We start from the raw sequence: 1,153,433 nt of genomic DNA, 5'->3' as shown, positions 1-1,153,433 counted from the left end.
AGATGTCATCCTGGGAGGGACGGCCCCTGCACTTTTCCCCTGCTGCCCCTATTGTTCTTGAATGGAGTGAGGGTTTGTGTTGGTCTATTCTATTTCAGAACAACGGCAGAATTCCAAGGTAGCCCGCACCCCACAAAAGTGCATTACAGTAGTCCACCCTGTGGAGGCTGTTCAGGTTAAATTGCAGATACAATATGAGCTTTAACTTCTGCTGGAAAGTGGGTCTGAGTGCACCCTTGTGAAATTTTTCATAGCCACCTTCAGCACTCCTCAGCTTCCATGGAATCCAGGCTGGAAATCACAAAAGCATGGACATCTTAGCAAAGATCCCCAATAGGATTGCCACATTCTGAGAAGGGATTATTTTTTGAAGGGATCCTGGATATGGCAAAAGGGAATTGGAGTAATGATCCCTTCAAAAATAATCCCTTCTCAGAATGTAGTCACATGCCCACCAATTCTACATATGTTGATATGACAACTACAGCCTACTTCTTCCCTCACAGCAGGTCAGTGCAACCCTAACACCTTGTGAGAGAGCAAAGTGGGCCTAAAGACTTTTTGAAGTTTGCTTCCATGAAGAAGTTTGCATTAAAATATTTACTGATTTGTATAAAGCTGTTTTCCTGTATATTCCTTACATACCGTGCCTTTTTCTCAGATTTCAGGACTTTCCAACTACATTATAGTTTAGAACTGGTCAGAAAATAGCATTTTTAATTCCCCTGGGAAAATTCTGACTTTTTGGCAACCCCCCCAAAAATTCAGCTGAAAACGGAACATTTTGATTGAGAAATGCTGGTACCTCAAGAAAGTTGTCGTTTGGATGCTTTATACCTCTTTGGACAGACCACATGTGGGTTTTTATACTGTGCTCATCACCGCAGTATCTGAGTGCCTTTCAGTGGTGCATTAAGCAACATGACCTTGCAATTGTCATGTACTGTGTGTTCTCTCATACTCTTCCCAGAGGGGGAAGCATGTTCAGTGCAGTGTCTTGTTTTGGTAGCATATTTTTAAAAATATAAATATACCTGTTGCTATGTGTGTGTTAGAGAAGGCAAGGTCAAAGGAATGTGCCCTCCACTTTGAGTAGAAAGTGGTGAGGTTTGTGATGGTCCTTAGTTCCTGGGAGAGTTCATTCCACAGTCTTGGATTGCCCCCAGAGAAGGTTCTTTCTCCCTACAGAGATGCTTTACTCTTACTATTGAGAGTTCCATTGTGCCAGAGGAGCGAAGTTGTTGACCATTGTCTTCATCCTGAAATTTAAGACTATATTTTAGATATCCTGGGCCCAAGCCATGGAGTGCTTTGAAGATAAGGACCGAGGCCTTGAACTTGATTCAAAAATTTACAGGCAGCCAGTGTAGAAAGCAGAGGAGAGGTTTGATATGATCGTGGTAGCCTATATTGTTGAAGAGATGTGCTGCAATATTCTGAGCTAGTTGGAGTTTCCTAAGCGCTGAAGGCTTTCTGCCTAGGTATAGTGCATTGCTGTAACCCAACTGAGAGGTGATGAAGGTGTGAATAACTGTGGCCAGATTTTTATCTGCCAGGATAAAACGGAGTTTTCTAGAAAAGCAGAGATAGTAGAAAGCTTTACTTGAGGATGAAGCTATGTGGGAGCTCAGCACCAGCAAAGATTCCAAGCGAACTCCTAAAGTATGGACTGAATTGACCAATTGTGGGCATATATCTTCAACCAATGGTGATTGCATTGTGGCAGCAAACTCTTCGGATTACTTTCCTCTGACCATCATCTCTGTCTTGTTTAGGTTCAACTTCAGCTAGTTGTTCTTCATCAAAAACTGATCTCATCCAAGCACTGGGACATCTTTGTGATCGTTGTGTGGTTGTATGTAGTGCGAGATAGGTAGAGCTTTGTACCACCTGCATATTAATGGCGCTTGAGTCTGTGGCATCTGACCAATTCATCTAGTGGTTGCATATAGATGTTGAAAAGGACTGGGGAGAGAATTGCTGTGTCTGTGATTTGAAGGGGGACAGGCACACCACCATAGAAGTGCAAATTACTATTATTTATTACACAACTGACACCCTTCTTGGCATTCTTGCTGAGTGAGCGAGGACAAACATTCAGTTGATATGGAAACAGGAATAATCTCCCACCCCTAGAGATGCTCATCCCCAATCTGGGATGAGACACGGTGATGAGACAGACGCAAGATAAAGCTGTCAGCATTGCTACCCATGCTGTAGAAGTTCTGTGGATAAAGGACGTTTTCCAGTGCCATTAATTTTGAGGAAGAACAAATCCTTTTTCTGAGGGAGGGAAAAGAATAGAAATAAAAGGGAATAAATGACAAGCCAATCATATAACTGACCTACACTTTCTCATTTTTAGCAATAAAAAAATTTTAGGGTCCCGATTCTTTTTCACGTTAAAATGCTATAACTTTGTTGGCTTCATTGGAGTTACTCCTGACTTACCCTGGTGTAAGTGAAAGGATAGTCAGGCCCTGTGATTATGAAATATTAGACATCTTAGGTAGTTTGAACCCAATGATTTTTGTCTTAGATTTATTTTAGCTTCCAACAATGAGTGAGTGCTCATATTACAGATGATTAGAAAGATACATCTAATGCTGTTTCTCTTTATCTCATTTTCAAGCAGACCTCTTTTCTGGAAGGCTTCAGTACTGTTGGCATCAGGTTGTGTACAGACCTCCTTGTTAAAATATTGAACAATAAATGAAAGGTAAGATTTTTTTTAGAAGTAGGGGTATGGAAAACACAGTAATGATTCAATCTAAAACAGAGTCAGCGATTGTTAAAATGATAAAAATGTTTCTAATTTAATGTAAAAGTCTTTTTACATCGATGGGAAAACATACAACTTTTAATTACACTATCACAACTTCAGTTTAGTCAAACGTGGCTTTTCAAGAACACAGTACAATAGTATCACCCAACATCTTTCAGACTGTATTGCCTTTAATTTACTTTCATGTTCTTTCTTCAGATGGCCAAGTGCTAACAGACTAAAAGAAAGCATCATATCAGATAAGAACATAAGAATGGCCGTCCCGGGTCAGACCAAAGTCAGTCCAGCCCAGTATCCTGTCTACCAACAGTGACCAATTCCAGGTGTCCTAGAGAGAGTGAACCTAACAGGTAATGATCAAGTGATCTCTCTCCTGCCATCCATCTCCACCTTCTGACAAACAGAGGCTAGGGACACCATTCCTTACCCATCCTGGCTAAGAGCCATTAATGGACTTAACATCCATGAATTTATGGAGTTCTCTTTTAAACCCTGTTATAGTCCTAGCCTTCACAACCTCCTCAGGCAAGGAGTTCCACATGTTGACTGTATGCTGTGTGAAGAAGAACTTCCTTTTATTTGTTTAAACCTGCCACCCATTAATTTTATTTGATGGACCCTAGTTCTTATATTATGGGAATAAGTAAATAACTTTTCCTTATTCACTTTCTCCACACCACTCATGATTTTATATACCTCTATCATATCCCCCCTTAGTCTCTGCTTTTCCAAGCTGAAAAGTCCTAGCCTCTTTAATCTCTTTGATCTCAGACAGAGCCAAAGGACTGGGAACAGTATTTGATGAAAATAACATTCATATACCTGTGACTTGTGGTTTTATACTTTTTAGTAAGGCTGAAATGTGATAGTACTTAAGTTTATATATCTGTTGAAAAAAATACGGTTATCACATAAAATAACAGAACAAATGTGCATTTAATTAAGTAGGCACAAATTGAAGAAAACCCTAATATAATTCAGAGCTTGTAAATTTAAGATCCAAACATTTGTATTAATAAATTTGCAACTGTTATTTCATCTTTTTGTTGCATTGAATTGAAAATATAAATTAAGATATTGACATCATTAATGCAGTACCTAATTTATTAACACGTTAATGTCATATATGTATATATAAAAGTTTGTGTGCGTGTATGTGCGTACGTGTATATATGTGTGTGTGTGTATATATATATATGTGTGTGTGTATATACACATACACGCATATAAATACATATCTCATAAATGCATAGAAGACAATCAAGTGGAATTAAGAGAAAGGAATGTATAATGCATTTTGTCATAGAACTAATTTTAGAACTCATTTTCAGTTCCCTTCTTGAGATTTTTTAACTTTCATTCTCTAAGCCAAGATTAAATATGTTGCTATGATTTAAATCCCTAAAGTGTGTGATTTACTTTTTTAATAATCCAAATTTCTCTCAATTTACATGTTTCTTGATCTGCAATAAAATCACTGTGGTATCTTCATCAGAAAATTAATAATTTATCACCAGAAATATCAACACCATTTAAATCTACAAAGAGACGATCCAGGAGCCTTTGTAGCTTGGGGAGGACTGGGTATTTTAAACACAGACCACATCCTTGGGTAATGATGATGATTATATTAACTAGTGTCACTAAGTGGAAAAGACCATTCTGCTAAAATAACAGAAGACTTGGACCAAAAGCCATAAAAATGCCATGAAAAATAAACACAAGGTGGATGAATAGCCTGGTGATTATTATTCACAAATTGTGCAGTATGGCCAGGAGAAGCATACTTTGGGTTAAGCTAAGCAGGTCCTTGAAACAAATAACTTGTATATAAAACCAACATATCACTTAGACATGAGCTTTTATCTTCTGTTGGAAACATAAGGTCCTTTCTGAGAGATGACTTTGAATAATGATGACCTTTCATGACTCTACTCTGTCTGCAGCAGGGTTATGTGTGGAGTTAATGAGAGAATATAGAGCTTGTTATGGTATGGAGTCAACCTGAAACTGCTTGGGTCATCACTACTGGGTATACAGTTTCTTCTAGATCGTTGTGTTGTTTCTCATATTGTTTCACAGTAGAGCTTTATGGAGTCTTTAAATAATTTTAATAGGTATGTAAAAGAGCCATCAGATAAAATCCAAACAGTGGTGATTTGGGGGAAAGCAGAACTACAGGGAGATTATTTCAATTACATCCTCCATTACAAGGGCTCAGTTCTGACTCTCACAAGAAGTTGCTGGGTTATGGTGAGGACAAGGTGCACCAGCCAAACATCTTTGGAAGGCGTCAAGGAAAAGAACTTGGAGAGAGGCTCCCATAGCTGTACATGAACAAATATTGCCAGTGCTCTTTGCACCACAACCAACCTGGTGTGCAAGAGGGAAGGAAGCCATGGTCTCATAATCAAGCTAGTCTGAAAATGATTTTTTTCCTGAAAAAAGTTTTGCTGAAAATGAAGATTTTTGTTTGTTATTTTTGTCATTTTTTTTAGGTTTTTGTCAAAAAGAAGAAAATAATTTGGTTTTGTTTCTAAAAATATAATATTTACAGTTTCCAGTGAAAACGTGTGTATTTTCACAAAAATGGATATTTTCTCAGACTTCCATTTTTGTCCAAATGCCATTTTTGGTTCCTCCCTTTGCCGTCCCCCCCAAATGGTTTTGGTTAAAAGTTCTCATGTTTCTGCTTATGCAGTTCCTCTCTAAATTAAACAGTCCTTTTCTTTTCAGTCTCTGCTCATGTGCAGTTTTGCTATTCTGTTAATCCTTTGTATGCCCATCTGTGGACCCATCCATTTCTGTGATCTTGTGAAGGTGGGGTGGCTAGGACTGAACGCATTATTCCAGATCAGTGTTCCTTGGGTTTTATGTAACAGTATTATAATCTTTCTTTCTTTCTCTCTCTCTCCCTCCCTTTTTCATCATCACTGGCCTGTACTAAACTGAAGTTTTCACTGAACTGTCACCAAGTGACTAACCATGGACACTCAGGAAAAGATTAGAATCCAGTAAAATGTATGAATAGTTTGTATTATTCCTTGGTTTTATCGACAAATCATTTCAGCTGCCACAGTGTTGACTATTCATTTGGCTTTACTATATCCTTCTGACGTCCTTCACATTCTAATGCTGACTAGCAAATTATCTTGTGTCATTTGCAAGCATGGTGTTTCATATCCTCAGAACTCTGTAACTTTCTTATCTTTTTTGTATAAACACTTCTCTAGTCTGGATCTGGAGAAAATTCTGCTTAAACCTGCAGCAACTGTTTGAAGCTTTAAATAACCTTTCTTTACTGCATTGCAGTCCTGAGTTTCATCAATACTCAGTAATCCCACATCCTGACCCCTGCTGAAATAACATTTGTAACCCCTGCAAGGGCACAATGACATTAATTACATGAGTTTCTAATTTTGTATTATTTAATCAATTGCTGGATAATTATAAAACATTCAATTCCATTTTAGTATTCTCTTCACCACATGAGGCCATATTGGACCACTAATCATTATTCATTACTCCAAGGGAGAGTTCTGCTATGGAATTGATGGCACAATATGCCCATATTACCTATGACACCGATAACCAAACAAGTTCTAAGAGGTGATTGAACTCAATGACTTTCTCATTCATATTTTCTGAGTCGAACTTAAAAAAACCCAACCCCAACCAAAAGCTATCCCAGTAACAAAGAGATAATATGCATATTTTATTGGGTAAGCAGATCTATTGTATATTAGAGGCCAGTACGATCCAATTCATTTAGAAAAAATTGGCTGTCTGCCATGCCATTAGAAGTGCTACTGCTATTTTTCAGAGTGCATTATGTTTGTCATTAGTCTTATTCACAAGAGAGGAAAACAAATTACATTATAAAATGAAGCATTACTGAATATAATTATTGTTCTGTCTCATGATGGCTCAATAGAGGTACAGTATTTGTGCATTTATGATCATCATAATACAGAAGGAAGACAAGTGTTAGGCCATTGGCATACTATTGCATGCATTTCTTTGGCCTTAATTACCTGAGGGCTTGATTCTAATTTACACTTTATATTACAGTTACCCCTCTTTAAAGTCCCATCTACACTGTTAGAACAATGTAAAGGGGCTTCATGGTAAATGAGAATCAGGCCCTCACTCTTTAAAAATCAAGCACAGAAAATAATATCTAGAGAGAGGAGTCACCAAATGATGGAATTACACGTAGTCTTACAAGCTATTTTCCTTAATATGTGAACAAGTTTTAGTTTTGAAAGAAATCGTGTATTGTTGTTTTTTTCTGTTGAGGTTTCTTTGGGGGAGCTGTGACCAACAGCAAGAGAGTTTGCTCTGCCTTAATCTTTCTGACTAGAGTCAATTCTTGAAGTACAGTTGCTCCAAGTACTGGTGTTCGGACTGTGATCCTGAATGAAGGGATTGTCTTCATGCTCTTTGTGACCACCTCTGTTCTAGAATTGGTATCAATAAAACAAGTTACATAAATAATATTTTCAGGCTCTCTCACTGATTTCTCTCCTAACACCAAACCTACCCGCAAGTACCTGACAACTGCTATTTGTTGGCAGAGGGGTGACAGTATTAAAGGAACACCACTTCAGTTCCATATTTTAAAGTTGCAGTGAATTTTGCATGTAAGGCAGGAATTCAATGACTATATTGTAAGTACATATGTAAGCACCTCTGAGCAGTTTACTGAAATTTACAAGTAAATCTGTTCATTAGTTTAAGGTATAATTAGGGTAACAATAGATGGTTTAAGAAATGTAGTACCTGGTGTCAGACCATTTGTTGTCCTGAATGATCTCATGAATAAAATAACACAAAGACTTTCAAACTTCCTGTATAGTAACAATTAATTGAAAACCTATGTGTATGCTACATGTTTTGTATATTTTTAAGAACTAATGGTTCATTTTTTGACATTATTCTTAATAATGTTTCTCTCACAGCAAACTATGACTAGTAATTCTTTTCAATAGAGAATATTGTAGAAAAACTGTCATCTTTCAACATGTCTGCTTTCTCCCATTGTTTTAAAGAGACTGACTTTCATCAAAGGTGCCCTCTTTCAAAATGGCTGCTGCATCCAATTATTCAAATAGGAGTGGAGCTAAATTGTTAGCTCCCTGTGCTGTTAGGATCTACTATCAACTCAGCTAGGGGTAGTTTGACTTAATTCTTAGCATGCTGGTGACCTTGGCCCTAAAAATTAAAATAACACAATAGTCTAAAGTTTGCTACTACATATCTTCAAATCATTAGAAATATCATATAGTGACATTCTCTTTAAGTTTCTTGTGAAGTGTTCATCTATGAAATTTTGAATATGTGTAAAAACAAGGAAATTCCCAGATAAAAACTACATAAAACTGCCATTAATGTTGAGAATAATTGAAGATTAAAAATATTATAGGGAGTTGTAATTATCCCTGAGCAAGCATTACTATCTCAGGAAATTCAGAACTAAGGTTAAGCTTAAAAGAAATTCAAACATGTTAAGTTATAGAAATGCAATTAGGGCACACAAACCACCTTAACTCACCCTGTAGTGATGCCAGGAAGAAAAAAAACTGAAAACCCCCTTAATGTGTCTTTAAAAATCCATTTAATTTATAACTGAAAACACTATTATGTGCTTATCAAAATTGTATGCTTATTGCATGTTGTCATTACAGGGAGGAGTTAAGGTTGTTCATTTTGGTGTTTTAACTGTTCATTTCCATTCTTTAATATGTTTGGATTTCTTTTAGTGAAGTAAGCCTCACAACACCCCTATAAGGCAGGTATCCCCATTTTTACAATTAGGGAAACCGAGGCACAGAGCTGTTAAGTAGAGCTGAGTGGAAAACTGTTTTCCTGTCCTGCAAAAATTTGAGATTTTTGAAATAATTCCTGTTCCGCATTGGACTGAAACAGAGACCTGTCAACATTTTTCATGAAAAATGAGAGACCACATGAGACAGAGCAGTCACATGATTAGGGCACTCACCTTGGAAGTGGGAATCCAGGTTCAAGTCCTTGGGTCTGCTACATCCCAGGGAAGTGCCCAAGCACCAGGATATAGAATCTTTCTCATCATCCTAATGAGTATTTAATTATCTATAGAAAGGAGAGAAATTGAGAGAGCCCCTCCCTAGAATAACCAGATGGCTAGGGCACTATGCTGGGATGTAGGAGGCACAGGTAGGTTTAGGTATCTAATTCAACTCTGGCAGAGCAGGGATTTGAACCTGGGTTTCTCACTTCCCCAATGAGTGCTCTAGCAGTCACTGGGCTAATGACTGTCTGGTTTCTTTTTTTCATGAAAAATGTTGAAAGGATTCAGTTTCATCCCAATGTGGAACTGGGCTATTCTTGGGTGAGGGTCTCTCTTTCACTCTCTGACCAGAAATGCCACCCTGGACCTGAAAAAATCCTTTCCCAACTAAAGTTTTGCTGAAACTCCTATGTTCTCATTCCAACAACAAAACTTCATCCAAAAATTCACAAGCACTTATACTGTTAAGTGACCTTTTATAATGGCTCCACAAGCACTGCATGCAGGTCACATAGGAAGTCTGTGGAAGGGTTAGGAATACAGTTTGGCTCTCCTATCTACCACCCAAGAGACCATCCTTTCTCACCTACCTGTGTGTATATATACAGTGAATTGAAAAAGAGAAGGCTGCTTGAGATGGGTATAATGTACCCATTGTCAAACAGCCCCCAGTAATACCTGTTACTTGCTGAGTGCTCCCAGTAAGGTGATGAGCACCTTCAGCACAGAGAGCATCATGTGGGACCATCCTGCCCTTAGTAAGGAAACAGCAGCATATCACCTTTTGCTGTAAAAACTAAAAGTACATTAATATTTTCCCTGCATCCACTGCTGAATATTCTGTAAATTAAGATGAGCAAAAGACAATGAAGTTTTAAGGAAAAGTAGTTGGGAAACAGACAAAATGAGAAAGACTCAGGAAAAGCATAGAGTACTGATTCTAGTTTGTGTATCTCTAACATCTTAGAGTTATTGGCATGTTTCCCTACACAGTAATTTAGTGCAGTGTTGAGTCCATTTATTATATTAGTACAATATTTCATTGACTTCTCTCCATCCCCGCTTCACTTACATTGACAATAACATTCCTTTCCGTGCTATGCAATAAATGAATGAATGTTCTGAAATAAAGTGGAGAGAAATACATTTTGTATGGATAACACTTTCTTTAGTGCCCATGCTTGAAATGAGGTATTTAAAACATTTCATCGTCTTATTTCTTGTCTTCCTAGAATCTTGATTTATATGCATTTTTATTTAATGAACATATGCAACAAAACAAACTTAGTCTATTTTGGCATTTTTTTCTTTGGTCTTGTTAGCGGTTTTGCCTTGGTAAATGTGCCAGTCTCATTCTTTAAGCATTAGAAGGAATTTCTTATAGGACTGACTTAGGCCTTGTCTACACTACGAGAGTAGTTCGATTTTACTTAAATCGAATTTTTGGAATCGATATTGCAAAGTCGAACGTGTGTGTCCACACTAAGGACAGTAATTCGACTTTGTGAGTCCACACTAACGGGGAAAGCGTCGACATTGGAAGTGGTGCACTGTGGTCAGCTATCCCACAGTTCCCGGAGTCCCCGCTGCCCATTGGAATTCTGGGTGGAGCCGCAAATGCCTTCTGGGTAAAAAAAATGTGTCCAGGGTGCTTTTGGGTAACTGTCGTCATCCGTCCATCACTCCCGCCCTCCCTCCCTGAAAGCGCCGGCGGGAAATCAGTTCGCGCACTTTTCTAGTCAGTGACAGCGCGGACGCCACAGCACTGCGAGCATGGAGCCTGCTGCAACCATCACTGCAGTTGTGGCCGCTCTCAACGCCTCGCAACTTATCATACACCTTTCCCTGAGGCAGATGCAGAAAAGTCAGGCGAGGAGGCTACGTCAACGCGGTGATGGCCTGAAGTCTGAGAGTAGCACAGACCTCTCAGAAAGCAGGAGACCCAGCGCCGAGAACATCACGGTGGCAATGGGTCATGTTGATGCCGTGGAAAGGAGATTCTGGGCACGGGAAACAAGCACTGAGTGGTGGGACCGCATAGTGCTGCAGGTCTGGGATGAATCCCAGTGGCTGCGAAACTTTCGCATGCGGAAGGGAACTTTCCTGGAACTTTGTGAGTTGCTGTCCCCTGCCCTGAAGCGCAATGACACCCGGATGCGAGCAGCCCTGACTGTCCAGAAGCGAGTGGCCATAGCCCTGTGGAAGCTTGCAACGCCAGACAGCTACCGGTCAGTCGCGAACGAGTTTGGGGTGGGCAAATCTACCGTGGGGGTTGTTGTGATGCAAGTAGCCAAGGCAATCGTTGATGTACTGCTGCCAAAGGTAGTGACCCTGGGAAACGTGGAGGCCATCATAGATGGCTTCGCAGCGATGGGATTCCCAAACTGCGGTGGGGCCATAGATGGAACTCACATCCCTATCCTGGCACCGGAACACCAGGCCAGCCAGTACATTAACAGAAAGGGATACTTTTCCATGGTGCTGCAAGCACTGGTGGACCACAGGGGACGTTTTACCAACATCTACGTGGGATGGCCGGGCAAGGTTCATGACGCTCGTGTTTTCAGGAACTCTGGTCTGTTTAGACGGCTGCAGCAAGGTATTTACTTCCCGGACCACAAAATAACTCTTGGGGATGTGGAGATGCCTATAGTCATCCTCGGGGACCCAGCCTACCCGCTAATGCCCTGGCTCATGAAGCCCTATACTGGCGCCCTGGACACTGAAAAAGAACTCTTCAACTACCGGCTGAGCAAGTGCAGAATGGTGGTGGAGTGTGCTTTTGGCCGTCTCAAGGGGAGATGGAGAAGCTTACTGACTCGCTGTGATCTCAGCGAAACCAATATCCCCATTGTTATTGCAGCTTGCTGTGTGCTCCACAATCTCTGTGAGAGCAAGGGGGAGACCTTTATGGCGGGGTGGGAGGTTGAGGAAAATAGCCTGGCTGCTGATTACTCACAGCCAGACAGCCGGGCGATTAGAAGAGACCAGCGGGAAGCGCTGTGCATCCGGAAGGCTTTGAAAGCAAAGTTCCTGAGTGAGCAGGGTAACCTGTGACTTTAAAGTTTGTGTATTGAGAAGCTAAACCTGCCCCCGTTTCTTTACCCAGTTAATGTTGACTATCCTATCCAGTTACATACCCCCTTCACCCCACTTCCAACACACGTTTCAAAATAAAAATAGTTCTACTTTGTTAAAGCACACCGTTTTCTTTAATACTGTATTCGCGGGAATTTTTTAAAACTGGGACGCAGACTGTGGTGCAGAGCGGGTGTACTGTAGTGGCGCGAATGCAGCTTCTAAACTCAAGGATTGACAGGCTCCGCTGCGGTGGGATGGTTGTTTCAACGGAGCCTGTCACCCCTCCTGATAGGGACTGTGTGTATGGGGGGGTCTATGTGACTTTGTGGCAGGGGGAGGACGGTTACAGATCCCCTGCTGTGTGGCTCTGTGATCCTGCCTAAGGACCGCCGCTTAAGATCTGTAACTGCCCTCCCCTGCCACAAAGTCACAGAGCAACCCACCCCCCACCACATAACATGAAAACAACCTCCCAGACTAACCAGGGTAACTAGTCACTGCATCACTGCACTATGTATGTGCCCTGCTGCTGTGCCTGCCCCCGACTATATACCCTGCCAAAGGTGACTGTCCTGTCGAATTACCAACCCCCTATCCCCCCCTCCTCCAAAAGAACATGATGGAAACAGTAGTTAACAGAAACGTATTTTTTATTATCAACCAAACATGGAACTGGGAAAGTGAAACTTGGACGGGGGCTTGTGTCAGGCGGGAAGGAAAGAACTTGTCAAATTTTGGGGAATGAGAGCCTTCTGCTGCTCGAGCTCTCTGCAGGGGTGGAGTGAGAGTTAGCAGGGACTCTGCCGCCTCTCCTTCTGTGCACTTTGGGTGAGGGGAGTATGGGACTTGGTGGCGGGGGAGGGCGGTTAGAGATGGACTGCAGCGGGGCTCTGTCCTCCTGCCTCCGTTCCTGCAGAACATCCACAAGGCGCCGGAGCGTGTCCGTTTGCTCCCTCATTAGTCCAAGCAGGGTTTGAGTCGCCTGCTGGTCTTCCTGACGCCACCTCTCCTCCCGATCCATGTTGGCTTGGTGCATTCGGGTCAAGTTCTCCCACCACTGGGTCTGCTGTGCTGCCTGGGCTCTGGAGCAGGCTATAAGCTCCGAGAACATGTCCTCCCGTGTCCTCTTCTTCTTATGCCTAATCCGCGCTAGCCTCTGGGAGTGTGATGACAGGCTAGGTTGTGAGACAGTCGCAGATGGGGCTGTGGGAATGGGAAAAAGGGAGTGAATTCCTCAGAAAGATAAATGTAGTTGTGAACAAAGAACATAGTCTTTCTCTGTGAACAAGACCATGCACAGCACCTATCACATGCGCACTCAGCACAAGGTCGAATTCTCGGCCTTCGCATTCAGTGCCTGGGGTCTTCTACAGCACATTTGAGAAGCCTCTCAGGAGAACGGAATTTCTGTTGCAGGCAGACATGGTAAGCCGTAGACTTGTGGCAGCTTAAAACTTTAATATTAGCAATGGCCTCATTTCACATTGAAATCAATGTCGGTCCCTGCTGCCAGCAATTCGGCAAGCAGGAAGTCTGCTCCTGTCCCACACCCTCGCGGCTGTCCCCGGGAACGATCCCTTTCGGCTGCCCCTCTCCCGCCTCCACCGCGTGGCTGCAAACCAGCGGTTACAGTTCTGTAAAGGAACGGCAAAGCAGTCCCAACACTAACATTCCCCTACCTCATTCAAAGCAGGTCATTATGAGCGACATCACCCTCATGAGGATCTCTGACAGCGAGAAAGAGCGAATGCTCCGGGAAAGCCTCCAAAGACCAGGGCCGTATGCCGCCATGCTGTGCAGAGCAATGATTCCAGAGTACTTGCTTGTCTCGTGGCGTGGCAACGTGTCCTACTACGGAGGACCCAATAAGGCCGCTCTCCCCAAGAACCTAATGCAGCGGATTTCCAATTACCTCCAGGAGAGCTTCCTCGAGATGTCACAGGAGGATTTCTGCTCCATCCCCGGACATATAGACCGCATTTTACTGTAGCTGCTGTAGCAGTGACTAACCAGTAGAGCGGCTTGGGCAGGACAATCATGCAAAACCGGACATCGCTAGATTTTTTTTCAATAGTTGCACTGCCCATGACTGAACCGTTAAGCTAATCAAACTAATCATGAGAAACCCATTTTTTAAATTGTTAATATTCCTGTTCTGTTACAAATAAATGTTTAGATTTTTACAACACTTACTGGCTGATCCTTCCCCAGATTCTGTGTCCGGGGTAACGGCTGGGGAGGGTTGGTAGGGGATCTCTGTAAGGGTGATGAAGAGATCCTGGCTGTCGGGGAAATCAGCGTTGTGAGCGCTGTCGACTGCCTCGTCCTCCTCATCTCCTTCCTCATCTTCCCCGTCCGCTAACATGTCCGAGGATCCAGCCGTGGACACTATCCCATCCTCAGAGTCCACGGTCACTGGTGGGGTAGTGGTGGCGGCCGCACCGAGGATGGAATGCAGTGCCTCGTAGAAACGGGATGTCTGGGGATGGGATCCGGAGCGTCCGTTTGCCTCTTTGGTCTTCTGGTAGCCTTGTCTCAGCTCCTTGATTTTCACGCGGCACTGCGTTACATCCCGGCTGTATCCTCTCTCTGCCATGTTTTTAGAGATCTTCTCGTAGATCTTTGCATTCCGTCTTTTGGATCGCAGCTCGGAAAGCACGGACTCATCGCCCCACACAGCGATGAGATCCAAGACTTCCCGATCAGTCCATGCTGGGGCCCTCTTTCTATTCTGAGATTGCACGGCCATCACTGCTGGAGAGCTCTGCATCGTTGCCAGTGCTGCTGAGCTCGCCACGATGTCCAGACAGGAAATGAGATTCAAACTGGCCAGACAGGAAAAGGAATTCAAATTCAAATTTTCCCGGGGCTTTTCCTGTGTGGCAGTTCAGAGCATCCGAGCTCGTACTGCTGTCCAGAGCGTCAACAGAGTGGTGCACTGTGGGATAGCTCCCGGAGCTATTAGCGTCGATTTCCATCCACACCTAGCCTAATTCGACATGGCCATGTCGAATTTAGCGCTACTCCCCTCGTCGGGGAGGAGTACAGAAGTCGAATTAAAGAGACCTCTATGTCGAACTAAATACCTTCGCGGTGTGGACGGGTGCAGGGTTAATTCGATGTAACGGCGCTAACTTCGACATAAACGCCTAGTGTAGACCAGGCCTTAGAATCATAGAATATCAGGGTTGGAAGGGACTTGAGGAGGTTATCTAGTCCAACCCCTTGCTCAAAGCAGGATGAATCCCCAGACAGATTTTTACCCCAGTTCCCTAAATGGCCTCCTTAAGGATTGAATTCACAACCCTGGGTTTAGCAGGCCAATGCTTAAACCACTAAGCTATCCCTCCACCCCCAGTAGAGGGATTGATGGCCTCAATTCAATAGTTTAATATAGAACTCAGCAACTAACTAATTTTTTTTTTGGTTTCATGGTTGAACTGAAATAAATTTAGTTTTGGATTGCAGGGCTGCCCAGAGGGGGGGCAAGTGGGGCAATTTGCCCCAAGCCCCGGGCCCCACAGGTGCCCCCACGAGAATATTGTATTCTATAGTATTGCAACTTTTTTTTATGAAAGGGGCCCCCGAAATTGCTTTGCCCCAGGCCCCCTGAATCCTCTGGGCGGCCCTGTTGGATTGATCTAAAATTGAAACTTTTTGGTATTTCTCGCTGAAATGAAAAACAGAAAGAAATTTAGGCAAAATTTGTTTGTTTTTTTTCATTACATTTTGTTATTTTTACCCTTAACATATCTAGTTAAATTTCTAAATCCACTGTTCTTTTTAAATGAAAAGGAGAAATGTCTCATTAGAAAAATGTCAAAATAAATGGTTTTGATTCATTTTTTTTATTTGGCCAAAACTATTTAAACCCACATCCATTAATTTGGGATGAATAATTTCATGCAGAAATATATTTTTCGGTGAATCAACGCTTCGCAAAAAAAAAAAAAAGAAATTGTCAAGCTGTAGTTTCATGTTTTGCTCCATCCTATGTACACTGCTCTTTGACTGTATTAGGTTAGCCTCAAGGCATTTTTGTGTATGAGAAGTTCTCTAGTTTACACTGTTAATTAAGTCAATTGAAACCTCTTCGCCCACCCTCACCCTAGTGGGCACTGTGGGTATTAGAAGCAACAGGAGGGGCAGTATTTCAGAAATCTCTGCAAAGGGTACGCAGCATGGATTTCACCTCCACAGGAGGTGTCTGCACCATTGCACGCAGTCTTTTTGGCTATGGGGAGAGAGTGGGACTGGAGGGTCAGCTGCTACACCAATTCTCCCTGCAGAGCATGCATACCTGGACTAGGAGAGCTTACTTCTGCCCTGAGGCTGAAATAGTGACTTCAGGGTAGAGCTGTTGTGTTCTGGGGCCTAGGATTCCTCCCTTTTGGACCACTCTTGCCCAGTTACTGGCACTGGGTGCTGAGTACAGGATTTGATGACTGTTCTGAGTTGTGAAATACTCTGCATTTCTGCAGCATAGATGGCCATTCTGGTCTGACTGTGGATTTAATACCATTAGTCCTATCCTTCACTATTTTAAATCATCCATTGCCCCACTGACTTCAAAGAAACTATGTCAGTGTACACCCGCTGAAGATCAAGCCCCATTCATGTATCTAATACCATGTCTGAAGGAAAACTTTATCCCAAACCTGAAGCTACTTTCCTCTCTTCCATCAGTTGTATAGGTTTGGTTCTTTAAGGTAGAACAGCTGCAGAATTTTCGTGAATGAAGGTTTGTTTTTCTTATATTGATGTAGTTAAATTAAAAAAGCTAGAAAAAAAATAATACCAGGCTGGAACATCCGCCGGACATCCTAAACTATCAGGCTATCTGCTGATTTAAAATTGATTTTGCCCAGATACCAAATGGAGCGAATGGCTCACTCTTTGAGTGTTTCTATTTTTAACCCACTGTAAATGCCTTGGTGGATAGCTTCATGCTGCTGTTACACTGTACTTTGAATAAAAGAGAGGAGCTAAGAGTTGGTTTGTATCTTCATTGGTGATTAAATAGATTTGTGATTCATCGTGGCTGTTTATGTGTTCTCTCTGCTGTAGCAAGATAGTAGAATTTGATTTTATAGTCTGCATAGTCTTCAACTTTCAATTGAATGCCTTTGTTTTGGCAAATGTTTTTCAGGTATGCCGTGCAGAGTTTGGATTTCATCAGTATGTCAGATGACGTTTATGTTTTTAACATATTCTTGGACTTATTAAGCCCTTGGCATTCGTTATATATTTCGCCAGTAATCTTGTGGCCCCAATGATCTAAGGAGGAGAGTTGTTTTTTTTTTTTTTAGTTCTGAAGAAATGGAAAAACTAATTTTGTTTCAGTTTCAGTGCTGCTTTTATTTTTGAATTAAGATGGGACAAACCTGAAAATACAGAAATATAATAATAAAGCCATCAAATAACACCACAACACCCATACCTTTTCATAGAGATAGATGTTAAATAAAAATTTAAAAAGGTAAATAGATACCTATATTAACTGTTACTGACCTTCCACTGAATAATTCTTTAAAAATCAGGTATATTAGGTTTGAACCAGATAGGAAAGATTATAGCAGAAATGGTAACCACCTCTAATTGATAACAATGCCAAATACCACAGCCTTTCCAGCTCTGTGATGGGGAATCCACCCCACAATGGCATGTAAAGGTTTAATAGAGCCCAAGGGAGGCTGCGCAGGGAGTGGTCAATAGGAGAGGGGCTGTGAGAAGCAGCCAATCAGGGCTCAGTAGGCCCATATAAGAAGAGTTGCAGGGTAGCACAGGGTTAGTTACTCCCAGGAGCTCAAGAAGGGAGGACTGGGTGCCTTGCAGGTGGAGGGAAGATAGCACCCTGGACAGAGCACTGCTGGGCAGGAACAGGGGAGTGAGAGGGAGCTCCTGGCTGGCTGCTAGGACTGGTATGCTGAGGCCCTTAGGCAAGGGTGAAGAAGGTGTTGGGGCTGTGGGGAAGTGGCCCAGAGAAATGTACTGAGGAGCTGGAGGAGATGCAGCACATGGCTGCCATCTACAGGGTCCTTGGGGTGGGACCCAGAGTAGTGGGTGGGCCCAGGTCCCCCCTCCAACTCACCACTGGGGAAGTGGCTGGACTGTTGACTGCAGGCATAGATGCTGCCTCCGTGGGTGCTCCGGGGCTGGAGCACCCATGGGGAAAAATTGGTGGGTGCTCTGCAACCACCGGCAGCTCCCCACCCCAGTTCACCTCTGCCTCTTCCCCTGAGTGCGCCGCGTGCCTGCCGTTTTGTGGCGGCAAGCGCTGGGGAGGAGGGGGAACGCGGCGTGCTTGGGGAAGAAGTGGGGCTGGGGTGGGGATTTGGGGAGGGGTCCAATAGGGCAGGGAGGGGATGGAGTTGGGTGGGGATTTTGGGGAAGGGGTTGGAATGGAGGCGGGATGGTGGTGGAGTCAGGGCAGGGCTGGGGGCAGTGGGGGTGCGAGCACCCACCGGCACTGGGAAAAGTTGGCGCCTATGACTGCAGGGCCCCTGAAGGAGGGGATCACAAATCATGACATGGCTGGAAGGCTGTGTCATTAAGAGGATGCCACGGTTCTTGGAGAGCTGTGGGTCTGAGAGCAGACATGATGGTGGGTAAGGTATCATCAGGAGAGGGCATATGGACCTGCAGAGCTAATCCCCAAGACAGCCAGCAGGAGGCGCCAGAATAGTGAGTGGAGCCCCATCACAGATACCATGCCGATAACAAATAGGCAAATTTGATCCTTCCCTCTTCCCAGCTACCAATTTTTTCCCCTAGTAACAAGAACTCTATCTTCCACAGCTGCTAAACCCTTTTGAAATCTTTCCTATTTGCAAATGCAGCATTGACATGTTCAGTCTAGGTGGCTATTCCTGTTAACTAGGTCCTGTATGTTTTTTGTAGTGAATGCCAATTTGATGGTCTGTTTAGATGCATTTAGGGTTGTATTACAAATCTCTCCTATGAGAGGCACTGACTCCTTGAATCCCCTTATGGGTTATATTACTAATATATATGACCAAAATTTTCAGACTCGGGTACCTAAAGAATCATAAAGCCACTGTCCCATTACACTGATTTCAATGGGATATATGAGTTCACAACCTCTGAAAAATCAGGCCCCTCTTATTTAGGTGCTTAAATATAGCATTAGGTGGCTAACTTTAGATTTGAAAATTTTGGCCTATGTTTTTTTCAGTTCTAGAGAGTTCCAGCAGGTACACTGAATGCTACTTTGGTTTGTGGAGGTGTTCTCTCTCCTTGACCATCTGTGAATAACTTAATTATAAAATACACTATTAAAATTATTCCATGAACCCTTTTTTAATGAACACTTGTTTTGTAAAGAGACTTTATTTTTCAGAGTTCACCCATTATAAAATTCTAACATGTACCTCTAATATTGGCATGCATGGCCTATAGGGCATTTATTTCAAAATACACTGGAGTAATGGTAATAATAAGGGGTGTGTATGGAAATCTGTTCTAAAATGCTGAAGTTTCTGATGTTGAACTGAATGATTACCCTTTGTCAAGCCAACTAAGTACGGAGGTAGTCACAATGCACTTTGCAATAATTTCAAAGGTGACTGCTTCTTTCACCCTAATGCTGGCTAGAAAATTGAAGTTAACCATAACATTTAAATGGTGACAATGACTATGCAGTTTACACTAGAGTTTTCAAAAGCAGACTTTTATTACGCAGATGAGACTTCAAGACCATTGAAAAATTAATTAGTGACCAAACATAAAAGTGCCTTTAGGAATGGTGACACTAACTTATCTTCACTCCTTCGTTAGGCACTTCCAGGAACACAGATTTAGTATTGCCTGGGTTGGGGAGGTCTACAGAATGATTTGATCTATTCCTGTGTTCAGTAAAGGAAAAATTCTGCCACAGAGTGAGTCTTATGTATTTTCATCAGTTCAGATACTCTCAGCCGAAAGGAAGAAACTAATATGAACAGGCTATTTTTTGTCTGTATTTGAAATATGGAATTGTTTCTTTGAATACCAGCTCAGAACATTTCAGGAAGTTATGATGGGAGAAGGGGCAGATTTTCTGGCTCAGTTTTGGAATGACCCTCTGGGGTTCAGATTTGGGACTTCACCTTAGGTCTAGCTTGGCTTGTATTTCAACTTTCATGCAAAGAAGGAAAATACTTAGCTGTAGAAACCAATGTTAATTTTCCACTTTCTCATTTAGAAGTCTTTCAGTGGCTAGGTTTGGTACACTCAGGACGCAGGGTGTGTGGGCAGGGGAGAGTCCCTAACTGGCGGTGCTTGGACAAGCTGCATCCAGAATCCTCCCTTAATGCCAGACTTCCACTCCTGACAGCAAAAGGCAACAAGACATTCTCTGCAGATATTCATAATATGATTGTTTCTCTTATTTATGTTCTTTTCATTGGGTGATATTGGCAGATTGTCGCTATCCACTCAAGCAATGATAGCCGGTGTTTTTCTGGATCAGACTGCTTAGTGCCCCTTAAGGTTCACAAGCTTCATTTAGTAATCAAAAGACTACAGTGACCAGCATGCATAGTATTACTCATTGTGCTCATTACTCATATTCACTTGTGGAAATGAGAATCATTGCCAATGCAGTTCTCAGTCTTATGAGGTGCATGGGCAATTCAGTGCCTTCACAATCCTCTAATTCCTCATAATGTTTCCATTTCAATTACATTAAATTTCTTTCTTGCTGTTCCCTTAGATTACACCCATGTTGTTAAGCCAGTTATCCAGGAGTGGGTATCTCACGGGTCTAGAGTGAATAGTCTGCTGCATAGTTGCTCTCGTGCCTACATTGTAAAATCTTTGAAGCAGGGATTTTGTTTGGCATCTTTTACCTACTCAACAATGCCCTGCACAATTAAGGTGCTATGTAAATTATCATTATTTTCATAATTCTACAACATCATTTCTTTGCTCATTTCTGTTGGTCTTCTTGTTGCTTTAGACAGGTATATGTGTGGTCCATAAGGCAGCCATTGACATTTTCAAAAAGTAAAATCTGGCCTTAAATAAGCAGAATATGAAGACATTTGTAATGTCATTAGGTAATGAGTTCCATAATGTTTAACCCTTAAAAAAACTGGCTAATCATTGAGGGTGTTTTGGGTCCACGGGGCAAAAGTCTACTTTTTGGTTACTTGTATGCAACCCTCCCACTAGCCTCCGTGGGAGAGTAGAATTTGGCCCCTTTACTTTTGAAGTGAGAGCGAGACATTCAAAGGGAGATGTGTGAGTGGATATAGGATGAAAATTGGGATTAAGAAGCAGAAGTCTGAGAACAGCAGTGAAATGGTTAAGACTTCTATCCTTTCAGGGGTTCTAAATGATAAGAATTATTAATTGAACAGAATAGGTGACCATTTAATTTTAGTGGAACTCTGCAACATCTTAAGATCCCTCAGCATAAGGTGCTTTCGAAATAATTTGTATTGCTTTGATTTATTGAACTGAAATGACACCCATGCCCAATGTCCCTAGACTGTACAGACAATGTCAGTATGTGCTACAAGTGTGGCTAGTGACCCTTGGGGAACACACTGTAAGAACAAGTCAGAACAACTAAAACATCTGCTTTATTTGGCCATATATATTTTTTACTGTGTGAAGCAGATTTGTGACTTTGGTGTCAGCACAGTTTATGATATGGTAGTGTAATGAAATCAGTACTTAATGTACCAAGGTACCACAGAACCTTCAGGTAATAAACCAGAAAACAACACCACATATTTCTTCTTTTCTTTATTTACCTTGTACTAACTGAATGACTTTTCTATCTGTGCAAGGCAATGAAAATAAAATGCAGGCCCAGAGCACTTGAACCAGACCCTGCAAAACTTTTCAATAAAAGCACTACAATATATAATATAGTTGTATAAGTGGACCAGTAAATTTTGGAAAAGTTTGATTGTTTCTGAACATAGAGGAGTTCAGAGGTTCAAATAATTCAAATCCAAATTAGGTATTTGGATTACTCAATTTGCTTGTTTTTATACCGGTGACTATGTAAACACTTTCAGTTCTACCATTCCCGAAGTACCACTCATAGAAGTGGCAAATGTTCCTGTGAATGAATTCTCATTATTGGTTAAAGCAGATTGTTGTGTTGGGAGTGATAGCTCACCAATCACCAATACTGTTCCTTAAGCAGCCACACAGACTTTTGCTGTGATCCTGCAGTTCTTAGTGTCTAAACAGAATCAGGTTGGTTCAGTAGGTGGATAAGAGGCCTTCCCGGTGTTGGTCAAAGTGCTGTCAGTGGGTAGTACTTTTCCTCTGAGTCACTACTGAAACCAAAAGCCTGGCATGGTGATAAGACAGTCAGTTGAAAGGGCTGCCTTTCAGATTAAATGTATTTTGGAGTCCATGCATTGACAAGGAACATGAGGCCCAGATACAGCACTTTTGAAATTAGGGGTGACAAAGGGGCATCACTTTTGCAAAGAGAATGCATCAGTCAGATCTTTTGAAAGGAGTGGGAGTTTGGAGGGGATAGGGGGTGGCAATGCTTCCATTAACTTCTTGGCTTTCCATTTTTCTGAGATGGCCAGAGAACGTCCCCTGATTTCCCCCCACCCCCACCCCTGTCTTTTTATAGCTCTGTTAAATCTTGTAGAGAGGGCCAGCTCATGGAAAGTGTGACTTTCTACAAAAATTCCTTTTATAAACAGCAAATAAAAACATTTTCCACAAAATACTGCCTTCCTAGCAGAAAACTTCAAACTTATACATATGATTCACTGACTAGAGAGAAATTGATGGTCTTTTAATACTGGCTATAGTCCTGGTTGCGGTCTCTTAGAGCTACAGTAATATAAATGTTAATAATACATCTTTTTGTCCTGCTGTTATTGGAAGCTGAGATGCAGTTCTGTTGCTCAAGCATCACAACTATTCTGAAATCTTCAAGGAAAAGAGGCATTAATTACTGATTTCTTATTTAGTACTAGTGGTTGGACAAATTAAAGGCTATATTAATGTTGCGAGTTCATTTGATTCCTTCATAACCCATTCTGTGTGTGATGCCAAGACCAAAATCTAAACACATTGTGCTCTTCTGCTAGGTATATTTTGATGCTTTCTTCCAAGTCTCAGATCTTTGAGTATATCAGATACAATTCCACAATTTGTTAAACTTCCGAAAGCCATTTATAACAAAGGTCTTGCAATAATATTGGTGGAGAAGACTTGGTGACTTGGAATTGTGAGTCATTGTTTTCTATAGCTTGTAGTATGCTCCTGGCTGTGATGTCTGGGTGCATCATATGTGAGTATAAACATCAACATATTATTGAAAAGTGAAAGAAGAAAAAAAGCAATAACTTAGGTTAGCCAAAGGCCACAAAGAACCTTGCATTGTGCTCTGAAGATTAACAAACTTGAGCTTTGGACCAAGAGAAGGGTCAAATTCCACACTTGGGAACTTCACAGTGAGTACTTGCTACCTGTAGGGTGACCAGATGTCCTGATTTTATAGGGACAGTCCCAATTTTGGGGTCTTTTTCTTATATAGGCTCCTATTACCCCCGACCCCTTCCCGATTTTTCACATTTGTTGTCTGGTCACCCTAACTACTTGCGTTAGGAACTGAAAACTATCTTTGGTTTGAGGGAGAGGAGTTTCACAACTGTCAGTCTGTAGGGCCTTGACATAGTTTTGAGACTAATGTTTTGTTACAATAGTTTATAACTTTGGTTAAAGACATGATGGTAAAACAGAGCCTGCAATATTGGATAGCAGGCAATTTTGGATTATGAGCCCTCCTGTGAAAGACTTAACTCACCACTCTGCACCCCAATATCTTATCCTACTAAATGTTCCAGTACTGGAGGAAGAGTTAGAAATGTAAGAGACCAAGATCTTAAAAACATTCATGCTGTAAGGGCAGAATGTGTAGTAGGAGAAAACAATAGCTGCAATTTAACAGTTACCATGAAGAAATGGATGTTAAAAACAATTCCAGAAAGATTTTTATATAATAAATACTTGCAAAGCAGCTGAATTCATTTCAAGTAGTCTCACTGAAAGGAATGTAATTATAACTTTGCTAGTGTCAGGCACAATAAACAGGAAATAGTTCAACTATTCCAGGCCAGTGACTTTTACTGTTCATTTCAAACTGCCCAACATCAATTCCTTCTGCACCAAAGGTAAAGGCAATCTACTCCCAAGCTTCTGCTTGAGTTCCAGAGACTGTGTACTAAAGGCGAGAGAGTGATTCACGGCAAATACTTACTCATTGAATTTAGCCTCGCTTTCTGCTCAATGAATATCTGCTATCAGTTTGCTATTTCCTTACCTGCTATTTGAATTTATTCTAACTCCCCCCCCACTGTTGATTGATAAGCCATTTTGCTATAAGTATTTAATTATCTATATTTAACATTTGAATTATTTTGGCTAGATGCAATTGGTCGCATAAATCATGGTATTGTTTCTGCTTCCTGACTGGCTTAATGTAACTGTTACAATCAAGAGCAGAGCTGGAAGGATGTATCGTTTATGGGATGTAGTAGAAAAGGATTAAAGAATTTTACAAAGTGTTAATATTTTCCTTTCTGGGTCTCGCAGTCCTTGCCAGAAGCATCCTTGTTAGAGAAATCAGGCTACTGTACAATTTATTGCTGGGTTTCAGAGATGAAATCAATCGTTTGCCGATTCCTATTATTGTATTGTCTGCAGTACTAATCAAGGAACCTAGCAACCAGCACTTAAGAAAGGTTGTCACTTTAAGACTAACAGAGTAGTGGGAAAGGAGTCAACTTGTTTTAACTTTCATTTAATTTTAAGAAGTGAATTTAGATTTAATTTTCTCTTATCACTTTCACAAAAGTAACCGCATGATCATGGGCAGTATCTGTTGTGAAAGATATCAGCTGATCATGGCCTGGCTTGTTTAATTGCCTCTGTGCCAAGAGGTTCTGGGAAACCTCTGTTATATTAAATGTAACCCTTCTGCCCATCTAAGTTGGCAGCAACAAGGGCCGGGTTCTGTATCTAGGGGTTCCGTTTCAATAACACAATGCAAAACCGGCTCGAGCCCCCACCCAGTGACCTGGGACAATTACATACCACCCCCTGGGCGCCTCTAAGAGGCAATACTTCCCCTCTCGCAAGCACGGAGTCTGAGTGTAACAGAAAATGTTTAATAACATGAGGTAAAGAACATCAGCATTAAATTGGAAAAACACCAGAACTAGAGTTCTTAGACCAAACCATGAGCGAAGACCCACCCCAGCAAATTGGGCCGTGTCCTCTCCCATTGGTTCTTGAAACCAGCGACCCAAGAATCACAAAAGTCCCAAAAGTCCGACAACCCCCCAAAGTCTCTGTCCATGATCAGTGCAGCCCCAGAGTTCAAAAAGGGGGGGGTGAGCAGGGTGTTAAGGGGCACCTTACGTGATCCGAGGCCAACCAGCTGCTTCTCCGTGGGGTTCCACCGCACCCTTCACCACGAACTGCTCCATTCCACCCGCAGTCCCACTCCTGCCGTCCCACGAACTGCTCTGGCAGCTGCTCCGCTCCGCTCACCGACCTGTGAGCCGCACTGCTCCGCTCCGCTCACCGACCTGTGAGCCGCGCCGCTCCGCTCCGCTCACCGACCTGTGAGCCGCGCCGCTCCGCTCCGCTCCGCTCCGCTCACCGACCTGTGAGCCGCGCCGCTCCGCTCTGCTCCGCTCACCAACCTGTGAGCCGCTCCGCTCCGCTCCAGCCGTCCCTTGGGCTGCTCCCACAAGGCTCTGCTCCGCTAGCTGCTCCTCCAGCCGCTCCGCTCACCCCCGCTAAGCTAAGTTAGCTTAGCTCCCCCACTAGTTAACACAGCCTCAGTGATCTCAGCTCTTAAATAGCTTTAGCTCTTTTGTGATTTCAGCTCTTAGTGATTTCAGTTCTTAGTGATTTCAGCTAGTAGTAGGGGAGCCCCAGTGCAGGTGCACTATTGGCCCAAAGTGAACTCAGCTCAGCAGTCTGTAACTAGACTCCTAAGGGAATCAAAGTTAGCTCTGACATTCAACAGTGGAGAGAGGAGGAGGTGCAATTGGTGTTTCAGGCCCACAAAAGGGACCCACACCACCAGGTACCAATACCTGTCCCCATCCTCTCTCAATTCACTGGATTTTGTAACCCATGCCCCTTGACAAGCAAATGCTACCTAGGTAATGGTGAATGACTCACTCAGTCCTTCTGTCATACAACAGTTCCACTGGCCTTGATTCACAGAATCAGGGTAACAAAACTTTATTCTTCCTGCCCCAATAACAGAGAAACTGGGGATCCCACACCAGCCAAAGTAACCACTTTGAGTTGCTGTGGTTTCATGCCAGGCGAGTGGGTGTGCCTATGCAAACAAGATCAGCCCCTGGAGTTCTTTTCCACAGTCGCCATAATTCACCACCAGATGTCAGGGTAGAGCTCATCCTGACTCTGCTTACATCAACAATGCCCGAGGAGCCATGCTGTGCATTATTGGGACAATCAAAGTGTTAGAAGGCCACAGATTATTTTTATAGTATACTAACAATAAGAAAATATTAAAACATTTATTTAGTTCACATGAATTGTTGAAAGCCGGTTCTCCTTTACCTTGTGATTCCCAACCTGCAGCATATTCCTTTACTCAACGGTGAACATCTGAGCTTTTTTTCTAACAGGTTTAAAGTCTGTTTGTAAGATTCCAATGGAGGAAAGAAGTTGGGGGCTGCTGTTTAAAATTGTGATTAGTGTTGTATTTTAACAAATTGCCTTTTGGAGAGCGTGAGAGAACTGTGCTGCAAACTGTGGCTTCTCTGCCAGAGTTAATGGCAACCCAGCCACCCAGAAGGTGTGGAAAGATGATGAGTTTAGAATGGACTAATACTTTCAAATGTATGTTAATAATTGTGCGATCCCACTTATTTTGGCAGGGAACCTGGAAACAGTGTTTACATATCAAAGTGAGAGGTGCCTTAAATACCACAGATAGATAAGAAGTCTAGAATACTGGCCCAAATCCTGCTCATTCAAGTAGTCCCTTGGATATTTAGTTTTCCTGAGGCCTGAGAAATCTAAGGCCAAATGGAATTGCTCAAAAAAGTTCTTGGAACTTTTTTAAAGAAAAACTGGAATTCACCTTTAAGAAAGTTTTGAAAAAAAAATTAGAGAAGACCACTTCAACATCAAGAACAAAAGTCTTGACCCCACCAGAGAACTCTTGAAAGAAGCTGCAAGTTTCTTCTCAACAGACAAGGTTATAATGCAAATCACACTCAAATAATGTTATAAAACCCAGGTATTAACTGGTAGCAAACACTGCAATTCCCTGAGTTCAGCCCTTTCCAACTCCTCTGGTAATCTTAAAGTGACAAGTTTTATGAAGTGCTAGTTCTCTGACTTCTATTGCAGATAATACAATATAATAAAAATCAGCAAAAGATTTATCTTGTCTCTGTCAGAAATGCCAAGGGATATAAAAGCGATTGACAAAAGGCCATCTGCTAAAGACTGAGGAAACTTTAGGAACAACCAGTTAAATTAAATGAGCCTGGAGGATTCACTGATAAGAAGATAAGTAAATTGTGAACATTCAGGTTCTTTGGCACGTTGCCAGGCAATGCCCTATAGATGAACAAATTCAAATGTTTTTATGTTTCTGATTCAATGAGAACCATTTCAATATACTATAAAGGTTGCAGTGATGTGTACGGAATGGTGATCCAGCTAACAAATCTGAATGCTGAATGAAATATATTTAACAGTATCTTCAAATGTGCCCATAGAAGCACCTTATGAATGGGCATGATGCCTTCTGAATAGCAACACACGTGTGATGATTGTAAGCTCTTTAGGGTAGGGGCCATCTTTTAATTTTGTGTTTGTGTGGCACCTAGTGCAATGGGCCCATGTCTAGAGCTCTTGACATTAGGATAATACAAATAATAAACTAATAATAAAACCAAACAGATAATACAGAAGTAGTGAATTATCTACTGAAGCGCTAAGGACAGAATTTCCAGCTGGTAACATTAGAACAGATGACCTTTCAGAATCTGCTCATATTGTTAATCAAATGCACTCTTATTAATTCAGCAATTAAATCACTTTGTAAATTGCTTCGGGATCCTTTTGGATGAAAGCTGCTATATAATGTAAGTCATTATCATTATAATATCATCTGATGAATTAATGTTAAAAATGCATAAGGAGTTTCCATGGCTACTTAAAACAGATTGAGATGTGCAAAAGAAAGAAATTAGCCTTGGGCCAGGGGCATGAAGATTTATCCAGGAGCTTTCAGATTAGAGAGAGAAATGATATCCTAGAGGGAGACTGCAATAGGACTCTAAAATTAGGATGGGATTAGGGGAAAGAGAGAGAAAAGCTGGGTCCCTGGAACACTTGGCAGAGGAGAGAAATGTGGATTTGGAATTGAAAAATAGAAGTTATAGTCACACAAAGCCAAAGAACATTACTGAAGAAAACCTCTAAAAGATCTTGCTAAGGAAACCCGAGTTTCTGTATTTTTTTTAATTAATTCATTTTTTCATCCTACAAGGTGAAAAATAATCTGCACTAGGACATTTGTATTGCCTTCTGGAAAAAAGAACTGTTTTAATAAATAAAAATGTGGGACTTTACAGAGGAGGAAATGTAGCTCTTCTAACCCACACCTCTTTCATTTTACTTCATCCTTTTTTATTTCTCCCTTGTTGATTATAGAGACTGTTCCTTGTAGTATATTATCTGGTCTCATTAAAGGAATGGGGCTATCACCACTCTTCTTGGGAGCTTTACTGTAAGGAATCTTCTCTTATATTCAGCTTAAATTTTCTCAAGTTCACATGCCTCCCATTATTCCTAGTTGTTCTCCATTTTCCCAACCCTAATTAACACCTTCCTTCCTGGGCCCACACTGTGGTATTTAGCCACTAGCCATTAGACAGTAGTATAGAGCCTCATCACCACAGGTGGAACTCACAGTTGTAAAAAAAAAAACGATCTCATGGAACTCTGTGACAGTATCCCTGCTTCTGCTCGACTGCCCCGTGTTTTGCAAGCAAATATGGCACAATCCATGCATCCCATATAAAGCAGAATTTCAGTACCAGCCAGTAGAAAGCAAACAACTCTGTCCATGTGTATTTAGTGTAATGGGAACTGGTAAGACTGTTTTTATTATACACTTTGAAATAGTAGAATTGTGTACCTTACAGAGAGCCAGATGGTCTGTGTTTCTCAGTAAACTTGAAGACTGTAGTAATAAAAAACCCCCACTATACGTATACCCCCCTGCCACTCTAAGCGGTCTAAACCTTATTCAGCAGGCAGAGGTACGGGAAGAAATAAAAAAGAGGAAATCTTAACATAGGGATCAGTTTTTCATTAGAAATTGTGACTTAAGTTAACTCACTCACTGGAGCCTGGATACCTCTTTTATTTGTGCTTGGAATTGTACTCTGCCGGCCAGATCGTACCGTCAGTTACTCATATGCAAATTCTGCTGACTTTAATGGCAGTTACACTTTTTTAACTGAGAACTGAATATGGCCCTCCCAAATTAGAAATGAAAACATTTATCCCCTGCAATACTCATTACAGCTACACACCCAGTCCTCACCCTCTGCCTAGGTGGGAGGAAATGACAGCAAGCCTTGTTCACTGTCTAGCACCGTGTGCTGTCCTTTACACAGGGAGGGTAAAATACCACAATTCTGTTCTGGTAGGACTTTGAACAGATAAAAATGATGGCATATGGTGAAATGGAGAAATAGGCCCTTGATCTCTATAGGGAGAGTGTCCAGGTTCAGTCCCCAAGATCCCTGCAGTTTTGTATGTTTCTCCCAGGATGTTCCTCTCTATTGTAGCTTTCGCGCTCTTATACTTCATACTAATCTTCAAGCTCAAAAGTTTTGCTAGTTACCACCAAAAAACCCCCAACTCTGTACCCAAGCCCATAAGATGTTGAGTGGTTCCCGAGGGACTCTATGACAGGAAGGATTGAGATCAACTAGCATCCTGGCACACTGATCTGACAGAATTATCTGTCCCTGTATGCTCTTCTGCAAGGGTGACCTCTCACTTCTTTGGCGCTTCATCATAGGCATTGCATTTTTGAGTGCCTCTGATCTGCCCTGGGATGTCTCTTACTCTGTGCTTTTAAAATAATTCATTAGTCTAAAAAACTATTTGTAGCTGCCAGGCCCCACCCTTAATGATTTGCTGATTTCACTGTTTTTATTACCTACAATATTTGTTCAGCCTTTTTATTTTGAATTTGACAATTTGAAAGTAAAGTGCATATTGCATTTCCCTTTATGGTTAGCTGTATCCAATTTCTTCTTACCTCGGTAATTCATCTTGTCAAGTTAGATTGCATTTCAGACATTCTTAATCTCTCCTCGAAGTATTAAAATGTAAATGTTGTAATTTTTGTTTGAAGCACTTCTTGTGTTATGCTCTCTTCTCTTACATGAGAATTGTTACTGAATGTTCCTTTCTTTGCAAGTGGTGATGGGTGAACCGCAACAGATTCGCTTTAAACAAGGATCTGAAAACTTGGATGCTTGTCCAAACTATCCAGTTGTTTTTGAAGATCTTCCCCCTCTCACCGTCTGCCAGTCCTCTAGTTCTCTCCCTCCCTGTGATGCCAGCCCTCTAGAACTGTCCTTTTATAGTCAAAAAGTAACTTGAGTGAGCAAGAGTTCATCATTCTATAACAGTTAGGAATGATTATTCACCTCAGGTATAATTCCAGTGGGACTTCTTGACTGACATCCTGAATGCAGCCATTTCTCTCTGCCTCCCTCCGTCCTTCCAGATCACTGATGTTTTTCTCTTTTGGGTAGCATCAATGATTTGCTATGATTTCATTGCAATGCTACAGCTTCTACTCTGATGCTATGTGCTAGTGGTATCAAGAGGGAGGTTTTGCCATTGGGTCATCTTGATCCACATTTTACACTCATTTACACGACTCCATTAAACTGAAATCAATGGAGTCATCTGTGAGAGCAGAATATGGCTGGGTTGGGTTCCGATCTTGGGCAAGAATATGTGCTTTGGCCTATTGTGGGCAGGAACAATTGCTGTGCTGTTTTCACTTGCAAAGAGATCTGTGTAAACTCTCACCAAGAAGAAGCACATGTCACAACTGAATTTCTCAGTTTCTCTTTGCATTTTGCCTTCAATATGTATTTTGAGTTTTATATAAGAGATGTATAGAAAAAATAACACCTTTGGTCCGAACGTGTTAATTGTGTGTCCTTGATTCATGGTGTATTGTCTTTAGCTGTTTTTTATGAGTGTCTTTTGCGTGGTGAAATTAAAACCATTCCATGTTTCCTTATGAATGGCTGAGCATAAATACTCTTTTGCGCTCACTATGTTTATATAAATGGAAAAAAGAAGTATTCATTTCATTTAAAATATGACACTATCTGGAAGTATTGGGCTAACAAAATGTCTTGGAAAAGATGTTTAAAATTGACTGCTCTAATCGAGGCTAAAAGGTAGTGTACTAAGCTTGCCCAATCACTCTACTAATTTATTTTGTTGGTGGATGAACTTTTCATACTGAATGATTTATTTGACAGCTTTAGTCCTTGTCTCTGTTTGAAAATTATCTGTGCATAGCTGTAGGCCCCAATTTTCCAATATAGTTGCCTAAAGATTTATATTTAGGTACCTAAGAAATGGCCTGATGTTTAGATATTATGAGCACTCTCAGCTCCCAGTGAACTCAATGGGATCATTAGGTCTTCAGCACTTTTGGAATCAGGCCACATATGTAAAAGCCTAAATATGGATTTAGGTGTTAGGAGCACTGCTATTTGAAAATTATGGTCATCACTTTCTTTGACTAGACAATATACATAGCCTTAAATGCAGAATTTCAGAAGCCCATTCAAGTAATCAGTGAACCATAAAAAGATTTGCATTTTGTACTTTAAATTACAAATATAAATTGGCATTTGAACCTATACTTTTCTAAAAGGTCTATAAATATGGTCCTTTAGCACTTTAGTAGGTATGTTCTGCTGAGTAAATGAAATTCTAAGGCGCTTAATGAATCAAGATTTTTTTTCAGTTTTTTTTAACATTACTATTTGCAGCCAAATTGAAAGGAAATTAAATTAACCAAAAAGGGAAAAAACATTTAAAATAAAACCCCCAGCATAATAACTATTGTACAGCTCAAGCCCACAGACAGAGACGTGTAATGTAAGACTCTGAACGCACTCTGAGAAAGGATTCTACCACCTCTGTATGCTACTGATGTGCTCTGCAGGGGCTATAAAAGCCCTAGAGGTGGCCAGGGGAGAATTCTCCAGGTCTAGGCATTGAGTAAGACTGTAGGCTGCCCTGCATAGGCTCCCTTGCTAGCTCTGGAGTAAGGGGTGTGCAGAGTGTTGGAATGAAATTCATGTAGCTATGAGGATTCTCAGCTGCTGTGTGCTGCCCATAGGCAGCATGTTTGTGTGGTGAAGGGGAATGTAAATTCACTGTAGAGCAGCTCCTGGTTGTTTTCCTTATGGCACTGGCTGCACCAGCCTCCAGAGCAGCCAAGAATCAGATGGGTTCAAAGATGGCTTGAAGCCAGTTTGATCCCCCCCAACTTTGGGCTGCTCTTTGTGTCCTGGGGGCACAGCCAAGAATCCCAGCCTTGGTATTTAACTCATTCTGTTGGGCATAGGCATTATGGGTGCCTTCAAACAGTACCCATCTGGCATTTTATTTATGCTTTAAATTCAGGAAGTGGAGTGAATGTCTCTGCCTCCAGTCCATCCCACCCTCGCAAACACAATAAATGAACTTTGTGAGGAGAGCTATCGCATAGTCAAGGGAAAGAATTCACCGCACATGACTAATGGAACTGGAGTCAGGGGGCCCATATTCCCCGGAGGGGCTGTTAGAGAGGGGACACCAGGGGAGCAGGGAAGGGGTGGAGTTAGGCTGAAAGCAACTAAGCCTAATTGACAGAGCAGTGCACAGGGTTTAACGAAGTGCCACTTGTTCAACTTAACCTACATCCAGTGTCACTCCTTGCTAATGAAGCATGGTGGTAGCGTCTGAACTGTGAGTTCCCTGAAGTGCAGCAGCTGGCAGCGTGAGCAATGGAACTTGGTCTGAAGCCCTCCAGGGCTCTGGATTTTGCAGATACAAATCTGCCCAGTCATGGACCTAGTGGCAGGAGATGTTCCAGCTGTATACAAACCTGGCCATGCAGGAGGACTGCAATAGGAAAGTAAAACTGTTTATTTTACTTTATTGGCAGAAAGATCTGCACCACTCTGGAGCTCACCACTGCCTGAAGCCTCACAACACACATTATTGGGGAATTATGTGTGGAGTGACACAGGTTTTTCAATAGACACGAATCCAAAGCGGAAAGAATAGACCCCTATGATACTGTCTTACATACACTGTCTGCTACATGCAATTGTGGGGACTTGACAGACTCCCTGACTTGGGACAGGATAGTCTATGGCACTTGAGAACACAGGCTGCTTCAGGAAGGCAATTCACATTAGACAGATTATTAGACCTGAGGCGTGAAACAGATGCCTCAAGAAAAAAGACGGACGCCCTAGGAGGCACAACAGCCACAGAAGTACAGATAGTGAGACAACAGCAAAGGAGAGCAGGTGGCCAGGGTTCCCCACCCATAGTGAGATGCATTTACTGTGTGAGACAGCATGAGTAAGTAAAGGAGAACTGCCCTGCACTAGGACAGCATTGCAAGGACTGTGCCAAGTTGAACCATTTTAGCAGTGTGTGCCAAAGCAAGGGAAGGTCCCAGAAAGAGTCAGTCATGTACAAGAGGGGGGGTGGCACATCTGACAGTGTGATGAAATCAAGACTCTCTCCTTGAGCCTGAGTTCAGGCTGTTGGGACAGGAAAGCAACAAGGGACAATACCAACCTCTGTGCAAGCATCAATGTTAATAGGGAAATGCCCTGTGTGATTTCAGCTGGATAGCAGGTCTTCTGCAGTGTGATTCCTCGGGGTGAATTGGACTTGAAAACACCCATTAGAGAGAGCAGGCACACTCTAATAACATACAATGAGAACACAATGCAATGGGTAGGAAAATGTAACCTCATAGTAACTAACCTGAAAAATAACAGATGGTACCAACTGAAGTTTATAGTAGTGGATAAAAACCACAGACCCCTTTTAGGGAATACAGCCATACAAGCCATGATCAGGGTTCAGCACCAGAACTGTATGATTGAAGTGCAAGAAGCAAAAGAGGGAGTTCTATGGACAATGGAGAAAATTTATAGAGGATATGGGGATGTTTACAAAGGTGACAGGTGCCTCAAAGGAAAGCTGCAATTAGATGTAGACCGCACAGTGGAATCTGTGTGCTTACCATGAAGGAAAATTCACTATGTAACCCAGAACACAAACAGTTCAAAAGTCTGCAAGGCAGGGATATTTTAGCACCCGGAGAGGTCAGTAAAGCCTGGGTAAGCAGCATGGTTGTAGTAAAGAAGCCATCGGGCAAATTCTCATCTGCATAGACCCAAAGCCACTGAACCAGGCATTAAAAAGATGCTACTATTTATGTCTCACAGTTGAGGATATCTTGCCAGAACTGTCCAAAGCCAGAATCTTTACAGTCTGTGATGTGAGACATGGGTTTTGGCACATAAAGCTGAATAAAAAGTCCAGCATGCTGACAACCTTTCCAACATCATTTGGTTGCTCAAGATGGCTGCACATGCCAATGGGCATAAGCTTAGCACCAGAGGTGTTTCAAAGAAGATTCACCTGAGTGCTGGAAGGCCTGCCTGGGGTGAAAATAGTTGCAGATGATATCCTTGTAGGTAAAAGGAGCAATGATATAGAAGCTGAATGAAAAAAATAACAGAAAACTATACATTTTTCTGCACTGATGCAGAGACAAGAACATAAAAATGAACCCAGAAAAAATGTGACTCAAATAGCATGAGCTGATATACATTCAATATCTACTCCCAGCAGATGGACTGAAAGCAGATTCCAACAAGATCAGGGAGGTCAGAGACATGCCAGCTCTAGTGGATATGAAAGGGGTACAATGCTTCATAAGAATGATAAAATTTCTGTCCAAGTTTTATAGGCAAAATGAGATTGGACATCAAAAGAACAGTTTAATATACACTTCTCCTTTGAGGATTTTGGGGCCTATTCATGGACAGTTCACAAACAGAGGAAAAATGTGGCAAATTATCATCTCTTAAATTATAGTAATAATATGAAGTTGTACTCTTTGATTTGAGTTTGTTTAACATACATAGTGTAAGCTATTTGTTTTTCCTTAACATTTTTATATCAACTGTATTAAATATGCAGTGAGCCAAATTCTTCCCTGATGTGACTCCATTGATGTCAATGGCCTTACCCCAGCCCTGAATTTAGGTCACTAAGTATATAAAGAATTTTATATACAGTTGTTGTCAGGCATAACCTAAAATGGAGTACATTACAGGTAAATCCTGTTTGCATTGGAATATTGTGCAATGAAAACATTTTCAAGAAAGGAAGCCCTTGCTCTAAGCTCAAAAGCAGTCACACAATCTTGCACAGTTCTTAATCTCCACCTGGTTTGAAAATTCTGCTCCTGTAGGTTTGCAGATTTGTAAAGCTCCAGTTCAAATGGCTAAGAAGGCTAACAAGGTTTGTATATGCAGTGTTTGGAAAGACAGTATCCCAGCTCAGTGTGCAGGAAGGAATTATATTTTGAAGGCAGGAGAGCTTTTGTCCCCACCTCATTATGTAAGGATGTCATGCAAAAACTCCATGCCTCATATCTGGGCATTAACAACTGTCTTAAGAATGTGTTTTCTGGCCAGGGATGAATACACAACTCTGTGACATCTGCCTGTTGTGTAATAACCACTAGCAGAAAGAGACTCTGTTACCACATGAGCTGCCCACCCAACCCTGGGAAAAGGTGGGAGTGGACTTATTTATCTTCAAGGAAAAGCAGTTCTTAATGATAGTGGACTATTATTCAGACTTTTGGGAGGTTGATGCCTTTAATTAGTGCTTGGCAAACTGAGCGCATACTTTTTGAGATGTGGCATTCCAGACATGGTATTCATTGACAACAAATGCCAGTTTGCCTTGGAAGAATTCAAGAAATTTGCATGCAAATGGGATTTTGACCACTATACCACCATCTCAGTATATATTGTGACAGACCCAGACCAGTGGGATACAGGAGTCTGGTAGAGGGCAAATATACTGGTCACTGGATGAGTAGTTTTCTGTTCCCTGAGTGACCAGAGCAGGGGCAGCACTAGAGTAATCAGGAACCTGCTAGAACCAGTTAAGGCAGGTAGGCTAATTAGAACACCTGGAGCCAACTAAGAAGAAGCTTCTAGAATCAATTAAGGCAGGCTAATCAGGGCACCTGGGTTTTAAAAGGAGCTCACTTCAGTTTGTGGTGTGAGGAGCTGGGATTAAGAGGTGTAAGGAGCTGAGAGGGTGTGCTGCTGGAGGACTGAGGAGCACAAGTGTTATCAGACACCAGGAGGAAGGTCCTGTGGTGAGAATAAGGAAGGTGTTTGGAGGAGGCCATGGGGAAGTAGCCCAGGGAGTTGTAGCTGTCATGCAGCAGTTACAGGAGGCACTATAGACAGCTGCAGTCCACAGGGCCCTGGGCTGGAACCCAGAGTAGAGGGTGGGCCTGGGTTCCCCCCAAACCTCCCAATTGACCTGTACTGTGGGTTCTTCCAGAGGGGAAGGTCTTTGGGCTGTTCCCCAACCCACATGGTGAATCTCTGAGGCAAGAAAATCTGCCAATAAGCGCAGGACCCACCAAGATAGAGGAGGAACTTTGTCACAATATATATATATATATACAGAGAGAAAGAGAGTAATAGTAAGGTAGAATGAGCTATGAGACTGTTACATCAGGCTCTTTTTTTCTGATTCAGACCCCTTCTTAACATTTTTGGCACACAGGATTATCTCATTATAGGGTGCCAAAACAGTCCAGTGCAGGCACTGATGGGATGAGGGACCAAAACCCTGCTATCAGTGAAGGGAGACTTGTTGCAGCCAGGAGGATGGGGACACCACTGAGAGGAGATGTTTATCAATCAGAAAAAGCAGGCACTGGAGAACGACAGGTCTGCCAAAGACCTACCAGCCCTGATGACGGGCATTCCTGGGAGGATCCGGCCACTACAGAGACACCAGAGGGAGTGGACTGAAGGAGTCTTGAAGGGTGCAGTGACATCCAGGTCATATGAGATGACTATACAAGAGAAACATGTAATCCGAAGGAACATGAGGCACTTATAACTCAGTGGACACAACCCCCAGAGCGCGCTTACAGAAATCAGCCCAGAACTGAGAGAGAACCATCGAGAGGCCAACCCCACAGGAAAGGAGGAGTCTCCACAGAGAGAGAGTTTGCTAGACAGAGAGAGGTCACTCCTGATGTGGTCATCTGTTGAGGAGACTAAACTATCTCAAAGATTATGTAACCAGCTGAGTCTGTAGTAAGGCAGAGACTGTGGAGGAACTGTTCCTGCTGCATGAAGGAGGCTGTTATTGAGGGGACACTGGGGGAAGCAGGGAATGGGCAGAGTTAGGTTGGAAGCAACTCAACCTCATGGACAGAGCATTACATGGGGAGCCTGCATTTAGGCTCACTCATTGCTAATGAAACAGGCAGGGCATAGGGCAACCCTGTAACCCCTCAGCTGCGCTGCCAACTCTGTGATAGAACAGGGGTTGTGAGTCATGCGTATCCCCTAGGAGTATATGAAGGAGCGTGTGGACACTGTCTGCATATGTGCAAATCCTCTAGCCACTCCCTGTTCCTAAATTCCCCTCCTTCCTGGGCTGTGGGGATCTGGCATGAACCTCAGTGCTGCAGAACAAAGGGGCTGGGCATTTAGGGTGACCAGATAGAAAGTGAGAAAAATCACGACGGGGTGGGGGGTAATAGGCACCTATATAAGAAAAAAGCCCCAAATATTGGGACTGTCCCAATAAAATTGGGACATCTGGTCACCCTATATACATTCCTCCTGTGTCCCCACTCCATAGCAGCCTCCTCCATGCAGCAGGAACTCCACAGCTCTCCCAAGGCTGAATATAGAAGAAAATACTGGAGTTTTGGCCTTTGCTCAGACTTCCCTTGTGCTGGTTTAAAGCAAGGGGTCTTGTAGTGATTTTATTGCTTTAATACAGAATATAAATGGTCTTCAAACCATCAGAAGCCTTAGGGCAGGAAGGGATTTTAAACTATAATCACTGCAAACAACTGATGAGATTTCAAAGAGGCACTAGAAACTTTTGGAGAAAGCTGAGAAAAGACCTCAGGAAAAATTCTGCTTGTCTTAATCACAGCACAAGTCATCTCATTGAAGTTAAAGAGATTACTAAAGTGGAGAAGGTAAGAAGGATTGGGCTGAAAGAGCATTGAGAAAAAGAGAATCAGTGAGTTTCCATTCACAGGTTTAACTTCCATATAGCATTTAGAGTTAAATTTGACCACAGGCTCTTTGTTTCAGTGCATGATTCATTAGATGTGTGGCTCTCATTAATATTAATGGAGACAGAGTGTTTAATTCCATCTCAAAGTTTGCCCCATAACCTCTTTTATGAAAGGCTCTATGGAACACATTACTGTTATTATCAGTAATAGATCTAGTACTGAGAGGGTGTGATTAGGTCACAATCTATGGTTGACTGAACTTTTACTGAATGTACTCAGATCATATTACGAAATGTTTAAGTATTTCAGGAAAGATCCCTTTGAAAAATGTTGCCAAAAGGACATTGGCCATATGTTCTAAGAAAAACAGAGTTGCTGACATTAAAAAATTGAGATTTCAGCAACAGCCCAGATAGTTCAAAGAGAAAAATATACTTTCTGGATTTTTCTAATAGCATTTCTTCCAACTCTATCGAGGCTTGTTTTTTCTGTGTTTTGTCCATGTCAACTAAGGTGCAAGCAGAATACACTGTAAGATATTTGAAGCTAAGTGAATGTGAATAATGATAAATATTTTTCACTTCTCCAAGGCAGAAACGGAGGGCTTTTTTAAAAGCACTCAACAAATTGTGTTAGAGAACTTGTTGAGATTTGTCACCTCAAATGTACACCTCTACCTCGATATAACGCTGTCCTTGGGAGCCAAAAAATCTTACCACGTTATAGGTGAAATCGTGTTATATCGAACTTGCTTTGATCCACCGGAGTGCGCAGCCCTGCCCCCCGCCCCGGAACACTGCTTTACCACATTATATCCGAATTCTTGTTATATCAGGTCATGTTATATCAAGGTAGAGGTGTATTTTCTGTAATATAACTGATCAATGCCCAATACCAGCTGTCAGATGCAGAATTCAGAGATGGTGATTTAGTCGGGAAAGGAAATCTCCAAAATCAGACTGTACGGTAGGCAGACATATCCATTATTATTGTAGTAGCACCTAGAGGCCTCTACTGAAATAAAGACACTTTTAATATCAAGTCCATAGGAAGGGCTAGATTTGAGCGTCCTCTACTCATGTTGGGTAGTACCCTTCAAGTAATTCCAGTGAAGTTTGTCTGCTAAAGCAATTTGGTAAGTGGTATAAAAGGGTAGTCAACATTGAAGTCAATAGAACTACTCAAGGTGTAAGACATTAGTCAACATGAGTCAAGGGTGTAGAATCTTAATGAGCTAAGGGATTTGATAGACCCTCAGATATATGGCCACAAAATCCATAGGGAAGAGATGTTCATAAAGCCTGTGTTTTTTTTTTTTTCCAACAGAAAGAAGACTTTTGAATTTATCACCAGCTCTGAACATTAGCCTATTATGTGCCATGACTGAAGAAATTGATTGAACAGGGTTCTCTCTCCCACTTCCAAGATATATTATTTAAAGGTCAAGATTCTATCGCTAGAGTAAAAGGCAGAGAGCCTGTTCCCTATATACAAATTCACTGGGGGGAGGGAGAACTACATCACACATTTAGCTTGAGAGAAAAAGCTATGAGAAAGCTCTCTTCTGTCCTTGGGAATTGTTATGAATGGTGAAATTAAATTAATTTCCCATTGATACCCCAGTTCTTACTAAGTCACTGTCCTTAGCTGGCATATTTATTGCATAGATGGCAGTAGAGATGTCTTTCTTAAAGCCACTATTTTAGTTTGGGAAATATCTCACTTCCCACAAGGGAAACAAGGAACTGAGAATTTTCTGGGCCATTGCTCAGCTTGTGTAAATTGGAGAAGCTACAAGGACTTCGTTGGTAACCCCTCGATTATTGACTGCATGAAATCTAGTTGTCACACTTGACACACAAAGTCTCTCTTTGGCTGATACTTTTGTGTGTGTGTGTCGGGGGGATTTTGTTTGCTTGTTTGAAGGAATAAAGAGGAGGCAACACCAAAGATTTTATTAATCCACTGACTCCAGTTAAACTTAGCCCCCCCAAAAAAGCCAGAAAAAATGAATCTGGGAAAGAAAAAGGACAGGTGGTGGCCATAATATATCTAGACATTTATTTTCTCAATAAAGATCAGCTGGTTCTCCAGCAATGCCAACATTCCCATTGAAGACTTCAAAGTCTTGATCACTTTCAAGATGTTACAAATTCAATGTCAGTCATCACATAGACATAAATCTATGAACTGCATAAATCCTTTGAGCTGCATAAAAATGATTTACAGATGGCAGACCTGATTCATCACTGCCTTGCACCTTGTTACATAGGGTTACCATATTTCCACAATCAAAAAAGAGGACACTGGGGGGGGGGCACTCTAGCCCCGCCCCATCCACTCCCTCCCACTTCCCACCCCCTGACTGCCCCCCTCAGAACCTCCAACCCTCCTTCCCCTGACTGCCCCCTCCTGAGAACCCCCCACCCTAACTGCCCCCCAGAACCCTACCTGTCCCCTGACTGCCCTGACCCTTATGGGTGGCAGTTTTGTAGAAATTTTGGTGGTGCCCAGAACCCACCCTCCCCAACTGTGCCCCCACATCTGCCTAAGGCTCTGGGAGGGGGGTTGGGAGGAGGTCTGGGGTGCAGGTCCTGGGCTGGGGATTGGGGTGCAGGGTGCAGGCTCTGGGATGGAGTTTGGGTGCTGGGTGCAGGCTCCGGACTGGGGCAGGGGGTGGGTGTGCAGGAGGGGGTGAGGGGTGCAGGCTCTGGGATGAAGTTTGGGGGGTGGGAGGTGGTGCAAAGGGAGGGGGTGCAGGCTTTGGGAGGGAGTTTGAGGGCAGGAGGGGGTGTGTGGGAAGGGGGAGGGGGTTTGGGAGGGAGTTTGGGGATAGGAGGGGGTGCAGGGGTGAGGGGTTCATGATGCAGGAGGGGGCTCAGGACTGGGGCAGAGGATTAGGGTGCGGGGGGATGAGGAGTTTGGGGCGTTGGAGAGGCTCAGGGCTAGGGTAGAAGAGCAGGGTAAGGGCAGCCTGCCTTGCCATTAGTGGGTGGGGGGCACTAGGACCCTGGGGCAGCAGACAGCAGTTGCTGCCGGGAGCAGGGCTCCGCATAGGAATGTGCTACTCCGGCAGCACAAGCAGGCACGGGAAAGGCGCGTGCTGCTTTCTTTCGGGCAGGGACGGGGGGGGGGGGACGACCCGCAGGGGGTTGGGGTGGCAGGTGGAGGCCGGGGCCCGCTCCAGGCAGGGCCGGGGGAGAGACCCAGCTCCAAATCAGGCCCCTGAAGCTTGCTTGTAAATAACTGTACAAGGCCTGGTGGGAATGGAATGTCCTGCCCAGCTCTAACAGCTTAAAATGTAGGCTTCACAAAACAGGAACATCAGAAAAAAAATTGACTTAAATAACATTCAATTGTGGCAGAGTCGCATTTTTGGTAAATTGTCACAGCTGCATTGAGTTCCTGCCAATTGATACCAGCTGAAGACCCGGCCCATTGAACTGAAGTGCAGGGAAGGAAGTTTGACATGTTTTGTTTTCATAGTATTTGTTCTGTTCTTGTTTAGAGATGGGTCCAACTGTAACACTGGATGTGAAACTACGCTCTCCTCCCAAGGAGTCCAGCTCTGGACCCACACTCCACAGTGAGTGCCTTGTAATGTACTACACTGAACTCTTACAGAGAAGCCAAAAACACTAAACCTTAGGGAAGTCTGGGGTTCTGGTCCAACTCTGATACATATTCTGCTGTTCAGGCCCATCTCTGTTTCTGTTGTCACTAACAGCATTGGATGCTAAGCTACTGCTATATCAGTTCAGAAGAGAGCTTAGAGGGTGTGCAGTCAAGGTACTTATTCAGTGTTAGCACTAGTAGCAAGACAGAGGTCTTCTCTTATTTGTCATTGTTGGTTTTTGTTAGGCAACACAGGGACGGTGCAAGGAAGTTTCGCGCCCTAGGCGAAACTTCCACCTTGTGTCCCCTCCCCCCCCCCAGCTAAAGCCCCCCCGTGGCAGCTAACCCAGCCCCCCACCTGGGGAGCCTGCCACCACCCCGCAGCAGCTACCCCCCCCTCTGCAGCTAACCCCGCCCGGGGAGACTCCCCCGATCCCCCCGCAGAAGCTAACCCGGCCCGGGGAGCCCGCCTCCACGGCACTAACCCGGCCCAGGGAGCCCGCCTCCATGGTAGCTAACCCTGCCTGGGGAGACTTCCCCTCCCCCCGCCCATGCAGCAGCTAACCCCACCCGGGGAGCCCCCCCGGTGGCAGCTAACCCCGCCTGGGGAACCCCCGTCCTGCGGCAGCTAACCCTCCCTGGGGAGACCCCCGCCGCAGCAGCTAACCCTGCCCGGGGAGCCCACCCCAGCTCCGCCTCCTCCGCTGAGCACGCCAGCGCCGCTCTAATTCTCCTCCCCTCCCAGGCTTGCGGTGTCGATTGGAGGAGACTTAGAGCGGGGACTGTGTGCTCAGTGGAGGAGGCAGAGTGGAGGTGATCTGGGGCGGGGAATGGTTCCCCTGTGCGCCCCCCCGTTACTGCGGGTGGCCCTCCCCGCGCACCACCCCCGCCCCAGCTCACCTCCACTCCACCTCCTCACCTGAGCGGGCTTTTAGGCGCCCCCAACCACTAGACGCCCTAGGCGGCCGCCTAGTTTGCCTAATAGTTGCACCGGCCCTGAGGCAACAGGTTCCCTCCATCAACCTTGGATATTTCATTTTCCATTAACTGATCACCAAGATCTCCTTCAAATCCAACATTACCTGTATACATAATGTGTGCTGATCAGTTTGAAGTAGATAATATTGTTGTATATGAATAAGGTGCTTTCTGCTTGCTTACTTTTGTTGGTATTGCTGGGACTGGGAAAGGAAAGGACCTGGAAAAGTGTTACTGCTTGCATCTTATCAATCAGAAATGTCCTACACTCTGTGTATGTATCAAAAAGAAATCTGTCTGGAAATTAAGGAGGAAATGGTTCGTGTACAGTCTGAGATATTCCATGGTTGTTAAGTTTCTATAGCAGGACAAATGAACACACATTTCTTTAGCATTCACTAACTGTATTTAAGTTCTTGTGGGAAATGAAATTCAGTGAGACACTATCAGAATTGATCTCTTTTTCTAGTTATGACAAATGATTATAAAATACAACAAATGTTCCTTCATGTTTCGTTAAGCACAGTGTAGAACAGTGCTGTCCCCAATGTCTTTCTGCATTATATGAATGAAGTATTCAATCTTTGCTACTTTCTAGTCAGGAACAATGGAACTGTTCGCTGCTAGCATGAGTGCCTCTATATTCTTGAGACAGAAATTTCTCAGCAGCATCGACACAGCTATGGAACTCACACAGGATCTGAAAGTGAGCACAAACTTTTCAGTCTTCTTGTCCAAATGTCAATCTCATCTCTGTGATCTTACATTTTGTTTCCGCTGCAGATAACTAAAATAATAATACTGGTGTTTAAAACAATCCAAAGTACCAACCTCTGGGGGGGAGGGGAAGGGGGGGAAGAACAATATCAAATACATCCTTATATATTTTTCTAATCTATAAGGTTCTCAGACACTCTGATGGGTAGGGTATAAAGGCATAGATTATATAATATATACTCTAACTTTCCATCTGGCGAAATGGAAGAAATTTACTTTTATGGAATTTAGGCAAGAAATGTTCATTACATGGGAGTAAACCGTGTACCTGTTTTGGTAATCAGATGGTGATAACTTTCCTGGAAACTGTGTATGATGACATTAAGGCACTATGCAAGCAATACATGTGAGTGAGACTAAAAACTCAGTGATTTTTCTGCCCAGAAACTCCTTGCAATTTAAACTTTTTTTCCCCATCCTGAGGCAAACTGTTTAGCATTCAAAATACGAGGAATTGTCTTTTTGATCTATTTGTGAATGTCATTGAAATTCTATGCTATGCTTCCATCTATCATTTGTAGAAATACTTGATATCATGTGACAGTTATGTCACTGTACAATCTATATTAATAGCTGCCTGTTTACTAAACTCTAATGGTAATAAAGTAGGAGCTGGATTTTATAGTGTACTATGAGAATTAATGTATAATTTGATTTCATCCTGTCAGCCACCCTTTTTGAATAGCAGAAAGGAATGACAGACCAGAACAATCCTTATGGTCACCCTTTTGTTTTAGGATAAGTTATAATGTCTACTATGGTTTCCTATATGTATTACAAATTAGGCACTCTAGTTAAATATAAATTTCTTTGTTTTAAGGTTTAGTAAGTAAGAGACAGGATTCTCTATTGTGTCTATGTTAAGTAGATTAGAGGAACATTGAAGGCCTGGGTCTCAATGTAAATGGTCTTGGTTATTGATTGTAAAACTTAGTAAGGTTTAATTTGCAATGCCTCTTTCCTAGATATAAAATACTACTGTTTGTATTCTCAATTTGTTTGTGTGAATGAGGAATGTATTCTGACAAAGTTCCTCCTCTACCTTGGTGGGTCCTGCGCTTATTGGAGGATTTGCTCGCTTCACAGATTCACCCTGTGGGTCAGGAAACAGTCCAGAGACCTTCCCCTCTGGTAGAAGCTATAGTCCAGGTCAATTCCTCCTGTGTTTGATCAGGAGTTGGGAGGTATGGGGGGAACCCGGGCCCGCCCTCTACTCTGGGTTCCAGCCCAGGGCCCTGTGGACTGCAGCTGTTTAGAGTGCCTCCTGGTACAGTTGCACAACACCTACAACTCCCTGGGCTACTTCCCCATGGCCTCCTCCCAACACCTTCTTTATTCTCATCACCGGACCTTCCTCCTGATGTCTGATAACGCTTGTATTTCTCAGTCCTCCAGCAGTATACCTACTCACTCTCAGCTTCTTGCATACCTCTTGTTCCCAGTTCCTCACACACACTTCCTCTCCCTTGTCTCCCCCTGACTTGACCGGAATGAGCCCTTTTATAGCATCAGAGGGGCCTTAATTAGAGTCAGGTGCTTAACTGCCGCACCTGACTCTTAGCAGGTTAATTGGAGTCAGGTGGTCTATTAGCCTGGAGCAGCCCCTGCTCTAGTCACTCAGGGAACAGAAAACTACTTATCCAGTGGCCACTATATCTCCTTTCTGCTACTCTCCTGTTCCCAACTGGTCTGGGTCTATCACAGTATGCATCAGGAAAAGATAAGGTGTGAAGGCTATTGTTATAGCCAAAGTCAAGGAAGAAGGAGTGAAGAGACTTAAAAGACCTCAAAGAATCATCAACATGCATCCATAATGAAGGGTAGATTGACAACCCCGAGGTGAAGGCTGGCACCCCTAAGGACAATTGATTAAATCGGAACAAAGGACAGGATGACCCTCTTGGAGGTGTATTGGAATGTTTACACCAATTAAGAAGTAACTGGTCACAAACTGACACAGCAAAATCCATAGGCTTCAATAGAGAAAAAAAACCTATAAGAACAGGGTGCTTGGCCATGGGACTTTGGTTCATCTTGACACACTCCAGGAACATCGGATCGCGACCGATAGAGCCCCACTCTCCTCTGCGACCAATCTGGCTGACCACTAGATTGATCCAGACTCTGGACTGGTAACTATAAACATCACTGCAGGACTGTGTGTGTGTGTGTGTGTGTATGTGTGTGTGTGTCCGAAAAGCATATGCTAACTGTGGTATTCTCAATAAATGCTGTGCGTATTTACCTTCCTTTATCGGGGCGGCTCTAGGCACCAGCAAAGCAAGCACGTGCTTGGGGCAGCCCATTTGCAGGGGCAGCAGGGATCCAGCATCGGAGCTGAGAACCAACACGGGGCCTTGGGAGCTGTAGTTTCTTGGTTATCTCCCTGCCTATAGAGCCAGCCCTGGAGCAGGGAAAGAACTACATTTCCCAGCATTCCCTTGGCCACTATCAACAGGAAAGAGGGGGAGGGAGTGAGGTAGTTGAGACCTCATGCTGCAGTGAATGGAGAGCTGCACTGTGAGCAGGGATACCATATTTTAACTAGGGTGACCAGATCACCAAAGACAAATATCGGGACGCGGGGGGGGGAGGGGTGACGTGGCGGGGGGCGGGGCCCAAAAAAAAAAAAACCCTTCCTCCGCAAGCCCTGGAGGGAGGCCCGGGAGACTCAGGGGAAGCGCGGGGCCAGGGTGAGTAAGAGTCCGGCCTGGTCCCTTGCAGGCAGGACTCAGTTGGGTGGTAGGGCGAGGAGGGGGGCGGCCCGCGGGGCCAGGCAGTGGCTGTTCTCCTCCCCGGGCAGCGGGACTCGGGAGCAGCCGCTGCTGCAGCTCCCACTGCCGCGGGGGAGGAAGCGGCCATGGCGCTCCGCGGCTGCGGCTCTGGCGCCCCCGAACCTCCCGAGCCGGGGCCTGCTGCGGGGACCCAGCAGCGCGCACGCTGGGCCCAGCCCCTGACCAGTCGCGTCTGGGCTGCTGCCCAGCTGGTGCTATCGCGCGGCGGCCCCGGAGCGGGGTCAGCAGGCCCCAGCCCCCCCGTCCCGCAGGGGAACGAACGGGGCTGGGCTGCCGATGCCTCCGCCCCGGGGCCGCCGCGGGATAGCACCAGCTGGGCAGCAGCCCAGACGCGACTGGCCAGGGGCTGGGCTGGGCGCAGCGTGCGCGCTGCTGGGTCCCCGCAGCAGGCCCCGGCTCGGGGGGTTCGGAGGCGCCGCAGCCGCGGAGCGCCATGGCCGCTTCCTCCCCCCGCGGCAGTGGGAGCTGCAGCAGCGGCTGCTCCCATGTCCCGCTGCCCGGGGGGGGGAGAACAACAGCCGCCGCCTGGCCCCGCGGGCCGCCCCCCTCCTCTCCCTACCACCCAACTGAGTCCTGCCTGCTCGGGGCCAGGCCGGACTCTTACTCACCCGGGCCCCGCACTTCCCCTGAGTCTCCCTGGCCTCCCTCCAGCGCTTGTGGAGGGGGGAGGAAGGGTGAGCCCGGGGAAGAGGCGGGGATTCGGGGGAGGAGGGGGCGGAGTCGGGGCGGGGGGGGGGGGTGCGAGCACTTCCGGGCTCTAGGCTCCGGGGCATTTCCTTGTTTGTCCGGTTGTCCCGACCGCATGTCGGTCGGGACGCGGGACAAACAAGGAAATATCGGGACGGTCCCGATAAAATCGGGATGTCTGGTCACCCTAATTTTAACATTCAAAAAATAGGACACTCCAAGGGGAGGGAGGGTAGCCCCACCCTGCCCCCATCCACTCCCTCCGACTGTCCCCCACAGAAACCCCAACCCATCCAACCCCTCCTGCTCCCTGTCTCCTGACCCCCCCCTCCCGGGACCCCTGCCCCCCAACTTCCCCCCAGGACCCCAACCCCTACCTGTCCCCTGACAAACTCCTGGGACTCCCATGCCTGTCCAACCGCTGCCTGTCCCCTGACTGCCCCCCCCAACCCCTGACCCATCTACCCCCCCTTCTCCCTGCCCCTGACTGCCCCCCCAAACCTCCGCCCCATCCAACCCTCCTGCCCCCTTACCGTGCCACTCAGACCAGCGTGTCTGGCTCCATGCAGTGCCAGACACACTGCTGCATACATGCTGCCGTGCTCCCCTGCAGAGCCACAGCCTTCCCCCAGCACCTGCCTTCCAGATTTGAACACCTCAAAATTCAGGAGTGCTCAAGCTCAGTTTGGGTGGCTGTTACTTCATTTCTCCCAAATCAAATATACTGATCCACTGTAACTTGCTGTAGAAAAAGTAGGATAAAATTGAGCAAGAAATGCTTCCCAGTGGTTCTTAGGACTGGAATTGCTATTTTCAACAGCCATTGCCTTTTTTGTTTGTTTGTTTGTTTAAAAGGAAGACAGTGATATTGCATTGGCAAATTCCCCATAGAAAGAAAGAGTGGAACAAAAGAATAATAAAGGCACCTCAACTTTTCTTCATTTATGTAGTACAGTCTTCTAATATACATCCAGATATCCTCCAATCACACAAACTGAAATTTGTTCCACTTTACTGCAGTTCTGTAACCATATGGGAACCAATCCTGTCTGTGTTCTGTGCACATCTAAAATTCCTGCTGAATGACCTACCGTGGGAGCGAGTTACCAGTGACTCAGGGCTGCGGCGGAAGGAGGGTGCAGGTGGGGGGGGGGAGAGAGCTCAGGGCTGGGGCGGCAGGAGGTGTGGGTGGGGGGGAAGAGCCCAGGGCTGGGGCAGCAGAGGGGGTCCGGCGAGGAGCCCAGGGCTGGGACAGGGGGCAGCCAAAATTTTTTTTGCTTGGGGCGGCAAAAATCCTAGAGCCGGCCCTGTCCTCTAAAAAGATCCCATGTGCTTTGTATGAGAATAACAATACATACTACCTGGGACAAATGAAGACTGTACTGTAGCTTGACATTATGTTGTACTGACTTGAATTGTGTCAGCAATATGAAGGACTTTTTTTTTTTCTAATCAGCATGTATCTGATCACTAATCTCAAGCTTTCAACATGAAAAGGCCTAAATATGGTCTGCTTGCTTTACTCCAATAGTCCATGGGACTGCATGTGCGAGTAGGGAGAGCAATGTGATAAAAAACACCTGTAAAGAGAGAGAATAAAATGTCATTGATGCCGGAGGCTTAACGCAACATGGAATGAATTTCCTTTAGTTTAAACGACCTCCCCTACAACCTCAGTCCTGTGATTCAGCATTGCTGATGTGAATTACATTTCCTGACCCCCTCTCATGCCTTATCCCATGCCCCCCCTTATGAATGGAAAAGACTCCTCTACAAAGAATTACAAAGTCACGGCGTTGTCCTCCTTCATTTTCCTCCTTGAGACTTGCCTCTGCTCTGATGCATCCTTGCGGGCTGACAATTGCTAGGCAGGTGGCAAGCTGTAACTATTGCTTACCATGCAAAATGTTATTTTCCCCATCCTTGACATCTGTTTGTTTAATCTTCTCTTCAGTCTCGTAATTAAAAACAAAGTTGTGACTAGCTGGAAAATAGGGGCTTTTTCATGGAAATTTTGACTTTTTGCTGAAAAGCTGAAAAATGTTGACCCAGAACAGACAAAAACTGAAAAATGATTAGTTTTTGGGTGAACTTTTTTGGTTTTTCACTTTTCTGACAAAAAATGTTTATTTAGTCAATAATTCTGTTTGAAAATAAGTTTTGATGGAAAATTTTTGACCAAAATCATGGGATAGGAGCTATCTTTTTACTTCATGTTTGTACAGTGCCAATTGTACAATGGTGCCTTTATCCTTGAGTGAGGTTCTTTAGCCTGTGCTAGCCAGTAGGTCAGGCTAGATAGTCATAATGGTTCCTCTGACTTTAAAAATCTCTGAATCCCTAATTGGACCCCCTAAGCACTATTATAAGGACAGCTTGTGATACCCTTCCTCATGTCTAGGAGCACCTTACTTTGCAAATAACGGTATCGTCTTTAATTGGACGCAGCATGAAGTAAACTGGTAATCAGTGTGAGTAAGAGTATCACAGTCTAAATAATAACAATGAACAAAAATAAAAGTAAGAGAGCAGCAGCTATGTGTTGGAAGAAGGTAAATAGAAGGAGGCAAATGTTTTTCTCTCTCACATAAGCAGAACTGAAGAGATAAGCTTTCCAGCCCATGACCCTTATCAGTCTTTCTAATTTTTACAGTGACAATGCCAAAAGACATTGCTCATCTTGCTGGCAATTATTTATATATCGGTTGACAAATAGTCTTAGTGTGTGTAGTATTCTGTCTAATATGTGTATCCCAGATGGAACTATAATGCTCAAAGTAGGATTACATTCTCATTTTCAACAAAATACTATTTTGTCATGTGTGAGCAGATAATGGAGAACTGGAGATAAGGGAGAGTTAGGAGGGGGAAGAGGGAAATGCAGATTAGATCTCAAAAGAACACTTTAATATACTTTTTTTGAAGGATTTTGGGATGTGTTCATGGACAGTCCACGAACAGAGGGAAAATGTTGCAAATTATCTGTTAAATTCTAGTAACAAAAGTTATGCACTTGGTTTAATTTACATGAATTGTTTAAACAATTTGTTTTTCATTAATATTTTAATATTAACTATAGTAAATACAGTGGGCCAAATTCATCCCTGTTGTGACTCCATTGAATTCAATGAACTTACACCCACCATGAATTTACCTCAGTAAGTATATAAAATATTTTTTATATGGAGTAGCTATCAGGCAAAACCTATTTTTTTTTCATTGAGCTAACACATAGCATACGTTACAGGTGTATCCCATTTAGTAACATATTTGCACTGAAATATTGTGCAATAAAATTTTTCAAGAACGGAAGCCCTGGCTCCATGTTACACAAAGTAGTTACACAATCTCCCACAGACCTTAACCTCTACCCTGTTTGAAAATTCTGCCCCCGTAGGTGTGCAGATCTGCAAAGCTTCCATTCAAATGGCTAGGAAGGCTAATAAGATATATACATGCAGTATTTGGAGAAACTGTATTGCAGCTGTATTTTATAACGCCTATTTATAACAAATGCAAATGATTGGAAATAGCAGGGTTTAATTTACATAGTGGTTGCAAGCTATACATTTTGATCACAATACAGTGCAAGCGAAGAGCAGTAAAAATGCTGTAGTCTTACAGTGACTTCAGTGTGAGTTGTACTGGGCTCATAGCAAAGGATGGATGTGCAGCTGGTATATGGCAAAGAGGGAAAAGATGGGGAAGTATTTTGTTTGTTTTTGGATTTAACTCTGATTTTTTTAAACTGCTTCGGAGGGATTATTTTAGCAAACACTGTTTTTTTGTTTTTTTAACTGTAATGGACATACTGCACTTGATCTTAGCTGGGAGAATGAAAACACCCATGGTAGGAGAGGATGGACCAATTTTGGCTGATCATTGGAGGACAAGAATTGTTTTGTTTTAATGTTCGGATGAATTATGTCTTCTATTATCTCTTTCCTCACCTCATCAAAAACACATAATTGACAGTCTTGCTCTGCCATGTGCCAGATAATTTGAGAGCTGTTATGAGACCGCTGAGGCACTGGGATATATTTCACACAATGTTGGAGCAGAGCCTGTGGAAATTGCTTAGATATTAGCGAGCCAATTACAGGACGTAATTGTGTAAATGCTTACAGACAACATGCTTATTGCTGCTAATATAGATGAATGTGGACAGTGTTGTTTGTAATAATTTTTGGAGGGGCATCTTCCAGGAAGTACCTGGGAATTTATTTCATACAAGCCACATGAGCAATGAAGGAAAAGTACCTGGTGATTTATGAGAGAGATTTTCAAAGGTACAAAAAAGGAGTTAGGCATTGAGTTTCCGTAAGTGTTGGGCACCTGTTTGCCCACTGTGCCTTTGGAGAAACTCCCCCTGTCACTAGAGCTCCTCATTTAAAATATAAGTTGGGTTAAACCTCTTTGAAACCAATGGGCATAACAGCTGCCTTTCAATCGGGATAAATGTGCGAAACAATTAAGTCCCTTTAATGGAACCAGATAGCTGAAACAGTAGGAAGCTCCACCCAAAACACGGACATGTCACTGCTCAAAACAAAGGCATGTGTTTGGCTGTACAGAAGGCTGAACTATGTGGATGGAGGGGTTTCACTGCGTATTGTTTGATGTGATGGTGTTTGTCTGTGTAAGTAAGAGAAGGAGGAGAAACAGCACAGAAACAAAGAAGGCAGCAGAAAGTCAAGGCCACAGCCAGAACAAGCCCTGGAAATGTGGCCCTGAGAAAAGTCTGGAAACAGAGCTTTTGGACTATGTGCTGGCTGCAAAGGGGTATGGAACTATGAGCAAAGCAACTGTCTTCTGCTGTTTGATTCCTGCTGTGTTCAGGGAAACAGGACTTTACACATTCTTTGTAAATAAATAGGATTGCACCAAAGAAATACCTGAGTCAATCATCAATTTTTTCTCCTAACCAAAACAGCCCAATGCACCCTGAATTCTGGCTAATTGCTTAGCTCTGCTCAAAAAGTGGTAACAACATTATCTATCCCATGCAACGACTTATTTCAGAGCAGCACTGTCTCAAAGAAGCCAATGCTACATTTTCATATTGATAAGTCCCTGTGTAAGAAATGTTGTCAGAAGAGATTTGTGGGAGTCTGGAATCACTCATGAGGGAAAAAAGAATTTCTGTTACTCTAAGTATGTGAATACCCTCAGGCTCTATGTAGTGCCTGGGGCAAGATGTGGCAGATGGTGTACATATTATACCTGTGGTAACAGTGATCCATGATAGTACACATGAAATGTGGACAAAGGCTATTCCTCAAGACACCAAATAATGGCAGCAGATTTTGCTTAAGTTGGTGTTTCACTCAGATATGTGCATCCTTTCACACAGTGACTGAACAAATTAAATGATCAGTAGGGGTCTTAATGGTTCAGAAATTGTGAAAAAATAAAAAATCCTCTGGTTGCATGAAATAGAGGCAATTTTCGTGTGTCTTTTGGCTCCATATGTCACTGAGCTGCTATTATGGAAACAGAAGGAGCTTCTTCTAGATGTGGAAATCTGATAATTTATCAAAGTAGTAGGGAAACGTTTTCAGACAGGTTGTGAGACCATAAAGCAAATCTGGCAAGAAAGGGATCACTCATGAGTATGTTCTTCTGTCAGGCATGAAGTGGTCTTATTGTGCAGATAATTCTTAGGGGAGTGATAGAAAAATCATTCTGTTAACAGGTTTCTCAGAAGTGCAGCAAAACATCTTGTTCCTATAAACAACCTACCCACACATACCTCATGACAGTGCCAAGTCTCTGTACAACAGATTGGTTTATTATGATGCGGAAGGGCAGGTTTTATGACATTACCAGTTTTTGATGGCTGCCAACCTCAATGCTGTGCTAAAAAACTGTCTGAATGTTCTTCTGGTTGAATAGAAGGATCTGCTTTGTTATGTGCCAATGCATTGTTAGTCACTTCTGCCTGTGATTTTGCTGAGATGTGAGCCAGTTCAAAAATGTTTCTCTCCATCCATTGCACAGTGAATATTGTTACAATATTGCTACAATACTCTGATGTGGAACTCTGAGAAAAATAATGTGGACAATGAGGAGCATTCTCTGATAACTTCTGGAAGTTCATCTTCCAGATATTTTACCAGCTAATTAAATAAAAGGAAAGAACGGAGTACTGTAATGGAATTTTTTGCAGTTCTGATAGGGTTTTCCAGTAGTGACTAAAATCCACATTTTTTACTATGGAAAGTAAATCTGACCTTTTCAAAGGATCCAAAGATAAAATCAGCTGCAAGATAAAGTGATGTTCTTGGTTTCTGTAGAGGAGCATTGGACAAGGACAAAAGGAATACATTTAATGATCTCTTAGTTTCCACTTTTCGTAGGACTCTCTTTTTGAGTTTCGAATTATTGAAGATCTCCTGGTTAAGCCACGGTGGTCTCTTGCTATACATCCTATTAGTCCTATGCAATGAGATGGTTTGCTCTTGTGACCTTAATAATGTCTATATCTGGACTTTAGTAAGGCTTTTGATACCTTCTCGCATGACCATCTCATAAACAAACTAGGGAAATCCAATCTAGATGGAGCTACTATAAGGTGGGTGCATAACTGGTGGGAAAACTGTTCCCAGAGAATAGGTATCAGTGTTCACAGTCAAGCTGGGAGGGTATATCAAGTGGGATCCCAGATCAATTTTGTGTCCGGTTCTATTCAATATCTTCAAAGATTTAGATAATGGCATAGACAGTACCCTTATAAAATTTGTGTATAATACCAAGTTGGGAGGGGTTGCAAGTGTTTTGGAGGATAGGATTAAAATTCAAAATGATCTGGACAAATTGGAGAAATGGTCTGAAGAAAATAGGATGAAATTCAATAAGGACAGATGCAAATTACTCCACTTAGGAAGGAACAATCAGTTGTACACATACAAAATGGAAAATGACTGTCTAGGAAGAAGTACTGCAGAAAGAGATTTGGGGGTCACAGTGGATCACAACCTAAATATGAGTCAACGGTGTAACACTGTTGCAAAAAAAGCAAACATCATTCTGGGATGTATTATCAGGAGTGTTGTCAGCAAGACACAAGAAGTGATTCTTCCGCTCTACTCCGCGCTGATTAGGCCTCAGTTGGAGTATTGTGTCCAGTTCTGGGAACCACATTTCAGAAAATATGTGGACAAATTGGGTAATGTCCAGAGAGGAGCAACAAAAAAGATTAAAGGTCTAGAAAACATGACCTATGAGGGAAGATTGAAAAAAACTGGCTTTGTTTAATCTGGAGAAGAGCAGACTGAGAAGGGACATAACAGTTTTCAAGTACATAAAAGGTGGTTACAAAGAGAAGGGAGAAAAATTCTTCTCTTTAGCCTCTGAGAATAGGAGAAGCAATGGGCTTAAATTGCAGCAAGGGCGGGTTAATTGGACATTAGGAAAAACTTCCTGTCATGGTGCATAAGCACGGGAATAAATTGCCTAGGGAGGTTGTGGAATCTCTGTCATTGGAGATTTTTCAGAGCATGTTAGACAAACACCTGTCAGGGATGATCTAGATAATGCTGAGTCCTGCCTTGAGTGCTGGGGACTGGACAAGAAGACCTCTTGAAGTTCCTTCTAGTCATACGATTCTAGGATTCTATCTCTGAGGTTTGTTTCCATCTTTAATTTTCATGGGACTTTGACTATAGAAATTATTTAACTTCTCAGTCACAAATTACTATACTTCATATCTCTTCAGAGTTGTTATTCAATGGTATCTGGTGGAAGTGGAGGATTTGAAACTGCACCTTAGAGCAGACATGTATGACTTGTAAACTGAATATGACAGACAAATTTGTGCCAATCAACATAATATCTAAATGCTAAGGTTCGTCAGTTAGCTGAAGTTAGGTCATCTAATTAACTGAGTTGGATGATTAACCATATATGTACAGAATGGTGCTGCCCACAAAAGACATTGTAATACACCACCCAGCTCTAACCATAAAGTTGTAATGAAAAGTGATAATAGATTATTTTTTCTCTCTGGCATTTTAAATTAAGCTTAATCTTCAGTGTGTCTTCCCTGTCCTCTAGTACATCATGGGCCTTTTACTCACTTTCCACATTAATTGTGGACAATAGAAAAGCAGCTTAGAAACATCTCTTTAAACTATGGCAACATGTAAGTAGAACAAATTAATAATTTCTGATTCCCCTTTTTTGAAGGCTCTTCTTGGTTTCCAATGGGCTTAGGAAATGGAGTCAAAACTGGAGAAGGCACCGCTTCATCTTGTAATTCACCTTGAAATTGTTTAGCTAAAAGAAGTAATGGAGAGTAGCAATAAGTAATTAAAAAAATAACAGGCAATGACTGAGTGAGTAAAATATTAACAGAATTATTACCTCGGACATTACCAAAATTCCACCAATACTCTGACATAAATGCAATCGTTTTTTTATTTATCATGAATTATATTGATATTGGCGTAGCAGGATTACCTGAGAGTGAAGATCCAAAATACCACATTTAATTGTTTGTTTAGTCTTCATGTGAAAGCATCGGAGACAAAGGGGAAGAAAGATACCGCATAGCACTTTGGTTTTAAGTGGTGTGTTTCTTCTTCAAATATATCCCAGAGAATAAGGAAGTGTGTGTGTGTGTGTGTGTGAGAGAGAGAGAGAGAGAGAGACCCAGCCAAAATAGCAATTTAAAGTGGTGGTTTAGTTAGTACACTAGTCTTTACATAAAACATGGCTCTGTTAAACTGTTTACCACACAGTCTGCACTTCCTTATTTAGCATTTCTTTGTTTTGGGAATATAGAACATAGCCAGTTAAGAGCTCCAGGCTTTTCTCCGGGTCTGTGCATGGCAAGGTGCCTGTGCTTTTGGAAGTGGGGATTCCACTTCTGTGGGATCACTGAGGAAACAGTTCTGCAAGGGCAGTTTGGAGTTGGATTCAGCAGGGTTGGAGGGGGAGACTGAGATGGGAATGAGCAAGGAAACTGGCAAGGATCTTATGAATACTCTCCTTATTCCTAAACCGGCACCCCTTAATACAGCCTGAGGCTGTATTAACTTGAGCTGCTTTTCTCTCCATATTATGGGCCCCTCTCCCCATTACACACACACTTGGCAATTTTCAGTGGCAGCTGTGGAAGGAAAAAATCCCTCAAAGCTCCTGTAGTTCTCTTTGGGAACAGGGGAGCTGTACAGGCCCTGAAAGAAAGCAGGGTGTTTTCTCTTGTATGGTGTTGGGGTGGGGCTGAGGGAACCGAATGCAGATTCAGAACAGGATGTTTGCCAATTTTAGTCATCTCTCATGAACATCATAGTTACAGAAAGTTTGCCCCCCCCCCAATGATGTTGGTGAATTGTCGTGCACTCAAAAGTCCTAACTTAATCTATATATACACTTAAAAATCTCCTAATAAAAAATAGGCCCTGATTTTATGAGGGCCTGAGAACCCTCAATCCCCATTGACTTCAGTGGAAGTTGGCACCTCACTGGAAGCCTTCAGCACCTTGTAAGAGGAGGCATGAAAAGCATTTGTGCTTGTATTTTCCTTGATATTTGGAAAATAGATTATGGCAGTGCAAACCACCAAACCCAGGCTTTTACAGAGCAGCTAGAGAAGAAGAGCAGTCTTGAGTTTTGGCTTGCTAGAATAATTAGTCTCCAAGGGCCTTAGAAAAATGGAGGCTAGCTGTGGACAGGGCTATAGGCAGCATCTGGCCAAGCCGTGCTTTGGGATCTGTGTGTTATATACCTGACACTATACAGCCTACTTGGATGAGTAACAGTTACAGTGTTGCTTCCTTGAGGTACTTTTAAAGCTTTACTGTTTCACTGTGTGGGTGCCATGGTGTGTGTGTGCGTATGTAATTTTGTGTTTGTATTACATAAACACAATAAATACAGTTTTTGAAAACATTTCCAAACACCACATTTCCTGGGGCATTCGGCAATCATAACAAAAATAAAAGCTCCTCATCCAATAGTTGATCATACTTATTACAAACCCTAAAGTCAGCTTCTAATTGATTATTTCCCCACAGTGACCTCCTCCAAGCTTTATTTAGAGGGAACTTTTTTGCTCGAGGAATCAATTGTGTAAAAAAAACCTTTCCAAGACCACATGAGTCACTATATATGAAATGTTTAGTTTTATTTTTTAGTTTCTTATAGGTCTTAAAAGATAATTTGCAGCTGAAAATTGGACATATTTATGTTCCTCTAACTGAAGATAAGAAACAAAGACTGTATTCATATTCCCTATCAAAAATGCTTTGCACATGAGGGTACTATGTAAATAATAAAAATAAACCCAAACAAGGTCATTCATATTTAAGGCTGAGTCTCTTTCCTAGACACAAAGGTTTATACTAAACACACTCATAGAATCATAGAATATCAGGGTTGGAAGGGACCTCAGGAGGTTATCTAGTCCAACCCCTTGCTCAAAGCAGGACCAATCCCCAACTAAATCATCCCGGCCAGGGCTTTGTCAAGCCTGACCTAAAAAAGGAAGGAGATTCTACCACCTCCCCCAGTAACCCATTCCAGTGCTTCACCACCCTCCTAGTGAAAAAAGTTTTTCCTAATATCCAACCTAAACCTCCACCACTGCAACTTGAGACCATTACTCCTTGTTCTGTCATCTGCCATCACCGAGAACAGCCGAGCTTCATCCTCTTTGGAACCCTCTTTCAGGTAGTTAAAAGCAGCTATCAAATCCCCCCTCATTCTTCTCTTCTGCAGACTAAACAATCCCAGTTCCCTCATAAGTCATGTGCTCCAGCCCCCTAATCATTTTGTTGCCCTCTGCTGGACTCTTTCCAATTTTTCCACATCCTTCTTGTAGTGTGGGGCCCAAAACTGGACACAGTCTCCAGATGAGGCCTCACCAATGTCGAATAGAGGGGAATGATCACGTCCCTCGATCTGTTGGCAATGCAGTATTTGTAGCTCATAAATAAAGTTCGGTAGCAAGACTAAAATAATGACAAGATTTGAATCAATGTCACAAAAGGAATTATTAGCTAATAGCAAATCATTAAATACATTATAATCCTATAAATCGGTGGTTCTCAAACTTTTCTACTGGTGACCCCTTTCACATAGCAAGCCTCTGAGTGCGACCCCCCCCTTATAAATTAAAAACACTTTTAAATATATTTAACACCATTATAAATGCTGGATGCCAAGCGGGGGTTGGGGTGGAGGCTGACAGCTTGCGACCCCCCATGTAATAACCTTGCACCCCCTGAGGGGTCCCAACCCCCAGTTTGAGAACCTCTGCTATAAATGATGATACTTGATACACCTCTACCCCGATATAACGCTGTCCTCGGAAGCCAAAAAATCTTACCGTGTTATAGGTGAAACCGTGTTATATCGAACTTGCTTTGATCTGCCGGAGTACACAGCCCCGCCCCCCCCCCGAAGCACTGCTTTTCTGCCTTATATTCGAATTCATGTTATATCGAGTCGTGTTATATCGGGGTAGAGGTGTACTTATATAGTGCTTTCATTTTCAAAGCACTTTACAAAAGCAAGTCAATGCCTGCACTGTTAAGCCCTGATGAGTTGAAAATGGCCATTCATTTTCAGATTTTGAATAGTAAGGCCCAGATTTTTAAAGTCATTTGTATTGCTGCACTCGGTGTTGCAAAGCCTAATTGATTTAGGAGCCTAAATCTCATTTTCAGTAGGGATTTAGGCACTTAGTCTAAATCTCATTGACTGTTGATGGAATTTAGACGCAAGTGCTTAAATCCCTTTGGAAAATGAGATTTAGGCTCCTAAATCAGTTTGCTGTGCTCAGCATCATATCATCGATGTCTAAATATCTTTAAAAATCTGGGCCTAAATGCTTAATGAGGCTCATCCGGAAAGGCATGATTTAGTTCTTTAACTAGCAGCTCACACTGGTTATCAGATGCATTTGTAATATGTTCGTCACCATAGTATCTAAGCATCATTACAGCAATTTAAAAATATGATTGCTTGTGAACAGACCATTTGCTTTCTTTCTCTCTGTGGTGTGTGTGTGTGTGTGTGTGTGTGTGTGTGTGTGTAACGCAAGTTCCAGAGTTCAGATACATTGCATGCTTGTTAATGTGGACATGCTGCAAGAAGTCATTACTCCTGTGAGTCCCATTGATTACAATAAGATTACTTGCTTAAGGATTCATAGGATTGGGCTCTTAATTATATGAGTCAAAGCAATTCATTAGATCACATCAAGAATTTTAAACAACTCTGGTATATTTTGCTTCTTCACAAGTAGATCCAGACAGCAGATATTCTGCCCATCCAATCATGTTTCCTACATATTACTTTTGGGACGTTTTCCTTTGCTGCACAGACCAGTCTCACATTTACTCTAACTGAAATTACAGATCTATTGCTAAAGGAGAAAATATCTTGAGACTTCTATTGAACTGAGTTCTGGGTGATTCTTTTAACAGAAAACAACTGAAGGATAGCTACAACCTCAATGGATGAGATGGGAGAGGATTGTGTGTGCAGTATGAGGATATTGGGGAATGGATGTTGCACAAGCGTGGTCTCAGAATCAAAGTTAAGGCTGTGCTTTGGAAAGGAGGGAAGGACACTTTCTGGACTGAAAGAAACATTCTTTAGTGAGTGTAAGGGGTATTAACAAAGAAGCTTATCTGCACATGTGTTTCCCGATACAGTGAATGTGATACAGAACTGATTGCGTAAAATTCCATTGTGCTTTCCAGTATTTAGACACAGAATGGGTTAGGCTTAGTTATTTATTTAACCAGAAAAATTTCTTCCTTAAAGCCTTAAAAAAATAAAATAAAATAAATGTCCATTACATGCATCCAACGAAGTGGGCATTCACCCACGAAAGCTTATGCTCCAATACATCTATTAGTCTTAAAGGTGCCACAGGACTCTCTGTTGCTTTTTCCTTAAAGCCATCAGTCATATGAAGGTGAAACACAATCCTTGAGCTACATGGAAAGTCACAGTAGATTTGAATGCAGTTTTAAAGAAAAGGGTATGGAATTAAAGAATATCATTAAGAGGTAGAGAGGCTAGATACACCACTTCTGATACTTATAATTTCTTAGGGAAAATGCTTGTTCTCAGTTACACTGGTATAAATCTAGAGTAATTTCTTGGTCTTCAAACTACAGTGCATTGGTGATCTCCCAGAAAACACCATCCTAGCCACCATGGATGTGGAGGCTCTCTACACAAACATCTCACACACAGATGGAATACAAGCTGTCAGGAACAGTATCCCTGATGATGACACAGCACAACTTGTTGCTGAGCTCTGACTTTATCCTCACGCAAAACTATTTCAAATTTGGTGACAATATATACCTCCAGACCAGTGGCACCGCCATGGGCACCCGCATGGCCCCACAATATGCCAACATTTTTATGGCTGACCTGGAACAACGCTTCCTCAGCTCTCGTCCACTCACGCCCTTCCTCTACCTACGCTACATTGATGACATCTTCATCATCTGGACCCATGGGAAGGAGACTCTGGAAGAATTCCACCACAATTTCAACAGCTTTCACCCCACCATCAACCTCAGCCTGGACCAATCTACACGGGAGGTCCACTTCCTAGACACCACAGTACAAATAAGTGATGGCCACGTTAACACCACCCTATACCAAAAACCCACCGACAGCTATGCCTACCTTCATGCCTCCAGCTTCCACCCCGGACACACCACACGATCCATCGTCTACAGCCAAGCACTGAGGTACAACCGCATCTGCTCCAACCCCTCAGACAGAAACCAACACCTACAAGATCTTCACCAAGCATTCTTAAAACTACGATACCCATACAAGGAAATAAGGAAACAAATCAACAGAGCCAGACGTGTACCCAGAAGCCTCCTGCTACAAGACAAGCCCAAGAAAGAAACCAACAGAACTTCACTGGCCATCACCTACAGTCCTCAGCTTAAACCTCTCCAACGCATCATCAGTGATCTACAACCCATCCTGGACAATGATCCCTCTCTTTCACAGACCTTGGGAGGCAAGCCAGTCCTCGCCCACAGACAACCTGCCAACTTTAAGCGTATTTTCACCAGCAACCACACACAGCACCATAACAACTCTAACTCAGGAACCAATCCATGCAACAAACCTCGATGCCAACTCTGCCCACATATCTACACCAACAACACCATCATAGGACCTGACCAGATCAGCTACAACATCACCGGTTCATTCACCTGCACGTCCACCAATGTTATATATGCCATTATGTGCCAGCAATGCCCCTCTGCTATGTACATTGGCCAAACTGGACAGTCACTACGTAAAAGGATAAATGGACACAAGTCAGATATCAGGAATGGCAATATACAAAAACCTGTAGGAGAACACTTCAACCTCCCTGGCCACACAATAGCAGATGTAAAGGTAGCCATCTTACAGCAAAAAAACTTCAGGACCAGACTCCAAAGAGAAACTGCCGAGCTTCAGTTCATTTGCAAATTTGACACCATCAGATCAGGATTAAACAAAGACTGTGAATGGCTAGCCAACTACAGAAGCAGTTTCTCCTCCCTTGGTGTTCACACTTCAACTGCTAGCAGAGGACCTCACCCTCCCTGATTGAACTAACCTCGTTATCTCTAGACTGATTCTTGCCAGCTTATTTATACCTGCCCCTGGAAATTTCCATTACATGCATCCGGCGAAGTGGGCATTCACCCACGAAAGCTTATTCTCCAATACATCTGTTAGTCTTAAAGGTGCTACAGGACTCTGTTGCTTTTTACAGATCCAGACTAACACGGCTACCCCTCTGATCCTTGGTCTTCATTGGCATTCATGTGGACTTATGCTACTGTAAATAAGATCTAAATTTGGACCATAGCTTCTTTTGTTTTACCTTGAGTCATACTCACAGAGACAGAGGGAAATATTCTCTCTAGATAAATATTGAGTCAGTCACATTCAATATGATTAGACTATAGTGATAAAAAACTAAGTAACATATTTTAATTTTACAGTAGTAGCTAAGTATATTTCACAGAAACCGTTTCTGTATATATTCAGTAAGAAAAATAATGAAACAATAAACCTGAATTTGGGAAAACATCTTTGATGCCTGTAGTGTTGCCTTGATTAAACTTCTGAAAACATTAAGGGCCACTTGTAAAATGACTAACATTTATTGTGAGAAACAAAGATCTGTGTTGCTTTTAACATGATCATCACTGAGAGATTGCTGCTGGCTGGAAGGAAAAAGGCAGAAGTAGCTTGTCTTGCTCTAGATCTCAGAGATTGACAAGACCTTTTGCATGGTAAGGTTGAGGTTTGTGGTAACACTCTCTTTTTTTTTATCCTGTCTACGTCAAAAGCAAGCTGTTTTAAGATGCCTTAAAAAGGCATCTGTAAGATTCTTTTGTAAGATCCTTAGGGCCAGATCACCAGCTGGTGTAAATTATCATAGCTCCAGTGAGTTCAATGCAGCTATGACAGTTTACACCCAGGGAGGTTTTGCCCACTCTGTCCGGCTACAAAGAATTTCCTTGTACTGGAATTTCATTTAACCAAAATTCTTGTTTACAGCTGAGCTGTAAGATAGTCTTTAGTAATGTAGTTTATTTATTTGAAGAATTCCATTCTGACTATGTGAAATGATAGGGGGTTGGACTTTCCCCTTAGTTTTATATTCCCATCATCCTGCATTTACAAAAGCTTCTCCTGGAAGAACCCTCCAATTCCAGAAACTTGAAAGAACATCTGTTGCTTTCTGAGAGAATTCTGAGCCTGCTGTGTTCAGGAATCAAGGCTCATCTTATGTACTGATAGGAAAATTCCTACAGAGTTGAGGTGTAGTGTGATGCTGCAGAAAGAAACCGTCCCTCTGGCCCCGACTTACAGTGCTTGAACCTCACGATGGCCTTCTGTATAGCATAGCATGGCTGAGAGGGGGAACATGACACTCACCCTAATCTGGTGTCTACCAGATTTGGTGAATCTTATTCAAATTAGCCAATATATGTATTTTAGGGAAGAACCTCTGTCCAACAGGCCACTTGAGAAAGGAGGAGTTCAGAAGAGTTATAAAAGGAAACCAGTCACTCCTTAGAGCTTGAGTTTCAGCTCTCCTTATTGTTTTTAATTTCTCAAATTGAGCAAAATCAACATTTTAAATTTTTTTTTCTGTTCTGACAATGGTAAGTAGCCCCTCTTTGGTCCCGTGCCTCACTACTACAGGACCAGCGTGGAGAGTTACCACAGCCATAGGGCTGCAAATTCTACAGCTCCAGCACAGGGGAGAGAAGGGCAGGCTTGATGTCTGGTTGCTCAGAGGCAGCTTATTTTAACAAGCGTACCTCCCCTTCTCCTCTCCAGACAGCACATCCAAACCACTGACTCATGTCTGCTGTACATTAGCACCAGATCTGGTCAGCAAAGGGTGGATACAGCATCCATGACAGCAAGGAGCTCTTGTGAACCTTACTGTCATGGAGCTAGGCTCAGAATATGGCCCTTGGTTTTCAGTGGAAATTCCCAACGCACCTAAATGCAGTGAGTTAGCAACACACCATATATGTTTTCAGTAATTCACAGAACAGTTTGTCTAGTATAGGATTCAGTATTTTTGACAAAGGACAAAAGGAAATGAGAGATCTATGCCTTACACAATGTAATTTATTAGGTGGTAGGACCCACAAGACTATTTTATCAGCCATCCTGTTATCACAATGTCTGATTACATTCCAAATGATACTGACTGTTGCTACAATCAGCAGTGAGTCAATACAAAGGACATACCTAAATGAAGCTGGGATTTTTACTCTGAATGAAACTTTCATTAAAGCCCTTTGCTCAGGCTGAGATTTGTTACTCTCAGGTTTGAAGTAACCAGGCATTTCCCTCCCCCCTCCCCCCCACCTTACTCAATAGATCAGTTTTAGGAATATTAAAGAATGACGTATTCCACTTCCACTGCAGAGCACAGGCATTTACAGTGGCTCTAACCTAATGCCTTTATCAAGTAACCTTGGGGGAAGGGTACAAGAACAGACGCTATGAGAAAGGAGAGATTTTGTTTTAAGGAGTCTGGTAAAGTCACGTATTTCTGTAGTGAATATTACAACACATACGAGTCCCTGTAAATTGCAGGCTCTCTTATTGTTAATTAGATGAAAACTAATCAACTTTATGAATCTGTTTCTTTATCTCTGTTAAGGCCAGAAGAAACCATTAGATCATCTAGTCTGACCTGCATAAAGCAGGCCATAGCATTTCACCCAGTTAGTTAACCCTGCACTGAACCCAAAATCTTGTTTTACTAAAGCTTATCTTCCAGAAAGGCATCCAGGCATGATTTGAAGACACCAAGAGATGGGGAATCCACCACTTTCCTTGGTAGTTTGTTCCAATGGTTAATCATCCTCACTGCTAACCGTTTGTGCCTTATTTCTATTTTAAAATCGTTCGGCTTCAGCTTCCAGCCATTGGTTCTTGTCGTGCCCTTCTCCACTAGGTTAAAGAGCCCTCATGTAACCAGTATTTCCTCCTGTGAACCAGCCTTACATTTTTATGATTCTATAATCAATGCAAAATGATCAAAATTAGAATTAACCTGAAACTTTGCTGAAAAGGTCTGTTTCCCCCCCCCAAAACAAAAGTATGTTTAAATTTTAATGACATTGCTTCATTGAAAAGTGAATTATAATGGCTCATTACTCCTACAGTAGCTCCTAGAGGTCCTAACTAAGTTTTGTGCAAAGTTGTGCCAGGCACTGTACAACCCTGTAGTCCCTGCACTGAAGAGCTTCTAGTCTAAATAGACAAGACAGTCAAAGAATGGGAGGGGAAGCAGTTCATAGCCAAGTAATGAAATGAAACATGAGGAACAGTACTAATAGCCTGCTGGGGGGAAAGGGAATATACTTAACTGAGTGTGGCACATTAAATAAGAAAACTGTGGAAAGGTCTGTGAGATTGCACCTGCACTACTGAGAGTGAGATTAATACACCGTGGGACCCCTGCAGTCTTTACTAAGACCTTGCTAGACAACAGGCCCATTAAAGTACATGGGAATTTTGCCTGAATAACTCCTGTTCCTTCAACCCTGTTCAACAGGAGTTGTGAAGGGCTCAGCTCCTCTTGACAGAGCTCTTAAGATTGTGGTCCCACCTAATTCAGTACTGGAAATGATGGCAGCCTTGAAGTCATCATGCCTCCATTCATGCCACATCCTATGTGTGGAAGGGCTCCCTACTTTGGTCCACCAAGTGACCACCCTCTTCTCATTTAAAATCCTGAAAACTCAGCTCTTCTGTGATTCTCACAAGTGAGTCAACTATATTCAGTCTTTGAGCTTTTATCTTCCTTATGTTTACACACATTTAAAAAACAAGCCCAAACCTTAACCACCATGATGTGTTACACATGCACAAGCTGAGTAACCATGTGATCATATTGCAGTAAGCATTGCCCTTTCTTGCCCCTTCTCTTCCCTTGGAACTCACGTTTAGATAGGGGGTTGGGCTTGTATCTGCTGTGAAACATCTAGCACATGTCTAGGTGCTATAAAATAATAAATAATAACATGCCAAAAGTTTGGTGTATATTACCTGAAGTCAATGGGAGTTTTAACTCTGTAATGGTTCCAGGATTGGGGTCCTTAATTTGTCAAGGAATGGTGATGTTGTAAAAAGGGAAAAGATTAGGACTTCAGAAGAAGAGTTATCAGGAGGGTAGGAAAAACTGTTGCCAGAACCTGAACAAAGGGACTCTAGAGATATTTCACGTCAGCTGTTTTTAAGGGTTATTCATACACATAGCCATTGAACTGTAAATGCAAAATCCAAAAGACACAATCCGCTCCAATTTTATGTGCTCTTACATAAACTCCAGTATTCTGCAAGTTGTAGTTCACTGTATTATAAAGCAAATAATGATCTATACATTTCTTTTCATTCACAGGCTTAAAAGCCTTTTAACCCATGCATTTATTTTCTTCAGTGGATACACCTAGGCCTTGTCTATGCTACCGGGGTATGTTGACTTAAGTTACACTACTCCAGCTACATGAATAACTTAGCTGGAGTTCATGTAGCTTAGGTAGACTTACTGCGGTGTCTACACTGTGCTGCATCGATGGGAGACTCTCAGGGGTGAAAGTAACTTAAAGGACTTACCGGTACGCCGGAGTCCTGAGCAGGGGGGCGGGGCCTCAACTGGAAGAGGCTGTCCTTTAAATCCCCGGGTCCTTTAAATCAAGATTTAAAGGGCCTGAGGCTCTGGCTGCGGTAGCGGTGGCTGGGAGCCCCGGACCCTTTAAATCACCTCCAGAGCTACCAGCTGCAGAGGTGACTGAGAGCCCCGGAGCTCGGTGGTGACTTAAAGGGCCCAGGACTCCGGCCACCGCTACTGCAGTGGAGTCCCAGGCCCTTTAAATCACCAATGGAGCCCTGGGGGCTCCCAGCTGCTGCTGCTAGCGGGTGCTCTGTCAGAGATTTAAAGCGCCCAGGGCTCCGCTGCGGTAGTGGTGCCTGGAGCCCCTGGCCCTTTAAATCACTACCAGAGCCCCACTGCCACTACCCCAGGGGCTCTGGCAGAGGGGCTCGGGTGGCAATTTAAAGGGCCCGGGCGGTAGCTGTGGTTGGAGCTCCCAGGGTAGCAGTGGTGGGGCTTCATCGGTGATTTAAAGGACCAAGGGCTCCGGCCGTTGCCGGGAGCCCCAGGCCCTTTAAATCGCTGGCCTGGGGAAACCAGCCCTTGCTGGTACGCCATACTGGACCATACCAGCTTACTTTCACCTCTGGAGACTCCTCTTGTTTCAGTGGATTACCGGAGTTGACTGGAGAGCACTCTGCGGTTGATTTAGTAGGTCAGACCCATTAAATCAACCTCCGCTGCATCGATCGCAGTAGCATTGATCCCCAGTAAGTGTAAACATGGCCCTAGTATCTGTGATTCCTTCCCTTGAAAACAGCCTATGTAGAGGAGGGCGCGGAGAAGATATAGTAAATTTAGTCAATACCTTTACAAAAAGTCACAATAACTTATATTTCCTTTATTGATTTCCTTTATTAAAACAAAAATCCCCAAAATGTAAATAAATTGTCATTAATAGGACGTTTATTAATAAAAATACTACTCAGCATTTATATACTGTTTTATATTTTTCAAAGCACCTTCATTAATTAGGGCTGAATTTTGCATGGTTCTGAGCACTCTCAAATAGCACTGACTTCAGTGGAAGTTGAGAGCACTCAACACCTAGCAATTTTGCCTTACAACACCTTATTCCTTCAAATCCTGTCAGGTAGATATGGAAGTAGAGACATAGAACAGAAAAGGGCCTACTTCTGCTTACATTGAAATCAGTAGCAAAACTCCTCTTGCCTTCAACAGGGCAGGATTTAAGCCCTAAGGGCATGACCCAAAGCCCACTGAAGTAAATCAAGACTCCCATTGACTGCAGTGAGCTTTGGATCAGACCCTAAATGACTTTCCCAATTCTACACAATGAATCAATAAAACAGTTTGGACTCTGACATTTCTGGTTCAGCCCTACCAATCCAAACCAAGTTGCCTGTCAATATACTAGCTAACATTGCCATTTTTGTCATGATGTGTCCTGTGTTGGACTTTTATAGCTTGCTATAATATATGCTTGATGTGAGTTTCTTCTAAGAAAAGGGAGTAAATGTGTAATGCTCATGAAAGTGAGGGATATAGTACAGACAAGAACCAGATGTAGCATGGATAGGCTCTTGCAAGCTTTCTCTTGCAACTTTGCCAATGCATTTTATTTATGACCTACACCTCCCCATGCTATTTCACTCTGGGACCCCTCTGGTACAGAAACAAGCAATCATGCCAAATCATTTATTAAACTTAGTAACTTGTAATGCTCCCATGGGTGCATCCATTCATAACTGCCCACAGTAGGATGCAATTCTAACAATGAAATGGTCTCCTTTCCACCGGGAAGGAAACTGGAAACATTGGGAAAGAAGGCTCAGTTGATACTGGCTTGGCCAAAAAGTGCAGAGCAGTGGTTTTGTGAGGTGCGCAGATATAGACTGACCATTTTGTGCATTGTCACTTTTGACCTGAGATGAATTCTGAGCCAATGGGCCAAATGCTGCCATCACAAATGGCCACAAATCTGACTGTCTCCAAATGGGAGTTGTGTGCACCCCCATGTGCAAGACAAATTTATCCCAAAGTGAGAGACTGTTTTTGTCTAGCACTCTGGAGCAATGGCAGTTGCAATAATTAAATCAACCTTGCATGCTGCAGTTTTAAAAATTAATGATCCGTTATAACCTCAAAGCAAACTTTCCAGTAAATAAAAATGTGGTAAGAAAATAGCTGGTTAGCCTGTGTAGCTCCCACACTTCAAGGTAGAAAAACATGGTAAAAATAAAAATAATATAATGCATCTCATTAACTTTTAACCCTCCTACACTCAAAACAAATCAAATGGCAGTAGATTAATAACGCACATAACATGCTTTATATGGGACTCAGCAGCCTCACAATAAATATAAATAAGGACATTAGTTCCAACTAGCTGAATCTTGAATTGCAAGGTCTTAGATTAGTTATGATCTGCAAATTTTATCTTGTAAATACCTTTCCTGCCCCTGAGCTGTTGCCAGCACTTCCCAGAGAAGATCCAACAGACCCAAAATAGCTGGCCAAGAGCATCTGATCCCTATGGGTTACCTATGGGTTGCAAATAGCCAATTCAAGGGTAAACTGTGGTCTGGTTATTGCTGAGAGGCAAGTTGCCAAGGAATGTTTTTTAGGCCAATGGGCACAAAGGTGAATCCTTTTTCTCTTTGCATTTTTGGTGTGGGATATTCTTTGCCCACCTCCTAATGGGCAGTTTAACCTTTGAAATCCGGCTGTGCATAAGGTTAAGCTTTAGTGAGGACAAGTATAATCCACTGAGCAATAGATACATTGGAGTATTAAGCACAGATGGCCAGATTTCTAGGCACACCTAAATGTACATTGGGGGTGCTCAACACTATCTAGGATCAGACCCTGTGTTTACTGATCTCTAACTGGGTTAAACGAGTAAAAGATCTTCAGCGAAATTTTCAAAAGTGTCTAATTGATTAGGTGCCTAAGTCCTATTTTTAAAAATGATGTCGGCGTTTAAGAGCCCGACTGTCATTGAAAATCAGTAGAATGTAACTCCTAAGCGAATATCTACACAGCATTTTGGAGCAGGTGGCGGTGAGCCTCCCAGCCCAGGTTGGCAGCTTTGGGCTACCGGGGCTCACACTAGCACTCTAAAAATAGCTGGATAGACAGCACTTTGAAATTGCAGCTTGGACTCTGAAGCCCACCCCCTACCCTAGGCTGCAGAGCCTGAGCTGCACCCTGAGGCCTAACTTCAGAGCACCGTCTATACAGCTGTTTGTAGAGTATTTGTGAGGGCTTCCCTAGGCCGAGTCTGTCGACCTGGGCTGGGAACAGTGGGATGTTATATAGACATGCCTAAGTTGCATTTGAAAATAGGACTTAGGCTCCTAAGTAACTTAGATACTTTTGAAAATTGTACCCCTTGACTAAATTTCTTTGCTGTCAGAGTTTTGATCTTCAATAGCACTGCAGTTCTACTGCAGTTCAAAGTTATTGGGCCTATTCAATGGTAAGTGATGCCAATAAGTGGAAGTTAGGAACATAATGAGTGAATGCCCAACATATATAAAGTCTATCTGCTCTATTTACCACAGCTACTTGTGTACTGTGCTTGGAAGTGACATGCAAAGCACTCTCCCTTCAGTAGAAATGTTATTAAATGGCTTAATTTCTCTTTTATTTGTAGGCAATTTCTCTTTCTCCTTTGCATACAAACCTGTGGAAGATCCATCCTGCTACCAACATGATAAACGGAGGCTGTTTAAAATTGGTACCGAGTAGATGCAAATCTATATTTTCAGATTTTTGTAATGACAGAATTTCCTATGTAAAAATAACATTTCCAACAGTTTGCTTCCAAAGGCAAGACAGGGATTCTATTGGAGTTATACACATGATAGTTTAAGAGCCAAACTGTGCATTGTCTTACCCAGGCAAAACTCACATTGCCTTCAATAAAAACTTTGCCTGAGTAAAGAATGCAGGATTTGGCTGTAAATAAGGCCCAATCGTGCAAAGTGCTGGTTTGCACCTTTACTGTACTAATTAATGTCTATTGACTTACTTGGGTTATATAACAAACATCCTGCAACTAAAGTTGACCTTCTTCTATACCACCAACTATAGATTGCTGCCAGATCCATTATTCCAGTCCAATAGTGGAAGTCTATCAACTCTCTTTTGGGTTTGGCAAAGTGTGAGAGATTGTTGTCATGGAAAAAAACTTACTAATGTAAAATACAGAAAAAATATCTGTTGGTCTTATCAAATATGATGGTTCTAATATATAAGCAGCCAAACTACCTAGCATATAGAAAACTAGATTTGTAGGACTGGAAGGGACCACAAGAGGTCATCTAGTCCAGTCCCCTGCACTCATGGCAGGACAAAATATTATCAGATTATTCCTGGCAGGTGTTTGTCTAACCTGCTTTTAAAAATCTCCAATGATGGAGATTCCACAACCTCCCTAGGCAATTTATTCTAGCGCTTAACCACCCTGACAGTTAGGAAGTTTTTCCTAATGTTCACCCTAAACCTCCCTTGCAGCAATTTAGGCCCATTGCTTCTTGTCCCATCCTCAGAGTCAGGGGTGGCTCTAGGTATTTTGCCACCCCAAGCACGGCAGTCAGGCTGCCTTCGGCGGCATGCCTGCGGGAGGTCCGCCGGTCCCGTGGCTTCGGCATACCCATTGCCGAATTGCTGCCGAAGCCACAGGACTGGCGGACCTCCCGCAGGCATGCCGCTGAAGGCTCCCTGACTGCTGTCCCCACAGTGACCGGTAGGCCGCCCCCCTCAGGTGCGCTGGTGCCTGGAGTCGCCCCTGCTCACAGTTAAGGAGAACAATTTTTTTCCCTCCTTCTTGTAGCAACCTTTTATATACTAAAACTATTATCATGTCGCCCCTCATTCATCTCTTCTCCAGACTAAACAAACCTAGTTTATTCCATCTTCCCTCATTGGTCATGTTTTCTAGAACTGTAATAATTTTTGTTGCTCTTCTTGTCCAGAATGTCCATTTCTCCAATTTGTCCACATCTTTCCTGAAATCTGGCACTCAGAACTGGACACAATGCTCCAGTTGAACCCTTATAGTGCGGAGTACAGCGGAATAATTACTTCTTGAGTCTTGCTTACAACACTCCTGCTAATACACTGTTGACTCATTTTTAGCTTGTGATCCACTATGAGCCCCAGATCCCTTTCTGCAGTACTCTTTCCTAGGCAGTCATTTCCCGTTTTGTATGTGTGCAACTGATTGTTCCTTCCTAAGTGGAGTACTTTGCATTTGTCCTAGTTTAATTTCATCCTATTTACTTCAGACCATTTCTCCAGTTTATCTAGATCATTTTGAATTTTAATCCTATCCTCCAAAGCCTTTGCAATCCCTCCCATCTTGGTAGAGAGCACACTGTGGAAGCTCTCTATGCCATTATCTAAATCACTGAAGATATTGACCAGAACCAGACACAAAAATGATCCCTGCAGCACCCAACTCAATATGCCCTCTCAGCTTGACTGTGACCACTGATGATTACTCTCTGAGAACGGTTTTTCAACCAATTATGCTCCTACCTTATAGTAGCTCCATCTAGGTTGTTGAAACCCATGTACTTTATGCTTCTTGCAATCAATGCTCCTACTGAGCTCTCTGATTGTAACTGCAAGTCTTTATTATATTTTTGTCACTTTGTATCAAAAATATTTTTAAAAATAAAATGAAATAATAATTTGTTATCCACAATAACCTAAAAATGTAGCTACTCTCTGCATGATCTCTGTGTTCATCTTGTGTCAGGGACGTTTACAGATATCAGTCAAATATTAACCCATTATTTACTGGAGTTAATGTATTCCCAAATCCAGCTAATTTTCAATTGAAATTAATGGCATTTATTTGCTTGGGCAAGGTGAGTAGAATCCAGTCTATTCATAGTTTATAATCTCTGCACCAATTATTACTAGATTTGTGTAAAGTTTTTGTAACAAAACCTGAAACCACATAAAAGTCTTGCTTGGTTTCATATTTTGTTGCAAACTTAAAACTCTGCCCTGGTTCAGTGAAAGCTTTGAAAACCTTTCAAGCAAATTGACCCTAATTTAAATCCAGAAACAGGGGAAATTTAGTGATTTCGATTCAGTTTTAATTCATGTTTTCAAAAACCCTGAATCTGATAAACTCTGAGTATAAACTGACATGAACCCCAGCTGAGAAACAAGTTCATGCAAGCCCCTGGAAATTGCCTGTGCTGACTTTTGCAGAGCCTGCTGGGACTGATTCACCGAAGCACTTATGTACTTGTCTAATTTTAAGCGCAGAAGTAGTTTCATTGATGTCAATGGGACTACACTCATGCTTAAGTACCTTGCTGAATCAGGACTTCACCGGGGCTAAAACCTACTTACTTACCTCGTGATTAATCCAATTGGAGTAAATGAAGCAGGATTTTCCCCAAGAACAGTAAACTTTTTCATTCTCTCTGAAGTTTTGACATAGATATATAAATCTAATAAAAGATTATGTTCCTCATACCCAGAGGTGAAAGTAAGCTGGTATGGTCCAGTACGGAGTACCAGCAAGAGCCAGTTCGCCGTGCAGGACCAGACCGGCTTCCCCAGGCTTAGGGTGACCAGATGTCCCGATTTTATAGGGGAAGTCCTGATATTTGGGGCTTTTTTTATATGGGTTCCTATTACCCCCCCCCCACCCCTTGTCCCGATTTTTCATACTTGCTATCTGGTCACCCTACTCAGGCTGGCGATTTAAAGGGCCTGGGCTCCCCGCAGCAGCCGGACCCCTGGGGAGCGGCGGCAGGGCTCCGGGGGTGATTTAAAGGGCCCAGGACTCCCCGCAGCAGCGGACTCCTGGGCCCTTTAAAGTGCCGCCTGAGCCCTGTTGCTGGAACCCTGGGGTAGCGGCGGCAGGGCTCCGGCGGTGAATTAAAGGGCCCAGAGCTCCACCGTGGTAGCGGCGGCTGGAGCCCAGGCACTTTAAATCACCCCTGAGCCCCGGGGCAGCTGGGAGCTCCGGGGGTGATTTAAAGCCCCCAGGGCTCCCAGCTGCAGCCGGAGTCCCGGGGCCTTTAAATCTTGATTTAAAGGGCCTGGTATTTAAAGGCCCCGCCTCTTCCGGTAGAGGCCACGCCTCTTCCAGTTGAGGCTACGCCACCTGCTGAGGACTCCGGCGTACCGGTAAGTTCTTTCAGTTACTTTCACCCCTGCTCATACCCCACATTTCCTCTGAATTTCTGGCTCCTCCTGGTCTCTAAATCCATCGGCTCTTGCTTTTCCCGCAGTCCCCCCAAATTCCATTAGACAGCTTTTGTTAGTTGGGTCCTTATTACTTTCCTCACTTCAGCACCCTGATTTTGTTCATTTATAAAATGAGCTTTTTAAAACGGAGGTTAAATCTCATTTTTTCCAGTTAGTTTTGGGTTAGACATTTGGGATGGGATTTTCATGAGTGCTCAGTTGTTCCCACTGAAGTCAGTGGGAGTTTTGACATTTATCAGAGGGAGCAGAGTTGGGTCAATGCTGAGAGCTTCAGCAAATCCCACCCTTGAGCTATGTTTAATTTGTATGTGTGTAGAATGCTCTAGAATATTTACATGAAAGATACTTTATCTACATGTTATTACCAGAAACTGAACTGTGGTCAGGTTTGTCAGTAGGAAGTTTAAAAATAAACACACTCCTCTCAAGTCAAAAGGATTTTAAAACCCTGTGGTGTGGTGGAAAGTCTCTGTAAAAATGTTGTGCCAAATTCTGATCTCCACTATACTAGTGCAAAGCTTGAGTAACTCCATTAGAATCAATTCTCATCCCATACCAGTACAAATTCACAGTCACTCTATTGACTTCAATTGAATTACTTTGAATGTGTACTGAAGTAAGTACATTCATTTATTCATGTCTGAGCGTCGGTGACATCATAGCACCAAATGATGAGGTTACTGAATGTGTACTAGTGTAAGTGTAAAGTCAATGTCTGCAGCAGGTCAAGGAGTCAAGGTATGCAACAGTGTACTGGAGATCTGAATTTGGCCCCGAATGTTTATACAGTTTTCCACCACATCAGAGAAATGGAAGTCAGGACTTGTCCCAAAGTATGCATTTTCCGCAGCATCTGCATTTTCACTTTAAAAACGTCAGAAGGTCTGATTCTGTTTTCCTACTGTTTTTATACCATGTAACTTCATGGATTTCAAACAAGTTACTCCTGGTTTATTGTGCTTTGAAATCAGAATCAGGTGCTAAGTTTTAGCCTTTCTATTGCAACCAATACTTATGCAGATAGTCTTTACTCACATAAATATCCCCATTCATGTAAATGGAGGTATTTGCATGAATAAAGGTTGTAGGGTTGGAATTATATCCTGCATCAACTGGGTAAACTGCTGCTTTGTTAAGCGTGTAGAAATCTGGCTTCAATTAAGTATAGTGGGAGCAAAGATGTAAATTGACCTCCACCTCCTTTCACCACAAGGCCTGTTGGTTAACACCTTTTGGCATAGGTAACCAAGGAAGCAAATACAGTATTTGTATAAAGTGAGTGAAGTTGAGTATTTTTAGAAGAGAAGAACAGACCATTACCTGTCATGTGTATTCCTATCACATCATTGTTTCCTTGTACTCCCCCATCTGTATCCACCGGTCATCTTTTGTTTTATATTTAGATTGTAAGCTGTTTGAGGCAAGGATCAAAAAGAAACTGCTTCTGTAGTTGGCTCACCATTCACAGTCTTTGTTTAATCCTGAGCTGATGGTGTCAGATTTGCAGATGAACTGAAGCTCAGCAGTTTCTCTTTGAAGTCTGGTCCTGAAGTTTTTTTGCTGCAGGATAGCTACCTTTAAATCTGCTATTGTGTGTCCAGGGAGATTGAAGCAGTTTCTCCTCCCTTGGTGTTTACACCTCAACTGCTAGAAGAGGGCCTCATCCCCCCTGATTGAACTAACCTCGTTACCTCACTCTTGCTTGCATATTTATACCTGCCTCTGGAAATTTCCACTACATGCATCCGATGAAGTGGGTATTCACCCACGAAAGCTCATGCTCCAATGTGTCTGTTAGTCTTAAAGGTGCCACAGGACTCTTTGCTGCTTTTACAGATCCAGACTAACATGGCTACCCCTCTGATACATGAAAAAGAGAGATTTCCAGTCCATTAAAATTAATTATTTAACTACCAGTTTAGTTCCTAGAAATCCTTAACCCTGAGCCAAAACGTACATATCTGGATGCCTAAAGTTAGGCTCCTAAATCCATAGTGATGCACTAAAACGACAGTAGCCTGATTTGCAGAGATGCTGATTGCCCACAAATTCCACTGCAGTCAGTGGGAGCCAGGGCCGGCTCCAGGCACCAGCCCACCAAGCTTGTGCTTGGGGAGGCACCTGGAGGGCAGCGGCGCGGTGCGGTGCTCCGGCTCCGGCCGCCGGGGAGAGTGGGGCCACGGCCGGGCTCGCCACCCTCCCCCCAGCGCTCTGGCCGCCGGGGAGAATGGAGCCCCGGCCGGGCACTCCGCCCTCCTACCAGGGCTCTGGCTGCCCTCCCCCCCTGCCGCCAGGGAGAGCGGAGCCCTGGCCGGGCACTAGCCCTCCTACCAGGGCTCCGGCTGCCCTCCCCTGGTGCGCTGGAGGGGGAGGGCGCGGCCAGAGGCTTTTTTGCCTGGGGCGGCAAAAAAGCCAGAGCCGGCCCTGATGGGAGCTGCATGTCCTCAGCACCTCTGAAAACCAGACCACATGTTTTGGTTCCTATATATGGATTTAGAAGCCTAAGTACAGGCTCACCTAGGTTTGAACTTTTCATCCTAGGTTATTGTACTGATTTGTCAGAATACATTCAGAGCTCGGCTTGTTTAGCCTAACCAAAAGAAGGCTGAGGGGAGATATAATTGCTTTCTATGAATATATCAGAGGGATAAATACCAGGGAGGTAGAGGAATTATTTAAGCTCAGTACCAGTGTGGACACAAGAACAAATGGATATAAACTGGCCATCAGGAAGTTTAGACTTGAAATTAGATGAAGGTTTCTAACCATCAGAGGAGTGACGTTCTTGGAAAAGCCTTCCAAGGGGAGCAGTGGAGGCAAAAGACATATCTGGCTTCAAGACTAAGCTTGATAAGTTTATGGAAGGGATGGTATGATGGGATAGCCTAATTTTGGCTATTAATTGATATTTGACTATTAACGGCAAATATGCCCAATGGCCTGTGATGGGACACTAGACAGGGTGGGATCTGAGTTACTACAGAGAATTCTTTCCTGGGTGTCTGGCTGGTGAGTCTTGCCCACATGCTCAGGGTTTAGCTGATCGCCATATTTGGGGTTGGGAAGGAATTTTCCTCCAGGGCAGATTGGCAGAGGCCTGGGGGGGTTTCGCCTTCCTCTGCAGCATAGGGCACGAGTCATTTGCTGGAGGATTCTCTGCACCTTGAAGTCTTTAAACCACAAGTGAGGACTTCAATAGCTCAGACATAGGTCAGGAGTTTGTTACAGGAGTGGAAGGGTGAGATTCTGTGGCCTGCGTTGTGCAGGAGGTCAGACTAGAAGATTATAATGGTCCCTTCTGACCTTAAAGTTTATGAGTATTATGTAGCATGGTCAATAGTTGAATTTCTTCTAGATACCTTTATTTAACACCAAATTAATTGCAAACAGAATATCTGACCAAACTGGCTGAACTCTTGGGCAATATTGCAAATATGAGTTAGCACAGTTATTACACTATTGTAGTGTATCAAGGACTGTGTTGTAATTGCAAGTTATCACTTTAATGGTGGGGGTTTTCTTGGTCCTGCTTGTTTTCTTGAGGACCTGTGGTGAAGTGTGTTATCTGGAATCAACAGTCAACAGACAGCCATCCTAGAGTAAGATAAGGTTGGTTGTCGCGCGCTGCTTTAGGCAGCAGCCTGTTTTGTCTCTCTCTGTTTTGGGGTTCTTGTGCTCAGAATTCTAAGAAATAAAATAGTGTTTATGTTTCAACCTTTCAGTAAGAGTATTCTCTGTTGTTATCTGACATCTCTGTTCGAATCATGTGAAATATACCTATCAGTAGTTATCTGAAGTTATAAACCTTGTGGTCGAATATATCTTGCATATTTCTTTAAATTGGATACCCTAGGTCTTTAGAACCATAAAACCATTGAAAATATTGCTTAGAATGGTATTCCTGTCAAGCTTCAAAACTCATTTTCAATCTATCTTTGGGCTCATTGGTTTAACTTAGGCTGGTGTCATTTTTAGAGATTTTTATCTCTCTCTAGCCTCATCTCTATTAGGGCCTGAACTAAAGCTCACTAAAATCATTGGGAATCTTTCCAATGGCTTTGGATCAGGGCCTTAGGGAAACGTAGTTAAAACTCACAATAGTTCATACATACCTAATGGATACTCCTCAGAAGTTCTTTTTACAATAGAATCTCTGTTGTACACTCCTTTGGAGAGGAGTAATTCCTATTCTTGTCTGTTGTTCCATTTACGACCTCTCAAGTGTTCTGGAGATATTTTGAACTTTCAGAAGCTCTTTTTGGAAGATGTTGCATGAACTACTTCTTTCTCTTGCGCAGGGCAGTCATGTAATCACATTAAAAATATGTTACCTATATTTAAATCTAACTGTATATATAGTCTGTTTTCTCCACACTGCTAAGCAGCCAGAGCTCTTAAGGACGTGAAGGAGTTGTGAATGCTCAACACCTTTGTAAATCATGTGATTCATGATGTATAAATAATACAGAGCATCTCTCTAATCCTTTGGAGCTACAGTCGGATTAGTTTCTTTTCTCTTATGATGATTTCATCTCCCAGGATGGATTACCTGCCCATTTTTCTCTTTCTTGGTGTTCATTCAAAATGCTCTCTGCTCTTGGGTGATATCATCAAGATTTGAAACCAAGAAATAATGAAAAACCCCTTTTCTCTATCCTAGGAGTTCTGCTGTTGCCATCTATCTCTGTAGTGAAATATCAGAGGTGACAGCCAGTGTACATTTCAACAGGAAACACCGTGGTCATTTGTTTTCTTAATGTTTTCCTTTTACTGCTTATCTGAGTCTCTGGTAGTATGTTCTGATTTCAAAGAAATATTTACATTTTCAGCACTGTTTAGTTCTGGTCCTGCTATATTTTCATATTCTGATGCCGTAGAATTTTCCTAACTTGAATTTTCCTAATTTGTAGGAAATGGCAATTTCTTATACCAAAAATGGCAATTTCTCACTTTCCTTTTCAGCAAATGCTACAGCTCAAGTCTCCTCTTCAAAGTAACTATGATCAACCCCCCAATTTTGGGGGGAGACCCTCAAGACACACACTTTACTAACCAAAGAAAACACACTGGCCCCATTGAAGAGAATGAGAGTTTTGCCATTGACTTCAGTGGGGCCAGGATTTCACTCCAACTCTTATTGTTGTGCGATCTCATATTCCTTTCTTCTAACACTTGGTTGTCAACCTAAGGATTGCAAAAAGGTGTCAGGGGCAGAGGGGTGTGTGTCTTTACTACCCTGTTCTTCCCATATTACTAAATGTGGTCCTGGCTAGATGGAAGATGAGTCCTTGGATGGAAAAGTTTGAGAATCATTGGTGCTTTTTACCATCTTTCATTAAATCAGTCTTAACAGTTGACCCAGTTCTGCTTCCACTGAAGCCAATGGCAAAGTCCCTTTAATTTCTATGGGGTTATGCACAGTTATAATCACTAAGGGAATGCAGGATCAGAACTTCAAATTGTAAAATCGTTGGGTCAGACTCATCCCTGGCCTAACACCGTTGAAGCAATATCTTGTGTCTGTAACGTCATGCTGCAGTGATGAGCAACACAGAGAAACCTATAAATTAATAATAAATATGTAAATAAAATGGTGGTGTATATAATATATGATTGCTAATATCAGAGAGCTCTAAGAGGGAGATCTGAGGCTATTCAGAAAGCAGGTATATAACATTTACCAGTGTACTAGGAAGTATTTTTCTAAATAATTAAAACTAAACTATAATAGTCGAGTGAACAAAGTACATTTTATGATGCATTATCCTTGCTTTTTAAATTGTTTTTCTTGTGTATTAATTCACAAAATTCAGCAATTAGTCTTCTAGTCATTCGTGTGAGGTTCTTTCCTAATGAATGCATCAGGATCAGTCTAAATGAGTAACACAAAGTCTGATTTCATTTTCCTCACTAATTGGCAGAGTGGCCTCCACACTTGATCATGCTCCAGTTTCCGTAGTCTTAAACTGATGGTTTCTCATCCTTTTCATATTCCTGCCAAACGCATATTCAGTGAAGAGTAAACACTGTGCACAGCAGACTGAGAGTCCAGAAAAACATTCTCCATGGCTGTGATTCTGATTGCAAGTATGATGAAAAACCTCAAATCCTGGCCATTGGGAGCAGCAGAATCTATCTGAACAGGGCCCCCATGCATGATTAAACCTCTGCAAACAATATAGCCTGGATATTATAGGCTAATTATCCTCATGCAGCTAAAAAGAGGCCAAAGGTATTTGTTTCTTATAAAACATTGCTGAGTGGCAAACCCATCCTTCCACTGGAACTACTTTATCATGCAGAGTTTTTAAAATAAGCATATTGGGCTGTGATATGCTCCCAGATGTACACCCTTAGCCTGCGTTCAAGTCTGTGTCCCATTGGTGCATGTGCTGACAAAGAGAAGGAATCAGAGACTGGGGAATCTATTGATTTATTTTCCCATTTCAACAAAAACTCTTTCCCATATGTCTAAGGAAAGAAGCAGCATTACTGGGTAAATAAATAGCTTATACAACGCTCATCACTGTAGTATCTGAGTACTTTCCTGTAGCGTGGTAAGCAAAGTGACGAACATCTGTCACGTGTTAGTTCTCTCATTCTTTCCCCAGGGGAAGAAGTATGTGCAGTGGAGTGTCTTGTTTTGGAATTTTTTGTATGCTATATCTATATTCACACCTGTTGGTAAATGTTAGTGAAAGCAAGGTCAAAGAAATATTCCTTGCACTTAGAGCAGAATGTGCTGAGATTTGTGATGGTCCTTAGTTCCTGTGAGAGTTCGTTCCATAGTCTTAAGCTGGCTCCCAAGAAAGCCCCGTCTCCCACATAAACAAGCTTTACCTTTATTGATGAATGTTCCACTGAGTCATGGGAGCAAAGTTGTCAACCATGGTCTTCATCCTGGAACTTTAGTCAATCTGGGTCAGGCTGTGGAGCACCATGAAGAGAACTTGAACTAGATTTGATAGTCTATGGAAAGCCAGCATAGGGAGCGGACGACAGGTTTGATGTGCTCATGATAGCCTGTGTTGCTGAGGAGATGTGCTGCAGCATTCTGATCTAGTTGGAGTTTCCTAAGTGCTGAAAGCTTAATGCTCAGGTATATTGTATTGCTGTAGTCCAGCCAAGACCAGATGAAGGCATTTTATAACTGATGCCAGATCATAGTTTGATGGCTAGCACTGAGCCTTCTAGCCAGCCATAGATGGTAGAAAGCATTACTTATGGTAGTGCTGTATGAGACCTTAGCGTCAGTGAGGAATCCAGAAGCCCTCCTACACATAGACTTAAGAGACCAGTTGTTGATATGTATCTTTAATGAATGGAGACTGCACTGTGGTTGCAAACTTCTTTAAATGCTTTCTTCCTCCCACCAGCATTACCTTGCTTGGGCTCCGCTTCAACTAGCCATTCTTCATCCATAAGCTGCTCACATCCAAGCACTGGGCCATCTTGGTGCAGTGTGTCAGAAAACCAAAAATATCTATGTGGGAATCGGGAGGAAGTGTCTGCTTCAGGGCCTGTGTGTCAATGACTGAGGTTAGTGTACAATATTGTTGATTCACTAGCTCCTCAACTCCTCATCCTGTGGATGTCCTTTAGCAAGCTTTGGAAATTGGTGGACTGAAGTACTTTTGCTGGAAATGTGTGTTTGTTCCTAAAGATCTATATTAAGTGTTATGGGAGGACAGCAGAGTATTCATCTAATTTAATTTGAAATGGGCGGGGGGGTGATAAGAATATTTTCAGAAAGTCAGTGGAGGTGTACATCTTCAGAACATTTTTTGAAAATATCTGCAATTCAAGCCCTGAGACAGATAACACAACTAGGCTGGGTTACAGTAACAACAATGATGTGTTTACTGTAGTCCTTGTTTCATTATTCATTAAATAAGTTATCCTGAGACCAGCCTCAGTCAGAATTGAAACAGTACATTATTGCGCCGGTTAATGAGATCTGTCAGATTGGTCCCAGTAGTCCAAGAAAAGAAAGGAACATTGCAACTTTGATGGTTTTTACTTGCCTGCTGTGCGGTGTGCACTGGCTGCTGGTTGAGAAAAGTGTCTCTGTGGTATGCTGTTGGGGAAAAAACGCTTTGAAATATACTCTGTAGCATTTGCTTCTGAAGTGTCTGTGGTGATTTTTTGTGTGTGAAGTCAACGTGTGAATATGTGACTAGCTGGTTAGCACTAAAGCGCTAAACCTTCAACAACCACAAAATAAAAAATTCAAATGACTGTTCTGTCACTGACATAAAGGTTAAATACCACTGACTTTTTATGCAGGACTGCCCAAAATCACTCAGATAGCCTTTCTCTGTTCAGTTCTCTGAACTCTTCCAATGTACACGCTTTTTTCCGTCCGGTTCTACACCTTGAAGGGAAAATGGAGAATGCCTTCAAATACCATTTAAGGAATCAGTGAACACCCTCTTGCACTCTTCTTGGGATGCTATTTAAAGTTCTTTATGTTCAGGAATGGTATCCCTGATATTAAGTTACTCACCAGTTGTCCTGGGACATCAAGTGTGATCACTGCCATTGAGTAGGGATGGGCGGAGGGAGGATCAATTACTCAGGGCTAGGTTTTGGTTGTACAGGAGTGATGTCATAGTTTTCCCTGGACTTATTCCACAACTCCATTGGTGTAATCTTGCTCTGAAATATTACATCCATCATACATCACCGTGATGGAGGCTCTCAGAAAGAAATGACTGATGGATTCCTCTGTTGGCTCCCTGGAACTGAGTTGGATGACCTGTGGCAATCTTAGTGATAATCTAGTGTAATTAGATGAGAGGGCACAGAGGCATTCCAAAATGTGTGTGAACAATGCTGTAATAAGAGGTTTTTAAAATCCCAACATGCCCTCTTTCAACAGATGGTTTATGAAAATCTGGGGAGTCCTAACTCTCACGGAGTGACTCTCAACTGTGAGTCCCTACCTCAGGGCAGACTGTCAGAAAACAAGGGCAGACACCCCAAACTGGTAGTATGTTCTGTCACTAGATTTAACCAAGCCAGTACCAGATATGAACTCCTGGATCTCACTATACCAGTCTTACCAGGGAGTCAGACTGTCCCCTCAGACTCTCCAATCTATCTTGCCACCCAGACAAACTGGACTTTGTGATAATAGTCACTGAGACCAAAAATCACACCACATCAGATTTCTTCCAGTCCCAAGAGACCAGTCACTTATCCCAGATTAATTGATACTCCAGATTTTACAGCAAAGACAACACTGGCAGCCAATTCTATAGTAAGCTAACTAAAGGTTTATTAGCTAAGAGAAAAGAATGAGAGTTACTGAGAGGTTAAATCAGGTAAAATATATGTACAGGGGAATCACAGTTTGTAACTCCAAATGGTGGTAGTGATGTAATACACTGCCAGTTTCCCAAGTCTTTTCAGGGTACCCAGATTGTCTCTGGGAATCTTGGCTTTGCATCTGCTACGCTTCCCTGTAAGAGTCCAAACAATTCAGTAATGCAGGATCTTTCTTGGATCCATTCTTATATCTTCTTCTCACAGAAGCCAAACTGATAATATCTCTACCTCCATGGGCTTTTCCTTTGAGATGGTGAATGAGGACTGCACTTAGTCTTTTGACCTCCGACCATTATACATAATGGCCACTTGCTTTGAAATGAGCATTTTCTGTTAAAGGCCTTAAGTCCTTCCTATGAATTTCACAAGATTTCTTTAATGGGTTCTTTAGTTACAGAAGTAAATGTTTGATATTATATTATAACAGGAACAGATAAGTAAAAACAATACAAGTAACATTCCACTAGTTTTCGTGAAGTTTAAACACCTGAATACATTCTTACATTTACACTCATTTTGATCTATACTAATACACAAGTGAATTGACCTGAATACACTCTAGCATGACCTGGTCAGCCAGTGTCACACTAGCCATGGAAAATGCAACTAGCCTTCAGAATAATTCACGTGTTCAATACATGAACTCCTGGTTATCTGTCATCACTTACATGGAAGCTAGGAGATGGATAAAAATGGCAGTACTCTCTTCATGAAGATTATATGTTGTCCAGTTATTTTGTATGACATGTACATTTTACTCATAGTCCATTTGTGACCCAAGTGGCCATTTCTTTTTTATGACCTTGGTATTTTCTCTTGGATTTGTAATCTCAGTTTTATTGTTTTATTTATAACTACAATTCTTTTTTAAATATCCAACACTTCACTAAGGATACAGAAGGAATTGCAGCAAAAACATAGAATCATAGAATATCAGGGTTGGAAGGGACCTCAGGAGGTCATTTAGTCCAACCCCCTGCTCAAAGCAGGACCAATCCCCAACTAAATCATCCCAGCCAGGGCTTTGTCAAGCCTGACCTTAAAAACCTCTAAGGAAGGAGATTTCACTGCCTCCCTAGGTAACCCATTCCAGTGCTTCACCACCCTCGTAGTGAAAAAGTTTTTCCTAATATCCAACCTAAACCTCCCCCACTGCAACTTGAGACCATTGCTCCTTGTTCTGTCATCTGCCACCACTGAGAACAGCTGAGCTCCATCCTCTTTGGAACCCCCTTTCAGGTAGTTGAAAGCAGCTATTAAATCCCCCCTCATTCTTCTCTTCTGCAGACTAAACAATCCCAGTTCCCTCAGCCTCTCCTCATAAGTCATGTGCTCCAGCCCCCTAATCATTTTTGTTGCCCTCCTCTGGACTCTTTCCAATTTTTCCACATCCTTCTTATAGAGTGGGGTCCAAAACTGGACACAGTACTCCAGATGAGGCCTCACCAACGCTGAATAGAAGGGAATGATCATGTCCCTCGATCTGCTGGCAATGCCCTTACTTATACAGCCCAAAATGCCGTTAGCCTTCTTGGCAACAAGGGCACACTGTCGACTCATATCCAGCTTCTCGTCCAGTGTAACCCCTAGGTCCTTTTCTGCAGAACTGCTGCCTAGCCATTCGGTCCCTAGTCTGTAGCAGTGCATGGGATTCTTCCGTCCTAAGTGCAGGACTCTGCACTTGTCCTTGTTGAACCTCATCAGATTTCTTTTGGCCCAATCCTCTAATTTGTCTAGGTCCCTCTGTATGCTATCCCTACCCTCCAGCGTATCTACCATTCCCCCAGTTTCGTGTCATCTGCAAACTTGCTGAGCGTGCAGTCCATGCCATCCTCCAGATCATTAATGAAGATATTGACCAAAACCGGCTTCAGGACCGACCCTTGGTGTATAGTTGTCCTCAAATCTCTTCTTTTGTAACCTATAGAGACAATAGTATAAAATTTAGAACAATATCCTGCTGTTTTCTGTATGTAAAACTCCCATTGATGTTCATGAGTGTTTTTGCATGCTGATCAGTGATAAGATAAAACGCTAATACTGTGCACAGTAAAGGATGACTAACTGGCTACTTTGCACCCTGCTGAAACTTGCTTAAAAGCAACTTTGTGGGAAAAAATGTAAAATATGGAAATAATAGATGAAGGAGACATAAAATATTTGCTTAATTTAGTCTTTGTCAAACAGACCTCTCAGTTGTTGAAAGCTCCAGTTTTTACCACTGATGAAGCTGTTATTAGAAGGCGAAGAACTGTTCATGTAGGAGAATCAAATATATGAAGTAACTCTGTAACAGGCCTTTTGGGGAAACAGTGTTGGTTTTGTGCTGTCACAAAATCAGGTCACGGGCGATATCTTCCTGAAACAAAGGACTCACACTGCTCTAATAACACTGGCCTGGCTCATATTGGACAGAAAATTGCCATCAGGCTTCTATAGAGTTAGTTTTATAATGAAGCTGATTCCATTTTTCCTGCGGTACTAGTGATTGTTGCAAGGCACAAGAGCATCCCTTCCGTGGTGTTTTCATATTGGCTAATGTGCCCATTTGACATAACAGGCTGCAATTTGAGAATGGCAGATGTTGAAATAGGACCCTGATCAAGAAGAAGAAGAAGATCATCACCTGCAAAAGGTCTACATTCTGCTACCAGTAGCTACAGATCTGTTTCTACGGCACTCAGTACCCCCTGGCAAAGCTGGTGTTGTCAGTAACTTAGGTAGAATGATTTTGTTTGCCTCCTTAATGAAGGAAAAGTCACAGTTAAATTGTAAGGAGCTTTTTCTGTTGATTTTAAATATCAAAGCAATATAAAGGTGGAAAACAGAAAGATGTGAAATCAGGTGAATGGAGGATCTAGCAAATGAAATAATTGTCAAAATTCTGCTCTCATACCAGCGTGACTCGGGTAATACCATGGCATGGCTCACTCCTCATTTATGGTTGGTTTCAGTCAGATCAGAAACTGGCCCATTGTGGCTGCAGTCTACAGTCCCTCACAATCTTCAGACACAATGTATATATATTGTGGCACCCTGACAGTTTCTGGAAGGGATCCGTCTGCAATCTCTCACTGATTGATGGCGATCAGAGATATTCTAACTATTAGGCCGGCTAATGATTATGTTCATACTAGTTACATTGATTAAAATGTCAGTCGCATACTTAATTTTCAGTCATCCCATAATAACATATATAGATAAAAGAGATTACTTTGTCCTGATCAAACTCTCTAATGGCATTTGTGCTTGTGGAAAAATCTGATGTGCTAAGCCACTTTCATTAAACGTGAACTAATATGGTATCACTAAAAAGCTGAACTTCCTATGAGATTCCAAATTAATCAAAAACTTAATTTTTCTAAATAATTCCCCCATCCTCTGGTGAGTTTCAGAGCCCCTCCCTGCTTCCAAATCAACAGGTTATATTTAACTATCAAGCTTCAAGGCTATTATTTAGTATCTTAATGTTATCTTCACTTCAGAGGAGGTTGATCTGTGATAGCAATCAGATTAGAGCATTGTTTCAATTTTACTGTCTTACATATTAGCTGAACAGAAACTGTCAGCTATGCATATTTCTCAAGGCCTGTCTACACACAGTTTTTGCATGGATTTAAACTATATCGGTGGAAGAACTGATTGAGTTAAATCAGGGCAACCCACTAGTGTGGGTGCAACTTGGTGTGGATGTAGAGGTATTTATTACAGGTGTGGTTTGCTTCAATAACATTCTATAACACTGTCAGTAACTCAAGCAAGCTTTAGTGATATAAGCCCCTTTATACTGGTAGAACTGTGTCCACACTAGGTAGGGAGTGGCACCAATTTAACTATATACCTTTTTCTATTGAATTAATTAAATTGGTGCAAAAACTGTGTGTAGACAAATCATCAGACATCTCTAAGGTCATTTTTATAAGGGTGACTGCATCAGGAAAAATCTTTTGTTAGTGTCCCTTCCAATGTACTGTTGTCAAATGAGATGCCAGGATGCATGGTCAGCTGGGCTGTCAGGCTCCTTTACCCCCTGGTCCTTCTTGTCTGGTCAGGCATGTCACTGCACCCCACTTCTTGTCTGTTGCAGGGAAGCCATCTCAGGAATCAGGGAACACTCTGATCGTTCTTCAAGTTCAAGGCGAGCTTCCCTGAAACTCCAGAGCTGCTCACTAACTACCCACGTAGACTCTGCAGTGTCCCCACCACAAACCTACACACACTTACACCTGTTCTTCCCCTCCACTTCTCCCCATCACTGGAAACAATCTATTCTGTTCTATTCTATCCTCTGTTACCACCCTCATCCCTAAGCTATTTCAGCACCTTCCAGTGACTCATCAACTGGTGTGATTAACATCTGTCATATGTGGTTCAGTCTGTTGTTATAGATTCATAGATTCTAGGACTGGAAGGGACCTTGAGAGGTCATTGAGTCCAGTCCCCTGCCCTCATGGCAGGACCAAATACTGTCTAGATCATCCCTGATAGACATTTATCTAACCTACTCTTAAATGTCTCCAGAGATGGAGATTCCACAACCTCCCTAGGCAATTTATTCCAGTGTTTAACCACCCTGACAGTTAGGAACTTTTTCCTAATATCCAATCTAAACTTCCCTTGCTGCAGTTTATTGCTTCTTGTTCTATCCTTAGAGCAGGCCTGCACAACTCGTAAAGCGGCGAGGGCCATATTACTCCAAAGAAAACAGCTGAGGGCTGAAACCCCCGAGTCCCGCTGAACCCCCCCCCCCGCACCGCGCAGCCCCCCGAAACACAACACCCCCCACCCCACAGAAACAACCCCCCCCAGCGCCACTGAAACACTCCCCCCAGCGCTGCCCGCCCCACAGAAACAAACCCTCCTTCCCCTGCGGGCCACACAGTGAGCCCACCTACTCATCCCCCGCGGGCCACACAAAGAGCCCACACGGGCCGCATGCGGCCCCCGGGCCGCATGTTGTGCAGGCCTGCCTTAGACGCTAAGGTGAACAAGTTTTCTCCCTCCTCCTTATGACACCCTTTTAGATACCTGAAAACTGCTATCATGTCCCCTCTCAGTCTTCTCTTTTCCAAACTAAACAAACCCAATTCTTTCAGCCTTCCTTCATAGATCATGTTCTCAAGACCTTTAATCATTCTTGTTGCTCTTCTCTGGACCCTCTCCAATTTCTCCACATCTTTCTTGAAATGCGGTGCCCAGAACTGGACACAATACTCCAGTTGAGGCCTAACCAGTGCAGGGTAGAGCCGAAGAATGACTTCTCATGTCTTGCTTGCTCACAACACATCTGTTAATGCATCCCAGAATCATGTTTGCTTTTTTTGCAACAGCATCACACTGTTGACTCATATTTAGCTTGTGGTCCACTATAACCCTTAGATCCCTTTCTGCCATACTCCTTCCTAGATAGTCTCTTCCCATTCTGTATATGTGAAACTGATTGTTCCTTCCTAAGTGGAGCACTTTGCATTTGTCTTTGTTAAACCTCATCCTGTTTACCTCAGACCATTTCTCCAATTTGTCCAGATCATTTTGAATTATGACCCTGTCCTCCAAAGCAGTTGCAATCCCTCCCAGTTTGGTATCATCTGCAAACTTAATAAGCATACTTTCTATGTCAATATCTAAGTCGTTGATGAAGATATTGAACAGAGCTGGTCCCAAAACAGACCCCTGCGGAACTCCACTTGTTATACCTTTCCAGCAGGATTGGGAACAATTAATAACTACTCTCTGAGTATGGTTATCCAGCCAGTTATGCACCCACCTTATAGTAGTCCCATCTAAGTTGTATTTGCCTAGTTTATTGATAAGAATATTATGTGAGACGTATTAAATGCCTTTCTAAAGTCTAGGTATACCACATCCACTGCTTCTCCCTTATCCACAAGACTCGTTATCCTATCAAAGAAAGCTATCAATTGGTTTGACATAATTTGTTCTTTACAAATCCATGCTGGCTATCATCATTTTTTATCAGCTGTATTTCCATAGAACCTAGGAGCCCTAGTCATGGGCCATTATAATATATGCTGTACAAGCACAGAACAAGTCCTTTCCCCAGCATTTTCAACCAGGTTGGCTGAGATCCACCCCCTTTGTAATATCAAGACAGATGGTGCTTGTCCTCACAGATTGAAGGATGCCAAGGTGTCTTATGCACTCCTGCCCTCCCCCAAATATACCAGAACAGACCTTTGATGCTCACCTGAAAATAGTTCCCCCTCCACACTGTTTACCTCTTCCTGTTAATTTCCTTCTAAAGTCTCTACCAGCTTTTCATTACTGTTTGACTTAGACTCCTATTGTGTGACAGACAATACAGAATGGTCCTCCTGGGAGTTAAGTGTCTCCTACCCCCTGTTTGGAGAAGTTTGTCTCAAAACACTCTACCTTTGAGTGGCCTGCTTTTAACTATACACTGAGAGAATGTAGTATTTAGTACATATACATAACTCCTCACATATTTTGCATATATACCTCTCACAGTGACTCTGATGGTCAGTGTGACATGGGTTATCAGTAGACACCTTTCATGACCCCTTTTGGTGAACCCTTGGGATCTGTTATATTAATTTGGATGGAATAAATGGGCTAAAGGTGTTAACATCACTTAGTTACTGTTTCATATTAGACAGTGTTAAATAAGGTTAGGGGTTTGGTATATAGAAACTTTAGCCTGCTTAGTAATATGGCAAACACACCATTATTCTTTCTTTTAACTTTTTATTAAAGATACAAAAAAGATGGAAAAACAGTTAAAGCATTTGAAATGTAAAGGGTTATGTAAGGCTTTTATTTTAACTTTTTTTTAAAGCTGGAGAGAGTTTTAGAAGGCAAACTTTCCTTGTTTGATGGTTTTTAGATGGCATTAAAGATGGTAATAACTGCTTTTGGGGGGGAAGAGAAGAGGCTAACTGAGATAAACTGGAGCTGTTGCCAAAGTTTAATTTTGTTTTATTTTAGGTGGTGGTTGGGATTTAGCTGGAGCTGGTAGGGGTAGTAATGTAATTTGGATTTCTTTCTTATTTGATTTGGCTAGGACATTTTTTAGGATTAGGATACAGAAGGTCCAGGGTCCCAGGAGATGAGGATGGGGGTGGGGGTGGCAGCATTTTGGTGAAGCTTGCCACCAGACTCTTTGTTGTTTTTGTAGATACAGACTAACACGGCTACCCCCTGATACTTCAGAACCTCAGTCTGTTTTTCCCAAAAAAATCTCTTTTTAAGGACCCAAAAATACAGTGATGGGTGGAATAACCCATCCCCTTATTATTTTCTAACAATTAGGCCTAATATTTGACACACCAATTTTGGTTTATTAATTTCTGGTTTTACATGTTCTGTTTTTAATAAGCATGATTTTAACATAGTCCTTGAATCATATCAGCTTGGCCTTTTTGTTTGGATTAATTTCTCAGAGGTCCATTCCTCAGAGGTCCAGTTTTCTAAATCTTCTTTATCATATTTGTTGCTTTCCTCTGGACTCTCTCCAATTTGTCCACATCTTTCAAAAAGTGTAGCATCCAGAACTGGATACAGTACTCTGCTGAAACCTCACTGAGTAGAGCAGGACAATTGACTCCCATATCTTACATATGACATTCCTGTTAATACATCTCAAAATGATAATCTTTTTCGCAACTGCATCACATTTTATCCCAGAGCCTTAGTTGATCTTTTAACTATGGTCGACCTAAGCTATTGACCACCTTGAAGATAAGTATCGAGACCTTGAACCTGACTCAGTATTCTACGGGAAACCAGTGTAGCGCGTGGATGACAGGTTTCATGTGCTTGAGGTAGCCTGTGTTGCTGAGAAGTATCCCCCACTGCCCTGTCTCCTCATGAACTCTCCTCTCTGACATCTCTCTTACACTCCCCTGCCCCGCAAACTGCTTTCTGTACTTCCATTCCCCCATGAGCAGTCTGTGCTGGAGTGGGAAGCCACCATAACGGTTTCCCACCCCTTCTCACAAGCTGTGGCAGCAGGGAAAATAGTATCTCTGCTCTCCTCTTCAATTTCTCCATTGCTGTGGTCTGGAGGGAGTAAAATTTAGCAAGACCAGAAAGAAAAGAGATGATTCATGTATGTAAATAGAAGTAACCGTTTACTAGGTATGGTAAGTTACAAGATATAGCATGCTTCAGGGTAAATGCTCAATACAGCACGATACAGCTGGCCAAATGCATGGGCATTCTGCTTGTTTCTTAAACATCAAGTTAATAGGCTACTGCTAGAGGCCAGAACTGGGCCAATGCTCACTTCCACTATTGTAATTTTTATCTTCTTCCATTTAAACTTTAATTCTAATGCATATATTATGGTACCAGTGAAGCACTATCAATGGGTGAGATTTTCGGAAGCACCCAAGTGACTTAGGAGCATGGGTCCCATTTACTTTCAGTTGGACTTTCATGGTCTTGTTTTTATCTGCAGTTACCTGACTATTGATATTGGGTGGAATTTTCAAAAGTGCCTGCATGATTTAGGAGCTTAAGTCCCATTGAAAGTCATTTCGGTACTTTTGAAAATCCCACCCAATATGATGGTCAGTTGACAGCAAATAAAAAAAAAGATCGTGGGTAACATTTCAAAATTGCCTAAGCACTTCACTTTCAGTGAGCCTAAAGAGCCTATGTGCCCAAGTCACTTTTGAAAATGGGATTTAGGATCTTGCTTTTGACAGTTTTTACCCAATTTGTAGAATGTGGCCTACATAAGAATTGCCAAAATGGATCCCGCCAGCAGTCCATCTAATCTAGTATTCTGTCTCTGAGAGCAGCCAGCACCAGCTGCATCAGAGGAAAGTACAAGAAATCCTGCAGTAGGCAACTGTAGGATAACCGACCCCAGCAAAGCTTCCTCCCTTAGTTACAGGTTGGCTTATGCCCTGATGCTTCAGGGCTTATATCTCTAGCCAAACCCTTATTTATTTTTAAATATTTAAACATTTACTATTATACCAATCAGGAAATGTCTACAAATGACTAACTCCTGTTAATGCATGCTCCTCCAGAGACCTTCCCCTTTCACTTCGGACTAAAAATCACTCCAGATGATCCAGTACTTTTAAGAAGAACATGTATTTAATAAAGGACCAAATCCAATGTTTGAACCATAATTATATTTTGTTCCAGTCTACATTTTACTCTGTCTCCAGTATATGCCACCAAAAGGAAGTAAAAATTTAGTCATCAACAATGTACTGTAGTCATTTGTGACATGCAGACATTGTGGTCTAGTACAAATATATCAGTATAAAAAACAAACTTATTTAAGTACTATAATCAGGTTTCTTTGGTAACAAGGCATATGATAGATTATTCCTAGTTTAGATAATAATAAAGCATACAGCTGCCAAGCTAGTATATGGATCGACCCTCTGCATTACCTAACAGCTTTAGGGAAGAAAATACATTTTAAAAACAACAGCTTCCCTGGTTGGGTAGCACTCGCTTGCATAATACATTCAAATACATCAGTAAAACATATTTGAGCTAACTGGGTATATATTCCATCCAAACTGATCAAAATATATCCTGCTCAATTCCTAATACAGTCTACACAGTAGCAGTCAAACAGCAGCCTAATATATCTTAGTATAACATGAAATGCCAAAGGCAGCTCAGACCTAGAATTTGGAAGATAATTGTGTTTCTGATAGCCCATGTAATGAGTTTACATTTTATGAGTCCTGGCTGTTGCATGCTTCATTGTGACATGCAGCTTATTCCAGAACTTCATGGGAAAACCTTGTAGAATTTAACGGGGATACAGTTCTGTGGAAATTACTCCAAGAACTCATCAAACCATTGGCTGTTCCATGTAGGACAAACCCTCCCTCTCCAGAAATGACTCAAGGGAAACTTCACAAGGGGATCCTCACAGAATTCTTCTCCTTCCTCCTGACAAAACTTCTTCCTGCAGGTATTTCTGTGGCATGACTAATCCATGCAGGCCAAATAGGAAAAAACAGAGTTTATAGCTAATGGGCAATATCCTCAGCCATTGCTGGGGAGGGTGCAAAGATTCCCTTTCATAGAATCGTAGAATATCAGGGTTGGAAGGGACCTCAGGAGGTCACCTAGTCAAACCCCCTGCTCAAAGCAGGACCAATTCCCAACTAAATCATCCCAGCCAGGGCTTTGTCAAGCCTGACCTTAAAAACCTCTAAGGAAGGAGATTCCACCACCTCCCTAGGTAACCCATTCCAGTGCTTCACCACCCTCCTAGTGAAAAAGTTTTTCCTAATATCCAACCTAAACCTCCCCAACTGCAACTTGAGACCATTACTCCTTGTTCTGTCATCAGGTACCACTGAGAACAGTCTAGATCCATCCTCTTTGGAACCCCCTTTCAGGTAGTTGAAAGCAGCTATCAAATCCCCCCTCATTCTTCTCTTCTGCAGACTAAATGATCTCAGTTCCCTCAGCCTCTCCTCATAAGTCATGTGTTCCAGCCCCCTAATCATTTTTGTTGCCCTCCTCTGGACTCTTTCCAATTTTTCCACATCCTTTGCCATCTCCCAGTCCTGTTTTGTGCTAGGCAAGATGCACAGCACACATTAAAGTAGCCTGTAGGCTGTTCTAGCTTGTGCCAGCTTCAACAGACCTAAGCAGTTGTTAGTGAAGCCTCAACCATGCCTCTATACTGGCAACTGGCTTGGGAGATGGTGTAGGAGCCACTACAATGGAGAGGTTCTCTGGTGGCTGGATCTGCCATGTTTAAGGCTGCTTTGTGTCAGTGTCATAGAGTTTAATGCCAGATGGGACCACCAGATCATCTAGTCTGACCTCCTGTATGTCACAAGCCAGCAACACCACCCAGCACCTGCACATTAAACCCAACAACCAAAATTAGTCCAAAGTATTACAGCCCACAGGAGACTAGATTATTATGTGCCACAGAGAGAGAATGGGAAGGACTGAGCTGCGCCAGTGTCCAAGGCCCTGCAATGCCAGTGAAGTGAGTAAAATGTACCAGACAACCCTGGCAAGTGACCCACACCACATGCTGCAGAGAAAAGTGAACCTCCCCCATCCCACCAAGGACACTGGCAATCTGACCTGGGGGAAAATCTGCTTTCCCAACCTCATGTATGGTGATCAGTTAGACCCTGAGCATATGAGCACGAGCCAGCCAGCCAAGCAGCTGAGAGAATGCTTGTCACCTCAGAGCCCTGGCCCTCCTCATTCAATATCTCATCTTCAGCCATGGTCGTTCCTGATGCTTCAGAGGAAAGAGATAAAAAAAAACAAAACCAACCACCCCAGGATACATATGGAAGGAGGAGGAGTCCCTTCCTGATCCTTGCAGGTGGCCAGCGGAATCCCTGAAGCATGAGCTTTCAGGAACATAAGACTCATCCTGGAAGGGATCCCCAGGGCTACTGACCCCAGCCCTCTGCCATCATGAGCAGCCCCATCATACAACAATACACTCATAAATTTGCCCAGCTCTCCCTTAAAACTAATTAGGTTGATTGCCCTCAGAACACCTATCAGGAGGCTGTTCTAGAACCTGGTTAGAAACTTTCTTCTAATTTCCAGCTGGAATTTGTTCATGGCCAGTTTATAGCCATTTTGTTCTTGTGCCAAATTGTCCTTTAGCTTAAATAGCTCTTCATCCTCCCTGGTATTTACCCCAGCCCCCAATGCGTTTACAGAAAGCAATCTAATTCCCTCTCAGCCTTCTTTTTCCAAAACTAAACAAGCCAAGCACTTCCAGTCTCCTCTTATAAGACAGACCCTCCCTTGCACAATCATCCTGCTAGCTCTTCTCTGCACTTATTCTAACTTAAATTCCTCTTTCTTGAACGTGGGTGACCAGATCTGAACATGGTATTCCAAACAAGGTCTTATCAGCAGCTTGTACAATGGCATTAATATTTCTCTATGCCTTACCAGAGACATCCTAGGATCGCATTTGCTTTTTTCACAGCCATGTCACATTGGTGGCTTATAGTCATCCTGTGATTGGGCAACACACCCGGGTCTCTCTCTTGCTTCCAAATGATGTGCCCCCAGCTTGTAGCAGAAATTCTTATTAGACCATAAGTGCATGAACTTGCACTTTGTACTATTGAATTTCATCCTATTTCTGTCACTCCAGTCTTCAAGATCACCCAGATTTTTCTGTATAATATTCTTATCCTTTTCTGTATTGATGATGCCTCCCAATTTTGTATCATGAGGTAATTTCATTAGCACACACCTAATAAAATCCCAAGACCAATCTTTGTGGAGCAGTGTTAAGTGGCTAGAGTGTTGTCCTGGATAAGGGCCAGCATTTGTATATTATAACTGAATCCCAGATCTTCTGAATTTAGTTCAATGACACTATCATTTTGCTAATGATACAATAAGGAAAATGTGGATTGATTACAATAACTAAAAAAGCCAGAATGATCTTCTATAACTCCTAAGACTTTTCAATCTAATCACTCACCTCTTTTTAATATCACTGAAGAGGCTGTAGGTCGGTCTGTTTGAGCGCAAAGGAGCACACTGGTCACATTCTCATGTTAAATTCTTTTCAGGCTCCCAGCTGGCCTCTATAGGTAAGTGCTGTTGATAGAATTAATCACTGGCAATTCATTTTTGCTGGTTTTCCCCCATTTGCAAATATATAGTGAAAATTGACTGCAAATATTTCCAATTCTGCAGTCACTTAATAGCTGGATAAAACTGAACTAAACCTGAATTTGTCTTCATTAGTTGAACACCAGCAATGTTTATGGAAAAATTTGATCCATCCCTTGTGTCTGCTGCTAAGGGTTTCAGCTGATATTCACTCCTATGCACCTGGGCAGCGCAAGGTCTATGCACTGTGTAAGTTGCACTTAAGTCCCCTAGACAGAGCTTAAGTGGCGATGCGCCTATGCTGGCCCTGTGTAGAGGGGTGAATTTCATCTTCTATAGTCCCTTCAGAAAAGTATTTATATAAGATTCTTCTCTCAGGGAGTTAGATTTAGATATAGAAATTTCTAAACCAGGATCTTTTAGAGTTTTCTTAGTCCAGGCATTTGAGTAAAACACCAGTTGTAGTAGAGCTGGCTGCAAATTTTTGATGAAACAGTTTTTTATATGCAAATGCCACAAAAAAAATCACAAAATTGTGCTGATTTTAATGACATTTTCAATTTAAATATTTTCAGAATGATTTGGGGGGGAATCAAAAATGTTTATTTTGTTTTTACTTTACCATTTTGTTTTGTTTAAACTTCAGTATTTCATTTTGAATTTCCTAGTTCATTTTAATTTTGAATTTAGAAATTCACTCCAAATTTCCTGTTTCATTTTGTTCCAACTTTAGAAGACTATTTCTTTTCACCCTCCATAGTCCCTTCAGCCTCTTTCGACCTAGAACAGGAAGTCCACTAGTGGCCATTTTGATTTCTAATTTCACTGCATCAAGGAAAGGAAGGGAGTGTCGTAGTAGGGCTCGGTAGGAATAGGAGAGTGGGGGTGGGGGGAAGGAGATGGAGGAATGAACCTTTCCCCACTCCATGAGGTGCTGCCACTGCACAACCATATGGGAGCACTTTGGTGGTGGCAGGCAGCCGGATATGGCTCCTGCCACCAGTGTGATGAGAACTCCCATGTGGCCAGGAGGAAGGAGAGTAGGACCAGTGCCCTCTGGTTGCGCCTAAAGAGGCACCAAGGACCCCTTGCCATACTGCCTATTGTCTACCCAAGCAGTGGGCTGGCTCCCTTCCATGTCCAGGTGCAGCCCACAGCACTTCACCCAGGTTCTGTCCCAGAAGGAATGGGACCAGGCGTGGGTGCACCTACAAGCCATGAGGGAACAGGTGACTGAGCGGCTCTCCTCAGTGGGGTGAGAGGGGGAGGACAAGCTGCAGGCTCACCCCTGGGGTGCTGCGGGAAACGTTTATGGCCTGGGAAAGGGCAGTGGAGGCATAGGACTGCCTCCATGTCTATTTTCAAGACCAGAGGGAAGCATTTGTGAAGTGGTGGGCCCAGGCTCCCTTCCTAGCCATGCTGTTGCCGTGGAGATCAGTCAGTCCCAGGTCCCCCTTCGCCTCCTATGGAGGAGGATTAAAAGCAGTCCTCTTAAAAAAAGGGTTGGTTCATTAATTTTTCTATTAAAAGACAAAACATTCCCCCACCCCAGTAATTTATCCTTTGTTACATTCATCAGATTCATGTTGTTGCTAGTGAAGTTAGTTCTGCTTCTCTGTGCCTTCACTGGGGACTGCACCTTGACACTGTGGGGAGGCTTGTGTTTTCCAGTTCAAACTGGTCAGAAATAGTCTGGTTCAAAAAAAAGGTCAAAATATTTCATTTAGACCCAAACTGTTTCATAATGAATGAAACTTTTTGATTTGATATTTTCAACTTAAACATGTCAAAGTCATCAAAACAGAGCATTCTGATGTTTTAGAAATAGACTTTTTTTGGCATTTTGGTCCCATGAAAAATTTTGAAAATTTGCCTTTTCATCCTAATTTGAAAGAAAAAAAATTGCACAACTTTTCATTGCATTTCCTAGCCAGCCCTAGTTACAAGCACAAGCTGAAGCATTCTAGGGGTATGTCTACTCTACGAAATTAGGCCAAATTTATAGAAGTCATTTTTTTTAGAAATCGTTTTTATACAGTCGATTGTATGTGTCCCCACACAAAATGCTCTAAGTGCATTAAGTCGGCGGACTGCGTCCACAGTACCAAGGCTAGCGTCGACTTCCGGAGCGTTGCACTGTGGGTAGCTGTAGGTAGCTATCCCACAGTTCCCGCAGTCTCCGCCTCCCATTGGAATTTTGGGTTGAGATCCCAATGCCTTATGGGGCAAAAACAGTGTCCCAGGTGATTCTGGGTACATGTCGTCAGGCCCCCACTCCAACCCTCCTTTCCTTCCTTGAAAGCAATGGCAGACAATTGTTTCGCACCTTTTTTCAGCCCAGATGCCATAGCACTGGGATCATGGAGCCCGCTCAGATCACTGCGGCAATTATGAGCACTATAAGCACCACTCACATTATCCTGGAGTATATGCAGAACCAGAACCTGCCAAAGCAAAACCAGGCGAGGAGGCGATGTCAGCCCGGTGACGAGAGTGATGACGAAATAGACATGGACATAGACTTCTCACAAAGTACGGGCCCCGGCAATGTGCACATCATGGTGTTAATGGGGCAGGTTCATGCTGTGGAATGCCAATTCTGGGCCCAGGAAACAAGCACAGACTGGTGGGACTGCATAGTGTTGCAGGTCTGGGATGATTCCCAGTGGCTGCAAAACTTTCGCATGCATAAGGGCACTTTCATGGAACTTTGTGACTTGCTTTCCCCTGCCCTGAAGCGCCAGAATACCAAGATGAGAGCAGTCCTCACAGTTGAGAAGCAAGTGGCGATAGCCCTGTGGAAGCTTGCAACGCCAGACAGCTACCGGTCAGTCGTGAATCAATTTGGAGCAAATCTACTGTGGGGGCTGCTGTGATCCAAGTAGCCAACGCAATCAAAGAGCTGATGATATCAAGGGTAGTGACTCTGGGAAATGTGCAGGTCATAGTGGATGGCTTTGCTGCAATGGGATTCCCTAACTGTGGTGGGGGATAGATGGAACCCATATCCCTATCTTGGCACCAGAGCACCAAGCCAGCGAGTACATAAACCGAAAGGGGTACTTTTCCATGCTGCTGCAAGCACTGGTGGGATGGCCGGGAAAGGTACATGACGCTCGCGTCTTCAGGAACTCTGGTCTGTTTCAAAAGCTGCAGGAAGGGACTTTCTTCCCAGATCAGAAAATAACCGTTGGGGATGTTGAAATGCCTATAGTTATCCTTGGGGACCCAGCCTACCCCTTAATGCCATGGCTCATGAAGCCATACACAGGCAGCCTGGACAGTAGTCAGGAACTGTTCAACTATACGCTGAGCAAGTGCAGAATGGTGGTAGAATGTGCATTTGGACATTTAAAAGTGCGCAGGCGCAGTTTACTGATTCAGATAGACCTCAGCGAAACCAATATTCCCATTGTTATTACTGCTTGCTGTGCACTCCACAATATCTGTGAGAGTAAGGGGGAGACATTTATGGCGGGGTGGGAGGTTGAGGCAAATCGCCTGGCCGCTGACACCAGGGCGGTTAGAAGAGCACAGCAGGGCGTGATGCACATCAGAGAAGCTTTGAAAACCAGTTTCATGACTGGCCAGGCTACGGTGTGAAAGTTCTGTTTGTTTCTCCTTGATGAACCCCGCACCCCGCCTTGGTTCACTCTACTTCTCTGTAAGCTAGCCACTCTCCCCTCCTCCCTTTGATCACCGCTTGCAGAAGCAATAAAGTCATTGTTACTTCACATTCATGCATTTTTTATTAATTCATCACACAAATAGGGGGATAACTGCCAAGGTAGCCCGGGAGGGGTGGGGGAGGAGGGAAGCACTGGATGGGGTGGGGGAGGAGGGAAGGACAAGGACACACTGCACTTTAAAACTTTAAAATTTATTGAAGGCCAGCCTTCTGTTGCTTGGGCAATCCTCTGGGGTGGCGTGGCCAGGTGGCTGGAGGCCCCCGCACTGCGTTCTCGGGCATCTGGGTGAGGAGGCTATGGAACTTGGGGAAGAGGGCTGTTGGTTACACAGGGGCTGTAGCGGCGGTCTGTGCTCCTGCTGTCTTTCCTGCAGCTCAACCATACACTGGAGCATATCAGTTTGATGCTCCAGCAGCCGGAGCATCGACTCTTGCCTTCTGTCAGCAAGCTGACGCCACCTATCATCTTCTGCCCGCCACTTACTCTCTTTAGCCCACCACCTCTCCTTGTGTTCATATTGTGCTTTCCTGCACTCTGACATTGTCTGCCTCCACGCATTCTGCTGTCCTCTGTCAGTGTGGGAGGACAGCAGCAGCTCAGAGAACATCTCATCCCAAGTGCATTTTTTTCGCCTTCTAATCTTTGCTAGCCTCTGTGAAGGAGAAACATTTGCAGCTGGTGGGGGAAAAGGGAGAGTAGTAGTTTAAAAGCCACATTTTAGAGAACAATAGGATCACTCTTTTCCGTTAAACCTTGCTGTTCACATTACACAGCACATGTGCTTTCATTACAAGGTAGCATTTTGCCTCTTATATTGAGGGCCTGCCGGTTTGGTGAGAGATCACTCACGCAGTGCCAGGCAACAGAATTCGGCTTGCAGGCAGCCATGGTAAGCCACAGTCTTTTGGCTTCTTTAACCTTCATAACATGTGGAAATGGTTCAAACAGCAATGCCCCCATTTCCCATACCAAGTGGCCGTTGGGTTGGCCATTTAAAATGGGTTGGCAATTTAAAAGGGGGTTGCAGTTTGCGAGTTAGTGTGCAGCACAAACCCAAATACCCCCCTCCACACACACACACGCAATTCTCTGATGATCACTTCACCCCTCCCCCCACCATGTGGCTAACTGTGGGGAACATTTCTGTTCAGCCACAGCCAAACAGCCGAGCAGGAACGGGCACCTCTGAATGTCCCTTTAATAAAAACACCCTATTTCAACCAGGTGACCATGAATTATATCACTCCCCTGAGGATAACACAGAGAGATAAGGAACGGATGTTGTTTGAATGCCAGCAAACACCGGGACCATACACTGCCATGCTTTGTTATGCAATGATTCCAGACTATGTGCTACTGGCCTGGTGTGGTAAAGTGTCCTAACATGGCGGACGGAATAAGGCAGCCCTCCCCAGAAACCTTTTGCAAAGGCTTTGGGAGTACATCCAGGAGAGCTTTATAGAGATGTCCCTGGAGGATTTCCACTCCATCCCTATACACTTTAACAGACTTTTCCAGTACCTGTACTGGCCGTGAATGCCAGGGCAAATTAATCATTAAACACACTTGCTTTTAAACCATGTGTAATATTTACAAAGGTACACTCACCAGAGGTGACTTGTCCGCCCTCAGAGTCTGGGAGCACGCCTTGGGTGGGTTCGGGAGTTACTAGCTCCAGGTCCAGGGTGAAAAACGTATCTTGGCTGTTGGGGAAACCAGTTTCTCCGCTTCCTTGCTGTGAGCTATCTTCAATCTCTTCATCATCATCTTCCTCGTCCCCAAAACCCACTTCCATGTTGCGTGATTCTCCATTGACAGAGTCAAAGCACAGGGTTGGGGTAGTGGTGGCTGCACCCCCTAGCATAGCATGCAGCTCAGCGTAGAAGCGGCATGTCTGCGGCTCTGCCCTGGACCTTCCGTTTGCCTCTCTGGTTTTGTGGTAGGCTTGCCTTAGCTCCTTAATTTTCACGCGGTACTGCTGTGCATCCCTGTTATGGCTTCTGTCCTTCATGCCCTTTGAGACTTTTTCTAATGTTTTGGCATTTCATTTACTGGAAGGAATTCAGCTAGCATGGATTCGTCTCCCCCTAGAGCGAGCAGATCCTGTACCTCCCATTCGGTCCATGCTGGAGCTCTTTTGTGATCCTGGGACTCCATCATAGTCACCTCTGCTGATAAGATCTGCACTCACCTGCACCTTGCCATGCTGGCCAAACAGAAATGAGATTCAAAAGTTCGCGGCCCTTTTCCTGTCTACCTGGCCAGTGCATCTGAGTTGAGAGCGCTGTCCAGAGCAGTCACAATGGAGCACTCTGGGATAGTTCCCGGAGGCCAATACTGTCGAATTCCGTCCACACTACCCCAAATTCGACCCGGCAAGGCCGATTTCAGTGCTAATCCCCTCGTCGGAGGTGAAGTAAAGAAATCGATTTAAAGAGCCCTTTAAGTCGGAAAAAGGCTTCGTCGTGTGGCCGGGTCCAGGCTTAAATCAAGATAACGCTGCTAAATTCAACCTACAATCGTAGTGTAGACCAGGCGTAGGCCAGTGGTTCTCAAACTTGTTCCGCCGCTTGTTCAGGGAAAGCCCCTGGCGGGTTGGGCCAGTTTGTTTACCTGTTAAGTCCGCAGGTTTGGCCGATCACAGCTCCCAGTGGCCACAGTTCACTGCTCCAGGCCAATGGGGGCTGTGGGAAGCAGCGGCCAGTACATTCCTCGGCCCGCGCCACTTCCTGCAGCTCCCATTGGCCTGGAGCAGCAAACCGCAACCACTGGGAGCTGCGATCGGCCGAACCTGCAGACATGGCAGTTAAACAAACCATCCCGTCCTGCCAGGGGCTTGTCCTGAACAAGCGGCGGCCCTAGTTTGAGAACCACAGTTCTAGGCCACTCTTAAGCCAAAATCAGAATGTCTACAAAGGATTTTGCACCAGTTTAACTAAACCAGTTTAAAGATGAATTTAAATGTGTGCAACTTCTGGGCTGCTCAGTGCCAAGTGCTGCATAGACCCGCCCTCCCACTCCCTCCCCCAGTGGACACCTCTGCATCTGGACCATCCCCTGTGCTGAAGAAATTCTCCCTTGGCTGTCTCTGGGGCTTTTATAGCCCTTTATGGTGCCAGAAAGGATCCCTCTCTTTATATTTGTTCTTTGCCTATTTGCTGTTTTCCTTAATGTGTTATAAAGGTCCTCTTGACAGAAAAACAAAAGTTTTGCTCATTACGTCTCTGTATAGTGCCTAGTTCGATGAGTCCTAATTGGTGGTGTTGGATGCTGCCACAAAAGAAATAATAAGACTGTGGATAAGGGAACAGGCAGGACCTTTGAAATAAGCAAACCACATGTCTTTATTTGCTATTTCTGTTCTGAAAATCTTTTAACTTAACCCCAAAGGAATTCATGCCTATTTCTCTGATCCATCAATAAAGCATATAAATATTGACTCTGGTGAAAGTTTGGGATTTGCTTTTGTCTGACAATTTTTCATACATTTTACTGGATTCATTTTGCCACAGTTCATCAATACAAATTTAATGTAATTCAGAAGCTATGCTAAAGACAAGAAATGTAACCCGTTTGTGGAAGAGATATTTGAGTGAACAAATAACATTTTCCATATTGGTCTAGAAGTTCAAAAGTTCCCAGACAAAGAAGTCATTAAATCTCACTGGACCTGAATCTGATCTCCCATTTGCTGGCTTGACACCAATGTATATTTATGGATTCAGTGGAGTTACTCCTGATTTACACTGTGTAGGTGAGATCAGAATCAAACCCATTGATTTTAGTCAAGCTAGTACCACCTATGTGTCTGATTATATGCCAGTGGATTGAATTTGTAAGTGAAGAGAATATAATTGCTAGAGCTGCCAAATGCCACACATACTCAGAATGTTTGTGTCCATCCTAATCTTCTGATCTTAGCAAACACGATAGATCTGGCATTCCCTATGACCAAGTCCTGCTCTTTTATGGTGCACTATACATGACATCACTATAGTTTCTGAGTTAACTAGTATTTTGGGGGGAAAATCCTTCATGATTAAAACATCCCAGTCTGCAATTCTGTTTGTAATTAGCTCTGTATTTAGAGACTTCTTGTTCTGTTCTCCATCGATAACTCCCTACACTATTTTTGAAATATTTGTCTCTACAATTGTACCAGTAGGTAAAAGTAGAGACAGTCTAGAAAAATATGACTAGACAGTCAGCAGTATTTCCAGCAGATTCCTATAAGTTTTGATTTGTTTTCACATTCTTCTGTATTTCATACAGGACATCAGATGCTGTAATAACACTCAGGGAATGGCTGATGCTTGCCGCTTGTCTCTTGTTATTAAAATTATGACTCAATCTATTTTCTGAAATAAAGATTCCTTCTCTGACAGAGTGAAAAAGGCATTTTAAATTTGTAATGTTCCTAAATGAAACTAAGTATCTAGGAAAAAGAACAGGAGTACTTGTGGCACCTTAGAGACTAACAAATGTATTTGAGCATAAGCTTTCGTGGGCTACAGCCCACTTCATCAGATGCATAGAATGGAACATATAGTGAGGAGATATATATACATACAGAGAACATGAAAAGATGGGAGTTCCCCTACCAACTCTAAGAGGTTAATTAATTAAGATGAGCTATTGTCAGCGGAAGAAAAAAAACTTTTGTAGTGATAATCAAGATAGCCCATTTAAGACAGTTGACAAAAAGGTGTCAGGATACTTAATATGGGGAAATAGATTCAATGTGTGTAATGGCTCAGCCATTCCCAGTCTTTATTTAAGCTTAAGTTGATAGTATCTAGGGTTTTTTAAAATGGGAACTGAAGCCAATACTGACAGTTAGAAATGGAATAAAGAGGCAGGCTTCACATGCTGTGCTAGCTTATCTAGTTCTGAAAAATGCTCCTTTTGCCTGGTAGTGCCAAAATACCAAAGCATTTTTTAAGACTAACCCACCTTCCCTGGTTACACTTTACTGAGCCATATGAAGCCCTGACCTAAGGTCCAATGCTTCACTCCTTTACTCATATGACTGGTTCTGCTTTAATAAGATTACATGCATGAGGTGGGGTTTGCCAAATTAGACCTTTCTTTATCAGATCTCACCTCAAGAATCTTCCAGCTGAACTACATGAGTGAGCATTAAATCACTCACAGGGTCAGACTGTGTTTGGGGTTTTATGAGCAGAGGAGGCCGCGGCGGGGGCAAAGTCAGTTACATTCTCTACATTACTCCCTCCTTTTCCCAGACCTCTCAGGGTGCTCCAAGGGGTTGGGATTTGCAGGGGGAGAGGGTGAGGCAGGGATAGGATCAGGTCAGGGAGTGGGTGGCCCCATGCTGATTGGTGTTTGGGCTGGGGACACCACCCCTTGTGCCATGAAGAGATCAAAGAATCATAGAATCATAAAAAAGAAGAACAGGAGTACTTGTGGCACCTTAGAGACTAACAAATTTATTAGAGCATAAGCTTTCGTGGACTACAGCCCACTTCTTCGGATGCATATAGAATGGAACATATATTGAGGAGATATATATACACACATACAGAGAGCATAAACAGGTGGGAGTTGTCTTACTAACTCTGAGAGGCCAATTAATATCAGGGTTGGAAGGGACCTCAAGAGGTCATCTAGTCCAACCCCCTGCTCAAAGCAGGACCAATCCCCAACTAAATCATCCCAGCCAGGGCTTTGTCAAGCCGGGCCTTAAAAACCTCCAAGGAAGGAGACTCCACCACCTCCCTAGGTAACGCATTCCAGTGCTTCACCACCCTCCTAGTGAAATAGTGTTTCCTAATATCCAACTTGGACCTCCCCCACTGCAACTTGAGACCATTGCTCCTTGTTCTGTCATCTGCCACCACCGAGAACAGCTGAGCTCCATCCTCTTTGGAACCCCACTTCAGGTAGTTGAAGGCTGCTATCAAATCCCCCCTCATTCTTCTCTTCTGGAGACTAAACAATCCCAGTTCCCTCAGCCTCTCCTCATATGTCATGTGCTCCAGCCCCCTAATCATTTTTGTTGCCCTCCGCTGGACTCTTTCCAATTTTTCCACATCCTTCTTGTAGTGTGGGGCCCAAAACTGGACACAGTACTCCAGATGAGGCCTCACCAATGTCAAATAAAGGGGAACGATCACGTTCCTTGATCTGCTGGCAATGCCCCTACTTATACAGCCCAAAATGCCGTTAGCCTTCTTGGCAACAAGAGCACACTGTTTGACTCATATCCAGCTTCTCGTCCACTGTGACCCCCTAGGTCATTTTCTGCAGAACTGCTACCTAGCCATTCGGTCCCTAGTCTGTAGCAGTGCATGGGATTCTTCCGTCCTAAGTGCAGGACTCTGCACTTGTCCTTGTTGAACCTCATCAGTTTTTTTTTGGCCCAATCCTCTAATTTCCCAGATTACCTGGGAAAAATCAAAATGTTTTGTTTGAAAAATGTTGAAATGAAACATTTTGATTGGAGGGCTCGGGGGAATTGTGTTATTTTTTAACTGAAACGAGTTGGCGAATTTGATATGAATTTGCAGAATATTGTGGTTGACCTTAATCTGCATATTTCCCCCCAAAAATGTTTCATCCAAAAAAGTTTGCGTAGCTCAATATAGGGGCATAAGAGCCAGTGCAGAAGTTCAGGGGTTCTGCTTGGATGGTTTTGGCTTCCTGCAGATCAACTGGGATCCCATGGGTTTGTGGGATGGTCCTGCAGCACATTCCTTGGGGAGTCAAGCAGGAAGAAAGGGGCACCCCCCCCCTCACATATGACCAGGGAGAAACTAGGCTTTTACCTGCTCTTTAGTTGCCTGGCAGGGAGCTACTGCAAGCGGGGATAAATGTTCATCAGGAACAGCTGATTTGTTTCCAAAGCTTGGACATGAATTTTGGCTAAAGGAGTTTTAAACGTGTTTTTCAGTTTATTTTTCCCCTGATGTGTGATGTTTATGGGTTATCTATCATTCTCACATTCGCATGGACTATAGGTAAAGCCAGAGTGATTTTTCTACTATACTGCTTCCTGTTCGTGAAGTTTGTTTGGGTTTTTTCCTCCTCCATTTCCATGTGCTCCTTCAACAAAACACTCAGTTACTTGGATTCTCAGGTGCTGTATTTATTGAGTAAAATTTTCCGCAAGGTCTGGACATTGCTATATAAAGCAGTCCTGGAGAAAGAGCTGGTCCAAAGGTACTACTGTATGTTGAGGGGAAGCTGATGGATAAATAAATGTCAGATGTGCTCCAGATGCTAGTTTTCCTTAGAAACAGAAACAGGTGTTCTGGAGCTGCAGCCAGGGCACTCCTCCCTCTTGCTTTAAGAATGCTGCAGTAGTGTGAACTTTTTGCAATGTTCATCTGTAACAAACTTCAGAAATTAGGTTGTCTATGGCTGGACAAGAAGAAACAAACCCAGTAGTTCTTTTTTTAGCATTAACAGGACCCATGCTCCCCTCTAGCTATTTGTATAATCATCTGGTGGAACAGTAGGAAAGGCTCTCATTGCTTGTCAGCTTTTCACATCAGAATTGCTCATTATTTATTTACTTCTGCAGGTGTGAGGGGAAGTATGAAAATCTCTGAGGGCTGGAAGAAATGTCATTACATAGTGGTAATGGTAATCTCAGGCTTGGCAAGCTCCATCTGCAGTCACAGATGGACCTATGTGTGGTTCTCAGAGCTGGTCCCAGGAGTATACAAATACTGCAGTTCTGCCTAGAATCTCCCTGCTCAGCAGCCAAAGAGCTGGGCCAGGAATGGCCACCTGCAATAAAGTATGCTTTCCTTCTTTATGTAGGAAGGGTGATGGTGGCAAATGCTCATAGTGTGCAAGAGGAATCCTGGGACCCTCGTTCAGGCTGTATGGGAGGGTAGAAGTTTTATTGTGGGTGGGATGCAAAGAAATAGGTGCAATCTCCTGCCATGCATGATTCTTGCTCTCCCTCTGCAAACATCTAAGACTGGCACTGGTGGGCATGGGGATAATGCTGTCTGCAGCTGTTATAGATAAACAGCATGTAAAAATTCTATTGCACTAATGGCTGGGACTAAAACTAGGCTGTTACCATATCTATATCTCTGTAGCTGTGAACAAAATATTGTGTACACCTTGATACCAGTCAGCTCTGTGTTCTTGGGGAACCAGGGCGTAGTATCCAGCCTGCCTGACTCATGAAAGACACCACCCACCAGCCTCTGCTTGAACCAAAACCAATCAGAGAAAAGACTTTCAGAGAGCAATGAAGGGTGGATTGAAGACACACCTAGACCCCTCCTGACAAGGGTGACAAGAACAAAGGCAACTCCCCTAGCCTCATCTGAATCAAAGATGGGACAGGGAGGCATCTCCATTAGCATACAGAATGGAGAACAGAGAACCGCACTGAACACTGGGACCAGAAAAGCAGGAAAGCACTGCATTCATGGGAATCTCTACTCCAGATGTTAATGAACCTACGCAGTTATCAGTCCAATTCTAGTAATGAATCCTTGATTGGTATCCAAAATACTGAAGCAGCCCAATTGCATTGTGAGCTCCCTGGAAGAAAACACCACCCAGAGCCAAGTGTGATCAGCTCCTATTGTCTAGTCTGAAGAAAATCCTTGAGTCATCAGTTTACCCATAAACAAGTCTAGTGTTCTCCCTTGAACCATTGTTGTTTCTCCACAAAAACCCCTACCTATGTTCAGGTAAGTGTTCTGATGCATCAGTTCCACTGGGACTCCATCTTCTCCTGACTGATCATGCTGGGGGTTCTGCCTGTCTCTAGCACTCAGGACCCTGAACTACCACCATCACCTGGGAACCATGACCAGTTCAAGCTCCATGGAGTGGGTGAGACCTCTCTGTTTTCTTCTCTACCTCAGGTATTAACCTTTAATAATGTAACTGTTATGTTGGTTTAGGCTCTCTTTGTGTAGTTATCACTATTATTCAATAAATAACTTTTATGGCTAAACTGGTTGCTTCTCTCTCTCTCTCTGAACTTTATTCTTTTGAGTTTTTAGCTTCCCCATTTACTCTGCAGCAACGCTTCTTTTACCTAAGCTAAAGATTCCTGTAGCACCCAAAAATACTGTGGGGTTTGCTCATCAAGTGGGTTACTACCAGTACAGTTGTGACGTGAAAGTGGGGATAGAGATGTGCTAAACCTGTGACATATGAGGGTGGCAGCTTGAAAGTGCTGCTCAACCCAGACTACTGAGTCCAGGGGCATATAAGGGTGTTAAGAATTGTGCTTAGAATACCTGTAGAACTGTGCAATAAGGAGTTAAGAGTAGTGCCTTAAAAATAAAGGTTTTAGAGCAGTACAGTGACTAGTGAAAGAGCTGCTGGTGGGGATCATTCGTGAGATAAGGGAAGTAGAGATGGCTGAAAAAGATCTCTTGGCTGCTCACTTGAGATAGGAGAAAACCAACAGGTTAGAGAGACGACTAATGAAGAAGGGGAAATGCCTCTGGGAAAGGGGAATGCTCTAAGGAACTCCAGGAAACAGCCCTAGGATCAGAGCTGCCAGACCTCAGCACTCTGCCAGTGGCACGGTGCAGAGGCTGGAGTCCCCCAGATGGACCTGATCATGGCTGGCCATCAGGAAGGGTTCATCTGTCTTGTTAAAAGTGGTGAGCGTTGTGTGTATGGCATGTGCATTCTGTTTTGGGTGATTGTTGACAGGTGGAGATTGAGTCGGGTATTGCTGTCTGGGGCTCTTTCACTGGTGGGAGACCCCATAAACCCACAAAGGATTAAGCCCTGAGTCCACAGGGAAAGGGTGTTTGCCTGGAGCCCACAGAGGAGTAAATCCCGGAGCCCACGGAGGAGTAAAGTTAGGTGCCTTTCGCCTGGAACCCTACGAACTGGGAAAGGGTGGGGGTGCTTAAATTAAGAGGTTTACGCCTTGAGCCCTAGGAACTGGGTAAAGGTGGGTGCCCCTGAAGTGTGTAAGTAACAAAAAATTTTGTGCAGGTATCAGGCCAACCAGTAATGTACAGAAAGTTTTCAGCGAAGGAGCACTCTTTAACACACACCTGGAATGGCCCCTGCTTTACTGTAAATCGGGCCAGCCCTAGTGTTTGTCAGGAAGAAATCCTAAATGGAAAAAATGGGAAACCCTGGCAGAGATGGTTTCATTCTTCACAGCTCAAAGAATGGAGGGATAAACCACCTGACCCTCAAGGAATAGTATAATTGTCTTCTCCATCCTGACGGCCGCCCTTCTTGGCTAGCAAGAAGGAACGTCTTTGGGCCGTTGGAAAATACGCATCGAGTGGGCTGGTCAGTGCCTACCCCGATGTTAAGACAGGAAAAGGCCAGAAAGGTCCTTGACTTATTATGGCCACCCTCACATAGGCCACTACTTCAGGTTCATCCTGTAATATTGGTACCAGATTCTCCCAGTATATATGGGAGGAGTGTGGGAATTTGTTCACTCTTCTCTGTCTCCTCACAGGTCCCGAACACGAGCCATGACATCCCACTGGTGCACCAGCACCCTGCTGTTCATAAGTGTCTGGAGTCTGATGCTGTCCAGGCTCTATGCTGTACCTGTGATCCCTCTGAGCTTCTGGAGGTGCTTGCCAGCTGGAGTCCAGGAAGTAAAATTACTGTGCCACATGCATGGCTTCTATGGGAATGGGAGCAGCCCCCTGGCCCTGCAGCGTTGCTACTAGTTCAAACAGGACGTACACCATCAAACACACCCAGTGACAGCCTCCTGGGTGACAGAAGATACAGGGGAGCCCTGGTTTCCTCCACTGTTTGGGGAACAACCATGCCCCTACGTGTCATCATTGTCATTGGAACTCAGACACCTCCTTTACCTGGAGATGAACTGCAGCTGTCTCTGATCATGCCAGCAGGCAAGAATATCACACGGTTCCTTGAAAACTGGGAACCACTGAACTTTAGCTGGACACGACTTGATTCAGCAAGGTCCTCCAGACTGGGTAGTTCAATTAAAGGACACACATTGTGACAAGCTTATGCCAGCAATTTGGTTCAAATTCTATGGGCATATTGCCATTTCGGAGAGATCTCATGAGCCCGGTTTGTACAGCGTGAAATTGGGCCAACAACAAAAAACAGTTTTAAATTTTGACTCTCTGATCACAAACCTTGGTCCCCTCTGATGTTTAAGAGCCCCAATTTCAGGACCCCATGTGTTGAAATTGGATGAACAAGAACATTTGGTTCTTCAACCTCAGACTTCTCTGAAGGAGGTTCAAATCCACTTAGAGGGCATGAATATCTCTTACATTGCACGTGCATGTGCTCCCTTGATTGGAACTAGCCATAAGGGTTGGGATGAATGGGTAACCTGGGAATAAGTCTCACTGTTCCTTCAATGTTATCCAGGAAGAGGGGTATGTTATTGTCTATGTTGGTAAAACATGTGTGTGTGTCAGGACAAGATGTAATATTGTATTGATTAATGGACATTGGATCCAACCCATGGTGCCTTATGTTAATCTCTGTTTCTGTAATGTAACCACCATTGTTAGTTGTGATGTTAAGTTTACTATGCCTATATGGACTGTACAACAGTTAAATGCCTATCCTGAGCTCTACAAGGTCTCCCCCATTTTAGCCACAGTTAAAAACACAGGCCATCACTCCTGGTGGGGGACTTTGCTTGGGTGGAGCCCCAGTGCAACAGATCTTTTGAATATCATGCTTCACCCCATTGTGGTGATCATTGGTTTCTATTTATTCTAACAATTGGTCTGGTTCTGCTGGTTTGTTGGATACAACGACTGATGCGGCAGCTGCAATGGATGGAAGATCAGACCTGGTACCACGGAGTAAGGATGTGATGGAGATACTCGCTCAGCGGAAGCACCCCATCAACGGCGGGACTTGATAGTAGTCAGCTCTGTGTTCTTGGGGAACCAGGGCGCAGTATACAGCCTGTCTGACTCATGAAAGACACCCCCCGACCAGACTTTCTTGAACCAAAACTGATCAGAGAAAAGACTTTCAGAGAGCAATGAAGGGAGGATTGGAGACACAGCTAGACCCCCCCTGACAAGGGTGACAATAACAAAGACAACTCCCCTAGCCTCATCTGAATCAAAGAGGGGACAGGAAGGCATCTCCATTAGCATACAGAATGGAGAACAGAGAACCGCACTGAACTCCAGGACCAGAAAAGCAGGGAAGCACTGCATCCTGGGGATCTCTGCTCCAGATGTTAATGAACTTACACGTGCACACACCCAGCTCAGCAGTTACCAGACCAATTCTAGTAATGAATCCTTATGGTGGGGGAGCAGCTTGAAAGTGCTGATTGACCCAGTCCGCACAGAGAGAGAGAGAGAGAGAGACAACCCAGCCCTAGGGAACCTAGGTCCTGCAGGATAGCTCCATTGGGAGGGGACTTGCAGAGCTCCATATGAAAACACACGTGACACAAGCAGTACATTGATAGAATTACAGAAACACCCCCCACCCAGAAGAGTAACCCGAATAAAAGAGCATACCCCAAGGTAATGGGCAAATCTGGTAACAACCTTTTTCTGTTATGCAACTCAGACAGGGACTTTTGTCCCCAGGGCTGTTAGACTGATGATGAAAGCACGTGATGTTTAAAATCTGCTAAAAATGCAAAGTATTTATCCCAGGTTGTCATCTTCAGAAATGGAGGCTTTCACCTCTCCTTCATTCTCTTTTTCATGTTCCGTGCAAATGAGTGATAACAAAAGATGCTGCTAGGGTAAATTCGTTGATGTGCCATAGGACCACTTTTATTGTTATGGAATTACACCAAATTGCCCCCAAGCCCCACTAAACATGCCAACACTATCATTGTTGTGAGCTTATTTTAAAAGTGTTGAAAGTTCACTCTAAAGAGGAGTGCATGTGGTACTGTGAACATTACTTGCTGTATTTGGCATGCATCCACTGTAAAATCATTGGGATTCATCTAGGCGCTGATCCTGCAGCCTTTACTCACGTGAGTAGTCCCACCCTACTAAGTGAGGATTTCTCATGTGAGTAAGAGTAGCAGGCCTGAGTCTTTAGTCAGTCTCTCTATGTGACTCCATGACCATTTAAATCTATTAGTACTTGGTCTGACTTCTCTGAGTAATGAGAATAATTGCCTTCTCGCTGATAATGTAAATGGGCCTGGATTTACATACCGCAGAATCCTAACAAGTGCAGTAACTTAGATACTAACCAAACAAAAATAACCCCATTAGGAGTGTAGTACAAACTATTAGATAACGTTTTCTGTCTGCTAGAAAAAGACCATTCATATTATGAAGTCTTATCTAGACTCAATCAATAAAAACTAAACAAGCTTACAATTTACTCTGGTAATAGTTCTTTTCTTAAACTGATGTTGGTAAATGAGTACACAGTGATAATAATAATAATGGTTAAAGGGATATACTCTAGAATCTAAAATATAATATGTATGCTAAATTAGCACATCTAAGACTGATTATGTGTGTTGTATGTTAGACATTAGTATTAGCCATAAGTATTTTCGTTTACCAATATCTTTTTTAAATGGAAAAATACATAACTATAACATGTATACAATACTGTGGTACTGTAAAGTAATTTCCCCATGTAAAATGTAGGGATTTAACACCATTTCTGTAATTTACTATTACATACACACACAGAGGATAGGCCACATAAATTTATAAAAATTGTGTACCACATGCGCAGCAATGATTGTTTCAGCCCTGACTGACTTTCCATTGTAGATGGTCACCAGTCTGTTGTAACAGGACCCAATCTTTGGATCCCACATGCTTCCAAGCCAGCTGGGTCTGGTTGTGACTGATCACTGTTCCAACTCTCTGGGTATCTCCAGCACACTCCCAGATGAAGACTCTGTGTCTGCACCCTTCTTGGGCAGTGAGACCCTGAAGTCTAGCCTTCTAGACCTTGGAACCAGTCTCTCAGTCCTTCCAAGCCTCCTGTGCATGTCCCCCCTCCCACAGCCCACCCCTGCACACACTCTGGATTAACTATTTGGGGACCATGTGACAGTTAAATCAAGGAACACAGCCTCTGCAAAGTAGGGTGGCCAGACAGCAAATGTGAAAAAACGGGACAGGAGCGGGGGGTAATAGGAGTCTATATAAGATAAAGACCCCAAAATCAGGACTGTCCCTATAAAATCGGGACATCTGGTCACCCTACTGCAAAGGAACTTAAAGTCTCTCACATTTTACTCTTAGACAGCGCCAGATAGGGTGACCAGACAGCAAATGTGAAAAATCGGGATGGGGGGTGCGGCGTAATAGGAAGCTATATAAGAAAAAGACCCCAAAATTGGGACTGTCCCTATAAAATCAGGACATCTGGTCACCCTAGTGCCAGAGCTTTACAGATCTAGGGAAAACAACCAACTCCTGAATGCAATCCCTCCCCTTAGTCTGGTCTCACCCCATTTTGTCAGTCTTGGGGTTTGATCCAAGTCCTTCAGGAAGTCCAGATCCCTCCTGCCTCCACTCCTTCTGCTAAGTCGTCTGGTTCTGGTGTTGAAATGGCTGCTCTTGTCAGAGAGCATGTCACATTTTTAAAAGCAGTCTTTGGAACTTTTTCTGTATTCCGGTCCTTCCACTAGGAGTTTCCACACTCCAGCCTCCAAGTAGGATTGCTCGCAGAGCGTTGTTAAACATCAGTGGCTCTGCCTGTAGCAACCCCATAGATCTAGCTGGGTAGAGTTGTTCAATGTTGATAGCCCCCTGATGGCTCTGTTTCAGTTCCTCCAGCCCAGCTATGGATTAGTCACATGTCTATGGCCTTCCAGAGTGCATTACCTCCAGTTAGGGGGTCCTAGTTCATGGCCTACATCTGGCACAGGTCTATGCACCTGCTGAGGGTTCACACGTCTTTCCTCTGCTTATCATCGCCAGTCCAATGGCCAGATGGAAAGGACCAACCAGATCCTCAAGCAGTATCTGAGATGCTTGATCACTTATCACCAGGATGATTGGTGCTCGCTTCTCCCTTACATGGCGTTTACATATAACACTGCAGACCATGCCCATGGATCAAAGCCCCTCCTCCCTTTTTTAAACCAAATGTGGGTACCACCCGTTTTCACTCCCAATTACCCATATCCTTTTCCACTCCAGCCACCTCAGACCTAGTGCAGCGGATTAATCGGGCTCAGGAAGAAGTGAGGAAACACCTTGAAAAGGTGAGAGCAGACTATAAAGATATCCAGACCAGCATTGACAGCAGTGCACCCACCTACTCAATGGGACAGAAGGTATGGCTCTTCATGGAGCATCTCCACCACAGACAGAACCACTCCAAAGCTGGACTTTCCTTTTAGGATCCAGCAACAGATCAATCCAGTCACTTTGGAACTTCAACTACCCTGCACTCTGAAGATTCACCCAGTGTTGTATGTATCGAATTTGAAACCAGACATGAAAAAACTTTCCCTCACAAGACCCAAAGCTTTTGATACGATCTCCCACAGTATTCTTGGCAGCAAGTTAAAAAAGTATGGATTGGGTGAATGGACTATAAGGTGGATAGAAAGCTGGCTAGATTGTCAGGCTCAATGGGTAGGGATCAACGGCTCAATGTCTAATTGGCAGCCGGTATCAAGAGGAGTGCCCCAGGGGTCAGTCCTGGGGCCAGTTTTGTTCAATATCTTCATTAGTGATCTGGAGGATGGCATGGACTGCACGCTCAGCAAGTTCACAGATGACACTAAACTGGGGGGAAAGGTAGATAAGCTGGAGGGTAAGGATAGGGTTCAGAGTGACCTAGATAAATTGACGGATTGGGCAAAAGAAATCTGATGAGATTCAACAAGGACAAGTGCAGAGTCCTGCACTTAGGAAGAAAGAATCCTATGCACCGCTACAGACTGGGGACAGACTGGCTAAGCAGCAGTTCTGCAGAAAAGGACCTGGGGATTATAGTGGACAAGAAGCTGGATATGAGTCAGCAGTGTGCCCTCGTTGCCAAGAAGGCCAATGGCATATTGGGCTGTATTAGTAGGAGCATTGCCAGCAGATCGAGGGAAGTGATTATTCCCCTCTATTCGACACTGGTGAGGCCACACCTGGAGTATAGTGTCCAGTTTTGGTCCCCCCACTACAGAAGGGATGGGGACAAATTGAAGAAAGTCCAGTGGAGGACAACAAAAATGATTAGGGGGCTGGGGCACATGACTTACGAGGAAAGGCTGAGGGAACTGGGATTATTTAGTCTACAGAAGAGCAGAGTGAGGGGGATTTGATAGCAGCCTTCAACTACCTGAAGGGGGGTTCCAAAGAGGATGGAGCTAGGCTGTTCTCAGTGGTGGCAGATGACAGAACAAGAAGCAATGGTCTCAACTCGTAGTGTGGGAGGTCTAGATTGGATATTAGGAAACACTATTTCACTAGGAGGATGGTGAAGCACTGGAATGGGTTACCTAGGGAGGCGTGGAATCTCCATCCTTAGAGGTTTATAAGGCCCGGCTTGACAAAGCCTTGGCTGGGATGATTTAGTTGGTGTTGGTCCTGCTTTGGGTAGGGGATTGGACTAGATGACCTCCTGAGGTCTCTTCACCCCTAATATTCTACGATTCTATGACCCAGCCACCTCCTCCACCAGTATAAGTACAGGGCCAGGAGGGATACATGGTTCATGAGAGTCTGGACTGTAAACATAAATGTGGGTGGTTCCGGAACTTTATCCACTGGGTGAGAGATGGCCCTGAGGAAGTCCCCATGGGAGCCAACAAAAAATGTGTATGCCCCTACTCTAATTCAAGCATTCCATAGGAACCATCCCCAAAAGCCTGGTTCAACGTCGCCTGGAGCTAGTAAGTGACAACTCGCCACCCAGTGACCTCTAATAATAGCCCAGATTCAAAGCTCAACTTTGTCACTGGACTGCAGTCCTGGGAGCTGACAAGTGAAACCCTCCGGCCGAATTGGTTCCCTGCTTCTATTTAAACCAAGTAGAGGACCAGGAAGCTGTCAGTAAAACTGGGTTTTTCCTTGCTTAGGACTGCTGTCCCGAGTTACCTGATCCTGCTGCCTGACTCTGACCTCCCAATATCTGCCCTCCTTCTTGACCCTGACTCCCAGTCTGCCATCTGGCATGTCTCATACTCTGACTGCCTGGTAACCTGACTCTCAGTTTAGTTGTGGCTCCCAGAGCTACCAGTCTCTCTGCTGCTGGAGTTGGCTGTGTGGCAGCTTTGGACGCATTACAGCTGTAGAATCATTAATCATATTAATTTCACTTAGCAGCTGCCAGGAATCCAGAGAGCATATTTCATTGCAGTGTTTCTGAAACAAAAATTTTCAGAACCCCTGGGCCACAGGAAACTGAAAAATTTGGTCTCAGTCCATATTTATTGCAACCAAATTTCAAAACGTGGAACTTCCCTGCTATCCCAAAATTCTGAATTTCAGCCAGGTCTAGTCACACAGTGCATGCTACAATATGTATATTGCAGGTACATGTGAGCTGTTATGTAGAACCTGATTATGTATTCTTTGCATATCCAGCGATATGAGTGATTTGAAGATGTGAACAAAATCAGGATCAGGGCCCAAACTGGCGGCATATAATGATGCAGTAAAATCCACAAATTAGTTTCCTGTAACAATGCAGTAACACCGGTATAGAAACCAGTATCATAATGGGCCGGTGGGTGGAACATCCCTGCATGTTTATGAAAATAGAATGAAGTTGTAACCATAAAAGTTTGCTTTCTGGAATCAGTAGGTATCTTCAAGTGTCACTAATTTTGTTGTTTATTGAAAAAGTGATAATACAATATTTTTCATTGTTAAGGTTTTAACAGAATAGGATCACTCTTCACTCTGCTTTACCAGGATATTTTGTCACCTTAGCATGGTTTGAAGTCACTTTAGCCAAATAAATAATTTTCCTGTGAGCACTTAGATTTCACTCTATCTTCTCTCGCAGTTTGTTCAGGTTCCCACAGCAATCTTTCTTTTAAAAATTGCCAGTTTCTTCTCCAGTATATTTTTTTAACTTTGCTGTGTAACAGAATGTATTTATTCTTTGCAAAATTAATAAAAAGCCTTGTCAAAGATTTAGGTCCAGAATAAGAATGGTTTTAAATCCCCCTTAAGATATGAGTGAAGTTATTGTTCATAGGCCTCATCCAATCAAGGGGATTTTTTCCACTGACATTGGAACTGGCTCCCATGAAAGATTCCAGAATGACAACACAGGAACCTGAAGTCCTGAAGCCACAGGTAAGTTACAGCACAGGCAGTGGCACTTTGCCATGATGTTCCTCCACTGTGCCTCACACCTGCTTTGGAGATCCCAACTCATAGGTGGACGAAAAATTCAGCAAGAAGATGTATTTCTATTCATAAAGGTTTACTTGTGCTTTTTGAGTAAAATCCACCCCTGTGCAGATGACCAGTCCAAGGTCAATGCACCTTCTAAGGGTACGTCTTCACTTACCGGAGGGTCCGGCGGCAGGCAATCGATGTTCTGGCATCAATTTATCGCGTCTGGTTAAGACGCGATAAATCGATCCCGGATCGATCCCGGAAGTGCTTGCCGTCGACAGCAGTACTCCAGCTCGCCGAGAGGAGTACGCGGCATCGACGGGGGGAGCCTTCCTGCCGCGTCTGGACCCGCGGTAAGTTCGGACTAAGGTACTTCGAATTCAGCTACGTTCTTAACGTAGCTGAATTTGCGTACCTTAGTCCGAAGTGGGGGCTTAGTGGGGACCAGGCCTGAGTAAGGCTTACATGGGATTTAAATAGAGCTAGTCAGAAAATTTTAATTGAAACAGTTTTTCACTGACAAGTGTCAAACTGGTTTATTACAACACAAACAGGAGACACTTTGAGCTGGAAAGATGATGTTTCAATCAGGATTAAATAGCGGTTGCCCTTAATGATTTTAAAAATAAAATTAAAAAATAAAATAGAATACTTTGACTATTTTAAGTCATAGTACAGTAAATCAGTAGTAACAGTGCATAATCATGAACTCATTTAAAAAAAATTAACATGACATTCAAAATTCCCAGAGGAATAATTTCTGAAATGAAATTTTTTTGGCATTTCCGTTTCATAGGAAACTCTGAAAAATATTTGTTGACATAATAATGGCCATACTGATTCAGATCAATTGTCCATCTAGCCCAATATTCTGTCTTCCAACGGTGGCCAATACCAATTGCTTCAGAGGGAATGAACAGAACAGGGCAATTATCTAGTGATCCATCCCGTCATACGATCCCAGCATTCCGTTCCAATTTGAAACAAAAATAAATTTCAAAATATCAAGAAGTCCCTTAAATGGAAATTCCAACTTTCAACCAGCTCTAGATGGAATTGGTGCATAGGCCTTAGGCTGTTCTTTTGTACCAAGGAGAAATCCCCCTCAAAGCACAGCCCTAAATGATGGACATTGCACCACTGTGAGAGCTCTGAGGGCTTTGTGACTCAGGCAGGCACAGAGGACAGGAACAGCATAGCTGCTCTTGCACCTTCTTACAGGTTGCAACATCATTCCTCCTGTAACCAGCCAGCTCTGCTCCACTGTCAGAGCTCTGCACTTGCTTACTACCCCTGCCCCCAGAAAAATGGTGCACAAGGACAGCACTTGTGCCCAACCCTTGCACGGGAGTGTGAGCAGGAAGGGTGGATCCTTGGGCCCTCTCTCTGCATCTGAATAGGGCTGGGCCAAAGAGAGTGAGAATGACTCTGTAGCCCAGTGATTAGGGCACTCACCTGGGAGATGGCAGACCTAAGTTTCAGTCCTTGCTCCAATGCCAAGTTAAGTATTTATACAGAGTAGAAGAGCTTCAACAGGAGAGACTGAGATACCCACCCCCAAAATATCTCATAGTCTAGTGGTTAGGTCCCTCTCTTGTTTGATAGTGGAGGAAGTTGAGCAATGGTACATATCTAGGGCTTTACAAGATTCACAGTCCATTTTGGTCAATGTCATGGTCATTGGATTTTTAAAATTGCAAATTTCATGAATTCAGCTATTTAAATCTGAAATTTCATGGTGTGTAACTGTAGGGTCCTGACCCCAAAGACGGTTGGTAGGGGGGGTCACAAGGTTTTTGTAAAGGGGGGGTCGTGGTATTGCAACCCTTACTTCTGCGCCTTCAGAGTTGGGTACTGGAGAGCAGGCAGGAGCCCAGCTCTGAAGGCAGTGCTGCCAGCAGCAGCAGCACAAAAGTAAGGATTGTTTGGTATGGTATTGCCACCCTTACTTCTGCACTGCTGCCTTCAGAGCTGGGCGCCCTGGCCAGCAGCCGCTGCTCTCCAGTAACCCAACTCTGAAGGCAGTGCAGAAGTTAGGGTGGCAATACCGTAACCCCCCTTACAATAACCTTGTGCCCCCCCCTCCTTTTTGATCGGGACCCCAAGTTTTAGAAATGTTGATCTCTCATGTGAAATCTGTATAGTATAGGGTAAAAAGTACACAAAAGATCCAGTTTTCATGGGGGTGACCAGATTTCACGGTCAGGGACATGTTTTTCATGGCCGTGAATTTGGTAGGGCCCTCCACATATCCAGTAATAGTAGCAGTAATCAACAGGTGTAAGATCTGAAGGCAGACAGCTGCTCAGACATGTCCATCTGGGACTCTTGCCCAATTGCCACCCTATGGAAACTCCTTCTACCGGACACTGAGAAGACAGGGAACACTTTATGTGAGATGGAAAGGGAATTTTTTCTACCTGCCAGCTGCTCAAATTGTTCATCACAAAGTTCAAAGATCGCTCTTCTTAGATACACTATTCATCCGTTATTCACAGGCCACATCTTTGTGGGCTATAGACTCTGATCTGTTGTTGCTTCTCTTACCTTTAACAAGGAAGTGCAGGTGCAGAGTCATACCAATATCATCAGCTGTTCTTAGCCCACAGTAGGGTGAAAGCCTCTTCAGCACTGCTAATAAAAACACATATGATGAGCCATTCTGCATGCAATTATCAATGTCACCATAGCTGTCTAAATATGCTACAGTGATCCCCAAAAGTGGTAAGGTGAACAACCGAGATAGTTATGTACAACAAACACAAATGCTATAAATCAGGTATCTTGTTTTATCAAGATATACAAATGTGCTGCTAACCTATTGATAGAGTGCTAGATTCTGCCATCCTCTCTCACATATAGTACTACCTTATTCTGCAAATGGTGACACTGATTTCAGTGGGCACGAAGTACTGCTTGGTGTGCATAAGGATGGCAGAATCTGGCCCACAAAAGAGGCCAGATTCTGTACTTAAACCTCTGCAGTCAGTCCTAATGAAGTCAGCACAGAATTTGGCTCAAGATGTTTAAAAATTTAGCAGCAGATAGTGCTCACACTGAAGCCAATTGCAGAAGGTTACTTGAAATTGTTGTATCAAAACATTGCAGGCAAAAGTTGGCATCAAGAAATAAAGACCAGTTATTCTGCTGAACTTTTAAATGTTTATTTTGCATTGACAAATACAACACATACACATTCAATACACCAACAGGCTGTGTTTTGAATGCCAACAAAATTATATCAAAAGAATTCCACCATACACCACAGTTTCTACAATGTCTCTGACAGAAGTACATCATTTTATCAAAATGGATCTTTGAAATACTACTGTAGTGAAATTTACATACATTTAGAATAACATAGAAGGCATCTGCAAAAAGATACAGCAAAAATATCTTCCCCACAGAACCAGATAAATGGGAAAACAAAACAAATAATTACACTTCTGATAAAGATCTTTGAATTCATTTAAGAAAGTGCTTCAGTTGCCAGTCATGTCATATCGGCCATGCCTGGCAAATAGTGCTTAAATTCTTTTGGTATAAACAACTAAGATGCAAATAATTTCTCATACTTTCTTGTTTTATAAAATGCTCTTCTTCATATTACTGCACCCAAAGACAGATTTAATCCCCCTTTTCTCTAAATTAAAAAAAAATGAAGGAACTGTTTTAATAACAGGAGTGCAAACCCATGAGATTATTTTGAGCATTATAATGCCCATATCTGGTTCCCTTCAACAATTAGTTTAAACTATCTTTACATTTCAGCAGTTCTTATATTGCCATTGCGTATTTCATTGTTAGTCTAGATGAAAAACTAATGTTTTCCCAGTGGTGATATTAGGACAAAAATTACTCAGTCTCATAGACTTTTTGCACCCTTGCTACACTATACGTAGAGAAAATTGGATCCTATTGTACCATGCTGCTGTTCAGCTATTGATTGACAGAAAAGTCCGGCAGAGCACAATTCACTCAAATAACTGAGGTCACTCTGACACACTTTACAAGGGACAGATTTCTGAAAAACAGCGGATGTGCATAAACTGAATGAGGCTAATCTCTTGAACAGAAAAACAGGCTTTTAACATAACAGTCTTTTGGCATGAAATGGCACCTGGCACTTTTTTCAAAGAGAGTAAGGGATAATTTGGTTTTATACAGTATCTTTCTCACTATTTCCCAAAGCGCTTACCAGTAATGAGCTCTAGACACTCGTAGGGCAGATGCTGTGTAGGCACATATGGTCATTGTACTCAACATTATCTCCTATAGAGTGTTGGACAGTAGATCTTGTTTTATTCAGATTCCAAATGTCGGCCAGGACATTGTAGTTCTAGTTTATTGTATTCTGTTCTATTACCTAGAAGGCACTGAATGCCAAATTCTGATCTCAATTACACTGGTGTAAAGCTCTTGTAGCTGAAGGGTATGTTTCAGATTTTCAGAATATCAGCCAAATTCCACTCTTTTTTGCACTATTGCAAACCTACTGAGCTGTGCATGTCCAAGCAGAATTAAGCTCTATGTCTTCTAAGACATATTGTATGGATGTGCATAACTGACTATCCTAATATGCCTTGAAGAATAATGGCTCTGCTTTTAAAAGGTGTGTCTTTGGTTCCATCTTAGCTTTGACACTAAATTATTAAGACAGTGTTCTTATTGGATCACATTAGTCTAAGTAGTGTCCTAAGAGCAGCATTCATTTGTAAACCATCTATTTATATAACTATTCCTGACTCAGCCTTCTTTTTAATGATAGGCACATTAATAGGAATATAATACATAACTTTTGCAAGAGGGACATCACAGAAATGGGCTAAGATAGAAATACCCAGACAAAAAGCATGCAAACCAGAAGGGAGACTTGCTAACTGGAAAAAAATACTTTTGATGTCAAAACATGCTGCCTTCCTCACTTAGACTGCTGTTAGATGTGTCCTCTGGCCTGTTACCAGGGCACATCATAGATCTTGGGTTAATTAGTCTCATTTGGCGGATTTTGCACATCTGTTACATATTCAGGAGTTGTTTTATTTTTCAGAGGAGCTATCTAGCTTTAGAGATACATAAGCTGGTGAACAGCTGTTCCTAAAAGACCATGAATGAAAACAAGAAAATCAGAGTTAGCTACAGAAGGCCATAAAAAGTTTGATGGAGTTGTACTTCCTACAGGTGTATGTGATGAGGATTTAGGAACTATATAGGAGTTTTTCTAAATGATATTTTAGTAGCTGAAAGCCTTTTTAAATGTTAACAAGGCATTTCCCTTTCTTTGGGCTGGTCCACACTAAGCCCTCAGTTGGAACTAAGATACGCAACTTCAGCTACGTTATTCATGTAGCTGAAGTCGAAGTATCTTAGTTCGAACTTAAAGGTACTGTGGGTCCACACGCGGCAGGCAGGCTCCCCCGTCGACTCCGCCTACTCTTCTCACGGAGCAGGATTACCGGCGTCGATGGCGAGCACTTCCGGGATAGATTTATCGCGTCTAGACAAGAGGCGATAAATCGATCCCAGAAGATCGATTGCTTGCCGCCGAACCAGTGGGTAAGTGTAGAGCAGTATCTCAAGCTCCCCTATCGGCTTTAACTCGACTGGCTAACCTGAGTTAAAAGATGAGTTGTCTTGTGTTCACTGCTAATTTAACCCGAGTTAATAGCACATCTCTTTTTGCAGTGTAACCCTACCCCTTAGTGACTGATTGGCTTCAATGGGCTTTGGATGAGGTTCTTGATTTCTTCTTTATTCAGACAGATATGGGCCGAATAAGCATGTTTATTTTGTGTCACTATGAAACTGAACAAGAAGGCAAGTAGATTTAAAGTAAAACCAGTGGATTACAAAATGTCAAAGTACCTCAGTATAATTTACACTATTTCTTGACTTATCATTGAGATGTCAGAGTCCTGATGTCACATTAAAAATAATCACCTCTGAGGCTTTGATATACAATGTTAACTGCCAATCTAACTCCAGTTACTTTTTTTTCTTGTCTGTCATTATGGTGATGATTAGACACAAGGACATAAAAAGTGATTAGCCAAATGCTTTCTGGCTGCCACCTCGGATTTTCATATTTCATGCTATTTCAATGTGTACCTACAAGAGTATTTACAGTAGCACATTTCTAATATTGCCCATTACCAAATCAGACTAGTGTGATATCAAAAATTATGTTTGAACTTGAGAGCTACTTTTTCCATTCGATTATGCATTGCTATTAAGTACAATTATGCCATTTTAAAGGCCTTATCTGCCCAATGGTTTTTCATACTCTAACATATAAATACAGTTATTGTACCAATCCCATGTACAAACCTCCTTTAACTCCGATAGAAATTCCATGGCTGAATTTAGATATGGTCTAAGAAAATGTATCTCCACTAATCTCAGCAAGCTTGCATTTGTGTGTAACAGACCAGAATTTGGCATGTATATTCTTGCAAACAATTTCATAGAGATCTAATCCAGAAAGAAGGCCATTAAATGGGACAGGTTAGAGGTTATGGGCCCATGAAAAACTGGAGGAAAACAAGGGAGTTAGTAAAAGATGTTCAAACAATACGGCAGAAATGTGAGTGCTTATAATCCAACCTGAAAATTACTCAAGGAAAGATCTGAGTAATGAGATCCTCCAACTGAAATCTCTGCTGACAATGGGGCTTGATTTAAAAAAAGAAAAAAAAAATCCCAAGGCTGTCATGTTTCTCAAAGCTGGCTTTTAGGAAAAATCTATTGTTTCTTGGCTGATATTTCATATTGTGAGTGACCCACCCTTAGGGTGCTTAAGTAAAAAAGTGGTGCTGTGTATGTGGTGTGCCCACCACCAGAGGGTAGCTGAAAGGTCTTTCTCTTCCCAGAATCATGACCTTCACAAATAAAGCTGCTCTTTGAAGGTATTGGGTGAATTTTTTGCTATGTGAAAGGGATATCTACTGTGAATAGCTAAGGTAGACTACATCACCATAGTGTGAAACAATGCTTCACTAACCTGGGTGTTTCATAGGTATTACTTGTAAAAAAAAGTGCAAAGTTTATTTTTTTTTTTTTAATAAGGTAGATTGTACCTTTCTGCTGTTCCTCAAAGCCCCCTCTCCTTTGCGGCAGGTAAGTTTATTCTTGCATTCACTAAAAATCAGTAATTACCATGGTAAGCCCATGTAGCACATAAAACTCCTGCTGCCTTTCAGCACTTGAAAGAGAACACCATTATTATACACAATGACATTGGCAATTCTTCTAACAAATCACTGAAATCTAAAGAAAGGAAAGGACTCCTATTATTTTTTTCCTCAAGTCTCTTGCATTTTCCCCAAAAAAGGAGGTAGGAATAATATCTGGATCTAGCAGATAAGCTTAGAGTCAAAATTAAGTGCAATAATGAGTCTTTTCAATAACTTAAGCTGTTGAATCTGTGTCTCAAATGTTACCTGACATAAAAATTATTGATTCTTCTCCTTCAAAGAAAGAAAAATCCCCAGAAAACATGATGTGTACAGCAGAAAAAAAAGTCATTCTTTAGCTTGAATGGTTTTAGCTATGGATCATAAAGAGACCAGAATTTTAGGTAACTGTTAATAATAGGCCATACTCCTTTGTTTATATTTATGTATTGTTGGCAAATCGGATACATAATTATCTGGCATTCTATGTCCATTCAAAAGTACTACTATACTGCAGTTGGTTATGTGGAGACACCGGCATGCCACAGATGCCCAAATTCACAGTAAGGCTTAAGACTACTTGTCAAAAGTAATTTGCATGCAAGGTGTATCAATATTCTTTCATGCTGCTGTCTGTCTGATTTCATCTGTTAACGTGATAGGTCGCCCTTTCAATCCATTATTAGAACAACTGGAGATGGCATTTGCTACCTGACAAAACTTTCGGAGGAGAATTTTTCTTAATAGCAGATAAACCCAGGGGTCCAAGATCTGGTTTAGAGAGGCCAAGCGGACAGCCGTCAAGAAGAAATTGCATTCTTTCTGCAGTTCTATGCTTTGAACTGTGTTGTCAGATGGCTTGCAGTGTTCAACCGACTTGTGACTGAAGATCATTTTCAACATCATAATCTATGAAAAGATGAGAAAAATGTGTATCATTAAAAATAAACTACATCCATACTTCTTTGGGCAGAAATGTCTTATGAGAGAGGGGCCCATCAGATTAGAATCTTCTGATCCCCTCCTGCTACTTCCCTCAAATCAAACCACGATCATGGAAAATAAAGGATGTCCCCAGTGAACTTCATTCAAAGAGGCCTTACATACAATACTCTGTGTGTTGTGTGGATTTGCATGAAGGATGTGCTTCAGGTCACAGCAGTAATGGTGGTGGGGGGGGGAGGGGAGATAAAGATCTTACCCTCACCTTGTCCACTGGTTTGATCCAATATATCTGGCACTGATATCAGCCAGGAGCCTGTTATCTCCCATCTTTGGGACGTGGCAGAAGGCTAGATGAAATTGTACTGGTGGGAGATGGACTGATCTAGACGAGGAAGTTGCAGAGCTTGGGAAATCAATTAAAAGAGCTCATTCTGCCACCTCCACCCTTACCCATATTGCTAAATCTAGCTGGATAATTCATATTGAGAGAAGAAACTTCAATATAATATGAGTTAATAAGGTCCAAAGAATGATAAGCCTGGCTATTTGACCCCTAAGTATTTTAGTTGGTGTGGCTGAGAAAAGGTAGGCAAATTGTAAAATCATGGGCATTTAAACATACTTGATGCAAGCATTTCCATGACCGACATATCCCATACGTTACAGTACCTACCACCCAAAATGGGGCCAGAGTGGCCATGCCTCTGGCTACTATAACATGTCCGGCAGCTGTCAAAAGAAATTGCATCAGTAGATCGGCTTTTCTTGATGTGTTACCACTATCTACCCCAAATAAAACAATAGCCATTAATTTGTAGAGAAAGCAGCCTAGAAGCTGAAGATCTTCAATCATACTATCTCTCAGAAAATCTGTACTCCAGGGCAGTCCTAACACTTGTATTTCAAACTGCCAGCTGCTAGACTAACAGCACCATTATAGAGATGTGTCAGCGATCCCCTTAGTCCTTGGGGGTGTTAGATAAGATTTGTGCATTATTTGCTATTGCTTATTGAGATGGTTGGCACAAATAGACATATGAACTTGGCAAATCAATTTTCCCTGTTGGTTTATGAATTGCCACAAGGTTTGTGGCTTTTAAAGACTTATCAACTGAAGACTGCAATATAATAATTCAATCAATCAAAATAATGCTTAGCACTTCAAGAGCCCTTTGCATCTAAGAATCTCAAAGTGCTTTATAGACATTAATGAAATAAAACTCATAACATAGAAGCATCATTAGCCCCATGTTACTGAGAGGAAAAGGAAGGCCAATAAGAGTTTAGTTCATTTGCCCATGGTTATACAGGAAAGAGGCAGAGCTAGAAATAGACTCCAGCTTCCCAGTCCTTTGCTTAATCCACAAGACCACAGTTTCTCTCTGTCTATTGTTTTCCCAGGATATATCCATTAATTACCAGAAAAAGATGGTGAGAGGCTCTCTGTGTTGTGATACATTCATGTTCTGATATAATTTATATAATTCTGAGAACTAGTAGGCACATTTTGAAGGATGTCAAATACGTATTTATTTTTCTATGGTTTAGTTCAGAAGTGGGCAAACTACGGCCCGCGGGCCACATCCGGCCTGCGGGATCCTCCTGGCCTGGCCCCTGAGCTCCTGGCCCAGGAGGATTGCCCCTGGCCCCTCCCGAGCTGTTCCCCCTCTCCTGCAGCCTCAGCTCCTCCGCTGGCGCAATGCTCTGGGCAGCGGGGTTGCAAACTTCTGGGGCAGCGCAACTGCAGAGCCTGGCCTGACCCAGTGCTCTGTGCAAGGGGCGGCAGTCCGTGTGTTTTTGCCGCCCCAAGCAGCACGCCGAATTGCTGCTGTGGACGGCGGGGCAGTCTGTGTGCCGTTAAGCTGCCCACGGCGGCAATTCGGTGGCTTCTGTCTTCCGGGTGAAGACAGAAGCTGCCGCCGAATTGCCGCCACCGCGGAAAAGCGCATGCCGCCCAATTCGGCGTTCTGCTTGGGGCGGCAAAAACAGTAGAACCGGCCCTGTTCAAGGGGAGCAGGATCAGGTCCAGCAGAGCAAGGAAAACTATGCAAACCAGTATCAGAGAGATAACTCTCTAATTCTTGAGTTTTCCAATCTCAAAACGATTGACTCAAGTTAGCTTTAATAACAGAAAACTTTGATACAGCCTAATTTAATAACTGAAAACTAGGGTCCAGTCCTACAAACTGTAGGAAGAGGACTGCATTCCTAATAAAAAACATCAATTCTCCCTTTTATGAGCACACAAAATCCTGAAGGAATTAGGCACAAACATCAAGGAGGACATATACCTCTTAAGCGAACTTTTTAAAAAAAATTTATTTCTGTTTTTGCTAATTTGGTATTTGTTTTACTGTCTGGCTATTGAATAGCAGTAATCAAGATAAATCAACAGCAGAATGAAAGCACTCTTTCAGGACAAGAGATAGAAGAGAGGAAGTCATTCTTTAGTTGTACAGAAACACAGGTGTAATTGGCGTTAAAATTTCCATAATAATTTTATCAAAACACCACTGCAGACTACAGACTCCATTCTGTATTAACATGGTGGTTTCAAGTCTGTTTGAATTAGTCAGGAACGATTTTGTATTCTGTTTTTAACCTATTAAAAAAATACACCCACTTTCCCCAATCAGACTGAAATCAAATACATTCAAAAGAGGATAGTGTGTAACACTTTAGGCTTGTGAAATACACTCACTGTAACATTAGCACCAAATTCAGCTTCAGACACGAGGCTTTGGCCTACAGAAAATAATAATGCACTAAATGAACTGCAAGAAAAGCTGGTAAATTCTTTGCCGTGAATCAGTGGGTCATATCCTATTTAGGCCTCACTCCCCTGCCACCTTGAAACAGCATCATGCATCCCCAAGTTCCCAGAACTGTCCCAGTACATGCCCGATATTGTATGGTACAGCTACGTGGCCATCTAAATCTGGCCAAGCTTGACACAGAGAAGGCCTGCTAATTTTCAGCAGCTGGGGGGAGGGAGTGTTGCGGGGATATATCTGCAGCCAAGTAAGGGAGGAACCAGATAGGAGGCAGAAGACTGACCCCAGCTACTCCTTGGAAAAAAAATTAAAGAAATTATTGAGCAGGTAGAGGCATCTCTTGCTTTCTTGTACCATAGACTGCGCTCCTGCTCAGGGGCTGGCATTTTTGGGACACAGACAGTTGACAAAGAAGGGCAGAGGGACAACTGCTTGTATTATATCAACACAATGCAGTGTTCAGTGCTTTTGGGGCTGATGTACAACTGGCTTTAAGAAGCTGCTATTACCAGGACAAAATGCCCATGTTAGATCTTTAAGCCACACACACTTTTGCATTTCCAGGGGCCAGTGAATTGTTCTGCTTCAATGAGAAGTTTAGCCACCACAGAAAGCATTGCCAGCTGCCCTAGAAACTGCATTTCTGTGGGCCCAATATTACACTGAGACCACAGGGTCCAACCAGGCTACAGCTAGCAGGTAGATCTTCATATTGGCCCTTGACAGCCCAAGTGGAATGGCTGGCCATTCCCAGGCCAACCACCTTGGGGTCCTTTCAAGTATAGCTATTGCCCAAGAGCAAACCAAACAGGGTACTGTCTTGGGGTCCGATAGGCTGAGAGATAGGCAGTGATAATTAGCATAATATAATTAACAGGCTTAATTCTGCTTCAGTTATACAGGTGCAGTTCCTGTGGGGTTTGATGGGAGTAGCATCTGTGTAACTGGGTGCAGAAATGAGCCCAAAGGATTTACTGGTAGGTTATGATCCTTGTTTTAAGGCGATAAGGTGAGAGGTAGCTACGTATGTTAGTCATAGGATACTGCTGGACATTACAGGGCAAATCCAACCCCCCTCCTTCATGTGTAGAGGAACACATGAGAGCAGAACTGATTCCCCTGCAAAAGGGTTGGTGGCAATGGACACTCGGGTGGGGGGAGGGGAAGTGTGTGTGGGAGCATTGATGGAGCAACTCCCTTGTTTTTCACAGAGCCCTTCTTCCATCTCTATGAAGGCTGCCTGAGCATCAGGGGGCAGGATAGAGGAATGGGAAGGGCTAGAAGATATGTTGCTACATCCTGCAAGGAGGCCATGTATGGGTTGGTGGAGGCTACTCCAGGAGACAGGATTCCCCTCCCCTTGCTCTCTTCCCAGCTACTCCTGCCGAAAGACTAGTCCCTCTGTGCACAGATGCCATCCTATTCTCCCCATGCCCCAGTATGGCTCCTAAGAGCAAGGGCACCGTTTTGCCTAAAGAATCCTTGCAAATAATTAAACATTACAATTCTGGAGGATGGCTGGTTAAAAATAGTTAAGTGGGGCCTCTGGAAGTCAGGAATGTTCACCAGTAGTTTTGTCCTCAGTGATCACCAATCACATAGGTCTGCAGAAGCTGAGTTCTCAAGCTGAAACATTAGACTTAGCACAAGTTTGAATGTGTTTGTTTTTAAATAGAATAAATGCTCTTTTAAATTGCTTTATTTTATAAACTTGCTGGGAGTCTTTGAGCTTTCATATATACAACATGTTGTGAGTAAACATTTAAAATTAGACTGGACAGATTGTTAGTAAATTCATAATAAAGAATACGTAATCTTGCCCTGCCAGGAAGATGTACTTGATGACATAATAGCTTTTTATTATCTCTAGTGTCCATGATTCTATGTGAATTGCCCCATCACTTTATGTAGTTTGTAGTTTAATAAAACAGGGTGATTAATTTACATTACTATACAAATTATGGGTCAGATCCCCTGTTGATATAAGTCTCTGTGGCTCCAGTGACTTCAGTGATTTACACCAGTTGAGGATCTAGCCCTGCAACTTTTACAGATTTCAGTTAAAATTATTTTAATAGGCCAACACAGAATTCATGGAATTATAACCTTATATGTTGTTTAAAGTGAAATTTTCAGCAAAGCAATTTAACACTCCATGTAACAGTGGAGTATTATGTAATATAAACAAAACAGATAGCAACTGGCACATGAAAGCAGATTCTTTATAAATACTGTATTTATCTGCCAATTGATATTGCAATTTCATGAATTCTGAGATAACAAAACAAGATTAAAAGGATTATAAGGGCTATCATATTTCAGAGTTCCTCAAATACTGATCCCGAAGAAAATAACCTGAATTCTGGGAATGTTAATTAATTACCCTTTGGTTTCCATTTGCTGTAATGTACACACAGAGACATATTTACATCTCATAATTATTATTTGTATTACGGCGCAGTCTACCCGTTGTGTGTACACATTGGCTGTAATGTACACACAGAAACATATTTACATCTCATAATTATTATTTGTATTATGGCAGTGCCCAATGACCCAATCAGAATGAAGCCTCATTGTGCTAGACTCTGAAGATGCTCAATCTAAACTGTAGACAAGTAATAAGTGGTTTTAAATAAAGAGTTGGAGAAAGCAGATGGGGGGAAGGAAGAGGTAAGGTCATGTGGTTACACAATATAACCTGTGTGCCTAATAGGGAGATATCTCTTTAGGACAGGGGAGGGAAAACTATGGCCTTCAGGCTGGATCCAGCCCGTCAGGGCTTTAAATCCAGCCTGCAGGACTGCCAGCCACGTGGTGCAGCAGGGCTAAGGTAGGCTCCCTGCCGGCCTTGGCCCCGCACCGTTCCCAGAAGCGCCAGCACCACGTCCCTGCGGCCCCTGGGGGAAGGAGAGGGGGCAGAGGGCTCCATGCACTGCCCTCGCCTGCAGGCACCGCCCCCCCGCAGCTCCCATTGACTGCGAATGGGGAACCGCGGCCAATGGGAGCTGCGGGGGTGGTATCTGCAGGTGAGGGCAGAGCCGCCGGCCCCACCCCACCCCCAGGAGCAACTGCCGGACATGCTGGCCACTTCCGGGAGTAGTGTGGGGCCAGGGCAGGCCAAGCCCCCTAACCCTACCTTGAGACACCTCCTCCTGCACTCTGCACCCCCTCTTGCACCCCAACCCCCTGCCCTGAGCCCCTCCTACACCTCAACCCCTCGCCCTGAGCCTCTTCCTGCACACCATACCCCCTCCCACACCTTGCACTCTCTCCCGCACCCCAACCCCTTGCCCCAGCCCTACATTCATGGCCCTGCATACAATTTCCCCACCCAGATGTAGCCCTCGGGCCAAAAGGTAGTTTAATAAAACACCCCTGCTTTAGGAGATCTATTGGGTGGGGTAGGAATGAGTTGTGTCTAGTTCACTGTTGCTAGGCAGATGCACAATTAGCACTGCACACTCAGAAGTTTCTGGAATTGGGTTTGGTAGCTTTGGGTATGCCCTGTTGCTGGAGTCAGACTCTATGTGGGCAAGTAGTCAGGGCAGTGGCTTTGCAAAAGGCCATCTGCGGCTTGGGAGAGAAGCTGAACCACAGGAGCAGAAAGCAAGTTGTTTCCCCCTAACTCTGAAGAATTTTGCAGCAGGTTAGTGATAACGTTAAGCCTCCAACAGGGAAGCCCTGGCTGTGTTAACTGTAGAAAGGGAAAACTTTTTTTATTTTAATTGTATACTTGGAATGTTGTTTGATTTTAGCCAAATTATTTTAAATTGACTCAATTAGTATGATTCACCAACTTCTCTTATTTAAATGTGATGATGGAGAAAGAGCCACTTATATTTTGCTATTTTCAGTTTTTCAAAAACTGTTCTTTTTAAATCTATATACTGAACTGAGAGTTAATGGGTTAGCTGACTAGTTAACCGAGTGATTGCAGCAGAGAAGGACGATTCCAGCTGGAGATTTCTACAAGTAAGTGAAGGGAAGATGTTGTTGCAATGCTTTTCACTCAGCAGACTGTATAGATTTTGGTGAGCAACAACTGGAACTGAGATTCAGGTGAACTCAATCTTAGCTTTTGGGAACTCAAAGTTACATCTGACTGTTTTTCTGTGGGGACTGACCTGTTTATATTTAATTTGTTTTCTTTATGTTTATGTATAACTGAAGAATGTGGATTATAAAGTGTCCATGTTATGTTGTAGAAATTGTAATGTTTCTTTATCTTTATAAAGTTGGTACTGAAGAATTACATTTCATTCCTTTTTGATCTTTTTGGATTTGAATGTGGGAAGGTTGACCCTGTGCAATCCTTAGTGAAAATCCTTAGTGACTGAATTCTGGGTCTCCAGGTGCTTTTCTATGGAAGCTGGGGTTTTTTAGGCAGTGGAGAAGGACAATAAACTAAACTTCTAGCTCCTATTTCATGGACAACTTACTGATTGCAGCTTCCATTAATTTAGTTTTATTTTTTAAAAGACTTCTGCCCATGATTATTTCCAGTTTTATTTGAAATTATATAAAATAGACTTAAGCCTCTACTGCTTAGGGTTACCATACGTCCGGATTTTCCCGGACATGTCCAGCTTTTTGGTTCTCAAATCCCCATCCGGGGGAAATTGCCAAAAAGCTGAACATGTCCAGGAAAATACTCCCAGCTTTGTTTTGCCAGCATCCCTGCCCCAGTCCCCTGCTTACTTTAGAGCGGCTCCGGCAGGCTGCGAGCTGCAGGCAGATTTCCCCGCGGCGGCTGCTGCTGCTCCCCCCAGACACCTCAGCTCTGTGTAGCTGAAGAGCCGAGCTGCCCGAGAGCTACCGGCTTCACAGTTTGCCAGGCAGCCCCCAGACCTCCAGACCCTGCGCCTCCGGCCGGGTGCTTCCCCTCCTGGGCTCCAGCTGCCCTGGGGAAGCGCCTGGCCGGGGGCGCAGGGTCTGGAGGTCTGGGGGCTGCCCGGCAAACCGTGAAGCCGGTAGCGCTTGGGCAGCTGTTTCGCGTTGCTGGGAGGGAGGAGGGGGAATGCGGGGTGCTCAGGGGAGGGGGCGGGGAAGGGGTGGAGTTGGGGCGGGGCCGGGGGCAGGGAAGGGGCGGGGCCAGGACCCTGTGGAGAGTCCTCTTTTTTTAAATGTTTAAATATGGTAACCCTACTATTGCTGTCTAATTTTAAGCGAGAACAATACAACATCACTTCCCCTATATCCTCCTTTTTTGACCAAGCCTTCCCCAGGGTCCAGGCACTGTCATCTACCTGACAATTCCTCTACAATTCCCATCATAGAGGACTGATGTCCAGGGCTTCTGAGGACCTTGCTGCTCCTTGCCTGTCCCTCACCATAGTAACCTCTGACTAACCCCATTTAGGGTTGCCAGGCATCCAGTTTTTGACCAGAACGCCAGTCGAAAAGGGACCCTGGTGGCTCTGGTCAGCACAGCTGACAGGGCTGCTAAAAGTCCAGTTGGCCGCAGTGGCCAGCTCCGCACAGCTCCTGGAAGCAGCCAGCATGTCCGCCTGGTTCCTAGGTGCAAGGGTGGCCAGGAGCACTCCACTCCCTACCCATGCCTGCAGTGCAAGTGCCACCCCGAGTGCCGGCTTCGCAGCTCCTATTAGCCAGGAACCGTGGCCAATGGGAGTTGTGGGAGTGGCGCCTGTGGACAGGAGTAGTGCACAGAGCCCCCTGGACCTACAAGCCAGAGGGATATGTTGCCGCTTCCCGGAAGCTGCCTGAGATAAGCGCCGCCTGGAGCCCACACCCCTCACCCCCTTCCTAAACCCCAACCCCCTGCCCCAGCCCTAAGCCCCCTCCCGCACCCAAACTCCCTCCCAAAGCCCACACCCCCTCCCACACTCCAACCCCTTGCCCAACCCTGAGTCCCCTCCCGCACTCTGATCCCCTCATCCCCAGCCCGGAGCCCCCGCCTGCATCCCAAACCCCCCATCCCCAGTCTCACCCCAGAGCCTGCACCCCCAGCTGGAGCCCTCACCTCCCCCACTCCCCAGCCCAGAGCCCCCTCCCGCATCCTGAACCCCTCATTTCTGACCCCACCCCGGAGCCCGCACCCAGTCCATACCCCCTCCCACAGCCCAACACCCTGAACCAGTCTGGAGCCCCCTCCCTCACTCCAAACCCGTCATCCCTGGTCCCATCCCAGAGCCTGCACCCCCCAACTGGAGCCCTCACCCCCTCTTGCACCTCAACCCCAGCCCAGTGAAAATGAGAGAGTGAGTGAGGGTGCGGGAGAGCAAGCAACAGAGAGAGGGAGGATGGAGAGAGCAGGGGGTGGGGCCTCAGAGAAGGGGCAGGGCCTCAGGGCACGAGTATTCAGTTTTCTGTCATCAGAAAGTTGGCAACCCTAAGCCTGTTTCCAAGAGATAGGCCTAAAACATAGCATTGTCCATGTAAGGGTTTATTACTGAGTTAATAAGAAGAGTTTTCAAAACTCATTAACAACAGCGGTTTACTCAAAAAAACCCCATTAAGCCACAGAATACAAACCTCATTTTACCAAAGTCTCTACAGCATAAACAAATGATTCTGGGAAACACTGACTTTTTAAGCTGGAAAATACTTACAAAATATCCAGAATAGTTGTTTTAATGCAATGATGATAAAAATGATTAATGTAACTGGGGTTCCAATGAAAGCCTCTCCTTTTGGCCTAAGTTTATGCAGGATGTCAGACTAGATTGGGGTGGCCCACCTGTGGCTCCGGAGCCACGTGGCTCTTCAGAAGTTAATATGCGGCTCCTTGTATAGGCACTGACTCTGGGGCTAGAGCTACAGGCGCCAACTTTCCAATGTGCCGGGGGGTGCTCACTGCTCAACCCCTCGCTCTGCCACGGACCCTTCCCCCACTCCACTCCTTCCCACTCCCTCCTCGGAGCCTGCCATGCCCTTGCACCTCCTTCCTCCCCCCCACCCCGAGCCTCCTGCACGCCACGAAACAGCTGATTGGGAGGTGCAGGGAGGGAGCAGGAGGCTCTGATCAGTGGGGCTGCCGGTGGTGGGAGACACTGGGAGCAGGTGGGAGCTGATGGGGGACTGTTGACATATTATTGTGGCCCTCTGGCAATGTACATTGTTTAAATTCTGGCTCCTTCTCAGACTGGCCACTCCTGAAATAGATGATCATAACAATCCCTTCTGGCCTGAAAAAAATCTCTGTACTTTTTGAGTTAGCCTTAGAAGGTTAATTGCTTTGTATTCCGAAAAATTGTATGCACTAATTATAAGTGTAATCATGGCAAATACATTCCAGCAGATTTTTTTATTAAATTAAGAATGATTCTGCAAAGAATACTCATAATGTTAAAACTATTTATGCACCAAATTTAAGTCAGCTATGCTAGGAAAAAAGGGACAAGGCAATTCTCCCTTTAATGCACATAGAAGAAATTTCATGGGAGTTAAACACAAATATCAAGGGCAAAAATATACTTTAGATTTCCTATCTATGGGCTATGTTGGGCCTGATTCTGATCTCCTTTACGATGATTTTACTCTGACACGCTACTGACTACGATAGAGTTACTCACAAGTCATCCTGAGACAAGTGAGATCAGAATCAGGCCCATTGTTCCTAGTGTGTGCCAATCTTTTTAATTATTCTAGAATTATTCTTTTTAATTATTACAAAACCCCCCACAAATTGTTCTATAATGCCTGCTCTGAACTTTGGGACTATGAATACAAGAGGGAAACCATGTTGGCATAGAGGCTACATACTGGAGAGAAGATTTATGGAACCGGGCCCCTGGAAAATTCATGAAAAGTTTTGAAGTGATATCATTTCATAAAGAAACAAATACAATTCATTAATTCACTCTGGGCATCAGCAGAGTCCCAAGCAGTCAGACAGAAGAAATAAGATAAAACAAATTCAAAGGTCTGCTACCCAGTATGTTTTTAACTGGCCCTGCCTTTGATTTGTAAAGGTCAGGCTGGTTGCCAGTTCAGCATTCAGTGCTGACCTTTTTATAGCAAAATGTTAGAGAATCTCTTTGCCTTCTTTCTACAGCTCCCTGAATATTTTCTCATAATATCAATTATGTTTAAAAGCCTCAGATGGTCTGCCCAACTTCTGCTGTGACTGTCCCATTTCTCTCCTCGCTGCATGTAGGTGCCTCTTTTTCTCTTGACATAGATGCATTAAGTAAAGTGGAGGGCACCCTTGCAGTACAAGTTAAATAGTTATTTAAAATAAATCATGAAGAAGCGTTGCTACACAGTAGTAGAGGAGGGGATATTTTTTGGTGTGTGTGTGTAAAAAAAGAGAAAAGGCCATTTTGCTTAAAAATGTATGGCTTGGTGAAACAGACTTGTGAGATCCTTCTACCTTTTAAAGAGAGGATTGTGTGTTCCTCTGCATTTGGAAAACACCTAGCACATTTTAGGCACTATCTACACAATATGAGTAAAAGCAAAATATGACAAACAAAATGGAGTAGTTTGAAATTGCTTTAGCTCTGTATTCAATGTACTGTACTAGTGAACAATGAAGAAGTCATTAAATGCAGTTTTTGGCTTACTTAGTTTCCCAGTCTTTAATGACAGACAATTCCCATGTTTCAAAAAAATGGAGCTGTTCTTGTCTCTTATAGCTTTCATATTACATTAGGAAAAGTAATAAAGCGGCAAGAAAAATGAGCTACCAAGATACACACAATAGCGCTTTCATAGTATTCATAGTGGAAGGAGACATGTGGTATCTGGGTGACCAGTAGAGATTCTGGCTGTATAAACACTCATTAGGAGCCAGATACCAGAAGCACTTATGCACATGACTAAATTTACAGTTTATGGCCCTGTATTAACTGGTCAGGTTAAGAATCAACTAGTTTATTGACCGTCAAATAATTAAGGCTAAGGACAAATATTATTTTCCATTCTGGGAGTGAAATCCTGGCCTGTTGAAGTCAGCAGCAAAATTCCCCTTAACTTCAAAGGGCCAGGAATTCAAGCTTGTTAATAGGGGTGTTGGGGCAGAATTGAGACTCCACAGAGTTTTGTAGCCTTCTGTATATCCGAGTCTGTTTCATGGCAGCAAAAATGACAGCCACCTTGAAGGTCCTTAAGGGAGAAGTCTCTGTCGCTGTTTCTAAAGCATTTAAATCTTAAATTTTAACTAGAAAAAGCCTATTCAAATAGACTTTGAGAACAGCTGCATGAACTCCTGCCACTGAAGGAACAATAGTGAGTATGGCCCTGTGGGAAAATGAATGAATCCAAAGCCAGGAGGATCCTGCATAGCTCTCCTGCCTTCAGGCCCCATACACCTTGTGCAGTGGAACCACATCCGCAATCCACATTCTACAAGGCTGAGTGGGCTTCTGGATGGAAATATTCAACAAGGAAGCAGTGACAGCGGGTAATAGTACACCTCTTTGGTCAATTCTAGCAATTGCCATTGAGCTCTAATTCACTATCATGTACTAATATGCTGCATTAAATCCTGTGAACGTAAAGATACCTTACTGCTTTGAGGGCTCACTACAGCATTTGCTCTTACATTGCTGCTGAGATGTGAGGTAAGATGGTTGGTTTTGGTATGAATTAGACAAGGTGCAGATTTGTAGAGAACAGGATAATCAGGATGCACTGCAGATATTGAAGTATGTATTTAATCTTTAAATATAACATTTACTGTTTTGTGAAGTGACTTGAGATCCTATTTTATTATTCATATTAGGACAAAGCCTGCTTTCCTCATTGAGGCCCTGATTCAAAAAAGCACTCAACTTTAAGCACACGCTTTCCCATTGACTTCAATTTAGGATTTAGGCACATGCTTAATTTAAACATGTACTTCAGTGCTTTCCTGAATCGGGATTCTTTCCTGAATCAGGACCTAAGGGTTTGAATCCAAAGCCCAATGACATCAATGTGGATTTTTCCATGAGCTTCAGATAAGGCCATAAGTTTCTATTTAGTTTCCCAGGCAAACTCTCAAATGATGCAATTGTTCTTGAGCAAAGGCTGAGTAAAGATATTGGGGTTTGCTCCATCGTGTATATAAATTCACACTATGCCTCAGATATGATATTACAAGAAAGCAATAGTTTAGTCTGCAGAAGAGAAGAATGAGGGGGGATTTGATAACAGCCTTCAACTACCTGAAGTGGGGTTCCAAAGAGAATATAGTTCAGCTGTTCTCAGTGGTGGCAGATGCCAGAACAAGGAGCAATGGTCTCAAGTTGCAGTGGGGGAGGTCTAGGTTGGATATTAGGAAACACCATTTCACTGGGAGGGTGGTGAAGCACTGGAATAGGTTATCTAGGGAGGTGGTGGAATCTCCATCCTTAGAGGTTTTTAAGGCCCGGCTTGACAAAGCCTTGGCTGGGATGATTTAGTTGGTGTTGGTCCTGCTTTGAGCAGGGGGTTGGACTAGATGACCTCCTGAGGTCTCTTCCAACCCTAATCTTCTATGAATGCCAGCTCAGTTCTGAATACTAAAGTATGAGTCTCAGACTATCATGCACTTAGACAGAATCTTTCATCCCAGGATCCCAGAGTACTTTGCAGACATTAAGTAATGAAGCTCATGTGTATTGTTTATCAATGTCATTCACAAACCCATTCCAAACATTATGTAAAAAGAGGATGGCCAATTAAATAAGGAGGAGACATTGGGCTAGACTGGCACCTTGCTCTCTTCCGTGAGAAAGGCAAAGCAGATAGCCCCAAGACCAAAGCAGAGATGAAACTGTGAGAGTCCCACTCTGATCCCAGGATCTTCTTTGGAAGGTGTAAGTTACACCAGCCCTTTCCTGGGCACAGTGTATTGTCTCTTTGGTGCCAGCTCAGCTGTGCTGGCCTGCATGTTGGGGAGTAGAGCCAAGGCTCTGTCCCCTCCCAGCCCCTGCCTGCCCACACCTTGTCCACCTGCGGTGGGAGGGGGAGTAATTAATCATCACCTATGATGCAGGGAGTCAACTGAGAGGGATAAAGGAGTATCTTACGCCCCCTTATTCCCCTGCATGGCCATATAGGTTAACTTCTAAATGAGTCGATTGGGAATGTTGGGGGCAATACACAGCATGACATTTATTTTAGCTTACCGCCAGGAGGTACATTTACACTAGAGGCAGAGCTGGATAGAGCACTGTCCACCAGCAGTTCCTTTCTGGGGTCAATTGGCTCATTCAGCTCCTCTGGCGTGGCAGCAGGAGGCTATGTAGCTTTTAGAGGAGCTGATTCAATATAGTGGAAAAGATAGTTAATCACCAACAGCTGGTATCAAAGGCTGAACACATGATGGGGGGAGGGGCAGATGTTCAAAAAAGCAATCATAACTAAATTGGGCATCCTGTATACGTGTTTGGTCAAATCGAGGCTACGCTAGTGCTCTTAAAAGTAGAACATTGTCCTGTTTGTCATTTAGAAAGCAATTTTCCCTAGGTTTGCAATATGGTTACTGATTTCACCTTTGTCACAAGCCATTAATGATCTCTGTACAGGTAACATGCAGAAGTTGCGGGGGGAGAGAATGGGGGGTTGTTTTAAGATTTTCCTGGAATGTTATTAATTTACAAAAAATAAAGTCATTGGGCAGAACTAGCTCATTTCTAATGCCATCTTATTTACACTGAATATTCCATTAGCACCACTAACCATTCTTCCCAAGGTAGCTGCACTTGTCAATAGTAAGGCCCAAATCCTCAATCCTAGTACATGAGCCATATGTAGGGGAGATCTGCAGGGGTCCCAGTGGGGGAGGAATTCTCCCTACCAGGCCATGGAACAGCAGTGGAGTCACTGTGGGCCACAGGTGCTGGAACTAGGGGGGCTGCTGCACCACCTGGCTCCAAGTGGTTTCCATTATACACAGGGTTTCCAGTTTGGTTCAATGGTTCTCAGCACCCCCACTATAAAAATTGTTCCTGCATCCCTGCTGTGGGCAGCACAAGGTGGTAGTAGGCCCCATAGCTAGTTACACCTTTTCCCTTCAGAGACATGTGCATGCACACACATTGGAACATGTCTGGTGGGCCCAGGTGCTAGATGCTCTACCATTCACAATGCTATCCTGTGGGGGCAAAGTCCCCGCCATGCTTCATAGTGTACAGGGCTACAGATATCGTCCCCCCACCCCACCCCTCACAGAAACACACACATTCTATATTCAGGGCTCTCTACTTCTGAAAAGGGGTTTTTCCCAGATCAACAAGGAAGGGACTGAGCAAAAAAAAACAACAGAAGAAGAAGAAAGGGTAAAAGTTGTGTGATTAGCCTCTTTAAAAAAATGCTAAAATGTTGCAGTGTTTACTGTCATCACGAATTCTCTGAAAACAACCAAAAATATGACACAGCAAACAACCCTTGAATGAAATAACTAGTGTAACGAGTGAGAGGTCGCTAACAAGGCCCAGGTCAGATCATCTTTCTCAAAGCAGTGGAGTATGTGTGTCTACAAGCTTGGTGCAGAAAAAAAAGGACACTTTCCCCCCTTTAACATGAGGCCCCATCACAATAAGGCTTCCAGCAGTACACACTTCCTCCCAAGATCCTGAAGATGATTGATAGCCTCAGCACTTGGTGCTAGGTTCCCTATTTCACCACCTCTAGGCTTCTCAGTGCTCCAGTGGGTAGATCCCTTGCTGTGCTTGGGTGAGCAAAAACATCCCTGCCATCTTCATAGTTCAGAGAATACAGAACTGTGCAACCTGCTCTCTGCTATCCAGGCAGCAGAACCATACAAGTCCTGGTGTGTTTTGACCCTTTGCTAACACCAGTCTTTGGATGATGTTCTGAACTTTCAAATCCCCCATCAATCTCCCTCTTCTTTCATGTCACTCACTCCTACCTGCCTGCCAAATACATTAGTGTCCCTAATCTCTTCTAAGACCCACATTCTTCCTTCATGTTCCCAGTTTCTTTTCTTCCTTCTTTGCAAATCCCTCATTTCCCTAAACATCCCCACCTCTCTTCCCCAAACCTTCATTCTGTCATCCCCCTTGAATGTCCAACAAATGCCCACAGCTTATGACAGCCCCCATTCTACACAATCACAGAAATATGACAGCTCATCTAGTTCAGTCCCCTGCACTGAAGCAGGACTATGACCATCCCTGACATGTATTTGTCTAAACTGTTCTTAAAAACTCCTATGACTAAGATTCCACAACCATCCTGGGTAATTTGGTTCAGTGCTTAACACTCTTATAGTTAGAAAGTTTTTGCTAATGTCTAAGCTAAATCTCCCTTGCTGCAATTTAAGTCTATAACTTCTTGTGCTGTAATCAGTGGATAAGGAGAACAATTTATCACCCTCCGCCTTATAACAACCTTTTACGTACTTGAAGACTGTTATCAAGTCCCCTTTGGTTTTCTCTTTTCCAGACTAAACAACCCTGTTTTTTTTCTATATTTCCTTGTAGGTCATGTTTTCTAGGCCTTTAATCATTTTTGCTGTTCTCCTCTGGACTTTCTCCAATTTCTGCATATCTTTCCTGAATTGTGGTGCCCAGAACTGGACACAATACTTCCAGCTGATGCCTTATCAGCTCCTCATCAAGGACTTTCTGAACCTCCATTTCCCCCTTAACCTCCTCTCCAGGGGAGTCTGTCCCATATATCACACTCAACCCTGGTCAGTTCCTCAAGAGATCCTCATACAGGTCACCGCCAACTCTACTAGCTCTCCATGGTGAGTCCCCTTGTATATGTCCACACCCCATCCTCAGCTCCCCATCCCAAGGGGTCCTCCCATACATACCATGCCCTGCACCTACTCCTATCCCCAGTACCTCTCACCAAGGGATCCCCTTATACCTCCTACTCAATTCTCTTCAACAGGGTGTGCCCCCCTCCACTTTCTTATTTCCCCTACAAAGCAGGCTGAAAGTTGTGGGGACACAAAGACAATGTTTTAGGGAGTTGGATGTGAGAGGTTTGCCTCCCCCCACTCCACAGTACTGTAACCATCACCCCCTTCTCTGTAAAAGAATGCTGTGGGGTTAGCAATATCACACAGCAAATTAAAAGATAACCTACCAACAGTGGTGACCAACAAGCAAAGAGAACACACATGATCCCCAACAGCTGGACCAGTGTTTCCATGGTGATTCTCCCCCACTGCTTGCTGGACTGAGATGCTGAGGGTTTGGTCCTGCACCGAGCCACTAAAGCTTTGATCGTGGCCAAGTTACATGCCATGGTGACGATCAGAGAGCAAAGTCCCAGAAAGGCAAAGGCGGAAGCGAAGAAGGTGTTGCCCACATCATGGTTGTCCCCTGTGCTGATAAAACACCAGGTGCCTGGCCACTGCAGGGTGTACTGCCCTAAGCCAGCTATGGGCAGGAGGGCAAAGGCAAACACTGCCAGCCAGATGCTGAGCAAGACAGTCTTGGTCATCCTGGTTCGCATGTGGCTGGCGTACCAGTGAGGCGCTCGGATGGCCAGGGTCCTTTCTACAGCCATGGCACTGGCGATGAAGAGGGGGCAGAGGCCGAAGACCGTCATGCAGAACCCAAAGAAGGCGCACAGGTTGCCCGAGGGGTCCAACTCCTGCCAGCTCCTGCTGGCCAGATACACGGCGATGACCACGGGGCTGGTGAGGAGCTGGCCGATGAGGTCGGTCAGCGCCAGGGAGCCGATGCACAGCAGGAAGGACTTCTTCCGCGTGTTCTCCTTCTTCTGGCAGGTGCGGTACACCAGCAGCATGGCCAGGGCATTGCCCACCGTGCCCGTCAGCATCATGCTCAAGGGGAACGCCACCGAGACCGAGCCGCATCCCTCCGCGGGGCTCGCCGTGCCGTTGGGGGCTTCCGGCGAGGCGCTGGCGCCGCCCCACATGCTGGGAGCGGTGCGGTTGAAGCCGCCCCACACACAGAGCTGGGGGGGCGTCATGCCGCGGGCTTGGCGCGGGAGCGGAGCCGCAGCAGCCCAGCCGCGCCCGCGCTGCCCCAGCCCATGGCGGCGAGCTCCGGCTCAGTGGGCCGAAGGGGCCAGCCGCCGAGCTATAAGGCAGAGGAGGCGGGGCCCCGGGGCTTCATTCACCCAGGTCTGCTGGCGGGGGGGCGCCCCTCCCCCGAGAGGCTGGCAATCGGGGCGGCTTGCGTCCAGCTAACCGGCCCGACGGGCGGAGGGGGGTTGCCACTGGCCGGGTCCTGCGCGCCAGGCGCCGTGTGCCGCTCTGCCAGCCTCGCCTCGCGGCCGGTTTCCAGGTAACAGCGGTAACAGTCCGCCCAGCCCCGGCATGGCCAGCGAGGCTCCGCCGGCGGGCAGCACAGCGCTAGCCTAGCCCGCGCCGGGGCAGCGCATCCCGCCTGGGGCGGCAGTGCCGAAAGTGCAACGCGGAGTAAAGTTGCCACAGACCGTTCTGCGCCTGGTCACATTTTTCCTCCTACGGATTGTTCCTGCCAGGGAGCTCCGTGGGGGAGGGGGGGGGAACTCTAATCCCTCCGACCCTCAGCACATCACGAGGTTTCCTTTTATTTATTTGTAATTTGGGATGGGGGGACGAGGACGAGAGGAAAAGAAACAAATGAGTAATGTACCTAGAAGTGTACAGGGCTATTAGCGCCATCTAGCTCGAAATTAACACGGACGTAAAATCCATTCAGTCAGCTGCTCTGTTATGTTAAGCAATATCTAGCTACATGATTTTAAAAGATTTTCTCTATCGATGCCTTCTTATTTCTGTGCCAACAAAGCGAGAACCCAACTGTTTTCTTTGGTAAACCTTAAACACTTGTAAATAAAGTTTGACTTTATTTACAAGTACCTGTATAGACCTGGCACTAGAGTGACCAGATGTCCCGATTTTATGGGGACAGTTCCGATTTTTGGAGCTTTTTCTTACATAGGCACCTATTACCCCCCCACCCCCGTCCCGATTTTTCATACTTGCTGTCTGGTCACCCTACCTGGCACTATAACAGTGATTATAAGAATAAAAGGAAGTGAAAAGGATGCTTTATCCTTCCCTGGAATTATCTGGTTTGGTAGCGCTTTTCCACTGCTTTCTCATGTTGAAAATCAGCTATACTGGTATGTAATTTCCACCTTTACATTGTTTTCAGGAGATGAAATCATTTTTTTACAAATTCCTTAATATTCATTGGTCAGTTAAATACATTTAACATTAATTAAAATTGCTAGGTGCTTTTTATTCTACCCTTGCTGCTCATCTTCAACTTAAATTCACACCACAGCTGTTTTCTCTTCTTCATGGGGAGCTATATCCTAGAAACCTTACTTATGTATAAATTGCCCTGATTCCAGCCCTTAATTTCTTTTATCCAGTACAATAGCATAATTGCTAGTGAAACACAAGTTATTGTCCTGATATAAAAATCACCTCTGCCGGTATCCATGAGTATTATTGTAGCATAAACGCCAATTGTTATTAACATCAAGCATCAGTATATAATAGATTATTGGAGTTGTTTTGGCAAATGACCAACAAAATGAGCCATCATCTTTCTCTTTAGAAATCAAAATTTGCCAGATATTAACTCATTATATTCATGCTGCTCCTGATTCCTTTCATATCAGGTTAAGGAGGAATAGAGCAAAACTAAAAACAGGATGTGGCACAGTCTTTAAAATGTGGTAGTAGAGGAAAACATTTTTAGTGGGGGAACTTTGTTCCCCCCTCCCCAGCCTTTGAGGCCACTTTATCATTTCTTCAGGTAAAAATCCATTTTAGCCAAACAATGGAAGTCTCAGTTATAAGTAACTAACATTTCAGGATATTGTTTTGTTACTGGAGTTACTATTTTATTCAGGTGTGGCAATTTTGAATAGATGAATAATGAATCTGGAGGCAAAGTAGTCATACAGAGTGAGTTTAAAGTATTTATTCTCCCATTTTAGGGAAGTCTGATTAGTTCTTCACTTTTGTTTAAATGAAAACCTGCCATCAGGGTCCATCTTACAGGTTTAGAGTGCCATCTTAGGGGACATAATTGCTAAGTTCAGGTATCCTCACTGGCAGTTAATACTTTGTCATTCAAAGAGATAAATTCAGGTTTCATTAAAAAAACAAAACAAAACCCCCCAAATTTAACAGTTTCAGAGTGTCAAGTATCAGAAGGGTAGCCGTGTTAGTCTGAATCTGTAAAAAGCAACAGAGGGTCCTGTGGCACCTTTAAGACTAACAGAAGTATTGGGAGCATAAGCTTTCGTGGGTAAGAACCTCACTTCTTCAGATGCAAGTAATGGAAATTTCCAGAGGCAGGTATAAATCAGTATGGAGATAATGAGGTTAGTTCAATCAGGGAGGGTGAGGTGCTCTGCTAGCAGTTGAGGTTCTTACCCATGAAAGCTTATTCTCCCAATACTTCTGTTAGTCTTAAAGATGCCACAGGACCCTCTGTTGCTTTTTACAGGTTTCAGAGTGGTAGCCATGTTAGTCTGTATAAGCAAAACAATTTATTAGTCTCTAAGGTGCCACAAGTACTCCTCATTGTTTTTCCAAATTTAACAGATATTTTCATGAAAAAATGTTGAATTCAACAAACATGTTTGTAACACAAACATTTCAGTATTCTACTAGTGATTGAGAACCAGAAAGTGGAACTGAAGATAACACAACCAGTTCTAACACACCTGCATCCAACAATCTCAAATAGGCTTTACAAGCATTACATCTGAAGCTTTTTAAAGCTGCCTAATTGGTTGGGACACACAAATCACATTAAAAGTGGACATCCAAATCATTAGGCAGCTTTGCAAATCTCAGCCTAATTACACACATCTCACTGCACCCATGTGAGAGTATCTATCTAATTTATATGACCCCAATAACTACAGTACCTGAGTGTCTCACCATTTTTGATGTACATCCCCCACATCATCTGTGTGAGGTAGGGCAGAGCTATTCTTCTCATGTACAGATGGGGTATTGTGGCCCAGAGAGACTAAGGCCAAGGCCCAAATCCTCAAAGATAGTTAGGCTCCTAACTCCCATAGCTTTCAATTGAAATTAGGAGCCTAACTACCTTTGAGGAGCTGGGCCTAGTGACTGGCCCAAGGTTACACAGGAAAGTCTGTAGTAGAGCTGGGGCTTGTACCTAGGTGTCCTAAGGCTTAGCTTGTGCCCTAACCACTGGATCACCTGGCCTCTCTTGTATTAGCTCCTTTTTACAAATGAGTAAACTGAGTTCAGAGGTCAGGGAACTTGCTCAAGATCACAAACACGTCTGTTACAGCAACAGGATTACTGACACAACAGGTATCTCCTATTTTCCAGTCCCCTTCTTGATCGAAGGTGTGAGAAAGAGGCTGAAATCAACTTGATTATTTTCATTGTTGTAGCTGATAAGTACAAAAGATAGAAAACAGCCTAAATGGAGAACACTAAATTAGCTCAACTCACCCACTTGCAGCACAATCCCCATGGTCCCTAGAATTGCCATCAGAATGAAAAGGAAGGGGGATGGTGGTGGTCATCAGCACTGAGTGCTGCTATTTGGCTAAACTTTTTGCTATAGAGAATTCCATGATGTATGCCATTGTGTTAGATATTTGCACAGTGATACAGCAAGTCCTGCATAAATATGGCAGCAAATGTGCATGAAAGCCTAAAATGGGAAAGTGTGCATGACTGCACCATAATTCAGATTCTAAGACCAGGAGTGACAGTTCTGCTCAGCTTAGTGACAAATCTGACCTTCTACATGACAGAGGCCATAATAATGACCCCCATTTCCTTTCCCAAGCCCTCATCCCCTGCAATCTCATTCCTGCCGACTGCTTTTTTATTTTACCTTGTTGCCAAAGGAATACAGGGAATTGCATTTGTCTCAAACAACAGCACCATCCAGTGATATGTTATGTTAATAACTTGGTATTTTTCACACTCGTACAGTATTTCAGGGACTATTTAAATCAGCTTTCTTCATGAAAGGTGCCAGCTGATATTTGGCTGGAAGTGAAATTATTTACATAAATGTACTAAATGCTAATTTTTGGCACTACATACTATTTGTGCTTAATAGATTTATATGTATATGGGTATTCAGCTCTGCCTTTATTTTTAGTGGAATGGCTATTTTATGCACATTAATCAATCTGAATCTAACTATTGTAGTCTTGTGGTGATTTTATCCCTTGTACAGATAAAATTAAGGTTGTCTTTATATATTATTTGCTTTTTCTGGATGACAGTATAAGAACAAAAGTATATGCATGTAGGTAGGATTCCAGATCCACAGGAGAACAAAAAGAAGTTGGCAAGCAATAACAGATTCCACACATATTGTCAGGCCTTTTTGAATGTGAGCTTGTATTCAGTGCAGCATTAACTCAAGGTATAACTTAAGTGTTGCCCCCCCAATTTGGCTTCCATGCGCACACAAATGTCTACTCTAACTGGAATAGAAGTGCTTTCAACCTTAGCTGGCCTGTCATGGGTTTGGGTGGAAGCTGAAGTGCTGCTGCTTGAACTGGTAATATAATGGGGACACAGATACTCTGTGTTGCTAATCCAATCACTCTGTAAAGCTCGAGTGTTAGGGCTTGTCTACACTTGGAAATTTACTGAAATAAGAGTGTCCATCTGGGGGCTTACACTGAAATATCTTCACAAATCTTAATGGTGTTGGAGATTTGACTCAACAGTTCTAGTTGTGAGAATATGAGCAAGATTTCTGTATTTACTGAACCCTGGCACATGTGATTAATTACATAATGCAGTAAGTAGAAATTGTCTTGGTTTTTTTTCTTGGGTTACTTTAAGACTCACAAAAAAGGTGGAGACCGGCACCACAGAGACTGCAGCCCTCTCTGTAAATTTCTCCATGCTCCAAGGGTTGTATTTAGCTTCCTTGCCCATTTAGTCCCTTGCCATTGTACTGAGAGCACCAGAAAGCCTGGTTACTAACATGGTAGTTTTCAGATGGGATGCTTACCCCTTAGCAATTGAACCCTGACATCTAACTCATCTCTCATAGGTCAACCAACCAACCATCAGATGTCGATTACTTCCACTTTCTCCTGACCTAGGTTAGAGTCATATTGTTATTGACAGGCTCAAAGATCTGTGCTCTATTGCCAGTTCCTGAGATACTCTGCTGCCACCATCAGTTGCAAGGCTCTTTTCTCCCAGACTGCTACACTTATGTCAGATCTCCTCTAATATGCCTGCAATCTCCCTCACCCCACACCTGCTACTCTGTTACCTTCCATTGGCTAATCCTAGCACCCCTGATGTAGCAGTGTCCAATACATAAATAAATAAATGGAACATTACCAAAAAACTAGAAACTAGCGGATGGGTGACTGCATCCAAATTACAGGGTGATATCACAACCTGTCCTCTTCAGTTCAGCAACAAGACATTAGAGATGCCTGGGTCGGGCCTCACATTTCATGTTAACATTAATGGGTGTTTCACAACCAAATTAACATATGTATTGTTAAAAATATATCTGAGAGAACATTCTGTCTGCTTTCTCAAGCACTAGCACACTGCTGCTAGAAGAGCAATGTTGAGTCCACTCTTTTGCTCTCAAGAATAAGGCCCTGCATTAATTCTGAAGACCCAAAACGAGAGAGTGATTACAAATTGCATGTGTTAAGGGACTGCTAGGCAGGGCTTAGAAAAATCTTTAGAACATTATACCAAGCTAGGATTTTTGCCCAAATTCAGCTAGGAAGCTACAAGAATTCTGTCGGCTATTGTTTAAAGTAATCTAAAGGGGAGGAAAGGATGGGCTTGTATCTTGTAAATGTGGTTTTATTTTTATTTTAATTCCTCATTTTGTACATTATCAAGAGTCTCAAGTATTGTTTTTTTCTTATTTTGCTGGAGGTTTCTGGTGGAGGAACTAGAAATGAGGATTTGAAGCTCCCTTGCCTCTTAAATGAAGGGGCAGAGATGTTGAATCGTGTTCTCATTGTTTAGAAGGCATTTGAGTTAAATGGTTTTTAAATACCTAATAGTTGAAAATAATCCAGGTAAAAGCCACTTCATTCCTCAATCAGGTTGCACTTGCTTGGCCTCAGTGATATCACAAGTTCTCCAAAATAGTTCAAAAAGTGTACCAAAGACATTAAAGTGTTTTTTTTTTACAATGCTATCACCGCCAGTAAAAAGATAATCAATACAAACAATTAATTTCAGGGATTCCAAAGCTCTTAAGTGACAGAGCACTGCAGACCAATTTTATGAAAATGTTTTTTTTGGTAAGTTTTACAAAGTGTCCTGCTTTCCTCTGTTGCTTTCTTTTAAAACCAGAAATTCAGATTCTGACAGATTGATATTTTAAAATCTCTAGGAGAGAAGTAGGGGATCAAGATTGTGACAAATGGTAGAGATGCTGATGTACTGTATCATCCACTGTTGACACTGAAGTGGTGATAGGCAGGCCCAAGAGGGCTAACTGAGCCACATACCAAACAGATGGACTAGTCTGTAACTGCCGATGAGGCACAGACGGAACTTTTGCTGTGGGGATGGCAAATGAGCTCTTCAAATCAATCATATTGTGTGCTAGGATACAGGTCTATTCATTCTGTAGGAAAGGGGAGAGGAATGACAGTCGGACTATGAGAAGAGACACCACTTCCTAGATCAACAGGAAATTGAAGTTTTACAAAATGTAACACGTACCATTTCATAAGTTTGCATTCAGCGCTTTCCCTTTACATAGTAAAGTTTCCCCACAGCAATAGGTGCAATATGGATTTAAAAATGAAATAAAAAAACCTTTTCAGTAGTTTTGCATATATTATCATTACACATTTTACATATTCCTCCCATGACAAACATGCATAAGTATAACCCCGTGGTCTGTGTATATTACATGGCATCCTCTGTGCCTGATCCACAGAGGACATATCTGTAATAGCCTGGCTATTTACCTCAAAATGTAAAAAATCATGTTTATTTGGGGTAAGTTTCACACACAGTGCAGGGATGGAAACGTGTCCCAAATTATTAGACACACTAATGCTAATCCTGCCTGCTCCAAGTTAGTGCAATGCTAATTATTTAAGTTGAATGACTTAAGTTATTATATTTTTCCTGAAAGATAAAGACATACCTAACATAAGCAATTCCTTGATCTTTTGCCACCCTCACCTCTTGCAGAAGAAAAATCACTGAATTTAGGTGTGGGGCAAGTAAATCTGTTTACTTTTAAAATGTACTACTTTGCAATTTGAAGGCTACATATGCATTCTGTTAATGATTTAGGATTTCAACCCATCCTCTTCTCTCCCAACTATTTATTTAAAAGGCAATTCAGCTAAACTTTAAAAAAAAAAAATCAGTTACTCGTCATCTTTTACATTCATGGTTTGCATTTTCCATTTTCACTCAGTTTGGATAATGAAACTAGACTGGTCTGTTTTTATTCAGTTTTACTTCATGTTTTTGAAAGGCAGTATCATGTATTTCCATGAAGACATTTCTTTTATTCCTAACCAGAGCAGTTTCCCTTCATCTGGGTTAATATTTCCAGGTTTAAAAGAGGTCTGTAGAAATTCCAACATTTACTCTATAGCTGGTATTTGTAATCCAAATATGAAGGTCTTTACTTAGGAAGTGTGCAAGGCCAAGCAGAAGGCCATGGGACAATATTTTACTGTAGTCAAATTACAATATTAGGCTACGGAAGTTGATTTCTTTTTCCTGAAACAAGCCCTAAAATTAATCTATGTTTTACACAAAGCGGGCCTGTCATGGAGTGTGGGGGGGACACAAGACCCCCAGCTTCCTGCGATTCACCATGACTCTCAGCCAGCCAGTAAAGCAGAAGGTTTATTTAGATGACAGGAATACAGTCCAAGACAGGTCTTGCAGAAACAGACAACAGGACCCCCCTCAGTTAGGTCCATCTTGGGGTCCCAGGGCACCCCAGCCCTCTTGTGAGGTCAGAGCCCCGTCTGCCTCCCAGCCAGCTCCTGAAACTCTCCCTTCAGCGACACCTACCACAGCCTTTGTTCAGTTTCCCCGGGCAAAGGTGTCACCTGGCCTCTAACCCCTTCCTGGGTTCTCATGTTACATGCTCAAGTATTCTCCATCGGTCAGTCTCTCATCCCCCAATGCAGACTATCCTAGCCACACTGCCCTGTCAGCATTCAAAGACCACAGTAAGAACAGTCCCAGTTAGTCACAGGGCCTGATTCTGATCTACAGCCCAATGTTTTTTTTGATTCAGTTATTCAATAAGAATGGGTATTACTTGTATTTTACGAGACATGCTGGGATTGGATTAACTGCTTTTGCCTTTAAGTTGCTAGTTCTTCTTACATCACAGATATTTTAAACAGAATAAAAAGGCTTAGCATTGCAGAAAGTTTAAAGAAAGCCAGCAGACAGAAAGATTTGTTCTACATGTCTAAACAGAAACACTCATTGTATAATTGACTCACAGGCTTTATTTACATTTGTCTGCAGAATCATTTCTTCATTAAATGACCTAGTACATTTTATCTAAGCCAAATGAAACCATAATTTTCCTCAGAGTTGTCTGTAGCCTACCATTTGCTAAATTTAAAAACTTTTATCTAAATACAGCAACAATTTTAATACAAAGCACAAGAATAAACCAAAAGATAACATATCTTCTAATAGATCTGATTTTTACAATTTAGTAGGTAGACTTTCCTGAAGTCAGAGGCACAGTTAAAAGAGACTAACTGTTCTTGTGCAATCTAAACTACATTTAGCAAGGAAATCAGATATAAAAGAAAGTGATAAAGAAGTTGTTGCAGGGCAATTTTTTCTGCAAAAAGATTATCAAAATATTTCTACAACAAAAACATTTTGCTCTGTCAAATCAGTCCAAAAGGAACTTAAAAAGTCATTTAAAAAAAAAAAGAAAAGCAGAATGTAATTTTGCTCCGTTTGTCTTGTGAAGTTCATTTTACAAAAGCAACTACCAAAGATGTTGAAAGTTTTAGTACTCAAATAATTACAGATATATTGCTTTTTTGTTTTAAAAAACATTATTTTCCCTTAACATACTTACCTTGTGATGCCACTGAAGATAACTGTTAACACAAATCTTTCTTAACCAAACGGAGCTCAAGAATGACCAGGCTTTAATGTGATATTGCTAGTAAAACAAATTTCATAAAGCATTTTAAGCCATAAATTTTATAAAGTTTAGGGAGACAGTGATGATCTTTGATCACATTTATTTAGAAGCACAGATTTGTGTGTATTTCCGGAGAGCTTCTTATGCAGTTTATCTACCACAAGTAAAATTTACTGTGGAAAACAATAGCTCTCTCCAGCCCAAATTAATCTTTGACAGGTGGCTTGCAGAGGCTTCAACCCTGTACTGTAACTCCAAAGAAACTAGTTTCATAAAGTCCCCATCACTTCAAAAGTAGCTACATAATGTTGATTTTAGCATTAAAAGTCCATACAAGACTGTCCCCTTTCTAAGAGAGGATCACAGACTTCATACATATGGAAACTAAATTGCACCCAGCAACCTACTGCAGAAAACAAGCTTTTCCTTGGCTGAGACAGGATCAAATAGGCTAAATCTCCATAGAGACTTACAGCTTTGAGACAGACCTCAGCTATGGAGAAGAGAGTGCTTAATGATCCAAAAAGCCTTCAAGCTGGGAGAGGGGAAGTCTCACTCACCCATTACAGAACCTATTACTGGGTGTGGGAATCAGACATCTGCACTAAATGTGAGAGAACTGCCACTCATCACAACTTTTGTTTAAATACAGAAAAATTGGAAGCCTGGCCTAAAACCTCCCCGTATGGGATACTTTAGCCTTAGAATTGTAGTAATTTCCTATGGTCCTAGCAAAAGTGCATCAAAGAAGCTCAGGAGCTGTTATGTGCAGGCAGCTTGCTTTTGGAGGGTGGGGCTACACAGATCAACCTGTCTCCATTCACAGCTCAGGGAATGGTAAATAATGTAGTTGGTTGGAGCTCTAAAAATTAAAAAACAAACCAACCATGTGGTAGTACTAAAATACATGGGCCCAATTATACATTGCTTAACAATACAAAAATGCAACATCTGAGGAGATAAATGGAATAATGAAAAGTACACACCTACTCTGGAAAATTTATGGCTTAAAATGCTACCTTACTTTTTGTTTAATGAATGAATAAAGCTGCAGTTTCCCAGAAAGCAAGGACAAACATGCACTTCTACTAGCAGATTTAGCACTTCTGACCAAATAAGACACCAACTTCTTAAAAATATGCCTCATGCACTGGACTGGATTTTTTTTTTTTTTTAAATGTGAACTTTAATACATTATTTCTTTTTAGAACTTGTACGGGAACCAGAATGGGAAGATCCAGATGATGACCTGCGGCGTCTGTAAGATACAAACAGAGAAAGCATGCAAAGAAATAAGTTCAAATTAATTTGATCACTCACACCCACAATAGTTAGAAGTTAATAGTTAATTTATTTGATGGGCTAGTATATAAACTGAACATGTAAATAATCTGAAACCTTTTGTTTAGGCTCACTAATGTATTATACTTTTTAGTATTAAATTTACCACACTTCATATTAAATTTACAATTCCTTGATGTCACGGTATTCATTTATGAAAATTAATCAAGCAACGGAGTACAGTAGCCCCTTCAAACACTGAAACAATGGTTATCTAGGTCTTTTTCTATGGAACATGCTCCTAACAGGAGATTTTGCAAAGAAAGATTTTTTTTTGATGTTTTAAAACATTTGTTTTAAAAAACAGCATGGTAATTGGGAGAGGGAGGGCAGAAAACCTATTTTTAAATACCAAAATGAATAACTGATAAAATTCAATCCTTTCCCAGTTCATTTCATTTCTTCACAAAGTGTATTACAGACATTTTAAATGCACCCATTCTTATTCTACATAAACCCAAACCTTTCGGGTGACCGTGATCTCGATCGTCTTTTTTTGCGATCACCGGGCGAAGAAGATCTAGAGCGACTCCGCTTCTTGCCTCTCTCAGGGGAAGATGATGAACGAGAGCTTGAGTAAGATCTTTTTCTTGGGGTTGAAGACCCCCTGTGCGACCTGGAGCTGGATCTTTATTGATTAAGAAATAAATTTGATTTAATTTGTGCATAATACAAAGAAGACAGCAAAAGTCTACTACAGAGTTCAGATCAAAGAACATTCAATACAAAATTTGCCACGTTACAAAATGTATTTGTGGATATTTTAATACTTACTTCTTAGTTAACAGTCAATAAGAACTTCTACCTTAACAATAAAAATACTTATTTTTCAAGTAACGCTTTTGAAATATGGTATTGTTGACCAGGGGTTTGGGAGCTTTTTCCCAGTGTTCTCCAGAATTAAGCTTTTTTGTTAAACATATTGCAGGAGATTAGGATGAGAGACAGCCTACAAGACGACTATACTCGTGCTAAGTAGTATAGTCCATAAAGTGAGAGGTAGGAGAACTACAGATTTAACATAAGCTATTTAAAATCATGTTTCACTCATATTCCATTGTGGATCATTAAACCAAGGTTACTTCAAAAATAAACTGCCTAAATCTCCATCTTTGGAGATATTTAAGAATAGGTTAGATAAATGTCTATCAGGGATGGTCTAGACAGTATTTGGTCCTGCCATGCAGCAGGGAACTGGACTCGATGACCTCTTGAGGTACCTTCCTGTCCTAGAATCTATGAATCTATGAAAAAAATTACTAAAATTGGAAGAAATTTCAAAAATGGCCATTCCCCCCACCCAAATTCGCCTATTTGAGTTTGCAAGATTTCTGCTAAACTGAAGTAATTTTAATAAACTAAAAATGTTAGCAAAATACCTTGCATGGCATTTCGTCATTTATGTTTACAAAAATGAGCTACTTTCTTGTGGGGAAAAAAATCATATTTGTGGATTTGAAAAGGTGATGAAGTCAGGAGGTCCTAAATTCTATTTCCAAGCCCAATGTTAAATCCACCAGACAAAGAGGATTTGGTGACAGTACTTTTTCAGATATCAAACCTGCAGAAATGTTTCACAATCTTCATTGTAAATAATAAAGTACTCACAAATGTTAAGCAATTTAATAGACAGGGAGGTCTGAAATCCCGTTTTTAAACCAATTTTGTACCCTAAAAATAACTTGTTCTGAACTTGTTGCTTCAGTATCAATGGGATGTCAAATAATAATTTGTTTTGTCTTTTATTACTTAACTTTATACCAGTTGCAATTCTCACTAGGCTAAAATTCAGACTAATGCCCAGGACAAATATAGCCAATATGGGCATTGGGCAAATGAGTGGAATAAGGGAGTAATCCTTCCCTCCGAGCAGCTAAAGAACCGTTTCATAAGATACAGCCACACTGCACACCACTGGCTGCAGCATGTAGGGTAAGTGTAGCTCCATGCCACAGTGAAAAGCAGGATGCATCCACATGGGGCAGTGAAAGGCTCTGGCATGGGGGAGGCAGTGGGAACCTTTCTCCACTGCCTTCCCCCTGCCACAGCCTTTCCCTCCTCCCAAAGTCTTTCACTGTGGTGGGGCAAGACTCCAGCAGCTCCCTGGTGCTGGAGCCTTTCCCCTACTACAGGGAGTTGCTGGAGCCTCTCAGTCCACTGTTGGAGTCTTCCCCAGCAGGGGAGGAAAGTTCCAGCAGCAGAGCTCACTGCCCAAGTCTTTCCCTACACTACACTGCTAAAAACAACAGCGTAGATGGGGAGGCAATGCTTTGGTGTGTAGAGAGCTGTGTAGAGTATGTACTATGAGTGTCAGGTGTATCTTTATTTTTCCAAGTATTCACTATCTACACTATTTATACTGTGGTCGGAGAGGTGGGGAGGGGAGTTCACATGCTGCTGTAAGATACCCATAGAGGCTGCATGGAGCATTCAACGGTTCTCTCTTTAGGAGATAATGGAATTCCTGCTTATACTCCACCCCTTACATGAGGATACTCAAGAGGTTTGTGCTACACAAGGGATGCAAAACTAATTTTAGATGCCCTGCCCCACTTGTTTCACACCATAGGGGCCCTCTCCAGGAATGGAAAAAAGAGGTGGATTTGCAGTCTACTGCAAAAACTTCTGTCAACAGGAAGCCTCAGTGAACTCATCACAAGGACTACTTGCTAGCTTTGGCTGCCATGCACAGTTCAATAATTGCGATACAAAAAGACCAGCTAAATCATCTTTAATGAGTATATCCAGAAAATCTGGACCAAGTCTTGCTTGCCTTGACCACATGTGAGTAATCTCAGACTTCAGTGGGTTACTTACATGAGTAACTGATCAGTGATTTCACGTATTTCCCCCATGTTTACAATAAAATTTCAACAGTTTTGTCTAATGGGGATCACATACATTACCAACATATACAAAATAAGAGTATAGCACATTTTCTAATATTTCACACTTAAGTGCCAGAGGAAACAGTAAATAAAGTTGCAAGAATTATTTTAAGCAAAAATATGCATTCAGATTCTCTTGCTTTGACATATTGCAGACATAGGGTTATCCACTTGCCTAACTTTAGACCAGACTTTTAAAAATAGTCTCTCAAAAAAAAACAAACTTGCATTTTCAAGAATAATTATTTCATTTAATAGTGGTAACTCCTTGGAACACTGGACCTGGAAACAACTGACTTCCACGCTGAAAATGAGTTAAGTCAAAATAGTTTTTTAGAGAAACAAACAAGCAATCAGTTCTGCTACCCTTTTAATTTCTCTCTGCAAAGCAGAGAGAAAGCTACCTCATTCACCTTGATTTCGACCCACGAGATCTAGAATGTTCTCTGGAAGTGGAACGAGATCTTGATCTGGAACTGGAAGAGCTTCTTGAATGGGACCTGAAACAACATGGAGGATTTTTTCCAATACTTAAACAGCCTTATGAGACATGATGATTGTAAAATTACATCTAGAATTTTGATCAATGCATACGAGCATCTGAAATACTAGTTAATATTTGGAACTTTTCAAAAATTAATATTCATTTTCTTTCATAATTTGTTTTTAACAATATGCAGATGCAGCTATTTATCATACATTAAAGTACTTGGGCCCAGATTCATGAAAGACAATTTGGTCTTTAAAATTTTGCCAGATTGTACATTGAAGTTATTTATTTACTTTCAACGATAGATAATTCTAGTAAGAATTTCCAATATATAAGTTAAGGTTTTTATTAATGGCTTCCTATTAAGACATTTAAAGTTGTCATTAGAACTATTAGTTAAATTGTGACAGCAGACAAAGTAGGGTAGCAGTTATTTGGTAACGTTAATAAAATGATTGCTTACCCTTTAACTATTTCATGAATCCAACCCAAATCTTGTAATTTGCACCTTAATGGGACACCATCAGCTTGGATTTTTAGAAGTGTATTAAATTAGGAGTCCTAGTATCTGATATAGTACTCCAAATACACTATCATGAACATTTCTTAAACAAATTTAAAAAGTGTCAAGATTTGTTATTCACTTGTTGATATTTAGAAGGCTCTTTTCAGCAAGTGTGAAACTGCCTATAATCGTCTCATTGTTTCCTCTGTATAAAAGGCACAATGCACACACAAGAGTAAATTTTTTTGCTAATTTACGGAAACCTCAGGCATTACTTGTAACTTTTTAAATTAATGCAATTTTCAAATTGATGGTGTCTCCTTAAAATGCAAGCCGCAAGAGTACAGTACTACAAGTCTGGTATAATTGTAATTATTTTGAAGAGAAGACATGGCATATCAAATTTTAGTAACCTTTTCTGGCTCTATTTGCTAAATTAACTCCATAACTCCCAATAAATATTGTTACCAATGTCTCTATTTCATCATATTATGCAGAACAAGAATAGCCTGCACTTTTATTTTTAGCAAGATAAGATTTAGGTTTCTAAAAAACAAAAACAAAAACTTCATGTAGAATTCAAAACCCTTTGAACACACATTTATGTTTAATTAAATGAAGACTCAGCCCAATGTTGTGAATATGTATTGAAGTATCCGTGACAAGATTCCACCCAAAACTGGGAAATCCCAGGAAACACAAAATAAATTAAACTACTTTTCATCAACTTTGAGGGTTGTGAATTTATGTTTGACCCTTCATCTGAGCTGACTGTAGTTTCTATTATTTTTTTTAAAAATATGACAGATAATCTTATTTGCATTCCAGTAGCTCCCATGCAGTGGGTGCAGTTCACACAGGATGACACAGTCCCTGCCTCAAAGAGCTCAGACTCTAAGATGAAGGGAGGAAGAAGAGAGATGAAACGTACACCTCTACCCTGATATAACACGACCTGATATAACACGAATTCGGATATAACGTTCGGAGGGGGGAGGGGGCTGCACGCTCCGACAGATCAAAGCATATATATATAACGCAGTTTCACCTATAACGCGGTAAGATTTTTTGGCTCCCAAGGACAGTGTTATATTGGGGTAGAGGTGTACTATCAAAATGTGTTTTTTGATAAACAAATTGGCAAGTGCCAATCAGCTCTGCCAATAATATTTGGTTCGCTTCTTGCGGGCACTCTAGCCTATGTGGGCCTTATGGAGGCATTTCAAGGAAAGGATAGTGACCTATGGATCTGTTCATGGAGAGCATTCTGTATAGAAGAAACTTTATGAAGTGGAAAAGGGGAATTCAGTAGAGGGTTCAAAAAAGTCAGGCAAGGATGGTGCACTTAGCAAATGAGTTTTGATGGAAGGTGCAGGGGTAATGTGCTGTCATGTAGGCCAAGTAAAACATTTAATATACACATTCTAACAAAAATGAAAAAGGAAAGCTAATTTTCACACATTTGAAATCCTGGCCACTTCAGAGACAAAAGCAAACTGCCTCACTTACCTTAAAGTCTGGCAAAATAGCTGATATTTTAAAGAGAGAAGCAGTTTAAGTGTAAAAAAGTGTTTTGGTTTTTTTTTTACTCCAAGAACTTGAGACCATCCTAATGGATTTTTCTGCAGGGGCAAATTCTCCTAAATCAAGAGGCTATTCACCAAGTTTTAACTTCAGCAATTTATTATGGTCAAATTATAAGCTTCCTCCTACAATAACTAATTCTTAGCTATACTACTACTAGTTAGATATCTATGTGTTAATCTTACATTTGTTAGTATTAAGGAGCTTAAAAAAGCGATTTTTTTTAACCAACTAATAAAATGTTTATTAAATGGTTGGTTCACTACTGATTTGAGAATAAGCTTTTCTGTGTTCTCGTTAAATGTGCAAATTAGAGCTTTTATCTGGCCTCACTGAGACCCATGTAAACCCTGCAAACTCTTTAACTCAGTTAAGATCATCTTCCTTGCCTGATGCTCTAACCACATCATAATCATCTTAATCCCTCCATTGACTTCCCCTTTTCTACCACATGAAACTCAAGTTTATCATCTTCACCTTCAAGGCATTTTCCAATAGTGGCCTTCTACTTTATCTGCTCTGATTGCATTACCTCCTACTTTACTATTCCCGCCTCCCAGTTTATCTACTTTTCTCCCAACAATCCTCAGTACTTCCAAAAAAGCATCTAACATTAAATGCGACTACTCAATAGCAAGCCAAAAGGACTACAATTAGTTCTGAAAACATACTAGCTTTCCTGTTTTTATAAGCCATATTGGTTACAGATACAGCTGAAACATTAACTCACTGAAAGCAAAGTGACAAACTAAAAGAAGCCCTTACTTTTAAAACTGTGGCGCTACAAAAGGCCACTATAAAAATGTAATCTACCTGTGTAAACTGAATATATAAAACTGTCACATTATTAACTGAAACTATAAGTCAATCAAGAAAAAAAGATGTAAATAAAGAAGTTAGATACTGACATTTTGCCTGGCGTTACCCTTGACCTGTACCCGTTTACCTTGACCTAGACCTTGAGCTTGAGTGGGAGGATGAGCGCGATGAAGATTGTGAATGGGAAGATCGAGATTTAGAGCGACTGCGCCTGTTGGTTTTCTTTTTCTTATTAGCATCTTCTTCCTCACTGGCATCAAGATTATACTTTGAGAGATCAGCCTCATCTTCATCCTCATCCTGAAAAAATGTAGACTGTTAGTTAGGTGTGGAGACTTAAATATGAAGAAAATATGCAGAAAGCAGGATTACATTTTAGACTGTTTTCATTTGGAGTAGTAGTTTTTACTTGCTCTTGTTCTGTACTTTATTTGGAGCTTATGCCAATCGTTACAAATCCATTTTTTTAGTTCTCTTTTGTTAAGATAACAAAAAAATCTCAAGCATTGAGTGCAGCTTGTTAAAAATCAAATAGCTACATAAAAATAATTTCAGAAACAGCAATAAAATAGGACTGAAAAAAGTGATCCTCAAAAATCTGCAGAATGACTAAATAATTAAAAAGTTAGTTAGTGAATTATAATACCAGCATTTGTATTACAGTTCAGTGACTGTCTTAAAAAAATGAGACTAAGGGTATGTCTACACTACGGGATTAATCCGAATTTAGATAATTCGGATTTGAGAAACAGGTTGTATAAAGTCGAAATGAGTGCGGCCACACTAGCACAGTAATTCGGTGGTGTGCGTCCAAGTACCGGGGCTAGCGTCGATTTCTGTACCGTTGCACTGTGGGTAGCAATTCCATAGCTATCCCATAGTTCCCGCAGTCTCCCGCGCCCATTGGGATTGTGGGTTAAGATCCCAGTGCCTGATGGGACAAAAAACATCGTCGCAGGTGGTTCTGGGTACAGCCTCACTTCCGCCCTCCCTCCCTCCCTGCATGAAAGCAACGGACGGCAGACAACCATTTTCGCGCCTTTTTTCCTGGGTGGGTGAACACTGCAGACTCCATACCACGGCAAGCATGGAGCCTGCTGAGGTCAAGACAGCACTCATGAATATTGCAAACACCTCGCGCGTTCTCGTGGAGTTTATGCTCAGCCAGGACCAGAAAAACGAGGAGAGGAGGCAGCGGCGGCGGCAGCGCAGCGACAAGCATGATGAGGACACGGACACAGAATTCAGTGAAACCACAGGCCCCGGTGCTTTGGAGATCATGTTGTTAATGGGGCAGATTCTATCCATGGAACGCCGATTCTGGGCAAGGGAAACAAGCACAGACTGGTGGGACCGCATAGTGTTGCAGGTCTGGGACGATTCCCAGTGGCTGCGGAACTTTCGCATGCGTAAGGGCACTTTCATGGAACTTTGTGACTTGCTGTCCCCTGCCCTGAAACGCCAGAATACCAAGATGAGAGCAGCCCTCACAGTTGAGAAGCGCGTGGCGATAGCCCTGTGGAAGCTTGCAACGCCAGACAGCTACCGGTCAGTCGGGAATCAATTTGGAGTGGGCAAATCTACTGCGGGGGCTGCTGTGATGCAAGTAGCCAAAGCAATCACTCAGGTGCTGCTATGAAAGTTAGTGACTCTGGGAAATGTGCAGGCTATAGTGATGGTTTTGCTGCAATGGGATTCCCTAACTGTGGTGGGGCAATAGACGGAACCCATATCCCTATCTTGGCACCGGAGCACCAAGCCACCGAGTACATAAACCGCAAGGGGTACTTTTCAATGGTGCTGCAAGCACTTGTGGATCACAAGGGACGTTTCACCAACATCAACGCGGGCTGGGCGGGAAGGGTTCATGACGCTCGCGTCTTCAGGAACACTACTCTGTTTAAAGGGCTGCAGCAAGGGACTTACTTTCCGGACCAGAAAATAACCGTTGGGGATGTTGAAATGCCCATAGTTATTCTTGGGGACCCAGCCTACCCCTTAATGCCATGGCTTATGAAGCCATACACAGGCAGCCTGGACAGGAGTCAGGAGCTGTTTAACTACAGGCTAAGCAAGTGCAGAATGGTGGTAGAATGTGCATTTGGCCGTTTAAAAGGTCGCTGGCGTTCATTATTGACTCGCTCTGACCTCAGCCAAAGAAATCTCCCCATTGTTATTTCTGCTTGCTGTGTGCTCCACAATCTCTGTGAAAGTAAGGGGGAGACCTTTATGGCGGGGTGGGAGGCTGAGGCAAATCGCCTGGCTGCAGCCAGACACCAGGGCGATTAGAAGATCACACCATGAAGCGCTGTGCATCAGAGAAGCTTTGAAAACCAGTTTCATGGCTGGCCAGGCTACCGTGTGAAATATCTGTTTGTTTCTCCTTCATGAAAACCCTCCCCCTTTACTGACTGATTTTCTGTAAGGAACCCACCCTGCCCCTTCCCCCATCTTTCTTTCAAACCAAATAAAGTCACTATCATTTAAAAATCATTTATTCTTTATTAATAGATTAGAAAAAGAGGGAGGGAACCCGGGTGGTATTTGGGAGGAGGATTGCTGGGAAGGAAAAAGCCACAAAGAAAAGGTTAAAAAAATGACAGCCTTTTGCTTGGCTGTCTACTGGGGTGGAATGGGAAGGTGTACGGAGCCTCCCCCCCCACGTTCTTACACGTCTGGGTGAGGAGGATACGGAACATGGGGAGGGGGGAGGGTGGAACAGGGGCTGAAGCGGCAGTCTGTTTTCCAGCAGCCGTTCCTGAACCTCCACCAGACGCCGGAGCAGCCCCAGCGTTGCATCCTTCATCCTCTGGTCTTCCTGCCGCCATCTCGCATCTCGATCGTCCCTCCTCTCCTCACGTTGGTCCCTCCTCTCCTCACGTTCACTGACTTCTTTCCTATACTTTGAAAACTGTTTCCTTCCACTCATTCAGATGAGCTCTGTCACTCCTGCTGGATTGCATAATTTCAGAAAACATGTCCTCCGCGTCTTCTTCTTACGACGCCTTATCTGTGATAACCTTCGGGATGGAGGAGGGAGGCTTGAGGAATTTGCAGCTGCTGTAGGGAGGGGAAAAAAGAGAGAATTGTTTTAAAAGCTACATTTTGCAGAACAATGCTTATACTCTTTCACGGTGACCAACACTGTTCACATTACATAGCACATGTGATTTCTGTGCAAGGTCGCATTTTGCCTCTTAATGCTGAGTGCCTGTGGCTTTGCTGCTAGAGATCACAGGTCTGGCAACAGAATTCGGCTTGCATGCGGCCATGGTAAGCTTCTGCGCCGTGCTTTCCCACATACCAAGCATAGCTTGTAGAGTGCTGCAGAAGCCTGGCCAATCTCAGCCAGTTGGGGGGGGGGGGGGGGGGGGGGGGGGGGGGGGGGGGGGGTCAGTGTGGTGGGGCTTGTCTGGGCCCCTTCAGGCAAGTAGAGTGCTGCGGTTTTTCTGTTAACATTCAGCAGCACCAGAAAACAAACTAACCCCCCCCCCCCCTCGCCATGAATTCTCTGGGATGATCACGGTACCCCTCCCCCCACCGCGTGGCTGGTATCAGGGAAGATCCCTGCAGGCACCAAACTACCCCCCCCCCGCCGCCGACCCCCCCCCCCTCGCCATGAATTCTCTGGGATGAACACGGTAACCTCCGCCAACCGCGTGGCTGCTAACAGGGAAGATCCCTGCTAGCCAAACGCGAAAAACTCAGGGCCAATTTCCCATCTGCGCTTGGCTAACTGCAGGGAAGGATTTATTTTCCGCCACAGGCAAACAGCCCAGTAGGAACGGCCACCTCTGTCCCCTTAATTAAGTTCCCGTATTTCAACCAGGTTACCAGGAGTGATATCACTCTCCTGAGGATTACACAACAAGATAAAGAACGGATGTTGCTTGAATGCCAGCAAACACCGGGACCATACGCTGCCAGGCTTTGTCAGGCAATGATACCAGATTACTTGCTGCAAGCATGGCGTGGTCAAGTGTCCTACCATGGAGGAGGGAATAAGGATGCACTGCCCAGAAACCTTCTGGCAAGGCTTTCGGAGTACCTCCAGGAGAGCTTCATGGAGATGTCCCTGGAGGATTTCCGCTCATCCCCATACACGTTAACAGACTTTTCCAGTAGCTACAGAGTTTTCCAGTAGCTGAACTGACCGCGAATGCAAAGTCAGGCAAAGTAATCATTAAAAAAACGTTTGCTTTTAAAACAAGTTTTATATTTTAAAAGGTAAACTCACCTGAGGTCCCTTCCATGGGGTCAGAGTCTTGGGTACTGGCTTGGGAGGCTTGGGAGGGTACTTCAGTCAGGGTGATAAAAAGATCCTGGCTGTTGGGGAGAATGGAGTGCTGTGTGCTCTCTGCAAGCTCATCCTCCTCCTCCTCCTCCTCCTCTACCCCATCGGCAGAATCCTCAGGCGTCGAGACTATCCCGACCCAGAATCCACGAACAAAGGTGGGGTAGTGGTGGCAGCCCCCCCTAGAAACTCGGCGTAGTAGCGGCATGTCCGCGGCTCTGACCCGGAGCGACCGTTTGCCTCCTTTGTTTTTTGATAGGCTTGTCTGAGCTCCTTGACCTTCACGCGGCACTGCTCAGAGTCCCTATTGTGCTTCTCTCCATCATGCCCTTGGAAATTTTTTCAAAAGTTTTTGCATTTCGTCTTTTAGAACGAAGTTCTGCAAGCACTGAATCCTCTCCCCATACAGCGATCAGATCCAGTACCTCCCTCACGGTCCATGCTGGTGCTCTTTTTCGATTATCAGCCTGCATGGTTACCTGTGCTGATGAGGTATCTGTGGTCACCTGTGCTCTCCACGCTGGGCAAACAGGAAATGAAGTTCAAATGTTCGCGGGGCTTTTCCTGTCTACCTGGCCAGTGCATCCGAGTTCGGATTGCTGTCCAGAGCGGTCACAATGATGCACTGTGGGATAGCTCCCGGAGGCCAATACCATCGAATTGCGGCCACACTAACCCTAATTCGAATCGCTAAAATCGATTTTGGCGCTACTCCGCTCGTTGGGGTGGAGTACAGAAATCGATTTAAAGGGCCCTTTACATCAAATTAAATGGCGTCGTTGTGTGGACGGTTACAGGGTTAATTCGAATTAAAGCTGATAAATCCGAATTAAAGTCGTAGTGTAGACCAGGCCACAGCTTTATTTTGGACAGATGTCTGGCAGAAGTCTCAGGCTCAGAGGAAGTCTATCCCATTACCAAACTTAGGTCTAATTCTGCAAATTCCTCACATACTTAACTTTACACTCTGAGAAGTCCCACTGATTTTGTTGGTCAATGTGTAAAAGTAAACATGTGCACAAGTCTTTTCATGATCATGGCCTAAAAGGAACAACTAATATTTAACAATCACTATGTATTAAAAACAAAACTGCAGATCAGGAGGATATTTATTTCAATTTTATAGCTAAAAATAAAGCCAGCATCATTTAACAGAAGACATCTGGAACATATCTAGTCCATGTTGACATTTGTTTTAGATATTTTGAAAACATCAGAAATAGTGCAGCAGTAGGTAATTCAAAAAGATGTTAGTGTGCATTTTCACCATAATCTACTGGATCTACCTATTAAGACAGCCTATATAAACATATATTTCTTACAATGATTAATTCTGTTCCCAAAGTTAAAATATAAATGTAAGTTTAAGTGATAAGATTCTGACTGCAGTCATTCAAAGCAACAAATACAGAGTTCAGGCTGACAAACACTCCTTAGCTCATGCATTCTTCCAATACACACATATCCCACTCCAATACGCATACAGAGGTTAGGAGAGTGTATCATTCTTACTTATAACTTATGTATTGTATAACAATACTGATTTACAAGCAGCTAAGAATTAAGGCCAATCTCACTTAGTAAGAACATAGTACGTTAGCAGTAACAAAGAACAAGAATTATTTTACCTCATCCAATTTATACTTGGAAAGATCTTCATCCTCATCCTCCTCTTCTTCTCCTTCAGATTCCTTATCTTCTACTTCCTTCAGGATAGATGCAGGCCCAACTGGCTTCCCTCTGTATTTTTTCTTTTTGCGACCAAACTAATTGCAAATAAATAATGTGAGTGACACATGCTTTGTTTCCGCCCACTCCAACACAAGTAATACTAATTACAGTATATTAAACAAGCAGCCGCCTACTAGCTAACATGAAAAGACTATAATGAACTAAGACTTTTGTAAGACTCGTGGGAAAAAGTGAAAAATAGTAAAAAACAACTTTAATTCAGGGCTTTGGAGTGGAGCCCGGACCTGGAGCGCGGAGCAGCTCCGGAGCAGTGGAGCTGCAGGTTTTTGCCTGGAGCCGGAGCACAGCTCCAAAGCCCTGCTTTAATTACAAATAAAAAAATATATTGCTATGTGTGGAGACAGAGAAGGCAAATTTCTACCATGAAATCTTAGTTGAATGACCAAAAAGTACTCAGCAAAAACCTACTGTAGATCTAAAATGAAAGACATATCACAATGTCTATATTCTGATAAATTCATCAAAAATGTGGATGCAATCAAACAGTATGTGCTTTACAAAGACTTCAGTATATTTGGGAAGCAGTATGAGCACTCTAAAGAAAATAGCATAGGAAATCTAAAGCAGATCTTGTAAGCAGTTAAACTAATGAAACATAAACCACAGTTAACTCTTACCAATTTAAATTTTAACTCATTTTTAGAAGTTTACCCCCACAACTTTCCCGATTCAACACCAATTCTGCTTCACATATGAATTGGCAAAAGCCATAATTTAGAAGATTTATACAGCCTGGGTGGCTGAGGCTTGGTCTACGCCTAAAACTTAGGTCGATGTAGCTACATCACTCAGGCTGTGAAAAATTTCATGCACAGAGGGATGTAGTTAAATCAACCTAAGGTAGTTGCAGCTAGGTCAAAGCTTGAACCCCACTATTGATAGCAGCTAGGTCAATGAAACAATTCTTCTGTGGACCCTAGCATCTCGAGGGGGTGGATTACTACAGCAACAGAAAACCCCATTCCATCGCTGCAGGAAGTGTCTATGCCACAATGGCATAACTGCAGCTGTGTCCATTGTAGTGCTTGCAGCGTAGATATACCATGGGTTAGTTTCTCAAGCCAGGCGTCCCTGCCAGATATGTGCTCTTAACACAAATCTCTTCACTTTAACTTATGTTCCTCCAATGTAATAATTATACATAATCTTACCTCATCATACTCCCCATCTGATTCTTCACGTTCTATATACTCAACATTCTCTCTTTCATTAAAACCTCCTCCATATCCTGCAAATTGTAAAATAAGAATGTACTAGATAACCTCTTATATTGTGTAAATTCAATTACACTAAATACAAAGTCTTTGGTAAATACTTTTATTATGCTACATCTGATTAAAATCCAATAGAAGATGTTTCTAGATGTATAAGCTATCATGAAACCTATACCAGGAATGTTATGCAATCTGAAGGGAAGTAGACATTGAATTGTTCTCACACAAGTGTATCAAAAATAGTTTTTACATATCTATTTGAGAAACTGAGGTAACCTTTGCTAAATTAAAGAAATACATCCCACTGCGACTGTTTAGCTAATTAAGGGCCAAGTGTCACAAAGGAGACATAATCAGGCTGCAAATGTCCAGCAGAGAATCCCTCTTGGTTAGGAGAACACCCTGCTGAAGCATCTGGGCTGCAGCCAGACCCTGCCTCTCCTTCTGACCCACAGGGCATGTCAGAGCAGAGAGGGCTCTGTTACACCACTGCCATACTTCCATGATGTAGGGTCCATTATAGCCCATAACGCAGAAGTGGAATTTAATACTCCTTGCTAGCAGTTTTAAGTTGAATACAATCAAGAGTGGGCTTGAGAATCAAGAAGCTGAAACAGACTCCCTGACACTCTATAGATTTGCCAAGCAAATTTGGCATGGGAGATAATCTAGTCCCCAAAAAAACATTTTTTTTGCACATTTTGTTTAACCCTACATTTATAGGGTGATTTCAGAAGGAAAGCAGAGGAAAAGGGAATATCACCGAGTTGACATTTCTGCTTCAAGCACAATTTCTGCTACAAGCACATTTCTGCTTCAAGCACAATATTGTTACTGCTTTTTGTTGCATACAGGAAATATTTTATAAAGTGAAGCCTTAAGGTTATTTATCACATAATTTATCACATTCCATTTGAAATGACTGCTAGCAAACACATTAAAATTGCCCCTCATAGACTCATAGACTTTAAGGTCAGAAGGGACCAATATGATCATCTGGTCTGACCCCCTGCATGATGGAGGCCACAAAGCCGTCCCTACCCTTTCCCTTGAATCTGCTGTTGAAGTCCCCAAATCCTGTGGCTTAGAGACTTCCATTGGCAGAGAGATTGGATCCTCCTGCTAGCGATCCCTGCCCCATGCTGCGGAGGAAGGCGAAAAACCTCCAGGGCCTCTGCCAATCTACCCTGGAGGAAAATTCCTTCCCGACCCCAAATATGGCGATCAGTAAAACCCCGAGCATGTAGGCAAGATTCTCCAGCCTGACCCTCGTTAGCCATTATACTATTTACCTGCCACGGCACGGTATTCCTTTGACTAAAATCATGTTTTTCCATTAAACCCTTCGATGGTATATACCCAACTATCATAACAAACTTGAACTTCCATTAAACTCCTCATTCTTCATTGCTCGTGCCATTTCCAAAATAACTGTTCTTGCCATTTGAAATCCTAGTAGATATTTTGACACAACAAATATCACTAATGCAGCCAAATATAGCCCCGCAAAAAGGAGAATAATGACTACAAAGGAGGAATAATTAGCACACACAAAAAAATGAACTTTTAAAACAGAGATCCTTTCATTCAAGTATCCTTAGTAAAAAAGACATTAGTGAGCCATTCTTCTCTTCCCAGACCTGATCAGAATGGCTTCTACAGTGAATGTTTTCTACAAGGTAGCAACACACAAACCCAACATGTACTTTGTTCAACTGTTTAGAGTCCCCAACATATTTCACCATTTCTGAATATCTGCTGGGAGCTCAGAACTACTTATTTTAATTTTCAACTTTAATTTCAGCTATAATTTATAGTTATTTGTAAGTAATAAAAATGCACTGTGCTACATGTACATTCAATATATACGACTGGTCAACATGACTGTTTATTCTATTTATTCCTAAAAATAAACTAATAGAATTGTGGAAGAAATAGAAAACTGTATTTTGTACTTTTCTCTATGAGGAATAAATTAAGTTCTGTGCTTCTAATTTTAGAAGTGACAGAATACTAAAACAGATCAATTCCCTGACCATGTAATACTTATTGGGCTCGTCTACACAATTACAACCCAATCAGTTCCAGTTACAACATGGCTGCAACCCTGACCTAGTTATAATATGGTTCCGTTTTGTAATGCAGATGGGACTTTATTATATCCAAAACATGACTGTAACCTACTACTGACTTATAAGTCTAGTGTAGATGGACTCTATGGTTACATATCAGAAATTCAAAAATAACATTTCCTGAGCTTAAACATAATCTGTTGGAAATTTATTTAAGAATTTGTTTTAATACTGTATCTTCATGAAAACTGAGAAAGTGGTTTAAAGTGAATGACCTTAGAGGATTTCCTGAGGTGAACCACTATCACACTTGTACTTTACATACTAGTAATACTTAGCACGTATATAGACTTACAAGGATGGGATATGCAAGAGGAAGACTAGGTAGCATTGCTATGCCTATTAAAAATGACCACTTGATTTAAGTTATGTTATGATTTCTAAAGTTTATGAAAAGAACTGAATATTTAAAAAAGCAAATTTATCTTACCTGTCCTTTCCTCCAGTTTTGCATACTTTGGAGTATTACACATATTACACTCTGATCTCCTGGCCCAGTTCACATTGCCACAACTTTAGTAGGGGAGGGAAAAGAAAGTAAGTGTAAAGATGCAACATTTTATTTCAAGTTAAAGAGCTTGGGAATTAGGCAACATGCTCCAGAAAAGAATGAAATCAATTGATATTGATTAGCTGTGGTTTAAATTCACTCCTAAACAAATAGGTAATTGTAACATCATCAGGGCCCACTCTTGCAGTACTTATGTACACACAACTCCCAGAGAAGTCTATAGGAATTCTGCCCGCATAAGGATCACATGCATGAGTCAAGCAGTCAGCCCCAAGAGAGGCACAGCTATGATCAAGCTTAAAATGCATATACATGCACATATCTATATCATATTATACTAATAAAATGGCATATATTTGGGCATAAAAGGAACTTTCACATTATAACTGTACAAAAGTCATTTTTACCTGTCACTTTTTTTCAAGGGTTCTATATATATTGGGGAAAGGTGCTTGGCTTATTTAAAAAAGGCAGTAGAGATGGAAGAAAACAGAAGAAGATTGGAAAATAGTGGGAAAAGGACAAGAATTAGAGGGTGAAAAATAGGAGCACATGGATGCAATCTGTAGGAACACAGGGGCAAGTGCAAGTTGTAAAGTTGAAATAGAAACGTCAACTAGAATTCTATTAGCATTTTCTAGAGATGGAAAAATATTCTAATAAGTACAGGTTTCAGAGATTGGAAATTTTATGTAGATTAACAAAGACTGAATTCATAAATCAAAATAAAGAGGGTCTCAGGAGATATGAGGCTCTTCGTAAAATCAGGGTATTAAAAAAAAAATCTGTTTCCATAAAAGTTTCAAACAATACAAGTATTCACATGTGGCGTTTGTGGAAAAACATAATTTCGCTGTACTTTGCCCTTCTTTCGCACCTTTTGAAACTTCACAAAGTCACTATGAAGTTTTATTCTCCTACCCCCATCTCTTTTTTTAAAAGATCCACACACACATTAGCCTGTGCTGTGAAGTAACCTACAGTCACACAGGAAGTTTTTCACTCAGATCAGGAATGGAATACACACTTCCAATCCTGTGCTATAATCAAAAGACCATCCTGTCTGTCCAAAGTCATATTGACATATTGATTAAATATTTGTTGTCCAGAAAAAAACTAAATGAAAATTAATCTAATGTGAAAACATACAAACCGATTTTAAAAAGTATTAAAAAAAAAAAGGAGGTCCCAATTTCTCTTGCCTACTCACTAAAAGCCACATTGATTCTGACCGAGTTAAATATCCAAGATACATGACCTTTTAGTCAATTAAAAATGTTTATGGCAGGAATAATATTAAAGTTTAAAAACCAACATACGTTTTACATTGCCAATCATTAGCACTGAACAGGCCACGGCTCTTTTCAGCAAGCGTCTTCCCTATTTCAGTCCCTCCAGCTTTCATCATTTTGGCTTCAGTTGTTTTTTCTGAAAACAGATTCAACAAAATAATTTTCAAAAAGTTTCTTAGATTGAACATTTCATTCTTTTGGGGGGAATATGAGAGAAGGGAAATCTAAACTGGAAAGATAGTCACCTCGACCACATCTGTTACAGCTGGTTCTTCTAGCAAAATTAACATTTCCACACCTGAAAAAAGAAATATATTCTTATTAATGGCAATTAACAGTTTTTTTTAAAATGGGGAGAGGATAAAGATGATCGCAATTAATATTTGGAAAATGTTTTAAAGATGAAAAATCCTATAAAGTTTTCTTTGTTTTGCAAAATGAATCACGACATTTTCCCAGCTTGAATGATTTTAATGTTGATAGTTTAATTTTTGTAGCTAAAATAAAACTGCTATAGAAACTCAAAGAAACTTTAACAGTGACTTTTTGTTTTCTAACCTCGGAAATAAATTAGCTGTTTGTAACAGGGTGGTTAGTTTTCCTTTTGTTGTACAAATACACATTTCAGACCAGCAAAAAAAACAAAGGCCACTGGCAATTTTATTTTGTCAAGATTCTACTGCTTCACAGTAATAGCACTAGGCCCTTCATTCAGGACTTTGGAGCAGAGCACAGAGCTGGAGCGCAGAGCAGCTCCGGAGCCGTGGAAAGGCAGATTTTTGCCTGGAGCTGGAGCGGAGCCGGAGCACAGCTCCAAAGCCCTGCCCTTCATTAACTGTAAACACTCGGCAAAAGTTGGCAAATATTTTGTATTTAATAAAGCACCCTGGGTAAATATTTAACTTTTCTTATTAAATGTTTTCTCAAACATACTGGAACCTAAGGGAAGAATTATAAATAAGATTGAAGGACTGTTAGGTTTCATTGCAGATCTTAAGTACCCTGTACTCCTACAGCCATGTCATTTTCCAGTTTACGGCTCTGATTCTGCGGTGTTTCTGCTTGGGCACACCCCTGCACCTACAGAGCCCTACCGACAGCGACCGGGCTCTGAGGCGGCACACGGGCCTGGGTGCACCCACGCAGAACACGCTGCGGGATCAGGGCCCATTCGCTTTCTTTGCGGTGTGTGGTGCAGAGCTGCCATCGTGTCACCGCCCCGAGAGCGAAGTGACCCTGGGGTGCAGCCAGCAGATTAGTTGAGCCCCCCGGGCGGGGAGGCCTTTGAGTTGAAGGACGCTGCTATAAAGGGCGTTATTCATATGTCGGGCGCCACTAAACCAGCCTGAGGCAGCAGAGATTCCCGCCGGGGACCTGCCCCACCATCCATCCGTTCCCCAGCGGCCTATGGCCCCCGGACAAGTAACAGCCCCGCACACGGCGCCTCCTGTGCCCTGTACGAAGAAAACTGAGGACCTTGAGCTCCCCCGAACCCCGCCCCCGGGGGCCCTGGGGCCCCGCTCCCCGTCCAGGGCGGCCCGCGGTCCGCACCCCCCGTCCATGGGGCTCCCGGGCCCCCCTCACTTCTTGTCCGGGCAGATCCAGTCCCCGTCGCTGACTCGGAAATTCTTCGTCGACATCTTGGCCCACCGCGTCCAGAGCCAAGCGGCGCGGCGCAGTAGGACCGGGGTCCTGCGTCGGATGGGGCTGCCTCGTAGCGCCTGTTTCCCGCTATCAGCCACCACCGTGTCGCCGCGCACAGGGCCCGGCCCTGCCCCAGGAAACGCGCCGAAGGGCAGCTGTTTGGCGCGGCTTGTAATCAGGCATTGGGACAGACACCCTGCCCGGCCGGGAAGGGGAGGTGGCGCGGAGAGTTCCCCCTAGGGGCCGGAGGACCCCATCGGAGGGAGCGGGGCGGGGCGGGGCTGAGGGTTGGAATGAGAAGGGGCGGAGGGAAGCAAAGGGAGAGTGTAGAGGAGGGCGGGGCGGGGAAAGGGGAGGGGTGTGGGGGGAGCAGGAGAGAGCGAGAGGGAGGGGTGGGTGACCGTATTTCCCAAAGAGAAAACGGGACTCCGAGGTGCTCCCTGCCCCCCCCACGAGGCTATTGCCTCTCCGGTGGCACGCAGGAGCAAACCAGACAAATGCCTCCTTTTGAAAAAAAAAGTCAGGACCGCCAGGACAAGGCTTAAAAAAGGAACTGTCCCTGCCAAAACTGGACGTATGGTCACCCTAGGGAGAGGGAGAGAAAGGCTGAGATCAGACATGCTGGCCGGTGCTGGGAGCAGTGCTACATGATATGGAGATGCATACAGCAACCATGGCCACAGCCCATCTTGCCCAGGGATCCCAGCACTGCTAACAGTGCTGTAATTGGACTGGTGACGGCAACAGTAGACATTTTTATGAAAGTTTCTGTAGTGTAACCAGAGCCAAAGTGTCTGGGCCAGATCCTCAGGTAGCATGAACTGGTGTCACTGGATCTTCACTGCTGCTTGGCTGGACTTGGACCCCTTTTGGGCACCACCAAAAATTATACAAACCTGCTGCCCCTGCCATGCTGCAGAGGAAGGGGAAGAAAAACAAACCCCACTTAGGGTCTCTGCCAATCTGTCCTGGGGGAAGATTCCTTTCTGATCCTAAATATGGTGATCAGTTAGACCCTGAGCATGTTGGCAAGACCCACCAGAAGACACCTAGGAAAGAATTCATTGTAGTATCTCAGAGCCCTCCCCATCTAGTGTCTCATCTTCAGCTGTTGGTGTTATTTCCTACTAGCAGTTGCAGATCGGCCACATGCTATTGTGGGCAATCACATCATACCATTCTCTATAAATTTATCAAGCTCAGTCTGGAAACCAGTTAGGTTTTTCTTGCCTACACTGCTCCCCTTGAAAGGCTGCTCCAGAATTTTAATCCTCTGGTGGTTAGAAATCTTCATCCAATTTCAAGCCTAAACTTGCTGCTGGTCAGTTTACTTCCATTTGTTCTTGTGTCAACATTGATGCTTAACTTAAATAACTCCCCTCCCTCACTGGTATGTATCCCTCTGATGTATTGGTAGAGAGCAATCATATCTCCTCTCAGCCTTTGTTTTGTTAGGCCAAATTGATCCGAACAGATCTTGAGCTGCTCTAGTTTGTTTCATTAAGCACAGCACTGAGAACATTGCTTTGTCACCACTGACTGAAAATAGGGGAAGAACTGAAATAAAAGTAACTAAATTGGTAAGAAATGAGGTGGCAGTGGTAGACCATAACATTAAGGAGCATAAGTTAACAATTAAGCATATACTAAAGAAATAGGTGATGGTTTATATTTTAAAGTTTGGTAATATAAGTGTGTGTACAACGTTGGCACACAGCCAAGGTCAGTGAATTGGCAATTTAAGCAGGTTAGCCTATAACTAGTGTGTTGGTAGGCAGATGTGGACCAAGGTTAGGTAAAGGTCATTCCAACACTGCAGAGAGGGGTGAGTCACGCATACTCAGTCCAAAACTAGGTGAGGGTCACCATCCCATAATAGTAAACATCCTGTAATACTAAAACTTGTGTAACAGCTTTGATTGACAGCTAGATTTTGCAGTTGTGATTGGTCTATAAGTATGGACCAATCAGCAAGGGGTTAAAGATGATTGGAGGATGGATATGCTAATTGTGACGGGTTGGATCACAGAAACCCCCTTGGGAGCTGCCACCAGATGTGCAAAGACTACCCCTGCTCCTGTTTTCCCTGCCAGCTCAGGACTCCAGCACCCTGTCTTGCTGAGCCAGACACTCCCGTCTGGCTCCAGACACAGACCCAGGGTCTGAATCACTTGTCCCAAAGCTGCAAGTTTACCTGAAAACAGCTCGCAGTAGCGTGCTTGTCTTTAGCACTCAGATGCCCAACTCCCAATGGGGTCTAAACCCAAATAAATCCGTTTTACCCTGCATAAAGCTTATGCAGGGCAAACTCATAAATTGTTCGCCCTCTATAACACTGATAGAGAGATATGCACAGTTGTTTGCTCCCCCAGGTATTAATACATACTCTGAGTAAATTACTAAATAAAAAGTGATTTTATTAAATACAGACAGTAGGATTTAAGTGGTTCAAAGTAGTAACAGACAGAACAAAGTAAGTCACCAAGCAAAATAAAATAAAATGCGCAAATCTATGCCTAATCAAACTAAATACAGATAATCTCACCCTCAGAGATGTTTCAGTAAGTTTTTCTCAGACTGGACACCTTCCAGGCCTGGGCACAATTCTTTCCCCTGGTACAGCTCTTGTTGCAGCTCAGGTGGTAGCTAGGGGATTCTTCATGATGGCTTCTCCTCTTCTCTGTTCTCTTCCCCCCTTTATATATCTTTTGCATAAGGCGGGAACTCTTTGTCTCTCTGGGTTTCCACCCCCCCTCACTGGAAAAGCACCAGGTTAAAGATGGATTCCAGTTCAGGTGACATGATCACATGTCACTGCAAGACTTCATTACTCACTTGCCAGCACACACATATACAGGAAGACTCACAGGTAAATACAGCCATCTGCAGACAATGGGAGTCATCAAGATTCCAAACCATCATTAATGGTCCACACTTTACACAATTACAATAGGCCCTCAGAGTTACATTTTATATTTCTAGTTTTAGATACAAGAGTGGTACATTTATACAAATCAGATGATCACATTCAGTAGATTATAAGCTTTGGAATGATACCTTAAAAGAGACCTTTTGCATGAGGCATATCCCAGTTACTTACATTCACTTATTACCGTATTTTCTCTAAAACTATCTCAGTTACATTATATTGACTTGTTTCAGAGTAACAGCCGTGTTAGTCTGTATCCGCAAAAAGAAGAACAGGAGTACTTGTGGCACCTTAGAGACTAACAAATTTATTAGAGCATAAGCTTTCGTGGACTACAGCCCACTTCTTCGGATGCATATAGAATGGAACATATAATGAGGAGATATATATACACACATACAGAGAGCATAAAACCATATAGACTGCACAACGTCACACTAATGATAGGATTGAGAAGCCAATCAGAATAGGCCAATAATTGTATAAAAGACAGAAAGCAAGCAGGTAAAAGTCAGTCAAGTCAAGAGAAGAAGGAGAACCAAATAAAATCAGAAGAAACCTAAAGAATGAAGGAATCAGAAGCAGCAGAAGCAACTGCAGGGTGACAGCAACAGCAGCAGTGCTGTTGGGACAGAGCGGAAGGACCCTAACAGAACGGAGGGAGAGAAGCCTACAGAGAATAAGCATGCTAGCTATAGTATAAGTTATAGAATAGAAATAGGGTTAAAAATCTGCATACTTAAGATAATAAAGATGAGTGTTTGTGGTGTGTGTGTTTGTTACTATGTATAAAATTTAGAGTTTATTAAGATTACTGCCAGTGTCCTGCATATGACCGATCACCATGTGCAGAACATAATCACTTAAGCCATTCCAACTGTATAACATTACAGTATTGAGTACTTTATCTTGTATACCTGTGCTAAGGGATTTATGTTTAGATTAATTGTATTAGGAAAGATTGGTTACATTGAATAAAGAAAATAATTTGTTTTGGAAAATACTGCTTGGGTACTGCTTTGAGCAGAGGGCTGTATCCATGTCCTCACAGGGGTGAACAGATCTAATCTGTTCTTGGGAGTTTCCTGAAGGCATAGGAAGATCCTTGGTAAACGCTGGCAATTCTACTAGGGCAGGCCCCCTCCTTTCACCTTGCAGGAACAGATTAATAGGTCAAGATCTTGAGAACCCAGATAAGCAATAGGAGGTCTACTCTGGGATCCCTGAGTCTATTCTTGGGGTAACAAAATAAGCTCCTTAAATCTCCTCTCATAAGATAGGTTCTCCATTCCTCTGGTTATCCTAGTAGCAGTGGTGCAAGTAAGCCGGTATGGTCAGCTATGCCATACCATTAAGAATTTTATTGCCAGTACGCCATACCAGAAAGACACATTTGGTATCTGCTGAACACTGCAGGGCTCTCCTGGGAATTGCAGTGGCGAAAGGAGCAGAACATGGGGGTGCCGGGTGGCCCCACACTGACAGCTCCTCCGGCATGGCTGTACCACTTGCAGCCCCACCCCCAGCCCTGTCCTCGAGTAGGGCTGTCCGGACCCTAGACAGGAGATGCAGCTGCGTGGAAGGGCTGAGGATGGTACAGCCATGCCAGAGGACCTGCTGGTGTGGGGCCGCACTATAGCCCCACATTCTGTTCCTTTCACCACTGCGATTCCCGGGAGAGCCCTGCGATTCAGTGGATACCAATTTCTATCTGTGGATATCCGCATTCGCAGGTATAAATTTGTATCCATGCAGGGCTCTAGTTAGGGAACATTTTTTGTGAGAGGCGTGGTGACTGGTGGGAGGGACACAAAGGGTCAAGTGACCCTCTCCAGGCTCAAGTGCCCCCGCCAGCCCAGGCAGGGAGTGGAAGGGGCAGGGCCAGCCTGGAAGGCTAGAGCCAGCCTGGAAGGCTAGAGCCTCTCCTCTTCCAGCCATGCTGCCTGGGATGCTGCCCTGTGCAATGCAGCGGCTGCCTAGGAGAGCCAGGCACTCTCCCAGGTAGCTGCTGTGCTGCACCAGGCAGCATCCGGAGTGGCTCAGGAGCCTGGCTGCCAGGAAGAGCAGCCAAATGCCAGGGGGAGCCAGCCCAGTGAGAGGACAGAGCTCCTCCTCCCACCTCCCCAGGTAACATGGGATGGGGAGAAGACAGGGTGAGCACGGGGCCCCGGGCTGGGGGCGAGGCGGGGAGGAGTCACGTAGTGAGGTCACTTCCCCCCTCTTTAGCTGGTGCCCCCCATTTGTGTCTCTCCCATAAGTCGCTGTACCAGTAAGAGTTAAAATCTACTTGCACCACTGCCTAGTAGCTCTTCTCCACACCTGTTCCAGTTTGAATTAATATTTCCTAAACATGGGAGACCAGAATTGCATACAGTATTCCAGTGCCTTGTATAATGGTAATAACACTTCCCTATTTCTAGTGGAAATATCCTGCTGGGATTGCATTAGCCTGTTTCATGGCTGCATCACATTCATGGATTATGGTCATCCTGTGATCGAGCAATATACCCAGGTCTTTCTCGTCCTGTGTCACTTCCCACCAGGGCTGGCTCCAGGCACCAGTGAAGGAAGCAGGAGCTTGGGGCGGCCAATGGAAAGGGACAGCACGTCCGGGTCTTCGGTGGCAATTCGGCGGCGGGTCCCCCAGTCCCTCTCTTCCTCTTAGAGCTGCTGCTGAAGTGCCGCAGAAGAGGAAGAGATGAAGCAAAGGACCCGCCGCTGAATTGCCGCCGAATAATGAAGCGGCATGATTGAGCTCCCTCTGAAGTGCCGCCGATCGGCTTTATCTTTTTTTTTTTTTTTTCCCCATCACTTCGCTGCTTGGGGCGACAAAAAGGTTGGAGCCAGTCCTGCTTCCAACTGATACATCCCCAGTTTATAGCAAAAATTCTTGTTAGTCTCTAAGTGCATGATCTTGCACTTTACACTGTTGTATAGCTGCTGATGCACCCTATGTAGATTGGCACTTCTGAAGCAGGGCCACAAGCACAGACAGGTGGGATCACATTGTCATGCAGACCTGGGATGACTAGCAGTGGGTCCAGAACTTTCCAATAGAGAAACCTACATTTCTAGAGCTTTGTGAGCAGCTTGCCCTAACCTCCAGCATTACAACACATGCATGAAGGTGGCCTTGCCAATCCAGAAGTGGGTTGCTCTAACCATCTGGAAGCTTGCTATTCCAGACTGCTCCAGGTCTATTGCTAACCAGTTTGGTGTCGGAAAGCCAACTGTGGGTAAAGTGGTGGCAGAAGGTTCTGAGGCAATCAGGTGTGGGATTTACCTAAAGGGAATGGGCATAAACAATATTCCTGAAGTAACTGCTGGTTTTGAGAGAACAAGGTTTCCAAACTATGGTGGGGCCATTGGTGGGAGTCATGTGGCCGCAGTTTCCCCCCTCAAGGAGCATATGAGTACATAAACCACAAAGAGTACCACTCCATTGTTATGCAGGCCCTTGTGGACTTCAGAGGCCGATTTATGGATGCCAGCATGGGCAGTACTGAAAAAGTTCATGAAGGTAGGGTTTTCTGCCAGTCAGGAGTCAATTTTCATAATCATTCTGAGACATTATTCCCACCAAATGACATTGCCAAAATAGAGTTACTGTCCCCACTGTTAGTCTAGGGACCCCACAGAACCCCCTTTGCCTTTGTTTATGAAGCTCTATCCTGATCTCGGAGGGCCTGGCAAAATAAGGTTTCTTTATACTTATGATGGCAGATCTGGGTGCAGTCCAGACTAGGGAGGGGTTGTGTCACCACCTGCCCTGTAACCTGAGTGCCTCACAATGTCTTGCTGTTGTAGCTCACAGCCTACGATGCTCCCAGCTAGCCTACAAGCATGTAGTCACACTCTGAGTGTCTATGTGCTTAGATAGCTCTGATTCAGAGACTCTGACACGAGCAGCCTGTCTACAGTCCTGCTCTGGCTTCCACCAGCCTTGATTACAACAAGCAAGGTGATCCCAAAACACTCCCAATCCTTAATTTTTCCAAAATTGTGTGCTTTGTAATGTCCAGCCCTCTCGTGGAGTGTTCAGAGAAATAATAAGGTTTGTTTGTTCCTCTAAAGACCCAGAAACAAATTATTATTAAATGGGGTAAATACACCCTTTCATTTAAACACAGCACTGAGTTGGTTTATAGTGATAGTAAAACAAGTTTATTAACAAAAACAAATACTGTAGGTTAAGTGATGCCAAGTGATAGGAATAAAGTTAGAAAGCGTTACAAGAGTTACAAGATACAAATATGTATCTAAAAGTCTAAAAATTTACATAGGAAGATACAGGCTTTGTTCAAGATGATTTCTTACCTATTTTCAGTTTCCAGAGGCTTCAACCTCAATTTGTTGAAGAACCCATCTTTCTCAACTTGCAAGATCTCTGTTCGCCTGGGTCTGTCTAGTGATGGATACCAAAGATGGCTTCTGTCTTTGCTTATATTATCCAAAGTTCAATTATTTCATTTCAAGAGACAGGGAGACCTCATGCTGTTCTTACCTTCCTGTGGACTTCCCATCCCTTTGCATGAGGCTTCCATATTTTTTGTTCCAGCAGGCTTAATTTACATAGGAGACAGGTAAATAGCTGCCTTACCTCCTGTCTGGGAGGGAACCTGTATTTTAAAAAAGAATATCATTAAGTACCCATATTTCATTAAGTACCCATATATAATGTTAATACATACTTTTCACAAAGATATTAATCACCAGTGTGTCATTAGCTTTCAGAAAAGACCTCACATACACTCTTATAATACAGTAATATTGTATATAATCAGTTGATTCAATTGCTTATCACTTGAGGTTCAGCCACCCCCGAATCTTTATAGACCATTATAACCTTTGCAATGAATTCTTTGAAAAGTAAAACCCAGACCAAGCTTCTCTGTCTTGTTGGGTGTAGATGCCATGCTGTCTTCTCCCTAATTTATTCGTGTGAGATTTGCCTTTGCTCCTTGATAGCTTGATGGGTTTGTTTCCACAATATGTAAATACACTCTCATTGTCTTTCAAAGTACTTCGGAAGTACCTCTGAGATGGGGAAAATACATTCCTTTGTCTGGTGCAGACCTTTTTAACAACTGCTCCTGATATTCCTGGTTTAAACACAGTTTAGTCATAATTCTAGCATATATCCATAACTCTTAATACCCACTGCATACATACATCACACAAGTATATTAATGATCAGTGGTGATACTTCACAAGGCATATTTTGTACAAAAATCATTACAGTAGTGTATAGGTTATGAATATAAGGATGCTAAATGTCACAACATTCTCAGTAGGTGTAGAATGTGCATTTGTCACACTGAAATCCCACCGGCACTATTTACAGAACTGTTCGGATTCCAGTGTCATCAATGCTGTCTGCAATATTGTGGCTTGCTGTGCTCTTCACAGTCTTTGTGAAGGCAAAGGAGAGTCATTTGCCCCTGGATGGACCAATGGCAGCAATAGATTGCTGAATTCGTACAATCAGCCAGAAAGACTCTGTCACAGCTGGAGCAGGATGCAATAGAAATCAGGTATGCTCTGTGCTCCCACACTATACACTTACATGGACCAGAGAGGAACTAGGGAGAATAGTATGTTTATGAATGTGTTTGTACAGCAATGCTAACAATACATGAGGTACTGTCACTGTATGCAATGAATGGGTGTGTGTGATGATTGGCGCTTGAGGTAAGTGTCACCTATTGGTTACAAGGTCAGTTCCTTCTTAGTGCGGGGGGGGGGGGGTGGGGGGGTTGGCAGAGGAGCCCAGGCCCTCCTATTACCCCAGGCTCCAGTCCAGGGCCCTGTGAGAGTAACTAAAGGCCAGGAATTCTGAGCACCTTGCAGCTGGTCCACTTTCTACCACCCGCCACCCCTCCTATAGTCCAAGCTTTGCAGTCTGTAGCAAAAGTCACTGAAGAAAATGTATCAAATGCACCTTTAGTCTGTCTGGGCCTAGCAGGTAGGCTCTTCATTTCCCAGAGGAGCTGCTGCAGCATCCCTTTTCAGGACCTCCCAGGGCAGCTCCTTTTCCCTGCCCTCTGAGCCCCCTTCTGAACTCTCTGGCTTCCTTTTAAGGCCTGCCTCCATCCCAGGCATGCTCTTTCGATGTGGCTGGGTGGGGTCGTCTGGGCCCAGAGTTGTTCTTTAACTCCTTCAGTTCTAGTGTGCAGTTTATGCACCCTGTCACAGGGGGATTGATTGTCATGATTTTTAATTATGGATGAGAGATTACTTATGAAATGGTGGTGCACTGTGTGGCAAGAACTGTGGACATTCATTATGGATTGATGTATATAGATGCATTGAGAAATTGTGTTTGCCATATCATGGTTTATCTTTATTATTTGAAATACACATTATATGATGTGATGCAGTGATAATAATGAACTTTCTTAATAATATAAAAGCCTTTATTTATGAACATGGTTGTCTTACAAAAAACACACAATATTAAAGCATTGCCAGGCAGGCCAGCTGCCATTAGGACACCAAAATACCAATAATAAACCAACAACAAAACCAGTAATAAAAGAAAGTGCATAAAAGAAACATTGAACAGTGCAAACAGTGACCAGTGCCAACAAATAAATCCTTTGCTTTTGTGTGTCCCCTGGCACCTCATTCTTCTTTTCCTTTCTTGTATATTTAGCATGCATTTGGTGCTGCTGCATGATCTGGGGAGGCCTGCAAGGGGTATATTTACCCTGTCCAGCTAGTGTGTGAAGGAGTGCATGGGCCACCTAACCATGGTACCAAGTGCTACAGACCAGGAACGCATTGGAACAATGCGTTCCTGGTCTGTAGCACTTGGTACCATGGAGGGGATTCAGGACGTGAGAAGCCTGCGCTCTTGTGGCCAATACCACAAGCTGCCTCTCAAATAGGTCTTTCCACTGTACTCTATCTTATTCTCTCCACCAATGTTCCTGCCATAGAAACCGTGCTGCCAGTCCTCATGTGCTGCAGTTCTGTCCTCCCATTCTGCAGCCTGTCTGTGCCTTTCCACTTGCTGCGAGTCCTCTTCCCTTGGGTAGTGCACCTGCTTGTTGGCCCTGTCCAGAACGTCTAACTGGAAATGCTTCCACTTGGACTGGTCTGTGACCGTTCAAAATCCCAGGCTCCTGCTGGACTGTGGCCAAACTGCTAAGGTACAGAGGCCTACAGAGGTAGAAGGACCTGAAAGCTGTTATCAAACATTGTCTCAGTACTTCAAAGAAGGTTCAGGGCAAAGGGCACCCACAGAGAAAAGTGCCTGCCAAGTCTTAAGGCCAAAAAAAGATACAATATATTGAAACACAGTTTTACAAAGTAAGAGAATGCTTCAGTTCCCAGGAGTTCTGTGGACAATATTAAGTTAATCAGAGTGAAAAGAGAGCACAAATAATGGTCAGTTAAAATATGCACATGCTAGATTTTTAAAAATTGATGACCATCTTGGGCTTTGGGAGCGGGGTGAAGTGTGTGTGGGGGTGGGGTTGGGTGGGGTAAGGGGCTTACTACCTCAGCCTTCTCTGTCCTTTCATGCATTCCATGTTCTGGAGGGCATAACAATCCTGGAGGCTCCTAAATGGCAAAGGGACATTTTATAATTTATACTGAGCGCCATACTAAAAGGGATGACAATACAAGGGTCTTGTAACACCTTGGCATATCTGTGTAAGAATGTGCAACTATCAAGTGTACATTTACATTTAAATGCTTGTTTAACTGTTGTTTGCGCTTCCTGGGATCCATTTTGAATTCCGCATGGTGGGGTGGAGGTGGGGACACTCATATGCTGGCATACATTCCACCATTAGTGGATAAATGCTGCTACACACCGCTTGTACTAAAAATTGCATTGGTTCAAAAACCAGAAATTCCTCCATATTCGTATATTAATAATAAGAAACATGGAGCCAAACACTAGGCTCCAGGCCTACTTCTGCAGCAGGCTGCTGTGAGAGAGAGAGAGAGAGAGAGAGAGATCAAACAGCTCCTTTGAGTACAGACCCAAGACATGCTGGAGCTGCTCCTGCGGTAAAGTCTCATTGAGGACTGGTGAGAGCACCTGAGTCACCTTGCTAGCCTGATCTGGCACCTGCTTGCCCCCATCTGGTCTGATACTAAATTCTGGGGTCAGAAGGTCACCAACACAGCTGACCAACTCTGCCAGTTTCTTCACTATTTTCTGATACGCATCTGGTATTCTCACTGAAGTTGAATGTTTTGTTTTGCTCCAGACCTTTACCAAAATCTGGCTGTGATTCCCATGACCAGGTAGCAGAACGTTTGGCAAAGGATTTGTGGTTGGGGGCCATTACAAATGCATGAGAAGGTTCACTGTGTTTGCAACTTAGTGGTCAGAATAAAGTGGAAGGGTTAAACACTGAGCAGCTGTACTTGCACGAGGAGGATTCCTTCTGTTTTCTGGGAGTCAATTGGCTAGTCTTGGGATAGAAAGGACAAGGAACATCAGCCCATGGGATTGTGGGCTAGAGTTGTTGGACACTCAGGATCTGAGCCTGAGGAACTCTGGCCTGAGCTGTGTCCACACTGCGAAATGATAGCGTTTGGACCCAAGTCCCAGTGTGACTCGGGCTTGAACCCACCCCTCTTGCCAGCTCCTGGGGCCCGGGCCTGGAGGGCTTGCTGGCCTGAGTTGGACAGAATTGTGTGTTGGCAGAAGCAGGGTTTGGGCTCAAACTAGGGTTGCCAGGTGTTCGGTTTTTCACCAGACCACCTGGTCAAAAAAGGACCCTGGCGACTCCGGTCAGCACCACCAACCGGGCCATTAAAAGTCTGGTTGGTGGTGCTGCAGGGTTAAGACAGGCTAGTACCTACCTGTCCTGGCACCGCGCTGCACCCCAGAAGTGGCCAACAGGTCTGGCTCCTATGTGGGGGGGAGGCACGGGGCTCTGCACGGGAACTGCGGCCAATGGGAACTGGAAGGGCAGTGCCTGCGGGCAAGAGCAGCGCATGGAGCCTCCTGACCCCCCTGCCTAGAGGCTGGACCCGCTGGCCGCTTCCGGGGTGCAATGCAGAGCCAGGACAGTCAGGGAGCCTGCCTTAGTCCCACTGCGACACTGACTGGGAGCTGTCTGAGGTAAGCCCATGCCCCAACCCCCAGCCCCAGTCCTGAGCCCTCCCCAAACCCAGAGCCCCCTTCTGCACCCCAAACCCCTCATCCCCACCCCAGAGCCTGCACCCCCACCTGCACCCCAACCCTCTGCCTCAACCAGCAGCCCCATCCCACACTCTGAATCCCTCAGCCTCCACCTCTCAGCCTGGAGCCCCCTCCTGCACCCCAAACCCCTCATCCCCGGCCCCACCCCAGAGCCCGCTTCCCCAGTTAGAGCCCTCACCCCCTCCCGCACCCCAACCTCCTGCCCCAGCCCAGTGAAAGTGAGTGAGGGTGGGGGAGAGTGAGCCACCGAGGAAGGGGGAATAGTGAGTGGGGGCGGGGCTTCAGGGAAGGGGCGGGGCTTCAGGGAAGGGGCGGGGTTTGGTTGTTCAGTTTTGTGCAATTAGAAAGTTGTTAACCTTAGTTCAAGCCTGAGTCTGAGCCCAGGCTTACATTGCAGTGTAGACATACCTAGTGACTTCCCAACATGTAAAATCTTGTGATGTGAAAGATATCACAGAACCCGGCTGGCACACAAAGCCAAACTAATGGGAGCATGAATGGAGACATGCATCAAGAAAGGATTACCACTTATCTTCCAACGAAATAAAAGAGAATTATCTGACATACACTCAACAATGTTTAGTAAGGAACACCATCCTACAGTGTTTTATTTATTGCTAATTGTTATTGCTATGTTATACCACTCATAGGCGCTAGCTTCCTCTGGGCCTGGGGGGTGCTCAACCCCCCCGCTCTGCCCCAGGCTCTGCCCCCACCCCCACCCCACCTCTTCCCACCCAGTTCCATCCCCTCCCCTGAATATGCTCCATCCCAGCTCCTCCGCCTTCCTCCCAGATTCTCCTGGACACTGATTGCAGTGGACAGGAGGCGCTGGGAGAGAGGGGGAGGAGTTGATCAGTGGGGCCGCTGGCGGGCGGGAGGCACTGTGGGGGGGAGGAGCTTAACTGCCAGTGAATGCTATGATACCACCTACAATCCTCTGAGCGTTTCAGATGAAACACATTGAAGTCTGGTCCCTCCTTGTAGGATATTACAGTAATTTAGGGCCTTCAACCAAATTCCTACCCAATTTAGTGCTTACTATCGTGAATAGGAGTACTGCATAGGAAGTGTTTAGTAGGAGTGGGCCCTTGATGCTGGATTTATAGACAAATGAGGATAAAATGTGCAGAAGGGCACGTTTTACGGAAATCTGATTAAGGGGTCACTCAGTGATGGCATATACATTTCTAAGTAGTTCCATTTTGTTATTTTTAATTAAAGTGCAAATTCTCATTTTTGCAGGCAATGCCGCTATATATTCCTTATATGATTATTGCTTCAAAACATATTTTTTAATCTGTTTGGAAGCTTCTTGGTAGGTTTTATAGTACTAGTATAGTAGATTCTTAGCAGACTGAAATCCTGCTATTTGCAATGCACAATCAGACATGTGCACCCATATGAAACAAGTCAGTGGGGCTCCATGCAGGCACTGAGATCTGTTCACATGTAAATTACAGGATTGGGGTCTTAGGCTTTGTCTACGCTGGCAACTGAACGACAAGAGTTTTCTCCTTCACACAACAAGTGAACTTCAAGCTGCAGGTGCATCTCTGGTAGCTTTCCACAATAGAATGAAGCTTGGTGATATGACAGATTGAGCAGCAAGATAAACTTCAAATTAGTTATGAGTTGAATATTATTATTCTCGGTTTTGCTACTTCAGGTAGACAACAAAAATATATTTAACATGTACAAATAATAATTCTCTTCTGCTATTTACTCATATTAATGTAGAGGAACTTCAGTCAGTGAGAAAGGAGGGAAGCTTTTTATATTATCATTGCAGAAAATGTGGAAATCCATTCTTAGCTGGGTATATTTATTTATGACAGTTTCTTTTTTCTCCAAGCAACGAACTTCATCTTACATAACTCCTGGTACTGCAACTTCATTACAATTAAAGTTACTGGAAGAGAACTGTTCTTAGTCTTTGTAAGTATAATAAATTTAAAAATCATTAATGTGTAATGTAGATTGAAAAAATTAAATATGGCCTTATTCAGCTACTGTAGTGAGAATGAACAGACTTGGATCAGATGTTTTTTCTGTGTGAAGGCACTAACTAAATTCCCCTTAGGAATATGTAGAATAATGTTTTGAATACAAATAAGGTTGTGTATTACTATAAATATTAAAACCAATATTCAAACGAATAGATTGTTTTAGAATAAATGCCAGAATACACATTTGATGGATAGATATGTTTCAACAATAGACAATGGTGCTCGATTTTCAGTATTCAAGTTTGTTCATATTTGTACAGATGTATGTCTGTCTACTTTGTGCACACACTATCGGACATGCACATGTAAATTGAGTATTATGCATGTCTGGGTAGAGAAGCACCTGGCTAGCAATGCACACATGCAAACTACTCAATTTGCCTTTGCCCAGCTGATAGTATGCACATGCATACCACTGCATGTGCGTAAAACATATGCTGGCTTGCATCTTGAAAAATCTGGTTCAGTGTAGTAAAGGCTGGAACATGATTACTTGGTCCTGAAAGGCTTGTAATTACAGTAAAAACTGCCTTAGAGACCAACTCTGAAGAGAGACCACCTGTCACAAGCTACTGTCTTGCAGAGGCCATGGAACACAATTGCTCTCTGGTGTGTAAACCTTTGAAGAGAGGTGGCCTTACAAGAGACCACTTTTGCTAACTCCCATGAGTGGTTGCTCTTGACAGGTTTTACTGTATATAGTTCAGTGGGGCATGGGAAGCACTCATTCTAGTGTCTTTCCTCAGTCTTGCATACAGTGGAAGAGAATGCAATGGAGAGCAGAAAACAGATTTGCTGAACCTCCCCAATGAAAGAGACAGAGTGGATGAGGTAATATCTTTTATGACAGATTTCAGAGTAGCAGTCGTGTTAGTCTGTATCCGCAATAAGAACAGGAGTACTTGTGGCACCTTAGAGACTAATAAATTTATTTGAGCATAAGCTTTTGGATACATCTGAAGAAGTGGGCTCTTGCCCACAAAAACTTATGCTCAAATAAATTTGTTAGTCTCTAAGGTGCCACAAGTACTCCTGTTCTTAATATCTTTTACTGGACCAACTTCTGTTGGAGAGAGAGACAAGCTTTCGAGCCAGACATGCCAGCTCCTGCAAAATGTGAGAGTTGTGATTTCTGAGCAAAATCAACCCTCATGCACGATAGAACTCTTAAATTTCCAGTCAAACAGGAGTTACCCACCTTAAAAAATTACTTCCAAAGTACTTTGAAAGACAATGAGCATTCATTTACATATCCAATAAATCTATCAAGCTAACAAGTTGGGGGGGAGGGGGGAGAGGAAGACGGCATGGCTACTCCCCAGCAGGGAAGAGAAACTTCATCTGAGATATAAAGGGGGAAGGCCCAACCCAAACCTCAAATACGCAATTGAATCAACTGGAAACAAATCCTGACATTTGAGTGTTCTAAAAGTGAGGCTTCATTTTACTTAGAGATCCTGTCAGCCACCTGACGTGAGCAGGGGATCCAGCTGTCAGTCCTGGGTGACTGTTCCCCTGCCAGGCTAGGAGTGGGAGAGGGGACCCCACTGCAGCCCTTCCAGGCCTGGGGCAGGTGAAGACCCCTAAGAAGCAAAGGTGATGCTAGAGGCTGCAGAGGGACTGAAGTGAGGAGGGTGAGGGATGATGGGGTTGGGGGCCTGTACTGATGGTGGGTTTTGAGCAATGGGCTGGTGCTGGGAGCGTGAACTGAGGGTGGTGGTGGGGGGTTGATGGGTTAGGGGGACTGAACTGCAGGGGGCTGAATTGAGAGGGGTTGGATAGGGACAGAACTGATGGGGAACTGGGGGACAGGATTTATTGCTGGGCGGGCAAATGTGGGGGTGAGAGCCCCTGCAGCAGGGTCCACAATCCCTTTATTCAGTACATGTAGGAGAGTAGGCAGCACTATTTGTCACATGCACACACACTGGGGATGGGCAGGGGGAGTTCAAACATAATATAATAATTTTTTTAAAATGTCATGATTTTGGGGCCAATCTAATGATTTTGGGGGGCCAACTCATGACTTTTGATCTCTTGAAGCTGGGAATACTGCGAGCCACATAGAATTCTTCTTCTGGTCTGGGAAAGGGACTCCCAGCTTCACAGCAAAATACAAGGTGGAACAGATTGTTTAGCATAAGTAGTTAGCACATATTCTAAGGGACCATTCAAGGACCTAACTACATCAGCCACACCATCAGGGGCTCATTCCCCTGCACATCTACCAATGTGATATATGCCATCATGTGCCAGCAATGTCCCTCTGCCATGTACATTGGCCAAACCGGACAGTCTCTACGCAAAAGAATAAATGGACACAAATCTGACATCAGGAATTATAACATTCAAAAACCAGTAGGAGAACACTTCAATCTCCCTGGTCACTCAATAACAGACCTAAAAGTGGCAATTCTTCAACAAAAAAAACCTTCAAAAACAGACTCCAATGTGAAACTGCAGAACTGGAATTAATTTGCAAACTGGACACCATCACATTAGGTCTGAATAAAGACTGGGAGTGGTTGGGTCATTACAAAACCTAAACCTAGTTTCCCCCATACTAATTTCCCCCTACTGTTACTCACACCTTCTTGTCAACTGTTTGAAATGGGACACTCATTACCACTACAAAAGTTATTTTTCCTCCCTTGGTATCCTACTGTTAATTGAATTGTCTCGTTAGACTGACCTCACACTTGGTAAGGCAACTCCCATCTTTTCATGTATTTATACCTGCTCCTATATTTTCCACTCCATGCAGCTGATGAAGTGGGTTCTAGCCCACAAAAGCTTATGTGCAAATAAATTTGTTAGTCTCTAAGGTGCCACAAGGACTCCTCATTGTTTTTGCTGATACAGATTAACATGGCTACCACTCTGAAACCATTCAAGGTAGAGTGGCCCGTTAACTCCTCTGCAGTCCTGGGAAAAAAGACGGGGTTAGTGGGTTACAGATTGTTATAATAAGCCATAAATCCCTCTCTGGTCAGTCCATGATTTTTAGTGTCTAGCAGAACAATTCATTTAAATCCCCAGGCTCATCTTTTGAAAGTGTTGTGCAGGTTCCCTTTGGGGATGAGGACTGATAGGTCAGATGTAGAGTGATCACTTTGTGAAAAGTGTTCACCTGGAGGTGATACAGTATTTTTGTCTTTTATCATTTTTCTGTGTGAGTTCACTTGAGAGCACGATGATGGTCTTCTCCCTGGAATGGTTCCTTCCAATATGTGCTAACTATTTATCCTAAACATTCTGTTCCACCTTGCATTTTGCTGTGCTGCTGGGAGTAACTTTCCCAGACCTGAAGAAGAGCTCTGTGTGGCTTGAAAGTTTGTCTCTCTCAGCAACAGACATTGGTCCAATAAAAGATATTACCTCACCCATCTTGTTTCTCTAATATCCTGGGACTGACTTGGCTACAACTCCACTGCATATCCCTAATGAATCAAAGGTAAAATATATTTTTGAAAACTAATATGGATTAAAGCAAATGTAAACAATGTGGCTCAATTCTGTGCTACAATTGAGGTGCACATGACGCCCAGCTCAGAGGTGGAGCTGTGTTGTGCTCCCCAAATCCTGGGGCTACTTAATCTCTCATTTAAATTAGAGCAGCTTCAGGGCTGCTCTATTTTATGCTGACTGCCAATGGTCCCCAAGAATTGCCCTGAATACTGGGGCATAGAGATTGCACAGCCCCTTTTCTCAGCATGGACCCCTGCATCAGGGACTGGTGGTAACTGGTGGTATGAGAGCTGAAACATCCAACCAGGGTTTCTCCTAGGAAATGCTTTGCACTGTTGAAGCAACAAAAACAAATAATTCATAATGATCTTGGCAGTTCTCAACAGAAACGGTGTGAGGTAGAGCCTGGTGCTACAAATCCAGGGTCAGACAACAGTCTTATTGAAGTCTGGGAGTTTTGATTGCATCATGACTTCAGGATTGAGCCTATAGATAGTAGAATAGGGAAAATGATTTCCAGGCAATAAAAGTTGCTCTTGAACCTAAAAAAGAAAGAGCTAGGAAGTGTTCTGAAATGATCTTTCCCCCAGATTCCAGGCTCAAACTTTCTAGAGCAGCCGTACTCAGCCTGATTGATCTCTGGAGTTGTGTGTGACCATTCATAACCTTTATGTGCCTCTCTTCCCCAATTTGAGTAAAGTGGGGCAGGGCATCCTTCAAACAAAATGGCAGTTGCAAGGGGGAAAATGGCCCACTGGGGAAATTATGAGAATACAGAAACACAAATGTTCTTACAAGGAGGCACACAGATATGTGGGTGGAGATGACAAGGTAGACTCTTCTTTTCTCATTTGAGACTGGGCGGGCACATCAGGAGATGCACTATGTGCCATCTTGCTTCTAACTCTTTCTGTTCTTTCCTCCCTTCTTTATACACATCTTTCTCTTTCTTTCCCTCCCTCCCTCCTCTCTTTCAAATGAAGTAGTGAACTGGAGGGACCCAAACTGCTCTCCTTAGTCAAAGCCAATTTTCTTGTATATATTTCATGTGCTTATTTATAGCCTTTTTGACTGTCCTAGTAATTTTTATTCACTTTCACTAGCATGCTGGAACAACATTTTGTAATAAAAATCACACAAACACTCTGTTATGCACTTGGAGTCTGGCTACGGGATTGTTATTTACCACCTTCCATTACCTAGTACACAAGGCAATGCACAGTGTTATTATTAATAAAAGAGATAAAATAGTAAGAGATTGCTGGAGAAGGTGTGTTATGAATGGACCATCTGGGTTTGTCTGCCACAAGAAAATCTGTTCAGTTATTAAATGGCCCTAGTAATCAGGAAAAGGGCTAATCCTGCCTTCTATCAGTGCAGTCCACTGTGCTGGGCACTGGGGCAGGATTTGTGGAGGCTTCCCTGCTTTCCCATGCACATAGATTTTAAGGGCAAGGGTAGACATGGGCTGATGGGACCACAGTTACCTGAATCTGCCATTGCCTCCTGTAAAACAGCAAGAACTACCGGACTGCAGCAGCGGCCGTGGAGTAGCTCCACCGCTACCTTGTGATCTGGGAAGGAATGTGGCAATATGGGGGAGCAGTGCAGAGAAAAACAATCTCCGCTGTCTAGGCTTGGTGCAGAGCAGAGGATTTAGGACAAACTAAACAGCCGAAAGACTATGATGCTATTTGGTGTACAGCCAATTTTAATGAGCTGCACTTCAGAGACAGGCAGCATAGTCTGGAAAGTTTAAAACCTCTATTAACAAACACTTGTCTCAAACTGACATGCTTTCATGGCACTGAATAATCAATCTACATTTAAAAGATGTCAGAGACTTTGATAGCACTGTAATGGATAGAAACAAATTGTCTTTGGTCAACTTTGTCAGCATAGATCTTTAGAACAAGGTAAAGAAAAATAAGCCATGAGAACAAGCAAGAGATTATAGTTGTTCACCAAAATGTTTAGAAAGATTTGCTTCTGCAGTGACATTATGCACTACTTTATTCAGTACAGTAGGTGGCACTTTAATAACATACACTTCCAGTGTATTATTCTGGGAAATTAATTTTAGCTGTTATCTTTGATTAAATATGGGGAAAATATTTTAAATATATACTTTGTCAAATCTATTTGCAAAAAGACAAAATTGTCTGTCCTCATGTGTGACCCTGCTGGGTTTTGAAAGGCAAAAGTACCTAAAACATACACCTGATATAAAACGTAAGGTTGGCAAGATGTATCAGAATCATGCAGTGTGTCCCTCCTTTACATTGTTTACATCTAAACAACAAGCATTTTGCTTTATGTACCATTGCTTTGATTTCAGTTAAAGGTAAAGAACTTTGGAAGCTCTCCCCAAAATATGAGCAGAGTAATGGTAAACAATTGATGTCTCAGCAGAATATTTAAATATAAAATGCTTATTCATATTTGCTTTCTACAGCAGGCGGGATATTTAAACACTGGAGAGAGTGGGGCGGGGGGAGGCCAAATCAGACCTTTTACTGGTAGAGTTTGCCAAGAAAAACAGAAGATGGCCTTGTTGCCACTGGTCAAACTTTAAGGGACCTAGCCTGTGAGGTCACCTCCTGAGAGACAATGTAAAGCCAATCAAAGCCACTCCAGAAGTGATCAACACCTTCCAGGATTAGGCCCTAAATCCACGAAAATCTTGCACTGTCAAGTGCATTTCCCTTTGTGAAATGGGCACTTTGTGTACTGCTCCACTATCATTCAGTTATGTATGTGACACTAATTTACAAAGGGCATTTGTTCTTGGATACACTGATGCAACCCTGTTAATGTCAGTGGGGTTGCATCGTGTAACCAAGAACAGAATTTGGCTCCTGAGGCTTAATTCATGTCTATGTACCTCAAAGGGATATTTGTGTACAAATAATAGCAGTAGCACTCAGTCGAATATAAAACTTACTTTCAGGGATTAAAACAGTAGGACAAAAATTAATTGTTATTGAAGCTTTCCATCCAATCTGGTATTCTGTCACTTACTACAGGGCATTGATTTACTGTCTGGAGACCAGTCCAGATCTCACTGAAGACATAGGTGCCTTTCCATGTACTTTAACAAAAACTAGATTGGACTCCCAGGTCAACAGGAAAGGCAGTGCTATGGAATCTCTGATTAATATTGAAATGATTATTGGTGTTATTGTAGCATCAAGAGGCCTCAGGATTTGGAGCCCCATTGTGCTAGTTGATGTATGCACCTACAGAAAGGGACAGTCCCTGCTTTTATTCTGTATCTGGCTCCGTGCAGGAGCAGTGGTCCATCTGCACAGAGCCATCTGCAGAATTAGGGCAGAAGAGTCCTCTCTGTATCATATAGGATAAAATCCTGATCCCATTAAAGTCAATGGCAAAACTCTGATTGACTTTAACGGGGCCAGGGTTTGACCTATAATCTCTAGACTGCCCTTCAGGGAATGTTCATAATACAATTATTAACAAACCGCCCTCACCCCTCGCTAATATTTTGGAACTAATAAGATGTGTACCATTTTTGATTGCTCTTTCATGCTTTTAATATTGCCTTCTTTACTTATCATAGTATTTATATGCCATCCACCTATACTAAGGTCTTAGAAGCAGGATCCATTTTTTATCATGTCTTTAAAACACTTTGTTGGTCCTCTACAAATGCATTATACTAACAATTTCAAATGGATGAATTATCAATTCAGAGTGTAATGTGCTTCCATCAGATGATATCAGACTATCACAACATTTGTATTATTGTAACTGAGCATACATTAATTTAAACTGGAAAACAATCTTTCTCTGTGCTTTTTTTTTTTAAAAAAGGGCTTGACAGATTTCTTGCTGAAACAAGAAATAGAGAGTATAACAGTACCAATGTGAAAATAGGCAAATTCCGTAAACCATTAAAATAAGGCTTGTTTGTTTATAATTTGCTAAAAAAAAAGTAAGTGCCTTCTGTGACTGTAATGGAAAGCAGTTTTAAAAATGCATCATAACATTTTAACTGCATTGGTCTTCCAATGTTTTTTCCAATTTTCAAGTGTGACAGACATTCAGTAATAGAATTTCTCTAACAGATGCTTAGTGAGGAGTACTCACATGTCACTCAATCTGACATGGTTTTGGAGAAAAGATAGTTCTTCAGCATGTGATCATTATAAAAGATTATCAATTGCATGAAAGTTTATCATTATATTAAAAGAATGGTTCAAGCCTTCTGAGAGCACATAAAACAATTAAAAATAGATACTATAGTTAATAGTGTAAACATCCATTTATTTAACAACAGTTTAGTGTGCAAATAATCTATGCACAGATTGGGCATTTTCACATAAAATATCTTTGTTTTTTGGAGTCAGATATTTTCAATGCTCAAAAATGTATTTGATTTTGTCCCATTGATGACATATGTCTCTATTTTTTCTAAAATGTTGACTGGGAGCTTCTTTGTGTAAACAGGGTGTAAAATTGTCTTATCCATGGAAGGAATTTTTTTTTGTCCATTTCACAGATACCTGTGCATACAGCATTTACACATTAAACCCAAACTACATAGAACTTCAACAGAAAATGTGCAAGGCACATGAAAATGGTCTGCTTTTTGTCGTTATATTTCATGTTTCTCTAGGACAATAACTTCACATTCTCTAATTGAGCTCTCTGCTGCTTTGACTGACAACAGCCTCTCACCCAATCTCTGTGGTGATACACATGCATCATTTTCTCCAGCAAATTTCACCTGTCAAACTGCTGTCTTAGCTGTAGTATTCCTGCTCAAAAATAAATAAGAACTCATGATGCACTTGAGCCTACCATTCTGCCAGCAAAATCCAGACATTTATTTGGCCACAATTTAGCTGACATTTACAATACAGATTAGGATTTGCTTTTACAGCCACTGGAGACCTAGCTTGGCTTTTAAAATTGTTCCCCCAAAAAGATGTAAGGCAAAATAACATATCATGATACAAGAGAAATATCATATCCAACAAAGAAATAGCCCCCAGATATGCAGAAGAACAGTTAAAAAGACATGGACCATCAAGAAGAATTGCATTAATCATACACCTTCCAAACATTAAGCCAAATCTCCTTAAAAATGTATGAGTTATTTAATTTAAAAGTATTTTGTGGTTACTTAGGTCTGAAAAGTGCGTGTATCAGTCAACCATATTCAGGGATGCAGAGGTTTTCAATTTTTAAAAATTGGGGGGTTTCACATTAAAATTGGTTATACATTTTATTATTATTTTATTTTAAATAAAGAAGAGCAAGTTTGGAAAATCACCACCTCTACCAGTTATATAGGTCCTAACCCTGCATAGTGTTCACCAGCTTATGAACGACAGCAAGGATACCTGTTTAACGTTGCTAGGTACTGGTACAGTAAGGTGTATCTTCTAGAGCTGACTTCTAGATAGGCCTGATCCAGAATGATACTGTGCACCATACAGGGATTCAGCACCTTGAAGGATTGGGCCCTTTCTGTGTACCCAAAAAGTGGACAAACTTAAAAAAAAGAAAGAATTTATAACAAATGTCTCTTGCACAGGAAAGAAATTCTGCCAGGTTTAACAGCTCAGCTAACATGCTAGTTTGTACCAGATTAGAGGCTCAAGTACAAATCCAACCTTGCGATCCCATGCCCCTCTCAAAGACATGCAACATTATCTTTACAAGACAAACAGTGATGCAGAATGAAGGGATAGATTAATAACTTTGTTTTCTATTGCATTTGTCACAGACATATTTGCTTTTTCATTTTGGGCAGTATAGCTATTCTGCAAAATTTGATGGTTTCCATGCTATTTTTGTATCAAATCATGCAAAAATTCTCATCTTCACTGGAAAAGTGACCCATCTTCAGACAACACGTTCACAAACCTGGCAAATTTTTCAACAAAATGGGTTCATTTTGTGTGTGTAATCAGATGCAAACTCCTTCACATTTTCAGTAACCTAGCTTTGCCTCAAATATTGTGCACATCTCTAGTCTAAAGGAATTAAGAGCTCTTTGGTCCAGGCATCCAAGGTTCTACCACAAAATGCACACTGCCACATTTCCTTTCTGTTTATAAAGCACATTTATTGTGTAAAGCTCCTAGCTGTTATTATGTGACTAGGTTACACCAGTCCCATTAAACTGTTCTACAGCTATTCATTGTTTGCTTTCTCTCTCTTTTTATTATTACTCTTCCTTGTTTTCTGACCCCCACATCTCACAAGGAATGGACTGAAGAATTTTTCTGAGGTGCAGTGGATTTCTCAGAGAAAAAAAAAAAAGGACTTGCCATTAGTACTTTTTTAGCAATGAACCATGAACTCTGTAAATTATATGGGGATACTTAGTCCTCTTTCCTCTTGGTAACTTGGTGTCTCTAGCAAACACAAAAGGCTTTTCTAGAATTCAGATCTGACAGTTTAGGTGAGCAGGTGGCAGCAGTTCTAATGATGACATGTCTGAGATTTCAGAGAAACGTAAGACTGAAGAGGTTGTATGGAAGTAGCTGTTCTGTGCTCTCGTGTCACTGAAAGAATAATAAAACTCACAATAGGGAAAGCAGAAGACATACTTTTAACCTCTGAAAGGCGTTATGATGAAGAGTAGCTGGGCGTTCTTTAAAAGTGCAAATAATTGTTTTTCAACTGATAATATTCAAACAACTTCTAATTTCAAAGATCTGTGCAATGAAAAAAGGTTCTTTATCTAACACAATGGATATAATTACAAAGATTCATGAAAGAGTTACTTCAGGAATAAATTTGTCTGATCAAAAATATTTAATGTGCAAGTTCAGCTAGCCTAGAAAAAGAAAAGGTGAGACTTCAGCGAGATCTTATATCTCATTTTAAAAAGCTTGGCGGGAAAAGGAATAAACCATTTAAATGGCCACCTTAAACAAGACACAATTAGCCCTTTCCATGCTAGCCCTCATTTGTTATGCTACATGGTATCTCCAGTCCATAGAAACCAATGGAATGCTAGGTCATGTTATAGTCTATCTAATCTTTCTCTAAGTATGTTTGTCACCACGGTATCAGACCACCTAGATCCTAGAAAAGCTTAGATATTCAGCAGCACAGCTGGGACATTCTACTTGGATACATCAGGAATGTTTAAGAAGCATTTAAACATTTATGGTTACATTTCCATTCTCACTCAAGATCTCTCATTTGTCAATTCATCAGAACAAATTCTGCCCTGAAAATAGTGGGATGTACAGCAGAGGAGAATTCAGCCTGTTAATCCTAGAAAGGGGAAGGTCAAAGTTGGTATGAACTGTGTCAATTTGTAACTTGCTCATTGAAATGGCTCACCCTTCTCTAACCATTCTCTTTTTTTACTATGTCAGTTTGCATATAAATTAAATGTCTGACTAAATATTTTTTTGCATTCCATCTAGAAACATAAATGAGGACAATGTATTCACCCACATTACAGTAGGAGAAAACACATTAATAATAAATTCCAAAAGGGGTTGCGCCTAAAACTTTCTATACTGATCTTATCTACCAGGCTACAAATTCAGGCCATAGTTTTGCCCATATGCAAAAACTAAGGAAACACTTACCATACCTAAGCCTGATTCTGATTTCACTCACACTGGCATAAAATTAGGAGTAATTCCACTGAAGTGACTTGAGCTATGCCACTGTAAAACTGGTGTGAGGGCAGAATCAGATCTCACTGCATTTTCAGTGCAGTTCTGGCACCGTACCCAGGAGGCATTTGCCAAAAGGTTGGCAGGTCAGAAAACAGGTGGATGGCCACTTCTTCCTAGTTTATTGAAGTTGGGGTGTGCAAGCGACAAAGGGAACCACATCCAGGAGCTCTAGGAAGAGTGGCTAGTTTTCAGCACTTTGTGAGGTCCCTTGCCACTCTGACGCACCTCCCCATTCCCACCACAGAAAGCAGCATAATAAGTACAGTATGCCATTTTCACAGTTAACTTACTCTACCTCTAAGGTGCAGTAACCCACTGCACAGCTCTACAGCCTCATTGGCAAGCTTGCATAAATGACAGGGCAGAGAGGGGGAATGAAGAGGGAAGGTGGTCTGCCTGTTCTGCACTGCCTGCTGGGATGGTCATGGGGGCTCACTGTGTCATTTCATGGAGGATCAGGTAGGTAGGTAGGTTGAGGACCAGGCCGGTGGACGCAGAGTCACAATTATTCTCTCGCTGCCTCATATGGCTTTGTAAATTTCAGGAGACTGCTGCTTACAAGTCAGAATGCAAGAGCAATGTTATGTCTCCATTTTACTGTTGGTTTGGCTGTGATTTTTCCATGTCATTGAAAATGTAGTTCTTGTTTTTTTTATTAGATTCAATTGTGCCAACATCACATACACAAATTCATTCTGAGGGGTGTCTTATTTATGAAGCAATGTATGGCCACAAAGGAGAGGAATTCTTGGTCTTCATTTTCTCCTCACTATATAGTTGAAGAAGAAAACTCCTGAGTAAACTTTTCTGCTTTTCATTAAATTGTAATTATAAAAAGCCCACAGTTCAAATAAAGTGCAATCCCCATTCATCTCAAGCCTGGCACACAGAGTCTCACAAAAAAGCTGATTTATGGCCCATTCCTGAAAGATACTGATTGCCCTCACCTGCCACCGAGAGGTCATGGTGCTCAACACCAGACAGGTGAGGGCTCTGTATCTCACAGCTTTAAGTTCATAGTATCACACTCTCCATACTAAAGGAAAGTTTTTCCAAAAACCCTCTGAAGTTTATTATTTTTCTAGTGAACCAGGAACACTTTTGACTGAATCTGGACCTGTTCATGGTCCAGATTCATACAAAGGGCCAATGGAGCCGCACTAGTTTACATCAGAGAATTTGGTCCAAAATTGCTACGGTTCTCCTTGGTTCAACATGAAGCTGGGTGATGGTCAGCACTTTCCACTGAGCTTGGGTCAAACTCTGAACTTAAAGTAAAATTTTGGAGATTGAGGTTGCAGACCTGGCCCATGGAGTGAAATCAAAGAAATAGTCAATAGAATCTTGTGGCATGAAGCCACCATGCTTCAAGGTTAGATTCAGGAAGATTGTACTGGAACTGTCCAGCCCTGAGTTGACCAAAGTGTGATCAGGCTAGCATCTGAGATGGATGACCACAGCTGCCTGGGCTGCTGGAGATGAAAGATAGTTTTCTTGGCCAATGCTGCCATCTGGCTGTCCAGGAGCAGTGGGGACCCTGAGAAGGAGAAAGGCACAGACACCCTACACTGGGAGACCAGACATTAGCTTTGGCCACTCTTATGTCAAACAGCATCACTTCCCTGTTAGCTGATGTCATCTAGGTCCCGGTCTCTACCAGAAACTGGAAGACAAGGGAAACATTTCTGTCGGGGGTGTTGATGAGCTGATTATCATAAATGTATAGATGTTTAGCCTGTGCCACTGCAGGTTCTCTAGACTGATCCCTGGAGAACTCCATAGCCGAGAGACTATGAAATAATGCAATTAATTAAATGAAGCACTTGTAGAAATCCTTGGGTGAAAGTGTGATGGCTGCCATCTTGAATACATACTGGAAATTACACCTTCAAACCTAAAAGCATGAGCTGGTACAGCTTGAGCTAAAGTTGGGGACTGTAACAGAGGGGGACCTGTAACACACATTCAGAAGAGGGTTATTAAAGCCCCCTATATGCCTCAAGTGCTCACCACCAGTGCCTCACCAAATAGTTACACTGAGGCAATGCATGAGGGGAAGGTGGAATCCTGTTTCATACCTATTACCTCAGCCCTAAGATTAAAATAGCCCTCTCAGCCCTGCGATATCTCCACTGCAGGGGGAGTCCAGGAGGACCAAGGTGGCAACAGCATCCACCCCCTGCATGCTGGTGCACTGGAGCAGCTCCCAAATCTTACACCCCCTAAAAGCAAAACTGTACCAGTGTCAGTGCCAGTCTATGGAAGTGTAGGCTCAATTTGTCCTTACGTGTATCTTGTATTATTCATTATGTTTTTTATTAATGATGGAAGCTTTGTATAGATCCATCCTGCACCACAGCCTTTCCTACATTTTCCTTCAGGGACCCAGAAACCAAAAAAAACCTTCAAACAATTGTGTATTATTCAATCAGTTGCAACATTTTACAGTGCTGCTGGGGTTTAAAAACAAAGGTAGTCTGAAATGAGATTGTCTTTCAATTTTCTACGATATCAGGGACATGGAGAGAGGTGGAGGTGGGAGTTTGTCTTGGATATGATTTTTTTTTTAAAGGCCCAATTTTCCAGAAAATTGGGTTAGTGTCAATCATATTAAGCCTAAATAATTTAGAAATCACTTACAGCTGATATCCCTTCAACTTAAGTGATACCCAAGAGCCACTCTAGCCTAAAGATTCAGGGCTAATCTATGCAAATGTCGGTGCGATTAGAAAGATTTCTCTTTAAAGTTACAACTGCCCACCTAGTCTCTGACATCCCCATCAACCTCTCCCACCATTTCCTTCATTTTTTTTTAAACCTGTATGTACATGGCCTTATCTGGCACTTCCCCTGCTATTTCTAGAAACAGCTATTTTGAGAGTCATTATTACTGACAAATCTTTAAAGAATCTTTCTGTATGGGGCTAAGTTACTCCCTTGCTCCCTGAGGCTAAGTATCCGTATCCTGACAGGGTTCCACCTACCTCTGCATGTCCACAGGGCCTAGGAACCTGGATCTCTTGGCCCAGCACTGCAGGCCACCAGAACAGATAATTACTTATGCAAGGGAATGGTGACTGACAATTTCATCTTTAAGCTATTTATCAGTTTGCTCTCTGCATGGCAGGTGTCGCAAGAACATGACAACTCTTGTCAGTGAAACAAAAGAATCTTGTGACAGCATTTCAATTGAATTTTTTCACCCAGCACTCACCACATTAACACTATGCTAAAGCAACTTCATTCATTAGTCAGAAAAATCCCAATGAAATCCTGACAAAGTATATGACATTTTTGTTTTTACACCCTAAAATGCACCTGATCCCCCTTCAGCACCTTCAGAATAACCTGACTTGGTTCATTAAGAATCCTTTTATTTGTTGCAGACAAATAAGCTAACCATGGGTCATTCTGTTAACACGGGTGAGTCATTCTTATGCTACAAGTGATTCATAATGCAGAAGTTTTTTTAATACAATGCCAAAGTTAAAATGGCACATGCCAGAAGGAAGAAGTCACAATTCCTCTCTATATTTTCATATTTATAATCAGTGACAACACACATACACACTTACATATACAGTCTGCACTTCTCATGCACCTTGCCTACCCATGGTGACTTCATTCGCCTGCCCTCCAACCTTAAGAGTGCTCTAGATATTGTTTCTGTATAAACACCCATAGATGTCCAGTTACTTTTGGCCATTATTTTATGTTAAGAAAACAATACAACAAGGAACAAATGTAAGGACTCTAGGAGGGAGCATAGTGTGTATGCTTCCTGTCTCTGAACACAAAATGGCAGTGGCCTCTGTAGCATGAAGTGTGACATATGTTTCCTATGTAATTTTAGATGGGGATATCATAACAGATAGAAGCTGCATACCCTGCAAATAAAGCATATTTTTAATAGCCTCGGAACATGGCATAATGTCATGGCTCCAGGGACTGAGTCGGGGGGAAAAAGATGCAGTTGTGCTCTTCTAAATTCCCCTTACAAATGAAGATAGTCCACTCCTGATGCTGCCACATGTGGGGAAAGCTTCTCTCATGATTTGCAGCCTTGTAAGGCTGCCCTTGTCCCCTAGAATCCTCCATGGGCCCACTTTCCCCAAGCAAATGATTTGGGGGAAATAAGTCAACTTCTTAGACATTCCTGCATTTTCTTTGCCTCTCCTATAGAGATCTCCACAGGAAGGGGTAGTTTGGCTCTCAAAAACATAAATTAAAAGCCTTTTAAAGAGGAGGATCTTTCGTCAAAATTGCTAATTAACAGAACACTGGAGATATATGGTGTAAGAGGCAGATTGAGTAAAATGATGTATTAAAGAGCAGCAACTGAACATAAAAGCCTTTTAAAGACCAGGCATCTTCTCTCTATTAGCAGGGTTTTCTACATTCTGTTTTCAGGTAGGCATGTTCATCATCCACTAAAGTCAAGCATATGTATCCGAGAGCGAAGTCTGGCCAATTTGTGTTTGTTTTATATCACTAGACTAGTGTGTCTGTTGCTTCTATTGATTCCTTTGTCCTTTGCCTCAGTACTGTTCTCTCTTGAGTTTTACTCTTTCCCACCTACTTCAATGCTTTCCTCTTTCTCGATCTGTACCTTGTTTTGTTTCTCTCTTCTTTTTCAAACTATTGGCATACCAAGCACATTGACTTCCATCTAGTCAGATTTGCCCTGCAGCACTTACTGAGGTGGTAGTTTGCCAGTACAGGTCATGTACTGCTATAAGATTGAAGGACTGCAATGAAAGTCTGTCAGGGTTCCTCCCCACTCTGAGCCCGCATGAAAGACCCCCTAATCTTATATTCACCAGCTTAGGTTGAAAACTTCCCCAAGGCACAAATTCCTTTCCTTTTGTTTGTCCTTGGACAGTATTGTGCTACCACCTGTAGGACAACACTTCAACCTCCCTGGCCACACAATAGCAGATGTAAAGGTAGCCATCTTACAGCAAAAAAAACTTCAGGACCAGACTCCAAAGGGAAACCGCTGAGCTTCAGTTCATTTGCAAATTTGACACCATCAGCTCAGGATTAAACAAAGACTGAGAACGGCTAGCCAACTACAGAAGCAGTTTCTCCTTCCTTGGTGTTCACATTTCAACTGCTAGCAGAGGACCTCACCCTCCCTGATTGAACTAACCTCGTTCTCTCCAGACTGATTCTTGCCAGCATATTTATACCTGCTCCTGGAAATTTCCATTACATGCATCCGACGAAGTGGGCATTCACTCATGAAAGCTTATGCTCCAATACATCTGTTGGTCTTAAAGGTGCCACAGGACTCTGTTGCTTTTTACACACAAGAGAAGAAACAAAGCCTCCCCCCCAGATTTGAAAGTATCTTCTTTCCCCATTGGTCCTCCTGGTCAGGTGCCAACTAGGTTAATTGAACTGATTAACCCCTTACAGGTAAGTGATTCTGTACTTCTGAACAAGAGGGATGTTTCTCATTAAAGTCAATACAATACCTATGCCCTTTTTTGCATACAAGAGTGAGATCTAGCTCTTTAAGGTAGCAATGTTACCATTTAACATATTGTGCTTAGTCAAGTTTCCATTTTATTATTATGCATCATCTCTTACACATGCACATGTAACCATTCTGCCAGGCAGTTAACAGCAGCAAAAAAGGTTGGGTTTAATATATCTAGAGTCCTTCCTGACAATTAACTAAACTATCTCGAGTCCAACCCAGAAGCCTGGGAAAGCTACACATACCCTCCCCCAGGTGCCCTGAACAGGCAGAATTTCTCCACTCACAAGCACTCAGTATGTGTACAAATGAGGGAATCCTTATTATGAGAAAGGGATCACAGTCATACATTTGGGAAACAAAGCCACAGATTGTACATGGAAATAAAGAGTAAAGTATGCCCCTTTCTAATAACTGACAGTAATCTGTCTAACTCTCTTTCCATCCACTGGTAAGAATGTCCCATACATAGCAGACCCTTGACTGTACCACTTCACTCATCCATCAAACCTCACTCATGGTTGGGATCAGCAAGTAGTAATAATCCAAGTGTTGTTTTGCAGGTCTGTCTCCAGGCCTTTGGGAGCTGCTTGCCCACCTACAGGTGCAACCACTTAAGTCATCTTAGTGATTCAGCTTTATTAAAGCACTGGATAGACAGGCCCTCACCACAATTCGTCCATCTCTGCTGCTGTCCTCTGTGTTGTCTTTCACTGTGAAGTCCTCAGTCTGTGTCATCTCTCACAGCAAAGTCCTTAATCTGCATTGTCTTTTGCAGCAAAGTCCCCATAGGAGGAGAGCCAAGAGAATTTAGAAAAACGAGGAGTCCGGTGGCACCTTAAAGATTAATAGATTTATTTGGGCATAAGCTTTCATGGGTAAAAACCCCACTTCTTCAGATGCATGGAGTGAAAATTACAGATACAGGCAAATATACTGGCACATGAAGAGAAGGGAGTTACCTTACCTTACAAGTGGAGAACCAGTGTTAATAATTTAGAACCTTTGAGCAGAGTCCTGGCTGCTTGGAAATGAACTTATCACAGGGTCAGAACTCTTTCCCCTCTCTGAACTTCTCTGGGAGCCTGCTGACTCTCCAAAACCAAGATCATGTATGGTTATGGTTACTATCCAAGTGCCACTAGAGAAATTATGGGTAGGTAGCCTATCAAATTAAGTGCTCTATGGTAGCACTATTCCCTTGTCACCAATAGAGGAAGTAAAGAGCGCTTTCCCCTCTGTGGCTTCTTAAGACCAGAGTTTGGGTGGTCAGGACAAATAGTTGAAGTAGTGGTGGTGAGAAGCCAGGAACCAGAGCTAAGGGTTAGAGCCAGGGTCAAGAGTCCCTATTGAAGTGGTACAGATCAAGTGCACTACATAACAGGCATGTACATCAGCTACAGTGGTGAGGTTAATGCACTGCAGTTTGCCCCTTGAGCCATGCTCAGTACAAACAGGGTTTACCAATAATTATTTCTCCCCCTTCTTCCCTCTCCCCACTTTTTTTAACCTTTAAGAAAAATATTTCCCTGGGGTTAAAATTTGGTTTGTGGAAACTTTAATATTATCTGTCCAGTATTTTTGGCCACTTAATATGATTTGATATTATCAGAGATGGATCATGAGCCAGTCCCCTGGATCTGAACACCTCCCCCCACCCCACCCCCAAAAAGCTTGGGAGAATAGATTCAATAGATTTTAAGGCCGAACGAGACCACTATGCTCATTAAGCTTGAGCCCCTGTGTAACACATGCCATAGCATTTCCCTGTGATTCCTACATCAAATCCAATAACTTGTGGTTCAGCTAGAGCATCTCTTTTAGAATGACTTCCAGTCTCAATTTAAAGATCTCCAAGTGACAGAAAGTTTACCACATCCCCTGGTCATCTGGTCCAATGGTTAATCGCCATCACTGTTAGAACAGTGCACCTTTTTTCAAACTTGAATTTTGCTGACTTCAACTTCCAGCTATTGGATTTTGTTGTATCTTTGTTCTTCACTGGATTCAAATGTGCCTTCAAACTGATACTCTGGATCGAAAGATCTTTGATCTTTGGAGAACGTGGGATCTGATTAAGACTTTGCAGCTGTGCCCTGTTTCTGCTTTATGTGAGTATTTCCCTGGGGGAAAGGCAATGTACTACAGTTAAAGTAAGACTAAAGAGAACTCCTAAGGGTTAATATCTACCCTTAGGCCTGGTCTACACTAGGCGTTTATGTCGAAGTTATCGCCGTTACATCGAATTAACCCTGCACCCGTCCACACTGCGATGCTATTTAGTTCGACATAGAGGTCTCTTTAATTCGACTTCTGTACTCCTCCCCGACGAGGGGAGTAGCGCTAAATTCGACATGGCCATGTCGAATTAGGCTAGGTGTGGATGGAAATCGACGCTAATAGCTCCGGGAGCTATCCCACAGTGCACCACTCTGTTGACGCTCTGGACAGCAGTACGAGCTCGAATGCTCTGACCAGCCACACAGGAAAAGCCCCGGGAAAATTTGAATTTGAATTCCTTTTCCTGTCTGGCCAGTTTGAATCTCATTTCCTGTCTGGACATCGTGGCGATCACAGCAGCACTGGCAACGATGCAGAGCTCTCCAGCAGTGATGGCCGTGCAGTCTGTGAATAGAAAGAGGGCCCCAGCATGGACTGATCGGGAAGTCTTGGATCTCATCGCTGTGTGGGGCGATGAGTCTGTGCTTTCCGAGCTGCGATCCAAAAGACGGAATGCAAAGATCTATGAGAAGATCTCTAAAGACATGTCAGAGAGAGGATACAGCCGGGATGCAACGCAGTGCCGCGTGAAAATCAAGGAGCTGAGACAAGGCTACCAGAAGACCAAAGAGGCAAACGGATGCTCCGGATCCCATCCCCAGACATCCCGTTTCTACGAGGCACTGCATTCCATCCTCGGTGCGGCCGCCACCACTACCCCACCACTGACCGTGGACTCTGAGGATGGGATAGTGTCCACGGCCGGTTCCTCGGACATGTTAGGGGACGGGGAAGATGAGGAAGGAGATGAGGAGGGCGAGGCAGTCGGCAGCGCTCACAACGCTGATTTCCCCGACAGCCAGGATCTCTTCATCACCCTTACAGAGATCCCCTACCAAGCGTCCCCAGCCGTTACCCCGACACAGAATCTGGGGAAGGATCATCCAGTAAGTGTTGTAAACATCTAAACATTTATTTTTAACAGAACAGGAATATTAACAATTAAAAGAATGGGTTGTTCATGATTACTTTGCCCTAGGCGCTTAACGGTTCAGTCATGGGCAGTGCAAGTTTTGAAAAAAAAAAAAAATCTAGCAATGTCCGGTTTTCCGTGATTGTCCTGCCCAAGCCGCTCTACTGTTTATTCCCTACTACTGCAGCTACAGTAAAATGCGGTCTATATGTCCGGGGATAGAGCAGTAATCCTCCTGGGACATTTCGATGAAGCTCTCCTGGAGGTAATTGGAAAGCAGTTGCATGAGGTTCCTGGGGAGAGCGGCCTTATTGGGTCCTCCGAAGTACGACACGTTGCCGCGCCACGAGACTATCAAGTACTCGGGAATCATTGCTCTGCACAGCAGGGCGGCATACGGCCCTGGTCTTTGGAGGCTTTCCCGGAGCATTCTCTCTCTCTCTCTCTCGCTCTCAGGGGCAGCCGAAAGGGATCGTTCCTGGGGACAGCCGCGAGGGGGTGGGACAGGGGCAGAGTTCCCGCTTGCCGGATTGCTGGCAGCAGGGACTGACATTGCTTTAAATGTGAAATGAGGCCAGTGGTAATATAAAAGTTTTAAACTGCCACAGGTCTACGGCTTACCATGTCTGCCTGCAACAGAAATTCCATTGTGCTGCCCCGCTTCTCAAATGTGCTGTGCAAGACCCCAGGCACTGAATGCGAAGGCCGAGAATTCGACCTTGTGCTGAGTGCGCATGTGATAGGTGCTGTGCATGGTCTTGTTCACAGAGAAAGACTATGTTCTTTGTTCACAACTACATTTATCTTTCTGAGGAATTCACTCCCTTTTTCCCATTTCCACAGCCCCATCTGCGACTGTCTCACAACCTAGCCTGGCATCACACTCCCAGAGGCTAGCCCGGATTAGGCATAGGAAGAAGAGGACACGGGAGGACATGTTCTCGGAGCTTATGGCCTGTTCCCAAGCCCAGGCAGCACAACAGACCCAGTGGCGGGAGAACTTGACCCAAATGCACCAAGCAAACGTGGATCGGGAGGAGAGGTGGCGGCAGGAAGACCAGCAGGCGACTCAAACGCTGCTTGGACTACTGAGGGAGCAAACAGACATGCTCCGGCGCCTTGTGGATGTTCTGCAGGAACAGAGGCAGGAGGACAGAGCCCCGCTGCAGTCCATCTCTAACCGCCCTCCCCCGCCACCAAGTCCCATACCCACCTCACCCAAAGTGCAAAGAAGGAGAGGCGGCAGAGTCCGTGCTAACTCTCACTCCACCCCTGCAGAGAGCTCGAGTAGCAGAAGGCTCTCATTCCCCAAAACTTGAAAAGTTCTTTCCTTCCCGCCTGACACAAGCCCCCGTCCAAGTTTCACCTCCCAGTTCCATGTGTAGTTGATAATAAAAAATACGTTTCTGTTAACTACTGTTTCAATCATGTTCTTTTGGAGGAGGAGGGGAAAGGGGGTTGGTAATTGGACAGGACAGTCACCTTTGGCAGGGTACATAGGCGGGGGCAGGCACAGCAGCAGGGCACATAGACAGTGCAGTGATGCAATGACTAGTTACCCTGGTTAGTCTGGGAGGTGGTTTTCATGTTATGTGGTGGGGGGTGGGTTGCTCTGTGACTTTGTGGCGGGGGAGGGCAGTTACAGATCTTAAGCGGTGGTCCTTATGCAGGATCACAGAGCCACGCAGCAGGGGATCCGTAACCCTCCTCCCCCTGCCACAAAGTCACATAGCCCCCCCATACACACAGTCCCGATCAGGAGGGGTGACAGGTTCCGCTGAAACAACCATCCCACCGCAGCGGAGCCTGTCAATCCTTGAGTTTAGAAGCTTCATTCGCGTCACTACACTACACCCGCTCCACACCACAGTCTGCATCCCAGTTTTAAAAAATTCCCGCGAAAACAGTAGTAAAGAAAACGGTGTGCATTAACAAAGTAGAACTATTTTTATTTCGACACGTGTGTTGGAAGGGGGGGTGAAAGGGGTATGTAACTGGATAGGTTAGTCAACATTAACTGGGTAAAGAAACGGGGGCAGGTTCAGCTTCTCTGTACACAAACTTTAAAGTCACAGGTTACCCTGCTCACTCAGGAACTTTGCTTTCAAAGCCTCCCGGATGCACAGCGCTTCCCGCTGTTCTCTCTAATCGCCCGGCTGTCTGGCTGTGCGTAATCAGCAGCCAGGCTATTTTCCTCAACCTCCCATCCCTCCATAAAGGTCTCCCCCTTGCTCTCACAGAGATTGTGGAGCACACAGCAAGCTGCTATAACAATGGGGATATTGGTTTCGCTGAGATCACAGCGAGTCAGTAAGCTTCTCCATCTCCCCTTGAGACGGCCAAAAGCACACTCCACCACCATTCTGCACTTGCTCAGCCGGTAGTTGAAGAGTTCTTTTTCAGTGTCCAGGGCGCCAGTATAGGGCTTCATGAGCCAGGGCATTAGCGGGTAGGCTGGGTCCCCGAGGATGACTATAGGCATCTCCACATCCCCAACAGTTATTTTGTGGTCCGGGAAGTAAATACCTTGTTGCAGCCGTCTAAACAGACCAGAGTTCCTGAAACCACGAGTGTCATGAACCTTGCCCGGCCATCCCACGTAGATGTTGGTAAAACGTCCCCTGTGGTCCACCAGTGCTTGCAGCACCATGGAAAAGTAGCCCTTTCTGTTAATGTACTGGCTGGCCTGGTGGTCCGGTGCCAGGATAGGGATGCGAGTTCCATCTATGGCCCCACCGCAGTTTGGGAATCCCATCGCTGCGAAGCCATCTATGATCGCCTCCACGTTTCCCAGGGTCACTACCTTTGGCAGCAGTACATCAACGATTGCCTTCGCTACTTGCATCACAACAACCCCCATGGTAGATTTGCCCACCCCAAACTGGTTCGCGACTGACCGGTAGCTGTCTGGCGTTGCAAGCTTCCAGAGGGCTATGGCCACTCGCTTCTGGACACTCAGTGCAGCTCGCAACCGGGTGTCATTGCGCTTCAGGGCAGGGGACAGCAACTCACAAAGTTCCAGGAAAGTTCCCTTCCGCATGCGAAAGTTTCGCAGCCACTGGGATTCATCCCAGACCTGCAGCACTATGCGGTCCCACCACTCAGTGCTTGTTTCCCGTGCCCAGAATCGCCGATCCACGGCATCAACATGACCCATTGCCACCGTGATGTCCTCGGCGCTGTGGTTCTGAGAGGTCTGTGCTACTCTCAGACTTCAGGCCATCACCGCGGTGCCGTAGCCTCCTCGCCTGACTTTTCTGCATCTGCCTCAGGGAAACCTGTATGATAAGCTGCGAGGCGTTGAGAGCGGCCACAACTGCAGCGATGGTCGCAGCATGCTCCATGCTCGCAGTGCTGTGGCGTCCGCGCTGTCAATGACTGGAAAAGTGCGCGAACTGATTTCCCGCCGGCGCTTTCAGGGAGGGAGGGCGGGAGTGATGGACGGATGACGACAGTTACCCAAAAGCACCCTCGACACATTTTGTTACGCAGAAGGCATTGCTGGCTACACCCAGAATTCCAATGGGCAGAGGGGACTGCGGGAACTGTGGGATAGCTGACCACAGTGCACCGCTTCGAATGTCGACGCTTTCACCGTTAGTGTGGACTCACAAAGTCGAATTACTGTCCTTAGTGTGGACACACACGTTCGACTTTGCAATATAGATTCCAAAAATTCGATGCAAGTAAAATCGAACTACTCTCGTAGTGTAGACAAGGCCTTAATTCCAGTCCAGACCCACTGACTTCAATGAGTTTGCTCAGGTGTCAGAGAGAGCAGAATCTGGCAACAACAAAAATCACAAGGTGTTATGGTTTGGTTGTCTAGCATGGACAGAAACCAAAGAACAAAACAGAAAATAGAAGAGCACTAAAGCTGTTAGATCAGGAAACACAATCTGGTGAATTCAGATTTTTGTGGCAGTCGTTGCAGGGGAATTGATGCCTCTTTAAGTTGCCTGGTAACACACCCAAGCATGAAAAGAATCTCCACATATATGGGGAAAGATTCTTATTGATTCACCACATATGGAGTCTTAGAATTTTTCAGGTCACGGGCATCATGGAAAATGAGCTGGGTGCCCCTGGTAGCAGTGCAGAGAGGGCTAGTAGAGAAAATGCTGATTTAAGGAAACTGGAGTGGAGAAACAGCAGATTTTGAATTTTTCAAAAAAAAAAAAAAAGTCAAAGAAAAAAGGTAACAGAGATTGTAGTGCTCACATTCTTCCTTCCCGTCTGTTCCTTTCTTAGCTGTTCAGCATCAACTTGCTCACTTTCCTCCTCCTGTCTGTCTGCCCTTGCTCATTTCCTTTTTTCAGCTACTCTTCCCATTCCTAGCTTCTTGTCTCTGTTTTTCCTCCCAATTGTTTTAAATTATGAAAATTAGGTGCTCAAATCATTCCTCATTGGAATGGAATCTCAGTGCATTGAACTTTCCCAATAAAACAGAACACTGATTGCAGCTGTGCCAATCACTTATGGCACTGAGATATTTTTGTTACTGCATTTTGTGCTGCTCAGTCTTCGAAGAGGGGAGGCAATATGAGAAGCCAGAAATGGCCCCTCTCAGACTTGCCTGGAATTTTGTTAGAGATGACGACCCGGGATCCTAGTTTTCTGTGATAAAAAAACCAAAATTCTCCAATTAAGAATAATAAAAATCTGCATTTTTCTGCAATTAAAATAAAATTAAAATTTCCCTAGCCACAAAATATATGGGTATCACTTGAACACAATGTTTTTTTTGTTAGATTTACATTTTTTAAGCAAGTTCGAAGCCTACTACTGCCATCAATCATTATAATAAAATAAAATCAATAGAATGATCTAGTCACAGTGCGTTGTTTCTTTACTGTTGTCGATGGCTCAGCTGTTTCAGCCTCTTGTGTTCATTTCTTTTCATTCAGTTTATGTTTAGTTCTTTCCATGTGTTCTACAATTGTCTGCCACCGAATGTAATCTATGGCCTTACTGCATACGGTACACAACAGCGCATTGCCATCAATGTGAAATGTGTCCTTGCCAAACTCAGCGACAGTCTTCAGGGGGGATTTTTAAAGTTTTCATACTTAAATTACTCACATCTGGATGCTGAAGTGAAATTTGAGATGTGTTAAAACATGAATCCCTATGTGCCGTTGAGTAACCTCTATACACTGGAAGCAGTTTATCGGAGTACGTTTAGTTAAATTTAACTTTAAAGTGCATTCAAAAATCAACCACAAGAGGGGAAGTTGTGCACGTTGAATAAGTGACAATGGTATTTTCAGTAAAATCTAGTTAATAGATAATATATGTTTTTATTTTTTCCGCAAAATGTAAAAACTAAAGATTCTCTGTAAAAACGCAAATTCCGCATTTTTACGTGGCAAATGGATTTCTAGGCTCCCTGCTGGTGACTCATGCAGCCTTTGGCATTATGTACTCCTGGCATCACCCCAGGCATTATCAACATCCTTTGTCACTGCACACACTGACAGAATCCTGGGGAAAATTACCTCTGGCAACACTATCCTGTCCATCTCTAACACAATTCAGCTGGAGCCATTCATGGAGAAAAAGAGGCACTGTCTGGATCAAAGCAAGGAGGAGAAAAAGTGGTGGGGAGAAAGGGGAGGGGGGAGGTCAAATCAAGTCATTGGGACCAGGATTTAGCCCACTCTATTGGTGTGCTCGTGTTTTGTGCATTGGTGCACACAAAAAGACGTATTCATCATGGATATAGTTGGCCAATTTTAAGTCAAGATTGGATGTTTGTCTAAAAGATCTGCTCTAGGAATTATTTGGGGGAAGTTCTATGGCCTGTGTTATACAGGAGTTCAGCCTACATGATCACAATGCTCCCTTATGGCCTTGGAATCTATGAAACTGGAGTGTGATTCAGCAGGTCCAAGAGGCATGTCTTGTCCGGTGTAATGCCAGCTAATGTCTATGAGGGAATTAGCCGTCTTACTGGATGCCAGTTCCAAATAGGGACTGCTGAACTTTCCATGCCCAGAAGAAGTGGTATCATCTGGTATCCAGTGTATTATGCAGGCCAGAGTAGTGCTTTTTGTGGACTGCATGGTACAGCACCAATCATTGCTCTTGATCTGTACAACTGCATTTTTATTGTTGATGGGCAAACCTTAAAAGGTTTTGAGATTTGTGGCAGCTCCTGGACTCAGGTGTTGCTGCAAAGCCACTTCAAAACTGGGCTTAGCTTGATGCATGAGGAGTGGAATCTCTGGGTAGTGCAAGGCTGACCTTTTTATGGGGACTGCACTGGTCAGGTGTGAGTTCCACTGTGAGGCAAGGATTGAAAGCAACTTAGGCTGCTGCAACTTCTATCAGGGCAGATTTTTCTAACACCAGCAGTCCTTTGCACTGACTTTGGATGACAGAAGCCAGCATAACCTAGGGCTATACAAAGCCTCTTGGCTATCAGAGCACTTTTCTAAGTTCTGCAGGAGGATTTTGTGTAGCCTTAGTAGCAAAACAAAGTGATTATTTAGTAAGTGAATAAAGAAAGACTTATTAAAAGGGTTATAAATGCCTGCAATATGTCCATTATCCCTTACACATGTTAAAGTTGGATGGACTTTTGTTTTGTATAACTTGACAGTGCAAAGCAGTGAATGCAGATAACTGACCAGTAGGTGTCATCATTGTGCTATTAAAAGCTATTTACAGAGACTGTCTACATTTCATTTTGAATGGACCATAAATAGTCACTATGAAATATACTGAGATGTAAAATAGCAGGTGCAGCAAATCTGTGGTGAGGATACATTTAATGGGTGAAGGATTCAATATTCCATCTACTGAGAAAACAACTGTATATAAAAACTCCATCTGTAGCTTTTTTGTGTTTTACAGGCTTTTTTATATTTAAAAACAGAAGAATTTATTTGAAAATACCAATATCCTTGTTGTGGAAGATGGTTTTATACAATTAAGTGGCAAAATGGATTAAAACCATTGACAAAAAATGTAAATATTTGAATAATTTTAGGTTCCATCTGCATAAATTCAGAATGGGGTAACAAGCGCTTTATAGTTCTCCTAGTTCCAGTCCCTATTATAAAATTCCAATCAATAATTACATAGGTTTTTTTATGACACTTCTATTTCCCCCATTTTTCTTCCCCAGGTGCCCCTACATTTCCTCCACTATCTCCCCTGGAGCCCATCAGTCAAGTGGTATTATACTGACACCCATCACCACAGAATCTGAGCCCCTGTTCAGCATCCATCAACATAGTTCTCTGTGTTGGTCACAATGATTTGCACAAGAACAATGCAATGCACTCCATTTCCTTCAGTGGATAATGAGTCTGCCTTTACAATGCTCCTGTCTTTTCTTAACTATGAATGCTGGGCCTGGGTTCTGCCTCAATTGTATACTATGGATTTCCAAAAAATTAGATTAATCTATGCATTAAAGGTCTGATCGAACTCCCACTGAAGTTAATGGGCATCTCAGCAGCTTTCATACTAGAGTTTTGACCTGCTCAGATTGTCCCTCTCCCAGAACTACAGATCTCCGTACTCCATTCATGTTTATGATAGCTGAGCTCCAAAAAGGAATGTGATTTGATCATAAATAGGTGGATAGAGCCAAATTCATGTTCTACCATTTGAAATAAGTGGATCTCAAGCCAATATTTTGGGCCAAATTCACAACTAACATAAGCAGGAACAATTCTATTGAAGTCAGTGGTGAAGTTACCCCGTTTATCTTAAATTCAAGATAACGCAATATGAAATGAATTGGGCACAGAAGGCTGCTTAGATGCAAAGCCAACAGGAAGCTGGTTGGCTATAATGGTTGGTAAGTCCTTAGGCCTTCACTTGTCTAAAGTGGTAAGTGTCTGCATCAGTTTATATGGTAATTACTATAAAATTTGTAGCTGGCTTTTCTCATCTCTTTGTGACTTCTGGAAAAGGCATCAGATAATGGCTCATTTCTGTTGCAGAATCCTGATGATGAGCCTCAGTTGTTCAAAACTCCTATCAAAATGCCATGTGCAATCACAGTTTGTGAAGTGGAAAATAATATTTCAGTTCTATGTACAGCACAAGAAAATGTATCCTGTAGTTAACCCCATATGTCATCTAAGGACTGGCTAATGGCCATTCGAGAGTATTACTATGAGAACACTGGGAGGGCTGTTGCTGCTGGATTACACACCTGTCCCACTCTGTTGGGAACCTCCATGTCCTCCTTGGCTGGCCTTCTCCCTGAAGCTGATCCAGCTCCACTGAAGTCAATAGGGAATAGTATTGGGTCAGACCCACTGTGAGCTGCTTCCCTCTGCTGTCAGATTCTGCACTTTCCTTTGTCCACAAAACAAAAGGGGTGATCAACAGAGACTTTATGTGCAGAGCCCAAGGAGCAGGGTTGCTGGAGAATACAGCACTCTGTTCACTTAGAAGAGCATCGTGTGGTAGAGGAGGAATCTTTTGGAAGCCACAGGGGAATTTAGGGAGGACTAGGGAGATAATGATGGGATCTCATTTCAGAGACAGGAGAGAAGTTGGCGATGGGCCATGTGTTGGAGTGTGTGTGCACGGGGGGCGGAGGGGGGCACTGAAATACCCAGAATGAGTATACTCGTTCTCCATACAACTTACTGAGGCACCATTCTTGAAGTGCTACGGGATAACAAAATTGGTGCTGAGATAATAAGTATCAGAAGAATGAATTAACTTCATATATTATAATTCCCTGTCCATATCTTGGTCTATGTTATGTCAAGTAAAGAATTAGCTAGTGTGGTATCATCTGGTGCCTAGCAGTCAAAATGAGACACATTGCAGGAAATTTTCACACAGAAGTATACACTCCTTCCTGGGGGTATTTATGATTTAAGCACTGCACATATGTCTGGCAGAAAGTGTGGACCTGATAACCCCTCACACAACCAGACATGCATGTAGCAATCTTTGAAAATCAAAAGGCAAAATCTGAGAGGAGCTTTGCTGTTCTGACCACAAAACACGATCTGCCAACGTTTGGAGGTTACACATGTAGCTCTTCAGAAGGCCAGTGTTGCAACTTCAGGGACAAGTATGCATCCAAACATGAGATCTTCACCTACATAGCAATCAGTTTTGGGTTCTGATTGCCATCATACAAGGGTTTACGGAGTTCAACTCCCGGCTATCCCAACTTGAATACTTGGGTTTCACATATTACTGTAACTCAAGCGTCTCTCGTCATTTGGCCAATTTTTGATGACCGCCATTTGGACAGGGGAGCTAAGGTTTAGAAAGTATCCTCTAAGGCTGGAACAATACGAACTGGACAACATGGATGGTTCCTGGAAGTATGAATCCTTCCATCTTGCCACTCTGCAATCTAGTTTGTTACTTTAGCAAGACACCTAATCGCAGCCAATTTAAGAAGTGACAGACCTAAAGCTACTTCCATACCTGAGTATTCTGGGATTTCTGCAAAGCTGATGGACTGTCCCAGAATATTTATTATATTTTCTCCTATTTACTGTGGGGTTTTTTTGGGTGTAGTTTTAGTTTTATTTGTCATTAAAATGAGAGTAATCTGCATACCTTTTAATCCAGGATTAGCCCTTTTTACTTTATTTTCCCTGCAAACTGACTGTCAGTGCTTCAAAAACATCGACTGCTGATGGATTTCTATACAGCTGCCCAGGCATCTGTGGTGATAAAATGTGAATGTGCTTTAACAATATCTGAAGACTTCTGCTTGGGGTTTTAAGCAAAACGAACAGCTTTTTCAGAAAACATTTGCATATTCTTCAAATGTAGCTTCAAAAATTATGAAATTTAAAATCATTAATCACTGGGAGACTATTTTAGATATAGTTAGGCTTTCGATTCTGATTATGACACAAAATCCTCCCATTAAAATCCCTTTTTTTTTTTTGCAAGTTTCATTATCACTGAACTCAGAAGATTCAGTTCTCAAAAGTGGCACAGTAATAAGCAACAAGCAGTTATTCTCAAAGGAAGGAGATTTCAGTACAGTCAGTGCAAGGGTGTGAGCTGGAGGAAAGAAAAGAAAAGATACTTTCGTGCATGTTCTGAGCATAGAAGGGTATGATCCACTCCTGAGTATGTTTGAGGTAGATACATCGAGGTCAGAGAGTCTGTATGGGTATTGCTAGAGATTAATTTTCACATCAGGCTAATATGGGTGTGAGAAGCTATTTCTTTTTACATAGAAGAGATAGAAGCTGTATATAAATCTAGTGGGAACACAGCACATAATCTTTTTCTCAACAACATAGTAAGGAGGGAGAAAAAAAAAAAAGTCTTGCAATCCAAGGTGAGCCAAGTGACAAATAATGTCTAGAGGTACAAAATCAACATGCTGACCCTGTAGTGAGTCAGCAGGCAGCTCTGTACCTGTAGAACTATCACAGCCTGGCCAAGAAACAAATCAGAGACCCAAATGTCATTGCTGTAAAACCACAATATATTCCAAAGTCAGTCTTCGGGGTCCTGCAGCTGCCAAGAACTTTCCATGACTGACTGTCTGTTGGCTCTCACAACACTAAAGCATAGATGAGGTGAAGGGAAGCACAGCTCAACACCACAGGCTACAGAAGGAGAGAATTAGTATTGAAATTTTATACAGGTTTGAGTCACTGTTACGGTGAAGCCCACTTACACAGCTATCCATTAAAGAGATAGGCTTGTTATGGATGAATTCCTCCTTCCACAGGAAAAAAAACACAGTGGGGTCTTTTTAAGAGACCATCACATGACAGGAAAATAATAAACTCCCAATGCATTTAAAGGTAAAGTACAATTGAAAATTGACTTGATAGATGAACAGGTCAGACAGATGACTACATTCCTTGTACATCAAACTAAGATGTAGCTCATGCTGCCCCTCCCACATCCTTGGGCAGAGGGAAACTTCTGCCTGTAGATCCACTCCGCTGTGTGGAACCAGGGTTAAGTTGCCTACATGGTAGCTCTACTGGTCCAGTGTGTGAAGGTGGAAGAGCTAGATGCAATGCAAGGCTGGAGAGCTCATACATCTACCAGCCCAGAAAAAGTTTGCAAGGAAAAGTTAATACAGCACCATGGTTGTATTTCTTTTTCTGGAGAACTTTTTCTACAGTAAGGCTCTCCTCTAAAAGGGTGGGGAAGTAACTCCCAGAGCAGCAGTGGCCAAGGGAAGTGACTGGTAGCTGCAGTGAAACTATGCTGCCAGGAATCCGGGGAGAGGGGGACAGCATGAGGTACACAGAACCAGCATGGAGACATATGGTCTCCATGTAGATGGTCCTGACCTATCCCTGATTTCCCAGGAACTATGCAGATCCCAGGGATCCCAAGGTTGGAGGGCAGATCCTGAGCCCATTCAACATGGGAGGCAAACTCTGACTCCAATGGACCAATGTGGGGGACCCAGTCTTATGGCAATTTCCTTCCTTTGAATGCATCCTGTGGGTTTTAGCATGGGAGAGGGAATGCAGTTCCAAAATAGGATGTAGCATATTTAGTAGTTAGAGCAGGAGAATGAAAGTCAGGAGACCTGAATTCTATTCCTGACTGGGGCCTTGGCTACACTTGCAGCTGTACAGCGCTGTGAGGTAAGCCTGTCTTCGTACTGAGTAGGGAAAGCGCTGCAGTCTGTCCACACTGACAGCTGCCAGCACAGTGGCATGGCCACACTTGCAACATTTGCAGCTGTGTTAGGAGCGGTGCATTATGGGCAGCTATCCCAGCACTCATGTGGCTGCAACGTGCTTTTCAAAATGGGGGGGGGGGGGAGTGTGACAGGCAGTGTGGGGGGAGAGAGTGCTTTTTGGAGCGTGTCAGCACTCTATTTTGCAAGTTCCGAACTCCTGGCCCCCTGCTCATTCATTCACTCACTCAAAGCAAAAAGCAAACTGTTTGCTTTTTCTCTGTGGTACGAGCTTTGAAACCGGCACTGCCGCATTCCTGCAGCCGGTCACAACAATGGAGAGGACTGGCCACTTGACAAGGTGATCAGTACAGCGCTGCAGGTTGATTCCTGGTACACACTCACAGGGGAGAGTCGTAGCCACTCCACTATCTCTTATGCTTCTCGGGGAGGTGGAGTACCTGCAGCGGTGTACCCAGAAAGATACTGCACTGCAAGTGCCATGCCAGTGTGGACAGGGAGTGAGTTACCGCGCTGGAGGAGGCTTTACAGCACTGTAACTCGCAAGTGTAGCCAAGGCCTGGGTCATTTAACCACTCTGTGCCTCAGTTTCCACATCTGTAAAATGGGGATAATAAGGCTGACACATCCTTGCAAAAGGTCTTTGACAGATTTGACATAAGGACATTATATAAATACAAGACATGATTAGTAATTAAATTGTTTCATTAAACAGAAGAGCCCTTTTCAATGAGGAGGTGTTAAAAGAATACAGCTATGGTGCAACAAAGGTTTTGTCCCATATTGTCAATTGCAGCTATTTGTATTCAAGATGATGTGAACTAACCCAGGTCTTTTATGTCATTATTGCACAAGGTCAGACAATAGTATGGCTGATGGGGAGTTTGGGCTTTTCAGCTGTGCACTGAAATTTCACCCTTAGACATAATGTTCCTTTATCTAACTTGTTTTTCTCATCAGGTGCAATGATGATGAATTATGTTGCCATGTAAGGTAACCAGACAAGATGCAATACACCAGAGCTCACACAGCATTTTCCCAGGGATAATAATACTTAGCACTTTCAGCAGGAGAGCTCAGAGTGATTTGCAGAGGAGGGTTAATTTGAGCAGCTCCATTTTTACAGCCGGGGAAACTGGAGCTCACTGCACACTAAGCCAGGCTCTGAGTCAGGTTTGAAGTCCCCTTCCATCCCCACACAGATCACTCTGACTCAGGTCAGCAAGCACTCAGGACCCAGGTTCCTATAACCCTGCTAGGAGGAGTAGGTGAGAGCCCAAGTCCCAGTGCGAGTTGGGTATAAGCTCTGCCATTTTGCAGTGTGGACGCAGGTCACACGATCTGCGTAGCACAGTACGGACACGTTAGCATAGCTGTGAGTCCTGGGTCCAGCAATTATAAATCCAGCTTTACAACGCAGTGTGAATGCTCAGGCATGGGCTTGGAAACACTGAGTCCACTGACTCGGGTTTAGTGTGCTGTGCAGCCATACCCAGAACCATTTGTTCAAGGTTGCACCGGAAATTAGTGCAGAGCTGAGAATAGACACCAGGGAAGGGATTCTCCGTCCCACTGGCAGTCCCTGTACACTGGTGTACCAGTAAAAGCCCTAGCCCAGATATGGCGTAAGGTAGACCTATATTGTCCAATGAGTCCTCTCCCCTTTCTCCCCTCCCCGCAAGGACCAGGGTAGGGGGTATGCTGTGAGTAGCAGGGAGTGGACCTATAGCACATTGTGCTATGGGCATTTTCAGTGGTATTACTTCCCATAGGGCAGCCTGGGACGCTGCTATGACTTGGGATGACCCCCTGCTGCCTAAATTATGCCAAGGCTGCACCTGCCCTTGAAGGAGCCCAAAATAGGAGGGCCAAGATGACTTAATGCCACCTTTGCCCTCCTTGTCTCAAGGCAGTGAGTTCTGCACTGTGCCTCCCTTCGGCACAGCACAGGATCTCTGCCCACATCTCGACTCCCAGTCACATGCTGTAAGGTAGCTACTAAAATACCCTCCATGCTCTCCTGTCATGCGTCCTGATTTACACCCTGTGCAGGCACAGTGATTTCAGCAGGGCTGTGTGGGTATAAGTTAGGAGAGAACTGGGACTCAAGATTTTACAGCTACTCATGGGTATTCAGAGGCACTATGGTGCAAAGCCATTTTGAAGGACCCCATCCGTCCAGAGCTCTGAAATTCTGTTGGAAGAGGCCTGGAATCCCCCTGTCAGATGACACCTGGTTAGCTGCAAACCACTTGTAAATTCATCATCCAATTCATTTTACAAGAACGCTATCAGAGAGCAGCTGTTTTTAATGTTTAATGAAAGATATTTATAAATTGCTGTAATAACATTGTTTACTGTTTGAATTACCTCTCTCAGCCTGGTTCATTAGCTGTCATTAGAAGCTTCTCACAACAACATGTATTCTGCATATAGAAATAGTGTAATAATTCAGAGTCAATCCCAAATGAACTTTTTTCCCCCCACAGAAGGGTCCACAATGTATGATGGGAATGGAAGAAGTGATTAAAGAGTACTTGCCATTCTTAATGTCATTGTCTCTCCAGCATGCCAACATTATCCAACTTCCCTTATGGAAAAGTCTTATAGATTTTACTAAGGATATAATTCTTTACTGATTTCTAAGGTACAGTGGTTCTCAACCATATCCATATTGGGATCAACCTAGGATACTCCTCCTGTCTAGTGAGGATCTAGTTGACACCCCTGCCTTTTTAATACCCTCCAGGCTGAGAAACCCTGCTATAGGATGGCTCAGATAAATCTACCCACACTCATTGATTCTTTAACATTTGCTTTTTTGCCCCCTTGAAATTAGGAAAAGGTGAGATATTTGGCATGGCGTGATTGTGGTGGAAGGGTTATTTGATGATGACTGAGTAAGTAACTGAGCTTAGCCCCATTAGACTGATCTAGAGGAAAGAACTGGGCAACAGGCCACTTTGTAGTCAGCAGGGGATCCTGCTCAACATCTAGCCAACAGAGAGCTCTGTATTGCCTAGAATGACCAGGAAAAGCAAGGGGCCTCAGAGGATCAGGCACAAGGAGAGAGTATGTGGGCCAGTGCATGTGCAGCAGGCTAAAGGTAGCAGCCTGGGTGCTGGCTGCAGAAGGAAGGTCAGATAAAGAGATCTGATTGGAAAGAGCCCAGGGAAACTGAGGCAGGAGGCTGTGGGAAGAAGTCACCTTAGCGCTGGGATGAAAGATGGAGAACAGCATAGTATCTGTGTAGTCATGTGATGGACCTGGGAGAGGCAGGACAGCTGCTGAGGAGCAGGCCAGGGATTGTGACCAGCTCAATTAGTGTTGTGGGAAAGAACATCCTGAGCAAAAGACTAGGAGTAGGAAAACCTCACACAGTAGTGAGGTGGGCTGTGGTGTAGGCTGTCACTCTTGGGAGAAAAATCTGGTTCAGTAAGAGAACAATGGACAAACAGTGCAGCAGGGAAACATGGAGCGATGCCCCTAACATGACCACTAACTGTCTGTTAGAGCACCACAGACTGCAACACCAGCCTTATGAGATCAAAGGTCTAAGTCTGTCAGAAAGAGGTAGACTTAAAAATGTAGCTTGGTAGAGGCCCAAGGAACCCTGAAAGGCTAGCCTTGTACCTCTATGACCCTTAGTACCCTGTATTCAAACCCTATGCACTGCTGTAGTATTTTTTGTTCAAAATATGCATTGTAAGGTATAATTTGAAAACCAATATCTCACTGATCATTAATATTCTTGTATAATGTATGTACATGATGTGTAGTAAAAGTTATGAATATATCCTGGAATTGTGACTAAACTGTGTGGAAACTGGTCATATTGGGGGAGTGGTCAATAGGTATGTCCTAAACAAAGGAATGTATGTTTACTGCTTATATGGAAATTGAGGTAAACAGGCCCTTCAAGACAGCAGGGAGAAGAGATGACAGGAGACAGAACAATTTGCATTCCAGCAAACACCAGTGGGGGAAGAAAGAATACAGAGCTTCCTTTCTCACCAGACTCCATGTCACCTTCCTCATAGCTTGCATGAACTTAACTTTGAGAGGTAACCTTCAGAAGAATCAATTTCAAAGGTTCACTGGACTATAAAAGAAAGGGGTAGACCCCCAAGTTATTTCTTTCATATAAGACTTAGTGTTGTGTTTAAATGGAAGAGTGTATTTACCCAGTTAATAAGTTGTCATGTGTTATTTCTCTTAACTGCCCAGGAGAAAGTAAATAAGGAAGTGTTATTTACTCCTTCTCACATCACAAGAACTAGGGGTCACCAAATGAAATTAATAGGCACCAGATTTAAAATGAAAAAAAAAAATGAAGTATTTCTTCACACAACTCACAGTCAACCTGTGGAAGCCAAGACTATAACAGGGTTCAAAAAAGAACTAGATAAATGCATGGAGAATAGGTCCATCAATGGCTATTAGCCAGGATGGACAGGGATGATGTCCCTAGCCTCTGTTTTCCAGAAGCTGGGAATGGGTGATAGGAGATGGATCTCTTGACGATGATGTTTTCTGTCCAGTCCCTCTGAAGCACCTGGCATTGGCCACTGTCAGAAAACAGCAACAGAGGGTCCTGTGGCACCTTTAAGACTAACAGAAGTATTGGAGCATAAGCTTTCGTGGGCGAATGCCCACTTGCGTCTGATGAAGTGGGCATTCGCCCACGAAAGCTTATGCTCCAATACTTCTGTTAGTCTTAAAGGTGCCACAGGACCCTCTGTTGCTTTTTACAGATTCAGACTAACACGGCTACCCCTCTGATACTTGTCAGAAAATAGGATACTGGGATAGATAGACCATTGGTCTGACTCAGTATGGCCATTTTTATGTTCTTTCTTTAACACAATATGTCCTAATACAGTAAATCTAAAACATATACTTGAAAAAAAACTACAGACATAAACTCACACATACAGATCACAAGATAATACAAATTTTATTAACACAGATTTATAATAAGGTACTCAATATTATGATATCATGCAGTTGGAAATAGCTTTTTAGGGTATATGTGATGGCCGGTCACATATAGGATGCTGGCAACAAACTACTTATTTCAAACATTAAAACTATATACACAAGAACAAACATACACAGACATCCACCTTTGTTATCCCAAACATACCCACTTACTCAATTTATTTCTTATCATTGAAATCACCAAGCTTACTTTTCCTGCAATCTTCCTTCCGAATGGTCCTTCTGCTCTGTCTGTGCAGTTTTTGTCCGCTGTTCTGCTGCTACTACTTCAGCCGCTACTGTCCTCTTCTGTGATTTCAGCTCTTTTAGCTCTTCTATCCTGCTTTCACCACTCACTTCAGCAGCACCTTCTACTCACAGTGAGTGAAGCCAGTCAGCTCTCTGCCTTATATACAGATCCTAGCTTTCTCTGATTGGTCCTTCTCTTCTTATGAACCAATCATGGCGGCTAACCTATCTGTCAATCAAAGCCAGACCTGTTTGAAGACCTGTACTATTAAAGCTGGACCTATTTAAGACCTTGTGCTATGCTTAGTTGACCCCTCCCTTCAGGTTTTGGAGTGACCTTTGACTCACCTCAGCCTGCTTGCTTGCTAATTGCTCCAAGACAGCCATTTTGTTTTCTCGGGCTATGATTGCTTGTGACCACCATCTTGTTTTCCCTAGCTGTAACCACTTAAAACCATCTTTATTAACTATGAAATCCTTATAACTGTAAAGCAAATTATGCACTTATGTAGATCTTAAGATTATGATTCACTGTCACCACTCTATTTTGTTTGTTTGATTAGGCCTAAATTTTGGTCTTTTCCTCTGTTTCAGCTAATGGTTGCAGGACAGTGCTTTTAATGCTGTATTCCTCTCATAGAAAAGAGCAGCCAAAAAATCTCTTGTTTCAGCTGTGAGCATCCCAGGCTAGGAGCTACAGCAACAAAGCATTGTGAGGCACTCAGGGGGGCAGGGCACATGATAACACAACCTCTTACTGGTCTGGATTGCCCCCTGAATTCCATAACAACCTCCCTTTCAGACTGAGCTCCAGGGGGGTGCTCCTTGGAAAAGCTCTGCTTTTCTTTTTAAACTAATTTCTGAGATATGTGCCTCTGACATTTGCATCATTTCTTGAATGTCAACCCTAGTAAAGAATCCTCTTATACTTAAGAAGTACGAGGTTGTTTTCTGGGAACTTATCAAGGGCTCAGCCTGTAAAAATCTGGTGTTGAGAGAATCTTCAGTGCTTGCATCTGAGGTCAACATAGGACATTGCCAAATATCTAAAAGGGACTAGAGTGCCACATTCCTCACAGAGCAATGGGGTTAGTTCTGATATTTTATTTCCATATCCCACCTCTCACCCAAAGGGTCCCTAAAGGACTTCACTAACTCTATACATATAGCACCTCAAAACTTCGGCCACTTTGGGGGCAGGACCCTAAGCAGCAAATGCATATGGTAGATGATGGAAGGTATGCAAGGATCAGGGGTTAACGCAATGACCATGCAACATCATGCCTAGCCAAGGACACATGATCTTTGCATCAAGTATTTGTGATCCATGATTTTTTATCAGTATGGGGAGGGCAGCAACCAACTAGAGCACAAGACACAGAAAGCTCCTTGGGTAGGAATTGCTTTATGTTTTAAGTGTGTATGTAAATGGTGTTAAACAACCTTACCGAGGAAGGCTCAAAATCTATAGTGCTGAATAACACAAGAATAAAATACTCCAAGAAATGCAGCTCATTTCTCAAAGAGACATGATGAAACTTTTCACAGCTCAGTGATTAAACTGAGGCTATGTCTATGCTACATACCATTGGCAGTGAAAACAGCCAGTGTCTACAATGTGGTGTGTAGCTAAAAGTTATGAATGGAAAAGGCTTCTACAGCTCCCCACTGCCCTTCAGGTGTGTCTTTACTCTACTCGCCTAAGCCATGCCTCATGGTCTACACCACCATTTATACCTGTGTTAGAGGGCTACAGGGGTATGCACTCTAGAGGCCACTGAAAGAAGTGTGCAGTGTAGACGTTCCCTCATATTCCTCATCTCTGCTCCAAATGGCCAGGGACAAACATGACAACTTAATACCCATTCCCACTAATTCTCAAAGAAGCCAATTTGTATCTCCTGGTTAGTCCAGCTGTGTGAGGAGCTGCTTCCTGTTCTACTACAGGAACATTAATAATTCAGATCAGCATTTTCATTGTTGTTCCTTTGTGCCTGTTGCCATTGCTGCCAGCCAATGCCTGATCTGCAGGTTTTGAGGGACTTGGGATTTCAAAACAAAAACAAAAAGGCCATTATCTTTCCTTCCTTCCCCTCTCCTCATTTATCCACATAGTGCTAGCCATTCTAATGATGTTCCTGAGCCTGGCTTGCATTAGGCAAATATGATACAACTTGCTCAGATGCCAAGGTGATGGGCACAATATAAGAAACTACATCTCCCTCATGGCACATACTGCAGAAAAAAGCATTTCACTGATCTGTTCTTCACAAGGTAGTTGTCAGCTCCTACCTACTCTTTCTTCCCCATAATACATATACCATTAGAACCATTTGCAGGGTATCAGGATAGTTCAGTTAATAATGCTAACTTTGTCCTCTAAGTCAGAATGACATAGAGTCAAGTCCCACACCAGGATTTATGCTGGGCCTGTGCTGACAAATCAATGCACTTTAATCCAACCGCTAAAGGTGATGGGCCAGATTTAGATCAACAATCCCAAGAGCATAAATGAGATCAGAATCTGTCCTCTTTCTTTCAGAGGAGACATTGAATTGACTGAGGTGTATTGAAAGCTGCATTAAATTTACAAGCTATCACTGTCATTTGTAAGGTGTTCCCTGGTCCTGCGTGCAGGAAAGGGAGCTCTGTAGGGAAGCTTGTCACCTGAGCCTGGAGCAGTCAGTCTGCAAAGAGCCAGCCTTCAGCAAGGTGGTGAGTTGCGCCTCTCTGCCTTAGGAAGCAGTCTGCTTTGTCTCTCTGGGTATGTCTACACTGCAATTAAAAACCCACAGCTGGCCCATTCCAGCTGATTTGGGCTTGTGGGACTCCGGCTGTGGGGCGGTTTAATAGCAGTATAGACATCCGGGCTCAATCTGGAGCATGGTTCTAGGATCCTGCAAGGTGGGAGGGTCCCAGATCTCAGGCTGCAGCCTGAGCTGGAACATCTACATTGCAATTAAAGAGCCCCACAGCCCAAGCCCAAGCCCTGCGAGTCCAAGTCAGCTGACATGGGCCAGCTGCTGGTGCCTAATTGCAACATAGACATACCCTTTCTGGCTTTGGTTCTTATGTATTAGGGTTCCGGATTCTAAGAAATAAAACTCTTATGTTCCAGTCTTTCAGAAAAAGTATTTTTTCTATCTAACTCTTCTGTGTGGATGCTGTGAATATAACACTGATGTCAGTCTCTCCAGTGGCAGTCTTAGGGTTTCACCCTGGAATCCCTTGCTCACATTGGTAAAAACGACTTGTGGGAGTAAATGTTTGCAGGATTGATCTTGGAATATTTCAAGTGATAACTCTGATGTCCTCACTAGCATTCTCTCTCTCCCTCTCTCTCAGAAAAGTGCTTTAATGTTTATATTTTGATTTTTTTTTAAAAAGACTTCCAAGCCTATGCATGAGGTCTAGCCGAGTGCATAATGACTACCACTGTTTGCCTAAACTACAGCATTACCAGTTTCTGACATAACTAAAGCACTGAACTTGGGAACAACTTGAGTATGAAAGACACTACTGTATATAAATCCAAATTCTATTAGAAATTTCATGCTGTACATGTACATTGTACAGTACACACTAGCTCTTTATCTTGAAAAAAGAGCAGAACACAAGATTTATAAAAATGGTTTGCTTACAATCAGCAAAGAATTATTATTCCAGGGTAGCACTAATATATTGTCATATAAATGCCAAGGCAGTCAGATAAGACGTTCACTGTTTAAGTTGAATAGCTCTGCTCCGTTTTTATATATTCAAGCTAAACTAGTACTCTTCATACTTTTAATTTATAAATCCAGAGTGTGAATTTGTACAGAAGACAATGCCGGGCTATATATTTTTTTCCTACTCAGTCTTAACTACTCAAAGCCATTCTCCAATTATTTAATTAATTTATTTATTCTGAATTCCTGGCATTTTGTAGTATCCAAATCCAATGTTGCAGTGTATTCCAGTAAATCATCCCTGAAAGCTCTGCCTTTCCTATAAACCGTTCTGTGCACAGCATCAATCATTTTGCTGTTTCACAGAAATAAAAAAAAAAAATGTTTTCTAAATCTGTCTTGCTTTATCGTCCACCATTACATAAACAAGATGATTTATGGAACACAAAAAGGAAACAAAGGAGGAGGAGGAGATGTCTGATCTTTTTAGATTTTTTTTTTCTTTATCCTGGGATTTACACTATCTGTTTTATTTTTCTGGAAGTGCTCTTGCACTGAGTCAGCCTCTTTACCTTTTTTGGTGGCCTCTGCTCCTTATCTTTCATGCTGTGCCCCTAAGATGGATAAAATACCTGAATACTGCTTTGTGCTGGGCTAGATAGTGCAGGGGATCTAAACGACCCTCATCAGCCTGACTGGTAGCGTGCTGATTCATCTGCCTTGGAACCCTGGAGTCCACTTACCTCAACGCAGCTGAGTGGATGAACAGCACCATGGTGTGGCACTTTCCATTGCTCTAACATGCTGTGACTTCGCCATGGAAACCAGAATACCGAACATACACACACGCGCAAATCAAAATGATTTGGTTGCCATGGTGATACAAGACAAGTGATCTTTTTCACAGGTTCATTGGTGGCACAAAGTCGGGTAATCAAGTGTCATGGGGCTATAAGAACTCCTTAATAGGTTCCACTTCCAGTAGTCTGTAGTTACAAGTGAGCCAAGGACAGCAAGACAAAAACCACTTTGGGCTAAATTGTGGCTTTAAGCTACTGCCCACAGGAGGAGAGTGTGAGGGTACAGCACCCTGGCGACAGCTCTTGCAGACGTTGCTCTTCAGGCAGGCACATTACTTCCAAGTTAGCTGAAGGCAGCTGCTGCTAGCACCTTTAATGGATTGCAAATTGTGTTATTCCTGCACTGGCCCAGCCCTGCTGGCTGGTTTTGAAATGTGGGGGAGAGGGAAGATGAGGCCTTGCCCTTGCTGAATGTCTCCTTCCATAGGGTTTCTGCTACCACAGGTAGCAGATTGAGATTGAGCCTGAATCCAACACTGGGACAGAAGGAGAGGGAAGGGGTTCTGGTATCTTCTAATCTCCATCCTATGAGCATATGTAGGGCTAGATACAGGCTAGCCACTAAACCTTGAACTGGTTCACCCAGTTATTGCAGGCATTATGAGCCACTTCTGTTCTCAGTTACAGCAACCCAGCCTCATGGACTCAAAGCACAAAGGCAGACAGGATTTTAACCCTTTCCCTGCATAGACTGGTATTCAACTGGTTTGAGTTAAGAAACATGCACATCATTTTGCCACGTTATACGCCTCTAGTTATGCTATTAAATAATATGGGTTGAAGATATTTCCTAATGAATGTGGGCATCATACAATACTGCAGCCTGGCACATATGAAATACCAATTCCACAGGGTTACACAAGTGCAGCTGTGGACAGACTTGTCTAACAGAAAGTGTCTCTCTCTTCCTTTTCACAATTTTTTTGTTATTGATACGTTTTGAATTAACATGCAGTTGAAAAGCCATCACACCAAAGTTCCTGTGTCTTTGCAAAGAACAGAATAGAGAGAGAAACATTCCAAGCCACTAGCAGCATCTTCCAGCAAAATGCATTTAGAAAATAGCCTTGGCTAACCAAAAGCCGTGGCACTAACGTAATCGGCCTTGGTACATCATTCTTCCGGAGCAAACAGGGCTAGGGAAGAACAATTTGTCAAAGATACACATTTGTAATGTTCAAAGAAACAATTTTCCAGCACTGTGTTATCTCTTGCCTCCCCCTTTATATACCTATTGTTTACTGTAAGTTTTTGTTCAAGAGAAAAATTAGGTATACTCCTGAGTGTCTGGCTGCCTCAGTAATTTAGATGTGCCAGGCTCCAATAATTTATTATGCCCCTGCTTGTTAGGAAGTATCTTCAAACAATAGTATCTTGTAGGCCTACTAGAATATAATGAATCCACTATCAACAGGCATAAGTACATGCATGTTATTTAACACAAGGCGGTAGAATCCAGCATAAATGTGGATAGGCTAGAAGGCTGAACTATTGTATCACAGAAAGTCTGGACAAGATGAGAGGAGTTGAATTTTTTGACCTTTACGTCATAGTGGTTTTGAAATAAAGTTCAATTTTTAGCAGCAAACATAGTCAAAGGTACTTTTTGTTCAAGTTCTGTCTATCATTTAATCCGATTCTATATAAGAGTTCCTGGGGTAGAAGATTCAAGAATTCCTCCTTGGAGTGTAGGCAAGGGTATATAAAGGATGGAACCCAAATCTCTTTGCTTAATAGATAGGCAACCCCTGAGGCAATGCACCCCAATGGGAAAATGAAGTTAATATTGAACTGACTTGAAAGAAAGCGTTTTGGGTCATTTCAACAAACCCAAATGAACTATTTAGATTTGAGAATGTCAAAATGTTTCATTTCAATCAACAATGTTTAAATGAAATGTTTTAAAATTTCCAAAATTAAAATTTTTGGAACTGCTTTTCTCTGAAAAGTTGTGAAATTTCAACATTTTGCCCAATTTGGAATGAAAAAAAATGCGGAACTATTGGAATTTCCTGCAGGACAGAAATTCTAAATTTTGCTCCGCTCTGCTTTCTAGAGAGTATTATGAGGATAAAACCATTAAAGATTGAGAGGCACTCAGATATTCTGGTAATGGGGGCTATATAAGTAACTAAGATAGATAGTTTAAAACCATGGACAAGTCTATCTGACCTACCTGGGCCTGATTCTGCTCTCATTTAAACTAACAAGTTAGGAGCAAAGCTGGATGGAAATGTTTAATAAAATAAATAAAAGGAAGATATTGTCCTTCACTTTTTGTGTCATTTTCCTGCTTTCTCCCCACCCTCCGTCTCCTCCCCCAAGAGCTCTACTCAGGAGAAAGTCAGTGGAGTTACATTGCTATAAAAAAAATAAGGGAGATCACTATCAGTGTCCGTGTTTCTGCAAAATGAGGATGGAAATATTACAATAATAAGATTCCTGGAACTTTCACCATCTGGTCATGCCAGAACAGTCTCCCTTATGGTCTATCAGGACACAGCTTCTAGACTTGGGCTGAACTACAAAGCACAGAGGTGTGCAGAAATGAAAATGAAGAAAAGCTACACACAATTTCAGTTGGAGTCTTTTTGTGAAAGTTCTCATTTTGTATGAGCCAACTGACCCAGTCTTAGTAACAGTACCTTGTAGATCATTATGTTGTAAGCTTCCTCCCTTCAGGGTTGTTTTATAGCTGGTTCATTTCTAGCAGCCTCCAGCGAACAATGCTCTCTTTACCCAACTTCTGCTTCATGAAACTCTTGAGGGGTTTCTTGAGTCCTAGAAAAGGTCATGTTGAAGTGGCTTGTTTTTTACTAGTAGGCATCATGTTGGCCCATCCTCCGCTTAATGTGCAGACATGAGTCAGGGATTTGATAAGAAAAATTGTGTAGAAAAACAAAGGACCTATTGGGAAGATGTAAAAAGCAAATGTTTTTGATGGAACTGCTCTGGAATATGCCCTGCCTGGTCAAAGTCAAGCCCTCTCTGTAATGGTGATGTAGGTCAATGTAGCTTCCTATAACCAAATACTTAATTCTAACTTCTGCACTTCCTGTCTAGCCATCTACTTAAAGCAATCTATAAAGCCTCTTGTCATCATGGCTCTAAATACATAACAGTTATTATATACAAAGAAAAACCATTTATTTAGGACCTAGTTTTGCCCCTCTGACTTCCACTGAATACTTAGCAAGTAGCCCCATTGGAATAGATTGTGACGAGCGCTCGTGTGAATGCTCTGTGTGTGTGTCAAGCAGTAAGGAGAGTTTTGCCCTTGTTCATCCCAGTTCAGGGCCAAGCAGAATTTCAGTCTCTGGACTCAGGGGAGCCCAGAGACTACTTCCCTGGCCCTTGAAATTCCCAGTATTTCTCTACAGGGCTCCTGGCTCAGGAACACAAACCAAATTAAGATTTATTTTATTGACTCTAAAGTCTTCATTTTTGTTTGAATCCAGGAGCTTAATGGTTGTATATCAATTAGTCTCCAGCCTGTTATTCCATGATAATAATGTGAATCAACTCAAATCACAAAGCAGCACAGAGGACATATTATGGGCTGGACAGTAACCTATCAACCCAGTCTGATGAAGAGGCAGTGAATTGCTGTTCTGGCCCAGGATGGGGCAGGGAAGGGTCCAGATTGTGACTCTGAAAATCACAGTCTGGTCTCTGCTTCCCCTTTGCTCCAAGGGTGGAGGGGTCTCTGTGCTACGGAGCCCTTCTGCTGGTGCAGTTTACTTCCCCCTCTGCAGGAGCTCTAGTGTGCTGGCTGGCATTTTGTGTGGGGTGGCACCAAGGCTCCATCCAATTCTCACCCACCTACATGTGAGGTGGAATAACAGCATGTTGGTGGCTACCCTCCAGCACCCCACCATCCTGTGCATGCTCTGGTGATACAGGTAGCCCACAAGAGGGAGTTAAGAGCCTTACACCTCCTTACTCCCCTGGACAGGTGCACAGCTAGGCTCATGACTGAGACTTATGACTTTATAAACTGGTGTTCTTTCTGATCTTACTGAACTTCTCAAATGCTGTGTCACACTGAGTTCTTAATAAAGAGAGTACACAAACAAACATTCAGCCTCACTAAAGGAAGAAAAGTAGCTCTTTAGCTTCACTATGCTGCAACTTCTGAAGCCAATCTTTGCTAACCAGTACACAAAACCAAAATTGAAAAAACATTTGGTGGCCCACCTGAAGTAGGAGAAAGTATTTCCTGATGAATGATGCACTCTCCTGTAATTTTGTTGGGGAATAAATTACCTGCACTCCAGGAGTTCCTGTCTGAAAAAAAAATCCATCTCTTGTCTTTGTGCGGATGAGAAAAAAACCCTTGATGGATAGAAAGAACAGCAAAATTCATAGTAACAACTAAACACAACACACACACACAAAGCTCACTACTTATCAAGCAGCTATTCAGCTACAGCAACAAGATGAAAACAATTGCACCTGACCCAACTCTATTAACATTCTAGAAGTGCAGAGCTTATACTATATATGTACTTGGAGGAAGAAAGGACAAGAGGACCTTTAGGTCAATATAAAACATGCAAGAAAGAAGACAAAAGCTAAGTTTAAGACCGTACACTGTCAGGATTGTTGATCTTAATCTGCTATATAGGAACACAACCTAAAACCAAATACTCAGTGACCTACAGGGCCGGCTTCAGGCACCAGCTTAACAAGCAGGTGCTTGGGGCAGCCAAGGGAGAGGGGCGGCACCTGCGGCAATTCGGGGGCGGCAGCTCCCTCACTCCCTCTAGGAGCGAAGGACCTGCCGCTGAACTGCCGCTGAACTGCCGCCGCCAATCGCGGCTTTTTTTTTTTTTTTGCTTGGGGCGGCAGAAATGCTGGAGCCGGCCCTGATGACCTAGGCAGGGCACCCACTGGAGCATTGGTTGTAGCATGGTTGTCTGCAATGCAGGCCATAGTGAGTGCTGCAGCCACCAAACCGAGGTCTGCATGTTGGTGGTTTGCTTTCCCAGGATATTTTTATAAACAATAGATGAGGCCTTTTCTATTTAATATGACATTATAAAAAGTTCAGGCCACACTCTCCAGGCTAAGTAGGCAGCTATGTGCTAGTCTGCTGTCACAAAGCTGCCCTAAAGTCAGGATGAATGCCCCCAGTGCAGGGTGATCCATGGGTGGCACAGAGCACCCCATGTATGGCAGTGCAGTAGCATGACCGGATAAAATGGGGCATGGCTGGAGTGTCCCTGGGCCTGGTGATGCCTGGCTCTTGGAATGGGCCATTTGGATCAATGGCAACAGGGCAGGGCTCAGCATGGGTCTGAGCCCATAGAGGGTTGGGGTGGGGGCCACTAAAGAGGCATACAGCCATCTTTGGCTCCCCTCCCCCCACACACACCATACCAGTAGGTCAGTGAGACTGGAGGTTCTGGTCTTTTATTTTATTTCAAATCTAAAAATATAGCACCAGCTTCTCCTCTCACTTACACGGTGTAAAACTGGTAACACTGGGAGAAGAACCAAAATCACCATGTAGAATCTGCACTGACTTCACCCCTCCTAGTTCTGGAAGGTCTTATGTGGTTGAGGAACTGATCATGTGCGGGAAGATTCACTTCAGGGTGTAGGCCAGGCAGTCCTGGAGCTCTCTTGGTTGGGGACAGGTTTAAATTCTAAACAGGTAAAACGGCAGTAGAGATACACTGAGTCAGCTCATCCAACTGTCTCCATTACCACCCCACCAACTTGGTCAGAGCCACTCATTTTTTGGCACTGCTGGCCATCTGTGGTCCCTCTAACAGAGGGATGAGTGCAGCTGGTCTCTGGTGCTATAGCCTCCTTCTGGTAGACTTTCTGCTGTTAGGACTTCCCTCCAAAGATGGTGCAGGCCCTGTGGTGAGTCTACCCCACAATGATCCATGAGCAAATGCAAGGCTGGCAGGTTCTTGTAGTCTTAAGAAGTGAATGAGTGTGAAGAGATGTAGCAAGACTTTCATTTTTCTTTCCTGAGTTTGTCCTTTGTTAAAGGTTATGAGGGGGAAATGCTTCAGAGTCCAAAATACTGCTGTAACCCTCCACAGTTTTATCCCCTTTTTGGCTGTATTGGAGTAGGGTGACCAGACAGCAAGTGTGAAAAATCAGGATGGGTTGGGGGAGTAATAGGAGCCTATATAAAAAAAAGACACAAAAATCGGGACAGCTGGTCACCCTATATTGGAGGCTTCTCTGTCTTTTTGGAACATGTTCTTTACCTCAGCAGTTTTCTGCAGTCCCATCTCTTCCCTGTATTGCACCCAAATTAAACAGTACACAGGCCTTAAAGAGGAATAAAGTAGTTTGAAACATTTCTGATTTTGAAAAAGAATGACTTCCTGACAATAGGAGCAGCCTGCCATGAAAGAGGTACAAGGTAATATCTTTTATTGTACCAACTTCTGTTGATGAGAGAGACAAGTTTTCAAGCCACAAAGACCTCTTCTTTAGGTCTGGTGGATTGTCCTCAACACCTTTTTTGACACCTTCACTCCCACCTTGTCTCTCTAGTATCCGGGGATCAACACGGCTGCAACTATATTGCATACAACAAGGAAAGAGGTAAACAGGTAGGAAGACTGGTACAAGTAAAATGGAATCTCTGCCACTTGTGAGCCAGTGAGTCTGGCTTGAAAAAAAAAAAAAAGTGATTTTTCACTTGATCTTTAATCCTTAGGGATTTGGAATCTTTAGAGTAATTGCTGATGGAATTTTCCACAGACTGCTGGCTGAAAAACACTGCTAGGCATAAATATCAAAACAATTTGGAATTTATTAATGCTGCATATTAAAATAATTCATGGGAGAAAGTGCTGGTTAGAGGCTGGACTTTTTAGATAAATGTCACATACTGAACATTTGCATTAATTTGCTGCACAGATTGTTTTGACGTGTCACAGCCTGAATAAAATGTAAGAACAGTGTCTCCTGTGGCATTTCAGAGCTATAGACACATGGGCTGAACCTGGAATCCTTACAGCTTTGTTTTGCTCTTATGAGATTTTTTTACTGGAAACTGCATGAGTTTATCTTTAAACACTACACTGTGCAGGTTCCCATAATTTACATTTTTAACTTGGCAGAGGGAGAAGGAACAAAAAATAACTCAGAAGAATTCTAGCAGTATATCTGGATTTCTTGGAGTTTATGAAGTTCAGTAAGAATCCAACATTGTTTTATTATGTTTTTCTTTTTTTAATTGCCAAACCATAGAAATTGGAATTTCAGGTCTCTTAACTTAAAGCAAAATGAGCTGCCACAGAATAGAAAGGAATTGCAAATAAAAGCGTGCACTCAGGCATTACAGTGAAAGCAGCACTAGGCGGGCATAAAGCCTGCATTCCCAAATATGGAAACATCCCTAACAACAAGAAATAACCACATTTCTCAATGTCAGCCTAACAGACTGCCTCTTGCTACCATCTCATTTTGGGGCATTCAAGTTAATCTTGGTCTAGATTGTACAAATCTTGGCCCCTATGAGTAGTCCTTCCTAACGGCATTGGGCCAACTGCTGTGTATAGGATTTGTATGTCATATCCCAATTTCTCTCCTTCTCCACTCTCTGTAGTATCAGTGAACTGCATCTGACATAGGGTCCAATCTTGCAATCCTTTAAGCATGTGCTTAACTGTACTTCTGTGGGACTGCTACTCTTTGCAGGGTTGGTGCCATTGTTATTTTTCCCTTTGGAGATGTGGTGAAGTAGTTACTGGAGCTGGTTTAGAATGTTTGAATTTTCAAAATGTCTATGAAATTTGTCTGTAAACAACTTTCAAAACTATACACAAAATAGTGTTGTTTTCCAGCTGGTTTTCAGAGTGATCTAATTTTTTTTTGAAAACTTGAGAAAAATGTAACAATTTTTAAAAAATTGTCCTGATAGTTTCCTCTGTATTTTTTGATCAGCTCTAGTGGTTATCCATCTCCACACACCATTACTTGAAACAAAGCATAGGCACCGACACCGTGGGTGCTCCAGCCCTGGAGCTGAGCACCCACCAGCAGCCAGCTTCCCCACGGTCCCCCACCAGTGCCTCCCGCCTGCTGGCATCCCCGCCAATCAGCACCTCCCCCTCCCTCCCAGTGTGCAGATCAGCTGTTCTGCGACTTGCAGGAGGCACTGAGGGGGAGGAGTGAGGGTGGGGCATGCTCAGGGGAGGGGGCAGAATGGGGCAGGAACGGGGTGGAGCAGGGGCAGAAAGCGACATGGTGGGAGCTTAGGGGAAGAGGTGGAGTGGGGGCAGGGTGGAGGTGGAGTGCGGGGTGGGAAAAGGTGGAATGGGGGCTTGGGGAAGGGGTGGAATGGGAGCAGGGCCTGGGGCAGAGCTGGGGGGTTGAGCACCCCCTGGCACAGTAGATGATTTTAGGGGTCTTAATTTGGGGTGCCCAATGTGAGATACCCTAAAAGAGTCTGATTTTCAGAGCAGCTCTTGGGCATCCACTGGATACATTCATCTCTGAAAGTCACATCCGAAGAAGTGGGCTGTAGCCCACGAAAGCTTATGCTCTAATAAATTTGTTAGTCTCTAAGGTGCCACAAGTACTCCTGTTCTTCTTTTTGCAGATACAGACTAACACGGCTGCTACTCTGAAATCTGAAAGTCAGGCTCCTTTGGAGTGTCTCAAACTGGAAATTTAGGCCTGCATTTCTTGTTGCATAAGCAAGGTTCCTAAACCTGCCACCACTTATACTTTGCTTCAGTTTTTAATAAGGCTAGTGAAGAGCTCAGGGATAGTGGCAAGGTGGCTAATGGGGACAAGGATATGGAGATAGAAATGCCCACATCTGAGGTGGAGGTCAAATTCAATCAGCTTAATGGGACTAAAACTGGGGAGCCAGGATAATCTCCATCCAAGAATATTAAAGGAACTGGCACATGAAATTAGAAGTCCAATAGTAAGAGTTTTTAATAAATCTGTAAACTTGGGGGTTGTGCCCTATGACTGCAGAATTGCAAATATAGTTCCTATTTTTAAGAAAGGGGAAAAATGTGATCCAGGAAACTACAGGCCTGTTAGTTTGACTTCAACTGTATGCAAGGTCTTGGAACAAATTGTGAAAGAGAAAGTAGTTGAGGACATAGAGGTTAATGGTAATTGGGATAAAATACAACATGGTTTTACAAAAGGGAGATCATGCCTGATCTCCTTTGAGAAGATAACTGATTATTGGGACAAAGGAAATGCAGTAGATCTAATCTACCTGGATTTCAGTAAGGCATTTGATATTGTTCCATATGGGAAATTATTAGTTAAATTGGAGAAAATAGGGATGAATATGAGAATTGAAAGGTGGATAAGAAACTGGTTAAAGGGGAGACTACAATGGGTCATACTGAAAGCTGAACTGTAAGGCTGGAGAGAGGTTACTAGCGGAGTTCCTCAGGGATTGGTCTCAGGACCAATCTAATTTAACATTTTTATTATTGACCTTGGCACAAAAAGTGGAAGTGTGCTAATAAAATTTGCAGATGACACAAAGTTGGGAGGTATTGCCAATATGGAGGAGGACCGGAATATCATACAAGAAGCTCTGGATGACCTTGTACACTGGAGTAACAGAAATGGGATGACATTTAATAGTACAAAGTGCAAGGTCATGATTTAGGGACTAACAACTAAGCTGGGGACTTAGCAGTTGGACGTCACAGAGGAGGAGAAAGATCTGGGTGTATTGGTTGATCACAGGATGACTATGAGCCACCAATGTGATGTGGCTGTGAAAAAGGCTAATGCAGTCCTAGGATGCTTCAGGCAAGGTATTTCCAGTAGAAACAGGGAAGTGTTAGTACCATTATACAAGGTACTAGCGAGACCTCATCTGGAATACTGTGTGATTTTGATATCCCACATTTAAGAAAGATGAATTCAAATTGGAACAGGTGCAGAGAAGGTCTACTAGGATGATCCAAGGCATGGAAACCCTAACTATGAGAGGGGACTCAAAGAGCTTGGCTTGTTTAGCCTAACCAAAAGGAGGCCGAGGAGAGATATGATTGCTCTCTATAAGTACATCAGAGGGATAAATACCAGGGAGGGAGAGGAGTTATTTAAGTTAAGCGTCAATGTTGACACAAGAACACATGGATATAAACTGGCCATCAACAAGTTTAGGTCTGAAATTAGACAAAGGATTCTAACCATCAGAGGAATGAAGTTCTGGAACAGCCTTTCAAGGGGAGCAATAGGGGCAAAAAACCTAATTGGTTTCAAGACTGAGCTTGATAAATTTATAGAGGGGATGGTCTGATGAGATTGCCCACAATGGCATGTGGCCACTCCGCATCTGCTATTAGGAAAAATCCCCAACGGCTGGAGATGGGGAGGGCTCTGAGTTACTACAGAGAATTCTTTCCCAGGTGTCTTCTGGTGAGGCTTACCAATGTGCTTAAAGTCTAACTGATCACCATATTGTGGCTGAGACCCTGTGGGGGCAGTTGCCTTTTTCTGCAGTATGGGGCACAGGTCACTTGCAGGTTTAAACTAGTGTAAATGGTGGATTCTCTGTAACTTGAAGTCTTTAAATCATGATTTGAGGACTTCAGTAACTCAGCGAGAGTTTAGGGGTCTATTTCAGGAGTGGGTGAGGTTCTGTGGCCTGCAATGTGCAGGAGGTCAGACTAGATGATCAAGATGATCCCTTCTGACCTTAAAGTCTATGAGCACTAAAGGTAAGCATGTGCCTAGGTGTTTGCGGGAGCAGGGCCAAATGTAGTCAATCATACAAGAGGGGTGCTCCTTTCACATTGCCTTAGAATAGCTTTTTGTTTCTTTCCTGTGTCAGAGCTATATTCTGCTGTCACTTATACTAGTTTAAATTCAGAGCAACTCCACTAAAGTCAGGTGTAAATGCAGAGTAAGTGAGAGTAGAAATTGGCACTCTATTTACAAGAATGCACATTTAATAAAAAGCAACAAAGAGTCCTGTGGCACCTTATAGACTAACAAATGTATTGGAGCATAAGCTTTCACCCACAAAAGCTTATGCTCCAATACATTTGTTAGTCTATAAGGTGCCACAGGACTCTTTGTTGCTTTTTACAGATCCAGACTAACCCGGCTGCTACTCTGACATTTAATAAAAGTTTTTCCCCAATTCCATTGACTAAAAAGGATGAAATCTGTAAGTTTAGGTAGTTCCCATAAAACACCAGAAGCCCCTGGATTGTCCTCCACACCTTTTTGGACACCTTCATTTCTAAACAATGAGAAATAATTCTTGTTCCTATGCTGCCTAATTCCTATATAAATTTATAGAACACAAAATTAAATTCATATTAGGCAGGGAAAGAAGCAAATGTTAGTGTTATCTGGTCTCTCCCCTGCAACTCAGGATTTTTCCCAAGTTTTCTCTCCAGTCCACTTCTAAATGATTCAGGGGACAGGGGTGGGGTAAGGGTGGTGGTGGTTCAGCCATTTTAGAGCTGATGTAGTTTCACTGAACTGCTCCTGTAGTAGGGAGTGTATACTTCTAGGAATTAGGTACCCCAACTAAGGAAGTACAATATTCAACATGCCGCTCTGTGGGTGCATGGAAAGGAATGTAATCATTCAAGGGGAGGCTTAAAAACATCTAAGAGACAAGCAGCAGGGTAGATTGCCAAGGGTTAATTAAGTGCATAGTAGGAGGGCTCTTTACCCTCTCTCTTTTTGTGGCTAATGGCAATTTCACACTCTAATTGGACAAGTTAGAAGTTCCAGGGAGTTACAAGTGGAACAGGTGAAAATGTAACTGATGATAATTGAAAGTTAATTATATTCATCCTAGAAGTAGCCATCAGGTATTCTGGAACACATAAAAGGAGAACCTGGACAGCAACATGCATCTTAATGAGAATCTTGGCAAGAATCTGATCATTTTAGCTACCCTTTAAAATTTCAGCAAACACTCTCTGTTTGTGGGGTTATATTTTTTCACTTCACCTAAGAGAAAGCCAAATGCTCATGCTTTGGTTGCGAGAAATCCTTTTGATTTGGGTTTGCTGTGGGTTTTTCTCATGATGGCTAAATGGAAACTCTACGTGGAGCAGCTACTGATTCAGGCCCTCAGAGTGAAAACAAAAGCACTGTGATTTACTGTTCCAAACTGTACGTTTGATGAAAGCCGTCATTAGATGAGCTAATGTGCACCCTTATTGCTTAAATAGGAAATATAAACACCTCCAAATGGGAATGGAGCACTTTGTTCTCCTGCATTACAAATGTTAAGTGATTCAATAAAACAGAGCACCATAACTGCATACATCTGTGTAAAATGGGTGGCTTTGTTTATACATCCTGTTTAATATCTACATTGCATTTGCACTGAGGCATTAAAAAGAAATAATGTGAGCAGCACAACTGAAAGCATCAATCCCTTCCTTCTGTTCTTTGCTTCCATAAGGGCAACTTTAAGGCCAGGCTCAGAGTGTGAATTGGATGAAAAGGAGGCAATGTGGGAGATAAAAGGTCAGTTAGTAACTCTCTCTCCTCCACCTACTCGTTGCTGTCATACCCCTGACTCCTCCCCATACACTTTCCTCTCTGATTTCAGAGTGTGGCTCTCCCTCTCTTCTCAGTCTCATCCTTGAGGATTTCAGTTTCCATGTCAGGTTCCCCTCCAACCCATTAGCTGCCCGAATCCTTGGCCTCATCTCCTATGATCTTCAAGATTAGAGTTATCCTCTCATTTCAAGGTTGAGTGACCATATTTGTTTTTCACTAAAAACTATCCCTTCTGTTTTCTCTCTGAATTCCCTCTTTCCTGCACCATCTAGTCTCATTCAGCATTACCTTCTCAGTGGGGTTCCTACCCCAGGAAAACTCTGGGCTAGGCCCCAGTAGTCATCTGGGCCTCTGCTCTGTGGTGTTCAGGTGTTCCACCACACCAGTCCAGTCATAAGAAACTCAGCCCTCCAGCTGAACCCCAGTGAGAGAGAGTCAAGGGTACAGCCCTCCAGCTGAGCCCCGGATAGCCCCAGAATGGGGTGGACTGTCAGTAAACACAAACACCAATGAAATGTCCCACAGGTGTGGCAAAGCTCTCTTCCTTCAGAGGAATTTCTGTTAAACTGTAGTCCCAGCTAGGCTCACTGGCCAATGTAAAATAATAGTGCCCTCTCAAGTGGATGAGCATCAGGCCCTCCCTTCCTTCAGGGAAGGGCCCTTAGACAGCAGTCATCTGAGAAGTTCTTGCCTTTAGCCAGCCTTGCTCCAAGAGCTGAGGACTGGAAACCTACTCTGCTCTCTGATTTACCACCACCTGTGCTGGGATTATCCCATGTAAGCTCCTCTGACCAAGTCTGATATCTCTCACAGGTGTGGTACATTAGCTTATTAACCTGTGTTGCCCGATGTGGGGTTTGTACTCCATCGCATGCCCACTAATCCCATCTCCTTCTGCAACTTCCAGTCTGTCAATGTCCATGAGATCTCCGCCACCTCAGCTCTCATTGCTCCTCTCAGCTCTCTCATTCCTCGCTTCAGTAGTTTACTTCCTCCATTCCATGCTCTTCTCTGTACCCTTGACTCTCTCTCACCTGTAAGTCTGTCCTATTAACCCCAGACTTACTCCCTGTGTCTGCTTCCTCCACTTCTGTCCTGGTGCTGCTTCCTGCTTCTGGAGGAGTCCCATGACCTTGAAACATTGCAGGTGTGTTCTGTCTTACTTCAGCTCTGCCATCTCTCTGGCCAAACGGCAATACCATTCTCCTCTCACTGAGTGCAATGTCCACAGTCCCTGTCACTTGTAACCATTGACTCTTCCTTAATCTCTCTCCCCTTACTTTCTCTCGGCACAGCATTTTGCAGATGTTTTCAGAGAGGAAATCAAATGAGAAGCCAGTGTCAGGGGCTCCTGGTTATCTTGCCATTAGCATCAGCTAAACATGGCCCAAACTCAGCTCCTCATCATTCCTGCCAAAACTCCTCCTCTTCTCTCCCTTTCTAGCACTGTTGACAGTTCCACCATCTTCCCCATCATTGAGGCCAGCAGTCTGAGTTATTTTGACGCCTCCTTTTCTGTTACTCCACACTTTTCCAAATTCTGACACTTTTCTCTCCTCAGAAGGCAATCTCATAACTGTCTCCCACAGTGCCTGTGCAAAGGGAATCCTCCTTCTGCTGAAACTGGGGCTTTTATGGCTCCCTTCATGCCACTCTGGTCCTTTTACCTAGTGTAAAAGATCTGAAGTGGAGCTAAAGATCTCATCCCATGGCTTCAGTAAATTGTGTATGAACAATGGTTTAAGATTACTGCATGAGTAAAGGTAGTATATGAAAAGCAGAGCATAATACATCACTGGCCTCAGTATGCACAGGAAAGCTGCTGCCAGAGTTTTATTTAATATTCACTGCACTGATTCCTAAAACTTCCACAAATATTTTTAACATGTCTATGTATTGTGGGAGGTTTTTTTCAGACTTTGGCAGGGCCTAATATCAAGCTCCAGTTAGTGCTTGACTCTAGCCCGCTGCACTGAGTCAGAAGGGAAGCATGCAAGGAGCCATCACTCCTTGGTGAGCTAAATGCAAGAACTAGGCACATGCTGCTCTGGGCTAGTGCCTCAATGTGCATTGGCCAACTCAAAAGGGGCAAGGACATGATCCCACCATCCATTCCTGTCAGGGAAGGGAGAAGCATGCAGCACCCTGGTATGAAGTAGTTCAGTGGATATGCCTCACCTGCACACCAGGGAGCTTCAAGAGGCTTTGAGCATAATGTGGTCCACAGGACTCCCAAAGCGGGCCTGGACATCGTGGCATGATATAGCCCTAAATAATGGGTTACTAATCACCAGGAGCTGTGTCTGGGTTCCATGGGAGCATTCCGTCCCTCTCACTCAGGGGAAACAGAGGTTATGCTGAAGGTCTGGAGGTAACAAATATGTGATTGAGATTTGTTTCTCTCTTATTAAGGGCAACAGCTGTAGTTTTAGTGGAAATCAACCTGTAAGAGCAATTAAAGATTTTTATTTTCTTATTGCACCAGTTGCGGTTTTGTGCCTCCCAATTGCTGATTAAGTTATGTAGGGCAGTAACGTAAAGGAAAGCTGCAGATTTTGCTTTCCAAGTAATGCTGTGAAAGTGGTTTAATAGAATTCAGACAGAGAGGGTGTGGCAGCTTGCCAATGTTAAGCCTAAGTAAACGGCAATAGAAATTGAAATGATTGTTACTGGCTGAACTTGTGCCCCTGGATTAAACTGAAATCTTGCTGGCATCATGCTGGGAATATTGAAGGGAATTGTAATTCTGTTGGCTTGAACTAGTAATAGAACTAGTAGTTCCATTCATATAATAAGGAGCAGAAGGGGATCTCCTCAAAAAATTATTAACAAATGAGTAGAAACTGCCTAACACCTCAATAGTAAATAATACGAACAGTGAAATTGCTTGATATCGTGAAGAGTGGAATTGTGAAGGCTGCCATTCTGAAATTACTGCACCAGAATAATAGCAACATTGTTCCCATTCCCTTCACTACTCCTGTGGATTAACTGATTTTACATTATTTCCCAGTGATGCATTCTGTATTATTTATTGCTGTAATCAGTAAGATTCCAATGCCATAAATAACTTCTCACACTGTATGTGACTTTGTTTTATAGATCCACATTAATGTATTAAATTAGATTTCGCAGGAGATAGCTATTGCTACAGTCCTTTCAGAGAGCGCATTTATAAAAGGACAGTTGCTTGGCTGACCTTGTGTCTGAACTTTGATCCTAGAAAAATACTTTTATATGGAAGCTGGAAATGGACAAGAAAAGTAGATAAATTGAGGATACACCACAAGTGGACCTTACTTTAGCAATGCATTTTCTTCCCAAATGTTTCTTCCGTTAAGGACCTGGTTGGTGACACTTATTCATTCTAGTTCCACTGACTTCAGCTGAACAGCTTGCATGAGTGCTCACTAAAGTTGCACAAGTGGGTACACGTTCAGGAAAGCAGATATGAGTGAACAATGTGGAGAGGACCATTCTTCTGAGGAACTCAGGCTGGCTTCTCAATGTGCCCCAGGTCTGATTCCTTAAAGCTCAAATCTGCTTTTAACCCTGATTACCAGAGAAGACCATAGGGCAACATTTTCCAAACTTGGGTGCCTCAAGTTAGGTGCCTATATGGTCTGGGAGACTGGAGGTCTGTGTTCTGTTCCCAGCTGTGCCACAGATTTACTTGATGGGCATGAGCAGGTCACTCCACTTTTCAGCATCTCAGTTGCTCCATTTTGAAAATGGAAATAATACTTAACCATTGTGCCTCCCGGGGTGTTGGGAAGCTTAATTCATTAGTGCTTGCAAATAATTTTGAGATCCTAGGACAGAAGAACTATAACAATGCATAGTTGTTATTGTGGATTATTTACCAAAAATAAATTATAATCAAAGGGACTGACAAAGGAGGTGCTTTGTCATATTGAACAGGTCGGATTATGAACAGGAGGCTGCCAGGCAACTTTCCAACACCACATTCTACAGGCCACTATCCTCTGATCCCACTGAGGAGTACCAAAAGAAACTACACCATCTACTCAAACTCCCTGCTATAGCACAGGAACAAATCAACATGGACACACCCCCAGAGCCCCGACCAGGGGTATGCTATCTGCTACCCAAGATCCATAAACCTGGAAATCCTGGACACCCCATCATCTCAGGCATTGGCACTCTTACAGCAGGATTATCTGCTATTTGGACTTTCTCCTGAGACCCTACGCCACCAGCGCTCCTAGCTATTTTGAGACACCACCGACTTCCTGAGGAAACTACAATGCATTGGTGATCTTCTGAAAATACCATCCTGGCCCCCATGGATGTAGAAATTCTTTACACCAATATTCCACATAAGGAAGGACTACAAGCTGTCAAGAACAGTATCCTTGATGAGGCCACAGCACACCTGGTGGCTCAGCTTTGTGACTTTGTCCTCACCCACAACCATTTCAGATTTGGGGACAACTTATACCTTCAAGTCAGTGGCACTGCTATGGGTACCCACATTGCCCCACAGTATGCCAACATTTTTATGGCTGACTTAGAACAACGCTTCCTCAGCTCTTGTCCCCTAGCACCCCTCCTCTACTTGCACTACATTGATGACATCTTCATCATATGGACCCACGGGAAGGAGGCCCTTGAAGAATTCCACCAGGATTTCAACAATTTCCACCCCACCATCAACCTGAGCCTGGACAAGTCCACACAAGAAATCCACTTCCAGGACACTACAGTGCAAATAAGTGATGGTCACATAAAAACCGGAAGCCGGAAGCCTACTGACTATAGGCCTACTGGACTACTATACTTACCTACATGCCTCCAGCTTCTATCCAGGACACATCACATGATCCACTGTCTACAGCCAAGCCCTAAGATACAACCGAATTTGCTCCAATCCCTCAGACTGAGACAAACACCTACAAGATCTTTATCAAGCATTCTTAAAACTACAATACCCACTAGGGGAAGTGAGGAAACAGATTGACAGAGCGAGACGGGTACCCAGAAGTCACCTACTACAGGACATGCCCAACAAGGAAAATAACAGAACACCACTGGCCATCACGTACAGCCCCACAGTACAGCTCTCCAGCACATCATCAACAATCTACAACCTAACCTGGAAAATGATCCCTCACTCTCACAGATCTTGGGAGACAGACCAGTCCTCGCTTACAGACAGACCCCGCAACCTGAAGCAAATACTCACCAGCAACTACACACCACAGAAACACTAAGCCAGGAACCAATCCCTGTAGCAAATCTCATTGTCTACTCTGTCCCCTGTGACAGGGTGGTAGCTCACCACTGCAGCGCCTCCTCCTGGTCATCTCGGGGAATTAGTTCGAACCAGTAGAGCGCCCTCTTCGGGTGGCGTCCTGCCTGTCATCTCACCTTTGTTAGGTGCGCAGACTGGCGTTGCTCCCAACGTACAGTGTCCTCTTCTGGAACACTGTCATCCAACAGTGTCCCTTTGTCCATTCACACCCCCTTCCGGAGGGGGGGGTTAAATCAACAACCCCACACCTTCAAACCCAATCCTTGCAGTCCCAGGTCTGGCGTGGTCCTGGCCGGCCGCTCCCTGCGGCCTATGGTTGTGCGTAGGGCACCCCAGCACACAAAAGGGGAAAAGGGGGAGGAGGAGGGACTCAGGCCCACCCACTACTCTGAGTCCCGGTCCAGAGGCCCTCTGGTGACAGTCTCGCTGTCCTCCTTCTCCTTCCTCCTCTCACTACCCCTCTAGACCGCTTCCCCAACGGCCCTTCTCTGTATTAGGCCTCCTCCTTTCAGACCTGCCGCCTGGCAGGCTATGGAGAAGGGCCTTCTCCCACCCTCTCAAGCTGGCCTGCACTGCACTGTCCACGGTGCTGGCCTCCCAGCTCTGGAGACAGACCTTCCCTTCTGAAGGCCTGGGACCGACTGACTGCTCCCACTCTGAACGGCCTTTTATATGGCTAAGCTAAGCCCTGATTGGCTGGCCCCAATCTGCCTCCTGATTGGCTCCCAGTAAGCCCTTCTCTGATTGGCCGCGTGTCTACGCAGGTGCCTAGACCTGCTGCAGCCCACTCTCTCTGGGCGTGGGGCAGCCGCCCCACCACACCCCATATCTACTCTAGCGACACCCTCGGAGGTCCCAACCACATCAGCCACACCATCAGGGGCTCATTCCCCTGCACATCTACCAATGTGATATATGCCATCATGTGCCAGCAATGCCCCTCTGCCATGTACATTGGCCAAACTGGACAGTCTCTACGTAAAAGAATAAATGGACACAAATTGGACATCAGGAATGGTAACATACAAAAGCCAGTAGGAGAACACTTCAATCTTCCTGGACAGTCTATAACAGATTTAAAAGTAGCCATACTTGAAAAAAAACTTCAGAAACAGACTTCAAAGAGAAACTGCAGAACTAAAATTCATTTGCAAATTTAACACCATTAATTTGGACTTGAATAGGGACTAGGAGTAGCTGGCTCACTACAAAAGCAGCTTTGCTTCACCTGGAATTGACACCTCCTCATCAATTTTTGGGAGTGGACTATATCCACCCTGATCGAATTGGCCCCATCAACACTGGTTCTCCACTTGTGAGGTAATTCCCTTCTCTTCGTGTCTCAGTATATAATGCCTGCATCTGTAATTTTCACTCCATGCATCTGAAGAAGTGTTTTTTTACCCATAAAAGCCTATGCCCAAATAAATCTGTTAGTCTTTAAGTGCCACAGAACTTCTTCTGTTTTTTGTGGATACAGACAAACATGGCTATCCCCTGATACTTGATACCAAAAATAATGTAATTTTCAAATGTGTTTTGTACGATCAGGTTCATTATGAGGTGTTATGGCGTACAAGCACCCCTCAGGGGGTACCTTGTTCTCCGGAGGTTCAGCTTTCATTTTTTAAAGAAATGTAAATCTCTAGTTGTTATGGGCTCCATACAGGGGTAACTATGTGAAATGTCATGCCTGTGTTGTACAGAAGTCAAACTAGATGATCTAATGGTCTTTTTTTCCCCTTAAACTATATGAATCTATGAATGGTTGCAAGGAAAGCCTCAAAAATGTGAGCTGAATGTAACTGATGGGGAGAGGTCTATGGGCTTGTCTTCACTAACTTTTGTTAATTGATTGCCAGTTAACACATTTGTATGGGCTAGTGTGGGCACTCCCTACACATTTCACCTACGCTACACACTTTTATTCATCGCCCTTGGCTGATCCGTAGGGCAAAGAACAAACACGTGTAGTCTAGGGGCTTGGCTACACTTGCGAGTTAGAGCTCATTAAAGCCGCCCCAGGTGCCCTAACTCACAACATGTCCATACTGGCAAGGCATGTAGAGCACCCAAGCTCCGCGGCTGGAGCACTCCTGGTAATCCAAATGTGGACGGAAGCAGAGGGATTGCTGGGATGCGAAGCGATGCATCACGTGGCTTTGGGACAGGACCCAGAATTCCCCGCATCCCCCACAATGGGAAGAGATGCTCTGTGGGATAGCTGCCCATAATGCACCACTCCCAATGCCGCTGCAAGTGCTGCAAATGTGGCCACGCCAGTGCACTTGCAGCTGACTGTATGAACACACTGCAGTGCTTTTCCTATTACACTCTCCGAGGGCTGGTTTAACTCACAGCGCTCTACTTCTGCAAGTATAGCCATGCCCTAGGTGAAATCTCTGGGGAAGGTCCACACCAGCCCTTGCAAACATGTTAATTACCTGGAGTTAATTGGCAATCAATTAACTCAGGGTGCAAAAGTTTACTGAAGACATATCCTTTGTCTTCACTGCACATGTAATATGGGCTGTTGCTGGGCTTCAGCCCAACCCCCAACCCCCTTCGCCTCCCCCTCCACACATAAAAACCTCTGACCTGGGTTTGGAGGTGCTTTAAGCCTGCTTACCCACTGGGGGTCGGGGTTTACAACCCTGGCTCTGGTTTAATTTGGGATGGAATCTGTCCATTTTGGGTGGTGATGCAGGCCAAATCACCTGAGTGCTAATAATCCTCCAATACCTTCCCACAATTTTCCCTGAGGCCAGAGATGTTTTCCTGCAATTGACACAGCTGTTTGGGAAAGAATCCTAGAGCATCTCTCAGCACACAGTCATGTGATGTGTCTCCAAACACACATGGGTGACTGCAGTAATTTTGCTGTGGGGACACTCACACCCAGGGCAGGCTATCCTGGGTGCCAGTCACTCATAAAACAATAGCTCTGGGAGGTGTGAACTGCCCCATTTAATCTCACTGAGGTGAGGCTAATCTAAAAGTCAACTTCGGAAACTGTTTCATTCCTAATGTAAGAGGGCAGAGGGAGGGCCCAGATCTACACAATTTACTGACAGTGATGTCTCATTTTGGTGCCACCAAGTGGGCACCATTTGGGAGACATCATCACTTCCCCTCCAATCAAGGAGCCACGTCAAAGTCTCCTTACCCACTTTCCAATTCCACCACAATTTACTATCTTCTGAATATGTATTAAACTATTCATACTCAACAAAAACTATGGCTCCCTCCACCCCCTTACTTTGGAAATCTGAGCGATGTTAACATTTTCTAAAGTGTTTCTACAGTGTAAGGGGAAAAGGCATTTTTTCATTCCATTATGAGGCTGTATAATATTATGGTAGGCATGCTTGCCCTCTAGTACTCTCCCAGTGTGTGTCAGGCTATGAAAATATAGAGCACTTCAGAAAAAAGAACTTGTCTGGAAAAGACAATGTCAGGCATTAGATGGTAGATTGGAATCATCAGTATCTTCAACCCCGCAGCATCTAAAAAGATATAATGACCCACAGACACTGCAAGCTTGCACTTTATGCCTATTGTGTTGATAGTAGGTTTCTGGGCTACACCAGAATTACGAAAAGTTACTGCCATTACAATGTCTTAGGAAACCCAGTTGTCTAATAAAGACAAAAGGATTTTTTTAAGTGTAGGCAGTGATGTCTGCTTCAAGCTCAGATTCCAAAGAAAAATGAGCCCTCTTGGATAGGCAAGGGAAGCATAAGACATTTGCAGATATTTCTTTTCGGGGAATAAAAAGGAAGCTCCTGTACTAGTAAGATCTGTGCTGTCAGCACCGGGGCTGAAGACAGCATTCACCACAGATAGTCACAGAAGTCCAGTGTGGGATTTATCACTGGAGAAAAGCATTAGCTAACCAAGCCTGCATTTGTTCAAACAAGTCAAATACCCTTAAACGCCCCCAGGTAGAGATAGCAGGAAAAGACCTGTTCCATAGGCTGTCCCTTAGAAAGCCCTGCAGGGGAATCTCATGGTCAGTAATAGTGCCTAACTGCTTTGGCCTGCCCAGGCCTGCCATGGGCCAGTCCCAATTAGCAGCTGCCTGACTGATAGTCATGGGTCCAAACCCACCCCCACACTCTGAAGGCATTGACAGAGGGATCAGGATCCCCTGGGACCCTGGACCCCCGGGACCCTGCAGTTCTTCCTAGTTAGCAAATCATATTTTTCTTCAGTTGTGGTGAAAATAACACAGCTTCTCCAAGAGGGCTTTGGTCAGAATCCACAGCTAGGAAGCCATATAGAATATTTCTGCACTGCAGCTGGGAACAAGCCTCCCAGCCCAGACAGACAGACTTGTCCTAGTAGACTTGAGCTAGTGTGCTCAAAAGAGCAGCGTGGAGGTTGTGGCATCGGCAGAGGCTCAGGCTAACCACCCAATCTCAGTCCCAGTGGATCAGGTGGGTCAAGCTCAGGTGACTAGCCTGAGCCTCAGCTGGTGCCTCAACATGCTTGTGTGCTTATGAGAGTGTGTGCCAGGCAGGGAAGCTCGCTCCCAGCTGCAGTATAGACATACTCCAGTATCTGAGCCAGCATTAGCATGCCTGGAATCATGTTACATTGCCAAGGGGTCCACAAACCACAGTTAGTTCTGTGGGGCAGGCCCATGAACAGATGGCCTGGCAAAGCTTGGCTACCATTCGGGGCAGCGGACCCCACTGACTCATTTGGAAGACGGTCAAAGAATACTATGGCCTGGATTTTGTATTTATACCACCTGAAGTCTGGCTTCCTCCCTGGCCAGCACCCTTTGGGCACCTGTAGCTGGGAGGATGCTGTTTTGTTTCTGAATGCAGAGCACCTAACCAAACCAAAACTCCAAGTGGAGAAGTGGCAGGAAAAGCTTCAGGTCAAATGCCCATTTGAATCACTATCTTCCAGAAGCAAAAGGCATGTTAGGGCATCTGGCAGCTAAACTCTCCATTATATTTTGGAGGCATATTATCATCAATTAACTTCTAACTCATTATGAACCAAAATCTGTCATATGTATTCAAATTATTATATTTCAGTAGTAGCCCACTAACCTCCCCAGACCATCTGAACACATCAACACAGCATATTTCCCCCCCTTTATAAATATCCCTGGAGAGAGAATGAATGAAATATTTTACATGCATTAGTGAAGACTGTTATCAGAAAGGAATATTTAGTAAAGGAAAATATGATTTTAAAAGTTTTTTTTGTCCAGTTTTATTGCCACAGGAATTAACTATAAACAAATTCCTTGTCTCTTTTTTAACAAACACAATCCTCAAGCTCAAAGTTAAGGTTTCTATGAGGAGCAAAAACTTCTAAATGTGGAGAAAAAAGGATGCGTATATGTAAGGTATTCTTTAATCTGATGGAAATTTCCATTTTGTAAAGCAGCAGTCTGTGCTTCATATGCATTAATTAAGAAAAACTGACTCCTAAGCTTATCTTTACAAAGTTAGGACTATAAAAGTTCTCCCTTTTAATGTTTCTTTTAATTGGCCATTCATTGAAAGCACAGAAACACCAGCAAATCAACTAGCTACCTCAGATATAAAGCTTATTACTGACACTGTAAAAACTGGAATTTTTTCACATACAGCAATGAGGCACCTTAAAAATGCAAGCGAGTGGGCAGGTACAAACAACCAAAATCAGTTCAGCGGTGACACACTGTTTAGTGTTTTATTGATAACTACAAAGTCTGGTTACAGCGACAGTGATCAGAATAGAAACGCTGTGATTAAAATTCAATTTGTTTTTCCTTACCGTTATGGAGCTGACTCTATTCAGTAGATAAGGGTGAATACTCTCTGGGAAAAACAAACAGGGTTAAATAAAGACATTATCTGAGTTAAATCCAGACACATAAACCTTGTACTTCGTCCTGAAATCAGAAAGCCCAACATCACAAATTAGCATAGTTAAAAGAGTAAAATAAATCTAGCAATCAGAAAGATGGTATGTTTCAGCTAAGTATTTTTGTCATTGTTGCCTGAGATCATATATTTGTTCTCCACGCATTAATTTGAAGACAGAATGAAATTATTTTTGGGGAATCCTATAATATTATTGCTTGAGATATTGTAAGGTTGGGTACTCAGTGCAATTCATTTCCCCAACATTTAAGAGTAATGTACAGTTTAATTGTATAAAATACAAATACAAAATTGTACTACAGAAGTAAGCATAATGGTGCTTTCATACTTTTAGGCATCTTTGTTATCTTTTCAGATTGCAAATCATTAAATACTAGAGAGTCTTGTGCTTTTAATGCAAGGTACGTTGAATCACAGTAGGCACAGGTCAACAGGAGAGCGAAGGGAGTACATTTTCAAAAGTGATGTGTCAAGTTATAACTATAGAATTCCCATTAAAATCAATGGAAACGAAATGACTAACACTCTGTGCATTGCTTTCAAAAATGTATCCCTGCCATTTTTTCCCACCTACGTATAAATGCAGATTGCCATTCGGGCTCGGCTCATGCAAGGTACTCTGAACGCACTAAATGGCCTCAATTTTCATTGCCTTCAACTGTGGGTCCGATTCAACAACGCAACTAAACATGTTCCAAACTTTAAGCTACTGCATGGTCCTGTTAAAGACGGGTTAAGGCTAAAGTTAGGCATGTGCTTAAATATCTTGCTGAACTGGGGCATTAGTACCTTCCAGGTAGGATCCTTGGAGGCCTGGAATTAGACATCTAAGGAAGTGGCCTAATTTTCAAAGGCACTGAGTGCCTACAGTTCCCATTAACTTCATTGGTAGCTGTGGGGTGCTTGGGACTGCTGAACATCAGGCCACTTCCAGCTAGAGGCTTAAATGTCGATTTGGAAGGCTAACATTAGGCACCCAAGTTTGAACATTTTTGGCCTGCACCTCCCATTCCCACTCTCACTCCCTAGTTCCCTGCACTCAGGAATCCCTGTTCCACCATTGTTCCTTATGGCCTGATGACCCAGGTGTGAGGGAAAAACCCTTCCCACAAAACTCACAGCCAATCAGATAGTCCCCTTGTTAACAGAAGGATCCAACATTGCCTCCCCTAGTCCATAGCTGGTATAGCTTCTCCTCCTGTGGCGTGAGGGTGTTCTTTCTCTGGCTGGGACAGGGCCTGTGCTCAGTGTCCCACATTACGTCATTGTCCAGTAGAGCTCTAGGTCCCTCGGCACCCCTCTGCTCACTCCCTACACACACAACTGCAATGATATTGGCACAAAATACGCCTTGTGTGGCACCCTTTGAAAACTCAGTACACATTGATCAGTAATATCATCGTGAAATGTATGTGACAATGCTGTGTGTGGAATTACTGATATTCTGCTTTACAGTCTGTGTCTAAAAGATGTTCAAACCAGGCACATTCTGGGGTGGGGGTAGAGGGTATGTGTTGATAAACAGCTTATCTCCAGACAAAAGAGGCCAACTCTTAAATCAGGTGTGGGCAAATTCAGTGGGCTATTCACTGGTATCGGAGGTTGCAGGAAGAGAACATTTATAATGTAAAATTCCAGCAGAAGGCATCACATGGTTGCTCATCAGGGAACACTTTAAGCAAGATGAAGTCACCTCCCTCCCTCCCCTCTGGAGGAGAGACTACCCCAGGGGATCAGTTTGATCCTGAAAACAAAGGCAGACTTTCAGCTATAAGGACACACAGAAAGTTATCCTTCTCTTGAGGAGACAAGGAAAAGCATCGCCTTGGCATCTGGGGATTTTTACTTTTGTAACTATTTCTACGTTAATCCCTGCTATTTGGCATCACTTAACCTATGCCTTGTGGTAAACTTGTTTTATTATTATTTTTTTTTTACTATAAACCAACTTATTGCTGTGTTTACAGGGAAATGTGTGTTTGTCCCAGTTAAGATAGTAAGCTGCAATGCATTGACTCTTTAAAAGAGCAGCAAACTTAGTACCGTCTATGTGTGTACAGTGATACATTCTGTGCATTGCACAGAGACATCTCTGAGGCACTTGGAATTCACTGGTTGTTGCCTGCTAGGCAAGACTAAAGACTGGTAGAGTCTCGAGGAGTTTGCTGGTGAGGAAGGCAGACTGGTATGGCAGGGAGCTGACACACTCTATTCTCCAGCAATGCTCACTCTTGCTGAGGCAGAAAGGTAAAATAGTGGGTCAGAGCTCTGGGTTTCCCCAGCACTGTGTTACAAGCTCCCAACCACTTGTCTCCCATATTATCCCCTCTATAGGCTTTAGGCAATGGATGTGTGCCTGGTACGGATACTATGGCTGAAAACATCACTAGAGGCCACAGAGCCTCACAAACCTATGGTATGAGGGTCAGCATAGCCAGAGGGAAATTACATGTAGGCAGGAGCTAGGCAGTCTGTGTGTGGATGTAGAAGTGATGGAGGACACTACCATAGGTGAGAAGGCAGCGAGGTGGATCTACTCACAAGTTTGTTCACATGGGGCCCTGCAAAACCTACAGCAGGCTTTATACAGACTCAACCAGCACTGCACATCTGTCAGTCATATGTGTTTAGTCTTTCACATGGCTTGCACCAGGGAGTTGCTTGCAACAAAGCTGGACCAGGAGAGCACTACCTGGTATTTATTGTTCTTAGAACGTGTTCACAAAACATCCAACTTACCTGCTGGCAGGTCAAACTGATGAGGATCAAACTTGATTCAATTCTCCTCCCCTAAACTGGCAGGTCTGGGAATGATTTCAAAGATTCTGCACATTGTTTCCCTGTGCTTTGATGTCACTGTCTGAACCACTTTGCTTCTAAGGATGACATAACCAGCAGCTACCAAAGACTTTAAAAGAGGGGGGGGGATGTTATAGGTTTCCAGCTATGACATCCCCGTGCCAGTATATCTACTGTGGCAACATTGCTGTTGCATATGTTAGGATAGGTGTACTTGATCTCTAAATCTGTAGTAGGAAGGCAGACAGGATGGCACTGGGAAAGTTCTAAGCAGACAGTCTCCAGTAAGCACAAAGGAGAGGGAGAAGGAAAGAGAGCTTTAGGGCTAAGGTGGTTCTTTCTTATTATAATACATTGCCTTGTTTGGTGTTAAGAGAAAAATGACTCTGGTTCTTTACTAGTCACATGACAGCGGTAGTGTTTTCCAGACAGTAGCACTCCTGGTAGTTACATCTGAGTAAACAGCAGTGAGTTGCTATTGTTGGGAACCATGTCAAGTTGTATGAATCTGGTAGTACAATCTTTGTTTATGGACTCTGCTTTTTAGTATACACTTACTGTGTTTTAGGTCTCTCTTCATCGATATTGGCTGAGTTTTCACTTATTTTATTTTTAGATGATGCAAAGGTCTGTCTGCTCTGTGTGTTGACATCTAAGCGCAGCCTACATTAAGTTAGGCATAGCACTGAGACAGGTAGTGTGGGATTTTAAAAGTGCTGCTCATTGTTGGCCTAACTCTACTCCCCTTGAAGTCAATCAGAGTTAGGCCAATGTTGAGTATTTTTGAATCTCCCACCTTCAGCCTTGTATGAAAACATGGGAATGTCATAAAATTAAACACTAATACACATAAGGTCTAGCCCATTGAATAGTTCTGGTTTAACTATTTCAAGTGCTAAGACTCTTGGTGTAAAATGGAACCTTATTCATTTCTTGGCAGACATCTCTGTTCAGTATCCAAGATACCAAAGCAGCCATACCACTCAAAGCTGTAATCTTGTCATACTCGATACACAAACATGGGTGTGCCAAGCTACTGCCTACATGGGCACCGGCATTAAAAGGAAAACCAAAGATTTGCAGGAAATAATGTTGATTTGCTTGGGACTCAATTCAATACCCTTGGGAGTTTTTCCATGGACTTTAGTGGGCATTGGCTCAAGCCGTAGGTCAATATTCAACAAACTTCCCAACATAATGTTGGGCCTGATGTGTTATTACAGGGGTTATAATGTAGAAGAGATGTAAAACTGAGGTTCTCTTGGTATCCTGGGCAAATTCCTATCTGGGCTTTTACATTCTATCTGCCTAAATTCCCTCTGCAGTGTCAATTTATCAACTTGGAGTCATTAAGAATGCAGCTGCTCCAAGTCTCCTGGGGTCTACATCTCAGCATGCTACCTCATTCCTAAATCCCCACCATGAGCTCCTATTACAGCAGCGAGCAATTATTATAATTTTCTTCATTTCATGCTCTAAACTGTTATGTAGCATTGCTGTGTGCTGTTAAATGGCTGCCATGTTTCACCCCAGAGGTAGCTACAGTTCAGCATCGGGTGAAGTGATTCCTGTAGCAAATTTTGCTAAAGTGGTTTTGGATCCTTTGGGATGAAAAGCCCTATATAAAGAAGAGCTCTGTGTAAGCTCGAAAGCTTGTCTCTCTCACCAACAGAAGTTCGTCCAATAAAACATATTACCTCACCCACCTTGTCTCTCTCTATAAATATAAGGCATTATTATTACTATTATCATTCGACCACCATAGGAATATTTAAAGGGTAAGTTCATTTCCTGGCAGGAAAGACTAGGAAATATTAGTTGATGCTTTATTTTTTTTTTAATATTTCCATTAGACAATTGTAATTCATTATTTGCTAGGTTACTGGAGGGTACACTTCATCAGCTCAGTTTCATTTAGAATACAGCTGCTCCAAGTCTCATGGGGTCTAGTCTTTCTCAGCATGCTACCCCCTCATTCCTAAATCTCCCCACTGGCTCCCAGCATTGGCATGATATTATGATTTGACTGATAAACCAGTAACCTAAGTGTAGCCTATTTTTCTGAACTTCTATCAACTTACATTTGTCTGCTCACTCATAGCTGCCATTGATGGCAATCTGGTTTGCCTCCAAGTAAAACTCTAATGCAATTTAGTTCTCATGAAATTGAGGGATGGATAGCACTGGTTGGAGTCAAATAGAATACAGGCGCAAACTACTGTGCACGTTTCCCCACACAGCTCTGCCCATGCATCTTGATCCTCTTCAGCAATAGCTCTGCTGTTCCAGTTCATAGCCTGTCTGACAAGGAAGCCAAAGCTGTATAGCAGCATTAGGATGTGTCCACCACTCGCTTTTAAATGATCTAGTTTATTTCACTTTTTTCTCCAATCAAGTTTGCAGGCAGATGAGCAGACAAGATACCGCAGTGCTTAAATACTACCCTCCTAGGCACCTTGGATGGACAATGCATCACACTTTTGTTTACTCACTAACATTTAGTATATATGAAAAAGTGACTTAGTTGTCATAGAGCCCAATGAAACAATGCGAACATCAATCTCTTTTTGCCTGCCATGGGAGTTTTGCGTATTTTAGGTTCAGGTACTGCTGGCTCAAGATTTAGACAGCACATGTTGAACTCTCTTTTATTCAAGGAATCTTTTTCCCACCGAAAAACTTCCCTAGAAGCAGAGGGTTATGAGGGGTCAGAGTCTGCCACCCTTACTTATGCTGCATATTGCCTTAAATTCTGATCCTGTCTGGGTCCTTCCACATAGCTCAGTGGAGGAACAGGGCCTCCAGAGTAGTTCTATTGAAATCAACAGGACTTCTTACAGAAGAAGATTTTAGTCAGCGTAGCAGAATCTGACCCTAGATTTGGAAATTCAATTTGCACACTGCAATACATTGAAATAACATGGGGCTTTCACTCTGTACAGTACCTCTAGCTTATTTCTCTTCTGAACATTTGCTTTCTGAGGAGCATGAAAAATAGTTGTGGAACAAGATTGCATGAATGGGTTATAAATGCATTTTTTTCGTTCTGTTTTTTCAAAAAGCAAGAGTTAGGAACAATACAGCCAAAATGTTTTATTTGGGCAATACAAATACAATCAAATCAAAAATATCACAGATTTTCATACATTAGTAAGAAGTTACTGTACACTTGAACAGTTGCCATTTTTACAGCTAACAAAGCTTTACCTTTATTAAAATGTATTTTCCTCTCACATAAAATATACACTTTTCACTGACGTATTTTACATCATACACCTCTCTGGGATAAGAAACATTTCACAAACAATGCACAACAGAGGCCATCTTCTCTAAACCCATACAAAATATTACATAGAAGCGAGAAACACTGTAATATCCTACTAGGCTGAAGCCCTCAAATGTCATAGTCTGTTGCTACTAAAAATACTACATGCATCATAAAATGCTGTACATTGTTTAGAGTTTGGACTTGTAAGATTTGTTCATAGTTCCACACGGTACTTTATAGTTAAAGTGTTAAACATCACTTTGTACTAATGGCACACTGAGTCTTCCTTTATGTCCATATGTGCAATTAAAAAAAATGGCCCAAATATTAGAATAAATACAGTACTTTTGGCAGTATAACGCCAAGATTGATAATTTGATACTTTGTGTGTCTTGCAGACATGCGGTTTGCTGTAACCTGATGGCATGTTAAAGCTCTCGGATGAAATCCTAGTTGCATCAAAGTCAATGGGAGTCTTCCCATTGATTTCAATGGGGCTAGGACTTCATCCTTGCAGTAGTATTATATTTTCCTTACAATTAGTACAATATAAAAGGAGGAAAAAGGTTCCTTGAAGATTCCAACCATGCTGTAATACAAAGATCACTAGCAGCAAGCACGTCTGTAATGTAAGGTTTCTATAAGAACGTCCCTGGGGACTATCAAGACATCATTTTTATAAACAGTTTTTTATTTAATTCAGAGAGCAGATGAAGGAAATAAGTACAGTGATCCCTACAGGGTGTTGCTAGGATTTGGAAAGAATTAGTGACTCAATCAACTTAAGGTCAAACTACTGAAATAAAGCATTTCACCATCTTCTAATCCTGGGAGAGATTCTTCTGTTAACCAGAGTAATTTGTCTGGCAAGTTATAAAAAAGTGATTTTCTTCCTATCCATTGTACAGTAGTAAGGTTACATGGAAAATTACCGAGTGGCTTTGGAAATATTTTTCTGAACATATCAAGTACCATTCATTTTTTTTCAGAGACATTAATTTATTTTGCAAATAGCAATGTCTGATTAATGAGACAGATGCAATATGTACTGTAGCATTGTCTATACACTATCCTTTCTATGCTTGTAACCCTCCTGAAAGGAACCAGCTGTTTCCTGGAGCAATCCTGGGGGGTGCTGAGCACTCACAACTCCCACAGGGAGATGAAGATGCAAAGTAACTCACCAGGGCCGGAACCAGTGTTTGTGTGTCTGAGTCCAGCTAGCTCTAGGTTTCCATAAAAGTTAACCCAGGCTTGAAATTTCAAGGCTCCTTTCAGACCTCAGCTTCTCATTTTGCACAGGTTGTTCCTATCTTGCTGTCAGACTGGCTTTACATAGAAATGTCCTACACACCTCTCACTCTTCTCTAGGGAGAATATCCCGAGCTAAGATTTCTGCAGTTACCTTTGGAATAGGGGATTGTCTCTATTCAGAAAATCCTTCAATTCTCATAAATAAGGCATCTGTTTAATGTATTTACTGTAAACCACGTTTTGAAACTAAAATTCCCAACCATTTCTCTATCATCTTGAGATGATTTATTTAGAATTGAATAAAAAAGAGAAACATATATATATATATTTATATATAAGCATTATTTTCTAATTGTGACACAATGTACAAGGCATGATCTGATTCTGGAATAAAATGCAGTCCCTGCAGGAAGGAATATGAACATAATGTAAAGCAGTTTAATCATTTTCCTTTATACAAGTGATGTGTTTACTGTGTAATAATGGCTTTATCATCTCTGTGACTAATAGCTGTTAAGACAGAGGAAATACAGTCTGCAGTGGTTTCATTTTACTTATAGTTTCACACTGTAATGCTGCTAGGCTGCTTTGAAATGAAAACCCTATTTTACCTTAAGATCAACATAGTGTCTTTGACAAAGTCACCATGTTGATCTTAGGGTAAAATATATGTGCAATAGAAATGAGTCACTAGTGTAGGTATGTTGTCTGAAAATGCACTGACCTACTCACTGCTTTAGCCAGTATACACAATCTGGTTCCATTCAATCCTACCCCTACAGGAGCTTTGGGGCAATGCTTTCCACACTGCTGATTGATTATATTTAAGTAGGATTTGATGCAATTGGGTTCATATTAGTCATGGGAATATTTTTTTTGCTACTGTTTTAGGGGGACCAGTGTATTGTGATGAATTATTTTCCTTGGATTCACTTGGCCCATGCTGTTATCAGCTAAAAGCAAGCTAAAAACCAAACAAATACAATATCTGATCTTTTGACAGATACTTTTGATAGATTCAAAGCAGAAATTCCATCAGCTGAGAGAGAAAGGTGGATAGGTCTCATCCATGACAGGAAATCTGCTTCTGAAACTAGGTGAGAGGCACATTATATTGGAACACTATCAAGAATCGTGCTCCTTGAGTGCAAGTTAGATTTTTTGTATACAACCATCTATTTGCAAGAAAGATACATGTACACATACAAGGGCGGAATCTGGCGTAGAGTCTGTGAACCAGGTATTTATTTAGTCTGGAATAAAATAAATTATTCCACTCATGAGCTGAAATTGGTTAATCTCTCAAATGTATATTCTAGAGTTTTGAAATTCATTACAAAAATGGATAGCATCATGATTAATCTTTCTTCTCTCTCATCTTGAATGCCAACAGATCAAATGTATCTCATTTTAATTAAACTAAATTAAATTAAAATACACTTTTTGGGCACCCTCTAAAGAGAATATCTCTTTCTTACAACCCTAGTTAAGACTAATTTGCTATTATTTGTGTCCCACATATCATATAGCATATGATATCATATGTATCATTTTTTACATTTGGCTCTACCAAATATATTTTATTTTTTAATATCTGGTGTTTGTCCTTATTCTGATAAATGTAGAAATGAAACATATGTTTCCTGTAACACATTTCATTGGAGTCGAAAAAGTAATTCATTCAGTAAGGCCAATTCTAGCAAACCCAAACTGTATAACTAATTTGATTATCTTGTATATTTCAGCCATATAATTGCATCAAAAGCCCCTGTTCATCACTTGGTTTTTTTACTGTTCTGTGATATTTTAATGTAAACATTAACGCAATGCCTATGCTTTTCTTCCTTCTGCATAGAAATGAAAAAAAAATATCAGTATTTACCATGCTGTATCATGGGGATACTTAAGTAAATATATAGGGACTGATTCTGCCTTCACTTACATCATTGTCCACCAGATTTATTCCACTTAAATCAATGGAGTTACACCAGTGTAAAACTGGGGTGAAAGCAGGATCAGGGACATAGTGTTAATCCTCAGCAAATATCATCTTCGGTACATGTAAATCTGTCTATACAGAATTCCTGAAGAATAATCCAGCTGGGTATCAGGAAACTACTACTAGCAAAAAACTGCTGCACAGAGATATATACCTAGTCTCCCAAATCAAAGATGAAGACGTGGTTTTTCATGATAAAAGTCTACAATGATACAAAACTAACAAAACCTGCTTCCTCACTGAAAGTCCAGAGTCTATGTACACTATTTACAGGTCTATAGAACAATAGCTCTACTGGTGACTAGAATGGCAGCACTTTCCAGCATGCCTCTGTTACGTGCTCCATAATATCATAAAGTAAATTAGCAACTGTCTGCTCTTCTGCTCCTTTCTCAGGAGAAAGGACATTAGACTTTCATTAAATCCTGCTCCTTTTTCTTATTCTATTTGCTGTAATAAAGTAAAAGTTGTTTTTCATTATGGGTCATTATTTGTTATATATGTCAAATCTGGCAAGTTTCAAGAAAAAGAACGAAGTTCCTTGTGGAAGGAACGGTGTTATATCGGGTGAATAGCACTGGGGCTATATGGGTTTTTTTGGTAATAACGGAAATACTGGCCTTTTGCAAAAGGAAAGTGTTTGAAGATGTACAGTGCTACGAGTGGAAAAGCATTTTTTTCATCACATGTCCACATTATTTAAAAAGGGAAAAAATAACTCCAATTTCAAAGGTAGTTTTATGTAAGACCTCTGCTTGCAAAGCAAAAGGGTCAAGCTATCCCGGTATTTATTGAATTTTTGTAGTCTCATTTCATAAAATACTGAGAAACAGAAATTTACTCTGATTCTTTCACATGGGACTCTCAAGGTGTGTGCCGCACAACTATAAAATTTAAAACTTATTCCTTTAGTATGCCTATAAATGTCACAAAAAATGTGACTCAGTTAAATCTGAGCCCTGGGAAACACTGTTGTGGTGTTTTGGTAAAGGTTGTAATGCACAATCCGTGCATCTTTTAGGAAATGAAATAACAGTAACCACTTGTTTTTCAGCATCCTCCCTCCCCCTCCATGAAAGCAATATAACAGTGCCACACACGAGAGTAGAAGCATTACACACCACCTCTCCTTACATCTTTCATTATTCATAGAGAAATCATCACACTGCAGAACAGAAATAATTCTCAAGCATTAATTTGATTTACGTAAGTGAACTGTTATGCAAATATTTACTTTAACTGTTAGCAGTTAGCACAGAAGCTTTATGTTCTGAACTGATGAATAATACTAGGCTTCCCTTCATGCTCCTTTATGCTTTTTGACCTTATTTGCTCTTAAGTAGCTTTGCCATCAAAAGCTGTAATTCTGCTGAATGATTTCCCAAATGCAAGAGGAGACCTACTGTGTAATACTTGCCAAATCTAATGGTCTGCGTTGCATGCAGATTTTACTACCGTGTGATTCCATTTTGCAGTCCAGCTAGTACCATCCTATAATTAAATAGCAAACTCATGCAGTTTAAAGGTCAAAAGCTTTAAGTGTGCCGACACTAATGCTGGCACTCAGACTGAAGACCAAAGTCAGCACATATAATAAACACTTCTGTTCAGTTAAAATGAAGACTTGTACCAATTATTAAAAATAATTTGCTTCTGCATATATTGCATGAAAATGTACTCAAATGATGGAATTGGCACACATGGCTTAGAAATATATAAAAGGATAATGGCAGATTGATGTTTACTTTAGCTTTATACAGAGGCGTAGCGAGCGCCCTCCGTACCCTCCGACCGGAGGGGGCCCCGCAAGGAAGGCGGCCCCTAAAAGTGGCAAAATAAATACCGCATTCCAGTTTCTGCATTGTAAGGGGCCCCGCCCGGACATATGTTCGGAGAGGGTCACCGTTCGGAGGGGGCCACGTTCTTTGTTGCTACGGCCCTGGCTTTATAATCAGGCAAGAAGTAATGTTGATTTTCATATCAATTGTCTTCATTTTGGATGAGGGCTCTTACCTACAATAGAAAGTATGACAATGCAGCAGAAATGAAACTAAGAATTGTATTTTAACAGCTAGGGTAAGCTGCTTTGCAAGAGATGCAAATGATAACCAGCAATCAGTTCATCAGAGTTCAAATATTAAAGATACATATGCTCTGAAAAGAGGTCTAGCTTAGGAACAAATTAAATAACCTAAGACCACCCACAGTTCACATTAACTCATCAGATTTCAGTGACCAGCTAACTCTGTGGATCACCAGGGAACCCACTTCCTGGTTCAATAGCATCCCAAAACATTTTGCACATCTGCACATTTTAGTAGCTGTTTTTCCTCCTCAATGAAGCATTACTTTTTCTGTCTAGATGATTTCAATTTGGTTCATTTTACTGACAAAGGGATACTAGAAAGATAAGAAATTAAGCCTGACATACTCTGTAAGTAAAGCAAAAATTCAGAACTAAGGGTAAGTATCCTTGAAATAGTGAGATGTGTCATTATTTGGGCATTAGCCAGAAAATTAGTAATAAGTTTGTGGAATTACACCAACACCACATTTTCATTGATCCTGTACAGATTCTTTTCTTTTTTTTTTTTTTTAAAGTCAATGGAGTGACACCAATTTATTCCATTTGAGCATCTGGGCTGATATGTTACAAAAGAAATTTAGGATGATTAAATGAATTGTATATTGCTAAATGTATGTTTTAGCTCTCTTCCAGCTCTCTGCCCAACAGGCAGGGATCAGCTCAAAATAAGGATCAAGAACAACGGGATTTTATTTTGTCAACTGTTGTGTAAATATCATACATTTAATATAATAGGTACTATTCATTTACAATCTCATTCACCAGTGAAGTTCTCCAAGCCTAAGAGGCCAGGATATCTCCATTCGGGCCAGTGCAGTGGCCCCCAGGGTTCCATTCTAGCTGACATGAGCTGGAGCAGCCCTAAGGCAGGCCCATGATTGAGGATGAAAAGAGGACCTGCCCTGAGATGTATTTCCACCAGATTTGTAACACAAGGTTTACTGAATCTTTTTTTAAACAGAAAAATGCAACCCCCCCCACTCCTGTTTATAGCCCTACTGTGGCCTGATGTGTGTTTGCAGGATCAGACTCTATATCTTGCTTTTTCTTACCTCTTTATCCCAAATAAATATTACAGATTCATGATACAAAAATCAGCATAAAATTAGACCTAGATCCTGCAATACTTCATGTATGTAATACAACTAGATACAATTTTAGAACTGAATATTGCTATACCAAGACCGTTTTACTTATTGCTAAATTTCCCTGTTCATGGCTCAAAATAGCAGAGCCAGAGTTCATTCATAGTTTCTAAACACATCCCCTTAAAGACTCACCTGCGTCACTTGTTTAAAAATTGCTTCACTTTCCTAACCTATTATTAGCTCAAATATGTATTGTATCATTCAGATCATATTGTCACATTGCCCTCCTAATTCTAAGCTTCACGGCACAGGTATTATTTATTGTTTTAATACGTCTTATCATTTGATAATGTACTAAGCCTTCTGCTCAGGATCACTAATGAAAATATATTTCTGGAATGAGGAACAGAAGGCTCAGAACCAAGATTTTTTCAGGGTAATGCTGTTTCCTGCTCTTTAAAATCCCCAATATATGACTAGTAATATATAGTAATTAAAATATAAGCTAGCAAGATTAACACAGCAAGCACTTTACAGGCACTCTTTTCAGGAGTTTGTATCTCAGTCTCATCCTTCCCAAGGCTTCCTAATTACTGCAGTCTTAGAAAAAGGAAAAAAGGTTTTTAAAGTCAAGCTTATATTAGACAAGGGGAATAATCACTAGTGATAAGATACTAAAAATCAATGTCAGTGCAATACAAGTTAGAATCAAGGGGCCAATTCAATATAAAAACCTCCCTGTTCTGCAGTGCAACAGCCCGTACAAAGCTATTCAATTTGCACCCTTGCAAAGGATTTTACAGTATAGAAACTATATAAACTGTTGGCTGAATCAAGCTCAAAGCACTAACATTTTGTTTAAAATGGAAGAGAATTTGACAGCATGGAATAGGTATATTCCCAAATTGCCATGTTAATACAAGTTAGGTTTTGTGTGCAGGTGCTGGGTGGCGGTGGTGGCCTGTGATACACAGGAGGTCAAATGAGATGATCTAGTGGTCCCTTCTGGCTTTAAACTCTATGACTCTCTGAATTTAATTGAACATGCTGCATGTGTAATGAAAAGCAATCCATCTCACTCCTGTTGATCTAATAGTACTGTATAAACATTCAAGACAATCAGTCCACAGAGTGCGTAATATGAATGTCAATCCTAAGAATCTACATTCATTTGGCTGGCTAGAAAATGACAGTGGTGGAAGAAATAACATTAGCGTTGCTGAATTTTTTCTTTTTCCCTGGGAGACACAAGAAAACATAACTCCTGCCCTGGCTGAGGAAAGCAGGCATAGTGCAGAGGCCGCATACTGTAGCTGCCCATCCAGCACAAAGAGCTTTTTGCCATCACAGTGTGGGATAACATACCATGGACCACTACAACGGGCTGCAAGGCACAGGTTGTGGATTCTCTGGGCAGAAGCAAGTGCATGACATGTCTGATCTACTCCTTTTCCTCCAAATCAGGTCTCAGAAGGTCATGACATACATCCTATTATGTTAGCGCACCAGAGCTGTCATGCAGCCTTTTGTGTTACAGGGACAGAGCTTGCAGTCTGTCCCTTGTGCAGTGTGTCAGGGTGCCATATGTCCCTTACATTTAACACAAAGGGGTTTTCCTGTTTTACTGGCTATCCATCAGAGCCATAACTACGCAGTTTAGTGCCCAGGCTGAGTAAGCATATTTGCGCTCCCTACCATTTTTTTCCCCTATTTTTTCTGCCCCATTTTTCCGCTTCCGCAGCTTTGCCCTATGGCGGCTGCCCTGTCCTGGTTACAGCGCTGCTAGCCAAACATTGACCTAAATTTCAGAGGTGATGAGTCAACTCTAAGAAAAGTCAACGTGATCTGTGCCTACTCAGTTCCTCTGAAATCAAGCCCACAGGGTGTGAACTTACAAAATACCTACCAAGCTAAGAGCGACGACTGGTTCCACCACTACCCTCCAATTTTCATACCATGAATCTCTCTCAAGGTGGTAAAATCTTTCAAAACGGAAGACACTTTATATTAAGGCAATCATTGTATATTTGTAGAAACACAGTGCATACCTATCTCATTGTTTTGGGCAACCAGAATTTTATGTCTCCATAAAAAAGGAACATACACTTTAATTTAGTATTTGGCAGGACCGATTCAATGGCAATCTTCCAGTAAAGAGTCATTCTGCTAATGGCAACAAATGTACAAATATTGCATCTCTTACAACACAGATTAAATGATTTTTGTGTTTTGGTTTCACAAATCATCCATTGCTAACTTAAGATCACTCAAACTTAGGTGGCTGGGATTTTTATTTTGAAATATGCTCTCATTTTAGATACTATAATAGCAAATCGGTGTGTATTCTGCACAGCAAAAATTTTTAAATTTTCGCTAGGATCATCTGCTAGGATAACGCAGAATTCATGAAAAGTAATGCTTTACCTTTAAATACTCTGGTATGTTTACTCCCAGTGATTAGAATCCAACTATGGGAGAGTCAGAGCATTCCTTCTAGAGGGGATCTTTTATAGACACAATTTTCCCTATCTGATCAAAAGGAAGGAAAACCTCCCATTGTGGCATCCTCCCCTCTCCTTTCCTTGATCACAGAGGAAGACTCTTTTTTGGGTAACCCTGAACCTTTGGGATGGGTGGGGCTTGGCCACTCCCATTCAGCCTGCAGATATCTTAGTCAATACGCTAACTCAGCTGGAGATAAAGCTGTTTAGAGCAGCCTTCACTCCAGCAAAGCTTCCTTTGATGAAAATAGAAGCATAATGAGACACTGTGCTGCTGAAATATGTTGTTGTTCAAATTCTAAGTATCTTTCAAGTAGCTGCAGGGGGATTCAGCCATTAGTGGTCAGGCATTGTTGTCAGGGTGAGGGAGGACCAGCCATTCATCTGAGACAGCTCCAGCTGCTGCAGAGCTTAGGGTATCACTCCCTGTAGATTCCCAAGATCTGTAGGGTTAGGAATTCTCATTCCCTGCCAGCTCCCTCAGTCCCCAATCCTCTCCCACTTTAGAGGCTGTCTACTAGTAATTTCCATGAGATGAATCTCGTGAAGTTCTTTCAGCTCCCTGATCTGTCCATGTTGGACTTTACACTATTGTGGCGTGATGCTGCAAAATGCTGGGTGCTCCCAACTCCATTGGAAGTTAAGAGCAGATTTGCTCAATAGAGGACTGCAGAACTCTACCCTTCGTTGTTGTTGGCAAGGCTAACAAATGTTCAAATCAGTTACCTTTGCTTTTTCTTCCATCGGTGATGTGTACCATTTTATTGCAAGCATCGATCTTGTCATGTGGTCTAATGACAGAAGAAAGCCAGCAAATATAAAAAAAATATGCCCTGGCAACTAACTGGGTTAATTCTTACACCCACAGCTCTCTACTGCTCAAGTCTGGTCCATCAGCATTTTTAAGGTAATCCTTGAAAGTCTCAGCATCTGCTCGAATTTTTATTTAAGCTGTTTTGTTCCATGTGTAATTTTTCATTAAAAAAATCTTCAAAATGGAATATTTATATAAATTTTGGGTAGCTGCGGAGCAGCCAGCTGTAGCAAAGTTCATTTAAAAAAGAATAAATCATTTACAATGGAGATTTCATGCCACTTGTGTCCTAACTGTTGTACCACATTTAAGGTGAAAGTGATATTACTATCACGAAGGTATTTTCATGCAAATCAATTTTTTTGTGCCAATGAGCAAGCAACGCTGCTACATAAAAACACTGGTTCTTAAACTTGCATATATAAGATTATAGTCATTATATTATTCAGATCACCTTTTCATTATGCTGTGTTTTATAAATGTGTTTATGGAAAAGTGCTCACAGAATGTATTAGCATTTGACCAGAATAGGGTCTTTAATTCAGCATGCATGCATTGACAATAGAGCATATATTATCCCGCCTACACAGCATTTACTGTCATTATAGTCGCCTACATATATTAAGTTATTTTGTTGATGATTATGGATGAACACTAGCAAGAGAACTTTGTGAAAAATAAAGCTACAATGCCAACAATCTGAAAATGAAGAAAATATGAGGCATAAACAAATGGCTTGACTTGCACATGATAGTCTCAAGACAATGAGTTTATCATAGGAAAATTAAAAAATATATCCAGTCAGTTTTAACTTGCAGCACAGTGACATAAAATTTTATGCCTTCAAGATTTTCTCCACTCTGATTCCTGACTGTAACTCCTTTGAGTGTAAATGGAAGCGACACACTCACAAAGCAAGAGGGAAATACAACTGTGTTTGTGTGTGGTATGGCTATATATCTGCCAATCTATGTCTCTTTTGGGTGAGCCAATGTACCAGGGGAGCATGGAATTTTCCATTACCATCGCCTGTATCTGTGGAATGATTATTTTCATGAGGCAAAAACTGTGTGTGAATGATGAAGTATTTCACTGCAATTTGTGAACAACACATCAAGTATTATAATAATACTCACTCCTTATGCAGTGCTTTGCATCTTCAAAGCTCTGTCCAAACTTTAACTGTTTAGTTGACATAGTAGCATTCATATTATACCAGTTAAGTCTATTTATCTAGTGTCAATTAGCTAGTGTTAATATTGGTGGCAATGAGGAACAACAAATTGGTCTAGATGATTGCAACAACCATCTGTCAGACCACTAGTTTAACTTGTTCTCCTATGGTACCATACTTGGGTGGCCCTTTGATTTTCAGGCTTGTAAACCACAGTATGTGATGATGTACAGGAACGCCGCCAACTTTTTTGCTGCCCTAGCCGGCGGAAGGTCCCGCCCCCGAAATGCCACCCCGACAGAGGCAGCGGAAGGTCCCGCCCCCGAAATGCCGCCCCTGACAGAGGTGGCAGAAGGTCCCGCCCCCGAAATACTGCCGATGACCAGGGCAGCCAAAAATCCGGCCACCGCAGTCACCGCCCCCCAAATGTTAGCGCCCTAGGCGACCGCCTAGGTCGCCTAATGGGTTGTGCCGGCCCTGATGATGTAGCAAAGCTTTCTGTATAATACAGAGTGCCAGGTATTTTCTAATGTTGTGTAAGTGTTGTGCAGCAATTAGGTGTTATCAGAGGGCTCTTGCTCTTGTGTGGTTACAGCTCCATCATATGTCTCTGTCTGATGCTGGGACTGGACAACAGGGGATGGATCACTTGACAGTTGCCCTGTTCTGTTCATTCGCTTTGAGGTATCTGGCATTGGCCACTGTTGAAAGACAGGATACTGGGCTAAGTGGACCACTGGTCTCACCCAGTATGACCATTCTTATGATACCTGACTCTGTTATACGTTAGGAGCCTCTCCTCTTCGAGAGCCTCCTATGCGAGGCTTATACTTGTCTCCCATGAGTGTGTCTGATTTTGGTTTTCAGTGGTTGATGACACAAAACCTGGATTGATTGAGCACAGATGACACATGATAAAAAGGCATATGAAGAGGTTTAGTAAGTTTGGCTAATGTTTCCTGGCAGGTGCCACTGGCCACCCTCTCTGGACCAGGAGGTTGTGGCTGAGGAGAAACAACACAAGTTGTGGAGGGATACAAGGGCTTTACTAAAACTCACCTGTGCACTCCTGCAATCCTGGGGCTGCAGGACTGCTTCGCTACCACTGCTGTAAATTGCAGCAAATCTAAGGCAGCTCTAATTTACACTTGCTGTTAACAGCCCTAAGGCACCAAGATGGCAGATGGGCATTGGTACTTCCTTCCATGTCCCTTTTCCTCTATCCACAACCTCTGTTCCAGCAGCAAGGGATGGTTTGGGTTCAGGAACCTGCCCAAGGGCTCTGTGCAACACTAGGATACCCTGACATTGCAGTGACCCTCCTGGGGCTGGATGTTCTAACTGTATGGCCAGAATCTTGTGGTGTGGGTCTGATGCTCAGTGGAGGATCTGGTCTTTTGTTGCTATCCTTTATTTTGAGTTACCTTCAAATTCTGTGCTTTCATATTTTTCTGTTGGCCTTGATGTTGGTGGTTGAGAAGGAGGGGAAGTGTGGAATGCATTAGGCTTTGTTGTAGGTGGCTTTGAGGAAATCTGAGATACAGCAGATGAAAAGTGAAAAAAAGAAGATGCTATTTCTTTCCTGGGCACTTAGCTAGAGAGATCTAATGGTGTGCTCTCTACATTCAGGTAGGTGGGACTTAAGGATCCTGTTTCAGTGTTAGATAGAGGGAGCAGGGGGCCTGGTGCAAAGGACACACATTCATCTACAATCTTGATATGGGGCAATCTATTGGCTGAACATAGGCCATGTTCAGGGAGAGTGTAAAGCCTTCACACAGTCCGATCTGTAACATTCAGATCCAAGGGGGAGGCAGAACATTCAAAGAAAGGTTCACTGACTTGCTAGTGTGCCAGAATCCACAGGCAGTGTCTCCCTAAGCGGGTTTCATCCTAAGAGACCACTTTTAAAGTAGTGAGTATTAGGGACTTTGCTGAAATATGTAATTGCCCTAATTTCTTTATTCATGCTACTTTTACTGCATCATTAGGAAAATAAACCTGCCACAGTACTGTCATGGCTCCCTACGGTAAGATGTACAGTAGTTGGTATTCTAACTCACTTGATTTCATTTATAAATGATTCAAACTAAGATATAAGTGAAAGGACAAGCCAAATGCTTTCTTAGTTGATAAAATATAATCCTTAATTGGCTATTCCCTACGTTGGAAGTGGACCAAGAAAAAAAAAAACAGCATTTCAAACTTATTGTTTTCCTTATTCAGTGAAAAAGTCCAAAATCATGTCCCATTAATAAAATGCAATTATGCTTTATGGGTATAAAGCTGTTTCTACAGGCCTGTCACTTGTACTGAGTCAACCTAACAGCTGAGGTTTACTAGTTTACAACAGCTTGTTTTGTAATTATCACAAGGGAGGATTTTCCTAAATTCTAATTTCAGCAGATATTGGCTTAATTCATCAGAATTTCCCATTACTATATTTCAGGTAAAGCATTAAGTTATTACTCACACCACATGATATTGTCTGAATCCTTATATATTAGAAACAAAATGAACAGAGTGAAACAAAATTATATTTCATTCTAATAAAAATGACAGAAACATTTTTTCTCTAAAAGCATCCTATGGGAAGCAGAAACTGATTTGCACTCATCTCCGCTTGTGTATTTAATTACCCTAAAGGATGTATTTATTAACTTTAATTCCTTAAAACACTGTCTGTACTCAGTACATTTAATATGGTTTGTGCAGTAAAACATGAAGATTGCACATTGGAACCAATCATATACCTATTTAATGTATAATTGTACACATACCACATCTGTGGTGGCAAGCTTCATGTTATAAATTGGAGAATCATGTGATAAACTGCATTTATCATGCATGTTTGACCACCTCACCTGAGCTCTGCTCACTAATTTATGTCCACTGGGCTACTTCTAACATTCCAAACCTCTGGGCAACATTAAACAGTTGAACTTTAAAAAAAAAACAAGAAAAATGTGCTAGAGACCATTTTTTCTTTTCTCCTCAAATCCAGAATTCTCCCTCACTCCAAATTACACCAGCGTAAAGCCCTACCCCTACACTATTCACTCCTGCACCATGGTTAAGCTCTGACATCTTGCAACACTATAGAGATAGAAATGGGAGTATTATACCACTGGAGAAAAGAGCCTTTCAGATCTCGAACGACACGCACAAAGAAATTGCTTCTAGTCCTGAAAGTTCCTGAGATATCAAGCCTTCAAACTGCAACATCACTAAGCGCAGAAAAGCTATCCTAGGTAATCTTTTCAGGTTTCTAAAATGTATTATTTACAATTTTCTTTTTTCCCCATGTCCCTGTATTGTCTGGTTCATTGAGACAGATTCTGATCTCATTTAAGTCAGTGTAAATAAATAAATAACTCAGTGGAGGTCAGTAGAGTTTCACTGGTGTTACACTTCCATGGAGCACCTCTTGATTTGCAGTGGTGTAAGATTGATTGGTATGGGTTCTGTAGTTATTAAAAGATATTGGCTTTATAGGCTGTGGATTATAGAAGTATTACCAATAATATTTCAAAAAAAATTCTCTAAAACATTTCTGTGATAGCTTTTCTATAGCATATGTGGCATATTCAGAATACACAACAGTGCTGTACAAACATTTTATCACATTTTTTGTAATGACCCACATAACTCGCTTATGGATTCACCCCTTGTGTGCACTGCAGTCATCCCAAACTCAGGTTGAGAAAACCTTTACATCACACAATTATAGCTTCTTTCAGAGGATCTATAAGATTAGGTTTACCCATCATAAACTTATGTGAATCACTTTTACTGAGTCTCAACTCTTTAAATAGGATTTGCCAACTTTTTCAGCACTGTGTAACATGGAAAAGCTGACTGATACGACTCTTCTAGAGCTTGAGACAATGCCCATTAAAGACAACAGAAAGACTCCCATTGACTTCAATGGACATTGGATCAGGCCCTTAGTGAGCTCTCACTTTTAGATTTATGGCTCAAAGAGTACAGCATATGGGAATATACTGACCTGTACATTGGATATATTCAGTATTTTCCAGAAACGTAGAGTTTTTGTATCTGAATTTTCAGTATACTGATCTGTTCAATTATATGCTCTAGTTCCACTTTTGGTCAACTCTATTTTCTCGTTGTTATCTAAATGGCTCCTTAGCTGGTAAGTCAGGATTTCTAAGTGCTTAATTTACAAAGTTCTCTAACAGGAGCTGCAAAGCTTGTTTTGCTGGTAATGAGGGAAACTAAGCTTGTCCATCTCAGGTGGCAATTTTTTAAAAATCTACAAGTAAACAGACTTACTTAGACACTTTTAATGTTTCTTCCCTACTGGTATGACAATTTTTTTCATTATGGAAATTGGGCTGGCATTTGAAAAAGTAGAGCATTCTTTAAAATCAAGTGATTTACAGCAGCATTAAGAATGCTAAAGGTGATCTATTGTTAGAGATAGCTCTTAGAGAGGCTTCTTCCAGAGTTCCTTTCAATTAAAAACCCATGTAAAGACTATGAAATCTAGTCTCCACTAACACATACACCCCTCTCACATTAGCTTCCTGGAAGTTAGACACAAATACTGCACAGAAGAGAGGAAACAATTAATTATGGGCCTAATTTTGCCTCATCTGGCATATATATGCAAAGGTCATGAAGCAAAGGACATTCATTTGAGGGCACAACTGGGTGGCCCAATATGCATGTAAGAACTTCTCTAGTGCTTCAGAGCCTGCAGTACTTAAATCCTCTAACTAGAAGTGTATTAATTAGTATTAGGAAAAAGCAACACCCTATTACAGTTGATTGAACTGCTTCTTACAAGCGTTTGCAGCCCGCCAAACATATATAATTTGTGAAAATGAATGTTGTGTGAAATGCCTTGCTCAGATTCATCCCAGAGGAAGGAATATGAGTTCACAGGGTTAAATGGGTGATAAGGAAGTTGAAAAGGATTTAGTGGAAAAGAGGGTTAGGTACAGAGTATTAATGTCAGAACAAAAATATACAGCTAGCGATTTACCAGATATTGTTGCAAACACATATATTTCTAAGCTGTAAAACCCAATTCTTTGAAAATTGAATGTGAACAAAAACACTGGACATCTAGATATTATGTGAAGATAATTACAGAACAGTTTATAAGTTTCTAGAGAGTTGACATTCCCTTTTCACACTTCATAGACAACTTAATGTTAGCTACAATGCTCTGGGAAGAAACTTCTGAGTATATATCTGACTTCCTGTGTAACAGTAAGGTCTTTGGTAACCACTGGGCCAAAGTTTTAAAGAGGATATCTTCCTTTTGTGGGGCAATTTGCACCCTCACTTGAATTGTGAATGCAAATCACAAGTACCATAATCTACACCCCAAACATCACTTGGGAGCAAAACGACTTTTAGAAACCTTGTTTTGCAATTTACTATTATTACTATTAGATGTAATGCTGTAGGGCCCGGAGTCGCTAGTCAAGCTCAGGGCCCCATTGTGTTAACTCTGTACATACTGATATATTTGCCCGGAAGAGTTTACAGTCTAGCTTTAGTTTTACTTCCCACTATTGTTTTTTTTCCTTCCATGACAATATTTATTTTTTAAAACTTGTTTTAAAAGAGCCTCTACAATGCTTTGGAAATGGTGGAGGATCAATCCCTCTTGTGCCCAGATCTCAGATCCCAGATCACTGTCTTTATTAGAGGGGAGTGAAGACATTTACTTCAGAAATAGCATGGTGGAAAACTGCAGATTTCGTTGGGTTAAAGGAAAACACAGGCTATGTCAGGTCCCACAGGGGTTCTGCAAACTTCTGAAATCCAGGGCTGATGAATAAGTATTAAGGCTATGGACTATCCACAATCTTTGTGTAACATTCCTGTTAATATCAATAGCAGTTCAGGTCACAGAATAAAAATGGCCTTTAATCTCGATCCTAAAGACATCTATTAGCTTCATATGTTATTAACTCTGAATAGAATTAGCTGAAATACTATTTTGGAAAAGATTGCTCCATGATGTGGAATTGTTGGAGAATGATGATTATTAAGGCCCTAAAATTAAGACACCCCTCAAAATGTAACACAAGGAAAATTACCAACAAAGGGTTTTTTTGTAATGATTCGCAAACGTAAGGCTGGACTTTGAGTGAAAAAGTCTCTGAAAACCCATGTTTAAAGAGGATAAAGATGATATTGATGTTTTGAGATTGTTTAGCCCTCCAAAGAGGTTAAAGGGTGTAATAATTTACATGTACTGAATTATTATATTGAAATATAAAAACAAAGAACTGCTAAATGGTAAGATTAACCGCTTTTTTAGTTACACGTCAATAATTTATAATTATGGATAGTGAATGAGTTAGATGAGGTAACCTCTAGGCTAAGGCCTTGCTGGCATGAGTGTTGTTTTGCCAATTCTCCTTTTATATAAAATTTCTGATTTGGTTAACATGATGTTATTGTTGATAGGACAAAGGTTATAAGCAATGGTGGAAGATTTTTTTAAAAAGTACGCAAACCTATAATGACAAAAAGCCCCTTTATTGGGAAAACCCAGGAGCAGGGTGACACAGAAATGGAAAGACAAACTGCAAAAAATTGTGTAAAATGGAAGCTTGCACATGCATATTGTATGGGTTACCCAGAATAAATGCTTAATGGGTTTAATGCTGATTGGAGAAAGGTTAATAAAGGTGTGATGAGGAAATGTATAAAAAGACAAATCCGTATTGCAGAAACACTGGAACAGGGAAACTGAATGAATGGGATGGAAGGACAAGACCAGACATCAAAGGCAGCAATGACCATCATGAAGTACAAGAAAACTTCCAGTGCCCCGGAATGCAGTAAATTTGGCTCCCTACCAATTCCGTCTTATCTGTTTATCCTCAAGTATAAATATATGTTCAGACACTATACATGACAATAATTCTGTCTGAAGTTGTATAAATAAAGGCAAAATTTGATTAAGCCTAGATTGGGTTGACTTGTGGCTCAGTTTCCTACCTTATACTCCCAACAGTATAGAAAACTATTTATTGCTATTTCAGTGGTAACATCAAAAGTTCTCAATTACTCATAGAAATAACAATGTAGCCAAATAATAACATCATCATCATGTTCAGTTTTATCCAAACTATTGGATAAGTAGGAGTTCCACACAAATAACAGCTTCCCATTCTGACCCAGGGAAGAGATCTAAAGCTGTACCTCAAGCTATCATCACCAAACTGCCCTCTTAGAACATCTGAGTCTTAATGACAGATGACTGTCCCTTCAGCTATATTCGTGCAGGATAACATTAACATCCATTTTCCAGTCAGAGAAGGTACACCTAATGAAACTGTCACTATTGCAAATGTACGGTATATAAATGTATCTGAGCCCTTTGTACCCATCTAACAGTTTGAATCTGAAAGAGTGATCACCTAAAGCACTGACGCCTGCCACACACCTATTTAGAGCTAGAGAAAACATTTAAATGCCATAAAGACATTTTACTATACATTGCATGACATAGTGAGAATAATACTTTTGTTTTACTGAGTCATGACTTTCTATTGATGGATTGATTGGCCTTTCTGCCTCTACCAAATGTCTACCACAAAAGCTAGCAGTGAAATCTCCTATGAGACAGAGAAGCATCCTCACAGGAAGTCAGCTAAAGTTCTGAGGTGAAATCCTGGCTGTATCAATGGGAATTTGGGGCCATGATTTCTGCAGTGAAACGGATTGTTGCTATTACAGAAGCTGTGTTTTCATAATTGAGATTTGAAAAATGATCAGATACATACTAGGCAGATGACCAAACGTTCTAGCTTAAGGTAGATACAAACGATATGAGTGGAATGGTTTAAACTGTGAATTCTCTGGGCATGCCCTGGTAGGAAACCCAGCCTTTTTGTTGCCTTTCCTGCTGGAAAGGGGAACAAGATAGCTGCTCTTTAGATCTTGTTTGCAGGCTCTGTCTTTAATAGCAGCTTCTAACCAGAAGGTATCTGTTAAATTTGAAGCTCCACTCACCTCTAGCTCATGGACAAAAGAGGAAACTTTATGGCTAAAATCCTGGCAAAGCTCTATTGACTTCAGTGGGGCCAGCATTTCAACCAACCTAATGGCTGCTGTGAGGGAGGAGGGAATTCACCCTGTAAGGTAGGATCTCTCTTGCAGGAGAGGAGGGATTTTAAATTTATACCAGCTGAGGGTCTGGCCACAGGACTCTAACTTGTGCAAATTAGCAGTCCCAAAGCAATTTAAAGAGGGTTTAGGTTTGTTGTTTTAAAGTATAAATTAAAATATAGAAGCTATTAAACTCAAGGAGTAGTCTTTTTAAATTCTAATTGACTAATCATTTTGCTTGCATATAAGGTATGCTGTAAAGCTGAGCAAAATTAATAGGGACAATCATTTAACTTCCAGAAGGTCATTTTTAGAGCAGATCAACTCTTCATTTTTATTCTGGCTGCAGGTATAAATACCTAACAGCACGGAAGCAGAAGAATGTAACATATTGCATCTTTCACTGGGGCTGCCCCTTATCTTGAACAATTTTCCGAGTGCACGTTTTGTGCCAACTGATCGCATCAAAAGAGGAGTTCAGAAGCTCAGTGAAAGGAGACCGGCACCGATACAGATTCAGCACTAAGATGTGGGCACTGCAGCCAGGCACTTCAGCAGAATGGACTTAAAGATTTGTTCAGAAATAAGGAAACAGATCATGCTAGTGTGATTCTGTTTCCATCTATGGAATAATGTTGCCTAGATACCATTCCCTACAACCCAGGAATCTCTTTGTGTCTTTCTGATTACACTGTAAATCTCACTCTCTCATCTGTCATAAAGATTGATTTTTCTTTTATTGTTTTGTCAGTATATGGTTTTATCTCCTCAAGACCCCCCCACCATAATATGACATTTTGTTGAAAGTAAATGTTATTAGCTCTACTGCGTGCTATTGAGTGAAGATCTAAAAACAAGTCCGGCAAATTAACAAACACAGTCAAAAGATAATAACCCATAAAGAGAGTGGAATGCAGTGTACATGTGGGAGGTCTGCTCAGTGTTTATTACTTTTAGCACTCCCAAGCCATACTGTACTACACTTCAAACTCTGGCTGAGTCTAATACATAGGAATCACTAATGATTTTGTGAAAGGAAGAAGGGGAAAATCTCTGGGACAGAAGCTACAATATTGTCCTTAATGATATTAAAGCATTTCTACCAAAGTGGCACTAGGCTAGGTAAAGAGGAGATATGAGTTTATTACTGTCTCCTCTGGAGATCTCACATGGTTCTCTGTAAGGTTTCCCAATGGGCTGCAGTAGCACAAGTCATTATTTCCTTTGGAAATTATTTGAAGCTATAGCAATTCGCAGTGTTAAAGTCATGTTATCTTCTGAAGGATGGTAATTACTTTGTGTCACCATTGACTACAGGCTGATGATTTTCTTTTCGTCTCCCACATTATTGCAATGGGTTTCTATGTGCACATAAAGGAACTGTTTACTCTTATTGGACAGACATTTGTGAATGTTTTTATATAAATATCTGTACTGTTGGGCCATAGCAGCCCTTTCCCCCCTGTCCATTATCAGGGCCTGCTGCTCTATTGCCTTGCATCTTGTGAAGTAATTTACACCTGTGCAAAATGAGTGTCAGCTGCTACCAAATCAGAATTCCAGATTCATTACATTCTGTTTACATTGACCTTGCACTCATTTTATCTGGGTGTAACCGACTTCAATGCAGCGGTTCAAAATGTACAAGGTTGTAGGTTTGTAATATGAATAAATGCAGAGTACTGTTCCCATTGAAGAGGAAGAAGCAGCCCAAAACAGTATTGTTCACAATATTGTGTTAGTTATGCAGGTGAAAATGAATGTACAGTAGCTTAGTCTTATCAGGCTGATAGCAGTTGGTTACAACCAGCTTATAAACAGGCTATTGGATATGATACTGTGTGAAGGATTCCTGGTTATGTATAGTAAATGCTGTAAGTCACTGGCTTTATTTGCTCTCTTTAGCTCAATGCCGACCTTCTAATTTTTTTGGAAACCACTTAATTCCCAACTGTAGCTCCTTCCATTTGTTATCTGTATCCCGGAGTAAATAATGGCAATAATAGTTCTTATATTTCACTTTTCATGTCTACCTCTCAAACAGCTTCGCAAAGGAGATGAGTATCATTTGCCCCACTTTACTGATCACAACCTGGAGGCTCAGGGACGTGAAGTGACTTGCCCAAGGTCACAGAGAAGCAGAGATGAAAATAGAACCCAGGTCTTATGACTCCTAGTCCCTTATCTAACTATTGGATTAAACTAACCCGCGATATCACTGCACTGCACAAAATGAGGAATATACTTTAGGTGCCTGCTGGGTTTTAATATTGTTAAAAAGAGAGACATCCTGTAAAAATAACATATTTTGGCAAATAGGCACCCCAGTGTTAGACACCTTCTACAAATGAAGATAGATAACAATATTTTACTGGCTTATGTATTCTTCAAACAAATCAAGATATTCTGCTACCAGGTAGCATGAGCTATGCAGCACCATTTCATATCTTACTTAAAAATGGAATTATGTTATACATCCGCTAGATAAAAATCAAGGGAAGCAGAAGATGTACACAACCAACCCATTCTCTTTCTCATCTATCCAAAGATGAACAAATTTCTTAACATCTCACATGTCTGTGGGAGCTGTCTCAATGCAGCACATTGCAGGAAATTAATAACCTTGAAACTTAAAAATGGGGGACTTTTGGAACATTTTACTTTGATTGTATTAATGAATTATAACTGGGTACTAAAAACCTTCAGTAGGTACTTTAGGGAGGGACAGTTATCCCTTGTGTTTGTACAGCAATCAGTACAATGATCCAGATTAGTTTTTGGGTGCAATTGGAATACAACTAATAAATAAATACTACTAACAATACACTATCCAAAAATATGTGCCAGATTCTCACGTGGTGTAAACAGGAATTGATTCAGCGACTTCAATGGAAATTATGTTGCTTTACACCTGCTGAGGATCTCTCCTTTGATCCATAATAGAAATGGGGCATCCAGTGATACATAATAGTGACGATTCTTCAAAGTGTACCAGTTTTACCTAGGATAACTAGATCAGGTTACTGCAGTATGCATAGTGCTCCCTTGGACTTCCCATTATTCTATTTACGATAAGAAATAGTGTGAATCCTGCAAAGGCTGACTGCAAATACAGAGTTGGCTATCTAAGGCTATAGCTGGCTATCTAAGGCAACTGGCAAGTATTTCGGTGCTAGTATACTATACTGTGCCAGATTCTAATCTCATTTGCACTGGTGTTAAATCTAGAGTAACTACGTTAACTTCCTTAGAGTTTCTCTGAATTTACACCAGTGGAACTAAAATCAGAATTTTTCACATCCTCGGTGATGTAGTTATACCGAAGTAAGTGTGTTTTTGCAGAAATATACATACCTACTCAGGTACTGAAGCCTGGGTGTTATACTATGACATATGCTAAATTATACCTCTTTTAGAGCCCAATCTTGTAAACAGTTACAACCAAATGTATCTTTAATCCTGTACATAATCCTATTGATTTCAAATGTAGGAGGGGGTATTATCACTGTATATAGCATTAGTGAGACCACTACTGGAATAGTGTGTCCAATTCTGCCGTTCAGACTTGAAAAAAAGTTGTGAGAAATTGGAAAGGATTCCAAAGATAGCTACAAAAATGGATTGAAGTCTGGAAAACTTCCTTACAGCGAGAGACTAAAGAAACTCAATCTGTTTAGTTTATCCAAGAGAAGGTGAAGCGGTGACTTTGTTACAGTCTGTAAGTAATTACTTGGGGAAAAAAATTTCTGATGGCTGAGGGCTCTTTAATTTAACAGACAAAGGAATAACAGGAACCAACTGCAGGAAGCGGAAGATAGAGGAAAATTAGAAATAAGGCACACATTTTTAACTGTCAGGTTAGTTAAACCATTGGAACAACTTACCTAGGGACGTGGAGGATTCTCCATCACTTGAACTCTTCAAATGAAGAATGGCTATCTTCTAAAAGCCCAACCAGAACCGTGGGCATGATGCAGGACTCGGTGAAATTCTATGATGTGGGTTGTGCAGGAGCTCAGACTAAGTGATCATAATGGTCCTCTCTGGCCTTAAAATCTATTAATCAATTACTCAGCAAAGATATACATAATAGCACCTGTTTGTAAGATATCATTAAGTTGGCTCCCTCATTGGACAAAGAAAGAGAACAACAAGCAGAGGAAGTGCCCTTCTCAGTGGTGTACCACACATGCCACATAAATCCAAAGATCATGATTATGACCAGTATTTAAAAAAATCCCTTTTTCTTGGCTCCAGAGTTTTCTGAAACTAATTATGAAATCCTTAATATTAAATATTCAGGATCATTTATTTTTGAATACTTTTGGTTTAATTCAGATTCTCTGAAATTTTAATATCTTGCTTTAATATTTAATATCAGCCTTGACATGCATATAGAAATGCAAAAGCTATTCTTTGAACAAAACAAATCACAGAGGTAGGTTCATATAAAGAAGAGACTTCTTTCCCCTCCCTCCCCCATTTTGAAATGATTAGTAGACATGTGCAGGTCTTTTGATGTTTTTTTTTCCCCTAAGGATGTTTAAAGGTATAGGTCATAGCAATAATTTCAAGTAACCCCATTCTGTCTGCTCTGTAATGTATCTATGCTGCAGTTCCAGGAATATATTGTAGTCTCATATCCTCAGGTATGCCAAATGATTTTCTCTCTATAAGCTAATCTCTTTTTCCCCTAATTAACAAAGAATATGATCTTTTAAAAATTAGCTGATTCTATTTTGGAACTTGTGAATCATTCTCATCTATCAAGGTATACCTGAACTGCATTTTTCAATGAGGTCTGATACTTCAAGAGACACTTACGGTATATTCTTAAGGGCTACACAGAATACAAAAGACATATAGATCCAGACAGTAAATTAAATGGAAGGTAAATTATCCAGAGTCTATGTGGAGAAAGAGCAAACACATTACCCTTGTGCCTTTTGTTTACTGATCTGATGCCAAACAGGTTACTATTGTGAAACATTACCTAGTTAGCAAGCTGCAGTGAGAGCGCATAGGGAACCTGCTGAGAATAAAGTCTGCATTAGTATTCACTTGGCACCAAAAAGATGCCATTCGTATCTGTTCATTTATAACATTAATTACACATAATAATTCTAGGTTTTAGTTAAAACAACCCTTCATATATATAATGTACTGTGAGATTGCTCGGTTCATGTGTCAGCCCTAATTAAAACCTCTCTTAGCATTTGTTAAAATCTGGCTCAACTGTTTAACATCTTTTACAGCATGGTACCTTCAAATGAAAAACACCATGCACTCTTTTATTTTTTCCTTTTTGCAGTTTCAGTTGTCTAATTAATGGGACCATTAATTTGTGAGCAGCATTCAAACTGAAATGAGTAATACAGGCTTTGTTTAATTTTCTAAGGATCTACATTAGAGTCAAGATCCATAAGAAGCACTTAGAAAAAATTCACAAATTGACTTTCCTTGTACTTAACAGGTATAGGCGATACTGTAGTTACATGAAAACTGAATGTACCTTGGGAAAAAGGGTTCTTTTTAAGGATACAGTGTGAAACTGACTTAGATCCTCTAGAGGATTTTGCATTCTGTCTTATTCAGAAAGCTAAAGGTGAATGAGCCAAATCGCTAAATGCTATGTGTGAAAGGGGAAGAAAATGTGAGTGAAAAGGCAAATTAGCAGGAAGATTATTAATACAAAGGCTCTCTGGCCAGGACATCGTGATATAACGGGACTGATTTGGAAAAATGACCTCCAGTTTTGCATCTGCAATTTCGCATGTACATGTAACCTGGTGCATTCTTACGGACAGATTTTATGCACTTAGATCAGGGGTCAGCAACGTTTGGCACGCGGCTCGCCAGGGTAAGCACCCTAGCAGGCCGGGCCAGTTTATTTACCTGCTGACGTGGCAGGTTCGGCCGATCGCGGCCCCCACTCGCCGCGGTTCGCCGTCCCGGGCCAATGGGGGCGGCGGGAAGCCGTGACCAGCACATCTCTCGCCCGCGCCGCTTCCCGCCACCCCCATTGGCCCGGGACGGCGAACCGCGGGGGGTGGGAGCCGCGATCGGCCGAACCTGCCGCGTCAGCAAGTAAATAAATTGGCCCGGCCGTTAGGGTGCTTACCCTGGCGAGCCGCGTGCCAAACGTTGCCGACCCCTGATTTAGATGAATGGCTGCTTAGCTTTCACTGCCAATCAAGTGTTTACATTTTGAAAGAGCAGCTACTGCAACCCTTATTCGCAGTGGGTAGTAACGTACACACATATTCTCACTGAGCTCTGCTGGACTCCCTTTGTGAGTAAGTATAACTTGGCATGAATAAGGATTGCAGAATTAGAATGCAAGCAGCATATAGTTTATGCCAGCAGCAGAGGATGAGGTGTGTATAGCTTTTTATACACACCCCCACACCGCGGTAGCATATGATATATATATATATAGTCGTTCAGCAAGAGTGGTTTTGGAGCTACTGCTACTACTGAGAACCAATGGTGAGGCACCATTGCAGGATATCTACTATCTGGCTCAGCGGGAGTATTCAGGAGGTGAGCACTTCCAGCCTTTTGAGGGGAAGCTACAATTTGTGTTGCACTGAATTTATAGATGAACCTGAGCAGTGGCATTCAGATCCAGATCCAAGATTTCCCACAGTTCTGGACTGTTCTGATTTGGGCCTAGTATAGAGACTGGTCAGACACATGAAATTTGGAGATGGAAGATTTGGTGGTTTGAGATCCACTCTCTCAGTTCAGCCACAACTCTAACTGAAATATACTCTAGCAACTTGCACCCTGGCTTTCAGAGATAGAAGAGATTTTGGACTCCTAGTCATAAAATGTATGCTATAAACCAAGCTGTATACTAGGACATAGGAATATCCTTGGGGGGTGGGGAGGGGTCTCCCTGTGGAGAGATGCAAAGAACTAGCGGGGGGCCCAGACAGACTCCTCAATAGTTCTACAGAGTCTGAGCTTTGATTTTCCAAAAAAAAAAAAAAAAAAAAAAAAAAAAATGTAGGTCTCTAGGTGTTACATTCTCAAAGAAAATCTTTGAAACTAAAACATAAAAAAGTGCAACTGATGTGCAGAAGTCTCCCTGAGCTTGAAACAACAGTTTTGAGGATTGGGCTGCTATATTCATTTCAATAGGTACTAGCTAAGACACCAGTTATGTTACTTTCAATGTCAACATGGTTAGCTATCTCACTGCTGATCAAAGCATTTAAGTAAGAAGAGGAAGCATCAGATTCTGAATAACTGCATCAGTGTTTCCCAAATGAAGAGAGCATATTTGTGCAGGTGGGACACAAATGACTAGCCAGGTTGTGTGTGTGTGTAAGTTAAGAGGTGTTGGCCTGCAACATGGTGGGGTTGCAGTAGAGCAAGGGAAGGAGGGGAATCAGTTGGGAAAGATAATTATCTGTACCATGAGATCTTACTGTCTTGGGCCAAATTCTACCCTTATACATGAACAATTTGCCTTGACACCAATCTGAGAGCAGAATTTGTCCCTTGGGAAGGTTAAATCTATCTGAAAGTGGGTCCAGGTGGGTGTGAAATAATTCAGGGGTTCAAGTGATCTCAAAAATGCCAAGATTGTCATGATCTGATGATAGAAATTCATTAGCTCATAACTTGGAAGTGCATAGCTATGATTCTCTTTTACCGCAAAACCTCTGTCTGTCTGCAAAGGAACAGGAGAAGATGTAGGATGGACATTATGGAAGATACACTCTGCTTGCTTGCTTTTCTGTTTTCCCTAATCTAAAACAATCCCTCTAAATTATACATAGTTTGGAAAACAAAGCCATATTTCAGGGCTGAGAGAGCTTATTTAAATATATTTGGGGTGGAATAGCTAATTTACCCTTATTGAGAAGGTACTGCAACATTCTACAGTAATGATTTAAAACCACTACAGTTTACAGTAGTGATACTGTTTGTGGCTATTTTTATTTTAAATGTTATTATTTTTAACAGCAAATAAATGTAGACCTGGGACAGCTTGTTTAAGTATATTTGCATGTATTATTTATATATGTGTCATCACATCCAGGGCAGGGAAGGACTTTTTTAATACTAGAGAGCAGTCGCAAAATGGATAACAAGGTGAAATAAATTTGCAAGTGACAGCGGTGCATGACTAGAGGAGCCCCAGGAGGGGCCACCCAGGATGGGCCCAGAGCAGTCATGTGGTAGTCTGATGTGCAAATGGAACAAGTATTGCCAGAGTGAAGAGTTCAAAAATCAGGAGACAAACCAAAGAAACCCCCTGAGACTTACTGCTAGTCTGAAATGCCACACAAAATGCATTCCCAGGATATACTCCTCAGTGCCCACACCACTGCAAGTGGCATCATGTTCTGAAAAGAGCAGGAAACACACAGGAAAAACCTGGAATGGGGCTGAGCAATGTGGCACCAGAGCTGGCCTTAGCAGCTCCTCTCACCAGCAGGCAACAGCCTTTCCCGCTCTGAGCTCTCTTATTTGGGGATGTGTGTGTGTGTGTGTGTGGGCGGGGGGGTGGAGGGGAGGGTGTCGCTAAGTTTGTACAACTGGCTGGCCGAGCCTAGTTTGAGGCTTGGGTATTTTCCAGTCTCATATTTGGTCCCCAGTCATCGACTAAAATTAATACGTTTAAGTCCAAACAAGTGTTGCAAAAAGATTTTTTTGTGCAGAAAAATTCTGCGTGCCACCCTTACTTACAGCGAGTGGATCTTACTTGTGTAGCCTCACTGAAAACAATGGGGCTTCTCATGGAGCTGGGTACAACTCGGATGAAGTAAGGAGATCAGAATTGAGCCCTTAGACCCACGAACAGCAATCTCAGTAAGACTTCTCTCAACATCAAAAAAAAAAAAAAATGCTCATTTTACTCATCACAAATAGAATGTAAAACAGATTAAATAAACATGCTTTATATTTGTCATCACACTAAATCAAGTGTGAATTCCAGACAGAAAGCTGAGTCTGGAATTATTTTGATAATTTGTAGAGTAGTAAAATGATAATTACACACAAATTCCATTTCTCACTGACACAAGGTTTGGTTTTTGCATTAGTCTATGCATCCCTCCCCCTTAAGAGAAGCAAGTCCCTGTTTATTCCTTCTAAACATTCTGCCCTTAGAATCTGGTTCAAGGACAGTGAAGATCAGAGACTGCTAACTCTATACGAAAGAAATGGGCCTGAAAACAGTGCAAGGGCCCAATCCCGGGCCCTTGTTTAAACTGGCTTTAAGCAGGGGAGTCTCTCCTTGGGCTGGGAGTTAAGATGGAATTCTCCACCCCTTGTGCCAGGATCCAGGAGTTCTAGTGCAGCTGCTAACAGAGCCTCTGGGCTATAGGAGCCGCGACTGTACCCGCCTTCAGTTAGTGATCCTCTGATTGCAGCCAGTGCTCTGTGGAGTGCAAAGGATAAAGCATTTCCCTGGCCTATTTGCTGCCTGCTCTGTGCAATGGAATTGTGGTCATGCGTTTCAGTTTAGGGCCTTCTGCATCTCTGGAATGTGGGAAGGCGTTTTGCCCCCAAAACAGTACATGTGAGTTGTTAGAACATTCAAAACTTTTCATTAGTCAATGGTCTGTTAACCGTGTGCCTATTACATCTAAACAAGTGTCTTTAAGTTAAGACAAGTGGATTATTAAACTATTGATTACATGGCCTATAGTAATAGCCTAGCAAAACTAACTTTGACAATGCTATTTGGGAATTAGTCCAGTATCACATAGCGGTGATCTTATTTGTGTGTGTGAGGATGAAAGAAGGAAAGGAGAAGAGAGGTTTTTCTAAATACAACTTAGTTTCCTCTTCTCACTGGTTATGACAGAGGTTATGCCATCGCAGTGGGTATTTTCCCAGAAATGGCTTGGGGGTAACAGTTATACGTTTCACAGCAGTGCTGAAGTAGTTTCTTTTCACCACTCTCAGATAGATAGGGAAACAAAAGAACAATTGCAGTTTTTAATTGCAAGCCACCTGAAAAATAAATACAGGTTTAAAGATTTAAAAGGAAAATCCTGTATTCCCCTTTCCTTGGGAGGAAAATAAAGAAAATGGCAGAGAAAGTTTGCACTAGGACTCAGACTGTTTCCGTTAAACTGCAAAAGAACCAAAACCAGGTGGCACAATGGATGAATACACCTGCCTTTCATCTCTGGCGTTCTGGGTGTCAATTCCTTGTCAATCACAAATACAAGTGAGTTTGGTCATTCCACCCTAGTTCTTCTATAGTGGAGTATGGTCCATGAAATTTAGTATGATTGTCTAGACTGGAGAGGTCCAAATAATTAACAGAGAGGTCTGGAGACCAGGCTAGGACTGAAGTGTATTAGCAGTGCTATGTAGGGAAGGTTGTACAATGCCTGCCTATACTGTGCCTAAACGCTAGTTGGTGCCGTTAAGTCACTTTCATGGGATCCATATTCAACGACAAAAGAAAAAAAAAGTGCATTTGTCTAATGGAAAAATCATCTCCGTTCTTTCCTATACCACATGATTCTAGGGCCTAAGCCGCCTTTCACGGATGTCAATGTAAGTCTTCCCATTGGATCTAGTCCCTAAAGATTAGATGACAGCATAGGAACAGGTACCTTTTTCAAAAAATATATGAGCAGTGATCTTTACACTTTAAAATTATTTCTTTAAGTATTTTGGGGTATAATTCTCAACTCTCTCAATCTGTGCATTAACCTTTCCCAGAGTGTTTAATTCTCTACTCAGATATAAGGTCAAAGCCCTTAGCTGAACTTTTTATTTCAGAAGAACTGAGTATCTTGTCTGCAAACTTACTGAGAGAAAAATCTTGAAGGGAGAAGTGCTCATCAGTGCCTCTTGACTAACATTACTAACAATCTCAATTTAAAAGGAGCGGATGTTAAATCTGATGTAGCTCACAACTGTTCTAAGAAGCTGAGTTACTAAGGGTAATTAACTTTTGAAATTAATTTTTAATATGTACCCTTTTACATTATATTCACATGCAAGATGGTGTTTAACACATTGAAATAAAGAGCTCAGAACACACTTATGAAAACTGCAATGTCAAAAATAACTATACTGTAAATGCTCTGGAACTGGTCCACTAAGAAAATCATCTACAGGGAAGGCAAACCTGTAATCAAATATCTCCACCATGTTGTATGAATATAAATAACATAAAAGATAGTATTTTAACTCCGTACCTCTTACTGAAAGCACAATCAACATTCATGTATACAGGTTGGGGAGGAAAATTTTGTTGAGTCAGATAAACAATACAACTCCTTCAAATTCTTTTAAGTGAAAATCCAACCCCATAATCCATTTATAGGAAATGCCTGCATGGTTTTTCCCTCTCCAAAAAGTGTGGGTCTTGAAGCAGCAAAGGTAAAAAGTTGAATGTAAATGCTGTACTATGTATTTCTACCTTTTAAAATTTAAAACCTATAAAAAGGCAGGGCCACCCAGATGATTGAGGGGGCCTGGGGCAAAGCAATTTTGGGAGCCCCTTCCATAAAAAAAAGTTACAATACCATAGAATACTATATTCTTGTGGGGGGCCCCTGTGGGGCCCGGGGTAAATTGCCTCACTTGCCCCTCCACCCCCCTCTTGGTGGCCCTGTGAAAAGGTACTGATGTATTACTGACTAGATAAAAATAGCTCTCATCTAGGGATTACAAAGCATCTGTGTTGAGATAATCCAAGCAGGTTTGGTTAAAGATTCTATCCCCAGTTTCTTGTCTCTTTAGTAGTCTATTCCTCCTATCAATTTTTCAGATTTGTCTTAGAGGCAAAAGGCTGAGTTCAGCAAATGCTAGCATTGCCTGAAAAATGAGTGACGGTGGTGAAGAAGAGGGCAGAGCCAAGGGATGTGCTGACTCATGCATACCCTCTGCAGCCTCCTAGCAGAAATCAAAGTTGCCCTTTGTGGATGGAAACCTAGAGAGCGGACAGGGTGCAATGCCTCCACTTGCCCTGTCTCGGTGAATCCTCCCTAGTGTGCAGCAGGCCAGACTGGCACATGAAGACTAATTTTATGCCTCCTGGCACATGCAAGAGTGACTGCAGTTCAAAGTTGTTTATTGCTGAGGTTTACTATAAAATTTAAGGCCAGATCTTCAAGTGGTGTAAATTAACATAGCTGACAGCTGAGGACCTGGCCCCTTCTGTCACGAATCCATGCTACAGTAGCTGCCCATAAAAACATTCCGATTTTGTCACTGAGAGTTAGATAACGTTACTTCTTGCATTTGCTAGGCTTAGTATAGTGAATTCTTAGGGAATATTGCAAATACTACACTAACCTTATTCAGTTAGTAAGGTAAAATTGCTAAGTTTTTAAAAACAGGAATGAGATCTGGTTAAAGGTGTATGAGTGGTAACACAGAGTGATATGATCCTAAATAAATGTATTTTTACTAAATCAAACAAAATCCCTACACTTTTTTTACAGCAAGGAAGGGTAAACTGAGATGGATGAAATTATAAATGACTCAAACTGAATATCAAATTTTGAAAAAAATCTAATTAACTTAATATTCCCCCATTTAGTTTAATTTTCACCTGGCTTTGCTCTTCCTGCTTCTTACAAGACCTGAAATGCCAAAATACTCTGAGAAAAGCTGCTTGCTCTGAATTGAAATATGAAGTATCAAAAATTGTGCCTGGTAACCTATTTTCTACAGTATTTTCAGCCTATTTGTGCATATATAATAGATAAGATTATTTTGGATGATTATGCAAATCAACCCCCTGAACCTTTTGAGGTTAACCCATCCCCAATTAATAATTTTAATTCTAGTCACTTCATAGGACGCAGACTACATAAGAATAATATGCACTTCTATAGCATCTTTCATCCCAGGACCTCAAAGGACTTTCCAGACATTAAGGACTTGAGACTGAAAGGTACTGAGCTCTCACTGAATTTCACTGGCAATTGTGGGTCCACAGTACATCTTAGGAGCAGCTCCTCTTTAATTAAGTCTCACAACGTATATTGGTCCTGCCATGTGGGCAGGGGACTGGACTCGATGACCTCTCGAGGTCCCTTCCAGTCCTAGAATCTATGAATCTATGGGAGGGAAGTATTCTAATAGCTTAGAATGGAGCTCCCAGTCTCCTGCTCTAGTCAGGAGAGATTGTCTTGTACCCCACTGTACTATCTCTTAACAACAACAATTCAGAGCATAGACGCTTACCTTAGCAGCTTTGTAATCAAACTAATGTGTAACCTCCCCCACCCCATATGACTTGAATAAAGAACTGCAACAGAGCAGCTTGCTACTTGTTGATTTGCAACAAAAAATATTCTGGGCGCAACTTGCAAACTTGGGTGCCTAATGTTAAAAATCTAAGTCCATATGTAGGTCTCTGAACACATTGCCTGATAATCAGAGATGCTGAGCACTCAAAATTCTTGCTGTTTTCAAAATCAATTAAGAGCACACAGCACCTCAGGAAAAAAAATCAGAATATTTTTATTCAGGTGCCTAATTTTTGATACCCGACTTTGGAAATGGTAGCACATATTTTTCACCTCTAATAGTGCCACCTGATGGATATTATATTGTAGGCCAAATCCTTCTCACATGAATGGAACCTGATTCATTGAGGTCAGTCAGGACCTAATCACGCTCCCATTAAAATCAATGCCAAACTTCAATGGGAGCAGGCGCAGGCCATGAGTGAGTCAGGTGAACTGTATTTGGCTCTCTACGTATGTTGTCACCACTAGAATTGGTCAGAAAACAAGGGGAGGGAATTGTGAAAAATTTCAGTTCTAATTTTTTGCCAAAATTTTGCCTTCATTAACATTTTCCAATCTGCTTTAGTCACCACAAAGACCTGAATACTTGTAACAACACCACAACACTGATTTACAACTAAACAACGCTTTATGGATAAAACAGCTTCTGTGGGATTCTCCTGTTTTCATGCCTATAGGATGGTTTCATTAAATCTTAAAAATAATAATCAAGCTTTTTGCTCACCTGTGGTTTAAGCATGTCTGCTTGATTAACTATGGCATAAGATACTATTTATGGAAATGTCTTAGAATAAAACTTCAGAAGAATGTGTCAACTATGCCGTGTAATTTTTTTTTATTATTTTAAATTATCCTGAACTCCACATGGCTGGCTTGCAAGCTTATTTTCCAGATCACTGAAAGCAATGAGAGAATTTTTGACAGACACCAGCTAAAGCAGCTTAAAATCAAAGGCATCACTTTCTAAAGGAGTATCTATAGAAGAGCCATTGACCACATTTTTCTTAGGTCACTGCTCAAGTGTGTTTTAGGCAGGATGTCAGGTCACAGAACTAGCATAATCCAGTTTGTTTTTCTATTCCAACTGAGCAAACGGGTAAAAAGATCCAACAGATTTATACAGTGTGGTTAAAGGCAATTTAAACATGTTCAAATGCAATTTACATTCTTTAATTTTTAACACATTATCTTCATTTATAGGCAGAAAATTGTTGGAAAACAAGTCCCGTTGCATTACTGTACTAAACTCATATAGTCTCTTCAGTTTTAAAGACATTTCCAGTTGCTGGGGGGAAGGGAATGTACAGTGGCTTACCCTAAAGTTAACTTTTTTCTAAATGTAAAAAGGTCAAAATTAATGAAGGGAATAGTGAATTCAAAGTTCCACAGTGGAACATCCCAGTGCTTTTAGCAAATCACTTGAAATGAGGGAGGAAAACCAGTCCTTTTATCATTTTACAGCTTTTGTAGCCTAATGAACCATGCTACCTCCTGTAGTTTCTATCAAGTTGGAATTTTTACAAGAAACTGTCTCATTAGCATTAAGTGGAGGCAGACTGGCCAACTTTTACTGTAGCTTCCCGGAACGTTTTACCTCTCTCATTTGTATTTAGCTGATGAAGTATCACTACCTCAAGTGATACCTCAAAAATGTTAAGCACATCTAAATGACTAGTATCTTGGAAATTAAATTAATTTTCCTGAAGATTTTATACTGGGGGAGGCGGGGCAAGACATAACCACAAAACTAGAAAAGGGATGGGGGTCCCCTCTTTCCACAGTTGGAAATATACAAAAAAGCAAAATCAGTGTTATCTTAAATCTCTACAGTTTATTCTCACTTGAGAGTCACATTTAAGTAGATGCCTTTAAGGTTAATGGGAGCTGTGCACTTATGACTGTAATGGGTTTGTTAAGTGGAACGCTTATGTTATTGTACATTTTTCACATCTTATAATGTGTAAACTGTGTTTTGCTTTTGGTTGGAAATTAATAAAGAGGATAGATATTCATTAGGGGAAAACAGACTGCTTAGCCCTCTGGACACTGAATATAATGTATACATCATTACAGGCATTTATTTAGCTGGCAGGCTGCAAAAAGGCAGTGACGGAATAATGAATATTCACATATTTAAAACATTTCGGGGGAGATTCATGTGACCTTATTGGAATTAACTTTACAATATTGTCTTCGTTCCTGTCTTTAAATTCTGTGTTTTGCTGCAGAAATGTAATCTATTTGACTTCGTGTGGTTTCAGTTTTACCAGGTTTCATAGTTCCCAAAGAAGGTGAGTAAAAAAAAAAAATGAATAGATGAACATTGATTGCAAGTAGAATTACAGTCTCTACATTATTTTTCATTTTTGTTTACATTTCTATTTAAAGTTCTTCAAGATTAAGGGCCAAATTCTCTGGTTGGGCGGAGCTGTGCTCAGAGCAAGATCAAAGTGAAAGGTGACCTTATGTCACCCTTACATTTACCCAATGATGGAGATGGCTCCTGGCATAACTTGGAGCAGTCCCCAAGAGGCCATTCCAGCAGCCAAGGATAGCTGGGGTATCAGAATGCTCCTGTGCCAGGGATGAGATAATGGATGGTGTAGAGCTGCTCAAAAGTATTCTACATCATTCAGCAATTTCCCTTCCAATGGGAATCCTCAAAGGGCTGGATCCAACAGCTTTATGGTTTCTCTGTGCCATTGGAGAGGTATAAAATAGTCATAGGAGGGCTGAGAATCTGGCCCCAAATCTTGTTTTAAAATACAGATTTACATGTGGTCCAACCGAAACATGGGAGAGCTGAGCTTCTAATATATTTTAAAATCTAATTTAGCGCATCCTGAGTTTAGTTGTGATTCATCTCTGGTTTATCGGAAGTGTAAAATGAATATGTTGATCTAAATTTTAGAGCAAAATTTCATATAGTAGAGAAGCCTTCAAACTCTAGAAATTAGAGAGTAGACGTGTTAGGGTAAGAACAAATATGCATATAGTAATTAGTGCTCAGCAGTGATGGTGACTTGGGGAAATGTGACATCAATTTTGGTACTGCCAGAAAAGTTAAGGTTATACTGGCTCTAGATCAGCAGATCTCAAGTAGACCTATTCAGAAGAAAAGCTGTGCTGTGCAGAAGGCAAAACCTACATAAACTAAAAAGCTTGGGGATAGTTATGTAGCTTAGAGGTGGGAACAGTTCCACAACTCTCCACCAACAATAATCTACCTATCCACCTCTAGCTAGGGCCCATGGTCTCAGGAAATTACAACCATCCTAGAGCATTGTGCAGCCTCACAAAAGACTGAAAGAAGCCAGCTCTGGCCTAAGAACCATTTTTTTGAATAATTAAAATATTTCTCTTTGCAACATGAGCCATATCTCCTCCTACCCCAGATGCTGGTGTGGGGTAGTTTGGGATGTCCTGTCATCCCTCCCTCCCAGGCACTATTTTATTATGGGGGAAAGGAGTAGGCAATGTGCTTGCTCCAGTTGTCAGAATTCAGTCCCGTTGATCTACTGCCATCAGACCACACTTCCTCTCCACAGATCTTCCCCAGCAGGCTCAATGTCCATCAACAAAGGGAATGTCCATCTGATATAAGGACATCTGAGGATGCACTGAGCATGCTCAGTACATTTTCAACCCCTCTGAATGCCACATGAACGGAGATAGAAGGGCTAAGTCAGCTGATTGCATATTACCTCACTTAGCATCATGAGGCTGTTATCTGGGAGGGAGTTCTCCCTCAGAACAGGAAGCAGCTTTAATGAGGCCTGGAGAGCTTCTTTAGGTCAGCAGCTAAGCTGGTGCTTTTTGCTGCATAGGCCTTTAGGAAATGTGGTACTGTATTTAACACTGTGCCCTGTTCTGAGGCCGTTATGATACCTACAGTAGGCTCAGTACTAGGTACAACAATATGATGAGTTAATTAGTCAGTTCTCTAAGGGTTTCAGGACAAACTGTTTTCTAAAGTTTAAATTCTGCTCTCACATATTCATGCACTTAGGCCAGTGTAAGCTGCATGTGGTCCTAAGGATTTTGGAAAGCCACTGTCAAAGATGGTACAATGCTGTGAATGAGTGAAGGCTTCCAGAAGCTGGGAAGCAGGGCTAGCTGGGACTTCTGCAAACAGTAAGTATAGTCCTGCCTTATCTCCCTACAGCCAGACACCTTCCTTATGCCTGGCTGCACTCCTGGTATGACTATCTTTCCTCACAATTGCCAGAAACTCCTGGAAGAATTTATGTCCCCAGCTATTTTTTCTTGACCTAACTCTCAGGCCAGCAATCAGAAGGAAGTGATCAGTGTGTATTTGAGAGAGTAGGGGATGGAACTGAGCAAGAAGGCAGAAAGAGAATAGGATGTACTCTATCCCAGAAGGCTTGGGAGGTGGAAGAAATGTTACTGTGTTGGGGAAGAACAGGGAAATAGGGCTAGCTGAAGGGGGCTCCTGTGAGAGGGAGAGAGAGAAGAAAAATTCAAAATGAGCATACAGTGATACTTATAAAAATCTTTACATATGCCCTTGCATTTACGTACCCTACCACCCTATTCACAGCATTTCCTTTAGTAAGTATAGGGAATTCTGTAATATTTACTTGCAAATATAAAAGTTTCAGTGGCAACCACCAAACTCCTTGTCATTTTCTCAGTTCAAAAATTGCTGAGAACAAGTTGATTTGTCTGCAATTCAGAAGGTCAGAGTGTCAGGATAGAGTTTCATCCTAACTTTTCCTTTCCTCACATATGTTAGTTTGTGCAAGAACTTTAAAATTATTTAATACTTTTTTAAAAAGAACTGAGCATGTTTTGTTTTTTAAGAAACAAAATCTTCCATGGCAGATTGTGAAATATGGATTATTTACCTCCAAACTGGAAGAGCAAGATCCAGTCTTAGAAGTAAATGCATATTTAGGTTTTAAGGCATATTGTTTTTCCAGGTAAATACATATTTTGGTATACACACTCATTAATACACAGTTATGTGGGGTAAGCAGATATTTTGGTAGGCATAACGTTTACCATTATTTTGCTAGAGAGCTAACTCTGAAAATGTGCAAAAGAGCAGCTTTCACTGGTAATGTCTTCAATACTCCTGTCTCTTAGAAACAGCATATTTTCTAAATATATATAGAAAAGTTAAAAAAGCTGTCTAGTTATGAAGAATACATTTTCCTGCCAAGTTATAAACCCTTGAGAAACTGTTTGTATTAGAAATTCTGAGACATCCTTAAATTCAATATTAGTAAAGAATCATGATCAGCAACACTATAATTACAGCACCATTGCCCATATATGTCATCAATGCAATGGTGGTTAATAGACCTGAGTCATTGCACATTCAGGAACTTATGGAATTACAAACTTTAGTAATTCAAGTGCGGGACAACAGTTTTAGCATAAGAAATGTTGTACTGCTTGGAGCAAATCCATTTATTTTCTATATTTTTTCATGGTGGGATAAATATAATAATAATTGATTAAAAAGTCTGAACAGTAGTAAGGGGTATCAATTGGACGAGCAGATCATGAAAGTATCAGCTAGAAGGCAAATATACACCAGAGATTAAAAGATCAATTTTGTAAAATGCTACCGTATTTAATTTGCAACAGTCCGCACTGTCCATGTTGAAAGAATGTCCCAATAAGTCCCAAACTGTACAATTATCAGGTTACCATATGGAACAGATTAACCTAAGACGCAAGTAACTTTATTTGACCAATATTGAGTTGGGCCCCAACCCTGCAAAAACTTAGGAATGTGCTTAACTTTATGTACTGTGAGTAGTTTCTTCGAGACTACTCAGTGCATGAAGTTATGCATATGCATAACTCTTTGCACAATTGGAGCCTTAGATGGTCAGATGTTCATAAACACCCTGTGAGAGACCAATCCTACAAACATTTAATGACCGACATAGTGTTAATGTGAGTGGCCCCAGTACTTATGCACAGGATTGGTCTCTTAAATTTGCACACACAAACTATCACTTTCGAACATGCAGAGCCGATAGATGTTTAGGTACCTAGTTTGCAGAAGCAAATGTTGCGCCCACAAATGTGGATTTTTGCATGCTACAAACTGTCTCACAAAAATTGCAAGTGCAAATTCAGAGGCTAAGTTGAAAATTTGGCCTATGTTTTCCAGTGGCTTTATTGGCAAGAATATTCTCATGATGCAAAAAAGTAAATACTTAATTTTTTCATATTTAATAAAAATGTTTCCATAATCTATTCTGCTGCCAGAATCCTCACATTCCATGTGTCAGTAATCATGAAAAAAAAAAAAAAACAATTAGCCTAAATATAGAATTTGGTCCAGCTACAGTATAGAAACAATTCCTAATTCATGTGAGAAGAGGCATCTGAGTTATACATCTCCTTGATCTGTTTCTTTCTTTGTAAAACTGTACTCACATGTAATACTTTCTGCAGCACCATTTTTTCTATTGAATGGATTCTAGAGCTTAGCACTTTAAAGCTGCAATACAAGAGTGATCAGAATGTCAGGATAGTGTACAAGATGGTTCGTACTGTTTTATACACTGCTTCCTCAGCTAATAAAATGTCATCATGTTATTCAAGGTTTTAAAAAAATGCCATATTTATGAAAATAGAACCTGCTTAACACACAAGTTTAAGAGAATAATAGAAATATTCTAATCTGTTACTGAACACAAACAGCGTGATTCAATACATTTTATTGCCCTGTTACGGAGTCAGTGTATTGTTTTTATGCTCCTTATCTAAGTGTCATTTAGTAATTACAACATATTTGCTGCATATTTTGTTTATATATTAGTAATAGGGCAGTTGATCAAGGTACTAAAGAAATTCATAATTTGAGTTTTAAAAAATAGGATATTTGCAAAATGAACTTGAAAGTGCTGAATATGTACAGTACCCAGCTAGCTAGTTACGGAGCTTAACACAGTAGCAAAAAATGACTGAGTAGGAGTGTGTCTGAGTGAAATTTCTGTGGCAGTGATACTAAAAATGTAGCCAAATTAGCAATATGGTGTTCAGTGACAATCTTCTTTTGATATAAATAACTCCAACTTTCACACGGCAGCAGTCTTGTTATTATTTACTGTGGTTTTATATATTGAACAAGTGACTGGATAATTTTATATTGTAATTAATGTTTTAATTAGAAATTCTTATCACCAGTGGCTCTTTCTATATGGGCCCAATCTAATTCCATTGAAGTGGGTGGGTATCTATGTACTGACTACAACGGGTGATGGCCTGGACCATATATGGTCAACTTTCATAATGAGTCAAATTTTTAAAGGGACCTTGCTTCAGCCTCCAGTTTTGCAAGTGCAACTTAGTGCTCACAATTAATTTACAGCATGACTGTACAATAATTTGGGAGCAAAATTAGAGGCTGTTTAAAAAAAAACCCAACAACTCTATTATATCCATAGAAATAAAATATGCTATTTTAGGATCCAATCCGTTACTCAGACAAAACTTCTCTTGAACTCAATGCAATATGTGGGGACTTCAAGAGTCATTTATGAAAGGTGAAATTAATTGTTACGGTAAGATATTAATACATCTTAGCAGTGCATTAATGAAATTCTGGCAATTAAGATGCAATGTGACGCCATTTGTAAAGTGCACCAAAATATAGTTATTGGAGCCACTTGTTTTTAAATATATCTATATTAAATGTATGTTCAATGCTTCCTATGTTCTCAGCTATCTGAGATTTAAAAACATTTGCAATGAAAGTATCATTGCTATGTTAGCTGATCAGTACAACTCCAGTGCAAGAATATCAATTCATGTAGTACTGGCCAATAATAAAAAAGGGACTGTCACCATCTCACATATACAGCCTTTTAAGAGTTCTGACTTAGAGCAATGAAAGAGAAAAAAAGTGCTACATTCACAAGAAGTCTCTTAAGAGAGTTGTGCTGTATTTTATACTGGGAAAACTTGTTTCACAAACAAAATCTACAAATTAACTACACTAGAGGGAAAAAATAAGGGAAATATACCTGTGCTATTTTTGATTGACTGGTTAAAAAAATACCATGTAGTCTAATTGTTGTGGGCAGAGTTTGGAGCAGTTCCATTACCCCACTGGAGGTGGAAGAGAAGGTATTCTTTTTAGCCAATAGCATCTTTGTCCTCAACTGGAGATTAGGTACGCTTGAATTTACATGTTGTCATTTACCAGTACACATTTCAGAATTGTTGGAGAGGAAGAGAAAAGTAGTATTTTATGAAGGCACACCCATGCTGAATTTACAGGGCGGGGTGGGGAAGCAGAACCGCTTTATGCAGTCATATTACAAGGCTCATTCTTGAAACCTGAATATCATGCTAGAAGAAAATCTAGATATGTGTTATATTTTGAAGAGATGTTTTGAAGGCAATATTATTTGATTTTTTAAAATAAAAAGACTTCTGAATAAATGTGGATAGAATCATATTTAAAGAGGGAACTGAATACTTGTATTGCAGCCTTAAAGAATCACATTTTCACTGCAATATTTTTTTTTTTTGTAAACTACAGTCTGCAACCCAGCAGACCATGACTGAATGCTTTTGAAAACTTGTAGATTACAAACATGAAATCACAATTAATATCCTCTAAAAGTAATTTCAGAGCTTTCACGTCTTAAAAAAGGACAATGTGTACTGCTTCACAAGGTAATGCAGCTAATCAAAAAAAGGAGTAGAATTAAAGTATTTACATAATGAGCAATTCTACAGAAGGCGATCATCCCCATGTAAGCACTGCTGATTATATCCCACGCTGCTTTTAACAAACTCTACCAGATTGGCTCCAGTCATCAGCACTTTCAGAGAATCCTTAAAAGCCTTTCATGGTTCTTTATATTTATTGTAGAATGATGTTCTTCAGGTAGAATATGCTGGTGAAAGAGGATAGTGTCAACACAAGGTACCAGCAGGAGAACAGAACTTCAGCACCACCGGTAATCCCATACTGGGCTGTACTTGGAGCTGGAAAGAAAAGAATAAATATTAAGTAAATATTTCTATTCCCCATCCCCAATTCTTTTATTTTACAGCAATCTGGAAATCTTTGCATTTTTCTTTCTGTCTCAGGAGTGAAACTAGAAGATAACTGGAAAATGCAGCTGAAAGATAGAAAGACACACTATAAAATAAGACTGATAGTGTCTATTCTTTCATCTTACCCAGAACAATAAATAATTATTACCTTTAACATTTTCAAATGTGGATGCCTAAAATTAGGCAATTACATCCCTGCTCAGACACCTGAATCAATGACCTAATGTTCAGATGTGCTAAGCACCAAGGTTCCCATTGAAGTCAATGGACGTTGCGGGTGCTCAGCCCTGCTGAAGATCAGATCATTGACTCAGACTCATTGACTTGATATGGATATAGGTACCTAACTTTAGACACCAAAGTTTGACAATTTTGTCTGGCTAGGAGGTCCATGTTTATTTTCACTCTCTTTAAAAAGGGATTTGTTTTACCTTTTCTTAATGCAAATATATATTGCAATCCCCCGTTTTAACATCTCAGTGATTATAGTTATAATTAATACATACAAATAGAATAAAGAAATACAACAGTATATTAAAAGGAACAACAACTGAAATAAAAACCAAGTTTTGATACAGCAGTGTTCACATTGCTTGCTGGCTATTTTGATTGGGACTTTAACACACCACTAACAGAAAGACAAAAATGGAAAGTGTTCATTTTGTTTTCACAAAATCATAGATATTAGAAATGAAAAAGAACTATTAAGTCATCCTGGACATCCCCTTAGAATGCACGATTATATCCACTGTACATTCTATATTCTGTACAGTTCTAAATTATACAAAGAGATGGGGCTTTTATTTTTCAGATAAGACAATATCAAAATTAATCACTGAACATTATTATTTTAATCCTAATACAGCACAAAGAAAAACAAACCCTAAGGAACAAATAAGATGAAAGTTGAGTTGAGAACCACTGGAAAGTCTGATTTAATAATCAATATTGGCTGAATTCTGCCCTCAGATTTGTACCCACATCTATTACTGAAATCAACTGAAAATGCACTTGTGAATCTCAATGCAGGATCTGGGCCTTTCCATAGATGCTCATTTTCAAAACTGGGCAAACACTGACAACTCGATTTCTCATAGTTTCAACAGTGCCAAAGTGCAGACCAAAATTTTATGATATGGGCTTTACTAACTTCTAACACAATACTGACTATGAGCTTGATTCTGCTTTCTGAATGTAACCAAAACTCCCAGTCAAGTCAAAGGCAGTTTTATATGCACAAGCAGTGAAGGATTGAGCCTTTGGACATATCTATAATATGCAAAGCTGAAAAGGAAATTACAGTTTACTAAAAGTCTTATGTTACCTTACATCACATCTTGGTACAGTCTCTGATTCAGGAAAGCTTCCCTATTTCGGACAACTTTTAAGCATATGAATTTTAAGTCAATGGATCTTAAGCACTTGAATAAAGTTAAACATGCTTAAGTGATGTCCTGAAGTGATGGATTTAACCATGTTCTTAAATGTTTTCCAGAACCAAGGCCATAATTATTTCCTTATTACCATACAGCCATGCTAAATTATCCCTTGTTTCAATCAGATGGATTTCTTTTAAAGGAGAGTAGCAATCTAAGTATGAAATCTTGCATTTTGATATGTTTACCACTAATTATTCTCTTAGATAAAACCCCAGAATCTCAAAATTTGAACTAAAAAAAAAGAAGCAGTGATACTAAGTATTCCTACAGCTGTGCTTGTTGCATTGAAGTGAATTTTCCTCCAGCTGTCCACATGCAAATACTCAGGTTTGTTTTCTATTTTTATAAGTACTGTTTATTTTAAACTGAACACAATAAAGTGAAACAAACAAACATTCAAAAGAATGTGAAACTGTATTAAAACTGAGAAAAGGTCAAGTTATTAGGAAATACAAGATAGTTTTTTTTCTTCTGAAGAATATTTGGAGGCAAGGGCCTGATCCTACATTATTAGACACTAGGTGGTCTTACAAATTACTGTTATACAAAATCAAGGCTCTTTCAGTCCCCTGAGCCTGAATCTTCATGTTGTTCACGTTTTGTTTTGTTTTTTCAAGGTGTGCCCCTTTTCACTGACTCAATCTCTCTTTTAAATTATTTACTCCTTATTTATGAAAAAGAGAGAGTCATTTTCACAGAGGGGAAAGTTAATAACTACTAGTTTACTCAAACATTTCCAGTGCTTTATGTGGGGCAGACAGAAAACCTACATTTTTGGCTTTATGGTCTTAACTATTGCTGGATTCTGAACTCTTTTGTTCCCTCAGGTCCCATGATCTTTAATTAACATAGATGCCTAAATTCTACTCCTTGGCCTAGCAAAAGGATCTGGGAATCCCAATCCTGGTGTTGCTGGATAGTTATGAGAAAATAAAGAAAAGGTAATATACTCTATTTTTATTTTCTTATGCATAGCTATTTTTTCACATCATTAGGGGTGTATGTTTCATGCTAAGTTTTGGGGAAAGTAATGGAGAAGTTACAGTAACAATGTTACAAATCATGAAGTCTCTAAATAGGTCATGAAAAACATATTTTATTGCATAATTTGATTATTTAGCTACTGCCTATTCCCCCTCCACTTCCCTTTAACAGTCCTCCTTACGTCCTAGGCTGCTTTCCTCCCTCTTCCCCCCACTAACATCTTAGGGCCAGATTCTGATCCTCTTACTCATACAGTAACTCCTCACTTAACACCCTGCCGCTTAACATTGTTTCAAAGTTACCTCGTTTAAAGTTGTGCAATGCTCCCTTTTAACGTTGTTTGGCTGCCTGCTCTGTCCACTGCTTGTAAGATTCTGTGGAAGAGCAGCGACTTTACAAGGGAGCATTGCACAAGTTTCTCTTCTCCGCCTCCTCTCCCTCCCTCCCAGCCCTTCCCTCACCGGGCATTTACGATTTTCTGGGAGGGAGAGGGAGGAGTGGGAAAGCGCTGCATCTCCGCTCCTCCTCCTCCCACCCAGAAAGTCCTAAGCGCAAAGGGCTGGGAGGGAGGGGTAGGAGGGGAAGCGCTGGGTCACCACTCCTCCTCCTCCCTCCTAGAAATTCCTAAGCGCGGAATCTTGGAAGCTTCACACAGAATGCAAAATTCTGGTTTAAAAATTAGTTATCTAGTGGGAGGATTAAATTTTCGAAAGTGACTTTGAGAATTTAAGGACCTCAGTCCTATTGAATTCCATGAAATTTCGGTTCTTAAGTGTCTATGTCATCACTTTAGAAAATGGGACTTGAGCTCCTAAGTCACTTAGATAATTTTGAAAACTTAACCCATAGTCTCCACTTTTCTTAAAATTACAGTAAAACTCTTGCCACATAAGTACTTAAGCCATTTTATCCCAGTCAAATTGTATGTCAATATAATCTGAATAGTTTTATGCATAGTGTTAGGGATACTAGTAATGGTGGTTAATGTGTTTCTGTGATTGAAAAGGCCATCCAGGTGCCAAACTACTGTAGGCTAGATAAACAAACTTGCTTCATTGTTGTCTCAAAAACAGAAGATACAGAAACTAGTCTCAAAGGTTTTCATTCAAACTTGGAAGAGCAGTAAATTCAATTTTTTCAAAGGAAGAAGGAACTTTAATTGATACAATTCATGGCTGAGATGAAGGCTTGAAATTATACAAAATGAATACGGGTATTCACAGAGAAAAGGAATACTAAAGAACAAATAGAGAATACTATTATAAATGTATATTATGGATCAATTTTTCCCTCATAAAATTAAGAACAAAAGTTACAAATCTTTTGAGCGATTTAGTCATTTAGAGACACATTTACAAAATCTCACATTGTGTTTTAGTTCCTTTAGGCAGTGGTGTGGGATTATAGGAAAATCACTTCAGCACAGATAAATGGTAGTACTGTATGTAATGGGGATAGCTCATGAAAAACTCGACTGGTAACAAGCGGTAAACTGGAAATAATAGCTGTGCTAAGTCTTATTGTAATTAACTTATTAACTCATCCTATGTATTTTTTGTGTGGGCTTTGTTTCTGCATAAAATTTTCATCTTTATGTCAGAGTTGACCCACGTAGGCGAGGGTGAAGAAAAACTAAGATATAGCAATATTTCACCTGCTATATATATTTTTGTTTTGTTTTGGTGACAGGGTAGTTAGACTAATAACTGATTAAGTCTCTAGGTTCCATGTTTTGCCACCAATATCAATCTTTCTGCAGTAGAAAATTATTACTTTACTAAATATTTTCTAACCTAGCCTATTAATAACACTGTTTAATGTATTTTGATATTAGAGGATCCTTATGAGTAGTTCAGCATTGTGTCAGAGGATTACAAAGAGAAATTAAGTGGGTTTTATCCAACTGCCTAAACTGTGAACAAGAAACCCTTTAGTACAAATAGAAGTTACCTCTGAGCAATGTGTATATTTATTCTGAAGTAACAAAAATTTTTGAATTTCAATTCAACATTAAAACATTAAAAACAAATTCCCAATTCCCCCTCTTATTTGTTGCACTTGGTTGCATGATACATCACGTCTAATGTATAATGGCATAGTCTGTTATGATGGATACTGTTCCTTTTGTGAGGCAGATTTATAAGGTTAGGAATTTTCAGACAATTGAACAATGTGACTGGAAGAATATCCCTATTCTTTATACAGTTTCTTGGATGATTGATTCCCTAACTAAAGACATTTTTAATGCAAGTTGGTTTTTTTTGGGGGGGTGGAGGAGAGTTATTTTATGAAGCATCACAGCTACTCAGTTTATTACAGATCTCCATGCATTATGCTGAAAGTACACTCAAATAACAGTAGACACTGAAACATACGTCTGGCCTCAGTTTAGCCTGAAGACCTCTGACCTGCATGCAGGATACACACAAAACAGGTTGGCATATATTTTCAAAAGTGGTTAGTGATTTGGCGTGCTTCAAGTTTTGGGTTCCCAACTTGAGGCACCTTAGAGGGACTCGGTATTCAGAGGGCAGGTGCTCAGCACTTTGTGAAAATCAAGTCCCTTTAAGTTGTCTCAAGTTGGGCACCTAAAACCACTATTCATTATTGAAAATATGGGTTATGATAAAAAGCTTATAAATGGAGCATCATGGCCCAGCCATAGCACCTCCAGTAGGAGACACCCCAGGGAGACACATATACATCCATCGAAGTAGGTTATACCATCCCACACCAAATGGTGCATCTTAGCTGCTAATGGCATAGATTGTATCCCTTGGGCAAGCAGCTCTTCTTTCAAGATGGATCAGATGAGGGAGAGCAAGTTGTGCTGAATTGTGGCATTTACAAATGGGTGGGGACAGAAGTAGGTTCCTTGTTTTTCTGGTAGTAGTCCCCCTTTTGTGATAGAGCATTGGCTTTCCAATTTTGTTTTCCTGGGTGATAGGTAATTGTAAACTCAAATCGGGAGAAGAACTAGGCCCACCTTCATAATTTTTGGTTCAAAGCTTGAGCCTCGTGGAGGTACTCAAGGTTCTTACGGTCAATAAAAACCTGTACTGGATGCAGAATCCCTCAAGGAGGCAAAGCCATTCTTCTAATGCAGTTTTGACTGAGAGCAGCTCTTTGCCCAGGATTTCATAGTTCATCTCTATGGGGATGAGTTGTCTGTGTCGCTGCCAGGGCCATGTTGGATGCGTCTGCTTCCACTATAAATGCAACCTGCCCTGCTCCCGGTGCACGTCCGGCCGCCACTCTGTTAAACACTGGGGGAGGCCAGGGGGGCTGCGAGGGGCTCGCAGGCCACAGAAAATCACCCCGTGGGCTGCGTGTTTGAGACCCCTGACCTAGGGGTTAGTCAATTTATTGGAAGCACGCTTTCTGGCAATATTCAGAGGAGAAGCTAATGATCGTCCACCACCAGGAGATACATGGGTCATGCTGCTCCAACCAAGAAATGCCAAGAATTATTGGGAAGAATGGAGAATGGATCACAACAAAATCTATTATTTCTTGGTGCTCTTCCACTACGGTCACTGGTCCTGACAATAGGAGCAACTTATCAATTGTTTGTACCAGGTCTGGTGTGGGTTTTGGTCAGAGAGGGATCTGGAGGGTTTGGGTTGCCTTAGCATCTATAAAGTTTTTCTATTTATATATAAATATATTTGCTGTTTATCTACCAGCTTACATTTTAGACCAGTTAGTTTCTGCTACATTTGTTTTTAATGGATTGTCTTGGAAATGCAGACATAGCAGAAAACTGATTTGGCTCTTGAAAGTACTATTGCTTCAGATATTATTCTTCAGTACTATAACTTGCCAATTTTACTGAACATATATCCTTGTAGATCCTGGACCTGCTCTTAGAATCTGTTGCAATATTCCCAGTAAAAGTACTCCCTCACCATGGTACTATCTGAAGGTTAACGTTAGTATTAGCATATGGTGTCTAATATCACTTGGTAAACTGTACAAAATAATTTACTGGTAACTGGGAATACAAATTGCTCATGAAAACGTGAGTACCAAAACAGTATAATCTTTTCAACAGGAAGAGAAAGAATGCACAAAAATACCCCAAAACAAATAACCCCATAGCTCAGGGTTGATTAAAGGCTTTGAAAAAAATTCAGTAAATAACTTACTGTCTATATTTCCTAGCTTCATCTGCACGATTTCAAAATTAACAGAATTTCAAATTCCAAATCTAAGAATGAACTCTGAATTCTGATCTATGTGCTGTTATACTGATTGTATTAGAACATCCCAGATGTTCTGTAAGAATGTGTTCCTCTACCTTTCATTTTACTTCTTCCCATATAGATTACATGGAAAGATTCTGTGCTTCCACTACTTTGGCTTGGCCTCAGTTTCATGGCAGTGTTCTGTTTATTAGAATAAATTTTCTGCTGTTAAGAATAGCCAGACAGTGGAATGATTGGTCTTACAGTTATGACAAGCATATACAAAGTGTTTAAATATAAGATCAGGTAAGTAAATTGAGAGTACCGTATAGTGTGGAGTAGGGATTGAATTAAAAAAGAACCCCACTAAACTTTAACCCATTGCAGGACTGGACTTATTCAACTTTCTTTATTTTATATAACATATTTTATTAATTTTTATGACCTTTTAATGATAATGATCAACCGGATGGTATTGCTATACTATTCCAAATGTAGTAAGTTCAAACTTTTTCTTGGAGCTTCTGAAATGTTTAGTAAGTGTTCATTCTGCTTTTCCCTATTCAGTTTCTGGTCAACATCAGAGCACAAATGTTGAACTCTCATGAAATCTATTTTTGTCATATGTCTAACTCAATTTTCTCCTTCATAAAATATACTTATAGGTCTACCTGTCTTCTTAGTGTCAAAGACTCATTCATTTTCTGTTTCATTAAATGAGTCCAGTTGCCAGAATTATAAAACTCAACTAATGCAATACAACAATTTGACATCTATAAATAAACATGTCACAGAAAAATCAAATCTTGTAATGACAATGATCAACTGGATGGAGTTGCTATACTATTTCAAATGCAGGAAGCTCAAACTTTTTCTTGGAGCTTCTGAAATGTTCAGTAAGTGTTCATCCCCTTCAGGTTCTGGTCAACACCCTATTTTTGTCATATGTCTAGCCCAGGGGTCGGCAACATTTCAGAAGTGGTGTGCCGAGTCTTCATTTATTCACTCTAATTTAAGGTTTCACGTGCCAGTAATACATTTTAACGTTTTTAGAAGGTCTCTTTCTATAAGTCTATAATATATAACTAAACTATTATTGTATGTAAAGTAAATAAGGTTTTTAAAATGTTTAAGAAGCTTCTTTTAAAATTAAATTAAAATGCAGAGCCCCCCGGACCGGTGGCCAGGACCCGGACAGTGTGAATGCCACTGAAAATCAGCTTGCGTGCCGCGTTCAGCACACGTGCCATAGGTTGCCAACCCTGGTCTAGCCTATTTTGCAGACACAAGAGCTTATCAATAAACACCAACTTTTTGGATGCTTCCCTGAACAGTGCCTTAAACATTTGAATGTACATGTATATCTAGTAAAGGGTTCTACCTGCTCGAAGCACAGAATTGCATAAAATAACCCATAATTCCAAGATCTCTACTATTCAAACATCAGGAAAAGAATCTTTGAATAAAAAGAAGATGACATAAGGCACTACTGTACTTCTCTGCACCTTAATTAGAAGTAACTTTCCATAGTATTTTAACTTTCAGTTGTGTTGTATCATTGATAAATAACAATATTAATGAACACCTAGGGCTAGATTATGCTGCTTCATGCTCGGCTCCAGCTACAGAAATTCTACCAAGGGAGGAGACTGCAACAGAGAAATGGCTACAACTCCTCCTCTGCTGGGGTGTGGTGTGCTCTATGTGATAGAACAATCTAAAATCATAGGCATCACTGGCTGACAAGAGGCATAGCTGAGATAGCTAAGGAATGCCATTTTTATTAGTGCATCTTCTTAGCAACTTCCACCTGCAGAGCACCTAGTGGCAAATAAAGGTGGTCTCATTGCTCGCCTGTCTCTGGGATGTAATTTACATATTCCTGCCCCACCTTCAGTGAATCTGGCCCGTAATTCTAAACGACGTTCAGTCACATTTCAAGATTTTTCTTGGTAAATCTGACAGGTTTCACAGCTGTTGAATGCCAAAAGCACAGACTGAAAATAAACTACACAACACTTAATATTCAGTGGTCTTCAGTGAAAGATTCTATTTAAAAATATCACTCCAATATTTGAAACAATACAATCCCAGTTCTCCTATGATTACATATGAACCCTGTGCTCTTTGCTTTATCACTCATTTCCAGGGCCTGCTCTAGGCACCAGCAAAACAAGCTGGTGCTTGGGGCGGCACATTTTTAGGGGCAGTATGGCCGGCGCCAGAATGCCGCCCCTGCCGCCCCTAAAAATGTGCCCCGGCTGCCCTAGCTCACCTCCGCTGCTGCTGCGGCGCGCAAAACAGCTGATTCGCGCGCCGCTGCTCGCCCTCCCTCCCAGGCTCTCAAACCTGGGAGGGAGGGGGAGATTCCGAGCGGCCGCGGTGCACGAAACAGCTGATTCACGCGCCGCTGCTCCCCCTCCCGCCCAGGCTTGAGAGCCTGGGAGGGAGGGGGAGATCCTGAGCGGCCGCGGCGCGCGAAACAGCTGATTCGCGCGCCGCTGCTCACCCTCCCTCCCAGGTTTGAGATTTGGGGAAGGGGCGGAGTTGAGGCGGGGCCGGGGGGTGGGGTAAGAAAAAAACGGGGGGGGGGAGGGGGTGGCCAAAATTGATTTTGCTTGGGGCAGCAAAAATCCTAGAGCCGGCCCTGCTCATTTCAAAGCTTTTTCTGCATTATTATGAGTTATTCTAAAATGTAGGACCTGATTATGCAACCGTTTTGTTGAGCAGCACTTACTTATATGAGCAATCCCTGCTCATGTGAGTGCTACTTTAGATAATGGTTGCAGAATTAGGCCCTGAAATTGTAGATCCTAATTAGTATGCATTTCTGCAGAAACTTGCTGTCAAGCAAAGAGGGTACTATCTAGAATAGTCCTATCGAGGGGTCCAGGGGAATGCATGGAGGGATGCCCTCAAACAGTCATGGGAAACTGCACCTCCATCATTAGACCCAACTTGAGGAGTTCTATCACCAATCCTATTCAACATCTACATGCAGCCACTAGGACAACTAGTAAGAAGACATGGCTCATGTGCCAACAACACAGACAACATACGGATGAAGAACAGCTAGTTCAAGCTGAACCCAAGCAAGATGAAGGTTACACTGTTTGGTAAAGGGAAAGGCTTGGAGGAGTTTTCGGCCACGGTGCACTCTCCTTTGGTTGAAGATACATATTCGCTATTGGTTAAGTTAGTCCATAGTTTAGGAATACTCCTGCGTTCCTCACTGACACTGAGCTGTCACACAGAGTCTCTGAGTTACATTTTCTACCATCTTGGGTTGGCTAGGAGACTCCATCCCATCCTGACAAATGATAACCTAGCCTCAGTAATTTAAGCCTTCACCATCTCCTGGCTGGATTACAGCAGCACTGCAATATAACTAGGCATGAAGTCATCAGTCCTTAGGAAACTCCAGCTAGTGCAGAATGCAGCAGCACATCTCTTCAGCAACACAGTCTAACACAAGCACATTAAACCTTGTCCTCCTCTCTCTACACTGGCTACCCACAAAAAAAAAATAAAAAAAAGAGTCACATTCAAACTTTTGATCCTTATCTTCAAAGCACTCAGTGGTCAAGGCCCAGAATACCTAAAAGATCTTCTGTAGCTCTGGCGTGAGGACAGTGGTCAACAACTCTGCTTTTGAGGCACAACAGAGCTGTATATAGCAAGGGTAAACTTCATTTGTATAGAAGACAGAAATTTCTTGGGGGCCTCTCCAAAGTTATAGAGGAAACTCTACATGATCTAAGAACTGCCTCAAACACTGACACTTTCCATTACAAGTGTGAGGAGCACTGCTCTGGCCTTGCCTTCAATAACAAAGGCACATAGCACAGCAGACATCAACTAAGAAAATAAAAAATATATTTAAAAATCCTCATATAATTTTGGAGAGAAAAAAAAGGAGAAAAAGAATTACATGACAAATGCTAGTCACATTGCTTAATGGATTTCTAGAAGATACTTTTTCTTAGCATATACACAACATGCCTCAGGTGGCACATGATCAGGATTCATCACCGAATTTGGTCCGCTGGTTGGATCATTAGCTTCCTTGGCCCGGGTGATGACAGGGAGCGCAAGTCAGATGCTATGGTAATGAAGATGGTATGAGACTCTGAACAGACAAGAACAGAATGGAACGGACCATTCGTGAAAGTGAGCACTGCACTTGGTAGTAACTATTTGCAGGAACAGATTCACAGATTGAAAGCTCATTGGGAGCTGGACCTGTCATTTATTTGCCTGTAAAGCACCATTATTACTAATCATGTTTAATCAATAGTGCCTAAGAATCAACAAAGAACGTGTTAGGCCCTGTACAAACACAGGATTTCAAAGAGTTTTTAATCTAAACAGACAAGACAAGCACAGAGTAGGGGAAAGGGTTAGGGTGACCATACTTCCCATTTTGGCTGGACTATTCCCTATCTTAAGCTCTGTCTTGGCCGTACTGATGTTTTGGGCAAAAGTGGGCATTTGTCCCATTTGCTCTTGCCGACTCGATCAGTCAGTAAGAGCAAACGGGCCAAATGCCCACTTTTGTCAAAAAAGTGGGGTGCAAAGGAACGGGGCGGGGGGAATGGTGATGTCAGCCCCACACAGGGGGATGGGGTGGCGGGAGGAGGAAGGGCTCCAGCAGGGTGCAGGCAGGGCTCGGGCGAGCAGCAACACCAGCCCCAGCCTTTGGGAAATATGGTCACCCTAGAATGGGTAGAACACACCAGCTGATTGAACAATGTGATGGTGGCAAATGGCATGTTAGTGCCAAGATTTTGTTTTGTTTTTGAAGTGGGGTCAGTTAGGAGGGGATATGGCAAATGGAAAGAACAGTGAAGGGAGAGGGGACATTGAAGTGAAGGGGATTGAGGAGGACAGGGCAGGGAAGAAGGTAATAGCAAAGGGGAGCAGGTGTGGGTGCTGTGAGGGTGGGAGAGGGAGATTGTTAGAGCAAACAGCCAATCAACATAGGGCAGAAAAAGTCCAGTCAAATCTGTAAAAAGTTTTCTGAATGTCCTAAGGTCCCCGCTTTGGCTACTTCTAGGGTTGCTAACTGTCTAATGGCAACAGGGGGTCCTGTGGCACCTTTAAGACTAACAGAAGTATTGGGAGCATAAGCTTTCGTGGGTAAGAACCTCACTTCTTCAGATGCAAGTGAAGAAGTGAGGTTCTTACCCACGAAAGCTTATGCTCCCAATATTTCTGTTAGTCTTAAAGGTGCCACAGGACCCTCTGTTGCTTTTTACAGATTCAGACTAACATGGCTACCCCTCTGATACTTGTCTAATGGCACAAACCCAAACATGTTGTCCCGCTCCCTGCTCTGCCCCTTCCCCAAGGCCCTGCCCCTTCTCTGAGGCCCCACCCCCACTCACTCCAGCCCCCCTTCCTCTGTCGCTCACTCTCCCCCACCCTCACTCACTTTCACTGGGCTGGGGCAGAGGGCTGAGCTGCAGGAGGGGCTGCGGGCTGAGTCTGGGGCAGGGTGTTGGGGTGCAGGAGGAGGAGCCGGGTGTGGGTGCTGGGAGGGAGTTTGGATGTGTGTGTGTGGGTGCAAGGAACAGGCTCTCGGAGGGAGTTTGCGAGCAGGAGGGGGTGCGGATTCTGGGCTGGGTCAGTGGTTTGGGGTGTAGAAGGGAGTTAGGGGGGCAGCACTTACCTCGGGCGGCTCCCGAAAGCGACCGGCACATCCCTCTGGCAGCCATTCCTAGGTGGGGGGGGCAGGGTGCTCCAGGCGCTGCCCCTGCCTGCAGACACAACCCCTGCAGTTCCCGGCCAATGGGAGCTACAGAGTCGGCGCTCTGGGTGGGGGCAGTGCGTGGAGACCCTCTGTGCCCCACCTAGGGGCCGCAGGGGTTGCCAACCACTTCTGGGAGCGGCACAAAGCGAGGGCAGGCAGGAAGTCTGCCTAAGGCCCGCCGCACTGCTGAACTGTTAGTGCCCAAAATCTCCCAGTTTGGCTGCAGTAGCCTCTCGGACATAGGGTCTGATTCAAGGAGACTCCTGGAGAAACTGGGAGGGTTGGCAACCCTAGCTCCTTCTGTAGCTGCTCTTATCAGCTGGAGTCTCTGGCTGGCTTCTCCCTGCAGTTCCCCACCCCCCTATGCCACATGGTGGGAGGGATAGGGGAAAGGATGCACAACCTATGTCCTGGTCTCCCAGAGTGTGTGTGAATGGGGTCTTCCCTGAACATTTCTGGGCCCAGAGAGGATGCTGTGGGGAGTAGTGGCCCCAGCTGGGCCCTCTTTCACTTCCTCCCTCCAGTGCATCAGTCCTTGCTTTAGCTGCTGCTGGAGCTGCTCCTACCATATACGCTTTTGGTACTATATAAATAATCACTAAATCACTAAAAATGACCGGAGTAAGGAATACCTGAGAACAGAAGAGAAGAAATAAAATGGAGAAATAAAGAAAGACTGAAGGATTCACAACATCTAGTTTGCTTTCTACTCCAGTCCCGAGAGTTTGGAATTTAAGTGTGTTTTGAATAGCAGTAACTAAAAATGTCACTAGTTTCCTTGTAAAGAAATCTGAGACACAGTGGCCATGTTCTTCCTAATTGTGAATTTAGGTCCATCTTATTATGTGGAGAATGAGAGACATGAACAAAACATCACTTTTACTTCCCAAGCACAAGTTTCAGCTAATAAAATAAATACATAAAAAGACAACACTAGGTTCCAATCCAGAAACCTTTCCTTGCCCAAGAAGTGGCTAGTAGTTTATTTGCATGAGTAAGCACCGCAGGATTGGGCCCTCCCCTGGAGGAATAATCTGAATTATTTCTCAGGCAGAAGTGAAAGGGGTCTCTCTTTTACCTTTGCTTCCTTTGATTACAATAGCAGTTTATATTAAAAGTCAGTCTGACAAGCCAACCTTTAATTTATTACAAAAGTCAAGCTAGCAGGATCAAGCATACTGTAGGTGGTATTTAATCTTATCATATTAAAACCATCTCCCCAATGTAAAAGACAATCTGAACTGCTGTGGCTCTATAAGCAAGTGGAAAATTATGTAAATCTGATTTCCTTGCTATGAACCAGCACTATCTTTTTAAAGCTTATTAAATCATATTCAGATTGTATAAATACAAAGACACTAGAATACTTGGAATAAAAAAAAGAAGAAGATATATTCAGATAAGTAACTGAAAAAGTCATGTTTTCCAAAGCTGACAAATCAGACTAATTCAATACTGTAAAACAAAACAAAAAACAAACTAACCCCTCGTCCCCTTTAGCTGCTAATTAGCAGCTCACTAAATTGCTCGTTCATAATGGACTAAAACAAGATATGGTTTCTATAACTCCTTTCATATCCAGGATATTCCCAAAGCACTTTACAGATCAATGAGTTAGGAACTGCTAGTGGAGTGACGGTGTGGCCAAACATGGAAGCAATAATATGCCCAGAAATAATAGCTCACATAGAGCTTTGGAAACTAAAACATGTTCTACGGAGGGAGAGAAAAGCTGTGCAAGTTTAGGTTCTTGAATTAATTTAGGTTCAATTGTAGCTCTGAGTTCACATCTGGTAAAATGAGAATCTGAAACAGAGTTGAATGAAGGGAAATGAAGACTCAAAAGTAACACAGGATACAATACCAATGACTTTTTATTGATATAACATACCCATAGACTTAATATATAGTCTCAACTAACCAGCTATGGGGTAGTTAATATGGCAGTTTCTTTTAACAAAAATGTCAGCTGCAAGAACCTTATAATAAATATCTTCATTTGCCTAAAACATCTTTGAGCACCAGCATCATCAGGTGAGGTAGACTCAACTCTGGGAATAATGGGCCAACTTCATTTCTGGCATAACTATGACTTCATAGGGATGAATCTGTCTCAATATCTGTTATTTGCAACAACTGCTGAAAAGCCAACAGAAGGAGCAAAACCAAACTGGACCCAGTTCACGCTCAGGATTGCTTTTGCAGACCCAACTCATACTGCTTACTAGGACACAACAGCTCAAACTGTCCGGTAACCTCTATTTTGTCATAGGCATGCAGTCTCCTGTTATGGCCCCAAGTGAGTGGTGTCAAGCCAGCCAGGAGAAGCAATAATTTAGTGCCTTTCCAGGGCAGTTTCTGTTGGCAGGTCTCCTATGGAGCTCCAGACAGAACTTAAAGCTGCTCCCCACCCCCAAACATGTCAAATACATTCTCTAGCACCACAACTTCCTTACAGACAGAGGGCTGGGATGAATCTTTTATCTTTAAGGTCTACAGACTAATAATTACTGGGTATGTTTGACTGTGTCACATACAGGGTGCAACAGCAAGACAAAACAAAACATGTAACTATTCAGATTCAAATAACAACCTGCAATCTCATTCTTCCTGGGACAAGAAGTTGCTTTTATTGTAGAAAAAAATGTTGACAATTTTTATTGCAATAAAACTGGTTTCCTAATTTTGCAGAAGGTTGAAAATATCCTTCCTTAATCTATGAATGTTCATTTCCCAAACATAATAGTATATTAATAAGCAAGTTTCCAGTAAACTGGCTAACTGCGTAGTTTAAAATGAAAACTAGGTCATCTGGGCAATTTTGAAGAAAATTGCAATTTTTCTTCACAAATCACTCTGATTGGAACTGGAATTGGAAATACTATTGAAATATAATTTTTTAAAAGGATCAAAAATTAGAGAAGACATACACATGATCATATTATTCTTCAAATACGTAACGGATCTCTCAGTAAATGCTTCTATTTCACTAAAACACCCTTATTGCCATATGGTTTGCTGGATAAATCTCCTGCTTGTGTTTGCAGTCCGGGTATAACCTTCAGGATCAAGTATCCTCAGTAAAGTCTGGCTAGTAGAAACAGGAATGGACATAAACCAGGTGCCCAGCTGCTGGATCATCTTGGAACAAGCAAGATCTCTTGAGGCATGATGTATACTGAGTTATCTACTTGAATGGGCTACCATCTGGTAAGTCTATTCTACATCGGTGCATCCTCTCCTCACCTTGACTTGTGGAAATCTCCAGGTGCTCTGAGATGATCGTAATCTTCAAAGCACATTTACAAGCAGTGGCCCATCCCTCAGTCTTAGCACCAAATAAATAGCACCAATTACAGTGACGCGGCAGTGACATTCTTCTGCAGTGATTATTTTGAAGGCACTTTCATTCTAGGCACATTGTAAAACATTTACAACTTTTTGAAAAGGGCTTGAAGTTTCTCAGACTTGTTCTAACCCCCAAGATGAATTTGTTGGTAAAATTCTTTTGGGCTGTTTGAGTTCTTTGAGTATGGGAAAAATACTTTTTTCTGTGAATTAATATAATATTTTAGAGATTTTCTGGGGGGGGAGTTGTGCTTTGCTAACTTAGTCTTAAAATTCAGATGTGCTATGGACTTAATATAGCCTCAGTACTACTAGGTCACTAATCTGGTATAGGAAACTGTTTTGAAAGAATAAGTGAAATATCTTTCACCTCCACCATTATTGTCTTGGTAAGGATGGGAAAGCACCCAGGCTCCCCAAATGGAGGAGTCACACGCCGCTCATGAGGGTGAGGTACAGCATTTGGCCTTAAAAGCATGATTTCTGTCTATCTGCAGACTCAGCACTGAATTGTGTCACATTCAGAATAGAAACTCAGGGCCAGATAATCTGGGCTACTCTGCTCGGTGTGTGCTTCTTGCTGTGCTCTCCAGGGACTCCCCTGGCTTTGGAGAGTCCCCAGTGGCTATCCAGTTGCAGTTGGCTCCCTTGACTGCACTCACAGACTCCTCTGCTGACACACCCTCGACCCCCTCTGCTCCATGAGAATCTGGCTCTCAATTCTTTAAAATAAAGCTTAGATTCTACAAAACTGGCTTCATCCACCAGAGAAGTGCTAGAAACCCACTAGAAATTGGCTCAGTCAACCCCTACACAAAGAGACAAGCTCTAAAATCAAATACATTTTAATTTCCTGACTTTAGGGCATATCATGTTGAATTGAAAGGGTTTTGTGTGTGTGTGCTTTTAATATGTTGATAATTTCTTTGCCTCTATGGTCTATGTTGCCCAGAATCAATTGTCATCCATGAAAGGAAAGATTATTATTCCTTGAAGTAATAATAAAAATATGATAACACATTACTCTTATAAGAATTCTGAGGGTTGGGTGTAACAGGGTATCTGAGAAAGCCACCTATCAGTCATTAGCTGCGCTTTTACCATAATATTAGTGAATAGAGAAAAATCAAAGTCAAACTGCTACAGAAATAAAATAAAGCAAGCCAACTCCTCCTCCTCCTCCTCCTCCTCCTCTGCTTTGGAGAAGAGTCATAAGAAATTACTATCCTATCCATCAAATAAAATGGTGCCATTTACAGCACTCTTACTATTTCTTTAAGCTGAAGAGCTTTCCCTGTGTGTGTGTTAAAACTGGAGTTCTATTGCACAGAACTGTAATACGATGTAAGCTCTTTGAGGCAGGGACTGTCTTTTATTATATTTCTTTAGCATGTCCCCAGCATGTGCGATGCCTTTGGGTGCTAATGTAAGACAAATAATAAATTATATTAATAAGCACGTAGACCTATTTTGCTGATAAAAGTGGTACCCAAAAATCTGAAAGGGGACTCAGACAGTTGTAGAACCGCAATGCCAACTGACAGTGTTGAAGTGTAGTGCTCATGTGATCAGTACACCAAAACTGTTGGGATTATTTAGCAGAAATATAAAGATGACATAGAAGTTCAACTGGACAAAATCTGTCCGGAGTGTTAATGACTTCAGTAATGCAACAATTAAAAGACTGAAGAAAATACTGATCTTCATAAATGTTCCATTCCCCTTCCTCCCCACATCTCAGAATGGGCTCCCTGTTATTGTTTAGAATTCAGTTATCAGATGTATGGAGGTAGATGCTGTTATCATAAATGAAGACGAATCATTAATTGGCAGAAGATGAAGACAGCTTTTAGACTGGGTTCGGTAGTATGGTATGTTGTTAGAAGAATGTGATGGTGTTTTTCCACAGTCAGTGGAGTCATCTACCAAATACCAATGGATGTAACTAGGTCATATACAGGAAAATGTATCAATTTTAGTCATTGGGGATACTGTCTTTTATTATAGGATTAAGATAAAATTAGCTTTCATGGTTCCTGGCAAGTGCAGGGCCTTAACTGTTGCTAAGCTGTTCTAGTCAACCATACCTGGCATGTAAGGCTCCATTTTATTAGACAAGTAAATCAGAACATTTTGTTTGCTGAATGGAATGATCTGCCTGGAGCTCTATACTATGTTTGATGTTTGTATAGTTGGGAGGGGCACAATTCATAGTGAATACACTTTAGATTAAGAGAGATTTACTGGCCCATATATTTGCATTCATTGTCAATTTCCCATTGCCTTGATAAGTCAATAAGCATTAACATCTGCAAGGTTATGAGTTCTTCATGTGGTATGCTGCCCACCTTCAACTGCTGTTAGTTTCAATGGGAATTGAGGATGCTCACCACCTCGCAGGCCCAACTCAGTTACTCATTTATGCACACCATTTTAATTTTATAGATGCTACAATGTCTACTTCATAGACGATATCAACTTTCACTCCTAAAGTACTGTGGTTGGAATCCAGCCTTAAAATGGAAATAGTAAATGATGCAATATCTGCAACATTCCAGCAGTTCTATTTCTATGCGTCTTCATTTGATTAGAATATATAGGCTGTGGCAGATCTTCCTATAGAACTCTGACTAAAAATATTCTGTAATTTGTTAAGTGCTTTCTGGTGAAACCTGGAGGTAAAAACTGGGGCTTTATTATGTATTCCATCAGCAAAGAGGAAATCTTGCCATTTTACTGGTATTACAAACTAGTCTGTAAAAGCTTTTTTCACTTGACTTTCTCAGTTCAGAAAGGTTCCTGATTAGTTCATACCATTATGGAGGTCATTCAGAGGTATGCAACAAAGCCATCAGCCCCACTTTTGTTAACAATTCAGGTCAGAGTCCCTTTCCATGATTTCTTCCTGTACCCTTTTAATTTGTTCCCAAAGCAGACCAAGTTAGGTTATATGTGCCATTTTCTTGAAAGCAGCATTCTTGCTAAGTAATCAATACAAGCAACTTATAGAAGGACTAACAAAAATAATCAGTACCAAGGAAAACATCAGAAATAATAGATACAGTAGAAGTAAACATAATCAGAACATGAAATAGCTGGTTGTAGAAGAGTTAAATATTTTCCTTTCACTGGTGCTGACAGACTGATGGATCATCAGTAACTTGGATGCCATCAGTGACTGACTAATGAACCTCCAAACTGAATTTTCTTCAGCAGATTCACACCAATGAGACAGTACCTTCCAATCTTCATCTAAGTTGAAGGGAAATACTTACCCACTGCCTATCTCAAAAAATCTTTTGCACTCACTCTCCCCATACTAGAATACTAGAACAGGGGTAGGCAACCTTTCGGAAGTGGTGTGCCGAGTCTTCATTTATTCACTTTAATTTAAGGTTTTGCATGCTGGTAATATATTTTAACGTTTTTTAGAAAGTCTCTCTCTATAAGTCTATATTATATAACTAAACTATTTGTATGTAAAGTATACAAGGTTTTCAAAATGATTAAGAAGCTTCATTTAAAATTAAATTAAAATGCTGATCTTATGCCACCAGCCTGCTCAGCCCGCTGCCAGCCTGGGGTTCTGTTCCCCTAGGCTGGCAGCGGGCTGAGTGGGGCCTGCGGCAGGGACGCCGGCTGGCAAGGGGCCAGCAACTGGGACCCCAGATCTGGGGGGGGGTCGGGGTCAGGGCAGAGGGCTGGGGGGTGTGGGGGTGCAGGGCAGAGGGCTGGGTGTGTGGGGGGGTTCAGGGGTCAGGGTAGAGGGCTGGGAGTGTGGGGGGGTGCATGGCAGAAGGCTGGGTGTGTGGGGGGGTTCAGAGGTCAGGGCAGAAGGCTGGGGTGTGTGGGGGGGTACAGGGGTCAGGACAGAGGGCAGTGGAGGTGTGGGGGGGTTCAGGGGTCAGGGCAGAAGGCTGGGTGTGAGTGGAGGTGCAGGGCAGAAAGCTGGGTGTGTGTGGGGGTTCAGGGCAGAGGGCAGTGGGGGTGTGGGCGGGTTCAGGGGTCAGGGCAGAGGGCTGGGGTGTGTGGGGGATGTAGGGCAGAAGGCTGGGTGTGTGTGGGGGTTCAGGGGTCAGGGCAGAGGGCTGGGGGTGTGGGGGGTGCAGGGCAGAAGGCTAGGTGTGTGTGGGGGTTCAGGGATCAGGGCAGATGGTTGTGTGTGGGGGGGTACAGGGCAGAAGGCTGTATGTGTGGGGGGAGTTCAGGAGTGTGGAGGTACAGGGCAGAAGGCTGTGTGTGTGTGGGGGGGGTCAGGGCAGAGGCTGGGGTGCTTGGCTTGTGGGGCTCACGGCAGGGGGCTGGAAGGGATATGCCCAGTTCCACCCCCTTACCCAAGGTCCCATCCCTACCTCTTCTTTGCCTCCTCTACGGAGCAGGGAGCATGTTGCCACTCGTCCCCTTCCCCCTCGCAAGGGCGATCAGCTGATCGGCGCAGGGAGAGGGAGAGGGAGGAGGAGGAGGAGGGGCAGGAAAGCACCACGCTGGGGGAAGAAGCGGGGGAGGGGGGAAGCTTGGCTGCTGCAGGACCAAGCTTCTGCCTCCTGCCCCCGCAGGGGAGAGCAGTGTGGGGGGGGGCCGAGTGGGGCTGGGGGCCGGGACCTTGGCAGCGTGCTACTCAAAATCGGCTTGCGTACTGTGCTTGGCACACGTGCCGTAGGTTGCCGACCCCTGTACTAGAACATCCCAAATGTATATAGAATATTCCCTTAGAATCCTTATGCCACCTTCTATATGTCAGGCTGCTTTAGAGTCCAGCTCTTTCACAAGCTGTAGTTTAAACCATTAGTTTTTAAGGAAGCCAGTAGACATTTAGGCTTTCTACAATTCTAAATAATTAATAAACCTATATAGGAGAACAGTTTTATCTCAAGGCTCCCATTCTAAAACTAGGTCCCATGCAAATGCCTTTGTAAGAATAGTGACTTTAGCACATGGCTGCTCTCCAATCTTAAGAGAATCCTGTTGTTAATAGGTGCTACGTTGTTAGGTAAAATGCTACTTATAGCTATCATCACTCATGAGCAAAAGTAATTATTTTACTTGGACCTCTCTCAAGATCAGCACATCTAGGCTATGGCTAAATCTTGCTAATTCTTTCTGCGTAACACCTTTAAGATAAAGTCTTTCTTATCCATCCATCCAGCTAAAATTCTCGGATCAAGCTCTCAAGCTCCCATCATCTCGCATATTGATTACTGCAATATCTTTTTCTCTAGGTTTGACAAATGCAATCTTTCTCTGCTCATAACCATTTGGAATGCGGTTGCTAAAATAATTTCCCTAGGCCATTGCTTTGACCATGTGACACCTCACTCTGTTTTCCTAAACTCGCCCCCTCTTCTCTCTCAGTTCAAACATAAGCTGCTTGTCTTCACTTTCAAGGCCCTTGACAGCCTATCTCCACCCTCCCTATCACCTCTCATTTCCTACTGAGATGTCACTCCCGATTGGCTCATGATACCAGCCTCCATTGCCCACTTGTTACATTTTCAAATAAGCACCTTTTGGCTTTTTCCCATGCTGCCCCTCACGCTTGGGAGGAGCTCCCCGTAAACATCTGCAATGTTACCTCATTATCTTCTTTAAAACTTTTCTGTAATGCCTACAACAAGTTTGACAGTTATTTAGGCTGTTGAAACTACTGCCTGTCAGGCTGATTAACACTGTGTCAAGCTCTTTGCCTTACAATCTAAGTATCTTTTGTTCTGTGCTTGTACAGCACTTAGCATAGTGGAGTCCTGGGTCCATGGGTAGGGCTTCTAAGCACTCTGGTAATACAAATAATCAATAATAATAGATGGGTGTCAGTATCTCTAACTCATGCACCAATGATAATATGACAAAAAAGTTCTGACACTTTTGGATTTCTAAAAGATTAAAAGTTATTATTTGGAAAGCAACCAAAGCAGGTGGTTAACAGAGATATAGCATAAAAAGTGACATTTTTTATCCATATGAAATCACCTAACAGTTTTTATACATCTCTGTCACTGCTCTCTTATCCCAGAAGGCATTTCTCTCTTCTTTGCTTCACAAAACATAGCTAATGCTCATTGATTCTTGCATCCAGCAGCCTTGCAACCTGAGAAAACTATTTAAACTTACACTCAGCAATGTGAGTTAGAAATTGGTTTTGGGTGCATGCATTACACTGTGCCTTTAGTATACATTATCAGGCTTGAGTAATCTCCCATAGTACATTAAAATAATATCACAGATTTGCGCCAGAAGTTCCTTTTAGTTACAGTAGAAGCAGATATGAATAAATGGAAGAATGGACAGAAGTGGTCCACCCACTTACAAGGAAAGCTTTGAAATTCAGTGGGTACACCCAATATTATTGGACACCCAGTAAAAAGCTGTCGTTATCTTACTTTTGTCCATTATATCTGCTTCATGTATCTTTCCAAGGAGTCATTTATAAAATGTAATGATCCCCTTGGGGAAGAAAGTCCCTCTTGTATCAGTACTAAAACTGTTCTATATCACCGTCAAATCATTTGACCATGCCTCTGCAAGCTAAGCTCACCTTTCCCAAAGCCCCAGTGTGAACCTTTTAAGCATGTGTACACTTATCAAGGTTTCACTCTTCTTTAGTGGTTTTTCTACATCATCTTAACATTTTATAAATCTATGTAGCTGTGAAAATATTTAAGTGTGCACTCAGCACAGATGGGATTACATCCAATCCTCTCTCTTGGTAGTAAATAAAGGGGAACAAAGTCATATTATATCACTCTTCCTACTTAATACATGAGATTAGGAAAACTACAATACTGTCTCTGCTAACCAACATTTTAAAATTCCAACCACTGCATTAGCCATTTGTTGAAAATAATTATAAACTGTAATACTGACACCCTACAGATAAAAACATTGACTTCTACAGGGTGCCAAAATAAGCACGAATAAATCTGTTAAATGGATTATGTATGGAAGATGGTAATAGGCAACACATTTTATTATATTTAGGTTAATGATTTATTAAGGGGGGGAGCCTTAAGAAATAGTTTATACGCAGAAAGTAAAACACACTAAGGAGGAAGGGAGAAACCAACTCAAGGTCAGGCTTAGTGGTAAAAGAAAGATGATGAAAAAGTCTAGGCCGTAAAAATGTGGTTTTTTTAAAAGAAAAGATTTTAAGATAATGGCACTCTGAAGTCTCGGTCGAGTCCTACAGATAAAAATCTCTAAATATTGTTATACTTGAAGTTAGTTGAGGATCTATGACTTTGGAGGAGCAGTCCGACAGTCTATAAAAAGACTACATTAGAAAGCGATGACTTGAGACAGGAGAGGTAATCAGCTTGGAGGGCACCACAACAGACTTATGAATGTTTTAATCAGAGAAAAGTTTGTCAAAAAAAGAAACTGCAATCCCTGTCTTGAAGGCCAGAGTAGGATTGTTCAAACAACAACTTTGAAAAACTTACACAAATCTGAATCAGTGAAACCACCAATTTGTTTAGTCTTATGCAAATACAGCCATTCTCCAGGCTAAGCACTGAAGATCTGAATCTCATAATGATGGAAAATTCACTGTTCAATTATATACATAGAGACAAGATAGATAGCAAGTCTTTTCAAATGGGAAAGCTGAATAGAGATTTTGATTAAACAGAGACAAGCCTCTCGGACCATGACAACATTTGACCAAGTGATACTTTGGATATTTTAAGTATGCCAAGGACCATTTCAAGCTGACCATGCCACTGTTATTCCCATGTTTCTCCACTGTGAATCACTCCTATAAAAAAATTAACTACAATGAAAGAAGCCCACGTCACACAGATTTACAATCCCAGACACTACTATGGAAAGTAAATTGTTTGGATTTCAACAACATACAAACAAAGGTATCATTTTATAATAGATTATTTATAAAAATAAAGTATGATCATGTTATTATGTTTAATCACAGTGTAAGAAGAAGTCATCAGTGACGTCATTTTACAGGACTTCAAACTTACAGGACAGTCAAAACTCTTAAGTAAATATTGAATCAAATGATGTGGACATGATTGTGGCGTTCAGTCATGACACAAGTTGGAAGGAATTGGACCAGAGAGGCTCTGCTCCAGTGGGCTATACCAGAATTACTGTGTCTACAGTGGCCCATAGGGTACTGGGGAAAACTAGGCCTGAATAACATTTGCTTTTTGTGCTCGTCTTTCCATTCTCTCCCACTCTCCGGGACTGCAAGGATCAGGAGTGCAGGAGGGAAGGCTATTTGTGCTCTCCTCTCCATTTGTGCACCATGCAGGGCCAGGCAAAATCCATACCCAGAGATCACTCACTATAATCTGCCTGCATTTTAGAGCAATATCTCTGACTCTAATATCTAGTTGCTGGATTCATCCTATCCTAAGTTACATCCCAGAAGTCCCATTTTCTACTGTGGGGCAAATTCTGCTCTTATTTATGCCCATGCAACCACACTGAAGTTAATATGGTTGCATGGGTATAACTGGCTAAAACTTGGCCCTGTATGTTTTCCAACCAGGAAGCACTTGCTCTGTTGACGCAAATGCATTGGAAATCATTACAAAAGTTGTCCATCTACTATTCTACTTTGGTAAAATGAGATAAATGCTACTTTTGTATATTCTGAGACGACAGTCTGAGGAAATATAGCTGAAAAGCTTTGGTCGCTTTAAAAAAATGGGTTTCGTCCCTCTCCAAAAGGGAGCAGTTGCAGAGGAAGTCAGAAGGTGAACCACTAAAGGAGCAATAGAATTTATAGTAAAAGGTAAGCGAGGTGGATGTCGACAAGTCTTTCTCATCTCCATTTCACACAAAACCACCGTGACCTGAAGAGATTCAAAACTAATGTATTTACGCTGATTAAGTTCCTATTTCCAATATAAACAGATTAAGGCTTGACATGGCATGTTGTGGTTTCAGTCTATCATGAATGCTTAGCATAGCATCCGAGTATGTCAGGGCAGGAGAAATTGCTAAGCTCCCAGAACAGGAAATGGCTATTCTTTGTACTCAGTGTTAGCACTATCATTAACGGTAAATATTTTAGCATAACTTACAGTATAGCCATTGGTCCAATCTGCTGCACTAATAAATTCCGAAGAAATCCTTAATGTGTAGGAGAACAGGTAACCTACGCTAAGTTCCTATTCTACTACTGCCCAGAATGAGTTTGCCACTGAACAATACACAAAAATAAGAACAGCCCCTGCTTTAGAACTTTTAGTCAGGTATCATTACTGAGATGATTACACAAGTACTCAGAGTTTTGGAGGAGAATTACTAGACACATAAGCTCATTGCTAATTATTCTCATTACAGTATTTTGCATTCTTCAGATCATTACACAACCAGTAACTATCATTATATATATATATATGAACATTTCCACTTCATATTGTAATAGCTCAGTCTGATATTGATTTTAAGGTATCCTAAAATATCTGTGTAAAAAAGTTGTCATTGAGTTCAGATTTAAAACATAATGAAATACCTGAGGGATTTGGGGAGGGGTAATAAAAACACTTGAGACAATCAAAATATGACAGTTATTGGTTGCGCCATAACAGAGTATAGTTTGGGGGTCTTTTGTCCTTTACCTGTGTGTAGAGAGGCCTGAGAAAGACAATAGAGATTGTCCATACTAATTGAAAATGTTAAGTATCTCAGAAGATAGAGCTTTCAAATAGCGTGTGGGTGGGATGGGCAACGTTCTTCCCATTCACCGCTATTCACTGCACATGCCTGGCTTTGTCTGTCTTCTAGATTTAATCTTCCTCCCATTTCACTCCACACACACACTCCAAATGTCTACCCATGAGGTCCTGAATCCATTCCTATTCTCTTGACTGGAGTCAGACCATTACCAAAGATAAATTCTGAATGTAACCTTTAAGCCTAAGTTTTTCTGTTATGTCCACACTCCACAGTGCAGAGGCTGTGTGGTGGCCAGATCTGGACCCCCGAGGGAGACAGATGTCATTGAGAGTGAGTAGTGAGACTTTGAACCTGATGGGTTGCCTGGATTGCTAGTGTTGTGCTTCTTGCTGCAAGAGCACATTTTTTATACTGCCGTTTCAAGCTGTCTAGAACAAATAACACTGCAGTCAGGTAAACAGAGCCTAATATTTAAAGAAATAGGAATAAATATATCCAACCTCACACTATGAATGTCAGACTCGCTGATTTTACCTCATTCTCTGGCTCTCATCAAGCTTGACCTTGAAATAACATCAAATGATTTAGCCATTAAGCATTCACTAAAAACTTTCTTCCATTTTGTGCCTATGTGGCAAATATTAGTGAGGACCAAGTTCTGCAGTTCTTACACAGGTAAACTTAGGTCAGTGTAGGCGATATTCACAAGTTATGAGCAAAGAAAAGTCTATTGTCCCTTTACCATTTCAGTCATCTCCAGAATAGAAAATGTGTTAAAGATGAACTGAGTACAAAATCACAAAACCAAACACTGGAAAGCACGAAAACACAAACTTAAGCTATCTTTATAAACCTTAAAAATGCCATTGTATTCACACCCACCTATACATTCCTCAAGCTACAAAAATTATGATGGTTTAAAAATACAATATTTGATTTCTACTGATATTCTACAGTTATTTTTTATACATACAAGCAATTATTCTTTATAGCAAGCCCAGCACTCTAATTTCCTTATGGCAGACACAAATTCAGCATGGGATGATTACACAATTATCAGGCCTACATTCAACTACATTCAGGGCTTCTGAGGTTCATATTAATCTACTCTAATAACTCCCAAAATCTAACTAACTTTCCAAAACAATCAAGAATACTAGTCCTTGCCAAGGCCAACAAAGTAAAGTCAATTTGAGTGTGTACAGTAAAACACTGAGACTATTATGGATAAGTCAAAATCCTTCATTTTTCAAATTTATAAACGATGAACAATTTGTCCACTATACCATGCACTTAAGAAAAAAATAGTACTGAGTCAAATGACCATGTGTGAAATCTCAAGCAGACTGGTTAAATTTTGCTAAATTAGTTGGGAAACCTCCATAATGAAGAGGATGATGTGCATGTTGTTGAAGAGCAGATGTTGTCACTTGAATGATCCTTGCTACACAGTGGGTATGTGGAAAATATTCTAAAAATTAGTCACAATAGCTTGAGAATGAGAACCCTTATTTTGGCTTTCTTTGCTTCTGAAAAGTTAAATCAGAACCTTCACATTCTTTTAATGTTATTTTTATGCTCAATTTACTTGGTTTATCAAAAAAAAACCCAAGTGTGTAATTGAGATGGTATATGACACACTGTGACAGAAACCTCATCAGGTCTACATACAATGGAATCATTATGGCTCTTTCATTGAAATTCCAATGAGTTCTTTAGAAATATTACAAACTGCATGTAAGTGTGTGAGATATAGAATTTGAAGGTGGTTTGATGATGCTTTGAAGTGCATCTAATTGCAGTGAGCCTTTATATACCTTGATGCATTTTCCATGCATTGTAGCATAGTAGATTAAAAGCAACAGTTCAAAGATCTCCTAGTGACCCATTAGTCATGGATCATGAAACAGGAATTGTTATGGTCTTCAGTGTAACTGCGTATACTATTTAAGATGTTCAAAATCTGCAGCTCATTGACACAATAGTTAGTAATGGCTCCAAAGGAGGTGTCAATGCATACTTTTAAGGACCCTTATTCAGTGGATTATTGACTCATTGACCCCATAAGATAGACTGCAGTAGCTTTGAAGGAATCATGTCAATGTGTATTTGAATATACATATATTATATGCTACTGCTTTCACAGTGAAAAAGTATAGTACAAGTTTTATTTAATAGCAGTTACTTGTTTATGAACTTTAGTTACATTTTAAATCTTAACACAGTAGCTGCCATTAAAAAGTCAACATTTACCAACAATTACCACATTGTGGTTTCTAAGGTGCTCCAGTTATTGTTTAGTCCAAACCTGGGTACTTACTGTAATGTCTCAGATATAACAAAAAGAATGAGGAGTACTTGTGGCACCTTAGAGACCAGCAAATTTATTTGGGCATAAGCTTTTGTGGGCTAAAACCCACTTCATCGGATGCATGCAGTGGAAAATACACTAGGAAAACATATATACACAGAGAACATGAAAAAATGGGTGTTGTCAGACCAGCTATAACGAGACTAATCAATTAAAGGTGGGATATTATCAGCAGGAGAGAAAAAACTTTTGTAGTGATAATCAGGATGGCCCATTTCCAACAGTTGACAAGAAGGTGTGAGTAACAGTAGGGGGGAAATTAGCATGGGGAAATAGTTTTTACTTTGTGTAATGATCCACCCACGCCCAGTCTTTATTCAAGCCTAATTTAATGATGTCCAGTTTGCAAATTAAATCCAATTCTGCAGTTTCTCCAACTTCTGCAGTTGGAGTCTGTTTCTGAAGTTTTTTTGTTGGAGAATTGTGACTTTTAGGTCTGTAATAGTGTGACCAGGGAGGATGAAGTTTTCTCCGACTGGTTTTTTAATGTTATAATTCTTGACGTCTGATTTGTGTCCATTTATTCTCTTTATTGTCCGGTTTGGCCAATGTACATGGCAGAAAGGCATTGCTGGCACATGATGGCATATATCACATTGGTAGTTGTGCAGGTGAACGAGCCTCTGATGGTGTGGCTGATGTGATTAGGTCTTATGATGGGGTCCCTTGAATAGATGTGTGGACAGAGTTGGCAACTGGCTTTGTTGCAAGGATAGGTTCCTGGGTTAGTGTTTTTGTTGTGTGGTTGCTGGTGAGTATTTGCTTCAGGTTGGGGGGCTGTCTGTAAGCGAGGACTGGCCTGTCTTCCAAGATGTGTGAGAGTGAGGGATCGTCCTTCAGAGCTATCCTGATTATCACTACAAAATTTTTTTTACTCCTGCTGATAATAGCCCACCTTAATTGATAAGTGTTGTTATAGTTGGTATGGTAACACCCATTTTTTCATGTGCTCTGTGTATATATATCTTCCTAGTATATTTTCCACTGCATGCATCCGATGAATCCCACAAAAGCTTATGCCCAAATAAATTTGTTAGTCTCTAAGGTGCCACAAGTACTCCTCGTTCTTTTTGCTGATACAGACTAAGTCGGCTACCACTCAGCTATAACAGTTGGTGAATGTTGACTTTTTGATGGAGACCACCATGTTTGTACACATTTTTTATTACTCTATAATTATTCTTTTTACAACAGTCAGAACCCTCATGAAAAATGAACAATGATGATTTTGACAGACTTTTAACAGCCCTAGCAGGAACTGACGCAATTTAGATAATCACTGTAAATAATGGATTCCTCACCCGTTGCTGTCTAGCATGTATTCTTACCTCAAGCAAATGGCTTTGGATATCATAAAATCTTAGTACAGAGGTGTTAAAACAATTTAGTTTCCTCTAATCTTTCAGATGTTACAGATACTTTGTGTTAAAACAAAAAGTATTTAAAACATCTCTCCTATATGATCTGTCATGGGGCATACCTGTAAAGCAACTTGGAAATGCAGATCATCATTGGACACAGATAAATTTGATCATATTGAACATGAAAATTTCTATTGAACAATAAAAAATGAATCATGATTATGCATTTAATAGGATAAATGAAGCAGTACTAGAAGACAGATGATTTTGATGTCTAACAGGATAAAATAGTGCAGTCCTAACATCACTTGAGTTTAATTTCTACTGCCAAACAATATTTCATAATCACAGAAAGTATTTATAAGGCAAATTACTGAGAAAGACTAGAATAAAATTGGGTTTTATATAGCATCTTTCATATTCAAGGGATCTCAAAACTCCTTGCACAGATAGCAGTGCAGTGATAATAGGAAAATGAATCAGCCATCATGCACTTCAGAATAGCTGACATAAAACTGCCTTTGATATTAGAACCTGTTCTTATGAAGAGAGGGAATATTGGCCATAGCCCTCTGGATAACCCCTAATTATACTGATAAGCACCATGTGATCCTTAAATTTAACCATGATAGCTGTCAAGGGACCACAGTTAAGTAACTTGTCCAGAGGAAGGTTCCTTTAACAATGTAGCAGTCTTATAATATTCAACTGCACTGTTAGTACTGAGTCAGACCCTTAATGTTGGAGTGGGACTTGAACTCATGAACTTAGATATATCAGTGCTACTGTGTGTGACACGTTGACATAATATCCACAATTTTCAATTAGAGCTGGTCAGAACATTTCATTTTAATGAAATATACTGTTTCATTAAAGCTGAAATGTACCAGTTTCCACAAAACGTTTATCAGGAAGCAGATGGAAAGAGACAATAACTGGGTAGCTAGGGTTTTAGGCTGCAAAGTGGGAATGACCTGGGCTGAAAAACTCTGGTCTGAATCAGGCAGAGAAGCAGGGACTTGAACCTGAGTCTCATACACTGCACTCGCCTATAGACTGATGTACAATCACTCTCTCACTAGTTGTCTGCATGTGACATATTGATGATAAACATTTATTTACGCAGAAACAGAAAACTGTCCAAATGCATATTCTTTGGGAGTCAATCGCAGTTATTTCTGTGGGGTCAGGATTTCACCCCTACAATTTACAGTCTCAACCAGTTTTAGAACGTACCATCTAGGTACCATCTGCTTAGGGTTCCTTCAGCACATGGGCTCACCTTTGACTCTGGGGGCACAATCTGTATCTCCCAGGATTGAGGACAAAACCCTGAGAGGCAGGGCAGGGCAGGATGTCAGTCTGGTTGCAGCTGAAGCTGCTTTAGTGGGGCAGGCAGGGTAGGAACAGCATTTGCACTTTCAGAGATCTTTGATTTTGACTAGGAAAGAGCGCTATGTCTCTAGGTAAAGGAGGTTGGGATCAGCAATGGTGGTGCAGGTGGACTGGGGCACGTGTTTAGAAGAAAGAGGGAGTGGGGGTAGGGTAATAGTTTGGGGGAAAATACTAAACAAAACAATAATAACTACCATATTTTGTATCTTCCATCACTGTTTCCTGTACTGTCTATTTAGAATATAAGCCATTCAGGCAGGGACTTACTTGTAGGTGCACAATGCCTAGCACAACAAGGAACCAATCCCTGATTATTATCCCTAATAATAATATCGCTTGTTGTGCAAATCAGGTGACTTGGGGCACCTGCTTGTGGCCTAATATGGACCAGTAGGTTGGCTACCCTCATCTGCGCTGTCACAGGGCTCTTCAAAAACTCCACCCACCCTTAGCACTTAAAAACACTCCCCTGCTGCATAGGGATTCACTTTATTTAGTCCACACACACATTGACACTGCAGACCCCAACCCCAATTCAGCGTCTCCCTCTCCCTGAATCAGGAAACCCCAGACCTCCTTCCTGGAGCTGAGTTCAATGCAGTCCCTTTATTTCTTGCAGGAACCAGACTTGTTCCCTGCAGCTTCCCAGGCAGGGTTCTGACTTGCCTGACACTCCCAGCCCTACCTAGCTGGAATATTACTGGCTATATCCTTCCCCCTTCTGCCTGGCTGGGGTTTGATGTTCCCCAGCACCTGCCTCAGGCCCTTCCTTCTCTCCAGCTGCCCTTTCTCTTCTGGATCAGCCACAAAAGACACCCTCCCTCTGGCAGCTCTCCTGAGCTCCCTTCAGCCTTTTAAAGAAATCACCCAGATGATCAGGATGAGATGTGGGTGAGCCCAACCACTCTGAACGGGCCAGCCAACCTATTACACTATTACACTCATCTAGATGACAATCAAGTGTGAGCTCAATACTCAAAGGGTGAAGAAACCAAGACTAGAGAGGAATTATTAAGGGTTTTTACAAAGAAGTTTAAAATGACAGTATGAAATTAAGCAAAAATGTAGGATTAATATGAAAAGAGTTATTCAAAATGAAAATACGTTGTTGCAAACAATCCTGAATTTGGCATGGGAGTGGACATCACGTCCTTACAGTTTTTCCCCCATATCTGATTTCTACAGCTCTAGAGTACAAGTCTACAGGAACTGAATTCTCATAATTGACCCAAAAGTACATAAGGTCTAGTAAGTAAGTCCAGTAACAGTGCCATTGCTCTATTGAACATTCTACAACAGGAAAAATAATCCATGATTAATACCCCCATTTACATATTTTCATAAGGAATGGCGTGACTTTGAGCCATCTACTAGAGTTCTGTTCTCATAAATTTGCCTAATGCAAAAGTGTTATGTTGCAAAAATAGCTATTAGGTGTATTTCAAGTATCATATGCATTGCACGTGCAATTAGATATTTATGCACATACTTGTGACAGAATACCGTAGTGCTTCTACCACCGTGCTTTAATGACAATGATTGTTAGTGTTATGTTGGAGAGAAGAAAAAGCATTTTAATGTGAGATGAAATTTTAACTTGGGAACTAATTATTCTAATTTGATAGAATTTTTGTTTCATGTGCATCTCTGACAATTATTTATGACTTACTATAGATAATTAGGGGTTGAGTGTTACTCTAAAATATTGTAAATAGCTTTACAGGCATTAGCTGAACTGCTAATTTTTACAAGAGATGGATTTATTAATAGTTAACATGTAAAATGTTTGTGCTTTTGACCTTTAAAAACATTCTTTCTATATTTTAAAAGATTGGTTTGAATCACTTCTCAAAATGGAGCGTGACATTGTAAAACAGCTCTTGAATTAAACAGCATATTAAATCTATGTATTCAGTGGCAACCTTTGATAGTTCTCCAATATATCAAGAACATTTTGTTAGTTCTACAGCATTCAAGCAGAGTCATATAGTATACTGTGAATGATAATCTTTTACATTAAACTTTGCAGTTCCTGGCCTGTTCAAACATTACTCTTCTGGATTCAACAAAGGATACTAAGTTAAACAGATTTCTTGGTTTTTTTTGGTGATTCTGCATATAAAAGGAACTTTCGCACAGAATTTTGCTAACGCAAATTACAATCTTAAAACAATTCTTCCAATATGACAGCAGACAGGTACTTTCTATAGATCTAAGTTTCATTCATCTTGTTCAAGGATAAATTTAGCTGATATTCTTAAATATTTGATTACTCGCTTTTTCTATGTTACTTTCACATACAGCATAAGTTGCTAAAAATGTTTTCATTAAACTATTAAAATGCTGTAATTTGTGAAAGTACTGTGTACACTGCTGGTGAACCACATTAATATTAATTAAATCCATCATTGTTAGTGCTCTTGTTGCAAAAAAAAAAAAGCAGTGAACGAAATAAATAGCAAAATCAAAATGACGGGACATTTAAAACATAGTGCAGTCTTGAAATGTAACTGACTAGATCTGCATTACTTCACCAGCTTGTTTTGTATGTCAATACTGCTTAATCATGCATTGTTATGGGGGACAACTCAAATAGAAGGACACTGGATAAGTCACACACATAAAACAGATCTACAGCTTGCTGGCATGTGAAATTCCTCTAATATATATTTTTATGAAACTACCAGCACATTATGTGCTTGGCAGCATAAATAATAAAGCATGTTATCCTGGCAATTTTACATTTACTATATTGGTTAGTAAATGCAATGGCCACCCTTATTCTCCTATAATAAAAACTACCCAGCCTTTTCATGAAAGATGATTGTAATTTCCACTGGCCTGTATATGCAATAAAAACATAACTCATCAAAATTTGAGCTATTTGCTCTTAAGATACAAGAGCATTTTTCTTGAACACTCTACGTGATATTAAATATTCATGAAACTAGAGAGAGTTCAAACACTGCCTAAGTAAAATTGTTACTACTTTTCAACGTGATTGAAATCATTTCTACACTAGACTATACTACAAACAGCTGAGAGGACTCTTAAAAAAAATAGACTGTGAGATATGCAGAGTATGTCCAGGTACTGTAGCTACTAGCGATCGATTTTTCTGAAAAGCGTTGTTCCTCCTCTGAAATTGATTCATGATAACTGCCTCCATTTGGGTCAAACAGTTATTAACCGCTTGTAAATTTTAATTAAATGATTTGTCACTTTGAACATATAGTTTGTCATCTTGCAGCTAAGCGATGTCTCTTTATCAGAAAATGACTCAGGGGGAAGGCATTCATCTTGTCTGTCATTTAAACACCCATTAAGATAATTTGGTTGTTGCACAGAAGCAAAGTTGAGGTTTTGTAAAATAGACTGCACCACTTTACACGAGCAGGACCACAATGTAAACTGTAAATATATAATTTGGCTTTAATTACACCCTAATAATAATTTTAGTCTGGTCATTTTTCATTTACAGACGTTCAACTTTCTGAGTACAGCAAACCTTCTTCCAGATGCATTTAGCAGGCAAGAGTTTGTTTACCTTTTTAGTTCCCGTTCCTTTATTTTATCTGAGGGTACAAATTGCACCTGCGACTATTGGACTGCTAAGTACCTGATTTATACCTACAGTTATTGGTCCATGGATACCCTGAACCAAAAGGCCAGAGCCATTGACCCATAGCCTAGTCTGAGAGACTGCCAGCCCACTGGAATTTAAGCAGTGAATATCACCAGTTCCCAAACTAGGGGGATGCCAGGCAGAAGGGACCTTCTGAGTACCAAGAGGAGGGCCTGGTGGTAACAGTAAATACCAAGATGCGTATTTTGCATGTGGATGCCCTGGGCACCGGTCCTGAGATTGCTCCTATATGGAGTGCAAAAATCTGGACCTGAGGGGCTCAATCTCAATAAAGAAAATCTGCAATGCTAGACATCCCCATAAGGGTGAATGGGACGGAAGTGGACTCAGGGTCTATGTCTACACAGGGATAAAAACCCTGCAGCTGACTTGGGCTTGCGGGACTCAGGCTCTGGGGCTGAAAAATTGCTGCAGTTTCTACATAGGCAGACCCTACCTATTTAAGTCATTGAACCCTTTGCTTGTATAGGGATTGCAGGATTAGACCCCTAGTATTTTATTCCAATTATTTGGTTATGCTGTTCAACAATTTGTGAAGACATCACAAACTTATATTGAAATCTAATCTGCAAAATATGTAGCCGAATTCAGTGTTCTTACAAGCTAATCAAATATTCTCCAATACTAAATTGTACTTTTCATTGTACTGGTATCTATAAATAGAAAATTATGCCTTTGCTACAAAACAACGTATTTAATAATAAATGGTCTTTCACTGAAAAAAACAAACATATGTACTACAAGGGAATAAGGATTAAATTTCATGAAATCAAGACAAATGCATTTGTTTATTTTTCCTATTTTCTGAGTATCACAATACGATGCTGGAAACAAGTGAGTAATATTTACTGTCATGTATATAAACACTGTAAGTGAAGTGAAAAAGCTATTAGTGGATCTGCATGTTTCAAAACCCTTGCACTTGATTCACATGCTGAATTAACTTCACCATCTAAGTTGTGTGAGGGACTGCCTCACTTGTGCCTGCAAACATCCAGGGGTGAAAGAAAGTGAGTTTACCTCAGAACTCAGAGCTGCATGCACTACAAGCATGACTACTAATCAGGAGCGGCACCAGGGTTTTTGCCGTCCTAGGCGGCAGCACTCCTCCTCTGAGCATTCAGGGGCCTACGGTCTTCGGTGCACTTTGGCGGCAGGTCCCGGAGCGAGCGAAGGACCCGATGCCGAATTTCCACCGAAGATCCGGAGCGGAAGGACCCCCCGATGCCAAATTTCCGCCGAGGGCAGCAAAATGCCACCCCCCAAATCCTGCCGCCCTAGGCAACCGCCTAGGGTCGCCTAGTGGAAGGGCCGGCCCTGCTACTAATTGAGTTGGGGGGTTGGATATCACTGTGATAAAGCATACAGTTTCAACTAAATGAAGATGGATGAGTGTAGAGAACCTTGGATTTGAGAGGAAGCCTCTGTGGAAGGAGGCTGAATTCCGTAGTTTCAGTAATCCTTTATGACAGTGGCTCTCAACCTTTCCAGACTACTGTACTTCTGTTAGGACTCTGATTTGTCTTGTGTACCCCAAGTTTCACCTTACTTAAAAACTACTTGCTTACAAATAAAACATAAAAATACAAAAGTGTCACAGCACACTTACTGACAAATTGCTTACTTTCTCATTTTTACCATATGATTATAAAAATATTGTACTTACATTTCAGTATATAGTACATAGAGCACTGCTTTATGAGACCACAGCAAGGAACATTGTCCTAATTTACAAGATAATTCGGAAAAACAGTAAAGCTGTGAGAAAAAAGATTTCCTGAGTAACTGTACACCCTTTTAAAGAGGAAACAAGTGTGGGCTGCTGGAGTAAAGTCTATCTAATATCATTCCATTTAATAATTTGGCTAGAGTGTTTACTTGTATAATTTCCTAAGGGTAAATGCAATTCCTTGAATAATAGGGTAGGTAGTGTTCCTGCTTATTTTCATACAAAATTTTAATTGACTGAGAGACTTGAATGTTAGAATATATTAACACATCCTTAATTATTTGGAGTTGTAGCTTTAAAGGATTACAGCAAGAGATGGATTGGCAAGACTACAAACCACCCCCAATAAATACTCTATACTTTTACAGCTAGATATAAAGGGCTAGTTGTGTCATTTATGCCACAGTTCAGTGTAGGATGTAGTATGAAATCCCTTATCCTAGGAGGAGTCCCAGGGATACTGTACATGCATAACTTCTCCTGGGGTTGCACACTGTGCACAAAGCAATTCAGTGGATGCAGAGTATTTGCCCAGTATGTCAACCCATCTCTACAGACTGGTGTAGATATAAGGTGGGAGGCAGTCGACCACTGTCTTCCTATCCTTTGTAGGCTAGTTTCTCCCAGAGTGAGCAGTCTCTGTACTGCCCAAAATTCAGGGGCTACTACTAAGAAGGAGGAGCTTGAGCAGCAGTGTAAGAGGAGAATGGTTCTTGTGTGCCCCCTTTCCTGTATGGCCATGCAAGGGACATCATGATCTGGCCCAGGATTCAAGGGACATTGTGGAGATGAAAAATAAGTCAATAAAGATCATAAAAATTTGGGAGTTTTAAATTGGAATGGGGAATTAGCCACAAAACACCTCTTTAAAATTAGCAGCTTTCAAAATCTCAACCAATAACTGTACGGAAATCAGTATTTGGGTAGGAGGGAGGGAGTGTAAACTGTAAGGGCCTTTGCAGGAGACAATATGTGAATGGACTGATATTAACAATGCAGTGCTTAAGGCTTGAATTGAGTATATTATTCATTACCACATTTGTTCATCTCTTATCTAAAGTTAAGGCAGTCTTTTTTGAATAAGAAATATCCATAGTTTAAACCAGAAATGCAGGAATAGCATCTCCAATACAGGGTTTTTTAGAGTGACACATATCCAGATAGCTGTTGGAAAATTAATACGGCAAAACCCACAAAATATCCAATAATGGAATAAGTAGAGGGTAACTTCTTGTTTCAGAAGGTGGAGAAAGTATATAGGCGGAAGCCATTTTATGTATTATTTTGACTATCAGGGAAGAATGGGTTGTGAATCTGAAAGTGGCAGGCAACTTGGGTGAAAGGAAATGTAAACATGGACAAATTGCTAAGGATGAGTATAAAAGAATAGCACAAGCATGAACGGACAAAATCAGAAAGGCTAAGGTACAAAATATAAATTACACCAAGCAAGGGACACAAAAGGTAATAATAAGAGATTCTGTAAATACATTAGGAGAAAGAGAAAGATGAAGGAAAATGTAGGTACACTACTTAGCGGGGAATGAGAGCTAATAATGGGTGACATAACGAAGGCTGAGGTGTTTAATACCTATTTTGCTTCAGTCTTCACTAAAATACTTAATTTTGACAGATACTTAACTCAGTATTAATGACAAGGGGAAAGAACAGAAGCCAGCATAGGAATAGAGTGGGTAAAAAAATATTTAGATAAGTTAGATGTATTCAAGACAGCAGGACCTGACAAAATTCTCCCTAGGGTACTAAAGGAACTAGCTGAAGCAACTTTGGAATCATTAGCAATTGTCACAAAGAATTCATGAAGGACAGGTGAGGTTCCAGAGGACTGGAGAAGGGCAAACATAGTACCTATCTTTAACACAGGGAACAAAGAGGACCCTGAAAAATAACAGACCAATCAGTCTACCTTCAATACCTAGAAAGATACTGGAACAAATTATTAAACAATCAGTTTGTAGGTGCCTACAAGATAATAGGGTTTTAAGGAATATCCATGCATGGATTTGTCAAGACCAAACCAACCTAATTTCCTTCTTTGACATAGTTACTGGCCTAGTGGATAGGAGCCAATCAGCAGATCTGATTTATCTTGATTTTAGTAAAGTTTCTGACGCAGTCCAGCATAACAGTCTCATACACAAATTAGGGAAATGTTCTCTAGATTAAATTACTATAAAGTGAGTAAACAAATGATTGAAAAACCATACTCAAAGAGTCGTTATCAGTGGTTCTCTGTAAAAGCGGGAGGAGGTATCTAGTGGGGTTCCACAGGGGTCTGTCCTAGGTCTGGTCAATATTTTCATTAATGAGTTACCTAATGGAATGGAAAGTATGCTTATAAAATTTGCGAATGACACCAAGCTTGAAGGGGTTTGTAGCACTCTGGAGGACAGAATTAGGATTCAAAATGACCTTGACATACTGGAGAACTGTTCTGAAATCAACAAGATGAAATTCAGTAAAGACAAGCATAAAGTGCTACACTTAGGAAAGTAAAATCAAATACGGCCTGGGGGTTACAGTGGATCACAAACTGGATATGAGCCAACAAAAGGCTAACACCATTCTGGGATATACTAGTCGGAGTGTCGTATACAAGACATGAGAGATAACTGTTTAGCCTCAGCTGGAGTATTATGTCCTGTTTTGGGTGCCACGTGTAAAGAAAGATGCAGACAAATTGGAGAGGGTCCAGAGGAGAGCAACAAAAATGACAAAAGGTTTAGAAAACTGGGCATGTTTAGTCTTGAGAAAAAATGACTAAGGGGGGGCGGAGGAGCTGATAACAGTCTGCATCCATGTTAAGGACTAGTGTTAGCATATAAGCCTGTTTGTCACCCTGAGATAGAATTTTGGGTTTGACTTTTGATACTCATATCTTATACTAAGATGTGTGAACAAAGAACAAAAGACATTGTGTGTGTTGCTTCTCCCTAGCCAGATGGATTTGTTAGTACAATGGGAACAGATAAGAGCAGTTAAAGTGTTACAGGGCATCATGGGAGTGTAATATATGAGCACACTTTAAGATTGCCTCAAATCTCAAGGCAAGGTCAAGCAACCAGTCGGGAGAGGCAAAGAGGGATTGGGAGGAAGGTATAAAACACAAAAAGACCAAAGAAATGCCTGTCCCTGACCATAGCACAACCTCATTCCTCACCCCTCCCATGGGACACAAAAGGGGTGGGACTGTGGGAGTGCATTGCACTCCCTGCTAAGAAGGAGGAGGTGAGACTAGGGAATGGGAAATGAAAATGGGGAACGGCGACACAGGCAAGGCTCTGCAGCATCAGAGCTGGGAACGGAACACTGGGAAACAGACTCTGCTGGTGTGTAGAGCTATGGATATGCTTGTTTGGAACTAACCGCAATAAACATCGCATTGCCTGCACTTCAGACTTCTGGTCTTCCGCTTTCTGTCTGCATGACAAGAACCAGGGGAGGAGCTGAAGGGAAAGCCCTCTAACAACTGTTAAAAGAGGATTGTGATCAATTGTTCTCCATGTCTACTGAATTTAGGACACGAATCAATTGGCTTAATGTGCAGCAAGGGACATTTAGGTTAGATATCAGGAAAAACTTTCTAATTATAAGGATAGTTAAGTACTGGAATAGGTTTTCAAGGGAGGTTGTGAAATCCCATCATTGGAGGTTTTTAAGAACAGGTTAGACCAGGGGTTCTCAAACTGGACCCCTCAGGGGATCGTGAGGTTATTACATGGGGGCTTGCGAGCTGTCAACCTCCACCCCAAACCCCACTTGCCTCCAGCATCTATAATAGTGTCAAATATATAAAAAAGTGTTTAATTTATTAGGGGGGTCGCACGCAGAGGCTTGCTGTGTGAAAGGGGTCGCCAGTAAAAAAGTTTGAGACCCACTGGGTTAGACAAACATCTGTCAAGGATGGCCTACATATACTTGGACCTGCTTAAGCACAGTGGTGGGGGTGTGGACTAGAGGATCTCTTGAGGTCCCTTCCATCCCTACATTTCTCTGATTCAATACCCCAGGAATGATGGCCAATCACATGTTCTTAGAAAAGGTTTTAATGTGTTTGACAAGGGGTTAAACACACAGGGTCAAATTCACACCTGGTATAAGCAGCTGCCACTCTCATGGTGCTCTTTGGCCGTTTTCAGCGGTGATAGAAAGGTGCTGGCTCATATGCTTATTTGTTCTGTTTTAGCGTTTCAGTACATTTTTTCTCTATATGGCCAAGTTTTATGTTATGGAATTGCAAGATCATTTTTCCGAAAGAATGTTCTTTTCTTTTTGCTGGTGATATTTTCTTCCTGTAAACTGCTCTATATTTCTTTAGGGTAATGAACTAAGGTGATAAGGTATATTTTGTTCAGCAGGTTTCTTGACATGTATGCATGAAAAGCTCTTTTCACCCTTAACAACAAACACTAAAAAGATCAGGTCTGCTTTCTGCAACATTGTACTAATTGCCTCCCCAGTGGCAGCTGCAGCTCCGCAAGTATACTCCTCGGCTCTGTCTTTTCACCTCCAGCCTGTGCTGCTTGAGTTCTAATAGTTCTGTTTCTGCCTCCAGCTGTGCTATATGCTGCAGTTTCTGCTATGCAGCCACTTAATATCACCTCATCCTCTTCACCTTTTCCCAAGGAATGGATATTGATATTGATGGAAGGAGGTGCAAAGTGGCTTCTGGTGTCTGTTCAGCTGCAGGATATACACCATGTACAGTGAGTTGAAGGGGTAAGTAATGTTATTGGACCCCTAGATTCCAGGCACTAGCTGTGTCTCTCTTTCAGTCCTCTGATGTATTTATTTTGTTTATTTATTTCAGCAATGATATATTGCTTTTTTGTTTTACCCTTATTGATTTATTCTTTAATTGCTTGATAGTCAATAGGGAATCAATGATTGACAGCATCTTTACTGACAGAGGTACTCAGGGCAGGTGTTGATGCAGATGTTGCTGAAACCAGAGTTCCAGGCATCCAAATATTGGCAGGTTGTGTGGGTGCTCTTGTGGCCTGTGAGTGTGTGCCCACACATGTGCAATGATCTCAATCTCTGTTTCTCCTTTATGATGAAGAGGTGAGGCATCTGGCTATGTAAAGAAAAATAATTCCTACTTCATTTCAATAACCCCTGCCTCCAGCCTCCAAAGACCAGGAGTCACGTTCAGTTCCTCAAGCATAGGGTGTCCCAGCTTGTGCCTCAAAGGGAATTCATCCAAGGGAGGACTGGCAATGGTACTACAGCCTGTGCTCATGCCTGGGTACTTTAATCTCCCCCAAAGTCTTCACAGGACATGTATTAAGCCTGCTCCAAACACTACACTAATGCTGTCCACTTTTGAGCAGCGTTGAGTGACTGTTAGCCCCTGGTGGAGGTGAGGTTGTGTGTTCCAGGGCGTGTGCCTGAAGAATTTGGCTCCAAGATTAGTCCTACACACATCAATTTAGGCAAAGGGTAAGTGTAAATGTATGCTTACATATAGGATCAGATCCTTCCCCATACTAGGGCTATGTGGGGAAATGCTCAGGAGTCAGATAGCTAACAAAGTTGACTCTGTGCTACCCTTTTCTGGCCCCTGGTGTGTTACAAGTGGGACAATAACATCTGGAACATGCTGTGTTCCTCCAGTGTCTGCTGGTGTAATGGTTCCAAGGCGGCAATTACAAACCAGTGCAAGTTAGAGTAGCCATGAAGCTGCTCCTAAGATTGGGATTAGAAAAATGGCATAAAGTCAATTTTGCATACAGCCCTGCCTTCCTTAGGTGTCCTGAGAACTGCCCCAGCCCTTGAAAATCTGGCCCTTGCAGTAGAAATACACTTTAATAGAAAGGAGATTTCCCTACCTCAGGAAAGTTACATTTGAAAAGGATTTTGTCATTCAGACCAGCTCCAGTCTAGGTGAATTATAGCTCAACTCTCTTTAGTGTTGTGTTATATTTATAGGTTCCAGTCAGATCAACTTTAAATCATTCATATTCCCTAGTTCATGAGAAAACAGCAGACTTCAGCTAATAGACAATTTTCTTAGCCTTCCAATACTCAATTATTTTTTGCCTTTGATTTTGCCATCTATGTGGCACTCACAATTTTCTCAGTGCCCTGGACTGTTCAGTGCATTTTTTTCATGTAACTGTTGTGCTGATGTGTCCATGGCTCATGAGAAAATATGTAGGTATCCTCATATAATGGATTTGCATTTTGTGCAGACTACATATTTATCTTGCAGTCAGTCTATTGCACGAGAGGAGGTAAAATCAACTCTAATTCACCACAACTCAATCTAGGCCAACAGGTCATGGCTGTTAAGCTTTGGTCCTCTCTTGCCTTGACTTCTTTAACCTCCTCTTCTCCGGTCACACCGACTCTGTCTGCTGTTTGCTCTATCAAAATATGTTTTAATTCAGAGCAACTACTCTGAACTTGTTACCCCCTCCTTGACTCTCTTCTCAGAATCCCTGTCACTCTGTGCTTCAAGTTCAAACTCCACATCTGCAGCCTTAATTTTAAGGCACTGCATAAATCTAACCCTGCCAGCATCTCACTCCTTGTTTCTCTCCACTCAGAAAATAGCAGCCACTCTCCTTGCTCCCTTTTAGCCTTAATCCTGCAAAGTGCTCAGTGCCCTCGAATCCTTCCTGGTTCATATTATTAATTCAATGCTAAGGCTACAATAGCTCTATATTGTTTATGATGGATACATCCCATGTGTAGGTACATCCTGAAATTTGGCAACTGGAATCAAGTTAGGATATAGGAAGACAAGGCAAGAGACTGCTAAAGTAGATTTAATTGAGTGTTGGAAACTTTAGAAATATTCAGGGTTGTCACACTCTCACAAAAACTATCACAAAAGAAGAAATACTATATATTCCTGCTTAGGTAATACAGAAAGGGCACAATTCTGCAAGGTGCTGGTGGCCTTCAACTGTCTCTCCCATTAACCTCAATTGGAGCTCAACCTCAGCACCTTGTAGGTTTAGGTTCTAAGTCATGCTCAATACCTATTAAAGAGGGGTATACGCCATATTTTTTGCCACAAGAGGGAAAAGGCATATTTTGCTATATGGGCAAATTGTTTTTGCTAATTTCTATTGCATATAACCCTTGAACTGCTAAAACCTTCATGTCTCTTTATACAAAAGAAGGTTTTTTTCTAATTCTACAATATGTGAAAAGTGACAATTTTCATTAAGCTGGCTGAGGATTTCTATCCCTTTGTAAAAGGCTGCTGCTTCTTCATTTAAAATGAACCATTCTAAATGAGATTCTACAGAGGGGGGAAAAAGCATTAGAAGATTCTAGATATGGACATCTTATAAATAGTATTGCAGGCATTAGTTATTACTAGAATGCGTGTATAACTGAAGTGCTTTGCTTTGACAATTTACCACTAACTATTCAAATTACTTGCTGTTTTCCTATTATAAAATCCATACTCTGTTCAATCAAATCAATTCTTGTTCTTTCAAAGGTGTGTTGTTCTCTGAATCAGCTTAGTAGGGCAGAGAACTCTTTCAATGTGGCTCCATATACCGTGTCGGTTGAATAAGACCTTTATTCTCAATGGTAGGCTATAATTTTTTCACCATCAGAAATATTAAGAAGAGTGAGTCCCATAATACATTTTAAAAAGTTAGTTAATTAAAAGGATAAGTCCCTGCCATTGTGGGCATTACTGAGAGATAATTTACTGCAACTTGAGTATGTATTCTGAAAGGTGAAAGCAAGGGCACAGAAAAGAAGTCAAGGTCAATTATCTCACTCTAGTGCCTACAACAAAAGGCATTGTTGCAATCATAATATCATAGATATTATTCATTAAAAGTAATAGATATTATTCATTAAAAATAATACATAAATAAACTACTGGGACTTTGCCCTAGGTACTGGCATGAGTCCAACACTGACTGCTTCTATGTGCTAGATGGTTACTAAATTTGAAAGTGCTGAGAGGCACATTTACAAGCTATCGTCTCTGAATTGAAAACTAGTTAATGAACAGTCTACTTCACATCCCATATCCCTATAATATTACTTTGTGGAAATTTTAGTAATATATTCTATTTCTTAAACTGTAAGATGTTCAGGTTCAGGACTTGCATTGCCCGTATGGCTGTGTAGCACCTAACACAATAGGTTCTTTGCAATAACAGTATAAATATTAAATAATAAATTGAGAGCTCACATTAATTTCAATGGGCTTTGGATCAGACCCAAAGTGCTTAACTTTGAAAGCTTTTATTTTAAGTTGTTACCTTACCCTGTTATATATGAATAATAGTAATAGTCAAAAAATGTCTGACTTGTAGCAGTAGGCAAAATATTTTGCACATAAAACAAAAACCTTTGATATGAACGAACACTTTCTTTAAAAAAAATTCAGTGTAGTCCCATAGTCTGTATGGATCCTTAGTATCCAGTGGGATAATTATGGGTAGCAGAAAATGAACAGGGAATCAGAGGAAAAGAATCTATGAGAACCAACATTTTCCATGCTTCTCTTACCGGACCATTGGGACAGTTTTTGGCAAACCGGGGCCAGGAACTTAACATTTTTCATCATGATAACATATCCTGAATCATAGCTGACTGACATGAATAGTATTTGTACAGGATTTAAAAGAGTGTAATATTCTAACCTTGTTGCAGACACACACAGAGGTGCACTATACCCCCGAAAGAGTTTGCATTTTTTTTAAATTAATGAGATTCTATAGTTTTCAGCCATCTGAGTGGCTGAGATAGGAGGAGGGAAATTCTTAGGAGTTTCAAACCACTGTGCCTGAGGTTTTAGAGTATAATGTATAATAAATTACCTTGAATATCTGCCCCACATTTTGCTTTATCTAAGTGATCGCACAAGTCTATTCAAGCCATTTGGAGTATTCAGAGCCTATTCCACTTTATTTGCCAGCATACTTGGGACATTCGCAAAATTTACTACTCTGAGAAAATTCATTTGCATACATGGTATAATATTGTGCAAAACGAGGCCAACTATAATGAGCCAGCACTCTCATGAGCAGCAAAGAGTTCTGATAAATGAATAAACATTTTTGAACTGAGAACATTTAAAGCTCTCTTGGGTAACTTATATGACCAGCAGCTGTGAAGCTCATACAGTAGATAACCTTTATGCACATTGACCTTGGCTACAGGTAATAGGGTCTGGGCCTCCTCTCACTCACAGGATTTTAGCTCCATTGCTATGCTTCCGTTGACTTCAATTGAATTACTTCTGATTTACACCAGTATGGGAGGGGCATCAAGCCCACTACTTTATTTTAATGTATGGATACACATACGTTCCTGTAAAATCAGCTATGCGTATAATATATTTTATATTAAACAGACTTTATTATAGGGAGAAAAAAAATCACATTCTTTTGTGAATTCCCTTGTGGCATATCCACTTTACATGATCCCTAATGAAAAACAGGATCTTATAATCATATGCATCTTTAATGTCTGATGCTCTCCTTAAGATATCAGAAGTGTAGAAGAAAAGGGTAATGAACTTTTTGCGAAACAGTTCAGTCATTTGGACAGTGCAATCATCATTTAACTGGAACAAAAAAGGATATGAAGGCAATAGGGTTTTAAACATTAGGCACAACATAAGTAAATAGTTGACCCTATACTATATAACCAAACGTTTCCTGTGCCCCATCTGTGTAATAGGTAGGCAGGATGTTGCTAATTATATCCAAATGACGACACTATAAGGAGGTTAAAACTAAAGCTGGCTGGAAACTGGAATCCCCGTTTTGCAGGAAATTCAGAAATTAAAAAAAAAAAATATCCTGAGAAACTGGGTGGGGCAAGCTGGCAGGAAACCAGGCAGATTTGTATCAGAAACCTGGATTCCAGCTTAATTTTGTCAAAATCCACACGTTCCCAAGGAAGTTTTGTTGTCAACAAATCAGCATTTTCCAATGAAAATTTCTGACCATTTCTAGTTCTAAGTTCTTTTGTATGGTAAAAGGAAGAGGAACCTTCCATTTTCTGTCCATATATTTGAGTTTGGCACATGTACAACTCAGTCAAAATACCTATGTAGAACGCTCACATAAAATATGTCCATAATACAATAAATATTAAATTCTGCTCTGGTCTTCTCTCAACCACAACTTAATCTCAGATGCAGGCTCCTTCAGGGTAGTTTTTCTATCTTTTGTACTGTGAAAGTTGCAAATTGGAAAGTTTATCTTGAACATTTTTCTCGTTATTTTAATGCTATCGAAGGACTGCAGATTGGAGGCACTGAAAACAGAAAACAGCACATTCTTTGGGCTAAATTTATAGCCTACCCTTAATGCGGGACATGGTCACTTTGGTCTAAGAGCAATTAGATGTGTAAGAATCTGATTCACCAGCACAACCCAGGTACATAGTCAACTAAATGACCTAGACTACATCTATCAATAGAGAGTCATATTTAAAAATAGGGTCCCTCTCTCCAGAACAGTTACAGAGCAGGCAGTTTCAGTCTTCGTGCCTTAGGGTTCATCTGGATGAATCATCTCTAGGATTGGGGAGGTTCTGTAGTTAACGCTCCATATCTATTCAGCCCTTAACTCTGTACCGAGACTGCCAACATATACTAATTGAGATGGGGACACCTCGCACTAGGAAATGGACTGAGACCATCGCACATTTAATCTGCATTAATATTTAATCAAAAGTTGTTGGAACTATAAAGAAAAATATCTAGCTGTAAAACATTCCCAAAAATACATTACATCTGGAACGTTAGCGCTTCGCTTTACCGCTTTTCATCTGTAGTCTAATATATCCAGTCTTATTTGCTATGTGCTTACATTGGCAAACAATGGCACCAAATACAAAAAACATAGTCACCTATACATAACATGTTACATTTTATACTGATTCCAGAACTATCATATTTGCCAGTATTAAAATACTTTTCCATGGACAATTCTCCAAATCAAATGATGTTTCAAAAGCTTCTGGGCCCAAAGCTGATACAGAATTCTGTGCATATTCCATTGAATTTTAGGGTGTTTTTAAATATTAATATCTTAATTATAGGACAGCAAAACTGATATAGTTATCAAGCTGTTCTTGCAAATCTGCTCACAAAACACAACAAAAAATCGATCAGATTCTACGTTGTCTGTCCCATATAATTTCATTGACTTATGGCATTAAGGCTGATGTTTTGTTTTGCGTTTTGTTACAACAGTAAAACATGGAAGAGAGAGTCCAGAGGAGAGCAACAAAACCCCTGCACAGTAACCATTGCAAAATGCGTATACAGGCAGTGATTGGAGAATCTCCCACATTGCAAGTGTGGTATTGGTTTTGAATCCTTATCTGAACCAATACCGCCCCCTCACCCTCTGAACCTCATTCCCATCCATTTTCTGGCTCCTCTTGTCACTTGGTGTTGTTTGGGTGGAAGTCTGCTGGCCTGCTACCTCTATCTGCTATGATTTGAGGTGGCTCATAGGCCACCCACTTGTTATGATATCTTCAAGGAAGTGGAAGAAAGAAAAGACAGTTGCCTTTTCCATAACTGGTGTTCTTTGAGATGTGTTGCTCATGTCTATTCCACAATAGGTGTGCATGCTCGCCACGTGCACCGGTGCCGGAAGTTTTCTCCCTAGCAGTACCCATAGGGGAGCACCCCAGCGACCCCTGGAATGGCGCCTCCATAGCGTGGTGTAGTGATGTGGGTCTCACCCCTGTGGCGCCTCCTGCTTGTCGTCTTGGGAATTAGGTCTCCAGCCGTTGGAGCGTCCTCTGCCCTGAGCTCTGAGACCTGCCTAGCTGACGTGATCACAATCAGGAAGGCCACCTTCCATGAGAGGTGTGACCAGGAGCACGTGGCTAGCAGTTCAAACGGGGGCCCCGTGAGAGAGGCCAACACCAGGTTTAGGTCCCACTGCATGACAGGGGGCCTAACATACAGGAAGAGGCGATCCAACCCCTTAAGGAATCGGACAGTCATAGCATGGGAGAATACCGTATGGCCCTGCATTGATGTATGGAAGGCCGATATGGCCACAAGGTGCACCTTGACTGATGAGGGCGCCAGGCCCTGGGCTCTAAGGTGAAGGAGGTAGTCCAGAATAAGCTGGATGGGGCGGCCACTGGGGAAATGCCCCGCTCATCCGCCCATCTGGAAAACTGAGACCACTTTGCCAAGTAGGCTCGGCGCGTGGAGGGCTGCCTGCTTTCTAGGAGGATGCACTGAACCACTTCCGAGTACATCCTTTCCTCCCTACCCAACCATCGAGCAGCCACGCTGTGAGGTGGAGTGCCGCTAGGTTGGGGTGGAGGAGGCAGCCCTGGTCTCAGGAGAGCAGGTCCGGGTGGGACTGCAACGGCCATGGTGGGGCGATCGCCAGGCCCATGAGGGTCCCGTACCAATGCTGCCTGGGCCATGCCGGGGCAATCAGAAGGACCCGGGCCTTGTTCATCTTTATCTTTCCCAGGACCTTTGCGATCAGCGGGAATGGAGAAAAGGCATAGAGAAATTGGCCTGACCAGGACAGGAGGAAGGCATCGGAGATAGCACTCCATCCTAGCCCCCCCGGAGCACAACCAGGGACAGCGACGGTTCTGCCGAGTCGCAAACAGGTCCACCTGGGGAGTTCCTCACACTTGGAAAAGTCTGTGCACCACCTCTGGGTGGAGAGACCACTCGTGCTGACAGGAGAAGTACCTGCTCAAGCGATCTGCGCATGCATTCCGGGCACCCGGCAGATGGAAGACCTGTAGGACTGTAGGTCGTGGGCTATACAAAAGTCCCACATCCTAAGGGCTTCGTGGCAGAGGATCAGGCCCCACCTTGCCTGTTGATGTAGAACATCGAGGCCATGTTGTCCATGAGGACCCTGACCACCCGGCCTGCCGGGTGCGAGTAGAAAGCCATGCATGCCAGCCATACCACCCTGAGCTCCTTGACGTTTATGTGGAGAGTCAGATCCTGAGCCGACCACAGACCTTGGATCTGAACGTTACCCACATGGGCCCCCCATCCCAGGTCCGACATGGCGGACACCGGCTCCAGGAATGGGGCCCTGCCCCTGAATGGGACCCTTTGGAGCATGTTTCTCAGGGAGGACCACCACAGTAGGGAGGTGATCACTGGCTCAGGTACCGTGAGGACTTTGTCCATCCTGTCTCTGGCCTGGGAGAACTCCGAGGCCAACCAGAGCTGGAGGGGCCTCATCCTGAGTCTGGCGTGATGGACCACATATGTGCACGCTGACGTGACCAAGAGCTGGAGGCATGTTCTGGCTGTTGTCACCGGAAACCTTGTGAACGTGTCGATGAGCCCCTTTCACGGTCTCGAAACTGTCTGGTGGGAGGGAGGCTCTGGCCGACAAGGCGTCCAGGACTGCCCCGATAAACTCTATGCATTGAACTGGGACTTGGTGTTGTTTACCAACAGGCCCAAAGTGGTGCACGTGGACAGAAGGAGCGCCATGTCATCCCGCACCTGCGACCGGCAGCTGCCCTTGACCAACCAGTCGTCCAGATAGGGGAAGAGCTGGACTCCCCCAGCGCCTGAGGTAGGCCGCCACCACCGACTTACATTTTGTGAATTCCCTGGGGGCAATGGACAGGCCAAATGGGAGGACCATAAATTGGTAGTGTTCCTGCCCCACGGTGAAACGAAGGAAGCGTCTGTGCCCCTGGAATATATGAATGTGGAAGTACGCGTCCTGCAGATCGAGGGCGGCGTACCAGTCCTCAGGATCCAGGGCGGGGATGATGGAGGGCAGGGAGACCATGCGGAACTTGAGCTTCACCATGTATTGGTTCAGGCCTCGCAGGTCCAAGATGGGCCTGAGCCCCCTTTTGGCCTTTGGGATAAGGAACTAGCGGGAGTAGTACCCCTTGCCTTTGAACTCCCCAGGTACCGCTTCCATCGCTCCTAGGCCCAGGAGCCGCCCCACCTCCTGCTCGAGCAGAGCCTCATGCGAGAGGTCCCCCAGGAGGGATGGGGGAAGGGAGTGGTTGGGTGGGAAGGAAGTAAACTGGAGGGTGTAGCCCCGGGAGATGGTGTTGAGGGCCTATTGGTCTGAGGTCAGCCGCGACCACTCTGGGAGGAAAGCACACAACTGATTGGAGAAGGGAAGCTTTATTGAGGGTGGATCCCTGATGAGAACTGGCAGGTCGCCCCCGGGCGTCCCGTCAAAACTGCCTTTTCCCCACTTGCTTGCCCTTGGAGGACACAAGCTGGGGGGCAGGCCGAGACTGGGCTCCTCTTATAATCCCGCAACTTCTTATAAGTGGTCTCGTATTTTGAGTGGGTGGCCTGAGCGGGAGTCTGCTGCGGCTTCAACTTAGGTTTAGCCGAAGCCAGAACATAAAGACCGGAATCTGGAGAGTCATGTGGGAGTCTTTCAGGCCATGCAGCTTTGTATCCATTTGTTCTGCAAACAGAGCTTTGCCGTCAAACAGGAGGTCCTGCAGGGAGGTCTGCGCCTCGCTGGACAGCCCAGAGAGCAGGAGCCACGACGCCCTTCTCATGGACACCGCGGAGGCCATGGACCGCGCAGCCGTGTCCGCTGCATCCGAAGCTGCCTGCAGGGTTGCCCTGGCAGCCGCTGTACCCTCCTCCACCAGCGCTTTTAATTCCTTCCTGTCACGCTCCTGGAGGGAGTCCTCGAACTTGGGCAGGGAGCCCACAGATTGAATTCATACCTGCCCAGGAGAGCTTGTGGTTTGCCACCCGTAACTGGAAGCTCAAGGACGAATACATTTTTCTTCCAAAAGGGTCCAGCCTCCTTGAATCTTTATTTTTAGGGGTAGGGGCTGGCTGGCCCTGCTGTTCCCTTTGGTTGACCGACTCGACCACCAGGGAGTTAGCAGCAGGGTGGGTGTATAAGTATTCATACTTGCATTCCGCTCTCTTAGAGATGGGGGCCAAAGAGGCCGGGGTTTGCCACAGGGCATTTGAAATTTTCGCCACCCCTTCGTGGAGAGGCAAGGCTACCCTGCCTGGTGCCGAGGGGGACAGCACATTAAACAGGGAGTCCGAGGGCTCCTCCATCTCCTCTGCTTGGAGGTGGAGGCTTGATGCCACCCTTTTAAAGACTTCTTGGTGGGCCTTAAAGTCCTCCTGTGGGACGGAGGGAGGAGGGACCATAATCGCCTCATCCGGGGAGGGTGAGGAGGCTGGCGTGGTACTTTGTGTGTCCACCAGCACCAGAGGGTCCACCACCAGGTCAGTCTCCGGGTACAGCGCTGAGATATTCGTCCCACCGACTCCTTCCTAGGAAGTCTGGAGAGGGAGGCCGATGGTCCTTCTGAGGCTCCGGCCACTGAGTGAGCTCCCGCTGGGGGCTCCGTCGGGGGCTGCGGTGCCAACTGGTACCATTGGGCCAGCTACAGGGCCCGGTGACATTGCACCTGCTTTGGCACCGGCGGAGCCGGCTGTTCAGCCTGGCTGGCCTGGCCCATCGATGGATGACTACAAAGGGAGGCCGGGCTGACATATAACTTGCCGTTGTCCCTGGACTGGGAGGAGTGACAGTGCTGGGAGCGATGCCGACCATGGGACCGCGATCTCGACGTGGAGGACCGGTACCGTCGGTAACAGCTGCGCTGCAATTGGCTCCAGGGGCAGACCCGCGACGGCGAGACGACGGCGATCGACGGCTGGGGCTGTGGAGGTGGTGCTGTGGTGCGGTCCTGGAGTGGGACGCCAAACGGGAACGACATCAACGTTCGTGCCATGACCAGCTGCGATAGCCCCTCTGAGATGAGGACCTTTGGCGACGTCTGCCTCAGTCCCGTCGGTGTTCGCTCCTCAAGGCGGAGCAGTGCTGAGTGTCTCGGTCAAACGGAACCCAACCAGACAGCCTGGTGGGTGTGGACAGGGATCCATGTGGACTTTGTCCTGAACGGTCGCTGTGAGGCGAACGACGTTGGGAACGTTCCCGCGACCGAGACTGGTACCGAGTCGGGGGTGAGTGTGGAGATCCCAGCACTGCTTGCCTCTGGAGCGTGGGGCCAACATCGGTGGTGCTCCTGGTACCGGCATGGACATAACATCCTGGGCCACCTGCAGGGCCTCCGGTGTGGAGGGCATCCGGACATCTGGGGAGGCCTGCTCTGAATGGGCCGGGCTACTCCGCTCGACTTGAGTCTGAGGCCTACAGACCAGTGGGGATCAAGGAGTGCCCAACATGGGTCTAGCCTCTGTCCCAGGTTTACTCCGGTGCTGCGACAAAGAAGGGCTCTTCCTAGCCTTCTTGGCATGCCCTGTGGATGGGGAGCAATGCTGACTACTCGATGGCACCGAAGGGTTGCCGCACACTGACACCACGGTGTCCGGTGCCGACTCGGAGCAGCGCGCCGGAGCCGGGGTCAGCGCTGACTTCCTCAGAATAGCCCGGAGCCTAATGTCCCTTTCTCTCTTTGTCCGAGGCTTAAACAACTTGCACATCTTGCAGCGATTGCTGACATGGGTTCCCCCCAAACAGCGTAGTCAGTCCACGTCCGTATCACTCACTGGCACAGATTGCCTACAAGTGTCACACGACTTAAAACCCGGGGCATGGGGTATGCCCCGGCCCGGGCGTTTTAGCTAAACTAAACTAACTAAACTAACTAACTAACTACAGGTACCATACACTGAACAAACAAGTAGTTTTGGGGACGAGCTACATCAAAGCTGGAGCAGAGCAGTTCCGAAGCACCTTCACTGGCGGCAAGAAGGAACTGAGGTCGGGGGAGCGCGCAGTATCCCTTATACCATGCCATGGAGGCGCCACTCCAGGGGTCGCTGGGGCGCTCCCCTATGGGTACTGCTAGGGAAAAAACTTCCGGCACTGGTGCACGTGGCGAGCACGCACACCTATTGTGGAATACACATGAGCAATCACACGAAGAAGATCTACTTATCTAATATTTTTATGGACTCCACTCTCCCATCCTTGTTCTGGGAGGGTGTGGTGTTTTCCTCGTCAAGGCACAAAGAGTTTGTATTTAACACTTACATTATTTTTATTAAACTCTTACACAGTTTGAGCACTACAGCACCCAGCACCTGGCATGGTCTACAGCCGGCAGCTTCCTTCAGTCCTGAGCCAATCCTTCCATAGCAGCTGCTATGATGAGCTACTGGGAAAAAAATGCTTTGTGCTAACTGCTCCAGACTTAAATGCCATCAAACAAAGTCCATTTCCCTCTTGTGTAATGCAGATTAGAAACATGTTGCCCCTCAATTTACCGCTATTCTGATTAGTTGTCCCTGGAAACTGTTTGACAGATTTTGGGCACTACCCTGCAAAGCATTACTGAGGTAAGTGACTCCGCTGACCTCATTGAAATTATTCACACAAATAAGGAAGCTTTGCAGAATTAGACCACTGATTTTGTGAGCAACCCCTGTGTCAACTTCAATGGTGTAAACTTGACCAGTGGTAAAGTGCTCAATAATAGCAGCTACAACAACTACCAGTTTAATACAGATCTCTCTCTCGCTGCTTCTCCCATCCTCTATCCTTGCCTGTAACACACACAAAAAGAATTTCAAAGATGGCCACTAGACCACTCTGCTTGGCATTTCTTGAGTGCAATTTTCTGCTGAAATGTGATTTCAGAGACACAAAATCACCACAACCAAAATAGTGAGACATTTCAAGCAAAATTTCACACACATACAGATTCACCTCTTTCCACATGTCTAGTTAGAACAGAGGTCCCCAAACTCTGGGGTGCGCCCAGCCCTGGCGGGGGTGATGTGGACAGGAGTAAGGGGAGGCACGACCCTGAAAAATTTGGGGACCACTGAGTTGGAACTTTTCCAAAATTTTGGATTACCTTTGCTTAAAGATCTCCCACCTCTTACTAACAACATTATGAAACTATACACACCAAGAAAATATATTCTAGACTAAATAAAGGCCAGCATTCATTTTTAGCATGTTATATTCTGATAACCCTTCAAATAAAAAAAAATACAAATCTTCACCCTGTTATAGACATAAGAGTTGCCATACTGGGTCAAGATCATGGTCCATTTTGCCCAGTTTCCTGTGTCTGACAGTGGCCCATACCAGAGTTTCAGGAGGAGCGTACAGAACAGGTTAATTATGGAGGATCCACCCATTTTCCACTCCTGGCTTCTGGTAGTCAGAGGTTAAGGGTTGTACCAAGCATGGAATTGCATTCCTGACCATTTTGGGCAATAGCCATTAATGAACCTATCCTTCCTGAATTTATCCAATTCTTTTGAATGCAGTTATACTTTAGGCCATCAAAACATCCCATGGCAATGAGTTCCACATGTTAGTTGTGTGAAAAAGTACTTTCTCTTGTTTGCATTAAACCTGCTGCCTATTAATTTCATTGGGTGGCCCTGGGTTTTTATATTGTGTAAAAGGGTAAATAACACTTCTCTAGACACTTTTTCCAGACTAGTCATGATTTTATGGACTTCTATCATATTCCCTCTTAGTCGTCTCTTTTCTAAGCTGGACAGCCCAGTTTTTTTTAGTCTCTCCTCATATGGAAACTGTTCCACTCTCTTGATCATATTCGCTGCCATTCTCTGAACCTTTTCAAGTTCCATTGTATCTTTTTTGAGATGGGGCAACCAGGTAGGACACAGTATTCAAGATGTGGGTGCACCATGGATTTATACAGTGGTATTATGATATTTTGATAGACTCCAAATTCCATTGGAACCTTCTGTATCATGAAAAAACAGTAGCATCTTTACCAAAATCAACAGTCAAAGAGAGTAAATTGATTAATCAAAATAATGCATTAGATTTTGAAAAAACTTATTCTCATTTCTATTTGAAACACTGGCTAAGCAATGTACAGGCAGAGTCTCAGAGCAGCTATTTGACTCAGAAAGGCTACTCATATTTGTTGGAAAGTTCATTAATATTTAAATTCCCAATGAAGAGCATGTCTTTAGTCAATATTATATCAGCAGAAAGTATTCTTACATTTTGCATACAGATCTACAGAGTACGGATCAATGGACTGAAGATGACCCACTTCTGTCCTGTTCTTTAGCGGACAGAAAATAGTTTTTCTGGTTGTATGTGATGCATTTATTCAGCAAGCAGTGAATAATATCCTTATGATTTGCTGTAGTCAAAGAGTCTTCTGAAATAATATAGTCTTTAAATATTGGAAAATGTCACTGAGCACAGTGAGTTTTTTTAAACATGTACTTCTTTTAAACAGAAACATTTACCTAATTCCACAGTTTTTATTTTCAAAATGTACTTTTTCTCAGGACGATTTAGGAACATCTCTGAAACAAAGTTTCCATTTATTTTGTAAGTGCAGATGAATATCTTACTTCAAAGGCAGTTCATTTTATAGAGTACAACTAGTTTATCATTCGTCTAAATGTCACAGGTTTAAGAACTGACATTGCTTTAATATTCCACAGTTCTTATAATAGCAACTGTTACACTAAATACTCTGAAGATGAATAGCCATATTAGTTGAATTTATAACCAAACCTTCTCATTCCCAGAATGTAGTGCAACAATTCACATTAATATATCATTCTAAAATACAATAAAAATAATAAACTTACCCTCATAAATGTACAGAGAGGAAAAATATAAGGTGTCCAACATAGGGAAAGGGGTAAGGTTTTAAATAAATATAGGGACAACTGTAGCCAAAATTCTTTGAAAAAAAAAAAAAGACTTTAGATTTAATTTCAGAGGGACTCCATCTACCTAAAAATGACATACCTGTCTGAAAATATTATACCTACTTGTAATGACAAAAGTACTTCTTAAGATTAGCATCATTTAAAAAAAGTTACTGAAAAAAGTATTTCTCTTTGTGCAGTTTGTTTACTTATTGCATTTGACAGCAATTTCTGTAGAGGCAGCCTCTATTGCCCTCATATAAACTATTACACCTATCAACAGGACCACAGAAAGAAACTTTTATAGTGTTCTGAAAATTACTTTTTTTTAAATCAGGGCATATTGTGCAAAGGATACTTCAACTAGAAAATCGATTTTTTTAAATTAGCCAATTAAAAAAAATTTAGGTATCAGTGTCCCTCAGATGGATTGCAAAGGTATGATGGTAAGAAAAAGCAGAAAACCCAGATCCATCAAAATTTCAGAACAACCCAACCCAACACTGAAAACATTTGTTTTATATTTACTGTTGTTATTTCCAGTGTTCACTTTTCCTCTGAATTATATAAAGCAAGTGCCCTCATCGCTGCATGTCTTTAATTTTTATAAGTCCTTTAATAATGTGTGAGATCATTAGTTAAGAAGGGTCCCCAATTATTTCCCTATGTCCTGTCATTATTACTTATTTAGTCATCTTCAGGAATTCAGTAGCCTCGTAAAAGACTCATGCACTGTCTTCAGAATAATTATTATTATGGTAAGGGACTAAAGAATTGCATGAGACCATAGTTCAAGAAAATGACTGACCACGTAAATATCAACTGACCAAGTAAATATCAACAATGCACCTGATTTTCAAATGTGAGCAACTAACTCCACATCCATGTGCTTGGATCAGCATAGAGGAGCTTAAAATTGGTTTCAGTGCTTGACTGCTAATTTGAACTTTCCAAATGTGAATATGGGCACCCAAAGCTAAGCACAAAAATTTGTAACTGGGCTCCCTGTTTGTAATCTTTTTTCTTTAATTAACCAAGCATTTTTTTAAAGTGATCTCAGAGACACAAAATCAGATCACGGCTGCAGAAGAGACAAAAAAGTAGTTTAGTAGTGGTTTAATTCAAATGAGAAGTTCAGTGTTAAAGAATATGATCATTTAAAATCCATTTGGATTTAGTAAAAATGCTAAAAACACTTGAAACTGCTGTCTGCTAATACGGATGATAACCTTTTTGAGTGAATGCAGAATTTTGGGACTACTTTGTTAATGAAATATTTCACATATTCATATTCTTCTTGAATTACAATTGCTTGGTTTTGGCATCTCAAAGATAGAAAGTAGAATTTTACGACTAGGACTCTGTTAAAATTAGTCTTTGTAGATTTGTAGTACATTTTCTGCTTGGAATAACAAATGAAAACACATTTAATCTAAGATTTTTGGAATAAAACTTTACAAAGCATACCAACAGAGTAACCGTATGTGTTTTATAGACAATGTTTAACACTGAAACTCAAAGTAGCAGATTAGCATAGCTTGACTGAACTTGATCATGGAAAATTGGTGAGATGAATGTTCTTTTGTGTTATGGTGTTTGTCTAGCAGATTCAATGTTATGGAGTCTTGATAGTGTTTACACAGTATGGGAGCGTTAGAAGTGAATGGAGCCTCATCAGTTCAGTATTTCACCTGTTGAGATAGGGACTATTAATGATATTCCCCAGCTAAACAGTTCTTAAGGGAAAGCTAGAAAAACATTGATAAGGAAAAAAACCAAAACTATAGTAATGAGATGCAGCAGAGTTTGAGAATTTATTTTAGCATCTTAGCATGTAATTGATTTTTTTCTTTGCCAGCATGTAGATCAAGTAATGAAAATGAGCCATATTTTTCAAAGATGCTTAGATAAATATAGAGGGGAATGTACTAGACCAGGGGTCGGCAACATTCGGCAAGCGGCTCACCAGGGTAAGCACCCTGGCGGGCTGGGCCAGTTTATTTACCTGCTGACGCAGCAGGTTCGTCCGATCGCGGCCCCCACTGGCCATGGTTCGCCGTCCTGGGCCAATGGGGGCGGCGAGAAGCGGCGCGGGCGAGCGATGTGCTGGCCGCGGCTTCTTGCCGCCCCCATTGGCCCGGGACAGCGAACCGCGGCCAGTGGGGGCCGCGATTGTCCGAACCTGCCGCGTCAGCAGGTAAATAAAACTGGCCCGGCCCGCTAGGGTGCTTACCCTGGCGAGCCGCGTGCCAAATGTTGCCGACCCCTGTACTAGACTTTATATTCCATAATGGACTCTGGGACCCACATATCTTGTGGTTGCAATCTCCCACCAACACCATATACACAGGAGTTGGCACACCTGAAAAACGTATAGGAAAATTTCAGCTTTTTTACTTAAAAAGTAAAATGTTTTTTTCATTAAAAAAGTATTAATTGCAACTTCATATTGATGCCTTATGCTTAACCGTTTAGCTGTGATACTCTCATTACCTTTCCCAGATCTGAAGAAGAGCTCTGTTGAGCTCAAAAGCTTGTCTCTTTCACCAATGGAAGTTGGTCCAATAAGCTATTACATTACCCATCCTGTGTCTCTCTTTAAAAAAGTAATTTTCTAGCCCCTTTTATTAAGATATAGCCTGAAAATCTAAACCAGTGATAATGATTGATAGGGTTGAAATTGCACAACTCTGATTTTTTTTAAAAGGTTCTGCTTTCCCAACACCCTATAGTTGCCAATAGCTGGCTTTTGACACCTGTAAACCACATCGGCCCTGTGATTTTTGGAGGGGGACCAATTGGTCCAGACCAATTTGGGGTTATGAAGGCAGTACTACTTTGGGTGCCGCTGAGTGGCTACCAAAGCCACACTCTCCATTCCAGTTATTTCTTGCTGGATTGACTTCTCTGCAGAGCGCTAATGTGGTTGTGGCCACAAGAATAAGCAGCTTAGCATGAGATGCAGCATGATCTAGTGGACTAACCACAGGAAAGAGAGCAAAAGACACATTAATTCTAATCCTGTCTCTGATACGCAGTCCTTCTGGCCTTACGCAGAGAGGAGAATTCTGCTGTAGGTGTGTGAGTTCCATGTGCACAAACCTGGAATATTTTAGCCAGCAGCGACCATTGGGGCTGCACATGCACCTTTCACACCTTTACATTGCCTACAGAGGGTATAAAGGGCAGAGCAGCTCCAACTACATTCAGTTCCTTCACTAATACGAAATTCAGACTCTATTGGTGGGGAAGGAGGGCAGGTAATGAGCTCTGTGTGGACAAAAGCACTCCACAGAGACTCGAGAAGAACTCCAGTTACTGTAAGGTAAGTAACCTCTTTCTTCTTTGAGCATTTCATCTACATGGATCCCACCTTTGTTGCTTGACTAATGGCTGCCAAACTGGGCATCTGATCTAAAAACTGGAGTAGTGATTGGTAAACACACGAACTGAACTCCAAGTAACCACCCTACAGATCTCAAAAATAGAGACTTCCCTAAAAGCAGCTGTATATATCTACTGAGACCTGGTATAGTGTGCTCTAAACTAGAAAGGGAAGAATGCATTTAGAGTGTCTTGGAGAGCAAACAGCCTGCTCTTTAGACTGATTACCAAAAGACACAAAGAATCTGAAAGATAGACAAAATGTCATTGTTCTGGAAAGGTAAATGGACATAGCCCTAAGAACATCTAGTGTGTGGAATTCAGCCTCTGCAGGGAGTCACGTGCTTTAGGAAAAAATACTGGTAATAGGTATAAATTGATTTATATGAAAATCCTTTTGGTAAACATTGTGGATGTAGCATGAGGGTAACCCTCTCCTTATGATAAATGGTTTATGAAGGGATTGTCATCAAAGCCTGAATTTCATTCACTCTGCAAGTCAAAGTGATGGCTCCCCAAAATGCTATTTTAAGAGAGAGGTGATATAGTAAGCATGACGACATGGGTTCAATGGAGAGGACTCCGTTCCCGGAATACTTGATCTATAACCAAGACTTTCAGCTCCCACTCATGAGTTACAGATCTTTCCCCGCTCAGCTGATCCAACACACTGTTCCATATACTTGGAAGATAAAAGTCAACGAGGCTGATTTGATGGAGGATGCATCAGTTCCATAGGTATGTCTCTTCTCAACATAAGGGGATGATCTTGACTCTACTTGTGTATTTATATAATGCATCAATCTTCTATTGTCTGTCAATATTTGAGTAGTGGTTCCCTCAAGGAGAGGCAGAAACACGTTGTAGGCTAGCCAAACAGCCTTCAGCTTTGGAACATTTTGTGTAATGATACTAAGCTCAGGACCACATGTCCTGTGTCTGAAGAGAGTCCAGATGAGCCCCTCAGCCTTGTTTGAATGCATCGGTCACCATAGTCTTTGAAGAAGGTGGTGGTTGAAACAAAATATGCTGGCAGGTGTTCTGAGGTCTTTCCACCAAAGCAGAGATGACAGTGTTTTCAGGGGAACTTTTATACTGGTAAATGCATGGTGTGTTTGATTGGCTGATAAATCCTCCTTAACCAGCCCTGAAGAGGCCAGAGATGTAGTCTTGCATACAGAGTCATGTAAATACAAGCTGTCATATGACCCAGAAAACTGAGGCTGATTCTCAATGAGGTTTTTGGATGAGACTGAATGAAAGAGATCAAGTGATTCTTTGCAGAGACTATGCTCTCATTGATCTAGAGTCCAACATTGCCCCTATAAATGTTATAGATTGAGTAGGGGTTAAAGCTGGCTTGTCCCAATTGATCCTGAGGCCTGATTTCGGAAATAAATGAAGAACATGAACAGCCCTTCTGATTTGCTGCTATGAATGGCTTCCAATCAACCAACCATTGATATACACATGGAAGTCTTTACTCCTTACATGAGCTGCTACCTCGGCCAGATATTTGGTAAAACCCTTGGAGTTATTCAAAGGCCAAAAAGTAGTACTCTGAACTGATAGTGAAGTCCATTGACCATGAAATACAGAAAGTTCCTGTGAGCTGAAAGGATTGACACATGGAAGCAAGTATCCTGCAAGTCAACAGTTGTGAACCAATTAATAGAATCCAAGGAAGGAATTATAGAAGAAAGAGAGATCTTTTGAAGCAGCAGATGGACTTGTTGAGATTCCTGAGATCTAAAAGTGGATGCTATTCCCCATTCTTCTTTGGAATGAGTAAGTAGAGGGGATAGAAACCCTTTGTAGCAGATCATGGCAGGTCCCTCTTTGCTCCTGCCTCTACTAGGTCCACAAAGTCACTCCGAGACCCTGGGGTTAGTATCTACTGGTGCAGTTTATTCACAGGCTTGTTCCCACCACTGTTTCACCATATACAGTTGGCCCTTCACTGTCTGCAGGCAGGAGGGAGGGAGGGAGGGAAGAGCTACCTCCCTGCTTCCACTCCCTACCTTTTCCCTTTCTTTCTGCTCTTTCTGGCTTCCTTCTTCTGAGACTTTTATACAGCCCCAGGTTAATTAGGTGGCAGCTGTCTCTGCTTCCCTAATTAGGGCCAGGTTACCTCCAGCCAGCTCTAATTTATTCTCCTAAATGGGAGCTAGCGTAACAGAGGGCTGAATCAGGAAAAAAAAAAAGGAAAGGTGATTTCCAAAGGGAGGAGAGAAGGGGTAAAGATGCTCTACAACTGGGTCCAAGATTCTCCACCAGTGCATCAAACCTGCAACCTCTGGCCCGAAGAAGAATTTGCTGTCACAAAAAAAGAAAGTAGGCCTCTCATCTTCTAGAAGGAAGCCCTTTTTATAAAAAAAATCAGGAGCCATGTTGGACTGATACAAAGAAGATGGAGGTCTTTGCCTGAAGAAGGATTTCAATCTACTTTGCTCTCTCTTCTGTGATGGTGTGTAAAGACCGAGAGACCAAACAGAGTCATTTAGGGAATGAAGTGCTTCATCAATTCTTGAATTAAAAAGGTCATGGCCCTCAAAAGGAAGGTCCTCAATTGTGGCCTGAACCACTTTTGGAATGCCCAATGACTGAACCATGATGTTCTTCGCATAGTGACCATAATGGGCTTTGAACTCGTTGCAGTGTCAGAGGCATCCAATGAGGCCTATAAACCTGTCTTCGCCACCAACTGGCCTTTAACCACTGATTTCAATTGTCTCTAGTCTCCTGAGGAGCAGTTTTTCAGTTTACTTAAAAACTTTCCCCATTGAATAAAATTGTACTTAGCCAAGAAAGCCTGTTAGTTGGCTACATGAAGCTTCAAACTAGCATATTACTAAACTTTTCTTCCTACAAGATGTGTCTTCTTGGGCATCTTGTCTCTGGTAGAGTATGGGACTAAGGCAGCTTAGACTTTTTGTGAGCTGTTGTAACAATCAAAGGCAGAGGGATTGGGTGGGTAAAAATATACTTGAATGTCCTTTAGGAGGAAGTTAGTATCTGCAATCTGCTCTCTTAGATGTGACAGAGATAGATACTGGGGTCTGCAACAGATTTTTGGCAGGGTCAAGAATGTTCTCTTTAATAGTCATGCTGAATGACCCTAGGATACCAGGTGCAAAATGTCAAATAATTTATAAGACGTCTTCTGGACATTCTCTAGTGTGAGTCTCAAAGAAAGAAAAGCATTTTTTTTAAATAAAGCCAACCGGCTTAAATTAAGATTTATCAAAACCTACACTAATATTAAACAAACTAACCAGCTATAAACCCTAAACTATTTAAGAGCTACATGAAAGCAAGAGGACACTGTGAGCTCTGACTCACTACCATGGGCAGTTCAGTTGCGTCTGTTCTGCCCTTTATACCTTTGTTGTTGGAAGCATGAAGGTGCACAGAGCACATGTGCATATGCCGCAATGGACATTGCTGGCTAACAGGTCCTAGGCTTGCATGCATGGGATGCACACACCTACAGTGGGATCTGTGTGGAAAAATGCTTAAAGAAGAACCTGGTTCCCCATTTGTTTGCTTTTTATAATAATATTTCCCTTTCTCACAGGGACCAAGCGGATGGTTAATTATTTTAGCTTTGTAAAGTACTATGTAAGTACTACAACCCCCCTGAACCAAATGGCTGGTTAGCTAGCAGCCCCCAGATCCCTAGGTTATTTGTAGAATTGTCCTCCAAAACATGTTTTATTATGATAGAAGTGCACAGATTCCAGCAGAAGTCGATGGTTTTCCCTTCTCCTGAAGCAGAGGACTGAGTGGAGCAAGAGGACTCCCTCCACATTTTTGTACAGATTCAGGATATGTCTACAGTGGAACTGGAGATGTAATTGTCAGCTCGAGTAGACATACCCACACTTGAGCTCTGCTGAAACTAGTGCACTAAAAACAGCAGTGTAGCTATGGCAGTGCAAGCAGCAGAAGAGGGTAGTTACTTAGGGTCTTAGATCCTCCTACCTCTTGTACAGCGCGGCCACACTTCTATTTTTAGTGTGCTACCTTGATCAAATTACACATCCCCACTTCAGTGTAGACATACTTTCAGTCAGTTAAATTTGGAGATGCTCTGAAGAATAATTTCATTGGTCCTACCAAAAATCCATTGTATATTGATATGACCATGGTGGATGGGAGTTGGTTATGTTGGGGATGGGAGACCGGAAAACTAGCTTTGTAAATCAATCCCAGCCATTTGAATCTGGTTCTGAGGTCATTGAAATGTTTCTGCATACAGGCATTTGAACCGCTGTTTTCCATGAAAACATTTTGTAAAACAATATATAATCTTCTGGTTTTGTTGAACTAATTTTAGAAATTTTCCATAAATTAAACCAGAAGCATGACTGCATAAAATAGAGCCTGACTGACTTCAACTCTGAAAAGCTAGTAAATTGAACATCAAAACTGACCCATATTTAACTTTGCTCATTGTATATAAGTAGAAAAGAATCTCAACATTATGAAAGAACCACTTCAGATCATGCATCTGTTAATGTAAGGACTTGCTGGTAAAACATCAATTATTGACATGTTGGAATATAACTCTTTGAAGGCTTAGTTGGATTCTTCATTCCTTAATCTAGATCAGGGATCGGCAACCTTTGGCCTGCAGCCCGCCAGGGTAAGCCCCCTGGTGGGCCGGGCAGGTTTGTTTACCTGCTGCGTCCGCAGGTTCAGCCGATCGCGGCTCCCACTGGCCGCGGTTTGCCGCTCCAGGCCAATGGGGGCTGCGGGAAGCGGTAGCCAGCACAGCCCTCGGCCCGCACCGCTTCCCGCCACCCCCATTGGCCTGGAGCGGCAAACCGCGGCCAGTGGGAGCCGAGATTGGCTGAACCTGCGGACACGGCAGGTAAACAAACCGGCCCGGCCCGCCAGGGGGCTTACCCTGGCAGGCCGCGGGCCAAAGGTTGCTGATCCCTGATCTAGATACATTTGATCCAATAGACCTTTGGTTATTTTATGATTGATCTTTTATGTCAAGACTTAATTGAACTCTTCTTCACATGGGACCTCATTGCATGGGAGACTCTTATGGGTGCTTTAGAGTAGCATTATGTCAAGAGCCTCCTTTTACTTCATTGAGACCACAGATTTCAAAAGGCTTATCATACCAATGCTTGTGCACTCCGTCATAAGGGCAAAGAGAATTGTTAAACACAGAGAGAGAACTTGGCTTAGCACACATTTCCCATTCTAAGTTAACTTCAAATATTCCTAGAAGTTCCTTTTTACTTGGAAGTAAATTCCCAGTACAACATGAAAAAAGTATTGCATTACTCTCACTAACTTGAATGAGAGTCACATGCTTAAATCCCCATGCATTACAGTGAAAACCTACCTCTGTATTCCCTAATCTTTAGATAATATTTAATTGTTCATGACTAGTTTTTCACTAATGTAGCTTTTCCCTGAGTATCAAACCCTGTCATCATTCAGGATATTTCTTATCTGAACTTTTTAAAATTTAAATTAAAAATAAAAAAAGAAGAACACAATATAACATGCAGTTGAATACCAATGACATCAAAGGGACAGAAACTACCTGTAAGTCTATCTGTGCCTGTAATCATTAAATAACAAATTAAACAAATAATATCTATTCAAAATTATTGGTTATACATAAAAATGTTAATGAACTCATGAACCATTACTACAACTGGTTGGAATCTCTGTGGACAGTTGTCCATAGCAGCTGGAGAGAAGGGAAGAGAAATATTTAAAGGAAGTTGGAAGAATCCCATGGACGGAAGACGGAATCCCATGCACTGCTGCAGGCTGGGGACTGACTGGCTAAGCGGCAGTTCTTCAGAAAAGGATCTGGGGATTACAGTGGATGAGAAGTTGGATATGAGTCAACAGTGTGCCCTTGTTGCCAAGAAGGCTAACAGCATATTGGGCTGCATGAGTAGGAGCATTGCCAGGGAAGTGATTATTCCCCTCTATTCGGCACTGGTGAGGCCACATCTGGAGTACTGTGTCCAGTTTTGGGCCCCCCACTACAGAAAGGATGTGGACAAATTGGAGAGTCCAGAAGAGGGCAATGAAAATGAAATTATTAGGGGGCTGGGGCACAGCACAGCCCTTGGCCCGCACCGCTTCCCACCACCCCCATTAGCCTGGAGTGGCAAACTGTGGCCAGTGGGAGCCGCAATCGGCTATGAGGAGAGGCTGAGGGAGCTGGGTTTATATAGTGTGCAGAAGAGAAGAGTGAGGGGGATTTGATAGCAGCCTTCAACTACCTGAAGAGGGGTTCCAAAGAGGATGGAGCTTGGCTGTTCTCAGTGGTGGCAGATGACAGAACAAAGAGCAATGGTCTCAAGTTACAGTGGGGGAGGTCTAGGTTGGATATTAGGAAAAACTATTTCACTAGGAGGGTGGTGAAGCATTGGAATGGGTTACATAGGGAAGTGGTAGAATCTCCATCCTGACTGGTTTTTAAGGCCTGGCTTGACAAAGCCCTGGCTGGGATGATTTAGTTGGCGTTGGTCCTGCTTTCAGCAGGGGATTGGACTATATGACCTCCTGAAGTCTCTTCCAACTCTAATCTTCTATGATTCTTCTATGATTCTATGTCCTATTCTGAGAGATAATGATGGCCCAATCCTGCCAGGTGCAGAGAACCTGCTAAGATGTGCTGGTGGCCCTGACTGCTTAGCACTTCATCAACTAAAAAGCCTAAAGTTGCTATGCAAAGCAAATACTTCACATGGATTCTACACACTTTTTCCGGAAAAACCTTATGGTTATAACAGTGAAACAACAAATAAAAGGTCCCACATTTGGGTTTCCCAAATCTTTTTGTATAGGTTTATCAAAACACACAACAGACCAACAGAACAATATCAAGTAGTGTTTAGCTATTTTTGATTTAAGAGTCCCCAGGTCTTTCACTGAGCATGGCCTTGCCTCACTTACTTTCCCAAATCTTTTGCTATAAACAGTTTGCAAAAATCACTCTCTCAGAACATGTCTATTCTCATCATGAGTAACATTCATCTTTGAAAGCAACATGATAGTAGACTTCACACCCACCTTCTGAATAAACCTCCTTTATCTGCTACACTTCTTGCTGTCTAACGTGCCCTAGTGGGACTGATGTAGGGAAGAACAAGAATTGATACCTCTTATTCTGTTTCAACTAATTCTCTCTGTCTCAGGCTTGGTCTACACTAAACCCCCAAATCGAACTAAGGTACGCAACTTCAGCTACGTGAATAACGTAGCTGAAGTTCGAAGTACCTTAGTTCGAACTTACCTCGGTCCACACGCGGCAGGCAGGCTCCCCCGTCGACTCTGCGGTACTCCTCTCGTCTAGCTGGAGTACCGCAGTCAACGGCGAGCACTTCCTGGTTCGACTTATCGCGTCCAGACAAGACGCGATAAGTCGAACCCAGAACTTCGATTGCCGGCCGCCGAACTAGCGGCTGGGTGTAGACCTACCCTTAGTGACAATCTCACTGTCTTTTTAGGTTAACTCATGGGGATCCTGTTTGCCTACAACTTGGGCTGTCTTTTAGTTTCAGTTTCAGGACTTCAGGTAATTAAGGAATTTTCTGTACTATCCATTGGCATCTCCAGAATCCTCATATTCATAACCCTTAGATTTTTGTTAGGAGCTCACTGTCACAGTCAGTAGTAATCTACCCCTTCACAAAATGCTAAAATAGAAGATTTTGTGCTGCGTTGTGCCCCCAGATTATTTGAAGTCTAATTTCCAGTTCTTCCACTTTGCCGCCATCTTCTCCAGATGGTTTTCAATTATTTTTACCAGACAATCCCATGGTGTTTTGTAATGTACTACCAACTTCATTTGATAAAGTACTTCCTGTCTCAAATTTCTTGCAGTGTAGGAGACTGAAGAGAATTCAGATTTCAATCTGTAGCTGGCTTAAAAACATTTGCTTCTGCTTCTTCATTTTAATACTTTTTATTACAGAAGTAAAAAACTAGACTGTGGTATAACTATGTTAAGTTTCCTTTTGATCTATTATGGGTTATTCAAAGGGAAGAGAAGAAATTTTAACAGATAGGCCCTAGAAACCTAAAAATGTGTAGCTATTTCAAAGCTATCGACTGAGTTACCTAAAAGTCTTTTTTTCTTCTTTAATAAGACTAAATTTAACATCTTCAATTTCCTCCTAATGCATGATGGTCAACTCAATGGAACTTTACCTTATTGCAAAAGTTTATACTCAGCCTGGCTGGATATACTGTTACGGAACTTGGATACATGTATAAGTGCAGCCATGCTGAATGTTTATGACTTGAAACAGGGTGGATTAATTGTTAACCAATGGGGTGAATCCCAGGTGAGGGATTACAGTAAACTGTATTTAAAGAATCAAAAAAATGTTTAAGAGCCCAATAAAAACTAGGTAAGGAATGGAAGAATGGAAAAAAACAGAAAGACAATGAAAGGAAGGTTACTTTTTCTTGTAATAAAGAATGTATGATATACCTTTCTGCTATTAAAGCAATTCAGTAATTATGGAGAACTATCATATGAATTTGGGCCACTTGAGTTAATTGTTCCACTCGTAGTGCTAAATTACAGTGACTCCTCACTTAAAGTCGTCCCGGTTAACGTTGTTTCATTGTTACGTTGCTGATCAATTAGGAAAAATGCTCATTTAAAGTTGTGCAATGCTGCCTTCTAATGTCGTTTGGCAGCTGCCTGCTTTGTCCACTGCTTGCAGGAAGAGCAGCCAGTTGCAGCTAGCTGGTGGGGGCTTGGAACCAGGGTGGACCGGCAGCCCCCCATCAGCTCCCCACTCCCCTAAGTTCCCTGTACAGCAGCTGCCCAGCAGGCTATCAATTGTCAGCAGTGCAGCTGTCCCTCCCCCCACTGCCATGTGCTGCTCCTGCCCTCTGCCTTAGAGCTGCTCCCAGAGACTCCTGCTTGCTGTGTAGGGGGAGGGGGGCGGGGGGAGAGGAGGAAGAGGGAGGCTGTCAGGGTGACCCCCTCCCCCCTGCTCCTGCACCCCACTTACCCCATCTTCCATAGAACAGGGGACACACACACGACAGGGATCAGGACATAGGGAACTTGCTGGCAGCAGCTGCAGTCTCAGCAAGCTGATCTAATTAACAAGGCAGTGTACTTAAGAGTAGGGTCAGCGTACTTAAAGGGGAAATGCGCATCTCTCTCTCTCTCTCATACACACAATGTGTGTCTCTGTCTCTGTCTGTGATGCTGTCTCCCCTCCCTCCATTCCTGATGCCTTGTAGAGTGTGAGAGTTAACCATTGAGGGCTCAGCCAATTGCTAGTTCATCATTTAGCAGTAAGGCATTCCCTGGGAAATATCTCACCCTCTGACTTCTCCACCTCAACCAAGCTTCACAATCATCATCACTGTGTACCAGTATTAAATTGTTTGTTTAAAACTTATACTGTGTGTGTGTGTGTGTGTGTGTGTGTGTGTGTGTATATATATATATATATATATATATATATATATATATATATATATATATGTATGTATAATATAGTTTTTGTCTGGTGAAAAAAATTTCCCTGGAACCTAACCCCCTCATTTACATTAATTCTTACGGGGAAATTGGATTCGCTTGACATCATTTCACTTAAAGTCGCATTTTTCAGGAACATAACTACAATGTTAAGTGAGGGGCTACTGAATGCCATTATGTGTGCATCTCTATATAGTCTGACAGTCGGGTGAAAATGCTACTCTTTGCCACATTTGTAAATAAATGACAAACATATTTTTAACATTAAGTGAAACTGATTATAGTTTAACAAGAGATCATGAATAAGTTCACAGAACTGGTTTTGGCTCAAGCAGCGATTCTATGAAAAGGTGACAATATTGAAGAATATATTTGCGATGAATCCTGACCCTGGTTCCTTGTAAAGAAACATTTCTTTTGAGGTTTACCTTCTCTTTCTTGATGTTTCCTAGCATTTTAATGCTTTTTAAAATACAGATGTGGAATAGGATAGTGATTTCAAACATTTTGCTGCAATAATGTTGAATTCCCTTTTGCTCTGTATACTATGCAGCTATTAGATTTTTGTATATTCCTGTTTCTAGTTCTATGACCTTTTGCTCCTACAGCTATCAGTTTACTTTGTCTACACAAGTTCAAAAAAAAATTCCAGCTGCAGAAATTGTCAGTTACTCATTTTTATATCGCGCCTGAGCCAATTTCTATAAAACAAGGTATTTTTATCTGCACATCATGAATTCTGCTGGCTAGTCAATAGTTTTTGACATGGAATTCCTAATGAATGCTTTGATTAAATTTCAAGATATAATCACCACTGTATTTACTTTCTTTGTAATGATGGCAATATCTCTGAAAACCAGTGAAAGCCAGTTAAATAATCCCTGCCTCTCAAAAATCTACTTAATTTTAGTTGTTTTTCAAATTCTGTTTATTAAATCCTTCCCAAAATTGTCTCTGATGATGCCTGAAATGATACTGTTTGTTTAGCACTCTATATTTTGACTAACACTTTGTTCTATGAATAAACAATCTTAAGTAGCAGCAAACTTACATCATGAAGAAAGTTTTGCCATTGTCTTCTGTAAGAAACAGACTGGACCTACATTTTTTAAATTTCATTTTTATGTCTAAAGCCTGATAATCTCAGTGTACCATCTTGCTAAAAAAGTTATGCATAAAACTTGGAGAAGACTGTAAACCTGCCACAATGCTAATATGATCAAAATGTAATTAGAAAAGGAATTTCTGTGTTTAATATTTACATTAAGTTTAATATTTAAAATGGTTTTTGATAGTTCAACTAGTGGTAAAGCAGATGGAAATATGCATACAGTCTCTTGTATTAGGCTTTAACATTTATAGGGTCACATGACTGTTTTTACCGAAATGGCTACCAATAAGCTCAGAAATGGCATTTGCAATAGAAAAAATACATTCTTTTTTTAAATGCATTGTACAATTTATCATACTGGAAAACACCACTTACCTTTCATACCTTCAACCTGCAGGGCTGATCACAGTATAGTTTTCTTTTAATCTTATCACTTGCTTATTTTTGTGAATAATAGTGTTAATTCAATTTTCCAGTCCTGTTAGTTGAATCAGAAACTGATGTGGTAAAGACTTTATAAAATATTAAGTGGACTTCACTACCCTCATTTTGAAAAAAAATAATGGATGTCTCTTATGTTAATCTATTAATCTTTAATTTCTACGAAAATGTTTACTCTGGTCATTTCCCCCATAAACAAAGTCCTCAGCAACAGTACTATCCTAGTCCACTTTTGTTGTCCTCCTCTGTTGAGACTGAGGCATATTGGGGCTCAGATCTTGGCTGCCATGGAAAACTTTTAATTGCCTTTGAAATGACATGATATTTTAGCAATAGTAACAGCATACCCTAGATATTTAACATACTCAGAATAGAGAAGTGTAAGAAATACACAGGAACATTGTCTAGTTATGCAAGGCAAACTTAGAACAATTCAACTGCTATACTGATTTCAGTGGGACTAACATTCACGAGGAAGGATTATGACTGAACCCTTATTCTTTAACCAGTTTGATTTTGTTGCAATTTTTGAATCTGCTTCTGTACTGTCAACAGATCAACTCTCTCTTACATTTTTCATTTTGCAAATGTATTTTAAACTCATCTTTTAAATTATTTAAAATTGGAATGTATCATACAGTTAGAGATTCATTATCTTTTGCTTTTCTTAATTTTCTTCTCTTTGGCTTTAAAGGTGTGCCGTTCCTATTTTGCAGACGGTACCTCAAACAAAAGCCTTTTGTTTATCTTTAGCTTCCTTTTTACATCCCTGTCTAACCACAGTGGTCTCTTGTGCCCACTTTCAGTATTAAGAGAAATATACCACATTGGGACACTGGCCTCTCACTTCATTCGTTTCTAGACTATATTTTTTTGTCTGTGGTAGATTTCCCCATTTACTAAGAATTCCATAAAAAAGTCTTTGCAACCTTTTATGTTATTTCAAAGTCAGCTTTCCTAAACTAGAAATGTGTGCTCCTTGCTGCAGTACTTACCCTCATAAGTCTTTCAAACTGAATAATATTAGATGCCATCTAACTTTAACCATATAATATTTATCATTTTTGCCTCATTTCCTTGAATTAGGTCCAGAATAGCATCAGACCATGTAGACTGTTCAACACACTGTATAACAAAGCAATTTGCAATACATATAGAAAGAATAATTCAATGTGAAGTTTGTGCACAGTTGTCATGCCATTCAATATCTGAGTTATATCAAAGTTCTGGACTCCTTACAGGCTTCTGTTATCTCTAAAAACATTTCTTGATCTATCTATATTTCACTCCCTAGAGGCCTATAACAACCGTGAAAAATCGCCTGACTAGCTTGGCTTTAACTTCAGTACAACCTGTGTCTGTTCTTTGCAGGTCAAGTTCATCCTTCCCTTTCACTCCTGTTTTGGCTTTATTTTGCCTATCCTTTTTTCTGACAGCCATATTCTGGTCTTAAATAAATCCATGTTACTGATCTTTCTTAGTAGTTTAGTTGAAATGCTTTGCAGTGCCAGTGTAGGAGGTCCTGGGGTGGATAAAGGCAGCACAGTTTCTTGAGGGAAGGAAGATCCAAATGGTAGCATGGATGTGCAGCCCCTCTGTGAAACTGGAGACTCTGTATCTGAGAACTTTGGAAAGTACACTCCTCCACAGTCTGCCCAGCTTCTCTCTTGATAGAACCTTCTCAAGGTTGGAACTTGATGGGAAGGTTCAATGTGCTTCTTAGTTTTTCTTTTGTAACTCTCTCCTCCTTATTGCATCTCCCTGACTTCTACATTATTAGCCAGTGAACACTTTACTTTGGGTTATATTGTACTCCCCTTTGGTAAATCCTGTGGGGGAGGGGAAGCAGAAAGCCCATATGTCACCTTGTTGAGTTACCAGTGACTATTACGGTGACAGAAAAAGGAGATAGGGCAGGGGTGGGCAAACTTTTTGGTCCAAGGGCCACATCTGGGAAAATAAATTGTATGGCGGGCCATGAATGCTCAGAAAATTGGGGTTGCAGTGCGGGAGGGGGTGAGGGCGCTGGTTGGGGGTGTGGGCTCCTGGGTGGGGCCAGAAATGAGGAGTTCAGGGTACAGGAGAGGGCTCCAGGCTGGGGAGTGGGGTGCCGGGGGGGTGAGGGCTCTGGCTGGGGGTTCGGGCTCCGGGGTGGGGCTAGGTATGAGGAGTTTGGGGTGTAGGAAGATGCTCTGGGTTGTGACCGAGGGTTTCGGAGGGTGTGGGGGGGAACAGGCCTGGGGCAGGAGGTTGGGGTGCAGGCTCCAGTTGGGGGAGGCAGGCTCTGGGGTGGGGCTGGGGATGAGGGGTTTGGGGTGCAGGAGGGTGCTCCAGCTGGGATCGAGAGGTTTTGAGGGCGGGAGGGGGATCAGGGCTGGGGCAGGGGATTGGGGCGTGGGGAGAAGCTCAGGGGTGCAAGCTCCAGGAAGCACTTACCTTAAGCGGCTCCTGGAAGCAGCGGCATGTCCTCTCTGACTCCTACGTGGAGGCACGGCCAAGTGGCTCTGCCTGCTGCCCCGTCCGCAGGCACCGCCCCGGCAGCTTCCACTGGAGCAGGCCATTGGAGCATGTAGGAGCTGGAGGGGGGCTATGCCGCAGCTTCCGGGAGCCGCGTGGAGCAGCCCCCAACCCTGCTCCCCGGCTAGAGTGCTGGAGCAGGGTAAGCCCCAGATCCCGCTCCCCAGCGGGAGCTCGAAGGCTGGGTCAAAACGGCTGGCGGACCGTAGTTTGCCCACCCCTGAGATAGGGCCACAGAGGATGCAATGGGTTTTGTCTCCAGTCCCTTTAGGGAAGGGAGCCAGGCTACATTGACTCCACCCCCCATTTCTGCTCCTGTAGAGGGTTAACTGACTCATTTTACTTTTGTTTTTTTTTTCTTACCGTGTCTTACAGCAGAGGCCCAAATCCTGCTTCTCTCAAGGAAAGTTTTGTGCCTCTTTTTTCCCAGAAGCATCTGACTCTCCTTCAGATACTTTTGCTAAGAAACAGTACATGTTTGTGAAACACAGTGCAGTATATTAACTGCGTTCAGTTTCCTCTTAAAAGCCATATTTGACTACACGGCGGATCAGTAATCTGATGACATAAAAAACTCTTGGTATATTATAATAACCATTTTCTTAAAAAATAATTGTGTGAAAAGTGTTTTCCTTTCACTCATCATATGTGTGGAGTCAGTTTTTATGACTAGTTAGGAAAATATGGTTTTATAAAAATCCTTAAATTTAACTGTGCAAAAGACAACCACGGTGATATACAAAAATGGAACTAAAATTTGTATAACTATTGGTCCAGATTGTGCCTCCTAGATTTTTGTTTGGAGGGACCTCTCAGCATGCAGATCTCACTCCTTGTGTGTAAAGGGAGATTTAGCCACCTTTGTACCATCACCAGACGTGGTGGAGAACAATTTGCATGGATTGGGGGAAGAAAGTTCAACTGGGAAGGTCTGGAAGGGGACATATCATTTCCCCCTGCCCTGTCCCTGTGGAGATTAGTCAGAAAAAATGATACAGACTTGGACTATATTATCTTTTCCACAGAGTTCCTCCTCCTACTGCATTATGGGGACAGTCATGGCTGAGGCAGTCCCTGTTAAAGTGATTTCAATGGAGACACACTGTTAGAGAACCAACAATGGGAAACCTCCTAGGGGTCAAGGCCTCTGTATGGATGATCCTCGCCTCTCACAGATCCTGGGGGCCAAGTGTAGGGGCAGGCTCTGCAACCTTTTTTGCATGGAGGCAAACTCCACCTCCTTCAGCAAGATGAGTTCTATGAGGAGAACCTCACAGCAATGACTTCCCTGAGATCCTTCCCATGAGTTTTTCAGAAGTGGTGATGATCTGGAATGTTTCTTTCCGAAAAGCTAAATACATTCCTTCATTTTGGTAGATATTACAGAAAAAGGTTTACAAAAGGCAAAACAAATGCCTTGTTTATAGTAACACAAATCAACAGTCAGTTTTCTACAACTAAAACCACAAAGAGTACTAAAAGTAAAGGCAATGCACAACTAAGCCCCCTTGTATGCGTTTACTGCATAATCTTCGGACAGAGAGAGAGGGGAGGCGGGAGAGAAACAAACCGGAACAGTTTTCTCAAAGAAAGAAACTAAGAAGAGAGCAGAGTATACAGCTCAAGGAAGGACAGACTAATGAATGCACAAAGACAGGAAAGAGACAATCTAGCAGTACCAGAAACAATACTGCCCAATATCAATTCAACTTATTGATATGACGATGTAAAAGTCATGATTCCTGAAGAGAGAGAGAGAGTACCCAAACATACGTTGTGAATGTATGTGGATACTGACCTGGGCTTGAGACAGGACTAGAGGTAGTAGGCTCAATAATTTCTACAAAAAGGGAAAAGGAAAAAAAAAGAGAACATTTGGATATTAATTACACATGGAACACAGATACAAAATGAGACAATAAACAGTCATGCAAGAGACACGCATAAGACCTTTTATTGAAAGATTCAACTGACCACCAGAGATTCTGTGAAAAAAGTGCAATAAACCAAACCTATGTCATGAGATACACATCACTGTCTTTCTTTTTAAATCTATTTTATTCATGCATCATCAATACACAGTACACAGGATACCACATTCCGATTTGCAAATTTCCATTCTGCCAGCTTTCTAAACCTACCATTAAAGTTTTCAAGCCAAAATTCACAAGGAATTCTTCTTGTGAAATACTGAAACCTGTGTACAAAAGGCTTTCTTTCACACTAAGTTTTTTTGCAAACATAAGTAGTGACAAAGACTGTGAACATAAGGAATATGATTGAGAGAATTCTGGCATTTTCTTAGATGAACTTGTGGAAATAATTGTTTATTATCCTCTGTTTAAACTATTTCTAGAAAATGTTCATTGAAAACACCAATATCAAACCACATTTTGAAGAAGTTTAATTTACTTGGTGCAATACAAAGAATAGTAAAAAGAAGCTATATACAATTCCAAAATTCTCCACATTTAGTATAACAAATCATTAACTTTATGACATCTCACTATCTTGCTATGGTAGTACTTTATACTCCACTTTTTCCATTTCTTTTTATTGGTTTTTACACAAACCAAACATACCAATCTTCATACATACTGCACAGGTGCAAATAACTAGTAACATTTCCAAGTGGCAACTTAATGCTCTTAATTAAAAAAGATTTAACAGTAGCATTACCTAAATCCAAAGGATCCTGGGCCAGATAATGAAAATACCATGAAAACATAATGCAACAGCTTTGAAAAAATACGAAATAACGAGACAACAGTAGACATGCAAATCATAGCAAAAGAGCTTCACTATGTCTTCCCCATTTCAATTTTCCATATTAGCTGCAATATTTGATTTAATGCTGTGAATGTAAGATTTATTCAAAATGAAACAACACCCAACATTTTCTGAAAGAGAGACATTTAATTATAAATATGGTTTCTTTAAGAAATGCTGCTTCATTTAAAACAACAAAATGCATTTTAAAATTGTGCATTATTTTGAATGCAAGTTAATAGTGTTACAGGTCCTTAAAATGTATCAAGTGACAACTCAATAATCACATGAATTTATTTATTAAATTACAATGTGATATTTAAAATATATCTTTTCTGAATTGGCACTTCCATGACACTGTACATTGTATTTTATTAATATATGCCAATCTGGGAATTCACAACTGCACCGTATTAACTTTACAATTAATTTTGAAACTTAAAACCCATGCAGTGTGAAAGGCTGACATTTTGTGCCATACACCGTGGTTTATATAAATACAGTTTCCTACATATTGCTTAGAGACAGTTTACACAATTGCCCACATTTATCAGTTCAGCTGGTGGAGGAAACCCACCTGATATCTGAGACAGCTTTAAATCACTTCAGGGGTGGGATAAACCATAACTGCTTTGTGGCATGATGGGTACAACTCACCCTAATGCAAGATCTGCAAAGATCCTCTGCACCTTTTAATCCCTGTGAACCCTCAGAACTGGGGTGAATTTCACCCTCTGAGAGTGGAGCTGCTTTCATCTCCAAGGCTCCAATCGAACAAAACACGTAAACCCCTGTGTAACGTTATATATGTGAGTATTAGAGGTTAGTGGGACTATCGCATGCATAGTCATAGACTCACATAAGTGTATTGCTGAACCAGAGCACAAGTGAACTCTTACCAGGGGATCTGCCTGGGAAGAGCATTCAGGAAAGATGGGAAGGCCCTTGAATCTTTGCAGTGCAGTGTTCTGCTAAGATGTGTTATGTAGTTCTGGGGTGAAAACAAGTTCTGTTATTTTGGGACATCCATAGTACAGGTATATACACCCCCAGGAACTAATCACAAAACCTTTCTGACAAAAAGTATAGGTCTGGAAGGAAGGAATGAAAATCATGCTCTGCCTATAGAACATGGACTCAGAATCTACTTAATCATTATGAGGATGGCAAGCTCAAGCCCCGTGCTTTAACATTTATGATCCTGGAGACTTAGAATGTCTTGAAGGAAGGGAGTCTCCTTTCTTTCTCAAACTCACTGATACTTATTCAATGGAAATTCCCTGGTGGGGTAGGAAATCTCTTGCAGGACAGGTGACATTCTAAGGCTACTCTTAGTGCTTGCTTGTTTCAGTAAGTCTGATGCAAATTCAATATAGAAAAAAATAATTTCAGTGGATTCTTCTGGGACCAGAATTGGTGTCCTTCAAATGAAGGTTTCTGCTTAAATGACTGCTATACATACATACTTTCCCCCAATATATTCAAAAGATACACCACTTATTGAAACCAATGAAATAATGCTCTCTCCATGAGGTACCTGTTCTGTTAACTAAACGGCTTGATCAGCAATGTCTGATCTTTAAAAAAAACATGGGCTTTATTATGTTGTTGTGAATTGGGAAGTTATTCAATAATCTTGGTAATCTATTTGTAGGGCCCTACCAAATTCATGGCCATTAAAAACATGTCACGAAACGTGAAATCTGGTCTCTCCCAGTGAAATCTGATCTTTTGTGTGCTTTTACCCTACACTATACAGATTTCACAGGGGAGACCAGTGTCTCTCAAATTGGGGGTCCTGACCCAAAAGGGAGTTGAAGGTGGGGTCACAAGGCTATTTTAGACGGGAGCGGTATTGCCACCCTTACTTCTGCGCTGCTGCCTTCAGAGCTGGGCAACTGGAGAGTGGCAGCTGCTGACTGAAGGCCCAGCTCTGTAGGCAGCAGCACAGAAGGTTCGCAATACCATACCATACCAGGCCATCCTTAAATCTGTGCAGCTGCCGGTGGTGGCTCTCCCTTCAAAGCCGGGCTCCCGGCCAGCAGCCGCCGCTCTCAAGCTGCCCTGCTCTTAAGGCAAAGCCACCACCAATAGCAGCGCAGAAGTAAGGGTAGAAGTACTGCAACCCCCCTTATAATAACCTGTTGTTTGGAAAAAATGGAGTGTCTTGTAAAACAAGCTTGAATTCATATAGAGCAAATGTGACTAGCAGAGAAAAAAGGAAATTTGATTAAAACAAGGTATCTTGAAAACCAAGTGTACCGTAGGCAGGAACTATTTATGAGCATACTTCAAATGCTATCTATTTATTTTTGATTTACTATTTTTAATCATTTGATTTGGTGGATATCAGCCCTTCCTGTGTCTATATGCTTTGGAAAATCATATCTGGTTTCCCAGGTGTTATTGTTATCTTCAATTCAAAAGCATTATACAGTGGTGACATGAGTTATCTTCTGGACTGTCCTGAGATAACATGATCTTGTTCTTATGATATTGTAGGAGTTAATCCTCCTTGTTGCTGTGGCTTCCTGTAGAAGCCCTGGGTTCCATTTACTGCAGACTAGTAGCAAAGTTATCTTTGCCACAGTCAGCCAGGTACCTCATGCTTTATTGTAATTTGCCATTAAAAAGCAAACCGCCATTTCCACCACATCAGTATTAATAAGGATTTTATTACTATTGGGCCAAGTCCTGTAGTCATGACTTAGGGCCAGATTCTTCCATCTTTACTGAAGTTTAGTAGTACCTCACTTTGAAAGTAGTCCCATTCAGTACAATTACTTGCTGAGAAAAGTACTACTCACCATCAGGAAGGAGGCAGAATCTGGCTGTAAGTCCTTGGACAAAACTCCCATTGACTGTACACATTACTAGAATCATAGATCAAGCTATTTGGGGCTGGAATATCTTCCCCAGCTTCAAGTACCAAAACTCTTTTTTGGACATGTTTATTCATGAAGCAGTTCGGGTCTTTAGAGAAAATATAAAAACAGCTGGTTTCCTCATGAAGACACTGGGCTATTTTATTAAAAATAAAAACACATTAAAGATTCATTAGTAACATTTTGCTTTTTTTTAGCATTTATTTTCCATTTCCTTTCGGCCCAAGTTTAGAAGTCTTACAATATCAAGGTCTCCACATAAATCACAGATATTCAGGGACAGTTGTGCTAGCCATATTTCACACTGGCAAGAAATGCAAATGAAAAATACATAAAAACATGACATTTTTTACTTCTATGACTTCAATGGGAATTTTTGCCTATGAGTATTGGGACATAAATAAGTAGAACAGTTGAGCTGTTCACACCTCCTTTCAGAATTTTGACATATATAAATTTGGTCTAACGTGAACTTTTGCATCCATGAAACCTGCACCTCACTCCCAAAAGCGAACACAACTGAGGTGTTGTACCTCTCAGCCCAGAGTTAAAGAAAAATGAGTTTTCTATGGGCTCATGCTTCCTAGTGGAGCATTCTGAGTCAGATCTTGCTTCTAGGGAGACTATTAAATCTCTAGTTGACTAATAATTTGTATAGTTTTAACAATAACATGTCGAGAAAGTAGTAGAATCAGAGTTTAATGCCAGAAGTGACCACCAGATCATCTAGTCTGACCTCCTGTGTATCACAGGCCACCAACACCACTCACACACTAAACCCAACAACTGACATTCCCATTAAAAGATTACTAATGATGCACTAATGTGTTTTTATTTTTATTAAAATAGCCCAGTGTGTTCATGAGGAAACCAGCTGTTTTGTTTTTCTCTCTGAAGATCCAAACAGCATCATGAATAAACATATCCAAAATGTTTTGGAACAGGATAAGGTTTAGACAGTGTGAAATAGTCTAACCTAAACACCTCTGATCTTCTCTTAATTCTGTGAAAACATAACATAAAATCAATCCATAAAGCACAACAAGTGAATTCCTGAGAGATTAATGAATGCCTCTTTGAAATATGAGGACAACTGTGTGACTTTAACTGCTAGACATATACAAAAGCACTGATTGCAGTGTCATATTTTAAAATAAAATTTTAATTAAGCTAGGATAAAGAAGTAAGACATATGAATTTACTGGGCATATTGACATTGGCATGACATCACTGGCATCCAATCCGGTACAGAAAGCAATTCATATGTATCCAGAATTTGACCTCTATTTCAGTAGAGTAATATCCACATATGCGGTATATAATTATAGTCCTGTATAAATCTTCTCCCACACTGAAAAAGTGTTTGGAGAACAATGCAAGGGGTTTGGACAATTTTTATCCATCCAAGCACTAAAGGAAAATCCTCATGCAGACCTGCTGCTGGTACTGGTTTCCCTTTAAACATTTCCAAGATTTATTCTTCAGCGGGGCTTTAGTTCTTTCCTTCTCTCATACCTACTGTATTCATGGGGGCAGCTTGCTATTTTTTTTAATACTTTACACAAGCACATAGAGGAATTCGTATAAGACCCGAGCCTGCAGCACACTGCCCAGCATGCAGAGATATTTGGAGTTGCTGAACGGTGTTGCTCAGCACTCAGCAGAGTTCAGCAGCTCCCCACAGTGTGCTGCTCTAGCTGAACCGCAGTGAGCTAGGTTTGCTGTATCTTATTTTCTGACAAAAATCCACAGGCGTTAAATATCAAGCTTCTTATTGTGCCCTAAGTGAGATCCCACACATTTATTTCAGGTGTGTAGCAGCTGCCACGCGGCTCCCCCAAAGCTACTATAAGTCCCATGTTGTAGTAATTGATTCTGGGAGTGTATGTAGAAGCAGATCTTAGGCATTCTAGAACTGAAACTGCAAAACCCAGCACAGGCTTTTCTGGAGAGCACGGCCCAAGGCAAGTACAGTCACAGTCTAAAACACATTGGTAAAAGCTGATAAAGCAAAACAGAGCAATTGCTTTGAAAGTGTGCAGATGTGTCTTTTGAGGTTCAGCTTGCTTTAAATATACCTCAGCAATGACAGCATGAATGGATGATGATCATCAAAGTGCTTCCAGAAGTCACGTGACTGTGGAAAATGGACCCATGAAGATCAGTATTTCTGAATAAGCAAATCCTGAATGAGAGTTCTATCATTTTGAAGGTTCTGCCATAAATTGCAGATCTACAGAGTTGTAAGGAATACCCTTACTTAAGTTTGTGGAAATATGTAAATATCAGTGTATTTGATAGCTATTTAATTTGTGCTGATCTATAGCCATTTTTGCACTTCTGCAGGACTGAGTCCACAGTGAAGACATTTCCCCCTAAAATAAGTTCATTATAAGCAGATGTTTGCTATAGCTGGAACTGAAATTTGCACAATGTGATACAGTGACACAGTCTGAGATTTTCAATCCAGTTCACTAGAAGTGGGTTTCTACTTTATGCATCTTTTTAGTTAGGCCACTTGTAGCTGTTGGACACCTGTTGCCTGTTGGTTAGGCTGCCAGAGCTGGGATATTATTACCTGCCCAATTTTCTAAGGAAGGAGGAGGACTCTATTCCAAACTATGCATTTTATTAAAACACAAAGGGTAAATTTTGGGTTGTTGCACCCATTCAGGTCGGCAACATTATGATCATTTAAGTGAGTCGAACTGGACAAACCTTCTAACCTGCAGAAATCTCTTCTATGCTGTTTCAGTTAGCTCTTCTTTATCTAGTATTGTTAAAATTCCTGACAGCCATCGATTACCAGCAACTCATTTATCCCCCATACATCAGAGTTTGCTTCCACAACTTCTTTGTTTCCTCTGCACTAATGTATATAATAATCAGATGTATCAAAGTACAGACATACAGGGAAAAAACAAATGAACAAATAACAGCAAAAGAACCAAGCCCACCACTGCCTAATATACAAGACAGTCACACCAATCAAGAGTCCAGACACATTCTGGTGTATCTACGCTGAGACCACATTATCTCCCCTTTGTATTGATAACCTTTACAAACCAATCTTTCAGGACATAAAGAGAATCAATAAATCAATACCTTCTGGAAACAAATATTGTTTCTGTCAGTAAACTGGATTTGACACATAAATCATACATGATACTGGATATGCTTATACTGTAAGTATAAATGTGCCCTAAATTAGGTTACAGGAAAAACATGCTGTTTTTTTAAAAGTAGTGTTATATCTGTGAAAGGCGATGCAGGCCAACAGGTCAGAAAAGTGAGTCATTTACCAACAGTACAGTGAAAAAAACTTGCTTGTTTTCTCAAATATATCATTGACTACACTAGATTAATCACACCACACTATAAGAGTTAAGTTTACCAAATCACAGCACTGAAAAAACTGTTAATCATTATGGCAATCAACTGAACCAGTTATGACACACTACCTCAAAGCAGTACCTGGAACCCCATATTCACCAATGTTATATAATTATGATGTGCTTTGTACAAAGTATGCCTTGTGAGGTATCATTTTAAAAGTCTTGATCTGTTGAACAGATTATATGTGCTATAATTATAGGTGAGGTTATTAAGTATTGCTGTATAAGTTACTGATACTTGTTGTGAGGTTGGGAACACTCAGAACCAGCCTTTCAGGTACAACAGTGGAGTAGCCAGTCATTCTGATGGCCCATTAAAGGGAATTTACTCTCCCAATGGCCAGCCATCCTAGAAGACATCTCAGGGAGAGCACATAGACAATGGAGACTGCTTGACCAATGGGGGTGGATGTCATAGCATAGATCTTTCTAGCAAGCTGGAAGAAACTACAAAAGAGGGGAAATGACATCATCATTTGGCCCCTCTCCCCTTCCCACCCCACCTCAACACCTGGAAGAAATGTCTGGAGGACAAAGACTTTGAATGGGGAAGGTGGTCCAAAGGCAGGAAAAGAGTCCCGGCCTATGTATTGAGGATCTGTGACCTGTTTTTACCATCTGTTAGGGTGAGACACTACTTGATTCAAATCCTGTTTAGTTTGTAGAACTCAGACTGCAAGTGTATTTTTATTTCTTAAGTAACCAACTTTGATCTTTGTGCTTGCTACTCATAATCACTTAACATCTATCTTTCTGCAGTTAATAAATCTGTTTTTATATTTTATCCAAAACAGTGTGTTTTGGCTGAAGTGCTTGGAAAATCTCAGCTCAGTTTACTAAGGCTAGTGTCTTAGCGTCCCTCCACATTGAGGGTGGGACATACTGGGTAATGAACTTTCATTGGCTTCTGACCAGTGCAAGACAGTACAGTTCTGGGATGCAAGGCTGGGAAGCTAGGGGAAATTGGCTGGAGCCTCCCTCTTGATGGTTCATAAGTGATTGGGAGATCAGTCATGTAACTGAGCTGGGTGTGTCCCTGCCTGTGTATGTCTGTACAAGTGCAGTACCTGCTAGAGGTTTGTGGCTTAACACAGCATCACAGTATGAGAGGGATACCCCAGGTTGGTGGAAGGAACTGAAAGCAAACCAACTCCAGCAAGGTTGTATTTTAGCTGGAAATTCTAGTGAGGTACATGGCCTCTCTCTCCTCCCACCCTTTCCTCCCTCTATCACAGCAAAAATCACAGGATCCACCACATTTAGACCTTGTCTTTAGCAAAGGCATTTGCTGTGTATGTATTAAGGTGGAACAGCAATAGAGGTGGACTAAGAAGAAAGATTGAAGTTTGTATACCTGGGAGACAATGTATTCAGACTTTCATGTACATGAGCTGAGGTTGACCAACTCATGTAGTTCAATATACATATATTTTGCACAGCACAATGTAATTATAATACTGTGGTACATAGAATGATACCAGTGTTCTTCAGGATACCATTTCTATACTGTGTAGGATACAACTATTTCAGTTCCAGGTTATCCCGATGGTAAACAATGTGTAGAAATATGATTTTGATAAGAAATAATATTTCTTAATACAGAAAACGTCAGTTCCAGTTACAAAAATGTTGTACTCTATTTCTGCAGGTAAATTTTTACCTATAGAAGAGAAAAATCCTACAATCTAAGTTTGCACTTCTAAAATTCTTGCAAATATTTTTGCCCAATTTATCAATAGTGGTAGCATTTTCTTAACATGGTTGGTCAAAAGGGGGTGGAACTTATACAAAAAGAAGAATCTGTTTTAAAAAGCAAGATAAAGTCATGTATATTATTTAATGAAATTCTCAATTATTTATTCATCACCAGAGATATGCATATTCATGTATGAAATGAGACAGTACTGGTGTGATCTAAAGGTTTATTGCCACTCATTTAGAATGACTGCCCATACCAGACACATGCTGTTGGAACATTTAACCACCACACACTATCATGTATTCTCTAAATGAGTTTTCCAGCTTTTTTCCATCTTCAAATGTTATTGATGAAAGAAGAGAAAGAGCAATGCAGATCCAAGAAATTTAAGATTTGGGTCATGATCCACCAGGAGAAACTAGAGAAGTCTGACATACAGAGGTGGATCAGCTCAATCTTCCAGCATTATTCAGATTGCTTTCTTCTTTCTCCTTGTTCTTGAAGAGGAGATGCTGGTTCTTTTTCAGTGTTTATTCTGGCATAAAAATAAAGCAAAACAGAAGCATAAGAAAAAGTGATAATTATGTTTTTTTCTGCTTTAATTCCTTGCATATTGTGTAATAATGAACCTAGAGAACTTTTAGTCACACGAGGCCCCATGCATACAACTTATGAGTTCCCTCCCCTCCGTGTGGTAACTTGCATTTTGTGCACAGTATTCAGCAATTTTTCTATAACAAACTGGAAATGACATAATACTTACTTTAAGGAACTGGCCTCTTTAGCTCCTGGCATTCCTGCTTTTTCCTCACTGGAAAAATCATCTCTTTCTCAGGACCAGGGAAAAGATGACCAAATATCTTCATTGAAGACTTTCCTAAATGCAGTTCTCCTCCAATTGAACTGAACATTTACAACTACATAACTTTAACATCACATTGACAACATATGGAAAAATATATCCTATTCATCCATGACTATAAAGAAGTTAAGGATATCTTCTGCTAATCATGGCCTTTAAAAACACAAACAGAAAATATCTTTTTTATATTGAACAATATTAAACAATGAAATACACTGTTCCACATTAAGAATAAAGACTACACAATGAAGCTTACCATAAGTATCTTTCTACTTACCAATTTTCATAGAGTCACAGCAGGGACAGAGAAAACTGTGCATCCAAAACACCTTGATATGAAAGATCTTACTTTACTGGGATCCATGAATACAAAGATGGGCTTCAGCTTCTGCTGCAGCTAAGTAATATGTTGTATATTGTTCATCAGCTGACAATGGTGTTGATAGGGTCATTTCAATACTTTATGTGAGTACAATTGTTAAGCAATACCAAAATCACAACGTTCTTTTCTATTTTGTGGATTTCAAATTCAATACTGCTTCAGAAATAAACTAGACCATTAAAAAGGGGCTTTGCAAAAGAAGAGTCCTCAGTAATATAAACAGCTCTTTGAGCCATGTGAGGGCTTGTATAGACTACCAAAGGTTTGCAAGTCTACACTATCTGCAAGGTTCATAGAACTGACTTTTGTGATTAACTCAAACCTCTGTGATAGAAAAGACAAGTTCTATGTATGGAACTGAAACTAACTGAAAGAACTGCTGGTGTCAGAAGAATCCCTCCAAAAGTGAAAACCTATTTAAAGTCCATTTTCACACAGCAGAAGCTGAAAAATAATCACGATAGGGAGGTCCAACATTTCTTTAAAAGGAAACATAGCTTTTGTAATCTTGGAGTGGGTCCAAAATTAAGCAGAAGGGCACTCATACCATTGCTTAGATACCAGCTTTTATAATACATAGATAATGTAAAGCACATTGTAAAAAATCAGATTTCTTGGCAAACGAAATGATCCTATATCAGAGTGATATAGAACTATATATGGTTACATTGTGCTTTTTTATTTATTCACATATTTAGTTATAGGAATTGTACCCCACTTTCCAAATAAATGTGAGGTAGAGAAACTTAAGAACTTATATACTGCTTTTTAAAGCCTTTAATTTTCAAATAACTTAACCCCCCCCCCATTATTGAAACATTTTATTTTGATCCATGTGTGAAAGGATTAAAACAACAACTGCATCTACTCTGTATATAAAAGCATATATTTCTTGAAATGGTTTTGTAATGCGTTATGTAGAAGAGCATAAAACTTAATAGCACTTTATCAGGAGAGCCCAGGAGTGAAAAGTGTACAGTGAATTAGCATTGTCAAGGAAAGATGTTCACTGCATTTGACCTAAGTATAGTTCCAGCATATGCCTGCTCTAGTCTTAATGTTTTGCATTATAGATACTAATCAATGTTCCTCCTACAACAATCTCCTCAGTTATATTAATTTTAGGTTAATATTACATGAAATAGTTTTCACTATGGTAACAGTAAAGGATTTCAACAGTTATGATTAGATATTTATATATAGCATACAGTGACATTTACATGTACTATATATTGGTAAGGCATATTATGGAGAAATGCACTCTTTATTATAGGCGAGATTCTTATATCCTTACTCAAACTCAGTAGCATCCTGTTCCATAAGGGTATCCATATCTAGTGCTACAAGATTAATAATTCGTCATCTGTTTAGCAAAACATAACGGTCATACCAACACATCCATTTTACCTGAATCTGCATCAGTGGTATCTATTCTTGATCTGTAAAAAATGGTTAGATTTCCCACATTTTACAGTAATAAATTGACAAGTCCAGAATAAAAGTGGCATTAGCGTATTGATATGAGTTGAAAATTAATTGCATAACTATTTTCAATTAAGATCATTGGTACTTAACTACATTAATTGCATTTAATCTCCTTCAATCTGCACCTTATATGTTAATGAATAATGATTTTTTTTAAATGAAAAGGCTCGTTAAGCCAAAGTAAGCCAGGGACTATTTGAATGTGATGGTAAGTGGAAAAACTTACTCAAATATAAACCTTCCAGATGAAAAGGTTTAAGTGGATTGGTACATGGAGATGCCCTTAATTAATTCTGTATCCTATAGTCATCATTAATATACTGCAATAACAAGTCAAGCTCTTTTTCAGGTATGAGTTATCACACCTTAGTTGCCAAATAATAGCTTATTTTACCTGAGTGGTTTGTTCTTTTATTACAGCAAGACAAATATTCATATTTCAATTTGTACAAGATGTTTAACAATTAATTTAATACCTATGAGCCTGATACTGGAAAGGATCAAGAAGGTCATTCATTCCATCTTTCTGACCATGAAGAACTGTTCACTGCTGTACATTTGCTATTATCTGTCTGTCCTTAATCACAGCATATGTTTTTTAAAGTTAAGTGTATTTTAAATCTTGCCAAATGGTGTTACACAGTATTTTAATGTATACCTAAAATGGTAATTCATTACTTTAATATTTAGGTCTTTAAGACACTACATTACACACTACGGGTGAAATTCACCCCTCTGCAGAAGTCTAGGACAAGAACTACATACCATTTAAACCCACAAGTAATGGATTCAATTCTGTAGTCTTTAGGCTAAACTGCCCCTATGTCTCATCAAGCCCTGTGTCTGAAGGATTAGGTCCAACAGTTGTTAATGCTGCCAATTTTGCTAATCCTTCAATCTGCTATGGAGATATATATATATATATATATATATATATATATATAATACTGGATTTCTTGATAGATTACAGACTGGAAATCATCCTATTTAATGCAGGATGAATTATTTTTCACAGCTTGAAAAGGAAAAAAATGGAGTACAAAAGTCTGTCAAATGTTCTAAATACTTTTAAATAAGTACATTTCTGGCTAATTCAGTATATTGTAAATGTGAGGTGTTTTTGAATGGAAAGTTATTTTTCCACTGGAACATACAAAAGAATATTTAAAAAAATGAAAGGATCAGACAGTGATATTACTCTATACTACTGACAAAAAACAAACAACCAACAAACTAAAAAACCTCAGCTACTTCCTTTAACTAGCCATATCACATTTGTTCATGTTCAAGACTTTGCCTTTTACAAGATTCTTGGCATATTTATGGATAGTAACCAAATGAGAAAATTTTAGCACTATGCATAGGGAACTTTTCACAAGTTCCCCTTCATATTACAGCGTCCTATACAAATTTACACCACTAGTTTCGACCCCAGGGTATTTCCTTGCAGTACAAATGGTATAAATCCAACAAAATTCAAGGGTAAGAAAGTGAAGCACATACAAGTTTCAAACAATGTAAATAAATCTGAAGAGTGAAATCTTTACACTGCTTATGTAGACTGAAAATTTTAAAGTTGACACCTTTCAATTATACATAATCAGATTAAAAATGAAGATAAATATTGTATCACAAATACAGGCAATATGACTCTGCACCATCTCTCCTCCAGTGTTTGTAATGCAGGATCCTCAGATATCCTCTTCCTGATTCATATATGGCTAGAACATCATGGCTATGGATTTCTGGACAGTCATGCAATGTAACAAAGTGGCTTCATTCAAGATAACCCTTCTCCCTGTCCCCTTTACATAGCCATTATGGAGCTCCCCATTACAAAGTCAGCATTTACCAACAGTTACCACATAGTGGCATCTGAGGTCTGTGCTCTATTCAACCACCACTTTTGTCCAGCACCTTTCCTCTCACTGGTAGCTCAGTTCTGTTTCTCTGTTCAACTCCTCCACCTCCCTTGCCCCAAGGCAACTTAGCTGTTTGCTACAGTCCTATTCAGGCAACCCTGACAGCCACTGTTAGGGTTGCCAACCCTCCTGGATTCGCCAGGAGTCTATCAGAATTATGCTCTATCTCCCGGAGGTCACTGCAGCCGAACCGGGAGATTTTAGGCACTGACAGTCTGGTGACGCAGTAGGGCTAAGATAGGCTCCCTACCTGCCTTGGCTCCATGTCACTCCTGGAAGTGGCTGGCACATTCCTCTGGCTCCTGGGGAGGAGCAAGAGGGTCTCTGCACGCTGCCATGCCTCGAGTGCCGATTCTGCAGCTCCCATTGGCCGGGAACTGTGGCCAATGGGAGCTGTGGGGGCAGTGCCTGCGGGCAGGGGTAGCAGCTCGTGGAGACCCCCTGAGCCTCCTGCCTAGGAGCCACTGCCAGAGGGGTGTGCTGGTTGCTTTTGGGAGCTGCCTGAGGTAAGCGCTGCCTCTCTCACCCCCTCCTGCACCCCAATCCCCCGCCCCAGCCCAGGGCCCACACCCAAACTCCCTCCCAGAACCTGCACCCGCTCCCTGCACCCAAACTCCCTCCCAGAGCCCATGTAACCCACACATCTGGTTGTGTTGTTCTGTCCCATCGAGTGGCACCGAGACCACTTCGAGAGAGATTAATCAGTTTGCTCTACAGCCTTAGCTAAGGGCCATATGACTTTTAGCTCACGCAGTAGAGGCTCATGCATTTAGTTCCAGAGGTCCCAGATTTGATCCTGCCGATGACGACCTGGGTCTGTTGGCGTTCCACCTGCACCCCCTCCCACACCCAAACTCCCTCCCAGAGCCCATACCCCGTCCCGCACTCCAACTCCCTGCCCCAGCCTGGTGAAAGTGAGTGAGGGTGGGGGACAGCAAGGGAGCAAGATGGAATGAGCGGGGGGCGGGGCCTCAGGGAAGGGGCAGGACAGGGGGCAGGGCAAGGGTGTTTGGGTTTGTGAGATTAGGCAGTTGGCAACCCTAGCCACTGCTGCTGTGCCTGACATTACTCAGCCTGCTCTGTGGTCTTGGTTTGGTGGGTAGGACAAGTAAATACTTATTTGTTTAGATAGCACGCCTACTTGTCCCAGGTTACTGGACAACAGAATTTCCCCTGCCTATGAACACTGCATCCACAATCTCTAAATCTCATTCCTCTTTTGTTGTTGAGAGAATGAACATCCCCCTTCTGAGGATGCAACTCTTCCATCAGCAACTAGAATTTACATAAATACCAATACAAGCACTCTGAACATCTTGTCTCCTAAGCAGAAATTTTAACTATATATACACATTCAAACTTGTTGGCACGAGGAGCTAGAGACTGATTCATCTCCAGCTTGTTTTCTTGTCTCTGAACTGCCAGTTAATAAACATTACAGCTCAGTACAGCAAAAGTTGCAGCCTGCCCCGGTCATTCTTCACCACAGCTGTAAGAGGCAGTAGGACTGCAGGAAGTCAGCAAGGTCTCTCTGCAGTGCCTCTTCTTAGCTACAAGGGTTTACCTATTTTTGCAGTTGCTGAGCAGGCAGCCAAGATTATTTTCTCTCTTCACCTCTCACAGCTCCCTCTAGCAACTCCTTCAGTCTCACTGCTCAGTGGAGCACACAGTGGTAGGTGATGGTAACCCTAACCCTAAGCTAGCACTGCCTTACACACATTCACCCACTCATCTCCTGGCCCTCAGGAGCAGAAACAGTGCTAATAGTGGGAAATAAATTTAAGGAGAGGGAGACAAAGTGAGTTAGTCAAATTCTGGGTAGGGCGACAGGAGCAGTGGGGTGACAGAAATGGAAGGGAAGGAAAGAGTTAAGAGGAGACCAGCCCACTGTGAGGGAGAGGGATAATGGGGAAGAAAGGAGCAGGTAGTGAGCAAAGAGAAAGGCAACAGTGAGGGAAAAAACAGGAGAGAGAGAGAGATTGTCACTAGCCAGGAGGGGAGATAAGGACAAATCTTTGGAATTTGTGAATGGAAAGTTGCTCCTGACCTAGGGCCTTTATTACGACTTGTCAATATATATATATATATATATATATATATATATATATATATATATAAATAATAATAATAAAAAAACATGCTCACAATCCCAAACACTCATCACAAGTGTTTATCCCAAAGTCACATTAAAGCTACTGTAGCAGGGTTGCCAGGTCAGTCAGCTAGGAGTTAGGGCCCACTGCCCGGTCTCTCTTTTCACTCTGTGTGTCTGGGATCCCTAGATGGGGTTCAGCTAGGTCATTTTCCTTGCCATTCCTAGGCTAGGCATAGGGGGCTCTGGGCTGGGTAGGGAAACCCAGGGACTCCCACCTCACTGGGCCCAGAGCCCTGGAAGTGTGATAGCATGGGCTGGCCTATGCTTGGGTCACTTCCTGTTCATCTTCCCCTGTGCCACTTTCTATCCTACCCAAAGTCTCAGCTTGGGGTGTGACTGCTGTTATATAGTCCTTTGCTCCAAACCCCCAAAGTCTCAGGGCTGATGCATACAACCCTCTGGTGCCCCCACATGTAGTTCTCCCTATCTCTGGGGTGATGTTTCAAAGGAGGAGGGAAAGACAAACAGCCAGACCTCCTCAGTAAGATCTCCTTCTCCTCCTATCTCAGGAACGTGCTCTTCCTGGAAATGGTTTCTCTCCTCTGCCCTGCCTGGGTTGCTGGAATTCTTTTTATACTGCTCTTTTCCCCAGGAGCATGCTCAGCGGTGGATTTTTCCTGGCCCAGCACTGCTCCAGCCTTTCCCCTGCCTCGGCCTTAGGGAGGGTTTTGTAAACTCCATCACACTACAGACTGAAAAAAACAACAGAGTGGGTTTACCTGCCCCCTCTTTTTAGGAGAGACCATCACCATTGCCAGGCTTCTCCAGATCTCACCCCATCTTGTTTATCAATTTTCCTTATGTTCTATAATGCCTTGCCAGAAGCTAGGAATAACATAGGTAAACTATATTTTCCAGTTTGTCCCGCTCTCTGATTCTCAGAAAGTTACAAAATGGAACAATCAAGGGCCAGCATCATGCCTTGTCACTGAGGGAGTTTTCGCCTACCTTGCTCATCAAACTACAATTCCAACTCCTAAAGCCAGAATCAGCAACATGGGTCTGTTTCCCTGAGATCTCTTCCTCTCTCACAGAGTCCGACTTATCCTCTGCACCACAGGCATTTTACATGCTCACCACAGGCATTTTATATGCTCACCATGCTCAGAGCTCAAAGGGCTTATCCATCATGTTAGAGGAACCAGGAGGAGAGAAAGTACACAAAGTAAAGACTAATGCAAGGGATTGTGAATCAGGATTGTTAGATTAGCATCCCAGATGTGCCACCAACACACTGTATAATCTTGTACAAGTCAAATACCTTCTGTGTCTCAGTTTCCTCCTCTGCAAAATGGAGATAATTATACTTTCCTTAGGTATACTCAGGTAATGTGAAAGAACCTTAAAATGCTAGGACAAAAGGTCATATATATGTGCCAAGTATTATCAATAAAACATCATCATTATTACCAAAGATGCTGAATCAGAGAAAGCTTGCTCGCTTCTCTCACATATGCAAAATTCCACTCAAATAGCTACACAGAATTTGACCACTATGGGACTCATTATGTGCAATTCATGTGTGTACATGCCTATTACAATGGGGCTCTGGTCCCTGTTGGGGTCCCCAGGTGCTACCATAATACAAATAATTTAATAACAAAATAAACATGACAAAGACAACCATATGTACTGGTAGCACATTGCTTTGCACTGGATAAGCAAATGATTTTAATAATCCACCTTAATTATGGGAGGGTAGCAGACTTTTTTTTTTTTTTCTTACTCTGTTCAAGCACAAAATCATAAAACAATTTATTGCTGATTGTAACAGGGTGCTGGCCAAAAGGCACTGACTCAGCCCCTGTTAGCGCAGAGCCTGCTAGCTCAGCTCCCAGGAAGGGGAAGAGATTGGAGCTGACAGGCTGTGGCCGATTAGAGCCCTGAAGGAAAGACACCTGTGAGCTTGATGGGGGAAGGCCTATAAAGCTAGCAGGAAGGAAGTAGGAGAGGAACAGGAAAGTGAGGAGTGAGGGCCTGTTGCTCCCAGTTCGCTGGAAGAGCAAGCTGTTCCCCAAGGGGCTACCTGACTGATATTGAGCTGTATAAAGCTGTATATAGGTGGTGGTGGGAAAAGGCAGGGAAATAAAAGGGCACTGGTGTTTGAAAGAGTGGTCTCCAGCGAATTTGTACAGTGAGTGATGAGGGGCCCGTCTACACTGATCTGCAGGTATTTTGTTGTATTTATTTGAATCTGTCCGTATGTACCTATTATTCATGTTCCAAAGTTAAGAGTGGTGACAATGGACATGTCTTGGCAATCCACTGAGAAAAGCATCACAGGACTGTTCCCACCTATATTCAGAAAAAATAAACTATAATGGAGCCGAACGTATATTACTTAACTACATATGCTCGCAAAGCCTCCCAGAATCTGAAGTGACATAGATAAATTCCCATTGGCCTGGAGCAGCAAACCGCCCCCACTGGGAGCCGCGATTGGCTGAACCTGTGGAATGCGGCAGGTTTACAAACCGTCCCGTCCCGTCAGGGGCTTTCCCTGCACAAATGGCGGAATAAGTTTGGGAACCACTGTTCTAGAGGAAAGAAAGAAGGGGAAGGGGAAGAAGTTTGCCAAACACACTTCTGTATAATGCAAAGATAATAAATAGTAAGTGTAGCAGCTATAAACAGGCAAAGAGAGAGCAGCTTACTAAGAAAGTACGGTACAGCTACCAGTGACTGTAGGAAAACTCCATTTGGGCATAACTTAAGAGATCATGAGAAATAACAGGAATTGTTGTACATAAGTTAGTGCTTTGGGGCACCACTGAAAATAATGATTGAAATAAAATTCATAATGGCAACCACTGAGGAATTTTGATAGTGTAGAACATAGAGAACATTTGGAACTCAAAAATACTATAACAAAGCCCAAACTGTACCCAGTTTTCTCTCCTGAGCATGGAAGCAGGTAAAACTTTTGGCCTGTTGCACACAGATTGTGCAAGTACTACATACACGTTGTCTTCTGATGCCACTAGTAATCACCAAGAGATTTCATTTTAACAAAAGAAAACAAGAAGAGGGGGAAATGATCTCAGTTTGTGTCAGTCTTAAAAAAACTGCACTGAAGTTGAGACACACTGGATGCAAGAAGGTAATAAACTACACTATTATTTGAATGTCTTGCAAAGCTGGAGATAGTGACTGTGCTGTGGTCTATAGATAGGCTGTCACTCTTGGCAGGGAAGAGGACTCACCACAATCCATCCACAGTCCATCCCAATCATAGTTTGAAAGGGTTTAAGTGCAGTGGTTCCCAAACTTGTTCCGCCGCTTGTGCAGGGAAAGCCCCTGGCAGGCCGGGCCGGTTTGTACCTGCCGTGTCCAAAGGTTTGGCCAATCATGGCTCCCAGTGGCCGTGGTTCGCTGCTCATGGCCAATGGGAGCTGCTGGAAGCACCGGCTAGTATGTCCCTCGGCCCATGCCGCTTCCAGCAGCTCCCATTGGCCTAGAGCAGCGAACCGCGGCTACTGGGAGCCGCGATCGGCCGAACCTGCAGACGCAGCAGGTACACAAACTGGCCCGGCCTGCCAGGGGCTTTCCCTGCACAAGCGGTGGAACAAATTTGGGAACCACTGTTCTATGCAAAGCCACACAGGGCCAGATTTTCAAATGTATTTAGATGCCTAAAGATGCAGATAGCCAGCTAGGGGGATTTTCAAAAACACCAAGGTGCTTCTGAAAACTCCCACTGCATCTTTAAGTATTTAAATACTTTGGAAAATCTGGCCAATAAATACCAATACATAGCAAAAACAAGTCCAAATGATAAGTAACCTTATAAAAGCACTATGCCAAAATACAAAAAGAAAATAACACATTTGATATGTAAATAAAAAAGAGAGATAGATTATGGGTCTGAAGTTACAAAACACTGCCTAGCATTCTCAAAAATGAAAGGTAATAAAAAGCACAGCCAATTTTCAAATGAGATCCCATATTCATCAAAGTTTCATAGGCTGTTTTTATCTTTTTCTCCCAGAACTTTCACCAGGAAAAGCACAAAACTAACCTGAATATATAATCTTCGTAATATTATCTTTCTTTGCATGCCTGAAACAACTCAATTAGTCTTCCATGAAAAAATGTGCCAGACATAAAGTGGACTGTCAGCCAAAGAGAAGAGGGGGGAATAAACAGGGATTTTAATCTCAATCAGTTAACACAAAAGGGAAATTTTCCTGAAAGGCTGGAGCATTAATCTAACTTGCCCCGAGAAGCCTGGCCATTTCTGTCAATTTTTATGCTATGGTTTATCTATCAAGTCTGTAGAAGTAAGCACTTACCACGATAACCTCTACATCATGATACACACATTACCTCTGAAATACAGGGTATTCTAACTGCTAAGAGAAATCCATCACTGTGTAGCAATCGGTAATGGAGATCGTAGTAAAGACATTGCTTTAAAGCTCAACCCGTGTACTTTATAATTAAAACTAGAAAAAGAAAGGGGAAAATGAGTGGTTGTATTCCATGTAAGAAATAAAAGGGGGCTTTCTATGCCCTCTTTTGAATGTAATCCATAAATGCTTGCTTAACCTGTTCCTGGCCTTTTGCTATTATGAAGCCAAACCATGGAAATATTTCCTACAGAACAGGGTTGCACAACTACCTCAGTCTAAAATGATTAAAGGAAACCACACAATGCACATAGTCTGATTTTCAGAGATGCTGAGTATCAACACCCACTAACACCAATAGGAACGCTGGGTGCTGGTGCTCATCATCACTTTTAAAACTCAGACCTCTCCTATGTACTTAATGAAACCAAGGAAAAAAAATGAGAAAGCATATTTAGTTACCATATTTAGGCGAACATCTAATTAACTATCCCCCCCCCCACAAAACTCCACCAAAATAAAACCATTTTATTCAGTTTTACAAAGTAAAAATATTTTACTATCAAAGATGAACAATATTTGCATATAAATCTTTATTTCTAATCTTAGATTTTTCCAGAGGAAACAGCTGGTTTAGGTGCAATTTTTACAGCTGTTCAGCATACAACAAAAAGAAGAAAAAGTGTCAAAATATTCGTAGTGTTCTTTTTAATTTCTGCTTTCATTAATATGTATAAATAGGAAGTTCATGAATAATGTAGAAGCAGAAAACTGTTAGCATTTTTTTGCTGTTAAAAAAACATATGATTAGAACCACTTCTGCTCTCACTAATTATATATCATTGTCCTCAGAGGTCATTCTTTGAATATGCACAACTGTTACTTTATTGTTGGAAGTGAGAGTTAAGTTTTACAAAGTAAACTATACATTAGAGATGCGACATAACTGAAATGTATACTACTGTGTCACCTCTTTCCTGCTATATAATGGCATACCTTCACCAGACAATGCTATCAACCAACATTCTATTCAGATTGGACTTTTTCTATTACATATTTTCTGGTTTCTGTAAATACCACACATCTGACAAAAAGCCTTTAATTTTCCCCCTTTTACTGACTATGCAGATCTGCAACCTAATAAAGAATCAGGAGCCAGAGGGATCATGCAGATAATCTTTTTGCCTTCTACAAAATTCTGCACTTGAGTTAGAAGTTTTTGTCTCCTACAGTATCTGCTATCATGTTCTGTATTTCCAGTCCTGTGTTAATCCTGCATAAAATTGGACTATGTTATGATGTAATAATACAACTAGGGTTGCCACTTTCTGACTGCAGAAAACTGAACACCCTTGCCCTACCCCTACCCCGACCTTTCCCCGAGCCCCCTCCCTGCCCCTTCTCAAAGCTCCTGTGCGCTGTTCCCGCCCACAGGCACTGCCTCCGCAGCTCCCACTGGCCGCAGTTCCTGGCCAGTGGGAGCTGCGGAGCTGGCACTCAGGGCAGGGGCAGCGCATGGAGCCTCCCTGGCCGCCCCATGCCTAGGAGCTGGACATGCCATCTGCTTTTGGTAGCCCTGTGGAACTAGGGAAGGCAGGGAGCCTGCCTTAGCCCCGCTGCGCTGCCAACTGGACTTTTAACGGCCTGGTCAGCACCGCTGACCGAAGCCGCCAGCATCCCTTTTCGACAGGGCATTCCAGTAGAAAACCAGACGCCTGGGAACCCTAGATCAGGGGTGGGAAAACTACGGCCTGTGGGATTGCCACCCCCATGGCGCTGTGGGCCCCGCGCTGCTGCTGGAAGCGGCCGGCACCACGTATCTGCGGGGAGGGGAGGACAGAGGTCACTGTGTACTGCCCTCACCTCCAGGCACCGCCCTCCGCAGCTCCCACTGGCTGGGAACGGGGAACCGCGGCCAATGGGAGCTTCAGGGGAGGTACCCACAGGGGAGAACAGCATGCGGCACCCCCTAACCTCTCTCCTCCAGGGGCCGCAGGGAGGTGGTGCCGTCCGCTTCCGGGAGTGGCGCAGGGCCAAGGCAGGCAGGGGGCCTGACTTAGCCCCGCTGTGCACCGCTGCCACACCAGAGCCGCTCCAGCTAAGTGGCGCCAGGCCCCGCACACCAAACCCCTCCTGCACCCCAACCCCCTGCCGCACCCTTCCTGAGCCCCAACCCCCTGCCCTGAGCCCCAACCCCCTGCCCTGAGCCCCCTTGTACACCTCACACCCCTCCTGCACCCCAACCCCCTGCCCTGAGCCCCCTGCCGCACCACTCCTGCACCCTAACCCCCTGCCCTGAGCCCCCTCCTGCACTTCGCACCCCCTCTTGCATCCCAACCCCCTGCCCTGAGCCTCTTCCTGCACACTGCACTCCCTCCCACACCCTGCACTCCCTCCCATATCCCAACCCCCTGCCCCAGCCCTACATTCATGGCCCTACATGCTATTTCCCCATCCAAATGTGGCCCTTGGGCCAAAATGTTTGCCCATCCCTGCCCTAGATACAATTACCTTGGAAGAACCTTTTAAAATATCCTCCCCTTTCTGATTGACTGGTCTGTTTCTATCTTTACATCCAAAAGATGTTCCTTTCCTTTTTTTCTGGTTTGCTAGTTAAGTATATGCACCTCTCATCGAATATCAGGAAAAGACAGTCTGATATGAAACCGCTTACCCCAATATTGAAGACCTTAGTGCAATATGCCCAGTAGAGCTCTCTCTGTGTCATCAGAAATGTCATTCACCCATTATATATCCAGAGAACAACAGCTTTTCTGCAGGGGTTGAATGCTTTATATCTTAATGTTATTGCCTGCAGCCAATTAAAGTGATTAGATTTTACTCATATTTTTTCAATGAACTATGCTTAGGCTCTCTTGCCAGCAAAAAGGAATTCTGAGAGCATTTTTGAGAAAGAAAGTTCTTAAAAATTTCACTAAATTAAGCTAGCAAAAATTAGCCTTAGTGAAAAAGGACAGTTTAAAATCTATTCCAAAGGATTATCTGGGAGAAGAGTACATTATCCTTTTATTATCCTAAGAAGAGGGTGAATATATAATAGGTATCCACAATCCTTTTGCTAACTCAAACAGAAGTGGACAAACAACAAAACAATAGGGAAACGGCTGAAAGGGACACACCCAACTTTCATCAGAGAAGTTTCTAATGTAATTTAGATTTGTCATTAAAAACAAGCAAAGCAGCATCACATTACTGGAGGTTATGGCTTAACTAATAGCATAGGTAGAGAATTCTGTTAGTTTCAGAACTTATGATGGGGAATCATGTATGCCATACATGCAGAAGAAAGAATTGCAATGCTCAAACAAATCTTAGTGAATTTAGCATGTGCTGTTCTTTGGTTTACATGTAACAGATACATATGCCTGAAGTGGGCAAAAGAAGAGTCAATATCTATTAGAAGTTCAAAGGAATCTTTAACTGGCTTATCTTATTTAGAAGACACATTAATCTGTAATTTGTCTCTTTCCTTTATTTTAGCTTTTCTTTGCTTCTTATCTATTATTGCCACCACTAGAGAAGGCATAGAGAAGATTAGGGTACATAGGCTGAATCTTTCAGTGCCTGCTTCGATAATGCCTGTGAATTCATATACTGCATATCGATATACACTGCTATGCTAAGGCCACATAGGAAGTCACTAGCACAGTCAGGAATAGAATCCACGTCTTCTGACTTCAATCCAGTGCTTGATTTACAAGACCATCCTATCCTCTCCTTTTATAAGGCTGAAGATACAGAACTGTAATGTGACAATTTATTTAAGTTGATTGGGCTCAAAATCTGCGAGCCTTAGAAATCCTCTGATAGTTTGGATTTGTGTAGCTTATTGTCTACGTGGGGAGGCAATTTTTCATGGAGGAAAATTAATCATTTCAGTTTATATTCATCTTAACACTGAGATTACCTATCTATTCTCTTAAGAGATTTATACTGCTACTCATCAACATAGTACCTGAGTACCTTCCAAGTGAAAACAATAGCAATAGTGAAGTCCCTAGTGGACTTCACAGTCTCTGACTCACCTCCCTCATCAACTGGGTGTATTCATATTTGGACCTGAATATAACACTCTGCCTTATGTTACTGGCATTACTTTCTTTGTTTCCATTCACATCCAAATAACTCTACTTAGCACTTAACATTGCATCAAATAGTGCCTTTTTATAGGAATTATTGTGAAAGGCAGATGCTTGAATGTAGAGAAATGACTAGAAAGAGGATTGTTTTAACAATAAGATACAAATTAAATGGCACAAATGATAAAGGAATGATAAATATTTGTCAAACACTATTATGCATACTAGTCTAATAATATGTATTTTTAATTGCTACTTGTCCTTTTAAGTAAAGACTGTGTTTTTATTAAACCACTTTGCTGATTTATACATAGTTGAGATATATGGCAATTGCTACATACACCTAAATTGTTTGCATCATTTCCTTTGTCTGTATAAAATATATATACTTAAGGATTAATGTGCAAATTTTCAAAGATACACAGGTCACTTAGGTGCCCAATTCCCATTGCACATCAATTTTGATATAGTGTGAAATGAGACATTACTTGTAAGCATACACATTTCTAGGCCTGGTCTACACTATGGGGTTAGGTCGTATTTAGCCACTTTAGGTCGATTTAAAAATGAATGCGTCCACACAACCAACCCCGTTCCGTCGACGTAAAGGGCTCTTAAAATTGATTTCTGTACTCCTCCCGGCGAGGGGAGGAGCGCTAAAATCGACTTTGCTGGGTCGAATTTGGGGTAGTGTGGATGCAAATCAACGGTATTGGCCTCTGGGAGCTATCCCAGAGTGCTCAATTGTGGCCGCTCTGGACAGCACTTTGAACGCCGATGCACTAGTCAGGAACACAGGAAAAGCCCCAGGAACTTTTGAATTTCAATTCGTGTTTGGTCAGCGTGGCGAACTCAGCAGCACAGGTGACCATGGAGTCCCCCCATCATCTCCATCCCTGAGGTTATCGCAGATTAAAAGGCAAAAAAAACTGCACTTGCGATGACATGTTTTCCGAGCTCATGCAGTCCTTCTGCACTGATAAGGCACAGCTTAATGCATGGAGGCATTCAGTGGCAGAGGCCAGGAACGAATTAAGTGAGCGCGAAGAGTGGAGGCAGGATGCGATGCTGAGGCTAATGGGGGAGCAAATGGACATGATGAAGCATCTGTTGGAGGTGCAGGAAAGCCAACAAGAGCACAGACCCCCACTGCATCTAGTGTATAACCGCCTACCCTCCTCCCCATGTTCCATAGCCTCCTCACCCAGAAGCCCAAGAATGCCGGGGGGGAAGGCTCCGGGCACCCAGCCACTCCACTGCAGAGGATGGCCCAAGCAACAGAAGGCTGTCATTCAAACAGTTTGATTTTTAGTGTGGCTACAATAAGCAATGTGGCCTTGTCCTTCCCTCCTCTTCCACCCCACCCGGGCTACCTTATCCATTATCTATATTTTTTTAATTAATAAAGAAAGAATGCATGGTTTCAAAACAATAGTTACTTTATTTTGATGGGGGGAGGGTGGTTGGTTTACAGGGAATTAAAATCAACAAAGGGGCGGGTTTGCATCAAGGAGAAACACACACAACTGTCACACCGAAGCCTGGCTAGTCATGAAACTGGTTTTCAAAGCCTTTCTGATGTGCAGCGCGCCTTGCTGTGCTCTTCTAATCGCCCTGGTGTCTGGTGCGAAATGATTGTCTGCCGTTGCTTTCACGGAGGGAGGGGCGACGGACAACATGTACCCAAAATCATCCGCAACAATGTTTTTGCCTCATCAGGCATTGGGAGCTTGGGATAGCTACCCACAGTGCACTGCTCCATAAGTCTATGCTAGCCATGGTAGTGAGGACACACTCCGCCAACTTAATTCACTTAGTGTGGACACATGCAATCGACTGTATAAAATCGATTTTGAAAAATCAACTTCTATAAAATCGACCTAATTTCGTAGTGTAGACATACCCCTATTGATCAGATGATTTTTAAAGTTACCAATAACAGTATGGAGATTAATAGGAGTTTAGTTATAACTGCTTTTTTTTGCCAATGAAAATCCTACCCCTAAACTTCTTTGTGTCCTTATTAATTCAGGATTTAATACTGTTATTGATATCTTTAAAATTTATTTGATCAATAGAAGTGTGTGTGCTCATAAGTAATATCTCATTTCACAACTATATCAAAATTACATTACATTTTTCATGATGTTTTAGCTAATCCACAGACAGTACACTGTATTATTGTCTCCCTGGATATGTTCAAAAAGCCACGTTAGCGTGTAACAATTGACTTAAAGATTTAGTTTCTGTACAGTAGTTGCCTACCCTTCTCCAATACTAGCTCCTACTGATATAGCAATTTGTGAATAAGTTCTTTAATCATTACTGTGTAATTACAGTATTACTGATCCATGATGAATTGAAATCCACAGTCAATGTCTATCAAATGAATCGTTACAAATTTGTATAAATTACATATTGAAATATGCTGGCTTCATGGTGTAATTCATAAACCATATAAAATTCCTGAAAAAACTTCATTAAGCTGGAATTATGGTTGTAAATTTATATTATACAATTAGCCTCAAACTTCCCAGAAAAAAATCTATACCTGCATAACATCACACACATGAAATTATGGACAGTTTGGTTTGTATAAAGTTACAGCAGATGGAAGGATCAAAATTAGACTTAGAAATAGCAATTCTAGGTTCAGCCCAAACTATGGAAAGCTTGTGGTCTCTGTCAATAATAAAATGCTAAAAGAAAGGAGATAGGCAGCAGAGCAATTCTGGACATGTGTCTGGCACTGGAACCACCTTTCATTTACAGAGCAGGATAATGAGAGGAAAGCCATTGCTGGTCACAAAAAAAAGTGTATACTCCAGTTTCCATGTGCTGCTGATCCTGTCCAGGGTCACAGGATGTGGGCTGGCACTGAAGTTTTCTCCTTCATAGCACTCTGAAGCACTAGAGAGCGATTATTTTTGCTCACTAGTGTGGGAAGAACAAAAATTCAATGAAGACATTGTTGCCTATTACAATATATCCTTGCAGTGAAACTCCTACTGCCCCTGCTCCAAAGAGCTTTCAAGTCTAGAGTCACTTAACATATGAACAGGTTTCAGAGTGGTAGCCATGTTAGACTGTATCAGCAAAAAGAACGAGGCGTACTTGTGGCACCTTAGAGACTAACACATTTATTTGGGCATAAACTGTCGTGGGCTAAAACCCACTTTATCAGATGCATGGAGTGGAAAATACAGTAGAAAGTTATATATATACAGAGAACATGAAAAGAGGGGGGTTGCCATACCAACTCTAATGAGACAAATCAATTAAGGTGAGCTATTATTAGCAGGAGAAAAAAATACTTTTGTAGTGATGATCAGGATGGCCCTTTTCAAACAGTTGACAAAAAGGTGTGAGTAACAGTAGGGGGAAAATTAGCATGGGGAAATAGTTTTTAGTTTGTGTAATGACCCATCCACTCCCAGTCTTTATTCAAGCCTAATTTAATGGTGTCCAATTTGCAAATTTATTCCAGTTCTGCAGTTTCTTGTTGGAGTCTGTTTTTGAAGATTTTTTGTTAAAGAATTGCGACTTTTAGGTCTGTAATTGAGTGTCCATGGAGGTTGAAGTGTTTTCCGAATGTTATAATTCTTGATGTCTGATTTGTGTCCATTTATTCTTTTGCATAGAGACTGTCCAGTTTGGCCAATGTACATGGCAGAGGGGCATTGTTGGTGCATGATGGCATATATCCACACTCCCAGCTATCTTTGAGACACCACTGACTTCCTGAGGAAACTACAATCCATTGGTGATCTTCCAGAAAACACCATCCTGGCCACTATGGATGCAGAAGCCCTCTACACCAATATTCCATACAAAGATGGACTACAAGCCATCAGGAACAGTATCCCCGATAATGTCATGGCAAACCTGGTGGCTGAACTTTGTGACTTTGTCCTCACCCACAACTATTTCACATTTGGGGACAATGTATACCTTCAAGTCAGCAGCACTGCTATGGGTACCCGCATGGCCCCACAGTATACCAACATTTTTATAGCTGACATAGAACAACACTTCCTCAGCTCTCGTCCCCTAACGCCCCTACTCTACTTGTGTTACATTGATAACATCTTCATCATCTGAACCCATGGAAAAGAAGCCTTTGACGAATTCCACCAGGATTTCAACAATTTCCATCCCACCATCAACCTCTGGCTGGACCAGTGCACACAACAGATCCACTTCCTGGACACTACAGTGCTAATAACCGATGGTCACATAAACACCACCCTATACCAGAAATCTACTGACCACTATACTTACCTACATGCCTCCAGCTTTCATCCAGACCACATCACACGATCCATTGTCTACAGCCATGCTCTAAGATACAACGGCATTTGCTCCAATCCCTCAGACAGAGACAAACACCTACAAGATTTCTATCAAGCATTCTTAAAACTACAATACCCACCTGCTGAAGTGAAGAAACAGATTGACAGAGCCAGAAGAGTACCTAGAAGTCACCTACTACAGGACAGGCCCAACAAAGAAAGTAACAGAATGCCACTACCCATCACCTTCAGCCCCCAACTAAAACCTCTCCAGCGCATCATCAAGGATCTACAACCTATCCTGAGGGATGATCCCACACTCTCACAGACCTTGGGAGACAGGCCAATCCTCGCTTACAGACAGCCCCCCAACCTGAAGCAAATACTCACCAGCAACCACACATCACACAACAAAAACACTAACCCAGGAACCTATCCTTGCAACAAAGCCTGTTGCCAACTCTGTCCACATATCTATTCAAGGGACACCATCATAGGACCTAATCACATCAGCCACACCATCAGGGGCTCGTTCACCTGCACATCTATCAATGTGATATATGCCATCATGTATCAGCAATGCTCCTCTGCCATGTATATTGGCCAAACCGGACAGTCTCTACGCAAAAGAATAAATGGACACAAATCTGACATCAGGAATTACAACATTAAAAAACCAGTCAGAGAACACTTCAACCTCCATGGACACTCAATTACAGACCTAAAAGTCGGAATTCTTTAACAAAAAAAACTTCAAAAACAGACTCCAGCGAGAAACTGCAGAACTGGAATTAATTTGAAACTGGACACCATTAAATTAGGCTTGAATAAAGACTGGGAGTGGATGGGTCATTACACAAACTAAAAACTATTTCCCCAAGCTAATTTTTCCCCCTCCTGTTACTCACACCTTTTTGTCAACTGTTTGAAATGGGCCATCCTGATTATCACTACCAAAGTATTTTCTCCTGCTGATAATATCCCACCTTAAGTGATTTGTCTCGTTAGAGTTGGTATGGCAACTCCCATCTTTTCATGTTCTCTGTGTATATATATATCTTCCTACTATATTTTCCACTCCATGCATCTGATGAAGTGGGTTTTAGCCCACGAAAGTTTATGCCCAAATAAATGTGTTAGTTTCTAAGATGCCACAAGTACTCCTCTTTCTTTTAACATATGAAGATAGGAGAGGGCAATGGATGTTACAATTATGTGAATATGGATTGCTGAAATTGGGCATGAGCTACAGATAGGCAAGAGAGAATAGTTAGTTGTGTAAGACTAGTCAAAGAAGTATCTGATATTCCATATAATCAGGGGCGGCTTCAGGCACCAGCACAGCAAGCACGTGCCCAGGGTGGCAAGCCACGGGGGGCGTCATGCTGGTCGCCGTGAGAGAGGCAGTCAGGCAGCCTTCGGTGGCATGCCTGCGGGAGCTCCGCCGGTCCTGCGGCTTCGGCAGCGGGTATGTTGAAGGCGTGGGACTGGCAGATCACCCGCAGAAACGCCGCTGAAGGCTGCCTGACTTCCGTGCTTGGGGTGGCAAAAAACATAGAGCCGCCCCTGCATATAATAAGTGGTAATGCAAACAGCAAACACATGTATACAGAGGAAGGAAATACATTCATTGGCTGGGGAACTATGGAATGTTTAGAGCCAGGAAAGAAGTATATTTCTGTAGAGTACTGGTTTGAATTCTCCCCTTACTGATAAGTCCACAGGACCAACTAAATAATAAAATACATTTCTCTTGTGTGTGGCCCCATCCCAACCACACAAAAGAATCATGACAGGTTTCAGAGTAGCAGCCGTGTTAGTCTGTATCCGCAAAAAGAAGAACAGGAGTACTTAGTCTCTAAGGTGCCACAAGTACTCCTGTTCTTCTTTTTACAAAAGAATCAGTTATCCCATTTAAAGAATATGAATTGTGATTCCAAGGGGATCTTGTAGTGGTCAGAGTGATATACTGCGAAAAGATATTAGCCACTTGTCCCTCTCCTCAAAATTAAGATCTAACTATAAACCACTAGCCATTATACCCAAAACAGGGACCAGTACAACTGAGGGACAGAGAGAGCACTTTACACTTCATTCTCTTCTTCTTACGGGACAGACATTGGACAGAGGTTCAAGTACTATACTATACACGATAGAATCATATATATAAACTCTGTGTGCTATTTTGTGTAAAATAAATGAATTATCACTTACAATATAAGATCAGCCTAAGCCAGAGGTTCTCCACCTTTTCCATACTGGGATAACGCTGGAACCCCCTTCTCATTGAGCAGCATGGGAAGGGCAGAGTGGTCATGATCATCAGGTTGAGAACCCCTGCCCTAAGGTAGCTCAGTCTTCCTTTCATTTTATTCTCTGATGTGAGACAAACTGACTACACTTGTACATACACAAGAATATATAGCCCTTAGCCTACTGAAGACCAAATGTAGAACTCTTATTTTTTAGGTGTAGAATGGTCAGCATAAAACCAAACTAATGATTAAAAAATCCCAGGAATTTAAAGTACATAGAAACAATTTCTTAGGTACGACAAGAACATCTTTAACTATCTTTTTATCAATGTAAAGCAAAAACAATGTTGCTGACCCCAATCCCCACTCTGTAAACGGGATAATAAAACTGAACCACTAGTAAACCCCTGGGTAAACGTGGGTTTTATTTAGCTCAGCAGCAAGTTGTTCATTAGAGTTTTGAACTATCACACAGTTCCTCTAAGCTCTTGTGACCTTAGTGCCTTTCATCTCTTACTCTTAATCACAGGTACTGAAAGAGCCTGTTAGGCTTCCTCTGCATCGTATGCTTAAACAAAGGCAGAAAACTGCACCACCGTGATGCTGGGAAATTCTAATTGCTCCCAGTGAAGAAAATAAGGGAGCTGCTGAAATTTAAGGTTACATTCAAAGCAAAAACATAATCTCTCTGAAAGCAATTCTGAGAGTAAAATGAACACGGGGCTTGCTTGGTAAAAGCTTGCAAGAGGGAAAAGCACAAATGCAACACATACAGAGCTAGATCTTGTTCCCTGATTTTATTTGAGTGCTGCAGGATTTGGTCCTTAAGTATAATTCTCCAATGTTGAACATAAGAAGACAAAGCTTCAAGGCAGAATGCACAGAGCACCAATATATTATTTAAGGGGTTTCCTGCAGTGCCATTATTTAAAGAATAAGGCATTCCTGTGGAGTAAGATTTCAGAGTAGCAGCCGTGTTAGTCTGTATCCGCAAAAAGAACAGGAGTACTTGTGGCACCTTAGAGACTAACAAATTTATTAGAGCATAAGCTTTCGTGGACTGCAGCCCACTGGGGGGCCCACGAAAGCTTATGCGCTAATAAATTTGTTAGTCTCTAAGGTGCCACAAGTACTCCTGTTCTTCCTGTGGAGTAAGTGTCTGGTTTTTGTAGCAACCATAAAACCCCACCAAGCAGGAATTCCAAGATGGAGCCCCATGCTAATTTGAGATTTTAAAAAAGATTTTATTTTGTTAAAAGAAATATGTGAACCTACTGGCATGACTGTTAAAAGAGAACATGACACCTTAATGTGGGCACTCTCAAAAGGGACATTTTCAAGGGTACTGTCAATGGCAAAACTCATCTAATTAATTATTAATATAAATCCAAATGAACTTTACTCCATTTATGTAGCTCAGAAGGATGAAAGGATGAGTATACTCTCGTGAAATTTCAATCCGTGCTTCCAAGGAGTCTACAGGTTGCAGAATTAGAACACTAGAACTTTGCCTGGCCACCTCCTTTTCTTTTTTGTCTAAATCTAGTAATGAAAAAATAGTAATGCTTTGATTCTGTAACAGAAAATGTGCAGATTCACCGTATACCCCGGCAGAGTCCCACTGACTTCAGAGATACTCTATGCAAATAAGATTTACGCAGGAGGATCCTTCTATCTGTGGACTGGGACCGAAGCCATGTCTGTCATGCAGGGAATTCTCACAGGCTCAGCAGGTCTGCTACACATTTTTAGGTTCAGATATTACGCTGTATCACAGCTCTGCACCGCCGGTTCTCTGGGCTGCCAGAAATTGATCTAGCCCAAAGCATAATTAAGAGCAGCCTCAGGGTTGTTTTAAATTACACTAAGGCTAGATCTACACTACGGGGGGAGGGGTCGACCTAAGATACGCAACTTCAGCTACGTGAATAGCGTAGCTGAAGTTGCGTATTTTAGGTCGACTTACCTGGCTGTGAGGACGGCGGCGAGTCGACTGCTGACACGCCGCTGTCGACTCCGCTTCCGCCTCTTGCCGTGGTGGATTTCCGGAGTCGACGGCAGAGCCATCTTATCCATTTTATCGTGTCTTCACTAGATGTGATAAATCAATCCCCAATAGATGGATTGCTACCCGCCAATCCGGTGGGTAGTGAAGACGTGCCCTCAGATTCAATGGCCCCAGCCTGGCTCCAACGCTGGCGGAATATCCAGCTGGCTGCTTAGGGCAGGTTTAAGGCGACTCTGCAACAGTGGAGTGGCACAGATCAGCTGTGTTAGGGGCCAGGATCTGGCCCTCAGTTTGATGACAGACAATCTGTTTTGTTTTATATTATATTGCGTGATCTCAGAACAGACAGGAAAAGATTTTGGGGGAATGTAAAAGAACATTTAGACAGATTTTTGGTGCCTGTGTGGGCTATCTCCACTGGTTTTAAGCTAATGCTGTTCTCAAGACTCATGAATAGGTCATCTGATTTTCTGGATTAGTTTTTTTTATGTTCAGGTTTGAAAATAGGGTAAAAAAGGAAAAAAAGCACTTTCTATTTGGTAGAAGCAACGAAAGGTAATTTTACTTGAATTATTACAATTTTCAGGGGGGTTTGGTTTATATAAAAGTCAATAATTGTATGTAGAAGTTGATAATATCTCTAAGGACCTAAAGAATTTAAAATAAATTTCTCACTCAAATGAATGGTCATGCATCAAGAGTTGCATCTTCAGTTCACATTCCATCATGTCAGCTCATTCAGGTTCTACACTAATTTTTAAATATTTACACAAAGCAGCAGCACTTTTAGTATCTAGTTGTTAGTGGTGAATGCTCAATGACCAGTAGAAGTATTTTTATTTGCAAATTGCCCAAGTTCTTACAAGTTAGAGTCACTAGCCTTCTGACTGACTAATGGCACTTCATCATTACCAAACAACATAGGTAGGATGAAGACTGGAAATGTGAGGGAGATTTAATCCCCTCCACTCCCGTTTTAATCCTAATTTTAAAGCTTGGATTGACAGAAAGCAGGGTTTTGATGTATCTGAATTTTAAAACTTTGAGAAATTATATTTTGAAATGTGCTTGTTGATCTTTCTGAGTTTACCAAGACTAATTTTCAACTCACTTCTAGGAAAAGAAGAAGGGTAACATTCCTTCACTGCAAAAATAAATAATGAAATAAAATTCCAAGTGAACAGATTTAGCAAGTATTGCCTTAGAACATAAATGCAGCAGCTGCTGGTGATGTAGAAGTGTGCAGCACCTCCATCAGCTATAGTTTTAAAAGCCACGAAAGGCTAATAGGTCAAATATTATAAGATTCCTAACCCCAAACTCAGGCTTACCATTTTGTTATTTTTTTATTGAACTGTGTTGCCTTGGAATTTTCAGTCTTTATATTCTCAAAGAGCTGTTAGAGATTTAAATGTTACAGCCCAAAGAGTTCAAAATCATTATTTACTATATTGCATTATGTTTTAGCTTACTGTAAAGACAATAAGATTTGCTACCTCCTCTTTCCCTCTCCAGGACAATTTTGAAAATGAAATGCTTAAAACATTTTGAGAAAGTATTTTAATTACAGATGTTAATATAACTTCAATCATCAAGTTCCAAGCTTTGCCTTTTATCTTAGAATAAAGTTTATGAAATTAAAATATTACAAAGATTAAAAACTTGAAAATGCAGAGTAATACATTTAGAAGGACTAGAGCTCTTCAGTGGATAGGAAATGTTATCTCACTGTTATAAAGCTTTCATGGTAAAGTATTTTAAACTAAAGATGGGCATTAGTGTTGATTACTTGTAATAATAAATTTGGGAAGGAAGTACATTTCTGAAAAATAAATTATATGCCTTTACCTCTAACTCTCTCAAATACCCAGACATCAATTGCTAGCATTTTTCAGCTGCTCTGTTTTTTTAAACCCTGAAGCTTTTATAAATCCTTAGTTTATTACAGAATACTGTCAAAAGCTTGTGAGATTCCTGTGGGTCTTAAGTTTGTTGGGTTGACATGATAACACTGTAGGTAGATTTAAGAAAAAATCTGCTTGAATCTCCTCCTTTAAAGGCTTGGTTAAATCTCTCAGAATCTTGTTTCCTTGATGATCCAATGCAGAGGTTAATGAATGTTTATACAGGGGGTTGACTGAAAAAAAGCTCTCTTACAGTTTTAAATCTGTGAATCTCTTTTTGGTATTGTTGCATTAAAGTACAGAAGATTTCCCCCTCCCTAATTTTCTGTGATTTCCAATTTGTTGCTGAAATGTGTATGAATTGCACAGCAAGCTTCAGCAAGATGAATGATACTTTTTTGGGGGTAGTATGCCACCCACCACCATTTCTTCTGAATCATTTTTCACATTTTAACTCATTATACTAGAAGATTGCTCACAAGGTAGAAACAAACAAGTGCCTTTCAGGAAATTATGGTTTGGAGAGAAGCTGCTGTTTTCTAAATAGCAAGAGAAAGCAACATATATGCTTTGGGGGGCATGACCTCTCTGAATATGGGCCAAATCCTGTTTGGCTTACTAGTTGCTTCAATGGGATTTCTTAGGGCTAGTCTACACTACCCGCCTGCATCGGCGGGTAGAAATTAATCTCTCGGGATCAATTTATCGCGTCTCATCTAGACGGATAAATCGATCCCCGAATCGACACACGTACTCCCACCTCGTCAGGAGGAGTAAGCGCTGTCGACAGGGGAGCTGTGGCGGTTGATTTGCCGCTGTCCTCACAGCGGGGTAAGTCTAATAGGATACGTCGAATTCAGCTACGCTATTCACGTAGCTGAATTTGCGTATCTTAAATCAATCCCCTCCCCCCGCCCAATGTAGACCTAGCCTTAGTGAGTAAAGTGAGGAAAATGTGGACATCATGTACATCTAGTCAAGTACATATTGGTAAGCTTCACCTACAGTTTCATTTTTTAAATAGAAGAATAGTTGGCATGACTGCACTTAGCAATAAGCAAATTCCATAGATGTCCCTATATTACATCATTTCATTGGGATTCATTCAGTATACAGACTGGGAATGAGCTGTCAGATCTGGTTATAAATATGCAATTTAAGAAACGACATAAGAAAAGGTAAATGCCCCAGGATCTTACAGCCTTGATGAAATCTAAATACAATATTTTCATACAGGTACAATCCTGGGATCTTAAAACTCCTTCTGACCTAAAGGAAGAAATATAGGAATAACCATATCGATTAGACCAGTGGTCCATCTCGCTCTGTCTCTGACACTGCCATATACTCCAGAATAAAGTGCAAGAAATCCCAGCTATAGAATAAACTGGGCATAGGAGGAATTACTTCTGAACTGTCATTAGTCAGTGGCTGACTAATTACCTGAGCAATGAGGGTTCATATGCCTTCTGAAAGTTCTAAGACAGATCCCTACAGATCTACATTATTTATGCAAGCAGAAGAGATGACCATTTGTTTTATCCTATTCAATGAAACTGTGGATGTTCCATTATGGATATAAATCCCTCCATCTCTTTTGATCCTATTAGGCAGTAATATCTTGTGACAATGTATTCCACATATTATATGGGCTTTTTTAAGGAAAAAATTCCTGGTATCAGTTTAACATTTGTTGCCTTACAATTTTATTGATTGTCTGCTTGTTGCTGCATCATGAGAAAGGTGAAATAGGAAACCCAATTAACTTTTCTATACATTAGTATGCACATAGAGCTGGTCAGAAATTTTCCAATGCAACGTTTTTCCACCAGAAAATGCAGATTCATGAAAAATTGAAATATTCCATGAAAATGTGCCAGTTCTGATGAAATGCTAACAGAAACTGGCTTCCGCATCTTCCGGAAAGCTCACCTGGCAGGCTGCTGGGGACTGGGATTGCAAGCTCCCAACGCCTCAGCAACCTGCTTGGCTGACTGATGGGAAGCAGGGACTGAAGAGCCTGGGAGCAGTGGGAGCCCAGCTTCCCAGGGCTTCTAGCATCCTCAGCTCCAAGGCAGCCCACCTGGCAGGCTTACAGGGAGTCTGGAAACCTTGGCTCCCAACCTCGTTGCTCTTCAGCAACCCGGGCTTCCTGACTCTGGGGCAGCCTGCCAGATGTATTGCCTCAAAGCCAAGGCTCCCAGGGTATCCAAATCTCTTGGCAGCTTTGAAAATTTCAGTCACAATCTATACATTTAAGTAACCTCATGTCCTTAGTTTTGTAACCTTTGCCTCATCTCCCCACTATGTTTTTTGTTGCTCTCACTTGTTGTGCCTGGGCTAATAAGTCAACTCTAAGCTCTTTGGGTACAGTAAGGATCTTATCTTTTCTATTTGTTTGTGAAGTGCCTAGCAGGATCTAATAAAATAATGAACTGCAACCATCTTCATTAACTACCTCAGAACCTGAAAGCACTAACCCTTATTCCCATAAGCAATGCTTACTCTCATGCATAGCCTACATTGTAATCAACATGAGTACATGCAGGAATAAGTGCAGGATGAGGCCTTACTTTTTGTGCAGTGTTGTACTCTCTTAGAGCATGATCCAAAGCCCCGTGAAGTAAATTAAAAGATTCCCATTCACTTCAATGGGCTCTGAAGAGGCCCTTAATCAGTTGGGACATTCCATCCCACAAGTGACTGAATTTCACTGGCGTCAGAAGGGATTCCTGTGTAGAATTTTTAAAGCAGTCAGTTAAGTTTATGAAGCACTTTGTATTCTTTTGAAATGAAAGGCTCTATGTAAACATAAGACACAGAATTATTATTATTAGCCTCGAAGATAAAGTGCCTTGCTCAACTGTTCAGGGTTTCATGACATCCTGCATTCAACTGAATTGTATCTGCATCCAGTTTACAATATCAAGGGGTGTGCGAAGTGCTGTGCTCCAAGCAGTTGGCAATCAAAAGCAGAAGTGTCACAAATTATTTAAAAACATTTAGTTCACAAAATGTGTCTGCATACATCACATGCTTTGAAAGAAATTCCCCACCCCATTACTAGACTCTCCACCACCTACTTCCCACAAGGAGAAGAGAAGATCCCTGGCCTCCCTTCTCACAGGAACCAGAACAACAGGACTGGGCAGGAAAATCTCTAGATGGGATATGTGTACCCCATGGGATTTTCTTTGGAAAGAACAAGGCAGCAGCAGTAGGGGTACATTTCAAATGAAAGATTTAGCTACATCATACTGGTTTGCAATCCAGTGCTTTGTCTCTGCAGGAGCCTATGTACCTCGCAGCTTTTTGGGTCTGACCCAAAGCCTACTGAAATCAATAGGAGTCTTTCCACTGACCTCACTGAGCTTTGCATTGAGCTCCTAATGCCTGCAGGAATTTGAAAACAAATTTCGCAGACCCTCCAACTCAGACCCAACATAACACAGAAGAGCAGTCAGATTTCAGTCTGATTTGTTTTTAGGGTTAGTGCTTTGCGAAATGAAATAGTAAAACAAGAAGGTCGAATGCCTCTTTGTAAGTTATTGACCAACAGAACTGAAACTCTGAACATAAAGAAGATTTCCCTGGAGAGCACATTTCTTTGCAGAGATGACAAAAAGGTTAGGCTAGTGGTGATATTCAGCTAAAACTTAGTGGGAACCTGCCACAAAGCCAAACACATTAAACTACAATTTATCAGTCAATAAAGAAAATAACGTAGAGTTTAATGATAAAACAGCCTGTAAAAATTCTCACTGAATTTCTATGCAGCCTGTGATAAACTGTGCATGATTTCAAACAACAATATTTTAAATAATTGAAACCTATTAATAGTAGCTACTCATGGGATTGCTATGTTCTTGGATGATATAGCAGTTGGCCACATACACAATGAGCTTAATAGCGATAAATCCTAATAGGGACTCAGATTTTACTGCCAGATTAAACAGGCAAACATAGTTAGCAGGTGACTTAATACAGCTTTCATTATATCAATAAAATATTATAGTATCAAATAATTATCCTGGGCAGAAAAAAAGAGACCAAAAAACTGTCATGGATCAAACCCAAATCTCCACACAACTAGACTAACAAAGCTTTATTCAGAGGTTGAAAGACATGATGTGATCTTCAAGAGTGTGTCACTTTGCTCATTGCTTATGCATATGGAGTGTAAGCCAGAGGTGAGGGGGTGGTGACAGCAGCAGCTTTTAGGCCATTAGCAGTGGCATTATGGAGAGCACCAGCATGCGTACACATCATGATGTGAAGCTAACTTGTTTCTGCCTTTTACACCCTGGTGGGTACTGTCTAATCTATGTGGATGAATAATGCATAAGGTGCTAAATGTTCAGTCTGTATATGGTTCTGTGCAGCTCAAATACACGTTCAAATTAAGGAATTTCTCTCAGACTATACTCAAAATCCAATTTGCAGTCAGTCATTCCATGGACAGTATACAGGTAGGGGATGTGTTAAGTGGATCATTACATATTTGATGTATGCCACACAATCTGCTGCAGAGATTAATTATATGGCAATACAACAATTATGATTACCTCCCTGTAGCACAGGTGTGTCATACTGTGTGTTTATAGATAGCTATAGCTAGGGCCGACTCCAGCTTTTTTGCTGCCCCAAGCTCTTTGGCGGCAATTCGGCGGCGGGTCCTTCCCTCCGAGAGGGACTGAGGGACCTGCCGCCAAATTGCTGCCGAAGACCCAGACGTGCCGCCCCTTTCCATTGGCCGTCCCAAGCACCTGCTTCCTTCGCTGGTGCCTGGAGCCGGCCCTGGCTATAGCCACAGTCACGTCTAGCTATAGATTTACTACAGATATATAATTGCATATGTAATGTATCGTAACAAATTCAAGGTTACTAATGATGAACTGAAAACTATATATAGCAGGACTTTGGGATTAAAAACAGAGTATTATCTCCATTATCTGTAGTAGTATTAGATCTTTACAAAAGGCTGGAGGTGAATACGCAATGTGCACTGTGTAAATTACAAAATGTCATGAAAATGTACCAGACCAAAGAGAAATTCTGCACACCGATTCTTACCATAATATAGTATTGACAATGATGGTACAAACAAAGATATTTTACTCATATATCAAATTACTCACTTTGGAGAGTAAAATTTTCCCAATGCGGCATAAAAAAGTAAAGAATAAAATGGCCCAGTATTTTCTATTTAGAAGATGGTGGATAGTGCCATAAATGTCTTCTGTTTAATGATGTCCACTATACACACCTATGCATGTTTGACATTCCAGTAGAGGTCAGTGGTACACAAATCATGCATAGTAAATGTAACTGTGCAATACACGTATTACTAAATGTTATGTGGAGATCACAAAGACTTAATTTTAAACTTAAATATATAATATTCTTTTTTTACATTGCAGGCATGGAGCTTAATTTATTAAAAATATCGTTTGGGTGTGAATTTTTATGTGGGAATTGGGGCACAATCTAATCAACAAACATAAATTAAGGGCATGGGCTGGTGCTTAATGGCACGTAGGAATGTTTGAGACAAGATTATAAGCATGTCGCAGTAACCATAAGTTCACAGTTGGATGATTTTTCAACAGAGTACAGTAGTACACTTTTGCTGCAGAAATTAAATTAGCACAGAATATACTGTCACATTGCACACGCATCCTGCTATCCAGTACCTCCTCTTCCCAATGTAACCAGTAACCTTTTTCCTGCAGCTGTTCATGATGATTCACATTTTATAATCATTATTACTATTACTATTACTTCAAGGATTTCTCTCTCATGCCAAAAGATTGACGCAAGTAACAAATATGAATGGATCATTTAATCCACCACTTACAGGAAGTAGTATCTGGGTAGTTACGTGGTAGTTGTTTAATAGGGCACAGCAACAGACAATTTCTCCTCTACAGTGAAGCTCTTAAAAAGGTACCATTTATATTTTTGCATTTGGCTAAAGTATTGGCCGTAGTCCCCATTCTATGCACAGATGATACATAGGATGGGGATTACTACAAATACTTTGCACAATAATAAACAGATACGATTATGGTTACTTAGCACAGTTACTAGGGTTCAAGATGATTGCCTGAATGATCTGCCTGTTGCTCTCATTAAAAATGAGGGTGGGGGAGAGCAGATCCAATGGCCACTTAATTCCTCCCACTAATTCAAGAATCTGTGATAAAACTTAAATAGTGGGAAAAGATGGCAGGAGGCCATACAGGAAAACATCTCAAAGAAAATCACAATTATTGTTGTAACTATCCTTTTTTCCTTGAGCACTGTTTACATGGATCCATGCTGCAGTTGACTGACAGATAGTCTCAGACCTAAAGAGATGGATCTAAGGAGTTTCTTAAACAAATGTTACAGAACTATTCTCACAAAGCGAATGTCTGCTCTACAGGCTAAGCCCAAGGAGCAATGCTGCATGAAGGTATGAACAGAAATCCAGAGTCTTGCACATCTCTATCACAGAGACATTTCTGAGATATACTTAGAGGCTGCCTTAGAACTGGTGGAATGAGCCCTTATGATAATGGAATCCCTACTATATCATAACAAGAGTCTGATCCACTTTGATACCTTGAATAGAAATGGATTGACCTGTACTATACAAATAATCTGTCTGATCTGTGGAATAGCATAGTTCTATTCAGATAGCAACTCAAATCCTTCCTATCAATGTAACCTAACCTCCCTGGGTAGGCCTGAGGGGGAAAAACCAGGCAAATTGACAGATTGATTTAATTGGAAATCAGAATCATTTTAGAGAGAATGTAGGGTGAGAATTAACGATCAATGTATCCACAGTAACAGCACATAATGTAGAACACCTGTTAGTGCTGGAATCTCACTGAATCTCTGAGCCAATGTGGTCTATGCCAGGAATGCAGTTTCTCAGGAGAGAAGGCAGGGTCTTTGGCTAGAGCATGGCATAAAAGAGCCCATGGTACTGGAACTCAAAGGCTGAGGGAGGCTCCTTTGCCAGTGCTGTATAAAGGGCCAATCATTTGAAGGCGGTTTTATGGTCTTTTAGAGTGTGCAAATGTAATGCTGACAGACCCCGGACATCAACGGGTGGGATTGAACCTGGGACTTCTAAAGTTAAATGCATGAGCCTCTACTGCATGAGCTAAAAGCCACATAGCTCTTAATCAAGCTTGTAGCAGATTCATTAACCTCTAGTCTAGGTGCCACTAGAGGGGGACAGAGCACCACCCCCAGCAGGCATGGTTTACGCAAAGAGTTCTCTGTTCTGCCTCTAAACAGAATGGGATTTCCAAAGGACAAGTATTCTCTTGCAATCTAATCTCCCCTGTGACTCCAGAAGAGCGTAGCCACAAGGACTGGCACACAGGGATGGCTGTTGAGATGCACCAGGTTGCAGTGGCACTAGAATCATAAGTCACAAGTCATGTTTTGCTTGGGGACAAGTCACCCAATGTCCTTCAACAACGTGAGCCGTAGCATCTTTTTAGTTTTTCTCAGGAAACTGGCCCAGAAGAGGAGACAAACAGTTTCTGATGAAGGAATACGTCTTATTAGTGCATTTGGTAATTAGCTATCCTCATTTGCAGCATAGCTGATACATATGGATTCTACCCTGGAAGGTCTAATTTCTTCTATATTCTTTTTCTGGCTGTCAAAAAGGTAATCCAAACTGTCAAGACCTCTCTGAGGCAGCTCTCAAATCTCTTCTATAAGACTTGATACCTACAGGATGCAGCTGACATGGAGGCTGGATTTAACTACAGACCCCTTCTAACTCAAAAATCCTCTTATTTTCTGAGGGGGCCATTAGGCTAGGGTGCCTCATCTGAACAATGTAGCACAAACAATAAAACTTTCCTTGAAGCAAATAAAATTTGAAGTCCAACATCTAAGCCAGCCTCTCTAAGAGTTCTTGATCACTTTTAAGGTCATCCGTATGGTGGGACTAGCAGTGGCGCCACAGAATTGTTTGCTGAAGAAGAGGACAGAGTGCGCCCTTCATCCTCTCACTCCTCTGAGGAGGAGGATGGTTGAGAAGTCAGCTGCTGGCATTAAGGCTGTGAGGTTTTCTTTTGGTGAATGAGATCTCACAGGAAGCAGCTTTTTCTTCTTAAGTGACACCAAAACATTAATGGGTGGGTGGAATACTGGTGTAGGCAGTAAAATTAATGTCCCACACTACAGGTTCACTGAACGTTCTTCTGTTTGAGATACCCAAACCTTTCCATACTCTTTCTCCCATTACTAATTAAAAACAGAAAAAATATACCTGACTATATTAACCATAAAATACATGAGTCCCTTATTTGTAAAATCAACCAACCAACCATCTGTATATATTATGTCACACATACAGGTATCTCACCTCACATTTCCAGTCAGTGAACTGCAGAGCATAATACTGTAGGAGATATATGTTTTAGCAGTAAATATTGTGACTACTTGTTTTTTGTGGAACAGCAGAGTAAGTATTTGTGTAAAACCTGTATTAGTGGCTAGAGTTAAAGTTAGACCCACAGGGCAGTTTCACAAATTTGTTTTCAGGAAAATGCTTTCTGTTTTTATTTAAAACTGTGTTAATTTAGAAGAAGACTCTGCATATTTAAACAAGGACTATTCCTTTCTCCACCAACTCCCTGCCTTCTTCCTCTGTAAATGGAACCTTTTATCCTGGGTACATATCATAACAATACTTGTTCCCTTGAGAAAATGGGTTTAATGAATCATAAAATCCACTTCACTCACAGAAAAGCCTGCTTTCTTCCTCTTTTTAAGTGCTCAAATTCTGTGGAAAATCTGCTTAAATGGTGCAAAATATTTGATGAATAGGGCCCATAGATGGCAGGATGGGACCATCCAATCAGCGCACACACTAAACTGATGCCTTGGGAGGACCATTCAGTTAATGTACTCGTATTTCTGTGTTTTCTTTATACATTTAGAAAAGCACATATCTGGAATATACCAAGGATTTAGCCATGAATAATTAGCAAACTGCCATTCATTATTAATTTATTGGAACCACTGGGTCTCTGTGTTTTTTTTCTGCAAAGTTCACTTTATTCATAGAATTATAGAATAGAATGCTGATTGATTTTTAATAACTAGATCTTACACTTTCAGAACCCATCGTGTTCTTCAATTAGTGATGTGGCAAAGCTCAAAATATCCACAGAAGCTGGAATATCTGGATGAACCCCCAAAAAGTCAGATTCACATGCAAATCTGTTCTCATTTATTTCCCAGCTTCCCACTTCCTGTAAATGATCCTGACCAGTTTCTTCTGCTCACAATAGTATCTGGGATACCTTTCCCCGGCTTAGAAAACAACTGCCTCAGGCAGGGGTTTCCCTCTCTACTCCTCCCACCCAGTTTGCATTACTATTCCATAGTTATGTAACTCTCTTAACCCAGACACCCACTTGTGGCCTGATCACTCTCTCCTTCCAAACCAGCTGCCTAGACCACATGAAGAGATTCTGTACCTTATAATTCAGCTGTCCCCACTTCCTGCCTCTCTGCTGGCTTAAGCCCGAATGTACACATCACTGATACTCATGCTCTCCTTGCTAGTAATCCTATGTTAAGTATTCTTGTATTTCTTAATAGCCTTAATTTGAACCCATTTAAAGAATACTTTGCTGCCGAGATACAAGAGAATACAGCAAAGGTCTGACCACCCCTCCCCTAAGAAAGGGGTACTGGCTCTTGATAACTGAGATGTCATGTACCTACTATATATGAATCTGCAGATGAAGAAAATGCAGGCTTTCTACTGCCTTATTTAAAAGAAGTTCCTTTTAAAAATGCATACATAGAAGCATCCAATTAGCAATTACTCAGAGACATTGGGCAATTTGCCAATACCTAATAGCAGAGGTGTGTAGTCTTTTGCACTCAATATTTGCTGCTTTTGTACTACAGAAGGGCTTTGTGACAGAATCCTGATAAAATCATTTGTCTTCGTACACTGACTGTGGTTCTGTAGAAGAACTCAGAAGTACATCCAACAGGGGCTTTGCAATCTCAGTAATTATTGGCAGCTTTTCTAATAACACTAGTCTAACCACTCAATGGCTCATTTTGTAACATACTAATGCATTCACTCTTCATTTTTATTAATATACATTTAAATAAGACATCAAAGACTAATTTGTAAAATATTTTAGGCAATGTTGCCATCAGATTATGTTTATCCCTGCAACTGATATGTTTCATCGTCAAATAACTCTTTACTGTTAACTGAAAAAAAACCCTCTTGAACAATGGTTTGCAGATTATGGTGTTACACATTGCTATATCTCTGACTTTCACCAAACCAAACTGTATCTTTTAGAGAGAAAACTCTCTCTGTCATATAAGCATAGAATCAAATACTTAATTGAATCACTACTCAAGGAGTTTTGCATGAGAATCTCTCTTCCTGGTTCCTGGGACTCTGCAAATCATGTCACAGGAACAATCTCAAAAATCCTATACAGCAAACAGGAAAACATCAAAAAAGAGCTCTCCAACCTAGAGACTTTCATAAATAACCAACCTTCCACACACACGGACTTTACTAAAATAAGACAGGAGATCTACATTACACACTCCACCTCTCTACAAAGGAAAAAGGACTGTAAGCTGTCTAAAATCCTACCTGCCACATGGGGCCACAACAATGGTACCCCTAACTCACCCAGCAATATTGTAAATTTATCCAGCTATACATTCAATCCAGCAGAAGAGTCTGTCCTATCTCGGGGACTCTCTTTTTGCCCCACTGCCCCCACGAACATGATACACTTCTGCAGTGATCTGGAAGCCTACTTTCGCCATCTCCGACTCAAAGAATACTTTCAAGATAACACTGAACAGTGCATTGATACACAGATACCCTCCCACCAACAGCACAAGAAGAACTACTCCACCTGGACTCCTCCTGAGGGTCGAAATGACAGTCTGGACCTATACATAGAATGCTTCTGCTGATGTGCACAGGCAGAAATTGTGGAAAAACAACATCACTTGCCTCATAACCTAAGTTGTGCAGAACGCAATGCCATCCACAGCTTCAGAAACAACCCTGACATTATAATCAAAGAGGCTGATAAAGGAGGTGCTATTGTCATCATGAACAGGTCTGACTGCCATAAGGAGGCTGCCAGACAACTCTCCAATACCAAATTCTACAGGCCACTGTCCTCAGATCCCACTGAGGAATACACTAAGAAACTGCACCATCTACTCAAGACACTCCCTACACCACACAGGAACAAATCAACATGCCCTTAGAGCCCCAACCGGGGTTATTCTATCTACTACCCAAGATCCACAAACCTGGAAATCCTGGATGCCCCATCATCTCTGGAATTGGCACTCCCACTGAAGGACTGTCCGGATATGTGGACTCTCTACTCAGACCCTATGCCACCAGCACTCCCAGCTATCTCTGTGACACCACTGATTTCCTGAGAAAACGACAATGCATTGGTGATCTTCCAGAAAACACCATCCTAGCCACCATGGATGTAGAGGCTCTCTACACAAACATATCACACACAGAGGGAATACAAGCTGTCAGGAACAGTATCCCTGATGATGCCACAGCACAACTGGTTGCTGAGCTCTGTGACTTTATCCTCACGCACAATTATTTCAAATTTAGTGACAATATATACCTCCAGACCAGTGGCACTGCTATGGGCACCCACATGGTCCCACAATATGCCAACCTTTTTATGGCTGACCTGGAACAATGCTTCCTCAGCTCTCGTCCACTCACGCCCCTTCTCTACCTATGCTACATTGATGACAGACAACCCGCCCACAGACAACCCACCAACCTTAAGCATATTCTCACCAGCAACCACACACTGCACCATAGTAACTCTAACTCAGAAACCAATCCATGCAACAAACCTCAATGCCAACTCTGCCCACATATCTACACCAGCGACGCCATTACAGGACCTAATCAGATCAGCCACAACATCACCGGTTCATTCACCTGCACTTCCACCAATGTAATATACGCCATCATGTGCCAGCAACGCCCCTCTGCTATGTACATCGGCCAAACTGGACAGTCCCTACGTAAAAGAATAAATGGACACAGGTCAGATATTAGGAATGGCAATATACAAAAACCTGTAGGAGAACACTTCAACCTCCCTGGACACAAAATAGCAGATTTAAAGTAGCCTCCTGCAGCAAAAAAACTTCAGGACCAGACTTTAAAGAGAAACTGCTGAGCTTAGTTCATTTGCAAATTTGACACCATCAGCTCAGGATTAAACAAAGACTGTGAATGGCTAGCCAACTACAAAAGCAGTTTCTCCTCCCTTGGTGTTCACACCTCAATTGCTAGAAGAGGGCCTCATCCTCCCTGATTGAACTAACCTCATTATCTTTAGACTGATTCTTGCCTACATATTTATACCTGCCTCTGGAAATTTCCACTACATGCATCTGACGAAGTGGGTATTCACCCACGAAAGCTTATGCTCCAATACATCTGTTAGTCTATAAGGTGCCACAGGACTCTTTGTTGCTTTTTACAGATCCAGACTAACATGGCTACCCCTCTGATACTCAAAAATCCTGAATTCCTTATTCTTGTGCAGTTCATTAACTCCTGACAAGCCATAACTTGATTTGTGTAACATTAATATAATACAACAAAATATTATAAAGTACCTCATCCTGTATTACTTGCACACTCAAAACTCTCAATGACGTTCACAGTGCAAATGTGACTATCATATTCTACAACATGAAATGCAGGATCAGACCCATGTTCCATTATTTTCTGTTATTCTGTTCCACTTCAGATCTGCCATTATCTTTTATGATGCAAAATTTCTGTTATTAACAACAATAATAATACTTTGCACTTTATATATCCTTGTCAATCCTTACATCTCTCTGAGTGCTTCACAAAGGGTACGTCTATACTTACCTCCGGGTCTGGCGGTAAGCAATCGATCTGGAATCGATCCCGGAAGTGCTCGCCAGTGACGCCGGTACTCCTGCTCTGCGAGAGGAGTACGCGCAGTTGACGGGGGAGCCTGCCTGCCGCGTCTAGACCCGCGGTAAGTTCGAACTAAGGTACTTCGACTTCAGCTACGTTATTCACGTAGCTGAAGTTGCGTATCTTAGTTGGAAGTGGGGGGTTAGTGTGGACCAGCCCAAAGATGCCCAGGCTGTATCTACTATCATCATAATAGAACCATGATAGTATTTTCCAGCTCTCCGTTCTATTCTGTTGCTTCTGGCACACAGACTTTGGCTGACCTCTGAGCTGCCTCCCAAACCAGCTGTTACTTCAAGTGAACTAGTTTTCAAGCATAGGAAGGGTTCATACCACCCTGCATCTCCAAGGACAGGCTCCCACACATGATGTGATACATCTCTCTTCCCTCATTACGCCTCCACCCATCTGAATTGGCTTCTGCAACACCTGAACTTGCTCCTGCACATGAACTGGGGAGTGAAGGAAACTACACACTACTGTTTCATTCCCTGAACTGACTCTGGCTTCTCCCCGAACTAGAGGTTATCAAGGGGGCAGAATTTCTTTACAGATACAAATTTCATAAAAATTTGTTAAAATTTTCATTTGCCTATTTTCACTTTCCTGACTTTCACCTGCCCAAATTCTGGTCCCATACAAATTTTGATGACATCCAAACAGTATGGAATGCACTATGGACCTGATCCTCACCAGATTCTTCTTCTGTTTGTGCTGCTCCAGCAGTGCAAATCACGTGGAAAGATGGTTTAACAGCTGGAGATTCCTTGATGTAGTGTAAATCCCCATGTGGGACAGAGCTGTTGTAGTTGGCTTTACAACATCCTCTTCCCACCAACCCAGGCTTAAGGGACAGAGCCAGATGCTTCTGTACACTAGTAATCCTTGGCCAGCAGAACAACCTGTTTGCTAGTAATGGGCAATGCAACTTAGAGCAATTCAAAGGCTAAATTTCACCAGAAATGAGCTGGGTGTGTAAAGGTGGCCTCTAGTCATCTTTGCTCCTCATTTGCACTGAGCAGAGATTAAACATATTTTAGGATTTAGCCATATGTCTTTAATAGACACAATAACAACAGCTGTACAAGTAAATGAGCTTTCCCGCAAAATTCAGGTATGTTCGTATCAATAAAAGTATGCCACATTTTATCCAATTTGTTTGGAAATTTAGGGGAAGCTCTACTACTTACATTTACTCTAAACTCTCATGTGGAATGCTATTGTTTTGGGAGGATGGGGTGTATAGTATGGGGTGTCTTGTATTTTAGCTTAAAAACATTTGTAACCATTTTCTCATTTGGTTAATGACATCTCAAACATTAAATATATTCTCCCTGTTGAAGCAATATAAATAGGCTTCATACTACTCTATGATGATTCAGACTCTTTTCTTCTGCTTTAAATAATACAAGTAAAATATCAGGGCTTAAATTCTCCAGGGATTATTTCCTGGAGCCCCTGTGCCACCCACGCCCTCATTCGGGGCTCCAGGCTTCAGCTGCAGGCTGGGAGGCCTCGTGGCTTTAGACCTGGGGAGTTGCCTAGTCTCGGATCTTTAGCCCTGGGGGTCAGGGAGTTGGGGCTTCTGCCCAGCAGGAGGCACTGGGGCTCATAATACACATAATTCACCTGATAGACAATACATATCTCCAGATATCGCTGTCACAGATGTCACAGATCAACTACAGAAGTACTGCAACCACAGATAAAGGCCTTAACTCTAAAAGTAGAAGATAATTGAAATAGGATATTTGAGACTCATTCTATGCAAAAGAAATTGGGTGTTAATCACCAAGCTACTCTGCTTTGTCCATCACAACCACTCTTGGCTTTTCAGAAAGATTCAATCTCAATTTCAGACAGGTTTTCTGAGGAATTTATGAGAACTGGTCTGTAGATGGGGAAAAATGTGTCAGAATAAAATCTGTAGGCTAGAGCTATGAGACAGTTCACCTCCCTGAGTGTAATCCCTGGCTGTGCATATTCAGGTATTACTTCCTTGAACAGACTGGAAAGTTTTCTTGTTTTGTTCACAGTAAAATCTTCGGCATGCATTATTGGTATTCCATGGAGATGGATTTTGTCATGCTAATTTCATACTTGCAATAAGACCTTGGATTTTTGCATCTCCAGTATGTAAAGTTTTGAATATTTCTTGGACATCTCAAGGAGAAAGCATGAGAAGACAACAGATTCTACTCCATCAGAATAGTGAAAAAGAGACAGAAACCAAGTTTAGCATCATGTGTAGTAGCAATCCCCCGCCACTAAACATGTGGTGCTTTTGGATTCACTTAAAGCTTCTCTCCATCCCCCAAATAAAGGGCTTTCTAAAGCTCAATGTATTATTTTCAGAAAGTGAGTAGTTAGATTTGTGTATTTGCAGTTATTAAGGAACGTATGCTATGGTATTCACACTCCCTGTGGAAAAAAACCAAAACAAGCATGCTGAATTCTTATACTTTTCCATCCACAACTGTAGAGAAACAAACACAATTATGAACATTTTGCCATACATCCATGTTACTTACGGTTGAGAGGCAGGCTGGCATTGGTCACCCCCAGCTTGTTGGCAGCGACACATGTGTAGTTGCCGAAATGCTCCTCTGTTACATTGGTGACAGTGAGAAGTGATCTTGTACTATAGTTTTTAATAGTAATTCCATGTTTACCATTGATCAGTCTAGAAGGCAAAAGGAAAATCTTCTGTAAATCATATGCCTGAAGCAATCATGTTTGCATTTTCTTTATTTGCTTATGATGCCTGACTGCTACCAGGAGCTAACAGCGGGGAACTAGCCAGTGGAATAAAGCTAACATAATGGCAGAGCTGGGGAGCACTGGCAAAGCAATAACTGGATAGTATTACATTGATACAATTTCCTGCCAATTCGTTCTACAGTCTACGGACAATAATACGATGTAATGCTCACTTTCATCTAACTACCACTGCCCTATATCACAAACCATATAGTATGACAATAGAAAGCCCAGCTTTTAAATCTTGGCACCTTAATAGGAAGGTGAAATCCTGTACTTGGATATTCAAATTGGCACATAACTGTTTAAAATATATAACTGAGTGTCCAAGTAAAGTAGTGTTGTGATAAATTTAAGTGCCAAGTCTGAAAATTGAGCCATTAGTGCTAACAAAGTATAAAGCAAAGTCATCCAATTATCATAGTGTGGTCACAACGGCATCTACACAGCCTGTGGAAGCGAGCTTCCCAGATCAGGTTGATGGTCTTGGTTTGCAGGGCTCACACTACCACACTACAATTAGATGCATAGACATCGCTCAAGTTGAAGATAGGTCTCTGAAGCCTATGGAGAGGGGTCCTCCAGCCTGAGTGGCAACTTTGAAGTGCTGAGCACTGCTCTACTTTCCTTTGTCCTGCAGCACAAAGAAAACAGAAAGCAGCCAGTTTGCATCTTTCCAGGTGAGGATTCGCCTGCTTTGAGAAAGTTTCCAGCTCCTGAGATGAAGGGCAAAGTGCCCCCTATAATAAGGCTCAAAATAAGGATTACTTCTCCCACATTTTTTTGTTTTGGCTTTGCTGGAGAGTCCCACGCTTCCAACTAGTCCCTGTCACGCAAAAATGGTAAAGAAGTGCAGAAAGAGTTACTTATTCCTAACGCCAAACAAGGGATTTTATTAGGAAAAGGGAAACAGTATTATTCCTATCTTTACTCTGCATCTCTCTTTGCTTTACAGGAAAGCTTTTGCATGGAACTTTTTCAAGATCCTCCTCATTGGTTGTGTAGTTGTTTCTCTAAACACAAACCAGGTGTCTAGATGAGCAACTACTTGAATTTATGGTCATTCCACAACCATGGCTACCACATAGGAGAAAGATATATTAACCAAGTTAGAAGGGGAACAGTGTTTCCAGGCAAATGAACATCAATTTTTGAGTCTTTCCACTCTCTAGATTCACCAAAGATAAGGGATACATAATTCATCCTATGTAAAAAGCAGACACTGTAATGATAAGCACCTGTACGGATAAGAGATAGCAAATATTATTTAATATCAAGGTTTTTTAAACGGCCCAGAAAAATCCTGGAGTTGAGGGGCAGCCATGGGACTTTACCTGAGTTGAGAGGAAAATCTCAGTTTTTATCATTTATCATGGTAGGGAAGAATGCACAAGCTGCATCGAACCAAGTCAGACACAAGAGTTAGATATATGATGAAAATAACCAGCTATGCTTGATTACTCAGAGTATTGCTTATATTTCATATTAAAAGCAGAATTTTGGCTTATATAAACAAGTTACTCTTTAATTTTGATATATGGAAGCAGAGAATTGTAAATCCAGGAGAGGGATGCAATCTTTTAATATTCTGCCTCAAAATGCAAATCTATCATTATTAATAGTACATCTGCATATTGATTATTGAATATTTTACTGCATTTCATTAACGCTTCTAGTTTTCATTTAATCACTATACTTTCCTGCATATAAATTAGATTTTCATTGCAGTGTGTACTTTATATTCTCAGTGTAAGTCAACACACTAAGAGTTCTGTACTGTTTTTTATATCTGTTGGCTGAGTGTATTGGCTAAACCATACACTGAAAAAGAATATATCAAATTCCAGTGGCTACGTACTGCCTTGTGGGCACTGTAAGGTCAGGAACAAACTAAGATAACTTACTTGAAGAAAAAACAGAGGATTGAAAATTTGGTTTTGTGGGTAAGAAGAATAGTAACAAAATCCATTTTTACCTCCAGACTCGTGAAAGGCAAAATATATATTACTGTAAATGGCTATTTGCCTTCTGAAATTACAACTTTCTTTTCCTTCTTTTCCTCCACCACCCACAGAAAAACTGTGACGCTACTGCTTTGCAGTTCTGGGCTCCTCAAAAACTTACCACTTAGCTGTTGAACAGTGTGCCATGTACGTAATGCCAAACTTACATGCAGTGTTGCATCATATATCTAGTATGTCTTTCAAAATTTCAGTGCTAAATAGTACTTTGGTGCCGCAAAGACCATTTTCACTGCTCTAGTGATCAGCAGCAAAGAAGCTAATAGAAAGCTTTGCAGGAAGGGTCTTGCATTGGGTTTTACATTGCCCAATCCAGTGGTCAGATCTGCCAAATGTAAGCGTTAAAGTCTTTTATGCTTTCGTATAAACCCAACAGATGCCAGTGATCATGGCAGCTACAACAGAAGGATATGAAAACAATATTAAATCCCCCCCCCCCCAAAAAAAACCAAAAAAGTCAAACAAGAGAAAATCTTTGGTCCACAAAGTTTGTGTCAGAGGAGAGAAAGATCCTCCAACACAGAGCCATGAGGCCCTACCCCCATGAGGTTCCCAGTAGTACAAGTCCTATTCTATCACACCAAAGACCATCTGCATTACAAGTACTGACTCTGGTGTTGCAAACCGCTTTGGCCTCTCTCAAGCTCTCCAGATGTCTGCCCACATTGCCTTTTGTGCTTCCCAGGTGTTGACAGCAGCATATTTTGGTTAGAGCTTTTAATCTCCGAGGCCTAATCAACCTATTAAGACAGTCATCCTTTCCCTTTATTCTTTCCTTCTTCCCCACAAAATCCCTCTTATTTTGTCCTCCCTCATTCTTCATTCCATCGCTGAATATCTCCTCCCTTCCTCATTGTCCCCTCTTATCTGCTTCCACCATGTTCTCTCCCTCATGCCACTAGCCCTTATAGTTGCTGGACTTTGCCTGCCTCCACCTTCATGCTTCCTAGCTTCACTGTCCATGCTCACAGCCTTTGCAATGCTCTGGCTCATTCTCTTTGTCCTCCCGGGTTTCTATCACCCCAGCTTTCACTCATCCTCCTCACTCTTCCTCCCACACTCACTCCTCATCCCTCCTCCTGCCTCTGCTTCCTCCTACTCCTCCTCATCTCTATTGCTCCATCATCCTTTCTAATGTCTTGCCTCCCATTGTTCTCCTCATCTCCCTCTCCGTGTTTCCTCCAGTTTGGTCCACTGGGTCCCATTTCTGTGTATTCAGCCTCTGCCACCTTCAGCTTCCCTATCACACCTAATTTCTTTTAGGTTCTTCTGTTTTCCCAGCTTCTGTGCCTCAGAACTCCCCTGTCCCTGTTCATTTCCCCACCCCCCTGAATTTCTGTGACCTCCAACCTGTCCCCCTGACTTATTCCCACCTCCAAATTCCTCTCCGTCTATCACAGCTCCCTCAGCGATCACAGTTGCCCTCAGTTCCCGGGTCCTCTAAGGGTGGTTTTCCCCTACCTGTACCTCTTAACTCTATTTACCACTCCCAAGTTCCTCTTGAACCTTTCATCCCACCGTACCAGTCCCTTGGATGTGAAGGGGGAACTGGCTGCTGTTGCTATTGGGGAATGGAGGCAGAGTGTGCCCCTTTAGGCCCTGGGAGTCATTTAGGGTGGGTCATGGAATTTCACCAATAATTTCTGTATCAAGTCCATAACTTCTGTTTGAGATATAGCACTTATTTTAGGTTGATATCCAGCTGACTATAAGCCCAGCTCTCCTGCTCCTGGGAAAGGGATGGAGATCTGTGATTCCTACCAGAGTGCTGCCTCTAGGCTCTGTTGGGGTCTACATCATTTGTATCAAGCAAGTAAAGGAGCCTGAGGAATCTGAAGTTTCATTCCCCTTAAGTTGCTGGAATGGAAAATGAGCTTTCCATCTCTACCACCAATGCCCTCCCACTCAAGAGTCTCCTCCTACCGTATCCTTATCCTCCTTTTCATGTCATTCTCTCCAAGGAATAACTCCAGTGCTTGTATGTGCTGGTGGTTAATAACTTTCTCAAGAAGTAGCACATGCAACTGACAGGGACAGTTTCACTACTTTTCTCCAGGTTTCTGAACAGCAACACTAAAATTGATCAAAGTCTTATTAATTTCACTCTGCCACTGTTTGAGAAAGCTTTGAGCAGCAATAAAGGCACAGAAGCTGTCTGTCTGCAGACCAGGAAAACAGCACTGTACTGGTTAACACGGTGCAAATTTAGGTTTTCTTTGCAACTATAAGGCTAGAAACATTTATTTTTAAATAAATAATAATAATACTACCTAGCTTTTATATAACACTTTTCATCAGTATATTTTAAAGGGCTTTACAAAGAATGGTCATTATCATTATATCCACTTTAAAGATGGGGAAATTGATGCATAGAGAGGTCAAAGTGACTTGCACAAGGTCATCCAGCAGGCCAGAGGCAGAGCCAGGAACAGAACCCATGTCTCCTGGGTCCAGTCCAGGAGTCTACTATGTCACTGTGCCTCCCATGAAAATGAAAGTATATATTCTACTGCCTTCCTTTTTAGGATCCTGACTCCTCAGTGTTGTGTGGTGTATGCAAGACCTGTTCACTGTCATTTTTGCTTACAACAATGTATCTTAGTCAATACAAAAACTCTAGCCATTTTTACCAGTCACTTTTCAGAGAGCAACTGCACTTTAAGAGAATGCAGCTACATCATCTTTTTGTTCACCTTGCTATATTGCACTTGAGGCCTTCCAGTACAATAAGATCTCACTTTTATTCCAGATATTATACCTAGAAACAGATTACAGAAGATCATGCATCAGTATTAGCCCCAATGGGTATTTGTCTTTAGTCTCACATTTGAATCAATTAATGTTACTATAATCTATTAGACCATTATCATGATTTTAGTCTTTATTAGGTTATTTGAAATGTATGTTTTGTTTTCTTTATCAATTTTAATGGAATTAATATTTTTAGATTAAAGAACTTTGGGCTGCCTCCCTCATAATGGTTTAACCCTGTACTGTAGACAAAGTGAAAAACGTATCAAATAGAGCTGTGTGAATAGTTGATTTTGCAGTTCAGTGGCCAAAATGAAAAATTAGAAAAATATTTTGTTTCGGGTGAACCTGAAATGAAAAATAAATTGAATTTTTTGGTAAACTGAAAAAGTAAAATAAATATTGTTTCTGGCAAAATGAAACATTTTGATCAACCTAAAACACTAAATTTCATTATCAATATGGATCAGTAGGATAAAATAAAATCCCACTCCACCACCCGTGCCCAAAAATCTGTGTCCTGTTCCAAAGCCCAGCTCAAACCAAACCTTATTTTGAGATTCTGAAATATATTGATAAATCCTCCACAAATCCCTTCAGTCCCTATTTTTATGCAATTTTGTCATCTGGGTTTTTAGACAGGGTTTAAAGTACAAATACAGGAAATCTCATGAAAAACTTATCAAATAGAGCTGTGTGAATAGCTGATTTTGCAGTTCAGTGGCCAAATGAAAAATTAGAAAAATATTTTGTTTCGGGTGAACCTGAAATGAAAAAAAAATTGAATTTTTTGGTAAACTGAAAAAATAAAATAAATATTGTTTCTGGCAAAATAAAACATTTTGTTCAACCTAACACACTAAATTTCATTATCAATTTTTTTTAACTTATAAAAATTAAATAAAGTTGAAGTAAAATTTGTAAAATTGAAGTAAAAATTCAAAATTGTTTTGAATCTAAGTCTAAACATTTCATTTAGAAAATGTTGAGACAAAATATTTTCAACATTTTTTTTTATTTTTTTCCCCAACTGAAACAATTAGCAAATTTGCAACAAATTTGCAAAATTTTGACTGCCCACAATCTGTATTTTTTTCTCCCCCCCAAAAAAAAGTTTTGTCTGAAAAATTTCACCCAGCTGTATTTTCCAGGTGGTTCCAGCCCAATTAAATTAATTCAGGAGATGAATGTTACTGCAGAATGTGTTGTCCTGTATATTAAATGGCATCTCACATCTTATGATATGCACATTCATCAGTGCTCTGAGATCTGCAGTGGTTGACTACTGGCTTCCAGGTGGAGTTTCAGGTATTGGTATTGACAGATGAAGCTCTAAATGGAGACTGCTTTTCTCCCTGTCCCACATGCTACACCTGAGATTTATATGGTACTTGAACTGGAGATCCCTTAGCTTACTAAAGACAGAATTTCGCATGAAATGTTTTGTGTGAAGGTATTTTTACACTGGGGTTTACTCCTCGCCTTGGTCCAAACTAGCTTGAATTTGTTGACCTTCAGAGCATGAAGCATCTTTCTGAAAAGACGCTTATGAAGGGTGGATGGGTTGGGGTTTGAGTGGAACTTACTGATGGGGTACAATTTGTTTTGCAACTTTTTAATTTTGCTGACTAGCTTTATGCAATGATGGGTTGTGACTGTCCCCCCCCCTTATTTTATGGACTGTATTCTGAATGGATGCCAGGGTGCCTAGAGCCTTACAAGGCAACTTTTTATTGTGTTTAGATCCAAGTGAATGGAACAGTTTGTAAATTCAACAGTCATAATAGTTATTTCAGATACAGATATTCTTCTGTCTTTTTCAAACTAACCCAACACTTAATTTTGTTTTTAAATTTACTCAGCACTAATTTAGGGTCCAATCCGGTTCTCATTATAGGAATGGAAGTGTTTCCATTGACTTCAGAAGGAAGTGAATTGGGCCCTAACATTTCCCGCAAGTTACTTTAGCCACGCCAATAAATAATCTGTTCACCGCTCTGCATAGTCTTTTCCTGAACTGCCTTTGAAAATTGACATTTCTCAGTTGTGCGTTACAGCAGGAAATTGGCTTTACCAGCATAGTACTGTATAGATTTTTCATCTTTCAGAGATGATACTTGTAGGGATAGTATTGGGAAACACAGCAATGTAGGAGTAAAAAAAAAGTGACTTTCTTGCAAATGGGAAGGTTCTGCAATGTTCAAAAATACTAGAATCTCTGCAAATGTTCAGTATCTGCAGTGTGTCTATAAACAACATTTTAACAAAAATACTATTTACCGTTAGACTTAACATAAGCATATGCTAAAAATACTTAAGCAATAAGAGACAATAGGGTTGTGCATTTCTGGGTGATTAAAATAAGCCTCAGGTGATGTTATAACTGAAGCAAGAGGCAGACAGCAATGACTTTATTGTCCTGAAATGCATTGCCTGTTGTGTCTTACTGCTCTCATGAAACTGAGTTCATACATAAAAATAAGGGAATCAGTCAGATCCATGCATTTAATGGATATTACTGACATCAAATCAGGAGTCTCCAGTTGAGTCCAGACTCTATAATGTACGCAAACAGTACTGCAACATTGCTTGTAAAAAAAAACAACAACAAAAAAAACAACAAATCCTTCTTGAACATAATGGTAGTTTTTTTGTATAATAAAGGGGAAGAGACAAAGTGTGGACCTTTGGGAGCAGGATTTAGGGGGTTCCCTCCAAAGAAGATAATCTTCTGCTACTGTTAGTGCTAAGTCTCAGTTGCACCACATTAAAAAAGCACTTTGCAACTCATCTGAGTATGGTATTCAGGACCATTCTGTGAAGTTGTGGAGCAAAGGGGACAGCTAATACTCCTATAGGAGAACAAATCTCAAGAAGAGCAGCTGGCCAGTCAGAAATGTTCTGACTAATTGTTTTCTATGAAAAATGCCCATTAATATTCCATGTTAAATCCCAGCATTAATGGGAAGTTAAAGTTGAGAAAGCAAGCACTTAACAATCCAGAAATTCCAAAAGCTAAAGTGAACATTCACTTTGTCCCCTTGTGCATATGCCTTAAACACTGACAACTTAAATTTGCCCCAATATTTAAATTTTGTAAAAATAAACTTTTATATAAACCTAAGAGCCGTAAAACAGTTTTCACATTAAAAATATTGCAATGAAAGCAGTTGTTTTTAAATAAAGAAAGATGTGGTGGAGGAGACTGATACTCAAACGAGGTAGCATTAAGCACCTACAAATCAAACTGACTACAAACAAATAAGAAAAACACTTTATTGATTTTCAGCATGCAAGATGAGAGAAAGTAAACCCTGGGCCAGATTCTCAGCTAGCATAAAGCATCCTAGCTCCACTGACTTCAGTGGAGATATGGCAATTCACACAAGTTGGATCTGTTCCTCAGACCACAAATGGCAGAACTTATCCCCCCCCCCCCCCAGTCTTTTGTCCTCAGACCACAAATGGCAGAACTTGTCCCCCCCAGTCTTTTGGTTGAACAGCCTTTTTTTCAAAATAGAAATCGGCTGTAGCTATTGTCATGATAATAAAAATTTCCCATTTTTTTGTAATTTTTCTATCCATCTTAGGTACTTATATAGCCTCCATTATTATAGTATCTGACAACAGTGCATAATAATCTTTCCCTTCTGATTGCTGAAGGGAATGTTGGGCTTTTCTCATCTCATCCTAATGCTGGGAGAGGTCTCTTCCAATGTTTCACTTGGTTTCTGTGAGAGAGAGGAGGCTTTCCATCCCTCATTCTCCAGAGAGGTTGTAATGATGCCTTGTCCTACTAGTTCCTTCCTTCTCACCTTCTGAGTAGGGAGGAGGGATTCTCAGGGTTCCCATGCTGCTGGGATTGTTTCTTTCAGTGACTTTGATTTGCACACACAACTTGGTTCCTGCACTATGTCTGATACCCAGGCATTGGGTTTAGTAGGGAGCACTGCAATGTTCAATGCAGTGTCATTAAAATATATTAGGTATTCCTCAGATGTGCTGAAAGATCTGATCTGTTTGCATGTGAGTACAGGTCCACTGGAAAAATTGAAAAGACTTTGGAGCGGGGGTCGGCAACCTTTGAGAAGTGGTGTGCCGAGTCTTCATTTATTCATTCTAATTTAAGGTTTCGCGTGCCAGTAATACATTTTAACGTTTTTAGAAGGTCTCTTTCTATAAGTCTACAATATATAACTAAACTATTGTTGTATGTAAAGTAAATAAGGTTTTCAAAATGTTTAAGAAGCTTCATTTAAAATTAAATTAAAATGCAGAGTCCCCCGGACCGGTGGCCAGGACCCAGGCAGTGTGAGTGCCACTGAAAATCAGCTCGCGTGCTGCCTTTGGCACGCGTGCCATAGGTTGCTTACCCCTGCTTTGGAGACTGGATTGGGATAAAATAATAGGTCCCCAATCTAAAACCAGGAACATGATAACCATAGCTATCCACAAGATACACTGACTGCATCTTTTAAATGCTTTACACCTTAATGGACCCAAACTTAGAAGTTAAGCCCTGTCATTCTTATGTCTTCATCATAATCTTCCTACTGTAAATCAACTGAACATTAGTACTACACCAAACTCCACTGATACCTCTCTTTATAACACAAGGCTTATAATATGCAGAACAGCATTAGACTGGTATACAATAAATACATGCAGGTTACTTACTTTCTCTCTCCTTTGTACCACTCAAAGACTGGAGCAGGAACTCCTGCACTTTCACATCTTATCAATCCATTACCTCCTAGCATCACACCACTGGATTTAAGTTCCTGAATTGTGGGGGCGACTGGAAAAAAAATTGAAGTGCAAATTTTAAAGAAAAATCACTACAGATTTATATTTTCATTTCTTCTACAAAATGCTTGAAGTTACTTTCATGTCTGATGGATCAACATTACATTTTCCTGTTTGATTTTTGTGACCGGACTACTCCCATTCAACCACATTTCTCAAATTGGATATGGAAGAAGTTATCCCTGAAAGTAGAATATAATATACAGCTTTTATTTAGCTGTGTATCTCAGACAACAAACATATAATCCTGTGATATGAACAAACAAGTGTCCACTGCATGTTGCACTAGGAATTATTCAAAAATATTTTAATTTCTTACCAAAGACAGTATGTACCCTATAAATATACCTAATCCTTAAGAGACTTATACAGAGCCCATTGAAAACTGGAAAGACTCTAACCGGCCCTACATGCATATGAAGACACAATGCCCACGGACTCTGCTAAGATTTTCGTCTGTCTAAGGAATTCAGGATTAAACCAAAAGCGTGTAAAATGTGAACTGTACATACTAAAGGTAGAACTCACTTTCACAATTATAATAATTAGAGTTTTTATATATAATAAGTCTGATTTTTCCCATAATTCACTATACACATAAATGTTGCATCCTAATCTAGTTTGCTCTCTTTTGCAGCTCTCTTTTTGCACAAAAGAAATATTTAAAAGATTAATATTTTAATTTACAGCAACAGATAAAAGATAAGTGATTGCCAATTTCTCAATTTTTCATGAAAATGCAACCTTAAACAGCACAAAATTGCACAAGAAATAGTTTAACAAGGGGAAAACATGAACAGATAAGCAATTGCCTTCTTAGATTTTTTTTATATTTTATTAGCATTTTATGATGCATATAAATTATATTTAAAACTAGAAAAGAAAACATTCAACTTATAAATAAAACTCCATTCATTTTTTTCAAGCAATTTTCCAAATGTTGCTTTAAACTAGTTATATATATATATATATATATATATATATATATATATATGACTCCTCCCTCCATTCTTTTTCATAATCACGCTCATCTTTAAGCTTGTCATTTAAGAGGCCATAATCTTTTATGATAGCCGACTTCTGCAAAGAAAGGAACAGCTATATTAAATAGAAGGTTCATGAGGAAGTTCTTTACATAGGCTGGTCAGTTTCATAATGCTATTTTATGTGCCAATAGGGACATGACTCAGTACAAACAAAAATATGTGAATCTCGTTAAAAGTATATGAAGTAGAATTATGCTGTACTAAAATAAAATGTCTGGAAACAAGCATTAGTCTGCAGTATCCACTTCTATAGACCCTTAAAATAGCCTATACAGTGACTAATTCAGAAATTACCCCTAAGTATATTCACAAATATTTAAAAGGACACTTTACCTGGCAAGAATTATTGCTAATGAAAGGCATGATCCAGCTATTATTGAAGTCACTGGGCGTCTGTCTCTTCATTGACTACAATGGCAATTGGACTGAGTCCGTGTCACAGGGTTTGGGGAGTGTAATCAATACCTGTGAGGGGTTGTGTCACTGCCCTGTAACCCAATGCTTTGCTGCTGTAGCTTCCAGCCTGGGATGCTCCGAGCTAGCATGCAGGTCACACCTTGAGTGCTTTTGTTCTAGACAGCCCTAGTTCAGCAGCTCTGACCCCAGTAGCCTGTCTACAGCCTTACTCTGACTTCCACCAGACTCAGTTACAACCAGCAAGGTGACTACAACATACTTCCAGCCCCAAATTTCTCCCAAACCATGTGCTCAGCAATGTCCAGCCCTCTCCTGGACAGCTCAGAGAAATAATATGGTTCATTGTGCCTTTAAAGAGACAAAAGCACAATACAGCTTATTAACTTAACTGAGGTAAATACACCCTTCCTTTGAAACAGAGCACTGAGTTGGTTTATAGTAAAAATAAAACAAATGTATTAAAAATAGCACAAGAGGAATAAAATTAGAAAGGATTACAAGCAAACAAAAGTGAAAACATGCATCTAGAAGTCTAAAATGTAATCTAGCAAGGTACAGGCTTTGGTCAAGGTAATTTCTCTCACCACTCTATCTTCTTCCAGCCATAGCTGACTTTCCGTCAGTCAGGAACTTCCACGGAAGTACAAGGTGCTGGCTTCCCATGTCTTCCTAGGTGAAATATCTTTTTCCTAAGCAAGTTTCTCACCTATACACAATTCCCAGAGATTTCAACCGCTGCCTCCCCCTTGGGTGAAGGACACATCTTTCTCAGCTTTCAGGAGCGCTGTTCCCTTGTGGCTCTCTAGCGATGGATGCTAAAATGGTTTTCTGGCTCTGCTTTTATCTTCCAAAGTTCAATGACCTAATTTCAAGCAGCAGAATGACCTCATGCTGTTTTTCCCTTCCTGTGGACTTCCCATCCCCCTATATGTAAATAGAGATTCCATTGTTTTGATTTCACCATGCTTAATTTACATAGGAGACAGGTAAACACCAGTGACATTCCCTCCTCCCTGGGAAACATCTGTTTTCCCTCTGTTTGGACACAGACTGGAAAGCCTAATATCAATGCATATCCATAATTCCTCATATAGTGGTAATACATACTTTTGACAAAGATATTTACCGCCAGTGTGTCATAGGCTATCATAAAACATCTCACTCGATAAAACGTTGATAATACAGTAATACTGTATACAATCAGTTGAGTCAATTGCTTATCCTGGTCTTTATAGCCCAGATAAAGTTTCTCTTCCCTGCTGGAAACCGACTCCTTCACCTCTTGTTAGCTTGATAGCTTTATTTACCTAAAATGTAAATGGGCCTTCATTGTCTCTCCCTGAAGGCTTTTCAGAGAAGCAAATACACATTCCTTTGTCTAGGGCAGACCCATTTACCTACTCCCTTGACTTATCTGTTTTAAATATATTTACATATATCACACAAGAATATTAATGATCAATGAGTTATTAGATTTCAAACCATATATTACATGTCACCTTTTATATAAATATCATGACGCAGTGTGTGAAGTATAGTCAGCATGTCAGGCCTGAGAAGAGCTGCTGACACAAGCAGTGAACCAGAAATGAGCCTGTGTGTCACAATCCCATACATTGTCCCAGATCTTTGGACCTTAAAGGCAATTAGACACTGTAGTTTGACAGCATGGTGTGTTTAAAGTACAGGACTGGGAAGAGCAAACTGGGTTCTGTTAATGACTCTGTCACTGACTTCCTGTGTGACGTTAGACACAATCTCGCTGAGCTTCCATTTACTAAAGTATTCACTATTAATTAGTATTCCAAAGATGTGTGAGAGCTTATCCAATTTTATATTAATTTGGAATCTGGGAAGAGAAAACTTGGATGCTAGGAATATAAGGATGGAGCCCTGCATTTAATAAAAAAAACACAGGAGAGTAAATTTTAGATGGGATTGAACAGAATGCATTATTTTCCATACCAATACATAGCACAATGTGAACTGGCTTCAGGAAGCCACCAAAAGATCTTTTCTCTCCTTTAGTTTTAGCAGCCATAACCACTCTCTCCAATTGTCTCTTTCCCATAATAACAGGGAGTGAATGGATCGGTCCATACTCTTTAACTGATAGTGACAAGATTTTCAACTGTGCAATAATAAGGCATTCTCAATTTACATGCACTATTACCATGACTTAAAATCAGTGCCACATTTTTACTGAAAAGCATACTAATATGTGTAGTGAAAACTAGTAACCCTCATGGGACTAGAATCTGTACTGTCTCTGCTGAGAGATGCAGCACAGAAGGTTCAGTCTGAGACTGGGGGCAAATGCCACCTTTGTGCTGCCCCAATTCTGGGCTACCATGGAAACTGAAATAGCTTCTGGCATAAGTTAAAGCAGCTTTCAGGACGACTATTTTTTGGAAGCTGTATCTGGGTTTCTCTGGGTTGCCCTGCAGCTTAGAATTCCCATAGCACAAAGCACTATGAGCATAACTTCTCCCACCTCTAATTCACCCACTCCCACCCCCAGGCCAAGGCATGTAAGGTGGGGCAGTAAAGGTCTGCTTACATAAGCCCTACACTGCTACTGTGCAGAGGGATTTCCCCTGTGCCTGTTGCATCCCCTTTAAGGACCCTATATGCCACCAGAGCAGTGTGTGAGGGCTGGAGTTGGTGTCAGAATCCAGACCAAATTCTAGATTGATGATAATAAACAAACTCCCAACTTCTTTTCAGTTGTACTCAACCAAATGAAAACAGTTTAAATGAGACATCTGTTTGTTACCCCTTGACCCCTTGCCTAACTTCCAACTGTTTCTGCACATTTCTCCTTTTTAATCAGTTTGTATTTAGGTCAACTGTGGATGCCTTTCTTATAATTCTGATTCTCTGAAGATACCACCTTACAGGATTCTCACACCTCTCAATGGCACATTCAGAGACCAACATTCATAAGTGGCCCGGATGGCTTGTGACCGCAGGGGGTTTGGTCATATTCTATGCTGCTACCGCTTCTGTCAAGAGTAAAAACAAAAAACCTTTAGCAACTGGGGTGTTCCACTAGGCTCATGCCGAGGAGTTAAAACCAGGAGTTAAAATCCTGATGGTATTTTTAGAGAAATATTTCCTGTCTTTCTCGTTTAACTCACTTTCCTTCTCAAGCACTTTTCCTGCTGCCTATTAACTTTTCTCAGAGAGTGATCCCTCTTTCTCTTTCCATTAGGAAAGTCCAGCTGTCCTCAGTAACACTTTTCTGTGTTGCCTCCCTTACTAACTGCTGAAATTTTATATAGCCCAGGTTAGGAAATTGAAAATAAATAAATACATCCCAATGGTCACTCCCAAATGGCAGGTAACCTATTGCAATAAGTGCAATTATTATAAATTGTGTTAAACATCTAGTTACAATTACCTTTTTTAGTGAAGTCTGAAGCAAAATAAGCATTATACATTTCAGCTTTCTTGATGTTGTCCATTAGCTCTCCTTCCTTGTTAAGTAGTGGGCCTACACTTTCCTTTGTTTTTCTCTTTGTCTTTATAGAACCTCTTCTTATTGCCTTTTATGATCCTTGCTAGGTGAAACTCATTTTGTGCCTTAGTCTTTCTGATTTTGTCCTTACATGTTTGTACTATTCTTTTGTACTCATCCTTAGCAATTTGCATATTGATCTCTTGCTATTCTTCCTATCTTTTGTTTGCATCAGGATGGTTTCTTGTTGTGTCTTTAATATTGCCTCTTTGAGAAACTGCCAGCTCTCCTGAATGCATTTTTCCCTTAGATTGTCTTCCAACGGGACCTTAGCTACTAGTTCTCTGAGTTTATTAAAGTCTGAGCTTTTTGAAGTCAATGTTCCTGGACATTGCTCATTGTCCTGAACAATTCTGTTGCTCTTACTCCTTCCATGACAAGAAAAAACACTAACTGAATAGCTAATACAGTAAATTAAAATCATAAAAATAACAGTGATATTCCACAAGGATTTTTTAATCAAAGCTGCAGAGATTTACTACTAGTCAGTGTGGAGAACTAAACCTAGCACTAAACCTTATTTTGGATGACGTCCGAACCTGGGCTGGGGCACAATAAGATTGCACACTGTGCTACCCAACGCTTAGAACAACGCTGCCTCAGCTCTCGTCCCCTAGTCCTCCTCCTCTACTTGCACTACATTGATGACATCTTCATCATATGGACCCAAGGCAAGGAGGCCCTTGAAGAATTCCGCCTGGATTTCAACAATTTCTACCCCACCATCAACCTCAGTCCACAAAAGAGATTCACTTCCTGGACACTACAGTGCAAATAAGTGATGGTCAAATAAACACCACCCTATACTGGAAACCTACTGACCGCATGTAGTGGGGGGGTCACCCTGCTTCGGCCCTGAAGGGGTTAAAAGCAGCCCTGCAGAGGGCTGTGGTGCAGAAAAGCTAGGCTGATTGGGGGAAGCAGCCAGAGCTGGGGCCATGCCCCAATCAGGCCACAGCTGGCCCTATAAGAAGGCTGAGGGCCAGAGGCTGTAAGACAATCTCTCTAGCTCCCTAGAGAGAGAAGGACCTGGCTGCCTGGGAAGCTGAGGAGGGTACCTAGGGTGGAGCAGTGCTGGGGAAGTGCAGCCTAGTAAAACACCAGGCTGCGGGCCTTGTTAAAGGCCTACAAAAGGTACGGGGGCTGCAGGGGAGCAGCCCAGAGATAGGCAGAGGCAGCTGGTCCAATCCCCCATTGCCGATGATGAGTGGTTCATAGACTGCAGTCTGCCCCAGGGAGCGAGGGCTAGATGGGGACTGGCAGCAGCCACTGAGGTAAGGTGGGGATAGGGAGTTGGGGGTTCCCCTGGGTGGGGAGACCCAGATTGTGGGATACTGCTAGTGGGCAGAACCCCTGATGTAAAGGGCACCGGGATCCAGGAGGGACACGGGGGCCAGCGGCAGGCGAGACACCGGTCTGCAGAGTGCGCTCCAGAGACTGGATGAGCTAATTCCCGAGTTGACCAGCAGGAGGTGCTGCGCCAGTGAGTCGAAGCCCCCACACCGCTATACTTACCTACATGCCTCCAGCTTCCATCCAGGACACATCACACGATCCATTGTCTACAGCCAAGCCCTAAGATACAACCGAATTTGCTCCAATCCCTCAGACAGAGACAAACACCTACAAGATCTTTATCAAGCATTCTTAAAACTACAATACCCACCTGGGGAAGAGAGTAAACAGATTGACAGAGCGAGACGGGTACCCAGAAGTCACCTACTACAGGACAGGCCCAATAAGGAAAATAACATAACACCACTGGCCACCACGTACAGGCCCCAGCTAAAACCTCTCCAGCACATCATCAATGATCTACAACCTAGCCTGGAAAATGATCCCTCACTCTCACAATCCTGGGGAGGCAGGCCAGTCCTCGCTTACAGACAGCCCCCCAACCCTGAAGCAAATACTCACCAGCAACTACACACCGCACCACAGAAATACTAACCCAGGAACCAATCCCTGTAGCAAACCTCATTGCCTACTCTGTCCCCATATCTACTCTAGCAACACCCTCAGAGGATCCAACCACATTAGCCACACCATCAGGGGCTCATTCACCTGCACGTCTACTAATGTGATATATGCCATCATGTGCCAGCAATGCCCCTCTGCCATGTACATTGGCCAAACAGGTCAGTCTTTACATAAAAGAATAAATGGACACAAATCAGACATCAGGAATGGTAACATGCAAAAGCCAATAGGAGAACACTTCAATCTTCCTGGACATTCTATAACAGATTTAAAAGTAGCTATACTTGAACAAAAAAACTTCAGAAACAGATTTCAAAGAGAAACTGAAGAACTAAAGTTAATTTGCAAATTTAACACCATTAATTTGGGCTTGAATAGGGACTGGGAGTGGCTGGCTCACTACAAAAGCAGCTTTGCCTCTCCTGGAATTGACACCTCCTCCTCAATTATTGGGAGTGGACTACATCTACCCTGATCGAATTGGCCCTGTCAACACTGGTTCTCTATTTGGGAGGTAACTCCCTTCTCTTCATGCGTCAGTATATAATGCCTGTATCTGTAATTTTCACTCCATGCATCTGAAGAAGTGAGGTTTTTTACCCACAAAAGTTTATGCCCAAATAAACCTGTTAGTCTTTAAGGTGCCACAGGACTCCTTGTTGTTTTTGTGGCTACAGACTAACATGGCTACCCCCTGATACTTGATACCAAAAATAATGTAATTTTCAAATGTGTTTTGTATGATCAGGTTCAGTATGAGGTGGTATGGCATACAAGCACCCCTCAGGGGGGTACCTTGTTCTCCGGAAGTTCAGCTTTCATTTTTTAAAGAAATGTAAATCTCTAGTTGTTATGGTTTGGGCTCCATACAGGGGTAACTATGTGAAATTTAATGCCTGTGTTGTACAGAATTCAAACTAGATGATCAAATGGTCTTTTTTTTTACCTTAAACTATATTAATCTAGTTACAAGGAAAGCTTATGCCCAAATAAATCTGTTAGTCTTTAAGGTGCCACTGGACTCCTTGTTGTTTTTGTGGATACAGACTAACACAGCTACCTCCTGATACTTGTGCTACCCAAAGACTCCCAGCATCACAATCACAATCAAGCATGAACATCACACGTGCTTAGTAGTAGAGGCTCATGGATCTATTGTCTCCTTAATGTGTATGTATAACTCCTATAACACTTGTTGTATGTTTTTTTAATGTGTAGTTTATAAAAGAACAGGAAGAACAATGCACAAGGTACACAGTCATTCAGACAGCTACGGAAAATATGCAAAAATTCTAGCTAGAACAGGTTTTGTCTTTTAACATTTTAATGAGCTCTGGGACTTTTATGCATATTAGTTATGTTGCCCTAATTACTCATTATAATTCTAATGTGCATTTTATATTTAATTACAATGCTTATAAAAATTTGGTATGGACAGTAAATTATTATAACTAGCATGAGCATAATGATTATGAGCTGAATTTATTAACTTTTACACTAGCATTCAGTGGTAGTAACTTTCAATTTCACCTGTATGATTAACCGCACTGTCTGATTAAACAAACATTTTTGTGGAATTGTAAATATCAAAAAAGTATCTTTTTTATTTTGCCAATTTTCATCTAATTTAAATTTTGGTTTCTTTCACTTTTTCTTTTGTAAAGCAAATTTATCTCCAATGTTTCAAAATAAAGATATTTTTCTTACAAGGGACCAGGCTTTCTACAATTCATTGAAACAAGAAGCCAAACATCAGCAGTTTTCAAATCTTTGGGATGTCTTAATATGAAAATTACTGAGGTCTTTACAGCAGTAAGAAGTGTTATTTATATCCTACACTCAGCCAGACAGTAAAAATTGGTCTCTTTATGGAGATTTATGAATCTTTACAAAAATATTTCAATTTGTTTAGGGCAAAATGCATGCTTTTTCATCAGTTGTAAAATGTTGTGTTTGCCAAAATATAATACATTCATCTTCATCTATATTGTTAATATTAGAGAAAAAAATAATTAGTTCATGTTACCACAGCATATTTGCAGTTCATAAATGTATTCTTGTAAAGATTTACTAAGTCTTAAAAGTAAGGGTCCAATTCCTGATGTTCTTTCATTGGGCCAGAAACAGCAACCCTAATTCATACTGAGTAGCACTTACACAGTTTTTTTTTTTCAACTTCCATATCAGGATGAGAAACTGTCCTTTAACCATTAAACAGACAAACTAATTGATTTCCCCCCCCCCCATGTTAAGTTCTCCTCACACCTTCTATGGGTCATCTCGATTATCACTTCAAAGTTTATTCTTCTGCTGCTACTGATAGCTCATCTCAATTGATTGGTCTCTTACAATTGGTATGCGTACTTCCACCTTTTCATGTTCTCTGTATGTATAAATATCTTCTGTCTGTGTGTTTCACTCTATGCATCTGAAGAAGTGAGCTGTAGCCCATGAAAGCTTATGCTGAAATAAATCTGTTAGTCTCTAAGGTGCCACAAGTACTCCTGTTCTTAATGACAATTATAAATGCCTGGTTCATCTTCTCTGTTGCTATTACTTCTATAACTGTGGGAGAGAAAAGTTGTCATAATTATTTCTTCCATCTTCTTACAAACTTATAAAATAGTTGAGGATCTTCATTAGAACTATAGACCTAATCACATGACACAAAACTCGACAGTGCTGGAGAGAAATCAGCAAAATCACCAATTGCTACTCATTTCTTGTTTGGGTCTCGGGCATTTGAATGGAATCTTCTAAGAAGAACTTTATTATGGCACCTGGGTACTTTAGGCAAGAAAAATGGAAAGTATAATTTTATTCAAAGAGAATTTATGGTATAGCTTAGAAAGAAAAAGTTAGCATATCAAGCTGCTGCTAAGACAAGTGGAAGGGTTTATTTAAAGTACTGAGCCAGACGGTCATAACAAATTTGGATGAAACTTGGAAACTTCAGTTTTTGATGGGAAGTCACAATTTTGGTGAAAAATTCACTCATTATTTAATTATCTTGTAACTTGTATCTATTAAAGCCACGCAGCTCATAACCCTGCCAAATTTGGGCAGGTGTAATTCAGATCGTTGGAAAACAGTAGTAGATGACAGCGAGAGGGGAATGGAAGGGGGAGAACAAGGGAAGTGGAAGCATGTGACTGTGAGAAGCAGGCCAAGGAAAAGGAGGGCCAGTGAGGGGGGAATAGAACTCAGGAATAGGTTTGAGTGTTTGGATAACAAGGTAGAGGGGCAGCAGGTGGTGACTGAAGCTGGGAGGGTGAGGAAGAAGAGAAGAGCGGCTAGTCCAAGAGAGAGGGGGGAGGAGTTGATGGAGACAGCACCAATTATGGGCCACCAGAGGATAGAGGAAGGCATAAGGGGGACCATAAGGGAATATAGGAACAGACATAGGTCAGGACTAGAGGGATCAGTGACTAGATTACTAGATCGCACTGTTGCCAGGCGACGGCAGGTGTATGTAATTGGAGACTCTTTACTGAGGAGATTGGACAGGCCTGTGACCAGGGCGGACCCGGAGAACAGAAGGGTGTGCTGTCTACCGGGCGCAAAGATACGTGATGTGGACCTGCGGTTGAAAAGGATCCTAAAAGGAGCAGGTAAGAACCCCTTGATAATCCTTCATGTAGGAACAAATGACACGGCTAGGTTCTCGTTAGAGAGAATCAAGGGAGATTATGCCAGGCTGGGAAAGACTCTCAAGGAGATAGAGGCTCAGGTTATCTTTAGTGGGATCTTGGGAGACAGACCTGTCCTCGCTTACAGACAACCCCCCAACCTAAAGCAAATACTCACCAGCAACCACACATCACTGAACAAAACCACTAACCCAGGAACCTATCCTTGTAACAAACCCCGATGCCAACTCTGTCCACATATCTATTCAAGTGACATCATCATAGGACCTAATCACATCAGCCATACCATCAGGGGCTCGTTCACCTGCACATCTACCAATGTGATCTATGCCATCATGTGCCAGCAATGCCCCTCTGCCATGTACATTGGCCAAACCGGACAGTCTCTACGCAAAAGAATTAATGGACACAAATCTGACATCAGGAATCAAAATACTCAAAAACCAGTGGGAGAACACTTTAACCTGTCTGGTCATTCAGTGACAGACCTGCGGGTGGCTATATTACAACAGAAAAACTTCAAAAACAGACTCCAAAGAGAGACTACAGAGCTAGAATTGATATGCAAACTAGACACAATCAACTCCGGTTTGAATAAGGACTGGGAATGGCTGAGCCATTACAAACGTTGACTATCTCCCCTTGTAAGTACTCTCACACTTCTTATCACACTGTCTGTACTCGGCTAGCTTGATTATCACTTCAAAAGTTTTTTTTTTTTTTTTTTTTCCTCTTAATTAATTGGCCTCTCAGAGTTGGTAAGACAACTCCCACCTGTTTATGCTCTCTGTATGTGTGTATATATATCTCCTCATTATATGTTCCATTCTATATGCATCCGAAGAAGTGGGCTGTAGTCCACGAAAGCTTATGCTCTAATAAATTTGTTAGTCTCTAAGGTGCCACAAGTACTCCTGTTCTTCTTTTTGCGGATACAGACTAACACGGCTGTTACTCTGAAACTTGTCTTTAGTGGGATTCTGCCTGTTCCGAGGGAAGGGCAGCAAAGGGCTGATAGGATTGTGAGGATAAATAGTTGGCTAAGGGAGTGGTGCTATAAGGAGGGCTTTGGGATGTATGGCCACTGGGAGGCTTTCGGGGACAGACACCTGTTCTCGCGGGATGGGCTTCACCTGAGTAGGGAAGGAAATAGACTGCTGGGAGGGAGGCTGGCTCATCTTATCAAAAGAGCTTTAAACTAGGAAGTTTGGGGAGATGGTTGGGAGATGCACAGTTAATCTCCACGCCAGTTTCCAGTATTGAAAAGCTGAGTGTAATAAGAGGAGACATAGCCGGGGAGATGAGATTGGACATAGGAAGGACAGGGGGGACGAACACAAAGAGGCCCGCAACATACAGTGCTACTAATGGGAGACAGGCTAAACGACATACATTAGGGTGTTTGTACACCAATGTAAGAAGCCTAGGTAATAAAATGGAGGAATTGGAGCTCTTGGTCCAAGAATTGAAACCGGATATCGTAGGAATAACTGAAACGTGGTGGAATGGCAGTCACGACTGGAATGCAGGTATGGAGGGGTATGTGCTGTTTAGGAAAGACCGGGATAAAGGTAAAGGTGGGGGGGGTGGCATTGTATGTCAATAGTGAAATAAGCTGTAAAGAAATAATAGTGGATGGAATAGAAAACACGGAGTCCGTCTGGGCGATACTCAAGCTGGGTAAAAGGACTACTAGAGCCTCTCCGGGGATAGTGCTTGGGGTGTGCTATAGACCGCCGGGATCGACCCAGGATATGGATAAGGAACTATTTAATGTATTAAGGGAAGTAAATACTAATAGAAACTGTGTAATTATGGGGGACTTTAACTTCCCGGATATAGATTGGGGAACAAACGCTAGTAGCAATAATAGGGCTCAGATGTTCCTAGATGTGCTTGCGGATCAATTCCTTTATCAAGTGGTAGCTGAGCCGACGAGGGGGGAGGCCATTTTAGATTTGATTCTGGTAAGTAGTGAGGACCTTGTTGAGGAAGTGGTAGTGGGGGACAACTTGGGCTCCAGTGATCATGAGCTAATTCGGTTTAAACTAAATGGAAGGAGTACCAGAATTAAGTCAAAGACTAGGGTTTATAATTTTAAAAAGGCCAATTTTAACAAATTAAGGGGACTGGTAGGGGAAGTGGATTGGGCAAACGTATTAAGGGATCTAAAGGCAGAAGAAGCCTGGGATTACTTTAAGTTAAAGATGCATGAGCTGTCAGAGGCCTGTATCCCCAAAAAGGGAAAAAGATTACTAAGCAAGAGATTTAGACCGAGCTGGATGAGCGACCGACTGAAAGGGGCGATTAGGAAAAAACAGAAAGCGTACAAAGAGTGGAAGAGGGGAGGGATCAGTAAGGAAACTTACCTTAGTGAAGTCAGAGAATGTAGAGATAGAGTGAGAAAGGCCAAAGGCCATGTAGATTTGGACTTAGCAAGGGGAATTAAAAGCAATAGCAAGAGGTTTTACAGCCATATAAATAGGAAGAAAGCAAAGGAAGAAGAAGTGGGACCGCTGAAGACTATAGCCGGAGAGGAGATTAAAGATAATCTAGGCATGGCGCAATATCTCAATGAATATTTTGCATCGGTGTTTAATGAGGCCAATGAAGGTATTAGGGATACTAGCACCGTTACAGAGGGGCATACAGGATGGGGGATTACCGCATCCGAGGTAGAAACAAAACTAGAACGCCTTAATGTGATTAAGTCGGGTGGACCGGACGATCTTCATCCGAGAATATTGAAGGAATTGGCGCGGGAAATAGCAGGCCCATTAGCGATTATATTTAATGAATCTGTAAACTCGGGGGTGGTCCCGTTAGACTGGAGAATAGCCAATGTGGTTCCTATTTTCAAGAAAGGGAAAAAAAGTGACCCGGGTAACTATAGGCCTGTTAGTTTAACATCAGTAGTGTGCAAGGTGCTGGAGAAGATTCTGAAAGAGAAACTAGTTGAGGACCTTGAGGTTAATGGCAAATGCGATAAATTACAGCATGGTTTTACGAAGGGCAGATCGTGCCAAACGAATCTGATCTCCTTCTTTGAGAAAGTAACGGACTTATTAGATAAGGGAAATGCGGTGGACCTAATATACCTGGATTTCAGTAAAGCGTTTGATACAGTACCCCATGAGGAATTATTGGTTAAAATGAAAAACATGGGGATCGAAATGAAAATCCAGAGGTGGATAAGGAATTGGTTAATGGGGAGAATGCAGCGGGTCGTATTAAAGGGTGAAGTGTCGGGCTGGAGGGAGGTTACTAGTGGAGTGCCTCAAGGTTCAGTTTTGGGACCCATTTTATTTAATCTATTTATAACTGACCTCGGGACCGATTGCAAGAGTGGGCTGATAAAGTTTGCGGATGATACGAAGGTGGGAGGAGTTACAAACTCGGAGGAGGACAGGGATATTCTGCAGGGAGACTTGAATGAGCTTGTGAATTGGAGTATCAGAAATAGGATGAAATTTAATAGTGAAAAGTGTAAGGTGATGCACTTGGGGACGAATAATAACAATTTTAGTTACAAGATGGGGACGCATTGGTTAGAAGTAACGGAAGAGGAGAAGGACCTAGGGGTCCTTGTGGACCGCAGGATGACTATGAGTCGACAATGTGACGTGGCGGTGAAAAAAGCCAATGCGGTCTTGGGGTGTATTACGCGAGGTATATCTAGTAGGGATAGGGAGGTCCTGCTTCCGTTGTATAAGGCGCTGGTGAGACCTCATTTGGAGTACTGTGTGCAGTTCTGGTCTCCCATGTTTAAAAAAGATGAAATCAAACTGGAACGGGTGCAGAGAAGGGCGACTAAGATGATCAGAGGAATGGAAAACCTGTCGTATGAAAAGAGACTAGAGGAGCTTGGGTTGTTTAGTCTGACAAAGCGAAGGCTGAGGGGGGATATGATTGCTATCTTCAAATATATCAGAGGGGTTAATACAAGGGAGGGAGAGGAATTATTCCAGCTTAGTACTAATGTGGACACGAGAACGAATGGATATAAACTGGCCGTGGGGAAGTTCAGGCTTGAAATTAGACGAAGGTTTATGACCGTCAGAGGGGTGAAATATTGGAATGGCCTTCCGAGGGAAACGGTGGGGGCGACGGACCTGTCTGGTTTTAAGATTAAGTTGGATAAGTTTATGGAGGGAATGGTTTAATGGTAAAACATAGTAGCCAAGGAAGACCAAGCAATGGTACATGAATAGCATAATGGCCAACAAGGGTCAGGCTAGAGACTCTTGCCTATATGCTCGGGGTATTACTGATCGCCATATTTGGGGTCGGGAAGGAATTTTCCTCCAGGGTAGATTGGCTGAGCCTCTGGAGGTTTTTCGCCTTCCTCCGCAGCATGGGGCAGGGATCACTAGCAGGAGGGTCTCAGCTGATTGAAGTCACTAAAACACAGGATTGGGGACTTCAACGGCAGAGTCCAGGGAAGGGTCTTGTGGCCTGCATCATGCAGGGGGTCAGACCAGATGATCATAATGGTCCCTTCTGACCTTAAAGTCTATGAGTCTATGAGATGAAACAAAACATTGTAAAATTTCACAGTATGTTTTCTGAACTCAAATCTGCTCACCTCAAATTATTTGCAAACGCATCCTCCTTCCTGATCATGGACTTCATATTCCACTTTGCCCTGAAATTCACCATAACTGCTCAAGCAGGATAGTCTGCCTCTCAAGAATGCCTGGTTTTAGCTCTGTTCATAAGGTACACACACTGGTCCCAGTCCCATGCCATTTTCACATTCATTCTACTAAGCAGGGGTCTGCACAGGAATTTAAATCTGACTGCTTTTGTAGAGGCACCTTAAACACACGCCTATAATACACATTAAACGAACACGTGCACATACATCATATGCATAGAAATAAACAGCAGTACTCACCAGTTCAATGAAAATCCATGTACCATGGAGCCATCTGAATAATTTTTTCCCAAGTACTTGGCTCTGGTGGGATCACAGAGCTACTCCAGCCTCAGGGTTGTGGAGGGGAGAGAGAACTCCTCTGGCCCTGAGGCCATAGTGGGGAGAGTGAACTTCTCTGATCTCAGGGCAGCAGTGGGGGGAGAGAGAGAGAGATGCTTTGGAATGGGGCCAGAGGAGGTCTGTGCCACAGCCCTGGGGCCAGAGGAGCTCTGTGACCCCCCAGCAGCCCCAGGGGAGGAGGAACTTGCTTTCCCTGTCACAGCCCTGGGGCCGGAGGAGCTCTGTGACCCTGCCAATTATTGATGGGGGTCCATGCCCCTGCTTGCTCTCCCTTGTGTGCACCCCTGCTACTAAGTAATATTTCTTCCACATGTTGAAATTCACTTCCCTACATAAAGAAGGAAGGATAGGACAGATTAAATCTATCCCACCAAGCCAGGACATTGGGCTGAAAGGTTGCTTTCAACTACATGGCTGCTACTCCAGTCCATGGGCTGAAACAGTGACTTCAGCCCTTCTGAACCAAATATATGGGATAGATTCATATAATCATAGACTGAGTAGCTTTTCCAAACCCTAGTCCATGCAGATCTGGCACAGAGAACCCTTCAAAACACATGATACCAGCAGCTCCCTAGGTTGTTTCTGCAACAGGGAAAAAATTATCATAGAAGTTTTACTATTATCCAGTTGAAATTTCTCAACTAGATGAAACACTTTTCTCTATTAAGTACCATAAAATGTTAAGAACAACATGTAATTCTAAGTGAATTAAATAATATTGTTGCATGCTTGCTGAAAAGCAGCAGATTCAAGGGCCTTGCAGTTCGGTTTGAGCTTGGAAGAATAGAGATGGCTGGAAAAGGGAGTTTCCATTTTGTGGGAAATTCTGGGTTGTCGACGTTTTGTTTTGTTCCACCTGGGAATGAAACACTGACATCATGGAACTTCCAATGAAACAGAATAATCTGTTTAAGTGCTGGCCAGTCCACTGAGTAGTTGAGCAGCTGAGCAACTTCCCAGCAGGCTGGGCAGCCAGGGAGCTGGCCAGGGCAGTTGGATGATCAGTTGGGCAGCTGGCAAGCCTGCCTTCCTGATTTCCATTGAAAGCTTTTAGGGAATTGACACGTTCCCTCAGATTGTTTGGATTCTATTTTCTGTAAGAAAACTGTTCCATCAGAAAAATTTTGACCAGCTCTATGGCGTAGAAATTGGTGAACACTACGGCCCTCTCCCTTCCAGCCCCAGCATGCCATTTAGTCTAGGGACTTATGGGAGCCTCTTAGAGCAGCCTGTGGTTGCCTTACACAATGCCTGTGCTGAGCGGGGAGGGAGGGGGGCAGAGAGGATTCTCCCCTAGCTGTCTCCAGAGTTTTTGCAGCACCTGTATGCCGCTGCCATAGGGCCAAACATTGCACCCTTATAATTAAATTGAGCAGGCGGAGATCCTTGGGTGCTATTGTTATAGGAAATATCCTGCCAATTTCTTTAATTGGTTCTGCAAATAGTAACTTTAAGTAAGTACAATTGGTGGAATGGTAATACCCTATTTAAAAAAATAAATCTTTAAAAATATACATTTGTGCTCTCCTTAGCCGCTGGTAATAAAAACAAACAAACCAACAAAACCCCCAGCTATATGTGTTGAAAAACTGTCAAAGCTGTGTGAGTGATCCTGAAACTGGACACCTGAAATAAAAAGTAGGTCCCAAATAACAAAATTAACAAAATGGTGTTGCAGAAAAGCAGTATTATGCACCATGGCTTTTGATTTTCTACAGCCCATATACATAACAAAGTAGCTAAATATACTCACCAAATGATATTTCTAAGGATACTGCTCATTATTACTGTATAATAAGTGGAAGCACAAGTCAGCGTTAGCATCAAACAGATTGTTTGGGGTTGCAAAGATGGCAGCTGTCACAGCTTGACAGCTTTCTTGTTAGTGAATCAGTATTACTGACAGTCTTTTTGACTGAAAACCACTGTTCACTGACAGTGTGCTATAGCTGATAAATATATATATCTCATGAAGAATGAGGCAAAACCATAAAAGGTTTAGAAGCTACTGCTCTACTTTAAAAATAAATGAAGTTTGCACAAGGTTTTTCACGTAAGCTGCAACAAATGTAACAGTTTATAGAAACAGACCAGTGTATGTTATTCCGATATTTAGTAGATACAGAAAAAAATAACAGTGGCAGCACTCCAGAACTTTCCCTTAAACAAACAGTACATTCACAAAAACAGTATTCAATCTCTAATAGCTTCAGTAGAAGTTTACAGAGAAATTTAGGAAAATATGCAAATTTTTCCCCATCTTTGCAACTCTGAGGGGGCATATGAATCTCATCAACTCCTTTCAAACACAGTTTTGGGCAGATTTAATTTATTATGATATTCATAAAAAAGTAAGGCAAATAGTATGTATGAAAAAGAGCCAGGTTCACTCTGCTTGTATGTTCTACCCCTTCTATCCTGTGTATTTAGATTGCAAACGCTTTGGGACAGAGACTATGTGCTATTCTGTGTTTGTACTGGTCCTAGCTCAATAGGCCCTCATTCTTGGTTGGCCCCTAGGCACTACTATAATAAACATGATTAGTAATAATAATGAGGCGGATGCAGCCAGGTGCTCTGCAAATTTCCTCAAACAACTTGGACAATGTACAAAACATTATGATTTGGAACATGGCCACTACTACATTCTGGAGTCCCTTCAAACACATGTATGGCAAAAATGTGGGGATACATTTAGGACTTTCACAGCCTGAATTGTGATAATGGTGCCATTTAACTGAAGCATACAGAGCACAGCAGCCTTTCTTTGGCTCTTGTTTACAAGATTTTCTGGATAAACAGTTTCTATTTTCTCTCAGTGCTGCAGAACTTAACTGATAAAAATCCAATTGTTTGGATGCTAGGCGGCACAGTGGGTTAAATGTATTGTCTTACATCTTTAGAGGTCAATGTTCAAGGATTAGATCACAATTTATTAACATTTTCTGAAAATGTTTTTTTTTTTAATTCCTTATGAAATGGATACAGCTGTGAATTTCTAGTTTGACATTTGGTATGAATATTTTGCACACCTTTAGTCAGAAACACTGAGCAATATTATTACGAGTATTCATTAGCAATGTTCCGAGGTGGTGATGACAGCAATAATCAGGATGTTGCACTTCAGGCCAGGTGAATTGGCAGAACTACTTGGGAAAGCTGGAATACCTGCCCATATTTTCATTCATTTAAGCCAATTTTACATATAAATCCAGCAGTTTTTAGTTTAGGTGTTAATATAATACCAAGCTAAACTATTTAGATACTGAGGCCTGGTCTACAGTGTGTGTGTGTGTGTGAGAGAGAGAGCTAAGTCGGTCTAAGTTATGCAACTTCAGCTACGAAAATAGCGTAGCTGAAGTCGACGTACTTAGAGCTACTTACTGCAGTGTTTTCACTGTGGTAGGTCGACTGCTGATGCTCCCCCGTCGACTCCGCCTATACTTCTCGCTCTGGTGGAGTACCAGAGTCGATGGGAGAGGGCTCGGCGGTCGATTTATCGCGTCTTCACTAGATGTGATAAATCGACCCCTGATGGATCGATAGCTCTGGAGGTAAGTGTAGACATGCCCTGAAACTATGCTACTTAGGGCTTGTCTACACAGGGAGTTAGTGTGGTGTAAATCAACAGCGTGCACTAACTTGCCACGTAGACAAGCTCTTAGACATTAGCAATACTGTCAAATAGAGCATCCAGAAAGGTAGTGAGCAAAGAAGTGTTTCAAGTCAACTATGTACAGTGCATTGTGAACTGATATATGTGGTGAATTACATTTTAATAATCATTTACAATCCAGAAATGGATGTTATCTTCTTACTCACATAGATACAGTAAGTGTTTAACATAAGCTAAAGTAGCATGTGCCAAAATGGTAATCATAGATTCATAGACTTTAAGGCCTGAAGGGATCATAATGATCATCTAGTCTAACCTCCTGGACATTGCAGGCCAAAGAACCTCACCCATCTTCCTGTAGTACACCCATAACGTCTGTCTGAAGTCCTCAAAACATGATTTAAAGACATCTTGCTCTCATCGTAAAGAAGTATCATTGTTCTGCTTTCTTATGGAGTAGTGTTAGCTGCTCCATAGTAAGGTTACAACTGAGTTTCTATTATAAGCCTAATTTTTGCTCCACACTACCAAAAACAAAACAAAAAATCCACCACACTGGCCTCAAAATTAGTAGGTTAGATTTGAGACAGAAAATAGAAAATATGTAGAGAATCAGTTAAGTGATTCATGAGCAGAACCATTAATATTGATTTTCAAGAAGTCTTGGACCACTGATGAAGTTCCAGAAGACTGGAAGAAAGCTAGTGTTGTGCCAATACCCAGAAAGGTTAAATAGGACAACTGGAGTAATTATAGGCCTGTCAGCCTGACATTGATCCCTGGCAAAATAATGGAACCGCTGATACAGGACTTGATTAATAAATAATTAAAGGAGCATAATATAACTAATGCCAATCAACATGGTTTATGTAAAATAGATCCCAGCAAACTATCTCAATATTTTTTGAGATTACAAATTTACTGGATAAAGATAATAGTGGTGATATACAATACTTAGACTTCTGCAATGCATTTGAAATGGTACCGCACAACATTTTGAATAAAAACCTAGTACAATATAAAATTAACATGGCACATGTTAAGTGGATTAAAAACTGGCTATCTGACAGGTCTCAACACGTAATTGTAAATAGGGACACATCACTTAGCAGGTGTGTTTCTAGTGGGGTTTTGCAGGGATCAGTTCTTTCTGATGCTATTAAACATTTTATGTTTTCTTCCAGTTCATTTATAAGAATCATCGCTGATAAAGTTTGCAGATGACACAAAGATTGGGAGCATGGAAAAGAATGACGAGGACAGGTCACTGATACAGAGTAATCTGGATCGATTGGAAAAGTGAGCACAAGCAAAAAATATTATTTTAAATGCAGCCAAATGTAAAGTTATGCATCAAAAAACAAAGAATGTAGGACATACTACTTAAAGGATGAGGAACTTTATTCTCAGAAGAGGTGACTCTAAAAAGACTTGGGGTCTGGGTAGATAATCAGTTAAACATTAGCTCCCAGTATGTTGCTATAGCCAAAGAACTAATGCAATCCTTGTATGTATAAACAGGGGAATCTTGAGTAGGAGTAAGGAGGTTATATCTCCTCAGTATTTGGTACTGGTGCAACTGCTGCTGCTGCAGTTCTGGTCCATAATTCAAGAAGGACTTACTTAAATTGGAGATAATTCAGAGAAGAGCCATGAAAATGATTAAAAGAATGGAAAACATGCCTTAAAATGATAGACTTAAGAAGCTCAATCTATTTAGCTAAACAAACAAAAGGTAAGGGGTGACTTGATCACAGTCTATAAGAACCTAACATGGGGAACAAAAAAATTGATAATAGGCTTTTCAGTCTAGCAAACAGGAGCCAATGGTTAGAAGTTGAAACTAGAAATACTCAGACTGGAAAAAAGGTACACATTTTTCAGTAAGGGTAATTAACCATTGCAACAACTTACTAAAGTTTGTGTGGATTTTCCATCACTGGCAATTTTTAAATCACAATTGGATGTTTTTCTAAAATATATGTTCTAGTTCAAAAAGGAAGTAATTCAGCTATATCCTATGGCCTATGTTATACAGGAAGTTAGATTATCATCACAGTGTGGTCCTTTCTGGCCTTATAATATGAACACTATACCAGAGACAATTCACCAATGTTCCAAAATCATTTTGTTGTTGTTGGCACTTTGCAGCATAAAAACAGAAAGCAGAAAAGAAATAATACATAGTTTACAATGCTCTCCAAACTCAAATCTAGGGCCAAACATTTGGTTTATTCCAGTCCAATTTTAGAAGTTATTAAAATCTGATTTAATAACTTCACCAGGGAACCAGTGCTGTAATCAGAAAGCTTTAACAATATAATTGAAATCTACACCTACCACCAGAGATTGGGTCGAGTTCAAATGATGAACAGAGTCATTGGGACAAGAGGACAGGGTCTGTGAATACATGGCTTTGAAGATAAAAGGTGCACAACACAGACTGCCATCCCAAAACTGACTTGGACATTAGGGTGAAATCCTGTTTCCACTGAAATCAATATTAAAACTCCCACTGACTTCAATGGGGCCAAGATTCTATCCACCCTAGGAAGTTGACGGGCAGGCACCACATTGCTGTGTATCTCCCAGGGTCTTGCAAGAGTAGAATCTTTATCCTGAGGACCTACAGAGAGTCAACAGAGACACATAGTCACACTGTATATGTGCCTGGACTCTTATTTTCACCTTCACACTTTTGTGGGGCATAATACTAGCATGAACTGAAAAGTGTGGGACATTTATCTGAACCATGCCTGTCCATACCAATAGAGTTGAAAAATCTCTTCATAACTGTAGAAAAAAACCCCTAAATCGTATTAAAAAATTCTTGCACCCTCAAAATCCAGCATAGCAGTTTAACAGACTGCAATGTATTTGATATTTATGCATTAGGATTCAATTGTATGATTATTATATATACAAGACATTAAGTATATTTTCCCATTGATTGTGAATAAGTGAATGTTAGTATGATATTCTTCTAGTCCTCTAAAAAAAGGAAAAGATTGTTACTGACCCAAAACATTGCTTGCAAAAAATATAGCTTCCATAGTGTCTTTCACTTTTTCCAAACTGTTAGTGATTTATTAGAGCCAGGTTTCAAACAGAGCTAAATTGATTTGGGAAAGTGTGTGCACCTGTATTTAAAACCCTGCAGGTGGATCTACTGTTTTGGTGCCTATAATTGATGAGTCATAGATAATAGGGAAGGAAGCTCCAGGAAGGTAGTCCATGCCTTTGCAAGGAGTATCAGCATATTGTTTTTCATCACTATCAGAAGGGCTGCCTTGTGCGTTCAGATTATTTATTGTGGTCTGAATTCCTAAAATAAGATAAATTTGATCCCTAAGTGACATTCATTTCCTGGTTAGTTATATTGATTTTCTGACATTCAGATAATTTTGAAATTTATCTGAAGTTTTTCCTTTTTGCGGGGAGTGGATTTTCTCATTCAAAGAAAATTTTATATCGCGTCAAGTTTTTCTGTTTTAAACTTTTTATGGTATTGAATGCTCTGGAAGGAAACAACTAACTGCAGAGGTCTTTGGACATTTCAAATGACTGCCAAATGCTAATAGCAAAAGTTTACTTGCCTCTACCACAACCTGGAGTTCTTTTACCAATTATCTGGAGAAGAAAAGGAAACCCACAGCAATCTTCAAAGTTAGCCATCAAGGAAATGACCCAGAATGGAGAAGCCCAGAGGTACTTAATACTCAAATCTCTCTTTTATAATCATTTGAGGAAGTCTTTTATTGCCTGTATCAAGATCACATTGATGTTTTCTGTCTGAAGCATAATTTTGGGGAAGGCAGTTACATAATTTATTTAAAAAGATTTTAAATCCCTATTATTACTTATCTTACTTCTTGTGTAGAAAACAGTCTTGTCTTCACGTTGAGGGGACAAAGCACAGTGTTGACATCCTGATCAACTTGTCCTGCTTGACTCTTGAACTGAAAACTATCCAGTCTCAATGACAATGCTAGTGTTATGACAAGCAGCTTCTCATCTTCCAGTGAAGGAGCAAAGCTGCATCCTTGTCCTACTTGCTTTATGCAACTGATCAACTCAAGATCTCTGAGGAGGCAGAAGATGGCTTATTTGATGGGCTGTTGTCATACAATTTTAATTCCACTGTACCACTGGCATAGAACTCAGTAGGTGTAAGCAAGGTAGAGATTTTAAAGAGATATAGCTTTATCATTTTTTTCCTGTTCATAGATTATCTTGAATACTAATATGCTATAACAGCTTTAGATATGTAAGGGGACTGTTGCCCCCTTACTAACATTCAGTGGGGGTGTTTTGGTTGGCTGCTCCCAGCACTAAAAGGGGAGGGGTTGATGGCAAATCAGGAGCCTGAGACTGACAGTCCCCAGGAACAATGGGGAGAGGCCAATGCTCCAGATCAGCCTGATTGACAGGGCGGGCAGCTAATCAGAGAATCAGGAGGCCAGGGGGGTCCTGTCCTCTGTGTGAACTGGAATGGCCTGAGTCAGACAGAGTGGGGCCGAGCTAAGGAGAGAGCAGGGGCCCGAGTTAAGTTGCTGGAAGCAGAACTGCAGCCCCAAAGCCAGAGCACGGCCCAGAGAGAGCAGAGCTGCCCTGGGAGCAGAGCTGCAGCAACCAGAGCCAGAGGGGCCAGACAAGCAGCCAGGAAGCAGGTCAGAGCTGGGAGCAGAGTCACAGAAGCAGCCTGCAGAGCAGACCTGTCCTGGGAGCAGAGCTGTAGTAACCAGAGCCAGAGGGGCCAGAGAAGCAGCCCAGGGAGCTGGAGGCAGAGCAGCAGCAGCAGCTGTGCTGAGGCAGTGTGGAGCTGGAGCTGGAGGAGTCCGGAGCTGGGTGCGGTGAGCAGCTGGGGAGAGTGAGGGGGACCCAGGGCAGTGGGCCCAGCACAGGGAGATGCCTCAGCCAAGAGGCGCTGCAGGCCAGACTTGGAGGGGGATCGTAACCTTGTCAGGTTGGGGGCAACGCTGGGGAAAAAGGGTCCTGCCACCTAGAGCCTGAGAGTGTGTGGCCACCGCCAGAGCAAGTGTCCAACCCACAGCATCCCTGCAGCATAGCCAGGGCCTGAGAGAAGGAGGCCTGGGACCTACAAGGAACAGACTGTGACCTGCCCTGACGTTCCAGAGACACTGTTTGTGATGTTTCCTGCCACAGAGCAGGGTGATGTGTTTTCCTTTAATCTTTCCCATTTTTCCTTTTTCTTTTTTAAAATTAATTGTTAATTAAACAACTTGTATTTGCTTTAAATTGTATGAAATGATCAGTGGGTCAGGGAGGTGCCCAGTGCAAAGAGAGAATCCCGGAGTGGGGACGCCCTAGCCCCTGTCCTGGGTGACCACAGCAGGGTTGGGGGTCGAGTCCCCCAGGAATCCTGGGCCCAGCCTTGTCGGGGTTTACGAGGACTCTGCCAGATAAGAGAGTGGAAGGGGAGTCCTCTGGGTAAAGGAAGTGGGAGCGAGGACTCGGATCCTTTTGCTAGCCCACTTCACCGGGGTAGTGCAGAAGCCAGGAAAGTTCCCCACAATAGTGGGACCATTCCCTCGCTTACAGATACATCACCCTGCTCTATGCAGCCAATGTAAACTGATGTTGTGCTATGGGAGCTGAATACCATCTACATAAAGAAAACAATTTCTAATTGACTTTGTTGTGCCTTAACATGCACAACATCCTTTAGAAAGAAGCTGCAAATATCCAGGAGTTTGCGGAATTCAGAACAACAGAAAATCAATGTAAATTTAGGACCAAGATTGATCTTCAATCAGAGCCTTGCACCACACTGTTTCAGTCTGTCTTCTCAAATTTTAAACACATATCTGAAGGACATAATTGATGAGCACTGTACTTGCAAATGAAGCATCTATCTCTCATCTATGGGAATAAATACGTTTTCTCAGATCAACGCATTAGAACACCTGTTTATTTCTCAGATTATAGTATACAGTTCTTAAGTCATAGATATGGACAATCTTTCTTAGTCTAAACTTATTTATGACGGAAAACATGTTGGACAACTATATAACTACATGACATGATAACATCATGGTTCAAATCCTGTTCACCCAGCTCACACAAGTAGTCTCATCAATGACATCACCCTTGTGAGTGAAATTATCAGGATTTGGTCCCATATCTTACAGAGAGGAAACTCTTTCCTCTGATTATAGGGTGCATAACTGAAGTACCATCCAGCTTTAAAAACATGGGAAAATTTTAGATTAAAACAGAGCAGGAAGCCTTCCATGACCCATCCCCTACTTTGAGGTCATGGTTCTGTCCTACCTGTTTTTACTGACAATTACTTAACTAATTTTATAAAATACTTTGGCTAGTAACTATTCTTATAACTTCCCTGTCTGTATTTATTAGCTTTAATGTGAAGTCAAAATTCTGTCTCAGTTGCTTTAGTGCTCTGGTCCCGTTTAGCTGAAGTGTATAATATTCTTGTATATTTGACATTACAAGTTAATTAACCATTATTTCTCTATTCCCTTCTGCATAGTGTGTGTATGCTGCAGAAGACTTCTCTGTAATGTCCTTTCCATCCTTGCAATACAGATCTGGCTTCCTACATCTTTCAGAACAACCAAGAATTTCTAGTCCTCTTCTTCTGTAAAGTATCTGCTGTATCTTTTGTATGAAGGCAGTGCATGGAGGCTAATTTTCAAAATTTAGCTATATCTCTTTAATACAAATATCAGCCATTTGCAAGTTCTACCATCACACAGATCAAAAGATTTTTTTAAAAAAAGAGGCTTCCTTGACTCTAGATGAGATTTAAACAAATAAAAGCACGTTGACAAAACATCTAAATATTGAACCTGTGGATTAGATAGAAAATTTTACTCCCTGGACAAAATTGTGAATTTGCATCAGATGTAAATTTACTGTTTGCCATTTGCTAAAGCTGCCTCTGTCTGCCAATAAATTTAAGATGAAGTATCCTTTCCCTACCATTCAAACATATAAGTACAAAAAATCTGAGCACCACGTTTCAGCACGTTTCTGAAGTTAGGGAAATATACTTTTCACCCTCTAAATGATATTTTTAAACATCTTTAACTTCATTAATTCAAAACTAGATTTCTGTAAAGAAAGCAAAACATGTTCCTTATTCAGGGATTACCAAGTATGGAGTTTTAAAATAAAATAGTTTTTGACTCATGTGCAAGACAGAATCTGCCAAATTTTTCACAACTGAAATCTGCTTTCTGTCCATGGTGAGATTACTCAGAAATGAAAAACAGACTTTTACTATGGTTTAAAAAAGCCCATACACACCACTGGAGAGACCCATACATTTCATCCTCAGAAGTAAAAATCTGAGAAAGTTGTAAACAACTGAAAAGAGAAGTTTTGGATGTAGTACCAACTGAACTACAAATACAAGGTCTTTTTAATATTTTCTGCAGTGCAGACACCAGTTCTTAATGCTTGTTTCCCCCCTTTTCTTACTAACATATTAGGTGGTAGTGCCAATCATTGCTGAACAGTTTGGTGTTCTTTTTCCTGCCCAGTAAGCTCTCTTTTAAATTTTGTCAAAGCAAAGACTTTTTTTGAAGCAATTTGTAAAATTTATTCACAGAAAAAAACACTAACCATGAATATTTTGAAAAGTGACCATTAAGGAATAATTTTATTAGGCTATGTAATAAGTTTGAAAGCCAAAAGAAAATCTTAAGATTTCTAGTACCCCTTCTCTATCCCCTGGATTGAGTGCCATGCATCTGCATCTGGGCTGTGATGTCAAAGTGTCTTAAGACTGAACTTCCTTCCATTTAAATCAGGAGATTGCCCTCCCAGATTTCAGCCTAAACCCTACTGTATGGAATTCGCATTCCTTAGCATTTATAAGAAATTAAGTTTTTTGCTGAGCAAATCCTAAACTTACAGAAAGTTGGACTGCCTCTGAAGATGCAGAACAGGTTTATAAAAAATGATGGCTAAACTTTCTGAGCATGATACAACACTACTGAGTTTACTATCTTTGCTTTTACTACCAGTGGAACTACACCAGTGGCGATTTACAGGTCCATTTTTGCCGGAACAGACAAGGCCTACGTTTAGACCAAAGCCCAAAGAAAGGTTGTCCTGCTTCAAAATCCAATATTTCTAAATGGAGTAGGCTATTCTTAATTTAAAACCTAGTTCCTAACTTAAATTCCCTTATCCAAGTACTTCAGAGGTACGAAGAGTATGGCCAAAATTTCAGGGGTAATGCAAATTAAGTTAACAGATATGCCATAGTAGAAATGGTGTAAGTGATGGGTGTGACTGTGATGGGTTGGGTCACAGAGACCGCCCTTGGGAATGCCACCTGATGTGCTGAGACTACCTGTGAGCCTGTTTTTCCTACCAGCTTGGGACTTCAGTACCCTGTCTTGTTGAGCCAGACACGCTAGCCTGCTGCAAACATAGACCCAGGTCTGAACCACATCCCCCAAAAGCTGCAGCCCTAACTGAAAACAGCTTAAGAATTGTGCCTGTCTCTAGCACCCAGACATCCAGTTCCCAATGGGGTCCAAACCCCAAATATATCTGTTTTACTCTGTATAAAGCGTATACAGGGTAAACTCATAAACTGTCCGCCCTCTATAACACTGATAGAGAGATATGCACAGCTGTTTGCTCCCCCAGGCATTAATTACTTACTCTGGGTCAAAGCAAAAGTGATTTTATTAAGTATTAAAAGTAGGATTTAAGTGGTTCCAAGTAATAACAGACAGAACAAAGTAAGGTACCAAGCAAAATAAAACAAAAACACGCAATTCTAAGCCTAATACAGTAGGAAACTGAATGCAGAGATGTTCCAATAAGCTTCTTTCACAGACTAGACTCCTTTCTAGTCTGGGCCCAATCCTTTCCCCTGGTACAGTCCTTGTTCCAGCTCAGGTGGTAGCTAGGGGATTCCTCATGACTGCAGCCTCCTTTGTTCTGTTCCACCCACTTATATAGCTTTGGCACAAGGCGGGAATCTTTTGTCTCTCTGGGTCACTACCCCTCCTTCTAAATGGAAAAGCCCCAGGTTTTAGATGGATTCCAGTATCAGGTGACATGGTCACATGTCCTGTGAGACCCCAAGCCTTCATTTTTCCTGGCCTGACTCTCAGGAAGGCTTGCAAGTAAACAGAGCCATCTACAGTCAATTGTCCCAGCTGATGGGAGACATCAAGATTCCAAACCACCATTAATGGCCCACACTTTGCAGAATAGGACCTCAGAGTTATATTTCATATTTCTAGTTTCAGATACAAGAATGCTACATTCATACAAATAGAATGACCACACTCCATAGATTATAAGCTTTGTAATTATACCTTACAAGAGACCTTTTGCATGAAGCGTATTCCAGTTACATTATATTCACACTCATTAGCAGATTTTCATAAAATCATATGGAGTGCAATGTCAAACTGACATGCTATGAAACAGTCCAGACCAGTGGGAGACTGTGTCACCCCTGCCCTGCAGCCTTGGGTACCTTACAGTGTCTTGCTGAAGTAGCTCCCACAAACAGCCTTCCAGAATGCAAGCCATGATTTGATGTGTAGAAGGAGATTTTCATTGATTTTAAGGCTGAATGTCAAACTGACTCAACTATGGAAAGCACTGATATTTGCAGTGTGATGACACCAGTTGAAAGTGCAGATGTGTTGTCTGTGCCACAAGAACACAAAGAAGCATTTTCTAATAAGCCAGGGAAGACATACTTGCTAACTCATAAAATTATTATAGAAGGACCACAGCCACCTCCCAGCAGACTCTACAGGGCCAGTGGCAAAGTGCAGGAACAAATTCTTACAAAAATACAAAGCATGTTAGACTTAGGAGAAGTAAAAAGTGTAACAGCTCTTGTGCATCACCTGTGGTCTTGGTCCCTAAGAAACACAACACTGTAAGGTTTTGTGTTGATTAAAGAAAACTCAATGCTGTCACAGTACCAGATGTGTATTCCATGCTTAGAATTGATGATATGCTGGGTATTTTAAGCAAAGCTAAATATCTCAGCTCTTTTGATTTAACTAGAGGTTACTGGCAAATTCCTTTAGATAAGGATGCAGAGGAAAAAATCTGCTTTCATCACTGATATGTGACTGGAATGAGTTCACAATGTTACCATTTGAGTTAATTAATGCAGGAGCCACCTTTCAGAGGTTGGTCAACCAAGTGTTAAATGGTTTGCAGAGCTTTGCAAAGGCGAATGTGGATGACATCCCAGCATTTAGCAACACTTGGGCTAATCACAAAAAAACACTTAAAACTGTGCTGTCAAAGCTCAAAGAAGCAAACCTAACCATAAACGTCTCTAAGTGTAAAATTGGAGCAGCCAAAGTTCATTAGTTGGGACACTGGATAGGGGGTGTTTAAATAGTCCCACATCCCTTAAAAGTGGAAGCGGAATATTGATCCCTTACGGGGACAACAGACCTTTAATATCTGAGCTGCCAGGAGAGACCTGGACAGTGCAAAACACAAAATTTTGGGGGAAATTCAGGACTGGAAATGTGTTTGGGTCACCCTGCAGGTAGTAACCAAGGCTGCTGGAAGCCAGCGTGGGGCTAGTATGTTGCCGACAGGCTGTTGGGATAAGAGTTGCTAGACCAGAGCTGTAACCATACACAGACACTCAGACTGTGACCTGCATGCTATTTGGCTGTTTGTGAGCAGTCCAGATTGGGAGCTACCACAGCAAACCACTGAGAGACAACCAAGATTGCAGGGCAAGTGATGACACAACCCCTCTCTGGTCTGGATTGCACCCTGGAATATGAGAGTTTACTGCCCCTAGCACTACAAATACCTTTAGGAGCTGGTACCAAGGCAAGTGCTAGAGACTGTTTTAGGATTCTAGAAAAGGTCTATGGGAGTGTAGTGACTGTATCAGTTTAAGACTCAGTTTTCTGAAACTCATCAACATATTATAGAACAACCTTCTGTGTACCTGAGCATTACACGCATTAGCCCACGATATTCTTGAGTTTAAGGGAGTAAAAAAATACAGAATTAGATTCACATACAAGATCAGTTTTTACAAAGTTGTTGGCATGTATCATTGCTAATCATGCTCAAGCTCAACGGTGTTAATTCAGATGGCCAACCGAGAAACATTTTCTATACAGAATTCTTTTTGAAGTTAGCTCTATCAAGAAGGAGCATCCTAAATCAGAAAAGAAATGAGATCAAAGAGGAGACCCAGTGGGAAAGCGAGCCTTCAGCTGGTGAAGAGACTGGAAGGGACATCTAGTTCTGGTGAGAGAGATTGTGAGATCGACTGGAAAGAGAAATATCTCTAAGCTGACCGCAATTGTCTCAATGGCAATTACCTAAGCCAAGATCAGCTGTGCTCTACCCAGTTTAGAAGAGTATTTGACCCCTCAGAAGCCTAAGGAAACTGATAAGTGAGTGGTACCAGGGTCAAAAGAAGCGCAGATGTGTTTCAAATGTGGACAGCAAGGGCATTTTTTACAAGACTCTGAGAACTCTCCTAAACCTAACAAGTGATCAACAGCTCTTCAGGGTGGAGTACACCCAAACTTATAGAGCCCTGCATGGATACAAAAATGTGGATCCGCATGAGCCAGGATCAACCCACGATCCGACCCATGATCCACTAGCCTTTACCTCTATCTGCGCCCGCACCCACACCAGCAAGCTGTCTGGAGTGGGGAAAGGGAGCAGAGGTGAGCGAGCGGGAGGCTTGCAGGGAAGAGGCAATGCGAGGGCAGGGACTGGGGGTAAGGGGCGGTGTGGGATCTCAAGGAGAACGGGAAGTGTGGACGGCGAGTGGATGCTGGACAGCCTGGATTCTGACCTGCTGCCCAGCCCCAGCCACTGGCTGCTGGCCCCAAGCACGCTGAACCCCCCGGGCTGCCCAAGCCAGATGCCGTGGGACAGGGGCTGCCAAGAGACATGATGCCGGAGCCCAGCCGCTGCTGCTCATCATGTACCTGCAAGGTACCGGGCCTGCTGCCCTGGGGGACAGGTGGCCAGTATGGGGCCCAGGAGGCCCCGCAGGCCGCCCCAGGGCCCAGCTCAGAGCTCCCCCACCCCACGCGCATGGGCCTGCCCTCCCTGCGGGGACCTGGCCTGAGAGGATGGGGATGGGCTCCAAGGTCTTCTCACCCGCTCCTGCTCCCTACTTCTCCTCTGGCTCACTGACTTTCATCCCTTTGCTCCCTGAGCCATCAGCCAGGCGGCCCGGCTCCTTGGCACTTCATGGTCTCTCCAACCCTTGCCAGGCACCGACACTCTCCCTTTGCCCCTTTCTCTCCCTTCCCCTCTCGCTCTCCCTTTTCTCCCCTTCTCGCTGCTCCCAGCCCGGGTGGCAGACTTTTTACCCCTATTTAAAGTGCTCCGGGCTCTGTCAGAAATTGGATTCCCTTTTCCTGAATAAAAACAACAAGGAGTCTGGTGGCACCTTAAAGACTAACAGATTTATTTGGGCATAAGCTTTCGTGAGTAAAAACCTCACTTCTTCGGATGCATAGAGCGAAAGTTACCTTTCACTCTATGCATCCGAAGAAGTGAGGTTTTTACTCACGAAAGCTTATGCCCAAATAAACCTGTTAGTCTTTAAGGTGCCACCAGACTCCTTGTTGTTTTTGTAGATACAGACTAACACGGCTACCCCCTGATACTTTTCCTGAATGCGTTTCCTGGCTTCATAGCCCCAGCGGGGGCGAAGTGGCTGCTGCTGCCGCAAAGGGGGCTGGGGACCGGGCTGCACTTTATAATCTGCCCAGCAGGCGCTGGGAAGAGGCAAAGCACCTCCAAAGCGGTTTGGGACTTGGCCGGGCACGGCTCAGCTTGGCTCTGCCCTGTGTCCGCTCCAGATCCATAGAGACCTGCGTGGTTGTATCTGCATCCCACTCCACTATCCGCAAAAATGATCCGCGGATATATAGCGGATTTGCAGGGCTCTACAAATTTAAAGCCAAGAACCAGAGCTGCCTGCTGGAGTATTTGAAGAGGCCAACCAGAAAACAATCATGCAGCCAATGGAGTACAAATTAAATTTTAAATTTAGAATGATAATTCTGGAGATTAATCAGCAGCTTGAGCTAAAAAGATTTACAAAGGTTCTGACTTGTGATGAGGACAGCATGCTGCAAAAGTTTCAAACTCCAAGTCCATGGCCCGGAAGATCAAGCACCAAGATTCTATTCCCATTGACAGGAAAGTTTTACAGTGATGCGATAAGTATATAGCACATGTGATTCTGGCATCAGGTCATAGACCAATTCAGGATGAGAAGATGGATGGGAAATGAGAGACCCATCTATATTTGCAAGAATGATTTCTCCTGTCCGATGGGGTTTTGTACAGGAAGGTCCAGAAGAAAAGAGAAGAGTTGGGACAGCTAGTGATTCCCTACAGTCAGAGACCGAGAATTAGAAGGAATCCATGATGAGATGGCCTACATCAGAATAGCAAGAACTATGCCCTGAACCATAGACAAGAAAAATGTGAAATTGTGTTTTGTGAAAATACTATGCATGCACACTTTTTTGATTTGAATATCTCTTTCCAAACATTTATTTCAAGTCATAATTGCAATTCCATGTGGGTGGGGGAAGCAAACCATGCAAATGTGATATATATAGATCTCACTCAAGAAAAAAATACAATACACTGAGAATATCAGCAACTCCTTTTTCACTTCAGTGGGAGCTACAGATATGTGGTTTCATGTCTCTAGGTGCTCATGATCAGGGTTATTTATCACACATACAACACATACTGGCTAAACTGGACTCCATTGCTTTTCCTGTAGGTTGTATTAGAAGTTACAGGAAGCAGAAAAAGTTGATACATTGTTGTGACTAATGTTCTAATGTGCACCAGTGTCTAATAAAGTCTGCAGAACATCAGACGCAGATCTGTGAAGTAGCCTTTTGGAAGCTTTTATATATATTGTTCGCTTTTGAGAAATTATTCTTTGTTGTATCAAAATTAAGCATTTTGTTAATGAAATCCAAGTGGGTGATTTGTAATTCTTTAATATGAAATGTGAATAGACTTGGAAAGACTGGATTTTTATTGGCAAATGTTAGCGAATATCAATTTCACTGTACACACACACAAACACACACAAAATATTTTCATCGATAGCAGAAATTTACAAATAGGCAAAGTAAGAAAAATGCTGCTTGAGCGTTTGATTTAAGGATATTTACTTTTGTATATTTTGACATGTGATATTGTCAATTTGTGTTTTAATAGTTATAAAGCTTTAACTTTTTGAATCTCAGCATTTATGGACATTGAATAATGACTGTCTGGCCTCCAAATTGCCTGCTACTTCACCCCATAATTTTGCACAACTATGAACATTTAAATTGCTAAAAATGTTTAAAAATAAACATTGATTTTATGAGTCAAAATTATAAAGGATTAAAATTGAATTTTGTCAAGCCCTAATATGAAGAACAGTTCTAAAGTAACACACCTTCTAAAAGAGTAAGGACAGTGAGAAATGTCTAGACAGTAAAAGACACAATAAACACTACTGTATAATTTCTTCCACAGTAGTTTTAAGGTTACAGATATAATTAGGTTAGAGTGACTTGTACAGTATGTCTGATTTCAAAGTAAAATCAGAACATTATGGATAATATTATGCAAACTGCCATAGCAACAGTGAGGCAGACTTCTAAGACATGCTAATGAGTTAAGCTGTTCTGCAAAAACCTAAACTATCTACGAAAAACCAAAAATTTAAAATAAAATTCACACGAGCGATTAAGGGCCCTATCCCGTTCCTATGAAAAACAATGCAAATCTCTCATTGACTTCAAAAAAGTGGCAGCAGAATTAAATCCTTAGTGAACCATTATATCAGAAATAAAACAGAAAATTAAATGACAGTGTCTACATAGCTTTGTTTTCTTTAATTAACTTCTTAGCATTAGGGAAGCAAAACATTACATTGGATTTTACTGTGGTAAGAATCACAGTAGAGATGGAAAAGACTAATAGGTTGATGAAGTCCATCCCCTGGGCATAATATTGTCTATTTTTTTCAATTTGCCTTTAAAAATAGTATAAAATGTACATAAGCAACAAATCAAATTGGAAATTATACACATATAAATCAATTAAAACAGTCACTATGAGAGCTGATTGAATATTAGAATAATATTTATGTAAATTCTTGATCAAATCTTTAAATACATTCACTTTTATTGTGTTCATGTCCCCTGTGATTGTTTTTCTATGAATATTTAGCAAATCTCCTACTTGTCATGAAGAGGAAATGTTAAGCTTAAATATTCTAATATTTGGCAAGAGTGAATTCTGAATGACTTAAGTGAAAGTTCCAGCTGCTGATTAGTTGCATAAGGCATCCAATCAGGGAAGAGAAACAATATCACATGACTTATGCAACTAACAAACAGCACCAATTTGCTTAGCTTATACTGTGCAGGCTCCTCACATTGGAAGGCCCAACAGAGGAGGAGGAGGTTGCAGTACTGAAAAGTAGTTGCAAACTCCCCTCTCTTATAAATGGGGAACAATAAGGGTCAGTGGAGCCATGAAGCTGGTAGACAGTTGCTGGCTGGGAAGTGGACATTGTCTGAAGATGTGCCAACTCAGAACATTCTCTTAAGGAACCAGTACCAGCAGAACTCCTTTGGAGCACTGGTCAAAAACTAAAGATAGCTATCCTCCCCCCATCCTCTGGCAAAAGCCAGGGGAAAAGAATAGGCAGCAGTTCCATCAGTTCCCTCTCTTACGTTAAATTCCTTTCGGGGATCAGGAGGTTAAATTGGTGCAGGGAAGTGTAATTTACACCACCCAGCACCAGTGAATCTAGTCCGTGGTCTGTAGCACAAGACTAGGGGTAGGTCTATACTTACCACCGGGTCTGGCGGTAAGCAATCGATCTTCTGGGATCGATCCCGGAAGTGCTTGCCGTCGATGCCGGTACTCCTGCTCGGTGAGAGGAGTACGCAGCATCGACGGGGGAGCCTGCCTGCCGCGTCTGGACCCGTGGTAAGTTCGAACTAAGGTACTTCGACTTCAGCTACGTTATTCACGTAGCTGAAGTTGCGTATCTTAGGGTACGTTTTCACTTACCGGAGGGTCCGGCAGCAGGCAATCGATGTTCTGGGATCGATTTATCGCGTCTGGTTAAGACGCGATAAATCAATCCCGGAAGTGCTCGCTGTCGACGCCGGTACTCCTGCTCGGCGAGAGGAGTACGTGGCATCGACGGGGGAGCCTGCCTGCCATGTCTGGACCCGCGGTAAGTTCGAACTAAGGTACTTCGACTTCAGCTACGTTATTCACGTAGCTGAATTTGCGTACCTTAGTCCGAAGTGGGGGCTTAGTGGGGACCAGGCCTTAGTTTGAAGTGGGGGGTTAGTGTGGACCAGGCCTCTGAAGAGCTACATTTAAATTAACAATCTTATCCTTTATTTTCAGTTTAATAGCTGCATTTTCTAGTTGACTCTTACTTGGTGAAATCCACATGGTCTAGCTTGAAGCAAACTGTTTATTTTACAGCTACAGCAGAACAGACCCTTAGTATAATTTACAAGGGGCAGCTAAAAAACAGAAATTCTGCAATGCAAGTCCATTTAAAAGTTCACATTTGCTATTCATTAATTTAGGGAATTGACAATTTTACATAAATTAAAATAAAAGCTTGCTTCACGGTGCATGTGTCTCATTCTTCATCTTCTTAGCATGACCTCAGTGCTTCTAGGGATTCCAGCATTTAGCAACTGCTTCTATTTTTTAAAGTGTTTCATTTAAAAAACAGACAAGAGTTAGTGAAGCTTCAGTAATGTATGTATAACTACAGACCAGCTTTCAGAATACATATTAAAATCTTGTTAATCCAAGATTCTAGTTATTCCAAAGGGGGCTCAAGATTATCATCTGTAAATCAGAATTTGCCTTATAAAATGTAATGGAAAATGCTAATAAGATTTACTGGTAAAGTGAAATTGGATTATATCTTATCTATTTTAGCTCAATTTGGAAATGTATTCCTTGCTTGGAAACTAACATCACCACACTACTTGATGTTAAGATCTCATTACACTTTCTTCACTGAGCACACGCAAAAAAGTCATGAATTCTATGACCATCATTTCTAAAGCGAGCAGGAGAGATACACATATATTAAAGAGAAAAATAATTTATGCAATACACCACTGCAAAAAAAATGTTAAAGTTATAATATTTACAGTACAAGGGCAGACAGCAAACTGCTATTTGTGTCTGGATGGATGTGATCCAGCCTGGAAACTTTAGCATCAAAAACTAATTGAAACCACATAATTTTCTTGTACATATGTGGAAGACTGAGCAGCTACTATATGCAGTGAATATCCATATTCAAAAATATGCCTGTTTCCTATGCAGCATAGCTGTTCAGGGTTCACTGCAACCATATATTACAGGGCATAGTAAAAGACTGATTTATTCAACAACTACCGGATCTGCAGTAAATAATGTAAACTTTTAATCAATAGGAAAATATTAACCACCGCTGCTACTTTGGATTATTTTATTTTTTTTTACATTAAACTGTTCATGAGAATCGTGATACTATATGGCCAAAGATCTATATGTGTAGTGTTTTGGAGAAAACACACTAACGTCGTGATGCAAGAGGATATGCAAGGAGAATACACAGATAGAATAAAGACCACTTGAACCTTAAGTCAACCTTAAGTCTTCAGCAGATCAGAAGAGCTTAGCAGGGAAAATGCAAAGCCAAATAGAGGATGCAAGAGGATGTGTTACTTCTAAAAAGAGCATGCACCTATTGTATTCCTTGTCCCAGAGAAAGCAAGTAAAAATTTTGTGAGATATAAAGGCTAAAATTGGGTCATTTGTCCCTAGAGTACTATTTGGTATTCTGGCCACACCCACAGAGTAAAGATCTGTTGAGGAGCTGAATCAGAAGGTAAATAATGCAGCCAAATTAAAAACCCACTAGAATTAGGTAGAAAATTGGCAGAACACATCATGTACCAGGAACACAGCCACAGCAAAGTATTAGGATGGGCAGATGAGCAGAATAGAAGTGGAGGTACTAATGAGCCAACAAAGGAGGAATTTTATCAATAGGGTTAACAGAACCAGACAGCCTCCAATAGCAAAAGTGGATTAGGAAAATTATTGTGTTTTTTTCCAGACACAAATCCTTCCTTTACTGATAACTGCAGTATGCAGCTCCCCGCCCCCTCACACAAATATTTCCCTCTATTCCATCCCACCCTTCCACTCCCAGGTGTGCTGCTTAATGCTCATCTGGTTTTTAAAGACCTAAGCGATGCTACACCATCTTGAGTTACTCTATCATCAGATAATCATCGCTTTGTATGATATGGAGTTCACTACGTGTTCTGCTAGAGTCGCTGTTGGTTGCATTTTCCTGACTGCAAAATCAAGGTTTGCACATATACCCTTACCCATCTATCCACATTTATACCTACTTTAATTACAATTGTAAAATCAAGGCCACTGGGACAAAGTGCATACTGTTATGCTTCTGCCAATCTGAAGTAACACCATTGAAGCCAATGGAGTTACTCCCAAATTACTACAGTGTAACCTGACATCAGAATCCAATCCAATATGTCCAAAGGCACTGGGGTGGTAAATGATAATATAATTTCCAGATCATGGAGCCAAGTGACTATGATCTTTTTGCCAGTTAGTCTCTCTCCTCTTGTTAATACAGCAGTTTACTCAAAAAATTCTTTTCATCTAGCGGAAGAGGCAATAAAGTTTATTCTCCAATATCAGACAGAACGTGGGGGAACAAGTGACACTACACTGGGATCTAAGGGCCAGGATTTGGACAGACAATATACTGTACTGTATGAGGCTCTCCTGCCATACTGTATGTGAGAATTTTTCAATAACAGAAAGGATACAAAGAAAAGGAAGGCAGGCTTTTGTCTTCATCTGTTCACTGTTCTAACAAAAGTGAATATTTTATTCAATGTATGTTTGGAGGGGAAAAAAGAAAAAAGGAGACTGAAGAACATGCCATTATGAACAATCCTAAACTGGCCTGGGGTGGGCAAGATGATCAGAAGGCTTTTCCATCTTTAATTTCTATGCTTCTATTATTAAAAACCTTACAGATTTAATTTGCAAACTAATTTAATACACATTTAATGTAATTATTTTCACATACAAATAAGAAACTGGTCTTAATCATAGCGGTATTCAATCTCTAAGAGCTGAAGAGCCATTATGTCATTAAATGACTGCAGAAATCCACAAACCAATTACAGAAATGAAGACCTGACATTCCACTGTGTTGACTATGCATCTGAAACTCCATTTAAGGCTAGATTATAAACCAGGCTACCCAGCTAGATACGAATGCCTAGAGAAGTAATCCATGCGACCATGTGTAGTAAACCTCTCTGCACAAGCATTGCACACTCAAAGGAATTGTGATGTTCTGCTCCCAGCTGCAGGCATCTCTGAGGCCAATATGAGAGCACAGGGAACAGTATACAAATATAGGCAAATAAATGTCCTGCCCAGATTGTGATGCAGCTCTGAGTAGTATGGGGTGTGGAGGTCTGAGCATTCCCTACACAACTAGCCTAGCTGATGTACCTTATTCATCAGGCAGCCTTTTAAGCTGTTTAAGGAGCAGACAATGTTGGACATCTTCTTTTTGCTATTAGCTATACCCACGCATGGTTCAGTTCAGCATCTAATACTGCTGACAGAACTGATGCTGTGAGCTAGCATGAGGTGGAATGGTGATGCCCTTGCAACGGGCAGTGTGACCCAACTGGAACAACACCAGTGGGGTTATGTTACAAATCACCTCAGGATGCTGTTGTGGGTGGCTATTCAGCAATGTTCTGAGAATGTAAAAACACAGTTCGAAACTCTGCACTACTTCACAGGAATGTGACTAGCCATTCCCACATTTCTTGTAGGGAATGTGCTATGAAAGGTCACATGCAAAGACTACTCTGCTCTCTGGCTGGAACCACGGGTACACTGACCTACACAGTGCAATGACAGACATGTATTGTAATTTCACAATCTAGTCCTCCCATGACTGCTAGCAGGCAGGGTGTGCAATCCCTGTGTAAACCCGCCTGGTTGCTGAGACAGTTAGTGAGAAAGCCTCTCTTTATGAGAGGGGAAAAGGGTGGTTCTTCTAGCTGCTGGTGTGTAGGGCATGCTTTTGTAACATGCTTGTACAGTGTGCCTGGTCCACAGAAGATTACTACTATCAGCTAGTGGAGTTACTCTTTTACATTCAGTGCTAGAGGTCTGTGCTTTCTGGTTGTAAAATAGCTAAGGTTAAATCCATGGGGGGTTGTTGGACAATGCTGTCCAAGCATGGAGCTTTAAATCCTGTGGACCTCAAGAGAAGTTTCCCCAGAGAAGTGGAATATGTAACATGTTTTCACAGTATGTGTTGTGTCCCTAGCTAGTGGTTAGTTCACAGAGAGACTAACAATCTATTACTGCTACCAGGTTACTGCTTTAGCTCAAGAGGCACCGAGATCTGTGCTTTGTAGATGTACGTGCTAGGTTCAAACCCTACTGTCAACCCATGCCAGTCACATGGGTTGTCTCACTATCTCACTCCATGGACCTCATGCAGTGAACAGAACACAGATTAGGCCATATAATCAAAGTGAGCCTGATAGAAGGCACCTCGCAACTGCGAAGTATTTTTTACTCTTTGAATGGTAATTAGGTGATTACGGGCCAGATTCTCAGCCCTGGTTAAGTCATGGCACAAAGGGAATTTAAAGCTGCTATAAATGGGCAGCTGGAGATTCCTCTCTGTAGCGGACTCTCTCAGTGGTGTAAAGCTTGCACAGCTCTCCCCCTGCTGTGTATGAGGAATTCAGGAGCAGACACGGGAGCTGAGAGAAGATAAAATGGAGGTGTAAAAGGTGGGCTTAGAGGATTTTGTACTCTGATGCCCTTGGGCTGCTGGAACAATCCCTTATGCTATAGCTAGCATGACCCCCAGGTAGCCCCAGGTAGCCCCAGGACTCAGCTCACACTCGGAACAACTGAGAATTAAGTGCTTAGTATTTCAGTACTCTCTATCCAACTGTAATTTTACATTTAAAATTCAATGTGAATGAAATATACACAGCAGTTCGATCACTACAGGGTGCTTATGCTTTTCTAATGCAAGTGAGTTTTATCTTGAAACTCTCCTGAATATAATAAGTCATTCTTCTGCCTAGTCAGACTGAATAAGTGTTTGTGCTATGGAACAGATGTTGGGAGTATTTCTGCATTTAGTTCAACTGGCTAGTGGACAAGTTACATACTGAGACATACAAAAACGTATAATAATTAGCTGACTTTTACAAATTTTTCATATGCACAAGCTGTTTCATCTTGTACCTGAATCTTGGTTTTGCCATTTCTTCAAAAAAAATTGTTATCGAAGGCATAACATTCTCAGCGTGGGCCCTATGCAGACCCAAGAAGCCTATAGCAAATTTAATTGTAAGCAAGGTCTGAAGATTTCCTTTCCCCTTTAATAAAAGTTTTATTTTGTTATACCAGCCATGTCTACACTACAAAGTTAAGTCGACTTCATGTAAATCAGCATCGAGCCTCCGATTTAAGCAAGTCAATCTTGCATGTCCACACTACGCTCATTGTGTCGGCAGAGTGCATCCTCACCAGCAGGACTTGCATTGACACGCGGAGCACTGCACTGTGGGTAGCTATCCCACAGTGCACATAGCTGAGTAGAATTTTGGGTTGGGCTTGCAATGCCTTATGCGACCAAAACATTGACGTGGGTGGTTATAGGAACATGGCACTAGCCTCCCATGATGCACTTATGTCCCTCCCTCCCTGAAATCTATGGCAAACAAACCAAGCCTTTCTTGCAAGCCTGGATCACCCACACAGACATCATAGCATGAGAAGCCTGGACCCCGCCTAGCTGTACACTGTTGTTGTGAACATTACAAACACCTCGTGCCTTATCCTGAAGTATTTATACAGCCGCCACAGGAGTCGCCACACGGAACAATGTGATGCCACGCAAGCATCCCCGCTGGAAGACACAGAGCGGAGCAATTTGCAGTTGTTGGCGACAGTCATGCATCACCTTGACATTGTTGAACCCTGTTTCTGGGCCCAGGAAACAAGCACTGACTGGTGGGACCGCATTGTTATGCAGCTATGGATGACGAGCAGTGGCTGCAGAACTTCCGCATGCATAAGGCCACTTTCCAGGAACTGTGTGAAGAGCTTTCCCCAGCCCTGAAGCACAGCAATACTAAAATGAGAGCTGCTCTGACAGTGGAAAAGCAAGTGGTGATAGCTCTGTGGAAGCTTACAACGCCAGACTGCTACCTGTCAGTGGGGCATCAGTTTGGAGTGGGTAAATCTACCGTGGGATCTGTTGTGATCCAAGTTTGCAGGGCAATTAACAGACTTCTTCTAAGAAGGGTAGTGACTCTAGGCAACGTGACGACATAGTGGATGGTTTTGCTGTGATAGGGTTCCCTAACTGTGGTGGGGTGATAGACGGAACGCATATCCCTATCTTGGCACCCGACCACCTTGCCAAAGAGTACATAAGCCCAAAGGGGTACTTGTCAATGGTGTTGCAAGCTCTGATGGCTCACCGGGGCATCACTGTGACATCACTGACATCAACATGGGATGGTCAGGAAAGGTGCATGACACATGCATCTTTAGGAACAAAGGACTCTTCAGAAAGTTTCAAGCTGGGACTTCCTTTCCAGACTGCAAAATAACCATTGGTGATGTTGAAATGCCAATCGTGATCCTGGGAGACCCAGCCTATCCCCTTGCTCTCATGGCTCATGAAGCCATACACTAGCAGCCTGTACAGCAGTACAGATCGGTCAAACCATAGGCTGAGCAAGTGCAGAATGGTGGTGGAATGTGCCTTTGGACATTTAAAAGGTCACTGGCGTTGTTTGCTTACTAGGTTTGACCTCAGTGAAAGCAATATCCCCACTGTTATTGCTGCCTGCTGTGTGCGCCATAATTTCTGTGAAATAAAGGGAGAAAAGTTTCTGCTGGGGTGGGGGCTTGAGGCAGACTGCTTGGCAGCCAATTTTGAGCAGCCAGACACCAGGGCAATAAGAAGAGCACATCGAGGGGCTCTGCATCCCCGTGAGGTTTTGAAAACCAGTTTCAGCAACGACCCACAGTAACGTGACACTTATCTGTGTTGTTCCTTACCAAACTGTCCCCTCCATTGTATTTCTCCCCTGTAAACTCCAATCCCACCAACCACTGTGTGTTGAATGAATAAAGAGTTTTTTCTCCTCAATGAATAAAGAGCCTTTTCTCCTCAATCTGCTTTATTATGCACACAAACACACAGAAACAGCAGAAAAAGGAAGATAACCTGGTGCAAAAAGGCTGATAACACCATGGGGGGAGAAACAAGGAAAGTTTGCTTACAGATGCACTGCAATAACAATCAAAGGTGTGGGAATGGGCACCTTCTGGTCCTTGTACCCTCCCCTCGTGTTGAGTGCAAGCGATACCAAACTCCCCTCCCCCCCATCTATCCCCCTCACCCCCTGCTTCATAGGATGTTTGGGTGAGGAGGATGCAGAACTGTGTGATGATGGCAGCAGGTTCAGCATAGGCTGCAGAAGGACTCTAGCATCCAGCTGCCTTTCTTGAATCTCAACCAGACGCCTCAACATGTCTGATTGCTCCTTCATAATCCACAGCATCTCTTCCTGCATGGCATGCTCTTGTTCCCTGCATGCTCTTCTGTCTTTCTTGTCCACTGTCCTTGTGCAGGTTCTCGGACAGTGTAATCCTCCATGTTCTGAGCTCTGTCTTGTCACTCTCAGAGGCGCGCATTAACTCATTGAACATGTCATCCCGAGTCTTTTTCCCCCGCCTTCTAATCTGGGAAAGTCACTGTCCCGGTGTGAAGGATGTGCCAACAGATAAGGTTTCAGCTGTAAGGAATGCAAAGCACAAGGGTAGCATTGATGGTGCATACATTGTTTCTGGTGCAAGGTTAATTTTTTTAAATAAAAAAACACCCCTCAATACACTTCACTGCAAGCCACAACATAATGACAACAGCTGGCTATTACGAGAGTTGGTTTGCTGCTCCAGTCATGGTGAGTAAGGCCATGGGGCATGAGCAAGAAGTCTTGTGCTGCTGCTTTTGTGAAAACATCCTTGGGATCACAAGTTGTAACTTGAGAAAAGCCCCCTTTCCCCTAGCAACCTGGATGGTGCTTGAGGACAGGCACCAGTGTAAAGCCCCCCAAATAGTTTGTTTTTTTACAAAAGCAGCACCAGGCTGGGGGGGGAAAGGGAGACAAACAGGAAGCTACCCCCCCTTTTTTTCCCCAATGCTGCTTGCAATACATGGTGATCCCTTCCAACCACAACCACAGCATGTTTGGGAAAGCGTGGTTGTGTGACCCAGATTTCACCAAATGTGGGGGTGGATTACTTGTTGGCGGTTTAAGAGCTAGCATTGAAAACTTCCTCCCGTTTCCCCTAGGTGACCCTATGCGATATCACTCTCCTGAGGGGTAACAGAGGTGGCAAGGGAGCAGATGCTGCAAGCGTCTGGGTACAGACCTGGTCTTTATGCTACAATGCTGTGTGCTGCAATGATGCCATCAGAGTTAATATTGGAGTGGCGTAGGAAAGTGTCCTACTGTGGTGGACAAAATAAGGCAGCCCTTCCCAGAAACCTTCTGCAAAGGATTGCAGTGTACCTCCACGAAAGCTTCCTAGAGATCTCCATGGAGGATTCCTGAGCCATCCCCATGCACATAAACAGTCTTTTTTGGAGAGCACCCTCTGTGTAGCTGGAGTGGCCACCAATACTTTTTTGTTCAGATTAAACATAAAAAATAATAACATGTAATTTCTACAATTTGATTGGAAATGTGAACTCACCAGAGGTGCAGTCCCCGGCATTACGCTCCACCGCCAACTGGTCCTGTGAAGGGATGGACTCCAGGGTTAAAAACAGTTCTTGGATGTCGGGGAGAATGGATCCTCCACTTGCCTGACTCACATTCTCCTCCTTCTCCTCCTCATCAACAATGTCCTCCTTGTTGTTGCCTGAGGTCGCCCAGGACTCCTGGGAGGTATCCACGGAGCGCTCTAGGGTAGTGGTAGGGTTGCTGCTGAGAATCGGATGCAGCTCCTCATAAAAGTAGCATGTCTGTGGGGCAGAACCAGAGCAACTGTTTGCCTCCCTTGTCTTCTGGTGTAGCCATCTATGCCCCATGCAATATTGGCATGCATGTCAGCATTTCTTCTGTTGGACTGGAGCTCTGGCTGCACAAACTCTTCTCCCCACACAGCAATAAGATCCACCACTTCCTGTGTACTCCATGCTGGAGCATGTTTCTGGCCTTGAGACTTCATGATCAGCTGTGCTGATGAGCTCTCCATGCTGATCAAACAGAAAATGAAAATTCAAAAGTTTCCGGGGCTTTAACAGGGGAGCTGCTGTTTCCTGTGTATCTGACTGACATGCAGTAGATTTGAAAGTGCTCTCCAGAGAGGTCACAGTGGAGTACGGGACACCTCCTGGAGGCCAATTCATTAAAATTACACAACTCAATGTCTACATTATCCCCATGTCGACCCGTGGATGTCGAAGCAAGTACTGTGCCTCTTGCAGAGGTGGAGTACAGAAGTCAACTTTATAGGGCACTTAAGTAGGCAGAAAGGACTCGGTAGTGTAGAGGCATACATTATTAGATCTACTTAACATGGATTATGTTTGTAGCATCGACCAGGCCTCAGTTCTTACAAGGGGGAAGTATTGCCTCTTAGAGGCGCCTAGGGATGTTGATTAGTTTTTTGAGATCACTGGGTGGGGGGCTCCAGTCAGTTCTGTTTGTACTGTTAAGAGAAATCCCTAGATATTGAACCCAGCCCTTGTTGTTGCTGTCTCCATGTGGCAGAAGGGTTACATTCTGGGGTGCTCCTCCAGGAATCTGGGTGAGTGCCCCTCCCAAGTACATCTTGAGAAAACCATTTCTCAAACCATTGATTTCAGAAATCACAATCACGATTCAAAAGAATGTAACCATAAGAAAACAACCACCATAGAGTATGTTGGGCAGTGTTCTTTGCCTCAGTTTCTGACTAGCAAATGTCCCTTTAACACAACACTCTCTTTTTCTTCTGCAGCACCCCACTCATGGTTGGTTGTCCTGGGTTAGCAAAGACCCAGAGTTCATTGGTGTGTTCACATGGGCTCACCTAGCACCCCAAAAAGGGAGGGGCATATGAACAATGCCTCCACTGCTGCTGCTGCCTCTGCTACTGGAAACTATTGAAGCACTTTGAGGAGAGGAAAGTGATCAGGAACAATCAGCATAGTTTCACCAAGGGGAAGTTATGCCTGACTAACTTAATTGCCTTCTATGATGAGATAACTAGCTCTGTGGATGAGGGGAAAGCAGTGGGTGTGTTATTCCTCGACTTTAGCAAAGCTTTTGATATGATCTCCCACAGTATTCTTGTCAGCAAGTTAAAGAAATATGGGCTGGATAAATGGACTGTAAGGTGGATAGAAAGCAGGCTAGATCATTAGGCTCAACAGATAGTGATCAATAGCTCCATGTCTAGTTCGTAGCTGGTATCAAGCGGAGTGCCCCAAGGGTCGCTCCTGGGGTCGGTTTTGTTCAATATCTTCATTAATAATCTGGAGGATGGCGTGGATTGCACCCTCAGCAAGTTTGCAGATGAACTAAACTGGGAGGAGTGATAGATATACTGGAAGGTAGGGATAGGATACAGAGGGACCTAGACAAATTGGAGGATTGGGCCAAAAGAAATCTGATGAGGTTCAACAAGGATAAGTGGAGAGTCCTGCACTTAGGGCAGAAGAATCCCATGCACTGCTACAGACTAGGGACTGAGTGGCTAGGCAGCAGTTATGCAGAAAAGGACGTAGGGGTTACAATGGACGAGAAGCTGGATATTAGTCAACAGTGTGCCCTTGTTGCCATGAAGGCTAATGGCATTTTTGGGCTGTATAAGTAGGAGCATTGCCAGTACATCGAGGGACACTATTCAGCATTGGTGAGGCTTCATCTGGAGTACTGTGTCCAGTTTTGGGCCCCACACTGCAAGAAGGATGTGGAAAAATTGGAAAGAGTCCAGTGGAGGGCAACAAAAATGATTAGGGGGATGGAGCACATGACTTATGAGGAGAGACTGAGGGAACTGGGATTATTTATTTAGACTGCAGACGAGAAGAACGAGGGGGGATTTAATAGCTACTTTCAACTACCTGAAGTGGGGTTCCAAAGAGGCTGGATCTAGACTGTTCTCAGTGGTGGCAGATGACAGAACAAGGAGCAATGGTCTCAAGTTGCAGTGGGGGAGGTTTAGGTTGGATATTAGGAAAAACTTTTTCACTGGGAGGGTGGTGAAGCACTGGAATGGGTTACCTAGGGAGTTGGTGGAATCTCCTTCCTTAAGGTTTTTAAGGCCAGGCTTGACAAAGCCATGGCTGGGATGATTTAGTTGGGGATTGGTCCTTCTTTGAGTAGGGCGTTGGACTAGATGACCTCCTGAGGTCCCTTCCAACCATGATATTCTATGGTTCACTGCTGCTGCTATCTCTGCTGCCACTTGCTGCTGTATGTTGCCACTGTTTGCCACTGCTGTTGCCAGTGGTGGTTCGCTGCAACCTCTGCTGCTTTCTCTGCCACCACTCAGCTGTGCCACTGTCATTACCACTGCTGCTACTCCGCTGACCTTGCGTTCTGAGGTTCCAGCACTTAGCACAACTCTTAGTAGTGATTTCATCTCTTAGTTATTAGAACCTCTCTGCTGCCACCTCAGTCTTTCACTGAAACACTGACGCCACACCAGGTCTAAGGTGTAACCCCTGGACTTGCTCCTCACTGATTTCAGCTCCACTAATCACTGAACAGAAACAAGGAGTCTCTATTGAGTCTTATGAGCCATGTCTTTAAACACTGGAAAGGGGAGGATCAAATACTGTCTAGGATTCTTTAGGCACATTCTAGAGCATCAGGTAGGAAAACCGGTCCCCATCCTCTGTCATTTTCACTGTGATTTGGCCTCCCATCCTGCTGCTTAGCAAGTGAGGTTCAGTAGGGTGACCCCCTCAATCAGGGCATGCGAAGTAGAGTCCTGCTGTCCTTTAGTCATACAATAAGGATAACAACATTTCATTACCCGTGTATTCAATACCAAAGTGAATTGTAACACAACATCGGCCAAAATTGATCACTTTGGCAATGCAGTTCTCTCTGCTGAACACCTCGGCAGACTAGGTGTGTCCATGCAAATATAGTCTGCTCCTGAAGTCTTTTCTCTCAGTTCATTACTAGATGTCAGGGGCGAGCTCATTCAGACCCCGCTTACATAAGCAAATGCTGACTAAAGAAGAGGGACAAGGTCCAACTGGCATGCCAACTGCTGAAGCTAACATTCTGTAACTGCAAGATATCTTTGTACCGCAGGGTCTTCCCATCACATTAAAAAACAAAAACAAAATAAATCAAAACACACACACACACTTCACTGGAAGCATATGTAAAAAAACTGACAAAACTTCATTAGCCAAAATTAAACAACAGAGTCCCTTCTCAAACTAGCAATATACTCTCCCAAACAAAAACTCTCACGTAGACAAACATGCCACACACTCAGACAAAAAACATGAGTGAATAGATTAGTTGTACACTGTGTCCTGAACATCAGCAGTCTTGGGCTTGAATTAGGGCTGCCAATTTGGGTTGGACTTATTCCTGGAAATTTCATCACATGACATAATCTTTAATTAAAGATTAATCTTTAATTCCTTGGATAGCTCAGCAGGGAGAGAGTTCCAGACTGAAGAATACCCTCCCTCAACCTGGGGAGCCAGACATTTCCCTCATACCCTGTCCCTAACTTCTCCAATACAACAATAGCAGGAGGGATAGCAAAAGGTTCCCCTGCATTTTCCATTTCTTCATCCTAGAGAATCACAAGAGGCTAGGTAGCTCTGAAGATCACCTTCTTTCCCCTCTAACCCAGAAAGGGAGTGAGACAATAGGAGAAGAAAGGAGAAATAATAGGATGCTAGGAGAGGAAGACATGGGGAGTCCTGAGGTAAGGGAGACAGATGTGGCTGAGTGGTTCAGAGGGAAAGGGGGAGAAAGATAGGGAACGGGCCATAGGAGACTGAGAGATTCTGATTCCTGTGAGGACAACAGAAAGACTGTCTTAGAACCAGGGAAGACAGGTGTGACGGGTTGGATCACAGAAACCCCCTTGGGAGCTGCCACCTGATGTAACAAGACTGCCCCTGCTTCTGTTTTCCCTGCCAGCTCAGGACTCCAGCACCCTTTCTTGCTGAGCCAGACACTCCCGTCTGCTCCGACATAGACCCAGGGTTTTGAATAACTTGCTCCAAAGCTGCAAGTTTATCTGAAAACAGCTCACAGAAGTGTGCTTGTCTTTAGCACTCAGATGCCCAACTCCCAATGGGGTCTAAACCCAAATAAATCCGTTTTACCCTGTATAAAGCTTATGCAGAGTAAACTCATAAATTGTTCGTCCTCTATAACACTGATAGAGAGATATGCACAGTTGTTTGCTCCCCCAGGTATTAATGCATACTCTGAGTTAATTAATAAGGAAAAAAGTGATTTTATTACATACAGAAAATAGGATTTAAGTGGTTCCAAGTAATAACAGACAGAACAAAGTAAGTCACCAAGCAAAATAAAATAAAATGCGCAAATCTATGTCTAATCAAACTGAACACAGATAATCTCACCCTCAGCGATGCTTCAGTAAGTTTTTTCTCAGACTGGACACCTTCCAGGCCTAGGCACAATTCTTTCCCCTGGTACAGCTCTTGTTCCAGCTCAGGTGATAGCTAGGATTCTTCATGATGGTTCCTCTCTTTGTTCTCTTCCACCCCTTTATATATCTTTTGCATAAGGCAGGAACCCTTTGTCCCTCTGGGTTTCCACCCCCCCTCACTGGAAAAGCACCAGGTTAAAGATGGATTCCAGGTCAGGTGACATGATCACATGTCACTGCAAGACTTCATTACCCACTTGCCAGCACACATAGATACAGGAAGACTCACAGGTAAACACAGCCATCTGCAGACAATGGTCCTGGTTAATGGGAGTCATCAAGATTCCAAACCACTATTAATGGCCCACACTTTGCATAATTACAATAGGCCCTCCGAGTTATATTTCCTATTTCTAGTTTTAGATACAAGAGAGGTACATTTATAAAAATAGGATGATCACACTCAGTAGATTATCAGCTTTGTAATGATACCTTACAAGAGACCTTTTGCATGAAGCATATTCCAGTTACATTATATTCACTTATGTTTTTATAAAACTATTCCAGTTACATTCTATTCATTTCTTATTATGTTTTTATAAAACCATATAGACTGCACAACGTCACAACAGGCTCACAATGTAATTTGCACTCAGGGGTTCAAAGACTCTTTTACTGGAAGGTCCCCAAAATCCTATTATCTAGCTGTGGAAGGGGCTAAAAATGAATTTACTTGTCTCTCTTTCAAGTCCTATGTTCAAGATTTGCCTTCAGTATATGTGCCTTTGGTGATGTCAGAGGGCTGTCTTGACGTAACAGGCTGTTTGGAGGCATGGCAGGGGCATGCCTAGTAGACCCACAGGTCAAAATCCTCTGCAGGGGGCACACAGGCACTGTGGATGGAACTGCAGTGTGAAGGCTGAAACAACAGCCGTGAAGTGACTCTAGTGATGCTCTGCAGCTTGGGTCAATTTAACTGCCAAACTTCTACAGAGACCACTTGCATAAAGCTGAGCACAGAGGTCAGGATCTAGTCCTAAAATCTTTGCTCCTGGTTATATAAATATCCCAACTGAAGTTTGGCACATACTCAGGGCCGGCTCCAGGCACCAGCCAAGCAAGCTCGTGCTTGGGGCGGCAGATTCCAAGGGGCGGCATTCTGGCCGCCCTTTTTTTTTTCCTTTTTCTTTTTGGTTTGCTGCTCTGGCCATCCTGTAGGGGGCAGCGGCGCGGAGGAGGGGAGCGCCCTGCAGCAAGCTCGGCAGGGCAGCCCGCATCCTTCCCTCCCAGCTGACCGGAGCGGCGCAGAGCCCTCCCAGCATGCAGCGCAGCGGGAGGGGCCGCGTTGTTAGCGCCCTGCTGAAGCCCTGGCTGCCCCCCTTCTCTCTCTCCCTTCCTCCCCCCCCCCCCCCACTAGACTGGGCGTGCACTCCTCTGCACGTCTGCAGCACAGGGAGTCCCCCTGCACCCTGGCTCTAGCTGCCCTGCAGTTTTTATTTTTTTTCTGCTTTACCACTCTGGCCACCCTGCAGGTGGTTTGTGTGTGTGTGTGTGTGTGTGCGTGTGTGCGCGCGCTTTTCCGCTCCGGCCGCCCTGCGGGTGTTGTGTGTGTGCGCGCGCGCTTTTCTGCTCCGGCCGCCCCGCAGGTGTTTTTTTTTTTTTTTTTTTGGCTTCTCCACTCCAGCCTCCCCCCCCCCCCCCCCCCCCCCCCCCCCGCAGTTTTGGTTTGTTTGTTTGTTTTTTTGCTTGGGGCGGCAAAAAAGCCAAAGCCGGTCCTGCTCATACTGCAGGTTCTCAGCGCTGACATTAATTTTCTTCTAAATTACTTGAAACAGGAGAAAATCAATTTGGCTGCTTTCTGGAAAAATTAAGACAGATACTTGATTGTTCCAGATGTTTTATTTCATTTTTCTCTAGCAAAAAAAGGTTCATGCAGAAATAAAAATTGCCAGCATTTAATCCTAGACACAATTAGTTTGTAGCCATAAATAAAAATTACATTTATATTTTTATATATTTATATTTAAAAGTAGCTAAAGTGTAAAGTAATATTTGAATAATTCATTATTAAGGAAGTGTATATGTGACTAAGAATTAGACTGGAGAAGCTATTAGGGCTCTCAGTATAAGGAATGATGTACTTGATAAGGCTATAACCCCCCATCAAGTTGCAAAGTCAAACTGGAGGCATTTGTGTCACTGAGCTCCATGACAGAATAACAGTTTACAGGGATTAAAGTATTTATTACTGAGCACCTCGCTAAAACAACTCTTTCAGCCTCCCCAGTTCCCTCTTCTGTACCTCAGCTCACTCCTTCCCTCTAGGTGCAAAATTCTGCCTTTAGCTGAGCGGCTCTTGAAGAGGAGGTGGAAGAAAGAGGAGAGCTGTGAGAAATCTAAGTTTATTTGGCAAAAATGCCACCCTGAAGCTGCTGGCGAGGATGGCTGAGAGGGCACCGCTACAATGCTGCCAGGTACTATTAACAAGGAGAAAGTGTGAATGTGACTAACAGTGACTGCTGCATAGGCACAAGGGGTCTTGGGGCTGGAGATGCCACTTAACCAGCAGAAAATGTCCCCTTGGGTACATGGGATGTAGGGTAGTGCACCTGCTGAGTATACACCTTGGTGCTCACTTAACTCTGTAAAACATTCTGGGACACAAGTTGCATGAAAGTCACTCCACAAAATAAGGGCCCCAGTCTACAAACCTTTATGGATGTGAAGCTAATTAGACTACTGTAATGATAAAGGACCAATATTGTAAGGATTTGCAGTTGTACTGTAATACACTATATTACAACAAAACATTGACGAATAACAATGCTGTACTCTTACATGTATAAAACTATTATAGATATCCATAAAACTAACACTAATTTTAGATTTTTAAAACAATTATTTTTACTTTCCAAAATTTGGGGTGCATTCAACAAAATGTTCATGGAAACGAGGGACACAGGAAACTCAAAGTACAGACTCAGTGTTAGCTTCCTGAAGCAGTTCTGCTCATATTATAGTTTTACCAATGTAAACCTGATCTGCAACGTTTCTATGTATTTCAACCCTGGACCTCTCTGAGGCAGAGAGATTGCCAATTATGGTCAATTACGCCAAACCCTCTGGTGATTTAGGGACATGTAAAAAAACCTACCAAGGTGCTGATTCTGCTTCCCTTACTCACTGACATCATTGTAAGTACTAATCCATGTGATTAAGTGAGGCAGAATCTTGACTGTAATGATAAGAATAAAACAATCAACTAAGCCTCTACGGGTAAAAGGCAACTGCATTGATCTACTACATCCCAGCACATAGTGGCCTACAGCCATACCATTTCATAAAATAAACAAGGTCAGGCCTGGTCAGTGTTCTGATAGGATATCTCCAAGGAAAACCCTAGTAATGCATTTAGTAGTGTAAGCAATTCTGCCAGCCATACTCCTCTCTCTGAATCATTACAGAACTAATTTCATAGCATGGTGCTAAAAGCACTGCACTGTTAGAGACACTAACGTTTGAAGGAGACACAAACTAAAGTCCTTGCAACTTGTAATTATTTAAGATCCCAAGGCAATTTTCAAGAGAAGAGACGTGTTAATCCTGGTGATCTGACCAAATTACAATCTCAGTCATTGCATTTAGCCTACCTAAAATTTCCCTTGTAGTTTCACCTGAAGAATTTATTCTCATTTCCTCCCCTTAAAGTTACACAGTTTTACTAGCATATAATTAGTGTATATTTAAAATCAAAAGAGTAGTGTAACTGCTCTAAACTAATAGGAGAGAGCTCTCCTGTTGGCTTAATTACTTCAGCCCCCACAAGTAGTAGTAGATATTTTGGCAGGAAAAGTTCTCCCTCTGACATACCGCTGTCCACACTGGCATTTAAATCAGCATAAGGTATGTTGCTCAAGGGGGTGGCTAATTCACATCCTTGAGTGACATAACTTATGTTGACTTAAACTGTAAAGTAGCAAAGCATTGACAAAAAAGCCCATGTAAGGACCAACTTGACAGACTATAAAGTAATCTAACAGCCAGTCTTATGCACTTCCACTGATATCAGACATCTCCACTAAGATGTTAATGAAATAACTGCATTCTAGCAGAGCTTCTCATGTACTGTATTTGTACTGGGGTTATAACATAATAAGACCTGCTATTTAATAGACTTCCAATGAGATAGACCAGTTTAAATGATCTCTTCTTCCTACATTACTGTACAACTGCACAAAATTAAACCACAGAACACTGTGGCAAAAGAACTCTGAGAAAAGAATATAGCCTTCAATGTACAAATACAGGGATTCCAGTCCCATTAGTAATAATGAGAATTACACAGTTCAATCTCCAGTTTGAAAAAATATCACCACCCAAGAGTCTGACTTATGTCCACAAAAGCAAGAAATGTGAAATGTCAACCATTACCATCCTCCATTATGCAGAAGGGTTGGAGGACACATAGAACATTTCAACCTTTATTCCACAATGTCTCCCTTTTGTGGGACTAACTCATACCGTGAGTGTCCAGGATGTTTCGCTACTTTAATAGTAAAAGGCTACTATTTCAGCAGCTTGTTGCCACTATCCTACACTAGGCTGTTTTCTTCTCAGCTGTTTTTTCCCTCTCCACTGGATTTAGTGATTAAAAAGTAATAGGACTTACAGTTTACTGTGACTTTTACTTTTTTCACGTCTGGGACTGAGGCATCATTTTCTGCACTGCATTCATATTCCCCAGCCTGGTCTCTTGTAATTCCATAGATGTCCAGATATTGTCCATTTTCAAATGGTTTTGCTGAAATGAAAAGAGAGCGAGAGAGAATAACTTAGAGAAAGTTTAACGGGAGGTGCTTGAAGCATCATTCAGGTATAACAACAAACTCATGATTTTCTTCTGGATATTGCTGACAAAATTCTAAGGAAAGAGAAAGTTTAACAAGTGATACTTTAACAACTACTTCCAAGGAAGGGGTATACACATGTTCTTTATAATTAGTTCCCTAATCTCAACATACATCAGATATACTCAACTGCAAAATGAGCATAGATCTAACAACTTCTAGCACTGTAGATGAAATTCACCAATATGGTTCCATATATATTGACTTTTATAAAATATAACATGCTGCTTTCACTGGGAAACTGACACATTTTATATATTTTTAATGGGAAAAAATCATTTTGACTAAAGCTTCTGAATCCAAATATTTTATTAACGTAGACATCCATTATATTCTAGCTCATCCAGAAATCTGTATACACTATTGTAGATGCCTGCTTTCAAAAATCAAGAACTAGAACAAATAAAAAGATAACCGAGCAATGGAATAGCCAATATCTCTCTACTGAGGAGTGTTTATATTGTGCTAAATTCTTTATTCAATCTTCCTTCAGGCAAAATCCCTTTGATCCCTGTGAAAAACGGATTTATTAAGAGCTAAGTCAAAACTGAGCAAAGACATCTGGCTCGGCCCATTACATAGTAAGCAAAAATGGTATCATAATTAACAGTAATGGCCACATATTTATTTGATACAAAATAAGTTCAGAAAACAACTCAGATATGGGTATACATCACTTGTTGTGGAAGCAGTTATGAATGAATTATTTATTCTGAAGAAGGACAGTTTATGTCTCAAAGGACGAACTGGCTGTCAGGAAGCATGGGTCAGCTGACAGTACTGCTGCAGACCTAAGTTGTGACCTTGAGCAAGTTGCCACAACTCTCTGAACCTCAATTTTCCCAACACTGCACAGAAGTGTTTCCAGGTTTATTGTAAGCACTTTGAGATCCTTAGAAGGAAAGTTCATTTTTCTGTCCTTTGAATAATTCTCAATAGACTAAAGAACAAATAAAATACCTTTACATTCTGCACAAAGTTATAAACATTCACAACAGAACATAAAATAAATTGAAAACCATTAATGAAACCTTACTAAAATGCACAACAGTGGTTATAATAAATCATACCTTGGAATATACATGTTTAAAAAGGGGGAGGAATTGCTGGAAGTTGCTATCCACACTGTGACACACAGATAAGATTTGGTCAACTGTTAAGAACCTTGCAAACAATGTACAGAGCAATGGTAAAATCTTCAAATAGTTAGTTGTGTTAGAAATTCACTCCATGTAGAGGATGAGTACAAGGCCTGTTCATTGCTTAAGTTCCACTTAACCCTTATTTTGAGGATGTAATTGGTATATAGGCCTCATGCAAGTTCTCTACACAGGAGTTTTTATACTTATCAAGCTATTACTCACTAACAGGTCCCAGATACTCCAACTCTTTCACAGGAGAAAAAAACACAGAAAACACCAGTTCCAAAAAGTAGGAATGATAAAACTGCAGTGGAAAAAATATGAATTGAACTGAACAGTGATAAAATCTAGTGAAATAACACTGCTCTACAGCCAAAATGCTTCTGAAATAAATGTAGTCAAACTTTACTAATTCTGGGTCACTGAGAACGAAAATGATGCTTAAAATTTTTGATTGGCTCTAGTTTTCAAGATATGCTATTGGGTCAGTATATACGACCCTTGACTTGGGAATGGCGGAGGATAAGTGAGTTATAAAGGGAAGGGATCTCAATTTAAACCAGAAATGACTAAAATACTTCTTTGCCTGGATCTATGAATAAATCTATGACTGGGTTTGGACAGTACTTGCTTTTTAGGCAAAACAATGAATGATGCAATCTGAAGCTGGTATTGCGTCATACATGATATGAATTGCATCCTGTTATTCCTAGAAGTCATGGATGATGCAATCATAACGAAGCTTACATCAGTCTACTGAACAAATTCCCTTTATCAGCTCTAGAAATCATACAGTGTCGTGCTCTCTTATTTGTCAGTGTTTGATTTTGCAGAGGGACACATTTCTGTTTAGCCAAAGTGAGCAGAGATGCCTCGTACTTGTGTGAACAGTGCAGATAACTTCTGCTATGTTTGTGGTGAAGTGACTTTTGCATCACAAAAGCGCAGTATAACCACTATGGTTAAGAAAGCCTTTATTTTGGCTGCAAAATTGGAGATCAGGACAAGAGGTGGGCCCCACACATATGCTGCAACACTTGTGCAACAAATCTTCACCAGTGGTTGAACAGGAAAAGGAAATCTATGCCTTTTGCAGTGCCAATGATTTGGAGAGAGCCAACAGATCATACTAGCAATTGTTACTTCTGCAGGGTGCCTCCAGTTGGGAAAGGTGTGTCAAAGAAGAAAAAGTGGACTGTGCATTATCCAAACATTCCATCAGCTATACGCCCAGTACCCCACGGAGAAGGACTGCCGGTTCCTGATGCACCAGAATCATTCTCACTTGAGTCAGACGAGGAAGAGGAAGAGGATGAAACTTCTGGTCCTGAACCATCAATGTCACAGGACCCACATTTTCTCCCATTTTCTCCCATCCTCCTCCTCTGAACCACACCTCATAACACAAGGTAAACTGAATGACCTTGTCAGGGATTTGGAACTACCCAAGAGTAAGGCAGAGCTGTTGGGCTCCAGACTACAGCAGTGGAATCTCCTGGCACGGGATGTTAGGGTTTCCATGTTCCATGACCGTCAAAAGGATCTTATCCCATTCTTCTTCATGGAAGGTGATCTTGTAGCCTGCAACAACATCGATGGTGTGATGGCAGCCCTCAACATCGTTCACGATCCAGATGAGTGGATTGATTCATCGAAGACGAGTCTTAAAGCTGTTTTACTGCATAATGACAATGTTTTGCCATCAATTCCAGTTGGTCATGCAGTCCATATGAAGGAAACCTATGACAACATGAAACAACTTTTGAGGTGCATAAACTATGACCAATATCAGTGGCAGCTTTGTGGCAATTTGAAGGTTGTTGCTCTCTTGCTTGGTCTGCAGACTGGATACACAAAGTACTGCTGTTTTCTCTGCGAATGGGATAGTCGTGCAAGAGATTCCCACTACATCATGAAAGACTGGCCACTCTGACAGTCATTGGAGCCTGGGAGGAAAAGTGTTCAGCATCCATTCACCACTTGTTGAATCAAGGAAGATTTTGTTACCACCCTTACACATCAAGCTGGGTCTGATGAAGAACTTTGTCAAGGCCATTGACAAAACAAAAGCAGCTTTCAAGTACCTCCGTGGAAAATTTCCAAGGTTAAGTGAAGCTAAGATAAAGGAAGGTGTCTTTGTTGGTCCTCAGATTCGTGAACTTCTTCGAGATGATGCATTTGACCATGCACTGCGTGGCAAGGAAAAGACGGCATGGAAAGCCTTCCAGTTAGTGGCAATACATTTTCTCGGAAACAACAAGGCAGACAATACAGGTTGTTGGTGGAAAACCTCCTCAAGGCATACAAAAGCCTTGGTTGCAACATGTCACTAAAGATACATTTTTTGCACTCTCATCTAGATTTTTTCCACCCAACTGCGGAGCAGTGAGCGACGAGCACGGCGAGCGATTTCACAAGGACATTGCAACAATGGAGAAACGCTATCAGGGCAAATGGAGCCCATCAATGCTTGCAGATTATTGCTGGACAGTGACAAGAGACAAGCCAAGAAGCGCCGAATAGACACTGAATAGGACTAAACTATGTACAGAACAGTTTTTTGCCTTTTGTTTCATAATAAATTTTATTTATATAACCCTTTTGCTGATTTTTAAAGTGTTACATAAACAGGACAGGTGAAATATTATCATGTAAAGCAACCATAAACACATGAAAAGACCTAGGTTTACAATTTATGATTAAAACTCTACTATCTACACAATATACATAGACCTAAAATGTAAAAACTTAAATATCTTAGAAACAGTAGCCAATCAGTTGTTTTAATTGTCATCTTTGAATTCAGCACATCAAAATACATAATAAATAGCACATTTTATCTCTGAAGCAGACGACTTCTCAAAAATTGTAGACCAGTGTAATTTACAGGATACAGTAAATTGCACCAGGATGGTTTTTCCCCATGTTGTTCATAAGAGATAAATTATGAAAAGTAATCTTCCACAAAAGAACCAGCTGTTACTCGTCATATGGTTTGCTGCTGCTATGTGCTACTGTTGCCAGGTTGAATCAATTTATTGGAAAATTTTATTTAATATCACTATGAACAGAAACATATGTTGTTGTTCTGTACTGCATAAAACATATATTTGCTTGTATGTACTATCACCTACTTGAATGTGCTGTACGGTGTATGCTGTTGAGTCACTGTATGAGAACACTGTATCACAGACACTAATTTTGGCTTAAGAAAACTATTTCAGTGAATAAACCAAGGAACACTTTGCAGATTAATCTTTCAAAGTGCATACATTTGGCATATAAGGTTGCATTTCAGAAACTGATTGTAAAATCTTATTGTGGCTTGTGGTGGAGTACGAAATCCACAGGTGACTGGGCTGCATCACAGACTCTCTATGGATTCTATTCCAGTTTAGTGGCTGGAGGAGCAGCCACAGCTCCTTTATGTCCTCTCTGTGGGCTCTGGGGTAATTGGATCTAGATAGTTAAGCATATATTAGCTTCTCTTCCCACAAGGGACAGACTGGCTCTCTGTAAAAGGGGTGATGCGAGTGCTTTATGCAGTTTCTCTGTGATTAGAAGAATTTTACCCTATATTAGAGAAGTGAAAGTAGAAGACATGTCATATGGGATAACCTCATCCAACCCAAACAATCAGCAATCCACATAGACACAGCAGGATATCAATAACCAACACCACACTGTGAACAGACACCCCTGTCAGCACCTCCAAACCCAGGCTGATAAGCACTCCTGGTAATCATACATCACACAGAGTTCACTGGAGTAACGTATAAAAATATGTTTACGATTGTTTCTTCCTTTATTTCCAGTGCAACACAGTGCAACAGCAGCTAGATGGAGGCCCACCTCTGCTCCCTGGTCAGCCTTTTATACAGCTTGTTTTTTTTCCCTGGGTTCTCTAGTTGGTGAGCTAATGACCTCCTTAGCTCATCAGGCTCTCTACAGATGTAAGTGATTCATTCTACTCTTCCAAACTCAATCAAGCTACTTAACTCCTTCCTATTCTAACTGCACTCGGTGTCCTGGGTGATCTAAGGGTACGTCTACACAGCGTTAAAAGGCCTGAGGCGCAGCCGCAGTTAGCCTGGGTCAGCTGACTCAGGCTCACAGGGGTTGAGCTGAGGGGCTAAAAATTGCCGTGTAGACATTCAGGCTCAGGCTGGATCCCAAGCTTTCAGACCCTCTACCCTTGCAGGATAGCCACGTTCAACAATTCCTCTCCACTTTTAAGCAATTTTTCAGCCCCAGAGCCTGAGTCAGCTGACCCAGGCCAAAAACAGGTTTGTAATCCCTGTGTAGACATATCCTAAGTGACCAGGGTGCTGGCCTGCAAAGGGCTCTATTTGTAACTGCTTACAGCACTCTGTTACCCTCACAAAAAGAGAAGGATACACAATCCACCCTCACTCCTCTTTGCGGGAAGTTACATCATAAAAGATTTAAAATGTGATAATGTATCTCCTACAGAGGACTGTTCACAATCCTAATCCTTAGCTCTAGGAGCACTTAAAGCAAGAACTGAGTGACAGGGAAGAAAAAAGTTTCAATGGGATCAGAGGTGTACGTTATAAAATATTATGGGAAGCACTGGGTATAAAATCCAAAAAGGGTTCAGTGAAAGGCTTCCAGCTTCCCAGGAACTTATGGAATTTATTCAGCTACACAGAGGAGACCCTATCAAATTTCACATCTCAGAGGGCAATGCTCTAGTGAATCATATATGGAATGTTAGTATTTTTCTATTCATCCAAAAGGATCTACTCCAGTTTGTGAAAGACTCTTTATTTTCCCAAGTTTGTATGATAATCCTGCATCTAAAAGCACATTGTATAGAGGCCACTCACTTTTTGTTTAAAGATCATGTTGCAACATGAAGGAAATCAACTGACAAAAGCTGGGTGAGTATTATTCCAATTTTACAAAGGAAACTGAGATACAGAGAGGTGAAGTGACTTACTTGCTTTGTAACTGTGAGCAAGTGGTGGATATGGGAACAGAAATCAAAGCTGAAATCCTTGTCTCACTGACATTAGTGGAGTTTTTCTAATGATGTCAGTGGGATCAGGATTTCAACCCAAGTGTCTTGATCATCTACTCTAACCACTAGACCACACTGCTTCCCTGGAAATAACTTTCCATACACTCTACCCGTGCATACTAAAAATAATCACACTACTCAGTTTAGGTAAGTCATCCCACCTTGTAATTATCTACACAAAAGTAGGCTAAGTCTGTGATAGCTAAATTTATGAGATAACAATTACATGGGAGGCTGTCAATAGGAAAGCACACAATTTGTTTATAACACTGAGAAAACAATGCATAAAACACTACAAAAGTATACAATACTGTATGTTAAAAATCCTTTTAAAATTATGAGATTAAAACTCTCCAACCTAAATTTCTCTGGGGATTGGATCAATCATGAAATTTGGAGACAGGTTTTGTCTAATCTTGGGGGTAATTAATGCCTTTTTCAATTCTGATTTCCAACATCCATTTGGAAAGAAGACAATAAATGAAGTGTAGTGTCTTGCAAATCCATAAAATAGATATTCAGGATTAGACTCACTGGCCACTAACTAGCACTCCTCACTAGAAACCTAAGGTTGTTTTTTTAAATCCATAAACATAAGGAAATTCCCCAACTTCCTCTCTCCTATCTCTAGCCTTCTTAACCATTCCTTGATTGTAACTGCGCTTGAGGCATTTACTTTGCAATCTGAATGTGAATATACTGTTGTAGAAATTGTGGAAAAGCAGCATCACTTGCCCCATAACCTCATGACCTCAGCAGAGGTCAATATCACTGCCACTCTATATTGACAGAAGTGACAGGTTTATGTATTCGGCACAACTCTGCTACCACACAAACAACATTAGTTCCCAGATCTGGTAAGCAGTCATCAGTCCAGTTGAAAATTATCAACAGAAACAATATCTGCAGGGAAAGTGAATGTGTAAATAAGTATTGACAAAAGACTGCTTCTTGGTACTGTTAGGGAGAAAGGGTGCTGAATAACAAATTGCTGCTGCTCTACCTCATCACAACTACTATGTAGAAAACTTGGGTTAGGGTTGCATGGTACCCATGTGGAAGATGGCTGCCTAGTCCCAGACCTCCTCACTCCCGCTTATTAATTAATCTCTAATAATTACTTTCCTAACAAACTGGCAATAAGTTTCTGACATAAAAGTTTAAATTAAACCCCTGGATAAACTTCAAACTGTTGAATATGAATTCCAATGAAAAATGAGAGGCAACGAAAGACCTAAGTTTGAATCACCTAAGCAGCTTAAGGAAGAGTTTGCAAGGCTACAGCAGAACCTAGCCCAGACATTACAACACTGAAAAATTCCTCACAGGCTGACTAGATTCAACCTCAAAAGATATTCATGGACTCTCTAAACATGTAAAATCCTGAATGTCTCACTTGGAAAATAAGCTAAAAAAACCTGCTATTGAAACTTCCTCCTTCAAGGTTAGATTAGACAAACGGGAAGAAAAACAAGATGACTTAGAAAACAGATCTCGAAGAAAGAACCTTCATCTCTGGGGCATTGCTGAGGGTCTAGAGGAGAAGGATATTATCAGCTTTCTTCAGAAGCTGATCCCTGACATACTTAAATTGGACCCCCCAGATTCCTCCATTAGACATTGAAAGAGCTCATTGAATACCTGGTGATAGAAGGCAGGAGGCTAAGCCCAGACCCATCATCTTCAAACTGCTGAAGTTCAACGTTAAAGTAATGTTAATGAATGTTGTCAGAAAAACTGAAACCACAAAATTTCTCCTTTTCCTCACTTCTCAGCTGAACTTAACAAAAAGAGGGCTGCATTCAATGGCATAATGCATATTCTGAGGGGGACCAATGTCAGAAATAGCATCAAGTACCCATCCATCTTCACTATGGATTTAGAAGACTCCATAGGGCATTTGGCAAAACCTCCTCTGAAGCTTGGCAGATACTTCAGAGACTGAGACTGAGGCCAGGTTTGACCATCATAAAAGCATACCTCAACAAGTTTAAAAATCAGTTTGTTTTCCTACGATTCTATGTAGATATGGTAATATTCACTTACATAATCTTCCCACTCCTAGAAGATAACCAGCTAGGTTGAACTTTTCTTTGATCTCCTTTGGGACTAGGGTGACCAGACAGCAAGTGTGAAAAATCGGGACGGGGTGGGGGGGTAATAGGCTTCTATATAAGAAAAAGCCTCAAATATCGGGACTGTCCCTATAAAATTGGGACATCTGGTCACCCTATTTGGGACTGAGCAATAACAACAACTGAATAGCACTGCAATGCGTAAAGCAACAGTTTAACACTAAACTGGGATTTACAGCACCATCTACTAACTGAAGGATTATCTGCACTTAGCTTCACAATTTATACTGCTAGCTAGACAGAATCTCTTGAAGAGCTCTGCCTCTGATGGGTCATGTTATGGTAAGCACACATCCCTTGGAACAGTAAATATTTCTGACATGTAAAGTAGAGTATAACCTAAACCTTAAATAGTATTAGTTATTCAATTTGTGCAGGGCATTTGATATACTCTGAACATGAATTTTTTATATTGTTGTATTTTTCATATTTAGATTTGGTACTAGTTTATATTTGATTTACCAAATCAACTATAAATTTACAAGTGATGAGTCTGTGTATATCTACATACATTTATGTATGTATACATAAAAATTTCTGTAGGTAGAAATATATTATACATGTTTTTGAATAACCAATGGTATTTACGGGGTAATATTTGACTTCAAATATATTTGCATGTAGAAATGTTTAAACTATTAGTAGATAATACAGGGAGGGGAAGAGCAGATGGAACTGAAGCCATCAGGATCTGAACATGCCCACACTGGCTTGTCTGTTAATTTTTTGTGTTCTGTTACAAATATACTTTGGAAGACACATGATATTATTTAACTATAGATCTTTTTGTATACCTGACTCCCTTAAAGGCTCAACTGAAGGCATAAATTCATTCAAAACTAATCAGTATCTAATATGTATAATACAGACCATATCCTAGAGATTTTACAATATCAATGGGGAAATATGTATCTTTAGAATAAGGTTATATGTCTTAATATACAATTTAAAACTTTGCATTAATTTTCTTGGAGTATGTTTCTGGAATATGAGGGGACTTAATCAACCTTCCAAAAGAACTAAAATCCTGAAACACCTCAGATCAAAAAAGTTCCAAGTAGCTTTATTGCAGGAAACTCATTTAGCATAAATAGATGTCAAAGGAATCAAGATGATGTAGGTAGGTGTTGAGTTTCATCCCTCATTAAATTCTAAGAGCAGAGGCACATACATCTTATTTCATAAAAGAATAACTTCTTACTATATACAGTCTTGGTCTGATCCTGAGGGAAGATACATTCTTTCTGAAGGCTGTTTCAACTTAAACAAGTTAATTCTAGGAAGCATTTACAAACCAAGTGGAGGTAATTCTGAATTTTTCAAAGACATTGCAGACATTCTTTCTAATAAAAAAAAAAAGACATTCCTGCATTACCGAGAGGCAATTGGAATACTATAGTAGACAGATATCTGGACAAATCCAATTACTTGAGACCAATCTCTCAAAGCACAATAGGCCAATCCTCATTACAGTAGAACCTCCGAGTTACGAATGCCTTGGGAATGGAGGTTGTTCGTAACTCTGAAATGTTCATAACTCTGAACAAAATATTTTGGTTATTCTTTCAAAAGTTTACAACTGAACATTGACTCAACAGCTTCAAAACTTCACTATGCAGAAGGAAATGCTGCTTTTAACCATCTTAATTTAAATGAAACAATCACAGAAACAGTTTCCTTACCTTGTCAATATTTTTTTTAAACTTTCCCCTTTTTTTTTTAGTAGTTTACATTTAACACAGTACTGTACTGTGTTTGTTTCTGCTCCCCCACCCCCACCGTCCCGGCTGCTGCCTGATTGTGTACTTCCAGTTCTAAATGAGGTGTGTGGTTGACTGGTCAGTTCATAACTCTGAGGTTCTACTATATTAATGAATGAATTTGATTTAAAATATATATGAAGACTGAAACACCGCAAGAAGCATGACTATACATATTTCTCTACAGTACATTTATCTTACTCCAGAACTGACTTTTTTCTTGTGTCTTCAGAACTAATTCCAGCATGCCTAGAAGCAGCTACTGATAATATATCAATTTCAGATCATGCTCCCATTATATTTACCTTAGAAACTGGTTACACGTCATTAAAATCTTCAAGGTGGAAGCTGAACACATTGTTACTAAAAGATGCAAAGTTTTGTCTCATAGTCAATTCAATCATCTCTAACTCCACACACACACACACACACACACACACAGCACTCAGTTACCTCAGATATCATCTTCTGGGAAGCTCTGAGAGCTACTGTAAGGGTGAATGCATAAAGCATGCCTCCCAAAAGAAGAATGAAAGACTCAATACTAGACTCTCTGGACAAGGAAATAGATGAGCTGCAGAGAATGCACATAACTGACCAAAATAATGAAAACATCCTATGTTCTCTATTTAATGACAAATATAAATATGATGAATGCTTATCCAGCCATGTTGAATTTGCACTCAACAGGATCTAAGAAAGATATTATGAATGGGGAGATAAAGCAGGTAAACTTCTTGCCCAGAGACTTAAGATGGAACAGGCCCATGACAGCATTTCTTCCTTATTACAAGAAGATGGGGGTGGGGGGAGCCATCCTTAAACCAGTAGATATAAATAATCAATTTAAACAATTCAATAAAGATTGATATAAATCAGACAATCAATTTGACTCTAATAAATTTGACCCTTTCATTGAAGGCCTGCCTTTTAATACCCTATCAGAACAGGTGTTGTTCATGGACAAAGCAATCACAACACAAGAGATCAAACAGACTATACAAATATGAATTCTGGCAAGGTCCCTAGGATGGCTGGCTTTCCAGCAAATTTCTACAGAACATTTTATAATCAGCTATCTAATATTCTTTCAAAGGTCTTCACTGAAACATTCCAAAAAGGAACCATGTCTCATCACATGAGAACTGATTTAATTACTTTAATATTAAAGAAGAATAAAGAGTGTTGCGACTGTGGCAACTTTCACCCAGTATCGATATTGAACACAGATTGCAAAATAATTGCAAAAATTTTAGTGACATGACTGAACACCATTATCCCATCAATTATACACACAGATCAGGTTGGTTTCATTAAAGGAACATCGGGTTCTGAAAATCACTCACTTGACCCAGCAAGCTCAGATGTCAGATGCAGAGAAGCCTTTGATAGGGTTGAAAGGCCTTATCTAATGGCTGTCCTAACAAATGGATTTGGACCAATATTCCTGAATGGGGTCAGTGTATTATACAACTCTCACATTGTTTATTATCAGCTAAAACAATTATTTCTCCATTTCAGCTAGAAAGAGGGATACAACGGGGTTTTCCCCTCTTGCCCCTCCTTTTTAATGTTGCTCTTGAACCACTGGCAATGTACATTCAGCACTAGCCACTGAAGGTTTGACTTTAAACAGGAAAGAATACAAAATCAGTTTAGATGCTGATGACATTTTTATACTATTGAAGAACCCATCCTCATGAATCACATCATTATTGAATGTAGTTGATATTTTTGGAAAGATCTTGGGTTTTCACTTTAACTGGAATAAGTCACAAGCAATGGATATAGCCAAAAGACCAGATCCTTCTCAGGTTCAGCATTTTCCACTTCAAATATGCAAGGAAATAACTTATTTAGGAAATTTGTCCTAATATTCCCAATATTGTTTCTATAAATATGGGTTCAATATTAAAAGAAATTTCCAAGGATGTATATAGATGGCATCTCCTCCCTCTATCCATACTGGGGAGAATAGAAATAGCCAAAACGAATATCTGCCCCAGATTAATTTATATCATTAACCGATTACTTTTCCAGGTCTCTTTCTTGTTTTTTGCTTGAATAAATAGGCTTACCATGCAATTCATGTGGGATAAAGAATAGTCTTGCTTGTCACACAAGATCATTAAAAAATCTGGAGCAATTAGAGCAGGGTTGGCAACGTTTGGCACACGGCTCACCAGGGTAAGCACCCTGGCGGGCCGGGCCAGTTTATTTACCTGCTGACACGGCAGGTTCGGCTGATCACGGCTCCCAGTGGCCACGGTTCGCCATCCCGGGCCAATGGGGGCGGCGGGAAGCCGTGGCCAGCACATCCCTCACCCGCGCCACTTCCCGCCACCCCCATTGGCCCGGGACGCCGATCCGTGGCCAGTGGGGGCTGCGATCGGCCGAACCTGCCGTGTCAGCAGATAAATAAACTGGCCCGGCCCGCCAGGGTTCTTAGCGTTGCCGATCCCTGAACTAGAGGTTACATGGGGGTGCCAGATTTGCATTTATATTAATCTAACATCCCAAATGTGTCCCCTATAGTAGCTCTGTATACACACCAGTCTAGTTTGATATTGAAAATAGCTTAGCTATGCCATATATAAAAGAATAAAGGAATCAAATAACTTAAAAGGCTCCCCCTACCCTTACGGGAAAATTCAATATTCGCATCTACATGGGGCATCCTGTAAAACATTAAGATGATTACAGCATCTGATCTTACTAATTCTCTTCTTGTATGACTATGGGATAACCTGTGCCTCACAATCAAGGCCAACTCCACACTTAAGACAATTTGGATAGAAAAAGGATTATATTACAAGATGATAGACTGGCCTTCTTTGATTACATGTTGAACAAATATCAGCTACCACTGTCTCACAGTTCCTTCTTTCAACAGCTATGCTCAAGGATTCATCTAAGAATAGGGGACAACTGCTTTGTTTCAATGTTCTCATCTCTAGGGGAACATGTTAAGAAATATGGAAACAAAAGTCTCTTTGTATGAATTACTTATCAGTGCCTTTATGCTTTCTATTGCCCCCTAAATCTCAGTCTCAACAAAAAACAAAAAAAAAAAAAAAAAAAAAAGAAAGGGAAAAATTACTTAGCCTAATTATCACAACAGAAAGCTGGGAGGATATCTGGCTTACTGTGAAAGATACTTCACGTTCCTTATCCTTGTGATTCTTCCAGAACAAGATACTAAACAGGTACTACTGGACTACGGAACATTTGTTTAAGGTTAGATTGGTAACTCACATGGAGATGCAAACAGCCACGTGACAACCTTTCACACATCCTCTATATCTGTCAAAAATGCATGTATTTTGGAACGCCATATTCAATGCCCTCTCAAAAACTTTAAGTGTTGCTTTCTTTCCTTCTCCAAGCTTGTGTATTTTAGGGGTGCTGAACGAGTTGGTATTACCAGTTAGCACTCAGAAATGGATTGCATTAAGTATGTTAGTGGCCAAAAAAAGTTATTTTGAGAAAATGGAAATCTGCAATTTCTCCCTCATACACAGATTAGTTTAGGGAGCTCTCTGCTACTGCATTAATAGAAAAAATTACACTGTGTAATAGAAATGTTTGGAAAAAATATGAGGGGCCTGGTCACACATTAAACTATTACATACTTTTGCAAGTTAGTATATATTAGTCCCTGATACTCAAAGGTTATATTCTCACTTATTTATCTATGTAGTCACTTTAATAATGGATGCCCTGCATGACGCCTACAGGTTTAGGGGTGGTTTTTTGTTTGTTTTGCATGTTTTATAAATGATGAATGTTGAATTTTGTTATTTATATGATATTTCCATCTTGCACATGCATTTTTATGCTTTGTTTTGTTATGTGTTTATATTTTACATAAAAACAAAAAAAGTTCTTTTTTAAAAGAAAACTTGGACATGCTTATTTGATTCTTATTAGAGGGGTGTACCAGTAGTGCAATTGTTAAGTGTCTGTCAGCACTTCCTTTGTAAATCCATTCTGTACATGTGGGGACGCTATACTGACTATTAAAATTCCCTGGTACAACTATCTTTTCAGAACATTAGCAATCATGTAACAGCAGATTTTTGTAACTGAAAATAACTGGAGAAAAAGTTCAGAGCTACACAGGCTATACCACTAATCCTTAAAAAATAGATTACAGGTCCTAAATCATAGATTCTTCGTATCTTTTATACAGTATAAAGGAGTTGTCCTAATGAGGATTCACTGAAAGATACTGTCTGCTTTATGTGGACACACAGTAAAAGGTAGGCTGGTTCAGTGGCTAAAGCAGAGGATTAGGGATCAGGAAATCTGGGCTGTACTCGTGGTTTGGCCACAATCTTCCTGTGTGACAGACTAAATCACTTAATCCTAAATTTTAAAAAGTCATCTCTAATTTTGTGTGCTCAATTTTGCACATTTATTGCTTTATTTTCAAATGTGATGGGTGTCCAGTGTTTGCCAACCAAAGTTAGAGAGCACTTTTGAAAATATGCCTCTTAGCCTCTCTGTGCCTCAGTTTAATCCCCTGTAAAATGGAAACGTAATCCGAGGAGTTGCAAGTTATGATTAACGTATGCAAAGTCCTCTGAACTCCTTGGATGGAAGGTGCTATAGAAGTACAAAATATTATCACACATAATTGCAGAAAATATTAGAGGAATTACATATGCTTCACCAAGAGTAAAAGGACTACTTTAAGTCCTAACTTCATTATGTCCCATCATTTTCTTCCAAGAATGCAACAGAGTCAGCATGCAAACTGCAATGTGCTTTCGCTTCACTGTGTCTCAGAGAAAGGCACTGGGATATGATTCAAGGCCACTGAAGAGGAAACTTGCAGCATACTCAAAATTCCCACTGTTAAGTTTTCATTATTTAAATGAATCAGAACACAGATATTGGCAAAATGGTCAGATTCAAAACCATTATGTATGCTCTTTGGAGTTGCAGGTGCTTGATATCTTTGAAAATAAAGCCTACATTTGAGGCACCCTTACTGAGAGAACACTTTTGAAAATAAGTTCCTAAGTGAGTTGATTAATGAATCAACAATGTGCCCTTGTAGCCAAGAAGGCTAATGGCATATTGGGCTGCATTGGAAAGAGCATTGCCAGCAGATCAAGGGAAATTATTATTCCCTTCTATTCGGCACTGATGAGGCCTCATCTGGAATACTGTGTCCAGTTTTGGTCCTCCCACTAGAGAAAGGATGTGGACAAATTGGAGAGAGTCCAGCGGAGGGCAATAAAATTATTAGGGGGCTGGGGCACATGACTTATGAGGAGAGGCTGAGGGAACTGGGCTTGTTTAGTCTGCAGAAAAGAAGAGTGAGGGGGGATTTGATAGCAGCCTTCAACTACCAGAAGGGGGGTTCCAAAGAGGATGGAGCTTTGCTGTTCTCAGTGGTGGCAGATGACAGAACAAGGAGCAATGGTCTCAAGTTGCAGTGCGGGAGGTCTAGGTTGGATATTAGGAAAAACTATTTCACTATGAGTGTGGTGAAGCACGAGAATGGGTTACCTAGGGAGGTGGTAGAATCTCCTTCCTTTGAGGTTTTAAAAGCCTGGCTTGACAAAGCCCTGGCTGGTATGATTTAGTTGATGTTGGTCCTGCTTTGAGCAAGGGGTTGGACTAGATGACCTCCTGAGGTCTCTTCCAACCCTAATATTCTATGATTCTATGTCACATATGAAGTTTGAGGTAATATATGTCATTATCACGTATATAGTTTATGGTAATATAGTCACAGTACATCATTATAACTCATTTGCTTACACATTTTGAAAATAGGAAAATGAATTTCATCATTCTTTGAAAAGCCAGACATATATGCATGTATATACAACATTTTCTCATGAATCCAGGAATTTGTATTAATTTTGTCCCTAATGTCTATTACATTTTATCTTCAATATCAAAAACATCTTGTTTTGCATCTGGAGAATTCCAACAACCATCCAATAGAAGAAAAGATTTTATATATATACGCACATCTACCCGTGAGCAGAGACAATGAGTTAAGACATATTGTGATTACTGTATACCCAGTTAAATAAAGGCATAGCCATAGGAAAGAGAGAAGAAATTGAATTACTAGTCTCTGAAAAAGGGTTTCAGAAGACAATTTAATTTTCTCACTATTCGGCTCTGTAGTATCTCATAGATGAACTGGAGAGAGAAAGTGGGAATTAGAGTTCTGAGATGAAATCCTGGCCCTACTAAGCCAATGGCGAAACTCTGACTGACTTCAAATAGGCCCAGAATTTCACTTCTAGACTCTTACAATGAACTATGTATATATTTTTCAATTAGTTCATGAACAGAACAATCAAGATAGGTCTTTACCAATGTAATGACTGTTTTGGTTCGAAAAAAAATCAAGGAAGATCGTAGACATTATATAGGCTAGCAGTGGCTTTTAGTGTTTATTACTTTCTCTCAGAAATATTCCTTTTTAGCTATGTTTTTACACAGTTCTTGGGATAAAACATGCAGAGCACATCTGAGTGTTCATATTAAGGGTTTGTGTTTCAGAGCAGCATTATAACATATAATAGCAATACATCATTACACAAATGCATCATTAGAGCGACAAATCTTTTGAAGATATTAAATTGCTGTATTACTGTCAATCATCAAAGCAATGTAGCTGTGATGACGTGAGAGCACTAAGTAACATTAATGCCAGCATAAACCTGGCAGTTACCGTACAGCATTTTTAGACTAAACAACATTGCAGTGTTCCTTTAACATGAATATGTAATCCTCAAACATCACCTTATTGGGAAGAAAATCTTTTTTTTTTTCTTTGATGCTGTGTTTAATAGAGAGAGAGAGAGAGAGAAAATTACTCTTAGGAATCATTTATATTTTTCTACCTGCACAACCTTCCCATTTGCTGCAGCTTATTAATGGTTAGTTTCGACTAACCAGAGTACAGATTGGTTTTAAAAGTGAAGAGGTCAAGTTTAATTCCCTATCCCCCGCCACTTTCCGAAGTTACATTTCCTTTTAATCAATGAGCAGAACTACCTGTCATGCTAATCTATATATCTGAGCCCCATAAAGTTACCATTTGTGGAAGTAAGTTTGAATTTCCCCTTAACACTCATTGCAACAAAGAACGCACGACTGTCTCATATGCTAAAATGCATTAGAGTATTGATTTTGCTGCCTTAGAGGTAGAATCTTGATATAAGGACAACTATCTACATTTTAATACTTACAGTGAAGATGCTATGGATCAGTTGCTACCTTTTGGAAGGAAAAAAAGGCATTTAAATCAAAAGATTTGATGATTAGCTGTGGGCAGCATGTCTACCAGATTACTCCCTTTGACTTCTGGGGATCTGTTTCTGGAAATCTTTGTACTGCATGGAAGAGATTGGTGTATTGGCAGCACAGACACCAGTGTTCAATCGACAGATAGATTATCTGGGAGAGAATTACATGTTTTTTTCTTCATTCGGGGTTCTTGATTCAGAATATGTTCTCACAGATTTAGTCAAAGCACTAGCCTTTTAACAGGGAGAAATTCTTGTTACGTTATGAAATTCAGAATTCTGTTTGGCAGAGCTGAAATATATGAAACATTTCATTGTAGAAGAAGATTTTCTATCTCTAGTCTTCAAGGCCAAATAATCAAATATGAAAATGTATACTTCTCAGTTTGGAGAAGTAAAGAATTTATAAAACAAAACAACAACAACATAATTAGGGCTAACTTCAACATAGTTCAGAGCTCTTATGTGAGGATTTATGGACTCTTAGCAGGGTGCTAATTATCCGTGACTGATGCTAATACAATTTCTTCATTTCAATGATTAACCCTTTGTTAACGTGTGCGTTTGTATCTCATTTTAAATCTGTATAGGTTTTTTTTTTTTTGCATTCCTTTGTGTTTGAACATTTAAATCCCGCAGTTCTGATTCTGGCTACATCTGGTAACTTTTCCTTCATTTGGGTAGCTTTTGGTATACAAAAGCGATATCCTTCTCCATCCTGCCATTCATGTCTATTGTTTTACTTTATCCACAATAAAAATATTGGACTTCAATAAACACACTGATTCCTCCAGTTTTCTCTCCCAAGATTTTTGTATGTAGCCTATTAAGACAAGGCTATTACTGCATTCTAAAGTTGAGTATATGTTACCAATAGAGAGTACTCAAACACTTAACCACAATCTCATTAACCCATTAAACTCACCTCATCCGTTTTCTGAGAGGTAAAGTCCCCCCTCAGTGTACTCATTTACTCTCCTTTTCTGTACTGATATCCAGCACTCAAAATGAAAGGGGAAGAAGTTAATAGATGGCTACACTATACTCTCCAGATCTTACTACTAGGGGGGAAAAGGTAAAATAATTTAAGCAAAGAAAAAGTTGCAGTATCACATTATATTTTCGAGATCATCCACCACTTCACCCCTACCCTCCAATTCAGGCACTGCTCTCCAGAAGATCACATTGCTCAGAACTAGACAGGGTCAAGAACTTACACAAATAAATGCAAAACTATTTGTAGTTTGTACTTGCTTTGTGTTTGGTTATGAACTAGAAATTTCAATGAAAAATCCACCATATTTTACAAAACTTTGACTAAAATACACACTACTTCTCAGGTGATAATTAGTCCATCTCTGAGGAGACAAAGCCTAATCTGAATGAAAGATGGTTTTAAAATTCTAATTTTCATGTGATTTTTATGCAAAGATAATCATATTGCCCATTTCTGCTGAAAAGGGGACACAAAATCACCTGAAACAAAAAATTAAATATTCTTATACATCTTTTTCTAAAAAAATGATCACCAATTTTGTATAGCTTTCCTCAGAATATGCATGTTTCTATCACCGTGTCCTCACTACATAGCAGACCAAAGTATTTGAATATCTTAGTCTGAATCTCCCTCACTACTCATAACAACTCCACATTAACAGGCAGAATTTTTCATTGGGTTTCAAAATTTACAGGTGACGTGAACATTTCCAGAATTACTGTTAATTGTTCCTAAAGGGATACTAAACCATTTGAACAGTTCTCATAATGATGACATTTTTATGAGACCGTTTAATTGGCAGCCCGTTAATCACAGAGTTTAATATCAGTGACTCCATATGTAAAGGACTGTTTGATACTGAAAGTTATTTTTAATCCTGAATCCTCAGATTTAATCTATTCTACAGTGGATTTCATCCACTGCAGGGTAAAGTCCATTGAAAAACATTTTTTTAAACTGAAATCAAAAGACATTTCCTTTCTGAAGGATAGATGAATTTTTGAGGATTCAGTACTATACATTTTCTTTCCTTAAATCCAAAAATAAAGGGAAGGTTGAAAGACAGTAACCACTGGAAGCTATTAATTGCACTGCTGCCTTTAAATTGATAAAGAAAACTATGTATAGGTGAAAGTCTATTTCCTTTACTAGGTTCATATCTCCTTTTTCCTCTTGAGTTGGTGGGAAACTGCTACAGATGTGTTTCATATTAAAGAGCATTGATTTAGTGACATCTGCTGATTTTACAGATTGCTAAACTTGACTCCAGAATAGTAATTTTACAATAAGATGGACTAGAGCATGAAACCTTTGACACTTAGGAAACTCCAATTAGTAAAGATGCTTCAGTGTGTCTCCTCAACAACATAGGTTATTGTGATCAGATTTAACCTGTTCTCTACACTGGCTTCTTATAGATTATCAAATCAAGTTAAAGTTCTCAGTCCTTATTCAGGTGCTTCAGGGCCTGAACCCAGAATATCTAAAAGTCTGTCTAAAGCTCTGCGATGAACACTGTGGTTGACAGATATGCTCCTCTGGCACAAAGGAACCCTCTGTAATAAGGGTAAAGCACATCTGTGCGCAAGACAGAACTTTCTCAGTGACCAGTCTGAGACTCTGGGATAAACTCCCCCAGGAACTAAGGACAATCACAAACCTCACTATCACAGTTTCAGGGTAATTGAATCTGTATCCCGCCTCCGTATTCCACTACAGGAATGTCCAGTCATATCTCAGGCTTCTAATCAGGGCTGGCTTTAGGACCCAGGGGGCCCGATTCGAATACCCAGTGGCAGTCCGGGTCTTCAGCAGCACTTCGGCGGCGGGGGGTCCGCTCCGCGTCTTCCGCAGCACCGAAGGACCCGCTGCCGCCGAAATGCCGCCAAAGACCCCGGAGCGGACCCCCCTCCGCCACCGAAATGCCACTGGAGCAGACCGCCACCAGGTAAGCCTAAGGCGCAGGGCCCTCCTAGCCGCGGTGCCCGATTCCGGGGAATCGGAGGAATCGGCCTAAAGCCGGACCTGCTTCTAACCATCACCTGTCTCTGGAGAGGGAGCCATGTGGTTTTAAGGCTGCATGCAGCTCAGTGCCATACATACACTGTGATATCCCCAGCAAGCCAGTCTGCCTAACAGCCAATACCTGTGTTTGGCTTTCTCTCCAAAGACAATTAGTGTTTTACCAATGACCACATAGCCCTTCCAAAGCAAAGTACATTTATTATGAGAACAAAAGCATCACAGAGGAAAAACATAAAAACAATAAAAGGATTTAAATCCTCACTAAACATAACAGGAATTTCCCATCTTCCGCATGAGCAGTCAGGTAGGACAAAGTCTTTCCAACCCTTCTGCAGGGGTTAGGGCCACCCTAGTACCTAAGGTCCTGTCTGTCTGCTGAATCAGAATAATCAGAGTCTGTTTAAACTCAGCTTTTTATACCAGAAATCTTGCTTTGTCTCCCAGGCTCTTGAAAACAGATAAACAGATAAAACCAGTACCTCCCCGACAAGGTCAAGCTTGAAAGGCTGGGTTTTTACATAACAAGTGTTGGAGGCTGTAGTGAGGTGGAGTGGTCTCCCACTGAGCCAGAGGGGGAGGGGCCACTCTCTCAGATTCCTGGTGGGCAGAGCCAGGCCAGGCCCACCCCTCCCACCAAAAGCTAAGGGACAGGACAGGAAGTTTAAGAGGTGGGGTCTCTAGCTCAGTTGAGCCTGAGCCAGGGAAAGAGATGGATGTCCCAAGCCTGTTGCAGGCCCCAGGCCCTGCTACCAAGCAACAAGCACCTTGACTCCAGAGGAGGCGGAGAGGAGCAACCAGGATTGCCAGCGGCCGAATACCCCAATGAGACCCCAGAACTACGGAACCCCTTGTTATAAACAGATAGTTAAGGATTAATGCCTCTTTTACCTGTAAAGGGTTAAGAAGTTCACCTAGCCTATCTGACACCTGACCAGAGGAACCAATGGGAGGACAAGATGGTTCAAAAGGAAGGAGGGAAGTTCTCTTTGTCTAAGTTAGTTTCACTTTTGACTGGAGTGGGAAAGCTCCAGAATTCAGCTTCTTATCAAGTAGTGAGTATTAGTGAAGGGAATAAATAGGTTTATGTTTATTTTCTTTTGTAACTTGTCTTGTGCAATTAGAGAATAATCAAATTGGGTATTCTTTTGTGTACTAAGTTTTTGCCCAGGAGAACATCCTCTGTGTTTTGAATCTGTTGTCTGTGAGAGTAGCTGGTATGCTAATCTCTCCCAGAGGGTTTTCTTTTACCTTTCTTGTCTTTAATTAAAAGCCTTTTTTTTTTAATAACCTGATTGATTTTTCCTTGTTTTTAGATCCAAGGGGTTTGGATCTGTGTTCACCAGGGAATTGGTGAAGAAGTCTCTCAAGGCTACCCAGGGAGGGGAATTAGTACTTGGGAGTGGTGGCAGCAGACCAGGTCTCAGCTATTAATTGAGCTTAGGGGTTCACATGCAGGTCCCCATATCTGTACTCTAAAGTCCAGAGTGGGCCAGCCTAGGGTAGGAAGTAGACATTAGTCCAGTTTTGCAGTCAGAACCCAAGTTAGCATGTTGCGGTGGGATACCTGCTGACCTAGTGGTGGAGCCCTCCGCTACTGTCAGGGCCCTGGGCTGGGACCCGGTGAAGGAGGGTGGGCCCAGGTCCCCCTACCCCTGTGGCTGCCCCACCCTTGTGGTGGCCATCTATCCACCTTATGCCAAGAGGCCTACATTTGTTTGCTATCTGCCTGAGTCAGGACATCAGGCAAAAGACTGCATATAGCCCCGCCCTGCCTAAGGATCCAAGCTCCCTAGACTGTTTGTTGCTCTGCCTGAGGGTCAGAGCTACCAAGGCTGCTTTGCTGCTCTGCCCTGCCTAAGGGTCAGAGCTACCTAGACTCTTTTGCTGCTCTGGTCTACCCCACCAAAGGGGCCTCAGGCCCTGGGACTTGATTCACTAATTCCCTGATAATTGGTGGTGCTCCAGTGATGTAGTGAGGCAAAGTGGCCTCCCACTGAGCCAGAGTGGGAGGGACAACCACTAACCCATCTCCAGAGGATCTGCATTAACCCTCCCCCCCAACCCCCTCTCCCCCTGGGATTCCCCAGGAAACCCATTTAATAAGCCAGGAACACACAAATACACATCATCATTTGTGTGGGTGAAAATATGGGCTATAAATATTCTACAGCTCATGCTATCTGGCCCATCTGAATATAAGGGCTTTTTGAAATTTTCATGTTTCAAATATAAAGTACAATATAGTCCTCAAAGATGCTGCATTGGGGTTGCAATATCTGTCACACTCACCACTTCTACTTCAAGTGCAAGGAACATGTTTTTGACCTTGCCTTCTCTAACATAAATACATAGTTGTTTTCAGTGTTGTTGTAGCTGTGTTGGTCCAATAAACAAACAGAAGTTGATCTAATAAATGAATTCACCTACCTTGTCTCTCTTAGAAATACACAGTGACATGTATATTAAAAAAAATGAACAACTAAAACCCTGTCAAAGCAAGACCTTCCACTGCACATACTTCTCCCCTGGGGACAGGATGAGATAACTAAACATGTGACAGATGTGACATGGGACTTATGCACTACTGGAAGGTGTTCAGATACCATAGTGTAACCTATATAGAGTAGAATAGAGTCCCTATAAAATATTAATGGCATAAATATTTAAAGTACAAAATGAACCACTGTATATTAGGCTTCTCTTTTCTATTCATTTCTAGTATGCCCATCACACTAGCATGTAGGTTTTACGTACATAAATTTGTCAAGTATAATTGTCTGCAAAAAGGCCTAAGCTCTCCGCTTCCCCATTGTAATATTGACTTTCACAAGGGGTCATGAAAGTGGTTGTCTTCCAGGAAGCCATCACTTGACCATGCAGGTCCAGCACCTTGCAGCAGATTTGAAACTGAAGATTGAGACATTTACATGCTCAGATGTGCTTCCTTCAGACTGGCCTATTTAGGAACATGTGAAACCTCCCAGCTCATGGTTAATCCTGGCCTACTCATTGTTGATCCTTCCTGGCATGATTTGCTACTGAAACTTTCCTGGATTGTGGATAGGCCATTCCAATTTAGTTGCAAGGAACAGATGTTTCACCTGAAAGTTGAGTACAGTGCTAATGCCACAGTCAAACAATTGCCCACAAGATGAAAAAATGATGGCATAAGGGAGGCATGTCATTGCCACTGCTTATCAAATTAAATCACTGAACTGTTTTACATTATTTTTCCTAAGCAAAGAAACTAGTTTATGCTATAGAATAATACAGTAAAAATATATATATATATCCATGTCCATCTAGGATCTTTACAGTTGCCAATAGGGTGCACATCATAGCTACTCAGAACTTCACAGCTTTAGTGAGAATGGAACTTGGATCCTCCTGCTCCAAAGGAATAGGCGTCTAACTCTTGAGCTTAAGGAATATCTCAGTTAGCACTACAGGGGCTATGGTGTAGTCAAAGAATTCTGATTCCATCCAGAAAAAGGCAGTATGCATCCCACTAGCCAGGTGATTACATGGAGTGTCATGGGGAAATTTCATAGATGGCAAATGCATATCATTCAAAGTAACAGCTGTGCTGTCGGCAGAGTTATTCTTGACTAGCAGTAAGGCTTTAAAAAGAAGCAAGGGAAGTGCCTTGTGATCACTTGGAGTACTAGACAGATGACTGGCAGCTCCAGGCTGGCAGCAGTCACTGGCCTCAGGAATTCAGACTGATGAACCAGGAAACAAATAATCCCAAGATTTAAGATACCTAGGACAAAGCAATTCAAGTGGGACCTTAACAACGATCCAACAGAGAGGCTTTTCAGATGAGACCATTTCCATAGTACTTGAAATATCTTTAATTCGACTTTGAATGATAAAGCTAGGAAAAGCTGCATCTATGTCTAGATATTTTACACAGTTGAGATTAGAATTAGCCCTGTACTGTTAATGACAGCAGCTATAGAGTAGTGTGGAAGTTATCAGCTTGTTATAGACTAAGAAATGCTGTTGAATATATTGTTTGGGATTGTGATTATATTAACTGAAGTTTAGGTACACTAACACCTATTGTATTGGTCTGTACATGCACATGCTCTATCGACTTTTGGGTCTATATAATTCACTAGGTATGAATGCTACAATTGCAAAGTATAGTTTAAAGATAAAGCCACTTTTGAGTTAAAGGAAAAGAGTTTGAGCATCTTAAAACATTAATTCACACATTATACAAGTCCTTGGAAATCTGATCCTATTTGATTTAAAATAAAAAAAATCAATTTTCATTTTTTAAAAAGTCCATCGCACATAGTTCTTACTTTTTAAACAGGATGTTTACTGTTTCTGTATCGTGCGGAAATATTAATTAAACTTTTGAAAAAAAAATTACCCTATAATAACTAAATACATATGGAACAAGGTATTTTAACATTTTAACTTTTAACATAGTTAGTGCTAATTTTAAAACTTCTTGTTAATTTTTCAGGGTAGTTATTTTTAGCTGAAACTAAAAGCAAACAAGCTGACTTTTTCCCCATGAAATGTCAAGATTTTTGTAGTAATCTGCTCCAGTGAAATTTTTGCAGGAAACGTTCTCTCTTTCCGCATTCAGTTACTAGCAATGCCTTTTGTCCTGTAATTGAATTGAATCAACTCCTAGACTCATTCGTCCTAGACAGTTCCATCATTTGAGCGCTCTGAAGATGTATTACACTAATATATCGTCAGAACGACCAGTGTTATGATGATACATTAGTGTAATACATCTTCAGAGCTTTAGCACTGTCCAGAAACAATAGGGCTAGTATTGGATTCAGTTCAATCATGGTGTGTGCGCCCACACACACAAGAGGAGAAGGGGGCATGAAGAGAGATTGGAGTTTGCTAATAAGGGGAGGGAAGTCACAGCATGAAAATGGAAAAAAAACTACCTCCAAAACATCAGACTGCCAATATTATTGAACTGCAAATACTTAGTGTATTACAGGCAATAGAGAGTGAACTGGCTGTGAATATTCTGTTTTGCAGGTGTTTATTATTCTGCTTTTACCTCGAGCTATACTGTAGATGATTCAGGTAGTGGTGCCTGTTGTTAAGGTTGTTCAACACTTTCCATTGTAAGACCCTGTTTTCTGTTGCTTATAACTTTGACAGACTTCAAGCCTTTGAGCTTAAATTTCCCATGCTGTTTGTCTGTCAATGGCTTATTTATTTTATTTTTATATTATATTTTATTTTATTTTATTCTTTAAACATCAGCAAAAATGGTTAATCTGTTTCTCAGAATAAGTTATTTTGCTAATGTTAACATTTTTTACAACCATTTCTTTCTCTTTAGTGCCTCCTTGCTGTGGCACAGAGACTTGAAATTTGGCAAGGGGATCCTGTTAGACAGAAGCTGCTGTGTTGCCAGGCTTTGGGACTGGGAGGAGGGATGCTGTCTTTCCTGTTCTTTTTCTGTTCTTTCCTATTCTCTCAATGCTTACTCCTGCAGGCAGTGAGGAGAGAGAGAGGTAGTAGCCTGAGCTGAGTTCAGAAGGGTGAGGAGCCCGGCCGAAGGGGATGGGGAAAAGAGAGACTGGGAGAAGGTGCTGTTGAAACTGTGAGAAAGAGCTGGAGAACAGGACAAAGAGTCAGAGGGAGGTGGGGTGACTGAGATGAGGAACCTGAGATGAGGAGGGGCAGAAGGAAGATTGGGACTGAGACAACACAAGCTGGAGGGGCCAGAGGCAGAAGGGTGGGTAACCACTAGAGGAAACTCAAATAGCTGTGAAGCCCATTGGCAAAATGTGTACCTCATCTCCTTCTAGTGGATGGGTCACATAGAGGATGACAACCTACTACTACTAGTTAGCTCAAGTGGCAGATGTCTGTTCTATTCATCTAAACAGGGGTGGCTCCAGGCACCAGCACAGCAAGCGTGTGCCTGGGGCGGCAAGCCACGGGGGGCGGCCTGCCAGTCGCTGTGAGGGCGGCAGTCAGGCTGCCTTCGGCGGCACGCCTGCGGGAGGTCCGCTGGTCCTGCAGCTTTGGTGGCAATTTGGTGGCGGGTACGCCGAAGGCGCGAGACTGGTGGACCTGCTGCAGGCGTGCCGCCGAAGGCTGCCTCACTGCCGTGCTTAGGGCAGCAAAATACATAGAGCCGCCCCTGCATCTAAATGTTTTAATTCTACTGATGAACTATGAGGGTGTGAATATGGTTCCAACAGGGTCTACTCTGTTTTTTCAATTTGCTTTTTAAAAACCTAGTAAGTACATTTAAAAAGTATGTTCAAAGAACATTCAGTTTGCGAAGTCAAGCACTCAAAAGTTAGGAAATGCCAGAGTTAAGGGCGCTTGTATAAACTTTAATAGAGTCTTTAATAACATGATCACAGACTATGTTTTCCATAGGACCCCTGCTCATTCAGCACATCGTGCATTTTTCAGTAACAGCAAAGGATCTAGACAGATTTGCAACTGCCAGCTTCATCCATCTCTTTTTGTTTCACCACCAGTCACAATCCTCTTGTTTTACCTTCTCCGTTCCCCTCACCCCAAAAGAATGAGAAAAGAGAAGCATATCTGAAAGCCTTGTGCATGTGTAAAACAAATAGCTGCCAAAGCAACTTGTTGAAAGAAAAGGAGGAACTGCAGGTCATCTCCTTCCCTTGCTCACTTGGGGCACGTGAGCATTGGCCTGCTAAACCCAGGGTTGTGAGTTCAATCCTTGAGGGGGCCACTTAGGGATCTAGGGCAAAATCAGTGCTTGGTCCTGCTAGTCAAGGCAGGGGGCTGGACTCGATGACCTTTCAAGGTCCCTTCCAGTTCTAGGAGATAGGATATCTCCATTAATTAATTAATAAAAAAATCAATGGAGTAGATCAGCCCCTTGCAAAATTACCGCCTCGTGGTATTTAGATGGGGGTTCACTTTCCGTGTACAACTCCTCTTGGTAACATTTGCAGTGCTTGCTTTCCAAAGATGGCAATATAACAAGTATGGTGTATATGCAAGTGTTTAAAACTAGCATTATGTTTCAGACAGACCTTAATTCTTTAAGATTCTGGTTTCATTCTTAAACTATGGATGTTAAACTTTGCTCTTAAATGTCAGAACAAAATAAATACCTACAATTTAATCAAATGACATTTCAACAATACAAGAATTTCAGATTACAAACTACAGTTTCACATTCCTTTTGGCGTTACACTGTGAGTGTAGATTTTGTGGATTTACATAATGGGTTTGTATAATGAATATTTATATAATGAATTCATTTACATAATGACTAAGTTAAACATTCACCATAAAGATTACAGGCCAATAATTTATGTACTAAGTTAAAAATCATCTTTAAATATATTTTATTTTCATTCACATTAAAGTTTTATTTTATCTCTTGTTCAAAAAATTGTATCAGATCTCATCCAAGTAGAGGCTGCATTGATGCAAACCATGATAACTTTTCTGAATTAGGCTACATTGAATCATTTGTATACAGAGATTTCAGTATCTTATCTTTTAGTAGCAGCTTTGACAAACAATTCAAGAATCTTTTAAATATAATTCTTTATTATTTAGCACTGTATTCTTGTTCTGATGCATGTATGTAAGCCTCACTATTGTCAGTGGGAGTTCTAGGAGAGAACTGATGAAAAATATGAAGGGCAAATGAACCTTAGCTCTAGATAAACTCAATTTGCAGAAATTAGGATGCAAACACTATAGAGAAAACTAGTGTTTGCAAGTATCCTTTTTTTCCTAATAAATCGAGGCATCCCTTGCACATCTTAATTGATTTTTAGTGCTGTTTGTAACTGTTTCTATTCCAAAATATGTGCTCCAATACAGTACAGCTACATTGTTACCTTAAAAGAAAATTACTTCAACAATTTACACGACAGACTACCAGACAGAATATAATCTGTTGGGTTTCCAGGCCTGCTTGTTTCTATATTGTCATGGAGTTATTTCACAGAGTTTCTGGGCCTTCCTCCTTTCCCACAGACCAGTCCTAAATCCTCTATCCTTATTCCAGAAAAAACAGAGCCATGACAATAGTAAATCAACTACAATACATTCAAACTCTATTTCAGTTCTCTGCCAAGAGAGATTTATCAGTGTTTGCTCCTTGTAAGAAGTGGGGTTAAATGCAGCTGGAAGCCAAAGTAAATTAGCCATATTATGATTGAGCTTGTTTCTTTATTATCCTAGACAATAGTCACATAAATGCAAGTTAATTAAGCTCAGTTACTTACTCTACAGTAAGTGTGGTTTTTTTGAGATACTCTGTCCACACAGATTCCACTCTTTGTATGCATATGTCCCCGGTGCCTGAGATTAGATTCTTTTGAATAGCAGTGTCCCAGCCATCCTCTCGCTTCCCATGGCTAAGGTTATAAAGGGCAGGGTGCAACCTGCAGTCAGTTCCTTTGTTAATTAGAATCCCATAAGAATAGGACTCTGGCTAACGAGGACAGAGGGTGGGTTGTGGAATCTTTGGAAAGCACATCTCAAAGAACCATACTTACTGCTGGGTAAGTAACTTTTCTTTCTCTGAGTGATTGTCCACACAGATTCCACTGCTGGTGTCCAACAATCACATGCCGATTCACTGGACATGGGCAAGAGGAGTCCTATTTGAATAGAGATTGCAGGACCATCTTACTGAAACTAGCATCTGAGCTGGATGCTGAAACCAGGAAACAGTGAGTGGTAAATGTGTGTCTAGAACTCCATGTTGCTGCCTTAACCATTTCTGATGTGAGGATGCTACCCAGACAGGCTGCAGAAGCTGCTGCAGTCTTAGTGGAATGAGCCCTAATTTGTCCAGGATCATCCTTTTTTAGCTATAGCATAACAAGACAATCTGAGACCCACTTGGACAGCCTCTGAGACGATTGCCCCGCCAAGGGCTGTCCCTTAACCCTCTCAGCAAAAGCCACAAAGAGTTTAGGTGTGCACCTGGCCAGCTTGGTCGTCTCTAAATAAAAATACCAGGCTCTCATTATTTCAGTGTGTGGAGTTTCATTTCACTTGTGGCAGAATCAGTTTAGGGAGAAAAAACAGGAGTGAACAGACTGATTGATGTGAAAGTCATTGGTTACCTTGGGCAGAAACCTCAGATGAATCTAAGGGTGACTCTGTCCTTACAAAAGAACATGTAAGGGGGGCCCATCATGAGGGCCTGAATCTCCCCTATTTTCCTAGTTTTGGCTACCAGCAGGGTGGTTACCAGCAAGGTGGTTTTCATAGACAGGTGATAAGCAGAGCACATAGTCATAGGCTTAAATAGTCCAGTCAAAACCAGGTTAAGATTGCAAGAAGGAAGGAGTTCCCTGACTGGTGGGAAAACATGGGTGAGCCCTTTTAGAAACATTACCAGAGGTGGATAAGCGAAGATCATGTGGCCTTGAATGGGAGGGTGACTAGCAGAGATCACTTCCAAGTGCACCCTTATAGAACTGAGGGACAATCCCAATTGTTTCAGGGAAAGTAGTTATTCCAGAATTGCAGAAATTGAAGTTGTCAACGGTGACATTTTTTGCTGAACTACCCAGACAGAAAAATCTCTTCCATTTGGTCTTGTATACCAGTCTGATTAAAGGTTTCCTGCTGTTAGCAAATGAATCAGACTCTCCACGATTCTTTGTATTCCCATAATTCTTTGTATATAAAACCCCATGATTCTTTGAACAAAGTGTGTTGTAGCTATAATTCTAGTTTTTGTGCTTCCAGGGACTTTGTACTTAGGTTAAATATAGTGTGTGACTAAATGGTGGAATGTATATAATATTTTTACCCTGACCCTGTTGACCCATGGAGAATTGTCCAGATGTCCAGAAAAAGACTACTTGTGATTTATAAGGGATACATGTTATTAAAAATGTCTTCATTGATTGATTGATAAAAATGACTCATTGAGAGATGTTTCAGCTTATTGGGAATTACCTGTTGCCACAGATGTTTTCTACAATAAGAATAGAAAGAGGTTTAATGTTTTTTGAAGGGAGTTGTACATTTGCTGGGGGGATTTTCCCCATATCAGCCAATCGTCAAATTAGGGGTAAACCTGTATTCCTTGTATCCTCAGTTACTCAGCAATGACTGCCAGAACTTTGGTGAAGTCTTATGGGGCCAAAGTGTAGGACTCTGTACTGACAGTGAGATTTGCCAGCTAAGAATCTCAGGTACTTCATGTGAACTGGGTATACTGAAAGATGGCAGTATGTGTTCTGAAGCTGAGAGCCACAAACTAACCACAAGATCCAAGGTAGGGATTATGGAGACTAGGGTAACCATCCAGAATTTGAAACAATGGATGAAGGCCTTGAGATATCTACGGTTGAGGATGGGTGTCCACCCCATTTTCTTCTTTGGGACTAGGAAATAGTGGGAATAAAATGCTTTGCTCCTGACCTCTGGGGATACTTATTTCACTGCTCCCAGCTGTATAAGGGAATCTACCAGATGCTTCAACAGTGTCTCATGACAAAGATCCTTGAAAAGGGATGGAGAAGGTGGGATGGGTTGCCACAGCTTGAAACTAGGGTGGGGTACCCTATGCTGACTATTTTGAGGACCCACCAGTCTGAGGTTATCCCAGTCCATGTCTCCTGAGGAAGAAAGTAGTTGCCAGTGGATGGGTTGAAAGGAAGAGGATCCAAAAGGTGGTCCAGTCAGGCTCCAAACATGCACCTCAAAACGGTTCTTGCTAGAAGCCCCAGAATGTGGGGCAGCAAAGACGACAGAAAGGGCTGCCACCAATGAAATTACTGTCTCCTGCTTGGGGACTTGGAGGACCACTGTTGCTGATAATAGGGATGTTGTCATCTCTGTCTGTAGAAAGACTCTTGTCTCTGGTGTTTTCTCTTTGGGACTTAGGCCATGAGAGATCTTCATTTCTTATGCTGATGCTTCTACTTCAGAAGCCTCACTAAAAAGTCTGTACCAAGGAGAAAGTTGTATTTTGAGAGTAGCACTTGATAGTTCATTACCCTCATCTGGAGGCTCACTGAAGAATATATTTTCCTCCCAAAGATTCTTTGGATTTTTCTCCTAAAGAATGCTGACCTTGTTGCCTTGATTTTTCCTGAGCTGATGAATAATCAGGGTATCGGGTATTGATACAAAATACTCAAAACTCTTAGTGGATACTTGGCATCTTCTGTCAGCTCTTTTAGAAATTGCTAGAATTTAGCTAGAAATATGCCAGATCACTTTGGCAGGTTCAAGCAGTCCATAACTGATGGCCATAGCTAGACACTAAAAGTAGAAGGTTGCAGAATGTCCCGAGCTTCTCTTGTATGGGCTCTAGTGGGATATCCAGTATCTCCACCATTCTTTTTAGCAAGTTCTGAAAGACTTTTGTCTTATCCATAGAAGCCATGGAAGAGGAATAATGACTACAACTGGGGAGGAAGATGAGATGGTTACAGATAGCTGATGCTGTGGATCAGAAGAGCAATCATCACCATTATATTCCTCCTAACTCTCCATCAGTAGAGGATGGGACAGGAGAGGAGCTTAAGAAAATGGGACCTCTGTATTCATTGTGTGGGGTGCAGTTGAAAATGCAGGTTTCATAGCACATGGATTGATTACCCAGGGAAATCAGTATGACCATGGTTAATTGGGGTAGTGAGAACATGGGTGGGCAGCAGGTAGGGGGTTCCCTATGGGTCCTGCATGGTCTGGTATCCTTCAAGGATTCCTCTCAGAAATCTCCAAAAGACTCACATTGAGCTACCCAAGACAGTGAAAGGGAATATTCTTGTGAGGAAGGTCTGCTTTGTTCCTCTTCTTCTGGGGAGATAAAGAAATATACCTCTTCTAGCAGAGTGGCAGTTCTATCCAGTGTGCTCTGTGTAGCATCAGTGCTAGGAATGGTTTAGAGATAACCTCCTGCCGCCTTTTAGTGAGAGATGAGTCCAGAACTGGTCAGAATGAAAGGTCTCAGGTTGCTGTGAAGTGCATTGGTGCCATGAAGAGAGCTCTCAAACTAGTTTGGGTAAGAATTTGGTCAGTACCAAGGCAGTGGTGGGAGTTGAAGCAGTGGTTCTTGGTACGGAGAAACTGTGCTGGAGCTTCAGGTGCAGAGACTGACAGTGCTTGAGGCTTTGATATAGTAGTCAGCACCTATTATTGCTACTGGAGGCAGCACAGTCCTTGTTGTGTGTAGAGACCATTGTGCCAGTTTGGGTTTTGGTGCAGACACATCAAAGCAGGACTCCTTGTGGCCCCTGTCTGAAGTCATCACTGAGATGCCTGATGAGTGGGGCCCATGAGAGGTTTTCTGGGAACCTGGGGTGGTATCTTGGCTCACCAAGACACTTGATGTTTGAGATGGACCCAGTAGCTGGAGCTTCTTGGAGGGTCTGCCAGGGTTTGATATTGTTTGCATGGACTTTTATAGGAGAAAAAGTTTCAGTTTTGCCTCCATCACTTTCTGGGTCCTTTCAGAGAAGGACTTGCAAATCTAACCATTCTCTGGAGTACATCCCTCTCCCAGGCACAATAGGCATTGAGCATAGCCATCATTCACAGGTATTGCCTCATCACAAGAGGGGCAAACTTAAACCACAGGGAATTGATGCTAGCCATTTTGAATTATTGTACAGGGCAGATCCTTCTACAAAGTGGTGCATGTGTGTGTGTGTGTGGGGGGAGGAAAATCTATCAGTAATCTAAGTCTAAGAGGTTTTGTTTTGTTTTTAATATATGCAAATGGACAAAGACAACTGTAGAACAGCATCAGCATCAGCCATCTTATGCAGAGCAGGGTTCTGTCTCAGCCATCTGCTGCATGGAACTGAATGGAGGTTACAGCTGCTCCACCCCTTATATTCTTGACTACAGGAAGAGTAAGTGGCCAGGGCACAGGTGTCGCCCTAATGGACACTACTATTCAAAAAACATACCATCTTGCATAGATAGGGCACATGCACTTCAACAATGGAAAATCATTTGAAGAAGTATTCTAGTTTTCATTTAGTCCCAAGAGAGCTTAAGGGACATATGGTGACAGGAATATGTGGAATTCTGGCAGAACTGTTAAAATGCACTGGACCACCTATTCTTTTGTGGCTGCAGACACTGTTCAATGTAATCTGGAGAACCTGTCCAAATGACAAAAAGGCATTACTGGCAGCAAAAAGACTGCTTTTACTATCACAGCATTACTCTTCTAGCCATCCTAGGGAAAGTTTTTCTTCCATCTAGTTGGCCTGAACCACTGATATCTTAAGAAGAAAGAGAAGATCAGTTCAAGCTGGCTTCACTCCTGGTCGTTCCATGATGAAGCAAATCTTCACAGTGCACCAGCTTATCAAGAAGGTATGAGAATTCAAGCACCCCATTCACATTGCATTTGTGGGTATCAAGGCCACGTTTGACTTTATTGACAGGGAATCACTTTGAGTGATCTTGAAACTCACATGCCTCCCTGACAAACTCTGTAGAACGTTCTCTCTTTAATATGATGACTCCTCAAACTGCATTCTTGTAAATGGGAAAAGAACTACCTTCTTACTAATTAGGTCAGGCATGCCACCCCAGAACTCTTTAATGGCATCAGAGAATACGTACTTGATAAGACTAAGTAAAGGGTTGTTGTAGCTGTGTTGGTCCCAGGATATTAGAGAGACAAAGTGAGTGAGGTAATGTCTTTTACTGGACCAACTTCTGTCTCTTTCACCAACAGAAGTTGGTCCAATAAAAGATATTACCTCACCCATCTTGTCTCTCTAAGACCAAGTAAATGCATTTTAGGTATATACCTTGATGTTAAAAACCGTACTGACTTCAATTTTGCCAATGATGTAGTGCTAGTTGTTGAATCAATGGATGAGCTGGTTATGACACTTAAAGCCTAGGAAAGCTCAGTGGCAAAAGTCAGCCCAAAACTTAGTTGATGTAAAATCAAAATTCTTCCAGGTGGCAATTGCAAACACACTGAGGACTCTAGCATCTTCGTGGGTGACCACACAGTCATGACTTTTGGTGATTTCACCTATCTCGGCTCTGTTGTCAATAACATGAGTAGCGGCAAGTAAGAACCTGAAACCTGCACTGCATATGTTATCAGTACCTACTTTCACAAATCGAACACACTGGTAAATAGCAATATGACGCTTCGGTGCTAAAGAGCTTTAATGTTTCAGTGATAAGTATTCTGACCTATGGGACAGGCACCACACTGTCAAGATTGAAAAGAAGTTGGACACCATTCAAATGAAGCATCTCAAAATGACTGAAAAGATCAACTGGCACTCAACGCTCTCTAAGGTTCTAAGGTCATCTGCTCCAAACGTGTTCCAACTTCCCTGAGAGAGTCATCTTTGACTTTGACCCAATAAAAGCAGAATGGAAAAGACCCCCTGGAAGATCTAAAACATGATGGCTGGAGAAGCGTTAACAGACACCTGTGCCTTACAGACATCCAATCCCGTAACACACTAAATTTGGCTCAGAATAGAACATCATGGAGGCACATAATGAATTTGGTGACCTCTATGCTGTCCAAGCAACAGCATGACAACTAACCTAACCTAACAAGGGAGCAATACCTTGTGGATAATATGCAATGAACAAGAATGGTCTGGATGCTTCCCCTTCAAGAAACCATTAACACTACTTGGTTAAAAGACTTATAGATTGCGTGGCCAAAAGGGACTATAATGATTTCTAGGCTGACCTTCTGTGTCACACAAGTCATAAAATTTCATCAAGCCCATAACTTCTAGATGAGCTAGAACATATCTTTTAGAAAGACAAGGAAGAGTCTTTCACAAGCAACCCAACATATTCCCTCCCCCATGGACTGAGTGCACTGGTTCTGCTGCCCTCTCAGTCTCTGGCTCCACACAAGCTTGTGACCCAAATTTTGATTGCAAACAGAAATGCGCTATAACTGGAGGGAGGTAGCTCTAACAATATTATTTACTGATACATATTTAGTACTATTATACTGTATAGACTATATAGTTACATATTTATTATTATTTTTTCAGAGCTTTTGTCTGTATTTGACTATTGGTAGTTTAGAAAATACATTTTATCGAGTTAAATGAATTTCAGAGAGCATGCAAGTTACATTGCAATAAGCCGTAATTAGTCAACTTCTTTATTGCCATTTGAGGCTTGGTTAACCTTGCCTATTCTAAGGAATTCTTTTTTCTGAACATCATTCGCTCCTGATTCCTCTTAAGCAGGCAAGGTTAACCAAAACTCAAATGGCAATAAAGAAGTTGACCTAGAATGTAAAATTAAAATCTCTGTGACAAGTTTTAATTAAAACACAACCAAAGCACTGCTCCTCTGTTGAAAAGATAAACAGCTGAGCCAATGGGGTTGCACAGGGATTGCATCTAAAATAAAAAATATCAATTAGAAGCACTTATAAGACATTAGCAAGATGGCACTAGGGTTCAGCTAATGTAATTCATTTTTTCAGGGAACCCTAAGGAGTGCCTCCTATAAGCAACTTCATATATAAAGCTACCGTTCTAAAGTCTCCCCAAGGTTTCTGATACTATTTTGATTGACATTTAGTTATAAACCATCTTTATGATGCAACTGATTTTTTCTAGTTTATCAGTGGTCACTTGAAACAGATTTCATTGTCGTTGTTTTAAAGGCCAATAGTAACTTTTTCAAATCTTGTTTTGTAAAACAAACTATTGCTCAGACTCACTTTTAGGCACATGCTGCTATGTTCCTCCACATACAGTAATTAATTGCCATTACTCTGGTCAATATAGGAACACATTCAGTCATCCATTCTAAATGAAAAGTATCCAAACATCTGACTAAGCAACCAGAAAGTAATGCCAAGTAATGTGATCTCTCCAGCAACCTTTCAAACTAAATAATTAATATGGAAGTAAATAAAGGGGAATATAATATTTTAGTTACAGAACAATCATCAAATCAGTCTTATACTCCAGTAATGGGAGACAGTAATTCAGTGACAACACACTCCCAAACAACTCAATGGATTTCAGAAAAGTTCTTTGAAATAAGTGAGAGAGTAGAACAGACCCTTTATGTTTAAAATAAATAAAAATATCCACATAAAAACATTCCAGATCCAGCACCAATGCTGTGTACCACTTCCATTTAGCAGTGGTCGGCAATTCTGCTAGACGTAAAACACAGAGGACTGTCAGAGCCAAAGCTCTGAAACACGGAAGTGAAGTTCCTTCAGGAGTCAGCAACAGAGAGAGACAGGCACTGAAACAGCTGAGGAGTGGAACTCCCTTATACAGCCCAGGCACTGAAAGCTTGAAGGAGCTACAGTGTACTTGAGCACTTCTCTAAGAACATAACTTGCAATAAGCTGCTCTTGCCATCAGTGGGAATATACAGAGGCCTCTGAAGAATATTTTTTTCTATCGTACTAAAAACAGTTTAACTCTGTTAGTCACATACAAAAATTACTTTAAAATATAAAAAGCATTCTATATGTGGAATCAGAATCACAATTATTTCTTTAGATAGCATGTCTGTTTTCAATTTTTCATGTATACGTTAATTTAAAGCCATTTTGATAAACTATTCTGTATAACAGCATAATCACAATGCTCAGTGGTAGTGAAATATTAAAAAATATTAAATCAGAATGCTGTAAATTTCATCTTTCCTTTAGAACTGTGTCTGAAAGATTCCTTTGTTTTTTGAGATGTTTGATAGATTACTATGGTCAGCTGAAATGAGCATAACCTGCGAACCAGGAACTCTCATCCTGTCTCTGACAATGTCTCTCTTCTGTGTCCTTAGACAAGTCACTTAGGCCCAGATTTTCAAAAGTGAAGTTGAATTTTTGGTATCTCAATTTGTGTGTCTAACCCTATGTCTAAGGGCCTGAGTTTAACAGGTGCTGAGCACCCACAACTCTCACTGACTTCAGCTAGAGTTTGTGAGTGCTCACCTTCTCTGGTCCAATTGTCCTAAACTGGCCACACAAAACTAGTGGTGTCACTTCCTACTCTATAAAGGCATGAATGGTGATGGATTTCCTGAAAGAGAGAAACTCTGGGTTAAAAAAGGTTTTGTGCTTACCTGATGGAGAGATGTGTCTCCAAGAAATGGAAGGCTCTGGTTTCCCAGTGGCCAAGCAAGTAAGTGTAACATTGCTTCCTTCATTCACAACAATGTCAGTTGAAATACGAGATATCTTCGGAGAAACTGAAATGGAACAATGAGAAACTTTTTAAAAAAAAGAATTTTGCATTAGATTGAAAAAGAGTGATTCATTTCCTCAGATATCAGACATATGTCTTGAAGTCCAAACTGTTGGGATTTTTTTATATATATATAATTTTTTTGCTACATTGGTTTTCATGGTATTTTGCAAACAAATCCTTGTTCAGAATTGCTTACTTGTGACCACAACTATTCCATCATTTATACAAAGGTACAGCTCATGGCTCCGTATTAAACACTAGAACAACTGCAATCTGCTCCAGTTTATGAAAATTTGGAATAGCTCTTAGGTTCCTAGCAATCTGCCAGTGTAGCTCTTGTTTAGGCAAAATTCGGACATGCTCATGTTAGTCCATATGGACATTAAATTAAAATGCTATTGTTCTCTGAAAAATGATTATGCAAAAATAGTACTTTCCTATTCATTCCATCTGCTGCCTGTGTGTATCTAGAGTTATATCTCCTCACATTAGTGAGTAAAGTAAGTTTTTATTGCTTTTTACGCCTGTTGGTCCTGCAATGCCAATATAGCCGAGAGAGTGAGCTGCATTTCTTTTTCCTTTCTGTATATCTTAAGCAGAATTGTTCAGTAAATTCAATTTATAGGACTAATCAGAATATAATAAGGCTTCAGCAGTGTAACTGAAAGCTTCAGTGAGGGCATAACTTGAAGACAATGGAGTTTTACAAGGGTAAATGGGAGGATAACATTTGGCCTGCAGAATCTTTATTACTGGTAATGATGCACAGCAAGACAAGAACCAAACTTGACTTTTGGAATCCAGGCTGAGCTTTCACTTGTGAAGTGTCTTTTTATGTATTAACTAAGTACCTTTAGTATGGAAGTCATTGAAAGATAACAAGAGGGAACACCATAGTGCTATTTCTACAAACATTTTTCAGAGTACAGCCACATTCTCAATGTCAAACATGCAAAAACTGATATATTCTGGCACCTTGGTACCACTGCATCTTCTAGTAAATTTGATGAAACTTTAGCAATGGCTACATTTTTGTACCAAAAATGCAGTTTTCAAACAAAACTGTTCCATAATGCAAGCATATTCTTGTATTACAGGAAAAAATATAATTATGAGATTTCAGTTTTTTTAATAAAAATATTTATGAAGAAAAACAGATTTCCTCTCTCTTGGGGACAATATCTATTGTCTTTACTGGGCACCTCCTTTACTAACATTGTAATAGCAAAAACCTTCATAATGACAAAAAAATACTGAAAAATGTTCAGAAGATCTTGAGTATTTAATTTATTCCCTAAATCTTATTAAGGTACAGAAATACTCAAAATAGTTGGATCATATTAGTTAAAAATTCCTGATATCTTAACCATTACTTTTGAAGAAGAAGGGCTAAGGAAACCTTAAATTACATTAGAATCTCATTAATTATTACAACCTTTATGAAACAGTGAGTGAATAAACAATTGTTAAAGAGCAAGAATACACTGTCCAAAAATGCTTTAAGTTCCGTTTCTGATAACTGCAGTTTGCAGTATTTCACATGGTTGTATACAGTTAAATATACTATAGTGTTCTATATAAGTTACTAAATATGGAACCTCACTGCAACACTATTTAATATTTGCTAAGAAGGGAGACTCATTTTTTAAAATATGGATTATTGGGTTTGGCAACTAGTGAAGTCCAGGTTATTAACACTCTTCTATGTGTATTATGGGCCAGATTGTGACTGGACGTCTGTGGGTGCATAATACTTGAGATGGATGCAAGGAGCCTTCTAAATTCAGTGTAGGTGTCAGCCTCAACTATAGTCCTTGCATTCCCTGCACTAGAGCAAGCAGCAGTGTCACCCCCATGCCTCCAAAAGGTTTCAGCAGAAGGGTGGGCCAATGGCTCTGACCCAGGGCCGGCTCTAGGTTTTTTGCCTCCCCAAGCAAAAAAAATTTTGGCTGCCCCCACCCCAGCCCTGGTCTTCCCCCTACACCCCCCTGCTGCCTCAGCCCTGGGCTCTCCCCCCTCATCTGCACCCCATGCCATCCCAGCCCTGGGCTCTCCCCCACACACACCCCATGCTGCCCAGCTCTGGGCTCTCCCCTTCCCCCCCACCTGCACTCTCCTTCCACCCCAGCCCTGGGTCACTGGTAACTTGCTCCCAGGGCGGGTCATTCAGCAGGAATTTTGGATGTGTACAGAACACAGACAGGATTGGTTCCCAGGGCCAGCTCCAGGCACCAGGCAACATGCTTGGGGCAGCACCTGGTAAGGGGCGGCCAATCTTGGGGTGGCAGGGGGCGGCGCGGCGCTCGGCAGGGGGCGCTCGGGGGGGGGTTCCGGCGGCGCGGCGCTCAGCGGGGGGGGCGGGCTCCGGTGGTGTAGCGCTCGGCAGGGGGTTTCCGGCGGTGTGGCGCTCGGCGGGGGGGGCTGCTTGGGGCAGCAAAAAAGTTAGAGCCGGCCCTGTTGGTTCCCATATGGTTACAGAACTGCAGTTAAGTGGAACAATTTTCAGCTTGTGTGACTGGAGGATATCTGGATAAGACTGTTCTCCATAAATGAGGAAAAGTTGAGGTGCCTTTATTATTCTTTTGTTCCACTCTTTGTTTCTATGGAGAATTTGCCAATGCAATATCACTGTCTTCCTTTTAAACAAATAAAACTAAAAAAGAAAAAAGGGGCAATGGCTGTTGAAAATAGCAATTCCAGTCCTAAAAACCACTGGGAGGCATTTCTTGCTCAATTTTATCCTACTTTTTCACAGCAAATTACAGTGGATCAGTATATTTGATTTGGGAGAAATGAAGTAACAGCTGCCCAAATTGAGCTTGAGCACTCCTGAATTTTGAGGTGATCAAATCTGGAAGGCAGGTGCTAGATTCCCTTTCTGAATATTAGCTAAATCTGGAGAGGAAAAGTCAATTTCTGCTTCCATGGCTCAGAAGTGGAAATCTTCCTATGTGCCTGGTACTGTATCTAAAGCTATCCAGATCCAGAGCCTCCCCTCCCTTACTTTTCATTTTAAATTCTAGTGGGATCCACATACCTCCCTTGCTTGGCTTCAGATAGAGAGGGGCGCTGTCCATTTAGTCCACACAATTCCGTCTTTGGGGGCTGCAAGGTGAGGTCACACCAGTATCCCTAATCCAGTCTGGGGATGTCTTCTGAAGGGGATATCTGGGAGAAAGCCTTCTACTCCTTGGGCACACTTGTTCCCCATTCACAGTGCCACCCCGCTCTAGCAGTGAGCGCTCCATTCACAGCAAGCTGCAGCATGAGGTTTCAGCTACCATACTCCCTTCCCCTCCCTTTCCTGTTGATAGCGGCCAAGGGAATGCTGGGAAATGTAGTTCTTTCCCTGCTCCAGGGCTGGCTCTATAGGCAGGGAGCTAACCAAGGAACTACAGCTCCCAGGGCTCCCTGTTGGTTCTCAGCTCCCAGGCTGGATCCCTGCCGGTTGCCGCCCCTGCAAACAAGCTACCCCAAGCAGGTGCTTGCTTTGCTGGTGCCTAGAGATGCCCCTGCTCTGACCTGCACACTTGCAAGTAAGGGTTGCTGGCTCTCAAAGGTCCTGATGCAGCTTAACCCTTTACACCAATCCCTCTTCCCAAATCACACACAAGTGTCTTAGTTAAAACTAAAATCTGACCCGATGCGCACAGTAGTAAAATAGCTGTAAACATATGGGGTCAAACGCTGCCACCCTTCACATTTCCTTCCAAAAAGGATGGAAGTAGATTAGGGGAGCGGGTATTTAGGGTAAAACAATGGACCACACCTCTGGTTTTAAACATGGCCTTTAATTTTATTCCACTGCTCAGTACACAGAGAACCCATATAAATTCTGTACTAGTGGGTTTCAAGAGAGCCAAACTGGAATGGCACAGTACCTCATAGTTCCCCTCTTCCTTGTGACTACATGCACCACAAATCCATGATCTGGCCCATAAATTCTTCTCGGCCATTTACCCAGTTCAACCAAGAACAGCTGATTCAAGAATAGTTTATGATTATCCCCTCAATGTATTTTAAAAATGACTTGGACAGTGCCACCCCACAAACTGCATACATCAGAGACAATGAAACCAAGTTGCCTTTGATGGGTAGCCGCTATGTTTCCTTGAAAGGAGAGGGCCAAGAAATAAAAATAAATAAACAAATAAAATAAAATCAGTTTTACATTTCTGTGTTGTAAACAGTGGTAACCATAATAGCAGCAGCTGGGGCTGTGTTGTACAATTATATTTTGTAAACATTCTTTTATCACAGGCATTTACTCACTGAAAAGTTGCTCGAATGACTCAGCATCTGCTAGATACTGTGTACCATTCTTTGCAGATGTTGAATTCTGCATCAGCTAGAGACTATAAATATTGAGAATTCAGACAGAATGTGTGTCTGGCTGTCTAAGACCATGGGTTACCATGAAAATCAAATAATAAATAAATAAATAAATAATAAAAGTAAATTACTACAGATATATGGATTTACATTTCAAATTTAATCCTAAAAAAAAGCTGTATGGGGAAGGTAAGTAGAATTCCTAAAAAAGGTAATGTCCAAGTTCCCAGGCATCTGCCCTCTCTGTAGAGTTTGGAGTAAGGCAGTTCCATGCTAAAACAATAAAAGCAACCGATTAGGGCAGGCAGTCGTGAGGGAACCTGTTTCGGGAGGAAAAGAGGGAAACAAAGGCTGGAGAGAGAAACAAAGGTTGGGGAAGCCATGTGACATTGCTAGCAGCAGCTCGGAGGGAAAACAGAGCCTGATAATTCTTCATAGCTGTTGCTAGGCATAGTGTGAACTGAACATGAAAGCCTGAACTACCCCATAAACAGCTGAGAAAGGAAGTAATGCAATGAATGCTGGTGTATGGTACATGAATGCAATAACATGTTCTTTTATCCAAGACCTGGGGTACAAATATCCTTGGTTTATAGAAGCATGTTCGTAAGCTAGTCTGACTACATCTACCCGACGAGCCTCAGTTATTACAAACGTAGGGTATGATTAACTATTACATTTTGAATAGTAGCCACTGTTTGGTTTTGATGTTTTGAATTGCACCATTCAAAATTATTTTAACAATACGTACCAGGGTAAGTTTGGTCAAATAGATCTATAAAAATAACACAGTCCAGCTTCTTTGCCACAAGAGCCTGTGTAAGGCTGCAAAAATGCACACAAATCAATTTTGCAGCCTTGTACAGGCTTTCAGAATAGAGAGAGTGGATGGAGAATTTATTGAATCTGGCCTACAGATACCATATACAGAATAACATATTTGAAAAAATACGCTTCAGCACTTTTCAAAACTGCAGTGCATAAGAAAAGCACCACTTCTCAGTCTATACAACTCCAGAAACAAGATGGAAGTTTAATAGACATTTCTAGTTAAGAGAGACAAGGTGGGTGAGGTAATATATTTTATTGGACCAACTTCTGCTGCTGAGAGAGACAAGCTTACACAGAGCTCTTCTTCAGGTCTGGGAAATGTAGCTTACACAGAGCTCTTCTTCAGGTCTGGGAAATGTCCTTAGACAATCTGTTCCAACCTGGTAGTTAGCTATGGCACTCAGCACATTTTCCAGACCTGAAGAAAGAACTCTATGTAAGTTCAGAAGCTTGTCTATGTCACCAACAGAAGTTGGTCCAATAGAAGATATTACCTCACCCACCTTGTCTCGCTAATATCCTGGGACCAACACAGCTACAACAACACTGCATACATTTCTAGTTTATTAATTACTTACATCACTAGGATTATTTCAGTAGATGATTTTCTTTGTGGAGACTTACAATTTAAGTGCAGCATAATAGTGGAAGACCCCCCCCCAAATCAAAATCCAAGGCTCCAAACGTGCAACCCTTACTCTTGCTGCTTAACTCTGACAAGAATCGTGTTTAGCGATCATTGCTAGATCAAGAGAGTTGCACACATGTACATGCATAAGGACTATGCCCATCTCACTGATGGCCCACTTTGTTTATACTCTTCCACAATGTGGAGGGCTTCAGAATGAGTCTCTCTGAGCCTAGGACCTATGTGTCCAACTTCCACCAAAACATTCTGACTGCTAGCCCCAGTTATTTTGCCATGTGCATATGGACATAGCCAACCAAAAGCTGCCCCCATGTGTGCACAACATAGTACTAATAAAATATAAATAAATAAAACCCCACAAACAGCACAGTGCGCCCTAAGTGAATACAAATGAGTTTGGGCAACTAAAATGGTCTTAGTGGTGGTGATGGAGGGGATCCATGAAGTAATACAGGTTGTAACCACATTTGAAATACTTTAAATTGTTCTGCACATATCACTTTTGTTCATTAAACAAGTTACATGTCATCAAAATGTACTTACTGCTAAATGATGTGATGGGCCTGGGGCTTATCGGTGGTACTGCCTAGTGGTTAGGTCCCTGTGTCACAACTCTCCCCTGTCCCTAGCATTCCCTGCCGTTGGTCGCTCAGACGTGGTGGCTGCCTCTCTTACAGTAGACAGTAACTCGGCCTCTCGCCAGGTCACCACTGAAGTCTACCCTTTTCCGGGGTAACAGTGCCCAGCAAAGAACAGAAGTCCAATGTTCCCCCAAAAGGAGCTTTTTGCCCAACTCTGGGTTCCCGAAGACCTCACACCCTTACTTCAGCTCTTATAATGTCTTATCTCAAGGTGTGGGGAGCTTATGCCACACTTGCGGCTGGCTGGTATGGGAGCTCAGCCCTTTCTCTTTACCAGGCTTCAACCCAGGGCCCTATGACTGGCAGCAATATTAAGCCCCTAGGAGAGCTCCAAAACTGCCTCCCTCAGCCACTTTCTACCATTTACTTTCCAACTCCAGGGTTGTGGTCACAGTCTCACAAACAATCAAAGAAAAGATAAAGTAAACGGTTCGTTAACCCTTAAAGACAAACTAGTCCCCCCTCCAAATCCTGGGGGAGCTACCACTTGCAGCCCCACTCCATGCAGTAAGGACTCCTGCTGAACCCTTACTCAGGAACTCTCAGGATAGGTCCATTCTTCTACCCTATTTGCTATCCCCTCCTTTCTGAGCTATCTAAATTCCTTCTCCAGCTGGAGCAGGCTCTGCAGGTGTGATGGGGCAGGGGCACTTGGGCCTAAAACTGCTCCTTAACCACTTCTATCCCAGTGTAGGGTTCACATACCCCATCACAAATGAAAAGAGGAAGAAATTTTCCGTCCAGTTTTGTGGGAACAGAATCTTATGCCTTTATTTTTAAAATAAATATTGTAGGTAGCAGGTTTCAGAGTTGTAGCCATGTTACTCTGTATCAGCAAAAAGAATGAGGAGTACTTGTGGCACCTTAGAGATTAACAAATTTATTTGGGCATAAGCTTTCATGGGCTAAACCCACTTCATCAGATGCATGCAGTGGAAAATACAGTAGGAAGATATATATATATAGATATGTATATATATATATATACACACAGAGAACATGAAAAAATGGGGGTTGCTCTAGCGGGACTAATCAATTAAGGTGGGCTATTATCAGCAGGAGAAAAAAAACTTTTGTAGTGATAATCAGGATGGCCCATTTCAAACAGTTGACAAGAAGGTGTGAGTAACAGTAGGGGAAAAATTAGCATGGGGAAATAATTTTTAGTTTGTGTAATGACCCATCCACTCCCAGTCTTTATTCAAGCCTAATTTAATGTTGACCAGTTTGCAAATTAATTCCAGTTCTGCAGTTTCTCATTGGAGTCTGTTTTTGAAGTTTTTTTGTTGAAGAATTGTGATTTTTAGGTCTGTAATTGAGTGTCCAGGGAGGTTGAAGTATTCTTCGACTGGTTTTTACTGTTATAATTCTTGACGTCTGATTTGTGTCCATTTATTCTTTTGCATAGAGACTGTCTGGTTTGGCCAATGTATGATGGTGTTATAGGACCAACTATTTCCCCATACTAATTTTTCCCCTACTGTATTTTCCACTGCATGCATCTGATGATGTGGGTTTTAGCCCACAAAAGCTTAGGCCAAATAAATTTGCTAGTCTATAAGGTGCCACTCCTTGTTCTTATTGTAGATAGGTTAGTTTTCAGTATTAAAAAACCCATATGTCACTGTGAATATCTGCAGATCCAAGTCTATTAATCTTCAAGTTGTCATTTCATCATCTCTCTGACAAGCCAAGCAAAATTGCATTAATAGGAGCATTGCCAGCAGATCGAGGGAAGTGATTATTCCCCTCTATTCAGCACTGGTGAGGCCACACCTGGAGTACTGCATTCAGATTTGGGCCCCCCACTACAGAAGGGATGTGGACAAATTGGAAAGAGTCCAGCAGAGGGCAACAAAAATGATCAGGGGGCTAGGGCACATGACTTACGAGGAGAGGCTGAGGGAACTGGGCTTGTTTAGTCTGCAGAACAGAAGAGTGAGGGGGGATTTGATAGCAGCCTTCAACTACCCGAAGGGGGTTTCAAAGGGATGGAGCTCGGCTGTTCTCAGTGGTGGCAGATGTCAGAACAAGGAGCAATGGTCTCAAGTTTCAGTGGGGGAGGTCTAGGTTGGATATTAGGAAACATTATTTCACTAGGAGGGTGGTGAAGCACTGGAATGGATTACCGAGGGAGGTAGTGGAATCTCCATCCTTAGAGGTTTTTAAGGCCCGGTTTGACAAAGCCCTGGCTAGGAGCTGGAGGAGGGACATGCTGCTCCTTCCGGGAGCTGCGAGGAGTCACGGTAGGCAGGGAGCCTGCCTTAGCCCAGCTGCACCACCGACTGGACTTTTAACTGTCTGGTCAGCAGTGCTGATCGGAGCCATCAGGGTCCCTTTTTGAACAGGTTTTTTGGTCAAAAACTGAACATCCTGGAAACCTTACCTACACAGCACCCTATGCTGAACCTGCCTCTCCCCTTCCCCCTGTAGCTAACCCGCCTATGGGATACTGGCCACAAAAATGGACCAGGACAGGAATTGGCCAAAGTGCGGTTGGGGTGGAGGGTAATCTCACTCATCTATGAACACCAAAGTGGGGTGGATAGGAACCTTCTGTCCCAGATCACTACAGAGTGGTAGCTGAAGTTTTCCTTTTTCTTTTCACAATTTGTTGTAGGCCATGAGGGTGGAGTCTTCAACACAATCGATCATTTCTCTCATTAACTGAGAAAAATTAAACTATTAGCCATTCTTCTCTGCTCCTTCAAACATTTTTGCAGTTAACCAAGTGAGTATCCAATCACCAAGTTTGGTTGTCCCATAACCATATTTACACTGGATAGAGTTTGATAGTTTGAGCCAAGGAAAGGATGATGATACTCATGACACACATAGTCCTTGTTATAAGTGGAGGTGGCTGAGAAAGGGAAGGACTCTCTCTTTCAAATCAGAAGCTCAGTGTCTGTGGCCACATAGCAAAGAAACCCTGTACAGTTTCTGTGATTCACCCATCACAAAGGCTAATTTTCATGAGATACAGTCCTAAAAGCATTTTAAAAACTGGAATAAGTCAAGGTGCAGATGGGGAGTATTCACAGGTACCTTGTCATAGATCACCTATACATTTATAAACCTGATCCCATTTGTAAAAGAGAGCCCTTATAAAACAATATTTTTATTCCTATTGAAATGCATAGTATACAACTTATTCCAAGATTGTGGAGATGGGTATCTTTTCCCTTGTACAATTCCAAGCAGATGCTCTCTTTTGCGATATGATATTATGCTAGAGCACCCAATTAACATCTTTAGTAAATTCCCAACATCCCTCACCAAAAGTACAGTTAGTACACTCACACCCATTTCTAGAGATTACTGGTGAGTCTCTATTAGCTATACGAACTTGACATTACTCAAAACTGATCAAGTTCAGACTCCAGGAAGCCTTAAGCCCTCAGGACAACCTATGAGACTTTCACTGCCATAGGTACTACAATCATAAACGCAAGGAAAGCTAAGAAATAGGTCCAAGCCAGAGAGACGGCAAAGAAGAAAGAGCTTTTGAATTCTTGGACTTCCCCATCCTCTAAATTCACTTAATGTGAGGGATACACATTTTGTCACTAAAGCAAATTAACTATATTTGCAGTGCATTATTTCAATTGGCAGAGAGAAACGCTGCCAATGTGTGGGATGGCAGGGAGGACAGGAGTCAGTTGAAAGGAAAATCTCAGGCTTTTCAATTTTCCATCACGGGTAAGTACATTACTCTCCCTCGCTGTTTGAAATAGGTTTGTACATTTCCACAGAAATAAAAACATATTTCAGAATGTGCCATAACCAAACTTTCAAAAATAATCCACGCTTTTCCCAGTTAATTTAATGACCCCCCAAACCCCACACATTGATTACCGAGCATTTTCAAGATTAGAAACATACAAAAGAATTATTTCCACATTTTTCTGGTACATGCACACAAACATTTTTTTTGGAGAGGAGGGCTTGACTAATGGCTATTTGTGGGGCATGTTTAGCTGCCACAGAATACTCTGTTGCTCTAGGGGTACTTGGATGACATAAAGATGTCACCAACCCACATCGCTGTACCTATCATAGGGGACGTAGCTAGAGCTTTACCTATCATCGGGGACTGTCCTCTAGCTTTAATGTGTTGGCATAATAATCAACATAGGACTGTTACAAACCAGTACAATTGATAGCTTCTCTGGTGCTGTTCCACATTACGTTGGGAATCAGGGCCAGAATTAGGGACATGCAAATAGGTCTTATAGACACCTTGCCTTACCCTCCCCCACCTTTCCTTTGCTCATTGCAGAAAAGGAGGAATGGAAAATCTGGCCCATCCACACAATCGGCTGTTAAGTATAATGATTTATTTTACTTTGACTGAGAGATACAAACACCAGTACAAATATGGGAGAGGGAAATACGCGAACATTGATCTCAATGGAAATTGAGGACACTAAGCATCTTGCAGTATCAGTCCCAGAACAAAACCTTCTAAAGATATATCTGCAGGTCTCCAGCCAATGAAAGTTCAATGTAGTGATGCTCATTTACACCAGCAAAAAACCTGGCCCATGAAACATTTTCAAAAATGGCTTCCAAAATTGCAGCAACAATTTTCCCCCGAGACATAGGAACATTGACTTTATCAAGGAAACTTTATCTGCATAGAAAAATCAGGTAACTACCCAATCAAATAACTATTCAATTTTCAAGCAAAAGAATGAAATCATGACTGGAAAAAAAATTGTGCTAACAGAATTGCACCTGCAATTTGAAATGATGAGTTGAAAATTTGACTTCTTAAGGCTAAAATTACTTCACAGTGTCCCTTCAATATTGTAGCAAAACTATTGAAAATAATTTATATTTGGCATCATTATATAGGAATAGGAAAGACTATATGGTAGAACTCAGCTGCTTTTTGTGCTACATAAATCACTGCATAGGAGCAACTGCAATTCAAACTTTGCCTTTATTTATCCAATAGGATATAAGAACTCCCTTAGTCACATACAACCGTATGGGTAAACAGAATTTTCTTTATCAAGAAAATGATGTGATCTCCCACCTCCTATATCCTTCCAACACCATCTCCTCCTTTTTCTCGTCTCCCCTGCTACGGTTTTCATCTGCTCTCCTCTTGTATCGTATCCACATGATCCCTTGATCCACTTTCCTCACTGCTACTAAGCTCCTTCACCCCCAAAATTTCACTCCCTCCATTTTACTCCCCTTAAGTTCACACTCTTCTGGCTTGCTCCTCTCAAAATAAAATCATGTCATGTTCTCTGCCATGCTCAAACACCCCACTTTTGACCCCACCTACTCCTACAGCTATTTCCCATCTCTCTTCTTTTATCTCTAAATTCATACATATCATTTACAACTACTTCCACAAGTTCCTCTCTTCTAACTACAACTTGCTTTTGCATGCTCTATTCCACCAAAGCTCTCACCAAGTTTTTTGATGGCCAAATCCCATACTCATCCTCCTTGACCTCTCTGTTGCTCTCACTCCTCCTTGAAATCTTGTCTTTCCTTGGCTTTTGTTATTCTACCCGCTCCTGATTCTCTTTCCCCCCGTCTATTCACCCCTTCAGTTATGCTTTCCTTCTCTCCTTCCCACTGTTGGCAGAGATCCTAGAAAGCTCCATCTTTGCTGCCCCCCATCTTCCTTTATATTCTTTTTCTAGGCGATCATATCTGCTCATAGTTTCCACTTCCGATTGCTTTCTTCCACCCAATCCTACATCCCATCACTTCCCCCATTCTCTGTCACTGTGAACACCATCACCAACCTCCTTGTCACATAGGTCCATAACCATGACTAATCTTTGACTTTCTTTCTCGTACCCCACACATCCAGGCTGTGAGCAAATATTGCCACTTTTTTCTTCATAACATTTCTAACATCCATCCTTTTCTTTTTGCTCCCATCACCCATCTCAGTTATTGTTACCACCATTTCTGACCTTCCTACAGTCCATACAAAATATATCTTCCTTTCCTCTTGCTCTGATGACATCACTGCTCCCCCCCAGTTCCTCCACTTGTTCCTCTTCACTTCATCAAGTTCAAGCTTCTTCTCCTCTTCATGTTTAAGGCCTTCACAGTGGTGCCACAATCCACTTGTCCGCACTTATCACATTGCCCTGTACTTCCTCTGTTCTGCCAGTGATGTCTGTTCACCTGTTTGTCAGCATCTTACACAGATGCATCTGCAGCATCTTGTATGCTGCTCCTTATGCCTGGAAAGCAAACTATAAACTGATCCAATAAGCTCTTCCTTCCCTTCATATGTCTCTCCAAGAACCACTTCTGTGCAATTCCTTGTACTTCTTGCAGCCAGTTAATGATGGCTGGTTTAGGGGCAGATGGCTATATCTGGCCTATCTTATTCATGATATTAATATAAAATAAATTGTAAACATCTATACTATTTTAGTATGTAATATAATTCTGACAGAAATATTTAAACACTAAAACAACAGAGCACTGTAGTGAGAAGAAGTATTTTAGGATATTTATAAGCTTGAAGACTTATGATACTGTCTAATATCAACAAGAGAACACTGGCGAGTAGAGATGTGGGGAGGATAGAAACACTGTTTCATGAAGGATTTGGAGATTTCAAAATTTGGTTTAGTTTAGAATCTGTACAAAATCCCAAAATTCTGAACCTCTCTATGAAGAAAAATTTCCCAATTTTTTTGTTTTGGATTTAAATGATTTGTTTCAACAAAATATTTGACTTTAACTTCTATTATATTATATTACATTATATTATATAAAATAAAATAAAATATTCTAAATGAAAAGTTATTTCAGAATGAAATATCAAAACATTTTGTTCCAAGATTAGGCCATTCTGACTTTGTTGGACATTTTTTTCCCCCTCCAAAACAAAATTTTGGCAAAATCTACACAATGTCATGAAGCAATTTGATTTCAACAGAATTGCATTTTCTGATGGAAAATTATTGGTAGAAGTTTTTCAAACCAACTGTATTTAAAGCCAAAACTATGAGGCATAAACTTTGAAGAAAAAATACAATATTCTACCGTAATGGTATAAAACATTACAGCTTACAATTGTGCTATTAGAGTGTTCTATGAATTTCCTGTAGAATATTGTAGGTTTTTTTATTTTTTAATATGAGAAAGCGTGTCTATTTTCATCATAATGTAGAATTGTCAGTACCCAATAAGATTTCTTTTGTGAATACAGTTTTATAATTAAGCAATAATGAATGGGTTCAGTGTAACTGGTTTCAATAGCTCAAGTGAGTCCTCACTTTAGACTGCCAAACATTTTTTCTGGCAGCTTAGGTGCACAAATGTTTATGCACTCTTTGCTGCAAACAGGCAAACAGCAGTGATCATGAGAGCTTGCAAACGTTTGTTCACCAAAATTCAAAGCTTTGCTGCCCAGCTTGATACAACTCTACTTAATTTTTCTATTCAAAAGGTATAAAATATTGTTTAAAATCGGAACTGTAACAGCTCAAGTCCCTTTAGGCAGCAACAGCAGGAAGTGTACTACACACTAATAGTAAAGCAACACATCACAGAAAGACCAGGTCTCTGCTGTGATTCAGCCTTCACTTTGGTAGAAACGAGCGTAAGAATGTGTGTATTCCTAAAAACCAAACAAGTCTGAGCGGACAGCAAGAGAATACCCGAATGCTCTCTGTATTGGTGGTGTCAGTAGACCACTTTTTTCAGCCAACCTCCCTTCAGATACCTGCTTTCTACCTAAATTAGAGAGTAAGCATCACTGTGGTGCAGTGAAACACTACACCAACTCGGGCACAGACCTTGTTTTATTTTCTGAGAGCTATTTTGAGCCTGCACGTAGTGTATAGCAAACAGCACAGCAATCTCACAGATTTCCTGGGACAGCTACCACAAAAAGGGACTTATCCTGGGAAAACCTTGACAGGAGGCAAACCTAACATGTATTATAGTTTGATTTGATAAGACTATAAAAACTATGAACATAGTTTTCACTTTCTATAGTAAGTTGCTGTGTACACTACAGATAGCCTGTACGTTGACCCAAATGATCTGACAATAATAAAACTAATGTATTTTTAAAATGGTATCTTCGTAATAAACATTCCAGTCATTTATAAAGCACCTTTCATTTTGGGCCACTCTGCAGAGGTCATCATGAGCTAATTTATTAAGTTTCAGTACATTCCTATAGATTACATTTCTGCTTTTTATTCAGTCCATGAATCCATGTACTGTACCTAACATGTTAGTTCTTGGTCTCCTCCTTTTTCAACCCTTTTTTGAGACTTTCAGTATTTTAACAGCTGTTAGGCAGAATGGGGAAAATTCTGACCCTGATTGAAGTCAACGGGAGTTTTGAAACTAACTTCAATGGGACCAGAATTTCACCCAATTAAATGTGTTACATCTCTTTCAGATCAGATGGGTACAATATACCAAGGGAAATATTATGCAGAAATAACAAGCCTTAAAAATCTCCTATTAATACGTTAACTGCCCATTGTGATTAGACACAGAGAATTAGGGCCTATAGTTATAATTAATACATTTGACAGACTTCAGCGATCTGACTAGAATGATTGTAAGACTGGATAAAAAGCAGCAAAAGTATACGTATCTAAAATTTCCAGAAATTGTTTTTGTAATTCATATTTAAATTAAGGTCCAACAAAAATTCAGAATAGAAGACAATTACTATCAAGAGAGAGAAATGCTGCCAATAAATAGATCCCTGTGTGGATACAAATTCATATCCATGGATGCAGATATCTACCGATATCAATCGGTATCCGTGGAACCACAGGGCTCTCCCTGGAACTGCAGCGGTAAAAGAAGCGGAATGAGGTTGCCGCCGCTCCCAGGAACCAGTGCCTCACGTTGGCAGCTCCTCTGGCGAGGCTATACTGCTCCCACCCCCAGCCCTACCCCCATCCCTTCCACGCAGCTGTCTGCATCTCCTGTCTGGGGGCATGCGCACCACTTGAACACAACTGCTGGTGAGTCTAGTGCCCACCCCAGTGGGCGGGGCTAGGGATGGTACAGTTGCGCCAGAGGAGCTGCTGGTGTGAGGCACTGGCTCCTGAGAGTGGCGGTCCCACGTTCTGCTCCTTTTGTCGCTGCGGTTCCTGAGAGAGCCCTGTGGTTTATATCCACAGATACCCACATCCGTGGGTATAAATTTGTATCCACGCAGGGCTCTACATTAATTAAAAATCCTTTTTCATGAGGACTGTCTTATTCCATGACAAGAGTATTTTTATATCATTTATCTAATTCTAGAATTACAATAGATAGCCTGCACTGTAAGTAACATTAATTATTAGTTTTTAATTATAACACCAATTTGTGTCATTTTAGTTAGTGTATTTACATTTTGTGTTGGTTTTGCAGAAATATAGAAATATGAAAATATTTTAATTTTATGGGAATAAGGCTTGCCTACATTTTTCTACTAAATTTTATCAAAATAGCCTAAAGAAAGAGAAATCTAATCACATTTATAAATAAGAGTAAATCACTACAACGTTGTATAAAGTCTTTCAAAATAAATAAAGATAATAAACAGAACAATTAACAATCAAACATGAAACTCCTGACTTGATATCTGAATGATGCAAATTAGGACTGATAGTATTAGCTTCCTCATTTTAAAACACTTTGAAAATTGTTTTAAATTAAAGGTCTATGTGTTTTGTATTCAAAAGTTCATTTAACAATAGTTATTTCTCTCCTTGCTACAATTATAGAACTGTTCAAAACTACTCTGAAATAGATCCTGTTAGACCTACTTAGCATAATCAGATTGGTATCCTTAAATTATCAGTCATATTTTTCAATGTCCTAACCAGGCTATGAGTGACAAAATCTACAAAATCGTGCAAAGCGGTAACATTGCTTTTTAAGACAAAGTGGTCTTTCTTTTCATAAATTAGATTATTATAATTAATGGCTAATAACTCTTTTTTAAATGTATGGTATAATTCTTCCATTACACTGGTGTAAGTCAGGGGTGACTCAAGTGAAGTCAGTGGAGTAATACTGTGTGAAAATTGTATTAAATGAAAGGAAAATTAGAACCTTAGCTCCCGGTCTTTTTATTGTTTCCTTCTACATATTTATATATGTAGAAGATCTATTTTTAAACACCACACAGTGATAAATAAAATGTTAAAACTGTGTTAAATTTATACAAATAAAATGATAATATAAATGTATAGTGGTGTATTTTAGCCTTGGCTTGCTATAGTTAACATCTTCACTGGCTTCCTCTTGCCTTCCATATCAAATTCTAGCTTCTTGTGTTTATTTTAAAAAAGTCTACACAACTCCACCCTTACTGTATGTTTTTGTTCTCATTTCTTACTAATCCCCTTTTTTGTACCTGTGCCCTACCTGAGACTCCAGTCACTTTGCTTCCTTTGTTTCTTTCTCCCACTCTTATCCTTTATGTCTTTCTCCACAAACTACCCTTTCGTTCTCTCCATTCACATTCCTCCTGAAAAAAACTTATGCAAATCCTATCCATGATAACTGATGACCCCCCCAAAACACAAATAAAGTACATTTTTTATTTGTGTTGATGAACAAGGGCATCTCATAATAACAGTCCCTCTCATTCTAAAAGTCTGCAGAGTTCTGGGACTGTGCCCAACTGCTTCCTCTGGGGAACAGAATGCCTAAACTGGGGTGGGAGATCTGGATCATGGCCAGACCTGGTCTGCCCTGGCCCATGAATCAATCAATGTATCAGAGAGAGCAGTCTGATGGATGGAGGCTGGTTGCTCACTCTGTGTATAACTGGAATACTATATCAAGTTCTGGTGTCCACATTTTATAAAGGATGTTGATATATTTCAAAGGGTAAAAAAAGACACAAATTATTCAAAACATTGAAAATTTGTCTTGCAGGCTGAAGAAGTTCAATCTATTTAGTTTATCTAAGAGAAGGTTAAGAGGTGGTGATGTCTCCTCTGTAAATCTCTGTGGTCACTAGTGGAATCTATGGGCTAATGTGTGCTCCTCTACATGAGACAAGAGCCATGGATTTGTTTAGTCCAAATTCCACGGGCCTTGTTCCCACTTTGCACCCTGACCTGACTCTGCCCTGCTTCCTAGATCTCTTATGCACCTGGGACAAAAAAGCAAAACAAAAAGCCCAAATCTCTCCCTGGCTTCCCTTTCCTAACTGCTTCCAAACTCACTGATACAATCATTATTTCTCCTCAAGTTTTCATAACTCTGTGCTCTTTATTTTTCTATACTCCCTCTCCTGTTGTTCATTTAGTGGCTGTTTCAGTGGTTCCGTTTCTCCCTTTTTGCTTTCTGTACTCCCCTCCTATTTTTCCTTAACATTTTATCCACCTTTTACCTTATCTATCCTCACAGCTTCTCTACCCCGGCAACTGCCAAATCTGTGTCTTACTATGTTGAGTCTTGAATCTCCAACTGGCTCTCTGATAGCTCATCTTAAATCTTACCTCAGCCATCTCAAACTCAATGTAGTGAAAACTGAACTCACATTTCCCTTATCTTCCTCCCTTCTCCAGGGCTCTTAATAATCCCAGTGTCCTCTCCATCCTCCAGGCTTGCAAACTCACTTCACATTTGATTCCTCTCTGCTCCCTCGTATTGAGTCTGTCACCTCATCCTGATGTTTCTTTACTATATTGTATCCCTTCCTTCACTATTGCCAAAACCCTTGTGTATTCCCTGGTTATTTCTCACTTTGTCTGCTTTAACCTCCTATTTGGCCATCTCACCTTACTCAATTCTCTTCCATCTAAAATACAGCTGCTGAAATCATCTTCCTTCCCTGCTACTTGGATCGTGTCACTCCTTATTCAAATGTCTTCCCTGTCTTTCCTCCTCCTTGTTATGTTCAAGGTTCTCTTCGACAGCTGCACAGCTCCTCTCTTGCCTTTACTATGTATTCACTCCCATTTCATCCTATTACCCCTTCTGCTCTCTTCATTCATCCCAATCATCTGTCTTATTAACACCCCTTGTATCATTCCACTCTGATCTTTTTGGTTCTTCTGTGTTGGAAGATTTGTCATCTTCTACCCTGTCTTCAGTCAAATATCTCCTGAAAGTACTTGTCTTCTGCAAAATCTTTCAATGATAATCTTCCAAAAGAAACATTTAAAAAGTAACTAGACTACTTTGAGATTGGACCTTCCAATCCTTAGTTATCTGGTATGTTCTGTGTCTGAACTGTATTCTTTGTCCAGTTTAGATTTTGTGTCCCTTGGCACAAAGACGATGTCTTCTATGTTTTGAATAACAGTGCACACACAAATAATAACAGGGCTCATAGTCACAGAGTTCCCCTTTTGGGATTTCTCCCTTTTCATTATTTTAAAGATCAGATGTAGCTTTGTAATATATCATCATAGAGGGCTTGGGGGAAAAGAGTTCACTGAGATATAAACACAAATAACAAAATCAGACAGAAAAGTGCTGTTGGACAGTATGTGACAGTAGTATTAATAATCTTTATAATGTTGTAATAAAATGAAATGCCCTTCTATTGGGCTCACTGTGCCCATGTCATAGAGGCAAAATCATAGTAGAATGTTACATTAGACATGAGGCTTTGTTGAGCCAAAGGAGAAACCTTGTTCCTTATTAAAAATAAAAATATATTTTAGAAATTTATCATAAATGCTCTCATACACTGAAGAAATACTATTACAAATCTAGCACTTTGGAACATTACTATAGCAAGTGTGGCATATATTTTGTAATAAAGTTTGGAAAAACTAAACACTAACAGCAAGGACCAGATGCACTTGTGTCTTCTAGTTCCCAAACAGCTTCTTTTCAGATATAAATTATGAATTTAAATGGCAAGTGTTTGCTTTCGTTCCAGTGTATAGTTATGTGACTTTTTTGAAGTCACTGGGCAAGCAGCAAATATTGTACGAATCCGGAAAATCCTTTCTCTGCCTTGGGAATGCTGGAAGTCCTGTGATGTCACAGCTCAGTACACACTGCCAACACTCTACCATATTTTGGTACATAAGAGGTGGCAACCTTAGTACGTGTTAGAATCGGGGGTTGGCAAACCTTTAAAAATTCCCCAGAACCTTATATTTGTATTGATTTGAACTTCAGTTAAATTCATCCCTATGCAGAGAAGCACAAATAAAGCTGAAGTTAGAATTAAGTGGTGCATAGATTTTGTCTGGCCCGCTGCAACAGGGTTAAATATAACGCATAGAAAATATCCTTTAAACATTTTTAAAGTAACTGAAGATTATATACTGTACTATTGGTGCATTAATAAAACATTTGAAAAGATGGTGGGCTTGATTACAGAGTGGTACTTGGGTGCTGCAATGCTGTGTATTGCAGTGCCTAACTAAAATTCACAACCCCAAGTTAGGCACTCAAGCTCCCTATATTATGCATGTGCAGAGTTAGGAGCACAAAATAGGGATTCACAAAAGCCAGTATGCTGAGCAAGAAGCTACCTAAACTAGCTAGTAGGAAATGTCAAGGATACAGGTATGGCATAAGTCATGCCCCTCAAAGGAATTTTGGTCTAGAATCCAGGTCTCCACCCTCCCAGGGGAGGGCCCTAAGCACCAGACTATAGAGTAATTCTCACTCTGGCCAAATGAATACTTTATGAAAAGTGGAACACTTTCAGGGGGAAAGATGGAGAGAGGCGTACCTGTGAATACCCTATAGTCAAGTGATTAGGGCACTCTACCTCAAGGTAGGAGACCTTGGTTCAAATCTCTGTTCCACATCACACAGAGGGGGAATTTAAACCCATCTCTTCCACATCCTACCCGCGTGCTCTGGCTATTGGGTGTCACCTGTCTTCTATGGGGGGGAGGGGTTAGAAGTGCTCAGAGAACACCTACTGGATCCGGTACCTCAAGTAAAAGACAGGAAACAGCACCTTTATGACTCGCACCAGGGCTAGGGAATGAGCTGGGCACCAAGCTGCTCAGGGATGTCAGGACTCAGGCAGCTTTGCACATGCCAACTGGCAAAAATTTAAGCACCTAGAGGACTTTACCAGCAGAAATGTTGGCACTTGGGGCTTCTCTACACAACCCTTAAGTTGTTGTAACTTATGTCGCTCAGGGGTGTGAAAAAGTCATCTCCTGAGCGATGTAAGTTAGATTGACTTAAAGAGACGTCCTCACCACCATCGGCGGGAGATGCTCTCCTGCCAACATAGCTTCTGCCTCTCATTGAGTCGGAGTAATTATGGTGACAAGAGTGCGCTCTCCTGTTAGCATAGCATGTCTTCACCAGACGCACGATATCGGCGCAGCTGCACCAATGTAGAACAGTAGTGAAACAAGCCCTTGGAAACTTTAGGGATGCGCAGGGATTGGAGGTGGTTGAACGGTGGTTTTGTGAATGCCGGTGGTGTCTAAACGTTGGCTATATGGGCCTAAAGGGCTAGTTTGGTATCTAAGTCTCCCATATGAATCTAGCCCTGTGTATATGTCTAATCATTGAGCAATGCAAATAATTACGTTACTATTGTTGTAATTAAAAGGATGCTGTCAAGCTTATTAGGCCAAAAATTGATTTATTTTGATAGAATTGCTCCAACTGCGAAGTCTTACCTTCTGGAATCCAATACATTTGTTAAATTTTATAACTGATGCTCCATCTGAAAATTTTAATAAAGAAATCTCTGGTGCAATTTGCTGTCAGGGTAACAGCAAACAAAGCAGCACATGCCCGATATAACAAAAATGTGTATTTAACTGCATATATTATTTCTGAGCTCACATAACTTGCCTTAGTATAATGGGAATTAATCACACTCCTCAGTGAAATAATGAAGATGAATTTCTTAGATGATGTGACTTTTAACTCACTATAGTTATCTTACTGAAACAAGATAAGCCCTAAAACAAAGCTTGGCTATATCTTTTTGGGCTTTCAAAGATGGCTGACCAGTTTGCAGAAAGAATATTCATTGAACTAAAGATCAGAAACCTGGAAGCTAATCCTTCTCAAAAACTTGACAGCATTTTCTCTGTGGTTTGGGATTACGGACTCAACACGTGGGCTTTCCAAAGCAGGCCGGCATTCTCTTGACCATGATTTTGAGAGAGCAACAACAATGAGATTTTGAAAGGTAACTGTTCAAATGAAATGTTTATCTAAAAGTTTTGGATGGCCCCTGAAAACTTTAGGTATCTGGGCTAACACACATAAAATATGTGTATCAAATAATATATTACTTAAAATAAATGCTTAAATATGCTATACCATACTGATTCTGTACGTTCACAGTATTCTGATATTTGGGATATATACGAGTACTCTAATGTACAGTATTTTCATTATACATGATTTTACATTTCTAATTAAAATTAATTTGCTATTAAATATGATTAGATTATAATATTGGTAAAACTGTTCTATGTATTTATATAGTCCATATTTAATGACATGCTTAGTGCACATATTTAAGGAAAGCCTTATTCCCTTTACTGCAAATTGATACTCTAATAAATTACTCAGAAATTAATACAAGTAACTTATATAGGGATATATCTAGCCAAGTTTAGAGTTAAGTTTATTTTCATTGAACACAGTGATTTTGTACTAATAATATAGACTTAGTACATTTCTCTGTATTGCTTTTATGTAATTTTATTATTATTAACAGCAGAGCTGTAGCACCTAGAGGCCTCAGCCAAGATCAGGTGCTGCAGCTAGGTGCTGTAAATATAATAATAATAGAAAATCTGAGCAGGGGCATCATTTACTATGGGGCAAAGGGAGCAGTTGCCTGCTCTCTCCAGATTTTCATAGATCTATATGCTCCATTGTCTTGTCCCACTTTTTTGCTGCTCTGCCCCACATCTTTGCAGGATATAATATAATCACATATCTTCTATATACTGACACAATTTAAGCTGTGCCTGCCCCCCCAGTTTTTCTGAAATGCCACTGCTGCTGAGGAGCTTAGAGTCTGAGTCTCGAATTCTGTAATGAGTTTCAATAGTACCTAGTACAATGGGGCCTTGATGTCGGTTGGGGCCTCTAGATTCTATCATAGTACAAAACATTATCACTTTAATTCTACAGATTCAGAAATGAGGGACAGACACATTAAGGCTCCATCCCTGCAACTGGCTCCACATGAAGCCCCACTGACTTCACAAGCAGTGGCAGGACCAAGTCACACCAGAAGTCTTCAGCAGAGACTGGAACTGAACCCAGATCTCCCAGTGCCGTAAGCACAAGACTAACTTGCTTCTCTAGAATGCACCATGTTTATCAGATTAAGAGATATTTTAGAAAACTACTAGACTGTTAGAATTTTATTATTAAAAATACAGTTTCTAAGAACACTATTGTCCGTAAAATTCTATTCCTATTCTTTTAAGCTGATATTATTTATACTCAAGAGAAAAATTGCAGGTATTTATATACAAATTCAGTAAGCTGACACAAATAGTATTATTGACCACTGGGCCCCCCCACCCCCAGTTCCCCACCCCCAGTTCCCCACACTCTACTTAAAACTTGCAAAGTAAGGTACTGATACTTCAAAAGGAATATTCTTGTATGGAATCCCACTGATGTCAATAGGATGACCCAATAGTACAAGGATCTGTTCAGGAAGATCACTTGAAGGATTGGTGTCTAAGTTCATGCTGCAGCAAAACAGATGCTTTCTCATTCTATACATGGTTTTGCATTTATCAATGCATTTGTTTTAACCTACACAGATTGGATGATCTTCTGCTATATAAATAGGGGTAAAAATGGTAATGGTTGATCAGTGCCTATCAACCAAGTTATTTCACTTAGTAAAGCTTATATAATAAATTATAGTAACTTTCCCAGTTTCAGAGTTACTGCGTAGTGGGGATGATGTTAGGTGTCTGGTAGGGAGCCACTAGAATTGTGCTATGACAGTAATTTCATCCTGGTTTTGCCTGTGGTTAGAGATGTAACAGTTATCTGACTGCAATAGCCATAACTTCCTGTACAGGATGATGCTGGAGGGTGTGATAAAGTGGGAATTTTCTGTAATATTTTTTATGAATTCTAGGCATGCCTCAGTTTCCCTCTGTATTGCTACCTACTGGGTGTGAAAGGATTAAAACTGCTCCTGGAACAGTGCAAGAGACAGGAGGGGTGTGTGTGTGTGCGTGTGTGTATGTGTGTCACCTCCCTGTGTAGGTGGATGAATCGAGTCATTAAAGGATTGGCTCAAATTGACTTAAATCAACAGAAGGTCCAGCAAGACAAAGCTGCCCCAAGGACTGAACAGTCAACATCTAACAGCAGGAAACCCCAGCAGGCAGGACTTGTGAAATGAGGGAAGAGCAAGTTTCCAGGGGACTAAAAGAAGGGTTGCCTTTTTGGGAGGAATCAGGAGACCAGACCAGCGGAGACAAGAGGGGGCCAGGGGAAGAGAGCCAGAGATACAGTCCATTATGCTTGGCTGACTCATCATGGCACTAGGTTGGCTGGGATGGACTATGGCTTAACGTCTGCCTTTCTGTGCTAACCTAAAAACTTTCAGATTTTCTATGCCAGATAACTAACAAATGGTTACCCTGTTTGGGAAGGCTGCTTGTGTTGCCACAAATACTCAGTGAGAGCATTGCACCCTAGCTTGGCTGGATTTGTTGCAGGGAGCCGTGGACAGAGACAGAGTTTGCTGGTTCCGAAGGGCCAGTCTCATTGTCTTGGAGGCCCTGGGCCTGCCCCTGCAGAACTGTGTGGGTCCTTGGAGCCCTGTGCACTAAAGGGGTCACTCCCAAAGAGATTGGTTACAGGCCAGAGCATACACCAAGCCCTGTGATTATGTGAGAAAGGGCATTTGGAAATCTGACATTCCAGTTTATATCATTTTAAAAAGGAAGTTCCACTGGAAAATCAGGTTATTTACATGGCATTTTCAGCATGCCAAAGTGTTTTGAATTTCCTGGAGTTAACACCAGTAGCTTAGGAAATTTACCAAGACGAAGACTGAAAAAGTAAAACTTTTCAGCCAGCTCTAGTTAATATTGCTCTCCAGGAAGATAGGATGTAGGCATGGCAGGGGAGCCAATGACATGACAGCTTTTCAGAACAGCTATGCTGGCAATGAGAGGCTGGCTCTGTGTGTAGATACCCAAGGATCCACAAGGCTGGAATATGATTTTTCACAAGGAAACACAAGTTCTGTAAGTCTCTGCCTTCTCCTTCCCCACGTCTGAGAGTTCCTTTCTCCCTGACTATTGATGGTAAATCAGTGGGTAAACTTCAAAAATTTCTGACAACTATTTCCCCATACTTTTTCCATAGGAGGGACTGATTTGACTCTCAGTAAACAGAGAGGTTACTGTGAACTGCTATTCAGTACTCCTAAGTAACGTATTAAAATTGCACAATAACTGTGTTTCAATAACTGAAACAAAGTGTGCACCTTAAGAAAAATCAAGTTTATCTACGTTTCTCTATTTAGTTTGTTTGCACGACGGTTTGTTTTAATATTTGCTAAAGCTTGCAGGCACTATATATACACCATTAAATAAATTAATACATCATTTTCAGAACTGCACATCAATATACTGTGGCATGAAGGACATTATTCTCCTCAGGGCTGTTTAATAAGGAGTGGAATTTCCTTTAGTCTCCAAAAGCAATTTAAAAAAAAAATGAGAATGAAGACCTACAGAATTCAAGCAAATCCTGACAGTAACTTATTTCAAATGTGAGTAAACTCGCAATACTAATTATAGCACTAAATTTTGATTTCATACTAGTGCTAGTAAGGAGAAATTCATTGCAATTATCGGAGTTACAATGAAGAGAGATCAGAGTATTTTTCACAGATAATTCACAATTCAAATAAGAGTTTGGAAGAGACAAAGCTGAGGTCATTATTTATTGTTATTAAAGATCCTATGGCATTATTGCAGAAACAGTTGTATAAACTTTAGAGCCAAATTCCAAGTTCGTATCTTGGAATTCTGCCGTCTGTATCTAAATTCCCCCTTATGCTATTCCTTAATAGTTTCTATTGGATAAAATATTCTTTACCTATTATATTCTTAACCTCTTGCCCTGGACTGTTAAGGTATATAGTGTTACTGTGAGCTTTTGAACCTTTGCCACATTTCAGGAGCGGGTGAAATGATTTAAATTTACAAATCAGTTTGTAAAGTACTCGGGGCTCCTTTGTGACAAAAGATGCTATCTAAATGTAATTTGTTACCATCGATAGGCAGGACCCCTTGTGAAATAGTTTTGAAAAGAGTGAATCTATTATACAGTTAGACTACTTACATTTTATATATACACACACACTTGATTTTTATGCCTGGTTTGCTACAGTCCTGGCATTTGAGAAGAGACTACACTCAGACCTCAGAAATCCCATGGCCACTATCCCACACCCACACTATCTATTTAGGGTTGAATCAGAAATATATTAAAAATTTTCTTTTTTTAAAGTAAGCTTCTAGCCATTTTCTTTGCAATGATAGCCTTGAACACTGATCTAAACCAATGTAAAACATTCTTATAATTGACGATTAATAAAAAAGCTGGGCACCCCTTCTTCAACAGGAAGATGGGAAAGACCTAAAGATCCACCCATCATTGATACAAATACAAAGACTCTTTTAAGCAAAGCAAAATTAAACAACCTATTTTACAGTTTTCTGTAGTGCACATCACTGTAGCTTCTAAAACCCTCTCCAGGTATACTAAATCTGTGTAGAGGTACCCTACTGCACTTCCTGGATTCTTTTACACTTCTTGGGGTTGAGGTTTTTTCTTTGTTTTTCATTTTTTATGTGTAAATCCTTTTGGTTATGCTAAGAAAGTTTTATCAAAGAGAATTGTCTTGGAGCATATCCTAAAACTGGTCAGAGTCTGGATTAGGCTAATCATCCCTATAAGTTTATTTTTGGCTCTCACATGTTTTATCCTGGAATTTGTGAGATGTACTGTCCCAGAGGGATACAGCTGTCTTAGCAATTCCTGGAAAGAGGTCTTGAACTGGCAACAGCACACTGGAAAACCAGAGATGAATTGTAGTACAGGGGAATGCATTCACAGTAGCCTGTCCTATTGAAGAGACTGGCAGCCATATTCTACAAAAGCTGGGACCCTCTGAATTGTTTCCATTTCAGCTCCTAATAGAGTGAGTTATAGTGAGTCTTTCGGAGTAGCAGCCGTGTTCGTCTGTATCCGCAAAAAGAACAGGAGTACTTGTGGCACCTTAGAGACTAACAAATTTATTAGAGCATAAGCTTTCGTGGACTACAGCCCACTTCTTCGGATGCATATAGAATGGAACATATATTGAGGAGATATATATACACACATACAGAGAGCATAAACAGGTGGGAGTTGTCTTACCAACTCTGAGAGGCCAATTAATTAAGAGAAAAAAAACTTTTGAAGTGATAATCAAGATAGCCCAGTACAGACAGTTTGATAAGAAGTGTGAGAATACTTACAAGGGGAGATAGATTCAATGTTTGTAATGGCTCAGCCTTTCCCAGTCCTTATTCAATCCAGAGTTGATTGTGTCTAGTTTGCATATCAATTCCAGCTCAGCAGTCTCTCGTTGGAGTCTGTTTTTGAGTCTGGAAATGATTAATGTATCACTGTGGGCAGATTCCTGGCTTAAAGGAAGGGGCAAAGTTTCCCAGCAAGTTGAAGATAGAATAGGGCATTATTTACTTTTGATGCTTCCATTTCATCCAGGGATAATGATAAGTTAAACAGGACCCCAAAGTTTTTCACCACTAGGCATATGGGGGAGGATGCTTTCACTGGGAGGAAGGGGGGCACAGTGTTTCAGATAGTTCTTTGTTATCATCTCCCTTCTGACTAGCATCACTTCAGTTTTCTTCAGTCTGAACCTCACACAACTGTATGCAAGAGATGATCTATTATAGGCATTGTGACATCTTTATGATGACGCTGTTTGGAGACTGAGATGTACAGCTGGGTGCCACCAATATATTGTTGGCAGTGAAGCCCATAACATCTCATGACCTCTCCAAGAGGTCTCATGTAGTTACTGAAGAGGGTATGTGCAAGGATACGTCTTTCTTTGATTTTGCTCTGCAAAGCTTATTGCTTTGTCTTCCTAACATGCCCACTGATTGTACTAAACTTGGATAGTTTCTAGCAATCACCAAGATGACATAAGAAATTGCTGATTATGTTTCCTTTTTATGGCTCAAACAAGTTAATTAGAACTGGGTGACAACCACAAACAGTGATTTGTAAATATTTGTATGGGAGAAAAAAACTGCACTAAATTCTGTTTGTTATTATTTGTCAGTTTATATACCATATACCTCTCAGTTTGCTATTGTTCAGACAGCGTCCAGGGAGTCATGAAAATGTTCATGTTCCTAAACATTTCACAAAATTTAGCACAGTAAGTATTTGTATGAAAATTTGTACGAGGAATATATGATGTGCTTATTTTCCTGTTTTCATAGACTCCAAGGCCTGAAGGGAGCACTGTGATCACCGAGTCTGACCTCCTGTATAACCAGGGCCGGCTCCAGGCACCAGCATTCCAAGCAGGTGCTTAGGGCGGCAATCTGCAAGGGGCGGCAGTCCGTGTGTTTTTGCCGCTCCAAGCAGCGCGCCGAATTGCCGCTGCGGACGGCGGGGGCAGTCCGTGTGCCGTTAGGGCGGCACGCGCGTTTCCGCAGTGGCGGCAATTCGGCGGCAGCTTCTATGTTCAGCTGCCCGCGGGGGAAATTCAGCAGCTTCTGTCTTCCAGCTGAAGACATAAGCTGCCGCCGAATTGCCGTCGCTGCGGAAACGCGCGTGCCGCCCTAACGGCACACAGACTGCCCCTGCCGTCCATGGCGGCAATTTGGCGTGCTGCTTGGGGTGGCAAAAACAGTAGAGCCAGCCCTGTGTATAACACAGGTCATAGAATTTCCTCAAAAGATTTCCTACAGCAGATCTTTTAGAAAAGCATCCAATCTTGATTCAAAAATGGCCAGTGATGGAGACTCCACCACAATGCATGGTAAATCATTCCAATGGTTACTTACTCACTGTTAAAAAGTTACATGTTATTTCCAGTCTGAATTTGTCTAGCATCAACTTCCTGCCATTGAGTGGTATTATACCTTTCTCTGCTAGACTGAAGAGCCCATTATCAAATATTTGTTCCTCATGTAGGTATTTATAGTCTGTAATCAAGTCATCCCTTAACCTTCTCTTTGTTAAGCAAAATAGACTGAGTTTCTTTAGTCTATTGCTATCAGGCACGTTTTCTAAGAACATAAGAATGGTCATACTGGATCAGACCAGTAGTCTATCTAGCTCAGTATCCTGTCATCCGACAATAACCAATACCAGGAGCTTCAGAGGGAATGAACAGGTTATCATCAAGTGATCCATCCCCTGTTGTCCATTCCCAGTTTCTGGCAAACAGAGGCTAGGGACACTTCAGAGCATGGTTTTGTATCCCTGCCCATCCTGGCTAATAGCCATTGATGGACCTATTTTCCATGAACTTAGCGAGTTTTTTTTTTGAACCCTGTTTAACCTTTAATCGTTCCAGCAGCTGTCACACCAGTGCCATATATAGAAGTAAAATAACACCTCTATTCCTACTCAAGAATCCCCTGTTTATGCAAGGATGGCATTAGCCCTTTTAGCCACAGTGTTGCACTAGGAGCTCAAGTTCAGCTTATTATCCACCATGATCCCCAAATCTATTTCAGAGTCACTGCTTCTCAGGATAGAGTTCGTCATCCTGAAAGTATGGCCTTATTCTTTTTTCGTAAAGGTACAGATTTACATAGGTCTGTATGAAAATGCATATGGTCTCCTTGTGGCAAGCTTACCAAGTGACCCAGATCACACTATATCAGTGACCTGTCCTCTTCATTACTGAACACCACTCTCCCAATTTTAGGATCATTTGCACACTTTATTAGTGAGGATTTTATGTTTTCTTCCAGGTCAATGATAAAAATATTCAATAGCATAGTGTCAAAAATCCATCCCTGCAGGATCCACTAGAAACACACCTGTTCAATGATTCCCTGTTTACAATTACACACTGAGATCTATGACTTAGCCATTTAATGTGTGCTATGTTAATTTTATATTGCTCTAGTTTTTTAATCAAAATGTCATGCGGCACCAAGTCAAATGCCTTACAGAAGTCTAAGTATATTATATAAACCCTATTACCTTTATCAACCAAGCTTGTAATATCAACATGTGACAATCATACACCAAGATGTAAAGAATAATGGATAGTCCATGTGAACAGCTTGAAATGTCAACCATAGGTAATCTATGGTTGACATTTCAATTTACTTGTGAATAATGAATACATTCACAGACGAACAATTGTTGGACAGAACTAAGGGGCTAAATTCACAACGAATATTATTTGTTATAGACATTCCATTGGTGGTTAAGTATTCTACATATAATAAAGATAATAAATTAAACACAATTTTAAGTTAGCCAGTAACTGCAATGTTGTTTTTCTTCAGAGATTTCTATATGTACGTATAAAAGTTTGTAAATATGCTTAATCACTTGCTCTCACATCATCTACCAGTTATAAGTCTGATCCACCTCCCATTGAAGTCAATGAAAAGATTCCCATTGACTACAGCAGGAACTGGATCAGGCCCTACTGAAGGAAAAAGATCTCCAATGCAGTGTCACATATTTGGTATCCCAGATTAAAATGCCAGTATTTCAAAGACTTCTCTTCAGGAGTTGGACTTTCCAATGGTAGCCAACAGATAAGTTGTTAGTGAAAAAAGTCTAATATCGCATTGCTATATACAAAATGTATTTCTAATGACAGGATGCCTCAAAACTTGTGTAAAGTAAGAAATGATTTCACTGTGTTCAAGTTCTTTTAATTCCTTTTGTAATTATTGATATGCACACAAAAAGTGTCTACTGCTGTAGAAAATTTGTGTACAGCATTTTCATCATTAGATCTATAAACAGAAAAACTCAAAATGTGCATTTTTATGCTCCTCATCCACCTTCAAAATACTTTTCTGACAAGGCGTTTTGTCTGGAACAAAGAACTTCTCACAGTCAAATACATCATATAAAATCATCGGGTATAAAGCAATGAGAAATCTTGCCTTTCACAATTTTAAAATTGTGTCACTGGCCAACCCTTTTAAAAACCACACAGTTCTGGTACAACATATTTTCAGAATATTCTGTGGTTGGCATGGAAGAAGCACTGTTGTTTACCTACAAATCCAAGTTAAGTTGGCACCTGATAGAACCAACTGACCCCAAGATCTTTCCACAAGACCCTATATAGCCCAAGTAGCCCAATGAGGTCAGATGAATGAGATTAGATAAATAGCAGAGATTGATGAGACTGCTACGGACTTTGTGTAATTGACTTGATTTAAAACAAAACAACCCCCAAAAATTTCAGGTGAGTGAAATTTTCACCTAAACTTCCAACTCTTCAGAGAAGGAGCCCATTAATTAATTACTTTGAAACCCCATAGAAAGTGATTCCCTTTTTTGAGTTCATGCAAATAAGATTATGCAATTGTGAATCCCCAGAGAAAGAGGTTCATTAATACCAAACACAAAATCTGGGGCAACCAAGAATGAAAGATTCAAAACTGCAGCTTTGAACAATCTTCTTATGATGATAAATCAAAATACTTTGAAATTTGGAAGAATTACACCAACTGAAATCTCCAAGATGGAAGGCAACATGAATTTGATATATGAGAGAAGATGTGCTAGCCCACTTTGAAATTAAACCTAAACCAGAAGTGTTTGTTTAGAATGTACCTGACTCATTAAAAAAATATTTCCTCTAATGGAGTGAAATTTGAAGGGCAATTTCTATCCTGCCTATTAGACTTATTTGAAAGTTTGAAATTTCTAGTCCAACACCAATTTGTGGAATCAGCATCATGTGCATACATCGGTGCTATTTTGCTAATTTAAATCCCAAACCCTATATTGGTGAGTATGTTCCTTATACTCCCTTTCATGATCCATAGCAAGATTCTATTTTCTCATCCATTATGGTGGCCAAAAAGTCATTACCATGAAGTGAAAGTGTCCTAATTTTCCCAAGTGAAGTGTGGAAGAAGTGCACCTGTAATGTGTAACTCTCAAGTTGCCTACAAGATTATTAGGCTTGGCTAAATTTTCTCATGCAAGACCTTGAGATTCTGAAGATGTCTCATAAGGTTCTATAGACCAGAGTCAAGGCTCCTAGGAAACATGTATCGTATCATTTCACATAAGGGCCTAGGGCAGAAATAGTCTCCATGAAATGTGGGGTGTGGAGTATACAGTAAAAGGTATTGACCATAGTTTCTGTTGTTTGGCTATGCAGGAAGATGGACAGGAGACTCTGGATGTAGTTTAATTAGGATGTAACTTTATTCCTAAATGTCTGGGAATACCTGGCAGATAAAATTTTTGAGAGCAGGTAATTCCATAATCCAGGGTCTACTGGTATCCCGTTCTCTTATCGATTCTGGTCCTCACCCCCTCCCTCAAATGAAGGTTAAGGGGGGCTATAAAAGAAGGGTGTGTTGACTTCCTGCCATACCAGCCTGAGAAGTTCCGAATCCCACCTATTTCCACTCCTTTAAAGAATACCCCCTTTATATCTTTTCCAATCCATTTTATCTGATCACTGTATCCGTTCCCTATGGAGTACCTGCACTGGACTTCCACAACAAGAAGACACCAGCAATTAGCTTACCTGCCTCCCCCACATACCTAGCTGGCTTCCCAGACATCTAGTGAGGCCTTCTTTAGCCAAAAACATATCAGCTCCCAAGTCTGAGAGGTGGACCCCATCCTTCCTGAATAACTTTGATGCCCTGTATGCTATGTCTGAATGAGAAATTACCAACCCGCTATGTTACCTATTAATTTGGCCATGTCCATGTTCACATATCTCCCAGACTTGTTAACCTGTGGGAGCTTCACAGCTCCCTGCTACAACCTGTGTTGCGACAAGTCTAACCAAATAATATTTACTCCTGAGAAAAGTTCCAGGATCTAGCCTAAGTAAGTCCCCCCCTTTACCCATTCCCATGTTGTGTTCCCCGGGGTGAACCACAGTGTATTCAGTGTCTGCTCAGCGGCAACTTCTGGGTACAAAAGGGACATCAGCTGGTCCCATAACATGCCCCTCCTCCCATGCCAGCTAAGGACTGTTTCACAACTGAGATGCAACTGTGAACCTCCAGACAACCTGGAAGCCCACCTATGCTCCCAGGAAACAATACTGTGCTTGCAGATCCATACCACCATCAGCCTGGCCTGTCTGAAAGCATCTGGAATGCAAACACAGAGGAACATAAACACTGATTCCCCACCAATGGTCTCACAGGTATTCTGTATGCTTCAGAATACCTGCATCCAATTGCTTGAATTGCCCCGGCCCCCAGACCCAGCTGTGCTTCTGCTGGTGCTGCTCCAATCTTGAATGAGTGGGAACCCAATTCCTGTGCTGGAAGCCCCAACCTTGTCAGTCCCCATTTGTAATAGACTGGTATATTGTAAGGGGACTCCCACCATTGTGAATAAAGAGGGGCCCATCCCTCTATGATCTTATTGCCATGTATGCCCTCATGGCCTTGATAAGGTAGATCCCATACTTGTCACCCTCCTGTAAAATAACGGGATTTCACCCTGGCCTCTTTGATCTACTTTTGACCTCCTTAAGGTTAATATCACCAATCACCCCTCCCAATGTATATCCCTCAATTCCAAAGCCCTTCCGAAACAATCCCAACAGGACCCAGGTACTAGTTCATTGATCCCAAGAGAGTCAAAAATGCTACTAGGAATGCAGCCCTGAACAAGACCACCTCTTGTCCACAATGTTATATGGGCTTTGGGATCCACATCAGATCCCTAAGCATATTGACAGTGATAGGATAAAGTCTATGCTCCCTATGGTCAGTGCTTCCAGACAACCTTCCTAGAAACCTCCAAACTAAAAACCCACTACAAGGATCTGGGTACCGCTCAGCCAACTGACAAATGTAATGCCCAATAGGCAAGTGGAGATGGTTGATGATGCCAGTTGCCAGGTGGCTAATGACCCCATGTACTGCAGCACCCAAACCTCTGTAATCAATCATATCGGTGAAGGCCTTCCTGAAATTGCACAAAATCATTAAAACTTCTTTTATAGTTCCACAATATTTGTGGAGCCACTGAACTCTTTGCTACACTGACAGCCACTGTCTGCCTAGGTTCCATAGAGCTAGTGGCATCCATTTATGGTCCTTGCTGGCTCCTGGTGCCAGCTCTTGAAATCTGTCCATCTGAAAATAAAACAATGCATCTGCTATGCCATTATCAAACCCAGGCATATGTGTGGAAGGGGAACAGATGTTAGGTCTTAAACACTGTAGTACAAATGCTCTTATCAACCTCATAACTCTGTGTGATCTGGAGTACTGGTGAATGACAATATGTACCACCACCATCTTGTTGCACAAGAGAAAAACATCTTTTTATTATTTCTATTCCTCAAATGATCACTGCAAGTCTGCAACCAAAATGGGGGGAAAATCCAGAAATGTTACGTCCTGCACTAAACCTTTTGTATCCAGGTATCCATTTCTGGGCACACCACCTGTCTTGGTAAAACACCCCAAAACCTGTACCTCACAAAGCATCCAAGTGAATCTTTAAATCAGCCTCAAGTATCCATTCCTCCCTCCACAATGACACTCCATTAAAATGGCTCAGAAACTGTTCCCGCATCCCAATCCCCCTTTATCACTCGAGTAACTCTTACAAAGTTGTGATATGCCTGAGCTGGCAGCTGCAAGATATCTACCCTGAGGCTACCACCCAGTAGGCAAAGATGCCCAATAATAGATTGCAGCTCACAGCATGTAATTTTCTTGACTGCTTTTCCTCTCCTAATCAAGCCCAGTAGCTTCTGAAGGTTATCCGGAGGGAGTTCAGATGTACCTGGCAGTGTGTCTAGCTCAATCCCCAGGTAGGTCAGGGTACTGGAAGGCCCCTCCATTTTTTCCTGTTAGAGTTATCCCCAATTTTTCAGACCAGGCCTGAAAGGTGTCCAATGGGCTACCACACTTGTCCAGATTCACCCTGCCCGCAAACAAATAGTCACCTAAGTAAATATACTGCTTTAATGTTGTAGGTTACTCACTAGCTCTCTAGCCACCCTTAAATGGGCAACACACCTTCTGCTCTCTAGCCACCCCTAAAGGGATAAGACACCTTCTCTTCCAAGCACAACAAAGGTCCCCACTGCCTAATGTGCAGTGAGGTCAATCTCAGGACCTGCCACGGACTGCAAAAGTTGTGTGTGAACTCCACCAGTTTTAAATAAAAGCGATGGGAGTACAAGAGTTGCCACCTTCTTAGCCTCATTTTCCCCAGTTATGTATACACAATAGAGGCTGAATTTGTCCTATGGTGTTTTATTTTCATAAAAAAGAAGAAAAAAGAAAGTGCTACATTCTGACCCTCACTGAGATTTACAGGACTATAATGAAGCCACTGTGTTATTCATTCATTTACAGTCTTATCCTGTGTAACCCTATTTTCTTTTTTATGTTGTGGTAAGACTCCATTTTACTGAGTACAAATAAAAACTACTTTACAAAAAAAGGGGCAACAATTTAAATAATTTTCCTTTTACAAGTATTTCTTGTTCCAGTGAAAAAAATCTATTACAATCAAAACAAAAAGTAAATTTTACATAATTGCATCCAGAACTTCCCCCATAACATTGTGACAAGAAGAGAATAAATGAAATTGAAATATTTAGCACAGTGTACAAAACACACATATACATGAATTTTCACAGTACATTTTATAAAGCTTTTAAATGATTGTGCACTACATTTACTTAGGTACAACTAAAACTACAATTGGCTACATTTTGTACTAATGTAGAACTGATCTTTTACTTATGTGGCAATCAGTCACCAACTGGGAAAATGTGATGTGGGGTAGGGAGCTTGGGTTCTTTTTTGCATTTACATTGTTAGATCCTTACCAGCATTTTGATTGAAGAACATTGCTTTAAAGGTCCCCACCTATTGCTTATTAAATATACTTTGCCTTGTGTGTAAAGGAAGCATCAGCACTGGGTCTGACAAAGTAAGTGATGGGTATGTTGGAAAGAAAATGGCTATGTCTTGACACATCATTTGTTTCCAATTTATTGCTGAAGCAAAAATATGAAAACCTCATAAAAAGTAATATTTTTCTGAGCTTTTGATTAACCAGTATCTCATACTTCTCTCATATCATCAGAATTACATAAAGCATTTAACAAGCCTCTGTATTTTCACTGGAAATATACTGCCATGTAAATGTAGTTATCCATCACTGATGGATTTCTTTTTTACTGATTTAAACATCAGCCTTATAGTACAGTAACAATGAACTATGTTGCCATAAAAATAGATCATAATGAAAAAATGGAGAAAGAAATCTTAAAAAAAAATAGTGTGCTAACAAGGGCATTGTTACCCATATGGTTCTATCAACCACTGTTAGAGTCAAACTGGTATAAAGATTTACCAGAAGACAAGAACTGATGGCTAATAGCCTATCATCAATTAAAGCATTGCCATAAATTGAGTTAAATGTAAAAGACTTCTTCTGAGCTAATTGTTTCATGGTGGACTTCTTGTTAACCATCATCGAGCACCTCTTTTACATCTACTCAAAACAGGGATGAATTATTGCTCCTATTTAGTAAATCTTTATTATCCCAGCAAACTACACAATTACTTATTCAACATTTTGGGCTTAACTCATAATGGTCTATAGATAATTTATATATACGATTGTTCTAAAATAAGGACTTCAGGTAGGTTTTTAGATGAGCTCATCTCCCTCTTGCGGAAATGCCACTTTCATCTCATTTTCCTTTGTATACAGGAAATAGGTCCAGAAAGCCATGGTGTTGACCTATGTCCACACATGAAAACAGTATAAGAACATAAGAAGGGCCATAGCGGGTCAGACCAATGGTCCATCTAGCCCTGTCTAGTGTCTTCTGTTAGTGGCCAGTGCCAGATGCTTCAGACAAAATTAACAGAACGGGACAATTTATCAAGTGATCTATCCCCTGTCATCCAGTCCCAGCTTCTGGCAGTCAGAGGTTTAGGGACACCCAAAGCAAGGCTTGCTTCCCTTTACCACCGTGGCTCATAGTCAATGTTGGAACTATCCTCCATGAACTTATCTAATTCTTTTTTTAATCCAGTTATGTTTTTAGCCTTCACAACATCTCCTGGCAATAAGTACCACAGGTTGACTATATCTTGTGTAAAGAATTACTTCCATGTGCTTGTTTTAAATCTGTTGCCTATTAATTTCATTGAGTGACCTGTGATTCTTGTGTTATGTGAAGGGGTAAATGACACTTCCTTATTCACTTTCTCCACATCATTCATGTTTTTATAGACCTTTATCATAGCCACATTTAGTTGTCTCTTTTCTGAGGTGAACAGTCTCAGTCCTTTAAGTCTCTCCTCATATGGAAGCCATTCCATACCCCTGATCATTCTTGTTGCCCTTCTCTGTACTTTTTCCAATTCTAATGTAACTTTTTTTTTTGAGATGGGGAGACTCGTGCAGCATGCAAAGTGTGGGCATACCATGAATTTATATAGTGGCATTATTGATATTTTCTGTTTTATTATATATCCCTTTCCCAATGATTCCTAGCATTCTGTTAGCTTTTTTGAGTGCCATTGCACATTGAACAGATGTTTTCAGAGAACTATCCACAATGACTAAATCTCTTGAGTGGTAACAGCTAATTTAGAACCCATCATTTTGCATATATTGTTGGGATGTTTTCCAATGTGCATTACTTTGCATTTAACAACATTGATTTTTATCTGCCATTTTATTGCTTAGTAATCCAGTTTAGTGAGATCCCTTTGTAACACTTCACAATCAGCTCTAGACTTAAGTATCTTGAGTAATTGTCTGCAAGTTTTGCCATTTCAGTGTTTACCCATTTTTGTTTATCCAGATCATTTATGAATATGTAGAATGGCACTGGTCCCAGTATACGTCCTTGGGGGACCTCACTATTTATATCTCTTCACTGTGAAAACTGACCATTTATTCCTACCCTCTGTTTCCTGTCTTTTAAGCAATTACTGATCCATAAGAGGACCTTCTCTCTTATCCTATGACTGCCTACTTTGTTTAAGAGCCTTTGGTAATAGACTTTGTCAAAGGCTTTCTGAAAGTTCAAGTACACTATATCCCTGGATCACCCTTGTCCACATGTTTGTTGCCCCCCACTCCAAAGAGTTCTAGTAGATTAGTGAGACATGATTTCCTTTTATAAAAGCCACGTTGACTGTTCCCAGACATACTGTGTTCATCTAATTGTCAGACAATTCTGTGATTTACTATAGTTTCATCCAATTTATCTGAAATTAGGCTTACTGACCTGTAATTGCCAGGATTGCCTCTGGAGCCTTTTTTTAAAAAAATTGGTATTACATTAGCTATCCTCCAGCTATCTGGTACAGAGACTGATTTAAGTGATCAGTTACATACCACAGTCAGTAGTTCTGCAATTTCATATTTGAGTTCCTTTAGAACTCTTGGATGAATACCACCTGGTCCTAGTGACTTACTACTGTTTAGTTTATCAATTTGTTCCAAAACCTTCTCTACTGATACCCCAATCTGGGATAGTACCACAGGTTCATCACCTAAAAAGAATGGCACAGTTGTGGGAATCTCCCTCATATCCTCTGCAGTGTAGACCAATGCAAGGAATTCATTTAACATCTCAGCAATGACTGCACCACACCTGAAGCAGGGTGGTGTTGTCCAGGCTTGCTGGAGGAAGGTAGCAGGGCTTTATGGTGGGGGGAGGAAGTAGGTCAGAAACTGCTGCAAAAAGGTGGGTGGTGGTCATGGCAAGGCAGACTCATCCTCTGGAAACATAAGCACAGAAGGCCTTATAAGGTGCAAGCCCTGGCATTAGAAGCCCTTTCTCCACACAGCAGGCAAGACAGCACCCACCCTCTCTCCCTTCGAGGTGAGAATATCAGGTTGGGTTAGGACACCATCATATTGGTTCCATTTTGGTTTAGGTGAAGCCCATCCTTCCTGTATAGGCTCCACCTAAACCAAAATGGAACTAATATGATGGTGTCCCAAAGTTTCCCCATTACCTAATAAACCTAAATTCCTCCTCCAAACACCATCATCTCATCCACTCATTGAGACCCTACAGTTCTGCCTGTTTAACTAGCCCTGCACATGGAACTGGAAGTATTTTAGAGAATGCTACCACATAACAACATATCATTTGTGTGTTGCCTATTTACATGGCCCCCATTCAGCATGATGCCTTAGCACCACTTTTATATCCTCTAACTGATACTAGATGCATATTTGTTCACTTGTCTCATAGCTAACTGAAGAATTTTCCAATAAAAAGAAATCTAATCACCAATGTGGATACAGATGAAATACTATTAATACCATGAAGAAAAATGCAGCATCTTGCTCTAAAAGTGTTTAATAAGTGTATACTGTATGCACGATGATGCAAGATTTATAGCTTAGTACTAGGCCTTTTGATGGGCTAGGATACCAACATATGGTATTTCTTTTAAAAAATATATCCATATGTACATATGGTGTACCATAATAAGCCTAAAATTGACTTGATATTAGGGGTATACAAAATACACAGCCATTCCAAAACAGCTAGACACATGATGAGTAAGCTGTATGACAGAGGTTCCAACCCAAACTTAATTTTGCTATGTCTCTGTGTTCATAACATTGTTTTTAACTTCACCTAAAGGCTGAGGTGGTGCAAGGGGCTGAGAAAAAATTAACAATAATGGCAAATTTGCCATCTCTAAAAATACCTCCCCTTTTTACACTAAAATATGTTGGTACAGTGAGTTACAATCTGCAGTTCTTTTATGTAGTTCATGATTACTGAGGTTTTATTAATTACTCTTAATGGTTAGACTAGACAGCAATGTGTATAATAATTTATTCTAGTCAGCTACTTCCCAATTTGTTGAAAACAACTGAAAAATGAATAATGTTTGGGAAGTGGGAAGGGAACAAGTAAGTGAAGTTTATAGGTAAAGGGAGAACAGTGGGGAAATCCTGGCCTGCTGAAGTAAATGGGAGTTTTACCATTGACTTTACAGCCAAGATTTCATTTTATACCAAACGAAAACAAAAACTCACGGTGCTTCCCTATGGTTTCTAAATTAATAAAACAAACAAGCTACTTCCTTTAAAATGTACAAAATCAACTTGAAAAATCATGATTCCACCAGAAAAGTATACCGATTACGGTTACAAATAAACACGAACATCACTATAACTGAGAGAAAACAGCAATATTAAAGACACGTTTGTTTTTCTCTATTAAAAAAATATTTACTTTGTGTGTTTGACAGCTCTTTGTGTCACATGAAAGCTGAAATTGCAACTTGAAAGATGGCAGGCAGCAGTATATGCAAGAAGGGGAGAAGACAAGTATGATGTGCTTGATCATGTTTGTTGGTAGTGTTCTCAAGCCTGTGCAAAAAACTCTTCTAAAATTCTACAAAGAAGCAGTAAAACACTTATAAAAATATTTGTTACAAGAAATTTAAATAAACAAATAAATAAATTAAAAACTTATTATTTAAAGGGTGCTCTATTAGAAGTTTTTGTAAAAATTAGTTAATTTTGAAACATTGAATTTGAGAGGTATCAAAACGTCCAGCACAAGCTATAGGGTTGTGTACAGAGTGGACACAACACCTAAAGGTAGTACCGACAAAAGACAAAAGTCTAAATTTGCTCCTGGTGTAAACAGATAAAATTCTATGGAAACATATAAAATTGCATGAGCTTACACTAAATTTGTATTTGGCCTGAAATACTCAAGTTTGACTAAGAGCTATCGAAAGTATGGTAAGTATTTTATTAATAGCAAAATAGGTTAAAGAGTAAATGAAAGACTTGAATTTTAGAATTACACAAGATGCTTCCCCATCTCTTATTCATCAAAAAGGTGATTTCCTGGAGTGATTTTTTTCAGATGCTATTTTAAAACGTATCATTTAGTTGAATTTTGAAGAAGGCTTTTTGTTAGAAAGGCTGATGGACCAGACATGCCAAACCCGGGGAAAAAAAAAACACAGAAATTGGGCTTGTTTTTGGCTTAATTGACTTGTGAGTTGCTTGTTGGCTAGTTTTTGGCTTGTAGCTTGTTGGTTGTTTGGCTTGTAGCTTGTTGTAGCTTGTTGCATTTTTTTTTTATCGGCTCCCGGCAAGCAGGGGCAAGGGGGGGGAAGAGAGTCTGGGGTGCACAGTGGGCCCATCACAGTCCAACACTGCATGCTGGGGGGATCTAGTCACATAGAGTGTTGGGGTTCTTAGGGATTGGCTTGTTTTGGCCTTGTTTTGAAATTAGATTAGCTTGATTTTGGGCTTATTGTGAAAGTCGGGATGCCAACATGAAAGTTGGCAATTGTGCTGCTGTGCGAGTTCAAATTGGCCAGATACGTATGTCTATGCTCTGCCCAGGCTTGCAATGGCTGAAAATAATGGTGTGCAACAGAGGAATGTGATAGAAATTTTCTAAATAGAACAGAGATAGGTATAAGTAGGAGTATGCCATCATTCCTTTGGGGAAAGGCACATAACATCAACTTTTTTATTTTTCAAGCACTGTGCCTTCTAGTAAAAGCACTACAGCCCAAAAGTTATGAGAGTAATATTATCTACTCTATGCAGAATTAAGTATGTGTTCAGAATGAACAGTTGAGAGGTAAAAATTTGCTATGATGCTGAAAGTTCTGTGAAAGATGACCATGGCAGCTATCTTTTTTCCAAGTGAATCAAAGAGTCTTCACTCTTATCACTAGGTATTTTGTCAGGCAAACCTTTTTTCCACCAGTAAAGAAGCTGAAAGACTCTCCGTAGATAATCATTCTTCAATTTTTGATGTCATAGATTTTCCCTATTTTCTGTACGCAGGGAGAGGAGAGAGGACTAGTAGGAATGAATTGCCTAGGGAGGTTGTGGAATCTCCATCATCGGGGATTTTTAAGAGCAGGTTGGAAAAACACCTGTCAAGGATGGTATAGATCAGGGGTGGACAAACTTTTTGGCCCAAGGGCCACATCTGGGTGGGGAAATTGTATGCAGGGCCATGAATGTAGGGCTGGGGCAGGGGGTTGGGGTGCATGCGGGAGTGTGAGGTTTGAGGGGGATGCAGTGTGCAAGAAGGGGCTCAGGGCAAGGGGCTGGGGTGCAGGAAGGGTGTGGGGTGCGGCAGGGGGCTCAGGCAGCGGATTGAGGTGCTGGAGGGGTGTGGCAGGGGGGTCAAGGCGGGGGGTTATGGGGCTCAGGGCAGGGGTTGGGGTGCAGGAAGGGTGTAGGGTGCGGCAGGGGGCTCAGGGTATGGGGTTGGGGTGCAGGGGTGTGTGGCAAGGGACTCAGGGCAGTGGGGCTGGGGTGCCGAAGTGGGCTCAGGGCAGGGGATTAGGAGGCTCAGGGCAGGTGTTTGGCGTGCAGGCTCCAGCCCAGCGCTGCTTACCTCAAGTGTTCCAGGGTGGCAGTTGTGTGAGTCCAGGCTCCCTGCCTTCCCTAGCCCCACGCTGCTCCCAGAAGTGGCCAGCATGTCCGGCAGTGGCTCCTAGGGATGGGGCAGGGCAGGCAGCTCCGCCGCGCGGTGCCCTCGCCTGTGGGTACCTGGTACTCCTGAAGCTCCCATTGGCAGCGGTTCCCTGTTCCCGGCCAATTGGAGCTGTGGAGGGTGGTACCTGCAGGCCCAGGCAGCGCATGGAGCCCTCTGCCCTCCCCCCCTCAGGGGCCACAGGGACGTCGTGTTGGCTGCTTCTGGGAGCGGCATGGGGCCAGGGCAGGCAGGGACCCTGCCTTTGCCCTGCTGCGCCACGGGGCTGGCAATCCTGCAGGATGGATTGAAAGCACTGACGGGCTGGATCCAGCCCGCGGGCCATAGTCTGCCCTCCCCTGGTATAGATAATACTTAATCTTGCCTTGAGTGCAGGGGACTGGACTAGATAACCTCTCGGGGTCTCTTCCAGTTCTATGATTCTAGTACTTGTTCTCTCTGCAGCCCTTTCATCACTCTTCACATTTTTTTCATTATGGTACTCAATTTATTACTCATAAAATATAAAAATAGAAAAGCTTCAAGGTGTATTTGTTGCCAATGTCTTGATGCTAGAAAAGAAGGAGAGATGGAACAAAATAAAACTGGCATATCTGTTAATTTGTTTGCAAAAATTTTGATTCAAATCAGAGAACTTACTGAAACACAGATCTAGTAATATAATATTTCTAACTAAGCATACCACACTCCATCATTCTGCTCTAGAAGATTTAGAAAGAGCCATTAAATGTTATAAAGTATCAGGGGGTAGCCGTGTTAGTCTGTATCTACAAAAACAACAAGGAGTCTGGTGGCACCTTAAAGACTAACAGATTTATTTGGGCATAAGCTTTCGTGAGTAAAAACCTCACTTCTTGAGGTTTTTACTCACGAAAGCTTATGCCCAAATAAATCTGTTAGTCTTTAAGGTGCCACCAGACTCCTTGTTGTTTTTATTAAATGTTATAGAAACACAGGGTTTTGCCATACCAGATCAGCTCATTGGTCCATCAGTTACAGTATCCTGCCTCTGATAGGTGCTGCAGAGGAAAGCCAAAACAAAACAAAAAAACCTCCAATGGCCATTGGTTAAATGTATAGTGCTGTACCGGAGGGGGGAAATACCTTCCTGATCTGAAAATAACAACATATTCCTGGAAGAGATCTGATTTCCCCTTACCTTTATACCCATAGTCACCAATATTGTAAGTCACAAAATTACCTAGCTCCTTTGAAAAATCATGGATGTTATTTATTTCTATGGTCACCTGCAATTCAGAGTTATCAAATATTCCATTTAACTTTAGTGAATTTGATTTATCGGTACTTCTTGGTCAACTGTTTCTTTTTCTCTTAAACTTGTAGCAGCTCTGTTTTGTGACTTACCCTCTCCTTTTATTTCTGAAAAAAACATTTCATTCTGCTTTAGCTCTGCTTAAAGTAGGTCAAAGTAAGAGGGAGAGTTAACTAATTTTGTTGCCTCCTCTCACCGATGCCACTGCCATGTGCTGATCAGAGCTTCTTGGGGCAATGAGATGCAGTAAGAAACACTTCCAAAAGGTATTTATGTCCCTGAGCCAGCCATACAAAAACGTGTGTGCGTGCACACTGTGCAGAGCTGTGTGGGGTCACATACTTGCTGCTGCTCACCCAACTGCTAACTAGATGGAGAGTCTGTACTAATGTAAAAACAAAACTGAGTAATGCCTCCTTCTCCTCTCTCCTTGGAGGGAAGCGTAGGTACTGGGTAGGGCAGATTTTCCTTTAGAGGAGAAGATGTAGGTACGGGACTTTCACCTGAGACACCATCATTTTCTCCTACTCAGGTTGTTGCTGCTCCTCCCACTGACTGGAAAAGCTGTGAGCCCCAGAATTTCCTCAGCCAGATACCCATTCCTTTTGCTGCTCCCACTTCAAAATCACCCTGCTTGGTGAGTTTTCAGTGCACCAAGAAAGGGGGGAGCAAGGAGCTGAGGTGGAGCTTATGCTCATTTTTCAGCAGAAGGGAAGTTATGCTCCACTACACTCCCTGTTAATCTAACCTACAGTCCTTTGATCTCAAGATTGCACCTACAATCTCTTTATGGAGTGTGAACGTGACACATGAGCAGATTACGTCCACAGAAGTGCTAAATATTGTTTTAGAGAGATTTTTTGAGGTATTATCCCTCCAAGATAATGAACACTGTGGCAGTACCTGCAATGTTTCACACTCTTAAGTACTACTGGCAGTACTGTATGTGTGATTAATAAGAATAAATTAGCATAATCAGACCAAGAATTCCTATTACATTGATTCACTTGAAATAAAATTTATATAAAGTTTTGAAGGATTCTCCTTTCTACCTCAGTGATTCCTGACCACCATACTGGTATATGCCCCAACCCCCATACTGGTACCAGAGGTATTTGTAACTGGTGCGTTACCTTAATGCAGGATGGATACTAGTGAAACACTGCTGCCTGCCTCTCATTCATGTATGTTCACACTAATCCCATGATGGAGTTTGTGTTGATCGATCTGGAATGAACTCATTGAATGGGTGGCACCAGATATTGGCTTGGTCAATGTAGCAAATTGATACAATTGACTTAAGCTGGAAACCATTCCTCTAGGAGAACGCTTGCAACAACAGAGAGACGGTGAGAAAAGAACAAGATTCCAAAATACTGGTCTAACCTAACACAAATTTAGTGAAAGAACACATTGCTTTCACAGTGCTAGTTGTCAGCTTGTTGTTCAAAGTTCCTGCCAACAGAATCAGGGCAGCAATATGCCAATAAAAGAGGATACTTTTGATTTACAAAGGCTCAGCTTTAAATAAACCTGCACCTTCTTTACTGTCCCAACATGTTTTAATTTAACATATTGTCCCAATATCTTGAAAAAAAGAAGAGAAAAGAGACAAATAGATTAACAAACAAATAATTCTGCACTACGTTTGCCTGTCTCTTTCCAATAACAAACCCATCAGAAAATATATATCTTCAAAACACAAATGTGTTATTATGGACTTTAAAAAAAATCTATTTTTGAGTATTGTTCCTTAGCAAAGAAAAACAAGAAAGAAGCAGGAAGATATCAGCTAAGTGGCAGAGTTCACTGATAAGTCCAACTGAACCGTATATTTTAGCGGTATTTGGTTCATAAAGCAGTTTTAACGTACTGTCACCAAAAGAGAAGTTTTCCCTCCTCATTCTATTAAAAAACACTTTAACAAAAACATTAACAGAAAACTTGCTTTCTCAATTTTGTTTTTGATTTAAGTTTATTTGGTTGTTTTACTCATTTCCCCTGTTGCCAGAATGTGACACACATTTAGAAATGTTGACTTCTGTGAATTAATCGTATAGAAAATTCAGAGGCAAATTCTGCTCTCAGTGCAGGCAGCAAAACTCCCACTACTGCGTTAAGCTTGGAACTCAGAAGGGAAAGCTAGGCAAACAGGGACAGATTAATAAAGCAAGTTTTAAAAATAAATTTATCAGGGATCAAATGAATACTAAAGAGAAATTCACACTAATGCTAAATGGGGATAGTTAAATTAATGAGGATAAATGGAATTATGAAATAAGTCCCTGCCTCTTAGAGTTTACAATCAAAGGCTCTAACCCTGCAAGCTGTTCAGCAGGGTCCAACTCCTCTGCCCACACAGATCCCTGTTGACTTTAATAGAGCTCCATATGGGTTCAGGGAGAACACAGAACAAATTGTAGGATCAGGGCCTTAAAAGAAAAAACAAAGCCAGAACACGATGCACTGGTAAACTGGAGAAGGAAGCTCAGCAGGATTTTTTAAAAAGTATTGTTTAAATGTATATGTTTTAAAATGTATTCTCCTTGAGTTTGCAAGTCTCACTGAAGAAGTGAGCCTCGAGGAGAGGCACTGATACATATATGATTCTCTAACATCTTCAGAAATGATTTAGAAAACAGAGAAAAAAAATGAATTACATTCATAGGTATAAAGCTAGGAAGTCTTGCAAAGAGAGAACAGAGCAAAAATACATGTGGATCCAAACAGATTGTAAAACAACAGAAATTAAGTAAAGCAGACTTAATATGTTTATGAATACTGTAACAAATCCATAGCCATCTACATCTTCACAGATGTTACGAGGAACTTCATGGCAAGACAGCAGCAGGGACAGAATCTAGTCCTCCTACTACAAAATATTGTCTCTCCCAGTAGAGCTTAGGTAGAACCTGCATTAGTTGTTATCAGAACAGGGCAACAAGAGTCTTGTTACAAGACACACAATTAACTAGTTCTGATTACACCCAGTAGCGAATTTGTTACAATACTTTGGGTCAAAATAATCAAAGCACGGGCATATATGAAGAAAAGATAGTTAGAAACAATAAATATGAGGAAGACCTAGGGTTGCCAGGTGTCCAGTTTTTGGCGGAACACCCGGTCGAAAAGGAACCCTGCCCTGACTCCATGCAGTTCTCGGAAGCAGCGGCATATCCCCCTTCCGTCTCCTATGCATAGGGGCACCCAGGGGGCTCCACACGCTGTCCCCGCCCCAAGCGCCAGCTCTGCAGATCCCATTGGCTGGGAACCACATCCAATGGGAGCTGCGAGGGTGGCGTACGCAGACAGGGCAGCATGCAGAGAAGCCTGGCCGTGTCTGCATGTAGGAGCCAGAGGGGGGACATACCACTGTTTCCGGGAGCTGCCTGAGATAAGCATCGCCCGGAGCCTGCCCCCCACACCTCCTCCCATGTTACAACCCCCTGCCCCTGCCCAGGGCCGGTGTTACCATTAAGGCAAACTAGGCAGTTGCCTAGGGCACCAAGATTTGGGGACGCCAAAAAGCTGTGCCCCCAATTTTTTTTACAGTGTTCCTGGACTGGGCTGCCAGCGGCGCGCTGACACGTGCGGCTCAGACTCCCTCTCCCAGCGCAGCGGCTGCTCCACTTCTCCCGCCTCCCAGGCTTGCGGTGTCAAACAGCTGATTAGCGCTGCAAGCATGGGAGGGGAGGAGAATTAGAGTGGGGGCGGCGTGCTCGGGGAGGAGGCGGAGCAAAGGTGAGCTGTGGTGGGGAGCTGCCGCACGGCTCCCCAGGCCGGGGGGGTGGGGAGCTGCCGAGGGGGTGGGGGCTCAGGGCGGGGGGGGGAGCTGCCGCAGGGCTCCCCACGCCAGCTCACCTCTGCTACGCCCCCTTCCCGAGCACGCCAGCGCTGCTCCACTTCTCCTGCCTCCCAGGCTTGCGGCTATTTGGCAACGCAAGCCTGGGAGGGGAGGAGAATTAGAGCGGGGGTGGGGGAGGTGGGGAGCTGCTGCGGGGGTGGGGGGGGCGCAAGGTGGACATTTCGCCTAGGGCGCGAAACTTCCTTGCACCGGCTCTGCCCCCGCCCTGATTCCTCTCCCACCCTCCGAACCCCTCGGTCCCAGCCAGGAGCACCATCCTACATGCTAAATCACTCATCCCCAGCTCCACACCAGAGCCCACACCCCCAACCAGAGCTCTCACACCCCCCCACACCCCAATTCCCTGCCCCAGCCCTGATGCCCCCCTCCCCTCTCCTCGGTCCCAGCGTTAACCATGCTTCTACACCCCAACCTCCTCATTCCACACACCCCCCAGAGTCTGCACCCCCAGCTGGAGCCCTCACACCCCTCCACACCCCAACCCCCTGCCCCAGCGCGTAGCTCCCTCCCGCACTTTGAACCCTTCAGCCCCACCCCAGACCCCCCTCCTGTACCCCAAATCCCTCACCCCCAGCCCCACACCAGAGCCCACATCCCCAGGTGGAGCCCTCGCCCTCCCTACACCCCAACTTCCTGCCCCAGCCCGGGGTCCCCTCCTGCACCCCAAACCCCTCATCCCTGGCCCTAACCCCAGAGGCCACATCCCCAGCTGGAGCCCTCACCCCCTCCTGCATCCCAACCCACTGCCTCAGCCCAGTGAAAATGAGCGAGTGAGTGAGGGTGGGGAGGAATGGAGTGAGCAAGGGGCAGAGCCTCAGAGAAGGGGTGGTGGAGGGGCGGGGCCTTGGAGGAGAGGTGGGGAGGGGGAGGGGCAAGGGTGTTTGGTTTAGTGCAAGTAGAAAGTTGGCAACCCTAGGAACCTTAGGCAGTTGGCTGCCTTAGTATGCAGCCAGTCTGTACATGGAACTGAAATGACAGTAAAATCAGGCCGTCAGAAATGAACTGCAGTGTGATGTGGTGGCTAAAAGGCGAATGTTATATGGAGCTGTATTCAAAACATAAAAGGCATAATGTCAGGGACATTTATACAGCATGTATACAGCATTATACAGCATTAGAGCAGTCACACTGTGATGTGTGCATTTGGGGGTGTATCACTACAGGAAACAGACACACTGGCAATGAAGGGGGAAAATAATAAAAAGCATGCAGAAAATGACCAAAATACGGAAACTTTAAAAGAAAAAAATACCTACAACTAGGTAACAAAAATTACTAGAGACGAAATATTGTATCTGTCTACTGTTCCAGTATTTCAAGGGAATCAACATTAATAATAGACAGGAAGAAAATTCCTTGCAGTGGATATGTGAGGAATAACTAGAAGTACCATCATAAAATGTTGTCAATAAAATTCACTGAACAATAAGATATTTTTCCAATAGCAAGTTCAATTAAATTATGAAATAGTTAAGGGAAATTTGTAAGGCTCCTTCACTGGATTTATTCAAAATAATGGACAAAACACTCGAGAATTTACAAGAGAGATCAATCCTGCACCTTATAAGTCATTCCCATCTCTTACCTGTAAGATTATGTTAAATACCTCTTAAATGGCTGCTACTTTTGCTTAGTTTTTATTCTTTGAGCAATTTACTTTACAACAGGAACAAAGTTTAGTTAATTCACATTTCTTGTGACTGGTTTAAGTGAACTGGCAAACACTGCAGATTGACATTCCAAATGATACTGCTCAATCACACATCTCAGTTCAGTTCCCTGCAATTAAGGTGCTTTGATTGCTTAACATGGAAGGAATATCCAGCAAGTTTTTTCCATCTTTATATTCTGCAATAAATATTCTGAACTTTCCTTTCTTCCCATGTCATTAGACATAAGACAGCAAATAATTATCTTCATATTTTCCATAGCAATTGATTGACATCCTCAAAAAGGGATCAATAGGCTGCTAATAATTATACTAGGGCATACATACATCCTCTCTCTTAAAACCCAAAACACTACTCTCCTCTAAACCAGTAACTAACACAGGACTGAATTTGGTGTAAAACCAATTGGGAGAGATTCATACACTTGATGGTCAAACAAGCCATGCCTTTGTACAGTACCAAACTTCAGTAATTTTATACCTGCTGTTCCATACTACTGTAGATAAAGGAATAAAAGACATAACAATTCTATATTCTATTAATTCTAAGAAAAAATGAGAGGCCAGTTCTTTAGTGTGTCTAATAGAATCAACATGATTTTCTATTGCAAAAAATTAGGCTCTCCTAGATATATAATATAGATAATTGACAAACATGTGAAATGTAGGGTTGATAGATTTTCAAGTTAGAGTACAATACTATTAGCAGATATGGAAGTTTTCACTGAAACCTCTTTTTCTTACTGCATGTGAGCTGAGTCTATCAATAGAAATAAAATTAAAAACCAGACATTAGAGATTAATATTGTCAACTATCCCTCTTATCAAGGTGAGAATATTAACAGGTTTTACCAGAAAAAACATAAATAGGACTGAAGTGCCACTGAATATCAGCTTTCAAATAGTATGATCTGGTTGCCATTGTAACAGCTAAGACACAATTTATATTTAACCCTGTGATAAGTATATATTTCCTTTTTTTTTTTTTTGAACTCTTGTGTGGCTTTTATTTTGCCTACTATTCAAAATATAGCCATTAAAATGATCTTCCTTGCCAGTGAATGGGTACTTATTCAATATTTCTTTTCATCCTCTTTATTCAGTGTGTGGTCATAGAATCATAGAATATCAGAGTTGGAAGGGACCTCAAGAGGTCATCTAGTCCAACCCCCTGCTCAAAGCAGGACCAATTCCCAGCTAAATCATCCCAGCCAGGGCTTTGTCAAGCCGGGCCTTAAAAACCTCCAAGGAAGGAGACTCCACCACCTCCCTAGGTAACGCATTCCAGTATTTCACCACCCTCCTAGTGAAATAGTTTTTCCTGATATCCAACCTGGACCTCCCTCACTGCAACTTGAGACCATTGCTCCTTGTTCTGTCATCTGCCACCACTGAGAACAGCCGAGCTCCATCCTCTTTGGAACCCCCCTTCAGGTAGTTGAAGGCTGCTATCAAATCCCCCCTCATTCTTCTCTTCTGGAGACTAAACAATCCCAGTTCCCTCAGCCTCTCCTCATAAGTCATGTGCTCCAGACCCCTAATCATTTTTGTTGCCCTCCGCTGGACTCTTTCCAATTTTTCCACATCCTTCTTGTAGTGTGGGGCCCAAAACTGGACACAGTATTCTAGATGAGGCCTCACCAATGTCGAATAAAGGGGAACGATCACGTTCCTCGATCTGCTGGCAGTGCCCCTACTTATACAGCCCAAAATGCCGTTAGCCTTCTTGGCAACAAGAGCACACTGTTGACTCATATCCAGCTTCTCATCCACTGTGACCCCTAGGTCCTTTTCTGCAGAACCGCTACCTAGCCATTCGGTCCCTAGTCTGTAGCAGTGCATGGCATTCTTCCGTCCTAAGTGCAGGACTCTGCACTTGTCCTTGTTGAACCTCATCAGGTTTTTTCCGGCCCAATCCTCTAATTTGTCTAGGTCCCTCTGTATCCGATCCCTACCCTCTAGTGTATCTACCACGCCTCCTAGTTTAGTGTCATCTGCAAACTTGCTGAGAGTGCAGTCCACACCATCCTCCAGATCATTAATAAAGATATTAAACAAAACTGGCCCCAGGACCGACCCTTGGGGCACTCCGCTTGAAACCGGCTGCCAACTAGACATGGAGCCATTGATCACTACCCGTTGAGCCCGACGATCTAGCCAGCTTTCTATCCACCTTACAGTCCATTCATCCAGCCCATACTTCTTTAACTTGGCGGCAAGAATACTGTGGGAGACCGTATCAAAAGCTTTGCTAAAGTCAAGGAATAACACATCCACTGCTTTCCCCTCATCCGCAGAGCCAGTTATCTCATCATAGAAGGCAATTAGGTTAGTCAGGCACGACTTCCCCTTCGTGAATCCATGCTGACTGTTCCTGATCACTTTCCTCTCCTCTAAATGTTTCATAATTGATTCCTTGAGGACCTGCTCCATGATTTTTCCAGGGACTGAGGTGAGGCTGACTGGCCTGTAGTTCTCCGGATCCTCCTTCTTCCCTTTTTTAAAGATGGGCACTATATTAGCCTTTTTCCAGTCATCTGGGACCTCCCCTGATCGCCATGAGTTTTCAAAAATAATGGCTAATGGCTCTGCAATCTCACCCGCCAACTCCTTTAGCACCCTCGGATGCAGCGCATCCGGCCCCATGGACTTGTGCACGTCCAGTTTTTCTAAATAGTCCCGAACCACTTCTTTCTCCACAGAGGGTTGGTCACCTTCTCCCCATGCTGTACTGCCCAGTGCAGCAATCTGGGAGCTGACCTTGTGCGTGAAGACAGAGGCAAAAAAATCATTGAGTACATTAGCTTTTTCCACATCCTCGGTCACTAGGTTGCCTCCCTCATTCAGTAAGGGGCCCACACTTTCCTTGATTTTCTTCTTGTTGCTAACATACCTGAAGAAACCCTTCTTGTTACTCTTAACATCAACTCCAAGTGTGATTTGGCCTTCCTGATTTCACTCCTGCACGCCTGAGCAATATTTTTATACTCCTCCCTGGTCATTTGTCCAATCTTCCACTTCTTGTAAGCTTCTTTTTTGCGTTTAAGATCAGCAAGGATTTCACTGTTTAGCCAAGCTGGTTGCCTGCCATATTTACTGTTCTTTCTACACATCGGGATGGTTTGTTCCTGCAACTTCAATAAGGATTCTTTAAAATACAGCCAGCTCTCCTGGACCCCTTTGCCCTTCATGTTATTCTCCCAGGGGATCCTGCCCATCTGTTCCCTGAGGGAGTCAAAGTCTGCTTTTCTGAAGTCTAGGGTCCGTATTCTGCTGCTCTCCTTTCTTCCTTGTGTCAGGATCCTGAACTCGACCATCTCATGGTCACTGCCTCCCAGGTTCCCATCCACTTTTGCTTCCCCTACTAGTTCTTCCCTGTTTGTGAGTAGCAGGTCAAGAAAAGCTTTGCTCCTAGTTGGTTCCTCCAGCACTTGCACCAGGAAATTGTCCCCTACACTATCCAAAAATTTCCTGGATTGCCTGTGCACCGCTGTATTGCTCTCCCGGCAGATATCAGGGTGATTAAAGTCTCCCATGAGAACCAGGGCCTGCGATCTAGCAACTTCTGCTAGTTGCCAGAAGAAAGCCTCGTCCCAGAACTTTAGATTGTAAACTTTTGAGGGCACAGACTTTGTATGCATTTGTACAAAGTCTAGAATAATGGGTCCCATTTTGGCTTCACCTATAGGTGCTACTGCAATATAAATATTAAATAATGACAAAACAATATTTTACATCTTTCAGTAATAATGTTAGTAAGCATCCATCTACATGGGCTATTCCCCTGTCAATATAGGTGCATAAATTTCCATTGATGGGAACAGAAGTTATATGTACACCATGAGAAAATATATCCATTTGGCTTATTTTCCATGAGAGCTCACTATGTTAATACTTAAGGTATGTGAACTTAGATTCTACACTGATAAATGCTAGAAAACAGGTAGAATCATCAGATAGGTAGAATCTTTACAGTTAAAGCATAACTCCAAAATAAGTAATAACTTATCATCTGAAGTGTTTTAATATTAAATGGTCATAAACGGTCATAAAGGGTTTAGCTAAAAATACTTTTTTGTTTAGGTTTAGCATCTGAGTTGCAGCACATTAGCAAAACTTTTAATGCAATTTCAAGTGAGTTAGTTTTTATTTGCAAGAAAGTTTGCAGAACTAGAAATGTTCTGAAAATGTTTGCAGAGGATTATTTCCACTGGAAATGTTAATGCAGTTGACTTTTTGTGAGGTAGAGCATCCTCCAATTTGGGATCAGAAACAATGGTATGTGATTTAGGTGACCAAACATACATGAAGTGAATCAAAAATACAATGAGCAGGTTTCCAATAATCCACAGGCAAAAATTCATTTGTACAATTAATTGAGCAACAGAAAAAACAAAGTAAAATAAAAATTACAGTCTATTGAAGTATCGGAGGGGTAGCCGTGTTAGTCTGAATCTGTAAAAAGCAACAGAGGGTCCTGTGGCACCTTTGAGACTAACAGAAGTATTGGGAGCATAAGCTTTCGTGGGTAAGAACCTCACTTCTTCAGATGCAAGTAATGGAAATCTCCAGAGGCAGGTATAAATCAGTATGGAGATAACGAGGTTAGTTCAATCAGGGAGGGTGAGGTGCTCTGCAAGCAGTTGAGGTGTGAACACCAAGGGAGGAGAAACTGCTTTTGTAGTTGGATAGCCTCTTGCGTAGTGACTGTCCAGTTTGGCCAATGTACATAGCAGAGGGGCATTGCTGGCATATGATGGCATATATAACATTGGTGGACATGCAGGTGAATGAGCCGGTGATGTTGTAGCTGATCTGGTTAGGTCCTGTGATGGTGTTGCTGGTGTAGATATGTGGGCAGAGTTGGCATCAAGGTTTGTTGCATGGGTTGGTTCCTGAGTTAGAGTTGTTATGGTGCGGTGCGTGGTTGCTGGTGAGAATATGCTTAAGTTTGGCAGGTTGTCTGTGGGCGAGGACTGGCCTGCCTCCCAAGGTCTGTGAAAGTGAGGGATCATTGTCCAGGATGGGTTGTAGATCACTGATGATGCGTTGGAGAGGTTTAAGCTGAGGACTGTAGGTGATGGCCAGTGGAGTTCTGTTGGTTTCTCTTCTGGGCCTGTCTTGTAGCAGGAGGCTTCTGGGTACACGTCTGGCTCTGTTGATTTGTTTCTTTATTTCCTTGTGTGGGTATCGTAGTTTTGAGAATGCTTGGTGAAGATCTTGTAGGTGTTGGTCTCTGTCTGAGGAGTTGGAGCAGATGCGATTGTACCTCAGTGCTTGGCTGTAGACGATGGATCGTGTGGTGTGACCAGGGTGGAAGCTGGAGGCATGAAGGTAGGCGTAGCGCTCGGTGGGTTTTCGGTATAGGGTGGTGTTAATGTGGCCATCGCTTATTTGCCAACTCTGCATGGCTATCCAACTACAGAAGCAGTTTCTCCTCCCTTGGTGTTCACACCTCAACTGCTAGCAGAGCACCTCACCCTCCCTGATTGAACTAACCTTGTTATCTCCATACTGATTTATACCTGCCTCTGGAGATTTCCATTACTTGCATCTGAAGAAGTGAGGTTCTTACCCACGAAAGCTTATGCTCCCAATACTTCTGTTAGTCTCAAAGGTGCCACAGGACAGTCTATTGAAGGATAGTTTTCAAACACAAGGACGTTGAATTTACTCTATAAACTTTTATTTGTGTGAAATAATCACTCAGTCCTAGTCTCTGCCCACCACATCCATTCTGTTGCATCTCTTGGTATACTCCTAAGAAACAGGTTTCTGAGGGAATACAAGATGTGGGATTTTTTGTTTGTTAAAATAATTTCTCTAACCCTATTAATAACAAAATAATCTGTGAATAGTAAATCCTGAAACTTAAGTATCCTATTACCAGGGCCGGCTCCAGGGTTTTTGCTGCCCCAAGCGGCAAAAACAAAACAAAACAAAACAAAAAAAGCCGCGATCGCGATCTGCGGCAGCAATTCGGTGGGAGGTCCTTCACTCCGAGCGGGAGTGAGGGACCGTCCGCTGAATTGCCGCCGAATAGCTGGACGTGCCGCCCCTCTCCAGAGTGGCTGCCCCAAGCACCTGCTTGGCAAGCTGGTGCCTGGAGTTGGCCCTGCCTATTACTGAATCTGTTGGCCTTCACTTTACTAGCCAGCAAATAGTCAGTCCAGCCAGCAAACTGATAACATTTCTGCTGAGTAAAATGAAATGCACTCTCTGCTTTATCAATATGTTCACACATGATCATACCCTCTTCTACTCTTGCCTGTTCGTTAACAAAATCACCCCTTTAAGGGACTTCTGTCCTTATAATAATATTTATAAAGTTTTAAGGCAAAAGCAATCATCAAGTCCCACAGTATTGCCTCAAGTATCATCTCAGGGCCAGTGACTATTTGAGAGCTGAATGAATGCTATTAGACTCCTTATTAGAGGATTCAATTTGATTAAAGAAGGTATCCATGCTAGACAGAGACAAATTCAGCCTCTAGTTACCTCTCGTAGAGACAGTCTCCTGAGGACTAAGTATAACAATAGTTGATATTCTACAGTGGAGGAGAGACTAAAATTAGACATTGCAGTGGAACACAAACAAATAAATCAGTCCTGCTATATGACCAGTGGAAGGAGAAGAAGTGAAATCCCTCTTCTGAGAGTGCATTTCTTACCAGATACTGACCCACATGTACCAGAGTAGAAGCAATATGGGAGGGTGACTAGAGCTATCTACTCTGAGATTCATTACCATATTCAAGTTGCCAATTAGTTAATTTGTTTACCACAGTAATAGTTAACACCCCAACCCTCTTTCTAATGCTTTTAAATCCAGTTTAAAATATTTTCACTTGACCAGAGAAGCATGGTTCACCATGCTGCCACTGTGGATGGGTCCATATTAAGGAGTATTACTGTGGCAGGGGAATGACTGTATGCGAGGGGGCACAGTGGAAACACGTGGGGGAATAATGGTAAGGAGTTGCAGAGTAGAGTGGAGCTCCACTGTAGCAAACCTCTTCTCCTTTGCCAGCACACAGTTCTTATGTTGAGAGGCACATGGGATGCAGCAGATGGCAGCTCCACACAGACATATACTGGAAAGTTAATCACAATGGAGCTTCTCTGTAGCCTGCTTCAATCCCTCCAAAGCCATGGTAATGTGAGAGGATGGAAGTAAAGGGGCGCTCTGGGTTATGGGAAGTAAGGGGAGAAAGGTTTGTGTGGCATTCACAATGAAGTGCATGGGCTGGAGGGGAAGAACAAGGAGCCTACCCTATCCTCTCTTTCATTTATTTGATTTCTGACATGTGATTAATGGATTACTGCTCTCTCTATTTTGTGGGGTTCTATTGATTTATTGTGGATGTAAGCAGAGTCAGGATGAGCTCTACCCTGACATCTGGTGGTGAATTATGTCGAGTGTGGAAAAGAACTCCAGGGGCTGATCTGGTTTGCATAGGCACACCCACTCGCCTGGCATGAAACAACAGCAACTGAAAGTGGTTACTTTGGCTGGTGTGGGATCCCCAGTCTTCTCTGTTATTGGGGCAGGAAGAATAAAGTTTTGTTACCCTGATTCTGTGAATGAAGGGCAGTGAAACTGTTGTATGACAGAAGGACTGAGTGAGTCCTTCATCATTACCTAAGTAGCACTTGCTTGACAAGGGGCATGGGTTACAACTCCCAGTGAATGGAGAGAGGACGGGGACAGGTATTTGTACCTGATGGTATGGGCCCTTTCTGAGGGGTTGAAACACCAATTGCACTATCCCCTCTCTCCACTGTTGAATATCAGAGCTAACTTTGATTCCATTAGAAGTCTAGTTACAGACTGCTGAGCTGAATTCACTTTGGGCCAATGGTGCACTAGCACTGGGGCTCCCCTACTATGAGCTGAAATTGCTAAGAGCTGAAATCACAAAAGAGCTGAGATCACTGAGGCTGTGTTAACTAGTGGGGGAGCCTGAAGCTATATTGCTAAGCGGCTGGCGGAGCAGCTAGCAGAGTGGAGCCTTGTGGGATGGTTGGAGCGGAGCTGAGTGACTCACAGGTCGGTGAGCAGAGCGGAGCAGAGTGGCTGGAGGAGCAGCTAGCCAAGCGGAGCCTTGTGGGAGCGGCCCAAGGGACGGCTGAAGTGGAGCAGAGCTGAGCGGCTCACAGGTCGGTGAGCAGAGTGGAGCAGCTGCCAGAGCAGTTCGTGGGACGGCGGGAGCACCTCACGGGACAGCTGGTGGAGTGGAGCGGCTCGTGGTGAAGGCTGCGGCGGAACCCCGTTGGCCTCGGATCACATAAGGTGCCCCTTAACACCCTGCGTGCCCCCCCCCCCCGAACTCTGGGGCTGCACTGACCAGGGACAGAGACTTTGGGGGGTTGTTGGACTCTGGGGACTTTGGTGATCCTTGGGTTGCTGGTTTCAAGAACCCAAGGGAAAGGACACAGCCCAACTTGCTGGGGTGGGTTTTTTGCTCATGGTTTGTGTTATGAATCCTGTTTGTGGTGTTTTTCCAATTTAATGCTGATGTCATTTACCTCATGTTATTAAACATTTTCTGTTACACTCAGACTCTGTGTTTGCGAGAGGGGAAGTATTGCCTCTTAGAGGCACCCAGGGGGTGGTATGTAATTGTCCCAGGTCACTGGGTGGGGGCTCGAGCCGGTTTTGCATTGCGTTATTGAAATGGAACCCCTAGATACAGAACCTGGCCCTTGTTGCTGCCAACTTAGATGGGCAGAAGGGTTACATGTTTTTAATCTCCTAGAGCAGGGGTCGGCAATGTTTGGCACACGGCTCGCCAGGGTAAGCACCCTGGCGGGCTGGGCCAGTTTATTTATCTGCTGACGCGGCAGGTTCGGCCAATCGCGGCCCCCACTGGCCGCAGTTCGCCGTCCCAGGCCAATGGGGACAGCGGGAAGCCATGGCCAGCACATCACGCACTGCTTCCTGCCGCCCCCATTGGCCCGGGACGGCAAACTGCGACCAGTGGGGGCCGCGACCAGCCGAACCTGCCGCGTCAGCAGGTAAATAAACTGGGCTGGCCCGCCAGGGTGCTTACCCTGGCGAGCCGTGTGCCAAACGTTGCCGACCCCTGACCTACAGTTTGGGATACAGGCCACTTATTAGACTCAACTATAGACTGATCGATGCCTCTTGTTGCTGCTTTTTTAAATCCAAATAGATAAATGTATGCTCCCCTACTCATGGCCACAAGACTCTCTAGGAAGTCCTAGCCCTCTCCAGTAGGAGTTCCAGTCCAGCTGACCTGTTCTGGTTCTTTACAGTTGAAATCCCCTTGACTGAGTCCCAGATGGCTCACCAGAAGGGGAAGCTGCCTCCAGAGAGGAGTTCATAGCTCTATGCTTGAGACATCTATGGCTGCAGGACCTCCACCCCTTACCTCTATCCCATCCTCCATAGTTGTTAATCCCTTAATGGAGTCCCAGTCTAACAAACTTGCCCAAGTTTTCTCAGTCTGCACTGCCTGCACCCTCAATGGCCCACAGAGAGTTTGTCAGGGATAGTAAATCTCCTCCCTCTTGTTCATGACAGGGATCAAGACAGAGTGATAGGGGGCAAGCAAAAGGAAAAACCCAACCTATCAGCAACCATGAGCCTGAAGGTCCACTACAGAGCCAGCTGCCTCTGTATTATCAGAAAAGAAAGTAGTAGATAGATCTCAGCAGTTCAGCTGTTTTTTTCTTAGTGGAGATCAATTCAATTATTGTGGAAAAGGATAACTCTGTTGTATTTGATTTTTAAAATCTAAGAAGTCCTGGTGTTGAAAAGAGAAAGAAAGAATGAATTTTGGAGTTTGTTGATATACAGGAACTTCCAAAAGTGACACTGTTGGGGCAGAATTTGAAAAAGGAAACATTTTAAATGTTTCCCATACAAAAATTAGTATATATTTTTTATTTTAAAATGGCAGGGAAACTTGTAACAACGTCTGAAGAGTTATTGTGACAAATCTAGAGATTAAATTCAATAAAGTGTGAAAGAGATTATTCTTATTTTAAGTGCAATTTTCAACATAACCTCAATTTTGTTGTCACTAACAATGGCCCCATAATATATGCCAAATTTTACTATATCATATATACTTATGCTATTATGTGCATGTGTAATTTTCATTATTGTTTGGGATTTGTGTTTTCAGGAAATTCAATAAAAAGTTAATTTTAAAAAGAAACTATGAAATTATACCATGAAATACAATGATAATTAAAATCTCTTCTAATAATGAATAAATCAAATCTGTGGTACTATTCAAAAGTATTACAAGGATTAAAAACATTCAAAATAGCCAGCTTACTTCAATTAATATTGACTTCCACAGCTGAATATTCAAAATCCTTTTTAATTAGGATTTCAACATCTAGCTAATGACTTTGCTCAGATAATACAGAGGAGCACTTTCCATCTTTAGTTTAAAAATTACAACAGCAGCCTCTCAATGCTGTGTAAATGCGTAGTCTCTCGGCTCCATAAATAAATGAGCATTTTTAGTCTTGAAGAAACATCTAGATTAATTTATCATGTTTTAATATGAAAAGCTGATAAAGCTATTCAGCTTGGTTTGTTCAGCAACAATAATCATTGCTGGCCTCCATTTAGGGAAAGAGGGATATTGCAGAAATATCAGTAAAAACTATCAAATCTCATCCGATGTTCTTTGCTATTCTAATTGGCAAGAACTTCTCCCACAAGGAACTTAGACTGGATCTATAAAAATGGAGCCAAAGTGTTGTTGGAACCAGTTAGAAATGGCAAGTAACATTTTCAGAAAGTTGCATCTCCTTACAATTATACATTGAAAGCAGTTTAACAAGAAAAGATGCATCTAGATTTGAAAGCAGAGGTGTCTAAAGAGAAGAAGTTCATAGGATGCCAAAAAGCTTACCGTCACAGTTCAGGGGTAGACCGGAGCTGCTCAGTCTGGCACTAAAGCATCCAAGTGAAATTTGCAACACCTGCAAATGGTGATTAAGCATTCAAGGGCAGCTGAGCTATCTAGAGAATTTGACACAGATCCAGTTGTAACTGCTATTAAATCAGTCTCATTTGAACGCTACACTTCACCATTTCTTAGAAAATAACCTCCTGAAGCCTAGAATTATTGTAGCTTTGTAGATCTGAAAAATGGAAAAGGGGTTTGATACTCTGTAGGAAAATGTATCAGAGATGCAAGAAAAATCATGTAGCCTAGTAAGGTACACGGATAGAGCCCTCCATCATGAAATACCTGTCTCATATAGGCTCAGAAGAACTTGGCACAGCTCAGGAGCAGGGGGATGAAAGACATCTTTAAGCCACTTTTACACAACCCCTATTCTGGGTTGGTCTGCTTTGGTCCAGTCCCTCTCTCTGGACTTCTCTAAGTTGCATTGGCTGCTAACAGCTCTAAAAGGCCATTACAGGTGCCCTGCTGATTCTAGCTTTTCACTGCAGGGAGGTGTGTGATAACGGAGTCATTATGATAGCTGTGTGCTGGCAAAGAACCCACAACACTAGGAGAGCCCCATTGTCTAATAACTGAAAATGGCTAAGGTTGGATATGTCAACCTAAATTGATGCTGGCCTGGAAGCTAAGGAGCTTAATATAGTTACACAATGGCACTTCCCAACATACTCTCCCATTGGCTCCTTATGTTTCTGTACAAAGAAAAGCTTGGAGTACATTTGTATATTCCTGGAGGCCTGCCCAAGGTTGTATCGGCAGCTTTGAAAATTAGACTTGGCATTTGAACACAATGAGATATTAAAAGAAAAGCTTTCCTGCCATACTGTGTGTTGACTTAGTTAATGGTAATTTTGTGATAGCATTCATAAGTAATTTTATATTTCCACCTGGAAAGATGATTTCTGGTTGTTACAATGTTAATAATTTAAATCTGCAATAATATTCCAAACAAACAGCTCAAGATGTGGCGGGGTGGAAAGAAATACTGCTCTTCACAAGTCACAAGGCATTATAAAAAATTATGTTTATGTTTCCAGTTACACAGCTTCCAACCATGAATGTTACTTATCCGTTAAAGTTATATGACCACAACCTGGAAACTTCCACTTGCCAGTTTGGAAGACTCATGTTTTGGTGCTTTGTATTAATTTTCAGATGATACTCTTGATAAAGTACCTCAGATCATATATCACATATGTATAGTCTTTTATGGGTGGAGGGTTTACAAGAAATGAGGCATTCAAAACAAAAACAATGTAACAGGAGTAACAGATATTAAAAACACACGGGTACTGTGTAATCAGAAGAACATTTGCTAACAGCATATGCAGCTTTGAATGTAATGTATGGCCTACAGAGAGCAAGAAACCAAAATCTGATTATTTCCATTTGAAGTGATGCATTTGTACAAAATGAAGTCTCATAAACGTATAGCCATTCTACTTTATTCAGTTTAAAAATGCTTCCTACTTTGTGCTTCTCTACTGTACTTATCTTTTCCTCGAAGATGTCAGAAGGGGGAGCTGCCTACTCACATAAAATGAGGGGAGCAGATGACCCGGCTCCAGGCTTCCTTCACCCTCCTCCCATGAAAATAACATTGGCAATGGGGGGATCTGTTGAAATAAGAGGGGGTTTCCTATTAAGAGGATTTCAGAACCTATTGGGGCCTCCATTGGTTCAGGTAGGCATCCAAAATTGTAGGATGCTTATCCAAATTGATCTCAAACTCCAAAACTTTAGGAGTTTTGCTACCATCATTGCTTTCATATTTAATTTGTCAATGATTGACTTTCAGTGACACTTAGGCTCCTAAACGTAAAAAGAACTGGAGTACTTGTGGCATCTTAGAGACTAACAAATTTGTTAGTTTAAAATAGAATACCACTTGAATACCTTTAAAAATCTGGGCATAAGTAACTTTAAATAGAATAATTTGTAACAAAGGAACAATGCCGGCTCATGGTTTTTTTTGACAGGTGAGGCACAAATTATAAAATAGTTATTTCCACCTCACCCCACCCGCAACGTACAATTTAATAGCTATTAAAAAATTACCTTATTTATAGTGGACCCAGGAGTTAGACCTGCCCATCACCCCCCCCTGCTACCCAGGAGAGTGTGAAGGGTACGAGGCAGGCATGGTGGCTCCTCATGCACATGCATAGGGCCTCCCATTGGGGAGAGGACTGGGGAGGTGCAGGCCCCATCCCTGCCCCCTGCAACCTGGTTTTAACTGCTACAATCCTGCTGTGGCCTCACCAAGCAGTGGTTACCACAGCAATGCCCTTATAAAGTGATGCTGGGCATGTAAATTGCCATGGTAACAAGGCAGCTTTTTGACACATTATTAGCTATACCAAGTTGTGAGCCCTCATGCAGAAGTACCTTCTTAGAACTTTCTGGCAAGCATTTCACTACTGGAGACAGTGAGTTGTGATATTTAAATCAAATCACAATTTGCCCTTAAATCTGTAAATATTTATGAATTAAATAAAAAGGTATTTTGTAGCTTTTGGGAATTCTTGGTTTGGCTGTGCCTCACTAGCCTGGGCTGACAAGCTGCCCTTGTAAAGGGGGGAGATTTTCCCTTTATAAAACTACTGGCTAACTGCTTGCTTACATAAACCGATGGAGATTTCAAACATGAGATTAATTTATGTTCAGAACAGTCTGTGTGTGTCTATTCTAAAGAGAGTTATGAAAGAAATAATTTACTGTAGGTCACGTATTGTAGCTAGAATTGGATATTAAGGAGTTTGGAAAATTAAGCAATAAAACACAACAGGCAATGTATTTCTGGGGGATTGTTCCAAGAGCTTTCAACTGCCAGTGAAGTGCAGTAGTCTTCCGGACACACACTTCCTGGAGTGTCTCACTGCAATTATGAAATGGAAATTATAAAAGGAAATCAGAGGGGGAATCATACAGGTGCATTTTAGAGAGATTGTTGAAAATGGTGTAACATCAATAACAATCAAAACCAATTTATATCCAAAGTTCAAGAAACATTTGAAATACAAAGTAGAACAAGTTTGAAGATATAATACCCACCCACCCTTCATTTCAAATAACATTAAAGATTTCACCAAATATAGAATATTCAGAGTTGAAGCTATTGTTCCTCCCTTTTGTTTTTTGGTCTTGTAGCAATACAGCACTGATTAGTTGTTTGGTGATCCCTACAAATGAGTTTATCACAGAGTTTCTATCTTAAAGTTGAATGCCTTTGCATTTGTGTTTTGAGTCAGACTTCCATGGTCAAATCTGCACATGGCCTGCATAATTACAACCTACAAAAAAGTATTGCATGGACAAGTGAAGAGTTTCAAAAATTAGCACAATTACCCATTTTGCACTTGTAAATTAGATGTGCTTGCAAATTCTGCAGGTGCAAAACTAAGGGGTTGTGGTGAAAATTTCAATCTAATGTTATCTTAAATGCACATTTAATTTACTTACTTTTAAATAATTTTTTTAAAATGAAACCACACAAAATAGAAGTGTTTTGAGAATTTATATGAATTTCCAATATACAGACCCATTTTGCCTCATTTGAAACCAACTTGAACATAACACTGTAGGTTTGAAAGGTCTTTAGGCTTAAAATGTCTGTCAGAAAATCCTTGATTTATCTTCTCAAGCCTTCTTCTTTTCACCGCCTGGGTACAATTTCCCTTCATTCACTGACACTTTAAATACACTCCTAAGACTGAAGCCTCAGATGTGACAAGACTTTGACTCTGATGAGCAGAGGACTATATCACCTTTCTGTTTCCCTGATCTTAAAATGGCTGAGGGCCAAAAAAGCCCTTCACATAACTTAGAGCAACTCCAGAGCTTCAGTGGCCAACCACCTGTCAGAGCACTATCCACTCCACTATACTCCTTTCACCCTCTTCACACCCAACAATCCTCAGACTCCAAAGGGTGGGTAGCATAGATTTGTCTGTAACAGTGGGAATCTTCATTTGTCCCTTTTGGGCAACTTTTCCAGACACATTGAGCTGCCTCAGCAGTGCCAGGCCCATATAGGCCACATATTTTGTACCAGTGGAACATTTCTGGATTTCTACTCTCCTTCATGTAGATTTAGCCAAAGGGACACCATGGTAAAGAACCTGTATGGGATTCTGACCTCACTGAGATCAATGGGAGTTGTGCCAGTGACTTCAATTTGCACTTCATTTTTAACTTGAAACACCCATCGAAAACCCCCCCACCATGGGTTTAAATTGCAGAAAAAACACCTCCCACCCAAAATACCCTAGAAGATGTCAACTTAATTAATTGATTATACGAACCCAAACCTTAATTCTGAAGTTTGCATTCCTCACACTCCACAAGGCTCACCATCCCTAATTTAGACTACATCAAATGTGCATTTAATATACTGAAATAATCTCTGAAGTGTGTCATGCTGATAGGTATTCTCACAATCTTTAAAAGTGTTTATTTGGAGTTGTTTTGACATGATCATTTGTTACATATTAGACCAATCCATTTAAACGACATTCAGAATATAGGTTTCCATACTAACAAAAAACATGCAATTTTCAAGTATAATCTTTGATTATAATTGTTATTGCTAACAAAAATTCTGAAAGGGATATTCAACCTTCTGCTTCAAGTTTTAAACCAATCTCTATTAGAGATTAGGATTATAATTAATCTAGGAGGCAAATTATGCTACATCTGCCTACTACTTCTTACACTTACTTCTGAAGCATCTGGTGCTGGCCACTATTGGAGACAGGATAGTAGACCAGGTAGAGCTTGATTTTGATCCAATCTGTCAATTCCTATGTTCATTTACTTCTCTGAATCAAGGACATTATTGACTAATGCGCTGCAAAACTTTATTTTAATAAATGCATCCCACATGTTAGACCTGAGAAAGACGTATTAGATCACATATTTCATTCTACTGCTTGTGCAAGATTGTTTCCTATAGTATGTATCCTAGTACTTTTTCAAGTCTCATTTTACTTTAAATGAAGTGCCTTATACCATTTGCCTTGAGAGATTATTTCAGAGATTATTATTATACCAGACGCCATGCTCAGCATAAATTTTCCTGTACTTCATCCCATTACTCCGATTTACACCCTTTTGTGTCACCTTAAATAACTTCTTCCTTGATGTACCTTTGAAATACACCAATTTATGTCCCCACTTTTGTCATTGCTTAGTCATGTTATACAGAATGTTTTCATGTTGTCTATCTCCATAAGGGAAATCTTCCAGTCTTAAATGTGAAGGGCAACAAGATGATTCATCTAAATTATTCTGTATGAATATATGCAGAACTGAACACAGTATTTTTTGTCAGATTAAATAAATGCTTTTGAATTACAGTGACATGCAAGTACATATGAAACTATTATATTTCTAACTATTTTGAACTTAACCATGGCTAGTCCTGATTATTAAAAAATTACGGGTGGAGTGCTGGCCCCACTGAAGTCAATGATAGTTATGCCACTGATTTCAGTGGAGCCAAGATTTCCTCCTCCAACCGAAAGTTAGTCCGTGAGATGATGATATCTTGAGAATTATTTTCCACTTCATGTGTATTAGCTCTTACTATTAAATTGTCACTCTTTCTCTACCATTACCACATACTGATATCTGATATGTAGAATACGTCTGTGTGGGTTTTTAATGGTAACCATGGTATGTAACTACCAATAGTTTTACTGTGTTATTGTAGCCATGTTGATCCCAGGATATGAGAGAGACAAGGTAGGTGAGGTAGGTATTCAACCAACTTCAACTTTTAGGGTATGTCTACACTGCAGTTAGACATCCACAGCTGGCCTGTGCAAGGTGATTTGGGCTTGAAGGGCTCGGGCTGAAGGGCTGTTTAATTGCAGTGTAGATATTCGGGCATGGGCTGGAGCCCAGGTTCTAGGACACTGTGAGGTGGGAAGGCCCCAGAGCTTGTCTATACTGCAATTAAACAGCTTCGCAATCCGAGCCCAGTGAATCCAAGTCAGGTGGCATAGGCCAGCAGTGAGTGTCTAATTGCAGTGTAGATATACCGTTACTGAAAGTTACTCACTCACATTGAAAGAAGAATATACATCCTACATATAGGTTGCACAGCCTTCAGCAATTTTTATGCACAAGTTATAAAGGCTTAGAAATAAGCTATAGTGGCACTTTCAGATGCTGCTATACATCTATATGTTTAAAAACTTGTGACATGGAAGAAGGGAGTTACTATAAAAATGGGAATTATAGAAAGGTTTTTTCCTTTGGGGTAAAATATGTCTTACCTTATTGGAAAATACAGATTCAAACAGGGACTGTCTAATCAGAATTCTGGAAGACAGAAGAGGAATCCTTAAGGGAAATACAATTAGTGCCACACTATTTAATGTCATGATTAATGATTTACCAGATTACATTGACAGACATGTATAAATTCCCCTATTTGCAGAAAATGGGATATTTTGAAAGAAGTTATAATCTGAGCAATGAGACAAGACAGCTTTGGCATGTGTAAGGCGTGAATACGGGGTCAGTTATTGAGGATGATCAGAAGTCAAGTACAGAGTAATTATTTTTAATTAAATTCTTCTAACCAAAGAGTAATATGATGGTGCTTGGAGTGCACAACATCAGATATGTATGAAGATGCTTATGTTAAATGTTTCCTTTTAAATACAAAAATTATTGGCATTTATTTTGGAACCTGAATAGTAATTTCACTCCTAATAAATGCTAATATAATCTACTAATTTTTTGAAATAGTTACGGATAATAATTTCTAACGGAACAAGAATAAAGCAATGAACAATGCCAGATAAACTATTTGTTTTGAAATACTGCAAACACAAAAAAGGTTACTTATACAAAAGAGCTGTTACCATATAATGCCTTGACTACACTAAAAATTGATTTTTTATATGCCCATGACTCACTTAGTTCACTGAGGCCTAAACTGGATACTATACTGTCAACAATTTAAGAAATGTATCTTTTGTATCTCCTCTAGCAGGTGAGTTTAATAGTAGTAATGGAGGAAACAATGTTAAAATTAAGATGAAAACTGCAGATTATTAAAATTCAACGCTAAATAAAATTAGTATAGCATTTGTATAGCTGCCTCTTTTTTTTTTTTTTTTTAATTTAGTATTCAATGTCTTAAGGTCTCAAAGATGAGGTAATAATGTAACTATTCAATCTGTTACACTGTGCTGTATGTAATAATGGCTTTGAGCTTGGTTGAAGATCACAGACCTACAGCTGTGGCTGTTTATCTGACTCCTTAAGTCCTTTTTATTCATTCAAATTAGAGCATTTGAATTCAAATTCACATCTCTTCCATGAGATTTAAAAACAAATGAATGTGTTTACCTGGAGAGAGAAATATTTGAAACAGTGCAAGGAAGAGGAACACCAAAAATGCAAGAAATGAACAGATTTTTTATGTACAGTAACGCCTCACTTTAAGTTGTTCCAGTTAACGTTGTTATGTTGCTGATCAATTAAATAATCAATGCTTGTTTAAAGTTGTGCAATGCTCCACTCTTACGTTGTTTGGCTGCCTGCTTTCTCCACAGCTGGCAGCCTCCCTACGCGCCCACCCCCCCCCAGCACCTCCCACCCGCCGGCAGACCCCAAGGATCAGCACTTTTCCCCTCCTCCCCCACCTCCTGCCCGCGGCAATCAGCTGGCTTGCGGCGTTTAGACGAGAGGGGGGAGGAGCAAGGACGTAGCGTGGGAAGTAAAGGGGAGGAGGTGGGGGGGAGAAGAGGCAGGTCAAGGATAGGGGTTTGAGGGAAGGGGCGAGTGGGCAGGCTGAGGGTTGAGCCCCCCGCCCCTGGTGCTTGCAGAGTAGGGGAAGCTGCCACTGCTGCACATCCTACTTCTCCTAGCCTACAGCACCTTCAGCCTCCTTGCCTGCCTCATCTCCAGTGCCAGTGGGCTGTGCCTGTGTAGGATAAGGCAGGGGCACCTCCCAACTATAGTACAGTACTTGTATTAAATTGCTTGATTAAAATGTATATAATGTCTTTTGTCTGGCAAAAAATTTTTTTTCCTGGAACCTAATCCCCCCTATTTACATTAAAACTTATGGGGAAATTGGATTCGCTTAACATCTTTTCACTTAAAGTTGCATTTTTCAGGAACATAACTACAACATTAAGTGAGGAGTTACTGTACATCTTCTTAGGCATGATTTTCAAAAATTTACCTTTAGGACTAAAATATTTTGTTTGTAGGATTCCCAAGCTTTTATACCAATACCTGGGGATAAAAGATCTGTGAGAAGCATGTATAATAGAAGTTAGAATCATATTGTAGCATTAAGAAGCAGTATCTTGTCACAGTTTTCCTTTATTATAGAGTTTTTCCACTAGGTGTGTCAAGAATATCAAGTACCGTACCATTTATTATCCCTATTATTGCCTCAGGAATTACAGCATCTATCTAGTCACACATCCTTCCTGGTTTTACTGATGCGAATACTTCTTTATATTGCTCTTTTAAGAGATATGGGCATGAATCTCCTTTCAGGGATGTGTCCCTGTGTGCCCATTCAAGAGGGTAACACAGCTTATAGTCAGGCAGAATTAAAAGGAAGAGGAAATTTTGTGGGCACCCATTCCTAGCCTATACACAATGAAGGGGAAATAGAGTAGAATACAAGAAGCAGCCCTTTACAACTTAAGTGTTTCTAAAGTTTTCATGGAAGTCAATGAGAAGCACCAGATTTCAAAAGGAAATCACTGGTTGAATTATCTGTCTTACATAGATGCTGTAATAACAGAAGTATGTCCTGAATCTTTTAAACGAAAGTTAGTAGATGGAAGAGGGGAAGCAGAGGTTGCTACCAACACTATTTACCACCATGCTTCTGCAGGTAGTCACGTTCACATTTGAATGCAGCCGTGTTTTCCCCAATCTACCAAATCTTTGTTTGCTTAACCTTTTTCCGCGCAGTGACTTCCACCTCTCAGTGGTGAGATATAAATACAAAATGTTATCTGGCTGCAGCTATGCATCAGCCAGCAGTGGGAATTATTTTAATAATTCTTATTCATCATTTCGGCTATTGAAAATATGCATTTAGATTTGGATGAATAGTTCATATAAAAACAAAAACTCATCTGTATGTTAGATACATAGTTCTACTGGGCTTTGAACAACTATAAGACACTCAGGACTGTTGCAAAATTAAGCATTTGGAAAATCAATGCAAGAATGGCATTTTTCATGTGTATTTGCTTCAAAGGATGCTCTGATTTTGTTAATTGCCTCAAAGAGGGCTTCAATTTGCTATTTGCTACAAACAGTATTCTAATCTAGTGTATCCTCCAAGTCTGCAGCTGTGTTCAAGTATCGCAATGTGTTTGTTGCTTGCTAAACTATTCTTCTGAAATTAATTCAGTCAGGTCTTTATGTGAAGTGATTTTTAGGTCTGTTTAGATACAAATTGAATTCCTTGCACTATGTGAGCATTTAAACACACTATTCTCTGACATAGCAATATCACTTTACAGAACCAACATCTGAAAGCCCAAAGTTGCACTCACAGTTAATGAATAATGAAATACTGTATGACCACTGTACTGACTGGAAAGACAAGTGAAAAATAAACTGGATCACCCACTTTAATAAAAGTTTGTCATGACAACAGACTTCGAGCAGTGATGTGATTCCAGGGGGCTTCTAAGAGTCCCTTGTTAAAATTCTGCCACCAACTTGAAAGGAGAGTTGGCTGATTTCCTTGCCTCTGATGAAGTTCACCTACTCAAGAGCCTGATATATCATTTTGATTAGATAAAGCTTGTGTGGCTCATAAAATACTTCTGAAGAACATATTTTGGTCTTTGAAATTGCCCACAGAGAGCACTAAATGGTGACAGGCATATTCAAAAACATTGTCTGGAGAATATTGCCGGCCTCCACTATATGGTCTTTACCCTCTCCAACTTCAAATTATACACTTGTGTCAGTACACAACATATTTTTCAGGAACAAAGTATAATATTTCCCCCAAAAGTGCAGCTTATAACAAGATAATGGTGGTGTGTTTTTTCGGTTTTGTTTGTTTTTGCCAAGAGGCGGGGCAAATTTGGAGGGGATAGGTTGAATATACAATCCTAGTTCGAAATGCAGATGAAGAGTCATCTAATAGGTTTGGAAAAAGGCAGAAAGTGGATGTTTCTTAGCACTCCTTCTGACTAAGATCATAGACAATGACAGGCCACATTAATTACTGTTGTGAATTTGAATCTACAGCTAGAAATTAATATAACAATATATAACCAAGAAGGTATCATGTGAGCAATGAGCCACTAGTCTACATTGGACTTAGAACTTTAAATAACTTCATTCAAACTTCCTAAAATAGTTTTAAAAGTCTGCTGTGCAGTTTTATACACATAACAAGGATTAAATCAACCTGACTCACACTGATCAGTCACAAAACTCCATATTTAGGGCCTGATCCAAAGCCCAATGACTTCAATGGGCTTTGGATCCAGCTTTTATAGAGAGATCCCGATTGTTACAATGAATTGATTGTGGTGTGATCAAATCTAATTTTTATCCAAAATGTGGGGTTCATGTTTAAAACCAGGATTTTTTTAATACATAGTTTTTGGTGTTATATGAGCCTTTTCCTTCTCTCTATTTGTTTAGGCAATAGGAAAGCAATATCAAATGTAATTCCAAAGCAATCCATGTTTAGTGCTTTATTTTTTGTGGTCATGTTACCGTAGTTGCATAATACTTATTATCCAGAAATTTCCAGATCAAATTTGGCAACTATTATACTTTCAATAACTCAGTGATTATGGTGTGCCATTTTGGCAATTATTTTAATTAAGCTTCAGGTTCCTTAGTCACTCCTGAATATGGTGACATTCCAAATATTTAACCAGCAACAAGACAGTTCCTTGAAAAAAAACAGTGGCCAACTGTGGCTCATGGGCCTAATGGGGCCCCGGTAGTTCTACAAAGACACCCCTAGCCACCTTCATTTTTAATATTGAAGTCTGACTTCAGGAGACTTTTGATCTGAGGCCTGTTTCAGAAAGCATTAGCTACAGAATGCTACTCAGCATTGAATGATGGGACTTGCAGTCTTTGAGGGCTGCATTCTGTATTATGGAGCCACTGGTCATGATTCTACAGTTAAGACTGAGTTCTATTTTGCACTTAAAGCATTTAATGCAGGGATTCATTATGTATTCATTGTATCCTGCCCAAACTTACAGCACTTATTCTTGGAATACAGAATTAATTTTCTATGAATTTACAAGTAAAACTGTTAATTAATTTAGGCGTTATAATTAATTAATTAAACATCTGTCCTCAGTTTTTTCTTTGTCCTCAGTGATCTTAATAATGGAAGAGAACAGACTCTTCAAAGTTTTCCATGTAGTTAAAATTAATTGAAATCTTACCCATATGCTATATTTTCATAAATTAGGTTGTAATTAAGCTAAATTATTAACAATTGTGCTATCTAATTGTTATGATTGTTTAGGCTATAAAGTGAAGTCAACAGCTTAGGTAACTTTGATGGGGCTGCTGTGACATCAAGGCTAACTCAGCCAGTCATTAACCTTCTTCTACAGCTAATCTGAATGCAACAATTGTATTGGATGTAATGACTTAGTGGTATGAGGAGATTGGACATGAGTCAAAAGTAGATTACTTAGCCCAATTATCACTGCTCTTTAAAGATTCTGTGGCCACATGCTAGTGATACTGAAACACAGAAACTGGGCTCTCCACACAGCCTCTTTCAAACAGTGATGGTCTCTGTAACACAGCCCACTAAACCATGAGTCTCTTAAGGGCCATTGTCACCAGTGCAATCCAGCTGTTCTGTGTGACTCTGGTGCACCAGTGAATTACCCCTTAAAGATAAATTATTTTAAAGATGATTTAAGGTTCCTACTACAGGTCTCTAATACCACATGCTAACCTTTTCTTTGGGTTTCTTGTTTAGTATTGACATATGAAATTTTTAATTAAGAAAACTATTTAAATTCCAAGAAAAAATCTACCTTAAAATAGAGTTCAAGTTTGAGAGTATATATCAGTAATTTAAGGGTAAAAGAACCTTCCAGCATTGCTGTAATTATTCCCTAACCATTACAAGCCCAGGAAATTGAGAGTTATGCTTACACTTAAAAGAAATTGAAACATGTTAAGGCACCCAAACAACCTTAGCTATGCTCTGTAGTAACACCATGAGGGGGAAATATATATTTTAAGAAAATATTTTTAAAAAGGTGTAGTCTAATCTGGAATCACAAACACTAAAATGCTTTAATCATAAATTAATAGTTATTGCATGGTATCCCTAAAGGGCAGAGTTAAGGTTGTTTGCAAGACTTAATTGTGAATTTCCATAATGTAACATGCTTACATTCTATTAGATGCCACCCTGCAGTTCTTGGTGAGTTAACAAAAGTCCACAGTTGGGCAATGTCAGTATGTCTCCCAGAAAGGAGTCTACTCATTTTTCAGTTAGCATAATACTAATGCATATGATTAAAGGCGGACACATTATTTTCTTATTTTTGGTAGACTGAAAGTATTTCAGAGTAATACTTAGTCCAGGTCACAAGAAAGACCTCTTTTCATTGTTTTTCTTTCATTGAATAAGGAATAAAATATTTATGTGATCTCTAATATTAAATCAATAAATTTGAAGGTAGATTTAACTGTACTATAAAATCATACCAATTCTCCACTAAATACATTGAAAAAGTACAATACTTTAGTTCCTTTACTATTTAAAAGATACAAATAAAATTACATAATTTTCCAGTGAAAATAAAGTCTTGTAAACTTTATATTGTACAAGTAAATTATTTAAATATGGAAAGTGAAAGTTATTTCACCAAGGGTGGCAAGTGGTAGCATTAGGTTTGTTTCTGGTTTTTCAAGCTCTTTGCAATAAAGTGAAATAAGTCAATTTTTTTCTAACTCATGGTCCTTTAACATTACTTAAAATACATATTACTAATCTGCTGGTAATGCAGTATTTAATGAATACATTTAAATCTCCATTATGATCCTGAAATAGGCTGGTATGCTATGATGGCAAGTCTCCCTTTTTTTTTAAAAAAAAGAGTCACAGCATGTCAGAACTTGGATCCTCAGCTGGTATAAATCAGCCTAGCTGTTTATTTTTAGTGGTTTTAATTTACACTAACTGAAAATCTGGCCCATTCTGTAGCAACACTACATTTTGGTCAGTAGCCTTAAGAGTAACAGTTACTTGTTTATTATTCAGTGTTTGTAATTCTATAAAGTGAGTTTATGTTTGGAAAAATTTACTGCATATCTGTGTCTCACTGAACTGGCTATGCAGGGCTTAACTAAAACATTCCATTCGTATTTTGAGAAAATTCAGTTAAGAAGTTTCAATGGAAAATAAAAAGGTAATAATTAACCTTTCCTATGTCAGCATGTGCTAAGCAGAGAGGGTTAAAAGTTTCAGCTAAAACTATTTTTAACCTTTTTAAGAAAAAAATGTCATGAAAGCTGAATTTTTCAGCTAAAAAAGTTAAAAAATTTCCACTAAATTTTCCAGCAAAACAAAAATATTTTTATTTTATATACATACATACACAGAGAATTCTTACCTTTTTATCATTCTCATGGATCTAAGGTTCAGGAAATGTAGAGTTGTTTAAAAAAATCACTAAAAAGATGTAAAGCTTGAAAAATGTGTCTAAGCACTTGAAGGTAATATTATGAAAATGAGAAAATGGTATACTGTGTAGTTCAATTATTGTTCTACTATGTTGTGCTGTTTCAAACCACTTATGAAAATAACTTTTTAGCAACTTTATAATCATTTAATTTAGGGGAAACAGCAACACAAGCTTTTTTTCTGGAATGGGAGCTCCAGGGTGCAATGCAGTTAAAATGCTATTAAGAGGCACTTCCTGCATTCCTAGATTTTTGTGGGAGTTCTCTGTATACAAGGCATCCTAGATCTAGCCCCAAATGCACTGAATGTATAATAACCTGGCAGATTATCCCAGATATGTGGACTTTTCTATTAATTGTCTCCCAATGAGGCACAGTCTGTAATATTCAATTGTTTGAAGTGTTGTTGTAGCCAGGTTGGTCCCAGGATATGAAAGAGACGAGGTAGGTGATGTAATCTTTTATTGGACCCACTTCTATTGGTGGAGGAGACAAGATTTTGAGCTTTGCAGAGCTCTTCTTCAGGTTTGGAAAGGCACTCAAGTTATAAGAGCTAAATACAAGGGTGGAAAGATAAGGAAGTAACAGTATAATTAGGCAGGCCAAAAAAGAATTTGAAGAGCAACTAGCAAAAGGCTCAAAAATGAACAGCAAAAAAAGCTGAAGTACTTCAGAAGCAGGAAGCTGCCAAACAATTAGTGGGACCACCGGATGATCAAGGTGCTAAAGGAGCACTCAACTAAGATAAAGCCATTGTAGGAAAAAATAAATGAATTCTTTGCATCAGTTTTCACTGTAGAGAATGTGAAGGAGATTCCCACACTTAAGCCATTATTTTAAGGTGATAATTCTGAGGAACTGTCCCAGATTAAGGTGTCAATAGAAGTGGTTTTGAATCGAATTGATATATTAAACAGTAATAAGTCAGCAGGGCCAGATAGTATTCACCCAAAAATTCTGAAAGAACTCAAATATGAAATTGCAGAAATACTAACTGTGGTATGTAACCTATCACTTAAATCAGCTTCTGTACCAAATGACTGAAGCTAATGTAATGCCAATTTTTAAGAAAGGCTCCAGAGGTGATTGTGGCAATTACAGGCTGGTAAGCCTAACTTCAGTACCACTTACTTGAAACAACAGAAAATAACAGAAATGAGAATGATTTATTGGGGATGAATCAACATGGCTTTCATAAAGGGAAATCATGCTTCACCAATCTACTAGAATTATTTGAGGGGGATCAATAAGCATGTGGACAATGGGGATCCAGTGGATATAGTGTACTTAGATTTTCAGAAAGCCTTTGACAAGGCCCCTCACCAAAGGCTCTTAAGCAAAGTAAGCAGTCATAGGAAAAGAGGGGAGGTCCTCTCATGGATCAGTAACTGCTTTAAAGATACAAAACAAAGAGTAGGAATAAATGGTCAGTTTTCAGAATGGAGAGAGGTAAACAGCAGTGTCCCCAAGGGGTCTGTATTTGGACCAGTGCTGTTCAACATATTCGTAAATAGTTGGAAATAGAGATACAGAGTGAGGTGGCAAAATTTGCAGACAATACAAAATAACTCAAGATAGTTAAATCCAAAGCTGACTGCAAACAATTACAAAAGGATCTCACAAACCTGGGTGACTGGACAACAAAATAAAAATAAAATTCAATGTTGAAAAATGAAAAGTAATGCACATTGGAAAACAGAATCCCAAATATTCATACAAAATGATAGGATAAAAATTAGCTGTTACCACTCAAGAAAGAGATCTTGGAGTCATTTTGGATAGTCCTCTGAAAACATCTGCTCAATCTGCAGCAGCAGTCAAAAAAGCTAACAGAATGTTAGGATCATTAGGAAAGGGATACATAATAAGACAGTAAATATCATAATGCCACTACATAAATCTATGGTATGCCCACACCTTAAATACTGCATGCAATTCTGGTTGCCCCCGTCTCAAAAAAGATACATTAGAATTGGAAAAGGTACAGAGAAGGGCAACAAAAATTATTAGGCCTATAGAACAGCCTTCCACATGAGGAGAGATTAAAAAGATGGGGATTTTTCATCATGGAAAAGAGATGACTAAAGGGGGATATAATAGATGTTTATAAAATCATGACTGGTGTGGAGAAAAAGTGTTATTTACGCCTTTACATAACACTAGAACCAGGGATCAGTGAGTGAAATTAATAGGCAGCAGGTTTACAACAAACAAAGAAGTATTTCCTCACACAACAGCAGTGAACCTGTGAAACTCATTGCTAGGGGACGTTGCGAAGGTCAAAACTATAATGGGTTGAACAAGGAATTAGATGAGTTCGTGGAAGATATTAGCCAAGATGGTCAGAGATTCCACCGAATGCTCTGGGTGTCCATAGCCTCTGACTGACAGAAGCTGGGAGTGGACAACAGGGGATGGATCACTCGATCATTGCCTGTTATGTTGATTCCCTCTGAAGCACCTGGCATTGGCCTCTGTTGGAAGACAGGATACATGGCTAGATAGACTATTGGTCTGGGCCAGTTTGGCTTTTCTTATGTTCTTACATGTTGCAAAAGACCATTTAAGGGGAGTTGGAAAATTTACCCCATGTAATGACAGACTAATTGCAGAAATGTTTTGAATACATTCTATGTCAATAAAAAAACAAAAAATTCAGCAGCAATGGGAACCAGGAGCATTTTATGTCCTAAGTAACAGACTTTATAATCAGAATTTAGAACATAAAATATTCCTGGTTCCCATTGCTGCTGAATTTTTGTTGATTTTTTTTTAAAATTAACATTGAAAGTTTTCCCAACGTTTCTGTGATTAGTCTGTCTTTCCATGGGATAAACTGTCCACTTCACCTTGAATGGTCTCTTGCAATATGTTTTAACTCCTTATCTGTTCCCTCTTGTATCTCTGACACTACGAGTGCCTTTTCCAGACCTGAAGAACTCTGAAAGCTCAAAAACTTGACTCTTATGTCAACAGAACTTGGTCCAATAAAAGATATCATTACCTCACCTACCTTGTGTCTCTCACATTTGATAATGTCTTTTTTTGCTGGCACAGGACAAAATATTGCAGTAGTAAATGTTACCTAGTTTTCAATACTATAAGAGTCTTCCACTCGAGCTGTTCATATTAGATGACTTTCATATAAATTTGGGCCAGTCATGCAGATGATCAGATCAAGTATGAGTGAATTAGTAAATCACATTCTACAATAAAATATGACATTTACTAAACCAGGAGCTTTTCTTAAGGAGCAGGTAAGGCCGCCACTCTTTCTCACTGTTCAAGAGTGTTAACAAATGTATTGAATTTATTTATTTTTATTAAATATACTTAGATGAGGGGAAAAGGTAAATCCATCAGCAAATCCCAATCTAATTATAGAGTAATAGCCAAAAAAAAGCTTACATCTCATTTCCTTCCCCAGATTCCCCAACCTCCCTGCAATACATTTCAGCCCTACTTAAGGTGCCACCCAAATAAACGGAGCTTGTGCACCCTGAAGATCAACAGATTTCATCTATTTTAGACCAAGTGGGGCAAGGTGAGGGGTTGGTTTCTCTGCACAGTTATGCATCCAGGGAGGATGCTGGGAAGTGGACGAGGGAGAAGGAGACTGAACGACTCGGGGATGTTCCTGTCTAGCTGACTTTGCCCCCACAATCTTCTTGGCATGATATGGACTGTTCTGCTTCCCCCTCCCACCATTCTATGGGAGCAATTAGTCCCATATCTGAGACTGGCATTTTAACCTCCTTTTTAAAATTGGATTCTAACATAGCCCTCCAGACCTATTAAAAATTACTGACTGTCCTATACTCCTAAACTTCGAAAAAATAATGTGAAAAAAAAAATCTTCCTTAGTCCCTTCTACATCGCATGTGTTGACTTTTTTCTCTACCTTTTGAAACATCAGTTAGAAGCAATGTTTAAAAGACTTACAAATTCCAAGATTTCCTCTTGAAATTGTCCCAGTAACATTTCTGGAAGACATTTTATCATTCCCTCTACTAGATCATTTCCTTTACCTGTGTGCAGGTTAACTTTATTGTACAAACCTTCAGGGGGAAAAAAAGTTGAAAATCCTCCCCTAGCTGCAGTCAATTACAGTGTGAAAGAGCAGAAACTTCCTTTTTGAAGGCCCAATTTAGAAACCTTAAACCTCCTGAATTAAATCTCACCATGAAGGTATTTCAATCACTAGGATCAGAAATAGCAGTGGCTTTAATTTCCTCTGTAGAGGATGTACCCTTCCTAGATTGCTCAGGTTAGTTAAGCTCATTATTTGCTGTCCTGAAATCTTTTGAAGATTATAAAGTCACTCTAAATCTAAAACCTGTAAATGTTTTCCTTACAGGAAAATCTTTTCAAAAAATGGACAACGAAAGACTAACTTTTACAAAAGGGGATTTTATGACCAAGAAGATTTAAGCCGCGCCTTTTAAAGTTTCCTCACAAATTCCTTACATTCAAGTATCAGAGGGAAAGCCTGTGAGTTTTTCAACTGTTCCAAGAACTATTCATCAGATTGCTAAAAGCAGTGTGGTGTGGGTTGGTGTTTTTATCTTTGGTAATAAAACAAGTTTACTTCTAGTGAGTAGTGAGTGTCCTACTGCTTGTTATTTGGATTTGTTCCCTTTCTTTAAAGGTGCACTGAATGTGTCTTTTCTTTCCTTAAATTAGTAAAATAAATATTCAGATACCCATTTAAACATTTTCTCAACAGGAAATTCACCACAGTGAAGAGGATTCACACAAAGTCTTTTTACTAGTTAATCCATGCATAATGAACTAAACATTTCCTCCTATTCACAGCACGGCACTGGGAAGTTTTCTCTGCATTCAGGGAAGGAATGCTCCTCCAAGAGACAGAGCAGTAGCAGAGTGGCTTCTCAGAACTGGATTAGCCTCTGCATTGCTTATGCCTCTCTCCGGGAAGAGGTGGCATTCATAATCATAGTAGCATATCCACCAATTCAACCCCTGCCCCTATTATCCTCATGTAGCAATGTACACATAGCCCTCCACCAAAACTAAGCTCAATGACACAGAGAGGATGGTTTCTTTCTGAATCCAGTACTCTACCTCGGACAAAATGGAACTACACTTGTTCAGTTGCAAGAGAATTCTTCATGGCAGCTCAGAAAAAGAGGTGAAATTTTCCCGAGGATTTAGATTGTCGCCTAGAGCTTTACCTAGTGTGAATTTTATCCCAAGAGAACAAAGTTTGTAAGGTTCATCACGGTAGATCTGGGTCCTGATTTTTAAGGCACCTAAGGGAACTAGATGTGTAAATCCCATCAAATTTCAGTGAGATTTTGATGCCTAATTCTCTTCAGTTATTATGAAAAATCCCAGACTTAGCTTCCAAGATTTAACAGACCTTCCATTGCTAGATTCTTAGATGGTAAGAACAAAGGGGGCCTGGCACTATATTTCAGTTTTACTTTGCATCTATTAATAAATCCTCTAGGTGTTTTTATACAGAACTGATTATTGTTCCAAGCTTTTTGCTCTCAGTTCCTACCTTCATAAGTGCAAGAAATCGGTACATCAGCTATTAACCTTTATCTTGACACAGCTCAGTGATGATGAGACAGTTCCTGTGCACACTTGATACAGTTATGGAAATACTGAGCCAAACTCAATCTGACATGTGATCAATGACTCTCCCTGGGACTCAAAGGGAGGGGAAGAGGCGCTCAAAGGAAGCCCCCACCTCCAAATGATCCCACTTGAGCTCATGTCCTCTCCAGCCCATTCCAACCAACTGGTCCCATTTCAACAAATCTGTTCCCACTTGGACCTATGTCTCCGTCACCTCCCCACCAGCAAGGCCTGCAGATACTGCCACTGCCACCAGCTCTACCAGTGGCTCCACACTGGCTGAGCTCTAGAAGGGAGCCCACTGAGAGTAGAGACAAGACAGTCTCCTTGCACTCAGTGCTGGCACCATAGGGGACCCCAATGGCCAGGTGCCATCACTGCAGGGGAAATCTTGCTCAATCCCCACATGGATACTTGGTGACGGAACCACCTCATAGAGAAGCTAACAGAAAATCCCATTGAAAGATTCACATATATTTTAAAGCCTATAAATAAAAAACAAGACAAGAGTTTCAGGCCCCTCCTAAGGACCACTGTTTGGGAATTATCTGTGGGGGAGGGGCATATCCCATACTATGAGAATGACTTGTAATATTCACTTATAGAATCACAGGGATTTATTGAAACCCTGCAAGTACCACTCCAGCACACACAGGCAATATTGAACTATCTGCAAAGCTCCTCTTCCCCATACCCCTGATCAAACAGATCATAATAATATATAAGACAACTTAACACCTCCATCTTTTGGTGGAGGTGCTGTCTGCAGGTAGAGGAAAGCTGGATATGCTGGTTTTAAACTGCTCAGGTATTCCTAAACATCAGAGAAAGTCACAGCATTACCCAATTAGAGTACCTTTCCAGCTGTTTTAAATCCTTAGTTGGAGTACAGAAAGATGCATCTCTGTATACCACAGTACACATGGAAATTCATTCTAGATTATTCTTTCGCCTGAAATATTTTTACAAGAATTTACAACACTGCTTTTGACACGCAGCCAAAAATAAAGCAGATGTTTGGTAAAGCTAATTAACCTCTACAACTTTAAAATTTCAGATTTACACTGATGAAAGAGTAACCTTTCTAGTCTCACAGCACTCCTTATTGTGACATACTTTCTTCATATTTTAGTATTGGTTTTATAATTTAGAATAAATTATATGACTAACCTGATCTAAGGTCTCAGTCAAAAATCAACTGGAGCTCTTAATTGTTTGGCTAATTTAATCTCAACTAGATAACTCACAAATGTTAACAATCGTATTTACTCTCATTAAATTTCATAAAATTGTTTAAGATTAACATCACATTTCTGTTTGACATTTTTGAACTTGCTAAAGTTACAAGTAAACCTCAGGGCCTCATCCTGCAAAGACTTATACACCTGTAATTTAAGCACTGCAATAATTGAAAAAAAATAATCAAATAGATAGTGTCTCTTTGAGAAATAAATAGGGACCTGATACTTAAGACATATCTATATCAAAATTAGAAATGGACCCAAACAGAAAATATCATAACTGGATCTGAAAATGAACTCCCATACATTTCAGGACTAGAACCATTTCAGTCCATCTGTGCTAAAAGACTAAATTGTGGGGTATTCCATTGCTCTATCTGCTTTCATTTAACTTCTAGTTATTCAGTTTTTAGTATTTTTTCTTTGAAATCTGTTTTCAGACATGGGATCCAGGTGGAGGAGGTATAATGTATATACTGAGCGAGTTTGTTTATTTATCTGTCTGGAGTATCATGGCTTTTTGTGGAGCTAGCATTGCCTGCTTTCCTGTTATTTCCAGTATTTTTAGGTGCCATGGGATACAGTGGGCATCATTACAAATAGATGTTTACCATATCCCAATGTGTACCTTTTTGCTCAATGAATGAAATGGGGAATAATGTGCATACTCTAGTAAATGTAAGTTCAGCAGGGGGGTAATGGTTCTGTTTTGGTACTACTCACTGTACAGTCTATGTCAGTGAACCCAGTTAAATTATTTTAGAATTATGACCACCCCGTTTGTCATAGATGTTTATTCTCTCTCTCTCTCTCTCTCTCTCTCTGTTTTCCCTTTCAAGATGTGCATTTGATTTTGTTCTATTCAGTTTGCATATTTTGTGTGAATAACCATTTAAGTCTCAAAAATATCAAATATCCATCTTCTCTCATCTACCTCCTAAGAGAAGATAATTCAGCTGCAGGTGATCCCAAGGGAAGAAAATATACAGGGAGAAACCAATCCAAAACAAAAGATGATTTCTCCCTGCAGTAGGCTCCCAGATCATGAAATGTGATACAGAGATGCATCATCATCTAAATTAAAGTGGTAGAATTGGGCCTTGTGCTTTGGAGGTTGAATTTAAATTAACTGATTTACATGCTTCCTCTTTTCCAGTTAATCCAATCACCTCTGCAACTGCTGATAAATTTTGCTTTAGCCCTGTGTGAGGTACATCAAGTAACTTACAGCAGAACTCTGAGACAGTAGAATCATTGGCAACAGACTGTATCCTCTTTGTGAGTTTTATAGTGTCTTGGGGAATTTCTCTTTTTCCAAGGGCATTCATTATTAATGGGAATTATCCATGTGCATCGAGGATAGAATAGATTTCCTGAATTAGAAGATCTTACAAAGAAGCATACACTGTGTTTTCTTAAGTAAGAGGAAACTTCCCATAAGAACAATGAAACATTCAAGATTGATTCTCTTGCAAATACAATGGACAGCCTTTGTTCCTTGAAAATTAGAGAGGCACTACATTGTTAAATAAGACCTATCTCCAGTATCTTTTTTTGTTTTTAAGATTATGAAATGAGCTGAACTGAGGGCTCTACGGAGTGTTCTATTCACCAAACATTTGCAGCAAATCATTACATACTTCCCAGAATAACTCTATGGGGGCATCTGATCAGGAGGGACCATCTCTACTTCAGTTTCCATGCCCAATCAATCCTTTCATAAGGCCCCTAGGTTTAGGGGATGATTGTTGTAAATCAAGTTCAACTGAATACATTTCACTTTTTTCTTCTGGTTCCCATATTGAGATGTTTCTGTCCCTTCTGCTTGTAGATTTGTATTCATGGACTGATCACTGGAGGTAAAATATTTTTGCTTATGTAGAATATATATCTCATTTTACAAAATAATCTAGCGTACACAGAGATCATGCAAATTTTCCTAAAGCAGAGTCAGCTAGAAAAGTTATAAATGACATATTTGATTATCCCAGCAAATAATGCCATCTCTCAAGGATGTATTAATTTCAAGGCAGGTATACAGGCTTACCTTACACTGTGATCCTTTCAGATCAGACTGTATGAACAGAAACAGAACAGTACCACACAAACAGATACTTAAATATTATGTGTTATGTAATTCCATAAAAGACAAAAGAAAATTATCTGTGCAATAGGTTTCTCCACACTTAAAAATGGAACCATGGCAAGAAGCATAGAGCTCATTTTACTGAAAGTATTCTGTCAAAGAATTCCAAAGTTTACTACCCTTGTACTGTCCATAAACATCAACTACACTTCCACTCGTGTTTGACTTAGTTCTAATTATGCAGCTGATTCTGCTTAAAAAATATTTGAGAAGAGAAAGACAAAGGAAGATGAATATTGTATGGAGATGTATTCAAAACTTTAAAAGATGGATAGCTGTATAAAAACGTATAAGTTTAAGAATAAATACTTTACTGCTTTGTCCATTTCTTCTTGGTGAAGGGAATTTCAGGACCATTTTCTTTGCATTTACCTTCCCATTTAGCAGTTTTATTGCTTTGCTTTTTTGCTTGGTTTTACTTTACCCCATTTCTCTATATCTCACATCTTCCTTCTCAATGGACCAAATCACCAATGACAAAGGTGGATACAGAATCAGTGAAGTTGTGTCCATTGATGCCAGCAGGGAAGTTATCCCATCTTTTCTAGTTTATATATTTAGAATGTTATATTGGTGCACATTACCAACTACCAGACTGAATTACATTTATTTAAAAAATACATGAAGCAGAACAGCAATCGAGATCCATCATGCAGATCTGAATTTTGCCCTCAGTTTTCAAAGGTCCGATATATAAAATACTGGTTCTGTGCAATATTCTTTCTCCTTAGCACTGAATAGAGACTTTCCTCTTCCTCTTAAGTTCTTTGACCCAGGAATAAAGTGTAGTCAATGTCACTGTTTGGCATTAAGGTAGTGAAGACATTAGAATCATGCTGGGTTTCATCTAATTCCCATTGAAAAGAACAAGAATCTTTCCACTGATGGGAGTTGGATCATCCCTCCAGAAGCTCCTATACAGCCGCTCACCTCCCAAACTCTCTCTCATTCCCCAGTAAATGCTGGAATGATCCCACCCTAGACTCCAAGAACTTTACATTTCCTGCTCACCTCTCAGCTGCTGGTTTTGCTTTCATCCATGGGATTAGTCCCTCCTTGCCCCAACCCTAGACACCTTCTTGTTGGTTCTTGATGTGTGGGAAGTATCAGGAATTAGTAGCAGGGGACACAAGTCACATCAGTAGTGCAGCTAGCATAAAAGGGAAGCTTCCAGAGAGGACAGGAAGAATGATGGGCTGCAATTTTCCCCACAAAAGTCATCTCCCCAAAATAAGAACCTCACTTTTCTCTTGGCTCAGCACTCCCTAGCAGCTTCCCAAATCCTTGAAAATGTTCCCAGGTGATAGTTAGCATTAGCTAGTTTCCAGTGTGCCTGCTCACCAATGAAGAGTGGGAGGGTTGGGGCATGTATTGCCATTGATATACTAATGGAACTCACATTAGTATCAGTAAAAAGCAACAGAGGGTCCCGTGGCACCTTTGAGACTAACGGAGGTATTGGGAGCATAAGCTTTTGTGGGTAAGAACCTCACTTCTTCAGATGCAACATCTGAAGAAGTGAGGTTCTTACCCACAAAAGCTTATGCCCCCAATACTTCTGTTAGTCTCAAAGGTGCCACGGGACCCTCTGTTGCTTTTTACAGATTCAGACTCACACGGCTACCCCTCTGATTAGTATCAGTGATCAGGGTTGTGGTAGAGACCCTGCAGATAATTAGCCACCCTGTAGCAGGGATACCTATTTGCAAGTGCTGTTTTCCTCTGATGCTTTCCAAGCTCAAGAGTTATTAAAAGCAGCTAAGGAAAATCATTGTCCCTCCTCCCTATGCCCCATAGGGGGTCAAGAACTATAGGTGCAGCAAGCTGAACAGTGCAGCCTACACGTTTTTCACTTCTACTTCATGGACAGGAGTTTAGAAAGAGACTGAGCCTAGCCAAGAACAATCCCTCCCACCCCCCCCACCCCCGGTTTCCATCTAAGGCAGGGCAGTAGCACACTTCTCCTTACTTAGGGATGTGCTTATCAGGCACAATTTAGCCCAAAGGTAGCAGTGGGAAGGAATATTTTTCAGGTGTATTCTTGCCTAACAAACTGTGACATTTCTTGCACTTGGACTGTATGACCCATTTACTGATATGATAAGCATTTATTTTACAGTAGACTAGATCAAATAAAATCTGGCACAAGTGGGCAGAATGCCAGTGTGGGTGGCTCCAAATAGATCTTACTTACACAGCAACATTTTGCAGAATTTTCTAATCATTCTTAATTTCTAATTTAGGGTTTTTTCCTGCAATATGCAAAGTTTGCTCATTAGCTCATTTTCAACTTGTGTGGTAAAACAACAAATTAGCAATGTAAGCACTCGTAAGAGGATTTGGATGAATACGAAACACATGAAGTTTGCTATTTTTATCGCATCCTTTAGTTTTTGTGTGTGAAGTTCCTTGTAAATCATGCATAACTGATTAACGAATCAAGCATAAAAATACATCCCTGTATACCTCTGAGTCAGAAGAAAAGGGATATATTTTTCCTTGATGCTTGCAAGAAATGCCCAGTAGAATTAATATAATTGTATATACACATCCAGGAGATAACATACCTGCACAGAGCTCATTGCATGGTCAGGGGCTTAGTTTTGTTTATGACTGTGTTTCATCCTATTTAGAGTGAGGTTCTACTCTGAAATTTACTTACTAAAACAATACAGATCTTCCCCTATGTGTGTTCAGAGTTATACTGACCAAGCAATGGGTCAGAGTTCACTAACAAAGTGAGATTTTACTACTTTTTACTCTTTTTAACCCTTCAGAGTCAACCCAGCTATGAATATGAGAGCTGGATTCAATTCTGTCTCATGTATCATCATCAAAATGGATAATCAAGTTCCAATAGAGAAGGTTAATTCTATCACTAATTGCACCTGTGCAACCTCACTGAAGACAATGGGGTCGCACAAGTGTAACTGACAGAATTTGGTATGCAGAATCTTTATTACATATGATGCTGCACAAATCAGAAATAGTTCAGCCTGACTTTGCCATTTAGGGATTGTAGGTCTGCCAGTTGGAAAAAAAATAGTATAATTTTTAAACTGAGCAAAACTGAGCTTGAGTTATTGAAACACAGTGAGAAGAGAATCCCACAATGGCATTTTTTAGAGCGTACAACAACCCTTTAAAATGCTCCATTGGGGATGAAAATCTAGCTTACAAAACATGGATGCTTTGATAATGTAACTAAAGCTGTATTATAGCTTCCAAGAAGACCTGGTATCCTGGACATTCCAGAAAGATATAAAATGACTTGCACATAATTTTGCATTAACACATCGAGCTGGCAAATCCCTTCTGTCCAGGTTGTCCTGGTGATCCAAACCTTTCCAGCAAGTTGAAGAAGTGGATTTTCTCCTCCAAATTCTATGGACTACTGTACATCCCCTACCCAAAGCCCTTTTGCCCAGGTTTCATACAGGGCCCAGGATTTTTCTGTGAGAACTAATACTGCATCATGTGAAGGAGAGTAGTAGTTATACAACATTGTACAAATCTTTAATGCTCAAAAACAATAATATATTTTCCTGACAATCTATGGTTTGATACGATTTATTAAAGTTAATCCAGCAGTTTAAATTGACTGCTGGGGAATCCTTAGAATCTGTTTATGCATTGACATGAATTTGACCCTTGTCCTGTCCTTCCCAAAACCAAATGGATACAGATTCCTAGAGAAATAGAATGATACATATTAGTATTTTAGCTGGCCTTAAAACAAAGTCATGTATGTAAAATATGTAAGAGAAGACTGTGGACACAAGAATGAAATTATAGTGTGTTAGAGGCCTTGAAGGCTAATTAGTTGAAGCAATATTACCAAAAGAAGACAGCTTTATAGTTTAAGTATCATAGAAAGGAATTTTCATAGCAGTGCCATAACAGATTTTATGAAGAGCCCAAACCACAACCCATTTCAAGGCTTCATAGAAATTACTATCTAATTATCCAGCTAAGGATGATACTTAAATTAGGAGTTTAAAATTCCAGCCACAGATCTGAAACTTTTTGGTATTGTAAGAAATTAAAATCCATTTTTATAATTGCCTGGGATTATGAGAGAAAAGATTTCTAAGCAAGTCAAGTTAGGTAAAGCAGCAAGGTATGGGCATAAATTCTTTAAAAAAAACCCTAAGAACTTTAACAAACTGAACACAGATCAAGGACATACATTCGTCATTAACGAATGGAGCTTCAATTAATAAATACATGGTGTAGTTAGCAGTTCCAAAATGGTACTATATATGGGGCTAAATTAAGGAAATCTGGGACTCTAAGGCACAACTAATAGCATGCTTCCATGGCCCCAACCCCTTGCCCATGCCCCAGCACCCCACAGTGGGCTTACTTCTCTGGGTAGTAGCAGCAGGTTTCAGAGTTATGATGTATGAATCAGATCACACCTCTTGGAATTATTGTTTCAGGCAGTTTGAAGACTGACAGACAAGCAGACATCAGTTACATTCAGCTCACATTTCCAAGTTTTCCTTTGCATACATAAGGGCTAGAAACATTGTGTAAATGAAAGCTGAGATTCTGACCTTATCCCGTGACACAGGAGATAAGGACTAAACACAGGCTCTAAAATCCCTATTCCTTACACCAGCCCAGACTACATATAGCTCTAATGTAGTACAGCAGTTCTAAAAGTTTACTTTATTTTAACATATTCTCCTTACTTGAACAACACCTGTATACCTGCTACTGACAGAGTACGGTCCTGGAAGGAAAGAGGTCTAGGCTCTCTTCCTGTCTTTGCCACAGACTTGCTCTGTGTCCTTGGACAAATCACTTTAAGAAATATTGGGGTACAAGTCCACTAATTTTGTGCTTCAGTTTCTGAGTGCCCAACTTGAGACACCTAGAGACTGATTTGCTGAACACCCCAAACTGCAACTTAAGTCACTGGGAGCTGAAGATTTTAGCACATGTGAAAATCAAGCACAGTGTTTCTCAAACGGGTACCCTAACATTGTAGCATCCACAATTATTGGACATTTTTTATAAGTTTGGTTTAATTCTCTCCATGCCTCAAGTACCCCTATCTGTAAAATGGAGCTAATACTTCTCCATACCTAACAGGTATTCTAGTACTAAATTTGTTCATGATTATAGACTGTAAGGTCCTTGGGGCAGAATGTGTCTTTTTTGGTCTGTTTGTACAGCACCTAGCACCATGGGGTCCTTGGTCCATGACTAAGACCCCTAAGTGCTACAATAATAGAAATAAATAATAATAATAAAGTGCTTTGAGATCTTTGAGAAAGAGAGCTATAATAGGGCAAAGTATTATTATTATGTACTTAATGATGATGGACACATTGATGCAAAGTCTACTGTTGATGTAACAATGCTCAGTGCTTAAAATACATATAATGAAACATTCCCTGTACCAAGGAGCATCTAACTTTGATACCAGCTGTAAAACAGATACAGTTTAGACAGCTACAAGCAAACTCAAAAAGATGTCAATACTGTATCTGGGAGACACAATCATCTGAAGGTGTCAGCACAGAAGTATGATTAAAATTGGGATCTGAAGGAAAGGATGACATTTTTATCAGTTTCACTACTAAAATTTAAATTTAAAACTCTAAGAATTCACACAACTGAGATGTTACAATTAGAGTGCCAGATACTGCTCAGCATGTTATTTACAAAATAGTCTAGTTCTGTACAGTCTAGCATCCTAACCCAAACAATTAATATTCTCTATGGCTCAACCAGTCAGAGCCTTGAATTTTGTCAAATAAGACCTATTTCATCTGTCTAGACTCCACGCAGAGCATCAGAAGAAAGCCCTCTGAGGGGGTGAAGAATCGTTCACTGCCCTGCTCACTTCACTTCAGCTGCTAGCTCCAGCTCCCTGCAAAGAGTTGCTGCCCACTCTATGCTGGTTCCTCCCCACCTACAGACTAAGCTCATGTTTCAAACCCTGTCCTCTTCTGCTGGTTTCCAACCTGAAATAATAATCAGGAAAGGTCAGGTCAGGTTGCGAGTGCAAGCCAGGGTCAGGGGTGGTTCTCCTGGTAAAAGGCCTCAGGGATGGCAGTCCATAAGGCAAAATAGTTCTACCCTAGGGTCCCAATGAAGCCCTGATTTCCAGGATCCAGAAGCCCAGTACTAGTGGCCACCTTCAACACTTAGAAACTAGCCACTTCCCAAGTTGTTAAACAGCAGGGGCCACCAAATGATCTAAGAATAACACAGCTTATTGCAAAGCCCCTGAAATGTATTACATCACTAGAATTTCTAATCAGCTTTTTCCCTTCATCATTGGCATGCTTCACCTTATAATCAAGGATCTCAAAAGTGCCTTACAGATATTAATGAATTAAGACTCAGAATATGCCCTGAATAGTAGATAAATATTACTGTCCTCATGTTATAGATACCTGTGAGGAAACTGAATCATTGGGATGTCAGGAACTGGCCCAAGTTCACACAGTCAGACAAAGCCAGGAACAGAACCTAAGTCTAGTGACTACCAATACAGTGGTTTAACTGGGAAATAATCCTTTTTCTCCTCATTTCTATTTTGAATTAATATTGTTTAATGCATTCATGGAATCATCTATTTATTTTTGTAATAATTTCAAAATGTAAAAAATATTCTAAGAATATTTAGTTTTTAAAATAATAATTATAATTATTTTCCTTCTAATTATATTCAAGTCATGTTAATTGCCTTTATTGATACATGTAATGTTCTGAATGTTATTATTAGAATTATTTAGCTTTCAAGGTAGCCAGCTAAGTACTCTAAAATGGGGGCCAGGCTCTAATTACTGTAGAAAGGGATTGAGTAACATTCAACAATACATTAATCACATCTGAGGAAAGATGGACTACAGTTAGAGATGGAAAAGATGTCAGCTAGATTGCTCCAACATTATAGTCTATAATACTTTGCCCAGTCTAATTTTAGGAATCACAAGCAAAGGTTATTGAAAGGTTATTCTACAATCTAATACTGCAGATATAATCTCAAAAAGCAGCTTTTTAGTATTTTTCCTTTCATGCTGTACCATATATATTCACATTTGCCTTCTAAGTACTGCTCTTTTCCCCCTGTGAATAACCTCAATCAGTAACTATTCACATTTGAGCAGCTAGCTTCACTGTCACTGATTTGCCCAAGTCAGATATCACTGTCAACTTATCACACTCCAGAGACTGAATGCATCTTAGCATATACAGCATTTGTTAGTGCCATGTTTTGAGATTCACCAGTTATCTTGTTATTCAATTATCTCTCTTTTTGAATACTTAGTAGATATAAATATTTCAAACATTTTCTCAGAACATTCCATTCTACTGTAAAATCACATTTTTGTTATGGCAGAGCTCTAGAAGTCACCATAGTTTGAAGAAACCTTTAATTCTAAAATGTTTCATAGATCAGCATTATCGCTTCTAGAGTAACAAGAACTGAACTACTTTATAGTACTTGTTCCAAAGTATAACACAAATCAAAGTGAATATAAATCACCACCGAGTAGCTGGCAAGACTCTAGAACTTGCTCCTCCCCTGGTGGCCTAAACTTGGTGATTTTCTGGGCACTCTGCAAAATACTTCTGTTTGATGGGGTTGCTGGAGAAGGCTGAGAGTGTGCTTTCTAGGTGATGGATGGGGATAGGTGACTGTCCTGTTGAACAGATTTTAATGCTGCTCAGATTGAAATGAATTATATTTACAGTATAATTAATTATATTAGGGCACCTGGATAGGCCTCTATTATTTTATATCTAAATAAATAAACTCTAAACCAGACAAATATAATTTGATACTCAGCCAAATTCTCTTCTTTATTACAAGGCCTTAAAAGGGGATGCACAGATGTAACTCAGAACAGAATTTGTCACATACTCTATATCCTTTAATTATATACTTCACATGTATAATTATCATTCATAATAATGGCGAAAAAAAGATTTCAGACAAGAAATGGGAGACAAGCTTACTTCACTTAGAGCATTCCATTAAAATGTCTACTGGAAATTGATCTGGGCGTTAGGTATTGTTTTTAGTCTGTGTTGCATGATATGTGTCTTTTGGGACAATGAGTCAATGTTATTGCTGAGTACCTCATCCCTTTAGATCTTTTTCTTCCCATTGTAAATATGCAAGGTGCATCTTTTTGCCCTCAGATACACTTCTGCAACTCCACTGATACCTATGGGGCTGCACAGCTGTAATGAGAGAAAGAATTTTACCCAGTGAGTTTTAAAAATATATTTATATAAAAAATAAACATGAATAAAAATAGAATTAGAAAACAGAGTTCTTAAAGGCAAATCAGTCCCTTTCATGCAGAACAACATATGGGCTAGTGTATATATATTATACTGCGTATCCATCAGATACTCTTCTTAAATGATAATACTGTCCAGGTACACTGGCATGTTTCCTTGTGAAGTATCTATTCTTACTTGCACATTCAGCATGTTGAAGCCAGTGTGACTTCTCATGTAAGGGGAGGAGAATTTGGCCCAGGGTAACAAAGGGAATACCCTAACATGCCTGCAAGTGGTGCAAACTTTAACCTTTGACAGTAAACAAATTGACCCCAGGACTAGATTTTTCTGTGTGGTAAAATGGGTTCTAGTAATACTCCTGTCTGATCACAACTTCTGTGCTGTTACAGGATAGCTAAGATTTTCCTGAAACCTTCACAGTTTTTAGGAGAAACGATGTTAGGAATTGTACTTTCAGTGCAATTCAGACTTCACTTTTTAAACATTAACTAAACTTGACAAAAGGTTTTTATCTGATGATAACATTTCAACTAAGGTATTTAAGGTGTCAGACATTTTTAGTTTTAAATCAGTCTAACAGCAAAATTCTGACCTCAATCTTTCATCTAGAAAAATCTCACAGGAGTCATATGCCTAATAATGTCTTCAGTCACAGGACAAAGACGATACACCCATGTCGCTATGCTTTAGCTATCAGTTCAGTATACTCCGTATTATGCTAATATCTGTTATAGTATTGGGTACTTTTTTTTTTTACCCATGGTACGCTTTCCTGATTTCAGAATGGTTAATGTTTTTTTTATTATTTGCCTGTTTTTCTTTATTTTTTATATCGTAAGCATTTTGCCAAAAGTTACATACACATTTTTTTACCACACATTTTAATTTTTGCTGTTTTTGATGTTTATTCTGCTTCATTTCATGAATGTGTTAGCCTCTTGATATATACACATCAAGAGGCTATATATATATATATATATATATATATATATATATACTGCTACGGTTAGCACAGTATGCTGATGTACAGCATAGCATTGTGATGTGTTTTACTCATTATGGTTCTCCTGCAAAGCCCAGTGAAGTCAACGGAGATCAATATCTTCTAACTAAAATGGGATTTGAATAGGCTTTAATATAGTATATATTTTCACAGTGCTACTCACAGTGCTAAGTAGAAAAAATTAAGAAAGAAAAAACAAAACCTCAGAAAACAGGTGAAAAAGACCAAGCAGTGAATATAGCTGACCTGCTTGGTAATAGTGACCATAATGTAATTAAATGTAACATCCTTGTAGGGGGAGAAATATATATAAAAAAAACCACCACAATAGCATTTAACTTCAATAACGGGAGGTAATGAGGAAGTTAGTTAAATGAAAATTAAAAGGAATAGCCACAAGAGTGAAATGAACAGGAGTACTTGTGGCACCGAAAGCTTATGCTCTAATAAATTTGTTAGTCTCTAAGGTGCCACAAGTACTCCTGTTCTTTTTGCGGATACAGAATAACACGGCTGCTACTCTGAAGAGTGAAATGCTGCAAGTTGCATGGAAACTCTTTAAAAACACAACAGAGGTTCAAATTAAATATATACCCCAAATGAAAAAAAACAATAAGAGGACCAAAGAATGTCAGCAGAGCTAAACAAACACAATAAAAGAGGCAGCTAGAGACAAAAAAAAAAAATCCTTTAAAAAATGGAAGCCAAATCCTACTGAGGAAAACAGAAAGAAGCATAAACTCAGGCAAGACAAGTGTAAAAGTATAATTAGGCAGGCCAAAAAAAGAGTTTGAAGAACAACTAGCAAAAAAAATACTGTTAGTTTTTGTGTCAAGTACCTCAGAAACAGGAAGCCTGCCAAACTATCAGCTCCTTTAGCACCTGGACAAAGTGCTAAAGGAGCACTGGAGGAAGACAAAGTCATTGGAAAGAAACAAATGAATTTTTGCATTGGTCTTCACTAAAGGGGATGTGAGGGAGATTCCCACACCTGAGCTATTCTTTTTTGGTGACAAATCTGAGGAACTGTCCCAGATTGAGGTGTCAATAGAGGAAGTTTTGAAACAAATTGATACAAAACAGTAATAAGTCACCAGGACCAGATGGTATTCATCCATTCTGAAGTAACCCAAATATGAAATTGCAGACCTACTAACTGTGGTATGTAACCTATCACTTAAAACAGCTTCTGTACCAGATGACTAGTGGACAGGTAATGTAACAACAATTTTTAAAAGAGGCTCCACAGGTGATCCTGGCAATTACAGACTGATAAACCTAAATTCAGTACCAGGCAAACTGGTTGAAACTATAATAAAGGACAGAATGATCAGACACATAAATGAACATACTATTTTTGGGAAGAGTCAACATGGCTTTTATAAAGGGAAATCATGCTTCAACAACCTATCAGAATTCTTTGAGGGTGTCAACAAAGCATGTGAACAGGGGTGATTCAGTGGATATAGTATACTTGAATTTTTAGAAAGCCTTTGACATGGTCCCTCATCAAAGGCTTTTAAGCAAAGTAAGCAGTTGTGGGATAAGAGGGAAAGTCTCTCATGGACCAGTAACTGATTAAAAGATAGGAAACAAAGGGTAGGAATAAATAGTGAGTTTTCACAGTGGAGGGAGGTAAATAATTGTTTCCCCCAAGGATATGTACTGGGACCAGCATTGTTCAACATATTCATAAATGATTTGGAAAAAAAGGATAAACAGTGAGGTGTCAAAGCTTGCAGACAATACAAAATTACTCAAGATACTTAAGACTAAGTCTGACTGAGAAGTGTTACAAAGGGATTTCACTAAACTGGGTGACTAGGCAACAAAATGGCAGATGAAAATCAGTGTTGATAAATGCAAAGTAATGCACATTGGAAAATATAATCCAAACTATACATACAAAATGACAGGGTCTATATTAGTTGTTACAACTCAAGGAAAGGATCTTGGAGTCATTGTGGATAGTTCTCTGAAAACATCTGCTCAATCTACAGTCAAAAAAGCTAACAGAATGTTAGACACCATTAGGAAAGGGATAGATAAGACAGAAAATATCAATGCCACTATATAAACCATGGTACACTCACACTTTGAATGCTGTGTGCAGTTCTGGTTGCCCCATTAAAAAAAAAAAGATATATTAGAATTGGAAAAAGTACAGAGAGGGGTACCAAAATTATTGGACATATGGAATAGCCTCCATAACAGGAGAGATTAAAAAGACAGACTGTTCAGCTTAGAAAAGAGACAACTAAGGGAGGATAAGATAGAAGTCTATAAAATCATGAATGGTGTGGAGAAAGTGAATAAGGAAGTGTTATTTTCCCTGTCATACAACAGAACACCAAAGGGCACCCAATGAAATGAATAGGCAGCAGATTTAAGACAAATATAAAAAAGTTATTCTTCACACAACACACAGTCAACCTGTGGAACATGTTGCCAGGACATGTTGTGAAATCCAAAAGTATAACTGGGTTCCAAAAAGAATTAGATGGGGAGGATAGATCCATTAATGGCTATTAACTAAGATCATCAGGGATGCAATCCCATACTCCGAGTGTCCCTCAACTTCTGACTGACAGAAGCTAGGGCTGCATGATGTGATGGATCACTCAATAATTTCCCTGTTCTGTTCTTTCCCTCTGAAGCATCTGGCACCAGACAGTTGGAAGACAGTATAGGGCTAGATAGACCATTGGTCTGACCAGCATGGCCATTCTTATATTATGTTCTTAACATTTCTGGAGGTTTGTCTCTATATTTCCCTCTTGGGTTGTGCAAAAACAAAAGATATTGTTCTCTAAAAATGTTCAGGGTTCACTCTATAGCAAATTCAGGAAAATTCATGATTCTTTATACTCCATTAGCAAGATTTGGCACTATATATTTGGAATGAAAATCCTGTTGCAGAATGGAAGCAGAATAGTATAAATTCACTCTGGACCAAAAGGGCCAGTTCCACCACTCTTTCTTAAGGACTACTCTTTTAGCAAGGTGTACTCAGCCTAAATAAGAGGAGCAGAACCCAGCCCCATGAGAAATCTACCACTATTCAACTTTCTAAGCCTGTTGACTTTTCCCTGAACAATATTATGTAATTTAAAATGAGAGAAAACTTTTTTTTTCTACTAGGTTGGCAGTTTCAAAATACAACAGCAGAAATAATTGGAGAGCCAGTGGAGATATCAAAAGAATATGGAGTAATCACAGAAATAGATAGCGGTCATCTCACTATAATATTATACTGGGCACATATGCCACTAAAAATATTGATATTAATCTTGGCATAGTCAGGGTTTTAGAAATAATGAGCCAGATACTGCCTTCAGTACAGTAGTTCAGCTCCATTGCCTTCATTTAGGTCAGTGGTTCTCAAAGCTGGTCTGCCGCTTGTTCAGGGAAAGCCCCTGGCAGAGTGGGCCCGTTTGTTTACGTGCCGCGTCCGCAGGTTTGGCCGATCATGGCTCCCCCTGGCTGCGGTTCGCTGCTCCAGGCCAATGGGGGCTGCGAGGACCGGCTTTGAGAACCACTGATTTAGGTCATTGGGGTTGCACAAATATAACTGCAGGTAGAATTTGGCCCAATATACTTATACAGTATATAGTAATAGACAAAAATAAATAATCAACTGCTTATAGTAATCATGTACAGGTAGATCCGTATGTATTTTCAAATACAAAAGGAATTACAGTAAGCCCGATGGACGTTTTGTGTATGATTATATTCAGGGCATATGTTCACTGCAGCTGGGAACATGCCTCCCAGTCTGGGTAGACAGACCTGTGCTAGCAGGGCTTGAGCCAGCACACTAAAAATAGCAGGTGGACATTGAGGCATGGATGGCAGCTCGCACTAACTGTCCAAACTCTCCTGACCTCCCGGTGGCCAAGCCCGAGTCACTAGTTCAAGCCGCCACCCATGCCTCAATGTCCACGCTGCTATTTTTAGTGCGCTGGCTCAAGCCCTGCTAGCACAAGTCTGTCTATCCAGACTAGGAGGCTCGCTCCCAGCCGCAATGTAGAAATACCCAGAGTATCCTTTAAAATGAAACTCTTGCTCATTGTTTAATTACACTAATAAAGTTATGCAGGATTGGAAGAGTAAATCAAACACTGTTAAACTTTATTTTCTTATTACTGAACATCTGTATGAGTTGACACAGCAGGTTGAAACAATAGCCTTTCACTTCCAGAAGCTTCAGAACAAGCCTTATCATGGGCCTGCATTGGCTCCCAGTTTGGAGTTCTGCCATTGACTTCAGCAGGCCCAGTAAATCTCAGGTACAATCCTAAAAGAAGAATAGACTTGGTGTTTCAGTCTTTTTTCCACAATACATGATACAATCAGTTGGGGGGAAATTCCTGTACGTATGGAGCACTCCAATAGCTATGTCAACGTCACAGCAGAATGTGGCCCATAATTTAGCCGCGGTTGTCACTCTCCTCATTGTTATTTACTAGAATAATTTTAGTGTTGAAAAACAGGTCTGGCGCACGGCAGAGCTCTGTAAAATCTTCTGCAGAGCAATCCACATTGGAGTACTCCTAGTCAACAGGGTACCAAGTAATAAATTCTATGCACTTTTTAAGTCAAATCATTTTGACTGCAAGTGCATTTACAAAAAATCTATTTAATGTTCTCCATATATAACTTTCAGAATTTAAAGAGGGGTTGAATGGCAATTATTGAATTCATTTTAAAGAAGGAATTCTGCACTTATAAGGATTTAAATAAAAACAATTAGTTTGTCCAGACATTTATTAAAGTATTCAAATTTAGATCATTTTCATGCAAAACAACACACTGGTTTTCAGATCATGATGATGATGAACACTTGCTGTAGTCTCACTCACAAGATAATAAAATGTTACTATGCTATTAGATATACCCAATTTTTAAATATAAAACTAGAATTTGAATTGTATTCAGCCAAAAATGTGCCACTATCTAGGATATTTCAGAACATTTTTTCAGTGCTTTAAGTAGCTTGAGTTTCATATGGGTCCATTGACCAACTGGTTCCTAAGGTCTGCAGGAAGGTGTTCCTAAGGAAGGGGGAACTTACTCCATCCAACCTTGGGAAGTCTGCAAGAGGAAGGGGAAAAGTGACATTGTGACTAGTAAAAAGCCTCAGGCCACTTAGGAGCCCCTTAGGCTTGAAGGAGAGGATGCTAAGAAGACTCCTAAGAATTACTGGGAACTGTTCACTTCTGACAGACCACAGCATTCTCATAGAAAGGGAGGTTAGGTGAGAATACCTCCAATCTCCTTTTCCACAAGCCCTCTAGAGTTGCTCAACCCCTCTTTTCCCACATATGCTTATTATTAATAGTCATTTTATAGACTTTTTCCAATCAATAGATCTCAAAGTGCTTCAAAACAGAGGTATGCAAGATAACAGAGGGCTTAGGAGAAATATGTGAGTAGCAGAACAGGGAGTCATTCCCGTCTCCTCTCCCGCCACCTTTGCCTCAGGCTCTTTCAAGAAGACCCACTAAGGGAATCCACACACACCCACACCCACACACACACACCCCGCCTGCTCATGTTATTCAAGCCCATCTCTGCCCCATTTAGAGATTACTCCTCAAACTACTATCTAATTTTAAAATTAGAATTTAATCACCTAAACTTTGGTTCTTTTCATTAAATCTTAAGTAGATATGTCCACTCCCTTTTTTTTTTGTTACAAAGCAGCAAAAAAACCCATCAAAAGCATTTTGGACTCAAGTGAACACAACCATTGTAAAGGTTTTATAGGTCAGAAAAAACTTGTCCAATTTACTTAAAACCAGGTAGAAAAAAACCTACTTTTGAAAAAGAGTCCAATCTATCCATTTTGAGGTAGATATTCCTTTGTGGATTTGAGATGGGGCAAAATGCAGGCTTATAATGAGAATTCAGTTGCGATCTTAACTGTGGAATGTCTATCACCACTCCAGAATTACTCTGGTTTCACACAAGGATAACCCTGTTTACTTCAGTGGAATTATTCCTGACTTATGCCAATGCAAGTGAGATCACCATCAGGCCAGGTAAGATGAGAGTTTCCATGATTTATTAGAGGATATTAAGGAAGAAATGATTTAATAGGTACAGGACTTGTCTACATGGTAGGATAATTACTACATGGGTATGATTTCTAAAGCACATTAATGTGTTGTTCATTAATTGATCTATGTAGACCTTGCTGGTGTGGACTAAATGTTCCCTAGTGTGCTTTGATAAAGTGATGTCAAAGTGCACTTGGGACATTTAGTGAGCACCAGCAGGGTCTACATGGACCAAGGAGCATGCAGCATGCTAGTACATTTTAGAAATCACACCCCCATAGTGTAAACTGCCCTACTGTATAGACAAGCCCACAGGTAAAGTCCATGTTGCTAGAGTCCATTTTGAATTGCCAGGAATTGCAAGAGCTTATAAAGCATTTCATTAATCCACAAAAACAAAAGCAGCGGGAGAACATTCTGACTGGTCATTACTCACAGCTTTCATGGATACAGCCCATAATAATAAAGATTCTAAATAAAATTAGGGAACTAGACTGCTTTTCTATTGTTTACTAAATCTAACCAAACTACTTTTAAATCTGGAACAAATTTGCTAATTCTTTCTCTTTTTGTTCTGAGAAGGGACAAGATGATAACAGTGGCTGGCACTAGCAAGTTAATTTTATAACTAAAACTGACATCCCACTCAAGTACCAGCAATTTAAAAGAGTAATATATTGTCACTTTTAACTGGAAAGTGGTGGTGATATGAGTTTAGAAGTATTTTGCATATTTATTTTGTTCCACTTTAAATAAATTTGTGCAAGGTTTATCTTGTTAGTTCCAAATGCAAGTCCCTCTTGGCCAGATTTAGAAAATAAATTAGACTTCACAAACATTGCAAAGACTGAATCAATACATTAATATTTAGGAGGCATTAAGGAGCCTTATTAAACAAAGAAAAGGCCTGGAATATTATACTGGAAATATGAACCATATTTAAATTGAAAACATTGATCATCATTATGGACTGAATCTATAAATTGTATTTACATATAATGAATTGGAAATAATTTAATTGTATATGCAAAGTGTATCAAATGTTTTAAGAAACCAAAATATAGATAATCCACAGAAATAAAATGAGAGAGAAGTAAGAATAGGAATTTATATAAGTCTCTCACACATGTGGACCCGATTCTGCATGCCTTATTTACAGTAGTCCCAAAGGTGACCTGGGATGTGGCCCAGTATGGAGTGAATCAAAATTGCCTCACAGGTTTAGCCTTTGCCTTCTAATCTGCAGCCCTCATCAGGTGCATGGGATAGGAAGCATACTAACCAAATCATTCCATGTTTTCATCCTTCTTTAAAAAGCCTGAGAAACTCCAGCAAGAACATGGTATTGAACAAAATGACAGTCACATGGCTAAGCACTTGATAAAACGCACATGGCTATCTTAACTCTGTCCCAGTGTATTTATGTAAGATGATAGCAGTTTTTAAACTGTGGTCCATGGACAGCAGTAAGACCTCTAATTTACTGAACTCTTTCTTAAATATCAATCTTAACTTTGTCCAGTAAAAGGCGAAGAATTAAGAAACCAAGCTGTTGTTCCTAAATACTACAAGGCTTAATTTCTTTCCTCTATCTTCTTTATTTTTAAGAACAGATTCAAAATGCACCTTATTCAAAGATACAACTCTACCAGAGCCAGAGCATTAGAATATGGCTTGCATTTTCCTAAGATAGTTCAATAGTATCTGTGCCCCAGGGTGCTTGGGATAGCCCTCACTGAAAATGCCAAGGTTAGGGCAGGCTGCAAAAGGGAGAGCAGATACTCCCCAAACTGGTGAAGTTAAACTCTCCAACCAGTCACAGACTGTACTTCTGATCATAGGTGCCAAGTTTCTAATCTGCTGGGGGGTGTTGCCCCCGGTCCTGCCCAGGCCCCGTCCCCACTCCACCCCTTCCCCCAAGGCCCCACCCTCAGTCCACCTCCATCTCGCCTCTTCCCCACCTCTTTCCACCCCTTCCCTGCCCAGTTCTGCCCCTCCCACAAGCATGCGGCGTTCTCGCTCCTCCCCCCTTCCCTACCCCCAGCACCTCCAGATGCCACAAAACAGCTGATCCGCAGCAGACCCTGGGAGGGAGGTGGATGCGCAGATCGGCGGGGCCCGCCATCGGACAGAAGGTGCTGGGGGGAAGGGGAGGCATTGATAGGGGGCTGCCGGTGGGTGCTCGGCACCCACCATTTTTTTTCTGTGGGTGCTCCAGCCACGGAGCACCCATGGAGTCGGCACTTATGCTTCTGATCTCCCACACTGGTTATCAAGAAATAACACAGCCCCCTAATTGCATTCCAGTTCTCTGGCTCCTAATCAGCATCTAGGTCCAGTACAGTGAGAAGTTATTTAAAAAACTCTTCTCACTATACAAAATGGACTTCTGAACTCCAAAGGGCCAGCCACATTGCCAGGTCAGTATTAGGTTGGATCTTACCCAAAATACCATGCTGCTAGCCAATCCTTTCATGTCGAAAATGAAAGGTTTATTATAAAGAAAAAAGAAAGAATGAGAAGAGAGTTGTTAAATTGTAAAGCAGTCAGATACACACAGAGACTTCAAAGTCCATATATCAGGTTCTTAGCAATATTGGTGAGTTTGCTGGCTTGAAAGTCCCTTGGGAACACATTCACAGCTTGGTGGGTCATTCAGTCCTTTGTTCAGAGCTTCATTTGTAGAATACAAGATGGTAGGAGGTATTTCTGTGCCGAATTGGGGCTAAGTCTGCACAACTAATGAATTCTGGTGGATATTGTGAAGGTGTATTATGAAAAACTGCTGTTTTATGAGTGCCCATATATATGTGGATCCACCATTGCAGCCAGGGCCCGTAGCATGTACACTCCAGACAGATACAATGGGAAGCACTTAAGGTTACCAATGGTACTTAAACTTCACCCAGAGGTTATGCAAAAAGTAGCTGCATCCTTAGAAAAAAACAGTTTAGCTGATTCCTCTGGAGGGAGGGGGGAAGAGAGGAGCAGTTGAAAGTCACCAGGAGGAGAACAAAAACAGGGTAAGTTAAAATAAACACACAGGAACAGGGGCCAGACAGGAAGAAGCAGCATGGGGCAGCAGAGAGAAAAGTCACAGAAGGTGGGAAGGGGCTCCAAGAGGGAGAGGACCAGCTAGCATGCAACAGCCTGCATGAAGACAGGATATCTTGCCTGCCTTCCTGGACCCAGATGGTTCCCAAAGGCTTGCAGGGGACGGATGAGATACAAGTGAGGGACATGGCAGTTTATCATTTTGTATGAGCTCTACTCCCCTGTGCTTTACATGAAGAAGTATAAAAGAGCATAAAGTTGTTAGGCTATGTTTGAGTAAAGTACGTTGACTGCTTCAGAACTCCTGCATGCCCCTGAGTGAGCTAAACTGTAAACCAGAGGCTTCTGAGCTTTGGAGTGGAGTTCTGGGACAAGGTGTGTTTAAGTAACAGGTGTATCTCAGGGGTGAGCACTAGTCCAGGGGGTTCAAGGCAGGTGGGGCAAGGGGCTCCATTTCTGAGAAAGGGTAGCAGACTGAAAGTCAGTGCTCAGAAAATGTGCCAGAGGCCAAAGGAGGAACCTGTGCTTTAGCTTGTTGACAGTCTAGAAGCTTAACACGCTTTAGGGGATCCAGAACACAGAGGCTTGGATTCCCCTCAGTAGTCCTACTGGTTGGCCAGGAAGAGGCACTCGTTAGGATCTATGACAATTTCATTTTCTGATTTTGGTAATAGACAATCTAACATTTAAATCATCAGTTCATGAGTTATCATCTAGCTCTGATGAAGACTGAGTTGACCAAGAACTCCTTCTAAACTTGTAATTAATTACTGATACTTCTCATTTCCCTTTAATAAGGTCACTGAAATAATGTTAACTGAAGATTGCTCTCTTTATACATCCAAGGAACGTATTAGTCCTTTTTGGCCATAACATCACACTGGGAGCTCATGTTCAACTGATTACCCATCCACCATGAACCAAGTCTTTTTCAAAGTCACTGCTTCCCCGGATAGAGTCCCTCGTTCTGTAAATATGGCCTGCATTCTTTGTTCCTAGATGCATACTGTGTGCACATACCTAACTTATAAAGCAATCTGGCTCATTTGATATCAGTGATCTGTTCTCCTGTCCTCTTTACTACACCCTCAACCTGTATGTCTTCTGCAAACTTTATCAATGACTATTTTATGTTTTCTTCCAGGCCATTGATATCTTGGCATAGGTATCAATGAACTGGACTAGAATCACATCCACTCAATGATGTTTCCCTATTTAGAGTTACATTTTGAGATGAATTGGTTAGTCAGTTTTTAATCCATTTAATGTCCACCATCTGAATTTTGTATTTCTTAATAAAAAATTTGTGTAGTACCAAGTCAAATGGTATGAGGTAATGGTATAGTATCCCATTAAAAATCTACTTTTTCCTCACTGAGCCAGATCAAGAACATTAGGCAAAAATGGCACACAAAAGAAGATTCAAAATGAGTTTGAAATGATTGTATGTAAAGATCTCAGTGCAACAGAGAAATTCACCTAGATAACTCTTTTGGAGAGTAGAGTTTCATCATAAATGATTTTGCAATCTTGGCACCTGTTCCTGCTCCCAGTGAAGTCACTGAGAGTTTGGGAAAAGTCTTGAGTCTTTATTTTCTTTAATTTGTAATATGTAGTATACAATTCCTGGCCTTCAAATTCTTCCTGCCCTGAAGGAAGGGAAAACCCCTTTTTTTCTATACAAGAACTCATTGTTATTCAATAGAATTCACCATGTAACACCATTTTAAAGAACTGGAACTTTGCTTTAAAAAAATATCTTCTCCCATTTCTAATATTTTATGTTGTAGACTCTGCTGCCAATTATCCATATGCAATATAAAGGGAGAACTAGCACTTTGCTTAAGTGATTTTGCTTTCACTTTGTATCTTTTTTTTGCTTTTTATTTTCATTTATGTTTCCCCCAATAGCACATGTTGTTTCTAATCTTTCAGAACAAAAGAATGAGAACACAAAAGCTGCTTCTGTAGAATTTAGTTATGCCATCCCTATGAACCCTATTCAGCAGAGAGGATATATAGCTCTCTTACACCAATTAGCTACTTGAGGTTCATAAGAGTCTCCGTTATTTCAAACAGATCTATCCCAAGATCAAAGTCATTCCTTATAAATGTGTAAGTTTCATATCTTTGCCTTTTTTACCAGAGAATATGGAGGGTGAGTTTATTCTCAGTGCAAATATGAGACATCTTTTCAAAAAATGTTTGCATCCTTGAAGCCAGGCACTAGCCAACCTGAACCCTGATGCCCACCCCGCTCTAAACGAAGACTACACAAATAAAGGTTAGTTCACCTTTTATCTCTAAGTTGCTGCTTCAAAACCAGCCCAAGGCAATGATGACTACCTTCTGATGACTATGCAGAGACATGTATATAATGATCTCACTTTGTACCTGACCGTCATCCACAGCATAAAGCCACCTTTGTACAATTAATACTTGTTACTGTGTGGAAGCCTCAGCAGAGACCAAGAATTGAATTGGAATGGAGATGGAACCAAGAGATAGACTCTTGCCCAAGATCGGGGCTGAGATGCTGTGGGGAAGCTTCGAGTGCTGCTGTTCCTGCTGTGCCAGTTCAGTGCATAAATACAGAGCTGTCAGTATAGCAGCTTTCCTCAGGGCTAAATTTACTAAAATTAAAAGGGAAACACATACAGGCTAATTGGACTTTCAGTGGCATCTTTAAGATGGTTTTATATCCTTTTCAATATGGTTTTTAGGCTTGGCCCAGATGTGGTCCCTCAAATACAACTTAAAAAAAAATTAAAATAACCCCAGATTTTACACGGAGTACAACACCATGTAACTGCTAATACTGGTACCTGGCTGCTGTCCTCCTAGTATGCTACGGGTATGTCTACACTGCAATTGAAAACCTGTATCTGGCTTGTGCCAGCTGTCTCAGGCTAAGGGGCTGTTTAATTGTGGTGGAGATGTTCGGGTTGTGACTAGAGCCCAGACTCTATGGGCTGGTCCACACTAACCCCCCAGTTCGAACTAAGATACGCAACTTCAGCTACATGAATAATGTAGCTGAAGTCGAAGTATCTTAGTTCGAACTACAAGGTACTTACCGCGGGTCCACACGCGCAGGCAGGCTCCCCTGTCAACTCCGCGTACTCCTCTCACGGGAGCAGGAGTACCGGTGTGGACGGCGAGCACTTCCAGGATCGATTTATCACGTCTAGACAAGACGCGATAAATCGATCCCAGAAGATTGATTGCTTACCGCCAAACCCGGAGGTAAGTATAGACGTACCCTAAGACCTTGAGAGGTGAGAGAGTCCTCCGCAATCTATGCACCTCAATTAAACAGCCTCTTAGTCTGAGACCCATGAGCCGAGTCAACTGGCTCTGGTCTGCAGTGGGTGTCTAACTGCAGTATAGATATACCTAAGTCAGCATTTGAGGAAGATCTTCTTTGGGAGACAGTGAGGTTTCTGGGAAATACACTCTCCCAAGGTAATGACATTATATATTATACACCATTATAGAATTTTTTTTTCCAAATTCCCTTGCCTTTTCAGTTTACATTTTCCAAGTGATGAGTCTTAGTTAAGATTGTTTTTGGCGGAACTTTTGCCCCACATTATCCATACTCCAAGCAAAAATAAACAAAAAAGACACTAGAAGTAAAGAAAGAGGAAGGAAGCACAAGGACAACTCCATGTACAAAAGTGATTTAAAAGTCATAAGATGCTTGAAAGTGTCAACAGAATGGGCTGACTGTAACAGAGCAGAAATACATGGGCTTGGATCAAGTGCCTTGTATAGCTAACCAGCTGGAACACACACGTCTTGCAGAAGATATATTTGATCCCGTGTGCAATTTTTAAAAAAAAATATGGATTTTGCATGCTAGTATAAAACACAGACTATAAGAAGGCATGTCGCTGATAGCCTAAATGAAAAAAAAATTGAAGGGGGTTAAACACTAGTCAGCATTATGAGTTCTGTATGATTAGTGCTGCAAAATTTGGAAAGTCTGAATAGCAATCAAAATGTTGATGGCCAAAACCTAGAAACTCTGATTTTGACTAAATAGTGCTCCTTGCAGCCACCTGATTGATCAGGTACTGATCTACCTTATTTATACTCGTTACATTATTAATTGCCATTATAAAGATTGTTTGCTGTCTTCTAATATCTATGTTGATCTCAAAATATTTGAGAGACTAGGTGTATGATGTAATATCTTATTTTGGACCAACTTCTGTTGGTGAATGAGAGAATCTTTCGAGCTTAAACTGATCTCTTCTTCAGGTCTACCTTCTTCTAACGTACTCAACTGTGAAGTCTGATATAAAGGCTGTTATTTAGGATATAAAATGCTCCTGATTCCAATTGCTGTTGAATTTTTGTTGAGGTTACTTTAATTGACATTGAAAGTTTTCCCAACATTTCTGCAATTAGTCTGTCATTACATGGGATAAAACCCATGCAATAAAAAAAGGATGAAGAAAATAATTGCTGCTGTTACTATATGTCAGGTTTGCAGAGAGTTTGTTTAAAGTTAAAAGATTTCCAAATCTAATTTGTTCTAATGAACAGAGAGGCTGAGTGGCATGTTAATGCAGTCAGACGAGACAGGAGGTTTTTTTGGCATCACAAAATTGAAAAATGGCTTGACATGCATTTCTTTTCTTCTGGGCTGTCATAACTGAAAAGAGAACAAGTAGAAGAACTGAAGGGAAAAAATGGAAAACCAGGGAAATAGTATCTCTAACTAATGCCAGATATATTGCCTCTAATAAATAGACTTTCAGATATGGACTGGACTGCCTGACTCCAGAACACGTACCCAGGATCTTTTGAATGCAGAGAATTCTACTCCTTATGCTATCTGAAAAAAAATTAGATCCTTAAACCATAACTCACATCTTCCCTTCAAATAGTACTGTAGAGCTTTCCCACTGTGTTTACCCTGCTTCTCAGTAACTTTAACAGGATCTTGATTATCTGCTGTGTCATAGACTTCGCTGTGTTGAGCAGATCATTCAAAACGGTCACAAAGTGATAGCTGGGATTTCCAAAGGAGCCTATGGAATAAGGATGATTTCAATGGGATTTGGGGGCCTAACTACTTTTCATATAGAATAAGGGGTAGAGTCTTTGTACTGAAAAGATCCTGGGTACATGTTCTGGAGTCAGGCCAGTCCATCCATATCTGAAAGTCTATTTATTAGAGGTAACATATCCGGCATTAATTTAAGATATTATTTTCCTGCTTTTCCTTCTTTGAAAACTCCAGCCAATATGACCATACCTATTGTGTAGACAATTTATCATATATATCCTTTCTATCCCGATGTTACTGCATCTATACTGCCTCACCTTCCTCAGAAGCTTGGCCACATATGGAAAGTTAGATACAGTGGACAATTAACAAATATATTCACATAGAGCAAGGTCTTCTTTTACAAACCCTTCACTACTACTTTCCTTAAAGCCAAAAGAAAAAGTCTCAATTTTAGATGATTGTCAAACAGCTCACCAATGCTGAATAAGAAAAGCAACACAAGCTCCCAACATTCAAAAAGAAATTGTGCTGGCCACAGATGCAAGCTACTGATAGTTGGATGAAGGCCAGAAAATATACTGGACAACTCTGAAATGGAAGAAGATAAAAATAAATATGGAAAGCTGACAATTGTGGAAACGAGATGGAAAAGCTACAGGTCTTTTCTCCTTCAAAATGACCATTTAGATGCTCTATAAGCCTTTTAATTAAAGAAATATATTTGAGACAGCAACTTTAAACCAGTGAGTAGCACATTCCTGGTAAGCGTGTTCTGTTCTTGTAAAAGTCAGTGCTATGAGAGTAAGGGCATGGTTTAGCAAGAACTATCTTTTCATAATAAACTCTCTTTAAAAATCAACTATGCATGTTTAATAGATTTACAATAACATACACATAGTTTACTCTAATAAAATTATGTGGATTATTTGAATAGGCCTTTTATTTTTTTAAGCAATTAATTCATTATTAAAGCCATCCTTTGTGCACTATTCCATTGTTCACTGTGATTTCTAGATGTACAAGCAGAGTTCTCTGAATTTCCACTGGTCCTATGGACGTTCATAACAGTGGGGGAAATAAGAAGGAAATGGCCCCTTCAGGACGCCCATGAATAAGTAGATCACTACTCGTTTGGCATTTGCCTTCTGCCACACAAGTTGACGTTTGAGGAAAAAGCAGGATTGGGAAGCTGCAGGCCAATATGGTCTAATGTGGTCTTGCCACAGTCAAGCCATCAAATAAATGGAGAGTGAGAGTTGAATAAAAAAGTCCTGTGGCTGACAAACATTCCTCAAGATAATCCCTTGTGGAATAGCATCACCCTGCAGTCACATTGCACTCTACCCCCTGTTTGACTTCTGTAGGAAGTCACTCCCAGGCCAGAATATTTTAAATTGAGATTCCCCCTGTGAGGGGTTTCATTTATTAAGTCTCTTACAGCGTATCAATTAGTCAGGTCCAACCCTTGTTCCCTCCTTAAGCCAGGAGTTCCACTGTCCTTCTAGGGTCTCCGTTGATAACTCAGGCCAGTTATAGACCTCAATCAGGTTCTCTGAACTGGCCTCTATTAATTCTGTCCTTTCCATGTAGACAGACTTCTTTCAAGCTATTCACTCACTATCCCCTCTTTTGGCTCACTAGAGACTTCTCTTTTATCACTAGGCTAGAGACTGATTTAGCCACTTGACCTACCTGTCATGTGGCTGTGATAAAAGATGGTTACTTATCTATATTGCAACTGTTGCTCTTCGAGATGTGGGTGCAGATCTGTAATCCACTCAGACGTGCACATGCCCAACACACCAAATCCGGATAATTTTGCTTTGCAATATCTGTAGAAGCAGTGGTATTGTTGCTGCTGACCCCCAAAGTGACTCCTCTTTGTGGCTGAGGTATTGTGATACAGAGGCCCACTGAGGGTTCATTACTCTGTGTCTACAACTCTTGTCAGGCCTGATATACTCACTATACCTAATACATGGTTGTCATGATATATACCCCAAAAGTGGAATGTAATATATCATTGGAGAACTAATGACTCACTGATCATTAATATTCTTGAGTTATGTATGTATGGGGTGTGTACAAAGAGTTATGGATATGTGCTAGAATTGTGGTCTTAAAATGTGTCTGGTAAGCAATGCATAAGCCCAGTCAACACTAGACAAAGGAATGTGTATTTGTTTGTCTGACCAGCACAGTTTCAGGCCAATGGGAGTTGTAGAGCCAGAGCTCGGGGCGGGATGGGAGCAGCGCGCAGAGCTGCCTGCTGCGTCTCTGCCTAGGAGCAGCCAGTACAGGTTGAGGCTTTTGGAGAGCCACCTGAGGTGAGCACCTCCGGATACAGCACCCCTAGCCCCCTCCTGCATCCAAACGCCTTCCCAGAGCCTGTGCCCCGCACCATCTCCCATGCCCCAGCCCTGCACCCCCTCCTGCACCCAAACTCCCTCCCTCTTAGTTAACTGGGATTTTTCACTTACCGGCACTCTCCATTCCCCCAACATGCTGGATAAAACAGCTTTTACTATATATTTACATATAAGCGAAACACTCTACTTCCTTTGTCCTCATGCTTGCTGGACTTCAGTACTAGGGTTTCCCTCTCCTAGATGCTGAGTCTTATGAAGGCAACTTGTGGTGTTCCTTCTCTGGTATTTGGGAAGAAGACTGCTGCCAGGATTCAGCCAACATAGCAGGAGTGCACCTAAACAAAGCAGCTGTTCTGAGTGGGAAGCTCCAAGTGTGAACACAGAGCTGCCTCCATCAGTAGAAATGTAAATCTGGCAACCCTGAAGTGCAGGTCACTTACTGCCATTGGCTTTTTGCAGGAATGACAGGGGGTAAAGCCCAGTAACTGAGGCATGCTCTGGCCCCAGTATCAGAACGCAACAAAAGGAACTGGAACGTGTAACACCACTCTAGAAGGAAACAATATTAAAAACTACCTAACACCAAAACTGTGGCTAAATAAGTAATCAACTATGTACAAAATAGACACACCGTGAAAAACATGTGATGACAAGACTAGACAACATGACAGCTGTCCCAGGTGGTAAGAAGGAACTGAAGGAGGTCGGGGAGGCTCTGCCCTGTATGCCATCGCGCAGCAGCATGAGGCTGCAGAGCGAGCACGTGCTGAGGAGAAAACCTCCAACAACTGTGCACTTTGCGTACAGGCACGTGGAATGGAATGGATATGTGCAATCACATGAAGAAAAACTGATGCTTTTGGCTGAAGAGATACTTTGTCCTCTACTTTATTTCAATGTAGAAGCTAACCCACTAGTTACCATTACTAATCCAATCGTATGCAACAATATGGCATGATTCCCAGTACATAAATCCCATAGAAGTTTTAGCTGAACTCAGATGACTGCAGTTATAGGAGTATTTTCATTACAACTGCATACAACAAATATTATAAAAAAAACACTATCTTAGCTATCAATTCAGAGTATTCAACGGTTTTTGTCCCTACTAATAAAATATGGTTCTTTATGTAATAAATGCATTTGGTTCTTTCAAAGCTACAGCATGACACTGTTAGGTTCAAAGATGCACTGGTTAAAAGTAATTAGCGTGACAAAGATTTCATATACTATATTTGTAAAGGATTTGAGAATGCTATCTGGAGTATTAAAGATTGCCATTTTAAATTCTGTTTTATATTAGTGGCTTTATTGCTCATTAAAAATTCAACTGAAAATGTTAATGATGATTACACCAAACACTAATAAATTGAAGCCTTAGGTTACACTTTGCATTTTTGAAGATATAAATGCCATTGCTTAATAATTAGGCATATTTTTCACTATTGATTCATTATTTCTGATCGTTAGCTTAATTAATTTAAAGCTTTCATTTATATGTTTTATATGCAATTAGTTTTCAACTTTGTTTTTCAGTTCCTTGTTTGAGGGCATTAACTATTATAAAAATAATCAAAGCAGGGGATTCCTTACTTTGGAACAGTACAATACATATTACCTCTTGTAGCGGGGTTAGCACCCTGCTCTGGAGAGAAAGGAGTTAAAATCAGCTCTGGGAAAGGGCTGCCCTGAGGAGCCAATCAGGGGAAGGCAGGTAGCAGCCAATCCGGGACCGTTAGGGCTGGTATAAACAGGGCTGTGAGCTAGGAGGCAGGCAGTCTCACTCCAGCCTTGGGGAGGGAAGGACCTGGCTGCCTTGGAGCACAGGGTACCTTCAACAGAGCAGTGCTGGGGAAGGACAGGCTAATCTGGGGAGCTCAGGCCTGGCAAACTCCCAGGCTGAGGCCTGACAGGAAGGCCTAAGGAGGTACTGGAGCTGCAGGGAAAGGCAGCAGGTCCAACTCCCTAGCCAATGATGAGTGGCCATTCCAGACTGCAGTTTGCCACTGCAAAGGGGTTAGATGAAGACTGGCAGTGGGTCATTGAGGCGAGGTGGGCTCAGGGGAGTGGGGTTCCCTGGGTGAGGGACAGCACTCCAAGATAAGGGGCATCGTGGTCCAGGAGGGATGTAGGGCCTACACATTTGGAGATAAAGGGACTGCAGAGGGGCAGGTAACAGAGAGCAAGACACCGGCCTATAGAGGGCACTCCAGGGCTGAGAGAGCTAATTCCCAGGATGGCCAGCAGGAGGCGCCACAGTGGTGAGTCAGTGCTCTGCTACGTCTCTACAGACTCACACCCTAGTCCTGCAGTGGTGTGGTGATACAGGAAAAGCCTCCAATTGCAGGATTAGGCCAGGCCTCTTAGCTATTATTTTCTGTGAGAATGCAGGTTAAAGAAAACAGCATTGATTGTTATGTTATTAAAAAAAAAAAAGCCTTGGTTTTTGCCTTCACTGTTGGAGTGTCCTTTCAACAATGGTTCATTTCTATATTTGACAAATGTTTCTTTCAGTCTAGTTTAGTTACTTTAAGCTGGTCACTTAATTCTTGTTTGCATGGCTTTGCATTATAATGGCATACACCACAATTGAGGTGCTGTAATGAAATACTCAAATTCTTTTAAATTTTGTTGGACATCCACTGAGAGCATCATGGAGCCAGGTCACATATACACTTGTAGTTTGGCTGAATGATGAAAGAACAATAGAGGAAAGCTAGGGTTTGCTGTCTAGGCACGTAACAACATCGGTAATTACTTCCTGTTCTCAGTCTCATTAGGGGCTTCGGTGGTAGCAGAGATGGAAGGCAAATGAATTTCAATGAGCTGCTTGCTGTTTCACCCACCACCTCAGAAGCACTGGGGAGGGGTGTTATCTAGGACCTTTGTTATTGTCCTCTGCCTCCTTTCCCCAGAAAGGCTCATTGGGAAATATTGCCACAGAGGTTGAAGTAAGTCCAATCATTTCCATAATAAAGTTAAAACAAACAAACAAACAAAAAAAACAGCCAACCAAGAGTCTTAATTTTGTACCATAGAATTTTTAAATAAAAATCTTTTTACCCATGAATTTCAAGAGCAGTATTCATTTTCATACACAGTTTGTGATAAAGACTATATGGTTTCTTCTTATTCCCATACCATTTGAAGAGATTGCATATAACACTTGTGCCTTCTTGTATTGCGGAATGTACCTTGCTAGCATAAGGAAATGAGAATATTTCCCTCCAACTATATTTGGCACCAGTGTTAAAATGCAAAGGCAATAAACCCTCCCTGAACTTAGCACATGATTATGTATTTTAAAATGACGACAAGGCAGAATACTAGGAGCCACATAGAAGACCTACAGCAAATTGACATATATACACATATTACCTCTGCTGGAGACAATAGACACGGTCACTTCAAAGATACAAAGTTTTTAGTATTTCTGTGTGCGTATACACACACACACACTGTTTCCTTGATGTTTTTATTTGTTCTATTTTCAACTGTTAACACAGTAAAGAAACTTGTCAAGTTTTTTTAAATATTGTACTAACATTGTCTGAAATTTTACCAGCTACATGTCATATGAGATGCATACTTTCTTCCCTTGCTTTTGCATCCTCAGAGAGAACAATATATAGAGGTTAGAAATAATTTTCACTCAGGTTTATTTCTTTTAATCATACATAATTCCTGTGCTCTCAAACATTTGGAGCTACATTCTATGCTGCGGCAGATGGGGTAGTATATCATAGAGCTGATTAGAGTTAGGATTCTCTGCCTCATTCCACCTCAGCATAGGTTAATACAGCCTGGGAGTTCCTCTAGCCTATGCCAGCTGGCAGTAGTCTCCAAGAGACTGTCAAGCTTGAGATGGCTGAAGTGATCTCCTGCCATGCACCCTCTCTGCTTTAACATACCCCTACACTGGAGATGGAGGCAAGGTGACACAGGACGCTGGTATGCCAATTCTACACTTACTGGGGAGTTGGGACTTGATCCCTCGAAGGGGATAACAAGCATAATAGATTCTTCTCTCTATGCTGCCTGGGCAGTGCAATGGGTGCAGAGGAGGGCTGGGAATCTATGTACAGGTTTCTTAAAGAAGCAGAAAACCAAACTAGTGACACACATGAGGTTAAATGATTGTGTAGCTAAAACTGACTGTTAAGTTTCTTATTGTCAGAAATAACTGTTTAATTAAATCTGAAAAGGAGTAATACTGGGCCAAATTCTGTTCTCATTTGATATTCCCCTTTCAAGTCAATGGGTACTGCACTAATACAACAAAGCAGCATTTGACTTGTGGTATACCATTTCTTTCTTCTTCTTCCCCTACTCCCTCAACTACCACCCTCTACTCCTATTGTTGTTTCTAACTCCAGAACAGAAGCAAACTCTGGATATGTAGCTTTCTAGCACAGAGGTAACCTTTTTCCTTATTAAAGGCTTTTAACTGTTATGGAATTTGTGAAATGAACTGAGCTGACATTCCTGGAGACTGAGGTTCTCTATCCATAGAACCAGTACACCACAGATAATGGCATTGCAGATTTATCCCATGTGCTAATAAGTGAAGAGGCCACCTCTATGGACATTTAATCCTTAGCCTTTCTTGTAAGACTCCCATCAAAAATGTCAATGTTATGGTTGGGTTTTGTTTGTGTAGTGGGGAGCTAGTCGCAAAGCACTGTACTGACATCACTAAAGGTATAACAGCTGTCTCCACATTCCACCTGAGCAACCAAAATGCAAAGCAGCACCTGAAAGCCATCTTCTGCACCATAAAACTCAGGCACAAGGATTTCCTGAAATATCTTGGAATGGTTCTGCATTGCAACATCCCATACAGCCAACATCTGATGAAGACCACTGCCATGATAAAGACTAGGAACAATATAATCCACAAATGAGCTGTGACCAGTTGGGAAGCAGACATTCTCATCTTATGGATAGCCTCATTGGCTCTCATTTTCTCAGCAGCTGAATATTGCTCATCAATATCAGCAGGTAACACATCAACAAAACTTATCGGTGTGCAATTGAACACTGTTAATCAAATGGATTCAGGAGTGCTGAAGTCAATACCAACTGTCTAGTTTCCTCCCTTATTCACGCAAATCTTATCACCATCACTCTGAAGAGAAGCAACAGGAATACAAACATAGATTTGCCCATCTATGAAGATCTCCACACTCCCCTCCAACCCAACATGGTGCCTTAAGTCCAGGAGCCCTTTCTAGTTAGTGGCCAAAGCTCTTAAAACCTTGGGATTCTCACCAAAAAACAAGTGGTGGAGGTTGTGCAAAAATAACAGGATCAAGAATCAAGATCTGATTATGGATCCTACAGACCAACCACCTGGCTTCACCATGCCATGTAAGATATGGATCACAGTGAACCGTATCAGAACCTCATATGGGCGTTGCAATTATCTACTACAAAAATGGAAAATGAAGGATAGCCTGGGATGCGAATGTGGAGAAGACATTCAAACCATAGACCATCTAGTGAACTGCAGCCTTCTAAGATCCTTCTGTGGGAGAGACAGTCTTGATTCATTCCACCGCAGGCCATAGAGTGAATGACAAATTTGGACATTGACCTTTAAGGTTGCTTTTACAGTTGCCATATGAAAGAAAGCTAGAGTTATTTCATGCTGGCCACTGGACGACAATCAAATAGTAAAAACTTTTGATCTTTGCCAATCCAAGGTGGGATTTGAACAGTTGATCAACAGATGAAAGGCTCTACATCTCATTGCTAATTTCTAAACCACCTGTCTCCTAGAACTTTTTAATCAGGCTATAGGAGTGTTTAAAAATAGATGATTACTGGGCTGCTTATTCAAAGAAAGCCAAATCCTTCAAAAAAGCCCTCAATCCTTAATCTGGAGAACTGTGTACTCTTTCAATAATTTACTTTATCTTGGCTTGAAAATTTATCATGCAAACAATATTTTTAAAAAATGTATCTAAGCATGCATTGACAGGAACTACTAAAATCTGAGGAATAAAAATGTGTGAGACAGCTTGTTTTAGCATACAGATAATCATCTCTACTTAAGGACAATTGTTTCTCTGACATTTACTTATTGCTGGAATTGACCCTGTTAGACTTACTGATGTTTGTCCCTCTTCAACTTATATTAATATACCTGAAAAACTGCTTAAATGCCAATCAATTTCAAATGAATAATTACATTTATAAACAGCATCATATGATTAAGGTTTTTCCCTTACCTACTATATGCATTTCTGAGCTCTGGAAAACAAAGTAACTCTGCAAAACTACAGTAATCCCACATCAACTACAGGAGTACAAACTTTCTGTGTCTGAGCATTACCTGTTTGGCTTGTTGATGAGGCAATTATTAATTTAAAAATATAATATAAAGATGTTTATCATATTTTTAAAAACGAACTACTTGACACTGCAAATACTGCAGACATATCCTCTCTAATAACGGAAAAGATCAAATAGTATCTGAAAATAAATGAATCCCTGCAAGTAATCAAGAGTAGCCACATTTTGAGGAAATTAATATCTCATTTAAAGGCCACAAAAGAATAACTAGAGCTCACTTTTGCAGGACAATGGCTTGACATAAGTACCACTTATGCAGGAATGAAATCCAGCTAATTTTGGCATCAATATGGTGATAATCTGTCCATAAGAATGAGTTGTGTTTGAACATCTCCAGCCTATACTGCATAAGTCTCTATCTAACACAATAGCTTCCTGATCCACCTTACTTTCTAAATGCACAGGTACTGAGAGAAAAGCAGGATTGTTCAGTTAGCATTAAAACTAGTACATCTTGTACAAAAGGTTGTGCACAATAATTAAGGAATGTAACATTAAAAAAAAACAAAAAACAAAAAAACTTATCACAATTCTTTTACATGGTTGAAAAGGTCACAGAATCCCCCCGCAATATATGAGGTCCATGCAATATGTCATGAGGCAATATGAGTGGCTGGCTAAAACATGCTCTGATGCCCATCATCTTGGTCACATACATTTTCATGATCATGGCTTGAATTTAAAAGGGGAACTGAATAGAAGTAGGTAGTTCACTATCTACCTATACAAGGTAATAGAGCTGAGGATTTTGCCTGAGCTGTGCTGAAAAATTCATAGATTATAAAGCCAGAAGGGACCACTGTGATCATCCAGTCTGATCACCTGTATAATACAGGCGATCAGACTTCCCTGAATTAACTCCTGTTATATCTAGAGAATATATCTTATAGAAAAAAAATCCAATCTTGATTTTACAAGTTAGTGTAATCATTATGGTGTCCAAAATCCACGGGAGAGGCGATGGAACATAAATATAATAAAATTAGACCCGACATTCTAGAGGATGCATTCTGATCACAGGGTTACTGTGCATTAAGCAGAGAACATATTTTTTTTTAAATTAATAAAGGACTATTTTACTTTAAATGCAGATTTTTTCAATACATTCCTAATAATGCTGTGCAACTGGTTAAAACACGTACCTTGTACAGTTAAGTGCACCTGCATTGTTCTCGGAGTGTGTTGGGTCTGCACAGAACAAGTGTATGGACCGTCATCTGTCACATCTACATCCTGTATCTGTAGGCTGTATTCCCTTTTATTTGCTGTTGCAATTGAAACTCGAGGATCTACTGACCATTTATCACCTCCTGCAAAAATAATACTTGACCGGTTCAGCCAGGCACCTTTTGAAGCTCCATCTTCCAAATAACACCTGTGAATGACCAAAGGGATAAAAAGATTAATAATCAGAATAAAAATATAAAAAGCTTTGTACGTTTGTTAGTTATTTGTTTTCACACTAAGATTCAATATTTCATACAACTACAACTTATTAGACATGGACCTAAAAAGTTGCAAGTCATTTAGAAATTCAGAAATCAAGTTTACTTTGGCTCCAAATACAGGGGAATCTTCCTTATAGCTTGCAATGAAAAGGTTTACACATAGAGAACTTCATTATCATCTACTCCCTCTCTAAGTCTGTGTTTTCGAATTGTAGCTGATCTGTGGCTACTGAGGACTTGAATAATCTCTGAATTAAACCCCATGACCACTTCTGTTGACAACAGGCCTAGAACTCAGTTCCTTCTGCTCCAAAAATCACAGTCCCCTATCACTTGGCTCAAGGGGAATCTCCCTTAACCATCAGATTATTAAGAAATTTTAGCAATTCAAATTCCATCCAGTAGTGATTGGGATAGAGGTAGTGATCGGGATAGAGGTACATGCTATCTAGTATGAAAATTACTCTTCTTTTTCTTCCAAAATGAGTTTCTCCTCATTTTGTAAAATATTTGTACATTTCTTTTCCCTTATAAATAATAATATAATATATGGAGATATACCTATCACATAGAACTGGAAGGGACCCTGAAAGGTCATTAAGTTCAGCTCCCTGCCTTCACTAGCAGGACCAAGTACTGATTTTTGCCCCAGATCCCTAAGTGGCCCTCTCAAGGATTGAACTCATAACCCTGGGTTTAAGCAGACCAATGCTCAAACCACTGAGCTATACCTCTCCTCTTAATGATTTTTAGTGCCATTTCACAAGACTGAAAATTACGTTAAATATATAACTACTATTTCTTTTTATGCTCACCTTATTTATCATTTCTAAGTTTTATGTTGTACAATATTCTCCATTTATGTTAGCATAGCTCCTATTAGATTGCCATGACTAGACAACAAGCAAATATAAAGCATATTTCAACTACATCAAAATAAATGGAAGTGGATCAGCGGTATGTTAATGATTCAAACTAGTATAATAGGTTTATAGTTCACTACTGTAGTTTTGTACAATTATTGTTTATTAAAGAAGCAATTACAAAAAAAATAATGTGCAATAGGGTATACTAAGCGATTTAATTGGAGCTCTGCAAGTAACTCCCTGCACATTAAGACATAGATATATCCCCAATGAATGTGACAAACTCCTGTCTTTCTAAACTTCATTTTGAAAATTAAAGATTAATTCTTTTAAATGAGTACAAAGCACAGCTACAGAATGAAAATATACATTGGAAGAGTTTGATAGCATCTTTACACATTACACTGGGATTTGAACACAGTACTTGAGATTGCTACAAAATTGCAAGCTGAATGCAAGGGGGTGGGTTACTGCTAACTGTATGAAACTAATCAGTCGAAAAATATTCTGAAGATATATTTCAGAATCTAATTTGCAGTCAGTTTTACCATCTGCAGAATCAAAACTAGTAGAAGCCAAAATTCAGTGTTAACTGAAAGTCTTTTCTGTATCGATTCATAAAAATATATAGCCCTCTATGAAGATAACTAAGCCACTGCACTGAATTACTATTGTTAATATATGGCATTACATATTAGAAAAACATTTGTGACTTTTCTCGAATATGGTTTTTCATCTAAAGTAAATTGCTCACTCTTGCACACTGAGCTAAGAGAAATGATTGCACCACACCTTGGGGGTACTTGACTGGCTGGCCGAATGAAGGAAACGGTGCTTTATGGCTGGGGTGGGAGGGGGTGAAAACTGTCGAAAAAGGGTCAGTGTGGTCAGTGACTCATCCCCTGGGAATGCAGGGTTTAAAAGGGACAGCCCTGCACCTCAAGCCTCCCTTTTACATGGGGCGGGGGAGCACGGTTGGGGACTCCTATGATTGGTATGGCAGGCAGCCAACCCCCCATTCTAATAGCCCACCTTACCCCTCCTATGGGGGGGTGGGGATGGTAAGATTAACTGTGAACTTCTCTGAGCAGTGTTGGGCTCTGTGTTGTGAATACCATTGCTAGAATTACTACCCAGAAAAGTAGTTCTGTGCTTAGGAAAAAAATCAGTCTACTGCTGTCTCATGATTCTTAGAAGTAATTTCCATCTGGAAATTGGCAGAGCCAGTCTTGAGGGGGATTCATGAAGCCCAAGGCCATGGCTTGCCTGCCACTGTCCCTGATAATGGGATGCAATGAGTGTAAAAGTTAATGCCAAATTTCATTTAAAAAAATAGCCCTTTTTGTTGCTTAGAAAGCCTTAAAATGTAATTTGATAATTTATTACTATGATAATTCACATATTATCTACAGCCCCAAAGGCTGTTTGTGGCCTGAGAACCCGATTTTTGGACAGCCCAGTTTGCAGCTGAGGGGGAGTCAGGGCCTCCTGAGCTGCCACTGATTGTGTTATAGCTGACACAAGTCCCCTCTCATCTGCCAACCAGCTGAGAAACCAAGATAGCAACTGGTTGTCCTGGGGCGAGCAACTCAATAGTTCATTGTGCACCACACCAAGCAGGAGTTTGGAAGCAAATTGCTCCTGTGTTCTAATCCTTCACATACAGACTCCTGATGCCTAAGACTTTGTTGCCACCTGAAAATGAGGGAAACCGTTCTCTCTTACCCACCTCACACAGAGGCATTTTGACTGATCATTAACTGATGTTTGTACAATGCTATATAAGTTCTAAATATTAGACACTGATTGATAGGGAAGGGAATCTTGCCGAGACAATGGAACACAGACAGGAACAAGAGAGAGAAAAACCTTAATTTAGAAAAGGACTTAAGCACATGCTTAAGACCATCCATATTCAAGAGAAAACGTAAGTAGGTGTTTAATTGCAAATATGTGCTTAAATGTAATTGATTTTATGGGGGCTTAAAATGTGCTCTTAATTGCTACCTTAAATAGGAATGATCTCCTGAACTGTATTCAGAAAGGGGAGATCTGTCAGAAGCAAAGAGAGAAAATATAATCCAGGAGAGAGCAATGGGATGGATGTTGGATTGGGTGAGGATGAAAGAGAATATGAGTGACAAAGGAGATGCGGCTTGTCAAAGAAAGAAGAAGAGAAAATGAGATTAAAAAAATACACAGAACTAAGACAAAAGGAAGAAAATGTTAGGAAGATGGATAGAGAACACCAGAAGAGGAAGGAAGGAAAAGGGAATAAGGAAATTGGAGAAGGGAATAGGTAAGAAAAGGCATAACGTTTAGATTAGTGAATGTTACTTATTTATGCTCCTTTTATTTTATTGTACTCCCCTGAAGATGTCTGGTTCTATATGTTTGGGACACCAGGACAGAGATTGAAAGCTCGTCTATGGAGAGAGGTTTCAGATTTTTCTTCCTTGTTCACACTAGTATGAGCTGACCTCAGTGGAAAGCTTTGGGCTCCTACAGGAAGAGTTTGGAGGTCTGGAGAGATTTGTAGGATATAAACAATCATCTTGAAGACCTTCCCTGAAATCCAAAAGATGATACTGTGTATAGTTGATTGGGGAGGGGCAAGGGCAAAAACCACACTTTGCAGGCACACTCCAAAATCCTTACACTGCTCTCTGGAAGTTGGAATTTTTTTCTCTAATACCACTCTACAGCAGTTTGATATGAGGTGTATATAAGTATTTATGAAGGTAACTTTTGGGTCCAGGTGAATATTTAGATTTTTCTCTCTCTCTAATTCTGCCCAGATACATGCGTATATATGTACACACACACACACAAGCAAAACTGCTTCCCCCTCCCCACAAAATAAAGTGTTTAGATTGCAAGAAAATAATCCACTTTTGCTCAAAAAATGTTGAATAATGAAAGTAGCAATTTTAAGGGTACCAATTAAAGATAAAAGTGGAATTTTCCTCAGATTCAAAGTTAAATCACATGAAAACGATGTTCAAAAGGATAAGTTAGCCAGTTACTTTCACAGCTGTCTCAGCACCCTAACGGGCAGTTCTGAAGCTGTCAAAAGCCTGCAAAGAAGCCAGATGCTGTGACATGTGTTCTGAAAGTTGCAAAGTTTCCTCACTGCTCCTCACTTAAACATAGCTCTTTCAACATCAAGGCTTCCATGCTGAGAAAAGGTGAGATAAATCAGTTCTTAAAAGGGATATTATAAACATTAGATTGTGTCTAGCTGTTTTATTTGGTCTGGTGATAGTTTCTCACTCTTTTTGAACAATGTGCCAAAGACCAAGTTGTTCTTGCTTGGCCAGTTCCCTTTACCATCCAAAGTGAACGTCACAAATAGATAGGAGGAATCTGCCAAAAAACAACTTTAAAGTTGATTAACGAAGAGAATATTGTACATTGACTATAATTTACTCACTACAACAAGGGAATCCATTTTCAAGGTTGAGCAAGCAAGATCTTAGACAGGTCTTTTCCTAATGTATAACCAAAAATCATACTTCCCCAGTTTAGGTTCAGTGACTCGCCTCGAAAAGAAGAACTTTTCTGGAACACAGAGACATGACTCAAAGAAAAATGACATTCCGGATCAGGTTCCTGTTCTGCGTGGACCTTTAGAAAGTGGACTTTTAGGCGTGATAAAATATGTGTAGAAAGAAAGATTATTTTGTCTGAAGCAATCTGCTCCAAAAGACAAAAAATAGTGCCATATTCTGTGTTGACACACAATCTGTGCAAATCCACTGAGGCAATAAGATTGAACTAAATGTAACCCAGGGCAGAATTTGGCCCAAAGATTTCATGTAGGATAGCCTTAAAATTAGTAAACACACAGCACTTTGCTGCATTTTCCCAATCCAGCAACAAAAAGGTGGCAAAAAAAGCAATGGAGAAAGTGCCTACAATATTTAGTGTGTACCCCTACAACCAGTCAAATTTATTTGCTGCAGATACATTGTCCTATGAATTCATATTTTTTCTGTTTATAAATTGCTCCTGATTTGTGAATTTATTAATTACTCGTATGTTTAAAAATACATTTTTTGCAGTAATGTGCTAATTCTTCTTCGCCATTTATCTCTTAAAACCACAATTGCTGCATACACTCATCTCTGTTCACTACCCCACTTTTTCAGTGAGCAAAAATATTTTAACTTTTAATTTTTTAGGCATTTCACAGTGTGTGATAATTCTGTGCAAATGAAATCAACTACCAAAGATTGTAAAGGCTTTTCCCTTTTTCTTTTGGTTTAAAGCCCATTAACATTATTTAAATAGTGATGAGGGTCAGACAGACAGCTTAGCTTGTATCCCACCTACTGCCACACAAGAAACTTAACATTAAATTTGGCCTTGAAACTCACTTCTTGGGTAGATAGGAACATCACTGAACTGGTACCTTCAGTGCCTGTGGGAAGTCTACAGACTGCACAACTCTCACACCACTATTGCAACCTCAAAGAGGTAATCTGCCCTCAGCCATAAAGGTGAGTGAAATATTCTCTCAGAACATGTGCATCTTGATCTCTGAGGGGGCAGGAAAAGCTTAGATGAAGGGGGAAAGTATCCCAGAATGAAAGTGAATGAATGCCACATGATATCGCTCTGAATAGGACCAAGTTCCTTGATTTCCACTCATAGTGATGAGAGCTCCCTTGGTACATGCCTTGTTTGAGGTCAGGTGGGGTTATAGATCCCCTACACTGAAGTGCCTGAGGCTGTTCTACTGTCAAAATAAAAGGACAGACACTGATGAGAGAACACTACTAAAATGTCTCTTTCTTTATAAGACAGTAGCAAAGCAGCTATTCAATAATAGGATACAAACACCACAACAAAAAATGATCAGGTTTAGAATATTGTTACAAACTTGAAACTCAGCCTAAGAAGCTGACAGGTTCCCTAAGATTTGCAACCATTTCAGGCAAATTTGGGCACAGTTTTGTGTGAACCTGAGAATATATTCAAGGGATCCTGATCTGAGTTATTGTTTTCATGCGGAATAATCCACAGCTTTCCACTGAGTTTCATTTTTGGGTTAGCTTGATCCCCAAACTCCGAACCTGATTCCAATTTAATTTATACCAGTTTTACATAATGTGAATCTATTAGTTGAGTTACTCCTGATTGACTCCACTGGAAGTAAGATCAGGCGCAAAGCCCCGGATTAGTGCATAAAATCTTGTGACTTAAAACTACTGACTTTAATATGGGTCTTTGTCACAGGGTCTGATACTTGAATCACCTACAACAAGGTGCAGGGGTTATGCACTACTCGTGGTAGTAAGCACAGTCATAAGAGCATTTGCGGTTTAAGCCTGTAGCCCCCTACATTCAATTTATTTGAAGCATTTATTGATCATTTATGAATGATAAGACAAAAGCCAAAATTGAATTAGGCACCATAAACACCAATAACAAATTATTTATTATAATTAATGGATACTGATTGATAATTAATGTATAATGGGCCCCATCTTTTTTTCTTCCTTAGCTTCTGCTTATCTTTAAACTTCATGCTAGTCACCATAGGATTTCACTTATGCAATTAATTTTAAAACAATCTCCAAGAAGCACCAATTATGTTTTATGAACAGAGAACAAACATATAGCAAAATTAATTGAACCAAGCATTACAATAATTAAATAAACGAGATATTAATCCTTATTTATCTTATGTCTCTTGAGAAAGTTTTGACTAAACCATAGTACAGTCAGGAGATTGTCTGTCTTAAAATGTGACTAGGAGAGTGCAATGGAAAAAGTAATTCCTTTTTTTTTTTTTTTGACTGAAGGTTGTAATCAAAACATTTTACACAACAAGATTTAAAACATCATTTCCAGTGTTAACTGACATAGCTGCATGGGGATATTTCAATATTTCTTCCAACAGTTATCAGAGAATGACTTGCTGCAATTTGCAAGTATTGGATATCATCCTGTCCAATTTCCTTAAAAATCTCTAACCACATCTTCCCTATTCCTACCTCTTTCCTAGCCTTCTATGCTGTTCTTTCTCCAGGAATAAATCGAGGTGTTTCTTGAACTCATCTTTTTGCTACAGTCACCTTCCCCACAATTAAAACATATATTTATTACTAATTATACAAAATAGTTCTGCTTGAATTTCTTAATTGGGATTTTTTTAAGTTATAGCCCTTAGTTCTGAATTTCCACATAATCAATCCAATTTTGGGACTTTTACCTCCCTTACTCTTGCATGACAATGCATCAGGATTCAGCTCAATGTTCTTTTTTTCCCCACGAAAATCACATGAAATATGCCCCACCCCATCTGACCTTAAAAACATTTTATAATTTATATTCAGAGAATACTTAGTCTCTTGTCCCCAAGCTTATACAGATAAAGCACAGCAAAAGGGCTCATTTACTTTTACATCCTGTGCAACCCATTGATTTGAACTGGGCTGCACAGACTACAAGAACAGATTTGCCCCAGAAACTTCCACATAATTAGTTAGCAGAGTAGACCCATCGAGCCTTTAAATGTATTAGAAATATATTTATCTGAAAAGATAGTAACCACATTTCTGTGAATTCCATCCAGCAACTATGTACCTGGATTTATCCTTCCATAGTATTGATTTCTACGAAACAGCCATTTTTTAGGTTATGGCTACACTTTGAGGTGGGTGTGATTCCCAGCAAAAGAGAGACATAGTCATGTTTGTTCTCATTCATAGATTCCAAGGCAAGAAGAGACCATAGTGATCATCTAGTCAGACCTCTGGTACAGCACAGGCCATAGAACTTCCAAAATAATTCGTAGAGCAAATCTTTTAGGAAAAAAAACATGCAATCTTTATGTAAAAAATGTCAGCAATGGAGACTCCACCACAACCCTTGGTAAATTGTTCCAGTGGCTAATATATGCATTGTTTCCAGTCTGAATTTGTCTAGCTTCAACGTCCAGCCATTGGATCATGTTATATCTGTGTCATTGAGCTAGCATGATAAAAATAGAATGTAGCTGCCTCAGCATAGTGATGGGAGAGGCTAGTGGCCCTGAGTACATATCTATCTAAGACCCCAGGCACATACTCAGGGTGGCTTGTCCCTCTCACTGCTTGTGCTGCTGCATCTACCTTTTTTTTTTTTTTTTTTTTTTTAAAATGTGCTAGCTCCATGAGAAACTGTCTGGCTCCTTAAGCTGGGAATTGCACCCCCAGCTTGAAATGTAGACATATGCTAAGTGTGGAATCCTGCAAGGTGTCCATGTGGAAAGGGATGGGAGGGTGGAAAAGGAGCAAGTGGGAATCCAGAGCTACTGAGTTAAAAACACAGAACATTTCCTATTTATATCTGGCTTTAATGAAACAATGTTATATGTTGTGAATTGCTTCTTTAACTGAATATGTTGTTAGAATGTGTGAGACAGAGCTGTGCAGAAAATGTTTATAAAATAAAATTATTGACTTTTCAATGAAAATTTTGATTCGTCAATGAAAAACTGAAATCCATTTTTTGGGTCATCTAAACCTCCCCCAAAATTGGTTTTGCAATTCTGTTGCTGTGCCTCATGCCCCCATTGTCTTTGGTGGGTTAGGCTCCCTGAATGCATCATGGGAGCTGTAATTCACCAAGACCTCACCTCTTGGTGAGATGCTGTGGTGCATCATAGGAGATGTAGTTCAGCCAGGGAGCGTGGACCATCAAGGGGAAGGAGGGCATGAAGCACCCAAACTACAACTCCCATAAGACACTACAGCATCATTTCAGAATCACTTTTTTATTTTTAGCCAAAACTATATTGATTTCTGGGTGTCAGTTTTCAAAAAAAAATTTTTTTTCTATGGAAAGCAGAAACCTTTTGCTAAATGTTTTATATGAAAATCCAATTTTCTATTAAAAATAGTTTTCATGGAATATTTTTGACTATCCCCCAGGATAGAATGGATGGAAATCAAATGATAAGTGAAGATGGAACATCAAAAGGTTCAGAGGTTAATTTTGGACAAGCATCCAAAAGTTCAGAACCTTATCGGAGTTATCCAGTCCTCAGGGGTCTGATAATTGGGCCAAAGATCTTGCAAGGATTCCAGTACTTCCTGCTTCTGTCAGTGATAGAAATATTATAAACACAGACTATTGATGTTTTCAGATTTTCACTCCTGTTCTAGCTAGAAACAGTGAGTTGAGATGAACACCACAAAGCATAGCAAAAACATAGCTAACTGAACTTGTCTGAACTATAAAGACGATTCACTTCCAGCTTTAAGTGAAAGTTCACTAGGTACTTTTTTTTGTTTTATCTAAACCAATTTGTCCATGCTTAATAATTATAGGCCCAAACCTGGCCCTGGTAATTCTGTGGCACAGAGCTGCACACCTCAGAGGCACCTAGGTATAGGGGGCAGAGGGCAAACATTCCCCCCCCCCCCCACTGCCAAGCAATTCTTATCCCCTCCAAGGCAAATATATCCATATATTTAGCATTCCCGCCACTCTCCCCTACTGTGTATGCAGTTTACAGTGTTTAATGCTGTTTCATGACTGCAGGGACCCCTATTGTAACTGGGAGCTCAAAAACCTATTGGGAGTTGCTTGGGGTAGCAAGCTTTTATATATGTGTGTGTGTGTGCGCGCACGCTCAATACTTCCCAGATACAGAGATCTTCTACCCTCTATATGCAGCAAGAGAGACTGACCTCTGTACCTATGTAAGTAATCATACTGCACAATCACCATTGTGCCTGACACCTGGAACTGTGCAGACCCAGGAACAACCCTCACTGCAGTGGAAAAGAGGCCTAGGATTTGGGTCTCAGTGTCTGGGGATCCTCCTGAATAAATGGCTCTCTATAAATGTCTGAAGCATTTCATATCACAGTGTAATCACACCCATATCAGAGGAAGCTGGAATGGGGTAGGGAGGCCTGAACATCATTGGAATTCACAACCTTCGATAGACAATTTTCTTCAAGAGGCAACACAGTTGATTTACAGTTAAGGGAATTTGTAGATGTCAAATTAGCCACCAGAGGGAGACTATATTGTTCAAAGAATGGAACTGAAATCTGCACAGCCAATTCCCAGGAAGCCAGATAAAACAGAAGCTTAAGATCTATGAACAGTATTTTTAAAATAGAGTTTAAGGTAGTAGATACAGAACTCTCTCTCTCTCTGGCATTTTCATTCACTTGATAGGGATGGTTTTGCACAATGCATTTGCCTTTTCTAACAATACGTACAGTTTACACTGTCCACAGATTAGGGAGGGATACACAGAAACACACATAAGGGAAGCCTTGTTTTTCTTTACTTTGCATTTGGACAATGCAGTTTGTGAGAAGTTCATTTTGGTTGGAAATGACTGGAACACTGTCTGAATAGTTTTAAAGAGTGTACGATACTATATCTTGGTTGGCATCTTCATCATACCATATGCTGTACCCTGAAAACCTAATTTCAATTTCTGTTGATTTTTCAGTTCATCCCAGTGCATCTGATTGACTTTTGACTTCCTCAGAAGTACTTTTTTTTTAAAAAGCCTTCCTGGATAAAAATAACCTAGCAGCACTCAACTGAAATATGATGGGTTTTTCTCACATGCAGTGCTACCTTTCCAGAGTAAAAAGGTTTACAAATATTGAATTGTCTGCCTTTCCCAGCAGGCAGAACCACATTGTACATTTTAAACTGTGCACTCCATTTTAGGAGCAACTCTAGATGACATATTGTTAAAGAAGGAAGGTGCTTATTATCCTATATTTTAGTCCCTTCCAGTATACAACAAATCTTGGTGAATTCTGTAGGGTGTGTTTTACTGCAGTAGGAAACAAACTAACCCTAGTAAGTTCACTTCAATATTAGAATTCAGGTTAGGAAATCCATAGTAAGACAGTCCATCATTCCCAGCATCTTCCTTTTCTTTACAACAAGCCATCTGGCCAATTTTACAACTCAGCATATAGTTCAGTTCCTCTTCCTATTCCAGTCATCTGCTCCGAGTGCCAAATCCTGACCCCCTCTTCTGGCTCAGCAATCTCTCACTATCCGCCTTATGCACAATCAGAAAGGGTCCAATCTCTATTCCACCCTCACCTTAATGGAGGTCAGAGAAGCTTTGCTTATATACCTAGGCATTGGCACCTTTTAAACATGCTCAGATGAGCTCTCTTCTCCTTTGGCTTTTTCTATGCAGAGATTCTACTTTCTAAGCCACTTAAATTCTACTCAATAATGCCATACATATTATAATAAAGCTCATCTTTTCATTTTCAAAAGTTCCAGTCCATCTCCCTTGAATGGCATATATGCTCTCCAAAGGCCTATATGCTACCCAATACTTTGTGGTATAGAAAGGAGCTAAACAGTGGATAATTGGCCAGAGGGAAGGCATTTATGTGGCATACTTCATCCCTCAGAGCATACAACTTACCCATGACACCAACGTGCCGTCACTAGTCTGTAGGGACAGCAGATAGTACAAGAAAGAATTTGGGGACCATGATACTATCCATGAGAGGGTCCTCTTAAAACGTTACATAAAAATGGCCATTCTGGATCAGACCAATGGTCCATCTAGTCTAGTATCTTGTCTTCTGACAGTGGCTGGTGCCAGATGCTTCAGAGGGACTGAACAGAACAAGGCAATTGTCAAGTGCTCCAACCCTTGTCATTCAGACCCATCAGTCAGAGGTTTAGGGATACCTATAGCATGACGAGCTGCATCCCTGGACATTGTGGCTAATAGCCATTGATGGACCTATTCTCCATCAACTAATCTAATTCTTATTTAACCCTGTTATACTTTTGGCCTTCACAAAATCCTTTGGCAATGAGTTCCATACGGTAACTGTGCATTGTGTGATGTACTTCTTCCTTGTGTTTGTTTTATACCTGTTGCCTATTAATTTCATTGAGCAGAACTGCACACCATATTCAAGATGTGGGTGTACAATGGATTTACACAGTGGCATTATAAAATATTATGCCTCAAAATGCAGCACCTATTGCTAATTCTCCAGGCAAAAGTAATATGACTTTTAAAAGGAAAGATGATCCAGTATTTTGGTTAATAGCTGGGACTTGAGAGACCTGGATTCAGACCCAGCTCTGTCATTGACTTCCTCTGTGACCCTAAGCAAACCACTTAGATTCTCTGTGCCTCAGTTCCCCATCTGTAAATGGGAGATAATAGTACTGACTTATTTCATCAAAGAGTTGTGAGGTTAAATACATTAAGATTGGGAGGCACTCAGAATATACCATAATGGAGATCATATAAATACTTTAGATAGTTTGCAGCTTTTACACACCAAGACGCACGTGCCAGCTGAGAAGACAGTTGACAGAACAACAGAACATGCTATAGGGACAGACCAAAGAAGCGTGGAAGTTCCACAATTGGCCTTGTCATTCCCAACAGCCTCAGCTTCCATGTATTTAGAAGGTTTAGCAACTTGTGAAACAACACTGGACCCAGGTTCTAGGGGAAGCATGTGGCAGATTTGCCCCTCACAAAAGCTGTGATCATTGCAGGTAAGTCCTCTCTTTTCACATCTTATTATGCACAAAGTGGGAGGAAGTGGGCAGGGCTGGCCCACAACATTTTCGCACCTGAGGAGGGGAGCTCAAATGACGCCCCCCGTGCCCCTTTGCTTGGGCCAAAACTTTGAAAGGTCTCAATACTGCCTTCTTCCTGTTCTACTCCTCTCATTGTACTGCTCTGCTACCTACCCCAATAAAGGAGAACTAACAACTTAAAATGCCTTGTTCAAAAATTTTAAGTAACACTTAACTTTCAAATGCCTGAACAGTAAATGTAACTTTTCTTGTCTGCATAGTAAACGCTGGCATTTTTATCTGTTTGAATAATCAAAGTGGTGCTTTCTGTGCCTTCTGGGTTGCAAAGATTTGAACTGCTTCCTGAAGGTCCACAGTCTGGGCCAGCTCATGCTCTATTGAGAGGGTTGCAAAGCCGACCAGCCTCTCCTGTGTCATTGTGGAGCATAGATGTGTTTTTATTAACTTCAGCTTGGAGAAGCTGCGTTCTCCACTGGCAACTGTTACAAGTGTTAGAAGTATGCGCAGAGTAACAAAAGCATTTGGAAAAAGGGTGGTCATCTTATTTGTGCACATATATTCCAGAACAGCCTTTGGAGTTGATCCTGCTGAAATGTATCTTGAAAGGGCTTTCAGTTCATCACCTAAATCACACGCATCAATATCGCGCATGTCATCATGTGTCAACACTGTCTCTAGTGTCCTGCATTGCTGGTGTAGGTCTTCTTCAGGTATAGTGAGGAATATCATACAACATCCCAAATATACTGCTGTGTTCCTTGAGCTGCATGAAATGTTCTTCAACTGACTATATTGCACAATCTAGCACCTGGTTAAAGAATTCAACTTTGAATTGTTGTTTGGGGTCTCTTATGGGATTATCCCGTGCCTTGTAATCAAAATATCTTCTTCTTTGGTGACTCTTGTATTCTTGAATGGGTAGGAAAATAGCTTCAGTGTGAAGTTCATATGACAACTTCAGTGTGAAGTTCCTCTGCCAAGTTCCTGCGCACTCTTCAGAATGTTTTGAAATCCCTCATCTGACTGGTAAGACTGTAGGTATGACTTTGCTTTGTCCAGTTGTTCCATTGCTCCAGATATATCAAGGTCAACACCTTGGAGTCTCTTGCTTACAACATTTATTTCAAACAGTATGTCATGCCACAATACTAAGCCACACAGAAATTTGAAGTTATGTATGTTTCTGGTGATTCCATTTCCCTCTGCCACTGTTCTCCTATGAACAGTTCCTGTCATAACATTATCCTCCATAATGGCAACTATGGCATCATCTATCTTCCCAATTTGGTGTTTGATAGGTTTTATCGCCCCCACTCGACTTTCCCATCGTGTGGCATTCAGTGGTTTCAGTGTCAGAGAGGATGTTCCCAGATGTTGCTTCAAAATTTACCATCGATGAGTTGATGCAGAGAAAAATACATAGATGCTTTGAATTACATAAAAAAATTCAGCAGCCTCACTAGAGGCTGATGCTGCATCACTGACCACCAAGTTCAGTGAACGAGAACTGCATGGGACAAAAAAAGCTCGAGGGTTTAACTCTCGGATCCGTGTCTGCACTCCTCTGTTCTTTCCTCTCATGTTGGTACCATTATCGTAACCCTGACCTCTCATGTCAGCTATCGCAATTCCCATATCTTCCAGCTTTTTAAGAAGCACATTTGTCATACCAGCTCCTGTAGTATCATCAATGTCAATAAATTCTAGAAAATGCTTTCTGACAGTCACCATTGAAAGGACAGTTTCACTAGGTTCTGTTGTTGTTACAAAACACACCATTAAAGTCATTTGTTCCGTATGGCTGATGTCATGTGTGCAGTCCAGAATAACAGAGTAATATCTTGCTGACTTTAGATCTTCCACAATCTTCTGTTTGACTTTTGTTGCCAGTAACTATATGATCTAAATTTGAATTGTTTTTCCAAGGTAGTGGTGTGTGTGGATTTCTTGGGTGGTGACTCTTCTTAGATGCTCCTGGAGTACAGCATCAAACTCAGCTATCAGCTCCAATTTTAAGGAAGTTTCCATTGTTTGGCAGATACAGCTGATCTGAAGTGCTAGGTTTTGGGTAGCAAGCATTCTCGCAATGGCAATGAGCCTTTTCAGAACATTTTGCCAGTAAAGAGACACTGATGAAATCTTCTCTTGATGCTGATCATCTCTGGTGGCCTTTAACCTTAGTCTCATCTCAAGCTCTTTCCACCTATGGAATGCTCTCTGGTGATTTGCTGCCTTCTCATGGCATGCCGTATTTCTAGCCAGATTTTTCCAGTCCTTTGTTCCTGTAGAACCCAATGCAGCTGGAACATTAGACTGGAAGAATTTGCAACAAAAACAGTATGCAGCATTCTGGGTTTTTGAGTACATAAGCCATGGCCTCTCCACTTTGTCACCATTGGGGATTTCATGCCAGTAATGTGTTGGAAGGAAACTTCTATTTTCATTGTCTTTGGGGAACATGAAGTTTTTCACTTGCTGTGGCCCATGCAATACAAGGAAGTCCCTAATGCTACTGCTCAAGTGGGTCCACAGTCCTCGATCATCTAGACTTATGGAACTAAACTCAGGAGCAGCTGTTTCTTGCGTCTTCACCACACGGATCTACACTTTTCTTCAGGAATGTGCATGGTTACATCCATTTGATATGGATGCTGTAGTAGCTGCCAGGTCACCTACAATCTGACTAACTGGAAGATCAGGCATCTCCTCACCACTCACATCCTCACTGGGGCCAGAAGGCTCACTGTGAACATTTGTGTCTATGTATCTCAGGATAGCTCCTTCCTGCTTAGATAGAAAGCAAAGGAAGCTTTTCTTTCTTTTTCTGAATGCTGTGCCAGAGGGGTGTTTTCTTCTTCTTTCACTCATGACTGCTGTTCTGTGCCTGCTATAGTGGCTCTCAACACTCAATTAAAGGGGACAAATAAGCAGGCTGGTAGCAGGGCCTGAGTGAGGGAAGATATCACCATCTTAAGGGCCTAACTAGCTCCTATTACTTCAGTTAACTGCTTGTTCTCCTCAAGCAGTCCTCCTAGGTTCAGGGAAGCAGCAGGAAACAGGAAGCTCCCTGAGAAGCTGGTGTTAATCAGCCAGGCTCCTGGGGGTGCTAGAGAGGTACATAAGAGGCTCCTCCTCCTCTCTCTCCCTGCAGCTCCTGATGCTTTCTGTTATTCCCTCACCTTTTCTCCTGCCTGCCTGTTATGTCTTTTGTGCCCTCCTTCCTCCAGCACAGCACTCCATCGTCTCTGTGCATCTAGAGCAGAGAGAATACATATGCACCAGCAGCAGACACAATTTTCTACACTCTGAGTCTTAGTGGTGCCCCCCCACTACAGTCTGGCACCTGAGGCGGATGCCTCAGTTCTCCTCATGGTAAGGCCAGCCCTGGAAGTGGGACAGTCTCCATTCTCTCCTTGCTACTCCTCCTAAAATCTCTTCTCTTTTGTCCTGAAGCAAATAGGTGTATTTGTTCCGTTTACAAGATCACCACATGAGCTAACACTGACAGTATTTTTTCTTCTTTTAAACTGAGCAGATTTGACAGAACTGAGATTTTTACCCAGTCTTTTCATTCAGATAACTCATTTAATATTGTAGCAATATACTTATTCATAATTAGCTCATTTTAAAAAAGTTTGCTTCCAAACTTAGTGGTTTCTACTTTTTGGGGGGAGTTGTCCAGCAGTATTTTATACTACTTCATGAAGCAATAGATTTGAACCAGAGAAATGTACATGGTTTGCGAGAAATCAAGGAAACTGTCCAGAGATACCTGATGATCCATGGATTTTTCAAAAGAAACAGCTAATACCATGTGCTTTTTAATTGGCAAACTGCCTGAAATAAATGGATCAAGTGGCTACTTGCTACCTGAATTTTCAGGAGTAATTAGCATAATTACCATCCACATGTGTCTCATAGGTCACCTCTAGTACTTTTGAGATTTTGTGTATGGTTTATTACATGTAAGAGCTGCACAAATAACATTATTACGCTCTATGGCTGAGCTTGACAAATTTGCCAGACACCTACCAGCGAGTTGCTGATACAAAAGATGGGAAGGCAGGGGACACAAGAAAGGTCAAATGCAAAAGTTCCAGTGCTTTCTCTGCTACTTCTTCAAGATTTCTCAAGCAAAGGGAAAGATTCTTGACACTGTCACTGGTGCTCAAAGAGTTCTGAATAATGGTTGATGGATCCCCAAAGGGATCTCCCCAGGTTCATGGGGACCAGATAGACAAAGTGTTCTGAACAGCAGCAGTGAAACTGAAAAGTGTTGTATTAGTTTCACTTGCTGTTGCAACAGACACACTGGAACTGTTTTTCTGCAGACTTAGAAAAGAGCACTGCATCATTTTACCTCATGGTCACGTTTGGAGTGTAATCTTTGCGATCCCAAGGGCTAGGCACTTTTTTTTTAAATTAAAGCTTAAATTCTATAGCAACTGATACTTCAGCCTCCTTCATTCACCAGGGAATGCCTCTTACTCACTAGTAGCAAATGGAATTTTCCAAGCCCTGCTCTGTAGTTTAAAGAAATGGCAGAATCTCATGGAATTCATCCCATCTACTATAATAATTCTACTTCCATCCACGTATCCTTATTGCAGACTGCTACTCTATTATGGATCTTTATAGTCTTATAATATTAACTTAAATTCTTTCTCTATCAAGAGAAACAATACATAGCAAAAACTAAGCACAAACATGTATTCTTTTTAGTATGACCTTTAACTGTGATTAGCAGAATCATATTTAAGTATGTTTCTCATTATCAAAGAAAAAAAAAGGCAGCATGATTTCCAGGGGTCATTCAAGTCATGGTCTTTTTATTCTAATTTTTTTCATTCTTCCATTAATTTTTACATATCTACTCTTTTAAATACTACTATTTTATATTCATCAAGCTATTAATGAAATCTTTCTAATGGAAAAGAAATACAATAATAATAATAATAATAAATAATAATATATTATGTGACAGGACTTGACCTTTTTTAATTAAAATTATGGCTTTGAATTTTTTCCATGAATAATGATCAACTTTCATCATGCTATAAAAGAAGTAATTTCCAGGCTGAAATGCAAAGAAGTTTAAAAACAAGATTAAGATACCAAATCAGTGAAAAAATGTGTGTTGACTTAAACATATCAGGATAAATTCTGTGCAGTTACACTCATGTAAACCTGTGAAATCAATGATCTTACACAGGTATAACTGTGGGCACAATATGACCCAAAATATATTTACCTTTTAAAAACCATATATTTAATAGCCTCCTTTATATGTCCATCTCAAATGTAAAGCATGGATGGGAGCAGATGACCTGGGAAAGTCAGATGAAGAAGATTATTCCCCTCTATTGGGCATCTGGAGTATTGCGTCCAGTTTTGGTCCCCCCGCTACTGAAGGGAGGTGGACAAACTGGAGAGAGTCCAGCAGAGGGCAACGAAAATGATCAGGGGGCTGGGGCACATAACTTACGAGGAGAGGCTGAGGGAACTGGGCTTGTTTAGTCTGCAGAAGAGCGAAGGGGGATTTGATAGCAGCCTTCAAGTACCTGAAGGGGGGTTCCAAAGAGGACGAAGCTCAGCTGTTCTCAGTGGTGGCAGATGACAGAACAAGAAGCAATGGTCTCAAGTTGCAGTGTGGGAGGTCTAGGCTGGATATTAGGAAACACTATTTCACTAGGAGGGTGGTGAAGCACTGGAATGGGTTATGTAGGGAGGTGGTGAAATCTCCTTTCTTAGAGGTTTTTAAGGTGGTAAGGTGATAGGGAATAGCCAGCATGGATTTGTAAAGAACAAATCATGTCAAACCAATCTGATAGCTTTCTTCGATAGGATAATGAGTCTTGTGGATAAGGGAGAAGCTGTGGATGTGGTATACCTAGACTTTAGTAAGGCATTTGATACGGTCTCGCATGATATTCTTATCGATAAAATAGGCAAATACAATTTAGATGGGGCTACTATAAGGTGGGTGCATAACTGGCTGGATAACCGTACTCAGAGAGTTGTTGTTAATGGTTCCCAATCTTGCTGGAAAGGCATAACGAGTGGGGTTCCGCAGGGGTCTGTTTTGGGACCGGCTCTGTTCAATGTCTTCATTAATGACTTAGATATTGGCATAGAAAGTATGCTTATTAAGTTTGCGGATGATACCAACCTGGGAGGGATTGCAACTGCTTTGGAGGACAGGGTCATAATTCAAAATGATCTGGACAAATTGGAGAAATGGTCTGAGTTAAACAGGATGAAGTTTAACAAAGACAAATGCAAAGTGCTCCACTTAGGAAGAAAAAAATCAGTTTCACCCATACAGAATGGGAAGAGACTGTCTAGGAAGGAGTACGGCAGAAAGGGATCTAGGGGTTATAGTGGACCACAAGCTAAATATGAGTCAACAGTGTGATGCTGTTGCAAAAAAAGCAAACATGATTCTGGGATGTATTAACAGGTGTGTTGTGAGCAAGACACGAGAAGTCATTCTTCTGCTCTACTCTGCTTAGGCCTCAGCTGGAGTATTGTGTCCAGTTCTGGGCACCGCATTTCAAGAAAGATGTGGAGAAATTGAAAAGGGTCCAGAGAAGAGCAACAAGAATGATTAAAGGTCTTGAGAACATGACCTATTAAGGAAGACTGAAATAATTGGGTTTGTTTAGTTTGGAAAAGAGAAGACTGAGAGGGGACATGATAGCAGTTTTCAGGTATCTAAAAGGGTGTCATAAAGAGGAGGGAGAAAACTTGTTCACCTTAGCCTCTAAGGACAGAACAAGAAGCAATGGGCTTAAACTGCCGCAAGGGAGGTCTAGGTTGGACATTAGGAAAAAGTTCCTAACTTTCAGGGTGGTTAAACACTGGAATAAATTGCCTAGGGAGGCTGTGGAATCTCCATCTCTGGAGATATTTAAGAGTAGGTTAGATAAATGTCTATCAGGGATGGTCTAGACAGTATTTGGTCCTGCCATGCGGGCAGGGGACTTGACTCAATGACCTCTCAAGGTCCCTTCCAGTCCTAGAATCTAGAATCTATGCTAAGGCCCAGCTTGACAAAGCCCTGGTTGGGATGATTTAGTTGGTGGTCCTGCTTTGAACAGGGGGTTGGACTAGATGACCTCCTGAATTCTCTTCCAACCCTAGTCTTGTATGATTCTGTGAAGAAATGCAGTTACAGTATATTCGTATTTCACAGCACTGCGTGGCCCCCCCATCAGCTTCTCCTCAGAAACTATATGAGAAAAATAGGGATGGAGCACGGGTTAGTGAGATTGGTTCAGAGTTTCTCCACGCCTTTGTATATGCAGTTGGGGGATGAATCCATTCCCTCCACTACCATATAGTTCACCTTACAATGCCTGTTTACATTGGTTTTAAACAATTTTCAAGGAAAGAAACTGAAACCCCCACTTACAAATTTCATGGTGCATGCTTTTCAGACATAAAAGATGTATTTCAAACTAAGGGCCAGATATGTTAAAGGTATTTAGGTGTGTAAAGTTGGAATTTTAATTGTAGATCAATGGGAGTTGGGTATCTAGGCAGTTTTGAACATCCGACTACATGCCTATCTGCATCTTTAGCAATTAAATAATTTTTAAAATCTGGCCCTAAGTGTACAAAAATCTCCAGTAAATTAATTTTTTTTCAACTTTTTCTGTGAGAGTATCCTAATGAACTAAGATTTCAATAGGAAAAGTGGCTGAATGAAAGGGTGCCTCAGCATTTTTCTTGTCTGTTTTCAGCTTGGATTGCTGCTTGCAAGCAGAGTTTCAAAAGCTAGAGTACATACTGTATACAGTAATTTGCAACAACTGTGCTTACACAAGTAGCATTACACTAAAGGTCTTATCCAATTTTCCTGCACTGCCTCAGAACAATTTAGACACATCAGCTACCTGACAAAAAAAAAATTGAGAAAAAATGTAAATGGCAAGAGATTTTATTTTTATACCTCTGCAAGTTTACTAATATAATTTGTCCTATATTCGATGTTATCTGGATTTAAATCTGTGAGGGTTTCAACCTTAATATCTAAAACATCCAAGCCAAACAAAAGTTTGTTCTCATTAACTAGGTTTCCATCCTCCACCTTTCTGAACAGATAGCAATGAACTGAGATAACAATTATATGTATTTTTCAAATATCAAGTATAGGTTCTTCATTTTATAGGCCAAATCCACCAGATGGAATAACCAGGCACAACTCTAATGAATTAGAATTATCTATAATTTTTTTATATGAAAAAATGTCTCTCTTTCTCTGCCTTCTCTCCCCCTGCACTCCCTCTCATATGCTGTTGATGGATTGATTTTGCAGACCAAAAGTGAACAAAATAAGCATAACAGAAAAACCACAATAATACAGTGGAGACACTTTAAAACTGCAATCTGTTTGATATTATTGGTTCTACTAATATTCTCCACTCTATCTCTAGGGATTATCTCCCATACTAGTAGAATCATTCTAAACAGGAGGAATTTTAATTTGCAATCACTACAAAAATATATATCATATACTGGCTGTTACATTTTGCATCTATTTATTTAATTCCCAAAGCTTATATGATCTTACATTCTTATTAGCCTACACTGGCTTCTAAACTTTATGAAAAAATTGGTCACTGTAGCAAAATAATATAAAAATATAAACAAGGACTGCATGTTTTTATTTAACTGTTCAGTGGGGAAAAAGTCTTCACGACAAACTTAAAGTCAGGTATGTTTGTATTATATAAAAAGATGAGTCAACCATTTCTGCAGATGACAGCCAAACCAGATGGTACAATTTTTTCCTTTGGTTTTCTGCCATGTGACACTGAAACACAAATTAAAGGAATAAAAAGCAACATAAGCTCTGAGACCACAGCAAAGCAGTTAATCAGGCCTTTGAAAATGCTGTCTGTTGTATCTGAAATGTTCAGTAACATGGGCTTTGGCTGATAAGTTATAACCAATTATATATATATATATATATATATATACACACACACACACATACACACACATATATATACACACACACCATAAACACATACATATACACACACTTCTATTTTATATATTAAAAAATGAAAATTTGTATGTTTGTGAACATACATGTGTCTGAAAGCAACCATCTAGGTTACTGATAGAGATCAAGGAAAAATTAGCTGCTGCATTTGTTTCAGTTTAGAATACTTATGATGATCCTTATTATTTTCAAGGCTAAAAATGAAAAAAGATTTAATCACTGATGTAATAAGTTCTGACAAAAACATGAGGACTGAGAACAGAAGATTATTACAGTAAGATGCACTCATGAAAAAATAATGAATGTAGGTTTGCCATTATACTTGCAAAATTCAAATAAATACCACATCTTGCTAATGAATGCATTATAATGGCCATATGATGGAACACCCATACTGGACTTTTAATTCTTTAATTAACAAAAAATGTAATTTAATTTAATTAAAAAAAAAGGGAAGGAATACAGATCATTTTGGTCCAGGCATATTCTATTGGCCAGACTGACTTGTATTTTAGGGTTTAATTTCAAAAATCGTCACATGAATGTTTGATATTATCTTGGATCTCAGAGAGCAGGGATGATCTAAAAGAGTTTGATCTAAAAGAAAAATGAAAAGCTACTGAACTGTATGCAGATATAAATATATTCACTCACATATTCCAGCCAACTGATGTGAGTTACACAATAAAATCATTTGTGAGCAAGAAGGAGCCATAGTTTTTGGACATAGAAGAAAGAATCAAATACTCATAGCTGTGATTTGTGTTGAACTCCCATAACAGTATCACAGTGCTGACCTAACATGGAACTAGAGTATTCCAAGTACAGCCTTCTAATTTGTCTGATGAATACTTTTTCTCACGCTCTTTTTGGGGATGTATGCCTCTTTACAGGACTAAACAAAGTCAGAGAGCAGACATCCCCACAAAGGAATTGAGAATAGACTACAAACAAAACCAAATGCTCCTCCCCTCTATGGGTTATGAACAGAACATCATAATCTCCTAGACCAGGGATAGGCAGCCTTTGGCACATGGCCTGTCAGGGAAATCTGCTGGCGAGCCTGGACAGTTTGTTTACCTTCAGCGTCCGCAGGTTCGTCCAATTGCAGCTCCCACTGGCCGCAGTTTGCCGTTCTGGGCTAATGGGAGCTGCTGGAAGCAGTGTGGGCCAAGGAATTTGCTGGCAGCCACTTCCCACAGCCCCCATTGGCCTGGAACGGCGAAATGCAGCCAGTGGGAGCTGCGATCGGCCGAACCTGCAGATGCTGCAGGTAATGCTGCCCAACCCGCCAGCAGATTTCCCTGATGGGCTGCGTACCAAAGGTTGCCGATCCCTGCTCTACCTATATGGCTTTGGACAAAGTGCCTGGGTCCCTTGGAGCACACTGGCTTTAGTGTTATTGTTTTTCAAAAAGCATGTTATGTTACATAAAATAATAGAGGAAAAAAACCCACAGATTTCCCCTTCTGATTCAAAGGTTCATATTATTGTCACATTTTACTGAAAAACAAGACATTCTGCTCTCTTCATGATAAACTGTATTGATAATGTTTCTATAACACACATTGCGTATCTCTGAATCCAGCTCTGTTTCTAGAGACGGGTACATATACCACTGACACTGAATTAACCATGAAACTTAAAATTGAACTACATAGCATGACTTGCATTAAACAGAAAACATTATGATCAGATATGCATGACAAACAGACACAAGTAAAGTGGGGACAAGCACATGCACTCACTATGAGCCTGATTCTCTGCGGTACTAAGTGTCCCCATCTCTCAGATGCTCTCAGTGGGAGGTGAGGATGTTCATCACCTCTCAAGAGGCTCACAGGATCAGCCTCATGAGGTATTTAAATACTGAGGTGATAATCCCATGAATAACACAGAATCCAAGCACAGAACTCTCAAACTACTAAAGTATAGCTCCAGCCCCTGGAGCAGCCCAGGAGTGGAAGGGCACTAGAGAGGCCTTACACAGCCTCCATGGGTAGTCCTTTAGGTGGCAGCACTGCACAGAATCTCCGCTGCTGCCCACTCATGACATACTCCCCCCACCCTTAGCCTGGCTCCCAACATGGCCTGAACAGCAGGGCTTGGAAAGGAGTCCTCAAAAGGGAGCCATACAGCTGCCTTCCTCAGTTCCTGTCCTGGAGGAATCATCCCCCCATTAGAATCAGGGCTTTTAGAGACTCTTTGCACCACCTTCATTGGCATCAGTGGGAGTTCCACACACGAAGCAATGGTAGGACCCAGGCCTATGATGAGAGTACTCAGCCCTTACTGATTAGCTTCATACTTAAAGTTTTCTGCAACAGCAGAAAGACAAACCTTCACAATAGAAAGCTAGAGGTTCCCACTGATATCACTAATATAATTATCTCAAGTGCACACATTGTAGCATGAGGCTTAACAACCTCTGGAGCATGAGGAGAAATCTGGAAAATGTATGGTTTAATAAAATTAGCTCTTCTTTTTACTCTACCTTCTGTGATTTGACATGGCTGATTTAGGCCCTGATCCTGTCTGTTCAAGCTCAACATGACTAAGATAAAGCTCCTGCTCTCCCACCCCCCTCCCAATCCTCCACCTACCTCCTTTCCCAGTCACTGTGGACAACACCACCATCCTGCCTGCCACTCAGGCTCATATCCACAGAATCATCTTCAACTCTACCACTCTCTAGGGTCCTCACATTCAGGCTATTTCAGGGGTTCTCAAACTGGGGGTTGGGACCTCTCAGGGGGTCATGAGGTTATTACATGGGGGGGGGTCGCGAGCTGTCAGCCTCCACCCAAACCCCACTTTGCTTCCAGCATTTATAATGGTGTTAAATATATTTAAAAGTGTTTAAGGGGGAGTCACACACTCAGAGGCTTGCTATGTGAAAGGGGTCACCAGTAGAAAAGTTTGAGACCCACTGGGCTATATCTAAATCTTGCCAATTCTTGTCATAATGTCTCTGAGATTTGGCCTTCCTACCTCATCATTCACCTTCCACTCCCTCCTCAAAACTCTCATTTCTTGTGATGCCTACCAAAAACTAGACAATGGTTAGGCTGCTGATGTGCTGAGACCACTGCCTATCATGCTGAGTCCTTGTAGTCTCCCTGTGTCTCTATTCATCTGCTGTCTATTGTCTTATACTTAGATTGTAAGCCTCTTGGAGCAGGAACCATCTTTTTTGTTCTGTTTGTACAGCCTTTAGCACCGTGGGGTCCTCATCCGTGACTATGGCTCCAAGGCACTGTCATAACGCATACAAATTAAAAAAAATTGATTTACACACAAACCCACCACATAGAGTAAAGTTTTCAATGTCTGTTCAGAAAAAGACAAGGTCAGAAATGGCTGGGTGTCTTATAGATTAATATTGCAAAGTACTTATGTGAGGAAGCCTGTAAAGTTCCTGCTTAAATCATGCCTGGCTTGAGCCAATGTTCTTTGTCCTTCAATCATAAAGTACTGAAGCCACACAATCAAAAAAAAATGAAACAAATGGTAGACTTGATTCATCACTGTATTACTTCAGCTTAATCAGGCCCAGTAAAGAAATGTCATTTTATTTCTGATATCTGAATCCTTATATCTTTCTGTCTCATGCACATACACATGTATATACACAATATGCATAATATTATGTAATGGTGTGCCTTGTCCTGTTCTTTATTGGAGCAACATGACCTGGAGTTCTTACTTTAAGCAGATACTGCTAACCCTGTAACATAATTCTCTCTAGGTTGGTTTTTAGAAAAATAATAGAGCTAATGGAGGAATTGAAGCTACCCAGAGAGGCATAATTCATCATGGAGCGTTGCATGCCATTATCTCAAAAACATACAGTGTAGTAATCACTTGAAGTACTGATAACACATAATTGTATGCTTCTCATAAATTATAGGTGAATGGGAGTTTCAGTTAATGAGTGCCAAATAGCAGCTCAGGAACTGTAGTGATTACAGAAGATGTGGTTATGAATGCATTTATTATTGAGATATTACAAAGCCTTTTTATAATAGAGATGGTAGGTATATAAATAACCAACCAATCCATGGAGGTACCTGTATACACAACTAAACTAACTAAAGGTAACCAGTTAACTTATCCTGCCTGCTACCATCCCTTCACATAAAAGCAGGACTTTAATAGGAGCACTCAGATTTTCTTTGCAAAAGCATGGAGATTGTTACTGTCAATGAATGCTCACAAATGACAATTAAATAGAACTATCACTCCTCTGTTAGTTTTGGATGATGTTACATTATTCTAGGAATTGCTATCTGAGTAGCTCACAATGACAATATTGTTTCAAAGTTTTATGCTAATTTCAAATAGCTTCATTTATAATGAGTATGAGCAGCAATATATATCTGAAGATCTAGGTTGAGATTCTGGATTACACCTCTTGGGGGAGAGGGTGCTTTAAATCACATTTGTGCCTGTCAGATTCTGAACAGCTCCAGGGGCCACTGAAGCCCTCAGTACAAAGTAGAGCAGCCAACTGGGAGCTGCCCTAATTTATGAATCATCTTTCTTTCTGGGCTGTTTGTGACCTGGTCCACAGCCTAAAGCAGCCAAAAATTCCCATAGTTGTGTATACTACACCTCCTAACCACAACATAAGTCAATCCTGTCCCAGCCTCCCCCCTCCAGCATGTTCTCATGCACTGGGTTATGAAAGAGCCTACATATAGCATGGCCTTAGGCTGTCCTACTACAAAGCTTTGTCGGCAGAAGTTATGCCGCTTTAATTAAAGCGCTTTGATTAAAACCGCTGTTGCATGCAGGGCCGGCTCCAGGTTTTCTGCCGCCCCAAGCGGGAAAAAAAAAAAAAAAAAAAGCGCCGTGGCAGCGCAATCGCGCCGCTCCACTTTTCAGCGGCAGGTCCTTCGCTCTGAGAGGGACTGAGGGACCCGCCGTTGAATTGCCGCCGAAGACCCGGACGTGCCGCCCCACTAGCTGCCAGAGTGCTGCCCCTTGGTAAGCTGCTTCTTTAGCTGGTGCCTGGAGCCGGCCCTGGTTGCATGTCCACACTAGCTCCTTGTGTCAGCAGAGTCCATTCACACTAACAGCTCTTGCATGGACATATAAAGCAGTGTACTGTGGTAGTTATCCTACTATGCAACTGGCCGCAGGCTGCTTTGGGAAGGGTTTGCAATGCCTTATGGGGCAGGTACAGCGTCACAAGATGCAAGTTTCTCAATCCCACCAGTCCTGGAGCATCCTAGTAGATTGCCAGCTGCTTTTCAACTGAAGTGTGGGGGGAGGGAGAGGAGAGCAGTATGGGGGGGTAGGGGGAGGCAGCAGGCTGACCAACCCTATCCTGAGGCAGGGAGAGGGGGACACCCCTCTATGTCAGCCCCTGGCTCTGCTTGGCACAGCACTCTCTCCGGAAGTAATCCACTCTGCCTGCCTATCTATGGTTCCATGCAGCTCTGTGAGCTTTCTGTGCTGAGGCATGTCAAAGCAGTACAGCAGGTCCCATCCTGTCCCCCCGAACCCCGATGCCTGCAGCAGCAGTCCATGCCTGCTGCTGTGTTCCTAGTGCAGGGCAGAACAGGAGCATTCCAATTAATGATTTGCTCTTTGTTCCCCAAAGGGAGCAGCATGGAGCTGTCATACTTCCAGGAGCTTTGAAAGGGGAGGGGCACATGCGTGCAGGGCAGCAGAGATCAAAACAGTGAGCAGAGAGGTCATGGCAGGCATTGTGGGATACTGGTGAAAGCCAGTTGTGAAGACAAAACAAACAGCAGTGTCTACACCAGTGGTTCTCAAACTTTTGTACTGGTGACCACTTTCACACAGCAAGCCTGTGAGTGCGACCCCCCCTTATAAATTAAAAACACTTTTAAATATATTTAACACCATTATAAATGCAGGAGGCAAAGCGAGGTTTGGAGTAGAGGCTGACAGTTCGTGACCCCCCCCTCATGTAATAACCTCACAACCCCCTGAGGGGTCCTGACCCCCAGTTTGAGAATCCCTGGTCTACACTGACCCTTTGCCGCCAAAAGTAGCTTTGTAGTGTGTACACCTCCTCTGTTTTGTCAGCAAAAAGCTGCTTTTGCCGACAAAACTTTGTAGTGTAGATAAGGCCTATGTATCTTCTATGCAGTGCCTGCCCTAGTGAAATTCTTCTCCAGCCAGTTATGGCACTTCTAGGGCCACTGCCTGCTGCAGAAGTAACAGGGGCTGTAGGGAGAGGAAGAATTTCTCCCTTGATCTTTTAAATAAATGTAACCTGATCAATGCATTTCTTATTTAAGCTTTGATAAATCCATGTATCTTGTGTATCACATTTATGTTTCAGTTATTTTGTAATAACAAAGTAAAATTTTTGTTAGATAGTCTCAAGTGCTTTTCACAGTTGCTAGAAACCCCCGCATCTTCAGGAGGTGGAGAAAAGCCCTAGCACCACCGCTGTGATAAAATGGAGAGGATCTTAGCAAGTAGGCCCTCCCCTACCTGTAGTAAAGTTTGGGGAGATAGAGTAGTGGAGAATACTTCACTATAAGAGGGTTCAACTGTATTGCATATATTCTTTAGTCTTGCCTCTAATCTGGGGCCTCAGTCTATAGAAAGAAACACACCAGATACACTCCCTTCAATATTACTCATCTACAATGTTTAAAAGGGGAGAACAAAAGATTGTCATTTAAAAAAACGTTTTTATCCCTTGCACAAACTACAACAAAAGGTTTTGAAATCATTGGAAAATAAACAAGCATGCTGTGATTTGAGCTATTTCATCTAGGGGTTAGTTTTGTAGCTTTGATAGAGGGAAAAAAGTGTCTCAAACAATATACAATGCATTCCTTCAGCTCTGTGGTACACAGACTAGGGAGGATAATAGGCAGTTTAATTAGCATAGGTAAGGCAAGTTTTGCTATATCTTTGTGTTGAGATTGAAACCTGCTGCAATGTACACAGAACGATAGAAGATCAGCACTATTCCAGGCCTAAAACAACACTTATAACAAAGGAAGACTAAAGCAATGTGTTATTTTCTAAACTATTGTCATAATCATAATAAAACAATAGGAAATAGCCTCTCTGCCATTATTTTGAATGGGATGGAAGGTTTAAGATATGAATAGGGTATTATAAATCAAAGAGGATACATTAAAGATTTGTACAGCTTCAAATGTTGGTACCTTGCCTTGTGATTTCATGTGCCTGTACTGCTAATAGGATGATTTTTTTTTTCTTTTGAGCACCTCAGGAGCCTATTCTCATTTTTCATGCTGTATTTCCATTTGATTCATTCATTGTGAAAAGAAATTTTACCAGAGGAATTTAGCTTTTTACAGAATGCAGTCAAGGAAGTAGATTACTTAGCAAAACCGTCATCTCCACTCAACTGGTGCTCTTTATCTTCTCGCAGCAGATACTCACATGGTTGCCTCAGTAATCCAGTCTAAAGAACATGGCCCATGAACATTAAACATAGTTACCACAGGATAATCATAGCTATTGATTCTGACATGCTGATTTTCCCTGAAAAAAATCTTTTACTATCTTCTGCTACATTAAGGAGCTAGTCTTAGAATACATTCCCTCAATATGCGTTTAGCAACGCTGTTTTTCAATCCTAATTATTAATGTGGATTCTCATTTATATGACAGAAAGAAACAAATAGAAACTACCTTCTGTCTAACAGTTAAAGAAAATGGCGCCGAAACAGGCATGTATTAGTATGAATATAGTTCATAGCTCTAGTTTTCTATTAAATGTGTTTATGCGATTACAGGTATACTTGATAGCAAACTACATCACACTGTGTTAATGACCATCTGATTGTACTCAAATACTATCCATGAAATAATGATGTAATTTATAGGAAATAATTTCAATATATACGACTCTAAATTAATTTTAAATATTTCACTGCTCTCCTGATCGGCTGTAAACCAAAAAAGGAAAAAATATCAGGGCAATCCTGACCTTAAGTCATCTAATTTTAATAAGAAGTCCCATTTTTACACTTCATGAAATTGAGTGAGCCTCTCTAATTTATAAGAATGTACTTCATAAACTCTGACCACTGAATCCACTTTGAGAAATGTCTCTTCCACTTCAGAATATCCGTCCAGCGGATTACATATTGTAATGCAGATCACCTGTTGCATTACATACTTCAATCATTTCTGCACTTAGGCATACGTTTCTCCCTCATTCTGTGTGAACTAGGGATGGATTAAGGGGAGATCCTGGAAAAAAGGCCTAGAAACAGCAGGGAGCTAGCAAGTTAGTGGAAACACTCCAATTAACTTTAATGGTGTAGTATTAAGTCCTTGGGGAGCAGGAAGTGGTGTTGCACACACTGCGGATTGTTGACGACTCAGGACCTTAAGGAAAGGAGCTACACTGTGGATCCAGGAAACCTCTATGGCATCATGGAATTTGATACATCTGAGACCAGTGTACCATAAATGCATCCCTTTGTGGGGCTCTCACTGACCAAACTGTGGTGTTTAGATGCTGCTTGTATTATTAGAACTGGGAGCACTGGCCGTTGGGAGTCTGAAAGGACAGGAAACAGGAAGGAGGGGGAGAAGTTGACATGGCTCTGAGAGTTAGAGTGTGCAGCTACAGCTTGGAAAAGACTTCCACTGTAAATAAAATTCTGTTGAAGTTGTTAATACTTTGCTTGGTGGATACAACACAAACTGAAGTTGACAATATCTAATTGATATCAGTGGGAGTTCCTGCACAAGGGAAAAATACACTAATCATTTGCTAGGAGGGACATAAGGAAAATGGCATTTTTTCTTTTTGTCTTGCTAGTGAAATAATTTAATGGATTCTAGTCTTAGCTTTCAATACTTCCAGAAAATGGGGGCTGGATTCTGTGCCCTGGTGTACTGGCATAAAGTGGCTGAAACACAGACAGATCCCTTCAGTCAAGAGTTCTCCTGACTCTCAACTCAGGGAGGTCTCTAGAAAAGGTAGGACTGATGAAATAGTCCTTTCTTGCACCCACAAACCTCTGGTGTACGGACATGCGAGGGGCTGGCCAAGGCATACGAAGGCCAAATTTCTACTGCAAACCTTTAGTACATATCACAAAGTGCACTGCAAATAGTATTTACAAATAGTCCCACTGAAGACCACCCATGGTAATAAACACTATGCCCTGTAGTAAGTGTTGGTAGAATAAGGCCCTAAGTTAGTTGCCTGTATTACAACACACATCTGAACCAGGGCACTGCCCAACATACACCTCTACCCTGAGGTAACACTTTCCTCGGGATCCAAAAAAAAATCTTACCATGTTATATTGAACTTTGCTTTGATCCGCCAGAGTGCACAGCCCCCCCTCCCCCCCCGGGAGCACTGTTATATCCGAATTCGTGTTATATCTGGTCGTGTTATATTGGAGTAGAGGTGTAATTTTGAAATTTGTTTAGCTTAACACAGTCATGCTGTAATTATTTTTGGAAATGGTTTAAGTTTTGAGAAACTGAGTGCTCTGAAGGATTCTGAAAGAACATTTGTATTGAGAATCAATAATTTGTCTATGCTAAAAGAAAAAACTCCAATACCTGGCTATGCCTTATAACATGTAGGAAATCAGCATTACTAAACACATTAATTATTGCCCACCTTACTGATATACACACAGGGAGTGAGGGATGGACAATCCATCCAAATATACAATAAATGCCAATTTATGTACGGATAGTGCGAATAGTTATTTGGAAAGTCAGATGTGCAAGTTGAATCTGCTCACAATCAGCTCTAAGTTACATGACTGTCTCTTATGCAGTAGATAACCTAAGGTTTGAAAGATCCTGGCAACAACACATGGCTAATGTTTACATTAGGATTAATTGTTCTTGAATAATTTCCTCAGAGTGCATTAGCTACAATCAGGATTTCTATTAATATCTAACATGGATCCTTTTTTCCTCACATATTTCCCCACACATCCCTTGAAAAAAAATACCCCCTTTTTCTCTTCATGTTCAACGTTCTCTGCATGTTCATCTTACATTACTCTCTGGCTTGATAAGGAGACAGGACCACATCTTTTGTTAATATACACTTTCTCATCTCCAGTGCCACAGAACAAAAACAGGAGGTTTTTTTTCTTTATCTATTTCATCTATGAGCACAAAAATTAAGAGGTGCTACTAATCAGTCCTGTGTAGAGGTTTTTGTGAGCATACCTCACTACTATGCTGCAAACACTGTACCAACCTGGAAAAATTATTTTTTAAATCATTGACGCAATGCGGTACTTATACAATATACACATGAAGAGGGAGAGACAGAGGAAGCAAAGAAGGGGTTCCTTTGACAATTCTCCAAAAGTTTGCAGTTGTATTATTTATGAGATTTATTGAGAGAGTTCTTCCTTTGAATACTTTCTGTACTATTGGATCTGGCTGGAAGCTCTTCCTTGATTATTTTCAGTGGGGGATAAGTGAATTTGATTGAGAGATGCTGGCTAGCAACTACCGCAACCTGGGGGAGTGATAAAATTAACCTAAAGCAATGACTGACATCTTCCTTTCAGTGCCTCACAATGTAAGGGAAAGCTACTTAAGAAAGATAATACTATGATTTTGTGAGACGTATATAGGGATTTTGGTCGAGTAAGTAGAAGAGCTGAGCAGAAAATGTCTCCTGTCCCATGAGAAATTTTCAAAAAATGTTGCATTCTGCATCAGGACAAAACCGAGACCTTTCAACATATTTCAGGAAAAATTGGAGAGTGAGCCCCAGAACAGCCAATTGGGATGTAGAAGAGAGCCATATCCAAATCCCTGCTCTCGCTGAGTCTTCCAGATCACAGCCACGTGCCCTTACCACCACGCTATTGGCTATTCTAGTTGTGGTCTCTCAGTTACTCTATATGGAGCTGTTCCACTTTGTATAAATAATTAAATATTCATTGGAGGGACTTAAACATGGGTCTCTTACATTGCAGGTGCATGCCCTAACCACTGGACTATAGTCAGCCCATCACTACTTCCTAAACCATCTCGCTCTTCACTCTGGTTTTGAGCAGAATTTCTAATAATCTTCCTAAAGAAAGATCGGTTGAAACAGCCTGTTCTGGGTTTCACAAATTAGCATTTTCTTATGAAAAACTGTTTTGTAGAAAATTTCTAATAAGGAGTACAGAGGGTTTAAATGTATACTGGATTCTTATTGTTAAGAAGAAAAACAGTTTTTTCTTAGTGCTGTGACAAAGTTCCTCCTCTATCTTGGTGGGTCCTGTGCTTATTGGCGGATTTTCCTGCCTCAGAGATTCACCATGTGGGTTGGGGAACAGCCCAGAGATTTCCCCTTTGGAAGAACCCACAGTCCAGGTCAATTGGGAGGTTTGGGGGGAAACCCAGACCTGCCCTCTACTCAGGGTTCCAGCCCAGGGCCCTGTGGACTACAACTGTCTATAGTGCCTCCTGTAACTGCTGCATGACAGCTAGAACTCCCTGGGCTACTTCCTCATGGCCTCCTCCAAACACCTTCCTTATTCTCACCACAGGACCTTCCTCCTGGTGTCTGATAACGCTTGTGCTCCTCTGTCCTCCAGCAGCATACCCTCTCAGCTTCTTACACCTCTTGCACCCCACTCCTCACACTCACACCACAAACTGAAGTGAGCTCCTTTTAAAACCCAAGTGCCCTGATTAGCCTGCCTTAATTGATTCTAGCAGCTTCTTAACTGGCTCCAGGTGTCCTAATTAGCCTGCCTGCCTTAACTGGTTCTAGCAGGTTCCTGATTACTCTAGTGCAGCCCCTGCTCTGGTCACTCAGGGAACAGAAAACTACACATCCAGTGACCAGTATATTCGCCCTCTACCAGACTCCTGTACCCCACTGTTCTGGGTCTGTCACAGTGCATTAATTCCAAACTACCTCGGCAATTTTGACTACAGTCAATGGAAAGACTAAGGTGTGGTTCGGATCAGGCCCATAAACCTTATGTCCCAGAACTCCCTTAAATTTGACTTCCAGCACTAGAAAAAGATGTTTTTTTTTTCCAGCAACCTTCAAATGGAAAGAAAAGATACACAACATATTTTATTTCAAACAGCACAAAACCTAAAGTGACAGAACTTCTCACTGAGGAAGAGTGAGACAAAATTTTTGTTTCAATTAACTTGGTGCTTCATTGTCTACAGGCCTCTGCCACTGAAATATTGCACTTTAAAATTTCTATTTAATGTAAAGATGGTGAGTAACCCTTACATGAGCAATCTGAAGGTGAATTAAACATCAAGCTGTCTGCTCTCCATTAAAAGATCTCTTGAAGAGTCTGGGACTAAGCTTCTGATGTTCAAGGAGCCAATTTAAAATCTTTCTCAGAATGTTGCTGGATGGTAACAAACCTGTGGTATACTAAAAATCTTAAACTCTCCTTTATATAAAAATATAACATATTAACAGGTCTGTAAACACATTGAGATTAGATAGAGAGAGAGAGAGAGATTAAAAGGTTCATATCTTTTAATGTTTATAAACATTCCGGAATTATTCTGGAAAAATGTAATTATTCTCCATCTCCCCAGATTATATCACTTCTCACTATGCAATAATGTAATTACTGTATACTTGTCCAGCAGGATCAGTACTGACTTGAGCAGTGGTCCCCAAACTGTGGGGGGTGCCCCCCAGGTGGGCACGGAGGAATGTTCAGGGGGGCACAGCAGGGCCAAGACCAGCCCCCACGGGGAGCAGGAGAGGGAAAGCCACCCAGCCCTGCTCTGACGAGGCCCTGGCTCCCGACCCTGGCTCCACTCCCAGTCCCAGCCTTGGCCTCTGGCCGCAGCTTTGCTCTCAGCCCTGCCCTCAGCCCTGCCCCCAACTTTGCTCCTGGCCCTGCCACCCGTCTCAGCCCCTGGCCGTGGCTCCCTTATCCCTGGCCATGCGAATCCCCCCCGCCCCAGGAGGTGCAGCCCTGCTCTTTTCCCTGGCTCCTTGGGGGCAAGGGGTGCACAGGAGTAAGGGGGGTGCATGATTGTAAAAAGTTTGGGGGCCACTGGCCTAGAGTATGATGCAATAGCTAAATTAATTGTATGTTTGTTTTTATAAACATTAGCTGAGGAAATAACAGCATTTTAAGGACTTAATACTTCTATTTGGAAACCTGGTTTGTATCACTGCATACCAAAGCAGCAGCATGGGCCAGTGGATCAGACACTAGATTGGGAGTTCAGGAAGGCCAAAGGTTTATGTCAAGTTCTGGTGTAAGTGCCCTGTATGCCCTGGGAAAGTCATTTAACCTCGTTGTGATTCAGTTTTCAGTGTGTAAAGTAGGGATCATAATTAGTCCCTTCCAGGAGTGTTCTGCAGATAAATGCATTATTACTTCTAAGGTGCTCAGATACTATGGTGTAAGACAGTGGTTGTCAACCAGGGTGACATGTACCCTGGGGACACGCAGAGGTCATCCAGGGAGTAAATCAGCTCTTCTAGATATTTGCCTAATTTCACAACCCGCTAAATAAAATGAACTAGCAAAGTCAGTAAAAACTAAAACTGTATACGACTTGTTTATATTGCTTAATATACTATACATTGAAATGTAAGAATAATATTTATATTCCAATTGATAAATTTTATAATTATATGGCAATCTTTCAGTAATAGGGTGCTGTGACACTTTTGTATTTTTATGTCTGATTTTGTAAGCAAGTAATTTTTAAGTGAGGTGAAACTTGAGGAAATGCAGGTCAAATCTGACTCCTGAAAGGGGTACAGTAGTCTGGAAAGGTTGAGAACCACTGATAGAAAAACCTCTGAATAAATGTTAAGTTGACTAGTTTATTAATAAAGTGTGGAAAGGAAGACATTAATACATACCACACCCTAGCAATACATTATATGCAGTAAAAGATAAAATGAGTTATCAAAATATATAGAGAGACTTTTATGAATTATATATCTGTTTAAAATGTTCTTAAATTTGGGGTGCAATCAATTACAGCCAAAGAACAAATATTATCTTTTAAGTATGGTGATATACTACTAAGAAGATGTATATAGTTATTCAACAAAAATATTAAAACAAATGACACCTATGCTTTAAAATTATCCTAATTACTAACTTGTTTTTTCTTCCCCACCTTCAATTTCAGCATGCCTCACCATTTTCACAGTCTCCTCCATTCAGAGAGTAATGTTCTGTATCATTTGAAAATGGAGATTACATATTTCCTAATAGTATGCAGCATAGGTTTTGCCTCTTACAGTCATTCAGGTAGTGGCTACTAAAATCAGGTCAGAGTTGCAATGGAAGGAAAAGGCATCTGATAATCAAAATGATGTGATTTAAAAGTCCTAGATCATTGTGATGTTGCACCCCATAATGCTTTATATAAATATGCTTATGAGTGTAACTATGACATAACTGGCATATATTTTATGCTAAATATGCCATGTAACATATCTTTGCAAAGGTTATGTTCTTCTGAATGTGTTCATCCTATTTGTATGCATGTATCATTTTTATATCTGCAGTTATGAGCGTTGGCTCTATGCTTGTATTTAAAGTGTTTGCTGTAGAAAGCACCTAAGGCAGATTTGGTCAACATAGTATGAAGGGGTTATTCAAGTACTTGGGAATACTTGGCTAACAATGAACCTTGATGGACGCCAATCCACATCTGACCTTGTGACTTGCCCATGTGACTCCAAAACTCCATTTTGTAGCTGGATTCTATACAGGGGGAGAAGGGTTTCCACCCACAAGAGAGAGACTATATATGCTCCTGGGAAAACTCCTCCATTTTCTCTTCAGCTGGCTCAAGAGATGGCCTCTCCACCCCAAAGAGAGGTCTGAAAGAAACTAGAACAAAGGACAGTAACTACAGCGGTGTGAGTGATTGCTGGACCCAGACTAGGAGGAAGTCTAGTCTGTAAAAGAGGCTTATTGGAACATATCTGACGGTGAGATTTACCTGCATTTAGTTTTTGTACTGCATTAGGCTTAGACTTGCAGGTTTTATTTTATTTTGCTTGATAATTCACTTTGTTCTGTCTGTTATTACTTGGAACCACTTAAATCCTACTTTTTGTATTTAATAAAATCACTTTTTACTTATTAATTAACCCAGATGTGGTGGGGCAACCACCCCACCCCCTGAGAAAAGGGCTGGAACAGGCCTTGTGCCAATCAGGGGAAGGAAGAGGCAGCCAATCAGGGCCGGGCGAGGCCCTATATAAAGGCTATCTAGCAGAGGAGAAGGGAGTCTCTCCCTGACTAGCGAGGGAGAAGGACTGGCTCCTAAGGTAAGGAGCTAGCACCTCGGACAGAGTAGTGCTGGGCAGGCTCAGGGGAACAGGAGAGAGCTCCAACCCAGTTACCTGCCAGGCTGCAGACCCTGCTACAATCCATCACAATCATGTAAACCGCTAGGGATAGACTCTGACTTCTGTTATCCCTTGTGGTTCAGAACATTTTGGACCAACAAATGCAGTTCTCTGAAGAATGGGTATGAATGATACCTTCTTACCCAACAGTTCTTTCCCTCTCCCCTCCCCGCCATAATCAGTCATGTTTGCTTAAATTAGTGACAAAAATATACTTTCCCTTTTTATTTCTGTGGGCCCTGAAGAAGCAATACTGTTGAGCAGGGGTCTCAAACTCAATTTACCTTAGGGCCACTGCCAGTCCTTAAATCCTCCCAGCCAGTCAATAATGTCACTGAAGATGGTGTTCGGAAAAGAAAATGTTTATATTGTATTTTTTATTTAAAATTTCTTAGAAATAATAAAACTGTCATACAACTTTATACAATTCTTCGCCTTCCAGAGAGTTTTTAGTGTTTGCCAGACGCCTGGCAATGCTTCAGTTCTGTCAGTTTGTTGATGTTTGGTCTCAGCGACCGAGCAGTTGAAACCTTCAGGATTGCAGCCAGGTGTGCATCAGATAGTTGTGTTTGGTATTTTGACTTGTTTATATTCATTGTGGAAAAAAGTGATGCTGCCTCCAGGGCTGACTCTGCCCAGCAACTAATGATGCTGCCTCCATGGCTGATTTTGCCCAGCGACTAGTGACGGTATCTCTGTCCCTCTCCCCCAACCAATGGGAGCTGTGGGGGCAGCACCTGCAGCAGAAATTGCCGGCAGCATGTCTGCATACATCTCTCCTCCCTGGGCTGCAGTGGGGAGGTTCTCAGGCCACAGATGGCCCGCAAGCCGGGACTTTGAGACCCCTGCTGTTGAGATTGAATAAACTCCATTCTTTTCCATCTTGCACATGACAGAATTGTTTACTAAATTCCAATCAGTTACACCTGTGAAAATCCTTTGAACTCAGTGTGGTTATACAGGTGTCACCTTATTTGCACTGATGGCATATGAGTTGGAAAGAATCCAACTTGACATTCAGAGCTCAAGTTGAATTTTCAGGACTGGAAATTAAAAACAAAACAAAACCCCTTTTTTCTTGTAATCTAAGCATGTTTGAGACAGAAAATAAACATGGAATGCAACTATGACATTTGTACAGTTGCTTTACGGAGTACAACTGTATTTTAAAATGGTTACTGATTTACTCTTACCAGGCAAAATGCTACATTGACCATAATGTTTTCAATGCCCCATGTATCCTGAGCCAACCAGTCAAAGGAGGCACCCAAATCAGCACGTCCAATGGGTGATGAGCCAGAGACGGTAACCAGTACTAAAATTTTCTGAGATACAGTCTGGCAGGATGAACCATATGTGTGTCCCATAGTCTGAGGCAATGTCTTACTGTTGTAAGAAGATGGGCTTTGAAATCTATGGAAATGTTTAACACTGTCTTGAATCTTGCTTCAGGTGGGAATATCCTGGCTACTGGAGAATCCAGGTTGCCCCCTATCAATTGTGTTATCTGAACTGAGGAGAATATTGATTTCTCCTCATTGATCAACAGATCCAGAACACAGAAGAGGGATTGGATCCTTGATAGATAGACTTCAACTTGGATCAACTTCAAATCAACCAGTCATCCAGGTGCAGAAATACTTGCACCCCAACTTTCTTTAGGAATGCAGCTACCACCACCATGCATTTTGTAAATGCACTCAGGGCAGCAGACAGGGTAGAACCATAAAATGATAATAGATGTTGCTGACCAGAAATTTTAGGAATATCCTGTGGCTTTGATGGACAACCCCATGAAAATATGCATCCTTCAAGTCAAGGGCAGTGTATCAGTCACCAGGATCCAGGAAGGGGCTGATTTCTCAAGTCCAGGATGGGTTTGAGATCTCTTTTTTCCTTTGGAGCAACAAAGTAACATGAATAATAACCCCTCCCTTGGTGGAGAGGAGGAACCTTTTCTAGAGCTCCCAAATAAAAAAGAGATTGCATTTCTGGTAGGAGGACATCCATGTGAGAGTGGTCCCTGAAGAAAGAAAAGGGTTGGGCGGGGGAGATGGAAATAAACTGGAGGGTGTATATCTGTTCCACAGTAGTTAGGACCCATCAGTCTGTGGTAATATGAGTTCAAGAGCATAGGAATTGGAATTAAAAAAAATTGGAGAGAGAAACTGGGATTTCCTGACGGTCTCAAAGAACCCACTAAAGAAGAAAACAGAGGAGGAGGTGATCATCTTCTATGGTTATCCCCCCTCATTTTCTAAAGTGGTTAGGCTGCTGTAGTGGGAAAGGCATGTGTCTCTATAGACTGAGAGCAGAATTGCTTTCTTTTAGGGAATGGTGTGTAAATTCCCAATGATTTTAACGTGGTCCTCAAATATTTGAGACTGTGGAGTGTCTCATCCGTCTTCTGTGAGAAGAACACTGGATCATCTTTTGGACCTCCTGTAGTAGGTCAAAGGACTGAAGCCATGAACATCTGGCTCTGAATATCAAATCTGCTCCATCAAGGATGCTTGTAGAAAGGTGTGAGCCACCAACTTGCCCTTGTTGAACAGTGTCTGGAATTTCTTTCTGGCATCCTCCAACAACTTGTGTGAGAACTTCAACATATTGTCCTAGAGGGAAAAATCATATCTAGCCAATACGTTTTGTTGATTAGCAAATCATATCTATGATATGAAATCATAGATCACTGATGTACTCTTTCATTCACTGCTGAGACAATTACGGACCTGTTGAAGGATGGGAATAAAAATTTTCATATCCTTCAGAAGAGACATGGTACCGTCTCTCGGTTCTCTTAGCTTTTAGAGGCAGAACAGCATTTGACACAGGGATGTTATAGTTCCTAGTATGACACTGATGATAGGTAGTCATTTTAGAAGGCCTTGCCAAACCCAATATGTTTACCAGTCTGTGGGAACTCTCCTGGATCACCTCATTAGGAATATCAAGAAAGGTAGCAACTCTCTTTAAAAAGTCTTGTTAAGCCCCGAAGCCATCTTGGACAGGTGAAGAGTCCCAGGGAACCAGTCTGATCAGAGGAGGAAGAATTGAAAGGAGGCTGAGGCCGATCCTCCTACAGTGCAGTGCGTGGACGATCTGAAGTCTGCAGGCCTTGAGGGGTTTGCTTTATATCAACATCAGGACCCCCTCAAGTGAGATATCTGGGAGGTCTGACATGCTGAGGAACTGGGGAAAATCTGGAAGTGTGAGGCATGGCCCTTGGATTCCAGGGCACTAGGTATGGCACAGGATCTCAGCCACGATTGCACCAAGGGTCCCTGTCTCTGAACATCCAGTGGGTTCCAGTACTGGAACTTCCTTGATCAAGGAGAAGAGAAATGCTGCCTTCTATCCCAGGACCAAGGGGCATAAGAACTCACCTCAGACTCCAAGGAGGACCCTGAGTCGCCTGACCATGGTGGTGGTGTGCCAGATAGTGCTGAGGTCCACGGTTGTTGCTCTGGAGATATCAGTACAGGGGACATCACACTAGATTTATCCTTGAACTGCACAGGTTGAGAAAGCACAGAGGCTCTGACAATCTAGCCCTGCCAAGGTTCTGAGGGCTTATCATGACTGAGTAGGTCAGCAGCCAAGACCCTGAGGATCCACTGGTACTGGCTGGCTTGTCTCCGGTACAATTGGGGAGGTCTGGCACCAAGGTGCAGAGTAGGCCATACGCTGCTGAATAGGTCTCCAATATCATCAGTACCAAGAGATTTTCCTGATGCTGCCGTTGTTGTCCAGAAGTAATCGGTAGCATAGCAGGGGTCAGTCTCAATGATGCAGGCACCATAGCTAGCACTGATGACTCCTAATGAGAAGAGGTTGGTACCAGGAAGTGCCTTCTCCTGGACTACACCCTTCCCAAGCTGGTGGATGGTACCAGGGACCTCCATTGTCTAGCGGAGCTAAGTCTTTGCTCCTCTGATGAATCCACCCTCTTGTCAGGGCCGCCCCAAGCAAAACAAAAAACAAAAACGGGGGGAGCCAGAACGGCAAAGCAAAAAAAAAAATTTTTTTCCCGGATGCAGGGGGACCGGCTAGCGGGGGGGATGGGGGGGAGCGGGAGGGGAGCGGGCGGGAGAGAGAGAGAAGGGGGGTGGCCAGGGCTACAGCGGGGCACTGCCGCGCCATGCCACCTGCTGCCTGCCGGGAGGGCTCTGCTTCGATCGGCAGGGAGGGAAGGACGAGGACTGCCCTACCAGGCTTGCTGCAAGGCGCTCCCGTCCTCCGAGCCGCCGCCCCCTACAGGGCGGCCGAAGCGGAACAAAAAAAAAAAGCGACCGTGCCACCCTAGGATTGGGCGGAATGCCGCCTCGTTCAATCTGCCGCCCCAAGCACCAGCTTGCTCGGCTGGTGCCTGGAGCCGGCCCTGCCTCTTGTGCATCTTTCTCAGCAGTGGAGAAGGGGATTGATGCTGATGTTCAGAAGTAATGTCAAGAGAGCACTCCTCACCAATGCCTAAGTACTTGATACATTCCCCGAGCAGGAAGGTTCCAAAGGTGGACACAGGACGGGACTTATGAGACTGTGGCACAGACTCACCTCTGTAGTTTTGGGTCCTTGGGCTTGAAGTCTCCTGAAAATCTTGCAGAGATCTCTAATAAGACCCTTGCCAAGGCACTTTAAACAGGTGGAATGCATGGTCACTCACCGGCATGGATTTCCTACAGCTGGCACAAAGCTTAAATCATGCAGACCAAGGCATATCTTGGTACTAGATGTTGGCACGCCAATAATAAGAGGGGACTGAAGCTACAAAAACAAACAAGAAAAACAACAAAGAAAACCTACACTCATCTAACTAATGAATGCCACTAACTGTTTACAATAAGGAAGATAATGTATCTGTTAAGAGAGAGAATTTAAAGTAGCAAGTCAATATACTCTGACTACTGACCTGTAAAAAGGAACTGAAGGGGATCTGCCCTTTATACCATCATGCAGCAGGGTACCTGTGCTGCCCTGATGGGTACCAATAAAGGAAAAGTCTCTGATTCTGCTGCACTGGGCCTGCACACACCTGAAGTAGAGTGGATGAGTGTAATGAGTCGAAGAGGAAGCAGAAGTACTTCACAACTCATCACACTCATGGTGCAGTGATAAGCATGACACCGAAAACAAAAATGTTCTTCCCAGTTGAAAAAATTTTTTGCTTAAAGGTGCTGCAATACTCATTGGGATGTTTGTTGTACAGGAAAGTATAACACTATTTAGGGTTTACTCATTTGCAACCCGGGCTGCATGTAACTGGATTGGACTAGTCTACTCTGAAAAATTTACCTTATCTTTTTAAGTAATGTGTTTTAATATTTTAGCCATATTATAAACAGCATGAATCACAAAGAGAATATTAATCTTTGAGAACTTTGTACAATTGAGATTAATCAGCTTGTCTCTAGCAGGCAATATCTGTACCTCCAGAACAAAAAAAAAGACTAATTCATAAAAGCACACCTAGTAATTATCCTCTTACACATTTGGTTTTAAAATACAGGAATCAGCAATATTCTAAAATATAGATATTTCATTGAGATATCTTGACAAATGTATCAATATTCAGTCTGATTTATACTGTAAGAAAAACAATTAACTAAAGTTTATGGTGCCATTCAGAAAGAATATATAAAATTATGACTTAGTATTTTTCACTTCATCACCAAAGGGGATGATAAAATTTAATGAAAATTAATTTAAAAACATAATGATTTAATTACCTATTTGGAGGATCAGTTTCTGAATGCAATAACATGAATAGGAATAGACAATTCAGATTAATTGGTGATAGAGGTAAAGCAGTATAAAGAAAGTTGTTGGAATGTGTAGGCCATTTATTTTTTTTAATTAGAGGTTGAAAAATGTTTAGCCTATCTAATTCCAAGTAACCAGTAATCCCTAGGGAATTCCTTACACTACATTTGTTATTGCTATTGTAAAAAAAAAAAAAGCCAGTTTTGCTTCTGATACACATGTTCATCTCCCACTGAAATCAATGGCAAACATGTACTCATCTCTAAAGGAAACATTTGACTCAATATCTTAACATTTATTTTTGATTTTTCAATCCAGGTGTGTGTGTGTGTGTGTGTGTGTGTGTGTGTGTTTTGGCAGTTTAAGTTTGTGCATATCACTGCATTATCACTGTCATAGGATTATGCATTTGGCTACATGAGGCATTTCCAGAGAATGTCGGCCATGATCACGCCAACATTACATGTTTTCGAACATGTGTGAACTGAAACCAGATTGAAAAATAGGATTCAGGAGGACAGCAAGCAGGGAAGGGGACATCTGAGAGATTCATTCACACTCCAATGTTAGCTGCATGTTTGACTCAATAAGAAAGGAAGACAAGCAGGAGCGAGAAGCATTAACAGTTTGGAGGAAGGAGAACTTCTCTGGACTGCGGTGGTATGTTGAAGGGTAGAGCAGTGGACTAATAAAACAAAATAATTGTAAAGTAGTGCACTACTGAGAGGATGAAAAGAGGGGTAAAGACAGAAATCACCATTGTTGGAGCATATTTGCGTCCAGCAGTTATCAATGATACAGTTTACTTGACTGGAAAGCCACAATTTATCAGGAACAATGCAACAGACAGGAGGAATATGTTTCCACATGAATGTGATCTTTCATTGCAGTGATGAGGTTAAATACCCCTATTGTGGAGCAGGAAGAGAGGCAGTTATAAAGGGAGTGTGTGTGTGAGTGGGGGGAGGGACGGCCATTTTTCCTTCACTTTATCTAAAAAGCTGATTTCCTCAGACTTTAGCAGAACTGTGGTGTGATCTAACTCCTAATTAAGGAATTTTTCCTCCTGAATTAATGAACTCATAAAAAAAAAATCTATAGGAATGCAGGATTTACTGTACCAGATCAGAGCATTGGTCACATCTAGTCTGCTAGACTTCCTCTGGGGGTGACTGATACCTGATATTTCAGAAGAAGGTGAAACTTCCCATTATACAGATAGCAGAGGGGGAAAAAAACTGTCACTCACCTTAGTGTAACTGTTGTTCTTTGAAATGTGTTGCTCATATCCATTCCAATTAGATGTACGCGCGCCGTGTGCACGGCCGTCGGAGAATTTTTACCCTAGCAACACCTGGTGGGTAGGCTGTGGAGCCCCCTGGAGTGGCGCCTTCATGGTGCTTGAATATACCCCAGCCGACCCAGCGTCCCCTCAGTTCCTTTTTGCCGGCTACTCCGACAGAGGGGAAGGAGGGCAGGTTTGGAATGGATATGAGCAACACGTCTCGAAGAACAACAGTTACAAAGGTGAGTAACCATTTTTTCTTCTTCGAGTGCTTGCTCATATCAATTCCAATTAGGTGACTCTCAAGCCTTACCTAGGTGGTGGGGTCGGAGTGAAGCAACGTGGATTATAGGACCACTCTACCAAACGCCGCATCGTCTCTGGCCTGCCGGACGATGGCATAGTACGAAGCAAAAGTGTGTACTGAGGACCAAGTTGTGGTTCTGCAGATCTCCTGGATCGGCACCTGGCTCAGAAAAGCCGCCAATGAGGCCTGGGCCCTTGTGGCGTGAGCAGTGAGGGGCGGGGTTGGAAACCGGCCAGATCATAGCAAGCGCAGATGCAGGATGTGATCCATGAAGAGATCCGCTGAGAGGAGACCGGGAGGCCTTTCATCTGGTCCACCATCACAACAAAGAGCTGTGTCGTTTTCCTGAACGGCTTTGTACGCTCAATATAGAAGGCAAGGGCGCTACGGACATCAAGGGAGTGTAGCCGCTGTTCCTTGTGACTGGCGTGCGGTTTTGGATAAAAAACCAGGAGAAAAATGTCCTGGCTGATATGGAAGGCCAATACCACCTTGGGAAGAAAGGCCGGGTGAGGCCGGAGCTGCACCTTATCTTTATGGAAGATCATTTAGGGTGGTTCTGAGGTAAGGGCTCTGAGCTCGGAGACATGTCGCACCAACATGATAGCGACAAGGAAAGCCATTTTCCAGGAGAGGTATAAAAGGGAGCAGGTGGCCAGTGGCTCGAACAGGGGCCCCATGAGTCTGGAGAGGACCAGGTTAAGGTCCCATGTGGGGACTGTCTGCCGAACCTGTGGGTAGAGACGGTCCAGGCCCATGGGATTGATGAAGACAGAGTGGCCATTCGTGCCTGGATACAAAGCCAAGATGGCCACAAGGTGAACTCTGACAGAGTTCGCTATGTGGAAATACGCGTCCTTCATGTCGAGGGTGGCCTACCAGTCTCCAGGATCCAGGGAAGGTATAATGGTGCCCAAGGAGACCATGTGGAACTTCAATTTTACAATGAACTTGTTGAGTCCACGGAGGTCCAGAATGGCCGAAGCCTGCCCTTTGCCTTGGGGATTAGGAAGTATCGGGAGTACAACCCCCTACCCCTTAGCTCCCTTGGAACCTCCATGATCGCCCCCATGGCGAGGAGCGTCTGAACCTCCTGAATAAGGAGTTGCTCATGAGAAGGGTCCGTTAAAGCTCCAAACTCTTCTCTGGACTACGAAGGTACCAACTCCTTGAACTTCAGCATGGAGTTCCAGGAATTAAAATTGTAACGGCTAGGAGCACCTGCTGATTAGTGATCCTGAGCTGAAGTCCCCCCAAGGAATAAACCTTGCACCCAAATAAATCAAGGCGCTTGGCATCCTTTGATTTGGGTGCTGGGGCCTGCTGGCCATGCCGTTCTTTTTCGTTCATTGAGGCCACCACAAGTGAACAGGGCTGTGGGTGTGTGAACAGTCATACTCCTTTGAGGGGACAAAGTATTTCTGCTCCACTCCCTTAGCAGTCAGGGGAATGGATGCAGGTGTTTGCCAGATTGTTCTGGCGGTGGTTTGGATGGTCCGAATAAGGCGTAGGGCCACCCTTGATGGAGCTTCAGCAGACAGAATATCCACCACAGGGTCCTCCACCTCTACCATCTCCTCCACCTGCAGGTTCATATTCTGTGCTACCCTGCGCAGGACATCCTGGTGGGCGCGGAGGTCTATCGGAGGGGGATCCGAGACTGCAGTGCCTGCCACCGCCTCGTCGGGTGAGGAAGAGGAGGCGGCCACGGGGGGAAGAGGGTCATCTAGGGCCTTTTGCAGAGCTGGGCCCAGCTGTTCTGTGCCAGCAACCTCGGTGCCCAGACCAGTAACTGGAGTTGGAGGAGGTCCTGAAGCGGGGAGAGAAACCATCACTGTCTTCATGCCTCCCGGGGTGGGCTGACTGGCGGTAGCCTCTGGCACTCGCGGCTTGGATGGGGCTGATCGAGAAGCCCCAGATGGAGCACCCTGGGCCTGGTGGTATGCCCAGGGCATCCAGAACAGCCATTGAGTGGACCCTTGAGCAGGACTTTGCTCCTGCGCCTGCCAATGTCCAGTCCCTGAGTCCAGGCGTCTGTGGTTCAAATGGTGGCGTTCCGAGAAACGTGACTCTGCCTCCGATCCCGAATAACGAGATGCGGAATGTGAGGGCCACGGTGGTGTCAAGTAGATCTGCACCGAGTCACGTCAACGAGGCAATGGGGAGTGGTGCCACGACGCTGGGGAGTGGTTTCGGGACCTGGACCAGTACTGGGATCTGGAACGGCACATGGATCTGGACATGGGCTGAGATGATGACAGGCGTTGAGAGCAGTGTCGGTCTGGGATCTGCTCCTTGATGGCGACCGGCAGGCAGAGCGGCGCTGGGACCAGTGCTGGGAGTCAGAGCGGTGCCGGGAGTCGGAGCGGTGCCGCGAGTATGACAAGTGCCGTCACGGAGAGCAGTGCTGGGACTGCGAGCGGCATCGGGACTTCGAGCAGCGTCAGGAGCAGGAATAGTGCCAAGAACAGAATCGGTGCCATGGCTCGACCGACGGTGTCGATGGGTGGTTGAGTGTCGGCTTGCCCCGGGGATGGTGCCACCAGTGCCTTGGCCTGAGGCTGAGGGGATGCTGATACCATCATGGTAGTAAGATCCCTTGCAGCCACGAAAGTATCCGGGATGGACGGCAACTGGACCTCAACCACGCTGCATGTCGGGAACTCCAGGGGCACCGGAATCAGTGGCTCTGCCCTTGGGGCCGGAGTCAACGTTGCCGAAGCCGTGGGTTGTGCTCCTAGACACTCTGCTGCGGGACGCGTCTCCTCGGGCAGTTTCAGGGAGGCTGGTCTCTGCGGAGGTGGGCCCGCCTTTTCCGGCTTCCGGTGCCGCTTCTGGCCAGGAGAATGGGAACAGTGCCGGGCCGATTATGTCGGTTGTGGTGCCAGGGAACATCAGTGCCGCGGGTCTCTGTCAGAGCCTACCGCTGCCGTCGGGGCGCTGCGCTCTGTGGTGCTCGGTGCTGGATCTTGGTGTGCTGCAAGAGGCTGAGGGCTAAGAGCTGCCTCCATGAGGAGCTCTCTTAAATGAAAGTCCCGCTCCTTCTTAGTCCAGGGACAAAACCCTTTGCAGATCCTGCACTTCTCTGCTTGATGAGACTCACCCAGACACTTCAGGCAAGAGTCATGGGGGTCACCCATTGGCATGGGCTTAGAGCAGGAACCGTGGGGCTTAAATCCCAGAGCCTTGGACATGAGCCCAAGAGAAAAGTCAGGAAGGAGGGGAAACTCCCCCCCCCAACCGCATTAACACTAACAACTATCAAACACTATAACTATTAACTATAAACTATTAACTAAAGTATGAGGTATACACTAGGGAGAATGGAGAGCAGCGAAGCAGGACTCCATAGTTCCAATGACCATCACGGGCCGTAAGAAAGAACTGAGGGGGCGCTGGGTCAGCTGCGGTATATATCAAGTGCCATGAAGGCACCACTCCAGGGGGCTCCACAGCCAACCCACCGGGTGTTGCTAGGGTAAAAATTCTCCGACGGCCGTGCATGCGGTGCGCGCACACCTAATTGGAATCGATATGAGCAAGCACTTGAAGAAGAACAAATTCTTACTGGCCTCCAAAAGTAACCAGCTTATATCCGGAAAAAAGACATTTGATTACATTTATCTAATTTCCATAACTACAAGTGTTGTTAGTAGTCCAAAAAATTATCCAACCCTCATCAAAGCCACCCAAAATATTTGACTCTATGGCCTCCTGTGGCAATGAATCCTACATGTTCATCATCATTAATATTGTTATATGTATTGCGGTACCTCCTAAAGGCCCCAGCTCCATTGTGCTAGGTCCTGTACAAACATATAACAAAAAGAAAACTCCTAGACTGAAGAGTTTACAATCTATGTACTACTATAGTCAAATTTACTATATTTTGTTAAGTAATATTTTCTTTTATTATGTCTGCATTTATTAGTCACTAATTTAATTTTTATGTGACCTTGTTATCCTTTTATGGGACAAATCAGAAAGGTGGAATTCATCGGTTTTCCCTCTGCCCTTCAAAATTTGCCCACATCAGTCAAGTCCCATTTAACTCTTCATTTTTCCCAGGCTCAGATACCCTCATTTATGAAATTTGTCATATATAAGCCCTACTATAAGTCTAACCATGATTACTCCCTTTCTCTGAATTACCTTCAGAGAATCGCCCGGGGCTTCTTGCCCCCGGGGAGAGGAGTCCAGCTGCCCTGGCTTCTCATCCCCCTCCTACTCCCTGCAGGTGCTGGGCAGCGTTTTCAATTTCACAGCTCACCAAGCCGTGAAATTGACAAGGCTGCCCGGCTCCCGGCAGGGAACGGGCATGGGGCTGATATTGCTTCTTGCCCTGGCTCCCTGCTGGGAGCAGGGTCCAAAGCCACACAAGCTTCTCACCTGGGATCCCAACTGGGAGTGTCCCCCCAGGCTTTGTCTCCCAGCTGGGAGCAGGGAAAGCCCCCCCTGGGTTTCCCTGGGATCCTGGCACCAAGCCAGGAGCAGGATACAGCTCTCCAGGGAAGGGGAGGCTTTCTTTTCTTTCTCCCACCATGAAATTGACAAGACAGCTGAGGTAAGGGATACAGTGGCTACATAGACACTGTGTCACCCTAACTACACCTACATAAGCCTTACACCTCTTGTGAAGATGGAGTAATTACGTCAGTGTAGTAGGGCATTTACATTTGTGGGAGGAAGACTATAGTGTAGACATTGACATAATTAGATCAACATAAGCTGCTTGTGTTGACCTAACTGTGTAGTCTAGATCAACCCTTCGTCAATTTCAATTATATCTGACATAGGCAAACAAAATTAGATGCAGCACTCCAGATGGGAGTGTACCATTGTTCAATATGTTCTTGTAATATATTCTGTACTTTTAATGCACCAAAGCATCTTAGGTGCTTTATAAGCTACTTCTGCATACTATGAAGACAATCATTTGGGCTCTCAACCATACTTATTTATTTATATTTCAACCTATAAAACATAAAAGAAAACCCATCTCAGACTCTAGATACCCTTGACAAACAATTAAAACTACAATCCAGTGGACATACACAACAGGTGCAAACCAACAACTTTTCTCTACATAAAGAAACCTTGTCCACAAATTTAAATAAAATACAAATCCATTTGCCCATCCAAACTCCCACTAAAATGGCTGGGTTTTGTAGTGTAAAGGTTCACAAACATAAGCCATTTTGGACTAAACAGGAGAGTGAATTTTAAGTTCGGAAAACTCCTGAGTCTCTTACTCACAGGACCCTGAAGATTCTAAGTATAGACCACTTTTGCAAGTGAATCCCACCTAAAGTAGAGCTGGTCAAAATATTTTTTCAGAGAACATGAGAGAGACTCTCCCACCATCCCCCAAAATCCGGAGTAGCCAATAGCCTGGTGGATAGTTCACTCACCAGGCAGGTAAGTGACCCCAGTTCACATCCCTTCCGTGCCCAACTCAGAGCAGGGATGTGAACCTGAGTCTTCCACATCCCACGTGCATTTCTTATCTACCTGGCTATTCTGGGGTGGGTCTCCCTCATTTTTTCACACAACAAAAAAAATAATTCCACATCAGAACAAACACATGAAACCTCAACATTGATGGAATTGACTTTTTTTTAGCCAGGCCTAATCTAGATCCTCCCAAACATAGCCATTCTTTTGAGCTCCTCAAACCTATGGCCTAAGGTTCAATCTACAACCTTCCCCTGCCATCTGCCCCAGATTACTTTAACAGTCAAGGGATTCAGTTCCCTGAAAATGGAGATATGTGGGAATAGACAGAATGGGAAAGCGTTGCGGAGAGATTTAGGGAACTGTGGAGGCAGTTTTCAATGTTAAATGGCGAGGTGGGAAATTTATGATATGCCAAGATCACAACAGATGGGGAGAAATCCTGATATTTCAGAAGGCTTGAATTATCCCTGTAGAACTAATGAAGCATAGATTAGTTTGTGCACGGCACTGCACATCAGTGGAGCATGAGCAGTAAACATCAGACTAGTGTGAGGTGGCATGGACTCCCTGTCACCTGGGGTCTCTTGTGGCTGCAGGTTTGTCAGGACTCTGAACTGGCACAGCATAAAGCATTCTGTGTACCCAAGTGAATGAGGTTTACCAGGTCAACTATATCTACTATTTCAGTGGAAATGTCCAATATAATAACACTGTTTCACCATGGAATATGCCTAACCATCTAATAAGCAACATGGCTTTAGTGAGACACTCATACACACAGTTTATTTGAAGGTATTATTTCCTGAAATAATATTAATTTAAAATGCTTTTCAGACTCAATTACATCATTTCCTACATGACTTATAATAAACCTGATACCATTGTTCAGTGGACAACTTTGTACCATAATAATTCATAGATTAGAAGGCCAGAAGAGACCGTTGTGATGATCAAGACTGATTTTCTTAGTAATACTAGCTATAGGACTTTCCTGAATTAATTTCTATTTGAATTAAAGCATACGTTTTAGAAAAAAATCCAATCTTTATTTAAAAATTGCCAATGACAAAGAATCCACCACAATATTTGACAAGTTGTTCCAATGGTTAATTATCATCACCATTAAAAATCTGTGGCTCATTTCCAATCTGAATTTGTCTAGCTTCAGCATCTAGCTATTGGATTGTACTATATCTTTGTCTACTAGATTGAAGAGCCCATTATAAAATATTTGTTCCACTTGTAGGTACTTCTATACTGTGATCAAGTCACCCTTTAACCTTCTCTTTGTTAATCTAAATAAACTGAGCTCCCTGAGTCTATCAGTATTAGGCATGTTTTCCAATTGTTTAATCATTCTCATGGGTCTTCTCTGAACCCTCTCCAGTTTATCAACATCCTTCTTGAATTGTGGGCACTAGAACTGGACTCGTTATTCCAGCACCAGTTGCACCAGTGCCAAATAAAGAAGTAATATAAACTCCTTACTCCTACTCAACATTATCCTGTTTATAGATCCAAGGATTACATTTGTATGTTTTAGCCACAGCGTTGCATGGGGGCTCACGTTCAGGTGGTTATCTACCATGCCGGCCTAATCTTTTTAAGTGTCACTGTTTCCCAGGATAGAGTCCCTCAGCCTGTAAATATGGCCAATATCTTTTGTTCTTAAATGGATAACTTTATATTTGCCCATATTAAAACAGATATTGTTTGCTTGTGATTGTTTGCAAGTGATTCAGATCACTCTGTGTCAGTGACATGTTGTCTTCATTATTTACCACTCCCCCAATTTCTGTGTCATCTGTAACCTTTATCAGTGCTCATTTTAAATTTTCTTCCATGTCACTGATAAAAATGTTAAATAGCACAGGACCAAGAACAAATCCCTGTGGGACCCCACTAGAAATACACTTAGGCCTGATCTACACTGGGGGGGGGATCAATCTAAGATATTCAACTTCAGCTACGAGAATAGCATAGCTGAAGTCGACGTATCTTAGATCGACTTAGATTGACTTACTTGGCGTTCTAGCGGCGCGGGATTGATGGCTGCCGCTCCCCCGTCGACTCCACTTCCGCCTCTCGCAGAGGTGGAGTTCCGGAGTTGACGGGGAGTGCGTTCGGGAATCGATTTATCGTGTCTAGACGAGACGCGATAAATCAAAATCCCTGATAGATTGATCACTACCCGCCGATCCGGCGGGTAGTGTAGACTTACCCTTACTCAGTGATGATGTTGATGATGAAGCACTATGTGTAAGATCAAAAGCTTGTCTCTCTCACCAACAGAAGTTGGTACAATAAAAGATATTACCTCAACCACCTTGTCTTTTTAGAATCCTGGGACCAACACAGTTACAACAACAGTGCATATTTTGATATCTGTCAGTTTTTAATCCATTCAATGTGTGCCATGTATATTTTGTATCATTCTAGTTTTTGTTTTTTTTTTAAATCGAAGTGTCGTGTGGTACCAAGCCAAATGACGTACATAAGCCTACTTCAGTAGCAGATACTGGTGAATATTTGGCAGAGAGTCTCAAATGCTGAACAAAATCCAAACAGCAAGGAGAGCATGTTAGGAAAATTAAAATGTTAAGATCATATGTTTCTATTACTTTATAGGCCTGATTCCTAAGGGAAGTCTTCCACATAAATAGATCTTTACATAATGTAGTCTGAAAAGTGTGGAAAAAGCTCATTCCTCTTATCTTCTAGTGTCAACAGGTGAAAACATAACTTCTTTCAATTCTTATTCATGATATCTTTTATATATTGTATATATGTATATGTATGTGTGTATATAGTGTATATTTCCTTTATTATCTGCATTTTATTGGTCCCAGAAATATGAGCTGTAACATAAGCCATAATGTGATGATTTCATGGTAATTCTATTTCTTACTTAAACATAAAGAGCTAAATAATACCAGGTCAATAACATTCTAGATATCACAAGATGAGTGCCCTACATTAGCTAAAATAGAAGCTATCTGTATTAAAGCACTTCTATACATAGGATAGCATTTTTATACATTAACATTTTTGTAAAATATTTCAATTTTAGTATAAGTGAATTCAGTCCTTTTTAAAAGTACCAGATTTATAGCTCCGAGCACCAAAGTTATCTGGACCCAGAATAGAAATAGCTGGGTGGGGCTACAGCAGCAGTAAAAGTTTTCATATGCTGATACACCAGTGAGCCTCAACCCTGATCTAGATGGACGGATCTTCCAGGTGAGAAGGCAGAGCAGTTTCCACAGCCATTCAGTTCTTTGCTTATCTACTGAGCCTGCCAAAATGGTGGCAGTTGTAATGGTGTGTTTTATCATGTGAACACCTGGATTCATACCACAAAACTCATTTACCATATAGCAACCATTAAGGTATAAATGGGGAGGGACCCTTCAATTTCTGATTACCGTCGAAAACTGGCTAAAATTCAGTCCTTTAAATATCCAATTAAAGTACAAATATTTGTACTATGCAGTTACAAACCTCACTTATTGTTACATTGCCCTGTAATTTACTGATCAACCATGCAATGCTTGCAGCACTTGTGAGCTAGAAAGAATCTACTGTTACCATTCAGCCTTTGAGGCCTACCTAGGGAGGTAATTAATCTTACTTTTAAGTACTAAACTCAGAATTTACAGTCACTAATGCTCAAGCCATCTATTGTGTCCCTTAAAGAGATAGAAATTAATCAGACTTCAAACATTCAAATTGCTTCAGGATTCCCACCCCCATTTTATTCTTCACAGAGACTAAAGAAGCACATTCTGGTAAATATGTCAGGTTCTTAAAGCGCCCACAATTTACAATAAATGTCTGACTCTTCAAAACAAGCATGACTGAGATTAATCACGTGCATGATATGGCAGAGAGCCTCAAATGCTGAACAAAATCTAAACTGCAGAGGAGAGCGTGTCAGGAAAAGTAAAATGCTAAAAAGTTTCTATTACTTTAAAGGCCTGATTCCTAAGGGAAGTCTTCCACATCAGCCAGGTTTTCACATAATGTAGACTGAAAAGTGTGGAAAGAGCTCTCCTGTTTAATTTTCATAAACTGTCTCGAATGAACAAGATGCACCTATCCCAGAACACAGATTTAAGAGAAAATTAAGAAAAGTTTGATGTCTCAGTTAAAGCTACCCGTAGGCAGCTTCAGCTGAAGCAACATACACTTGTGTAGCAAATTACCTAACCTGAATTTGATCTAGGCTGCAGTGCAGATAATTGTTAGTTCTTTGCTCAGAGACCAGTTTTCAAGCTTTTTTCCATTTGAAATTTGTATCCCCAATTTTGAAGTGAAATTATCATGTTTCACCCACAATTAATCCTTTGCCCACTTAGCTGAAAATGTAATGAGTCCTTGTACAAGTAGATTAACCTGGAAAATAAACCTTCAGAAACCTCAGAAAGTTAACTAGAAGAAACTTACTCTTGCTTCTGTATGGTTAATGGCTTTCAGTCTCTCTACCTAGGGTTTCAGAGGGCAAAGCGAAGAAGAAAATATTTCAAAATGCCTTCCATTAAGATTCAGGGTCCAGGCTCTGGCCATGAAGTGCTTGATTACAACATACCAGGTGAAATCCTAGCAGGCGGAAGTCAATAGTAAAACTCCCATTGACTTCAATGGGGGCAGGATTTCACCCGTTGTTAATACTGGTGGCTAGAGTTAATACCTTTATCATTTAATTATCAAATATACAGTGTTGACTTTTCCCCCCAAGATTTATATTTTTCAAAGAAAATATTAGTTATAAATTATAACTAGATATAAAATATAAAGCCGAAACAATTAAAAGATTTCTTGATCTATATTACTCAACTCATTTTCAATCTAGTCAAAATCCCCTGGCTTGTTTTGACCATTTGAGGCATTCTATTATTAATGATGACTGCCATAACAGTGTTTAAACTCCAACAGCCTGGTACAAAAAGTATTTTCCTCCAGCTCGCATTTCTCTTGGAAATGAAGTTGGTGGAGTTACGGTTAGTGAACATGGCATTAGTGGTTAGAACAATAAACATGAGATATTGGCTAGAACACCAAATATAAGCACAATCAAGAGGTTTCCAAAAGCTTTCAAGAAGTTCATGAAGCCATGGAATTCATCAGGCATTTGCATTGGTACAAACTTCAATTCCTACATTTGTTTATTTGTATGTGGGGGGAGGAGGGGAGGCTAGGAGGGGAGGTGGTCTGGGTCTTTACTGTGTTAACAAAAATGGTTTTAAAGTAGTGTTTAGGAAAATCAAGGGTGACAAATATTTAAGTTTACAAAACATTGCAATATTCTCAGTTTCATTAATATTAATAAATAGGCCACATTTCAGTAGGGTACATAAGCAGGTATTTAACTAAGCATTTTATTTTGTCTCCGAGACTACTCATGTGCCTACAGCTAGGCACGTGTTTAAATACCTTGCTGAATTGAGCCATAATACTTGTAAAGAAAATGGGTCTGCTTCTCTCACACACTAGTATGAATCAAGAGTATTTCCACTGAAGTCAAAGTAGTCCCATCAATGCAAAAGCAGCATATTGGGTGAAGAAACAAGCCCTGGGGTGAAAATATATAAGTGAGTCCACTTTACTACAGTACTAATAATTGATTTTATAGTATAGTTTAGACATTTCATTAATATGTATTTTAATAACTGCTGTTTAGACGTGTATAGCTATGGCTGCAGGACTGTTATGATGGTGAAAAAATCACAGATACCATGACTTCTCTGTTTGTCCATGACTTCCATGAGGGAAGGCTTTCAGTGGGTTGTCCCACTGGCCTGGTGTGGAAGGGAGGCCACTGCGAGGGATGCTCCACCCATGCTCACTGCAAAGTGACAGCTCCTGTGTCCCATGGCACTGGGACTGGCTTGGCTTCCCATTCTGAGGTTGTGCCACTCACTCAGATTTGGCCTGACTGTCCCTCTGTCATGACATAGGGTAGCAGGGCCAAATCTGAGTGGTGTTGCAATCCCATGTGGCACTTTGTAATGCCTGTAACAAGCCCAGTGGGACACAGGAGCTGCCGCTGCCCATGCCCAGGATAAGGGCGGAGCAGACTTGCTGTCAAAGCCCCAGGCCCAACCTCACAGGACAGGATCTTCTGCTGTGAGGTGAGGGGGTGCAGCCTCATTCTCCAGCCCCATTTCCTCTTCACATGATCAGGGTGCTGGTGGAAGGTAACTAGCTACTGCAGGTAGTTGGCACCCCTTCTGTGGGGCAAGGTGAATGTGCTGGTGGAGATGGAAGAGGAGAAAGATCCTGGCCTGCTGGATTTTGAAGAGATAGAGTTGAATTTCATTTGTCAAGACTTTAAAAAAAATTGGACACCACAGAGCAGTCAGTAAACTTGTGCCTTTTTCTAAAGTTACCACAACTGCTCCATGATTTTTGATAAAAAATGACACACATGCAGCCCTATTTATAGACAATGTAACTCAATTTGGAATAAAAAATTCTAAACACACTGCCAAGGGAAATTCTTAGAACTAATTCAGAAAACTATAGTCTATTTTTGTGTGACATAAGAATTTCTGATCATGTGATATAATTGCTTATTTTAAATCAAATTGCTTAACACTTAAAATAGCATAGGTTGCCTTAAAAGATGGAGAGGTGTTTCAAAAATGTTTGGCTATGTTTATGTACTAAAGATGCATTATTGCTATATTTAATACAGTGTTGTTGTTTCAACATAATGGAATTCTGCACACTCAAGTATTTGTTATACTTATAAATGTTACCATGTGTTCAATTGCTAACAAATGCTCACAGATTATTAACAACTATGACTAGAATCGGTCCTCTATAGGACACCCTGGAAGAGTCACTTTGGGATGAGTCACTTAATCCAAAACTCTGCATTTTGAGTTTGTTTCTTGCATGCCTCCTATGGAGAGGATCAAGCGGTGAAAAATTCAAATCACCCTCTTTGATTCAGGAGGTTAGAGAGAACATGCTATACAAACACAGAACACAATTTTCTTGAGACAAAACTTAGTACAACAAAAAGATAGATTAGCTGCTTTTGGTCTCCTAGATGGTTGTCTTTCTGGTTGGCAAACCTCCCTCTCCTGCCCAAAATAAAATCAGGTTATTTTCTTACAATTTAACTAGCTGTTTTCAATTAGAAGGACCTTCCCTACACTTGAACATGTGTAGCTTGCCCTCAGTCCAGCTTTTTTTAAACTTGGCTGTTATATTTTCCTGCAGGTGAACAGGAAATAAACAAACAATGCTTGGCAATTAAATAATGCATTGTATTCCAATATTATAAACTACTTTACAAACTTAAATTAGTGAAATAATGTGTAGTATTTGAAAGAACTGATTTATACATCAGGACAATATGAGAAGTCCACAGTTAGCTCATATATCACTTAACAGTGGATAATCTATGTGGTAATACTAATAACTACAGATCAGTTCCAATACAGAACAGAGCAATTCAGCAACTAGGCAACAGTTCAATTGTTGAGACTTTTGCCAGGCATGATCATGGCACCTTCTATTCAACTTTGCAGCGTTTACAAAGAAAGATGGCACCAGCTTGTCCAATAAAGTTGGGATGTCAGCATCAGCCAGATTCTGCAGGATCAGTTGCATTGATGGGAAGGTAATTTCAAGATACTCCTCAATTGTCTGTCGTCTGCTGTCCCTCTTCCATTTGAAGAGGGGCAGGAAGTTCCAGTAGACACCCCTTCTTTCAACCAAGAAGAGATCTGGATCACAGCTCATAAGCTGAAGACAGGGAAAGCACTGAGGGTTTAGTAACATTACCCGAGTTGCTGAAGACAACAGAGAGTATTGTTGTACCATGGCTGCATAGGCTCTTCCAGACTATTTGGTGTACTAATATCATCCCTGATGTCTAGATGAAGGGGGTTATTCTTCTGTTCAAAAAGGGTGATAAGGTTGAATGTAGCAACTATAGCGGTATTAGTGTTGTTGGTTCCAGGGAAAGTTTTTGCTTCAGTGATAATGGCTCGAATCAATCATGCATTTCATGGCAAAGGCCAGGATACTCAATGAGGCTTTAGACCTGTTGACTAGATCTTTACCATCAGACAATTTTTGGAGAAGATGATTGAATTTAATAAGTCATAAGCAGCATTTTTATAGACTTCCATGAGATCTTTGATTCAGTGTATTGGCCAAGTTTGTGGGATCTGATAAGGCATCTCAGCATCTCTGAGAAGACAGTGTCATTGAAGAGCTCTATAATGAAAGGGAAAATCATAGCTGAGTCAATGGAAGATAAATAGGATATGTAGGATGGTTTCCTTTCTCCATAGGAATTCAGCAATGCTGTGACTGTCACCATCATTGTTTAACATTAGCATTGACTGGCTGATGGATAAGCTTGAGTAGGCAGCTGTCAGTGGCACTGAGCTGAGCACCATTCTACTTCAAGATTTTTAATACACCAAAAATATTGTCTTGGTGGTTCACTTTGGTGAATCCCTGCAGCTCATGACCTATATGATTGCAAGAAGCAGTATGCATTGGCCTTGTTATTAATCTGTATAAAACTAAGTCCAGGGCCATTACCAACAACCAGCCTCCAGCTCCAGATTACAACCAACTCAATATTAACCTATCTGGACAGCACATTGCACAGATGGCATCTGTCAAATATTTGAACAGCATCAGAGACAATGCTGGGGGATTCTTGAAACATGTACAGACTCACAGAAACAGCAGCTGCTACCATGTTTGGGGCCCTGCAGTGGCTTCTGTAGAGATGTCATGACATCAAGCTGGCTACAAAGCTACAGTCCTATAGAATCTCAGTTATATCAACTCTGTTGCATGGAAATGAAACATGGGCATTGAGGAAGGCTGAAGAACTTCTCACCTGACTGATTTTTTATTTTATTTTTGTCATCTCTATCAGGTGCTCCATATCAAGTAGCCGGACAAGATCAGAGACAAGGCTATTCAAAGCCAAACCCAGCAACCACCTTCAGCAACAATGGTTCAGTTTTAGCGGCTTTCTTGGTATAGAGATAGTATAATTGTGGAAGACCAACAAGGTGTGTACCAAGGAATGCTGCTACGTGGCCAACGGTCATGGGGGCGCCAAAAGCTTTGGTGGCATGACAAGATTGCCAGTGATGGAGAAAGAACAGGAGTACTTGTGGCACCTTAGAGACTAACAAATTTATTAGAGCATAAGCTTTCATGGACTACAGCCCACTGATGGAGAGGTGTTTGAGCAATTTGAAAGGAGGCCATGTCCCTATGGGATTTGCCATGATGACGATGATTTGTGACTCTAGATTTAAAAAGGGAACATTTCCTTGACTACAATACAATGACAGAGATATTTCCTGCCTCGCAAGAAAAGAATGTCCAACTGTAAAAATGGTCCAAATGAGAAATGGTTGTGTATTCCAGATTTAGTATTCTCTCTAGGTGTGAATGTTTCTTTTCTAAATAGTAAAAATGATAAAGCTGATTCTCTAAAACTGCCAAACTACCACTACCGGTATTATTATCAGGTAAACTGCTTAAATTCATAATGTTATCCTCAAAAAGGGCTATTTCCAAGGGCAACATCCACAGTTTCCAAGAAAGTATTTTAAGGAATTTTGAAAAACTGAAGGTGGCATCTGAGTGTTGCTGTTTTGGCCAAAAATGTTGTTTTAAAAATGCTTTATTCATGGCATAGTGCTTTCTTTGACATTGTGGGCATCTATAGTGATGCTTTAAGAGTGAACGATATATTATAAATATAGGTTCTCTCTCTGAGGATAGGGTCCCTCTTGTCATGATTTCTTGAGACCTAGCTGTGTTTTGGACCAGCCACGTTGTCTTTACTACACAGAGCTTTGTTCTGCTCTGCCTAGTGCAATATTGATTTTTACAATATCAATATTTTTGTACTTGGAGCAGATTAGAAGCAACATAGTGAAATCCAGCCTGCCAACCAAACATTCAGAGTCAGAATGGAGAGATCCAAGACAGGCTTAATGAGAAAGTAAAACAGACAAGAGAGGAAAACAATTGTGGATAGAGAATGAGCAGCAGAAGAGGAGATGAGAGCTCAAGTATAAGAGGAGAAAAGGTATAAGGGGAAATGGAAAACAAAAGTTTACAGGATTCCAAATTTGAACCTGCTAAATAAATAATTAAAAAGGGAGAAGAATTTTACAAAGGTAGACATCAGGGTTACAGAAGTAGAGAAAATATGTTGAAAATTCTACCCTTTTTATCTGACATTTTTAAAAGTAACTTTTTTGTCTTACAGTGACTATGTTTATACAGTATTTATGTTGGGTTCATTAACAAGTTGCTTTAGTAGAAAAAATCATCACACAATTTACACTGTGTTTTGTTTCATGACTGTTTCCTGCCAGATAATCCAGATGATGTGGAGTTAGTGCCCTCCTAGCATCTGGCCAAGCTACAGATTTGAATGAAAGCAAACTGGCTGAGGGCTAATGGTTTAAGCTGGAAAAAAAAATTATGCTGCTGGGTATCTGAGGAGAGCAGCCAGAGCACATTGTGGGTTGGTTTCCCCCCTATTAGCACCCTTTGCTAATAGGGTTTAAGAGATCCCTAGTTGTTCCTGGAGTCCTTAGTGGCCAGGAGCAGTCTCCAAATCTATATTTATCTTGAGTTTTGTGCCTGTTTTTATTACGTATGAACCTTGCCCGCTTTAATCCATGCCTTTGTCAGATCCAGAATGGATTACTGCAATGTATTCTACATATGTCTATCCTTGGAGACCACGATGAAGCCACAGCTGGTACAGAAACAATTGTAATAGGCACATTTTTAATGAGAGAAAACAAAGTTAAATAAATATATTGTGACAACTTTGCCTATCTCTAATGGCATTAAAGAACAAGGATGGAAAAGCAGTAATTGACAGAACAAGAATGAAAATAGTCTGCAAAGATTTCTACAACAAACTGTTCGCGTCTCAAATAAATGTCCCACTACCAACACTTCAACAGATCAACGAGTGCGTATTCCCGGTCCTCGTTGGTGACGTTCGACATGCAGTCTACCAAATGAAGGAAGGAAAAGCTCCAGGAAAAGACGGACTGATAACCAAAATTATAAGAGCTGGAGTCCAGACCTCTGGAAAACCCTTGCTCAGAGGTTTAGCCATTACTTGGAAATGCAGAAGATACCATCCAGCTGGAAGGAGTTGAACACCATTTTGCGGTACAAGAAGGGAGACTGTGAAGATCTAAACAACTATCATCCAATATGCCTGCTCTCACATGTCTACAAGCTATTCACCAAAATAACAATAAACTGACTCCCACAGAGTCTAGACAAGCAGTAGCCAAGAGAGCAGGCAGATTTTCAAAGGAATTTCAGCACATTGGACCATATCGTCACTATAAGCCAGCTATTAGAGCACTCAAGGGAACACAAATTCACTTTATGAATTGCATTCATTGATTATGAAAAAGCATTTGATAGCAGAGAGATCAATGCAGTGCTGAAAGCTCTTGCAGAGCAGGGCATCTACACGAACTATGTCAAACTACTAAAGGAAGCAAATTCTGATTTGCACTACAGATATAACTATGTTCAACACTCCCCTTCACATCCCAGTCAAAAAAGGTGTGAAGCAAGGAGACCCGTTTTCACCGATACTCTTCACAGCCTGCCTCAAAATGGTAATGAGATGGATGAACTGGAAGGGTGCAATCAGTGTCAATGGAGAGCAGTTAAACCACCTCAGATTTGCAAACGGTATCGTGTTGATTGCTAAAAATGATATCAATCTACAGAAAATGCTGTGAGAAATTGACACAAAAAACAGCTAAGTCGGACTGAAAATGAACCGCTCTAAAACAAAATGTATGTGGTCTGATGCCTTGGCAAAAGCCCAAATAATAGCCAAGGGAGAACAAAGAGAAGAAGTTGAACAATATGTCTATTTGGGCCAAGAAATTAACATGCGCCATGATCAGGAAGGTGAACTCTCGCCAGGGCTGGCTCCAGGCACCAGCATGGCAAGCAGGTGCTTGGGGCGGTCACTCCGGAGAGGGGCGGCAGGTCCAGCTATTCGGCGGCAATTCGGCAGACGGTCCCTCACTCCCACTCGGAGCGAAGGACCTTCCGCCAAATTGCCACCGCAGATCGTGATTGCGATCATGGCTTTTTTTTTTTTTTTGGCTGCTTGGGGCGGCCAAAACCCTAGAGCCGGCCCTGACTCTCGCAAAATAAGAAAGCTGGTTGGCGCGCATTCCATTCTATCAAGGATGTCCTCCAAGGAAAAATCAGCAAGACAACACGTGCCAACCTCTTCAACTCAACAGTACTGCTGGCAATGTTGTACGGTAGCGAAACATGGGCACTGATGAAGTCAGAGGAGCAACAACTATTTGTCACAGAGAGAGTGATGGAAAGAATTCTTGGGATTTCAATCCGCAACTGAGTCCCCAATGTAGTGATTAGACAGCAGAGAGGAGTGCAGGATATCATTGTTGAAAGCAGGTACAGTGAAATGGGATGGGTCGGGCATACAGCTAAGCTCATTGACAATCGATGGACCACAGCTGTCACCGAGTGGTACGCACAGGAACCAAAATGACCACTCAGCCAACCTCCAAAGAAATAGGAAGACTTTATCTGAAAAGGCATGGTCACACGTGGAGGAGGAAGGCCAGGATAGAGAATAATTGAAGACATGTTGTGATGGGCGCAATCTATATGAGGGCTGAAGGACCGATCAGTCACGGTAATCAATGTGACTAGAAAGCATGTGTATGATAGGCAACCAGGTGTGCCATTCCTATGTCTGTCATTTAATCATGGCATTTATTTAATTTTAACCTTCTTCTGTGTAACTCACATAGATTTGAAATAAAATATGGAAATAAATTCTGTCTCTGGAAAAGTGTAAATTCAAGCATGAAGTAGAATGGATTTCTATTCTCCTAATGCACTGTGGCACTTCTCTGTGTCCAGTTACATTAGCCTATAAAAGTATTTCCAGCTTTGTCAGCCCCCAAAATGTGTTAAAATGACATGGTGAATTTAGAATCTGAGTAAATAAACCCTCTATATAAAGGCCCCCGGAACCAAATATCTATAATAGGAGCTCTTCATGCATTTTAAATGCCTATAACCCTATACCCAAAAGATGTAATGTATGTTCTATCAGAATAATTAATTTTTAGGTAACTATCTGGCATGATGCATACTAAATGGCTTTCATACCCTCTCAGTTGATATATAGTGCCATATATGATTTTGTGAGAGAAAAATAGTTCAAGACATTTCAGACACATTATGTATTTTGACATTAAGCAACCAGTAATTAGCCAAAGTACATAATTGCATCTTAATGTACTGATGGCGAAAATAACAAAGGAGTCTGAATAGAAATGTTACAAAAATGAGGCTTTGACAACAGAAAAAAAGACATTAAAACAATTAATACAACAGACTATCAACAGAAAATAAGGGAAGGTGAATGCTATTCTAAATAACCTACTGAAATTGCATGTGGAGTAGACTGCCAAAACCTGCAGCCCTTATTCAGGCAAAATGGCTGTTAACTTGCTTGGTGAGTTCTCACAGGTGGCTCACTTTGTATCCACAGAGATCCAGTGCTAGCAATATGCAACTGCCATACATAAAGTTACTTTCTTAAGAAACATGGCAATACCACTGGCTGCTTGTCTTTTAGTATTTTGCTGTGTGTTTCTCTGTCATGCTATTGCACAGTGGCGCTTCAGAGGGAGGAGGAAGTACTTCTTGTTTTGGGGGAGGAGATAATTTAATGACCTAAACCTCAGTTTTGGCTTGCCTAGTCCACCTAGAACCCCAGGTTCAAATTTAGCAAGATTACTTCATTATTACAAAGTAGATCAAATAAGTACAATGAAGTTTACTATCTATCTATTTATGGTTTGAGGGGAGTGTAGGCCTATGAAACTATTCTGTGTTCTGTTGTTGTGTTCCTTGGTGCTTGCCAGTTGGTTGTTGTCCTCTTCCCCACAGAGGGTAATACAACTAAATATATAAATATTTATAGGAAATATATATTAAAACAATAAAATATGTGACCATGGGATCCTATGAGATTAATCTCTGCCCTGGAATTACATGTAGCAGTAGTAGCTCGAAGTGTCTTTTGCCATCTTCACCTGGCCAAAGATTGTGTGCCTTACTCTGACATGAACTTGCCCAGTCATCAATAACCTTCTCACTTTCAAGACAGACTATTGTAATGTGTTCTTCTATCCCTGAAGACGACTAATGCAGAGTATGCCTTTCTGTCTTTTAGAAAGAGTAGACAGACAAGGGAACATTACACTAATCCTTGATTGATTGCCATTTCACTTGTGGCTGAAGGGCATTTCTATGTACCTAAAATCCTTCTGTAAAGGGGCCAAGAATCCTGTTATCTCAGAGTTTACCCTTAACCCCCTACAGCATATGCCATCATGGCAGTTTTACTTGTCTGGAACTTCCAGTATAAGTCTCCAGAAAGGCACTTACAGGTGTTAGTCCAGGGGTCTTCTCAGCAATAGGTTCTTCACTCTGGAATCCACTGGCAATGACATTGTATCAGAGTGCAATTTGTGTCTTTTTGATCAAGTTTTTCCCTGACAATGGTTGCTTGGATCCCTTAGGGGAATATTTTCTACAGGGTTATGAGAGGGACCTCCAGTAGAGGTGGGTTTGGCAAAATAAGTTTGCTTCCTAGTTTAAGAGAATAACATTACATTGTTTGTTTTAACTATATAAATGGCCTCTTGATAGAACAAGGAAGGGTGTCTTACATGTTTTGTAAGTAATAATAGAAACTGAAAATCAAGCTACAAGAGGAAAATAAAGGTTGTAAAGAGACTCAATTTCCTTCCAATTTTTTTTATTATTTCATAAACTCCCTTCCAGGTGATTATGGACATCTCAATGAATATCAATCTTTGCACAGCAGGTGCTGATGAGCACTTCGACTCCACACAGAAGAAGAGGACAAGAAATAATATAAGTGCTCAGGAAATATTAGTGTGCTCAGCATGTCTGAGAAGTTTATTGCTAGTGAACCCTGAATAAAATGCAAGATAGAAAGAGAGAGAAAAGTCAGTGGGTGTGCTGATATTCACTGTTAAAGGGATGGCACAAAAGTGCTGAGATTATAGAAAATATCTCTGTGTGTAGTTTGTGTGCTTCAAACAGGAATAAGGCTCACTAGGCAAAAGAGTGATTGGCACTATAGTTGCAGCATTTCTTTGGAGCATCTAGGAAGATTAGCAGTGAGCTAAGGAAGATAAAACAGGAAAATGTCAGAAAGATTTGAACTGAAAGCAGGAGTCCAACAGGGCAGCATCTTCTGCATCTTGTCTTCCACGTATTAACTATTAAACAGTGATGTGATACAAGGTGCATCTATCAAGAGACAAATGGCGATAAGGGCCCAGATTTAATGGATGCTGCAACTTCTTCTCTTGGATCTTCTTGTGGATGCTCTATCCTGGAATAGGGTATTCAGTCCTGGTTACCATTTCTCAAGATATAAGTAACAAAAATGGAGGGAGCGGAGTAGAGGTTGGCAATGAAAATTATTAAAGACATTGAAAGAGGAAAGACTGAAAATACTGGGACTATTTAGCTTGCAGGGACAGAAAAGGGGGGATATGATCAAGTATGCAAAATAATCAATAGTCTAGAAAAGGTAAATTGGGTTCTATTTACCTTTTTTTATAATAAAGTAATAATAATAAAATTCCTAGCTCTTATCTAGCGCTTTTCATCTGCAGCTCTCAAAGCAGTTTATAGTGGAGGTCAGTATCATTATTCCCATTTTACAGGTGGAGAAACGGAGGCACAGAGCTTGTGACTTGCCCAAGGTAACTCATCAGGACAGCAACAGAACTAGACATGGAACTCAGGTTTCGGGAGTCACAACACAGTGCTCTATTCACTAGGCAACACTGCCTCCTGATACAAGAACAAGAACAAGAAACACGTACGTTATAGGAGCTTTATTATGTATATGCTACCCATATATGTGCTAGATGCTTTGCAGGCATGAATAGGACAGGTCTTTGTCCCAAGAAGTGTACAATATAACTTCAATGGAACTTAAGCATGTGCTTAATTTAAGCATGAGCTGAAGTGCTTTCAGGTAAAGAGATGATTTCATGAATCAGGCCTCATAGAAGGTGGTAGGATGGCTTTCAATATAACTAGTTGAATTATGAGCAATAAATAGAATATGGAACTATCACTTTCATACACAAAACTGAAACAGTGGTGCTAAGGAGGTGTCCCATCTTCCCTTTGAAGATGCAAAGTCCTGTACAAGCATTATGTGCAATAATATCAGCCCTCTATTTTATATTCCTAAAAATGTCTTCTTTAAAGATTCACAACTATACAGTTATATACTATAACCTGTATAAATGGACAAATGACTTCTTAAAAACATATATAACTATGCTATATACTGAACAGACACTTAGGGTTAGCCTGCACACAATGTGAGATGTGATTGCCACTCTGGTAGACATACCTGTGCTAGTTCTACCTGCACTAGCTTGGCTAAAAATAGCAGTGTAGACACAGCAGTGTGTGCTTCAGCACAGGCTGTACAAGCATGTGGGGGACCCTGGAGACCTACTTGCATTGCTAGTTCATGCTGAAGCCTGCATCTACACTGTTTTTACACTCTACCATGGAAAAAGTTAGCATGCGTATGTCTACCCAAGCTGCAATAACACCTCAGACTGTAGTGTAGACTTACACTTAGTGCAGCTGTGGAGGCTGTGGGGAGAAGATGGCTCTAACCCAGCTTTCTGTTTCCTCATTTATGGGGCAGCTGGAAGTTGTAACAGCCCTTGACACCATTTAGACCAGTATAAGGGCTATTGTAGGTTATACAAGCTGGAGCAGTCCCATAGAGACTTCTCCCTTCCACCGTGACACATCCTTATGTGCCCTGAGCTGTCTTCTGTAAAGTGTGCATACAAATAAACAACATTAGAGTCTGATAATAACACCTTGTACTTAAATAGCGCCTCCCATCTGAGGACTTCAAAGCATTTTACAAACATTAATTAACCCTTACATTCTCCCTGTGAGGAAACTACTACTACCCTCCTTTTACCCAGGGAGAAACAGAGAGAAAATAACTTGTCCTAGACCAGAGAGGAAATCAGTGGCATTGCCAGGAATAAAAGGCAGATCTTCTGACACACAGTTCTGAGTTTCAATCAGTTAACTTATTTCAACTGTAGTCTCCCTCTCCAAACTTAATAAGCCAAAAAATAATGTGGTGTGCTAATACTGATTTCTTGTTTAAACAATAGGAATCTTTCAAATTAGTAGTAAATAATTTTTTTCACTGTGCAATTAGGACTTCAACCATATGCATAGGACAATAAATAGATGTTGTCAGATATTTAAAAAAAGTAAAATGGATAAACAGCTGAAGTAATCTATTGCCCCATGCAGATTTCCAGTTGTTTACTCAATCTTAAGAACAAATCTTCATATTAAATAGATTATTGTAACATAAAATAGCATCTTCCAGTAATCTGTGCCATAAAGCTACCAGAACATTTTAAGCTGTAAAATACACACTCCAGGAAAAAATTACGTCTCTACTGGCCCATTTTATTAGGCAATGCAAACAAAATGTTTTTTATATTGAGCTCTTAATGAGCAAATTTTCAAATAATTCCCCCCACATTGTTATGAATTCTACATAAAGATGCAAAACCTTATTTTCTGGAATGTTTCCACAGCCATGTTATACTCAATCAAGGTTATCACTATATTCAGCACTGTATTTATTGTCAAATGAAACGTTTCATCACTATTATGAAACTTATGAATGTTACTAGCTTGCTAAAGCTGACAATTACAAATCTGTCAACCTTTACTTTTTAACATGAAACCTGGCAGTTTTAAGCCTGGTTCTTTAAAGAGACAATATACACTTACGTTTTGGAAAGGTGAGTTCAGATTTCTGAACATTATACGCATATTAGCATAATTAAATTGGTTCTGACTTTAGGGTAGCCAATCAGATTGTGTAAATGTGACTGTTCGTGGAGCTCTTGAAACAATTTGCCACTTGAGAGCTATAGTGTAACAATTCAATTGCAGTTTGCTACAAAATGAATTCTAGTCCAGAAAACCTGAATTCTATTAAACTTCTAACGAATATTCTAAAGTCTAGAAACCATAAGTGATGTTACATTTTCCCTTCCAGGCAGCTTGCTTGCTTAACATTACGTTGCATGATAAATAATTTCAAAGTAGTTCAGGTTAGCATAATCTAAATGATGTAAGGAAGCCTTATTTACAAGTGGTCCCATTGTGTTGGGCAAAATTTACTTGGGTGAGTAAAGATTATTCAGATGAACGATACAGACATTTTAAGTGAGAGCAATGTTTTTATAGTGGAGTGATTTTGATGCGGCTGACCAAGTGGGTATTCACCCACGAAAGCTTATGCTCCAATACATCTGTTAGTATATAAGGTGCCACAGGACTCTGTCACTTTTGAAATGATAAACTCTCTAGATCACACATAGCATTTGTATTCTGATTTTCACATTATGATGCTTACAAAAAAATCAGAAAAATATATTTTATGGCATTTGTATTGTCTGTATGACTTAAAATGAGAAAACACGATATTCTGAATCTATGGCAGGCTGCCTTGCACTGTAGTCACAGAACTTTGTTCTGTGATGTTTGTAAAGTTATACAAAATTAGGCAGTTCAATAGCCAGCTGAACAGCAGCATAAGCCAGCATGTTAAAGACTTGTGCTCATGAGTGAAATTGGGATATTCTTTCCTCGGGGTGGAAAATATGGAGTATTGTGCAGATAATGACTCTCCTAGAGTCTGGTTGCAAAATTATGCTGTGGGCCTTAATAAGATTGTCTTCTTTCCCCCTAGCAACATAAGTATCAATTGCAGCAAATAGACAAGCTGTTTCATATGGGTATTACTGCTCCCTAGTCATGGCAATGTCAGACTTGCTCAGGTATTTATTGTTTTGTAAGGGTTTCATCCTCTAATTGCTGGAGGGTTTAAAAGACAATATGTCATATTATCTGGTGGGCTACGTCTTTTTGTGCTTGCTAAGTCCCATGGAGGGCCTGTAGATACATAAGTCTCTGCCAGCTAAGGAGTCTGTTAGTGTGGGAAAATCCTTAAGTGTCATAGATCCAGCTGTACTAGCTCCACATCATCCCTTCCATGCTCAAGGGGATGTGGCTGGAATATCCCAGTATTCTAGCATTCTCCTGCTGCTGAAATGGACCCCAAGGACACTGGCTGGTGATGTATCTAGATCTACTTTGAAGTTTCTTTAAAGTACACTGAGAGGACTAACCCAATGCAGAATCAGCCCCATGATGGGCGAGCCACAAATGGATTCTTCGCACCACCTTCTAACCTTTTCTCTGGTGTACCCGGCCCTTATTGGGTGCAGCTGAGAATCTGACCCATAATGTATAAAAAAAGAGAAGTGTGAATGTATACATGGACATGGACCATTAAAGCTACTGTGCTGAGAAAAGGAGATACTTCTTATATAGGAGAAATGTCGGCACAGAATGAAAATGTATTAAAAAGTATGCTGATGTCATAGTAGCAAATATGCTCAAGCTTAACCATGAGAAAGAGAGGGACCTCTTTTTATGTCTTTTGTGGGTTACGTGGCAAATGCAATCTCATGCTTTGGTGTCCCAGGCCTCTTTTCTGAAGAGGAGGATTGTTGAGGGAGCACAGCAGATGTGTTGACAGAGCACAGCAGCTCAGGATTAGGCCCATAATCTGCAATCACCTAAGTTATGCATAGGAGCTATTCTATGATGGAATGGGCTGTACGATTTCTGTAATCATATTTTATTGAATAGTCCCTAGGCTATTTTAATATTCAAATCAATTGAACATTTAGTACAGTAATAATGTAAGATTAATATTTGTACTGCTTGAAAGAATCTTGATCCTTTAGCAGTAGTAAAGCTAGCAGGCTGTGGGTAGAGAAAGACTTGTTAAAATGTCAAGTTACTTGAAGTCTGCACTTGGTGGAGTACAGAAACTGCTTCCTTGCCATGCTCTTGGAAGTGTGGAGTGCTCCAGCGGACAGCAGAAGTGAGGGGAGGGAAGTGACAGAGACCTGTTATACTAGGGGGCCAGCAGGTTACGCTATTGTAAAGGATGGTGAAGTCTGAGATTCCCCCAGCACACATTAGTCTTTCTTCTTCCCATGAGTCACGATCCCTCCCCATGGGGTAGTGTGGCTGTACACTGTCCATATTAGGGTGAGTGGCTAGCTGACACAATTTGTCCCTTAATTTCACTCAAAGCAGCTGGAACTATTGACTTCTCTAGCTCAACCTGAACTTACGGTATTGGTGCAGGAATCATAGGTGAAGTTCTATGCCTTGCAGTACTAATTATTATTAGTAGTATTACTAAAGTGCCTTTGCACCCTAGCATATAACATTTTGGCCTTAAAATCTAGCCCTCTGTGAATAAGCATCTAGTTTTCTACATCACAGCATAGACATCTTGAAGGAATCTTCCTACCAGTTACTATTTAAATTAACTATTTTTTTTTGTACTGTAGCTTCCTTGATTATCACATTATATTAGGTGTATGATTGATTATTGAATTGTAACGAAGCAGAGCCCAATCCTGCCAGTGTCTATGAGTACCATCTGCTCTTATTGAAGTCCATAATAATTGGAGGTGCTCTTCACCTGACAGGAGATGAACACTTCACAGGATCAAGTGCCCTGTCATCACAGAACATAAGAACGGCCGTACTGGGTCAGACCAATGGCCCATCTACCCCATATCCTGTCTTCTGACAATGGCCAATGCCAGGTCCTTTAGAGGGAATGAACAGAACTCACCCATTCCCAAATACTGGAAAACAGCCCTGTTGAGAGTTAAATAAAAGTGTATTAGGTAACAGTTTGAGGTCTGCATTCTTCTTTCCCTATGACCACTAATGACATGTCTTCAGAATTGTAGGCACAATTAGAGCTTTCTGTGACATGTGAATGTTGTCATGCTCAAGTCAAATCTACATTTTCCTACTTCTATTCATATATTTCATTGCATAATATAAGTAAGACACTCCAGGCAGTTCATTTTTAGGGGATTATTATACTTCTTAGAAGCAGATAAAGCCAATCAGCTTTGTGCCCTCTAATACCACCCAAGCATGCTAGAATAACCCAGAAACATATGCCTGTCATAACTTATTGCTTCATTTTTACTTTGAGCAAGAGCCACACAATGTTGCCCTTTTGTTTAAAGATGCCAAACCACCATTTTTTCATGTAGGTTATCACATGTATCTCAGTCAGCACAATGTTTATGCAGTGGTGGGGTATGGGTCCCAAATGTAAAGAAAGTATGAACAAAGAGGAAGGAAGTGGATCCAAATGAACAATTTTGTACTGTACTCTCTTCTGCCAGAATATGAGCATCTCTCTCTCTCTCTCTCTCAAAAAAAAATAGCAGCCACAAAACACATATGATCTATATATACACTGAGGCAAGGGAATGTCACTTTTTCCCTAACCATTACGTTTAGGTGTGGACACTAGAGTATCCACCAATCTGTATAGATGTATTCACAAACAGACACACACAATAAGGACAGCTACTGAACAACTGAAATGAGCCCATGAATTTCAATATAAGAAAGAGGTGGGGTAATATAGAAATTTTCATTTTCTAGACTCTATAAACATTTTTTTTATTGTGTGATGTTTGATAAACATTTGAAATTTGGAGTACAGTATTTGCATTGCATTAAAAAGCAAAGCTTATTTTTATACACACAAACATAACCATATGCAACAAATGTTATGGTTACTTTAACTGATCAGAGCAGGAAATATTAAGAATTATAAATGTATTTGTGCTCCTTATTGCTGAATGATGGAAAATGAGTGGTATCTGACTTCTGTAGCAAAATAAGTAAATGTGTAACCAAAATGGGCCATGATTTAAACCCCTCCTACACAGTTTTACTGGTTGAAAGAGCAAAATAATTGGCACAAATAAATACCCTGAGAGCTACACAGCACACACAAGACTTACTGAGATATGCATAAATAAATATATTATGGCAGTCACAGGTAAATTCTACACCAAAAAAATGTGTCCCTAGTTCCACACGATGGGCTCTCGCAAAACATTTGAAGAAATTTTCCCTCAGTTAAATCTCAGCTGAAATAAAGGAAATGAAAAAGAATGGAATAATCTATTTAGTAGTTGTCAAAGGCCTCAACTTTCTAACCCCTTAACTGTGAACTGCTTGTAAATCACTAAGGGGAAAAAATTCTCAGTAAACCATAATTAAGAACACACAAAATATAAAGCTGTCAAAGCATGTCACCTGCCTGTTGAAAATCTAAGGGAATTTCTGTGTTTGGAAATTGCCATTGTGGAGTAGCGCAAGCACAGAAAGGCAGCTACCATGAATTCATTCATGAGAATTTGGAATTAAAATTCTGCTTTATTTTGAAATTGTTTTTTTCCCAGTAGAGTTGAGTGCTTATCATAAAATATACACTGTTCATTGCAGCTGCTAATATTCAACTCATTGTCAACACTTAAGAAGTAAACAACGATCCCAAATGATTGGCAATAAATACATCACCACATATGTGCCACATATTTTAAAGAAAATTAGGGCTTAATTCATTTTAATTATCTGAATTTTTACTACTCTTCAGTTACAGAGCACCCATCCATGTAGAATATATTAATAAACAAACTGACCCATCAGTTACCCCAAGTATTTATTTATTTATTTGATTTTTTTATTGCATTACAATAAAACACTGATTATGTGTGGGATGTGATTATGTGTGCATGGTGGACTCTGTGTGTGTGTGTGTGTGTGTGTGTGTTATTCTACACTGGACTGTTCAAGAGAATTGCTAGTTTGAATGCCTAATACCAAAGAGAGGCCATCTACAGAGACAGCAGCGTGCCTATAAATAGGCATGGCAGAATTAGATTTTTTATTTTTTTACAATTTTGACGGTTACTCTCAATGTTTGCTTTTAAGCATTTTTTTTCCATTTTTATCTATTTAAATTTTTACAGTTGTTGGAAATTATGAGGGGTCAAACAATGATTATTTAATCACAGCAGACATTGAGATTCAAAAAAATTCAAGCTTTATCACAGTTATAACACAAACTGTCAACATCACATGTCAAAATATACAAAGTAAATATCCTTAAATCAAACTCTAGTACGTTCTCAAGCAACATTTTTCTTACTTGACCTATCTCTAAATTTTCATTGCTACGGATGGAATTTTTTTGGTGTCCGTTGTGCGTGTACACTGAAATCTAAGTTTACCGACATTTACCAACAAAAATCTAATTCTTCCAATCCTACCTATAAATTATCACCTGTATTTGAAGGCTAATCCATCGCCCGGTAATGTAGGTCCACTCTGCCTCCTCGTTCACTGTCAAGTGGCTGGGCAGGGGCATAGATGTGTTAAAAGCCTAATCCTTAACCATGAAATTCCTTAGGAGTTTTGATATTTACTTCAATGGGCACAGGATTGAGACCTAAATCAGTTCAGTGATGGGGGGTGGGCGTTGTGTTATGTTTGCGGGGGGGGGGGGGTACATAGTAATGTTAATTTGAAAGGCAAAAAAGGAAGTGATATGACCAAGTACAGCACTGAAAATATTACATAAGTATGCATGACAGAGAAATAGCTTATAAAGCTGTTATAACTCATACAAGGTAAAGTGCACAATGTAAATGCAAGATCAAAGGGCCCAGATACTAAGCTGGTGTAAATTGGGGTAGTGCCACTGATGTCAATGAAGCTACTAGCTGAGGATCTGGCCCAGAATTAATAGCGATCGGTACTGAAACTCAGAATTTCTGAGAACTAAAACACTTTCCATATTCAGCTGAAGGGAAAAATCTCAGGATTGATAAAAATCAGAATGGCAAGAACTAGAGTTTTTAGGCTGAAAATATTATGCAAATGCTTGCTTACAGTTCATCTCTAATTTCTCGAACAATGACTGTGGTAAGAAGGATAATAATTTGAATGTCCAGTTAAAGTACTGATCAAATTGATGCCAATGTCTGAATTGAATAACAACTTTAGGCTTTTAACACTGCAATCTAAGTGTCTAACACATGGTATCAACACTAGTTTATAAGCAGCAATGAGAAAGAGTAACAAAGGGAAACTTTTTTAGAGGTGCCACCTTAAAATGGATCTTTTTGACTCTATATTCTTAAGGGATGTTTTAGAACTACACATTCCTCTACTCCAGCTTTCTGTCACAAAGATTAGTGTCTTCCTCCTTCTTCGGGATAACAGACAATGAGCCCTTGTATCTGAACTCTGTGGTTAAATGAAATTTCTATGTGCACCACTATAACGCACAAAAATATCCAGCCTGAAAAGTTCAAAGCAGAGCATGGAGTGGGGCTGTGGGATTTTAAATGTAATGAAAGATGTAAAGATTAATCCCCACTTGCCAATTTCAGAATTTAACCCAGATGATCAACGTGAACCAAGTGCAGAAATAAAACGCTAAAGTGCAAATCCTTCAATGGACATGAAGAACTCTGGATGCAGCAGAACTAATGAGGCTCTCTTCAAAGAGTAAGGGAGCATGATTCTGGATACACAAAGATGAGTATATGGCCATTTCTCCAAGGTGGCAACCGGCAAACCGCATGTAGGAGCTAATAGTTGCAGTGGAGTAGCCTGGCAGTTGCTCCATAGGTTGGGTGAGGAAGAGAGGGTGTGGCAGATAATTCTTTTTGCTTCCAGTCCTCGGGGAGAACCTCTGTACTGAGCCTGGATATGCTGCTAGATACAAAGAAAAGAGGGCTCTTGCTCTTTTTAATTTAGGAACAGAAAAGAAGAAAAAATTAAATGAAATCTACATAGTTCATTACAAGGGTAAAAGTCGTGTCACCTTGTGGGGCACCTAGACACAAGCAAATTCCAGAGAGGGGCACCGTAACATGGTACGCTCCCACACCCTGGATTTCTTTTTGCAAACAGTCCTCACACACACTTATGTAAATTCACCAGTGTACTTTATTCACAATCTCTTACGCAGCCTCACATCCCATCCCCAACAGGCTTTTCCCAAGCTTCAACATAACCCTGTACGTACATGATGGGGGAGAGAGGTCTCCTGAGATCCTGAGCTTCTTTGCCCTTTCTTTCAGCCCCCTTCTCTCCCTTCCGGTCTCCCATTGAACAGTCTCCAGCTGATGAGTTCACCCCCCCTTGTTGGCTGGTTAATCACCCAATCCTAATCAATCATCTCCCAATTTGGCCTATGCAGGGATACTTACAAAGTGTACAGAGTGGTGAGCCAGCCCTACTCTATCACAGGCACAAATTTACAAGTTCTGATTCTTTCGTATCTCTTAAAGTAAAAACAAGAGGCAAAATCTCATCTTCATGTTTTGGATATGTATATATCCAAAATACCAAAACCAAGTTGTAAATATTGTGTCCTGACCCTGGCTAAAAAACAGGACTTCAGCAAGTCCTCAGAGCTTAAAGGCATAAAGGGGCAATCTGGGATGCGGTTTAGAGGCATGATGTGTGTGTTGTAGCTTAAACTTCCCTTATCTATCCAAGACCCCAATCAGCCTTGTCCCTCTTGCTTTAATCATGCTCCTGTCTTGAATAATCTGTGTGGGCATATGTGCTGTGATTTTGTGTGCCTCCCAGGCAAACCAAATAGGAGTGCTACTTTTACAGTGATCCCTTGAGCCTGATTTTGGAATAACCATGAAGAGAGACAGGGTCTGGTCCATAGAGTCCACTATATTACAGTCTACTTATAATCCTTTCTTGTTGTTGTTGACGCAGGCAAAGTCATGTTTGTGCATCTTTTATCTCTCTTTCACATAATTTTCAACCTTTGGTAGTCAGGATTCTGGTTGTCTGCACAGATTCAGCTTAGCAGGGGGCCTTTAGATGACAATTGACAACACTTAACAGGTGTTGAAATATAATGTAGCTCTAATGTGAATGGTAATTGTGCTAAATATTCTCAGTTTTCCCTTTATAAAATAATTGTTAAAAATACAGGATGCTCAATAAAGTTGATACAGTATTAATTGTGGAGCTAACCAAATACACATCCATACTAGATACATTTCAGAGTAACAGCCGTGTTAGTCTGTATCCGCAAAAAGAACAGGAGTACTTGTGGCACCTTAGAGACTAACAAATTTATTAGAGCATAAGCTTTCGTGGGCTATAGCCCACTTCTTCGGATGCATATAGAAGTACATATGTTCCATTCTATATGCATCTGAAGAAGTGGGCTGTAGCCCACGAAAGCTTATGCTCTAATAAATTTGTTAGTCTCTAAGGTGCCACAAGTACTCCTGTTCTTTATACTAGATACAGTACAATTTCTCATCATTTCTCAGAATGGTATCTAGTCAGAAATTATTATTGCTTTCAGAAAAAGCAGACATCTGAAATTATCCACTAAATAAATTCCTTGCTCTGGAAAACATGAGCGTCCCACTGCAGCATGATTGCTGATGGCTTTAACCAATCTACTTCATATAGTAGTAATGAGAAGAATTAGTGAGGTCAGGGATGCTGCCTTCCACAGAGAGACTTTTGTTGAGTCACTGACAATTCCAGAAGTGCGCAATGTGGAGAGGGAAGGAAAATGTTGAGATGAGGTGAAAGAAGGAGTTGGAGGTTTTTTTAATGTTTTTTAAATTCTGCTTGGAGATTCTTGCTGGTCCTGGTATTGATTTGCAGAGACTGTCGCCTGCCTTTCCCCGTTGCAGAAAGCCAGACTGGTGAGACCATCCAGGATGATAGGTGTCTACCAGTAGAATCTCTCAGGAAGCAGGTAGGAGAGCTACTACCTAACCAGGAAGACTAGGCAGATGAAGCTTTCTTTAAATAACAAAATCATCCAAAGCACTGGACTTGGTGGTAATGGGGGACTTCAACTAATCAGATATGTCTTGGGGAAATAATACAGCAGAGCACAGATTATCCAAGAAGTTCTTGGAATGCACTGGGGACAACTTTTTATTACAGAAGGTGGAAAAAGCGACTAGGGGGAAGGCTGTTCTAGATTTGATCCTGACAAATAGGGAAGAGCTATTTGAGAATTTGAAGGTGGAAGGCAACTTGGGCAAAAGTAATCATGAAATGATAGTGTTCATTATTCTAAGGATTGGTAGAAGGAAAAACAGCAGAATAAAGACAATGGACTTCAAGAGGGAAAACTTTAGCAAACTCAGAAAATTGATCCCATGGGAAGCAAGTCAAAGGGAAAAAAGAGTTTAGGAGAGTTGGCACTTTTTAAAAGAGATGTTATTAAGGGCACAAAAGCAAATTTTCTCAATGCACAGGAAAGATAAAAAGTCTGATAAGAGACCACTCTGGCTTAGCAGAAGGGCTTCAATGACCTGAAACTCAAAAAAGAGTCACATGAAAAGTAGAAACTAGGTCAAATTAAAAAGGATGAATATATATAAAAAAAGCCACAAGAAGGTAGGGACAAAATTAGAAAGGCCAAGGCACAAAACAAAATTAAACTAGCTAGCGACATAAAAGGTAACAAAAAAACATTTTACAAATACATTAGAACCAAGAGGAAGACCAAGGATGGAGTATGTCCATTAATCAATGAGAGGGAAAGACAATAACAGAAAACACAGCAATGGCTGAAGTGTTAAATGCCTTTTTTGTTTCAATGTTCACCAAAACGGTTAGCAGTGATCTGATGACAAACATATGAACATCAGTGTAAATGGGGTAGGATCGGAGGTTAAAATAGGGAAAGAACAAGTTAAGGATTAGACAAGTTAGCTGTCTTCAAGCCAGCAGGGCCTGATGAAATACTCCTAGAACACTTAAAGAACTGGCTGAAGAGATCTCTGAGCCATTAATGATTATCTCTGAGCATACATGGGGGAAGGGAGTGATACCTAAGGATTGCAAAAGGGAAAAGTATATTACCTCTCTGTAAAAAAGGGGAATAAGGACAACCTTGAGAATTATAGATCAGTCAGCTTAATTTCGCTACCCAGAAAGATAATGGAGCAAATAATCGTCTATTTGTAAGCATCTAGAGATAATAAAGTGATATGTAACAGTCAACATGGATTCGTCAAGAACAAATCATGTCAAACCAACCTCATATCCTTCTTTGACAGGGAACAAACTTTGTGAATACAAGGAAGCACTAAATGTGATATATCTTGACTTTAGTCAGGCTTTTGACACCATCTCACATGACCTTCTCATAGGCAAACTAGGGAAATATAGCCTAGACGAACCTACTATAAGATAGGTGCACAACTGACTGCAAAACCATACCCACAGAGTAGTTATCAAAGGTTCACAGTCAAGTGGAAAGGGCATATTGAGCAGGGTTCTAGACGGATCTGTCCAGGGTCTGGTTCTATTCAATAGCTTCATAAATTATTTGGATAATGGCATAGAGAGTACACTCAATGTTTGCGGATGATATAAAACTGTGTGGGATTGCAAGCACTCTGGAGGACAGGATAAGAATTCAAAATTATCTTGACAAACTGGAGAAATGGTCTGAAATAAACAAGATGAAATTCAATAAGGTTACACTCAAAGTACTAGACTTACGAAGAAAAATTCAATTGCACAAATACAAAATGGGAAAATGACTGCCTAGGAATGAGAACTGCAGAAACCGATCAGGGATTTTAGTGGACTAAGAACTAAATTGGAGTTAACAATGTAATAGTGTTGCAAACAAAGACATTCTGGGATGCATTAGTAAGAGTGTTGTAAGATACACACGTGAAGTAATTCTACTTTACTCAGCACTATAAGGCTTCAACTGGAGTATTGTATCCAGTTCTTGACACCACACTTCAGGAAAGATGTGGACATGTTGGAGAATGTCCATAGGAGAGCAACAAAATGATTAAAGGTCTAGAAAATATGACCTATGGGGCAAGATTGAAAAAATTTGGTTTGTTTAGTCTGGAGAAGAGAAGATTGAGGGAGGACACAACAATAGTCTTCAAGTATGTAAACAGGGCCGGCTCCAGGGTTTTGGCCACCCCAAGCAGCCAAAACAAAAACAAAAACAAAAAAGCCGCTATCGCAATCGCGATCTGCGGCGGCAATTTGGCGGGAGGTCCTTCACTCCCAGGCGGATTTGCCGTCTGCCGAATTGCCGCCGAATACCTGAACGTGCCGCCCCTCTCCGGAGCTGCCGCCCCAAGCACCTGCTTGAGAAGCTGGTGCCTGGAGCCGGCCCTTTGTATAAAAGGCTGTTATAAAGAGGAGGATGATAAATTGTTCTCCTTGTCCACTGAGGACAGGACAAGTAATGCAGTAAATTGCAGCAAAGGAGATTTAGGTTAGACATTAGGAAAAACTTCCTAAATCCAAGGGTTTTTAAGCCCTGGAACAAATTACCTAGGTAGGCTGTGAATTCACTGTCATTGGAGGTTTTTAAGAACAGGTTAGATAAACATTTGTCAGGGATGGTGTAGATAATATTTAGTGCTGCCCTATGCAGGGTTCCTTCCAGTCCTATATTTCTATGATTCTATGATTATTGGAAGACAAATTATAGTAACTTTTTAACTGTACAAAGGATAAAGTCAATACATTACAAATGCTTTTTAAATGAATAAATTAATGAATGCAGTACATGAAGTGAAATTTAATGAAAATTTTAAAGTTAAGCCTTTAAATGATGAACTGAATTAACTGCTAAGGCTTTATAAATGAATTAATTAACACAATACATGAACTGAAATTGAATTATGTTTTTAAAGATTTTAGATTTTATGTAAAAAAGGAGCTATACATATGACTGTAACTTTTTAATTGGGTTTAATCAGTGGGAACCAAGAACACTTGCCAGCTCTGTATGTAAATTTAGTTATATGTAGTTATTCTCTTTGGTCCTGATGCTAACAGTATCATATAAATTAGGCATGGAAACCAACAAACAAGTAATCTAAGCCATCCCCTTACATGGAAAAGTGTTCTCTATAGCATGTCTGTACACTACCGTTTTTCAAGTCCTATTGCAAATGTCTCTGTCACTGGGGTTATCCCCGTTTCCTTTAGGAAACTAATCCATAGTCACTAGTTCTTTATAGTCACCACCCTATGCTGTCTCTTATTGTATCTCACTGCTGTTAGTTATAATCCCTTAGATTCCCTTGTTTAGAGTGCATTCTGGAAAGAGTTTAGCACAACTTCGGGTGTGGCACAAATAATAAACAATGTAGATAGGAAAAACCTATGTGATTCTCCATACCAATCAACCAGTACAAGATTATTCCCTAATGCAGTGGTCCCAAATGTGGTCCACAAACAATTAGTAGTCTGCAGAGAGGTGGCTGGTTCCAGTTACTAAAATGCATTGAAAAAAGCTACAATGCATTAGGTACTATCTAATATTAGTTTTCCATGTAAGCAACTGCTGTAGTTATTAGAGGGATGTCATTTGATCAACAGTGGGTAGGGTGGAGGTCCATGCTATCATGATTGTGAGAAAAGATTTATTCTATTATGAAAGATAAAACTTGAGAAGCCTCCTCCTTGAATAATTCTTTCCCCTTCTTGGTTTCTTTGCCCTTCAGTTACTTGTAGACAGTTATATCCTTCACCAATAGTTGTTTAGCCAAGCTATACATTTTAGTTCTTTTATCCAACAATAGCTGGTGAGCTTGGTAAATTAGTAAGTGAAACAATGCACAGGGTGAGATTCTGACACACTGGTGCAAATCTGGAATAATTCTTTTAAAATAATGTGAACCTTACCTGCTGTCACACTGTATATGATTCAAAACGTGTGAGGCCTATATTTGAGGAGGTTCCTCTGCTTTAAATCTTCTAGCTCATTAATAATTTGTGTTGCTTTATACTGTTTTTCACTAGTGTATCCATGTGTCTGGGACTGATGCCCCCAGAATGGAACATGATGCACAGAAATGGTATCCATTTTTGTATATTTTTGATGAAATATTAATCTAAGGCGTTTTTTGAAAAACAGGCACAGCTTTTAGAAAAGGCATACAGTAAATGCTCCTAAAGTACTTTACAAAAAGTTAGAAATATTGTGAAAAATGCACCGAAAGCCAGCTACTCAGCTTTTAAATACAAATATTTTTTCCTAGATTATGCTCTTCTATGAAGAAACAAACACTTCAGTTAAAGTTTCACAAGCCAATGGGAATTGTATGCACTAAGAACTTCTGACATCGGGTCATTATCCTCCAAGCACAAAGACTTGTGAACTAAGGAATAACACCTGACTTCAAAATCTTTATGACAGGGAAAAATAACCTTGAGCAAAAGGTGGTATCTAACCACAGAAGGACAACATAGTAAAGGTCAGAAAAGTGGAACCTTTAGTAAAGGCATTCAGCTCCCTATACTGTCCTAGCAGAGGATATAGCCACAAGAATGTTGTCTTCTAGAATGAAAATGGAGAGTACTGTGATGCCGAGGCTCAAAGGATGGACATACAAGACCTTATGGAAAGAAAGTGCCAAGAGGAATTATGCAGCCAGATGACAGAATTAATCATATGCAAAACGAGGGTATGAGTTAAATAAAGCCTTAAGATGAAGCCTGAAAGGAAGACTATGGACAATCCCTACAGAACTGGACCAATTTCAGAACAAAGAGCCAAATTTGACATGGATTTAAACCCTGTGCAAAATCATTGACTTCAAAGCACTAATTTCAAAGGGATTGCATGGGGTGCACACAATTTGGTGGAAACTACTTCCCCCAGTATAACTTATTAGTCACCTCTTTCTGACAGAAAGAACCTAATGGTGAAGAAAGCAATGCTTCAATTTGCCTCTCTCAAAAGCCAAGCCACGAGAGGGAACAGATGATACCAAGGCACTGGGAATGCTCAAACAGAGCAGATGAAAGGAAAAAGAATGACACCCTTATTCTCATCTTCAGAGGTTGATTTTTGTGCTTCCAACAGTACAGTAGGAAAGGTTGCTATGGTTTCATATGGAGCTGACTAGAAAGGATGAGATGAATAAGGAATGACGTGCCAGAGTAAACTGAGATGGGTTCTTTCTGAGACAAAAAAAACCACCCTGACCAGAGGAGGAGGAGGAGTTATTGTTTTAAGAGTCTGAAGGGTGAGTACTTTTACTTTCCATGAAAAATTCTGGTCCTGATCTGTATTAATATGGGTATCCAGATATATTAGGCTCTATATGGATTCTAAGAGAAACTTCTTCACAATGATGGCAAAAAACAGGGATTCTAGTATTTCATAGTTTTGCACCCCTTCTCTTGGGTGCCAGCTCTGGATCTCCCCATTGTCAACCATTTATTTGGATGCTGCTGTCTTGAAGATTTCTGGCTTATTGAAAAGGCAAACTCTACAAGATTAAAAACAACCAATTTCAATGCAATGCTAAGCAAGATTATAACCACTGGGCTACAGTTTTGGTTAAAATGCATGGCAGTTTACAAGTATTATTTTGTCCAATAGAAGGAACATAATGTTTTGCAAAGATTATAAAAGAGTTTATTTTTAAACAAAGCCCTGATGTTGTAAAGATCTAAGGGAATGTTGGAAATGTTTGTAAAATCAGTGGTTTCAAAATGAATTTTGGTTTGGCTAGAAACAAGAATTTTTGATATCACAGAGATTTGTTAGTCATTGTTTGGAACACAGGATTTACAGGCTGTTCAGTTTGCAGCACATGTTTTCTGCCAAGATCTACATGAATATAAAACTGAAATCAGACATATTATTGTTCATTTTGTTTCTTCAATAAAAAAAATGAAGGCGAACTAGAAATAGAGATCTGTTAAAATTACTTTTCAGCAATATTATAGTGAATAGGTCTAGTACAAAAATACCCCTAAATTCCAGTATTCAGTATTGTCAGCACAATAGCCCAAACTCCTTATTAAATCTGAATGAATAAAAAGTGCCACTAGTGTTTTTTGTAAATTGACTTCCATTTACAACTATGACTTACAAATGTATACATACCACTGAAATACATCCACTTCTGAGGCAGAGTGATGTACCAGAACAAACAACACTAAACATTAGTACAAGAGATGAAGAATGTTAACTCACCCAATTGAAACTACAGAGGAAATTTACAATAAAAGAATGTCATCAGAACTAAGTGTTGGAATTTAAACCAATCAATTTATCTAACACCTCTTAATTTGTAAAATGTACCACGGGATTTTAATGAGCATAGGTTACTTACCTAGTTTAGATACTGTGGTGATAAGCATTCTAGAGAGATGATAGATAGATTGGGGCCTTAGGTTTATATTTCATCTGAAAAATGGCATCTCTAGCAGTGCAGTGCACCATTGTACTATGCTGGGACATTGGTTAAGAATTGACTTAGATGGTAGAAGGTCACATACTCAGTTGTCAATTCCTTTTCCCTCAGTACTTTGGTGTCCTTTGTGGTTCTTTCATTCCAGTACAATTTCTTAACGTTTGTTGAGATCCCAGCTTTAGATGCCACAACTAATAATTCTGTTTGGTAATCAGTTTAAATATGCATTGCTCTTTTCAGATTATAAAATATATGGTCATTTTATTGAGTTTTGCATTAGCATATTTCTTTCATTAGTTGATGTATGGAGTGGACTCTAATGGCCCAATCCAATTCCCTTTGAAATTAGTTGAAAGACTCGCATGCATTTCAATGGAATTTGGTTGGATCAGGTTGGATCAGGCCCTATCTAATGTCAGTGGATTTGAAAGCCTAAAGTCTCCAGTAACATTGAGGCAGACATCCAGATTTGTGTTAGAGCTCTGTAAACAACCACTGGCCAGCCACTGCCAAAGATTACTTCAATAGTCCAGGGTGTTATTTTTCTTTCAGTAAAGAGGTCTTTGGTAGCTCAGTTATAAAGTGAAACCAAATTAAATAAGCACTACACATATTATATATAATTGTCTTTTGGGGGTGTACATTTGAAATAAGCTGATTAGGATCATAGCATTCAAGAGTTGGGTTACAAAGTCCAACAACCAGGGAGCTTTTACTCATCTCTGTCTTTGCTGAGCGGTGTACCGCTGTTCAGGTCCCAACCATATTCACTTAAGACTTGCCCAACGGCACTATCTTTGTCCTTAACAAGTTTAGCTAAGCTTTTACAAGCACATGGCAATTTCTGCTTGTTTCACATAATCTGATCGGATGAAATTCTTTTACCTGTACTAGAAAATAATTGCTTGCCTATCTTCTGCAATGTTCTTTTATCTTTTCCCATGTGGTTAAAATTGTTTCTTCAGCTTGCTGGTCTGAGCTCTGAAAGTTGAATGTGTCTCAACCCTCCCTCTCTCTTGCTAACCAAGATAGAAATAGGATATTACATTATGTTATAAAGCTGGCATATAAACATAATATCTACAAAGTAATAGAAAGTGTATTTTCAGTATAGCCCCAATTTTAATTTTAGAATGGACAGCAGACACAGCAGGTATTTTCCCCATATGTAATAGTGTCATAAAATAAAGTTGTTCTGAAATGACTGAAGGTGCTTTTCTACTTCTAAAATATGTATTAAATTATATAAAACCAACAATTCTATCTGCAGGACAATGGGCTCAATTCTGAACTCCCTTCAAAATCAATGGTTACAGTAATTTAAGTGAAACTATTAATTTTTCTAATATCCAGCACTGGACTGGGAGTCAGTGGATGTGGGTTGTATTCTCAGGGCTGACACTAATATGATGTGTGAACTTGTGCAAGTCACTTTGGATAAAATTTGCAACAGCTCTTAACAGCTATAGGAGCCTAAATCCCATTGACTTTAACAGTCAGTGGATTTAGGCACCTAAACCACTTAGATGCTTTTGAAAATGTTACCTTTCACCTCTCTGTGCCTCTGTTGGCCCTACTACATTTTGTTGGTCTTCTCTAATTAGAGTGTAAATTCTTTTAATCTCCGAATTAAATGATACACTTAGATGGAATAGCGCGTTACTTCACATATAGACCCTTCAATGGGATTACTTGTGGAGTAAGGCCACAATCCCTGACACACTTACTGTGTTTTCAGGATTGAGGCCCAAGGCACCCCACACTGTAAGAATATCACAATCTAGTTTAAAGAATGACAAGGCTGTATGCACCACTAAAGACACCATTAGACCTCCCCCATGCCCTTTAAGGATTTAAGTAGAGCCCAGGGACTTGTGTGGCTCATCACACTAAGGTGACTTTCATTCTAAATGCAGAATTGTGCTTTGAGCTGCTTTTGTTTTAAATTGTGTTGAAAAATGATGAGGAATGTCTAAACAAACACAGTGAATGTGTTAATTCTGAGCTAGCTCTCTCACTGGTACTTCCCCACAATCCCTCCATTATGAACCACACTTTACTTTCAGGTACATTGGAATAAATCCAGAGTAATTCTGTTGATTTTAATGGAGTTTTCAACTCTTGATTTACACCAGTTTAAACAAAATCAGATTCTGGCCCTATGAGAGCTGGATCACACATTTATTTACCTCCATTGCAAACAAAGCTTGTATTTTTCTACAATCTCAATTGCAAATTATCTACATTCTACATGCAGACAAATGAAACCATGGTTACAGAAGATGTTAAGTATGTACTACTAAATCATTTTAAGCTTCCTCTCTTATTAGGGTTAGATAGTAGCGCTGAGGGTGCAAATTATTTTACCCTACATTTAGCTAGGTAGTGAAGTATGTTTGCAATGATTTGAAGGATTTTCATTACTAATTATTTTTCCACTGTGTCTGTTCCTTTATAACCTCCTCTTTTAAGATTTCACCTTGAAAAGTAATTTTTTTTTGCCATGGAATAACTGTGAAAAGCTCTTTTGCTCTGTAACTATTTATTTTATAAATGTTAAGGTCATGAGTCAATTTTAAAACAAACATTCTGATATAGAACGTCTGTAATATAGTTTGGAAATCATTAACCAAATCAATTTAATGTCTAAGGGCCTGATTCTGATATCACTGTCAGCATATGTATAGCAGCGTACCACATTAGCGTCCTTTGAGGTAGCATTAATGTACATCAATGCAAGTGAAATCAGAAGTAAGCCCTACTTCTGAAAATCTGATTCTGTAACTATGTTTTGTAAGCAAGGTACAGTACCTGAGCTTGACTCATTTAGGAAAAGAAAGGAAATTAATAGTTGGGGACATTTATTTTGAAACTTTAGAGGCAATACACTCGTCTCCATGGAACATAATCATAATCCAGGTACAAAATGTGATTTATGTAAAAAACAGAAATTCCCATTTATCTTTTCTGAATGTAGATGTGTCTATTCTGTTCTTTTTACACAAACAAAAGAATGTTGGTCTTATTTCATATATCCTAGGTTTAATTTATAAACTTAGATTATGTTTTCCCCCATACATGTGGATAATTTATTCATGAAACTCAACAGGTCTAAACGTTGAGTTCCCAAGTTATCATCCATTGTGTGGGGAGGGAGAAAGATGTTTGTATACTTGTAGAGGGAATAGGATGCTTGGCTCTCCAATCACACAAGTTTTCTGGTATCCTCACAGACGGTCAATATTTGTATAAATCAGAGGCATCTCCATGGAGGTTAGTCCCTCCACACTACTTTCCAGGCCTTCCCTCTCCCTATAGCATGGCTTCTGCATCCTGATCCCATGTAAGCAGGAGAGAGAGTGGAATGAGTAAAGCTGGGAGATGTTGACATTTAATGCTGCAAGGACTTTCCCAGGATAATCCAATTTCAGAAGGGATAATGCTGCATAGCATGCCCATCCTTGGCTCTATCCTGCCTTCATTCATTCATGCCCTCCTAGAGCAGTGGAACTCCATTTCTGCTCAGTTTTATATCAAAGGATGTCCACAACATAGGGAGATGAGACAGATGCTTGTCATCCTCTGTCTGTATCAGAGTGGGGAGAAAGGGATGATCCTGACTTTATTTACCATTGCCTGTCTTGTATTTAATCCTTAAATCTTTGCTATGTAGGGTTTAACTTGAATTGAAATAATTAACTAAGTAAAACAGACAACCAGATTCCTAACCATCTGCTCTTGAATTTAAAAAAAAAAAAAGATCAAATAAAAGGGGCTTTTTTAACAGTGTTGGGTGAAAGAGCTCAACATTTTGTTATTTATAAATATTAGTACTCAAAGTAAAATACTGTTCAGCCATTTGTCATTTTCTATGGTATCTGTTTAGTAGCAAGATAAAATGCATAGAGCTATTTATGTTGCTATGGGTATCTGGTGACTCAGTATGATCTAGAAATAAGCATAGGAGCATCTCAGGCAGGGCAGAAGAAAGATAAGGATACATTCAAATGAATATTAAGTACAACATGGATTGATTTCAAATTATTTTTTGGTTCTTAATCAGAAGCGTTAACCATATTAAGTAACATTTAATTATGAATGCCATGTGGAAGTGTCTTTAAAAAAAAAAACCTGTTCAAAGTCAATTCACTGCCGGGCTTGATCTGGATCATCAAACCAGAAGCCACAATGGAGAGATGGGTGACATCTCAGCATCATTTTCTGTGTGGATTCACAATGGAATTTGCTTTGGCTCTGTTTACACCTCTGTCTCGGCTTTCTTCAAACAGTCTCACAAATAATTTTCCTGCAGCCCTAGGGAGTCCCTCCAGAGTGGGAGAAAGAGGAGGACAGAGGATCCGCACTCCAGAACATCCTCTTGTCCCATCCCACCCTCTGCTTGACCCTATTCTGACCCCACTCTTTTGTGCAAAGGCTGCTACTGCAGAACTGAGCTCTACACTGCACAAGGGATGCACACAACCTATGCCACCTCCCACTTAATGAGCTAGAAGCCTTCTGCTTTGGGTCTATTATGCAATTTTTTGTACACAGTACAGGATCATTTGACTCCAGTGAAGCAACCGGGTGTGAGGTACATATTTCCTGTCAGACTGCATCTCGCATGCAGGAGAACTGCAGGACCAAATACAGGAAGAATGTTGTCTGCATTAGGGTCCTAATTCAGTATCATTAAATGGGAATTTTGCCATTGACCCCAATGAGCATAGGATCATGCCCTAGCACTAGAATTGAGCCATCAGCTTGCAAAAGTGGAGTGGCAAGTTCTTCCAATTTTCTTAAAATCTGCCTTTTTCCTCCTCAAGAAATAATGACCAAACTTACTCACACAAAAACCACAGCCCCAGGAAAAGATGTCATTCACTATAACTTCCTGAAAAAACGAGACCCTAATTGCCTGGTATTAATTGCCAATTTTCAACAAATGCAAACAGTTGTGCCATACTCCCAGTTCCTGGAAGAAGTCTATGATGGTGCTCATCTACAAGAAAGGTGAGCGAGATGACCTCAGCAACTGGAGACCCATCTCTCTCTGTTCCACCGTGTACAAACTGAATGCCAGCTGTGTCGCACCTAGGATCACAGACTGGCCAGTGAATGGAGGAGCCATCAGCTCCATCCAGAAGGGCTTCATGTCATGTGAAGGCTGTTATGAACGTAACTTTGTCCTTCAAACTGCCATCCACATGGCCAGGAGGGCACAGAGCGTGGCTTGACCTGGCTAACGCTTTCGTATCCAGGCCCCACCACCACATTTTTACCACTCTGTAAAAGTTCGGGATGCCTGAAAACTTTTTCCAACTGGTCCAGGAACTTTATGATGGCTGCACCACCAACATCTGCTCCCTGGAAGGAGAGATGCCTGAAATTCCTACCTGTAGTGGTGTGAAACAAGGCTGTCCCCTTAGCCCATTGTTTTCAACTTAGCCATGGAGCCGCTCCTTTGAGCGATCTCCTGTGGTCTAGGCGGTTTTGACCTATATGGCAACAGAATGAATATCCTGGCCTACACAGACAAACTGGTCCTGATCGCAGACAATCCTGAGAGTCTCCAACAAATGTTTGATGTCACCAGCCAGGCTGCCAACAGGATGGGATTCTGCTTCAATGCCAGGAAGTGCGCATCCCTGCATATCAATGGCAGTAGAAGGGATCGGTTCAGATGCCGCTGTCCCAGATCCAGGATTAACTCATGATCTTCCTTGAAAATAGGCAAGTGTACCAACATCTTGGCATGCCCACGGGTTTCCGTGTCCAGCAGACACCTGAGGATACCATCGCGGAGATCCTACGAGACATGGCCAAGATCGACTGTTCCCTACTGGCACTGTGGCAAAAGCCCAACACCTTGAACACCTTCGTGATCCTCCATACTTCATTCAGCCTGAGGGGATCTGCCATGGTGAGGGTACCTCTTAACAAGAAGGACAGCACCATCAGGCAGCTAGTGAAGAAGTGGATGTTTCTTCTCCAAAGATCCAGCAATAAACTGGTGTACATCTCGCACAGACAGGGCAGCACCAACGTCCCTCGAATGGGTGATCTCTGCGACACTGCAGTGATCACTCATGCCTTCCACCTTCTGATGTGCCTGGACGCTAAGGTGAAGAACATCACGGAGAGTGCTATGCACAATGTCATGAGGAAGCAATTCGCTAAGACCGCCCCCTAAGACCAAGATGTCGCCACCTGGGTTACAGACCTGGGTTACAAAAACATGATTCCATGGTTGCTTAGAAATTAATTTATGCTTTTTGGTTAATGTTAAGTTGTGATTGTTTTGTTTTCTTTCTTTGTAGTCACAGAATGTTTTGGGGCTATTAAAACATAGCTATTATAGCCATTACCAGTAAGTCATATTGTATAAATTTTGTTCTGTGCTTAATGAAAGGATCTTCAAACCCACTTTTATCCAAGCAGTGTCAGCAAAGAAGTGAACTGTCTTTTGTTTTGTTATGAATCTCATTATCATAATTTCAATATTTATTGATCTTTAAATGCAAATATTTCTGCAGTTCTCTCCCCTTAGCACTTCATTTCTACAGGGCTATATATACTGCCCCTGCATGCAGATTTAAGGCATGTATTCCACTTAAAGAGGTGCTGTCTGTACAAAAAACCTTGATCATTTTTAGTCGCATGTTTTTAATTTCTTTCTGATCTCAAAGGGTTTTTTTTTTTTTTGTTAAAACATTTGGACTACTCATATTTACTACAAATAATTACAATATATTCCTCTTTTTGTTGGCAAATCATCATTTTCAATATTTGTTTCCTTGTGATATCAGGCTGCATTTCCAAATCACACAAGATGAGATACTTAAAAGAGTGCATGTTTAAGAACATCGTAGCTTAATGAGGAATTACATTATTATTAAATAAAGATGTCTGTTAGAATAATTCCCTTCATTTCATAAGGGGAAAATCCACCAGCAGACACTGTCTTTGCTGAAGGACTGAACTTTACCACAATCCCCAGATATAGGAAAATGTGTTGTTGCACTGCCCAAGGATCAGCTCAGGAAGCTCTAGGGGGATATATCTTGCTCCATGCCCTGGAGGGGATGTAATTTGTGCCAACCCTATACCTGGTATAGTACACATAATCTAACATGTCAGCAAGCTGTGATGCCTAGAGTACTGTGTGTGTGTGGGGAGGGAACAAACCTCCACTCCCAGGCCCTGCTCCCACCCATCTAGGTGGGCCAGGGAATAGCAGCTCTCTAAAGGGTCATTCTCTCCAAGATACAGGTAGCTAGCAAAGGGGAATGAGGGGCCACACTGACAATATCAGATGCCAACACTGAACACCAGCTTGTCTGCCTCGCTCACAACTGTCTTTGTACCTTCTTCCACATTGTCTCTACTTATGAAACCTTCTTCCCTCAACTGATATGTAAGACCACTAACTATAGTCTTCTCAAGAGCTGTCTCTAATACTTACAAGAAACTAGTCACCTAATAAAGCAGGGGTGGGCAAACTTTTTGGCCCGAGGGCCACATCTGGGTATGGAAATTGTAGAATGGGCCATGAATGCTCATCAAATTGGGGGTTGGGGTGTAGGAGGAGGTGAGGGCTCTGAGATGGGGGTGTGGGCTCTGAGATGGGGCCAGAAATGAGGAGTTCAGGGTGCGGGAGGGGGCTCCAGGCTAGAGCAGCTAGCATATTGTGCGAGCTACAAAAATACAAATAGTATGTTACTAATATTGGGATATAGTCAACTGAATAGATTTTGAAAAATTCTTAAATCCATATTATCAATTTGTTCTTTCCCTCCAGTATATAGATATACATACAACTGTTACAAAGTGAAATATTTAAAGAAAGGCAACTTTTTTAAAAAATATAAAATAATGATTCTGTTTCCCTGTCTAAGTCCAAAACAAAGTTATATGCTGAAAGTCAAAAGTAGACATTTAAATCAAAATAAACAAATTAGGACATTACAAGTTTACAGTTGGGGGTACATCATCTTGTGGCTTGGAAATTCACCACGAGACAGTTATTTGGAAATGTTTCTCCTTTTTCAGAAATGCACAGTCAATTGCACTGTTAACAGTAAAATTAGTTATCTTTTGTGGTAACATTTCTGCACTTGACAGTAACAATAAAAATCACTCCCAACGATGAGAACTTTACCCTGAGTAAAATATACCTAACCACATCTGCTAAGCCAGCCTAACAGACTATCAGCTGCTATGTTTTCTTTCAATCTGAGTTCAGAGATCTGCTATCCATGGACATCTGCTATCGATGATGTAAATTGTAGCTTAGTTCAAGAGGATACTTGTACAATAAATGATATAAGACAAATTACTGTCGTATGTTGGTTTCACTCAACTGTTGGAACTACATTCACAAAGCACGAGGAAATAAAAATTCATTACCTTATGATACTTTTAAATATTAAAAGACATTCATTTTTAGTTTACTATTGATGAAAAGTTGTCAGATCCAAAATCTTGAATTAAAGGGAAGGGGGAGCCTGACTGAGAGGCCCCAAAAATCAACCCAATTTACACTACAAAAGAAAGACTCAATTTCCTTATGTTCCTACTTCCATCAGTGTTTTCAAATGATCTTCCAGACTGTTTTAAATAAGAGACCAGCAACCTTTTCAAACAGGAGCTGTGTCATGGAGAGGGCTAGCTCAGTGGTTTGAGCATTGGCCTGTGAGCTCAATCCTTGAGGGGGGCCACTTAGAGAACTGGGGTAAAAATCTGTCTGGGGATTGGTCCTGCTTTGAACAGGAGGTTGGACTAGATGACCTCCTGAGGTCCCTTCCAACCCTGATATTCTATGATTGTAAACATCTTGCATCTGTGCACACAAAAGACTCAGTACGCAAGGAGCTGAGCACCTGCAATTGCCAGTGAAGTCATGTGGATGAGGTTGGCCCATACTGAAAGTGTGGGTAGTCATTCCTCTACGCCAATAGTGTCTCAATATTCTTTAAATTCCATGCAAAAAAAAAGAAAGTTAAAGAAAATTAAAGGTTGCAAAAAGTCTAGTACTTAACAATTAAGAAACATGTATTAAGTTTGCCTCTACAACTTCAATTTAGGGCACTTGTGTGTATGCATTATTGCAGTCTTGTCCAACATTGCATCAGAAGTCTCTGGCAGAGCCAGAAATAGAACCTAGCACTCCTGTGTCCCAATCCAATGCCTTAAACACAAGAGACTGGTCTTTCATGTTCCTTCTCTTCTTGCAAATTTCTGCCTCATTCAATGTGCATCTTGTGCACTGAATGAGACAGGGATCCTATTGGACAAATAGTATGTGACCATATTCATGTATAAATAAAGCCAGATGTATAATTCATAGACAAAGGGGTCAAAGCAGGTAGTGAGGTGTCACACCAGGAGCAGGTTGCCTTGGGGCAGAACGGAAATGTACCAAATTACAATTCTCTGCACCCAGAAAGGAGAATAAGTCCTGAAAAAGAAAAAAAACAAACAACAAAATAGAATATAAAGGCAGCACTGATCCTATGCTTCTAGAGCAGTAAACGAACAGGAGAGTTTCACTATGTTTGAACAGATAAACAAGGACACAGAGAAATGTTATTCATTATGACAAGACAAATACACAAACTAGCAGCAACACACAGTTCCATGAATGGAAGATCGCTAGTTTATTTTGTAGACCAAATTATGTGCCTTTTAGTTTAGAGAACAAAACTCTATTCTCCCTATATGCAATCTTTTATGATTGATAAAGCTGGAATACACTAAATCTTAAATGTTAAGAATTTAAAATTTCATCATGCAGACAGTTTCATAATAGCAATAGCACTTATTTAGCAGTTTCCATTTTCAAAGCACTGGGTAAAACATTAACTAGTCCTCATATCACCTGAGTTAGGTATGTATTATTATCAACATTTTATAGATAGGAAAACTAGCCCACAGAGCCAGGTGGTCTTCCTAGGAGGACTTACATGCATCATTTTTCTTGTCCATCAAAGTTTTGCTCATACCCCACTGTGTTTACCTTGGAAATGTCATTTACAAGCTTCCCTGATATAAGGGCAATGTAGCAATTATAGTAGTAGGAATCTTAAGACACTGTAGACGTAGCATATATGAAGATAAATGAGTGTAACTGGTGTTTCTTGTTTTCTCTTGTGCTTTTGAGTTGCCACATGTAAGTCTGTGCCTTCCTTGAGCTTGGTAATATAGGAAGAGATAATATTACAAAAACACAAGTGCAATGCTATAAAACAAGAAGAAGATTTGGTAATTAAAATACCATACATGTGAGATTTAAAGCAGATACCATCTGTTTTTTTCCTTTATTGTTTCCTTATGCACCAATATAGCCAAATAAAGCTGGAAAGCCTGTTTCTGGTCTGAGATGGTCTTCCTGCAACTGGAGAATCTGACATGGAGAAGACCATATCAGGAATCTGGGGCTTTGTAGTTTGAGAGTGTTGACTTGATCTCTGCGAGTAGTATGTTGAGAAATGTAGTCTGATGGTTGTGTTTACTACTGTTTTTTGATGCAGTAATTATAAATATTGAGTGTGTTCAGTTATTAACCAGAGAATGGTATTTCTCTCATGCATGTATTGCAATAATGGCACAATAGTGAGTTGTTTGGTTTGTCTATGGCACCTTCTGGAGCTTAAGTTTAATTTACTTTGGTAATAAGAAGTGTAACACTTGTCCTTCAATGCTGAATATTATGAGTAATTCTTGAGAACGGAAAAGGAAGGTTGTTTTGGTTCTTCTCCATTGGAGTACTGATTGTCCAAGCAGTAACACTAGAGTGGGAAGGAGATTGCCTGGGCAATGCGCTCAAGGTAAAAGTTAATGTTTTATCTGTTCTAGTAGATAAGCAGATGTTACCTTATGATTATTTTAACTCCAAAATGTATAGCATTATTTTGCATCCTTTCCTGATTATATTGATGAGTTTAACCAACATTTCACACCCTGTGGAGCCTGAAAATTTTGTATCATTCTGTTTGCAATCTTTTATGAAAAATAATACATGGGTTTTTTTTGTTTGTTTGTTTTTTTTAAAGTCAACATGTCTTAGTTTCTTGGCTACAGTTTCATTTTACACGTTTTTCTAATCTACGCCTATGCTGACTCCTTATTTTTATTTGAGCTTAAACACTACATTGATATAAGACTCTCAATAGACAGATAATGACAGCCAGTATTAACACTCCCAAGTTAATTTCACCTTGTATAGTATCTAAGTCCATAGGTTTAAAAACATTTCTTGAAAACACACTACTCTAAAAGTAAGACTTAAAATCCTAAAGGAAGAGCTAGGCTAAATGCCTATAGTTACAGGATATTTCTCTTGGTATAAGAGTGGAAGAATATTTTCCATCAAAGCATACGCAAATCCTGTATCTTTGTATCTTGAATTTACAAGTTTCAGCCCTAAGCTGTGAATGTGAGATACCTCAAATACCGCAAAATTACTGATTTTATAGCATGAAGTCAAAACCATATACTTCACATGCAAATCTATCACTAGCAGATGCAGATGTTCTACCTTTCTTTGTAAATTTCAATCATAACTCTAGTTTCATACCTTGAAATCACCTACTAGATGGAAGAAATTTTAGGCTGGTCCCATGTCCTCTCACTTTTTAAAAAACACAGTATTTCAACACAAATAGGAAGAAACATGAACTGTAGAGGGGTTTTGTTTGTACTAATTAAACACCTTTCAGTGTTTTTCAGTTTTCTTTTCACCAATATGATATAGAGATTTTCAATACAAGTTACAGTAAACATACATACATGCAACGTTGTATTGTATTTCATAGCTCCAGTGAATCTGTTCACAGATTTGGCATAAAAGGATTCCACACAGTTGCCTCTGGCCCTGATCCAATACCCATTAAAAATCAATGAAAAGGCACCATAAAATCAATGGGTATTGGATGATGCCCTATTTGTTAATATGGTCAAATTTAGAGTTGTGCTAAGCATGAGAGTATATCCATTTGATTAATTTCCTGGTCCTGAGTGAAACTGTGATGTGCTTAAACTATTGCTCCAAAATTTGACTTTCAGTACATTGTATCCCACTGAACATGTTTCTAATTATTGAAATCATCAGCCACCACTGAAATGTGTATGTTATTCATTACAAAAAATTAATGGAAGAGTGGTTATTACAATTAAATTTAATGTCATATAATTTACATTTATTTCTATTCTAAAAGTAACAGTCAACTAGTTTAGGACCCAGTGTTGACATCCTTAAAATGGTTATCTAGATGAATTCATTAGTCAAATTCTTTGCCAGAAGAATTAAAATATATCATCTGTAAAACACAGAAACCCCCCCTTCTGACCTTCTTATAGAAGTTAACAAATAAACTATTGCCATAGTTATGACATCATCTTAATATTCAGAAAGTCCTATTTACAGAGCATTCATTTAATCTGATCTATAAGACGGACCATGAGAAAAGCAGTCAGAGAAAAATAGTAGAATGTTCTTCATATTTCAGAGCTTCTCAGAAACTCTCTCAAACAATGCAGTTTAGCCCTCTTCAAAAAATAGTTTTCTATGTCTTTTAAATATTATTTAGTTAGAAGCATGCTAATATTTGTTTGATTCAGGGCCAAAGACTTGTTCCTGTGTAAAGCTTAAGATAAAGGGCCTTGCACTTGAGTTTAGGGAGATACAGCCCTCGCTCCTCAATCAAAAGGTAGTACAAAGAGTGCCAGTACACCCAGGCCATGACTATTAACACATTTAGTTTATAGTAGGACACCCCTTCCCTGACCCCCACTGCAGTTCCATGGAAAATACTGTCATAGCTCATTGCTTGGTAGAGAACTGAAGGTTGTGGAATAACCTTATGTGGACTCTTTGGGACCATGCCACCCATATGGGAGGGAACATGACATATCTATTGAAAAAATATACACAAAACTACGGCGGGTAACATTAAAGAAGCACTGTTGCCATCTCCAGAAATGTTAGCGACCATATTGTTACGTTGTCAGGAATTAAAACAAATACACTCAAACCAGAATAGGGCAAACAAGTCTTTTACCATGTTCTAAACATTCAAAAGGTGGGAGCACTCAGGTGAGAGAAGCTTGCTACCAGTCCTGAAGAGGCCAACTCCAAAACAGAGAGCAAGAACCTTGTGGAGGATCTTAATGCTGAGGTGGGGGATGTGTGAGAAGCAGCCCCGCACTATTCAAAGCTTAAAAAAAGTATAATCAACGTCTTGACTTGTATCTGGAGATGAACAGGAAACTAGAGTGAAGACTTGAAAAGAAATTCTTAAAGAGGCTTGCAAGAGGCACACAGCTATGTTCTGGCCAGCTTGAGCTTCCAACTGGACTTCAGGAATAAGCCCTAGGCAGAGCACATTACAGTGGCCTAGAGTTTTTCAAGATGTGAATGACCATTATGAGAGGAACAACAAGCACTTGACTTGTAATTGAAAATAAAAAATATGTTTTTTCTGCCTTCCCTTCTAATTTGCCACAATAGAGGTTTGAGGGTCAAACCTCTGAACTAGTATCCTCCTAACACACCACAGCCAGAACAATTGGCAGTGCTGCTCCACCATCTTGTCTACATGATCAAAGCAATGTAGCTACTGAAGCTGAAGACCCAAGTAGCAGACCACAAAGCATGATACAGAGATGTAATCACCAAACTACTGCAAAACTTTCCCCTATGTGGTGGATGAGACATACTCCATGTACACAGAAATACTTTGCACTTACTATATACATGGCATTTTTCAGTCAAACATATCAAAACATTTTATAAATATTGATTTATTAAGCCTTGCAGCATCCCTGTGAAGTAGCACTAAGGACTATTATGCCCATTTCATACGAGTGAAAACTGAAGTATAAACAGATTAGAGGTCATATAATATGGCAACACTTCATTACTCTAAGCACCACACAAACTCCCTTTCTGTGATCTCTCCAGTGGTTTTCCAGAATCCATGACAGCTTAAAGATTATGTTATGTTTCCTTCTTTTTGTAATCACGAAACTCATTCCTTTTACATTTAGAAGTTGAAGATATTTTTAAATGTGCTCCTATATTTAACAAACAGAACTGCAGTTTTATTTCTGCATAAGGAGTTATTACGTATATGCAGTTTTATCACCATTACAAATGTTCCTTTATTATTACTGTGTTAGTTTCCAGGTGCCTCAGTAAGGATCAGGGTTTCAATCATGTTATACAAATACCTAGGAAAAGTCACACCACGAAGAGCTCAATATCTTAGACACTGGTCCTACAGATTTACACACAAGTATAAAGCTACTGACCTTCATAAATTAGTGTAGAATCAAGTGTTTAATCTTCATTGTGTAAATATGATACAAATTCACTGTTTTATTTTTGTCTTTTTTTCCAGAAGAGGTACAATCCCTGAGCTCCCTAAAGGTATACAGCCCAGAATTTTGTTTTTGTTACACATACAAGGTTGACAATGTTTGTTATTTCTCTGTATAGTGTTATATCACTGTTTAAAAATCATAAAGGAAATATAAAAGTTTATACATATACTAACTATATGTAAACTAGTATATATTGTAACTAATATTAACATATGCCATGCAGGGCCGGCTCCAGGCACCAGCTTCTCAAGCAGGTGCTTGGGGCGGCCGCTCCGGAGAGGGGTGGCACATCCAGGTATTCGGCGGCAATTCGGCGGACGGTCCCTCACTCCGCCTGGGAGTGAAGGACCTCCCGCCGATTTGCTGCCGCAGATCGCGATCGCGACTTTTTTTTTTTTTTTTTGGCTGCTTGGGGCAGCCAAAACCCTGGAGCCGGCCCTGAGGCCATATAATATGAAAATCACAATACCTCTCTTTATTCCCCATTTTTAATGCACCTTTCAAAACTCTTCTAATTTTTATTAACCAAATTATCCCATGTCCATCTGAAAGTTTCCAAAGTACGGGCAACTGGCAGAAACAACACACACTGGTTGGTAATAATGGAGCCAATCAACAGCAGTTTCTCCTTCCTGGCTTCAGCAGGCTGTTTTCTCCTTTTTACTAATATCCAGACTAGTAAAACTTGTATAGACTTCTTTTTCCTCACACAGGAGCTATTGCACCTAATGGTCCAAACTGTTTTTCTCAGTAACACTAGAACACTGCAGAAATGAACAACAGTAGAGCCCATGGTAAACTTACCTTTGGCAGGATTTTTACTCCAAAGAAGTAAAAAGGAATAGGATATGAGCAAATTTATAATTATATTTAGCATTCACTATAGGTAAAATTCAGACCTCTGTAACCTTTGAAATACCACTGTACTGATTGCTGCTTTTTCTGTTGGAAGGAGAGAAGAAAAAGGTTTCACTGCATTAATTAAATTGGCTTGGAGCTTTCTGGAGGTCTCCAATAACTTGTTTAATTATAACTTAATACTTCATTCTAGCCCTTGCAAAATTGAAATTTCTCTCCTAATGCCTATGTTTCATACTTATTCTTTCCCTTTTTCCCAAAATACTTATAGAGGCTCATCTAGGTTGTGACGTTACTATACATCAGCAGTGCCTCAGCCAGGAAAAGTGTTTCATATATAACACCAACATTTTTTGTACTTCATTTCTACAATGCAGACTTGTGGATTGCAAAATTTATTACATCAAGGGCCAAAATTTCAGCAGTCAGCAGCTGACATCACTGTATTAAAAAGGAAGACACATACATGTGTCCACATTCATAGAATTCTGGTTCCACAGAGTCAATGGAAGTTTTGCCATTGACTTCAATGAAGCCAGGGTTTCACTCCAGGTATCTAGGACCAGTCCAAGCTTTTCTGCACCACTTAAAGCCATGCAGTTGGCTGCATGGCTGAGTGAAGAGAAAGCAAAGTAGCAGTATGTGCGCCGTACCATAGTGGCCGTACCTAGGCTATCATGCAGGTTAGCAGGGTTGGAACAGGGTCAAGTGATCTGTGATTGTTTGGATACACTGGCCTAACACCCTAATGTAAAAAGAGCACAATGTGACTGCAGCCATTATTCTTATAACTTAGAATAGCACAAGAATAGAATAACTTATGCACCTCCTCTCACCTCATAAAACATCATACAAAAACTTCTTTTAAACTAAAGGAATCGTTGCACTTAGAGAAGCAAAACAGTAATCTAGAGCAAGTTGGTAACTAGAAAACTGGTTTGGCATAACACAACTTCCTAGTTTCTGTAAACCTGCCACAGTATATAGTGAAATATATAGTAAACATGCCAATGAAATTAACATTTATTTTGGAATGATGGTTATATGTAGTTCTGGCATCTCTACTTCATGTCTCCATACTAAACAGTAATTAGTTTTACATCCATATTGGAATCCTTTATAATGTTATGAATAACTACTTTCATTTTCATAGTTGTATTTTAATATAATGGTACATTCATACATTAATAATTTAGAATGAATTCCTGTACTATTGCATAGTATTCACTCTACTGGTCAATTAACTAATCCTGATTATGATTCCTATGAACACTAAATAAAATATTGATTAGCAGACACCTTTATGAATGTTAACATTTTCACTCTCACTCCATAGTTTCCTGCAAGAATGCAATAAAGAATGACATTTACAGAAGACAATATACAATATTCTGTGGTAAAACTTGAATTTCAGAAACTCTCAGTCTAAAGGTTTTACTGACTGTAATATATTCTCAGAATACAAGGCTTTAAGAGATAAAAAAGAGGACATTTCATTTTTGTTCTTTGCAAATGTTTCTGTTTGAATGGAATTCTTTTCTGAAGCAAATATCAAAAAGAAAGAGTTCGAATGACATTTCCTAATACTGAACAACTTAGATTTTAAATGTACACATTCCTGTATATGAACTTTAAAGCATCACAGCTTTAATTGATGGTTTCAGCAGTCAATCTAATGTTCACACTAAGACGGAAGAGAGAGGGTGAATCATTCCTCTCTGTACAAACCACCTTTGTATAATTTCATCTTTTTCTTTCAACAGGTCATATAGAGAGCTGACTATTTGCTATGGGGACAATTAGCAAATAAAATGATTTCAAAAGATTGACAAGTATCTTAATATAATGAAACCTGAAACAAGAAATTTGAAATACTGAAGATATCACAACATATATTAGTCTGAATCCTTGTATAAATGAAATAATTAGGAAAGCCTTTATAAAACATTAGTTTTAATTTTATTATGGAATCACAATAGTGGAAATGGACAATGATGTCCAACAGTGGAATGATTTACTCTACACTTAAGATCTATATTGAAGTTTACACCCTTTTGTCTCTCTGGGAGGAAGCCTCTGTAGAATAAGCTGAAGTCAGGAGTCAGCATTGTGATGGGTTTAACAAGACTTGGCAATGCATATGCAACAATCTGATTATTGACAACTCACAGGCTTCTGGACATGGGAATTCACAGACATTTTAGAAAAAAAATAGAACTCTAGTGGCTTAAATGATATCTAGTGATCTTTGATCTTTATAATGATATCCCTTGATCATCAATCTTTTGAATAGTCAAAGTAATGGACTTTAAATATGACAACCATTTCAACTCTGGGAATCATAATCTCACATGTGGTCTCTGAACTATTTTACCATTTGGAAGTACAATGGAATTACAAAAAGATTACTGAAAAATGAATCAACAGCCCTGTCTTTTTTCCTAGGATGCCAGTTTAGAATAATTAGCCTAATTTCTGTGGATTTTTACATAAAACCTGTAAATAATTATAATAAATAATCATTATTATTAGCAAAAATGCCCAACAATAATAAATACAATGCAGAAAGAATATACTTTGTGTTCATTAGCTTGGAACTAATAATGCAATGGTTCTTGGGAGGATTATTCTGACAAATCTGTCCATTAATCAGCCTCGCCTCACTTCTGAGATCAAACATGAAAATTAATTTATTATTCCTTGATTTAACTAAAAGAAATATCCAAAAATCACATACTGAACAGTTGTCAAGTGAAGAGGTTTTTGGCAGACAGATACTAGAATAAGAGAAAGCAGCAACAGAATCTCACCATTGAAATAGCTTAGAGTCTTCTGAACTGTCTGATAACATGAGTCATTAAATTTCATGTCAGAGCATGGACTTAAACCTCACACACACACTTTTGACATTGCACATTAAGGCAAGAGAGCCAAATTAATCCTTATATTTTCATCAGGTCTGAGTTTGCCCACTATTCTGGTCACATGAAGTAACATCACTAAATGAGAAAATGAAATTATTTCACACCATAAAGTAATTAGTTGCAGGCTTGCAATTCTTTGCATTGGAATGACAACTGTATAATAATGTAATACAAGGATTTCTGTTACATAAAACAAGAAAATGCTGATTACAAACTCTATGCATTCAAACAGAATATTTTCCTTATCAGTAAATTTTAACAAACATTCTATCCATTTTTTTCTTTGTAGAAAATATTGTACTTTTACACAGAATGCCACAAAAGTTGAATTTCATAATTTCATTGTTGTTAACAGTATTTCTTCAATTACTTTTAGACTAGTACAAACTGTGTATTACCCTCCTAAGCAGGATAATTAAAGATTTTGTAATTTGACTGTCCCAAAATATGGAGCCTATGTTCCTGCTAAGTAAACTAGCAGCAACTATAGGCAATTATGAAGAACCAGAAACAGCAACACATTTCTTAACACTTCAGAATAACAAAGTGGAGTGTCTGGGTATGACAAAACCTAACTGATACCGTAAGAAATTATACTTAGGCTAAGAGCTTTTTGGAGTAGGCACCATCCCTTGTCTGTCTGGAAAGCACCTAGCATATACTATTATTCTTATCAGAGAAAAGGAAGAGAACATCCAAGCTCACAGTGAACAAACTGGTAAAATAAAGGTTTTAATTTAACCAAAAACCTTCAAAACAGCAAAACCCTAAGGCTGTGAGATAACCATGTCTCTACCTGTTGGAGAGAAGCAAGTCTGGTGAATGGTAGCTCTATAGGAGGGCACTGATGTTCCTGCAGTTTTAAGTACTCAGCATTGGAAGGAAGGTAGATTCTCTAACCCAGATTAAGAGTAAACAAGAGAAGTCACTTTTTTTTAAAAGAGCTGATGCAAAGAAGGGTCTAGTTTATTAAAGAAGATATTTTGCCCTGATTTCTGAACCTACACTGGTTCAGAATGTACTACAGTAACACTTCTCATCTGAGCTATTAAGTGCTGCATATGAAAAGAATAAATGTTTACATTACACAAATTATTTTCATACTTTAAAGATTTAAATAATTTGCATTTATGAAATTATACAACAAATATTAAAAGCGTGATCAAATATAAATTTGAGGATTTTTAAGCTGTACTACACGTTATGAAATTTGCTAACAGAACTATATGATTATTATACAAAAAAAATGTTAAAAAAATTTGTAGGTTGCAAAATTAAGCATTCAAACATTAGGAAATGCCAAATTTAAGATTGTCCATGCAACCTTAGTTCTGACCAGTTTTGCATCCATCCTATGCTTGACTGAGACAGGGGTCCTTTGCAAACAAATAATATGTGATCATATAATTACAGAGTGTACCATAATGCATATGCACGAGGGGGTAGAATGAAGTTTGCTTGTGCAACTTTAAATCTGGCATTTCCTAACTTTTGAGTGCTGGACTTCACAACTTAACTGATGTTCTTTCAATGTAGGTTTGTTTATTTTAATTTTTTTTTAAATAAAAAAAATGTGAAAACTAATTATATTACATGTAACAACACTCTTATCAGCACAGTTTGAACCCCAAATCTTCAGCTTTACAACACAGACTTCTACAATTTAAGCTACACTATAGAGAAATTACACTTTGTGGCAGCAGGGGAAAGGAAAGTTTCTTTCTTATCTGTGACTTTTCTCCATGTCAGACAGTCTGTATTGCAGGGACAGGGCGCACACGCCACAGAGCAGACTGTTAGACAGGGTGTGTCTGTGAGAATTCTTATCCCAGAAGGTGGGGAATGGGCTACTGCTGTGTGTTGGGTTTCAGGGATGGGTTTGGCAGAGCTAAGTCCAGCTCAACTCTTTCTCTTTTCCTGTCTCCAGAAGGTAGGGCTCCTACCCCAAATGGTGCCCTGAGATCGGGAGATCGTCCGTTAGAGCCATGTGTTCATGGTCAGTAATTAGATTCGTATGCATCTAAAGCATTCAGTAGTCTAAACACTCAGCACATGTTCATAACTCTATCACCTATTTTAACAATACTGTCACACAGGTGAGTCAGACTCATTTCACCCATGTATTTGTCAGGATCCAAGTGAGGCACGGGGAATCTTAGCATAAACTGGCACCTGGTTTGCCAGCATCATAGATGTAATAGAAAATTAGATCATTTGTAGAGAATTATTAGCTCGGAAGATATAATTTGATGGAGAACTATCTCTCTGCTATAAAATTTTAGATATTGTATAGAAAGGTTATAATCCTCCATTAAATTCTATGGAATTTTTAGAAGTACCACTTAGGAAATATAGGGTGGCTTCAATGTTATTCAGGAGTGTTCATCATATTGCCAGCATGGATCCATTTTGTGTTAGAACTCCACATCATTCTCCATAAAGGTACGTACGGGGGCTGTTCTTTAAACATTGGGAACCTGAGTCATTTCTGCTGGTAGAACCCAGGGATCCCAGACATGGAAAATCTGCTGAGATTGGGGAGACAATGTAGTGCAGGAGGCAACAAAATCTCCTCTTGATTGGGGGCCAGTTTGTCAGCACAGCTCAGAACGGGAAAGAGAACCTTTCCTAGAAAGCATCCAGTGTCAGAGCTTTTATGGTGCCCCATACATAGTTTAAAACTGCCTTCTCTCCCACAGTGAAATACAATTGGCCTCCTCCAGGGATGAATGGCTGTGCTGGCACAGTTGTCACTGAAGGAGAAGGGATTACAATAAATATTCCCCTGCAACCTTCAGGGTGAGTCAAACAGATTCAAGAAAAGCAAGGGGCCTAGTGAAAGAGAAGAGCCTCAGAGATGGATAAGTGTAAGTTTATATACACTTTGCCATTTGCAATAATCAGAACAAACCGAATAATAACCACCATTTGCCTTGCCTCCCCCCATGCTTCTCTTTGTTACTATGCCAGCTAGCAAAGCTTTCAGTTTTATGGTAGCTTCCATGACTGGACTCAGCAAAAATGTCAAATTTCAGAGTTAGTCAAGATTAGAAACTGATTTTAAAAACACTAATAATGTCATTTAGGGGGTTAAAATAATTTTTGGTGCTTAGTTTTTAGTGAATATAAATCTTAGATTACACTGTGAACAGAAGAAATCACTATGAATATTAAGATTATCCAAGCCCTGAGTTGAAATTGGAAAGAATATCTACATGGGATTGTGGACAAAACCAAAATAATATTTCATTACTTGATTTAACAGATTTAATAAATCTGGCACTGTCATTACAGTGCATTGAAAAGCAGATGGACAGTTCTTCATAACAATAATAGGACTTACATGTTTAATTCTTTTTACACTTCTCTGAAAGTTTCTTCCAGGATAAAATGGTTACTAGTCTTTTGTAACTGTTATTCTTTGAGATGTGTTTCAGATGTATGTTCCATTCTTGGTGTACATGTGCCCGGTGCACAGTAGTTGGACTTTTTTCTCTCATGGGTACCCATCATGGTGGCTTGAGTACACTCTGCTGCTGTGCACCACCGTAAGCCAGTATAAAGGGCCCGGCCACTCCCAAACCCTCTCAGTTCCTCCTTGCTGGACACCTCTGATGCAGAGGGATAGCATGGCTGGTTGTGGAGCAGACATGTGTAACACATCTCATTCAACAAGTTACAAAATGTTAGTAACCATTTTTCTTCAAGTGAGTGCACACACATTCCACCATGGGTAAAGTAGGAGGAGGAATTAAAGTTCATATGTACACAGACTGGAATACAACTCATCCAAATTTCTCCTCTCTATAGGCATGTGGTTTGGGGTAAAATATAGGTAAGTAAATTGACTGGGTAATATGAAAATTGGATACAACTTTAGAGAGACATCTCAGATGAGGTTGCAAGCACACTTCATCCTTCAAAAAGATTGTATAAGAGGTTCGTATGTCAGAGCACACAGTTCAGCCTCCCTCCTGGCTGAAGTGATAGCTATTGGGAAAGCGACCTTCAGAGATAGGCGCAGTAAAGAGCATGTTGCTAGAGGCTCAAATAGTGGCCCCATAAGGTTCAACAAAACAAGGTTTAAGTCCCAGAAGGGGCATAGGTTCCCTTATTTGAGAGTAAAACCTTTCCAGGCCCTTCACAAATCTGACTGTCATATCATACAGAACGGTTACCTACATGATGATGAAAATCTGATATTGCTGTCAGATAGACCTTGACAAAAGAAATTGAACCTGTGCTGTTTTAGGTGCAACAGATTGTCCAGGATATGCTGGACACAGAGGCCTGCATTGGCAAGACCCCAGACTTACAATACCAAACAGAAAAAAAGCCTCCATTTTGATGGTAAGCATTTCTGGTATAACATTTTCTACTATTAAACTTGCTCTACGTGAGAATCATCCCGAGGATTTAACCATGGAGCCTCCAGGCCCCTAGGCACAGGAACTAGGGGTGCAGGGGGTGCTGCAGCACCCCCGGGCTGCCGGCCCTGCATGCCCAGGGTCCCGGCCTCAGCTCGGGGGGGGGGGAAGGAGGAGTGGATAGGGGTAAGAGGACTGGCTTTCAGCACCCCCACTATTAAAAATGTTCCAGCTCCACTGTCCAGGCTATTAAATGAAGGACCAGCAGGTTTGGGTGGAGCAGTTGACCATGATCTTAGAGGTACACCACATGTAGTGATAGGTATGTGTAGGACCCACATTGCTTCTGATGATGAGCTTGGAGAGGTTGAGGGGTTTTTTTAAGGCCAGAAGAGGGGGTTCTGGAAAGATTTGTTTCAGGATGAGGTCCCCATCGAGTATGGGTTGCAGTTTTATGATATCCTGCAAGCTCCCCACAGAGCAGGACATACCAACTCAAACCAGCACCAGACTCTGTCAGAACAACAGATGCAAAACCTCCACTACTACAATGATCAACACCCTCACAACACAGCTTTCAAGATCCATGGGTCCTACACATGACTATCACAACATGTGATGTACCTCATCTAGTGCACTAAATGCCTGAACAAGAACTATGTGGGTGAAACCAGGCAATCACTACACTTTTGGATGAACTCACACAAGAAAATGATAAAAAAAAAACAACAACTGTGGGTGAACACTTTTTACAAAGCAGTCACTCTGTATCTGACCTATCCGTCCCCATCCTCAAAGGAAATCTGCACAACGCTTTCAAAAGATGAGCTTGGGAGCTTAAATTCATAACTTTGCTGGACACTAAAAGCCATGGTCTTAATGAAGACACTGGATTTATAGCTTATGACAACAAGCCCTCCTACCCCCTTTTGTCCTATGACTACAGGAGTGTTAATGGGCCACATCACCTTGAATGGTCCCTTAGAATATGTGCTAACAACTTATGCTAAACTATCTGTTCCATCTTGTATTTAGCTGTGACACGCCAAGTACCTTTCCCAGACCTGAAGAACAGCTCTATGTAGCTCAAAAGCTTGTCTCTCTCACCAACAAAAGTTGGTCCAATAAAAGATTTTACCTCACTCACCTTGTCTCTCTAACATCATGGGACCAACATGGCTACAACAACACTGCATACAATCCTGCAGACTGGCATGACATCTCCGAGCGTTCCATCAACATGCCTGGTGACACCGCAGGGGTATCTAGATGGAACAGGCATTGATACAGAGGCAGAAGGAGGAGGAGCTCTACATCTATAATCCCTACTCTTCTTTTTCTTCAGGTTCTGCCAAGGAGCACGGGCAGAACAACAGTGGGTCTGCTGTGGGCGGAAATGCTTTCTGGATGGGACAGGAGTGTACAACCCAAAGACTTCAAGTTGCCCACCTCTGCCCTAGAGTCTCTCAAGCCATGCATCATAGAGTCAGTTTACTCCAAAAACAGCAAAGACCCTTCAAAGGGCAGGTCCTGTGAAGACTGTTGCAACTCTTGTGAAAGTCCCAAGGATTGCAGACAAGAGCTCATGTGCATTGCCACTGCAGAAGCCATGGACCCAGCCACTGAGCCCACTATATCCAGCACCGCCTGCAGTGAAGACCTCACTACAGATTTCCAACCACTGACTTTTGGCCTGGGTTAAACAAATGATTCTCAAAGAAAACACTGATAGAATCATTTATGTTGAGAGAAAGTCTAGTGGGACAATTGGCCCTTTACATTTACCAGGGCAGAATTTGTTTCATGATCCTGAAACCAGTTTTACTAGACAGATATTAGGTCTAACCTTGGCATATTGTTTGTTTGCACTCAGTTTGATTGACCTGTATCAGTGACATGTCCTTTTCCTTATTTACCATTCCCCCATTTTTGTGATGTCTGAAAACTTTGTAAGTGATTATTTTGTTTTCTGCCAGGCCATGATAAAAATGTTAAATAGCACAGGGCTGAGAACTGAACTCTGCAAGACTCCCTAGAAATATGCCCACTTGATGATGATTTTCCATTTACAATCATATTTTGAGAACTATTAGTTATCTTTTAATCCATGTAATGTGTACATGTTAATTTTATACGGTTATATTTTTTTAATCAAAATGTCATGTGGTACCAAGTCAAATGCCTTACAGAAGATTAAGTATCTTACATCAACAATATTATCTTTATCAACCAAACTTGTAGTCTCATCAAAAAAGATATCAAGTATTATCATTACCATACATGGACTATATCACCTGTTTTTCCCCCAAATACAGAACAGAAATATTTATTAATCTCTTCAGTCTTTTCTGTATTATTATTGATAATTTTATATTAATTTTAAGCACGTGAGTAATATCATAGACTTCAGATTACTGACGTACATATACATGTTTGCAGAATTGGAGGTATAGTTTCTAAATACATTATGGCAAAAATTTTCAAAAATGGAAACTGAACTCAGGCTCCTAAAACAATACTTTGGCAACCAAACAAGTGGTCAGATTTTCAAATATCATTAGTAAGCAACAGCTCCTTCTGAGGTACTTTTAAAAAAGCTGACCGCTTGCTTAGGTGCATAAATATGGATTTAGGAGCTTTACTTTAGGGTCCAGATTTTGAAAAATTAGCATATATATGTGAGTGTCTTTATATATATTATGTATGTATGTATGTATTACACATGTGCATACAAATACACACATTTGTTTTCTGCTCTGGACTTCCTAATGTGTCCTGATTTCTCAGTCTGTAGATGGCACTCTCTTTGGGAAATAAAATGTCTCAAGATTTATATTTTACACAGAATTAAGCACATTGCCAATGCTTAAAAATATTAAAAATATTATCACCACTTTGCACAGTGTGTCATTTTTTTTAACAAAATGTCCCTTGTATCTAATACTAAAAGGTCTAATCACAAAAAGTAAGAGTTTGAGTGCAATAAATGCAATAGGTTTATTTCTATTTTCATAATAATTTTTTTTTAAATTTCCTGATACAATTATTCAATTTTTACATGAATCTGGAATTTTATTTGCTTACATTTTTAGTTATACAGTTTCAGTAGTCTCTTGAGAGTCTGTACTCCATTTACAGACAACAGTAGGGTACCTATTCATACATTTCATACTGAGCGACTTACTATGTATCTTAATTAAAATGGAAACAACAACAAAACCCTTTGAATACTCTCTTTTTAAAGACTCGTAAGGGTTCACGATGAGGTTTTTTTTATCCCTTTATTTCCAAATTGAGTTAAATTATATATATATATATATATATATATAGATATATAATTAGTTGTACCTGCTAGAGGGGAAATCACATTGCTATAGGAGTCATGTATGAGCACAATTAACCAGAAATTCCTAATGTCCTCCTAAAAAAAAAAAAAAAAAAAAAATCAAAACATTTAATTTCAGTTATTTTTGAGCTATTTTTGAGCTCAGATCTATTTAAAGAACAGAACTGCAGTAATGTACAAGATCAAGAAAAAAACAATTTCAAATGCATTACAGTACACTTTTCTAGTGAACTTGATTATATTAGTAGATTTGTTAAATGCTTTAGGCCTAGATGCTTAGTGAACTTCAATGGAGTTATGCTGATTTACACCAGCTGAAGATATGGTCTTACATGACTACAGTGGCTCATATCTCAGATACAGTGACTAGCTAGCAACTGTGAAAAATCAGGACGGGGAGTGGGAAGTTACAGGCACCTATAGAAGACAAAGTCCCGAGTATCGGGACTGTCCCTATAAAATCGGGACATCTGGTCACTCTAACCTCACGAATACAGTATCAGACAAGTAAGAGTCTTTATGCTGAAAGTCCTCTGAGTCTCTGTTCCTCCCTTGTAAGTAATGTAATGTAATGAGCTTACAAGTCTCAAGGCCTGTAAGACTATAGCTTATCTAAACTAATCAAGGCATAAGGCCCAAAAAACCTTATGACTAAACTGCTGACAGGTAACCACAAGATGCCAGTTTATAACAGCTTGAGATATTTTAAGTTTGGATATCTGCTGATGTTCCTACCACACGAATGCCATGGTAACTAATGGGGGAAGGTGGATGAGGTAATATCTTTTATTGGACCAACTTTCATTGGTAAGCGAGACAAGCTTTCAAGCTCTGTGTATGCTTGAAAGCTTGTCTCTCTCACTATCAGAAGTTGGTCCAATAAAAGATATTACCTCACTCACCTTGTCTCTCTAATATCCTGCAACCAACACAGCTACAACAACACTGCATACAACATACGGTAACTAATAGGCCTATATGCTAATGACCTTGAAATAAAAGGCCTAGAAACCTCTGGGAGAAGAGAACCCCACATTAGTAGGGTGAGGAAATACAGATGAGGAAAAGGGGCTGACAACCCATACTGAATATGCATTACATATAGTGGCCATCAGTGTAACACATTATAAAAGCTATATCCTGGCCTGCATAGCTTGGGACATGCCAGGAGGACTACCACTGGTGGTGATGATGAGGAGGAGGAGGACGACGATGACCTTGCTGGGTTGGACTGTTTGTGACTTGACTAATTGTTCTAAATAAAAACATTAAAAGAACAGAAAACCTTTCTGGAATGTAATTATTTCCTTTGTGCACTCAAGGGTCCTCATCACTGTAATAATGCCAATACTTATGGGTTTGATCATGAGGCAGGACCCTGCCAACCAACCCACAATGTTAACTGGGATTTCCAATTGATCAATACAATTAATAAACAATCCATAGATCAGGCAATACTACATACGGACACTCAGGAAAATAAATCAAAATTAACTGAGGGTGTGAATTTAAAGTGGATTAAGTAAACTGCATTAAACCCCTGTGTAGACACTCTCCTACAAAATTAAATTGGTCTGAATTCACTGAATTAAACTAAACTGAATTAAGGCCACTTCAATTCTGAATGAGTGTGTCCACACAGGGACTTAATGCAGTTTAAGTAATCCACTTTAAATTCACACCTTCAGTTAATTTTGATTTATTTTCTTGAACATCACAATGTAGACAAGCCCTTAGTTACTATTTTATGACAAGAAGTAGGCATGCATAAAAAGTTCTGCACACTTTTGTAAAAAAAAATGGCTGGGAGGAACATTTTTTTCTGTTTCATTTTGCTGGTATTTGTAGAACCTCCCCCACTCTACACCTTCCACCTCCTCAAGAAAAAACTGTCCCTTGTATGGTTACTGTTTACATAGTAAAATGCTATTTCTATATCCTCATGGACAGGGGATTATTATGGGAATAATATTACAGTTGATGGAAAACTTTGGGACAGGAGAAAACTAAGTCTAGAAGGTTAAATTATTTTAAAGTCTAGTCTCATATCAAAAGAGTTCTAAAACATTCCAGGCAATAGGGGTTAAGACTAAAGGCAATGAGCCTGGTAGTTGTACAGCAACAGTAATAGAAGCAAGTGAAGCTCAGCATCACTTCAAATTCTAATGCTGCTGTCATGACTTTGCTTATGCATCCCAAGCAGTCTACCCTACACAAACCGTTCGTTAGAAGCCCAGGATTGAGATCCAGCGGCAGTAACTCTAATCAGTGTTAAGATCCGAAGACTGTCAGATAGGGGCTAGTCTACTGTCACAGTCATTGTCAAAGAAATAATAATAGTAGGGCAAGTGGCTTTGGTACCATAATGTGATGGCTTACATGTTACTGGTGATAGAGATGATGCTTAAAGTCCAGAACTGTAGATTGAATATAATAGAGAAAATAATTCCCAGTCATATCCAGAGCATTATCAGAAGCCATTTAAACTGACTGGTTATAGACACTAGGCAAACATGTTGGGCACAACCAGCCTCATAGATATATTTGGGTTATGTATATTTACTAGAACTGGGTGAATCATTTCTAACAAGCAATCTGATGAATGACATCTATTTTTATGTTCATGGATAATCTGTGAACACACTCTAATTTTCTCAAATTTATTTATTATGGGTGAAATTCACCCCAGGGCAGAAGCACAGCATAAATACTATGCACCATTTAAGTCTTATTTAAGACCTATCTGGAGGCTTAAGTGGGACTTATGTGGCATGAATAGGCTTTGAGCTGACCTTCTTTGTAGGGATGGATTTCACTCTATTTGACATCAGTTCCAGACATGTTGGGTACAATTTTGGCAATTAATTCTGTAGTTCATCTGCAAGCTGTTTGCTCTAATCATGCTATCTCCAACTTGTTTTTATTGGCACTCTGGTCATGTGGATGTTTTTGTTCCCTGGTTTGAAAACCATAACATTATAAATAGAGTTCCAGTGTAATACCAATGATGAATCTCAAATATGCTTTCAGTGAATTATATTTGATAAAGCTTGATGTTTCAGTGAACATACCTGTGAGTAAACTTAGCTTCTGATAAACATTTTAGCAGATAACACTCCCACTTAGCACAACCTTGTTTTAAAGTGTGAATGAAGCTTTTGGAAAATTCAATGCAGTATTTGCCCAGCTGCAATACTTACATTAATTTTGAATATAGAAAGATAAACAACTTAATCTAGCCTCCTAAAGGTGGCCTCTTATCTTGCTTTGAAACTGGGAACTAATTCCTCACTGTAATTTATTCTGAATTCTAGACACCAGCTATGTGTATTGCTGGGCACACAATTTGCTTCAAATAATTTTATTCAACAATTTTTTTCTGGTCCTGAATGATCTGCGAAGATGTTGTGATGTTTAAAAATTTGGTTCCTGTTCACATTTGCTCAGCATGAACAGTTCATATGCAATCCAAAGGTTGAAAATTATTCAAGGCAAATATTTGTTGGGCCTTATTAGACCTGGTTGGAAATTTTCCATTGGAATGATTTTTCTGATGGACAAGACCCTTTTTTGCAAAATTAACATTTTCCATGGGAAAATTTCAATTTTCCCAATTAAAATAATTGATTTTCAATGAGGAAAATCAAAATGATGGCTCCCTGGCTGTCTTCCTGGAAGGTGCTTGTCAATTTCACTTTTTGCCTGCAGGAAGAAAGCAAAATAAATAAGAGCATTAAAGACAGGCAGCCAAAGCCAACTGGGTAGTAAGCAGGGAGGATGAGCATCCCAGCTCTGTCTCCCCTCACTGGCCAGCTGCCTCTTTGGCAGCAGAGCGGTGGGAAGGCGGAGAGCCAGGGTAGTGATGAACCTAGGGTAAGTGCTCTCCTTCTTGCAGCCATTCTGGAAAGCTCTTGTCGATTTCACTTTCTCTGCTGGGCAGACAGCAAGCGCAAAAAAACATTTTTGAATTTTTCTGACAATTTCTTCCTGACTTTTTTTTTTTTTTTTTTTTTTTTTTGCAGTTTTGACTTTTCAGTCTGATTTGGGATGAAAAAATTGCACAAATGCTTTTATTTGGGTGGGAGGGGGAGAGAGATCCATTTTCTGGCCAGCTCTATATATTATTCACTATTCATGCTGTGTATTTGTTCATCTAAGTCATATGATATTGTATCTGTCCCCAGCTGGATCACCTAACCCATAAATATCTTTCAAAATATCCAGGTGAATAAATGTGTGGCTTAAGAATACAGTATGCATTTGCATTAGTATTCAGAATGCTTTTACTTTCTGTGAAAGATAAACTCACACCCTTAAGCATTAATGAATACGTGGATAAAAGAGAGTCACAATTACCAGCAAAGTCAATCAGCAGATTTTATCCACAACTGGCAAATTTTGTTGTTGCTGTTTTCACCTAGCTAACTGTGTATCTTCACTAACAGCACATTATTTTGCAGTGATTCCAATGACACAAACCTTCCTGATTTAATATCCTTGCCCACTCTAGGTTACTTCAGGTCCCATGTGAAAACATGTTTTTGTTTGGTTTTCTCTTCTCCCCATGGGCAAAAAAATAATGTTATATAAACATGGTCTTTAGGCCTTGCCTTCTTTAGGAAGCTTGATGTGCAGGGACGGCAGGGAGCTGAGGGGGCCAGGCATGCAATACATATAAGTGGCCTTCATGCTGATGCCACCTGTCTCTGAATCTTGGACATTTTTTGAAGGGGAATGGGGGGAGGAAGGGTGCAGGGGGAGAAGCAGATTGTTTAGCCTCTCGTAGCTTCTCTCAGCATTCCCCAAATCTTGTAGTTGGATGGGGATTTGTCCAGCCCCCAAAATAAGTTACAGAAAGATGAATTTATGCCTAGCTTCCCATGATCCCAACAGACCATTCTAGCAGCTGTGCAGGGCTTCTCTGGCCATGCCTCCTACCCAGAGGCCTAAGAAGCCCAGTGTGAAATCACAATGGTAGCTCTTTATCATTTGGCGATTCCACCAATGAATGGGACCAAATGGGTCTTTTGAGGACCAAATTCCTTGGGTTTGTGGCCGTTTTGCTACCCCATGCATCCCCTATTAAAGACCATAAGTTCTCCTCCAATCCATACGAGATTTTTATGGCTGTCTACGAAAGCAAAAAAAAAAAAAAAAAAATGCTCCCCGAAACCCAAAACAAAACCCCCAAACAAACAAAAAACCCAGAAAAAACCCAGACAATCAGAAAAATGCCATTTTTATACTCAAAGTGTTCCAAGGTGTGTGTGTGGGGGGGGGCGCGTTTCTAGTGGGCAGAGGCTCTCAAGGCTAGACCTATGTCTAGCATCTGTGCTGTTGTTTGTCCTAAGGATTGTATAACCGGGCCCTGTAACAGATTGCGGATTCAAACCTAAATTCATTAATGTCAATGGGAGTTTAGTCATTGACTTTAGTGGGAGCACAAGCAGCTCCATGACTCTTTCTTACAGTATTAGGCATTGCCCTCTTGTCTAGAATACTGAGCACAGAGTCTTTTCCCTATCAACATGATTAAACACTTAGTTTTTCTCTGTGGATCCAGATAATCCTGTCAGACTCAATGCTATCAGTGTTTACTCTACAAAAATGTTATTGCTAGCAGGTAGTAATATATCCTTTTGAACTTGCTTGGTTTCTTTTATAGTTGTGGTTGTTCAAGTGGATTGGATATTTTCTTGATTCTTGTAGATGCCCATGGTCTATTTCCAGAACTTTTCAAAATTTTACCAGAGACTTTCTGTGTTAGATGAGCTGCTTTTTATTATGAAAACTGTCAAATATTTAAATTGTTAATCTGCATCTGATCATTTTTCATTTCTTCTAATCTGTAGCAATCACTCATCTTGCAATACTGATGTCATGTTCATTTTTATTTACACATAACTTTATTCTAAAAGAACTCCTCTTTGTAATAGAGTAATTTAAAAACCATGTACAGCAATGCAAATGTCTCATTACCCATAAAGAAGGGACTTACTAAAGAAATCCAGAAAAGTTACACAACAGCAATCTTAACTCATTGACTACATATCATTGGTAACCCCACAGCTTTTTCAAAAGGTGTGGGCATTCTTTAAAAATTGGTAACAGAAACCAAAGAAAAAAACTCTACCATAAACCAGAGTTCAGTGAATAAATAATAATGATGATTACTAATAATTTATTCAATTTAGCAGAACACTTCAAAGTGTTTTACCAGCCTCTTAATGGGTTAAGGCTCACCACACCTCTGTACGGTAGGGAAGTATTACTGCTGTATTTCAAAGTGGCCTCTCATTTTGGGTGCTTCATTATCTAGGTGGCCAACTTGAACTACTACTTGAACACCGACTGAGGTGGAGTCTAAATGACTTGGCCAGGGTAGCACACGATTTTTGTTCCACAATGTGGAATAAAAGCAAGATCTGCTGTCAGACCTATGTGTTAACCATTACTGTTAATGGACACTCCCAGACACATAAGCCAGTAAAGGCCTTGGTCCTGTAAGCAACTGAAGGCTATGATGGGAGTTTAAGTCACTCAGAACCCCACAGGATGAAGTCATTAGTGACTGTCCTGATTCGCACAGAATACATTGTGCTTGTAGAAACATTTTTATTTAATTATTTGCTTTTAAAATAAACACAGTAGAAAGCAATAAACTCCATAACAGAGCAGGGAAGACTCTAAAGAAATACAAAGGCCATTAATTGGGAAGCTAATACCAACAAACCAGAATTCACACATGTTCACTACTGGGTTAAGTCCACCATGCATGGGTGTAATTGACAGCATGATTCGGTGCACTGAATGTATAAATATAAACTGTTCAATATAATCTTACTGTTTTGTATAATAGAAAATTTTGGCAGCAGGAGGATAAATCATGCCTGATCTTAAAAGCAAATTTTACAGAAAAAATTGTAAACTAAATGTAGTTTATTCGAGCAAGCAACTATCTACTGTTGCTAATGCAAGATGAGACACTTTGTTTTTTTATTATTTGTTTAAGACTTGGTAGGAAATTGGCAGTAGCATAAAACTGCAATACCTTAAAAAAGTTGGAATTAACACAAAAAATAAACAGACTTAACAGTGACATTGCATGTTAACAGACAAGATGGCCACAAACTGCTCATATTTCTGACCTGATGGATGAAATCAAGATTCTTTCTTTTTCAATGAAAGTTTAATACCTGCTGAAAAAAAAAGTCAATAAAACGGAGGCAGCGTAGTTTGTCTTAAAAGAAAAGCAGATTAGTAGGCCTGGTGTTAACACAGAAAAGCAGACAAAATATCCTCAAAATAAACTCTCAAGTGACTCTGGATGTAATCCACCTCTCAGATAAAAAACTTAAATCACTGAAGAAGCATATCAAGCATTTTCTGGTATGAACTGAACTATGAAAAGTCATCCTGGGTAGACCAACAAATGACTCATGAGAATCAGTATGAGAAGCTGTATGTATCAATGCAATGACAGTGGTCAAAAGGACAGCATGAAATTATTGTTTACAATCCTAGAGTCAACTAATACAACAATGGAAGATAAATCAAAGTCTGACATTCAGAGCAAAACAGCAGTGACCTTTACATGGACAGTCTCTTTGGTGGGTTGAATTACAGAATCATAGGAATTAAAGATTTGGCACCAAAATGACACCAGTTTTCACACTCACTCTCTCTCTCTCACGAACATTTCCACTCCTCCTACTATGCTGATGCCTATGCCTGGAAGAAACACTCTCTCTAAACGTATTGACTATCCCACCATCCTCACTCACATCCCTTCTAGAAACCCACTTCTGATGTGAAGCCTATCAGACATGAACCAAAAAAAATTAAAAGAATAAAATGAAATAGTTCAAAACAAAGTACAGGAAATAATCTATTCTCACATAATCATGGCCACCCATAACCCCTTCTTTGTTTTTTCTCTCTCGCTCTTTGGGTACAGTATAAAATTTATATTTTTGTGCCAAGCTCTTTCTCCAATTATGTGTTCTCTGAGGTGCATAGCAAACCTTTTGCAATAATACAAAAATATATAAGACTTTTATATTACAAGAGATGATGAAACTCTGGTCATCCTGTACAACTTTCACCAATACTAAAATAATGGTCACCAAGACCATTACTGGTCACATAGTACTAGCTCTTCTCCTTGTTTCCAGATGATAAACTACATTAAAGGAAAGATACAAATACAAGGGATACATCTCCATTATTAATTTTCCATACAAGTACCTGCTGAATTTGCCATAGGATGTTATATGACTATAAAGCATAGAGGCACCAAGGAGCTTATAGTTAGGGGATTTCACTATAGGTTAAGATTGGGCGTATTAAGCTTTAACTACTGAATTGACTAGCACAGGAAGTGCCGTGAAAAAGTCAGCCTTTCCCAAAAGTTTGCACATCATCGTATCTAAGATAACCCAGTTTTCCCCATACTTAGAGCAGGAGATATTGGTGGCAATGCTGGCAAATGTTGACTTATTACGGCTTCTTTTGTAATATCACTGCATACTGGTTTAACCAAAGATTTTTAAAAATTCTAACAGAATAAATTAATGCAATTGGCTGGAAACATACTATAGCTCTTCTTCAAGAAGGCCCTGCTCGTTTCAAAGATGTATGCCACCTCTCTCCCCCCATAAATTACAGTATATTATAACTAAAACACATTACACATGGAATCCATTTGGGCAATAAGGGCCTGATCCAACATCAATTGAACTTAGTGAGAGTCTCTCCATGTTCTATGAGCTTTGGATCAAGCTCTAAGTCTTCTCAGGAATATGCAAACATACGGGATCAGACAGGAAAAGTATCAGAGATATAATATGCTCCACCTCTATAGAGTTAATTATATTATAATGAAATGGTTGAGCAGTAATAGATCAGCAGAGGGTAGGGTGACCAGACAGCAAGTGTGAAAAATTGGAATAGAGTGGGGGGTAATAGGATCCTATATAAGAAAAAGCCCCAAATATTGGGACTATCCCTATAAAATCAGGACAGCTGGGCACCCTAGCAGAGGGCAATGTGATGAAACTGCAAAGGGAAAATCTGCTGCTGCTTGCCTGGCTTCTGGCTGGAGGTTGATAGGGCAGCGTGATGAAGGCATCTGTTCCCGGTGGCTCCTCCGGGATGCTGGGGGGGATTTTATGACTAGCTGTTTGCATTTGGAGCTATCATGGTTTAAAAATAACACGACTTATGTCTAAATAAACAAACAACATATATCTGACTCCATGACAGCAATTTTTCTTCAACAATGGCTAGAAGCCTGCCACTAGGCCCTGAAGTCAGCCTCTGCTTAGCTGAGGGGTAACAATATTACACTATACATCAAAATGTAACCTCATGCCATGGAAAAATTAGGTAGATGTAAAATTCACCAAAGAGTTGCAGAGAATAAGAAATTCTGTGGGTTTATCCCCCACTAGTGCTAATGGGAATTACCTGTGCAAATCTCTTACTCCTCAATAAAAGAAACCCTTTTTTGAGTTCTAAAACTGAACCCTTTTCACTAAAATAATGCTAGGCTAAACTATTAGGCAGTTTATGGAGTATATTTTTCTTTTTTAATAAAAACAAGTCTGTCTATTTTAAGTACTTACATGGCGCCCATTACCATCAAATCTGAATGTCTCACAATCTTTTAAAATTCATTTATCCTTACAACAAACTTGTGTTAGGAAAATACTACTGGCATCAGTTTACATATGAGGAAGTGGGGCATAGACACTAAGGAACAGATTTTTAAAGGTATTTATGTGCCTAAAGATGCAGATTGGCACCTAGCAATATTTTCACAAGAACTAGGTGCCTAACTCACATTGATTTCCAGGGGAGTTAGTCACTTAGGTGCTCTGAAAATCCCACTAGGCACCTATCTGCACCTGGCCCTCAGGGATTATCCAAAGCTATAGCAGAGCTGGAAATAGAACCCAGTTCTCAAGACTCCTAGGCTAGTGCCCCTAATCACTGAACTTTCTTTCCTCCCCGAGTTTGTTCACTGAACATGTTTCCTGAGATCACCCAGCTATAGGTACAAACCACGTGAGTTGCAAAATAAAGGTATCACAGATTCAAGGAAGAAGATGAGAGATGTAAATATGCCCCTTAGTTGTCACTTATCTAAAATATATATTTGTAGTTTGTCTTTTCCGATATATTAGTTCCTCCGTTTCTTTATTGTTTTTAGTTGCTTTTCTCTGAATTGACTCAAATTCATGCCTAGTTTTTTATAAGTACATGTCCCTACATTGAATGCCACATTGTTATTCACATCCATATTCACATTCACCAGGTATGATTGTGGTGCACCTTGGGGAAAATGATTTGGGAATGTGTAAAGGGATGGACTTAATGCTCTGAGCAAAGAGGGACCTGAGGCAGATCCTGGTACTTTTTCCTGGAGTAAAAATTGTGTTGTCAGCCATGCTTCAACACAGGGCCTGGTGGTGAGCTGTGAGGCCCACCCCAGGTGGATAAGGCAAGGGGATATGTGAACAAGGAGGTGGCCAAATGCCTTGGGACCATAGGAGGGTCGGTAATTTTGCATCCTGGCATAGCATATAGGGTACCAACGTTATTTTGGGAGGATGGGGGTCACATTCATCTGTCAGACTTGGGTGCAGACACATTTTTGGCTGATATTAAAGGGGGCATTAGGAGATGTCTGGGAACCTGACTAGGTTTGAGGAAGAGACAGCCAAGCTAATTGCTGGTGCTTTCTTTTGGCAAATGTTCAGTACAGGCACTCCATAGGAAAGGTGTACAGGAAGGACTTAAAAAGGAGTTATTGGTTAAAGGAGCAGAATGGGCAGGGATGGTGTTCAAGGCTCCTATGTCTGGTATGGTGGGGCGCCAACTCCTCTTTCCATAACGCTTGTTCACGGGTGGTGGTGGTACAGTGCCAACAATGGGTTGGCTGGGGGACCTGGATGGAAAAAAAGAGGGGTGGTGGTGGAAGCCCCGCAGGTAGATATTGAATGAACATGGAGTTATCTGCACTGTACACTTTTATCTGCTGGGTAGTCCCAGACATCTAATAATCAAGTTGCGGCCTGATTAAAACTATATCAGGTGTTTCCTGTCCTTCTTTTGGTATAGTTGGACAATGACTGCCCCACACCTTTAAGAGTGGGGGCTGTTCTATATTCCAATCTCGGAGCTATATGGGAAGAAATCAACTCACTGGTTTCACTTATACCTCTTCATACTCAGTCCAAAATCACTTTGGCCAACACCATGTGTAGCCCTACACATCTGTGCTGGGGAGCCTACCTGGGCTATCCCAGTGGAAAGGCTCCCGTTGACTAACTGCTGTCCACTAATGTTCAGAAGTATCTTTTAATAGATTTCAATGCCAGAATAAACCATCTAGTCTGACCTCTTGCATAACACAGGCCAAAACATTTCCTCTAGTAATACCTATATCAAGTCCTTAACTGCTGATTGAAGTTTTTTAAATGCACATCCAGTCTTCATTGAAAAAATTCAACGTTCAACATATCTATCACTAAAAATGTTGGGTGGGAAAATAGAGGCATAGAGAAGTGGAGAAATAAAACCCATGTCTCCTGACTCCCAGTCTTGTGCCTTATCTACTGCATGACACTTAGCTGACCCAACTGTTTCCAAATTTTCCTTTCACACTGATTATTTTATTTCAGATTTTTTTTCTCCAGGTACATCACATACATTTTTGCCAAGTGGAACTTTAAAAAAAAATTATTATTACTGACATCTATTTCTAATTTCACTAGAACCCTTTGTCTCATATCCCTGTACCCAAAGGTGTTAGAAATACCTTCCAATTTAGTATCACCTACACATTTAATTAATTTTTTATTCCCTCTTCCACAGCATTAGTAAAGATTCTAAAGACGACTTGCCCTAATATTCATTCTTGCTTCATTCCACTGTTCACTTCCTCCAACTCAGAACATTGTCATTTGTAGCAATACCCTTTGAGATGAACGATGAAAAGTTTGTAATACACTCCTTACTTGGAATGCTTATGAGGACAGATGTAATTCAGGCAGAACCCTCTTTTTGCCAGACTGTCAATGTTCCCAACGTAATAGCTAGGCTATAGTATGTTTCTCCCAATTTCCAGTGTCTTCCAAGAATGTTGTAAAATTTAAGTCCATCAAATAATTCTTGCACATTTAGTTTATTTACTTGTTGAAAAGATATTTCCACATGTAAGAATTGATCTTTGTTACATTTTAGAGGAGTTGTAGTGTCCTGAACTTGGGCTTTGTTAGATTTTCTATATACAAATACATAAACATTTTCTATGCAAGTACCTACAATACAGTACCTTTGCTCCTGCTGGAATTCTGCAGCCCTGCGCAATGCAGAATTTGCATAGAATTAATGTTTCCCACATCATTTTATTTTTTCATGCATAATTTGTGATTTCTACCAAACTGCTTCCTTTTTCTGGTTTTGCATGTTTCAAATGTATTAGTTACATATACACATAATGTTTTTGCATACAAATAAGCATTCCTGTGTAAGCAGCGAAACTCAATGTAAAAACCTCATGGTGTACTAGTAAATTAAGTTGCTCATGACATGTTTATGAAGCAGTTCATAAAATGTCAGGACAAATATCTTCCCAAAGTAGCCAGCTGGGTCCAGATGAAGTTACCAAAGGGCAAAGGGATATTCAGTCTTTTGTACAGGCTGGAACCATAGGCCTTCTTGATGGGTGCAGCAGTCTCACTTGTACCATTCAGTAGTACTTCACTCTGGACTCTACTCTGCATGTGTCTGACCCTAGAGGCACCATCCTCCCTTATCTATTCCCTGCCAGCCTGAACCCACCCCCTCCACTCCCACCTGCCACTGCACCCCTTCCCCAGCACTCCCATGTCTGGCCTGGGGGAGCACATACTGAAGGAGGGTTGTGTGGCGAACCATGTACACACTTACACACCCCAACACACACACCCCACACACACACACACACTCGCCTGGGTCTCCTTTCCCCATGCTAACCACCCATTATCCTACAACTAAACTACTGCTAACTCACCAAGCCCCCTCCCACTACAGTGGTGTGACCCATAAACCTTACAATACACATAGAAATTTAATTTGGACAAGACATGACAGACAGACACAAAACAGCCTTAAGGACACCACCACTCTCTTAGGACAGGTTGTTACAATACTTTTGTATAATGAGTTTGTTTAAATGAAATATTTAATTTCACTGAAACAGAAAACTGTCAACAAAGATACATCAAGTTCTGTATTAATCTGTCTAGTAAGAAATCTATTTGTCAAAAAATATTTCCTGAATCTTTTTTGTTGTCTGTGTTGTTACAGACATACTTGCTGACAGGTATTTTGAAATAAAATACCTGAAACTGGCATGATTATATTGTGTTATTTTGACAAATAAATTATGCAAAATTTTATAATATTGTATGCAGAATTTTTAATTTTTTGGCACAGAATTTCCCCTTGAGTAATCTTTATTTTATGAAGATGAAATCAGATTTTGTTCTTGTGCTAATGCCATGTTCAATATACTTGTTCAATATATTTCTCTCTGTGTAGTCGTCTACTTCCTGATTCATATAGTATTTTAAATTAATACATTTCAAATGATTATTAAATGCTAGTTTCTGTCATTCTCTATTATTTCAATTAAATTCCCATATCTAGGGGCTTTGAAGTTGCAGTTTTGGTTCATAACTCGTACTGGTTATCATTATCTAAAATGGTCACATTTATAACTTTGTATAATAGTATAGGAAATCACACTTGGAGCTTGATTCTGCATTCTTTTCACGCCAAAACATCCATGGATGTACTGTAATAAGATTTTGCATCTTCTTCACCTACTATTCATTTTAGGTTTAATATTTAGCAATAAAAGGCCCTACAAAAAGAGTAGTTGATAAACGGCTGAGAAATGGCAAAAAATGCAGCGCGCAGACAAATCTTCATGTGTCAGCTTTACACCTCTCTGAAGGCCTGATCCAACACCAGTGAAGTCAATGGGAGTTTGCCACTAATTGCAGTCAGAGCAGGATCAAGCCCTTAATATAATAATATATGGAGATATACCTATCTCATAGAGCTGGAAGGGACCCTGAAAGGTCATTGAGTGCAGCCCCTGCCTTCACTAGCAGGACCAAGTACTGATTTTGCCCCAGATCTCTAAGTGGCCCCTGTCAAGGATTGAACTCACAACCGTGGGTTTAGCAGGCCAATACTCAAGCCACCGAGCTATTCCTCCTGCCTTAGTTCAGTTTCAGATCTCCTGACTGTCAGGTTGGGAGATAGAGCCCATTTCCCCACAATATATTTTCCATGTTGGTTGGCAATTTGCCCTTCTAGAACTATCCTGCAACTTGAATAAATAATAAAATTATCATTTGACCACAATATCTCCTGCCTGATACATAAGGGAAAAATACACAATACATTAATAACATTACAAGTCACACAAACTCCATATTGTTCACACAACTAGTCATAACAACCAGTCTGCTCCAGCAAATGGGTAGGTTGCTAGCAATCACACTGTGGGCAAAGAGAGGCAACACCTTGACCCTTCCTTAAGAAGGATGGCTGCCCTGCCCTGCCAGCCAATCTCTAGCCCTTTTAGAAGCCAGAAAATGACTGATCAAGTGGCCTAACGGCATGTGGGCACATGGGTCCCTGGGGCGCTCTGCAGACAGCTCCTGAAAGGAGGGTAGTGTGAGCAGTGATCATTTATAAATTAATTATAAAGTGAATAATTTTTAGTTAAAAATAATGCATCAGTGAGAATAAGCAAAAGGATGACGTTTGCTCGTGGGGTTTAGAATGAGCATGGACAGGACCAGAGGCACACTATTTGCTCTCAGTTATGATGAAGAGTTGATATTAATGATCCCCTTCTTTCACAGAAGGTTGTGTGTGTACATATCTAATGAAAGATACATACACACACCCACTGATTCCTTCCTATTATTTGAACTGCAGTACATACATGTACACAAATAATAAAGAAAAAAAATTATAAAACAGAAAATAAATAAAACTCATATATCAGAAAACTATACTTTTGATTGTTTTGCATTTTTATATACCTGTGGTTGGGCACGTAAAGCACACCTTCAGATGACAAATAGTAGTTTGGGCACCAGTTGGAGCAATCAGCTTCCATGCTCAAGTTTGAGAAGTGCAACCATCACAGTTACTGTTCAATAATTAGATTCTTGTTTCACTGTATGAGTATTGAGCAAAAAGAAAGAAATGGTTTAACGTAACTTGCCAGGAAGTCTTCTAGAGGATTTTGGGACTTGACCTCATATTACTGAGGCTGTGGCTATCTTCAACAATACCATAAAAGCAAAAGTAGCTGAAAGACAAGAGTAATCACTATGCCACTGCCATTATGGAAAGGTGACATTTAAATAAATCCCCCAAGGAAAAGAGAGGTGCCTTTCATATCAAGATTTAAATAACCCTCAGATTAGGACAAAGTTCCTGGGAGAACTGTCAAATCAATTAGAGATTTTAAAGAAATTGAAGTAACAGATAATGTATGGAGGATCATAAACTGAAGTTTTGATATGCCATCAGCAAACAGAGAAAAAATGACACCTGAGTCCAAAAATCTCAAAGAAATAAGTTTAGATCAAGCATATTGGAATTAATTAAATGATCAATATTGACAAAGCATTATGTAATACTATGTTAGGCAGCATATTAGCTCATATTAACTCATTGATTTTTATGTGATTAAATTAATTTAATTAACTGGAAGACCAATTTAGAAAAATACTTGCTACAAGACAAGTTAACTAATAAACAGCTTTATAGTGGAAAAGAAAAGAGGACATGCAGCCCAGTGAACTGTGTACATAACTAGGGAAATAGTTGTTCGCTATAATTAATGCCAAAGACGGAAAGGATACAGAGCAGACACAAATTATAGCATAAGGAATAATTCTTCAGAATTTAAACCAACTAGTCATGCAAATTACTTTCACAAAGTAAGGAGAATGCAAATCAAACTTGGAAGATTTCATAAACAACCTGTCAGTTCCTGGAAATCCATGTGTTAAGTGTTGCTGATTAATATACATATATTGTACACAATTTACAATAGGACCAATATGCTAGCTCTTAAAAACTGTGTTTGTATACTGAACAAATTATTGTGCTATGAAAAACGCAGGAGATATAGCTAGCATTTCTGTCCTCAACATAATCAGTCTGTGTTCTTAAAAAAATAAAATTGAGAGATTTGCTCTGAAATGTTCTAAAGGACTTTGAAGAAGAAAATTTCAAATTTAACATAGCAAACAGAAAAATGTACTAATTCTCATAAATACTTCAATTTTCCTATAAAATTAGCTGCACATCAATGGTTATCATCTCTAGTTGCAACTCAGATCCTGAGTGTTGCGGAAGAATGAAAAAAGGGAAAGTCAGTAAACAAACAGGGTAACTAGATACAATGAGCAAATGCACCCACTTGAGAGAAAAGCAAAGCAAAGCAAGACCTGTAACTAAGCAGAAAATGGGGCTCCTCCTGCTTCCATTCAAGTCAATGGAAGTGGAACTAGATCTTTTTTGGGTCTGATCTTGCAAACACACCACCTCCTGTGGGCTTTAATGGGAGTTGCATGCTTTGAGGTCTTGCAGGATCAAGTTGCTTACATGGTATAATTAATTTAGAAACATGCACATGTGTGGTGTCCAACTATTTGTGGGGCCATATATGTACCTAAATAAAGAGAATATTTTCTGTAAGATACAGATATCAACAATGTTATGTAAAAGTTTTGGCTCTAATCTTTAGCTGTGCAAGAGCAACTTTGTACTTCTCCATCTGCAAAGCAGCCATGCAGCCAGCCATGGGAGGATCACCCCAGGGTAGAGGGATCCTCCAGTAACACAGACCTGGATAAGGGCACTCTTCACCTTTCAAATACTTCTGTAAGGAACATTACTGGGCGAAAAGAGGCTTGATCCTTCCCTGAGCCCGGGTGATCCTCTGCTGCCATACAGCTCCTTTGGACCATCAGCAGACAGCATAATTTAAAGCAACCACCAGACTGATCTAAATTAAACCAGAGAACTGGATAGGCACACAGGATAGTCCAGGATTAGAGGAGCACAAATATGACTTAAAGCCATCTTTGCACAGACACCTCTTAAGATGCTGTACGTGCTCCTCGGCTGCACCTAAGGATCAACAACTTTCTTTTGTACACACGTTATTTTAAATATTTTCCCTTTATTCTAAGAAAAATACCATTAAATGTTTTCAGCATGTTGTTTTAATTATAGAATAGAAGAAAAAGCTGGCTACATTCAGGGCCGGCTCTAACTTTTTTGCCACCCTAGGCAAAAAAGAAGAGCACTGCCCCGCCGTAACACCCTCCCCCACCCCAGTGTCGCACTGCCGAAACTCCCGCCCCCAGCGCCAGGCCGGGCCGCCCAACCCCCCCCCCTCCTCCAGCGCAGCGCCGCCCAAATCCCCGGAGTACTAGGCCGCTGAAACCCCTGCCCCAGCGCCGCGCTGGGCCGCTGAAACCCCCACCCCCACCCCGGAGCGCCGCGCCAGGCCGGGCCACCCAAACCCCTGCCCTCCCCCAGTACCTCGCCGCGCTGCCCAAACCCCTGAGTGCCTCGCTGCCCAAAGCCCCACCCCCACGGAGCACCGCGCCAGGCCGGGCTAGCCAAACCCCCCCGAGCACCGTGCCGAGCCGCCCAAACCCCCGCTCCGCCCCCAGCGCCATGCCCACCACCACCCCAACATTGGCCACCCCTTCTGAGCAAAAAAATGTGGGGCCACAAAGTTTTGCCCCAAGCAAAAAAAAAAAAAAAAAAGGGGGGCGGCCAGAATGGAAAAGCAAAAAAAAAAAAAACCTGCAGCACGGCCGGAGCAAGGGTGCAGGGGGACCCCCTGTGCTGCAGATGTGCCCCAGCTAGCAGGGGGAGGGGGAGGGAGCAGGGGGGAGAGAGAGAGAAAGGGGGCAGCCAGGGCTTCAGCGGGGTGCTGCCACGCAGCCCCGCTGCCTGCCGGAAGGGCTCTGCGCCACTCCGGTCGGCTGGGAGGGAAGGACACGGGCTGCCCAGTCGGGCTTGCTGCAGGGCGCTCCCGTCCTCCGCGCCGCCGCCCCCTACAGGGCGGCCGGAGCGGAACACCACCACAAAAAAAAAAACAAAAAAAAGCGGCCCTAGGATTGGGCGGAATTCTGCCTCCTACAGGCTGCTGCTCCAAGCACCAGCTTGCTTGGCGGGTGCCTGTAGCTGGCCCTGCGCCCCAAGCACATGCTTGCTCGGCTGGTGCCTAGCGCTGGCCCTGGCTACACTGGAAGAGATGATAGTTTGATATGTCATCATTACAATCACAGACACTAAAGTATAGCAACACGGATCTTCATGATTTTTTGCACTACATCTTTGTTTGCATTTGAATGGCAGCTATCTGCTGTAACTGCACATTAAATGGAAAGTACATGCAAATATGTCATGACATAAATTGGATTTCTCCCATTGCCATACCTTTTTCATGAGTATAAAGTATCCAGTGAACTTTCATAAGCCATTTTTAATGAGACAAGCCTAGAAAATGTCAGATGGAGGTCAGCTCTGGAGTGTCATACACAGAAAATTGTACTTAAATGGACTGTAACTTTGCTAATGATATTCGACTCAAGGCACTATAAGGACAAACATCAGCTGAAACAATGAGTTCAACTAGCAAAATACAAGTCATAAATTAATGTAAGAAAACTCCAAAAGTGATGGTAAATGCAAAGGCAATGAGTAGAGCCGGGCAAATCTGTAGATATCTCGCTTTATATCTGTGGATATCTGCATCTGTTGATGTGGATATCTGCAGACAATGTTTGTGGATAGTGGATCAGATGTGGATACAAATTTTGTATCCACGCAGGGCTCTAGCAATGAGGAATGAAAGGTGGTCTGGGCATGGGAGAAAAGTGAATCTTTTCACCTATTGTACCAGGTTATCATTAACCACTATTGGGAAAGAGAGACAGAGAAGAATCTTTATCATAAAGATTTTTATAGTGCACTTTTTCTGCAGACACTATTCCATATCAGAATAAAAAGCAGAGATGTGCTCAAGCACTCACATTCAATTTCAGGAAGCAATGATCCAGACCCATACAATGTGAAAATTTCACTGTCCACTTCTCCATAATGTTTTGTTTATATGTATGACTCATAATGATGAAGAAAATTCAGGAGATATAGCCGGATATACTGGTTTAATAAGCTCATGCTGACTTTTAGATCTCTTTTCTCATGAACTATGAAACAAGGAGGTAATAGAAGGGAACAGATTACTCTAAATGTTAAAGTTCAGAGTTTACAGAAGGGTTGAGTATACCTTTGGAAGGAAAAATTATGATTTTTTCCCCCCAGTGGCTTGAATGTAAAACAGAAAAAGAGACTTTGGAAGAAAGTGAAGCAGCTAGAACAAGAAGCCTATCAAGAGCTTCTGTGTGATGAAAGACTGGAATACCCTGAAGCTGAATACTGAACAAGGAAGATGAATTTACCTCTCGAGGTTGTGTGTGTGGAAAATTTGTATACATCCATGTAAGTGAAGGATAGTCACGATTTTTGGTTGTCACATACTGTCAGAAGCAGAAGATTCTTCAGAATATGCATACTCAAACTTATATCCTGCCAACATGTGTTGGTTTACAAATGTATAACTAAGAGATTTTCAACGACTCAGTGACAAACATAAGGATATAAGAATACAAGAGTTTCAAGTATGATTTATACAAACTCTAGAAAACAGTTTTTTTATTTTATTTTTGAGTTAAGAAGTTTTCCTTTTTCATTACGCCTGCATATGCTTACAGGATGCATTATCATTAGGAAAGAGATGAGCAGTCAAGGTGGGGCACTATGAATCCTCAGTTTGAAAAAAAGACTACTGCCAGTGGAAACATAATCTGAAACAAAGATATTTCACCCGATAGGGCTGATGAGCAGCATACGGACAGAACTCTCTCTCTCAGTTTTGTAAACTAGATTAACACTGTAAAGATTCATGAGAGACAGAGAGAGACCTCTAGTAGAATGACCCTTAATGTTTTTATACCCTGAACTATTTCCTGGCTGTATTTGTATGCAACATAACATCAAATCCAGCAATAAAACAAGATTTGCAATCTACCAGGCCACTCTATTCAGAGTGAAAACATTTTTAAAACATCCTTTTTACTAAAATTCCCTGTCCTAGCTAAATTAAAACATAACTGTTTTTCTTTTTTCTCTCAAGTGCAAATATTTCACTAGATTTTTTAGGAGAGAGAAACAGAGAAGTCCATGTTATTAAATACAAACATATTTATTGAAGAAAATGCATTTTTAGAAATAATGCTAAATGTTTCAGATATTTTGTATCTATTTTTCAGTCTTCGGTGCAATGTAAGGTTTGTAGACTAGCTTTCATACACTTTAAAATAAAGAAGAACAATGTTCATAGAAATAATACCTCTAGCGGGCCGGGCCAGTTTGTTTACCTGCCGCGTACACAGGTTCGGCCGATCGTGGCTCCCACTGGCCGCGGTTCACCACTCCTGGCCAATGGGGGCTGTGGGAACAAACCAGCCCGGTCCACCAGGGAACTTACCCTGGTGGGCCGCGTGCCAAAGGTTGCCAATCCCTACTCTAAAAGGAACCTAGTTTGCCTTGATATAGTCCTGTTTCAAACAGGACTATGTTAATGTGAACTAGGTATCTTTTGAACATGCCAGCAGGGTCCACAAAGCACCATTACAGCATAACATGTTAGTGGGCTTTAGAATCATAGAATCATAGAATCATAGAATATCAGAGTTGGAAGGGACCTCAAGAGGTCATCTAGTCCAACCCCCTGCTCAAAGCAGGACCAATTCCCAGCTAAATCATCCCAGCCAGGGCTTTGTCAAGCCGGGCCTTAAAAACCTCCAAGGAAGGAGACTCCACCACCTCCCTAGGTAACGCATTCCAGTGTTTCACCACCCTCCTAGTGAAATAGTTTTTCCTGATATCCAACCTGGACCTCCCACACTGCAACTTGAGACCATTGCTCCTTGTTCTGTCGTCTGCCACCACTGAGAACAGCCGAGCTCCATCCTCTTTGGAACCCCCCCTTCAGGTAGTTGAAGGCTGCTATCAAATCCCCCCTCATTCTTCTCTTCTGGAGACTAAACAATCCCAGTTCCCTCAGCCTCTCCTCATAAGTCATGTGCTCCAGACCCCTAATCATTTTTGTTCCCCTCCGCTGGACTCTTTCCAATTTTTCCACATCCTTCTTGTAGTGTGGGGACCAAAACTGGACACAGTATTCCAGATGAGGCCTCACCAATGTCGAATAAAGGGGAACGATCACGTTCCTCGATCTGCTGGCAATGCCCCTACTTATACAGCCCAAAATGCCGTTAGCCTTCTTGGCAACAAGAGCACACTGTTGACTCATATCCAGCTTCTTGTCCACTGTGACCCCTAGGTCCTTTTCTGCAGAACTGCTACCTAGCCATTCGGTCTCTAGTCTGTAGCAGTGCATGGGATTCTTCCGTCCTAAGTGCAGGACTCTGCACTTGTCCTTGTTGAACCTCATCAGGTTTTTTTCGGCCCAATCCTCTAATTTGTCTAGGTCCCTCTGTATCCGATCCCTACCCTCTTGTGTATCTACCACGCCTCCTAGTTTAGTGTCATCTGCAAACTTGCTGAGAGTGCAGTCCACACCATCCTCCAGATCATTAATAAAGATATTAAACAAAACCGGCCCCAGGACCGACCCTTGGGGCACTCCGCTTGAAACCGGCTGCCAACTAGACATGGAGCCATTGATCACTACCTGTTGAGCCTGACGATCTAGCCAGCTTTCTATCCACCTTACAGTCCATTCATCCAGCCCATACTTCTTTAACTTGGCGGCAAGAATACTGTGGGAGACCGTATCAAAAGCTTTGCTAAAGTCAAGGAATAACACATCCACTGCTTTCCCCTCATCCACAGAGCCAGTTATCTCATCATAGAAGGCAATTAGGTTAGTCAGGCATGACTTCCCCTTCGTGAATCCATGCTGACTGTTCCTGATCACTTTCCTCTCCTCTAAATGTTTCATAATTGATTCCTTGAGGACCTGCTCCATGATTTTTCCAGGGACTGAGGTGAGGCTGACTGGCCTGTAGTTCCCCGGATCCTCCTCCTTCCCTTTTTTAAAGATGGGCACTACATTAGCCTTTTTCCAGTCATCTGGGACCTCCCCCGATCGCCATGAGTTTTCAAAAATAATGGCTAATGGCTCTGCAATCTCACCCACCAACTCCTTCAGCACCCTTGGATGCAGCGCATCCGGCCCCATGGACTTGTGCACTTCCAGTTTTTCTAAATAGTCCCGAACCACTTCTTTCTCCACAGAGGGTTGGTCACCTTCTCCCCACGCTGTACCGCCCAGTGCAGCAATCTGGGAGCTGACCTTGTGCGTGAAGACAGAGGCAAAAAAATCATTGAGTACATTAGCTTTTTCCACATCCTCGGTCACTAGGTTGCCTCCCTTATTCAGTAAGGGGCCCACACTTTCCTTGATTTTCTTCTTGTTGCTAACATACCTGAAGAAACCCTTCTTGTTACTCTTAATATCTCTTGCTAACTGCAACTCCAAGTGTGATTTGGCTTTCCTGATTTCACTCCTGCACACCTGAGCAATATTTTTATACTCCTCCCTGGTCATTTGTCCAATCTTCCACTTCTTGTAAGCTTCTTTTTTGCGTTTAAGATCAGCAAGGATTTCACTGTTTAGCCAAGCTGGTCGCCTGCCATATTTACTATTCTTTCTACACATCGGGATGGTTTGTTCCTGCAACCTCAGTAAGGATTCTTTAAAATACAGCCTGCTCTCCTGGACCCCTTTGCCCTTCATGTTATTCTCCCAGGGGATCCTGCCCATCTGTTCCCTGAGAGAGTCAAAGTCTGCTTTTCTGAAGTCCAGGGTCCGTATTCTGCTGCTCTCCTTTCTTTCTTGTGTCAGGATCCTGAACTCGACCATCTCATGGTCACTGCCTCCCAGGTTCCCATCCACTTTTGCTTCCCCTACTAGTTCTTCCCTGTTTGTGAGCAGCAGGTCAAGAAAAGCTTTGCCCCTAGTTGGTTCCTCCAGCACTTGCACAAGGAAATTGTCCCCTACACTTTCCAAAAATTTCCTGGATTGCCTGTGCACCGCTGTATTGCTCTCCCAGCAGATATCAGGGTGATTAAAGTCTCCCATGAGAACCAGGGCCTGCGATCTAGCAACTTCTGCTAGTTGCCAGAAGAAAGCCTCATCCACCTCATCCCCCTGGTCTGATGGTCTATAGCAGACTCCAACCACGACATCACCCTTGTTGCTCCCACTTCTCAACTTTATCCAGAGACTCTCAGGTTTTTCTGCAGTTTCATACCGGAGCTCTGAGCAGTCATACTCCTCTCTTATATACAACGCAACTCCCCCACCTTTTCTGCCCTGCCTGTCCTTCCTGAACAGTTTATATCCATCCATGACAGTACTCCAGTCATGTGAGTTGTCCCACCAAGTCTCTGTTATTCCAATCACATCATAGTTCCCTGACTGTGCCAGGACTTCCAGTTCTCCCTGCTTGTTTCCCAGGCTTCTTGCATTTGTGTATAGGCACTTAAGATAACTCCTCGATCGTCCCTCTTTCTCAGCATGAGACAGGAGTCCTCCCCTCTTGCGCTCTCCTGCTTGTGCTTCCTCCCAGGATCCCATTTCCCCACTTACCTCGGGGCTTTGGTCTCCTTCCCCCGGTGAACCTAGTTTAAAGCCCTCCTCACTAGGTTAGCCAGCCTGCTGGCGAAGATGCTCTTCCCCCTCTTCGTCAGGTGGAGCCCGTCTCTGCCTAGCACTCCTTCTTCTTGGAACACCATCCCATGGTCGAAGAATCCAAAGCCTTCTCTCCGACACCACCTGCGTAGCCATTCGTTGACTTCCACGATTCGACGGTCTCTACCCCGGCCTTTTCCTTGCACAGGGAGGATGGACGAGAACACCACTTGCGCCTCAAACTCCTTTATCCTTCTTCCCAGAGCCACGTAGTCTGCAGTGATCCGCTCAAGGTCATTCTTGGCAGTATCATTGGTGCCCACGTGGAGAAGCAGGAAGGGGTAGCGATCCGAGGGCTTGATGAGTCTCGGCAGTCTCTCAGTCACATCGTGTATCCTAGCTCCTGGCAAGCAGCAGACCTCTCGGTTTTCCCGGTCGGGGCAGCAGATAGATGACTCAGTCCCCCTGAGGAGGGAATCCCCGACCACCACCACCCTCCTCCTCCTCTTGGGAGTGGTGGTCGTGGAACCCCCATCCCTAGGACAGTGCATCTTTTGCCTTCCAATCGGTGGAGTCTCCTTCTGCTCCCTTCCCTTTAAAAATCACACCACTTTGGTGTGCTTTGCTGCACGGCGTAGAGAAGCCCTTAGACATCATAACGATTTAAAATTTGAATACAACTAATTGTAAGGACAAAACTGAACCTGAATCTATTCACACCGATAATTGTACTATCACAAAATCCGAGGCCCAGATAAGGCTAGTTTGAAAATATAGTCCATAAGAACTATATTTCATGACTAAATATCATGTTAAAAGAGACGGTGGCAGAATTGTGATATCTGAGGTAAACCAATGAATCTTTTTTATTTTGTTGTATGAATTCTGGATTGATCAGTTTGTGTTTTATTTTTTGAGTAGGGTTTGGGTCAAGTTGTGTATACAAATCCGAGCTTCTGCGTGAGCAGAAATACAGTTGTGAAAAACAGAGCATTCAGAAATTTTACAGGCTGGATAAAGACATGTCTCAAAATATGGCCCTGATTTATAGGGCAAAAAGAAATGGACAATCACGTTTTATGCAGTTTATAATATACTGAATTATACCTAACAAAACCCACAAGCCCTTTCCAAAAAAAAAATAAAAAAAAAAGAATTTTAGAATGGCAGAAATGGTGCACTACTGACGTATCCTGGCCTCTGCGCTCCTTTGTCCACAGACAAGAATATTTTTAACTAATCAAACAATAAAATATAAAATAATTTAATCACATTGTCTGGACAGATTCTTAATATCACAGTGAAAGGTCTAGAATAACAAGCTTATATAAAAGTAGTAGTGATATTAAATATTAAAATAGTGTTAAATATTAAAACACAACCTCTAAAAGATAAAGGGAAGTAAAAGTCACAATCTATTCTATTATTTCACTCAGTTTTGTCTCCAAAGAGTTTGTAAAAAAAAAAGATGTGGGCTGCTCCTGGGAAAGGAGAGGATAGTAGCTAGCAGACGATTACAATGTTAACCCTCACCTTCCTTTTGATTAAAAAAATCATATTCAAACATTTTGACTACCATGATGAAGTCATTATCCATCCTTTTCTTTTCCCCCCTCATCAATAATATGTTCAAGACAACTGTTTCTTTGGTGAGTGATATCAGACTGGCAACTTATCTACACTTCCAGTACCAATGTCCTCCATGAACAAGTGCACTAAAAAAAAATGTTTTAGAAAAAAAATAGTCCTCACTATTATTTCTTCTAGATCTTTAGTAAGGCTGGCTGGAAAACAACAATTCCATTTAGCAAAATATTTCGAGTTTCAAAATGTGAGTTTGTTTACATGTGTGACAAAAATCATACATTTAGAAATTTTCACATACTCACAAAGAGAGAGTGTGAGAGTGAGACCTCAAAGTAGCCAATACCCCAGAGGTTAGTGCAAAAGATTTCAGTTTCAACTAAATGGCATGTTTTGATGGAGTGGGGGGAGCAAAACACCTTCCTGTAAAAAATTTTCAACCAACTATTATCTTCAGAGTATTTTAGCTGCTCCAGGTCATGCTCACAAATTTTCCACTAGTAATATTGCAAAACAATCAAAACATTTTCTTATTTTATGGAAACAGTGACTATATCGATAATGTCAAAGCGGCTATACACTTGCTGGGGCCTCTCAGGGTATGTCTACACTGCAATTAGATACTCACGTGGCTGGCCCATGCCAGCTGATTTGGGCTTGGGCTAAAGGGCTGCTTAATTGTATTGTAGACTTTTAGGATTGAGCTGGACCCTGGGTTCTCAGACCCACCCATCTCACAGGGTCCTAGATCCCGGACTCCAGCCTGAGCCTAATCATCTACACCTCAGTTAAACAGCATCTTAACCTGAGCCCTGTGAGCCAAGTCAGCTGGCACAGGCCAGCCACAGGGGTCTAATTGTAGCCTTACCTCAAAGATCAGATTGGCAGTCAGTATCTGAAGTCAATCTGGTCGTATTCTTCACAAGACTGAGGGCAACCAGTATCTGAAACATATAGATCTCAGGAGGTCCATATGTGGCAGCGGAGTGTATGGCCAGCATTTTAAAAGGAGAGCAAAGGCCAAGGAAGGCCTCAGACAAAATGGGACCATCCAAATATCACCAAGGACACAAGAGTCACCTGATAGCTAATGTCCAGGAACTGCATGAAGCAAAACAAAGCTTTTTTCCCCTATGATCTGTTTCTCTCCCCGCAGATCTCAGCATCCTGTGGTTGATTCTACTCTTTATCAGAAGTAACAGTTGTGTCTCAGCAGACCTGGATCTGGCTTCTTCTGACAGGGAGAGGGACAGCTAGCAAGGGAGGAAGAAACACTAAGGTGTTTCCCTAGGATCCTGAAAGGAATGAAAGTTTATTTGAAGGAAGAGAGGGAAAGGAAGCTGTCGGGAATGAGGACTTGCAGCTGTGCCAGCCCAGTCTCCCAGCAGCCTGTGAGAACAGCCTAAGCCCAACAGCAACAACTGATCTCTGACTGCTCTGAGAGGGTTGCCAACTTTTGCTGGATGAATTCCTGGAGATTTCATCACATCACGACCTTTAATTGAAGATTAATCTTTAATCCCTGGAGACTCCAGGACAATATTAGAGGGTTGGCAACCCTATGCTCTACACAAACACACACGCCCCACCCTGTGGCTGTGATCTCTTCTGTGTTGCCCTGCTTCTAGCCTTGCTCCAGCCCTGATCCTACCTCGCTTCCCTTATGTCCAGGTCACTCCAGTCCTGTTCCCCTGCTTGGTTCCTGACTCCAGCTCTGACTCAGTGCTGTTCCTGGCCTGACTGACCCTCCTCCAACCACTAGGCCTGATTGCCCACACACCAGTTCATGACAGAAGTAGCTATGTGGTAGAGGAGAGAAGGGTTGGAAGCATCAATGAGGGAGGAGAGCCGGGATAGTAGAAGAGAAGATAGAGTCCCTGGATCTAGGACACTTTTGAAAAATTGTCCCTGGCAAAATATGTTTGAATATTACCAACTACTGAAGTGCCTGGCTGTGGATTTAATTATGTTCTTTATTGAGTTTAATGTTATGACCTGTATCCTTCTAAACAAGATGAATACAGCTGCTGAAATGTTTCATGTGGTTGGGTGGAATAACCTACACAAACCTTAATAAGAATAAACACAGTTAAATATTGACAGGATAGGACAACACTTACCTCTTCCTCAATTTAATGCAGAGTTCAGAAAGAAAATACTATTGTAAACACCAGAAGGGTAATCTTCAGCACAGTGTGTGGGGATTTCCACATGTAACTCCTGTTAAGAATAACAGGAGTTCTGAGTACAAGCCATGAAATGTGCAGAAAATTTACCTCCTGACGGTTAAAAGATTTAACATAAATTTCTTCTGATACTCTCTAGTCTGGAGTAATCCTTCAATTTTAGAAGCATATTTCTCAAAATTGGTTAAACATTTTCAATTTTGTTTGTTTGTTTGCAGAACAATGTAAGAAAAAATACATTAGAAAAATGGTGAGAATGAAAAGCAAACAGGATTTATAGTACCTCCCAAGTAATTGTATCTTTCTTAATTTACCAGTGTAACCATGGTAAATAACTACTGCATACTCAGAAAAGCAATTCACTAGCATTAGTCATTCTGATGTTAAATTACCTTTTCACAACCAGTTCGTGAACAATTAAACTATTATAAAAACAGTAAACATTTTTTCTTATAAAGCTTTGAAATATGGTCTGTCCAAACTTCAAAAGGAGTCTTCCATTTATTGGTATACCAGATATTAATGTTCCAAATTACTGACACAAAATCTTCTTAACATAATTCAATCCAAAACCAGAAGGAAAACCATCACTGGAATTATGCTCACTTGGCCACTCAACCACTCTGATCTATGATTCAACCTCATTCATAAATTAATACAATTTTCACATGTTCCTGAGACACTGAATTTTAAGCCTTATCGATAATGTTTCTTTATCGTGTTAATAAATCTGTACAGCAAAAGATCAGCTATATTAATGCTATTTACAATTTTGGGGGACAATTAAGTTTCATTTCAAATAAGAAAAAATGACTGCAGGAACTATCTGCATGGAAAAAATCTGCATTAGAAACAAACATCTTCCAGTGAGGCTGGGGATAGCACAAGTGTCTGGAAGCCAACTTTGTGGCCCCTAGGTCAGGAGACCAACCCAGATAACAACTCTGTCTCAGTTTTCAGAAGAGTTTTTATCAGTGTAGTTCTCTCAAAACTGTCTCGCTACTCTCTAGATCAGGGGTGGGCAAAATTTTTGGCCCAAGGGCCACATCGGGGAATAGAAATTGTATGGTGGGCCACGAATGCTCACAAAATTGGGGTTGGGGTGCGGGAGGGGGTGCGGATTCTGGGGTCGGACTGGGGATGAGGAGTTTGGGGTGTAGGAGGGTGTTCTGGGCTGGGAACGAGGGGTTCGGAGGGCTGGAGGGGGATCAGGAATGGGGCAGGGGTGCGGAAAGGGGTGCAGGTTCCGGCTGGGGGTGGGAGCTCTGGGGTGGGGCTGGGGATGAGAGGTTTGGGGTGCAGGAGTGTGCTCCGGGCTGGGATCGAGGGGTTTGGAGAGCGGGAGGGGGATCAGGGATGGGGCAGGTGGTTGGGGCACGGGTAGAGGCTTGGGGGGGCAGGCTCCGAGTAGCGCTTACCTCAAGTGGCTCCCGGAAGCAGTGGCATGTCCCTTCTCTGGTTCCTATGCAGAGGCATGGCCAGGCAGCTCTGCACACTTCCCCATCCACAGGCACTGCCCCTACAGCTCCCATTGGAGCACGTAGGAGCTGCAGCGGGGCCAGTGCCATGACTTCTGGGAGCCGCGTGGTCCAGCCCCCGACCCAGCGCCCTGGCCAGAGTGTCGGAGCGGGGTCGAGCCGCTGGTGCGGCTTACAGGCTGGCTTAAAATGGCTCATGGGCCAAATGCGGCCCGTAGTTTGCCCACCCCCACTCTAGATGCAAAATCTCCCAGCTCTAAAGGCACATAACTTTTGGCTGCTGAACACCACACAAAGAAGCCCAACTGAATTCATGTAACAACAATCCTCTCTCCCCTTAACCCAATGGCTCACAAGTCTGTTGGTAACAGCCACCAGGACATTTACTGTCCAGGTAAAATTAAGAGGCACCTATTGTCCTCACCAATTAATGCTACTCACTTAATTGCATCAGTCTGCAGTAGTTTTTAAGATGGGAAACTGGAGCCATCTGAAATGTAGCCTATTTCAATGGATCTTTGTTTTTTAGCACTTTTGCTAGAAAGAAATATTATATGTAACCCATCATAAATGTTTTCCTTCCTTATTCAAATGAGTAGTGTCAGACACATAAATGCTGAGGTGGACCAGAGCTTCAAAGTTCAGATCTAAAGTGTCCCAAATTCAGGTGTGTTCAATTTTGCAATTCATATTTAGACCCATCTCTTATTAAAGTTTACATTTCTTCTGCAAGCCATTAGTTGCAATGCTTAATTGAAAAAGGCACACCTCCCATTCCTTGGTGTCAGGGGCGGCTCTAGGCACCAGCAAAGCAAGCACATGCTTGGGGCAGCCCATTTGCAGGGGCGGCAGGGCTCCAGCATGGGAGCTGAGAACCAACAGGGGGACCTGGGAGTTGTAGTTCCTTGGATAGCTCCCTGCCTATAGAGCCAGCCCTGGAGCAGGGAAAGAACTACATTTCCACCAGCATTCCTTTGGCCACTACCAACAGGAAAGAGCGGGAGGGAGTGAGGAAGCTGAGACCTCATGCTGTAGCCTGCTGTGAATGGAGAGCTGCACTGTGAGTAGGGATTCCATGTTTTAACATTCAAAAAATAGGACACTCCACGGGGAGGGAGGGTAGCCCCACCCTGCCCCCATCCACTCCCTCCGACTGCCCCCTACAGAAACCCCAACCCATCCAACCCCCCTGCTCCCTGTCCCCTGATCACCCCTCCCGGGACCCCTGCCCCAACTGCCCCCCAGGACCCCACCCCCTATCTAAGCCCCACTGGTCCTTGTCCCCTGATTGCCCCCTCCCAGGACCCCACCCCCTATCTAAGCCTCCCTTCTCCTTGTCCCCAACTGCCCCCTCCTGAGACCCCCCCCCAACTTCCCCCCTAGGACCCCACCCCCTACCTGTCCCCTGACAAACCCCTGGGACTCCCATGCCTATCCAACTGCTGCCTGTCCCCCCTGAACCCCTGACCCATCTAACCCCCCCTTCTCCCTGTCCCTTGACTGCCCCCCTGGAATCCCCTACCCCTTCTCCAACCCCCCAGCCCCCTTACCATGCCAATCAGACCAGCGTGTCTGGCTTCGCACAGCGCCAGACACACTGCTGCATACATGCTGCCGTGCTCTCCTGTGGAGCCACAGCCTCCCCCCAGCACCTGCCTTCCAGATTTGAACACTTCAAAATTCAGGAGTGCTCAAGCTCAGTTTAGGCAGCTGTTACTTCATTTGTCCCAAATCAAATATACTGATCCACTGTAACTTGCTGTAGAAAAAATGCTTCCCAGTGGTTATTAGGACTGGAATTGCTATTTTCAACAGCCATTGCCTGTTTGTTTGTTTGTTTGTTTGTTTGTTTGTTTGTTTGTTTGTTTAAAAGGAAGACAGTGATATTGCATTGGCAAATTCCCCATAGAAAGAAAGAGTGAACAAAAGAATAATAAAGGCACCTCAACTTTTCCTCATTTACGTAGGACAGTCTTATAATATGCATCCGGATATCCTCCAATCACACAAGCTGAAAATTGTTCCACTTTACTGCAGTTCTGTAACCATATGGGAACCAATCCTGTCTGTGTTCTGTGCACACCCAAAATTCCTGCTGAATGACCCGCCCTGGGAGCAAGTTACCAGTGACCCAGGGCTGTGGCAGAAGGAGGGTGCAGGGCAGGGGGGGAGGGAGGGAGAACCCAGGGCTGGGGTGGCAGGAGGTGTGTGTGGGGAGCAATGGTGGGGGGATAGGGGGAGCCCAGGGCTGGGGCGGCAGGGGGGTGCGGGGTCGGGTGGTGGGGAGAGCCCAGGGCAGGGGGTGCGGGTGGTGGGGGAGAGCCCAGGGTTGGGGCGGCAGGAGAGTGCAGCGAGGAGCCCAGGGCTGGGACAGGGGGCAGCCAACATTTTTTTGGCTTGGGGCAGCAAAAAACCTAGAGCCGGCCCTGCTTGGTGTAAGTATGCTTTGGGATAAAACTGTTTTCTAACAGGATTTTAAATACATGTATTGAAAACAGCTTGCTGATTAAACCTGCATGAATATAGGAGACATTTTATTGATCAAGAATAACAAATGCAATGAGAAGTAAACATATTATACAGTTCCCCCCCCCCCCCCCCCCACACACACACAAATCAGAAGACAGTATGTATGTATGCATGCATCTGACCAAGAAATCAAGTGGATTAGGATCATTCTGAGGATTATAACATTGTTTTCACGGCATAAAATTTAGGTGTACCTCTTGCCACTTCATCGCAAGTATAGTAGAAATTTGTGTTCTATAGAAGTTATAGTTACAAATAAAACTTTCTGTGTTGCTTAGGGCTTGTTCATATAGCTCAATTCCAATTGCTTCAATATTCACACAGAATCAGATACACTGTACGTCACTTCTCCCAAAATGAGGTATACTTCAAAATCATCTGAGTCTTCATGACTTTTGGTCCTAATGCAGTTTCCTTTATCATTCCACTCAAATAACTGTCACAAAATTAGCAAAACTTGCAAATCAGAAATTAAATCTGCTTTCTTCACAGCCAAACATCTAGATTTCTGCAGTTTGTCGTGGAAACAAAAACCTTAATATAAAATAGTAAGTAATATTTAGGCCATTTATTACTGAGTAGTAAAAATAATTATAATTAGTATTTAAATGTTCAAAGTCCTTTCCATTATGTAATTAATCCTCACAACATCTCTGTGAAGTAAGGAGGTCAGTATTGTTGTTCCTGTTTAATAAATGAGGCAAACTGAGATGCAGAGATGGTAAAGGATTTATTGAAGGCCATACTGCAAGGCAGTGGAAGAGTGATGACTAGAACCCTTTCCCCAGCTCCAGATTCCATGCTGTAACCACACTATGAATCTGCCTATTTATTAAATAAATTCAGAAGTTAATTAAAGTGGCAGGCCCTGATGATATTGTACAGCAATTTATTAGCATGCAGAGTACAAACACATAGACTATGGCTGATTAACAATAGATTATGATAATCAGAATGCCAAGTGGGACACGAAGTTCCATGATGAATTCTGTTTCCATGCACACTGTCAGATTTCTGCACAAAGCTAAATAAATTTATGCTAAAAAGGGTAAATTCTGAAGTGGGGAATAAACAGTTAGACTTATCATACCTATTCTTTGTTACTTGATTCTTCCTATTTGCCATTGTCATCTATCACTATTGGTTTCAAATTTCAACTTGATGTCCCCCAAACCTATATGAACTGTTTGCTTCTAATAGCCAATACTTTTTCTTTCTGTGATATATTCCATAGGATAGATTCAGAAGCTGTAATTTCTATTCTGCAGGAAATAGTGACATTAAAAAATATGTTCCATATCAAAATTTTCCCTGGAACAAAAATTCCAAACAATTAAGATGTAAGATCATGTTTTATTTACATAATATGCAAATGTTTCCGTTTGATAGGGTAAAAATCTTTCAAAACGGAAACGTCAAAATGGATTCATTTCATTTTGTCATTTATATTACATGAAAACTTTCAACTTTGATGAAACAGCATTTTCCAATGAAAAACATTCCAACTGAAATGTTTTGACTGGCTCTAGTTATTTAGTCTTTTAGGGCCAAGATCCTAGCTTCAATGGAGCTAAACGAATACATCAGCTGAGAAATGGGCCATTTCTCTTACAGAGTATTGAATATTAGAGAAGAGTGTCTGTCTTTTCATTACATATTATTTAAATACATTAGAGAGATGAAAATGCATATAGAGAGGGATAAAAAATGTTCTGTACTGTGCTACAGCTACCTGCAGTTGGAGCCATCTACAACAGTTGGTATATATCCACACACACAACAAGTAAATAAGTATGGTCTAATTTACAATAACCATTTGGTTGTGTTAAGATTAAATATAAATAAGTAAATAAAGCTGTACTTACATATTGTACCATAAAACTCTTTAATTAAGAGCTTAATTAACAATGTTTATTTTGATATAATTTGGGTATAACGCTAATAAACCTACTAATTTTCATAACTCATAAAACGGTCATTGAGCTTGATAAATAAAATACTGATTTGATATGAGTTTTAATATATGACACATTAACAGTTTGGCCATAAGACTTAATATATTTTGACCATTCATGTATTTTTTTGATGGTATGACAATGTAAATTGTTCTGTGTGAACTTTCAGCACTCCAAAATCTATAGCACTGTAATAAAATGTGCCAAAGTAAAATTATCTTTTTTCATGGTTTTATATTTTGTTTCTTACTTTTATCACAAACTCAGATGCAAAAGCCTAAGGAAGCACTCCAGAACCATTTTAGAAGTTGTACATTCCCTAATCTACCACAGAAAACAACTCTTCTGAGTCCTTGTGTGGAGTTTTCAAGAATATGTATTTTATAGTACACTACTTACTATTTCTTTATTTTTGCATTTTTATTAGCTCAGCAAAAGCTATTTAGACTAAATTTCCTTCCAACCTGTCCTAAGACAAGAGAATTAATGGTTGTTTTGCTCTTAGATAGAGTACTGTCATGGCTCCCTATATTCAGGCAGGAGATTTATATAATAAGCAATAATCAAAGGACAGTACTGGGCAGTTGGAGAAAGTGGAGTTCCTGAGAAGCATTTTCAAAGTGGGTGCCCAAAAAATAATATTGCAAATACAGACGAGGTCTTTTTCTTACTTCCCATGCTTACAGTGCACTTGCATTCCAGCAGTTATGTCTCCTTTGCATCCTAAGAGTGTTACTGTCTCTTTAGGTTCTTTTTCCTCGTTCATCACCATGGTATCCAAATACAGTTGTCTGAGAACCTCTCCTGTTGACCAGACAGGGAATGCACCAACTATCTGTAGATATTGCCTGTGCTGATATAGCAACTAATACAAACTTACCAGGGCTTTGAAGCTGTGCTCCAGCTCCGCTCCAGCTCCAGGCAAAAACCTGCAGCTCCGGGCTCCAGCTCCGGGCTCCGCTCCAAAGCCCTGCTTAATACAAACACTGCTGACATGTATGAACCCAGAGATTCAAGGGGGGTACAGGAATTTGCATAAGAGCAATCCCAGTAGAGGGATTCCATCATCCATGCCTAGTGAATATATGAGTGAGAGCTCTATCCACTCAATAGGGATTTATTTAGGATGCACTGCATGTTGGCAAAGAGGCCATTTATTGCCATGTTAATACTGAATGCAACTGGTAAGAAACAGCACTGGGGCTATTGTGGACATGTATTCCACATTGCAAGGTACAAAGGAAATGCCACTACAGGCATGGTGAGACTTGCCACCTGTAGGCCAGGCCATACACCAATCTCACATAGCAATAGAAAAGATTCAAGCTAGGATGGGAGAATGCATGAAAATATTCCACCCAGAGATGGTTGAAAAGTGAAAATACCACACCCTTGAAAAATCTTTGCAAGACTGTCTTCCTCTGTTAGAGGTAAACATTTCAATTTTATGGAAAATTTCCCATCACCTTTATTTCCATTTTTGTACACAGGAGCCCAATGAAGCAGGACTATAGGACAAGGCAACAACTTAAATTAGGCTGGATGTTCTTGTTGAGGTAATGGGCACCATACTCCTGATGGCTCTTTGCAGGTCTGGTTTTGTTTGTTTTCCTACAAGACTTCCATGTTCTATTTATAGCTGACAACCTGACACTAGCTTGTGGATATACTTGAGGTGGTCGGCCTCAAGAGAGGAAGCTCAGTGAAGAAGCACTTCTGGAGAATTCAGTTCTCTCAATCAATTTTGTTACCATAGGAGTCAACTGGTCAAAAATGTAATTGATCTCAGTGCTGTACTAGCTCTTCCATGAACTCCTCACTTCAGTACAGTGAGTTGACACCAATTGGTGGATATGACATAAAACGCTGCTACTTCAATTACATCCAGGTAATTTTAAATTGCAGGGTTCCTCAGTCAAGGACCTGGCATTGGCCACTGTCAGAAGACAGGATACTGGGCTAGATGGACCTTTGGTCTGACCCAGTGTGGCCGTTCTTATGTTCCTCTAACCTACCATAGGAAACTTTCTAGAATCAGGGCCTGCAGCAGAGACAGTCTCTGGGCAACATAATGAATGCAGATGGCTTGTAGTAGGCTGCCTGATTAGTTGGAGGTGTCAGCAGATTGGTTTTCAGCCCGGAAGCAGCAGCAGTTATGCAACTGCTCAAAGCATTTGCCCATAGTTATGATAGCTCCTGCTTACTCCTAATACTGCTCCCACCATGTTCCCAGTCCTACTGCTTTGGACCCAACTCAACCCTGCCCCTGCTTTGCCTCATTCTGGGTAAGCAATTTCTGACCCTCAGCTCCAATTCTTGACTTTTGACTTTGTCTCTGACCCTTGGCTCTGGCATCTAGCCTCCGACTCCAGATACGCTCTGCTATGATTCCTGATTACAGAGTCCTGCCACTAGGCTGACCACCAGTGTCCCGGTCACTGCAGCCCCAACACAAGCAGTAAGAGAATTAGAATGGATACAATGAGCATGCATTCTACGAAGGCCAATATCTCTCTGACAGACATAATTGAAGCCCTACAGACCTTGCCGCCCCAGCAGGTGCAGAATGCAATCCTTCCAGCTGAAGCCACACCATCTTGGACTCCCAACCCCCCCACTCCCTGTGAGCCCAAGATCCCCCTAGCTTATAAGTTTAACCACGATCACGACAAATTTTGTGGATTCCTAAATTAGCGTTGGCACCTATTTCCGCTACACCCACAGTTGTACCCCATCCACCAAGTCTAAGTGGGACTGAGTATCAGCCTGTGTACCAGGGAGGCTCTGGCTTGAGTATTTCTGCTCCTGAAAAAAATCAAGCCCAGTTCTGGGACAATTTGAGGACCTATGTGGTGATCTTTGATGATCAAAGTCACAAGGGTGTTGCAAACCTCCTGTGCCTGTACCAAGAGCCCACAATCAGAACCCCTAGGTCTCCTCCAACCTCTGTGCATACTTCCGCAGCATTGGTCAATGATATCAATGGGCTTTATTGTAGAACTGCCACACTCCCAGGGACACTTGGTAATCCTGGTGGTTGTCAACCTCCTAACAAATATAGCATACTGTTCCACATGGGAGACAGCTTGGCTATTTCCAGAAAATATCTTCCATTACCATCGGTTACTGATGGGCATAGCATTAGACAAGCATCTTCAGTTCATCTCCTGGTTCTGGTGGGAATCTTTGAGACTCCTTGGCTTCGAGCCCTCACCTTGTCCTCCTATCATGTACAGACTAACGGGTAAACAGAAAGAGTCAATCAAATCTTAGAGCAGCATCTTTGCTGCTTTTTAAGTTACCACCAGGACAACTGGCTTCTCTTGCTGTGCTATGTCGAATTTGCATATAACAATGCAATCCACACCTCAACCCAACATAGCCCATTCTTTAGGAACTATGGCTTTCATCCCCACTGCCACCCAGACTTACCCCAGTAAGTCCCCAGTACCAACCACCACAGATTTAGCCTCTCACCTACATCGGGTGCACCCAGAGCTCAAGGAACACTTGCAGTCCTCCGAAGAATCCTAAAAACACCATGAAGACTAAGACTATCAGGCTGCTCCCAAACTGGCAATAGAGGCCAAGATGTGTCTCTTTGCCCAGAACCTTAAATCAAGCCGCCTGCCAAACTACACTATCGATACCTGAACGCCTTCAACAGAACAGAACGGGTAAACTCAGTGGCTTCCAGATTACAGCTGTCCGGATCCTTGTCATAGTGATTGTTTCAGAGTTGCTATTACTTTAAGTGAGCTTTTATTAAGATAGGAATGATACTATTTTAATATTGACCTTAAAGATACTAAACTTGTTTATAGTGTGGTACACATTTTAATGCAAAGCATATCTTGGCGACAGCTCCTTTTACTCACGATCATACAGCTCCTTTCTCTTCGCTCATATATTATCCCTGAGGTAACTACAGGCGTTCCCTATATAAATCAGGAAAGTATTCACTGTATTTTAGCTATCTTTTAATGCAGTTTAGCAGCTGGAAATATAGAGGAGGAACCAGCAGACACAACTGAAAGCCTCTGACCTAAATGATACAACATTCTGTTGTGTATGCCTATGGGGCCAAACCCCAAGGTCTTTACTCAGGAAAATTCTCATTGAAAGGGAATAAAAGTTTAATCACATCCCACTTCATGTTGCTTTCTGTGATTAGACAGCCTGCAGGATGGCGTCATATTTTTGATTTTTATCAAAATATCTTGGGTGGTTATCTTTTGTGCAAAACATGCATTTTTAAGACAGTACTTTATTTAAGAGGACAGCAGCATCTTACAATAGTTTTTATGAGTATATTGGAAAATAAAAGATATTCAACAGATTTGGTGTATTTCTTTAACAGGGGTCCTCTGTATATTATTTTACCTTTAAATTAATGAGTGTTTTATTCTTATCACAGTTTTATTCCTCTATCATTGACAGTAGAATCCTCTTAACTTGCATCCAGATTAAAGGATGGCTGATTTAATTGTTGGGACAAGGACACACCTAAACAGCATGTCCAGTGCTGTCTACAAGTACCCTAGTGTTGTCATTTAAATGACATGCTTAGTGTTGTCTGAAAGCCTTTTCAGAGCAGTGAATTACAGATTCCAGCGTCCCTGATTTATTAGAGCTGAAAAATTTCTCTTATCCTAGGGCTCCACTTCTCAAAATTATTCTGCTGGGGAGTGCAATGAAGGTGCATGACACCAATGTCAGTTCCCTTTGTCAGAGAACAGAAACAAGCAGAAGGCCCCTGTAAGTGCTGGGTGGAGCAGCACATTTAGCAGCAGCTCCTACTACATGTCTTTTTTTGAGGATATAGCACAAGCTTTCCCCTGACAATAGCCTGCCAGTCAATGCCCTACAGCAGCCTCTCTTTTGAGGTGCTCATACCACTGGCAGTGCTAGGACTTCCCAGGGCCTGCACTAAAGGAGTGCCAACAATGCAATTTGATTTAATCCATTCAAAGATGGTGGGTTTTTTAACTTTATAAAAATACAGAAATTGGTGTTGCTATGTCAACTCCCATTCCTTTAAATGTCACCCCCTCCAAATATACATAAACATATGTTTTGAAATTCTGTCTAGACAGTCTAGTACTTATTGCAAAGACTTTCAGAAAAATATATTTACAAATCCTTCATTTTCATAATACAATTTTTTTTCTTATGTATGGAGGAAGCAAACTGTATAATCACCAACTCTTGGATTTTGCTACAAATTTATCAGAACATGTTGTCTTCATCTCTTTCCAGACAACATTAAACCACAGCTCTCAGCAAGCTGTCCTCATTTATAATACAATGCTCTTGTAGTGTTGGCAAATAGGAAATCCCAGAGCTAGTGAATAAAGAGAAAGCTTCATCTACTGTTAACAATCCCTTAGGCCGCTATTTATAAAGAAATGGCCTTAGATGCACATGCAAAAATATGCAGTTTCAATACTTGGCAGAAAGGTGATGGAGTTTAGTGCCAATCCTTTTAGAAAACTTTATCCTTATTTTCACTCTCTCTCATACACTGCTATGTTTTAATGCAATGGACAAACCCTGTTCAATTACTTTCAATTTACTAAAACAGCATCTCATTAAAGCGTCTTCAGTGTTTGGACAACACCACTATTATTCAGAAACGTATTGCTTTTTCATTCTTAAAGCATAAGAAATATGCCTGTTATAAGTCTGCTTTTCACAGCTCTCTTAAATTTAGTTAATAAACAACACGTTTCCTGCAGTTTGGTATGTCCCAGGCTGCAGCTACCTAAAATTTCTTACATAATTTGAGATAAAGCAGAAACTTGGATTTTGAGATCCAGGGCCAGATCCTCAGGTGATGTAATACAGCATAGAGCCATTGAAGTTAATGGAGCTATGCCAACTTACATAAGTTAAAGACTTGGCCCATTGTGCCCAACATTTGAAAGAGCCCAGTGTTTTTTTCCAATACTGCTTTGGAGTCATCCATTTCACTTATTCTTTCATCTACTATTACAGATGGTTTTATTTACTTTGTCTCCATGAGGAGTTGTGCCTTTCACTGTAATTTTTTTTTCTATATTTATTGGTTACCTGAATAGATATTCAGAAGCTTTATCATGTACATACAGATCTCTCTATGCTACATGCTTACTAACTTTATAACTGTTATTTTTATATGCACATTTTCATCTTTATTTAGAACATTGTAGTATTCACCACTCTGGATATGTATATAGGGATATGAAAATATTATTTAAATGTATATTGGAAACCAAGACCAGCTCAACAATGAGTACATGTATTTGTGTATTAAAATAAATGGTCATATATAAATACACCAATAATAAATATAAACAGTCAATTATATAAAAAAATAAATATAAATGCCCTGCAAGCAGAGGGAGCTCTAACCCTTCTCTGAATAGTGTCTAAAGACACTGCATCAGGCCCTCAGCAGGTGTAAATGAGCATAAATCCATTGATTTAGACTGTACTCAATACAAAAACACCCGATCCCTGCGGTTTGGCCTTACTGGTAACTTGAACAAGAAAAGGGTGATGGTGAAAATTGGTTGTGGTAAGACAGAATGGTCAATTATTATTAAACATCAGTGAGAAATTGACTGCATACCTTAACTGTGCATTTCCAGACCCAATGGTTAGGGAATTTTTTTTCTATACATTAACGATTGGGATGTCTATAAACATTTGACTGGATGCTACCTATAGAAAGTTTTAAACCTATTCAATTCAACCTTAACAATATTTTATCAAATATTTAATAAATATTTTGGGTGGTTGACATAGGATAGGGTCATTTACATAGAATGCCTATGTTTAAGTATAAAGTAGATTGTATGGCACGGAGAAATGAACATGAGTTTCACTTAATGCCTAGTAGAAAATGTAACAAATTTGCATCTGACCTTATTTCCAAAAATATAAATGCAGCAATTATGCACAGCTCGAAGACAAATGTCACTAAGAAGGGCAAGGCAGTCCAGTATCAGGCTGACACAGCACTAGCCTCACGGTCAGTTTCACTACCAACTCAATATCAGCAATGGTTTTATCCTAGGGTGACAGGCTATGGCTACACTGGGGCACACAGCATACATGAGAATATCAAAGCTGCACAAATGACAAGAATCAGACTATCTACTCCATTTTCTTTATGCAGCATGTAAAAGACTGCACGGACCGAAGCATAATCAGCACTGTTATTGTTCCCCATAGCAGTCTGAAAATGAACAGAATCATTAGTTTAGAGAAGCTTCTTCCTTACCGTAAGCAGTTAAATACAAAAATCAACACCATTAAGAGACATTTCAGGAAACGTATACCCTGAATTTTTTATTTTATGAAATGTGCTTAGCATGGTCTCTAAGAGGGCTAAGCTAAAACCAGCTGAATGAGACATGACTAAACCAACATAAATTTGGTACAGGAGAACTAAAAAAACCTCCCCAACCACAAATAACTAACTCCTGCTGCTCTCAAGCCAGCCCTCGAGACAAAACAATGGGCACAGACATAAGACTTGCTACATTATCAGGTCTGCAAACTCAAATTCTCTCAGACCATTGGGGGAAGTCAATTCCATAGCTGAGGGCTCTCAATGAGAACACCTTGCCCCTCAAATCTTCCAGCCATGCAAGTCAAAAGGTGAACACTCCTAATGACTTCTGTGGAGCCAGGATTTCACCCAAATGAGAGCATCTGATCTGATCTGATCTGAACTCTTTGGAAATAGAATGAGGAGAGATGCAGACTCGAAGGGAGCCCGGATCGTATAGAGCTCTCTAAATTAAAAACAAGCATCTGGAGTTGGAATATTGGTGGGGTTTTTTGGTATGTGAATCATTAACAGATTATTCATCATTTTTGTGAATGTGCTTGGCATTCATAACTGTTTTGGTGTACCATTTGGATGAATAATTGCCAGACTATGACTCGTTTATGAACTGTTCACTACAACTGTTCACGAGCCAAAATCTGTGATCACATGGCATTGTTTCTGCTCTCTAATTGGATGACTGAACATTCTTAACAGGAAACTAAAACAGCAAGTGATGCACTTCTGGTTTGAACTGTGAAACTCAAAAGATTCACAAATATTTTCACAGATCCAGGTGGCTGGAAGTTATCCCCATGTACAACTTCCTTAAAATGTGTGCCAAAGTTACACCAGAAATATTTTCACAGCAATACAGCTTTCCAAATGACTTGATTCTGTTGAATCTGAATTATATTTAATTTACAAATTCTCAGTTCTTAAAAAGATAGGATTGGGTGATTGCACAAATAAATTAGTTACAATCATAAAATGATATTTAAATAAAAATATAACTAGTATTATCCCTGAAACCACCATAAAATCGAGGTAATGGGAAAGAACCAGTACATTTTTAGTATTCATATCTGAAGTTTACTCAAGTAAAACATTGCATATATTTTTGTAATTTATATTTAAAAATAAATGTAGGCAGTCTCTCTCTTTGAATCCTTAAATGTTTGTGAATACCACTTGAGAGCATGCCTCCAATTCCCTTGCTTAACTTGTGTTGTCAGTAGAACTATAACTGTAACTTTATACTTATTGATATGAAATTTTATGAATCTGCTTGCATAATTCTAATTATCAGAAATTCAAATAAACAAATGCTTATATGATTTCATGTACAAAACCATCTTAGTGGAGAAAGAGAGAGAAAAATCTGTGTAAAATGTTGAGAAGTGAAACAATGTTTCTGAGGAAAGCACATCATTTTTCCAGAGGAAATAAGACCATTTATGAGCAGAGATACAAAAACTGGACAGAACCAAAGTAGCTTTTGCATCATATTAACATGGTTTGAGGCTATTATAAATTATTTCGTCAAAAGTATAAATTATGCAAAATGTGAGGAGGTGCAAAATAACAAAAAAGAAGGGGCAAAAATTTCCCCATGGAAGGGGTCGGTGGGAGGGACAACCTCCCACTGTTATGGAAGAACATCTGTGACTATTTCACAGGTTTAATATAGATGTCCTGTTGAGAATACTACCATATTTAAAAACGGTTCCCAAATAAGGCTTGTGGTGCATCCATTGCATTAAACATTATATTTATAATGTAAAAATAAAGTTTATTGCTTTATTTTGAAGAATCATTTTAAAACAAACTATATCGAGCTTCCAAAGTAACTATAAGAACTCCCAAATATACACCACAAAAGTGATATCCGCCTCAGACAAGAGAATCTAAAATGCTCACAAATAGACCCAAATGCAGCCAACAAATATCCACTTATTATATTATACTGTTATTGGTACAGTTAGCATCAGGCATCATTGACAGATTTCTCTAGCCCATTTTATAAATATGTAGATCTGATATATGGTGTATAACAGAGATCAAAAATTGCATTAAAACAAGCAGTGCAAGTGGAAATTATTTGCCTTATCACTGGCATAACTGTTTCCCATAACTATAAAAATTATTTGTCTTGATCTCAAAATTATCTGGATTAAAATCTGAGATTCTGTTGATGTTTAAGCTAACTAAGTAAAGCAAGAAATATTTCTCATTTGCTATAGGATGTAGGTACTTAAAACTCAAGGAGAACAAGAAGATAAGCAGCTAAGATTACATTACATAATCTAATCACACTGAATCATGGCAATACATTGCATTAAAGGGTGTTCAGTAGAGTTATATCCCTTTAAAAGTAAGACACATTCTCAAACAGCAGCTTTGGAACAGGCACTCAAGACAAGTAGTATTCAAGTGCGGCAATAAATCATGAAACCTGTATGTCTGACACAGGGAGTTGATCAGGAAAATGAATTGCTGTGTCTTGAGTGCAAAGTATAATAAACAGAGGTGCCAAGAAATAGGTATATCTGCCAGTAATAATTTGGAGTTGAAATATAATCACACACAATATACATGATAAATAACATGAAACCAGATCTCCAATGATATAGGTAAATTATACATTTATGTGGAAGTGAACATTTGTGCTGAAGCTATGAAAAGATTTCAAAGAGCTACTATGAATGCTGTCAAGTATCAGGGGGTAGCCGTGTTAGTCTGTATCTACAAAAACAACAAAGAGTCTGGTGGCACCTTAAAGACTAACAGATTTATTTGGGCATAAGCTTTCGTGAGTAAAAACCTCACTTCTTCGGATGCATAGAGTGAAAGCTACAGATGCAGGCATTATATACAGACACATGGAGAGCAGGGAGTTACTTCACAAGTGGCGACACTTGTCAACACTGGTTCGCCACTTGTGAAGTAACTCCCTGCTCTCCATGTGTCTGTATATAATGCCTGCATCTGTAGCTTTCACTCTATGCATCCAAAGAAGTGAGGTTTTTACTCACTATGAATGCTGTGCGTTCAGATGCTAATTCATAAAAACACGGAACTTCTAAAAAACTCTTTTGCATTTTCAAGATCCTAAAGCTACATTTTTTCCATACATCATGCCCTCAGTTTCAAAGATGTAAATAGTTTCAGCCAACAGCTTCTCTCCAAAATCCTCCTACATAGATTTTAAAGGGACCTACAGAGCTAACACTGAAACAATGAATGGGAGCTACTTAGAAGTATCTAAAATATCTCTTGGATTGCCTCCTCCCATGTTAAACACACAGGACAAAGCTAGGAGGATGAAATCTGCATGGGAAGTTCCTCCCTGACCACACCATAAATCTTCCCCGCCCTCACCACAGAACAGGCTGTGGGGCCACCCAAATTCCTGGCAGGCAGATCCAGGGAGCATAGGAAGGCTATGGCCAACTACACAAAGTCTTGTGTCTCTATGAGTCCAAAGGTATACCTACTGATGCCATGCTACCGCAAAATCCTTCTGAAGATATTCCAGGCCTTGCATTAGAAGAGTAGCTTACCATAGAAGAGACTCTGTGGAGAAGCTAATAAATCCCAGTTTATATTACCTTTTCTGCCTCACATCCATAAGCCACATGGGGAAATAATGTCTATACCTCCACCGCTATCCCACATGGGACCACCCAGCCTCTACCAGCAACCTGTTCCCTTTCCTCAATGGATCTCAACATCATGGAGAGCCCTCTGTGAGGTCTTGGGAAGGGAGGAGGGAATCCTATCATTCTGATCGTTGACTCTCTCTATCCTCATAGAAAGGATATCTTCTTGCAGAGAATCCTCCATGTGCAGTGGGGTTTTTTTGGGGGGGAGGGCGGGGAGAGGGAAAGGGGAAAAACACAATCCTTCAGCCCTTCAAAATGAGTTATGCCCCCCCAAAACAAAGAATAGGAAATAAGAAATAATTATATCTCTATATTTCCTAACATCTTGCAAAGCTCATATTGCTACCATGCAAAATAGAGCAAATTTAAATTCAAGATGTTTAAAAAGCATGTCCCTGCTTCAGCTGAAGTCAATAGTGTCTTAAAATGAAGTCAATGGCAGTTTTGCATTGGACTTCAATGAGAACAGGCTCAAAACTAAGATCATGAAGTTTTCTCTGATTTCCAGCTGCTGCCAAAACATGGTTGCAAAGAAACAAAATAACATCATCAGTTTAATATGTCCTGGTTTTTAATTTCATTTACATATTGCCATATGGTGATTTCCTTAGTACTCGTGTCCCATTAATTTATTTCCTGATTATTGTTACTTATTCTTTTGTGTCATTACCTCTGTTATAAATATCCAAATATTGCTCTGTGACAAAACAGAACAGGATTGTCTCTTCACAAAACAGGAATATATGCTGCATATCTTGAATGTGCATGTAGGTGACCTTTCATTTTAATAGTCTGTTACTTAGTTGGATAATCAAGATGTTTGTTATGGCTCTTAAAGGTCAGGATAAAATTAAATATCATATGCTAAAATAAATTAAAATTAAATTCAGCAAGGAAGCAGAAGAGTAAGTGACATCAACCCCATGGACCAGGGCCTGATCCAACACCCATTCAACTCAGTGGGAGTGTTTCCAATGGCTGCAGTAAGAGGCAGGCCAAGCCGTGGATGGGTAAGGGATTGCTACAGTGATTATGTGATTTTCTTCAACAAAATACAGTGGTAGGTGTAACAGTTAGCAACATAAGTGGGAGGGGAAATGTTTTGGATAGGACTGATGGATGCATAACTGAGAGGAACATGAGCCACAATGGATGTGATAACAAAATGCTACCTACATGTGGGAGTGTTTGCAAATTAGGACCCTGATTGGCATAGATGTGAAACATGAGAGAACTTCACATGAAAAACTCCTGTCAATTCTAATCAACAGCTGCTTCAATTTCAATATTTCAAAGTTAGTCAGTGGCTCTTACTTCATTTCATGAAGGCTGCCATTTTGTGCAGAAAGTTTCCTTCATCTCTATCCTACTTTCTATCTATAATGAACAGGGAAATGTTCTGCATGCCAGGCTCTTCATCTTAACAAGAGTTTAGTGTAAGTATAATTTTTTTAAGTCTTAGCTAGCTGAAGTAATCTTGATGTGAAAATAATAGCTCTCCCTTTTTCTGCTGTGGCCACTACATTATCTTGGAATCTTATCTGAATATAAAATTATAAATTTTCTAATGATATAAAATTGTGAATCAAATATTCCATATTTCAGGTTTTTTTTCAGCTGTAGCCATATTTCTTTCATGTTTTCTGTACATTCCTGCTGGAAGAAGAAGTTTAATTCTATGAATTTAAAGGATATAATATCTTCCAAAATCTATATCTTTAGGGTTCAATTTTCATAAGCTTGGATGAGTTCAAAGCTACAGGTGAACACTTATTCTAGGGTGCAATCAGTCATTTTCAAAGGTGGTGGCTGAGCATACACAATGCTACAAATAGCCCAGATGACAGAAGAGATCACGGAGATAGGAATGCATAGCTTATAGTATAGAATACATCCAGACTAACCATAGGTACAACACAAGCTAGTCATGAGTCAGGTACACTCAAACATGCAGGTATAGGTGAAGAAGGCTTCCATTTAGCTCTCCTGTAGTTGCTATGCTAGTAACTTCTGTGCAAAAGAAGAGGCAGCTGAAGGGTAACTTCACTTGAAACAGACACAGGCTGTTAGATAGAGGGCTCTGTGGAGAGTCTTCTCATTGTTATTGGGTTTCTTTCTAAATATTGCTGTGATAACTGTACACAAAATCTAAAGTTAGTGACCTTAGCCCAGGCCTAAAGACAGATTAAATATTATTTTTCTCCAAAACTATAATTCAGTTCCTAGAACTGTTAGTTAGAAATGAGTAATCATTAGCAGGGTTACTCCTCAAATTCCAGGAAAACCAGGAACTATTAATTTGCTCAACTGCAAAAACAGAGCTCCTGTCATACAAAGAGTAGCCAAGTAAACCAGATAGTTTGAGATGCTAATTCTTTCAATATGTTAGTTATGTTGACATAATATGAAACATGATAAGGAGCAGTGATCATACTTATTTTCTTTTTTTTTATTTCATTATGTCTTCTTTTGAAGACACTAAGTTACAGTTTGTTTTTTAAGCATAATTTTGTGTGTCAAGATGAGAAAGTTACTTACCTGCAATCCTGCTTCTTTGGGGGAACTGATTCCGGTCTTGAGTCTCAGGATCCATTATCAGGAACTCTCCTAGCTCTCAGATCTTTGGCACCCTGATGCCATGGCAGCTGGGTTTTTGCCTAATGGTTTCACATTCCATCCCAACTGCCACTGCCCTCAGCTCCTTCTAGAACCTTCTGAGCCAGTCCCTGAATGAGCAGGAAATGAGACCCCCTTAAACACATCAATATCTGAAGGCGGGTGGTTGGGTAAGGAGCAATCGTTTAAGATGTGTTCAAAGAAGCAGAATTAAAGGTAATGAATTTCTCTTCTTTAGTTATATTGTACCCATAGGATTCCCACTGCTGGAAAGTGCAAAGCTCAAGAAATGTTTCATAATACAGTGGTAAAAAGTACTGCCAGCATCAGCAAGAAGAGTGGTGAGAGATACTGAAGTAAAGTAAGGCCCGGTCAGGAAAAAATCATCACAAACAGACACTCTAGAGGGGGGATAATTTGCATATTCTTCATCCAAGTAATAGGAAGTCTAGCAGCCGGCGTGCTTTAGCTCTCTGTTACCAATGTGCTAAGGCTGAGCCACTAGTTTGCTCCAGACACAACATCTACAGGGGGCTGATCAAGGTGCCAGAATGGCATTTAACCTCCAGGTGCAATCCCATGAAGAACAAGCATGTCTTCACCTCCAAGATGCTCAAGCAAACGAATTTGAGGTGCCAGGATGTCGATGTACCTTAGGCATAGATGGTTGGGGCGATTGAATGGGGCTTTTCTCTATGGCAACCCTCCAAGTTTCCATGATCCTGGCCTCAGGTGCTCACACATGCCAAAATAATGCCCTACCCTGACAGTCAGATAAATAAGGAGTCTAGCCTCTAGAGCCCTACCCTACTCTTCCCTTAATCAAGTGTTTCAACAAGTCTGGCTAAAAGGCCAGAATTGTCTTTCCAGGAATTTGGTATCATCCCGGTACCTAGAAGTCTGCCAACAGAAAGCACTGCAGGGAATGAACACCTTGAGTGCTCTGTGGTGAGGGGAAAGGAGTCTTTACACAGACAAATCACTGGAAAGGGACAAACAAGGGAAACATTAAAAACTGGCAACACAAATCTAACCCAAGAATTAGGCAAACCAACTATTCTCAGCTCTGATAGCCTGAGAGATGCAGTGAAAACAAAACCATTTCCCTTAGCCATCACAGAGAAAACAAAAACAAAACCCTCATACAAAGCAATTGCTTCGAACTTTCACAGCCAGAATAGAGGGAGCAGCTGCTTCAGTCCTCAGATTTAACACCTTTTTAAGGCTTAAAAAACAGCCCAAACTTCAAAGACAGCCAACACTAAAACTTGAGACCAAAGGCTCTGCACCATGAAAACTGATTAATTGAAGCTACCAATTAAAGAAAGGAGAGACCCATAAAAGATGTGGCTGAACTATCTAAAGTAAGAGGTCTATAAATTCATGACTGGCGTGGAGAAAGTAAATAAGGAAGTGTTATTTACTCTTTCTCATAACACAAGAACCAGGGGCCACCAAATGAAATTAATAGGCTGCAGGTTTAAAACAAAGAAAAGGAAGTATTTTTTCACACAATGCACAATCAATCTGTGGAACTCCTTGCCAGAGGATGTTGTGAAGGCCAAGACTATAACAAGGTTCAAAAAAGAACTAGATAAATTCATGTAGGATAGGTCCATCAATGGCTATTAGCCAAGATGGACAGGGTTGGTGTCCCTGGCCTCTGTTTGCCAGAAGCTGGGAATGAGCGACAGGATGGATCACTTGATGATAACCCAGTATTTCTCAAACTGGGGTCGCCGTTTTGTAGGGAAAGCCCCTGGCGGGCTAGGCTGGTTTGTTTACCTGCCCCATCCGCAGGTCTGGCCGATCGCGGCTCCCACTGGCCACGGTTCGCTGCTCCAGGCCAATGGGAGCTGCTGGAAGCGGCACGGGCCAAGGGACTTACTGGCTGCCGCTTCCAGCAGCCCCCATTGGCCTGCAATGGTGAACTGCGGCCAGTGGGAGCCGTGATCAGCCGGACCTGCAGATGGGACAGGTAAACAAATCAGCCCGGGCCGCTAGGGGCTTTCCCTACACAAGCGGCAACCCCAGTTTGAGAAACACTGTGATAACCTGTTCTGTTCATTCCCTCTGGGGCACCTGGCTTTAGCCAAAGTAGTCAAAATTTAAACCTGTTCTGAAGAAGAGCTACTTGCACATAAAGGTCAATAATCTAGGTTAGTTGGAACTGTACAAACCTAGAAAATTGGTTACCACCAATATATAACTACCACATCAGAGCTTGAAGCAATGACTTTTACATCACTATGCTAGTATTTATATTGCATTTTAATATATTTAAGGGATTTATTATGTTGAAGGGATTATCTCTACTGCTTTGCACTATCCAAAGCAATAAATGGCTGCCAAGTTTGATTAATGGCCGAAGCAAAGCTAAGGCATTTAATCAATCTCAAAGCTTTTTATTGCTATTATTCTACAAAGCAAAAGGTTATTCCTATTATGCAACAAAGCACAGCATGAAAGAGAAAATGAAATAGGAAACTACTATTTTTCCCCTGATGGGGGATTGAAATTGTTATCTAACACATTCTTGAACTTTCAATTGGCATTATTTCCAATTATGACAACACATACATATGTATACACACAAGCAGGACTTTAAAATGAAAGGCTGAGTGAGTGGCATGTGTGAAAAAAGAGTAACATTAGACACCTGAGGCCTGATTTTCAGAATTACCCATGCAAAAATGTGCATGCAATTGCATACCATCAGGTAATTATCTGATTTGCACGTGTAATCAAAAATAAGGCCATCATTTCAGTAAGAGTTTCAGCATCTTTTGGTTAAGAGATATTGCCCATTATAGGGTGGCAGTGATTGGCTGGTTCTCATGTGTTTAAATTTTAATATGAATGTAGTGCTCATGAGAGGTTCCAGAATTAAAGCCCTGGAGACCAAACTCCTTTACTTATCTAAAAGCACAGGCACTAGCAAAAGCTTCTCAACACTTTTTACACTGCTGTGCCTTAGCTATGTGAAATGGGGACCAACTACAGGGAAGAGAATTTCTGTGCCAAGTCTGCAAAGCTTTCAAATATGCCTTTTTGGAGGTTTTCACTGTATGTATGTAGGGGGTTTGCACCCATCTTTTTTTTTTTTTTTTTTTTTGGCCTGTGCATATTGCAATACAAAAAACCAAACAAACAAATTAAACTGTTTATAAGCAGCTACTATTGCTACGCAAACCCGGAACAGCAAGGAAATGAAACGTTAAACCACCCAGCAGTACATACATTCTAGTCCATAGGTGCACACTTTACCATTACCACACCTAAAGTTTGTCATGGACCCCATGCACTGCAATCTTAATGCCCTTTTGCTCTTCAGTATGCACCCTTTTAAAATATTATTCCCCCCCCCCCAATACTAGTAATTGTGTATGTTTGATTGAAGAAGTTAATTGTGCACAGAAAGAAGGTTAAAGGGGATGGTGCAAGGCTGGCATCCTTAACAGGGCAGAGTTAAAGTAATGGTGTGTGTTTGGCAGTTGTGGTAATAGTGTTTTTTAATGCTTAAGCTTGGATTTGTGCATGTGTAGGTTGGTGAAGAGGTGGACCTACAGGAGGCAGAAGCATTGCTGCTGCTGAGGAAAATTGTATTATATTTTATCCTGCCCCAATCCATCAGGGTTTTATTCTGCCCCATCAATATGCACATAAACCTTCAGTTATGATCAGTAACAGTTAAACATGACTCTAAATTCAAAGGTGCCACAAGGACTCCTCGTTTTTGCTGATACAGACTAACATGGCTAACACTCTGAAATCTAAATTCAAGGATTTTTTAAAATTATCCATTGCACCTAATCTATTGATAATCCACCTCTATACTAATTTGTACAGATACACAACATTTTTAAAAAGATATGTCAACAACAAAAAGTGGAATTCCCGAAGAGAAATTTCAGCTAGAGCAGAATTTCAAAGACATCCTAATAAAAATGTAGGAAGGGAAAACAAAATCCAAAACAAAGAAACAAAGTGTACACTGTGTGAAATTTTACACCAATTGGTCACCTATTTGTAGAGGAAATCCAGGAATTTATATCCCATTTCACACCCATTTTATAATGCAACCCTAACTATGGTCCTACCAGGCACCTTCATAAGTCAACCAGAAGAGGCGTAATGGTCACAAGTAGGCCAGAGAGTACAAGCTAAAAAGACAAAAAGCACAAATGCTGCCTTAGTACCTCCCACCTCCTGCTCTTGACTTTAACAGCCTGTGGAACGTCAACTTTGCATGTTTTCCGGAATCAGGACCAGGATGCAAGAGCAGTTCCTTGTCATTTCTCTTCTGACCACCCCTTTTCCTGTGCATGTGTAAGGACCAGACAGAATTTGGTCCCAGATTTTGTATACCATTTGTTTTTTATCTCCTTAGTTCTAAAAGCTGAGATTTCAATTCATATGACAAGGTAATATCTTTCATGCCATTAAGTATTTAACTCCAAATTTTTCAAAAGTGACTAGGTATTTGGGAGTATCTGAATTTTGGGGTGCCCTATTTGAGACTCCTTACACTGGTCTGGTTTTCAGAGTGAGGTATTCAGCATGATCTGAAAACAGGCCCCTTTAAGATGTCTCAAATTGGGTATCGAAAAATGCAGGCTCCCCTCCCGCACAAATCACTACTCACTTTTGGAGATCTTGGCCTAAACTTCTATGATGCATATTAGATCAAGACTTATTGATACAGTAGAATATGCACAGGGTTAAAAAAATGACTATGGGCTTGATCTTGTATCTCTCATTATAAACAAGCCCTGCAGGATCTAGCAAATTGATATAACATCTCTCTATTCACGGTGATATCTTCTTGAAATACTATAGTAAAATTTGCACACAAGAGAATTGCACTTTAATCAATACAAAGCTGGGATGTCAATAAACTTATTTTTCTAAACAATAACAGTACAGCACCAGTAATGAGAACAGAGTTAATAGAGTTCTGTGGATATTAGTTAATGGAAATCTCTGCTTAAATGATGAATATGGTACTTAAGAGTCCAATTCCACAAAACCTTAAACAAACAACTTATTTGTAGCTGCTGTCATGGATGTATTCCATAATTTTGAAAAACAACAAGACAGAAGCTGTACTATCCTATTTTATAACATATAATATGCTGTCTTTAATAACAATAGAGTACGGTAGGACTCTGACAAAGGTAAATCTCTATAACCAGTACTCAGACTATGACAGTTAATAAAAGTTTTTCCTAACGCCTTTGAGGTAATAATTAACAATTTATAGCAAAATGGGAGAATGGGATAATAAAAAAGCCACTAGCACATAAAAATGGATGAACTAACTCCAAAATGACTATATAAGAACAATCTTCATAAATAAGCATGCAGTACAGCCATCCTTTCAAGAAAGTATCATTTTATCAAAGAGTAGAACTGTTAAATCTAGAAAGGAACCATAGTAGGTAATTAAATACAAGACCCTCTTTTTTTTCCCTCCCAGACTATTCTGATGCTTTTGTAGTGGTACATTAAAGGTTTTTCACATAGATCCAACTAGTTTCTCATCAATATGATAAAAGCAGTGGGTCTCAGAGGGGACTGGTGAGATGAGGAAAATCTCTCTTGGATGTGTTTGCAGGAAACAGGAAGGCTGTTGGAAGAGTTGGGTTTTCTTGGGGGTCCCTGAGATGGAGAGTTCCTGTCAAGGATGGTAATGGGAGCTCTCTTTACCTTTAGACTCTCATGCCTCTTTACGGAGGGAGGCAGAAGATGTTACAGGTATCCATCCACATCAGATTAAAGGAATTTCTTATTTAAAAATGATTTCCCAATGCCAATCTACGTGGTTAAATACTGGTCCAATTCTTTCTCTTCCTACTATGCTATATTCAGGGTCATATAAATGTATTAGCAGATAATTCTTCAACTCCCACTGGAGTCTTTCCATTGACTTTAATGGGAGCTGGATTAGACTCTGAGGGTATGTCGACACTGCAGCTGGGAGTGTGATTCCCAGTGTGGGCGGACAGACCTGCACAAACTCTGCTCAAGTTAGCACACTAGAAGTAGCAGTGTGGCTGTTGCGGCACAGGTTGCAGCGTGGGCTAGTCACCGGAGTCCAAGCCTGATCAACCCATTGGATCTGAGTGCGGGTGACTAGCCTGAGCTGCTACCTTTTCCACAACTTCTCCACTGCTATTTTCAGCATGGTAGCTCAACCAGAGCTAGTGCAAGTCTGTCTCCCATCCTGGAAATCACACCTCCCTACTGCAGTGCAGAAATGCCCGTATTGCCCTGCATATGGCTTACTGACCTTCTGTAAGAATTTCATAGCAACTCACACCACTTCTACATAGCTAAATAAAAGCATAATCCAGTACATTCCTCTCTACTGTTCTTTTATTCTCTCTTTTTACTTCTCTTCCCTGGACCTTGTAGTCCTTGGTCTAGTGATGTAATCCAAGGAGAATTAATTGTACAGACAGTTTAACAGTATTGATGGAGTCAGTGGATAATGATTCCTTACACGTAACAAGGGTGACACTGGGGAGGTAGCACATTTAGTGGATAGGCCACTGCATTGGGAATCAGAGACCTATGCTCTGTTCCTGGTTCTGACTATTGTGTGAGCAAGTCATTTTGGCTCTCTGTGCCTATGTTTCCTTTCACATTGTTTGTTTCTATTTGGATTGTAAAATCATCAGTGCAGTAACTGTCTCTCTTACTATATGTTGGCTGGTACAGTGCCTAGCACAATGCAGACCTAATTGTAGCTGAGACCTCTAGGCTTCAGTATATTAAGATATTAATAGTAAGTATAATTGCTTGTAACCCTGATTCGTCATATGACTAGGGCAGGAAATGAAATTTGACTTCTTACCAGAGCGCTATACATTTCTTACATTAAGAAGGTTAATAATGTCTTCCTGAGTAAGAAGGTAACAGGGAAGTTTTTCTACTCAAACACATATCTTTTTGTGTAGGCATATGCAATTCTACACTCCCTAGTATTGTTACTAGAGATCAAACAAGCGCCCACCTACCAGATACAAGTTACATACAAACTTTTTCAAAATGTTTTCTGCAGAGGAAATGGAAGTTTTCCTAAGTTATAAGACAGAGGAGAAGGTCCTGCAATATGAAAACAGATTTTGCTTGAGCTATTCATCAAAGAGAGCAACAAGAAGAGAACAACTGGCCAGTAAATTAAGTAGAGGAACAAGTAGATGGTGATGACTATGACTATGTTTAATGTATGTTGAAATCAGTATTAAAGCTTCTCAGTATTGCCCCCAAAGCTTTATGCATATGTAGTTTTAGAAGATCCTTCATCTTTGGAAATATGAAATATTACATCTGGATCATATCTAGATGAAGAGATTTTTTAAGTCTACAAGAGACAATTACATCATCTAGGCTGATCTCCTGTGTAATACAGGCCACAGAACTTTAATCAGTTACCCTTGTATGGAGCCTAGTAACTTGTTTTTGACTAAAGCATTTTTTCGAGAAAGTCATGCAATCTTGATCTGAAGATATCAAAAGAGAATCCACCACATCTCTTGGTTGTTGGTTCCAACGGCTAGTTACCCTCACTGTTAAAAAGCTTGTTCCTTATTTCTAATTTGAATTTGTCTAGTTTTAGCTTGCAGACATTGTTTCTTGTTATTCCTTCTGCTAGAGCCGAATACCTGGTATTTTCTCCCCATGAAGGAACGTATACACTGTATTCAATACATCTCTCAATCTTCTTTTTGATAAAGAGCGCCATCTGTTTAGTTTAAGTCTCTTACTGTAAGATATTTTCTCCAGTCCCCAAATAGTTTGTTTCGCTTTTCTACATCCTCTCTAATTTTTCAACATCCTTTTAAAAATGTTAACACCAATAACCATACATGGTATTCCAGTATTGGTCTCATTCGTGCTGTAAACTGAGTTAAAGTTACTTCCCTTTTCCTATTCACTACTCCCTTTTTATACATCCCAGGATTGCGTTAGCCTTAACGAGTTTGTCACCCCTATGGGTTTATCATGAGCAGAAGTGGGATTCCTATATTCAGTATCTATGCAATATGCCAAGCAGCAAGGAGTTTACACAGATTCTTTTTTTGTATTTACTAAGTCTGCTATTTGAAACAAGGCCATTACTGAACATTGGAAATTCCATCAATTATCCTTAACTTAGTCACATCCCCTATGCTTTTCAGATATTTGAAAATGTACCATATTAATACACATTCCTACTAAAATTCACGTGGTTGCTTTAGTGCGGTCCCGCAGCCTTAAAATCCCAGCTGTCCTGAATGGAGATTCCTTTCTCGACAGGAGGAATTCCATTGAATACTGCTGAATTTCTGTGAAAGAAACATTCTCTAATTTTTATTGTGAAAGGTAACTGCAAGCTTCGTCAATTAACCCATCTTCAGCAACAGGCCTTTTCTTAAAGGCTGTACAGGTTTCCTATATAGAGCCTGAGACTTTAAAGGGATCCAAACAGGCAGACCTTGATATTGGCCATAGTATAAGAATATTGTAAAACTGACTGCAGGGTATTGTTATTTATAGTAATGTCCGTAATAACTGTTGGATAATTGAACTTGTATGGTAGCTTAGAGAGCAAAGGCAAATTACCTTGTAAGATATTGTTGGTTGTAATATTTTTAATTTTGTATGAATGCCTTTGGTCAAGATAGGCATATTAAAAATTTACATAAATAAAACCTTTGACATATAATACTCTTCCCAACAGTAATAAACTCAGAGTTTTTGGCATCCTTAGGCACTAAAGTATATAACAACATATTTAAAATGGCAAAAACAATCCATACAAAAACATATGAGGGTATACAGAATGTTGTTTAATACTCGACTATAGTGCTTCATGAATAAGGTAATCAATAGACTAGGGCATTTTTTACATAATTGAGTAAACTGATATTATGGTAATAGTTATTATATGGTATGACCAGATGATTGACAAATAGTATAATAGAGATTCTCTAAAACTCAGGTATAAGAATTTCAAAAGATCAGTATCATCCAATATTTAATCTTTACCTGCAACACCCACGCGCCTACTGTCCACACAACATAACTTACATAATTGCTTCAAAATCCAAAAGGAACTCGCACAACCCAGTGAACCCCAAAGTCCCTTTGATCATCTGATGTGCAACAGACAACCCATCTGACCATTAACCTAAGCATTAGGGAGGGTGGGGTACTTATATTGGCAAGGGCACAGCAAGAAGAGACCATCTACTTCTCTGTTTTATACAGTTCCTAGTGCGATGAGGTGCCCATCTTAGTTGGCGCTTTGCACTACCATAATAAATATGATTATTAATAATAAAATAATAATAATAAGAGGTCTCCTTTGTTCTATCTTTTATGGACTGCATTCCACAACTACCCAGCAACCCCCAATGCATTGTAGAAGTGCCAGGATTGATCAGTAATAGATCTAAGAAGACAAGGCTGCCATTGGCTGGCAGATGCTGGAGTTCTCCCTGAGGGCTGTGGTGTGCCCTCCCAGTCCCACAATCAGTATCAGCTCAGATAGCTGGAATCCCTTATATGTTTCTTCCCTCCGCTCTTGGAAAAAAACTTGGGGTAAAACTGTCACAGGAGGCCTGGATTAGAAGCAGCCTTTGACCTTTTTTGTTTTTAGAATCTATTCCTAAATGTGTAACATCTTGACTCCACCCTGTTCATATGATAACATTTAGCCATATGGCCACTGAGCTGCTCATTTAGTAGATGAGATTTGATGGGGCCCAAGTGCCCCAGAAAGCCAAATACAGTGCCATAGCACCCAATCCTGCAAACCCTGCAGCTGCAGGGGGCCTCAGATCCACTCCATAGTTTCAATACTATTTTTATTGATGTAGAGCAGATTAAATGTAGTGCAATTATGGGAAACATGGCATTTATATAGCCCTTTGCACACAAAAAAAAATAAGAATGTCCATATTGGGTCCATCTAGCCCAGTATCCTGTCTTCCAAAAGTGGCCAATGCCAGGTGTCCCAGAGGGAATGAACAGAACAGGTAATCATCCATCCCCTGTCGCCCATTCCCAGCTTCTGGCAATCAGAGGCTAGGGACACCATCCCTGCCCATCCTGGCTAATAGTCAACCTAGTTGGTTTTTTTAACACTGTTATAGTCTTGGCCTTCACAACATTCTCTGGCAAACAGGATGTTTCCAAAGAACTATCCACGACTCCCAGATCTCTTTCTTGAGTGGTAACAGCTAATCTAGACCCCATCATTTTATATGTATAGTTGGAATAATGTTTTCCAATGTGCATTAATTTGTATTTATCAACATTGAATTTCATCTGCCATTTTCTTGCCCAGTCACCCAGTTTTGTGAGATCCTTTTGTAGTTCTTTGCAGTCTGCTTTAGACTTCACTATGTTGAGTAGTTTTGTATCATTTGCAAATTTTGCCACCTCACTGTTTATCCATTTTTCCAGATCATTTATGAATATGTTGAATAGGACTGGTCCCAGTACAGACCCCTGGGGGACACCACTATTTATCTCTCTCCATTCTGAAAAATGACCATTTATTGCTACCCGTTGTTTCCTATCTTTTAACCAGTTACCGATCCACGAGAAGACCTTCCCTCTTATCCCAGGAGAGCTTACCTGGCTTAAGAGCCTTTGGTGAGGGACTTTGTGAAAGGATTTCTGAAAATCTAAGTACACTATATTCACTAGTTCCCCCTTGTCCACATGCTTGTTGACCCCCTCAGAGAATTCTAGTAGATTGGTGAGGCATGATTTCCCTTTACAAAACTCTTCCTCAAATTATGATCATTATGTGTCTGACAATTTTGTTCTTTGCTATAGTTTCAACCACTTTGCCCAGTACTGAAGTCAGGTTTACCAGCCTGTAATTGCCAGCATCACCTCTGGAACCTTATTTAAAAATTGGCATCACATTAGCTATCCTCCAGTCATTTGGTACAGAGGCAGATTTAAATGATAGGTTACAAACAACAGTTAGTAGTTCTGCAATTTCACATTTGAGTTCCTTCAGAACTCTTGGGTGAATAACACCTGGTTCTGGTGACTTATTACTGTTTAGTTTATCAATTTGTTCCAAAACCTCTTCTAATGACACCTCAATCTGGGACAATTCCTCAGATTTGTCTCCTAAAAGGAATGGCTCAGGTTTGGGAATCTCCCTCATATCTTCAGCTATGAAGACCGATGCAAAGAATTAATTTAGGATCTCCGCAATGGCCTTATCGCTCTTGAATGCTCCATTAGCATCTTGATCATACCGTGGCCCTACTGGTTGTTTAGCAGGCTTCCTGCTTCAGATGTACTTAAAAAAATGTTTACTATTACTTTTTGAGTCTCTGGCTAGCTGTTCTTCAAAGCTGTTCTTTTTTGGCCTTCCTAATTATATTTTTACACTTCATTTGCCAGAGTTTATGCTCCTTTCTATTTTCCTCACTAAGCTTTAACTTCCACTTTTTAAAGGATGCCTTTTTGTCTCTCACTGCTTCTTTTACTTTGTTGTTTACCCAATACATTTAAGCTTCTATTATGCATCGGTGCAGCTGCACCAATGTAGCACGGTAGTGTAGACATACGCTTAGACACACACACTGTGTTCCCTCCCCCAACTCTGTTCCTTACAGATGGTATATTCCCTGCTGAAAGTAAGCTTTCTGCTTTACAGTTGTAAGTCCCTGTTACCTGTTGTATTGCTGTTTAAAATTAAGTGCACAGTGCTTATGAATACTCATTGATTGTGAGGACTCACAAACTCAATAAGGATTTTCATTATTTATGGGATGGACTGCAGTGCTCAGAGTCCTCAGTCAAGATCATTAGATTAGGAAAGGCAAGGGCCTCAGAGCCCTTGCTCCATGGCGGGAGTGTAAAAAGTTGCCTTTCAATTCAATATATGTATTGCCTTTCAATTTAATTGAATGTCCTCTTGTCATTGTATTATGATGAGAAAGAATAAACAAGAGGGTAAGGGAGGGAGCTGGATGTGGCCCTCTATGCATAACCCCATTCCCATTTTTGCCCTCTAGTTCTAAATGTTCCATAGCCAGGCCCTGCTCCACAAGATGCCAGGAAGTTTTAGAAATTTTACATCAGGTACAGCAAAAAGGAAGTGAAAAAAAGAGAAAGAGAGGAGCAGATTATATAAGCATGTAAGAACAGCCATAAGGGTCAGATCAATGGTTCTTCTAGGCCAGTATTTTGTCTCCCAAGAGAGGCCAATGCCAGGTGCTTCAGAAAGAATGAATAGAACAGGTAATCAAGTGATCCATCCCCTGTTGTTCATTACCAGCTTCTGTCAGTCAGAGGCTAGGGCCACCCAGAGCATGGGGTTGCGTCTCGATTGTGCATAATAGTAATTGATGGACCTGTCCTCAATACATTTATCTAATTATTTTCTGAACCCTGGTATAGCTTTGGCCTTCACAACATCCCTTGGCAATGAATTCCACAGGGTGACTGTGCATTGTGTGAAGATTAAAAGACAAAGGTGCACTTGAAAGGATTTTGACTCCTGGTACCTCTTCAAATGTAGAATCATCACAGGAAACTAATCAAGAAAAATTTTTTAGAGGTGCATGAAGAAAACAGGGAGCAAGAAACATTGTCTAACTGTTATGCTACTATATTGCAACAAGTGGATAATAGTGGCTACAACTCAGAAGACATTCCATTAACTCTAGTATCTGTTTTTAAAGTCAGTGATTCTTCAACATTGCCCAGATTCATCGATGACAAAACAAGAATACCCATAGTGAAACATGGGCCCTTGCAAGTTAAAGATAAAAGTTTTCCAAGTCATAATGGAAGCAAGTTACTGAAGAAAATTAAGAAAGAAAATTGAAACATGGAGAAAATGTACAATGGCACTGTCTCATTTAGTCCAGTAAAGTGGATGTAGTGTTTTGTTTTTGTTGCAAATTATCTGGTGTTCATAAGTAAAGTCTCATTAATGGTGGTTTTCGGGAATGGCAATGTATCCACAAAATTCTCAAAACTCATGAGAAAAGTCATGTTTGCACTGGAAATACAATGAAAACTGCATCTGCAATTGACCATACTTCACAATAATTGCTCAAAACTGAGTCACAACACTTGCAAGGTGTATTTGAAGGAATTATGGCTATTGTTCTTTACTTAGCTTAATGGAACCTAGCATTCTGTGTATTCATGGAGAAACTTAATAAGAGTGGAAATGGAAACTTCTTAAGCCAAGTTGAGTTAATGGATAAATTTAAGCCTGTGATGAAGAAAATATAAGATAGGTCTTTGCAAAAGGAGAAAGACACCATTACTTAAGCCCTACAAGACAAAATGATATCATTGAGAAGTCCTCAAAAAGCAACAGGTATAATTATTAACATCATAAAATAGTATTCCATTATTTTGTACTGAACATCTGATATCAGTCAGATGCAACAGTCTGTCATTTTGAGGCACGTTAAGATGTTAGAGACAGAAGTCAACATTGAAGAGCAGTTCCTATCATTTCTGAATGTGCAGAAAACTACCGGAAAGGCTTTGTCAGATGAGATACTTCAGGAGTTATCCATACATGATACAACATTTGATAATTACAGGGGAAAGGGATATGGTAATGGAGCTAACAGGACAGGACAGCATAAGTGTGCTAGCTCATTTAATTCAAAAGAACAAAAATGTATTTTTTGTTCTTTGCAGATGCCGTTCTTTAATTCTAGTGCTGAGTGATGCAGCACATTCCACAAACTCATTGATTTTTTTTTTTTGGTGTTCAATATATGTACACTATATGTGCAGTGTCAAACAGTAGGTGGACAGTTTTGAAATCCTATGTGAAAACAACATTAAAGCCTCTGTCTATCACAAGATGGAAGAGCAAAATTGAAAGTGTCAAAGCTATGCGGTTTCAGACACAAAGTGTGCAATTGGCGCTGTTGAAATTGAGAGAAACAATAAGAGATACTGTGATATGTGCAGAAGCTGGATCATTGGCGGATAAATGCTCCTCATTTTGGTTCATCATCTCACTTGTGGTTTGGCACAACTTAGTGTTTAAAATTAATATTGTAAGCAAACAACTGCAGAGCTCAACGACTGATCTTGATGATGTCATCAAATTAATTGGAACTACTCAGACAGAAATACAAAATTATCATGAAAATGGATTTGAAGAGGCGTTGTTAATTACTATATAGACAGCAGCAGAAACATCAGTGCCTGCGGAACTAGCTGAAACATGAGTCCGCAGAAAGAAGTTGTTCAGCCACAAAACAAAGGATCAAGTCATCAGTGATGAAGAAAAGAGATTTAAATTTGACTTCTTCAATATTGCTATAGATGCTTCTCTGGTGGAGCTGGAAGAACATTTTGAATTATTGCGAGAGCATATGAGTGTGTTTGAATTCCTGTGTGATGTGAAAAACATTGTGAATTTTTTTTTTTGCCCCAACAAAATGCATTGAAAAAATGTTGCTGGAACCTGGAATCTGTTCTGATGGCAGTACTGTAGATGAGTACGACCTGGTACATGAACTCCAGAGTCTTTCTGGTATTTTGCTGAAGCCTGCACTTGATATACTTGAATTCATTTTCAGGAGGGTTTATCCCCAATGTACCCAGACACATCTATTGCTCTACAAGTGTTTCTTACAGCTCCAATCTCTGGGATGTCTGCAGAAAGCAGTTTCTCAAAGCTTAAGTTAATAAAAACTTATCTGATGTCTACCATGTCTCAAGAATGTTTGGTAGGACTAGTTACATTGTCCATACAAAGCAACATTTGCAAGGCACTGGACTTCAAGAACATAATTAATGGAGATATCCCATCTCCTAGAACTGGAAGGGACCTTGAAAGGTCATTGAGTCCAGTCCCCTACCTTCACTAGCAGGACCAAGTACTGATTTTGCCCCAGATCCCCAAGTGGCCCCCTCAAGGATTGAACTCACAACCCTGGGTTTAGCAGGCCAATGCTCAAACCACTGAGCTATCCCTTTCCCCCCCCCCCATGACAGAAGAATTCGTCAATAGAGCACTCCATTACTCACAATAAGCAAGGTAAGAAAAACATTCATTATACTTTTTTCAGTAGTTATCCACTGACAAAAGTAACATGTGACAGACAATTTTAGGTTCAAAGTTATTCACAGCCCATTACTAGTTGTAGATTTCTATAGATTATTTGCATAGTTTGATTAAGTTGATAATGGAATATTTATTAATGGAAAGGGGTCCCCTCGCAGGGAGCCTTCAAATTTTCTTGCTATGGCACTAGTCAAATATCCTTTTTTGTGTGGATGTGGTCCATACATTTTCCAAACATTTGCAAAGCTCATTTTCTTTCCAATATATTTTTAATTTCCAGCCACTGAACCTTTGTGATCTCGAAGCCTAACTATTGACTTCAAGCTATGTGTACAGTGATTGCAGAAATTGGCCCTCAAAGTATTGAGAATGGGGGCAGATTCTCAACTAGTATAAATTCTCTTAGCTCAGAAAAGGAACTGCCCTTCGATTTATCAGTTGTGCCTATGTCACATTACAATGAAACATCAGAAGGTTGGTCCGCACTTTATCACACCTTGAACACATCATACTGGCAAATGCAAGGAATTGTTTTCTAAAGCCTCAGGTTCTTTCTGCTAACGTAGAAACTGTTGGAACATTGTTGTAAAAAGTCATTTTCAAATTCCACTAGCACATATTTAGGAATACATATTTGTAAAACAGTACGTCTGTGTATTAACAGTGAAAAATAATAAATGAAATTCTGAACAGATACCGATAAATCTACACAAAATTTATACTAGATTCCCTAAGTACCTTTCTTGTATGGAAGCTATTTTTATGTCCAGATGGTATCTAAAATATTTGGGTCTACATTCTAAGAGCCTGTCAGCTGTATCTTGTTGTGTTCTTCACATATCACTGCTCCGAATCCTTCAATAATTTGCCTAGAAGCAATTCATATTTTATAGGCATTAAAGGTCCAAAGCTGAGTGTCTTAGACTGAGAAGATTTGCAGATTTCCTCTGACATTCATTTATTGTCCTTTAATATTAATTTGAATCACCGGCAATCCTGACACCTGTCATGAAGAACAAACCTTTCAACCTAGAAAGATACCATGAATTTGTAACTGACACACTTTGACTTGGGAAGAAAAAGCAATTTATCATTTTTTTAGAAAAATATATAATGAAAAAAAGAACCCTGGCTGAGCTTCCCCATTAAAAGTGTGAGGTTTAAGTGATAGTGCAAAGATTTTCTATCACAAATCATGGTTAAAAATAACTGGGGAGAAAGGAACTGGATTAAAAGACAGAATTTTCTGAGAATACATTTGAGAGAAATTCTAGTTCTCATTTGACTCAACTGCTTGATCACTGCAAAGTCCAAAAATCTCAGAGTTCCTTTTCTCTATTTTTTCTAATGATATAAAAAAATGTATCAAGGTACAGAAGTTCATTTTTAAAGTCTTATGTGAGAAATTCAGTGGTCCTTTGCTACTATCCAGATGAAATAATGAATAGTTCTGAACTCATTTTGATTAGAGCATGTCGCAAATAGGGCATTTCTGAAATGGAACAGCATGCAGCTATGGCCATGAAGCTGCTATAGACTAAAAGTTGGCACTAATACAATGCTGTAGTTGTTACATTCAGACCATGTTTGCAATTTGCCTAAAGAGCAAAAGTGGCACTAAGGCTTTTTAGCACAAGACTAGTATCTGAATTTGAATTTCACTGTTGCCTCAATATTGAGATTATTATTAAAAACAAAAAATTCACCTAATATATCCTAAAATATACTCATGAAGTAGCTTTTAGCATTAGTACAGTCATGTTGGTTACTGGAAATAGCGTGGATACCCTGTTACAGGTACTCGTAATTTATTGTAGCTTTTATATTTCTATAATGTACATTATAGAAATCTTTAAATATACTTTGGATTACAATATATTCCTCTATGCTCTAATCAAACAGATTCTGGGCCAGATCCTCAAGTGGCATAGATGAGCATAATTCTGAAGTCAGTGAAGCTGTGGCAGTTTACAGCAGCTGGAGAGCCAGCCCTGGAGTGATGTAACATTTCATGTTGCTTTATATTTTCCATCTTGTTTTAAATATAGTAACATTTCTGTATTGATGCTCACGTAGTCTCTCTCTATACTCAACCAGTAATGGTGCTTTGTGCTACACAAAATAAAGAAAAATACAGATACACTAGTTAATTAATATTTTACGTGATCGGGGACAGGGTACACAGGATTAAGCACATATCTGCTAACTTCCTTTGACAAGCAAAAAGTAAATTTAAAATAACCACTTGGTCCATAAACATTGTACAAAATCTGGACAGGATCCAATCCAAGTCTGGATTGGACTCAGGACATTATATCTCCTACATAGCTAGATTTATTACCAGGTCATGTTTCTTTTTCAGAAGGGCACAGTTAACTCCATTCACAGCTTGTGGCACCTTAGAGACTAACAAATTTATTAGAGCATAAGCTTTCGTGGACTACAGCCCACTTCTTCTATATGCATCCGAAGAAGTGGGCTGTAGTCCACGAAAGCTTATGCTCTAATAAATTTGTTAGTCTCTAAGGTGCCACAAGTACTCCTGTTCTTCTTTTTGCGGATACAGACTAACACGGCTGTTACTCTGAAAGAAAATCCATTCACAGCTGTAGTCCTTATTGCTACCTTTGATGACCCGTTCCTTAATTAAATACCCTCTATGTACTAAAATGTTTATCCCAATCTCCTTCAAGGAGTGGTCCTTACTTTCCATTTAGGTCCTCATTTTAAATCCCCCTCTTTTACTTTCAGATAATCCCATGGTACCCTTGTGAGCTTGTAGAGATTTTTCTTTTATTTGTTTTGGTTCACTATATAGGTTTCTCTGCTTTAAAAACTGCATTTTATTAGACCTTTACATTTAAACACTAAAATGCATGGAGAGACAGAAACATGTCCAGTATATGGCATATATACAATCATAGGCACTTGTTCTTTTGTGGTCAGTGCTATAAAAAAAAATTCTTATAAATCAATAAAATAAGTACCTACAACAGAAAGCCCAGCTTTAAGGTTCAGCTAAGTGAATAAAATCTTAAATTTGGAATGAGCAATTCTTGCTATTAAATATTTAAACATTGATGAGAAATTAATCATACTTTCCAATGAGCAACCATATTTTATTGAATGTTTCCAAATAAATTTAAATTAAAGGACATTCTTTCAAGAGCAGCCAAATCACTCATTTCAGTAGCCCTGTCAATTATCCAAAGAGAGTCAGATTTCCATTTTTGAATAATTAACATTTGGCAAGCACTGTAGCTCTGAAGAGCCATTTGCCTTTGTTGCAATCCAAATTCCTCAAAAGTAGAAAATTATTTAGATTATATCAGTTTTTAAAAGAATTTCCCGCCTGTACAGTTCTTCTCTTTCATATCTCATAGTTTTGTGTTTCACATTAGGGAAATTAAGCTAATTGCTAGCACAAATACATTTCCAGGATATACCAGTTTCACTGTATATAGTAACAATAGTATAGCTACTGCAAAGTAGTGGTATGTGTTGCTGCCTTTGGTAATTTGGGGAGATTACACAGACCCTGTCTTGTGGGCTGGCTGAAGAAATGACTTCCGAGAGCCTAGATACCCATTAAACTTGGCCTCAGTTCTGCAGTCAGACTAAAGTGGGGCTACTCCCAGGAACAGCATTCTGTCTAGGCAGATCTGATTGTACCATGAGGACTAATATGAGAAGAGACTATATGAAATTGTATATCATGTTATCTCAGATATTATAAGACTAAAGTAATAGTTGCTTTACCAGTGTAGAAAAAAAATCTCTACTTTTATAATTTCTTAACAATCCTACAAAGTTTTATGCATGTACCTAACATTATGCACGGTAAGTGGTCCCATTGACTTCAACCATTCATTTTGTTGGGGCTATTCACAGTATATAAAGTTATCCCTATGCATGCATCTTTGCAGAATCCATTTCAAATAGCATCCATTCCTTTCAACTTGAATTGCCGTCTCTAACATATTTTGTATTTTTGGAAACAAACAGTTATTTGAAAACAACCACTTTTCAGTTCTTTGCAATAGTGAGGTGATGCTGTAACATCCTTCCTAATATGTATATGGTATAGTAGACTATGTTAAAATGAGGCATAATTGTTAAACATGGTAGCGTTTTCATTTTTTTTAAACTCCAGATATTATTAGAGTTTTATTTGCTCAGGCTCTTACTCCAGTACTAGACAAACAAAATAGTAAATACACAGGTGAAGGAAAATCTATAAACCTATATGTAAGTTAAAGTTGTTGTCTTCAGCAGGAGGCTAATATGTCATTTCTTGAGAGGAAAACTTAGCTTATCCATGTATTACACTAGTCGAACCAGGATTCTGAGGTCTCTCATGACTTTTATATACTCTCAATCCACCTGTTTTCATCATTACTATCCATAATCTACGTATCATTTTCTGAACTTTTCAGCTGTCCTTTACAAAACACATTTGTAAAATGAAACCAATTGGTTTCACGGCACTAAGTAGAGTTTCTTCGTCAATAAAGCTTCCAAGCAACACTAAATACATTTTCAGAGAAAACAGGTGAGAGAAAGTACAGAAGCTACATTTTTCCAGCAATGGTCTCAGGCACCTGCTTATTTATTTCTCCTTTGCAACACGTTTACTATTAAGGAAATATCCTTCCTCTTTTATACAGACAAATAGACTTGGTTTTGATAGGATTGTTCTGCTCTCTACAGCAGATGCTATCCATACATTTTATTTCACCAATAAAACACAAAACTAACATTTTTATTGCTTCTGAGTTTCTGGTTTCTGAGCCTTTATTTTTCAAACCAATATTTTGTTAAGAAATTGCTCAGATGCCATTTCTTTAAAAAAAAAAAAAAAACACTACTCTTCTCAGTGAAAACTATCAGAGTTAACATGCAAGAATGACTGAGAGGGAATAAGGTTTACACACTAATGAAGAAAAATGTCTATTTATTCTAAAACATGCAGACAACTTGAAAACCATCTTGTTTGCCAGTTTACTGTAGCAATATTTTTGTACTTTCAAATTAGCTATAGATCTACTTCAGCAAAAGATGTAGCTAACCGTCACATGACAGTTATTGTTTCATAGCATCAGTTTTAATGGTATCTAGACTAGACAATCTTAATTGGTAGAATAATCTTACTGTACACAGTTAAGAATCGTATCTATTATGGCATGCCTAGTTTAAGAATTGTTTACTTATGTATGTACATAATGAAGGGCAATCATCAAAAGCTTTGGTTTGGAACACCAAAAAGTTTATTTACATAGCTACCTACTTAATGATATTCTGCAAAGTTCCTGATGTCATTCTGTCCTTCCCTGCAATACTTGCTTTACCAAACTAATGAGAATTCATGGCCTTCCTCCCCGCTCTGTCTTCACAATCTTTCATTAATAACTGACTGAGCAAGTCATTGAAATAGCATGACAGTATGAAACATTCGCCTCAAACCTTGAATCCTCCTGTACACAGCTGGTGTACAAGGTGCAATACATTCCAAGAACAAGAGTGGGAGATGACTGTAGCACAACAAAACATGCAAATTCCATATGAATAACCCAATCTAAAGGAGGGGTCACCTGGGCCAGGAGGAGCATTTTGGTAGGGAAGAGTAGACCACCACTCAGAAAACAAGTCTAAGTATTGCAGCCATGAGACTTGTTAGGAGGCTAAGAATGGACTTAGCACAATGGGGCTCCTTTGGGGGGTTCAATTTCATTTATCTTAAATTTCCAAGAGATGCAGGTGCCAGTTCATTTCCAACTGCATCAAACCGAACTCTAGAGTTCAGTTCCTGAACAATCTCAAACTAAATCCTGCAGGATTCAAAATTCTAGTTAAGTATTTATGTTGGATTCTTGTTTAACACTATAGCAAACTCAGATGTAAGACAATGGAATTCATTTATACCCTTATCTCACCCAAAAAGTTCTTTGTAGTGGTATCAAAGTGCAATTAAAGTCCATTTTGAACAGTTTGCAGCTTCATTATTCACCCTAAAGTGTATGTGCAGGACATCATTTATAGAAATTTGCATTATGTACATTCCAGTACATGCTGAGAATATATGAAAAATTTTAGACTAATATTCAGATCCTTTAGAAAGAAAAGTGAGGCAAGAAAGCTGTTCAAAGTGAACTATAATTGTACTTTGATAATACTAAATAGGACTTATTAGATGAGATGCAAGGGTATAATCATTTCTGAACTGCATTGCTGCTAAGGGATTTGTGTGTGTAACATCTTACACAGCAATGAAATAATACCACTGTATGCTTTCTGCACTGTGCTCCAGATATGTGATTGGCAGAACACCTGGAGTTCATCTGTGTTTCATATTCTCTCATTATATCTAACCTCTGAGCCAGATATTCAGCTGGTGTAAACCATTATAGTTCCACTGGAGTCAGTGTTGCTATGCTGATGTACACCAGCTGAGGACCTGGCCTTATATCTCTATTATAGATTGCATTCCAAATCATATATACACACTTTAGAAGGAAAAGTTACGTTGCAAAACTGTTCCAAATGGACTTTAATTGCATTTCAGCAGCACTAAACAGAGCTTTTTGGTTCAGATCACAGAGTATAATGAGTTTTGAACTACACTGCTGGAAGCACTTACACATACAAAGACAGAGGCAGTCACATGCAGTGATGCTTGTGCGTGCCAAACCATAAATGCATGCACATTTGATATTACACAGGCAACTGACTGTATTGCTTGCACAAACATAGGCATGCTTGTAAAATTTGCACCTAGCCCTCAGTCACTACATTTTAAGGATTCCATTACATTGATATTGAGTCAGCATATATAACGTTCACCTTTTGTAAAATCATAAAAGGGTTGATTTTAAAAGGTACTTGTTATAGTTTCTGAGGTAACTGCACCTCTGACTACTTTGTGGTTTCCTTGAGATTATCTCACTTAGGTCTCAGGCCTCTAGTGGTCACCTTTCTTGGGGCAGAATCATGCAATCCAGTCCCTCCAGATTGGGGATTTAGGTTGCTGTATCCTGTAATTTACTGTGTTCATTTTAGCAGGTCTGACTTTAGTTCAGCACCTGCAGGCCTGTACTCTCTAAGGCAATGGCAAGACTAACCAATGACCAGCCAGCCTTCATAAAGCAAAGTATTATTTACTGAGAACAAATGCATTACACAGAAAACATAGCTTCAAAACGCTTTAAACAGTTTTCAGTTCTTTGTTTGCTAGGCCTCTTGAACCAGGTCAAACTAGTATATGCAATTCTCATCCCACCCCACCCTGCCCCAGGACATAAGACTTCTTCAGATTTGTTATCTGCCCAGGAATTTACATTAATTTACCTCTCAGTCATTTTCGTTCCTGCAGAAAACCTAAGGCCTCTCGATTTTGGTTTTAATTTTATTTAAATTTTCCCAGGAATTTATCAGTGTTTATACAAAAAGAAAGAAAGAAAGAAAGAACGAAAGAACGAAAGAAATCAAATGTGTGGGGGAAAAAAAATCAAAACACCAAAATGAAGGGCCAGGAGGTGGATGGGGGTGTGCGTGAAGGGATCCTTCAGCTTCCTGTGGGCCTTTCACTGAAGTGGTCAGTCTCAGCTGCCAAGACCTGGCTCCTTGTCTGTTTCGCTCCTCCAGCGGACAGGAGAAGTAGATGGAGCCACGTTGCAGGTCTGGGGTCAGAAGGGGGTTCTGTCCAGCAGGGAAAGCAGACGGGGGCTATCACCAGCTCCCTGCCCATCTTGCTCCCTGCCCACTCGTTGATAGTGAGAGAATGAGATGGGCAGGGAGACAGATTATAGGACAGCAAGATAGGCAGGGAGCCCCTCTTGACTGCCAGTACCCAGCTCCCTTCATCTCATTCTCACACAGCTCAGCAGCAGTCGTCAGCCAGCAGTTAACTTTCCTCTGTGCAAGCATGCTGTGCCATCCGGTGGAGGCGGGGAGGAGACCAGGTCAGGGGAGTTCCAGCACTTGCAAAATTCAGGTTAAAAAAAAAAAAATCAGTAAAACTCGAATAGTTGCTTTTGCAAAAGGCAGGAATTTTGGGCGGGGGGGGAAAGAATTCAATAAGAAATGAAGGGTATTAAGAATAGCACGCAACTCCCCATTGATCAGGAATACAATTACTAGCCCATGAAGATACACATAACATTTATAAAGTTGATACAACAGTCTTTGAATATTCCATGTGTTCATGGCATTCTGACATAGTGCTGAGCACTTTCTGTGAGGTGCCGAATGCCCACAACTCCTCCTGAAGCTGAAGGCTGATCATGGCACAGTCCAGCAGGTACTCAGCACTTTGCAGAACTAGAACCAAGACAGCCAGTTTTCTAAAGAAGAAGTGACTTTCCCTAGCTATTTTAAAATAGGGTACTTATTTAAAAAAATTATAATTCTCAGACACCAGATTCATAGTGCCATTGCTTTGTGTTGATTTTGACATAAAATGACATTTCAAAGCTATTGTACATACCTTAGTTCTGGATTAACTAGCAACTGGATTTACTGCACAGTGATTCTGGCTAACATACAACTAGTACATATCAATAATTGGAGCAAATCGATTACTGACAGTTCTCCATATTTACAGTGATACAGCTGTGGGCTCACCATACACATTTTATTTTGGTATATGACTCTCTTCCGATAATACTGTAGATAAATCCTGACCTGGACACAGCCAGATGGATGAAATGCTCCCCACCCAAACTAGCCCAGGACAGGTAGCACCATTGCTGCAATGCTGCAGCTTATGTTACAGCCCACTGGCTACTCTCCCGACTTGGGGATTTGGTTAACCGTCATGTAATCACAGACCCAGAGGCCATGTTCCTGCTATTCCACCCCAGTCTAACCTGCTCCCAAATTCCTCTTACACCCTGCCGTGGAGGAAACCAGAATGGACCTGTTCTTAGCAGTGCACAGAGAAGGTGGAGTACACTAGCATGTTCTCTCCATGGCCGTGGCCCATACACAGTAGAATAATGATTCCACTCCTTTTTTAAAACATTCATGCCCACAAAAAGAGGTCCAAAACTTGGCTACAGTTTAGATTTTCCTTCATTAAAAAAAATAAAAAAAATAAAAAAAATGAGGACCAGACTTTCATCTGGAGTAAATTGGTTTAGCTTCACTGAAAGCAATGGAGTTTCACTGATTTGCATCAGCTAAGGATCTGATCCCAAATATGCACTATAAATATTTATAATATTATGATAATTATCCTCATTTATTTATAGCTCTTGAATCAATACCATTGGAACAAATGGTACAGAATATTCATGTAGATCATTACTTTTTGCATTTTATGCTCTGAACACCTAACATATTTTACATTTATTCTGGTAAGATGATCACCAGCTATGCCAAGATTTAAATGATTAACCTTGCTGTAGAATGATCTAGAAGGAAGAATTATTCTGTCTGCCAAAAGCGGTTCCTGTACTTTCAAACACTAATAGACTCTGGCACTACAGTGCAAAAGGTAATGAATCCTGAATTGAATTTTTCATGCATTTTAGTGAAATTCTATGCTGAAACCATAAGATAAAGTATTTTTTTGTTTGTTTGTTTTTTTAAGGAAAAGGTGCCCAAACTTCTCACAGATATATACCAGATATTTAGAAAGGCACCTAGAAGTAGAAACTTCCTCCAAGATTTGTCAGATTTACAGTAGCTACTTTAACTTAATATACAATAGTGGAGAGTATGAAACTATCAAGGTCTCATTCCTTTTTTGAACTCAAACAGCTGCTACCATCGATGAAGAAGCAGGTGCTAAAGCATGAATGATATTACTGCTAAAAAGAACAGACTATTTGGTTATAACTTTCCTCACTAGAATATTATGTCAAAATACTTTTAAATTCCCTAAAGTGTTCAGGTGGGATAGGAAATTAAACCTCAAAAAGGCTTTTAAATAAAGATTTGTTTTATTATTCACCTCAAATTCCACTATTTCCCCTAAAAATTTTAATTAATTTGGGGTACCCGAAATAACAAGAGATCTATTCATTTAATAACAGGATGTAGGACTACTGCATGGAAGCTGCGTTAGATTTCTTTGGCTCCACAGCCAGAAAGCCTGCTCCCAACTCAGTGGACCAAAAATGAAAGGAGCTGCAGCCTCCTAATGACAGCTTGAATCTTCTAAGCATCATTATGCACAAGATCTATCTGCTGCAATTTTCATATATTGCAGTTCAACTCTGGACAATGATGCCACTGACAGTGTTTAGGGAGCTAGGGCATTGCTCTGGGGAGATCTTTCTGAATAGCTGTTAAGTCTGCTGTTTGCAATACACTGTAGAGAGCTGTCCTGTGCATAAAAGTTACTCCTAATGTGCAAGACATTTTAATAGCATTCCAGCATCATACTGCACTAATAGAACATTTTGGGAATAAAGCTTCCAGGAAATTACCAGTTTCATTTTGAAAGCCAAAAGGGAGTGAGGGTTGGAAGGCTTATTGTATTTCATTGTTATTTGACTCAATAATAGATCTGGAAGTGTTTTTACAGATGAGGCAGACCAATACTGTGACCCTGGGGGGTTGTGGTTTAACTGCAAAACACAAAAGCAATTGTGTGTAATACAAGATTCAGAAATGACTAAGTAGAAAGTAAGTGTTGTAATGCTTTGTCACTTAATGGACCTCTTGCATATACATGCAGAACCCACTGTGTGTATGAAAGCTAGATTTAACACTGTTCCTTGGACATGACAGAAAGAAATAAATGTTTTCAGTACATAATAAACACCTGGCCAAGCTTTAATATTAGTTATGGGGAGGAGAAAGAATTATGAGTCTGCCTGGGTCCCACAGTATTGTATCTTTTACTGTATCCTATAAGCAACAGGGAATTGTTACTAAAACTCAGCACCCTTTTGAACAATTAATTTGAGGAGCAAATGGCTGGGTAAATTGTGAAACTACAGAAACGCAGAGGATCATATCAAAACCAAAATGCCAATTATGTAAGTGTGATGTGTGTGTGATGGAGTTAAACCAATAAGGCTCCTAGAGAGAAAATAACTCTTGGAGAAGCTTAACAGTTTTCATTTCTTAAGTAATTATGTGCTGTAATCCCGCTTGCATTGACTTCAATAACAGCAGGCCTCCTTGGAACTGCATGTACAACTAAGGTTAGATCAAAGAGTCTTTCACCATAAGTGCCTACAACTGTCATTGATTTCAATGGGAATTATGAGTGCTCAGCACTTTTCAGAATCAGGCCCCAAGGATCTCTTTGACTCTTCAGTTTTTCTTCAGAGGAGTTTGCATGGACATCTGTTGGTTTCAATTTGCATGGTGTTCACATCATTCACAATTTTCAAACAGATTCACATTCAATCAAATCCTCTAAAACACAACATGAAACTGACATTACACCATCTTTTGATGAAAAAAAAACATAAATTTGCCTTTAGTCATTGGAAACTGGGTCTAGGTTTCCTAGAAGAGTTCAAAACTTTTGATGTCTTAGCTGTGAATTTGTAACTAAACCCCAAACCAGCAGAGATCTGAGACTTTGGGGTCTAGTTAAAAACATTTTTTCTAGAAATGATAGCAACATATAATGAAAAAGGATGAGATAGCTAAGGTATGGTTACCTCCATGGGCTGGACAGCCTACTGCTAGAAAACAACAACAACAAAAAAACCATCAGGAGCTGAATAGAAAGTCAGGAGAACTTCAAGAGACTGAACTTCTGAGGTTTTCTTCCAATCATCTTCTTAAGGGGGATGGGTCTTTGGGATCTAGGAAGTTCAGAGAGGATGTATGTGGGAGGAACTCTCATAGCTTAGGAAGGCAACAGGATGGGGCAGGAACCTGATCTGCTAACTAAGGATAATTGAACATATTTGTCATAAACAACATAGAGCAAAGTCTGGGGTATTTTTGGTTTCGTGAGTCCTGTTTTTTGGAATTGATTTGATATTGAAAAATAATTTGACAAATATTACAAAGGAACAATAGATAGCCTATGGATTGATTATTCATGAAGTATTGAGGGATAATGTTTCATTAATTGAGTTGCTATACCTAGGATCCAACCAGACAGCCCCATTGTCCTGATACCCTGTCACACAGCATTGGTACACGGAGGATGGATAGTCCAGTTTTGATGATGCTGGCTTGACACTCAGATGACCCAGGTTCAATTGTTTACTTCACCACAGACTTCAGATGGAACACTGGACAAGACTGTGCCTCATTTTCCTCTGTAAAATAGGGATAATAAATAGCACCTCCCTTTCTCATAGGGGTGTTGTGAGGATAAATGTGTTAAAGATCGTGAAGCACTGAGAGACTATGGTAATAGAGTAGAGCTGGTCAGAAATTCTCTGACTGAACACTGTTGCCATGAAAGCTAACAGCATTTTGGGCTGTGTAAGTAGGGGCATTGCCAGCAGATCGAGGGACGTGATCGTTCCCCTCTATTCGGCATTGGTGAGGCCTGATCTGGAGTACTATGTCCAGTTTTGGGCCCCACACTACAAGAAGGGTGTGGAAAAATTGGAAAGAGTCCAGCGGAGGACAAAATGATTAGGGGGCTGGAGCACATGACTTAAGAGGAGAGGCTGAGGGAACTGGGATTATTTAGTCTTCTGAAGAGAAGAATGGGGGGGGGGCGGATTTGATAGCTGCTTTCAACTACCTGAAAGGGGGTTCCAAAGAGGATGGATCTAGACTGTTCTCAGTGATAGCAGGTGACAGAATAAGGAGTAATGGTCTCAAGTTGCAGTGGGGAAGGTTTAGGTTGGATATTGTGAAAAAGTTTTTCACTAGAGGGTGATAAAGCACTGGAATGGGTTACCTAGGGAGGTGGTGGAATCTCCTTCCTTAGAGGTTTTTAAGGCCCAGCTTGACAAAGCCCTGGTGTTGTATCCACTAAGCAAAATATTAACAACTTCAACAGAACTTTATTTACAGTGGAAGTCTCTTTTTAAAGCTGTAGCTGCACACTCTGTAACTCTCCCAGCCATCTCAACTCCTCCCCCTCCTTCCTGTTTCCTGTCCTTTCAGACTCCCAACAGCCAGTGCTCCCAGTTCTAATAATCACATGCAGCATCTAAACACCACATTCCCTCCTCTCTTAAGAAACTTTCCAAATTAAAATAAACATTGTTGTTCTAACCACAGGAACAAATATGAAACAAGACACTATACTGTTGGCAGGAATATTACACTGAAAACACTCTAGATACTACATAACATAGTCTTTAGTCCAGGCAGGTAGTCGTCTGAGTCTGACAGGCCATCTCTCAAGCCCCGGTTCCAGTGCAATGTCCTGTTGTGTTGGTTCTACAGTGAAGTCATCCAATGCAGACTGGGTGTTGGCATAACCTCCTCTTGGTGCATTGGCAGGTGCAAGATAAGAAGCATTCCATACCCGCACATCAGAAAGTCGATAGGTGAAAGGTCCCTTCTTCTCTATGATTTTAAGAGGAGCTGTGAATTTATGGTCCCCTTTGCGTAAGAGTCCAGGTTTTCGTATTCTAACAAAGGAACCACACTCAAACTTTGGTTCCTTAGCACCCAGCCGTTTGTCGGTGAAAGCCTTAGAATTTGCTTGGTTCTGTTCAACTGTCTCTCTCACATCATCCTTGTGTGGGGCATCAGGTTGTGCCTTTAACAATCCAGCAGTGTTCAGTTTAGTAGTCATCTGTTTCCCATGAAGTAACTCTGCGGGTGATCTTTGTGTTGTGGCATGTCGTGTAGCCCGGTATGCTTGCAAGAAATCAGTAGTGAAGCGTATCCATAATCGCCCTTCCAGTTTAGCTGTTTGCAAACTCTCTTTCAAACTTCTGTTAAACCGTTCGATTTCGCCATTGGCTTGAAGGTAATATAGGGATGACCTCCTGTGTAAAATGTTCCTTTCTGCTAGAAAAGTTTCAAACTCCAGGGAAGTAAATTGACTACCATTATCTGAAACCAGTTCTTTGGGGTTACCGTCCCGGCTAAAAACTGAAGAGAGGAACTTAATTACTGTAGCAGAAGAAATTTGCAATGTAAACGCCACCTCAGGCCATTTGCTGAAATAGTCTATTAAAGTGATGGCATAACGACAGTCAAGTGGAGCAATATCAAAGGGTCCTACGTCAATCACCACTTTTCCCATGCAGAATCAGGAAGAGGAACAGGCTGTAATGGAGGGGTACATGTCACTGCTGTCTTATCATGCATTTGGCAAGTGACACAGGATTTTATGAGTGCTTCAGTTTGAGAGTCCATCCCTGGCCATCAATACAGATCCCATAGTCGTTGTTTGGTTCTGACAATTCCTTGATGAGTATCGTGTTCCAGGTGTATGAGTTTTGACTGTAATTCTTCTGGCACAAGTAGCCGGTGTGTACCTCGTAGCACACAGCCATCAAGCAAAGAAAGTTCATCCCGAACTCTAAAATAAGGCAGCAAAACTGGGTCAAGGTTTTTAGGGTTACTGGGCCATCTCTTTGTCAGAAATTCCCATAATTTTTGTTGAATTGGACACGCTGAACAAGCAGCTTGAAATTGTTCTCTTGTAACTGCAGTAAGAGTGCTTGTAATAAGCGCAACTACTACATCCTCATCCTCCAGTGGACCATCTGGTGAAGGCAAAGGCAAGCGAGAAAGGCAATCAGCTACCACATTTTTATTTCTAGGCTTATATTCCAGTTCATAATTGAAAGAGAGTAGTCTTGCAGACCATCTAGCAATACGATATCCTGCTCTTCCCAGTCCTTTCGTGGTGAGCAACGTTGTCAAAGGGCTGTGGTCTGTGCGCAAATTGAACGTGCAGCTCCACAGGTAAGTTCTCCATTTTTCAGTAGCCCAGACACAAGCAAGTGCTTCTTTTTCAACTGTAGAATATTTTCTCTCAGCATTACTTAGTGTCCTTGAAGCAAATGCAACAGTCCTCTCTGTGTTGTCCTCATGAAGTTGTGTGAGGACAGCCCCAAGTCCATAATCAGAAGCGTCAGTAGTTACAATTGTGGGCAATGCAGGACTGAATAATGCAAGTACTGGACTATGTACAATCAAGTCTTTCACCCTTTTGAAACTAACTTGTGCATCCGTTGTCCACACTAAGGTTGAACTTCTCCGTAGTAATTCTCGTAATGGTCCAATGACAGAAGCATAATTGGGAATGAATTTTGCATAGCAGGAGGTAAGACCCAAGAAGGAACGTAAAGTTTGCAAATCTGTTGGAGGAGGAGCATTTGAAATTGCCAGGATATGATCTGGATCAGGTTTTAGTCCAGCCTGTGAAATTGTATGCCCCAGAAAGGAGAGTTCAGTTTGTCTAAATTTGCATTTGGACCTATTGAGCTTGAGGCCTGCTTTGCTGATGCAGTTTAGTACAGACTGCAAGTTATTATCATGCTCCTCAGTAGTATTTCCAAACACAATAATATTATCCAAATAGCACTGAACTCCATGTTGATTCTTCAGAATCAACTACATCATTTTTTGAAAGGCACTTGGGGCTGATGCGAGACCGTATGGAACACGTTTAAAACGAAATAGTCCCTCATGTGTAATAAATGCTGTGAGGTCTCTGCTATCTTCATGCAACATAACCTGGTGGTATGCGCTCTGCAAATCAAGACTAGAAAACATCTTTGCTCCACGGAGTTCTGCAAATACTTCCTCTATGTGAGGAAGAGGATGGCTGTCAATCACAATAGCTTTATTTGGCTCCCTTAAGTCCACACAAAGGCGAATCTCTCCACTCTTCTTCTGCGTCACTACTATAGGTGAAACCCATTCCGAGGAGTTAATCTCTTCAATAATGTCCTTTTGAACAAGTTTTCTAATTTCCTCTGAAACAGCTTCCCTGACTGAAAATGGTAAGCGCCATAATTTCTGTTGTACAGGCAACACATTATTCTGCATTTTAACTTTATGCAGAAACCCATAAGCACAGCTGAGTTTCTCCTCGACCTGGAGTTGGGTCCCAGGTGAAACTGGTGTGTGTACCGCAAGAGTGCTTTGCTGAGGAAGATCAATTCGTCCATTAACTGCCCTGAGATTTAAAGCAGCTAATAAATCTCTGCCAAGGATAGGAGTGCCTTTGTGAACAATGTAGAATTCTGCAGTTACACAGCAATCACCAAAAGCAACTATTGCTCGCAAGCAGCAATGTACTGGAATATGGTTTTTCAAATAGCATACCAAGTGAAGTTTGGGTTCAGTAAGAGGCACATCTTTAAAGTAATGCGAATAGATGGAATCAGGTAGTATAGATACTGCTGAGCCACTGTCCAACATTAGCTGAATAGAGTGTGATTTGCCTGAGGGTATGGCCGAAATATTTACAGTGCACTTTATCTGTTCTGGAATATGTGCAGTAGTGATTTTGTCTACACTCAGCACAGTAACATCTGGTATTGTAACTGCATGCACCTGTTGATTGAACTGGCTACTGTGACATACTTTAGCAAAATGCCCAATCTTTTTGCAATGATTACACTGAGCTACTTTTCCTGGACATCCTGTGTAGCTTGCAAGATGTTGTGGGGATCCACAGCGAAAGCATGCTTTTACTGTATTTTGCATTTGCTGATTCAGTGGCTTTTCATTAGTTTTCCTTTTGCAATTGTTTGTCTGCAGTGATAGTGAACTTTTCTGCAAAGGAGTCACAGCCTGGACTGGACCTCCTGTACCCTGGCTCATTATTTTGGCTTCAGCTGTAGCTGACTCAATCTGAGTAGCAATGGTTATTGCTTTTTCTAGTGTAAATTGTGGTTCTAGAAGTAAGCGTTCTCTTACATGAAGCATTGTTGTTTTCTCAATGAGCTGGTCTCTAATCATCTCATTTGCCATATTCACAAAGTCACAAGTTACAATCAGACTCCCCGGGGAAGCCATATACTGCATTATAGTCTCCCCTGGTTTCTGCTCACGCTGGCAAAATCTGTAGCGATTAGCTACTGCATTCACTTTTGGCACAAAAAAAGTTCTTTAATGCAGTGAGTGCAGTCTCATATTTATCATCTGCAAGGGGAAAAGTGTAAAATATACGCTGCCCTTCTGCTCCAAGGCAATGGATTAGCAGAGCATGCTTTCTTGGAGGTTTTTAAGGCCCGGCTTGACAAAGCCCTGGCTGGGATGATTTAGCTGGGAATTGGTCCTGCTTTGAGCAGGGGGTTGGACTAGATGACTTCTTGAGGTCCCTTCCAACTCTGATATTCTATGATTCTATGATTCTATTCTATGATTCTATTCTATGATTCTATGATTCTTACTTTAGAAATCTCTGTAGTGGGTGCAGGTGGGTTCAGAGGCAGAAGATCCATCCTCATCGCCAAAATGTTGTATCCACCAAGCAAAGTATTAACAACTTCACAGAACTTTATTTACAGTGGAGGTCTCTTTTCCAAGCTACAGCTGCACACTCTGTAACTCTCCCAGCCTCCTCAACTCCTCAACCCCTCCTTCCTGTTTCCTGTCCTGTCAGACTCCCAACAGCCAGTACTCCCAGTTCTAATAATCACATGCAGCATCTAAACACCACACTTGGTTGGGATGATTTAGCTGGGGATTGGTCCTGCTTTGAGTAGGGGAGTTGGACTAGATGACATCCTAGGGTCCCTTCGAACCCTGATAGTCTATGATTTTTCTGCCCCAAAATACCAACTGATCAAAAGCAAAATGTTTTGCAGAAATATGTCACCTTTGATGAAAAATCATTTTGAAACAAATTTAAAGCAAAACATTTTACTCTTTTGGGAGTGGAATCATTGATTTTCTATTCTGAAACAACTTTCAATTATTTAAAAATTTATATAATATAAAATAAAGTTGAAATCTAAACAAAACATTTTGATTGTCAAAATTAAATGTTTTGATTGAACTGAAATGCAATTATTTTCAGAATTTTGGATTGTGGGAATTTTTATTTTATTTATTTATTTTCTTCCATTCTGGAACAGAAGAAATTTCAAAATCACAAAACTCCACCCAAAACAAAAAAAATCCAGTTTGTGCACAGCACTATAATGGGTGCCAGATAAGTAGCACAGAATCAGGAACTTTCACATGGTCTGGGAGTGAGGGGACAATGGTTCTGCCGTTTCAAGAGACTTTCCATTTAAAATTCCACTGCATCCAAGCCAGGCAACAGAGAAGCTGAGTGGGCTTTCATTGCTCCTTGAAAGATTTTTTTTTTTTGCGCTGTCTGGAATTGTTATGTTTCTAACATTTTTGTAAAATTTATACTTACAATGTTTTAGAAATTAGGCCTATTTTTTTCTTGAAACCTCACATTAGAAGTAAACTTATATAGGAATATGAAGACCAAAAAGAAAGAGGAGACTATAATATGCTTTATGACTATAGAAATCAATGTACAAAAAGGGAAAACTAGACAATGTTTTTAAAATACACTGTGTGGTACCAATTATTTTCTAGGGATGCTGGTATCTTCTCATTATATATATTTTTTCATGTCTCATACTGGAGACTAGAAAAACAACCTTTAGCTGCAGCTGTATCAATGGATAAAGATGAGAAAATGGCTTAATTTTCATCAGCCACAACAATAAACTGTATATGCATTCAAAGAAATGCAGCAGGACACTCTGGTGTAGAAATTCTCTTTCAGATCCATTTTACAGCCTGCAATGCCATCCTTATCATCTGCGTGGATTCTACCTAAATAGAACAAGGAAAATCAAGTTCAATATCCATTACCAAAGTATGCAGATCGTATACCTTAACAGCTAAAATTAACAGTTAAATGTTGGTATAACATTGGGAGTTTCAGGCTAGTTCTGAAACTGCAGTTTCTGCTATGATTTACTATAGTTTTCTTTCTGTCTACCTTTTTTTTTTTTTTTAAAGTAAAATAATTCAAGTTAGGCAACACGCTTAAGTACCTTGCTGAATCAGGGCCTTAGTTAATCATGCACATTTACTCTGTACTTCACTTTCCTTGATAATTAAAGCTAAAATACATCTCCTAAACATTCTTTCTTCTCATGAATCTTTTATGAAAACTAATTTTACTACTAAAACAAGGGACAGTTACATTTTCTATAAAACCTTCTGCTTTCGCTACAGGAAAAATTGAATGAAGACAATATGGAGGAAAGATAGTTTTCAATCTGTTTTTACAAAAAGAGTATCAAAATGTATGTTGCTTTAAAAAGAAATCACAGAAATAAGGGCTCCATAAGCATCCTTTAATCCTGCATTCTAGTACCTTAAAACACAATACAGCAAACACACCTTTACAGCCAGGTGGCTGGAGACCTTCTTTCTTGGACCATTAATTTCAGAGAAAAGCTTTTTAACAATGAGCTGAAAACAAAATGAAGCTAACTAATATAGGGAAGCTTGAGATGTTTGGGAGCTATCGCCAAAAAACAGATTACCCGAATGTAATTATGGAAAAGGTTTCATAATGTACAACTATTTATTCTTCTTTATTATGGAAATAAGGAACATTTCTTCAATAAATACTACAACATAGCAATCATATTATGTACCTACCTTATTCTACCACCAAGTTCATAATTGAATATCTATGAAATACAGAAAGGACTCTGAAGAAATTTCGAGTGTACAGCTTCAAATCTTCTCAACCAAGCTAACAAATTGTAAGTGCAACCATCTTATTCTGTGTTAGAACAGCAGTGACACATGTTAATGGAGCTGTTATCACACGATAACCAAACACCATTAATATGTCTAAGTCCAAGTTCTCAGGAACAAAAGTCACCGTTCCCCATGGAAACAATGGCTCACAGTAACAAGACTAGTCACAGTGTCTCACAGGCAATTACAAGCAGTCTAACACCAATATGCACAATTTAAGTATATACTGGTGGGCCGCAATTTACACCTAACCTATTCACTATCAGGGAAACTACACTATACGGTTATTCATCCCTATGGAGAGCATGTGGTGTTTGTGCTGCTGCTGTCCCCACAGATTCCATCAGGGAAGTTCCAAGTGGAAGATTTCAAATGTTTATAGTCCCGAGGCCTAATACAGTACTGACAGGACTTCAGGGCGAAAAGGGACATGAGATATGAAAAGTGTTAATCTCCATAGGTTGTAAGCAAGTGAAATTAAATCCCTGCCCCCTATCTCAGACCACAATGGTAGAGCGATGATGCTAAATAACGCAGCCACATTTGACACCACAGAGATCACCATCAACTCAGCTAGAGAAACTCAACAATCAGTAAACTTGGAGTTAGTTTTGTTCAGAAAATAAATAATCCAGTGTCCTCGGCCACATTTCAATGCATAACTACATCTAGGTTCTGATCACAAACAATGTAACACAATATCAGTGATAATTATTTCCTGTGAAGCAAACATATCCAAATACAGATTTATCTTATCCACACGTCTGGATGTAATAGTTCAATGCTAAATAGCTTGAGTTGCTAAAGCCAGCACTGAAAAGCTAGCTTAACACAAGGTTTTTGATGTTACTTCCTAATAATAGTACAGACAATATGAAAACATAGGAGGTATGAAATAGCAACACTGACTGAATCAGAAAGGAAAGCAGATCCAAATCGTTTTAATAATCTGACAGGTTCTGCAAAATACAGTGCTGTTGTAGCCATTTTGGTCCAAGATATTAGAGAGACAAGGTGAGTGAGGTAATATATCTTTTGTTGGACCAGCTTCTCAAAAGCTTGTCTCTCTCACCAACAGAAGTTGGTCCAATAAAAGATATTGCTTCACCAACTTTCTCTCTCCAAGGCTCTGCAAAATAAATTCATTTTGCATTTGTGACTGTGGCACAAAGGAAAAATGAAACAATATAGTGAAAAAAGTTCAAAAATATTGTGCCAATCCACAAAATATATCTGAAGGCCTCTGTCAAGTTTACACCCCAAACCCTAAACCCTCGGGAGGGAACAGTAGCCTAGGCAGTGTCAATAGAGTCCAACATAAATTCTCTCATCCCTTCAGGACCTAGAGAGCTTTCAGCAGGGGGGTCTATCATCCATCCACTCCCCACTGCAAATTTTCTGCACCCAATATATCACACCAACTCTTTGTTTCTCAGACCCTCTAATTAACTCTTCTCTCTATGGCTTCTTCTCACAGCAGTGGCCTTGTGCTCTCATTCTCTCACCCGATATTGCTTGGCAGCTCACAATGAACAAGGCAGCTATACCAGCATGCAAGTGACTCAGACTATTTAGGCCTCTTGCTGACTTTCCTCACTACGTTGCATTTAACAACTGTTCTCTCAGACTCATTCTCTCCCTCGTGAGAGGAGTCTCCCTCCCTCACACTAAAATGCTCTCTATTTATTAGATCTGCTGGCTACATTCTGTTTTCTAGCTGGCAACTTTCCTTGTATCTTCTCTCAAAGTTTCCTGGTTGGCACACTCTTCATCTCCACACTCTGTTATTCTGCCAACAGCATACAATATTTCCCAGCCAGCATCCCTCTGCAACAGTGCTAACAGGCTTCACTGGATCTCACTCAGCCACTCAAAACAGGCACAGACACAAATTCAAAAGCATCAGATGGATGCAGAATCTTCTGAAAAAAAAAATTAAAAATTCAACAAGACTCCTTGCACAAATAGTTCTCAGATCCAGCTCCATATTCCAACTAGCTGAAAAAGACAGAGGCTATGTTACTGTCTAATATATTATATTTTGCCATCTAAATGCCTCGTCACTGAAAATAGCATGTGGGGAGTGGGAAGATGAAAGTCCCAAGGATGAAGAGGAGACTAAAGTGGGGGAAGCAAAAGCAATATTTTCTAGAAGCATTGATATAGCACCTTAAACAGGGAGATGTTCCTATCTTTAAAATGGGTGTTGACGATGTATTGGACCCCCCAGGAGTCTGGACGAATGAGTTCATCCTTTCCTTGGAGAGAGAGAGAGATGCTGGAAAAGCTGTAGATTCATGCCCAGGCATGGGATTGCTCTGCTCTTGTTATGGAATATGCCAGTTCCTGTTTTGCCTCAACAGAGTTCAACTGCATGGCCAAAATACTGCCCTTACACTCATGCAATTTCATTGACTTCTGTACAATTGAGTGTAGAATTTGTCCCATCTATTTTACTTTTAGAGACTTGCACACTTGCAAGCTATTAATGGTTGAAAAGAGAGAAAAAGATCATAAAATACCTGGATTGAAATTCAGCACTGTCCAGGTTTCTTTTGTCCTCCCTGTCAGGAGTCATACAAAGAAATTTATTTACTCTGACAGTCTTGCCATCAGTTAGCTCCCGCTCCCTTTTGCAGTTATGAGCATAAGAGCCTCTGACTGAAAACGAACAGCTGCAAGACAACACATAGTACCTGAAGTAAGCACTGCTACAGTTATTGTTATCAATCAGCAAATCCCTGTTAAACTAACCCAGTAATTACTAATTTATCGAGGACATCATTTTCAGAAGCAGCCACACTGTTAGGCACTCAAAAAATTGAATCACCCAAAGTAATGAACACTAGGATTTTTTGATCTAACCCTTTTACCGTTGATGTTCATTGCAACCTTTGTGCTCCAGCAAGATGTGGTGGCCTTTTTTTCCAAGTAACATTCCATTGGAATTTCAGAAGAATTGGGCCAACACTGTGTTGGGAGTGTTACATCCAACATTCCTGCCATATTAGCCGGCAATGAAATATGGTTGTCTGCCTGTCTGTCAGTGGTCAAGCTAGAGGAACTTGCAGTTGCATAGCATTGCAGGTGCTTCACAAGAAGGGTTTGGTGGCAGGTAAACACTCAACACTTAGAAATCATAATCTATTAGTTGATTTTAGCAGAAAAATTAAATGTTATAAAGGACAATACAGCAAAACAAAATTGATCTCACTAAGGAGATACAAAATGTTTTAAACAATAAGAAAAAATATCAGTAACAATCCATGATTTATCACTGCCACAAGGTTATTCTATACATTCAGCAATATATCTCTTGCAAAACCAGAATATTGCTTTTCACTTCAAAGTAATGGTCATTTACATTCACAAAAAGAGATACAATTTGGGAATGTTTATGAAAGTTATAGTTTTGCTAAACTTCTCCAAAGTGGTAAGGCAATGATTTATACTAATGCAACAAAATAATTAAGATGCGGTGCCAGAAATTTAGGATATTGTAAGTTAATACACGCTAAAAATTAGTACTGATTTATTTTGTTTAAAATTGTGAAGGAATCTGATAATAGAAGGATGATATTTATGTTTCCAATAAAGATTTTGCAACACGAGAGCTAATTTGAAAACATGATTGAAAAATATTGACTGAAGTAAAACAAGAACACTGTCTCTTCATAATGTACTCAAGGATTCTGTTATGAAAAGACCAAAATCAGATGACAACTTTAAATCTTGAAGAACCCATTCCTTTCTCTATTAGCCCCATGTCATTCCCTGAATGTCATTTTGCATCTCATTTAGGATTAATCCTGGAAATACTTTTTCATACACAGGCCCATTGATTTTAACAAAACAATATGGTAAATGTGGGATTGGAGGATTGAGCCATTGGAATTTAAGCTCCGTGGGAGCAGGAGCAGAGGCTAAATTCTGTATGCCTTTAGTTTTCCCATACAAGCCCACCCACACCTATGGAACTATATTAGTATTATTAAGATCAGATACAACACTTCAGGAATAAGGCCTAATTATATCCCTCCACACATAGAGCTTGCCCCCCTGCACAGCAACATCTTCCTCCCCTTCCCTGCAGCTCACAGAAGGCTCAGTTTAATGCAGAAGACACATACAAGGGAGCTAGTACAGTGACACAGGGCGTCCACATAGATCGATGTCCCTGACCTCCTACACATCCTTAGGGGAACATGGGGTGGCTGTGAACAATCCATACAACTTGTTCCAGGGGATGGGAGTGCTCAACTCACTCCCTTATTGGAACAATCAGAGAAAATCTCCAGTCTGCCTTTGAACTTTATCCTCTTTCACCTCTTCCTTTGTGGTTTTTGGGGAAAGAGGTAACTCACAACCATCAGCATGCGGTTGTTGAAAACAAAAAAAAATAAGAGTTAGCTGCAAATAGACTGTAGCTATGCTGCTTGCTTTTCTTTAAGTTTTAAAGAGGGTCTGTAAAAAGAAGCAGTTCTGCAGAATTCAACTTGAAACAAAGAGATAAAGAGATAAAGAGACAATTTATCCTCAGCTGTAAAAGAGGGCAGTTTTAAGATAGTAAAAGAATGTTCTGGCATAATGTACCCTAGCCAACACATCAAAGTATACATTTCTCCAACTCCAGAGGAAGTTAGTAAATAGAGGTTGATATAGTAACAAGTAAAAGCAGCCATTAATTGTAATCCACAAATATTACGGGTGTGAGTAATATTTTACTGATATGATTAGAGAAATAGATTTCCTGAAGTCAGTGGATCCAGTTCTGCTCTCAGATGCATGCAGGTGGCACCCAGTGCTGTCAAAAGGAGCTGTGCACATCTACCTGACTGCAACATCTGTCCCAAATGAATAATAATATTGAATCAAGTGAACTTGACCAAACACATAGTGCCTGTTTCTTACCCATATCTAAAATGTCTCAGACAATGAGAACATATTTCTTCTTTTTGCCAACATATGAGTGTGCCCACAAAAATGTGCACATTACCATTTTAACTTCAAAATCCCTCATTTCATCATGCAAATTGGGTTCTTGCACTCAGAAGACTTGACTCTCTACAGTTTCACACTTTGTGTGGGTATTTACAGTTGGGCAAAATGGTACCAACTCAGAATGGCAGCATTTTGCATCACTTTGCAGAGGTGCAAGTGATCAGCACAGAGAACCAGGTCTGTCAATGTAGGTGTTTGATTAGCCAAGCTGCATATACAGGTGCAGGTTTTTTATGGGTGGAAAAGTGTGCTTGTTCATTTTTGTGGGCACCCACATTTAATTGTTTCATCTTTTAAATGTATTCCTCTGTCTGGCTCCCTTTGGGGCAGATCCTCAGATGATGCAAATTGTCAGAGCTCCAGCAAAGTCAATGGAGCTATGACAATTTACATCACCTGAGCGTCTGTCCCAAATATTTATATTCCATTTATTATTTGCTCAAATGTTCCCAGCCCAATTCAGTCATCCTTACATTGATTAGTACCTTACTCTGTGAACAATCTTGTCATAAAGTCACTAACCTCAATAAGTGCAGTATCAGGTTATATACTTTTAAATATTCTTTTAGATATTAGCCCAGGAAAATACAAATTAAAACCTATAATTCCTGATTAAATACAGCTATAACATACCAACAAAGTCTGCCTTTGAACTTGGATATGGTGACCAGTTAAAGCTATTTTCCCAAATTTTATCAAAAGTCAAAGCTACCATTGTCGTCTCCACAATACATCATGATTACAAGAGACAAAAATCAAAAGTGAAAAATAACTCTGGATTGTAATACTGACAAGACAAGGACTGAAAATTTGGATAAGTTACAGAGAATCTTATTTTTTTTCCTATAAAAGAATTATCAAGAGATTGCTCATGGCCTCTCAAATTAAAGCTGCTCCCCATATATAGTTATATTTTTAAATATGCCTAAGTATCAAGTGGGAGGAAGACTTAGAATATTCTCAGTTAGACTAAAAAAATTTAAATGCCTGAAGACACAGATAGGTGGCAAGTGGTATTTTCAAAAGTGCTAAGGCATCTCACTTCCATTGATTTCAATGGCAGATAGGTGTCTAAGTATTTTGGAAATTCCACTAGGTGCCTATCTTCATCTTAGGCACTTATATGTATCTTTGAAGGACCTGGCTGTTTGTGGAATCTGCTGCAATATCACATTACTGACACACTAGCAAAATACTTCTGTGCATCATCCTGAAGAGAACTGAACCCAAGACAGGGAACTGTTTGGCTGAAGAACAAGTCAGATTTAGACAAAAAAGAAATACAGTGGATAATACAATCAGCATGTGCTATACGAGAAAGTGCTGGAAAACAATAGGAAAGTGGTCCATGTGTTAGTGGATTTTGCTAAGGCATTTGATAACATATAACACAAACCTCTTTTGGGAATCCTACATCTGGTCAACTTTGGTAAAAATGTAATAAGGCTGAAACAAAATCTCCACAGAAGCATGATAGCTTTGGTGTTTGTGGGGCATGATCAGAATAGTTGGTTTGACGTGAGGACAGGTTTCAGACAGGGCTACACACTATTACCCACCCTCTTCAACAGTTGGCTTGAAGAAGTCTTAAAAAGAGCCACTGGTAGAAACCTACAGGAGAGTGTATCCGTCGATGGATGACAAAGTAGTCATCTCTGCTTCACTGATAATACTGACCTGATTGGATCATCACAAGAAGAGGTGTGGGTTGGATGAGTGGAGGAAGATTGCCTAAGCAAGTGTTGCAGGGACTGATGCCAGGTGCCACAGGGCAGGGGCACCCATGGCGAGGCTAATTCAATGATGTGGCTGACTGGACAGAATGATGCTTTGCACTATGAAAATAACAATAATACCTTTAAAAAATCTGTCCCTAAATAATTTATGCAAAACCACTGAAAGGAACACTAGTAAGAGAATGATTTAATAACTTAGCTAAAGACCTGTCAAGAACAAATCTGAATGATAGAAACATAGACAAAGATGTGGGTGCACAATATATGCCACTTATAAATTAAATGAATGAGTGGCAATGAGACCGTTTATTTGTGATGCATAAATCACATATAGCATATTGCTAATTTTAGAAAATACACAAGTCACATACCTTATAGACGAGATCACACACACATCAACTTCATCGACTATAAGGTAGTATTATAGCTCACAAGCACAAGCAGCAAACCAAATATGATGCTAAAGCAGAAGCCATTTCAACACTGCTCTTTAAGATGTCATTGCAAAGTGAATCACTGTTTATAGGAGAACTGAGATTTGCTACAGATCAAAACACATCTGGACATATTGAACATATAGCTCTAGGGTGACCAGATTACCACTATAAAATATCGGGACGGGGCGGAGCCAAAAAAGGGGGCGGAGCAAAAAGGGGGGTGGGGACGGAGCAAAAAAAAAAGTTTTAAGGGGCCTGGGGCATTAGCAGGCCCCGCACGCTGCCCTCCCTGAGTCCCCGCGGAGCCTCCCGCCCCCTGGCCCGCCACGGGCATATGCGGGGCGCAGTGGGTCTGGGCGGGGGCAGCGCGGAACGGGCAGGAGCCGGGGGGTGCGGCAGGGGCCGAATCCCCGCTGCTGCCAGGGAGCCCCCCGCCTCTCCCTCCCGCTCGCAGCTGTGGCTCCTTCCCGGCGGGACGCGCCTCCCACTGCCCCGGGCACATGCGGCGCGTGTCCCCCGCGCCTAGTCTCCCTCCCGCCGGGAAGGAGCAGCTGGACGCGCGCCGCATGTGAGCGGGGCAGGCCGGGGGGCGCGTCCCGCCGGGAGGGAGCCGCAGCCGCGAGCGGGACGGAGAGGCGCGGGGCTCCCCGGCAGCAGCGGGGATTCGGCCCAGGCCCCTGCACCGCCCACCTGGCCCCTGCCCGCTCCGCGCTAACCCCCACAGCTGAGCCCCCCTATCTCCCTCCCTTACCCGCCCCCCTTTGCCCGCCCGGTGCCCAGGTGCTGGAGCTGACTCACCAGCTCCAGGATCCAGGCGCCGCCGCCGCCACCCCCTCCCTCCAGGCTTGCGCCGCCTGCTGCAAGCCTGGGAGGGAGGAGGAATGCTGGGGAAGAGGCGGGGACAGGGCGGGGATTTGGGGAGGGAGCCAATGGGGGAAGGAGAGGGCGGAGCCGGGGCGGGGGGGCCCAAGCGCCGGAGCGGAAGGGAAAATTTCTTCTTTGTCCAGTGTCCCGACCAAACATTGGTCGGGACGCAGGACAAAGAAGCAAATATCGGGACAGTCCCGATAAAATCGGGACGTCTGGTCACCCTATATTATAGCTCACAGTAGCTCAATGAGAGTTAGGTCAAATATAACTGGTAGCATAGCAATGGCATGGCTTAGTCAGGTCAAATACAAATCCACCTGAAACTGATGGCCTCATACTCAGCACGGCTAAGCCATGTTACCACTGCCTGTGCTACCATGGCTATACTACTATTTATACTCCAGCTACCATGAGTCTGTGTAAGCACATTAGGGAATCACATCCCTCGCTCTTAATGTAGATCTAGCCTTAGGGGCAGATTCAGCCACCTTTACTGACAATGATAGAACATTTCTCAACAAGTAGTATCTCTGAAGTCAATAGGGAAGCCCAAATCTGGCCGTCAGTCGATCTCAGATCCAGAGAACCATGTGATAGTGCAGAAAAAGGGACACTCCTAAAAAGTGATTTTGAAAATTAAACCAATATTTAAATTGATGTTAAAGTTTCTGCCACTTTCCTGCATGTTTATTTTGAGAACTTTATGTTACTCCTTGCTTATTGTAGCATTCATCTGAATACAATAATAATCCTTACACTGAAAGATAGCCTCCTTTATGGTTTTAGAACTACCATATTAAAAGCTGCCAGGGCATGGAAGTGAGCTATAGTAGTAGTCTCCAGTCTCTTTGGGCTTCTCTTCACTGCAATAATTAGCTTGAGTAGGTATACTTGGGTTACTCCACTCAAGCTAGCCTACCTCTAGTGACAGTGGCCACACTGCAAAGCAGGGCCGCCTGGGGGAGCGGGGAGGGAAGAGGGGGGCAAGTGGGGCAATTTGCCACAGGCCCCGGACCCCACAGGGGCCCCTGTGAGAGTTTTTCGGGGCCCCTGGAGTGGGGTCCTTCACTCGCTCCAGGGCCCCCGGAGCTTCTTCCGCTCCGGTCTTCAGCAATTCGATGGCGAGGAGTCCTTCTGCTCTGGGACCCGCCGCCAAAGTGCCCTGAGGTCCTGCGGCGGGGGGGTCCTCCCGACCCGGGACCCACCGCCGAAGCGCCGGGTCTTCAGCAGCAATTCAGCGGCGGCGGGGTCCTCCCACCCCGGGACCCGCCACCGAAGACCCCAGGCCCCCTGAATCCTCTGGGCGGCCCTGCTGCAAAGTAACATTCCAGCTACACAGAGTGATTTGATTAGCAGAGTGAGTGGGTTAGCAGTGGAACTGTGCTAACTCAAACTATAACCTGTAGATGCTTCTCATTGCATTACTAGCTCAAGCGCCAGCAGCACTTGAACTTCAACCCAAACCTCCTGATGGGCCAGCTACTTGAATTTAAAGCGCCACTTAACCTGCCCTAGTGATTGTTGTGTGCGTGTGAGAGTCAGATTAGGGACAATACTAGAATTATACCTCAAGCTAACACTGCAGTGAAGACAAGCCCTTTGGCTCCTCGGAAATGAATGTCACCTATGTGAGATTAAATATCAGATGGGGACAAAGACCATATATGTTTGCTACTTAGGCCTCAGGCCTCATGGAAATTAGTTTACAAATATGAAAAAAGCTTATTAAAAATTGGGTCAGACAGTTTTGCCATTTGTAGGGTTCATTTTTTACTTGGATTACAGAAGAATACTGCTGCAGCAGCTGTAGTTTTAAACCTCTTGTTCTGGTTTCTGTTGTCAGTGAAAAATATTTAAAGGATTTCTCAGTCTCTAACTTTCTTTTTTATGGTTTGAAGACCTCAGGAAATATTTTATTAACAGTATTTTCCAAACGTGTACCATACCATCCTTGTTTCCAATTTCATTGGAGAGAGGGGTGATTTAAAAATAGTATAAATGGCCACCAATGAATGTAAACAAATGTATTCTCTTATTTATTATTTGTGATATTTCCTATATTTAGAATGTAAACTACAGCCAGGCATTTATACTGCGCCTCATTTAATGTTTAGCAGTAACCACTATATGCTCTTCAAGCAGGAAACAGCATGAAGTGGGCAAGGAAGTCAAAATGAAACATATTTTGACTAAACAAATGTATTTCTCTTGAACTCTGGTATTTCGAATGATAACACTGCTCTACAGCCAAAATGCTTCTGAAATAAATGTAGTCAAACTTTACTAATTCTGGGTCACTGAGAATGAAAATGATGCTTAAAATTGTTGATTGGCTCTAGTTTTCAAGATATGCTATTGGGTCAGTATATATGACCCTTGACTTGGGAATGGCAGAGGATAAGTGAGTTATAAAAGGAAGGGATCTCAATTTAAACCAGAAATGACTAAAATACATCTTTGACTGGATCTATGAATAAATCTATGACTGGGTTTGGACAGTACTTGCTTTTTAGGCAAAACAATGAATGATGCAATCTGAAGCTGGTATTGCGTCATACATGATATGAATTGCATCATGTTATTCCTAGAAGTCATGGATAATGAAATCATAATGAAGCTTACATCACTCTGCTGAACAAATTGCCCTATATCCGCTCTAGAAATCATACAGTGTCGTGCTCTCTTATTTGTCAGTGTTTGATTTTGCAAAGGGACACATTTCTGTTTAGCCAAAGTGAGCAGAGATGCCTCGTACTTGTGTGAACAGTGCAGATAACTATGTTTGTGCTGAAGTGACTTTTGCATCAGAAAAACGCAGTATAACCACTATGCTTAAGAAAGCCTATCACCTTTATTTTGGCTGCAAAATTGGAGATCAGGACAAGAGGTGGGCCCCACACATATGCTGTAACACTTGTGCAACAAATTTTTGCCAGTGGTTGAACAGGAAAAGGAAATCTATGCCTTTTGCAGTGCCAATGATTTGGAGAGAGCCAACAGATCATACCAGCAATTGTTACTTCTGCAGGGTGCCTCCAGTTGGGAAAGGTGTGTCAAAGAAGAAAAAGTGGACTGTGCATTATCCAAACATTCCATCAGCTATACGCCCAGTACCCCACGGAGAAGGACTGCCGGTTCCTGATGCACCAGAATCATTCTTACTTGAGTCAGGAAGAGGAAGAGGATGAAACTTCTGGTCCTGAACCATCAATGTCACAGGACCCACATTTTCTCCCATCCCCCTCCTCTGAACCACACCTCATAACACAAGGTGAACTGAATGACCTTGTCAGGGATTTGGAACTACCCAAGAGTAAGGCAGAGCTGTTGGGCTCCAGACTACAGCAGTGGAATCTCCTGGCAGGTGATGTTAGGGTTTCCATGTTCCGTGACCGTCAAGAGGATCTTGTCCCATTCTTCTTCATGGAAGGTGATCTTGTAGCCTGCAACAACGTCGATGGTGTGATGGCAGCCCTCAACATCGTTCACGATCCAGATGAGTGGAGACTGTTAATTGATTAATCAAAGACGAGTCTTAAAGCTGTTTTACTGCATAATGGCAATGTTTTGCCATCAATTCCAGCTGGTCATGCAGTCCATATGAAGGAAACCTATGTCAACATGAAGCAACTTTTATGGTGCATAAACTATGACCAACATCAGTGGCAGCTTTGTGGCGATTTGAAGGTTGTTGCTCTCTTGCTTGGTTTGCAGACTGGATACACAAAGTATTGCTGTTTTCTCTGCGAATGGGATGGTCGTGCAAGAGATTCCCACTACATCAAGAAAGATTGACGATCATTGGAGCCTGGGAGGAAAAGTGTTCAGCATCCACCACTTGTTGAATCAAGGAAGATTTTGTTACCACCCTTACACATCAAGCTGGGTCTGATGAAGAACTCTGTCAAGGCTATTGACAAAACACAAGCAGCTTTCAAGTACCTCCGTGGAAAATGTCCAAAGTTAAGTGAAGCTAAAATAAAGGAAGGTGTCTTTGTTGGTCCTCAGATTCGTGAACTTCTTCGAGATGATGCATTTGACCATGCACTGCGTGGCAAAGAAAAGACGGCATGGAAAGCCTTCCAGTTAGTGGCAATACATTTTCTCGGAAACAACAAGGCAGACAACTACAGGTTGTTGATGGAAAACCTCCTCAAGGCATACAAAAGCCTTGGTTGCAACATGTCACTAAAGATACATTTTTTGCACTCTCATCTAGATTTTTTTCCACCGGACTGCAGAGCAGTGAGCGACGAGCATGGCGAGCAATTTCACCAGGACATCGCAACAATGGAGAAACGCTATCAGGGCAAATGGAGCCCATCAATGCTTGCAGACTATTGCTGGACAGTGACAAGAGATGCTCCATTTAATGAATACAAGAGACAAGCCAAGAAGCGCCGAGTAGACACTGAATAGGACTAAACTATGTACAGAATAGTTTTTTGCCTTTTATTTCATAATAAATTTTATTTATATAACCCTTTTGCTGATTTTTAAAGTGTTACATAAACAGGACAGGTGAAATATTATCATGTAAAGCAACCATAAACACATGAAAAGACCTAGGTTTACAATTTATGATTAAAACTCTACTATCTACACAATATACATAGACATAAAATATAAAAACTTAAATATCTTAGAAACAGTAGCCAATCAGTTGTTTTAATTGTCATATTTGAATTCAGCACATCAAAATACATAATAAATAGCACATTTTATCTCTGAAGCAGATGACTGCTCAAAAATTGTAGACCAGTGTAATAGTAACCTATGCCTGGGATGAAATCTTGGCTCTACTGACATCAGTGGAAGTTTTGCTACTGACTTCAGTGCAGTATTTCACCAATAATATGGTACCGTCCTGGAAAGAGTATGGCTAGAGATTACTAATACAACTACTGAATATTTTAAATACCTATAGTAGATTAAATCACCATTAGTACTAGATTCATAGATTCTAGGACTGAAAGGGACCTCCAGAGGTCATCAAGTCCAGTCCCCTTCCCTCATGGCAGGACCAAATACTGTCTAGACTATCCCTGATAGACATTTATCTAACCTACTCTTAAATATCTCTAGAGATGAAGATTCCACAACCTCCCTAGGCAGTTTATTCCAGTGTTTAACCACCCTGACAGTTAGGAACATTTTCCTAATGTCCAACCTGAACCTCCCTTGCTGCAGTTGAAGCCCATTGCTTCTTGCTCTATCCTTAGAGGCTAAAATGAACAAGTTTTCTCCCTCCTTCTTATGACACCCTTTTAGATACCTGAAAACTGCTTTCACGTCCCCTCTCAGTCTTCTCTTTTCCAAACTAAACAAGCCCAATTCTTTCAACCTTCCTTCATAGGTCATGTTCTCTAGACCTTTAATCAGTCTTGTTGCTCTTCTCTGGACCCTCTCCAATTTCTCCACATCTTTCTTGAAATGTGGTGCCCAGAACTGGACACAATATTCCAGCTGAGGCCTAACCAGCACAGAGTAGAGCGGAAGAATGACTTCTCATGTCTTGCTCACAACACACCTGTTAATGCATCCCAGAATCATGTTTGCTTTTTTTGCAACAGCATCACACTGTTGACTCATATTTAGCTTGTGGTCCACTATAACCCCTAGATCCCTTTCTGCCATACTCCTTCCTAGACAGTCTCTTCCCATTCTGTATATGTGAAACTGATTGTTCCTTCCTAAGTGGAGTACTTTGCATTTGTCTTTGTTAAACTTCATCCTGTTTACCTCAGACCATTTCTCCAATTTGTCCAGATTTGAATTATGACCCTGTCCTCCAAAGCAGTTGCAATCCCTCCCAGTTTGGTATCATCTGCAAACTTAATAAGCATACTTTCTATGCCAATATCTAAGTTGTTGATGAAGATATTGAACAGAGCCGGTCCCAAAACAGACCACTTGTTATACCTTTCAAGCAGGATTGGGAACCATTAATAACTACTCTTGGAGTATGGTTATCCAGCCAGTTATGCACCCACCTTATAGTAGCCCCATCTAAGTTGTATTATCCTAGTTTATTGATAAGAATATCATGCAAGACCGTATCAAATGCCTTACTAAAGTCTAGGTATACCACATCCACTGCTTCTCCCTTATCCACAAGACTCGTTGTCCTATCAAAGAAAGCTATCAGATTGGTTTGACATGGTTTGTTCTTTACAAATCCATACTGGCTATTCCCTATCACCTTATCACCTTCCAAGTGTTTGCAGATGATTTTCTTAATTACTTACTCCATTATCTTTCCTGGCACAGAAGTTAAACTAACTAGAGGATAGTAAAGTAACAGAGGTGGGAGTGCATCATATTTACAATTTTACATCAATGTAATTCCATTGATTTAAACAGAGTTACTCAGAATTACACTGGCATGAGAGAAGAATCAGATCCTAGGCCTTTACTCTCTCTGTAAATATCTATGGCACTCGATACAAAAAATTAATAATAAATACTTTTAATAAATAATAATAATATGCTAGTGAAGATTGAAGAAAATCATCTAGAATACACTAATATACAAACTACACATATAGCAAAGTTGGAGGTAGACAAGAAGGAAAAAAAAAACAAAAAAAACAAGGAACATTGGAAATGAGCCTTCAGACATATCTTACATATCTAGGATAAATGTAAGAAGTTAAATTGCCATAAAAAGGCAGAGGTACAGCTGAGTAAGCCCAAAAACTAGTAACCAAGACAATACACAGCAAACCAGATTCTGCCATCAGATACGCAAGCATGTGCAACTTCAATTGAAGTCAAAATAAGTTACACACAAGTGTATTGAGCCTATGGTTAGTAAGTTTGTTGGGTTTGACCTGATTTCATTAGCTTGAGTTTTACCTTCCCAATCAACAGTCCGGGGAGAGTTATTAAAGCAAAGATATCAGAAAGCTACAAGAAATATTCAGTTATTCAATAAGTTAGGAAAATTACCAAATATGTTTATCTAGTCTGCATTAACCCTACATTCGTTTATTTTTCTTTAGCTTGGAGAGGGCCGGCTCTAACTTTTTTGCCGCCCCAGGCAAAAAAGAAGAGAGCCGCCCTGCCATACCCCTACCCCACAAGCGCCGCCGAAATCCCTGCCCCCTCCAAGCGCCACGCCGCCCGAAGCCCCGCCCCCTCCAAGCACCGTGCCGCCCGAAGCCCCCACCCCCCTCCGAGCGCCGCACCGTGCCAGTCCCCGCCCTCCCAAGCCCCTGCCCCCCGAGCACCATGCCACCTGAAGCCCCCGCCCCCCGAGCACCACACCACCCGAAGCCCCACCCCCCCTCCCAGCACCACACCACCCGAAGCCCCGCCTCCCCCTCCGAGCACCATGCCGCCCGAAGCCCCCGCCCTCCCTCTGAGCACTGCCCGAAGTCCCCACCCCCCCTCCGAGCACCACGCCGCCTGAAGCCCTGCCCCCCGAGTACCGCCCGAAGCCCCCGCTCCCCCTCCGAGCACCGCACCGCCCGAAGCCCCGCCCCCCCGAGCACCACCCAAAGCCCCCTCCCCCTCTCCAAGCACTGCGTCGCCCAAAGCCCCTGCCTCCGCTCCGAGCGCCGCGCCACCGAATAAAAAAAAATAAAAATAAAAAAATCGAGCGCCATCCTGCCCCAAGGTGCCGCCCCAAGCACGTGCTTGGTCGGCTGGTGCCTGGAGCCGGCCCTGAGCTTGGAGAAGGAAGTAAAAATGAAGAGCAGAATACTTGTTGATTGTTGCAGGAAGACTTTAGTGTCATAGAAATGTAGAACTGGAAGGGACCTTGAAAGGTCATTGAGTCTAGCCCCCTACCTTCACAGCAGGACCAAGTACCATCCCTGACAGATTATTTTGCTCCAGATTCCTAGATGGCCCCTTCAAGGATTGAACTCACAACCCTGGGTTTAAGGAGGCCAATGCTCAAACCACTGAGCTATCCTCCCCCCCAGGATCCCAACAGAAGCAGTCAGTATCAAGAGTCAGAGCAGGGAGTAGCAGAGGCGTGCGTAATCAGGTTCCAGGCCATTGTTGATACCAAGGGTCAGAATCCAAGTCAGGTGGCAAAGTCCAAAGCAAGCCAAGGTCAAAGCAAGGAGCAGTCATGGCAGCCTAGGGGGCAGTGGAAAGTTACACCACTGACTGAGCTGCATCTATTGTCATGGGCATACATATACTAGTGGTCTGGCAGAGTTTGTGGGATACTAGTACCATGCTTTGTTGACAATAAACCTGGCTGGGTGCCTTTGTACCTTAACGGATTTTGTGGTTATTGGGTGGTTTGCTCAAGGTTTGCTGTGCCAACTCTTTGCACAGAGCTGGGATAGCACACAAGAAAACCACACACACACACAGCTGAACATCTAACCACAGTAATATTCAAACAAAAACACAAGGTTTTGTGTTCCACTTCCAAAAAATGTATATAATCTGGATTTTCATATTGCTGAATTTGTTAATAACACATTATGTTTCCATTGCCATTATAATAATGAAATAGTCATTGAAATTATACTATGAATTCTATAGCTATTCTTCCTATACTACATTAAGCATATCAACTGTTTTTTGTCTAACTAATTGGAAATGAGGATTATTGTAGCTTCGTGTAAGTGATGTTCATTTTACACATGCTCATGATATACTGTACTCTTGCCAGGCTGTGTCCCCTTGATGAAAAGGCACAGCCTGTTACATCAAGGAAGCTGAAAATACACTTTTTTCTGCTGATAAGAACCCTGTGTATCAGCACTTGGATTTCTAGAATACAATCTGTGATAAGGTTTCTTTACAAAGATGATATGGTGAGACATTTTTGACATGACAAAAGTGCTATAATAAAGTGAAAATCTCAGTTTATAAAAAAAAATCTCTCTAAGAGCTTTTATGATTAAGATTAGAAAAGTCATTTCAATTCACTAAAGAGAAAAAAAATGTTAGTGTCTCAATCGTTAAAAGAACAACCTTGAAGAAAGCAAGAAATGTTTCCAAATGTAGAAAGAAAAAAGACAAATTATACAAGGGTGCTTTGAAGATGTATTACACTTATTGTGGCTTATTATAATTACTAACACCAATCATTCCTTTTAATAAAAGGTCAGTTGTTTTATTTGTCAAGAATACTGACATAGATCATTTTAAAGGTAAACTGCAATAATCACATTTTCTGCTAATGATTTCTTGGGAGCATTATTTGCCATTAGTTTTTAATGGGAAGTCTTTAAAATCAAACATCTGTTAAGATGTTGCAAAAATACGCAATTTTTACTGTAGTAGGAAGATTTTTGCTCAGAATTAGTAGGTTGTGTGCAGTGCTAATAATCAAACATAGCAGATATTTGCAAGTCAATAGCACCTTATTTGTCAGAAGCGGGGTTAGACTGTGCACCCCGCAGGGTTGCATGTTTGCATAAAAGGGCAAGACTTAGTTCAGTTTGAGTTCCAGTCAGTTAATTACAAAATTTAGGCCTGATCTGATACATTTTACTGATGCAAAATTCCTGCTGATGTCAACAGGAGATGCCTGAGAAGTGAATGCAGGTTTGGGGCCTCCTTTGATCATGCAGGAATAGTTCTTTTTGTAATTAACTGGTAACAGTTAGGAGCCTGATCTCGCAAACCCTCCATGCATAGAACTCCTATTGATTTCAGTGCGAGTTTGGCTAAAACAGGGCTTTGCAAGAATACACCCCAGTTTGGGGCATGTTTGTGAGTGCACTGAATTAATTTCTATCTGCTTTTACAAGCTAGAAATGTGGGAGGCTTTTCCTAATTTCAGCTTTCATACCTTTATTCAGTGTGAGTGACAACTACTATAAAACAGCACGAGGGATTATTTTTTATATATGCACCAATATGCAACCTTCCCCCCAACCCTTGACGTCTATGCATATTGTGAAAAAGCTAATGAATCTTGCTTCAGTTCATTTTTCTAAAACTATTAGCGTGCACTATAATCTTCCTTCAACACTCTGCGGTATGAGGAACACCGAGTAACGTTTACATGTGTACTTTAAAACTTGATTACTGAATAAATAGGAAATCTTGACATACTGTTGCTGCTACTCTGAAATCTGTATACATTTTAAACATTCTTCAAAGGGAATGAATGAAGACTTCTCATTTTTAACTTTTACCATTTGAAATAATACTTTATTAGTAACATGCGCTGTAAATTAACAAAATGTCATGGATACCATTAATTCTTGCAAACCAATTTAAAACTCTAGAGCAAAATAATTGATTAAAGTTTTTTTTAAAAGACCCTGAAGACTTAGGCTTCAAGGATTAATTAAAAAAAGACTGTGGAATGTAGATTTAAGTTCCAGACATATGTTTATTCATTTAGAAAAGTACTGAACAAAAATATTTATATTCCTTTTATGGTTCTAGTAAAGTTGAGTGATGTGAACATCTTCATATTTAGATAATATGAATTAATATAAAATTCCCATTAGGAGTAAGGACAGAACAAAAGGAGAATGGTTTTGATTTTACAAACTGTTTAAAGCATTAGGAAGGAACACAGTATTAAATAGGAAGTTGCTCTTTGACCCTCCTTCCTCAATGGAACCTTGAACCTCAACATGCATAATGGTCCTAAATTTCCCAAACCCATTGTGTTCTAAAAGATTCTTAATGATATACTTTGAGTTCTTTATGTTCAATGTAACATCACAGATAACATGGTTTTCTTACTGGGAAATGCTAGACATAACCGGGTCAGACAGCCAAATTTTTTTTGATCTAGTTTAAATGCAATGGGGGAGTAGGATGAAGTAGTGAATGCAGGGAGCCCTTCCTCCAAAATACATCTGGAAAAAAGGGGAGCCAAGATTTGGATACATGTTTGAGGGCATCTTCAGGACTTCATTTACCTTTGGCTGGCCTAGCCAAGTGCATGAAGAACCACCCACGTTCAGTTGCACAGGAAAGCATAGAGGGAAGGAGGCAGGAGAAGAAAGGAAGAGAGAGAAGTATCACCACAGAAAACAAAGATAGCAGATATACCTTGATCATAGATATATATTAGATATACCTGCTTCTAATGAGAGCCAGAACCTATTGTGAGCCCTTTTTGAGCTCCATATCAAATATTAATCATAACTACAGCATACATGGACAAATGTATTGTTTCCCTCAATAATAATAAAAACAAAACAACAACAATAATAGACACGCTAAATCTTGAATTAACTAAGAAAAAGAAAGATTTCTGGAATGGACTTTTTACCCACATCATAAAAACAGTCTCATGTGTGAATTTAGATTTTCTCTTCCTTAGAAGCAATAATTTGTGTAACTAAAAATGTGATTAAAACATTTTAAAAATCCAATTATTTTTAAGTAGAGGTTTCCACTGAAATCACTGAGGATTTCTGCATAATAACTGGTGGCATAATATGGCCTGAGTAATTCAATAACATACTACTACATAGGGAAGCCCCTGTTCCAAAGTTTTTACAAAAGTAATATTTTTCAAAAAGATCTTTAAAGTCCCTTTAAGAATTTCAGCATTGTAAATAATGCAATGTCCTTATTCTTTATCTTATACAAAGGGTTCAAATTTTAAATTTTTATTTGTAAGATCTACTCCATGCCAAAGGGTAATTATCAGAACTTCAGAGGCAACTTGTGGTCACAGGTAAGACTCTGGCCCTTTATGTGCTCATGGACAACTAAATATGGAGGTTGCAAAGAGTGACACGTACAGAGATGATGGATCTCCAGGATCAGAATAGTATTCACAGACCCGGGGGATCTGAATTCTGGAAATTGCCAGGCCATAAAAGGACCAGGAAAAAAACTCTTAGACAATCTGAAGCTTTACCAAGCGTTTAGTTGTCAGAAAAAGAATACTCTAGCTACACCAATGTAAATGTTTTCAATTTAGAAAAAATATATTCCACCGGCTCAAAATCAAATCAAAATTATAATAAAAATATTACTTAAGGGAAATACACATGCTAGTCATGATATATTCTGAGACCAGCAAGTCACTGTCTGATTACATATACAGTTTTGGACAGTGATGATGATTTTTGTTTTTAACCTAATGCACCTGGACTTGAAGAAATGTGTAACAAAATGAAAGCTGAAACAAAATCCTTGTTTTTAAGTCCTAGCAGACAGCATAGAGATTTTTGTGATCTTTCAACCCAGTAATGAGGCAAACACAGCCTAACACCCAGCAAAGCAGTGCAATGCATTTGCCTCTTCTGTCATCAGCTTCACTCTATGTTGTCCACTGTGAAGAGTGGCATCATGGCACCTCCATCAAGTGGGGCTTTCTACCTTAATTCTTATAAAATTCCGAAGTGTAGCCAGAATGTTTAGAATACTTACTTGTAAATGATGTTATTTTAATGGGAGCTGAACAGGTGTATGTGAGGGCAGTGTTTGCCAAGGGTACTGGCTAACTACTGAAACATATTGGTAGAAAATCTTTTGCAAAGGGCTGTTTGTAGGAAATAAAGAGCTCTGATGTCTTGGCACCAACACCAAAACTTTTCTAGATTCTACAGCAAACGATAGGAGACTGAATTGATGGGGCAGAAAAAGACCCAGGCTTGAAGTGTTAACCTTTCCTGTGCCAGCACATGTATCATCAGATCAAGATATACAGCTACCCCTTGGGGAGGAGATCAGATACCTGGGCCAGAAGCCAGTGCCTGTGTACGTGCATTAATATCAGATCCATGTACCTGGCCAATCTGAACAAGATAGAAGCAAGCATTATGGCAATGGCTTTCTTCAACCATTTCTTCCAGATAACCACTTAGAGAAGAGGTTTGGTGAAAATAAGTAATCATGTTTCCACAAGATTGCAAAGACATCCCCATAAGTTGCCTATAGATCACAGTATTGTCTGTATTAATGGGTCATCTTGGCACTCTAAGAGAACAAACAAGTTTGATGAGGCATCTTCTAAAACTAGCCCCTCCATCTTAGAAACTAGATTCAGAACACTGAAGGGAGGCTCTTCTCTCCAATGAGAACTTCACATTCAGTTTAGATACTCGCAAATCAGTTGCCAGTAGGGCTGAATTAACGCAGGGCTTTAGGGGCTGCAGCCCAGGGCCTCGGGCTAAGAGGGGCCATGCAGGCCCGTGGGCCGGATGCGTCCCACTGCCTCTTTTCAGCTGTTCTGCAGCAAGTCTCTGTGCCTTGGACTGGACACCGGTCCTCAAACCTTGGGCCCCCCCCGACTTCCATGAGGGCAGCTCGCTGGCATGTCCCTGCCCCAAGCGCCGGCTCCATAGCTCCCACTGTCCGGGAACTGCGCCAATGGGAGCTGCGAGGGCAGCACCTGCAGGCACGGGCAGCGTGAACCGTGCAGAGCGGCCTGGTCCCTCCGTCTAGGGGCTGGACATGCCAGCCACCTCAGGGAGCAGAGCAGTGGAGAGCCAGGGCAGTCAGGGATCCTGCCTTAGCCCTGCTGCTGAACCCTGACCTGGAACTGCCTGAGGTAAGCACCTCCTGGCTGGAGCCTACACCCTGCACCCCAACCCTCTACCCCATCCTGGAGCCCCCTCCTGCACCCAAACTCCCTCCCAGACCCCACACCCACACCTGCACCCCAGCCCCCTATCCCAGCCATGAGCCCCCCCAACCAAACTCCCACCCAGAGCCTACACCCCAAACCTCCTGCTGCACCCCACCCCCACCTGGAGCTGCACCTCCTCCCGCATCCCAATCCCCTGCCCCAGCCCTGAGCCCATTCCCACACTCCAAACCTCCAGGGGCCCCACAAAATCTAATAGCCCCGGGCCCACAGGAGAGTTAATCTGGCTCTGGTTGCCAGGAATCTCAGTAAAATGAGAATTTTGGAACTCTTGCTTACCCAACCATTGCCATATGAACTGGCCAAACCAACTCTGGCTATCAGAACCATTTACACAGTCCTGAGTTCTAGTACTCTGATGTAATTTTTACAGGAAAGGATAATTTCTTTTATTGTCCTTTGCTCCATTACTTCCCACTCCCTCTCCACATACATTCATGTTCCAGCAGACTGAAATACAATTGTAATTGAGGCTGGTCCCTGTGCAGGGATGCAAGGTTGGGAGAGATGAGCAGATGGGGCTCCGTGTGCTGTCTCCTCATTTGTTCACTTGCACATGAACAGCCACTATCTACTTAGTTTCTTAGTCTCCCATATATTTCTGTGAAGCTGAAAGAGGATGATTAGAACTGGTGGAGGTTAAAAGGGGTTACAGAGTTTAATTGACTAATATTTGTAAAGAACCATGAGATCTTCAGACACAAATTGCTACTGAAGCGCTAAGCATTATCATAGCCATCTTCATCATCAGGCCGGAGGTAGAAAATTTCTCATTCCCTAGTGTTGGAAGCGAGGAGAGATATAAAACAAAATCCATGCATTCTCTCTGTATATTTCATTGTGTGGGAGACTTCCAAACAAGATGCATTTAGTTCAAATGTGAATATTATGTTCCAATCACAAGTTTATCAGAATAGCACAAGTATAATTGTGTATGCAATCAAGCTGTAACTGGCAGAAATCAGAATGTATCATGACTACTATGAATATTTTTCTCTAGGAATAATTTTTATTACTTTTATTCCGATTTTTATATCTAGCACTGATTTGCAAAAATTGTTTGCATTTTAAATTGCAAATATGCATTTTTCATTTTACAATTCAGATATCGTACCTGTATTATAATGCAACATTGATCCAATTTTCTTGTTTCAGCAGAAAAAAATATAGCACTAGACCTTTTCAAGGTTTGTTAGCTATGGATTTAGCATTTTACAGGAAGGTATGCATTAAACTAGAAAGTTTATAATGGACCTTTTAAACAATATGAAGCTGGATAAAGTAGCTTTACAGGAAATTAAGATTAATCTTAGATTATAATAGCAAACCATATAGAAAAGAATCACTGAATTGAAAAATGGTTTAAGAGATTTCAGTGTTTAAATAATATAAATTGTGCAACCGAAGGGCATGGTTTAAAAGTAATAACTCCAGCATCCAAAAAAGTATGTTTCCAGCTAAAAATAGATCAAAGACTTTCAAGCCTTTTATAAGCCAACTGCCTTCATTTCTCCCCCGTGTTTTACTATGAGTCACAAAAACATGTTGAAGCAACATTAACACCAAGGCATAAAAAAAAAAAAAAAAAAAAAAATCGCAAAGGCATTCTGAGATCAGCCTTCCACAGCACCCTTAGTCAACTCAGTTTTGTTTAGACATTGTGATGTCTGGCAACACAGAATGATTTTACACACCCTGGGGGGATTGTTTTCAAGTAGATTTGTACTATTGTATGGCAATGATGCAAAAACAGACATACCTAACTACATACAGTAAATAAAAGCTGTGTTATCTGTTGTTTTACCAACCGGAAAGCTCTATAAATCAGCATTTCTGATCTTCATTGAAAGTCCAGTTTATACTCTGGTTGGCGCGGGGCCGGCAAGCTCCCTACCTGGCTCCACATGGCTCCCTGGAAGCGGTGGCATGTCCCTGCTGCTTCTAGGCTCCCAGGCGGGGAGGAGGGGGTCACAGAGGCCCCCTTGCTGCCTGAGCACCAGCTCCGCACTCCCACTGGCCGAGAACCATGGCCAATGGGAGCTGGATGGGGGGGGTCGGTGCCTGAACACAAGAGCAACACAGGAGCCTTGTGGCCTCCCACGTAGGAGCTGATCTGCTGGCCACTTCTTGGGCACAGCGCGGTGCCAGCAAAGGCAGGAAGCCTGCTTTATCCTCGCTGCGTTGCTGCCCAGGAGCCGCCTGAGGTAAGCCCATGTCCCAACCCCGAGCCCCACCCCAGAGCCTGCACCCCCAGTCCAGAGCCCCTCCTACACCCCAACCCCTGCCTCAACCTGCAGCCTGCTTCCACACTCCAAATCCCTCAGCCCCACCCCGCAGCCTAAAGCCCCTTCCTGCAGTCCTGTCCCAGTTCAGTGAAAGTGAGTGAGGGTGAGAGTGAGCCATCAAGGGAGGGGGAATGTAGGGAGTGGGGGGCAGTGCCTTGGAAGGGGTGGGGTTAGGGTGTCCAGTTTTGTGCAATTAGAAAGTTGGCATCGGCAACCCTAATATAAATCCATGGTATGCCCACATCTTGAATACTACATGCAGATGTGCGTAGTCCCATCTCAAAAAAGATACATTGTAATTGGAAAAGGTACAGAGAAGGGCAACAAAAATGATTACAGTATGGAACAGCTTCCATGTGAGGAAAGATTAATAAGACTGGGACTTTTCAGGTTGAAAAAGGGACAACTAAGGGGCAATATGATAGAGGTCTATAAAATCATGACTGGTGTGACAAAAATAAATAAGTATTATTTACTCCTCTTCATAACACAAGAACTAGGGGTCACCAAATGAAATTAATAGGCAGGAGGTTTAAAAACAAACAAAAGGCATGTTTCTTCACACAATACAGTCAACCTGTGGAACTCTTCGCCAGAGGATGTTGTGAAGGCCAACATTACAATAGGGTTCAAAAAAGATAAGTTCATGGAGGATAGGTCCATCAATGGCTATTAGCGAGGATGGGCAGGGATGGTGTCCCTAACCTCTCTTTGCCAGAAGCTGGGAATGGGCGACAAGGGATGGATCACTTGATGATTGCCTGTTCTGTTCATTCCCACTGGGGCACCTGGCATTGGCCACTGCTGGAAGACAGTAGTAGAGAAATGAATTTGCTCCAACAAAGGGAAGGCTTGTTTTACTGGGTGCAGCATAATGTAAATACTCAGTGAAATCTTACAAGACAAAGTCCTTTTCATTCTGCTAGCTAGATGGGAATCCTTAAGGTAGTGGGATATGTCTTGTAAATGCCAGTATATGGAGATATGGATTTGTCAGCTCTTTTAACAGTTAGAACAAATATATGAACAATTCTAGGGCTGCTCAAATCAGGATGACAGGATTATATTCAGGTAGCAAATAATCTGTGTTTATTTTACTGAAGGTTATTTTACCGAGAAAGACTAAAAAAAACCAGAAAAGAAGCAGAAAGAGCCTGCAATTCAGATATACTCTACAAACCTGAAGAGGAAGAACTTGGATGTTAGTAAATCCCAAAGCAGAGTAAGGGTACGTCTATACTTACCTCCGGGTCCGGCGGTAAGCAATCAATCTTCTGGGATCGATCCATCGCGTCTTGTCTAGACGCAATAAATCGATCCCGGATTGATCTCGGAAGTGCTCGCCATCGACGCCGGTACTCCTGCTCCGCGAGAGGAGTACGCGGAGTCGACGGGGGAGCCTGCCTGCCGCGTGTGGACCCGCGGTAAGTTTGAACTAAGATAGTTCGACTTCAGCTACGTGAATAACGTAGCTGAAGTTGCATATCTTAATTCGAAGTGGGGGGTTAGTGTGGACCAGCCCTAAGAGTTTTGATACTGGTGAGAAACAGCTCAGATAGGAAGTATCGCTACAGCATGCAAAGCTCTGCATGCACAATGACTTTAGCAGACTTCCAGAGAATACATCTGTATCCATGGTTTTTTTGGAACACAGTGTGATATAGGTGAATGAACACAGGGTTGGGAATTACAGTGGAGAGGGATATTACAGGACAAAAGAGTGGCAAAAGTGGGGGATGGGGGTTCGGACTACAGAACGGACAAGAAAGGTTATGGAGAGAGGGATAAATGGGGATCGGTGCTAGAGGAGGGAAGACAGGTTGCGAGCTCAAATGAGGGAGGCACCCCCCAGTTCTGCCAGTGAACATCAACCCATTCTGTACCCCCAGTTCTGCCAATGCACCCCAATGACACCACAGCACCCCATACACTTCACAGCTCTGCCATTGCACCCCAAACACTCAGCACCCCATCACTCTGCCAATTCACACCAGTCACACTTCACCCCATAACCCTGCAAGTGCATACCAACAACCCTGAACCTCAAACCTTCCTGCACCCCAATGCCCCTGCAGCCCCAGCTCTGCCACTAGACCCAACCACCCTACACCACAGATATCCTGAACCCTCCAGCTCTGCCAGTGGACCCTACCCAGGCACAAACCCTGTACATATCCACTAATACAGTAAGATTGTTAGCTTTGTGGCAGGGACTGTCTCTTTTATTATAGCAGTGCAGTAGCACCACTACAGTTAAGATTGTGGCCTCACTTCTGTTTAAAGGTCGACCTTTCTAAATGCTCTAAAATTGACAGGTTTAGTTGGATTCCTTTGATGTCTGGTTTGCCTCACGAGAGTGCAGGGTAGGGTTAGTGACCCAAATTTGGAGTTTCTTGAGCTCAGTGTTGCAGAAATATAAGCCCTGAAAAAATAGCCATTTTTCAAAAAGTTTTTGTTGGGTCTTTCCATTTAGTTCTACGTAAAAAAAAAAAAAAAAAGAGAGACCAAACTATTGATGTGATTGTGGTAGGGTGTACACACACACACACACACACACACACACAGCAGACCAGATTAAATTAGGTTAATTAACCTGAAAGACTGTGCCTGGGGGAGAGTCAGGGATTGACAGGCTGATGGACGATGGAGCCCAGCTGAGAAGGAACAGGTGGGGCTGGTATAATGCCAGGGAAATGGCAGCAGAAAGGAGCTGCAAGGGGAACTAATCTGCAGTCATTCCCTAGGAGTAGGACAGTGTGTTTGGGGGTATAGTGTTAAGAAGTCTGCTGGGAAGAGGACGTTTGGGCTGGTATATCCAAAGAGGGAGGAGCCAGAAGATGTAGGAAGGAGTCAAAGGAAATAACATCAGAATCTGGGAACAAGTAGACCACAGTTGCGGCCTGGCTTCCCCTATGAGCCACTGGGGAAGTGGAATGGACTGAGCAGTGAATGGAAGACTGCTATTTTGGATCAAGAAATTTTGATACCTCAGAAGGTGAAGATTATAGTGATCTATATACAGTGACCATACCTATCTACCCATCTATATAGGTAGAGACCCAGGAAGAGACCGAGTCATGCAAGGGGTGTGAGTGAGTGACAGAAGGTAGTGTCGGGGCTGTAAAGAGCTAATCCCCAGAATACACAGGAGGGGGCACCCAGTGCTGAGAGTATCCCATGTCAGTGGGTAAAAACATTCTCAATCTGCCAATTTTACCCAGGGCACTGCATAGCTCCTGCTAAATCTTTAGAGGGCCCAAATTGAGAGTAGTATTTCAGGAAAATTACAATTTTTACAACATGCATGCACCAATCTGGACAAACAGCTTGAGGATTTCCATTCCACCATTTTATATGTTTTAAAGCTCAAATTTAGGTGCTCTAAAATCCAAATGGTTACTTAAATTGTTTTGAAATATGTTGTGCCTCATGGGAGTGCAGGGTAGTGTTAATGATCCAAATTTGACCAATGGATTCCTGAGTTACAGTCCCCCACCATCACCAGTGGCTTCATTCTGCTGCATTATAATGTTAATCTGAGAGGTACTAATAATTGGATGAATCACAGACCTCATTGAGATTGAAGGCTCACCATTCAATTAACATAACTAAGGATAAGTTAATGACTAAGCAGAAAATTGGAGGGTTTATGGCTGACCAGAAAATATGGACTGTATTGCATACAAACATTACAGATTCTGATACCTCACAGTTTTTCAGAACTGGATATATAGATATTGGGCATGGGTCAAAGGATATTTTTCTCCAACGTAAAACTGTCAGTATTGTGGAACAGAAACCCTGACTGTGATTCCCCTTGATGGCCCTGTCACAAACTCTGCCCTCCAACCATTCTGAAACACAAACACCAACACCATTTCACTGTAACATAGCTGTTCTTTGCTCCAGACACAGCATGTAAGTTATTGGGGTGGGGGTAGAGATTAACGTCAATAGAAACATTTGTATACCAGAGTGTGAAGACTTCATAGAGAGGTGTTCCCTGCTTGCAATGGTGGGTCCTGGGTACAATAAGCGGTGAGGGGGCCAGGATGGAGGGAAGAATGCAGAGAATGGGTCAGGGGCATGGCTAGGAAGGTGTGCCAAAGCAACGCTGATGGGGCACAGCTAATGTGGGAGGTGATGTGTAGCAAGGCGACGACTCACCGGCACAGTGCCTCCTGCTGGTCATCTTGGGAATTAGCTCTCCAGTGTATGGAGCGCCCTCTGCAGGCCGGTGTCTCGCCTGCCACTGGCCCTGTGTCCCTCCCAGACCCTGGTGCCCTTTACCTCGGGGTTTTGCCCCAGCAGTACCCCCACACTCTGGGTCTCCCCTCCCAGGGGAACCCCCAGCCCTCTAGACCCACCTTGCCTCAGTGGCTACTGCCAGTCATCATCTAGCCCCCGCTCACTGGGGCAGACTGCAGTCTGTAATGGCCACTCATTGTTGGCAAGGGGTTCGGACCAGCTGTCTCTGCCTAAGTCCATGCTGCAGCCTCTGCAACCCCAGTACCTGTTTTGGCCTTTTCCCAAGGCCTGCAGCCTGGGTAGTTGCCAGGCCGGAGGTCCTCAGCTCCTCTTGCCTTCCCCCAGCCCTGTTCTGTTCCCTGTACCCTGAGCTCCCAGGTCCTTCTCCCTCCACGGCTGGAGAGAGACTCCTCTAGCTTCTGGCCCACAGCCCTCTTACCAGGGCCAGCTGGGCCCTAATTGAGCTGGCCACGGCTGTGGCTGCTACTCCAATAAGCCTAGCTTGGCTGTTTTAACCCCTGTTCTCCAGGAATGGGGCAGCCGCCCCACTACACAGCGATTGGCCAGACTGGCTAATATTTGCCTAATTGCCTAAATGACTGTAACTCCTACCAACAACATATCTTTTCCTTCTACTACAAAAAACAAACAAACAAAAAACACACCACACCTTGGAAATTCAATGACAAAACAACACATTAATGCAGAGTTAAGGTTCCATGATGGTATGTTGGCCCCATCCAGAACACTGAGCTGAGCAAAACTCAAGCTTCTGAAAACCAGTAAATGCATGGTTCAGTGTGCCCATGCAACCTTAACTCTGCCCTCTTTCAACAATGCCTCCATACACCCCATTAACACCCATCTGCCAACCCCACAGCACCATAAGCTTTTTACCTCCTTTTACAACCCATTCACAGGACGTCATCCAACTTTATTACGGACAAAAGAAAACAGAAGAAAAGGCTGCCCAGCTTCCCATCTGTAAAATAGAGAACACTCCATCTACCTCACGGGGATGCTGTGAAGATTCATTAGTTATTGTCTGTAGCATTTATTTGCTTTGGACATATAAAGTGCTATATAACAAATGCTAAGTACCATTATGTCATCCATTTGGGCCTGTTGGACTTGTATGGGTATAGCTCTCAAAACCACAGACTATTCAAGTTGGCAACCACTATACAATGGAGAAAACATGCAGATATACTAGTATCCATTGCTTTTGAAGAGGAGTAAGGAAGTAGAACTGTATATAGATTTCCCTGGGCTTTGGATGATGATGCCTAGCAGTTTCTTTCTTCACCCCACCTTACTACTCTTTTCACTGAGAATGGACGATAAGATGGGGAATCCTTCTGAAAGTCCTTTCCATTAGCTAGCATGATGTACAGTCTTAGCTCAGTGTGCTGCATAAAATAAGTCAGTAATCATGGCATTTTCACTGTTTCCTTTCCTCCCTCCCATGTATCAGAGTGTGTATTTACAAAGAAAACAGCATGATTATTATTCTAAACAGCATCCTCAGTAAAGTAACCACAGCTGCATCTATTCCTCCTCAAAGGTAGAGGAAGGTGGAAGTGTGTGTGAGGGAGCACACTCCAGGATCTGTCTGGTGGCCCAAGAAAAGTATAAGCTTCTTACACAAAGTCTGTACCTCAACTGACAAATCTCAGGAACAGCAGGAATTTGAGAATCCGAGAGTTGGGGATTGATTCTGAAATGATGAGGGAGTTATTCAAACCTGCCAAATTATTAAAAATAAAATATGTCCCAAATTTATTTTGAAACTATAAAACCTAACACTCTTCCTATGACTTCAGGGCTTCTCTTTTTTGCAACTATCCCATCATTTATTATTATTCCAGTGGAATACTCCCCCCACACTTTTTTTTTTAAACCATGGACTGGATTCTTTACTGCCTAAAACCTTATGTACTTATTAAAACCTATGCAAAGTGGATGTAGAAGGGTTCCACATCATAATTCTCCACTGTCTCTCATGGTAGCACTTTGCACAGGTATAAATGCTTATCCAAAGTACCAGCTGGTGGACACTCTGACTCCATGTCTGCAGTTTACGTGTGCTCTAGTCACTTTTGTGACGGTTTAGGAAGTATTGTGTTGCATTTTAATTTTTTCTAAGAGCTTCTTATGTAGAGATATAAAAATAAACTACTGAAGATTTTTCACCAGGTATATTTCAAACTCGGGGCATGGCCAAATCATCTGAACCTTAGGAAAACCCCAAAACATCTTAAAACTTGAATTTTCTGTAGAGAGCACCAACAGTAGAGACTGTGTGCTGGCAGACTCTGTATCCCATTGTATGACATTTCAAAAGTTCTCCATGAAGGGGTAGAGGATGTAGGTGATTAATATCATGGCCAGTGCATCTGTACACAATCTGGTGACTTTCTCTAATCCCTGAATTAGTGGCTGTAGTGTGGCTGTGCTGTACAGGCAGTCAGGCTAGTTGGGGTGTAGAATGTTGTCCTGCACCCCACATTTTCCCCAGGTGGAATACAGCTCTGCTAAACAGGCTTAGTTCTATCCCCAAGAATAGGCCACTACCTTCCACAAGGTGTGAATAAAATTTTCTCTAAATTATAAGCATTCAATGGAAAAAGTTTAACTGCCAACTAAGCCTCTTTTTACATTTTACATTTTTAACATTGTGCAGTTGAAGTTGAAGCATAATCTACACAAGATAAGACAATTCCAATCATGATTAACAATGCCATTAAAAATGCAAGACTTTTTGCTTCAATACATTTCAGCTCCTATACACTTTGCAGTGTTCTACATATTCTAATTGTTCATCAAAAATGGAATTCCTAGCCCCTCTTATTCAGAAAAATTTCCTATGTAAAGCATATTTTAACATACTGAAATATCAGATATGTTTCTGTTCATAGTCAGCCTGAAGCAATATCAGAGCATAGTACATTCTCCTTAAACAGAGCATTTTCAAATCTTGACCTTCAAAATCATATCATAACCCAGAAAAAAAGTAAATTCTGTTATCTAAATTCTTGAAACCTACTAATTAAAATTAGAATAATTTGACATGAAAGCATATATTACAGACTATGCCAATATAATGATTTTTTATTTAGTATTTGCACAGATTTGTTCATTCTTTTCATTAAAGAATGGAATGTGAAGTATTCAACAGCATTTAATAATAGGATGGATAATTCCTAAATATTTCAAAATTTTCCACATATTGTTTTGACTCTAGGGACACTGTACTATAAGTAGAAATACTTTCACATCCCAGATCTACGTTAATATACACTCACATTTCCTATGTATTTATTACTACAAATGCTATAGAATTTCCCCATTCATCTGTGAAAACAAATGCACAATATCATTTTATGTATTTAAGATTACACTTGCATTGTTCCAGGATTTATCTAGTATTTCATTAGACGCTCCCCTTCATCTCCCAACTTTAATTAGCAATCCCTCAGTCTGGGATTACCTGTGACTGTCATGGGGTGAAAAGTGCTAGCTAATAAATTATTCAAAGTAAATTAAGAGACTGAGGGAGTTTTTTACCTGTCTAGGACTAATACACAATTTATTAGTGAACACTCTCACCTGTGACAGTCATAGGTATATCATAGACTGGATGTTTATACTCCCCTAAAATGGATTCTGTGCCTGTGAGTGTCAAATCTGAAGTTTTTCTGCTATAGAGATTACATTAACACTGACAGTTAGTAAATTAGATTCTTAACATTATAGCGTAACTTTATTAAACCTGGATACTTCTAGCCACAGTTAAGCATTTTGTATTACTCATAAAATTACCAGTTTGTATTACTCATAAAAGTCCACAATGTTAACTCACTATTCTGCAATTACTAATACCCACATTTTTCTTACTATATTAGTTGAAACTTTGAATAAAACTTGAGTAATAATCTTAAAACAAAAAAAAAAGGAAAGTTTCAGTTGATTTAATATTTTAGGGCTTCTTTCATCCAAATTTATCTGAAATGCTGATTGTCATTGCTATGGGAAAATCTGCTCAACATCAGCTCAGCTGGTTCACCTTCATGGTTGAAAATAGCAAGGATATGAAAGTCATTTCCTAACCAACAGTTGACATGGAGATCTGATTACGAAGACAAGACTTTGTACAAATCAGTTTCTCTGCATGCCCTACGCCCCAAAGAGACTCTTTCAAAAAATAAACTGTTTGCATCACAGAAAGAGTTTTTAATCATAGTGAATTTTACATGAGAGTAAGTTTTTTCTGCAATGTAGTCCTCAGATCACTAGGTGGGTGCTTCTATACAAAGTGTTATTTTTACCCATTGCATACCATGACCAATTGGAACAGGTCTGTAACAATGGACTATAGTAACGGATAATTCTACAGGAAGCCAGCAGAAACAAATGCCAATTGAGCTAACTACTCATAATGCAGAAAAAAAAAAAAAAAAAAAAAACAAGCACTCACACAACAGGAAGGCAGAAAGCTCCATTTTTAAAAGGCAAAATATTTGTAAAGCCATAAGCTCCTAGAGCTCCTACATCTGGTTCCACATGAAAACTATTTGATGGAATTTTCTGTTTGCTTTCTGTTAAATCTCTGAACCTCTGTTCATTGTTCATCCTTAACTGAACATATCCAGTTGAATCCCCTTGTATCACAAGAAATAGCCATATACGTTGTATGGGTATCTGGGGAAGGAATTATTTGAGCTATGGAGAGATAATAGTCAGCTGCATGCATTCTGAGTCTCCTGGGGTTGCTCCCATAGAACTCAACAAACCTAAGCCATGGCTGTGCCAGACTTGAGCCAGCTACAGCTTGGAGCAAAAAGGCCTGTTCCTGCTCCCACTGATATCAATGGGAGGTATCCACTGGCTTCAATGGGGGGAAAGGAGAGGTCATGTCCAAAATCAGTAAGAAAAAGGATCTGAGGCATTTGTCTGCTTTGATATGTCCAGCCAAATCTACCATACCACCATGGTATAACGTTATCAGAAGTGAACAGCTTGAGAGCTAGTACTCCTGTCAACCAGTTTGTAAAACAGGAAGAAGATATTTGCTTCACTTTATAACACTGCTTATCCTTAAAACTAAAAAAGCAGTCATATAATCACCTTCATAGTAATTATAACACTAAACAGCAAGTGAAGCATATAATTGCTAAACATTTACAGCAGGAGAATATAATGCATAACAATAGAATTCTGAAACTGTGTTAGCAGCTTATCTATCAAAATTAAGACTTGAAGCTTTAATGCAATTTATTAAATTAAATATCTTTTGATACTTGATGTATTAGGTATATAAGGTAAAGGCACCACTAAATAAATTACCAACACTAATCAGGGATACTCTAATCTCCTTGCAACATGACAGCTCTGTTATGGTGTAGACTCCCAAAGGACAAAGAGCCTCTTCTCAAATATATTGATTTACTCCACTGCTCTTTCTTCTACTTACTAATTATTACCAGTGCAGTCCCTCCAATTAATCAGCTCAACTTAACAGTAACAGTAGTCCACGGTCTTTACATTCATTATGTAGATAAGTGACAAAGTCAAGGCTTCCTGCACAATTGCTCTGATTACAAACCTTTTTTGGTCACAGATTTCAAGAGTGTGTGTAAACAATAAATAGAATGTACTTGTTCTGAACATTCATGCTTGCAATATGTTTACTAAAAAAACATAAAAAAATCCAAGAGTCAAAATTCTTCTAAAAATAAATAGCCCTGAAAAACAATGCAACAGTATACCTCGTAAAGGAGACAGAATTTTTCACTTGGCATATTTTATATCACACCAAAATAAAATAGGAATCAGGAAAGGAAATATCTTAGCTAAACAGTCCTCAAGAATATATAGAATAGGCCAAATGTATGTAGATGGATTTTAAAGAATGGAGCATGAACTAGGATCCTATTTTGCTGAAAAAATGTTCACTGGTTCTAATGAGCATTGCTTTCATGAATCCAAGGGCAAAATTGCTGAATTGTTTATTTGGGGAAAAGATTAATTTGGTAGGTGAGGACACAAGAAAATATATTGTATACTAAATAATTGTGAATAACAATTCACAAAAGTGCTTATAGACTGATGTACTACTGTGTTACATCTTATGCAGCCCTAATCAGAAAGGTGTCAAAAACCCCATTCTCTTTTACATTAAAGGAGATGAAGAAATTGAACTTAGAATATTAATATATAATCCATAAATATTTGCTTGGAAAAAATACTGAATTCACTTCATCTGTGTTCAGAGTCCCCATGAATATTCTACCGAAAGAGTTTAATGACAGGACTGTTTTCAGAAAAGCAAATTTTAAGCAAATATTTGAGAATATTCATGTATAGATGGTTGCGTTTTAAATACAGGATTTGATGGAAAATACTGTTTCACCAAGTACAAAATGTTTCATGGGAACATATTGTTTTCAACAAAAATTGTAGAAAATTCAAAATCAGAATGGAGTATTTTTGTTTCAACTTTCTCGTTCTTGCTTTATTCAAACTTCCTATTCTTGTTTTGATTTTTATATTGTATTAATTTTTATTATATTTTATATTTACTATTTAACATTTTATATTATGTTTTGACATTATAAAAATGAAACTTTCAAAAATTTCAAAATATTGGAATTGCCATCCCCTAGGATGGCAATTCCATTTTCCAACCAGCTCTACTATTGAGCATGTTCTCTTTTACAAACTACATCTAAAATTACATGGAATAGGAAACAATTGTGCAGAAACTCAAACAACATGATCTGATAGCCATTGGAAAAAATGATTTTTAACAAATGTAAAACTAAAAGTGTCTGGAAATAACTGAATAATAATTGATACACAATATACATCAGATAAGATGAATTAGAATTAAGGCCAGAGGGATCATTAGATCATCTAATTTGATCTCCTGTATGTCACAGACCATTAAAGTTCACCCAGTTAGCCCTATACTGAGCCCAATAACTTGGGTTTGACCAATAAGTTGTGTTTGGTTAAAGCATATCTTCCTGAAAGTCATAAAATTTTAATTTGAGCATACCAAGAGTTAGGGTCTCCATCCCTTCCCTTGGTAACTTGTTCCAATAGTTAAACACCCTCACTGTTAAAAAGTTGTGCCTTATATCTAATTTGAATTTGTCTGGCTTTAACTTCCAGCCATTGGTTCTTGTTATACCTTTCTTCAGTAGATTAAAGAGCCCTTTAGTACCATGTATTTTCTCCTTGTGAAGGTACTTATACACTAATTAAGTTACCTCTCAATATTTTTGATGAAGAGCTTGATTGTTTTGCTTAAGTCTCTCGCTCTCCGGCCCTTGAATAATTTCTGTGGCTTTTTTCTACAGCCTCTCCAATTTTTCAACATCCATTTTAAAATGTTGACAGCAGAACTATACACACTATCAGTCTCACCAATGCTGAATACAGAGGTAAAACTCACCTCCCTACTCCTAATCATTTCCAAAGATTTAATTACCCCTTTTAGCTACAGCATTACATTGTGGGATCATACTGAGTTACTTGTCCATTATGACCACTAGATCCTTTTCAGAGTCACTTCTTTCCAGAATACTGTTCCCCATTCTGATGGAATGGCCTGCATTCCTTGTTCATAAATTTATAACTTTACATGTGGTTGTATTTAAATGCATTTTGTTTGAATGGGCCCAGTTTACCAAGCAATTCAGATCACCATGTGTGACTGCCCTGTCCTCCTTATTTTTTTGCCATTCTGCCAGTTTGTGTGTCATCCACAAATTTTATCAGCAGCGATTTTATATTTATTTCCAGGTCACTGTTGAAATACTGAATAGCTTTGGGTCTAGTGCGTATGGAACCCCACTAGAATCATGTTCATTCAATGAGGATTCCCCACTGATAACTAGTTTTTGAGATTTATCAGTTAGCTGGTTCTTAATCCACTTAACGAGTGCTTTATTGATACTGTAATATAGCCTTTTAAAAAGAGAATAATGTGTAATGCTAAGACTTACAAAAGGTTACGCAAAATATACCTACAAAATTACTTTTATCAACCAGACTTGTAATCTTGTCACAGCATGTAATCAGATTTGTTTGACAAGATCTATTTTCCATCAAACTATGTTGACTGACATTAATTATATTTAGACTTAGCAGAATTCAATTTTTTTTTATAATTGACGGATAATTTCACTGTTTATTTTTAAGCTCTTTCCTATTTAAATTTTCACTGTTGCACAAAAATTATGCATTTTAAGTACTTTTTATTTGTATTGATTTAAATTTTCAGTTGAGGAAATTACGGGGTCAGACAATCACTAAATGACAGACATTGATATTCAAAAAGTTAATAACTATAAAGACAAATTGTTAACATCACATGTCAAAATATGCAAAATCAGCATCTTTAAATCAAAGTCTAAAATTTTCAAGCAGAATTTCTTACTTTGCCTATCTGCAAATTTTGATTATCAACAATAAAAAATTTTGTGTTGGTTTTTGCATATATGGGGAAATGAACATTTACTGATAAAAACCTAATCCTTCCAAGCCTCCTTGTATTCCTGTCCTTTAATTCTTTATCAATTGAATCCCATATTAGCTTTTCCATTATTTTGCCAGGGTTCATTTCAGACTAACTGGTCTACAGTTGCTTGAGTCATCCCATTTGCCCCTTTTGGAGTATTGGCACAACATTAACACCCTTCCAGTGTTCTAAAATTTCCCAGGTATTCCAAGATATACTAAAAATTATCAGCGGTCCAGAGTTCTCCTCAGCCAACTCTTTTAGGACTCTTGGGTACAAGTTATCTGGACCTGCTGATTTAAAAATATTTATTCCTTGTAGATGTTTTTAACATCCTCCTTAGTTACTAATGGACTGGAAAGTACATCCTGCTTCTTTCCAAATACATAACAATATTCATTGAAAACTTCTGCCTTTTCTGCATCATTAACAATTTCACCATCTCCATCTACTAACGGGCCTGTACCATCACTAGGCCTTCTCAGAAAAGGACAGGGTAATAATCAGTTACATTTATACATTTAGTGGCATAGAGTATACTGTACTTGCTTCCTCAAATATTAGGAAAAATAATATTCATAATTCAAAATTATAATTTTACAATATTCATAATTTGAATTATCATGACATTGAGTTCAAACATGAAACCTTATTGCACAATTTGGAGAGAATTGCCTTCTCAATGACATACTACATGACCTTCAGCTGAGGAGGAATCTGCACTCAACCATTCATACATATATTCATATATTCAGAATCCTTATATTATGTTATAAGATTGATATGGCTTTTGTGGATGCTGAACGCTATCCTTCACTTATGCACATCTATCACAAATAAATATTTACTAGTGCACCCATAGTATTTTCTTCAATAGTTTATTTACCTCCTGATGAAATGTAGGTGTTTTTCATCCATAACTATCATTGAAATTCAGGAGTGAAAATGATTTAGAAACTAAATTATCTTTCAGAAATGTATTTAGTGTCACATATCTGAACCCATTTAAGTGGTAAAATGCACTCCTTGCCATTTATCACAGTTTCCCATTCTGTAATTAGAGTACACAGTTTAAGAACATAAGAATCACCATATATACTAGTGGGCCATCTATTTCACCATCATGTCACAGACAGTGACCCAAGTTACATGCATCAGAGAAAGGTATAAAAATAATATTGCACGTAACTGGCAATATTTACATTTCAGGAAAGTTTCTTTTTCCTCCCAGCTTGTGATTAATGTATGCCTTAAAGCCAAGAAGCTAGATAGTACTTGAAATTTTCATCCTTGCTTCTGTAAGTGAAAGTTATTATCATATTATTTGTTATTTGTATTAGCATAGTATCTAAAAGCCCTAGTCATGGATCACAACTCTGTTGTGCTAGCTACTGTACAAAGAACAAAATAACCAGCCCCTGGCCCAAAGACCTTACAATCTAAGTATAAAATAAGAGACAACAGACAGAGACACAGACCAATGAGAGAGCAATGAGACAAAGTTGGTCAACATAATAGGCAGTGGTCTTACAACACCGGACGTTTAACCATTATAATGATCGTTTTTGCAGTTATCAAAGAAAAGGAGAGATTTAAGGAGGATTTTGAAGGAACATAATGAGTTAGTTTTGCAGATGTTTATGGGGAGTTCCTTCCAAGTCCGATGAGCAGCATAGGAGAAAAGCACAAAGGTGTTTCTTTGAAAATTAAAAAAGTGGGCAATGGAGGCTGCCATCATTGGCTGATGACATGTGGGAGTTGACATCTCAATAGTGAATAAGGGAAGATAGATCAGCTGAGGAAAGGCCGTAAAGGGCCTTGAAAGTAAAGATAAGTAGCTTTTGTTTGATGTGACAAAGAAGTGGGAGTAGAACAGTAGAGGCATGCAAAGAGAGTGGTGATATGGTCAAAATGACAAGCAACAAAAACAGTATTTGAGCAGCAATCTGAATAAACGTGAGCAGGGCAAAATTGCATTTGTTGTGGGGGGGGTGTGAACGGATGGGAAAGGCCGTGTCTAACGGTAAGCTTGCACTACAGCTGGGAATGTGCCATATACTCGGAGTAACACAGGCAGCAGTTCAAATAATACGTCACCAGGACCAGATGGTAGTCACCCAAGAGTTCTCAAGGAACATAAATATGAAATTGCATAACTACTAACTATGGTATGTAACCTATCGCTTAAATCAACCCCTGTACCAGATGACTGGAGGACAGCTAATGTCATGCCAATTTTTAAAAAAATTACAGTCCAATGAGCCTAACTTCAGTACCAGGCAAATTGGTTGAAATTATAATAAGGAACAGAATTATCAGACACATAGATTAGCACAATATGTTGAAGAGGCAACACATGGTTTTGTAAAGGTAAATCATACTTGACCAATCAATTAAAATATTTTGAGGGGGTCAAAGAAACATGTGAACAAAGGTAATCCAGTTGATAGTGTACTTGGACTTTCAGAAAGCCTTTGTCAAGGACCCTCATGCCAAAGGCTCCTACAAAAGTTAGCAGTCATGGGAGAAGAGGGAACGTCCTCTCATGGATCTGTAACTGGTTAAAAAGATAGGAAACAAAGGGTAGGAATAAATGGGTCAATTTTCACAATGGAGAGAGATAAAGAGCAAAGCCTCTCCAGGATCTGTACTAGGACCTGTGCTGTTCAACATATTCATAAACAATCTGAAAAAAGGGGTAAACAGTGAGGTGACAAAGTTTGCAAAAGATACAAAATTACTCAAGATAGTTAAGTCCAAAGCTGACAGTGAAGATACATAAAGGGTCTCACAAAACTGGGTGACTAGGTAACAGAATGGTAGATGAAATTTGATAAATGCAAAGTAATGCACTCTGGAAAACAAAATCCCAACAATATGTACAAAACAATGAGGTCAAAATTAGATATTACTGCTCAAGAAAGAGATCTTGGTGTCATTGTGGATAGTCCTCTGCATGTCCTCAATGTGTAGCCAGGAGCGCTGCCAGCTTTTCCCGCCGCCCCGAAATGCCGCCCCCACACAGAGGCGGTGGAAGGTCCCACCGCAGAAATACCGCCGCGGTAGCCACCCCCCAAATTGCAGTGCCCTAGGCGACCACCTAGGTCGCCTAATGGGTTGCGCCGGCCCTGTGTGTAGCAGCAGTCAAAAAATCTAACAGAATCTTAGTAACAGTTAGAAAAGGGATAGATAAGACTGAAAATATCATAATGCCACTAAATTGAACCATGGTACACCAATACCTCAAATACTGCATATCGTTCTGGTCACTCCATCTCAAAAAGATATATTAGAATTGGAAACAGTACAGAAAAGGGCAACAAAAGTGATTAGGGGTATGGAACAGCTTCCATATGAAAAACCTGAGATTGTTGAGCTTAGAAAAGTGACAACTAAGGGACAATAAAGGTCTATAAAATCAAGAATGATGTGGAGAAAGTGATTAAGGAAATATTATTATTTACCCCTTCACATAACAAAAGAACCAAGGGTCTCAAATAAAATTAATAGGCAGCAGATTTAAAACAAATACAAGGAAGAACTTCTTCACTCAAAAGAACAGTCACCCTTAAAACTCATTATCAGGAGCTATTGTGAAGACCAAAATTATAACTGAGTTCAAAAAAGAATTAGATAAGTTCATGGAGGATAGGTCCATCAATGACTATTAGCCAAAATGTTCAGGGACATAACCCCATGCTCTGGGTGTCCTTAAGCCTCTGACTTCCAGAAGCTGGGACTGGATGACAGGGGATCACTCAATAAATTGCCCTGTTCTATTAATTCCCTCTGAAGCACCTGGCACCAGCCACTGCTGGAAGACAGGATGCAGGGCCAGAGGGACCACTGGTCTGACCCAGTATGATCATTCTTATGAGCTAGGCACCCAAGTATGTACTGGGGGGGCTGGGCAGGTTTGTACTCAGCTAGCTAGCCTAAGCTGCTACCCAGACATACCTTTAGAGTTATTATGCATGGAGAATTTGCAAGATTTAAACATATAAGGACTCCTGGCTATGAGGACCTAGAGAGAGGTCTGAGTGAAAGATGACTCCCCCCACCCCCCGTTACGGGTTTGAGTGACAAATCATCACAGCGATCAAAGAGGTGGGGAGGGAGGACTTGTGGCAGCATGATTAAGGGCTTTATTTTACCCATGTTGAGCTTGAGCTGACAGCTAGATATTCATGAGGAGATGTCGAAAAGGCTGAGATTTTAGTTTGGACAGAAGGAGACAGCTCTGGAGTAGAGGTAGATCAGTGAGTCATCAGCATAGAGATGGTAGTTGAATTTTTGTTTGCAGATAAGATTGCCCAAGTATAAGGTGAAGAGAGAAGTGAAGGACACATTCAGGGAGTAATTAGAAAGATGGAAGGAAAACAGGTAGAGGACAGAGTCATGGAAGCTAAAAGAGGATAATATTTTAAGATGATGATCATGGTCAATGTCAAAAGTGGTTGACAGATCAAGGAGGATAAGGATAAAGTATAGTTAAGAGGTTTTGCTAGGAAGAGGTTGAGGGCCTATATTGTTCCTACTCATTAACGCTTCAATCTCTTTGTGAATCTTAGTAATCTCTTTTCCTCAATAACATCCTGCAGCAGTGAGTTCCTCAGGTTCATCACATAGTGCTCAAGTAGTTTTACTGTTCCTTCCTAATGTATTTTCATGAGTTCAGAATTCCTGCTTTAGGATCCTAGCCCATGGTCCAGACTTCAGCAAGAGAATTCTGCTGATTTAAGAGTTATTTTTCCATAAAGGCTGCCTAATTGGGTCCTTTGTATAACACGTTAACATAAATGTAAACTGTATTTCACAAAGCATTCTGCCAAATTATTCTGTTAAGCAGAGGACTTGGTCTATTTTAAGTTTATTGTAGACCAAAATACTGCCTTTAATTATACTGTGCAACTCATTGACTCACACTTCAGTAGTATAGGTGTATTTGAAAACAGAATTTGCCCATAGATCTCTACCTATATTACAAACTACAAGGGGGAACAAATCTAAATTTACAATTTGCTAAAGGCCTAAATTATTGTGAAGTATACAGTACCAATCATTAATAAACATTTGTTTTGCTCTTACTGTGTGACAAAACTTCAGAATTTTATACTTCATTCCACATTATAGCTCTCTAAAACAGTGCAGGGTTTATATGATGGGATTATATGTAGCATCTGAGCAGTATGGAGACCCACCTGCCACTGCCTAATCCCAAAGAAGGTGCAATAAAATACCCCCATGACTCTGCTTCAGCTACTCTGATCATAGGTAGAAGTATGGGAGGAAAAGCAGGCTCTGTCACTATGTCTCCCTCTTGTGCAGGTGGGCAGGAGAGGATGGAGGTGAGGACTGGTTGAAGCTTTGATTCCATCCCTCACTGAAGCTAGTGAGGCCGTGGCTGCAAACAAGGAAATATGCACCATGTTGGGTATAGAACCAGTGCAGTTTACCCCTTTCCTAGAGTAGCAGACGAAGCTGGGAATGATGAGGAGGAGATGGAGAGACAGAGTCCCAATCTCCTTCCCAACCTACCCCAATGGCACCATAATAGTGTGCTTCCCTTTACTCTGGGTTTGAACCCAGAATGATTACAGGATTCAGTTCTATCCTGAACTCCTTACTCAGGTGAAATTCTCATTGACTTTGGTGGGAGTTTTACTCAGGTTTCAGTAATTCAGGATTGGACTCACTGGACCAAATTCATCCCTGGAATAAACAAATTTAGCCCCAGTCTGATTCTGCCTGCAAATGCACCACACCTTAGGGGAAAAAATCCTCAAACACAACCTATTACTTTTGAAAACCTATGCACTACTTTTTCCAGATGAGTCTAAAAACACCAAGATGTAAAATTCTCCAATAACCAACATTTGTCTCTCTCTCATTCTCTATATATGTATGCCCTTTTTGTAGTTCTCAGCATTCTTCTCTACTTCTATCACTCTCCTCAATCTTCTTAATATCCTTTCACCTTCCACTGGTATTCTTCTCCGAAATCCTGAGTATTGTACTTAACGTTGCTGGGTATTATATTCCAGTTTCTTGTACTTATACTGAGATTTTCAGATAAAGCTGTCTACAGATGTGCTTTTTCTATTGCACAGTAATTTAACAGTAGTTTGATATGTCAGTTTACTTTAACAATTCAAAAAAATTCTTTGTTGCTTTGGACAATTGCAAAAGCCTTTCAGCTGCTTTATACAACTAAAAATCTCCAAGAACAATTTTGAAAAGAAATGCCATATGCACAAATGAATAACTGCTCCATGCATCATTTTCAGGAAATATCAAGTGCAAATCAGAAAGCAAATCTGTTGCGGTTATGGATGGGAACTAAGTGAGAACAGAATGAAGGTAAGGCTGTGGATTTATTCCTAAAATATATAAGAGTATAACAGCAACTTTTCACTGAAAGAGATACAGTGAAAAAATTGCACAACAGGAAAACAAGGAATAAGAAACTGAAAATTCCAATACAAGACAGCCAACAGAAAAAGGTGTTTTGGTTACTAATAAAATAAAAGTTCAAAATAAATAAAAATCCTGCATTGCTTGAGTACATGGGGTGAAATCCTGGCTCCACTGAAGTCAATGGCAAAATTTCCATTTATTTCATTTGGGAAGGCTTTCACCCATGAAATTTAACCGTAAATCAAATGCTCTCAAAGCTAATCTAAACTTCTCTTGCATTATCATCACTGGTCATTGTGGCTTGCAAGAGATGCAGCACAAGGCAAAAAAGGGTTTAAGAGCAAATGACAGTGCCTAATTGACTTAGGAGCCCAAATCCCATATTTCAGAAGTGATAGGCATTTTAAATTCTCAGTATCTTTGCAAGTCTATAGGATTTGGGCTCCTATGTGCCTAGGTCATGTTTGAACCTGGGACTTAGGCTCCTAACTCACATACACACTTCTGAAAATGTTACCCATAAGTTGATCCACACCTGTTCAGTGAATAATCAGAACAAGCTTAGTATAGGTTTACATGAAGAAAAAGGGAACATATAGGACTACAAGCTCCTTAACAGTCCTTAACTTTGTCTAGGTGAATTACCTAGTTATTTTTTCTAGTGCTAAGAAGCCATTAATAATTATATTGCATTGATCAGTAATAAGAGTTTGATCAGTGATCCAGTGAAAGCAAATACATTTTTTATGTAAGTCCAATAGATCTGTAGCTAGAAAAGTTATTTACTTTAAATTTATACCCAACAGACATACTTTTAAAGTCAGTATAATAATCTGAAATATTGTTTCAGTTTCTGTACAGATCTGATCCTGGGAACACAGGCTCTTCTGACAAATCCAAAAGGAATGAAAAAAAGAAGATACTGCCTGGAACATTTCCTGCAGAATTAGCGATGAAGGTTATGCTTTGTCCACGGAATGTTAAAATGTTATTGTAACTTCCAAGATCATTACAATGGATGATCAGATCAGCTGATTTTGACTTCAGGAAGAGAAAGGATGGTCTCATGGCAAAATAAACTGAATGCCATCCTGGAGAATTGGATTCTAACCCTGCCTCTTCCATAGAGTTTCTATGTGGTGCGGGACAAGTCACTTAAAATTTTTCACAGATGGCCACTAACTTGTGTTCATCATTTGACTTCAGAAACTTTGGGTCCAGATTTACACAAATTGTTGAGCACTCATAACTGCAACTGATGTCAACTGGAATTGTGTTGTCAACATATAAAACTGCTGAAAAATCAGGCCCCGTGTTTCTCAACTTGAAGGTGTACACCAAATTTTGGTCTTAACTTCTCTATGCCACAGTTTTTCTGTGCCTCATAGAAAAGCCTATGAAAAATGCATCATTTTGGATAAAAATTAAATAACTATCCATTCATTGAAGTAGGATGGGATCCTGTGAGGAAAAAAATAGTATGTGATCATGTGATTAAAAATTGTATCATAATGAATATACACAAGGGGACCAAAATAAGGTTGAACAGGTAATGTTAGTTCTGGCATTTCCTAACTTCTGTTTGACTTTGCAACTTTAACATTCTTGTTAATATCCTTTTTTGGATGCTATATAAAATAGATATAGACTCCAAAATTTTCAATTAGTATCATGGTGAAATAATAAATCCAATTAGAATCCTTCCAGGGTGGTGGTGCTGGTGGTAAATGTATAAAAAACTAATATACATAATAAATAGTCTACTTTACTCAAAATATTGTAAATTAACAGTTCTATTAGTCATCACTTGATAATATTTGGCCCATATAATAGCCAGAGCATGATATTTTAAAACCATTTGACTGACGCTCTTGGTACATTGTGAAAATGTCATTGTGGAATAAAGTTTGAATAGTGAAGAGAGTTAATAATGGATTTAACAAATATTTCAAATGTTTCAATTGTGCCCCCTACTAAGATTTGTGTGGTGGTTTTAGTCGGTGATTCAGCTGAGAGGTATCCCTTTCCCTTCAAATCCCTAGTAGACTTAACAGTTATTTAAGATAGTTCAATTCAGAATTAGATTTAAAAAAAATGGCTCACATTTCCTATTTCTCATTATTCAACAGACTTCTAAAGACAAAAATGTTCTCTCTACATGCATAGTTGCAAAATGTACTTTTAAAGTGTCATCCACCTAAAATATCTTTTGTCTAAGCCAGTGGTTCTCAACCAGGGGCACATGTACCCCTGGGGATACATAGAGGTCTTTCAGGGAGTACAGCAACTCATCTAGATATTTGCCTAGTTTTACTACAGGCTACATAAAAAGCACTATTGAAGTCAATGGCTATTAGCCACGATGGGTAATGGCTATTAGCCACGGTGGGTAAGGAATGGTGTCCCTAGACTCTGTTTGTCAGAGTGTGGAGATGGATGGCAGGAGAGAGATCACTTGATCATTACCTGTTAGGTTCACTCCCTCTGGGGCACCTGGCATTGGCCACTGTTGGTAGACAGGATACTGGGCTAGATGGACCTTTGGTCTGACCCAGTACGGCCGTTCTTATGTTCTTAATACAAAGTATAAAATTTCATAAAGACAAAATGAGAAAGTAAGCGATTTTTCAGTAATAGCGTGCTGTCACACTTCTGTATTTTTATGTCTGATTTTGTAAGCAAGTAATTTTGAAGTGAGGTGAAACTGGGGTAAGAGACAAATCCAACTCCGGAAAGGATATAAGTCATGAATATAAAGTGAAATGTTATTCAGTAAATATGGGGCTAAATTTGCAACCCTTACTCAGGTGGAAGCCAATGGGATTATTAATAGGCCTGATTCTCTGTTACATTAAAACTTGTTTTCAGCACTCTGGCAGCAGTGTAAATGTTAAAGTGAGTATAAATATAAAGGTTTGCCATGTTGTTGTAGCCATGTTAGTCCAAGGACTTGAGAGAAACAAGGTGGCTAAAGTAATATCTTTTATTGGACCAATTTCCATTGGTGGAAAGGACAAGCTTTCGAACTTCACAGACCCGAGGAAGAGCTCTGCTGAAGCTCGAAATCTTGTCCTTTCCACCACCAGAAGCTGAGCCAATAAAAGATATTACCTCACCTACATTGTCTCTTTTATAAATATAATTGTAATTTACACACACTGTCAGGTCACTTTACATTAGAGACTGACATTTATACAGAACAAACAGCATTACCTTTGACTTGTTTTTAACTGAACCAATCTCCTAATTTAAAATAAATGGAATAGAATGAAATTGAACAGATTCAAAACAAATAAAGTATGGAAGTAGGTTATATTTTATCAATTTGTCATGCAAATTAGTGGCTTCAGTGATTATATACTATTTAAAGAACTTCTTGACTAATGAAAATAGTTCCAGCAAAGGCTACAAATTTATCTTTCATTAAAGACAGGTGAATACTGATATACATAGCCCATCAAATGGCATCCAAATCTATACGTTAGCAACATAATCAAATCAGTTCAATAGCTTGGGAAAAAAGTCTGTGTATCAAATTATTCTATTATTCAGATACATTTCCCCAAAATAACCTCATTTGTGCAAATTTCAGCCCCACTTCCACAGCAAAAATTAGAAATAAAAACCAGAAGCATATGGATTGTGAAATGTAGGAAGAAAAATTCTCTATATAAATGTTCTGTGATAGTGCAGGCAGACAGCATAATCTAAGAACTTTGGTTAAGCTGCTGTTACTTTGGTCTTGATCTGAAGCTGTCTGAAGTCAATGAGAATATTTCAGCTCAGGCCCTTGGTGAGGTTTACAGATGGATCGCCAATCAAACACATGCAGCTATGCATTTCTGATATAGGTTCTTCCTAACACCTATTTAACCATCTATAACAAAAACCACGGCTTTAGAGACAGGCTTTTATTCCACTGGATCACCCATTTTAAAAACCTAAACAATACTTTTCTATTGTCACGTTTCTGAGAGGTTCTCTCTATTCTCAACCAATGATTTTAGTCAATGTAAAAGATGGCTCAATTTTATAAATTAGTTGACAGCTGCAGTAAACAATGCAGCAATCTCCCATTGTTATTTTGACAAAAGTTTTAATGATTTTCAACTAGACAAGTCATAAAACTGCACAATTTTTGACACTGCCACCTCACATATACATCTTGTGAAACTTCATACATAAATCATCTGACAAATATCTGTACCTGAATATCATAAAAAAGGGGTATACTTTATTTGTGCTGCAGAAGCATTTGTAAAATTGGAAGGAGAGATATGGATTGGTCTTCTGCATCCCAGACAAGCTATTTATTAGAATACATAGTTTGACAATGGAATTATTTTGCTTGAAATCCACAGATGCCTGCCATAAAGAGCCAGATATCTCCCAAAGAGAGTGTGGGTGAAAACTTTAGACTCATCAGAACCAAAATGTAGTTTTCTATATGGAATAAAATCTGATGGCTCAGTGGCTTCCTATATGAGTTGGAGGGAGTTTCCTTCTCTTTGGGTACATCTACACAACAGCTGGTGGAGTTAGCAATCTAAAAATAGCAGTGTAGCTGGGGGTGGCCCAGGCGATGGCTCAGGCTAGCTGCCTGAATACCCCGGCGGTCTGGGCAGGTTTGTACTCAGATAACTAGTCTGAGCTGCTCCCTGTGCTAACCCCAGCTATACTGCTATTTTTAGCTCACTAGCTCAAGTAGATCTAGTGCATCTGTATAGTCATGCTGGGAAGAACACTTCCAGCTGCAAGGTAGACACACGCTCTCTAACCAAGCAGATCATGCCACCAGTGAATGTTTTCTAGCATCTGAGGCTTAATAATCTTATATTTTCTTTGATAGACTATATGGCATCTGGAGCATATTTTCTACTGATCAGATCTGGTAGCTCTTCCCCTTCTGTAAACATTAATGACTTTCCTGAGCATGTACAGTTGAATCCATCTGATGTCATTTCTATGAGCCATTATTGATGGCCAACAGAGGTTGGTCCAATAAAAGATATTATCTCATCCACCTTGTCTCTATCATCGGTGTATGACAGCTCTGCACCTACAGAACATGTTTCACACACTGAGATAATGTGTATTTGTGCGCGGTGCATGTGCGTATAAGAGTGAGAGAAAAAGAATCAAAATTACGATAGGCAGAGCGGGTACTGATCCACTGGTAAAGGAGATGCACCATTTGCTACTATGTACAAAATAGTATGAACTCATAAAATAATAGTCCAGTAAAAGCTTTTTTATCTGGCATGTTGGGGGAATAGTGAGTGCCAGTAAGTGAAAAATGCCAGTTAACTGAGAGGAGGGGAGTTTGGGTGCAGGAAGGGGCTCAGGGCAGGGGGTTGGGGCATGGGAGGAGTTTTGGGGTGCTGGATCCAGGAGAGCGCTCACCTGAGCAGCTCCCCGCAAGCAGTGACCTGTCCCACCTGCTCCTAGGCAGAGCCAATGGGAGCTGTGGGGGCGGCACCTGCGGGTGGAGGCAGCGTGCAGAGCCACCTGCCACCCTTCCACCTAAGAGACGCTTCCGGGGAACCACATGGAGCCAGGTACTTTGCCTACCGGCCCCATGCCAACCGGACTATAAACTGGACTCTCTATGAAGATTAGAAATGCCAGTTTATAGAGCTTTCCGGTTGGTACAGGGTCGGACAACACAGCTTTTACTCACTTTGCACTAACACGGCATATTGCCTTTCATCTGGGATGCTTTATAAAATCTTTAAAAATCTAAATGATAAAAAAACCTCAAGTTCTTCAGAGACAGAGATGCAATATGCCTCCCATCCCCCCCAACAAAATAATCATATGGATCTCAGGAAAGATATTTTACCTTTTCAGCAATATATAGTGTCGGATATTCATGTCTTGTTTGGTGGTTATTTTTGTTTTATGTACTTACGATTACTGTGTCCCAAAATTACTTCCCCATGCATCCAAATCTTAGTGAGACAATGGAATTCTCTCTACAATTTATTATTTAAGTAATTATAACAAGCAGGTTAAACATCTGTAAATTTAATGAACATTAAAATACAATTTAGAGATTATGAGTGAGTATGTGAGTATCTGTGGCTTTTATTGCTTAGTCAATAATTAATTCTTAGCTCCTACACTGTTTTAACTTGACTTCTATACAAATTATGATTTCCTGAATCCCCTGAAATAAATATATTGTGCATCTTTAACTATCTCATTGTGCTTTTTTTAAAAAAGCAATGTGTTGCTAAATAATGTAAAACAATGTTCCCAATACTTCTTTATTTGATTACTTACTGAGAAAGGTCTCTAGGAGGACTGAATATTTTGTATTTACTAATGATTTTCTAATTAAAGTAGCATTTATTCTCTCACGTGTAGTGCTTTAAAAATGTGCATTGCTATGCAACAATTATGATGAGATTATAAAGAAATAAACCTCACAATAGACTACACTTCCTTGCAGAGCTCACTTTGCCTAACCGCTATTAAAAACAGGCCTTAGCCTCATGGGCTGTAGATACGGTATTTCTTACAGGGTTTACTATGTATGTAACACTCAGTTATAAATGTTGTTTTCATATCCTGATGAATGTTTCCTGGAACATTAATAGTTTGTTCGTGGTAACTATTGAGGCCAAATTAAGAATCGGGGAGGGGGACAGAATAAAATATATTAAAATAAAATCTTATGCTGTTCGGATATGGAAAATATGCCATTATCTACAATTTGAAAAATCAGGCATCCATAATATTAATTACTTACACACTACTAAAAATCTTATTAGTAATTGTCATGGAATGCTTGTTCACTTGAAATATTTAAACAAAACTATTGCACTCAGATGAGTCACAAGCAGTTTATCACAGAAAGTGCTCTTTACCCTTCTACAACCAAGATTCATTTTAAATCAATCATCCATTCTTTAGTTATATTTATTCTTTTTTTAACCACCTGCGTGATACACTGAGGCAGCAACTAAATCCTGATTGAGTATTTAGATTTAACACAAAATAAGTACATAGACTAAGGCTCTGCTCCTGCGATTTGATCTGCCTGGGTATGCCCACTAACCCACTAACCCAAAAGGGGTCCCACTCAACTCAGCGGGTTCTACATGTGTACAAGGTTTTATCCATTGGGAACATTGTTGTAAAGATAATTTTCCAAGCCTGTTGCTTTAACCACGTCACCCCTCTCTTTGCATTTCTCCACTGGCTCTCCCTTCTCTATCACGTCAAACATAAGCTGCTTGTTTTCACTTTCAAGGCCCTTCATAGCCTATCCCCACCCAACCCCATTCACTATTGAGCTGTCAGCTCCCATCTCCGACCTGTCCATGATGCCAACCTCCATCACCCACCTGTTACATTTTCAAACAAGCACCTTTGTGCTTTCTCCCCTGCGGTCCCTTAAGCTTGGGAGGCACTCCTCAATAAACAACCACAAACTATCTCATTATCCCCTTTCAAAACCCTCCTTAAAACTCTCCTTTGTAGTTTTGCCTAAAGTATCTAGACAATGATTAGGCCATTGGTTTGCCAAGATCACTACCTCTCAGACTGACCAATAATGTCTTATTGTTTCTTTGTACCCCCCGATTATAAGTAAACTACAATAAAAAACATGATAACGCATGGGAGCTAATACACAGCAAAAATGTACCCGAATTTGACAAAGGATACATTTAACTCATTGACAAACCACTGCTCCAAGTATCTGAGGGGATACATTTGCTGACATTTGAAATCATGCTACTGTTTGGCACCCTTTCAATAACTTCTGCTTCACTATAAAGAGAGACCACTGTTGCCCGAGCAAAACCAGTCTTTCAGCGAAAGCTGCAGTATCTAAATCTGCCTTCATATACAGTACATGTGTATCTTTATTGTTTCTCAGGGCAGACTTAGAGCTATCCATGCTTTATTTTGTAGATAGATACATACACGTAGGGTTACCATATTTTGTGCCTCCAAATGGAGGACACTCCCAGGGGCCCCGGCCCTGCCCCCAGCCCCGCCCACGCCCACGCCCCAACTCCACCCCCTCCCAAAGTCTCCGCCCCCTCCCCTGCTTCCCGCGAACATTTAATTCGCGGGAAGCCTGTAGCAGGTAAGGGGGGGTGTGGGGGGAGGAGGCGCGGCCCAGGCTGGCCCCCCCGGCGGCTCCAGCCTGGGTCGGCTCGGGCCCTGGGGTGCCGGCCCCGGCCCCCGGCCGACCACCCCCGGCCCGCCCAGCATGGCCGGCCGGCCCCTGGCGGCCCAGCGCACCCCCCGGCTCGCGGCCCCGCGGACCCCCCGGCCCAGCGGACCCCCCGGCTCCCGGCCCCGCGGACCCCGCGGACCCCCCGGCCCAGCGGACCCCCCGGCTCCCGGCCCCGCGGCCCAGCGGACCCCCCGGCTCGCGGCCCCGCGGGCCCGGACTGGCTCCCGGCCCCGCGGACCTCGCGGCCCCGTGGACCCCCCGGCTCCCGGCCCGGCTCCCGGCTCCCGGCCCGGCACTGCGACCCCGGCCCGGCGCCGCGCGCCCGGCCCGGCTCGGCACCATGCCCCCGGCCCCACGGCCCCGGCCAAAGAGGCCCCGGCCGAGCCCTCCCGATTTTCCCGGACATGCCCGGCTTTTGGGGATTTCCCCCCGGACAGGGATTTGAGCCCCCAAAAGCCGGACATGTCCGGGAAAATCCGGACGTATGGTAACCCTACATACACGTATACACACACCCCAGCAAGGGCCTAATTTTCTACTGGTGCAAACCAGTGCATTTCCATGGATTTCAATAGAACTGCCTCCATTTAAAACAGAATAGAATTTGGCCCTCTACATATTTAAACTAAAGATTTAAATACAACTCATTACAAAGAAGGTCAAAAGATTTAGCTTAATGAATCATATTTCAAACCATGAGGTAGCACTAAGGTGAACAACTGGAATGAGTTGTAATAGACAAGTCATCCCCAAACTTTTCACGGTCACATCACCCCTCAACTCAGTCTGCACCCTCCCCCCAGGGAGATGGGGGCAAGAGCAGGGCCGCAGCTATGTGGGGAGGGGATGTGGACGGGGTAAGGCCACAGCTAGGGGCCGAGGCTGGGGGGTGGGGCTGGGGCCGAAAGCGGAAGCCATGGCCAAGCCAGGGCCAGGGGTGGGGCTGTGGCTAGGGACAGGGACAGAGCAGGGCTGGGTGGCGCTGCCTTCCTCGGGGGGCTGGCCCAGGCCTTGCTATGCCCACCTGAATGTTCCTCCTTGCCCCCTTTGGGAGCACACCGCATAGTTTGTAATAGACTATGCTCTATTAATTTAATTTGCAGACTGTTTTTAAAAAAAACTTTAAACATCAACACCTCTGTATGACTAGGATTGTAACATAATAGAATTTATACAAGTGCAAAAGGTCACAGAATTAAATGTAAATAGGTTAATTTAAAATAAAATTGTGGCAATGTGTAAGACTATATTACAAAATTGTGACAAATGATGTATTTCCTTCTTCAACCTTCTACCCATTAATGGTCTTCAGAATGAAGAATCAAGGATAATTTTCTAGCTCAGTTTTTCCACCCAAGGGAAAAATAGTTTATCATAATTGGGCTATTTTCATAATTTATTTATTCATCATCAAATCTACTTTGGTGTGACTAGAGCTCTGCACCTATGAATTGATGAAGTGTATCTTAATATTCACTATGATTGACTCTATCATTCCATGCTCTCTTCTTCATGCAGCCAAGTTTGATCTGACCCAGTAATGGGTCATGGCCTAGAGCAAAAACAAACGAGAGCAATATTCAGCAATAATACACAGGATATTTTTAGAAATGAAATCTTGTCATTTTCATATTGATTTCCCCTAGCTGAGTGTTTTATTAAAGTCCACTTGTTGTCTCTCTGATTTCCTGAACCCGAAAAGGTGGGAACAAGTTTTGTTGTTACTTCCTGTTCTTAGACAGTCCAAACCTATGGGCAATAGGGTGACCAGATCATCCAAGTCAAATATCGGGACGCGGGGGGGCATGGTGGAAGGGGGCGGGGCAAAAAAACCCACCCTTCCTCCACAAGCGCTGGAGGGAGGCCCGGGAGACGCAGGGGAAGCATGGGGCCAGGGTGAGTGAGAGTCCGGCCTGGCCCCAAGCAGGCAGGACTCAGTCGGGCCGTAGGGAGATTCTGGGGGCGGCCCGCAGGGCCAGGCAGCGGCTGTTCTCCCCCCCCCCGGCAGCAGGACTCGGGAGCAGCCGCTGCTGCAGCTCCCACTGCCGCGGGGGGGATGAAGTGGCCGATGGCCAAGCTCAGAGGCTGCGGCTGCAGCTCTGGCGCCTGGGCCCGAACCCCCCGAGCTGGGGCCTGCTGCGGGGACCCAGCAGCGCGCACGCTGTGCCCAGCCCCTGGCCAGTCATGTCTGGGCTGCTGCCCAGCTGGTGCTATCCCACGGCGGCCCGGGAGTGGGGGAAGCAGGCCCCAGCCCCCCCCGTCCCGCTTGGGTCCCGCAGGGGAATGAACGTGGCTGGGCTGCCGATGCCTCTGCCCTGGAGCCGCCGCGGGATTGCACCAGCTGGGCAGCAGCCCAGACGCGACTGGCCAGGGGCTGGGCACAGCGTGCGCACTGCTGGGTCCCCGCTGCAGGCCCCAGCTTGGGGGGTTCGGGCCCGGGCGCCAGAGCCACAGCCGCCGAGCTTGGCCATCGGCCGCTTCCTCCCCCCGCGGCAGTGGGAGCTGCAGCAGCGGCTGCTCCCGAATCCCGCTGCCCGGGGGGGGGAGGGGGAGAACAGCCACCGCCTGGCCCCCAACTCTCCCTACCGCCCAACTGAGTCCTGCCTGCTCAGGGCCAGGCTGGACTCTCACGCACCCCGGCCCCGCGCTTCCCCTGCCTCTCCCGGGCCTCCCTCCAGAGCTTGTGGAGGGAGGAGGAATGGTGAGCCTGGGGAAGAGGTGGGGATTCAGGGAGGGAGTCAATGGGGCAAAGAGGGGGCGGAGTCGGGGCAGGGGCGGGGCGCGAGCACTTCCGGGCTCTGGAGCATTTCCTTGTTTGTCCAGTGTCCTGACCGCAAATCGGGACGTCTGGTCATCCTAATGGGCAACATTTTTAGTCTGAGCACAGGGCAACAAAAGATTTAATCTGTCTCTGACATGACTCCTTTATATTTCTCACAATGAAAGCAGCCATCAAGGTTTGGAGTAAGGAAGGGATTCCCCTCGCTTCCCTCCCCCCACCCCCAAGTCTTCTGTGGGCTTTTTTTGTTTTGTTTAGAATTTCCTTTTTCTGAAGCATCAGGAACTGTCACGGCTGGAGATAGCACATTGGACAGGATGGGCCAGGGCTCTGAGGTGGCACTGAGCATTTGCTCAAAAGAGAAAAAAAAATTTCCCTGCCATTGTGGGGGGTTTGGGCACTGATGCACCTCGATCCGGCCTATTGTCTGCCTGTGGCACATAAAATAGACTCGTCTCCTTTGGGCTGTAATACTTTGATCTAATTTCAGGTGTTGGGCTTAGTATGTTTGTACTGAGAGCTATTGGTGGCCTGTGATATACAGAAGATCAGACTAAATGATATGGTGGTCCCTTCTGGCCTGAAGCTCTATGACTATGATGTAATTGCTTAGTACAATTAATGCTTTCAGTATTTATTTTGTTATTTGAGATACAGTAGGGACTAGAGGCCCTTACCCAGATCTGGGACTCACCATTCTGTTATGCATTGTGTGTATATATTTGTGCATGTGTATAAAAGTACACAACAATATTATATATAATTTGTGTGTATTTTTATACATACAAATACATATACGTGGGAGATATTTTTATATAGATTATATAGATATATAGATAGAAAGGGAGACAGTTCCCATCTTGAAGAGCTTGCAGTCTAAACAGACGCACAGCAAAGAAGTGACGTGCTGTGAGGATAAGCCTGTGTATAAAAACTGAACCCCTAAATTGTGATATTTAAGAGGAAAAGCCTTTTTTTTCCTCTGAGTGAGTTAAAATCTAACCTTTCTCACAAATTTTGTGCATCAAAAATGCTGTTGAAAGATAAGTTGCTGAATACCAAACTAGAAAAAGGGAAGTTATTCACCTGTCCATATAAAAGGAAGAGTACTGTGTACTGTGTCTGTGTACATAGATAAGAAAATATTTGATTATTTTTCCTAGTGTTTCAATTTCAACATTTTGCAAGCTCTGCATTTTTTAAATTGTTTTGATTGGGGATTTTTATAGGATGATTGATCCATCAATCGAATTGCCTCTGTAATGAGGGGGCATGGCCTCCCTCTGAGATTGACGGGAGGAACCCCTGCTGACTCAATGGACATCCATGCCCAGAAGGAGAGGGCTGGGACAGGAAGTTTAAAAGGGAGGCCCTGCAGTTTCGTTGGGCGGGAGCCGCTGGAGAAGATGGACATCTTTTGCCTGCTGCTGGGGCTGGAGCCCAAAGAGAATCCCTGCTGTGCTGAGGACAGAGCCGCTGGCCGACCAGGGTACCAAGGAACTGCTGGGACTCCTGCTGGCTATCTACCCTGGGGAGATGGAGGACATCCACGGAATCGAGGTACTGAATTAAAGGGTCATAGGAAGTAGCCCAGAGACACTATACCATAGTCAGTTTGGGTTGTTGCCTGAATCCAGGTTAGCGTGTTTCGGCTGGATCCTCACTGACCCAGTAGCAGAACTATCTGCCACTGTTAGGGCCCTGGGCTGGGACCCGGTGGAGTAGGGTAGTCCTGGGTTCCCCAACCCCCTTGCTGCTGACCCCACCCCTGGAGTGGCAGCCTCCTCCCCTTAGGCCAAGAAGCCTGTGTTTGTCTGCCGCCTGCCAGAGCTAGAGTGTCAGACCCTAGCCTGTTTGTGTGTTGCTCCGCCTGCCTGAAGGCCAAAGCCTGCTACACTGTTGGGTGCTCCACCCTGCCTGAGCGCCAGAGCCCTGGACTACTTGCTGCTGAGCCCTGCCAACAGGGCCGGGGTCTTAGATACCACTAATTCCCAAATAACCTGTACCTGAAAGGGACCTGAGAGTGAGAGGGTGTGGCCTCCCTCCAAGATTGACTGGGAAAGATGGCTATGCACTCCTACTGTCTCAAAATACCTACAGACCTGCTGACGGGATATACTTTTGGATCTGTGGGCTTTCCAACCCCAGAATTAATGAAACGGGGAAATTCTTTGCAAGCATATAGGTAGTCTTCTCAAACATAGGGTTGGCAACTTTCTACTCACACAAAACCGAACACCCTTGTCCCGCCCCCTGTCCTGCCCCTCCTCTGAGCCCCCGTCAATTCATTCTATCCTCCCCTCCCTCGTCCCACCCTCACTCACTCATTTTCACTGGACTGGCTCAGGGGGTTGGTGTGCAGGGTGGTGGTGAGGGCACCATCTGGGGGTACGGGTTTTGGGGTGGGGCCAGGGATGAGGGGTTTGGGGTGCAGGAGGGCGCTCCGGTCTGGGGGGTGATACATGGGGTTCAGAGTATGGGAGGGGGCTCTGGTCTGAGGCAGGGGGTTGGCATGTGGGTGTGGATTCTGGGGTGGGGCCAGAAATGAGGGATTCAGGGTGCAGGAGAGGGCTCTGGGCTGGGGCTGGGGATTGGGGGGGTGAGGGCTCCTGCTGGGGGTGCAGACTCTGATGTGGGGCTGGGGATGAGGGGTTTCGGGTGCAGGAGGGTGCTCCAGGCTGGGACCGAGGGGTTCCGAGGGCCGGAGGAGGATCAGGGATGGGGTCAGGAGTGCAGGTTCTGGGCGGAACTTACCTCAAGCAGCTCCCAGAAGCAGCGGCATGTCCCCCCCTGGCTCCTACATCCACACAGCTCCCATTGGCTCCAGTTCCCGGCCAAAGGGAGCTGCAGGGGGTGGCTTTTGGGGTTGGGGCAGCATGCGAAGCCCCCTGGCTGCCCCTATGGTAGGAGCCAGAGCGGGGACATGCTGGCTGCTTCCTGGGAGCTGGGTAGCACGGAGGCTAGCAGGGAGCCTGCCAGCCCTGCTGCATGGTGCCGTCAACCGGACGGTCAATGGCCCAGTCAGCGGTGCTGACCCAAATCACCAGGATACCTTTTCGAGCAGGTGTTCCGGTCGAAATCCGGACACCAGATCACCCTACTCAAACACCATTGGTGATGCCAGTGATTTCAGAAGGACAGGGCTCCCTTCTGATTCACTAAATGAGTCCTCAAGAGGATTTCAAGGAAGAGGAACCAGATTGGTCTCAGTCTTCAAAAAGTAAGGAAAAGTAAAAGCCAATATGTGGCTTGTCTGCCTGCTTGCAGCCACAATGGCTACTGATCCCTGACCACGCAATGATACCATGCCTGACAAAGAGGCCTGTGCTTCCTCCACACTCCTGGCTGGTAATGAAGAGGTATGAGGAGTCCAGCAACATGCAACATCAAAGATTTGACATCTACAAGCAAGTAACATCGAGCAAGTCAGTCCTTTTAAAACATCAGATCCAGAAAGACCACTGGCTAATAAGTTACAAACAAACACCAACTTTCTGAAGCTGAGTGAAAGAAGGAATTGCAACAACCATCCTGCACAAGTATCAGTTTTGTTTTTCCAATTTTAATGAATAAAGGGACTTCTCTATCTAGGCATTCTTGCAGTTGGTGGGTTTTTTTGTTTTGTTTTGTTTTGTTTCTATTTAGTTCCAAAAGGTGGGTGGTAATAAGCATATACCGATGCATGCATGTGTGTACAGAATCCACAGAATTTGAGAACAGCAGCTATACAATAGTTTCTGAAATACTTAAATAACCTCAAAGTCTGAAAAATCACACATGCAGATATTTCATGAATTGGGATTTATTTGTTTGATCCTGATACATTATGCTATTTTCTCCTAAATTGTTAATCTAAATTTTAAGCATAACAAGCTGTGGCATCTTGAATTTTATTGGACTATTTCATGTAACCATTTGTTGTGAGGGAAAGAAATTGGCTTATCCACCCATAGTTTGTGTAGGCTGCCTTAACTACATCAGAGCTGTATTCTCAACAATAGCTTTGACATGAGAGAGACTTGACCCTCTGTCCGTGTGCCAGTTGTTTAGCTGGGACATAAATATATCGATTGACACTAAAACTGATAAAGCCCCATTACTTTGAAGGCTGACAGCTAAACTTGAATTATTACATAGAGCTTTTAAGTCTTGTTAAATTACTTAATATTTTAATCAACCTGCTAATTAATTTGATTTGATATGAACCCACTCTCTTAATTTGTTTGTAGTTTTTATTTTCACCTTTTGCTTAATTATTTGGTTTAGTTAATAAAATATACAAAGTTGGAAACCTGTGCAGTTCAGATGTTTCTTCCCCAGATGTCAGAGTTCTAAACATGAGGAGAAAATAAGAGGCAACTCTGTAACCCACCTGGTGGTGATCTGTAGAACTGCCCTACAATCCTCCCATAACTGGTGCCCAGATAGGAACACTATTAGCTTTTGAAAGTTAACTTATGTATTGGTCATTTCTCTCAATAAGCAACATGGGTTCCAGAACATTTGAGGGTCTGCTGTGGTGGATAATAACCTGTGAACCAAAATGCTGACCAATGCTCTGTAATAAATCTACTCCACACCTAACTGGTGCGAGAACACGATTCATGTTAAGTTTCTGGAAGGAAATGTTTGTTTGAAACACTGAATAGATTTGAAAGTTAGGCAGCTTCTTGTTTTTAATTTAACTGCTTCAAAATAAATCTAAATTGGTTTAGGGTAGCAATTTTGACAGATTGTTCACATTCTTTCAAATGCTATTTTTGAATCACATGAAGGACTTGCTGAAGGAGTCCCTAGCCCAATGGCAGATTAAAAATTGGTATTTTAAGGGCCCATAATTTGACTTATTTTAGAATCACTTTTCCTGAATTGAGCTAAACTTAAGCAGTGCTTTAATTTAAAGATATGGAATAGTGTCACACATGTATTTTCATCTTGGAGAGGCAACAGCATGGAATTACCAAGAGAATTCCCCTGAAGATGAGGTCAGCACTGGATTGTCATATCAGTTAAAAAGAAGCCATCCTCCAGGAGCCTCAACAAGGAATTGCCAACATCCACTTAGGGTACGTCTTCACTTACGATCCGACGGCAGGCAATCGATGTTCTGGGATCGATCCCGGAAGTGCTCGCCGTCGACGCCGGTACTCCAGCTCGCTGAGAGGAGTACGCGGCATCGACGGGGGAGCCTTCCTACCGCGTCTGGACCCGCGGTAAGTTCGGACTAAGGTACTTCGAATTCAGCTACGTTATTAACGTAGCTGAATTTGCGTACCTTAGTCCGAAGTGGGGGCTTAGTGGGGACCAGGCCTTAAAGAAGCTGCTGATTGCAAGACACTGCTTTTACCTCTTCTCCAAAATAAGTAACATCTCACACATCAAAAACAAAACAAATGAAATGATCTGCCTTAAATTTGGCCCTACTGTTCTGATTTTATTTTTAGTAGCTGGAATCTTTTAGTTGTGAGTCAGTGTGCTGTATAAGGTTTGAGGATGTGGTCATATTTTTCATAAAGTGGAGTTCCATTTGGTTTGACAAACTTGGATATCTACCATTTAGATTATATTCAGAAAGCCATTGTTCAGATAATTAGTGAAAAGATGACTACGATGGCTAAGCAGTTAATGGCAAAGATTTATGAATTATATGAAACCAGCACACATTTAATTGGCAGCCAGAAGAGAAACAGAAAATTCAGTTCTCAGATTAAACAAGACCTTTGAGATAAGAATTAGGGATATTGTTTAAAACAGAGAAAGTAGAACATCAATTTTAAAAACTGAGGTTAACTGGTTGGATAAATTAATTCCCCTGAAACAAGAAGAGACTTTGAGGGATCTTGTTAATTATGTTTATATAAATATGCAGTTAATTACAGTTTGCATACATAAGGTGAAGTTTTGTAACAATAACTAGGGCCCTACCAAATTCACGGTCCATTTTGGTCAATTTCATGTCATAGGATTTTTAAAATCATAAATTTCACGATTTCAGCTATTCACTTCTCAAATGTCAGTGTTGTAATTGTAGGGGTTGTGGATGGTCGCAAGGTTATTGTAGGGGAGGTTGCGGTACTGCTCCCCTTACTTCTGATAGAATGCTGTAGCGACTAAACGTTGACAGGAAACTACAGAATGGTCGTTTATACCAGATTGGGATATTTTAAATTAGGAACATCAGCAGATATCAGACCACAAGAGTGCCATGGTAACTAGCTAACTGACATACATGCTAATGAGTTTGAGGTTAACAGACTAGTAAACTATGGGCACCCCAATATTAGTAGGGTGAGGAAATACAAATAAGGGGATGAAACCCCTAGTGAATATGCATAAGACATAGTGGCCTCAGCATAACACATTATACCAGTTGTATTCCAGCCTGACTGCCTTGGGGAGATGTAACTCTTGGGAGATGACAGGATGACAACCACCAATGAGGAGGATAATTTACACTTTCAGGTCTTTTTGCAAGGGATGGTGAGAGTATATGAATAATCAGACTCATGTTCTGTTTTATCTCTATCTACCTGGCTGGGTTGGTGTGTTTGTAACTTTGCCAACTGTGCTAATAAAACTATTATAAATGCAGAAGGTTTTTCCTAAGTGTGAATGTTGCAACTGTTCACATCAGGGTTCCCAACTGAATACTAATTTCAATACTGGGCCAGATCGTGGAACAAGAATGCACTAACCTTCAGAGTATTAACTGGGAATTCTTAAGTAGTCAATGTAACATACAATCAATAGATCAGGCAACGAACCTTGTTTCAGGGAGTATGGCTTATTTCTACAGAAAGTGTGAATACTCTAGATTTGGGGCCTGATCCCTTAAGTGAGGAAGAGCTGCCTCCACCCAGGAATTATTTCCCAAGTGAACAAGCGTATGAGAGTCAGGAATTGGTACCCAACATCCAAAGTGGCAATTGGAAGGTGAAGTGTCCTAGGTCCAGAAAGGGATCAGGAAAACTAATACAAGGATACAGGACCTGAGATGGAACAGTATATTATAGTTTTAAGTCTTGTCCCTGTTTCACGAAGCCACAATTAGCGTGATCATCAAGGTTGGGCAAGAGAGTTTTAGAATACATTACTCTGCTCTGAAATTGCCCCACCAAACAGTTGAAGAATGAACTGTCCCTCCACGTGCATAGCTAATTGAATGTAATTAGTGTTTTCCTATAACGTCAGTTTCTTAGTGTGACAGACAAATTTTCTGTGACATCCCAAACAAACCTATGGAATTAACATAATGCAATAAAATTTAAGTTAAATCTTATAGAATTGGGTTAGTACCTTTCAGGTATATGCTATTAAAAATGCAACTGTGTATGTGTTACTGTGGCACTGCATGTATATTCTCAGTAGGAGAAGGATGGTAATGTACTTCATCCATTATCAGCTCTTTAAAGCCAAGTCCCTGGAGAAGTCTGCATATATCTAGTTCAGACTGGATTCTCTAGGGACCAACAGACAAAGAAAACGTTTTTTTGATAAATAACCTGGTATTAAACTGGCTCAGGGCCTTTCTCCTGTTCCAGCAAATGGACAGGACGCCTGATTCACAGAGGGCCCCAATCCCTAGGGAAGGATTGGGCCTACTGAGATCCCATAATACCGAGTGCCCATTCTGAGCTGAAGCTGTGATGAACTTGTAACCACAAAAAACCCTGTGGGTGGGGTGTTGAAGGTCTGCTCCTGCCAGAATCCATATTAGGGTTGGGATGATCGCTAGTAAGTTTATTAGCATGTGTATAGGTTCTCTTATTGTTTTAAGATGTTTCTCTGTAGAGCAGAGATGTGCTGGCTGCCACTTTCCGCAGCTCCCATTTGCCGGCAACGGCGAACTGCAGTCCCTGGGAGCTGTAGTGGGCCATGCCTGCAGACAGTCAACGTAAACAAAATCTCTCACGGCCTGCCAGCCAACCCCAAAGGTTGCCAACCCCTGCACTAACACCTCTCGGAATAGCCTTAAAACCACTAAGGCTTTGTCTACATTAACGGTGTAAATTGATCTAAATTATGTTAGTTGAGTTACGTAACTTAAGTTAATGTAACTTACATTGACTTAAAGCACTGCCTACACCGTGCTATGTCAACGGGAGATGCTCTCTCATCTTCAGCAGACCCAATGTCACTGCATCGATTGCAGTGGTTCCAATTTAGCAGCATAGTGTAGACAAGGCCTAAGAAAACTATGCACTGGTGGGACCTGTATTAAGGAATTTCTCAAAATATAGGCTGCTAGAGCACTGAAAAGTCTCAAAAGAAATTAAAATCTAGCTGCATTAAAGCATACAGGATAATACAATAATGAATGGATGTGAGCAGGAGGCTTTGAAGGGATTTGCAGTGGAGGAAGTAAAATACAAAAGTTTACTTTGCAATAATACTGCAGACCATCTTAAGGAAATTTGGAATTAAGGGTGCCTGCCTATAGTAACAAGTTTCAGAGTAACAGCCGTGTTAGTCTGTATCCGCAAAAAGAAGAACAGGAGTACTTGTGGCACCTTAGAGACTAACAAATTTATTAGAGCATAAGCTTTCGTGGACTACAGCCCACTTCTTCGGATGCATATAGAATGGAACATATAATGAGGAGATATATATACACACATACAGAGAGCATAAACAGGTGGGAGTTGTCTTACTAACTCTGAGAGGCCAATTAATTAAGAGAAAAAAAAAAAAAAAAACTTTTGAAGTGATAATCAAGCTAGCCGAGTACAGACAGTGTGATAAGAAGTGTGAGAGTACTTACAAGGGGAGATAGTCAACGTTTGTAATGGCTCAGCCATTCCCAGTCCTTATTCAAACCGGAGTTGATTGTGTCTAGTTTGCATATCAATTCTAGCTCTGCAGACTCCAAAGAGAGACTGCAGAGCTAGAATTGATATGCAAACTAGACACAATCAACTCCGGTTTGAATAAGGACTGGGAATGGCTGAGCCATTACAAACGTTGACTATCTCCCCTTGTAAGTACTCTCACACTTCTTATCACACTGTCTGTACTCGGCTAGCTTGATTATCACTTCAAAAGTTTTTTTTTTTTCTCTTAATTAATTGGCCTCTCAGAGTTAGTAAGACAACTCCCACCTGTTTATGCTCTCTGTATGTGTGTATATATATCTCCTCATTATATGTTCCATTCTATATGCATCCGAAGAAGTGGGCTGTAGTCCACGAAAGCTTATGCTCTAATAAATTTGTTAGTCTCTAAGGTGCCACAAGTACTCCTGTTCTTCTTTTTGCCTATAGTAACTCACTCCATCAGGCTTGACATGCAATGACTTGATAGAAGACAATATTCTGTAACATGAGTCCTCCTTAATACCTGGAACAAAGCGTAAAAAATGTGATAATCTTAATTCTCCATTTTCTGGGTTATTTTTGTCTGGTTGGTTTTGATATTTTTCTTGTTTATCTCAAAATTTCAATAATATTTGAATGTGTTACCATGGTTTTACTTGATTAATATCTTGAGAGGGAATTGTAAGGGTAGGGAATTTTTGAAGTGGGAGTGGGATTAGAGTTTTTTAAATTGCCCAGTGAGTTCAATCTTAAATTGTACTAATGTATTTAGGATGTATTTTTAACTTATATCAATGGCACGTAGAGAATATGTATTGGTGACCTTTGTAGCATTTCCATAAATCAAATAAATAATTAGGGTTAGTAATTAAGTAATTATGGCATCCCGAATCATTTGATTTATCAGTCACATAATATTCAAAATAGATGTTACTGGATGGATGAAAACGCATATCATATGGATGTACAGATGTGTACACACTTGTAAAGACTTCTATAAATAAAATTTCATTTGTATTTCTTACTACAAAGGGCATGAGAGCTGTTAATCTATGGCCCCTTCCTACTCTCATTTATACTAGATTTTGCACCAATATATTTTGCCATGGACTCCAATAGATTTATTCCTGGTTTATAATAGCATAAAAGATGAGTTGCTGATCATCTCCTTAGAGGAGCTAAGTATCAACAGCTCATTACCTTACAGGATCAGGCCCTTAAATGAGACTTAGGATCAATATGTTAATAAAGATATTATACTTTAACATAATCTACAGCAATGTTAAATATAAAATACAGAAGTTGAAATAAAGCCATGTGAAATGCAAACTCCAAAATTGCTGCTATTGGTGGTAAAGGTAACAACATTTTCTTAAATTACACACCTATATTTTCATCATTTGTTTCTGTAGCATTTTATAAAGTTAAAAAAAAATCAAGTAAATACCTAATTAATGCTATTTCGTACCTACAAATGCGCACAAATCTTTATTATCATGAAACAAAGTAGGTAATTAGCTTGCCTTGGGCCTTGTCTACACACAGAAATTGCTCTGCTTTTTAAACTGATTTAGTTAACTGAAAACCCCTGTGTGGACACTTTTATTTCACTTTACAAGTCACTTATTTCAATTTAGTTTAAACCTGTTTCTAACTGACTTAAGCTAAACTGAAAGAAACTTTGGCTTAAAGTGAAGTGTCCATTACAGCCTCTTGGAGTGATTTAACTAAATCAGTTTAAAATCATATCTTAAATTAATTTTTTTGTATCTAGAAAAGACCTTAGCCACTGCTGCTACAGTGATATGGCACTGGAGAAACAGCCTTTATTTGTATTTATTTACAAAATAAAATAACTTGATGAGGCCTTTGTTCTAAATTCTTCAAATATTTAAAATTAATCTACTAATCTACACAGGTTAAGGTAGTGGGTCATAATTTTTCTCCAATTAACTGGGAGGAGCAATTTTATTGAAAGTAAGTGGCAATATTGATTTGTGTGGGTTAACAAAGGTTATTTTCCACATCTGTCCTTTTTGCCTGCACTGAAAACTTGTTCATCACTAAATCAGTCTCAGAAATCAAATTATTTGGGGGTTTTAGTCAGAGTAGCATCCAATCCTTAAAGACTTTAAGAGTTTGATAATGTGAAGTCTGTAGCTCTCCCTAAACTGCAATTGACTTGAAAGGAAGAATTCAGGTGCTCATCACCTTTTAGGCTGGGCCCAATTTTTTAAAATGTTTACATTTGTTAGAATTAAATGTCTGAGCTTGTAACTTTTGCTTACGTAAGTAATCTTTACTTATGGGAGGGGACCACTCAAATCAATAAGTAATGGGGGGAGGGGGAGAGGGATGCTGTATTCTGAAATTTAGCTTCACCTAAAAGTTGTATTTCTTAGTGACTTATCTTTGGTCAAGTGACAGCTTTGTCTCTCACACCGTTGATAACTGTTCCATGTACCAACCATACTACAATTTTGTGTATATTACAGTGGTGGGATCCAACTTTCCCAGCCCTAGGGCCAAACATTATTTCGAAATGGTCAGGAGATCACAATCAGTACTCGCGGGGGGAGGGGCAGATTCTATGCCCTGTTCTGCTGCCTTTACACACTGGGGATTTCCCTAGACTGTGGGAATCCCCACATATTTAGAGCAGGCTAGCTCAGGGGAGGGCAAACTACGGCCTGCAGGCCACATTCGGCCTGTGAGACCATCCTGCCTGGCTCCCGAGCTCCTGGCCCAGGAGGCTCGCCCCAGGACCCTCCCCCGCTGTTCCCCCTCACCCGCAGCCTCAGCTCGCTCGCTCTGCCACCGGTGCAATGCTCTGGGCGGCGGGGTATTGAGCTCCTGGGGCAGTGCAGCTGCAGAGCCCAGCCTGACCCCATGCTCTGTGCTGTGTGGTGGCAGCAGCGTGCGGCTGTAGCACCGCAGGCCACAGGTGCTCCAGGCAGCGCGGTAAGGGGGCAGGGAGCAGGGGGAGTTGGATAGAGTTCGGGGTGGTGGGCAGGGGGCAGGGTGTGGATGGTGGTCGGGGGGGGAATAGGGGGTTGAATGGGGGAAGAGGTCACGGGAGGGTTCGATGGGGCGGCTGGGGGCAGTCAGGGGACAGGGAGAAGGGGTGGTTGGATGGGGCAGGGGTCCCAGAGGGGCTGTCAGGGAACGGGGGGGTTCGATGGGGTATGAGTCCAGGGGAGGGTAGGGGGCAGAGAGGAGGTAGGGGCTGGGCCACGACCCCCTCTCCTAACCGGCCCTCCATACAATTTATGAAACCTGATGCAACCCTCAGGCCAAAAAATTTGCCTGCCCCTGGGCTAGCTAGTTCCTACCTTTCTCTTCTGCAGTCCTTAGCTGGAAACAGGAAGATGGAGTGGTAGGAGTGCACTGCATTCCAGGTATCCTTAGCTAGCACATAGTTCCTAAGGGACTGTTGGGGGCTGTAGAAAATCAGAGCTACCCAGGTTCCTCCAGCCTTTGCTGGGGCAGAGATCCAGTGAGCTATAGCTGGCTGTGTTGTGATGATGTTTCTCAGCTTCTACTTGTTGTCTGTCTTGGACTGCCCAGGGGAACTTCAACAGGTGCTTCCCTAGGCTCAGGCAGAACCTATTGAGTTCCCATCCTGTTCTATGTGGGGCTCCCACAGCCCAGTATGGAAGAAAGAAATTGATCAGACAGAGCTACTCTCTCCTCCCTTCCCTTGCGGGGCAGGCAGCCAGCAGGGGACCTGCTGAACAGCAGCTGTAGCATGGTTCAGCCTCTCAAAGTGTCCCCAGCACACAGTAGCTCTACTACATGGGCTGCAGGAGAAATGGTGGAAAGCCTTGGGAGACAGAGCATCTCCTATCACCTCTCCGTAGAGATGAGGCTGATTCAGACACTTTAGTCTAAAATTGCAGGGCACCGCTCAGAGAGCACATATTCAATTCATAATCACATGCACATTACTTCTTAACTGGTCTCAACAGCTGCTGTTCAGAGCTTCAGATTATGCAAATGGCCTTCAAGCCACTAAATGGACACCACTGTATTACAGTATATTTCTACTATCATGTAGGACATGTTATTTGATAGAGAGGTGATTTGCAATATTAGATTTGATTTCAGTTGTACAGGGACTGACTTCTTATGTGAAATATCCGATTTGATAGATGATGTAATTTATGAATGGTAATAGCCTATATTTTAGTGTGAACCATGTCACATTCAACATAAGATGTGTTTATTTCAAGAATATAATGTACAACTCATCAGGAATATAGACTTCAATGGTTAACATTTTCATTTAAATATGACAGGCATTCACAGCTATGGCTTTTTTTAAAACAAATGACACTGTAATTATCCAAAGTTAAGGTTATGCTGGGAGTTACTGTGTCAAGCTGAACATTTTAATGGGTAGCATCAGAGCCACAGAGGAACAAACAAACATTGAGTGTTAAGCTCCCTGTCAAACTTCTTTTAGATAATTAAAAAATAGTAAATTGACGTTTTGCAGTTTGAATACCAAATCACTGAAGCCATATTTTCTCAGTACACTACATTATAACTATTTGCTCACACCTAGACTCCCAATAGTACATCTCAGTAGTTCGTAATTGCATTTAATAATTATACTGAGCATACTCTACACATTTTAAAAAGATTTTCACCTTTCAGGCAGAGGAGTGCCCACCAGTTGATAATTAATAACTGTTAAGGACCCTTCAGGCTAGCGTGATATCATCAAGAAATACCACAAAGTGTTGACACAACAGTCAGCCAGTTGAATGTCTCAAACAAGACTGCATTCCCCCCCAACCCTCATTTAAAGCCAATGTACTACAGTGCCAGCTGGCCAGCATGTCTCTTCTTTTGGAAACAGAAGTTGATTTGTTTTATTATTTCTTTGTTTGATACAGAAGGGGAGGCAGGGAAAAGAGGCAGAGGAAAAACTAGTAGTAAAATTAAAGTCTTATGAATTACTGTAATATAGACAACTTGATCAGTAAATACATAAGACTGATGAATGTTTGGATTAATCACTTACCATTCTGGACATTAACTGTTAGAAGTAAAGGCTTTCCCACTCCCCATATTAAACATGAAACCCCCAATTTTCATTTTCCCTACATCCAATCCAAACTTCAACACTAAGACTAAATCTGTGGTGAACAAAATCCGCATATCATCAGAACTATTTTACCTGGGCACTTTGATGATTTGCTTCCACTGACTAGCTCATATTTTAGTGCTGTCTCCCAGACTTCTGACAGATTAAAGACCTTCAAAGTAGGCATTATCAAAGATTACTCTATGGTTTTCGTCTCTGAGAAATATTGCACAGTTTAACTCAACTGTTTTAAATATATCTAGTTAAATTGATTCCAACCCACTCTATAGATAAGAATATAAAAGGGCCACCAGACCATGGGTCAGCCCAATGATCCATATAGCCCAGTAGTCTGTGTTCCAACAGTGGTCAGTGCCTGCTGTTTCAAAGGGAATGAACAGAACAGGGCAGTTATCAAGTGATCCATCCCGTATCATCCAGCCCCAGCTTCTGGCAGTCAGAGTTTTAGGGACACCCAGAGCATTGGGTTGTGTCCCTGACCTTCTTGGCTAATAGCCACTGATGGACTATCTTCCATGAACTTATCCAATTCTTTTTCAACTTAGTTGCAATTTGGTCTTTCAATGAGTTCCAGAGATTGACTGTACATTGTATGATAAAGTACTTCCATATGTTTGTTTTAAAACTGATGCCTATTAATTTCATTGAGTGACCCCGGGTTCTAGTGTTATGTGTAGAAGAAAATGGCACTTCCTCATTCACTTTCTCCACACAAATCATGATTTTATAGACCCCCTTAGTTGTCTCTTTTCTAAGATGAACAGTCTCAGTCTTTTTAATCTCTCCGTATATAGGAGAAGTTCCTTACCATAATCATTTTTGTTGCCCTTCTCTGTATTTTTTCCAATTTTAATACATCATTTTTGAGATGGGGCAATCCGAATTGCAGATAGTATTTAAAGTGTTGGTGTACCATGGATTTATATACACCGCTACCTCGATATAACGCAACCCGATATAACACGAATTCAGATATAACGCGGTAAGGCAGTGCTCCGGGGCGGGCGGGGCTGCGCACTCCGGTGGATCAAAGCAAGTTCAATATAACGCAATTTCACCTATAACACGGTAAGATTTTTTGGCTCCCGAGGACAGCGTTATATCGAGGTAGAGGTGTAATGACATGATAATTTCTATCTTATCTATCCCATTCCTAATGGTTTTTAATGCTTCCTGTCCTTGGGACTAACCAAGGAATGAGCCCAAACAAAGGGTGAACTTGAGCAGCACTTAGGTTTGTTTATTGGCGTGAGTTGAGCTTGTCTAATACAGCTATACTCACACATACATCACATTCATGCTGGCCAGCTGCAGGTGCAGGCATAGATTGATTTTGATTTCACAGGTGGCTGAGGCTGGCCAGGTGACCACTGCCCAGAGATCGGCCTCAAGGCGAACGAGAGTCCCCGAAGTCCTTTTGGAACTGCGGGAGGGCCCTACTGCTTCTGGCCCGGTCCCGAGTTTAGCGTGCTGTTACATTTCCTTGTTGGTACCCCTGATCTGGCCGCACGTCTCAAGATTTATACCTTCACCAAGATAATATCATGGTTCCATAAAAGTCGATATTTGCCCCTTTGTTTTGCCATTGGCTGTCACTCACACTCTCTCTCACTCATTCCTTACATTAATTGATTACATATTCATAGGCATGAATACAATTGATTATATAGAGCAATGCAGCTTTAAGTAAGCATCTAACATCATTGGAGACTTTCCTGTTATGTTGTTAGAAAGCCACAAGCAGCGGAAACTGTGCAGACTGCACTCGAAAGAGCAAATGGGGGAGGAGGGAGGCGTGTCCGGCTACACCTAACATTGTTAGATTTTTTGACTGCTGCTGCACACTGAGCAGATGTTTTTAGAGAACTATCAACAATGACTCCAACATCTCTTTCTTGAGTGGTAACAGCTAATTTAGACCCCATCATTTTGAATATATAGTTGAAATGTTTTCCAATATGCATACTTTGCATTTATCAACACTGAATTTCATCTGCCATTGTGTTGCCTAGTCATCCAGTTTTGTGAGATCCTTTTGTAACACTTCAGTCAGCTTTGAACTTAATTATCCTGAGTAATTTTTCATCATGTGCAAATGTTGCTACCCCTCCGTTCACCCTCTTTTCCAGATCATTTATGAATATGTTGAACAGCACTGGTCCCAGTACAGATCCTTGGGGGATCCTGCTCTTTACCGCTCTCTATTGTTAAAACTGACCATTTATTCCTACCCTTCATTTCCGATCTTTGAACCAGTTACTGATCCAAAGGAGGACCACCCCTCTTATCCCACAACTTCTTATTTTGCTTAAGAGCCTTTGACATGAGGCCTTGTCAAAGGTTTTCTGAAAGTCCTAGTACATTATATCAACTGGCTCACCTTTGTCCACATGCTTGTTGACACCCTTAAAGAATTCTAATAGATTGGTGAGGCATGATTTCCCTTTACCAATGCAGTGTTGACCCTCCCCCAACATATCATGCTAATCTATGTGTCTGATAATTCTGTTCTTTACTATAGTTTCAATCCATTTGTCCGGTACCGAAGTTAGGTTTACTGGTCTGTAATTGCCAGAATTGCCTCTGGAGCTTTTTTTTTTTTTTTTTTTTAAATCAGTGTTACATTAGCTCTCCTCCAGTCATCTGGTACCAAGGCTAATTTAAGTGATAGGTTATATACCACAGTTAGTAGTTCTGCAATTTCATATCTGAGTTTCTTCAGAATGGGTGAATATCATCTGGTCCTGGTGACTTATTACTGTTAATTTTATCAATCTGTTCTGAAACCTCCTCTATTGGCATAAGAACAGCCATACTGGGTCAGACCCAAGGTCCATCTAGCCCAGTATCCTGTCTTATGACAGAGGCCAATGCCAGGTACCCCAGAGAGAATGAACAGAACAGGTAATCATCAAATGATTCCCATTCCCAGCTTTTGGCAAACAGAGGCTAGGGACACCATCCCATTGGCTCCTCAATCTAGGATGGTTTAGTCCTTACTTGGCCAATTTACTGACAGAAGCTAAAGTACGTTAATCAAGTGTGTGACCGGGGTACTAGTGGAGAGCCAGCTGTGGTCACTCAATTAGGGTGAACTGCAAAGAATGGGGCAGACAAAAGCTGGTGGATATTCCAATACTTAGATTCACCAAACCAGAATAAAAACAGCTTCTTTATTACCTTACTGGTTACTCAGAAGTCTAACAACACAGTTCCCTTAAAGTGATCCAGCCTCAGGCCTCCATCCAGGTACCCACATCAAATATGATGAAAATTTCTGTAAATCTTATTTCATCATATAAAAGAAAAGGTTTTATCAATCCCAAAGGATCAGACACATTACCTCCCAGGTTAATGAATGTTTCATATCTTACCCAAATACACGCTACAGCCAATTCTTATTAACTAAACTAAAATTTATTAAAAAACAAGAGAGAGAGAGAGAGAGACAGAGAGAGAGGGGTTAAAATATCAATATACATACAGACATGAGTTCAATTCATTGAGGTGCAGATTCATAGCAGAGATGGTGAGCTTCATAGCTGCAAAGAGTTCAGTTAGAATTCAGTTCATAGGTCATAGTCCAATGTCCAAATCTCATATTCAGGGTGTACCAGCATAACTGGGACCTCAGTCTTGCAACTCAAACTTCCCCTGATGAAGTCTAAGCAGATCTGAGATGACAGAATCAGGACCCAAAGATCTTTTATACAATTTCATGTCTTTTGACAAGTTGGAATTCCTCAGGGAACACGAAGTAATTAGGATGACTTTGAAGGAGGTCCATTACGGGTACTTAGCTATACTAATAAGGCCATTTGCTTGTTCCTCCACCATTCACAGTACATTTGGAGATGAATACTGAGATATCCCATGTTTACAATTCATTTACATTCATGTTCTTTTGGCCTCTGAATTATCAGAATACAGCATAGACAGGGACTGTTGATTACATTGTCCACCCTACTCAGACATATGTAAATACAGAAAAACACAAACATTATCTCCCTACATGTCTTTTGAGGGTTATTTATTCTGCAGGATGTTTAACTCTTTCTAGCCATGGGTCACAAAGTGTTACTCCAACGTAAGTGTGGTTTGCACTGGTTTAATTAGGCTGATTTTAAAATAGATTTAGCTAAACCAGTGAAACTTTTCTTGTATAGACAAGGCCTAAGGAAACATGTACCACTTCTTTAGAACAGGATGGGAAGCTGGGCAAGTGGGAGGGAACGTTCTAGGGAAATTGTTACAGTAAAGCAGAAAGAGAGAGAGAGAGTAGGAATAGGGAGATTACTGTTTCACTTATCCTAATGATGTTCCTTGTTCAGTATTAATAGAAAGTGACGTCTTCTGTGATTCTTTCCCATTGCCACAAGCAAGCCATCACCATCACAAAGAAGCTACTGTCACCAGAATTACCTTCCCCCATGTAACATGAAAACACTGTTCAAAAATGACTAGCGACTTTCCAGACCATGCACTGAAGAGGCAACTGATGATGCGTGTCAATTGATTCAAGTTAGAAAAGTGTTTTAATTTACCTCTGTGCAGAAATTATCAACTTCTACATAAAATTAACAGCTTTGGCATAAAAGTCAGCACTTTAATTCTAAAAATAATTATTTTGGACTTCCAAACCTGAGATAGCTTTTGTATTTCACTTCATTTAACAAAGAAATATGAAAAAATGAAGTATGAAAAGAACTCTGAGTTAGAACAGCATCTCGGTGATTTCCTAAATGTCTCCAAAGTATTCCTAGTAGTGCTCGTGTGTACTCATTTTAATAATATCGACCATTGTCCACTGAGGAATACTGTAAAAGTAACTAAAGTCATATCAGACCACTAGATGAAGAACCATCAACTTAACAGTGATTGTCTAAAGTTTGTTTACATTACATTATTTGATTTTCACTGCCTTAACATGGTTTTCATTCTTCATTATTCAAGGAAGTAAAAGCATAAGTCCAGTAGGAGACCAAATATTTTGTGTAGCCAGTTGTTTCATTTAATAGAGGATTTATGTTTGTGGTTAAGCATAATCAATGCACGATCGAGAAGTTTAAGTAGGATCAGATCATAGTAGTATAAAGGTTGATAAGCATTTATGAATGTTGAGTGTGTATTAGGTATAAACACACAAGCAAAGTAAGTCTGTAATGCAAGGCCTATAGGCTGAGGTCTGTAAGGCTAAGGAGGGTTGACATAAATATGTGACCTAGGAATAACTCTGTATCAGTAAATTACAAGATTACTCTAAAGAATGTGCCAATGAATGTTGTTTGTACCACAACGAATCCATCTAGACCACAAGACCCCTGATTGTACCATCACAGATGAACAGTGAGAATAAAGGGAACTAAGGGGATAGCCAATGAGAAATGGGGCACCCATAAATCAGTGAGGGAGGGAAGGGAAGTATGGATAAGGAAAAAGGGGTTAGAACCCTTATGCACATGTATGATACTTAGTGGGTATAAACATGACCCAGAATAAAAGGTGTTGGCATGCCTGTGTGTGTAGGGAAGAAACCCACATGGAGATGCCATGATGACGTTTATAACAATGATTAGCAGAATGACTGACGGACACTCCAGAGTCCCACTGCAGGAGATGTGAGTGATGTCGGTTATAGTAAAGTGTTTAGTCCTATCTAGCTGTTATTATATTTTACTATTTGAGAGATTGTTTCTCTGTTTAGTGAATTTGTTAATAAAGGAACTTGTAATAAACTGGAATTGTTTCTCGTGTACTCCTAGGGTCTCTTAATACTACTAATATTCCTGATGCTCTAGCCCTCAGGAGACTGAATCATTAACCAGTGCAGTCTAAGATTAATCAGTAGTCAATGCACTCATCCATAAATACAGCAACATTTGAAACATTTCGATAATTCAAATGACAAAAACGGAAGAATAGCACCAATTGATATTTCTTTAAAAGTTTAAATTCATTGTGGACAAAGGATGTTCTCCCTTGGAATTATTACTTCAAACATCAAATATTATAGTGAACAACAAACAAGGAGGGATTTCCCTGTCAATCAAGTATCAAGTGGACAAATTGAGAGCCCAGAGGGAAGTCAAGGACACTTGTTCAATGAGTGATAGAAAAAACAAAGGAAGTTGAAAGGTTAAAGATACATTTCATATTGCCTTGAACATGTGACTAGATTTAGAGAGAGAGAAGGTGTATGAGGCAATATCTTTTATTCGACGAGACACACTGTAAGTGCAAAAGCTCGTCTTTCACCAATAGAAGTTGGTCCAATAAAAGATATTACCACCTTATCTTTCTAATATCCTGGGACTAACACAGGCAGGGCTGTCCTTACCCATACGCAAACTACGCAGCTGTGTAGGGCACCGGGAAAGTTGGGGCACGAAATTGCCCCAAATTTCCCGGTGCCCTACGCAGCTGCGTGCTGCTCCAGCAGCCAGCCCGAACCCCTGGCCAGCTGAGCCGGCCAGGAAAGCTGCCCCCGCCCCTGCTCCGCCTCTTCTCCAAAGCCTCCACCCCACTCCACCCCCACCCCCACCCCACCCCTTCCCCTGAGCTAGGTCCAGGGGACTGCAGCAGGGATCGGGTGCGCCCTGCAATCACCGGGCGGCAGGAAGTGGCGCAACCTGGCCCCAACCCGCTCCGCTCCGCCGGCTCGTGCTGGGGGGCAGTTTCTCCCCTGCCCCCCAAGCCCACTCCTTCACAAAATGCACTTGGTGCATAGGGAACCAAAATGTCTAGGGACGGCCCTGAACACAGCTACCATAATGCTATATTTATATGGCTGTAGGAATGGTTTATGGTAAGACAAGCCCTAATGTATGCTGAACTACTTTAAACTGGCCACTGAAACAACTGCTGGGGTAGCCGCCACAGACACTTTCCCCCCCCTTAGAATCTAGCCATCATCTCCTCGTCTGTTTATTCAGTGAGGCCCTGGCCCTGCACCATTAAGGTCAAAGGGAGCTTTGCTATTAACTTTAGTGAGCTTATGTTTGAACTTTTAGCTTTTACTTGTTCATTCATATATTGACTGCCTCTTTCTTCCCAGAATGGTGAAAACTGTTTTCAGTGTGCAAGTTCCAGCTAACCACATTAAGTCTGCACTGGCAGAAAAAGTGTCAGATAGATTCCCTGCGCCATAGTAGTGCAAGCCTGCAGACACCCCATCCCCTACAAATAAGAAACTGGAACTTTCCGCAGCTGTTCTGGAAGAACGACTCCCTCCGTTGGCCAGTCTCTCTTACAGCTCTTTCCTGTTCCAGCCTAGCTTTCTCCAGGACCCTACAACAAAAGCCCCTTCCAGTTCTGCACACACAGACACCATTCAGGTCAGAAACTAGCTTTTTCAGGAGAGTGGGACTGTCTTCTAAAGAAATGTAGCCCCTAATAAGTGAACATCCGAATCAAGGCTGATGTCCAGACTGGTCTGTAAAACATGTGACATGACAAAATTATTTATCTTTCCCAAGAAATTAAAGACCAGAGGCCTTGTTCTCTTTTATAGCAGAAGTAACTCCACTTACATTCATTTGGGAGGAAAATGAGTCCCCAGTACAGTAGCCAACTAAGGAGGAAGTCTTCATTCTCAGTATCTATTATGAATATAAAGAATATCCTACTTTGACAATAGTTTAAACAATAAAATATGTGCTTTCCACGTACATAATGAAAGATCAGTAAAGACACAATGGTAAAATAGATTATGTATGATATGGATGTTCTCTCAAGGGAATAAGTTATTTTGCCTATTGTTGACTATATAACGAGATTACTTTTATGTAAATTTAACTACTACATCATAGATTTATACTAAATCAGACAGTTCTTTTTCCTGTACATTTATTCAAAGATTGAAAAATCCCAGAATACTGTACACAAATACATTATATATTTAGTTTGTATTTGCATAACTACAAAGCTATTGGCAATTTCTGCAAGAGATACTGCATGTTAGTAGTAACAGTTTTGTCTTTGTTTTAATTATGCATGACTAATAATAGCTGTTTGCCTGTTTGACCATCAGATCATATGCTGTTGCCAAGGGAAAATCTTTTTAAAGAGTGATTGACTGTTTTCCCTCTTATAAAGGAAAACATGCTTTTGTTATCTTTTTATTTCTAATTCAGCTTTGCCGCTTCAAAAACCAAACTTCATCCAGTCATGATGTCATACATCTGAAACATTGGCCACATATCCCCAAAATTTACCTCTCCAGACTAAATATATAGGAGATCAAAATGCAACAGCTTCATTAACAATTAGACCCAGACAGATAATTGCATATCTTACTTGTTGTGATGTGTACACAGAACTTGTTAATGGGCAGTGCTCACCATCACAGAAATTTCTACCAGTTGAACAACTGAAAATAGCCTACCACCCCACTCAGGAGTACAGGTCATGTCAAATATAGCTGCCTGCCACACAGGTACTTTTTCTCCATGTGCTGTAAATAAGTTAAGGCAAGACCATTTTAAGAATTTTTAAGTGATGTTTAAACATTTTACTTGAACTATTTTACATATACCTCCTCATGTAAATCCAGGTGCCCCAATTAATCTTGCCTGTTCTGAGGACTCAGTTGTAAATTTTAGTAGGAAATTAAACTTTTGCCAAGAGGATGAGGAAACATTTTTCTGCTTGGTTGATTCTTAAAAAGTGTCAGCTACCCAGGGTTCTGCATTGTTAGATTAACAGGCAGAGAGCTGGTGTGTGATTGTCTCAAGTGTTTATAAGATCAACTCATGCAGCTGGCCACATTCTTGATTTAGTGTTTGGATTGGGATTGGAGGAATGGAAATTTTGCCTCTGTGATGAGTTATCTCCTGTGGTTTAAAGGAGGGATTGCCTTTCCAATCAGGCAAGGAACTTGTTTTGAGGGTCTATTCTCAAAGGCTAATAGAATCAGAGTTTTTAAGAGAACTATGAAGAACTTCTCTATACTTTCAACAGGCTACAATTAATGGCTTAGTACAGGACTGTGTAACAATATTTTACTCTCTATTCTCTTCTAGAGCCAAGAGCATTCTGTTTGCCAACTTTATCTTTTCAGATCATCTTGGTTTACAGATGAATCAAGAGGAAAGATGACTAGAGAGCCATTGGAGGAAGTGTCTATGTGAATCTGGTCAATTGTATCATAGATTTTTTTCCCCTAAGCCTTATGTGATGGCTATGCAGGAGACAAACGTGAAGATTATCAGCAAAATCTCAGTCAGTGGATGTGTCTCCAGTTGTGGACATCTTGATTAATCCAAGCTGTCTTCACTTGATTGCTGATTTAAATCCCACTAGTTGTGTGTACGTTCTAAAGTATTCTTCTGAAAAAATCGTTCAGATTCAGGCCAAACTATCTCCTCCTTCAACTGTTGCAGAGTAATCTCTAAAGGGGAAAAATGCAAGGTCTTCACTGTTTGAGTTATGGCATATAACTCCCTGAGTTACTGGAGGGTGGAAGGAGGACATGCCCTTCTTGGCTGCTGACAATCAGTAGCTTTAATTATTGGTGAAGGCGGTCAGTGTTCCTATTCAGGAGGGCACAATGCCATCTTTGAAAGGAAATGGTCAACTCAAGATTAAAATACTGTAATCCACTCTACATATTTACATCTTAAGTCTACCCCTGTGATGTACTGTAAACTATCTGGCCATGTAGAGCAGGGATTGGCAACCTTTGGCATGTGGCCTGCCCGGGTAAGCACCCGGGCGGGCCAGGCCGGTTCGTTTACCTGCCGTGTCCGCAGGTTCGGCAGATCCTGGCTCCCGCTGGCCGTGGTTCACCGCTCGAGGCCAATGGGGGCGACGGGAAGCAGCGCGGGCTGAGGGATGTGCTGGCCGCCATTTCCCGCCACCCCCATTGGCCTGGAGTGGCGAACCGCGGCCAGGGGGAGCTGCAATCGGCCGAACCTGTGAACACGGCAGGTAAACAAATCAGCCTGGTCCGCCAGGTAAGCACCCTGGCAGGCCGCGTGCCAAAGGTTGCCGATCCCTCATATAGAGTCTAACCCTGGGACATCCCTTGTACTCCATTCAAGTCTCAGAATCATGGAGCTCCAGGAGTCCCTGTGTAGGGAGATTTTGCATACTCTGCCTAGTGGCAGGTTTCCACAGCTCACTGTGTATGTGAATTGTTGGTGTGCTAGAGGTGTTGCCAAGGTATCCATGCAGAGTATGGATCCACTGAATCACATCCCTGTTGGGAGTGAAAGCAGCAGGCCAATCCAATACTCCTCTCCATAGCCAGTAATGGAGGCCAGAGCCCAGATGGACAAAGCGCCTGAATCCCTGGAATTGATTCTTCCATCTCCTGTTCTCCAAGGTTTGGGTTATAGTCCACTCTTGTGCATAATGACAAGAAGAAAGTAATTAAAAATGTTAAAGCCCTCTTTTCTTTTTGATGTAAAACAGCATGTCTTGAATGGATCAAATTCCACCATTCATGTCTTACGGATTCCTTAATCTGTGATAGAATTTAGAGGAACCATATGAAACATTTTTGATACACACAATAAATAATTATGGAGCAAATTAAGAATAGTTTAACTACTTGTACAATTTTCAAGTGCCATAAGGTGCTCATCTGATAATTGGCAGAGATTTGGAATGTGAAAACTTGCTTAAACGACCTCTTAGTTTACAGATCTAACTATGGCAAAATGTATTTATATTTTCTGAAAGATCCAAGAAAAGATTCAAGCAGCAGATTAATGTATGAGCCTAAAATGTAGAAGGATAGCAAATAGGGGCATAGAAGTCAAGCAAATTCCCTATTAATAAATGTGAAGCAACTAGGAAAGAAAATAGCAAAGAATTTAAACATATACAACTGTTGTGTGGACATGCATCAAGGGGACTCTAATGATAATACATGTAATCTCATCTAAAATATGCTGGGCCAGTTACTTAGAGGCATATTCTGCTATCAGAACTCTCATTCACTTCACTAGGAATTCAGCATTTGGAATGATGGTGGAGTAATGATGTTAGTGGATTTGTCAGGGGCTTTCCACCTGTATGTGTATTGGTGTTCCTTTGCTGAACACTACCAGATTGATAGGCCAATTTCTTTTTGGAAAACAAGCTGGTGCCAGAGATCAAAATTTTCGAAAGTGACTTGGGAACCTAGTCTCATTAACTATCAATAGATTTAGAGTCCCATGAAGATTATACACTTTTTTAAATTTTTACCTAAAATCTTAGGATGTTTCCTGTGAAAAATTTACATTATATACACAGTACCTTCAGCAAAGATGGTGAGAACAGCAGTGAGACTACATATATTAATGTGCCCCCCATACTTTTCTATAGCCAGAAAAACAGCTCCTTCTTGTATAATCCTTGGGGTCTGTCATGTGACATGACTGTCTTCTGCACTATCATCTCAGCCCAAAGTCACAAGGCACAACCACATGAGGACTATTATTGCAAACACTGAGATGAGCTAATACAGATTTGGGCTGGGTGTTAACTCTGAACTCCTCAGCCAGGTTAGACCATAACTGACATCTATTTGAGTTAGCGTCTCTACAAATCTCCATCCAGACAAAAGAATGCCTAACCCACACGACAGGCTTTAACAAGTGCCTATGTGTGGTGGCTGCAGCCAGGTGTTTTGAAGTCCATTGGGCGCAAAGCTCACCAGCTGCATCTACACCAAGATTTTTCAGACTCATAATTCCGAGGGAAGTACAACTCCTCCAGTGTTAGCACTGGTAGAGATTGCAATATAGACAAGGTTCATGCATTTTTAACAATTTTTTCCTGTAAAACCATGGTAAACCACACACCTGAGTCCACTTAAACATCTGTGTTATACCTTCCACCAATGCTCCTTCCAATGAAGCTAGAACCATGCAACTAAAAATTCTTAGTTTAGACAAGAACTCTATATTTAACTCTCTGGATGGAAAGCATCAAGTTATTTTATAGTACTCCAACAGTTTAACAACATGAATTTCATTACCAGTTTTCCCACATTCGTATAAAGGAAAACAAACACTTCTACCTACTTTCTAAAATAGGGTGACTTGTAAATTTCATTCTCTCATTACATAACAATATCAGATGCATCATTGAAAAGGATCCACTTAGATACTTGGATTTGAAAAAGAAATGAAGAGGAAATTATCTTTACTTTTTCTAACCCCTGACATAAGTGTACAAAAGTAGGTCTAATATTTTGGGCTATTACAGGTTTAGATTTCAGATAATAAGAAAAGAAAAACTGAATTGCACTTTAAACTTGTTTGAAAGTAAATAAGTTATTTGGAGCAAATTTTACCCTAACTCCAGTTGGTGTAAATCCAGAATAGTTGCCCTGAAGTAAAAATCTGGGTTTAAATTTACATCAGCAAAACAGCATAATTGGGCCCTTTTGTTGTTTCTATTCATGAACTAATAAAAAAGATCAGGTCTGAAGAAATTATGTTGTCATCTAGATAAGGATAGTCACAACTAGACTTTGAGTTACATATCTGTAGGTGGTCAAACTCATACATGTAGATATTTTAAAGGGGTTATGTTTGCAATGTCCAGCAATGGGCAATTTAAGGACTCTTCTTTCGAAAATGTATAAGACTTTCTGCAACGTGTAAAATCAAAAAGGCCACATACATAACCCAGCTGCATACTAGGCTATTGTAGTCAGGGGCATATAAGAGTAAAATCCTCTCTCAGTTTTTTCCCAAAGTGTTATCAGCAGGGCAGTAAGTCCAGCAGAATGATCTTTGGCAGCAATACACAACATTCACCCTTCAGTAGTTCCTAGAGCTGCACGCAGCAGTTTTATTGGCAGGAAGGAGGTACAGCAACAAGGAGATTGGTAGAGGGAGGCTCTGACAGTAACAAATACATAAGCAAGAGTCATTTGATCGTTGGAGAAATAGAGGCAAAAACATATTCAAGGCAGCTCTCCATCCTCATTGTAATCTCAATTTAGCCTTAATTTGTCCCCTCCCAAAGTGTGTGTTTTCTAAAATTGCAGTTTCTGTTGTTAAGATGTTGTAGACATGTTCCAAACCTTTGCAGCTCAATTTTTTTGTACAATGGCTTTAAATGAGTCATTAGATAACTACAATGTGCATATATTTCTAAACGAATCATGATTGTTTGCAGTATTTTTAGCAATTAAAAAAATTTTGATAACACTTTTCTCTCATGCAATGCTCAGCCCTGGGGTGCTTGTATCAAAGTCTTGCTGACTTCATCGATCGGAGCAGTGCACACACGTTGCAGGATAGAATTCAGCCCTCTGGAATGAGCTGGCTTTTCTTTGTAAATGACATCATACTAAAACATTAGAATAGCAATGCTGTTTTAATCTTTTTTAAAAATTAAAAATTAAAAAAACTTCCTTTTTAATTAGACTTGGATAAATAGTGGTCCAGTGAATCTTTGCTTGGGTGCAAAGGTCTGCCTGTGTGCTGCAGGATTACAGACAATCTTGGGGGGGCGGGGGGGGGGGGAGACCAGGCCAAATTTGAAGTATGTAGATATTAGGCATCACTCCCCCCGCTCAGACATGATCCCTACTGAAGTTAAAGGGGGCTTGCTCTGAGTAAGGAATTCTTAATACTTTTGAACCAAAAAGTCATATTAGCCAATAAACAAAAGCTCTTAACAAGTTGGAGAATTGGTCTGAAATTGACAAGAAGAAATTCAATAAAGACAAGTGCAAGGTACTACACTTAGGAAGAAAAAAATCGAATGCACAATTACAAAATGGGGAACAACTGACTAGGAAGTAGTGCTGCTGGAAAAGATCTGGGAGTTATATTGGATCACAGATTGAATGAATCAACAATGTGATGCAGTTACAAAAAGGCTAATATTCTGGTGTTTTTTTTAACAGCGATGTCATATGTCAGACATGGGAAGTAATTGTCCTGCTATACTCAACACTGGTTAGGCTTCAGTTGGAGTACCACTCTTCAGTTCCGGGCACCATACTTTCAGAGAGATGTGGACAAATTGGAGGGAGTCCAAAGGAGAGTAACAGAAATGATAAAAACTTCAGAAAACCTGACCTATGAGGAGAGGTTAAAAATCTGGGTATGTTTAGTCCTGAGAAAAGAGGACTGAGGGGGGACTAGATAAATCTTCAAATATGTTAAGGACTGTTAAAAAGAGGACAGCAATCAGTTGTTCTCCATGCCACTGTTAAGAAGCAATCAGCTTAATCTGCAGCAAAGGCGGTTTAGATTAGATATTAGGAAAAGCTTTCTAGCTATAAGAAGAGTTAAGCACTAGAATAGGCTTCCAAAGGAGGTTGTGGAATGCCCATCACTGAAGATTTTCAAGAACAGGTTAGACAAACGCCTGTCAGGGATGGTCTAGGTATTCTTAGTTCTACCTCAGAACAGGGTGTTGAAACAAATGACCTCTCGAGGTCCCTTCTAGCCTTACATTATAATAATTCAGGTTGTTTGACCACAGATACTTTGTTTCTGGGTGTTTTTAAAGGGCTACATTCAGAGTAGCAAGCAGTGCCTTCCTTACAACTTTTAGCCCAGTGTGGAAGACCCAGGTTCAATTCTCCCCTCTGCCTAATATCTTGAATAAGCATTAGGTCAGAGAGGAAAAACTCCATAATCTGGTAGTAGGAGCACTCACCTGCGATGCCAGAGTCCAAAGTTCAAGTCCCTGTTCCTTTGAATATTTAGTTATTTATACAAAATAGAACAGCTTCAACAAGAGAGACAGAGACAGTCTGCCCAGCACTCAGCTGGCAGGAGGTGGAGAGGAGACCCAAGTTTAAATCCCTCCCCCAATGAATAGTAAGACTGCATTTTCTAGCAAAAAGCCATTTATGTGAAATGTCACAAAAAGCTATTTATGTGAAAAATTTCACCTAGCTCTAGATCCAATCAGGATTGGGCCTAGCCATATTGTGCTAGGTGCTGTAGGAACAGAGGAATATAATCCCTACCTCAAACATCTTAAAATCAATGCAATTACAAAATGGAAGAGGCCTGCCTGTGGGGGCATGTAACTCACCCCCTGCCAGTTCAGGATTGTTCCCCATGGTATGTTTGTCTAATGCTTCGTTTCATGGCATTCCATCAGCATTAGAAAAACATTACAAACCTGTGCTTGTTTTTCTTTAATACGCCTCCACTTGTAAAATGAAAGGACAAACTAGTTATTTTACTTATGATACTTAGTGTTACTCTTCATCTGTAAATCTCCAAGTACTTAAAACATTTATTTTGCATTTTTCAGATGAGGAAACTTAGAATCAGAGAGGTCCAGAATGAATTCATAGCAGTTCATGGAATCTGGTACCCTATCTACTGAAATATGTCACCTGCTTACTACAATAGGACACCCTAAGTAGTATTTTCGGCTCCTAAGGATAGCTTTGTAACAACAGTGAGGAGCAAAATTCTGCCCTCGGTTACACAGGTGCAACTCCATTTGCTTCAGTGGGAATGCACACACATAAACTGAATGCAGAATCTATTCCTAGCTGTCATGTGCAATTAAGTTAAATGGCACAGGCAAAATCACTTTAAAATGTTATAATCTTGAAAACCTGAACAGGAATGTATTCAGAGCAAGAGTATTAAAAATGCTTTTACTCTCAGATAATCAAGACACCTGTAAATCAAATGAATTAGCATAATCTCTCTCATCACCTAGTAAAATGCTGACTCAAAAAGTGAGAAGAATGACTTGTAGAGTCTAACTCCTTTAAAAGGCTTTTTATGCTTGACACTAGCAGTCATATTGGGTGTTTTAAACACATTAATTAGAGGCTTTCTGATTTTAACATGCAAAGTACAAAGGTAACTCCCTGGAGATCCCACTCCTGCAAAGGAGAGAATAACTAATGCAGATACAATCTGCAATCTGACACTAAGTGAGGAGCCAACACACATACACACACACGACACAATCAATGGTCAGCACTAACAGAGCTCCACTACAGAAAAAAGATGCACAGTACCAACTTGGAATCACACTTATACAGCTACCTTTGAGTACTGCAGTGTACATATATCCAGAAAATCTAAATACAGTGGTCTGGGGGAGGTGGAAGAAGCTTGTTTTTCTGTGCACAAATTAATCGCTTCATTGAACTCACTGGACTATGTATTTACAGAACAATACTCTGTTTCCAGTGCCAAGACGGAATAAACAACAAATTCATTAGTTTCATTAATTAAAAACGTTTCATGTGTATTTATGATATTAATATCCTCTGGGGAAAATTTCAGGAGGAGCAAAGAAGGTCTACATCAAAAGTCTCATTAAATGCTCTATGCTTCTCCTGTACTCCCTTAGTGATGGTGCATTGTCCCCCTAAAGTTATCTCATTAACTTGTAATACAGTAAACGTCAAGCAGCAAGAAAACCTACTAAAGATATGAAAGAGCTAAAAATATGGATTTCATTAATAAGTCATCTATGTCTTTAAAGGGAGGGAAGAATGCTTTATATTGAAATGGAAGGACTATGAATATCCCATATATTATTTCAGCACAAATTTGCTTTTGGGCTTCCGAGTTCTACAGGTAAGTAGTGATGTGTACTCCATCCTTAATAGTATTATCTTCCAAAACAGATATTCTCTAATTTATGAGATAAAAATGATTGTTTGACTTTAAAACTCCAATTTCATTTATGTAATCCACCCAGCTGCATAGGTACTGAGTTGCAAACTCACAATGTTAGGCCTTACAGAGTTTAATGTACTGTAGTGCTCCACTCTAGCTCTAAGCCACCAATAGATAACCCTTAGAGTCACACGAATATTTGTATTACTTTTATTTTTTAATGTAGTTTTTTTTTTCCAGAACCACCAATGACACTCAGTACAGTATTTGTTTGAGTTCTGTCCTGAGCTAAGAACTGCAACTCCTCAACTCTTGTTCTCTGCAACCTTTAAATCTGAAACTCTGAAAATAAAGATAGGAAATGTAACAGCAAAATACGTCTGTCTACAAAAACTGAGAAACCAAAGCAAGTAAATTCATGGGTTTAGAATGCCCTAGGAGACTAACTACAGTATATTCCTATACATAAAAAAGTCTGTCAGTTGCACTGCATAGACACTGGTTGTATTCTCAGCAGATACTACATCAGAACACTCAAGGAAATCTTATGCAATATTTTCCAAGAAAATTGTGAAATCCACGAAAACTGTATCTGGCTAAGTCACTTTTTAATCTGGAAGCCTAAATCAGCTACTTCCAAAGGGAAAAGAAAATGGTCTATAGCTAAATAGTTTGTGGTTTAAAACTATTGCAGATTAAAGTCTAGATTTACAAAACACAAGAAGATTCAGCCTATTCTTATCAAATCTGAAGTACTAAGAAAATGATTTTTTTAATTACTACAAACTATCGTGACAAAGTAAAGTATCAAAAAACTAAATTTGAATTTTTGCAGTTTTAAACTGAAGATTAATGAATTTGAGTCAAATAGAAGGATTCAGCTATATTAAGTACAGTGCACTACTACTGGTAAACAAATTTTGCACCAGCCAACTGGACTGGAAAAAAATATCGTTACCATATGGAATGCAAGCTTTATTAAGGGATGCAATAACTGAATTACCATAAGCATGTAGTCTCTTAATGGCATAAAACTAGAACTCGTAGTTGTCCTTGCAGGATGGTTCTTTTAATGTTAATCATTAGGAAACAAAAAAGCTAAAATCATACTATATACACTTATAATACTGTGCAATCTTTAATGCCCCTTTACAACTGAGCAATATACTGGCAAGGAACGTTTGAATAGCAGGTTCTATAACAGACATTAAAAACCATCATGTAGAATTTTTATCCAGCACTAGGGATTTCCAAACTTCCATAGACAAACTTACTATTCAAAAAGCATGTATGTATTATTTGCATCCATCTAATGTTTAGTGAAAAGTCTTAGAAATTCTTCTGTAATAAGGTATTTGCTGTCTCAAAACATAAATTAACTGAGCAGGGATTCTGAATTTATAACCCAAGGGCTAATCTGTGTTCTTAAACTAGGTTTGGTTAAAATCTAAATATTTAAAGTAGGACATGATTTCCACCACAGATCAGGACTTAAGAGTTTCCAAATAGAATTACATACCACACCCATAGAATTAAATTACAGAGGCACTGGTCATTGGTTATTAAACAAAGACACCCAATGTTAATATTTAAAGATACACATCTAAAGATGTATTTTGAGACCATACAACTCAGACATACCGACTTGCACAGTGAATGAGAATACAGCAATTGTCTGAATAATGTGTGTTCAAACATCTGAGGAAGGCAGTTATGAAGAATTGCTGAGATCTGTACACTGCTGAGTAGCAATTTACATTTAAAAAACAGAATGAGCTTCTGAGAGTATCTCCTTCTGCAATTGCTTCGGTTTAGGGAGGTAACTGGGCTATAGCTGATCTCTGATGAGCCATTACATCTTTCAGAGGCTTAGCAAGGTGAGAGAAACAAGCCTGATGAAGAAAGTAGCAAACTTATTCCAAAGGGGGGGAAAAATAAAAAAAAAAACTTCCCAAACTTAACAGAGTAGAAGAGTACACCAGGTAGCAAAGGGAGACCACTTGAGAACTGCTACTATATCTAGAAATAGGGATATTGGGGAAGAATAATAGGGACACGCCTTTTAATTCCACTGAAATACTGGGATGGCTCTGGAAAGGGACAAGTGAGAAACAGAAGCAGAGAGACTGGCCCTCCTGAATAGGAAGAGTTGGCATGAATGACTGAGCACTAGTTTCAAAGTGGGACCGCCTCTCCCGGACCTACTCTTACCAGGGCTGCTTGGACTTGGAGATTTAAAAAAAAGAAGAAGAAGAAGCCGGAGCGTGTTACAAAATGTCCATCTTTCTAATGCTCAGAGTGAAAATAAAACCTCCTCTTCTAAGGTAGCTAAACCAACACGCCTATTAGAAATGCCTGCAGTCGCTTGGCAATGGCTTTGCACAACGCTCTCACTCACTTGCACAGAGAAGTAAAGAAGAGGCTCGGTTTCCTACCTAAGCACAGCCGTGTCCCCTTTTCTGACCACCAGGTTGTCCACAGCTGCCCCAGGGAAGTCCATACTCTGCCCAGCTGGGAGGCAGGAGGGCAACAAGCAGCACAGGCTGAGGAGCACAGCAGCCAGCCACTGGTTTGAGCAACAAGCACCTTGCACCAACAGCATCATGTCCATCCCTGCTCGGGGCTGCTCTCTCTCAGCTTCCAGCTCCTCTCAGTCCCCAGCCCCTGGTACTCGTGACGGGTCTTCCCTCCAGCCAGGCAGCCAAGGCACTGGCAGAGTTCTGCCTCGCCTGGTTTCTTTTGGCCGAGTCCGGAACGCGTCTAGTCTCGGGTGGCTCACACACCATCTAGCGAGGAGGGAAGCGCGCAGGAGACTGAGAGCAGGGGAAGTAGCAGCAGCGGCAGCAGCAGCGGCAGGCTCAGCAGCAGCAGACGGCCCCCAGGCTCCGAGCCGGTTGCCATGCAGCCGTTTCCTTAGCAACTTGGCCTGATGACTGGTGGTGGAGCAGAGGAGAAAAAAAGCTGGGGGGGGGGGGGGGGGAGCTAAAAGCAAAGCAGCAGTGGGAGGAGGTGTGTTACAGCCACCGACATGGCAATACGGAAATAAATGGCATGCAATTAAAGGCACTGATTGCAGAGTGACCCCCGTTTGCAGGAGGGAGACAGCTGAGTTTGCTCGTCAGCGGTTTTTTAAAATACAACTAGTTGGAGCTGAAATGCCCCGCACGGCGGCTCGTAGCCACGCCCGACTCTGCTGGCCAGGACGGGTCCGACCCAGCGCTGCTCACGCGTCGCCGGGACCGGGCTAGCAGCCGGTCCGAGCGAGCCGAAGGGGGTGGGGAGCAGCAGGCTTCAGAGCTGGGCTTCTCCCGCGAAGGCTTCACGCTGCCCCGGCGCCCCTGGGCCAACGGAGTCAGGAGAAACCCCCACCCCCTCGCGAGCCCAGCTTGTGGGCGGGAAAGGGGTGAAGTGGAGGGGGGGCTGGGGAACCCACACCTTAGCCTTCATCTACCTAGGCAGAGGAGAAGAGTGAGGAGGCTCCTGTAAATGCCTCGCTAAATTAGATCAGGGGCTTGCATTGCCCTAGGCTGGAGAGAAGGCAAACCCGCATCTCTCCTCTGAGCTGGGGGGGGGGGGGGGGGAATCAACGCCCAGAGAAACACATCGCATCCCCGAGGGACCAGCGACTCCTATCTCCCACAGGGACACATAGAGAAGAAAAGAAAGTCCTTAAAAATGGGGAACGTTGTCCCCTTAGTGGAATAGCCCATCCTCCAAGTATGGGAGAAATCCTCCAGTGAGGGTTCCCATTCTTAGGGAAGGAGCAGCTATGTACCATTGGCATCATAAATAATTCTGTGGCCCAACCAGACTGCATCCTAGACCTCTCAACCCCTCAGAAAAGTGTCCATTAAATTGTGAAACCTAGCAACTCTTTATTCCAAAAGGCAAGGCAGTAAAGTGGTACACAGGTCTAGGAATGTGAAATGCAGTTTATTTCATTGTCTGATGGGAGAAACTTACCGGCCACTAACTCTTCTTTAAATCAAGGTGCACATATATTTAGCCCAAAGTATATACTTGATTTTCAGTGGGAAGTATTAGATTCAAGTCAAACTTTGATATCACATTATATTTTCAGAAATCTATGCAGAATTGTATAATTTCAGCCCCAAAACTACAGGGCTAATCCACATCTAGCATAAGCACACTTCCTGCTGTCATTATCCTTGATAAATGGTTGTGGCACAGATACATCCAATGGAATCTTTCAAGGTGATAGTACAATGCATCAAGGTAGTTCTCCCTAGTCTCACCACAAATGTCAATACAAACCTTCAAGACTTTTCCTTGTAGTTCTTCCTGAAATTCTGTTAGGATGCACATTCAAGAAAGAAGACTCCTTGTCCATCTGTACACTAAAATCCATTTCTATATCCTGTCTCCCAAGAACTTTCTATAGCATCTCTGATCCTGAGCAATTCCTGATAGGATCTCACAACCTCATATCATCACTGATCCAGCTTCCCTTAAGATTTCATAGGAGCTTTGTCATTTTGCCAAAAGCTTGCAAGCAAAATTTTGCTTTAATTTAAATTCTAACACTGCCTTAACATTTACATATTGGGCCTTCTGCTTTCCCTGAAAGGCTTTGAGATGTCCCAAGCAGTAAATCTCTCATGTCTGCCAACTGGCCTAATCTAGGCTGCATAATTAGCCATGCCCTTCAATATTTTGGCTTTAGTTTCGCTGTTTTTTACCAGGATAACTAGGGGGTCTTCACTTATGGTGAGAAAGGAGCTCAAACAGTGGAAAAACTCATAGACTCATAGACTTTAAGGTCAGAAGGGACCATTATGATCATCTGGTCTGACCCCCTGCATGCTGCAGGCCGCAAGACCCTTCCCTGGACTCTACCGTTGAAGTCCCCAATCCTGTGTTTTAGTGACTTCAATTGGCTGAGACCCTCCTGCTAGTGATCCCTGCCCCATGCTGCGGAGGAAGGCGAAAAACCTCCAGAGGCTCAGCCAATCTACCCTGGAGGAAAATTCCTTCCCAACCCCAAATATGGCGATCAGTAATACCCCGAGCATATAGGCAAGAGTCTCTAGCCTGACCCTTGTTGGCCATTATGCTATTCATGTACCATTGCTTGGTTTTCCTTGGCTACTATGTTTTATCATTAAACCATTCCCTCCATAAACTTATCCAACTTAATCTTAAAACCAGACAGGTCCGTCGCCCCCACCGTTTCCCTCGGAAGGCCGTTCCAATATTTCACCCCTCTGACGGTCAGAAACCTTCGTCTAATTTCAAGCCTAAACTTCCCCCCGGCCAGTTTGTATCCATTCGTTCTCGTGTCCACATTAGTACTAAGCTGGAATAATTCCTCTCCCTCCCTTGTATTAACCCCTCTGATATATTTAAAGATAGCAATCATATCCCCCCTCAGCCTTCGCTTTGTCAGACTAAACAACCCAAGCTCCTCTAATCTCTTTTCATACGACAGGTTTTCCATTCCTCTGATCATCTTAGTCGCCCTTCTCTGCACCCGTTCCAGTTTGAATTCATCTTTTTTAAACATTGGAGACCAGAACTGCACACAGTACTCCAAATGAGGTCTCACCAGCGCCTTATACAATGGAAGCAGGACCTCCCTATCCCTACTAGATATACCTTGCCTAATACATCCCAAGACCGCATTGGCTTTTTTCACCGCCACGTCACATTGTCGACTCATAGTCATCCTGCGGTCCACAAGGACCCCTAGGTCCTTCTCCTCTTCCGTTACTTCTAACCAATGCGTCCCCATCTTGTAACTAAAATTGTTATTATTCGTCCCCAAACAAAACCATTTACTCCTATAGGCAAATGAAAATAGCAGCCACTAATACTAGTTTGGCCCTGTGGTATTAATAAACTTTTATAAAATCCACCTCAACACCCGCTGAACTCTTTCTTTAAGATCATCAGGTTGTGGATGACAGGTCGGTTTTGTCCTGCGGACATGTATTTTCCAGTGTAGTAGTTGCATAACCGACGATATAAAATTGGATCTCTGATCAGTTATAATCTCACCAGAAAAGTGATCCAGCATATTTTTGGATATTCGAGAGGAATGGTACCTCAGTTACCGTTAACAGCATAAGAGATGTACGGTGCCTTTTCATACCATAGGTTACCTCCTGGCATTCAGGACAGATTTTGAAACATTTAAGTTGCAAAACGTAATAGAAGCTTGTATAGTAGGCAAGCTCTGTCTCTCCCTTAGGGCTAACCCAGGCTAAACACTCCTGTTTATGCCTCAAAAACTTTTCCCTTGAGTGTCCAAGCAGCATAGAGCTAGTTTCTCCTTGTTAGGAATTTTTATTCCCTTTCCCTTCATTCTGCTTCCAGTTGTAAACTTATCTGATGGGACAACAAGGAATCCGGTGGCACCTTAAAGACAAATCTGTTAGTCTTTAAGGTACCACCAGACTCCTTGTTGTTTTTGTGGATACAGACCAACACGGCTACCCCTTGATACTTGTTATCTGATGGAAGGAATTCACTTGTGTGTCTCCTCTTCATGTGAATGTGGAGAGAGGGAAAGAGAAGAGCAATCAACAAAGTCTTTTGGCCTCTGATGATCCACAATAATTTGTTTAGTATTGATGGGCCTTCTCTGTTAAGCAGGAGGACCTAACAACTTCTATTGGAAGCCAGCATTTCACATTAATTTATGTCTTTCCTGTCTGGTGATTTATACAGTTAGGATAGCTTACAATGCAAACGCTCAAATATCTTACAATACAGGGCACAGATGTGATAAGTGAAATTAATACCTGGAACAATTTACAAACATTCAAACACTAAGCACATTTTGTATAACTAATACCTATTTTAACAATACTAACAGGTGAGCCAGACTAATTCCAACTATGTATTTCTCAGCGTTCAAATGAGATATGGAGGCCTTGGCATGAGCTGGCACCTGGTTTGCCATAGCTAAACAGTCCATAAACCTGCGACTTCCAACTCCCCTTCTCTTGACAATCTTAATTTCCTTTTCCTTTATGCTTCACCCTCTTCTATTGCATCCCACTTTTGTAGGTCTTTTCCAGTTACCACAAAAGATCCTGGTCTAATTCAATGAAGGGCATCCTTCCTCCTTTCTTGTCACACAAGCTTCATACCAAGTCATACAGGAGGCTTGGCACCAGGCTATAAATGCTGCATAATATATAATGCTCACCTTTGTATATTAAGTATCACCTTATAGTAGGGGAAATTCTCCAGTCCCCATATACACAATTTTTTAAAATCATCTTAGATGGTTTAGATCCTTTATGGAGATCCACCAACTATACACAAGAGAATGTGGGAACATTCTGTACTTGCCCCTAACTCCACCCCCATCTAACCCCCCCCCCGCTCCCTGTCCCCTGACTCCTATCCACACCCCCACCCTCTGACAGGCCCTCTGGGACTCCCACACCTATCCAACCGCCCCCTGCTCCCTGTCCCCCAGGACCCCATGCCCCTTATCCAACCCCCCAGCCCCCGCTCCCTGCCCCCTTATGCTGCTCAAAGCACCAGAACTGGCAGCTGCCACACAGTCTAGCGCATTGGGGCAGGCCGGTGGCTCTTACAGCCGCACTGCCCAACAGGAGCTCGCAGCCCCGACACCCAGAGCGCTGGCGGCATGGCGAGCTGAGGCTGTGGGGGAGGGGGACAGCAAGGGAAGGGCCGGGGGCTAGCCTCGCCGGCTGGGAGCTCACACATTGGGCAGGAGGGGCCTGGGGGCTGCAGTTTGCACACCTCTGCTCTACATTGGTGAAGATTTGTTCACTAGTCTCCCTTTCCACTTACTGAAATAACTTTCTTTAACTTTCTTCCTACCATCCCCTCAGTGGGCTCTCTTTGCCTTTCAAGCTGTTCTCCTATCTGGAGGCTTGTCTGGAGCCTGATGCTGCTGTATCCCTGGGCCTGGAGGGGAGGAGGGTGTCTAGTATACCATAGTTCTTTTCCTCAGGACTCTAGCCAAACCCAGGAATATTTTCAGCTCCCTTTCTGCTACCAATTCAAGAAATGCTGGAAGACGATACTTAGAATAGGAGTGGACACATGTTCTGCCAGGGAAATTTTTTTTCTGAGCAGTCCCCATTCCATTCCAGACCCAGGAGTGGGGTGAATTTGGGCATCCACTTCTACACCGATGTTTAGAGTCTCCTTTCCTCCTCTAGAAATAGGAGTTCTTCCCAACAGAATCCAACTCCTCCCTAATCTCTTATACCCTCAGTCATTTATATTGACTTGTATCCAAGTTCCCCCTCCCCCCGAGACATCCCACGCTGACAATCACTTGTGTCATGGCCCCAGTGGAGCATGAGTATGCCGCCGGCCACTTGAGAAGTGCAGGACAAAATGTACTCAGAACAGAAGGATTCATTAAAGCCCATATGTTTACCACACAAAACAAGACTCAAAACTGACAAGCAAACACATCAGTCCTCAAAATATCAGATTCCATGGAGTATCTGCATCTTAGCAATTGCTTGACATCAAAGAGCTATCATGGAAGGTGATCCTTTCTGTCTCTACCCACTCCTCCCACGAGTTCTCCTCCCCCGCCCCCAGATCACATTCAAACAACTGCCTTCCTCATGTGTCTTTCATAGATTCATAGATTCTAGGACTGGAACGGACCTTGAGAGGTCATCAAGTCCAGTCCCCTGCCCTCATAGCAGGACTAAATACTGTCTAGACCATCCCTGATAGACATTTATCTAACCTACTCTTAAATATCTCCAGAGATGGAGATTCCACAACCTCCCTAGGCAGTTTATTCCAGTGCTTAACCACCCTGACAGGTAGGAACATTTTCCTAATGTCCAACCTAAACCTCCCTTGCTGCAGTTTAAGCCCATTGCTTCTTATTCTATCCTTAGAGGCTAAGGTGAACAAGTTTTCTCCCTCCTCCTTATGACACCCTTTTAGATACCTGAAAACTGCTATCATGTCACCTCTCAGTCTTCTCTTTTCCAAACTAAACAAACCCAATTCTTTCAGCCTTCCTTCATAGGTCATGTTCTCAAGACCTTTAATCATTCTTTTTGCTCTTCTCTGGACCCTCTCCAATTTCTCCACATCTTTCTTGAAATGCGGTGCCCAGAACTGGACACAATACTCCAGTTCAGGCCTAACTAGCGCAGAGTAGAGCGGAAGAATGACTTCTCGTGTCTTGCTCACAACACAGCTGTTAATGCATCCCAGAATCACATTTGCTTTTTTTGCAACAGCATCACACTGCTGATTCATATTTAGCTTGTGGTCTACTATAACCCCTAGATCCCTTTCTGCCGTACTCCTTCCTAGACAGTCTCTTCCCATTCTGTATGTGTGAAACTGACTGTTCCTTCCTAAGTCGAGCACTTTACATTTGTCTTTATTAAACTTTATCCTGTTTACCTCAGACCATTTCTCCAATTTGTCCAGATCATTTTGAATTATGACCCTGTCCTCCAAAGCAGTTGCAATCCCTCCCAGTTTGGTATCATCTGCAAACTTAATAAGCATACTTTCTATGCGAAGATCTAAGTCGTTAATGAAGTTATTGAACATTTAACTGCAGTTCAGAGGGAGAAGAGTCTGTATCTCAAGGGCCTCAGGCTCCTCTTTTCCCAGCATGTTTGGCCATTTGTCATCGGACCATAGCTCAATCAGCTACAGAAGTAGTTCAATCCTTCCTCTCAGCTGCAAAAATAGCCTACTTGCCACTTTTCCCAGAATTCACTCTTCATATAAGATGGTCTTCGATCTCCACCTTCATCCCTTTCCCAAACTGAGTACTCATTCATTCTGTCATAGGAGATAAGGGGTGCTCTGACCCATCTTTACCTCAAAGGGCTAATCTTGGGACCACAGTAACACACAAATGGAGGAAACAGGTCTTGTTTGTTCCTCCTTGAGTCCTCTCTTTATTTCCCACTGATTGCATACCCTGTCATAGAATCATAGGGTTGGAAGGGACCTCTCAGGAGGTCATCTAATCTAACCCTCTGCTCAAAGCAGGACCAATCCCTGGACAGATTTTTGCCCCAGATCCCTAAATGGCCCCCTCAAGGATTGAACACACAACCCTGGGTTTAGCAGGCCAAGGCTCAAACCACTGAGCTATCCCTCTCCCCGTCACATGATATTGAACCAAAGGTCTGTTTTCAGTTAATTACTTTGATCAGTGTCCGGGTGTAACAGAGTGGAATTTAGTTGTTGTCATGGGTTTGTGCAACATTGTTATTAGAGCTGGTCAGATAATATCTATTGAATCCAAAAATATTAGGAAATGTAAATGAACAAAATATTGTTATCATATGGAATGCAAGCTTCATTAAGGGAAGCAATAACTGAGCTACCATAAGCCTGAAATCTCTTAATGGCATGAAACTAAGTCATCTAGCACCAATTGTTAGACAAGTTACCACTCAGAGTGGTAAATAAAGGCATTTCTTAGCCTCCTGTTAGCATCAAGAGGAAGACTAGTGAAGACTAGGGAACAGCTGGGAAGCAACTATTTTAATTGGGAGAGAGGCAGTTGTGTTATGTGAGAAGCCATTTAAATGTTTTGAGCTCTTATGCAAGATAGTCAATATTACACACTCAAACTGTGGTGATGGGTATGATATAAGAGCACAGGTAGATCTAATTTTAGGAAGAGCCATTTAACATGTATTAACTCACATTATACTGTTTTTACTTGACCTCAAGTATTTAAAATATTTTTTGCTCCTTGAATAAAGAGACATTTCCACAATAATATCCTGTTAATTTAAACCAGGGGTCAGCAACCTTTTAGAAGTGGTGTGCCGAGTCTTCATTTATTCGCTGTAATTTAAAGTTTCGCGTGCCAGTAATACATTAAAGTTTTTAACGTATAAGTCTATAATATATAACTGAGGTATTGTTGTATGTAAAGTAAATAAGGTTTTTAAAATGTTTAAGAAGCTTCATTTAAAATTAAATTAAAATGTAGAGCCCCCCTGGACCGGTTACCAGGACCCGGGCAGTGTGAGTGCCACTGAAAATCAGATTGTGTGCCGTCTTCGGCACACGTGCCATAGGTTGCCTACCCTGATTTAACATAAGATCATTTAAGATCTCAGTTAATGATAGTATTGAGGTCAATATGAATGTTTTTATTGTATTTTCATTTTCAGATTTAAATCCCCTGGTTTCAGGCCTTTTGCAGATCAATGAAAAAGCAGGTCAGGATTCAATAGAGTTTTGTTGTTCTGGAGACTAAATTCTTTCATCTGGATCTGTTTTCTGAGACTGTGCAGCACCTGCCACCAAATGTGTGCACATGCACAGTGCACTTCCAGAACAGAACAGAAAGCTTTCCCATTAGCTGGTTTTCCAGGAAAACAACTCACTTGGAATGTCTTTAATGGCATGGGGAAAATGTTCACTACAGAGATCTGTAAGTGGGTTCCTCTCAAAAATTAGATAATTTATAAATAGGAATGGTCAAGCCATATGATAGAATATTTGTGCTGAATGTAACTTCTTTTTTGGTTAGCAAATCAGTAACCATTCAGGGACTATTATCTTGGAATGTATTTGTTATTTGAAAGTATTCATTTAATAGTCTGGACAAAGTGTTCAGACTGACAAGCTCTTCACTCATCTTTTGTGTTGTGTGTTTAACTCATCTAGAAGCCCTAGTAAAAGAATGTGGGAATGAAGTGATAACTAGGACATACGGTGAGTAGGAAACTGGCACTTTTGATCTCCGGTAGATCAATGTACCACACAGGAAAGGATGACAAGTGATTCAAGTAGGATGTCTCCAAAATGGTGGCCACTTGAGATCCAATGTGCAGTACATAGTGACATGGATAACTATAGCAATGAAGCTGGGTCCAGCAATCTCTCCTAATATGTCTTTTTCAAATATACATGTGGAGTGTGTGGTGCTTTTGTAACAGGCTCTTTGGATCTACTTAAATGCTTTTGGGATTCTTGTTTGTGTTGATTTTTATTAATAATCATTGTCCCAAGGGCATAGGAAGAAGCATATCAATGGTATCAGCCCTGAGTGTCCTTCAATTGGAGCTGCTATATGCCCTGTTTCTGGACATTTTAAACATGGCCTGGGCACTTTTGGGAAAAGGATATTAGACTTCAGGCTCCCAGCACTTCTGGTTTCACTGGCAGATTCAACCAATTGTTTGGGTTTACAGCCCATAATATTGTTTTTAAACTTTTTAGAGAAGGAAGTCAGTTGTTGCTGTCATTCAGATATTTGTTCAACTAATTTCTCAATTCTGTTACAATGACTCATTGTCACAGCACAACTTGAGGTGTCCATATGACAGTCCAAGGAAGAAATCTCACACCCGTGTTTGCCTCAGAGATATTCTCAGAAGTGTCTTTGTCAAGCCTAATTCAGCTGCATGCTTCTTATTCTCCATTCTGAGCAACATAGCAAATTGGAGAATGGTCGTGTTAGTTTTCTTTTGTTCCAGTTGGAGGATAAAAATCAGATCTTGATCCCAATGCATTCCGCAGAACTGTTTAAGTAGTAGTTCATCTCATTCTGTAGAGGGAATTCTCCCTCTTGCAATAACTTTATTAAGAGCTGCAAGTCTCTCTCTACCTCTGAGCACAGGATTCTGGTAGATGTTATCCAGTTCAGCATAACTGAGGTTAGCAGTCTTATCTCTCAGAGGTGAATCAGTGCTACAGTCCACATCTTGCATAAGATTCCAGGCAACGCTGTGTACATTGCTATTAGACTGTGGTTCAGCTGAATTCTGTGTATGAAGGTCCAAATTCTCAAAAGTGCCCACCCTGTGCTCAGCACTTCAAACAGGTTGTTTCAAGGTGGGCTCCCAAAATTGGGAGATATTTGAAAATTTGATCCCAAATACTTTCCCAGTGTTATTCTCCCCCCCCCCCCCATTAAATTGCTGCATTTGCCACAGGGATGCTAGATAAGAAGTTTTCCCAACCAGCTCTCAGAACCATTTTCCATTAGAGAATGTAGTTCTGTCAAAATCTCAATGTGTTGTGAAATCACATCAATTTTATGTAATGTCATTTTGGAGAAAAAAGGTCCAATCATTTTGACATTTTCTGAACAAAGACTGTTTTGATTTTTCTTTTTGAAAAAACCTGTTCATTTCCATTTTTAATTTTGTACTATGTATTAGAATAAAATAAAATTGCAATCCAAACAAAATATGTTTTTTTGTCAAACTGCAGCAGCAGGAGCATCTTGAGAACCATCCCCAGCCCTATGGTTTGTGGCAATGACTGTGAAAGGCACCACTGGAGGACAGCTCTTGTGTTGATTAACACAGGCTTATATTCTAATTGACAATCTTATTGTCCACTTTAATTAAAAAATGTGATGTACACAAAACAAATTATTTTGCGGGGGGAATTCTATTTTGCAGAGAATTTCAAAAATGTTCAGATTTTGTTCATAATTAGGGCCCTACCAAATTCAGGGCTGTGAAAAACACGTCATGTGCCGTGAAATCTGGTCTCTACCATGAAATCTGGTCTTGTGTGTACTTTTTTGTTATAGTACACAGATTTCACAGGGGAAACCAGCATTTCTCAAACTGGGAGGTCCCAACCTAAAAAGGGATTGCAGGGGGGTTGCAAGGTTATTGTAGCGGGAGTCATATTATTGCCACCCTTACTTCTGCACCACCTTCAGATCTGGGTGGCTAGAGAGTGGTGGCTGCTGGCCAAGGGCCCATCCCTCAAGGCAGCAGCACAGAAGTAATGGTAGCAATACAATACCATCCTTACTTCTGTGCTGCTGCTGGCAGTGGCACTGCCTTCTGAGCTGGGTTCCTGGCCAGCACTTGACGCTCTCCGGCCGCCCAGTTCTGAAGGCAGGGCCACCGCCAACAGCAGTGCAGAAGTAAGGGTGGCAATACCACGACCCCTCTACAAAAACCTTGCAACCCCCTGCAACTACCCCCTTTTTGTGTCAGGATCCCCTACAGTTACAACACTGTGAAATTTTACATTTAAATATCTGAAATCATGGAATTCATTATTTTAAACATCCTATGAACATGACTTTGACCAAAATGCACTGTGAATTCGATAGAGCTCTATTCATAATTGTAAAACAATTTGAATTCTCAAAATCCTGTGCAAAATAGAGTTTCTGTTCTCCACACAGGTCTACTATGTGATCATGAATAAGCAAGGAAGGTGCTCTGTGAGACAGTCTATTAAGCTGCAGTCCTCATTGCAAAAATGCGAGAAACCTTGATATAACTTACAGGGACTAGCTCTGATAAACACACACAAAAAAAATCACAAAACTTATAATGGAAAGAAAGCCATAAATGACACATTTATAGAAAAGCATACTGAAAGTTACCAGTCACATTATTTTAACGAAAATATGTTTTGCTATTAAGACGGTTTGGAACTCATGATCTAGCAGTTAAATCCTGTAGCAGCAACAATGCTGGAACACAGGCAGCAGAGAGATGTTGCTGCCTCTTTCAGCCTCTGCAAAGGCAATTGGAGCACCAGTGCTGCAGAGTAGCCTCTTAAATCAGTTCTTAAACCAGGAGATGTGCAGAGCTGCTATGCAGCGTCTCATCCAAGATATTCTTTTGAAATCTGTGCTCTGCTTCTGGTCAGTTAGAAGAGTGCAGGTAACTTTAGGTTCTTGATTTTCAAGCTTACTATCTACAACAATTATGTGGTAGGTTCACACAGCGTGCAGTTATCAATAAAATGTTAGTCATGTGTGGGTGCATGAAAACATTTTCTTTACCATATGGTATACTAAGGAAATAATTGTCAAATGACAGAAGCTCACTAATATTGATGCCAAATACATATATAATACTGTCAACTTGTTAACAGCCTACATTTTCCTATTTTTAAGATACACAAATGAATATAGTTTGAAAACATCTAGAACAAACCTCATATTGGAGGCTTTTAAGAAGAAATATATTCCAAATACAAGGATAAATTATTATTATTTTGTATCACAACCAGTTGTGATTTGGATCACACTGAAGACCGGCAAAGAACATCGGTTCATACCTGAATAAACCCATCATTTATCTATTTAAAGTTAAATAACATACAGGAGTTTTCAGTTACCAATTTGAAATGTCTTCTTGCGGCTGCTATTTCCTGGGGAACTGACATCTTCAGTATCCAGAGTAGAAATGGAATTTTGGCTTTGTGGAGAAGCAATTCTAATGAGTACTACAATTCTTCAAGCTTGAAGACTAAAAAGTGAAGCCACTTCTCTTAGTGGGGATAAAATATCTTTTAGAAATAGACAACACTAAAAAAAACTTTATATAATATTTTGTCTTTTAAATTTTCTTGCTGATTGGTAGAAGGTAGCTCTATCAAAAGTTACATCTGAAGTGAAGTTAGTTTAAGAATGAATACTGAAAAGGATTATGGTACTTTAGAATGCCATTAACCAGATTTTATACCTGTAACTTTCATGTACTTTGAGAAGCTATGGATTATGCGCAAGCACTATGGTAAGTATAATAGCAACAACAACAACAAAAACAAGTAGTTGCTTCCTTGATATTTTTCAGTCAGTAGATGCACAATTATTACTAAACAGATCAGAATTTAAACTCACATTTGGTGTTTGATACATTCAGACTTTACAATTATTTGAATCTGAATCCAACACCATATTATTTTACTGCAGAAGGGTTTATGAGAGTGACTTGGGCAAGATAGGACCTGTTATCTCCCAAACACCTCCTGAGAGCTCATCCCTTCTAGATCCTTGAATGGAAGAGGACCCTCTATGTAAGCATCTTCCCACACTTGCACAGGTGCCTGTACAGCATCCTCCCAACCTCATTGAGACTTGTGGAAAGAGGTGCTTTGGGGTGATGAAATGAAGACTGGGTGAGCTAAGCAGGGGGAACCAGAACCAGGGAAGAGAGGGCACATATTGTCCCCACTCTACGCCCGATAATAAAAGCCCATGTCAAGGAGCTGGTGTCAAGGCAAGAGGCTTCTGCTAGGATTGTTCTGGTCTCCCACAAATCCCTGGAGGTCTATTAGGTTTGGGAGTGATCCCTGCAGCCTATTTTCTAGGAGAGGAAAAACCACTGCCCCACAGAGGAGAACTCGGTGGCATGGCACTGTTCTATTTATTAGAGGTAATGGTGGAGTTCCATTAATTAAATTAGGAAAAGAAACTGTACTTGGGATCCAAGTCTTCCAAATTTAAATCAGAGAGGATAAATGGGTGCCTAGAAATGTAATACTAGAGATGGGACCAAATCATAGGATTTGAATGTTCAAGTTCAAGATAGTTCAGATCTGGGGTTCTTATTCAGGTTCATCTCTAATGATTATTAAGGGCCCAAATTGGAAGACATGTCACCCATTGTACCACTTAATACCATGAGTAGTCTTATTGATTTGTAGCCTCAACATGAGAGTGAGCTAGCCTAGAATTAGAGAATGTTGATTATTTACTTTGTGAAGAGTACATAAAATCAGTAGCAACATTGTCCTTTTGCTGCCTTGGAATGAGTTGGATAGCTTAAAACATTTTGTTCACTCCAGAAGAGAGATATATTTCTATTTCTAAATAAGTTTAGATATACAAAGGGCTCCTGCCCATTTAGGAACATTCACTTTCATATATTGTGCTTTAACTTTGTTCAGACTAGTTTTTTCTAGTTTTATTAAACTTCTTGCAGGTTTCTTGTCTTAAATAATTGACTTCCTGCTGAGTATTCTTTAAAAATCACATTAAAAATTATTGCAAACAGTTTAAAGAAACATTCATGTTCCTGTTCATAAAAAGAAATAATCCATCATAAAAATGGAATATCTTCCTTTTCCTACCTCACAGCTCACTTCCATACAGAGTAGTGGCCATTATAACATTCAACATCTGCCAATGCATGGGTCCTCAGCCTGGGGATCCTGACCCATAATGGGGCTGCAAGCAGGCTTCAGGGGGTCAGAACCACCATCTATTTCTTTCTGACCAGCTGGAAGGGAAGTTCCAAAACTATTTTCTGTTGTAATATGGAGTCACAGTATTGAAAGGTGAAAAACACTGTGCTATCAGTTATCACCATTATTTTCTGTTTTAAGCATCAGAAGGAAATTAGGATTTCACATTATTTACCTACAACATTCACACAGTGTACTGATTTTAAATAAAGTCAATAAAGGGTCAGCAATACGTGACCTATATATCAAGGTGGGAGTCACCAGATGGTGCTGTCATACATAGTCTCACAATTATTATTCTTCACATGCGAGCAGTGTAAGGACTTGGAAGAAATACTTTTATTGTTGTTACTTTTGCAATGCTTGTTCTTTCTGGGGTAGCATTGAAAAAAAAGAGAAGTTTGTTGTGAGAATTTATGCTAATTAGAGAGTAAGGCAAACAGCAGAGTTGCTCCCTGGGAACCAGACATTGGTATTTTGGCTGAGATTCCTGAAAAGGGGGACTGTCAGTGTCCCTGTTAAAGCACTTCTTCTCAAGAACTGTCGTATATAATGTAAATTTAAAAAGTGATTAAGAAGATACCAGGATTCTGTGTTACTGACTTCTAGTGCTGATTAGGAAGTTTCTTAAACATTGTCAGAAAATATAGATTCTTGCAAATAGATTCAGCTGATGAAATTACAAATTGACCCTTCTCTCAAAATTGAAATTCTTTTGAAAAAACTTGAAAATTGTTTAAACATCCTGTTTTGACATTTTTGATTTTTTTTCCCCAATTCAAAACAGGTTGTTGGATTCCCCCCCCCCCAAGTTTTAGTACATTTATACTAAAAAATTTAAAATAAGAAAGTCAAAAATCAAAACAAAACATTAGGAAATTACTGACCTAAAACATTTTGACTGACCTGATCCAAACAAAACGTTCAGATTGTTGGTTTGAAAAAAATTAAGATTTTGATTTTTAATCCCAGTTCAGAATGGAAAAAGAAATCTGAACTCTAAAAAGCTCTTGTGGAATGGGAAATCCATCTTCCACCCAGCTCTACTGTTATTTTCCCTAATGAGAAACCAACGTGCAAGGCCATGAAAAAGCTGCTACCACTCAGCAGTGAGGCAACAATATATATTCTATTCAGGTAATAGAAGCTGCATAATAGATGATAAATCCCCAAGGCAGAAACCTTAGTTTAATTCATAGCAGTAAATTGCCATACATAACTGTGCCACTTCATCTGTAATAAATAAACAAACAACATTAGAGCAATAAGTGTGTGGTTTAAACCCAGAAAAGACAAAAATTCAGTTGGAATTTGGTCCTGAGGAAGATGGGCAACATTCAAGGTGGCACTCCATTTTTGTTGAACGGTGGACGTTTGAGTCTAACTTTCTTTCCTTTGAAATGTTCAGGTAAATAATATTTTAAATGTAAATTTTAATGTAAGTAGTTTAATTCAACAGAACTTGAGTTAAAGCTCCAGTCACCTTTTTAAAATATATTATGGTTGCTCTATTGCCACCCAGTAGTGAAAGTAAAAACAAAAACAAAAAATATCCAGGGGTGAAATAAAAATTGCTGAAATAACAGAAGCTGTGTTCTTATTGTAAATATCACATTATGTGTTTTAAAAATGATTTAACTTCACTTCACATACAAAGTTGGATGCAGTTAACCAACCCCAACAGTTAAATCTTTAGAGGAAATGTATGAGAAAATTGGAGAAGGAGGAGAAAACATTTAAATATATGCAGACCTATGAAGTCAGTAAGAGACAAGAAATCAGAAAAGCTGAAATACTAAGATCTGCTGCATTCCGAAAGAATACAAGTACAGGAGATTTACAGCAGGCAGATGTGGAGACAGAGAAGGGGACAATATTGATGCTGTGATCAAAATGTTTGAGTAGTCTTGTGCTCTGCAGAAAAATATCATGGTTGAGTGCCACACGTTCAACATTTACAAAAGGTCATGTACAGTCCTTGATCTGTACCCATAACTCCCATTGATATAAATAGGAGTTGTTCCATTTATCCAAGGTACTATCTGACCACAAAAGCACATAAAACATTTGACAAATTTATAAGAGATCAGATACCTTCCCAAAAAACTAATATGAAAACCTCATGGAGAGTATAATTCTGTGATAAAAAAAGAAAATGGATTATAAATGCTGAGACAAGACACCGATTATTGTAGATGCCTGCAGTCTAATTCAACAAGAGTTTAAATTGACCACTATGTATGGTCAAAGATTAAACAGCGTGCTGTGTTAAAGAGAATTCCATTTCTGACCACATAAACAAGTCTTTGACTACAGGTTGAATACAGGTTGTGAGATAGATAGGCCTGTATATAAAATTTGAATCCTGTAATAGGGAGGCTTGTCCTTAAGGGCTGAGGGCTGGTCAGCCCTGAGTAGAAAGGAGTCACACCTGGATTGGATCAGATGGTTCACTAAAGGAGCAGCAGGAAGCTGCAGTGAAGAAGGGTTGAGGGAGTTGCCGAGACTTCCAGAGATACAAGGCCTGGCAGTGAGCTGTGGAAGAGAGACCCCTGAGGACAGTGCCTAAGATCAGCAGGAGAATTGTTATGATGTTGTTTTCAGTTTTGCTTTGCTGTACTGGGAAAATGAAAGAGAAAAGCCTGGTCAGGAAGGCCTTTGAGACTTTTTGGTGGGAATTTAATGGGAGAGCCCTGAAGAGTGGAAAGTTATTAGCAAGGCACTGCAGAGGCATTCCTGGCCACAAGCAGGTGCACGGGAGGTGACTGATCCTACTATAAACCCCCCAAATTGTGTGTGTTTAAAAAAAATGCTGATCAATGTTGAACCACTGAATACCAAAATATAAAGCGAAAGTTAAAAGCTACTGTCTCTAAAATACAAACTGCCCCTCTATATTCATGGCTGAGTGAATATATGATTCGTGTGATTTTTCTAGTTCCAATTTCTTGCTAGCATTGCATATTATTGCAAATTATGTTTGAGTCAGGACTTTACCATGGTTGAGATAATGTCTATGGCCTGACTCTTGACCTCAACTGTCTAAAAATACCCATTGAGTTGCTGACTGACCAGATATATTTTTGAATAAATAGATTTTCTAAGCCCAAAGTTACTGGAATAAGGAGGTTCTTTGTTTGCATGCAGGTGACTTATCAAGACCCTACTGGGTGATGCCAGTGACCTCTGAAGGAGAGTACTCCATTTTGATTAACCAAAAGGCTCCTTAGGAGCAGCTCAGAAAGGGAAGAACAAGTTAGGCCACCATCTTCAAAACCTGAAGTAAAGGAAGAAGCCTTGCTGCTCACTTCAGGTTTGTTATCCTGCAGTAACTGCTGCTGCAGTTACTGGCTTCTGCATCAGCGATATCACCATGGCTGATAAAGAGGCCTATGTTTCCTCTGCCCTCCTGCTTGAGGGGTAGGAATCCAGTAGCACGCAACATCTAAGGTTCAATATATGCCAGCAAGTCCATCATTGTTAAATATCAACACCAATAAGACCACTCGCTGATCTTTACAACCACATGCCAACTTCCTGAAGCCAAATGAAACCACAAGAGTTGTGACAAATATCCTGCTTAAGTATCAATCTTTTGAGTTTTGTTTTCCAATTTTTATTATTAAAATGGGATGCCTCTACCTGAGCATTCCTGCATTTGTTTTTAACTTCAGAAGAGGGCTGGTATTAAGAGTTAGAACCCACAGAATCTATTTGAGAACAGCCCCTATAGAATAGTTCTTCTAATACTTTGCTGTTTAAAAGAAAAGATTAATGAATTTCCTAGATTAGGAGATGCCTATTTAATCTTGAGAAATGATATTATTTTCACCTACATTTGTCATTTGAAAGTTCAAAGTAACAAACGGCGTTCTCCTGAATTGTATCAGAATATTTCATGGTAATCCTGTGTTGCGGGAGAAGGGATTGGGTGATCGGCAGCCTGCCCAAATTATGTTTTAAATGGCATCAGAGCTTCAGTCTCAACAGTTGCTTCAATCTTGGAGTGATTTGACTCTCCCTGTATCAGCTATTTAGCTGGAACTGAAATATATTGATCGGTATATACCCTACTACTTTCCGGACTGATATCTAAATAGACCGCTGCCTTCCCAAATTACTACATAGAATTTAAGGAGTTGTTGGTTTATTTGAGATGACAATCAGCCTGTACCTTGTTTTATGATTTAATAGTAACCCACTTTGTTTTAATTTTAAGCTTTTGCTTAGTTATGTAGTTAATAAAAATATACAAAATTGGAAACTTGTGGCCTGTGCATTTCCTCTCCAGATGTCCAAGTCTCAAATATGAGAGTCCCCAGAGTAAGTGAGGGGCAGCTCTGTGACCCATGGGGTGATGATATATAGACCTTCACTCTAGTCTTCTTGTAACTGGTGCCTGAGCTGGAACACTGTTGGTTTTTGAGGGGAAGTTGACTTTTATGTAATGATTATTTCTTTTGATAAGTAATATAGGTTCCAGAACCTTTGATGGGCTAGTGTGGTGGATGAGAGTTGGTCAACCTAAAGGCTGATCAGCTCCCCATTATATGCCTCAAATAAAAGATGTATGTGCTCTTCTTAAACTCAAATGCAAATATTACAAGAAAAAAATCACATGGATGAGTTTCTGTGGAAATGAACTCGCTTTGGATGTGCTCAATTCCATGTATCACAGGCATTTGAGTATGAATATTCAAAATGAGCTTTACAAGATATACATTCCTGGGTGGAAGGTGAATTAAAAAAAGCCGGATGTTCCATGTGCAGAAACCATATACAGTATTAATCTGGATATTGAAGTATTTGCATTAGAAATGCTTGAACATTATAATTCAGTAGGGCAGTGGTTCCCAAACTTGTTCTGCCGCTTCTGCAGGGAAAGCCCCCGGCGGGCCAGGCAGGATTGTGTACCCACCGTGTCCGCAGGTTCGGCTGATCACAGCTCCCAGTGGCCACGCTTCACTGCTCCAGGCCAATGGGAGCTGCTGGAAGCAGTGGCCAGTACGTCCCTCGGCTTGCGCCACTTCCAGCAGCTCCCATTGGCCTGGAGCAGCGAACCGCGGCCACTGGAAGCCACGATCGGCCGAACCTGCGGACGTGGCAGGAACACATACTGGCCCGGCCTGCAGGGACTTTCCCTGCACAAGCAGAGGAACAAGTTTGGGAGCCACTGCATAGGGAAAGAAAATAATGTATTTAACCAATCACAACTAAACAACATAGCTCATTTTGAATATTCATACTCAATCCATAGTGTAACAATTTAAAAAAAAACACACAATTCATCAAATTCAAATAATGAATAAAGGAGGAGGAAACTGTAATCTGTGTATGGATATGAAGCAAGTAAAAAAAGTTTAATTCATCACATACATTTACATTGCCAAGTCACTTAACTATAATTTCCAGTACATACATTTGATATACACATTCATAATGGTTCAAACAGATACGGTCGGACACTCTGTTCTAGTGTAAAAGGGAGTAACACCATGAAGTTAATGTAGTTGCACCAATTTAGCAGAAGGGTTGAATTTTATACAGAAGCACTCCCACATAAATTCGTAGATAATCATTCCTAAGTAATTCAACAAAATGCACAGATCACTATGATAAAGCCAACTAATAAAACTTTTTCATATGCAAGAGCAAGAAACACCAGATTTATATAAATGGGAAATCAGAACAAAGATTAAAAAGTTTGGAGCAAAATCCTGTAATTCTACATAATGCAAATCCTCATCGGTTCAATGGGAATTTATAGATTCCTAGATTAAGTTCAGAAAGTCATTATGATAATCCAGTCTGCCAGAGAATCTCACCCAACAATTTCTGCATCAAGCACATTAGTTCTATGGCCTGTGTTATACAGGAGGTCAGACTAGCTAATTACAATAGTCCCTTCTGGTCTTGGAATCTGTGAAACTTCTGTTTGAGTTATAGCATTTTTAAAAATGCCCAGTCTTGGGTTTAAGTGATGGAGAATCCACTACATCCCGAGGTAAATTGTTCCAATATGAAAATTATTTGCTGTCTAAAATTGACAACTTTTCTAGTCTGAATTCCTCTAGCGGCAGCTTTCAACCACTAGATTTTGTTATGTCTTTGTCTGCTAGATTAAAGAGCTCTTGACTATTAGAATCTCTTTCCCCAAGTAGGTACACATAGACCATGATGAAGTCACCTATTAACCTACTCTTTTGTAAATCTAATGATAAAGCATGTTTAAGACTTCAAATAATTCTTGTAGTTCTCTTCTAGACCCTTTCCAATGTTTCTACATTTTTTTGAAGTGGGGACACCAGAACTAAACACAGTATTTCAATAATAGTCTCACTAATGCCATATACAGAGGTAATACAACCTCCCTTCTCTTACTTCATCTTCACCTGCTTATGCATTCAAGGATTGGATTAACCCTCGTAGAGCTGCAGCATCACATGGGGGCACATTTTCAGTTGGTTATCCTCCATGATCCCTAAATCCTTTTCAGTGTCATTGTATTTCCCCCAACTTGTGTGACCAACATTCTTTGTTCCTAGATTTATGAACTTTGACTGTTTTAAAATGCATCTTGTACTGATGAACCCACTTTATCAAGCAATCCACATCAATCTGTAGAACTGACCTGTTTCCATCATTATTTACCACTCCACCAATTTGTGTCACCTGCAGAATTTACCAGCAGTTTAGTCTGCATGGAAAAGTGTCCCAAATCATGATGAATTGAATGCATTAGCACACATTTTTGTTAATCTGAGAATGAGTGAACAAAAGCTGCCCAAAATCAAATCAAAGACAAAGATGAAACATTTAAAGCCTGAAATGGTAATGTAAAATGTTTGGCCTGCAGGCAAAAAGGTATCCCACTTACTACAGGAATAAGCATGAGCTGGATAGATTGAATGTTTGAGACTGAAAGAATGATAATAAAGGATGAAAAATTGTGTCATTTAACCAGTATCAATTTTAGAAAAAAGGAGAAATTAAAACACTTGGAATGAGAGATGATGTTATGGTCATATGCACAGAATCCGGAGAGGTAGAAATAATTATATTTAAATTTGACAAGTGTCAGCTGCATTGAAGTCTTTAACAGAACTAGACACTCATAACTTACGAAATTCCACATTGCCCATGGCAAAATATGGGGACAGACTTGCTCATTTTCATTTGTGAACATTTACTTATAGTTTGAAATAACACCTCTACACCAAAAGTAATACTGTGATCATTCACACACAGAAGACGACATTCCCAGTAGCCATGGTGTACCTGAAATAATGAAATCAGTCAATGGATCATAATGTATTAGTGAGGGACTCTAAAGATGCTTGTAAGTGGGATTTCAGATGTGAAGCAGTGTATTGCTGAGAAATCCACAAGCAAATAGACTGGCTGAGAATACAGTTCAAATAAATCAAAGTCTACTGAAAAAGGCAAGAGCCAAAGGAGGTGATGATTCCTACCTAGTTTCTTAGACTATAAAATAATTCCTATAGGCATCTGCATTTTACCACATTATGTGCAGATAAACAAGCAATTTAAATCTAAACCAACTCTCTCTAAGCAGATGCCAGAAGACCTCCTTCCACTTAAAAATCAGATCAAATGAAATCAAGAGAAAATAAAACCAAATACAGTATTGTAGCAAATCCGCAGAAGTTATATATAGCTGAGTCTGTTCATGAACCAAATCAGTCAGATGGCAAAAAGAAATCTATTAGTCTTAATCACAGAAAACCTTCTGCATTAATGCATAATTGAAACACCCAAAGGTAAAATATTCAGTTGCAATAATCAACTGATAAAACAGGAGAAGTAGTAAAACAGGATACAAGACTTTTGGGACACAGGATGTTAGATGCAACCATATCTACAAGTAGCAACAAGTACCTACATCCAATCTGCTTAATATTGTTAATATAAAGACTACTTAACTGATCTAACCAAAGAATCAGCCACAGGTTTTGACAACACACAGTATCCAAAGGAAGTGTTAACTATAAATCTGTGTTATGAAGACTAAAGAAAAGAATAAATACAATAACCTTAGAGTAGGTGAAATAAAAAGCTACAATAATCCTCTCCCCTGCTAAGAGAATTTAGTAATCTAACTTGAACTCCCAAGGGAAAGAAAAAGTCTGTTTGTTATAATATCTGACAGATCTATTGGTGGTACATTTATATAGCTAAGGACTTATGACTGGGATTTCTTTTCATACTGCAGTTTTAATTAAAGCATGCTCCGATTTTGCATTTCCAGTATCTGTATTAAGAAGAAAAAATTGCTATACATATATTCTTATTTTTAATTAAAAAAAATAAAAAATTGAATATAGTGTTATGAAACACACTAGACTGACAGCTGAGGAATAAACTCCTCCATTTCTGTGCAAAAAAGGTCCAATACATGATCCCCCTCACCATGCCTCTGCTGGGCTGGGAATAGACTACAACTCTTGGGATGCTTATTCAGTAATTTCAGTCTACATACCACATAAAAACTTTCCCCCTCTGATTATATATTCAGTAATGTAGCAAATGGTAAAATATTTCCTTAGGAAAAATTATTAGAAAACAGGTTATTGTATGATGAATATTATATGAATATTGTACGATGAACAGCTTCTCTTTGTTTGAATAGTAATTATATGGTTCTATAGGGTCTAATTCTAAACCGGTAAAATTGGTATTGCTCACTGACTTCAGTGAAGTTCTATTAATTTCAATGGAGCTATGCCAATTTACACCAGATGAGGAACTAGCCCATAATCTTTTAATGTTTTCCCATGGCTAGTATCATATGTGTACACTATCCTTCTAAAGCTATATTATTATTCTTTTCTGCCTTGGAAAAGCAATAAAAGGTTAATATTTTACATTGTAAGCCAGTAACAGAATACTTACCCTAGCAGCATTATCTGTTAGCAGTGTCCTCCTTTAAGATACAGCATGTGAAATGGAGGACAGGGGTTTCTTTGGATCCAGAAACTGATCTTTTCCTCTTTCTTTCTTGTCTGGGGGTTGACTATTCCCTGCCATCGATTTTGAGATGCTGTTTAATTTCTTAACCTCCTCAGTGTAACTTTGGCCAAGGAGGCAGAGCTGAACAATCTGAAGAGAAGAAATGTAGTGGTGTCAAGGTAGCTTTATAAGTCCTACCAATCTCAGTTATCTGATCTGCTCAGGCAATGGTCATCCAGCAAAAGGTTGGACAAAGTGTGCAAGAATGTCAAAGATAATTTTTCCCCCTGCACATTTATTTGTTTTTCTTTTCAAGTCCTATATAATCAACATGCCCAGAAAGGGGCCCACTGCTTGCTACCTTCCCCTGGACTACAAGCAGTACACAGTCCTGCTCCTCAGTGTCTTGGAGTTTCCTGTCTTTCTGTTAGGTATTGTTTGTGTTCTAATATCCAGAAAAACAAGTGCCTCTTCCCAATTAGGTGCATGAGATAGTTGTCTCTCTGCTGGCCATAATGCTCCTCAGTCACTTGTCAGAGTATGCATCACATTGTGAAAAATGGCAGCTGAAAGTCTTCATTCAGTGGCTCCTCTCTGCTGTAGTGGTGCCTAGAAGTTGTCCTCCAAGTACTAGTGATCCAGCTATGACATTCCATCTCTCTGAGCTAAAGGGCATGGTCTTGTATACTCAGACTTCTGACAGTAGTAGAGACTGGAACTAACTTAGGACTGATGGGAGAAAGCCTAGGAGAGAAAGTGTGGACCAGATCCTTCCTCAGGCCTAACAGCTTAGGAAGGTGGAAAGATGGAGACTCACAATTGGTCAGATTCACTCCCAAAGGCCTTCGTGCTAGGTGAAGAAATCTTCCCACAAAGGGAAGATACCATTTAGGGAGACAGCTAATATAGTATTGCCTACCCATCTGATGTAATCTCCTCCATGGCCTGGAACTGGACAATGGCACACAAGAGAAGAGTTTGATGGATTGAGTTCTATTTGGTGCTGAGATGGTTTCTACCTCAATAAGGTACTTCATGCCCAAACTTTTGACTTTCTCTTTATAGCCACACATTGAAAGGCATCAGGTGCATATATCCCCCATGAATGAAAAATAGAGTGAGTACAGAATGTCATGTCAGACATCACCCGATATTATCGTAAAAGGCAAGTAGATGACCATATTTGGAAAACAATGTGGAATCACTCCCCTATGTATGAATTGCCAGCAGAGCAATTCAGTCACCTAGGAAATAAAAGAAAAAGTTCTTATCTTCTGTATTTTCTTTATAAATACGGGGCAATAATTTCTTTCTAGGGCAAATTTTGTTTAATTATGGTAACATTAGTATGCCATTTTGTATCAGCATAATCTAATTTTTAATAAAGTGAAACAATCATGTAAGTAGCTGAACAATTGATTTAATCATTTTTTTGATATATTTTATTAAAAACTGAAGAATTATTTTGGAATAGCATCACAGGTTGATACATAGTATCTTTTTTCTATAAAGAAAGAACAGATCTTTTGTGCTTTAACTTAACTCCCCCCCCCCATCTTTTTGTCCTTTGTTTTGTTCAATGAACACAAAAGATTAGCATGTTTTTGAAAATGCTAGAATACCACTGTTTAGTGATATGACCAATATTAAATATAATACAATTGATAGGGAAATAGTTGCAATATTTATTTTTGGAAATTAGACAGTAAGAAAATAAGTTAATAGTCAAGTTATCTTTAAGAAATCCTTTTCTGGTAAACACTGAAATATTACTTTTTCAGAATAATTATGAAAAGAACACTGACTTGAAAACCTGAATTCTAAGCACTCACTTTGGTTAATCTGAATGTTTGTGGCTTAGAAACACAGCCAACTTTTCCCCTCTGGAACTCAGTTCCAGCCTATTCTGAAATCCTTAATGAATAGATTCAGTCTGACTGAAGACAAAGTAAATTTGGATCTGCAGAAACATAATGGTTGATTTACAATATCAGCAAGCACTAACATTCAACTTGAGCACTACATGTACTAGTAAGTGAACACTATTTAACATGTAATTCTTATATCTGGAGAAGTTTAAAATAGTTCTATTTTTGTTGTAAGAGAGTGAGAAAAGAAGAGGGGTGGGATGGAAGGATCCATGGGCCAGCAAAGTGTTAATTAAATTAAGTGAGAAAACGTTTATGCATTGAATGAAGCAAGAGAAATATTTTACTATTACATAAGTGCAGCTACCATTAATGATATCAAATGAACATATTTCTTCCTGAACCTTTTTCCTAGGGCCTGCAAGTGGGAGTTTTGTCATTGACTTCAGGCAGAATTGGTTGAAGTCCTTGTACAACATGTTCTAATGTTGCACACATGGTTGTCAGTAGAGCTGGTCAGAAATGTTTTTTTTACATGGAAAATTTCAACTTTCCATCAGAAACACAAAATGATTTCAATTGAAAACCTAAAATGTTTGACCAAGGTTTAAGTCGTGAGACCAAAAGTTGAATTTTTCTAAGGAAAGCAGGCACTTTCTGCAAAAAAATGTTTAGTTGAAAACCCAGTATTCTCTTAAAAACAACTTTAATGGTATGTTTTCAACCAGTGCTATTTGTTAGTCTTGTTGCCTTTTGTAGTAATGGACTACTTTAATACATTCGCTTCATCCACTTGTACATAATGGATAGTCTCAAAGGCTGTTATACAGTAGCAGTGTTAGAAATGGTCATCTTCGAAGCAGAGTGAAATTCATTGAATGCTCATGTACATCAATAGCCAGAAGGTGTTTCTAGGCTATGTTACTGGCATCTGACTGTGCTGCACTTGTTACACAGAAAGGTATGCATTTCAGCCTTCAGCATGTAGTGGCTAGAAGGATGCTCATCTGGAAATATCAAGCATTACTGTACCTTTTACCAGACATTTATATGTACCAGACATGTAAAATGTGAAAGACCTCCCAAATTATGAACATCCAATACTTTTTTTTGCACTTACAGCTATGAATGGTGTTTTAGTAGCTAGCTGCCTAGCTACCTGAGAATACAAAAATTAAACCTATGTATCAATGAATACAAACTTGTGACATTAGGTGAATAAGGATTGAGGGATCTTTGCTCCTCATTGAAAGTCAATGGAATTTAGTAATCCAAGTGTCTAAGTCACTTCTGAAAATGACAGGCATCGAAATCAGTTTTGTGTTGCAATACCTGATATTTCTAAAAATCTAGACCTAGGGGATTTAGACATATCATCCATTAATTTTAAATTAGAGATAACTGATATTAAATGCATTTAAGTTGAGTATTAAAAAAAATATCACAAATCTTATTGTCCAGTCTCCAAGAGTGTGTTAGACCTTTAAAGACATATCCAGAAGAACGTCAATATAATATAAACATGTTACAAAATTAAATATTATCTACAAGTCTTTTCCAGTCACATCTTAGAACTGCATGTTAGAGACTTAAAGAATGCCTTTAATTATTATTTATGTAGCACCAAAATTATGTCAAATGCTTGACAGGCAACATAATGGGAAGAACTTAGTCTAAACAAAAAGTTTATGTTGGGGATGGGTGCAAACAAATTGCAAATGACTGAACGGTGATGTTTACACACTAGGTTCCCTCTTAGGGTGATCAGATGTCCCGATATGAGGGGCTTTGTGTTATATAGGACCCTATTACTTGCCTCCCATCACTTGCTATCTGGTCGCCATATCCTAGGTCCCAAAGATAAGTGTCTCTGATCCATGCTGAAGCTCTGTTTTGCACTTGGCTTCCACTTGGCTCAATCTTAAATCTAAATGATTAGGCATTAAGTCATGCGCCTGAAACCAGATCACATTATTCCTGTCTGAATCCACTTCAGATGAATCATGCTTCTCAGTATCCCCGAGATGGTAATGTCCATTCTGGAAAGTCCTCACAGACTGAGCAACAATTTGTAATCCCTTCACTTGTATGTTACATTGTAAGCATAATCTATTTTTCTGATCTATGAATATGTAAGCCACATTCTCCCTTTATAGGCCCAATCAAAACTTCATTAAAGTCAAATGGAAATACAGGGGAGAGTAGGGACTTGAGTTAGCAGCAGACAAGGAGTTAGACAACAGGAATGAGGGAGGAGTTGAGTGGGAATACTGGAGAGAGGAAAGGGGAGACTGAAAGAACAAAGTACAGAACATTACCAAGGGCTAGGAGATTGAATAATAGCACTATTTATGAGCCAATATGATCTTAATCTTAACACCACTGCTATGTTTCCCCCTCTTTCACTCACTGTTTTCACACCCCCACCCTCTCTGCTGCACTAACCCCACCCCATTACCCATCTATTAAGCTGTAACAGCACACGCATGCGCGCACACAGCGCAATGCTGCCCGCCTGCTGATTTCATTCCTCCTTGACTGATAGGCTGGGCACTTCTGTAGTGTATAGTGTGTGCCACTTCTATAAGACAGCAAGAAGAAAGTCTACCTGCTGTGACAGAGCTAGTGATGGTTGGGTGAATAGGAGGAGGTAATTGATGCTGATACCACCTTACTGCTATAGGAGATATTGTAAGCAATAGCAACAACTTGAGAAGCTAACAGGTTTTACTGCCTGAACCCGCCAATTGCTATAGTACAGCGCTGTCTAGCTTATGACAGTTGACAAATCCTAGAGGCAACATGTGCAACTGTATGGTTTACATGTTCTCTTGGCCAGCTCTGGTAAAATGAAGACCTGGGGCTGCACTCTTCAATAAGCAATATAGGATGGGTGTAACTGAGTCCTTGCTTATATCAAGTCATGCACCTGTGAGGGATATTTGGCGGACAGACAATTTATTTATGGGAGGTAGGATCTGAATGTGTTTAACAGGACTGAACATGTTGAATTTGGGAGCGTTTTTCAGATATTTCAGTTTGACATACCTGTCAGTTTCACTCCTTTCAGGGGTTTGTTAAAATACTACCCACTCATGATGGGTAGGTCAGAAGCAGGAGGAAATAGCTGTCTGTGTTGCAGAAGTAGCACCCAGCACCTACAAGGAGAATTTTGCCTTCTCTTTCCACTCAAGCTTAACCCCATGGGGCTACGCGCAAAGGGGCATTGATTTCACCTCCCCATCTCATCTACACCTGTGGGGGGGAGGAGAGGGAAATAGCAGTGATTTGCTGTGTTTTGACAGAAGGGTTAAACAGGGACTTGTACAAGCTTGCGGACTCTGCGTTGAGTGATAAAGCTTCCAAGTAGGCCACTTTCTAAATGACTTTTCTGACTCATTTACAAGGAGATTCTGACTAGAACTGAATGAATTATTGATTTTTCAGTTTAGAAGCCAAAAAAAAAAAAAATGAAAGAAGTGTGGTTCATTTTGAACCAAAAAGATTATTTTTATTCCTGCTGAACCAAACAAAAATTTTTGTTCAGGTCAAACGAATTGCCTTTTCTAAATGAAATGTTGATTTAAAAACCAAAATGTTAAAATGGTTCATTTTGAAAATGTCAAAATAAATTTCACATTTAAAAAAAATTCCTAGCTTTTTTTTTTTGCTGAAACTATTGGCTAATAGCTATCCAAATTTGTTAATGTATTTTTTGATGAATTTACTATTCACTGAAAAAAATTCACTCAGTTCTAGTTCTGCCTTTTAGATCTGCTCCTGGAATCCCACTGCCATTTCCTCTGAATTTAAAATTCTTTACTTGTAAAGCTAGGTAAATACTAATAAGAATCATGTTTATATTTTACAGTCTGGTAGTGGCTCACCCAAAATAAGCATATCAATCACATATAATTAAGCTGTCAGCTTTTAAATTAGGAAGAATATTGCACTATAAAAAAAGCAAACAAATATCAAAAAGAGTGTGACATAGAAAAAGCAATGCATCTGTCATCCATTCCCATATTCGGAGAAAACCTGAGTTTGCTACTTTTCTCCTCATTCCAGGTTTTTTTTTTTTTTTTTAAACTTAAAGTTATTTATCTTTTTCTAATTAATGCAAATGTAATTGTCTAGCATTTCAGCTGCAATAATCACAGGAGAATTTGAGACTGGATGTTTGATATTTAAACCTACCTGAAAACTGATTCAGACAATACCTATGCTTGTAAATAGGAAGTTGACCTTTAACACCATTAATCTATGCTATATTTTTATGCTGTTTTCTATTATGATGATTAGGATTCAGTTCCAACAATGTAATCAGCACTAGACAGATAAAATAGCAAGTCCCTGCTCTGAAAAACTGACTAGTTAAATCAACAGAAGTGAACCAAGCAAAAGAAAGACAAGTCGATACATAATGTATCATATATTCAGACGGTTGAAAATTTTCTGTCAAAACTTTCGCCCCCCCTCCCCCAGTGTAAAATGGCTTTTTAATTCAATGGAAAGTTTTATGGATGAAAAATCTGGTTTTGTCAAATATACGGGTGTTCTCATTAAAAATCACAAAAGAATTCTAGGAAAAAAAATGTTTGAACTAACTCAAAATCTAGATGCGCCACTGGCTGGATAGTATAGTTTATACTCATTGCAGTCCATATGAGACTACTTGTTTTGGACACAAAAGGTCACATCTCCAGTTTCTGGCAGAGTTTCAACAGCCTATTTTATGTGGTGGTTTTAGGATGGTTAAGCACTGGAATAAATTGCCTATGGAGGTTGTGGAGTCTCCGTCATTGGAGGTTTTTAAGAGCAGGTTAGATAAACACCAGTCAGGAATAGTCTAGATAATATTTAGTCCTGCCATGAATTCAGGGGACAGGACTAGATGACCTCTTGAGGTCCCTTCCAGTCCTATGATTCTATGTAATATGATCTGGGTAGTACTGTATGTTAATGGCTTGCATGATGAATAATGCTTGATCTATTTACAGCTTTTAATTCAGATCCTGATTGATAGACCATAGCTGTGATTTAATTGCCTAAGCGCACGCTCTCTCTCTCTATTTATATTTATTTATTTGGCCTTGACCATCCAACCAACTTGCTTTCTCATCTCTCTCGAGGTCCTTGCCATAGATGGCTAAATAGAAAAATGTGCAAGTGAGGAACCACTACAGTAATTATCTGCCCACTTCCATTAATCGGGGATTGCCACTAGGGAAAAAAAGTTTATGATGCCACAGCAGATACAAGAGTGGTTCTCAAAAGTATTTGATCGTGGAACCATCTTTAGTAATGCTGATTATTACCTTATTCTGCAAGTACACTCAAGGGAGGACTAAGGGTGTCAGATTTTGGCCCAATAATATATTCAATAAAGCACTTGTGATTGATGATATTTTCATTGCAGTGACATCCAATAAATAAGGCACAAAAAATCAATACAACATTCCAATTAGGTGAGGGTTTTTTTTATTTTATTTTTTGTTTAGTACCTCTGAATATGGAGATATCTGTCTAGCTCCAACAATGAAGCAGAGGGTATTTGGATGCATGCTACATCACATGCCTGCCTGATGACAACACACTGGATCAAAGTTTCTTAAAAACTTTCTTCTTTAAAAGGATTAGTGGACAATAGTGGATAGGTAAACCTGGATAATCTCAAATTAGAATGGATTAGGTCCTACATCATCTTAATTGCTATGCATTTCCCTGGTTTGCCTGTCAAGAAAGGAAAACAGTAATCCTATACTTTAAGGATGTAGTACAATACCCAATACAGGGAACTTAAACATTCATATGTCTCCAGGCTATACTTCCTAGGGATTCTGAGATATCCACAATGGCTGTGATAACATACAATTATTCTGTGAGGGGGAAGAAAGGTGTTCTAGTGCCCTGGATTTTTTTATGCTGAGTAGAGCTGTCTCAACAGTCACACTGTACAGTTAATTTTAGCTTCTTTGAACATTCTAGCTGGCTGCATTTTGAATTTATTGATAAGACTTATTGCAGTAACAGGAAAGTCCTCTAAGGAACACTGCAATAACCAAGTAATTTTGTATCAAAAGTAAGAAGACAAGTCTTTGCATCAGTCATAGAAAGGAAACATCTGGATAAATACTCCTTCTGGAATGGAGCGCTCAGGATGGCGAGAACCCACTGACCAAGACTGAAGTAATTTCAATGCAGTTAGACCAAGAAATTTGGAGTCTGAGCTGATCCATACACTTAATATTAGCAGTTTAGCAATTAATTCCACCATAACAATTGAAGACATCTGATGTATGGTCTTTTAATTGATCAACAATTCAGTTTTAGGTAAAGTGTGGCAAAACTAACTCTTTGCTACTAACATTCTCTTTCAGGCTGGTAACTAGAGAACAAACAGATTGCCTTATCAATTCTAAATGTACAGAAAAACTGTGCGCGTTGCTCTCCACATAATAAAAAGGGCTCAAATTTATATTGCCCAATAATATCTCTAAATAATAATGAGTGATAATTTAATGATCTAGCTTACACTAAATAGATCTGATGTCAGAGAGGCAAGGACAAAATGATTAGTGAAATATATTTGACAATGGCACATATTTCCAACATCACTTAAACATCCAGAGACATCCTGATTGAAAGTGTTTTTTGGCAGAAAGACAGACTCATTTCACCTCTCAATTAAGTGGATGTTTTATAGTACTGTGCATTTAATCTGTAAATCATATTATATTCAATCAGTAGTGCACATCAGGATGGTTGGGCATGTAATGCTAACTAAATATGTTTCGATCTATGTGCTGGGAACATCCACCCTAAAAATCTATGGGCCAGATTATGTCCCCACACTCCGGCATCACACAAAAAATTGGAAAGCAGTCTTAAAAAGTTCCCCTGCATCGTGCGCAGCTTTATGCCACACTTCCTTCTGGTTCGTGGCACAGGGGGCTTTCCTAGGGGTAAGAAAGTATGCCCTGGGGAGCCTGTGTTGCAGACTTGCCATACCTGGGTGCCAGAACAGTCCCTTATAGCCTTTTGGCAGCTCTGCTCTGTGTCAAAGATTGGACTGGATCCCAACCAGCACAAGGATCGAAGGAATGCAAAGCAAAGCAAAGCATAAAACTATCCTTGTCACGCCTCCCACTATCATTGCACTGAACACAGCTTGGCAAGATCAGCGTATCTGGTCCTGCATAGGGCCATTTATCATTCAGAAGAAACACAGAGCACTTTGGACCTCTCCTGTATATGAGTGAGAGCCATTGTACTAACTTTGAGAGTCCAGGTGTTTTCAATTAAGGTATATGCCAGTGATAATTGAAGTAGTAAAATGTAATTTGAAACAGATTGAGCATGCCTCCACATTTCTACTTTGTTTCATTTCTGTGTTTTACGAAAGTCATAAGCCTGCCATCCCAGTCACCTTTACAGTTTTCCCTTTTCAATGCCAGATATAAATCTAGGGAAGAACTTCTGCAAGATGACTTCATTGTTGTGCTGTAATACAAAGCCCATTAAGAAGTCTATGCATTTTATCAATAAGATAAACAAGACTCTCTTGGTAGCGGAGTTCATTGCTAGCTTTGACAGTGCCAGTATTTAAACAGAGTGCTAACAAATGAAGCAGACAGCATTATGAAATATATATATATATATTTATAATCTATATAGGGTGTTAGTATAAGGGCTTTCTTGCTTTTGTCCTCACTTACAAGAAATAAAGGTACATTAACATCCACCACCCAAAAACTTTAGTCACGTCAATTAAAAATGAAAAAGTTATAGGCATGGCTTCACTATACAGTACAATAAATTACAGCTTAATCTAACATGCAGTATCTGTTCTGAACATTTTAATATATATTAAAATGGACTGGCATATAGACATTTTTCATTTGCATTAATGCAATTGGATCACTGACAGTGTCAACAATGACCTCCTTTCTTCCCCGTATCAGCATCAAAGATGCAGCCAGGGCTGTTCTGTCTGAGTGTCTTTTAAAATACATTCATTACTATGGATGATATGGTGACCTTTATTGTGCTTATTAGCTTTATTATTTTTATGCACAAGCATATGCAAAAGAAATACAGCAGTCAAAAAGAAGACAGATATAGGAAGCAGAAAACCTTTGTCATAGCTTTGAAGTGATCTGTCTACACTTACTATGCATTGAGCAATGCAGACTGTTCAACTATTGTCTTGTTCAAAGAGAATGAGAATCACAAAGGTAGACCTGTTTTTGAATATTTTAGATGAAACCCCCTGCAGACTGAAAGCAGGTAGAGAAGACAGATAAAGAAAGGTATGAGACTACAAAAAAAAGAGAAGGGGAGGAAATTTAAGGAATAAAATTAGTGAAATAAAATGATAAAAGGTGGGAATGAAGATTGAGAGTGGAAGGTGTCAGATCAACCCATTCCATATCTTTAGTCCTAGATGTCCCTCTTAATACTGATCATTTGCCCCATGCTGTAACTAGGCCATTTTGCTTAGCGATGCATAGTCCCTATTCTTCTGCTACTTAAAGAGATTTGACCAGGTATTCCCAAATACATGACCTGTGCAGAGAGATGTAGTCACGACTTCTCTCGCTGATGCTATGAGAGCATTTGTATCAGAGACATACTGATGCAAACCTGGTCAGCAGCAGTATGAAAATAAGCTAATCAAGACCACATCCAGTATAATATCCCATATAACCTTTCCCTGTAGGAAGTGGGTAAGGATAAATCTAGTATCAATCATCTAGTACTACATACCCTGAAGATCAAAAGCACACAGTGCCAGATCAAGTGAGAGATTAATGTAAATTCCAGAGATGAAGACTGAAAATGCTTTGCTACTAGCCCCTTCCTATTTAAATCAGGATGGCTCAACCCCTCACCCTGAATTCAATTGCACTAGATGAGTTTTCAAGCCCCACATACACTATTAGTAATCTAGTCTGGAGACATCAGTAAAGGCAGAGGCATTGGAAGTCCAGAAAAAAAAGTCACATCCTTATCTGTCAAGCACTTAAGGGGGAAAAAAAAAAACCCCAAACCACTCTTGGCCACTGCTGCTACATGAACATCTAGGATGAAAGGATCCAACATGCTCCTCAAGATGGAACAACAAAGAGTGGAGAGGCTCCTTCCAGTGGAGATAATAATTCCCACCATTTCACCTAGTTGCATCCTCTAGCCTACAGGATCACCTCATACTTCTCTGGGTTACTGCTTAGTACTAGGATCTTTAATCACTTTTAGATCACAGGCAGTGAAGACAGAGGAATTCTTCTGGAATGATGGGGTTTTTGCACTGCTGTTACAGAGTGTTGCTGGATGATTCACTGAGAGGCAGTGATTAGTGACAATTAATGAAGCCTCATTCTGCAGCTCCCAGTAAATTATATGGTGCCACAACAAGGTGTGCCTATTGTGTTTTTTGGTTGGCAGGAAGAGTCAGAACACAAATCCTTGCGCACTATGATACATCCTACAATCTTTGGATGTACTCCTTATAAATGTGAAGTATTCTTTAGCATTTTTCATGTGAAGACCTCAAAGCTCTTCACAAGGGTGAGTACTTATCACTAAACCCATTTCATGGATGGGTAAACTGAAGCATAGTGTTTAACTTGTCCAAAATCATATAAGGAGTCTGTAGCTCAAGTAGGATTAGAAACAGTTCCATAAATCTAAATTGTATGGCCTAACCCATACTCAGTCTATGGCCAAATTTAAATCCTACCTAATTGATAGCTTTCGTAATACAAAAGGGACATAGTCCAGAGTTTAATAAACTCATTTTGATTTATTATTAGCAGTCATGCTGTCAATGTCTCACTTTTGTAACAAAAGGAAATGTAACATATAGCTTGTGACTGACAGGTGCTTCCTTTTCAGCTTCTTGCTCTAGAAGTATGTTATGAATACTTTATTAGTTGTAGACAGATTGGCTTGTAGACTTGTTCCTGTGTTTCCTGTTTAAAACGTTATGTATCCCAGAAATATATTTGCTAGCCAGAGGCAATTTGACATGTGCAGATCTCATGCTGCCTTCAATAATAAGACGCACCAAATGTAGACAGCTAAAAAATGTGTCATCTTTAAGGAACAAGGAAAAAAATCAAATAAACTGTAGTATTTGTACCTTCTAGATTCTGCTAATAAATCATGCCCAAAGAAGCTTGATGATTTTGTTCATATCATCAACGTATAGTGGTACAAAATATTTTTTGGAGCAAGATTGACAGAGAAAAATGTTCTGAATTAGTGGGCACAACACTGTGTCAAATTTTGACAACACTTTTTTCCAATATGGATCATTTTTTAAAATCTGAATTTCTATACTTTCCTATGTCATTCAACTCTCTCCTCAACAGCTTTTCTGTTTTTACAAACTCTGATGAAGCTAGAGATCATTAAAAAAACAAAACAAAACAAAATCAGAAACATCCAGATATTCTGCCAGTATTCATTTGTTAACTAAAAACCAATGATTTTCAAACTTTGACTACTATTTCTCAGATAAAGTACAAATTGTATATAGTCAAGCCTCCTCTAATGTAAAATTTTGAAAGAGGATTTCAGAGCACTCTTCCTAGGAGAAGATTATACTACTAAAATACATGTTTTAAACAGATATTCAGGGACAGCCAGCTAATTTTTATTTTTTGCTAAATCATTTCAAGTTAGGACACAGGAGAAATTGTCTATAGAACATGTATTATAAGAGGATTCTTCCTCTGCTGAATCATAAGTGAAGTGTATACAATTTCAGAGATTAGAGATAGTTTGTAGACCACTTGGAAACAATCATCAATGTTATGATAAATTTTGATAACCATTACCCAGATAAGATAGTAGTCCACAATATGGATTAGCCAGTTATTTTTTGTTTTGTTAAAAAGGAAACCAGAAAAACAAACACGCCCCCCACCCCACACACACAATGTGTAGGACAACAAAAGGACGTTGTATTTCGTAATATTCTCTAAACAAAAATGTTATCTGTTTTTCAATTTCTAAACAAAACTGAGTAAAAAGGTCTGTATTTCCACACCAACCCCGAAGTCAGGTCAGCTCTAGCTAACAGGAACACTTGTGGATTTGATCTGTCTGTAATACTTGTATAGTGACCTTGGTCTTCTTTGACTTTATCAATGTAATAATGAAGCCCATCTAATTAGAAGACACTCTCGAACTGTGTGTGGAACAGTAGCATAGCATTATTTTACATCATTGTGCTTCCAACATGGAAGTAAGACAAAAATAGCTTCTCACTGTACTGTTTGTGAGAGAAACTTCTGTTTAGCGAATGTTATTAAAAAATAAGAACAAAGTTGCTTCTCACTGGAGGACACTTCAGAATATGATACTTTAAGCCTTATCCAACTCAGGTATACAAAAGAGATCCCCTTTCTATTTACCAAAATGAGAATGACATCAGTAGAGCCACAGGATAGATTTGACTCAGACCCAATGCAGAAACAATGACTCAGTTTCAGTCTACCTCAACACTTTGAATTTGTATTTAGACTGGCTGCATACTCAATCTAACTAAGGGACAAAATTTCTTCATTGCCTCCAAAAACCCTTATCTAAAATGGAAGTCACCAGATCAGGAACAAGAGATAGTCCACTTTGAAAGAAGAATAAAGGGTGTGTAAAGTAGAGTTAGTGTTCTGCTAATTGTAATGGACAGGCCAGAAAGTAAACGAGTTATTTTCAGTTGGACACACGCTGGAGAATACATCCTCATGCACCCCTCCCCCTCAAATTCAGGTCGACAACATGTGACAGGCATAATATGGATCCCATATGGCTCATACAAAGCTAAAAGAAAATGTACACCAGGCTCCTCATTAAGGTAAAATGTTATAGATTCATCATGAAGACATTCAGACTCTAAAGGGAAAGTATGCGGCATCATCACTTGAAAAGGCACATCTCCCTGAAGAGTCAAATAGGGAGAGTGATGTGTTAATCATTATTGATCACCACGGATAAAAGAATCAGATTTAAAGGCACATCCCTCCACATTCTACTCTATTTGACTGCCTGGTTAACTCAGTGAAAGTTGGAGGAACTATGATTGGTCCTGATTTCAATGACAGCCTATCATCAGACCATTATTGTGGATCTGTGACAGCTGCTCCATAGTTTCTACTGCCACAGAGTTGCTATTGTAAGCTTGATTTTTCACAGCCTATCCATAAAATTCACACAGAAATATCAGCCTTACAATTGGTAATGGTCTGTGGAAGAGGTAGGATTTTTCCTACTCGATTTTATGCCTCGTGGATGAAGGATTCATTAATTAAATAGGACATCCCTTCCCCCTCAAGAAGTGTCCAGAGTTCACAACGTTCAGTGTTTTTATTCACTTTGCTGTAAAAGAGACCCCAAGAGGTAGAGATAAAGGATAGAGATGTAGTGCACATAACCAAAGATTAGGTGATTAGTCTCTTATTTTAAAAGTTATGAATATTTTAAGTTGTAAGCATGGGTCATGGGAAACTGATAAACTACAGTAATTTCAGCTCATTGGCAGCTCAAGTGATGGTGCTAGGAAGCAGGAGCAGCCAGCCAGGCAGGAGGGCACTGGGGTTAGGGGAGAAAAGAGTGAAACCTTCTGTTGCTACTACACTACACCTCTCCCAAGGTCCCTAATCTCCTAGAACCTTAGGAGAAGGTTTGGCTTCCCTTCCTATGCCCTGAGCCTAAGGAGGCTTTTTAAAGATCCATAATTCCTCACGAGCCATGGCCAAGCACATGGTGCACTTCTTCAGTCTTGCCTTCTCTAACAAATCTGTACCAGTGCATATATAAAATAAACCCCCCAACAAAACCCTACCAAATCAAAACATTACATTGCGCGCACACAATTCTCTTCTTTGGGAGAATGAGAGAGAATGAACCACCCATGGCAGGTATTAGTCACAGTACTTAAAGCACAACTGGAGATGATAGCACTAGAACAACCAACAGAATAGGGGCTCCTGGGCTTTTGCAGATTAAATGACTAGAGCAGACTGGAAAATGTCTCTTTTCCCCTCTGTCAAAAAAGAAAAATGTAGACTTCAATTGAAGAACTCAAAACTACAAGCTCTTGGGTACAACCCAGAATTTTTTGGTTTTCAGCCAAAAATAATATTTCAGTTTTCATCTAAAAAGATTTCAACAAAAACTCATTTCTATAGAAAGCAGGTAGTTTTCATGAAAAATTTTGCTGTGTCAAAACTCCCATTTTCTGTCGAAAAACACTTTTGAAAGAACCTTTTTGACCTGCGCTGTAAAGAGCCATAGCAATCTTGTTAGTCCCGGGAAGCCCGTTTTGGGGGCGCTTCATAAAGCTTAATGATCTAAGAGACAAAACAAAACACAGAGTTCCGGTGTAGAAAATTCACCAGTATTTATCAAATAAACTGTTTTAAAAGTCAGGATTTGAGTAAAAAGATGGAGGATGGATGGTAGAAAAAAGGCAAGACACCATTCCAGCTTAGCAAACAGCATAAAACATTAAAAAAATAAATCAACCCTGTGATTCTTATGCAAAAACTCCAATAAAATTTAATGTGCATGAAACCTGGAAGGTGCTATACAAATTGCTCTATAAACCTGTAGAATGTATTTAAGAATGATGCAAGTTTTGCAAGCTTTTTGAGCCGTTCTGTACAATTGTAGTTAGTGGGATTCTAGTGGGATATCAATGGGCTCTGGATTAGGTCTCCAGAAATTAGAGTGATGGACATTTTTCATTTGTTTAAGATAAATGGGAATTTTGATCCAGTTCTTGAATCTCATTTATCTGAGTTCCATAGGATTATTCTGTAAGAGTAGAGTTAGAAAGAATTTCATAGGGCCAGTTCTGATTCAGGTAAAACTGCTGTTGATTTCAGATCAAGTTTTGCTTGATTAACCGTCAAGCCCAAAGATAACAGAGGGAACAAGATAGATAGGGACACGAAAGGAAGACAGAGTGTAGTCCGGAGTATGATTATGTAACATATTGCAGGTGAAGACTGATCTAAATTTTTTGAAAGGGGAGAGGGTTGCAAAGTATTTTGAAAATATAAATCATGATGTTTCCAGTTTGAGGTTTCTGGGGGGGAAATTAAACCAAAAATGTTTTGGTTATTGAACTAAACTGGAAAAGGATGTACTTTGTCAGCCATCATGCCTGCACTCCTGGAGAGGGAATGGGGCTCCAGGAGAGGGTAATATGAAGGAGTAATCTCTATGGGAGAAGAGGAAAGGGAATGGGGAAGCTTCCGTTAGTCACAGTAAGGGAGCACAGAATGGCAGATTCTGCTCCTTGGCAGAGAGGTGTCAGGGAAACCTTCACAGGCAACCTGCCTTCTCCAAAAGAGATGCATATAGGGAGGTGGTGGTAGGCCAGTGCTCTCTAGAGCCACTTCTCACACAGATCTTTCAGGCCATTGGAAGACAATTACAGGCACTTCTCTCTTTTTGCAGGAATTCTCAGGCAGCAAGATTCAGGAATGTGAAGAGAGTCCACCACCATGCACTGCCTTCAAAACATTGACCCAGTCATCTGTAACTTCAAAGCCAAGTGATAGGTCAGGGTCTTTAACCACACCACAGTGACAGCTTCAGTTTCTACAAGATGTGGTGCACTGTATGCTGGTTCTAAGAGCTGCACACAGAGGGTGGCATGCGGTCAATTGAGGTTGGTACTGACAATGCTGCTGCCACACTTGTGAGCAGTGGTACTGCCATTGGTACCTGCAGTTCTGTGAACTCAGTGGGTGTGACTGCTCTGGAACTCAGCCACTAACAGTTCCAGCGTTCCTATTTGTGTAATCATTCCTGATGTTCACAAGCATTTCTTGTGGTCTAGACTGACCTTGTGAGCCTACTGTTGATGCACTGCCCTTGTACAATCCAATTGGTCAGTTAAAAAAAAGCCTCCAAAGCCAGGAGGATGGTTTTGTTGATTTACTGGGCCTGCCACCTGAGATCTAAATTGCTGTTTGCTGCTGAAAGTGACATATTGCAGGAGCAATGCCCTCCTACGAGGGCCTCTAGCCTCTTTGCACTGCTAGTGGCCGCAGTCACATTTCATCCCAACTGAGAGCTAAGAAAAATGTCCATACCAGGACTGAAAAAGGCCTTCAGCATTTATTAGAGAGGGATAGTTCCCTGGCCACTAGTACGCCCTGGAGTAATCTCCAGCACAGCTTCACCCTCATGCTGGTCTGAGTATACAAAGGATGGACTAACTGGCGCTGCACTCTGAAGGAAAGCCGCCTCAGCATCATTGATGCCATTACAAGTTATCACAACCTTCAACATCAATGTTTGTCAGGGGAATATTCCTCTCCTGAAGCTTCCAGGTCACAAGTGAGTCCTCTTCCCTTCCCAGGACTGTTGTTTAAGGAATTCGGCAATGCCCTTCCCAGTGAGCAATCCCAAGCTGGAGGTGAAAGATGTCCCTTTAATTGTATCCGAAAGGACTGCTGCTTCTTTGCAGCCTCCGTTTGTGGTCTGCTATGCTCAGAGGAACTCATAGGATGTGACACTGGTCTATCCCAAAGGCTCTCACCAGTCTTCTCCTTTCAAAAACTAAGAACTAGCCATAGGCCTTTTTGAGAGGTCTTTCCCACACTGCCAATCCCTTTTTAACCTCTCAGAAATAGGGAAATATTTCCCCACCACCCAACAGGCGAACAAGCAGTGCTGAGAGGCAAACACTAATGAAAACCTCTCACCAAGAGGGTGACAGTAGTGCTGCTTATGAAATCAAAGTAGTCGGCCTGCTTCAGTGACCCCAGTGTGCCCACACACTATCAGCCTGCTTCCACAAGCACAAAGGGATGCCAGAGTGAGACGCTGCTGGAGTCAGCGTATCACACACATTCTCCAAGAATTTATCTGCACACTCAGCCAACCAAGTCAGAAAGATACCACATAACATGAGTGCCTGTAATCTAACTAAGGTTTCCCGGTGAGACACCAAAAATTAAAATTACTTCAGAACAGAAACAATTCATTAAAACAAAAACAAACAAAAACCCCACAAACACCATTTCAGCAGAACTAAAAGTTTGTGAATTTTTTCCATTTTGAAAATTTGCCCATTTTCACTGGAAAAAGAAAAGGGTTTGTTTGAAAGATTTTGATGAGTTCTAATGAAGAGCTTGAATATGATGCAGCAAAAGACAGGATGGCTGTTAGGAGGATGGGGAGGAGAAGAACATGGCCAGAACAGTGAGAGAGGTGACACTAATAAATGATGGTGGAATTGCCAATGAATAAAGTTCTTTTAAACATCACTGCAGACCTGTTGGCACTTGCCAAGTGCAAGGCTCACAGCAGTGAGAATGGAACATTTCTGCAGCCTTAAAACTGGCAAGCATGTTAATTCACTAAGTTGTCTGGGAAGAAACACTGATAGCTCTTGCAACACTGAAGAAAAGTCCAGTCACAATATGTAAAGAAATTAAAATGCGTAAAGGTAAATATTTAAGTGGGAATCGAGTTCAAAAGTTTTAAAACATAAGGAGGGTTGTAGAATATATTAAAGCTATTCATGGTTAAAGCAAAATGGAAGGAACAAAAAGTAACTGGCACATATATGTGCAGATTACACAACAGGTACAGATCTTCATTTATTATTGCATTCACCAGCTAGCTAATGTTTACTCATCAGCTCCTTGGTGTGTGGTGAACAGCTGTATAGAGCATATTAAGATTCACCAACCAAAGTCTACTCCCACTACACATGATATAAACAGAAACAATATGTGATAACACTAATGAGCCCGTTAACATGATTCAGCAAAGACCCACTTAGGAAAAGTGTTTTAATTAAATGCCACTTAATAATAATTAGATATTAAACTTCATTGGAAGGAAATTAGTGAATTGTCTTATTTTTGATCAATGTCTGAAACAATGTTAAGGTTACAGGAGAAAAGAGATCAAGCTAGCCATGTCATGCTAATATTATTGTTCTGTGATCACCACTAGCCTTCGGAATTCTGAGGACGCTCTGCACAGCTTTGCTTAGCATAGTTTTTTGTTAAATTTATAGTAGCACTTCACAACAAATAATCACAAGGGCTCTCACTGACTTATGGCAGATGTGGACATGGAATATCAAAATGCATATTTTACAAGAATTTTAAAAAATAAAGTCAAGCCAACTGACTCCACTGATGTAAGCTGAAAGTGTTTCATCAGACAAGGTGGCTCAGAAAATGGTCTGCACATAGACCCACTTGGAAACAACATGCCTACAGCTGCTGTGAAAATGAAAGTGCTATACAAAATCCAAACATCTAAATATTAAAGATCTGAACTGTCTTCCAGTGCAGAAAGTCTGCTTTTCTATAATTTATATAAAATAACCCTGCTGGAACATGATTCTGCCATCTAACTTACATGAATCTGATATTCATGAGCCAGGATTATTCGTTGCCCCAAGAAACTATCTCTAGGAATATATGGAACAGGGGGTTGAGACAGGAGAGATAAAGGTGAGGAATGGAAGGCACATTTCTACAAAATGGGTGAGGAAAAATAATCAGAGCAATCTGTATGAACTGAATGTTACACAGATTCAGGAGAGCAAAGCAGGATTGTTATTTTTATTAAAGCAGAGCCTGCACAAAGCATGTAGAGGAAAGACAGAATCTTCCTAAGTACATTATTTCTGCCTTCTAAGACCTAGAAGATCATTAATGTCTTCCACAGTTTCTAGAGTCTCTCCTGGGATTCGGATAGTGATGATCGCTGGAAGGAATGGGGATTTGTGTTTAGTAGATATGCTTTTTTCTGTATTCTTTGAGAGTTGCAGGCACTGATCCTCAGTTGCAGCTGAGAAACACTCAGTGCAAGTGAGATGGGGTAGCTTAAAGTCACTTTTACTATCCTCCAATTGTGAAGTCTTTCAGGCCCAGGTCTGAAGGCTGTTCTCATCTGCTCTGGTTACTAGTGACCCCCGAGGCTATGCTGCAGCCAGGGATTACCAGAGCATAGCACACTCCAGTTATGCCCTGTATGCCAGCAGCCTGGAGAGGGGTTGACATAGGAGCCATTATGGCTGCCAATGTAGGATTTTTCTAGGTCGGGGAAACATCACTGTAGCCAGCTATGCAAACTTTAGGGCTACTTTCAACTACCAGAGCAGTGCAAAATAGCCACAACATAATGAAAGATTGAGGCCTCATTGTTTTAGGGGCCACATTTTGGGGGGCAGCGAGGGAAGCAGTGTACAATGGAAGTCTTCCACAGATGGATTTAATGCTCTTGCTGTACAGAACAAGTAACCACTGGCACAGTCATACCATATCCCTATGTCAGTTAGTTTCACTTACTGGAGGTAAGAATGAAATTTTGGTAAGTGATCTAGGTATGGGAATTGTGTCTGCTGTTCAACTGTTCCCTTTGGGCTGCAAGACCTCAGAGGGGAAACATGACTGAACTGATGGCAGGTTTATATTATTTTAACTGGTCAGAATATTCATTAAACCGGATCCTGATTTATCATGTGGAATGCATTGACTGCACTGGCTTTGCATACCTGGATTCCAGGATGTGATTTTGTGAACAAAGTCATCTGAGAGAGGCTTGCCCAGATGAACCTCTATGTCCCAGAAGGATTATGGAATCAACAAGATAGAAGACTGGGGGCTTGGACTCCTCAAAAGCAGCATGGGACAAAGTTGGTGCCTTTTCCACCAAGAAATGCATTATCGCCTTGTCATCTACACCATTTAAGGCTATTGACAGTGTCTGAAGCTATGGATGAGGCTGAGTTACAGGCTGGTCTCATGACTCAGAGTCAGAGTCTGAGAACCATAGAATCATAGAATATTAGGGTTGGAAGGGACCTCAGGAGGTCATCTAGTCCAACCCCCTGCTCAAAGCAGGACCAATTCCCAACTAAATCATCCCAGCCAGGGCTTTGTCAAGCCGGGCCTTAAAAACCTCCAAGGAAGGAGATTCCACCGCCTCCCTAGGTAACCCATTCCAGTGCTTTACCACCCTCCTAGTGAAATAGTGTTTCCTAATATCCAACCTAGACCTCCCCCACTGCAACTTGAGACCATTGCTCCTTGTTCTGTCATCTGCCACCACGGAGAACAGCCGAGCTCCATCCTCTTTGGAACCCCCCTTCAGGTAGTTGAAGGCTGCTAACAAATCCCCCCTCATTCTTCTCTTCTGGAGACTAAACAATCCCAGTTCCCTCAGCCTCTCCTCATAAGTCATGTGCTCCAGACCCCTAATCATTTTTGTTGCCCTCCGCTAGACTCTTTCCAATTTTTCCACATCCTTCTTGTAGTGTGGGGCCCAAAACTGGACACAGTACTCCAGATGAGGCCTCACCAATGTCAAATAAAGGGGAACGATCGCGTTCCTTGATCTGCTGGCAATGCCCCTACTTATACAGCACAAAATGCCGTTCGCCTTCTTGGCAACAAGAGCACACTGTTGACTCATATCCAGCTTCTCATCCACTGTGACCCCTAGATCCTTTTCTGCAGAACTGCTATCTAGCCATTCAGTCCCTAGTCTGTAGCAGTGTATAGGATTCTTCCATCCTAAGTGCAGGACTCTGCAGTTGTCTTTGTTGAACCTCATCAGGTTTTTCTTGGCCCAATCCTCTAATTTGTCTGGGTCCCTCTGTATCTGATCTCTACCCTCCAGTGTATCTATCACGCTGCCCAGATGTTGTCTTGCCTCCTGAAAATAATCCTTTGAATTCTGAGTCTTAGAGCTGCCATGTCTCAATACTCTAAGACCAAGGATACCACTGGCACTATGGAAGTTCCTTTGACACCTGTCTCTCCAGGAAGGTACGATCACGTTGCAGAAGAATTCTGGTATCAGTTTGAGTCTTTGGATTTTGAAGGTGACAGAGGATGAAGGCAGCTACTCTGACTTGCTTCTGAGTCCTCAGCTGGAGGGGTCAAAGTACTGTAGAAATTAGCAACTGTTTGTTGAATAACACTAAAGTGATGCAGGGAGTTGAGCCTTATTTCCCAGATTTACAGCGTTTTAAAAATTCTACTATTTTCATTTTGAGATGGAGGCTCATTTGACAGTTTTGATCCCAGAAAGCATTTTCTTTTCAAGAAGCGGGTTTGCAAGGTTAAACAATGTTAAAAACACATAGGCACTTTAGTGGCTCGCCTCCCTTTGAGCTCTCTTGCTTTCCCTCATCCCTTCATTTGATGTTTCTAACTCTTACCTTCCTCTGGTCTCTCTTCATGTTGGCTACTTAATCAATGGGTGCAGAGATGGGCATAAAAAGGGCACAGCAATATGAATTTTAGAAACAAAAGTGGGCCGGTAATGCTTTCCTGCAAGAAGTGCAGATTCTGAAATCTATGTAATTGGTTAAGCAGCAGCAATTTTGTTCAATGGATTCAATGTAGGAGTGGCTTTTCTATTCTCCCTTTCGCTAAAGAGACAACTCATTTTCCTTACAGAAGATCATTCAAGAGCTGGTATTGTGTGTGGAACACCACATTAGTAATGTTAACTATTTTCAATGATAAAAGCTCTTACTCTTGATCAAGCTTTAACTTATCTATGACTTTCAGAGTACGATTATCCCAAGAGGAAACTAAAATTTCACAACTGATCATGTTTTAGATAGAAACCATGAAAAACGACACCTATAGCCTGCCAGAAGATTGCTTGTCATTCTACAGACTTTACATGTGTTTGGAACTGGACCACACTATTATATCACTCTCTCATAATTAGGCTTGGCAGAATTAGATTTTTTTATATAATTTCAATAGATAATATCAATATTTAAGTATTTTTTCATTTTTATCAATTTAAATTTTCACCGTTAAGAAATTAGGGGGCTCAGACAGTAATTATCGAATGCCAGCAGTCATTGAAATTCAAAGACAAAGCTTTATAACCTTTAAAACACAAACTATCAACATCACATGTGAAAATATAGAAAGTAAATATCCTTAAATCAAACCCACTAAGTACTCAAGCAACATTTCTCTTACTTTGCCTATCTGTATATTTTGATTATTAATCAATGGAAGTATTTTTTTTATTTGCCTGTGTGGTACAGTGATATCAACATTTACTGACATTTACCAATAAAAATTTAATCCTTCCAAGTCTACTTAAAGATGGTCTCAATGAGATTTTCTTGTTAAGAGATTCACCAGGGATTCCCCCCTCTTCTTGTACATTACATTCTTAAGGAATTGGACCATTTCTGCATCTCTTGAGAAATCTTGGCTTGCCTGCTTGTGCCTAACACTTACTCCTTGTAGAGTGTTTGTACGGTGCCTAAGCTACCACAGTACTATTACTACCACTAATAACAGCAGCCCTTTCAGTTATCAGCGTATGATGTTGTCATGGTTTTATTTCAACAGTCTCTTGGCTTATTGCAATAATTATAAAGGGGCCTCTTCTGCCTAGATAAACTTGGCTTTTTAGGTGATTTTTGGCAGGATAATGACCCTCTACCTCTCCCCCTCCCCCCTTGCAATTGAACAGGGGTGCAATTAGAATTTAGCTGCTGCAGTGGTTCTTTGGGTGTGATTGTTCCATGATAACATGCTGAGAAGAGACAGTTGATTTTAAGAAAATGAATTTACAGTGAAGATCTTTGTCTCTTTTACAGCCTGGAATAAGGTTAAGGGTTACATTTTCAAAAGAGCTCGGCCTTGACCTATTCTGCTCCCATTAAAGTCAATGGTAAAACTCCCACTGAGTGTGATGGCCAGAACTTTAGAATGCTTTTAGAAAATCCCACTCTGTTTCCTGCACTTCCTTCTTGAGTTGCCTCTCCTTTGCCACTCCCACACCATCATCTCTATCTCAGCCTCTTGCATCACCGCTGCTTGTGTCAGTCAAGTCTACCTCTGCTACCCCTCCCACCAGACATAGCAGCAGACCTATACCTCTCACCACCTCCTCTGCTCAAGCCCAAGTCATCCTTGGCTCATCTGCCTGCTTCACCTGCTCTTCTCCAAACTCTTCCCTTCAGTTCCCTGCTCTGCCTTCTCTCCTCTTGCCTAACATGCATGTTCTTATGCTGCTGTCATACTAAACAATAGTGGCAGCACTCCACCCACTCTTCATTCTCTCCTTCTGCTAGCTAATTTTACGTTATGTTGATTTCTGTTGGCAGAAAAAGCTGGCTGCCACATGCAAATACATGGGGCAAATAAAGATGCAGCCAGCCTTTCCCCATGGAATAAAACTGATGAAGTTAATTGGTTCTGCAGAAAAAATGGAAATAATTGATACTGGGAGTAAGCGGCAAAACCTACTTAAGCAACGTACTGGGTCGCACAAGCACTATAAAATAGAGTTACGGCAAACAGAAGTACATGCTGGAAAATATAAGGCCTTCCAGTTAAACATCATCATAAGTTCTCTGAACAAACTACAACATTACAAGTTGTGGTTTGGTAATGCCTCTTACTATACATACACTGTTAAATGCAGCAAAATACAGGAAAAACAGTACACTTTCATGCTTTGTACTCTGGATGGGGGAAGCTGCTGTAGACATAAGGGCAGCATGAAAACACAGTACAGAATTGCAAGTGGGAAAAGGTGGTGAAGGGCACGTTAAGACAGGAGTTGGTAGAGCATATGGTATGGGGGAGGGGGGGGAAGGGGGGGGCGCAGCAGAGACAAGCACTGAGTTGTAGGGTGAGCAATGCTGTACGGAACCTTGAAAGCGAGGATTAGGAATCTGATCTATTTTATCAGCTGCACACTAGATACAGTGTTGTGACAGCCCTACTGGATTTACTGCTTTCTTCTCCTACTGCAAGAAACAGGCTGCTCTCCATAGCTGAACAGATAAGTGATAGAGGCTTTGACTCAATCCAACCATGAACACAGAATGGATTGAGTCTGGATCCTGGTTTAATTGTCTGCAGTAGTTTCAACACTTTATCACAGCCAGAATGAAAGAAAATAAATAAATACAGCATATTTTGCCTTTTATCTGAGAATCTGAAACCAGTTTGTATACATTTAAGTAAGCCTCATAATATCGCTATGAGGAAAACGTGTTTTCCAACTGCATAACTTCAGACAGAGAAGTTAAGTGATGTGTCAAGGTCAAACAGCATGTCAGTTGCATAAAACCTAGGAATTCTGAATCTCAATCCCCTATTCTAACTACTAGAATACACATTTTAAGAAGTGAGGTGAGGGGGGAGTAAGACAAGAAACAGGCTGGGATTTTAAAAGAAGCCTAAGGGAGGAGGGTGCCCAACAGATTTGGGTGTCTAGTTCTCTTACATCCTTTTCAAAAATGTCACCAATATTTTTCATACTCCATTTTCAGAGACTGAATATATTTCAGTATAAAATAAATTTCAAAAGAAAAACCACTTCCTTTCTTATATTTCCTGGTTAGCAAGTTTAACTTGTATTTTCAAGTTGCAGAAGGCATATTGAACAGATGCATTACAGCAAACCAGAACCCAAAAAGTTTGCGTTATAAACACCTTCAGTGAAATCTTAGCACCATTCTAGAATTTCAAGTCAGAGAAAACACTGTAAAAAAGCATGCAATTGCCACATCTCTCTTTAAGAAACACTGATCCACAGCAAAGGGTAAGATGGCTAAGTTGTTTTCCCAAATGCACTTATTTTATCTCTAACAATATCAATGTAAAACTTTTAATTGGTTCACTGTATGCATTTTAGCATGCTCTGAAGTGCTAACTAATGTTTGTAATACTTAAGGATCTTTTCCTTCTAAAATTGATCTTATCTGCCCTCTTCCAGAAACAGATCTGAAGGAGAAACACACAAATGTAAAGAGGGAATGCCAATTACCACTTAAGGAACCAAACAAAAATACTCCAAAAGAACTAGGGAACTAGATCAAACTTGTGGTGGCATTGTAGTGTAAGAATTTTTACACATTTTATGTGATGGGGGAAATGCAGTTAAATGACCACAACAGATGAGGCAGTCTGCACAGTAAATTGATAATTATTTTTGGAAGCATTTTAGTGGTCTGCTCCATTCCTCCTTTTAATGAGCCACACAAAATATTTTTATCTAAACAATGTAATGAATCGAAGGGGCCAAATTCAGCTCCAGGGACATGCACCTGCATACTCCATGACAGAATTTGGCACAAAGAATCCAGACTGAGGTCCCTATTTGGATCTCTTGCTTCTGTGAATAAATCATTGCAACAGGCATGACAGACTCCATCTGGAATGCTGTGTGGTGTAGTGGCTCTGTATTGTCCTCCTGAAGGACACCTTTGCTTTCGAGAGGACATAATTTAAGGCATCAAATATGATACGAGGTCTGAGGGATCCAGTTTTAATGTTATGGTGATGAGTACAGTACAAATGCCTAGACATATTATATTAGACTAGACAGCAAAGGATAAGGGAGTTAGATATATTCTGACAAGAAAGTAGAAGACTTGACTGAGAATGTAAAAGTGGTAGGGAAGGTTGGTGCTAGGCCCATGAGCTACTTGAATTCAATCTACTGTTGCTCTGTCTTCTGACACCAGTGTCCCCATTTTGACCTTCTGCATGGCAGTCTGCTGAATAGTAGCTGAAGTATGGGACCTTGCAATGGAGAAGAAATCAGTGATTTAGGCTCAGGGTATATTCTACAAAACAACTTGCTTTATTTACATATATGCAGCAGTCCTGGAACAGAGGCAGTCAAACAGCATACAGGCAATTCCCTCTTCCACAAATCCCAGTCCATATACCAATACCTGTCTCCTAGGAAGCAATGTTGTTACAAGAATTGATTTTATTTGAGCAGAGAGGTTAAGACAGAGAGCAAACTCTTTTACTGCTCATCATGACTTCTGCCAAAGGCCTTTGGTTTACCAAACTATCAACCATAGAAATATTTATTCCAAGACAAAACCTTGCTCACAGAATTAAAAAAAAAAGGAAAAGAAAAAAAAAGAACCTAGAAGACTACATGAAACAATGCCACTTGGTGACATTTGGCATAGAAATACTAAGGAAAGGGTTGCAAGAACAGGAGTTTTAGGGGATTAGATTTTAAGAAATCTAGTGAGCATGACGCAGTTGGAGGAAGTATAAACTCCATGGGCAAGATGCACTCCCTGCATTGTACACTGGCAGAAACTGTCCCCTGGAAGATTGCGGGCCCCTTACATCAGCCTCAAGCAGAACAACAATGCAAGTTGCCTGCAACCCCGCTCCATAATTGTGTTAAGAGTCATTTGGCACAGTCCCCAAAGTAGGTTGGGCTGTCCAAGAGAGGGAAGTAGATTCAACACATCTCCCTGTCAGCTTCCACCAGTGGAACTTATATGGAAGCCTGAACAAATTGTAAAGCTGCCACTCCTCCAACTGCACTTTGGGGGAAAAGCAGGTGCAGCACCACCATTTCCCTTCCCCAAGATTAACTTCTGATCAGGGCTGGTGCTACCATTAAGGCAAACTAGGCGGTTGCCTAGGGCGCCAAGATTTGGGGGCGCCAAAAAGCGGTGCTCCCAATTTTTTTTTTTTACAGCGTTCCTGGGCTGGGCTGCTAGCAGCGCGCTGACATGTGCGGCTCAGACTCCCTCACCCAGCGCAGCAGCCGCTCCACTTCTCCCGCCTCCCAGGCTTGCAGCACCAATCAGCTGTTTGGCGCCGCAAGCCTGGGAGGGGAGGAGAATTAGATCAGGGGTGGCGTGCTCGGGGAGATGGCGGAGCAGAGGTGAGCTGGGGTGGGGAGCTGCCGCACGGCTCCCCGGGCAGGGGTTGGGGAGCTGCCACGGGGGGGCGGGTGCCTCAGGGCGGGGGAGGAGCTGCCGCAGGGCTCCCCACCCCAGCTCACCTCTGCTACGCCCCCTCCCCGAGCACACCGTCGCTGCTCCACTTGTCCCGCCTCCCAGGCTTGCTTGTTTGGTGCCACAAGTCTGGGAGGGGAGGAGAATTAGATCGGGGGCGGCGTGCTCGAGGAGGAGGCGGAGCAGAGCTGAGCTGGGGTGGGGATCTGCCGCACAGCTCCCCGGGGGTGGGGAGCTACCGCGGGGCGGGGGCACCTCAGGGCAGGGGGGGGCAGGGAGCTGCCGCAGGCTGAGGGGGTGCAAGGTGGAAGTTTCACCTAGGGCACGAAACTTCCTTGCACCGGCCCTGCTTCTGATGTAGCTATCCCCACAAGTTCTAGGGGATGAAAACACATTCACTGATAAGGGGTGAATCTAGCTGCACTGATATAAAAGGAGCCTGGAATATTTTCAGTGACATCTTAATTAAGGTGCAATAAAAAATAATTCCTCCAATTCATAAAAATACAAGAAAGAAGCAGACATTGTGGCTTTGTGACGTACTGCTCAAATATCTGATGGTAAAAGAGGAGCCTGTACTATAAAGAGGGGTAGGGAAGAGCGGGGCAGGGGGAGATAATCAGACAAGCCAGAGAGAGAAAAGGTAAGAACAACAAATAAAATATTGAAAGAGTTAAGCAGATCAATAGGAGCTTTGAGGAATATGAAGTATGTTTGGTTTTGTCAGGAGAAAGAAAACGCAAGATGAAGTAGGTGCCTCAGTAAATGCGGGGGGTGGTGGTGGAAGTGACTAGATCTTTGCAAGCTGGCTGCAGTGACTAATGTGATTGGGTTGGGGCTCCCCAGTTCTCACGGTCAGTCCCAGCCCTGATGCAAAGTGCAGGATGGCCATGGTGGAGGGGAGCTGTGACACCCCACTCCAACCCTGTCTAGCCTGTTAGGTCATGAAGAGGTGTTAGACGTACAGGCACTCAGCACATGAGCTCTACCAGGGTGTTCCCCCCACCCCTGAGGAAATTCTCTGCTACATAGTGGTAGCCAGGTTCTGTCCCCTTTGCACCTCGAATGCCACAAAGAGGCCAAATCATATGAGAAAATGCAGCACTATGACTTCCATGAATTCAGCATCTTTCTGCCCACAGAATGCCTCCAAGCAGATCACAATTATACTCATTATTTGAAATGACTCCATTAAAACACTAATGATTTTCCTCTGGGGATTGATCACAAATAGTGTAGTGAATTCGTTTGCTGGTTTTCGAAATCCTACCTGTGGTCTCAATGATCTCAGCATGGTTTCTGTTCCTTGCTTGATGAGTGCAATGAAATCTGCAGGAGGAGGGGTTTGGGATGGGTGACATAGGTCTTCTGGTACCCCTTTGGAGAAGCACATCCTGAACCAGAGTGTGTAGTCAGGTTTTTGGGGTTGAATCCCTGTAGAGGGTTTCAGGGTGCCTTCCTGAATTGAAAAAAAGCAGGTGAAGCTTAGCCTAGTAAGGTTTCGTTTGTGGGAAGGAGGAAGTCTAGCACAGGGAGCTGGAGACATAAAAGCTGATCTTTGAATACTGTTGGGTGTTTCTACATAGTTTATTTTGAGCTTAAGGATTTATGCTGTATGAAGGAAATGTGAACAGACTCTGATGTCTTATGTATTTTATACAGACCCACCCACACACATGCAAAAATAAACCTGAAATCCCAGAGAGGAGTTGTAATAGGATGGCAGACTCTATGACCCTTTATAGGGATGCAGGATTTCTCTCAAGACTCTCTTCTCTCAAGTGCTTGCGCCCCACATAAAGATAATGCAATGGCATGTATTAAACTTGAACCTGAATGTTAAAAACTTCCAAGGAACTGCACATGGCAGTCAGAGAATCCTGTCATGGTTACAGGGCTAGCTGCACCAATGGCCCCTTCCTGGTCTCTGAGCTCATCCCCTCAAGTCTCAGGTGTCATGCCTTCACCTGTCTCGGGGTGGAATTTCACAATTCTCCCACTCGTAGACTGGGACCTGGGCCACAATACCCTGTGTATCAACTATGCTTATTTGGAAGGTCTGGCTGAGTCAACACCTGCCACTCTTCCATTCAGGACCAATGGCCATGGGTCTATGTTGATCAGACAGCGTTCTAAAAGAAAAAGTATTGCTTATTTTAACAGTTTATTTTTCTGGCATTGTTCCTTAACTCAAGTGTTTGCTGAGAAATGGGCCATCTTGAGCCATTCTTTTCTTTCCTACTTGCTTTTCCAGACAGCGCCCTGTTGAGCTACACCATTATATTCATATAGTAAACATCCTAATAATTAGTTCAACATACAGAGGTCATAAATCAGAGGGCAGCTCCAAATCCGTCATAATTATTTGATGAATAAATGTCAAATAGCAACTATATAAAAATCAAAAGCTTTTTTTGGACAAATTGTAAAAAAAAAAGGTTAAAATTTGTTGAATAAATTATCTACCATGAATGTTTTTATTCATCTTTAATAAGAAAGCCAATTTGGACCTTCTGGATAAGTAGGATAAGAGAATTCCTTATTGCCAAGAGTAATTTTTCTTTTTCTTTCTCTAAAGAGAAAAGAAATTAAACCTCTGATGAGTTGGCCTTAAGCAAGAAGTTTTTCCACAGGTCTTGGAGACTACTCTAGATTTTATAATTCATTCACTGAACATCCTACACAGCCCCATCAGAAAAAAAAATCAGAAGATTTCAATGCAATGGCTGCATTCCTGTAAGTATTAAAAGTGATTAGCTGTATTCATGAATCTATAATTGCACCTGCATACAAAGAAGAAATCTATAGAAATATGAAGTGTTTTCAAAAACATGAATATGCATGTGGTATGGGATGCCAAAAATATCATAATGAAAATTTGAAATTCTTCAGGACCTCGTATTGCTATATTTTCCAGATGTCAGAACTCAGCCAGCTATATAAAGCATAGTCACCATATTGTAAATATTTAATATGCAATTAGGCTTGAGCAGGATTTTATATAGCATCTTTGTTTTAGGATGGTCCCTGCCTGGAGTGCCCTCCTGCAGCAGACCACAGCTCAATAGGCATACCTGCCTCAGTTTCCCCTTAGGAGTCCCCAATAATTCTATGCATGCTCTCCTGACAATAGTACCCTCCTTGGTCCAAAATATAAGTCCTCAAAGCCATATATACCTCTACTTCAATATAACGCTGTCCTCGGGAGCCAAAAAAAATCTTACCGTGTTATAGGTGAAACCGTCTTATATCAAACTTGCTTTGATCTGCCGGAGTGTGCAGCCCCGCCCCCCTGGAGCGCTACTTTACCGCGTTATATCCGAATCAGTGTTATATCGGGGTAGATGTGTAGTTCATTTCTCATCCCAGTGCAAAGAGTCATCATCCAACACCCCATCCCACAACGCCCCACATAATCACACACCAATGCCTTTGACCAGGCCCAGATTCTCTGTCAGTCCTTCCCCTGTTCTTGTATCAGCACAGCACCCCATCCCCAACCTACCAGGGGAAGAACCCTCACTCCCTCTGGCCATCATAATCCTTAGTCAGAAGATTAGGAGGTCATCTAGTCCAAACCCCTACTGAAAGCAGGACCAACCCCAACTAAATCATCCCAGCCAGGGCTTTGTCAAGCCAGGCCTTAAAAACCTCTAAGGATGGAGGTTCCACCACCACCCTAGGTAACCCATTCCAGTGCTTCACCATGCTCCTATTAGTGAAATAGTGTTTCCTAATATCCAACCTAGACCTCCTGCACTGCAACTTGAGACCATTGCTCCTTGTTCTGTCATCTGCCACCACGGAGAACAGCCGAGCTCCATCCTCTTTGGAACCCCCCCTTCAGGTAGTTGAAGGCTGCTATCAAATCCCCCCTCACTCTTCTCTTCTGCAGACTAAATAAGCACAGTTCCCTCAGCCTCTCCTCATAAGTAATGTGCCCCAGCCCTGAAATCATTTTCATTGCCCTCCGCTGGACTCTCTCCAATTTGTCCACATCCTTTCTGTAGTGGGGGGCCCAAAACTGGATTCAGTACTCCAGATGTGGCCTCACCAGTGCCGAATAGAGGGGATTAATCACTTCCCTTGATCTGCTGGCAATGCTCCTACTAATGCAGCCCAATATACTGTTAGCCTTCTTAGCAACAAGGGCACACTGTTGACTCATATCCAGCTTCTCGCCCACTGTAATCCTCAGGTCCTTTTCTGCAGAACTGAGTTCAAATCTCTGGTCCTGGACATGTCAGCAGGTAAGCCCCTCCACTGCTCCCCAGCCTTCAACCCTCTTTGGCCCTTAGCTCTAGCTTAGAGCCAGCGAGTATCTCCTCTGCTGTTCCTCCTACTTTCAGCTCTCTTCATCCCTGGCTTTTTGGCTTAGGGATGCCAGCTAGTGAACCCTGACTTCAGTTTTCTCCCAGATCCCAAATATACAGTCTCTGGTAGATTTCACCTGCCCCCGACTTCCACTCAGGCAGTTCTGATTCACCAGGCCTCTCCAAGTCACTGGGTCTCTCCCTGTCTCAATCTCCATGGTCCTTTAGAGCATCTAGGTGTTGTCCTGCCCTCTTTATTGGCCAAATGGAAGCACCGGACCCTACTTCATTCACGAGGGCTAGCCCACTTGTAACCTATGAAAAATCTCACTGTGAAAGAAGTTATTTCTCTTATTACTGTGCTGTATCCAATTTCCAGAGAGAATCCCAAAGTCAAAATGTATTCTAAAGAGAACTAAAACATCAGCTCAGGAGTGAAAAATGGAGGTTTAAGCAGTTCACATCAGGGTGCAGGCTCTCATCCACAATGGAAACACAATGACTCACCTTTGCTCTATTGGATATAGCCAGCACCCAAAGTCAGCAGCGTTCTTTATTTCCTTCCAACATGGAGACTCCCACATATCCATTTTCTTTCTTCTAACTCCTCAGAGGTCTTTGAGGAAGTACTGCTGGCATATCATAGCTGCTGTATATGCTGATAATTACTGATTTGTCCCTAGAGAGGTTCTTCTGCAGCTGTGCGTAATTACCAGCTAATGATCTGAACAAGCCTTTTCCCAATAACGTCATACTGCTGTGTGCGCCTCTTCTCCAAACCATAGTGACCATGGCATTTCCAGAATTTCTGGCATGAAGTCTCTCACTTTCCCCACCTTTCTGGTCATAACTCATCAGTAGCAGCCATAAATGCAGTCAAGGCTTAATCCGAGTGTGGAAGCCTGACATTAATTTCTTCTCAAATCCCTTGAGTAGTGCTTGCTTCTCTTCTTCATAGAGAACCTGAGTGCTTCAGTTCTGGGAGGAGTCATATGGAGAAGTCAATTATTTGAGAAGGCTGGATTGCGTTCTGTATCTTCTGAAGGCAGAACAGTTCATTCCGATTTAAAAGCAAAGAGTGTTCCTAAATTGTTGGCTCCAGAAATAAAATGAGTGTCTGGTAGAGGAAGATCTTTGAAACTTGTGTTCTGATCTAGCAGAAATCCCTATTTTGTTGATCATCAAGGCACTCTTATCTAAAATGTACACATTAAATACCTATATTCATTAGCTTGGATCAGTATGGGGTCTGCCAGCAAAGTATTTTGTTTGACTAGAATTTGCTTGATTCTATGTAACATAGACAAAAGTTAAACAAAACAGCAATATATGCCACAAAGATTTACTATTTGATCTGCCAGAATATCTGAGCCCCTCGGGATTTGCTTTCCGTCAGCTCTCCCTTTCTATTATTTGACTCGGATGTGAGCCTGATGCTTGTTTCATTAGTGAAATGACAAACCACAGAGTGATTCTCCTTGAGAGGCACATACCCAATGATGGACAAGAGATTGAATCAGATGACTGGCAGTGGAATCACCAGAGCCTTTCATTGCTTGGTCACTGGTTCCAGTCTGACCCAGAGCAACATGGGGATGTAACAGAAAACCATTTTAAATAAATAAAGATATCCCATCTCCTAGAACTGGAAGGGACCTTGAAAGGTCATTGAGTCCAGTCCCCTGCCTTCATTAGCAGGACCAAGTACTGATTTTGCCCCAAATCCCTAAGTGGCCCCCTCAAGAATTGAACTCACAACCCTGGGTTTAGCAGGCTAAGCTCAAACCACTGAGCTATCCCTCCCCCCATTATTCATTACCATCCAGTGGTTCTTTAGTAATTTATTATATGAAATAAGTCAGCAGTAACATTCTAATCCCTAAGTAGGAAGATGTCCACCACCATCATAGAACTACAATACTAATTTTAAGACCCCCACAGAGCCTCAGTGAATATACTAGTGATTGTTAAATTACTCTCATCTATTGGGTTGATTGCTATAAATCAAGGTTCAGCAAAGTTCATCCTAGTTCTCCCCTAAGATACAAAAATACTCAGGACTCCCACTTTTAATAGAGAAGGAAATCTCTTTCCAAGGGAAAATAGAACATTTTAGTAGGATATTTTGAAAATATAGGTGTACAGTCAATTTCTTTGTTCTTGGGTCATTCCCAATCACGCACCCAAAATCCATTTATCATTTTCCTCATCTTGCCTGAGCTTTTGCTTAGAGAGCTTGGAACCTAGCCAAAGAGGCCAGCCTCATAGTTTGACAAATACTGCTTTCGACCACAGGTCAGTCACAATGGCAAGACAGCTTCAAGCTGCTTGCAACCCCTGTGGCCCATTCTCTAGTCGTTTATGGACAAGCAGAAGTCTTCAGTCTTCAGCTCGACAAAAGGTTATAAACACTAAATTCCAGTCCTGCCTCTCTCCCCAAAATGGAGGCCCAAATAATCCCCTCCCATGGAAAATACCCATGGGATTGACCTTGGATGGAAGACATCTTCATGATGATCCTATCACACATTGTCCTATTCAACAGGGCATGGGGAGACCATAGGGCACATTCCTAGTCCTAGCAGCTGCTTCAGGAGGTTAGGGCCATACCTGTGACAGCTCTGTACCATCAGTTCTGGCTGCTCCTGGGGAGGGAGAGGGCAGTGGAGAAGATAACGTAGCACTATCTTTCTTCACTGATTTCTGTGGAGCAGAAGGGGGACAGTTTACATCTCCCTGACCTGTCCCCTTCCTTTCCCATCCCAGCCAGGTTCTATCCCCTCACACAATTGCAGTCCCCAGGCAACAAGAAAAAGCCTCTGCAAGATCTGAGAGTTGGTGGGACACGGCTGCAGAAGCAGATGATCCTCCTCCAAATATGGAAATGAGAACATGCACACACAGTATCTCCTCTGGGCACTCATGGAAGGTGGATAGTCTGGCCCATACTCTGGAGTTTCAAAATGTAAGTGAAGGTTGCTTTGTCACTTGGATTTTGTTAAGTATCAGAGTGGTAGCCGTGTTAGTCTGAATCTGTAAAAAGCAACAGAGGGTCCTGTGGCACCTTTGAGACTAACAGAAGTACTGGGAGCATAAGCTTTCATGGGTAAGAACCTCACTTCTTCAGATGCAAGATTGGATTTTGTTGACATTTGTCAAAGTAACTCTCAGTCAAGCTTATTTAAATAAAATGTTCACTTTGAATTTTTTTTTAATTAAGCTTTTAGAAGGATCTGAAATGAATATGTTTTAACTGAAATAATGGAACAATTCCCATCTCTTGGGTAAACATTCATTTGGCCTTAAGTAAATGACTGAGTACAACTATTATTTTATAGATAACCACTTATACTTAATTGGTTAAATAGCACAGTGCATTTTCTATATATTCTTATGTGCCTATTATGTTTTTCATTAAGCATATTATTTATTATTGGACACTGAACTGCATTTGGCTAATCATGAATAAGTAGAACATGCTTTGAATAAAGTGACATCCAAACTGCTAGTCACACATCTGCTGAATTCACAAGATCAAAACGGATTCATGCCTACAGATCAGTTGATGTAGCACGTAAAGATCTGACTGAATCTGAACACCAGATCCAAACAGTCCTGAGCTATAGAACTGCTAGGAGCTGATGCTGGAGCTTCAAAGTTCAAATTATCTATAATTTTAGGGTTTGCTTCTGCAGTCTGTGCATACTCAGAAGAGGAGGTGGGGGCATCTCTACATGAAGTCACTTAGATCCAGGATTGAGCAGGAAGAGGTGGGGGAAGGGAGATCACCAGCCCCTATAACAAGAGACTAGGGGTACGTCCCCGTATTGGCAGGTAGCAATCGATTTATCCGGGATTGATATATCGCGTCTTAACGAGACGCGATATATTGATCCCCGAACGCGCTCACCATTGACTCCGGAACTCCACCAGAGTGAGCGGCAGTAGCGCAGTCGACGGGGGAGCCGCGGCCGTCGATCCCCCGCCGTGTGAACCCCAGGTAATTCGATCCAAGATACTTCAACTTCAGCTATGCTATTCGCGTAGCTGAAGTTGCGTATCTTGGATCGATCCCCCCCCCCCCCAGTGTAGACCAGCCCAAAGAGCAGAAAACAGAGGGATAGGAGCAGCTGGGAGGTATCAGGTAGTTTGGCAAAAGTTTAATGTGAAGTGGTTCCTTTTGAAATGGCATCTGTGTAAACCTACAGAGATGATGCAGTACCAACTGCTATGAAGAGAAATAGCAGTACACCAGGTTTGTCTCCTCACTTTTGTGAGGTCACAAAGCATTGCTTCATTCTCCTACTCCATTTGCTGGGAGTCAGTCTGGACTGGCACACAGGGACACTGGAGAATGTAGAGTTACTATAGGCGCTGACTCTGGAGCACCCATGGAAAAAAAAAATAGTGGGTGCTCAGCACCCACTGGCAGCCCCACGAATCAGCTCCTCCCCCTCCCTCCCAGCACCTCCCACCTGCCTCCATCAGCTGTTCAGCGGTGTGGAGGTGTGAGGGAACAGTGGGGGCAGAAAGAGGCAGGGGGAGGAGGGCAAAATGGGGCAGAGTGGGGGTTGAGCACCCCCCTGGGAACTGGGGAAGTCAGCACCTTTGAGAGTTGCTGTGCAAACATAACAAGTAACGGTTACTAATCTCTTATTCTAGTCCTTGATTTAAATATTCTCTTGCCATAATCATGGAACAGTGAATGTAAATCAAATCTTTTTTAATTGCTGAAGATTTGTTTTCCCTTGATTTAGAAAATGCGCTACATCTAACAGATCCTCAGATGATAAAACCAGGCTGATTTATATTTTAGTGGAGCTTTATCAGTTTACTGCAGCTCAGAATCAGAGCTGTGTTTCATTTGCTCTGAGGAACCTTGATACAAAAACACTTCAATCATATGACCTCATTCTCCTAAGCCACACTAGTGTAAATCAGGAGTAACTCCATTTAAGTCAGTGGCATTATTCTAGCGTCAGAGAGGAGAGAATCAGGCCCACATTGGTTAGAATTGAAATTTTGAAGTGTCCGACTTTCTTTCCAAATAACTACTATACACTGCCAAGGTGCTATTCGCAGAGTAGGATTTCCCAGGCCCTTTATGAAACAGTAGTATTATTTATTCACTGTGTGCATCTGGCTAAAGAGATTATGTGGATTTGTTACTGAAGTTCTTTGCCTTGTCAGTTTTAGAATTAAAGATGGCAAATATAGTGCAGTTAAGAGATTTTTACACTGTACTGAATTTGGGAGTAACATCACAGCAAACGAACAAATCTGTGGCTACATTTCTTAACGAATAATCTGCTATGTAAATATCTGTTAAAATCTAACAGACTCATTGGGATATGAGGAATACTAACTGTAGTGACACCAGTCACAAACTGTTACTTTGAAACATCGTGTTATTGTGAAAAATTGCTTGCATTTCTGAATAAGTATGTTTACATTGTGTTTACATTTTATAGCCTAAAGGCTTGATGGTGACTTCACTTAATTTTACACTGGTGTAACTCTACTAATGTCAATGGAGTTTCTGCTGATTTGTGGGTGTCTCAACCCAGAAAGAAGCCCACCCAGTTTAAAAACAGCCATACTATTCAGCAGGAATTATTCCTTTTAGTGACTAATATTTTAATTTTCAATATCATGCTACTCTATAAGTTCACTTTAAAGTAGTATTAAATGTTAAAAAAAATCCTATTTTGGCTCGTCTATTGAGTAATAGAGGAACCATGCAGTTACAAATAAGTTTAAACTATAAATGTATATACCTGTATATTTTTCCCTAAAACTAATTGTTGTTAATAAGGCACTCCGCTCAAGTCACAAGAGCAACACTGATAGACAACATAATCTTTGATTAATAAAAAGTCCCCATTTATTGTGGTACTAGCAGTTGACTACATACCATGCACAGTGCAGAATAGCTGGGTATACAATTGCGATGAACGTTTTGTTAAGAATTTTAGATGATAAACATTTTTGCAGCTATTGAACAACATACTAAACTATTTTTTTTTTAAATCTACTATGGTAGGCTACTTAAATGCAGTGCTCTCTTAGGTTAACACTTGAATTTAGAGTCTGATTTGCTTCTGTTGAACCCTTAGTCATCCTCAACTTTAGCTAGATGACAGACTCCTGTCAAACATAACCCAAGTAATCTCTAGATATGTATTTAAAAGGTCAGGCGTATGCTGCACAAAGCCTAAAAAAGGCTTTCCATTTTTCTTTTTTAAAATGATAGCAGTTTTTCTGTCTCTGCATAATTCACAACATAATAAATAAAGTTACTATTCATTATGTGCATATTACAGTGTATATATTTCCATTGTTTTTTCAAGGTACCTGAACAACAAAAAATGTGTAATAAGGGCTACTTGGGTGGTTGGTAGATGGGGCTATTATAAGGTAGGTGCATAACTGGCTTGTTAACCGTACTCAGAGTTGTTATTAATGGTTCCCAATCCTACTGGAAAGGCATAACAAGTGGGGTTCTGCAGGGGTCTGTTTTGGGACTGGCTCTGTTCAATATCTTCATTAACGACTTGGATATTGGCATAGAAAGTACGCTTATTAAGTTTGCAGATGATACCAAACTGGGAGGGATTGCAACTGCTTTGGAGGACAGGGTCATAATTCAAAATGATCTGGACAAATTGGAGAAATGGTCTGAGATAAACAGGATGAAGTTTAACAAAGACAAATGCAAAGTGCGCCACTTAGGAAGGAACAATCAGTTTCACATATACAGAATGGGAAGAGACTGTCTAGGAAGGAGTACGGCAGAAAGGGATCTAGGGGTTATAGTGGACCACAAGCTAAATATGAGTCAACAGTGTGATGCTGTTGCAAAAAAAGCAAACATGATTCTGGGATGTATTAACAGGTGTGTTCTGAGCATGACACGAGAAGTTATTCTTCCGTTCTACTCTGCGCTGGTTAGGCCTCAGCTGGAGTATTGTGTCCAGTTCTGGGCACTGCATTTCAAGAAAGATGTGGAGAAATTGGAAAGGGTCCAGAGAAGAGCAACAAGAATGATTGAAGGTCTTGAGAACATGACCTATGAAGGAAGGCTGAAAGAATTGGGTTTGTTTAGTTTGGAAAAGAGAAGACAGGGGGAACATAATAGCAGTTTTCAGGTATCTAAAAGGGTGTCATAAGGAGGAGGGAGAAAACTTGTTCACCTTAGCCTCTAAGGACAGAACAAGAAGCAATGGGCTTAAACTGCAGCAAGGGAGGTTTAGGTTGGACATTAGGAAAAAGTTCCTAACTGTCAGGGTGGTTAAACACTGGAATAAATTGCCTAGGGAGGTTGTGGAATCTCCATCTCTGGAGATATTTAAGAGTAGGTTAGATAAATGTCTACCAGGGATGGTCTAGACAGTATTTGGTTCTGCCATGAGGACTGGACTCTGACCTTTCGAGGTCCCTTCTAGTCCTAGAATCTATGAATCTATATTCATGATTTGCTTGTATTCTACAGCTGGCTCTACTACAGCAAATATCTAGGCAAGGAAGAAGGGACTGCTTTAAGCAAATCCATCCGCAGGATAGGAGAGTCCATTGCTAAAACCAGTGTGGTATCCTCATGATACTTTGGTTTCTAAAATGCAACTATGTCTACACAGGCTGCTTTACGCTCCCCACTGGCTTCCTCATGGAATTTTCTGAACGACTATCAAGCTGCTACTAAAGTTCCCTAAAGTTTATCTATGGGAAATTCAATGAACATATACATGATTTCTCAAAGGGTCTGTCTTCCCAGTCACTCAGTGCACAGCAAGCCAGGGTGTGAACATACAGTACAGTAGCCTGCAACACAACAACTGGCTGGGTGGACCCTGCTACCATGTGGTAAAAGTTCCATAGTGCCCGTTGATGTCCATCTGAGCAGTTAACACAGGACAGGCTAGTGTGCTGTACATTCATTTAGCAAGAAGTAGTGGTAGTGGACTTGCCAGAAATGATTTCCTGCATATGAAGTGCAAATTGGTGGCTGTGCTGGAAGAAGCCAGATTCTTGGATTGGAAGGGCTAGTAGAGATGCTATGGAGCTCCCACACAGTCGGGTTCAGGAAACAGCAGTCTCCTAGTTTCAAGAAAGAAAGGAACTGATCACCCCAGGAGTCAGAAAGAGGAAGTCAGAAGAGGCTTGGCTGTCTGTAACCAGAAGAGACAAAAGGTTAAGGCAGCATTCTATGTGCCTAGATACAGAGGAGGATGGGCAGGCTGTAGTGCTCAGAGAGAAGAGGATCAGGAGGATTTCCACACAACTAGAAGTTTCCAATCAACACCAGGTTCTCAGTGTGGAAACTGTGGAAGATATTTCTCAAGAGCCAGCTGACCCTAGGGAATGGAGAGATGTACAGGACACACCTGTGAATAGCTGCTCGACCCAACCTTTAAGAAAATTAAGCCTGCTCGCAAAGCATTCTCCACCTGCCCAAGGAAGACAGATGATCCTTGTTGGGGATTCATTACTCAGAAGAACTGAAAGAATATTCTGCAAGAGTCAGGGGGACAGCAGAGTGGTGTGCCGTCTTCTCAGAGCCAAGAGATGAGACATCACTAAAACTGAATAGGCTTCTGAAGTCCATAGGCAAGGATCCATTGGTGATGGGTCACATTAAAGTCAATGACACGGTGTTGCAAGGGATCACATATAAATAGGTGGACTTCAGGGAACTTGGAAGAGTGCTAAAGAAGAATTTTGTCCAAATAATCATCTTGGAGCTCCTTCAACATATCCATAAATGATCTGGAAAAAGGGGTAAACAGTGAGGTGGCAAAATTTGCAGATGATACAAAACTATTCAAGATAGTTAAGTCCAAAGCAGACTGCTAAGAGCTACAAAAGGATCTCTCAAAACTGGGTAACAAAATGGCAGATGAAATTCAGTGTTGATAAATGCAAAGTAATGCACATTAGAAAAGAATCCCATCTATAACCCAAGACACTAACAACACAGTTCAAAGAAGAACTAGATAAATTCACGGAGGATGGGTCCATCAATGACTATTATCCAGGGATGATGTCCCTAGCCTCTGTTTGCCAGAAGCTGGGACTGGGCGACAGGGGATGGATCATTTGATGATTACCTGTTCTGTTCATTCCCTCTGGGCCACCTGGCATTGGCCACTGTTGGAAGACGGGAAACTGGGCTAGATGGACCTTTGATATGACACAGTATAGCCATTTGTGTGTTCCTGTCCCACAAGTGACGGAAGACAGAAGGCAGAAAATTCTGGAAGTGAATCACTGGGTAGGTAAGTGGTGTTGGGTTTTTGTTTTGAGAGGGCTGGGCCTGTATAATTTGGATGGCCGCCACCTCCATAGAAGGGGAACCAATTTCTTCAGGGACAGGCTGGCTAGAGTAGTCAGGAGGGTGTTAAACTAATAAAAGGGGATGGTAAAAAGGGAAGATATGAACACTCATTTAGCACCAAATCAAGATTTTGAGAACAAAATTAAGAAACCAAAGGATATGAAGAGAAGAATTTCTTCAGTTACCTACACACCAATACTAGGAGCCTGGATAACAAACAAGAGGAATCGGAATGGCTTATTTATGAGCATAAATTCAATCTAGCTGGTATTACTGAAACCTGGTGGGAGGATTCACATACTTGCAATGTTAAAAAAAATCCATGGTTATTACATTTAGGAATGATCAAGTGGGCAAAAGGGGAGGGAGAGTGGCACTATATGTCAAAAATGGCATTGTATGTTTGAGTCACTGACAACTCAGAAGAAAATTATCTTTAATGCATATGGATCAATGTGCTAATAAATAAAGCACAAGTTGGGATACTAGTTTGTGTTTGCTACAGACCATCAAATCACACTGGGGAAATGTATGACCTGCTCTGTAAGCACCTATCAATAACATGCAGGAAAAGCTGTGTGATCATGAGGGATTGCAATTTGAGTGACATATGCTGGAGGTCTCTTGCTGCCAGTGCTAAAACATCTTCTGAACATTTTAAATATTATAGATGACAATTTCGTGCCTCAAGAAGTGTTGCAGCCAACAGGGGAATTCTTTATTGGACCTTATCTTGACAAAGAAATTAATCTCAGAACTAAAAATGAATGGTAAGTTTGGTGCAAGTGATCATGAATTGATCACATTTACAGTGTGCAAAATTCAAATCATTAATATCTATACTTGGTGCTTTAAAAGGACCAATTTCACGAAGCGGAAAACAATTATGAGCCAAATCAACCAGTAGGAAGAATTTAGTCAGAAAAATGTGAATGGTAATTGGGAATTTATTAAGGACACCCAACAGTCACAATCAAAGGAGCAGGCTATCCTAGTTTAAAAGTGACCTGGTTTAGAGGGGAAATAAATCAGTCTAGGAATTGTAGAATTTGATAAGGGAAGCAAAGGGAAAACATCTATGACCAGCAGAGTTAAGGACAATAAATAAGCCTCCTTTTTAAAGTATATTAGGAGGGCAAAAGAATCCTAACAATGAGATCAGTCCATTACTAGATGGAAATAAGTAGAATTATCAATAATAATAATGCAAAAGAGGCAAAAGTGATCAATAAATGTTCTGTATTTGGGGGAAAAAGATAAATTAGCCATATCATGACAACACATTAATTATATTATTACTACTCTTCCCGTTCCACTAGTATCTTGCAAGGATGTTAAAACAGCAGTTACTAAAGTTAAACATTTTAAAATCAGCAGGTCCAGATAACTTGCATCCAAGTGTTTTTAAAGAGCTGGCTGAGGAGTACTGTAGCGGGGCGGCCTGGCTTCCAGGCGCCCCAGGAAGGGATGAGCCAGAAAAGCCGCCAGAGTGGGCGGAGCCACCGCGGCCTGTCCCCGCCCCCCGGAAGTCAAGGGGCGGGACAGGAAGTATAAAGGCCAGGCCCCAGCGCTCAGTAGCTGGCCGGCAGCGGGAGAGGACAGACGCTGGTGCCCGAGCTCCCACGGACCTGAGCCTGCCGAGAGCCCGGTATCCAGAGGAGGACTGGCCGAGCCTGCCGAGAGCCCGGTATCCAGAGGAGGACTGGCCGAGCCTGCCGAGAGCCCGGTATCCTGAGGAGGACTGGCCGAGCCTGCCGAGAGCCCGGTATCCTGAGGAGCAGTCTGAGCTTCCCCCCGCCGAGGGCCCAGAGGGAGTGACAGACCTACCTGGTGCTCGGGGCCCGGAGGAGCCCATGATCTGTGACCCAGCAGACGGAACTCAGGAGGAGCAGGTACCCATGGAGGAGGAGATGGGAAGTGGCCCGGGGATAGCAGACCCCGAACCCATGTCAGTGTGTTGCGGTCAGGATCCCCACTGACTGCGCGGCAGACGGACTGCTGCGGATAGGGCCCCGGGCTGGAACACAGTGGAGTGGGCGGGCCTGTGTTCCCCCCTGCCACCCCGCGCCGGGTGGCAGTCTCTCCTCCTCCTTGTCCAAGGGGCCTGGGCCCCTGACAGACTATCCGTTGGCTGCCCTGCCCTGACCTAGGGCCTGGGCTAACCCAAACTGACCCAGCCCCTGCTACAAGGCCTGGGCCTCTGACTGACTATTGGTTTTCTGCCCCGCCCTGACCTAGGGCCTGGGCTAACCCAAACTGACCCAGCCCCTGCTACAAGGCCTGGGCCTCTGACTGACTATTGGTTTGCTGCCCCGCCCTGACCCAGGGCCGGAGCTGTTAATTGTGTGCTCAGCCCCTGCATAAGGGCCTGAGCTCTAAACTGTTAATTGTCTGCTCAGCCCCTACATAAGGGCCTGAGCTCTAAACTGTTAATTGTCTGCTCAGCCCCTACATAAGGGCCTGAGCTCAGAACTGTTAATTGTCTGCTCAGCCCCTGCACAAAGGGCCTGAGCTCAGAACTGTTAATTGTCTGCTCAGCCCCTGCACAAAGGGCCTGAGCTCAGGACTGTTAATTGTGTGCTCAGCCCCTGCACAAAGGGCCTGAGCTCAGGACTGTTAATTGTGTGCTCAGCCCCTGCATAAGGGCCTGAGCTCAGAACTGTTAATTGTCTGCTCAGCCCCTGCACAAAGGGCCTGAGCTCAGGACTGTTAATTGTGTGCTCAGCCCCTGCATAAGGGCCTGAGCTCACAACTGTTAATTGGGTGCTCAGCCCCTGCCCAAAGGGCCTGAGCTCAGAACTGTTATTCGCTTTGTAGCGGGGCGGCCTGGCTTCCAGGCGCCCCAGGAAGGGACGAGCCCCACCCCGGAACTACTACACGTACATTGGACCATTAATGTTGACTTTCATTTCTTGGAACAATGGGGAGATGCCAGAATACTGGAAGAAAGCTAATGTGCCAATATTTAAAAAGGGTAAAATGGGGTTACCCAAATAGTTATAAGGCTATTGGGCAAGATAATGGAGCAGCTGATATGGGACCTGATTAGTACAGAATTAAAGAAGTGTAATATAATTAGTACCAGTCAACATGTGTTTACAGAAAATAGATTGGGTCCAACTAACTTTTTTTTTTAAAATGAGCTTACAAGTTTGGTTGATGATAGGTAATGTTGATGCAAAAGACATCTGCAAGGTGTTAGATTTGGTACCACATGACATTTTGATAAAAAAATAGAACTATAAAGTTAATATGGCACACATTGGATGGATTAAAAACTAGCTAACAGATAGACCTAAAAAATGTAAAAGTAAATGGGGAATCATCATCATCATCATCATCATCAAACAGCTGTGTTTAAGTGGGGTTCCAGATGGATCAGTTCCTGATCCTGTGCTATTTAACATTTTTATCAACAACCTGGAAGAAAATGGTCACTGAAAATTAACAGAGACAAAAATTGGAGAATGGAAAATGGTGGAGAGGACAGGTCACTCATACAGCATGATGTGGATTGCTTGGTAAGTTAGGCACAAGCAAAGTGATATTTGTTTTATTATGGCTAAATATTAATGTATATATCTAGAAACAAAGACTGTAAGCCAGACTTGCAAGAAAGGAGACTCTATCCTGGGAAGCAGTGACTCTAAAAGATATCTGAGGGTTGCAGCAGATAATCAGTTGAACCTGAGCTCCCATTGCAATGATGTTGCTAAAAGAGATAATATGGATCCTTGGATGCATAAACTAGTGAACCTCCAGTACAAGTAGAGAGATGATTTTACCTCTGCACTGGGCACTGGTGCCACCACTGCTTGAATACTGTGGCCAGTCCACAGTTCATGTAGGATGTTGATAAACTGGAGATGGTTCAGAGGAGAGCCATGAGAATAATTAAAGGATTAGAAAACATACCTTACAGTGATTGTTAAGCTAAATAGATAGGGGCAATTGGAGAGTTTCTTGAGTCTAACAAGCAAAGGTGCTTAAAGCATTGCCGGAAGATGATGCTAACCTAAGTAGCATGGACCTGTGATCCCCTAATGACTATTGACAGCAAAGATTATACCTGTAGGCACTACTGCTTGCTTCTGAGAGGCATAATCCCAGAAACCCTTAAACAAGAATCACCAGACAATGTGAACAGCCCCTCCAGTTACCACACCATCTTTACAGATCAAAAGCATCAGGAACGTGGTAGCTAACCAGCTTCACCAAACACTCCAGCTCCTACAAAATGCCCCTTGACTTTGTCTTCAGACTAGGGTTAGGTTTAGAGTCAACAATGAATATTCTTGGAATATGGGACCAAACATGCATTCTACTGCTGTTATAACTCTCGTCACAAGGTGCTGCTGACTTGCCTGTAGGACCCAGCAGGCATGGATGAGGTTTTGGTAGGCTGACATTGCACCTTCCCAACCTCAAAGCTTTCTCAGCTGAGGATCCTCAGCCATCATCTCACTATTATGAGAGATCAAGCAGAACCCTGATCTTACAATTTTCATGTCATTTAGCAGGCATTCCATGATGAGTGAAGGTGTGGGTCACTCCCAGCAATGTGCTCCTGAAATCTTACTGTTCATAAATAAGTACCTTCAAATTTATGGAGGAGAAAAGATGAAATGGTTCCTTCTCCTGAAGGATCAGTGATGTCAATTTTCAATTTATTTAATGATCCTTGCATACTTTGGAGATTTGAGCCTTAGAAACATAACCAAAGAATAATAATTATCTAGCACCTTTCACTCAGTTTCCCAAGCCTTTGTCAATCCAAACTCCTGTGAGCTGGGCATAGACTGTTACATCCATTTTGTTCATAATAGAATAGTCATGTGGGAAACTAAAGCAGAAAGAAGTTAAATCACTTTCTCATAGTCACCCAGAATCGGGAGGACTAGTCTATAACACAGGAGTCTTGGCTTCCTGATCTTCTCCCTCACTAGATTGTACTCCTCTGCATACTCTGATCCAGAATATTCTCTCTGCAGCATTTGATATACTAACTTGATTATGACAAAAACAATGTTGTGTATAATTAACCAAAGACACTAATAATTTTTATGCTACCAATGGTCATTCATCTGATTTTCAAAGTGGATATAAATGCTTTTTGCAATGCAATTAGAATGATATATTTTCAACAAAACTAGGATAATATGCTTCACCTTTTCTGTAAATGTTTCTTTAGCAAAAGAGATGAGCTTCTTCATTATGACAGGTGAAGAGCTCTAATACATAGACATTTCACCTTTTTTCACCCTCTCTGGCAGTTGTTGCAGGCTGTTAAACAGCTTTAATAGACATTGAACCCAGCCTCTTGCTCTAAGGGCATGGAAACTTTACTTTTATTGTCCTTACTATCTTCATGGTTCATTGAATGCAATGTACAACCATTTTTCAAGAGCTACTGGACCCCAGAAGGGCCCAACAGTTAAAGGAAAGTTGTCTGTCTTCCTCATGCTCTAGCTAGATTGAGTAATAAAAGGGGAGAACCTAGAAGCAAGGCCCAAAACTTAGATCACTGGACCTAACAAATAAAAAAGTTAAATGAGTTCTTCAAAGACAACAGGGAAGAATAGGGTTCTCCCACACCCCAATTTCTAGACTAATGGTGGGCAGTAGTAATACATTTATAATGAAAGGCTATTAAAATTACCATTGTGTCTTAAAGAGTGGCTAAATGGGAAATTTGTACTCTAATATTTACAGAAAAGGACTAACAGGTAACAGAAGCATTTGGATGCTTTAGGATGTTTTTATTATTACAGTTGATTTAATGCAAGATAGATGAGGCTTTGGAGACACTTTCACATCTATTTATTTGTATAAAAGGGAGAGTACAAAACAGAACTATTTAACTGCCCTTTGCATTTTAAAGGTGTAGGTTACAGTGATTAATCTAGGGTTACCATACGTCCGGATTTTCCCGGACATGTCCGGCTTTTGGGGGCTCAAATCCCCGTCCGGGGGGAAATCCCCAAAAGCCGGGCATGTCCGGGAAAATCGGGAGGCTCGGCCGGGGCCTCTTTGTCCGGGGCCGGGGGCATGGTGCCGGGCCGGGCTGGGCGCGGGGCCGGGCCCGCGGGGCCGGGGTCGGGGAGTGAGCCGGGGGGTGCGCCGGGCCGGGAGCCGGGGTCGGGGAGTGAGCCGAGCCGGGGTCGGGAGCCGGGGTCGGGGAGTGAGCCGGGCCGGGGTCGGGGAGTGAGCCGGGGTCGGGAGCCGGGGTCGGGGAGTGAGCCGGGCCGGGGTCGGGGAGTGAGCCGGGTCGGGGAGTGAGCCGGGGTGTGCGCCGGGCCGGGAGCCGGGGTCGGGGGGTGCGCCGGGCCGGGGTCGGGGAGTGAGCCGGGGGGTGCGCCGGGCCGGGAGCCGGGCCCATGGGGCTGGGAGCCGGGCCCGCGGGGGGTGGTCGGTCGGGGCCGGCACCCCAGGGCCCGAGCCGACCCAGGCTGGAGCCGCCGGGGGGACCAGCCTGGGCCGCACCTGCTCCCCCCCCCCCGCTCCCCCTTACCTGCTTCAGGCTTCCCGCGAATCAAATGTTCGCGGGAAGCAGGGGAGGGGGCGGAGACTTTGGGAGGGGGCGGAGTTGGGGCGTGGGCGGGGCTGGGGGCGGGGCCGGGGCCCCGGGGAGTGTCCTCCATTTGGAGGCACAAAATATGGTAACCCTAGATTAATCACTCTGTTGAACATAGACATGGAAATGTCCTGGTGTTTCCAAGTGCTTTAGCTTGCTATTCAGTGGGGAAGCCACACGTTTTTATTAGAATGAGATTATTGTGGGACCTCAAATTTATGCTTTAAACAGCCAGAAAGGAGGGGCAGAATTTGCTTTGTTACAAGTATGGGATCAGGGGATACCCGAATACAGGGAGCATAAGAAATTGCAGGGGAAACAGGAAAAAGAAGCGTTCATCTATAGGATCACAGTACCTCACTAATCTGCACTTTATGCCAACCCTCATGCTTTACATCCCCACAGAAAACTCCTAGTCTTTCTCCATGTCAAAAGATTTAACAGCAGGGGGCTGCAAAAAGAGCTTACATTACAAAGTCTTCATTATTTTCACAAATTATAGCGCAGTTGACAACTGTAGTTTACTTTTATTTCCAATACGTCCTGCAGTACATTTACTAGTAATTTATGAACATGATCATAACAAAACTACATTACATTGTCACAGCCATTTAGTATTGATATATCTCAGATGAGCTTCCCTTGCTTTTTAAAGTGTCTCCCTCCTGAGGCTGACCAGATGTTCTGATTTTATAGGGACAGTCCTGATATTAGGGCTTTTTCCTTCATAGGTGCCTATTATCCTCCATCCTGATTTTTCACACTTGCTACCTGTTCACCCTAACCCCCACCGCCCCCTGCCCCCACACCACCACTCACTTGCAAAATACAGTAGTTCACGTGGCTCCTAGTTGTATGAATTAGTGAGAGTCTACACATGGGCGCTGGGTATTGTAGGCACAGAAAGACTCTGCCTTCCCAAATAGCCTGACGTCCCACCACCCATGCTCCATCCCCAGGCCCCATCCTGCCTGCTGTTCCCTTTGTGCCAGAGGCTTGGGCAGGCAGGCCGGGGGGCCGCAGTGCGCTCTCGGGGCTGTGCCACGCCACCCGTCCTCCCAGGGCCGCTGCGGTTGGGGCTGTTCTGCCTGGGGGGCACTTTCAGGGGCAGGGGGGCCAGCCAGCCATTGGATGGCACTGCCCAGGGAGGCTGGGGCCACATTGCCTGGTTCTCGGGGTGGGGAATGAGGGGGACTGGGGGCACTGAAGGGGCAGGGCTGGGGGGCTACATTATTTGCGTAATTGAGACAATTTCTACAGCTAGTCAGGAGTCACCACAAGGTCATCATCAGCATAAAGGGAGAGGAGGATATCCCCCTCATGTGAAAAAACCCAAGAGAGTTGGGCGGCAAGAGACTTTTCCACTGGTTAATTTCTATTTTTGCCTCATCACAGAACAAGCAAAGAGCTCAGCTCCCAGAACTCAGCCTTTATTTCCTGGTGGATTTGCTGCTGACTCCTAGAGCAGAGTAGGAGCCATTAATTTGTCTTTTCCTCTAGCCCCACCCCATCTCATATAGGGTCCACCATGTAGGTCTGGATGGGTGCTGTAGGCAGCCATTTTCATGGTAGGGGGAAGGTAAATATTAAATCATGGAGGAAGTACGCAGGTGATAGTTTCCCCAGGATTGCTAAGTGATTAAACAGCTTCATATATCCACTGGACATTTCAGGTATGTGACGGAAACTCCTATAAAGAAATAATAGTATTCTTCACTAATGGTCCTACCACTTCATTCAGCAATACTGTTAATACAGCGAGTTTTTGGCCATTACTGCAGCGCACTCTCATGAGGACATGTTCTCGCCACCACTTAAAAATGAACATTTCCTGTAAGATTTATAATTTTGGGGGAGAATTCCTGATGGGAACATTCCCTCTTGAAGACTATTTTTACTGAGACTTTGTAACAGCATTTCCCATTTCTCTTACTGTACCTCTTAATTATCCCTCATTATCTGAGTATGCAAATCATCTCTGGTCTACCTCTGCCTCATGCAAACGTATTATGAGCTGGGTATAATTCTCTGCTGTCCTGAAGGCCAGTACAAGACCTATGCACCACAGCAGCCTCACTCCAGCCCTTAAGTGGCACATAGCCTTCTGCAGGCCCTCTGCCTAGGGGTGAATTTCACCCATCTCACCTTTGATTTTTGTAAGTTATTTGCATCAGAAACTCAGAGGCATGAAGCCTGAGAGATAATACATTTATATTAGGATACTGATCCTACATTGTTTAATGTGTTCTGCAATGTCTTATTCTCTCTCAGACTTGGCAAAGTGAAAAGCAATGCTCGTCCTCTATGCTGATTAGTTCCCCTCTCCTCCACTCTTCTGATATCAGACACACCAGAAAGATAACAGCCTTTCAAAACACTGACCAGGGTGAGGAAGGGTGGAGCACACTGGTGCTGTATTTTAAATTGAGAAATCATCCCCACTGTTCAGTGTATCATAAGAATTTTTTTTTTTTTAATATCATAGTTTGGTATCACCTGTTCTGTACATTTTCACCAATTTTTGTGGGATCCCTCTCACCCTTCTGGGTGCCAGTAAGTTACGGAGAGTAAGGAAGCCACTGGAATCCTTTGTCACCAGTGTCACTGTAACTCCAAGGCTGGAAGAGTTATTTAAGTTCTGCTGTTAACTCAAGGTCCGCAAATGCTCCAAAACATATTACCTCTGAGTCACACACACGCAGCTAATAAGCAAGACCAGTTTTTACACTTACTCTACCTTTCCCTTAATCATCTTCTTCACCTTTTCCAGTTAGCTGGTGTCAGGCCACCATATTAGTCTTTTCCAGGCTTGCCAGTCCCAGACCATCCTCCCATACACACATTCTAGCCCCTGCCTCCCTTTTTGGCCATCCTATTATACTCCACCCATTAACTCTAGTCTCAAATACCTACCTAATAGGATTCCTTTCATTCATGTCCTTACCATCTCAGCCTCCTCCCTGATATTGCATACATGGTCTCATTCCTGCTAGCACTATTCCAAATATAATCCAGCAACACTGAAGCTATTGAAATGAGAGGGGTAATGTATTCAAGTGCCTCTTTGGTTTCCCACATCTCTAATCCGTACAGAACAGTTGGTCTTGCCATGGTTTTGTATTGTCGTCCCCCAAGTAGTCTGGACCTCTGTATATCAAATAACTACACTTATCTTGAGCCAGACTTCCCCAAGCTCAACACCCTTGCTTTCAGGTTTCTGTGGATTTCTCCATTTGCCACTAATCAGTCCCCAAAGTTCTTAAAACACAGAAACCTGATTTAGGCACTGGCACCAACACTGATTTTCTTCAGTGTTTGGTTTTGCGTGAGTCACCCACGTGATTTCAGGCTTTTCTTTACTCATTTAGAGGCCACAGTTTGTTAGGTCAGTCTTCCAGGCATCAGCCACCTGGACCAAGCCTACCTCACTGTCAGCCATTAGTGCAATATGGTCTGCATAGACCAACTTCATACCATCTTCATGTGGATTTGCTTACTTATGAATTCCATCACAATTATGAATAATAATGGACTAATCACTGCTCCCTGGTGGAGCCCCAACCTCACCTCAAAACACTGAAGGGTGTCCCCCATTTTTTATCATAGAACTGTCAGCCAAACCTGTCACCGTCTGGACAAGGTCCTTCAGTAGCCTGATAGAATTCTATCGGAGGCACCAGCAGTTACCAATGTACTTTGAAATAGAGGAAAACCCAACCATTGTCAACATTTCCATCCAGCTTCTTTTCCACGGTCTAGCAATGAACGTATCATCTATCATCCCTTTTCCCTTTGCAGAAAGGAACTGCGCCTTTCCTAAAATGGGTTCTGCTATTTGATGAATGTGACTATGGTTCTCTGACAATTTCACAGTGGAGCAGCAGGTCAATTCCTTGGAACTTAAACTGTTGTATATGACATCCTTTTGTTTGTATGTTGATACCAGTATACAATCTTTTGTATTTGTCTTTTCTTTCCAAATTGCATGCAGGACTCCCATGAGTCAGCATACACAAATCTGTCTCAAGGGTTTGATTTCCTCCATGACTTCATCTAGACCTGCTGCTTTTACAGGTGCCATCTTCAGGAGTTCAACCTTGATCCGTGCCTCTGACAGGTCATCAACATAGCACAAAGGGTTCTCATTAGGTAGACCCTCATAGTATTTTTACCATTGATTATGTACCATGTCTCCTGTCACAAGCAGTCTGCCTCTTGCATCCTTTAGGACTGGTGTGTTCACTCCATCTTTCATCCTTTTGTTTGTCTATATAATTACATATATTTTCATTTGGCAAATTGAGAGCAGTTCAACTCATTATACAGCAAGTCTAAAGCTAGGATTCTTGCCTTTCTGACTGCTTGTTTTGCTACTTGCATGGAGACTGTATAGGCAGAAACTGTTTTTTCTAAAGAGTTAATTTTCCATTACCTTTCTGGCTTCTCTTATTTCTTAATGTTTTCTGCCCGCTCTTCCCCACTCCTCCCCACCCCCTCAAAAGAAGATGGTGTACCCAGCTTAGTGTGTCCACATAGCATCTCAGATCAATATGTTCTTGAACATCCGTCACTCTTCTGCTGTTCCAGTTTGCGTATCTCTTGGCTCAAATCTTGTGACTGTCTCTCTAAAGCGGTTTTCAGTCACACTGCACAGTTCTCACATCCTGATGCAGTCTCCTTGTCACAAAGCTCACACTGGGTACATTTGCCAGTAATGTGTGTTGCCACCAACAGTTTGGGTTGTGGTGCAACAGTTTCAATCCTCAACCATCTTCCTTTAGTTCATTCAGGTTAGCAAGAAATCTATGTGCATCTTCACTCTGCTGCTTTGTAAGTGTTAGCAATCAGTGGGTGATTGCCAAAACACATGTCAAGGACTGCATACTGTATTCTGTGATCCCAATGTATACCATCTCAGTATCTGCTCATAGGCTGAATGACATGAACTCACATGGAGGAGGAGTAATTCCTCTGGTTCTGCCATGTTTGCTGGGTTCTGTCTAACTTCTTCCTTCTCTTCCTCAGGACAACCTTGTTGTGGGGTGTATATGGATACTAAAACCAACCCACACTCCTTTACTTGTACTCAGACAGCCATTAGAGAGTCATTTCCCCAAACAGTTTTACAAAGTTCATCACGAACCACCACTCTTAAACCCTTTCTCCTTCCATTACCACCTGTGTAATACAACTTATAGACCAGACCCATCCTCAGCCTGCACTTCCCAGACACCTGGTCTCCTACACAGAGTATATCAGTGTTTCTTCAGACCATCAACTCAGCCAACTCTATGCCTTTACTGGTTAAGGACAAAACATTGAGTAGCAGCAACTTGCAAAGATTTCTTAGACATGTATTTCAGGAGTCCAAATTTTCATCCAGTGATTGATCTTTAGGGCTATTCTCCCTGACTCTGGGGAACACATCCAGATCACAGCCACTAGGAATCCTATTAACCCAGGATCTGCTAGGCATGAGGCAGGCAAACGCTCCATCTAGGGCTCAAGAGCCCTCCCACCATTTGCAAGAATCCCTGATGGGATGATAAACATGCCAGACTAGCCACCTCTAAAAACTGGTAACTACTCAGGCCCTTCAAGTGCAAGCTGAAAAATAACAAAGATGCAGTGTGTCACCTAGCACCATGATCAAGGTCTCCAGCTGGCAAAGCTTGACAAGACCCATGGCCTGGCTGCTGCTTCTCCCTTCGTAGGTATGCTGCCATCCAGCTAGTTCTGAGGAGTATATATGCAGTGTCCTCTTCTCTCTCCAGAGCACCATAAGAGTACCTCCACTGCCTAGTACTCTAAACATTATCCCATCTCAAGAGGGTTTAATTAGGAGTTTTCTTTCTCCTATGTGAGTTACCTGCCTCAGCTAGAGGGACCCACCCAAGCAGCCTCATTTTATGGCGTCAGACACTTTTCACACCCCCATTAAACAGTTGCCATGGCCTGGGGTAGGTCTGATAATGAACTCAGTCCCTATAAAAACGTTCCAAATGGCCACCACAATACAGTAGCATCTGACAATTGAGCTTCTACCACTTTTCTTATGGTGAAGGCGATTCCTACTTTTCTCAGTGTTTGTATGTATTTCTCCTGTGTATTTTGTTGTTCTTAAACTTAATAGTAGAAGATATTTCTCCAGTAAGCATTTTATAGTTGTAATAGAAAAGGTATAAAGCAAAGCACTGGACATTGTCAGATGTTATTGAACAATGGAATATATTTTATCCTGAGGAGAACAAAAGCCTAATTGCTACGTTGTTTTTATGCATCGGGAGAGTTTTAAAATAGCAAATCTGAAGTGAGAGACATTCCTTTGTACCAATATATAAACATGTGACATTTTATGACAGATCTTTTCAGATCCTGTAGTACTTCGTATTAATATTAACCTAGATCATAGACACATTTAAAAGCAGGACTGGAAGTATGTAAGATATAAGATTATTTGTATGAAAATATTAGACCAGAGGCTGAAGCAGATGTTACGGATGCCAAACTAATTTACAGAACAGAGCCAGTACAAGACGTTAAAGCTCAAGAGAGCCACGGAAAGCTTGGCAGTTGACTGTCAGTTTCTGCAGCAGTAAAGGAGATGAGTTCCTGGCAGGAGTCAAAACCAGATGAAGTAGTGCTTGCTAAGGATCCCTGGGCTTCAGACAATGATTATAAGTCTTCCTAAGGGAATGTGGGTCACTTAGCAAATATGACCTCAGCTAAAAGTAAACAACATCTGGCTCCCATTTTACCACAGCCTAAATAAGACCTGAAAGACTAAAAGTCAATGGATACTTTGTTTAAGGAAGCTAGTCTAGAGACAGTTCAAATATTGTAACGCTTATGGTATCTTAAATTAAAAAAAATATATGCCCAGTTTTTTTAAACCCAGGTTCTATTACAGGGGTCGGCAACGTTTGGCACATGGCTCACCAGGGTAAGCACCCTAGCGGGCTGGGCCAGTTTATTTACCTGCTGATGCGGCAGGTTCGGCCGATCACGGCCCCCACTTGCCACGGTTCACCGTCCCAGGCCAATGGGGGTGGCGGGAAGCGGCATGGGCGAGAGATGTGCTGGCCGCGGCTTCCCGCCGCCCCCATTGGCCCAGGACGGTGAACCGCGGTGAGTGGGGGCTGCGATCGGCCGAACCTGCTGCGTCACAGGTAAATAAACTGGCCCGGCCCGCTAGGGTGCTTACCCTGGCGAGCCGCGTGCCAAACGTTGCCGACCCCTGTTCTAATATAAAGCAAGCTATTTTGATCACTTAATTCTTTAAAAATAAAGTGTGTAAAACATTGATATATCAATTAAGTTTAATGATAAACAGATTGAGGACAATGTTTAGGTTTATTAACCTAAACCCTACATATTTACCATATGGGACAATCTCTGTTTCAGTGAAATGAAGTGCACATTCAGATATGTATTCAATGCCAGATTTTTGGAATTGTGCAAACATCAATATGCACACATTGGTATGCCTAATTTGTGTACATGTATTATGATTACACAAGAAATAATGGCAACTACATGCTCAAATAACTAGTTTGTTCCACTGCTGCAGGCACTGAATGCACAATTGTGATGATTCTGTGTGAATGTAGCAGGCCTCACATTTTGTACACAGTTCTAAAACTAATTCCTTCCCCTTTCACAACTATTAAAAACGGGATAGAAATTGGTTTACCTACATCATCTCCCGGAAGGCTTTTCCTTTCAATTAATATTCTAAGTTAAGGATCCCCAAGTTAAATAATAGCTTAGATGGAACTCATGGTAACCAATTAGGATGAAGTATTTGTGAATTATTTGTTAATATTGTTTAGTATATTATTGACCTACTCAGAAGTTAATAAGATATTTACTCATAACGTGACTAATTTTTTTTTCAGCCAGACCTGAACCAGGAATAAAATACATTCTATATCTATACAGTATATACAAAAATTAATTAGGTTTAGACCCTGAAGTGACATCACTTTTGAAAATGGGAAATCATTTTGGCATTTTTGAAAAATACTATCCCTAGTTTAATTTGAACTGCACAGGGATCCAGATTTGAACTCTGACTCCTTAGCTGATCTCCATTGACAATGGGCCCGATTCCAATCTGACAACCATGTAAATTGGAAGTCATTTCACTCAAGCCAATAGATCCCTGAAGTCCGTGTAAATGAGATAAGACTCAGGCCTAACAAGTGAGAGCAATTTCAAGATGCCTCCCACTGAGTAAACCATGTTATAAAGTAAAACTCCATGAAAAATTACATTCAAAGTTGAGTTATTTGCCAGTAAAAAGGTAGTGTACTTTCTGGCTTGCTATTTTATTTGCTTTCCAATAAAAAAAGCCTGTCAACTCCTCTAACGTGTATGTTTCTTATCTGTCATGGACCACTAGTTTGTGGTAAATTTGTCCCTTTACAATGCTTAAAGTGACACAAACCTAATTTTTCTCTTTTATTTAATCCTCCTTTTGTGGTATTTCTCCTCCAATTTTCCTTACATCTTTCATTATAAAAGCATAAGCAGCAAAATGCAAGGAGAAAGATCATTATATATACCTGGCTATGGCGATTTCAAGTTCTTATTAAGATAACATTTGCTCAGAGTAAAAACAAGAGACAATATTTAAAATATTTTGCATATGGTCAGGTATTAAAGCTTTTATTTTTTCCTATAGAAATAATTTAAAATAATATTTCTGGTTGGTGGAATAGGAATGGTTTTATCACAGAGGCCTTGTAATCACATACACTCTTTGTATCCTTTTCCATTTCATTCCTGCCTATGTGAAAATGAACAAAATACAAAATCTAGTGTAATTTTAACGTTGACATTAGCAAGAGAACAATGGCTAGCAGCTTTGAACTGCTTTTCCATCTGGCACTTCAACTACTGTTTAGATTAATACTGGTAGGTACAATAGGAGCTGAAATTTTTCTAGGCCAGAGTTTAATGGTGTTTAATGCTGCTCCTCACTAAAAGGCTCCATCCACCTGTGGACAAAGCATCCTGTCTGTTACCATGGCCCTGAATAAAGTGACTGATGAGCATGTGAATCCGTTTCAAGTAGCAAGAAGGAAGCACTTATATTCCAGTTAACTATGCTGTCTTGATACGAATTATACAAGCTGAGATAATCAATAGCGTATCAGACTGCTGAGAACCCTATTAGCAGGTGGTTAACATGCTAGTGCTCACAGTAGCATTCTGCTGTGTAGAAAGTGGCCTTTGGTATATCACACTTCAATGGTTTAAGTTCAATAATAATAACTCTTGTTTAACAAGATACAAGATTGACTCTTATAAATTAGAAGATTGTTTTCATGATCCATCTAAAGTGCTCTATTAATAAAAATAGACCAAAGCCTTTTGGCACAATTCATTTCTCATTTCCACTTTCAAGTGGGCTCTAAATATAAGAAATCATGCCTGCCCAATTAATCACAGTACTGAAGATCTTGAATACCTGTGGAGAATGAAAAACCATTGCTATTAGAAAGTTTAAATTAAAACACTTGAGCCAAATTAAGGAGCATTTTAAATACAGTGACTGTTGTCCAGTAGCAGTTAAGAACTAACCTCTTTGGCTCATTCCCTTTTATTTTTTTTCCTTGAAATTGTCTAATAATTTGCCAGTTCCTTTAGGGCTTTTTGAGTCTGCTTGATGCCATTCTTGTTAAAGAAGAAAACAGCAAGAAAACAGAGTTCAACAGTAAACATTTAAATTCCAAATTATTTTAATTTACATGCTAGTGACAAAAACAAGGTTTCACGTATGGTGTCAATGTGTTAACCAACGTTATCTACTTTCTACTACAGTATCTGAACACTATGTAGACACTAGTCTTAAGACGAAACAGCTGAATGCAACTTATGTACATTCTACACTTTGGGATTGTCACGTTGCATCTGTGGTATTAAATGTTTTAAGGAGCTGTCAGGTTTAATTGGAGAGTTTGCACTGCTCTGGCTTGTGGTATAAAAGAAAAACATTTTGGTAGTGTGATGTATCACTTTATGCTAACTTGTAGATCTAAATAAAACCATCTGTGAACAAAGCCTGCAAAATTAAGTAAACGACTATCATACGTTGACTTAACTAATGCTTAATTTGTACGTTTCATCGTTTTTTGCTGGATGTTTGACTGCAATTATTTTTAAATTGTATAAATTTAGTATTTGAGTGACTGATGCTGGGAGCTCAAGCCAGGCATAGCAGCGACAGATATGTACAAGCCTCATCACACAAACAGCTCTACATAGGACATCTCAGTTTGATCTGCAGCAGTCCTGTTCTCAAGGGTTTCCCAAAGTTTTTCTGTCACAGCTCCAGGCTCCTTTGAGATTCCTGGCAGAGTGTTTTTATCTTCCTTTTTAAAAGCCCTTCCCTGTTTGGGGGAGTGGCTTCCAAGGAAGCTTAGGATCCCCAACCTGCAGCAAAGGGAGGAAGTGTACACTTATCACAACAACAGTCAAGTTTGACACGTCTATTAGAAATGGGTGGATAGTCCATTAATCAGTCTGAGTAAACTCACAAATTCATATACAATTCGTTTTGGATATTTCAGACTTTTGATTTCAGAGTAGCAGCTGTGTTAGTCTGCTGCTACTCTGAAACCTGTCATTATGCAAGGCACTGCTTTTAGCCGTATGGAGTGGAAATCCTCAGACTTTTGGGTTGAGCAAAATGGGCACCAGTTTTAATCATTTTTGAATATCAGGTAAGAAAACAGAATAGAAGTTATTCATCCAGCACAGGAAAGGAGTTATAGCATTGCATCTCAAAGTGAGACAACAACACATTCATTTTTCAATGTCCAATGCAAACTACAGCAGCCTTATGAAAATTAATGAAAAGCTTTCACCAAGCTAGAAGGACCATGGCAAAAAACTTAGGTGACATATCAGATCTGAAAAGCAGGTGTTACAAGTTGACTGAGTATAGTAACAGTCACATAATACAGCCTCTTCCTTTTTGATTCTGGAGTCTAACATTTGATATCCATAAACATGACTCAACAAAGGGCTCAGCACAGGTGATGTATGACCGGCCTTATTTTTTTTTTTTTGGCATGGGACTATTTAAAAAACAACAACAAAACAAAACACTGTCAGGGATAATCCATCATGTAACTGTCTTTTGACATGACCCTGGCCTTTGAGAGCAAACAAATATACCTCAGATAATGTTAGTCCCATTTAGGATATTCTCTGTAAATTCAGGATAGACAAGGAGCCTTTGTGGCAATGGGGGAAAAAAGTCCTTGAATTAATAGTGCACACACAAATTTAACCTCACATAAAAGTCTAGCTAATGGTTGAACGTTGACCCCTTGTCTGAACAGAGGGTGTTGGGAAACTCCTCTCACGGTAATATCTGCATTTTCAGGAGGAAGGGACCAGATTACTTTCCATGGACCTTCTATATACAGAGAGACCCACTGACAATTGGTAAGCCATCTGTGGGTCACTTTAATAAGAGAATTTTGCTCTGGGTTGTTAAGCATTTGCTAAAGGAAATATTGTAATTTTTATAGAGCTGGGTGAATAATTGATTTTTCAGTTCAATAGCTGAGTTGAAAAATAAAAACCTTCATTTTGGGTTTACCCAGAGGGTTATTTTTGGGGGGGGTTTTCCCTTCCTCACCAAAAGAAAAGCCCAAAATTAATTTGTTTCAGGTTGAATGAATACTTTTGTTTGACTCAAAATTAAACATTTTGTTGTTGGGTGCTTTTTATTTTGGAAAGTGAAATATAGCCAATTGTCTAACAAGATTTGAGGACTTCATTTTGAAGTGCTGAAATGTTTTCTGCCCAAAAAAGGGTTAAAATGACTTTTCAATTACTTTTTTGGAAATTCCCCATCCCCTCCATTTTTGTTTGGCTGCCGATATTTGCCAAAATCACTCCGAATCATCAGTTTCAGTCAACTTGAAACTGCACTTTTCAGTGAATAAACTACTCAGATGGGAGGGGTTTTTGGGCACAGATCTAAAATGTATATTTAGTTGGCAATTACTGCAGGTTATATGCCTGGAAACTCCAGGAAATGTATGTATCCTCCCCTTATCCTGATGATTGGACCAACTGGTATCTACCTGAAGCATCAAAGGGAAGAGAAAAGTCATTTCCTTAGATACCAGCTTATCTTTCAGTTACTATGAATATAAATCAAAATGACTTCAGAATCAAACTTGGAATCTAAGAAATGTCTGGTCATGCAAGGGCAGCAACTCCTTCTGTGGATGGAGACGGAGACATTTTTTCAGTAGAGCTTTCATATTGAAAATCAGAAGGACAATACTCCCCAAATTTATCATTGGCTTCCACACTCAGCATATGGGCTTTACTCAGTTTAATGCTAGTTTTGGAGCTCTTAAGATTTTAAGATAGCGTTTGCCTGATGGCTGGTCAGCAGATGTTTCAGCTCAAGCCTCCCACCATGAGTTTTTCATGCAGTCCCTATTTGTTTTCCCTCTGGCATTTACTTTATTAGTTTACAAGCTGCACATATTAAGTGCATGTCAAGATTGCTGAGTTAGAGATGAAGTCCTACAGCCTTTTGCACGGCTTCCTGTAGCTGCAGCAGGCTTATCACGGAGTTCACTTGGGAAACATACATTTTTCAAGTTGCATTATGCAAATAGCTTTCTGGTGTATTAACCTCTTTTCCTTATGTACAAATTCAGATCTCCCTATTTTGTAGTCAGGCAAAAGACATCTGAGTGAACAAGGAGGATATACATATAAAAATAAACAATGTTTTAAGAAGAGCATGGGTTCAGGGACAGCGCTTACAATTGTTTATTTTAGAAATCTCATTTATGCCTTTTTATTCTGTTTATAATAAGACCAACTGTGCAGAAGGGACTTACTTAGAAAGTCATACGGTTTCCAGTAAGCAAGTAAACGTGAATGGGTGCATCATGCTTATTACAATGGTGAGGGAAATTGCTACGTGATAAACAGATAGCTTATTTGTGGCATTCACCAGTACTTGTATGTAGGTTATTTCCTTGTTAGGAAAATAAAAGTATTTTCAGTAACGTTTAATGGGCAGAATGTTTACATACAGTGAAAAAAAATTACCATTTGACCCAACTCTAGAGATACAGTACCTGACTCTTTTTATTTACGTCAGAGTAAAAATAAAAGAGGTCGTTCTTATGGACTTAATGGAATTATGATGGTGCAAAACAAGTGTGAGGAGAGGCTTGGACAGTCCTTTTCTCCCACTGAACCATAGGTGGAGTTGGGAGGACAATGTTATGTTAAACTCCCTAATTCACAAAAGATATCATACAACATTTAATCTAAAAATATCCAATAAATCCGATTAAAATCTACAGAGATTGACTCAAACTAACCCCTACCCCATCCCAATACCTCTTAAGCTTATGGGAATTCGAGAGAGATCTGGATCCAGTATTCAGCCCATCTGTGCCATCATTATTATCCTAGTGTCCCAGTCAAGGATCAGGGTCCCATTTTGCTAGATGTTGAAAAACATGTAACATTTACCCTAAAGAGCTTACAATTGAGTTAAGGATTTATTTGGAAAATAATTCATCACAGTTTAAGCAGGCTGGCCTACAATAGTCACACTCACGAATACATACATGAAAAATATTATGAAGTAGTTTAGTTTTCCCATTAAAGAGTTTAGTACATAGAGTATGCCATCTTGCTGGGCTATTACAGCAGGGAAAGCCTGTGCATGAACTGATAGCGGCTTTCCAAGTTAAGAGTATTTATACAGCACTGCTCTTTTCTTTTTTGGTAGTGAGCTATTTTTTCCCCTGAAGTGTGCCACTATTGCAAATATTTTCAGCTTACAAAGATGCTATTGGTTCATATGGAGCATTTTTAATAGAATAATGTAAATATTCATTGAAGAAGTTGATCATATTCTGGATGAATGGAAAAAAAATCAAATTCACTTATATCCAAGTTACCAGTACTCAATAGTATACTTATACATCACAGCTGTGCTGTTCAGAATCATCTGGACCACCTCCTTTTTTATTTCACTTGTAAACTGTGGTTACTACATACTGGACAGAGCTCATATTAGTAAGGAAAAGGTAACGTTCAAGTTCATGAAAACAAAATACAGTACCAAATTCTGCAGTGTTTTCTCAGGGAAAAATACACTTTTCTGGTGATTGACAGCGTGGACGCCACAGCACTGCGAGCATTGAGACCGCTGCGACCATCGCTGCAGTTATGGTCGTTGTCAACACCTCGCACCTTATCATCCAACTTTTTCAGAGGCAGATGCTGAGAAATTGGGTGAGGAGGCTACAGCAGTGCGGTGAGGACATTAAGTCTGAGAGGGGCACAGACCTCTCACAAAGCACGGGCCGTGAACATCATGGTGGCAATGGGTCATGTTGATGCTGTGGAACGGCGATTCTGGGCCCGGGAAACAAGCACGGACTGGTGGGACCGCATTGTGCTGCAGGTCTGGGATGAATCACAGTGGCTGCGAAACTTTAGGATGCGTAAGGGAACTTTCCTGGAACTTTGTGAGTTGCTGTCCCCTGCCCTGAAGTGCAAGGACACCTGGATGCGAGCGGCCCTGACTGTCCAGAAGCGAGTGGCCATAGCCCTCTGGAAGCTTGCAACGCCAGACAGCTACCGGTCAGTCGCGAACCACTTTGGCGTGGGCAAATCTACCGTGGGGATTGCTGTGATGCAAGTAGCCAATGCAATCGTTGAGCTACTGCTGTCAAAGGTAGTGACCCTGGGAAACGTGCAGGTCATCATAGATGGCTTCGCCGCGATGGGATTCCCAAACTGCGGTGGGGTTATAGATGGAACACATCCCTATCCTGGGACCAGACTACCAGGCCAGCCAGTACACTAACAGAAAGGGCTACTTTTCAATGGTGCTGCAAGCACTGGTGGACCATAGGGGACATTTTACAAACATCAACGTCGGATGGCCGGGCAAGGTTCATGATGCTCGTGTTTTCAGGAACTCTGGTCTGTTTAGACGGCTGCAGGAAGGTATTTACTTCCCGGACCACAAAATAACTGTTGGGGATGTGGTGATGCCTATAGTGATCCTCGGGGACCCTGCCTACCCGCTAATGCCCTGGCTCATGAAGCCCTATACAGGTGCCCTGGACACTGAAAAAGAACTCTTCAACTACCGTCTGAGCAAGTGCAAAATGGTGGTGGAGTGTGCTTTTGGACATCTCAAGGGGAGATGGAGAAGCTTACTGACTCGCTCTGATCTCAGCGAAACCAATATCCCCATTGTTATTGCAGCTTGCTGTGTGCTCCACAATCTCTGTGAGAGCAAGGGGGAAACCTTTATGGAGGGGTGGGAGGTTGAGGCAAATAGCCTGGCTCCTGATTACACCCAGCCAGACAGCCGTGCAATTAGAAGAGCCCAGCGGGACGCGCTGTGCATCTGGGAGGCTTTGAAAGCTAGGTTCCTCAGTGAGCAGGGTAACCTGTGACTATTAAGTTTGTTTAAAGAGAAGCTGAACCTGCTCCCGTTTCTTTACCCACTTAATGTTGACTATCCTCTGCAGTTACATACCCTGTTCATCCCCTTCCAACACACGTTCAAAAATAAACTAAATGGAACTTTGTTAATTAACACCATTTTCTTTGTTACGGATTTCACAGTAAAGTGTTGAAACTGGGACGCAGACTGTGTTGGGGAGCGGGTGTAGTGATGGAAAGGACGCTTCTAAACTCGAGGAATGACAGGCTCCTGCTCCTAGAGCAGTCTGCAGTGGTGGACTGGTTGTTTCAATGGAGCCTGCCACCCCTCCTTTTCTGGACTCTGTGTGTGGGGGCTATGTGACTTTGTGGCGGGGGAGGATGGTTACAGATCCCCTGCTGCGTGGCTCTGTGATCCAGGCTAAGGACCGCTGCATAAGATCTCTAACCGCCCTCCCCTGCCACAAAGTCACATAGCTGCCCCCCCCCCACACACACACACATACAGAACATGAAAACCACCTCCCAGACTGACCAGGGTGCCTAGTGACTGCAATGTGTGTGTGACCTTCTGCTGAACTTGCCCCCGTGTCTGTACCCTGGTAAAGATGACTGTCCTCTCCAATTACCAACCCCCTTCCCCCCTTTCAAACACACTCTCCTCTAAAAGAACATGACTGAAACAGTAATTAACAGAAACGTATTTATTAGCAACTACACAGTTAGGGGATGAAACTGGGACGGGGGCTTGGGTGAGGCGGGAAGAAAAGGACTTTTCAAAATTTTGGGAATGACAGCCTTCTGGTACTTGAGCAGTCTGCAGGGGTCGAGTGACAGTTTTCATGGCCCCTGCTGCCCCTCCTTCTTGGGACTTTGGGTGAAGGGAGGCATGGGACTTTGTGGCAGGGGAGGGCAGTTAGAGATAGACTGCAGTGGGGCTCTGTCCTCCTGCCTCCGGTCCTGCAGAATATCCACAAGGCGCTGGAGCATGTCCATTTGCTCCCTCATTAGTGCAAGCAGTGTTTGAGTTGCCTGCTGGTCTTCCTGCCGCCACCTTTCCTCCCGTTCGCTGTGTGCTTGCTGGCATTGCGACATGTTCTCCCTCCACTGGGTCTGCTGGGCCGCCTCGGCTCGGGAGCAGCCCATAAGTTCAGAGAACATGTTGTCCCGTGTCCTTTTCTTTCTCCGCCTAATCTGCGCCAGCCTCTGGGAGGGGTATGCCGGGGTAAGTCGGGAGACATTCGCAGCAGTGGGATGGGAAAAAGGGAGTGAATTCCTCATAAAGATACATTTTTGTGAACAATGAACATAGTCTTTCTCTGTGAAGACCTTGCACAGCACCTATCACATGTGCACTCAGGACAAGGTCGAATTTTCGGCCTTTGCATTCATTGCCTGGGGTCTTGCAGTGGAGATCAGACAAGCGGGGCAGGACAGCAGAATTCGGGTAGCAGGCTGACATGGTAAGCCGTAGACTTTTGGCTGTCTAAAACTTAATTTATAGCAGTGCCCTCCTTTCACGTTCAAAGCAATGCTCCTAGCGTTGGCCAGTTCCTGCTGCCTGCAATCCGGCAAGCATGAACTCTGCCCCTCTCCCAACCCCTCGCAGCTGTCCCTGGGAAATATCCCAGTATGCTGCCCCTCTCCTGCCTCCACTGCGTGGCTGTAAACCACCGGTTACAGTTATGTAAAGGAACAGGCAAGCAGTCCCAATACTAACATTCCCCTAATTCAAAGCAGGTGACCATGAGCGACATCACTCTGATGAGGATTTCGGAGAAGAGAAAGAGCGCATGCTGCGTGAAAGCCAGCAAAAACCAGGGCCGTATGCTGCCATGCTCTGCGAGGCAATGATCCCAGAGTACTTGATGATAACCTGGCACGGAAAAGTTTCCTACCATGGAGAACGCAATAAGGCTGCTCTCCCCAGGAACCTCATGCAAAGGCTTTCCAATTACCTCCAGGAGAGCTTCGTGGAGATGTCCCATGAGGATTTCAGCTTTATCCCCAGACATATAGACCTTATTTTCCAGTAGCTGCACTGGCAGGGACTAAAAAGTAGAGCGCCTAGGGCAAACTAATCATGAAAAATCCATTGTTAATATTCCTGTTCTGTTCAAAATAAATGTTTACATGTTTAACACACTTACCGACTGATCCTTCCCCTGATTCAGGGTCCGGGTTAACGCCTGGGGAGGGTTGGTAGGCGATCTCCGTGAGGGTGATGAAGAGATCCTGGCTGTCGGGGAAATCAGCATTGTAAGCGCTGTTGACTGCCTCATCCTCCTCATCACCTTCCTCATCTTCCCAGTCCACTAACATCTCCGAGGAAGTGGCCGTCGACAATATCCCATCCTCAGAGTCCACGGTCAGTGGTGGGGTAGTGGTGGCGGCCGCACCTAGAATGGAATGCAGTGTCTCGTAGAAACGGCATGTTTGGGGCTGGGATCCGGAGTGTCTGTTTGCTGCTTTGGTCTTCTGGTAGCCTTGTCTCAGGTCCTTGATTTTCACGCGGCACTGCATTGCATCTTGGCTGTATCCTCTCCCAGTCATGGCTTTGGAGATCTTCTCGTAGATCTTTGCATTCCATTTTTTTGATAGCAGCTCTGAAAGCACGGACTCATCGCCCCACACAGCGATCAGATCCAAGACTTCCCGATCAGTCAATGCTGGGGCCCTCTTTCTATTCTGAGATTGCATGGTCACTCTGCTGGAGAGATCTGCATCATTGCCAGTGCTGCTGAGCTTGCCACGATGTCCAAACAGGAAATGAGATTCAAACTGGCCAGACAGGAAAAGGAATTCAAATTTTCCCGGGTCTTTTCCTGTGTGGCTGGTCAGAGCATCCGAGCTCGGACTGCTGTCCAGAGCATCAACAGAGCGGTGCACTGTGGGATAGCTCCTGGAGCTATTAGCGTCAAATTCCATCCACACCTACCCTAATTCGACATGGCCATGTCGAATTTAGCGCTACTCCCCTCGTCGGGGAGGAGTACAGAAATCGAATTAAAGAGACCTCTATGTCGAACTAAATAGCTTCGTTGTATGGACAGGTGCAGGGTTAATTCAATTTAGCGCTGCTAAATTTGACATAACCTCCTAGTGTAGACCAGGCCTTAGAGAAAGGGACACAATCTCCTTATCCTCCTAGTAACTGGCATATCGATGTCTGACAGCAGTTAGAGATCCAGGAATTAATACAAATACTCCCCAGAGTACAAAATGTACCAACAAAAAGCAGTCAGATACCCACAATAAGAAGGGTAGATTTAAAGCTCATTAGTTCCACTGGCTTCCCTCAATTTATTAGAATCACCTCAGTCTTTTACAGCTTGAACTACAGATGAGAGATAGCTCAACCTCCTCCAAACACCAATACATGGCTCCAGGAAGCAAGAAAACAAAAGTACTTTCTACTTCAGTCTTTTTGCTTCTTCAGTTCTGGAAGGATGGAGGGCAGAATCATGTCTTAACTTTTGCATTCTTCCCTGACTATTTTTCCTTTTAGCTGCAAGCTAGAAGTTAAAAACAAAAAACAACACACACATATTAGGGAAAACTTAGCCAATGAACCCCAGCTTAAAACAGTTTATTAGTGGAGAATACTAATGAAACTCCATGTAGGTTATTAACCATGCAAGAAAATCAGAGTACTAAGCTCTGTGTGGGTAATTAGATGTCTTGGAGTGTAAGTGTAACCCTTCTGCCCATCTAAGTTGGCAGCAACAAGGGCCGGGTTTTGTATCTAGGGGTTCTGTTTCAATAACGCAATGCAAAACCGGCTCGAGCCCCCACCCAGTGACCTGGGACAATTACATACCACCCCCTGGGTGCCTCTAAGACGCAAAACTTCCCCTCTCGCAAGCACGGAGTCTGAGTGTAACAGAAAATGTTTAACATGAGGTAAATGATATCAGCATTAAATTGGAAAAACACCATAAACAGGATTCATAACACAAACCATGAGCAAAAAAACCCACCCCAGCAAATTGGGCTGTGTCCTTTCCTTTTGGTTCTTGAAACCAGCAACCCAAGGATCACCAAATTCCCAAAAGTCCAACAACCCCCCAAAGCCTCTGTCCCTGGTCAGTGCAGCCCCAGAGTTCAAGCGGGGGGGGGGGGGGGGGAGGAGGCACGCAGGGTGTTAAGGGGCACCTTACGTGATCCGAGGCCGACTGGCTGCCTCTCCGTGGGGTTCCGCCGCAGCCTTCACCCCGAGCTGCTCCACTCCACCAGCTGTCCCATGAGCCGCTCCCGCCGTCCACGAACTGCTCTGGCAGCTGCTCCACTCTGCTCACCAACCTGTGAGTCACTCAGCTCCGCTCCAACCGTCCCCACGAGGCTCCACTCTGCTAGCTGCTCCGCCAGCCTCTTAGCAATATAGCTTCAGGCTCCCCCACTAGTTTACACAGCCTCAGTGATCTCAGCTCTTAATAACTTTAGCTCTTTTGTGATTTCAGCTCATAGTAGGGGAGCCCCAGTGCTAGTGCACCATTGGCCCAAAGTGAATTCAGCTCAGCAGTCTGTAACTAGACTCCTAATGGAATCAAAGTTAGCTCTGACATTCAACAGTGGAGACAGGAGGTAGTGCAATTGGTGTTTCAAACCCTCAAAGAGGGCCCATACCATCAGGTACAAATACCTGTCCCCATCCTCTCTCTCTTCACTGGGTAACCCATGCCCCTTGTCAAGCAAGTGCTACTTAGGTAATGGTGAAGGACTCACTCAGTCCTTCTGTCATACAACAGTTCCACTGGCCTTGATTCACAGAATCAGGGTAACAAAACTTTATTCTTCCTGCCCCAATAACAGAGAAAACTGGGGATCCCACACCAGCCAAAGTAACCACTTTGAGTTGCTGTTGTTTCATGCCAGGCGAGTGGGTGTGCCTATGCAAACAAGATCAGCCCCTGGAGTTCTTTTCCACACTCGCCATAATTCACCACCAGATGTCAGGGTAGAGCTCATCCTGACTCTGCTTACATAAGGATGCCCATTCAGGGTATATTTTGTTACCCTGAGAGCATTAGCTGAGCCACCTCCTGTCAATCAGTCAGGGAAAGCATGCTGTTCAGATTCCTAGATGCTTATGTAGGGGCTAGGGTTTCCTTTGACAGCTGAAATCTTACGAGACAGCCACAAAGCATACTCAGGAGGGATTTTCAAATCCCTTTAACACAAGTCACAAGCACTCTGGCATATAGGAGATGATTCACATCTCATATCCAAGGTCAGATTCTGCATTGCACAGTGAAGTAAGGGAGCCTGAGCTGAGGACAGAATCTGTCCCTTGGAATATTTTTGTTCAGCCAGTTCTGAGTTAATCAATGAGCTTAGAATTCTTTACATTTCTATCTATAATGTGTGTACATAGATGTTTACCTTTTTGCCCAGTTCTCTAATAACTCAAAACCAGTTGAATAGATTTTTCAATCAAGTTTTACTTACACACACACACACACACATTCCCTTAGGGCTGAGACCAAACAGACTCAGCACTAAAGGTGAATTATTGAAGAACTCATGAGCATATGTAGCAAGGGTCATAATGGACGGTTAATTATGGCCTTAATTTAACTCATGGGAAAGAGCAAATACATTACATTTTTGAACCTCTATATTCCCACGAAATGGGAATTTGTAGTGGAGGTGGAGTTTGGGATTTTTTTTTAAGTATTATTTTGCAGATTTCTTGTGGATGATTGTCCTGACATTCCATGCAGGACAGCAATCAACATACATCAAAGCTATTATAAAATATTGTTTTGTATTTAAAGATCAAAATAAAAAGGTACACAAAGTGAGATTTACACGAGTAAGAATATTTTGAGCAGCATAGTGATGTTTTGAAAGGGGCTTTTTTAAAAGAAGTGGTCATTCTGGATGTTTGATCTTCATGATCAGTCCAATGCCTTTTTGTCTGAAATGGTTCTTCATATCAGCCTCATGAGAACCATTTGCACAAGAATTAATTTCATTTACTCTTTGCCTTATTGCCTGATTTCTGTTTATTGATGCCAATTTTAAGTCTTCAAATTTCAACTCATTTCATTTCAATGCAGAGTTTTCCCTTCAGGTGGAAACTCTAATAGTTATCCCTTTTGACCAAAATTGTGACATAGGAATGATACCTCTTTGTACAAATTAGTGTAAATTTATTTCCCTGGTTACTTGTCTTATTAGAATTTAGAATAACTGATAGTCTTATTCCTGTTTGCAAAACATTCTGAAGAGTAAATGCTAAGATTATAATTAGTTCAACATTGTTTGTGCTAGATTTTTAGTCCCAAAATGGTAAGAAACAAATTAAACAGCTGGGCTGGTCAAAGAAAGGTGCCGATACTTTTTAAATATCTCACAAGACTACTGGCTACACAGTAAATCTAAAATAAATCTTCACAGAATAGGAATTCAGACTTCAGTCTGAATTAACATGGTGACAGTGATGTGTTATATTTGTGTATTCTTTTGAATGTTCAGTTTCAAAAACTTGTCATACTAGCATATCAGAATTCTAAAATGCAGAGCCCTGTATGGTTTCAAACCAGATGAGCCAATAGCTCCAAGAAATAGAATATTACAGCTAATCTAGGTATCTTCAAACCTAATAACGGAAAGTGGGCACTGATGCTCCTATTCAAAGTATTTAAACTCATGCTGAATTCTATCCTTTTTCAGAAAAAGCACTTAAGCATGTGCTTAACTGAATCCTGCTGAAGACAGTGAGACTTACTTATAGGCCTAAACTTAGCATATACTTAAAATAAAATGTATTGTGATTAATTTTAAAGTGAATTTAAGTTTTCACCATTTCTTCCCCCACCAGCAAATTCAATTTTTTCTAGCCTTAGGCAGTTTTGAAATGACAAATAGAGTATTTGCTTTACTGTTGCAGGAATTTTTATATGCTAATTATCTGAACATAATCCCTTGATTAACCTATTCAAAGAGAGAGAGACAAGGTGCATGAAGTAATATTTTATTGGACCAATTTGTGTGAGTGTGAGTGAGACAGACAGACAGACTTTTGAGCCAACAGAAGTTGGTCCAATAAAAGATATTGACTCACCCACTTTGTCTCTCCAGTATCCTGGGACCAACACAGCTGCAGTACCACTGCATACAACCATTCAAATGTAAGCATACCTGGCTGATGCAGTGGCTCATAATATTAACTGTTTCCTGAATATTTATGCTTATAAGTTTGGCAACTATTCCGATGCATGTTATACAGATTGTTTTAGTGAAATACCTGTCAGAGCCAGGAGATTTTTTGAAGAGAGTGTGGGAAAGAAGATGGCAAAGCTGCCATTGGTTTGTCTCTGCTGAAAGTGCATGATCTCAGGTAGAGTATTTGTGGGGCCTATTTCAATCCCTTTAGGCAACTCAGATATTTGGTTTTCAAAGCATTCATTGCACTGCATGATGGACTATTCAAATCCCTAGGCTTTTGATTCCAGCTAGTTTACATCTAAATTGCTTTCTTCATTAAGCTCAAACTTCAATTTTCAATATATTAAATTTGTGTGTTGTTCAAAGCAACAAAAGGTTCTCTTTATAGGCTTTGTTCCTACAATTATTAAATTAAGGCTATCATTAAAAAGTAGTTTATCAAGATTTATTGTATATAGTTTGACTATTGTACTATGAAATCAAATAAAGCAAATTTGATCGCAGTTTAAAAAGGAGAAAAATACACTCTGCAAGAGTTAGATTCCTCCAATTCCTCTTTTGCTATACTCTATTAGGAATTATTCATTATGGTGAAATTCACCCCTTGTGCTTAGCCCAGACAAGACTTATGTTCTTGTTAGGGCCCGCTTGAGTCTTCAAAAACTGGGCTAAGTGGTGGACAGGCCTTTATCGGGCCCTCTGCATAGTAGTGGATCTCACAAAATAAGTTCATGTTTTTCCTCCATCACGAACAAGCCTGCTCCTCTTCATGTTTGTTACTGTACATTAATATAAAATGGTCAATCTTGAAACTATTATAAAAGTAATAACCCTACTTCCCTTCAGGCTTCCTATGCTGCTTCCCTCCTCCTCAATAAATCATCAGGAGTCTGTCAAATATTTAAGAGGCCAGTTAAAAATTATAGTTCTTTTAAACAATTTTTGGGCAGTGCATGCAAACACATTGAATCAGAGTCTCTCTGCAGCAAGAGTTCATCTTGGCTGAACAAATACTGTGTGTGTTTAAATCCATAGCTAATAGCTAATTCATTTCACAACATTTGGAATTGTGACAGGATACAAATTTAACATTTAAAAGAAAATCATACTAAAATATTCTCCATGTAGGGAGATAAGAATCAGAATAGCAACTACCCTCTACCCTCCTATGGGTCCCAACGAAAAGAATGCTTACTTCTTGAACACTGAACAACCAGTCTGTAGCTCTCCAAAGTGCCACTTTGCTAATACAATACTTTCCTTGTGAGAATCTTACAGCATGTCTGACCACAGTATTCTTTCCACAATTACACTGAGCAATCAAAAACCTTAGCAGTACTCACAGTTAGAGCTGGGGGAATTTAGCCAAAAATTTTAGTTGGGGGAAAAAATTGCAGATTCAGTAACAAAGTGTTTCATGAACTCATATCAGTTTCACTAAATTGTTAATGAAAAAATTCCAAAAAAGTCAAAACATTTTGTTTTCACATTTCCTAAAAAAAAAAATTCAATTTTTTTGGTCTGAAATGATTAAAACAGTCAAAAACCTTTAAAAATGGTTGACATTGAAATGAAATGTTCCTGATTGAGCAGAATGTCCACAAAACTACATGAATGCAATGAGACACATGAGTAAGAGTAAAATTTTACATGCATAAATGTTAGGAAATTCCAAATGACCCATAAGTTACTGTAATTTGTCCACTTTGCATGCATAGTAGTAAAATATTAATAAATATCTACATTATTGAAAGGATAAATTCATAGAAGCTCAGATGAACAACCCACCTGATTTACTTCCTCATAGTCCAATCTTTTGGCCTGAGTCTGCACTGTAGGGCCCTAACTATGGAACATGATGAAGTGGCCACAGATGAACCATTCAAAGAAAGCCGATCAATTGTTGTTTCTTTGACTTCCATACCAATATGACTAAAGTAAGCTCTTAAGCATGGACATTTAATATTAAACAGTAATGGGATAGGTGGTCAACGAGTCTGAGATATGATTACTGTGGACACTCTTATTTGCTGGATTTTCATCATGTATTTAGAGTGTTAATGATAATGGTGTGTTTGAGATTGTGGGGAAGAGGTTATGCATGTGAGTACATTGGGGTGGGCAAAGCATTCTATCTAGGTATGAATATATTACAGGTGAAATCACAATCATGGAGCTCTGCATCCTTTTTGTATTTTATAGTAACATTTACCCAGTAATGAGAATTTTAATAGTCTGATGTCAATGTAAAAATTATTTACATAAATAAACTATGTTGGCGAGTTTACTGGAGAGGTAAGCTCAGCTAGCCTGTGCATTGAAGAGGATCTTCATTTTCCTCTCAAATCATATAACTAAAAATCAGGCTGTAATGTAAAGGATGAATAGTTTGACATGCAGCTATGAATAAATGTAACGGATTTGAGGGAGATTATCTTTACAAAACTGACAAACATTTGTCTCTACTGTAGTTACTATGTTGAATTTAAAAAAAAAATCTACTTTCATGAGGCACTGGTGTGTGGAGCCATAAATGGGGTAACGGGAAGCAGTACCACCAAGTGTACTTTTACTGCTCTTTGAAAAAGAATTGTGCACGTCATGCTGCACACCACAGTATACAGACTAGCTACTTATGGACTTGGCCACTATCCCTAGATGATACGGCACATCTGCTTTTTAGCCCTCAGACTGTGGCCATGTCAGTGTTTGAGACACAAACAGGGAGGGAAGCTCTCACCATACTAACCAAGGAGAGACGTGGGGAGGGGAGAGCTATTAAGGGTATGTCTATGTAACCCACACACCTCCTGGGTGTGGTGTTCTGTCCCATCTAGTGGTGCCAAGACATGAGAGAGAGATCTCTACAGTCTTAGGCTATGGCTACACTGGTGCTTTACAGCGCTGCAACTTTCTTGCTCAGGGGAGTGAAAAAACACCCCCCCGAGCGCAGCAAGTTACAGCGCTGTAAAGCACCAGTGTAAACAGTGTAAGATAATCCCCTCATGGAGGTGGAGTACCTGCAGTGCTGAAAGAGCTCTCTCCGAGTACTGGCGCGTGACCGTACTCGCACTTCAAAGCGCTGCCGCAGTAGCGCTCCTGTGGCAGCGCTTTGAAGTTTCGAGTGTAGCCATGATCTTAGCTAACAGCCAGTTGGCTTTTAGCTCATGCTGTAGAGGCTCATGCACTCTTCAGAGGTCCCTGGTTCGATCCCGCCCGCTGACGACCGGGGTCTGTCAGCGTTACAGCTACACTGCAATTAAACACCCACGGCTGGCCTATGTGAGCTGAATCGGGATCGGGCTGCGGGACTGTAAAATTGCATGGTAGACATTTGGGGTCAGGCTGGAGCCTAGACTCTGGGATCTCATGAGGCAGCAGGGTCCCTGAGCCCAAATGTCTACACTACAATTTTACAGCCCTGCAGCCAGAGTCCAAGTCAACTGACCCAGATGAGCAATGGTGTTTAATTGCAGGCTAGACCTACCCAAAGAAGAGGGGAGATATCCCTTTGCTTTTAGTAGTGCAGGGGGAGCTGCCCTCTGGCTGGTGTGCAGTCTGGAATCTAAACAGACCATTCTCCTGAAGGCAAGGAAGAGAAAAGTTAGATGCCTGCAAGTCACCAGGGCCTGATGAAATGCATCCTAGAATACTCAAGGAGCTAATAGAGGAGGTATCTGAGCCTCTAGCTATTATCTTTGGAAAATCATGGGAGACAGGAGAGATTCCAGAAGACTGGAAAAGGGCAAATATAGTGCCCATCTATAAAAAGGGAAATAAAAACAACCCAGGAAACTACAGACCAGTTAGTTTAACTTGTGTGCCAGGGAAGATAATGGAGCAAGTAATTAAGGAAATCTGCAAACACTTGGAAGGTGGTAAGGTGATAGGGAATAGCCAGCATGGATTTGTAAAGAACAAACCATGTCAAACCAATCTGATAGCTTTCTTTGATAGGACAATGAGTCTTGTGGATAAGGGAGAAGCAGTGGATGTGGTATACCTAGACTTTAGTAAGGCATTTGATATGGTCTCGCATGATATTCTTATCAATAAACTAGGATAATACAACTTAGATGGGGCTACTATAAGGTGGGTGCATAACTGGCTGGATAACCACACTCAGAGTAGTTATTAATGGTTCCCAATCCTGCTGGAAAGGTATAACAAGTGGGGTTCCACAGGGGTCTGTTTTGGGACCAGCTCTGTTCAATATCTTCATCAACGACTTGGATATTGGCATAGAAAGTACGCTTATTAAGTTTGCAGATGATACCAAACTGGGAGGGATTGCAACTGCTTTGGCGAACAGGGTCATAATTCAAAATGATCTGGACAAATTGGAGAAGTGGTCTGAGGTAAACAGGATGAAGTTTAATAAAGACAAATGCAAAGTGCTCTACTTAGGAAGGAACAATCAGTTTCACATATACAGAATGGGAAGAGACTGTCTAGGAAGGAGTATGGCAGAAAGGGATCTAGGGGTTATAGTGGACCACAAGCTAAATATGAATCAACAGTGTGATGTTGTTGCAAAAAAAGCAAACATGATTCTGGGATGCATTAACAGGTGTGTTGTGAGCAAGACACGAGAAGTCATTCTTCCGCTCTACTCTGCGCTGGTTAGGCCTCAACTGGAGTATTGTGTCCAATTCTGGGCACCGCATTTCAAGAAAGATGTGGAGAAATTGGAAAGGGTCCAGAGAAGAGCAAAAGAATGATTAAAGGTCTAGAGAACATGACCTATGAAGGAAGGCTGAAAGAATTGGGTTTGTTTAGTTTGGAAAAGAGAAGACTGAGAGGGGACATGATAGCAGTTTTCAGGTATCTAAAAGGGTGTCATAAGGAGGGAGAGAGAAAACTTGTTCATCTTAGCCTCTAAGGATAGAACAAGAAGCAATGGGCTTAAACTACAGCAAGGGAGGTTTAGGTTGGACATTAGGGTGGTTAAACACTGGAATAAATTGCCTAAGGAGGTTGTGGAATCTCCAACTCTGGAGATATTTAAGAGTAGGTTAGATAAATGTCTGTCAGGGATGGTCTAGACAGTATTTGGTTCTGCCATGAGGGCAGGGGACTGGACTCTATGACCTCTCAAGGTCCCTTCCAGTCCTAGAATCTATGAATCCTGCTCTGCTTCCTTCATGGGGTTAGGAATCAAACAATCCACCTCCCCGGCGTACATGCTCAGCGCATTGCAGGATGTGGCTCTCATTTAACAAAATAACCTTGGTGCAGGGACCTTCTTTTTGTTTTATTTGTACAGTGTCTTGGTCAACGTTGCCCAGGTCCTTGACTAGAGTTCCTAAATGCTATGGTAATACAAATAAATAATAAAATAAGGCAGCAGTTCTAACAAACCGTTTTTAATTACCATTCATCACCATTGCACCTGAACATATTCCATGTAAAACAAATTGCAAAGTTCCTGGTGGATTTTGTGGAGCATCTGGCTTATCTTCCCCCTTATCAGTTATAGAAAGCTGGCTTGGGGTTTTGGTCATTTGACTGACATTTCTCTACAAACATACAAAACACTTTCAGATGAAATATTTAGATCCAATACTTGGATCTCATCTACCTAAAGCATTAGCAAAGTGTCCATCACTAATATATAGAAGCCTGATCCAAACCCCAAAGAAGTCAACAGAAAGAGTCCCATGAGTTCACTGGGCTTGGACCAGATCCTAGGCATGTCAGTATACATCTGGCTTTCCAGTGTGCAACCACAGCCTGTTGAAGTGTCTGCTTTGCTCAGCAAAGGTTCATAAAGAAAATTGGTTAAAATAACCATATTATATATAATTAAGGCCAGACACTCGCCTTCAATTTCCATGCACCGCAGATGAGCACTTTCCGAGCACACTACACTTGAACCTTCACCAGAACAAACAGCTTTCTTTTAAGTTAAGAATCACACACTACTGTCTGTATTCTCATTACATTACAATTTCTGATTAAGAATGGCTATTTGCACTGAGTTATGGGTAAATCTAATGTCATATTGTACTCACTTTTAGACTGACCTGAGATAACTAATCATCTATGTTTTACACTAGATTAAATTTCAAGTGGCTGGAGATGAAAGGGCAGTGATACAAACATGCTTTTATATTGTCACATTCTTGGACAGTTTAGTAAGGACAATACATCATTCAAAAAGGAAGGACTAATATTCAAAATCTGAACTTAGTTTCACACATTTCTATCCTTTTTAAAAAAGTACTTTTCTGCCTAAGTGACAGAGTGACTTGCAGTACTGCCACTCATCTGATGGTAGATAACATTTAAAAGGCTTTTAAAAGAGTTCTGTTAGAGCATATTTTAAAACCAATCATTAACATGTGACCTTTCAGGACAATAGATGTAGGAACCACAAGAAATAAACACTGATTAGAAATGGAGTATTCACTAGCATATTTTAAATCCAGTTTCAGCAATAACTCACTCATGGTTACTTTTAAGACCATTAAAACATCCTTTTAGGTGAGTTTTATTTGCAAAAAGCTGATATTTTTATGGAAATTCTAGCTTTTTATAGTTATATACACATTAGCAGCAGCCAATAATTTCTATTCTTCTACATGCTTCTAACCTACCAATAGTCCTCAAAATGTGAAAAGCAGTATTGTGTATGATATGGAGCCAGGAATTTCCAAATTCTAATCCTGATTAATGTTTTTTTAAGGCCAGAAGAGACCATTGCAATCACTCAGTCTGACCTCTTCCATAACACAGGCCATAGACTTTCATACAGCAATGCTCTGCATTAATCCCAGGATTAACTTGTGTTCCTTGAAGTCCTTAAAAAAAAAAAAAAAGGTCTGTTTATCCACTTGTAAAATGTGGATAGCAGTAGTCTAAGGTGTGAGTTAAGCATTGATGTTTGTACAATGTTTTGTAAATGCTATTATTAAACGGTCTTTTCAAACATGTATCTACTGTAATTTTCTACCCAATCCCAAGTAAATTAAAAGAGGTCAGTTACATACAGAGTTTATTGTAAGCTTTTTATAGATGCAGATGATACCTTTTAATTGCAATACAGATGAGGAGGTAGCCTGTTTGACAAGCCTGAATCCTGAATGATGTTAGTAGTATTTTGGTGGGTTCTTTTCCCCCCCCCCACATTCTGGTTTTCAGATACATCTAGATCTACAAGCCCTTGTGCTGGATAAGTGGGAAAACTTGTGTAGCTCTTTTGCATTAATTCTGATCATGAAGTGTATCCAGATACAATGCAGACACTCACTTTTGAGCACTTAAAAAGAGCACCGCACAAGGATATCCATACACTGTGGAATAGCAACACAATGCATTTCTGACCATGCTCATGTGTAACAGTCTCATTAGCTGATAAAGCACAGTTGTTAGAGACACGAGGCACCTTTACTTTCTTTGTCTTCAATCACTAAGATGTGTGGCATTTCAAAAAGTCAAGTGGGGAGGATTAGACTCAGCTGGAAAAAGAAAATTGTTGCAGAGCAGATAAACACCAATCTGAGTGGAAAGCACATTTACAAAGAAAGGCAAGGTAAAACCACTCTCCTTTTCTGGTTTTAGGAAGCAAGAGTACAGGGACAGGTTATCCTCACCCGAAGTCAAGACACAAGAACCTACCAAAACAACTAGAACTTAAGTCTACAAATGGCTGGTTAGAGTAGAAATCATATTTTTAAGTGATAACACAGCATTAAGTAGTATTCAGATTTTAACATTCTGTATGCTGTAGTTTCAGAAGACCCACGTGGTAGCAAACTATAATCTGAACAGGTAGAAAAGGGCACTGCATTCCCCATTGAATTGGAGGTGGTGGTGGAAAGCCACAAGTTTCTAACTTGCACAGCACAGAAACACAGAGAACAGACACAGAGCAGCTATGTTTATTATAGGTAAAGTACATGCACAGAAATCCTCCTAGAATACAGTCTACAATTCAGCCTGGGTCATGTCTAGACCTCATCCTTGGTCATGCTGAACTGTGCCACTTCAGTCTATACAAGCCCCCGGTATTGGAGAGTCCATGTGAACAAAGTTATGTCAGTGAAAGGAACTTGCAAGAGTCATTTCACAGGAGGCGCAAAGTATAGTGGCCAGGGACAGGACATAGCCTGGGCTGGTAAGGAACACTCACTTCAGGCCCTCCCCTAGGCAGCCTATCATAGAATCATAGAATATCAGGGTTGGAAGGGACCTCAAGAGGTCATCTAGTCCAACCCCCTGCTCAAAGCAGGACCAATTCCCAACTAAATCATCCCAGCCAGGGCTTTGTCAAGCTGGGCCTTAAAAATCTCCAAGGAAGGAGATTCCACCACCTCCCTAGGAAACGCATTCCAGTGCTTCATCACCCTCTTAGTGAAATAGTGTTTCCTAATATCCAACCTGGACCTCCCCCACTGCAACTTGAGACCATTGCTCCTTGTTCTGTCATCTGCCACCACTGAAAACAGCCGAGCTCCATCCTCTTTGGAACCCCCCTTCAGGTAGTTGAAGGCTGCTATCAAATCCCCCCTCATTCTGCTCTTCTGGAGACCAAACAATCCCAGTTCCCTCAGCCTCTCCTCATAAGTCATGTGCTCCAGACTCCTAATCATTTTTGTTGCCCTCCGCTGAACTCTTTCCAATTTTTCCACATCCTTTTTGTAGTGTGGGGCCCAAAACTGGACACAGTATTCTAGATGAGGCCTCACCAATGTCGAATAAAGGGGAACGATCACGTTCCTCGATCTACTGGCAATGCCCCTACTTATACAGCCCAAAATGCCGTTAGCCTTCTTGGCAACAAGAGCACACTGTTGACTCATATCCAGCTTCTCATCCACTGTGACCCCTAAGTCCTTTTCTGCAGAACTGCTACCTAGCCATTCAGTCCCTAGTCTGTAGCAGTGCATGGGATTCTTCCGTCCTAAGTGCAGGACTCTGTACTTGTCCTTGTTGAACCTCATCAGGTTTTTCTTGGCCCAATCCTCTAATTTGTCTAGGTCCCTCTGTATCTGATCAGTGAGGCCCAATAGCTATCCTCCCATGGTAGGATTTGCAAGAGGGTAGCAGAACACACACAGCTTACCATCATCAATGTCCGCTGGTGTTCAGGGCTGGTTTAACAAGGTGAAAAGTGTACCTCTGTCTTTGTGGGGGGGAGGTGTAAACTGAGTCCACCTAGAATAATTTAGCCACTAGACAAAGGAGAGATTTGTAGCTAGGCTACTTGCAGCTATAACACTACTCTGATGAACCAGTTTCTTCCCCTTGCCTTATAGAGACCAACAAAAGGGATAAAGTATCAATTCCTTACTTATTAGCAGATACTAGATTACTCAAGCCGTAATCGAGTCCCAGCAGGAACATTTCAACCAAAGGCCTTTCTTGCACAACTAAGGGAAACAATGAAAATATTCTATCATTTAAATAGTTGCCTGCCTGTTCAAAAGCTTATCAGCTCCAGCTGTAGGTATGGGGTATCTACTATGCCCACTCTCCTAGCAACAAACCAGACACCTGTGTCTACTGATTTTTTCCTAAAGCTGTAAAGTATTTCAAGAGACAGTCATGTTAGAGAGCATGAGAGAAGTATTCTTAGCTCAGTTTAATGCTCATTTAAATGTCTAAAGAGACCGGCACCTGCATTTTATACACACTAATAAAGATATACAAAAATAATCTAAAACAATGAAAGCGAAATTTCATACTAATATCTTTGTCCTATTCCATACTGAAAATTTAACAGTAGCTAGGAATAGAAGACCTAAGAGAATTTGTATTTGTTATATATTCTCAAATTCATTATCCATGTCTCCTTGACAGTCATTTATACTTCATAACTCTGTCACAGTAATTACTATAGAGAGTATAGCACAAGCACATAGCATGTTTCCTACAGACCTCAGAATACATATGGGCCGTTGTAGCCCCATGCCTTCCATGGAGTTATACGGATTTACACCAGTTGAAGACCTGGCCCTTTTTGTGGTCTTAAAATGAAAAAAAAATTAAAGAGTAAATAATTTTCAATCACCATATAGGTCATCTCACATTATACAGTAACATATCACAACGTTCTCTTTGTTCTAAAATGTACCTGAGATTTTATATCCTATTACAATGGGAGGAACTAAGGTATAGCTCCACAAAGGGACTTGGGTGTGGAAACTGCCTTGAAAAAAAAAAGTCAATGGAATCCAGAAAGCCGGAGTTAGGCACCGAGACAATGCATGGGAAGAGACAGGTGCCAAAGAACAGCATCCTCACAAGCCAGCATGCTAAGCTACCAAATAGATGCTAACAAGAAGGGTTTTTCTTAACTTCCCATCCCTGACCCGTGACTTAAGTACCTAAGGGAAGTAACTATCTCCTGGGATCCACAGCCATGAACCTCTGCCAGAGTTAGGTGCCTAAGATGTTTCTTGCAAGAGACATAAGAAGAGGAGGTCCCTTCCTTAAAATTCTTAACCCAGTGGTTAGGACATGCCCCTGGGATGTGGGAGATCCAGGTTTAATTCCCCCTTCTGCCTGATGGGAGAAAGAATTTAAATACGGGTCTCCTACCACTCAGGGACTGCCCTAACCACTGAGCTATGGGGGCTCTCTCAAGTGCCCCTCTTAAAACTGTTTCACTTCAGATAAACACGTAGTATTTGAGCCAGGGAGAGAATGAATGATTCTAGAGCCTGGCAGTTAGGTCACGCACATGGGAGTCCCAGCATCCAGTCCCCCTGCTCCAGTGACTATTTATCCCTAAATGAAACAGATTCTGGGAACCCAGCTCAGAATATCTGATAGCCCTGTGGTTAGAGCACTCTGCTGAGAGGTGGCTGATCCCTGTTCAAATCTTTTCTCCCCATCAAGCAGAGGAAATAATTGAACCCAGGTCTCCTACACCCCAGGTGTATGCTCTAAGGCTAAAAGTGAGGCTCCTCCTTTGGCTGGATTTTGCATGGGGCCTGATCCAGTAGCCTTATAATGAGCACACCTACAGGGCTGGGCATCACATCACCTGGTTTGATGTTCCAGGTGCATAAAGCAAGGCTTTGTACACATACCCAGCAGCAGAAACGTAGGGGGTTTATGGCAAAAAATTAGACATCAAGGGATTTTAGGTGCCTACAGGGTTAGGCTGCAGCCTAGCAGGGCTTCTGAGGATCTCTGAGGTGCCTAAACTTTGGACTTAAGTGCATAAAGTGGGAGTTAGGAGCCTAAGTCCTTTTGGGGATCTGGGCATGAGATCATATTGTTCATTCAATTCATGTGCTTCATTCATACACATTGAAGAAGTTTCTTTTGTGTGAATTTGTAATGAAGTTTTATTGTAAAATTATTATTTCGAGCTAGATCGAGCCTTTAAGCCTGCCCCATACATAAGGCTGGTATGCAGCTCCACTGACCAAGGAGAAACTCTGATAAGGTTTCCTTGCTCTCCCCCCGGCTCTATTAGGAAAATAGTTTACTACAACCCTTTACCGGTGCTTCTCCTTATGTCTGCTCACCATTGCTGGCTGGTGTATTGGGATGCTGGAGCCAAGGATCTACCCACCTGCTTAGAAGGGTAATATCATGCAGCCCTGGTCTCTACCCTACATGGAGACCTGCAGAGGCCCAGGCACAGATTAAAGCAACTTCCAGTGCTATTCTAACTTCACCAGGCTCCCTACAGTCTCATGAGCTGTTGCAGCAACCAGGATAGTCACAGCACAGAAACTCACCCCAGCATAAAGGAGCCTTAGGGCACCAGTGAATCAGGCCCCAGGGGAGATAGATAAAAGAATAACAAAGTCTGGGAAAAGGCAGCATGGATTGCCAATCAATTGCTCCAAGTCTAGAAGCACAGGTCAATTAGTCAGCATTATTCCTTTGTCTCTAGAAAGCATTTGGCTAGGTCCCTGATTTTCCTTTAGCCAGTAGGTGGGAGGTACAGTTCATGTACTTTGTGACTAATATTTTTATTTCCTTTCAAACAATTTTTCATACCATATTGTTGAAACTTGATTTAAGCAACTCACTCAGCAAAATTTGCATCTCAGCAATCGTTGTGTTTTAACATAACCCTCCCTCTTTTTAGGAATGACTTCATCTCATGAAACCAAACCCTGGAGATGGGTATTTAATATTCTGTAAAATGATGCATCACTGGTGAAGTCTTGTCAGTTCCATTTGCAGCAGTGTGTACTCTGTAAGCCTCACTTTAGAGCATTTAGCTCTTTCTGTGTACAAAACAATATGTTAAACAAAATTAGAAGTATTCTATTGTGAATTAACCTGCACATCATCACGAGTTGTTTACTTGTGAGTGGGTGAGAAAAAGAGTTTCCTTTTATACTAGAAAGACAATGAGAGCAGGGCTCACAAGGAAATGGATTGACAAGAGATTGCTGGGAATATGCCAATCGTACATGTAGGTGTTCAACTGGAGGCATGAGGAGTTATTTTTGAGCACCCAAAACTGTGTTAGACAGGACATAGGGCCTGCATTTCCACACACAAATAGGGTACAAAAAGTGGGTTCCATAAACAGACCGAAGGGTGGAGGGAGGGCGAGAGGAGAGAGAGAGAGACGAAGGAGAAGAACAACAGAAAGATAAGGCAGCTATTTAGTGAGGCATGTACACATCTCGATAGAGCCATTGAATTATGTTTATAAGCTTTTTTTTTTACATGCCAGAAGTGTCTTTTTAGGAAGGATTTGAATAAGAGGGAGGTGGCCTGGTAAATAGGTTTAGGGAGGGGAAGCATGGATGCAGGAGCAGAAAGAAAATGAGTATGCGAGACCTATGAAAGGGTTAGCCAGAAGCCCTTCTATGTGCCAGTACACGTAAGAGCCATTTTCTCAGAATATGTACAGACAATGAGGGTGTATTTGGAGGGTGTAGTCCTATCTTGTCTCTGATTAGCTGATGTGAAGTTACATGGATATATTTCTGAAACTGACCAGAATGATACTGTTCTCTCAGTTTGCTTGTGTGGTTGAATTAAGCTTCCTAGTAATTCCACTGTTTAAATCCATCTCCAGATTTTAAAATGCTGTCGCTCCAAACACAACAACTCTGAATAGCTCTGCTCCCTAGGTGCATTACTACATCATTAATGTGATTTACACCTTTCTGGGTAGCGCATCCACACCCAATATCTTATTTTGCTAGTGATTTGCAATTTGAAAAGGCTGTTACTTAAAGGGCTCGTGTGGTTAAAATCAAGACGGAGCTGCTGCATGCAGAGAATGAAATCCTTCAGATGAGGAGATATAAAATTGAAGTCTTAGCCACTTGTGGTAAATGTTCATATACCCTTCACTCAATATTAGTGATCCGGGCCAAATACAAATTTGTCTCACTAAGAACTGGACTAATACTATCAACTCACTTCAACAAACAGTAATAATAACTTTTGGTCACTACCTCCTGTGGCTGGATTTGAAGAGGCAGCCTGTATGTGAAAGGCCCTATATCACATTTCCAATCCCTAAGGCCATTATGTCAAAGAATAGTAATTTTTCCAATCCTCTGTCTGGGGTTTGAACCTATGCTCTGTATTTGGTTATTTCCAACTGAACTAGCAAAATTTCCTCCCGCAGTTTCATTTGACTAATGGTATTCTTCACTCCCTATCCCAGTATGCTGCATAGATTGCAGTGAACAGTTCAAAAGCTGTCAGATTGCACCCTATCAATTAATTTAATTGGGACAGTTTTCCAGAGTGATTTCCTGTTTATCAAATTTGCCTACTTAAAAAAACCCTCACACCTTAGTTTTAGATTTGGGCCCCCTACTAGACATAAATATGCTTCACAGGCTCACCCTTTAAGTTGCAGAATCCATGCACTTTGTCAATTACAAATTGCAGTATGATGCATTGCAGTTTTCTTACCTATAGACCTTCCTAGCCAAATCAAGTGATTGTTCTCCAAAGATAGTCAGCTGGGTAAATGTCAGGAGCTCAAAAAGTAAATTATAGTGCAAATAGCTTTGATATTTCTATGAAATGAAAGTAAAGCATATTTATTTTTAAAATACAGAATTTTTTTTAAAACAAGTGAAAATCTTCTATTGTGACCTTTACGAGATTCCAAACAGTGACGAATTTGGTCATTACAAATAACCTTTTCCCAGCAAGAGCTTTACCAACTGGGACTTCCTTGCAGTAATATATGTGAATTAATTTTCTTCCTAAAAAGTGTGCAATATAAAATCCTGTGTATAATATAAAATCCGTTAAGATATTTAATCTTCAGTGATACATTTTTTTAAATATGAAAACAAAAAAGAGGAAATGACAAACAAAAATTTTAAATGATGCGATAGTGGTAATGTAGCTCGTATTGAAGTCATATCCATAGATCTTATGCAATGAACTAAAAAAATACTTATTTCCAAGATTAGACCCTGATTCAGCATGGGGTTTAGAGATCTGGGATTACCCATGTGCTTAAAATTAGGCACATGCTTAAGTATTTTACAGTATTAGGGCCTTAATGCAAAATCTGAATATCTTCTCATTTTTCTTGGGATGTTGCATCCCCATTTTGCATTTGTTAAACAGAGCTAAAATTAAAAATCAAAGTACCAAATGAAGCCCAGACACTAAGGAATTAAACAATAAAATACCAGTTCATACCTCACGTTATAATACTCCATGCTGGTATTGTACATTACGAAATAAATATTATTCCATAGACACTTATCACAGACAATTTCCTTCCTCTATTAACAATATTGAACTGTGAACACAGAATTGGCATTTAATCAATAATTCAGTGGGAATACAAGAATGGCAATCCCCCAAATCTTGAGCAAGCAGTTGAAGTGGCATCACGTGGGAATGAAATACTCTGTAAAAGTAAATTTTGTTTATTTCTATTTTAAAAGGACCAAGCCAATGAAAAGCTTGGAACTATTAACAGAAACTTAAGTGCCACAGTGATGCACTTTCTCATGCAGCTAGACCCAGTTAAATGTGGCTTTAAGCTATATTGGTCACATGATTAGTGATCACGTGATGTGTGGTCAGGCATGAGGAAGAAGTAAAAATGACTGAAGTAGTAGCACTTAAATCCCTGTGATTTTAAAATGTATGTCAAGGGCTCCCAGGACCTTGGATGAATGCTCTGTGTGGTGAGTTTGTGAAAGCCTGTACGTTAAATAAATGCATGTTTAAAGAAAGTTGAGATTTGCCAGTGTGATAGGGGATTTAGTCGCACAAGCTGCATTACTTTCAATGGAGTCATGTGACTCCCAGTTCACAAGAAAAAACCTCATACTAACTACCTAGAGAGACTGAGTTAGCTTGCATGAGGTGACAAAAATTGTCATTGGCACGCTCCATATTTTTCACCTAAAATGAATCCTGCCTGAAAAACAAGCCCTTGCAGGCCTTTGACAGGAGAGTAAGTCAATGTATTGTCATCTTATAAAGCTAGGTTTAATTTAAATTAAAAAGGGGCCTGCATTTAATAGATCTGCCTTTTTTGGTGTTGAAATGTCACCTTTTCATGCTACAGTAATCAAAAAAATCTTTTTTGTGTCAAATTCAAGCAAACTAAAATCCATCACTTTCACCCATTGTTAGTTGTCAAGTACAATTTCAGTATTAAGCATTACATTCAAAATGACTTAGAACTTCACACTGTCATTAATTTAAATGTCATTTCTTCACTAAAAATTGAATAAATAGGAAATGAGATAACAGATTTGGGGGTGTAAACTTTGTCCTTCTGTGCCACCTTTAAAGCATTAAAACAATCACACTACATTAAAATTTTATGTTGCATTTACTTGCAATCATTCATTAGCAAACTACAGGTAGTTCAGAAGAGCACAGATCTCTCTGATAAACCCCATTGGTGGGTCCTCATTCTCCCTTCCTGCACAAGCTATGCTTTTTCACCTATCTCCTCCTACACAACTGTGGGAGGACGGAAGTAAACACAGTCTCGCTCACTGTGAATCCCTATGCCCCCATAAAGCACTATTCCTCCTTGAGATCTCCACTCCACAACACTGCGTCTTCCACTCCCAATTCCTTTCCATATCATCATACTCCCTTTCTACACAGCCATTCAAACTGCTTCTTTGCTCCGCAGGAAGTTCCTAAATGGTACGCTGGGGGAGGGGGGGGGGAGAAGGGGTTGGAGTAGCGGAGGGATGAATGGGAGTATGGAGGAAGGGTTGAGGGATCAGGGTTTTGGTTAAGGGGCCTGGATGGAGGAAGCAGGGCTGTGTGGATTCCTAATGCCTTTGCTCTGAGGCATTGGTGTTTGAAGCACTCCCATGGTGTTGTTAGCTACTACACCTTTGAGTTATTCTATTGTTCACTCAATTATGTCCATATACCAGGCTACAGGACCTTAGTCTGAGTCTATTAATTGTTCACTTCATCACTTCCCACAGAATCAGACATGTAAAAGGGTTCACTCACCACAGGAGCACCTCCTTGTAGCCAGGCGTGACAGATATCTCCCTATTTGGCACTCCTCGCCAACAGTCACTCCATTGCTGGGATAGTGTCTCTTCTAGCAATTTGGCCTTCTGGACAGGTCATGCATTAGTCCCCCCCAGTAGCCACAGAAATCAACCCAGCTATAGTCCAAGGTCCTTAAAACAGGTCTTCCATCTGTCTTTGAGCTCTGTGGGGTTTTCACCCCACCTTCCTTGGTAGCTGGTACAGGAACCCAGGGCCTCCCTCTACATTGGGTTTCACTCTAAGGACCCTGTAGCTAGCAGCCAAGGTCAAGGCCTTACTATCTTCCTGAACTGCTTCTATCCCCCCAGAGAGCAAATACAAGAAAGCTCTGCCTCCCTTCCTACAGGCCCTGATTGTGCCAAACTTCCTGACTTTATAAACATCACCCAGCCCTCTCCCCAGCTGGGCTCCATTATTAATTAAGCTTGGTTTGCTTGCTCTCTCTCCCAGGTGCTGCCAAGAATGTTAATTGGCCTCAAGCCCACATTAACTCCTTCGGGGTTGTGTGGGGGTACACCCTGTCACAAGACAGTTTTTAAATACACTATATGAAAATATTTAAATGTACATTAGACATTTCTCTTCCCTTTTGCACAGTATCTGTCTCAAAGTCTATCCAAGCCTTCCCCCTTTCCTTGGAGTTTTCCAGTTACCTTCAATAGCAGCAGCTTTTATGTCCTCAATATAGAGGTCCAGCTACTTAAGTTAATGTGAATAAGATCAAGCCCAAATAAATGGGTAGAATTAAAGCAGCATTTATAACCAGTCCTGACAAGATGGATATACCCATTGGTAGAAAGGGAGCGAGATAGAGAGTAAAGAGCTGAAGAAGACAGTGGCTTAACCCCAGATGTCTGACCTTCTACTTAAACTTCATCTGTAACATAAAAGATTTTTTCTGCATTCCTAGAAAAGGCTTATGTCAACCTTAGCAGCAGTATGAAGCTCCGCAATGTATTTAATTTATTCGCTTTTTCTTCTGTGTTGAATAAATTTTGTTTTATTTAACCCAAATAGGAGTAATTGGCTATTCTGAAGGTAATTATTGCAAGCCATAGTGAAGACAGGCAACTGACCCTTCTACCACCAAGATGAGGGGTCTGAGGCTGAGGCCATCTTCGGTTCTCATTCAAAAGACATAAACCATGAGATCTCATATTGTAATAAGCTTTCTGACTACAGCATAAGAAAACCCCAAATGCCAAGGAAGAGAGCTATGTTTAAAGGTGAAAGTATATTTGATTTTTTTTCAGTGTGATCTTTAACTTTCACCTCCGAAACACATTTCTTATTGTCCCACAGTATTTCCTAAGCCTATTAGAAATTGAATAGGTTTTTAACTTATTGCAAATTAAGGACTTATTCCAATTGTCCACGGAGGTCAACTGAAGGACTCCCATTGACTGCAATGTGAGTTGGATCAGTCCCTAATGATACTATATCGGAGGAACTGACTTTACATAATACAGGTCATGTAGGCAAGAGTCAGGATCCAGACCCAAAATAGCAATTTAAATACAGTACAAATTTGTGCACCAGTGTGATAACTTCAGAACTAGGGGAGTGAATATATAGACTGTGCCTGGTGATGATAAAAGACTCTGGAGCATTCAGCACAGCTTGTAATCCATGCAGCTCTGTTGGGAGGTCTGTAAAGTAAAATAGTGCCATAGTAAAACAGATGAAGCAAACCATGCATAAATCTCCTTGCACCAAGACATCTGAAGCCAAATATTTATTAAATAGTAATACAGTTTTCTAACTACAGATGATGCATGTTGAACAAAAGACATAACTAAGATAAACACTACAGCAACATCTGTAAAAGCAATGTGATCACCATCAATCTGTATTTCAGAAGAATGAGCAATGCCTCTGTAACCAGGTGCGCCAGTTCATAAAAATTCCTCCTATGAGGCATTCAATTTAAAAATAAATGTTGGGACATTTATGTCTGAGCTTCTGTCAGGCAGGATAAGCAGAATCAGAAAAAAAAAAAAAAAACAGGTATAGTTGAGTATTATCAGCAAAGCAGTGAAAATTGAGTCCATAGTGTTGGAAAACTGAAGTCATTGGGGTCATATAAATACTAAAAAGCATTGAGCAAAGAACAAAGCCCCGGGGAACTACATTAACTTGAGCTGAATACTTCAATGCATAAGATACAAATTGTGACCATTTAAGTAAATAAGAAGAAAACTAGGTAAACACTGAACTAGGCACTCCTACAAGATGTTTCAATTGATCTGAAAGGACCTCATGATCTATAGTCAATAGTGTTTAATACAAGTCGAGGGGCTTGATTTTGATCACAAAAATGCAGGCACGCATCACTGCACATGCACTGAAATGGATTTTGGAAGACATTGGATTTGATCGGTAAATGTATATAAATATCAAGAAATTCCTGGAATCAGCCTGTAGCAAAAGAATATTCCACAGACTTTAACAATGACCATCGTGGTTCAGTGACCCTGACTAAAGTCCAGCTGAAACTTGCTATAGTGTATAAAGTTACTGGTGAAGAGGAGACTGCAGCTGCAACAACCCCCTTCCCAGAACTTTTCTCTGTCCTTTATTCAATGCTCAATGTGAACTGAGTGCTCAGGAAAGGTGTTAGATTGACAGAAGCTCCCCATTTATCTACAAAACTGGGACACAATGGGTAGTATTTATTTAAATATAACGTAAAACACATACCAGACCTGGGGTGATTACTGTTATTATTTTTATAGTACTATACATTTGCGTGACACAGAAAAAGAAACTCACCCTGCCTTGAAGCGTATATAATCTTTAGAGTATATCTACACTGTAGTCAGAGGTGTGATTGTGGCTCAAGCAGATATACCCATGGTAGAATGGCTAAAAATAGCCATGAAGCCCACAGCAGCACAGGCTTCAGCACAAGCTATATAAGCTCATCCAGGCCCCCTGGCTATGTACGCATGTTGTTAGCCTGCATTGAAGCCTGTGCTATTGTTTCTTCACTGCTATTTTTAGCATTGCTAGCTAGATTAAAGCTAGTGTAGGACGCCTACACGAGCTGCAGTCACATCTCCAATTGCAGTATAGACATACCCTAAGTCAGGGGTGGGCAAACTACTGCCCGTGGGCCGGATCCAGCCAACCAGCCATTTTAATCTGGCCCTCGAGCTCCCACTGGGGAGCAGTGTCTGGGGCTTGCCCCGCTCTGGCGCTCCAGCCAGGGAGCAGGGTCGAGGGCTACTCCGCGCAGCTCCCGGAAACAGCGGCATGTCCCCCCTCTGGCTCCTATGTGTAGGAGAAGCCAGGGGCTTCCGCTCTGCATGCTGTCCCCCTCAGCTCCCATTGGCTGGGAACGGGGCAGCTGCTGGGCTGGGACAGTTTGTTTACCTGCAGCGTCTGCAGCTTTGGCCAATCGTAGCTCCCACTGGCTACGGTTTGCCGTTCCAGGCCAATGGGGGCTGCGGGAAGCGATGCGGGCTGAGGGATGTGCTGACCGCCACTTCCCGCAGCCCCCATTGGCCTGGAGTGGCAAACTGCGGCCAGTGGGAACTACGATCTGCCGAACCTGCTGACGCTGCAGATAAACAAAGCATCCAGCCTGCCAACAGATTTCCCTGACAGGGTGCATGCCAAAGGTTGCCGATCCTTGACCTAAAACTCATCCACCTTGACTCACTATAAATAGTCAGACAAAGATCAGACACAGAAACATACTGGGAGACCCAAAGAATTAAACCATTATTTTAGTTTGTTTGCATCATGAATGTATTATTTGATACTTCATTTATTTTAGTTTTGGCAAAGGCTAGAGGAAAGCAGGTTTTGATAAGTCACATGAAACAAGAGATCTGAATGAAGAGAGAATAATTCACAGAATGTCAGGCTCAGTCATTATAGCCCATTCAGGGTTACTTTCACCCCACTAGTGAGTTGTTTTTACTTTGCCCTAGCCATTTTACTACACCTTTCAGAAATAGGGGAGATGATTTTCCCACAGAACCCATTCCTTTTCCTCTTTATCGTTCTTCTTCCCTCAGCATCATCTTCTTCTCACCTTAGTTCTTATTATTGTGACAAAGTTCCTCCTCTACCTTGGTGGGTCCTGCACTTGTTGGTGGATTTGTTCCCTTCACAGATTTACCCTGTGGGTCAGGAAACAGTCCAGAGACCTTCCCCTCTGGTAGAAGCTATAGTCCAGGTCAATTCCTCCTGTGTTTGATCAGGAGTTGGGAGATATGGGGGGAACCTGGGCCCGCCCTCTACTCCAGGTTCCAGCCCAGGGCCCTGTGGACTGCAGCCCGTTTAGAGTGCCTCCTGGTACAGTTGCACAACACCTACAACTCCCTAGGCTACTTCCCCATAGCCTCCTCCCAACACCTTCTTTATTCTCATCACCAGACCTTCCTCCTGATGTCTGATAACGCTTGTATTTCTCAGTCCTCCAGCAGTACACCTACTCACTCTCAGCTTCTTTCACACCTCTTGCTCCCAGTTCCTCTCACACACACACTTCCTCTCCTCTGGCTCCCCCTGGCTTGACTGGAGTGAGCCCTTTTATAGCATCAGAGGGGTCTTAATTAGAGTCAGGTGCTTAACTGCCTCACCTGACTCTTAGCAGGTTAATTGGAGTCAGGTGGTCTATTAGCCTGGAGCAGCCCCTGCTCTGGTCACTCAGGGAACAGAAAACTACTTATCCAGTGGCCAGTATATCTCCCTTCTGCTACTCTGCTGTTCCCAACTGGTCTGGGTCTATCACATTATGCATATGCACAAGGTTGTCAAATTAAGGTTGCACTAGTAACTTTAATTCTGGCATTTCCTAACTTCAGAGTGCTTGACTTTGCAACATTAACAGTCTTTTAATATAGCAGAAAATTAAGTTTGCCTTTCCAACTCAGCATATGTCCATGTACTTCACAAAGTAGTTAGTTAAATAATGCTGATATAATGCCTATGTGTGTGTTCCATTCTATTCATCCGATGAAGTGGGCTGTAGTCCACGAAAACTTATGCTCAAATAAATTTGTTAGGCTTTAAGGTGCCACAAGTACTCCTGTTCTTAAAGCAGCCATTATGGACTTAACAGGAGCCAGAATGTCAGAATGTATTTTATTAAGAGAGGGAATAGTGAGCAAGGTACTTTTTTCAAGAATTACTCTGGAATACATGTATACGATACACCCATAAATTCAGGGTGAAGACAGAAAAACGTAAATAGCCATATATATATTTATTGTAGCTAAATAACAAACACTGAAAATATGTTTTTGTGGGCTTCATCCTGTCACCTTCTCCGCAGCTCAGGACAGCTGTGAGCCAATGGAACTGGTATGTTCCACTGAGAAAGTTGGAGTAAGTTTGGATACCACCACAGAGCCCCTACTCCACAGGAGAGCCCAAGGTGCAAAAGGCTTTGTGGAATAGAGGCAATGGATGCATTGAAGCGTGGATCCACTAGCTATTTCCTCCCAGAGATGCAGAGCACACGGGTCATGGAGGCTACTGCCTCTGTTGTCTGTGGGGAATAGTCCTTCAGGCTGAAATTTCTAAAGGCACCACAAGGAGTTATATGCTTGACTTCATTGAATTTCAATGGGATTTGGATGTCTAACTTCCTTAGGTTCCTAGCTTTCCTTCGTGTCTATCCAGGAATCCCCAGAACATCCTCTGGCCAGGGAGGCTGTGTGTGGAGTTGAGGATTTGGCCTCATATATTGAATATTCTCTCTGAGGACACAGATTCTATCACTGAATTTCTGCATCCATACATCATAAAGCAAATATAAATCTAGCTTTACACATGTAACAAAGCCTGTTACAGAAACTGTTGGTGTTCATACAACTTTATTGCTCATAAAGATTGATATCTATGCCTCAAAGTGATGGAAGATAAAACAGTATCACTGACCTTGTTAGAAGTGCTTTAACGTAATATACCAGGAAAGCAGGTGTTTATATAGAGGGGAAATTGTCATTAAACTTGATAGTATTCTTCCATTGTTTGACCAAATAGGTTCCTGAGGGCTTATGTGTCAGCAACAAAAATCATGTTCTGTGTATAGAGTTAGGTAAGGTATAGAAAAGTAGTGAATTATAAACAATTCAATAAAAAAGATATAATGGAAGAAAATGAATTAAAATTACACCCTGCAGTTTTCTAGAAATGAAGTAGAATACTATATACATTATATCTCTGCTCTTGAAGGTGGAAATGCATTTGCTATCATTATTCTAGTATGCTGCATAGCATAAAACAAGATACACTAATGGCAAAGCTTTTGACAGTAGCTAAAATAGCCTACAGCAGCTATCAATACCCTACCTGTTAATGTTACGTAAAATTAAAAGACCAGCTTGAGGAAATCATCTGCAACATCTCTTGGAAATTGTTACTATCAAATAGGAGAGAGACTGAAGAATCTCACTCTCCATTTTAATTTGTTTCAAAGGAAACCAGCACAATGCCATATGTAAAGTAAGATGCTAATATGCAATTGCTAAAATATGTATTATCTTGGTTCTCTGAAAAAAAAATGCCATATTCATAAAAATATTTATTATCCATATTTTAAGATAGTACATTAATTTTTTATTTCAATATTTCTTGCACTGTTATGTAGGTTAGAAGAGAGCGTTATTAGCAAAAAATGTAATGGTTTTTAATAATCAGATTTAGGTCCTTAGAAAAGTATCCTTCAGCTAAGAAAAGGAAGATTATGTAAAGAATGCCAGATACACAGTTCTGTGGTAGTCTAAGCTGGGTATGACTTAAGAGCAGCAAACTGTGTTCTTCTAACTCTAGCAATGTACTCAGGTGCCAAAATCCCTCTTTCCCCATAGTATGAGCATGTGTATAGCTGGCCCAGTACATGGTGAGGTAAACTCAGCTATGTTTATTTCAGTGATAAGATACTCACCTGCAGTAAACCAAGGTGAAATTCACTTGTAGTTCCACCATAGGCCTCAACTGGTGTGCACTCTGGAACACATGAGGGGTCTGTGTGTTCACATACCCTGAGTGTCACAGAGGGAGTCTTCTGACTGGCTCTGCATACAACACTACCCCTCTGAGTGGGACAGAGACGGCATAGCAGCTATTGCAGGCCATTCTTCCTCCTTCATATGGTGAGACTCAGACACATCACCCTACAGATACACACACACACAATATGTCCAGTTTCACCCCATCTACTCTATAAATTTTGGCTACAGACCCCAGAGTAGCCCATTCATTGAACAAGGCAACTACATTACTTTTTTTTACCAGGTAGGAGAGAGAGGAATCGACCTATCTGAAGTGTATGTTACCCTTGCCTACAAATGAAAATGTAAGTGGCTAGGGGCCTGGTTCTGCAGCTCTTATTCATTGTTGAAGCATTCACATATCCAAAGGCTGCATGATTGGGCCCTAAAATTGTAATTGTTATGATAGAAACCTGTTCCCGTTAGGTCAAATGTGGGTAGGAGTTATGGTTGTTTTTGAAAGCATAAAAGTTAACAATATGTACAGTCAAATAAAATACTGCATAGAGTATGCACAAGAGGACCCAGTAACTGCTGGTGTGGGAACTATAACTTTGCATTTCCTGATATGTTTAAAACTGCAACATAACACTGCATAGCTTGTTTATTTGCAATAAACCATACATTAACATACCAGTACATAACATTGTCTTAACAACTGAATAGCTTAATATAAACTGGACAACTTTAACGTACCCAGTTATGAATGTTGAAGCTAATGCCCAAGCTTTGCTCCTATTGCATAGTGGGGAGAGACTGTCTACATTGCAAAGGTAAAAAGTTAAAGGAACCAATTAACCAAACTTACAGCATCAATTTTATTCACCCCTTTAGTACAAAAGGTCAAATAGTAAGTGGCTTTCCTCGCCATGAGAGAAACTGTGAAATGTATTTAAAGATAAAATGCCAAAATCTCCCCTGAGAAACAAGAACATAACTCCAGTTGAATTAAGTGAATGTGGCAGTCCAGTCTCTGAAAGCAAAGGGACTGATCTTGCAAATTTATCAATAAGTAGCCCTTAATCACATGAGTAGTTCCACTGTTATCAACAAGAATGCCCCACTGAATAATACAGGACTACTAACGTGACTAATAATTACACTGCTCAACAGCCAAAATGCTTCTGAAATAAATGTATTCAAACTTTACTAATTCTGGGTCACTGAGAACGAAAAGTTTCAGAGTAGCAGCCGTGTTAGTCTGTATCCGCAAAAAGAAGAACAGGAGTACTTGTGGCACCTTAGAGACTAACAAATTTATTAGAGCATAAGCTTTCGTGGACAGTCCACGAAAGCTTATGCTCTAATAAATTTGTTAGTCTCTAAGGTGCCACAAGTACTCCTAAAAAAACAACAAGGAGTCTGGTGGCACCTTAAAGACTAACAGATTTATTTGGGCATAAGCTTTCGTGAGTAAAAACCTCACTTCTTCGGATGCATAGAGTGAAAGTTACAGATGCAGGCATTATATACAGACACATGGAGAGCAGGGAGTTACTTCACAAGTGGAGAACCAGTGTTGACAGGGCCAATTCAATCAGGGTGGATGTAGTCCACTCCCAATAATAGATGAGGAGGTGTCAATTCCAGGAGAGGAAAAGCTGCTTCTGTAGTGAGCCAGCCACTCCCAGTCCCTATTCAAGCCCAGATTAATGGTGTTGAATTTGCAAATGAATTTTAGTTCTGCTGTTTCTCTTTGAAGTCTGTTTCTGAAGTTTTTTTGTTCAATGATAGTGACTTTTAAATCTGTAATAGAATGACCAGGAAGATTGAAGTGTTCACTTACTGGCTTATGTATGTTACCATTCCTGATGTCCGATTTGTGTCCATTTATTCTTTTGCGGAGGGACTGTCCCGTTTGGCCAATGTACATGGCAGAGGGGCATTGCTGGCACATGATGGCATATATGACATTAGAGGATGTGCAGGTGAATGAGCCCCTGATGGTGTGGCTGATGTGGTTGGGTCCTCTGATGCTGTTGCCAGAGTAGATATGGGGACAGAGTAGGCAACGAGGTTTGCTACAGGGATAGGTTCCTGGGTTGGTGTTTCTGTGGTGTGGTGTGTAGTTGCTGCTGTCTAGTGCCACCAGACTCCTTGTTGTTTTTGTAGATACAGACTAACATGGCTACCCCCTGATACAAGTACTCCTGTTCTTCTTTTCAGAACGAAAATGATGCTTAAAATTGTTGATTGGCTCTAGTTTTCCAGATATGCTATTGGGTCAGTATATACGACCCTTGACTTGGGAAAGGCGGAGGATAGGTGAGTTATAAAGGGAAGGGATCTCAATTTAAACCAGAAATGACTAAAATACATCTTTGACTGAAGATCTATGACTAAATCTATGACTGGGTTTGGACAGAGATAAAATGTGCTATGTATTATGTATTTTGATGTGCTGAATTCAAAGATGACAATTAAAACAACTGATTGGCTACTGTTTCTAAGATATTTAAGTTTTTACATTTTATGTCTATGTATATTGTGTAGATAGTAGAGTTTTAATCATAAATTGTAAACCTAGGTCTTTTCATGTGTTTATGGTTGCTTTATATGATAATATTTCACCTGTCCTGTTTATGTAACACTTTAAAAATCAGCAAAAGGGTTATATAAATAAAATTTATTATGAAACAAAAGGCAAAAAGCTATTCTGTACATAGTTTAGTCCTATTCAGTGTCTACTCGGCACTTCTTGGCTTGTCTCTTGTATTCATTAAATGGAGCATCTCTTGTCACTGTCCAGCAATAGTCTACAAGTACTGATGGGCTCCATTTGCCCTGATAGCGTTTCTCCATTTTTGCAATGTCCTGGTGAAATCGCTCGCCATGCTCGTCGCTCACTGCTCTGCAGTTCGGTGGAAAAAAATCTAGATGAGAGTGCAAAAAATGTATCTTTAGTGACATGTTGCAACCAAGGCTTTTGTATGCCTTGAGGAGGTTTTCCACCAACAACCTGTAGTTGTCTGCCTTGTTGTTTCCGAGAAAATGTATTGCCACTAGCTGGAAGGCTTTCCATGCCGTCTTTTCCTTGCCATGCAGTGCATGGTCAAATGCATCATCTCAAAGAAGTTCACGAATCTGAGGACCAACAAAGACACCTTCCTTTATCTTAGCTTCACTTAACCTTGGACATTTTCCATGGAGGTACTTGAAAGCTGCTTGTGTTTTGTCAATGGCCTTGACAAAGTTCTTCATCAGACCCAGCTTGATGTGTAAGGGTGGTAACAAAATCTTCCTTGATTCAACAAGTGGTGGATACTGAACACTTTTCCTCCCAGGCTCCAATGACTGTCAGAGTGGCCAGTCTTTCTAGATGGAGTGGGAATCTCTTGCACGACTATCCCATTCGCAGAGAAAACAGTACTTTGTGTATCCAGTTTGCAGACCAAGCAAGAGAGTAACAACCTTAAAATCACCACAAAGCTGCCACTATGTTGGTCATAGTTTATGCACCCCAAAAGTTGTTTCATGTTGTCATAGGTTTCCTTCATATGGACTGCATGACCAACTGGAATTGATGGCAAAACATTGCCATTATGCAGTAAAACAGCTTTAAGACTCATCTTCGATGAATCAATGAACAGTCTCCACTCATCTGGATCGTGAACGATGTTGAGGGCTGCCATCACACCATCGATGTTGTTGCAGGCTACAAGTTCACCTTCCATGAAGAAGAATGGGACAAGATCCTTTTGACGATCACAGAACATGGAAACCCTAACATCACCTGCCAAGAGATTCCACTGCTGTAGTCTGGAGCCCAACAGCTCTGCCTTACTCTTGGGTAGTTCCAAATCCCTGACAAGGTCATTCAGTTCACCTTGTGTTATGAGGTGTGGTTCAGAGGAGGAGGATGGGAGAAAATGTGGGTCCTGTGACATTGATGGTTCAGGACCAGAAGTTTCATCCTCTTCCTCTTCCTCGTCTGACTCAAGTGAGAATGATTCTGGTGCATCAGGAACCGGCAGTCCTTCTCCATGGGGTACTGGGCGTATAGCTGATGGAATGTTTGGATAATGCACAGTCCACTTTTTCTTCTTTGACACACCTTTCCCAACTGGAGGCACCTTGCAGAAGTAACAATTGCTGGTATGATCTGTTGGCTCTCTCCAAATCATTGGCACTGCAAAAGGCATAGATTTCCTTTTCCTGTTCAACCACTGATGAAGATTTGTTGCACAAGTGTTGCAGCATATGTGTGGGGCCCACCTCTTGTCCTGATCTCCAATTTTGCAGCCAAAATAAAGGTGATAGGCTTTCTTAACCATAATGGTTATACTGCGCTTTTGTGATGCAAAAATCACTTCACCACAAACATAGCAGAAATTATCTGCACTGTTCACACAAGTACGAGGCATCTCTGCTCACTTTGCTAAACAGAAATGTGTCCCTTTGCAAAATCAAAATTTATTCATAGATCCGGTCAAAGATGTATTTTAGTCATTTCTGGTTTAAATTGAGATCCCTTCCCTTTATAACTCACTTATCCTCCGCCATTCCCAAGTCAAGTGTCGAATATACTGACCCAATAGCATATCTGGAAAACCAGAGCCAATCAACAATTTTAAGCATCATTTTCATTCTCAGTGACCCAGAATTAGTAAAGTTTGACTACATTTATTTCAGAAGCATTTTGGCTGTAGAGCAGTGTAATTCAATATTTTTTTCCATGGTATACTTTACAGTGCCTTGTATAAAATAAACTTACTAGAGACTCTTCAAGATGCACAAGCTGTCTGGCCTGTTTTGAGTCAATTACAGTATAATCTTTATCAGCTGCTGCAAAGATAACATTTTCAGGTTTTACCAACTTTTGCTGAATAAGCAGCCCTAGTGGTGGGATTGTGACACACAACTGAATCCTCTTTATTGCAAGCATTGTGAGGGCCTACTGCTACCTTTCACATTTTAACCATTACTCCAAATGTATTCTATCTGTTCCATTGAGCTATATTATAACTGTTTTGTGTTTCCTTTTCTTTTTTCTCAGTACAGAAGCACTAATCAAACGACTGGAGCCATTTCAATCTCTTCTCAGAACTCCTTTAAGATCATTTTTCATTGCAATTTATAATATAAATTGTATCAGGAACAGTTTCAATGTTTCCTATATTGTCTCTTGGTTTACATTTAAAGAATAGCATAATGGAGAAAGATCACATTAAGTTAGTTCTGCTCAACTAATGGCATTTTATTCTCCCCCAAAAAATTCAATATATGGCTATCTGGATGCAGGGCTGCCCAGAGGATTCAGGGGGCCTGGGGCAAAGCAATTTCGGGGGCCCCTTCCATAAAAAAAAGTTGCAATACTATAGAATACTATGTTCTCGTGGGGGCACCTGTGGGGCCCGGGGCCTGGGGCAAATTGCCTCACTTGACCCCCCCCACCCCCGGGCAGCCCCGTCTGGATAAGTGTACATGAAAATTAATGGAAAAATGATTATGTAAAAATAGCTATTGTAAATGTTGTATAAAAATAAAATGGACAAATACTTTGTAAATCCCAGAGGGGCAGGTTCTCATACCTGTAGTGTTCTCACTTTGGTTCATACCTTACTCTAGGAGTAGCCCCACTGGTGTCACCGGGTTTGCTTGCAGACTCAGGTACTACCCAGCATGAATGGGGATATTAGAATGTGGTTCATAGAAAATGTCACTATTGTATGTAATTTTAAATGTAGTGCTTGCCATTAAAATAAACTATATTAATACTACAACGGAAACCTGTGACCCGCTTATGAATGACTGAAAACATCAGAGCTAGACGACACCCACCACCTTTTTATTTTTCATTTTCTTCTGTCCCAGTTGTTATGATTTAACAATGTGCATTGTCAAATTGTTTCTTTAAATTTTAATTGCTAAATTTAATCTTTGAAGAATATTTTTCAGTATGAAAAATGTAAATAGAAATAGGGCTGAACAGGAATCATATGAATAATTCAGTTTTACAGTATGCAGTTTTACACTTAGAAATGAGTGATTCGCTGTAAACATATAGCCATCACAGAGAAAGTACAGACATTGAAATATGGAAAAAAAATTTGAATAAACCATAATTATTTAATAGCATTCCAACGTTATAATTTTTTTAGATTGTGCTTTAATTAGAATGTACCTTACAGGATGAATTTTGCATCTCCAATTGAGTAAGAACTCGCTTTAAAAAATAAAAACATGTCTGGTGTCAGCTAGTTATGACTGATCTGTTTTGTCAATCATTCTTAAGCAGGTCACTGTTTTCTCAGAGGAATATGTATCCATTTTTTTGTTGACAAGTAGGAAATTTGACATTGTATCTAATACAGGTGTTTTCTATTGGGAGTTACAAAGCAAATCTATTCATAACATATAGGAAGCATACAAAGATGATGTATAGGTCCCTTTTTAATCCTTCCAGAGACATGCATTTTAGCAATTATAGGTTGGGCTTTGTGGGACTATATCATATATGATGAGCATTAACAGACATAATTGTCCTCTCATTTTCATTAGCATAAAACAGGAGTAACTGCATGGATATGACATTGTGTAGAACCAGTGTAAGTTAAAGACGAATCAGTCCCAACCTATTGTATCAGTGTAGCTGAGTCTTATCACTTCTTTAATGACCACAGATCTGATTCTACTCCCTTTCGAAGTCAATAGCAGAAAGCCCATTGACTCTACTGAGAGTAGGACCAGGACCCGCCGCCAAATTTCCATCAAAGACCCGGAGTGGAAGGACCCCACTGCCACCGAATTTCCACCTAGGACGGCAAAATGCCACCCCCCAAATCCTGCCGCCTAGGCGACCGCCTAGGGTCGCCTAGTGGAAGCGCCGGCCCTGACTCTGGTATTTATTTAGACACACAACTTTTCACTGAATTATTATACCTTTGGGAGAGAATTTTATACAGCAATATAAAGCCTTCCATTGACTTCAATGGGGCCAGGATCTCACCCGTGAAGACTAATTCTGATTATGTAGCCAAAAGCTGTAATTCCTACACAACAGAATTTTCAGGCTTGAGCAAAAACCTCCTGTCTTCTGTGAAGCTTGAACCTGCACTCTATCCCACAGTGATATAATCCATGACATTTACATGCTGAAAAAAGTCCTGGCATTAGCAGTAGGAAAGGCTCTCAGAAGTTGACCAAAAGACACTGACCCATTTAATTTCTAAAGAAAAAGTTCTCTCTGGTGCATAAGGTTGTCTCCATCTTTTAAGCCACAATTATTCCCTTAACAAGTGTTGGGCTGGGCCCTAGCATTAATTCTAGCACACAACCAAAAATAACTTATGTCTACTCTGCAACATCCAGAGTTTCCAGGCTTTCCACTTTTTCTACAACCTCTCAAGGCTAAGAGCCTGTCAAGGCAGTGGCTGCAACCTGAAGAGAGAGAACATTTCTTACAAGATGTTATTAAAAGTGTGGTTTGAAAGGCATTGTGATGTGGCAGGGTGATCAGCAGCTATGAAAATCTGTCTCAAAGTCTTAAGAATGGACTCTGCCAAGAAACACCTCCATACTCGAGGGACTGCCTTGATTATATTCCACACAGCCTATGGAACTTACAACACATATGGTGGGACATTCAGTAGGATGTAAAGAAGCAGCTGTCCTCCAACAGGATTTCCCTAATTATCACAGTTTCATGGGGACCAAGCCAAGACATCTTTGTCACACCCTCAAAAGATGTGTAGGCCCCAAGCTAGCACTGGTAGAAAGAAAGAAAAAAGCAGAAGTGCAGCTCTAGGTATGCCCCAAGAATATGTCTTTTCTGACTAGAGAAATAATACATTGTGCTTGACACTACACCTACAATTTTACACCTCAATGATTTTAATATTATGAATAACAGATATCTAATATCAACTTTCAACTTTCGGAGATGGAGGGCTTGCAGTGCAGCAGTTTTGCCTGCAATTTAGATTCTTGTACAGCAATTCAGTCTCTGTAGTATTTGGATTACAGCCATGTTACTGTCTGAATATTTGAATTTTTATCCTATCATATAGTGTAACACTTTTATATACAGTATCAGTTCAAATAGCAGTAACAAGTCAATGTAGTTCACCTCCACTTGTGGTAAAAACTGTCAGTATTTGAAGGGAAAACTTTTAGATGGCATTAGTAAATTTTTACACCAAGTAGCATTTATATGAGGTAAACAATATTGACCAGTAACTACAAATGAAATAAATTTAAAAATAATTGGTTGAGTTACTGAAAGATATCACCTATTTTGTCTCCTTGGAAACCCCTAATTCTCAACAACAGTCCTATTCAGCACTTTGATGTCATTTTTAGCAGCCAATGTCCTTAATGTATTTTACTTTGAGCATTAAGTAATTAAGTCTCACAACATATCTGTGCAGCAGGTTAATTATTATCCCCTGTGATGGGGTGTTCACATCCCACACTTGGCCCCAAGAGATTAAAAGACAATACTGGGCCCAGGTATTCCTGCCCTTCCCAACCTTCAGAATATGCTCCAACTGGAGAGGAGACTTAAAAGGGAGCAACCCAGATCAGACGGGGGACAGTGGGGAGAAAGGAAGACCTACTCTCAGGGCTCCTGAGCAAGAGTGCTGAAGAAGCCTCCCTGTGAGGAATAGGACTGCATGCTGAGCTTGGTTGGGGCAGAAGGTTTAGCTGCCTTTTCTTTTTCTTTTGTTATCTTATATTGGACTTAGAGCAGTGGGGAGAGATGGATGGTAGGAAGTGACCCAGAGATAACTTTGAGGGCACTCCCAGGTGCCAGATACTTATTGGCTGTCATAAGGCCCTGGGTCAGTGGCCAGTGGAGTGGAAGGGCCCGGGCCCCCTAGCAACTACCTCTGTTGCAGGAGGGGCAGTAGCCTCATCTTCACCCCATTCACCCTCTGGTAAGAAGAGGGCAAGCACATTGAAAACCTCAGGTGAAGCTCAGCTCATACACAATTGAGGAACTGGAATGAAAGGCCTTCCCGTTGAGAGAAGAGTCTGGATACTGGGTGTGCTACCCATTAGACCATCATGATATGGCCCTCTAAGGACTCTATTACATTTGATGGAGAATGCGGGCAACATAGTATCCCAAGACTGATGGTAGGCCAGAGAGAGAGAGAGAGAGAGAGAGAGAGATTTTGAGGAACTGCAGAAGTGGGTTCTCAAGAACCAGCAGCTATAGGCCACCCAGCAATAGCAACGTTCATCTGATCCAGCAGCTTGCTGCCCAACAACAACTGCCAGTGTCACAGCAGCAGCTAGTTAAGGAAATGGCAGTGCAGCAGCAAGAACAACATGAGTGGCTCATCCAGCAGATGGCAACGTTCCTATTGCAACCTGGGGCGGCCTTGAGTCTCTGAGGGAGAAATGCTAACCCAATACCACCCATCCCTATAAAGCTGACAAAAATGGGCCTCAAGGACAACCCAGAGGCATCATGTCTGAGAGAGATGCCATCGCGGCCCAACAATCCAAGAAAAACTGGGCCACCCTATTGGTCCCCTACTTGAATGGACTGGCCCCAGTGGCATATTGGTGCCTTGACGTGAAGGCGAACAGGACTACATGCATGTCAACATCTCACCTGAAACCTACTGGCAGGGGTTTTGCCACTAGAAATCCCCACCCCCACCCCTGGAGCATGACCAAGGACTGTTGCCCAGAACCTGAAAGAGCATTGCTGGAATTGGCTCCAGCAAGAGGGATGCATGCGTGGCAGAGATGACTGTCATGGAACAGTTCACCCAAATTCTCCCTGGTGGTGATGGGGTGGGGCATGAGTGGGTGGTAAGACATCATCCAGAAACGTGGCAGAGGCTGTGTCTTCGGTGGAGAATTACTTGGTGTCCCTTGGGCTGGAGGTAGAAACACCAAAAATCTGCCCTGCATGCCCCCTCTCCTCCTGTAACCCAGATACCTAAACTCCGCCAAGTGTACCTCGGGGAAGTTGGACACCCAACCCTAGTGTAGGGAGACACAAAGACCAAGAGAGGACCCTGAAAGCCAACTGTTAGTTAGCTAAGAGGGATCCTGATCAAACTGAGTAATCTTATCTGAAGAGGCCATCCCACTTGGGAGAATCAACAGCAGAACCAGCTTCGCCCATGGGGAACTGTTTTGCATGTGGACAACAAGGACATTTCAGAAGATACTGCTGGTTCATGGACTGTAATTAAAGGCAGGCCTGGACAGCTAATAACTGGGCTCAGAAGAGGGACCCAGGGAAACTGTTAGTCCCTGTGCAAGTGGATGGAGAAGTAGTACAGGACTGATAGACTCAGACTGTAGCCAGAGTTTAGACAGGGAGAGACTGGTGGGGTCTGGAAGTAAATCTGGAGGCATGATCGAAATCCAGTGTAACCACAGAGACATATGACCCTATCCAATCAGAGAACTACGTCTGACTGTGCAAAAACACACTGAAACAGTATGGGCTGGCGTGACTAAAGACCTGGAATACCCAGTTATACCTTTTTTAGAAGTAGTGGTCAAAGGGTGATGGGGCACATCCATAGAAGAGGCTAAACCAGAGCAGGAGATGGCTGCAATAGCTGAGAGGGGGCCTTGAAAGAATAGGCTCTGAGGGAGGATGAAGACCAAGGAGAGAGACCATCCTCATAGGTAAAGGACATGAACCTAACCAGAGCTGCCACCTTTCAATCTGGACCTGCTCTCCAGCAAGGTAGACTTCATGACAGAACAAAAGAACTCAGATTCAACTCTGAGTAGGGTTTATGAGCAGTTCATCCAGGCAAATAACAAAGTATTAGATCTCCAGCAGTTGAAAAAGTGGCCCCTGTTCCAACCAGACTTCTCAAAGTCATTTATCCTACAAAGAGATGTGTCCAATGTTGAGCTTGAAACACTGCTATCTCAAGAATTTGAAGGAGAAGAATATCCTGTTTCCTATCTCAGCAAGAAGTTGTTCCCATGAGAGGTAGCTTACTTGGTCATCAAGAAGGAGGCCCTGGCAGTGAACTGGGCCATCGATGCTCTACACTATTACTTTTGTGAGCAGCTCTTCTGCCTAATAGCTGACCGTGCACATCTCCATTGGCTAAACTTGATCAAAGACCACAACCCACATATTATGCAGTGGTACCTCTCAATGCTGCCATATAGCTTCCAGATGACCCATTGTGCAGGCATAGAGAATAAAAATGTGGAATTATTTTCACAGGATGGAGGGGACACGAACTAAGCCTAAGATATCATGAAGGCCCAAAGGAGTTAAAGGATACTCAGGCGCTACTCACTAGACTATTGGGCCCTCCAAGGACTGCAGAGGCTAAGTGACATTCCCTATGACTTATGTAACTCCCTATTTCTTTTTCTTATTTCATGGTGTTTAGCCAAAAACACTGATTGCTGTAATTACATCTGCTGTTTCTACTTGCTCTGAGTTGATAACAGAAACATTCCCAGACAAGTACAGCGCCCTGAGAGACTGCAAAGAAGGATTTGCTATTTCAGCACACTAGGAGTGCAGGAAGTTGTTAACCATGCTCAGTAGCAGTTTTGAAGCTGGTGTAGAAGGCTTCATTAAGGGCAGACTTCCTGCATGTACACACATACACCTCCCCCCTGCCTCCCCTCCACACACACTTTGTTACAAGCTAGAAGCTTCTGACCAGTCAGTAGAGAGTTGTGTCAGGGTACAACACTGGTAGCCAGTGTGAGCTCTGGTTAGATCTAGCCCAGCCCTACAGGGAGAATATAGAGCTGCCTGAAGTAACCCAGACTGAATCTGTCGGGTGGATCTCAATGCAGTTTCCTGTAATTTTATAGGATATTTGGACATTACTGGTCTACAGCAGTTGTATATTAAGGTATCTATACAGTCCTTAGATCCAAGAAGGAAAATAAGTATTTTTTTATATAGTAATGGATTATAGTTAGGAGGATAGGGAAGTTTGCTACTTTCCTAAAAGGATGCTGCCTTACTATTGTTATTGTAAGACACAATCTTAGAATTAAGTAAGTAAGGCAATTATATTTGTGTGAATATATACATATTGAGACACAAGGCATGGCCCTGAGCCCTGATTGGTAGAGCACCAGTCAGAACCAGCCAAGTCCTGCAGGGAGAAGATAGAGCTGCCGGGGTAACCCAGATTGAATCTGTGGGTTGGATGTCAATATAGTTTCCTCTAATTTTACAAAAGTCAGTGGGATTGAGACTGGGAAAACACCATAAAGGAGGAATCAGATCCTGGAGACCAAATGTCTTTGTGAGGCATATTACATCATTGGACCAAAGAGCCTAACAGCCGGAGCCCTAGACCCTTTTAAATCACGGCTCTGGGGCAGCTACTTCTTTTGTCCCCCCTCCCCGCCGTTGGCAGCGGGGGGGGGGGAGGGGGAGCAAAAGGGGCAATGACATTAAAGCACTGCCATGTTAGCGCTTTAAGGACCCTGCTTAAAGCATTGCCACGGCAGCGCTTTAACGTCACTACCCCTTTTGCGCACCCCATTAAGTTCTTAAAAACTTACTCCCAATTTCTTTAACAGATGTCAACAGTAAAAGGCAGAAAGGTGGCTGCTTGTTTCCATTTAGTCAGGATAATCCGCTGGCGAGCCACAAGACAGTTTGTTTACTTTGGTTGTACATAGGCATGGCTGCCCGCAGCTCCCAGTGGCTGCCGTTCCCGGCCAATGGGAGCTGTGGGAAGTGGCACGGGCTGCCCGCTGCTTCCCGCAGCTCCCATTGTCCGGGAACAGCGAACTGCAGCCACTGGGAGCTGCGGGCAGCCGTACCTGTGGATGGTTAATGAAAACAAACTGTCTCATGGCCTGCCAGCGGATTACTCTGACAGGGCTGTGTGTAGCCCATGGGTGGCAGGTTGCCCACCACTGACTTACCCCCTCTATCCACAAAATCTCTGTCAAAGATTTTGGTTCTGGTATACAAAACCCCTGCTATGTGAGTGTTGGACTGCTCTTGAACGAAAACTATCCATTCCACTCAGCTCATCTCTATAAAATGAAAGTTTTCTGATTTGTGAAAATAATTATGAAATATGATGATTTCCCCCAGTTCCACTGACAGTGGGGGACTTTTCCATAATTGTAGTACTGAAAGCAAGTCATTTATGTGGAGAGCCCTTAGGTATGGCTTGAGTTAGACAGCATTCATTCTTATCTTCTTCAGCCAAGTCAAGATCAGGTTTTATAGGCTGGAAGGTTTTTATGCAAGTAATATACCCATCATCTCTAGTATATTTAGAAACAGTCTCCAGAAAGTCACCCTAGTGAATAATGAGCTCTGTGAAATGGTGGCCAATTAGAACTACTCTGAAAAGTATGTGGAACATAGACATTAACAATTTTAACTGGACTCTAGTGTAAAATAAATACACTGCATAGATAATGAGTAAAGAGGCATTTATTTCCTAGCTACATTTAACATCAATCAATAGGAGAACATTAAACTTATCTTTAAGAAACAAACTGATATCCTAAACATTTGGGTTTTGAGACTGCCTGAAAGAATAGCATGTCTATAACCTGTGATGCATCAGAAAAGGGTCTTATCTATGGCAGAGGAATAATATATTATACAACTCATAATTTTTATGGAACATAACAGCACATTAGCTGTTATTCTATCTGAAAGAGAGACTAAACATGCCTATATTTTACAAGCAATCAGGGAGCTGTATAGAATCCAAAGAAGAAAGACTAATTTACAGATATGCATAACCACAGCATGGGGTTTCTACACAAGCAAATACAGCTGTGGTATGTGTGGGTCCTGATGTTTATACACGTGCATCTGACATTCAGAGCCATTTGTATTTACAAATAGCATGACTTTAAAATTAAATAAAAATCCATGAAAATAATAAAGATAGAGGATAACAGAGCTGTTTAATGCTTGAAATATTATTAAACTAATCATAAGTTGGGGAAATGTCAATTTTCTGTGGCTACAACAAATGGGAGCCTTGGTTTTTGTTCATGGATGTGTGTAGTCACTGAGTGGGCAGGTGACATATTGGCACAGGCCAACCTGAAGAGCATCCTTCCCCCTTCCCATTTCCTCCAAAAAATCTTGGCAACACCCTTAAAGAGCTTCCAATAGCTTTCCAAGAGCAATGTCTGAGCTGGCATTATTGCTGGCCAAATTCTGGAGTCCTGTCTCATTCAGTCCTTAAATGGGCAACTGTAAGTTGGGGTTGACACCCGCCTTTCATGAGCACCCCCTTCTGGTTGAGTGTGATCCTGCCATTTCTTAGTTCTTGGAACAGGGCAGCACCTACATCTGGTGAGCATCCCCCCACTCGGCCAATGGTTTCTTCAGAGGGTCTTCAGTGACTCAGCCCTCCAGCCAAGTAACACACATATCTGTGGGTGGAACAGAACAAACCCTTCTGAGGAATATAGTCTTTACCTTCCACCAAGGCTTCCTTCCTTCAGACACTGCCATCTATACCAGTCCAAAAGGGCCCTTTGTGATATCCCCCCCCCACCCTTCCACCGGGTTTAGTCTTTAACCAGAGCAACAGGACCCATTGTGGTATCCTTGCTTGGTCTGGCTAGGTTCTGAGCTCAGTCCTTGCTTGGTCCCTGCAGCCAGCCAGGAGCTCCTTCTTAGCTCCCCCAGCCTTTGGCATCCACCCTTCCCAGGCTCAGCCTTGCTCACACTGAACTGTCCATGGCCCTGTTGCTGTTCCAGCTAGCTAGGAACCTAGTGCTATCTCTTCCAGCTCTTTGCGGTAACTGACTGCTCTGTCTCTGCTGCTTCTTTTTATATGGCCCTCCTAGCCCCTGACTGGCTGCTCCCCTTAAACTACACGAGGCCCTCTGGAGGACTTCTCCTCTGATGTTTTCTGGGACAGGGTGAGACAGGGTCACGAGGCCTCCAGCAGGGGGCCTCCAGACCTAGTCCACCCCGTCACAGCAACACTCCCATTTAAACCAATGGGAGCACTGCCTGAGGAAAAAGTGTGTGAAAAGACTAGTATTTGGCCCCATACTATCTGAAATAGGTAGATTAGCTGCATCCATACATCTATGGTGTGCTGCTATCTGGAACACAGACACTCCGCCAAATGTGGGACATAGACCTCTGAGAGCCAGTACTTCTCCCTTCATCCTTCTGTCCCCATTCCTTTCTGCCATCTTTGTCCCCTCCTTCTTCTCTTTTCTGTTCTTGTGCTCACACACTGCCTCCCTATTGCTCCAACACACTATGAAGAGTGTAGTATCAAGCGGTCTGGAGCACAGTAGTCTTTGTGCTATGGCAGCACCATGACCATCATTAATAGACCACGGGGCGGGGGGGTTGGGGGGGAAGAGCCCAGGAAGTGGGTATAACCTCAGTCTTCTCCAGGTGTAGGTTCAGTCAGATGCTCTTAATCCAGTCACTGATCTCATTTATGGACTGGGGGGATATGGATGCAGGTGTTGTTAGCTTGTGAAGTTAAGAAGATTTATAGTTGGGTATTGTCCACATACTGTTGGAAGTTTTACATACAGATGTGACAGGGAAAAGAGGGAAGTCTACAAGTCAGAGGTGTGGGGGCAGAACTGTAATCACCCATCACCAGCATTTGGGACAGGTTTGAGAAGAAGGGCCTGAGACAGTTTACTGCATTTTTCACAGTTCCAAGTCTATAAGGACCAGCAAGACTTTATGATTGGCCATGCTGAATGCTGCTCAGATAGCCAATGTTATAAACATGGACATAGCTAAGAGGAAATATTCCACTAGTGCAACCAGCCCCATTTCTGAGCTACTCTGGAAAACAGATTAGGATGGGTTCTGGACATTGTTGGAGATCAGTAAATGGAGTTGACTCATCAGTAGCTTCTCATTTATCTTGCTCATGAACTGGGGTTAGGTATGTAGTATTAGAGAGTAAGGTTAGTTGTAACATTCATTATTTTGTGGGCACTGGTAGCCCTTTACCTTTTTTTTTTTTTTTTTTTAGATAGGGTAGCAGATTGCTTTCTCCAAATAAGCATCAACAATTTCTATTTAGTAGCAAGTTAGATGCTCATGGGTGCCTTTCACCAGCCAGACTTGGCATGGCTCATAGCCACAAATGGTGGTTGGATTTCTATTGATATTTCAAGTTCTTCCTCTTGACTTAATGGGCTTACTCCTTTGTTCAAGAGATTCTCAGTGGTGGAATAGCAGAGCTATTTCAAATCAAGTCTGAGGTGTGCTGGCAGAAATATAGATGGGGGCAAAGTTTACACACTGCCTGGAAACACTATCCCTAGCATTAGCCAAAACTTGCATTGTCTATTTCACAGTACTTAAAATCCCCTCCAGTTACCACCAAATTGAAAAATAAGAGGCTACATACAATCCAGCTGTTGATTGTATAATTAGCCTTTCTGTGGGGCAGAAACATTACTCTCCATCAAACGCCTGTAGCTGCTTTGTCTGCACAAACGTACTCAGCTAAAATCCACCCACCCACCAGTTCAGGCTCCTGTAAAACTGACATTTACTTGTTGGATCACTGGAACAAACTCATTAAAAAAGATACAAACAGACCTAAACCAGGTGGGTAATTTTTCTGCAAGTCTAACTTTTAAGCAGAACCAGAAATGTAGACATTGTTGAAGGCTGAAAGGAAATGCATTTGTTTTCTCCTCTAACATTCTATCCCCCACCTCAATACACTTTTTATTATAGGTAAAGGAGAATTGTATCATTCTGTGACTCCCTTGTCTAATGATTTTTTATTAGATATGCTTGATACTACTGGATTCACTCAGAGAAAAACTATGGTAAAATCTAATCAAAGATATACAAAATAAATTATCACTCTCTTTTCTGCACAACATAAAAATAATTGCTACTGTGATTCCCACAGTGATTTACTGTGTATATAAGTGAAAAGGCACCTGATAAGCAGATGTGTGATGGCAAGTGATGATAAATATTCATACATATAGTTAATACTAAAACATTTTCTTCTCTAATACTTATTCCACTTTACTTATTTCTAGTTGCTGGAGAGGTAGACATATTAAAATATTAATTTTCCGCTTTACTGGAATGATTTCAGAGTCAAGTGCCATTAAAAGTCTGAATGTAAATATGAGAAAAGAGGATATGACTTGCACTAATCCGCTTCATTTTTTTAAAAAAAACCCAAACTGTTTGTTTGCACACTTGTTTTCCCCTCCCCGCAACCATTTCAGAGTTTCAAAATGTTTTTGGAAAGAGTTAAGCCAGACATCCATCAAAAATACATTGGGCACCACAGTTCTGTGAAATACTACGTTTCTATCTTTCAGGAGCTGCTGAAAAGGCTTGCACTTGTGGATCAATAGGAAAATATGGCATAGGTTAGAAAATTCCAGCTCAGTCATGTGGGCTTTCCACATATATCTGTGTGCAGTACATTATATACCTATATACCTTGCAGTTGAGGTAATATGTTGTGACTGTGTTGTCCTTCATGATTTTCACTGTTATGTCTTTGATGTGGGAGAGGTAAACTCTCTATGCCAGACAAAGTGCTCAAAGTGAAAAAGAGGCAGAAAATTAATTTTCACATTTTCCAATGAAATTTTGTGTGTTTTGTGGCAAATAATCAATTTCACATTTTCTGTGAAATCTATCCATCCAGTTCATCTTTGTTGCCCATCACTATGTTATGGGAGTGCAATCCATGACAACTTGATGACTGTAAAACAAATACATCCTCAAGACAGATTTTGGGTCTAAATCTTTTCTCACACCAATTTTGCACTTGTAACCCTACTGCCTATCTAAGTTGGCAGCAACAAGGGCCGGGTTCTGTATCTAGGGGTTCCGTTTCAATAACGCAATGCAAAACCGGCTTGAGCCCCCACCCAGTGACCAGGGGCAATTACATACCATCCCCTGGGTGCCTCTGAGAGGCAATACTTCCCCTCTCACAAGCACGGAGTCTGAGTGTAGCAGAAAATGTTTAATAACATGAGGTAAACGACATCAGCATTAAATTGGAAAAACACCACAAACAGGATTCATAACACAAACCATGAGCAAAAGACCCACCCCAGCAAATTGGACCTCGTCCTTTCCCTTTGGTTCTTGAATCCAGCAACCCAAAAATCACCCAAAGTCTCTTGGGTCCAGCAACCACCCAAAGTCCCAAAAGTCCAACAACCCCCAAAGTCTCTGTCCCTGGTCAGTGCAACCCCAGAGAAAAAGGGGGGCACGCCGGGTGTTAAGGAGCACCTTACGTGATCCGAGGCCGGCCGGCTGTCTCTCCGTGGGGTTCCGCCGCAGCCTTCACCATGAGCCAGTCCACTTCCTGCTGTCCCACGAACTGCTCTGCTCTATGAGCTGCTCCACTCCGCTCACCGATCTGTGAGCCGCTCCAGCCGTCTCCACAAACAGCTCCGCTCGCCGTTCCTTGGGCCGCTCCAATCGTCCCCGCAAGGCTCCGCACCGCTCGCTCCTCCTCCAGTCTTCCCGCGAATTGCTCCACCAGCTTCTTAGCAATATAGCTTCAGGCTCCCCCCCTAGTTAACACAGCACTCAGTGATCTCAGCTCTTAATAACTTTAGCTCTTTCGTGATTTCAGCTCATAGTAGGGGAGCCCCAGTGCTGATGCACCATTGGACCAAAGTGAATTCAGCTCAGCAGCCTGTAACTAAACTCCTAATGGAATCAAAGTTAGCTCTGACATTCAACAGTGGAGAGTGGTGGTGGTGCAATTGGTGTTTCAAGCTCTCAAAGGGGACCTATGCCATCAGATACAAATACCTGTCCCCATCCTCTCTCAATCCACTGGGTTTTGTAACCCAGGCCCCTTGTCAAGCAAGTGCTATTTAGGTAATGGTGAGTCCTTCTGTCATACAACAGTTCCACTGGCCTTGATTCACAGAATCAGGGTAACAAAACTTTATTCTTCCTGCCCCAATAACTGAGAAAACTGGGGATCCCACACCAGCAAAAGTAACCACTTTGAGTTGCTGTTGTTTCATGCCAGGCGAGTGGGTGTGCCTATGCAAACAAGATCAGCCCCTGGAGTTCTTTTCCACACTCGCCATAATTCACCACCAGATGTCAGGGTAGAGCTCATCCTGACTCTGCTTACAAACTGGTATCATTCCATTCACTTCAATGGAGTTACTACTACTAATTTAAAGCAGTGGAGGTGAGACGAAGACGCTGTTGGTTTACAACACTATTCATAAACAATAACTTAAATAATTGAAATATATCCATCATTTTGTATTATTGCAGGGGTTGGGGATGCTCAGGTGAGGTGGAATGGCAGGGGGCTGGGGAAGAATAGGGTGTGGCAGCTGTCTGCATGTGCATGTGCCAGGAGATGGACAGTCTAACACCCATTCCCTTCCTCCCCTCCCCCCCCGGAATGTTTGGTAGGATCTGGGAAACTCAGCCCACTCCAGTGGTGTCTGAGTCCCCCTCCTTGCTCCAGTGCATGTGTGACAAGATCTGGGGGAGCTGCCCATCTATGGGGATCTAACCATCCTCCCTGCCGCTGTTCATGGGATCCAAGTCCTGGGGAGGGGTTTGCCTTACTGGGGGTGTCTGACACCCCTCTCCTTATTCCCCTTTCCCATATGAGCCAGGATCTGAGGAAGCCCTGCCCCTCTGAGTGGATAGTTCAGAGTAGGCTTGCTCAGACCATGTGCCAAGAACACACTGGAGTGAGGATCTGAGAACGGGCATGATTGACACATACCAAACACTCTCCAGCATTGTAAAGGGAGGATGGGAACATCCACTGACACAAATGGAGGAGTTAACACATCTCAGAGCTATTGCTTCAGGCTTTATTCATCTCCTTGAAGAGTTTTCAGGTGAGAGCATCACGTTGAGATGAATCGGCCACTTCTGAGCCTCCTGTGCTGCAGATGGATGTGTACACCTGTGTTCTGCACCTACTGACAAAACATTGGAGGATATGAGAAGAAACGCAGACTGGCTAAGCAGTGCACAGAATACAGCTTCTTTTCAGAAAATTGTGGTGGCATTTGAGACAGCCTCTGGGTTCTTGCCTCATCGATAGAGGAAAGTCAGATTGCAAGCAGGGCTGGCTCTAACTTTTTTGCCGCCCCAGGCAAAAAAGAAGAGCACCGCCCCGCTGTAACACGCCCCCCACGAGCGTGGCACTGCCAAAACCCCCTCCCACCCTCCCGAGTGCCGGGCCGGGCCGCCGAAACCCCCGGCCCCTCCCCGAGCGCCGGGCTGGGTCGTCGAAACTCCTGCCCCCCCGAGTGCCACGCCGGGCCGCCGAAACCCCCGCCCCCCCTGAGTGCCGTGCCGCACCGCACCGCCGAAACCCCTGTCCCCCGAGCACCGGGTCGCACCGTCCAAACCCCCGCCGAGCACTGCGCTGTGCCAACCTCCACCTCCCCCAGTGCTGCGCCACCAAAGCCCCCATCCCCCCCAGTGCTGCGCCGCTGAAACAAAAACAAATAAACAAACAAAAAACCTCGAGCGCTGCCCCACTGAACCAAAAAATCCCCGAGCGTCCCCCGCCACCCCAAGATTGGCTGCCCCTTCCAAGGTGCCGCCCCAAGCATGTGCTTGGTCGGCTGGTGCCTGGAGCCGGCCCTGATTGCAAGGGTGGATCCAGTTGGAAACCTCAGTACACTGCCATGAAAACACATCAGGAACAGCCCACCCACACCTGGAGTGGAGGGTAGCCTGGAGAAAGAAGTGTGGGGAGAGTGGCTGGACTGGAAAGGACAGGGCTGGTTGGTAGGGGAGGAGGTGTGGAGCTAAGCAGTGGAGAGGAGAAGGATAGGTAGTCCACTTGGCCTACATGCTATCTACAATTGCCACAACGATCATTAACTCCTACCAACAAGTTTTCTTTCTGTTAAAAAAACCTAGGAAATTAAAGGGAAAGAAACTTGGTTACCACAGCGGTTTCCTAGCAACAAGGTTTCCTGGTAACAACTCAGCAAAACTGAAACTTAAGAAAACCAGGGAATAGAGAGAGAAAGTAATATAACTTTAACACTGTCCTCTTTGAGCATTGCTCCCAAATGCCCGTCATCACACACATACCCACATTCTGCCATTTTGCTATATTACTTTTTGCAGGTAGATACTTGCATCTGCCCTGCATGCAAACACTTAACCTACTCCCCTGACAGAATGCCACACTTGTGAAATGCAACCACCACTTCACACTGACTCACACGATACCATGTAATCCTATATTTTCCCTTATCATTAAACCAACAGACTGCTCATATATCCCACCTTACTACTGAGAATTCCCATGGCAAGCCTCACCCCCAGTGCCTTGCTCCTGAGACAACCTATCCAGTTGGTTAATAAAATGATGCAGACTAGCTCCACAGGATACACGTGCTTCCTTTTCCTTTACTTGCACACATAGAGTGGGTCCAAAACCCTGATCTACTCATATCAGAATCACAGCTCTGTGATGCCTCTCAGAGTAATTCCCATCTCCTCAGCTCCAACACACCTCTGCCAGCCTCCACCACCTTCTGCCTCCACTATTCAAGCCATTCAATACAGCTACAAATCACACACTGAATGCAACTGCTGCATGCCGATAAGTGCTTGCCAGTTCCAGGGGGAGAGAGTCAAGGTTACGTGAGCACTTATCTTAACTCTATTTCCTGAAGTTTGAGCTTTGCGGAGCTTGACATCCTAGAAGAACATGAGCTGTCATTGGGAAACATTTACTGTGTTAACCAAGTTTCTTGCCATTTAATATGATTTATCATTTTAGATATCTAATATAGCCAATGGACTCTAAATAGAAGCTCAATGGTTGGATGAAGGCTATTTTTGTCAAAATTGTTTGGGTTCTATTTTTCAATGACTTTCTGGCTTACTTGGTTCAATACACAGTCAAACTGACAGTTTTTTGAATTGCCATATTTATCTAATGGTTATGCAGCACTATGAAGAACTACATCTACTTGCATAGGACTCACAACATCTACCCCACCTGTTCTGTCATAGTCATTTTTACCAATTAAGAGGTGATGCTGAAATGCTTTGACATGAAAATTCCTCCTTCCTTCTCTAGAAAACTTGGTAGTTTTACCGTATGAAAACAAACTGCAAGTATAAAATTCTACCTGTCTAGAGTAGGAGCTCCTTGACTACATACTATGGGAGAGATGGACTGCAGAAGCAATGTGAGGATCCAGAATTAGATCAAATTTAGACTAGAGTTCTGGTTCAGATATGATAGTGTCGAAATCAAGGTTTTGGTAAGGTTATGGCTAAAATGTCATAAGTTATTTTTCTGAGATTTCAGCCCAAGACGGTAGGTATCTCAGAAGATCCCCTGCCTGTTGTGGACATGATCCAAAAGGGTAACAAAACTGAAGAAGTGTTTGGAAGGTGGAAGGTGGAAATCTCTACCTCAACATTCAAAAATGTGCAAATTCCAGGTTTTGGTTCATCTTTATTATAAAAGATCTCATAGTGAAATTAAAACTGCAGTATTTTCTTAAAAAAACAAAACAAAAACAAAACCCACTATGATTCTTAACAGGCAGATGGAAGAGCTTATCTGTTTGTTGAGCTAGAAAGAAGAAAAAAATCCTAAATGATGGGCTAATTCTAACAAAATTAGAATATTTGGGGGGTTAGGCTATATTTTAGTTAATTCATTGTCAAATAACCAGTTCATTTGCTCATTCTGGATAACCGATTGTCAAATAACCAGGTTTAGGGAGATGGTGGAGGGAGGAAGGGTTTCAAGTACTGGTAAAACAATGGCTGGCTCCCTTTGATAAATCCAATCCAATCATTATTAAATCTTTTTATGGCTGTCTAGTGGAAATCAGGTCTCCTGGTATTTGTGCTCATCAGCCAGGGAAAGATTGATGAAATCGGATAAATTTTGGCTAAACAAATAACTGCAGGTTATTATTCTGTATAATGTATGGAGTGCCACCAAAAGAACAAATAAAGGAACATAAACAGAAGCTATAACACATATACAGGTACCACACTGAGGGTAGTCTAGACTAGGCCTCAGTGAGAAACTCTTTACACGGCCCTCAAGTTCATGAGCTAGCAGAAATACCTTATGCACAGTGAGAAAACACATGTGTCAAATTATAATTACAGGCAGACAGTCTGGACCAGAATCCGCTGCTTCAGCTCAGGAGGGCTTACTGCTGATGCAGAGGGGAATACAGTGGTGGCTTTTAGCCAACTTTGTGAACTGGGGGAAGTGCTGATCATGTTTGGGCCTAGAAGCTAAAGTGAGAAGGCTGAACTCCAGCTAGGGAGACCTGGGAAGACTGGCTGTGAGAACAGTCTGGGACAGAAAAAGAGCTCTTGTGGTGAGAGAAGACTCAGAGCCAAGTATGAGCTTTTGTGTGGTGACAGACTTTAATTTGGGACCCTGAGGATTATTAGGAAATGTTTCTGTTAAAAATCAGCTCCAGGTAGGGGTGGCATTAACCCAGAAAAGAATTATTTCTGTTATTAAACCCATCCCCGCAGGGCTGAGGCCTGACCAGTGCTGAGAAGAAGGGGACAATTACCTACTGTGTCTTACATATTTCAGAGTAACAGCCGTGTTAGTCTGTATCCGCAAAAAGAAGAACAGGAGTACTTGTGGCACCTTAGAGACTAACAAATTTATTAGAGCATAAGCTTTCGTGGACTACAGCCCACTTCTTCGGATGCATCCGAAGAAGTGGGCTGTAGTCCACGAAAGCTTATGCTCTAATAAATTTGTTAGTCTCTAAGGTGCCACAAGTACTCCTGTTCTTCTTTTTGTCTTACATATGACACTCCTGTTAATACACCCCACAATATTAGCCTTTTTTCCACAACTGCATCAGATTGTTGAGTCATAGTCAATTTGCAATCCACTATAACTCCCAGATCTTTTTCAGCAGTACTACCACCTAGCCAGTAATCCCCCATTTTGTAGTAGTGCATTGAATTTCTCTTTCTTTACTGAAGTACTTTGTACTTGTCTTTATTGAATTTCATCTTGTTAATTTCAGACCAATTCTCCATTTTATCAAGATCATTCTGAATTTAAATCCTATTCTCCAAAGTGCTTTCAACCCCTCCCAGTCTGGGGTCATATGCAAATTTTATAATTTATCACTCCATTATTCAAGTCATTGGTGAAAATAATGACTAGGACTGGAGCTATGACTGGCCCCTGCAAGACCCCACTAGATACATCGTCCCAGTTTGACAGTGAACCGTTGATGAATCCTTTGAGTTGGGTCTTTCAACCAGTTTTGCAGCCACCTTATAATAACTTTTTCTAGACCACATGTCCCTAATTTCCTTATGAGAATGTCTTGTGGGACTGTGTCAAAAACATTAACATCAAGATAGATCAAATCTATTGCTTTCCCTATCCAGAAGGCCACTAACACTGTCAAAAGGGAAGTCAGGTTAGTTTGGCATGATTTGTTCTTGACAAATCCATGCTAGATATTCCTTATAACCCTATTATACTCTATGTAGTTACAAATTGATTATTTAATAATTTGTTCCAGTATCGTTCCAGGTATCAAAGTTAGAGTGACTGGTTTATGATTCCCTGGGTCCTCTTTGCCCCTTTGTTCACCTTTTTAAAGATAGGCACTATGTTTGCCCTTCTCTAGTCCTCTGGGACCTCATCCATCCTCCTTAAGTTTTCGAAGATAATTGCTAATGGTTCTGCGATTGCTTCAGCTAGTTCTTTAAGTACCCTAGGGAGAATTTCGTAAGAGTCTGCTGACTTGAATACATCTAATTTATCTAAATATTCCGTAACCTGTTCTTTCCCTATTTTGGTTTGTGATCCTTCACCCCTGTTGTTAATATTAATTGTATTGAGCGTCTGGTCACAATTTACCTTTTTTAGTGAAGACTGAAGCAAAATAGGCGTTAAATGCATCAGCCAAGGGCCAGACCACCTCCTCTGGCAGAAAATGTCATGGGAGGGAGGGCTGGGGGGAGGAAAACAGCACAAGGTTCCTCTCATGGAGGTGACCTAGCATTGTCCCTCTGATGAAGGTGTTTGGGGGACTGTGGCATTTGGAGGGGATACCCTTACAACCCAACAAATGTTGGGGATCTGTAGGGAAGGAATCATGGCTGGAGCAATGTTTCCCTTAGCTCCATTGCCACCCACCCTCCAGCAAAAATAGGGTCAGAAACCATTGGAGAATGCTGTTTTCAGTATTAGGCACCTAAATTAGATCCACTATTTCCATTATTATAATAATAATTAAGTCTTCACTCAGTTATTCCTGGTTTAAGTAAAACTGAAATAATGTAGGTGATTCTAGAGGGAATTTGTCACTATTATAATATCACATTTAAAATTTTGAGATTTACTATACAAGGGCAAACCTTGCTGGTTTACCAGCAATAAGCAGCATTTTGTATTCCATTCCATTCTTATCCATTTTTCATGCTTTAGCAAGGTGAAGCTTTCTAATCAGGAAAAGTAGCATGGTGAATGTGTAGATAATATACTTCGATGGAGGTTTGTAATGAATATAGTATTTATTAAGACACAAGTCATTAAAAGAAGACTTGCATGGTTGCCTAATTATTTTATTGATTTTTTTTAATGCATGAGTCAAGGCAAGGATTATAGTTTACAAGAAACATTTTCATTTCTAATCTTTAATTTGATAATGTGTCATCATATTTGTTTTGTGCTGTTGAAAATTTTTTGGCATACACATGCTGTGCATCCTAAATTGAGTGCAAGGTTTGAAAGAGTAGGACTGAAGTTGAAAAGAATAATGGCAAAAGTCTGGAAGATGTATTCAAGCCATTGATTTTATTAATCTTTTATTTGTGTCTCTATTAGTGGGGTGTTTTTTTTTCTTATATGTTTGAATATAGCACCTGCCCTTGCCCTCACTGAAGTCAATAATAAGACTTCCACTGATTTTAGTATGCAAAAAGAAGTTTGTAGTGCACATGAACAATATCAAATTTGGCAGTTTCAGAGGATGAAGTTCTATCAACAGAACAAATACAGAATTTACATTGGCAATGTAAATCTGCCCTCCCCCCAGTGTCCTGTCAACATACCTCAACCATGATTTAGAGGCACTATCACTAATGTTAAGCAGATAGCCATTCTCTCTGCCAATTTAATCTGTGACCTCTCTGCTCAGAATGTCGCTCAGCTGACCACTTAGCAGTTTAAAACCACTGTCTTTTGGAAATGTTGACACTTGGGAAGTGGCCAAATAGTCATAGAATGGTAATAAGAATCAATTTCATCCACTGCAAATTTAACTGGACTTGAACTGGTGACCTAAGAATAAAGGTCCCTCTTCTCATTAACATTCCCTAATGCGGTCCCTTAATGTTTGCTCTTCTTTATATGCCAAAAATATATTTAATGAGTCAAATTATACATTTTAAATCTATGCATTGTATATTTGATGATAGCATCAAAGATGTTGTTTTGATATCAGAAGCATATGAAATAGAAGTCAAGATTAAGGCATGGTGATGGTGCTTCATTATTAACCGAAAACTCCAACTGAGTTCACTGGGCACCTGTAGCCATGGAGGGAGGAATCCAAGTGAAGGAAACTGCAAAAAAGAACTTTAAAAGAGTTGATAAAAAGACAACAGCTGAAGGACAGGGCACAGAGTAAGGCTGAACCCCAATCCCAGAGGTTGGGGTATCTGGGATAAGCTAGGCCTACCTAAGCCTATAAGTAAGATAGATAAGTGCCAAGGCCTTTTATTGTATTTAAAACCCTTTTCTCTTGTTATGCTTTGTTCCTACTGTTGAGATTAAACAATAACTCATTTTGGAAAGTCTGTTTTGGGTCACTGTATTCATTGCTAGTCACAGCTCCCCAGGGGAAGACTTGTAAGCACAATACCTGTGAAGTGAGCATTGAGGAATGATGGAGCTTTAACAATCAGATTGTTGCTTTGGCCAGGTCTACACTACCACTTATGTCAGCAAAACTTATGTTGTTCAGGGGTGTGAAAAAACACCCCCCCTGAATGACATGAATTTTACTAGCATAGCAAAGTGTGCACGGCTCTCCTGCTACCGCTGCTCATTCAGATGATTTTACTATGTCAACGGGAGGGTTCTCTCCTGTCGGCGTAGTGTGCCTACATGAGCGATCTTACAGTGGTTCAGCTGTATCGGTACAGCTGTGCCACTGTAAGTTAGCTAATGTAGACATGGCCATTGTTTTTTTTGGGTGAAAGTGTGGCGCAAATCTGCATGTGGAGAGCCCTTGTAAGGCACAGAAAGAGAGACATTAGAACTCTTCTCTGGGGCTTGACTTATTTGGTGATCCTGTTTGTGGAACAGACTTCCACCCCTACTTCAACTGCCAGTTTCAGAGCAACATCTTCTATTTTGATTAGGCTTATCTCAGCAGTTTAACTCTGTTGCTTAAGCAGTCCTGTTAGGTCTCTGATGTCAGGGTGCATTTGTAGTAGTTCGAACGGTACGGCGTGTAGTGTTTGAGTCACACTGGCTCAACCACTGAGGAAAACTTCGCAATAATAATCCAGCTAATGGTAAAGTACAAGGTGCTTAATACACAACAAGAACCAATGTGTAAACTGTGTTGTTTTAATGTTTCTTGTATTGGCAAGGTGTCCCAGTTGCATACAAATGGGTATATTTGCAGTAAAAATATGAATGCTCTTATAGTTCTCCAGCCAGCATATCTCTCATAGAATAGGTATGGTAGGGATTAGCCATCTTCTTGGGAGTACTCTCACACAAAAACAAAACAAAACACCTAGATAATTGCCCTGACAGATCCAGTGATGGTGCAGATTTCATTTATACTCCTTGAGTCATTAATAACCTGATTTAACCTATGCAATGAGCAATGCTCAGTCATTGCTTTTGGGTATTTCTTTTATGAACACCTTCTACTTTTCCCTCCTTCCATTACTGCCATGGCAGTCATATCTTTGAACATCTAATTTGAAAAGGTCAAGCCCAAACTCAGAAGCACTTGTTAAAATTGTTATTAGCTACAGTTTCTGTACTCAGTGCAAATACTGGGACAAAACCCAAGAATTTCTCTTGAATACAGGCACTTCCACGCTTCATTTCAACAAACCTCATTCCTACAGACATTTGTTCACTCTCCGCAATGTATGTCAACCCAACAGCTAAAATACTGATGCATTTGCTGTCTCAACAATATAATTTCTCACTATTTGAGCACAGATTTCAGATAATTCATTTTGCGTTCAGAGTGATGTGTAGACTAGCACCATAACTGGAGCACTTTCCAGATATTTTCCTTGGCTCAGTGCAGAACTCAAATACTGTTTGCACATTCCCTATGGTGCTGTCTTGTGTAACACTGGTCTACAATTTTTGAGAAGTCGTCTGCTTCAGAGATAAAATGTGCTATTTATTATGTATTTTGATGTGCTGAATTCAAAGATGACAATTAAAACAACTGATTGGCTACTGTTTCTAAGGTATTTAAGTTTTTACATTTTATGTCTATGTATATTGTGTAGATAGTAGAGTTTTAATCATAAATTGTAAACCTAGGTCTTTTCATGTGTTTATAGTTGCTTTACATGACAATATTTCACCTATCCTGTTTATGTAACACTTTAAAAATCAGCAAAAGGGTTATATAAATAAAATTTATTATGAAACAAAAGGCAAAAAACTATCCTGTACATAGTTTAGTCCTATTCAGTGTCTACTCAGTGCTTCTTGGCTTGTCTCTTGTATTCATTAAATGGAGCATCCCTTGTCACTGTCCAGCAATAGTCTGCAAGCATTGATGGGCTCCATTTGCCCTGATAGCATTTCTCCATTGTTGCAATGTCCTGGTGAAATCGCTCGCCATGCTCGTTGCTCACTGCTTTGCAGTTCGGTGGAAAAAAATCTAGATGAGAGTGCAAAAAATGTATCTTTAGTGACATGTTGCAACCAAGGCTTTTGTATGCCTTGAGGAGGTTTTCCACCAACAACCTGTAGTTGTCTGCCTTGTTGTTTCCGAGAAAATTTATTGCCACTAACTGGAAGGCTTTCCATGCCGTCTTTTCCTTCTCCGTGGGGTACTGGGCGTATAGCTGATGTAATGTTTGGATAATGCACAGTCCACTTTTTCTTCTTTGACACACCTTTCCCAACTGGAGGCACCATGCAGAAGTAACAATTGCTGGTAAGATATGTTGGTTCTCTCCAAATCATTGGCACTGCAAAAGGCATAGATTTCCTTTTCCTGTTCAACCACTGACGAAGATTTGTTGCACAAGTGTTGCAGCATATGTGTGGGGCCCATCTCTTGTCCTGATCTCCAATTTTGCAGCCAAAATAAAGGTGATAGGCTTTCTTAACCATAGTGGTTATACTGCGCTTTTGTGATGCAAAAATCACTTCATCACAAACATAGCAGAAGTTATCTGCACTGTTCACACAAGTACGAGGCATCTCTGCTCACGTTGGCTAAACAGAAATGTGTCTCTTTGCAAAAATCAAACACTGACAAATAAGAGAGCACGACACTGTATGATTTCTAGAGCCGATCTAGAGCAATTTGTTCAGCAGAGTGATGTAAGCTTCGTTCTGATTGCATCATCCATGACTTCTAGGAATAACATGATGCAATTCATATCATGTATGACGCAATACCAGCTTCAGATTGCATCATTCATTGTTTTGCCTAAAAAGCAAGTACTGTCCAAACCCAGTCATAGATTTAGTCATAGATCCAGTCAAAGATGTATTTTAGTCATTTCTGGTTTAAATTGAGATCCCTTCCCTTTATAACTCACTTATCCTCCGCCATTCCCAAGTCCAGGGTCGTATATACTGACCCAATAGCATATCTTGAAAACTAGAGCCAATCAACAATTTTAAGCATCATTTTCATTCTCAGTGACCCAGAATTAGTAAAGTTTGACTACATTTATTTCAGAAGCATTTTGGCTGTAGAGCAGTTGAATCAAAGCACAGTGACAGGCACAGTTGGGTGAAGCTTTTGGCAATTTTCATGATATACCCACTGAGAATTCTTCATTTAGCTATTCCTCATAGATGCTTTCTTCTTGGGAAAGATGTATGGGAAGTGGGTTGCTTGCTCATAAACAACTCTGAGGCATCCAGATTTAGTGTGATGCCTCACTGCTTCATTGAAGGTCTTGTGTTTGGCAAAATATCTGATGTCTCAAGTCACTTTTGGCTAGAAAACAGTATGGAGCTCCTTTCAGAGTGGAAAAGTAAGAAAACTGTGAATTGTGGACAAGCTGTAAATGGTGAACTGATCTGGGCCCATTGTCACTCTTGACATCATTAATGGTGGGTGGAGTCTATTGTGCAGTAATGAGGTCACTCTTTGATCTGTTAACTAGTAGGTGGAACTGGATCACATATTCTCAGTGTCAAGGTGTGTAGCTGATTCCAAGGGGCACGGTTTTCTATATAGTCTCTTTCTGTTGAGCAGCTTTGCCTGAGATCCTCCAACAGAATCTGTGGAGCTTTTCTTGGGCATTTGAAGCTTTCTGCATCTTAAAAAAATTGTGAATATTCATAGCTAACTCGAATGGAAGAACTAGAAAACAGGTTTTGAATTAAAAAAAAAATCAAAAGTCTTAAACACTTTGAGTTTAAATTTACAGTTTGCCAGGATCTATTGAGAAGAATGAGTGCCACAGTAAGACAGGTTTATTTTCAAAAATGACAAACAAGGCACTAATATCCAAGGATGAGTTAACACAATTTTAAATATTATTTACATCTTTGAAAGCTATATAACTCGTTAATGAGATCATAGGGCATGCTACAAAATTCCATTCAAAGACTTCAGTTTTCATCTCTCTCCATGTCAATCTCCCCACCTTCTGAACTCTGCTCCCACCCCACAGGGCCAAACTTCATTCCCTCTAAACCCATGTTGGATTCAGATTCTCCAGGAGCCTGCCTCATTACATCTTGTATCCTGGGAACTCCCACCACTTCAACTCATGTTCTGTCCCCATCACTATCTGACTGTATTCATGCCTTAAAAACAACATTCCAAATCCCATACTCAAAGAACCCAACTTACCTCTGCATCCTTAACTCACTCATCCTCAGGAACCCACCCATCTCCAAATCACTCCTTTCTCTCTATTCATTCAGCTACCTGCCTCCTTTATGGCTAAATAACAGCCATAAAGAACATGACAGAACAGAACATGACATATGCAGCTCAGCTGAGCTGCAGGAAGCCCAGGAGCAGATAAGAGGGTGAAAACAGTTCTTGGGTACACAGATTCCCCCCACCCCTGCCCAGTGGTAATGGCATGCTAATAACAGAATTTGTAGGGGGCCATTATGCAGCTGGGGATAACCTAATCTCAATGCACTTTGGCCATGCTTCATCCTGCTTGGGACACTAAGCCTGGATATGGCTGAGAGGAGGAGGTACAGAGTCAGCTAAGCTGGCAACACTAGAAGAGCTGCCTCATGCCAGTAGAATCCCTATGGCCCTGTTCTTAGTGTACTGCATAAAGGGAGAGCGGTATCTTCTTTTAAAGTAACAGTACAGTTGAAAACTTAACCATAGTTGTCCAAGATACTTTACTGAAAGCAAATGGCAAAGCTATCTTCTGTGACATATGTTTTAAAATTAGTTAGGGAAAAACTGGCCTATCTTATCTTTAAGGGGAAAAAAAACCTGTTTACTCGTCTCTTTAATAAGATTTTCCTTGCAAATGCTTTTCAAACCACATGCTAAAAAAGAAACAGATTTCTATCAACAAAGCAAAATACTCTTAATTCATTTTCTCAGACCAATAAGGGAAACTTTACTATTGATTGGGTTACTTTAATTTTGTCTCCCACAAAATTTTAACTGCTACTTGTTTCTTTGCCTTTAAGGATGTAGTTTTTCAGTTTATTATATACTGTAATATAATATGCATTGTTACACAGTGAAATGTATTTTCTATCAAAACTTTCAATATGCATATTACCTTAAATTACGTATAAATATTATGGGACAGATCCTTAGCTAGTGTAAACTGGCATCCTTCTGTTGACTTAGTGGAGTAACACTGATTTACACCGGCAGAGACTCTAGCCCATGTGTTTAATTTTTATGGGGACTGGTTTTTTTTCTAATACAAGTAAAGCCATAACCTATATATCCTAAGCCACAGCTGTTCCTCCTGACCTGGTGTTAGTCTATATAATATATTCTAAATGAGCATGTGACTCTCAGGCACTTCTGTCCCTGCCCGTTTTTCCTCTACAAGCTCAAATTGCCAAGGATACAAAGTCCATGGTACTTCTGTCTGAATTGCCAAATGTGAAATTTCCAGATCACAACATTTCACACCTGAAGATGGATTTTGCAAATTAATCTATGAAAATTATTCGGGCCCTCAGAACTTAATGAAAAACCACTTCAGAGAGAATTGTGTGTGTGTGTGTGGGGAAATCACACGGAACATAATAAAAAATGTTCTTCATTCAGCTTTTCTAGTGAAGCACCAATTGAAATTTTGCACATGCAGATACCCAATTTGGATAGCATATGCAATCATGGCAATTATACAAGCATTTATAGGTACTCTTTTCTTATGTACATAGATTTATTGTGCAGCCACTGGACATTTGATCATTAAATGTAAAATTAGAATGAGGGAGCTGCTCTGGGAAACCAATGTCAGGTGTCATTCTAAATATATATATATATATATATATATATATATCAAATAGAAATACAGACACTTTTTGGTATCTTGAAATCCATACTCCAACCTCATAAGAGGTTAAGCTTTCTATTTCTGAGGGTGAAGATAATCCACCTTGCTCTCAGAAATCTAGAGAGTAATAGTATAAATCAAATAAATTAATCGACTTTTCTTAGGAACCCTAAGAATGATAGCCAATATGGTAACAGGCTGTAAGTTACTTTGGTGTCCTACAGTATTCTGGAAAGTTCAACAGTCGCCTATTTTACAAGCCAGAATTTATAGTTCAAAAGGAATGGGGGATGACAGAGATGAGAATATTTCCTATGTCTCAAGACAATTCTTTTAGAATGACAAACATAACTGAGGAGCTGGAAGTGGATAGCATGTCACTTTAACAGCTAGAGGCCTGGGGCCTGCCAACTATAGTTACTAGGTAGGTGCACCTCAGCCGGGGTCAGATGATTTCCCCCTATAGGAGCAGCAGGATGCTGCTCAGAAAAGTGGATGTACAGGGAGAAACAAGTCATATCAATAGTTTTTGGGAGCAAGGAACCCTGAATTTTCAGGGAAATGGCTCCAGGCAAGAAGGCCTGGAAGATCCTCAGAGGGATGATTGGGAACAGGGACTTGATGGGGATTTGAGAATTTTTATTTTGAATATTTTATGTTAATAAATTAGACCCAGGGAGAAGGGGCATTATGGACAAAAAAAGCCAGTGTCAAATTTATTTAGGAAGCCCCTTGAAGGGGGAACTGAGGCAGGCTGCCTGTAGAGTGATCTCAAGCCATGAGAGGGCAGATGGGAGGCAGCACACTCATTGACACTAGCATAGTCTGTAGGCTCTGAGGCTGCTCCCCTCCTCAAACATGAAGGGAGTTTTGATGGTCAAGAGGAAGAAAAATGGAGAATGTGGTCCACCTATTGGCTGAGCAGCAGTTGAGGATTCAAGCCTTCCTTTTTCAGCTCCTGCAGAGTCAGCAGGCAACCCAAGCAGTGCAGCTCAAGGCACAGCAGTGAACTGTTGCCAGCAGGTAAGGAAGATCCTGCTATGCTTTACATGTGGGAATCCTACACCCAAGTTGGAGTGCCCAAGGGGACAGTGGGTGCACTCAAAGTGGGCTCAGGGAAGAGACCCTCCAGGGGCAGATAAATGGGGCATGGAGTGGCAGAGTGGCATGCTAGTGGATGAGAGGAACAGGCTTTGTCTCCAGGCAGCAATGATGGGGGCAGCTTGGGAGAAAGAGCGGTTTCTCTTTGAACATAGTCAGAAAAAAAGGAGAGCTGGACAGGGTATAGAGTGAGAAACAAACCTGTAAGGGACAAGAAAAGAAATACAGCATTCCCTTAGGTAGAACTTGCTTTGTGGTGGGCAACATTCTGGAGTGAGGGCAGAATAGAGAGGGTGGCCCCACGTTAGGGGGCCAGCCAATCCTAGTTACAAGGTAGGCACACCTGAGCAGGGGTCAAGTGATTTCCCTGTAGTAGCAACATGAAACTGCAGAGGCAGGTGGCTACTTAAGGAGACCAGGTGGAATACAGAAGCTGCTAGGAGGGTGTGCTCCAGCAGACAAACCTGTGAGTTGGGAGTGAAATTATGAGCATTATGAAACTCCAGGGAGGAAATGGTGAGAAACAGATAGACCCTAAGGGAGGAGGGGCTGGGCCTGGCTTGGGATTGGGTGAAACAAAGTTACTTTAAAAAGACAGGAAGGGGTGTAAGACTGGGGTGGAAAAGACTTTATTTTTAATTTATTTTATATTAATAAACCAGACCCCAAGAAGGGGTATTGTTATTGGAAACTTTTTGTGAGTTACTGAGAAGCACAGGAAAAGGAGAAACTGAGGCTGGGGACATGCAGCAATATCTCAGTCCACCAGGGGGCACTCAGGAAGTGGCCAGCCTGTTTCCAGGAGCCAATGTTCTATAAAAATGTCTGGCAAAAGTCGTTATGCTACATAACTCAGCATTTGTAATCCCAGAGCTGGTGATATTTAACTATAATGTGGGGACTGTAAATTTAACATCAAATGATTAGTAGAGAGTGTTAATAGAAGGTATTATGACATGTGAGTCATTAATTATGGTCAATTACAGTTTAAGCATTAAATTAATATTTGTAAAGTAGCTTGTACCTAACAAGGTCTAAGTATAGTTATACATTATATTAAAATGATATAAAATATATGATTTTTTTATGTAAATGACATTTTTGAGAACAGCGGGAATGATGGGAGTTCATGTTATCATCTGTAGAGTCTAGAGAACATATCACTAATTCCACCTTCTCTGTGTTAGTTTAAAAGAGAATAATTATGAATACACTTTCCTCTCATGCTTTCCCCACATATATGCTATGACATACACCTCTGCAATCATTTCATAGCCAAACTGTCACTTACAAAGCTAGACTTCACTCACTCATTTTAGCACCATTCTTACCCCATAGCATCCCACAGAAGAGTACAGTTCCACTCTCTACCCTTCTATCTCTCAAAAGAAAGAAAAGAAATCATCGCTTCTTGCATACTAGGAGTAAGTGTAGTAAAGGTCAAAGTCATTCAAAAACCACTTACTGTCTTCTTTTATCTCAACCCTTTGTGAGCCCTGCTGATCCTGGGAAAGAGCTTTCCTATTCATTCTAAAAACAAGCCCCAGACACAAATCAGACACATACTAAACTACTGGACCTTAATAATCACGATAGAATGTATTTTATTTTAAAATAAGGAATTCAAGAAATCTTCCTTGTGGAAGAAAAAGCAAAAAGTTGTTTTATATATCATACTTTGTTGATCAGATATAGAAGACAATCTATTTTGTATTGCTTCATTTAATCTTTCATTTGCAACAGTCATATTCCTCTTAATGATTAATTTTGTTCTTTCATCAAAAGAAATACAAACATTAATTGCATAGTTAAGGGAGAGAAGGCCATTCAAAATGCCTGTCACTTGTTCTCAGTGATTAGCATGATGCTAGGATAGTCTTTTGATCTCTTCTTTCCTTTTCACAGGGCCGGCTCTAACTTTTTTGCCACCCCAAGCAAAAAAAAAGAGTGCCGCCTTCCATAGCACCGCCACCCCCCCCCCCCGTGTGGAGCACCGCACCGCCGAACCCCCCCAGCGCCACGCAGCCAACCCGCCCCCCAGTACCGCGTGGAGCGCCGCGCCGCCGAACATGCCAACCCCTCGAACCTCCCTCCCAGCCCCCTGCGGAGCGCCGCGCCGCCAAACCCTCCCAGCCCCCCACGGAGTGCCGTGCCGCCGAACCCTCCCGCCGCCACACAACCTCCCGCCGAGCGCCGCTAAACACCCCCACCGCCGAGCCGCGCTGCCAAACACCCCTCCCCCCGCGTAGCGCCCCACCGTGCTGCCACCTCCCCCCCGGAGTGCTGCTGCTGAATCTCCCCCAGCCGCCAAAACAAAAACAACCCCCCCCAAGCGCCGCCCGACTGAACCCCCCCCAAAAAACAAAAAACCCTGAGCGCCCCCCGCCACCCCAAGATTGGCCGCCCCTTACCAGATGCCACCCCAAGCACGTGCTTGGTCGGCTGGAGCCTGGAGCCGGCCCTGCCTTTTCATATCCATTGTTGGTTGGGAAAGTCACAATCCATAGCTTAGTTGTTCTCACTTGTACCTGCCAACAGACTGGCTGTTGTTGGTAAATCAAATTCCCTTGCTTTCTTACTTTTTCAAATGGTGTCTTTTTATTATGTATCCCTATGGAATGTCAACATGTCTGTGCTGTGCACGGAAGGCAAAGCATTACACCAGTAATTGGCCTTGGCAACTGGGCAGTGCACTATGAGGGATTCTGCAGCAGCTGGGGAGGGAGAGCATGAATATCCCAAGTAGCAATCTAAAAGCTCACTTTTAGCTCTATCTAAAAGTGAGGTTTTTTAATCCACGAAAGCTTATGCCCAAATAAATCTGTTAGTCTTTAAGGTGCCACCGGACTCCTCATTGTTTTTGTTGATACAGACTAACACGGCTACCCCTCGGATACTCAGTCTATGTATGCATTCAAAAACATTTAAAAGAAGAAATATGGTCTAAAGAGTGAGCCATTAAGAGGCAAAATGTACAGAGAACATAACCTATGTGTATGTTTTGGAACATACCATTATTAGTGCTCAGACATTAGTATGGCTATCTTGACTGCTCTTGCCTTTCCACTCACAACTTGCACCATCAGACATTCCTTCAGCACTCTGGGCAGCCATGGTTGATGCTAAGTGATGACCGGTTGAATGGACTGTGTCTGATCAGTGCCTGTCAGAAGAAGGTTAAATAGTACAGTGGGTAGGAAAATTTCAACTTTTCAGTGAAAGATTAAAACGCAAAATATTTCAATTTGAAAATGCTGTCACAATGCCTCATGCTCTCATTCACCTCTATAGGCCTCGCTGGTAGGACCACAGCCTCCCCTCTCATTGTGGCAAGACAGTGATAATGGACGTTCTCTGGCTGGGAGAAAGTCTGACTTGGGACCCCGCCCCATAGAAAAGAATGGGGTCATGAGACAAATGAATTGCAATTCCCTTGAGTCATCAGGGTTAGTAGTTCTGGGATGTAGACTTTTTCAATGAAATAATGAATTTTTCGAGGAAATCACATTTTTTTCAGAAAATGTTTTATTTAGTCAAAAACCTCATTTTCTGTCAAAACAATTTTTTGAGCAGCCCTACTAAGCTGGAGGACACATTTGGAGAGAGAGAGAGAGAGAGAGAGAGTGCCGAACGGCTTTGGATTTAAAGTAGGCAACTTCAATTCCTCAATAAAGAATAAACTTATAAATAAGTTAACTGTGCTGCAGCTTGGTACGTCATTAGCCTAATGTTCTGTTTAACTACAGCTATCAATCATTTCTTGATTAAAACCTTTTGTGCCTGGCAACAAGTAAATGTATGTGAAGCAGCAGCCTTACTTCAGAGTCCTGGAAAGATGAAAGGTATTGCTTTGGTAGAAAAAATGAAAAATAAAAGAGGATCTGATTGTGTCAATTACTAACCAAATCACTTAACTACAACTGTGTTTCATTAATTGGGAATTATATAATAGATTTAGCAAATAAACTCACATAATGGATGAGATCCAGAACCCGTGTAAATCAATGTAGCTCCCTTGACTTCAATGGAAGAAAACTGATTTGTATGAGCTGTGGATTTAACTTTACATTCCTACAATATTTATTCATAAAGAGACTGATCTCCATTCTATTATGCCAGTTTTATGATGGGGGTAACTGCACTGAAACTAGTATAAAACTGGTATAATGGAGTGAAGAATTACTAATTAGTGTAAGTTTAACAATTTGCTCCCTCTACAGTATGTTTTTTCAGCAGATGCCCTTGAAACTAGCCTCACCTTAGCAACAGTGTTCATTAAAGCACATTGTAAATCAACTTTTCATAGAATAATATATGCAGTTTTGCTAAGTCCCAAATCTGCAATCTGATCCACTGAGGCCCAGAAGCAAAAGAGGCTGCCTGAATGGATCAAGTTATAGAGGACTAGTGATGGAGGAACTCCAAAAGATTCTGCACTTGGATGCTTATTCAAAGTATACTAACATATGGAGAACTCCATCAAGCTGTGTGGCCCTATGTCTCCACCCAACAGACTTTGCAACCGATCCATGTACAATGAACTCCCTAAAAGGTGTTGCCTTCTAGCCAGGAAATTTCAGAGGTCAGCTAATGTGCTAGAGGAACATTATGCCGAACAACAGAGAAAGAAGCCAAATCCATCAATATGACATTCAGTAGCCTGAGCAGACCAGCACAAGATAAAAATAAATGGTGGAAACTGGTCAACACCCTATACACCTGAGGATGTGGAGGATAAAGAAGAACAAATAATGAAGATATATCTGTGGAACTATATGTGCATATAGAATCTGAGCTCTGGTGAGATTATTGTTAGAAATGATCTTTGCAACTCTAATTCTTACTCACTTTTGTTAGTGTAATAATTACTTACAACGAAGTCTTGTATAGCTGCCATACGGCAACAATATACTTGCTGCATTTGACTTTGACATTTTCACCCTTTTTGTGTGAAATTGTCAAGAAAGTAGTCAGATGGAGGGAGAAAAGGCTCTTAAAGACATAAAACCATATATTAGAATGAAAAAGAGTGTTCTTTTTCTGAAGATGTACAGGGACTGACAAACATGTAGGACTAATATGCAAGTATTATTTCCTACTACTATTAGCAATTTAAATTTCGGTAAAATAATAAAAAGGGAGCCCAGTTTTGTGATCAGTTACATGGGTGCAAGTCATATAACTGAGGACCTAATTCAGTCTTTAGTTCTTAATTTAGTCTATGGAACTAAATATTTCCTGTTTTTGTTGTTATCATTCCAATTGACAATCTTTCCATTTCTTCATTTTGCTTAACATTCTTGGATTTGTTTCATTTCTAGAAGATGCAGTCTCCTTTAATTTACATTCAATTGTGCTGAATGCCATTGTGTTACATGATCTTACCTGATGTCAGATGTTATTTGCTGATTCCATTTTAATCTGGGGACTATTTTCACACACTGGAAATTAAACCTTGAAGCTTCAAAGATGCTGGCTGCAGCTGCTTCCACCCTATAAACTGGCAGGGCATGTGGATTAATTATGGTGGATCACCACTGCTATTTGAAAAGAATCCCATCTGGGTATTAAAAAAACCAACACCACACCACTGGAGCAGAAACTTGAAGTTGAATTCTGAACAGCACCAGTTCATCACCTCCTTAGAACTATTTGTGGCTGTGTAACTTGTATCCTGTGATTATCTACTTTACATCTAGTCTTTTTGTACAAAAAACCTATTATCTAGCTTTGCATCAGTCGCAATGGGCATTCTGACCGGCCTGTGAACAGTGCTTTCATATACGATACATCTCAGGAAACTCTTGTTGTCTGGATACATGTGATGACATGAATTCGTTTATGTATTGGCAGAAAAAATCTGTTTGACAACCTATGCTGAGGCTAAACTAGACCCAGCTATTCCTTCCTACCTGTAAGTCCTAGTATTTTCTTTCTCACAAAGATTTCCACAAACTTATTTTCCAGTGAGCCTTCTCATATGTCACAATTGTATAGCAAATAACATTATACTTATGGAATGACTTTCACTTGAGGATAATAAACATTTCATTATCTTTACACTACCCTATGAAATAGTATTATTCCCATTTTACAGAAAGGTAAACTGAGATGCAGGACAATTAAGTGAGTTGTCAATGCTTATACAGCAAGTCAATGTCAAAATGAGAAATACAATCTGGGAGTGAAATCCTGGGCTTATTGATGTCAATGGGTGTTTGTTATTGACTTCAATGGGCCCAAGATTTCAGCCTTGGAGTTTGGCTCCCAGTTCCCTGTGCTAAACGCTGGACTATGCTGCCTTTTAATTTAGGAATGAGTATATAGGTTATCAAAGACTCTATTTTACATGAAAAAGCAATGTTTAAATAATGGTACCCAGTTTTCATGCTTGCAATGTGGGCAATCCCAGAGGGCCCTAATGGTTTTCTAGCCTTATTCCCTGAAATTGGGTTCAGGGATGGAACTTGCTATCAAGAAAATCCATCACTATGTTCCATCTATTTTTCAGATGTGATTTTGCAGCATAAAATATATCACCCTATGACATCAAATTCATTTGGAGAGATGGAGGGAGAGGGGTGGGGGGAGAAATACAATAAGCCAGATCCTCAGAGTATATTAACTCAACTCCATTGGAGTCCATGGAGCCTACAACTGGCTGAATGATTTTATGCCTCAGAAATAGACCTGAACATCTAATAGCTAATTTGAAGCACTGGGACGGGAAGGGTATGTCTACTCTGTAATCAAAACTGTCATTGCAGCTCAGGTAGGCAAACCCTGTAATAGCATCATTCTCGGTAGCAGGGCTAAAATATAGCAGTGAAGATGCAGCAGCATGGGCTTCAGTGTGGGTTGTACAAGCCCACCTCAGTATGTACTCATGTTGCTAGCCTGCACTACACCCTGTGCCACCATGTTTTCATGGTTGATTTTAGTCATGATAGCTAGATGAAAGCTAGCATGGGGCTGCCCACCCGAGCTGCAACACCTTCATTTTCAGCATAGATGTGCTTTAGGCATATTCCTGGCAGTTTATGTTGCCACTCATTGGAGGAGGGTACTTTGGGATTTGCACTAGAGCCGCTCAGAAATTGGGAGGCTTTTTTCCATGAAAAACTTTGAACAAAAAATAATTTATTTTTGTCTAAATTTTCTGCCAAAGAAAAACCAAAACATACCAAACTGATTAATAGATTCCAAGGTCAAAAGGGACCAGTGTGATCATCTAGTTTGCACTCCTGTATAACACAGTCCATAAAACTCCCCAAAAATAGTTTCTAGAGCAGATCTTTTACAAAACATACAATCTGGATTTAAAACTTGCCAGTGATGGAGAAGCGACCCTTGGTAAATTGTTCCAATGGTTAATTACTCTCACTGTTAAAAAATTACACCTTATTTTCAGTCTGAATTTGTCTAGCTTCAACTTCCAGCCATTAGATTGTGTTATACCTTTCTCTGCTAGAGTGAAGAGTCCATAATTAACTATTTGTTCCTCATGCAGTTATTTATAGACTGTAATCAAGTCACCCTTAACCTTCTCTTTTTTTAGACTCAGGGGGCTTAATCTACTTAGTTTATCACTGTAGCAGAGCGAAGACTCACCAGAGCAGCACCTCCTGCTGATTGTCCTGGGAATTAGCTCATCCAGCCCTCGGAGCGCCTCCTGGTGGCTGGTGTCTTGCCTGCCTCAGGCCCCCATGCCCCTCCCAGACCCCGGCACCCCTTACCCTGGGGTTCTGCCCATCACAGACCACGCTCTGGTCTCCCCTCCCAGGGGACCCGCCCCTACACCCACCTTGCCTCCGTGGCTACTGCCATTCATCATCTAGCCCTCTCTCACTGGGGTAGGGTGACCAGATGGGTGACCATTTTTAAAGGGACAGTTCCATTTTTGCGGACTTTTTCTTATATAGGCGCCTATTACCCCCCCCACCCCATTTGTTCACAGTTGCTATCTGGTAACCCTACACTGGGGCAAACTGCAGTCTGTAATAGCCACTCATCACTGGCAAGGGGGTCAGACCGCTACATCTGCCTATTCCCGGGCTGCACCTCCCAGCCCCAGGTGAAGGAGGAGCAAATACAGGACCCTTGGGGTAAGTGACTGTCTGTAGTGTGTGTTTGTTTGTGTTTGGGGGTTACTTGCTGTGTGCTGAGCTTGTGTTTGTCAGTCTGTTTGTTTGTTTGGTTGTTTGAAGGAGTGTGTGCTGTGGCTGGCAGTTGGAAGCTGTGAGCTTCAAAGGAAGGTCTGAAGGCTAGAAGCCTCTGGTAATTGGGTGAGCCTTAATCAGTGGGCAGGGCATTCACCCAGGCCAGGGCAGACAAATAAACAGTGACAAGTTTTTAAAGTGCTTGTACACAAATGCTAGACATCTAAATAATAAGATGGGTGAACTAGAGTGCCTTGTGATAAAGGAGGATATTGATATAGGCATCACAGAAACCTGGTGGACTGAGAGCAATCAATGGGACACAATCATTCCGGGGTACAAAACATATCGGAAGGACAGAACAGGTCGTGCAGGACGGGGAGTGGCACTATATGTGAAAGAAAATGTACAATCAAATGAAGTAAAAATCTTAAGCAAATCCGCATGTTCCATAGAATCTCTATGGATAGAAATTTCATGCTCTAATAAGAATATAACATTAGGGATCTATTATTGACCACCTGACCAGGATGGTGATAGTGATGATGAAATGCTAAGGGAAATTAGAGAGGCTATCAAAATTAAGAACTCAATAATAGTGAGGGATTTCAATTATCCCCATATTGACTGGGAACATTTCACTTCAGGACGAATTGCAGAGATAAAATTTCTCGATACTTTAAATGACTATTTCATGGAGCAACTGGTACGGGAACCCACACGGGGAGAGGCAACTCTAGATTTAGTCCTGAGTGGAGCGCAGGAGCTGGTCCAAGAGGTAACTATAGCAGGACCGCTTGGAAATAGTGACCATAATACAATAGCATTCAACACCCCAGTGGTGGAAAGAACATCTCAACATCCCAACACTGTGGCATTTAATTTAAAAAGGGGGAACTATGCAAAAATGAGGGGGTTAGTTAAACAGAAGTTAAAAGATACCGTGACTAAAGTGAAATCCCTGCAAGCTGCATGGGCACTTTTTAAAGACACCATAATAGAGGCCCAACTTCAATGTATACCCCAAATTAAGAAACACAGTAAAAGAACTAAAAAAGAGCCAGCGTGGCTTAACAACCATGTAAAGGAAGCAGTGAGAGATAAAAAGACTTCCTTTAAAAAGTGGAAGTCAAATCCTAGTGAGGCAAATAGAAAGGAGCATAAACACTGCCAATTAAGTACAAGAATGTAAAAAGAAAAGCCAAAGAGGAGTTTGAAGAACGGCTAGCCAAAAACTCCAGGGTAGTAACAAAATGTTTTTTAAGTACATCAGAAGCAGGAAGCCTGCTAAACAACCAGAGGGGCCCCTTGATGCTCGAGATACAAAAGGAGCCCTTAAAGACGATAAAGTCATTGCGGAGAAACTAAATGGATTCTTTGCTTCAATCTTCACGGCTGAGGATGTTAGGGAGATTGCCAAACCTGAGCTGGCTTTTGTAGGTGACAGATCTGAGAAACTGTCACGGATTGAAGTGTCACGAGAGGAGGTTTTGGAATTAATTGATAAACTTAACATTAACAAGTCACTGGGACCAGATGGCATTCACCCAAGAGTTCTGAAAGAACTCAAATGTGAAGTTGCGGAACTATTAACTAAGGTTTGTAACCTGTCCTTTAAATCAGCTTCTGTACCCAATGACTGGAAGTTAGCTAATGTAACTCCAATATTTAAAAAGGGCTCTAGAGGTGATCCCGGCAATTACAGACCAGTAAGTCTAACGTCTGTACCGGGCAAATTAGTCGAAACAATAGTTAAGAATAAAATTGTCCGACACATAGAAAAACATAAACTGTTGAGCAATAGTCAACATGGTTTCTGTAAAGGGAAATCGTGTCTTACTAATCTATTAGAATTCTTTGAAGGGGTCAACAAACATGTGGACAGGAGGATCCAGTGGACATAGTGTACTTAGATTTCCAGAAAGCCTTTGACAAGGTCCCTCACCAAAGGCTCTTATGTAAATTAAGCTGCCATGGGATAAAAGGGAAGGTCCTTTCATGGATTGAGAACTGATTAAAAGACAGGGAACAAAGGGTAGGAATTAATGGTAAATTCTCAGAATGGAGAAGGGTAACTAGTGGTGTTCCCCAAGGGTCAGTCCTTGGACCGATCCTATTCAACTTATTCATAAATGATCTGGAGAAAGGGGTAAACAGTGAGGTGCCAAAGTTTGCAGATGATACTAAACTGCTAAAGATAGTTAAGACCAAAGCAGACTGTGAAGAACTTCAAAAAGATCTCATAAAACTAAGTGATTGGGCAACAAAATGGCAAATGAAATTTAATGTGGATAAATGTAAAGTAATTCACATTGGAAAAAATAACCCCAACTATACATACAATATGATGGGGGCTAAATAGCTACAACAAGTCAGGAAAAAGATCTTGGCATCATCGTGGATTGTTCTCTCAAAATGTCCACGCAGTGTGCAGAGGCGGTCAAAAAAGCAAACAGGATGTTAGGAATCATTAAAAAGAGGATAGAGAATAAGACTGAGAATATATTATTGCCCTTATATAAATCAATGGTACGCCCTCATCTCAAATACTGCATACAGATGTGGTCTCCTCATCTCAAAAAAGATATACTGGCACTAGAAAAGGGTCAGAAAAGGGCAACTAAAATGATTAAGGATTTGGAATGGGTCCCATATGAGGAGAGATTAAAGAGGCTAGGACTCTTCAGCTTGGAAAAGAGGAGACTAAGGGGGGATATGATAGAGGTATATAAAATCATGAGTGATGTGGAGAAAGTGGATAAGGAAAAGTTATTTACTTGTTCCCATAATACAAGAACTAGGGGTCATCAAATTAAATTAATAGGCAGCAGGTTTAAAACAAATACAAGGAAGTTCTTCTTCACGCAGCGCACAGTCAACTTGTGGAACTCCTTATCTGAGGAGGTTGTGAAGGCTAGGACTATAACAGAGTTTAAAAGAGAACTGGATAAATTCATGGTGGTTAAGTCCATTAATGGCTATTAGCCAGTACGGGTAAGGAATGGTGTCCCTAGCGTCTGTCTGTCAGAGGGTGGAGATGGATGGCAGGAGAGAGATCACTTGGTCATTGCCTGTTAGGTTCACTCCCTCTGGGGCACCTGGCATTGGCCGCTGTCAGTAGACAGGATACTGGGCTAGATGGACCTAATTTGGTCTGACCTGGTACAGCTGTTCTTATGTTCTTATCTGCATAGGCACTTATCAAGGCCTCAGCCTGGCACGTTGCCAAGCTGGAGCTCCCCAGCTCCTCTTGCCCTTCCCCAGCACTGCTTTGTTTCAGGTACTCTGTGCTCCCCGGCAGCTAGGTCCTTCTCCCTACAAGACTGGAGAGAGCCTGACCCAGCTCCTTCCTAAATCCTTATAAGAGGGCAAGGTGTGGACTGATTGGGGCGTGGCCCCAGCTGTGGCTGCTTCCCCAATCAGCCTAGCCTTTTTCCACCGGAGCGGGGTAACTGCCCCGCTACAATCATCATAAGGCATATTTTCTAATCCTTTATCATTCTTGTGGCTCTTCTCTCAACCCTCTCCAGTTTATCAACATTCTTCTTGAATTGTGAACATCAGACCTGGACACAATATTCCAGCACCAGTTGCACCAGTGCTAAATATAGAGGTAAAATAACTTCTTTACTCCTACATGAGATCCCCCTGTTTATTGCATTAGTCCTTTTGGCTACCACATAGCATTGGGCGCTCTTGTTCAGCTGATCATCCATCATGACCCCCAAATCTTTTTCAGAGTCACTACTTCTCAGGATAGCATTCCCCCTGTAAGGATGATCTACATATTTTGTTCCTAGATGCATATATTTACATTGAGCCATATTAAAATGCATACTTGTGCCCTGAATACCAAGCGATCCAGATTGCTCTGTATCAGTGAACTGTCCTCTTCATTATTTACCACTCCCCCAATTTTTGTGACGTGAAAATTTTATCAATGATGATTTTGTTTTCTTCTGGTTCATTAAGAAAAATGTTAAATAGCATATGACCAAAAAGTGATCTTTGTGGAACCCCGCTAGAAACACACCCAGTTGATGACGATTCCCTTTTTATAATTACATTTTGACACCTATCAGTTAGCCAGCTTTAACCCACTTAATGTGTGCCATGTTAATTTTATATCTTTCTAGTCTTTTAATCAAAATGTCATGTGGTACCAAGTCAATTGTCTGACAGAAGTCTAAGTATATTACATCAATGCCATTACATTTTTCATCCAAACTTGTAATTTAATCAAAAAAAGGTAACAAGTTTTACAGGATCTATTTTTCATAAACCCATGCTGATTGGCATTAATTATATTACCCTTTTAATTCTTTATTAATTAAGTTCTGTATCAGCAATTCCGTCACCTTGCCTTGGGTCAATGTCACATTCAGAGGCTTATGATTACCAGGTCATCCCACTTATCCTTTTAAAATATTAGCACAACACTAGCTTACTTCCAGTCTCCTGGAACTTTCTGGGTGTTCCAAGCTATATTTAAAAGCTGTTCCGTTGTCATGGGAACTAAAGCCCTAAACAGGGATACCCTGAAAACAGCTATATTGAATTATGTTAATAGAATTTTAAAAGTAATTAGATCTCAAAGATGTTTTGTCTTTTCAAGTTCAGGGCTTTGAAACACTGCTAAACAAATTATTGTGAAAATAAAAACTTGTTTATGTTAATAAGATACTGTCATCTGAATTCTTTATCAGTGGTCTTATAATCTTCAAACGTGTATGCACTGTAGAATTGATCAGAGTTGATAATAATCAAATTAAACAATCTAATTTTCTGGAGTTTCACTTGATGCTTCTTTTTTTGGCTTCTGATTGGCTGAAATTGCTGCTCCACTTTTATAACGAGGCACAATGAGAAATTCTAGCATTGGAGGGTAATTGTAGTCACCTCAGTTGGATTACAAATACAGAATTCTCAGAAAGTTCCATTTGAGCCTGCTTAAAAAAAAATCTTTCGTTTTTTAGAGTTGCGTTTTCTTCCCTTCTCTTTCCCTTTCTGTTGCTGTGAAGATTTCTCGTACTTGTGCTGGTAAAGCAGTCATGTAACCTTCTAAAACTCTTGTTTGAGTTGTGCCTATATTTACATGGTTAGGAGGTCACCAGCAAATTCTTTTTGCTGGGTTGCTGAGGGATGTTTTGGCTGGGAAAACATGTCAGATGTTAAATATATGACTATCACCTGCAAAAAGAAAAGAAGTCACATATTTGCAAACCAATGTAAATGTGTCTCAGAAAAATGTCTTCCTGTCCATATTTCCTTTAGGATTTTCAGGTTGCCTGGGAGATATACAATGTGCTAATGGGGCAGAGATATGCTGAGGTGAAAAATGGAAAGTAACTGGAAGAAGATGTAAGGGAGAATGTTCTTACGATGAGACAAAAAAGTTGGCCTAAAACTTAAATGAGAGAGTTAACCTTCATGTGCCATCTAATCATAGGTTTCTCCCTCTCCAAGCAGCACAAGGGCTTAGCCCCTGCAATCCAGTAGAGCCCCAAAGATCTGGGTGGAGTCTGGGGGATCTGCAGATGTCATGAATCTCCTCCTTTGCTCTGCACCCCGCCCCCAGATCAATTGTAAAGTGACTCCAGCAAGGAACATGATGCATCTGCCCCAGAAGCCCTCCTGAGGGATCCAATAGTTGTCAATTTAATGCTGACTGGGTAAGACTGTAATGAAAACAAATATGTTTATGGTCTCTGTACTCCCCTCTATGTGATAGCATCATGATCATAAAAGGCCCCATGAGCTTTTATTAAACATACCTCTTTTGCTACTAGCATTGTTCTTTGTGTTTTTACTTTTCACCCTTGTTGCCTGCCATCAACCATCAACACTCATTCACTCTGTGAATTGTTATATACTGTGTGTGCATTTGGAGCTGGGATTTGATTTCCTTCCACAATTTATGTGGGGATGGTACAAAAAGCAATATAATGAAAAAGTCTTTAGTTGACCTTTTCTTATATTCCCAAAGTATTTAAATAAGTTCCTACTTGCACTTGTATATGATACATTTGGCATAAATATGGTTTACAGTAGATAAAAAGAGTTTGAATGTAATTATTTTCCTATTTATATAAATACTAATATTTCACAATGGGCTTGATTAATCATTTCTTCGTGGCTCCTATGTGCTAGGTAGGCTGCTGCAAAAGGATCATAGGAGATGTAAACCATTCTCCACCAGCCCCCAGGAATACCCCTCTGTGCTGCCTCTGTAACAGCCCCCACACCAGGGAATATTCCAGGTTGCACAATGAGTGGAGCGAGGGGTGTGGGGCAGAGCATGGAGGGGATATGTCAGAGGCAGATCAGAACCTGTGCCACATCATTCTCCATCCCTGAAAAGCCCCATACTGCTCACTGAAGCATCACTACACCCGTCTCCAGCAGACCCTGTATAGGGAGGCACTGAAAACTTTCTCTCCTTTATCTCTGGATAGGAGTCTGCTCCAGCATGATCCTCTTATCGCTCTCCATCCTGTTTGCCTTTCACTAGAGCTCCCTTCTAGCGTGCGTGTCCTACGAAGCTTTAGGGGATATTTTGTTATTTTCACAACCACTTTGCAGGCTCCAAAGAGCTGAAATTCAACTCTTCTTTTGTCGTGAAAACATTCCTATTGTAGCCTGGTCAGTTTCATATGAGCAACTGTAACAGAGGTACCACTAGTTTCTAGAATAGGAGCATAAACTGCTGATTGACAGAAAACAGCAGGTTCTCTTCTGGATGCTGGTAATTTTATTTAAAATCATACATGCAGTAATTGGAAATACAGTTCAAGATCTCAAAGATTTCCTCCTCTCAGCTAGCTGTCTGGCTGGGTTGCACAAGTCCTGGCTTTTGAAACTTAGATCTAGCTGAAATTAGCATGACTTCTCTGTACATGGAGTGGGCTGGACTGATTCACAATTGCCTTCAATCTCACACCATTTGGACTTTATTAGTGAATTAATTCCCTATATTTTTATATTAAATGTTGAATTCAGTTAAGGGACATAAACGGTAGCACCAGAGCTGTACACCATGCTTTATAGCAAACAAGGCCAAAACCCAAATCCCCGCACTACAGACCAGGAGGGTGTTCAAAGTGGTGTGGAATAAGGTACAATTTCAGGAGAGGGAAAAGGAGAATAAATAGTGAAGAAAGAGAAGGATGTAGGAAAAAATAAAGGCACAGAAGAAAGCAGGGGCCTTTGAACACAAGAATTCCATCTTACTATTGTCGGGGATAAGAGACACTGGATTATGATTCTAGGACACAATATAGACAATTCTGTTCCTTCTACCCTAAGCAAGGCCAGTTGGAAACCTTGCTGGGTATTTAACAAAATCACATGTATAAAAGGCCTATATATTGCCCACTTTAGTTAAATGTGTAAAAATCCATGTGTTCCACTTACACTTACTTATTGCAATGTGCAATCATCTCTGTGCTGATTGCTTCTTTATGAAGCTGTTTCCATGCCTTCACTTTGGGCTTGGCTTCACTACGGGGGTAAGTTAACCTAAGTTACGCTACCCCAGCTTCGTGAATAGTGTAGCTGGAGTCATGTAGCTTAGGTCGACTTACACTGGTGTCTTCAGAGCGCTGAGTCGATGGGAGCCACTCTCAGGTCGGCTTCCCTTACTCTTTTCGGAGAGCTGAAGTACCGGGGTTGACCGGAGAGCACTCTGCCATCGATTTAGCGGGTCTTTACTAGACCTGCTAAATCAATCCTTGCTGCATCAATTGCAGCAGTGTGGATCTCCCCGGTAGTGGAGACCAGCCCTAAGGATTTTCAGCACAAAGGAAGTTCATGCACAGAGATTAGGAGACTAGAGCCCTTTAACAACAATTTAGATTTACATAGTGCCTTATCACACCCAACCATCCCAAAGTGAAAAGCTAAAATCACCTTTTAAAAAACCAAACTGTTAAAATAAGGTTCACTTTGGTTTTTAACAAGCAAAATAGCAACATTATTAAACACATATTTAAGGATTATATTAGGCCTGTTAGCCACACACTTACTTTGAGGGGAATCCGGAGCAGCACCAACCCAAGGAGAGTAATGGGAAGCACTGTGATTCAGGGAGGGGAATTGCCTCCTAGAACTCCCTGGTGTACAGTGGAAGGGCACACCCTACACCACAGTTTAGGAGGGTGTCTAGTGCCCCATGGGACACAAGCAAAGGGTAATCCTTGTGCCTGGTCCCTGTGCAAGGATGCATGGCTCTGTGCACCCTCCCCACAGTTGGTGCTTCTGTGCAAAGACCAGGCAGAATTAGGTTTCCTCACTGGACTATAGCTCTCCTTATGCACTAATGGGGCCCAGCCAAAGGAGAGACTGTGGTGAATCATGGGAGATGTAGTCCAATGAAGAATCCCAGCCTGAAGGAGAGAATGCGGATATGAGACATCTAAACTATGACTCCCATGATGCACCGTGGCAGTTCAGGTGGACGCAACTTAATGTCAACCAGACCCAAAATGAAATGTTTTGATTTTCCATCAAAAAATTGACAATGTAGTCAAAAAATAACATTTTCTTCTGGAAAATTTCAATTTTGCAGAAACTATATTTCCAATTAAAATAAAATCTAATGAAAAATTCTCAGCCAGCTCTGGTTCTGGGAGCTAGCGCAATTAAAATACTACATAGATTATTAAAAAAATTAATTGGTTAATCAAATGTTATAGTAGTTGCAGCTTTGTATTTCTTTATCAACCTATGGAGGAACTCAATTTTATTATTACATTATTTATTATTTGTATTACAGATGTGCCCAAAGACACAAATCAGGATCATGGCTCCCTTTTCCTGCAGGCTGTACCATCATAACATAAAAGACAGTTGATAGTAGGCAGCTAGTAATGGGAACACACCGTTACCTATCTTAGCTGAGTATACAATTCAGAAGCTTATTAACTTTTGTTTATAAATAAAATGACTGAAAGGGAGATATAAATGAATCACTAGCAGACCATCTGTTTAGAATGATAACTACTAATACAGTGCTATTTATTTTCTTGCTATATCTAAGATAGGTTAGTAAACTGTTTTAGCGTCCATTTATAAATATACTACTCATGACTAGAAGTGAGTTTCATAGAGCCATATGATGTCAGAACAGACTAAAATTCTAATGCGTTTCACAATGTTTCACTCATCAGAGTCCATTCATCTAGTGCTTCATGGAGAATGTATGCTAACTCCTATTACTACTAATGGGAGTTATGGATGTAAATGTGACACATCACTGGGAGAATGGACTGCATGCATAAATGAAGCTATTTTTTCACAGCATTTGGAACTAGCGATGATAATAATTTTGCTTTTTACATTCTAGTCACTGGACCAGCTCCTGAGAGGTAAGGAGCAGCTGTAACTCCTGTTGAGGTTCATGGAACCTGCAGATACTCGGCGCCTCTCAGGATTTGACTTCGATGGGATTCTGTGTCTGAACAGGGGTTCCAGGATCATGCCATATATATGGCACATAATACACAATTATGGGTGGCCACGTGTGGAGTGGAGGATGGCAAACAGCTGCCCCACTGCAAATTGCTTGACAATGTGTGAAGTGAGGGTGTGGAGGGAACAGTGGCCAAAGACAAAATGACAAACTCCTACTCTGCTGAAAGGCTCATTATATATTTAACAATAAATAACAGGAATTGGAAATGACCATGGTCAGCTGCTGTATGGAGGATCCTCTCCATGTGTGGCTCTCTCCCTATCCACATAAAAAGGCAAGATCAGCTGCCTCCTTGGCAACATTTCTTTCCTTCTTTAGACCGACAATAGGAGTAACCGTTCACTGCCTTCTGTACCTACAAGTGTGAGGACTGCTATTTGCATCATAATCAGTAGTTCCAACAATAGAATCAATATATTGGGTTTCTTCCATACAACGTATATAGAATCATAGAAGAATCATAGAAGATTAGGGTTGGAAGAGACCTCAGGAGGTCATCTAGTCCGACCCCTTACTCAAAGCAGGACCAACCCCAACTAAATCATATGTGTGTGAGAGAGAGGGGGCTTGCACCGGTGTAGCTACACCTGTGTTAACTGGTAGTGTAGATGTACTAGTGTAAGATGGGGCGCACACGTGTGTGACTTACTCTGCACCCATGCTATTTATCGTAGTATGTTACCACAGTAACTACAGTCAGGATTTGCAATGGGGCAGAGACCTTGATGTTGTTACACAAGTGCAAATTTCCTGAATCTAGACATGCCCTTACTCTTGACTGTCCCCAGGATCAGTAAATTAACTACAGAAAGGGCTTTTCCAACAGGGGCATGAAGCTTTTCTCATCACAGGAAAGCTGATCACATGGTAACTTGATCTCATGACACTTACACAAGTCAGAATGAAAGAGTCAAGGTTTATTATTATTTCAGGGCTCTTGACATCTTGTGAATAGTGCAGTCAGTACTTGGGTGACTTGCTAGAACAAGGTTTGTATTTGGAGTTAAATATAGGAAAGCCATGGGGTAGTGTAAAATGAACTGGGAGGTAAGAGAAAGAGGGCAATCCACCATACTCCCCCATTTCAATGACAAAGTCTCAGCAGAGTCTCTTGATGTTCAGTGTGCACAATGACACCGGGACAATCACAAAAACAAAACAAAAAATACCCCAGTTTGGAGGCGAATTTGGAATTACATGCAGTAAATTTTCAGTTTCACTTTATTAACCACCCAAGATTTATAGAGAGACCTTAAGCACTGTTATTGTTTATAATGCTGCTTTGCAGCATTAAAACAATATTGTAAATCCCCGATACAGTATAAATTGTAGATTGTTATCACACTCAACATAAATCTGGGCTTGTTGCAATATGGTTGAAGGAGCTGATGATTTCTTTTTTCACTAAAAAAAGAAAACATTCTCTGATTCTCTTTGTGGCAAATTTAGCTTGTTGCTGCCTATTTAGCATCTCTTAATTATAAACAGCTTTGAATATATATATTCGAAGCTGTTATATATATATATAGTCTTTTTCACCTGGGGGACCATAAATGTGTCTGTGATGAAGTGGCCAGCATGGTGACTTAACTAGCCAAGGGCCAGCTTGTTGTTTGTGCATTCTAGGCCCACTGTCTTATTCTTGGCAAAAACAGATCTGGTTTTGAATTGCAGCCAGAGTAATTAGTACATGTTTTAGGAACTCAGCGCACGAAGCAAGATGGCTAGTCCATTGAGAAGTTTTCTTGAGAGTGGAAGGAAAAATAACAGGGACGGATGTGAGTGACCTTGAACCTTTAGTCAAAACACATCACTGAATCAATTGCTACCACATACCGTGTTCTGATTTGCCAAAAACCAGCAGTATCATCACAATATCTTTTCTAGCTGTACATTCTGAACTTGTGCAAAGGAAAAGCTGAGAGAGAGAGAGAGAAAAGGCCAAGAATAAAGCCCAAACCTGGACTTCCCTAGAGACTGGCTCTCAAAAGAGGAAACTTAAAGGCTTTACTAATAGTGACACAGTTGGGAATCTGCATAAAAGAACTCTCAAAACACTGAACTGTTGAGCTATCTTTAGATAAGGTTAGAGGCAAAGCTAACACTACAGACTTTTTGATTTATTAGTTATTAAAAAGCACTAAGGTTCCTATGCCTTGATTTTGCACTGTTATATTGGAAACTCTACAGCTGTGATACAGGCATTTTGAATTCTTCAGGGAACCAGGAGTGCTGTGATCAACATTCCAAGATGTAAGCTTCATGTTGGAGTGGGGTGGCGTGGGGGTTAAGCTCTGGAGAGCTGAATCAAACACTTCTCCATTTGCTTTCTCCAACAGCGATTTGTGGTGTAGCTAAATCAAAGTCTGATATGCCACACTTTCTGAAAGTAATCACCTTTTAGCAGCACATTGCAAAATAAGAGTTTAAATTAATACTAACAAGAGCTAGGAAATTACTACTTTTCAAATGACAAGACCCATACTTCATGTCATTTTCATTTGGCTACAGAAAAAAGACAGATGGTCATATTGTCTGCCTTATCAATAGCAAGATGCCTGTTTATGCAAACCTTTTAAGATTTAGCAATCTGTAAATCCCATGGCTGCAGCAGCATGAATCCACATTTGTGCAAAAGACTCTGTGAAGTGAAAATATCCAACAAAATAGTACAAACTGTGCGCATTAACTGTCAACTTTTAAACAAACCCCCCAACCTTGGCACATATGTTGTGTATTTTGGAAGACAGGGTGGCTACATGCAGAAGACTCTAAAAATCAGTTTGTTTCAAGAAGAGAAAACCAGATCAAAGCTGTCACTGTTTTTTAATTAATATTATTTTTCTTTAAAATTGCCTTTAACCTAGCTGTTAAATTGTGAAGTTTATTGATGAAAATACCAGAACGCACCATCCTTGTAATGACAGTACATCAGATGAGAAAAAAAATAAATGCTAATTTCTAGTGGAAGTGGTAACAGGTCAACATTATTTTATCCTGTTATAACTGCCACCTCCATATGTTTTTTCCCCTGTTTAGCTCTTTATGAAGAGAGGTGAAGACCCAGGGAATGCAGAAATGCATGTTTAATTATTTGCACAGAAAACTACTTTAACTTTATGAATATTAAATGGTAAGAAAAGCCTGTTATGAAACCATGCAAAGATCTGGTGGAAGAAATAAAAGATAATAAACTCAGAGCAGCATCATTTTTATTATAGTAAAATGTTTTATTCACCAAATACTGCATGACAGATGAAAAAAAAGAGTAAGTGGGTTGTAGGATAGGTAGAAGGCAATACACTGCTAAGAAGGGTATTAAATGTACTGTATGTAGCAGTCTCTAACAAGGTAAAGACCTGGTCCTGGGAAGAATTCAGCACCCTTAGCTACCACTGACATGAGTGGGAATTAAGGTGCCCAGCACCTCAAAGGATCACACCCTTAGAACCAAACCAATTTCAATTCCATATATTTTATACTCAAACTGAAGTCTGAATTACTTCAATTGAATAGAATTATTTGCCTTTAAGGCCCTTCATCATATAACCCTGCCCTAACTATCAGACCCACTCGCTGATTGAGCTGTCATCTCCTGCTTTTACTTTGCCACCAATGCCAGCCTTGATTGCAGGGATGCCTACTTTTTCGCCAGGCAGCTTTCAAGCTGCCCGCCCTATGAGAAACCCACCCACCCCCAGTCCAAATTCATAAAAATGCCACTTTTATCCTCTTTTAAATCCCTCCTGAGAATCAAACTTGGCTGTGATGCCTAAAACTCAAGCATCTCCGGCACTGGTTAGGCAAGTTGACAAACTGTGACTTTTGCTTTTGTACAGCTAGCTTTGTATATTGCCACTTATTCCATGTGACATAACAATGAACTTTGCTACTTTCTTTTTAGGTCATTCCCCAACTGCGCTGCGCAACCACTGGTTCTGTCCTCTCCTTTCTTTTCTTGATGTGTAAAAATGGTGGCCAACAGGCTTCTGTTCCTTTTCTTATCCCATTCTATTTTGCCTCTTTTCAGCAATTCTGCAGAGATAAAAATAGGGGTCAATTCTGTCTGCGAAGAAGTGATCCCTTTAAAGCAGGACATAATGGGAAACCTCTCCACGATACCAAACAGAGTGTTTCCAGGTGGAACTCAACTAGTGCAGAAGGAATCCAGACATCTAGCTAGAGGAAGTAAGCTCTTTTATGGTACGGGATGTGTTTGATTCTCTTGATTTATGCCATTTTTTATAGTTTTAATAAAGTGGGATTTTGGGGCACATCTTGAGTCCATTTTCAAGGCTGGTTTGATCAGATCTGGGGACACAGGCATTCAACAGTTCTAAGGCCCAGGACTCAAAGGGTATGTCTACATTGGAATGGAAGACTGCAGCACACCCACGGTTGGCCTGGGTCAGCTGACTTAGGCTTGCAGGGCTAAAAATTGGGGTGTAGATGTTTGGGCTATGGCTGGAGCACAGGCTCTGGGACCCCTCCCCGCTGCAGAGTGGCAGAGCTCAGGGTCCAGTCCCAGCCCAAACATCTACACAGCAATTTTATAGACCTACAGCCCAAGCCCCGTGAGCCCCAGACAGCTGACCTGGGCCAGCCATGGATGGTTATTGCTGTGCAAACATACCCAGTGCACTCACATACTCATTTACACAACCTGAGAGAGTCCATGCACTGGCCAATGCCATATCCATACTCACATACCCTAAGATTTCATACAATCAGGTGAATCTCTCAACAGGTGGTCATTGAGAAAGGGGTTGTTCCTGCTGGAGTCATCCCAATGAAGTCTTTCATCGGTCTTCCTCCCTCCTTAGCCTAACCAGAGAACCTATTTTATCCTGTTGTCGTGACCACGCCTACACCTTATGCACATGCATAGGGGTTTCAACCCTCTTTCCTTATTTTTACTTCCACACCCCATGAATGTTCAGTTCCTCCATTATTCATAGGTTGTTTTCTTAGTGCCCCTTATTCTCATGAGCATCTATGCACAACGTGTGTCCATGGTAACACAATAATAAATGGATGACAAAATGAACTAATTGGCTACAAGAGAGAAGGTGGGTGAGGTAATATCTTTTATTGACCAACTTCTAATGTTGTAAGGTACAAGCTTTCGAGCTACACAGAACTCTTCTGCTTTCTCCCCCAGACCTGAAGAATAGTTCTGTGTAGTTCAAAAGCGTGTACCTTTCACCAACAGAAGTTGATCCGATAAAACCTCATCTCTCATATCCTGGGACCAACAGAAGTACACCACCACAGATTTACTGAGAGCAGATGGACAGCAGCAAAGGAAGGGCTTTGGTGCATGTGACATATTAGAGAGAGCTAATTTATTTTATGTATTTATGTAATTAGATTTAAAATTTTTAAAATGATGGCTTTCCAAGGCTCTATATTGTAAATGCAATAAGTTACATCTCACCAGCATTAAAATCAGTTCCACAACAGTGACTGCCCTGCTCTTCCCACTCTTCATTACCTAGAAAGCACACTCTTAGCCTTCTCCAGAAACCCTATCAGAAAAATCATTTTTTGCATCATGCCTGGAAAGTCAATATATTTGGGCTATCCTGGACCTGGGAGGAGAGGCAAGTACCAGAGTTCTGGAGCCTCATAGAGAATACCCTGCCAGATACCCCCTCTACCATATAACAAGGGAAATTCAGGTGAGGTGCCCCTGCTGACCACAACTATGACAGTATGGCCTGGCGAGAGTAACAATCCTTCAGGCAGTCTGTTCCCAGGCCATTTAGGGTTTCATTGGTCATAACCAACATTTCAATCTCCATCCAGAATCCAATGGGCAGCAGGGGCATATCCTGTAGTGTCGTGTGCCCCCCAGCGAGCTGTCCTGCTCAATAAGTAGTAATACTTTGTGAAATCCAGATCTCATGAGCTGATAAGTGTTCACCCTACCCTCTGGATCAGCCAGAAATGAAAAATTTGCTCTAATGAATAATTTGCAACATAACATCCTTGTGTAGGTTGAGTTCTGAACACGTCTTTCCTATCAGAGAACATCTTAGCTTCTTAGCCTACTCAAGCAGCTGAATTAATATCTGCTAATAAAATAATCTTTCTGATTTGCCTCTGGACTCAAGCAGACACAGCTATAAGAGATGGGGTGTGTGCAGGGTGTGTAGGAGGGTGTTGGCCAGAGAGATTCTAACCTTAAGACTAAGGTTTTCAAAGTTGATTAAAGCCCAACTCTAAAATCTGCTGAAGTTGCTGGGAATCTTTATGAATTAGATAAAGTTAATAGGAACTGGACATCCATATTCCATAGGCAACTTGAAAATTCTATCCGACATGTTTGGAATAGTGTGCAGGCTGAAGATCAGGAAGCTCCTTGCATTTTCTGTGGTGGTTCCTGTCATGGGGTGTGTCTTCTCTGTAGCAATCCTTTTTGGCTGTTCATAGTGCTGCAGACACTCCCGGCCTCAATTTCCCTTCACCAGCGTGTTCTGTTTTTTTCCCAGGGATATGTGTGGCTCAGCCCTCTGACTGGTCACTCTCAGAGTTCAGTCCTCTTTCAGGGAAACAAACTCCAAACAAATAAAGGTTCTTCTACCCCACTTGGGCTCCTCTTCAGCTCAGCATCCAGGCTCAATTCCCAGTGTCTTTTCGGTTATTTTAATCTCTCTGCTCCAGGATAGAGCCCAGATTTCCAGGTTGCTTCCCTGGGGTCCTTCCAGACCCTACTTCAGTGCTTGCCAAAGGAGCCTCACTTCTCCCTCTGATGTCCCCCCTCATCCCAGCTGAGTTTTCTTAGGCTTTTTATGAAGCCCAGGTACTCCAGGCTGTCACCTGACACCCCTTCGCCTAGGAGGCAGCTAATTATGGCACAGACAGGGCTGGTTGAATAAGGCTGGCTAGTCCCAGATCTCCTGGACAGGCTTCCCTTTTATATTCCCCCATTTTAAAATTTACAGGCAATTAGAAACTAGTGTCTTTCTATATTAGGTGCTCCAGTTCTTTCGATAGCACATCTTTTTAAGGCAGCACTGTAATTCATTGAAACCTGAGCGCACATGGGGTTGCACACGGCTCCAGGGGCAAAGGCTATGAAGAGACAGCACAAGCGCATCCATCCCCTACACAGCAAATTTATATATTTTAATTAGATCTGTACTTAACTAGTTTTCTGTCCTCAGCTGTTATGCCAGCTATGCAGAGGCATAAATGATGATTGTAAGGTATTTATTTAGCTTAAAGATCAATGGAGATCTCCCTGAGTCTGAGGTAAATGAAAGTAATACTTTCTTTAAAAAAAAACAAAAAAGATTCCATAAGAATTGTCCATTAGAACTCAAGTCATTTAAATAATGCTCTTCTCCCTGGGATTAAAAAGATGATCAGGAATTTCAAGGAGGGGGGTGCATTATCACTAAATATCTACCCACGGGGACTCTAAAGAGGTGAGCAAGGGAAGGCAGAAATGGGGACGTCACCTTTCATTTGTAGTCAGGGCAGGACTGGTGAATGAATGTGCTCAGCTCCTTCTTGCAGGTCAACACCACCTACCTCTGTGGCAGGAGACTGTGGGCCCTCTAGTGCAGAGTATGTGTGTGTGTGTGTGGGGAGGTATAGGTAGGGCCTTCCCAAATTCACTGTCCATTTTGGTCAATTTCATGGTCATAGGATTTTAAAAATTGTAAATTTCATGATTTCAGCTTTTTTAAATCTGAAATTTCCCAGTGTTATAATTATAGGGATTCTGACCCAAAAAGGAGTTGTGTGTGTGCGGGGGGGGGGGGTCACAAGGTTATTGTAGTGGGGGTTGCGGTACTGCTACCCCTACTTCTGCACTGCTGCTGGCGATGGTGCTGCTTTCAGAGCTGGGCATCTGGAGAGGGGCAGCTGCTGGCCAGGAGCCCAGCTCTGAAGGCAGAGCCACCAGGAGCAGCAGCACAGAATTAAGGATGACATATGGTATTGCCACTCTTACTTCTGCTCCACTGCCTGCAGAGCTGGGCCCTCAGTCAGCAGCCACCACTCTCCACCCGCCCAGCTCTGAAGGCAGTAGCGCAGAAGGAAGGATGGCATGGTATGGTATTGCCACTCTTACTTCTGCGCTGCTGCTGGCAGGGCACTGTCTTAAAAGCTGGGCGCCTGACAACTTTCCAGCTACTCAGCTCGGAAGTCAGCACAGAAAAAAGGATGGCAATACTGTGAACCCCTAAAATAATTTTGTGACCTCCTGCAACTCCCTTTTGGGTCAGGCCCCCCAGTTTCAGTAACACTGGTCTCCCCATGAAATCTGTATAGTATAGGGTAGGTAGGTAGTAGGCATCCTTCAGTCTCGACAGACCATAGGTATGTGACCCTGAGAGATAAAGAATTTACTCCATTGGTTTTATGGCAGCCGTGAACATGGCTGAAGAGACCCACTTGAGAGAGACAATCTCTGCTCCATCTGTCACATTTAAAGGTGATGTTTTGACCTTTTGGGCTCTGCCTTCTGTGAGCTCTTTTCTCCTCTGCTAAGCTGGACGGCTTCTTCTTGGAACCCTGCAGATCTCTGTTAAGCTTTTGTTTCCAAACGCTGCAGTCTTGAGTCTGATCTTCCCATTTGTCCATATCCATGTCCATTTCTTTGAGGTCTTGCTTGCACACATCCTTGAAACGCAATTTTGGACATCCTTTGGGTCTTTTTCCAGATGCCAATTTGCCATAGAGGATGTCCTTTGGGATGCACCCATCATTCATTCGGCATACATGCCCAAGCCAGTGGGGCATCTCTGTTTGAGGAGTGTTTGCATGCTAGGTATGCTGGCCTGTTTGAGCCCCTCTGTATTTTGTCCCTCCAGGAGATTCCAAAGATTTGACAAAGGTAATGCATATGAAAGTTCCTGATGAGAGTATAAGGTCCATGTCTCGCTACCATACAAAACTGTGCTGATAACACACGCACAATACACACAGATTTTTGTGTTCTGTCAGTTTGTTGTTTTGCCATATCCTCTTGTTCAGTTTAGACACTGTTGTAGCAGCTTTTCCAATGTGAATGTTGAGTTCTGTTTCACGTGAAAGGTTGACTGCAATAGTGGACCCCAGGTATTTGAACTTGTTCACCACTTCAAGTTTGTAATTGTTGATCTTGATGTAGGGTGCTTCCTCAACTCCTTGGCACATTATGTTCTTCTTTTTAGGCTAATAGTAAGCCCGAAGTCTTGGCAAGTTTTGGAAAAACTGTCCATTAGGCTTTGATGATGAGCTTCTGTGTGGATTGTCACTGTTACATTATCGGCAAAGAGAAGGTGTTGGATAAGGGCTCCCAAGTCTTGGTTTTAGATCTGAGTCTTGCAAGATTGAACAGCTTTCCATCAGATCTTGTGTACAAGTAGACTCTCGCAGTCGAGGAACCAAATGTTCGTTTCAGTAGCAGGGAGAAAATCCCAAACAGAGTTGGGGCAAGTACATAACCTTGCTTAACTCCACTGCAAATCTAGAAAGACTCAGACACTGAGCCATCATATTGGACTGTACCATACATGTTTTCATGGAAGGATCGAATCACGCTTAAGAGCTTGGAGGAACATCCAAGCTTTTCTAGAAGTGCGAATAGTCCACTTCTACTTACAAAGTCAAAAGCCTTTGTGAGATCGATGAAGGCTATGTAGAGGGGCTTTTTTTGTTTTCTGCATTTCTCCTGTAGTTGTCTCAGCAAGAAAATCGTGTTGATAGTAGATGTTTCAGCTCTGAAGCCGCACTGTGATTCAGGATAGATTCTGTCTGCAAGGTTCTGAAGTCTGTTCAGGACAATTCAGGCAAAGGTTTTTCCCATAATACTAAGACGGGAAATGCCACAATAGTTGGTATAGTTGCTCCTGTCTCCCTTGTTTTTCTAGAGAGTGATGATGATGGAGTCTCTCATTTCTTGTGGTACTTCACCTTCTTTCTAGCACAGGCAGAGCAACTCATGAAGATGTTGCAGTAGAATAGGTTTTCTGCATTTTATGACCTTGGATGGTATGCAGTCTTTTACGGGGGTCTTTCCATTGGGGAGGCCATCTATGGCAAGTCTACTAGCATCATACTTCCCTTTAATTCTTGTCTTCCAGAAGCCTGTACAAACTCAAAACTGTTGATTATGTATGTTGATCGTTGACCCCAGACATGGTTGTGAGAGGTCTATACCTAGAATCAAACTATAATCTATGTTAGGAAAACTTAAGATTCTTAAGGAAGCGGTAATAAAAAAAATTTAAGTTATAATGCAAGTGGGGAAAATAAGATGTAAAAGTATTTAAAATAGGCTTTGCAATAAGCTTGAGGCTTAACAGGTCCCAGCAATTAGTACAAGGTTTGAATAGTTAGTCTATTGCTGGACCTAGGGTTGTAAGATTTAGCAATATGAACCTTAATTAACACAAACTGCAAAATCCATTTTAATATAGGAGGGATATTTACCACATCACACTATGGTTATGTACAGTATTAGAGTTAAAATGAATGAAAGCTCAGCTATCTGTATGCAAGGGAAAAAACAATATATTATGGCATGAAGGATCAGTTTATTCTTTGACAAGTGAAAATTCTTTGTATGGGAGAAATTATGCAAAATTCATCAACCTTAAATGTCTTTGGTTTTCAGTATGATGAGGATCCAAGGAGCTTAAGTGAAATGTAATTACAGCAGGTAGTGTTCTCCAAGAAAATTTGCCCTAATCATTGCAATAAAAATCTATATGTACATGATCATTTGGAATTACAGCCTACAATTATAAAGGATATACATTTTCAAATTTCAGGGTTAATTACTTGCAAGGGTCAGGAAGGAATCCTCTCCCACCTCTGCCCCTTCCTTCCAACCCTTCTTGATATTGCAATGTATAATTAGGTAGGTGCAGTCTTCTTATGAATTATCTCCTCATTGTCTATTGCTGAATGCAGGAACCGGGACTTTCTCCCACTCTTTGCCTGTCTTGTTTATTTAGACTGCAAGCTCTTTGGGGTATGTATTATCTCTTAGTATGAGTTTGTACTGTGCAGAAGCACAGTGGGGGTCCTGATCTTAGATGGGGCCTCTAGAATCAATAATAATAATATTAATAATTAATAATGTTCTTGAACCAATAGTTTGCCCCAGTATGTGAACTCCTGTTTTGGAGGTAACATAATGACCAGAACGGTAAAGGATAGTTATTTCTAAATAATGCTCCTACTTTTATTTTTAAATAAATCTACTAAATCAACCATAAACATAGACTGGTACAATGTGGTGATATAAACAATTAATTTTAAATACATAAATACTTCTCAAAGATCTGCACTGGAGGATACAATAGACGAATAGATATTATCTTTATTAAATAATTTTACTTTTTTGTCCGTCGACCTCCACACAGGAAAAGGGTTTCCCTGTAAGTGTATTTATGATTTAGCAGTGTGACAACAGTACATTATGACCTTGGATAGACATCAGCTTTGTACAGTATTTAGTGATGGTTGTATGAAGAAATTTCCACAAAGGTTCTAGCTAAATATGATTTGACCTCCCAGATAAGCACAGACTTCCGCAAGCTCCTAAATGTATAGGCTGTATCCAACATTTAGGATGGTACAGCCTCCCTCACACACTACGTCTGGCCTAATATGGAGAGGGATGGGACCATCACTGCACCTCCTACTTGCCCCTCCCCACCTGCTTAAGCATAGTGAGTGCAGAGGGAGCAGATCCTGTGCTCCTCTGTGCGCAAGAATTTAGACTGGCCTTGGCTCTTGAGTAGGGCAGTGAAACTTAAACCCAATTATCCTCTGCACATCTGCCCAAGGGCCAATTACAGTCTAGCCCTGAGTATTTAACTAATACAAAATCTGGTGCACCAACTGGCATATTGTCAAGACAAGTGCATCTGGAATTCCATATTCAGGGATGTGCTTTGTATTGTTAGAAATATAAGGCTTTATTAAAAAGAGAAAAGAATACTGTCAAACATAAGAAACACAGTATCTTGGTGAATATGAATCAGTGTTTTATAGATTTCCTTCACCTTCTGCTCAGAAATTCAGTCAAGTATGACAGTCTTCAAGGAACCCCAGATTTTGAAAGATACATGCCCTTCATGAATTCTTTGTCAAATCTATAGGGTCGATCACAGTAATGGCAAGCCAAGCATTCAAAAATCATGCATCAGACCCTAAAAATGGCTTAAAAATATTTTTTTTAAAATATTAATCTTTGGATTCTTTTTATTTGCTTTCTATCTTGGAGCCTTTGGGGTGCATGTTTTCAAGGCTTTCTCTGCTAGAAACTTTTATTTTGAAGAAAAATGAAGGCTGAGATTCTCATGTTCTCACCTGACTCCAGAAGCTGAGTGAACGTCAACTTCAAATTTACAAATTCTGCTTCATGTGTGAACAGGTGGGCCCACTCTAATTATAATTTACAAATCCAGCCTTTGAAAATCTAGCTTCCAACACCTCTCCCTTGTTTTAATTTCACACACAGTATGCTCTGTACAAAAGTACATCTCTTTCCTACCTGGGCCTAGGAGTTTTTCTCCATTGGATATGGTGGTACTCGTTAACATGCAGTGAGATTTTGCTGAATACAATGAGAACACCTTGTATCTTAATGAACATTAAAGAGTTCTGTGATTGCCCTACAGAGTAGAGCTCATACCTTTCTAGGAGGATTTGCTGAAATGCCTAAAGATGAGCAGACACTGCATTCAATATGTAAGCTAACTTCATACTTAATTGGTCTCTTCCTTTCCATATCTCAGACACAACAGGGCACCATTGTTTAAAAATACACACACTATAACATGACATTAGAACAACAGAATATATAGACTATGTCCTTATGGGTGCCATTTTGCTGGAGATTTGAACAACTGTCCAAGAATGTCTCAGTTACATTATAGATTTACCTCAATAAAAAGTCCCTACTAACTGGAAGTTTAAATTTAAAATGTGTGTTTGCTCCCAGTGTGAGAACATTTATTCTGTATTTAAGGGGTATACTTTCATTTTTAAAATTCAGCTTAGCTCTCATAATAGGTACCAGACTGATGACCTAGAACAATGTTTCTCAACTGGTGGGTTGTGAACCCCCTGGTGGGGTCACAAAAAGAAATCGGGTGGTTGTGAGGCATCAAAATGTTGGTATAGAGGTATTCAACCTCTATGCTAATAATTCTAATTATACCAAACCTCTCACCAATTGTGATGGTATTTTTTGTTAATCTACCCACCGGAAAATGACTTGAGAGTTATAACTAATTTGACATCCATACGGAATTCAGCTGGTAATGATATAATTTGGTCATTACTTTTGAACCAATGATCCAGATGCGAAAGGATGTGCATCCCCCTGAGTTATCCAGATCCCTGTCTAGTTCATTTTCTCTCTTAGAAAAAGTCAATTACAAGTTTATCCAATGGTGGAACTATGTTTCACTAGCAAAATTCAAGTTTTCAGTTCTTGTTTATTTAACAAACTGTTTGTAGTTTTGAAAAAAAATATTCTAAATGAAACATGGTTAAGCAGATCCTGAGAAACCCCTGTCAAAATTGAACACAAGATGACCACAAGACAATGCCAATGAAAACTGCTTATCCATATTGCTGGTCCCAAAGAGGGAAGAAATTGTGATCCAATGTCAACTGTGATGTTCTCCCATTAGAGGGAAGAGGGGTTGGTTCCATACCCATTGAAGTCAATCGGAGTCTTTCAATTGACATTAATGGGCTTTGGATCTAGCCCTGAGCCCATAGGGTTCCATCTTCAAAAGAGAAGAACTAGGAATTCAGGAAACCTAGAAAAAATATAGGAATGTCTGCCTACGGCATATGATGTATGAATCTGATTCGGTTAGTTGTTGAGAAACATCTGTTTGTTAGGTGGTTCAAAGATGAGTTCTATGTAGTATGAGGCATTTGCATAATGCTGAAAAAAACTCATCTCCCCTTGTGAGTAGAACTCTGTTTGACATCAGTGGGAGCTATGCACCTAAAAAGGAAGGAAGTAGAGAACCCTACGCAAAATACATTTTATTTCAAACTTTTATGCTTGGTTTATTAAATGACTGAAGAGATGTATGTACCATTAAGTTGGATCATGTCAAAGTGACCTGGGAACAGTGTACTTTTAAAGGTCCTTTAAAAAAACAAAAAACTCCTATAGGTTTCTCACTGATTAAACACCACTCTTTTTCCTTCCAAGCTGCCCAGTTTTTCTTCCTGAAAAATAATGATAATAGTCTACTTATAAAGCAAAGCACTGAAACAGTTACTTATGTAAGAAAAGTTTCATATTCTTTCCCAATGCTAATTGTAGGGTTTATTCCTTCAGCAGGCTGTGAGTACTATTAGACTTTGAGGTTACTATACTAATTATTCTTGTTCTTAAATAGTAGGATAATTACTGGAGCAATATTCTATTCAAAGTGGAAATTAGATCCACCCCCTGGCAGATTTAAATTAGGAACCATTTTTTTAAACTATGTTCTACTTTTCTCCTCCTTCAAATATGCAAGGTTGATCTTCGAAAGGGACTGGCCGCTCCATTCAATTTAGTGCTCAAAATCGGAAACAGATTGGCCAGAAGACTTAAATCCTCCACCACAAAACAAGTACAGCATGAGCAACTAGACTAGTTAACATTGCTGAGTTAGCATTTGCCAATGTCTGGATTAACATTGCAACAAGTCCCAGTTACATTTCAAAATAACCGACAGTGTAGTGATGCCACATGCATATGTGTGGTTGATGGCCAATTATAATGATGGGAGTCTATTTTTTTCCACTGTGAACAGGCATGGGTCCCTTTAACATAAGCGCCAACTGCACATATGTAGCTAAGAAAAAATAGATTATTTCAGATGGATTTATTCCATACTTGAAATTGTAATTTACTGTTGTGACAGATCTCACCATTACCAATAGAATATATACACATGTCTATGTATGAGTACAGTGATAGAGAAAGGGATAATCTACATGAGAGCCAGCAGAGTGTTTTTATTCTCACGAGAAAGGAGCAGGATGAGTACATAACTCATGATTGCTAGTGTGAAGTGAAGAGACTCTGTGTTGTGCATGGTTATTCCTCACTCAATAAAATAATCTGAGGTTTTTATCTAGGAACGGGAGTACGATAATCACCAGGAAAATGACTCAATGAACCTGACATCTTGGGGTGCTACATTTAGTCTCTCTCAAAGATTCATATCACATTTGTTCAGTTTACAAGTCAGAAGACAATTATTCTAACTGTCAGCCCTGGAAATTCAACTGCAGATCTGAGAGTCCAAGTTGTAGCTCTTATAGTTCTGCTGCTATAATCAATAGAAATAAAAATTCTGTAACTGGAGCTTAACTTGTAACTTGTACTGATGATGCACCACGTTGAACAGGATCCAACTTCCTCAGCTGTATTCTCATTAGACCAGGCTGGAAAACAGGAATTCTCTTTTGCAAAACTTAGACCATTTGAAGTTTTTAGTGGAGAGAGTGGGCTACCACAGAATAGCTAATAGGATGGGTTAGGGCACTCACAGGGGAAGAGTCAGATTCAAAACCTGCTCTGCCAGATTTAGAGCAGAGACTTAAACCTAGGTCTGTTACATACTAGGTGAGTGCCCTAACCACCAAGCTATAGAGTCAGTCCCAATTACTCTTTATAGAGCTGTTCCACTGTGTGTAAATAATTCAATATTAATTGCACCAACAAGAGCAGCTAGCTGCATAATCCAGTAGTTAACCTTTGTGTGGGGCTACCAGGGACCCAGTTCAAGTCTCTGCTCTGAATTAGGCAGAGGAGGGATTTGAACCTGAGTCTCCCACATCAGTGCCCTAACCCGTTGGCTAGTCTGGGGTCTGTTTCAGTTTCTTTCTCTTGGTGGTGTTTTTGAGCAGGAATTTCTATTCTGAGCCTGAGAAACCCTTTCAACGAATCTGTTTTTTTCCAATAAAATACATTTTCATTGACAAATTCCCGACCAGCTCTAATTCCCATGTTGGATCAGGCCAGAAACCCATCTGCACCAGTATCCTGCCTCTGACAGTGGCCAGCTCCTAATGCCTCAGTTAAAGGTGTAAGAAACCATGTAGTGAACCATTATGGAAAACCCTGCCCATAGGGGTAGATTCTTCCCAATCCACATTAGTTAATGGTGTATTTATTCCATGAAGCATAAAAGTTTGTATCCTTTCATATAACTGTAAATGTTTTCATTATTCATGTAAATACCTAATCCTTTTTTTTTAATCTACTGAGCTATTGGTCTCAATTTTATTTTGTAGCATTGAGTTCCATACATGTTCTTTTAGCAATTTTAAATGAGTTGCCTTTCAACATCATTGAATCTACCCTTACTCTTGTATCATAAAAAGGTAAATAGCAGTACCTGTTTTGCCTTCTCTGTATTATTCATTAGTTTGTATACCTTGAACCCTTTCTAAGGGTCAATGCAAAAGCGCACTGGTCTTCAGGGCAATCAGAGCATAAATTAAACAGCCCCAGTCTTTTTAATCTCTCCTAATAGAAGTCAGTTCATACCACTGATGATTTTCATTATCCTGATCTGAATCTCTCCTCTATTTCTGCTATTCATGTTGTAAGATAGGTTAACCAGGACTGAACACATTATTGCATTCAAGTCAGAAGATATGAATCAGACATACAAGGAGCAGAGCTGCTGAGTAAGAAACGGGTAATTTTACATAGTAATTTTTCTGACTATCCCTGAACTTTCAGCTGTTAAAAAACAAATAAAATAATAATGGGAATGCAACCCCATGGAAAGAAGTGTCTTTAACCAGTTCAGAGCCCTATGGGCCTATAGTGCACAGGCAACACCTGGTCTATGTCAAATACTGTAATGTTCTATTGTAATTTACCACATTGTGACCCCTTGTCACCCAAACAGAGGACTTCACTTGAATGTAAAGACATTTTAAACATTGTTTTGAAAAAGAATTACATTGCCTTTCATCAAAATGCACAAGCTCTCCAGATAACAGCTGTCTGGTTTCTTTTTGCTCCTTATATTTCGTAATATAGCCCTTTGGAGAAGAAATATTTAGGTGTCGAGAAGCAGAGGAAATTCAACTCTTGGCTTCATAACAAGCTATTCTTTCACTCTTCAAGTCCCTTCCTCCTCCTAAGAGCATTCCTATCCAAGAGGACGCTATTCTCTCTTTGAGATCTAGCACAAATGTTTCAGTAAGGTCTGCTATTGGGTCTTTCTGAGGCCAGGCACTAAGACCTCTCCAGAAAATCATTGCTTCCCATATATATGGTCCAATACAGGTGTCATAAACAGATAGTTAAGGGTTAATGCCTCTTAAGATACCCAGAGGAAAGCAGTACATATTGACTTTCATGGATTTTGCTACCCGGAAGCAGTACCCTTAAGCAACACCAGGGCTAAAAGTGTGTGCCAGGCATTAACAGACATTTTTGCCAGGGTAGGTTGGCCCTCCAACATCCTTACCAATTCAGGAACTAATTTCCTGGCAGGGACCATGAAAAACCTGTGGGAAGCTCATGGGGTGAATCACTTGGTTGCAACCCCTTACCACCATCAAACCAATGGCCTGGTGGAGAGGTATAATGGAACTTCGGGGGCCATAATATGTAAATTCGTAAATGAACACTCCAATGATTGGGACCTAGTGTTGCAGCAGTTGCTTTTTGCCTACAGGGCTGTACCACATCCCAGTTTAGGGTTTTCACCATTTGAACTTGTGTATGGCCGCGAGGTTAAGGGGCCATTGCAGTTGGTGAAGCAGCAATGGGAGGGGTTTACGCCTTCTCCAGAAACTAACATTCTAGACTTTGTAAGCAACCTACAAAGCACCCTCCAACATTCTTTAGCCCTTGCTAAAGAAAACCTAAAGGATGCTCAGGAAGAGCAAAAGGCCTGGCATAATAAACATTCCAGAAAACGGTCTTTCAAAGTAGGAGACCAAGTCATGGTCTTAAAGGTACTCCAGGCCCATAAAATGGAAGCGTCATGGAAAGGACCATTCACGGTCCAGGAGCGCTTAGGAGCTGTTAACTATCTCATAGCCTCCCCTATGGTAACCTCCCTAAGATATACCATGTTCATTCTCTTAAACCCTTTTATTCCAGAGAGTTAAAGGTTTCCCAGTTTACAGCCCAGGGAACAAAGGACGTGGAGTGGCATGAAGGTGTCTACTACAAAGGAAAAAGTAACGGTGGCGTGGAAGAGGTAAACCTCTCCACGACCCTCGGGCGTCTGCAGCGACAGCAGATCAAGGGCTAATGCACTCTCCCATGAAAGTTTCCCAGAATTAACTGGACATCATTCTTAAAATGTGAAAAATCTTGTAGTTTTACCTAAGTAGTAGTATATGTAAAGGTGCATGTGTTTTATTAATCTGTTTATTCTAAAGTTTAGAAAGAAATCACAGCCAGTGAGGTCCAAAACTGTCTGAAATTTGGGGGGCGTGTCATAAACAGATAGTTAAGGGTTAATGCCTCTTTTACCTGTAAAGGGTTAAAAAGTTCACCTAGCCTAGCTGACACCTGACCAAAGGAACCAATGGGAGGACAAGGTGGTTCAAAAGGAAGAAGGGAAGTTCCGTTTGTCTGGGTCAGTTTCACTTTTGACCGGAGTGGGAAAGCGCCAGAATTCAGCCTCTTATTAAGTAGTGAGTATTAGTGAAGAAAATAAATAGGTTTATGTTTATTTCTTTGTAACTTGTCTTGTGCAATTAGAGGAATAATCAAATTGGGTATTTGGGTATTTTTTGTGTAACTAAGTTTTTGCCCTAGGGAACATCCTCTGTGTTTGGAATCTGTTGTCTGTGAGAGTAGCTGGTATGTTAATCTCTCCCAGAGAGATTTTACCTTTCTTTTCTTTAATTAAAAGCCTTTTTTTATACCTGATTAATTTTTCCTTGTTTTTTAGATCCAAGGGGGTTGGATCTGGATCCACCAGGAGTTGGTGGGAGAAAGGAGGGGGGATGGTTAATTTCTCCTTGTTTTAAAATCCAAGGGGTTTGGATCTGTGTTCACCAGAAAATTGGTGAAGTCTCTCAAGGCTACCCAGGGAAGGAAATTAGTGCTTGGGAGTGTGGCAGACAGACCAGATCTAAGCTTTTAATTGAGCTTAGAGCTTCTCATGCAGGTCCCCCACATCTGTACCCTAAAGTTCAGAGTGGGGAAGGAACCTTGACAACAGGCAACCACAAGAACAGTATGGCTACGTCCACACTTGGAGCTACGGGTGTGATTCCCAGCTTGAATAGACATACTCATGCTAGCACTCACAGAGCTAGTGCGCCAAAAATAGTAGTGTGGCCATGGTAGCCAGGGCAACGGCAAGTGGTGGAATGGGCTAGTCACATACCAACCTGCCCAGACCTTGTGGGTACATATTTGGGGCAGCTAGTCCATACCATCACTCACTGCTGCCCGTGCTATCAGACGTATACTACTACTTTTAACTGAGAGCTTGATGAGAGGTAGCGTGAGTATGTCTACTCAAGCTGGTGTAACCCTTCTGCCCATCTGAGTTGGCAGCAACAAGGGCCAGGTTCAGTATCTAGGGGTTCCATTTCAATAACACAATGCAAAAGCCTCTCAAGCCCCCACCCAGTGACCTGGGACAATTTCATACCACCCCTCTAAGAGGAAATACTTCCCCTCTTGCAAGCATGGAGTCTGAGTGTGGCAAAATCCTTTTAATAAAGGAGGGAAACAATGTGGCATTATGTTGGGAAAACACCACAAACAGGATTCATAACACAAACCATGAGCAAAAGACCCACCCCCAAGTAAGTTTGGCAGTATCCTTTTCCCCTCAGGGTCTTAAGTCCAACAACCCCCAAATCACCCAAAAGTCCAACAACCCAAAAGTCTCTGTCCCTGATCAGTGGAGCCCCAGAGTTCAAAAGTTTATCTGCAGAGTTTTACCCCCCCCCCCCCAGCCTGGGTGAAAGGGCATGCAGGGTGTTCAGGGGCACCTTACGTGGTCCAAGGCCAACTGCTCCACCTCTCTGTGGGGTTCTGCAGCTCTTTAGTGATTTCAGCTTGTAGTAGGGGAACCCCAGTGCTTGTGCACCATTGGCCAAAAGTGAATTCAGCACAGCAGTCTGTAACTAGACTCTTAATAGAATCAAAATTAGCTCTGCTATTTAACAGTGGAGAGAGGAGATGGTGCAATTGGTGTTCCAGACCCTCAAACAGCACCCGTCCTACCAGGTACAAATACCTGTCCCCAGCATCTCTCAATTTACTGGGTTTTGGAACCCATGTCCCTTGTCTAATGAGTGCTACTTAGTTGATGGTGAGACCTTCTGTCATTAAACAGTTTCATTGTCCTTGATTCACATAATCAGGGTAACAACACTTTATTCCTCCTGCCCCAATAACAGAGAAACTGGGGATCCCACAGCAGCCAAAGTGACCATTTTGGGCTGCTGTGGGCTCATGCTAGGCGGGGTAGGTGTGCCTATGCAAACAAGCTCAGCTCCAGAAGTTTTTTTCCACACTCGCCACAATTCACCACCAGATGTCAGGGTAGAGCTCATCCTGACTCTGCTTACACTGGGAATCACACCCTCCGCTCCATGTGTAGATGTAGACTTTTCCACTGCCTTTAAGGGAATCACTTCCATAATGCTCCATCTCCTACCTCATGCCAGGCAATGAAGTAAAAGAATGGACTCAAGAATTGCACTCTAAGTCCTTAGCAGAATTATATGTTACATGTAAGCCACAACATTGGCCTTCTCTATAGTTCTTTTAGATTTTGAGTTCTCTATATCAGTGGTTCTCAAACTAGGGCTGCCGCTTGTTCAGGGAAAGCCCCTGGTGGGCCGGGCTGGTTTGTTTACCTGCCGCATCCGCAGGTTCGGCTGATCGCGGATCCACTGGCCATGGTTCGCCGCTCCAGGCCAATGGGGGCTGCATGAAGGGCGGCCAGCACGTCCCGCAGCCCGCACCGCTTCCTGCAGCCCCCATTAGCTTGGAGCAGCGAACCGCGGCCAGTGGGAGCCGCGATTGGCTGAACCTGTGGATACGGCAGGTAAACAAACTGGCCCGGCCCTCCAGGGGCTTTCCCTGAACAAACCGCGGCCCTAGTTTGAGAACCACTGGTCTAAGTAATAGCAAGGCAGAGTAGAAAGAGATTGAGTATGCTTAGGAAATTGTCACATACCAAGACTAGAAACATGCTTCCTGGATGCCTATGTCTTAAATATTTTGTTGCTGAATGTCTGTGGATCCCCTTCCTCCCCACTCCAAGTACAGTAGTATGGAAAACTTCAAACAAATGGCTTGGTTTATAAGCCTCAGCTACAAATCAGAGCAGCTCAGTGTGTAATGATCGCCCGCAACAGGTGGCCCCCAACGGAGTCTTTAAAAAACATTTTTAGGAAAGTTAAAAACAAATACTCTTTAAAATAATTGCTCAGCTGTGCTTTTCAGCAAACACAGAGCACAGCAGTTTAAACACAGCTTCTTGGTACTCGTGCTTTTAAATTACCCACATTACTTACTCAGGTGCTTCACTTTGCCTGGCACTAAAAAATGACTGGTAGGTCAATGCATGGCCCCAGAACAACACAATTAGTGAAATACACTTCTCTCTCCAGGAGTCAAGCCAAGCTAATCAATGATTAGCTTCACCGTTTCATACTGTTACATCAAAAATAAAAATGAGAGATTTCAAAGAGCCAAAAGAAAGAAGAAAAAATTCCTAGGCTTTGGGAGAGGAGGTGACTTTTCTCAGCTTGAGGCTTTTTTAACTTTCAGTAAGATCACCCTGAGTCTTCTGCGTGGGGGCACTGAAAACATGGAGACAGTAGAAACCTGTACAAGATACAACCCTTATTAGCCCACTGCTGCACTTGTAAATTTCTCTCTTGGGCCTAAAGGCTTTTTTTTAGTAACATCTGTTCAACTATATGAAGAAGTCTTGGAAATAGTTTGGCTTTATTAAGGTTCTATGGCCTTCCAGAAATATGCAGGAAAATGGAACTTCTAAGACACATTCAGTACAATTTTCAAAAGTGACTCCGTGATTTAGGAGCTTAAGTCCCATTTTGAAAAGAGACTTAGGCACTTAGAAGTGGTATCTCAGATACTGGCTCTTGGCAAGACCTGACTTCTTAATGACAATTCCTTCAAAATATAATGAACAATACAGTGGATAAACAGAGATAGAATGTGTCTCTTAGATCTGGGTACAGAGGACACCTGTTCTATGTGGATCTGCTCCTGGCTGCACTGTAGGGGGATGTCAGCTTTCCATCATGCACACTCTGCCTCCCCATCCTGCAGAGGGAGCCTCATAGATCTGGGATATGCTCATGGGACAGTAATGGTGGGGTTCTATATACTGTCCCCTCCACCATGCCAGAAAGCTAACTCAGCCTGAAGCTGCTTTACCTTCTGCATGGAGACTCCTCCCCATTGTGGAACCCTCTCCTTCAAAAGAGGTTCTGGGGAAGGCTGTGGGCAGAGGCATCAATGTCAGCACAGCTCTAATGGAGCCACACAGCCAGAAAGCTAAAGGGGAGGAAGGCCCGGTACTCAGCAACTGGATGGAGGCCGAGGGCCTCTGTACAAATGGCTCTGTGCCTTCTGAGATCCAAGATCCTAGGGACTGAACACTCTGTTCACTCTGCAGTGGAGGGAAGATGGGAAGGGAGATTTGATTGTGGGAAATCTCGCTGTGAGAACCTTCCCTGGGCTTTACTTCCTCTTCCAGGCATTTTTCCACAGGCAAGGGTGATCTGACCTACCAGTGTTCTCCCTCTTGATCTTCCAGAAAAGCAAAAGCATGAACTTTAAACTCCTTCACCTCCCTGTGCTTGTGACTGATAGGGGACACATTACACTATAGAGGCAATGATCTCAGTCCCTGAACTCTTAATACCCACAATGAAGGGGCCATCTCATTTTAATTGAAGTGAAGCAAATATACTTGTCACACTAATTCCAAAGTACTTCACTCCATCTCCTGCAAGATGTATTTAACTAACTTATAACTTTCACACTAGGCTGACACAAGTCACAATCACTGTGTGCTGCTGTCCCATATTTAATCAGTCACTGTAATCTTTCAATTGTGACTCAAAAATGCAGAAACTGAATAATTTAGAGGGGATCAATTTTCATCCACTACATTTATTAAGACCAGGAATTACACTGTTTAAATAAAATAATCTCTTGAGACAGAGAAAGGACCCTAATAATATTTGATATAAATGATGCCATTTCCAAATAATCTGTTAAAGTTTATGTTTTAAACCCATAGCTGTTACTGAAAATGAGCAAATGTATTTTACTTTTTGGTAACTCCTGTGTCCTAATATTTGGTTTCCATGATTAAAAGATATAAAGCTTCGAGCAGTCACCTACTTTAGATAAGCAAAAAGCTTCATGATTGTGCATATAATACTGATGAAATGAAACCATATTCTCCCATGATTTGCTGTATTATTAATAGTGCTGCTGAGCTCATTATATCAAATTTAAAGACAGATCTAGCAACAAGACATATGAAGGATGATCTGAGTTGAGGGCCTACAGCAAATTGCTTGAATCTTGATATAATTACTCCTGAACATACAGAGTTACAAGCTTTTCACATTTGGCAAGGAATTTATGAAAATTAGCTTGATCACTGTCAGAAGATTTTGTGAAAAAATAATTTTTAGGTGTTTGCAGTTACATGTGCTCATCAAATTATGTATGTAATGCTGAATGAGTTGGCTAATGATTCAATTCCCATTTCGACAACTATGTTGCTTATCTGTGTTTTAACTTTTTTGATATCCAGTATCTCAGTTTTGCATCAAAATAAGTGGAGTGTTAAATCTTCAGTGTGGTTCTATGTCACACAAAATAATGCAGCATGATTTACTGTTCATGTAAGAGGTGGGTTGTAACGGCCCCAATACAAGAGACGCATATCACAGACAGAACAATGGATGTTCAGTAAATTATAGCAGTGCTGGTAACTTGGAGCACCTTTGTGTGAGGCAGCATTATGTACAATGTTATGTCACTGCATATGGAAGAGAGCAAATAGATTTACCCATGCTGGAAAAGTAATTAGAGTGCTGGGGCAGGGGGGAAACAGCCCAACAACCCACACCACACTGGAATTTGAGAATTGGTTAGCTGAAGAGCAGATCAATGATTATTTATGCCTAAAGTTCAAATACATTTTAAAGCAGCAATTGAACTTTTTAACCTTCACCAAATGCTTTGCGTGGCTGCAAATTGTGAGCCAGAAGATAAATTCCCACATTTTAACAGGCATTTGAGTCATAATCACTCTCGGACCCAATATATAACAGAATATTGATCTTAATGAATGAGACAATTATACTTTGATTATGACACTACAGTGTGCATCATCATTTTTATCTATCATGACCCTCTCCTAAAAAGCTTTGTTTGCTTATGAGGTGCTGTATTTTTGTCTGGGCTAATTTTTGAAAATAATTGATAAACTAGCATAGACTGGAGAAGCATTAAGATTGCCTGTTTTATAATCTGGTAGGCTGGAATAATAAGTAGCTGACACATTGTAGAACTGAATTACAGGCTTCAGTGATCACAAGGGAGTGCTATTCAGTTAAAAGGAGAGGTTCTTTTTAATATTTCTAATGCATTGTATCACACTGGGAAGTTCACAGATGACACCTCTGTCCATCTTCCCTGTAACCCCCTTTCCTCCTGGATACTCTTGCAGTCTCACAGTCTAATAGTCACTCTTGATAGGCTGGAAAACCTAGGTGCTGCAAGTGTGCCAGAGGCTGTGCTCCTATTCCCACCTCCACCCCATACCCTTGATTTAAGCATTAGCAATTACTCCCATCATTCTGGTCACTGTCTAGTCTCAAGGCAGCTTTGGGCTTTATATTAGAGTTAGTACTTCTTTTTTGCCTTGATGGTCCCTCACATCTATTAAATATGCTGTGATAGCCCTCAAGCTAGCTTTTACTCAACCCGGTTCCAGCTAAAAGTTTCAGGAGCTCCAGCGATTCAGGTCCTGATTCAGCAAAGAACTTCAGTACCTGCTTAAGTTCTATTGAAATCAAATGGGAATTAAATGCATAGTTAAAGGTAATCATATACTTAAGTATTTTGCTGAACAGGGATATTTAAAGTTAAGCATGTGCTTAAATTCTTGGCTGAACTGGGGCCATATGCCAGAGCTTACTGTCCATTAACCATGTGGAATGCACAACTCACTCAATCTCTCCGGTGTATCATTGCCCAGGTTGCTGATGACTCCTTACCCCACTCCCCAAAATTGACCATTACCCCACTCCCCATTGACCATTGTGTGAAGTTTGCTATAGTCTTGTTGCTAAACAGCAACAAATACATTACACCATTACTGACCTGAGCACCAGGTGCCTCATATTTCCTTTATCTACCAATAGTAAGACACCCATCCCCATGCCACTGACTATAATCAGCTTCTATCACAATGCGATCAGTCTCATTTAATCAATGAGGAAAGTAACTTTTCACCAGTTCTGACTTTGCCACTTAGATCCAACCCTCAACCACCACTTTATTTCTCCCAAATGTTTCCCTTTCCGTTGGGAAAAAAACCAAATCTTCCTATGTATCTTTTTCACTTTCTAAATGCTACCCTATCTACAACCTCCCTTTCATTAGAAAAGTTCTGACTATTGTATTATCCTCTTAGCCCTATGACCACCTCGTCAAACTTTTCCTCCTTGATCACTTTTATTTAGAGTTAGCTAAAATATTGTTGGGAAATTGACTATTCTTAAAAAAAATGTTTGCTTGTTTTTCTGGAAACTGAAAATATTTGCAAATTCAGGTCAAATTCAATAAATATTTTAGCTACCCCTCAAAAAAACGCAACCTGCAATATTTTAAATTTTTTAACTTTTTTTAATAATTGACACTTCAAAACGATTGGTTAAAAATGAAATTTTGTTTAGACAACGTCAATTCAGTTTGACACTTGAAATGTTTTCTTTGACCTGAATGATGCTTGTTTGTCCTTTTTGTGAGGAAAAAAAACAAAAAAAAAGTATTTCAGGTTGAAACAAACCTTTTTTTTTCAGATTTTTTTTTCCATTTGGCCAGCAAACTGAAAAATCAATTATTCCCTCACTTGTACTTTTAATATGGCCCTTGGCCTTTTCACAGTGCTGAGGTTACCCATTTCCCAGCAGTAATGACTATTTGTTTCTTCTGTTCAGAGATTTTTTCTCTCTCTCTCTCCTCATTCTACTTAATAATCTCAGTGCAACTTTCCTTATTGTGTGCCTCAAGCAAAAATCTAATTTTTCCACCATTCTCTTGTTTTGCCTTTTTCTCTAAGCCATTTCTTTTAGTTTATTATTTACAACTCCCTCCCTCTGAGGTCTGGGGCCAAATTCATCCTTGATGTAACTTCATTAAATCAAGTCAGACCTCAGTTACACCGGTGTAAACCCAGAGCAATGCTATTCACCAGAATCCATTCCATTTAACATGCCCTTTCTATCTAACTTAAGATTAACACTTTATGCAAAGCCTTTTATGATATTTAATGTGAAGGAAATTACATACAAATAAATTGCATTGTATGCTGAAAAATCATTTCACATTGCTTCAATGTCTATATTATGTAAAGTAGCATGATATAAAATGTACAATTTACAATTTCTCGGAAGAAAGGGAGATATGTAAACAATGAGGTACCAGCAAATGCAGAGATTTCCCATGACAGTGCGGATTGATTTCTGTGATGAACTCACACTCTTGCTATTTAAATTCTTCAGGTGATAAAACCCAGGGGAGGTGCACCTGTCTGTGGGTTCACAGAAAACAAAACAGACAACAATTCAAAGTCTTTCAGTTTTAATGTCAAGTGTGTTCTCAATTAAACAGGATCATCTCACCATCACCATACAAACCTCCATTTTACTGCTACTTTTCCAACAAGCTAGATTTTTATTTTCAATAAACTGAGGTTAAGGGACTAGCCCAAGGGCATAGAAGAAATCAGTGGTGAAGCCAGGACTAGAAAGCCGGGGTTCTTCACCTCTGCCCTGAATGCATGTCTTTAGGGGCTGCTTGCAGATCCACAGGTATGTAGTTAATAACAGCTAAAACATTAGATGTGCTGCCAAAGAGATACACAACATGTTACACATGCTGTTGCTTCATTTCAAAATACTGGAAAACAACCATTTGATCTTGTTTAATAGGGAACACTTTGGGAAATTGTGTCAAAGCACAAGAAATGGCTTAATGGTCGCTACCAATCATATTGCTGTTCAGGTTCTGAAATGTACCAGTTGACACAAAACAGAATATTGTAGACAGTTTGATTTCAACTGATGGCCATCATTAAAAACCAAAACAAACCAACCACAATGTTATACAGCCATGGTCCAAAGCATTGAGGTTTACAATGGTGGTACCCTAGTATTTGAGCTATCAGTTATCATACTTTTAACAAATATAAGCTAGGGAATGATTTCTCTTTTGACTTTTCATGATTTCACAAAGCTTTTCACAAAGACACATGAATGTAGCCTATTAAAAATAGAATCCTCTCAGACATTATTCATCTCAGAGCCCTTGAAAAGACTATCTTGTATTATACGTTCACTGTAAAGGATAATTTATGGGCTTCATCTTTGATGGACAGCTATCAGTCTGCCTTTTCACTCTCTTCTGCAAATGCATAGATTGATTTGTACTGTAAGGAAAGCTGCAATTGCCAAAGCAAGTCACTGGACTTGGGCTGCAAATGAAAAATGCACATAATCTACAATAATTAAGCAAAAAGTAATTGATAGACAGTTGTACAACAAATGTTAACTACAAAGCTATTGAGGCTAGATAGCACCATAGGTCACTACAATAGCTTTTGCATCTCCAGAGACTTAGGTTCAAATCCTTATTTAGGTTACAAATAAAAATGAGTTTGGCAGCCTTGTCCTACTTCCCATTTGGCCACATTGAAAAAAAAATCCAACAACACAGAGTTGGGTACAATTCAATACAATTGGCAGCATCTGCTCAAGAGAGACCCAGGACATGGATAGCAGGAGTGTTACTGCTCTGTTATACAGAGGTGCGTGGGAAGCTTTCCTGGCTTTTGCCCACAATATGCCTGGCTGAAACTAGAGCCCAGTTTTTGAGCACTAAATTCACCCATATTTTAAATCTTGAAAAACAAGAAGTGTCGCCTGAAAAATGCTCTTTAAAAGCAATCAAATCCAAAGCAAGGAAAATAAGAGCCATACTGCATCATGATATGTGTCAAAGGCCCTGCATGCAGGCATCAGTACACAGTATATTGTTTTGTGTGGGTGTATGAAAACTTGTGAAGAGACTAATGTGCAATGATTAGAGAGGTGTCACAGCTTGAGGAGACCTTGTGTCATATGAGGGGCTTGTTAACTGGATGCGGAAACTCTGTATTCACACAAACATATGGAAAAGGGGAATTTAAGGGGATGTGTCAGACTAGGTTACCAACCAAAAAGGACGGGAGAAAGTTTATTATATACAGACACCAGCTTACAGGGAAAAAGAATGACTTAGCATGTGGATTAGGGACACGCTGAGCTGGGTGAGAAAGGAAGGTAATTAACATGATCCAGGAATGCAGTCAACATAGGTGTACAAGTATTGTAAACTGAGTTGAGTAGCCAGGAATACTCATCAGAAAAATAGCATCTGGTGCCTCTTTTAAACTTTCTAGTGAGACTTTTATGGAAGTTTTGTGAGGACATTGGATGGCAGGTTAGAGGGCTGTACATGGGGTGATGAGAGTTAACTATATTCCAGTAGGGAGTGAAAAGGATCTGTCTCTTTCGTCTACACTCAGAGAGAGCCAGTGAGAGCTAATTCTGAAAACTTCTCTTTTAGACAAAATCTAATATGACATGCTTACACTCACCTCTCCAGTTTTCTTTATTTTTTGCAGTACACCTCTACCTCGATATAATGCAACCCGATATAAGACAAATTTGGATATAACGCGGTAAAGCAGTACTCCGGGGGGGTGGGGGGGAGGGGAGGAGGGCTGTGCACTTCGATGGATCAAAGCAAGTTCAATATAATGCAGTTTCACCTATAACACGGTAAGATTTTTTGGCTCCTGAGGACAGCGTTATATCGAGGTAGAGGTGTATATGAAAGTTTGCCTATGTAAATATCTCTTAAATATTGAATAGTGTCATTTAAAAACTAGGCCATTCAATTGAAGCTTAAATATTCTCCATCTAGAGAGACTCTCTGTGTGTGTGTGTGTGTGTGTGTGTGTGTGTGTAAAAATGTAAAGACCAGTCACTGGGATATGAAAGGCCTGAACGGATCAATAAGTGTGCTTGGAGATCTAGGGTACTGTATATGTACATGCTTTGATGTAGAAGTTACATATAGAAAAGCTAGATGATAAGGTTGTGAGAAGTTTGTTGTCTACTGTGGAGTGAAAAATGTTTCATAAAACAAGCACAAAGAATTTCATGGTTTGAACCTTTAGCTGTCACCTGGCAGCTTGAGCTATCCTGGAGTTTGGAAAGTAGTTACTGTGGAAATTTAGTCGGTGCACTTTGTAACATTGTGCAGTGTACTATCCATCAATGGATCATATACAAATTTTTACTAGAGCTGTACCTGAAAATCTTTTAGTTAATCTGCTCCTTATGGTAGTTGGGGACCCAAAGGCCCCAAACAGAATGGGGCTCCATTGTGCTAGACACAACAACTAAGAAGCAACACACACACACGTAGAAACTCAAATCCTGTCCCCGTGTAACTCACGAAACCATGATAAACAATCGATGCGTGTGATATGCCAACTATGGGCAACCTATACTTCCCAAAAGCAATATTCCCCTCCAACTATATTCAATTATTTTGTTCCTGTAACTTGGAACATAAAGTCCTTGGGCAGGAGACTGTGGCTGGGATTTTCAAAGCACCCTAAGGGGCTTAATGTACCCAAACATCACCAAAATTCTCCGTGATGTGTCCTTTGAAAATGCCAGCCTGTCTCTTTTTAATTACCGTACAGCAACATGCACAAATATAGTGCTACATAAATTATGTCATAGTCAGAACTCCATTATGTGACATGTGTGAATTAATTAGTTGCTGGGGATGCTTCTTCTGGAATAAACCACCAGATATGACTGTTAAGGTTCAATGATTACAGAATATGGATTTCATGAGAAATATGATCATACATGTTATGGGGCCTACTTCTACCAGAGACCTAGGCACAGGACTCTTGCAGATTCCAAATGGAGCACTGCTCCATGAGGGAAGTGAAGCCAGAGTTTAGCTCATTGTGTTTTACAGTGTGACAAGTACCACAACGTTGGAAGAGTAGTTACCATTAATAAACAGTTATTCCTTCAGACATGATATCTGATCCCCATTATGGGGCTCTAATTTTTTAATCATGATTTATAGATGCTACATAATAGATTTTGGACTAGATAATGGACTAGATTTTCAAAGTCCCATATAATGGTTTTACAGCAAAATGTCTGTACACCCATTGTACACTGATCTCCCAGTCACATGCACATGACCATCCACCCCATTTACTCTGTAGAAACCTTTTCCTATGTAGTCTGAGTGGGGAAATCTGCTCTCCATTTCCACAGGCAATAGGAGGGGGAGCTAAGATCATCTTATCCCCTTCAAGGATGGTCATTGGAGTGACATGTTCTTTTCCTCCACATGGAAGACAGGTGCTGAGAGTTCTGATTTTCTATCTCCTCTTCTTGAACATGAAGGAAAGATACCCCTATCATCCCCTTGGCCCTTTCCCTATTTGCTTGAAACTGGGGCACGGCCCAATGGGAGAGAGGAAGACAGATATTCGGTGCTAAAAGGAGTCAGTCCCATGCCCTTTGCTTTTGTTTTAATTGAATGGCAACCAGCAGCCGTAAAAAGCATAATTTAGTCAGCTCAGCAGATGTCCCAGACACCATGCTAATACTAGGCCCAGGACAACATTCACACTTGCCCCCGTGATGGTGGCCCTGCTTGTAGTGGTAGTATTGAGCTTTGTACTTTTGCCTTAAGATATCTGGCCTTCACTAGACTTACATGACTAAGCTTTGATCTGTGACGAAAGCATCAAACATCTCTCTCTGTTGCTTTGTTCTACCGCTGAAGACACAGCTTTGCATATGTCTCATTCTTTTACGGTGAGCAGCATACATCAAATATTTGCAAAAATCACCTCCATTTTAGTATGTTTTCTCCCTGCTTCTCCTTACAGAGAAGCTGAAAAATGTATGTAAATGTATTCAAGCTATCAATTGCTGGTGACCTTGCAGTTGTGAGAAGCAATGCGATTTTTCATTTGTCAGGCATTTCAGCTGCACTAACTGCCGTGGTGAGATAGAGCTGAAATATCTGCTTAAAAGTTCCCCAATTACAGTCCATATGTCCAACCATTTGCAATGGAAATGGAAGCTTAATTTCATCCATCATAACATAAATGTCTTTCTTCTTGTGCTGTGCTTTTGTGGCTGCTTTTTCAAATTTGCTTTGAATTACCGTGAGCACTTAGTACCATGTAAAGATTAGCAATCGCTTAGAGCAGTCATGTCAGCAAAGGAAATTGGAAGAACCTTTGTTTGACCTTTATTCATCATAGAGAGACCCATTCTTGCTCCCACTGAAGTCAATGGCAAATCTCCCATTGACCTCAACGGGAGTAGAGTCCAGGTTTGTAACCAAAATGGGATCATACTATAACAGCACTTACTGCAGTAACATTCAGAGCATATTATTATTACATCTCTGGGCCTTCACAGTGTAGATTGGGATTGCTAAATTGAGAAGTAATTTTAACTTTGCAAGTTCCATGAGCATTGCCTATAAAGTTAATGTGCCATTTGGATAACACATACTTACAGGGTTTGAATTAGTTAAATGTTTTAATTAAAACTATTTGCCCAGTGTTGTCTTTTATTATGTAAAATCCCATTGACATTCCCTATAGATTTTAAGGTTGCAGGGCAAAGACTGTAAATATTTGTCACTCACAGACTGATTAGCTCACTAAGGCAAATCCTGGCTGTTGAAGTCAATGGGAGTTTTACAATTGACTTTAGCTGGGCCAGGATTGTATCTCATTTGCTTGTATCAAATAATAAGTAGTAAGAATTGGGGCTGGGATGTTAGAAAGTAGCATGACAATAAACTGGTACTGACATATTGGATTTGTGGCTCCTTGGCAGGGTTACTAGAACTAGGGGTGCTGGGGGTGTGGCACCAGCCCCTGGTTTGACGTAATAATAACAGCTGAATTCAATGGTTTTCGGTAACCCGCTTTATACAAAATTGTTCCGGTGCCCATGCTCCTCTCAATCAGATATTCAGTGGGATTTGGAGTGCTAACTCCATTGGTCTCCTTTAAAAACACTTCCTTGAAAACTGTTGAATTATAAGAGAATTTGCAACTCCTAATTAGAGCTGTGTCATGCACAGATTCAACACAACATTAACAGAAATATCCAATACTATGGGCCTAACTCACCACTGCAATAAACCGGAGTTATGTAGGTGTAACTCCTTTGAAATGAAGCGCCAGGCATTTGATACCTAGCTATTTAGGGTGGGATTTTTCAAAAGTAGTCATCTTTACATTAACTATACTCCCTCTCAAGTCAATGGGAGATTTTCTACTGACCTAGATGAAAGCAGTGTTCGGCCAATGCCGAGTGCTTTTGATCATCCCACCCTTTTACTAAAATTATCCTTTGATTTCAATGGAAATTTGAAAAGAAAAAAGGTTTCAGTTTATGTCAAATCTGATCCAAAAGAGCCACATATTCAATAATATATCAGTGGCAGTTTATTGTCATGCTAGTGTCTAACTTTGGTGTTAAACATCAGTTTAAATAAACAAATAAAAAGATACTGACATAACAGTTAAGGGGTTCGATGTGAAACAAACCAAAGCCAGGCAATTAAAGTTATTACTTCATCCTTAGAGTGAAGTGCCCTGAGGGCCTGCTGCAATACTGTGGTGAAAAAGAAGGTCGCATTCCTGAATAAGGAATTTCCTTGCTTCTCTCAGTTTCAGTCAAACCATTTCCTCAGAGTCTGTGTGTGTGAGATATGCATCAGGTGTAGTTTACAGCCAGTGTATAATAAGATACCGGGATTTATTTCAATGGGATGGGCTGACCCCATCACTATGGGGAGCATAGCCATAACTCAGTGATGCAGGTCACTCCCCATTGACTGTAGAGACATTTTAAGTATAGTTATTACATACTGGATTTATATAACTCCCCATCTCTATAACTGTCTTTTTGATTTGCACTCCACTCATCCCACAGACCCTTACTGTGCAAAATTAGCTCTTCCGGAATGTGAGTGGGATACAAGAGGAGAGGAGAGAAGAGAAGAGAGAAACTAAGGAAAGGTGAGGAAATGGGAAGGTGAAAAATCGTAAAGCATAAAACAACTGAGTGCTTAACTAAATTGTATGTTTATTGATTGATTACTTACATGTATATATATATATTATGTGTGGTATATTTTAAATGAGTTTACTGAAATTTCCCCCTGGCCACTATAGATTTCTACATAAACTGTATTCTAACTGGAGTGGTAAATCTCTGAAAATGATACACTCCATGAAATACAGGTGTTGCAATTCACATCTTTGCTTCATGCAAGACGTTTTCTTCTGTTTTGACACCGGTGAAAATGCAATGGTGTTAAGTGGGATTTTCAAAGCTGCTGATTCCAAATTCCTATTAATTTCTATTGGAAACTTGATATCCAAATCCCTTAGGCAGCTTTGAAAATTTCAGCCTTAAATGATTTTGTCCATGCTGTTTTATCTTTAAACACTTTGGGTCAGGTGGGCAGAAATTCCATTGACTTCAACATGGCCATGATTCCACTGCAGGAGACTACATGAAATGTAGTTCATGTACTGACTCCAAATAAGTCTGATTTAAGTGGCAGAAAACCTTAATTTAATAGGTTTGGTATTGTAGCTGTGTACTTGAACTGTATTATACCAGTTGTATGTACGCAATGAAGTTGAGGTTATGTTTACACCACATTCTGCTGTCATATCTTTCTTCCACCCGGTCCAATTCCAACATTATACAATATAACACCACACTATACTATAGATATATAAACACACACACACACACAGAGACATTATTTATATGTTAATAAATACCAGTATGTATGTGCGTAGAGACTATTTAGCACACGTTGTTCAAAATACATTCTACTACTGGTAAATATTAACAAACTATATTTAATGGATATTCCACATACAGAATTGACTTTAAAGATTAATTTATAAGCTTAGGTAACATAGTTTTAAAAATCCCACAATTGCATGAAAGGAAATAAAAGCATTTCTATTGATCTTTATTGTACAACCCTGATTCTTATTCTTCCAACGTTTTCTATTTGGAAGTCACTGAAGTGAAGTGAAAACCATTCACCCTATTAAACAACAGTTTGCTTCCTAACAGGAAGTGATGGCTAATTTGTTACCCTTTGATCAGTCACTAATGCTAACTTCATATGTGGTCTCTCCATGTTTTTGGTGTTAAACTGCTATAGATTAAAGGATTTAACCATTTTCTATGGTATCAGAGAGACAAGGTGGGTGATGTAATATCTTTTATTGGACCAACTTCTGTTGGTGAAACTGACTAGCTGTGACACTCTGAGTACCTTTCCCAGACCTGAAGAAGAGCTATGTGGAGTTTGAAAGCTTAATACAGGGTGGAAAAGATTGTTTATCTCAAGTAGTTAACGCATATTGTACTAGACCATACAAGGTGAATTGGCCTGTTAACATCTCTGCAGTCATCGGACAAGGGGGGGGGGGGGGGGGCGGGGGTAATGGGTTACAGATTGTTGTAATAAGCCACAAATCCAGTGTCTTTAGTAAGACCCAAGTTTGCTTAATTATTTCCTCCATTATCTTTCTTAATTGAAAGACACTTAAGGTACGTAAGTGAAGCTGACTGGTCTGTAATTCTGTGGGTTGTCCTTATTTCTTTTTTTATAGATTGGCACTATATTTGCCCTTTTCCAGTCCTCTCGAATCTCTCCTGTCTTCCATGACTTTTCAAAGATAACTGCTAATGGCTCAGATCTCTCCTCAGTCCGCTCCTTGAGTATTCCAGGATGCATTTCATTGGCCCTGGCAACTCAAAGACATCTAACTTGTCTAAGTAATTTTTAATTTGTTCTTTCCCTATTTTTCCTTTGATTTTACCTCTTTTTCACTGGCATTTACTATGTTAGACATCCAATCTCTACTAACCTTTTTGGTGAAAACCAAAACAAAAAAGTCATTTAGCACTTCTGCCATTTCCAAATTTTCTGGTATTGTTCCCCCTGGGAACTGTAAAACTACAATACACACGTGGGGAAGTGAGGAAACAGATTGACAGAGCAAGTCGGGTACCCAGAAATCACCTACTACAGGACAGGCCCAACAAGGACAATAACAGAACACCACTGGCCATCACATACAGCCCCCAGCTAAAACCTCTCCAGCGCATTATCCACAATCTACAACCTATCCTGGAAAATGATCCCTCACTCTCACAGACCTTGGGAGGCAGGCCAGTCCTCGCTTACAGACAACCCCCCAACCTGAAACAAATACTCACCAGCAACTACACACCACACCACAGAAACCAATCCCTGTAGCAAACCTCGTTGCCTACTCTGTCCCCATATCTACTCTGGCGACACCATCAGAGGACCCAACCACATTAGCCACACCATCAAGGGCTCATTCACCTGCACATCCACTAATGTTATAGATGCCATCATGTGCCAGCAATGCCCCCTCAGCCATGTACATTGGCCAAACCGGACAGTCCCTCCGCAAAAGAATAAATGGACACAAATCGGACATCAGGAATGGTAACATACATAAGCCAGTAAGTGAACACTTCAATCTCCCTGGTCATTCTATTACAGATTTAAAAGTCACTATCATTGAACAGAAAAACTTCAGAAACAGACTTCAAAGAGAAACAGCAGAACTAAAATTCATTTGCAAATTTAACACCATTAATCTGGGCTTGAATAAGGACTGGGAGTGGCTGGCTCATTACAGAAGCAGCTTTTCCTCTCCTGGAATTGACACCTCCCCATCTATTATTGGGAGTGAACTACATCCACCTTGATTGAATTGGCCCTGTCAACACTGGTTCTCCACTTGCGAAGTAACTCCCTGCTCTCCATGTGTCAGTATATAATGCCTGCATCTGTAACTTTCACTCTATGCATCTGAAGAAGTGAGGTTTTTACCCACGAAAGCTTATGCCCAAATAAATCTGTTAGTCTTTAAGGTGCCACCAGACTCCTTGTTGTTTTTGTAGATACAGACTAACACGGCTACCCCCCTGATACTTGACTTCATGTTGCTGCTGACTCAACAGCAACGTGTTTATACATTTCTCAATAAAGGATTTTTTCCCACTAATTTAGCGTTCTGAATGAATTTATTCTGAAGTACTGAACAATTGTCATTAGCATTCACTTTCAGCAAAGAAACAACTTGAATAATGCAATTTGATTTTTCTGTTTGCCCCAAACACTGTTCATCACCCTAAACACTTATTCCACTGGACTGTCCTGCTAAATTCTACTGTGAATAGCAATACATCTTGAACCATTTGTGCTTATAAAACAACCAAATGTTTTGATTGATTACATGAAAAATAAGGACATTCCAGGTGCAAAAAATTAATTTCAGGTCCTGAAAGAAGACACTGGGCTGTCCTATGAAAAATTTGGGACAATCCCAATAAAACGGGAATATATGGTCACTTTAACATAAATAGATCCATTGACATCAGTGGAACTACTTGCATGTTTAAAGTTGAACAAATGCTTATGTGTTTGGCTGGTTTAATATCATACAGACAAGTCAATATTTGAAACTTTAAAAGGCAAGCAGTTTCCATGAATGTGCTAGGTTATTCAACCTATAACAGTTTACCATCAACAGCTAAGAAAGACCACATATGAAATGAAATTAAATGGATTAAAACAGCTAATAGTATTTATATTTGTATTTATTTAGTGACGAGGAAAAGAGTACTATTTTTATTGGATGCAGTTCTAGGACTGCGGCTTATAGTATAAAGCAATTTTTGCAAATGAAACTTCTTTTCACTTAGTTAAACTCAAAGTAGAGCATCACAATTGAAAGGGGAGAGGGTCAAACCTAAATTTAGCTTGTCGCATCATTTACTCTTGGTCTGAGTCTAACCCATATTACCAGCAATGACCTGTCTTCTGGATGAGATGTAAAACAGAGGCCCAGAGCAGCTGTGGTCATTAAAGATCCTATGTCACTTTTCATAAAAGCAAGGGTGTTAGGTTAATCTTGGTGTCCTGGCCAGATTCCAACTTATATAATTACTTTCCAAGTACCTAAATTCCCACTATAATGTTACTGGATGGAGTTGATATTTTTCTCTACATCTCCTGAAAAAACCTGTTGTGAATAATGTTGGTGGAGCAGAATGGCAGCCACATTCCATGTTCCATTTCAGTGGCAAGGTGACCGACCCCTTTTACTGCACAAATCAGTTCGGGCTCATTCAAGATAAAAAGCATTAATAAATTCAGAATTATTATAGCAGTAACATCAGTGCTTTCTGCCATAGAGCCCACACCCAGAGGCAAATGGCAGAGATCAAGAAAAAAAAAATCCAAAGAAAATTAAATATTAAATATTTAATTAAAATAGGTGGATGTCTTGGGCTAGACCCTCGGCTGGTGCAAATCAGCATGACCCCCATTGGCTTCAGTTCATACCAGCTGAGCATCTGTCCCTATTCATTTGTCTTTATGTGTCTTATGTCCGTTTACTAAAGTTATAATTAATGGCTAGGACAAATCAATAAGCAAATATACTCTTTCTTGAAGAGTAACTACTTTTATTCTGACATCTAGGAGAGACCTTTAGCTTGGAAATGAAAACAACACAGGTAATATTTACAATTAAACATACTGAAAGTCAGCTAATTAACATTACAAAAATATCTCAGCCTAGTTCTGGAATCTTCACACATCTGAGAAGTCCCATTCATGCATATAGTCCCATTTTGTTAGCTAAGTGTTGTTTAGAAAATGAACGTCCTGTTTCTAATGCTAGCTTATTTTGTCTAGTTTAGTTCAAGCTTATAGTTCAAATCATGAATTTACTGTGACTAACAGAAAAAAGAAGGGGGTGGGGAGGGTGGGAAAGGACTATTTAACTCACACCTAGAAAATCCCCATGTACCAGTTCTTAGTGTTATTATTTTGGTTTATACTTTCATATTGTTTATGTACAATAACAAAACAAAACAACAACAAAAACACCCTCCAAAAAATAATTCCATTATAGTCTGGAGATCATGTGTCTCTGACTTTGGCATAGCAAACTAATTTTCAATAAACAGAACATTTGTTGCTAAGAGCCATACAAATAAATATTGATTTATTAGCTCCCAGGGCTTCTTGTCTTCAGCACTATATTATCAAGGGGAGTATTTTTCCAGAAAATATAAGGTTAAAAAGACCACCTACTTTTTGAACACATGTAGGCATTTTTCCAGGCCACCTCATCAGCCGCTAACCTCCAGTTCTACAGTGGGATTTACCTGGGTCTTTCTTCTAGCATGAAGTCCCACTGAAATCAGTGGGATTCCATGCAGGCATGAAGGTTTACCCACTGCAGGATCAGGGCCCTAATGTGAAATTGACCACAGGTATTGCAAAAATAATAGTGAATGGGATTCAATACTTGGAGATGTATGAAAAATGTGATGTCCCCCCACTATAAACTATTATTTTCCTGTATATCTATTTTTTCTGTCTTTGTTCAAAATGTATTTTGAGCATAAATCCAAAAGCCTTCATAACGCTTTCATGTCAGGAAAGCATCTTTTTGGTCAGAATCTTTTAATTAAATCTGATAATAATTGAAAGCGCACACACAAAAGAATCCTGGCTTAATTTGCAAAAAAGAAAATTCTCATTCATAAATCAGAGTTATTAATTTTGAAATACATTATACCAGTTTTAAAAAATGCACCCAAAATTTGCAGAAAACATGGGATATTACATTCCATGTCAGAATATTGTTATGTATTATTATCAGAACCTAAACAAGCCAGACAAAGGAATTCGTGGTTTATGAACTGTATTATAAAAGGATCAAGGATGTATAAAAGACATTAGGACTTATTCTCCTTTGACTTTGCTCTTTTATAGCCATTTACACCTATACAAAGTCATAGTAAAATGCTAGCAGCAATGTGAATGAGTGGAGATTTCTGATTTAGTAGCATTTTGCATTGGGATTGCACTGGTGTAAATGAATTCATTAAGCACATGGCAAAGGAGAATCAGGCCCTTCATGCTTCATTTCTAAAATGGAAATTATTAGAGATTGTCCTATATGAGCATGCACACATACATGAGGTGGGAAATAGAACTGATTCCACTTCCAGAAGTGATAATGGGGATCTATACTAGGTCCTCTGGTAAGTTACGTTAACTACACCCAGACTCTCTTAATATAATGAGATAAGCGCAGGCATCTCAGCTTGGCTTCTACGTCTTGGGGTGAAATTTTGCCAAGAATGTGCAAAGCAGCCCCGGAGCTAATAAATCAATATCTAGTTGTATGGCTCTTAGCTACAAATGTTCTGTTTATTGAAAATTAGTTTGCTATGCCAAAGTCAGAGCCACATGATCTCCAGACTCTAATGGAATTGTTTTTTGGAGCATTTTTGTGGTTATTGTATATAAACAAAGAATATATAAGTATAAACCAAAACAAGAACACTAAGAACTGGTATATGGGGCTATCCTAGGTGTTGGTATTGGTTTTTGAGTATTTTTTATATTTATTTTTCCTTTTTTTTTTTAAATGACACAAAAATATTTATAAGGCATAAGATATGGAAACTGTCATGAGAAGATCAGATATGTTATTCTGACACCTTAAACAACTTCCTCGGGCATTCAAAAGTCAGTAAAACATATAAACACATATAGAAGCAGAGATAGTTGCAGCTTTGAATGCACAGCCCTAAAGTGTAATAGCAATTTTAGAAGACATTCTTGGAAATTTGAGCTAAAAGGTGCCGGAGGAGTAGTAAGGCTATTTCAGTTGCTGTACATACTGCCACACCTTCAGGTGATAGAAGACTGGGAATAACACTGTCACAATTAATGATTATTATTATAGTATATGAAGAGGCCCCACATTGGTCAGGGGCCCATTGTGTTAGGCACTGTACAATCACTGCCCAGAAGAGACAAGAGACAACTAAGGCATGATACAACAAGTTAGTGAACCAGATGGGAGTGAGTGGAAGAGGGAAGATGAAAGAAGTGTGATAAAAATACTTAATTACTAATTACAGGTTTGTGTAATTTTATATGATGGAATAAATATATAAATCTATCAGTGATCTCTGCTGACCAACATAAATTCTGATATAACATTTTAATTACAGCTGATAGAAACTACCCTCGGGTATGCATTATCCCTTGTACAGGACAGTCATTTGCCATTTCAACCACATCTTCATTGGTCAGGAATAAGGTTAAAATTTTATCACGATTATTTTTAGTAAAAGTCACGGACAGGTCACAGGCAGTAAACAAAAATTCATGGGAGCCCCTAACCTGTCCGAGACTTTATTAAAAATAACTGGAGGGGGCAGAGCTGGGGGGAGGAATGACAGCTGGAGCCACATGGGGGGGACTGACAGCCTGAACCCCACTATCATGCAGGGCACACAGTCCCTAGCTGCTGCCACTGTCGGGGAGGGTGTATGGGCCCAGCTGAAGCTGCAGGGGGGTGCACAGTCCCAGCTCCAGGCCTAGCTTCAGCTGCTGACAGCTGAAGCCAAAGAAGTCACAGAGGTCTAGTAAAGTCACGCCATCAGTGAGTGCCGGGACCTCCGGGACTACATCGTATCCTTAGTCCTGAGACAAGAAAAAGGGAGATTTTTATCATCTTGTGGCTGGCAAATCAAGAACGGGCATCATTATTATAACAGTAAGTATTATTCTTGAACGTGCCCAAGCCAGCACTCAAGTCCACTAATATTATATCAACTTACAAAGCTTCCCAAGGACATCCAAACTTCAGACAATGATAAATGGCTCTGTAAGGTTAGAAGAAGCTCTTCATTATTGTCTCCAAAGTGCATGTGCAAGCATATTTCCTTGTTAGATGATTGCTTCAGCATTGCCAAGAAACAATAGAAATATCTTTAATTTCAAATATCCCACAAACTGAAAATCTTATATTCTCCCGCAGCCTGTTGCGCTTGAATATGGCACAAGACCTTAAAGACAAAGGGATACTGGAATTTACACCATACTACCATAAATAAGTAGGTGTCAAGGCAGAAACCCTACAGAATCAATTTCCCTTTACAAAGCTTTTTTATACAGCATTTGGAAAAAAAGAAAAAGTATATTTCATCCTCTGCTCCAAATTCTATAGTTGATGAATCCAAAGTTCCAAAACTCAGTCAGTCCCATAATCCAGTTTATTATACTGTTCAATTAAATAAACAAAATTATAATACATACAGTTGCGACACACTTGAAGTTTCTCAGCTCCTGGAACTCTGTGCAACTCCTAGGGGCTCCTACCCCATCACTACAACAACAATGGCTGTCCTCTGACACCATTTCCCAGCATGCTTGGAGTCAGGGTGGAAACAGAACAGACTAGAAACTACAGCTGCGGCCAATGGGACAGCTTCTGCAGGGGTGCTATGGACAAACAGTTTGCTGGGCCAGTGATGAGACAGCGTGGTCAACCCCTCCATGGGAGGAGACAGGCTGACCCAGAGACAAAGAGAGTAGGTTTAGTTTCTTTCAGTTTTAAGCTTTGAGTTTGGAGCTGAAAGAGATGCAGAACAGTTCAGGGAGTCTCTTATTAATTCCCCTCCCCACAAAGGGAGTCTTTGAACTGCTGTGGGATCTAGTGCATGGCTCAGGCAGTTCCAGCCCTGTGGAGATCCGTGTTTGGATGGCAGAGATTTGAGCCAGCGCTGACTACCGAGAGCCAGCCGAGACCTCCGCATGTCTCCAGACCAGTAAGTCAGGGGAGGAGCTTATCCTACCCAGAGGCAAAGACACTGTAAGAGGACCCCTTTTTTTTGTTAGAGCCAGTCAATATTCACAGCACTACAGCAATCACTTCCAGACTCACCCTCAGTGTACCATTTGCCTTTTCCTGCTCCCAGTAGAGTTCCCTTTTGTTATATTTTTTGGTGTGACTTTTCTTTGCTGGGGTTTGTGTTAATGTACTTTATTGTTTCTTGTGTACTGGAGGTTTTATACTGCTTGCCAGCAATAGTAGCATTATTCAGTTTTCCAAGGGACAGCACCCCTTGTGTCCTGGACACAGTGAGGTGTCACTTTGGATGGTGGCACCAGGTGCCACAACAAAGAACCCAGGACCAAACCCATATATGGAGAGGGGAGAAACCACTTCAACAGGCAATCAGCAAGGAGAAGGCTTGAGCCACACCTCAGGGAAGGGGCTACATTATGTAGAAACACTTTTTGGAGGAATATTTCTGTGTTATCTCTTCTGTACATGCCATCAGGTGTGATGATGCATGATTATATATTGACAGAAAGCATCCACACGGATGCTGTTAGTGTAAGGAAAGGATATCTGTATATTATGTTCACCTTTCATTGAACTGTATGTCAGTGATACAGAGACCAACAGTTCACAGCTAATTTAACTACATCTGCATTGAGAGAATGAGGAATGGGGTTTACATTGTCAGAAATGAAATCTAAGGTACAGAAAGAGAAGGCATAAGCTGCTGCAGTTGAACAACTTTTACCAGTTATACTGTTCATGCAGAATTGAAACCCATTGTGTTTATCATAGAGCAAGTTGCAAGTCATTTGCATTCACTTTGCTCTTTCTACTCTTGTTCACTTCATTTTTCTAGAGGAATATTCAACACCATGCCCCCTTATGATCTAAAATATGAGGCATTTCTTCCAAGGCAAGAGGAACATATCTTCGATAGGACCCTTGTTATGTTAGTCATTTTATCTAAATTGCGTACACTAGAGGATGATAGTGATAAGAAGTAGAACTAGTTGTGAAATACTTTTTTCCTACAAAATATTTCAATAAAAATAAAGATTTATTTTCATCAAATGTATAGATCTTTGTCAAAAAAGTAAATATCAAATATTTTTAGGGTTTTATCAATTGAAAACTGAAAACTTTCAGTTGCCAAAAACTAAAAAATGGGGTTTAGTTTGATTTTGTTTTACAACCTTCCCCCCAGATTTTGACAATAATCAAAATTATTTGTGAAAATTCCCCTTTTGTTGAAAAGCCTTTTCTGTTCAAAAACATATTAATGGGAACTTTCTGACCCGTTTTAATAAGATGTGTGAATTTTGCAAATATTACCATAGAAGCAGAAGATACAGAGCAGGCTTCCCAAAATTGAAATGTTCTCTACCTCTCTCACCTCTTCATTACTAGTAGGTGACAAAAGGGAGTGTTTTCCCAAAGTAATTTCCATGTTAAGGCAAAGCAATTTCTGTGTAGCACAGTTAAAAGATTCATTAAATGAAGTACGAGTTAGCTGGTGAAGGAACCTATGCTGAAGTTTGTTATAAAGAACCTATATGTTTTATGTCATGACTTCACGTTTCTTTCTTATTGTTATTCAGACCCAATTAAAGTCATTCTAGTTAATTTAAAAGGCATGTTAGAGTTATTGCATTTTGGGGGCCGCACCAAGAAAATCATTTCAGCAATTTCCTGTCAAAATTTTTAAAAAGAAAATGTATTTTAAAAAGTTTTGTAGAGTGTACATTATCTCTGTGTCCCCCATAAAGGCTGTTAGATTTAACCACTTCTTTTGGAGAGGTTGAAACCATTCTGCTGCTACGCTGTGTGTGAAATCAGACTGATGAGCAGTCAAAAAACCTAAAGCAGTGTGTGACCCCCAAGAGCTCATAAAAGTGTACTGGTGGGCTGTAGTGCCCATTTGAAAAGCAGAGTTAAGTATATGCCTGTTCAATGCATAAGGAATTCCTGTGAGAGACGGAACACATGAGATTTGACAGATATTTACTACTGTGATGACTGTTTAAACTTCATATCCAGATTGCATTTGAGCACACAAGAATCAATTCCCTAATTTAAAATCAAAGCAACACACACAGCCTCTGTAACTTAGCAAACTTAACATTTCTTAACTATAGAAAAGGGGTTTTTCAGACTCCTAGTTCTGGCCTGTCTACTCCACACCCTCCACAAGGCCACGTGTCATTTTGAATACATCAGAACACATTGAAGTAACTGGAATTATTCTTTATTATATATCATCTTGCAAAGTAAAACAAAAAGCAAAATGTAGAGGTGAAATGTAACAAAAATACTTATGTGTAATTTACACATCTAGGACCCAAAACAAGTTGTAAGTTAAAGTAGGTGGCCTTCATTAACTTTCACCCTCCTTGTAGTTTCTTTTCATATTACCTCCCTCTTTCTCAGACCCTCAGGATGTAAGTTACATCATCTTAGACCATCTCAGACTCAGTGGGCTAAATTCAGAGATGTCAGAGGTAGGTATAATTTACACTTTGGAAAATGGATACCAACTTAACTCAGTACAGCTTAGACACTGAGGAGATCACAAGAAGATTCCCAGACTCACCTCTGAATCTGGCTCATAGTTTCTTATTGTCATGGAGGAAAACTTGGGGAAATACTGTTTGGGGGATATCAGGGGTTCCCTACTGAATATTCCTAATTCTATTTAGCACTGTGTGTACCATTGGTCTCCTGTGGTTCTCCTCTTTTGGGTGCATTTCCAGCTACAGTTGGAAGATATATAAATATATATCTGTGCTTGTATTTTAAATACTAGAGTGAATATCTAACAAATGGCAATACTATGATATTTTAGGAGAGATTCTCTTTTAAGAGTTGAAATATGTACAATGCAATACATATGGTGTAAGAAATCTTAAGATTCATGTGGTTGCTAATGATGGAATTCATATATGCTATGTGCTTATGGTTTGGTTTAGGTTTAGCTTTGTATTGAGAGCCAACACTTAGATCTTGATTCACAGACACACATACCAAAAATTCAGTCTCAGTTGTAACAATCTCCTCTCTAGCCATAAGTCTGCGGGCTGTCCAGACTTCTTTGATCTGCGAAACTGGGCTGAATACACCACAAGAACAGAGTTTCTCTCAGTACTTTTTGCTTTTTCTCCCAAACAATTTTTTTTTAAATGTACAAGTTAACCTAGCTGTTGTTTGTTTCAAAGTTATCCAAGCATTTGTTTTGGTTCTTATTATATCTGAACTGGCTCACTCAGGCCTACTTGTACAGAGTCCTTTGATTCATTAGGACACTGGTTCAGCATAGCACTTAAGCATATGCATAACTTTAAATAAATGCTTATGATTCCTGGAAATCATCAAGAATTAAACACATGCTTAAGTGCCTTGCTGAATTGGAGTTTAAATGCAGTCACGTTGGATAGTATTCCGCTCCACCAGTAGCTCTATTCAATGGGACTACAATGGAATAAAGTACTTCTCAACAAGTGCAGAATCAAGCCCCAAATCAATTGGTTGATGAAAGAAAATAAACACGTAAAACACTAAAAGAAACAGTTAAGCTTTTGAAATGTACTAAAACCACCACATCCATTTATAGTAATGTATGTTTTTGTAAAACGACCAAAGATTTTAATGATATGTTGAAAAAAGCATTTCTCTTTCTGAAGAAACCTAGTCTGTCCGATATAGCCTGGCATGAGGCCATTTTGTAGTGACTGGTAAACCCTGTGTAATTTGTGGAAATGCAATGTTTAATTTATAATTCCCCACAATCAGACCTTCTGGACCTTTAGCCCTTTCTAACGCCTGACTTCATCCCTCTTTCCTCTTTTTTCAATTCATAATAAATAGCCATACTTCAAAAAGCCTTGTTATTAGTCCCCTCACTTCTAACTTGTCAAACAAAGTGTTACAGGATTCTTACACAAACATCTGCAGCTGCAGCAGACATGGTGCTGTTGCTATGGTATAGTGTGGTACAAAATATTTGTAATCCTGATGCTGAAATTTGCAATGAAAATATTTCTCTTCAAACCATAATCACCTCCATGCATGATTCTGGTCCTGAGGGAGGTCTAAAGATAGCAGAAAAGTTTCTGTTAAACCTTTTAAATATGAGAAATGGAGACCAGAGGTCTAGTCTAAACAACAGCAAAGGGGAAGTTTCTTTGGGTAAAATATAATGCTGTAACAGAAGACTGGTAGGAAATAAAATACTCCACTGAGATGTCAAATAGACATGAATAGGGTATTGTTTGGGAATTCTTTCTGCTGCCTCCAACACCACAGGAAACCAAAAGCCAGTTAAATGTCCTATTAGGACTGGAAATGTATCTATTGTAGACCACCAGGTTTATAGCAGATATTTTCTGGTCACATCTGGAAATCCTGTTTGCTTTTAGGGTATGATAACTGTCTAATCACACAACATCCTTGCCCCGCTCCTTTCCCAAGACCCTCCCCTTCTCTGAGGCCTCGCCCTCACTCACGTCAGCCCCCTTCCCTCCGTCACTCGCTCTCCCCCACCCTCACTTACTTTCACTGGGCTGGGGCAGGGGGTTGGGGTGTGGGAGGGGGTGCGGGCTCTGGGCTGGGGCCAAAGAGTTTAGAGTGTGGGAGAGAGCTCCGGGCTGAGCCTGGGGCAGGGCTGCAGGAGTGGGTGAGAGGTGCAGGCTCCTGGAGAGAGTTTGGGTGTGGGAGGAAACTCGGAGCTGAGGTGGGGGTTGGGGTGTGGGAGGGGATTTGGGGTGCGGGCTTCCTCCTGGGAGGGAATTTGGGTGCGGGAGAGGGCTGGGGCAGGAGGTGTAGGTGCAGAGTGCGGGTGCCGGCTGGGCGGCACTTACCTTGGGTGGCTCCCAGAAGAGGTTGCATGTCCAGCAGCATCTCCTACGCTCAGGGGCGGCCAGGCGGCTCTGCGTGCTGCCCCTGCCTGCAGCTGCACCTTGGTTCCCCATTCCCACCCAATAGGAGCTGTGGAGTCAGTGCTTGGGGGTGGGGGCAGTGTGCAGAGACCCCCTGGCTGTGCCTCCGCCTAGGAACTGTTCCGGACATGCCGATCGCTTCCGGGACCACGTGGAGTCAGGGCAGGTAGGGAGCCTGCCTTAGCCCCGCTACGCCACTGGACTTTTAGCGGCTCAAAGTCTCCCGGATTGGCTTCAGTCTCCAGGAGATCAAGCCGGATTCTGGGAGACTCTCAGCCAAACCAGGAGGGTGGGCAACCCTACTTGCTTTTGGTCTTTCAGTTTAAATATATTGCGGAAGTTGGGATACCCAATATTCATCATTCATCTCAAAGCCTAGTTTTATCAGGGTTTGGCAGTTGCCAGAAGGTAGAGATCATACTTCCTCTAGGCCTAACAAGCACCATTAAGGTAAATACCATGGCTCCCCATGAAATCACCGTTTTTTCTAAATTCAGCCAGGGTTACCCATCTGATCACTTTTGATTCAGCAAACGGCCTGTTTTTTCTGTCCTTACCTGCACAATTTGGAGGTGAGACCAGGAGAAATGTATGATTGTAGAAGTTAAATGGGCTGCAATAGATGGGAGGTTATGTCTGAATCCCAAGTAAATGCTGTAGAGCTGCAGAACCAAGTTTCAGATGCTAGAGGGCCAGATGCTAGCACTCTGGCTGTGGACAACCAAAGCCAGAGGTAAACCTGCCTTGTGTGCCCTTGTCCTACTTGAAGAATTCTGCTGATTCTTTTTGCTCCTGGAATAACACAGTTCTCTTTCGCTATCAGCAATTAAAGTTCATTAGATAGCATTCTCATTGGTAAAGGTGCTTGGGGTTTGTTTTTAATTTTACAACTTCCAGTAATTATTTTACCAAACATGATTTCCCTCCATTTTACCAGACCACATCATTGACACTTTCAAGGATTCTTTTTTTGGGGGGGGTCTTTTATTTGACCTTTATTTCCTTAATTACTTGAATTCTTTCCAATCAAAGCACTTTCTCCCCTTTCAAAGTAATCTCCTTGCTGGCCCTTTACTTACCTAGCAAGTGTCTCTAGTCTCCATCCATCTGCAAGTTTTCGGGAATGGAAATATCTTCACACTTTACAATTCAAAGTCCACTGTCTTATTCAGACTCGCAGTCCACACATGATCACTAGAGTCTCTTGTCCTGCCTCTTTACAGCAGCTGCTCCTGGTTAGCATTTATTTCTACTATCTTTCAGAAAGTCAGATGTCTGTTAGCCCCTCACACTATACTTCATGTTCACTACAGGCTCAGAGGCAAGATTTTCAAATGCAAGTAGTGATTTTGGATGATTCCATTTTTTGTTGCCCAGTTTGAGATGACTCCAGGGGCCTGATTTTCAGAAAGTGGTGAGCACCCATCCTGGAGGAGTCTCAAGTTGGGAACTGAAACACTGAAGCAAAATTACCACTCACTTTTGAAAATCATGGGCTAAGTGTTTATTTTTATTACAACAAAAGTTGCTCCAGGATGTAAATTATATGTTGGTAAAATATGGTTACTGAATGCACGGTATAAGAATTCCCGTTCTACTTGCATAACCTTCCTACCTCCACAGTACGGCACAGAACTTTCCTTAATCAGGCTTGTTGCCGAGTTCCATAGGAGGTATTTGACACAAAGATGAAGCATTACTGAGATATACCAAATATTTCTTACTTTTTTGTAGGCTGCCCGTAGCTGGAGATACAACAGGAACCAAGGCACAATCCTGCAAACGCTTATATGTGTGTTTAACTTTATTACCGTGAATAGTCCCTATGACATAATTGGGACTACTCATAATAGTAAAGTAAAATGTGTGCATGAAATAGTTGAGATAGAAACATAGACGAGATGGATAACATCTAATCAGTTGCCACACTAATTTAATCAAGTTCATATGCAAAATAAGGAAATGTGTGGCATACAAGTAAAATAAATTAATATTAGCCAATTTCAAATGCAATGCAGTGCATCACAGTCGATGTTTTACTGATACATATTGTGCATTATCAATTATAATAGCCTCTACAATATGAAAAGCACAGAAGATATACTGGATGTGGGCTGCATTTAGATGACTGTCTGCTTTGGGTCATTGTGTAAAAGAATTACCATATTGTAGCTTTCTCAAGTACACAATTCTACATTACTGAATACACTTTTGTATTCTGTATTTCTTCACCTAGGGAAAAAAAAAAGCCCTTTCATGTGCATATCCCAATATAAGGAACAATCCACAGTTTGCTCAATATCTGTTTTTATTTCAAATGTCTAAAGGAAGCTCTTACAGTACCACTATTGCAATAGCCTGCCTAACGTGATTTTTTTCCTTTAGGTACAGACTTTGGTTGGAGGCAGTAAGTCTGCATGTCTGAATATAGAGAGCTATTTCGCCCAGACCCTAACATTTATACCAACACTAATAACTTCTGTTACACCATCACTGGTTCTAATACTCACCCATGCATTGATGATGAAGGAGGCCCACAACCTACCAAGAGAAAATAGACTTCTATATTCTTGAGTTAAGGAGCAAATCAAAAATGTCAGAAACATGCTGGATGTGCTGGCCACCAGAGTGGATTCAAGAGTGGCAGGAATTGTTCCAAGCCTAGTGAGTCCAGACATCAAGGAAGATGGCAAGCTGACTGGACTGGAGAGTGCCTGGAAGGACAGCACTGGTGCCTTTGGAAGAGCAGGAAAATAACCATAAAAAAGGACTATTGTCATCCTCTATCACAGTGAACTCGGACCCAACTTTCCAGGACCTCATTGCCACTTCTATGACTCCAACATGATGTCTTCAAAGTCTTGAGCAACATTCTTATTTTTAAGTAAGCACTATAGTAGGCCTGAAGGCTGATCCTGCACCATTGAAGTCAATGGGAGTTTTTGCCATTGACTTCAATGAGTGCAGGATCAAGCCTTTCAACATTGGAGATAGGAGAAATAGAAAGAAAGAAAGAAAGAAAATCTAAGTACTGTACAAACAGTGATATCTGAGCATGGGCAAGAGCAGAGTTCATTTTGAATCACTTTTATTCTTATGTAAATCTGGAGAATGAGTCCCATGTACTATGGTGATTGGCCTCCTATAAATACCAAGGCCCCAGTTCTCTACTGCTTTCAATGTTGTGCGGTGATTTACACCTGTATAAAGTGAGTATAAAATGTTACCAAATCAGAATGGTGGCTGTTGGCATCCACCTTGCACTCATTTTGCATAGATGTAAATTAATCTGCAAGATTTGAGTTAGTGCAGAATCAGGACCTACAGCTAGATTATACAGACTTTTTAATAGCAACAATTGTATGTTGATTTTAAATATTTTTTACAGGTGAACATTGTACAGTGAATACAGTTCCTCATTACAAATGTGTAGAAGATCTTACTATAACCAAATTCTAATTAAAAAGCGCAATCAATAAAATACAATAATGATGATGAAAAGAATAAACATGTTACAACAGTTATTATCCTTTAAATAACATCAGGAATAATAAAGAGTACGAAAGAAAACTTTGAAATAATCACCCAAAATAGTCTGGCAAGTTTCATCTAGAATACTTGACCTTGTACATGTTTCTTGATTTTAAAGAGCGACATTTAATTAAAACTGTTCTTGTTGGAATAATTATTATTGCAGATAAAAAGATCTGCAAAACCCTGAGCTAGTGGTTTGGTAAAAGCAACACAAATTCTTTAATATTACTATATATCATGTTTAAAGTGTGATATACTATCTAGTTTTGTATAGTTTAAAAGCACACTGGGGTTTTTTGCTGGTTGAATTAGCACACAAGATGGTGTAAGAAGCATTTCAATTAAGCCCATAGTCAAACAGACATCAAGAAAATTCTACCTTTATTTGCAGTGCTGTGCATAAAATTATTCAAGCATCACATTAAAGAATTAGAATTCACAGAGTATGAAATCGGACGAAAGTTTCTTCCTTTAATAGATATCTCTTCCTCTTCGTAGTATGCAATTGTTTAACAAATGACATTTAGTAATGTACGTGAGTAATTGCCATGTTTACTGCTCATTACTTCTTTAAAAACCCAAGAATATAGTAATAGCACTTTGATTTTTTTAATAAGAAAATAATTTTCATTATAAAGGTTAAAACAAAGTAAGTGATCTTTCTTTATAATGTAATAGTTTAGCTACTGTTTCTTTGTGGTATTTAAATTCTTAAGATTAGCATTTCAATTGCATTTATGGAGACTATAAAAAAGATGACTTTAAAAGGTGAACTCTTAATTTTACTCTCCAAAGTGATTTTTTTAAATTCCTCACAATTTATATTGTAATAGCTACAAATCTTCTGAGACAAATGTAGCAAATGTATTCCCCCGGACCCCCAAGAAGCACAAGATTTTGTTTCCTATCCATACGCCACTCCAAAATAAGAAGTTTTATGGCAGATACACAGGATTTACACCTCACAATGCATGCTGAGTACAGTGGGAGTTGAGGGTGCTCGGCACCTCACCAGAGTGCTGAGTGCCTTATGGCATTGAGCTCTGAGTCTAGAGTGGCAAGGTGATGTGTGCCCTTCTCTCACTGGGAGTTGAAAGCACTCAGCATCTCCCTGTAGGCACCCTGCACCGTGTAGGGGCGGATCTTAGACCATAAATTGTTTGAGGTCAGGACCCCATGACTCCTACTTGTTCAGTTCAGCATCAAGCACACTGTTGCAGTACAACAAATAAATAATGGCAGAAATTCAGACCCATGCCTTAGCTTAAATAAAACAGCGTATTGTGTTCTTTGGAAAGCACCGCTTGTATACAAAAATATAGAACTGGAAATGGCTTTACACTGAGTTTCCAGTCTCCTTACAAAGCACAGACAAAAGAAATAGAAACTATCAGGACCTGCTTAACTATCCACAAAGTCACATAGGTAGAATCATTGCAACAAATATGCTGCTCTTAAAAGGTAATCCCAGAGGATCATGTATTAGGGTAGTATTGTAGAGCTACTCTAAATGTACCTGGTGAGGCATATACAGTTGCTATTCACTCAATCTCTGCTTGGACAATAGACTGCGATAGTTCGGATTTGTGATTTAAAGAAATCTGCCACATGTGATATGCTGTAGTATATAATTTTAGTTACTGGAGGAAACATTTCTAATATCAATGTCAAAGTAAAGTCAACTAGATTTTCTGAACTCAGATATACTCTTCATGTTAACAGGCTTTCAAAAGAGTGTGTCAAACTTGGGTATTGGTGTGAAAAGTTGTGCTAGGCAAGTATCCTCCCTTGTGGGGAAGTGAAAGGTTATGGAGATGCAAAATTGTTGTGTTTATTTTGAGATTACTGCGAAAGAATAGTATTAATTTTGGGGCAGAGTTAAGGTTGTTTGTGTTTAAATACATTTTAATTTATAATTGATAAGAATGTTTTATTTATTATGTGGGAAGTGTTCGATTTCTAATGCTATTAATTCTCCACTTCCTTTCTTTCAACTGTTTGGGCTTTGTAAATGGATGTCATAGGTAAGTTTGGTTGTTGTAAATCACTGACATTGTTTGGTTTTTGGAGCGAGGTTATTTTTTATTGGTTTGGGAATATAATTATATTTGCTGTTGCGAATTCTGGATTTGTTTGGGCAAAACTCATTTATTTTGCTTAGTTTTTCAATCATTTAATTCTCCACAGACACACAGATCCCACAACACAATGCTATAGAACCAAGCAAACAAACTACCATATTCTCACAAATTATTTCTCGTCCTGTCTGGGTAGGAAGAAAAAGGAGAGATTGTTCTCCAAGATGGTTTCTGCACATTTCCACTATAAGATGTGCACCTTTGATACTTCTGAGCTGTCAATTGGGGCTCTCAAGTTACAGAACCTAATAATAAGGTTATAAGAGACAGATGGCCCCACCTGCCTCAATTTTTCCTTGTCACAGCTAGCTGTGGATTAAGGGAATGTCTCTAGATATTTGGAGTGATTTTTGTGGGGTTCTATCCAAAACTCCCCTATTTTTATTGGCAAAGTGTATTGTAGTTAGAAAGTATTACATGCTCAGCTTTTGTTTGGACCTATTTGGTTATGGCTGATAAGGGTTATAGATACGGATAAGAAGGATAGATTTAAAGCAGTGCACATCACGCTTCCACATTGCAGGAGGGGGATGAGCATTTCTGTTTATTCTGACTGAGAGATGGCCATTCCCCAGATCTCTGCTCAGTGTGGAGCCTGCACAAATCAGAGAATCACAGGACTGGAAGAGACCTTGAGAGGTCTTCTAGTCCAGTCCTCTGTACTCAAGGCAGCACTAAGTATTATCTAGACCGGGGTTGGCAAGGTTTGGCACGCGGGTCGCCAGGGTAAGCACCCTGGCGGGCTGGGCCAGTTTATTTACTTGCTGACGTGGCAGATTTGTCTGATCGCGGCCCCCACTGGCTGCAGTTCGCCATCCCGGGCCAATGGGGGCGGCGGGAAGCGGCGCGGGCGAGGAATGTGCTGGCCGCAGCTTCCCGCCACCCCCATTGACCCGGGACAGCGAACCGCGGCCAGTGGGGGCCGCGATCGGCCAAACCTGCCACATCAGCAGGTAAATAAACTGGCTCGGCCCACCAGGGTGCTTACCCTGGTGAGCCGCGTGCCAAACGTTGCCGACCCCTGATCTAGACCATCTCTGACAGGTGTTTGTCTAACCCGCTCTTAAAAAGCTCAAATGATGGAGATTCCACAACCTCCCTAAGCAATTTATTCCAGTGCTTAACCACCTTGACAGTTAGGAAGTTTTTCCTAATGTCAAACCTAAACCTCCCTTGCTGCAATTTAAGTCTATTGCTTCTTGCCCTATCCTGAGAGGTTAAAGAGGACATTTTTTTCTCCCTCCTCCTAGTAACAATCTTTTATGAAAACTGTTATCATGTCTCCCCTCAGTCTTCTCTTCTCCAGACTAAACTAACCCAATTTTTTCATTCTTCTCCAGACTAAACGAACCCAATTTTTTCATTCTTCCCTCATAGGTCATGTTTTCTAAGCCTTTAATCATTTGTGTTGCTCTTCTCTGGACTTTCTCCAGTTTGTCTTTCCTGAAATGTGGCATCCAGAACTGTTGAGGCCTAATCAGCACGGAGTAGAGGAGAAGAATTATTTCTTGTGTCTTGCTTACAACACTCCTGATAATACATCCCAGAATGATGTTTGCTTTTTTCTGCAACAGAGCTAAATATGGGTGAATAATGTAACTGTGGTCCACTATGACCCCAGATCCCCTTTCCACAGTACTCCTTCCTAGGCAGTCATTTCCCATTTTGTATGTGTGCAACTGATTTTCTTTCCTAAGTGGAGTACTTTGCATTTGTCAGTGTTGAATTTAAACCTATTTACTTCAGACCATTTCTCCAGTTGGTCAGATCATTTTGAATTTTAATCCTATCATCCAAAGCACTTGCAACCCCTCCCAGCTTGGTATCATCTGCAAACTTTATGTGTACTCTCCATGGCATTATCTAATAATTGATGAAGATATTGAGTGGAATCGGACCCAGAACTGATCCCTACGGGGCCCCACTTGATATGTCCAGCTTGACTGTGAACCACTGATAACTACTCTCTGGGAATGGTTTTCCAACCAGTTATGCACCTACCTTGTAGTAGCTCCATCTAGGTTGTATTTCCCTAGTTTGTCATGCAAGACAGTATCAAAAGCCTTATTAAAATCAAGATATACCACATCTATCACTTCCCCCTATCCACAAGGATTCTTACCCTGTCAAAGAAAGCTATGAGGTTGGTCTGACGGGACTTGTACTTGACAAATCCATGCTCATTGTTACATATCCCCTTATTATCTTCTAGGTGTCTAGAAACTGATTGCTTAATTATTTACTCCATTATCTTTTCGGGTACTGAAGTTAAGCTGACTGGTATGTAATTCCCCAGGTTGTTCTCATTCCTCTTTTTATAGATTGGCATTATATTTGCCCTTTTCTAGTCCTCTGGAATTTCTCCCATCTTCCATGACTTTTTAAAGATAATTGCTAATGGGCTGCAAATGCTCTGTGCTTTCCTTTCTGAGAAGGCCTTACATGCCCAGTCCCTGGAAATATTAGATCAGTCTCTTTTATAAACTTGACTGCTGACATTTGGTGTCAAGAAAGGACACTTGTGTGGCACTGGTTTCCAGAAGGTTCCCAAGGCTCAGTGTAATCAAGGCAAATGGGTCATTCTATAATCAGGAACAGGCGGAGGCCATTTTCATGAGGAACCGTATTGATACCATGGTAAGTAACTGTTTTCTTATTATTTCTATTTTGCATGTATGTGGGAGGTACTCAAATGCTACCATGTTAGTGGCCATCTAGGTACCTAGGCAAAGAGAGCCACATTCGGTGTAGGTTTTCTAAAGTTATGTTTATTTTGTGTAGAATTCTATACTTCCAAAGTTTAAAATGCATAGTCATACATTGGTTTAGCTCTAGGTCATAAATTATAACGTCCATGGGATTACAAATGTTTTTTCACCTAATAAAGGGCAAAGCACAAACATGTGTTTAATTAAAATTAGACTTTAATCTACACCATGTAAATATGTATCAGCTACTAAGGGAATAATGGAACACTCTTAGGATGAATGAGGAAAGTCCACTGCTGAAAGTCTGAACATTACTGATGGGATTCCATTTTGTAATTCTCTTTGCAATTATCTTTCAGCTGAACTGGGAACCGGACTGCTGACACTTTGTGGCCCACCTGGCCTCAGTCACAATCTAGGGAAAATCCTAGAGCAAAGAGTCCATTCTGCGCCAAGGAGAATGAAAATCAATTTTTAACCCAAAGAATAAGAAATATTAGTGCAGATAAATCTCACTAAATATTAAAACCTGCTATAGCCAGGGTACAGCACTGACTCAGGATCTGTCAGGAAGAAAAACAAATATTATGAAACTACTATTCTCTAGGTTGTGACAGATCTGAGCTGAGTCAAAATACAAATAGAGAGGAATAAGAGCCAGTTTTATCATAACTTAAATAGACACAATCACTGTACATAGGTTACCAAAACATCAATACAGATGAGTAATCAAACTCATCTAAATACAATGGACAAGAGCCTCAGCTGATGTACACTGAGTGGAGTGCAGCTATGCTGGCTTATACAAGGTGAGGATCTGGGCCCTTGTAGTTATCTACCATTAATCAATTTTGAATTATTAAATACCTGTCCCACCTAAACACTTGTAACCAAACTTGTGGCTAGAAGGTGAGCCTACTGAACCATCAAAGACCTCTTTGCAAATGGACTTGAGATCATTTCTCCTCTTATGCCCCCCGCAGCAGGCAGGGAAAGTGTAGGATCCTGTTCCAAAAATCACGGTACCACTTATTTACATTTTACAAGAGAATTCACCACACACCTGATGCATACATATTATTCAATTAGCTTACACCTGGGGAAGAAAACACAGAATTGCAACTGGCCATGATTTATGGAATTGCCATATGGTGTCAATAAATACGCCTTCAGTTGATCTCTCATATTCCCTACAACATACATCAACACATACAATTAACACTCATTAAACTACTGTTAAGAGCAAGCATTCTAGAAACACATTTATCCACTAGACAGCTGGAGATGCCTGGCTACAGTTTCAGCACTTGACTGATTGGTGACAACTTGAAAATATATTCCACACAAGGAGAGCTGAGATACTGTAGTTAGTGAAAACATTAGCAATCACTTTTTTAGTAGCACATACAACCTGCCTGCAAATCACTTCCAGTTGCAGGTAAATCCACAATGGCTTAGAAGCCTCTTTTTATTTTCTGCTGGTGCCGTGGCAAGAAAATGAACATGCTCCTGAATAGTGTCCGAGATTTAAGGTACTAATACAAGTAGAGCCAACATATTTGTTGAACATGTGTTTTGGAGAGGTCTGGGTTTTTTTGTTTTGTTTTTGCTATGGAAAGGGCATATTACTTTGATTTGCAGAGGAATAGAAATAAGCAATAATTAGCCCTTCTCCCCAGGTACCCAAGGAGAAGGCAGCAAGCCCTAATTTGCCTCTCCAAAACAGAACATGGAATGTTCATCTGCCACTCCCAGTTCAAACAATTCAGCTTTCATCTTTCTCTTCAACACTACCAAGGAATCTAAGCTATATCAATATCTTATCCCTGCAATGGCTTGTGGAATGGGCAGTAAGAAGGCAAGGCTGTTGCTTTGTAGTATAATAGGAAATTATGTGTGTGTGTAGGTATAACTAAGCGCTAAGCATAGTTCTCCATCTCAAGCAGAAATAAGTCTCAAGAGTTCAGGATGTAAAAAAGGGTAGGACAGTAGGTGGAGGAATGGGTGTGTCTGAGCTGTCATCTTCTGCATGCAACTGCATCACTGCGATGCCAATTGCTCTCCACTGGCCTTATCTTGCACTAGACAGGAATAACTTGACAGCCATGCAGCTGTACTCTCATTATGCAGGATCAAATCCCAGTGCACTTTCTGTTCTGTTAATCACTTTTAAACTTGCATTTATAGGCACAACACTCCACATCTGCACTGAGCAAACAGCCCGGAAAGCTCCATTTTCTCCCCAATCTGTCCTTCAGGCAGTTTACTAATGTCAATTTACCTCTCTAGCCACTGGATTATTTGCACTTGAGAAATGAAATCAAGTGAAACATGAAGTGGTATAAAAGATTTATGAGTGTGTATAATGATGTGTAAATAGCCATATACCTGTGTAGAAGTGTACTGATGTATATAACCACATGTGCTTATGTTGGTGTAGTCAATGTGTAAAGCTCAAATTCTGGGTTGTGCATTTGAAAAAGTATTCCTAATTAAGAGCTTTCACAAAAGAGTTTATAATTGACCTGATCAGAGGTGTTCCCAATGGAAGTTGTGAGTGCTAAAAGCTTGTCAGGATCAGGCCCCCATTTCTCTAGGATTTCAATTATCTTTCATCTGCGTTAGTGGAATGTTTTGAAGTTGTTGGCATATTTCTTTAAAAAAGGCCTAAATAATTAATTTCTGACTGATGTAATCTCAAATGGGAAAATATTGTCTGGTGGCTTCACAGGAAGTAGGGTTTTAATGTCCAGCCTGATGGAAAACATCATGCTTGGTCCTTGAAAAGATTCTTGCTTTCATTTGTTGAAAGGCAATCACAGAGTGGATTATATATGCTGGCTGTGCATAAGAGCAGGGTTTGTCCTGTGTGCATCCACTCACCAGTGTGGAGGTAAGAGTCACCCCACATCGAGTTATTTACTAATTACAGTCATCATTTTAAGTTTAAAAGATATTTAGTAATGAAATGGAGGAGAGTGAGAGAGAGAGCAAGCTAATCAAACAGGTACTCTCCACAGTTTAAGGGAGAATTGTTTGCAATGTACGTGCCCCAATCACTTTCAGGTCACAGTAAGCTCTGGTTCTAACACCACACCATGTGAACAGTTACAAATGAGAACAATAAAAAGGGGAAATGAGTTCCAAACACCAGGGGAAAATGGTTCTGTGCCAAAGTCACAAATGCTACACAGCTCTCTGTCCAGAACCTCCTGATCATGTGTATTTCAAAAGCCTTTTTTCTTCCTGCAAAACCTAGAAACCACACAAGCTTAACATTTGCAGTTTATATCTGAACAATATTACATAAAGGTTTTTCTAACCCGGCTCTATATGACATCACTTTAATCTAATGAAGATAAGTGGATGCTCTTATATATTTCCTAATCAAAAGCATGATTGTACAATACTAGTAACAGCATGAGGATGGTGAATTTGCACCTAGGTTTGTCTGCAGTTATTGTTATAAAATATTGCAAAATATGTCATTTAGGCTCACAATTTTGGTAATCTCTGCCCCCATGTTCATTCTGTATCTGATAGTCGATCATATTCTGAGTGAACCTGAGTTTGGCAAGAAAGGGATTTTGCAATCAAATTTCACTGCCTTCTCAGGGATTAAATAAACTCACTGCACTGTTACAGATCCATATCAAGAGTGGGGACCCAGTATGTAGGCATTGTACAGACACAAAAGGTAAAGAGTGCCCCTGCCCCAGAAATTGCAATCCAATTTGAGACAAGACTCATCATCATGTTTTTGTTTTTGCTTTAATAGGCTAGCTTCTATTCACGTTGATGGTTCCAAATGGTTCCCTTTTAAAAAAATAAATAGAATCAGCTGTACCTGTCAACCATCCTTGGTTGGCTGATTTCTGTAGTTGGGTCTAGGGGAGGGATTTGAAGGATGAGTGCATAGTGATGTCATGCCATCATTCCTCAGTACATGAATTCTTTACAGGCATAGGCTCTTTGTGAGTTTGTGGGGGAAAATCTGCCCCACCCATGATGTCAGATGAGCTTCAATTTCAACTTGAAACTGCTACCTAATTTGCAGTCCTGACAGCCTCATTTCTGAACATCTGCTTTGCATGAAGTCCCAGTGAAAACAGACAAATGCTAGAAATGGTGAGGTCTGTGCTATTGTCTTCTACACACCTATGGTTTAAACCAACTTGGGGTGACAATTGCTTAGCAGATTCCATTTATAATACTTTTAAAAACATATTTTATGAATAATGTAGTTATTGGCCACCTAGCTTAAAGTATACAAATGTTCACATATATCAGCAAAGAAAACAGAGGCCAAATCATGCTTGTGAGTATAAATTTACTCCAGATTTACAGTGGTGTAAGAAGAGCAGAATTTGGGCAGATGATTTTAACTACTAATGTTGCGTACAACATAATTACTCAAGAGTAATTGGGAGGTGTTTTAGATTGCTCCAGAGAGAGTCATCTGATAGTGGAGAGGCAGCAGTTACCATGATAGTACCTTTTTCACATGGGAACAGCAAAGAGAGAGTATGGAAAGCTATTAAATATTAAGATTAACAAAGCCAACAGAGGGTCCTGTGGCACCTTTAAGACTAACAGAAGTATTGGGAGCATAAGCTTTTGTGGGTGAATGCCCACTTCATCAGTACAAGGCACCTACGATACTATTTATTTCCTAACATCTGCCCAGCAATACAGATTAAAAGAGTGAGGAAACAATTCACCACTGAAAGAGCAGAAGCCATGATTTTGTACCCGACCAAACTCAGTGTCTCATGATGATAAAGCAGTCATGTTCCGGATCATTCATTCTGCTAATGCGCTCTTGGAAGAGATGAAAATGAGTGGAGTGAACAGAGCAAACTGTGAAGCACTGAAAGATTGGGATAGACTTTGGAAAGAAAATACAGGCATAACACAACTGATCTCTCCTGTACAATTCCCTGGTTACATGGCTGAGGGGAGATCTACTATTATCCTTCTTTAATGAACATTAATGTAAATCAGATAGTAGATCCACACTCTCCTCATTGCTCTATAATTCTATTTTGAGTCATAGTCATGCTGTATATGTATCGCTAAGGCAAATACAAGTTTTCTCCTCCAATACATTTGCACCCAAAGCTTCCAGTGTTTGGGTGCACAAGGAATCCAATATCCAGTTGTTTGTTTAACAGCTATGACTACATATATAAAAGGATACACTCTGACTTGGACTCCCCTGCTAAGGAGTAACAGCAAGTAAAACTCTCTGAACATCCCTGCATGGGCTTCCCAGATTTGGCAGATGGGATTATACAGGTGCTTTGCATTTGCTTACCCATTCCTCAAAGCAGGTGGGAGGGGTGAGAAGGGCAAGGAATGGGCAGAGACATGGCTCCACTCCCATCTATTCATTGGCCAGCACAGTTGAGCTGGCATGGAGGGTGTTTCACTCACTACACCCTCAGAATAAGAAGGAATTGTGATTCAGAGTTATGTCTTTAGGGTTTGTCTACACGAGGATGTCCAGAAAAGTTAATCTGAATGAACTAAAGGTGTGAATTTAAAGTGCATCAGTTAAACCACATTAAATGCCTTGGTGCATGCTCTTATTCAGAATTAAAGTAGCCTTAGATTGGTTTACTTTAATTTATTGAGGTGGATTAAGATAAACTGAATTTAATTCAGTGTCTTAAGTGGCTTTAAGCCACTTTAATTCTAAATAAGAGCACCTCCATGGGGGATTAATGCAGTTCAACCAATCCACTTTAAATTCACATCTTTAGTTCATTTGGAATAACTTTTCTGAATACCCCTGTGTAGACAAGGCCAAGTCACAAAGCCTTCCAGTATTAATGCAAGGTTCACACAGTTTGCACACCAATCTTACTTAGGCCTGTGCCTAAGGGCTGGTCTACATGGGGACACTCAGGAAAATTAATCCACATTAACTAAAGGCATGAATTTAAAGTGGATTAGTCAAACTGCATTAAACTCCATTGTAGACACTCACATTCAGAATGCAGGTAGCCTTTATTCAGTTTACTTTAATTTACTAGGATTCACCTATACAGAGAAGCTAGCAGGCACTAAGGACATGTCTACAGTGGAAACTTCAAAGTGCTGCCGCGAGAACGTTCCCGTGGCAGCGCTTTGACGTGCGAGTGTGGTCACGTGCGAGCTCTGAGAGAGTTCTCCCAGCGCTCCTTGTAATCCACCTCCATGACGGGATTAGCTCCGAGCACTGGGAGCATGGCCATGCTCCCAGCGCTCGAGGCCTGTCTACACTAGCGCTTTAAAGAGCTCAGACTTGCTGCACTCAGGGGGGTGATTTTTCACCCCCCTGAGCCAGCAAGTTAGAGTGCTATAAAATGTAAGTGTAGCCAAGCCCTAAGATAGGGTGTGAATTTAGAGCATACCAGCTATTCCACGTTGTATCTTCCCATGTAGACACTCTTACTGCGCACTAAGAGTGCCCTTGGGAGGTCTACCTTAGTACACTTGCAAAGTGAATTAAGATAAGAAGAACAAAAACAGTCTTAGCATGCAGTAAGTGTCCACATGGGGAGTTAGTGCGGAGTAGCTAGTGTGCACCAGCTCCTGCAGGCTTTTATCAGTGTAAATAGGCCGTAAGAGCAAAATGAGTTTAAAAAATGTCTTTTTGTTATGGATCTGAAATAGCAAAGCTCTCACATCCTGCCCCAACGATTGCATTCAATTCCAGATATCTGCCAAGGACAATTAGGATTTTGTTTGTGACTGTACCCGCTCAGCAAAATGTTTTTCTTTTCTCCTCTTGCTGCTGCTTTACAGAATTAATATTTTATTTCACTTATTCATGTAATGACTAAACACATAGATTGTTTGTACTTTATTCACATCTAATTCTACGTTAGCAGGTAGCTATGTCATTATTTTTAAAACAATGGTTTGTTTCTTTGGTTTTGCGTTTAATTTCTAGGTCAAATCCTGAGATATTGCCTCCATTTTTACTCTGATTGAAATCAATTGGAGTTTGTCTGCCTGGAGGCCAAATGAAGTCAGAGAACTCAGGATCTGACCATATAATTGTATTTGATATTTTCTCTCTGTGGCTCTCTCTTAGCATTTCATGTGCTGTCAGCTGTGAGCCTATTCCGCCTCCATTTCTGTACTTTCCATTTGGGTATTGCTGAAGCCTGACATCTGTACAAAATCCCTTTCAAGTCCAAGTCAATACATGACAAACCATAAAAGTTTTTGCCAACCTTAAGTTTAGAGAAACTCAGGACTAAATGTTGCTCTCTACTATCCTGATGCATGGAGGGATTGGAGAAGGATGGGTAAGAGGACTTAAGGAGCATTATTCCCTGTGTATGTATCAGGGCTGGATCTTTTCCGAGCTCTGAACAGAATGCTAAGTCGATTGCCCGCTGATGTGCTGACATTCACACAGGGGTCTGATCCTGCAAACCCTTAACTCAGGTCAATAGTCGTTACTCAGATGACTATTCCCTACTGTATCATTATCATTATTAATATTTATTTATATTACAGTAGCACTGAGAATCCCCTGCAGCTGTTTTGGGGGTAAGGACTATGGGACTGCAGGATCAGGGCCCATGTATTCAGAGGAGTGTAGTCTGTGGGTAGGGGAAATGTACTGACTGCTGGAGACAGCAGGAGCTGCTAGGCAGAAATATACATCACTTCTGTTCCAAGGGGTAGAAAACTGTACTTCCTAGCCAGTTATAATAAATCTCCCCTTACAAGAGTCCTTTTACAGAAGACGTGTCTTTGTTCCTCTTCACTGTGCTGGCCAGGGCATGTTTCAGATCTATATGTATTAGTAATGAAAAGCTACATTTTATCAGTTCATCATTTACGTTAACACAAATAGTGATATTGATGGAGATTGTACCCTCTGTTCTATAGACCGCAGCACGCTGTATACTTCAGGTATCCTTTGATAGGCATGTGGAGCTGCAAAGAAATACAGCGGAAGGAAATATGTGAGTGTGACTTGAACTCTTCTACTTCCAATATGATGTCTCTGTGCAGTAATGAGAATAATCTTCAATATACTTCTCAACAGGCTGCATTATTCTCAGTCATCGCTCACGTTTTACTTAACCATGAAAATAAAGAAGGAACAGCTATTTGAAAACTATGCCTAAGCCGGGTAACAGCCTATAAATGTATTTGCAGAGTGTAAACACCCAGGATGAAGAGGACTTGTTCGCTGTGGAGGAATTAGTAGGAGTAATGGGCTGAAATGAAGAGGAGACATTTAGGCTGAATATCCAGCTAACACAGCCTGGCAGTGAAGTGCATAGTCACCCAAGGGAGGTGGTGAACCATCACTTGGAACTTTTTTAAATAGGCTGAGCAAGCTGCAGCACTAACGAACACTCTGTTAGGAATAACCATGCACTGACAAAGAGATGGGACACATGAGTTTTATGCCTGTGAAACTCTTTACTGTTTCATATATCGGGGCAGCAGAAGAAAAGATGCAAAACCAAGAATTAAAAGAAAGGGAGCTGTTAAGAGTGAGAATGAAGCAGAGAGAAGCTATGGAGATGTAGACAGGTGAGACTGTGCTGAGTGATGAAAGGGAGGATAAGGATCTTAAATTTTGGCTCTGGGTACCCTGCTAACCAGGGGAAATTCAACCTTCAGCATTAAAGAAAAACAAAACATCAAATGCAGCAGCAGTTTCCTGTCTCCTTTCCCCCAACATAAGCCAGCCAATCATCAGGAAACACTACAATGCAAAATCCCTTGCAGCACAGATACCAAACAAAACCATGAACCACAACACCTTGGCCCTCTCCCAAATGCTGAAATGGCATCAGGCTAATTGGGGCTGAATAGAGGGAATTCTAAAGTCCCAGTGACCTCATGGGGAATAGATTTCTCATAGGTAGAAGACTTGCAGGAATGGGCAATAATGAGGATGGTGGGCTGTTATCAATAGAAATGAGGGGGAAGGGAGAGCGTTTGTGTGGGAAGTTAAGCAGCAAGACGTCCAAGATCTGAGATTAATCCTGCAATTAACGATAGTTGGCTCATTTAATATATTATTATTTATTATTGTTTCTGATAACTAACTCCTTAGGATTTAGTGTTGCTCGTTACCTCTAGTTTCTAGGCCTGATTGCTTTTGGACTCTCTGAACTGATTGACAATGGTAGTACAGCAGTAAGGCAGTGTTCCAAACACTGTAGTACATCAATTTGCATCTTGTATGTTTCCCTTTGTCAAACTGGGAGCCCCTAAGGATGTGTTGTCTAAACATGCTGGGTGAAATCCTGGTCACTGGAGTTTTGCCACTGACTTCACTGGGCCAAGGTTTCACTCCTTGTGCCCATGGTTGTCAGGAATAGGTTTGGTGGGTTCAGTTTGTTTGTTTTCCTCCTTGGTAATTCTGGTGCCTATAGTAGTATAACTAATATGTCCTTATCTGGTCAATAGGCTTAAATTAGTGTCGTTAATATAAAAGTGTCATTTTATGAGGAACAAGGAAAATCCCAGTCAGAGCTTTAAAAAGTAGGGCACTCATTTGTTTATTTTTTTTCCCATAAGAGATGCTATTAAGTGACAAAAATTGTAATTATTTCAACATGAGGTTTCTTTGAGAAGGTGAACAGTGTTAGGATACCTATCTTGATCTGCAATGTATTGCATGTTCTTCATGACTGCAATGTGAGATTTTTACAGGTGCTGAGGGCAAATGAGACAGCTTTTATTTGTGAAGAAGTATATGCAGGATATCTTGATTATTAACATTTGCAATAGTAATTCTGTACAAGAGCAGTCCTTCCAAAATGCTTTCACACACATCCAAATGTCGGAGAAATAATACTATAACAGGGGGCAGCAGCGGCTCCAGGCAACAGCGCTCCAAGTGCGTGCCTGGGGCAGCAAGCCGCTGGGGGCGGCCTGTCGGTTGCCATGAGGGCGGCAGTCAGGCTGCCTTCGGCGGCATGCCTGTGGGAGGTCCACCGGTCCAGCGAATTCAGTGGCAACTTGGCGGCAGGTACGCCGAAGCCGTGGGACTGGGAATCTCCTGCAGGCATGCCGCCGAAGGCAGCCTGCCTGCCGCGTTTGGGGCAGCAAAAAAGCTAGAGCTGCCCCTGTCAGGGGGCAGTTATAGCTAACCTCCTTACGGTAACCCAGAGAGGTCAAGCATTTGATATAGACAATTAAATCCTGCTGCTAAACTCAGCATTAACAAATGCTGCATGTTACTTGCTATTGTGCAACACAGAGGGTTGTGAAATTGTGGGAAAAGCCACGATCGGGCCAAGGAGAGGGGAGAAGAAGCTCCTCAGGCTGTTCCTGCTCTATGAAGCAATCTTTTCCTCCAATGCATAAAATTCAGATAAACAAGAAGGGTGGGCGTGGCTAAGGATTGGAATGCCTCACCCTCAAAATGTGGAAGAACCACCCTAGAAGCTGTGAGATGTTAATGCTGCTTCAAGCAGCAGCATCTCCCCTGTACACTCTCTGATCAGAGAGTAGAGCTGTGGCATCAGGCTACTGCTGGGTCTCTTCCCTATGTGCTTCATTTTAGGGCTGACAGGTTAGTGGTTTTCCTGAGAATTCAATCCTGGGCAGCTCTGCT

At 41.2% G+C, this 1,153,433-nt stretch overlaps 3 protein-coding genes and 1 long non-coding RNA gene across 6 annotated transcripts; 1 reads left to right on the top strand and 3 right to left on the bottom strand.

Annotated features, from left to right (window-relative positions):
* Window positions 1-120,577: 120,577 nt before the first annotated feature.
* Window positions 120,578-143,727, bottom strand: PTGER3 (prostaglandin E receptor 3). The gene is made up of 2 exons (XM_054038338.1): window positions 142,311-143,727; window positions 120,578-125,508 (listed from the first exon to the last, which is right to left on the bottom strand). Exons 1-2 carry the CDS (start codon window positions 143,163-143,165, stop codon window positions 125,221-125,223), a joined length of 1,143 nt encoding a protein of 380 aa, XP_053894313.1. The 5' UTR covers window positions 143,166-143,727; the 3' UTR covers window positions 120,578-125,220.
* A 7,899-nt stretch (window positions 143,728-151,626) lies between these two features.
* Window positions 151,627-172,941, bottom strand: ZRANB2 (zinc finger RANBP2-type containing 2). The gene is made up of 10 exons (XM_054036535.1): window positions 172,718-172,941; window positions 171,379-171,431; window positions 171,161-171,269; window positions 169,761-169,843; window positions 167,136-167,212; window positions 165,861-165,998; window positions 160,066-160,238; window positions 156,954-157,040; window positions 154,116-154,280; window positions 151,627-153,569 (listed from the first exon to the last, which is right to left on the bottom strand). Exons 1-10 carry the CDS (start codon window positions 172,771-172,773, stop codon window positions 153,506-153,508), a joined length of 1,005 nt encoding a protein of 334 aa, XP_053892510.1. The 5' UTR covers window positions 172,774-172,941; the 3' UTR covers window positions 151,627-153,505.
* A 6,975-nt stretch (window positions 172,942-179,916) lies between these two features.
* Window positions 179,917-919,018, bottom strand: NEGR1 (neuronal growth regulator 1). Of its 3 annotated transcripts, XM_054037810.1 has the most exons (8): window positions 918,661-919,018; window positions 640,748-640,980; window positions 524,779-524,904; window positions 487,118-487,249; window positions 433,272-433,392; window positions 423,594-423,745; window positions 373,369-373,410; window positions 295,296-299,074 (listed from the first exon to the last, which is right to left on the bottom strand). In XM_054037810.1, exons 1-8 carry the CDS (start codon window positions 918,834-918,836, stop codon window positions 298,950-298,952), a joined length of 1,107 nt encoding a protein of 368 aa, XP_053893785.1. In that variant the 5' UTR covers window positions 918,837-919,018; the 3' UTR covers window positions 295,296-298,949. The 3 variants fall into 3 exon arrangements, with proteins under 3 accessions (XP_053893783.1, XP_053893785.1, XP_053893782.1); XM_054037808.1 differs by lacking the exons at window positions 295,296-299,074; window positions 373,369-373,410 and adding an exon at window positions 179,917-180,325; XM_054037807.1 differs by lacking the exon at window positions 373,369-373,410.
* A 186,971-nt stretch (window positions 919,019-1,105,989) lies between these two features.
* On the top strand, window positions 1,105,990-1,137,467 carry LOC128842337 (uncharacterized). Its single transcript, XR_008445967.1, has 3 exons — window positions 1,105,990-1,106,057; window positions 1,120,728-1,120,813; window positions 1,136,851-1,137,467. It is a non-coding gene; the product is annotated as an uncharacterized LOC128842337 (long non-coding RNA).
* The last annotated feature ends 15,966 nt before the right edge of the window (window positions 1,137,468-1,153,433 follow it).

Source organism: Malaclemys terrapin, chromosome 8 (assembly GCF_027887155.1).
Source record: "Malaclemys terrapin pileata isolate rMalTer1 chromosome 8, rMalTer1.hap1, whole genome shotgun sequence".
Classification (NCBI taxonomy): Eukaryota; Metazoa; Chordata; order Testudines; family Emydidae; genus Malaclemys; species Malaclemys terrapin.
Note: the sequence above shows the minus strand (reverse complement) of the source record. Positions and strands in the feature narration are given on the sequence as shown.

What these genes read in the sequence shown, in the direction of transcription:
- PTGER3 (XM_054038338.1), bottom strand. Translation starts at nt 143,165, where the DNA reads ATGACGCCCCCCCAGCTCTGTGTGTGGGGCGGCTTCAACCGCACCGCT. An exon ending in CTTGTTGGTCACCACTGTTG is followed by an intron (nt 125,509 to 142,310) that starts GTAGGTTATCTT and finishes ATCTTTTCATAG; the next exon opens with ATTATGATGTTGAAAATGAT.
- ZRANB2 (XM_054036535.1), bottom strand. Translation starts at nt 172,773, where the DNA reads ATGTCGACGAAGAATTTCCGAGTCAGCGACGGGGACTGGATCTGCCCG. An exon ending in CTGTAACAGATGTGGTCGAG is followed by an intron (nt 171,270 to 171,378) that starts GTGACTATCTTT and finishes ATCTGTTTTCAG; the next exon opens with AAAAAACAACTGAAGCCAAA. An exon ending in AATGATTGGCAATGTAAAAC is followed by an intron (nt 169,844 to 171,160) that starts GTATGTTGGTTT and finishes CCCCTACTAAAG; the next exon opens with TTGTGGCAATGTGAACTGGG.
- NEGR1 (XM_054037810.1), bottom strand. Translation starts at nt 918,836, where the DNA reads ATGGACATGATGCTGTTGGTGCAAGGTGCTTGTTGCTCAAACCAGTGG. An exon ending in GAGACACATCTCTCCATCAG is followed by an intron (nt 487,250 to 524,778) that starts GTAAGCACAAAA and finishes TTTTCATTTCAG; the next exon opens with CAAAACCATTTGAAAATGGA. An exon ending in TGCCAGCCTGCCTCTCAACC is followed by an intron (nt 373,411 to 423,593) that starts GTAAGTAACATG and finishes CCCTTTTTGTAG; the next exon opens with AAATTATTGAGCCTACTACC.